Consider the following 1,153,433-nt stretch of genomic DNA (forward strand, 5'->3'; position numbering starts at 1 on the left):
AGTTGCATGGGTGGAGTTCAGGTTGACGGGGGCGGGGCTGCATTTTTAGGTGTTTCTACTGATAAGACCAAGGGTAGTTGGGAAAAAGCCCAGCACGTCAACAGCTCGACAGAGAGCAGCTCCCTGAGGTCGCCACCAGGTTCCCGTGGATGTTGATGATCTCATGTCCTCAGTCAACCCCGGAACCACAGAAGAGCACAGGGGGAGACCTGGGGAAAGGCAGACTCCACTGGGAGATCGGGAAGCACAGTTCTCAGCCCTGCCCGGGCCCCCGTCCATCCTGCTTTGGAAGAGCACCTGGACTCTAGGATGAGGAGACGAGGCAGCGTGGAGACTCACCGCCTCCGGAGGACAGGGAGGGAGGAGCCGTTCGCCGCAGGCACGGCCCGGACGTGCTGGGAGCTGCACTTGGTGTTGGCCGTTGGGCTGATGCTTGTCAGGAGCCCAGGACAAGCTCCGTGGCTTACCTGGGATGATCTCATGTTTCTCTGAGGTAAAGGTTCATGATGAGTTTTCCTGCACCATGAAATACGTCAAATAACAATTTCCACTTTGAATCCTCGAATGCACAACGTTATAAAAATATATAAAAACTACTTTGACAGGAGTAAAAAACGTCATGCTAAAAGGATTAAGAAGAGGTTTGTTGGTTGATGAAAGGACGTGTGGCTGTGGCGAGACCTGAAACACACCCCACGTGGGCGTGTGCTCTTCGTCCACTTCATGCCAAGTGCCGGCTGCTTTGTCGGCTTCGTTCAGCGTCACCCAGAGAATAACTTCTCTTTACCTCCCATGGGGATTGTCTTCTAATTTGGAGAAGTTGGATACACCTCTATTAAGTGCAGAGCTACACAGTAATAAAAAACACACTCTAGGACATTTTGAGAAAAGCAAATGTTCCAGCAGAAGCATCTGGGCCGGGCGCGGTGGCTCATGCCTGTCATCCCAGCACTTTGGGAGGCCAAGGTGGGCGGATCCCTTGAGCCCAGGAATTGGAGACCAGCCTGGCCGACGTGGCAAAACCCCGTCTCTACTAAAAATACAAAAATTAGCTGGGCGTGGTGGCGCATGCCAGTAGTCCCAGCTGCTCTCGAGGCTGAGGAGGTGGGAGGATCGCTTGAGCCCAGGAGGTTGAGGCTGCAGTGAGCCAAGATCGCACCACTGCACTCCAGCCCGGGTGACAGAGACCCTGTCTCAAAAAAAAAGAAAAAGCAGCGCCTGGCTGTGAGGATTCCCGAAGGCAGCACCACCCCTGAGCAGACCCGTCTGCCCCTCCGACCGTCATGCACCAGCCCTTCCCGGTGCCCTGTGTCGTCACATGACGCTTGTTGAGGAGCCCAGGCGTCCACCCCAGCGCCTCCTGGCATGACGCCGACCTCACTCCTTGGCCCCCGGAATTCCCACAGGTGGGAGGTGGTCACAGAAGCTTTGTCGATTCCGTTCTCTTTTTGACAAGGACACTTCCAGGTGCCTCTGCACGGGCACTGACCCACAGGTGGGCACGGGGGTACCCTCAGTACCCACAGGGCCATGCTCCCAGCCTGGGCCTGATGGGCCGGGATGCGACCACCGCCGGCGTCTGCCATGCTGTGAGTGGGCGGCGGTGACACACCCACCTGGGAATGGCAGCGAGTGCCGGGAGTGCCGGATTCCCCCCGAGCTTTCACGTCTAAGGATTACGAGGAAGACCTGGACTACGTGCCTTTATGAGATGCCTCCTGTGGGTCCCTGAGGCCTTCAGGTGCCACCTCACCCCTGCGTGTCCTGCGGAAACTGTGACCTGTGACTCCGGGGCGGGGTGGCCTTGGGGGCACCAGCAAGTGAAGGGTGCACCAGGGCACTAGGTTGGGGACCTTGCCCAGGACAACAGGCAGGGCTTGTCCAAAAGCCCCCGGCCCTGTTCCAACCCCCAGGAGGGTTCGAGCCCTTTCGAGGGTCCCATGCTGTGTCCAGAGCAGCCATGCAGCCACCTTCTCCACCGCAACACAGCCACCCTCCTTCTCCAGAGTGGCCTTTTACAAAGCACAAATACTATTACCTCCTGAGTGAAACCTGTCCTCAGGGCGGAGACTGCCCCAGGCCTGGCCTCGCACACACACCCCTCCTGCCCGCCTCCCTCCCTCCAGCCCTGTTGGCACTGCCCCGTGGCAGCCTCCCGCAGCGGCCGCCTCCGGCTCTGCCTCCTCCAGGGTGCTGTGGCCCCTCCTCAAGGGAGGGCGGCTGGGGGAGGAGACGCCTCAGTACAGAAAAGCTCGCAGCTGTTGTTGGGTCTGATCCCACCTCTCCTGCTGTTTCCTGCCAGGACAGATGAGGAGTTAGCTCTCCACTCCCCACCATGCCTGCCCCTCCTTCACAATCTTTGTTAATTATATTCTTACTCTGTTTCCATATTGAATAACTCACTTAAATTCTTACCATAAAAGATGACAAAGATACACAAAAGTACAGAGAACCTAAATACTTGGTATAATGCATAATTGTAAGACGCACAATTATGTTTCTTCGTCAAGAAACAGAAAATACCCAGCCCCTGACTCAGCTTCTAGAGGTAACCGGGCCCTCCCCGAGGTGTAGCCTGGGCCTGAACACACCTGCCCCGGGGGCAGAGCTGCTTTCTCTCCATCCCCTCTAACCGCCCTTCACAGCATCCTGAAGATTAAGGCTCCCTCCAGAGGTGGGAGGTGGTCTGGGCGTCCCTCCCCAGGCAGCACCGGGGGCTAAACCTCTCTAGGAGTTCGCCCTGTCTTCCCCATGGGCACCTAGCGGGGTTCCTGGAGGCGGAGTCTGCAAAAAGATGGAACTTCCCTCTGTCTGCGGCTCCCAGGGACTGCACACTTCCCTGAAGCTCACAGCCTTCAGCAGTTTGTTATAAAATTTCCAGTTCAACCATCTTGCCCTCTGTTGTGGCCTTCAGGTAAGAAAATGCCAGGACCCTGCAGGTGCCTGTCTCTGGGTTTCAGGTAAGAAAATGCCAGGACCCTGCAGGTGCCTGTCTCTGGATTTCAGGTAAGAAAATGCCAGGACCCTGCAGGTGCCTGTCTCTGGGTTTCAGGTAAGAAAATGCCAGGATCCTGCAGGTGCCTGTCTCTGGATTTTGGGCTAGAGATTTGTCCTGTGACCTCGGTTCTCTGACGGGCTCAAGAAAAGTTGTTAATCTGCAGTTTGCACAGTTTGTTACTGAATGGAACTGGGGTCAGCCTGCCCAGCACAGAAAACCGAGCCCCGACATGGGGATTTGCAGCGAGAGAAAGCGAGGCGTTCAGTGCAGGGCGCCAGGCAAGGAGAACCGGGCAACCCATGATTAAGACTGGCACTCTCTGACAGCTTCCGGCTCAGGGTTACTAAAAGCAGGAGGCAGAGGTCACGGGCAAAGCCAGAGATCAATACCTGGGGCTGCCCATTGGCTTCCCCTAAAGGGTGGGCGTCTCGAAGCTGGGGGCTACAGGTCATATTCTCTGATTCGTCATTGGTTAAGGAAGGGAAGGAAACTTTACCTGAAAACCCGGGGCCATCAGAAAGGAATGTTAGCTCTGGCCCATGGGCGTGACTTCCTCCAGGCCCCTCCGGAGGAAATTGAGGACAGAGAATGGTGGTCCCAGTTCAGTCCTCAGCACCCCCACCCCATCCGATGTCTGTGAGTGACGGGATCTTTTGTTTCTCTGGGGAGCCGAGCATTCGGTATCTCACCTCCTTGGCTGTTGCTTTAAGCTGTTCTGACCTTCTTGCTTGTCAGGTTGCTCACTGACTTTTTTTTTTTAATTTTATTATTATTATACTTTAAGTTTTAGGGTACATGTGCACAACGTGCAGGTTTGTTACATATGTATACATGTGCCATGTTGGTGTGCTGCACCCATTAACTCGTCATTTAGCATTAGGTATATCTCCTAATGCTATCCCTCCCCCCTCCCCCCACCCCACAACAGTCCCCGGTGTGTGATGTTCCCCTTCCTGTGTCCATCATTGTTCAATTCCCACCTATGAGTGAGAACATGCTGTGTTTGGTTTTTGTCCTTGCGATAGTTTGCTGAGAATGATGGTTTCCAGCTTCATCCATGTCCCTACAAAGGACATGAACTCATCATTTTTTATGGCTGCATAGTATTCCATGGTGTTTTTTAAAGCCAGCGACGTGCCTGGAATTTCCCCTGAAGGGACTCAAGATTTCCCTCGACTTCTGTGTTTGGGGCCCTGCTCCATCTCGAGTTTTCTCTTGTTACTGTACTGTTCCTTCCAGCTCGACACGTCTCCGGGCTGAATCCCAAGCTATTGATTTTTAATTTCATCTTGTATCTGGCAACTTTGCTAAATTGTCTTTGGCTGATGGTTTCTGTGGCTGGATTATGTCACCTGCAGATGACAGCCGTCTCTCTTCCCTTCCAATCTTTGCATTTCTTTCTTTCTTTTTCTACACTTAGCCATGGTAGGAATAATGCTCAAAATCCTAAGGAAATTGAACACTCAAACAAAGGATTCTTAGCAAAGCAGTTTTACTTCTGCGCAGAGGGGTGCCTCCTTGGCCAGTCGCCATGAGAGCACATCTGAACAAAGGGGCACGAGAACCTTTCTTCCTGACACAAGTCCTGCCCCTGCCCCTGTGCCCTTTCCCCATTGGCCGGAGTTGGGTCATACAATCTAATCCCGGTTGGCTGAACATTTGAATTTTTTTAGATAAGGTGAGCACGTAAAAGAGAGGAAAGGGGAAGGGGTGTCTGTAGTGAGCTAGAAAGTTAGTCCTCTTTCCAAATAAGGACAGGAATGTGAGCTGGTACTGATAATGCCTGGAACTGTGGCATGCCTGGGCATCTAACAAAGGCAGAAAGGAAAAAGGAAAAAAAAAGTGTGGGGGCTACTGTGAATTAAAAGATTGATCAGGCTATTTGAAGAGAAACCTCGTCATATCCCACAGCCAGGACATCCAGTAATAAAACTTGAAATTAGGCAACTTTCCCTCTGTCCTCACTTTGCTAAGAGTTTGTATCACTAATGGGTATTGAACCTTGTGGGATGTGCTTTCTGCATTGGCCGAGATGTTTTTCTCCGTTTAGCCTGTGACTATGGTGGGCTACACGACAGACCTCCCAATGCATGCGCGTCACATTCACAGACAAGCGTTGCTTGATCACGTGTGGTTTTAAAAGCATACGCTGTTGGGTTTGGCAAGCTAATATTTTATTTAGGATATTTTCCTTCATGGGCCTGCTGTTTGTTTCATTGTTTTGTGCCAAGTGCACCGGGAATGGTACCGAGGCAGGCCAGGTCTCACTCACGCAGGCCCCCGGAACAACTGTTTCCACACCGGCTGAGGGATGAGGATAAATATTAAAAGCTGATAGAGCCAGCGCCCTTATGCAAAGGCTGGACTGTAAAAGACGTCCCCTGAGAGTTTTGCCCAGGCCTCTCCAGGGCCTTGAAGCATGACAAGATAATGAAGGAATTCTTAACAGGACCTGTTTAGGATTAAACAAGTTTTACTGGGGTCTGAAGAAACTCCCCAGACCTCCACAAACGAGCTTCCTTGGAAACTAAAGGAGCTCCCTAAACCTCCGTGATTTAGCAGAGGGCAAGATAAGGGTGATCACCCCAGCACCTGGACCCAATTAGATTCAGCAAATCCACTGAGGCTCCAGAGGAAGGTCTTTAGGACTCAGGCCTTAGTGATAGATGAGAAGTTCATCACTTATGTCTTTGGATGAGTGCACACTTATACGCAGACACAGAGCTTAGAAGGCACACAAGCTCTGGAAAACGTTGGTCTGGCGATAATTTCCAGGCCTTCTCCCTGTAACGGTTAACTCACTGCTCTCCCAGTTCATCTGCGTCTCGTTACTGGGCCGAGAGAACAAGCAGCCCCACCCTGGGTTTGGTCTGGGAACAGCACCCAGCAGCTGAGCAGGCAAAAGCTCGGATTATCTTTAGCTGGTTTTGGAATTGGCTTATACCAGCCTTTTGCCCCTTCTCTAAGTTCTGGGACAGTTTGTCTAAGTTAAGCTTGAGCAGTTCCTTGAGTTTGGCACAGTCTACCTGGGAAGCCTGGGGCAGGCGCGGGCTGGCCTCTTCCGGGGTCAGCTCTGGCATTTTGTTTTTTCTTGAAACGATCTGGGAATTCAAACTTTCTGAATGCAGCTGCTCATAACGTTCTTGTGATTTCTTTGATCCCTCTGTCTGCAGTTATTTCTGTATTTTCAGTCTCTATTTTTATTTATATTTTCCTCTTTTTTTGCTCAATATTGTCAAAATCAATATATCTTTTCAAAGTAGGATCCTTGGTTTTTGCTACTCATATTATTTTATTGTTCTCTATTTCATTGATTTCTGCCAGTATATTTGTCATTTCCCTTTTTCTTATTAATTTGGGATCATTTTGTTACATTGCTGTTTTTTCCAATTACTTCATTTGTATGATTAGTTCTATTTCTTTCTTTTTTTTTTTTTTTGAAAGAAGGTCTTGCTCTGTTCCCCAGGCTGGAGTGCAGTGGTGCTGTCATAGCTCACTGAAGCCTCAAACTCCTAGACTCAAGCAACCCTCCCACCTCAGCCTCTTAAGTAGCTGGGACTACAAGTGCTGTTAGAAATACCAAAATTGTTAGAAATAGATAATTGGTGCTGCGAAGAAAAGTCAGCACAGACACAAAAGATCTCTCAGCAAGGCCATCTTTACTTTCTGCAGAAAGGGTGCTCAGTCACAGATGGAATGATCGCAAGAGGTCACCTAAGCAAAGGAAAGGCAGACACAGTTAACCCTTAAGCATTTGGGTCGTCCTTACTGTTGTGTCCTGCATCCATTGGCTGGAGCTGGGCCTCACAGTCTTAAACTGATACCTGATTTGCTAATAACCTGAAACTTTCCTAAATAGGTAATTAGGAAAGGTCTAAGGAAGCAATAACATTTCCAAATAAGGAAGGGGCATAGGCTGTGAGCTGGAACGTGTCTGTGAGCATGTCCAACAATTACATGGGATAGGGCTTAACAAAGAGTTATTAGCACAAAGCAAGGAGACTTGAAGAAAGTCTTTAAAAGAAACTATTATTTCTAACACTTATGATGTATTCTTTAACAAGAAGGGGAAATTTGAAGAGGAAACCTTTTACTCTCTACAAGCGCGCACCACCACACCCAGCTAATTTATTTTTTCATTTATTGTAGAAGCAGGGTCTTGCTTTGTTGCCCGGGTTGGTCTGCAATTCCTAGGCTCAAGCAATCCTCCACCTCGGCCTCCTGTAGTCACCTGGGATTACAAGTGTGAGCCCCCACGCCCGTCCTATTGAAAATGTATTTATGACTGTATATTTCTAGGTACTCTTAACTGTGTCCTGTGACTTTTGACATATGGTATTATCATTATTATTCAATTCTAAAGAGTTTTTTCATTCCCTCAAGAGTTCTACTTACCCAAAGGTTACTTAGTAAAATGTTATTAAATATTCAAACACATGAGATTCTCTCAGGTATCCTTTGAATATTCATTTCCAAATGTTTTGCATCATGGTACGAATTCATAATCTCCATGACACGGATCCTTTGGGGTTTACTGAGGCATCTTTTATGACCTAATTCAATGGTCTCTTTTTGTAAGTCTTCCACGTCTGCTTGAGTAGAAGTGTATTCTCTGCCTGCCACCCGCTCTATGTGGATCTAATAGCTGGTGACTGCGTTGTCAAGTCTTGAACAGCTTTGATGCTTTTTGTCTGATGTGATCTATGTAGAAGGCAGAATCATGGCCCCCAAAAGATGTGCAAATCCTAAACCCCAGAACCCATGAATACATCATATTCCATAGCAAGGGGGTATTAATGTTGCCAATTAATTAAGGTTTCTACTCAGTTGACATGAAAATAAAGAGGTAACTCTGGCTTATCCAGGTGGGTGCAATTTAATTACAAACCCTTAAATGGGGAGGTCAAGGGCAGAGGGATGATGTCACAAACACACCCACATGTGCTTGGTGCAAAACAGTAAAACAAACAGCAAGAAGGTCCATGAAGGAAAGATAGCCTCTGTCAGTGGGAGTAATGAGAGTGGCTGATGGACAGGTGTGTTAGGCTGTTTGCACTGCTATAAAGAAATACCTGGGGTTGGGTAATTTATAAAGAAAAGAGGTTTATTTGGCTCACAGTTTTGTAGGCTGCACAAGCATGGCCCCAGTGTCTGCTTCTGGGGAAGCCTTGGGAAATGATAGTCATTGCAGAAAGTGGCCATGGAAGCAGGCACATCCCATGGCAAGAGCAGGAGCAAGGGACAGAGTGGGCAGAGGAGCCAGGCTCCTTTAAACAACCAGCTCTCGTGGGAACTAACTGAGCGAGAACGTGCTCATTGCCAAGAAGATGGCTCTAGGCTATTCATGAGACATCAACCCCGTGATCCAATACCTCCCCCCGGGGCCCACCTGCAACACTGTGAAACACATTTTCACATGAGGTTTGGAGGAGACAAAACCTCCAAACCATATCAAGTGGCACACTCACAAGAAAACGTGTCAGTGGCCAAGACGATTTGCAATGAGGACTGGATGAGGCTGGGACCCAACTCTCTGTCTCTGACATTCCTGCTCATCTCATGGACAGAGGCACTGATTGTTCTAGACCATCTTTCCAAGGGTGTTGTTTTGTGACAGCCTTGATAATATGTCCTTCCAGATCAAAGGGCAGGTTGCTTACACCCTAATCCTGAAGGTAAAGACGTTTTCTCCCTCCAAAGCAAAGAGCAGGCATGCTTACTGTCCATTATAAAAGATTCACGTTCCCTGAGCTCAGGGTTCCTCTCCTGCAATGCAGTCCATGGTGTGTGCAGATGCCACTGGGCCCACTCTGTGTCACTGTTTGGGAAACGGGGCTCGGAAACTGGTGTGAAAAGTATGCTGATACTCTGTTAGAAAAAAATGCCAACATTCTGGCTACTGATATTGCTGTGAGTAATAAAGTACTTCATCCTTGAAAAACCAAAAGGCCCAGTTAAGATAAGGTGGACAGAAAAACACCTAAACAAAGGTAAGGCTTGCTATGGAGAGTCAAGCCAACACTGCCTCCAATGTAAGAGTTTCTAGTGACTTTGTTCCCCTTCTCTTCCCAATGCAAAGACAGAGATGCCCTTTAAATGGAGGTTTCAGCTGGGCGGTGGCTCACTCCTGTAACCCCAGCACTTTGAGAGGCTGAGGCAGGCAGATCACTTAAGTTCAGGAGTTGGAGACCAGCCTGGGCAACATAGTGAGAGCCCATCTCTACAAAAAATACAAACATTAGCCAGGCGTGGTGTTGCATACCTGTAGCCTGAGCTACTTGGGAGGCTGAGGTGGGAGTATTGATTGACTCCAAGAATTCAAGCTGCAGTCATCTGCGATCACACCACTGCACTCCAGCCTGGGTGACAGAGTGAGACCCTGTCTCCAAAAACAAAAACAAAAGAAAAGAAATGAAGTTTCATTTATTGATGTAAATTGTTCTTACAAAGCATTTCAAAATAACCAGCTGAAAACAGTCCTATGCCAGAAGGCATCTTTGAGAAGCTAAGTTGGCTGCATCACCACTTTTCCAACCCAGCTCGAGGTTTTGGCTTGATCACTGAGTTAGGGCGGAGCCCACTGCAGAATGGGGCAAGCATTTCCTGGACTCAGCACGGTCGCTTCCAATCTTGCCTTATAGTCAGAGACTGGTTCATTTTTTATTTTTGTTTGTTTTCAAGATAACAGATCAGCCAGGGCTTTTTTCACAAGCAAAAAAAAAAAGGGGGTTTGGGGGCATAGTACAGATCACAACGAGACAGAGCTGGACAGAGTGGGAGAGCACAGAGTCAGCAGGAGCTGGAGAAGAATTTCGTTGACCAAGAGATTCCCATGGGAGAAGCAGGACCAAATAGAGAAAACAGAAAGGACTAATTCTTAAAAAATGTGTTTTTGAAAATTTCCAAGTGTCGTTTGGACAGATTCAGATACAGGAAACTTTTGAACTTCATTTGAAAGTCCAGTATTTGAAATTGGACTACTTCTGTGTCCACCACAGAAGTATTCTTTTTCCTCTTAAGAATTAGTGAATGACTGTCCTGGAACTCAAGCCCATGAGAGCTTCCTCTACTGGGAAAACAGACTCAGCCAGAGGGAGTGGGCCCATCAGATGGCTGGTACAAAAGTGGACAATTTCTTTTCCAATGGTCAGAATGGATTTGTTACAATGCCGAGAAAAGTGATGTTAGAGTGAAGTCTGTCAAAACCATCACCCTAGGAGAGCATCATAACACTTTCCCAAAAGTAAAAATTCATAATTCCAGGGAAGAAAAATGAGAATCACTCATTTTTCTACCATCCAAAGATAACCAGTGCTGATACTTTGTTAAATTTCCTTCCTGGGGGTCCTTTTCTGTTTTTTTGTTCTGTTTCATTCTGACAAAACAAAACAAAACACTACCTCACACCCTATACCAAAAAAAAGTCAATTCCAGATGGATTTTAGATCTGCATGTCAAAAGTAAGACAATGAGCTTCTAGAAGTAAACATTGGAGAAGAGCTTCCAGAGCTTGCAGTGGGCAAAGAGTGATACCAAGGTCACAAAAACACTAACCATAAATGAAGTTGATAAACAACTATAAAATAAAGAACTAGAAAGACAAAATATTCACAGTACACCTGTCTGACACAGAGCCTCATTCTAGAACGTGCAAATAAGAAGACAGCCCAAGAGACCAATGAGAAAAATACTTGCTCAGACTCTTCAGAAGACATGAGAAATCAGTGGGCAACAAGCATACACAAAGGTGTTTGACCTCATTACCAACAAACATGCAAATTTAAACCACAGCGTGGAACTGCTGCCTGGCCGCCAGACAGCTGAAACGAAACAGGCAGAGGTGGCCTGTGGACAGAGGATGTGGAGCAAACAGAACTTCCAATGATGGCTGCTGGAAGAGAATAGCTCCTCTGGAAGATGAGTGGTGTCTCCTGAAGCTGAGTATCTGCGTGTCTGTGACCTTGTAGTTTCTACTTCCAGACGTGGTCAAGAGAACTGTGAATGTGTGTGCATCAGAAACATCCACTGGGACATTCATAGCACCCTCCTCATGACATCTCCGCTCCACAGGCTACCCAAAATGAGTGAGAGAGTAAAATGTGGAGTGTCTGTGCACTGGGATGCTCCACAGCAATGGGAATGAACAGCCTGCTCAGACACACATCAACTTGGGTTGCCTCAGGGACCTTACACCAAGCAGGAGATGCCAGACACAGAGTCCATCCTGAGAGAGTCTGTTCCTGTCCAAGCTCAGAAACACAGGAAGCCACCTGTGCTGTGGCAGCACGAGGAGATGCATCCTTTCTGGTCCACCCCACGGCCCTCATTGCAGTCAGGGATCCTCTCCCAGAAAGTCCCTGCTGCCAGCCCCTGCCCTTCCAGGGTGCACTCTGGACGTTGCTTCTGTGACTGGTCTCAACACCTCTCTCCACTGCTCAGGCAGCGGCCTTGGCTCTGGGAGCCTGGAATGTGCAGGAACCAGCTGGCCTTGGAGTACTGCAGACTCCAAGGTGCGTCACCTGCAGTTCTGATCCCTGTTCTGGGTGCAACCCAGGACCCTTCCCTTGCCAAGCATCCCGGGAACACTGGCACTGATGGCTGAGGCTACATCCAAGACAGACGGTGAGGAAGGCCCCAAGGAAAGGGCCATGTGGGACACATTGTCCTTCCCAAGATGATGAGTCTGAGCCTGGCAGGGGAGGCGCTGGGAGGGCCTGTTGTGGGCAGTTCATTCAGTGGACACAGGGTGGCACCGCTCTGTGTCCTCTAATGACCATTAGACACCTCTAACCATCACATGATGTGCAGCTCAGCTTTTCCAAGGGCCTGGAAGTGAATATTTCAGGAGATAACGTGAATAACCCACTGTATTCATCTGTTCTCAGGCTGCTAATAAAGACATACCCGAGACTGGGTAATTTATAACAGAAAAGAGGTTTAATGGGCTCACAGTTCCACATGGCTGTGAGGCCTCACAATCATGGCAGAAGGCAAAGGTGGAGCAAAGGAACATCTTACATGGTGGCAGGCAAGAGAACCTGTGCAGAGGAACTGCCCTTTTTAAAACCATCAGATCTTATGAGACTTATGCACTATCACGAGAACCGTACCGGAAACACTCACCCCCCATAATTCAATTACCTCCCACTGAGTCCCTCCCACAACGTGGGGATTATGGGAGATACAATTCAAGATGAGATTTGGGTGGGGACACAGCCAAACTATATCATTCCACTCCTGACCCTGCTCACATCCTCACATTTCAAAGCCAATCATGCCTTCCCATCAGTCTCCCAAAGTCTTAACTTATTTCAGCATTAACTTAAAAGTCCACAGTCCAAAGTCTCATCTGAGACAAAGCAAGTCCAAAATCTATTAGGGCAGTCATTAAACCTTAAAATTCCAAAATAATCTCCTTTGATTCCATTTCTCACATCCAGGTCATGCTGATGAAAGAGGTGGGTTTCCATGGTCTTGGGCAGCTCCACCCCTGTGGCTTTGCAGGGTACAGCCTCCCTCCTGGCTGCTTTCATGGGCTGGCATTGAGTGTCTGTGACTTTTCCAGGTTTATGGTGCAAGCTGTCAGTGGATCTACCATTCTGGGGTCTGGAGGATGATGGCCCTCTTCTCACACTAGGCAGTGCCCCAGTGGGGAATCTGTGTGGGGGCTCTGACCCCACATTTCCCTTCCACACTGCCCAAGCAGAGGTTCTGCATGAGGGCTCTGCCGCTGCAGCACTCCTCTGCCTGGACATCTAGGCATTTCCATACATCCTCTTAAATGTAGGCAGAGGTTCCCAAACCTTAATTCTTGTCTCCTGTGCACCCAGCACCATGTGGAAGCTGCCAAGGCTTGGGGCTTGCACCCTCTGAAGCAACGGCCTGAGCTGTACCTTGTCCCCTTTTAGCCAAGGCTGGAGTTGAAGCAGCTGGGACCCAGGGCACCATGTCCCAAGGCTGCACACTGCAGGGGAGCCCTGGGCCCAGTCCATGAATGCATTTTTCCCTCCTAGGCCCCTGGGCCTGTGATGGGAGGGGCTACCACAAAGGTCTCTGACATGCCCTGGAGATATTCTCCCCATTGTCTTGGCGATTAACATTTGGCTCCTCATTACTTATGCAAATTTCTGCAGCTGGCTTGAATTTCTCCCCAGAAAATGGGTTTTTCTTTTCTACCATTGTCAGGCTGTAAATTTTCCAAACTTTTATGCTCTGTCATCTCTCAAACACTTTGCTGCTTAGAAAATTCTTCTGCCAAATACCCTAAATCATCTCTCTCAAGTTCAAAGTTCCACAGACCTCTAGAGCAGCGCAAAGTGCCGCCAGTCTCTTTGCTAAAGCATAGCAAGAGTTGCCTTTGCTCCAGTTCCCAAGAAGTTCCTCATCTTATCTCCATCTGAGACCACCGCAGCCTGGAGACCACCTTATTGTCCATGTTAGTATCGGCATTTTGGTCAAAGCCATTCAACAAGTCACCAGGAAGTTCCAAACTTTCCCACATTTTCCTGTCTTCTTCTGAGCCCTCCAAACTGTTCCAACCTCTGCCTGTAACCCAGTTCCAAAGTCGCTTCCACATTTTTGGGTATCCTTACAGCAGCACCCCACTCTCTGCAGTACCAATTTACTGTATTAGTCCATTCCTATGCTGCTAATAAAAACATACCCGAGACTGGGTAATTTATATTAGAAAAGAGGTTTAATGGACTCACAGTTCCACATGGCTGGGGAGGCCTCACAATCATGGCAGAAGGCAAAGGAGGAGCAAAGGCACATCTTACATGGTGGCAGGCAGGAGAGCCTGTGCAGAGGAACTGCCCTTTATAAAACCATCAGATCTCATGAGACTTATTCACTATTGATGCAGGACTTTGCTCCTAGTTCAGCTAAATCTGGGTTCTTGTGTCATGACCAGGACAAGTTAGGCATGCAGACATATTGAAGGGTGAGGGGAATGGAATTTATTGGGCAAAAACAAAAAAAGGAAAAAAACTCTCAGCAAAGCAGGAGGGGATCCTTCCAGGAGGCTCCCATCTTGCAGATTGAGTTCCAGGCCACCACACAGGAGCTGAAGAGGCCAGGCTCCTCCCTCTTGCACAAGATGTGAATTTCCTGTGGCTCCACCCCCTTCTCCCAGTGCACAGGCAGATTGGAGATTCTCCAGGGACCCTCCCCATTATCTGCCTCCTGCGTCTATCACTATCACGGTAACAGCACAGGAAAAATCCGCCCTCATGATTCAATTACCTCCCACTGGGTCCTTCCCACAATACATGAGAATTGTGGGAGCAACAATTCAAGATGAGATTTGGGTGGGGACACAGCCCAACCATATCACCCACTTCCTGTGGCACTTTGTGTCTTCCACTTGATTTTCTCAACCATCCACCAGAATAGACACTGCATCCCCATTTTACAGGTGGGTAAACTGTGGCCCAGAGACACCACAGCTTTCCTGGGGATTACACACAATTATATACTGGAGCCAGGGCTAGAGGCCAGCCCTCTGACTTCACTGACCTACTTTTCATATACTTTTCATCAGAGGCTCTCCCTACAGGATAGTTTTACAAATGCTAATAAAGAAAGGTTGTTTTCCATTTAAATAATTTTCAACAGCTAAAACTCAGAGCTCTCCATTTAAAACAACAACAGAGGAGACTACTTAGGAATGTGTAACAAGAAATGTGCAAATCTTATATGATAAAACCTTAAAACACTCTGGAAGACACGAGGATGAGGTCATTAAATGGATGGATGCCCTTGCTCTTGGATAGGATGACTCCACACCATTGAACGTTTTCCACACACACTTTATAAATGTAGTGCAATCCCAGTAAAAACACCAACTTTTCTATTGATGTAGACAAATAGATACTAAAATTCATATGGAAAAACAAACAAGCAAGAACAGCCAGGAAACACAGAAAAAAACTCCCTACAAGGGGGCTGGTGGAGAAGCTGCAGCCTACATTAGCTCTGTGACGGAAATGGTGAGACACCAGTGCACAGAGAACAGGCCAGTGGAGCAGAACAGAAAGCTCAGAATAAAACAGGGCACCAAGCACTTATGGAAATTTATGTTTCTAAATAAAGATGGTGATATGGTTTGGATCTGTGTCCCCACCAAATCTCATGTCAAATTGTAAGCCCCAGTGTTTGAGGTGACTGGACAATGGGGGCGGAGTTCTCACGAATGGTTTAGCACCATCCCCTCAGCGTTGTTCTCGTGATAGTGAGTGAGTGAGTTATGAGATCTGGTTGTTTAAAAGTGTGTGGCCTCTCCCCCATCTCTCTCTTCCTCCTGCTCCGGCCATGGAAGATGTGCCTGCGTCCCTTTCGCCTTCCGCTGTGATTGTAAATTTCCTGCATCCTCCCCAGAAGCAGAAGCCACCATGCTTCCTCTATAGCCTGTGGAACCATGAGCCAATTAAATCTCTTTTCTTCATAAATTACTCAGTTATGGGAATTTCTTTATAGCAGTGTGAGAATGGACTAATACCGAAAATTGGTACCAAGAAGTGGGGCATTGCTATAAAGATACATGAAAATGTGGAAGCAGCTTTGTGGAAGCAGCTTTGGAACTGGGTAACAGGCAGAAATTGGAAGAGTGTGAAGGGCTCAAAAGAAGATAGGAAGATGTGGCAAAATTCGGAACTTCCTAGAGATTTGTTAAATTGTTGTGACCAAAATGCTGATAGTGATATAGACAGTGAAGTCCAGGCTGAGAAGGTCTCAGATGGAGATGAGGAACTCGCTGGGAACTAGAGCAAAGGCCACTTTTGCTATGCTTTAACAAAGAAACTGGCAGCATTGTGCCCCTGCCCTAGAGATCTGTGGAATTTTGAACTTGAGGGAGATGATTTTGGGTATCTGGTGGAAGAAATTTCTAAGCAGCAAAGCATTCAAGATGTGGCCTGGGTGCTTCTAACTGTCTATGCTCAGATGTGTGAGCAAAGAAATGACCTAAAACTTGAATTTATATTTAAAAGGGAAGCAGAACATAAAAGTTTGGAAAATTTGCAGCCTGGCCCTGTGGTAGGAAAGAAAAGCCTATTTTCAGGGCTGGAATGCAAGCAAGCTGCAGAAATTTGCATAAGTAAAGAGAAGCCAAGTACTAATATCCAAGACAGTGGGGAGAAGGTCTCCAAGGCATTTCAGAGACCTTTGCAGCAGCCCCTCCCATCACAGGCCTGGAGGCCTAGGTGGGAAGAATGGTTTCATGGGCCAAGTCCAAGGCCCCAACACCATGGGACACTGCTCCCTGCATCCCTGCCACTTCAGCTCCAGCTGTGGCTGAAAGGGGCCCAGTTACAGCTCAGGCTGTTGCTTCAGAGAATGTAAGCCATAATCCTTGGTGGCTTCCACGTGGTGTTAAGCCTGCAGCTGCACACAGTGCAAGAGTTAAGGCTTGGGAGCCTCTGCCTAGATTTCAGAGGATGTATGAAAAAGCCTGTGTCTCCAGGCAGAAGCCTGCTGCAAGGGTGAAGCCTTGTGGACAATCTCTATTCGGGCAGTGTGGAGGGGAAATGTGGGGCTGGAGCCCCCACACAGAGTCCCCACTGGGGCACTGCCTAGTGAGGCTGTAAGAAGAGGGCCACCATTCTCCAGACCCCAGAATGGTAGATCCACTGACAGCTTGCACCATACGCTTGGAAAAGCCACAAGTACTTAACACCAGCCCTTGAGAGCAGCTGTGGGGGCTGAATCCTGCAAAGTCACAGGGGTGAAGCTGTCCAAGGCCTTGGGAGCTCACCCGTTTCACCAGTGTGCCCTGGATGTGAGACATGAAGTCAAAGGAGATTATTTTGGAGCTTTAAGTTTTAACAACTGCCCTACTGGATTTCGGACTTGCAAGGGGCCTGTAGCCCCTCTCTTTTGGCCACTTTTCCCCCTTTGGAATAGGAGTATTTGCCCAATGCTTGTATCCCCATTGTATCTTGGAAGTAACTAACTTGTTTTTTATTTTACAGGCTCATAGATGGAAGGGTTGTCTTAGATGAGACTTTGGACTTTGAACTTTTGAGTCAATGCTGGAATGAGTTAGGACTTTAGGGGACTGTTGAGAAGGGATGATTGTATTTTGCAATGTGAGAAGGACATGAGATTTGAAGGGGCCAGGGGCAGAATGATAAGGTTTGGATCTGTGTCCCCACCAAATCTCATGTTGAATTGTAATCCCCAGTGTTGGAGATGAGGCCTGGTGGGAGATGATTGGATCATGGGGGTGCATTTCTCATGAATGGGTTAGCACCATCCCCTTGGTGCTGTTCTCATGAGAGTGAGTGAGTGAGTTATCATGAGATCTGGTTGTTTGAAAGTGTGTGGCCCCTCTTGCATCTCTCTCTCCCTCCTGCTCCAGGAACATAAGATGTGCCTGCATTCCTTTTGCCTCCTGCTGTGATTGTAAGTTTCCTGAGGCCTTCAAGAAGCAGAAACTGCTGTCCTTCCTGTAGAGCCTGCATATGTGAGTCCATTAACTTCTTTTTAAATAAATTACCCAGTTATGGGTATTTCTTTTTTTCTTTTCCTTTTTTTATTTTTATTTTTTTTTTAGATGGAGGTTTGCTTTTATTGCCCAGGCTGGAGTACAACGGGGCGATCTCGGCTCACCACAACCTCCGCCTCCCGAATTCAAGTGACTCTCCTGCCTCAGCCTCCCCAGTAGCTGGGATTACAGGCGCCCACCACCATGCCCAGCTATTTTTTTGTATTTTTAGTAGAGATGGGGTTTCACCATGTTGACCAGGCTGATCTTGAATTCCTGACCTCAGGTGATCAGCCCACCTCAGCCTCCCAAAGTGCTGGGATTACAGGCATGAGCCACTGCACCCAGCCAGTTATGGGTATTTTTTTTTACAGCAATGTGAGAATGGACTAATATAGATGGCATCTCAAATAATTAAAGCAAAGTCAGACTTTTTAATAAATGGTGCTGGGACAACTCAGTAGCTATTTGGAAAAAGTTAAAATGGGTTCCATACTGTGGCGTTAGGTGGGTATATATTGGTGTTATGATATATATAAATGGGTATATATTGGTGTTATCACATATATAAATGGGTTTTCATCCATGGTTCCTGGCTCATGCCTCCCTTACCCCTCGTTAGTCTTTTGTTACAATGTCGGGTGTGTTGGGCCACAGGGGAGGCCTCTCACCTTCTCCTGTCCTTCACTCTAACGTCCCCACCTTGCTGACTGTGGGTCTTAAGACCCTCCCCTGAGAGGGTCCCACCCTAGACCCTGGGGGAAGGAGTGTTGATGTCATGAAGCTTCTATAAAAGCCCACGAGAACAGTGTTCAGTGAGCTTTTGGAGTTGAACGCATGGAGGGTCCTGGAGGGTGCTGCCTGGGGAGGACATGGAAGCAACAAGCCCCTCCCCCTTCCCTCCCCCTCGGCCTCTTCATGCGTATCCTTTGCAACATCCTTTATAATAAGCTGGTAATGTACACAAGTGTTTCCCTGGGTTCTGTGAGCCACTCCAGCAAATTAATCAAACTCCAGCTGGAAGCTGGTTGGTCAGAGGCTCCAGAGGCCCACCCTTGCCACTGGTGGGAAAGAGGGAGTGGTCTTGGGGACGGACCCCTTACGCTGTAGGAGGTGAAACTAGCTCTGGGCAGGCAGCGTTGGAACTGAATTAGAGGTGCCCGCTGCCTGATGTGTGGGGAAACCTCTGCACATTTAGTTGCAGAAGTCTTCTTCCATGTTGACGGTTGTTGCGGTGTGAGAGCAGAGGAGAAACAGGGTTAGAGTTTCCCCCGCACACACACCTCACACCATACACAAGAATACACCCCAGTGGATTTGGGATCTGAATGTAAAAAATGAAACAAGTACTAGAGGAAATACAGGTGAATTCCTCCATACCCTGAATATGAGGAAAGATTTTTCTAGGAATCAAAACAAAAGATTAATTTGACTACATGAAAATAATAGCATTCTGCATGGCCCAAAACACCACAAAGGCAAAGGAAAATTGAGAGACGAGGAGAAGGTGTGTGCTGCACAATCACAGATGCATGGCTAATATTCCATATATTAAAAAATTCAATATTTGAGGGGAAAACATCAAAAACTCAACAGAAAAATGGGCAAAAGACATGAAACATGAATAGATAATTTCTCCCAAAATGTATCAAAATGATCTTTAATTATATGAAAAGTTGTTCAACTTCATTTGGAATAAGAAATAAAAATTAAAACTACAGTGAGAGGTCCTCTCCAATCTCGTGTTGTGACAGTTACAGTATTGATGAGGCCGTGGCCTCTCACTGGCTGACGACTCCAAGCTACACAGCCGTGCGGAAGGCAGTTCAATCCGATAAAACTCCGTGACCCAGCAACTCCACGTTACGAATTCACACCGAAGAAAACCTCCAACGATAGGAAGACTTGTAGGCACAAGGTCATTTGATGCAGTATAATTGGTGGTTGTGAAATACCGGAAAAAATTAAATGCTCCTGTGTAGACGTCTGTTGGCTAAGCTAAGGTACTGCCACATAGTGCCTTCATGCAGCTGCACAGAGAATGAGGATGGTCTCTATGACCCAACACGGAGTGATTTCAATGTATGTTGTTAAGTGATGAAAAAAGGCAAAGTGCAAAGGATTATAGTAGGCTATTTGGGGCGAGAAAAAAGAGAAATAAGAAAATAATATACATGCATCATTTTACTTTTGCAAAAAGAAACACAGAAAGGCTAAATGAGAATTGAGAATGTCTGGTTGCCTCCAGGAGGTGGGTGGGGCAGGGCAGAAAGGAGGAGGAGACGGGAGTGACCGCTGCGTGAGCAAACCCTTCTGTAACTCCAAACTTCAGAACATGTTATTGTCTCCCCTACTCAGAAACTAATAACTGAAACCAATAAGTGTGGGGAAACAAAATGGAATCGACACTCATTTCATCTCAAATGGATAATATAAGCACACTGGATGCAAGGGAAAGGGGAGGATAAGACATTTTTTAACAGGCCAGGCGCGGTGGCTCATGCCTGTAATTTGGGAGGCCAAAGTCGGCGGATCACCCGAGGTCAGGCATTCGGGACCAGCCTGGCCAATATGCTGAAACCCCGTCTCTAGTAAAAATACAGAAATTAGCCAGACATGGTGGCAGGCGCCTGCAGATGCAGGTGCAGCTACTTGGGAGGCTGAGGCATGAGAATTGCTCAAACCCGGGAGGTGGAGGTTGCAGTGAGCCGAGATCGCACCACTGCACCCCAGCCTGGGTAACAGAGCGAGACTGTGTCTCAGAAAAAAAAAGAAATTTTTGAACAAAGTATTTTGACCATGTACTCATAAGCCAAAGATCCCTCAAAATTATAAGTGAATATTATAATTGTATAATTATCTATTTATATATAATTATATAATTAAAAATTATAAATAAGCTCTACACAGTAGGTTTGCTTTTCACACAGGTAGGGATTAGCAACCCAGAAGCTGCTTTCTGTGTATTCTCGGATGCAGCAAATAGACAATTACACTGTGGCTGGTGGGGGTCGGGTCTCCACTCTCTGAAAAGGTGTTACAGTGGCGGGAAGGCAGCCAAGCAGACACACAGGTGCACATGGGTCAGTGGTGTTACGGACTGACTGTGTCCCTCCCGTGTTCATATGTCAAAGCCCTTAAGCCCTAATGTGAGTGCATTTGGAGATGGGACCTGTAAGGAGGTAGTTATGGTTAAATGGGGTCATAAGGGTGGGGTTCTAAGTTGACAGCACTGGTGTCCTTCTAAGAAGAGGAGACACAGAGATTGTTCTCTCTGTGCAAGTGGACAGAGAAGAGGCCATGTGAAGAAATGAGAAGGTGGCCGTACGCAAGCCAGGGAGGGAGGCCTCACCAGAAACCAACCCTGACAGCACCTTGACCTTGAACTTCTAGCTTCCAGAACTATGAAAAAATTAGTTTCTGTTATGGAAGCCTCCCACGGTATGGTATTTCATTACAGCAGCCCCAGTACACTGAGGGATGGTACATGGAGGTCAATAGATGAATAACAAAATTAGACGGATGATAGACAGGGATATCATTGTCCGTCTTAAATTACCAGACTCAGAAAATATGATTAAGCATAGAGTTTACTGGAGCCCAAAGCTTAAGGACAGCCACCTGGGAGCACAGGTTCAAGCTGCCCTGAATCGAAGCTCCAATTAGCAGCAGCCTCCGACTCCCGCCCGAGGGCCCCCAGCACTACTGTGGAATTCCGGCCGGAACACACAGCCCGGACCTGGTCATGAGAAACGGCCCCACAAGCCCAACTTGAGATGCATTTTACAGAATAAGTGACCTAAACGTCTCAAAAACGTCAAGGTCAGGAAAGTTCAAATTAAAGGAGACAAAGAGGTAAGAGAATAATGTAACAGTGAGCCAGCACCATTCCTGCCTCTGCAAAGGGGAAGGTGAGGGGATTGTTCCCATTATCAGGGGAAAGGGGTTCTCAGGAGACCTGGAGAAACGCCCAGGCGTAGCCTGGCCTGGGGCAACTGGAGCTGACCACTGCGGTGGGCTCTGGCAGGCACTGCGTCTCCCCCGAGGTCTCTGCTGAAAACAACGACCACGGAGGCCCTGATGCCTCCCACCTGGGCTGTGACGCTGGCCTAGGGCTCCTCGCACCTCCTGCACCCCACAGCCTCCGGGCCAGGCTCCGGTCCCACCCAGTCCCTGCAGCCAAGGGAAGCCGCTGCCTGCAGGCCTGGAGGGCTCCCTGTTCCAGCTGCTCCCTCACTGGCCTCCGGCAGGGTCAGGACAGAGAGGGGGTGGCAAATCCACTGACCCCAGCGGAAGCCTCGCCAGAGTCTCCTAGGCACCGGTGGACCCAGGCATCTGGGGCCAGCGGGGAGGCCACGGAGAGGGGACAGTGCTGGCTCTGGGCCCCTCGGGGGACCGTCCTGCACTGGTGCCCATGGGCAGCAGAGGGCGCCCCTGACCATCCCTCCATGGCGTCCGCGGGAGCCTCACCAGCCTCAGGGTCCAGGGGCACCCACCCAGCTGTCAACCTAGCTGTCTGGAGTGAGCTTCAGTGGGAGGGGTGGAGGGGGCCTGCGATTGTGCAGGGACGAGGCTGGGGGAGCAGAGACTCCAGAAACCGTGTCCCACACCCCGCACTGCCCCTCACTGTGCAGCCCCAGCCTCCCTCCTAGAGCCCCCCAGCTGCTAGGCTGTGACAATTGCTTGTGTATCTGGACCCAGCAGGCTACAGGTCACTGTGACCTTGAGGCCTGGGGTCCCAAAGCCAGGCTGCCTGCCCCCGTTTCCCCCACCGCCATCTCCAGAGCCACCATCACCAGTTCTGCCACCCTCGGCCCTCCCTGTCACTGCAGGGCAGCCCTGGACTTGCTCAGACCCTGAGTTCAGACCCTGGGGTGCAGAGGCTGATGGCCCAGTGCTGGCCTCCTGAGTCCTCCTCACCCCTGGGCACTCACTGAGTCCTGGGCCTGCCCTCCTGAGGGCAAAAGAGCACCCAACCCCTCCCCCAGCTCTGAAACAACCCTCAGATCCTGATGCTTTTGGGGTCACATGTCTGGGGAGGGAACTGGCAGTAGCCCAGGAGCCCTAGACCACGGAGGTCACCCTGCTGAACGCGAGGGTCTCTGCCTCCCAAGGGTGGGGACTCCAGAGGCCGGGCACCTGGGAGGGCCTTGCTCTGGGCCCTCCAGCCTGGCTGTGGCTGGCACCCTGGGACCCCAGACCCAGCCCAGAGCAGGGATGGCTGCGTCTCACTCCCAGTTTGTCCTGATCCCAGAGCCTCCAGCCACAGCTCCGTAAGGTGGGCACTGAGATGGCCCTGAGGCCTGGAGGCCCTGAACGGAGATGAGGTCTCTTTCCACAGACCAGCCGCGTTCCCACCGCACCCTCTCTTTGGGGTTTGATTGGCCCAGGGAGTGTGAGTGTTCCTGAGAAGCCCAGATGTTACCCAGGCACTCGGCCCCAGGCTCTGTGACTCCCATGTGGGGACAATGGAAACCAGATGCCGGGAAGCTGGGCTGGGTGGGCGGGCCCCTGGCAGCTGTGTGCTGCGTCCATCTGTACTGGTCTCTGAGCCCCGGGCCTGTGGACCTTGGCCTCATGGGAGCCCCAGCTCTGTCACTGTTACTCCCTCCATCAGCTCCCACCGACAGAGTGGGCATTCTCTTGACAACTTGAGAAAACGGAGCTTCTGGGAGCCTGTGTCCCGACCCGAGCTCAGGCAACTAGTGGGTGACAGAGCTGGGACCTCACCCAGTTCTGACTGCCCCAGCTTTCCTGGCACATCCAGCCTGGGGTATACCAGGCAGGATGCCAGCAGTTTCTCTGAGCCACAGTGTGGTCAGGCAGAGAGACAGAGGGTCTGAGTGGCCCCCTACAGATGCTGTGGTCCTGCGTGGAAACCCTCTGGGTGTCTGAGGAGTGCGGTGATGTGGGACTGTGACCACCCATGTTCAGCTCCCTGCAGAGTGGCAAGGAGCCCCCCGCCCCCGTCTCTCTGGGACCCAGCCGGAGTGGGGGCTGCTGGTCTGTAAGGGACCCTAACCCTTTCTTCCCTACTGCCCCAGCCTCATTAAAACTGCTGCATGCCGGCGGGTGGGCGGGACATGGGGCAGCCCCCGCAGCTGAGCTCCCCACTGCCGGGGGAGGGCCTGTGTGGGGCTCCCAGACCAGGTCCTAGAAGCCCCTGGGCCCTGCCCCGCGCTGCGAAGGGAACCGGGTGTCTGAGCATGGGGCCGGCAGGACGACAGCATCGGGGCTTGAAACCCAGCGCTCGGGAGCCCGCCCCTCCTCCCACGACCTTTTGGGCCCAGAAGCCATGATGGGGGCACAGAGGAGGGAGTTTCGGGCCCCGGCCCGGGGTGGGGGGGGGGTCTCACACAGGGACCCCAGGTCTGAGCTGGGTCACTCGTGCAGCCCTGGCCCTCCGCAGCCTCGGCGACCCCACCCGAGGGCTCCCACTGCTGCCCACAGACATCTCAGGGTCTCCCGGGCCGGGTCAGCGGCGCCGGAACAGGGTCTCCCGGGCCGGGTCAGCGGCGCCGGAACAGGGTCTCCCGGGCCGGGTCAGCGGCGCCGGAACAGGGTCTCCCGGGCCGGGTCAGCGGCGCCGGAACAGGGTCTCCCGGGCCGGGTCAGCGGCGCCGGAACAGGGTCTCCCGGGCCGGGTCAGCGGCGCCGGAACAGGGTCTCCCGGGCCGGGTCAGCGGCGCCGGAAGTGATTCTCGTCAGCAGGAATGCGCTGGCTGCCCGGGACCCTTCAGGGTGGGCTCTGGGGGCCAGGTGCGGCCTCAGCGCCGTCACTTCCCGGGAAGCCTCCTCCCTGGGGTCCACGCCGGCTCCTGCTGGCTCCCCCATTCCGCTGAAATCTGAGGAAAAGGCTCTGGGAACGCAGCCAGACTCCCCCACAGCTCAGACGGCTGTAAAGAAATATTCCTGCCAGATGTTCAGAGGCAGAGGCCAGCATGAGGTAACGGGAAAGGCTTAACCCGTCCAGCCCCGCAGCCTCGCAGCCGCCTCCGGGGCCCAGCTCTAGGGGCTGCGGGCCCTGTGCCGTGGGGGACGTCCCTGCCGCGTCCGTGTCCCGGGGGCCGGGCCTGCCTGCGGCGGGAGCCCACCCAGTGCGGTCAGACGGGCTCAGAGCGCTTTTCTGCAGTCTCCAGCCCTCCCTGGAGGGCGTGTTGGACCAGCCCCTGATGGGCGCCCGGGAGCCACGGGATGGGGCGCGATGCCAGCCTGGGAGAGGGGTCCATTCGGGGGTCCTCAGGAGGCGGTGCCAGCCCCCGGCATGGCTTGGGGGAGCCTCTGTGTTGCCAGCGCTGGGCAGCCCTGGACCCCCCGCCACCCTTTGCCTCATGGGCCCTGGGTTTCAGGGCAGTGGCCTCTCAACCCAGCGAGATCACAGCGTCATCGAGACAGTCTTACAGTCTTTTTTTTTTTTTTTTTTTTTTTTTTTTTTTTGCGTCTCTTTGAAATGACAGTTCCCAGAACCAGAGCTTCTATGACGGATTCTCACCAGAAAATGAAATTCTCAGCTTACAGGCAACGGAACAAAATGAAATTAGGCCAATGCACGTGGCCCCGGGAAGCACCAGGGGGCCTCAGCGAGCTCCTGAGTTTCACACTCAGTGCGGGGGTTTCCGCTTCAGCCTCTCTTAGCGGGAGTCACTAAAGGAAACGCAGAGAGGGCGGGAACGCAACCCCAGGACCCTGCGGCTCCCACCACGGGGTCGCGCCCTCCCTCTGATATCCAGAGCCTGCGGCTCCCAGAGGCGCTCCCGGAACAAACCAGGGCGCGCAGAGCTTTCTTCGCCGCTGTCTGGGGGCCGCAGGACTGTCCCAGGGCCCGTGATTGACGGAACAGTCCCTGGAATTGAGCCTTGTGTCTTTCCAGTTACAGGCAATGCTGCCAGAAACGTGTGTTTTCCTATCTAGGAGTCAGTCTGTCGCAGACCGATTCCTGGATCGCCGATGTCGCCCACTGTCCCCAGAAGCCTGCTCCCTCCCGACCCGACCGGTGGGAGGCCGCGTCCCCGACGCTTGCCAGGAGCCCCGCCTGCAGCCGAGGCGTCTTCCCCGCGCCGCGGGCTCTTGTGGCAACGGCCGCCTCCCGGCTGGCCTCTTTTCTGCCTTCTGCCTTCCCGTTGGCGACTGGGGAGGCCCGTGGTCAACGAGGCCCCAGCGATCACCTGGGGGACGTCCTGTAGGGAGAGCCTGACTCAGAAGGACCAGTGTTGAGCCGTCGCACCCCCGCTTGGGACCAGGATGGGCTGCACTTTCCCCACCCGTGGCCCTGGGACCCGCCCCACCCGAAGCCCAGGGAGATCCAACCGCAGGCTGCCTCCGGCCAGCGGACTCATTCACACTCCGCAAACAGGCTGGGGCCAGACGCCGCCCTGCCCTAGGTGCCCAGCAAACACGTGGGCCAGCCAGACCCCTGGACCTTCACAGGGAGGAGGAGATGGAGATGGGTTCACCCCCCACAAAGGAGGGAGGGGAGGGGTTGGCCGCCATGCCCAGGTGCCGGGACAGGAGCCGAGGGCCGCGTGCACCCCTTGGGCCCTTGGAGGGGCCGGCATGTGCCTCTCTGTCCCTGTGCCACTTCCACTGGCCGTACAGGGCCACCACCGCGGAAACCGCATGTGTAACCCCTGGAAACAGGGTCCTCCTTGATGAGTCATGTTCTAAGTTGGGAGGAAAATTCACTGGATAGTGGAGGCAGTAGAAAGAAATTAAAAAAGTCTTTGTTCCACAGATGCTTGGAGGGCTTGGGTCCTCGGTGTTTATAGTGGGTGCCGCCTTCCAACACCACACCCTGGGAGGGAGTCACCGGAGGGCGTTCCGGAAACTCCGCAGTCACTGGGGAGGGGGCACGGACAGCCCCCACCACCTGCCCTCCGGGCACAAACGCAGGGCCTGTCCCCTCCCGTGGGCGCAGCTGTCCTGCTCTCTCCCTGAAGGCACTCGGACTTCTGTGGAAAAAGAGCTTATGGGATGGAAAATCCCTGGATGAGTTTCCTCCCAGCCTTTCCTGGGGGTGGAGGACAGACCTGCAGCCCCGAGCGAGCTCCTGCCAGCGCCTGGAGAGTGGAGGGCGGGGCCCAGTCTCAGCACTGCAGCCGGGCCCTGCGGGGCTAGAAGCACCGTCCCCTCCGCGTCCACCCTCACTGCGTGGGTCTCGTGGCCTCCTTGTCTAGAAAATTTCCCCAGCTGGGGCCTGGGTTTTTGGAGCCCATGGAGGGCAGGTCCTCCACATCTCGGGTGCCCTGGGTAGGGCAGGGAGGCGACTGACGCGTGGCGCAGAGCTTGGCCGGCCGTGGTGATAGGAGAGGGGGTGACTGAGAGACCTGGGAGGAAAAAGATTTTTAAAGGGGGAAGTGGGACCCTGCCTTGGGGCTGGGGTTGGGAGCTCCGTGTGGGTGTGGGTGTGGGTGGGGGAGTATCGGGGGACCTGCCCTGATAATCACGTAGGTTCTTTTCTATTTTTCCTAAGCATCGGCCGGCTTGAGAAATAAAGGGACAGAGTACAAAAGAGAGAAATTTTAAAGCTGGGCATCCGGGGGAGACATCACACGTTGGTAGGATCTGTGATGCCCCACAAGCTGCAAAAACCAGCAAGTTTTTATTAGGGAGTTTCAAAAGGGGAGGGAGTGTGTGAATAGGTGTGGGTGACAGACAGCAAGTACTTAACAGGGTAATAGAATATCACAAGGCCAGTGGAGGCAGGACAAGATTGCAGGACCACAGGACCGAGGCAAAATTAAAATTGCTAATGAAGTTTTGGGCACCACTGTCACTGATAACATCTTATCAGGAGACAGGGTTTTGACATCAACCGGTCTGACCAAAATTTATTAGGTGGGAATTTCCTCTTCCTAATAAGCCTGGGAGCGCTATGGGAGACTGGAGTCTATTTCATCTCTGCAGCCTCAACCATAAGAAACAGGCGCACCTGGGGGGGCTGTTTATAAGCCAATGCCTCCAGGCGCGTATTCTCTTTCTCAGGGATATCCCATGCTGAGAAAAAGAATTCAGCGATATTTCTCCCATTTGCTTTTGAAAGAAGAGAAATATGGTTCTGTTCTGCCCGGCTCACCGGCAGTCAGAGTTTAAGGTTATCTCTCTTATTCCCTGAACAATTGCTGTTATCCTTTTCTTTTTTCAAGGTGCTCAGATTTCATATTGCTCAAACACACATGCTCTACAATTTGTGCAATTAATGCAATTATTACAGGGTCCTGGAACGATATACATCCTCCTCAGCTGACAGGATTAAGAGATTAAAGTAAAGACAGGCATAGGAAATCACAAGGGTATTGACTGGGGAAGTGATAAGTGTCCATGAAATCTTTACAATTTATGTTTAGAGATTGCAGTAAAGACAGGCATAAGAAATTATAAAAGTATTAATTTGAGGAACTAATAAGTGTCCATAAAATCTTCACAATCCACGTTCTTCTGCCGTGGCTTCAGCCGGTCCCTCCGTTTGGGGTCCCTGACTTCCTGCAACAGGGGAGGGGTACGGTTGGTCCAAAAGGGGAGGGACAGAAGCGGGGCCTGGGCCAGCAGCCCTGGGGCTCCCACCAGCCACCAGCAGCACCGAGTCTCCTCTGCAACTTTCCCTGTGGACAAAGGCAGTTTCCTGGGATGGTCTTTCCTTCCCGTTCCACCACTTTTATGGCTTTAAGAAAACCACTAACACAGGACAGCGGTGGATAATTCCCCTTTTCCCCGCGCTGACGTTTGGAGGCACCAGGGCTCCTCGAGGTGGACTGGGGGGCTCCTCTCCCTGAACACAGGGTCCTGATGGGGGTAGGGGTGGGGGTGGGGGTGGAGGGCAGGCAGGTTCCAGAAGCAGCCCTGCCCTCCCCTGCCTCCCGGGACAGCTTCCTCCACCAAGCCCACCTCATGCTCCCTCCTCATCCCCTCTTAGCCAGGTCCTGCTGGAAGAGGAGGCTCGGGTCCACCCGCAGGAGTCAGAGAGGCCCTGCCAGGGACACTGCACATTCAAGGCCCTCTCCTCCATCCTTCTTCCTCTCCCTCCTCCCACCCTCTCCCCCTCCCACCCTCTCCCTCCTCCCACCCCCTCTCCCCTCCTCCCATTCTCTCCCTCCTCCCACTCTCTCCCTTCTCCCACCCTCTCCGCCTCCCCCCTCTTCCCACCCCCTCCCCTGTCCCACCCTCTCCCTTCCCACACCTGGAGACTCAGACCCCCCCCAGGGCTGTGGACGACTGGCACAGTGGGGTAAGTCCTGCTCCCCACAGCTGCTTCTGGGATCCCAGACTGGGCCCAGCGTCCCCATCCACAGAAGGGCCAGCAGGCCTGAGAAAGGACAGCCAGGTCGCCAGGGAGGGGGTGTGGCTCGCCCCCTTCTTCCCTTTCTCTGGAAGTGCATTTACCTCCCCCCACACACAGGCGGGGCTGCAGGGCCCTTCCCAGCCAGACCCTGCAGTGCAGCTCTCTGGGAGGCCTCCCAGGGCAGCGGTTTCCTGGCTCTGTGCTTCCTAGGATCCTGGAAGCCGACTGGACTGGGGTGGGGGGGTGGAGCCCCATGGAAGAAGGATCTCCTGCAGGAATGGCCTGGATGGGGGCTTGGGGGTGGACATGTGCCAGAGACTTCAGGGTAACTTCAGGAGAGAGGAGGGAGGGGGAGAGAGGAGGGAGGGGGAGAGAGGAGGGAGGGGGAGAGAGGAGGGAGGGGGAGAGAGGAGGGAGGGGGAGAGAGGAGGGAGGGGGAGAGAGGAGGGAGGGGGAGAGAGGAGGGAGGGGGAGAGAGGAGGGAGGGGGAGAGAGGAGGGAGGGGGAGAGAGGAGGGAGGGGGAGAGGAGGGGATGGGAGAGAGGAGGGAGACGGTGAAGGGAAGAGTAGGGAGCTGGAGAGGAGAATGAGGACAGAGGAGAAGAGGGAGGGGGAGATGAGGAAAGGGGGAGAGGAACAAGTATGAGAAGAGGGAGGGGGAAAGGAGGGAAGGGGGAGAGGAGGGGACAGGAGAGAGGAAGAAGGGGGAGTGGAGTGAGTGTGAGAGGAGGGAGGGGGAGAGGGGAAAAGGGGGAGAGGAGGGAGGGGGAGAGGAGTGAGCATGAGAGGAGGGAGGGGGAGAGGAGGGGACAGGAGAGAGGAGGGAGGGGGACAGGAGTGAGCGTGAGAGGAAGGAGGGGGAGAGGAGGGAAGAGGGAGAGGAGTGAGCATGAGAGGAGGGAGGGGGAGAGGAGTGAGCATGAGAGGAGGGAGGGGGAGAGAAGAGAAAAGAGGGAGCAAAGGGGACAGGAGAGAGGAGGGGGGGAGCGGAGGGAGCTCGCCCGCTGTGGGTGGGGCAGGTTGTGGAAATCAGCCCCATGACAACAGTAAGCTCAGCCAGGACTGGGATTCAGGATGTTTTATTTTCATGCTTTATGTGGTTTTCATGTTCTCCCCGAGACACAAGCATCACTTACAATCAGAAAAGATCCCTGATGAAAGCACATGAAGGAACACAAAGCAGGCGACCGCACGTCTATGAACACGCTCACGGGACGGTGCACAGAGCAGGCGACCGCACGTCTATAAACACACAGCACGGTGGCCCCGGTGGCTCACGCCTGTCATCCCAGCACTTTGGGAGGCCGAGGAGGGCGGATCACCTGAGGTCAGGAGTTTGAGACCAGCCTGGCCAATATGGTGAAACCCTGCCTCTACTAAAAATACAAAAAATTAGCTGGGCGTGGTGGCGTGTGCCTGTAGTTCCAGCTACTTGGGAGGCTGAGGCAGGAGAATCACTTGAACCCGGGAGGCGGAGGTTGCAGTGAGCCAAGATTGTGCCACTGCACTCCAGCCTGGGCGACAGAGCAAGACTCCATCTAAAAAAAAGAAAAATGATTACAGCAGAAACACACCGAAGTATTAGCTCTGAATCCCGCTCAGCAGTGAAACTAGATGTTGCTTTATGATTTTAAAAAACTCGCTATGATGAACATGTATCTTCTTCATAAGAGAAAGAGTCAAGTTTACTCTGAGTCATCATTGCAGATTTCCTGTGAAGCAGAGGCACCTCTGGGCCGCACCCAGGCCTGGGACCGCCCTGAGCCTGAGCCCCTCACACAGTGCGGCCCCAGCCCTGCCTCGGAGAAGCCCAGGCCAGGGTGAAGCATGGGACCGGGGGAGTCGGACCGTGGCCCTGGAGCTCAGGGTGCTGCAGCCTGGGGTGTCGGCGTTATTCCCACGCATCTCCACAGCTCCCACGGCGCCCGCCTCGTGAAGTGGGCACCCACCCCGCGGACCTGCTGGCGGAGCCGGTGGTGTACTGTGAACTGACTTATGAAACCACCTCTGCAAGGCAAAACAGGCCATTGGCCACTGGGCCCCGTGAACCTGTCCCTGTGTGTCAGTGCGTCTGCATCTCTTCCATCTTACAAACCGTGTGTCAGCCACCTGCTGCTGTGTGCCTGTGGCGGGACCCTCGCTGCAGGGAATGCTGCGTTCTTGGTGTTTGCTTACACAACGTGTTCCTATTTCCTTTCCCAAATCTGCAAGCACTCCTTGCAGATAAAACAGCTCAGACCGGGAGAGGCCAAGAGAACACGGAGGTCCTGAAGCCCCCTGTGCTTGAGTCAGGAGCCCAGAGGCTGGTGCCACAGCTCCAAGCAGGCAGCTCCAAACCTCAGCACCCACAGCCACAGTGTGGATGACATCAGTGGCAGGTAAATTGACTGTACAGTAAGTGTACAAGGCCAGGCACGGTGGCTCATGCCTGTAATCCCAACACTTTCGGAGGCCGAGGCAGGAGGACCACTTGAGTCCAGGAGTTCGAGATCAGCCTGGGCAACATCGTGATACCCCCCATCTCTACAAAACATACAAAATTAGCTGGGTATGGTGGCACATGCCTGTGATCCCAGCTACTCGGGAGGCTGAGGTGGAAGGATCACCTGAAACCAGGAGACTGAGGCTGCAGTGAGCTGTGATGAGGCCACTACGTTCCAGCCTGGATGACAGAGTGAGCCCCTTAGATAATAATAATAATGAGGAGGAGGAGGAGGAGGAGGAGAGGTGCTTTACAGCTTCTGTAAGGTAGGTGTGGGGAAAATATTGAAGGCAATCCAAAAACAGTCACTGTGGAGTTGTGGAATTAAGTATGAATTTTAAAGGTTTTTTCAAATGTTTCTTTAACATGGTTTTTGGTATGAACAATTTGTGTATGTTTTAAAATTATAAGACCTTTAGGCTGGTGTTAGGCAAGTCTCAGCAGCTGCAGCTTTGGGAAAGCTCTTCTGGGACCTTCTGTGGGCCAGGGATGCATCTGGCCACATCTGGAGCCCACCCCCAGGTGATATCAGGGACAGCCCCTCTCTCCTCTCTCTCTCTGTCTCTGTCTCTCTCTGTCTCTGTCTCTTTCTGTCTGTCTCTCTTGCTCTCTGTCTCTGTCTCTCCGTCTCTGTCTGTCTCTCTGTCTCTCACTGTCTCTGTCTTTGTCTCTCTCTGTCTGTCTGTCTCTGTCTGTCTCTCTCTGTCTCTGTCTCTCTCTGTCTCTGTCTCTGTCTTTCTGTCTCTCTCTCACTGGCTCTCACTGTCTCTGTCTCTCTGTCTCTGTCTCTCCTCTGTCTCTCTGTGTCTCTGTCTCTGTCTCTCTCTGTCTCTCTCTCTCTCTCTGTCTCTCTGTCTCCACACACAGCATATATAACAACCATATCGTGAGCAACTTTGTCTTCCCACGGTACAAACTGAAATATCTTTGGCAGATACGTATCCGACTATACTGTGAAGAAATATTGACGTGAAAAAAGAACGCGGAGATCTGATAAAGCAACAGTTCAGCTCACGGCGAGGTCCTCCGCAGGAGGCGGTTGGTGGGAAGAGGCGAGAGATCCTGCCCGTGCGTCCCACATGGAGACGCCTGGATTGGAAACTACCGAAAAATGTTTCAAGGAACTCTCCCTGGGTGACACGCTGGTTTTCAGACATTTGATTCAGCTGCTGCAGTTTCCTCCTCCCTGACACGGGAACTGAACTGCAGGCCACGGCGAGCCAGCCAGGGAAACCGCCTTCTCCAGCCACAGCCGGCGGGGCCCTGGGCTCGGAGCTGCTGCCGGTTCTGGAGGGAGAGACCCCAGCAAGGAGGTGGTGACTCACTGGGCCGCTCCTCCCCTCCCGCCCCGGCCCTCCCCTCCCGCCCCTCCCCTCCCCTCCCGCCCCTCCCCTCCCCTCCTTGCCCTCCGCTCTCACTCTGGCTGGGAGCAGAAGGCAGCCTCGGTCTCTGGGCGGCGGCAGCGGCCCTCCCTGCCCTGGCCGCGCTGTGTGGTGACCGCAGGCCCGAGACATGAGGGCGGCCCGTGCTCTGCTGCCCCTGCTGCTGCAGGCCTGCTGGACAGCCGCGCAGGATGAGCCGGAGACCCCGAGGGCCGTGGCCTTCCAGGGTGAGTGGTGGCTTGGGGTGCAGGCTCCAGACCCCCCGCTCTTTGCTGCCGGCCAGGGCCAGATGCGCGGGGTCCCCTCCCACGCGTGGAACTGCAGACTGGGGGCCTGGAGCCCCTGAACCCCACTCCCCGCTTGGGGCGGCTGCAGCGCCCAGCTCTGCCCCACCAGGCCTTGGCCGGGGCCCCTAGAGGGTCAGCACTCAGCATTCTCAGCGGGGCCGGACGGCAGGCAGCTCGGGAGGGGCTCCCTGGCGAGGGGGAGCTGGTGCGGGGCTGTCTCAGCGCCCCGTGAATCCGTTTGACCCCTCACCTGGCAGTGAGTCCAGACGCACGGCCCCCCCCCACCCCCGTTCTAGAATAAGTCGTGCCGCTGCTGGTTCTGAATCCAGCGAGAAACCTTCCCGTGAGGTCTCACTTGTCCGGTCCCGTGCCGGGGACGCCCTGCCCTTCGGGGGAGGTTGTGAAGGTTTCTGACTCCCCTCGAGGCACAGGAGCGGTTTGGGGTCACTCCACCCCCTCCCCACCGTCCCCACCGAGGGACGTCCTGCTGCCTTTTCCCGAGAGAGCCTCTCCGGGCCCGGGGCTCTGTGCTGCAGGCGCTGGGCTGGCCGGGAGGGCAGGCCCAGCAGAGACTCGGGGAATGGGGCGAGAGCTTGAAGGCCCCTCTCCTCCATCTTCGGCCAGACTGCCCCGTGGACCTGTTCTTTGTGCTGGACACCTCTGAGAGTGTGGCCCTGAGGCTGAAGCCCTACGGAGCCCTCGTGGACAAAGTCAAGTCCTTCACCAAGCGCTTCATCGACAACCTGAGGGACAGGTAGGAGGGACGCCCCGTGACCTTCCTCCTGTGCTTCTGGGCCTCTTGGAGGGAGGGGTGGGGGCCCAGGGGAACACGGGTGCGACGGCCTCAACCTCCCCTCTAAGAAGGGCGAGCGTCGCCCTGACCGGGGCCCCTCCCGGTGCCCTCCAGAGTGAGGCCGGGGCCCTTTCCGGCGCCCTCCAGAGTGAGCTGGTCTGAGCCTCTCCCAGCGCCTTCCAGAGTGAGCTGGTTTGAGACCCTGCTCGCGGGGGTGGCACCTGTTCAGCAGGGCCGAGGTGACAGTGAGGCTGAGATGTAGGGAAGAGAGGCTCCCGCAGGCTGACCGAGAGGGCTCAGCGCATTGGCCCAGCCACGCAGTCCTGCCTGGTGCGCGGGAACCCGCAGTCCTGCCTGGTGCGCGGGAGCCCCTCACTAACCACCTGGACCCTGGTTCGTTCCGTGGGCAGTGAGAGCCTCTACCTGGGTCCTGGATCCCACGTTCTGAAGGTCCCCGACTCGGGAGCCGGGAGGGGTGTCGCTCTGCAGCCCCAGGGCCCCCAGGCTTGGTTCTGGGCTTGGGACACGGCACCCTCTGCTCCACATTCCTCCATCTGTGCGTGTGGCTGAGGACAGACCAGGGGGGAGAGGGGAGTCGGTCCTGTGGGTGCACAGGGCCGCTGGGGGGGGGCATGTAGAACGGGGCTCCCCCACTGAGACGGGCCCTGGCAGTGGGGACACAGCTGGCGTAGGACCCCCCGTCTTCCTTGACCCTGCTGACCGGCCGCTGGGCCAGAGCCTCCCGCCACCGGAAGGGGCACAGTCAGAGGCTGCCGCTAACAGCAGGGTGGACCTTCCAGCCCACACCGTGCCCAGCAGGAGCCATTGGTACCAGGAACCCTGAGCTTAGTGGACATGGCCAGGCCCGTGCAGCAGTGTGTGGGGGGGTCTGGCTGTGGATGGCACCGGGGAGGGGCGGCCACGTGGCCCAGCGTCCCCCGAGTCGCCCTTGTTGCCTTAACTCAGTCTCCCCATGACTCAGTTTCCCACCTGTGAAATGGGGCGGAGTCATCCCCACGTCGCTGCCACTGGATTCCTGCAGGCGCCGTGGTCACTCTGCTGAATGGGCGGGAGGGTGGGTGGGGCAGAGGTGGGCCCACCCCAGGCTGGGGCAGAGCAGACCCCTGAGAGCCTCAGGCCCAGGTGCTCAGAGGGCAGTGAGGGGGCTGCTCAGGTCCCCGGGGTGCCTCCTTCCCCCACTGTCATGCTGCCCCACTGCAGGCCCAAGGACCCCACCCCAGCAGGGCCACACGCTCAGGGCTCCTGGCTGAGGGCCTGAGGGATCGGGGCGCAGGTTGCTTGCTGGCCACACCCGCCTGCACAGCCTTCCAGGAGGGCCGGCCTCAGGGCCACAGGGCAAGTCCAGCTGTGTGTCAGCCACGGCCAGGGTGGGGCAGCCTGTCCATCTGGGTGACGTCGCGCCCTGGGACGGGTAGCGATGGCGCCAGGGGCCGCCCGCCTCACGCCCGCCGTGCCTGTTCCTGGCAGGTACTACCGCTGTGACCGAAACCTGGTGTGGAACGCAGGCGCGCTGCACTACAGTGACGAGGTGGAGATCATCCAAGGCCTCACGCGCATGCCTGGCGGCCGCGACGCACTCAAAAGCAGCGTGGACGCGGTCAAGTACTTTGGGAAGGGCACCTACACCGACTGTGCCATCAAGAAGGGGCTGGAGCAGCTCCTCGTGGGGTGAGTGGCCCCCAGCCTCCTGCCCACGCCAGCTCTCACACGTGGTACCCAGCCTGGGCTGGGGTTGGCCTGGGGTCCCTGTGCGGCTTCAGCTGCAGCCTCCCTGTTCTCTTGGAGGCTGCACGGCCTCCCTGACCCACTTTGTGGGCAGGAAAGAGACGGAGACAGACAGAGACAGAGAGAAACAGAAACAGGGAGAAACAGACACAGAGAGAGACAGAGACAGAGAGAGATAGAGACAGAGACAGAGAGAGACAGAGACAAAGAGTGACAGAGACAGAGGGACCGAGACAGGCAGACAGAGACAAACAGAGACAGAGAGAGACAGAGACACAGAGAGACAGAGACACAGAGAGACAGAGACGGGAACAGAGACAGGCAGACAGAGAGAGACAGAGACAGAGGGACAGAGACAGGCAGAGAGAGACAGAGAGACAGAGACAGAGACAGACAAACAGAGACAGAGAGACAGAAACAGGGACAGAGACAGAAAGAGAGACAGACAGAGAGAGACAGACAGATAGAAAAAGACAGAGGCAGAGAGAAGCAGAGACAGAGAAACAGAGACAGTCAGAGACAGACAGAGACAGAGACAGAAACAGAGAGACAGAGACAGAGGGGCAGAGACAGGCAGACAGAGAGACAGAGACAGAGACAGCGAAACAGAGACAGAAACATACAGAGACAGAGAGAAGCAGAGACAGACAGAGGCAGAGAGACAGAGAGAAGCAGAGACAGGGACAGAGACAGAGACAGAAATAGAGAGATAGAGACAGGGACAGAGACAGAGAGATAGAGACAGAGAGGGAGACAGAGATAGAAGCAGAGAGAGAGAGACAAAGACAGAGGCAGAGAGACAGAGAGAGAAGCACAGACAGAGACAGACAGAGAGACAGGGACAGACAGAGACAGAGAGACCGGAAACAGAGGCAGAGAGACTGAGAGACTGAGAGAGATGGGGTGGTTTTCCCCACAGCATCAACACCAAGCAGGGCTAGGATCACTGAAACAAACTTATCAGACCCGAAGCACGTGCTTTCTTGGGGTTTTTCTGGACTGAGGGGTTTCCTCTCATCCCAGTGTCCAGCTGTGGGGACGCAGGGGCCGCAAGCCCCGGAGTGTCCAGAGGGGAACGTGGCCTCCCCACACCCAGCCCTTCACGAGGCCTCAGGATCGCAGTGGGGGTCCCCGAGGCTGCCCTGTCCAGCCAGGCGGTGCGGGGGGTTTGGGGAGAGCCTCTCCCCGAGGTCGGTCTCGGAGGACCACATGGCCGGTGTGGGCCGGACATTCCCTTTCCAATGGTTGTGCCCACTTCCCTCCAGAGTTGGTGCCAAGCTGGAACCTGGGGGACTTGGAGTCTCAGGAAGTCGTCTGCTGTCTGCAGGGGGTGCATGGGGGATGTGGCCACGCACGTCAGAGTGCGGCCCCCCGTGGAAGCTGCAGACAGACACGACTCCCCTAAATGAGCTCGCCCTTCTGGCCGAGATGCTCAGCGTCCCCAGCAGGCTGCCCGACTGCCCTGCGATGCTGCCCTCCTTCCTGCTGCTCCCACTTTCCCTTTCGGGGGGTTGGATTTGGGGCACTCTGGGATCGCCCTGTTGTTTGCTCATCACACCCATTTCCTGCAAGAGCCACAGTGACCGAGCAGCCTTGAGTTGAGGCAGCTTGTGGGTAGACACGGCAGGCATCTCGGAGGGGCACGCTCCCTGCCACCCTCAGCCTCCACTCACTGGTCAGGGGCTTTGCGCCCCAGGGCACCCCAGGAACTGAGCCTCCTTTGGGGTCATGGGTGCCTCTCCTGGGAGGGCGTGGATTTTCCAAAGCAGTTTAGAGAAATGAGACCCACAGGGCGTTATTTCCCATGGTGAGGTTCTTTTTAGTAACCCCCACCGTACAGCCAGGATCAGCAGAGAGAGGCGGCTCCTCCCGGGGAGACAGGGACCGGCATCTCCCAGACGGGCTTGGGTCTCCCTCCAGTTCCCCCACCTAGTCTCGAGGTCTCACGCTGCCCTCTCCTGTCCAGGGGCTCCCACCTGAAGGAGAATAAGTACCTGATTGTGGTGACCGACGGGCACCCCCTGGAGGGCTACAAGGAACCCTGTGGGGGGCTGGAGGATGCTGTGAACGAGGCCAAGCACCTGGGCGTCAAAGTCTTCTCGGTGGCCATCACACCCGACCACCTGGTAGGCACCGGCCCCCCCCGGCAGATGCCCCCAACCACAGGGAGTGGCGGCTGCAAGGCCCCCGGCAGCTGGGACCGTCTTTTGGTCCTCGGGAGGGTGTGGGTTCTCCAGCCGGCCACCTTTGCCCCTGAGAGGCCAGCCCCTCCTGCTGAGGAGCCTGGAGCGCCCCAGCCCAGCCTCCCCTCTGGCCCTGTGGGAAGCGGCCCCGGCCATCAGGGGTCCCAGCCCTGCTCAGCCCGCCCCGAACGCTGCCCCCAGGAGCCGCGTCTGAGCATCATCGCCACGGACCACACGTACCGGCGCAACTTCACGGCGGCTGACTGGGGCCAGAGCCGCGACGCAGAGGAGGCCATCAGCCAGACCATCGACACCATCGTGGACATGATCGTGAGGCCCCTGCCCAGGAGACGGGGAGGCCCGCGGCGGCCGCAGGTGGAAAGTAATTCTGCATTTCCATTTCTCTTTTCAGAAAAATAACGTGGAGCAAGTGGTAAGAGCCCTCCCCACCACCCCCAGCCGTGAGTCCGCACACGTCCACCCTGTGTGTTCGGGACACGTGTCCGTATGCATATCCACCCATGTGCCTGGGACACATGTCCCCTGCGTGTCTGCCCGTGTGCCCGGGATGTGTGTCCCCCTGCGTGTCCACCTGTGTGTCTGCCCATGTGCCTGGGAAATGTGTCCGCCTGTGGTCCATCCGTGTGTCTGTCTGCCCATGTGCCTGGGACATGTGTCCGCCTGTGGTCCATCCGTGTGTCCGTCTGCCCATGTGCCTGGGACATGTGTCCGTCTGTGCGTCCATCCGTGTGTCCGTCTGCCCATGTGCCTGGGTCGCATGTCACCCTGTGTCCCAGCCGTATGTCCGTGGCTTTCCCACTGACTCGTCTCCATGCTTTCCCCCCACAGTGCTGCTCCTTCGAATGCCAGGTGAGTGTGCCCCCCGACCCCTGACCCCGTGCCCTGCACCCTGGGAACCTGAGTCTGGGGTCCTGGCTGACCGTCCCCTCTGCCTTGCAGCCTGCAAGAGGACCTCCGGGGCTCCGGGGCGACCCCGGCTTTGAGGTGAGTGGTGACTCCTGCTCCTCCCATGTGTTGTGGGGCCTGGGAGTGGGGGTGGCAGGACCAAAGCCTCCTGGGCACCCAAGTCCACCATGAGGATCCAGAGGGGACGGCGGGGGTCCAGATGGAGGGGACAGCGGGGTCCAGATGGAGGGGATGTCGGGGTCCAGATGGAGGGGACGGCGGGGTCCAGATGGAGGTGATGTCGGGGTCCAGATGGAGGGGACGGCGGGGTCCAGATGGAGGGGACGGCGGGGTCCAGATGGAGGGGACGGCGGGGGTCCAGATGGAGGGGACGGCAAGGGTCCAGCAGGCAGGCTTCGGCCGTGCAGGGTGTGGGCTGCCCTGGCGGTGTTAGGAGGGTCCAGGTAGAGAGGACGGTGAGGGTCCAGCAGGCAGGCTCCGGCCTGTGCAGGGTGTGGACTGTCCCGGGGGCGCTGGGGGCTTCTGAGGGTGTCTCTGTCCGCCCTGCCCTCAGCCGCACTCTGTTCAGAAGGACCTTTCTGGAGGTCGGAGGGTGAGAATGTGGGGCCCCTGCTTCTGTGTGGCTCACACAGGATGACCTTAAACGTTAGAATTAGCTGCTGATAATTAAAACTTGCCATGAGGCTGCTCATGGACCTCAGATTTCTGGCGTCTCCTAAAAACCATCAAACCCAGCAGCTGTGGGCCCGAGTCCCATGGCCATTTCCTGGGGGTCGAGCCGTGGCCCTGGGGGGCTTCTGTGCTGCACGTCCCTCCCACCTGTGCCTGGGGGTCAGCAAAGCCGAGCAGACAGGAACGAAGGCAGGGAGTGGGGGGAGCTGGCGTGCGGGTTGGAGCTCCCAGACCCAGGCTGACCAGATGTGATGGGGAAGGTGCTTTAGAGCCCTTGATCCCTGAAGGCTGGATGAAGCGTCTTTTTAAAAACCTGTTTTGTGAGCCAGCTTTCTAGAAAGAAACGGGGCTGCCCCAACCTTGACCTGTTTTGTGTTCCAGGGAGAACGAGGCAAGCCGGGGCTCCCAGGAGAGAAGGGAGAAGCCGGAGATCCTGTGAGTGCCTGACTGTGGGGTGGGGGCCCTAAGAAGCTGGAGGCGGGGAACGACTAGGCCTCGGAAACTTCCGGAAGAGTGGCTGGGTTCTGAGTGCCAAAGTCACACTGCCTGTTCCTTGTGGGTGGGAGCAGACCTGGAGGGGCCACAGCCCAGCCATCCTTCCACACAGCCCCCCAGGCAGCCCCTAAGCCCCCCTGCCAGGGAGGGGCTGGGTGGGGAGGTGGCCCAGGGTGCTCAGGCCGGCACCGTCCTGGGCCCCTGCCGTGGCTCCTTGGCCCAAATCCTATCCATAGACTTCCCTCCCCCAGCTCCACCTTGGAGGGCCTCGGCACCATGGGCCCCGTGCAGCAGGGCCGCTCTCTCGGCCTGACCAGGCCTGGGCTGGAGGGAGGGGTGTGGGGCTGGGTGGGACTGGCCCCTGCCCCTGCTCCTCCGGGGGTGTCTTACCGTCTCCTCCTGTGTTCCAGGGAAGACCCGGGGACCTCGGACCTGTTGGGTACCAGGGGATGAAGGTACGTGCCCCCCGTTTCCTGGCCCGAGCCCGGTGGTGCCCTCAGCCCTGCACAGCACTAACAAGCCTTCCTCTTCCTCTTCTTGCGCTGGGTGTGTAGGGAGAAAAAGGGAGCCGTGGGGAGAAGGTGAGTGAGGCTCGACCTCGGAGCTGGTCTCTCCAGGCGCAGATGTGCCATCCTGGACGAGGGTGTCCCCGGATATGAGGACAGTGTCCCCGACGGGAGACCACGTGTCCTGCAGACCCGCTCCACCGCCCCTCGCCGTCCCCTCCATCTGGAAGGACAAGGACAGCCACCCAGGCACCCAGCAAAGGCGCCTGTGTCACTTTCACCCCACCCCAGAGCGGGGGTCCCCCGGGTGGTTACCCTCTGCGGAGCCGGGGGTCCCCCGGGAGGTTACCCTCTGTGGAGCCAGGGGTCCCCCGGGCGGTTACCCTCTGCAGGAACGGGGGTCCCCCGGGCGGTTACCCTCTGCAGAGCTGGGGGTCCCCCGGGCGGTTACCCTCTGCGGAGCCGGGGGTCCCCCGGGCGGTTACCCTCTGTGGAACGGGGGTCCCCCGGGCAGTTACCCTCTGCGGAGCCGGAGGTACCCCGGGTGGTTACCCTCTGTGGAGCGGCCCCTCCCCATCACTGTCAGTCCCCATGATTCTCAGCAGTGATGTTGTCCCCTCGGGTTGGGGGCACCCAAGCCCCTGCCTCGCGTGGGCCTAAGCCAGGCTTGCCCTGCCCTCCCCACCCCAAATACCCCCTCACACCCGCTTCCTGTCTCCGCAGGGCTCCAGGGGACCCAAGGGCTACAAGGTGAGCGTGGGCTGCTGGGAGGGGGGAGTTCTGCCCCCACGGCAGCATGTCTGACCTGCATCTGACTCCTGCCTTCGTTTTCCCGCCTCACAGGGAGAGAAGGGCAAGCGTGGCATCGACGGGGTGGATGGCGTGAAGGTGACTGGGGGGAGATGGGGTGGATGGGGAGGGACGAGGAGGGACGGGGAGGGATGGGGTGGATGGCGTGAAGGTGACCGGGGAGGGATGGGGTGGACAGGGAGGGACGAGGAGGGATGGGGCGAGATAGGGAGGGACGGAGTGGACGGCTTGAAGGTGACCCGGGGAGGGATGGGGTGGACAGTGTGAAGGTGACCAGGGGAAGGACGGGGAGGGACGGGGAGGGATGGGGTGAGGTGATCCCGGCAGGAGGGACAGGGAGGAGTGGGGTGGACGGTGTGAAGGTGACCCCAGGGGGGTGTCTGCTAGGCGGGGCTTTCCAGGGAGGGTGTGGAGGGCATGGAGGGCACAAAGTCTGACAGGTGATTGGCCTCAGTTTACCCACTTGGCCGTCAGATTTTCTAGTTTTCTTCCTCTTTCCAGGGGGAGATGGGGTACCCAGGCCTGCCAGGCTGCAAGGGCTCGCCCGGGTTTGACGTAAGTCACTTCCTTTCACTGATACTTTAAAACTAGCGCTGTCAGCAGCACCTCGTGTGGACCATTTTGACTTCTGTCTGGGCGGTCTGGGGCTGCTGCCAGAGGCCACGGTGGCCTCTGCCGGTGGTGTCATGCTGCCCTCTTCTCTCCAGGGCATTCAAGGACCCCCCGGCCCCAAGGGAGACCCCGGCGCCTTTGGACTGAAAGGAGGAAAGGTGAGTGACTCGCGGCCCCTGGAGGACCAGGGCCTTCACGGTTGGCCAAGCGCTGAATTGGAAACCTCTCCTGGAAGCAAGTCCTGGTCCGAGCATGTCGGCCACCCGTGCGGCCTTAGAGGGGAGGAGCTGGTGGAGGCTGGAGGCAGGCAGAGGAGCAGCGGGGACAGTGCCCACCGTGGGGACAGCGGCCGTGGCGCTCCCGCCCGGAGCCTTCCCTGCAGCCCGAGGGCCTTCAGGCCTCCGCCATTCTGTCCCCCGCACCTGCCGCTCGCTCGGCACAGATGGGACCCCACCGCGTCACTCCTAGCCTGCGAGCCGCAGCCCAGAATGGCTCTCAGAACTGAGAATGGGCTGGGTGGCACTGAGGGTGGCGAGTGGGCGGGAGGGTGGTGAGCAGGGGCGGGAGGAGGGCGGTGAGCGGGTGGGAGGGCGAGTGGGCAGCGGGAGGGTGGGAGCACGAGGCGGGAGAAGGAGCTTTTTCGTCTGACAAAGCTGAGTCGCCGTTGCTGGTGTTTTCTCTGGAGTTTCTTTGTTGAAGCTGAAGTGTTGGGGAAGACAAAGGCGAATGCTGACCCCACCCCAAACGTTCCCAGACGAGCTCCTAGAACCCAGCAGACGGTTTCCAAATCTCATCTTCAAGTTCCCAGATTACCCTCCAGGCCCTAGATTTGAGTTTGCCAATTTGCCAGCCTGGCAAAGCTGTGCCTTCTCTAATGGGAACCAAATCCTGCCCCTTAGACAAGATGGCCCTTGGCTGGGCCTCACAGGGAACAAGGTTGGAGCATTCCAGGAGGTCTTTGTGCAGGGTTGTGGATGGCTGAGGGTGCTGGGGGGTCTGGGCTCAGACAGTGTTGGTCAGAGGGAGTGGCCTGAAGTATGGGTGAGAGGCCCTGGATGTGGCCTCTGACGGCTGCACCCCTGGTGCACGCCCCTGCCAGCGTGTGTGACTCCCCCGGTCTTCCCCAGGGCGAGCCTGGAGCTGACGGGGAGGCGGGGAGACCAGGGAGCTCGGGACCACCTGGAGACGAGGTGAGGAGCTGCACAGCCCCCACACATGCCAGGTATGGGCCCAGGGAGGGTCAAGGAGATGGAGCGACCATTCAACCCTTGTTCCCCACAGGGCCAGCCGGGAGAGCCTGGGCCCCCCGGAGAGAAAGGAGAGGCGGGCGACGAGGTGAGTGAGGGCTCCCGACACCTTCCTGGGGAAGTGCATGGCCTCAGCCTCTGATCCTCTTTGCTCGGGGTCTACTCCACGTCCCTGAGACCAAATGCAGTGTGTCCACCAGACTAACGCCGGCGTCTGTTTCTCTTCATCCCAGGGGAACCCAGGACCTGACGGTGCCCCCGGGGAGCGGGTGAGTGGGGCAGGGGCAGCCTGCGCTGTTGGCCTCACCGTGTAGCTGTGGACGTGGCCTCTGCGGCCCAGTCTGGCCCTCCCAGCACTGAGAGCCATGGCCTCCTGCCCAAGACAAATGGGTTTCTTCACCCACATGTCCAGGACGCCTCTTCCCACAGTCTCAGAGCGGGTGGGACCTGGGGAACCAGGAGATTCCGGCCTCTGCAACCGTGGGGCATGCGGTGGAGGGGTGGCCCCTCCCAGGGGTCCTGCTGGGGGAGTCGGTCCAGGCAAGGCCTCAAGCCCCACCCCAGCTGGGTGTGAGTTCCAGCAGCTGAGGCTTCTCCCCTCCATGTCTCTCCGCTCAGGGCGGCCCTGGAGAGAGAGGACCACGGGGGACCCCAGGCACGCGGGGACCAAGAGGAGACCCTGTGAGTCACAGTTCCTGGACCTGGGACCCACCCCAGGAAGGGGCAGGCGGAGGCTGGGGCTGGGTCAGGCCTCCAGAGCCACAGGACACATCATGAAGCCCCTGTGGCCCCTCGACGTGGCCAGCCCATCCCCACGCCGTCAGGGAGGGCAGCCCCTGAAGCCGGCGCCCAGCCACGTGCCTGATGCTGGGACCTGTTTCGTGTGAAGGCGTTGCCCGTGGACCCGGTGCCCACTTTCCCACCAGGCGGCGTCCACGTTTCTGCATCCGAGCTTGGGTTCTTCTTTGGAATAATTTTCCTTAGTTAAAATTCCCAGCGTGAGGAAGTTGGGTCAGTACCCCAGACGGGAAGCTAGGCCTACAGGGCGCCTGCCTGGGAAGTCTTGACATGGAAAACTCGCCCCAGAGCCGAGATGCCGGCGGCCTCAGAGGCCACCCCCCACCTTCAGCTCCGTGGACCGTGGGCCTCGCTAGGCCACCCCACAGCCCAGCCTCAGGGTGCAGAAGCACAGGGCCCTTCTCTGTCCCTGTGACTTGCTGGGAAAGCTGTGCTGGATGTGGGGCGGGGCAGCTGGCAGACTCCGGGCGTCTCAGTCCCGTCCGGCTCAGGGAAAGCCAGGGCCTGGCGGGCAGAGTGAAGGGGAGAGAATGCCCTAGTGTGCCCAGCCAAGCCGCCAGGCCTCAGAGGCAGCGCCCCCGGGTGCCCCCTTGTCCGAGAATCAAGACATGCGGCTGTTGTGTGCTGTGACAGACAGGCAGGGCTCCAGCAGGGCCAGAGAGCTGAGCCAGGGCCAGAGTCGCCGCCACCGAGGGATTTCGCTCCCCAGTGGGGGGTGGGGGATTTCTGACCTCCTCCCTGGGAGCTCCCCAGAAGCGCACAGCCCCCGTGGAGGGGTCGGGGGGACATCAAAGCAGGGATCGTGTGACTTAATGACTCAGACTGCCTTCTAGGCCCACTCCTCTGAGATCAGGATATGAGACTGACAGCCAGGCAGAGCTCAAAGGAAGGGCCAGCCACGCGGCTCCAGCTTCCCGGCGGGCCACAAGTCCGTGGCTACAAACACTTGCCGGGTCCACGGAGCTTGCTGGAGAAGCAGGGATGCACGCAGGGACGCCTCTGGGGCCCCAGGAGGAGCTGCCGGCCTCCTGAATGAAGATAGCCATAGCCAGCCACGCCGATGGCCACGCACGTGGGCCGAGGAAACGCTTGGCGAGGCCAGGAAGGGGCTGTGGGGGGAGGGAAGGCCGGAACAGCCCAGTGACCACCTGGACAGCATGCTGTGGCTCCCAGCGTGCCCGGGCAGCCGTCCTCCCCAAGGATGGCCCAGCTCCACACTCACGGCTCGTTTCTCCTCAGGGTGAAGCTGGCCTGCAGGGTGATCAGGGAAGAGAAGGCCCCGTTGGTGTCCCTGGAGACCCGGTAGGAAGCGCTGTGGGGTTGGGGGGCGTTGGCCAATTTGGGTTTTGGGGGTAGAAGTGCTCCAGCAGCTCACGCACTGGGGGTCTGTTCATTTCCGTTTGAGGGCGTCTGTGTTTCCGTAGATCTCGGGGGTGTCCCTGCGTGGGAGCCGGCTGCAGGGGGTGAGGCGCGGCCTGGGCCGGGCTGGTGTGGATTGTTGAGAGCAGGCCCAGCGCCCGGGGGCCTGACGCTGAGACGCTCAGCCCAGGTGGAGAAGCGCTGTCTGGGGGCCCATCCGGGGCAAGGGTGCCTCACAGTGAGGAAGAGGTGTTGGAGCCCCTGGGAGACACTGGGAGCTTGGTCAGCATTTGTTTTTCTGGGTCAGGAGCCAGGCATGACTGTGGCTGGAGGTCAACTGGGGAGTGTGAGGCTATGGAGGTTTCCAGAATCCCAGGGTGTCAGGATGAAAATGCACTTTCATCTCATTCTAAATTCCCTTCTCCGAGCCTCTGGAATCACTGTGCACGCCGCGCGGCTTTCTGTCTCTTCCCCCATTCTGATGACTGCCATGATGGTGACTCCAGTGTGGTGTTGCCCGCAGGCTGGGCTGGGCCGTTGCCTCCTCCCGGAGCTCACCTGCCCCACGGGGACAGGAAGGCCTCCACACGGTCACGCCCGGAGACAGCAAGTCTGTGCTCCCGAGCTTGTCTGCTTCTGTGGACAAATCGACCTTACGGCTCCATGTGCGCAGCTGCCCACACACCGCACACAAGGCCAGACCCTGGGCACGGCAGCTGTCTCAGACGTCCAGCAAGACCGGGCCTCAGACCCAGGGAGATGGGAGAGGCCGTCCCAGTGCAAGTCACATTTGTATTTCTGTGCACGAGGTGAAATCGTGCTTTTGTGGTGCCAACGGGTGTTACACAGCTGTTAAAAATACCTGTGTCATAGATTAGGACCAGGGCAGGGCTTGGCAGGCGGGGTCTGGGCCGTTCGTCCACCTGGTCCTGCGTGCCGCTCATGGCAGGGGCAGAAAGGGCTCCCGACACCTTCCTGGGGAAGTGCACGGCCTCAGTCTCTGATCCTCTTTGCTCTTTGAGCTCCCGGGGCTCCAGCCCTGAGGCTGATCTGACTTCCCGTGTGGTCACCCAGGACAGGGCCAGGTGCAGGGCACAGTGCGTGGAAGAGGCCATGCAGCCAGTGGCAGGTTGTGGGGAGGGGACGGCCCAGGGCCACGTTCCAGGCTTGGGAGGCTGCTCCAGACCTTGGTAGCTGAAAGTCTCAGTGGGAATGAGCGTTCAGAGGCCAGGACTTGCTCGGAGAATTCTAACCACACCCTGCCTGTTTTATATGTTCAGTTTTCAAAGTAATCAGTAGCCACTATAAGAAAAAAAGCCACTTTCAAAGGGTTGTGGTAAGAGAGGCAGTCCTGTGAGCAGGCCGGCTGCAGGGCCTCCAGGGCCGTGGGGCAGGCTGCACAGGGGCTGGTGGGTCCCGTGCCTGGGGGTCTGGGAATAGTCTCTAGGCTGCTGTCCTGGAGGAGGTTTCCCCCAACGCCTGAGACCAGGGCACCATGTGACCCATGACTCACAGTTGCCTGGCCGAGGCAGGCACTTGTTCACCTGGAGCCTCCCTGGGGCCTTTCGGGGCCCGGGGGTGTGGATAGGTGGCTTTGGAGCCACATTTGTCCATCTGGACATTGGGCTCCCAGCTGGTCTTCCGGGCTTTCCCTGCTCCCGGAACCTCCCTGCTCAGCCCTTGCCAGCCTTACCCCTCCCCTCCACCCTGCCCAGCATGGGGCTCTCCCTGTGTGGATGCCAGAAGCAGTTGGGCCCTCAGGGCTGGTCCCAGGAGGTGCCCCCAGTGAGGTGCTCTGCAGAAACTGCCCAGTCTGGCCTCCTGCTGTCTGTGGCACAGTCTGACTGTGTGTGGTGAGGTCCAGGCCTTCTGCCTCCCACTCACCTGGCCCAGGGCACAGAGACCTCCTTTCCATCCTTCCTCCTGGCCCCCTTTTCGTGTTCCCAAGGCAGGATCTCAGGGTACCAGACTAACCCCTGTTGAACCCCAAGTTTGGTGGGCTTCTGGACCTCCTTGAGGCCTGTGTGCAAAGTCCCCAGTCAAGTGTGCAGTCCTGACTGCTGGGGCGTTGACCACGAAGGGTGCAGGAGCTTCACAGCCAGGCCTGGGTGCTTGCACAGTTGGGGTAGAAAGAGCAATACACTAGATGCCTCCTGTCTGCCTGGTGGAGGCCACGGGGTCAGGATGGTGAATGGGCCAAGTCTGGTAGTGGGGAAGTTGTAAACATTTGAACCACCGGACAGGCCTCATCGGGAAGCATCAGCCTAACCACAGGCCAGGGACAGGCGTCCGAGCAGGCACAGGCCAGGGACAGGCGTCCGACCAGGCTCATGGCTGGGGCCAGGTGGGCCAGGTGGGCCAGGTGGGCCGGGCGATGTGCACACGGCTCCCTTCTTGGCTCAGCCGGGCGCGCTGGGAAGTGCTTGGGGTGCCTGGGCTAGACTCGGAAGGGCAGGGACTCGCCGCTGGAGCTGTCCACGGAGCAGGCCCTCAAAGGTGGGAGCTGGGGCCAGCTCTGGAAATAGACCCCCACAGGGTCCTCATGAGATGTGGGGGACCCAAGGAAGTCCAGCAGGCAGCCTCAGGTGCAGGTGGGGGCAGGGTGGTGTCCAGGCTCAGCCCACAGAGGGTCCTGCGGTTGGGGGTGGGCTAAGGGGACCAGGCCAGGCCCAAAGGGGACCATGAGGGAGCGCAGTCTGGGGCCACTCTGATAGGAGAAGGGGCAGGTGGTCTGCGGCCTGGGGACCTGTAGCCTCACCCCTCTGTGGGTACCTGAGGCACCAGCCGGGCGCCCACCGAAGTCATCTGGGAGAGGCTTCACCCCTCCGTGGGGACCTGAGGCACCAGCCGGGCACTCACCGAAGTCATCTGGGAGAGGCTTCACCCTTCTGTGGGGGCCTGAGGCCCCAGCTGGGCGCCCACCGAAGGGCTTCAACACTTGTGCCCAGGCCCTTCGTGCAGGCCCTTCGTCAGACCCAAGAGTGGGCCTGGCTCTCCCCCTGCGCTGATGGGACTGGGGCCGGAGCCCGGGGGCCCTGATGCCTCTTGGTCTGAGACCCTCAGCTTAGGGTCAGGGAGGGCTCAGGCTGGGTGAGGCCTGCGGTCCAACGTGCCATATCCATCTCTCTACAGGGCGAGGCTGGCCCTATCGGACCTAAAGGCTACCGAGGCGATGAGGGTCCCCCAGGGTCCGAGGTGAGTCCCACTCCCCACCCAGGGGGGGCCTGAGGATCCAGAACCCACTGTCTGCCCAGTGCTGGCCCCGCGCCCTCTGAGGACTCTATGGCCCTCGGTGTCCTGGCTCCTGATGGGACCTCTCCCGGCCCCAGGAGGGCCCTGCTTCCCTCCAAGGTCACCATGCTAAGCCTGCTCCCCTCACGCCTCCTCTTCCTCCTCAGGGTGCCAGAGGAGCCCCAGGACCTGCCGGACCCCCTGGAGACCCCGGGCTGATGGGTGAAAGGGTGCGTGTCCAACAGCTCGGGCCCTGGGGCGGAGGCCTGGCCGCCAGAGGCCCTGGGAAGCCCCAGCCCCGCACTGTGGAGCTGCCTGGGGTCCCTGACCGGGCCGGGAGCGCCCGCAGCATCACTGGCTCCTGGCCACAGTTGGCACCTGAGCCAGAGGCCGCCTCGGCAGGGCCCCTCCTGCCCCGAGATCCGGGTCCCAGGGTCCACGGGGACCAGCAGGGTGGCCCCAGGGGAGGGAGCCGGCTTCTGGGCTGACGGAGGGGCCCTGCGGGTGAGGTGCTCCCGGGCCTGTGCCGGCCAGTGGGTATCCCAGGCCAGGCCGATTCGCACGGTGACAGCTACTCTGCTCCCCCAGGGAGAAGACGGCCCCGCTGGAAATGGCACCGAGGGCTTCCCCGGCTTCCCCGTAAGTGTCCGGAGGCTGAGCCCACAGGAACATGCCCAAGCTGCCTGCGGCGCCTTCTTTAGTGGACTGGGCACTCTTGGGTGGGCGGGCTGGCCCCAGGACTGCCGGCTGGCCCAAGAATTCCATGGCCGGGATTCTGTCAGCTCAGGCCCTTCCGCTGTGCGCCCCTCACAGCCTCCCCTCTCAAATCAGAACCCGGTATCACTGCCCTGCTTTTCCACGACAGGGGTATCCGGGCAACAGGGGCCCTCCCGGGATAAACGTGAGTACACCCCCTCCTCCATCTGGCTGTGGGCACACACACATTCAGTCACAGGGACACGCACGTGTGAACACACATGTGCAAACAGGCTCCCGAGCAAACACACGGGGTACACAGGCACCCACGGCTGCCCCACTGTCTGTGGCCACAGCCCCAGTTGGCATCGGCTCCTGCAGGCCCTGCGAGGCTCCCACTGTGGTGTGGCCTGTCGGTCCCCTCACGGCCCTGACTGCCCGGTGACCGATCTCCCCTCGGTGCGCAGGGCAGGCCCAGCCCCAGAGGCCGCCCCACGGCTCTCTAGGCCACTCCGGGACCCAGTTTCTCCAGCCCAGGAAATGTGTGTGGTGGGGGAAGGGAACAGAAGAGTGCCTCTCTTATCTTTATTTTTTTCCTTTTAAAATTTCCACTTCCTAAAAACAAAATAAAACCCTTGTTAACCAAGTGCTCTCCCGTCACTGCAGGGCACGAAGGGCTACCCCGGCCTCAAGGGGGACGAGGGAGAAGCCGGGGACCCCGGAGACGATGTAAGTGTGGATGGGAGGCAGGGCCAGCCCCAAGTCCACCTGAGCCACAGAGGGCTGGGCCCTTGAAGGGCAGTGGACCAGGACCAGCTTGGGGAGGCCTCATGGGCCCCGGCTGCTGGACGCTCTGTGGACGGGGCCAGTGCGCAGATGCCCGGGTGGTGCACGTCCGTTGACACAACGCTGTTCCCTTCTAGAACAACGACATTGCACCCCGAGGAGTCAAAGGAGCAAAGGGGTACCGGGGTCCCGAGGGCCCCCAGGTGGGTGGATGTGGCTGGGTGAGGCCACGGTGGGCTGTGCCTGGGACGCTGGATGCTGGGGCTGGGGAACACTGGAAGAGGCTGGGAGAGTGGGAGGCGGCGGGAGGGAGTTTTGGGGAGCACGTCATCTGGGAGGCCCTGGGGGTGGGAGGTGCCGGTCACCAGGGCCAGGTGGTGGCCAGGGCAGCAGAGCCGAGCCCAGGGACACAGTGGGTCCTCAGGGTGGGGCCCACCTGGGATGGCTGCCTGGACCACCAGTGTGCGAAGCCCCAGCTGCCCTCACAGCACCGTCACTGGAGGACGAGGGGCTGGGTAGGGAGAGACCGGGCAGGGGTGGGCTTGATGAGGGGCAGGGCCCTGGGGGTGGGGGCTGTCTCAGCTCAGGAAGCACAGTGGGCTCCTCACCCTCAGAGCTCCTCTACTCCGTTTCTCGGACAGGGACCCCCAGGACACCAAGGACCGCCTGGGCCGGACGTAAGTGGGGCTCTGTGAACATTGCTGGGGGCGACCACTGCAGCTTCCATCCCTTGGGGTGTGGGTCCTGTCCATGGGTGCTCCTGTAGACGCTGCTCACAGGGGGGGGTGGGTTGTGGACAAAGAGCTGGTGCCAGGCCCTGGGGACCTGTGACGGCCATGGGAGGACCCGTGAGGATCATAGGGGGACGTGTGAGGATCATAGAGGGGACATGTGAGGATCATGGGGGACATGTGAGGACCATGGGAAGACGTGAGGATCATGGGGGGGACGTGTGAGGATCATAGGGGGGACCCGTGAGGGTCATGGGGGGATGTGTGAGGATCATGGGGGGGGACGTGTGAGGATCATGGGGGGGGACGTGTGAGGATCATGGGGGGACGTGTGAGGATCATAGAGGGGACATGTGAGGATCATGGAGGGCATGTGAGGATCATGGGAAGACGTGAGGATCATGGGGGGGACATGTGAGGATCATGGGGGGGACCTGTGAGGATCATGGGGGGATGTGTGAGGATCATAGAGGGGACATGTGAGGATCATGGGGATGTGTGAGGATCATAGAGGGGACATGTGAGGATCATGGAGGACGTGAGGATCATGGGGGACATGTGAGGATCATGGAGGACGTGAGGATCATGGGGGACATGTGAGGATCATGGAGGACGTGAGGATCATGGGGGACATGTGAGGATCATGGAGGACGTGAGGATCATGGGGGACATGTGAGGATCATGGAGGGCATGTGAGGATCATGGGGGACATGTGAGGATCATGGGGGGGATGTGTGAGGATCATGGGAGGACCCGTGAGGATCATAGGGGGACGTGTGAGAATCATAGAGGGGACGTGTGAGGATCATGGGAAGACGTGAGGATCATGGGGGGGACCCGTGAGGGTCATGGGGGGATGTGTGAGGATCATGGGGGGGGGACGTGTGAGGACCATGGGGGGGACGTGTGAGGATCATGGGGGGACGTGTGAGGATCATGGGGGGACGTGAGGATTGGGGGACCCATGAGGATCATGGGGGGACATGTGAGGAACGGGGGGGACCCGTGAGGGTCATGGGGGGGGACGTGTGAGGATCATGGGAGGACATGTGAGGATCATGGAGAGGGACATGTGAGGATCATGGAGGGGGACATGTGAGGATCATGGGGGACCCGTGAGGATTATGGGGGGACGTGTGAGGATCATGGGGGGACCCGTGAGGATCACGGGGGATGTGTGAGGATCATGGGGGGGGACGTGTGAGGATCATGGGGGGACCTGTACCCATGAGGACCATGAGGGGACCCGTGACGGCCATGGGGAGACCCATGACTGCGCTGTTTCTATGACCACGTCAGGGGTCCAGCCCAGTAGCAGGGGTGTACTGGGCAGAGCCGGGCACACCTGCAAAGAACCTCCTGCCCAAACCCAGCCCTGTGGGGGCCCCAGGGAGGGTGACCTAGAGATCCAGCAGCCCACAGTCCCTGCTGGGAGGGGCTGTCTATGGCCCCAGTACCCTTGTCTCTCCCTCCCCAGGAATGCGAGATTTTGGACATCATCATGAAAATGTGCTGTGAGTATCTCTGAGAAGCCGTCCTTGTTAGGGAGAGCAGGGCCGCCAGCCTGGCCTGTTCCACTCCTAGAAGGGTCTCTCCACTGTTGGGGGCCTGGGTCTCTGGGTACATCCTTGAGGAGGCTCCTCAGCCAGCCCCTACCGGCCTCCAAAGCCCTCCCAGGCCCCCGGGTCCCCGCACAGGCTGAGAGTCGCCGGTGCGGTGCAGAGCTGCCACGTGGGGAGGGCGGCCGGGGAGGCGGGGAGGCGGGGCAGGAGGCTGGGGAAGGGGGGAGGCCGGGGAAGGAGGGAGGCCAGGGAAGGGGGGAGGCTGCCCCGAGAGTAGAAGCCTTTCTGACGTGCGCAGGACGCGGCCCTGACTGGTCTAACTGACTCTTTCTCTTCTCCTCAGCTTGCTGTGGTGAGACCCAGGCTCTAGCTCCTGAGAGAATGGATTCCGGGGGTGGGGGAGCGAGGCCTGGGTCCCACGCATGTCACAGGACAGCACGTGGCACTCTGGTCCCCGCCCGCAGCTCCCTGTACCTGCCCGCCCCCTCTGGGGCCTGCTCCAAGCCAGCAGGGTTCCCGGGTGTTGGGCTGGGCCCCGCCCTCTTTCACCCATAACTGAAATAACCAGGAGCAGGCTGGGGGGGGGGGGGTGCCTGCTCCATCATTCTGGCCCACAGGCCCCTCCCTAGCCTGGCTGAGCAACGCCGGCCCTGACCAGCCGCCGGACAGAGCAGCCTTTACGGGGCCATGGGAGGGGGTGGGCTCTTCTGGGGCTGAGACGGGGGGACCCCAACGTGTCAAGTGAGGACGTGGCAGCCAAGGAGGGGCCAGAGCGGTGGAGGGGAGGGGCCAGGGCACTGGAGGGGAGGGGCGTGCTCTGCTGACACCGCCCCCGCCTGCAGAATGCAAGTGCGGCCCCATCGACCTCCTGTTCGTGCTGGACAGCTCAGAGAGCATTGGCCTGCAGAACTTCGAGATTGCCAAGGACTTCGTCGTCAAGGTCATCGACCGGCTGAGCCGGGACGAGCTGGTCAAGGTGAGGCCTCACCCCGCCCGGTTTTGTCAAGCCCAGGTGCACCCCGACCCTGCCGGCCGCCCCTGCCCGCGCCAGACCTCAGCCTCCCGAGGCCACCGCTGCATCCCTGTGACTTCCCTACTCGTGACAAGGATGCCAGGCATGCGCCAGCCCGTCCAGGCCTCCAGCTCCACCTGGCGAGGCTGGCCCATTCTACACAGGTGCCCCAGATGAGGGAGGGTCCCCCCCTCCTTGAAGGGCGGTAGTCTGGGGTCCTGAGTGCTGGGTGTGGGCTTGTCCCTCGTGGACAGAACCCAGGAGGGCTTCATCCACCAAGGAAGGTTGCTTTGCAGGGGACCCAGGTCCCGGGGGCTGTGCCACCCTCTGGGCACCCAGAGCCAATCGCAGGGGACCCAGGTCCTGGGGGCTGTGCCACCCTCTGGGCACCCAGAGCCAATCGCAGGGGACCCAGGTCCTGGGGGCTGTGCCACCCTCTGCGCACCTGGAGCCAATCGCAGGGGACCTAGGTCCTGAGGTCCTGGGGGCCATGCCACCCTCTGGGCACCCGCAGCCAATAGAGTCACCCCTGGGAAGCTTATGCGGACCTGGGGCAGCACTCGCGTCCTGACCCTGGTGCCGGTCCCACAGTTCGAGCCAGGGCAGTCGTACGCGGGTGTGGTGCAGTACAGCCACAGCCAGATGCAGGAGCACGTGAGCCTGCGCAGCCCCAGCATCCGGAACGTGCAGGAGCTCAAGGAGTGAGTGCCCCACGCGGCCAGGACCCTCCCACCCCTCGCCCCGACCCCTGTTCCCGTGGCAGGTCGGCCCTGACCCCTGATCCCAGGTGGGCTCGGCCCCGCGGCAGGCCTGGCCCCAACCGGCCCTTCCTGCCCTTTGCTATGCAGAGCCATCAAGAGCCTGCAGTGGATGGCGGGCGGCACCTTCACGGGGGAGGCCCTGCAGTACACGCGGGACCAGCTGCTGCCGCCCAGCCCGAACAACCGCATCGCCCTGGTCATCACTGACGGGCGCTCAGACACTCAGAGGGACACCACACCGCTCAACGTGCTCTGCAGCCCCGGCATCCAGGTGGGGTGGCCACCCCCAGGCTGCACCTGCCCCGCCTAGGGCACCCCGCCAGCCAGGGTGGCCTTGTCCCCAGACAAGGGCAGAGCAGGCTGCGCCACACCGATACTGTCTGTCCCCACAGGTGGTCTCCGTGGGCATCAAAGACGTGTTTGACTTCGTCCCAGGCTCCGACCAGCTCAATGTCATTTCTTGCCAAGGCCTGGTACCGTCCCAGGGCCGGCCCGGCCTCTCGCTGGTCAAGGAGAACTACGCAGAGCTGCTGGAGGATGCCTTCCTGAAGAATGTCACCGCCCAGATCTGCGTAGGTGCGTACTGGGCCGTCCCAGATCTGCGTAGGTGCGCGCGGGGCCGCCCAGGGCCGTCCCAGATCTGCGTAGGTGCGCGCGGGGCCACCCGGGCCGTCCCAGATCTGCGTAGGTGCGTACGGGGCCGTCCCAGATCTGCGTAGGTGCGCGCGGGGCCGCCCAGGGCCGTCCCAGATCTGCGTAGGTGCGCACGGGGCCGTCCCAGATCTGCGTAGGTGCGCACGGGGCCGTCCCAGATCTGCGTAGGTGCGCGCAGGCGCCCAGGGCCGTCCCAGATCTGCGTAGGTGCGCGCGGGGCCGTCCCAGATCTGCGTAGGTGCGCGCGGGGCCGCCCAGGGCCATCCCAGATCTGCGTAGGTGCGCACGGGGCCGCCCAGGGCCGTCCCAGATCTGCGTAGGTGCGCACAGGGCCACCCGGGCCGTCCCAGATCTGCGTAGGTGCGCACGGGGCCGTCCCAGATCTGCATAGGTGCGCGCGGGACCGTCCCAGATCTGCGTAGGTGCGCGCAGGCGCCCAGGGCCGTCCCAGATCTGCGTAGGTGCGCGCGGGGCCACCCGGGCCGTCCCAGATCTGCGTAGGTGCGCGCGGGGCCACCCGGGCCGTTCCAGATCTGCGTAGGTGCGCGCGGGGCCACCCAGGGCCGTCCCAGATCTGCGTAGGTGCGCGCGGGGCCACCCAGGGCCGTCCCAGATCTGCGTAGGTGCGCGCGGGGCCGCCCAGGGCCGTCCCAGATCTGCGTAGGTGCGCGCAGGCGCCCAGGGCCGTCCCAGATCTGCGTAGGTGCGCGCAGGTGCCCAGGGCTGTCCCAGAGGCCTCCTCCCAGCTCACTGTTACCTCCGGGGGCACGGCCACCCCTGTAGGTGCGCACGGGGCCACCTGGGGCTGTCCCAGAGGCATCCTCCTCCTAGCTCGCTGTGACCTCTGGGGGCACGGCCACCCCTGTGCTCGGCCGGGAGGTCCTGTGACATCTCCTTGCGGGGTTATAGGTGGAGCAGTGGGCTCACACTGCACGGCTTTTCTCTTTTACAGACAAGAAGTGTCCAGATTACACCTGCCCCAGTGAGTACCTCGGCGGCCGGGACACGTGGGGAGGAGGGCACCGTGGCTGGGGCGGGGGCTCTGAGAGGAGGGGGCTCTGGGAGGAGGGCCTGGCGGTCATGAGAGTAGGTGCATGGCTCACTCCGGTGGCTGAGCACCACTGTGCCGTGCCCTCTCTGGGGAGCTTAGACGCTCTCTGGCCGGCCCACTGCGACTGCATCACCAGGGCCTCATGCTAACGGCTGCCCACCCCGCCCCGCAGTCACGTTCTCCTCCCCGGCTGACATCACCATCCTGCTGGACGGCTCCGCCAGCGTGGGCAGCCACAACTTTGACACCACCAAGCGCTTCGCCAAGCGCCTGGCCGAGCGCTTCCTCACAGCGGGCAGGACGGACCCCGCCCACGACGTGCGGGTGGCGGTGGTGCAGTACAGCGGCACGGGCCAGCAGCGCCCAGAGCGGGCGTCGCTGCAGTTCCTGCAGAACTACACGGCCCTGGCCAGTGCCGTCGATGCCATGGACTTTATCAACGACGCCACTGACGTCAACGACGCCCTGGGCTATGTGACCCGCTTCTACCGTGAGGCCTCGTCCGGCGCTGCTAAGAAGAGGCTGCTGCTCTTCTCAGATGGCAACTCGCAGGGCGCCACGCCCGCTGCCATCGAGAAGGCCGTGCAGGAAGCCCAGCGGGCAGGCATCGAGATCTTCGTGGTGGTCGTGGGCCGCCAGGTGAATGAGCCCCACATCCGCGTCCTGGTCACCGGCAAGACGGCCGAGTACGACGTGGCCTACGGCGAGCGCCACCTGTTCCGTGTCCCCAGCTACCAGGCCCTGCTCCGCGGTGTCTTCCACCAGACAGTCTCCAGGAAGGTGGCGCTGGGCTAGCCCACCCTGCACGCCGGCACCAAACCCTGTCCTCCCACCCCTCCCCACTCATCACTAAACAGAGTAAAATGTGATGCGAATTTTCCCGACCAACCTGATTCGCTAGATTTTTTTTAAGGAAAAGCTTGGAAAGCCAGGACACAACGCTGCTGCCTGCTTTGTGCAGGGCCCTCTGGGGCTCAGCCCTGAGCCAGTGTCACCTGCACAGGGCCCTCTGGGGCTCAGCCCTGAGCTGGCGTCACCTGTGCAGGGCCCTCTGGGGCTCAGCCTTGAGCTGGCCTCACCTGGGCTCCCCACCCCGGGCTCTCCTGCCCTGCCCTCCTGCCCGCCCTCCCTCCTGCCTGCGCAGCTCCTTCCCTAGGCACCTCTGTGCTGCGTCCCACCAGCCTGAGCAAGACGCCCTCTCGGGGCCTGTGCCGCACTAGCCTCCCTCTCCTCTGTCCCCATAGCTGGCTTTTCCCACCAATCCTCACCGAACAGTTACTTTACAATTAAACTCAAAGCAAGCTCTTCTCCTCAGCTTGGGGCAGCCATTGGCCTCTGTCTCGTTTTGGGAAACCAAGGTCAGGAGGCCGTTGTAGACATAAATCTCGGCGACTCGGCCCCGTCTCCTGAGGGTCCTGCTGGTGACCGGCCTGGACCTTGGCCCCACAGCCCTGGAGGCCGCTGCTGACCAGCACTGACCCCGACCTCAGAGAGTACTCGCAGGGGCGCTGGCTGCACTCAAGACCCTCGAGATTAACGGTGCTAACCCCGTCTGCTCCTCCCTCCCGCAGAGACTGGGGCCTGGACTGGACATGAGAGCCCCTTGGTGCCACAGAGGGCTGTGTCTTACTAGAAACAACGCAAACCTCTCCTTCCTCAGAATAGTGATGTGTTCGACGTTTTATCAAAGGCCCCCTTTCTATGTTCATCTTAGTTTTGCTCCTTCTGTGTTTTTTTTCTGAACCATATCCATGTCGCTGACTTTTCCAAATAAAGGTTTTCACTCCTCTCCCTGTGGTTATCTTCCCCACAAAGTAAAATCCTGCCGTGTGCCCCAAAGGAGCAGTCACAGGAGGTTGGGGGCGTGTGCGTGCGTGCTCACTCCCAACCCCCATCACCACCAGTCCCAGGCCAGAACCAGGGCTGCCCTTGGCTACAGCTGTCCATCCATGCCCCTTATCTGCGTCTGCGTCGGTGACATGGAGACCATGCTGCACCTGTGGACAGAGAGGAGCTGAGAAGGCAACACCCTGGGCTTTGGGGTCGGGAGCAGATCAGGCCTCAGTGGGCTGGGGCCAGCCACATCCACCGAGGTCAACCACAGAGGCCGGCCACAGGTTCTAGGCTTGGTACTGAAATACCCCTGGGAGCTCGGAAGGGGAGTTGACATCCTGCAGGGCCCATAGGAAGAAGTCCTGGGAGGCTCCACCTTTGGGGCAGAGCAAGAAGAGGGCGGAGGGCAGAGGCAGCGAGGGCTCATCCTCAAAAGAAAGAAGTTCGTGGCCCCTGAATCCCAGAATCCGGGGTGCACGGCTGTTCTGGGGGCCGCTGGGGGACTAAGAGGATCGGCCGAGGGCTGGGCTGGAGGAGGGCAGCAGGGATGGGCGGCGAGGGTGAGGGTGGGGCTTCCTGAAAGCCTTCACCTGCGGGGACCCCGGCGAGCCCCTCAGGTGCCACAGGCAGGGACACGCCTCGCTCGACGCGTCACACCATGCGGCCACCAGAGCTGCGGGAAAATGCTGGGGACCCTGCATTTCCGTTTCAGGTGGAGAACAAGCGCCCCTCACAGAACTGCAGGTAGAGACTGGCCCGGGACAGACGCAGTGAGGCGGTGGGCGGGGCCCAGGGCAGACGCAGTGAGGCGGTGGGCGGGGCCCGGGGCAGAGGCAGCGAGCGGTGGGCGGGGCCCGGGGCAGACGCAGTGAGGCGGTGGGCGGGGCCCGGGGCAGACGCAGTGAGGCGGTGGGCGGGGCCCGGGGCAGAGGCAGCGAGCGGTGGGCGGGGCCCGGGGCAGACGCAGTGAGGTGGTGGGCGGGGCCCGGGGCAGACGCAGTGAGGCGGTGGGCGGGGCCCGGGGCAGAGGCAGCGAGCGGTGGGCGGGGCCCGGGGCAGACGCAGTGAGGCGGTGGGCGGGGCCCGGGGCAGAGGCAGCGAGCGGTGGGCGGGGCCCGGGGCAGATGCAGTGAGGCGGTGGGCGGGGCCCGGGGCAGAGGCAGCGAGTGGTGGGCGGGGCCCGGGGCAGATGCAGTGAGGCGGTGGGAGGGGCCAGGGGGCAGTTGCAGTAGGTGGTGGGCGGGGCCCGGGGCAGAGGCAGTGAGGCGGTGGGCAGGGCCCGGGGCAGACGCAGTGAGGCGGTGGGCGGGGCCCGGGGCAGACGCAGTGAGGCGGTGGGCGGGGCCCGAGGAAGACGCAGTGAGGCGGTGGGCGGGGCCCAGGGCAGAGGCAGCGGGCGGTGGGCGGTGGGCGGGGCCCGGGGCAGACGCAGTGAGGCGGTGGGAGGGGCCCGGGGCAGACGCAGTGAGGCGGTGGGAGGGGCCCGGGGCAGACGCAGTGAGGTGGTGGGTGGGGCCCGGGGCAGTCGCAGTAGGTGGTGGGCGGGGCCCTGGGCAGAGGCAGCGGGCGGTGGGCGGGGCCCGGGGCAGACGCAGTAAGGCAGTTGCCCAGCCTCTCTTGGCTGCCTTATGGGATTCGCACTGCAGCTGCGGCCCTGGCGCGACAGGGGCTGGACTTGGCTAGCGGGACGGTCCCTCACGGCGCTGAGGCCCACACTCTGCCTGTAGCCTCCCCGTGCCCAGGCTACCCTGCAAGGTCCTCGGAGAGGCTTCCTCCAGCCCCAGCCCCCACACAGCTCCGGCCCAGGCCCGCTCTTCCCCATCCTAGTTGCATTGCGCTGTATACGGCCAGGTGACCCCGAGCCGGCCGTGAGCCCTCGTCCCGGCTTCCTCCCCTGTAAGCTGGGTGAAAGACTCCATGGCACCCACCTGAGAGGGTTGTGGTGAGGCCCAGGCCCCTCGTGCCCACACGGCCGGCGGCCCATGCCTGGCAGGGGCTGGGAGGAGGCTGGGGCGACCAGAGGGGAGCGGCCTGTCCTGGAGGAGGCCCAGGGACCCTGGTGAGAGGGTCTCTCCTAAGTGCTCTCTATGGGACCCCCTTCCTCTGCGCCCGTCCTTCACAGACCTCTCCGGGTCACTCCTGGGCTGCACACTGGGTTCAGGGGGGCCTTGAGGTGGGGCACCTGTTCCCAGGTCCCGGCGGGGTTTCTCCTGAACCTCAACCCAACCTCACCTACGGGCATTCCCATCCCCCAACGCCTGGGTCACCAGGATTCCAGGCAGGAGGGGCTGTCCAAGGCCCGGGTTGCCATGCAGAACCCCCAGCCGCCACGCAGACCCCCACGGGGCCCAGGGAAGCTCCTGGTCTCACACTGCACCTCACACTTCCTGTGGGGGCAGACTCCAAGGTCCCGGCCTCTCATCTTGTAGAAACTGAGGCACAGGAGGGACACACACTCCCACGGCCAGTCACTGTGGCCCCCACACCTCCCACTGGACTGACACCTGGCCAGGCTCCGGACACCCGTGGCTCAGCCTCAGCCCCTGGGGCCCCTGCTCCATGGCCCCCAGGCCCCAGCTCCCATGTGCACGTCCTGCCTCAGGCCTGGAGGCCCCTCGGCCCCAAATAATCAGACAATTCAACAGCAAAACTACCTTTTTCAGGCTGGCAGGACTCTGGGCAACCCCCTGCAACAGCCCCCTGCCCTATCACAGCCACCCTTGCCTCCCAGGCGCGGAGACCCCACCATCAGGTCCCAGCCTTGGTTCATCCCCAAGCACCCTGTGTGTCGGGATGGCGATGCTGGCTGAGCCCCTGCATCCCCACTGGAATCCCTTGGGGGCTCTCTGGCCACCCACATCTCTCCCTCTCCTTCCCACTCCTCCCAGGAGCTGGGGCTCCGACACCCTGGGCTTCAGGGTCAGGAGCAAATCAGGCCTGGATGGGCTGGGGCAGGCCAGATCCAACTAGGTCAACCCAAGAGGACCAGCCCAAGGCTCTGGATTTGGTACTAAAACACCTCAGCCAAGGGGCCTTAGGGCTGCTGTGTCCAGAGTGTGCCCAAGACCCTCTTCCTGAAGGGATGTGAGAAGCCACGAATGTGAGTTTCCCCGTGCATTCGGCCATTCTCACACTGCTCTAAAGAACTGCCCAGGACTGGGTGATTTTTTTTGCTTTTTGTTTTTTTTTTTTTTTTTTTGAGACAGAGTCTCACTCTGTTGCCCAGGCTGGAGTGCAGTAGCGCGATCTAGGCTCACTGCAAGCTCTGCCTCCCGGATTCACGCCATTCTCCTGCCTCAGCCTCCCAAGTAGCTGGATTACAGGTGCCCGCCACCATGCCTGGCTAATTTTTTTTTTTTTTTTTTTAGTAGAGACAGGGTTTCACCGTGTTAGCCAGGATGGTCTCGATCTCCTGACCTCGTGATCCACCCACCTCGGCCTCCCAAAGTGCTGGGATTACAGGCGTGAGCCACCGCACCTGGCCAAGACTGGGTGATTTATAACAAAAAGAGATTCCATTGACTCACAGTTCCAGATGGCTGGGGAGTCCTCAGGAAACTTACAATCACGGCAGAAGGGGAAGCAAACACGTCCTTCTTCACACGGCAGCAGGAGAGAGAAGCATGAAGGAGGAACTTCCAAACACTTATAAAGCCATCGGATCACATGTGAACTCACTCACTATCACAAGGACAGCACGGGGGAGGCCACCCCCGGGATCCAGCCACCTCCCTCCCTCAACACGTGGGGATTACAATTTGAGATGAGATGTGGGTGGGGACACGGAGCCGAACAGTATCACCTGCTTCAAGAAGGGAAGTGCCTTGATCCCTGAACCATCCTCCAAGCTGGTGGCCGCACTGTGCTTCTCACCTGTGGCCTCCCAGGTCAGGAGGAGAGGCTAGGACCCCCTTTTGTTCTGGGCGTTCCCCACACAGAACAGCTCAACTTTGAAAAAATAGGAAAGAAACCTTAGCCCATCAGGCCCACACTTGTTCCCAGTTTAGAAAAGTGATGTTTCAGATCATCACACCAAGTCTCCAGATAGGAGGGCAAAGCCAGTCACCCTGATGCTCTGAGTGGTGTTTCAGATCATCACACGAAGTCTCCAGATAGGAGGGCAAAGCCCGTCACCCTGATGCTCTGAGTGGTGTTTCAGATCATCACACGAAGTCTCCAGATAGGAGGGCAAAGCCAGTCACCCTGATGCTCTGAGTGGTGTTTCAGATCATCACACGAAGTCTCCAGATAGGAGGGCAAAGCCAGTCACCCTGATGCTCTGAGTGGTGTTTCAGATCATCACACCAAGTCTCCAGATAGGAGGGCAAAGCCAGTCACCCTGATGCTCTGAGTGGTGTTTCAGATCATCACACCAAGTCTCCAGATAGGAGGGCAAAGCCAGTCACCCTGATGCTCTGAGTGGTGTTTCAGATCATCACACCAAGTCTCCAGATAGGAGGGCAAAGCCAGTCACCCTGATGCTCTGAGTGGTGTTTCAGATCATCACACCAAGTCTCCAGATAGGAGGGCAAAGCCAGTCACCCTGATGCTCTGAGTGGTGTTTCAGATCATCACACCAAGTCTCCAGATAGGAGGGCAAAGCCAGTCACCCTGATGCTCTGAGTGGTGTTTCAGATCATCACACGAAGTCTCCAGATAGGAGGGCAAAGCCAGTCACCCTGATGCTCTGAGTGGTGTTTCAGATCATCACACGAAGTCTCCAGATAGGAGGGCAAAGCCAGTCACCCTGATGCTCTGAGTGGTGTTTCAGATCATCACACGAAGTCTCCAGATAGGAGGGCAAAGCCAGTCACCCTGATGCTCTGAGTGGTGTTTCAGATCATCACACGAAGTCTCCAGATAGGAGGGCAAAGCCAGTCACCCTGATGCTCTGAGTGGTGTTTCAGATCATCACACCAAGTCTCCAGATAGGAGGGCAAAGCCAGTCACCCTGATGCTCTGAGTGGTGTTTCAGATCATCACACCAAGTCTCCAGATAGGAGGGCAAAGCCAGTCACCCTGATGCTCTGAGTGGTGTTTCAGATCATCACACGAAGTCTCCAGATAGGAGGGCAAAGCCAGTCATCCTGATGCTCTGAGTGATGTTTCAGATCATCACACCAAGTCTCCAGATAGGAGGGCAAAGCCACTCACCCTGATGCTCTGAGTGGTCAGAGACCCCAGTCCTTCCTGGACCATCCACAGCATGGCTCCTTGACTCCCAGGTCAGAGCAGGCTCCTGCCCCTTCCTGGCCCCTCCTGTCCTGGTGCAGGAGGAGCTGGGACCCACTGGCCTCAAGAAGGCAGGGGGTTGGCAGGAGGCACAGAGCCCCGGGATCTCAGGCCTGTCAGGAGGGTCTTCCCCTGCAACCATCAATCCTGATCCAGAACCGTGGGGGCAGTGCCAGGCCTGGGCTCTCTCCTTCGGAGCCTCTGGCTGCAGTTCCCTCCCAGGAAGGGTCCTCAAGGGGACAGGGACCCAGGGGGTCTGAGGGGGCTTTGGGGCCTAGCAGACTGTGGGGGTCCCAGGTGTCTCCCCAGTGCCCCCTGCCAGCCTCCACCAGCTCCCCTGTGAGGCCAGCCCCACCCGCCCACCTCAAAAGCTACCCTAGATCCAACAGCCTGAGCTGGGGACATACAGGGCCTATTTGCCCACCTTGGGACCCCTATAGCTGAGTGCCATCCTAACCACCATCCATCACCGGGGGTTGGGGGTGGACGGAGGCCTGAGGCCACTTTTGTTTTTCCTCCTGCCACTGCAGCTACGATAGCCCAACGCCGCGCATCGATGACAAATGACCTCAGCTGTGGCTTTGCTGTGACCCTTTCCTGGACAGCACCAGTGCTGGGGTCCTCACTTTCCTTTTTTGGATTTTGTTTCTCCTTGTTATGTTCCACTTTTAATCTTTCGAGATGTGTCGTCTTCCACGCACGTTTGCAGACAGCAGTACTCACGTTTCCAAACCCAATCCAATCATCTTTGCTCTCTATGGAAAAGTTAAACACATTCATATTTCAGACAAATGATATTTGGCCTTTTCAACGCATTTTTTATGCTACGATTATGGAAGCATGTGGAGGGGTTGTTTCCATTCCATCCAAGGTCAGTTGGCCGGTGCGGTTCCCTGACCCCCACCCGAGGGAGACCTCCGGGTTGGTGAGATGACCGAGCACAGGTGTCCTCCGTGCTGGCTGGTCCGCCAGCACTTTCTGCAGAGACAGCTTCTAGACGGCAGCGCTCCCCACACAGTTTGCAGACCATGTCCCTCTCCTTCTCGCAGCTCCAGGTGGTGATGCCTCAGGCCCTGCAGGCTGGGAACCACATCTTGAGTGAGGGTGCGGTGTCGCCTCAGGGACATGAGTTAAACTGTGAGAGACGCCCCCTCACACCCCCAAAAGGCTGAAGCTGGACTGGTAGCACCAGCGCCGGCAGTCTGCAAGGATGTGGGGTGACTGCAGCCCTCTTGCGGGCTGTGGGGTGCAGCTGCTTTAGGATCTCCCCTCCGTTTCTCAAAGCCCAGTGCGCACTTGCCCACCTCAGCCAAGCTCCTGAGCGTTTGCCCAGATAGGTGAAACACAGAACTCATGCGCAAGTCCGGAGAGACGCGCACGGATGTTCACAGCAGCTTCGGTTGGTGAGTGGACTGGGAGCAGTTCCGCCCCCACCCAGCCAGCTTGAAACAGGAGGCTGAGCCTCCAGTGAGGGGTTGACGCATTGATTTCAGCTGTGAGACCCCAGCACAGGCCCCAGCTGAGCCGCGACCAGACGTCTGACCACAGAGCCGGCGAGATGGCACGTTGGTGCTGTGAGACCCCAGCACACGGCCCAGCTGAGCCGCGACCAGGCGTCTGACCACAGAGCAGGTGAGATGGCACATTGGTGCCGCTGAGACCCCAGCACAGGCCCCAGCTGAGCCGTGACCAGGCGTCTGACCACAGAGCAGGCGAGATGGCACGTTGGTGCTGTGAGACCCCAGCACAGGCCCCAGCTGAGCCGTGACCAGGCGTCTGACCACAGAGCAGGCGAGATGGCACGTTGGTGCTGTGAGACCCCAGCACAGGCCCCAGCTGAGCCGTGACCAGACGTCTGACCACAGAGCAGGTGAGATGGCACGTTGGTGCCGCTGAGACCCCAGGCAGTCTGGTCCATCTTGGGCTTGGGGGGGCCTCCTGCTGATCTTCATTCTCTCCCTTGGAGAGGACAGGGCAGGAGCAAACACCTCCAAGGGAGTGACCTCTTCACAGAGTGACCTCTCCAAGGGAGTGACCTCCTCACGGGAGTGACCTCTCCGGGGGAGTGACCTCCTCACGGGAGTGACCTCTCCGGGGGAGTGACCTTTTCACGGGAGTGACCTCTCCAAGGGGGGGTGTGTGCATGTGTGTGCATGTGTGTACATGTGTACGTATGTGTGCATGTGTGTTCGTGTGTGACTGCATGTGGGGATGTCTGCCTCCAAAAGTGGGGGTAACAATGGTGTGCAGCCTGTTCTTGTTCCTGACTTTGGCAGAAACGCCAAAAGTGTGTCCCACTAAGACACTGTTTTTGTATTTGTCTATAAAAATGAGGAAATAAATCTTGTTTTTCATAGATGGAGATGATTATATAATTAGCACCTTTGAAATCATGGAAGCCTGGCGATTTGGGGTCAGGGGTTGAAGGGAGCAGTTCTGATTTTTGTATGTGAATGTGTCTGCGTAGATTTTCTATATTTACTTAGTTAATTTCAGTCAGTCATATAAAACTGTCTTTTCTTTCAGGTTTTTCAGTGTTTGGGTCCAGTGTTACAGTAATCTTCTAAGATTTTTTTCCCCTTCTTATAGGAAATCACTTGGTGATTAGGCCACCAAGAACGTCATTCTGACAACCATCGAAATTTTAATATGTCTGTGAATTGGATGATGGCATTGTATCAGTGGTATCAATGTTAACTTCCTGATTTTGATCACTGTGTGTGGTTATGTAAGAGAATGTTCTTGTTTTTAGGAAACACATACTGAAGTATTTAGGGATAAAATAATACTGACTCTACTCAGCGATGGGATTAGCTTTTGTTTAGTAGTTTCAATAAGCAGCTTTGCAAATGTGCAACGGCCACCATGTTTTTAACAAAGGTTCCATTTGGAATAAATTTGCCAATACCACTTAAGTGAGAAAATGGGGTGTGTAAAGTCAAAATTCTAACACATAACTAACATATTTTGGTGTGTATTTTTACAGCAGTTCCATGTCTATTGTTTTCTGAATATCCAGAGTAACCCAGAATGTTCTAAAATGTAGGAGGAAAACACAGGACCTCACGCAAGCTGCAGACTAAGTTTCTCTTGGGAAAAAAAGTGATAAATGTTACTAAATTACTGACACCCCCCTAACAAAGTTGGAAAAAATCGAGTCTTACTGATGGTGCACTGCCATGTTTATTTCTTCACACACCCATAGCTATGAACATGGTACATAGTCCTTGTGTGGACACATACTTTCATTTCTTTGGGTAAATACCTAACAGTGGAATGGCTGTGTTATATGGTAGTTACTATTAACTTTTTAAGAAATAGCCAAATTGTTTCCAGAGTGATGCTACCATTTAACCTCCTCATCAGCAGTGTATGAGCACTGCTTCACACCCTCAGCAGCGCTTGGTCTGATCAGTCCTTTAAATTTCAGCCACTCTCACAGATGTGTAGTGGTGTCTCGCTGTGGTTTAATTTGTATCTCCCTAATTACTAATGCTGTTGAGAATTTGTCATGTGCTTATTTGCCATCCATATTTTTTTTTTTGTTAAGTGTCTCTTTAAATCACTTGCCCATTTAAAAACATTGTTAGTTTTCTTACTATTGGGTTTTGAGAGTTTTTAATTATGTTCTAGAAAAGTGACTTTAGTCAGATGCATGATTTCAGTAGTTTTTTTGCCAACCTTGTTTTCATTCTCATAACAATGTATTTCAAAGAACAGAAGTTTTTAATTTCGATGAAGTCCATCTCATCTTTTTGTTTAATGAATCATGCTTTTCATATATGTAAGAGCTCTTTGCCAAGCCCAATATTTTCCTCTGTAAGTTTCATAGTTTCAGGTTTTAAATGCTCTGTTTTGAATTAATAATTGCATATGGTACAAGATATGGATCCAAGTTCATCTTTTTTCAAGTGGATGTCCAATTGTTCCAGCACCGTTTGTTGAAAAAACTATCATTTCTTTGCTGATTTTTATTAGCTCCCTGGTTAAAAAAATTAGTTGTGAATATACATTAGGATTTATTTCTGGACTCTATGCTGCTCCATTGATCTATTTGTCTATCTTATGCCAATATTACACTGTCCTGATTACTGTGGCTTTACAAGTCTTGAAATTACAGAGTGTTAATTTTCCAATGCTGTTGTCCTTTTTCAAAGTTGTTTTGGCTATTCTAGGTCACTTGAATTCCCATATGAATTTAAAATCAGCTTGTCAATTTTTATAAAATAGCCTGTTGGAATTTTGATTGAATCAGCAGACCACTTTGGGGATAACTGACCACTTAACAGTAACGATGGACACAGTTGACTTAGTTCATTCTGTGTTGTTATAAAGGGATATCTGAGGCTGGGTAATTTATAAAAGAAAGAAGTTTATTTAGGTCATGGTTCTGCAGGCTGTATAAGGAGTATAGAGATGGAATCTGCTCAGCTTCTTTTGTACGGCTTTAGAACACGGTGGAGAAGGTCAGAAAGAAAGCGAGCACATGCAAAGGGGAACCAACCCTGATGTGCATCCTGACTTTATAGCCACCCACTCTCTCAGGAACTTGTGCATTCATCCAGAACCAATCCAGTCACCTTACAGACAAACATGCAGACCACAGCAACAGTATAATTCTCCATTTATTTGGATCTTATTTATCTCAGCAATGTTTTATAAGTTTCAGTGTATAGGTTTTGCTTATATTTGTATAGATTTATACCCTAAGCAGATCATATTTTATGCCAATATTGTAAATGGTAATTTTAAATTTCAATTTATAAGTATTTGTTAATAACAGATAGAAATACAATGGATTTTTGGATTTTGAGCTTGTGTCCTGCAACACCGCTAAACTTATTATTTGTAGCAGCTTTAAAAAGATTCCATTGGGCTTTCTGTATAGATGATCATATTGTCTATAAATAAAGACAGTTTTACTTCTGTTATTCCACCTTAGATGACTCATTTCTTTTTCCACCTTGTTGCACTGGCTAGAACCCCTATTCCAATATTAAAAAGAAGCAGTGAAAGTGGCCATCCTTGTCCCGATCTTAGAGTTTCCCACTAAGCATAATGTTAGCTACAGGTTTTTCAGAGATGCACTTTAACAAGTTGAGGTACTTCCCTTCTATTTTGTGTTTGTTCAGAGTTAGGGTTTTTTTTTTATTTTAATAAAGAACAGATACTGGATTTTATCAAATGCTTTTTCTGCATCTTTTGAAATAATCACAAATTTTCTCTTTTCTAGTTTAATATGGTGAATTACAGTAGTTGATTTTCAAAACTTAAACCATCTTGTAATGTTCATTTATTTACAAATTTTTTAATGTTTTGTTCTGAGATAATTGTAGATTTCCATGCAGTTGTAAGAAACAATACAGAAAGATTCTGTATACCCTTTACCCAGTCTCCCCCAATGTTAGCATCTTGCAAACCTATAGTACAATGGCACAAACAGGATACTGACATCAACAGGACCATGATAAAGAACAATTCCATCACCACGAGGATCCTCTGTGTGGCCCTTTTGTAGCCATACCCACTTTTCTCCCACCTCAATCCCCTCCACTACTGGCAACCACTAATCTATAGTCCATCTCTATAATTTCATCATTTCAAAACTGTTATATGAATGGAATCATACTATCTGATCTTTTTGGATGGATTTTTTCACTCAGCATAACTCTTTGAAAATTTATCCATGTTATTTCAAGTATCAATAGTTCATAATTCTCTGAAAATTTATCCAGGTTATTTCAAGTATTAATAGTTCATTTCTTTTTATTGCTGAGTAGTCTTTCATGGTATGAATGTACCACAATTTGTTTAACCATTCATCTGCTGAAGGACATCTAGGTTGTTTCCAGTTTTTACCTATTATGGATAAAGCCACTATAAGCATTTGTGTATAGGTTTTTGTGTGAACATAAATCTTCATTTCTTTGGGATAAAATCCCAGGAGTACAAATGTTGGGTCATATGGTAGTTGTATGGTTAGTTTTTTTTTAAACTTCCAAATTATTTTCCAGAGTGGCTGTATCATTCCCTCTAGCATTATGTTGATCCAATTTCTCCACATTCTTGTCAGAATTTGGCATTGATTATAGCCTTTATTTTAACCATTCTGATAGATGAGTAATGATATCTCATGGTTTCGATTTGCATTTCCCTGATGGATAATAATGTTGACACGTTCTCATGTGACTATTTGCAATTGATACATCTTCTGTAGTGAAATATTTCTTCATGTATTTTGCCCAGTTCCTAATTGAATTGATTCTTTCTATTGAGTTTTGAGAGTTCTTTATATATTCTAATACTAGTCCTTTGTCAGATAAGTGATTTGCAAATATTCTCTATAATTCTGTAGTCTTTTTATCCTAATAGACTCTTTCACTGAGCAAAACTTTTCAATTTTGATAAAATAAAGTATAATGTATAATTTTTTTTCCTTTTATGTATTGTATTTTGGTGTCAAGTCTAAGAATACTTTGTCTAGCACTAGATCCTGAAAAAATTTTCTATGTTTCCAAAAGTTTTATACTTTTATATTTTTCATCTGGTTCCACAACCCATTTTGAATTAATTTTTATATAAGTTGTGGCTTAGGTCAAGTTTCGTATTTTTGCTTATGGACATCCAATTACTCCAGTACCATCTGTTGAAAAGCAGTTTTCCTCCACTGAATTGTTTTTGCATCTTTGTGCAAAACTGAGTACTTTTTCAGCTCTGCCCTCTCTTGCTTCTTTCCTTCTGAGACCCTGGTGGCATGCATGTCAGATCTTCAGTCAGTCCCACAGGTCCTAAGGCTCTATTCTTCTCTTGTTATTCAGATTGGATAATTTATATTATCTTCCAGTTCACTATTCTTTGTTTCCTTCATTCTTCTCCTTTTTTAATTTTTTTATTTTTTATTTTGAGACAGAGTCTCGCTCTTTCATCCAGGTTGGAGTGCAGTGGCACGATCTCGGCTCACTGCAACCTCCGCCTCCCAGGTTCAAGTGATTCTCCTTCCTCAGCCTCTCAAGTAGCTGCTTCATTCTTCTCTTGAACCATCTACTGAGCTTTTTATTTTGGTTACTATAGTTTTCAATTATAAAATTTCCATTTGATTCTTCTTTACATCTTCTATTTATTTGATAGGACTTTCTATTCCATTGCTTTGTTGAGGCTACTTTTTTTCATTTGTTTCAAGAATGTTTGTAATTGTTTGTTGAGGCGGTCTTATCATCACTATTTTAAACCCTTTGTTAGATAATTTTAGTATCTGTCATCTCAGCACTGACATTTTTGGCTGTCTTTTTCATTCAGTTTGAAATCTTCCTCGTTCTTGGTGTGGTTAGTAATTTTTTATTGAAACCTGGACATTTTTGTACTATGTTATGAGACTCTGGATCTCATTTAAAAACTTGTTTTAGCTGGCTTTCTTTGACGCTGGTCTAGCAAAGGGAGGGAGGGAGGCACTACCTTGTTACTTCCAGGTGGAAGCAGAAATCCAGGCTCCCACTAAGGCCTGTATTGATACCCAAGAGGAAGGGGGTACCTTGTTACTTCTGGATGGTGGCAGGATTTCTGGCTCACCATGTGGTCTCCACTGATTCCACTCTAGGGGAAGCCTCATTACTGTTGAGTCATGGTGGAGGTCTTAACTCCTCACTAAGCCTCCTCCACCTCACCCCACTGGGGAGGTAAAGGCTTACTTTATTACTGCTGGGTAGGAGTGGAGGCTTAGGTTGTTTGTGGTTTCCACTGAACTGTGAGGTGTGGGGTGTCATGCCTTATGATCAACTGGTGGGGATAGAAATACTGGCTCTCTACTTGGCATGTGACATCATTCTCATGCTCTACTTGGCATGTGACATCATTCTCATGAGCATGAAAATTTAGGCTCCCCAACTTGGGCTTTGCTTGCATAGGTGAGGGTGAGGCCACAAAGTTTCTGTCTTCCTAGGTTGTTCCTATCCTGGTCCTCTGGCTAGAAACAGTAAACTCTTATTAGGGATATTTTTGTCTGCCCTTTGATGTTTCTAGGTTTCCAGCTTCTTCAGCTCCATATCTGGGATATACAAGGGAAAAGGAAAACCCAGGGAGCTCAACACCATATCATTCTTCAAATTCCCGTGTTCCTAGCAGATCTGCCTTCTTTGCTCCACCTTTCAGAATATTTTTCTATTTGTTTCACATATAATTTTCAGGGTCTTTTTGTTGTACTTGGCAGGAGGAATAGGGAAAAGCATATCTACGCCAGGTCCCAGAGAGGAAGTCTGTTCCATGTGGTTTTATTGCTATGTTATTTGGTGCATTAAGATTTCATGGTTGGCTGAGCAAGGTGGTTCAGGACTGTAATCCCAACACTTTGGGAGGCTGCTTGAACCCAGGAGCTCAAGACCAGCCTGGACAACATGGTGAAACCGTCTGTATTAAAAATACAAAAAATTAGCCGAGCGTGGTGGTGCACACTTGTAGTAACAGCTACTCTGGAGGCTGAGGTGGGAGAATCACATGATCCTGGGAAGTTGAGGTTGTAGTGAGCCATGATTGCACCACTACACTCCACCCTGGGTGATGCGAGTGAGACCTTGTCTCAGAAAAAAAAAAAAAAATCATGATCAATATACAGTGCTGTTTTAACTCACTTCATAATTTATGTCTTGAATTTAATCTGCCTTTGCTTCTCTAGGTTTTAATGTGCCCTTTCTGAATCACTTTGTTGTGGATGAATTTCTTATTTACTTGGACTTTACTACATCTTTCAATAGGTAAATATATTTAATTCGCATTTGACACATTGTGTTTTAATGCCAGCATTTTACATTTTCTATTTATAATGTTTTATTTTCTAACTCTCACTGTATGAACTTCTTTCAGAAGTGGGATGTTTTCCTTATGGTGATCTGAAAGGGTTACACTGTTCAATTATTCCACTTTTTTCTTTCATATATTATACCCGATATTAGTCTCCCTGGGCTACCATAACAAAGTACCACAGACTGGGTGGCTTAAACAACAGAAATTTACTTTCTCTCGCAGTTCCGGAGACTGGACGTACATCAAGGTGCCAGCATAGGTGATTTCTGGTATAGAGGAGGCTCTCTTCCTGGCTTGAAAACAGTGGCTGTCTTGCCAGGTTCACACATGGAAGGAGATTGTGAGGGTACAGAAAAGTATTTGGTGTCTCTAAGGACACTGCTCCTATCAGATCAGTGCCTGACCCTTATGCCCTCATTTAACCTCAATTACTTCCTGTTTTAAATACGGCCACACTGGAAGTTAGGGCTTCAACGTACAAATTCGAGAGAGGAGGAGGCACAAGCATTCAGTCCATAAAACACCCCAACGCTCTTTTTGTAGATTTAGCACTTTAGACAATGTCTATTGAACATATACGTTAAAAGATAAGAAAAGCAGCAGACCTTCTCTTACCTACTTTTCTCACCTCTCCTCCTCTTACCTACTTTCTGATCTTTCCTGATTATAATTTTTTTTTTTTGACAGAGTCCTGCTCTGTTGCCCAGGCTAGAGTGCAGTGGCACGATCCTGGCTCACTGCAACCTCTGCCTCCGTGTTAAGCAATTCCCCTCCCCCAGTCTACCAAGTGGCTTGGACTACAGGTGCACGCTGCCACTCTGGGCTAATTTTTTGTATTTTAGTAGAGATGGGGTTTCATCATGTTGCCCAGGCTGGTCTTGAACTCCTGAGCTCAGGCAATCTGCCGGCCTCAGCTTCCCAAAGTGCTGGGATTACAGGCGTTAAGCCACGTGCCCAGCCAATTCATTCTCATTTTTATTTTAGTTCTTCCTATGGCTCCCTTTAGAACTGTTACTTCTTGATGTTTTTCCAACTTAGAAACTATCTGTGCCTTCCCACTGTGAAAGACCAGTATTCTAATACACTTACACTCCTTTCCCCAAACCTCCTGATTTGTCAACTTCACCTCATAAGGATTTATGTCATTTTCTTCCGAGACTGTCTAAAAGTTGTTGACACTTGGCTTTCCAAGCTGGCAACCCCAGCCCTAATTCATAAGGAATCACCATGGGTCTGGTGGGGGCAGGAGGAAGTAAGGTGAGAAAGGCCACAATTCCTCTGAAATTTCCACCTCCTTTCCCATCTCCTTCAGCCCTCTCCTTTTAGAGGAATCATTGGGGGGCGGAGAGGGGGGCATTCCCTTGGGCTCTGACTTCTGTCCTCTCCCACTGCAGCTTCCAGGCAGAGTGGAGGCAGGTGCTGCTTTGATGCAAGGAGCTGATTTCCCTTCCTCCACTTTCAACAGTAAAGGCTGTTGCTGTTTGTCTTTTCTTGCTCAAACCGTTGTGGTTCATATCCTTGGGTGTGAGGGTAGTGAGACAGGGGGCTTCACCCAGCTCCCTAAACCAGAAATCACTGACAATTCTTCACAAGTACAGAGCAGGTGCTATGGTCCCTAAATTACTGAAGAGAAAACTGGGACTAGGGGAGGTGACTTGACTTTCTCCAGGCCCTCAGGCAGTGGATGGTGGGGCTATAACATGGAGCCTTCTCCCTCCTTGTCCTGTGCTTTTCCTTCTCCAGTTGGGTAGAGACAGAAACATTTTCTAACCGCAAAATTAAGAGAGCTTCATTCACCAGAGGTGTCTTGGTGGAAAGAGCTCTCATTTTCTTTGTAAAAACTCGACAAGTACTGAGATGAAGGGCAAAAGTGTTGGCACCCATTCTCCTCATTATGGCTACTTCAGAAAAGGGAGTTGGCATAGGTGTACCTACAATAAACTGAAGAGTTTACAGTCACTAGGGGAAATGTGGGAGGGAAGAGAAAATGCTGAGGCTGTGGAGGGGTTAAGTCTGGGGGAGAGCAAAGTGGACTTCAGAAGTCCAGGTACATCTTAGTGTTTCACAACATGAATACCCTCCACCAGCACCCCATGTAGCAGAAACTTTTGAGGAGTGCCACATTGTAGAGTTCTGCACCCAGGTGAATATAGGGCAGGACTGCCTACAGCATACAGACCCTGGTCCTAAGACGTGAAATCAGGAGAAGGAGAGTCTTCATGAACTAGAAGAGCCCCCCACCCCACCCCAGGAGAACACTGGACTTTGACATGCCTAGACTCAAAGCCAAATGTATCTGGCTCTTTGAAGGAAGAGCAGAACTTGAACTTGACAGCTTCCTTGCTTTAGTCCTTGTTACTGTGCCAGAGGCGGCACAGTGCTGAGGTTAAGAGCATAGGCTCTGGAGCTGACCTGCATAGACTCAGATCTCAGCCGTCAGGGCCTCCATCTGCTCATCTCTGATGTGGGAGTAATAACATCACCCACGGCAGAATGCTGTCCTGAGGGTTCAAGTGATCTTTGCAATGCACTTAGACCAGTGCCAAGGGCGTGGTAAGTACAATGGGAAGTATTTAAATAAAATGTGTAAAGCTGGATAAAAGTGTCTATCGCATGGCTATAAGATGAGGTGAGGCTGGATGCGGTGGCTCACGCCTGTAATCCCAGCACTCTGGGAGGCCGAGGCGGGCAGATCATGAGGTCAGGAGATCAAGACCATCCTGGCTAACATGGTGAAACCCCGTCTCTACTAAAAATACAAAAAATTAGCCGGGCGTGATGGCGGGTGCCTGTAGTCCCAGCTACTCAGGAGGCTGAGGCAGGAGAATGGCGTGAACCTGGGAGACAGAGCTTGCAGTAAGCCGAGATCGTACCACTGCACTCCAGCCTGGGCGACAGAGTGAGACTCTGTCTCAAAAAAATAAAAAAAGATGAAGTGAGGAGGGGATGAAAACTGCCTCACTCTCTAGGCTGCTCCACGCATATGAGCTGCAGCCATCCACCGCTGCGCTTTTTTTAAGACAGCATTCCTAGGTCAGATCCCCACTACTTTTGCCTTCATGTTGCTTTTCTGTGGGTTCTGTCTCCTGTTCAGCATATTTATATATCTTTTGCCAGTTGGATCTGAGGTTTCCCCTAGGGCTTGCGTTTGATCTCTTCTCCCAGATGGTTCCCAAATGTGGCGGAAGAGGCTGAGATCAGCTGCCATAGTGCTGTTCAGACTTCCTTGTGGTAGAGCACGTACAGGATGGCTGAGCTGAGGCTTGCGATGTCTGAACCACTCCAGGAGACTGAGGGGACAAGTACGGTAAGAAGTCCCAGACACACAATGGACTTCCCATGTGTCAAGCTGCCTCCCACTAACTGGGGGCACAGAAATGACCCTGCAGACTCCAGGCACAAATCGGGAAGGGACCTGGAGCCATCACCTGGACTCCATGGTTGGCCATCTCCTCCAGGTGGCCTTCAGTCCCAACCTGATCAGGCTTTCAGAGCAGAGGTCCTCTGCTGGCTTCACATGCATAATTTGGAGGTGGGAGAATCTTTAAAGATTCTGATGCCAGGCCCAACCCAGACCAAGTCACTCCCACCATCTGGGCTGGAGCCCAGGCCCAGCTAGCTGCCATTGACTTGGAGGAAAAGCAGCCCACAGGCTCAGGTCTGGGATGTTAGCATTCCTTACGTGATCTGGAAGCTACAAAAACCAAACAAAACACTTTGTTCAAACACCAGATGGAGGAGGATGAGGGCCACTCGCAGCTGCGCACGAACATTCCTTCCGTGAGGGAGATGAGCTTCCTCGCGGGCTTTCTGGAGGACTCGGATTGGCAATACTTGCAATGTAACAATGTCTCCCAAACCAGCTTCCCGGAAAATGAAAAGCACTTCGGCATTCACCCTGGAGCAGGAGGAGCTTTCAAAACCTGCAACAGGCCCCAGAGCTCGAAGGCCCTCAAGGGTGGGGTTCTGGCTGCTGCCGTCTGCTCCAGCCAGCGGTGAACTCAGTAGCCTCGGCGTCCCCAGAAACCCCGCCCTCGGAGCCTGGGCTCCCGCTTCCACGCTTGTTCCCCTGGGGTCCTGAGGGTGCCACCACGCGGGGACAGGGGCTGCAGCGAGACAGCAAGTGCCTGGGGAGTCCGCACACACCACAGGATAAGCAGCCGCAGACCCGGGGTTGAGGCTGTGGTCCCGAAGAGAAACCCTTCCCAGATTCCCCCAGGCTCCTAGTCCTTGCATCTCATTGGCTGGAGGGGCATCACGTGTGCATCTCTAAACCAATCACAGGCTAGATGCACGGTGGCCTGGCTCCTGCTTGGCTCTGGATGTGCATTTCCAGTGATGTGGGGCTTCCAGCGGCATCCATGTTCATCCACCTTGGGCTGCCCCTGCCTCACCCTCCCAGCTGAGTGGGAGCCTCTTTCTGGTCCAGAGCGTCCTGCTGGGCTGCTTGGTGACCGCCTGGCTTGGGCCACCTGGGCCTGCTGGTGACGGTTTGCACAGCTGGGGCTGTGTAGTCCCCAGCGGCTGGCCAGACAGGCTGTGCCTGCTCTCACTGGACCCATGGGGTAACTGAGGCACAGGGCCGGGATCCAAACTCAGCACTGGGTCCACAGGCGGCGGTGTTGATGACTCCACTGAGCAGGTGGTTGGTCCCAGCTTGGAGTCGTCTGCGTCTGCCCCCTCCTCTGGGGATTCGGGGGTGATGGCATCACCCACACCCGTGTGGACGGTGTTGCAGGCTGACTGTTACCTCACACGCCTCAATGTCCTGGTTCAGCCACCTTCTGAAGTGGATCCTCTGCCTTCCCATGTGTCGCAGATGAGGCAGTGAGGCACAGAGAGGTCAAAGGTGCCCACCCAAACAAACGCGGCTAGAGTTGAGGAGCCAGTGTCCGCAATCCAGGGTGACTGCATTCTGAGCACCACACCGTCCACCTGTGCGGACGCGTCCGCGCTCTAGGGTGAGCTTCAGGATGGTGTCCAGGCCAGGCCTGTCCGTTATGTGTGGTTATGGCAAGTCTTTCCTAACTGTCCAGAGTTTTGATGGACTCAAGCTCTCTCAATATCAGGAACTTTAAAAAAGGAAAGAGTCCACCCAGGTCTGAATGTAGATGTTCCTGATGTGAGCAAAGAAAAAAGGAAACCCCAGGAGGGGAAGCTTATAATTTTCACCTCGGTGGCCAGGACCAGGGCAGTGTGGGCTGCGGAGGGTGACTGCAAGGCCTGGGGTCTCCAGGATGACTTAGGAGCCATAAAACTTCCTCCGCTCGGTTTCTGTCGTCACCGGTCTGCTTTGCTGCAGTGACAGGCAGTAAAACTGTTATCTTCAAAATGCCTTGTCTAAAAGGCAGCCAAGAAAGGAAAACCAGGGAAATGCATCCCATTCATACTGATGTCAAAAGAAGAGGCGATTCCAGAAAAAAAGCCTTTGAAGGAGCAAGATAATGGAAACACAGCTTAACATGTGGCCCGGGACTTAGCATGGGAAAGGCGTCACTTTTCCAGAAGCATCTGGTTCAGAGTGTTGGTGTCATATGAGAAGAACCAGCATAATACTGGACAGGGGTCTTGTGGGCAGGCTGTGAGGGGCTCTATATGACATGCTTGCTCCCTCATGCCTTACACTGCAGTGCTGAGTACCCTAAGACCTGAACCCAGAAATATCTGCATGTGGACCCAAAGGTATGGGTCAAAAGTGTGAAATGAAACAGTATTTTAAAGAATTAAAACTAGAAACAAAGATAATATCCATCAGCAGGGAATGGCTAAATAAATTCCAGCATATTCATACTGGAGAATAACATGCAGCCACTAAAAAGAATGGGAGAGCATCAGGGAAGTACAAGTTAAGACTTTATGAGGCCCTATCACATACCCAACAGAGTGACAGCACTCTAAAAAGGCTGATAATACCAAATGTGGTGAGGACGTGAAACAACTGGAACTATCACACACTCCTGGAATGCAAAGTGATTCCATCATGTGGGAAAATAGGCAATTTCTGTTAAAGCTATATATACATCTCTTCATGATACAATCATTTCACCCTAAGCAAAGTTAGAAAAATCAGTGAAATGTCCAACAAAAATTCACAGCGACTTCATTGATAACAAGCCAAAAACTTGAAGCAACTCAATTGTCTATCACTTGGCTAATGGAGAAATAATTGTGGTGTAATTCATCAATGGAATAGTATACAACAATAAAAAGAATAAGCAATAGAGACGCATGACAGTATGGATGAATCTCACAGACATTATTTGAGCAAAAGAAGTCAGGCACAGTAGAGTACATACTACACACTTCCAATTATTAAACTTAAGAACCGGAAAAATCCAAACCATGATGCTAGAAATGAAAATAATGGTCTTCTCTGGGAGACAATATTGACTGGGAAGAATAATGATGGAAATGTTCTATATCTCGATATGAGCAGTGGTCACACAGTGTAAATATATCTAAAATTTATTGAGCTATACAATTGAGATTTGGGCATTTTGCCATATGTAAGTTATTCCTCAATTTTTTAAAAAAGAAGACAAGGAAAGTTAATGATTAACTTTGATTTTTTTATTTTTTATTGTGCTTTTAGTACTCTACCAATAATGAAAAGGCATTACGTTTGTTTGAAAAACAAAGTATAAGTGTTTAAAGCTCTAAATTATAAGGTAAACCTATTTGTGTTCACATGAAAAAAATCCATGACACACTTTGACTGGAAAAAGAAAGTAGCAGAATGCCAGATACAGGAGAGTTCTGCTTTATATTAACATGAGAAAGACTTTGTTCCCATGAGAACAACAAGAGAAACTCAAACAAAATTAAAATTGTACTTTTCTAAAAGACCGGGGTGGGGGGCGTGGTCAGGCAGCGGCATGAAGAAAGCCTTGAGAACTGAATTCCAGAAAGAAACAAGCATAGGCAAGAAAGAGAGATGACAGCTCCCAGGCTTCCTACTGAGGTCTGAGGAGGATCGGCCTGCTGTGGATAAGAAACTTTATGGGGACAAAGTGCTGTCTGCTGAACTTTGGGTGGCAGTATGAACTGATGGGACAAATTGGAGTCTAGAAAAGCCACAAAGGCAAGGATAGAGCACCTAACCTGAGCAATTCTCCTTCCCCACTCCAAGTTTTGACATAAACATAGCAGTGGAGGAAGGGTGGGTAAGCAGAAATAAACCATAAGATCTCATACTTGCTGTGATTAATGGATTCCACACCCCTGCCTGAGTTGAAACTGCAACCAGCCCCCTCTAAGACCAAACACTGACAAGTCTGAAAAACTCTATCTCAGGAATTTGAAGTTGAGTAATCACAGGTTAAAGCTGCAATTTTTTTTTTTCTCAAGGAGATTCTAGGAGAAAGCTGAGTGATTGGCTTCTCACCCTCACTACATTCTGAGGAAAGGAAATGCATACCTAGGAACCAAAACAAAAATGCTTCAATCTTCATTATTCATTTATACACAATGTGCCAAACAACAAAAATATATAAAACATGCAAGTAAGTGAAAATGTATGGTTTATACTTAGAAGAAAACAAAATCTCTAGAAGGAGATGATTATCAGATGAACCAGTAATTGGGGAGAGAAAATACTAAAACAATTATTTCAAATGTGGGTGAACAAATGGTATATTTCAAAAGATGAATGTGAATACTAATAGACCATATGAAAGAAAACAATCAATGGGTGGGCTTCAATTGTATAATGCAGAAGAAAGAATCACGAACTTGAAGGTCACTGGAAAGTATTCAAACTTTTTCCTCAAGACAAAGGAAAAAGATTTTTCAAAATATGAACAGAACTTCTGCAAAATGCGGGATTATAACAAGAAGTCTGAAATATAAGCATTTGGGATCTAAAAATGAGAGAGAGAAAATGGAAGACAAAAATATCTGAAGAATTAACAGTTTAGATAAAATGGATAAAAACCTTGAAAAACAGACCTTATCAAAACTAACCCAAGAATGAACAGAAAATCTGAAATAGAATTTATACTTAAAAACTTTCTAAAAAAGAAGACTTCTGATTCAAAACCTACAGACCAATATCCCTCGTGAGCATAAATTTAAAAATTAACAAAATGTTAGCAAATCAAACAACAATACATTAAAAGAGGTAATGTGTCATGACCAAGTGGAGTTTATTCCAGGAATGTAATTCAAAAATCAATAAAAATTTTTCACCACATTAATAGGTTAAAGGACAACATTCACAAGATCATCTAAATAAATTCATTTAAAACTTTGGGACAAAATTTAATATCTGTTCATAATAACAACTGTCAAGACACACGGAATAGACAGTGACATCTTCAACTTGTAAAATTACAGATAATACCATACTTTATAAGGAAATGCTGAATGTTTTCAACCCAAGATTGGGAACAGGGCAAGGATGTTGGCGTTTATTATGTCTATTCAATGTTTGTACTAGAGTTCCTACCGAAGAGCAATAAGGCAAGAAAACTAAAAATCATAAAGATAGGAAAGGAAAATGTAGACCTATTTGTTCATAGAGAACATGATTGTGTACGTAGAAAATCCTAAGTATCAACAACAACAAATTACTAGAGCTAGTAAGTGAATTAAGCAAGAACTCAGGATACAAAGTCAATATACAATCATCAAATGAATTTTTATGCACTAGCAAACAACAGTTGGAAAGCTGAAACCATTTAATGGAAAAAACACCATTAGTAGCATCAAAATAAAACAATATTACAATATTTAGGATTAACTTTAATGAAAGATGCACAAGAACTGTTCACAGAAAACTATAAAACATTATTGAGAAAAATTCAAGAAGACTTAAATGAAGATATGTTCATGTTCATGGACTGGAATGGTACATACTGTTAAGATGTCAATTCTCCCCTTTTCTTTTTTTCTTTTTTGAGACAGAGTTTTACTCTGTCAGCCAGGCTGGAGTGCAGCTCACTGCAACTTCTGCCTCCCAGGTTCAAGCGATTCTCATGCCTCAGCCTCCCGAGTAGCTGGGACTACAGGCACACACCACCATGCCTGGCCAATTTTTGTATTTTTAGTAGAGATGGGGTTTTGCCATGTTGGCCTGGCTGGTCTCGAACTCCTTGCCTCAAGTGATCTGCCCGCCTTGGCCTCCCGAAGTTCTAGGATTATAGGTGTGAGCCACCGTACCTGGCCCCTCCCAAAATTAATATACAGATTCAATGCAATCTCAATCAAAATCACAGCCAGCTTTTTAAGAACAGAAAGTCACAAGTTGATTCTAAAATTTACATGAAAATGCAAAGGACCTAGTAGACAAGAATTTTTGGAAAAGAATAACAAAATCAAAGATTTTACACTACCTGAATTCAGAACTTAGTAAAGCACTGGTAATTATGAGAGTGTAGTATTGGTGTAAAGGCAGATAAATAGATCAGTGGAACAGAATGTAGTTCAAAATGGACCAACACTTACATAGCCAGTTTATTTTCAACTAAGCCACCAAAGCAATTCAATGGGGAAAAGAAAGTCTTTTCAACAGACTGTGCTTGAAAAGCTGGTTAACTATTAGGGACAAATATTTATCTTGATGCCTGCCTCATAACATACATAAAAAATTAATTCAAGCTGGCACAGTGGTGCATTCCTGTAGTCCCAGATACTCGAGAGGCTGAGGCAAGAGGATTCCTTGAGCCCAGGAATTTGAGTCCAGCCTAGGCAACATAGCAAGACACCATCTCTAAAAAAATTTTTTTTTAAGTTTTTTAACTAAAGTTTTTCCCTCCTGTCTTGAACTTGCAAATTCAGCCCTAAATATGTAGTGTTTGGCATGTGGCTTCCAGGCCAGATGTGACCCCAGTGAGGTTATCACAGAGCTCAGGGAACATTTTCAAAACATAATCCAGAATCTGACATCTCTTATAAACAGCTTTCATTTAAGGGGAATCTGCTGGATGGAGGACGGTTTGGCCTGCCAGGATTTTCATAAGAGATTTGGTCTCTTCCTTTGCTCTGAGCTTTCTCCAGCTATGTTGGCATTAACCTCAGTTGGGCCACAGAACCAGTGTTACATACCCAGAGAAGCAACTAGGTCAATGGGGCAGCTGAAACCCACACATCAAAAGGGTTAAGTCAGTGCTTTTTATGTGAATTAATTGTCTTTTTGGAGCCCTTCTTCGAAATTGTTTTTTTAATCCACTGTGTAACACCCTGCCTTTAAGCAATAATGAAGCAAACAGGCATTATTCATAGCAGCAACCAAAGTCCACTAGGAGACTGCCATTCACCCCAGTGCTGGAGGAACCCAGCTGACCCCCACAACAGCAAATAGTAAAACCTCACCCTCATTCTTCAGCACTTTCTCAGGGATTTCTGAGGAACATTACTGGGACACTCTGGAATGAAATCACAAAGTAAGCCAGGGACTGAGCATCTGGCTGTCTTCCTTCTATAAATCTCACTGCCAGAAAAATAAAGGAGGTAGCTAAAACTGCAACCCAATCCACCTGTGGTGCAAGTAGAGACCTGACCCATCTCCCAACCAGTGATGCACTCAGGGCTGTAAATACTTGTGGGGAAGCTAATCTCTCCCCTATCTCCTCTCTCAGCCCCTGACAATTTGGTATCTGGGTGGCTTTAGTTTAGTTGTTTGCAGTCCCACATCACCAGCCTCAAACCCCTATCAGCAAGCTCACACCAAAGCACCTGCCCTGCATCTACTATGTACAGACATCTCCATATGCCCCATAAAGATGATGATGATATCTTCATTTTACAAATGAGCAAAGTAAGACTGAGAGATATTGGGTCATTTGTTCAAGACTGCACAAAAATCAGTGATGATTTGGATTCAAATCCAGGCCTGCCCAGCTCCAAAGTCTGTTCTCTTTCAAACAAACACGTCATTCTCCCTGACACTGCATTATCAACAATGATTAAAAAAGAAAGACTCCATGACCTCACAAGTGTACAGCCAATTAGGGAAGAAAGAGCATCATTATGTGGTGAAGTCCCCTGGTTGCTCTCACCGTCCACATTATCTAAGACCACAGTTGTGGGAAGAGGGGCGGCACCACAGGAGAGCACTTACTGAGGAGTCCAGGGGCCTCGGTTCTCATTCTGGCTCTGTGCCAACCTTAAGTGTGATCTCAAGGAGCTCACTCACTTTCCTTACCTCAGATATAAAGCAGAGTCCAAGTTTTAAGCAGAAAAAATAGCACCCAACCCCCTGTCCCCCCTCCACACACACTCATACATTAGAGTTTAACTACAGAACCTCAGGGATAAGGATGGAATAACCTGCAAAGGAACAATTAGATCAACAGCGGACTTCTCATCCAGATGAATAGAATCAAGAAAACTATGAAGAAATAGCTCCAACTACAACCTATTTTATACCCAGCTAAGGTTTTACTCAAGAGTGAAGGTATAATAAGAATAATTGAATGTGTCCTAAAAGAATGAACTGTTGTTTTAAACTGGACTTTAGAAAAACTATAGTGGGCTCAGAACAATGTCTCCAGGCAGCAGAGAGCTCTCAAAGCAAGAAAGGTCCTCAGGGCAAAAGTAAAGCCCAGGTCATTGTCAGCAAAATGTAGTCTCAGAGTAAAGATGAAGCCACACATCTGACACAAAATTATTGTTAAGATTTTTGGTAGCTGGAAGTTGGATTCTGCTGAAAAAAAAAAAAAACCTGAAATTTTGTTAATTTGGGAAGTAGACAGCGGGCAGAAATCTGATGGGCCTTGATAAGGCTACTGGTTAGAGTTTAAAGAGAAGTAATTAAAATGTTCTTGGAAGTGGAGATAAAGGGAGTTCTTGTTACATGGTGTGGAAGTTTGGCAACACTGTCACCTGAGGGAACATGGAAAATAGAAAATATTCCTAATAAACTGATGACCTAGCTAAGGCAATTTCTGGGCAGGGGGTGTTGAAGATGCTTCCTGGATTCTTTCAGCTGCCTGTAATAAAATTCAAGAGCAAAGAGGTGAACTGAGAAACTTTTCAATTTTCAAGTAAAATTTAGAGAAATTATAGAGGAACAGTCTGTCTTGCCAGAATATGATTCTCAAAGTAAAATCAAGCTTAAGGATAAAAATCAAATCCAGGTCACTGTTCAGATAACATGGTCTCAGAGTAATATAAAACCAAGGATGGGACTATTTTAAATAGGGTCTTAAGAGGTCCCTAGTTAAGACCTCTGCTGTGGTCTGAATGCGTTCCCCAAAATTCATGTTTTGGCAAATTGGTCCCCAGTGCGGTGGTGCTGGGAGGTGGGGCCTGTTGGGAGGTGTTTAGGTCATGAGGGCTCTATCCTCATGAATGCATCTGTGTTGTAAAAAGGGCTTTGGGGAGTGGATTTCCCTTCCACCCTCCACCGTGTAAGGACACTGCACGAAGCCCTTCACCAGATTCTGGTGCCTTGATCATGGACTTCTCAGCCTCCAGAATTGTAGGAAATAAATTTCTGATCTTTATAAATTACAGTCTGTGGCATTTGTTATAGCAGCACAAAAGGACTAAAGACAGCCTCAGAAATTTTAAAGTAATGCCTCAAAGACCATTTCAAATAAGTGACTTTCTAAGGATCTTACAGATGTGCCTTTTATGTTAACCAATAGATATTCTAAGAATCTGAAGATCACCATCCCACAGTAGCCTCACAGAGAACCTAAGGTACAAAAGAATCTTTTTTAGGTGTGGCCTTTTTTTTTTTTTTTCCACGACAGAGTCTCACTCTGTGGCTGGGCTGGAGTGCAGTGGTGCGATCTCAGCTCACTGCAATCTCCGCCTCCCAGGTTCAAGCGATTCTCCTGCCTCAGCCTCCCACGTAGCTGGGATTACAGGCACGCGCCACCACACCCAGCTAACTTTTGTATTTTTAGTAGACATGGGGTTTCACCAGGTTGGCCAGGATGGTCTCGATCTCCTGACCTCGTGAACCGCCCGCCTCGGCCTCCCAAAGTGCTGGGATTACAGGCATGAGCCACCACATCCAGCAGGTATGGCTTTTATCTAATGCAATTTATATAAACTAAAACCCACAATATTTCTAAAGGAATCATATCAACTTTATCTAAAAGGAACAGAGACGATACCAACTTACAAGAAGTCTTTGGGCCCCTGCACCTCTACAAGAAGGAAGTAGATAAAACAACAACAAACCTCAGCTGCAAACACCGGTCATTTCTTATGAAAGATAAAAGATGACTCCGAGGGTCACAGAAGCACTCAGAGAACAGAGCTGTGGCACGTGTCAGTACCTCACTTCCGGCTGTGGGTGAGTAACGGTTTACTCTGCGGCTACACCACATCGCGTTCGTCCATTCACCAATCGATGGGCACCTATCAGCTGAGTGATGCTGCTGTGCCTTTGTGTGAGCGTGTGGTTGTTGTTTTCAGTTCTCTTGGCCTGGGCCTAGGAGAGGAAGAGCTGGGTGTCCTTTAGCGCAGCTGTCTTGGTGAACGCGAAGCAGTACCTCACTGTGGTGTTTCCTGACATTTCCCTGACGTCTAACAACGTCGAAGACGTTTCCACATGTGGATTAGCAGTTTGTAAGTCTTCTTTGGAGCAGTGTCTCGCCGAATCCTTTGTTCACTTCTAAAGTGGGTTCTTGGTCTTCTTACTACAGGGTTGTAGCAATTCTTCATAGATCCTGGATTATAGACTGTTATGACATGTGATTTGCAAATGTTTTTCCTATTTTGTGAGTTATATTTTAATTTTCTCAAGTGCCTTCAGAAGGACAGAATGTTTGATTTTTATGAAGCCTGATTTATCTTTTTTTTTTTTTTTGTAGCTTGTGCTTTTGATGTCATAGCTAATGAACCATTACCTAATCCAAGGTCCTGACGATGGCTGCCTCTGTGTTTTCTATGAGGTTTAGGTCATTGATTCATCTAAGTTAATTTCTGCATCTGGTGTGAGGTGGAACATAAATCCATGCTTTTGCACATGACTATGCAGTTGACCCCCCACCGTTTGTCAAATAGACTTTCTCTCCCATTGAATGTGCATCACCCTTGCTGAAAATCAACGGACTACAAGTGTGAAGGTTTGTCTCTGGACCCTACTCTGTTCCGTTTTTCCGTGTGTCCGTCCTTAAGCCAGCACCACGCCACCCTGATTACTGTGGCTTTGAAACTGGGACGTGTGAGTGACCCAGATTGGTTCTTACTTTTCCAGATGGTTTTGACAATGCTGCGTTCCTTGAATTTCCAACAGTGGGATCACACTTCACAATGAGATTTGGAGGAGACACACACCCACAACATAGCTTAGGAGAAGGGGCTGCAAGCCACGGACACAGGCAGAAGCTGGGCTCGGAGCTGGAGCTGGAAAAGGCGAGGACAGGGGTTCTCCCTGGAGCCCCAGGAGGGGATGGAGCCTGTAGGCACTTTGGTTTTAGTCCAGTGAGACCCACGTGGACTTTCATTGAAATGTAAACTAATAGATTTGTGTTGTCTTAGCTTTTATATTTACTTCCTAACTTCTTTTGGATAACAAAGAGGTTATCCAAAAGATCCATAACCATCTGAAAAGTGCTTAAAACCATTAGTTATCAGGAAAATATACATTTAAAATTACAACGAGTTACCACTACACACTCACCAAAATGTTCAAAATTAAACCATCAGTACAAGCGTTGGAAGCATACAGAACCACCAAACACCGGGCTTGGGAGGGGGCGGCTGACACCCCCAGTCCCGGGCCTCGGAGGGGGCGGCTGACACCCCCAGTCCCGGGCCTCGGAGGGGGCGGCTGACACCCCCAGTCCCGGGCCTCGGAGGGGGCGGCTGACACCCCCAGTCCCGGGCCTCGGAGGGGGCGGCTGACACCCCCAGTCCCGGGCCTCGGAGGGGGCGGCTGACACCCCCAGTCCCTTTGGCAAACCGCTTCGCAGTATCCACTGACGCTAAGTACCCCTCTGACGATGACGCAGTCCCATGTCTAGGTATTTATGCAACAGAAACCTGTGCTTGGGTCACATGAGGACCCGTCACTGAACCTGACAGCAGCCACCAGAGCTGGACCGACCGGCGGTGCTGCAGCCGCGGACCACTCCTCCACAATAAAAGCACTGTGAGGCTCACACGGACCACTCCTCCACAATAAAAGCCCTGTGAGGCTCACATGGTGTCGATGAACATGGAGAATCCAGACACAAAACAGTGCCTGCGGTGCCGTCCGTCGACATCAGCTCTGAGACGGGCAAGGCCTAGTCCAGGAGGCAGCACGGGGTGCGGGGGGGGAACCCACAGAGAGGCAGCACGGGGTCCAGGAGGCAGCACGGGGTGTGGGGGGGACCCAACGCGGAGGCAGCACGGGGTGTGGGGGGACCCACACAGAGGCAGCACGGGATCCAGGAGGCAGCACGGGGATGCTGGGGGGACCCACACGGAGGCAGCACGCGGTGCCGGGGGGACCCACATGGAGGCAGCACGGGGTGCCGGGGGGGACCCAACACGGAGGCAGCACGGGGTGTGGGGGGACCCACATGGAGGCAGCACGGGGTGTGGGGGGGACCCAACACGGAGGCAGCACGGGATCAGGAGGCAGCACGGGTGTGGGGGGACCCACATGGAGGCAGCACGGGGTGTGGGGGGACCCACACAGAGGCAGCACGGGATCCAGGAGGCAGCACAGGGTGCCGGGGGGGACCCAACGCGGAGGCAGTACGCGGTGCTGGGGGGACCCACATGGAGGCAGCACGCGGTGCCGGGGGGACCCACACGGAGCGGACTCGCAGGGCCTGTGCTTTTTCCTTTGGAAATGAGATCTCGGTTTTAAAATAGTCACAGATATCCACTAAGAATTCATTCCCTTGAAGTCCAGTAACTCCTGTTAGGGATATTTATCAACAAGCTAGCGTGGAACGTAAATATTTACTCAATCTCTGGAAGCCGTGTAATCACCAAGTGTTTGTAAGGATTCCCACTGACGGGAGATTAGAAGGGACTTTGGTTCGATTCTCTGTGCCAGGGATGACCCTGAAGAGGCCCCTGAGGAAGCGAAACCCTCCCCTGCCCAGCTGCAGAAGGATTGCACCGCCGGGTCTCCTGGGGTGTGGACAGGCCTCTCCAGTGTGTGCCAGCCTCCAATACCCCCGCGTCACCTGCGGTGTGGACAGGCTTGTCCAGTGTCTGCCAGCCTCCAATACCCCCACGTCACCTGCGGTGTGGACAGGCCTCTCCAGTGTGTGCCAGCCTCCAATACCCCCATGTCTCCTGCAGTATGGATGGGCCTGTCCAGTGTCTGCCAGCCTCCAATACAGTCTTGTCCTTCAACGAGGTCTTAGGGACAAGGTATAGGGGCAATTATCTTGCATTCACAGCAACAAATAAGTCAGTATGATGAACTTTCTACTGTGGTCAGCTGGAAAATTTCATCCTTGTCAGCGGGCACACAAAGACCTTCCTTAGTTCCCAGTTAAAAAGAAAAGGAAAAACAGGAATTGTCGGCCCGGTTGTGTGCATGTAGCCCAGGGGCCCCACAAAGACTGACCCGGCTTCCATCCCTGAGGCCCCGCAGAGACTGTCCCGGCTTCCATCCTGAGGCCCACAGAGCACTAGGCTGGGGGGGCGCCTGGGCAGGAGGCTGCACGGCAAAGGCACGGGGTGTGCCATGGAGTTTCCCCGGGAGCCGCACCCTGCCCACTCTACAGGGCGCCCGGGAAGTGACTGCCTTGCCGGAATCCAGGGCCCAGCCACGGACAATCAGGGGAAGGCGTGGAGGGAGCGAGGAGAGACGGGAGCTGGGCATTGGAGGGATTACCAGGTTTGGGGTCCTGCAGGCAGAATTCAGGCGGCAGAGTGGGGACGCATCGCCCCCATAGTGAGCAGGGTCCATGCAGTGCAGCCCAACGGGGGCTTTGTCCTGAGGACTGTGGGCAGCTGCTGAGGGCGTTTGGGAACACCCCTCCCGGAGGGGTGAGGCGGCCCAGCCTGCGGCTGCCAGAGGACACAGGTTCTGCTGCGGAACCCGCAGACATGGCCATAACAGGCCACAGTGCTCGGGCCCACACAGCCTGGACCCACATGGCCCTGTGTCACCTCCTCAGGGGCAGGCTTCAGGGCCTCGACCCTAGAGGCTGCCCCTCGGTTCTGCTCCATGGACGGCGCAGGCAGGCCCAGGCCTGTGACGAGTTCACGGAAGCTCCAGGATGACCCCTGCTCTGCGCCCTCCTCCAGCATTCCAGACCACAAACCACTCTGGGCTAAAACGAGGCATCGCCAGAGCATCCCACTTCCTCGGAAAGCTGCGGTCTGGGGACGCGTCTTGGCCCTGAAGAGGCTCCAGATGGCTCCCATCCGGCCTCTCCGCCTACGTGCGGCCGACGTGGAGTGACAGAGCGTCGGGGACACAGAATTCAGAGCTGGGCCTGGGGCTGCTTTGAGATACTGATGGCTGCCAGGGGGCACAGAGACCCGTCCTGCAGACAGGGCTGTGAGGGCCACGGGGAGCCTCGGGGAGAGGCAGTGGGAGGGAGGACAGTGGGGGCCTCCGGCTGGGTGAGCAGCTGGAGCGAGGGGGGCCCGGGGCTTGTGATGGTGCTGCCGACCCTAGAGGTGCCGGCCCCACGATGGAGAGCACGTAGTGCCCCCCGGGAGTCAGGAGGCCGGGCCTGACCTCGGGGGCTGCAGCCAGGGGAGGCCGGCACCCCAGATAACCCCCAAAGAACTGCAGGCCCTGAGGCGAGGCCAGAGTGGGGGCGGGGGCGGGTCCCAGCCGAGGAGGTGCTCCGTGCTGCCTCAGCAGAACCCATGACGGGCTGGCCCAAGGCTCTGAAGGTGGAAAGGCCTCACACATTCTGCCCCGGCTGACGCCTTCCTTGGGCCAGTGCTCGGGGGTGTGTGACAAACGCCAAGACGCATTGTAAAGAAGGAAGGCTGCGTTTCCATCACCGGCTTAATATCAAACAAAAGTGCAATTTTGAAAACGTAGTCCAAGGTTGTTTTCTGTGGTGCGGAAATGGCCAGGCCAGACCTCCGTGGGTGGTCCTTCGTGTCCACGTCAGCGCCCCACATCCACACTGTGGGCACCATGACCTCACATGCGGAGCTGAGCAGGGCCGGCGCCCGGAGAGCCAGGCTGGTCACGAACGAGGCCTAGAGGGTGTCAGGCCCCAAAGCACTCACAGGCTTCTCCTCGGTCCTCGGGGCCTTCAGACACCCGCGCGCACCGATTCCCCTGGCCACGGGGTTTCCAAAGTGTGTGCTCAGAGGACAGTTTCCTCCAGGATGACCTGTCGGTGGCTCTCTGTGCCGGGGACGTCGCGTGCTGGGTCCCGGTCTGAATGCTTCCTAACGATTTAACCGGTTCCTTTTCTCCACTCAGGAGGCATTTGCTGAGAGGCACAGGCTGAGCCCCCATGCTGATGCCACGACCGAGGGAACGGGTCTCCCCGTCGGTGTGAACTGACCCGGCCAGGCGTCCACTGCCACTCGGACTGTCCCCCAGGCACGTGGCGCCCACACGGGCAGAACACGCCCTCCACACACGCGGCTTCGGGCAGAACACGAGGCGCCCTCCACACACGCGGCTTCGGGGCTCGTCGTGAAAAAAGCCGAATGCTGGGGGTGCAGCTTTCACCAACAGAATCCCGTTTGGAAGGGACGCGGTGAGACACGATCCACCCTAAGTTGTGATCCTGGGTGAGCCACCGTCCACACCCTGCTGAGGGTCCCTTCACCCACTTTATTCTCCAGAAAACCCTGCCCATCAGGGCTGAGTCCCACACCTTCCCTCTCCGTCCAGGCCTGGCTTTGACCTCTGGGGTCGTGTGGGGCACAGGGGACACCCTATCCAGGCAGAGGCCCTACGGCTATCTGGAGGAAGTGGTGGGAGCTGGGCTTCTGCCTGGAGGACGCACCCAGAGGGGCCACAGTCCACACAGAGACACACGGGCGCCTTCCAGATGGCTGAGCCAGTCCAGCCCAGAAGGGCCTGGGGGTTGGGGGCTGCACCTGGCCTGTCCCCACCAGCAGGGCTCAGGGCTTCCCAAGGCATGTGGGGGACGGGGCAGCACCTCTCAACCAGGTCACCTGAAACCCGAACTGAAAGGCATCCTAAGTTAAGTCATTAACTCCCATTGTCAAGGTGCCATCGTCAATTCTGTCCCCAAATCCTTCTTTGTTATTTCATGTATTCACAGAGTGACGCTCGGTGTTTCGTTCAGCCTGCAGGCCTGCAGAAGCTGCATCTCGGGATGGCCAAGAGCCCGGCCAGGCCCCACGGCTGCACCCAGGACGGGATTCATGCCCCGTGCCTGGCTTCTCACGACCACAGAGTGCCTTTCCCAGGACTGGATGGAGGCAGAGTGAGAGAAGAGCCTGGAGCAAGTGTTTTGGACCACAGTGATCAAACACGGAGCCCGTGGGAGGACTTGGGAGGACGTGCGGGGCTTTGCTGGGCGAGCCCGATGCTGCTCACGGCACCTGGAGTGTTCGGGCCGCTGTTCCGGCAGTGTTCTGAGCAGCCGTCAGACCTTGAGTTTTGCTGTCAAAAGCTCTTCTCTCCTGCCCCGAAATATACCCAGTCCATGCCCCAAGAGGAAAGGCCTTTGTGCCAGGTGGGCACCCGGCTGCCTGTTGGCAAAGACTTGTTGGAAAAATGAGTGAGTGACGAGGCTGCTGGTCAGCCTGTGGCCTGTGGCGTCACTGGGGCCTCTGGCGGCTGCTGGAACCAGAAGAGGAGCCTGCGCTGCAACGCGGGCCGCACCACATCAGGGTCTCACCGGCAGCCGGAGAGCTTGTTCCCAGGCAACCCTGAAACAGAGAAGTGTCCCTGGAGGCTTCACCCACGCAGACCCGCTGCTTCCTGGTAGAAGCCGTCCGCACCCCCGCACTGACCTGGCTCTGTGAGGAGAGCGGGGAGGGGCTCCAGGGAAACATCCTGGCGTTGGCGTAGCCAGCCTGTGAGTCACGGGGAAGCCGGCCGCCGGGATGCCCCCCGAGGACCCGGTGAGTCCACACACAGTACAGCAGGGCCTGGGCCTGCACCACCGCCTTTTCCTGCAGGCCCCTCATGTCCACTGACTGCACCTCCAGGGACTCTGCCCGGCAACACAGGCGCCCCCGACCCACCCCACCACACAGCTCCTTCTGCCTCACCCACACCCCGCCAGACCCTGAGCGCTCACGAAGTCTCCTTGTCAAGAACTTTGAGAGCCAGTTGCTAAACACAGATGTTATTTATTTATTTGAGACAGAGTCTTGCTCTGTCACCCAGGCTGGAGTGCAGTGGCACGATCTCAGCTCACTGCAGCCTTGGCCTCCCGGGTTCCAGCGATTCTCCTGCCTCAGCCTCCTGGGTAGCTGGGATTGCAGGCGCCCACCACGCCCAGCTAGTTTTTGTATTTTTAGTAGAGACGGGGTTTCGCCAAGTTGGCCAGGCTGGTCTCAAACTCCTGACCTCAGGTGATCTGTCGGCCTCAGCCTCCCAAAGTGCTGGGATTACAGGCGTGAGCCACTGCACCTGGGCTACAGATGTTATTTTTAAAATTACATAAACTTACAATTAAATACATTAAGTTGAATACCATGGTCACGAAGGTGCCTTCTGCCTCTGCATCTGCGCGGTGGAAACACCACTGCAGCATTCAGGAGCTTCCTGAGGTGGCGTGTTCGCAGCTGGAATCAGCACTCGCGATGAATCCCAGGTGCTCTTCCTCAGGGCCAGTGGGTAAACAGTTACCAGCATGGTAGGCTTCACCACACCCCTCCGCTGCCACCCGCGAGCCAGCCCTTCCCTCCTGTCCATTCCATAGCTCGGAGCCACGTCCCGCCCTCCACCCTCCCTCCACCCCCTCCCAGGACCCTCTGCGTGTCCCTGGTCCTCGTGGCCTGCATCTGAGCGAGGCCCCCTCCATCCTCCCTCCAGCCTCTCCCAGGACCCTCTGCATGTCCCTGGTCCCTGTGGCCTGCATCTGAGCGAGTCTCCCGGGGGCTGCACAGCTGTCCCTGGGCCTTCAGCTTCTGACCGTCTCTTTGCTGCAGCTGGAGCCCTTTCTTGGGCACCTGCGCACACTCAGGGCTCCCACCCCAGATCTGGCGTCCCCCAGAGCAGCTCTGCCTTTGAAATCTTCTCCTTGGGGTGTCCTCTGTGAACACCCTCACTTCACCTCTGGCACCAGGGCCGCTGAGTGACCAACCTCTCCTCCTGGGGGTTCAGCTCCCTCTGGTTTCAGTCCCTCCCCACCCAGCGGGGACACGGCCACTCACCTCCAGGTGGGCTCCCCAGCCGAGGTCAGTCCAGGGAAGACGGGCTGGGCGCAGGGACCAGGGGGGCCTGTGGGGGATCGTGGCAGGGAACGATGGCACTGCGGCCGCACCGTCAAAGCCCACAGGCCTTCTTCTCCATCACAGGTGGGCCGTTCAGCTGCGGCTGGGGTCCCAGGGCCTCCGAGATCCCTCTTTTCCATTCCCCACAGCATGGGCTCTGAGCCTTCCTCCTCCCACGCCTGTTTCCACCCCAGCCCAGCTCCCTTGTTCTCAGCAGAGGGCCATGAACTGTGAGCCTCTCTTGTGTGTTTGAGGGTGCCATGTGGTGGGACTTGGCTGTGTCCCCAGCCAGTCTCTCCGGGAATTGTAATCATCCCCACACGTCAAGGGCGGGGCCAGGTGGAGATAATTGAATCATGAGGGCGGTTTCCCCCGTACTGTTCTCGTGGTAGTGAATAAGTCTCGTGAGATCTGATGGTTTTATAAAGAGGAGTTCCCCTACACAAGCTCTCCTGTCTGACACCACGTGAGATGGCGCCTTTGCTTCTCCTTCACCTTCCTCCATGACCGTGAGGCCTTCCCAGCCATGTGGAACTGTGAGTCCATTAAGTCTCTTTCCTTCATAAATTACCCGGTCTCAGGTATGTCTTTATTAGCAGTGTGAGAACAGACGAATACACAGGGGAGGTTGGCCCACATGCTGCCGACCGACATCATCTGTTTAAAGCTGACTCCTTGAAAATCAGCTGTGAGTAAAGGCGGCGTTCCAAACTCAGGCCCTTAGAGCCAGCGTGTGTGGCCCAGTAGCCAGAGCACGGTATGCCTCTCGGCCAGTGGGACCAAGGGCTGGGGCAGACCCCGAGCCGGAGCCTGCATCCAGCCCCCGAACGTTCTCCCACTGCCATCTACTTGGCCAAGAGGTACCTGACCAAGCTTGGTACCTTGGAGAATGCCACAAATAAAAATTAGCCCAGCGGGGTTCCGGCATCTACTTACTGCAAACCCTCACTTCCTTCACACGTGTCTCTGCAGGCAGGTCTGGTCTGGGGAGTTTCTGCCCATATCACAGGCAGAGTCTGACCCTCCAATCCTTCTCTCATTCTCAGGTTCACAAAGCTGAGTGAAGTCCAAACAGGAAAAGCCCAAATACAGCCACACTCAGACACACCACAACTCAGACACACCACAACTCAGACACACCACAACTCGGACACACCACAACTCGGACACAGCACAACTCGGACACACCACAACTCGGACACACCACAACTCGGACACATCACAACTCGGACACACCACAACTCAGAAACATCACAACTCAGACACACCACAACTCAGACACACCACAACTCAGACACACCACAACTCAGAAACATCACAACTCAGACACACCACAACTCAGACACATCACAACTCAGACACACCACAACTCAGACACATCACAACTCAGACACATCACAACTCAGACACACCACAACTCAGACACATCACAACTCAGACACACCACAACTCAGACACACCACAACTCAGACACATCACAACTCAGACACACCACAACTCAGACACACCACAACCCAGACACACCACAACTCAGACACATCACAACTCAGAAACATCACAACTCAGACACACCACAACTCGGACACACCACAACTCGGACACACCACAACTCGGACACACCACAACTCGGACACATCACAACTCGGACACACCACAACTCGGACACATCACAACTCAGACACATCACAACTCACACACACCACAACTCAGACACATCACAACTCAGACACACCACAACTCAGACACATCACAACTCAGACACACAACTCAGACCCACCACAACTCAGACACATCACAACTCAGACACACCACAACTCAGACACATCACAACTCAGACACATCACAACTCAGACACACCACAACTCAGAAACATCACAACTCAGACACACCACAACTCAGACACACAACTCAGACACACCACAACTCAGACACATCACAACTCAGACACACCACAACTCAGACACATCACAACTCAGACACACCACAACTCAGACACACCACAACTCAGACACATCACAACTCAGACACATCACAACTCAGACACACAACTCAGACACACCACAACTCAGAAACATCACAACTCAGACACACCACAACTCAGACACACCACAACTCAGACACACCACAACTCGGACACACCACAACTCGGACACACCACAACTCGGACACACCACAACTCGGACACACCACAACTCGGACACATCACAACTCGGACACACCACAACTCAGAAACATCACAACTCAGACACACCACAACTCAGAAACATCACAACACAGACACATCACACACTCAGACACATCACAACCTAACTTCTGAAAACTAAAGACAAAAATATAAAAGAACAACAATTGAAATGACTGCAAATTTCTCATTAGAAACCATGGAAGCAGCCGCGCACAGTGGCTCACACCTGTAATCCTAACACTTTGGGAGACTGAGGCAGATGGATATCACCTGAGGCCAGGAGTTCGAGGCCAACCTGGCCAACATGGCAAAAGCCCATCTCTACTAAAAATGCAAAAATTAGCCAGGTGTGGTGCACACCTGTAGCCCAGCTACTTAGGAGACTGAGGCAGGAGAATCGCTTAAACCTAAGAGGCGGAGGCTGCAGTGAGCCAAGATCACGCCACTGCACTCCAGCCTGCGCAACGGAGTGAAAAGAAAAAAGAAAAAAAGAAACCATGGAAGCCAGGAAAAAGTGGCACTTTGAGACGGAGCCTTGGCTCACTGCAGCCTCCGCTTCCCAGGTTGAAGCAATTCTCCTGCTTCAGCCTACTGAGTAGCTGGGATTACAGGCGCCTGCAACCACGCCCAGCTAATTTTTATATTTTTAGTACAGACGGAGTTTCACCATGTTTGCCATGCTGGTCTCAAACTCCTGACCTCAGGTGATATGCCTACCTCAGCCTCCCAAAGTGCTGGGATTACAGGCATGAGCCACTACGCCCAACCTGGCACATTGTTTAATTGCTGAAAGAAAATAATTATCAGTTCAGGAGTCTATATCCAGCAAAAATATCCTTCAGGGATGAGGGTGAAATGGAGACAGTCTCAGATGAAGAAAAACTAAGAAAATTTGCTGCCAGCACATATACCCTAAAAGAATGCCTAAAAGAGTTTTTTCAGATAGAAAAACATCAGGAATGAAGGAAGAGCAACAAAAATGATAAATATTGAGGAAATGTAATAGACTGTTCTTCAGTTCTTTAAAATAATGTTTGATGATGAAAAGCAAGTACTGTAGTATTGTTGGGCGGAGTTTCAGCACATGCAGATGTATCAACTAAGACGGACTGCAGCATAAAAGATGCAGGTCCAGGAAGCTACACGGTGGCAAGAGTTCCACAAAACACTTGAAATGCTAAAATACTGATTCTAAGGAGACTGTGAAAGGTGAAGTATGCATATGGCAATCCCCAGAAAACCAGTAAATATTCTACAGAGCTATATCATCAACAACACAATAGGTAACTTAACATACTGAAAAATGTTCAAATAACCAAAAGACAGGAATGAAAAGACAAAAGAACAAAAAAATGGAGGAAATAAGCAGAAAACAAATAATAAAATGGTAGGTTTGAATCCAAACATATCAATAATGACATTAAATGTAACTGGTCTAAATTAAAAGACAGAGACCTGGTGCCATGGCTCATACTTGTCATCCCAGCACTTTGGGAGGCCAAGGCAAGAGGATCACTTGAGGCCAGGAGTTCAAGACCAGCCTGGGCAACACAGTGGGACGCTGTCTCTACAGATTTTTTTTTTAATTACCCAGGCATATGGTGTGCGCCTGTGGTCCCAGCTAGTCAGGAGGCCAGGGTGGGAGGATCGCTTGAGCCCAGGAGGTCGAGGCTGCAGTGATGTGATCATGATACTGTACTCCGGCCTGGGCAACAGAGTGACACCGTATCTCTACAAAAAAAATTAAAAATTAAAAAAGACAGATTGTCACAATGGATTTCTTTAAATGACCCACCTATATTTCTACCCTCAAGAAACTCACTTCAAAGATAATATTGGTAGGTCAGTGTTAAAAGGATAGAAAAAGATATATCATCATGCAGGCACAAATTTTAATAAACTGAACTGCCTATATTAATATCAGATAAAGTGGACTTCAGAGAAAAGAAAATTATCGGCGGCAAAGAGGTAAATTACGTGATGATAAAAGGGTCAATTCAGCCTGTAATCTCAGCACTTTGGGAGAGGATGGTCATCGAGACCATCCTGGCTAACACGGTGAAACCTCGTCTCTACTAAAAATACAAAAAAAAAAAAAAAAATAGCCGGGCATGGTGGCGGGCGCTGTAGTCCCAGCTACTCGGGAGGCTGAGGCAGGAGAATGGTGTGAACCCAGGAGGTGGAGCTTACAGTGAGCAGAGATCACGCCACTGCACTCCAGCCTGGGCGACAGAGCGAGACTCTGTCTGAAAAAAAAAAAAAAAAAAAAAGGGTCAATTCACCAAAAAGATATAACAATCCTGAGTGTGTGTACAACTTAGAACACAGGTTCCAAGTATGTGAAGCAAAACCCATGAGACAGAAATGGAATAAATCCGGAATTATAGTTGGAGACCTCAACACTTCTGTCCCAGAGCAAACAGACAGAACAACATCAAGGGCATAGAACTGAACATCACCATCAACCAACTTGATCTAATTGAATTTATGGAACACTCCACCCAACCAGAGCAGAAAACAAAGACTTCTCAAGGGCACCTGGAACATTTACCAAGAGAGGCGGGTGATGCCCAGAGTCATTAAAAAATCTTAGGCCAGCCAGGCGTGGTGTCTGGTGCCTGTAATCCTGGCACTTTGGGAGGACAAAGTGGGAGGATTGCTTGAGGCCAGGAGTTCAAGGCCAGCCTGGGTGACATAGTGAGACCCTGTCTCTATTTTTTTTAATCTTAAATAAATCTGAAAGAAATGAATCATACAAAGTATGTTCTCTGATTATAATGAAATTAAACTAGTTATAACAGAGATACATGCTTAAAAGTTAAGCGCTGTACTGCTTAAAAGCTGGTTAAAAGTTAAGCACCGTACCACTAAATAATCCAGAAAGAGAAAGTCTCTAGGGAATTTAAAGATAATATTTAACTGAACAAAAATGAAAATATATAAAAACCTGAAGTATGTAACTAAAGTAGTGATTGGAGGAAAAGTTACAACACTAAATGTCTATATTACGAAAGAAGAAAGATCTCAAAAGAATAATCCAAGCTTTCACCTCAAGAAATTATTTTGAGACAGCAAAATAAACCCAAAGCAAGTAGAACAAAGGAACAGAAATCAATGAAACTTAAAACATGATGGAGAAAATCAGTGGAAAGAGAGCTGGTTGCTGAGACAATTAAGAAAATCATAAAACTTTAGCAAAATTGACAAAAAATGAGAGAATAAATAATATCAGGAATAAAAGAAGGGATATCAAAATTATAGACTCTGTAGACGTTAAAAGGAAAACAGAATACTACAGATCTACACACAGAGATTCAACACATTGCATGAAATTAACCAATTACTCAAAAACAGCAAGCTACCAAAACATCTCCAAGTGGAACAGATAATCCAAATAGTTCTATAACTCTTAAATAAATGGAATTTCTTTAATAAATTCCTTAGTTAACATGCCTTCCAAAAAAGAAATATCCAGGCCCGGATGGTTTCACCATCTGGTGAATTCTACCAAACATTTAAAGAGGAAATAGTACCAATTCTATCTAATATCTTCCAGAAAATAGAAGAAAGAGCACTTCCTGTGTGATTATATGAAACCAATATTACCCTGACACCAAAAGAAGACAAAAACAACATTTTAAAATGGCACACTAATGTCTGTCATGAACAAAGATGCAAAAATCATCAACAAACTTAGCAAATCGAATACAGAAATATATAAAAATAATTATAAGCCATGATCATGTAGGATTTATTCCAGGAATGCAAATGCTCTTCGACAGTTGACGGGGTAAATAAACTTGGACATCCACACAGGGAATACTACTCGGTAACATGAAGGAACAACTATTGAGACATGCAACAATTTAATGGATCTCAAATGCGTTATACTCAATGAAAAAGGCCAATCTCTCTCTCTCTTTTTTTCTCTCTCTCTATATGTATATATTTTATCCTATATAGTTTCATTTACATAATATTCTTGAAATAACAAAGTTGTAGAGCTAGAGAACAGATAAGTAGTTGCCAGGGGTTAGGGTTTGAGGCAGAATGTGACTGAAAAATGAATGAAAAAGTCATATATCCCGACTGTGATCATAGCTGCACAAATCCATAAGTTTGTGAACTACGAACAGAAAAAATACATGTGAAAAACTGACAAAATCTGAACAAGATCTGTAGCTCAGTGAACAGTTTGTTACCAATGTCAGTTTCTTGGTTTTGATATGCTTTGATTTTGATAGTTACGTAGATAATATTGAAAACACTGGTTGAAGAGCATATGAGAACTCTGTACGTTCTTTGCAACTTCTCTGTGAGCTCTAAAATTATTTCAAAATTCAAACTTTTTTTTAAAAAAGGCTGGGTATGGTGGCTTCTGCCTGTAATCCCAGGACTTTGGGAGGCCGAGGTGGGAGGATTGCTTGAGCCCAGGAGTTCAAGGTGAGCCTGGGCAACATGGCAAAACCTCATCTCTAAAAAAAAATACAAAAAGTTAAAAAAAAAAAAAGGGGGGGAGAAATAATTAGAACAGATACTGCCTGAGAGAAGATACACATGCAATTGGCCAGTGAGCTCGGGAACCAGAGCTCAGACCCAACCACCGTCAGGGACACCCAGAGAAGAACCGCGATCAGAGTCCACGGCACACCCACAAAAATAGTGGAAACTTCAGGCAAGTGTTTACTGAGGATGTGGAAGAACCGGAACTCTCAGGCACCACTCGTGAGAATGTAAGATGGTGCAACCACCCTGGGAAACCAGCAGCTTCACAGGAAGTTAAACACGCAACTGCCTCATACCCCGGCCACTCGAGTCCACACGTTTACCCACAAGAAACAGAAGGACACATCCTCACCAAGGCTCAGGCCCAAGTGTTCACAGCAGGCTTCATCACAATGGACCCCAAACCAGAGCAACTGTGGCACAGCCATGCCAGGGGACATTCGGCAATCACAGGTGTTTTTTATTTTTTATTTTTTTGTTTTTGTTTTTTTGAGATGGGAGTCTCACTCTGTCGCCCAGGCTGGAGTACTATGGTGTGATCTCAGCTCACCGCATCCCCTGCCTCCCAGGTTCAAGCGATTCTCCGGCCTCAGCCTCCGGAGTAGCTGGGATTACAGGTGCCCGCCACCGTGCCCAGATGATTTTTCTGTTTTTAGTAGAGATGGGGTTTCACCATCTTGGCCAAGCTGGTCTTGAACTCCTGACTTCAGGTGATCTGCCCACCTCGGCCTCCCAAAGAGCTGGGATTATAGGCGTGAGCCACCACCGGCCCGGCAATCGAACTTGGATGCACCTCAAAAACAAATGCTGAGGCCAGAAGAGTCCATATTGTATTACTCCACCACAGGAAAGCCACACACAAACCCATCCATGCTGACAAAGTGCCAGTCAGTGATTGTATGAGGTGGGGCGGTTTGTTGCGGATGGTATGAGGGATCTTTTTGGGGTGGTGGATGTTACTGATGATATGAGGGGTCTTTTTGGGGTGATGGATGTTACTGATGATATGAGGGATCTTTTTGGGGTGGTGGATGTTACTGATGATATGAGGGGTCTTTTTGGGGTGATGGATGTTACTGATGATATGAGCGGTCTTTTTGGGGTGATGGATGTTACTGATGATATGAGGGATCTTTTTGGGGTGGTGGATGTTACTGATGATATGAGGGATCTTTTTGGGGTGATGGATGTTACTGATGATATGAGGGGTCTTTTTGGGGTGATGGATGTTACTGATGATATGAGGGATCTTTTTGGGGTGATGGATGTTACTGATGATATGAGGGATCTTTTTTGGGTGATGGATGTTACTGATATGAGGGATCTTTTTTGGGTGATGGATGTTACTGATGATATGAGGGATCTTTTTGGGGTGATGGATGTTACTGATGATATGAGGGGTGTCTTTGGGGTGATGGATGTTACTGATGATATGAGGGGTTTTTTGGGGTGATGGATGTTACTGATGATATGAGGGATCTTTTTGGGGTGATGGATGTTACTGATGATATGAGGGATCTTTTTGGGGTGATGGATGTTACTGATGATATGAGGGATCTTTTTGGGGTGATGGATGTTACTGATTATATGAGGGATCTTTTTGGGGTGACAGATGCTGCAGATGATATGAGAGATCTTTTCGGGTGATGGATGTTACTGATGATATGAGGTGTCTTTTTGGGGTGATGGATGTTACTGATGATATGAGGGGTCTTTTTGGGGTGATGGATGTTACTGATGATATGAGGGATCTTTTTGGGGTGATGGATGTTACTGATGATATGAGGGATCTTTTTGGGGCGATGGATGTTACTGATGATATGAGGGATCTTTTTGGGGTGATGGATGTTACTGATGATATGAGGGGTCTTTTTGGGGTGATGAATGTAACTGATATGAGGGATCTTTTTGGGGTGATGGATGTTACTGATGATATGAGGGATCTTTTTGGGGTGACAGATGTTACTGATGATATGAGGGATCTTTTTGGGGTGATGGATGTTACTGATGATATGAGGGATCTTTTTGGGGTGACAGATGTTACTGATGATATGAGGGATCTTTTTGGGGTGATGGATGTTACTGATGATATGAGGGATATTTTTGGGGTGACGGATGCTGCCGATGGTATGAGGGATCTTTTTGGGGTGATGGATGTTACTGATGATATGAGGGATCTTTTTGGGGTGATGGATGTTACTGATATGAGGGATCTTTTTGGTGTGACGGATGTTACTGATGATATGAGGGGTCTTTTGGAGTGATGGATGTTGCTGATGATATGAGGGGTCTTTTTGGAGTGATGGATGTTGCTGATGATATGAGGGGTCTTTTTGGGGTGATGGATGTTACTGATGATATGAGGGGTCTTTTTGGGGTGACGGATGTTACTGATGATATGAGGGGTCTTTTGGAGTGATGGATGTTGCTGATGATATGAGGGGTCTTTTTGGAGTGATGGATGTTACTGATGATATGAGGGATCTTCTTGGAGTGATGGATGTTACTGATGATATGAGGGATCTTTTTGGGGTGATGGATGTTACTGATGACATGACGGATCTTTTTGGGGTGATGGATGTTACTGATGATATGAGGGGATCTTTTGGGATGATGGATGTTACTGATGATATGAGGGATCTTTTTGGAGTGATGGATGTTACTGATGATATGAGGGTTCTTTTGGGGTGATGGATGTTACTGATATGAGGGGTCTTTTTGGGGTGATGGATGTTACTGATGATATGAGGGGTCTTTTGGGGTGATGGATGTTACTGATGATATGAGGGGTCTTTTGGGGTGATGGATGTTACTGATGATATAAGGGATCTTTTTGGGGTGATGGATGTTACTGATGATATGAGGGATCTTTTTGGGGTGATGGATGTTACTGATGATATGAGGGGATCTTTTGGGGTGATGGATGTTACTGATGACATGAGGGATCTTCTTGGAGTGATGGATGTTACTGATGATATGAGGGATCTTTTTGGGGTGATGGATGTTACTGATGACGTGACGGATCTTTTTGGGGTGATGGATGTTACTGATGATATGAGGGTATCTTTTGGGGTGATGGATGTTACTGATGATATGAGGGATCTTTTTGGAGTGATGGATGTTACTGATGATATGAGGGGTCTTCTTGGGGTGATGGATGTTACTGATGATATGAGGGATCTTTTTGGGGTGCTGGATGTTACGGATGATATGAGGGGTCTTTTGGAGTAATGCATGTTCTCCGTCTTGATTGTGTTCATGGTCACACAGTTATATAAATTTGCCAGAACTCATCAAGCTATACACTTTAAGTGGGTGCATCTTCCTGTATGTAAACGGCACCTCTCCAGAGGTGATTCTTCAAATCCCTCCTCCATTTCTAACCTCCTCCTGGGCTTGCTGTAACTTTGTGGTCCCTGACAGCTGCACCCACCACCCTCCATGCCCTCTACCCTGCTGACCAACTCCCCGTCCACCTTCTCCCAGTTGGCCCAGCTCAAGGGGCGGCCCCCTGCATCGAAAGCAGTTAGGGCCTCCTCCTCCGGCACCACCTGGGAAAAGGCGACTGTGGCCTCTGCAAAGGCTTCCTGGCTCCGGTTCCCAGGAAGAGGCATTCGCACTGCCTCCCTCCTCTGTCCCAGACAGCCCCAGGGCCTCTCACTAAGCCCAGCTGGCCGAATCCGTGCAAAGCTCCTCTCCAAACCGACTTGAGTAACTTCTCTGGCTGAAAATGGGAAGCAGTTGCATAACCAGACATCTGCGGATCCAATTCCTGAGAAAATGTAGGCAGATGCACCAGACAGTTAGGAGAGGCCCTGAGAAGATGAAGACACGGGCCGGAGGCCACACTTGGCCTCTCTCCCGTTGGCCTGACACATTTTGCAGCTGCTTATCAGGGGGTTAGGAGAACGCTGAATAGGAGGCTGGGGAGGCCAGTTCCACAGCGTATGACACACGCGTACCACTGCTTCCAAGGGAATTCATCAAACCAGTTCTTTGCGTAATCGCCTAATGCTTCCTCCTGGGGGAGGGGATTTGTTTATTGATCTTCTTCCCTTCCTATAGATCTGTTGTTCATAGGCATGAGGTGAACACGCGCATTTTCCAGCCAGGAGAACGTTCCGCTCAGCACGCACACCTGGGGACAGCCCAGCCCTGAGCAGGAAATGCCTGCTGGGCTTGAAGAGGGCTTCCTGGGGTGTGATGGATGATCGGGTTCTTTTTAAAGAATAGGAAGCCCCAGTCAGCTTTCCAAGTCCCACACACAGGAGGTCAGGAGGACAGGCCCCTGGCCAGGACCCATCCTGCTGTGGCCCCAGCACCCCCAGACCTCCCGGCAGCTGACCCAGACTCTTGGGACCTGGCACCCTCATCCCTGGAGGTCAACACTCCAATGTCCGCTGGGCGTCTGACCTGGAGGACAGGGCTCCGAGGCACAGCCCATGGCTGAGAGTGAAGAAACGGCGCCCTCATGGCGGACCCTCCACCAAACGGCCAGTGAACGAAGTGTGTTTGTACGGGAGGGCTTCCAGCCGCCGCGACCCCCACCGTCGAGAAACCACCCTCTGGGCCCACCGCAGAACTCACTGTGCCCACAGCGGGGCTCTCTGGGGAGGGTCCTCGGAGCACAGTGGCGAGTGGACGGCACCCTGACCATCCCGGGCAGGCTTTCCAAACACGGCTGGTGGACAGCTTCCCTGCTGGGTCCCCGAAGTGAGGCCAGGTCACCCACAAGTCAGGAGCATTGGCTGCACCCTGGCAGCCCTTGGCATCCTCTCTCAATGGGGCGTCACGTTGTCCCAGGGAGCCAGGCTGGTGACACTGGGGTCTGGGAAGAGGGGCCTGGCCCTGTCACACACACTGTCAGCCCTCCAAGGTGGCACGGGGACGGCGAGGCCAACAGCTGCTTGTGCGGAACTGGGCTGGTCCCATCGGCTCTGGAATCAGACCCCTGAGGCTTGGAAATAAGATGGACCGGGGTCAGGGGATGCTCAGTTGAAGGCAGACACCGCTCCCCACTTTGCTCCACAAGCAGAAGCTCTTCCCAGTCAAGGCACAGCAGGGCAGGGGCCGCCAGGCACAGTGAAGGGGGCCAGGGCCTGCAGTCCCCCATCCAGAGCTGGGCAGGGAGCCATGCAGGCTGCGAGGTGGGGTGGCTGCTGCAGCTCCCAAGGGGTCTGGTGTGGACTAGAGGGCGAGTGGAGAACCTGGGACCTCTGCAGGGCGCACAGCCATTTCCACACACAGCCCACTTCAGACCACTTGCTGCGGTGGTCACTGGTGGTCAGCACATAGCAAAGCGTCTGGCCCTGTGCCCCCACCCTGCCAGCACCAGGCTGGACAGTCCCCAGCGGCTGCACGGTGGCCTGGGCAGCTGTGATGGGAGAGGCCCCCACAGACGAGGCCCCAAGTCGGCTCCTGGCTCTGCCCTGGACCGGCTCTGGGTTCTCGAGAGGCTGGCCCAGCCCTGCGCTGCTCTGAGCCGTGCGGACCCTGTGGGGAGGACCCCATACTGCAGATCCCTCACCGGCAGCCCCCACTCCAGGCCAGACTGAAACACCGCAGTGGGCTCCTGGAGCACCCCCCACGCCCGGGGCTGGCTGGCCTGGGAGGAGGGGACACAAGAACTTGGGACGGCAGTTCTCAAAGTGCAGTCTGGGGACCGCAGAGGTTCCTGAGATCCTCTGTGAGGCCAAACTTATTTTGATGATGAAACTGACACATTCTCGCTCTCACAAATGTTCCAAGTACAAAACCCACGATGCAGTTTCAGATCTCACGTCCCAACAGACCTTTAAGACAGGACCGCTTGTTGGGTTTGGGGATCGAATCGAAGCTTATCCACAGTTATCTGAGAGGACTGCCGAGGCACTCCTCCCTCCAAGTGTGCGGTGAGGCCAGACTTTCCACAGATTTGCCCAAAACCCCATTGCAGCGGCTTGAACACAGAAGCGGCTCCGAGAACCAGCTGTCTCCCGTGAAGCCAGACACCGAACAGACTGGAAAAGGGAAAAACAGTGCATACTCCTCACAGATCTTCCGTTCGGGAAACGATAATTTAATTGCTTTAATTAAAAACATATTATGTGAAAATGTAGTGGGTTTATCCTTGTTAATGTGAAACGGATCGATACATCAGTATTTTTGGATTTCTGTTTTAATTTCTGATATAATCAATGTTGATAGACATAACTTGTGCAAACAAAGCTCTTCACAGTCTCCCAAGATCTATGGGTGTGGGGTGGGGTCATGAGACCACAGTGTGGGGAGCAGGTCCCTCGGTCACCGTCCAGGCTCGGCAGCCCCTCCGCACGGGGCATCCGCGTCCAGAGTCCTACAAGAAGGAGCCTCAGAGAACAGAGCCCCTGGCGCCCCAGCGTGAGAAGCTTCCAATGCTTTCTCAGCATCTTTTTCCAGATAAAAATGCCAGCCCTTCCTCTCCAAAGATCTGAACCGCCTGGGGTTTTCTTGGCCTGGCATCACGCCTTCCCTCATCCGGCACCAACCCTTCCCTCCCGTCTCTATGGTTTCTCCCGCTCTTTATCCTCACAGCCCTGTGGAAAGACGTGGTCTGTGGGCCTGGAAAACGATGCAAGGTCGTGGTGCCTGTGACGCCCCCAGACTCACACCCCGACGCGGGGGACTGAACGTTTGTGTTCTCCCCAGTTCACAGGTTGAAGGCCTCGCCCCCAGCGCAGCTGTGTCTGGAGACCGGGCCTCTGGGAAGTGATGATGGTTAAATGACGTCAGGAGGATGGAGCCCAGGTCGGCTACGGCTGTGGCCCCAGTGACGCCGGCGTACTCGGGCGCCTGCCAGCTGGGAAGAGGCCTCACCAAGCCCAGCCCTGCAGCACCTTGGCCTCGGCCTTCCAGCCTCCGGATGCGAGAGGATAAATGTCTCCTGCTGAAGCCGCCAGGTCTGTGGTCTCCTTGTGGCTGCAGCAGCCGCACTAAGACACTGGCCACACCTGGTTTCTCCACAGCCGCTGCAGCCACGAGGAGAAGGCCACCCCCTCGCGTTCAAACACAGGTGCTTTTTAATTTCCATAGTCAATTGCGTCAAGGTGTAACTTACATAAGAGAAAGTGCAGATCGTAAGGGTTAGACTTCGATGCCTTCTTGCAGGTGCACCCGCCGTGGAACCGCAGCCACAGTGGAGCCATGGAATGTGCCCGTCACCCACAGCCCGCCTCTGAGTCACTGCCGTCACCCACAGCCCTGCCTCTCAGTCACTGCCATCACCCACAGCCCTGCCTCTCAGTCACTGCCGTCACCCACAGCCCTGCCTCTCAGTCACTGCCGTCACCCACAGCCCTGCCTCTCAGTCACTGCTGTCACCCACAGCCCTGCCTCTCAGTCCCTGCCCGTCACCCACAGCCCTGCCTCTCAGTCACTGCCCGTCACCCACAGCCCTGCCTCTCAGTCCCTGCCGTCACCCTGGCTGCTCCTGGAGTTGCACAGAAATGGAATTGTGCGCTTGGATGCCTCCGTGCCCAGCCCCGTCCCTCCGCGATTCCTCCTTGCTGCTTTGCGGAGCAGTTGTTGGCCGCTCACAGCTGGGCAGGGCCCGTCCTGGCAACAGACCCCTCCTGCTGCGGTGGTTCCCTCGGTGGTGGACGGGGCTGTCGGCACATTTTAGCTGTCACCAATAAAGCTGCTGTGAACATCCCTGTACACGTCGTTGTGTGGAATGAGTTTGGTGTGTCTTAGGGAACTCCTTGGGAGTGGAATGCCTGAGTCATCAGGTGAGGACAAACTCAGCCTTTTATGAAACTGCCAAGTGGTTGTGACACTTAAACTCCCACCAGCACCGTGTCATTGTCTGGCAGCCCCGCAACCCCCCAACGTCTGGTGTCTTTTTAATTTGAGATGTTCCAGTGGGTATGTATTGGTGTGTCACTGTGGTTTTAATTCACGTTAAATTAACTACTTGGACTACACACACACACACGCACACACACACGCAAACACACACACACGCACACACACACGCACACACACACACGCACACATATATTTGGTATTATACCGATACCACGGTCTTATTTACTGTAGCTTTATAGTAAGTCTTAAAATTAAGTAGTTTAAAACATACAACTTTGTTCTAAGATTACTTTATTCAAAGCCTTTTGAATTACCATATACATATTAGAATCAGCTTTTTGATGTCCATGAAAAAGACACTGATTGGCATCACATTAAATCCAAATATCAAAGATTTAATGAGTTTTGAGGAAAAACTCTAAGCTTAAAAAGTAGGGTTTCCTAATTCATGAATACAATATATTTCTCTACTTTTTAGGTCTTTAATTCTCAGCAACGATTTTTAGTATGCAATGTACTGATCTTGTCGTATTTTCTTTTTTTCTTTCTTCTTTTTTTGAGACAGGGCTTCTCTCTGTCGCCCAGGCTGGAGTACAGGGGTGCGATCTTGACTCACTGTAGCCTCAACCTCCTGGACTCAAGCCATTCTCCCCCCTCAGCCTCCCCAGTAGCTGGGACTACAGGCGCCCACCACCACGCCCGGCTAATTTTGTATTTTTTGTAGAGACTGAGGTTTCTCCACCTCATCCAGACTGGTCTTAAACTCCTGGGCTCAAGCAATCCACCCACTTCAGCCTCCCACCGTGCTGAGATTATAGGCATGAGCCACCGCGCCTGGCCTATTTTCTTAGATTTATCCCTAAGTAATACATTTTCTTTGATGCTATTGTAAGGCCTTTCTTTGATGCTACAATAAGTCCTTTTAAATTTCTCATTTTCCAGTTATTCACTTTCACTGCTAGAATATGCCATGGGCTCTCGGGTATGCAGTGTGCCAGTCAGCCCCACCCTGACACAGCGGAGCAGAGAGAGACGGCCCCGACGGAGCAGGCCAGGGATCAGCACCGCCCACTGGGCCTCTGACCCCTCTGACCCATGACCTCCAAGCCCTGCAGTCAGTCTGTGCCCAGGCCCGGTCTGTGCTGGAGCCCTCCCTGCAGCCCCCTCTGGCAGGACTTCAGAGGGATCCCCAGCTCCTGGCCCACATGGCCGCATCTGGCCCAAACACACATTCCTTTCGCCACTCTCCTCTGAATGGAATCTGGCTTGCCCCGCACAGCCTCTGCCTCCCTCCGCCCCGCACAGCCCCCTCCCTCCCTCCGCCCCGCGCAGCCCCCTCCCTCCCTCCGCCCCGCGCAGCCCCCTCCCTCCCTCCGCCCCGCGCAGCCCCCTCCCTCCCTCCGCCCCGCGCAGCCCCCTCCCTCCCTCCGCCCCGCGCAGCCCCCTCCCTCCCTCCGCCCCGCGCAGCCCCTCCCTCCCTCCGCCCCGCGCAGCCCCCTCCCTCCCTCTGCCCCGCGCAGCCCGCCCCGTGCAGCCCCCTCCCTCCCTCCGCCCCGCGCAGCCCCCTCCCTCCCTCCGCCCCGTGCAGCCCCTCCCTCCCTCTGCCCCGCGCAGCCCCCTCCCTCCCTCCGCCCCGTGCAGCCCCTCCCTCCCTCTGCCCCACGCAGGCCCCCTCCCTCCCTCTGCCCCGCGCAGCCCCCTCCCTCCCTCTGCCCCGCGCAGCCCCTCCCTCCCTCCGCCCCGCGCAGCCCTCTCCCTCCCTCCGCCCCGCACAGCCCCTCCCTCCCTCCGCCCCGCGCAGCCCCCTCCCTCCCTCTGCCCCACGCAGCCTGCCCCGTGCAGCCCCCTCCCTCCCTCCGCCCCGCGCAGCCCCCTCCCTCCCTCCGCCCCGTGCAGCCCCTCCCTCCCTCCGCCCCGCGCAGCCCCCTCCCTCCCTCCGCCCCGCGCAGCCCCCTCCCTCCCTCCGCCCCGCGCAGCCCCCTCCCTCCCTCCGCCCCGCGCAGCCCCCTCCCTCCCTCCGCCCCGCGCAGCCCCCTCCCTCCCTCCGCCCCGCGCAGCCCCCTCCCTCCCTCCGCCCCGCGCAGCCCCCTCCCTCCCTCCGCCCCGCGCAGCCCCCTCCCTCCCTCCGCCCCGCGCAGCCCCCTCCCTCCCTCCGCCCCGCGCAGCCCCCTCCCTCCCTCCGCCCCGCGCAGCCCCCTCCCTCCCTCCGCCCCGCGCAGGCCCCCTCCCTCCCTCCGCCCCGCGCAGGCCCCCTCCCTCCCTCCGCCCCGCGCAGCCCCCTCCCTCCCTCCGCCCCGCGCAGCCCCCTCCCTCCCTCCGCCCCGCGCAGCCCCTCCCTCCCTCCGCCCCGCGCAGCCCCCTCCCTCCCTCTGCCCCGCGCAGCCCGCCCCGTGCAGCCCCCTCCCTCCCTCCGCCCCGCGCAGCCCCTCCCTCCCTCTGCCCCGCGCAGCCCCCTCCCTCCCTCCGCCCCGTGCAGCCCCTCCCTCCCTCCGCCCCGCGCAGGCCCCCTCCCTCCCTCTGCCCCGCGCAGCCCCCTCCCTCCCTCTGCCCCGCGCAGCCCCTCCCTCCCTCCGCCCCGCGCAGCCCTCTCCCTCCCTCCGCCCCGCACAGCCCCTCCCTCCCTCCGCCCCGCGCAGCTCCCTCCCTCCCTCTGCCCCACGCAGCCTGCCCCGTGCAGCCCCCTCCCTCCCTCCGCCCCGCGCAGCCCCCTCCCTCCCTCCGCCCCGTGCAGCCCCTCCCTCCCTCTGCCCCGCGCAGCCCCCTCCCTCCCTCTGCCCCACGCAGCCCGCCCCGTGCAGCCCCCTCCCTCCCTCCGCCCCGCACAGCCCCCTCCCTCCCTCCGCCCCGCGCAGCCCCCTCCCTCCCTCTGCCCCGTGCAGCCCCCTGCCTCCCTCTGTCCCGCATAGGCCCCCCTGCCTCCCTGTGCCCCACGCAGCCCCCCTGCCTCCCTCTGCCCCACACAGGGATCCTGCAGGTTCAGGGTGGAGTGGCCTAGCCCAAGCCCTCGGCCTTTCCTTGTGAGTCTGGGTGCCTTCTGAAGGGGCTGAGAACCACTTAGTGGTCTGGACCCTCCCTTGGGGGCTTATGAGCCATCACACCTCGGTCCTGCCATGGAGACCTCAGGCTGACATCTCCTCAGAGCCTCCCCCGTGTCCAGAGCCCCAGCAGGCAGTGCTGAGCCAGCCACACTGAAGGCCAGGAGGCGGCGCACGGGGATGCTGGAGGAGCACCTGTTGAGCTGGGAGGCGAGGCCCTGGGACGGGACAAGTAGCAGACGTCTCAGGGCACACAGGTTCACTGCGGCTCCTGCAGGACCCGGAGGGGCTCTCTGTTCCATGTGGTCCTCCAGGGATTCAGGCTCCTTGGCCCTGAGGGCTCTGCCCGCCTGGCATCTTGGGGCTGTTCCTTGAACCCCCCTGCCCCCTGGGGTGGGGACAGGAATACGTATTACTTAGGGATAAATCTAAGAAAATAGGCCAGGCGTGGTGGCTCACACCTGTAATCCAAGCACTTTGGGAGGTCGAGGTGGGTGGATTGCCTGAACCCAAGAGTTTAAGACCAGCCTGGGCAACATGGTGAAACTCCTGTGTAGACCATCTCTACAAAAAGTACAAAAATTAGCAGCTGGGCGTGGTGGGAGCTGGGCCGAGGGTCAGGCCTGGAGGTGGTGCCCATCACTGGGTCCCGCTCAACAGAGAGGAGGCTGGGAAGCCAGGTGCAGCTGTGTGCCCACAGGCGGGTGAGACAGGACTGGGCCTGGATCCCGCACCCGCTCGCCGCGCACCTCAGCGCAAGCGGCCTCCGGGGGCCTCCTCTCTGCAAGGGGAGCGCGCGCCCGGCCCTGACCCTGCCTGCTGATTCTCTGGAAGGTTCATGTCCAGGACTCCTCGGTGACCCTGGGCAGAGCCACCCACATGCGCTGCCTCCTCTCCCACCTCCTGACAGGTCTGGAGATGCCCAGAGACTTCTGGCATCCACCAGCAGCGAGGAGCGTCCCTCCCGCAAGGCTCGGCCTTTCCCCTCCAGCTTTGGCGCAGGACGCCTTGGTCTGCTGTTTCTTTTGTGTACAACCATCAGTCATGATGTCAGCCCTGAGCTGGGGCCACAGAACCCTGAGCAAAGTGGGACATAATGGAAAGCAAACAAAAAAGAAAATGATGGTTTCAAACTAAAAACCTGAGTTCACATAGCGATAGATTTAAAACTATTTTAGAAAACACTCATTATCTCCCTGGCCTATTTTTTATTAAATTGACCAAATCTGTGGATACTCAATTGCTTGTGATGACTGCAAACGCGCATCCGAGTCCCCAGGGAGGCAGCTTCCCTTCGCTCTTCGCCAGCGCCCCTCAGTCCTAACTTTGAGGAGGGCACACGTGAGATTTCCTTTTACCAACAGAGAATCTCCAAATCCAGCCTTTTACCAGAAGCCTCTCCGAGAAACCGGGGTGAGTAAATCGCCGCTGCTGCTGCCGCCTTCAGAGAGGCCTTCGGCGCCCGCCCCGACAGCCCCACACGGTCCCGGAACTCGGGCCAGGCAACGCCCTCTCCTCCGCGCGGGGCTTAGTCATCGCCGTGCCGCTTGGCAGTGGTCTGTGGCCCCCTCAAAATGTTTCCATTTATGGAGAGAACGTGGCCTTCCCGATTTGCTGGCACAGATGGGAAAGCTCAAGTGCTCGGGCGGCCTCAGGGTTTCTCTCAAGAGCAGCAGAGGTCAGGGCCTGCAGGCTGGATGGAAGCTCCCCGCCCGGCCCGGGGTTCTCTGTGCCGCTGCGCTCCCGCCTGGCTCCTTCACAAACCTCCACCAAGTGTGGGACGTGGGCGTGGGGGAGGTGGGCGGTGCCCACCCTGATGGGCACTGTGGTCGCCCACTGGTTCTGTTTGTTTAAAGTCTGGGCCTGAAGGCCTGCATGTCTCACCACACAGGACCCTCCCTGCCCGTGACCGGTGGCAGATGGGGTGTAGGCAGCCCCCGTGCTGCCCCTTCCCCAACCCGGGGGTGCACTTGTGTCGGGGCTGGGGTGGCCGTAGTGGCCCTAGATGTCTGCAGCTGGTGGGCAAAGGCAACACGCCCTAAACCCACACCTGGCTCTCGGGCGCACCACGGTGCACGCACCCAGCAGCTGAAACTGCCTGGCTCCCCCAGCGTCTCTCCCAGGACCACAGCCCCCCAGCGACCGCTCAGCACTTCTGTGGCTTCGGCGGCAGCGCCCGCGGCTCCCTGTCACTCTCCCAGCTGGCTGAAGGCACAGACCCTCAGCTTCCACAACCCACAACTCCGGGAGGGGATTCCCAACCACAGACAGGGGTCTTTCCCCTGCAGGAAACCTCCCACCCTTCTTCAGGCTGTCAGTGAAACGGCAGCCACTTTTCAAAATAACAGTTTCTCCCTTTACGTGACATTAAAGAGGAAAGCACTCTGCCTTCACCTCAGTTCCGTCGCCCACACGACAATCTCTGGGGGGCTGGGGCTGTGAGTCCCCACCACGCGGGTGCCCAGTGGGTGGGGTCGGGGAGGGTGGTGGGATCAGACGGTAAGGCTTTGAGCTTTATTCCACGTCTCCCTTGAAGAAACTGACTTCTGTGACTGGAAAGATCGGGTGCTCCTGCCTAGAAAGATCCAAGCCGTCCAACTTACAGGTGGGCTTTCACGTTAAACCCAGGGAGTGGGGTCTGATCCCTGCTCACAGCCTGGGCAGGTAGCACCGTGCTGGGGAGACGTCCAAACGAAGGTGCTGGGGCTCAGCTCCCTGCAGGTGGGTCCCGCGGCTCCTGTCCCCCGCGCGGGTGATGTGGCCTCGCCGTGTTTCCGATCGGCTCCCCACAGAGGCTGCACGTCTTGTGCATCCTCAGTGTCAAAGTAAAATGTCTGAAAAGTTAAAAACATGCCTCTCTCCAAATGCAGGGTAAAGACACAGCTGAGCCTCTCTTCAGCAGGGAGATGGCAGGGCTGGTACGGGAGGGGTCGGAGGAGCAGGGACAGCGGGGCCTCAGGAGAGACACTGTGGGGGGAGGGTGTGGGGCAAAACCCTGCGCCCTGCACAGCAGAGAAGCTGAGCCCAGCAGCGCGGTGCTTCCGTGCACCTTTCCTAGAGAGAGACACGAAACTTCACAGAACTGGAGCCCTGAATGAACCATGATGTCAAACATGAGCACACAGGTTCACAGGCCCAACACCCCACAGGTCCACACACCCACAGGTCCACACACTCACAGATTCACAGGCCCAACACCCCACAGGCCCACACAGTCACAGAGTCACGGGTCCACACGTCCACAGGTCCAACACCCCACAGGCCACATGGTCACAGATTCACAGGTCCACACACTCACAGGTCCACAGCTTCACACGTCCACACGTTCACACGTCCACAGGTTCACAGGTCCACAGGTCCACACACTCAGAGGTCCACAGGTCCACACGTCCACAGGTCCACACATCCACAGGCCCACAGGTCCACATGTCCACACACTCACAAGTCCACAGGTCCACATGTCCACAGGTTCACACGTCCACAGGTCCACACACTCTCAGGTTCACAGGCCCAACACCCCACAGGCCCACACGTCCACAGGTCCACACACTCACAGGTCCACACGTCCATGGTCCACATGTCCACACACTCACAGGTCCACAGGTCCACACGTCCACAGTCCACGGGTCCACAGTTCCACACACTCACAGGTCCACAGGTCCACACATCCACAGGTCCACACACTCACAGGTCCACATGTCCACAGGTCCAGCAGTACATGGGTTCACACGCAGTCCACGGGTCCATGGGTTCACACATCTACAGTACAAAGGTTCACAGGTACACAGATCCAGAGGTCCACAGGTTCACACATACATGAGTTCATAGGTCCACAGGTCCGCAGGTAAAGTGGTCCACAGGTTCAGACACCCACAGGTCCATAGGACCACACATTCACAGGCTCACAGGTCCGCCAGTCCACAGGTCCACAGGTTCACAGGTCCACAGGTCCACAGCACTAACACGACAAGAAGCTGGCATACCATACCCCAGTGTGATGCTGAATGGCCCCATCTCTTTCCCACTTGCCCATATCCAAGTTTTAAATAACCCAAGGTTACAAGTAAGGACACCAGGACATAAACACTTCCCCGAGCCCTATTCTTTAGTGGCTTTGTCGATAGGCTGTGTAGACATGGATGCCCACCTGAGCCCATTGCTCAATGTCTGTATGGACAGGTGGTGTGGACATGGAGGCTCGCCTGAGTCCGTCCCTCAGTGTGTGTGTGTGGACAGGTCGTGTGGACGTGGACGTTTGCCTGAGTGCGTCCCTCAGTGTCTGTGTGGACAGGTCGTGTGGTCATGGATGTTTGCCTGAGTCCGTCCCTCAGTCTCTCTGTGGGCAGGTCGTGTGGATGTGGACATTTGCCTGAGTCCGTCCCTCAGTCTCTCTGTGGGCAGGTCGTGTGGATGTGGACATTTGCCTGAGTCCGTCCCTCAGTCTCTCTGTGGACAGGTCGTGTGGATGTGGACATTTGCCTGAGTGCGTCCCTCAGTGTCTCTGTGGACAGGTCATGTGGACGTGGATGTTTGCCTGAGCCCGTCCCTCAGTGTCTCTGTGGACAGGTCGTGTGGATGTGGACATTTGCCTGAGTGTGTCCCTCAGTGTCTGTGTGGACAGGTCATGTGGACGTGGATGTTTGCCTGAGCCCGTCCCTCAGTGTCTGTGTGGACAGGTCGTGTGGTCATGGATGTTCGCCTGAGTCCGTCCCTCAGTCTCTCTGTGGACAGGTCGTGTGGTTGTGGACATTTGCCTGAGCGCATCCCTCAGTGTCTGTGTGGACAGGTCATGTGGACGTGGATGTCTGCCTGAGCCCGTCCCTCAGTATCTCTGTGGACAGGTCGTGTGGATGTGGGCATTTGCCTGAGTGTGTCCCTCAGTGTCTGTGTGGACAGGTCGTGTGGATGTGGACATTTGCCTGAGTCCGTCCCTCAGTGTCTGTGTGGACAGGTCGTATGGATGTGGACATTTGCCTGAGTCCGTCCCTCAGTGTCTGTGTGGACAGGTCGTGTGGATGTGGACATTTGCCTGAGTCCGTCCCTCAGTGTCTGTGTGGACAGGTCATGTGGATGTGGACATTTGCCTGAGTCCGTCCCTCAGTGTCTGTGTGGACAGGTCGTGTGGTCATGGATGTTTGCCTGAGTCCGTCCCTCAGTGTCTCTGTGGACAGGTCATGTGGACGTGGACATTTGCCTGAGTCTGTCCCTCAGTGTCTCTGTGGACAGGTCATGTGGATGTGGATGTTTGCCTGAGCCCGTCCCTCAGTGTCTCTCTGGACAGGTCATGTGGTCATGGATGTTCGCCTGAGTCCGTCCCTCAGTCTGTGGACAGGTCATGTGGACGTGGACATTTGCCTGAGTCCGTCCCTCAGTGTCTGTGTGGACAGGTCGTGTGGATGTGGACATTTGCCTGAGTGTGTCCCTCAGTGTCTGTGTGGACAGGTCGTGTGGATGTGGACATTTGCCTGAGTCCGTCCCTCAGTGTCTGTGTGGACAGGTCGTGTGGTCATGGATGTTTGCCTGAGTCCGTCCCTCAGTGTCTCTGTGGACAGCTCGTGTGGATGTGGATGTTCCCCTGAGTGTATCCCTCAGTGTCTGTGTGGACAGGTCATGTGGACGTGGATGTTTGCCTGAGCCCGTCCCTCAGTCTCTCTGTGGACAGGTCGTGTGGATGTGGATGTTCCCCTGAGTGCATCCCTCAGTGTCTGTGTGGACAGGTCGTGTGGTCATGGATGTTTGCCTGAGTCCGTCCCTCAGTGTCTCTGTGGACAGGTCATGTGGATGTGGATGTTTGCCTGAGCCCGTCCCTCAGTGTCTCTGTGGACAGGTCATGTGGTCATGGATGTTCGCCTGAGTCCGTCCCTCAGTCTGTGGACAGGTCATGTGGACGTGGACATTTGCCTGAGTCCGTCCCTCAGTGTCTGTGTGGACAGGTCGTGTGGATGTGGACATTTGCCTGAGTGTCTCCCTCAGTGTCTGTGTGGACAGGTCGTGTGGATGTGGACATTTGCCTGAGTCCGTCCCTCAGTGTCTGTGTGGACAGGTCGTGTGGTCATGGATGTTTGCCTGAGTCCGTCCCTCAGTGTCTCTGTGGACAGCTCGTGTGGATGTGGATGTTCCCCTGAGTGTATCCCTCAGTGTCTGTGTGGACAGGTCATGTGGACGTGGATGTTTGCCTGAGCCCGTCCCTCAGTCTCTCTGTGGACAGGTCGTGTGGATGTGGATGTTCCCCTGAGTGCATCCCTCAGTGTCTGTGTGGACAGGTCGTGTGGTCATGGATGTTTGCCTGAGTCCGTCCCTCAGTGTCTCTGTGGACAGGTCATGTGGATGTGGATGTTCCCCTGAGTCCATCCCTCACTGTCTGTGTGGACAGTTCATGTGGTTGTTTCATGCTCCTCATTGTTCTTTTTCTCACATGGAGCTGTTAAAAAAAAATCCAGAGTGTCGTTGCTTCCATAATGTTTGCTTAGTAGAGTTGTACGTTCCATACTCTGAGTTTTGCAAAAGTCACTGGATGTTTCGTCTTTCTAATTTAAGGGATTGCTTCTTGAACCCAGACTGAAAGTCAGGTTCACTAGCCCCATCTGCCTTCAGCAAGCACAAGGAGATATCACACACCAGGGTGCAACAGTCACAGAGGCCGCCAAAGCAGCCACATCCAGAACTTTCTAAAGGTTAAAGGGTTGCATGGGTGAAGGTATTTATTAAAAAGTTAGTAAGTCATGTTGAAGAACTCATTTTTAGAAGTTCTTCTGAGAGAGCTCACACCTCACTTTTCCTGATGTACTGGTCACAGGGCTCTGACGGAGGAAGGCTGTGGACCCACTCCCAACCCACAGCCTTGGTGGCCCTGGGCAGGCCACCCTTCCCCACCCTGGCTCTCAGTCCCCATTCATCATGGGACCTTCAGTTCTACAGCTAGGGAAGGATTGTGGTTTGGAGAAGAAATGCAGCCCAGGTCATGCCACAGTATGGAGGGGCCGTCCCTTCCCCCAGTTCCTCTTGTCCCCTCTCCGAAGCGTCGTTCTGCAGCTTGGCGTTCAGCTCTGACTGGCTTCCTTTAGCCTTGCTTTTCCAGTGAGGGGGTGACTGTGGTGAAACAAGGATCATGAGAATCCATTCAGCCAAAATTCACAGTGGAAGTGGGTCACAGGGTGACCACAGTGAGTCATGCTGGAGAGGCTCAGCCCCCACCTTCCTCGGCTGCCTGGGTCCTCTGGGGATTTCCAGTGGAAATTCTCTACTTCTGACTCAAGAAGGATGGGGTGGCCCATCCCAGTGGGAACACTTAAGGAAGTCAACGCAACGGAAATTGATTTGAAATAAACGTTTAGTAAGCTTTTCTGAATCTGTTTGCCAGACCCTGTTCATTATGTCAAAGTAGGCAAGAGGCCGCATAAATTTGGATGCTATTGGAAACAGTTCTCATGCAAGAGTCCTTTCCAGCTCCCGAAAGATGGTTGAGTTGGAAACAGATGGCGATGGTTGGGGCACATTTCAGACATGGGGAAAAACATAAGAGAAATGAGAGGCAGGGACCTCATGCTCCATCCTTGGGGAATGGAAAGGGTCTCTTTGACAGGGAAACTCCAGCACTGGCTGTGTCGCCGACTCCTGAACTCAGGTGCTCCAGGGAGAGAGCATCTCTTCATGCTCTGACCTTTATGCCAACACTTTCTGAAACCACCTCTGCAAAAATTATAACAGTGGGGAAAGTATACAGTGAAAGAGATCTTATCTAACCAGCCTCCTCTTACTTTTAACCTCCAAACTGCCCTTGATCATTCCTGGGCTTAGCAAGCTAACTTGGGAGAAATTTGGTTTATAGTTTAAATGATAATATCCCTTTCCAAAAACTAAACCACCTTTGTAAACCTAACGAAAGACCACCAGGTTAGGAGGACGAGAGGCACCTGAATTTTGCTAAGATGTAGGCAAAAACGATGACCAGCCATTATGCCAGAGGTCACAAGATTTGCAACGTCTCCACTTACTCCCACAGATCACATCACTATTGTAGAACCTGAGATTGGCCTTTTGAGAAGTCTTTACAGGCTTCTGCATTTCTGATGACTGCCCCACTCTGACCCGTGACTCTGGGCTCAACTGCTACTGCAGCCCCCACCCAGAAGTGGACTCAGTGCACAAGGACCCTTTTCCATCCGTAAGACTGCATCCCCAGCCAATCAACAGCACCTATTCCCTAGACCCCTGCTCACCAAACTATTGTTGAAAATCCCTAGCCTCTAAATTTTCAGGGAGATTGATTTAAGTAGTGACTCTGTCTCCCATGTGGCATGGCCAGCCCCATGTTAATTAAGCTCTTTATTGCAAAGCCATGGTCTCGGTGAATTGGTTTTGTCTGTGCAGGGGGAGGAAGAACCCACCAGGAAACACTTTCCTCCTTCCTGACTTGGATCTGTCCCGGTGCCATCATAATCCCAGAGCCCCAGGCTCCATCTCAGAGCTGAGTTTGGGTCACCCTCTGCCTTAAGCCGTCCAGCTGCTGTCAGTGTAGACGCTTCCTTGGTGGAGACGTCTCATCTCCACCCCACTTTTCCCCTTCCCATACCATGTTAGGCCCCATATGCGACCTCTATTTTGGCCGTTGTAAGCCATTCTTAGATTTTCTACAAACCAGACAGAAATTTCTCTAACTCCCAGCAATAGTGGTTGCTTCCCTGTATACAGCACAGACTCAAGTTCTGGGTTTCCAGAAAGGTGCATTAAAGGATGAAATCAAATGTTCAGCTCTGTGGGAAGCTGAGAAGTGCAAGTGCCTCTCGTCTGGCCAGAAACATTTATGTGGTCAAGCTGTGCCAAGCTCTGCTGAAGGCAGCAGAGCACCATCCCCTGTTGTCCTTCCTCAGTTTCCTCCTCACCTATCCCCTTCGAGCACTGTCTACAAAAGAAGAAAATGTACATTTGAAGAAAAGACAGCTAAGTGGAGCCAACATTTTGGTCATATGAATCACTCATTGGTTTGTTTGTGATATTTGTTTCTCATTAAGTTGTGAGAAGAACACAGAGGAACACACAAGCACTTGGAATTGTTCTAAATCTTGGGATAAAGGATCTAACTCTTTAAGGCTCAACCCTTAAGACCCTGCAGACTTCACTAGGAACCTTCCTCAGGCTGTTTTCTGGTTTATTCTGCACAGGGCAGGTTGGACAGACAGGCTGCATGACCACCAGTGTCTAGCCCTGGTGGACACTGGCTTATTCCACACAGGGCAGGTTGGACAGACAGGCTGCATGACCACCGGTGCCTAACCCTGGTGGACACCAGCTTACTCTGCACAGAGCAGGTTGCACAGACAGGCTGCATGACCACAGGTGTCTAGCCCTGGTGGACACCAGCTTATTCCACACAGGGCAGGTTGGACAGACAGGCTGCATGACCACCAGTGTCTAGCCCTGGTGGACACCGGCTTATTCTGCACAGGGCAGGTTGGACAGACAGGCTGCATGACCACAGGTGTCTAGCCCTGGTGGACACTGCCTTTCACAGGGTTTTCTTATTTGCTGTGTCTTCCATGGCTGCCTCACTCCTCATCAGTTATGGGCTATAGTAAGCCCCAGCAACAAACCCTGACACAGGCAACTCTGCCTCCACCATGCACCGTGGGTCATCCAGCTCCCAGTCTACAGAGCAGTGTGGCCAGGGGTCTGGCCTGAAACTCAGGAAAAGAAGGACCCTGGCCCATTCCCACCTACTAAACTGCAGATCTCAAGCACTGTTTAAAAAAATCTTTAGACAAATTAAATTTAGCAGTTTACTTGGGCAAACAACAATTCACGAATCAGGCAGCACCCAGAACCTCCAGAGGTTCAGCAAGTTCCACCCAGAAACATGGGCAGGCAGCACTTATAGACAGAATCCGGAAGTGAGACACAGAAACAGCCTGATTGGCTACAGCTGGATGGCTGCCTCATATGGGTGTGGTCTCATCTGTTGGCAGCCTGTGATTGGCTGAAGCTTGGCTGCTGTGATTGGCTGAAACTCGGCTACTTGTTAAAAGAATACCAGAAGCCCCTCAACTTACAGTAAGGTTATGGCCCAATAAATGCATCATAAGTAGAAAAAATCATGAGTCAAAAAATGCATTTAATGCCCCAATAAACCCATTGAAAAATCAAAAAAATCATAAACCAGTGTCAGGGATCACTTGAACACGCTTGTTAGGTTGCAGCTTGTTTACATCCTGAGGTAGGTTGCAGTTCACTACATATGGGGGCAGCTTCAGGCCAAACTTAATTTAACAGCACCCATAACCCACCCTGGGAGCCCGCATGTGCCCACAGCCCCACAGAGGTCCTCTGACCCCAAATATGCTCAACAAGAGGCTAGGCAGCCTGGACCTGTCACCTGAAGGGGAAGCCAGATCCTCCCCACCCAGAGAGGCCAGAAGTTCAGTGCCTGTCCAAGTCACCTGCACCCAGCGGGAGGGAGCCCTGCCCTTCAGAAGTCACAGGGACCTGGCACCAGGGGCCCCGTAAAGCCCAGCAGCATCTGGGGTGTGGGTTCCACTCGCTGGTTGTGGAAACTGCAGGGGATGCTGAGGGTCCTGCCAGCCCTGCCCGGAGCCCATCCAGGATCAGTGCCTGTGCAGTAGTCACGCCCGCCATCTCCGCTGCCTCTACTCACACTGATTTCATAGGACTCGAGAGAAAGGGGGGCCACAGCAGCGTTTTCACAATAGCTAAAAGGTGGAAGCAATCCACGTGTCCCCAGTGGATGAATGGATAAAGAAAACGTGTCTATCCATGCAACGGAGTATCATTCAGACGTGGAAAATGGACGAAGTCCTGACGCGTGCTACAACGTGGATGAGCCCGAGGCGAGTTCTCCTGAGCGAAGGAATCCAGACACATACGGCTCCTGTTGTAGGATTCATTTATACGACTTGGTCAGCATCGGCAGATCCACAGAGACAGAAGGCAGGCTGGGTAGGATTCATTTATACGACTTGGTCAGCATCGGCAGATCCACAGAGACAGAAGGCAGGCTGGGGGGTGCCAGGGGCTGGAGGAATGAGGAATGGGCAGGGGGGCATCTGCTTCACGAGGGTGAGGTTTCCTCTTGGGGAAATGAAATGTTCTGGAACTGGACCGAGGTGGGGGTTGCACAGCACTGTGAAAGTACTAAATGCGGCTGAACTGTACACTTTTAAAAAGGTTAAAATAATGGATCCTGAATTTTATCTCAATTAGGAAGGAAGTAAGTGAGGAAGGGAGGGAGGAAGGAAAGGAGGAAGGCAGGAAAGGAGGAAGAGAGGAAGGGAGGGAGGAAAGAGGGAGGGAGGAGGGAAGAAGGAAGGAAGGAAAAGGAAGTAAGGAAGGGACGGAGGGAGGGAGGGATGGAGGGAGGGAAGAAGGAAGGGAGGGAGGGAAGAAAGAAGGGAGGGAGGGAGGCAGAAAGGAAGGAAGGAAAAGAGGGAGGGAGGGAAGAAGGAAGGAAGGGAGGGAGGAAGGAAGGAAAGGAGAAAGAGAGGAAGGGAGGGAGGGAGGAAGGAGGAGAGAGGCTGTTCGGGTCTCTCGTGGTGGGCACCTGACGCCTGTCATCTGAGGGTGCTCTGCTCCCCTGGGAGGCGTGGAGGATGGCACTGGGGGGTGCTTGAGAGATGGAATAAACACGCCAAGGCCCAGAGGGGCCACCCAGCCACTTTACAGGGAGGCAAGAGCCAGGGACTGCCCAGGTGACTGGCCAGCAGCAGGGCTGAGTCCCGCCTGTGTCATGCTTGCCTGGCCCTGTGTGCGGCGCCCCTTCCTCCGGGCCTGGTTGAGGGGAGACGGCCTCACCCCACTGCTTGGGAGTGCGCTGGCAGTGCCTGCAGCTCCTCCACCCTCGAGGTGGGTGCTGCAGGATGAACTGGAGGTTGCATCTGGCTGTGGGCCTTTTCCTTAAGTTCACAGCCTCCACCTTTCCGCCCGATTGCTGATGCTCAGTGTGCTGATGGGACCTTCCCTCCCACTCATAACCACCTAGAATGCAGCCGGTGTCTCCCTGCGGCTGGTGGTGTTTCAGAGCTAACAGTCCGCGCAATGTGTCACTGGCCCTGGCCGTCACTCCATGCGGAGCCACCACTCCTGGCCCCTTTCCCCATGGAAAAGCCAGCTCCTCTCCTCCTTCCTGTGGACACTGGGCGGGGGCCGGAGGGGCCGCCAGCAAAACAGAGCGCGCTGGGACTGGGGCGTGGCCGACTGTGTCGCTTCCATGCACTCAGATGCTTTGGAAGTCAGTTTGGATTTTTGTGGAAACTTTATTTTTTTTACTTTCCCTCTCGTTTCTCTGGTAACCTCAAAAACAAACACACACAGCTGTGTCACCTGGCTCCCTGCTACATTTTTCCAGCAGACACCTACGGCTTGGACTCCAGAGGTCTAGGCGCCAAGCTCGCTCTCCGTTAACCCCTCCTGTCCCGCTCAGGCCACACCCCAGCCCTGCCACAGAGCTGGGTGGGAAACGCCTCTTCCAGGGCCCCAGGGAGAAGGAACCGGGGCTGCTGCCTCCACCCGCAGAAGAAGAGGTTTCTCCCCAGACCTTTCTGGCAGAAAATGAAACAAACAAGAAACAGCCCTGCTTCCCCACCAGGCTGAAGATCCCTGTCTCTAGAAGTCACAGAATGTGTTGCTGGAAAGGCAGGAGCCTTTATTCCAGCCTTCTCGTTGCAAAATTAGGACTCCAGGAGCAAAGAGAAGGCCACACAGTGAATGGGTGACAGAGCCAGAACGGGGAACCCTCATTCCTGCACCGCCTCCTGCCCGACCTTCCCGCCTTGCAGCCCCTGAGAACAGCAGCGCCTGTGCGGCCGGAGGCCCCCGGGACCCAGGGCTGCTGCTTCTCCAATTCCTTTCCTGCTGACTTGTTCTATTTTTGTTCTAAACAAAGAATTCCATGTTTCTACCCGGTTTTGAATCCCAAATATATACTGTGACAACACAAATTTCCTAACACATACAGCGTTATCAGCCAAGTTCCCTGCCCTTCATTAATTCACCAAATGGTTGTTCAGCACGTACTGAGAGCAAAGCGCTGTGTTGGGGGCCGGGGGAAGGAGGCCTGGTGTGAGCCCTGCTCTCCGACAAGGCGATGCAGAGACAAGTCGGTGCACAGCGCAGGCCACAGCGCGTGGCTCACGGGTCTGCATGGAAATCCACCACCCTCCGTGGCGTTCTGCAGGAGAATATCTGTTGCTTTGGCCTCTCAGCAAACACAATTTAGTATTTACATCCTTATTCTTACACCCAAAGGAAACAAAAATATGAAACAATTATGAAAATCTCCAGGTGTCCACCAGGCTTTGCAAGCACAGCCGTTGCTCCCAGCTACGTGGCTGCACCGACGCTGGCCACGGTTCAGCCACTCTGGGTCTCTGCTGGAGGGAAGGACGGCGGACGCAAGCTATCCCGTTGTTCTCTAAGCAACCTTATCTTAGGGAGCACCAGCCATACGGTAGATGAGGGTGTAGACACAGATAATAGACAGTGCTTCACAGCTTATAGGAAGGTTAGGGGAGAGAATTTCAAGCAAAATAATCATTTGAAAAGCAACTTCTAACTCTCCCATCCAGGAGCCCTTTAGAAACGTATCTAGGCTAGAAATTCCCCACCCTCTTTAAAAATGCGTGCGGGCTGGGAGCCAGAGGGAAGGCTGAGCTGCCGCCCAGAAGCTGCCCTGCCTTCGTCGAAGTGAGAAGCCAGCAGGAGCAGCTGGGGGCTGTCTGCAAGGCTCCCTCCTGCAAGGGACCCAGGCCCAGGACACAGGGCCAGAGGGATGGGACTGTTGGGCCATAGACCCCGACGCCCCTGTCTCTGTGGAGGTGGGTCGCTGGGGCCACGGCCGCAGCTGGGGGCTCCAGAATGTCCAGCCACAGAGTCTCCGCTCCTGTGCAGGCTCTCAGCTCCCGCCCTGCATGCTGGATTGTAACCCATGAGGCCTCGCCGCAGCAGGCTGGAGCGTAACCCGACACAAACTCGGGGTCAGTCTCTCCCTTCATCTGGCTGAAAAGGAGCTCGGCTGGGAACGTCCTTCAGTCCCAGACAGGCCCCTCTCAGTTCCAGCATCACCCTAAAAATGAGGCACTTAGACAGAGACCTCCCTCAAAAACACTGAATGAAGAAAATCACTGGAATTCATTTTTTAAATACTGCCCCTCAGAAGAAAAAAGACAAGAGGTGCTAGCCCAGGCCCTTCCAGAAGCAGAGGCCGGATGGGCCTGGATGCGGAGCGTCTGGGGAGGAAGAGGAAGGGAGCCGGGGAAGCAGAGAGTTCGGTGGGAGTGGGGCCTGGGACTCCAGCTCAGGTGGGGGAGCTCAGACAGGCCAACAGGGTTCTCGAGCCCAGCTCAGCACTGCAAGGGGTCCCGTGTGTCCCAGGAACGGAGCTGGGAGCACGCGGCCAGGCCCACTGAGGTGGAGGAGCTGGGAGCTGGCCATCATTCCACTCCCTGCGTACCGCACTCCCCGCTGTCTCACTCGCTCCCCTGGGCATTGGCCAGAGCCACTCCGAGGCTCTCACCAGCCTCTCCTCCCTGCCAGGGGTCTCGGGGCCACAACTGATGCACGTCCCTCCCTCCATTCCGAATCCCCCCACCCGCAGCAGCTATCACCCGGGCAAGTCTCAATGGCTCCCCTGGGGCATGGCTCAAGCCCTGTGGCCAGTACAAGGGGGCACGGGGCACCAGGCAAGACGCCTGGGTTTCACACGCGTGCCCCCGGCCAATGCCTCCTGCCAAGACGGTGACTTCCCTTCTTACCTGCTGGTCCTGGGACATAAGGAGTCCAAAGTGCCCTGGCAGCAAATAGAACACCCGGTCTAAGGGGACTCGGAGGACAAGACCTTCAACCCCGCAGAGATCAGAGGTGCAGGGCAGGAAGCACCACATTCTCCCAGGACTGCTGGGAGTGACCGGAGCGGGCACTTCCGCTCCCAGCCTTGGGTTCCTGGACCCATCAATTCTTCCTGATGGGATGCAGCACATACAAGCGCCTGATTCCGCACAGACACTGCACCCTGAAGGAGCCATCCACCCCCCTGCAAGCCCCACTCTAGTCGGGGACCCCAATGACATTGTAGTCTCTGAGTAACAGATTCAGACTCTGCGTCCAGTTGTCTTCACATGTCTGAACCTCCTGCTTTCCGTTTACAGCCACCCAGTTAAATAACAGCGGATAATTTTCTTCCTGCCCATCGACCCATCTGCGTGTGTGTGCATGCATGCGTGTGTGTGTGTGTGCATGTGTGCCTGGGTGTGTGCACATGCATGTGTGTGCACGTGTGTGTGCATGTGTGCCTGGGTGTGTGTGGGTGTGTGTGCATGTGCCTGGGGGGAGTGTGTCTGTGTGCATTTGTGTGTGTGCACGTGTGCCTGGGTGTGTGCATCTGTGCATGTGCCTGGGTGTGTGTGCACGCATGTGTGCATGTGCCTAGGTGTGTACGTGTGTGCACACATGTGTGTGCATGTGTGCCTGGGTGTGTGTGTGCACTCCTGTGTGAGCATGTGTGCCTGGGTGTGTGTGGGTGTGTGTGCATGTGCCTGGGGGGAGTGTGTCTGTGTGCATGTGTGTGTGTGCACGTGTGCCTGGGTGTGTGCATCTGTGCATGTGCCCGGGTGTGTGTGCACGCATGTGTGCATGTGCCTAGGTGTGTGCATGTGTGCCTGGGTGTGTGTGTGCACTCCTGTGTGAGCATGTGTGCCTGGGTGTGTGTGCATGTGTGTGCAAGTCCATGTGTGTGCTTGTGTGCATGTGTGCCTGTGTGTACGTGTGTGTGCATGTGCGTGTGTGTGCATGTGTGTCTGGGTGTGTGCATGTGCGTGTGTGTGTGCATGTGTGCCTGGGTGTGTGTGTATGCACACACATGTATATGCATGTGTGACTGGGTGTGTGTTCATTGTGGGGGGTGGGGGGAGTGCTGAACGTGCCTTCGCAGTGACATCTCCAACTCTAAGCCGGTACCACAGGGCTCATTCTCGCCTTCCTTCCCTGTGCATCTAACGCTTCCTCTCCAGTCAGGAGAAACCTGCTTCATGCCACCCACCGTCTCCTTACTGATCTGTTCGACCCTGGAATTCACGTGAAGCATTTTCAGAATTGTACCTCGTGAGAAACAAATGAATCCAGAAAGTCAACCAGAGAGTGATGCAGCACAGGGTGGCTCGGAGCACACAGCCTCTCCGAGGCCATCACAGACGCACTGGTGGTGGGGGCTCCCCTCAGACCCTCAGCGATGGCACTTTCTGTAGGCCGGGGAGGGAGCGGCCACAGAGCCAAGCTTGCTAATATCCATGGGACGCTGAGGCCCCAAATAATAGAGACCAGATGGCAGCGCTTACCCCCAGGGCCAAGCTGAGGGGGCAGCCAGAGGCACTTGGCCTGCAGGGAGCCGTGGAGGCTGGCGGAGCATGGCACCCTGGGAAAGGTGGCAGGGGCAAGATGGTCACACAGGTCATAGGCCAGCCCAGTGGGCAGGGCCCTGCACGTCCTTCTCACTGGCACCTCTGCAGGACCCGAGAGGGGGCATGGCCCTGAAAAGGTGTTCAATAATTGTTGTCTGAGTGTGTAACTAATAAAGGAACAAATGAATGATTGGAAAATTCACAGACTGGTTCCCCGACTACATGGAGGGAAAAGGGTAACCATTTGGTACATGGTAAAGTTCAAGCATCAGAAATGCCGGATTAAATTGAATAAAGGTGCCAACGATTAATTCAGTGGCTTCAAGAATTAATGGCCAAAAGGCCAGGCATGGTGGCTCATGCCTATAATTCCAGCACTTTGGGAGGCTGAGGCGGGTGGATCACTTGAGGTGAGGAGTTCAAGACCAGCCTGGCCAACATGGTGAAACCCCATGTTTAACTTACTACTTAAAAAATACAAAAATTAGCCAGGTGTGATGATGCACACCTGTAATCCCAGCTTCTTGGGAGGCTGAGGCACGAGAATCACTTGAACCCAGGAGGCAGAGGTTGCAGTGCGCCGCCAGTCATCTTTCAGATGGCTCATTGTGGGCCATGTCTTTTTAGGTTGGCGGCACCCTTCTTTTTTAAAAGTACACCTGTTGGTGGAAAGTTAACACTCTTTGAGGACTGGATGAGCTTGTATTTCGCTAAGGCGCTGTGGATTTGGAAGCAAGAAGGTGCCAGGGCTGTGCAGGTGAACCTGCTCTGCGATTCCATGAAAGAGCAACTGCCTCAAATACCTCCCCTGCCACAGGCCTGAACGCCTTCATCCTCAGTGTGAACCCGTCTCGGGACCGAAGGCACTGATAACATGGGCATCTGCTCCCTGGGTGGGCTTGCACGCCTCTGCAGGGTCTCTCATTAACAAGAGACCCTGAGAACCTGGCACCTGGGAGGAAGGCATGGATTTCCGTGGGTGTGGCTCACGCTAGGTGGCGGTGAAGCCCCACAGAGTCAAGAGAGGGCAAGAGGACAAGTGCGTGGAGGAACCCACAGAGGATGGGCAGGAGCCAAACTCTCCATGAGCCCCTGGACCCCTGAGCAGCTGAGATCACGGCGCTCCAGCCAACAAAAGGCAAGCAGTGACGTGAAGAGAGCCCTGGAGTCAGAGTGAGAAGTCCTGGGCTCTGGCCACAGCTCTGCCCACTTGTGAACATGATTTTTGTAAGTTCATGAATAGAAGGAGAGGAATTTTCTTAGTCTGCTTGTGTTGCTATAACAAAATACCTGAGACTGGGTAATTTATCAATAACAAAACTTTATTTTCTCATAGCTCTGGAGGCTGGGAAGTCCAACATCAAGGCCCCTGCAAGTTCAGTGAATGGGCAAAGGCCCATTTCTCATGGAAGGTGCTGCCTGGGAGTCCTCACACAGTGGGAAGAATGGAAAGGGAAAAAGGGACAAGTGCCACGTCCTCAGATGGCAGCAGAAAAGCAAAAGGCACACGCAGGTTCCCCCCGCCCTTTTATAAGGCGCTAACCTGCTCATGGTGGTGGAGAAGGCCTCACCTCTTCATACGCCAAAATGAAGATTAACTTTCTTTTTTTCCCCAAAAAGCATAGTTCTTACTGATGCACAGTCCTAACCACCTGAGCGGTGGGTGAAGTGGGAGAGGATCTCTTTTGAATCATAATGCGGCTTCACTGTTACCAAATATGCAGGCTGGTGGCATCACGGATGTATAAACCAGTGACGATGTTTAGTTTCTGCTAGAATGACAAGGTGAGCGTCAGCCTCTGCTTCTGTAAGTATCCTGAATTTAGGATTTGCAGCTGTAATCTCTCCAACTTTTCTTTCTGATGATTTGAAACCAATGGATAGCACGGTAGACAGGCAGGTAATTGCAGTTGTCACTGTCTGTTCAGGCCGGGCGCGGTGGCTCATGCCTGTAATCCCAGCACTTTGGAAGGCCAAGGCAGGCATCTAGGAGGAAGGCATGGATTTACGTGTGTGTGGCCCATGCTGGGTGTGGTGGTGAAGGAAGTGGTGAGGTCAGGAGTTCGAGACCAGCTTGGCCAGCATGGTGAAGCCCCGTCTCTACTAAAATTACAAAAATTAGCATGGTGGCATGGCATACAGGCATGGTGGCACATTCCTGTAATCCAAGCTACTTGGGAGGTTCCAGGGAGGCAGAGGTTGCAGTCAGCAGAGATTGCGCCACTGCACTCCAGCCTGGGTGACAGGCTGAGACTCTGTCTCAGAAAAAAAAAAAAAAAAAAAAAAAAAGATATGCCAAGCAAATAGAAATTATAAGAAAGTTGGAGGTGCAACTTTAATGTCAGGCAAAGTGGACCCAGGACAAACAATATCATAAGGAATAAAGAAGAAAGATAAAGAAGTCAACTCGTCAAGAAGACAGCATCTGAAATGAATATTCACCAAATGCGAAATTCTCAACATCCATGAATTAAAAACGGACAGAACTGAAAAGAGAAATGGATTAATCCACAATTATAATACTTATAATGGCAATTTCAACCCCCTTTCAGTAACTGTTAGAACACATAGGCATTAGAGTTAATCAAAAAGTCAATAATTATTCATCTAAAAGTCAACATTTTGAAGACATCCAAATATTCTGAAATCAAGCAATGCACTTCTAAATAATATTTCAGTCAAAGAAATCTAAAGAAAATTTAAAAATATTTTTTACTGAAAGAAAGTAATATTTTTAATGTCAAAATAAAAGGTATACCTAAAACAGTGTTTGGAGAAAAACACACAGCCTTATGTGCTTGTATTAAAAAAGGAGAAAAGTCTAAAATCAAGGATATAGGTTTCTACTTAAGAAGCTAGAGAAAGTAAAAGTAAATCAAAAGCTAAGTAGAAAGATGGAAATTAAAAAAGAAAAGAGTGGATATCAATGAAACTGACCAAAAAAATGGAGAAAACCAATTAAATCAAAGCTGGTTTATTGAAAATGTCAATAAAATTAATAAGTATCTAGATAGATTGATCAAGATAAGAAAAAAGAAAAAACACAAATTACCAATATGAGGACTAAACTGGAGCACAGCACTACAGATCTCACAGATGTTAAAAGGATCATAAGGAAATATTATAAAGACCTCAAAATTGACAACTTAGAAGAAATGGAAAAATTCATTAAAAGACACAAATTACCAAATTGGATAAGGGAAATAATAGAAAGTCTGAATATAGCTATAGACTAAAAGAAATTAAAATTATTACCAAAACCTTCCAAAATGGAAACTCCAGGCCCAGATGGCTCCTGGATGAATTCTATCAGATATTGAGGAAGTAATAATGCCGATCTTCACGAAAGCTGTCAGAAAATAGAAAAATTTCCAACTCATTTTTTGATGCCGATATACTAGTCTTCAAAACAGACAGTTGTTTTTTTGGGTTTTTTTTTTTTTTTTTTTTTTTTTTGAGACAGGGTCTCACTCTGTCACTCAGGCTGGAGTGCAGTGGCATGATGACAGCTCACTGCAGCCTCAACCTCCCAGGCGCAAACGATCCTTCCACCTCAGCCTCCCCAGTAGCTGGGAATCTAGGCACGAAACCACCATGCCCAGCTAATTTTTTTTGTTATCGCTTGTTTGTAGAGACAGGGTTTCACCATGTTCATCAGGCTGGTCTTAAACTCCAGGCTGGTCTTGAACTCCTGGGCTCAAGTGATCCACCCGCCTTGGCCTCCCAAAGTGCTGGGATTACAAGCATAAGCCAGCATGCCCAGCCAAAACAGACAGATTTTAAAAGGAAAGAAACCTACATGCCAATATCACTCACAAGCCTAGAGTTAGAAGTCCTTAACAAAATCAAATTCAGCAATGTATTTTTTTAAATTCATCATGATCAAATGGGATAGATCCCAGAAATGCTAGACTCATTTAATATTAAAAACCAAATAATACAATTCACCATATTAATATAAATTTTTTTAAGACAGAGTCTCACTCTGTTTCCCAGGCTGAGGTAGAGTGGCGTGATCTCGGCTCACTGCAACCTCTGCTTCCCTGATTCAAGCAATTCTCCTGCCTCAGCCTCCTGAGTAGCTGAGATTACAGGTGCCTGCCACCACCCCTGGCTAATTTTTGTATTTTTAGTAGAGATGGGGTTTCACCATGTTGGCCAGGCTGGTCTTGAACTCCTTACCTCAAGTGATCCGCCCACCTCAGCCTCCCAAAGTGCTGGGATTTAAAGATGTGGGCCACGGTGCCAGGCCTATAATGATTTTTAAAAAACATATGATCATCTCAGATTTCTCTACATCTATAGAAGAAGCATTTGTCAAAATCCAATAGCTGTTTATCATAAAAACTATTAGAAATCAGAAATAGGGAACCTCTTCAAACCTGACAAAGAATATCTATAAAAAGCTTATAGCTAATATCAATTTAATGAGAAAGGTTGAATCTTTCCTCTTAAGGAGCAGTGCAGTGGTGAATGCTCTCCCCACTTCTCTTCAATGGCATATGCAAAGCCGTGGCCTAAGCCCAGACTTTTTATGAGAAAAATAAATAAAAGGCATACAAATTGGGAAGAAAGATGTAAGACTGATTGTCTTTATACACAGACAACATGATTGCATATCTAAAAAACTTAGGAAACCCAAAAAGCTACTAGAACTGACATTTGAATGTAGCAAAGTCACAGAATACAAGATCAATGAACAGTCAGAAATTATAATTTATGAACTACAATTTATGATAGTATCAAATAACAATAAATGCTTAGGGATAAATTTAACATTCGGATCTCCAAGTGTAGTGGCTCCTCACACCTATAATCCCAGCACGTTTGGAAGCTGAGGTGAGTCCAGGAGTTCAAGACCAGCCTGGGCAACATGGAAGGACAGCCTGTCTCACCACTCCTATTCAACATAGTATTGGAAGTTCTGGCCAGGGCAATCAGGCAAGAGAAAGAAATAAAGCGTATTCAAATAGGAAGAGAGAAAGTCAAATTGTCTTTGTTCACAGATGACATGATCCTATATCTAGAAAACCCCATCATCTCAGCCCAAAAGTGTCTTAAGCTGATAAGCAACTTTAGCAAAGTCTCAGGACACAAAATCAATATGCAGAAATCACAAGCATTCCTATACACCAAAAACAGACAAGCAGAGAGCCAAATCATGAGTGAACTCCCACTCACAATTGCTACAAAGGGAATAAAATACCTAGGAATACAGCTAACAAGGGAAGCGAAGGACTTCTTCAAGGAGAACTACAAACCACTGCTCAAGGAAATCAGAGAGGACACAAACAAATGGAAAAACATTCCATGCTCATGGATAGGAAGAATCAATATCGTGAAAATGGCAAGTAATGTATAGATTCAATGTTATTCCTGTTAAACTACTATTGACATTCTTCACAGAATTAGATGAAACTATTTTACAATTCACATGGAACCAAAAAAGAGTTCTTATAGCCAAGACTATCCTAAACAAAAAGAACAAAGCTGGAGGCATCACACTGTTGGACTTCAAACTATGCTACAAGGCTATAGTAACTAAAACAGCATGATACTGCTAAAAACAACAACAAAAAACAAACAACAAACAAAAAAACAGACACACAGACCAATGGAACAGAATTGAGAACTAAGAAATAAGACCACACATCTACAACCATCTGATCTTTGACAAACCTGACAAAAACAAGCAATAGGGAAAGGATTTCCTATTTAATAAATGGTGCTGGGAAAACTAGCTAGCCATATGCAGAAAATTGATACTGGGCCCCTTCCTTACACCTTATACAAAAATTAACTCAAGATAGATTAAAGACTTAAATGTAAAACCCAAAACTATAAAAACCCTAGAAGAAAATCTAGGCAATGCCATTCAGGACATAGGCACAAAGATTTCATGATGAAAATATCAAAAGCAATTGCAGCAAAAGCAAAAATTGATAAATGCGATCTAACTAAAGAGCTTCTGCACAGCAAAAGAAACTATCATCAGAGCAAACAGTCAATCTACAGAATGGGAGAGCATTTTTGCCATCTATCCATCTGGCAAAGGCCTAATACCCAGAATCTACAAAGAACTTAAACAAATTACAAGAAAAAAGCAAACAAGCCCATTAAAATGCAGGCAAAGGACATGAACAGACACTTCTCAAAAGAAGACATACATGCAGGCAACAAACATATGAAAAAAAGCTCAACATCACTGGTCATTAGAGAAATGCAAATCAAAACTATGATGAGATACCATCTCACACCAGTCAGAATGGCGATTATTAATAAGTCAAGAAACAACAGATGCTGGTGAGGCTGTGGAGAAATAGGAATACTTTTACACTGTTGGTGGGAATGTAAATTAGTTCAACCATTGTGGAAGACAGTGTGGCGATTCCTCAAAGATCTAGAACCAGAAGTGCTATTTGACCCAGCAATCCTATTACTGGGTATATACCCAAAGGAGTATAAATCATTCTATTATAAAGATACACGCACGCATATGTTCATTGCAGCATTATTCACGATAGCAAAGACATGGAATCAACCCAAATGTTCATCCATGATAGAGTGGATAAAGAAAATGTGGTACATATAGACCATGGAATACTATGCAGCCATAAAAAGGAATAAGATCATGTCCTTTGCAGGGACGTGGATAGAGCTGGAAGCCGTGATCCTCAGCAAACCAACGCAGGAACAGAAAACCAAACACCGCATGTTCTCACTTATAAGTGGGAGCTGAACAATGAGAACACATGGACACGGGGAGGGAAACGACACGCACTGGGGCCTGTCAGGGTGTGGGGTTGGGGGAGGGAGAGCATTAGGAAAAGAGCTAATGTGTGCTGGGCTTCATACCTAGGTGACGGGTTGGTAGGTGCAGCAAACCACCATGGCACACGTTCACCTATGTAACAAACCTGCACATCCTGCACATGTACCCCAGAACTTAAAATAAAAAAAAATACTCTCAGCTTCTGTGTGTGTTTCTGTGTGTCTGTATCGTCTCCTCTTCTTACATGGACACCAGCCATTAGATTAGGGCCACCTAATCCCATAGAGCTACAGGACACAGGACGTCCTGGTTCCTGGAGCATTGACTGTAAGTCAGACGTTAGGTAATACAATTCTCTCTTCACAAAGAGAAACGGATAAAATGTGTCTACTTTGTCATTTTGGATTAGAGAAGAGAACGTCCATGGCTCTTTGAATGAATGAACCATTTCACCAAGTCTCAGTGGCCCCAAGAATCCTTAATAAATACCCTACTGCTGGTTCCCCCGTGCTGGGGTGGGGCAGATGAGTAGCGTAGCACCGAGAGCTCATGGTCCTTCTCAGGACAGTGGTTTCAGACACTGGGTAAGGGCGTGTCTGAAACGCACAAGAGTGTCCCTGCTTCTAGGGAGTCCCCAGAACACAGCAGGCACCCGCACAGACCTTCCACACGGACGGCTCACTCTTCTCCACGCACCAGTAAAGATCACCCAGCCAGGAGGACTGGACTTGGCCCTGGGACACCTGGTGGTCTCCTGCTTGGGTCTGGATGCCCCCGTGAAATCGTAAAGGCCCTCAGGTGGACCCAAGGAAAGGGGGGAGGAGAGGGCTTCCTCGTGGGGCTCCAGAAACCAGGCACTCGGGCCCCTGCCTCTGCTAGACGTGTTCACTCATTTTGCGGGGTCCCCAGTCTCTGCAAAGTGCAGCACTGACGCAAGGCTGGTCTCTCTGCTTCACAGGACTCGGTGGTGACCTGGGCCGATGGTGGAGGTGCAGGCACCACGGCCTTCCTGCTCCCCACTGGGGTGGAACCTGCAAAGCTCCTTCGTTGAAGTGGTCACTCCCAGTACCTTGGAATGTGACTTATTTGGAGACAGGGTGTTTGAGAGGCCCTGAAGTAAAAGGAAGCCATCGGGGTAGCCCTAATCCAATCCGACTGGCATCCACATAAGGAGAGGAGATGAGACACAGACATTCCCAGAGGGAGGACCACATAATGATACGGAGGAGACGCCGTCTGCCCACGATTCCTGTCCCTGGAGCATCGCAGTGAGGCCGGTGTGGGGCAGCCTCAGGGGCGTCCACACCAGGTGAGACGGGGGGTCCAGAGAGACGACGGGCTTGAGGGGTCCTCACCCTGCACCTGCAGCACCAAAAACTCACCGAGGCCCTCAGGGTCCTCCTTCCCGCACCAGCGGTTCTCTTGCACTTTCTCCTCACTCGGGACTCAAGGGGCCACCCAGAGCAGCCACCGCAGGCGCCCTGCATGGCCAGAGGGGCCGCCAGGGTCCACGCTCCCGGAGCCTCCTCAGCTCCAACGCAGAAAGCGTGGGAAAGAAAGACGTATTCCAGGGTTTGTGCATCACAGGCTTAGGCTCTGAGGGGAGTGGAAGTACCAGGGTGGAGAGGAACCTTCAGCAAAGATCCCACGTGGCAGAGGCTGAGCTGGAGAGGGTGACCTCAGCAGGGAAGTGAGGAGAGCACAGAGCGGCCAACCAGTTCCTGGCAGCTTTGGGACTGTGTCTTCTGGGGACTGTGGCCAGGTTCAGGCTCAGCCCTCACCCTTGGTGGTGACTCTGAGGCCAGCAGAGCCCCAAGTCAGCCTGTCCTGGGCAGGCACAAGGGTCCCACCGCAGGGTCACCCGGAGTCCCCGAGCTGGGCACCCGCGTCCCTGAGGGGTGTCACCAGAGGAAACACTTGGGTCTGTGGCTGAGGCTGAGGACCTGGCTGGGCAGAGGCCCCCATGGCCTTCATGCCTCTGAGAAAGGGTCAGAAAACTCCTGATGATGGAGGTTAAACAGCCGTGGTCCCTGGGGCATGGAGGCCTGAATGCCACTGAGCCAAGTTATGTGGAAACAAGGAAGGTAGCGTCCAGCACCACTGCCCATGGGAGACTGTGGGCGTGACCAGGTCCTGCAGGGTTGCAGAGGATGCCCAGGGGACCGGCAGCCCGGGGCTTGCAGGAGGGACCCCAGGCCCACTGAGCTGCAACTTATCAATTAAACCCAAGGATTCAGGCCACGTGGTCCCAGATGTGAAGTCGAGCCCCAAAGCCACTATCAGACTTTGGGATCCCAGCCAGGTCACCGGCCTCCCTGCTCCCGGCTCCCTCCTGGTCCAACATGGACTGGGGGTCTGAGGAGTCCACAAAGCTATGTGCTCGCTGCTCAGACACTCACCCCCGCACATGCTGTCACTGGCGGCTGGGCTCATAATTGGAAACAGACGCATGTGACTCAGAGGAAGCCAGCACTGCCCCAGCTCATGCAGGCCCTCCTCAGAGCTTTAACAAGGGGCTAGCTTCCTGTGAGCCCCACTGTGTCTCAATGACATGTCAGCCACACCGCTGAGTTCATCCAGCCAGGGTGTCTTGAAAGGTTCTGTTCCCACGCACGTAGCCAACAGCACCAGGCTACACACACACGTGTGGACACACATACACACACACAAATGTGCGCACACACATGCACACGCACATGCACACACACGTGCATGCACATACACACCCACACACGTGCACACACACGCGTGTACACTCGTACACGCACATGGACACACACGTACACACATACACATGCACACATCCGTGGACACACACGCACACATGCACACATGCGCACACACACACACATGCACACGCACATCGAGCTCCCATCAGCCCCTCGCAGCCACCCAGGACACAGGATCACAGTGAGCTGCAGTGACCACTCAGGGCTCCCAACGCCCGTTCCGGGGACCCTTGCTGGGGACTCTGCTTTGGAAAATGCAACAGAGAACAGACGTCTGCAGAGGCAGCCGCACAACTCCCTCACTCCCGGGGAGGTGTAGCCCCTGCTCTGTGGGCTCAAGAGGAGGTGTGCCACAGAGGTGCTGTGGGGGTGGCATGGAGGTGCCTTGTGGGTGCCCCGGGGGGTGCTGTGGGGGTTCCCTGGGGGGTGCCAAGGGGTGGGCCACATGGGCGAGCCCCCGATGGCATGACGCGCTGCTCCCAGACTTGTCCTGTCAGCGTGGCTGCCGCCCATTCTCCTCCTCGCGTCCCCCCCTCCTCCCTGGAACCAGGTCCAGATGTGAGGTTCTGCCCTTGTGGCCACCAGCCTCCCAGCAGATGACCAAGAAGTCGCTGTGAGCGTCTCACGGGGATGGAGAAGCACATTCAGTGAGTGTCAGGAGGACGTCAGCCTAGACTGGGTGAGGTCCCAGGTGCAGCCCCGTGGGTCATAAACAGCAGCTAAACCTGCAGGGCCCAGGGCGGTGCAGCTGCCGAGGCACGGAAGACGACAAGGGGCACTGGCAGGAGGCCCCCGAGCGCCTGGGCTGTACATGCAGATAAAAGCAGCAGACGCGTGGCCTCACCAGCTCCCACTGCAGCCCAGCCTGCAGGCCAGGAGTCTGGGGCTCAGCCAGTCTCACGCGGCGACTGCAGCCTGGTCCCGGGCCCGGGGGGACGGCCGTCTCCAAGCTCATTCGGCTGACAGCCAACCTGTTCCCGGTTCCCGGCAGCTTTGGGACTGTGTCTTCTGGGGACTGTGGCCAGGCTCAGCCCTCACCCTCGGCAACAGTCCCCCAGCCCCTCACAGGAGTCCCCAGGTGCTCCCAACCCTACAACTTCTCTTCTGGCCCCACTCGAGGTGCCATAGGCCTCCTGTCATGAGGCCAGGTCCACCCAGTGACCTCCCACCTAAGGTCACCTGATGAGCACCTCAACTACTCTGAAAACGGGATGTCACAGAGCAGGAGTGACGCCAGGGTACAGACCCGGGCCACCCAGTCTCCTGCCCACCACCGAGGAGAGGACGCTGAATGGGGCTTCTGAGGCCAAGTGTGCCAACGCAGACACCGCGTAGCCCCAGAGGCCTCGGGGACAACGGGATGAGGGGGGCACTCGAAGCCGCCCGGCACACGGCCGTCTCCTTCGTGCACCAGGACCACCTCCCCAGCTCAGACACAGAAGGCCTGCTCTGCAGAAAACGTGGCTGTCTGACCATTACCAGTCACGCACTAACAGCCCAAATTCCTTCCTGATAAATGTGCCGTGACACATTCACCTGGACCCAGCCACCTTCGGAACATTTTCTCCGAGTGACGAATATGACTGCACGGTCATGTACAGGAACGGCCGAGGTCGTTTAGCTGGCGTGGGGGTGGGCACGGCCCTGCATCCCCCCAGCAGTGAGGCAGGGACAGACTGTGAAGCCTCCCCCAGGCCCCACTGAAGACCCCCCGGTCCTCAACCCTAGGGACTGAGGGGTGGGCCCAGAGCAGGGACAGGGGAGCCTCAGGGTCTCTGCAGCTGGGGCCTCCCAGTGCTCCCCCTGGCAGGTGGCCTGGGCCAGGGCAGCTGACTCAGAGCCCCGGATGGCAGGGAGGCCCGAACCAGCTGTGGCACCCACGGCCGCACCCGACAGCCGTGGAAACTTCCCGACAGCAGTCGCTGTTTCACAGCTGAGGAGGAGAGGGGAGCAGCCCAGGGGCCCTGCAGCAGGTACCATGAGGACTCGGCCCAGCCGTCCAGGACCCGAAGAGCAGGCGCAGCCACTGGAGGGCTACGGATTCCAGGGCTGAGAAGGAGGTGCCGGCGGCTCCCAGGGAGCAGGCCGTTTGCTTGTTCTCAGCAGCCCCTAACATGGGACAGTGAGAACCTTCACACCACACGGAGGAACCCGCAAGACACGCATGCCCATCTCACAGGTGGGGAAACTGAGGCACCCAGGGAGCAAGTGACTTGCCTCAGGTCAGGCAGAGGATGAATGGGGGCCTTCATGCCCTGTCTCTCCCAGGCTCTGAGTAGCTGAGCGCCGGTGGCCGAGGCAGCCTGGGAGTAGGGGGGCAACAGGAGCCTGGACGGCAAAGAGGGGGTAAGCGGTCAGCTCCCCCGACCCCTCCACAGACCCCGTCCACTGTGCAGGGCCCCAGAGCCCAGGGTCCAGAGGCCGCCCCCCAAACACACTGTGGCTTTGCAGTCCCTGGAGGCTGCCGTGCGTGTCTGTTGTGGGCAGTACAAGGACGGGGGACAGCAGCCCCCCGAGGCCAGGCCAGGTGGGGGCAGGGGTCCTGCAGATGCAACCTCGGGGCTCCCGTCAGGGCGTCTCTCAGGGTCAACAGCCCAGCCCACCCTCCCCAGGACGGCTTTCAGGGTCAACAGCCCGGCCCACCCTCCCCAGGACGGCTTTCAGGGTCAACAGCCCAGCCCACCCTCCCCAGGACGGCTTTCAGGGTCAACAGCCCAGCCCACCCTCCCCAGGCAACCGTTCACCCCGCCTCAGTCACAGCTTGGACGATGACACTCGCTGCTCAGCCATCGTGGTGTGGCCCCGGGAGGCTGTGGTGAGTCCCAGAGTGAGCAGGCCTGGGCGTGCTGTGCCCCCTCCCGGCAGGGACCCACCCACTTGACCTCTCTTCCCCATCTGACCCTTGCTCCCCAGAGACCCTCCCAGTCCCGACCTGTCCCACAGGCTGGGCCTTGACAGAGAAGCCAGGTGGGCTAGAGGGTCCTCTCACTTTGGGCCTCTGTGTCCCTGGGGTGCCACGCCTGGGACTGTCCACACCAACTGCAGGGGAGAGAAGCTCAGGAGGACTCAGGACCTGGCAATGCCAAGAAAATGACCCCCTCCTCCAGGAAGGCCACTGGGCTTCCACTCAGGTGGGGAGCCTGGGTGACCAGTCCCTGGGACATGAGCTGAGGCCAGAAGACATGCTGGCAGGGATCGGGGCCTTGAGCATTCGTGGGGGCAGAGTGGGGCGCCTGGTAAAGGGGGTCTCTGAGCTGGTGGGAGGGGGCCCCTGAAGAGCTGGGTGGGGTGGGGGACTCAGAGTCTTGTCCAGAGGGACCTGAGCTTGGAAGAGGTGACCTGGGGGGCAGCCGGGCAGGCAAGGTGCTCCCAGCCTGCAGGCCATCGTCACCATCCAGGTCTTATTGGGAGGCCCTGGGCCGCACCCAGTAGCCCTCCCCCGCCTGCCACCACATCTGCACGTGCGGGGATCTAATAAGTGAGTTGGGTAATTGGGTGCGTTGAGCAGGGAGGGGGCCACATGTTGCTGGTCTCACCCTCGACCGCATCTGCTCACTGAGAGGTTTGCCCAGTGGAGTCTCCACAGGGCCCTCCAAGGCCGGGCCTCAGACCCTGGGGGAGGGCAGGCGGCAACCTCCAGGGAATCCTGACTCTGGGGAGAAATTGAGAGGCCCCTGTGGCATTTCGGTTAAACCAGCCCCAGAAAATCCCACCCCTGCGACGACTGTGGGCCCTGGAATCAGGCCCTCTCGAAGTGGCTTCCAGCTCACAAGTTCATAGCCACCCCCCGGCTGCCGCCCACAGCGCCGCACCCTCCACGCGGGGCTGCACATTTGTTCCGGGTCTCAAGGCCGTTAATCCTCAGGACAGCTGGTTCTGTTTAGGGCTTGATTTGTCCGACAATTTAAAATTTTCTTCCTGCCGGAAAGCGGCTCCTTCAAAGGGAAGAGAGGCTTCTCTGCGGCCAACGTCGCTGAGTCTTCCAAGACCTCAGCCCACAGAGCGGGAGGGGCCCAGAGGGCAGCGTGAGTGCCTCAGACCACGGGAGGGAGCTGCCCAGGAGCCAGGAGGACCAGTGCCCCCAAAGAAACGCAACAGGGCACACAGCCCCACCACGCCCCACTCCTCCCGACCTCAAGGAACAGAGCAGGCGGGAGTGGGAGGGAGGCGCAGACAAGGCCTGTGTCCTGGGCCTGTAGGGGAGAAGCTGGGGAGAGCAGGCCCTGTACCCTGAGGATGTGGAATGGGCGCCCCACCACAGACGGCTCCTAGGGTCCCTTCCAGGTGGTATTCCTAATTTCTGGGGATGTGTCATCCCTGTGGCTCAGCTGCACGGGCTGTGAGCCACTCCCGATGCCTGTGGAACAGGGGGGCTGCTCCCCACCCCCGCCAACATACAGGGCAGCGGAGATGCAAGCAGCAATAGCCTGACTTTGAGGCTGGATGTTCAGTCTCCGGGTCCGAACCCATCCCAGGCGAGCTGTGGTCCCAGACCCCCTAGTGCAGCTCTGGGGGGGACCCAGGGCCCTGTCTTGAGCTCTGTGACGTCCCCTCCCCTCTAAAACTGGCAAATGGTCCCAGGCAGTGTGACCGCCCCACACCCAGCCCTGTGGCTGCTGTGAGTGCCCTCTGACCCTGCCCTGTGGTGGCTTCCTATGAGCAGCAGCAGCAGACTCATCTGCTCCCGTGTTCCCGTCTGAACCCTCCTGCCGTCCTGGGGGCTGCGGGAGGGGCTACCAGCCAGACGAGGGCTGACCCGGGAGGCGAGTACAGTGGTGCCGGGGAGGGTCAGGGGCCTCGGTGAGAATTGCGAATGGTCAAACCCAGAGGCTGCACCCGAGGCCAGGTCCAGAGGGGAGCCCAGGCCACCGTGAGGGACAGGTCCCTGGGTGGGGCGGGAGCCGGAAAAGGAGGAACACACTGGAATGCGTCCCAGGTTTCGCCATCAACCTGACGTTGGCATCAGGGTAAATGTACAATTCTAATAATGTGAGACTAAGGCTCATTAGAGGTAGATATTGGGTTTTGTTAAAAGGTATTTCCAGCCAGTCTTAAACCAATCACAGGACTTCTCTCCTCTTGCGTCCATCAAGGACACTTAGGTGCTCCAGGTTTGGCTGTGTGTGGTTTCACACCATCATGCCAGCTGGCATGCGCGTGCACCCAGTGGTGCTGACACCTCCACAGTGAGCCAGGGAAACCTGCCTGCGGCTGCCACCGTCCCAACCCTGGTATCCTGGGAAGTTCCTCACAGGCAGCTCGCCCGACCCAGGTGCGGTGAAGAGTCCCCTGTGACCGAGGAGGAGCAGCGACACAGCCAGGACACAGTGTGACTCCAGGACCCTGCCCCTGTGACCGAGGAGGAGCAGTGACACAGCCAGGGCACAGTGTGACTCCAGGACCCTGCCCCTGTGACCGAGGAGGAGCAGTGACACAGCCAGGGCACAGTGTGACTCCAGGACTCCCGGACCCTGCCCCTGTGACTGAGGAGGAGCAGTGACACAGCCAGGGCATAGTGTGACTCCAGGACTCCAGGACCCTCCCCCTGTGACAGAGGAGGAGCAGTGACACAGCCAGGGCACAGTGTGACTCCAGGACCCTGCCCCTGTGACTGAGGAGGAGCAGTGACACAGCCAGGGCACAGTGTGACTCCAGGACCCTGCCCCTGTGACTGATCACCTGGGTGCTTTTGCCCCACCATCCCGACCACTGTCATCATGGACCAGTCAGTGGCACTGCTATCCTCAGACAGGCTGGCCTGGGCTGAATGGTGGCCTTCAAACTTGGTCATCATCCCAAATAAAATGACAGGCCCAGCCACACAACACTGAAATAGAAAACAGGCAAACAATAGAGACAACACAACAAAAAGCTGACTCTGAAAAGATCAATAAATTTGATACAACTCTATCTATACTGATTTTTTAAAAGAGAGAAGTGAGAAATTATTAACATGAGAAATGAAATAGGAAACATCACTACAGATCTGACAGACATTAAAAGGACAATAAAGAAATATGACGACCAACTTTATGCCAATAAATTTAGACAACTTATATAAAATAAAAAGATTCCTTGAAATATATAAATTATCTAAATTAACTCAAAAATATTCCTATAGTTATTAAGAAAATTGTGTGAGAGGTCTTCACTGGAGAATTATATCAAACATTTAAGAAAGAAGTAACACCAATTCTGAATAAACTCTTTCAGAATATAGAAGGGAAGGTAACATTTCAAAACTTATTTGATGAGACCAAAATCATCCTGATACCCAAACCAGAAAAGAAAAACACAGACCAACATCTCAAATGAACATAAACACAAAATTCCTTAACAAAGCATTAGCAAATTGAACCTGCCAATTTATATAAAGGATACTATACCATAGCTAACTGTGCTTATGCAATTTTGGCTTAAGATTTTTTAAATCAAACAATATAATTTACTATAATAGCAGAATAGAGGTGATGAACAATTTGATCACCTCAATAAATGCAGAAAGTATATCTGACAAAATGCAATGCCTGTTTGTGAAAGTACTCTAAGAAAACTAGAAATTGAAGTTAACTTTCTCTAAAATAAAAACTAAAAAAAAAAGAAGTTAACTTTCTCAACATAATAAAGAGCATCATCACCAACAACCACCAAAGTTACCCTATAGTTAATACCATATTTCTGTGAAAGACAGTGGACTTTCTCTCTAAATTCAGGACTATGTTAAGGACATCCATTCTCACCACTGCTATTTGACATTGTACTGGAGGTTTAACTAGCGGATAAAGGCAAGAAAAAGAAATAAAGGTATACATATTGGAAAGAAGAGGTGTATTGGTCTGTTCTCATGCTGCTGTAGAGAACTGCCCAAGACTGGGTAACTTATAAAGGAAAGAGGCTTAATTGACTCATAGTTTAACATGGCTGGGGAGGCCTCAGGAAACTTACAATCATGGCAGAAGGGGAAGCCAACATGTCCTTCTTCACATGGTGGCAGGGAGAGAGAAGTGCAGAGTGAAAGGGGGAAAAGCCCCTTATAAAACCATCATATCTTGTGAGAACTCACCCACTATCATGAGAACAGCATGGGGGCACCACCCCCATGATCTAACCACCCCCACAAGATCCCTCCCCCAACATGTGGGGATTACAATTCGGATTACAATTCAAGACTAAATTTGGGTGGGGACACAGAGCCAGACTACATCATGAGGTAATATTGTCTGTATTCACAGAGGATATTATTTTGTGCTTAGAAAATTCTACAGAATTTATTTAAAAAGCTGCAAGAACCAATAAGTGAATTTGACAAGGCACAGGATCAATGAACAAAAATTAATTATAAGGCCAGGACTTCTGGAATGGTGGAGTGAGAACCTCCATAAATCCAGTTTTCCTTAAAAGCAAAGAAATTACTAGAAAAAGTATCAAAATATTCTTTTTCAGAGCTCTACAGATTAACCAAAGTATTGCAACAACCTGAAAAGCATTTATTCCAGAAAAAAATATTGTACCTTGGTAAGAATTAACTACTGACACATAGCCTATCATAAATGAATCTCAAAAACATTATGCTAAATGAAAGAAGCCAGACACAAGAGACCACATACTGTATGATTCTGTATGATTCCATTTACATGAAACATCCAGAAAAGGCAAATCTATAGACAGAAAGCAGATTAGTGGTTTCCTGGGGTGGAGGGTATGAAAGGGTATTAACGATAAATGAGCATAAGAAGTCTTATTGGTGTGATGAAAACTTTCTAAAGCTGATTTATGATTATGATTATACCATTTGGTAAATTTGCCAAAAATTATTGAATTGCATACTCATACTTGAATAGGGTGAATTTTATGTTATGTAAAATATACCTGAATAAACCTATTTTGGAAAGAAAAACAAACTAAGCATACTCTTTGCCAGTTTCTCAGTGCTAGGGAGAAAACACCTAGAATTTAGGGCCCTCGAAGGAACAGAACCCTCAGCAAATACCTTAGACTCTCAGCTGGTCCCTTGGAAAGTTAGGCTCTAGGATTAGGGAAAAACTGGTGATATATCAGTAATCACAAAGACATAAACTTAGATTTGAATTACATCCAACTGTGATTGGAAAAAGGTGACCTGTCCCTACACCAACTGTCCGCCAAAATAACATTAAATCCTATAAAAAGTAAGATAACATTAAACAGAGCTTCTACAATATTTCATACACAATGTCCAGCACTTAATCAAAAATAACCCAGCAAGAAAAGAGACAGGACCGTATGCCGGTATGGGGGAAAAAACAAGGGAAACAGATCCATGGGTGGCCTTGATTTGGGAGTTATCAGACATGAACTTTAAAATAAGTATGATTCATGAGACATTAGAAGATGAGATAGTTGCGTTAAAAAAAATAATTGACACTGAAGATAAAACAGAAATTCTAAAAGTAAAAAATGCAATAATTAATGTTAAAAGCTCAATGGATAGGATTAATAGCAGATTAGACATAGCAGAAAAGAGAATAAGTTAATTTGAAAATAGGTCAAAAGGAAATGGGCAGACTGAAGGACAAAGACAGATAATATAGAAAAGCATATAAGAGATGCATGGAAGATGATTAAAGGCTCTAACCTGTGAAATTTAAGGCCCAGGAGGAAAACAAAGACAGAAAGGGGCAGAGGCAATATCTGAAGAGATCATAAGCAAGAACTTTTCTAAAACTGATAAAAGATATCTTACCACAGATTCAAAAAAGAAAATCTACACATAAAGGACATCGTTCCTAGGTACATCATAAAACTGCTGTAAACCAAAGACGATAAGAAAACCTTGAAAGAAACCAGAGGAAAAAAGCACATTTTCTTTAAAGAAACAACAGAAAGATAGATTTTTTTCCACAAATCTGAAAGCCAGAAGATAATGGAATGTCATCTTCAGAGTATCAAAAGAAAATAACGGCTAAGTTGGAATTCTTACCTAGGGAAATATCTTTCAAAACTGAAGGTTAAATAAAAGGCTGTTGAAACAAATGAAAACTAAGGAAATGTGTTGCTAACAGACCCACACTAGGCAGTCTCTAAAATAGCCTGCAGCAATCCTACCTCCTGGTATTCCCAACCTTGTATAATCCCCTCCACCTGAGCGCAGGCTGGACCTAGTGACTGACTGCTAACAAACAGATTACGGCAAAAGTGATGAGATGTAATTCGAAGACTAGCCTACAAAAACTTGTTTACTTCTGTCTTGCTGGGCCACCATCTCATTCTCCTCTTTTGCCAGCTTTCTCTCTCAGAGCTCCCACTCTAGGGCAATCAAGTTTCTGTATTGCACATGGGGAGCTGTGGTGAGAAGCTGGTGTCTCCAGCCAGCAGGGGGTGAGGACGGCCACAGTTGCGCGAGTGAGCATGGAAGTTATTCTCCCCCACTCCAGCCTTGCAGCAAGGGCTGGCAGGAGGCCTTTTACCCTGTACCCTTTTGTGCCTTTTGACTTTTGCACAGTGGCCATGCATTATCTTCCCCAAAATAAACAGTAATGTCATAACTATTTAATGCCAATCACTAGTAAAAGGTAAAAATTAATAACAAATAAAAAGGCAAAGAAAAGTAACTGTAAACATGCACCTAACAAAGAGGGCACTCTGCAGGTGAGCACATCCTTCTCCCGTATCAGACGGAGGCCCTGCCTCGAAGATAGAAGATGGCAGTCACCCGGGACTTTCACCCTTTCTCCCTCAAGAGAGTTTGTCAGTGTTGGTGAGGAGTACATCCAGAGATTTACAACACCCTTATCCACCCATCACGAATATGTATGTCTTCAGCTACATGGCATGGCCTTTAAGATCAGAGGCTACATCTTTCTATGATCCAATCTCCTGAAATGGTCAGTGCTTGCCTTTAGGAGAGGATGGTGGGGATAGACAAAGGTTATGGGAATGGGAAAAGGTGATAGTGTTGTTGTTGGTGGTGGTGGTGGTGGTAGACTGAAAAGAGTCACAAAATCTTTGCGGCTCTTCGCATTGGGTGCTGGAGCCTACTTCTCCATTGCCTGAATCCTGGTTGGCCTTGTCACTTGCTTTGACCAATAAAATGTGGCAAAGCAATGTATTGTGACTTCTGGGCCCAGATCTCAAGAATCTTTGCAGCTTCTGCTCTCATTCTCTTGGAATACTGACACCATGTAAACAAGTCTGAGTTAGACTTCTAGAGAGGACACATGGAGGAGAACCAAGGCACCCTGGCCAAAACCCTACAAGACCTATAAGTAATGCCATCTTAGATCATTCAGCTTCCTCCAAGCCTTCAGCTGATGGGCAACACATAATGAGTTCAGATACAACCATCAGAAGAGCTGCCCAGCAGAGCCCAGTCCAAAGTGTCAACCCACAAAAAAACAGCAAATTAAATGGATGATTTTTTAAGCCATTAAGTGTTAGAATGGTTTGCTATGGAGAAATGGATAACTGATTCAGATTGTGATATGGATGGTGGTGACAGTAAGGGTGAGGGTAATGGTGATAGCAGTAGTAGTAGTGACAGTAGTGGGGAGGTCATGGTGATGGTGATGATGGTGGCAATGGTGATAATGGTGATGGGGTGATGGTGTGGTGGTGGTGATGGTGGTGGTGGTGATGGTGGTGGTAGTAGTGGTGGTGGTGGTGATGGTGGTGGTGGTGATGGTGGTGATGGTGGTGATGGTGGTGATGGTGGTGGTGATGGTGGTGATGGTGGTGATGGTGGTGGTGGTGATGGTGGTGGTGATGGTGGTGGTAGTAGTGGTGGTGGTGGTGATGGTGGTGGTGATGTGGCCGTGGTGATGGTGTTGGTGGCGGTGGTGATGGTGGTGATGGTGATGATGATGATGGTGATGATGGTGGTGGTGATGGTGAAGGTGGTGATGGTGGTGGTAGTAGTGGTGATGGTGGTGATGGTGATGATGGTGGTAGTAGTGGTGATGGTGGTGATGGTGGTGGTGATGGTGGTGGTTGTGGTGGTGATGATGGTGGTGATGGTGGTGATGGTGGTTGTGGTGGTGATGAGGGTGGTGATGATAATGGTGATGGTGGTGATGGTGATGGTGGTGATAATGGTGATGGTGGTGATGGTGGTGATGGTGATGATGGTGGTGGTGGTGATGGTGGTGGTGATGGTGGTGGTTGTGGTGGTGATGATGGTGGTGATGGTGGTGATGGTGGTTGTGGTGGTGATGAGGGTGGTGATGATAATGGTGATGGTGGTGATGGTGATGGTGGTGGTGATGATGGTGGTGGTGATGGTGGTGGTGATGGTGGTGATGATGGTGGTGGTGGTGATGGTGGTGGTAGTAGTGGTGGTGGTGGTGATGGTGGTGATGGTGGTGGTGGTGATGTGGCCGTGGTGATGGTGTTGGTGGCGGTGGTGATAGTGGTGATGGTGATGATGGTGGTAATGGTGGTGGTGATGGTGATGATGGTGGTGGTGATGATGGTGATGATAATGGTGATGGTGGTGATGGTGGTGGTGGTGATGATAATGGTGATGGTGGTGGCGGTGATGGTGGTGGTGGTGGTGATGGCAATGATGGTGATGGTGGTGGTGGTGGAGATAACCATGGGATTACTGGTGGCAGTGTCAACTCTGGACTCCCTAAGTCATCAGAGAAAAACTGAATTTTCCTTCATGTGGATTTTGTGTGTTTTGTTGTGTTCCAGTTCTTTGAAACTATGCATTACCTTTGGAGTTACATGTACCTATTTCCAGTTAAATCTCTGGGCCCTCTTCCCAGGAAAATAGAGTTTTTTTCAGACTTTGGGGACTTGTGGCACTACACTCTGGGTTGGACCTGCGGTGAGAAGCCCTGTGCTATGCTTACCTGACATTCTCATGTCACAAACAGGTCGTGCCGGCTGCTGAAGTATTTGTCAGTGTGGCCGTCCTGCGCCAGCAGGGAACTGAGTTGCGTGACATTCACGTGGCCCCTTCAGTTAGCACCGCACGGTTGGTTAAGAGGAGGGTTTTATTCAGGCATAAATATTTTGAAATATTTGTAATCAAATCCCACACAGTAAAGACAACCTCCCAGATGGTGGAGGGAAAACACACCACCCCCCTGACTGGGAGAGAAAAGACTGCGGTTTTCTTTCCTGCCACTTGTCCTCCTCTGGGAGCCTCGGTCTCCTCTCTGTGGGACAGGGCAGCCTCCCCTGGCTCCTCCTGGTGCAGGATCGATGAGGCTCTCGCCCACAGCCTTTGTCCCCCGACTTCCTACCACCTGGTGTCCTCACCCCATCTGGGCCCCGAGCACACAGCCTCTGGTCCTGGTTTCCGCTGAAAATGTAAACTATGGTCCACGCCACATTCTCCAGTACTCCTGTGCTATTGTGAAAGTAAAAGACAAAAATACACGTGCTCGGCAGCCCGAGAGCCTGGGTGAGATTATTGAGAATAACGCGGTGGCTCTGGCTTAAACAATAAAAGCCGGAGGATCTACCGCCAGCTCTGAACACACACCCGTGACACAAACTGACTCATGCGCAATTCCCCATTAGTGGCAGGTCTTGCCATTTTTCGTTTTTTTCTGAGGCGAGATCAGCTGCGGCTGGGGAGAACATTAGTTCTGTCTGTCGGCTCCATGAGTAAGCAGAGGAAAGTCTGACTACAGAGGCATCTTCTCAAATGTCCATGAAAGGCTGCAAGCCCGAGAGTAACGCCCCTGCTGCCCTGAGTGGTCCACGTGGTGTCCAGAGTGTGAGAAAGCCACGGAGAGCTTTTCCACACGGAGCCACTTAAGGCCTGCCTCGGCCTGAGAACACGTGGGCAGAAAAGGACAGCACGGCTTCCTCCTCCTCCAGGCCCGGCCTGCAAGCACCCACAGTTCCGACAGAGAAAGTCTCTTCTTAATGGTACGCATGTGTCTTACTGTAGCTCCCAGTTAGTCCCCTAAGCGTGAACCACCACCCACCCATGCTGCTCCCCTCCCACCATCTCTCCATAAACAGGACCCAACGCAGCCAAAAACTCATGGTCATGTGACCTTGGCATCAGCTTGCTCGTTAGGAACCGTGCCTGGAGGTGCTCTGAGCACTGACTGCCAACCTCAGCAGGGCCCTTTGTGGTGTTGAGGTGTGGTGTCCGCAGGGCAGCCTGCAGCCTGCTGGGGTCCAACCTGGGGCCTCAGGTCCTGGGAACCCTGGTTGAGGCCGGGCTGCCTCAGTGCCCCTCCGCAGCCTGCTGCACCCAAGCACTCTGAGAAAAGGAGCAATCACCCAACTTCAGTCTGAAAATGAGAATGCTGAGAAGGGCATGATGAGGGGAAGCAGACCAGAGCCCACCGGCAAGGGTAGAACGTCAGCCCCGCCCTAGTGGGACAGACAAGAGCGAAGCCTCCTCACACCAGGAGGCAGTATAGCCGGAGCCTTCCCTCCAGGGCTCTCAGGAGAGCCTGTGCTGGTTCATGAAAAAGTGAGTCATTTTCTGCTCCTGCCCCCCTCGAAGCTGGCAGCCTCCACGTCAGCTGAGCCGTGGGTCAGAGCAGTGCCCCCAGGAATTAAATATGTTGCCTTCAGAACCCAAAAAGGCCTGTCAGGCCCTGTGCTTCCTCCTTTGAAGCAGGGGATGCAAGACGTAGCAATTTCTCTTTCACTTTAGAGGATGTCCTGGTATGAACCTGATCACTGGTGCCCTAAAAACTTCCATGAAGTTAGGTCCTGAATCCTCGGAGTTCACCTCCCACCCACAGATGCAAATGTGTCTCATAAGGCCTCTAGCTCATGACCCTCCTGTTCCTCCTCCTGCCCATTATGTCGTCACTGTAATGGATCAGTGTGGTGTCCGGTGCACTGCTCAGGTGCCCAGATCTTTTCAGGCAATATTAGGACAGAGGACAGAGTTAGCGTGGCCCTGCCACTAAACCAGGAATAAGTATTGTTGCTCCTCCCATGTAAATGCAAACTGTTTCTGATCCTCTTTTCTAATTGGAATAGAAAAGAATGCAATGGCCAATCACTGGCCTCATTAATCTGCTACGATGATACGTCTGACACAGCAGATGCAACTGGAGCTACTACCGGGTTGAGGCTAAGTGGTCTGGCGTCACTTTCTAGGATCCATCAGTCTTTGCAATGACCAGGCCAGAGAATTAAACAGACATGACAGTCCACCACCCTCGCCTCCATGAGGCCTTTAATGGTGGTGCCATCCTCCCAGGATGCAACATGGTTTGTGATTTACTCTCTTGGCCATGGAAAGGGGACTTCCCCACTATGATGTCTGTCACCACACAGGCCTGGGATCCAATATATGGCTACTCCAGCCACCAAGTACATAAATTATAATTACATACTCAGGGGGCAGGGAAGCGGCCACTGGATGGTCTTCTGGCCCAGGGGTCTCACTGTGCCCAACACTTTAGCCAGGATTCCTTTTTATTACCTGGCCCTGTCAGCCCCTTCTCTAACAGGGAGGCCACAGCAACACTTTTGGCCTCCAGTATCAAGGTCCACTCACATCCCGTGTCCATTTGTCCTCAAAATCTCTGGATTTTCCCAGCGTGCAGCCAGCTGAGTGAGTGACAGCGGGATTCTACAGAACATCCTTGTCAAGGTATTGCCTGGTCCTTCCTTCTGGGGACCTGGCCACCTCTGCAATCAATGGTTCCAGACAGGAAATTAGTTCAAGTCCAGGAATGGAGTAGGGAACCACCATATTTTACTGGAGTCCCCGCCCTGGGCCTCTTTCTTCCTTCCTCTGCCGTCCGCCAGGGCGGCTTGGCTCCACATGACCCATCGCTTTCTCCAGGCTTCTGGGAGCCATCCCAGAATCATCTTTGACCCACGACCTGCAGAACTTGCCAGGTAACTAATCCTATGTGCCAAGCAAGTGCCTCCGCCTCAAGAGTTCTTCTGTCCCCCTGGATAAAGCACCCTGGAAATCTAATACCGGGGGTGCTCCCTGGCTCCTGCAGGCACATGCTGGCTGCCTCGTGCAGTTCCTGGACATGCAACCTCTCTACTCCCTGGTCAGGCCTAGCAGGTCCCCATCCAGGTTACCCTGGACTTTCTCCCTAGTCACTGCTGGCAGCCAAGAGACAAGGTGGAGCAGCCCCCAGTGAGGGCACCTGCTGCTCTGGTAGGGGAGGCCCCTGGAGCATCTTCCAGCACAGAGGAAGTGCTGGCTTCCAAGGGCAGGAGGGGCCCCTCTGCAAGCTCTGAGGGGACAGGGGTCTGCAGGGCCATGCCCCCAGGGCTTCCATCTGGATGTCTCAGCCCATGTTTCAGGGTCCCAGATTTTCCCAACCGGGGTCCAGACCTTCACATAGGCCAGCCGTGGCCAGGCATCAAAACATGCCTAGAGCTAGGTGGTCCCCACAGTCACTGTCGGCTCCTCAGCCATACTGGTTCTACCTCTGCCAAACATGGGACTCCTTTTCAGCAACCAGAGAGGCCCTTTGTTCTCACACCAAGCCTGATGGGCAACCGTGGGTAACGTCGCAATCTCCGTTCATCCCTCTGTGGAGCATCAACCCCACTCCCCCCATGCACTGAAAGGGGGAAACTGCCACACCCACAAGGCCTCCCCTTCCACCAGGAAAACGTCCCAGATCACTCTTGGTGAAAATATTTAACAACTGGGGCCCTAACTTTGTGCCAAAGACTACCCATATCCCCACATCAACCAGAATGGTGTCCTCGGTGTTGGCCGGGAAACGGCCACCGCACCAGCTGAGTCTCAGGCCCCTCCTGCACCACTTGTGTTAATTGGGGTCTTCCAAGAGGCAGATGCCATGGAAGCTCTGACGTGACTGGAGATTTATCAGTGCAATGTCTGTGAAGGATGCTGGGGAGGTGGCCAAAGAGGATGGAAGCCTCAGACCACAGGTGAGACCCCTGTGAAGGAGATACGGGGAGCCTTGGCCAGCACGTGCCCCTAGACAGTGCTGGCCAGGCCGAGGAGAACTTCTGGAGCCAAGGTAACCCCTAAAGGATTCTGGTCTTGTGAGGAGGGGCCTGGCTTCCCCCTGGGAGCTGCTGGCTTGGAAGCAGGAGGCATTGCCCAGGTGAGAGTTCGGCGTGGACCCAGGGGAGTGGCACACGGTGCCCGCAGTCAGCTGTGCTCAGGAGCAGCAGGCAGGAGCCCTGGATTCATGGCTACCATGTGGCTGCCACACTCAGGCACACTTAGGCACATACACTCACACTCAGGCACACTTAGACACACACACTCACACTCAACTTCAGACGCAGACACACACCACACACTCACAGATGCACACACACTCAGTCTCAGACACACACACCACACACAGATACACACACCACAGACTCAAACTCAGTCTCAGACACAGACACACACCACACACTCAGTTGCACACACCACACACATTGAGTCTCAGACACACACACACCACATTTGCAAACCTGCTCATCAGAAGAGGGACCTCGCCCCCAGCCGCTCCGCCCCCTTCCAGGACAGCTCTGAAGGGGGCCCTGTCCCGGAGCCCAGGGACCTCTCCCCAACCCCGCCTGCGCCTCACCTCAAGGAGGAACCCCGGCCCTGGCTGGGGGGCTGTGACCAGGGTGGGGAGTGGGGACCCCAGACAGAGCCCTACCAGGGACCCCTGTCACTCTGTCCCCGGCTGGGCTCAGGTGGGGACCTCACGGTGGTCCCAGGGCCCAGCACCAAGCCCACCTGTGGTTTCCAGCGGGAAAGGGGTGGCAGGGGTGGCTCGCCGCATGCCCAGGCTCTGCCCCAACCTCCGCACCCAGGCTCTGCTGTCCCTGCCCTCCCGGCTCCCCCCCCTCAGGCCCCAGGAGCGGCAGTTTCTGCAGGAGCTCCTGACCCGGGGCCTCTCGCAGGAGGCCTGAGCCAGCGGGACACAGGACACGGGGTAGGGGAGGGGTGGGGGGGCTGATGGGGGGAACCCTGCACCCCCCAGGGCAGCTCCTACCAAGGGGCGAGTCCCAGGGCCCCCGTCGGCCCTGCGTGCGGGGCGCGGTCCCCAACACCCAGGGCCCCGGAGGCGGACACAGCCCCAGCCAGGTCGTCCGGGAAATGGGGCGGGGGCGACGGGCGGCCGGGCCCGGGACGCGAAGTCCGAGCAGCAGCGGGCAGGGGATGGCGGGGGAGCTCGGCCCGGGCTGCAGGGGGGTCCCCACCCTCTCCACCTCCTCCTGCCTCCCGCCCTCGAGGGTCCCCGCTTCCCTCCCATCCCCCTCCCGTCCCCCCGGCCCCCTCCTCCCATCCGCGGGGCCGCAGCGCTTCCTGGCGGCGGGTCGGGTCAGGCAGGCGGGGCGGGGTATAAAGGGGGCGGCGCCGGCCGCGGTTCCCTCCCTGCTGCTTACTCGGCGCCCGCGCCTCGGGCCGTCGGGAGCGGAGCCTCCTCGGGACCAGGTGAGCGCCTCCCGGACCCCGCACCCTGGAAGCCGCTCGGCCCGCGGGGGGTGACCCCGAGTCCTGGGAAGGCGGCGGCGGCGGCTCCGTCCCTCGGGCCCCCGGGAAGGGGGACTCCAGCCCCAGGGACGGCGCGGGGGCTCGGGGGGCTCGGGGCTCCTCCTCGCGGGGCTGGGGCCGCGCCTGCCCCTGTGGCTCCGCGTCTGAGGGTCCGACCCTCGGGCCCGCGACTTGGGGCCACCTCCCCGCGGCCTCCTCTGGGGCGGTGCCGGCCTGGGCGGGGTGGGGGGGTCCCTGTCTGCGCCCGAGCTCGGTGCTGGGACCCCCGCTCCCGAGACGACCCCGGCACCGCACGCCCCGCCAGGCCCCGCATCTGCGAGCGGTTCGGGTCCGGCTCCGGCCCGCGGGGAAGACGCCCCGGCTGGCTGGGACCTCCGGGGGCGCAGGGCCTCTCCCCGGGCCGGACGGAAGGGGCGGCGGGGCGGGGGGAGGAGGGGCTTTCGGTGCCCGAGGGCGGGACAGGGCGGGGAGGGGACGCGGGTGGCCCCGACGCCCCATCGCTGCGCCCCTCCCGGCCTGGAGCCCACGAGGGCCCCGCCAGGCCCAGGAGAAGCTGCAGACGGAGGCGGCTCCACAGGGCGGCGGGACCCGGGCTGACAGCGACCGGCAGCCCCTGCCGGGCCGCCCACACCCGCCCTGGGACTCCGCGGGGGGCGCTGGTGGAACCGCTGGGCCTGGGTCTCCACTGCTGGCAACCGAACGGATCGGCCCTCTGTGGAGCCGCAGGTGTGCGGGCGAGCGGTGCCCATCCGGGGTGTGCCAGCAGGACCCCGGTGCCCGCGCCTAGGGCGCCTCTGGAGAAGGGACCTTCCCTTTGGGGTCAGAACCCAGAAAGGAGGGGCCTGCGATCCGCGGAGCTCCTTGTTCTTGCGATAACACAGCTCTGGCTTGGAGGCCCCCTTGCACTTCGACTCTGGTGATTATTTCAAGAAAGTCCAGACCGGGCACGGTGGCTCAGGCCTGTAATCCCAACACTTGGGGAGGCCGAGGCGGGCAGATCACCTGAGGTCAGGAGTTCGAGACCAGCCTGGCCAACAGGGTGAAACCCCGTCTCTACTAAAAATACAAAAAAAAATTAGCCGGGCGTGGTGGCAGGCACCTGTAATCCCAGCTAATTGGGAGGCTGAGGCAGGAGAAAATCACTTGAACCTGGGAGGCGGAGGTTGCAGTGAGCTGAGATCGCGCCACTGCACTCCAGCCTGGGCGAGGGAGCGAGACTGTTTCAAAAAAAAAAAAAAAAAAAAAAAAGGAAAGAAAGGCCCGGTGAGATGCTTTCTCTTAAACACGGCCCTGCACGTTGAGTTGCTGCCTCCTGTGGCCTATTTCACGTTTATGCAAAGTCGGGCGCCTGATGCGGGGCTCACCCGCCACAAGCAGGTGTCCTGGCGCTGCTCATGGAAGGGGCCCTACCCAGCCCGCGGGGCACTGGCTGGGACGGGGCTGCCCAGGTCCGCCCAGGATCCAAACACCCAGCCCCGCCCAGCGGCCCTTCCTGGCCTGCAGTGGAGGCTGTAATGGGCAGGGGTGGTGGGAATCCCAGCTCACAGGGCGCCTGCTCTTAGAAGGGCGGCGTCTGGGTTCAGAGGTCAGAAACGTCAGGTGTCCATCCCAGAAGTGGCGGGGAACCTGTCTCCACAATGGATAGGAGCACTGTCTTTTTTTTTTTTTTTTTTTGCTCATTTCATAGATAAGGAATGATGCCTTGTTGGGGGTTTGTTCTGCATGTCTTTGGTTTTTGTGCAGTACAAGGCTATTTGGGCTGTTTGATGACTGACCGTGTGTAGTGATGTGCATTGCCTGGTTGTGATGTCCCCGTGTTCCTAATGGATGTTCGCTTTTTGGGTTTTTTTGGTTTTTTGTTTGTTTGTTTTTTGAGACAGGGTCTCGCTCTGTCACCCAGGCTGGAGTGCGGTGGTGCTATCACCGCTCACTGCAATCTGCACATCCCTGGCTCAAGCGAGCCTCCACCTCAGCCTCTGAGTAGCGGGGACTACAGGCATGCACCACTGTGCCCAGCTAATTTTCTTTTAAGAGACGGGGTCTCACTATATTGCCCAGGCCATGGATGTGTTTGTTTGTTTGTTTGGGGTGTTTGGGGGGGGGGTTTTCTTTTTTTATTGATTTGAAAAAGCTTTATTTTCCCGAATTTTTTATTGTGGTATACAATATAAAATGTACTGTCTTAACCATTTTTAAGTGTGCAGCTAGTTCAGCGACAGTAAGTACATTCATAGTGTTCTGTAGCCATCACCAAGGTCCATCTCCGGAACTCTTTTCCTCCTGTCAAACTGAAGCCCGTGGAGCACCAACTCGCATCACCCCTTCCCTCATCCCCTGGCAGCCACCATCCTACTTTATGTTTCCAGGAATTTGGCCATTTAGGTGACTCATATGAGTGAAATCGTATGAAATGTCTCCTTTTGTGACTGGCTTATTTCACATGGCTTAATGTCCTCCAGATTGATCCACACTGTAACGTATGTCAGCATTCCCTTCCTTTGTAAGGCTGAGCAGTATTCCACTGCATGCATGTCCTGCATTTTGTTTACCCATTCGTCTGTTGCTGGACACTTGTGTTGCTTCCACGTTTGAGCTACTGTGAATGATGTGGCCATGAACACACCACACAGATACCTCTTGGAGATCCCACTTTCACTTCTTTTGAGTATGTTCCCAGAAGTGGAATTGTGGATCATTTGATTTTTTCATTTTTTTGAGGAATTAATTGCCTCACTGTTTCCCACGGTGGCTGCACCATTTTGCTTTCCTGCCAACAGTGCACAAGGGTCCAGTTTCTCCACATCTGCACCAACAGGTGTCATTTTCTGGGTTCGCTTGGTTTTTTTTTAAATGTTAACCATCCTAATGGGTGTGAGGTGGTATCTCATTGTGGTTTTGACTTGCATTTCCCTCATGATTAGTGACGTTGAGCATCTTTTCATGTGCTTGTTGGCCATTTATATATCTCTTGGGAGAAATATCTGTTTAAGTCCTTGACCTATTTTTGAATCAGGTTGATTGTTTTTTGTTGTTGAATTTTAGGAGTTCTCTGTATATTCTGGATATTAATCCCTTATTAGATACACAGTTTACAGATATTTTCTCTCATTCTCTGGGTTCTTTTTACTCTGTTGATGATGTCCTTTCACTAGATAGATGCAAAAAATGTTTTTAAATTTTGGTGTAATCTGATTTATCTATTTTTTCTTATTGTCATACCCAAGAAATCATTGCTCAGTCCCATGTCATGAAGGTGTTACCTTATGTTTTCTTCTAAGGGTTTTAAAGTTTTAGGTCTTAAAACGTAAAGATCTGGGGACATGGATCCATTTTGAGTTAATTTTTGTATATGGTATTAGGTAAGGGTCTAACTTCATTCTTTTGCATGTGGATATCTAGTTGTCTCTGCACCATTTGTTGAAAAGACTGTCTTTATCGAATGGTCTTGACAGCTTGATTGAAAGTCATATATGCAAGGGTTTCTTTCTGGACTCTCTGTTTTATTCTGTTGGTCTGTATGTCTGTCTTTATGCCAGTGCCACACTGTTGATGACTGCAGCTTTGTAGTAAGTTTTGAAATTAGGACATGTGAGTCCCCCAGCTTTGTTCTTTTCTTTCACGATTTTTTTTTTTTTCTGGCTATTCGAGGTCCCTTGAGATTCCATCTAAATTTTAGGATTTATTCACTATTTCTGAAAAAAAAACAATCACTAGGATTTTTATAGGGATTACATTAAACCTCTAGATCAATTTGGGTGGTATTGACATCTTAATATAGTAAGTCTTCCAATCTATGAACATGAATGTCTTTCTTTAAATGTCCTCTTCAATTTCTTTCAGAAATGTTTTGTAGTTTTCATTGTACAGGTCTTTCACCTCCTAAGTCAATTTTTAAGAATTTTATTATTTTTGATACTATAGTAAATAGAATTGTTTTCTTAATTTCCTTTGGATTGTTCATTGTTAGTGAATAGAAATACAACTGATTTTTATGTGTTTACTATGTATTCTGCTATTTTGCTGAATTTGTTTATTAGTTGTAACAGTTTTTGTGAAATTTTTAGGGTTTTCTACATACAAGATCATATCATCAGTGATCAGAGATAATTTACTTATTTCTTTCCAATTTGAATGCCTTTAATTTCTTTTTCTTGCCCAATTGCTCTGGCCAGAACTTCCAGTACAGTGTTAAATAGAAGCAGTGAAAGCAGGCATCCTTCCTTTATTTCTGACCTTAGAGGAAAAGCTTTCAGTCTTTCACCACTGAGTATGATGTTCACTGTGGCTTTTTCATATAATATGGCTTTTATTATGTTAAGGTAGTTTCCTTCTATTCCTAATTTGTTGAGTGTTTTTATCATGAAAGGGTATTGAATTTTGTCATATGGTTTCTCTGCATCAACTGCAATGATCATGTGTGAGTTTTTTTCCTCCTTCATTCTGTTAATGTGTATTACATTGATTGATTTTTTTTTTTGTATGTTGAACTATCCTTGCACTCCAGAAATAAATCCTACTTGGTCAATTCATTAAATTCCATTTAATTGCATCAAATTATACCAAATTTAGTTTACTATTAATAGTATTTTGTTTAGGATTTTTGCATCAATGTTCATAAGGAAGACTGGATTGTAGTTTTCTTCTCTTGCAATATCTTTGTCTGGTATTGGTATCAGAGTAATGCTGGCCTCGTAAGAATGAGTTAAATAGTGTTCCCTTCTCTTCAAGTTTTTTGAAAATTTTGGGAGGGTTTGGTGTTCGTTCTTTATGTGTTTGGTAGAATTCACCAGTGCAGCCATCAGGTCCAGAGGTTGTTTGTCAGGAGATTTTTGAGTATTGATTCAATCTCCTTACTAGTTATGTCTATTCAGATTTTCTGTTTCTTCATGATTTGATTTTGTCTTGATAGGTTTTGTCTGTCTGGAAATTTTTCCATTCCATCTGTGTTATTCAAATTGTTGACATATAGTTGCTTATAGTACACTCTTATAATCTTTTTCTTTTCTGTAGAATTAGTAGCAATGTTGCCACTTTCACTTACAATTTTAGTAATTTGAGTTTCTTCTTTTTTTCTTAGTCTAGAATCTAGCTTAAGGCTGGTCAATTCTGTTATCTTTTCAAAGAACCAACTTTTGTTGTCATTGATTTTCTCTATTATCTGTCTATTCTCCATTTTGTTTATCTTTGCTCTGATCTTTATTTTTTCCTTATTTCTGCTAGCTTGTTCTTTTTCTAGTTCCTTACATTGTAAGGTTAAGTTCCTATTTGAGACCTGTCTTTTTTAATATAAGCATGTATAGCCATCAGTTTCCCCCTTAGCACTGCTTTCACTGTCGAACAAGTTTTTAAATTTGTGTTTTCATTTTCACTCATCTCTAAGTATTTTATAATTTCCCTTGTGATTTCTTCTCTGATCCTTGGTTATTTAACAGGGTGTTGTTTAATTTCGTGATTTTTTAAATGTCCTTGTTGCTGATTTTTAACTTTACTCCTTTGTGGTCTGAAAAGATATCTTGTATGATGTAGATCTTTCAAAATCTATTGACACAGACTTTGTTGTTGCAACTAACCCCGTCATTGCAAGCCCTTCTCCCTCTGGTTGAAGTGACTTCCAGGAGATTTAAAGGGCTGGCACCCTTTTCTCCCTTCATTTTTCTCTTTTTCCTCTTTTGAGAGGTAGACATTGAAGACTAGCACATTCAAAAGCAACCATATATGTGGAGAAAATAAAAAAGTCATTGCACATGCTCAGGGGAAATCACGGGCTTAGAAAAGACCTAAGAAGACCTTAAGTTTATACTTTATGCTGATCCTTAGCACAGAGACAGCAACAATCAAAATTATAAAAACAAGAAAAACCAGCAAACTCTGGGGAAGAAAGAGATTTTGATTTCACAAGGCATACAAAGAAACTTTCCTATTTCAAAGGAAAAAAACCAACAGAAACTGTCACTGAAAAAGACTTGGTGGTAGATCTACTAGACAAAGGCTTTGAAAGAACTATCTTAAAGATACTCAAATAACTAAGGGAAAATGTGGAGAAAGTGAAAGAAAATATAGGAACAAATGAAAATATCAATAAAAAGCTAGAAATTTTAAAAAGAAACCAAAAGGAAATTCTGGAGCTGAAAAGTACAATAACTGAAATTTAAAATTCACTAGAGAAATGCAAAGGCAGATTTCAGCAGGCAGAATAAAGAATCAGGGAACTTGAAGATACAGCAATGGAAATTATTGAGTCTGAGGAGCAGAAATAAAAAGATTGAAGAAAGGTGATCAGAGCCTAAGGGGTCTGTGGGATACCATCAAGCAAACCAACATAAACATTGTAGAAGCCCCAGAAGAAGAGAGAGCAAAGGGAGCAGAGAGACTATTTGAAGAAATAATGGCTGAAAGCTTCTAAAATATGATGAATGACATGAATATAACCATCCAAGAAGCCCAAAAAGCTCCAAGCAGGATGAACTCAAAGAGACCCACACTGAAACATTCTAATCAAATTGTCAAAACCCAAAGACAAAGATTTTGAAAACAGCAAGAAAGAATGATTCATCACATGTAAGGAATCCTCAATAAAACTATTAGCAGATTTCTGATCAGAAACTTTGAAGGCCACAAGGCAGTGGGCCAATATATCCAAAGTGCTAAAAGAATAAAAACTGTCTACCAAGAAGCCCACATCCAGCAAAACTGTCCTTTAAAAGTAAGGGAGAAATTAACACATTCTTAGATCAACAAAAGCTGAGAATGTTCCTTACCACTAGACCTGCCCTATAGGAAACGCCAAAGGGAGTCCTGCGGGTTGAAATAAAGGGTGATAGACAGTAATTCAAGTGAAGAAATAAAGATCTCAGCCAGGCATAGTGGCTCATGCTTGTAACCCCATCACTTTGGGAGGCCGAGGCAGGAGGATAACTTGAGCCCAGGAGTTCAAGACCAGCCTGAGCAATATAGGGAGACCCTATCTCTATAAAATAAAAATATTTTTAAAAATCGACCAAGCATGGTGGTGCACACCTGTGGTCCCAACTACTGGGGAGGCTGAGGTGGGAGAATCATTTGGGCCTGGGAGGTTGAAGCTACAGTGAGCTGTCACCACACCACTGCACTCCAGCCTGGGCAACAGAGCAAGACCTTATCTCAAAATAAATAAATAAATAAATAAATAAATAAATAAATAAATAAATAAATATCTCAGTAAAGGTAAATATATAGACAATTATAAAAGCTAATATTGCTGTAACAATGGTGTGTAATGCTGCTTTTTGTTTTCTATATAAAGAGACTAATGATTTAAAAATAACATTATGCTTTTGGACACATAATATATAAAGGTGTAATTATGTGACATCAATAACTAAAAGGGTTGGGGACAGAGCCATTCAGGGAGCAGAGTTTTGTTTATGCCATTGAAGCTAAACTGGTATAAATTCAGTGTAGACTGTTATAATTTTAGGATGTTAAAATGCAATCCCCATGGTAACAACAAAGAAAATAACTAAAGAATAAATACAAAAGGGAATGAGGAAGGGATTTAAATGTTTCACCATCAAAAAAATTAATTAAACACAAGACAATAATACTGGAAATTAAGGACAAAAAAATCCATAAGGTATACAGAAAAAAATACAAAATGAAAGAAGTCCCTCTTTATCAGTAATTACTTTAGATGTAAATGGATTAAACTCTCCAAACTCTCTCTGTTAAAAGACAGAGATTGGCAGAATGGATTTAGAAAGCCAAATCCAACTATATGCTCTCTACAAGAGATGCACTTTATATCCAGAAACATAAATAGATTGACAGTGAAAGGATGGGCAATGACATGCCACACAAATAGTAACCAAAAGAGAGCAAGAGTGGCTATACTAATACCAGACAAGATAGGCTTTAAATCAAAAAAGGTTACAAGAGGGAAAGAAGGACATCATATATTAATAAAAGGCTCAATACAGCAAGATATAATAATTATAAATATTTATGCACCTAATAACAGTCCATCAAAATATTTATATCTTACACTGGGAAGATTGTTGCTGGCTCTCAGTCTGCTTCCAGTCTGCTCATATTGCTTTTGTTGTAATGATGGTCATATGTGGGAGCTCAGTATCAAGAGGGCAGACTTGAGCCCACACTGCCAGGCTTCAGACCTCAGCTATTAGCTGAGTGCCCTGGGCAAGTTACCTCACTGGGCCTTGGTTTCCTCATCTGTTGGAGTGGGGATGATAATAGTACCTATGTCCAAGGCTATAAGTCCAATTGTGAATGTTGAATGAAGGGATATAGGACAGTATCTGGTACACAATTATTATAGATTTTTCATTGACATTTTATACATTCTGTTTTCTTCAAAGACTTTTTGGTTTCTGTTTTGCACTCAGATACTTCCTTTTCCTGGAGTTTATTTGGGAGCACCATGTGAGGTAGTACCTTTATTTCTAGTCACAGGGTGAGCCCTCATCCCAGCCTGCTTCCACCACTCTGAAAGGCCACCATGTCATAGCCTAAGTTCTCGTGTGTTGTTATGCCCATGGTTGTGTGGAGTGTTGGCCTGTTCCAGCACCAAAACCAAAACCGTAATTTTATCGTTTCATTTGATAGCACAAGCTTTCTCATCACTCTATTTTTTATTTTGCTCAACTCTTCTTGCTTTTTCTACCAAGTAAAACTTGGATTCATTTTGCAAACTCCTATCTACAAAAATGCAAAAAATTTTCTTGGAAACTTTAATTAAAATTGCATTCTATTATAGATTCAGTTAGGAATAACTGATATTTTTAAATCAGTTTAAGATAGTGGGATGATTTCTTATCCAAAAACAAGGTTTGTCTTTCCAATATATTTCTCAAAAATTTTTTTGGGTTTTTTTCATAAGTCCTGCACATTTTTATTCAGTTAATTCCTTGGGTTTATGTTGTTTTTCTTACTAGTGTAAATAGCATTTTTCTGCAACATTTTCTAACTGGTTGTCACTGATAGAAGAAAATCAATAACTTTTTGTATGTTGAGGACTAAGCTCTGATTTTTTTATCTTGCCTATATTCTTATCTAAGGGGTCTGGGGAGTCATGCCCTACAAACCATAAATTCTCATCAGATGGTTTTATCTAACCCTATATGCCGTGACTTACTTTCCATCTGACTCTGGCATGACACTACACGACCAAGAAGAAAATAAAAATATTTTACCCCAAAACATGTTTCTTTGCCACATTTTGAAATGGCCCTGCAAAGCTGTCCTTTACTGGGGAAAATTTGCATCTGTAAGGAATCTCTGTTAACATAGCTAGCTCTTTTTCTTCCAGGCCCTCCCAATTCTGAAGAGATTAACCGAGAGTCTAGCAGCTTTTAAAGTGAATAGGAAACACTTGTCATTGATTGTATCTAAGGGCAGCCACTATGAGACTTCAGAAGAACCTTGGTCTCCACAGTCTTTTATCTTAACCTGAGCGTTTCCTTTCTATGATCCCAGGTCTTTAGACAAACTCAACCAATTGTCAACCAGAAAATGTTTAAATTTACCTGTAGCCTGGAAGCCATCTCTCCCCACTTTGAATTTTCCTGCCTTTCTGGATTAAACCAATGTATTTCTTAAATGTATTTGATTGATGTCTCATGCCTCCCTAAAATGAATAAAACCGAGCTGTACCCCAGCCACCTTGGGTACATGTTCTCAGGACCTCCTGAGGGCTGTGTCATGGGTCATGGCCACTCATATTTGGCTCAGAATAAATCTCTTAAAATATTTTACAGAGTTTGACTCTTTTCATCAATGATATATTTTTCTAAGTGGCTCACTAAATTTTCTCTCCCTAATCTCCCCTGCTTTCTCTCTTTTTCTCTCTCTCTGTCTATATATATATATATTTTTTTTTCTCTTTTTTAAAAAAACTTTGTTCAGATGATTTTCTGGGTAGACAATCCTATCTTTAATAAGGACAGTTTTGTCTCTTCTTTTCCAGCAGTTATACTTTTATTTTTACTGTCTTATTGCATTGGCTTCCAACACAACACTGAATAGTAGCGTAAGGTCTGCACTGTTTGCCCCCACCCCATTTTTTTTGTACTGTAGTAAGCATTCTTCTAATGCAGGATTTTTTAACCCAGGGTTAGATCTACGAATGGAATCCCCGAATTCCTGGACATGATTTCTGTATATGAGCATCTATGCATTTGTGTAAGGTGAAATTGTGTAGACTCTTAAAAGGGTCCATGACCACAAAGATAAGAACCACTATTTTAGCTTTTTGTGTAAAATATGATGTGAGCTCTTGATTTGAAATGTATATCCTTTATAGAGTTAATTCTACTCCTAAATTTCTTACTAGGTTTTACCTTGTCTGGCTGTTGTTTCTTAGTTAGAAATTGATGTTTCAGGGATCTATTGAAGCAATTGCATATTTTTCCCATTTTATGTTAATGTGACTTACATTAATGTATTCCCTAGTGTTTGTGGCATCACTGTACTTTAACTTCATATTATAGTTCTGGTATAGTGGTCCTTAATATGCTATTGGATTTTAGTTTTTAATATTGGCTAGAATTTTTGTGATAATGTTATGGGATTTTTAGAGTGTCACTTTTCTGGCCTGAAACCTCTATGGCCAGTGGCGCCTTTGCCCAAGTTTTTGTCCTGTGTCCGGGAAGAATGAGGTACACAGACAAGTGGAGGGTGTGCAAGACAGAGAAGCTTTATTGAGTGTTAGGAGAGCTCACAGGAGACCCGCAGGGGGCAGCCCCTCTCTGTAGGCAGGTTGTCTTGTCGAATGTTCAGCTCTCAGCAGAGAGAAGGCCCTGGAGTGGGTGGCTCCTCTCTGCAGGCAGGTCGTCCCATTGTCTCTGCAGCTCTTAGCAGAGAGGAGGCCCTCGAGAGCGTGTCTCCTCTCTGCAAACAGGGCATCTCAACTAGTGTTCAGCTCTCAGCAGAGAGAAAGCCCTGGAGAGGGTAGCTCCTCTCTGCAGCTGGTCGTCCTGACATCCCTTCAGGTCCTGAAGCTCTCAGCAGAGAGAGTAGCTCCTCTCTGCAGCTGGTCGTGCCATGCTCTGCCCTGCTCTGACTGAGCCTGGGGCTTTTAAAGGTCTCAGAGGGGGGAAGTGCATGCTGATTGGTCCATGTGCAGCCATGTGCGGGCCCAGAAAAAAGCACCTTGAGTTCCCCTCTGGTCCGTAGGACGGGCAACCCGGCCCCCAGGCTTCAGGTCTGCCCCAGCCTGAAGGTGGGGCTTCACTGGAGACCCATCCTCTTCTGCCCAGGAACCTATCATCTGCCTCCTGCAGCCATCCATGGTGCCCAGGCTGCTGGTACCAAGGGGCACCTGTGCCCAGCCACCCTCAGCACCCCCCCAAGCCTCCCCTCCTGCACTTCTCAGTGCCCACAGTCTGGAGGGGGCCAAGTCATAAAGGGGCTGGCATGTCAGCACTGCCACAAGCATGCACACACCCAGCCAGGCTGTGACAGTGCCCGGGCTCAGCCCCAACTCTGCTCTGAGATTGGAGTGGGTGGTGGGAGCGGGAAGAAGCTGGGCAGTAGGAACAGGTACCTTCAGGCCTACAAAGGAAAGAGGGGCCTTCCCTGGCTCCCCCAGAGTGCAGCAATGCCTGGGTCAGCAGCCCCAGTTGGGGCAGCTGCAACTGCACCAGGAGTGGGGGCTGGCTCCTGCCTGCTCCATGGAGCAGAAGGCCCAGATCCACAGCCACGACTTGGGCAGTTGTACCTGGGGAACTCTCACCTCGCCAAACTGCAAGGGGCAGGGATCCCACTTATCCCCGGCTCCTGCTGGCTCCGTGGAGCATGGTACCTGGCCATGTCCTCTCGCAGCCTGAGGCGGGGTCTCCAGACCTGGGCCAGCATCCCAGACAGGGGCAACACCGCCATGAGCTCCCCTTCACCCAGCACGCCACCCAGCCCGGCCCCATGGCAGCCTGTCTGCCTCTTCCTTGGGCCCTCCCTGAGCAGCCAGTGTGATGGCAGCGGCCACACCAGATGGCCTGCCGCTGCCATCAGTAATATTTATAGTGATATTTATCTGTAGAGTTACTTTTAGGGACTTTTTTTTTTATCAAGCTTTGGTCACAGGTTATGCCACATTTAAAAATGAATTGGGAAAAAGTTTATCTTTTTATGTTCTTTTTTTTTTTTTTTTTGAGACGGAGTCTCGCTCTGTCGCCCAGGCTGGAGTGCAGTGGCGCGATCTCGGCTCACTGCAAGCTCCGCCTCCCGGGTTCACGCCATTCTCCTGCCTCAGCCTCCCGAGTAGCTGGGACTACAGGCGCCCGCTACCACGCCCGGCTAATTTTTGTATTTTTAGTAGAGACGGGGTTTCACCGTGTTAGCCAGGATGGTCTCGATCTCCTGACCTCGTGATCCGCCCGCCTCGGCCTCCCAAAGTGCTGGGATTACAGGCGTGAGCCACCGCGCCCGGCCTATCTTTTTATGTTCTAAAACAAGTTAAATAGCATGAAGTGCTTGTCCTTGAAGCTGTGAAACTCACCCACAAACTGCCTGAGCTGGCACCTTTGGGAAGGGACTTCATTCCTCCCTGGGCCCCAGGCTGAGGGGGTCTGGCCTGGGTCATCTCATCCACTCCAGCCGCCGCAAAATCACAGCAACCCTTCAGGGCCCTCTCCTGGCAGCGCCTCCCCTAGTCCTGGTGCTTGGACACTCCTCCCATCTGCACCGAGGGGAGGGCCGCACTCCAATCCCTGCATTACCCCTGGAACTGCATGCTCTGAACCAGGCCCGGTGCCCTTTCTGCCCAGCTGCCCGGCTGCTGCCAGCCCCACTCTGCAGAGCCAGCAGCACAGTGAGGCCCGTCCTGATGGCCTCCAGCCCCACTGCGGAGTCAGTGGGCACAGTGAGGCCTGTCCTGATGGCCTCCAGCCCCACTCTGCGGAGTCAGCGGGCACAGTGAGGCCCGTCCTGATGGCCTCCAGCCCCACTCTGCGGAGTCAGCGGGCACAGTGAGGCCCATCCTGATGGCCTCCAGCCCCACTCTGCGGAGTCAGCGGGCACAGTGAGGCCCATCCTGATGGCCTCCAGCCCCACTCTGCGGAGTCAGCGGGCACAGTGAGGCCCATCCTGATGGCCTCCAGCCCCACTGTGGAGTCAGTGGGCACAGTGAGGCCCGTCCTGATGGCCTCCTGGAGCTGGAGCTTAGGCCAAGCCACAGGGCATCAGGGAGGATGGACGTTCAAGGGCTGGATCCACTTGCTCCAGGGTCCTGGCACCCAACAGAAAGGAAAGCCAGGCTAGTGACGGCTGTGTCCCCACACTTGACAGAGTCCTCCCTCCCTCCTTATCAAAGTCCTGTTTAAAGGGAATGGAGCCAGGCTGGAGAGAGAGTGCCTAGCTCTGCAGGGGAGCCGGTCTGGGGAAGCTGGGATCTCTCTCCCGCCCTCCCCTCTGCACTGCTTCCAGGGCAGCCCCAGGCAGTGGGGGGCTCCAGACAGTGGTGCTCCATTCCCTTCCATGCCGACGCGCCCAGCTGCCCACTCCACCCAGCCCTGGAGGACATGGAAGGGCCTCAACCATCCAAATCCCACCCAAAACTGAGCCCAGAGGCACCCACTAAACATCTGTGACCCCACCCAGGGTGGGGCAAGAGAGCGCAAGCCCCCCAGTCCAGATGCTGGTGACGGTGTGTGCTGGGCGAAGACCCCGCTTCCTTGAAGACTGAGAGCAGTGCCCCCAATCCCGCTGACCTGCTGTGCGTGCGCCTGCCATGGGGGAGGGTGCCAGGGGAGAGGCACTGGGGGTGTCTGAGCGACCCCCACCCCCTGTTGCAGGACTTCAGGGCCACAGGTGCTGCCAAGATGCTCCAGGGCCCCTGCTCCGTGCTCCTGCTCTGGGGAATCCTGGGGGCCATCCAGGCCCAGCAGCAGGAGGTCATCTCGCCGGACACTACCGAGAGAAACAACAACTGCCCAGGTGCCAGGGGTCGGGGGCCGGGGGCTCTGGGCATTTGGGGGGCAGTTGGGACCAGTACTCAGGTGCCAGGGGTCGGGGGCCGGGGGCTCTGGGCATTTGGGGGGCAGTTGGGACCAGTACCCAGGTGCCAGGGGTTGGGGGCCAGGGGCTCTGGGCATTTGGGGGGCAGTTGGGACCAGTACCCAGGTGCCAGGGGTCGGGGGCCGGGGGCTCTGGGCATTTGGGGGGCAGTTGGGACCAGTACCCAGGGGCCAGGGGTCGGGGGCCGGGGGCTCTGGCATTCGGGGGCAGTGAGGTCAAACCCACAAACAGGCACGGGGCCAGGAAACAGGGCTCTAACCAGTCCCTCCTGAGGCTGGCTCGTGACAGGTCCTGTGCCCCACAGAGAAGACCGACTGCCCCATCCATGTGTACTTCGTGCTGGACACCTCGGAGAGCGTCACCATGCAGTCCCCCACGGACATCCTGCTCTTCCACATGAAGCAGTTCGTGCCGCAGTTCATCAGCCAGCTGCAGAACGAGTTCTACCTGGACCAGGTGGCACTGAGCTGGCGCTACGGCGGCCTGCACTTCTCTGACCAGGTGGAGGTGTTCAGCCCACCGGGCAGCGACCGGGCCTCCTTCATCAAGAACCTGCAGGGCATCAGCTCCTTCCGCCGCGGCACCTTCACCGACTGCGCGCTGGCCAACATGACGGAGCAGATCCGGCAGGACCGCAGCAAGGGCACCGTCCACTTCGCCGTGGTCATCACCGACGGCCACGTCACCGGCAGCCCCTGCGGGGGCATCAAGCTGCAGGCCGAGCGGGCCCGTGAGGAGGGCATCCGGCTCTTCGCCGTGGCCCCCAACCAGAACCTGAAGGAGCAGGGCCTGCGGGACATCGCCAGCACGCCGCACGAGCTCTACCGCAACGACTACGCCACCATGCTGCCCGACTCCACCGAGATCGACCAGGACACCATCAACCGCATCATCAAGGTCATGGTGAGCCGCGGGCGGGAGCACCGTCCACGCGCCAGGGGTGGCCACGGTGGGCCGTCCACCCACTCCGGGCCTCACTTTACCCCTCTGTGAGTGCGGAGGCCGAAGGAGGAAGCTCCGGGCAGGGCCTGGGCCACTCAGGTGTCCCTCCATCCCCACCCAGACTCGAGGTGCAGCCGCCCCAGGTCTCGAGGCACACAGCTAACCAGCGTGTCTGTCTTTTCTGCAGAAACACGAAGCCTACGGAGAGGTGAGTGGCACTTCCCTTCCTGCCAGTGCTGGCCGGCAGCTGCCCCAGCAGAGATGACCGCGCCAGGCTGCCGACTCGTGGCGCCTCCAGGCTGGAACAGATGAGAGGAGAGGGAGTCACCTGCTCCATGTTGGACCTGAGGCCTTGGAGTCTGGAGAAAGGGCTCCCAGCCAAAGCTAGGCTGTTTAGATCCCATGAGGGGCAGTGTTAGGGTCACCCACAGAGCACGTGTTACAAGGAGAGGTCGAGGGTCTGGCCTCCGGGCAGGTGGGATCCATCCACCCTGGACTCGAGGCCCGAGCCCAGCCCAGCAGGTCAGGAGAGAAAGAACTGACATCATCGGGGTCCATGACATCCCCACCTCCCTGTGTGTCCCAGCTCCAGCTCTCAGGAAGGGGAGCAGGCATCTGAGATCTCCCCCGTGAGGCTTCCTGCAAAAACGTGCCCTGCCTCAGAATCGCTGCTCACTAACAGTGGTTTCATTGCTGTGTACAAATGGTGCCTCCCTCACCAGTGCCCCTTGCTCTTCCATCCTTTTGTAAAATTTATTCTTTTATATTTGTTTTTTTAGAGACAGGGTCCTTCTCTGTCACCTAGGCTGGAGTGCAGTGGTACGATCACGGCTCACTGCAGCCTTGAACTCTGAGGCTCAAGCCATCCTCCCACCTCAGCCTCCCAAGTAGCTGGGACTACAGGCACCTGCCACCATACCTGGTGTGCGCATGTAGTTCCAGCTACTTGGGAGGCTGAGGTGGGAGGATCGCTTTCGTATTTTTTTTTTGTAGAGACGGGATCTCACTATGTTGCCCAGCCTGGTCTCTAACTCCTGGCCTCAAGCAGTCCTCCCCGCCTCGGCCTACCAAAATGTTGGGATTCCAGGCGTGAGCTGCACCCGGCCTTTCTTCCCTTCTATTTTCTGTCATGGCTTAAGCCAGGCTTGGTTTTTTAAAACTTGCCTAGAACACCTGACCGAGAGCCAAACTCTTTGGCTTGTCCCTGATGGGGGCAGAGCCTCACAGCACCCCATGTCTGCTCCCTCACCCCCACCCAGATTCTCAGAGCATTTCAGCATCTCCTTGGCCCCTGCTGAGAGTCGTGGGCTACACGTTCTGAGACCCTGCCCTGCCACCTGAGGAATGTCCCACCCATGCAACCTTCTGTCTCTGCTTCCTCATTTCAGTGCTACAAGGTGAGCTGCCTGGAAATCCCTGGGCCCTCTGGCCCCAAGGGCTACCGTGGACAGAAGGTAAGATGCCCAGATTGCCCGCAGGGTCTGCGCTACCAGGAAGCCCCTGATTTGTTTTGAAATCCACATTTGGCCGGGCGTGGTGGCTCATACCTGTAATCCCAGCACTTTGGGAGGCCGATGCGGGTGGATCACAACGTCAGGAGATCAAGACCATCCTGGCTAACATGGTGAAACCCTGTCTCTACTAAAAATACAAAAATTAGCCGGGCGTAGTGGCATGCGCCTGTAGTCCCAGCTACTCGGGAGGCTGAGGCAGGAGAATCACTTGAACCTGGGAAGCGGAGGTTGCAGTGAGCCGAGATCACGCCACTGCACTCCAGCCTGGGCAACAAAGTAAGACTCCGTCTCAAAAAAAAAAAAAAGAAATCCACGTTTAAGGCCAGCTGTACCTCAAATTGTGTCAACACTTCTGTCCCTGGGGAAACTAAAATTCTATATGTCTAATTCCTTTTAAATAGTATATTGAGAAAAGCAGAAGCTTGTAAAAAATTATTAAGATATGCCATTAAAATACTTTGGTAAGCAAGCATATTCAAGTAAGTAAATAAAATGTGAGATGCACTACAGTTAATAATATGATTCCTCATTAATATGAAGGAACCTCTTTTGTGGCTTACTAAATAAGCAGTTTTAGGGAGCCTGGTTTGAATGTCCCCTGCATTTTCCTAACAGAGGTGCATAAAATAAAGTCCTTCCAAAACTCACTAACAGAGTATGTGAAACTCCAACAATTCACATCTGTCAAAAATTATAAAGAAAAGCATAGCAGGAGAAAGTAGCTTCTAAGGAGATGAAATAAGGAATTGACCATCATAGAGGATGTTACTGCTACGTAGCTTCGTGTTTTTCTAAATTTGGATAACAGCTGTCTAGACCAGTAGGTATCTGGATGTACCTTCTCCAGGATGAGACATCTCGAGGCTGCAGGTCAAATCCTGCCATCTCCCTCCCTGGCTTCTCCAGTCCTGGTGGCAATGCCTACCCTACCACAGCTGGGAATGAATTTGCCACTTGGGGCAGCCTTGGCTGCACACAGCAGTGCAGTGACCCGTTCTGTTGGGGGGGCCACTGGAAGCTGCCACAGGGGTCACTGTGGCTAGAGTTTGAGGGGTGGCAAGGTGCCAAGCGGAGCCCAGGACAGGGCACAGCTGTGATGTTCCAGAAGCCTCTGCCCACCTCATCCCCTGCCCTGAGTTTCCTCCCTTTTCTTCCTTTTGACCTCTTAATTCTTCCCCTTTCCTCTGCTCCTCTTTGCACTTAAGTTGGGAGCATATCAATAAATAGATGAATTTATTTAATAAAGTTCTGTATCATAGGTTAAAATTTTAATTCCAAGAGAGTGTAACCTTTATGTGGTGTTCTGAAGTCCTGATCTGTCTAAAGTTACTTAGATAAAGGACTTAATCTTTGTAGTGACGGTGACCCAGGCATCACTGGAGAATCAGAGCCCAGTGTTGGCCACAGTCACAGCTACTGGGTGCAGAAGGGACCCCCACGGGCCAGGCACCCCCACCCCAGGGGGCTCTTCTGGCTCCATTTTGCAGGTGGCTTTGTGGGAAGCTTCCCTCAGAGCTGGGAGAAATGGGTCAAAGCAAACCCTTGTCTGACAGAGGCTGGCCCCTTGGGGAACAGCTGACACCAAGACTTCTCCACTTGGGCAGGGGAATCAGTAACCTCTGCTGTGTCACCTCTCAGAGGAGCTGTGGCAGGGTCCCTAGCTGCCTACCACCCACCCTACCCTGCCTCGATTTACTCTTTTCTCTGTTGTCTGCTTTTAGGGTGCCAAGGGCAACATGGGTGAGCCGGGAGAGCCTGGCCAGAAGGGAAGACAGGTGAGTGTCCTTGCCCCACGCCCGCCCCGCCTGCAGCCCAGCGCCCCAGGGCTGGGCTCACACTGCTGCTTTGTCCTTCACAGGGAGACCCGGGCATCGAAGGCCCCATTGGATTCCCAGGACCCAAGGTGAGTGACCTCGGCCAGGGGCTTGGCTCCACCCTGAGGCCCCAGCACTGCCAGGCAGGCTCCCCCCAGCCCAGCCTCAGCCTCAGCCTCTACGACCCTACCCCCAGTTACCAAGGAACAGAAGCACCTCGATAACTTGATGGCCGTCCCAAAACCCAGCCTCCAGCCCGACCCAGGGCTCAGCCTCCTCCGCAGACTGTTTGTCGAGAACACTAGATGCCAGCGGCCCACTGAGCACTCCCCTCAGCCTGCAGGGCTGGCCCTTCCCTGCCTGTGTCTCTGCAGAGCTCCTCACTAATGCCCCTCTCTCCTCCTGCCCCCAGGGCGTTCCCGGCTTCAAAGGAGAGAAGGTGAGGCTCTTGCCCTGACAGACCTCAGACCTGCGCCAGCGTCGGCCCAGACCCACCTCTTGGCGTCTGCTGCAGCCTGTCACTGCTCCTGGGGCACCGGCCTGGTCTTTTCTCAGTGGTGGCTTTGGGGGCTCCTGGGGGGTCCTGTGGCCTTGAGTTTGGCCCAAGGGCTTTGCCCCCCAGAGGCAGCAGTGCCCATGATGCTTTGAGGCACCGAGCTCACTGCGCCGGCTTTCCTCCTACACAGGGTGAATTTGGAGCCGACGGTCGCAAGGTAGGCTGGCTGGGTAGGCAGAGCCCCTCCTTTCTGCTGCTCAGGGCAGAAGGACTGGGGCTAATGGAGTCCCCTCTTCCTTCTCTCTTCAGGGGGCCCCTGGCCTGGCTGGCAAGAACGGGACCGATGGACAGAAGGTAGAGGGAGCCTCGGGCTCGCAGCTGGACTGGTCTCACAGAGGCATCCCAGCCTCTGCAGAGCCCCCAGATCCAGCCTGATCTGTCAGCTTACACGTGTGTACACATGCATACACACACACACACACACACACACACACACACACACACACGAACTTCAGCTCCTGCCACATCCCACTGCCCCACCCAGGGCTTCACCAGCCTGCATCTAATTCAGGGCTGCACATCCCGGCTTGGGGCAGCTCCACAGCTGCACACAGAGGCCAGCAACAAGCCTACCCCCTCCCAGGTCAAACCACAGGACAGCCCCACCCATTCCTTCCATGGCTCCCCGTGGGAACATCCTCTGTGCCCAGGGAGCTCTGCCCTCAGGGCCTCTGGGAGGCAGCCAGGGATGGCCTGTTCCTGCACAACGGCCACTCTGCCTCCCCGGAGACGGCTCCACAGCAGCCGTGGCCTCATGTGGGCACCCGTGTGCCAGGAGGAGAGCGCTGCAGCCCTGCGGGGCAGAACCGGGTGGGCCGTGTCTTGGTCGTTGGCACACATGGACCCCAGAACCCCGCCCTGAGACTCCTCCTGCCCCCTTCTCCTCCAGGGCAAGCTGGGGCGCATCGGCCCTCCTGGCTGCAAGGGAGACCCTGGAAACCGGGTAAGGGCCGTTTGCACCCCTCCTTCAGCCTCGGCCCAGGGGGTGTGGGTGCCTGACCGGGTGGGAGGGTAGTTGCTGCTGCAGTGGGAGCGTGGGTTCTCCCGGCAGCCCAGCAGCCCCAGCCCAGCATTCTGCCGGGTCGGAGTCATGTGAGGAATTCCCCCTGGGAGCTCCTGGCGGATCCCCATGGCCTGGAGACCTGATGCATCGCAAACTTCGGTGTCACTGGACAGCTCCATTTCCCTGAGCAGCAGATCCAGGCCTGGCCTCTCGGTCACTGAGCCTGGGGCCTCACAGCGAGGGTGGGAGGTGCCTCCCGGGCTGGGACAATGGAGCACTTGGGCCCTGGCTCATGGGGAGAACCCCACCCGCCGTGTGCCGAGCTCCACCTCTCACTCCTCTCTCAGGGCCCCGACGGTTACCCCGGGGAAGCAGGGAGTCCAGGGGAGCGAGGAGACCAAGGCGGCAAGGTAAGTGGCCTTGTCAAGGTACAGGCCGGCCGGGGCAGGCGGGGTCACCAGCTTCCAGGGGCCTCCTGGAGGCAGCCCCAGCTGAGAAGCTGAGCAGAGAGGGCCTTTCCGGAAACACTGGTCAGTGAGGAGCCAATGGCCATGGGATGTGGTGGAGGGTGCCCTGCCCGTTGCTTCATCAGCTTCTAACCAGGGCTTGGGCGGACCCACCGCTGCTCACCGAGGCCTCAGCAACAAACCCACCTCCTCCCAGGTGGAGCCCCAGGGAGCCCCACCCACACCTCCTGGAGCTCCCCATGGGAACGTTGGTGCCACAGGGGCTCTGCCCTCCTGGGCCGCCTGCAGTGTCGCCCCGTCCCTGGCGGCCCCAGGATCCCCAAGGGCTTTTTTCTGGGAGCTTGGACTTAGGGCTTCCCACTTTCTGTCCACCTTCCCTCAGCCCGAGCCAAGTCTGGCTGAGTCCTCTGTGCAGATGCACGGGCGTCCTGCCCGTGACACACACTCTGCCCTTAGCTGGCACTGAGGTTCCAGCAGCCCCCAGCCAGCATCTGGCATCCCAGGTGCCCCGTGGACATCAGGGAGGTGCAGTCCCAAGCCCGACCGTGGGTCCTGCCCCCCCCAGTGGGCATCCTGCACCCCCCTTCCCCTGCCAAAAGACGTGAGGCTGATTCTGCAAACCCTTCCAGGGGGACCCTGGCCGCCCAGGACGCAGAGGGCCCCCGGGAGAAATCGGGGCCAAGGGAAACAAGGTGAGCCCCTCTGCCTCTTCGCCTGCAGCTGAGCTGGCCACACTCACGCCCATGGCCCAGATGAACAGTCACGCTGGCCACCGTCTCTGCTGTCACCATGGTGCCCCATTGGGCTCTGGGGACACGGGGAGGGACAGGAAGAACAGGCCATGTGCCCTGAGCCACCAGCCCCTCTGACCTGTGCCCTCCTCACGAGGCTGAACAAGTTCCAGGGGACCCTGCAGGGCCCCCACGTGCCTGGCAAGCGGATTCCGCTGGAAGACAGTAGGGGTTCCGCACCACACACCGCACAGGCGTGACTATGCCTCAGGGCCCCTGCCTCTGGGTGACTGTGCTGTCCTCTCCTTCCTCAGGGGTATCAAGGCAACAATGGAGCCCCAGGAAGTCCTGGTGTGAAAGGAGCCAAGGGCGGGCCTGGGCCCCGCGGACCCAAAGGCGAGCCAGTGAGTCCCTCCCGCCCCTGCCTCAGGGCCCCACTCTGGGCATCCTCCTTGCAGCTTGAGGAAGACCATGGGGGAAGGGCACCTGGGCTGTAGGCAGGATCCCCTGCTGGCAAGGCACAGCCAGGCCCCCATCCTCCCAAGAAGTGGACCCGGACCACCCCACGGGACCCCCCAGAGCTGGACTTAGAGGGAAAGCCCAGGCAGGTCCTCCATGGTGTTCCCTAAACCCAGCACCAGCTGCCCAGGGCATCCTGTGAGGGCTGAGCAGGGCCCGTCCCAGTGCTGACCACTCCAAGGGGACTCTGCTCTGTCTGAGCATGGGGCCTGCCTGGCAGTGACCGCAGTGACTGGACGGCACCAGGTCCCCACCGGGCCCCAGCCCATCACCTAAAACGCCACTCACCAGACATCCAACTCCACCTGGAGCCTCCCCAGATCATTCCTAAATCCTCGGCATGGGCGGGACCGACGCAGCAGAGGGACGAGGGCTGGCAGCAGAGCCACCGGCGCAGGCTGAGGCTGTTGGGAAGGAGCCCGGGGATCGAGGTCCCAGGTCCCAAAGCCAGAGCCCTCCTGTAGAGAAGGAGCATCGGCCCTGGCACAGCCCCCACCCTCCACAGGCTCTGGGCTTGGACTCAGCCCCCTCCCTCACCCACACGCCTGTTCTCTGCAGGGGCGCAGGGGAGACCCCGGCACCAAGGGCAGCCCAGGCAGCGATGGCCCCAAGGGGGAGAAGGTGAGTCCTCATGTGGAGGCAGCCCGGGGTCTCACTGTGGTGCCCATGGGCCCTGCTGACGAGGGCCCCAACCCCATTCCTCCCAGAGAACAACAGAACCCCAGGGCCTCACTCTCCAGAGTTCACTCTCTGCAGAGTCTGGGAACGCAGCCCTGAGATCCCCACACCCCATTCTCTGCTGAGGAAGCTCCACCACCCACCCAGGCACACCCCGCACAGCTGTGCAGGCACCATTCACCCCCGGCCCACTGAGGCACCACTCACACCCCCCGGCTCCCACTGAGGTACCATTCACACCCCCGGCCCACTGAGGCACTGCTCACACCCCCAAACCCACTGAGGCCCTGCTCACCCCCGGCCCCCACTGAGGCACCGCTCACACCCCCGGCCCCCACTGAGGCACCGCTCACACCCCCGGCCCACTGAGGCACCACTCACCCCGGTCCCTAACTGAGGCATTGCTCACCCACGTGACCTCAGGGGTGATGCTGAAGGGCTGTGTGGTAAAACCCCGGCCACCAGCTCCCCTCGACATCAGGTGAAGGGGCTTCCTCCCGGGAAGTGGACGAGGTCCTACCCACGTGTGGGTGGCCTCAGGGGGACTGAGAGACCCCGTGCTCAGAGCGGCAGCTACAGGCACCGGGAAGGAGCGATGGGTGAAACAGGCGACTGTTGCAGGTCCCCCTGGACAGACGAGGGTCTTCCTCCCAGGCCCCCTTCCCCAACCCCCGGCCACACCCGCCTCTCACGTGGGACCCAGGCCGGAGGCCTCAGCTGAGACCCATGGGGCCTCCCTTCCCTTCCCACAGGGGGACCCTGGCCCTGAGGGGCCCCGCGGCCTGGCTGGAGAGGTTGGCAACAAAGGAGCCAAGGTAGGGGAGCAGGGTGGGCCGCACCCCAAGGTAGGGGGTGCAGGGGGGCTGCACCCCAAGGTAGGGTGGCCAGGACTGCACCCCAAGGTAGGGGACCCGGGTGGGTGCTGCACTCCAAGGTAAGGGGGACCCAGGTGAGGGCTGCACCCCAAGGTAAGGGGGGCCAAGGGTGGCTGCACCCCAAGGTAAGGGACCAAGGCAAGGGCTGCACTTCAAAGTAAGGGGAACCTGTACCCCAAGGTAAACAGGGCCCAGGCAGGGGCTGCACCCCAAAGTAGGGGACCCAGGTGAGGGCTGCAACCCAAGGTAGGGGTGCTTAGGCAGGGGCTACACCCAGAACCCAGTCTACTCCACTCAGTGTGCTCAGGGCTGAAGGTCAAGTGGAGCCACAGCCTCTGGGGAGGGTCATAGGGGCCGGGGCCAGACCCGTCTTACCCCTGCAGTGTCCACAGGATTGATACTGGGGACTCCAGAGTGCTGCTGTCAGTCAAGAGAACCCCAAATTCCTCCCCTTTCTTCCAGGGAGACCGAGGCTTGCCTGGACCCAGAGGCCCCCAGGGAGCTCTTGGGGAGCCCGGAAAGCAGGTCAGTGTCGGTGCAGGAGGCCTGTGACCTCTGACCCCACGGCTAGAGGTGGGACCCCGGTGCCCTGTGACCCCACGGGTGGGTCTCCCTATCCATGTGGAGACAGCCTAGAGCTAGCCACTGTCCCCATAGCAAACCCAGGCAGCAGAGCCTGGCCTCAGAAGCCAGGACCTGCTTCCCTAGACCGAGTACCTCATACCCACCCTCAGCCCCAGCCCCCCATCCTGCCCTGAAGGACCCAGGTTGTGGAGTCAGGGGCAAGGCAGTGGGCCTGAGGGCCTGGATGGGCCACAGGGAAAGGAGGAGCTGGGACCCTCAAGACAGAGGTCCACGACCCCCACAGGCAGCAGGAGGAGCTGCGGCCATGTGGCCTGGTGGTTAGGGCTGGACGGGGCATGTCGGGTGACCCCTGGGCATGGCCAGTCCCTGCCTGTGATGACTTCTGAATTTCTCTCCTGCCCTCAGGGATCTCGGGGAGACCCCGGTGATGCAGGACCCCGTGGAGACTCAGGACAGCCAGGCCCCAAGGTACGTGCCCCTCCCCCAGCAGGATGTATTAGGGGTTCAGGGCAGCTGCCTGAGGAGCAGGACAGGGGGCCGGCCTGGGGGACCCTGTTGCCGGCAGACATGCCTCAGGACAGGCCTGTGCCTCCTGTTCTCAGCTCTGGAGTGAGGGGATGCCTCCGGGGTCCAGGAAGCCCCCCTGGCTCTCTTCTTCAGCAGTGACCCTTGGGTGTGGGTGGCACATCCTTCCTGAGGCAGGGCCTGAGGGCAGCTACGTGGCCTGAGCAGGGTCCTCCCCGCGTGTGGGCAGGCTTCTGGGTCTCTAGGCACGTCCAGCCCCCACTGGAGGTGGACAGGGCGAGGTTGGTCCCGCCAGGCCTCTGCTCACAGCCAGAACTCGACGGCACCCCTAGCCCACTTCCACCCCAGTGTGCACCTTGCGCCCTGTTGAGCACAGCCCCCCCAGCCCCACCCCGTCCTATGACCATGCTGACTGACTCAACGTCCTCCTCCAGGGAGACCCCGGCAGGCCTGGATTCAGCTACCCAGGACCCCGAGGAGCACCCGTGAGTCACAGCCTGGGATGGCAGCTTCCAGGAGTGGGTGGACATTGTCCCAAGGGCCCTGAAGATTCCTAGTAGTTCCCTCAAGGCCTCCTCTGTGCAGAAGAAAGTGTGAGGTCCCTCCTGCGGGACAGAGTGGTGAGAAGGCTTCGGGTGACTCAGTGAAGGACAGGTCCAGCCCAGCATCAGGAAAAGAGCACAGCTCAGAACGCAGCACAGTGGCCTCACCCAGAGTGTGAATGAGCGAGGGAGGGAAACGGGGCTGCAGAAAGCTGCCCAGAGGGAGGAAGGAGCACTGGGATCTGAGGCTGAGTCACCCTGGCTTCTGTTTGCTTCACAGGGAGAAAAAGGCGAGCCCGGCCCACGCGGCCCCGAGGTATGTGTGGGTCCTGGCCACCTGTGCCCACCCAGGGTGGGGGTCTGCACGCCCAATTGCTGGGAACACAATGCCCACCGTCACTGACAGGACCACCCCTGTCTTGGGATGGTCCTGGCTCCCCAAGGCCCAGCCATGTCACCTATGCTGAGCTCTGGGGGAGCTGTCAGCCACTGGCTGGTCCCTTTGCAACCAAAGTTCAGGCTTTGCCAAAAAAACCACATAGATGCTCCCGTTTAAAGGACCCCAAAATGCCAGATCGATTTTTCCACATAAAAATCTCACTGGTGTCCCTGGTAGAGACAGCTCCTCTGTCCCAGGTTAACATGTGTTCCCTGTCACAGGGAGGCCGAGGCGACTTTGGCTTGAAAGGAGAACCTGGGAGGAAAGGAGAGAAAGGAGAGCCTGTGAGTGTCGCCGTCCCGAAGCCCACAGCAGCTGGGCAGAGGCAGGGAGGGGCCCTGAGGCTAAGCATGTGCATCTATGAGTACAGGAGAACGCCAGGCAGCTTGGCCCCAGCCATGAGCACCACCCCCACCTTCCTAAAGGGAACGGCTGGCTCAGGGGCCCCCTCCCTCCACCCAGCCTCCCTTCCAGCGTCCCCCCAACAGCATCCCCCCCAGGGTCCCCTCCCCCATGTCCCACACACAGCATCCCCACCCCAGCGTCCTCCCCACAGTTATCCCCCAGAAGGTGCTCTGTGCCTCCAAATCCCTAGCCTGGCCAAGGGTTTAACCAGGGCTGCAGGTTGGTCTGGAACTGAGCACAAAACAAGGGATGGATGGATGGGCAAATGGATGGATGGGAGGATGGGTGATGGATGGAAGAGTGGGTGAATAGAGGATTGGGGGGTGGGTGGATAGGTGGGTGAATGAGTAGATGTATGGGTAAGTGGGTGGATAGAAGATGGATGGATGGATGAGTGGATAGGTGAGTGGGTGGATAGAAGATGGATGAATGGATGGATTGCTGGATGAGTGGGTGGGTGGATGGATAAGTGGATACATGGGTGAATGAGTAGATGTATGGGTGAGTAGATGGATGGTTGGGTGGGTGGGCGAGTGTGTGGTTAGAGGATGGATGGCTGAATCGATGAGTGGGGGGATGGATGGGTGGGTGGGTGCATAGAGGATGGATGGATGAATGAGTTAGTGGGTTGGCAGATGGATAAATGGGTAGGTGGATGGATGGTTGGTTGGTGGTTGGGTAGGTGATGAGTGGATAGATGGGTATGTGAGTGAGTGGGGGGGGATGAGTGGGTAGGTGGGTGGGTGGATGAATGGATGATTAGGTGAATGAGTGGATGGACAGACGGACAGTGGGTGGATGGATGAGTGAACGGATGGATGAATGGGTGGGTGGGTGGAGGATGGACGGACAGGTGAGTGGGTGGGTGGATGGATAGATGGGTGGGTGGACAGAGAATGGGTGGATGAATGGATGGGTTAGTGGGTGGCTGGGTGGATGGATGATGGATGGGTGATTGGGTGGATGGGTGGGCGTGGAGTTGGTGGGTACATGATAATGGGGTGGAATACCCATGGATTGGAATGAGCTGTTTTGGCTGCCATTTCTGGGACACCCAGCTCTGCCAGGCCCCTACCCCTCTGGTGGGCCAGGCTCTGACGGTGGCCACTCGCGGCCTTTCCAACTCTGGTGCCAGCATAAGGAAGGAGGAGGCACGGCCTTGTCTTACTCCTTGCACCTGTTAACCACCCCCCCCCAAGGGAGGACCCGTGGTTGGGGACAGCACGGGGGGCCCTGCTGTGTGCAGGGACTGTCCCTGTGGCCACTGAAGCCCACCTGTCCTTGTTCCTTCTCAGGCGGATCCTGGTCCCCCTGGTGAGCCAGGCCCTCGGGGGCCAAGAGGAGTCCCAGGACCCGAGGTAGGTGGCTGGCCAGTCCCCATGCCCTCCCCCCGACCTGCCAGGCCAACGCACACCCAAGCCTCATGGTTCTGCCCACGGTGGACCCACGTATCAGTGGGCAGTGGCCTGGGAGAGACTCAGCCACCCAGCCTTGGCCCCAGAGTCTCAGCCTCATGGTGGACCCACGTATCAGTGGGCAGTGGCCTGGGAGAGACTCAGCCACCCAGCCTTGGCCCCAGAGTCTCAGCCTCATCCTTCCTTCCCCAGGGTGAGCCCGGCCCCCCTGGAGACCCCGGCCTCACGGTAGGTGTCACATGGGGCAGAACCAGTGTCCTTCTCCTGCCAAAACTAGACACCAAGAGCAGCAGGGGTGGGGGAAGGTCAGCTGACAAGGTCAGAGAGCAAGATCAGTGGAGGAGATCAGAGGGCAAGGTCAGAGAGCAAGCTTGGTTGGGGAAGGTCACAGGGCAAGGTTGGTGGGGGGAGAAGGGTGGCAGCGAGGTTGGTAGGGGCAGGACCCGCCAGCCTCCCCGCATGGCTGCCTCCACACGTGGGCTGGAATGTCCCGGGACCCCCAGGCCAGGACCTTGCTGTGGAAACTCTTCTGGGGCCCCGGGGGGACTGCCCTGCCTGCCGTGTGCATTGCAGGAGTGTGACGTCATGACCTACGTGAGGGAGACCTGCGGGTGCTGCGGTGAGGCACTGCCCACGGCAGGGTCGGGGCCCATGCACCGGGTGGAGGGCGGGAGTGCGGCAGGGCTGGGTCATCGCTGGGTCCCGCATGTGCACGTGACCCTAGGGTCTGAGGTCTCCCCGGTACCCCCCCAGACTGTGAGAAGCGCTGTGGCGCCCTGGACGTGGTCTTCGTCATCGACAGCTCCGAGAGCATTGGGTACACCAACTTCACGCTGGAGAAGAACTTCGTCATCAACGTGGTCAACAGGCTGGGTGCCATTGCTAAGGACCCCAAGTCCGAGACAGGTCAGCGGGGCAGGGGCGGGTGCAGCATTGCACGGGGGCCGGGCGGGGCGTGGGAGGCGATGAGATGGGAGAAGTACAGATGCGTCCCTCCAACGAGGGCCTCTGCATGGCTGGGGATGCCCCAGACCCCGAGGCCTCTGGCGACGCCCTCACGCGTGCGGCTTGCAGGGACGCGTGTGGGCGTGGTGCAGTACAGCCACGAGGGCACCTTTGAGGCCATCCAGCTGGACGACGAACGTATCGACTCCCTGTCGAGCTTCAAGGAGGCTGTCAAGAACCTCGAGTGGATTGCGGGCGGCACCTGGACACCCTCGGCCCTCAAGTTTGCCTACGACCGCCTCATCAAGGAGAGCCGGCGCCAGAAGACACGCGTGTTTGCGGTGGTCATCACGGACGGGCGCCACGACCCTCGGGACGATGACCTCAACCTGCGGGCACTGTGCGACCGCGACGTCACAGTGACGGCCATCGGCATCGGGGACATGTTCCACGAGAAGCACGAGAGCGAAAACCTCTACTCCATCGCCTGCGACAAGCCCCAGCAGGTGCGCAACATGACGCTGTTCTCCGACCTGGTCGCCGAGAAGTTCATCGATGACATGGAGGATGTTCTCTGCCCGGGTGAGCGTGTGGGCGCGGGGCAGTCGGCCAAGGAGCAGCAGGCCCCAGCCGCTGTCTAGCGTGAGCCCCAGGGACACCCCTCACCTGAGGGACGAATGTGCAGCCCAGGATGTTGGGCTGTGGGTGGGAAGGGGTCGGGCTCTCTCGGGGCTGCAGGGCGGAGGCCAGCTGCACCCTGAGCCCGTCTAGGCAGATCAGTGAACGGTCACTGAGGGTTCGCTAGGGACTGACCCTGGCCTGGCCCGGCCTCTCTCCTCTCTTCCAGACCCTCAGATCGTGTGCCCAGACCTTCCCTGCCAAACAGGTAATGCAGGGCACCCTGAGCCACCACCCTAGACTAGCAAAGCAGCCCTGGTGTCCTTCCTCCTCGAGGGCCGGGCTGGGGGAGGGGCCGTGCAGGGACCCGGGGGGCGGCGGAGCCACTTCGGAGGCTGCTCCTTAGTGAGATGGCCCCAGGATGGCAGCACAGGGGAGGAGGAGCTCGGGGAAGGCAGGCTCCCGGGAACGCAGGAACAGCATCATGAGGCGGGTGCTGCTAGCCTGGCGCTGTGCTCGGCGTGTGGCCACTGGTCTTGAAGGGCCACCATGGGCCTTGCAGTCTCCATGAGCTGGCCGTGCATGTGCCACTCGGAGGAAGCCCTGGATTGAGTGAGTGAAACCATCCCGGGGCGGAAGCACCGACACCCACCAGCACCAGCAGGTCTTGCTCCAACCCTGGCCTGCCTCGGAGCTGCGGCTGCGGCTCTCATGTCTGGGAGTGGGGGAGCCCATGTCCCGGATGTGGCCCACGTGGGTGTGAAGCTGGAGCTGGGGGCGCCGTCCAGGCTCTGCTGGACGTGGTGCTGCCCCCATGGTGCACTGCTGCACCGTACCTGGGCCCACAGAAGGTCCCCGGGGGCGTTAGGAGCTGAGTCCCCCTCAGTGAGCCGTCCCCTCCAGGAGTGTGAGGATGGGGACGCCATGGAGACAGGGTGGGAGGGTCCGACCTGGAGGACCACAGGGAGGAAACCTCAGGGTCTGCGGTACGAAGTCAGCGCTTCCTCAGCACGCGGGTCGCGGTGTGCGTTCCATGGGGAGCTCCCGGTGGGTGAGCTGGGCCACTGAGCACATTCACAGGCCCTGAGGCTGCCCCAGGGGAGGAGCCGTGGACTCGGAGCCGAGGTTCCCCATACGTGCTCCGACAGAGAACCTAGGGCTTGCACCTGGGTCTGGCTGCCCTTCAGCAGGCGGGCAGCCTCTGGCCCCACAACAGTGGGCTGTGCTTCTGCCGCCGAGGTGCAGGCGTCCTCCCCTAGGGTCCGCCAGGGCCTGCATCAGCACCAGGGGCACCTGGACCCTGAGGGCAGGAACCAGACCTTGGCTCCTCCACCCAGCCCCTCGTTCCTGACGGGGCAGGGAAGTCTCGGGACCCCATGATGGGCGACATGGCGATGGTCACCCTGGGTGCTTTGCTCTCTATCAGATGGAGGCCTTCCCCTCCACTCTGGGGTCCAGTGTGAGTGGCCGCGTGCTGCGTCTTGTCAGGTCCTTTCTCTGCATCTGTGGATGTCACGTGACCTTTCCTCTTTAGCCCATCATTGTAGTTGGGAGTGAGTTAGCCCGTTGAGCGTCATTGAATTTCCAGTGTTGAGCCAGCCCTGCGTGCCTGGGATAAACGCACCTGGCCGTGGTGTGTGGCCCCTGATTCGCTGACGCCTGCCTGAGGGTTTGCGCTTATCGGCGACATCAGCCTGCACTTTTCTCGTGCTCTCTCTGGTTCTGGCCTCAGGGTGACGTGGGCCTCGTAGGGTCCCATGGTGGCTCCTCCCAAGACGGTGACATGGGGTGAGCCCGTTCTCCCTCCTGGGAGTGGGTCACTCAGGCCGCCAGAGCACCACAGGGAAAGCAGCCAGGGAGGACACGGAGGCCCTTGAAGCTCTGGCCTCTTCTGAGGCCTCCAGGACCTGACAGTGAGTGGGAGCAGCCCTGGCAGAACCCCTCCCCTCCTCTCGGCCTCCCTGACACCTCTTCCCCGACACTCAGAGCTCATCCTCCTTCCCAGCTGTTTGCAATTTCAAAGTGAACTCGACCTTGTGGCTCCAGGAGATGCAGCAGGGACAGTGTTAAATCGGCTTTCACCAGCCCACACGGCCAGGCATCCTCCTCGGCCCTCCTGGGCACTGGGTGGACACCACTGGCTGTGGCCTGGCCCTGGCCTTCTCCAGACAGCCCTGTCCACCCCAAAGCCCAGCCACCCTGGGCCTGCAGCAGGCCTGTGGAGTTCTCAGTTGCGTGGGGACCAGAGGGTGCTGGAGAAACAAACCAGACGCAGCTGAAGGCAGTCAGGGCAGGGCCCACTCAGCGATAAGAGCTGCATAGGGGCCACAGCGTAACCTGAGCTCCAGTTGGTGGAAAGAAAAGGCAGAGACGTTGCAGAGGCCAGGTCTGCTCAGGGGAAGACAGTTCTGGGTGTAGAGGACTCACATCCCAGAGAGGCTGAGGAAGGGTTTGCCACCGCAAGCTTTCTCAGGCGGGCTCTTGAGGGGTGGCTGGGGTCTTCCTGGCGACAGGGCCTGCGGCACTGGAAGCCCTACTGGAGTTTGGCGTGTCTCCGGCACAGGTTTGGACAGAGCTATTTTGTGCTGAAAAGTTTTCTCGGGGTCCGTGGTGTCCCCCAAAGGTGCCACCGTGCGGGTCTCCTAGCTCCCTGGCAGCTTCCTGTCCCTGTACTCACTGCCCCCACGCCTCCTGCCAAGGCCGAGCCACACACCCGCTCCACCTGCATTTCCTCTACCAACTCGCCAGCCCAAATGCCGCTCTTCACTCTGGCCTCGCTAAGCGGCCGCCCGAGGAGGAGCTCTAGGCCGACGCCCACCGCAGGCCTTACAGTCTTCTCTGGACGCTCCCTTGCAGATGCACCGTGGCCTGGCGGCGAGCCCCCGGTCACCTTCCTCCGCACGGAAGAGGGGCCGGACGCCACCTTCCCCAGGACCATTCCCCTGATCCAACAGTTGCTAAACGCCACGGAGCTCACGCAGGACCCGGCCGCCTACTCCCAGCTGGTGGCCGTGCTGGTCTACACCGCCGAGCGGGCCAAGTTCGCCACCGGGGTAGAGCGGCAGGACTGGATGGAGCTGTTCATTGACACCTTTAAGCTGGTGCACAGGGACATCGTGGGGGACCCCGAGACCGCGCTGGCCCTCTGCTAAAGCCCGGGCGCCTGCCCAGCCGGGCCGGGCCCTCCCTGCCACACTAGCTTCCCAGGGCTGCCCCCGACAGGCTGGCTCTCAGTGGAGGCCAGAGATCTGGAATCAGGGTCAGCGGGGCTACAGTCCTTCCAGAGGCTCTGGGGCAGCTCCCAGCCTCTTTCCACGCTGGTGGCCACCGTGTCCCTTGCTGCGGCTGCATCTTCCAGTCTCTCCTCCGTCTTCCTGTGGCCGCTCTCTTTATAAGAACACTGGTCATTGAATTTAAGGCCCACCCCAAGTCCAGAATGACCGCGCAAGACCCTTAACTCACTCCCGTCTGCAGAGTCCTTCTTTGCTACATCAGGTCACCCTCACAGGCTCCAGGGTTTGGGCGTGGAAGTCTTTGGAGTCCCTTACTTAGCGGCCCAGCTGGGCTGCCGTGCGTCTGGGATGGGGCTGAGGGAGGGTGCTGCCCAGGTGCTGGAGGATGTTCCAGCACCAGGTTCCAGCGGAGCCTCGGAAACAGGCCCCAGAGGCTGGTGAGCCTCGCTGGGTGTGGGCACTAATCCCGTGCATGGTGACTCGTGGGCGCTCACGGCCCACCTGGTGGCAGGTGAAGGCTTCGGGTTGGGCAGCAGATAGTCTTAGGGGAAGCTGGCAGTCCTGGCACCATGACGCATCTGGGCTGGTGTCATGCACAGTAGGGCGAATGGCCACAGCTGCCTGCCAGCAGCCCTGATCCCGGGGTGTCTGCACCCTTCCAGCCCAACCTCTGGGTCCCCAAAAGCACAGTTGGGGGAGCATCCACCAGGCACGACCTCTGCGGTCCTCAGAGGACTGAGCAGAGAACCCCAGGGACCACAATGTTGGGGAGCGGCAGGGATCACCATCCAAAGGGCGCGGCCCCCACGGCTAGCTGACCCTGACGTTCTGACTGCAGGAGCCCTCATCCAGGCTGGGCTCCTGCTGGGCACGGCTGTGACCATTTCTCATGGCCAGGTTCTCGTCCCCACACCCACTGCACAGGGCAGGCCAGGCTGGGCTTCCCACTGTGGGGATGAAGGATCCTCCACAGGAGGAGGAGAGCAGAGTCCACAGACATCCCAACAGCCTCAGCCTCCCTGTGCCTGGCCGGCCCCCACAGCTTCCCTGTCTCCTCCAGGCCCCACAGACACTGATGAATGGACAGAGACCCCAAAACCAGCTGCCCCGTGCATGTCTGTCTCCATGTGTTTGGTGACAGCAGTGAAAATATTAGTTTTGAGGAGGTTTGGGAAGCCCAGCGGTACCTGAGGAGTTTCTGGACATTTAAGCCGGTTCCTAGGTGTGGCCTTAACAGGGAGGCTGCCCTTCCTTTCACTGAATAAGCTGCGTCACTCATAAGCTCACTGAGGGAACCCCATCTGCCAGCTCGTGCATGCTCAGACGACATCCATGTCTCAAGCGTTCTGTGAAGGCTGCGGTGCAGCGTGAGGTCACCCTGCTGTGTTCAGAGCTTTGCTCACTGCCTGCGGGGCTGGACCGTTGCACCTCCAGGGCCCCCGGAAACCGAGTTTCGGGTCAGGGTCCTCTGTATGCATTCCTGGGGGTCCATGTACCAGCTGTGACGACGTCCAGGGGTTGGGCTGAGAAGCAGACACCCTTGGGGAAACTGGCTCTGTCCCTCCCCTCCCCCATCCCAGGAGCTGAGGTCCTGGTGAGGCCACAGGGCCAGGTCCACGCAAGGACTGTCCGTGTCCTGTCCTGTGGTCTCTGGCCCCACATGACACCCACACGTGTGGTGGGCAGCCTGGCCTGGGTTGTGGCTATGGCCAGGCCCCCAAGCTGTCCCCGATGCCCAGGACTGGTGACCACCCAGGCAGGTGGGGGCCCCACTTGGTAACAGAGTCATAGGGCAGAGCCCACCTGGGCTGCCACAGAAGATCTGGCTGCCCCTGTGCCCACTGCTCCCCACCATGGCCAATCAGAAGAGTCAGGGGCTCCTGGTCTTTCCGGGAGGGACGTGGCCCAGCCAGCTCTAGGTGTTCTGAGCAGCTCTGGGACCCAGCGAGTGAGGGGTCAGGCTGGGGGTGTCAGAGCCAGGGTCCTCCTTAAGTACCTCCCACACCACACAGACAGTGGCCCTTTTGTGGGCAGCAAATTCTTGAGCCATGAAAGGATGCTTTGGGCCCCTTCCCTCCCAGGAGGGCAGCCTGTGCAGGGATGGCGCTCAGCAGGTGGACTGGGCCTGGGGCCTGTGTCAGGGTCTCAGGCCTGGGAGCACCAGCAGAGGAGATGGCGGCTCCCAGCAGTGCCACCTCAAAGAGGCTTGGGCTGAGGACCCACACCCAGGGCTGCCCTGCAGAAACGCCCCCGCAGAGCCCAGTGGTCTGTGGGGTTGCAGGCAGGGTGCGAATGGAAGGGCACAGGTGCGGGGCTGGCGCCTGCCCGGTCCTGCCCACCTCCCCTCCGCCCAGCCCGCACCTGCGTCTCCCCACAGAGCTGTCCGTGGCACAGTGCACGCAGCGGCCCGTGGACATCGTCTTCCTGCTGGACGGCTCCGAGCGGCTGGGTGAGCAGAACTTCCACAAGGCCCGGCGCTTCGTGGAGCAGGTGGCACGGCGGCTGACGCTGGCCCGGAGGGACGATGACCCTCTCAACGCACGCGTGGCGCTGCTGCAGTTTGGTGGCCCCGGCGAGCAGCAGGTGGCCTTCCCGCTGAGCCACAACCTCACGGCCATCCACGAGGCGCTGGAGACCACGCAATACCTGAACTCCTTCTCGCACGTGGGCGCAGGCGTGGTGCACGCCATCAATGCCATCGTGCGCAGCCCACGTGGCGGGGCCCGGAGGCACGCAGAGCTGTCCTTCGTGTTCCTCACAGATGGCGTCACGGGCAACGACAGTCTGCACGAGTCAGCACACTCCATGCGCAAGCAGAACGTGGTACCCACCGTGCTGGCCTTGGGCAGCGACGTGGACATGGACGTGCTCACCACGCTCAGCCTGGGTGACCGCGCCGCCGTGTTCCACGAGAAGGACTACGACAGCCTGGCGCAACCCGGCTTCTTTGACCGCTTCATCCGCTGGATCTGCTAGCGCCGCCGCCCGGGCCCCGCAGTCGAGGGTCGTGAGCCCACCCCGTCCATGGTGCTAAGCGGGCCCGGGTCCCACACGGCCAGCACCGCTGCTCACTCGGAGGACGCCCTGGGCCCGCGCCTCTCCAGCTCCTCCCACGGGGTCCCCGTAGCCCCGGCCCCCGCCCAGCCCCAGGTCTCCCCAGGCCCTCCGCAGGCTGCCCGGCCTCCCTCCCCCTGCAGCCATCCCAAGGCTCCTGACCTACCTGGCCCCTGAGCTCTGGAGCAAGCCCTGACCCAATAAAGGCTTTGAACCCATTGCGTGCCTGCTCGCGAGCTTCTGTGCTCAGGAGAGACCTCAAAGGTGTCTTGTGGCCAGGAGGGAAACACTGCAGCTGTCGCTCGCCCACCAGGGTCAATGGCTCCCCCGGGCCCAGCCCTGTCCTCCTAGGACATCAACTGCAGGTGCTGGCTGACCCCACCTGTGCAGACCCCACAGCCTTGATCAGCAAACTCTCCCTCCAGCCCCAGCCAGGCCCAAAGTGCTCTAAGAAGTGTCACCCTCATGGCTGAGGGTCTTCTGTGGGTGGACGCATGATTAACACTAGACGGGGAGACAGCAGGTGCTGAGCTTGTTTTGTTCTGTGTGGAGATCTCAGTGAGTTTTTGCTGTTCAGACCCCCAGGGTCCTTCAGGCTCAGCTCAGGAGCACCACAGTGAACCAGAGGCTCCACAGGCAGGTGCTGACCTGGCAGGAGTGGGCTTGGCGGCCATCACAGGGCACCACAGACACAGCTTGAACAACTACCAGTATCGGCCACAGACCTGGAGGCATCAGCCGGGCCATGCTTCCTCTGGAGGGCTAGAGGAGGGCTAGAGAAGGGCCTGCCCTGGCCTCTCCCCAGCATCCCAGGGTTCCTGATCTCCTGGATAAGGATACAAGTCACCACACTGGACTGGGGCTCAGCCTGCTCTAGAATACCTCACCTAAGTCACACTGGACCAGGGCTCAGCCTGCTCTAAGGTGAGCTTACCCGAGACACTGGACCAGAGATCAGCCTATCCTGGGATGAGCTCACCCGAGTCACACTGGACTAGGGCTCAGCCTATTCCGGGATGAGCTCACCCGAGTCACACTGGGCCAGGGCTCAGCCTGCTCTAGGATGAGCTCACCCAAGTCACACTGGACCAGGGCTCAGCCTGCTCTAGGATGAGCTCACCCGAGTCACACTGGACCAGGGCTCAGCCTGCTCTAAGGTGAGGTCACCCGAGTCACACTGGACCAGGGCTCAGCCTATCCCGGGATGAGCTCACCCGAGTCACACTGGACCAGGGCTCAGCCTGCTCTAAGGTGAGCTCACCCGAGACACTGGACCAAGGCTCAGCCTATTCCAGGATGAGCTCACCCGAGTCACACTGGACCAGGGCTCAGCCTGCTCTAAGGTGAGGTCACCCGAGTCACACTGGACCAGGGCTCAGCCTATTCCGGGATGAGCTCACCCGAGTCACACTGGACCAGGGCTCAGCCTGCTCTAAGGTGAGCTCACCCGAGACACTGGACCAGGGCTCAGCCTATTCCGGGATGAGCTCACCCGAGTCACACTGGACCAGGGCTCAGCCTGCTCTAAGGTGAGGTCACCCGAGTCACACTGGACCAGGGCTCAGCCTATCCTAGGATGAGCTCACCCAAGTCACACTGGACCAGGGCTCAGCCTGCTCTAAGGTGAGGTCACCCGAGTCACACTGGACCAGGGCTCAGCCTATTCCGGGATGAGCTCACCAGAGTCACAGTGGACCAAGGCTCAGCCTGCTCTAGAATGACCTCACTGGAGTCACACTGGACCAGGGCTCAGCCTATTCCAAGATAACCTCACCCAAGTCACACTGGACCAAGCTCACCCTGCTCCAGGAAGATCTCACCTGAGCTCACTGCATCTGCAAGGACCCCATTTCCAAACAAGGTCACATCCAGAGGTCTGGGGCTTAGGGGTTGGGGTTGGGGTTGGGGGTTGGGGGTTGGGGGTTGGGGGTAGGGGGTAGGGGGTAGGGGTTAGGGTTCAGGGTTCAGGGTTCAGGGTTCAGGGTCGGGTTCAGGGTCGGGTTCAGGGTCGGGTTCGGGTTGCGGGTTCAGGTTTAGGGTTAGGGGTCAACATGTGAAACTGGGGGAATGCAGTTCACTCTGGATACCCTGAAACTTTGTTGTCCTTTGAGAAGACTCACTCTTTTCTTCATACTCCACCGCTCTGTCATCTGACCACACAGCCTGCAGCTCCAGGGGAGTACGTCAGTTATTTTCTCTTCCTTTCCTCCTTTTCCCATCCCACAAAAAAACTACACAAATGCCAGCAGGAAATGCAGAAGAGGCCCACCGGTTTTGCTAAGTCCCTGCGCCCTGAGTGTCAGCCCTCAGATCTCTGTGCTCCAGGTGAACACCGCGGGTCCCGCAGGTGGAGGGAGGCAGAGGCCCCTGCAGGTGGAGGGAGGCAGAGGCCCCTGCAGGTGGAGGGAGGCAGAGGCCCCTGCAGGTGCACAAGTTCCACCCACAGGAGCTGCCCAGGGCCTCTGCAGGGAGAGGGCGCTCACCCTCTCTCGTGCCAGCTCCCACGTGTGCAGCCTCGGACCCTGCAGGGCAGGAACGTCAGTCCCACTGGAAGGGACTTCCAGCTACCTACAGGCTCTACCCACAGCTCCACCCAGCAACTGCCGCTCACCACTGGCCCTTCACCAATTACACCACACCAGCATCCCCTCACCAGCATCCCTCACAAATGTCCCCTCATGGTCCCAACACCAATGTCCCCTCACAAATGTCCCCTCATGGTCCCAACACCAATGTCCCCTCACAAATGTCCCCTCCCTCACGGTCCTAACATCAATGTCCCCTCACAAATGTCCCCTCATGGTCCTAACACCAATGTCCCCTCATGGTCCCAACACCAGTGTCCCCTCACAAATGTCCCCTTCATTGTCCCAACACCAATGTCCCCACACAAATGTTCCCTCACGGTCCTAACACCAATGTCCCCTCACAAATGTCCCCTCATGGTCCCAACACCAATGCCCCCTCACAAATGTCCCCTCATTGTCCCACCAATGTCCCCTCACCAATGTCCCCTCACCATCCCAACATTGATGTCCCCTCACCAGCCCAACACCAATGTCCCCTCACCAATGTCCCCTCCCAGCCTTCCCTCCTGAGTCCCCTCCCAGCCTCCCCTCCCCAGCGTTCCCTCCCAGCCTCCCCTCCCCGCATTCCCTCCCAGCCTCCCCTCCCAGCCTCCCCTCCCCAGCTTTCCCTCCCAGCCTCCCCTCCCAGCATTCCCTCCCTGTCGCCCCCTGCCGGCCGGATATGTAGGAACCTTTCATGCTGAGTGATGATGGCCCTGTACCCACACACACCTTGGGTGTTTTTTCTCCCTGTAGGATTCTTGTCATTTGTCTTGGATGATGACATCTTTTTTCATGAACAAGTATGTTCTATTTTCAGAATGGGAAATCTCTCCAATAAGGCATTTGAGTTTTCTGCTTCACTCAAGGACACAGTAATCTTCTTTTTAATATCCTGCAGTGCTGACTAACAAATACATTCATACGTCGTCTGTCACATGTAATAGTCCATCTGGAAGTAATTTGAGAGTATAGTGATTTGTTAAATTATTTTTTAATGGAGAACTTCTCTGGAGACAGGAGGCTGGCTGGGCAGGGAGGAAAAGTCTCCCAGGAGCCACTGGTTGAAGGGTGGACGGGAACTGAGGACGGGGCCAGTACCGTGCTCTGTGGAACTGTCCGGACCTGCTGGGAGCTGCACCTGGGAAGCGAGGCTATCCTTCCAGCGTCGAAGGTCCTGCTGTCCCTGGGGTTTCTGTCCCATGCACAGAACCAGGGCCCCTTTCCCTCAGACAAGGGGCCTCACAGCCCAGGGACCTGCACTGAACCCCAGGTCCTCTGAATACCTGTGACCCTGCCCACTGTGGGCTGCACTGGGTGTCTGGGGACCCTGGTGCTGAGGTCCGTCTCCTCACGCTGCAACCCCATTCCCTCCAACGCTGGCTCCCATGGGCCACTGACCATATGTCCTGCTCCTGCCCCAAGACCCGCAGCTCAGCTCTCAGCCCTGCCCCCAAAACCGCCAACACACAACACAGGTTTGGTGCCAAAACTTTACTGGAGATCACATGGGACTAAGAGGCCTTCTGTCCCTGCCAGCGCCTCCATTCCCAGGCGATGCCCCGCTGCCTGCCCACCCATCCTCCGGGCCCCACACGAACAAGCTGTGTCCCCCACCGAGGTCACAGCTCTGCCCTCTGGGGATGGGCGAGGGAGGGGCCACAGAGCCCGGAGAGGCCTCCCGCACCGTCACTCCTGCCGGGTCTCCAAGCAGTCCAGCACCAGTGCAGCCTGGGTCTTGGCTTCCTGCAGGAGGCTGGAAACACGATGGTGGATCTGATGGACACAGGGAAAGAGGGGTCTGGGAGTGCCAGTCTTCAGCCCAGCTTGCTGGGCAGCAACCTCCGACCCCCACTGCCCACGGCCAGTCGGCAATCACCCTGAGGCTGTGAATCCAGGCCCCCACGTGGGGTCCGGGCACCACACCTGCCTCCTGCTCACCTGGTCCTTAAATGCCTCGTCTGTGACGTCCCTCAGGTTGATGAGCACGTTGAAATATGCGCCAAACACGCCCATCTCCAGGGCTTTGGCCGCCACCTGCAAGGACCCCAGGGAGCCCCTACATGGATCAAGGCTGAGCAAACTGCCGGAAGGAGGGTCTCTGCCTGACGGACTCCGGGACAGGCCGGACTTCATCCTCTTCCTCACAAGGAGCCCAGCGCAGCCCCCGCTTTCGCCCCACAGAGGGCTAAGCCCCACCACTGAGCTTAGAAAACAAAACTTCCTCTTATCCAAGCAGGGCTCAGCCCCACAGGAGGCCTGGGAGCAGTCACGCTGGAGGCTCTCCGCCACTCTAGGAGCCAGGACCACAGTTCTAGAGGCAAAGTCATCCCCTGGAGGGCCCCCGGAGGCAGCTTCAGGCTAACGGCCCGCCCACGGCCCAGGGCCACTTCCCAGGGACTGAGGGGACACTTCTCTGGGACCAGATGCTGAAAAGAGGTGTCTTTCCTATAAAGACCCCGAAGACCATGAGGTCTTAGGGCAGCTGCAGAAAGTGCTGAGCCCATGAGATAGACGCTCCTTCTCTGGGACCCTCTGCCCAGCCGTGGCCCCTGTCAGTGTGAGGCATCTACTTCCAAGAGCTGCCTTGTGTGCTTCCTCGTGTTTTGTTGTTTTTGACCCAGGGTCTTGCTCTGTCACCAAGGCTGGAGTGCAGTGGTGTGATCACGGCTCACTGCAGCCTTGACCTCCTGTGCTCAAGCAATTCTCCTGCCTCAGCCTCCCAAGTAGCTGGGACCACAGGCACCACCGTGCCTGGCTCATATATGTCTATTGTACAGCCAGGGTCCCGCTATGTTGCCCAGGCTGGTCTCGACCTCCTGCATTCAAGTGATCCTCCCGCCTCAGCCTCCCAAAGTGCTGGGACCACAGGCGTGAGCCATTGTGCCTGGGCTGACGTAGGTGTTTTCTAGAACAAGACAGTGGGGGTGATACAAGGGGTCTTGGGGGAGTATACACTTATACAGTGGTCAGGGTGGGCTCTGCAGACACATTTGGGTCTCCGTCTGTGGTGCCGCCGTGAGCGAGATCTTAGAAGGCAGCGGACACCCCAGCCCTGTTGGAGGAGGCCAAAGCCCCGGGAACTGCCCGTGAAGTGAGGTCTCCCTACCTGGCTCAGCCCAGCAAACCACCGTGCTCTCCAGCAACTCAGCCCCAACAGCTGCTTCTTGCTTTGCAGCAGGAGACCTGGGGTCCCCCGGGCCCCCCTACCTGGAGGTCTGACCGGCAGGCCAGGTTCCCACACCGGGCCAGTTCCTGCAGCGCCGGCCATAGCGAGGCCACCGTCTCCGCCAGCGTCAGCGGCACAGAGACTGCCCGCCTCAGACCCTCCTGTAGGGCCGCCGTGCGCCTGAAAGGAGCAAGAGGAGAGCCTGGGCACAGCGGCACACACAGGCAGGCAGTGGACAGACTGCACCCCAACAGGGCTGAGCAGGCTGCAGAAGCGGGCGATGGGAAGTCATTCCCAAACACCCAGCACGCCCAGGCTGACCACGCCCTGTCATTCCCAAACACCCAGCACACCCAGGCCAACCACGCCCCGTCACAGCACCCAGGTACCCGGGATCCTGGCCACCAACTCCCCAGACACAGAGGCCCACGGTGCGGCCGGCCCTCCAGGCTCACCTGTCCTTTTCCTCAGGTGTGTTCTTGGGCAGCCTCATTGCTTCCTGCCATAAAGAGAGAGAACCACTGGGCGAGGGACCGTAGGGGGAGCAGCCATGCCCTCTGAGCTCCCACAAGGGGCCGTAGCAAGGAGCATGTCCCAGGCAGGGACCAGTTCTCTGGGAACCAAGCTTCTGTTGGGCCAGTGGTTTATAGCCCTTGGCATCAGGCTTGGTGGAGGAGCAGGGTAGGGGGAGTCAGGGGCACACAGCAGATGGTCAGAGACCCGGGGATGTGAGAAGCAGGTAGTTCCCTCAGGGCCCTTATTCTCAGCTAAAGAGCCTGAGGGCCCAGGAGGTCCCCTGAGCCCTCAGAACCTGTAGGCAGGAGTGGCTCTGGGCCTGTGTCTCCAACACAAGCAGCTACACCGCCCCCAAGCCTGGGCATAAGAGGCTCAGACTGTGCAGAAGGACCAAGAGCAAACCTCAAAGCCCCTCATGTCCCTGCCCCGGTCACAGACACTGGCCTTTCCTAGGTGCTCATGTGTGTAGCTCACGGCGTCACCGTAAGGCACTCGGCTCCCTCGGACCCACCCCGTGTGGAAGGGCATAGCTGGGACCACACACCAACCTTCCAAGGACCCACTGGGAGCCCTACTCACATGGACTGTGGCCAGAGCCCTGGCCAAAGGGTGCTCAGTGGGGAATACGCTCACTTCATCTTGGAAGATTCAGCCAACTCTCCACCAGAAAGTCATCATCAACGGCCCCTACCCTCGACCATGGATGAGAGCAAATGCTCCCTGGGCCCCAGCCAGATCTGGGTCCTTTGACCATTCTGACAGCAGTGATCGAGGAACAGAAATGCCCAGTGTCTCCCTGACTGGCTGGGGCGTCATCCAGACCAGGCCTCCTGGCTGCAGCCCCTCTCCCAGGCTGTCCTCTGCACAAGGTTCTGTAGCAGTTGCAGGCGGAGGCAGGACAGCCATCCTCAAGCTGTGACTCGCGCTACGAACACTCTCTCACACCCAGGCCTTGCGGTGTCCACGGTCTGCCTGGGCAGATCTTGGCCAAGGGTGTGCTTCAGGTGGCCGCATCTGTGTCCGGCCGAGGCCTGCCCGCCCGGTCCGTTTTGTTTTCTGTGATTTATCGTGAGGCTTGATTGTGTTGGTGATGGGGAAATACAGTTTTCTATTCCTTCTGGAAATTACTTATGTATTTGGTGCAAGGTACAGATATCTCCTTATGTTTTTCAAAAGTCGACCTTCGCATTGCTCAGAGGGAGTGTAAACCAACCCAGCACTCCCCGTCCACCTTCACGTGCCTCACAGGGAGTGTAAACCAACCCAGCACTCCCCGTCCACCTTGGCATTGTTCACAGGGAGTGTAAACCAATCCAGCACTCCCCGTCCACCTTCACATTGCTCAGAGGGAGTGTAAACCAACACAGCACTCCCGTCCACCTTCACGTGCCTCACAGGGCGTGTAAACCAACCCAGCACTCCCCGTCCACCTTCGCGTGGCTCACAGGGCGCATAAACCAATCCAGCACTCCCCGTCCACCTTCGCATTGCTCACAGGGCGCGTAAACCAACCCAGCACTCCCCGTCCACCTTCACATTGCTCACAGGGAGTGTAAACCAACCCAGCACTCCCCGTCCACCTTCACATTGCTCACAGGGAGTGTAAACCAATCCAGCACTCCCCGTCCACCTTGGCATTGCTCACAGGGCGCGTAAACCAACCCAGCACTCCCCGTCCACCTTCGCGTGGCTCACAGAGAGTGTAAACCAACCCAGCACTCCCCATCCACCTTCACATTGCTCACAGGGAGTGTAAACCAACCCAGCACTCCCCGTCCACCTTCGCATTGCTCACAGGGCGCGTAAACCAACCCAGCACTCCCCGTCCACCTTCGCATTGCTCACAGGGCGCGTAAACCAACCCAGCACTTCCCGTCCACCTTCGCATTGCTCACAGGGCGCGTAAACCAACCCAGCACTCCCCGTCCACCTTGGCATTGCTCAGAGGGAGTGTAAACCAATCCAGCCCTCCCCGTCCACCTTGGCATTGCTCAGAGGGAGTGTAAACCAATCCAGCACTCCCCGTCCACCTTCGCATTGCTCACAGGGAGTGTAAACCAATCCAGCACTCCCCGTCCACCTTCACATTGCTCACAGGGAGTGTAAACCAACGCAGCACTCCCCGTCCGCCTTCACATTGTTCACAGGGAGTGTAAATCAACCCAGCCCTCCCCGTCCACCTTCGCATTGCTCAGAGGGAGTGTAAACCAATCCAGCACTCCCCGTCCACCTTCACGTGGCTCACAGGGAGTGTAAACCAATCCAGCACTCCCTGTCCACCTTCACGTGGCTCACAGGGAGTGTAAACCAATCCAGCACTCCCCGTCTGCCTTCGCATTGCTCACAGGGAGCGTAAACCAATCCACTGATTTCGACCACTGATGCCTAGTACAGTCTCACCGTCCCCGCTCATGGTTCTCTAAACCACACGTCTTGTTTCTTTCCTGCCCCTTGATTACATTTTCATCTACGCACTTTTCCTACTTGTTTTTTAATTATTCACCTTATTTTAAATTTCTAAACATAAAGTTGTTCCTATGTTTTATATACATATGTTTACATTAGAGACAGGGTGTCGTTCTGTTGCCCAGGCTAGAGTGCAGTGGTGCAATCACGGCTCACTGCAGCCTCAAACTCCTGGCCTCAAGCTACCCCGACTTAAGCCTCCTGAGTAGCTGGGACCACAGGCACCTGCTACCACGCCTGGCTTTATTTTTTTTTTCTTTTTGGGTGGGTAAATACAGGGTCTTGGTGTGTGGTCTAGGCTGGTTTCAAACTCCTGAGCTCAAGGGATTTGCCCACCTTGGTTTTCCAAAATGCTAGGATTACAGGTGTGAGCTATCATGCCTGGCCTATTTCTAATATTTATATTTAAATTCATGACTGTCTTTAAATGCCTGTCCGGGTCCAAAGTTCATCAACCCATTAAAGTCTAGAAAAGATCATCTTGTTCTGGGGAGGCCATTTGAACTGTCATACAAGACCCAAAAAATATAAAGTCAGAATTGATACATTCCACGACATAAAGATTAAGAGTCATTGTCAGAAGCCCCACACGCGAAGTCCAAAGACGAACAACAAACGGGGAAAGCTGAGCCCAGAACAAGGCCTGCCTCCCCTATTAAAAAATATATATATACTAGAAGGCAGCGAAAGCCCCAAGAGAAACTAAGATAAAAGGAGTCAAAAAATATTCACCAGATAACTTCCTGGAAAAGAAGTAAAAACCACTGCTAAATGTACGGAACATGCTTAACCTCCCCGGTAATGAGAAGCGCATCCCAGAAGGCAGGGCTCTGCGAGCAGGTGTTGGGTGCCCTGGGCCCCCCCCGGGGACGGGGGTGCTTCCCCCAGTGGAAACCCCAAGGGGCCAGGCTGGGAGCGGGCGGGGCTGTGTGCGAGGGGAAGGAAACGCGGAGCTCTGAGGCAGCAAGAGAGGCGAGCACTGGGCGCGCTGTGGCGAAGGCGGGCTGAACCCCCGAAGGGCCGATCTATTGTAAAAAGTAAATAAATAAAACCTGAATTTTTAAAATGACTGGAAACGGTGATCAGCGTCTACACCTCCCTGCAAACAGCGTGTCCGGAATTGGTTCCTTCTGATGTTCAGATACGTCCGGAGTTTCTTCCTTCTGGCGGGTTCGTGGTCTTGCTTGACTTCAGGAGTGAAGCCGGAGACCTTCTCAGTGAGCTCTTACAGGTGGCGCGTCGGGAGCTGTTTCTTCCTTCCGGTGAGGCCGCCGACCTTCACAGTGAGCGTTAAGCTCTTACAGGTGGCGCTTCGGGAGTTGTTTCTTCCTCCCCGTGAAGCCGCGGACCTTCGCAGCGAGCGTTACAGCTCTTAAAGGTGGCACGTAGCACAGCTGTTAGCTCCTCCCGGTGGGTTTGTGGTCTCGCTGACTTGAGGAGTGAAGCTACACACCTTGGCAGTGAGTGTTACAGGTCATAAAGGTAGTGCAGGCCCAAAGAGTAAGCAGCAGCAAGATTTAGTTCGAAGAGCAAAAGTACAAAACCCCCACAGCTTGGACCAGGACCCGCCATGATTGGCGCTGCTGGCTTCTGTGGCCAGCTTTTATGCCCTTATTTGGCCCCACCCACATCCTGCTGATTGGTCCATTTTACAGAGTGCTGATTGGTCCGTTTTTAAAGAGTGCTGATTGGTGCGTTTACAAACCTTTAGCTAGACACAGAACACTGACTGGTGCGTTTTTACAATACTTTAGCTAGACAGAGAAGTTCTCCAAGTTCCCACCCCAGTAGCTAGACACAGTGCTGATTGGTGTGTTTACAAACCTTTAGCTAGACAGAAAAGTTCTCCAAGTCCCCACCAGACCCAGAAGCCCAGCCAGCTTCACCTCTCCACAGGACCAGAACGGGAGCCTCAGGCGACTCCCTCTGTAAATCCGGGACTGTTTATCCGAGGCCCTCATCCTGGCTCCCTCTGTGCCTGTGTGTGGATTCCACGTGCATTTGGGGCCTGCCTTCCTCACCCAGCCTTGTAGGGTAGACTTCCCAACTGAGGGCTGGGGGTCTTGTGGCCCTCCCAGAAACACAGGCGCCCCCACTGCCCTGCTCCGGAGGCTGGGGCACATGTTTCTCTCTCCCTCCCTCCCACTCTGTCCCTCCCTGTCTCTCTCCCCACCTCCCTCTCTCCCCACTCCCCTCCCTCTCTCCCTACCCCCCCTCTCCATCTCCCTCTTGTGGGCGACAAGCTAGCCAGGTGCCCAGGCAAGAGACCGAGGGCATGAGCTGTTTTAGTATAATAAAATATATAAAATAACAAGAGTTGTACTAGATATAGATGATAGATATGATTATATATATTAATCATTAGTTTGTAGCAATTACTCTTTAATATTATAATAATCTTTGCTCTGCAATCATAACCTAGGAAAAACCAGGCCATACACAGATAGGAGTTGAAGGGGCACGCTAAAAAGTGACCAAAAAACGAGTGTGAGCTCTTTGCCAGGCCTGGGCAGGGCCACTAGAGGGCTCCTTGGTCTAGCAGTAAGGCCAGCGTCTGAGAAGGCGCCCGTTACCAAGCGGAGCATGGTCTACGGTAGTGTGAGTGCCAAAGAAAAGTATCCGCTACTTAGCAGACCAGAAAAGGCAGTCTCCCTTTCTCCAGGGGAGTTTGAAGAAGACTCTGGTCCACCACCTCTTGTAAAGGGCCCGCCTGCAGTTATCCCGAGGCCTAATCGTCTCCCTGTGATGCTGTGCTTTAGCGCTCATGCTCCTGTTTCACTTTTATGTTCCACTCTGTACACCTGGCTCCACCCTCTAGATAACAGTAGCAAACTTAGTAAAAGTATTAAAGTCTTTAATCTTTCTAAAAAGAGCATTAAAAAAAATGATGTAAGCTGTCCTCTCTCTGGCTCGGCTACCTAACCGGGAAGGGGCCCCTGTGCGGTGGACATGTGACTCACGTGACCTTCCCTCCCTCACTCCCTCCCCCCCCCTCCGCCATCTGCCTCTCTCCCCACTCTCCCTCTTTTCTCTCTCCCCTCCCTCTCTCTCTCTTTTCTGCCTTTCCCTCCTGTCCTCTCCTGGGCTGGAACTGCTTGGGGGCATCCTGACCTTGTCACTGCCCTTTCCCAGGCTCTCTGGCCCCTGCCCTAGGCTCTGAGCACCCAGCACCCATCTGTGGGCACATCCTGCCAGCTGATGCTCATGTTCCTGTCCCGTTTGGAGGGAGGTGGGGTCACTGCCTGCCTGAGTGGGTGTTATCTGAAGATGGTGTTTCTGTCTTATGTTGTGGCTGAAACGGGTCCTCTCTGGCCTGCCTGAGAGCACTCATCACTGTGTCCCCGAGATTCTTGCAGGCCTCCTTTCCTGGAATTGCAGGCTTCTTTAGGGGCCCTGCCTTGCTCCAGGTCTGTGGGGTCCCCCAAGCCTGGGCTCCTGGCTCCCCTGCTGGGAGAGGCCTGTTCCCTTGTACCGGCTGTCATGGCCTGTGAATGTGGGGTCACCCTGGCCGAACCCTCAAACCCTGCTGGGCCCAAGCACTTGCCGGGGTGAGGGCAGTGCTGGTGGTCAAGGTCCAGACAGCGGCCAGTGGTGACACCCTCAGGCCCCTCCTGGTCCCCAGCCCCTCCCCAGCCAGTGGCTGACCCGCTTCTCACTGGGGCCCCAGCTGGGGGTTCGCTGTTGGTGGGGCCCGGGGAGCCCTGCTGTGGCCGCCACTCACCAGGTAGGCGGCGAAGGCCTCGGCGTCGGCATCCACCAGCGTGGTTAGCTTGGCCGAAGCCTCGCGGAAGGGCGGGATCAGGCGCCGCATCGTCGTGTCCAGGGACTGGAATTGGCGCCGCCCGTAGGTCATGAGGCCCACCATGGAGCCCAGCGCCGCACCCTGCGAGAGGGGTGGATGTGGGGGTCGCAGGGACCCCAGACGGCCCGGGACCGTCCCCAGGAAGAGCCAGGGGCCCAGGTGATCCCTGCGGGGGTCCCGCCCCTGGGGGTCCCACCCGTGTGGCCCCCACTTCTCCACCCAGGGCGGCCCCACCGCGCCCTCCCCACCCCGCGCCCTCCCCCCAACAGCGCCGTTCCCCCTCCCCGCCCTCCCCCAACAACATCGCCCTCCCCCCAACAGCGCCCTCCCCCCAACAACTGCGCCTCCCCCCGCGCTCACCATGGCCGCAGCGGCCGCCGCCACCGAGCCGCCCCCGGGGGCCGCAGAGCGGGCACCCACCTCCCCCACGAAGGCGCGCAGGGACTTGCTGCCCAGGCCTCGCTCAGGCCCGCGCTCAGGGACCAGGTACCTGCAGGGTGGGCGCGGCTCAGCGGGTCTGGCCGGGGTTGGTGGGGGGAGCGCAGTCCTCCCGGGGCGGCCCCAGGCCCCACGCCCGTCTGCACCCACGGGGAGGTGACCACTCGGGTGAGAACCTGCGGGGACCCGGCCGGGGTCTCTGTGCCCCCCTCACCCCCAGACCCCGGCTTGGAGCAGGCCGAGTAGGCGCCCAAAGGGAGGCGCTGGGAGGACTCAGCCGGGTCTCCACGCAGGGACCCCAGCGCCCCGCGAGGCCCGAGAGGCAGAGCCCGGGAGGGGTGAGAAGAGGGCGGGAGGGCAGAGGCTCACTCGATGATCCGCTCCTTAGGGCTGAAGGGGCACAGGGAGTCCAGGCCCAGCCGGCTCACCACCTGGAAAAGGGGCTTGGAGTGGAAACGGCCTCGGCGCGTCTCCACCACCAGGAAAGCCTCGGAACCCGCGGGTCCCACCCTTGCGGCAGCCGCCCCCTGCCCCGAGCACACAGGTGCTTTTGCGGGGAGCAGGGCAGGGGCGTGGCTGGCACCCCCCACCTCTGCCCCGCCGGGAGCCCTGTGGGCCCCGCCCCAACAGGCACCCCGTACAGGCTTCTGGAAACAGCCATCACCCTGAGTTGCCCTTGGGGAACCTGAGGCCCAGAGAAAGGAGTTGCCCCCTGGGGACCCCTCAGCAAACTGCTGCTCATGCTTCGCCGCCCCCCAGCACCACTGCCCCACCGCTGACGGGCGGGAAAGATTTTAATTCACCAAGTCTTCACATCTAACAAGTCCTCAAAAGCTGAGGAACAGCCCCAAGTCACCCACACATAAACTTGTATGCCACAAAAGTGAGTTTTACCTAAATTCAAAATAAAGTTGTGACAGTCCCATTTAAGATTAGAATTCATTCTGCGAAACCCATTCAGAACACGTTGGCTATGCGACCCCCACCCCACCCCACAGAGACGGACAGCAGCCGGGCGGGGTGGAGAGTGCCTCCCCGTGGCCATAGAACCAGCAAGCCGCAAGGCAAAGCCTTCTTCCACGGAAAACCCCAGGAAGATGCCGGGCGTTTTAAAGGCCTGGCTAAGCTAGCAGACAGGACATCATTCGAAACCAGACACGACCAGAAAGACGAGTCCGGAAAGGCCTGCCAGCCTGGAGCTGGGTCTGCCCTGGGGGCAACTGCCCCTCTCTGGCAGCCCCTGATGAGTGGGGGAGGTCTGGGGCCTTCAGAGTGGGGTCCGACTGGAGACCCCTGGAAGGTGACACCCCCAAGGATGAATTAGAAACAGCCACCCGCCAGAGGAAACAGTTGAGGTACTTCCCAGTCCCTGCCTTCCCTTTGGGTGAAGCAGGAAAAAAAAAAAAATCTCCTGGGAATTCCTAATCACAAGCCACCCTGACAGGGCTGCAGGCCTCACCCGACACCGAATTCACTCTTGTGTGGTTCCAGAACTCCAAGCCAAAAACTCAGCTTCAGGGGGTCCTGTGAGGCAGTGTCCACAAGCGCCAGCACAAACCCTCCTTGGAGGAGAAAACTTTGAACCCAGGTGTCCAAGAATTACCATAGATAAAATTCCAAAGAGCATGCACTGGCAATCAAAAATCACACAACACAAAGCAAAGCAGCCTCACCACAAGGAGGCAGCACGCAGCCACGGGCACAGCCAGACCTGTGCAGGCTGCAGGCATGGGGCCCTTCAGGTAAAGAAGACAAAACCCCAGCCAGTCACGGTGGCTCACGCCTGTAATCCCAGTGCTTTGGGAGGCTGAGGCTGATGGATCACGAGGTCAGGAGTTCAAGACCAGCCTGGCCAAGATGGTGAAACCCCGTCTCTACTAAAAAAAAAAAATACAAAAATTAGCCAAGTGCGGTGGCACACGCCTGTAATCCCAGCTACTCGAGAGGCTGAGGCAGAGAACTGCTTCAATCCGGGAGGTGGAGGTTGCAGTGAGCCGAGATCGCACCACTGCACTCCGGCCTGGGTGACAAAGTGAGACTCCATCTCAAAAAAAAAAAAAAAGAAGAAGAAGAAGAAGACAAAACGCCACACTGGAAAGCAGACGGGGCCTCACACATAAGAAGACAAGGAAATGTGGAGAAGCGACAGCTGCTGCTTAGACAGAAAGGATGACGTTGGAATGCTGTCACTGGCTCCTAAAACTCTGGAATTTCAGTAATAAACAGGTATTTACCTACTCAATACTTTAAACACCTTCAAGTACTCCCCACAACGTATTAATTGCAAAAGGAAAAATAGTAACATTGCAGTGAAGGGTCCAGGAGGAAGGGGGTCGCCTTGGCAAGTGACGGGTCCACGTCGGCACCCTGAGAAAATGAGCATCGTGGGGAGTCGGTGTCTCTGAGGAGGACACAACACCATCTATGCTTTTCCTGCCAAAAATGCGTAACTGGCTGGGCGTGGTGGTGCACACCTGTCGTCCCAACACTTTTAGGAGGCTGACGTGAGTGGATTGCTTGAGTCCAGGAGTTTGAGACCAGCCTGGGCAATAGAGCAAAACCCCATCTGTACAAAATTAGCCAGGACTACATAGTGGTCCTTGCCTGTAATCCCAGCACTTTGAGAGGCTGAGGTGGGAAGATCACCTGAGCCCTGGAGTTTGGGGCTGCAGTGAGCTGTGATTGTGCCACTGCACTCCAGCCTGGGTGACAGAGCAAGACCCTGTCTCAAAAGAAGTAATAAATTAAATTAAAATAAAAATGCACAACTACATCTGGCCACAAGCAACATCAGACTGGTCCCCACTGAGGCGCTTTTAAAAGTCTGTCCTTTGAAACTATGTCAAGGTCAATGAAGGATAAGGAAGACAGGAAGAGTTGGAAGAAAGGAGAAAAGGTTGGCTCAGTGCTCTGTGTTACGTGAACTGGATCACGGATTGGAGGAGAAATCGCTATGATGGGAATCACTGGGACACTGAAGCAATTTGATTATGGCCTGAGGATTATTAGATACTAGGATTGTATCAGTGTTGAATTTCCTGATTTTGATAATTACACTGTGGTTATGTAAGAGAATGTCCCTGTTCTTAAGAAACACAGCCTTAATAAATTAGGGGTAAAAGAGCACAATGTCTTCAACCCAACTTTTAAATAGTCCGGAAAAAAATATAATATGATTATACACAAATAAATGGGGCGAAATGCAAGCACTTGGAAAATATCGGTGGAAGGCAGGAGTGGAGGGCCACCTGTATCTTCTCTGTAAGAAATTATACAAAATGTAAAGTCACAAAAAATTTTGTTAACAGCCAAGAATACAACAGACAAGGCCACAAACGCACCAATGATTGAGGCTAGGTTTTGGAAAACCACTGTGAATCCAGAGGAAAGGAGTGGAAGAGAAAGTAAAGACAGAGACAGAGAAGACATCAAAGCTGCTGCAGCATCACAGGGTCCTACAGCTAGAGAACTAAACAACTGGGTCAGCGATCTAATAGAAGAAAATATGCCCGAGACTAAACAAGGACGGAATCCACAAGTCACGAGAGCTAAATCAGTAAAAACACAGACAAAACGTCCCCAAAAATCCAGTTAAGTGGATTGTGCTTATTGCGAAAAACACACCCAAAACAAAGTGACCTTGAGTGAAAGGACAGACCAAGGCGGATAGCGGCTCTGCAGTCACCTCAAGTGAAAGGACAGACCAAGGCGGACAGCGCCTCTGCAGTCACCTCGAGTGAAACGACAGACCAAGGCGGACAGCGCCTCTGCAGTCACCTCGAGTGAAAGGACAGACCAAGGCGGATAGCGGCTCTGCAGTCACCTCAAGTGAAAGGACAGACCAAGGCGGACAGCGGCTCTGCAGACACTGCCACACCCCAGCAGGACCTGAGGCCCCGGTGGAACCCAGACTCCAGAAGCCTTGAGGCCCAGGTGTCCACAAGATAAAAGGAATCACTTTCTGAAGGAGCCGCTCCGTGGATGGGGATCTAAGTCCCATAGCTGAAGGCACACACTTCCATGAGCTGCCAGTTCCAGGGGTGCAGGACGCCCGACGGAGGTGGTGAGAGGAGGCACAGGCCCCTCCACGGGAGCATGGCCGGCCCAGGAGGCAAGACCCAGCAGAAAGGGCGGGGTGTCCTCTCCGTGGAATTTGCACAGCTGAGCATATCATAGGTCACAAAAAAACCTCAATAAGGTGTCCAAAATAAAAAGTGAAATCTCATCTTCTGAACACAAGTCAATAAAATGAAGGGAGAGGAGGGGGAGGGAAGCTGCGCCCCAGGGCTGTGAGCTCCGCCCCCGCCTCCCCACCCTCCCCGCACGCCCCTGTCCGACCCTTCCTCGGCAGCCCGGCCCACCAGCCTGATCCGCTGCTCCTCCTCCAGGATGAAGAGGCTCTCCTTCTCGCAGTAGAAGGCGGCCGCATCCAGCAGAGCCTTCAGGGGCACCAGGCCCACCAGCTGTGAGCCCACCACTGGGAGGCTCAGCTCCTGCCGAGGCACAGGCAGCGTCACCCCCTGGGGGCTGGCTGGAGAATGGCCCTGGCTGGAGGATGTGGGGCCCCCGCCCTGCCCACAGGACAGATCGGCACGCCCCTCACAGCAGCAGCGGCTGCTCCCGGGCTCACCTGTGCTTCTCGGCAGGTCTCCTCGTAGACCGTGTGCAGTGCCGTGACCTCAAAGTCCAGAAGATTGGTGGACACCTGAGCCAGGTTCTTCTCATCCAGGTACCAGCCAATGCCCTGAACCTTCTTCAGACGTCCTGGCTGCAAAGGAAGAGCGTTCCCCAGCCTGGGCTAGGAAGCTCATCCTGCCTGGCCCTGCCAGTCTCTCCTGGCACTTGCATTCCCCAGCTGGACGGGGAGGAGCCTGTGCCTGGGTGGGTGCTGTGGTTCTCCTCCGTCCCTCACTGAGCTGGCCGGGGAGGGCCAGAGAAACTTCGCTTGCCACAGGGAAACGGAGGCCCCAAGGGTCAGACGCCGGAGGCCCACCCCGGCAGGCCCCCGCCCAGCCTAGGCCCTGCCTTCCAGCCACGCTGTGTCCTAGATGTTGGGGGAATGCTGAGGGGTGGGGCCCCAGGCACCCCCATGCCGTTCTCCCATCCCATCTGCTCCGCTCCCGACAAGTCCCCTCAGCCCCGCACTTGTCGGGGTGACTGAGTCCACGTGGGGGGACTCTGACCTCTGCCCTTGGCCGGGGCCTAAAGCAGGACTTAGAGGTCCCTGTGCTTTTGTGCTGAGTCTGCAGGTCGGGAAGCCGGGTCCCAGGACCTTGGCTGTTTGTGGGACCAGGGTCTCTGAGTGGGGAACAGATGGGCAGGTGGTCCCCCCCGCTTTCTCCGGGTATCTATACCATCTGCGCAGGAGTGACGCTCAGACCGGGTGACCACTGCTGTGCAGACGTGGAGGGAAAGGCCTGGGGGCACCTGAAGGTTTGTAGGGGTGTCGGGGCTCCCAAGGCATCTGGAGGGATATGGGGGGCCCCTGAGGGCACCTGGGACTCCGGAAGTCGCTGTTTCCCAGCAGTATGGAAATGCTGCCACATGTTAACAAAGGGAAGTCCTGCCTCGTTCCCTGGAAAATCCCCAGGAGGCCAGAGCTCCCCAGCTTCACTCCGCCCCTGACCTGCTGACCTGCGTGGTCCCCGCACGGTGTGGATGCGGAGGCTGGGCCAGTCTGCAGGTGGGAGGCTGAACCCTGTCCGGCCGGTGCCCCATCCACCACCGACCTCCCCGCCTGAGGCTCTCAGCCTCTAACCCTTTCCCGAGGGGCTGGGTGGGGCTCCATGGGGTCAGTGAACGGGGTCACCTGGTCCTTCCCGCGGCCCTGCTCCCGCAGGTTGAGCGCGATGCGGTGGGCTTGCTCCTTTGTGCCGAGCAGGTTGATGTTAAAAGCAATGAGGAACTTCCTCGCCCCCGTGGCCGTGGCCCCCCAACTGGGGACAAAGGAGCTGGGACCAAAGTCGGGCGCCCAGTCGGCCTGCTGGAGCTGTGAGCAAGTTCGCTCTGGGGTGAGACATCCCCCACGGGAGGGAGCAGCCGCCCGGGGTCCCGGGAATGAGGGGCCCGGCCCAGCCACCCCAGCCAGGACAAAGGGGCAGGTCCACCTCCTTCCCAGGCCCAACCGCCCGGGGTGGGGGCACCTTCTTAGGGAGGGCCTCATACTCCCCGGCCCGGATGGCCGGCAGGGTCCGGCGACTGTCCATCCTGGCCGCCTCGCCGTACAGGTAAACTGCAGGAGAGCCCGGCGGTCAGGCCTGGACCGGCAGGGGGTCCAGGACTCAGTTCCTGGAGGACGCAGGTGGAGGGGCTCCCTCCAGCCTAACCCAGGAATGGGCCCCTACTGCACCCTCTCCTGGGGAGTGCCCATTCTCCGCCTTGGATGGATGCGGGTGGTCCCAGTGGACCCTCAGTGTGGGCCAGCACCCCCGCCCACCCCCTCCTCAGAGGGCCCTGAAAAGGCAAATTGCAGGGTTAGGATGGAACATGTGGGACATGCTAACGGCAGGACGTTCATGCTTCTGTTTTCTTTGTATGATAAACAGAACCGCAAGCAACCACATAAATATAACGACAGAGAAAAGGAAAAACTCGTGAACCCGCACACCAGTGTGACTGTGACGTGGGCCCTGCGTCAGGATTTCCTTCAGGGAGCACTGGCATGACCGTGACGGGGGTTACGTGTGCCCCGCACGCCGGCGTGACCGTGACGGGGGTTACGTGTGCCCCGCACGCCGGCGTGACCGTGACGGGGGTTACGTGTGCCCCGCACGCCGGCGTGACCGTGACGGGGGTTACGTGTGCCCCGCACGCCGGCGTGACCGTGACGGGGGTTACGTGTGCCCCGCACGCCGGCGTGACCGTGACGGGGGTTACGTGTGCCCCGCACGCCGGCGTGACCGTGACGGGGGTTACGTGTGCCCCGCACGCCGGCGTGACCGTGACGGGGGTTACGTGTGCCCCGCACGCCGGCGTGACCGTGACGGGGGTTACGTGTGCCCCGCACGCCGGCGTGACCGTGACGGGGGTTACGTGTGCCCCGCACGCCGGCGTGACCGTGACGGGGGTTACGTGTGCCCTGCACGCCGGCGTGACTGTGACCTACGTCCCTGCCTCGGGATTTCTTTCCAGGAGCGCTGGGTTGGTGCAGCCTAGGGGTGGGTATGCACTTTGTCCTGTTTGTCTCTGTTTGTTTCATATCATTTTCTTGATTTAGTTAATTTCCCAAAGTGAAATTATTCTGCTCTAGAAGGCGTGGACTTTAAGGCTCTTGGTTTGCCTGTGCAGCTGCTCTGCGGTGCAGTCTGAGGAAGCCCCGGGCCTGCACGGCCGCAGGCGAGGCTGCGTTTATTTCGGTATTGAGGGAGCTGCGCTTCTGCATGTTGGCTTTTTGGAACACTCTGCCCTTGCAAGAGCAGTCAAGGGCAGGGAACTGGGGGATACAGAAGGAGCCAATAACCCACACCAATGAGACGGGAGCAGAGTGAGGGGGGCGGGGGGGCACGCTCACCTGGCACGTCCAGCTCCTCTGCCAGCCTCTGGCCAAAGGCCTGGGCGCAGAGCACACACTCGTCCATGCTGACGCCCCTCACGGGGATGAAGGGGCAGACGTCTAGGGCCCCCATGCGGGGGTGCTCTCCTGCAGAGAGATGGCGAGGCTGGGCAGGAGGCCAGGTGTGGGAGTGGGTGGGAGCTCCACGGGGTTCTCGGACCCTCTGTCCTCTCCAGCCTGGGCAGCCCCCAGTCCACACGCCCAGCAAGCTGCTCACACTGACCCACAGGGAGGAGGCCGGCCCTGGGCGCTCCCAGCCCTGCCCCAGCGGCAGCACCAGCCCTCCCAGGACAACGGAAGTTCCCGCACCGTCCTCCCAGCCAGTGTGGGGGAGGTCATTCAGCCCAGGAGCAGCAGCACCTGAGCGGGTGGTCTGGCATCTCTGGGATAAACCTGTCCCTCTCCTAACACTCACAAAAATAACTTTCCAAGGGGTGCAAAGCTCAGCTCTCAGGCAGCCCTGGCCAGGCCAAGAGGGGGCGCTCGAGGCTGGCTTCCGGCCACCCCAACCCCCTCCCCTGAAGCCGAGAATCCACACTGCGTTTCCAGAGCATTCTTCTCACTAGCTGAGTCCCTCGCTGTGGCTACACCAAGCCGTGGGTCGGCGCCCACCCCAGGGGACGCCAGCCTCCCCCGCCTTTGCCGCCACCGCCCAGGGCTGGCCACTTAGAGATAAGCTTCTCATCCGTCCACCCCTCGGGATCACTGTGAATCCCTGGCCTCTCATGAGCGGCCCACAGCCCAGCCCCTGGCCAGCGCCCGTGTGTCCACACACCTTTGGCCCTGCCCGCCCACCGAGGTGTTTGGCTTGTGGGCTGTTGACAGGTCAGCTTCCGGGCAGCCCTTCCCCCACCAGTGCCTGCTCCAAGACTGGCTCTCAGCCCCCTTGACGTGTGGGCAGGTGGACGGGGCCCACAAACCTTCCCTGGCGTGGCCCCCTCCCCCCACCCAGCCGTGAAGGTGGCCCGGTGCTGTGGGAGCGTGGCGACCTGGGGGTCCCCCAGAGCACAGCCCTGCAGGCAGGCTGGGGGCCATGACCCCCACACTCCAGGGTCCTCCTAGGAGAGCCAGAGCCAGCCCCACCGGACCCCACGTTCCAAGCCTGGGCCCCGGGCCTACCCCCTCTCCCAGGACACCAGGACAGGGCTCGGCCCTGACATTCTGAGACACGGCAGCCACAGGAGAGCCCAGAGACCTCACCTTGGTGCCTGCTCATGTCGATAAGTCGGGAAGCTACCCGGGCAGCGTTGAGGGCCCCCTCCACCACGCACTCCGGCGGCCCCACGAAGGTGTACACGGTGCGGTTGGTGGAAGGGCCTGCGCCCACATCCAGCAGCACGCAGCCTGGGGTCTGTGTGATGGCTCCAGAGATGGCGTCGATCACCTGGGACACAGGCCCGGCCCCCACACCTCAGTCTCCCCGTTTGAAAGAAGGAAAAGGAGCTTGGAGGTGGCTGCACCCCGAGACACAAATGGGGGCTGAGGAGGCGGGCCAAGCCTTTGGGGGCTCTCCGACAAGCTGAGTGCCCGCACACAGCGGCCGCCCGGGAACCCTCACAGCAGCCACAGTCACTCCAGCCCAAGCACGGTCCCCACAAGGGGCTGCAGGTAGTGCTTCCAGGAGAGACTCACGGGCTCTGCGCCGACACAGATGCCAGAGACGTGGCCGGGGATCCAAGAAGGTGACCACAGGCGCAGGTCACAGAGGGGCCGGGACCCCCACCCCCGAGCAGGGGAGGGACAGATCACCAGCATGGGGGAGGGGCCTGAAGGGCCTAGAACCTTCCAGGTGGCAGGACTGCTGGGAGCAGCGGCTCAGCCCCAAATCTTGCCCTGTCCCAGGGCCTTGGTGCTGGCTGGAATCCCAGCATGACGAGGCCTCCCTGCACCCCTGTGGGTGACCCCTGTGGCCTGGTGCTGCCCTCTGGGAGGCCTTCCAGGTGGCCCTTAGGGCCTGCGTTTGTTCCCGGAGGAGCCTGGACCTCAGGGCTGTGGAAGGCGAGAGGCCGGACCTGGGGGCCTGCTGCCCCCTCTGTGCCTACTTCGTTTTGGGTCCAGTGAGGATGGTGGCTGCAGGGTGGGGACTCAGCAAGCTAACTCCAGTGGAGATGGAGCGGTGGCGGTGGGGACCATGCTGGGCCACCTCGTGTGACCTCACGCAGCCCTTTCAGTCAGTGGCAGGAGCCCCATTTTCAGGGGGGAGCACCAAGGCCCTTTGAGGCCCAGAGATCTGCCCAACCCCCCACCGAAAGCACCCGAAAGGCCCCTGAAGCCACAGCCAAGCCTCAGCCCCCACAAGCACCAGTCATGTTCCACCCACCCCTGGGTCAGGCACTCCCCAGGCCCCTGAGCCACGGGATGTCCTTGCGGCCCACGGGCAGCGGCTCTGTCCATCCTGGGAAGACGACCCGGGACACCAAGCCCACCACCTCCTCCATGGCCTGGGCCTTAGCCACTCAAGCTGCCCCATCAGCCCTAGATGCTTGACCAGCTCCTCGGGCCTCACCTCCTGGTTCTTCCCCTCCGAAAAGTTGGGGACGCATTCCACCAGCTGGGACATGGCCAGCACCTTGATCCGGATGCTCCTCTCTGGGCAGATGGAAGGACAGGGCCAGTGCTCCGCAGCCGCCGCCAGGGCCTTTATACGCTCACCGGCAGCACCTCCCCACCGGCTTCTCATTAACCAGCAAGGCACAAGGAGCACTGGGGCCACGGTCCCTGTGCAGCAGCGGAGTGGGGTGCTGCAGAGCCACCCCGGGTGCTGTTGACCCAGAGGGGATGGCTCCACTCAGCCAGAGTGTGGGTTCCCAGAAAAGAAGCACATGCCGGGGCGAAGGGGCGTGTGCTGAGGACCCCCAGGAGCATCAGGCCAGCCTGGCTGGAATCCTGTCGTGACGAGGCCTCCCTGTGCCCCTGCGGGTGACCCTCGTGACCCTGTGCTGCCTTCCGGGAGGCCTTCCAGGCAGCCCGTGGGGCCTGCGTTTGTTCCTGGAGGAGCCTGGACCCCTGGGGCTGTGGAGGGCGAGAGGCCAGCATGAGGCCCTGGCTCGCAGCACCCAACTGAGGTCAGCTCAGCTCAGACAGGAGAGTGCAGGGGAGCACGCGTGTGAGAGTGAGTGAGGATACACATGAGCGTGGGGCAGGGGAGCACGCGTGTGAGAGTGAGTGAGGATACACATGAGTGTGGGGCAGGGGAGCACGCGTGTGAGAGTGAGTGAGGATACACATGAGCGTGGGGCAGGGGAGCACGCGTGTGAGAGTGAGTGAGGATACACATGAGCGTGGGGCAGGGGAGCACGCGTGTGAGAGTGAGTGAGGATACACGTGAGGGCAGGGCAGGGGAACACGTGAGAGCGCAGATACACGTGAGCACAAGGCAGGGGAGCACATGTGTGAGAGTTAGCGTGGATACATGTGAGCACAGGACAGGGGAACACGTGTGAGAGTGAGCGAGGATACATGTGAGTGTGGGGTAGGGGAGCACACGTGTGAGAGTGCAGGTACACGTGAGCATGGGGCAGGGGAAGCAAGCATGTGAGAGTGAGTGCAGATACATGTGAGCGCAGGGCAGGGGAACACGCGTGTGAGAGTGCAGATACACACGAGACGGGCATGTGCAATATGGGGGAAGGCAGGTGAGACCCCAGCTCTCCCCAGCTGCTGCTCCCCTGACTACAGGCTCCCCACGAAGTCAGCGGCACCAGGGCCGTGCTCAGAAGGGAGAACTCCTGTCTCCACGTTCAGCCACTGCCCACTTGCAGTGCTTTTATCATTTTCTCTTTTTTTTTTTTTTTTGAGACAAAGTCTCACTCTGTCACCCAGGCTGGAGTGCAGCGGCACAATCATGGCTTCCTGCAGCCTTGGCCCCCGGGCTCAAGAGATCCTTTCACCTTAGCCTCCTGAGCAGCTGGGCCACAGGCACACACCACTACACTGGCTAACTTTTCCATTTTTGGTAGACATGGTGATATGGTTTGGCTGTGTCCCCACCTAAATCTCATCTTGAATTGTAGAGCCCATAGTCCCCACGTCATGGGAGGGACCCGGTGGGAGGTCACTGAATCACGGGGGCGGCTTTTTCCGGTGCTGTTTTTGTGATAGTGAATGGTCTCACGAGATCCGATGGTTTTATAAAGGGCAGTTCCCCTGCACACGCCCTCTTGTAAGACGTGACTTTGCTCCTCTTTCACCTTCCACCATGATTGTGGAACTGTTGAGTCCATTAAACTGCTTTTTCTTTAAAAATTACCCAGTCTTGCGTATGTCTTTATCAGACAAATACACATGAGGTCTCACCACGTTGCCCAGGCTGGTCTCAAACTCCTGGGCTCAAGTGATCCTCCTGCCTCGGCCTCCCAACGTGCTGGAATTACAAGTGTGAGCCACTGAGCCCAGCCCCACTTGAAGTTCTTTTTTTTTTTTTTTTTTTTTTTTTTTGAGACAGAGTCTCGCTCTGTCGCCCAGGCTGGCGTGCAGTGGTGCGATCTCAGCTCACTGCAAGCTCTGCCTCCCAGGTTCACGCCATTCTCCTGCCTCAGCCTCCCGAGTAGCTGGGACTACAGGTACCCGCTACCACACCGAGCTAATTTTTTGTATTTTTAGTAGAGATGGGGTTTCACCATGTTGGCCAGGATGGTCTCGATCTCTTGACCTCATGATCCACCCGCCTCGGTCTCCCAAAGTGCTGGGATTACAGGCGTGAGCCACCCACTTGAAGTTCTTAATGGAACCCCAGCCATGTGGGCCTTAGGGACCCCACCTCCGTGGCTACTCAGGGGGACTGGGATGAGACAGGAGCCAGGTAAGCCCAGAAACCTTCAGAGGCTGGGAGCACACAGAGTTCCCCAGCCAGGGCTCCACGTCTGGAGGCTGGGAGCGGGGGATGGGGTCAGGGATCTGTGTCTGGAGACCAGGAGGGGAGGATGGGGTCAGAGCTCTGTGGAGGCTCAAGGGGAGGATGGAGTCAGGGATCCATGTCTGGAGGCCAGGAGGGGAGGATGGGGTCAGGGATCCATGTCTGGAGGCCAGGAGGGGAGGATGGGGTCTGTTGAGGGCCGCACTGCATTCCCTCGAGAAACCATCTGCTGAAGGCCTGACCTCCAGCACGGCAGACTGGATTACCCCCAGCACCGCAGACTGGATTGGATGTGGAGATGGACAGGGCGGTGAGAAGAGGGAGAGACACCAGGGATGCACTCAGAGAAAAGGCCAGGAGGACAAAGCAGGGAGGCGGCCGCCTGCAAGCCAAGCAGAGAGACCTCAGACGAACAGAATCTGCAGACACTTTGATCTTGTACTCTGGGCCTTCAGGACTGTGATAGATTAAATTTCTGTGGTTTAAGCTGCTGGGTCTGCGGTACTTTGTGACGGCAGCCGCACACATCCAGGGTCCCGAGGTGCGGGGCACTGGAACATGCTGGCTGTGAGGGTTGCCCACACTGGGCTGGCACCTTCATCCTCGCACCACAGCAGAGTGACCAGAACCATACACTCGTGACCCAGGACGGTGCCAAGGCCAAGACCTGGCCCTGTCCTCCAGCCCAGCAAACCGCCTGTCAGGAGAGAGGGTTGGGGCGGGAGGCCCCGGCAGGAGCTGCATGCATTTCCTACCCAGCTACTGCTGGGCCAGGGCTTGGCTACAGCTGAGAACACGAGGGGGAACGGGGCTGGTTGTGACGCCGGCGCTGGTTCTCAGGGGCAGCGCTGAGACATTAGAAATGCTGGCAGGTGCTGTAAGTAGCTCCTGAATCGGGGACCCTAAGGGACCCCACTTACAGGAGAAAGAATCTCAGCTATGCCCACACCAGGGTTTCCACCATCTCTCCCCAGTGACAGGCCCAGGGCTACTGATTCCAGGGCCAGGCAGGCCATACACTTTTCTAACCCAGAGTATGAGACAAACATAGTGGGCCCATAAGTAAATGACTGAATACGGAAGCTGCGTGCAGGAGAATCCGAGTTCACTTGGGCCGGTGCCCACCTCCGTCCCAGGAGGCAGAAATCATCCCCTAGAAGCTCACTGCCCTCCCGTCTACAGATGGAAGAGCTGGTGCCCAGGGCCCGGCTGCTGCCCCAGGAGACATGGCCACGCCAGCCACTTCAGGGCCACCCTCCTCACCCTGTTCCCATTTCTCCTCATTTTAATAGTACAGTAAGAAAAAGTGCAGGAATGGGCTTCACCCTCTCTGCACAGGAGCCCTCCAGAAAGTTCCACGTGCACCTGCAGCTTAGGGGCCTAGTGGGTGGCACTGCCAGGGTGGGGGTCTAGCTTCTGACCACAGGGCCCCCCCAGGCTAGCCCAGCACAGTGGACAACTTGGGCCCCACTATATGGACAGAGGGTGAGCCATGGGCACCGCCCCAGCCAAAGCCCCCAGGGGCCACTCCAAGCCAAGCCCAAGAGCCTGGAAGACACCAAGGCTGTTTGGGGGACCCATGGCCAGAGGCTGAGAACCCCATTCTTCTAGAGACCCAGAGCACAGGGGCTGAATGCCACCTGCCCACCAGACTGTTCCTGTATAACTCATGTGGTTTTTGTTTTCTAGTTTACGATGCTTTGACCTCTCGGGGGCCTTACTGGCTAGGTGGAGACTGCCCTCCCAGGGCTGGCTAATTCCTAGAGACAGCAAAAGGTGCCTGCAAACAGAGCTCCCCTTTAATGCACAAGCCAACCCACCTGGAGCCTGTAAACCCAACCACCCCTTATCTGACTCACTCACCAAACCCATGTTCCTCTGCCCTCAATCACCCTGGGGCAGGACGGTGGTCAACTAGACACCACCCCATAGCCCGGAGCCCAGGGAAATTAACCTGTCCAATCCTAAACTTGCTCCTTCGTGCCTACCCTCCCTGGCCTCTCTTCCCAGGGAAACCCCCACAGAGCCTCTGGCCATGCTCTCCCCTCTTGCCTTCTGCGTCCTGTTGCCACGGCGCCCTGCCCCGGGCGGCCCTGTGTGGCACGGTACGTGCCCTCCTGTGGTTTAAGCAGCTGGGTCTGCAGTACTTTGTGACACACTCTCCTTTAAAGTCAGGGGTCCTGTGTCTGTATCCCACCACACCCAACTGAAATAAATCCTGGTGCGTTTCATCACAGCCCTTCCTATCCCAGGCTTGCTGGAAGTATCCACTCGCTGGCACCGAGGGGAAGGGGGCATGGACCACCTGGCCGAGACTGTGTGGCTGCAGCCCTAGGCCTGGGGCCCAAAGCTCCTGGCCCAGCCACAGAGCCAGCCCAGTGCCGGCGTGGCCATAGGCGACCCTCCAAGGTAAGGCCAGAAATCAGCACCCAGCCACAGGGCCAGCCCACTGCCGGTGTGGCCACAGGCCACCCTCAAAGGTAAGGCCAGAAATCAGCACCCAGCCAGAGCTTCCCAGGCCAGCGGGCCCCTCGTCTGCCGGGCATGAGGTTGGGCCCGCACCCCAGGATCCAGCCCATCTGCACCTGGGAGCTGAATGTTGTAGCTACCAGCCAGAGTGGGGTCCCCAGCAGTCTCCATCGAGCTCTGAACTGTTAATGTGTGACAGCCCTGCCATCCTCGCCACTATTGCTGAGACAGTGTGAGGACCAGGCTGAGCATGCTGGCTTGTGCAGCATGAGCCAAGACTCCCCTGAGACACGGTAAATGCCCCTCGTTCCAGGGCACTTTGGAACTGGGTATCTCCTCAGCCCCAAGGTCCCGCCAATTCACTGAGGGCCCGTCTTCTCGCTGTTCCGGCCTCCGGCAGGGAGATGACCCAGGGGGAGGGGAATTGATGGGTCATTTCCCCAGCTCCCCGCTCCGGGATGGTGCAAGGTGCACCTGACATGGTCTCCGGGGCTCCCCTGTGCTCGTCCACCCCCAGCACCCCCATGGTCTCCAGGGCTCCCCGGCGCTCGCCCACCCCCGGCACCCCCACGGTCTCGGGGCTGCCTGGCGCTCGCCCACCCCCGGCACTCCCACGGTCTCGGGGCTCCCTGGCGCTCGCCCACCCCCGGCACCCCCACGGTTTCGGGGCTCCCTGGCGCTCGCCCACCCCCGGCACCCCCATGGTCTCCAGGGCTCCCCGGCGCTCGCCCACCCCCGGCACCCCCATGGTCTCCGGGGCTCCCCTGTCCTCGCCCACCCCCAGCACCCCCACGGTCTCGGGACTCCCAGGCGCTCTCCCGCCTGCGTTGCCACTGCTCAGCCCTAAGGTCCGGGTTCACTGTAACGCGGCTGTTGCCCTTTCGAATTCTTCGCTTTTGAACAAGGGGCTGCGTTTCCATTTTGCCGGCAGGGGTGCGCAACCATCCGCCAGAACCAAGTCCTTGCCCCAGCTCGGCATTCGGGGAAACCCAAACTGGGACAGGACTCGCCGTCCCGGGCGGGAAAGCGGGTGGGCGCGGAGGCCCGGGGGAGGGGTAGGTGGGGAAGGGGGGACGGGGAAGGGGGGAGGGGGGAGGGGGAGGGGTAGGTGGGGGAGGCGGAGGCGGAAGCGGGGAGAGGGGCCCCTGCCGGCTGCGGCTCCTTCCTGGCTTCCCTCCTTGAGCACTGAGCGGCGCTTCCTGCAGGCGGAGCAGCGGCCGAGGCGCCCTCCACGCCCTCAAAGAGCCAGAGGTAAAGGCAGACAAGCAAACGGATGATTTTAATGAGGGGTGACAAGCACTCCGCAGGTGCGGGCAGCGGCGGGCTGCGGTCGGGGCCCAGCACCGGTGGGAGAGGGGCCTTCTCTGGCCTCGCGCGCGGGGGACGCGGCCCTTTCCCCTCCGGGGGGACGCGCAGGAGGCATCGCGGCCCCGGGTTGGAACAAACGCGTTTACCGCAGGCAAGGCGGCGGGCGCGGGGCGGCTCACCAGGCGAAGAGGGGCTTGCTGTCCTCCTTGGAGAGCTCGCACAGGCAGTTGAGCAGCAGCAGCGAGTCGCCCAGGAACTTGGGGGGCACCACGTCGATGACCAGCTTGCGCAGCGCGGCCGGGCTGCTGTGCAGGGGGTTGGCGCGCAGGTCGGGCCGCTGCTTCAGGATTCCGTAGGTGTTGATGAGGAACTCGCTGAACGCCGGGTGCACGTCGCGGCTGTAGCCCAGCTTCTCGAGGCGCGCGCTCAGGGCCAGGTAGCGCTGCGTCAGCTCGCGCAGCTTCTTCTCGTCCACGGAGCCGTCCAGAGACTTGATGGAGGTCTGCGGGCGCAGCGCATGGATGGGGGTGGGGGGCTCGGGGCCCTCGGACGGGGACTTCCAGGCCCAGGGCCGACCCCTGCCCCGCCCGCCTGGGTCCCCGGGGTCCCCTCCTGCGGACAGTGCCCGGCCAGGAGCCAAGATCTGGGGGCCTCACAGGGACGGACCGAGCGCCCCGCACCCTCCTGGCCGCGCCCTCCCCACGGGGCGCACCTGCTTGATCTTCTCGGGGATGTTGGCCACCGTGAAGCCGTAGAGCCGCGTCACGCCCGGGAACACGTAGGCCAGGATGCGGCGGTCCAGCTGGAAGGCGATCTCGCCCACCACGCGCGCGTCCTTCTCGGCGCCCGCGAAGCTCTGGATCTCTGGGGGAGGGAAGGCCGGGGACAAGGTCAGGGGAGCGCGAGGATCCACTGCCCTCGAGGGTGCCCTCGGCCACGTGGGGGGCGGCTCCTCCACCCCCCTCCCCCCACCTGCCGCCACCCCCCACTGTCCGGCAAATAGAATCTGAAAGAAAAGGAGCTTCTTAAAGTGCCAAAGGGCAAGCCAGCCTTCCCTTCGCCCTGTCCTCGGTCCCTTCTGTCCCTTTGCGATGAGGTAAACCTTTTAATCTCGGGGGTGGGGACTGGTCCCCTGTCACGGGGGAGTCTGCCCCAGCGTCGGCCCCTGCGAGGACAGAGGAACCCGGCCCTGGAGGTGTGAGTTGGGACGGGTCCCCTCCAGTGAGGACGCCCGTGGAACAGGGCCGTCGGCTTGGCTGGGAGGAAGGGGAGAGTTCTTCTGTCTTGGCAACCTCTGGGCATCAAAGGCTGCTTTAATGTTTATTCAATAAAACTGCTTCATTCTTTCCTACCTCTGAGAAGAGGACCGCTGGGTTGGCAGGACTTTTTTTTTTTTTTTTTTTTTAGACAGAGTCTCACTCTGTCATCCAGGCTGGAGTGCAGTGGCGCCATCTCCACTCACCGCAACCTCCGCCTCCCCAGCTCAAGCGATTCTCCTGCCTCAGCCTCCAGAGTAGTGGGACTACAGCCGCGTGCCACCACACCCAGCTAAGTTTTTGTATTTTTAGTAGAGCTGGGGTTTCACCCTGTCGGCCAGGCTGGTCTCGAACTGCTGACCTCAGGTGATCCGCCCACCTCAGCCTCCCATAGTGCTGGGATTACAGGCGTGAGCCACCGCGCCTGGCCCAGGACATTCTACTTTAATTACTTCCTCGACATTACTTAGGAGACGGCAATGCTCCCACAAAACCTGCTTCCGAACCCCCCTCCCCAGGACAGCCTCTGATGGCATCCGAGTCCGTAACAGCACATGACCTTGTCCATCTTTTTCCTGGAGGACGGGAAACAGTATCTCATTTGCATTTCACTAACGACTAGTGATTCGAGCATCTTTTCACGTGCTTATTGGCCATTTATATACTGTATCTTCTTTGGAGAAATATCTATTCAGCTCCTGTAGTGATTTTTCATTGGACTGTTTGTCTTCTTACTGTTGAATTGTCAGAGTTCTTCAATATTCTGCATACTAGTCCCATTTCAAATGCACAATTTACAAATGTTTTCTCCCATTCTCCGGGTTGGCTTTTCATTTTTTTGATACTGTCCTTTGAAACACAAAAGTTTGTTTTTTTGTTTTGTTTTACTTTTGATGAAGTCCAATTTGTCTGTTTCTCTCTTTTGCTCATGCTTTTGATGTGATCTCTAAGAATCCATTGCCAAATCCAAGGTCACGAAGATTTACCCCTATGGCTTTTCTACAGGTTTTCTGGCCTCAGCTCTTTGAGACCTCTTAGGTCTTTGATCCATTTTGAGTTAATTTGTGTATGTGGTGTGGCGTAAGGCCCAGCTTCATTCCTTGGCATGTGGATACCTCTTTGTTCCAGCACCACGTATTAGACAGTATTCCGTCCCTCCTGAATTGTCTTGGCACTCTTGTTGAAAACCATCTATGTACAGGTTTATTTCTGACCTTCCCATTCCATTGCATTGATCTGTATGTCCATCGTTATGGCAGTACCACAGTCTTGTTAACTGTAAGTTTTATAGTCAATTTTGAAACTGGGAAGTATGAGTCCCTCAATGTTCTCCTTTTTCAAGATCGTTTTACTTATTCCGGTTCCTTACACTTCTATATGAATTTCAGTTTCTGCTTGTCAATTTCTGTAAAGAAGCCACTAGGATTCTGATTGGGATTGCATGAATCTGCAGATCCAATGTAATCCATATCAAAATGATTGATTTTTGAACAATATAAAGTCTTCTAATCTGTGAACACAAGATGTTTTTCTGTTTATTTATTTATTGTTTGTTTGTTTGTTTTTTTGAAGAAAGGGTCTCGCTCTGTCACCCAAGCTGGAGTGCAGTGGCATGATCTCAGCTCACTGCAACCTCTACCTTCTGGGCTCAAGTGATCCTCCCACCTCAGCCTCCTGAATAGCTGGAACTACAGGCATGCACCACCACGCCCAGCTAACTTGGGTGGTGGGGGGTTGGTAGACATGGGGTTTCGCCCTGTTGCTGAGGCTGGTCTTGAACTCCTGGGCTCAAGAGATCTGCCCATCTCAGCCTTCCAAAATGTTGGGATTACAGGTGTGAGCCGCCGTGCCTGGTCATTTATGTCTTCTTTCATTCCTTTCAGTGATGTTTGTAGTTTTCAGTGTATTTCTTTCCCAATCACTTTTCAAGACTGCAGAAGAGGTATGTCAACACACTGCACAGAAGTGTGTTAGGGCCAATGAGGGGCGTGGAGGAGCAGGTGTAATCTCCTTCTTCTGTATCAATGTATTTCTCTCATCAAGAATCAAGCTCTTGGCCAGGTGCAGTGGCTCACGCCTGTAATCCCAGCACTTTGGGAGGCCGAGGTGGGTGGATCACAAGGTCAGGAGTTCGAGACCAGCTTGGCAAACATGGTGAAACCCCATCTCTACTAAAAATACAAAAATTAGCCAGGCATGGTGGCGGGCACCTGTAATCCCAGCTACTGAGGAGGCTGAGGCAGGAGAATGGCTTGAACCCGGGAGGTGGATGTTGCAGTGAGCCGAGATCGCACCACTGCAACTCCAGCCTGGGCGACAGAGCGAGACTCCATCTCAAGAAAAAAAAAAAAAAAAAAAAGAATCAAGCTCTTTCTCCCATCCCCCCACCAAGGCAAAAATGAGGTAGAAGAAACATCCTATAGATGAGAAATGATTCTAGTATAGGTTCTAGAAATGATTTCTAGTCCAACCTGGACTCTATAAGATCCAGCCAAAAACCTATTCTTCAAAGGAAAAAGGCCATACATTGATAAACCTCTAGCCAGACTTAGGGGAAAAAAGAAAGAAGACAAAAATTACCACTAGCAGAAATTAGAGATGCCACTACCACAGATTCTACAGACATAAAAAGGATAATAAGGAAGTATTAGGAATGACTTTATGCCAATAAATTTGACAACCTAGATGAAATTGACCAATTCCTTAAAAGACACAAACTACCAAAGTTCACTCAAGAAGAAATAGATCCTCTGAATAGCCTTATATCTGATAACCTTACAGGTCACATTTGACAGTTTAAAAGTAAACAGACTTCCAAACTGGCCTGCTTGGGAAGGTCTTATGATTAATGGTCCCCGAGTAAAGAATCTTATCATGATTTCCTCAGATTGCTGATGTGCTGATTAATGGACTGAAAAGATGCTGATTTATTCCTGAATCATAAAGGTTTACTGACTGTCTTGCACAGAGATGTGTTGACCTGTATGTTGTCATCTGTAGCCAATGCTTGTAACCTCTGTGTTTTACCCTCCAAAGAAAAGGACAACATGAGTATGAGGAGTCCTTTCCCTCCTCCTAGCCTCTCCTATAGAAGTATGAGGAGTCCTTTCCCTCCTCCTAGCCTCTCCTGTAGAAACCTTCTGACTAGAAAAGGACAACATGAGTATGAGGAGTCCTTTCCCTCCTCCTAGCCTCTCCTATAGAAACCTTCTGACTAGAAAAGGACAACATGAGTATGAGGAGTCCTTTCCCTCCTCCTAGCCTCTCCTATAGAAGCCTTCTGACTAGAAAAGGACAACATGAGTATGAGGAGTCCTTTCCCTCCTCCTAGCCTCTCCTATAGAAACCTTCTGACTTAGATTCCAGAACACTCTCAACTTTGTTGGTGTGTTCCTCTGGGTTGATCCTCACATTTGGCTTCCAATAAACCTTTATCGAATTATTTGTCTCAACAGCCTTAATTTCAGTTGATATTATCAATAAAATGGAATTTGTAGGGGGAAAATGTTCCTACAGAGACCATTCAAGGCTCGGGTAGTTTCAGCGGTGAATTCTACCACTTAAGGAATAAGTAACACCAATTCAACACAAACTCTTCTAGATAAAGAGGAGGGAAGACCACAAAACAATGAGAAAACAAATAACAAAATGGCAGGAGTAGATCCTTATCAATAATAACTTTGAATGTAAATAGGCAGGTGCGGTAGCTCATGCCTGTAATCCCAGTACTTTGGGAGGCTGAGGTGGGCGGATCACTTGAGGTCAGGAGTTTGAGACCAGCCTGGTCAATGTGGCAAAACCCCATCTCTACTAAAAATACAAAGATTAGCTGGGCGTGGTGGCAGGCACCTATAATCCCAGCTACTCGGGTGGCTGAGGCATGAGAATCACTTGAACCCAGGAGGCGGAGGTTGCAGTGAGCCAAGATTGCACCACTGCACCCCAGCCTGGGCATCAAAGTGAGACCCTGTCTCAAAAAAAAAAAAAAAAAAATTACAGCACAGTCAAATCGATGAATGATGGTGTGTGAGTTTGGTCAAAAACAACCAAGAAACTTTGAATGTAAATAGACTAAACTCTCCAATCAAAAGACGGAGTGGCTGAATGGATAAAAAAAAACAAGACCCAACCATCTGCTGCCTACAAGAAACACACGTCACCTATAAAGACTCACACAGACTGAAAATAAAGGGATAGAAAAGGATATTCCATGCAAATGAGAACCAAAAAAGAGCAGTAGCAGCCATAGTTATATCAAAGTGGATTTCAAGACAAAAACTATAACAAGAGACAAAGAAGGTCATTATATAATGATAAAGGGGTCAATTCAGCAAGAGGATATAACAGTTATAAATATATATGCACCCAACACTGGAGCACCCAGATATGTAAAGCAAATATTACTAGAGCTAAATCGAGAGACAGACCCCAATACAATAGTAACTGGAGACTTCAATACGCATTTTCACCCTTGGACAGATCTTTAAGACAGAAAATCAAAGAAATATCAGACTTAATCTGTACTGTAGACCAAATGAACATGATAGATATTTACAGAACATTTCATCCAACAGGTACAGAATACACCTGCTTCTCATTAGCACATGGATCATTCTCAAGGATAGACCATATGCTAGGCTGCAAAACAAGTCTTTAAAAATCAAAAAAATTGAAATTATATCAAGTATCTTCTCCGACCATAATGGAATAAAATGAAATCAATAACAAAAGGAATTTTGGAAATTATACCAACACATAGAAATTAAAACAATACGCTCCTGGATGGCCAGTGCATCAGTGAAGAAATTAAGAAGGAAATTTTAAAAATGTCTTGAAACAAATGATAATGGAAACACAACACACCAAAACCTAGTATGTACTAGATTCAGCAAAAGCCATACTAAGACCTATAGCTGTAAGTGCTAAGAGTTTATAGTTATAAGTGCCTATATCAAAAAAGTAGAAAAACTTCAAATAAACAAGCTAATGATTCATCTTACAGAGCTAGAAGTGCAAGAGCAAACCAAATCCAAAATTAGAAGAAAAATAATTAAGATCAGAGCAGAAATAAATGAAATTTAAATGAAGAAAACAATACAAAAGATCAATGTAACAAAAAATCGGTTATTTGAAAAGATAAATAAAATTGACAGGCCAGGCATGGTGGCTCATGCCTGTAATCCCAGCATTTTGGGAGGCCGAGGCAGGCGAATTGCTTCAGCCCGGGAGTTCAAGACCAGCCTGGGCATCGTAGCAAAATCCCATCTCTACAATAACAAAAACACAAAAACCAAAAAATTAGCCAGGCCTGGTGGCATACACCTGTAGTCCCAGATACCTGGGAGGCTGAGGTGGGAGGCTGGCCTGAGCCTCAGGTGGATATCTACATGCAAACCTCACACCATATATGAAAATTAACTTGGAATTGATCAGAGACCTACATGTAAAACCTAAACTATAAAACTTCTAGAACAACACACAGGAGAGAATCTGTGTGACCTTGGGCTTGGCAAAGATTTCTTAAACTGAACATAAAAAGCATAAAATACAAAAGAAAAATCAATAAATTGGACATCATCAAATTAAACAGTTTTGCTCATCAAAAAACATTCTTATGAAAATGAAAAACCATGGAGTGGGAGACCATATCTGCAAAACATACACCCAAAAAAGGACTCATATCCAGACACATAAAGAACTCTCACAACTTCCCAAGAAGAAGATAAGCAACCCATTTTATCTTTAAAGATGGACAAAAGACTAGGACAGACACAGCCTTGGACCCCAGCCTCCCAGCCTGGCTCTCCTCCCTCCACTCTGTGTGACTGGATGGAGAAACGGCCCTGCCTGACCACCCAGTCATGCCCTCCCCACAGCTGCCAGCCTGCACTGGGGGCCCCCCCAGGTGCCCCCGCACCCGGCCATACCGTTGAGGTAGTAGCTCCTCCTGGTCCTGTCCCCGGTGGGCAGGCTGCTCTCCAAGAAACACACCTTCTTAGGCCGGACCATCTCCCTGGGCTCCAGCAGGGTCTTGTCCACCAGTGAGTCTTGCAAGGGGCTCAGGAGCGGGGACAGCTTCCTGTCGGTGCCTCGGTGGCTATGCGGCTCTGGGGGACTGAGGAAGGCCTTGAAGGGTGCCTGGGAGGGGGCTGCACAGCCCGGGGAGGTGTCGTCCTCGCTGGACAGGGGGGCATGTGAGCACAGCAGGTCCTCCAGGGAGGATATCTGCAGTTGGGCGGCCGTGTCGGCAACACTCGTGAACCTTCCGCAATCTGGAACTGAGGCGGGGAGGAAAGGGAAGAGAAATCAGGCTGATGCTCCTAAAACATTCCTGGGAAGTATAAAGAACATGTTAACAAACCCTATGCTCCCCACCCCAAGCTTCAACACCTGCCGGGGTTTCCCTGGCTTCAGAGCATCCTCCTTCCCCTCAGGCCTCAGGTGTAAAAGGAGGAGCTGGATGTGGTGAAGTGGCCACAGGTGCCCATCCTGCCCGTGGGAGCACTGCGTCTATGGGCACAGCAAGCGGGCAGGCCTCCGTGTGCCTCCGGCCTGGCTGTGTGCCCACACACACTGGAGAAAGACTTTTATATGCTTAAGTTGCACATAAATGGTAGCACCCTACACATTTTATTCTGCAACTGAACTTTTTGCTGCTGCGTTATCTCGTTGAGATTTATGCACGCTGAGCCATCTGGTAGCTACCTGGTTCATTTCACTGTTTCCTGGCACCTCTGTACACATGAGCACACATACAGACACACACACTGAATTTTTAACCCTTGCCCTATTGATGGACAGGGCCTGTTTCCATGTTTCCGTGCAAACACACAGCTGTAATCGGCCTCCCGGGAGGAGCCTCCTGCTCTGTGAGCAACCTCTGTGGATGGGGAGGAGCTTCCCTGCTCTGTGAGCATCCTCTGTGGATGGGGAGGAGCCTCCTGCTCTGTGAACATCCTCTGTGGATGGGGAGGAGCCTCCCTGCTCTGTGAGCATCCTCTGTGGATGGGGAGGAGCCTCCTGCTCTGTGAACATCCTCTGTGGATGGGGAGGAGCCTCCTGCTCTGTGAACATCCTCTGTGGATGGGGAGGAGCCTCCCTGCTCTGTGAGCATCCTCTGTGGATGGGGAGGAGCCTCCTGCTCTGTGAACATCCTCTGTGGATGGGGAGGAGCCTCCTGCTCTGTGAACATCCTCTGTGGATGGGGAGGAGCCTCCTGCTCTGTGAACATCCTCTGTGGATGGGGAGGAGCCTCCTGCTCTGTGAACATCCTCTGTGGATGGGGAGGAGCCTCCTGCTCTGTGAGCAACCTCTGTGGATGGGGAGGAGCCTCCTGCTCTGTGAACATCCTCTGTGGATGGGGAGGAGCCTCCTGCTCTGTGAGCATCCTCTGTGGATGGGGAGGAGCCTCCTGCTCTGTGAACATCCTCTGTGGATGGGGAGGAGCCTCCTGCTCTGTGAACATCCTCTGTGGATGGGGAGGAGCCTCCCTGCTCTGTGAGCATCCTCTGTGGATGGGGAGTAGCCTCCTGCTCTGTGAACATCCTCTGTGGATGGGGAGGAGCCTCCTGCTCTGTGAACATCCTCTGTGGATGGGGAGGAGCCTCCCTGCTCTGTGAACATCCTCTGTGGATGGGGAGGAGCCTCCTGCTCTGTGAACATCCTCTGTGGATGGGGAGGAGCCTCCTGCTCTGTGAACATCCTCTGTGGATGGGGAGGAGCCTCCTGCTCTGTGAACATCCTCTGTGGATGGGGAGGAGCCTCCTGCTCTGTGAACATCCTCTGTGGATGGGGAGGAGCCTCCTGCTCTGTGAACATCCTCTGTGGATGGGGAGGAGCCTCCTGCTCTGTGAACATCCTCTGTGGTCCGACGCTGGGCTCAGGTGTGTTCACTTTCTTTGCTTTCCACACCAAGGGGGAGGGTCCATGCCCACCAACACCTCCTGGCCCCACACCCTCATGAGGACTGAATATTCCCCAACCAGGCTGATGAGGTCATGTGGCATTTCCCCAATCCCTGGTCAAATTTAGCTTATCTATGCCTTTATGGCTTATGAAATTCTATTCTACCTCCATGTCATGTGTATTCTCCTAGCAATAAAGCAAATACATATTAGAGAAAGTGTTCGGAGCCATATCAAAAAATTATACCTTAAAATGTGCCTACTGGAGCTTGCAGTGAGCCAAGATCGTGCCACTGCAATCCAGTCTGGGCGACAGAGCAAGAATCGATCTCAAAAAAAAAAAAAAAAGTGTGCCTACAAAGGAACCAACTAATCTTCCCTCTGAAATGTTTTCCAAGGAAAAAAAGTTCGAAAGAAGCAAAGTCATCAGTGTGTGCCCGGCCTCCTGCCACGTGGGAGGCCTGGAGTCCTCAGGCCTCCACCCCAGACACTTTTCAAATTATAAAGGAATATTATGTACAATTATGTATTAATTAAAATTTTAATAAAAGGAGATAGCCTGGAAAATTACTTTCAAGTGACTCAATAAGAAGTAGAAAACCTAAATGAACCAATACACAAAGAAGGAAAATCTAAAAGTTATGAAATGATTATTCCCCAGAGGGCTGCAGGCCTGGATGGTCTGTGGGTGAGTGTGCCAAGTTCCCAAACAAGTCATAATCCCGATATCATACAAATGAGGCTGGAACCATAGAACAGGTTAAAAGATGCTCAATTAGGTTTCAAAATTTGTCACAACTCTGATGTCAAATTCCTACAAAGATAACCCCCAGAAAAAAAAAAAAAAAAAAAAAAAAAAAACCATGGCCAGGCCAAAAATAATTGCACAAAGTCTCATCCAAACATGATCAAGAACACACAGCACGAGGCAGGAGTGTGCACAGAGCATGAGGCAGGAGTGCAGAGCGTGAGGCGGGGGATGCACAGAGCATGAGGTGGGGGATGCACAGAGTGTGAGGCGGGGGATGCACAGAGCGTGAGGCGGGGGATGCACAGAGCATGAGGCGGGGGTTGTGCAGAGCACAAAGCGGGGAGGTGTGCAGAGCACAAGATGGGGGTGGAGAGCACGAGGCAGGGGTGTGTGCAGAGCACAAGGCAGTGGGGTGGAGAGCAAGAGGCAGGGTGTGCGGGACCCAGTGGCTGTGCAGCGTAGCAAGATACCAGATACGGTCCCTGGCAAGAAGCTGAGTTACCTCCACTGGTACAGAGATAGGCTCACAAACACCGAACAAGATGAGCCATTTCTCAAATTTTCTGTTTTCCAAAAATAAGAACAGGAAGGACTCTTCCACAGCATCCAGCCTGTGCAAACCTCCCTCCTCTGGGCAGATGGGACCGTTGGTCCTTCCCACAGCTGGTCAGGAGGACCAGGATGCGGCCAAAACCCTCTCTCACCTTCCCTGGAGGAGGCCCCATGAAAGTCAAGGCCAAGGCCCGAGTTCTGAGTAATAAGGACAAAGACAGAAATAAGAAGTTCATGTGGATCGGAAGGGCGGGATGGCCGGCCAGATGCAGCCAGATGATACAGCTCCCACGGAGGGCCTGAGATGACTGGTGAGCTTCTAACACATCTTCAGAGGGAAGGTGCTGAGGGCAGATGGAGGGAGCACACAGAAGCTGGGCTGAAGGGGAGAAAGCTGGGAACCTGCCTGGGACTACTGAGCACTGGTGCTCATTTTTTGACCCACAACGGCTCTGGGGAAATGGGGGAGTTAAACGGGCAAGGAGCAACCCACTGTTGCCATGGGCCTCTGGAACCCCAGCTGGGGGAGACCCCTCGCCCACCATGGACACTCTAGTTGGCAGGGAGAGCTGCTTAGAGAAGTGGTGGGGGCAGCAGCCAGCTGAAGCGGAACCCAGAGGGTCTGGTGCAGGAACACAGCCAGGGACGGCCGTCCCCCAGGCTTGATTTGCTCCCACAGGAGACTTTGGGCCTAGGGAAACTGTCAGACCTGTTCTCTGCAGGGTGGTCTTACCCATCAGATGGGACCAGTCCAACCTGAGCACCCCTTCGTCTGCTGGCCTCTCCTGGGGCCCCAGCCTGGCCATGCCTGCTTGCAGGGCAGTCTTGGGTGCCCTGGGGGTCTTCACCATAGCTTCTGTGCCGGCAGACTGTGCCTGGCCAGTGGAGAGCTCCAGTGAGACAGCCCCGACGGCCACACACCAGCCTGCCTGCTCCCTCCTCATATTGCAGCTTCCCCTGGGCCCAGGCAACTCCCCACATCACTCTGCTGATGTCTGCACAGGTGGGTTTTGATTTCCTTCCCCCACCAGCATGCAGGAGTTCAGTGGGCCTCCCCTTTCCCTACAGACTTCCATTGCAGATGAAGCCTTGGCAGACACAAAGCCAGCAAGCCCCATACCCGCCAGAACCCTGCCTTTGACCTAACACTGAGCAGAGAACAGTGGATCCTCCCCCACCCTGAGCGATCACTGCTGCTTGCAGGGCACAGAAAAGGCACCTAGACCTGTGCCAACCAGCACCCCACCCATGCCTATAGTACCTCCAGAGTAACTGCACACAGTCTCCAACAGGAGTCCCCCATCCCCACCCCAGCTGCTTTGCCTCCACCACTGTGGTGAACCCCCACAGGAAGGCAGGCACTCTGCATCTGCCAGCCACTCTGCTGTAGCTGCAGTACCTCAGCCTCCCAGTGCAGTGGATTCCAAACCTCAAGGAGCCAGAGAACAAAGTCAGGGCCCAAAACAAGTCCCCCAGAGCTAGAGCATGCAGAGTCCAGGAGTTGGCAGCTGGGCACTGGCCCCTTAAATATTCCATAAATGAAGCCAGTTGGCTGAATCCACCTTATACCACAATCAAAACCTCAAGGTCATCAAACAGACCAGGCATGGTGGCTCATGTCTGTAATCCCAGCACTTTGAGAGGCTGAAGCAGGTGAATCACTTGAGGCCAGGAGTTCAAGATCAGCCTGGCCAACATGATGAAAACCCATCTCTACTAAAAAATACAAAAATTAGCCAGGCATGGTGTTGGGTGCCTATAATTCCAGCTACTTGGGAGGCTGAGGCAGGAGAATCACTTGAACCTAGGAGGCAGAGGTTGCAGTGAGCCGAGATTGTGCTACTGCACTCCAGCCTGGGAGACAGAGCAAGACTCTGTCTCAAAAAAACAAACAAACAAAAAAACACAGAATGGCAAGCTAGATAAAGAACCAAGACCCATTGGTATGCTGTCTTCAAGAGACCCATCTCACATGCAATAACACAAATAGGCTCAAAATAAAGGCATGGAGAAAAATCTACCAAGCAAATGGAAAACTATGATTGCAGGGTTGCAATCATAGTTTCTGACAAAACAGATTTTAAACCAATGAAGATCAAAAAAGACAAAGAAGAGCATTACACAACGGTGAAGGGCTCAATTTAACAAGCAGACCTAACTACACTAAATATATATGCACCCAACACAAGAGCACCAAGATTTATAAAGCAAGTTCTCAGAGACCTTCAAAGAGGCTTAGACTCCCACATAATAATAGTGAGAGACTTCAACACCATACTGACAGTATTACAGATAATTGAGACAGAAAATTAACAAAGATATTCAGGACATGAACTCAGCACCGGATCAAATGTACCTGACAGATATCTACAGAACTCTCCACCCCAAAACAATAGAATATACATTCTTCTCATTGCCACATGGCACACACTCTAAATTCAATCACATAATTGGAAGCAAAATACTCCTCAGCAAATGCAAAACAACTGGAATTATAACAAACAATCTCTCAGATGAAAACGGACCCAGTTGGAAATCAAGCCTAAAAAATTCACTCAGAACCACACAATTATATGGAAATTGAATAACTCGCCCCTGAATGACTTTTGGGTAAACAGTGAAATTAAGGCAGAAATCAAGAAATTCCTTGAAACAGTGAAATTAAGGCAGAAATCAAGAAATTCCTTGAAGCTGATGAGAACAAAAATACAACATACCAGAATCTCTGGGACACAGCTAGGGCAGTGTTAAGAGGGAAATTTATAGCATTAAATGTCCACATCGAAAAGTTGGAAAGATCTCAATCAAACAACCTAACATCACAGCTAAAAGAACTAGAGAATTAAGAGCAAACAAATCCCAAAGCTAGCAGAAAACAAGAAATAACCAAAATCAAAGCTGAACTGAAGGAGATTGAGACACAAAATACCATTCAAAACATCAATGAATCCAGGAGCTGGTTTTTTGAAAAAATTAATAAAATAGATATACCACTAGCTAGACTAATAAAGAAGAAAAGAGAGAAGATTCAAATAAACACAATCAGAAATAAGGGATATATTACTACCGACCCCACAAAAATACAACCAACCATCAGAAAATATTATGAAAACCTCTATACACATAAACTAGAAAATCTAGAAAAAATGGATACGTTCCTGGACACATACACCCTCCCAAGACTGAACTAGGAATAAATGGAATCCCTGAACAGACCAATAACAAGCTCTAAAATTGAGTCAGTAATAAATAGCCTACCAACCAAAAAAAGCCAGGACCAGATGGATTCACAGCTGAATTGTACCAGATGTACAAAGAAGAGCTGGTACCATTCCTGGTGAAACTATTCCAAAAAGTTGAGGAGGAGAGTCTCCTCCCTAACTCATTCTATGAGGCCAGCATCATCCTGATAACAAAACCCAGCAGAGATGCAACAAAAAAAGATAACTTCAGGCCAATATGTTTGATGAACATTGACGCAAAAATCCTCAACAAAATTCTGGCAAACCAAATCCAGCAGCACATCAAAAAGCTTATCCACCACAGTCAAATAGGTTTTATCCCTGGGATGCAAGGTAGGTTCAACATAAATCAATAAATGCGATTCATTACATAAACAGAACTAAAGACAAAAACCATATGATTATCTTAATAGATGCAAAAAAAGCTTTCAACAAAATTCAACACCCCTTCATGTTAAAAATGCTCAATAAACTAGGTATTGAAGGAACATACCTCAAAATAGTAAGAGCTATGTATGACAAACTCACAACCAACATCAAAACTCAACCCCTCAAAACTTGGCACAAGACAAGAATGCCCTCTCTCACCACTCCTATTTCAACATAGTATTGGAAGTCTTGATCAGAGCAATCAGGCAAAAGAAAGAAATAAAGCCCATCCAAATAGAAAGAGAGGAAATCAAACTATCCCTGTTTGCAGATGACATGATCTTATATCTAGAAAATCCCATAGTCTCAACCTAGATTCTTAAGCTGATAAACAACTTCAGCAAAGTCTCAGGATACAAAATCAATGCGCAAAAAACACTAACATTCCTATATACCAACAACAATCAAGCCAAGAGCCAAATCAAATGGAATGAACTCCCATTCACAACTGCCACAAAAAGAATAAAATGCCTAGGAATACAGCTAACTAGGGAGGTGGAGGATGTCTACAAGGAGAACTACAAAACACTGCTCAAAGAAATCAGAGATTACACAAATGGAAAAACATTCCATGTTCATGCATAGGAAGAATCAATATCATAAAAATGGTCATACTGACCAAAGTAATTTTATAGAGTCAATGCTGTTCTTATTAAAATACCATTGAGATTAATCACAGAACTAGAAAAAAAACTGTTTAAAAATTCATGTGGAACCAAAAAAGAGCCCGAATAGCCAAGGCAATCCTAAGCAAAAATAACAAAGCTGGAGGCATCACACTACCCAACTTCAAACTATACTACAGAGCTACAATAACCAAAACAGCATGGTACATAGATCAATAGAACAGAACAGAGAACCCAGAAATAAGTCTGCACACCTATAACCATCTGATCTTCAACAAACCTGACAAAAACAAGCAATGAGGAAAGGACTCCCTATTCAATAAATGGTGCTGGGATAACTGGCTAGCCATATGCAGAAGACTGAAATTGGACCCTTTCCTTACACCATATACAAAAATCAACTCAATATGGATTATAGACTTAGATGTAAAACTCAAAACTATAAAAACCCTGGAAGACAACCTAGGCAATACCATTCAGAACATAGGGATGGGCAAAGATTTCACGACAAAGATGCTAAAAGCAATTGCAACAAAAGCAAAAATTGACTAATGGCATCTAATTAAAGAGCTTCTGCACAGCAAAATAAACTATCAACAGAGTAAACAGCAAACCTACAGAATGGGAGAAAATTTTTACAAACTAATGCATCTGACAAAGGTCTAATATTCAGCATCTATAAGGAACTTAAAGAAATCTACAAGAAAAAAACAACCCCATTAAAAAGTGGGCAAAGGACAGAACACTTTCCTAAAGACATACATACAGCCAACGAGCATATGAAAAAAGGCTCAACATCACTGCTTATTAAAGAAATGTAAATAAAAACCACAATGAGACACCATCTCACACCAGTCAGAATGGCTATAATTAAAAAGTCAAAAAACAACAGATGCTGGCAACGTTGCAGAGAAAAAGAACGCCTATACACTGTTAGTGGGAGCATAAATTAGTTCAGCCATTGTGGAAGACAGTGCGGCGATTCCTCGAAGACCTAAAAACAGAAATACCATTCAACCCAGCAATTCCATTACTGGTTGGGTTCCATTACTGGTACCCAAAGGAATATAAATCATTTTATTATAGAGACACATGCACGCATATGTTCACTGCAGACTATTCACAATAGCAAAGACATGGAATCAACTTAAATGCCCATCAGTGGTAGATTGGATAAAGAAAATGTGGTACATAGACGACATGGAATATTATGCAGCCATAAAAAAGAATGAGATCAGCCGGGAGCAGTGGCTCATGCCTGTAATCCCAGTACTTTGGGAGGCCAAGGCAGGTGGATCACCTGAGGTCAGGAGTTCGAGACCAGCCTGACCAACATGGTGAAAACCATCTCTACTAAAAATACAAAATTAGCTGGGCATGGTGGTGCATGCCTGTAATCCCAGCTACTTGGGAGGCTGAGGCAGGAGAATTGCTTGAAATCGGGAAGCAGAGGTTGCAGCGAGCCGAGATCGTGCCATTGCACTCCAGCCTGGGCAACAAGAGTGAAACTCCATCTCAAAAAAAAAAAAAAAAAAAAAAAAAAAAAACAGAATGAGATCATATCCTTTGCATGAACATGGATGGAGCTGGAGGCTATTAGCCTCAGCAAACTAATGCAGGAACAGAAAACCAAATGCCACATGCTCTTACTTATAAGTGGGAGCTAAACAATGAGAACATGTGGACACATAGAGGGGAACAACAGACACTGAGGCCTACCAGATGGTGAAGGGTGAGAGAAGGGAGAGGATCAGGAATAATAACTAATGTACTAGGCTTAATACTTGAGTGACAAAATAATCTGTACAACAAACTCCCATGACACAAGTTCACCTATGTAATAAGCCTGCACTTGTACCCCTGAACTTAAAAGTTTTTTTAAAAAGAAATACATGGCCAGGTGCAGTGGTTCATGCCTGTAATCCCAGCACTTTGGGAGGCCGAGGTGGGTGGATCACCTGAGGTCAGGAGTCCAAGATCAGCCTAGCCAACATGGCAAAACCCCATCTCTACTAAAAATACAAAAAGTAGCCAGGCATGGTGGTGTGTGCCTTTAATTCCAGCTACTGGGGAGGGCAAGGCAGGAGAATCGCTTGAACCCAGGAGGCAGAGGTTGCAGTGAACCAAGATGACACCACTGCACTCCAGCCTGGGCAACAGAGCCAGACTGTGTCTCAAAAACAAACAAACAAAAAACCATTTACTCCTGCCTTCTGAATCAATGATTCTATTTTTTAAAAATAAATCCAGCCGGACAGTGGCTCAAGCCTGTAATCCCAATGGTTTGGGAGGCCAAGGTGGGAGAATCGCTTGAGCCCAGGAGTTTGGGACTGGCCTGGGCAACATAGGGAGACCCTGTCTCTACAAAAAAAAAAAAAAAAAATTTTAATTAGCCGCTCATGGTGGCAAGCACTGTAGTCCAAGCTACTCAGGAGGCTGAGGTAGAAGGATTGCTTGAGCCCCAGAGGTCGAGGCTGCAGTGAGTCATGATCATTGCCACTGCACTCCAGCCTGGGGAACATAGACCCTGTCTGAAAAAGAGAAAAACATAACGGGCCAGGCACGGTGGCTCACACCTGTAATCCCAGCATTTTAGGAGGTCGAGACAGAAGGATCCCTTAAGCCCAGGAGTTCAAGACCAGCAACATAGAAGATCCCATCTCCATAAAAGTAAAAAAAACCACACACACACCAAAAAAAGAAATCCAATGGAAATAGCCTTAAATATAAAAATTCTTAAAACCTTTTTTGTGGTGCTATTTACCTCAAGGGGAAGAAAAACTTTAATTTCAAACTGAGGGAGAATTCATTACATTGTGGTTCATCCGAATCGGCAATATTGCAGGGCCATTTTAAAGTACACCTAACAACACAGGGACAATCTTCTATCGCGTCAGACGGAAGGAGTGACCAGGAGTTGCACATAGAGAATCCTCACCACTGTTGGAAATCATCCGACAATCCACCACCAACAACTAGGGAGCGAGTGGGCAATCTGGGGGGGCCTGGCTGTCCTCCAGGGGACACCTCTCCAGTGGAGACATGGCGAGTGGCATCGTGGCAGTGCTGGAGGGACCAGGACGATCCCGAGGGAGACGAGATGGGGCAGCTGGGAGGGGAGGCAGAGGACTGCTGCTCCCACTGGCCCTCCGCATCACTCACTTGTAAACCTGGGTGAGACCTGGGGACCTTGCTCCCCAGCCGACGGGGACAGATGAGCCCTCCTGTGACGTGGGAACCATGCCGGCGCAGTGCCCTCCTCCTCCATCAGTGGGGTGTAGGGGCCTTTCGGAGAGCGTTTCACAGTGTCTATTTCAACATTTCAAATGCACACAGCCTTTGACCCGAGGACCCACGTGTGGGATCCCCTACACAAAGCCACAGGGTGCCTGCGCAGGCCACCCACGGCAGCGGCATCCACGGTCGCAGAGAACTGGGAACAGTGCTGCCTGCCTGGGGCCCCCACAGAAGGAGCCCAGTGTTCAGGTGTGCCGGGGAGATCTGCAGATAAGGACTGGTGGGGAATGCCGTGAAATGGATCGTTAAGGGGGAAAAGTCAAGTTGCAGAACAGCACAATCCCGTGTAGGTGGACCAAAAAGATACACAGACAGACACACAGATCTCCACCAAAGTTCCAGAGAAAACCCAAGAGAACGTTGATTGTGGCTGCCTTTGCGGAGGGGGCCGGAGGCGTGGCCTGAGGCTTAAACGTTGCACCCTCCACGGCGTTTATAAGTTTACCATGAGCACGTGTTGTTGAATCCGTACGAAAAGCAGGTTTTTACTCATCCTGTTTTGAACACAGATGCTAAGGAAGTCTTGGCAACATGCAAACATTGCTGGTGGTGGTTCCTTTGCTTATAAACTTCTCCTTTTTTGCAGAAGCTCAGTGCTGGTTTTCCCAACCCCAGTTCTGCTGAGGGCTGGTCCTGAATGCAGCATCCCACAGCCCCAGGTACATTCCCAAGCACATGCTGAGGCCCAGAGCATTAAGGGTGCACCACACGCTGCCACTCAAGTGGCAGAGTTTAGAGGGTGGTCTTGTCCAGGCCCCTCCCCACTGCCAGCCCGGGCCACACTGAGCCTGCCCCACACCCTGTGGCGGGGGCTCCAAGGCCCTCTGTGGAAGGCCTGCTGGCCTCGGGTTGAGGCTCCTCCCAAGACCCGTGTCCAGCAAGACCTGGGTTTGCCAAGGTGACCCAAGGGCAGGGGCAGCAGCCGTGGTCATGGAGACCCCGCCCTGACTCAGCCCCTGACAAGGGTCCCTCTGGGGACTGCACAGCCTGGGCAAGGGTCGAGGGTCTGCCCCTCTCCTGCCAGGGGAGGCACCAGCACTCTGTCCAGCCCTGAGGTCCGGCCCAGGGTGATTCCTTCTTGAGGAGGAGGACAGCAACGCAGCCCAGGGCACGCAGCCTGCGGCTGTCCACACGCACCAAACAGATTAAGGGCCCTTTTGCAGCCACAGTGCCCGGGCCTCACAAGTGCTGTGAACGGGACCCTGCACGTGGCCCAGCACCGTAAGCGCAGGTCTGCCCAGCAAACGCCCTGTGGTGAGCGTGGGGCTCAGTGGCCGCTGATGGAGACGCAGAGCCTGGGGCCTCGCACAGCATGGCCCCCAGGCGCCAGGTTCCCCAGCCACACTGTCCCCGCACATCCTGGCGAGGTGCTCTCCTCCCAGCTCCCTGCGAGGAGCCCCTGCCTGTCACCAGAGACCAAAGGTGTGGGGATGCTGCCATGGATTCCCCTCTTTGCTTCCAGACACGCTCGCTCTCAGGCTTGTCCATGGAGCTCCAAGCAGGGCCTGGGGCCTGGCTGCGGAGAGTGCCTCCTGCACACTGCGCCTGCTCAGAGTGCACATCTGAGGGTGGTGGCCAGCGTTTGAGAAGGACTCAGGAAGCAACCCCCCCCACCCCCAGCACAGGTGCTGGAGCGGCCCCTTGGTGAGTGGCAGAGCTGGCCTCCCGGGCATGGCTCGTGCTCGCAGACAGCAGTGTTCACGGGCACTGGCGAGGCTGCCTGCTCCATCGTCCAGGACCAGGCAGGCTGACCAGGTCCTTTCCGGGCCCGGCCGGGTGGGAAGCTGAGGTTGGCCGTGGGAATCCCAGGCAGTGCTGGGTCAGGGACTCTGTCCTCTGCCCACCAACCCAACGAAAAGTCAAGGGTACACCTGTCAGCCCCATCCCAAATCACATGCAGGAACGGGGAATGTTTTTCCCAAAACTTTTAGAATAAAGCCTACTACTTTGCAGAAAGTGACCAAACCCTATATATGTACTTTTTTCAGTAAAAAGCCACAGAAGGCTGGAGTCAATGCTATGTGGTGAGTGGATCATGGCTCCACACTCCCACCCCCGCAGGGACAGGCGCCCACTTGTCCCTACCCGCTCCCCTGGCCGGTGGCTCTGAGGCCTCCCCAGAGTGGGACCTTCCCACCATGGGGCTGGCCTGGCTCTGGCCGGGGACATGAGTGGATGGGACACAGCACTCATGGGACTCGTGTGGCTGGTCTGACACCCCCGTCGCCCCTGACCCAGGAGGAGAAGAGACACACGCAGCAGAGCAAACTGCCAGCCAGGACCAGCCTGGAAGAGCTGCCTGGGGCCCTGGAGGCCCACAAGCCTGCGCACCACCTGCTCTACCCCTATGGGGACACTTCCATGACTGCAGCTGACCAGTCCACCTGCCAGCGGTTGACCACTCCCACTTCGCCAGCGACCGAAGGGGAGGGGAGGGGCCTCACCTGAGGGCAACAGCAGAACCCACCACCTGGGCTTGCTTTACTCAGACCTGAGGGTGTGAAAGGTGCCCGTGACCTCCCGCATCAGGGAGCTGGCCGCCACCCTCGACTCCCGGGGAGCAGGCATCCCGCGACCCCCCCATCTACCAGGCCATCTGAGCTGGGCGGCACCTCACCTCCGCTCCCGGGGGAGCCGGCCTCGGGGTAGGCATGCGCCCTGGGTGGGAGCAGGTCGTGGCCGCCGCCCTCCTGGCAGCTCTGGCTGAGCAGCCGCCGCAGCATCTGATTCTCCTTCAGGAGGCGCACCTGCTTCTTCAGGTCCGCATTCTCGCTCAGGAGCCGGCTCATCAGCTCGCCACCCTCAGCCATGGCGGGTGCGTCCCTCCTTGTCCCTCACGGCTCCTGCAGCCCCATGGAGGTGGGAGCCCAGAGCCCGCAGGCACCATAGAAACAGCCCAGGCACGGAGTTCCGTAGCCACCGCCGCCTTCCACGCCTTGTGATGTCACTGCCCTAGTGATGAGGTGCCCAGCACCCCTGCCTGCCCCCGCGATGGCTCATGGCCCCGTTGAGGCAGTGAAGCTGGAGGCCCATGGCGTGCACAGGCAGCCACTCCCACACTATGACCGGGGCCCGAGAATGCCAAGGACATTAGGCAGGTACGGGATGTGGGGACTGTACTCCAAGGGGGGTGTCCAAGCCACTCCCCCTTGAGCGGCCCAGCCAGGGTTGGGTGTCCACCCTGTGTGGTGTCCTCAAGCTGGGTGGGGACGCTGCCTTCACCCGAGTAACACGTGGGCTGCACTTCCCATAGGACCTGCCCAGGACACAGGGTTCCCAGTGCAGCTTCCTGTGGACCCTGGCACCCGGGGCGGCAACTGATGTGCAGGTGTTCATCAGGATCCGTCCTTGGCACCCACATTTGAGGAGGGAGGGACTGGCAAGGGCAGTGGGAGGAGACCAGCATGTGGGGGAGACCAGCCTGGTGGGGAGACCAGCTTGTGGGGGAGACCAGTCTGCGGGGGAGACCAGCCTGGCGGGGGAGACCAGCCTGAGGGGGAGACCAGCCTGGGGGAGGAGACCAGCCTGTGGGGGAGACCAGTCTGCGGGGGAGACCAGCCTTGTGGGGGAGACCAGCCTTGTGGGGGAGACCAGCCTGGGGGGGGAGACCAGCCTGGGGGAGGAGACCAGCCTGGGGGAGGAGACCAGCCTGCGGGGGAGACCAGCCTGGGCCGGGAGATCAGCCTGCGGGAGGAGACCAGTCTCGGGGGGAGACCAGCCTAGGGTGGGGAGACCAGCCTCGGGGGGAGACCAGCCTAGGGTGGGGAGACCAGCCTGAGGCAGCCCCACGATGGCTCCCACATGCTTTGGAGCGCTGGGTGGCCCTGAGGGCTGGGCTGGAGGCCACCTGCTGACCTCACTCCCTGATGAGAAGGGTCCAGCAGTGCATGTCCACCCCTCAGACCACAAGTGCCCGTGTCTAAGACACTAATTGTTCCTGACTGCACTGCTCCTGCCTGCACGTAACTGAGGACGCCCCCAACCCATGGCCACAGCCCCTCGGGCCGTCACACAGGGCTGCGGCTCACGGGGTCCTGCTAGAGCAGGCGTCTGTCCTCAGTCAGTGCGACCGTCTTGAAATCCACCCTGACTCCCTGCTTCAATTACTTGGGAAAGTAAATCACCTCAGTGTTGTTTCTTGGCTCCGAGGGTCTTGTTTTATCAGCAGCCGGGATGCAACAGATGGGTCATCTCATCCTCGTGGGAAGGGCCGTAGGGCAGAAAACACAACCCAGTGGGCCGGCCACACCTCCAGCCCTGTGACGGTCACCCACCACCACCAACCCAGTGGGCCGGCCACACCTCCAGCCCTGTGACGGGCACCCATCACCACCACCAACCCAGTGGGCCAGCCACACCTCCAGCCCTGTGACGGGCACCCACCACCACCAACCCAGTGGGCCGGCCACACCTCCAGCCCTGTGACGGGCACTCAGGACCACCAAGGGCACTCAGGCGCAGATGCCCCCGGGAGAACACCACCTTCATTCAGCCCGGGCGGCCAGATTAGGGGAAGGTTGCTTCTAGCAGAGAAAGTCTCGAGTCAGGCTTTGTGGGGAAAGGAGGTTTCTACACCCCGAGCGTTCCTGACACAACCCAACCAGCCTGGTGCTGCACCACGGGGCTCACACCTCAGATCAAGACAACGGGGGCCCAGCCACAGCCCACTGACGAGGGCATGCAGGGCGTCCAGGATGCAGGGCAGAGAGAGAAGCGAGGGGTGGGTCACGGATGCGCCCCCCGCTGTGAGCCCGAGGGGCCCTGAATGGCTTTTCCTGCCCTGGCTCCTCCCATCATATTTTAAATGCCCTCTCCCTCCCGCTCCAAGGAAACCTTCTCTTGACGTCAGGTACTCTCCAGCCACGGACCTATCAACATTCTGACAGTTTTCTGCTCTTGACACGTTATCCTTTTAATATAGCGCTGGATTCAATTTATTAATATCTTAAGTATTTTTATGCTCACAGGGGAAATTGATCTGAATCTCCTTTTCTTGTGATGTCTTGGTCTGGCTTTGGAACACTGGCCTTTTAAAATGAGCCGCAGAGATTCCGCGCCATTTTCTGGGTGTTCCTTCTTAAACGTCGGATAGAATGCATCTGTGAAGCTATCTAGAACTAGATTTCCTCTGGAAAAGTTTTAAATTTCTAAATCAATTTCTTAAATAGATACAACGCTACTTATATTTTATATTTTTCCCTCATGTGCGTTTTGCTGACAATTGTGGCTGTCAGGTAGTTTGTTGATAATAGGGGAAGCTGTGCATTTGTTGGGGCAGAGAGTGGGGAAATCTCTGTATCTTCCTCTCAATTTTGCTAGGAACCTAAAACTCCTCTTAAAAAAGACAAAAGCACAAAGGAAACCAGAGAATATTTCAAGTTGAATGAGAATAAAAACATGACATTAGAATTTGTGGGGTATAGTTAAAGCTTGATGCCCGTGCTCCACAACCACAGGAAATGGACAAACCCTACCAAAGTTATCAAAAGAGAAGGACACCCCATCTGTACAAAACAGTCAGAAGATTAGGCAGGTGTGGTGGTGCGTGCCCGTTGTCCCAGCTACTCGGAACACTGAGGTGGGAGGATTGCTTGAGCCTGGGAGGCCGAGGCTACAGTGAACTGTGGTTGGGCGGCTGTGCTCTAACTTGCGTGACAAAGTGAGACCCTGTCTCAATAAAATAATTAATGAAACTGAAACTTTCTGCTCTGCAAAGAATGTCAAGAAAATGAAAAGACAAGTCAGAGACTGGGAGAATATATTTGAAACCTCCTGCAGCAAAGTGGTACTTTTTTGAGACAAGGTCTTGCTCTATTGCCCAGGCTGAAGGGCAAGTGGCATGATCACGGCTCACTGCAGCCTCAAATGCCTGGGCTCAAGAGATCCTCCTGCCTCAGCCTCCGAAGCAGCTGGGATTACAGGCGCGCACACCCACGCTCAGTCCCAGAGTGGTCCATTTGTTACAGCTGATGAATCTACATGGACACATCGTCACCACCCAAAGCCCACAGTTTACAATGGGGCTCACTCTTGATGCTGCACATTCTCTGGCTTTGGACAAATGTATAATGACCTGTATCCACCATCACAGTGTCAGGCCAGAGCAGTTTCGCTGCGCCTATAGTCCCAGCTACTCAGGAGGCTGAGGCAGGAGAACGGCGTGAACCCGGGAGGCAGAGCTTGCAGTGAGCTGAGATTGTGCCACTGCACTCCGGCCTGGGAGACAGAGACTCCGTCTCAAAAAACCCGGGAGGCGAAGCTTGCAGTGAGCCAAGATAGCGCCACTGCACTCCGGCCTGGGCGAAAGAGCGAGACTCCGTATCAAAAAAAAAGAAAAGGCTGAAGACCTTAACAGACACCGCACCAAAGAAGATACACAGTTGTTAAATAAGCATATGAAAAGATGTTCCACATCATATGTCATCAGGGGAATGCAGATTAAAACTACCAATATACCTTTTAGAGTGGCCAAAATCCAGAACACTGCCACCACCAAATGCTGCTGAGGACGTGGAGTAACAGGAACTCACTGTTGGTGGGAATACAAATTGGCACAGCCACTTTTGTTTGTTTGTTTGATTTCTTTTTTGTCTTTTTTGAGACGAAGTCTCACTCTGTCTCCCAGGCTGGAGTGCAGTGGCACAATCTCAGCTCACTGCAAGCTCTGCCTCCCGGGTTCACACCATTCTCCTGCCTCAGCCTCCCGAGTAGCTGGGACTACAGGTGCCTGCCACCGTGCCTGGCTAATTTTTTGTATTTTTAGTAGAGACGGGGTTTCACCGTGTTAGCCAGGATGGTCTTGATCTCCTGACCTTGTGATCCGCCCACCTTGGCCTCCCAAAGTGCTGGGATTACAGGCGTGAGCCACCGCACCCAGCCCCTTCAGCCCATTTTTTAACCAGGTTGTTTTATTGTTGGGTTTGAAGAGCTCTTTTGGATACTGATCCTTTGTCTTTTTCAAATATATTCTCCCAGTCTCTGACTTGTCTTTTCATTTTCTTGACATTCTTTGCAGAGCAGAAAGTTTCAGTTTCATTAATTATTTTATTGAGACAGGGTCTCACTTTGTCACGCAAGTTAGAGCACAGCCGCCCAACCACAGTTCACTGTAGCCTCGGCCTCCCAGGCTCAAGCAATCCTCCCACCTCAGTGTTCCGAGTAGCTGGGACAACGGGCACGCACCACCACACCTGCCTAATCTTCTGACTGTTTTGTACAGATGGGGTTTCACTGTTATCCAGGCTGGTCTCCAACTCCTGAGCCCAAGTGACCCTCCCACCTTGGCCCCTCAAAGTGCTGGGACTACAGGCATGAGCCAGAAATGTATTATTTTAATGAAGCCCAACCTATTAATGTTTTCTTTCGAGGATCATGCCTTTGGTGTCATATCTAAAGAGTCACTGCCAAACCCAAGGTCACCTAGATTTCCTCCTATGTGATGTTCTAGGGGTTTTATAGTTTTGTTTTACATTTAGGTCTCTGATTGATCTTGAGTATGTCTAGATGTGAAGGGTATGTCAAGGTTCATTTTTTTTTTACAAATGGAGTTTGTTTCAGCATTTGTTGAAGGCTGTCCTTTCTCCATTGAACTGCCTTTGCTCCTTTGCCACTGATTTTCAATTCAGTTTAACTCCACTGTGGTGGGGGAGGATGCTGTGTGTGACTTCCGTCCTTGCTAACATACTGAGACTCACCTTGTGAGCCAGCTGTGGTCTACCTTAGCACATGGGCCACGAGCTCTTGCAAAGCCGTGTGCTTCAGCAGTGTTAGGTGAAGCATCCTCTAAAGACCGCTCGCTTGTGTTGGCTGATGTTCAAATCTCTGTCCTTACAGATCTCATGTCTGTCAGTTGCAAAGTACGGAAAGCACCCGTTAAAATTCTGTTTTTATCTCATTCTCTTCAATTCTGCCATTTTGCTTCATGTATTTTGAAGCTGTTATTTAGTGCATATACATTTGGGGTTGTTATGTCTTGATAAATCGATCTTATCATTATTGTCTCTTTACTCATTTCTGGTACCGTTCCTTGTCCTACCGTCTATGTTGATATTAAAAATATCAAGAGTCTGAAACTTTACATCATAGTGAACAAAGAAAACCTAATATGATGCCAGGGAAAAGATTTCAGGATATTCAAAATCTGTTCCTGATAAAAAAAATCTGAATTCAAAAATCTTTCATGACTTATTCAGGATAGCAAACTTGATTTTTAATCACACTGAGGCAAATATCCCCCTCAGACAGAGGCTGCGCAGGTGCAGCTGCCATCTCCTCTTGGTGGTGTCCTTTGTCAAGAACATGTCAGGGTGATGAGTCATCTGGGACAGGTCACCCTCCCAGCACCGAGAAGCTGACGGGGGAGGAACAGACTCCTCTGCATTGTGATCCAATTGTGAACAAAAAGTCCTCTTCGTGGAACAGGAAAAATACACTCCCTCTAAACAATGGATTGAACACGGATGTGATTTCTAAAGAAGACTGAAGGCAGGGATACTGACACTGAAGTCCTGCCTGTGTAATAACACCGAAGAGGGCAGGGAATCGCTGCGTCCTGTGACTTGAAGGCCACTGTGAAGGAAAACAATGCAGTGAAAGAAAGTTCCTCCTATGTGGACATTGTATCACGTTTATTTATCTTCCTGGATATGCTTATGGCCTTTAAAACATATTAAAATAGGCTATGCTATTATCTCTTAAAATATCTATTTTCCCTCAGGTAACTGGAGACGCACCCTGCTACTCCTCACGTCACTCTTGTTCCCTAAACCAGGCTGGGCCTCCCACTCGCCCCACAGGCAGGTGACGTACGACAGCCAGAAACCCCAAATCTGCAGTTCTCCCCAGGATGAAACGAAACACAGTGTGACAGGCTTCTGATAAGGGAATCAATGTCTGTTTATTCAGGCAGATGCTCATAAAAGTGACTTTCAGTAACATTTTCAGTATAAAAATGGATTTACATTTCATTTCTGGAAAACTGTTTTGTACAGTCTGACCATGGCTAGGAGTCCCAGGGACAGCAGCCTCTGCTCAGGGCAGACTCTGTGATTCACTGTCTGTCCTGCTGCTACCCCACGTGGGGGAGGACACGTGGGCTGAGAAAAAAAAACAGCATGTGCAAACCTGACAGATGTCAAGGGTCCCAACACAGTTCCTTCAGCGAAAATAAAGCCCAGTTTTAAGATGTGCAGGGAAGTGTTGACACTGAACAGGCAGCTGACCAAGCCCTGCAGGGCTCTGAGCAGGCAGGTGAGTCCCAAGGAGAGTCAGTGACAGCACGTGGGGCAAGGGAGCTGGACAGAAGACCCCAGAGGGTGCGGCACCTGGGTGAGAGCCCTGGACCCCACACCAAGGCAGAGGGGTGGCCCTGAAGGACCCTGGGCAGGAAATGACAGGATCTGAGGGTGTCCAGACGCAGATCTCCACTGCCTGAGGGAGGGTGATCAGCCAGGGGGAGAGGCCAGGGACTGCCACCTGCCCAGAAGGCGGCAGGGAGGGGAAGAGCAGATGAGGAGGCATAGGGTGTGCCCTGGGCAAGGCAGCAGGGGTAACGAAGCTCTCAGTGACTCCTCCCAATAGCCAGGGGAGAACAGTGACAGTCTCAGGTGGCCCTGAGCATGTGAGCTGCTCATCCACATCAGGCAAAGGCAAAGCCAGGACCTGAACTTCCCATCCCAAGCCCTACATCCATGCAAGCCAGACCAGACTGGGTCAGAGGCTAGAAGGGAGCTCACAGGATTGCCTGGGGAAGCCTCGGCCCAAAACCTGGCCCTCGCTCCAGCCCAGAGCACCCACCTGGGCATGAGACTGGCAGCAGCCGTAGGGGTGCCCTGGGTATATGCCGGGCTCCCAGGGTGCCATACCTGCCAGCCAGCCCAGGGAGTGGTGATGGGCTGGGTGCTGGCTGTCCCTGCACATAGCAGTGCCCCGCGGCAGTAACTACAACTGCTGCCTGCCCCTCACCCGTGGTTATGCTCGGCCTCCCCTGTGCATTTCTGTGTCCGTAAGTGTCCCCTGTGCATTTCTGTGTCCACAAGACTACTATAAACCCTGTAGACACCTCACAAACAGCATTCCACGCAGGTGGGTTCATGTCCCAGGGGCATGGGGCTCCCTGCTGCACAGACTTGGGATGTTCCATGACAGACCCCGCATATGCAGGCGAGCTCACGACCCAGGGGTATGAGGCTCCATGACAGACCCCGCATATGCAGGCGAGCTCACAACCCAGGGGTATGAGGCTCCATGACACCACCCCATACTCAGGCGAGCTCACGACCCAGGGGCATGAGGCTCCATGACACCACCCCATACGCAGGCAAGCTCACGACCCAGGGGCATGGGGCTCCCTGCTGCACGGCCTCAGGATGCTCCATGAGCACCCCCCGCACTGGGCTATTCACGGATGCACACTACCTGCCATTGTCACAGGGTTGCCCTCGTGTCCCTCAGCCCAGCAGACAAAAGGTGCAGGAGAAGCCTGCCCAGGGCCAACCCCAGCCCAGAGCCCACTCGACACTAAGGAATCACACAGCACAGCTGCTCCTCTCCCAAGAACTCAGTTATTGGTCAGAAAAAACCTCCTAGCCTCACCACCTTGAGGCCGTGCCCAGAGGTGGCAGAAGGCGCTGTGCCTCCTCAGGGGTCACGGCTCCTGTGCCCCGTTCCTCACCCAAGCCCGACAAGCTACTTTCAGAAATGAACCTACAGTAAAAATCAAGAGTCTAAGCCACCCACCCTGTCCCCATCCCTGCCTCCAGCCTGGTCCCCAGATTCACATCTATGAGACAGAGGTTGAGGGGTTGGAGCCCAAGACAGGGTTACGGGAGGGCTCCCCAACCCGGCCAGGACCCCTTGGCCTCACTGGAACGCACAGACGGCACCCAGCAGATAGGCATGTTCTCAGGGGTGGCCAGCAAGGGCTCTCTCAGGGTACAGCTGGGAGAAGCGGCCGAGGGCCCAGATGGGGAAGATGTTCCTGTAGCTCGTGTAGGAGATGGCACAGGACTTGTTGAAGACCCCGGCAATGTTTTCCTAAAAGAACACAGAGAAATAAACACAAAGGCTTCACCAGTCAGCTAAGGGCTAGTCCCTGAACTGGAGCCCTGGCTGTTGGCTTGGCTGGCTTGTGGGTGAGTCAGCCTGGAAAGGGCTAATTAAGCAAGAGCATAGGAAAGCAAGTAGTCCATCCCGCGTCAGTCATGGCACCATCAGCCCAGCTCAGACTCCCCGCCCTGCAACAAACCCTAAGCCAGGGTCACCAGCCCCTCACAACCACATCAGCTTCCACCAACTCAGCCTCATCCCAGGGGAGGGCGGTCGGCCTCACATGACCTCATGACACCCACACCACAGGGACTTCTGGCTCAGTGAGGGGCCACTAGGTCATCTGGAGTGGGAGGGTCTGTCCTGCAGCAAAAAGGCTTCCCGTCCACTGGCTTCTCCCATCCAGCTCCTCCCCCACTCAGAGCATCACTTGAAACAACAGCAAGATCTGAACTTTAGGACCCGACCACCTGCCACAGACCTGCCACCAACTGTGGCATTCATTGGCAGAGGTGACGCCTCCCAAGTGTCCAAAGTACCCCAAAAAGGACACAGAGCAGGGGGACGTGGAAACAGCCATGCACGCTGGAGGTCAGTGCTGGGCCTTGTGCGCTCAGGTCCCTGGCGGCATACCTGCGGCCAGTCGCCATTGGGGAGCTGTTTCTCAAGTAGACACCGGACTCCTCTCTCCTGGGCCTCGATGTCAGGATGCCTGGTGGAAGAGAAGGCTGAAACACACCCAGCATGCATGCCCCCACAGCATCATCCTCACCCTCACACAGCCGAGCATAAGGGCAAACCCCGGAATGCTGCAGTGAGAATGGATGCGTCTAAACTGACGCCCACAGGCCCTGCCAGGTGCAGCCAGCGCCTCGGGCTCTTGCCACACCTTCTTCCTAGGCTCCCTGAGAAGCGGAGCCACAGCAATGACAGGCTGGGGACAAAGGCCTCCTCAGGCCTGCCCTGGTGTTCCCCCCTGAAGAGGACGCCAAGCCTTATTCCCACCTGGCCCACTGGTCCTCATGGGCCTCTGGAGACCCACAGGAGCTCACACTTGCTTGCTGGCCAGGATAAGACACCAAGAAGGATCCAGGGCTCAGCAGGCCCAGCTCAACTGTGGGTCCCTGACTGTCCTGCCCTCAAGGGTCCCCCAGACCCTGCCGCTCCTGCTCAAGCAGACCTGCCCTAGCTTTTAGGGTTTTAGGAAGATTCCCCAAATGGCCACAAACCTAATAGGGCAGCACAGATGGGATGCTGTGGGTGCATCTGTATGTGTGCGTACACAGGTGCCTGTGTGGGCATGCGTACATGTGTGCAGAGACCTGTATGTGCATCTGTCTCCATGTACGTATGTCTGTGTGTGGCACAGATGGGATACTGCGGGTGTATCTGTATGTGTGTACACAGGTGCCTATGCATGCATACGTGTGTGCATAGACCTGTGTGTGCATCTGTCTCCATGTACCTATGTCTGTGTGTGGCACAGATGGGATGCTGTGGGTGTATCTGCATGTGTGTGTGCACAGGTGCCTGTGCATGCGTATGTGTGTGCACAGACCTGTGTGTGCATGTCTCCATGTACGTATGTCTGTGTGTGGCACAGATGGGATGCTGTGGGTGCATCTGTATGTGTGCGTACACAGGTGCCTGTGTGGGCATGCATACATGTGTGCATAGACCTGTGTGTGCATGTCTCCATGTACCTATGTCTGTGTGTGGCACAGATGGGATCCTGTGGGTGCATCTGTACGTGTGTGTACACAGGTGCCTGTGCATGCATACGTGTGTGCATAGACCTGTGTGTGCATCTGTCTCCATGTACCTACGTCTGTGTGTGGCACAGATGGGATCCTGTGGGTGCATCTGTACGTGTGCGTACACAGGTGCCTATGCATGCATACGTGTGTGCACAGACCTGTGTGTGCATCTGTCTCCATGTACCTATGTCTGTGTGTGGCACAGATGGGATGCTGTGGGTGCATCTGTATGTGTGTGGACACAGGTGCCTGTGTGGGCATGCGTACGTGTGTGCATAGGCCTGTGTGTGCATCTGTCTCCATGTACATCTGTGTGTGTACATCAGTGTGTACACTGATGCCTGCCTGCATGCGTCTGCGTGTGTGTGCACCTGGCACATATGTGGCTCAGCACCAGCTGTGAACACAGGAGGGCCACAGAGAGCAGCTGCTGTGACCGTCATCACTACCACACCAGGAAGCAGCATCCTCATCGCAGCCCACCTCGCTGTTTCCATGGGTCCCTGATGTGCTTGCTCTTCCACTGACACGGCTAATGGTGGGTGGTTCACCTGTAAGAGGCAAGCCTCTCTGCAGGGCCCCACTTGGTCAGAGCAGCCCACGTTCTTGCCCCAGGAACCAGGCATGTGGCTCTTGTAGGTGTCTGTTCCCAGAGTGGCAGCTGACCTGGCCCACAGGCCTCCCCTCCTCTCTACATTCACTCAGCCCAGGCCACCGGCTCACAGCTGAGTGTCCCTCCTCTACCCAAACCCAAGGCTCAGGGACGGGTCCCGTCGTCCCCACCGAACGGCCATCAGCCCCATCATGGCCCAGCATGTGTTGTGGATCTGGGACTGGGCACTCTGCACATAACGCCGCTCCTCGCAGGACTCAAAGTCCTCCCCCCAGCCTCCGTCTGCCATCTGCCGGGACAGCAGGAAGTCACAGGCCCGGGAGACCTCTGCACAGGCAGTCCTGCAAAGACCAGAGACAGGAGACACCATCACACCAAGGAAAGTCCCAGACCCCTGGCTTCTCACCCCAGCAGGCTGCCTTAGGGTACGGGGAGGAGCCTGCACGATGGGGCCACCCTACCTAAGGGCCACGGGCCACTACTGAAACCCGAGCTTGACTTTTGCAGATGTGAACTGGGAACAGATACTCCTGCCTCCCAGAGTCGCTGGGAAGACAAAGGGACATGCGAGTACCGAGGATGGCCTCACGGACGCGTCAGGCTGAGTGAGGTCTGCAGTGCTTGGGAGCAGCGTCTCACAAGCTGCACTCAGCCAAGCACGGTGCTCCCCACCTCTAAACAACCACACGGCAGACTCTGGGAGACAGTGGGGCAGCTGGAGACAGGGCTGGGAGAGAGTCGGGCGGCTGGAGACAGGGCTGGGACCGGAGATCTCCTGCCTTCTAACCCGCTCCAGCGAGGCCGTGGACCCTAATCTTCCTACTCAGGGTTGGGAGGCATCTGCATGCCTGGAGGGGCCGGAGACAAGAAGCGTCCCTCCAGCATACATGTCAGGAAGCTCCAGAGAGCTGTGGGACCAGGGAAACATCTTCATTTCAACCGGGGATCTTATCTCACTGTTTAAAAATATTAAAAATAGGCCAGGCACATTGGCTCATGCCTGTAACCCCAGCACTTTGGAAGGCCGAGGTAGGAAGACTGCTTGAGCCCAAACCAGTGTGAGCAACACAGCAAGACTCCATCTCTACATAAAAGTTTTAAAAGATTAGCCCGGGGTGGTGGCGTGCGCCTGTGATCCCAGCTACTCGGGAGGATCGCTTGAGCCCAGGAGTTTGAGACTGCAGTGAGCTAGGATCATGCCGCTGCATGTCAGCCCGGTTGACAGAGCGAGACTCCATCTCAAAAACAAACAAACAAACAAACCCTAAAACCAAATGTCAAAGCAAAAAACACTCATGACAGAGCATTGGGTTGAGAACCCCCACCCACCAGAGGACAGGCACTCACTCACCCATCTCGGTAGGTCTGCCCCATACAGGCGAAGGCCTCCAGGCCAAACCAGGTGCCGTAGGTGAAGCAAACTCCCCAGGAGCTGGAAGGAAACAGGGAGAGCCTCAGCCCTTCCACCCTGTTCACAGCAGGTGTGTGAAACAACACACATTCTGCAACAATCACACGTGCCCCAGCCAGCCCACCAACTCCAGTGCCTCAGGCATTAAGGCCGTGGAAGACAGCAGCTCTGTCTGCTGGACCCTAAGAGCAAGCAGAAAGGGTGGAGGGGAATAGCCACGCTCAGGCTACAGCGTGCTCCCAGCAGCCCGGCTGCGCCCAGGAACGTACTGAGCAATTTCCACTGGGGCAAAGGCCACGCATGCCACAAAGGAACGAGGTCCCCCAGAAGTCACGGGCTGGCAGCTCACTTCCAGAAACTTCTGGTGTAGCAACAACATACAAGCCAACATTTATGAACGCAGTGTGTGAGAGCAGAAACCTCTGGATCCCATGCATCTCTGCACTCACGAGTGGAGGCTCACTCACCCTTCCCAGGAGCCATCGGCCCTCTGCTGCCGCCGACAGAACTCTAAGCCCTGCGTGAGGGTCTCCCTGGAACACAAGATTGGTCCAGTGAACATTCTGGTAAAACAGCAGTTTACCTATCCCAATTCCATCCTTTCCAGGGTCTCAAAAGAATGAGAATGGTCTCCCTTAAAAACCACATAAAAATACACAGTTTACACAGACCGATGAGGGTTTTAAAAAGAAGCAACCACAGGACACCAGAGCGGGAAGCGGATTGGCAGAGTCTGAGAAAGGGACGTGAGGGGAAAGCAAGGCCTTGCAGACACAGCTGCAAACAGGAGCAGCATCCCTGAGATCCAGTGACCCAGGCTTGAGCAAACCCAACAAAGTGAACTAAATAAAAACAGGAAAAAATCAATTAGAGAGAAAACAATAGATTTAGAAGACAAGACCCATCCTACATCTAACTGATATTTCCAAAAAATAACCAGTTCTCTGAAAAGGCCGGAGCAAAGTGTCTACTCCAGTGTCACCCTGTGGGACGTGGGACTTGTCTTTAACCAGCAGATCACAGCAGGGTTGATGGGTGTGGGTCCTGGGACCGAGGTCTGTGTGACCGCGACTCCCACGGTGCTAGCAGACTCCCTCTACCAACTCTCCCTTCTCGCTTGTGTGAAGATGCCATCTAGAGAGGCCCCGCAGCAGACGGCAGTCGGCAGCTTCCAGCTGAGGAATGGGATCGTGCCGAGGACCCTGTGTGCTCAGAGGCAGATCCTTCCTCACTGGAAGCTCAGGCGAGACCCCAGTCCTGGCTAACACCCTGACTGAAGCCCGGAGAGACCCTGAGGCAGAGGACGACCCGCGAGGCCGCGCCTGGACTTCTGACACACGGAAACGGTGAAGTAATCAATGTGTGTTGTTCTAAGCCACTAGGTTTGTACTAATATTGTTACTTGGCAACAGGTAACAAATACAAATAGTCAAAGAACAAATTAGTAATATTAGCAATAAAAGGATAGAACTACAGATATGGTGAGAAATGACAAGAAAATTTTATGTATTACATTTGCAAACTTAGAGAAAATATCTACAAATTAGAAAGATTAACTTATCAAAACTGGCTCAATCGAGAAATAGAGAACCTAAACAGTCCTAAAACTACTAAAAGAATGAGTCAAAATGTAAACTTTTCCCAGAAAAAAAACTCTAGGCCTAGGAATTTTATAAATGAATGCAACTAAATTATCAGACACACTCATTCTAATCTCACACAAACTCTTCCAGAGAACAGAAAGGAGGAACACTCTCTAGCTCATTCTAGGAACCCAGAGAAGTAAGATACGGAAAAGTGAAAATTTCAGGCTCACTCATGAACACAGATGCAAAACTCCAAATTAAAACTGAGAAACTGCTGCCGGGCGCGGTGGCTCACGCCTTGTAATCCCAGCACTTTGGGAGATCGAGGTGGGCAGATAACGAGGTCAGGAGATTGAGACCACCCTGGCTAACACGGTGAAACCCCGTCTCTACTAAAAATACAAAAAATTAGCTGGGCATGATGGCAGGCGCCTGTAGTCCCAGCTACTCAGGAGGCTGAGGCAGGAGAATGGCGTGAATCCGGGAGGCAGAGCTTGCAGTGAGCTGAGATTGTGCCACTGCACTCCAGCATGGGAGACAGAGACTCTGTCTCAAAAAAAAAAAAAACAACTGAGAAACTGAATACTGTCTTAAATATAGACCAATACTAAGGTCAATCTCAGAAATACAAAGGTGTCTTAACATTAGAAAAATCCATAATAATCCTCTAAATTAACAAAGGACACAAATATATAATCATCTCAAAGCAGACAGGGGAGTTTGAGACCAGCCTGGGCAACAGAGCAAGATCCCATCTCTACAAAAAAATTTAAAAATTAGCTGAGCGTAGTGGCACATGCCTGTGGTCCTAGCTGCTCAGGAGGCTGAGACAGGAGGATTCCTTAAGCCCAGGAGTTTGAGGCTGCAGTGAGCTATGATGGCACCACTGCACTCTGCCTGGGCAACAGAGTCAGACTGCATCCCTTAAAAAAAAAGGGTCAGTTGTTTTCCTACCAGCAATGAACAATTAGATTTTGACATTTAAAACACAATGCCATTTACCTTAGCACCAAAAAAATGAAATCCTTAGGTATAAACAACAAAATATGTACAAGATCTATATATGATGAAAACTACAAAATTCTGATGAAAGAAATAAAAGATCTTTCCAACTTGAGCTACAGATTCAATGTAATCCCAATCAAAGTCTCAGCAAGTTATTTTGTAAACTATCGACAAACTGACTCTAAAATGTATATGGAGAGGGAAAAAACCCAGAATAGTCAAAACACTATTGAAGAGAACACTGAAGTGAGAACAGGGACGGTAACTGACTGCAAGGCCTACTACAGAGCTACAGGAACCAAGACAGTGTGGGATTGCTGAGAAGAACAAACAGATCAATGCAACGGAACAGAGAGCTCAGAAATAGACCCATGCAAATGCAGTCAACTGATTTTTTACAAAGAAACAAAGGCAACAAAATGACCCAAAAAGAGTCTTCTTGACAGATGGTACCAAAACAACTGGACATCCACATGCAAAAAAAAAAAAAAAAAAAAAAATCTAGACACAAACCATAAACCCTTCACAAAAGTTAACTCAAAATGAATCATGGACCTAGATGTAAAATGCAAAACTTAAAAAATCCTAGAATATAACACAGGAAAAAATCTAGGTACCCTTGGGCTTGGCAGTAACTTTTTAGATACAACACCAAAAACATGATACATGAAAGAGAACATTGATAAGCTGGACTTCCTTGAAATGAAAACTGGCTCTGCAAAAGATACTGTTAATAGAATGAAAAGACAAGACACACACAGGCAGAAAATATGGCTCTGCAAAAGATACTGTTAATAGAATGAAAAGACAAGACACAGACAGGCAGAAAATATTTGCGAAAGACATATCTGATAAAGGACTGGCAGCCAAAATATATGAAGAACTAAAACTCAACAATAAGAAAATTTAATTTAAAAATAAGCCAAAGACTTTAAAGGACACATCACTGAAAAAGATACACAGATGGCAAATAACTATATAAGATTTTAACATAATGTCATTAGGGAATTGCAAATTGAAACAAGGAGATACCACTACACACCTCTTAGAAAGGCTAAAACCCAAAACACAACAGCAAATGCTGGTGAGGATGTGGAGCAACAGAACGCTCATCATTGCTGGTGGAAACGCAAATGGTGCAGCCACTTAAGATACAGTTTGGCAGCTTCTTACAGAACTAAACACACTCTTACCATAGGATCCCGCAATCACGCTTCTTGGCATTTACCCAAATGAGCTGAAAACTTACGTGCACGCTAACATTGATAGCAACTTTATTCATAGTTGCCAAAACTTGGAAGCAAGCAAGACATTCACCTTAGTAGGTGAATGAATAAACTGTGGTACATCCAGACAATGGAATATTATTCAGCACTAAAAAGAAATGTGCTATTGAGCCATAGAAAGAGACTCAGGAATCTTAAATGCTTATTACTAAGTGAAAGAGGTCAGTCTGAAAAGGCAAAACTATGGAGACAGTAAAAATATCAGTGTTTGCTACTAAGGGGTTCTGGAGGCGGGGACAGCGCAGAGGACTCTAGGGCAGTGAAATCCTGTGTGACACTGCAGTGGTGGGCACATGCATCACACATCTGTGAAACCACAGAATGAACAACATGAAGAGGAAGCTGAATGTAAACAATGGACTCTGGACGATAATAATTTATGAATGTTGACTCATCAACTGCAGCAAACGCACCACTTGAATGCAAGATGTTAGTACTGGGGAAACTTGACGGAAGGTGCGAGGAGTTAGCGGCTTTATGGGAACACTGCATCTTCCACTCAAATTTTCTGTAAATTTAAAGCTGCTATAAAAGATAAAGTACATAAATTTTTTTTTAAAGTTTAGCAAAATTGTCTAGCTATGAGATCAGTATCAAAATCAATTGCATAAGAATCTATGAGTCCACAGTGATAAATAAGTAAATAAACAGAGGCAAAGGAAAAGCTTTTGGAAGAACACCAACTAATACATATGGAAGGAATGATAATTTTGTAAGCATTATGCAAATAATTGATTCAGGCAAGAATCATCATCAAATGCTAACACTAACAGGTATAAGTATGATGAGAAATAGGACATTTACATAGTCTAAAACTGTCTCCCCACAAAGAAAAAAAAAGCAACTTCGTAGCGGAGAAACTAAGTACAGCGGTCATCACCTTAATCAAGGAATCAAAGTTGGTGTGTGCTTCCTGGTAAGGTGCAGGAGAAGGCCCCATTTCTTCTGCAATCTTCCTGACAAAAATGTACAGTTTCATAACCTGAATCTAATCACGAGACACGAGAAAAAAAAAACACTGAGGATATTCTACAAAATAACTTGTGGAACAATTCAAAAATGACAAAGTCATCAAACACAAGGAAAGATTAAGGAATTATTCCAGGTTAAAAGGGTGTCAATGCGATAACTAAATGCAACCCATGTGCACAGTGAGAAGGGTAAGGAAAACAGAAAAAGAAAAGAAAAATAATTAAAAATAAACAAATGCACCCCATGATGTTGGATTAAAGCTTGAGGGAAGATTTTGCCATAAAGGACATTATTGGAACAATTAGGCCTGCAGATTAGTATTTCATCAACATTAACATTCTGACTTACACTTGCACAAAAGAATACACCTGCTAAGAAATACTCAGGCAGTTAGAGGTACATCCTATCTGCAAATTCCTCTCCAATGGTTCAAGAAAGAATGGGCCTGGATCACGTGGGAAGACAGGTCATGAAGCCCTGAGGGTAGAGCCTGGATCACGTGGGAGGACAGGTCATGAAGCCCTCAGGGTAGAGCCTGGATCACGTGGGAGGACAGGTCATGAAGCCCTGAGGGTAGAGCCTGGATCACGTGGGAGGACAGGTCATGAAGCCCTGAGGGTAGAGCCTGGATCACGTGGGAGGACAGGTCATGAAGCCCTGAGGGTAGAGCCTGGAACACGTGGGAGGACAGGTCATGAAGCCCTGAGGGTAGAGCCTGGAACACGTGGGAGGACAGGTCATGAAGCCCTGAGGGTAGAGCCTGGATCACGTGGGAGGACAGGTCATGAAGCCCTGAGGGTAGAGCCTGGATCACATGGGAGGACAGGTCATGAAGCCCTGAGGGTAGAGCCTGGATCACATGGGAGGACAGGTCATGAAGCCCTGAGGGTAGAGCCTGGATCACGTGGGAGGACAGGTCATGAAGCCCTGAGGGTAGAGCCTGGATCACGTGGAAGGACAGGTCATGAAGCCCTGAGGGTACAGCATGGATCACGTGGGAGGACAGGTCATGAAGCCCTGAGGGTAGAGCCTGGATCACATGGGAGGACAGGTCATGAAGCCCTGAGGGTAGAGCCTGGATCACGTGGGAGGACAGGTCATGAAGCCCTGAGGGTAGAGCCTGGATCACGTGGGAGGACAGGTCATGAAGCCCTGAGGGTAGAGCCTGGATCACGTGGGAGGACAGGTCATGAAGCCCTGAGGGTAGAGCCTGGATCACGTGGGAGGACAGGTCATGAAGCCCTGAGGGTAGAGCCTGGATCATGTGGGAGGACAGGTCATGAAGCCCTGAGGGTACAGCATGGATCACGTGGGAGGACAGGTCATGAAGCCCTGAGGGTAGAGCCTGGATCACATGGGAGGACAGGTCATGAAGCCCTGAGGGTAGAGCCTGGATCACGTGGGAGGACAGGTCATGAAGCCCTCAGGGTAGAGCCTGGATCACGTGGGAGGACAGGTCATGAAGCCCTGAGGGTAGAGCCTGGATCACGTGGGAGGACAGGTCATGAAGCCCTGAGGGTAGAGCCTGGATCATGTGGGAGGACAGGTCATGAAGCCCTGAGGGTAGAGCCTGGAACACGTGGGAGGACAGGTCATGAAGCCCTGAGGGTAGAGCCTGGATCACGTGGGAGGACAGGTCATGAAGCCCTGAGGGTAGAGCCTGGATCATGTGGGAGGACAGGTCATGAAGCCCTCAGGGTAGGGTGCCACCCACTAAAGAATTCTAGTCAGAGTAAACAGGAGTACTTTTCAGTATTTTTGTAACTTTTCTATAAATCTGTAAATTTAAGGGAGAATTTAAGTCTGTGTAGTAAAATAGAATATTCCATATAAATAGTGTTAAAGTAACTTGCAACTCCAAACTGTATCTCAAAAACTCTCCAGGTAAGTTTAAAATCTTTTTTTTTTTTTTTTTGAGACGGTGTCTTGCACTCTCGCCTAGGCTGGAGTGCAGTGGCGCCATCTCAGCTCACTGCAAGCTCCACCTTCCGGGTTCATGCCATTCTCCTGCCTCAGCCTCCTGAGTAGCTGGGACTACAGGCGCCCGCCACCACGCCCGGCTAATTTTTGTATTTTTAGTAGACAAGGTTTCACCGTCTTAGCCAGGATGGTCTCGATCTCCTGACCTTGTGATCCACCCGCCTCGGCCTCCCAAAGTGCTGGGATTACAGGCGTGAGCCACTGCGCCCGGCAAGTTTAAAATCTTAATATAAAAATCACACTAATATATTTAACCATTTAAAAGTTAAAAACTTATGTTCATACTCCCTAAAGAGATAAAAAGAACAAAGAAATTGAGGGGAAAATATCTGTAACATAATACACAAATACTTACTGTGCTTAAAAATGAAAGAAAAAACATCCTGGTGAAAATTTTTAAAATGGCTGGGTGTGGTGGCTCACTCTGTAATCCCAGCATTTGGGGAGGCCGAGGTGGGAGGATTGCTTGAGCCCAGGAGTTCGAGACCAGCCTGAGCAACATTTAAAAAATACAAAACATTTAAGAAATTAGCCACGGGTGATGGTATGCACCTGTAGTCCCAGCTACTCAGGAGGCTGAGGTGGGAGGACTGCTTGAGCCCGGAAGTTTGAGGCTGTGGTGAGCCATGATTTTGCTACTGCACTCCAGCCTAGGTAACAAAGTGAGACCCTGCTTCAAACAAATAAACAAAAAAAGAATGTTCTAGCTTGGAAGTCACCAAAGAAATGCAGAGGAAGCCCGCGATTAAGTCACCATTGCTCCCCTGCGGGCCACATCCGGGACTGATTGTTCTACACAGTGACAACAGCTGACATGTGCTTCCCTGCGGCATCTCACACAATCCCACCACTCTGTGAGGCTGTACTCTTGCCCACCCAGGCAGGGAGAGAGATGAGCAGAGAAGAGAAGTCACCAGGCCAGGTCAGACAGCCAGAAGGGGCAGGGATGGGGGCTGACCCAGGCAGGTGGACCCCAAGCCATGTGGCTCTAGGGAATAATAATGGTCATGAATAAATATTTAACAAGAAAATACCAGTTAAGGTTAAAATGGGGAAAAGCTAAAAAACAACAAGGAAAACTGAAAAATAACCCAGAGGCCACTGAGTAAAATGACACAACACCTGTGCCATTACTGCTTGTGCTGGAGGAGCACGCTCAATGGTGGGGCTTTTAGAAACCTCACCAGGCACAAAGTGGGCCAGGCGTGAAAGGAGCAGCAAGCCGCCATGGAAATGTGGAGACCAAACAGCAACAGCAGATTCTCCTTCAGGGGCGAGGAGGGGCGACTTAGCTTCTTCTTTGCGCTTCTCTGTATTTTGCAAGTCTTGTTTGCAAAGAACCTGCTTTACTTTTATTACAGTGATTTTTTAAAGATGATCTATTTTTTAAAAGGCCAATTCTCTAAATGTGGCTGAGGACAACTCACGCCCACTTCATGCCGCAGAGCAGCACATGGCCAAGGGCCACGCCAGGCCGACAGAAGACCCTGAACACGGTGCCCTCCTAGCTGCACCTGTGAAGCACAAGAAAACCCCTGCTCCATCCTCGGCTTCCAAAAAAACCACACCAGAACATTCTCAGATTGTAAATGAAGCAGCATACTCCCACATAACTCATGGGCCAGAGAAGAACAGTAGAAACAGAAAACACTTTTAGTATCTGTGCTACCGCAGCAAGCACCAGAACACACATTTAACTGAATGATATCTCAAAACTCATTTATAGCCTCAAATGCATATTTCAATAAAAGCCTGAAAATCAAATATCTAAGTATTCAAGTTAGAAAAATAAAGGAGAAAGAAAATAACAAAGGCCAGTGTGGTGGCTCACACCTGTAATCCCAGCACTTTGGGAGGCCAAGGAAGGTGGATCACCTGAGGTCAGGAGTTCAAGACCAGCTTGGACAACATGGTAAAACTCTGTCTCTAATAAAAATACCAAAAAATTGGCCAGGCATGGTGGTGAGCACCTGTAGTCCCAGCTACTCGGGAGGCTGAGGCAGGAGAATCGCTTGAACCCCGGAGACGGAGGTTGCAGTGAACTGAGATCACGCCACTGCTCTCCAACCTCAGCAACAGAGCAAGACTCCGTCTCAAAAAAATTAAGAAAGAAAGAAAATAACAAACAATAGAAATTGATGAAACCAAAAATAAAGTCTCTTTAAAAACAGAATCAAAGACTAAGATTTTTTTTTTCAAAAGATCAGTATAAGATTCTCAAAAGGAAGAGGAGGATGTCAGCGTTGGGCTCAGAGCCATCCAAGAGGACACTGAACAACTTTGCATGAATCAGTGTAAAGCTGAGTGGAAATGGGAAGACTCCCCAGACTGATACAAAAATGGAAAATCTGCTCAGTCCTATAAACTATTAAAGAAATTACACCGCACTCCAGCCTGAGAGAGCTAGAACCCATCTCAAAAAAAAAAAAAGAAAGAAAGAAAGAAAGAAATTGAACTTCTAATTTAAAAACTTTCCTCAAAGAAATCTCCAGGCCCAACTGGCATTTCCGGTAATTTTCCCCAAACATTTAAGGTAGAAATATTATGAATATTACATAAATTCTTCCAAAGAGTATTTTAAAAGCATTTTCCAACTGCTTTTCTAAGTCCAGCATCATCTTAACAGGAAAACCTGACAAAAACATTATAAAGAAAAAAAAATTATAGACCAGCATCTCTTGTAACCAGAGTTGCTAAAATCCTAACAAAATATTCTTCAAATTGAACCTAGCAATATATAAAAAGGACAGTGCATTGTGACCAAGGTGAGTCTACACCAGGTTTAACAAAAGTAAAAAAATGTAATCGTGATAGGATAAAGAAGAACCTACAAAAATCACATATCCTATAATGTACCCTCTAACACAGCAATGCCACTCCTAGGTACGTGACCATGAGAAATGGGTACCCAGGTGCCCCAAAAGATAAGTACAAGAGTGTTCACAGTAGATGCTTCATAATAACCCAGACTGAAATCCTCCCAGGTGCTGAGAACAGGCAGCTGGATAGCGCGGCATCTGTGTTCAACCGAAGGCCCGAGGGAGAGAACGCTGCTGTTACCCGAGCCACATGACTAACCGCGAGCAGGAGAGCAGGAGAAGGCAACACGAATTCCACACCTCAGGAGTCCACCTAGACAAGATCCAAAGTGAGCAACAGACACCCACGACCTGGCAGGCATGTGGGCGGCCCCGTCATGGGGAGGGCCGAGGGCTCTGGTGGTGTCACCATGTCTAATGCTGGCACTGTTCGCTTCCTGTTTGCTTCAAGAAGACCAACCTGTACACTTTTCTGAATACTTGCTACCCTTCAACAGGAAAGGTTACTTAAAAACTGTTACTGGGACACCGGTGGAGTCAGGTATGTGATGTCTTCTTAACATTATTAAAAGAGAGAGAAAATCCATTTTTGTGTTATAACTGTGCTATTCTGAGCCCCTAACAGATATTTTGTATGCTTTAGGGCATACGACTGGATTCCACAACATCTGAAGCCTCTTGCATGTTTCCATGAGTTTCGCTTCTGAGATGGGCCGCCAGGGCCCTGTGTCACAGAATGATGCGTCTGGGTCTTGGCCCCCGACTTGGCAGCCCCCACACTGAGTGGCAGAGCACCCTGGGCTGAGACCCTCCTTACCGGATCTCCGCTGCCCTGTGCTCCGGGAAATGCTTGTGGAAACACTTAAGCGCCTGCATCACAGCCGAGGTGCACTCCACATAGGTGTAGTCAATCATGATGTCCCCTGGGAAAGGGAGGGAAAACCAAGTGTTGAGTTTCACCCTGGCTGCCCAGGGCCTGCAGCTCAGGCAAAATCACAACAAGCAAGAGTGTTGCAGTGAGCCCGGGCCTTGACACTGCCTCCCTGACCAACCTCCAGAGCAAACACTGGCTGGCCCAGGACACACACCTGTGCTACGTGAGAGCGAAGATGAGGGGAACACAGCAGAAAGCTGCGACCCCACCCCAAAAAGCCATGTGTGATGTGGAGGGGACCAGGAAGGCGGGTATGTGAGGTGCCCAGAGGTGGACCAGGGCTGAGATCCTCCCCCAAGACCAGTACGGTGGCAACCATGCACACACAGCAGCCTGCTGCCCATGGCATGGGTCCCCACAGTCCCCACAGACACCTCCCTGCAGGCGCTCTGGATACACAGCAGCCTCCACAGAACACAAGCCCTGTGAACTGAGCAGGAACCAGCCCAGGCTGTGGATCTCATTGGAACCCTCCACTGTCCCCTAGGTCTGACCTGATGCCCTCCTATCCACAACACAAGGATCCTGCCACCCCAGGGGATGGAGGAGTGCAGAACAGCCTGGGCTGAGGGAGGGCTCCAGACAGATCTGCCAGTGAACCTAGGCCCTTGCAGCCTCGGGCAAGGGGGAAAAGCTGGCCCCCAGGTTTGTGCACCACAGCGCTAGCCGGCCCCGGGTTTGCGCGCCGCAGTGCTGGCCGACCACTCACCGAAGACCTCCGAGGGGTTCAGCAGCTCCAGCAAGTGCCCCCCACGCTTGGTCTCATAGGTGGCGAACCCTCCATCGGGATTTCTCATGTTCAGCAGCTGAAATCACAGAGAGCACCCTAGAACTCGCCCATGTGCTGAGCACACACAGGCGCCCAGGGCACAGCGGAACTCTCTAGAGGCAACACTAGGGCTGACAACCGATGGGGCAGGAACAGGGGGCGGAGAGCTGATTTCCACGTTAACCAAGCCCTCGGGTGCCCCAAGCAGCAGCTGCAACCTCATCTGTCAGGGCCTCCATGCACAGCCACCAGGGAACATGCCCCCACACGTGCCCATGACTTAGAAACCAAGTCTGTGCTGCCAGAAAAGGGCAGGGTCTCCACTGGGAAACACACACAAAAGCCAGATGTGCTGAAAGGATGTGGCACCAAAACCAACACCAACAAATTCCTTCTTCAGACACCCAGTGGAAACCACCAGAGAGAAACCTTGGGGGCCACGCCGGCTCCCCCAAGTATCGGTGGCTGGGCTGGACACCAGCTCCGCAGTGCAGGGCTCTGTGCACACAGCCCAGCAAGGCCCCTAGGGGTCCAGCCAGAGCTCACAGTTCTCCACATATAGACACCATCCAAGGACAAGCTCCTATGGCCTGGCCGGACTGCGTGCTGGGCTGGAGCCCACAGGAGTGGAAGTGAGCACGCAGCTCATCTGCAGGACACGAGGTATGGACGGGGCTGCTGGGACCAGAGCCTTACCACAGCCACAGCATCGCAGAGCCGTTCTCGGGGGATGTGCTCGGTGACATGGGGACACTTCTCCTGCAGGAGCAGCACAGCCTTCAAGGCCTCAGCCGTGCAGTCAGAAACGATCCAGCCGCAGTCCAGCGTACTGAAGGAGAAGCCACCCTGCAGAGCACAAGCCGTGACTCCAGGCTGGGGGTGTCCACACCCCAGTTCTCAGAACCTCCCCACAGCCACACGCATCCCTCCCCACCACAGAGCACCCGGTCAGGGCAGGGGCCCAGCCACCAAAGGTGTGGGTGCAGCCAGGGCCCCAAGCTGGGTACATCCAGACAGACCTCCAGCTTCCAGCACAAAGACCCTCAGGGGTGCAGCTCACACCCTCAACACCTGCAGATCTCACGACGGACAGGATGGGGCCCAGATGCCCCCCACCCCCATTGTAAACAGGCAGCAGCAGCTGGGTCCATGCCTAATTTCACAGCCTGCACCTGTGGTCACAGCCCACACCGGCTCTGAGGTCTGCTTCTTTCCTCTGCCTTCCCCGGACACACTGGCTACACTTCGGCTGTCCTTCTGAAGCCTGTGTGTGCCGTGACCACTGGAACCGCTCTGAGGCAAGGCTGTGTGTGCAAGCCAACTGTGCCTCCATGTGCCAGGCAGCTCAGCAACATGAAGCATGAGCCCCTAGGCCAGGCATCCACCACAGCAGGACACCCAAAGACGCCAAGGGAGGAGTCCCCCAGGGAGGAGCCCCCCCTTCAGAGGGAAGGACCCACCTTGCTGAGGGCGGCCTCCCCTGGGGGACGGGACAGGGATGGGGCTGGCTCCCGCATACCTTGCGCATCTGGCGGTAGTACTTCTGGTAGTCGGGAGGGTTATCTGGGACCTGGGCAGCATCGAGGGCAAATGTGGAAGCAGAGAACACGTCACCACGGGACGTCCCCATCTGGGACATCGCTGAGACAGACTGGGCAGGACTGGAGAGGCAGAACGTGCCTGGGAGCTTACTCTGCCGGCCACAGCCACCACTGGTGCTGCGAGGCGCGCGAGGGCCTGCACCTGTTCAGCTCACCACCCACAGCTGCTGGGAAACGTGACTGGCCAGCGAGGGCTCAAACCAGCCCAGACGGGACTGGGAGTCAGCACCTGACTCCCCTGTGATCTCCCCACCGGCCAGAAGGCAGGGAGGGGGCCCAGGTCTCTGCGGGTGTGCTCTGTGCCAGGGGCCCCCAATGCCTCCTGAACAACCTCAGCTCCTGGCTGCCTCTCTCACCTCAGTGAGAAGGGAAGAGGCCTGGAGTGCCGTAGGGTTCAGTCAGCCTCCCCAAGTCCCCATCACCCAGAGCAAGTCCTGGGCAGGAGGCAGGAGCAGGAGCAGGCCGCCATTGGGCCAGGCACAGCAGGACAATGCCCCTCCTCTGCTTGAGCCCAAGATGGGTGCCAGCCTTGGCCACACAGAGGCCAGGAAGACCCAGAAGCCCTGCAGAACAATGTCCTAGTGAGAGCTGAAGGGAGGGAGACGGGGCTGGGGGGCAGCGGTTCCAGGCAGAGGGACACTGGCTGAGGCCGTGGCCGGGACAGGGTGTGGGAGACACGGGAGGTTGGGGCGCATGTATGGGATGACTGTGGCTGCAGACTGGGGTGCAGGCACGTGTGAGAGACACTGAGGTCAAACTACGGGCTCGGGCAGGGTCTGTGGGCAGCTGATCTGGCAGGAGGGACCGGGGCTTTTGCTGCAAACAGTCTCAGGAGGGAAAGTCCACAGGCTGGCGTCACCTCCATGGGCAGAAGGTGCTTCAGAGACATGGAGGTGCCGTGTAGGCTGTGCAGCTCAGGGTACATAGCCCCTGCCCGTGCCTGGCCCTTGCACACAGTGGCTCCAACATGAGCAGGATGCAGAAACTGCCAGCACCCCCAGCACCCTGCAGGCCTCAGAGAGCTGCCCCAGGTGAGGCCAGCCCGAGGAGGACCGGTGGATGGAGCAGGGGCTAGGGAGGGGATGGGACGGTGGGGGTGACCTGAAACACCAGTGCAGGAAATAGGGCAGGGTGGAGGTGAGGTGGGCACTTCTGCCTGCAGGAGCTCCCAGCTCTGATCCCCCTCTTCAGCCCCCCTCAGAGCCCCAGGCACCGGCCTCACCTGTGAGAGCCTCAGGAACTCATGAGCCTTCTGCAGGCAGGACGAAAACTCGGGCCTGTGGTGCCCGCCCGCCTGGAAGAGACAGCAGGACAGAGAGGCTCAGCTGCCCCTGCACGGCCAGCATGGCTGCGCTGGTTTCCCGATGGCCCTGGCCACATCCTGCCCCCACCGGGGACCAGAATCAAACTGGCAGACATCTCCAGAGAGTGCCAGGGTCTCCTGCTGCACTTACCTTTAAAGACAAAACAGCAAAAGTCCATGAGATATGACTGAAGATGGAAGGGCGCAGGAGACCATTTATGGATGCCAGCACCCCCCTGCCTGGCCAGCATCCATGCCCAGAGGGTCTCCAGCACCCTGTGTAGGCAGGCCCTTTGCGTGGCCCGGCCCTTTGCGTGGCCCAGCCCTCAGGGCTCTCCAGAAACACCTTCAGAATCCCACCTACCTCATTCCCACCAGCATAAAAATCCACTCTCGTTTTTCTCCAGTACTGGCTCAAGAATGCCCATAACAAACAGTTCCAGTTCTTTTTTTTTTTTTTTTTTTTTGAGACGGAGCCTCTCTCTGTCACCCAGGCTGGAGTGCAGTGGCACAATCTCGGCTCGCTGCACCCTCCACCTCCCGGGTTCAAGCAATTCTCTGCCTCAGCCTCCCAAGTAGCTGGGATTACAGGTGCCCGCCACCACGCTCGGCTAATTTTTGTGTACTTTTAGTAGAGACGGGGTTTCACCATCTTGGCCAGGCTGGTCTTGAACTCCTGACCTCGTGATCCACCCTCCTCGGCCTCCCAAAGTGCTGGGATTACAGGTGTGAGCCACCGTGCCTGGCCCAAGCAGTTCCAGTTCTAAGAAGAGCCTGGAGTCCCACTCCTGCCTGCACTCTCAGAAACAGCCTTCACCAGACTCCCCTTCTCACACAGCCTCCAGCCCCTGCCCTCCCAAGGCCCCCGACCCAGCCCAACACCCAAGGCTGCTGGCCAAGGCCGCCCCCTCCACAGCACGACCCTCTGAAGCCAGAGGCCAGAGCCCAGGTCACTGGAAGTATCGAGGAGTGGCAAGTGTGTGGCCAGCAGTGCTGCCCTCAGGTGGATGCGTGGGCTGACGTGCACGGGAAGGTCAGCTGAGGCTGAGAAAAGAGAAGGAGCCACGAACCTCAAGCAGAGCCTGGATGGCGAATGCGGTGTCCCAGATCTGTGAGCCGTTGGTGCCCTACACACAAAGGATGGTGTTACAGCAGCAGATGCAGCCCCTCCCACTCCCAGCCACTGCCTCCAGGATCCAATGGGCGCCTGAGGGCCAGGTGTGGGGGCTCCCACCCAGCCAACGCTCAGCCTCAGGCTCTGAGCCCTGGGCACCCCTCATGGCTGACAAGGGCCTCAGAGAAGGCTGAGCCCTGCAGGCAGACACACGTCGGGGAGACTCAGGGAGCCCTCCCTTTCTTCATGGGCCACCAGGCAGGACAGTGTCCCTCTGAGGACACTTCTAGGACTGAACGATCCCTCAGAGGCTCCAGCACCTACACATAGAACATCCAGGTGCTCTCACCCAATGACAGTGGCGCACCTCAGTCATGGTGACGCCTGGAAATGACCCCATTTCTTTTTTTTTTTGAGATGAAGTCTCGCTCTGTTGCCCAGGCTGGAGTGCAGTGGCGTGATCTCAGCTCGCTGCAAGCTCCGCCTCCTGGGTTCACGCCATTCTCCTGCCTCAGCCTCCGGAGTAGCTGGGATTACAGGCTCCTGCCAGCACACCCAGCTAATTTTTTTGTATTTTTTAGTAGCATCGGGGTTTCACCATGTTAGCCAGGATGGTCTCTATCTCCTGACCTTGTGATCCACCCACCTTGGCCTCCCAAAGTGTAGGGATTACAGGCGTGAGCCACCGCACCTGGCCAATGATCCCCATTTCTGAGTACACCTGGAGGTGATGGGAATTCTGCACAGGGCTGGGAAGGCCCCACCTCAAATCTCACCCCGAGCTGGGCTCACAGGTACACAGCCTGGTCTCAGTTCAAAGGGCCGGTGACCAAACCCTAGTGAGACAGAGCTGGGCACTGACCAGACAGACATGGGGACTGGGCGGGGGGTGGTGTGTGGCAGAGGCATCCAGACATCGTGCACTGGAGGGACAAGGCAGGGACCACCAGAAAAGCATTCTCGCCAAAGAAACACAATGGAATCGAACCTCAGGGCCTGGCCAGTTTACAAAAACTCAGGGAACATAAGAAGCAACCAGTCAGATCTGCAATGTGAAGCCCTTCAGGGACAAACCTTCCAGGAGGAGAAAAGAGACCACAAGAGACGGCTGGACTAACAGGAGCTCAAAGACCAACAACCGAAGGCCTGTGCGGGCCTGGCCTGAATCCTGATTCACACACACCAGCCACAACGTGAGGACTACACTCAGGAACCGTCGTAAGTTTGTTGGGTGTGACAACCTCGGAGCAATTTTGTAAAAACACAGACGCCCTCATCAGCTTGAGGTGCAGTGATGAGTCGGTGCTGCGGGAGGGCTGGACAGGGAGGGGCAGGGAGGCCAGGGCCTGCTCTAGGGCTTGCTACTCACCTCCACTTTACATGTGTTTTGAAAACCTTTTCACAAAACACGGACAGTGTCCAGGGAGCCTCTGGGGAGCTCAAGGCCAGCTGGGTAAAAGCTCGTGGCTGGGGGCACCTGGCACCAAGGGTAGCCCTGGGGCGGGCAGTGCTGGGCCCACGTGTATCCATCCCAAATGTGACACCCAGGACACCTCTGGAGACTCCACATTTCCACACTGAATCGGGTGGGGGACAGAAGACAGGCACCACAGGGCGTAACCCTCCTTAGACCACAAGACACAGGGCAACACTGTCTGGGCTTCTGACACGCACAAAGGGGCGCAGGCTCAGCCCAGTCGGACAGGACTGCGGTCTACAGGGCCCCCAGAGCCAGGACAGGACCAGGGTCAGCCAGGATCCACCGGCCTCCCCCCTCCTTGTGCTTGGTGCCCCTCATGACTGGGTTCCAGCCCACTCAGGCCAAGTCCACGGGGAGCTCCCAGGCCCGGCCACAAGCCACCACGGTCCTCCAGGCTCCTGTCCTGTCCACCCAGGACCTTGAAGAAGAAGCCTCTTAAATTAAGAGTGCATGGAGGAGAAGCCCCCGCTAACCAGAGCCACCTCCTGCCACAGTAACAAGATGAGAGCTTCTGCAGCTCTGGGTCTGTCGTTACACAGCTGAGCCCACTCAGATCATCAGGGCAAAAAGCAAACAGGACAGCTGCAGACAGACATTCGAGAACGGTGGGCACCCACACAGAGACCAACGGCACCCACAGGGACACGGCCAGAGGCCTCAACTGACTCAGCCTCTAGTCGCACGCTGCCGGGACCTGGTCCAGGAGGAGTTATTTCTGAACCCCAAAGGAAAAATAATAAAGGGGAGACATGATTGCAAAGGAAGCATGCAGCCGCAGTCCCGCAGCCCTTACCTGCATTTTCATGCCGTCAAGGCCCATCCTGTGAGGAGAAAAAAGCCCAAGTCAGGTGCAAGGAGAAAGCTGGAAGCCCAGCTGCTACCCAGACCCTGCACTCAGGAGGGTCCCAGAGAGGCCGTCTGTCCCCTCCCGAGGCCTGGCACTGGCCTGGATGCCACCCCAGCTGGGCTGCTGGGCTCCTGGGGGTGAGGGCCACACTCTATGGAAAACAGGACACACTCACCCAGAAGGGCCACACCCAAGGCAAGGGGCAGCGGGAGGCTCCCCGACCCCAGGCTGTGCCAGCCCTGACGCCCTCGTGCAGTGCTGAGGCACCAGAGGAAGAGGCCTGTACAGCGGAAGCTTCCCACCGTGGGACGGCTCTCTGCCCTCCATGACAGGGGCCCCACCTCCAGGGCACAGTCCATGGCTGACAAGCTCCCCTTGTCCACAGGCCTCCTGACGCCAACCTGAACCTGCCCTGCTACCTACCACCCCCTTCCTCACTCTACCTTCTGGGAACACCCCACGCTTCCACCGGGTGGCAAATCTTCCAATTCCAAGACAACCCTCAGTGGCTTCCACAAGCCCTGACACTGCTGGTTCCTGGTGGTATTCCCTGGCAGTATTCCCAGATGGCACCGTGGGGGCCCCTCACCGGGACGCAGCCGGGGCTCAGATCCAGTCTTGGTGAGAGGCCCGGCCAGCACATCCCAGCCACACTCACCAGAGATAGTCCGGGATTCTGGAGACATGCTCCTGGAAGGCAGTGGAGGTGGGCCCGTCCACATACCAGCGCACAAGCATGTTGATGGTTTTCGAGATCTGCAGGAGAGACAGCCCTGTCAAGGCTCCGCTCCAGACCCACAGCAGCCTCCAGGGACAAGGTCTCGTCCAGATCCACAGCAGCCCCCAGGCATAAGGTGCCGTGCAGATCACTCAGGGCCAGGACAGGGGCCTTCTGCTCTAACAGGCATTTCCTGAGCGAGGATGGGCAACAACTGTGTCCCCAGGACCCAACTCAGACAGAGGCAGTGCCGGCCAAGGCCACAGCCTGGCTTAGGGTGTGAGGAGGAGCAGCACTCCACCAGGGAGAAGCGAGGGGTTCCGGGAGAAACCAGAGGGGCATGGGCTACCAGGTGCCTTAGAGACAACACAGGGGACAGAGGACAGGGCCTGAGGGGCCCAGGAAGAGATGCGAAGACAGGACTGTAGCAGTAGGGACCACTTGCCCCCCTTCTTCCTCAGAACAGAATGTTCCAGAGGCCCCCAACTTTTTACTTATGCATCTCACAAGTCAAGATCCAACTGCAAGCATGTTTCTAATGCGTTTAGTACAGATGTGCTCTATATGGGATTAAACCAAAACCCACAAAGAACCACATCACTGCTGAGCAAAAAACAAGGGACCCGCTGCAGGGTCAGTCAGGATTTGTGATCCACTGAGGTGGCATGAGGCCCAGAAAATCCGAGATGCAGTGTCAGGGTGGGACTCAGTGGCCCAGTGCCACCTGGGTATGTCCAGAGAATGCCTAAGCCAACCCACTACACCGCAGCAGCTACGCGCACAGCTACGGCAGCAGCTGCAGCACAGCCCAGGGCCTGCTGACTCTGTCAGGAGGCGGCCACGCACCAGCACAGCCCGGGGATTGCACCCTCCAAGGTCACTGAACTGGCCACACCTGGCCCCCTGCAGGCCCCACAGAGGCGAGAGCTCCAAGTCCCTAGCTAGGCAGGAGGAATCAGGAGTGGCACCTGCTACTCCCACCCACCCTGGGCATGTCTAAACCCCACGGGAGAATGGCGAATGATGAACTGTTTGGGGAGAGGGAACCAAGTGAGGAAAAAGCACCCCTCCCAGCTAGCCAGCTAGCCAGCAAGATCTCAGGGAGGGGCCTCTAGGAGAGTGTCCAGGCACACTGAGGACAAGAGCCGGTGGGGGACGGAAGCGGGGGGTCGAGTGTGGTGGGGCAACTTCACTGAGCTGGGCGTGCAGGGGTCCAGGACAGAAGCCCTCAGACACTTGTGCGATCAGAGGGCCACCTCCCAAATGGAGGTACACCAGGCTCCAGGAAACCCCACTCCCAGCTCACAGCACGGCCTCCAGGACTTCACTTTCGGACCTCAACTCCCAGGGGCTGCAGTCAGAGGCCAGGCAGGGGCACTGACCGGGCCGATGCTGATGCTCTTGGTGAATCGGTCGTCGGCCACAATGTGTTCATACAGCTTCTGCACAGCCCGCTGCCGCAGGTGGGCACTGTGGTGGTGCTCATACAGGTTGAGGAGCGCTACAGGGGACAGGGGTCAGTGGATGCCAGACACCATGACACTGGCCTCAGCCTGGAGCCCCATGCACTGCAACACCTGGACTTGCCCTTCCCCAGGGTTTCCCCCTCCCACCCACCCCCAGGCCTGGTCTCTGAGCTCCTCCTTCCCTGCCCAGGAGGGGCTGCCCCACACCTCCTACCACACACCCTTGCACAGGGTGGACTCCTGAGAGTAGAAGACCAGCTGGTTCTCGGGGTGGAGGGGCAGGGCGATGAGATCCCGCCCCCTGGGGCCTGGCACAGAGGAGGTGGCCCAGTGCCGCTGGCAGGGGATGAGTGCATGAATGAGTGGGCGACACCCTGACCCTGACCCTGGGCTGCCCTGCCGGCCCTCAGGAGGCGCTCACCATATACCACGCGGAGCAGCCAGCTGTGCGGCGTGTACAGCTCGTCGGGGGCCACGTTGTTCCTCTGCGCCAGCCAGTCAATGCTGGCGAAGTCCTCCACATAGAGCTCCTGGTGGGGGCAGTGTCTGAGCCTTGGGGCCTGGGAGCACCTGGTAGGCCTGGCTCAAACCAGGAGGGGTGGCCTCCCACCATCCGCCCTCAGGGCCCTGGGCCAGTCCCTTCCTGGGTGGGGGTCCCTCCAGCAACTGACCCCGAGGGCACATGAAGGCCCCCTATGGGAGGACTGCTCTGAGGAGCTCCCCAGCTCCATGAGTCCCAGGTCTGCCCAGAAGCTCATTTCCTCCCTCTGCCCCTCCTTCTTCCCCACGGCAGGCCTGATAAACATCCTGCACCTCAAACCTCGCCTCAGGCCTGCTTCCAGAGGACACAGTGCACATCTGCCTCCTGCATCCCTTGAGTCCTGGAAGTCCTCCCAGGAACCCTGGGCTACAGCTACTGACTGTCCCATAGCACAAGTCCCCTCTGGGCAGAGCTTGCTCACTGTTTATATAGGATGGAGGAAGGTGGAGGCTCTGCTCTGATCACAGGGCTCTCCGCTCCACAGGGCCGCCAGGTGAGTGGACAGGTGTGGTTAGATTCCAGAAGCCCCAGGCCCTGTGGGTCCCAGCCCCAGAGGCCTTCACTTTGTTCCCTGATGAGGTCCTACCTGGCGGAGGCTCTGGACCAGCGGGTCTTCCGCGGCACTCAGCCGAACGGCGTAGCAGTAGCTCATGGGCAGGTACACCTGCCGGCAGTGGCACCAGAGTGTGGAGGGGTGTGCCGGTGCCCAGTCAGGAAACAGCCTGGGGCAACGGCAGGAGTCAGTGGGAGACCCCAAGACTCAAGCCTGCCCCCTCCGCCAGCATCCATACCTTGGGCCCTTTCAAGCACGAACACTGGTGGATGGCTATTCCCCACCACGTCAGTGCATCTGCGGGCATTTCCCAACCATGCTCCTGAGGGGGACAGTTGAACCATAGGTGCACCCTCCGAGGAGCTGCACCTCCTAGTTCGGTCAGCATTTTGCATCCTAAAACCAGGTGATGAAGCTCCTAAATGCTTAGGATTGTCTGTGGGTTTCTTAGCTACAACAAACGTACCTTGGTAACATAAAACATCAACAATGGGGATATGGTGTGAGGGCCCCAGGGAACACTCTTGGCTATCTTTGCAACTTTTCCAGAAATTGGAAACTACTCCAAAATTTAAAGTTTACTTTTAAAAGTGTAGTTAAGAAACTTTAGGAGGGGCACGGTGGCTCACGCCTGTAACCCTAGCACTTTGGGAGGCCGAGGCTGGTGGATCACTTGAGGTCAGGAGTTTGAGACCAGCCTGACCAACATGGCGAAACCCCATCTCTACTAAAAATACAAAAATAAGCCAGGCATGGTGGTGTGTGCCTCTAGTCCCAGCTACTCGGGAGGCTGAGGCAGGAGAATCGCTTGAACCTGGGAGGAGGTTGCAGTGAGTCGAGATTGTGCCACTGCACACAGCCTGGTGACAGAGCGAGACTCCGTCTCAAAAAAAAAGAAAAAAAAAAAGAAAAAAAGAAAGAAAAAAGAAACTGTAGGTCTGTGGAATCTCCCCAAGGCCTGGGTCTTTGATCACTGGTCTGCTGACGTTAGCACAGCTCCACCAGCTTCCCAGGGTCTGTGTGTGCCTCATGTGTTTTCTCTCCCTTTCCCTGCTAGCCCCCATCCTTATGTGATGCCTTATGTGATGCTAGCCCCATCCTTATGTGAGGGTGAGCAATGCTGAGCCTTCCCTGCTCCCTGACTGTGGCATCAGGCCTTGGCCCACTTTCACACCCACTTACTTAAAAGGGTGTTTTTTTTTTTTTTTTTCACATTTTGGGTTACACTTCCAGCATTTCTGCAGCTGGAGTGGTTCAGGTCTGTGGTCCTCCTTTCACCTCCCAACCCACCCTCCAAGCAACTCCAGCAAAGACAAGCAGCACCCTGGCGTGCCCATGCGGCAGCACTGACCGACGGCCCCCCCAAGTGGGGCAGATGAGACGCCCTCACCAGCACCAGCGTGTGGAACCCACACCCCTCCTGCCCTGGCAGCTGTGCCGACTGCCGTCTCAGTCCTTCCTCTGCCGCTCATTACACATGGGCGAGGCGCAGAGTCCAGCGGGCACCTGAATGGCCCCAGGACACCTCCCAACCTATGTGCTCTACGGCCCGCCTCAGGTAGCAGCACCCTAACCCTGCCCCCTACTCTGGTAGCTCTGTCTACCCTCCCGGGGTGATCTCACCATCCCTGTGCCTCCCCGTCACCACCCAAACTGGCTTCCGGAGTTAAGCCCCCGGCCTTTGTATCAGGACACTGCTGCTGTCCTTTCTTGAGCGGCCCCTTCACTTCCTGCCTCCCCTAACTTGACCCCCCACCCCCGCACCAAAGTCATCTAACACAAGGGACCCCCCAGCCCTGCTCATAGCTCTCTAAGGGACACCCCCACCAGGGTTCCCACAACACTCCAGGAAGCCAGCAGGGGCTCTGTGTGGTTCCAGGGTCTCACTTCCCAAAATGCATAACGGGGTAAACTCATATGCATGAGTGTTTTCTGGGGAGATGTTCACTGCTTTCAATAGATAGCCATAAAATGTTACAAGACACTGGTTAAAGACACCACATAAGGCTGGGTGCAGTGGCTCATGGCTCCCAGCACTTTGGGAGGCCAAGGCAGGCGGATCACCTGAGGTCAGGAGTTTGAGACCATCCTGGCCAACATAGTGAAACCCTGTCTCTACTAAAAATACAACAATTAGCTGGGCGTGATGGCCTGAGACTGTAATCCCAGCTACTCAGGAGGCAGAGGCAGGAGAATTGCTTGAATCCGGGAGGCGGAGGTTGCAGTGACCCAAAATCACGCCACTGCACTCCAGCCTGAGTGACAGAGCTAGACTCTGTCTCAAAACAAAACAAAAAAACACACACCAGATAATAAGAAATTAATGTTGATTTTGCTGGGTATTTAAACAGTATGTGGTTCTGTTTAAAAAAACAAACACTGATCTTTTTTTTTTTTTTTGAGACAGAGTCTCACTCTGTCGCCAGGCTGGAATGTGGTGGCACGATCTCGGCTCACTGTAACCTCTGCCTCCCAGGGTCAAGTGATTCTCCTGCCTCAGCCTCCTGAGTAGCTGGAAACTAGAGGCACGCGCCGCCATGCCCAGCTAATTTTTGTATTTTTAGTAGAGATGGGATTTCACTATGTTGGCCAGGATGGTCTCAATCCCTTGACCTCGTGATCTGTCCGCCTCGGCCTCCCGAAGTGCTGGGATTACAGGCGTGAGCCACCCCACCTGGCCACAGACACTGATCTTTTAAAGGCACACACACTGAGTCCACAGGTGAGGTGTCACGTTGGGACACACTTCACATTCACCAGCAAAGGAGACAAGCGCAGCAGCAGCAACACAGGACGCCCCTGTGCAGGCTGGGGGAGGGGCACCCTCCCCCTACTTCTACAGATGCTGAGAGTCTTCCACAGCAAGAGGGAAGCCACCCAGCCCTGCCTGCAGCCTGACTCGGGGTACCTCCATTCATGGCACAGCCTTCTTCCTGCTCAATTGGGAACCTCCCCCTTTCTGTATCCCTACAGGACTCAAGCTTGATCAGGGCCTCTGCCAGGAGCCTAACTCCACCCACCCACAGAATGCCCACCCCTCTCTGCTGTCACAGCCTGCACCTGACCCACGGTCCCTGTCACTCTACTCCCCGGGACAGCAGCAGCGACCCAACAACCAAATCAACAGCAGACATACCACATCTCTGGGAACAGGGTATTGAGGCCTTCCCAGCTGTAAACATTCAGGACAGCCAGCCAGAACTTCCCCCAGGAGGGGATGGCCACAGCACCACCTGAGGGGGGAGAGAATAGGCCCATGTCATCTGCTTCCTGTCAGCAAAGTCTGCACTGCCTCTAGCTGGGAAGCTTCACCCTCTGGGAGTCACGTGTGCCCCTCTCCATGAGGCAAGGGCAGCCTCATGTGGATCTTGCGACCCCCATGTGTGAAGCAGGTTCCAGAGTGCTGAGAACTTGCCTGGATACACGGCCCCCTAGGTGGAACCAGTGGCTTTCCTGGGAGTGGGTGTGTCCAGCCCCAGGAGAGGTGTTTGCAACCCCTGGCCCCAGGAAGGAGCACATGAAGACAGCTACCTGGGAAGGTCCAGGGACACCTCAGTGCTCAGGTGAGCAAGGGGCCCAGGTGCACATGCGCCTGGAGAAGGCAAGGTGGGGAAGTGACAGTGCACACTCAGCCTCGCCCTCTGAGCCAAGCCTGAGCTGCCCAGTCTGTGTCATCTCCACTTGGCAGACTGGTCCTGTATGGGAACAAAGACGACCCCAGACTCCAGAGTAGCTCCGGCACGCTGGCCCCATGCCAGAGCCACTTCAGCAGCATGCAGTCCTGGCACAGCCACACCATCTAAACATGCTTCTGAGGAGTCCCTGCTCCAAACCCCAAAAGGTATGCAAAAGTCAATAAAGACCCACAAAGCTACTAGGCAAAGTGCAGCCTAAACACGTTCCTTCACCAGGCAGGTGCCAGGAGTGTGGTGGGAACCAGACAGCAGCCTTGGGGAGGCAGCATCAACGACAGCAAAGGCTGACAGTGAACTGATGACAATAGTGACAAGCTCACGAAGAAAGAAGGCAGGATCTCATGAGAATGCGTAACAGGACACTCCACCTGGCACGGTAGGTCAGGAAGAGGTCCTCAAAGAAGGAACATGTAAAGTGTGAGCCAGCGGGGCAGGAGTGGAAGGTAAGAGGCTCCAGGCGAAGGAAGCAGTGCATGGCGAGCCCTGGGATAATAAGGGTCTCTGAGGAGCTGACAGGAGGCCCCTGTGCATGCAGCAGAGAGCAGGGCAGGTGGGACTGGCTACGGAAGGTCTGTGAAACACAGAGGACAAGACCTGGCCAGGCTCTGCAGAGCCACAACATGAACTAGGTTTTCTTGGAGCAGCAGGAGCCATGGATTCCCTTGGGCTGGAATTGCCCTCAGGGCCTACAGGCAAGAGGAGAGGTAGCCAGGCCGGGGCTTGGAGAGATAGACAGTTGGGGCTTGGAGAGGTGGACAGCCTGGGGCTTGAAGAGGTGGACAGCCTGGGGCTTGGAGAGGTAGACAGTTGGGGCTTGGATAGGTGGACAGCCAGGGCTTGGAAAGGTAGCCAGACCGGGGCTTGGAGAGGTAGACAGCCCGGGGCTTGGAGAGGTGGACAGCCCGGGGCTTGGAGAGGTGGACAGCCCGGGGCTTGGAGAGGTGGACAGCCCGGGGCTTGGAGAGGTAGACAGTTGAGGCTTGGAGAGATAGACGATCAGCTTGGAAGGTGCAAGCTCCAGGGCTGCTCTCGCCTGCAGCCAGGCTGCCCCCAGAAGGTGGACATATTAACACAGTTCGTTTAAGTCTTTGCCAATTCAGGAAACAAACAGAATTACCTGGTTGTCTTAGTTTGCTTGGCTTTTTAATTTTATTAGAGACAGGGTCGCACTCTGTCACCCAGGCTAGAGTGCAGTAGTACAAGCAGCTCATTGCAACCCAGAACTCCTGGGCTCAAGTGATCCTCCTGCCTTACTAGCCTCCAAGTAGCTGGGACTACAGGTGCATATCATCACACCTGGCTAACATTTTATTGTTTTTGTAGAGACCAGGTCTCACTATGTTGCCCAGGCTGGCCTCGAACTCTTAGGTTGAAGTGGTCCTTCTACCTCAGTCTCCCAAAGTGCTGGAATTGCAGGTGTGAGCCACTCACTGTGCCTGGCTCTTAATTTGCTTTTTTAAAAAATGATGCCTAGGTTAAACAGTGTCTGCCTACTTCTGCTTTGACAAATTCCCTGCTCATGTGCTTTTGCCCATTGTTTCAGCCGCAAGTGCATCTTTCTGTATCTCGTTTGTGAGAGCTCATTATCGAGTTGACATGAACCCCTGGCCCAGCACATGCTGCACATGCCGTACCTTTCTTGTGAAGAATGTTCCGGGCTCGTACCAGGTCAGGATCGTCAGGCCCAACACCCAGAATTCTGAGAGACACATAGTTGAGCGCAGTCCCAAACACGGTGGACTTATCCTCAATGTGCCTACAGGAGCAGAGGACAGGTGAGAAACCGGTATCTGTCCTTACTTCTAAGAAATAAAGCAAAACTTTCTGTGGTGTTTCCTCAGAAAACTAAGAATGCTAAAATGCCTTAACCTGACATAACATGCCAACACAGGAGACCCCTGAGCAGCCACTCTGCAGTACGAATTCATGCACCTCCCATGACAACTGAGCCCCCCACTCCTTCCTCACCATGACCCGCCTGCTCTACACCTTCCCACGCCTGAGTCAACACTTCTAGCTCAAGGGCGGTCCACTTTGGGCTATGGCTCTGCTCCCAAAGTGTGTGCCACATGGCAGGAAAGCTGTCAGGCCTTGTCTCCACCTGCTGCCAGCCCAGAGTCAAGGGCAATTTTCTTCTGCCTTAAGTGATAACAGACTGACAGTTTTCACATGTGGGTCTCAAGAGTGTCCTAACAGCCACAAAACCCATTTAACAAAAGATGTGAAGCCGAGGCCCCACCTGCACGGCCTTCAGCCCACTCCCCGCCTGCTAGTCTCTCCCTCACCCACCCCACACCCACAGCTGCAATCACTCCTAACCCCTGGCAGCTGCCTGGATACCCAAGCATCTCCTACATCATGAGAACACACACATGCACATGTGCAGTGACACAGGGGCAGGCACACTCACAGGCCCCAGCCACCGTCGGGGAGCTGCACTGACCGCAGGTACCGCACAATCTCTTCTCTGTATCCGGCTGGCAGAGGGATGCGTGCCACGTGGCAAGTGATCAGGAGGCCTGTGTGGCAGGAGAGATGTTCCTCACTGGGGACAGGTGGTCATGACTGTTAAGACCAGGCCCCTTTCCTCCTGAGCACCTCACTCCAACAGGGAGCTACCTTCTTCTCATAAAAACACCCCCTGGAAAGGCCATTCCTCCCAGGCCCCCATGGGGAACTTTGGGAACAGGGCCAGAGGGAACGTCAGCCACAGCACAGGCGATGCTCCCTGCCTAGGGCCTGTAGAGCCCACTCAGCCACGCCTGGCTCCCACGACCATCTGGGTCAGAGAAACACCAGACACTGCACAGCACCTCAGGAAGGTCTCCCCCAAGTGCCCTGAAGGTCCAAAAGGAACCAGCATTTTAGATCAGTGGGCCTTCCATGAGGGGAGACTGTTGGTCTTGCTTTAACATCTGCTGGGAAGAAAAATACAAAATTGGTCACCCTTGCATGTGGTAATACCTACTTATTTATTTATATTTTTCTGTTTCATAATTTTTTTACAAGCATATGCCGCTTTGCAAATGTCATGGGGGAGGGAGAGACAATAAATATTATCCACTAAGAACCTTCTGTCCCCAGCCTGGTCCTCTCAGGCATGGTGCTCACAGGCCACCCTCCACCTTCACTCCCCATGCTTGGTTCCATCAGCCATGTGCCCCCAGAGCCTGGCACGGGACAGGTCTCAGGGCAGACCCCAGCCACATGTGCCATGGAATGAATACCTGACTCTGGCTTAGAGCATCAGAAGCCCTGGTGTTCAAACCATCCAGACATGCCCTGTGTGGGCGGCAAGCCACCCAGGCGCCAAGGCAAGAGACCGAGGACATGAGCTGTTCCAGTATAATAAAATATAAAACAAGAATAGTTATACCAGATATAGATCTTAGAGATATATGAATATCATTAATCATTAGTTTGTAGTAATTACTCTTTATCCCAATATTATAATAATCCTCGTTCTACAATCATAACCTAGGAAAAACCAGGCCATACAGAGATAGGAGCTGAGGGGACATAGTGAGGTGTGACCAGAAGACAAGAGTGCGAGCCTTCTGTTATCCCCAGACAGGGCCAGCAAAAGGGCTCCTTGGTCTACCGGTAACGCCAACGTCTGGGAAGACGCCCGTTGCTGAGCGGACGGTGGTCTAGCGGTAGCGAAAAGTGTCAAGGAACAACAGCCGCTACTTAGCAGACCGGGAAAGGGAGGCTCCCTTTCCCCGGGGGGAGTTTAGAGAAGACTCTGCTCCTCCACCTCTTGTGGAGGGCCTGACATCAGTCAGGCTCGCCCGCAGTTATCTGGAGGCCTAACCATCTCCCTGTGATGCTGTGCCTCAGTGGTCACGCTCCTAGTCCGCCTTCATGTTCCATCCTGTACACCTGGCTCTGCCTTCTAGATAGCAGTAGCAAATTAGTGAAAGTACTAAAAGTCTCTGATATGCAGAAATAATGGCATAAGCTGTCTTTCTCTCTGTCTCCTCTCTCTCTCTGCCTCGGCTGCCAGGCAGGGAAGGGCCCCCTGTCCAGTGGACACGTGACCCACGTGACCTTACCTATCGGTGGAGATGACTCACACTCTTTACCCTGCCCCTTTGTCTCGTATCCAATAAATATCAGCGCAGCCTGGCATTCAGGGCCACTACCGGTCTCCACGTCTTGGTGGTAGTGGTCCCCCGGGCCCAGCTGTCTTTTCTTTCATCTCTCTGTCTTGTGTCTTTATTTCTACAATCTCTCATCTCCGCACACAGGGAGAAAAACCCACCGACCCTGTGGGGCTGGACCCTACAGGAGGCTGAGGCAGGAGAATCACTTGGACCCAGGAGGCAGAGGCTGCAATGAGCCAAAATTGTGCCATTGCACTCCAGCCTGGGGAACAAGAGCGAAATGCTGTCTCAAAAAAAAAAAAAAAAAAAAATACAAAAAAACTCCAACTCACAGCCAGCCCACAGGAAGGGTCCCAGCCAGCTAAGCCCAGAGCCAAAGCAGCAAGAACAAACAACACAGTAATCCCCACTGACCAAGCACCACTACGTGCCTGACACTGTGCACATAACCAAACCTGATTCCAATCCTGTCACAGATCAGGCTACAGAGGCAAACTGGGGCTGACCCATCTCCTGACCAACTCTATGTCATTGCCTTACCACGAGCCCTGAGAACAGTCTAAACAGGCCCTGATGGGGCCAAGGGAAGAAGAGCACCTTGACTTCCCCTAAGGACAGGCCCTCAAATCCCAGGACAGAAAAACTCAATGCTGTACAGTCCAGGTGGCAGCAGGGCTAGAAGTCAAAGCAGAGATGGGGATCCCAGTGCTCCTCCTGCTAGTCTGGTTACCTGGAATAAATGTGCCTCAGCTTTCTAATGTATCTCATTAGGCTTAGTCTAAGGACTAAAAGAAGAACAGGCCTTGAGCAGGGCTTGGCCTACAGTAAACACCATGGAACTGTTTTTAACATTAAAGGCCAACTCTTCCCAAACTAACATATAAGCCTACTGCAACTTCATTTCAAGTCTGGGACAGAATCAGGATAAAGGCAATTTGGATGAGTAAATGGACACAGGTAAGAGATGTTTTAAAAAGAAAGGCGACAAAGGTATATAAGGACTTTCTATCTACTACAAAGTCAGCGTAGTAAAAGAAAATGATGTATCAGTAAGAGTTATCACAGAAACAAAACCTATTTATGTAGGAATTCACGTCATTGAAACAATGTGATTACGAGTCACTAGGGAAAAAAGTCCTATTGCATAAATTCATAGGAGGGAATTTCCCATTTTACAAAGCTGAGGATTTCTGTAGAGAAACACTCCCAGGATGCAAAATAGTCTTGTGTAGCCAAATCAGTTCAATACCCAGGCAGTCCAACTGCTATGCTCCTCCTACTCACCAGCCTGAACCTGAAGCTCTCCTGCAATAGCTCCGAGTAAGTTCACAGCAGATATCAGCTCCCCACCCACCACTCTGCCCACCTACAGCCCCTTGGCATAGGCTGGGCCTTCCACCTGGAATGTCCATCCCATCCTGTACTGAGACTTCAAAGCCCACCTTCCTCCTCCCTCAAGGCAACACAGAGCCCTAGAGAACCACTTGCTTCTCTTATCAGAGAGCCTGTCACCCTACACTGGCAAGGCTAGCTGATCCCCTAGACCAATAGCAGGACGACTCTGACATAGGGCAGAGTTTGCCAGCCCTTTTCTTGTGAGCCCCTGGATTTTCACCTGCTTCATCAAAACCCTAGACCAGGCTGGGCCAGGATCGCAAGGGTGATCCAGGGTGGCCATACCATCAGGCTGGGGTAGCATACTCCTACCTGGCAGGAGGAAAAGTGGGCCACCATAATCACCCGTCCAGTGCCCATCCTCAGCCTGCAGCCCCACGTAAAATGTCATCCCGTTCAGAGCCCCCTCAAAGGCGGTGTGGGCTTTGGGCAAGTCCTTAAAGTAATTCTTCTGCAAAGAGATCGAAAAAAAAAAAAGAGATAGCTGACGGGACTGTTGCCCAGCCAGAGGAACCCTCTTCACATACAGCCCAAGTCAAAACAGTGAATGTAAATTACTTTAAAAGTTTCAGCCGTTTCCATCAAAAGTCTGAAACTCTTTGATGAGAGCATCACACCTCAGCAAAGTAAAAGAACAGTTGCACATTTTCGTTGCTTTATTTGCCAGTCATGTATTCTTCACAACTTCTCCAAGATGTCTGGAATAAACCAGGCACCCAGAGTGTAGGGTGGGGCACGGGTGCCGACTTGGGCCTGGGACTCGGGCCTCTCGAAGAGGGCCCAAGGGGTGGCACAGCCTTTCCCTCGGTGGCCGGGGCTTGGCAGGAGACCCTGTTTACACTGCAGACTCTGACGACCAAAATCTCTTACAATGCACACAACTAAGACAGTGGATCCAAACACTTTTTGTGAATAAAAACAAAGTTACAACTATCTTTGCAACTCTCCTATAAGTCAAAAATTATCTCAAAATAAGGTGCTAAAAAATAAAACATTAGGAGTCTCCTATGCGTGGTTTAGAGATGAAGGGGCTGAAGCGGAGGGGCCCGCGAACGCAGTTCCCGTGGGCGCTCGCCTTGGGGATGGGCGTCGCTGGCCGGGTCCTACCACCCGCCTTTCTGAGAGGAAACGTGCTCCTCACGGCTCACCCCTCAGGGTCCCGAGCTCGCTGACGCTCCGCGGAAGCAACTTACGGTGTCCAGCCCCAGGGCGTAGGCTTCCAGGCCGGTCTGCTCGCGGCCGGCGCGCTCGTCCTGCAGGTAGGTCCACGTCTGCCGGCCCCTCTCGCAGCTGAGTCGCCAGCGGCCGAGGTCGGTGGCGGGCTCGGTCTTGTAGGGGCCCCCTCGGCGCCGCAGACACCTGAGGACCACCGGCCATCAGCGACCCAGGCCCCGCCTCAACCCCGGCCGCCGGCCCACTGCCCCAGTCGCGCTCTCCTCAGCACCCAGGACCACCCCGCATTCGTCAGGAGCCCGGGCCGAGGGGACTCACGTGCCCTCCGTCATTGCTGCTGCAGTGCTCTACGCCGCCCACTACCAGCTGCCGAATGTCCGCACCCGGGACCTGCCGCCCAACCCCGCCACTCCCGCGCGCTCTACGCAGGCGCAGGCCTCGGCAGGCGCTCAGGCTTAGGTGGGCCGACGCCCACGCAACCAATCAGAGCGCCGCGAGCGTGACCCCGAGGTGTGCCAGGCGACCACAGTGGTGGAGCGCGCGGTGCCCCATGCGGCGTGGGGCGGGGCCTGAGGGAGCGGGGATGGTGGGTGAAGGCGACGGGACGGGGGAGGTGGGTGGGGCCTTATTGGCGGGGCATGAGGGGCAGGGCTGGTGGGTGGGGAGGTGGGGGCGGGGGCTGGTGGGGGCGTGGCTGGTGGGTGGGGCCGGCGGGCGGGGGCGGGGCCTCTCGCGCGCCCTCTAGAGGCTTGCGTCCCGGGAGCCCGGCATCGTGCGCAGCGCTTTGAGGTGAGCCTCTCTGAGGAATTTGTGAGGAGGGTCCAGCCGCAGGTCGGAAGGAAGGACGTGGGGAGCGAGGCTCGAGCGAGGGACAGCGAGTGCGAAGGTCGGGTGGCAGGGAGTTGCTCTCGCGCTGCAGGATTTGCCCGGACGCCGGGGCCGGGGGTGGGGGCGGGAGGCCGCCCTGAGGTGAGGTGGGCGCGGGCCGTCGGCTCCAGTGCGAGACCAGGGGGAGGGCGGGGCGGAGCGGAGGAGCCGAGGGCGCCGCCGGCGTCCCTGGGAAGCTGAGCGCCGCGTAGCTTCGCCGGGGGGAGTGGGGTAGGCGCGGTGAGGCCGTGGGCCCCCCACACGTGGCGGACCACAGGGGCCAGAAGCCCTGAAGCCCCGCCAGGGAAGGGCTGCGTCGCTGGCCAGGACCGAGCGCGGTAGAGCCTCAGCTGCTCACGGGGTCGCTGGAGTTGGGGGTGGCCGCAGCAGAAATTAAAGGTGAAAAGCCTTAGCAGCAGAGGGAAGAGGAAGATGGAGGCAGAGCGAGTGACCGAACTTGGAAGGGACAGCCGGGCGCAACAGGGCAGGGGGCGTCTGACTGTTGGAAACATGGCTGACGTCTGGAGGCTGCAGCCCGTGGTCCCTAAGTCAGGTCAAGGACCCACAGAAGACCCCAGCATGTCTTCACCTGGCCCACAGAAGCCCTGACATCCAGTTACAACTGCCCCAGCCTAGTGAGCATTTCGGCACCCACTCCTCAATTCCTACCCCCAGCCTAACTTCGAAGGGGCGGTGAGCCACAGCAAGCCGGAGGAGAAAGTTGGAAGAGAGAGTGGACAAAAGAATACCCACAGGCACCTTCCCCCCAGTGGAATAGCGGGGTTTTAGACAATCAAGGATAATCACCTCTTCCTATCCCAGTTCAGAAACGAATGAAAAAGACACAGCAATAAGATGGGTGGGTATCAAAATATCAGCTTTGCCACAAATTAAAAACCTAGCTTGAAGGACAAGGCTTAAATCTGCAAGCAAGAGGGCAAGCTACTAAATCACCCGTAAGTCAGACAAACATATCCCCCAGCCTCTAGGCCATGAAACTGCCTCACCAAGCACTATGCAATTGAGTGCCCACCAGAAGACACCCCTCCAGTCAACCCACAGACCCCAGAAAGAGTACCCAGAGGAGCCTGAGCACACTCCACCCTATCTGTTCTCTGAAATTCAATCAAATGAGTCACTCTACTTCTCTGGAAGCAGAAAGAGGCTGGAAGTTTTTCTCCAGATAAGTTCCTCCATGTAGAAACATGAAGAATAGGAATAAGGGGCTTCAGCCTGGATGGAATCTCACACTGAACCTGGCAAAGCTAGGTGTGAGGGAAGAGGTTTCAATTGGAGAAGAGTTTGAGTTTTGATATTTTAATGGACTGGACTTTTTATGAGTAAAATAATCCGCTCTTTTTCATGTCTGAAAGAAAAGAAAAAGCTGTAAACTACGTCTGAGAATTGACACAGTTAAGCTTCTAGGGGCAGTCATGAGAAAAAACACTGTTCCTATCTGCTTACATACTACTGCATCCAGCTTATTCATTAAGCCAGATACAGAAGGCTCTGAGGATTTTGGCCTCAACAACTGGGTATATGGTGGTGGTCATTTACTAAAATAGAGGTGTCTTTTATTTATTTAGTGACAGGATCTCAGTCTGTCACCCAGGTGGGAATGTAGTGGCACAATCATTAGCTCACTGCAGCCTCAAATTCCAGGGCTAAGTGATCTTCCGGGCTCAGCCTCCTGAATAGCTGGGACTACAGGCCTGTGCCACCACACCTGGCTGATTTTTTTTAAGTTTGGTAGAGACACGGGGTCTTGCTATGTTGCCCAGGATAGTCTCAAACTCCTGGCCACAAGGAATCCTCCCACTTCAGCCTCCCAAAGTGTTGGGATTATAGGCATGAGCCACCACATCTGGCCTAAAATAGGGAAAGTTTGATTGGAAAATTCAGATTAAAGTGGGGACAAGTTATACTAGAGATGCTTATTAGACATTCAAGTGAAATATTGAGTAGGCTGGCATTCAGGAGAGAACATAATGCTAGAGATAGGAATTTGGGAGTCATTTGCTTTCAGGTAGTATTTGAAATCATGAGATTGGACAAGATGAATTAGGAAATGCACATAAAAAAGAGAAGTTCTAGAATGAGCCCTGGGGCACCAACCTTTTCCAGTATAGAGGAATGGCCAGAGAGAGGAGGAAAACCAGAGGAATATGAAGTCATAATATAAGTGAAGACATGGTGATCTTTGCTGAGGCTTTGAAGGGATTGCAAAATGAAGACAGAATTTATTATTGGATGCAACAAAACAATGTATTGGCGACTGACAAGAGCTATCTCAAGAGACATGGGGCGAAAAGCCTAATGGCAGAATTTTGAAAGAAATTTTCAGTTAAACATGGCAGACTGAGCATAAACATTAACCTTCATTTCCTGCCCAAACCCTACTCACATAAAGTAATGAAAGACCAAAAAAACCCCACAAAGAATGGGAGAGGAGACACTAGTAAGCAAGAGAAGTCAACAAAATTATAGAGACTGGGAATGGATGGAGAAGTGATAACTGAGTTAGCTAGAGAAAGTTGAGACTTACGTTTGTGGGTGAAGCCAACAAGAGACCATTCCTGCCAGCAAATACCAGGAAGGTGCAGAAATCGGAATAACTGGTGGAAAATTTTTGTGAGGAACAGTATGACCACAGATCCCCTCTCCTACTTGGGTGGAGGAAGTCTGCAGTAGTTGAATCAGAGTAGGTGTTACCTCAGGCATGAGGCATAGCTGAGGACCACTGAAAGCAGACGGATTGAGTTAAAGTCTACACATGTGGGTCCAGGCTCACTTCTCCCACTTAGCCAGATAGCATGAGATAGTGGGAGGATCCCTCTGGAGCAGCTGGCCCACAAGAGGAGTCCTGCAAACACTGGCAACTATGACCTAGTAGAAAAACAAACCTATTAGATGGCAGACTGTACCCATTGACAGTTTCCAACAAGCACCATCATCAGCATGAGCCAGACATTTGGGGAAAACAGTGCAACATTACCTCCAGCCATGCAAGTGATCCATCTTGGACCACTGACCCAGTCAAGCCTTCAGATGACTATAACCTCAGCCAATACCTGACTGCAGCTGCATGAGAGATCCCAACAGAAAGCTGCCCAGCTGAATCCTCCTCAAATTTAAGCTACTATATTTGGGGTAATTTGTTCAATAGCAACAAAAAAACCAGAAAAAAGGACTACAAAGTGCCCAGCACAATAAATTGGGCAGGGGTTGGGGAGGGAATGGGGAGGCAACATATGAAGTAATGTCATTGAGAAATTTGAGAACACCAGGAATAGAGGTGATCTCAAAAATTTCCACCAACAAAAAAAGCAAAAACACAAAGGAACGATTTCCAATCTAAAATTCTATTCTCATTCAAATGATGAATCAAACGTAAGGATAGATAAGTCCAAAAAAAAAAAAAAACCATTTCTTTACTCTCACAACATCCTTTTGGCAGCAGATGTAGAGAATTTCTCCCCACCGACAAGCAAGCATTCAGCTGTACAGCAGACACCAGCTGGGTATCCGCTTCAATCCTGCACCGTCTACCTGGAGATAGCAGCAGATCACACAAGTTGAGGACTCTGTGCTTCAAGACTGAGCCCCATGTCCAGTGTCAATCACAAGCCCCAGGTTGTTTTACCTGTCCTTCTGGGTTCCCAAGACCCCTTCCTTGGCTTTAATTTACAAGAGCAGTTCACAGAACTCAGGGAAACACATGTTTATTACAAGGCTATTTTAAAGGCTACAAATAGCCAGATGAAAAGATACACAGGATGAAGCCTAGAAGAGTCCCAAGAGCAGGAGCTTCTGTCTGCAAGGAGTTGCGAAGTGCCATTCTCCCAGCATGTGGACGTGTTCTTGTCCACCTTCCTGGAAGCCCCCACACATTTGGCTATCCACAAGCTCTCTGAACCCTGTCCTTTTGGGTTTTTAGGAGCCCTCATTACATAGGCATGATTGATTAAATCATTGGCCACTGGCGATCAACGTCACTTTCAGTCCCTCTCCCCCAACCTCTGGGAGTTTGGGGGGTGGGCTGAAAGTTTCAACCCCTCTAATCATGCCCTGGTCTTTCAGATGTCCAGTCCCTATCCTGAAGCTACATAGGAGCTGTCCGCCATCAGTCATCTTACTAGCATACAAAAAGACATCACTTTAGAGATCCCAAGGATTTTAGGAGTTGTATATCAGAAGGCAGAGACAAAGACCAAATATATATTTGATAATATTACAGTAGAAATAAAGACATTTTAGATATTCAAGCTCAGGAGGCTACTAAAGGACAGGCTCCATCAAGAAGAGAAAACCAAGCAAGAGGAAAATATGATTCAGAATCCAGGAAATGTCCAAGTTATGGCAAGAAGACGGGGTTCTCAGAGGAACATCTCGAAGAGAAAGTGGAGCATATTACCTGATGCACATGACTTTGTTGGGAAGAGCTTTACACTTAGGGCAGCGACTTTTGGGTAAAGTAGTGACAAGAGCATAGAAAACCAAGCAAATGAGAAAAACAATGTAATTAACTCCAGGAAAAATCAAAAGTTGTACCTAAAGGAAATGTAATCATAAACCAATAAAGGGCTCAACAGGAAATGGTAAACATACAGTTATACTAAACTGTGAATGCAGGTTTCAGCCAATATCAAACTGCTTAGGGAGACTAATAGGAGAGGAAATGTGGGTGTCGAGGGTGGGGGTGATAATATGTTGTGGGAAAGACAGTGTAAGAGAAGCTAACTCCTCTTCCATTGTAGGAAGTCAACAATGTCAAGTCAAGATTAAGAAATAGCATTATTTAAGTCTTTACATGAAGCTAATCACTAAAGATCCCTGAGTTGAGTAGTGTGTGTTTGGAGAAGCAGGGATTGATTTGGTGGAGGAAGAGGTTCTCTTCTTAGTGCTGTTGTTTTCTCAGTGAAATAAGGAGGACATGATCTAAGAATGTTGGAGGTTTGAAGAGAATGAGAAGACATGAAATAGAGTCTGGGGATGTAGGATTACAGTCAGGAGATGCTGAGTGCCAGTTTAAGATTGGTGGTCATACGCAACATCACCAAGTCTATTAATACCTCTTTCTGTATATGGCTCAAATTTTATCCCCTCTCTTCACACCAATTGCTAGCAAACTCAGGCTTATTCCCTTTGAATTTCACCTGGATGGCTGCAGCACTCACCTCTCAAGATTCCTGCCCTACATGCCATTCTTAAAAGAAAATGTGACCAGATCACTTCTCTGCCTAATCTTCAACAACGGGTTCTCACAGCTCTCAGAAGAAGGTGACAAGAATCTCTGACCTCACCTTGCTGGCCTGTTCCCCTCACTTGGCCACACAACCAAGCTGGTACCTCCAAGCTTTCATCATGTCCTCTCAAGTACACTGTCTCCAGCTACACCCCTGCACTCCTCTCCGGGAATTCTGCTTTCTCCTCTACCCAACCAGACCCTGTTCCATCCTCTGTTTTTTCCTTGCTACCAATTGCCCACGCCTCATGCACATTCTCTGAGAATTATGTACATAAGTACCTGACTCTCCTGGAGGTAAGCTGGGTGGGCTTAGCAGGCAGAGGCCCTGTGTCTTACTTTGTCTCTGCATCACTGATGTCTGGCACATCAAGGACTGCAAGTTTGCTGAGAGAATGAATCGCCTTTTATACATGAAATGTAAGCTCCAAACTGCCTCAGAGCATAGGCTGGTGGGTGACAATCTGAGGAGGTCATGAATATAGGAGAATATTGAAGAGGTCACACAGGGGAAACAACTTTTCATTATGAAAAACTGGGAGACTTTGACATTTAAATGGCTTATCTGCATGATTAAATTAATCACATTTCCAACAGTGCATCAAGCATCTGAGAATAACATTATTTTGAGTAAAAACAGAAACTCTTCGGGAGAGACCCCCTCCCCACAGGTCAGGCTGCTCAAATGTCCACCATGTCTAGCAGCGCAGAGAGATGGAGCTCAGAGGCAACTTCCTCTTCCCTTGAACTCCGGATCAGCCTTTCCAGGTGCTTTAGTCGTTCGCCTAGACACGTTCCTGTCGCCTCTGACAGCTGCAGTTGCTCCCTCATGATGTCACTCTATTTGAATAAAAAAGAAACTGAACAGTTTTGGTATGTCAATAAACCACGACCTATTCTCTGTGAAGGCACTAGATCTGGATCATGTTAGAAACCTCATCTGAGTAGTCATTTATTTTTACAGAGGGAAAAAAAATTATCCTTTGTACATCCTTCCAGCCTCATTTAGCTCGTACATTCAGCTGGTATCTGTATATAGACTGTTTGCCTTTGTATTCTATCATGAACAATTTCCAGTGTCAGTCATTTTTCACCCAGGCTGGAACGCAGTGGTATGATCGGAGCTTACTGCAGCCTCAAACTCCTGGGCTCAAGTGATCCTACCAGCTCAGCCTCCTGAGTAGCTGGGACAACAGGCATGTAGCACCATGCCTGGCTAATTATGTACTGTAGAGATGAGATCTCTTTATGTTGCCCAGGCTGGACTCAAACTCCTGGGCTTAAGCGATCCTCCCTCATCAGCCTCCCAAAGTGCTGGGATTACAAGCATGAGCCACCACGCCCAGCCAGTCATTTTTAGAAAATACCATGGTCAAGGGCTGTGAATTATTCTATCACATGAATGTGTTATAATTGTTTAATCAGACTCCCATCTTTGGATATTTATTCTGTTTTGACTTTCATACAATAATGCTACAGTAAACATTTTTATACATTAATTTTTGGGGAATATCTGGTAGGTCAGAATTCTTTAGGTTAGAATTGGTAATTCAAAGGGTATGAATATTTTTAAAGTATTTGCCAAACTGATGAATGGAAACAGTACATCATTTTAATTTGCTTTTCTCCTCTATTGAAGGACTTCCTAAAGCCAGTCCAGGAGCACAGTTTTTACCTGTTCAGTGGCACATATCTGTGATTGAAACTCTGTTTTTGCATCTTTAACCACTGAAGGAAGAATGGTAAGGTAAAAAGACCTTAGGCTTTGGAGCCAGTTGGATCTGGCTTTGAAAAGCAACCCTGACCACTCACTACTTGAACACTCTTGGGTGAGGCTCTTGACTTCTGGGAGCTTACCTTCCTCATTCATTAGTTTTCCTCAGGAAAAATTAATCCCAGAAGAGAGGTCTGGGTAATGCCAAAGCTCAGACAATATGTGCTCCAACAGAAGCTGCTGTCATCACCTTAATGCCCTTAATTACACATCAGCACACAGTTACAGGTCTTATTCAGTTCTTAAGAATATTTCAATTCTATTCTTCATTTATTTCATAGGCAGAAACTCAAAATCAGTTGGGTCTCTTTAACAATGATATGGATAAAGTTTAAGAAAAGGTCTAATTTGAGCTAATAATTTGTCGGTCATCAAAACATCATAGGATAAATTGTGATATTACTTTTTTCCCCAGCCATTCTCTCAATCTTTAATTCTTATGTAAATGCCAAATGTATACTTTCTTCTCACCTGTGGGCTAGTAGTTACAGATGTTTTCATCACAGGTTCAATAGTGTGAGAAAGAGACACTAGAGTCTGAGGAAGATAGAGGGGAAGGGAAGTTAAATCCGTAAATGCTCCTGAGTCTTCAGACAACCATTGCTGAAGCTGATCTTCAAACCTGAAACAATATATAATAAATTCAAAAATATTTGAGCATTAGGAAGTTAACTATTGTTCATTAATCTTCTATATATACTTAAAAACTTTTTAAGCCTTTGCTTTTTTAAAATTTTATATGAGACAGAGTCTCACTCTGTTGCCCAGGCTGGAGTGCAGTGGCATAATCTCGGGTCAGTGCAACCTCTGCCTCCCAGGTTCAAGTGATTCTCCTGCGTCAGCCTCCTGAGTAGCTGGGATTATAGGCAAGTGCCACTGTGCCCAGCTAATTTTTTGTACTTTTAGTAGAGATGGGGTTTCACCATATTGCCCAAGCTGGTCTTGAACTCCTGACCTCAGCTGATCCACCCACCTCGGCCTCCCAAAGTGCTGGGATTACAGGAGTGAGCCACTGTGCTCGGCCAATTTTATTATTATTATTTTTTTTGACAAGGTCTCGCTCTGTTGGCCAGGCTGGAGTGCAGTGTTACAATCTTGGCTCACTGCAACCTTGACCTCCCAAGCTCAAATGATCTCACCTCAGCCTCCCAAATACCTGGGACTAGAGGCGCATGCCACCCAGCTAATTTTTGTATTTTTTTGTAGAAACGGGGTTTTGCTGTATTGTCAGGCTAGTCTACAACTCCTGAACTCAAGTCATCTGCACACCTCAGCCTCCCAAAGTGCTGGGATTATAGGCATGAGTCACCACACCCAGCCTTAAGCCTTTGCTTTTTACTAAGAATATAACTAAGTTATGACATCAACTGAGAAGCAGAAATGTACTTATTAAAAATTTAACAACTTCCTATGATAAAGCTTAATTTAAAAAAAAAACTAGGCTGGGCTCGGTGGCTCATGCCTGTAATCCCAACACTTTGGGAGGCCGAGGCGGGCAGATCACCTGAGGTCAGGAGTTCAAGATCAGCCTGATCAACATGGTGAAACCCCATCTCTACTAAAAATACAAAAATTAGCCAGGCATGGTGACACGTGCCTGTAATCCCAGCTACTTGGGAGGCTGAGGCAGGAGAACTGCCTGAACCCGGGAGGCGGAGGTTGCAGTGAGCCAGATCACGCCATTGCACTCCAGCCAGGGCAACAAGAGCAAAACTCCATCTCAAAAAAAAAAAAAAAAAATTAGAGAAACCACTTCCCTTTAATTTATAAATCCAATTCCAATTTATATTTAATGAAAAAGGTGGTATTAATCCAAAAACAACTACTTCTATGTGTTACTTAACATTACTTGTAATTGTCTTGTTTGGCTTATCTTATTTAATTTACTTTGGTTTTATGCATCTATAATTAATTCTTCTGACACTTTCCAAATGTGTGGATTGCTGCTTATAGCTTAAAATTAACTCGAAATAATATCCCACTGCCACCTAACATACTCTAGAGCTGTCTACTTCCATATACTGGTCTTTTCAAGAAAAACAATCTTGGCCAGGTGCAGTGGCTCATGCCTGTAATCCCAGCACTTTGGGAGGCCAAGGCAGGTGGATCACCTGAGATCAGGAGTACAAGACCAGCCTGGCCAACATGGTGAAACCACGTCTCTACTAAAAATACAAAAATCAGCCAGGCATGGTGATGGGTACCTGTAGTCCCAGCTACTTGGGAGGCTGGGGCAGGAGAACTGCTTGAACCTGGGAGGTAGAGGTTGCAGTGAGTCGAGATTGTGCCACTGCACTCTAGCCTGGGCAACAGAGCGAGACTCTATCTAATAAAAAGGAAAAAAAAAATCTCATCCCAAACCACTTAAATTATAGAGACTGATTTTAGTAATCGGACACATTCATTCACCCTTCCAACACATGTTCATCAAGCCTCCTCCAGATGCTAGGCATCATTCTAGGTACAAGGAATATTGCACTGAAAAAGAACAGAGGCCCTGCCCTAAGCAATTTATACTTTAATGAGGAGAGACAGACAAGGAACACATAACAAGAGAAACATGGTTTGAAGATGAGAAAGACAAAGCAGAGCCATGGAAACAAGAAGGTCGGAGATGGGCAAGCAGGGCCTAACAGAAGCAGACATTTGAATAGAGATCTGAAGTGAGTACAAGATCAGCCATGGGGATGCTGGGGAGAATGGAGGGGCTGGACAGTCCTAGGCAAAAGGAACAGCAAACTCAGAGGCCCAACTGTGAACTGCCTACCATGCTCAAGGAAGGAGCAGAGGTCAGAGAGGAAATGGGGGGCAGATCACTCAGGGCCCTGGCCACCCCTGCAAAGTTTGCCTTTGATTGCAGGTGAAAGAGGGAAACCACTGAGAGGCTGTAAGCAAGCAAGTGACATGACCTCCATCTTAACTCACTTCAAAGGCACCCACCAGGTCTACCAAGACTAAACTGCAGCCTACTGTAATACTCCAGAAGGAAGATGATAGTGGCTTGAGCCAGGTGGTGGCCATGGAAGTCATAACAAGTGGTCCAATTCTGAATGTATTTTCAATAGAGCCAATAGGATATGTGAATGGGCTGATGTGAGGGGATGATTCCAAGGCACCTGATCTAGGCAGCTGGAAGGATGGAGCCGCCATCAACAGAGATGACCACCAAAGGAAGGGGTTGGTTGGAAGAAAGCCGGGAACTGGATTTGGGATATGTTAACTTTGCAGTGGCTACCAGACATCCAATAGGTGTCTAATGAAGATTTCAAGGAAGCAGTAGCATGTTCAAGTGTGGAGTTCAGAGGTTTGAGATACAAATTTGGAGCTGTCAGAATAGTGATGTTACTTAAAAATCCATGAAACTGGATGAAATTTCTGAGGAGTAGGTACAGACGATGCAGAGGAGAGGTTGAGAGAATGAATTCAGGGGGCAGCTGGGGGATGAGGAGGAACCAGCAGGGCAGGAGGGGGACCACGGACATCCTAGGAGCAAGGAGGGGAGGATCAAGTATGGGGTGCTACCAAGGATTGGGATTCACGGTCATGTTCAACCCTGGGCCTTCATCCCCATGGGAAAGAAGGCTGAAGAAGTGAGTATCACAAGCGTTTTTGAGGAGTTTTACCATTAAGAGGGCAGAAACATGAAGTGGTGGCTAAAGAGGGAAGTGGGACCAAGACAGGGAGGCATGTTTCATGTCTGTGTGCTGCTGATGGGCACCACCTAATATGGGGAGGGGTGGTAGCACAAGAGGGATACTCATTGAATGAATGTCCTTGGGTAGATGGGAGATGAGATCCCAGCCCAGGGAAGGGCTGACTGACTACGAGCTGCATGGTTCGTTTCCAGCAACAAGAGGGGTCAGGAAGGGGATATAGGGAGGATGCTGGATGTGGCTGGGAGGGCAGGGAAGGCAGAGGACAACCTGTGGAAGGTCCCTTATTCCTGATTCTACTTCTCAGTAAAATGGTAAACATGGCCATCAAATGAAAGGTATGCATGGGAGGGAGGGAAGTGGGCAATGTAGAGGAGGGGCAGCCCCAGCTCCTGTCCATTCACAGCATGGGATGATCCACCAATGCCTCAGGCTCCCAAGGGCAGGGTGCCTGTGGCCAGCCATAGTGTTCAGCACTCACCATCTTCTGAGCAGACTTAACCACATGAATTTCCCAGAAAAACTTAACACTGACTTTCAATAATAAATAATAAATGAAATTCACCTCAATATAAACAGTTAGAAACATACTATCTAGGGCACTGCTTCTGTCTTCAAAGAGCTTTTAAATAGTTACATCACTAAAACTGTTGCTAATAATCCACCTGCCCTTCTCCATCCTGGCTGTCTTATATTAATCAAGCAATAACCAGTCTCCCCTCACAGCATAAAGCAGACTAAACACACATGAATTAGAAGGAAGTGGGCTTCACCTCTTGTTCTCCTCTTTCTCCAGCAGCAGACTGCTCGACAAACACTGCGCCAAGAGCTCCTCAGCAGAAGCTCCTCGCATCAGATCCTCTGTGCTGGGAATCCTCCCCTCTTGAGCACACTCTGTGCTCCTCTTCCAGTTACGGTGCATGTGAAGCAATGGTATGGGAAAATTGTTTGCAGAAGGATGAAAAGGCTTTATTCCCAAACTGTAAGTACATGATTTGAAATGTTTATGGTCAAGAGAAAATATTTCTACAGCATCATGTAAAGCATGTAGATACATTTGCACATGTGCATTAACATGTAAGAACATGTGCCTCAGACACATGTGCCCTCCTGGGACAGCTCATGCTGGCCCCATGCCTGCTTCCAAGCTTCCATCAAGTCAGGGAGTGGAGCAAAGAGGGAAGGCAGCCCCTGTACTGTAGGGACCCTTATGCACAGAGGCATTGAGACTGCCTGTTCCTCTTGGAAGCTTCTGCTCTCAAGAGGCAGCTAGGTTTTTGGAGCTTCTCTGCTTCATGTCTTGCTTCCCACCCTAGGGTTCCAGATTCTGTTCTTCCCTAGTATTGGCAAGGTTTTTTATAGATAGCTCTTGGATATATTTGGAAGTAATGTTTACAAATGGTGAGAGAGAAGGCATCTGACATTCTTTTCTAAACACATGCCAATATTTGTCTTTTCCCCACTAATTTCAATAATTTGGCCTAACACTTTTGTCACATATTCTGACTCTTTATTCTGATCCATTTATCTACTCTGGCATCCCCACATGGTTTTAAGTACTGGAGCTTTACTGTATGTCTTGGTATCAGGCCAAGCAAACCTTGTTAGTCTTATTTAAAACTTTCTCAGCAATTGGTGCATATTTTTTTATCCTGATGAATTTTAGAACTTACCAGTACCAGTACTGACATCTTCACAGCATTGTATCCTGTCAACAACCTAGTCTGAACCTCAATGGTTCAGGTTTCCTTTGCACATACAGGCCCTGAGAACTCATATGTTAATGACAAAGACATTCCGGGAAACCAGGAGGTGAGGAGACCAAGGATTAGGCTCCACTCCTATTATGAAGATGAACAGTTTTTAGAGTATCATGGAGTTGGAGAAGGTACTTCAAGGATCTCTATGGGGAACAAGAAGGAACAGCAAAGTTCCATCATCCTATGCCCTTTCTGTTCAGGTTTATTGTTGTGAATGAGAATTTTTTTTTTTTAACATGTTGTAGATCTATCTATCTGATCACCTTATTGAACTGAGAATGGTTCTATGGACTTGACTTTTCTTGGACTGACAACTGTACTGTCTGGAAATGGCAGTTTCTCCTTCCTTTCAGTATTTGTGCCTGTCTATCCCACATCCCTGTACTGGTCAGGATTTCCAGGACAATAGTGAATAACAGTCGGGACAACAGGCTGGTTCTGATTCCACTGTTCCTAACATTCTACCAAGAAGCATGTTTTTTTTCTATTTTGGTAGTTTTATGTTAGGTAGCCTTATCAAGTTAGGACTTTTTTTTTTTTTTTTTACCCAAGCTAAAGAAAGTACCCAAAATAAAGAAATTTTATCAGGAACAGGTATAAATTTTAAGAAACGTATTTCAACGCCTGCTAAAATTACCACTTATTTTTCTATTATGGCAACAAATTACATTAATAGATTTTCACTGTTATTGTTTATCCTGGGAGAAAGCATACTTGTGAACTTTTTTAGGTACTGTGCTTTGGAACCAAATTTGGAAGTGAGATGAAATGTCAGCTGTACTCTCCTGGTTAGGTATGATTTCAGGGTCAGGTATGCCTGATAAATGAGGTGAGATGCTTGTAACTTTGTTCTAGAATAGTTTCTACTGCATGGGAATGATCTGTTCCTTGAGGATTTGTCACAGTCTGCCCACAGTGGACTGGATTTGGCATGTAGGATGTTAATTTCTATTTACTTTGCAAGAAAAATACAGTTTAGCAAGCAACAGAAACATACTGAACATGAACCTCACCGTCCCTCTCTCAGCTGTAGCTCCTTCTGCGTCTGCAACCTGGCTTGTTCCCACGACAAAGGAACATCATATTTTTTCAAATCGTTTTTAAAAAAATACACACATATCTGACCATCTTCACTCAGCGCCTCTGAGAAAACAATACAAAAACAGATAAAGAGGCCAGCCTGGCCAACCCTGTCTCAAAAAAAAAAACACACACAAAAAAAAACAAAAACAGGTACAAATAATATTTAAACAGCGACAGGTGGCATGTGCTTAAATTCACTGATTTAAGTGCAAGCCCTTTGATTAAAGTCACACAATTATGTGACTTCCACACTTGGGTTAAATAGGCTCCCAGGGTCCATGCATCACTCAAAGTCCAGACAGGCTTACATCCAGACTGGCAGGGCCAGTAATGACTACTCAAAAGCCACAAAGTCCTCTCTAAGAGCCATCCTAGGGGGCCTGTTTCAGGGAGGTGAGTTCAGGCTCTACCAGAACCTTCCTAGCCTGTCTCAATGTTTTTAAGTCACTCACTTGAAGAGGGAAGTCCTAAGGAAAGGAAGGATAGAGACCCAAAAGAAAAGCAGCAACATCAACTAAACATCTTCCTTTGCAGAAACTGGACCAGGAAAGTCTCGTGAGGAGCTGATCCCATTGCATCAAGCTCTAATTACCTGATGTAACAGGAAGCCGGGGGGGCGTCCAGTCTCTCAGCTTGTGGTTGATACACAAGGCGATGAGATCATCCCATGGGATCTCCATGACGGAGGGGCCTGCCCCATGGACTGGGGAGGGGCTCTTGCTCTTCCACCTACAGTAGGTTCTGTGGAGCAGGTTCTCCACCTGGGACTGGAGGACAGGCTGTGTCTGGCGTGAGCTGGGGATCTGGGAGGCGTACTGGACAACCATGGAGCACACGGGGAGCCAGGGGGCTGGGGAGAAAGTGCCTCATTAGTTACAGGTTTGGCCAAAATACAGGTGAAAATGTACATGAAAACATTTTCTCAGGAGAAGGCAACTGTGAAGTTGAGAAGTCTGCTTTCTAAACGCAGCGGAACCACAGTTGTTGAGGGGGAAGAGCAGCTTGCTCCCAGGGTCTAGGTGAGGGATGCAGACAGTCCCCCTTAATGGTGTTGCTAGCCAAGTTCTACCCAGAAGTTCTGACTGTACAGGCCTGTGGTTGTGCCTAGGAAATCTGTATTTTAACAAGCACCCAGATGAGTCTGGTATAAGTGGTCTTAGCTTATTTTGGGGAACCCCAACCTAACCAGAGCACCGAGGGCTTGTGCTGAGTGGTTTGCTTCCCTTTGGGTTCCTTCAATAATGAGCATGAGTTAGACCTACTACAGACCACACCCCACAATTTAGAAGGGCGCCTGAGGCCCAAAGGGGAGTGTCTGTGCTAATGCCACAACTTCTGCCAGATAAGCAGCTCATTCCCTTCTGAGTGCATAGGAAGGAGCAGCCCCATGCCATACTGGGCTTGAGCCAGCCAGATGGCCTGTAGGATCTGTGTCAAAACAGCCCAAAGACCTCAGCCAGGAACAGGGGCACAGCCAGAGCCATAGAACAAGGCCTCTTTGACAAAGAAAGAATGTTAAATCAGCACTGAGTGCCATGGCCGTGGCTTGGGGACAGGGCTACATGGTCCCCATGCTCTTTGCCCCTTGTCTGTTCTGAAAACAGGGACCCTGTGGGGCAGGCAGGACAGGATCAGGGTTGGTGTTCCTCCCAGTACCACTTGTCACTTTTCTCCTGAGGCTGAGTGAACTCCCATGGACTGCCTTGCTGGTCAGGAAAGGCTAACAGCCCCCATTCCACAAAACCCAGCTTGTTCTGGCCCATGAACCCAAAGGACCAAAGGAAGGTGCAGGCGAGCACAGCATGGAGACACATGGAGGTGGACGTGCAGCCCTCACACTGGTGCCCAACACCTGCCAGACGGTTACTACAGTGAGAAGGAAGCCTGAGACTTGGCTGCAGCTACCCACCAGACCTCCCCAGCTCAAGCACGTACCCCCCAGGGGTGGAAGGTCCATTTGCGGAAGCTGGAACCCGAGCACAGCCTGCTTCAGCCAGGCCAGGTGCTCTGGTGCATTCCAGTGCAGGTGAGGAAGCAGCCGGCTGCCCCCTGCCTCAGCAAACTCAGTGACAGGCCAGGACAGGTCACACAGCTGTTCAGAGGACACCACAGAAGCCAGGAACTGCAGCACACTGTTAAACAGCTCAATGATGGCACCAGGCTCCTGAGAAGCAAGACCACCCAGACGCCTCTCTCTTCTGTCATGGAAAAAGCGGCCACTAAACTCATGGCCAATCCCGTCTTCGACGTACTGAATGAGAGTCTGGCAGCAGAGGTCAAGGGAATGGGGGCAGTGGGAAACCAGCCACTGCACTGCTTGCAAGACCTGAGAACAAAGACAGAAGAGACTTGGTTGAACAATTCACACTGTTTTTCAAAAACAGCTTTCTGAAAGGGCTTGATCCCCCAAGGTTGCCCACAGCAGGTAACACCAGAGTACTGGGCTCTCAACTGTGGTAGGAAGGGGAACAGAAGTGTCCTATGCAGTTGAGTTTAGCCTTCTAGGGCTCTGGAGACATGTCCAGTAGGGGCACTAAAGAGAGCCCCCAGATCCCACCTGGCCTGAGGAGGAGTGTGACCTGCATGGTTGCCCCGTGGAAAGGCCCAGGCCCTCAGGAAACCAGCCCTGAACATCCCCTTCACCATGCACAGAAATGGAGTCTTCTCCTTTTTGGAAGGACTAACAGCTTCACTATGTGCCAAGATGCCTTCACACCCTATAGTTATCTTACTTCCTATAGTTATTTTAATTCCTGGCACCTCTTTCTCTAAATTGTTAGCAAAGACTCCCCCTGCCCTATTTTTTTTGTTTTTGAGAAGGGGGTCTTGCTGTGTTGGCCAGGCTGGTCTCAAACTCCTGAGCTCAAGCAGTCCTCCTGCTTCAGCCTCCGAGTAGCTGAGACTACAGGTGCGAGGAGCCACCACGCCCAGCTTCAGACTTCCTTTTTAAAGGAAACATCAAATAACATTATTTCTTCATATATTCAGAGGACAATTACCCTAGAAAAATAATTTCTGTATCTGACCTTCAGATATAAGACATGTTCATATTTTAAATTCATAGAAACAAAAACACTAAAAAAATTTTACATGAACAATTTAATTTGCAGATAGCAGGACTGTGGGCAAATTTTATCTTTTATTTTGATTTCTGCTTATGTTTTTAGAAAGTTATCTGTATAAAACATACAACTGCTGCCAGGCGCAGTGGCACACCACAGTAGTCCCATATACTTGGGAGACTGAAGTGGGAAGATTGCATGAGCCCTGTAGTTTGAGGTTGCAGGGAGCTATCATCATGCCACTATACTGGGTGACAATAAAACCCTGTCTCTTAAGAAAAAGAAAATGCAAATGCTAATATACACTCAATTCAAGATACAGCAAAAGGGGAAAAAACAAAATATCTTGACAGACCATTAAAAATGATGAAACCTTACCTTAGTTGAACCTTGTAGATCATTAATGGTATCAGGGATCTCGGTAACAGTGTAATCTGAAATCAGCTTAGCTGAAACCAAGTCCTGTAGCATCAGACCTTTAAGAGAGACATAGATGAAGGTCACTTGCATTCTGCTGTCAGCACACCTGCTAACACATCTCACTGTGCTGACCCCACCCAGTCCTGCAGTGGACAGTCACCACAGGGGTTGCTGTCTCAGTGATTCCTGACCCCAACACTACTGGACCATCCTCAGACCCAGGGCCTCCACCCATTTATTATTAAACAATGCTGCTTCATAAACGAGACTTCCTTCACAAACCATCTTCTACTTCCTTCTCAACGGCGTCCCCTCCTGGGCTAGGCACAAGAACCACCAGAGGAAGCGCAGGCTGGAAGGGCTTAGCCTGCAGGAGCTGCTTGAGCTGCAGCAAGGCCGACAGCCAGTACACGTCCTCCTCTGCCACATCCTCACTCTTCATTTTGGGGGGAAGCAGCAGCATGAGCCCACTGGCTCCCAGGAGGTCCTTCTGTGTCTCCACAGCATCAATGGCACCATCACTGAGGGCGCCATGGGCCACCTGCAACAGCATCAAGATCATCAGGAGAGATGCACCATGGGACGCATCAGCAGTGATTGATCTGCCCCAGAGCAACTGCAGCCAAAGCTCTCCATGCACTAAATATTGACTGTACTCCAGACAGGCCTCCAAGGGCACAGCTGGGCATACCCTGTAGTTATCTTACTTCCTGTAGTTATTTTAATTCCTGGCCCCTTTCCCTAAATCCAATTGTTAGCAAAGACTCCCCTCAACCTTTTTTTTTTTTTGAGAAGGGGGTCTTATTATGTTGCCCAGGCTGGTCTTGAATTCCTGGGCTCAAGCAGTCCTCCTGGTTCAGCCTCCTGAGTAGCTGAGATTACAGGTTCGTGAAGCCACCATGCCTAGCTTCAGACTTCCTTTTTAAAGAAAACGTCAAATAACATTGTTTCTTCATATATTCAGAGGATAATCACCCTAGAAAAATAATTTCTATATCTGCCCTTCAGATATAAGACATGTTCATATTTTATTTTATTTTTATGTATTTATTTTTTGAGATGGAGTCTCACTCTGTCGCCCAGGCTGGATTGCAGTGGCATGATCTCAGCTCCCTGCAACTTCTGCCTCCTGGATTCAAGCAATTCTCCTGCCTCAGCCTCCCTAGTAGCTGGGATTACAGGTGCCCACCACCACACCCGGCTAATTTTTATATTTTTAATGGAGACAGGGTTTCACCATGTTGGCCACGCTGGTCTCGAACTCCTGACCTCAAGTGATCAGCCTGCCTCAGCCTCCCAGAGTGCTGGGATTACAGGTGTGAGCCACCGCGCCCACCCATGTTCATATTTTAAATTTATAGAAACAAAAATGAGAATAAATGCAACAGAATTAGTGCAAGAAACAGCCAGGTCAACAGGTAATTTAGCCTCCAGCTAGAATTGTGTTTGACCATATTACTATAACTTTAATTAACCTTAAACAGGTATAAAAAAGTTAAAGCTAGGCACAGTGGCTCATGACTGTAATCCCAGCACTTGGGGAGGCCAAGGCAGGAGAACTGTTTGAGGCCAGGAGCCAGGAATTCAAGACCAGCCTGGGCAACATAGCAAGACCCCATCTCTACAAAAATAAACAAAAATATAAGCCCATAATAATAGAAGGAGGGAAGGCAAGCCAGCAGCAGATGAGGGATTCTGATACATTTCTAGAAAGCAGCAAATAGATGTGACCAATCCCTGGGTTAGGGAAGCAGAGGATGCCATATGTAAAGGCTGCAGATGTGGGTGTGTAAGGAGTCAGGTTGACTGAGCCTGCAAAAGCCCTGTATACCCAGGCCCTGCAGACACCAGGAGCCAAAGGTGAAGTTCAGAGCCTGACCCTATTGGCGGCACCCACCACTGCAGGCAACCTCTATGCAAAACCAGTCCCCCTGGGCCCCTGAACAGGAGTCCTGAGAGGATCCAGATGCAGGGCCATGGTCAGGCACAGTGGAAGGGACTCAGCGCCAAACCACTCCCAACCCTACCCTGAGAATACCAGCAGCTCCCCAGAAAGCAGATGGCACAAGTCCTTTCCAGAAAAACTGAACAGTCTAGGGAACAGACATCCAGATCCAGACATTTGGGAGTCCCTCCAAAAAGCCTGGCTTGCCGTTTAGCTACCATCCACCCCGCCCCAAACACAGAACTTCTTGGCTAGCCTTTTAGGGCCTCACTCAGATATAGACAGACAGCCTTGGGTAAGGCATCTGAGGAGGGCCTCCAACATAAAAGAGATAAACTGGAGTAACAGAGAGGGAAAAAAAAAAAAGAGGAATCAGATAATACGTGAACCAAAGAAAACTTAGACCCCAAAAACCCTAATTTCCTTGGAAAGATAAGATGATGCATCCAAAAAATAAGATGCTATGAAAAAGTCATGATAAGATGAAAGAGGAAATAAGTAATATATATGGAATAAAAAATTCAGTAGGACAATTGGAAAATAAAGTCAAGGAACTCTTTCAGAACACAGTAGGAAGAGATGAGGTAGAAAATAGGATAAGAAACTCAGAGGATCAATTGATGAGGCCTAACATCTATCTAATAGAAGTTCAAGAGAGAACAGAAAAAAGACAGAGTGTCATAAAGACATGAAAATGTCCCAGAAGTGAAATAGGAGTCTCTAGCCTGAAAGGACCTGCTAAGCCCTGCACAGTGAGTGAAGCTAGTCCAGTGCCAGTGTAACAAAGTGAATTTTCAGGACGCCATGAACAGAGAGAAAAGGCTTCCGTAGAGAAAACCAGGCCACACAGAAAGGAACAGGAATGGTACAGCAACAGTGGATGCTAGGTGACAGTGGAGCAAAACTGGAAGGAAAATAATTTTCTTTGTTTTGAGACGGGGTCTTCCTCTGTCATCAACACTGGAGTGCAGTGGTGTGATCATGGCTCACTGCAGCCTTGAACTCCCAGGTTCAAGCAATCTTCCCACCTCAGCTTCCCAAGCTACTAGAACTACAGGCACACACCACCATGCCCAGCTAATTTTTGTATTTTTTATAGAGACAGGGTTTCACCGCGTTGCCCAGGCTGGTCTCGAACTCCTGCACTCAAAACAATCCGCTCACTTCGGCCTCCCAAAGTGCTGGGATTACAGGCATAAGCCACTATGCGCGGCCAGGAAAATAATTTTCTACCTATAATTTTACAAACGTAGCTAAACTATGAAGCAAATGTCAGAATGAAATAAATGCATTTTCTTTTTCTTCCCCCAGCTTAAGGTATTTTGTTAATAAAATCATTTTCATAATGGAAAAGACTCAGAAAATTCCCCTCGCATGACATATAACATCCAACAAGGGGATGAACCAAGAAAAAATACTGCAGCAGCTGCTAATGGCAACACTGAGCAAGCACCTGGCCTGTGCCAGGCACTGTCCTGTGCAGTCTGTGTTTGCACTCACTTTATCCTCAAGAGCCAGATGAGCATCTCCACCGGACAGCACCTGCAGAGGCTTGGGCAGTTTATTTTACCGTCTCTGAGTAAAATAGGGATAATAAGTAACAGTACCCATACACAGGTGGCAGAGACGCTAGGGAACTTGCCCAAGGTCACAGAGCTTCCAGGTGGAGGAGCAGGGATACATGTGCTCACAATGATGGCACTAAGGCACATGCTGCCTGGATGGAGACCAGCCCACAGATGAGAGTTCCAGGACAGAGGGAACATGGATGGATCAAGTGAAGTGACAGAACATTTGGAAAACTCTACCGAGATATATATGGCCCCCCAGTAAAAATTAAAGAGAAAGAGAACTACATTAAGTGAGACAATAAGGCAACTCTATTTCTTGCAGGAAAAAAATAATTGTGGTCATAGAACACTACTGGTTCTGAGGTGAATAGCAGTCACAGAGCCATCAAAATATGACCCCACTCACTGAAGTAATACAAAGTGATAGTGTAGCTATCCTGGGAAGACGTGGAAGGCCGAGCAAGGACCATGGCACAAGAGGCCACGCTGTACCTAGTATGGTATGCAGTCGCCAAGAGGACCCCCGATTCCGCCTAGTGTTCATGCCCACGTGTGATCTCCTGCCCTGTGAGCTGGGCCTAGCCACTCACTTCTGACAGACAGAAGCCAACAAAAGCAACAGGATGTCACTTCTAAGTTTAGGTTATAAACACAGTCAGACTTCCATCTAGGCTCACCTCTTGCTCACTCTGATGAAAGCCAGCTGCCATGCTGTCAGCTGGGGAGAGGCCCATGTGGCAGGAACTGAGGAAGTCTTTGGCCACAGCCTGCAAGGAAGTGAATCCTGACACAAGCTCACTAGAGTGAGCTGGGAAGTAGATACCCTTCAGTCAAGCTTTCAGATGAGCCCACAATCCTAGCCAACATTTTGATTTCCACCCATGAGAAACCTTCAGCCAGAAGACCCAAGCTAAGCTACACCTGGATTCCTGACCCACAGATACCATGATAACAGACATTATTTTAAGCTATGTTAGGAGTAATTAGTTATTTAGGAATAAGGTAACTAATACATTTATATTAATGGGAAGTCAGCAGAGAACATTTAAATGGATAAACTGAGAAATGGCTGTGTAAGTGTGTGATCTGGAAACAGGAGAAAAATGCGGCCCTGAAGAAAGGAGTTAAGAGAGGAAGGAGGAGCTACTATGTCTCATTTTAAATCACGTGGGTGGCATTATTTGACTTCTTTTTAAGTACACGGAAGTGTTACTTTCTTAAATGAAAATGAAGGTAACAGCAGCAGTAAACTAATTTCCAGTGATGAAATGTGACTTTGTAATCCCAGGAAAAGGGAAGAATTTGCACCAAGAAGTTACTGTTACCTCAGAATGGCAAGAGCATGGATGGCTCTTATCATCATCTTTATACTTCTTTTACATTTCCTCATTTTTTAAAAGTTTTGTGTACGTATTACACTTAGGAAATCCAATATATCGTATTAAAACAGCAAAAGTAAAGAAGCAGGCTGGGCTTGGTGCCCACTGCTCAATTTGACTGGCTTAAAAAAACAATTTTTTAAACGACATGTACGGACAGACATAATACTTGCTTCTGAGCCTCCCAGTCTTTCAAAATCACATTAGGGAATAAGCAGTATTTGCATGGTTCCAGTGATATCTGGGAGTAAGTGAAAGTAATGAAAACACAGAAGTAAACACAAAGTAATTATAGTTCACCTTTATACACACGTTAACAGAAATCATCTGATCCCCTTTGCTGCTAAGTGAGTTGAAAAGCGAAAGCGTCTGAATCCCACCAGCATCGCTGGATGTGTCATCCACTGAGCCTTCATCTCCCATGAACTTGACTTTTAACCAATTTGCTAGAATTCTACAGATTAAAAAAAAACAAAAAACAAAAAAAACACTTGAAGAATCTAATTCTAAATTTGAATTATAAAGACTTTCAGGAAAAGAAGAAAGAGAAATATCACACAGACCTAGGTCCACAAATACCAAATCTTACTATGAAGCTGACCTGCACAAAACAGGCTGTCGTTTTAAAATGGAGCAACGATCTGTACTCGTTCTTTTTTTTTTTTTTTTTTTTTTTTTGAGACAGGGTCTCACTCTGTTGCCCAAGCTAGAATGCAATGGCACAAACTTGGCTCACCGCAGCAAGCAAACCTGCCTCAGTAGCTGAGACTTTCTCAGTAGCTGAGACTACAGGCATGGGCCACCATGCCCAGCTAATTTTTCCATTTTTTTTGTAGTCTCACTCAAAGGGTCTCACTATGTTGCTCATGCTGGCCTCAAACTCCTGGGCTCAAGCAATCCTCCCTCCACAGCCTCCCCAGTTGCTGGGATTACAGGCATGAGCCACTGCTCCCGGCTTCTACTTGTTCTTAATTGGGCAGGAGGAGGGGGCACTCCATTCCATTAGAATGGAACTGGCTCATTCTAATGTGACTTAAAATTCTGAAGCATTAACATTTTCAGCAATAGAAAACATCCCTAGAGTTTGAAATACATGTTTTTTACAGATCAAATTTCTCATACCTGAGACCTTAAGAATTCTTAAGTGACATACGAACTTAGCAAATGAGAAGACAGCTATTTTAAGAAATGACTCACCAGCTGGGTGTAGTGGCTCACGCCTGTAATCCCAGCACCTTGGGAGGCCAAGGCAGGTGGATCGCTTGAGCCCAGTTTGAGACCAGCCTGGGCAACATCGCAAAACCCTGTCTCTACAAAATATATACAAAACTAAGCTGGGCGTGGTGGTGTGCGCCTGTAATCCCAGCTACTTGGGAGGCTGAGGCAGGAAAATTGCTTGAACCTGAGAGGCGGAGGTTGCAGTGAACAAAGTGTACCACACGCCAGCCTGGGTGACAGAGTGAGACTCCATCTCAAAAAAAAAAAAAAAGAATACAGGCTTTCTAAGTGAAAAGGTGTTCTGGAATTATTAACAGTGATGGTTGCAAAACCCTGTGAATATATCTAAAAATCACTGAAATGTACACTTTAAATGGGTGAAGTTTATGGTATGTGAATAACATTTCAATAAAGCTATTTTAAAAATAAATTGTAAGCCGGGTGTGGTGGCTCACGCCTGTAATCCCAAAACCTTGGTAGACTGAAGCATGCAGATTGCTTGAGCCCAGGAGTTCAAGACCAGCTTGGGCAACATAGTGAAACCCCATCTTTAAAAAAAAAACATTAACCAGGCATGGTGGCACATGCCTGTAGTTCCAGCTACTCAGGAGGCTGAGGTGAGAAGATCAGTTGAGCCCAGGAGGTCAAGGCTGCGGTGAGCTGTTATCACACCACTGCCCTCTAGCCTGGGTGACAACAAAGCAAGACCCTGTCTCAAAAAAACACAAAGAGACTATAGTTGCTTTAAAAACATGACTTCTGTATGCTATTTGGTTACAGAAAATAAGATCATGTCAATTTTTTCTTTTTTAAAATGCCAAAAGTTTCTTTAAGGGGAAAAAAATGGAACTATAGTAAACAGACTATAAACTGTCTTACTGAAGAGTCTAAAATGAAGCAGGTCTATCAGTGTACCTTAACACAGCTTGAAATAACAATCAACTCTTAAATGCTTTTGGTCTAAGACTGTTGCCAAGTAATATGGTTTGGATTTGTGTCCCTACCCAAATCTCACGTTGAACTGTAATCCCCAATGTTGGAGGAGGGGCCTGGTGGGAAGTGATTGCATCATGGGGGTGGAATCCCCCTGGCTGTTCTCATGATAGTGAGCTCTCACGAGATCTGGTTAAGTGTGTGACAACTCCCCCTCACTGTTCTCATGATAGTGAGCTCTCACGAGATCTGGTTAAGTGTGTGACAATTCCCCTTCGCTGTTGTCATGATAGTGAGCTCTCACGAGATGTGGCTGTGTGGCAACTCACCCTCACTGTTCTCATGATAGTGAGCTCTCAACAAGATCTGGTTAAGTGTGTGGCAACTCACCCTCGCTGTTCTCATGATAGTGAGCTCTCAGGAGATCTGGTTAAGTGTGTGGAAACTCCCCCTTGCTGTTCTCATTACAGTGAGCTGTCACGAGATCTGGTTGTTTAGAAGTGTGTGGCACCTCCCACTTTGCCGTTCTCATGATAGTGAGTTCTCACGAGATCTGGTTAAACGTGTGGCATCTCCCCCTTCTCTCTCTCTTCCTCCTGCTTTGGCCATGTAAGACATGCCTCCCTCCCCTTAGCCTTCCACCATGATTGTGGGTTTCCTGAGGCCTCCCCAGCCATGCTTCCTGTACAGCCGAGCCAATTAAACCTCTTTATAAAGTACCCACTCTCAGATATTTCTTTAAAGCAGTGTGAGAACGGACTAATACAGCAAGTTTATGGAATAAAAATTGAAATAATCAAATCTAAAGTTTCAACTTAAAATCATGAGCAAAACAGACTGTAAATTCAAGCATTAAAACATAAACCTACACTTCTGAGTTCCCATCACACATAAGAGGAATACCCGGCCCTGGCCCACAACTCTGCCCTGCCCACTCCACCTCTTAGAAACCCCACAGGGGAAACCCTTCCTGACCTGCCACAACTCTCTGGGGACTGCTCCTCTCCATCCGGCAACACCAGCACCAGCTTCCAAAACACATGCTCCTGCCTCCCAGGGAGGTGCTCAGCCACGAGGGATGGCAGGTCCAGAGATGCCCATGCCACATCACTGGGAGGAACAGACCACCGTGGATTAGCCAGTGTGTGAGACCCTTGCAGGAGCAGCACACACATCCTATGAGCAGGAAGGGGCAAGTTGGAGGAAAATCAGGTTCAGAGATTGAACTGCAAACTAGAAACCAAGTCTGGAGCTCATCGAAGAGACTTCAGTTGGAGATGCATGAAGGGGGCTGCCAGTGTGACAGACTGGGGAACAGGGATCACCAGGGGGTACGCAGAAGGGTGCAGCATGACAGACCTCAGCAGCTGCTGGTAGAAGTGCTGAACCTTCATCTGGTGAGCCGTCTTGTTTCTGAGCCGCCTTAACCTGCAAAGGAAAGCAGAATGACAGTGTCCCCGCAGGAGCTTAGTGAGAAGTACTGGCTAGTGTCCCCTGGGGAATACTCAGGAGACTGAAAAACACATTTTCTGCCAATGAAACGGGTTAGAGGATTCCTCCATTCCACAAATATCATGTTAAGTATCCACTGTGTGCTGGCTATGGGAGATTCAGCAATAAACAGACAAAATCCTGCCCTTCGAGAACATAGGCTCTAATGGGGAGAGAACAGCATCTCTAAGTGGCTGGCCTGGCATGTGTGAGGTGTCGGCACTGTGGGCAAATGCTGCCAGGTGGGGCTGGAGCCAGGCAGGGTGCGTGTTGCAGTCTCACTCAGGGTGGTCAGGTGATATGTGAGCAAAGACCTGAAGGAAACAGGGGGAGCCAGCATGACAACTTCTGGAAACAGCAGAGGGCATGGCTGTGCCAGGCCATAGCTGGACCTGGTGTGTTTGGGGAGAGCAGTGAGGGCAGCGGGGGAGGGGTTGGGTCCACAATGCAGAGACTCGGGGAGTGCTAGGGACGCCACCGAGAGGCAACGCCACCTGGCTGAGCTGTCGGAGGATCCCTCTGTTGTGGTGCTGAGGACACGATCGGGGCCCAGGGTGGAAGCTGGCAGACAGACAGGTGCTGCAGCAACATTCCAGTGAGGTGGAGAGAACTGCCATGCCCTCGGTGCGTTCTGAGGGCAGAGCTGAGGATGCTGGGTCTGAGAGAGATGCAAGCCCAGGTTTGTGCCCTAAGCACAGGAGGACAGGACGGCATCTTATGAGCAGGAAGGGGCAGGGTGGGGAAAAATCAGGTTTAGAGGTTGAACTGCGAACTGGAAACCAAGTTTGGAACTCAGGGAAGAGGCCTCAGTTGGAGATGCATGATGGGGGCTGTCAGTGACAGACAGGGGTGACAGGGCTATCACCAGGGGGTGCGCAGAGGGCAGAGGTCTGGGCTGAGGGGGCAGGGTGGAGGGCTCAGACAAGGAGACCGAGGCTGACAAGGGCAGCTACGGAGGGGGGACACAAGAAGCCATGACTCCAGGAGAAGGCCAGGTCACTATGTGAAAGCAGCCACAGGTCAGAGGAGCCAGGCCCAGCCCTGGCCTCACAGCATGCCTCCAACAGGCTGGGACTGCCACCCCCACTGCCGGCGCAGAACCTGATGTGGCTAAATGAAACCCACAAGACAGTTTTCAGAGGGAACATCCAGTGATGACCAGGAGGAGGACAAGACATGACATGAGGCCCCAGCGGTGTGCCTGCTAGGCCCTCCAGGCTGCCTCCCCAGTCCCCACCCACAGGGAGGCCAGTGAGCCCTGAGGCCAGGCAAGAGGTGGCACCTACATGGGTTCTAAATAAAGGCCAAGCCCAGCATGGCCAGGAATGCAGGCTGAGGGGGGTCCTGGCATGGCCCTGAGGAGCCGGTTCTGCTCGGGGTGACCAGGAGGAGTGGCAGGGAGGACCAGGGCCACACCAAGGGGCCTCAAGAGGGAAATACTGGAGGGTGGAGGTGGAGTCTGGAAGATGCTGCCACAGAAAGGGGGCAGTGTGTGAAGGAGACGGCGGGAGGAACAGAGGGATGGGGCGGGGATGGGATCGGAAGACACAGGCCAGCGTGGACCTCCGGCTCCTCCAACAAGGATGGAAGTGGCAGGTACTTAAACTGGGACGAGCAGGAAAAGAACAGGTGATGCAGAGTCAGACTCAGGCACCAGGACGCTGAGTCTTTCAAGGTGAACTCAGAGCTCTGCTTTCCCAGTGGAACAAGTCACACGTCCACAACTGTGGGAGACAACCTTCAAAATGCAACCCTGTGCCTGTCCTCGCCTCCAGGCTTCACCTATCTTCACCCTCCAAACACACACATTAATTCCGCTCCTGGTAAAACCAAGTGGGGGCAGGGGAGCCCTGACGAGGCAGGCGACAGCTGATGCTGACCTGGTGCAGGAGATGCCCAATCTCCCTGCATGGCCCAGGTCCAGGAGGCCCCTGGCCAGGTTCTCTTCAGCAATGGGGCACTCTGCGCTGGGCGCCAGCGCCCTCAGCCGGTCGCTCACGTCCACGCAGCAGGGCGCAGCAGGGAAAGCCCGCATTTGGCGCCTCAGTTTCTTGCGGGCTGTGACAGCTTCCCTCCACCTGGGGACATGAAAATGTATCATCACAGAGTGTTTTCAGGGTCTTCAAACTGAGAAACACATTGCAGTCAGAACTCAGGCATGGGGAAGGAAGGACATCAAATGAGTGTGGTGAGCAATGAAACTACTGAACATTAACAGTTAATACTGAATGAGCTTTGGAGGCTGACTTGGCAATATGGATACAGATTTAAGATACATATACCCAGCTGGGTGCAGTGGCTCACGCCTGTAATCCCAGCACTTTGGGAGGCCAAGGCAGGCGGATTGCCTGAGCTCAAGAGTTCAAGACCAGCCTGCGCAACACAGTGAAACCCAATCTCTACTAAAATACAAAAAATTAGCCGGGCATGGTGGCGGGCAACTGTGGTCCCAGCTACTTGGGAGGCTGAGGCAGGAGAATCCCTTGAACCCAGGAGGTGGAGGTTGCAGTGAGCCGAGATCACACCACTGCACTCCAGCCTGGGTGACACAGCAAGGCTCTGTCTCAAAAAAAAAAAAAAAAAAAAAAAGATACATATATCCCTTGACCCACAGCCACCACTGATAGGAATTTATCTCCACACACGTGCCTGTGTGCAAACGGGTGAGATGTCTGTCTGTACAACGACAGTCACTGCAACAGTCTTTACCAGAGCTAAAAAGAGCTACAGCCAGGCTCGGTGGCTCACGCCTGTAATCCCAGCACTTTGGGAGGCCGAGGCGGGCGGATCACGAGGTCAGGAGTTCGAGAGCAGCCTGGCCAATATGGTGAAACCCCATCTCTACTAAAAATAAAAAAAACAAAATTAGCCGAGCATGGTGGCGCATGCCTGTAGTCCCAGCTACTCAGGAGGCTGAGGCAGAAGAATCACTTGAACCTGGGAGGTGGAGGTTGCAGTGAGCCGTGATTGTGCCACTGCACTCCAGCCTGGGCGACAGAGTGAGACTCCATCTCAAAAAAAAAAAAAAAAAAAAAGAGCCACATGAAAGTCCATCAACAGAAGACCAGGAAGGTCATTTATGGTACATTATCGCACTGACCTCAAGACTACTGGCAACGGGGACAGCTCAGCATGCTGCTACAGCCAAGCCTCCACCTCATATCAGATGGAGCAAAGGAAGGCTCAGAGCAAAGCAGGGATCATGAGCCCATCTGTGCCAACAGCCACAAGAAAGGACAGAAAGTCTCTGGATGGTTTCGCAAGCAGCTGCTGCTCGCACAATGGACAGGGGTCTGTTGTAGAAGGAAGACTCACTTCTCCCCATACTCCCTTTTATACTGTTCCATCTGCCAAGGACACTATTACTGATTTTAAATTTTATTATGAAATGAATCATACAACATACATAACACATATATGCCCAGTTATAAGATTAATAAATCATCAAGCACCTGTGCACTTACACCCAGTTGAGAAGTTGTGGCCATGAGAGGCACCACCTCCCATTCCCAAAAGTAACCACTATGCTGAGATTATGATCATTATTTTCCTTCTTTTCTTTAGGGTTATACCACTATATATAAATCCGAAACAACCTATTTAGTTTGAATATACACTATTTGTATATTCCCTATTAATTGCTTTTTCTCCACTACTTATATTTTGAGAATTCACCCTTATTGGTGCATGCAGCCATAATCTGGCTTGTTCACAGCTGTCTCCCAGCACCTAGTGCAGTGGGCAAATGACAGGCACCCTATAAATATCAGTTGACATACAGAGTAGCCACCACATCCCAATCTAACTCCTGACTTTTCCGCTTATATTGTGTGTGTGTGTGTGTGTGTGTGTGTAATCAAGTATTTCTGAAATGCAGTATAATCCAATTAGAGTCTATTTTAGGTATTCATTGCTATAACATTTTCCCTCATCCTTTTACCACTGAATACAGAAACTGATAGCTCATATATTTTGAATTTGGTAAAAGACTCTTCCCCGTGTGTGTGGATTTTGCCTGTAGGAACACAGGACTCACCGCTGTAGATACTTGCAGAAGCACTGAAGCTCCTGGAGGGTCTCCTTTGCAGTCTGGAAGATTTCCTCCACGAGAAACAAGTCCACTAAGTGGGCACAGACATCCTCACAGCAACGGGCCACACGGACCCTCTGGTCTGTCTCTACTGCATTCCTAGAAACAGGGCAATCAGCATGGAAGACACTGCACTTGGGGCCCACAGACACTGAGGGCTTGCTTGAAAAGTGCAAGAGTCGGTCAGGCGCGGTGGCACACGCCTGTAATCCCAGCACTTTGGAAGGCCGAAGCAGGTGGATCATGAGGTCAAGAGATCCAGACCATCCTGGCTAACATGGTGAAACCCTGTCTCTACTAAAAATACAAAAAAATTAGCCTGGTGTGGTGGCAGGCGCCTGTAGTCCCAGCTACTCGGGAGGCTGAAGCAGGAGAATGGCGTGAAGCCGGGAGGCAGAGCTTGCAGTGAGCAGAGATCGTGCCACTGCACTCCAGCCTGGACGACAGAGCGAGACTCCGTCTCAAAAAAAAAAAAAAAAAAAAAAAGAAAAGTACAAGAGTCGACCAGGCACAGTGGCTTACGCCTGTAATCCTAGCTCTTTGCGAGGCCAAAGCAGGCAGATCACTTGAGGTCAGGAGTTCGAAACCAGCTTGGCCATCATGGTAAAACCCAGTCTCTACTAAAAATACAAAAAATTAGCTGGCGGCCAGGCACGGTGGCTCATGCCTGTAATCCCAGCACTTTGGGAGGCCAGGGCAGGTGGATCACGAGGTCAGGAGATCGAGACCATCCTGGCTAACACGGTGAAACCCCGTCTCTACTAAAAATATGAAAAATTAGCCAGGCATAGTGGCAGGCTCCTGTAGTCCCAGCTACTCAGGAGGCTGAGAATGGCGTGAACCCGGGAGGCGGAGCTTGCAGTGAGCTGAGATGGCGCCACTGCACTCCAGCTTGGGTAACAGAGTGAAACTCGATTTCAAAAAAAAAAAAAATTAGCTGGGCATGGCGGTGCGTGCCTGTAATTCCAGCTACTTGGGAGGCTGAGCTAGGAGAATCGCTTGAACCCACGAGGCAGAGGTTGCAGTGAACCCAGATCACGCCACTGCACTCCAGTGTGGGTGACAGAGCAAGACTCCGTCTTTAAAAAAAAAAAAAGTGCAAGAGTCTGCATCCTCAGTATTAAAATGTAATTCTATCTTCACTGTAAGAGAAGCTTTAATACTTAAACTACAGACACCTAGAAAGACAGGGTAAAAAGAATTAAGTGGAACAGGGTGCCAAATTATAGGTCCATAGAGGCCCTTGTAACAGTTAAGAAATAAACGTTTATCTTAATAAAATAGTCAGAATTTTTAATTATTTTAGAGACAGGGTCTCACTATGTTGCCCAGGCTGGAGTACAGTGACCACCACAGGTGCAGTCATAGCACACTACCTGGAACTTCTGAGCTTAAGTGATCTTTGCACCTCAGTCTCTTGAGGAGCTGGGACTACAGGTGCCTGGCGTAGAATTTGTAAATTACCATGCAGACAACCACAAAATCTTCTCATCAGCAACATCTGACTTGTGCAATCAATTGGAAGTGTCTCAAATATATGATAAATGCCAGTGGCTAATAAGGATGGCTGACTATGATCATGTGGTGGCAGCCCTCATATAAAAGAGAATTTTTTATAATAAAATTCTATCAGCCAAGGGAGCACAGAGGACTGCATCAAATACATTTGGTCACAAAATCAAAGTAGCTTAGACAGGCAAGACCCATTTCCAATAGCCCATCCTCAGTGGCGCAAGACACAGCCTAGGGCAGAGCCAAAGCTCACTCTCCTGGCACAGCAAGACACCAGCGTTTCACTTACTTCAACTCCTGGGAGCAGGTTTCTCTCACAAACTCCATCATCACGCGTTCCATCAGCTCCACAGCCAGGCCCTGGCTCAGCTCACTTAACACCAGCTCTCTCTCTTGTTTCAACCTACAGGGAAGAGAAAAAATACACAAGGGTAATGTTTAAGAATAAAAATAAGTGCTGTTTGTTTTACTCCCTGGCCACGCAGACAGGGATTGAGGTGTGCTGCCTGAGTCGGTAGGCCACCCCTACTCCAGCTCCCCTGACACCACCTCCCTTCCCCTGCCTTTCCTGGCTGGGAAGGGCCACTGCTCACGGGTAGGTGTGGCCTGAGGAGCTCCATCCACCCCCTGGGCTGAAGCATAGGAGGGCATGTGTGGGTCAGCAGGGGTGGAATGGTAGCACAGTGGACAATAGCAGGAGCATCGCGGCCAGGGCCAGTTCTTGCCTGTGTCCACACTGAGCTCCTTATTCGGCTGCGTGGACAAGACACACTTACCTTTCCTCTTCAGCCCGCTGCCTCTCCTGCTCCCTTCGCTCTCTTTCCTTAGACACTTCTTCAGCTGCAATGTGCCTCAAAATGCCCGTGGTTGCAGCTGTTAACAAATCCTCCATAGCAGCATTAGAAACACTAAACGGAGCAAAGGGGATAGCATTCAAAATCAGAGTCAAGGCCGGGTGCGGTGGCTCAGCCTGTAATCCCAGCACTTTGGGAGGCTGAGGTGGGCGGATCACGAGGTCAGGAGATCAAGACCATTCTGGCCAACACAGTGAAACCCCATGTCTACTAAAAATACAAAAATTAGCCAGGCGCGGCAGCACACGCCTGTAGCCCCAGCTACTCAGGAGGCTGAGGCAGAAGAATTGCTTGGACCTGGGAGCGGGAGACTGCAGTGAGCCGAGATTGCGCCACTGTACTCCAGCCTGGGCGACACAGCGAGACTCTGTCTCAAAAAAAAAAGAAAAAGAAAAATATCAGAAAAAAGCCAAGTCATTGACAAGGGGAAAAAAACACACAGGTTGAGTGTCCCTAATCCAAAAATCTGAAATCCAAAATGCTCCAAAATCTCAAACTTTTTGAGCACAACATGTCATGCTTTTCAAAGGAAATGCTCATTGGAGCATTTTAGAATTCAGATTTTCAGATTTTTAGGTAAGAGATACTCAACTCGTACATATAATACAAATATTCCAAAATCCAAAAATATCTGTCATCTAAAACCCTTGTGGTTCCAAGCATTTTGAAGAAGGGATATGCAACCTGTACTTGTTTGGCTGCCAGCAGAAAAATTAAGCCCACTGTTAGAAACACACAATCTACCAAAACTGACTCATGAAGAAACAGAAAAATGTGAGTAGACCTATAACTAGTAAGGAGACTTCCAAACAAAGGAAGGTATAAGACCAGAAGGTTTCACTGGTAAATTCTATTAAACACTAACGAAAAACTAACCACCAATCTTTTTCAAATCCTTTCAAAAAACTGAAGAGGAGGAAATATTTACTAACTCATTTTATGAGGCTAGCATTGCTCTAATACCAAAGACAGACCAAAGACACTATAGGAAAACTACAGACTGAGCAGGCACAGTGGCTCATGCCTGTCATCCCAGCATTTCAGGAGGCTGAGGTGGGAGCACTGCTTGAGCCCAGGAGTTCAAGACTAACCTGGGCAACATAGAGAGACCCCATCTCTACAAAAAATTTAAAAATTAGCCGGGTATGGTGGCATGCGCCTGTGGTCCTAGCTACTTGGGAGGCTGAGGTGAGAGGATGGCTTGAGCCTAGAAGATCAAGGCTGTGGTTAGCCGTGATTGTGCTTCTGCACTCGGGTCTAGGTGACAAAGTAAGACCCTGTCTCAAAAAAGAAAAAAAAAAAAGGAATAAAGAAATAAAAAGGAGGCCGGGCGCGGTGGCTCACGCCTGTAATCCCAGCACTTTGGGAGGCCGAGGCGGGTGGATCACGAGGTCAGGAGATCGAGACCATCCTGGCTAACACAGTGAAACCGTGTCTCTACTAAAAATACAAAAAATTAGCCGGGCAAGGTAGCGGGCACCTGTAGTCCCAGCTACTCGGGAGGCTGAGGCAGGAGAATGGCGTGAACCCCGGGGGGCGGAGCCTGCAGTGAGCCGAGATCGCGCCACTGCACTCCAGCCTGGGCGACAGGGAGACTCCGTCTCAAAAAAAAAAAAAGAAAGAAATGGAAAACTACAGACCAATATCCCTCATGAATATGGACATAAAAATCCTCAACAAGGCCAGGTGCGGTGGCTCACACCTGTAATCCCAGCAGTTTAGGAGGCCGAGGCGGGCGGGTCACGAGGTCAGGAGATCGAGACCATCCTGGCTAATAATGGTGAAACCCTGTCTCTACTAAAAATACAAAAAATTAGCCAGGCTTGGTGACAGGTGCCTGTAATCCCAGCTACTCAGGAGGCTGAGGCAGGGGAATCGCTTGAATCCGGGAGGTGGGGGTTGCAGTGAGCCAAGATTGTGCCACTGCACTCCAGCCTGGGCGACAGAGCGAGACTCCGTCTCAAAAACAAAACAAAACAAACAAAAAAACCAATTTAACCTAGAAGGCAAAAACTTTATACGTTGAAAACTACAAAGCATTGTCGAAAGAAATTAACAATGACCTAAATAAATGGAAAGACATCCCATATTCTCAGATTAGAAGATTTAATATTGTTAAGATGACAATACTGGCCAGGTGCAGTAGCTCATGCCTGTAATCCCAGTACTTTAGGAGGCTAAGGCAGGTGGATCACTTGAGGCCAGGAGTTCGAGACCATCCCTGGACAACATGGCGAAAAGCATCTCTACAAAAAATAAAAAAATTAGCCAGGCTGGTGCCCACCTGTAATCTCAGCTACTCGGGAAGCTGAGGCAGAAGAATTGCTTGAACCCAGGAGGTGGAGGTTACAGTGAGGCTGAGATGGAGCCACTGCACTCCAGCCTGAGCAACAGAGCAAGACTCCATCTCAAAAAAAAAAAAAAAAAAAAAAAAAAAGATGACAGTACCACCCAGAACAATCTACAGATTCAACGCAATCCCTATCAAAATCCCAACAGCACTTTCTGCAGAAACAGAAAAACTCATCCTAAAATTCACATGGTATCTCAGGAGACTCCAAATAGCAAAACCATCTTGAAAAAGAAGAATGTAGGGGAAAATCTTCCTGACACTGTATCTGGCAATAACTTATGGGATTATGACTCCAAAAACGCAGGCAACTTTATGAGAGGAAACTTCTGGAGGACTGGGTGCAGCTCCCCGCAGCAAGTAGCAGGAGGGGAGCACGAGATGCCACTCACCCCAGGGCGGCAGCTGCGTAGGCAGCACCCGCAGAGCCAACTTCCTCACAGTCCCTCTGCAGGGCCTCCTGGATGAGCTCGTCCACCACCTGCGCCAGGTCCTGTGGAGAGACCAGCATGGGGTGTAATGGAACGTCCCACCCAGGGCAGAAATGCTGGGTAACATGTTGTCACCGGACAGTCTGCAGGCGTCTCGTGACAGAAGCACAACCCCTGACACGGGGTCGGCTAGGCTGTTGCAGGAAAGGTGTCCCCTAGCGAATGGAAAGGTGCCATCTGGAGAGGAAGGCACCCTGCTGATGGCCACACAGCGCCCTGGCCTAGCCATCTCCAGTCTACGTCAAGCAGCCTCTGTTTTTGTGACCACTCTATGCTCCCCCTCAGCACTCCCTGATTCCCAGATGGGCTGGTGCCCAGTGCCTGCCCCGAAGCAGCCAGAGTGGCACAATCCAGTCTCACAACCATGGAGTCGACAGGCTCTACTCAATATCAAGGCACCTGTCGGGACCATGCCCACCCTGAGGCCACAACCATCAAGGGGCACGTCCACCCCCAGGCCAGGCTGGTCAAGGGGCTCACCCACCCCCAGGCCATGCCCATCAGGGTGCACAGCCAGAGACCACACACACCAGAGGGGACACGTCCACCCCGAGGCCACGCCTATCAGGGGGCACAGCCACCCCAAGCCATGCCCATCAGGGGGCACACCCGCCAGGGGACACACCCATCCCAGGTCACACCCATCAGTGGGGACACCCAACCCCAGGACATGCCCTTCAGGGGACACACCCACACTCAGTCCATGCATACTGGGGTCCCATCAGGGGGACATGCCCACTCCAGGCCACACCCAAGGGGACACACCCACCCAGGCCACACCCACCAGGCGGACACGCCACCCCAGGTCACACCCATCAGGGGGCGCACAATGCTGCCAATGATCCCGTCAGGAATAGACGGGTGTTGAGTTCAGACACACGGGCTCAGGCCGGTGCTGTGACAGGAAGCTCCTGAGATGAAGACGGACTCCAGAATGAGCCTGAATAGGTGGGCCCTACCTGAGGCTGAGTGACTCTAGGCAGGACCCCTCTCTGGACTCTCCTGAGAGACCAGGCGCCACAGCCCCACCTCATGGGGTGATGACTAAGGACGTCTGCGCACAATGGGCTTCCCAGAGTCCAGACCTAGAAAAAAAGAGTCCCTACCTCGTCAGAGTACATGGGCACGGGCTCTGGAGGCGGTGGTTCAGGCTGCACAGACAGCTGGAAGAGGCTGGGCGCCACAGACGGGGTCAGTGCCAGGACAGGAGGCAGAGGCACTGGTGAGGGCGCAGGGGCTGGTAGAGACTGTGGGAGACTGGGCAGGGGTGCATCCGGCTCTACACCACACTCCTCTCCTCTCCCTCCGCCTGGAAGGAAACATACAGGAGAAAACATAGCTGCAGACACAGGGTGCCTGGCACCACGGGGACCGAGGTCTGTGCAGGGACAGCCCCAGGCCACCCACAGTGACCCTGAGGACTGGCCTGCCCTCCAGGAGACCAGCTACGTGGGACAACATACGCTTTGCATGAAAAACAAGCCCCAGGATGTCAGGGAGCCAGGAGGAGGGCTTCAAAGCCCTCAGTCCACTCCCAGTGAGAACCATCTGAGCATGAGGAAGAGCCACACCCCTGGGCCCCAAGACAAGACAGGTGCTCAGGCTCCTGGGAGGCGTCCCGGTGAGAAAATGCAGATGCCCAGGCTCCTGGGAGGCGTCCTGGTGGGAAAATGCAGCTAGTCCCCTCACTACGACTGCAGCTTCACTCACCCACTGTGTCGGAGCCGGGTCTCTGGGTGCTGATGACGGGCAGCTCCGCGGCCAGGCTCTCCCCAATGTACTTGTTCTGGGAGTTGAAGCTGCACACAGGGGTGTGACGAGGGACGGGGGGCAATGGCCCTCCGTTCACAATTTCCCCGACTGACACCGTCAGCTTCCTGGTAATAAACACCGACTTCCTGGTCTTGGATAATCCCTCTGGTTCCAGGAATGCAGACCGGTTCAGCTCCACACAGCTACCCAGACCACAAAAGACCCCCGAGGGGTGTCACCAGGGGAGAAGACAGCTTCGCCCTCAGTGCCCTGCTGAGTACTGCAAGCCCCTTGGGCGTCACCACAGCCATGTGTAAATAACAGAAAGCACAGGCCCAGGTCCCACTGCCGCCCACCCTGGAGCCTCTGTAGGTCCCTAGAACCACTAAGCCCAGCGTGTTAACAGACGCACGCTGACTCACTCCTGCCTCCTTGCTGGCTCACCCAAAACTGTCTTATTTTCTGAGGACAGAACTGGAAGGAGGAGACAGAACTAGAAGGAGGAGACAGAACTGGAAGGAGGAGATAGGCAGGAGGCAGGTGAGGAGTTAGAGGAGACAGGGTGGGGAACTAGGCACTGGGTGTTGAGTGTAAGCTGCCAGTTTCTGAGAGAGCGTCTGTGAGTCTCACCACTCTGACTGGTAAGTACCGGAGAAGACTCCGGCTGGCCTGCGGGTGCCTCCATCTCAGCCGTCAGAGGTTGTCCGTCATTGGCTGGCAAAGGCAGTCAAGGGAAAGAATAAAGAAGGCCCTAACTTTTATCTTTAGGTTTGTCAGCAAGTCATGAAAAGGACTGATTTTGGAGTCACAAAGAACTTGGTCTGAGCCCTCAATGTGCTGACAGCCAGGATGTGACCTTGGGAACACCCCCAGCCATTCTGAGTCTCGTGTGTTCACCTGCATGGCAGAGGGAATGCACCTTCTTCAAGTCAGGCAAGCGGCCAGCCCTTCACAGCCCTTCATCAGAATTAACAAGAAAAAAGGAGACAGGGGCCCCACAGTTCCACTCTCAGCTCTTACCCGTCGGAAACGGTGAGGCCGTGGCAGGTGAGGAAGTCGGTGGCCTCTTCACAGTCTCTGAACAGCAGCATGCGCACCACACCATCCAGGGGAAAGACGGTAGATCGCTGTGTGCTCACCGTGTACGCGAAGTTGAGCGCCCGGAGAGCATCCTTGCGGATCTGAGAGGAGGAGCGAAATCACTGCAGTCTCAGACAAAGGCCCAGTCAGACACATGCAGTCAGCCCATGACCACAGCCATGGCCAGCGTGGGGCACATGGGCTCCTCCTGGGCTGAGTCCACCAGAAGGCGCTTTGGCAACACGGAACCCAAGCTTAGAGATCATAGGCGGTCTGCTCAGGGGCAGTGCTCAGGAATGCGTGCCAAGCAAACACTCTCATAGAGAAGGATGGCTTGTGAAGGTTTTATTCATAAGAGAAATCATGAAACAAACTGTCCGTCAACAAGACCAGGTGAAGTCAGCTGTGCAGCATCCACATGACAAAAGGCCAGGAAGGTGCTGCAGAGGACCCCAGAGACCATGGAATGCCAGCAGGAAACCAATCCTGTGGAATGACATATAATAGTTGGAGACAACTGTTCATGGCATTCTAACAAGAGCCTTAAAAAAAAGAAGACAGAGACCAGGTGCAGTGGCTCATACCTGTAATCCCAGCACTTTGGGAGGCCAAGGTGGGAGGATCACTTGAGCCCAGGAATTCAAGACCAGCCTGGGCAACATAGCTACATCCTATTCTCTATAAAGAAAATTTGTTTTAATTAGTGGGGCTTGGTGGCATGCACCTGTGGTCCCAGCAACATGGGACGCTAAAGTGGGAGGACTGCTTGAGCCCAAGAGGTTGAGGCTGCAGTGAGCCTTGATCACACCACGGCACTCCAGCCTAGGTGACAGAGTGAGAACCAGTCTCTAAAAAAAAAGACAATGGGGCTGGGTGCGGTGGCTCACGCCTGTAATCCCAGCACTTTGGGAGGCCAAGGCAGGTGGGTCACTTGAAGCCAGGAGTTTGAGACCAGCCTGGCCAACACGGTGAAACCCCATCTCTACTAAAAATACAAAAATTAGCTGGGTGTGGCGGCACGCACCTGTAATACCAGCTACTAGGGAGGCTGAGGCAGGAGAATCACTTCAACCCGGGAGGTGGAGGTTGCAGTGAGCCGAGATCATGCCACTGCACTCCAGCCTGGGTGACAAAGTGAGACTCCATCTCAAAAAAATAAATAAATAAAAATAAAAGTAAAAATAGACAAAGGAAAAACATGAAAATCCGAACAAAAATTCTGCTTGAGTGCTGGGACTTTGGTACCTAAGCTATTAGTCCTCTTCCGATGTTCTTTAATTCAACCAACACTGATCAAGCATTTGCTCTGTGCCTGGCACCGTTTTTAATGCTGAGAGTACAACAGTGAACAAAAACACAATCCCTGCCCCCACATAGCTGACATGCCAGGGGAGAGACCAATGCCACAGAAAACAAACACATCAAACACACAGAATGGTGATTTAGTGCGGCAGATGGGCAGGGAGAACAGGGAGCGCTGGTGGGGGCCCTGCTGAAGGGCGGCAGCCAAGCCTTGCCTGGCCTCAGGGAGGTGGAGACAGCGCCGTGCGGCTCTGCGAGTGTGGAACAGCAGTGGGAACAGCAAGCACAAAGCCTCTGAGCAGGAGTGCACAGGGCTGCGGGGAGGAGGCTGCCTCTGTGCGCCACTGCCGGTGAAGAGCTTTTCTAAAGAAAAATACCCAAATATCTCTTTTGTTTAAAGTTATTAAAAATGGCCAGGCAAGGTGGTTCATGCCTGTAATACCAGCACTTTGGGAGGCCGAGGTGGGTGGATCACCTGAGGCTAGGAGTTCGAGATCAGCCTGGCCAACATGGCGAAATCCCATCTCTACTAAGTTAGCTGGGCGTGGTGGTGGGCTCCTATAGTCCCAGCTACTCAGGAGGGAGGCTCAGGCAGGAGAATCACTTGAACCCAGGAGGCGGAAGTTGCGGTGAGCAGAGATCATGCCACTGCACTCCAGCCTGGGCAACAGAGCGAGACTCCATCTCTAAATAAATAAAGTTATTAAAAATGGTCAACATTCTACTAACACTCAATCATCACATATACAACATTAACTATGTTTTATTTTTGTTTATTTTTTTTGAGAGGGCCTCTGTTGCCCAGGCTGGAGAGTGCAGATCTTGGCTCACTGCAGCCTCAACTTCCTGGGCTCAAGCGATCCTCCCACCTCAGCCTCCTGAGTAGCTGGGACTACAGGAGCATCCCACCATACCTGCCTGGCTTTTTTTTAATTTTTAGTAGAGACAGGGCCTCCCTATGTTGCCCAGGCTGGCCTTGAACTCCTGAGCTCAAGCAATTCTCCCACCTCCCAAGTTTGCCAAGGTGCCAGGATAACAGGTGTGAGCCAAAGCACCCAGCCAATATTAACTACAAGGGGCAAGTTGTGGAAAACCTTTTCATTTACTCCAGAATATCAGTTCTGTTTGGCAACCTGCAGATGTGACAACAAGGAGCAAACCTGCAAAAGACCTTCTGACTGTGACATGACTGTGGGTTTAGTCACTGTTTACAGGAGGCCCTGATGTGTGACCAAAGAAATGACCTGGAGCCACAGATCGACCAAGGCAGGTCCTGGGATCTCCCAGGCAGCATCCTCCCCACGCTGTGGCCAGAACGGGCAGCAGAGTGCATGTGAGGTGAGGTGGCGCTCTGTGCGGTGGGCCGCGGTCCTGGTCACATCGCACTGAACGGAATCATGCAGGGCCTAGAACAGCAGGTGCTACAGGGGCTGCTCTGTCCTCATCCCCAAGTTCCGTGGAAGTGGAACAAAATAACCGACTGGAAACCCCGAGACACAGTTTACTCTGCGCAAACCCCAGGGGAGGGACTGGCCTTCCCATTGCCTCTGCAACCCTAGCACACGGCAAAGCGCAGACACTGAGGCACCCACTGAAAGGAACTTAGCGCCATCAGCCTCACTCCAGAAACTTCGATTTAAAACATGAAGCATTTCAAAGTCAGAGATTTTGTGCATATGATATGAGATTTTTGCTTTTTAGTTAGCTTTCATGGATGATGATAGTGCTGAATTCAACCTATGTTTTCCTAAAGAGATTTTTCTTATTTGAACCATAGAACAGTATTTTCCATTGCACAGCCTTTCCGCATGGTGACCAACAGTGATAACCCCTATAAAACAGGGCAACACCGGTAACCCCTTCGTGGGGCTGCGGCAAGGGTGACACAGCATCAGCCTGAGACCTGCTTTGAAAAGCTTGGAATAGGAAAGCACTCAAACAGCACAAGAACCACCTGCTTTCTTCCAACTCTGCAAGCACAGCTCATTTACTCACCTGACTGAAGTAACAGTGTAAAAGACAAGCGTTCAGGTAAGAAGCTGACTGGACCAGTTTGAAAAATCTCACAAAATTATTACTGTTCAATGCAGCAAAAGCCTGAACAGCAAATTTCACCTCAGATGAGTTTCTAACAGCAGGATGGAACTGTTGTACTTCTCTGTTAATTAAAGGAGAGAAAAGGGGTTGGAATGTTATTTTAAATAAGACAAAATTTTCATGAAGATAGATCTGATAAATAATAGATTTCACTGGCCAGATGCAGTGGCTCACACCTGTAATCCCAAAACGTGGGGAGGCCAAGGTGGGAGGATCGTTTGAGCCCAGGAGGTTAAGGCTGCAGTGAGCTGTGATCGCATCACTGTACTCCAGCCTGGGTGACAGAGCAAGACCCTGTCTCAAGTAACAATGATACTGGATTTCAACCATACTGAGAAGGAGGGTCTTACTGGTGAAATGTGCCGTTAAATTCATAGTTTACTAACTACCACGCTTGGGTTGGTTTGACAAAGGTTTCCTTCAAAACGATAATGAATAGAATAAACAAATTCAAAAAGCAATTTAGGAATCAGTTATCAAAAAGTTACTTTAAAGTAATGCCAATGGACTGTCAGCTGTGCTGAATGGTAAAGTCTAAAAAACAGAAAACTTAACTCTTTTTGTTTAGAAATGAATTGATTTCGACTGAATTATTCGTGATGGAGAACAAATGCTTGTCACGTAGAAAAAGACAATACAGCAATCTTTCATAACCAGTTTAATTTTTTTTTTTTTTTGAGACAGAGTATTTGCTCTATCACCCAGGCTGGAGTGCAGTGGCACAATCACAGTTCATTGCAGCTTCAACCTCCTGGCCTCAAGCAACCCTCTCATCTCGGCCTCCCAAAGTGCTGTGATAACAGGCCATGGGCCACCACACCTGTTTTTTTTTTTGTTTTTTTTGTTTTTTTAAGAGATAGGGTCTTGCTTTGTCACCCAGACTGGAGGACAGTGGCATGATCACAGCCTACTGCAGCCTTGATCTCCTGGGCTCAAGGGATCCTCCCACCTCAGCCTCCCCAGTCGCTGGAACTACAGGCACACATCACCACACCTGGTGGTTTTTTTTTTTTTTTTTTTTTTTGTGGAAGGGTCTCACCATGTTGCCCAGGCTATACAAGGCTTAATTTTAAAATTTAAAATCAGCGGGGCATGGAGACTCATAACTGTAATCCCAGCACTTTGGGAGGCCGAGGCAGGTGGATCACCTGAGGTCAGGAGTTCCAGACAAGCCTGGCCAACATGGTGAAACCCTGTCTCTACTAAAAATACAAAAAAATGAGGCGGGCATGGTGGTATGTGCCTGTAATCCCAGCTACTCAGGAGACTGAGGCAAGAGAATTGCTTGAACCCAGGAGGTGGAGGTTGCAGTGAGCCAAGATCGCACTACTGTACTCCGGCCTGGGCAACAGAGCAGGACTCGGTTTCAAAAATAAAATAAAATAAAAAATTAAAATCAATCACACATCTAGATATTCTGTCACACAGTTCTTGAGGAAAATACAAAGAAAAAAAACAAGAGGTTCACCATTGATAGGGGATTCTTAGAACTAAAGGGGACACTGTCCACCATAAGTCCAGCTTAACCACAAGCAGAGGGTCCACCACAAGCAGAGGGCCAGAGAGCTCGCCAGACTTCGCATGTGACTAATTATGGATCAGACCAGGGTTTTACATTCATTCATTCTCACTACCCCATTCTTCGCATTTTTGTTTTACACAATTTTTTCCTCTCTTATTACTTAGATCTTTGACAAAACTATCTGGGAACAGGGAACTGCTAACAACCCTGCAGGGCGCCTGGAACTCCCTCTCCTGGTTCACTCACCTGTCTCATGAGGAGGATTCCTTCCTCATTTTCTCACTGGTGAGGAGAAACTGTTTTCAGAAATGAACATGTGGGGCCTACGTCAGATGTGCTGGTCCCAGGGCACATCCCCATCGCTCTTCCCCCAGCTCAGCTCAGCCGACTGCAAAGCCAGACCAAGGTCCTCTACTATCATCCCAACATCTGCTACCAGAGAGAATGCTGCACTATTGGCTACTGCCACTCCTGAAAGCTCTTCTCCTGTTTAAAGCCTGCCTTTTCAGCCACCTTAGGAAAACTTTTGGATGTGAAAATTCACCTTAGGATGTCTCCCTTGTTGAGACTGAGCAGAACATTGTAGCCCTGGAACTCCGCTTCGCTGGCACAGAAGACGCCCTTGTTTCTCAGGTCCTGGTACATCTCCTTCAGGCTCTGCAGGCACTTGGTCATGTTCTCATTATTGATCTTGGCATCAAAGGAGGACATGGGCTCCTCACACATGAAGTGGGCACAGTGGATGTGAAACCGGGTGCACTTCTCAATCAGGGACACCGTCAGGGGGTCACAGAGGTGCTGCTGCGTGATATCCTGGCCACAGGCGAGGGGGAGGATCACACACACATTCCCATGCAAAGAGGCAACTGTGAGAAGGATCATGCTACGACCTCAATTTCTCACTTTTCAATTTGAAACAAAGCCCATGATGCACATTTTAATAGGACTTTGTAGTGACTTAAATAAAAGTCCTGGGGTTTGTTTTTTTTTGAGACAGAAGCCAGGCTGGAGTGCAGTGGTGTCATCTTGGCTCACCACAACCTCCGCCTCCCAGGTTCAAGCAATTCTGCTTCAGCCGCTCGAGTAGCTGGGACTACAGGCGTGTGCCACCACGCCAAGCTAATTTTTGTATTTTCAGTAGAGATGGGGTTTAACCATGTTGGCCAGGCTGGTCTCAAACTCCTGATCTCAGGTGATCCACCCACCTCGGCCTCCCAGAGTGCTGGGATTACAGGCCTGAGCCACTGCACCAGGCCCACAGAAGTACATTTTTGTTACAGATAAAATATATAACAGAGTAATAAAAGTATCAGTTTGACTTTGGAATTTGCGTGGATTTTTTAGCATCCAGGTTGGAGGCAGCCAATACCTTCCGTATGCCACGCGTGCGGTTCCACACGAAGTCATACCAATCCCGCAGGCTGCCCTCCTTCTGGTCCATGATCTGGGTCACCAGGTAGTCCATGGTCCTGCTGAGCACTGGCAAGGGCCGCAGCTCGTGGGGCAGGGGCTCCTCCTGATCCGCCGAGGACCGACTGTACTCTTTCACAGCTGCTGCGTGGTCCACCTAGAGACATGAAGCCGAGACAGGCTGCCCATGTGGCATACCTTGGGCCAGGCATAGTTATGCCTGAAAATGAGGGGGAAAATCACATACACACCCACACAAGATCAGTATTTGAGAATATATTTTTTCAACATAAAATTTCTGTTAAAAGTTGACAATCAAAATTCAAAGACAAATAGAGAAATTTGATTTTGGCAAATATGACAAGGAGTTAAGATAGGAGTGCGTCATGACAAACAGGAGGAATGTTAAGTGAAGGCACATCTGCCAGCCTCCAAAGCAGAGAGACGGGACAGGGAGGGGCCTCAAGCACTTAAAAGGTCTCAGGCCCGCTCACACACCAGATTAAGTCTACACAGAGCAGAAGTGAAACAGAGACAGGCGGTGAGGACTGCTGAGGGCACAGCATCAGGGGCTGGCTGCCCACCTGGGGCCTGGAGTTGCATCTCCCACCTCAAAAGGAGGCTGAAGACGTGGCCAAGGGAAGAGGCAGAGATGTACACAGGACAAGGCCCTGGGCATGTGCCTCTCCTGGGGCAGGGGCCCTACAGTGACACGAGTTGCTGGGCTGGGGACCCCGCACCAGGCGAAGGGTGTATAAAGCCACCAGCCAGGAAGAGGAGAAGCCCATAAGCAAAATTCACAAAGTCCAAAAGGATCTATATTGGTGCAGCTTTCTGGGGCAACAATTTGGGAAGATACATGGATAATGTTCAGGAAAGGTCATACCCTCTGATGCAGTAATTTAATTCTTAGGATCTGAAGAAAATAATCTAAATACCAGAGAAGCATGACATACAAGATGCCAAACAATATTATTAATAGAACTAAAAATTTAGAAGCAGCCTATCTACTAATGGTAAAAATGCAGAGTTTTGACAGAGCTACTAATAAAATAATATGCTGTCATTTTTAAATGCTCATAGTTTACCCTAACAAAGGAAAATGTTCATGACATAATTTTAAGTGGAAAAGATACACATAAAATTGTATCTAGAGCATAATCTCGAATGTGTAAAACATAAGCATAGAAACAGACAGAAATAAGATCGTAAAAAGAAAAAAGTTAGCTGGATGTGGTGGCTCACGCCTGTAATCCCAGCACTTTGGGAGGCGGAGGTGGGCAGATGACTTGAGCTTAGGAGTTCGGGACCAGCCTGGGCAACACGGCAAGACCCCATCGCTGCAAAAAATAAAACAGTAACTAGGCGTGGTGGAGCATGCCTGTAATCCCAGCTGCTCTGTAAGCTGAGTGAGAGGAGAGGATCACCTGAGCCTGGGAAGTTGAGGCTGTAGTGAGCCATGATTGGACCACTGTGCTTCAGCCTAGGTGACAGAGTGAGACCCTGTCTCAAAAAAAAAAAAAAGAATTTGAAAAACAACTTTATTTAAAATAACTTGCATCTATACCTTATCATGTATAGGTACCAATTACAGAGTGAACATCTCACAATGCAAAACAGCTTAATATGATTGTTAATAGCACAAATACCCAACACTGTCTAAAACAAACACCCAAATCAAGTATGTACAGAAATGACAAAAGCAGCCCCGTCCCCTGCCCACACTCCACGGGGAGATGCAGGGCTCTACCTGGTCAGTCCCTGGGACCACTTCGAACACGCTCAGCTGGCTACGGGTCTCCCGCATGTACCTCTCCTTCTCAGGACACATATCCAGGCAGGTGCCAACAAAAGTCCTCGCTTTGTCCAGATCGGTTCTCTTCACCCGAGCTAAATGACGTCAAGTAAAAGGTAAGAATGTACCGCATGGTTAGCACGAACCTACAGAAGTGTATTCTCATAATGATAAAAAGAAATTAAAACTTAAAACACACACACACATTACAAAAGAAAAGAAAAACATTTGTAAAACTCGGAGCCTCAGAGAAAGAGGACTTATGGTCTATTCTGCCAGGCAGTGGGACATCAAAGCTCCCAAAGACCCGAGTCCACCTCTCTCTAACAGTCACAGACCCTCACTGCAGACTAAGAGAAAGACCCCCAAGTCCACCTCTCCAACAGTCACAGACCCTCACTGCAGATAAAAGCAGGGGAGTGTCCTCACTTTCAGCCGGAGTTTTCTAACTCCTGTAATGACCTCAATGACAAAAAATCATGGTGCAGGATGTTTACTAAAAGGATTGACTTGTAACAACTGCAAATATTCAAAATATATCACTATTCTAAAACTGTCTCAGTATTCGCCATGACTTTAATATAAGAATCATATAATGGACGTTAACTGGGTTCTTACCTGAATGAGTAAACTGCTATTACACTTAGTTACAATGTAGCTTGCAAGGAAAAGGAAATGCAACAACTTCACACTCAAAATATATACTTCTTCTTTTCATGTTGAAAAATTCTAATACCTGGGCCCGGCCTGGTGGCTCACACCTGTAATCCCAGCACTTTGGGAGGCCAAGACTGGCAGATCACCTGAGGTCGGGAGTTCGAGACCAGCCTGACCAACATGGAGAAACCCCATCTCTACTAAGAATACAAAAATTAGCCGGGCATGGTGGCGCATGGCTGTAGTCCCAGCTACTCAGGAGGCTGAGGCAAGACAATCACTTGAACCCGGGAGGTGGACGTTGCAGTGAGCCGAGGTTGCGCTCACTCTGTCATGGTACTCCACCATGGGTAACAGAGCAAGACTCCATCTCGAGGAAAAAAAAAAAAAGAAAAATTCTAATACCTAATAATAATTTTATTTAGAATATAAAAATCACCATATCAATGATATGATGTTTGATGGCAACTTTTATTACTATATGTTATTATATTAAGGAAACATGGTGATTATTCAAATTACCCACAGCTTTTAAAAAAAGGAAACTCCTATAGCTGATTTTTTTTTTCTTTTTGAGACGGAGTTTCGCTCTTGCTGCCCAGGCTGGAGTACAATGGCACAATCTCGGCTCACCGCAACCTCAGCCTCCCGGGTTCAAGCCATTCTCCTGCCTCAGCCTCCCAAGTAGCTGGGATTACAGGCATGTGCCACCACGCCCGGCTAATTTTGTCTTTTTAGTAGAGACGGGGTTTTTCCATGTTGGTCAGGCTGGTCTCAAACTCCTGACCTCAGGTGATCCACCAGCCTCGACTTCCTAAAGTGCTGGGATTACAGGCGTGAGCCACCACGCCCAGCATTTTTTTTTTTTTTTTTTTTTTTGAGACAGAATCTCACCCTGTCGTCCAGGCTGGAGTGCAGTGGCACAATCTTGGCTCACTGTAACCTCCACCTCGCCAGTTCAAGTGATTCTCCTGCCTCAGCCTCCCAGGTAGCTGGGACTACAGATGCACACCACTGCACCCAGCTTACTTATTTATTATTTATTTATTTATTGTAGAGATGGGGGTTTTGCCATGTTGGCCAGGCTAGTCTTGAACTCCTGACCTCAGGTGGTCCCTCATGCCTCAGCCTCCCAAAGTGCTGGGATTACAGGTGTGAGCCACCATGCCCAGCCCGGCTGAAATTTAAGAGAAAAAAATTGGCAAAGAGAAGTACCTGTGTTTTTTCCTTTTATTTTTGGTCCCTGCATATATTTTTAGTGTTAATGGAATACTTACTTTTTAGTAGGTAATACATTCACACAGTTCAACATCGTAACAGTGTAAGAATGCCCTGTCCAAGATGGAGCACTCCACCATAACCTCTGCCCCTCAGAATCCCGCTCCCTCTACAGACAGGAGCCCATTCTTTTGCATCCTCCCACTACTATTTTATACATACATTAGCAAACATATTTGCACATTTATGTACACATACACGCAACACTCACTCCAAGAAGACTGGCAGACTATGAAGATCAGACACAGCATATCAGAGGCTCTGAGACTCAACAGCAATAGAGCCCAATGGAAAGGAGTTGCTCCTGCCCTGATGGCACCCAAGATGACGGCCTCACCAGGCCCCTAGAACCTCTGCCACCAAGTGCCATACCTTGCCGCATGATCCTGTCTCTCTGGTCAAGCAGGCGGTACTTCTCCTTGGATGTCTCAGCCACAGTGCCTATCAGGGTACTGAGGGAGAGCACACATGGCCCGAGGCCCTCGGAGCCCTCGGAGGCTGAGTCAAAAGAGTCTCCCTCGAATTGGTGGGCCTTTAGAAGACTTGGCTTCTTCACTGGAGAGCTATAAAGTAAACACCACACTGAGGGCCCTCGTCCCAGGAAGGCCTTCAGAGCATTTTCGTTTCTGAACACGTCCCCTCATCTTTCAAGATTTTCTGGTCCTCTAAAGCTGAGAAACTACAAGCACTGAAATGAGATGAGTTTTGATAAGGATGGTAATGAGCACAAAAGCGTTATTCACATTATTCACTGACTTTAATATAATTTTGAAATATTTCATACTTTTGAAAAACAAAATAGCCTGGGCAACATAGGGAGACCCCATCTCTACAAAAAATTTAAAAATTAGCCGGGCATGGTGGCATGTGCCTGTAGTCCCAGCTACTCGGGAGGCTGGGGTGAGAGAGGATTGCTTGAGCCTGGCAGGCAGAGGTTGCAGTGAGCTGAGATTATTACACTGCTGCTCTCCAGCCTGGGTGACAGAGTGAGACTCTAACTTACCACCCCCCGAAAAAAAAAAAAAAAGATAGGCTCATTTAAACAGCTAAAATGAACACTTACTGATTTCTATTTCAAAGAAATAAACTCAGCATGAAAAAAGTCTTTAATATCATAAGGAAATATTATGCCTATATGTTTTAAAACAGAAATTATTTTGGTAGAAGGACATACTAAAAGGAATCAGGCATTCTCTCTCAGCTTCCCCATTTTCTAGCTTTCATCATTTTCTGAACTTGAATGTCAAAGATTATGTCAAACCAGCAACTAAACTGCTCATCATAAAACGGAAAGTGAGGAAAATACATTGGCCAAAAGATGAAAAGATGGATTCAGCCGGAGATCTGTCAAAGTAGGCCTGGTGTGAAAAGCAAAAGCCTTTGAGAACAGAGTTCCCCAGACAGACAAGGTAGCCAGGGCACTTCACATCACATGTTAACACAACTAACATGGCCGACCGTGTCTGCTACACTGTGATAAGCTGCACCTGCAAAAAGTCATGCTGCCCTTCCTTTAGGAGACAGCCTTTTTTTTCTGAGATGGGGTCTGGCTCTGTTGCCCAGTCTGGAGTGCAGTGGCGCAATCTCGGCTCACTGCAAGCTCCGCCTCCCGGGTTCACGCAGTTCTCCTGCCTCAGCCTCGCAAGTAGCTGGGACTACAGGCACCCGCCATCATGCCCGGCTAATTTTTTGTATTTTTAGTAGAGACGGGGTTTCACCATATCAGCCAGGATGGTCTCAATCTCCTGACCTCGTGATCCGCCCGCCTTGGCCTCCCAAAGTGCTGGATTATAGGCGTGAGCCACTGCGCCCGGCCAGGAGACAGCTCTTTAGGAAAAAAAAAAAAAAAAAGTCATGCTGGAAACTGCTGAAAGTGATTATTAGAAATGCATGGTTTGGCCGGGCATGCATCTCTAGTCAGGAGTTCGAGACCAGCCTGGCCAACATGGTGAAACCCCATCTCTACTAAAAATACAAAAATATTAGCTGGGCGTGGTGGAGCGCACCTGTAATCTCAGCTACTAGGGAGGCTAAGGCAGGAGAATTTCTTGAACCCAGGAGGCAGAGGTTGCAGTGAGCCAAGATCATGCCACTGAACTCCAACCTGGGCAACAAAGCCAGACTGTGTCTCAAAAAAAAAGGAATACATGGTTTATTACAGCCAGTTAAATGTCTTGAGGTAAAAAGTTATTGCTTATACATTTATATGTCAAGTGGAACTGCACTTAACTGCAGTGGGATTCAGGACGAGTTAGATGAGCAAGGAGACTTGCCACTACAATCCTGTGAGGCAGGCAGCGACCCGCCACAGGGCGCCAGCCTGCGTGTGTCCCACAGAGCAGGCACTCTGTGCAAGGACAGAAGTTCTGCTGTCCTAAGTGAGCAGCCTCCCCTGGATCTCCTGTAGCTGCAGCTGAAAGGTCTGTACCAGCTATAACAACTGTGTGATGAGATTCTCCCATAGAAAACGCCAAGATGGAAACAAGAAAAAAAGGCCAGCCCCAAAGGAAGGCTTTCTCAGCAACCTTGGCCCTAGGGTATATGAGAACAAGACAGGACAGGATCACTGCTCTCCACCATCTCTGCAGCTGGCAGTTACCAGTGTCAGAAAATTCTCTCTTCTGGCTGGGACCACCAGCCCCACACAGACCCACCTCCTAACGGCCCATGCTGGCAGGAGGGGCAGAGCCCCTGCCCCTCCACCCCCAACCATCCCTAGCAACTGGCTTTTGTCTCCTCACCACTCCCCACAGTCTTGCACCCTGACTCAGGTGTCGCTATAGGGCGCTATTTCCTGGTCCTTCCAGAATAAGGTCATTAGGAGGGACCGATCCCACCTTTTATTCAGGAGGCTGCTAGCACCAGCCCTCCCTGCAGCCTTGCCAAGAGGAGAGTGCTGAAAGGGTGCATCCTCTGTGCTCGGGCTGACTTCACCGTCACCTGGTTTCTTCTCCTTCAGGGAAAAGGGTTTCTTATTGGGGCCTGTGGACATAAGAGGCAGAAAAGAGTTTATGCAATCACAGATCACCTGGAACTGGATTTTTTCACTCTGTTTCTAAGAAAGTAATATTATTTTCATTGTCACAGGAGATTAGAGAAGAGCCCAAGGAAATAACTGTGAGATGCAAATCCACTGAGAGCCAGCCTCCTCCACTGGCTGGGGAAAGGGCTCACGCTCAAAGGGTTTGGACCAAGAGCATGAGAAACTGAAGAGAGGGCCATGCACAATGGCTCATGCCTGTAATCCCAAGATCAGACTGGGCAACATAGCGAGATCTGATCTCTATTAAATAAATAAAAATAATTTTTTTAAAAAGTGAAAAGAATAATTGAAAACTCACTTATTTTCTTCCTGTGCCAAAAGATAGCCATGTCTTTATGCAAACTTTTCCCCTTCTTTCTAGCCAGGGCTGCAGATGCCTGGAAAACAGTCCACAACCGCCATGTGTGAGTATATCAGGAAACCAAAGGAAATGGGATTGAAAACTCAAATGCAGTAAGCACAACAGACCATTCAAAGGCACCAGGAGCCCCTGTCCTTTGCACGACAGTGATTTCTCCACCCACACGTCTGCTAACTGCATGGTCTCTGGCTGTGGCAGCAGCAGTATTCATCTCCCTTACCTGTCTCACAAGCATGTATTTGCTCTTTCCCCTTTTTTTTTTTTTTTGAGACACAGTCTCGCTCTGTCACCCAGGCTGGAGTGCGGTGGTGAGATCTCGGCTTACTGCAAGCTCCACCTTCAGGGTTCATGCATTCTCCTGCCTCAGCCTCCTGAGTAGCTGGGACTACAGGCGCCCGCCACCACATCCGGCTTATTTTTTGTATTTGTAGTAGAGACGGGGTTTCACCGTGTTAGCCAGGATGGTCTTGATCTCCTGACCTCAGGTGATCCGCCCACCTTGGCCTCCCAAAGTGCTGGGATTACAGGCGTGAGCCACCGCGCCCGGCCCCCTTTTTTTAATTAACAACTTTGCTTCATAGAACTCACAAACTTGGCCTTGTTGGCATTTGGTGAGATGATTCTCACCAGCTGATCACACATACAGAAACAGAAAGTTTGCGAAGTCACAATTAAGCACAAAAGGGAGCTGCAGAATAACACACATGGGATGCCACTTACCACAGAAAACACACACAAAACCAACCACGTTAGTCTCCGTGTAGATACACTCATAAAAATGTCTAGAAAAATACACACCACACTAGTTAACTGGACTGCTCCTGAGTAACAGGAGAGATGAGGATATTCAGTTTTGTCTGTATCAATGAATTATTTATAAAGGCAGTCTATTTACATATTAGTTATGTCATAAAATATTTAAGGTTCAGCTGGGAAAATAAACACATTGCAATAGGCAAAAAATAACTGTAAAAACAAAAGGGGGGCTGGGCACGGTGGCTCATGCCTGTTTTCCCAGCACTTTGGGAGGTGGAGGTGGGAGGATCACTTGTGCCCAGGAGTTTAGGACCAGCCTGGGCCACATAGTGAAACTTCATCTCAAAAAAATAAATAAATAATAAAATAACAATAAAATAAATAGTAGTAATAAATAATAAAAACAAGGCCAGGCATGGTGGCTCACGCCTGTAATCCCAGCACTTTGGGAGGCCAAGGTGCGTGGATCACTGAGGTCAGGAGTTCGAGACCAGCCTGGCCAACGTGGTGAAACCCCCTCTCCACTAAAACTACAAAAATTAGCCAGGCATGGTGGTGCACACACAATCCCAGCTACTTGGGAGGCTGAGGGAGGAGAATCGCTTGAACTGGAAAGGTAAAGGCTGAAGTGAGCCAAGATTGCGCCACTACAATACAGGCTGGGAGACAGAGCAAGGCCCCGTCTCAAAAACAACAACAACAAAAATGAGAGCCGGTACAATGACTCAGGTCTGTAATCCCAACACTTTGGGAGGCTAAGGCAGGAGGACAGCTTGAGGACCGGAGTTCGAGACCTGCCTGAGCAACACAGTAAGACCCCATCTATACAAATGTAAAAATAAAAACTTTTTTTAATTAAAAAAATTAAAACTAAAAACAAATTAGGATTACCATATGACCCAGCAATTCCAATCCTAAGAATATACCCCAAAAAACTGAAAGCAGGGACTCAAATAAGTCATATGCCAATGAACATTATTCACAATAGCCAAAAAGTAGAAACAACCCGTGTCTGCCAACAGACGAATCAACAAAACGTAGTCCATCCACTCAATGTAGTATCATTCACTTTATAAATTTATACTTTATAAATTCCTATAGAACGTAATTTTGTCTATGAGAATACTCAGAAAAAATAGTGACGATATAAAGCTATATAACATGAGCAGTCCATGTTCACTGCACCCTAGAAAGTATTATGCATACATTTAGGCTGGGCGCAGTGGCTCACGCCTGTAATCCCAGCACTTTGGGAGGCCGAGGCAGGCAGATCGTGAGGTCAGGAGATCGAGACCATCCTGGCTGACACAGTGAAAGCCTGTATCTACTAAAAATACAAAAAAATTAGCCGGGTGTGGTGGCGGGCGCCTGTAGTTCCAGCTACTCTGGAGGCTGAGGCAGGAGAATGGCATGAACCCGGGAAGTGGAGCTTGCAGTGAGCCGAGATCATGCCACTGCACTCCAGCCTGGGCGACAGAGCAAGACTCCATCTCAAAAAAATAAATAAATAAATAAAAAGAAAGTATTATGCATACATTTAAAGTCAGGATACAAACCCAGTGCTTCAAAGCAGTTATCTCTAGAGGATAGACTGACAAGGGGAATTTCACTTTTTTTCTTTTTTTTTTTTTTTTTGAGACGGAGTCTGGCTCTGTCTCCCAGACTGGAGTGCAGTGGCATGAACTCGGCTCACTGCAACCGCCGCCTCCCGGATTCAAGCAATTCTCCTGCCTCAGCCTCCCGAGTAGCTGGGATTACAGGCGCGAGCCACCACACCCGGCTAATTTTTTGTATTTTTAGTAGAGATGGGGTTTCACCGTGTTAGCCAGGATGGTCTGGATCTCCTGACCTCATGATCCGCCCACCTCGGCCTCCCCAAGTGCTGGGACTACAAGCATGAGCCACCACGCCCGGCCAATTTCATTTTTTCTGTATTGTTTGAACATTTACAGCGATCATCTTCTATGACCAAATAAAACAAAAACAAAACCAAAAAACTCAACTTCCAAAAGTACTATGTGGTTAGAGCCTTTCAGAAGAATTTCTGAATTTCTAAAGCCTTTCAGAAGAATTTCACTTCATGGGAACAACTCTCCCAGCATTTCTAGAGTACTATATTCTGTAGGGACCTAGAATATGCCAAGTTATGAAATAAATAGTGCTATCCCAGCCTATGCTAATAAGATATTTGAGTACTTTCTCTATATTATAGTAAGCAAACAACTGATGGACTAAAAAAAAAGAAACAGGTTTTAAAGTGACAAGGTTCAAATCTAGGGTAACAAATGGCAAGATGGGAGTACTCACATGATCAAAGAAATGTACCACTGCAAGCTTTTTGCTGCGCCTGGTAAAGATGCGCTGCACTTTAGCAATTTTGCCAAAATGGTTCTCCAGAATGGTCCTGTCGTTGAGGTAGTCGGGGATGTTCTTGCACTGGATGGCTGTGACTTCAGAGGGAGACAAGCCCCCAAGACTGTCTGTGCTCTCGCTTCTGTTACTCTGACGCGCCGGAGTTCCTCTTAGAGAATCTAGGGGTTCAGAGAATGGACACTTAAACCATCAGATGTTTCCAACAACAGGAGGCACCAACTGTGTCGAAGCAGAGGAAATTTTCAGATGTAAGACCTGCTCCGATGACATGTTAGAATCCCTAATGTTTATGGGAGATTTATCTGAAAAATCAAGCTAACACCCAGAGAAACGTATTGAAAACCTGCCAGCAGGATTTACTCTATGTGCTACATTTTCAGAGCTCACCTTCTTTCTTTTCTCTACTTTCAGTTTCTTCCTCTTTATTCACACCTGGAATCCGGGAAGGTGCCAGGACAGACTGACTCCCTCCTGGGATAGCCATGTGGTCACTTTCTGCAGACTCAACAAAGCCAGTTTCCTTTTTGGCCTCCTTGCTGCCCAGACGACCTACGTCCTTATTGCTTTTGAAAACATCCTGTATCGTCCGACCAAATAAAGTACCTCCCCGGGGTCGATTCAGGCGGACAGGTCGTTTGTCTGGAGGATGATCGCCCCGGGACAGAGGATCCGAATCTTCTGCTGTCTCGTGGCCATGTCTCCTTGGGGAGCGATCCTGGTCCTCCTTCCTTTTCAGTCCTTTCATTAGGCTGGGAAGTGGTTCCACCTGGGAAACAGCTTCTTCACACCCCTGCCTGACACCTGCTTTGCTAGCCTGGAAAGCTTCGCCCAAAACCGCAGATGATACAGGGAAGGTACTGAAGCTATTATTAGAACTTCCAAATATTGACTTAGGTCCTCTCTTCTCTTCCTCTACATTTTGGTTTGACAAAGCAGGGGTAAAGGCAGATAATGAATTATTACTACTAACAGGTTTTGAAAAGGTAAAATTTGAATTGGTAGCTGAACTACTTGTTACTTGAGGAAAAGAGAAAGGGGCCAGGCCTCCAGGTGCACTACTAATTGGGTGGGAAAATGTAAAAAACCCAGAAGCAATTTGGCTCTGGGTTTTCTCTGGCTCAGATTCAGCCCCCAGTATTGGTTTGAACACTGCATTTTCCAGAGGTTTAAAGCTGAATTCTGTTTTCCCAAAACCAGAGTTCACTATTTCTCCAGCTTCTTGTCCAAAAGCAGAAGTGCTTGGGAAAGCCCCAACACTGGTGGGTGATTTAAAACTAAATCCTGTGTTTCCCAGCACAGATGAACTTGAAGGCCCAGAGGTAGCCACAAAGGTGGAAGTGTGCTCAAGTCCAGAAAAGGGTCCGACACTTGAGGTTTGGGTGAACCCTAAAGTTTGCACTGAAGAGGAATGACTTACTCCAGAAGACGCTGGAAAGCTGGATACCTGTGAAAATCCCGAGCTCTTCCCAGACAAGGTACTGTTGTGTCCAAAAAGAGAAGGTTGACCAAATCGAAATGGCGGCTTAGACGGAAGTGTTCCTACATTACTAGAAGACGCTGAGAAAGCACTAGGCTGCTGCCCACTGAAAGGATTAGCTGGGTTCATCTTCTGCTCCAATTATTAGAAGGTAATTAAGTATTACGTGTACAAAATTAATTGGCTTCCTGAAACAGCCTGTAGCACTAGAGAGTTCCCCTTCGTCTTTAGAACAAGCTGAAAGACAAAAATTCAGAGCATCATAGCTATGTTCTGCTACAAGACTAAGAAAAGAATTTTTGAACACTGTCATACTAAAAGGATAACTATTTCAAAGGCAGGCAAAGGGTTATTATTTTCTGAGAGCCGATAGGTTATTTTGTTGGAGGGTGGGGTAGAGAGTGGTACAAATAATTACTTTGTTACAGAGGTTTAAAGCGTGATCCTTTAAGATTAAAAAAAAAAAAAGCCGAATCTTTTTACTGAGTTAGTAAATTCATGAAAAACCTCCATTGGCAGTAAGAAAATGAATGCTGTTCCCCCTTACAACTTAGAGACGAATCTCTCCTGACTTCCTCCAATCTCTACAGCCGGAGAATTCAATGTAACGCTGTCAAAACCTTAGCGTTTCGGGATCTCCTCCCACCTGGCTTCCCTCGGAGCGGCTGGAGCGCTAAGCACTTTCTCACATTCCTTTATCGCGCCCTGGCGACCACCCTCGAGCGGGCTGGAAGGACGAGGGCGCTGCCACGAAGCTGAGGCCTCTCGGCGGGGACGGCGTGCCCGGGGAGCCTAATCTTCCACCCAGCACAGCCCGAAACGGCGGAGGCCACGCGCTGGGCCCAGGCCGGCCTGGCCACTGTCCCGCCCCGGGCTCGCCAGGGGTCGCCGGCGCCGCAACGCTCCGTTAGCGACGATGTGGAGGCCCGGGCGCGCGGAGCTGCGTGGGGGAAGGAAACGGCGCCCCTGGCGCCGGCCCAGCCCCCACGCTCACCGTCTCGCCCCAGGACCCCGAGGCCCGCGCTGCCCTCTGGCCCCTCGGAAAGACTTGAGGCGCAAGCACAGGCTGCTGCCGCGACACTCAGCGCTGCGCACCGCGGGCAGAAAACGCCGCGGACCGACTTCCGGTTCGCTCAGCACTACCGGATTCCGCCCCGCCCGCTGCGATCCGGTTCCGCTCCCCCCAACCCGCTCTGGGGCGGGGCTTCCGGTCGGGCGGGTCCGCCCGCTCTCGCGTCCTTTGCTGGGTCCAGACACCGGTACGTCCGGGCGGGTTTTTAGTCTCCCAAGCGAGAGCGTCGCATTCACCCCCGTGGGTCTGCGGGCGCCCCAGACCCCAGAGGACCCGGCCCCCAACGCTTACCTGTCCCCTCTCCTGTCCCTCCCCCATTCCAGCCCCTTCTCTCCCCAGCCGTTGCCCCTCCCCGCACCCCGCCGCGTCCGCGCGCCTCTCTCCGCGCGCACCGCCAACCCGCCCCCTTTTCTCTGGGAACCGCTCCTTCCGCTCCTTCCGCTCCGCCCGCCTGGAGTCCTTCTGGCCGGATTCCGCGGCATCCTTCCATAGACCCTCGTTGTTGCTTCCTCCTTGTGGTAAATGTAAATTCCCTTAAGATTTTCAATCAGTTCCACCAAATAAAGTGATCTGATTGCGTGTGCATCTGTATTTTTACAGACCGTATTATCACTTGTACTGATTGGTCTTCTCTTACACTTTAACCCCAGGTTCCGTTGCAAACATTTTTAAAGGGCTGGTTATTCTTCGTGAAATGAGTTTGGTGATTAGAAATCTGCAGCGAGTCATCCCCATCAGGAGAGCGCCACTTCGCAGTAAGATCGAGATTGTAAGGAGGATTTTAGGAGTGCAGAAATTTGACCTGGGGATCATCTGTGTTGACAACAAGAATATTCAGCACATTAATAGAATCTACAGAGATAGAAATGTCCCAACCGATGTGCTTTCTTTTCCATTTCATGAGGTAAAAAAAAAAAAGTGTTCCTCTTCTTGTCTAGCCCATCTTCCCAGAGTAAATTTCCTGTCGTTTTGTTTTGTTTTGTTTTTTAATTGAGACGGAGTCTTGCTCTGTCACCCAGGCTGGAGTGCAGTGGTGTGATCTTGGCTCACTGCAACCTCCCTCCCTGGTTCAAGTGATTCTTTTGCCTCAGCCTCCCCAGTAGGTGGGACCACAGATGCTGGCCACCACGCCTGGCTCATTTTTTTTTTCAGTATTTTTAGTAGAGACGGGGGTTTTACCATGTTGGCCAGGCTGCTCCTGAACTCCTGATCTCAGGTGATCTGCCTGCCTCGGCTTCCCAGAGTGTTGGGATTACAGGCGTGAGCCACAGCACCTGGCCTAAATTTCATGTATTAATTATATTATAGGCTAGGCTCCGTGGTGCCTATAAGTATATATATTACAGACATGATTTTTAATTTTAATTTTGAAAATTTTCAAATATACACAAAAGTAGAGAGAGCAGTATATTCAGCCTCCACTGATCGAGGCCCGTCACCCAGAGTCCACAATTACACTGGTAACCCAGCAGGAAAAAGAAAGGTGACAGCCGAGTGCGATGGCTCATACCCATAATCCCAGCACTTTGGGAGCCTGAGGCGGGTGGTTCACCTGAGGTCAGGAGTTCAAGATCAGCCTGGCCAACATGGTGAAACCCTGCCTCTACTAAAAACACAAAGAATTAGCTGGGTGTGGTTGTGCCGGGTGGGAGGTGGAGGGGGGCACCTATAATCCTAGCTACCTGGGAGGCTGAGGCAGGAGAATCGCTTGAACCCCAGAGATGGAGGTTGCAGTGAGCCGAGATCACACCATTGCACTCCAGCCTGGGCAAGAAGAGCGAAACTCTGTCTCAGGAAAAAAAAAAAGAAAAGAAAAAGGTGACTAGCATCCACCCCCCTTCCCCTCCTAATGCTCTCGGTGAATTAGAAGAGAGAAGCAAACTGCTTCTGCAATATTTTTGCAATTTTAAGTGGGATTCGTTAATGAATATGTGCACATTGGAAAAATTAAAACAACACTGAAAATAAACAGACTGGGGTAAATATTTCCAACAAACTCGATGTAATAGCAGTCAGGTTATTATCTACATTCTGTACATGACTTCATTCAAGGCTTCCCACATTGTAGCAGCAGGAATTGGAGCAATCCTTTGGGAAAGCAACTTGGCATTTCAAACACACGTATCCTTTAGTCCCGTGGTGACACACCCAAGACAATAAACCAAAAGGCAGAAGAGGCCGGGTGCAGTGGCTCACGCCTGTAATCCCAGCACTTTGGGAGGCCGAGGTGGGTGGATCACGATGTCAGGAATTCAAGACCATCCTGGCCAACATGGTGAAACCCCGTCTCTACTGAAAATACAAAAAAAGTTAGCTGGGTGTGGTGGCATTTGCCTGTAATCCCAGCTACTCGGGAGGCTGAGGCAGGAAAATCTCTTGAACCAGGGAGTCGGAGGTTGCAGTGAGCTGAGATTGCACCACCGCACTCCAGCCTGGCGACAGAGGGAGACTCCGTCTCAAAAAGAAAAAAAAAAAAAAGAAGAAAAGAAAATGCTGAATCATGTAAAAATGTATTGAAATGTTAATTTATTGGCTGGGCCTATAATCCCAGCACTTTGGGAAGCTAAGGTGGGAGGATCACTTGAGCCCAGGAGTTCAAGACCAGTCTGGGCAACATAGTCAAACCTTGTTTCTACAAAAAATAAAAACAACAATTAGCCGGGCATGGTGGTGTGCAGAGCTGTCGTCCCAGCTACTCAGGAGGCTAAGGTGAGAGGATCGCCTGAGCTCAAGAAACTGAGGCTGCAGTGAGCCAAGACTGCACCTCTGCACTCCACCCTGGGCCGCAGAGTGACACCCTGTTTCAAAAAAAAAGTTACCATTTTCTATAATAGGAAAATAAAAGGAGCATCCTAAATATCCAGCCATAGGTGACTGGCTTAGTGTGAACAGTCCTTAACTAAGTGGACTGGTCTTTATAGTCTTTATGTGGAAAATGTGAAAGACTCTTTAGGACAAAATATCAAGTGGAAAGAACAGGAATATACAGTCGTGTCCATGTGATGATTTAACTCTGTAGAAGTTGTGGATCTGCGTGATTCTGCATTGGGAGGGATGAAAGAAATGAAAAGCTATTTGACAGGTGATAGCAACCTAAACAAACAGGCTTTTAAAGAAAAGGATGTTTATTTGGGATAGAGCATTGCAGTGAAAATACATGCCACATGCCATAGTAGACTGTGTGGATATTTGCATATTCAGGGAGGTAAAGGAAGGCAAGGCTTTTTTTTGTTTTTTGTTTTTTGTTTTGAGATGGAGGCTTGCTCTGTCACCCAGGCTGGAGTGCAATGGCACAATCTCGGCTCACTGCAACCTCCACCTCTCAGGTCCAAGCGATTCTCCTGCTTCAGCCTCCCGAGTAGCTGGGATTACAGGCGCCCACCACCACATCTGGCTAATTTTTTTTTTTTTTGTATTTTTAGTAAAGTTGGGGTTTCACCGTGTTGGCCAAGCTGGTCTAGAACTCCTGACCTCAGGTGATCTACCCGCCTCTGCCTTCCAAAGTGCTGGGATTACAGGCGTGAGCCACTGAGCCCCGCCTGGCAAAGGTTTTTAAAGGAAAACAACATAATTGTTTTGAGATAATGATCCTTGGTTGCAAAGATCAATAACAAGATTAATGTCCGTCCAAGGTTAGACAGGCAGTTGCTGGGCAGATTATCCTTGCAGAAGTTTCTGTGTGCGTGTAAGGTTGTCATAGCCTTTGTGCAAGGTTGCAGTTTCGTGTGTGTGTGTAAGGTTGTCATAGGCTTTGTGCAAGGTTGCAGTTTCGTGTGTGTAAGGTTGTCATAGCCTTTGTGCAAGGTTGCGGTTTTGTATGTGTGTAAGGTTGTCATAGCCTTTGTGCAAGGTTGCAGTTTCATGTGTGTGTGTAAGGTTGTCATAGCCTTTGTGCAAGGTTGCAGTTTTGTATGTGTGTAAGGTTGTCATAGCCTTTGTTGCAGTTTTTGCCATCTTTAGTGACAGTTTTTGTTATCAGGCATGAAAGTATGAGAATCCTCTCTTCATAGCTTTCCCCAGCTCTATTTGTCAGGTTTTTTGGTTTGTTTGTATAACCCTAATGGCTCCATTTTTATTCTGACAAATTCCTTTTTTTTTGAGACAGAGTCTTGCTCTGTCAGCCAGGCTGAAGTGCAATGGCGCAGTCTAGGGGCTCACTGCAACCTCCGCCTCCCGGGTTCAAGCGATTCTCCTGCCTCAGCCTCCCGAGTAGCTGGGGTTACAGGCATGTGCCATCACACCTGGCTAATTTTTGTATTTTTAGTAGAGATAGGGTTTCACCATGTTAGTCAGGCTGGTGTCAAACCCCTGACCTCTTGATCTGCCCACCTCGGCCTCCCAAAGTGCTGGGATTACAGCTGTGAGCCACCACGCCTGGCTATTCTGACAATTTTCACAATGGAAACAATTTAGGGCACTTGTGTACAGTTGGCTGGGCAGCCCACCCGCCACAGGCCCAGCTGCCACTCTGGCCTGAGACATGCATCTTAAGAGTGATTTGGGTGGCTGGCGCAGTGGCTCACGCCTGTAATCCCAGCACTCTGGGAGGCTGAGGCAGGCAGATCACCTGAGGTCAGGAGTTCGAGACCAGCCTGACCCATATGATGAAACCCCATCTCTACTAAAAAATACAAAAATTAGGCCAGGTGCGGTGGCTCACGCCTGTAATCCCAGCACTTTGGGAGGCCAAGGCGGGTGGATCACCTGAGGTTGGGAGTTTGAGACCAGCCTGACCAACACGGAGAAACCCAGTCTCTACTAAAAATACAAAATTAGCCGGGCGTGGTGGCGCATGCCTGTAGTCCCAGCTACTCGGGAGGCTGAGGCAGGAGAATTGCTTGAACCCGGGAGGCGGACACTCCAGCCTGGGCAACAAGAGGGAAACTCTGTCTCAGAAAAAAAAAAAAAAAAAAGAAATACAAAAATTAGCTGGGCACGGTGGCATGCTCCTGTAATCCCAGCTACTCAGGAGGCTGAGACAGGAGAATTGCTTGAACCCGGGAGGCAGAGGTTGCAGAGCACCATTCCACTGCAGCCTGGGCAACAAGAGTGAAACTCCGTCTCAAAAAAAAAAAAAGTGATTTGGTCAGAGATAAGTGCTTATTTGCCTTGGGATTAACCAGGATGAAACCTGTCAACCTGTGGTTGGGTTACGATTCCTGTTCTCTAAGTCTGCATTTCCTCATTTTTTAGCATCTGAAAGCAGGTGAATTTCCCCAGCCTGATTTTCCAGATGACTACAATTTGGGAGACATTTTCCTAGGAGTGGAGTATATCTTCCATCAGTGTAAAGAAAATGAAGATTACAATGACATCCTGACTGTAAGCGGGGATGCTGAAATCATATAACCTGGCTCATGGAACATGGGCCTTGCAAAGGGGTCAAGATCACAACCCTGCATCCATGTGTGTCCGTGGGTACCGTAAGGGCTACTGGGGGAAGAACCTGTAAGCAGGGTGTGAGGAGCACCCTGGCTGGGTAGGGACTGCATGCCCCATGCCACAGTTGAAGGAGGGAGAGAACACGCTGTGAAAACACAGAAGCTCCCAGAGAAGCCTTCTCAGCTTTTATCTCTGGAGTAGAGCAGACTATGTTGAGCTAACACAGACCTGCTGGATCAGCTTCTTTCTGAGCTGCCAGAAGTACAGAGGTTGGAGCCTCCACCACCTTCCAGATCTGTTTCTCCTCAGTGTAATCCACCTATGGGTTCTTCCTGCCCACTGCACAGACAAAACCAATTCACTGCAATTGCGGTATTGCAGTAAAGAGTTTAACACAGAGCTAGCCAAGCAGAAAGGCTGGAGTTATTATTCAACTCACTCTCCCAGAGAACTCAGAGGCTAGGGTTTCTATGGGCAATTTGGCAGGCAGGGGCTAGGGAATGCCTGCTGCTGATCGACTGCAGATGGACCATGGGGTGTCAATGATTTTTGTACCCTGAGTCCGCCTCTGGGTGGAGCCACGGGATCAGCTGAGTCATGAGTCTCAGGTCCAGGTGGAGTCTGTAGGTTGCCAGAACTCAAAAGTCTGAAAAAATCCCAAAAGACCATTCTTAGGTTGTACTATTGATGTTATCTTATTGGGGAGCAATTGGGGCGGTCACAAATCTCGTGACCTCTGGCTGCGTGAGTCCTGAGCAGTAGGGAATTACAGCAGGGCAAGCTGGGGAAGCAAGGCCTGCGGGCTGGTTCTCCTCAGGACACCTACATCTGAGCAGAATTCAGGCCCCTCCCATCATCCTAATCTTGTGGCCCTTCACAAGCTTCACAGAGGTGGCTTCGGTCCTGAGCAAGGAGGGGATTCGTTTTAGGGAGGGATGATTACTATTCTTGATTTAAAGTTAAACTCTAGATTAAATTCCTCCCGTGGTTAGCTTGGCCTGTGCCCGGGACTGAGTGGGGACAGCCACGCAAGTTAAACTCTAGATTAAATTCCTCCCGCGGTTAGCCTGACCCGTGCCCGGGACTCAGTGGAGTCAGCCACGCAAGTTAAACTCTAGATTAAATTCCTCCCGCGGTTAGCCTGACCCGTGCCCGGGACTCAGTGGAGTCAGCCACGCAAGTTAAACTCTAGATTAAATTCCTCCCGCGGTTAGCCTGACCCGTGCCCGGGACTCAGTGGAGTCAGCCACGCAAGTTAAACTCTAGATTAAATTCCTCCCGCGGTTAGCCTGACCCGTGCCCGGGACTCAGTGGAGTCAGCCACGCAAGTTAAACTCTAGATTAAATTCCTCCCGCGGTTAGCCTGACCCGTGCCCGGGACTCAGTGGAGTCAGCCACGCAAGTTAAACTCTAGATTAAATTCCTCCCGCGGTTAGCCTGACCCGTGCCCGGGACTCAGTGGAGTCAGCCACGCAAGTTAAAAACTCTAGATTAAATTCCTCCCGCGGTTAGCCTGACCCGTGCCCGGGACTCAGTGGAGTCAGCCACGCAAGTTAAACTCTAGATTAAATTCCTCCCGCGGTTAGCCTGACCTGTGCCCGGGACTCAGTGGAGTCAGCCACGCAAGTTAAACTCTAGATTAAATTCCTCCCGCGGTTAGCCTGACCCGTGCCCGGGACTCAGTGGAGTCAGCCACGCAAATTAAACTCTAGATTAAATTCCTCCCGCGGTTAGCCTGACCCGTGCCCGGGACTCAGTGGAGTCAGCCACGCAAGTTAAACTCTAGATTAAATTCCTCCCGCGGTTAGCCTGACCCGTGCCCGGGACTCAGTGGAGTCAGCCACGCAAGTTAAACTCTAGATTAAATTCCTCCCGCGGTTAGCCTGACCCGTGCCCGGGACTCAGTGGAGTCAGCCACGCAAGTTAGACTCTAGATTAAATTCCTCCCGTGGTTAGCCTGACCTGTGCCCGGGACTCAGTGGAATCAGCCACCCCAGACTTCTCTCACTGTTATCATTTTTGCACAGGTGGTTTCAGCAGCTTGATGCCAAAAAAAAAAAAAAAAAGGAAAAGTATTCTGAAAAGCCATGTATGAGTGAATCATACTTAACTTGGCCTCCTTTGGCTGAACAGCCATGCCCTGAATCGCCCTTGTGGATCCAAGTGCATCCGTGTGGCTTGAGGCAGAGCTTCCCAGCCAGACCCAGTGTGAAAGGATGGGACGGCCACACAGGAACCTGGGCCCCAGCTGCTCCCTCCAGACCTGGGTGGGACTTGCCCGCCATGCACACCCTGCTGGGGAAGAGGGAGTTTCTGAGAGTGACAGGAAGTGGCCCAGCCGGAGATTCAGCCCTGGGATCTCTGTGGCCAGCAACTGTTGGGGGTGGGGGTATGTGGACATCTGCTTCCATTTTCCCCAAACCTAAGATTCTGTTCCCTGGTCTTCCCCTGGCATTTCTTCCTCGGGCCCAGAGCCCTCTCCGTGGGGTTCCCTATTACCCTGAGGGGAGGGCCAGCCCACCACCCCAGGACCCCATCCTCATAGCCACAGGCCAGGCCAGCTCTGCTCAGGGCTGGCTCTCAGCTGCACTCTCCATCTACCCCGCCTTGTCCTCCATGTCTCCAGGCACCTCCCGCCAGCCCCAAGGGTACCCACCTCCCAGACCTCCCTCCTCCCTCCACCCAAACCCCAGGGGAGTGCTACCCCTATGGCCCATGTGGCTCCATAAACCCCCTTGGTGCTGTGCCTGCTCAGGGTCCACAGGCCCTCCCTCCTCCTCCTCCTCTTCCCCCAGCTCTGGGCTCCATCCGGGTGCCCCTCCCCTGTGGGCTTTAATCCAGCCCTGTCTCCAGGGGGACATGGCAACTGTGGGTCTTCCTGACTCACCAGCAGCTGCACCTCCCTCCGCCTCTGCCTTCATACCTCTCCCCCACTCCCTGTGCTGCCTGTGCCCCAAAGCTCTACCCAGAGTGTTCAGTAAAATCCGGGGCCACCGGAGGGCCCATCCTCTGACTGGGGGTTGGACCTGGGGTGTGGGCTGTGCGCTTGCCTCGTCCCTCTTAGGGCAGGGAGGCCACCCCTGGCCGGTGCCCCACTGCCCCACCACCCCGTGGCACCCACCCCTCCCCACTTCTTCATATTCCACACCCCCTTGCCCATTGCTCCTGCGGCTGGGCAGTTCCAACCTGGGGGCCCCTCCCCAGCACAGTGCTGGCCCAGACAGCAATCCACATTGACTAAAGACTCTCAAAGGGGCTTGCTTGCTTTCCATTTTAGATGGAAGGGAACTGAAGCTGAGTGCCTGTAATTCCTGCCCAGGGGTCTCACAGCAACCCTGGGGTCCTGCAGCCACATACCAAGAGCAGCCTGTGGCCCTGGGGTGGCCCTGAAGGGGCAGGTTCCTGTGGGGTCATCCTCGAGCCGGTTTAAAATTATTCTGACAGGTGACGGCCACCCACGGACTCTGTCACTTGCTGGGCTTCACACACGGCACGGAGGCAGAGTGGCAGCAGGTAAGGAGCCCATCCATCCCACTACCGAGGGGGTGCGTGGGGGAAGGAGGCTCCCCCAGGCCCCTGCCAGCCCCCACCCTCCATCCTGACAGCCCCCGCAGGAACTGGACCTCAGACCTGCCCTTGTAAAAATGACACAGATGTTTGCTTTCAACACCTGGCTCCCCAAATACTTCCAGCTGAATGTGTTCACTAAGGAAAGCGGTCTGAGTGCAGAGGCCGAGAGCCACAGCTGACACTAGCAAGTGGCGCTTGGTCAAAAAGGTCCAATCAGCTAGAGACTAGGCCAGACCCAGGGCGGAGGCGGGAGCTCTGCGTGAAGTGAGTTCCAGGTTGGTTTTCTCCAGGCCCATGCGCTCCGCCTACGGAGGCCCACGTGGGCTCCGGTCCACATGGTTAACACGCACACAGTCCTGTGTTGGGAGCAAACTGCTTCTCTGAAAGTCATGAAGAACCTTTTTCATTAAAAAAAGAAAAAGTTTGGCCGGGCGCAGTGGCTCACGCCTGTAATCCCAGCACTTTGGGAGGCCGAGGCGGGCGGATCAACTGAGGTTGGGAGTTCGCGACCAGCCTGACCAACATAGAGAAACCCTGTCTCTACTAAAAATACAAAATTAGCTGGGCCTGGTGGTGCATGCCCTGTAATCCCAGCTACTCAGGAGGCTGAGGCAGGAGAATCGCTTGAACCCAGGAGGCGGAGGTTGTGGTTAGCCGAGAGATCGCGTCATTGCACTCCAACCTGGGCAACAAGAGTGAAAGTCCGTCTCAAAAAGAAAAAGAAAAGTTTGGCAGGGCGCAGTGGCTCACGCCTGTAATCCCAGCACTTTGGGAGGCTGAGGAGGGTGGATCACTTGAGGTCAGGAGTTCAAGACCAGTCTGGCCAACATGGTGAAACCCCGTCTCTACTAAAAATACAAAGATTAGCCGGGCGTGGTGGTGGGCGCCTGTCAGCCCAGCTACAAGGGAGGCTGAGGCAGGAGAACCGCTTGAACCCAGGAGGTGGAGGTTGCAGTGAGCCCTCCTCCCCTCCTCCCCCTTCCCCTCCCCCCTCCCATGCCCCCCTTCCTTCCTCCCCCTCCCCTCCCGAGGCCCCGCTTATTCTCCCGGCCTGTGGCGGTTCGTGCACTCGCTGAGCTCAAGTTCTGGTGAAGGTGCCCGGAGCCGGGTCCCGCCCTTCGGCCTGAGCTAGAGCCGCGCGGGCGGCCGGGTTCCCCCAAACCCTGTGGGAGGGGCATCCCGAGGAGGCGACCCCAGAGAGTGGGGCGCGGACATCTTCCCTGGGGAGGGCCAGCGCGCTTCCTTCCTTCCAGATGTTCCAGAAGGAGAAGGCGGTGCTGGACGAGCTGGGCCGACGCACGGGGACCCGGCTGCAGCCCCTGACCCGGGGCCTCTTCGGAGGGAGCTGAGGGCCGCGTTCCTTCTGAAAGCGGGACGCGGGAGGGGTGGAGGCTGCGGGGAGCCGGGGTCGCACACAAATAAATAACGAATGAATGTACGAGGGGAACCTCCTCTTATTTCCTTCACGTTGCATCGGGTATTTTTCATTATTGTAAATAAAACGGTTCCGAGCCGTGGCATCGAGAGGGCGTCTGGAGTTCAGGGAACGCGTGGCCCCCGCCCGGGAGCACCGCGCAGCGCTCGCCTCTCGCCCTTCAAGGGGGTCCCTGCCCGGAGCCTGCGCCCCCGGAGAGGAAGGGGCTCGAGGGGCTTGGGTGCCGCAGCCCGTCCTTCCGTAGAAAAGGCTTGCGTCAGTATTTCCTGCTTTACCTCGTGAGTATTCGAATATTCGAGTAAACCCTGGAGTTTCAGCGCCAGCGCACGCCTCTTCATCAGGGCAGCGCGTCGCGAGCGCGCTGGTTCCCCGGGGCCTCCCGACCCGGGGCCTCCCGGCCACGGACACCGCTCTAGCCAGGGCCACGGCGAGGCCTCCGAGCAGCACCTCAGAGACCTTCGTGAGTTCTAAAGCCTGGAGCTACTACAATTCTGATCATCTGTTTGTCCTATGAAATGATTTAGGGACATGAAAATGCCTTCCCACTGGACTTGCGTCCTGTCTTAGCCTGGACTTGTCCCCTTGGGAACACGGGCCAGGCCCCTCTGTTCCTGAAGTCGCTGCACCACCGCGCCCTTCGGTGGAGAGCGTTCTGTTTACTGTGAGACATAGCGTAATGTCGAAAAAGTACTCGTGAAAACAGAAAATGGAGTCAGCTTTAATCCAAGCTTTTTTTTTTTTTTTTTGAGACGGGGTCTCGCTCTGTCGCCCAGGCTGGAGTGCAGTGGCGCGATCTCGGCTCACTACAGGCTCCGCCCGCCGGGGTTCACGCCATTCTCCTGCTTCATCCTCCCGAGTAGCTGGGACTACAGGCGCCCACCACCTTGCCCGGCTAATTTTTTGTATTTTTAGTAGAGAGGGGCTTCACCGTGTTAGCCAGGATGGTCTCCATCTCCTGACCTCGTGATCCGCCCACCTTGGCCTCCCAAAGTGCTGGGATTATAGGCATGAGCCACCATGCCCAGCCTGTTTTGTTATTTTGAGGTAGGGTCTCGCTCTGTTGCCTAGGTTGGAGTGCAGTGGTGCAGTCTCAGCTCACTGTCACCTCCGCCTCCTGGGCTCAAGCCATTCTCCTGCCTCAGCCTCCCGAGCAGCTGGGACTACAAGTGCGCACCACTACGCCCAGCTAATTTTTGTTTCTGTAGAGACAGGGTTTCGCTGTGTTGACCAGGCTGGACTTGAACTCCTGACCTCAAGTAATCTGCCCGCCTCAGCCTCCCAAAGTGCTGGGATCACAGGTGTGAGCCACACACCGCGCCCGGCCCAATCCTGTATTTCTTTCTTTCTTTTTTTTTTTTTTTTGGAGTGATTCTCCTGCCTCAGCCTCCCAGGTAGCTTGTACTACATGTGTGTGCCACCACACCTGGCTAATTTTTGTATTTTTTAGTAGAGACAGGGTTTCACCATGTTGGCCGGGCAGGTCTCAAATTCCTGACCTCAAGTGATTGATCCGCCTAGGCCTCCCAAAGTGCTGACATTATAGGTGTGAGCCGCTGTGCCTGGCCCCAACCCTTTATTTCTTTAGGGAATGTGAGCAAATGCCCTTCTGACCTGAATCTGAGGAAGAGCCACCCATGGCCCAGGCAGCAGCAGCATCACCTGTTGCAGGGTAGTTTCCTGCTCTAGGAACCTGGTAGTTAGGAGTGGGGGCTCACAGGTCACCACTGCCCAGCCTGTCCCCAGCCATACTGCCCTGATTCTGGACCCTCTTGCAAGCCAGAGTGTCGTCAGAGCAGGTCCGTCCTCATCCTTCTGCTCCCAGAGTCACCCGGCCCTTCACGTTCTGTGTGGTTCCAGATTCAGCTCCTCACATGCCAGGAAGAATGTGGTATCTTGACTGGAGTTGCATTGAATCTGCAGATCTGCCAACCCTGTGGAGGCTCTGACCCATGCATATGTGCTGCCTCGGTCCCTGGGTCATCTTCAACCTCTCTCAGTGAGTGTCACCCAACTTATCAGGTGTACAGGTGTGCACAATGTGCCCTGAGCCCCCCCCACCACCCACCCCTCTCCTGACCACAGGCAAGGAGGTGTGGCCATGAGAAGCCCCCACTCCTAACTACCAGGTACCAGGCACCCAGACCCCAAAACCCCTGCCAAGTAGCCCAAGCCCATTTTCAGGGCCTGCTCTGAGCTCTTCAGCCTACCCAGGTGGACCAAGGGGGACTGTGTATGGGGGTGAGCTCATCCCCTGCCCCACCCTCAGGTGTGACCCCACCCCTCCTGCAGGCCAGTCAAGGCTAAGCCAGCGCAGCTGTGCCCTAACCAGACACTCTGGATGCCAGAGCCTTTCATCCCTGTGAACCCAGCAAGACCAGGCCATCCAAAGACCACCACTTCCTGTGACATTTCTTCCCTCTGTTGTATGAAAAATTCTGTTGAGAAATAATTAATAGGCCGGGCGCGGTGGCTCAACGCCTGTAATCCCAGCACTTTGGGAGGCCGAGGCAGGTGGATCACGAGGTCAGGAAATCAAGACCATCCTGGCTAACACAGTGAAACCCCGTCTCTACTAAAAATACAAAAAATTAGCTGGGTGTGGTGGTGGGCACCTGTAGTCCCAGCTACACGGGAGGCTGAGGCAGGAGAATGGCATGAACCTGGGAGGCGGAGCTTGCAGTGAGCCGAGATCGCTCCATTGCACTCCAGCCTGGGCGACAAGAGCAAAACTCTGTCTCAAAAAAAAAAAATTTTTAATAGAAAGAGAAATGCCATGCTGGAAAGTCACCTTGAAAAGAGGAAATGGAGTCTGAGCTTTGGTTTGAGCTTTTAACGAGAGCACAGAGTCTCTGGAATCACCTTCAAGAGGCACGAAAAGATGGTTCTGAGAGAAGTGAGTGTTACTGCCAGTAGCTGCGCTGGGCCCTTCGGTGTTCACACCTGCCCGTCCATGTCAGCACCAGGTGGCTGTCCCTGGGGAGCTCTGCAGCTCAGTGGCAACTCTCTGGTCATCCTGTCTCCTACCTGCAAACTTTCAAGGATGGAAGCACTGGGACAGGGTTCCTCCTTGTGCGGAACTTCAGGAATGAAAGAATCTGTCCTAATAGGGGGTGAATGAAAGTTTAAGTATACTACTTAAAAATATGTAAACAACATTAAAAGAGCAAAGAAACATAATTGCACCCAAAAAAAAAAGTAACAAAAAGTAAAGAAAAGAAATAGTCAAGGTAGCCTGTCCACATGGTAAGAAACCCCACAGCACAGAAGGAAACTGAACTGAGGAGAGTGAGCCGCCCTTCCACTGCCCAGCACTCACCTTTGCTTTACAGGAACAAGAGCTGTGCAAACCAGCATGTAGAGATTTCTGCATTTATAGCATTAGCACTCTCCCTTTTTTTTTTTTTTTTAACTCAAAAGGGATCACGTCATACACAGCTTGCTTCTTTCACTTTTTTATTTTATGTTTTGAGACAGGGGCCTGCTCTGTGGTCCAGGCTATAGTGCAGTGGTTCCATCAGAGCTCACTGCAGCTTCTAACTCCTGGGCTCAAGCAATCCTCCCACCTCAGCCCCCAGAGCTGCTGAGATCACAGGCGCATATCACCACACCTGGCTAGTTTTTTAAATTTATTTTTTGTAGAGACGGGGTCTTGCTATGTGACCCAGGCTGGTCTCGAATTCCTGAGCTCAAGTGATCCTCCTGCCTCAGCCTCTTAAAGTGCTGGGATTACAGGCATAAGCCATGCACCCCTACTTCTTTAGTGGGAGTCTGTGCCACAGCTGTGGCACACAGGTGTCCCTAGTTATTAAATTAGACTTTGTGGTATTTTCCCCATCAGGATGTTCACACTTCCATGTGGCTAAAGCTATTGATCTTTTCTGTTCTGGCTCCTGAGCTGAGATTTTCTTAAACTCTTTCTGGATGAAATCTTTATTTCAGGATCGTCAGGCTGGTGGCGTCCACGGCCTCAACTTTACCTCCGTGATGGAAGAGGGGGATCTGAGGCTCCCAGGTGGGCCGGCGCCGCCCTACAGGAAAGGAGGGGTCCCTGAGAGGGGCTGCTGCCCTGGTGGGGTTCACAGGCCCCTCACTGCAGGGGACCCGGAGCAAGGGATGCCCCCTGGAATGGCCCCGTGACCGGAAAGCGAGCCTGCCCAGCTTCCCCAGGAGGAGCCTGCAGTCCACACTCGCGTAGCCACTCCAACTGGTGGCAGGGTCTCTCCCTGCTCTCTTCCATAGTCCCGCCACAGCCCACAGCCCTGAGGAAGCCTGGGGGTGGAGGGTGCCCCGGCCAGGGTCTCTGTGACTCACACTCAGGGTGGGCCAGGCGTCCACAGGCTGGGGGCGGGCTGGAGGACAGTGGCAGCCCCAGGTGGCCACACAGCATGGTGGTGGTGGTGGTGGTGGTGCACGGCAGGCAGCCTTGGCCTGGCAGCTCGTGGGACCCCCGGGGGCACATGTGGCGGGTCCTGCCACAGACGCACCTGCCACTTAGGACGCAGCCCAGGCTGCTCCCCACCTCCACTCCCGCCTTGTTCCTAACTGGGGCTGGATCCCATGTGATAGGCAGGATGGCAGGGTCTAAGCATCCTCCCAGAGGAGGCTCTTCCCCCGCCCCAAATTGTGCAACCCATTCCTCATCTGGGCTGGGACTCGATGGGGATGGGGGCTTCACAGCCAGACTGTAGACCTGAGCCAGGAATGCCCTTTCAGAGCTACACAGATGCAGAAATTTCCAGAAGAAAAACCACCCAGGCCCTGTTTCCTTGGCCTAGGGTTCTGCTGGGGGCTGAGCCTACCTGCAGGGCTGGGGGCAGGGCCTTGAGCATCCAGTTCTGCAGGACCAACTGGTGCACCTGTGCGTTCTGCAGCAGCAGCAGCTCCACCATGTCTGCAGGGAAGAAGCAGGGGGACCCTGAATAAAGTTTCCATTTTTCCTATTTGTTAAAGTGATAGAGCGTGTTATAGGACCAGAGAACACGTGTGTCTGTACACTGTGCAGGTCCCCGGGGCAGGCTCTGAGTCCATCTGTACACGGTGCGGGTCCCCGGGGTGCGCCCTGAGCCCGTCTGCACACGGTGCGGGTCCCCGGGGCGCGCCCTGAGGCCGTCTGCACACGGTGCGGGTCCCCGGGGCGCGCCCTGAGGCCGTCTGCACACGGTGCGGGTCCCCGGGGCGCGCCCTGAGCCCGTCTGCACACGGTGCGGGTCCCCGGGGCGCGCCCTGAGCCCGTCTGTACACGGTGCGGGTCCCCGGGGCGCGCCCTGAGCCCGTCTGTACACGGTGTGGGTCCCCGGGGCGTGCCCTGAGTTTGTCTGTACACTGTGGGTCCCCAGGGCATGCTCTGAGTCTCTACTAAAAATACAAAAATTAGCCAGGCGTGGTGGTTCAAGCCTGTAATCCCAGCTCCTTGGGAGGCTGAGGCAGGAGAATCGCTTGAACTCAAGAGGCAGAGGTTGCGGTGAGCCAAGATCGCGCCACTGTACTCCAGCCTGGGCAACCAGGGCGAAACTCCGTCTCAAGAAAAAAAAAAAAATTAAAACATCTAAGCCAGTTGTAGTGGTGCACGCCTGTAGTCCCAGGTACTCAGGAGGCTGAGGCAGGAGGATCACTTGAGCCCAGGAGTTCGAGGCTGTAGTGAGCCATGATCATGCCCCTGCACTCTAGCCTGGGTAACAGAGCAAGATACTATCTCCCCAAAAAATAAATAATAAAACATCTGTTCATCTACAGACACCATGAAGAGAGTGAAAAGGCAACCACAAGAAGGATGGAACACTCAAAATGCACATATCAAAAAAGGGCTCATACAGAAATTATAAAGAATCCCTAGAAACCAATAAGGGAGGCAGGCAACCTGAAAGAAAAATGGGCAAATTACTTAAATGGACACTTTACAAAAAAGGATATTCAAGTAGCCAATAAGGCCAGGCACGGTGGCTCATGCCTGTGATGCTCGCACTTTGGGAGACCGAGTCAGGAGAAGTCCTTGAGACCAGGAGCTGACACCAGTCATAGCAAGACCTCATCTCTACACAAATATATATATATATATATATATATTTTTTTTTTTTTTTTTGAGACGGAGTCTTGCTCTGTCGCCGAGGCTGGAGTGCAGTGGTGCGATCTCGACTCACTGCAAGCTCCGCCTCCTGGGTTCACGCCATTCTCCTGCCTCAGCCTCCTGAGTAGCTGGGACTACAGGTGCCCGCCACTACGCCCGGCTAATTTTTTGTATTTTTTGTAGAGATGGGGTTTCACCGTGTTAGCCAGGATGGTCTCGATCTCCTGACCTCATGATCCACCTGCCTTGGCTTCCCAAAGTGCTGGTTTTTTTTTTTTTTTTTTTTTTTTGAGACGGAGTCTCACTGTGTCGCCCAGGCTGGAGTGCAGTGGCGCAATCTTGGCTCACTGCAAGCTCTGCCTCCCAGGTTCACGCCATTCTCCCACCTTAGCCTCCTGAGTAGCTGGGACTACAAGCACCCGCCACCACGCCCGGCTAATTTTGTTTTTGTATTTTTAGTAGAGATGGGGTTTCACTGTGTTAGCCAGGATGGTCTGGAACTCCTGACCTCATGATCTGCCCGCCTCGGCCTCCCAAAGTGCTGGGATTACAGGCGTGAGCCACTGCGCCTGGCCTACACAAAATTTTTAAAATTAGCTGACTGTGCCTGTAGTCCCAGCTACTTGGGAGGCTGAGGTGGGAGGAGTGCTTGAGCCCAGAAGTTGAGGCTGCAGCGAGGTATGATTGCACCACTGCACTCCAGCCTGGGCAATGGAGTGAGACCCTGTCTCTTAGAAAAAAAAAACCTCAAAAAACAAAAACAAATGGCCAATAAATATATGAAAAAGTGAAATGCAAATTAAACCAGAATGAACTTCCATAAGATGCCCACCACGCTGGCAAAAATGAAAAGTGTGAAAATGCCAAGTGTTGGTGAAGTGCTCTGGCGACTGAAATTCTCATTCATGTATGTGGAGTGTAAATGGGCAGAAACCTTTTGAGAGACTTTGTGGCTGTATTTCCTGACACAGCCATTTCAGTCCTAGGCATGCGTTCCATTAGAGGGCAAAAAGGCCTGTGCAGATGTAAGCCCGGAATCTTGAGCGGGGACGGAAGCAACCCAAGTGTACATCAGTAGATAGATAAATGGAGGCAGAAACGTGGTCTATCCATACAATGGACTGTTACTCATCTGTGACCTGCTGCAATGTGGGTGATCCTTGAGGACATCACACTAAGCGAAATAAGCCAGTCACACAAAGACAAATACTGTGTGGCTCCACTCACAGGACACATCGAACACAGTCAGACTCGTAGAAACAGAACACAGGACGGTGGTTGCCAGGCACTGGCAGGTGGGGATGATGTAGTCACACAAAGACAAATACTGTGTGGCTCCACTCACAGGACACATCGAACACAGTCAGACTCGTAGAAACAGAACACAGGACGGTGGTTGCCAGGCACTGACGAGAGCGGGTGATGTAGTCACACAAAGACAAATACTGTGTGGCTCCACTCACAGGACACATCGAACACAGTCAGACTCGTAGAAACAGAACACAGGACGGTGGTTGCCAGGCACTGACGGGAGGGGGTGATGTAGTCACACAAAGACAAATACTGTGTGGCTCCACTCACAGGACACATCGAACACAGTCAGACTCATAGAAACAGAACAGAGGACGGTGGTTGCCAGGCACTGAAGGTGGGGGTGATGTAGTCACACAAAGACAAATACCGTGTGGCTCCACTCACAGGACACATCGAACACAGTCAAACTCGTAGAAACAGAACAGAGGACGGTGGTTGCCAGGCACTGACGGGAGGGGGTGACGTAGTCACACAAAGACAGATACTGTGTGGCTCCATTCATCTGACACATCGAACACAGTCAAACTCGTAGAAACAGAACAGAGGACGGTGGTTGCCAGGCGCTGACGAGAGCGGGTGATGTAGTCACACAAAGACAAATACTGTGTGGCTCCATTCATCTGACACATGGAACACAGTCAGACTCAGAAACAGAACACAGGACGGTGGTTGCCAGGCACTGACGGGAGGGGGTGATGTAGTCCGACGGGTGGAGTTTGAGATTTGCAAGATAAAAATGTTCTGCGGCACAGCAGTGACTATAGTTAACACTACTGAACTTTGCACTTAACAAGTGGTCACAATGGTAAAGTTACATGGTTTTTTTTTTTTTTTAAATCACAAATTAATCTTTTTTTTTTTTTTTTTTTTTTTTGAGACAGGGTCTCACTCTGTTGCCCAAGCTGGGACGCCTTGGTGTGAACACAGCTCACTGCAGCATGGATCTCCTGGGCTCAAGGGATCCCCCCATCTCATCCTCCCAAGTAGCTGGGACCACAGGCACATGCCACCATACCCAACTAATTTTGATACGTTTTGTAGAGAAGAGGTCTCAATATGTTACCCAGGCTGGTCTTGAACTCCTAGGCTCAAGTGATCCTCCCATATCAGTCTCCCAAAGTGCTGGGATTACAGATATGAGCCACTGTGCCATGCTGTAAATTAACTTTTTAAAAAAGAATCTTGGCCGGGCGCGGTGGCTCACGCCTGTAATCCCAGAACTTTGGGAGGCCGAGGTGGGCGGATCATGAGGTCGAGATATCAAGACCATCTGGCCAACATGGTGAAACCCCGTCTCAACTAAAAATACAAAAATTAGCTGGGCATGGTGGCACACGCCTGTAGTCCCAGCTACTCGGGAGGCTGAGGTAGGAGAATCGCTTGAACCTAGGAGGCGGAGGTTGCAGTGAGCTCAGATCATGCCACTGCACTCCAGCCTGGCAACAGAGCGACACTCCCATCTCGAAAAAAAAAATCTTTTACGAATTCCTTTAGAACAGTTATGCAAACTCCCTCAGTATCTACTTTCCTGCAAATGTTTTTAATTTCCATTTATTTATGTATTTATTTAGAGACAGCGTTTCACTCCCTTGCCCAGACTGCAGAACAGTGGCACAGTCACAGCTCACTGCAGCCTCCACCTCCTGGGTTCAAGTGATCCTTCCATCTCAGCCTCCCAAGTAGCTAGGACCACAGGCATGCACCTAACACTTGGCGAATTTTTGTATTTTTTTGTAGAGATGGAGTTTCCCCATGTTGCCCAGGCTGGTCTGGAACTCCTGAGCTCAAGCAATCCTCCCACCTCGGCCTCCCAAAATGCTGGGATTACAGGTGTGAGCCGCTGTGCCCGGCCTCCCCTTATTTTTATTTATTTTTTTTAAGACAGAGTCTTGGTCTGTCACCCAGGCTGGAGTGCAGTGGCGTGATCTCAGCTCACTGCAGCCTCTGCCTCCCAGGCTCAAGCAATTCTCCTGCCTCAACCTCCCAAGTAACTGGGATTACAGGCGCCCACCACCACACCTGGCTGATTTTTGTATTTTTAGTAGACACGGGATTTCACCATGTTGGCCAGGCTGGTCTCGAACTCCTGACCTCAGGTGATCCAGCCTCTTTAGCCTCCCAAAGTGCTGGGATTACAGGTGTGAGCCGCTGCGCCCAGCCAAGATTGCATCTTGCTATGTTGCCCAGGCTGGTCTCAAGCTCCTAGGCTCAAGCGATCTTCCTGCTTCAGCCTCCCAAAGTGCTGGGATGACAGGCATGAGCCACTGTGCTGGCCGTTAACCACTGATTTTAAATGCTGCATTTTCTCTCATATGGCATACAAGCATAGGCACACACTCACCCATTCACACACACCCCTACCTCGGTATGCTTTTTAGAACCTATGGCATACAAGCATAGGCACACACACACCCCCACACACACCCCTACCTCAGTGTGCTTTTTAGCACCTGACAGACTATCACTAAAGTTCATCTGGAAAAATCGACAGGTAATAAGGAAAGACAGGACTACCCTTCTTTATGATGGCACAAGCTATGCTCTCTGCCACTCCAGGGGCTCCTCATATGGATCACAATAGGAAAGGTATCCCCTGGATGTGGGTTACATGGCCGTCCTGGGCCAGATCTGGCTTGGATTGCAATATATGATAGAGCTACAGTAATTAACCAAGTCAGCACAGGGGTTGGGATAGGCAGGTCACTGGGACAGATTTGAGGACAGCTGTCAGGTGATTCAGCCATTCTACACACATCTGCCCCTAGACTACCAATTCCATTAGTCATTAGGGCAATGCAAATCAAAGCCACAATCAACCACCACTGCATCCTGTTAAAATGGATAAAATGAGAAAGACTGACCATACCACATGTTGCCAAGGTTGTAAATAACTAGAACTCACAAACATTACTAGTGAGAATATTAAATGCTGCAGACACTAGATAACAGTTTGGCAGTTTCTTTTTTTTCTTTTTTGAGACAGAGTCTCGCTCTGTCACCCAGGCTGGAGTACAAAGGCACGATTTCTGCTCACTGCAGCCTCCACCTCCTGGGTTCAAGTGATTCTCCTACCTCAGCCTCCCGAGCAGCTGGGACTACAGGCATGTGCCACCGCACCTGGCTGATTTAACTTTTAAGAAACTGCTGGCCAGGCGCGGTGGCTCACGCCCATAATCCCAGCACTTTGGGAGGCCGAAGGGGGCAGATCATGAGGTCGGGAGTTCGAGACCAGCCTGGCCAACATGGAGAAACCCCGTCTCTACTAAAAATACAAAAATCAGCCGGGCGTGGTGGCACATGCCTGTAATCCCAGCTGCTTGGGAGGCTGAGGCAGGAGAATTGTTTGAACCCGGGAGGCAGAGGCCGCAGTGAGCCGGGATCACGACACTGCACTCCAGCCTGGGCGAAAGAGTGAGACTCCATCTCAAAAAAAAAGAGTTAAATCTCATTTGATTCAGACATTTCACTTCTAGGTATTTACCCAAGAGAAATGAAAGCATACGTCCACAGAAAGACTGAGGCAGGAATGTCCACGACAGCTTTGTTGGTCATAAGCGAAAACAAGAAGCAACCCAAATGTTCATTACTGTGGTTGGAACTTAATCCTCAATGTGGCAGTATTGAGAGGTGGGGCCTGTAAGGGGTACTTGGATCATGAGGGCTCTGCCTTTATGAATGGATTAATGCATACATGAGATAATGGATTAATGATTTCATGGGTTAATGTGTTATCATGGGAGGAGAATTGGTGGCTTTATAATAAGAGGAAGAGTGACCTGAGCTAGCCATCAGCACACTCAGCCCCCTTGCCACGTGATGCCTCCAGACTCTGCAGAGTCCCCAACAGCAAGAAGGCTCTCATCAGACGTGCCCCCTGAACCTTGCACTCCCCAGTCTCTATAACTGTAAGAAATGAATTTCTTTTCTCTATAAATTACCGAGATTTGGCCAGGCGCAGTGGCTCACGCCTGTAATCCTAGTACTTTGGGAGGCTGAGGTGGGTGGATCACCTGAGGTCAGGAGTTCGAGACCAGTCTGGCCAACATGGCGAAATCCCGTCTCTACTAAAAATGCAAAAATTAACCGAAGGCCAGGTCTGGTGGCTCACGCCTGTAATCCCAATACTTTAGGAGGCCGAGGCAGGCAGATCATCTGAGGTCAGGAATTTGATACCAGCCTGGTCAACATGGTGAAACCCCGTCTCTACTAAAAACCACAAAAATTAGCCGGGCATGGTGGCAGGCGCCTGTAATCCCAGCTACTTGGGAGGCTGAGGCAGGAGAATCGCTTGAACCCGGTGGGCAGAGGTTGAAGTGAGCCGAGATTGCGCCACTTCACTCAAGCCTGGGCAAAAGAGCAAGACTCCGTCTCAAAAAAAAAAAAAAATTACTCAGTTTCAGATATTCTAAGCAACAGAAAATGGACTAAGACATCCACCAACAGGTGAATGCATAACAAACTGATATATTCACACAATGCAATACTACTCAGCAATTGGAAGGAACCATTTATTGATACACCCAACAACAGTGATGAATCTTAAAACAGTCATGCTGAGAGAAGCCGTACAAAAAAAGAGTACATACTGTGTAGACCATTTCTACAAAAATCTAGAAAATGCAGGCCGGGCATGGTGGCCCACGCCTGTAATCCCAGCACTTTGGGAGGCTGAGGTGGGTGGATCATGAGGTCAGGAGTTCAAGACCAGCCTGGCCAAGATGGTGAAACCCCGTCTCTATTAAAAATACAAAAAATTAGCAGGGCGTGGTGGCAGGTACCTGTAATCCCCAGCTACTCCAGAGGCTGAGGCAGAGAATTGCTTAAACCTGGAGGGGCGGAGGTTGCAGTGAGCCGAGATCACGCCACTGCACTCCAGCCTAGGCGACAGGCAAGACTCTGCCTCAAAAATAAAATAAAATAATCTAGAAAATTCAAACTACTACATAGTGACGGAAAGCTGCTCAGCAGTTGCATGGGGGTGTAGGAGGAGGGATTAAAAAGAAACACGAGGAAACTTTGGAGGTGATGGATATGCTCAGTCTTGATTGTAGTGATATAAGTATATGTTATATGTATATGTTAAAACTTGTCAAGCCAGGTGTGGTGGCTCACACCTGTAATCCCAGCACTTTGGGAGGCCAAGGCGGGTGGATCGCCTGAGGTCAGGAGTTCGAGACCAGCCTGGCCAACATAGTGAAACCCCTGTCTCTACCAAAAATACAACAAAATAGCTGGGCATGGTGGTGGGCACCAGTAATCCCAGCTACTCGAGAGGCTGAGGCAGGAGAATTGCTTGAACCCAGGAGGTGGAGGTTGCAGTGAGCCAAGATGGCGCCATTGCACTCCTATCTGGGCAACAAGAGCGAGACTGTCTCAGAACAAAAAAAATAAAAATAAAAAAATAAACAAAACTTGTCAAATTGGGCCGGGCACAGTGGCAAACGCCTATAATCCCAGCACTTTGAGAGGCTGAGGTGGGCGGATCACCTGAGGTTGGGAGTTCAAGACCAGCCTGGCCAAAATGGCGAAAACCCACCTCTACTGAAAATACAAAAATTAGCAAAGCATGGTGGTGCAGGCCTACAGTTCCAGCCACTTGGGAGGCTGAGGCAGGAGAAGTCGCTTGAACCCAGGAGGCAGAGGTTGCAATGAGCTGAGATCATGCCATTGTATTCCAGCCTGGGCAACAAAGCAAGACACACTCTCTCTCTCTCTAAATAAATAAATAAATAAATTTAAAAAATCAAGTATTTAAAAGTTATTATTATTATTATTATTATTTTTGAGACAGAGTCTCACTCTGTCGCCCAGGATGGAGTAAAGTTGTGCATTCTTGGCTCACACTGCAACCTCCGCCTCCCAGGTTCAAGCAATTTCTCCTGCCTCAGCCTCCCAAGTAGCTGGGATTACAGGCATCCATCACCATGGTGAGCTGGTTTTTGTATTTTTAGTAGAGATGGGGTTTCACCCTGTGGGCCAGGCTGGTCTCGAACTCTTGACCTCAGGTAATCCACCCGCCTCGGCCTCCCAGTGTTGGGATTACAAGCGTGAGCCACCGAGCCGGGCCCTAAAAATTATTTTAAAAGAAGCATCTTAATAATGGTTTTTGAATGGATGATGATTGGATGAGTTGGAATTGGAGCCCAATTATTTTACCTCCTAGTTATCTTTCTTATACCTCTTGTTTCCTTCCCTGTGAGATATCATTTATATAAGGATTTCTTAAAGTTAAAATTATTTTCATGTTGAACAGCCAAAAGCTGGCCCTAAGTGACTGTCCTGCTTCCAGGAACATTTTCCCTTTCAGTAGATAATTTCCTCAACCCACAACAATATGAATATGGAACACTTACCTTCCTTAATACTTCCTGACCGTTGAGTAGGGAAGGCCTGGGGAGGAGGAATCTGTGCTATGAGTGGCTGCTGAGGGAGCTGCTGAATGATGGTGGCAGGAGGCTGGGGGACCTAGGAACAGCCAGGTGATTAGCTATCTGCATATGTCCTTGAAGAAAGTGTCTCCAGTATCTACCACCCATCCATCCACCCACCCATCCAACCAACCAACCAACCAACCATCCACCCATCCATCCAACCAACCAACCAACCAACCATCCACCCATCCATCCAACCAACCATCCACCCACTCATCCATCCACCCATCCATCCACCCACCCATCCATCCAACCAGCCAACCAACCATTCATCCACCCACCCATCCATCCAACCAACCAACCATCCACCCACCCACCCATCCATCCACCCATCCACCCATCCAACCAACCACCCACCCATCTATCCACCTACCCATCCATCCAACCAGCCAACCAACCATTCATCCACCCACCCATCCATCCAACCAACCAACCATCCACCCACCCATCCATCCACCCACCCACCCATCCATCCACCCATCCACCCACCTATCCATCCACCCATCCACCCATCCACCCACCCAACCAACCAACCACCCACCCACCCACCCATCCATCCACCCACCCATCCATCCAACCAGCCAACCATCTACCTACACATCCATTCATCCATCCAAGGAGAACTTTAAATGATTAACCCCAGACACTGAATAAATGGTTGAACGGAAAGGTATGTCAGTCTAGATATCACTTAGGATGTAGTATTTTTAATGTTTCCCACATTTCCTGTCTTTAGCAGGATGGGCTGAGGCCTGGTTCCACTAATTCTGCTTTAATAGGAGCAACCAACACTTGGTATGGTGTTTTTGTTTTTTTTGAGACAAAGTCTTGCTCTTGTCGCCCAGGCTGGAGTGCAATGGTACAACCTCAGCTCACTGCAACCTCCGCCTCCCAGGTTCTAGCGATTCTCATGCCTCAGCCTCCCGAGTAGCTGGGATTACAGGCGCCTGCCACCACGCCCGGCTAATTTTTGTGTTTTTAGTATAGACAGGGTTTCACCACGTTGGCCAGGCTGGTCTCGAACTCCTGACCTCAGGAGAGCCACCCATCCAACCAACCGTGTCCAGGCAGGGGAAATGCAGCAGCGGTTGGCCACCTTGGCCTCCCAAAGTGCTGGGATTACAGGCATGAGCCACCGTGCCTGGCCTGGTCAGTCTTTTTAATTGTAGCCACTTTAATAGAGATGCAGTGGTGGCTCACAGTGGCTTTAATTTGCATTTCCCTAATGACGGATGGTGTTGAGCATCTGGGGCAGACCCGTGGGTAGGATGGCCGCATCCCAACAGGCGTTCTCAATTCTGTCCCAGTGACCTCTCTATCCCAGCCCCCATAACAACTTGGTTAATTACTGTCCTCCATCATATACTGTAGTACATATATAGAACACGTCATGAAAATAAACTTTGGTTTCTCCTCTGAGTGAAAATAAATTATAGCCAAATATTCAAGCATGAAAGGCCTTCTGTTTTATCCTCTTCTAGCTGTGTGAGGCTGCCTGGCCTTGTCCCTTCTTCCTCAGTTCACAGAAAGGACGGCAGAGACCAAGAGTTGGCAAACTTTTGCCAAGAGCTACATCGTAAACAGCTTCCAAAGCAGGACACACCGTCAGCTCTGTAGTTGGCCATTGCAGCACGAAAGCAGCTACGGACAATGTGGAAACAAATGGGCCTGGCCCAATAAAACTTTATTTATGAACACTAAAATTGGCATTTCATATAATTTTCATATGTTGCAAAATATTATTATTGTATTGGCTTTTCCCCAAACATGTAAAAATGTAAAACCATTCTTGGCTTGCAGGTTGCGTGAGAACAGGAGGCAGGCCAGCTCCGGTCTGAAGCTGTGGTTTGCCCACCCCTGGCACAGACCCATGAGGCCTTCCTAGAGCCGCCGTGCCCGTCCTGGCTGATGGGACCTCCTACCTCAGGGGCTCTGAGTCCAGCTGCCAGGAAGCTCATCTTAGTGACCCCACAGCCCCTGCTCACCCACCTGGTGTCACTGGGGCTGAGAGTGAAACCTGCAGGCATAACTGGCCCTGATGGATACACAGTAAGCGTAGATGTGTTTGGGATGAGGAAGATGGGGGGTCCACAGCAATGACCCCCCGTACTCCCTTCTGTCCTGGGAGGAGGTTCCTGGTGCTGGAAGACAGGAAGGCACAGGCTGGGAATATCCAGAACCTGGTGAAGGCCACCCATCTGCAGAGGAGGGTCTGGGGCAGGTCCTTCGGAGGCTCCTCTTCCCTCTGTACCCTCCACCATGTGCTGCTGCCAGGGTCCCCTCCCAAAGGGCAAAAGCCTTCCAGGTCATAGACTCTGCTGCCCTGTCTAGAAATTCCCACCTCAGCCTCTTCTCTTCCACCTTCCCTGCACCCCAGTCACACGAATCCCACCAAAGCCTTGACCTCCGGGCCCCCAGCTTCCATCCCACCTCTGGGTGCCTGGTTTCCCTCTGATCCATTTTTTGCTTCAGAAAGTCAGAGTTGTTTTCTGCTGCCTGCCACCCAGAAGGCTGAACAGCTGTAGGAAGCTCTCAGAAGTGGAGCACTATTTACCTTTAACATTCTGCCCTTGACATTGGGGCCTAAGGCATCTCCTGGGCATGATAAAGTTTTTTTGTTTTTTTTTTTTGAGATGGAGTCTTGTAATCTCCTCTTTCTGGGCTCAAGCGATTCTCCTGCCTCAGCCTCCTGAGTAGCTGGGACTACAGGCATGCACCACCACGCCCACCTAATTTTTGTATTTTTAGTAGAGACAGGATTTCACCAAGTTGCCCAGGCTGGTCTCAAACTCCTGACCTCAGGTGATCCGCCCGCCTCGGCCTCCCAAAGTGCTGGGAGTAGAGATGTGAGCCACCGCACCCGGCCAGTGATAAAGTTCTGAGGAGTTGACACACTTCCCCAAATTCAGGGCCGCCTGCTGAGCTCTCCTGATACTTCTACCCCTAATGCAACATTTAAGGCCAGGGCTGGGGTTTGGGAGACAGAGCTGGGCCCCAGCCTTCCTCTGTGATGAGGGGTAAGCAGTCCGGGGAGGCCCAGGCAGTGCCCAGGCAGGCAGTTGGCCCCCTTCAAGGGTGGGCCTTGGGAGGATGGGGGTGACGAGGCAACCTCGCTGCAGGCACAGCGCCTCCTGCCTTCTGTAAAATCTTCATTCTGCACCCGCCTCCCACTCTCAGATGTGCTCCTCGACTTCGCCCTCTTACCGTAGGCAGGATGATCCTTGGCGGGTCTGGGGCCAGCGGGGATGGGGAGGCAGTGGGTAGGATGCCCGTGGGGGGCAGCTCTGGGGGCAGGGCTGACCCGAGGGCTCCTCTGCTTGGCCCGCTCCAGGCCTGGGCCTGAGAGAGCTCGTCCAGGAGGTGTTGTTCCTGCAAGGCCGATGCAGAGCTGCTGCACACGGGGAGGGGGAGCCCCAACGCCACAGAGGCACCCCCAGCGTCAGGCTCAGGCCAGCCTGGGCCAGGTACAGGCGCCTCTCCCGGCAGGATGGCCATGACTGGAAGACCCTTCCAGGGGTATGTGCATGAGGGTGGCCTCCTGAAATTGACCCAAGCGTGTCAGCTAGTTTCCAGTTGTTTTCTTTTCCCAGCCCCAGGGTCTGTTCTCTCTTTAAGCCAGTTCCAGGCCTACTTTTTTCTAGGTCTCCCCCTAGAAAAGCGGCCCCACCTCCCCTGCATCTCTGCCACTCGGATGCATCTTTGGTGAGTGCCGTGGGAGCAAACCTCCAGGCATCCCAGAATTTCAGGTCCTCCTGGAATTGGGCCCTTACTCAACATTTCCAGTCCTGATGGAAACCTGCACCCAGGCAGGTCTCTAAGCTAACAGTGTCCTTGCTGGGGCCTGGCCCTGAGAGTCTGGAAAGGTCTTCCCTAATACTCCCCGACCTGGTGCCTTAAGGCTGAGCAGCTATCTCTGCTACAGTGAGCTCAGCCAGGTTCGCTCAGAGGGTGCAGGGCCTACCCGGAGTCTCTGCAGAAGGTCCCTCCTTCTCTTCAGAGCAGTCTGCAGGGCATCGTCCGGCCGGTCCTCATTTCCTGGAGGGAAGAACCTGCTTGCTTACCAAGGAACGCGTAGAGGCTGTCGCTGCAAGCACTCGGACTGGATGGTACTGCACCCATGTCGGAAGGCCCTGCCTCACCCACACTCCCAGGATGGGGGAGGCCTGGGAGGATCCTGGTCTTAGGTTATCCCAGATAAAGAGGGACCAGTGTTGGGTAAGGAGGGCAAGGGGCAGCATCAGGGGAGGGGTAATCCAGGGAACTCAGTGCTGGACGATGGTCATCTCATTCCTGGAAGGGAGGCTGAAATGACGCGACCAGGTTCCTCCTGAGTGCATTTCATACAGAGTGCCCTGGGCTCCAGGAGGTCAAGGCCTCTACAGGGCTGGCTGCAGCCTGACCTTGGCCACCTGGAGCCACCCTCTGGCCCCAAGTGGTCTAGAGTCTGGTCTGATCCCCAAGTATCTGCACATCCCTCAAGTCTGCCCCCTAGTCCGGGCGTGGTGGCTCATGCCTGTCATCTCAACAGTGGGAGGTTGCACTGGGAGGATTGCTTGATCCCAGGAGGTCAGGGGTGCAGTGAATTGTGATCAGGCCACTGCACTCCAGCCTGGGCAACAGAGCGAGACCAACCCTGTCTCAGGAATAAAAAAAAAAATCTGGCCAGGTGCAGTGAGTCACACCTGTAATCTCAGCACTTTAGGAGGCCGAGGTGGGTGGATTACTTCAGGCCGGGAGTTCGAGACGAGCCTGGCGAACATGGCAAAACCCCTTCTCTACTAAAAATACAAAAGTTGGCCAGGCATGGTGGAGCGCACTTGTAATCTCAGCTACTCGGGAGGCTGAGGCACAAGAATTGTTTGAACCTCAGAGGCGGAGGTTGCAGTGATCTGAGATTGCACCACTGCACTCCAGCCTGGGCAATAGAGTGAGACTCCTTCTCAAAAAAAAGAAAAAGTCTACATTCCTTGGGGGAGGGTCTACACTCAAGAGAAGGCTCCGGAAGGTGGGGGGCAGGGTTCTGGCCTCCTTTCCCTTAGGCACAGGGGTCCTGCCCCTCACCCAGCATCACACTGGAGTGGGGCCGTTGGGAACCCTAGCCAGCCCTTGGGGGGGTCCCCAAACCCTCTGCCCCAGGCACTGGTAGCCATTCTGTTCCCTCGCACTGGCTCTGCAGTCAGGGGACCTGGTTTGGGATTTTCTCTCTGTATTTGAGACTGGGCTCTGCCCTTGGCAGCTGAGCCCCCACAGCTCACAGCTTGCCCCACGTTCCAAAGAACAAGAAATGCTCCTCTGGCCTCCTCAGCTTCTCCCCGGACGTCCCCGGGTAACAGTGAGGACAGCAGCTCCTCCCCAACCAATGGACAAGCTCAGGCTCTGGAACCAGAGCAACTGGGTCTGATCTGGGTGCGACCACTGCCAGGGTGAGCAACCTCTCTGCCTCCATTTTCTCATCTGCAAAATGGGAACAATGAAGGTGCCCCTTTTTGGGGTTTGCAGACTAAAGGTGATAAGGAATGGGGGTGTCTTCAACTCTGAATGTAAAGGAAAAGCATTGAGGACAATCTCGCCGGTACCAGGAGTGGGGGTGATTCCCAGAGTTGCTGTCCCCACCTCCCCCTGGAGGTGGCTCCCCCTGGAGCGGCTACACTTGCGTCTGTCTGTGCTGGTTCCAAGCAGCCCAGGGGCTCTCACCTGGCTCGAGGTGGAGGCCCTCAGGTCCCCCTTCCACATTCTGCCGTTCTTGCTCCAGCTTCTGTGAGGAAGAGAGACCGAGACAGAGACGGTGGCTCCAGGCAAAGGCCCTGTGTGCTCCAGGAATGACTAAGAGGCTTTCTGAGTGAAAAGAATGGTACGTCAGGAGTAACCCAGCTTCTCCAGGGCCAACAGGCAGGAGTCAAGCCCCTCCGAGGATCTCCCTGAGCTGCCTCTGTAAGCCTGACCTCTAGCGAATTCATGTGTTCCATCCACAAGTCTAGGGGCGGATGCTCTGAGTGGTCCCTTCAGGCAGATTTCTGAAGAGCAACCCCGGGAGACACCTCACTGGTGAGGCCTCCAGGCTTCCCAGCCAGTGCATGCCTAGACCACCCCCCACCTGAACCCTGAGCTGAGCAACTACCTGCTGGGTGTGTCCAGGGGTGAGTCCCTCTCATGGCGGCCTGTGGGCCAGGATGCAGGGCTGGCGAAAGGTGGGCAGCAGGTCCCTCAGGCAGCCGGAGAGGGAACAATGCAGGCAGGGGGCGCAGAGGTGCCCCCAGGCACCGAGGCTCCCCAGACCCTGTGCTCAGTGGCCTGCGAGGACAGGCAGGTCGGTCATGGGCCACCCAGACCCTCAGAGAATGTGAAGACTAAGTCTGAGGATGGGTCCGTTGGGCTGCCAGCCCCAGGCCCAGCCCTTGGGGCCCTGCATTCTGCACCTGCAGGGCTGTCTCGAAGAGTCCCTCCAACGCCACAGCCTGCGAGTTGTTAAAAACAGGAGCATCCCGGGCTCTGCCTCACCTGTCCCAAGAGCTTCAGCGTCAGTCGGGTCACTTGCTCTGCTGCTGCTGAGTCCAGCATGGTGGGAGCTGCATGAGACGACTGTAGGGGCAGGGGAGGCCACAGCCCACCTCCCTCCCTGGTTCTGTTACTCGCAGGAAAGAACTGCTCAGCAGGAGCCCAAGCACCGGTGTTGCCTGCAGGGCGGGCCTTACCTCCTGGAGACCAGCCTGAGGGAAGAGAAGAGCCCTGTGGGAAGATAGCCACACCCTCCCTGGACTGCAGTGCCCCAGAAGCCAGCGCTGGGCGCCGCGTGACAGTTGCCAGGCTGCCAGACACAGGGAGGCCCCAGGTTGCCAGGTTTCCACTGTGCGTCCTCAGGCTACCTGTAAACACTCATCCCCAGGTGTGGCCAGCTGGGCTTCATGGGAAGGCAAAAAAGTGGGCAGCAGCTGAGGCAGAGGGGCAGAACCCTCAGACCTGGGGGAAGGGAACAGTCGTGACCCCCTATGCACCACCAGCCTCAGGACCCAGTCCAGAAGAACCTGTGTGTCAGGGGAGGGCGCCCCACCTGTGTACTGCCTCCAGGGTGTTAATACCTCCCCTCCTAGGGACCCTCAGAGCAAGCAGGGAAGACAGGGTGGGGAGACACTGGGAGGACAGGGTGAGGAGACTGCCTACCAAGGAGTTCAGGAAATTGCAGGCAGCAGAAGGGGTAGGACAGAGGAGGGGTTGTGACCTGCAGAGGGGCTGGGCTTCAGCAGGACCAGAGGGGGTGCCCAGGGGATATGTCCCACCTTGGGGCTGGGGGCACCGGGCAGGGAGTCAAGTATGCAGGAAGCTTCGCAGAGGGTGACGCAAAACAGGAGCGTGGTCTGCACTTGGTTGGGCATTAAACTCCACGCTGATGAGTTAGTCAATCCCACTAGCAGGCAGACTGACATGTGGGGGATGTCAGCAGCAGGGGCCCAGACCTGTGGACCCGAGGGGCAGAGGTCAGCACCCTCCTCGGTGCAGCTAACCCAGGAACTTGCCTCAGTGGCCAAAATTGCTCTCTTGCCCTCAGTTCTGTAAATGGCCCATGTCCATCAGTATCTATGGTTGTGTGCCTGTCCTGTCTTCCAACCCACATCCATGTAGGGACCCTGAAGCTGGACCAGTGAGTGATTGGGTGAAGGCTGGCCAGCCCGTAGGCGGTCAGGCTCACAGAGGCAGCTCATGGAGATCCTTGGAGGGGCGCACCTCACGCCTGCTGGCCCTGGAGGGGCTGGATTACTCCTGATGTAGAGTTCAACTCACCTTACCCTGGAGGCCATCCAACCAGAAATGAAGTCAGCATGAAACCAGGCCTTACCCTCCCTCCAGATCTGTGGAGGGTGTGGGCTGGGGTCACATGACCTGCCTGGTGCCACACATTCCCAGATGGCAGTCAGGGGTCCTCGCTGGTGCTGCTGGACATGAGCAGACTCTGGCCCCATGTTTAAGATCCCAGTGCCATTGGGCGTTGGCTCACGCCTGTAATCTCAGTGCTTTGGGAGGCCAAGGCAGAAGGATCACTTGAGCCCATGAGTTGGAGACCAGCCGGCACAACACAACAAGACCCCATCTCTATAAAAAATTATAAAAAAGGGCCAGGTGCGGTGGCTCATGCCTGTAATCCCAGCACTTAGGGAGGCTGAGGCAGGCAGATCACGAGGTCAGGAGGTCGAGACAACCTGGCCAACATGGTGTAAACCCCGTCTCTACTAAAAATACAAAAAATTAGCCAGGCGTCGTGGTAGGCGCCTGTAATCCCAGCTACTCGGGAGGCTGAGGCAGGAGAATTGCTTGAAATCGGAAGGCAGAGGTTGCAGTGACCCAAGATTGCGCCACAGCACTCCAGCCTGGGCAACAAGAGCAAAACCTCCGTCTAGAAAAAAAATAAATAAAATAAATAAATAAATAAACAAGATAATAAAAGAACCTGGCTCTTGTCCACAGGCATTAACAGTGACAGTCTTGGGAGACATTTAAACAGCTCTGAGTGTGCACAGAACAAAAACCAGGTTAATTTAGTTAAGCAACTGTATAGAGCACCCTTGATATAAGTGACCTCATCTGAGAAAAGGACTCCATCTTATGTATTTTTTTTTGAGATGGAGTTTCGCTCGTTGCCCAGGCTGGAGTGCAGAGGTGGAGCCATCTCAGCTCACTGCAACCTCCACCTCCCGGGTTCAAGTGATTCTCCTGCCTCAGCCTCCCGAGTAGCTGGGAGTACAGGCGCACGCCACCACGCCCAGTTAATCTTTGTATTTTTGGTAGAGATGGGGTTTCACCATGTTGGCCAGACTGGTCTCGAACTCCTGACCTCAAGTGATCTGCTGTCTTGGCCTCCCAAAGTGCTAGGATTACAGGTGTGAGCCATAGCACCTGGCCCCTGATGCCTTTTAAATTATAAGATAGGGCCAGGCAGGCGGAAGTTGCAGTGAGCCAAGGTGGCACCACTACTGCACTCCATCCTGGGCAACAAGAGTGAAACTCCACCTCAAAAAAAAAAAAAAAAAAAAAAGGGTATCAGGCCAACAAGGACCAGATGTTTCCTCATCAGTTAGATACTGCACCCACCCAGATAAAGACATAAACAAGACACTCTTACTATCAGTCCTTACCAGAGTACTCTATGGCCATGAAAAGAGCAGAACACCACCAGGTCAAAGTGGCCGTTTTACACAGTCTTGCTGTCACTTGTGAGAAGCCCTCCACATCTGCTGCTGCAGGCTCTGCCCACATCAGAGATGCTTCCTTGCCAGATTCTCCTTTTCGTTGAACTGGTTTTTTTTTCCTCTCCTCTTTCTCTTGATGTGGAATGTTTATAACATTTATGCAGTGGTCAAGTATACCATTATGTATGGTTTGTAATACTGACTGACTTAAGGAGAGACTTGAGCCTGTGTGCCCACAGCTGTGACTGCCAAGTGAATGGGAAGCACTAAGAATTGCCTCCTTGGGATCTCTAGTAGTATACATAACATGCTCCAAAGGGCATGGATTTGTCAGACTTTTTTTTTAAATAGGGTTTTTAAGAACAGTTTTAGATTTATAATTGAGAAGATAGTACATGGAGATCCCACATACCACATGTGTGGCTTCCCCTCTTATTAACATCTTACCTTAGTGTGCTACATATGTTATATATATATATATATATATATATATATATATATATATATATATATATATTTCGAGACAGAGTCTCGCTGCGACGCCCAGGCTAGAGTGCAATGGTGCAATCTTGGCTCACTGCAACCTCTGCTTCCCAGTTTCAAGCGATTCTTCTGCCTCAGCCTCTCGAGTATCTGGGACTACAAGTACATGCCATCATGCCCAGCTAATTTTTGGGTGAAAGCCAGTGCACCGGGCCCATTTGTTATGATTAATGAACCAATATTGAGGCACAAGTAACTGAAGTCCACACTTTGACAGTTTCCTTAGGTTTGCCTCATGTCCCTAATGTGGTATCCATCAGAACACCCCATTACATTGAGTTATGTGTCTTTAGGCTCCTTCTCAGACTTTCCTCGTTTTTGATGACCTTGACAGTTTCGAAGAGTACTGGGCAGATATTTTGAAGAATGTCCCTCAATTAAAATGTGTCTATTATCTCCTGGTTAGACTGGGACTGCAGGTTACAGAAAGGAAGCATCTAGGGGTGAAGTGCCACTGTCACCCCATCACATCAGGGACACACACTGTCACCTCGACTATAACTGTGAGGCTGACCTGCGTCACTTGGCTGAGGTGGAGTCTGCCAGTTTTCTCCACAATAAAGTGGCTCTTTCCCTCCTTTTCTTTATTGCACTCTTTGGGAGGAAGTGGCTATGTGTGGTCTACACTTAAGGAGAGGGGAGTTACGTTTCCCTCCTTGAGGGTGAGTATCTACAAAATTTATTTGGGCAGCTTTTTTTTTTTTTTTTTTTTGAGTTAGGGTCTCAGTCTGTCACCCAGGTTGGAGTGCAGTGGTTGCCTGGCCTTGACAGCTTTTTAATAGTTTAAAATGAATTGAGGCTGGGCGAGGTTGCTCATGCCTGTAACTCCAGCACTTTGAGAGGCCAAGGCAGGTGGATCACTTGAGCCCAGGAGTTCAAGACCAGCCTGGGCAACACAGTGAGACCCTATGTCTACTAAAAATACAAAAATTAGCCGGGCATGGTGGTGTGTGCCTGTAATTCCAGCTACTCAGGAGGCTGACATGGAGAATCACCTGAGCCCGGGGAAGTTGAGGCTGCAATGAGCGGTGGTCTCACCACTGCACTCTAGCCTGTGTGACAGACTGAGACCCTGCCTATAAAAAAGAAAACAAAAAAGAACTGAAATAAGACCCAAGTCCAACATTAGCAGAACCTCTCTAGAATGTCCACAGAAACGACTCTGGGGTTCTGAGGAACACAGTCTAGGCAAACCTGGGCACATCCCCTCAGTCCCACAGTTGTAAATGTAACACGTAACAGTTGTGAGATTCAGGCACGGTCTGGGTCTCTGTTCCTGGAAAGTGTGATCCTGTGGGTGCAGCCCCTGCTCGCTTGGCTGTGTTGCCTGCCTGGCCCCTGCTCTAATGAGCTCACTGCCCAGAGTTTGCTCAAACCACCCAATTCCGAGTCTGGGAACCAGGAGACCGCTGGACACCCCGCTCACCACACAGAAGACTGTGGCCTGAGTCAGGAGAAGGAAGTTTCTGGCGGTCGAGCTTCCACGGCTTCCTGAGGGAGGTTGCAGTGAGCCGAGATCGCGCCATTGCGCTATAGCCTGGGAGTCGCAGCGAGACTGTCTCAAAAAAAAAAAAAAAAAAAGATAAAAAAAAAAGAAAAAAAATTCTGAGCGAGATTCCAGGGCTTCCTGAGGGCGCGTTTAAGTTGCAGTTGCTGAGGAGGCTGCAAGGTGAGCTTGCGTCAGCGAGGAGCCACTCCAGCACGCTCGGGAAGGGCATCGTTACTGCTGCAAACAAGCACAGGCCCTCCACGACGAACCTTTTGCAAGTGAAGGCGCACGAACAGGCCCGGAGGGACTACGAAGAAACCCAGAAACCAGACTTGGACACATGAAATAAAGGGGTTAGCTGGAGGAATACTCCACAGGAAAGGACGGCCTGCGCGAGGTCACGCGCCCTGTCTTGGTTTTTTGCCACTTCGCTCCAGTTAGTTCCCCAAGTTCCACCAACGCGCGCGCCAGCTGAGAAAACGCCCACCCCGGCGGTCCCGCCGCAGGTCACAGGCGGTGCGGACCCCGGGACTGTGTCCGGGCTTCGGTGTCCAGAGAGCTCCAAGACACCCAAACCTTCCGTGGTTTCCACCTCTGCAAGCTCATGTTCCGCTGAGCTCAAGCTGAGGGACGACGACCCCATGCGACGTCAGTTTCCCCCTGGGACCACGAACCCACGGCCCCATTTCTCTTCTGTCTACTAAAAACCTTTTCTCTTTTTTGAGACCTAAGACATCAGTGAGACACACGAGCAGACACGGGCTCGGTCGGGAAAGGCGGGAGCTCCAAGCGGCGGGGCCTGCAGGTCCAGGCGGTTCGCGGGCTTTCTGACCGCATTCGGCCGAGTTCTTCTCTGAAGACCCAGGACCCCCGGCCGAGGGGGCGCATTCGGCGGGCTGGTGGCGTAGGATTTTTGTTTCGGGTTCCCAGGGTCCCGGCAAGGATGAGGGAGCCCTTGCGGATCCCCTGAGATTCACCTCAGCAGCTTCCTCCGTGGTAGGCCTCAACTTCCCGCGGCGGCCCACAGCCAACGACTAATGCCTGAGCGGGAGAAAACGGCCTGGCCCTGTCCGGGTGGTTGCTGAGCGCCGTTCGGCGCCGCCCGCGCGTGCAGGGAGCCCGGCCAGCTGTCCTGGTGGACACAAAGCCCATGCGCTGCCCGCGCGGGACCCGCAGCGCGAACATTTTGCCGCTCGACCAGCCTGGCAGGGGCTTTTAAAATCGGCCAATCACAGCGGGGGCCAGGCCTCCGCTATCCGCTTACTGGTCCTGCCGTAGGAGGCGGGTACGTGAGCGCACCAATCTGTGGCCGGCGAGCGTACAGGGCGGGGCTCCGCCCAGGCTGCACAGCCCTGAGCGCGCGTGCGCGAGACCGGGAACGCAGCCCCCTGATTGGCGGCGCGCGTCGGGGGAGGGGCCGCGGCTGCGTGACAGTTGTCGCGGGGGAGGGCGAGCCCAAGCGCGGGGGAGGGAGTGTAAATAGAGCGAAGGCTGCTCTGTGTCAGCCCCGTCACCGCCGGGCGGCCCGCGCGGAGTCTGAGGGAGATGGAAGTTGAGCAAGAGCAGCGGCGCAGAAAGGTGGAGGCCGGGAGGACGAAGGTAAACATCAGGGGCTTCTTCTCTAGCTGTTCTGGGGTGAAGTCCTAAGGGCGGCTCCGGTGCCCGCCACCGCCCCCTGCCAGGAGCGGACGCGGTCCGGCGGAAGCCGCCGCGGAGGTCTCGCTTTTTCCCGCCGGCTCCGCTGGAAGCCGCCTCCTGGCCGCCGCCATCTTGAATCCGCCGCTCTCCGCCAGGTCCCGCCCCCGCCGCGGCCACAGCCAATCAGCGGCCGGGACGCGCGGCGCCTCTCGGGCGGGCCGGGGCGGGGCTGCGCCTGCGTCGGTGGGGGAGGGCGGGCTGGGCGCGGTGCACGCCCGGGCGGGGTGTGGCTGCAGGGCGGGGCTACAGGGGCGTGGCGTGGCTGCACGGAGGGGGTGGGGCGCGGCAGGCGCTGGACCCCAGGCTAGATCTTCCAGTGGCTCCCGCGTCCTCCGGGACCGGGTGGCTTGGGGCGGGCGGCCGGTATTCGGGTGGCTGCTTGGTCTAGGGCCAGTTTCCTGCGCGGCCGGGGCCGGGGGCGTGCGCCTTCGCCTCGTCCGTCGGAGATGCTTTCCCCGCGCGTTTCTCGCGGCGTTGTAGTCCTTACTGTGTGAAAGGCCCCCGCGGCGCTCCCGGCCGCCGTCTTCTTCCCGCGCCCTTGGGCTCGCGTCTTGCCAGTCCGGGCCTGGCGTGGCGCTGCCGGGAACCCACGCGGCGCTGGCGCCGGGCGCCTTCGAGGGACGCGCTCCCGTCTTTCTCCCGCCCCGGGTTTCGCCGTGAAAAAGCGCTCGGTTTGATGGCCACCGTCCTAGGTTTCGTGGGAATAAAGCGCGCAGAGCCCATGACTCGGGGGCAGGAGAAAGGGAGTCCCGAAAGCGCGAGGCGGAACCGCGGGAGCAGGCCGGCCTCTCTGCGAGGTGCGCGCGGCTCCCCTAGGATGTTCTGGCCGGGGCGCTGGGGAAGAGCGGGGCTCCCGGGCGCGGCGGGCAGGGGACGCGGGGCTAGGCCGGGGAAGGGCTGAGGCGGGCGGGAGGGGAAGGGGAGCCCGGAGCCTGCAGGGAGCTGCGAACAGGAGCAGAGCTCTCAGGAGGGTGGAGGCGGGAGGGAGGAACAAGACGCCGCCTGTAGGGCGACGCAGGCCGCAGACCAGGTCTGTGCTGTATCCCGACATGGATAGGTGTGGCGGAGGAGGACATGAAAATAAACGACATGAGGTTGACTTTGAAGAAAATATTTCCTTGAGAGACCATTTTCTTGTGTAAATGGCCTTGTGTAATTTTTCTGGGTCCATGAGCTTGTGTACTTGTGTTATCATTTACACAAATGTGTGTTCCATGCGTTTGTTTTTGTGGCCACAGTTGTCTTTTGAGGGAACAGATGTCTCCCCGTGAAAGGCTGATGTGGGATCGATCGCATACCTCTTGAGTAAGACGTTAGCGGGAGATGAGGCTCGCTCATAGTCTCAAACTCTCGGATTTGAGGACTGAGCAGAGCTAGGCTGTGCCTTCTGATGGGCGATGCTCTGTGGATGTCCCTGGTGCTTTGGTGAGCTGTGTCATGAAAAATAGAACATCTGATTCCATAAAGGAAGATGTGAGATTGACCTGGCTTAATTAATTTTTTGCTATTTCTGTATCTTGTCTCAGAATCTATGGCTAGGAAGTTTTGGCTGGGCTATATATTTCTTCAGTTGGGGGGAAATTGGGGCAAGAAAGGAGAGATTTAGCTTTTATATCATTTTAAAACTTAAATATGCCTTGATTAAGCTATCAATCTTTTATACAAATTTTTTTTAAAGTTTTATTTTTCTGTAAACTGCCAAGGGCTAGGAAAGCTATTCTGCCAATCAGCCGTATGGTTTTCTTTACCAGGCATAATTAGCAGTCCTCATTGTTAGACCCCTTGGATATAGATATTGATGAAGGCAGTGTTTGTGGAGAGCCATCTGTTGGCCAGGTGTGGCAGAGTAGACTGGGTCAGCCCTCGGGCCTCATGGTCCCCACCAGTCTGTTGACTTTGTGGTTCTGTTATTTTTTTCTCACTTACCTTTGCCTTTACTACTTATCTACATTTTTGCGCAGCTTGCTCACTTCCGACAGAGAAAAACAAAAGGTGACAGTTCGCATTCGGAGAAAAAGACGGCGAAGAGGAAGGGCTCGGCTGTCAATGCGTCTGTCCAGGAGGAGAGTCCGGTAACCAAGGAGGACAGCGCACTCTGTGGAGGAGGGGACATTTGCAAAGGCACATCATGTGACGACACCCCTGATGGGGCAGGAGGGGCCTTTGCCGCTCAGGTAGATTTGCTCAATGTTGTATTTGAACATTTCGCTTATATTCTAGTGATTTCTAGTGTGATTTACTAAAGATGGTCTTTGGTCTGTTTTTGCCTTTCAAAAGTGAGGAAAGAGGGTATTATTTTAGTTTATAAAAAGTGAGGGCCGGGTGCAGTGGCTTACGCCTGTAATCCCCGCACTTTGGGAGGCCGAGGCAGGCGGATCACCTGAGGTCAAGAGTTCCAGACCAGCCTGGCCAACATGGAGAAGCCCTGTCTATACTAAAAATACAAAAATTAGCCGGACATGGTGGCGCACACCTGTAATCCCAGCTACTCGGGAGGTTGAGGGAGGAGAATAGCTTCAACTTGTGAGGCAGAGGTTGCATTGAGCCGAGATCGCGCCAATGCACTCCAGACTGGGTGACAGAGCGAGATTCTGTCTCAGAAAAAAAAAAAAACAGTGAGTAAATTTTTATGGTTTTATTCTTTTTATTTTATTTTTTATTTTTTTGAGACGGATTCTCGCTCTGTTGCCCAGCCTGGAGTGCAGTGGCGCAGTCTCGGCTCACTGCAAGCTCCGCCTCCCAGGTTCATGCCATTCTCCTGCCTCAGCCTCCCAAGTAGCTGGGACTACAGGCGCCCGCCACCACGCCCGGCTAATTTTTGTATTTTTAATAGAGGTGGGGTTTCACTGTGTTAGCCAGGATGGTCTCAATCTCCTGACCTCATGATCTGCCCGCCTCGGCCTCCCAAAGTGCTGGGATTATAGGCATGAGCCACCCTGCCCGGCCTATGGTTTTATTCTTAATAAATTTGGGTTTTCTTTTTCTTTTTTTTTCTTTTGTTTGTTCCAGACAGTGTTTTGCTGTGTTGCCCAGCCTGGAGTGCAGTGGTGTGATCTCAGGTCACTGCAGCCTCAACCCCCTGGGCTCAAGTGATCCTCCCTCCTCAGCCTCTTGAAGTGTTGGGATTATAGGCATGAGCCACTGCGCCTGGCCCTGTTTTATCTTTATTATGTAATTTTGAGAAGTTTTGGATTAACTACTTGAAGACAAGTGTCAGTTGTTTGCTTTGTAATGGAAGATTGGGAGTTCTTCATGTGTGGTCGTGTCAGCCCCTTTGATGGGTGTTTCTTGGGACATTTAAAACATAATATTCCTTCACATAGTTGTAAATGCACCTGCTTGTCACATTTGTCTTTTACCTTTTTACTAAAAGTGAGATGAAGAGGGAAGGGGTGAAGGTGTTGCAGACATGGTGTCTTGCTGGAGGAGACTGGGTCTGGTGCTTGAGGCCTTGTGAGCTGCAGGGGCACCCCCATGGGCAGGTGTGGCAGGTGAGTGCACACTGAGTCCTGAAGGGGCTGGCCTTCCGGGCTCCTTGGGGGCCTACAAACCTGCCTGGAGGTGAGCTGTCCTTGGGCCTTTTGTATGAATTATGAACGAGGGCCTTAGGTGTTGAGTGTCCCTGCTGCTGCAGCAGAATGGGTGCAGGCTTTGATGTTTGCTAGGATTTGCTGGAAAACTGGTGGCCAAAGGCAGAATCTGGCTCAAGGTCATAATGTATGTATCCTGCTTTACTTAAAAAATTGAGTTGTTGCCAACAGTTAAAATTTGTGTTATTCTACCTACAAATCCTGAATTTTGCTTTTTATCTCTTGAGTGTTTTTGGTTGTTGGGTTGGTGTCTTTTTTTTTTTTTTCCTGTTTTCTTTTTAAGATACAGTCTTTCTGTTGCCCAGGCTGGAGCGCAGTGACACGAACTCGGCTCAGTGCAACCTCTGCCTCCCAGGCTGAAGCGATCTTCCTGCCTCAGGCTCCCAAAGTGCCAGGATTACAGGATTTCTGCCACCATGCTGGGCAGAAAGTTACTTTTGATATATTCTGGTTGCATATGTTTTTTGTTTTTTGTTTTTTGGTTTTTTTTGAAACGGAGTCTCACTCTTTTGCCCAGGCTGGAGTGCAGTGGTGCAATCCTGGCTCACTCTAACCTCTGCCTCCTGGGTTCAAGCGATTTTCCTGCGTCAGCCTCCCGTGTAGCTGGGATTGCAGGCGCCCGCCACCGAACCCAGCTAATTTTTGTATTTTTAGTAGAGACAGGGTTTCACCATGTTGGTCAGGCTGGTCTTCAACTCCTGACCTCAAGCAATCCACCCACCTTGGCCTCCCAAAGTGCTGGGATTACAGGCGTGAGCCCCTGCACCCGGCCCTCTGGTTACACATACTTTTTTTTTTTCTTCAAGGCGAAGTCTCACTCTGTCATCCAGGCTGGAGTGCAGCGGCACGCTCTCTGCTCCCTGCAACCTCCGCCTCCCGATTTCAAGCATTTCTCCTGCATCAGCCTCCCGAGTAGCTGGGATTACAAGTGGGCACCACCATGGCTGGCTAATTTTTGTATTTGTTTGGTTGAGATGGGGTTTCACCACATTGGCCAGGCTGGTCTCAAACTCCTGACCTCGTGATCCACCCGCCTCGGCCTCCCAAAGTGTGGGGATTACAGGCGTGAGCCACTGTGCCTGGCCTGCATAGACGTTTTAAAAGTAGTAAGCTGATAAATATATGTGGGAATCTCAGGATCCTATCAGAAAACCATTCCAAACTTAGCACATTTTGTGGTAAATTGTATTTGGAGACTGATGGGTCGTTAACATTAGAAGGCATGGTATAGACTCCTGATTAAACACTCATACTTTGCTGTTTCATCAGGTAGAGACTCTCTTAGTTTCTAACTCTGCTATTTGATGCATGCCTTCATTCAGGAAGATGATCTGATGAAAAGCATTTTGATTTTTGTTTTCAAAACCAGAAGGGCATATACCAGAAAATTAACAGTGGTGGTCAGAAAGGAGTAGAGTTATTGGTTTTTTCGTTGTTATGGTTTTTGGTATTTCCTACAATAAACACATTAGGTTACTTATATAACATTTTTTTTCATTTTAGATTTAACTATACCACTAATAAAACATGTATTTTGGACATCTTAAAGCAATCTATAAATACGAGGCCCATTACTGGTCCCCTTGACTTAGAGATGCACACGCACACTCACTGCACTTGCTGCATTTTGTGTCACCTCCTCGTGACCACAGTGGACAGGACACTTCACCCTCAAGTGTGGGGTGGTGTGGTAGATGTGAGGAGGGGTCTGCTTTCACAAAACTTGGTGAAACAATGGCAAGATGGCCAAGGTAAAGCATTTTGTTACTTATAAAATAACTGTTGCTGCGAGTAGTAACAACTGTTTAAAGCAATATTTTAAAAACCAAAAGCTGGTAAAATGTAAGGATACTTTCTCTAGGAAAATGTATGTGCTCCTGCAGCCAGGATTCTTCATGGAATGAAGGCATGGCAGGGCCTGACTGATTTTCATCTCACATCATCATCCTGAACTCCTCTGCACAGTTACAGCTTGACATCAGCAGAGACATACCTCCTCTTCCTGTCCATTGGCTCTAAAATGGTGGGCAAAGGTCAGGTACCAGTCAGCTTTTCCCACAGAATTCCTGACATTTTAATAAGCTAAACATGCAGTCATCAGGTATAACCCCTATTGGATCTTGGACATCAGCTTTTTTCCCCTTTTCTTTGAGATAGGGTCTTGTTTTCTTGACCAGGCTGGAGTGCAGTGGCGCAATCATGGCTCATTCCAGCCTTGACCTCCTGGCCTCAAGTGACCCTCCTGCGTCAGCCTCCCTAGTACCTGGGACTACAGGCATGTGCCACCATGCCTGGCTAACTTAAAAAAAAATTTGTAGAGACAGTGTTACACTGTGTTGTCAGGGCTGGTCTCAAACTCCTGTGCTCAAGTAATTCTCCCACCTCGGCCTCCCAAAGTGCTGGAATTATAGGTGTGAGCCATCCCACCTGGCTAAAATTTATTTTCTTTATACATGTATAGGTAAACTAAGTAGTATGTGTAGAATAGAGCCATTGTCTTTCTGCTGTATACCAAGTTAGGAATCAAATTTCTTAAGCCATTTTGTCAATTATATATATAAAAACCATTGGTGCTTTAGAAGCAGATATTTCATTAACTTTTTTCTGATTATATCATTGTACATCATCAGTTCAGTCTAAAAAGGAGTTTTTTTCATATGTATTATAAAATAGTTCATGATATTTGAGTTTAGTATGCCTTTAATCCAGTTGTAGATGTTAAAATAGGAGTAATTTTGTGTTCAAAATAGTGATCTTCTGAAAAGTGAAATTCTAGGAAAGTGTCCACTGTTTAAAGCTAGCAGCTGGTGGCCGTGTGGCCGAATAATGTCCCAGGCCAGGGCACTCCCCTCTCAGATGGTTGGTCATGCTGCGTCCGGAGATCGGGAATCCTCAAGGAACCTTTATGTTATAGTTGTACCAGTGCTTTAAACATAATTAAAGGTGCATTTGTTTTATTTTACCCATCTATAAATTGTGAGAGGTTTGGCTATGGAGAGTCTAGTGAGCTTATTGAACAGCATAAGAAGATAAGTGTGTGTGTGTGTGTGTGTGTGTGTGTGTGTGTGTGTGTGTGTGTGAAGGGGAGGGAGAAATTGTGCTTTCCAACATATAATAAATTGCTTACTTTGATCACTAACTGTTAGGTAAATACTGATGATTTCTAGCATAAGTCTTTTTTCTTTTTTTTGGAGACAGGTCCTCCCTCTGGCGCCCAGGCTGGAGTGCAGTGGCCCAGTCAGCTTACTTCAGCCTTGACCTCCCCAACTCAGGTGATCCTCCCACCTCGGCCTCCCAAAGTGCTGGGATTACAGGCGTAAGCCGCCGTGCCCAGCTGATATAAGACATATTTTTAACCAACTTTAAGATCTTAGTTTTTTTTCAGGATGGTTATAAGTGAAGGTAGAATTGCAGAAAGACTTTGTGGTAAATATTCAGGATTCGGCTCTGTTGCCTTACAATTTGTTAAGTGCATGATGGAAAAATAGTTGAAACAATGCAACAGCTGTCTCAGTTCTGAAAGTTAACTCAGAAATGGCAGAAAGCAAGGTCAGGCGTGGTGGCTCCGAGCACTTTGGGAGGCCAACGTGGGAGGATGGTTGAAACTCTGTCTGTATGAAAAATATAAAAATTAGCTGGGCATGACAGTGCACACCTGTAGTCCCAGTTACTCAGGAGGCTGAGTTGGGAGGATCACCTGAGCCCAGGAGTTTGAGGCTACAGTGAGCTATGGTGGCACCACTGCACGCCAGCCTGGGCGGCAGAGCAAGGCCTTGTCTCAAAAAAAAAAAATCATAAAAATAAAGCAATGGTAGAAAGCAGAATTTGACCTTTCAGTTACAGATGAGGAACAAAGTGAGGAGAGGCCATTTTTTGGTAAAGGAACCATCTGGCGGGATGCATTGGCTCATGCCTGTAATCCCAGCACTTTGGGAGGCCAAGGCAGGAAGATCACCTGAGGTCAGGAGTTCGAGACCAGCCTGGCCAACGTGGTGAAACCCCATCTCTACTAAAAATACAAAAATTAGCCGGGTCTCATGGCAGGCGCCTGTAATCCCAGGTACTCGGGAGGCTGAGGCAGGAGAATCACTTGAACCCGGGAGGCAGAGGTTGCACTGAGCCGAGATTGCGCCATTGCACTCCAGCCTGGAGGACAAGAGCGAGACTTTAACTCCAAAAAAAAAAAAAGAACCATCCAAAAATTGCTCAGAGGTCAAGAATTTCAGAAGAAAATACAAAAACTTTGGCTGAAGAAGATTTAACTAGTGCTATAGAAGGCTTAAGAAGTGTGGTTCTAGCACTTTTCCAACTCATATTTGTATCAAATACCAGGAAAAATAGTTATCACCATTTATCATCTAGATTTCTGGGCCGTCTTACTGTTTTGTCATTTTAAGTTGTTTTACATGTAATTTACAGAAGTAAGAATAAAGCAATAATTTAAAACAACTTTATTAGAAATTTGATCCAACCTCTTTGTATCAAGTAAGTTTTGACACAGAAACATTAGAAGTGTCGTCTTAAGGAAGTGGATGGTCCAGGTTCCTTTGAAGTGTGATCATTCATGTGAGCGGGCAGCTGATTGAGACTACTGTATCCCCTTTTCGTCCCTCACTTCCTCTTGATTCTGAGAAGATTGATCTAGGGTATTGTCAAATGAAGACTTGTCTGAGATTTTATTTTCATGTCAGTTTTGCCATCATCATTGGCCATTCGTGCTCTCTCTCTGCATTCATCTTGTGACTCATCTAATGATCCCGAAAAGTCGACACTGTCATTTTTCTTTGCTATTTTGGGAAGAAATTGAAATGTTCTTAGTGAATCATCTTGTTAAAGCAAGCTAATCTGGGCACTGTGGCTCATGCCTGTATTGTCAGCATTTTGGGATGCTGAGGTGGGAGGATTGCTTGAGCCCAGGATTTTGAGGCCAGCTTTGGAACATAATGAACAGAGACCCTGTCTCTACAAAAAAATAAAAAATAAGCTGGGCACAGTGGCGCATGCCAGTAGTTCCAGCTACTCAGGTGGCTGAGGCAGGAGGATCACTTGAGCCCAGGAGGTTAAGGTTGCAGTGAGCTGTGATTGCACCACTGCACGCCAGCCTGGGTGACAGAGCAAGACCTTGTCTCAAAAAATTAATTAAATTTCTTTTTTAAAGTGGAATTCATGGCCGGGCGCAGTGACTCACACCTGTAATCCCAGCACTTTGGGAGGCCGAGTTGGGCAGATCACAAGGTCAAGAGATTGAGACCATCCTGGCCAACATGGTGAAACCCCGATTCTACTAAAAATACAAAAATTAGCTGGGCATGGTGGCACGTGCCTGTAGTCCCAGCTACTCAGGAGGCTGAGGCAGGAGAATGGCGTGAACCCGGGAGGCAGAGCTTACAGTGAGCTGAGATTGTGCCACTGCACTCCAGCCTGGGTGACAGAGTGAGACTTGGTCTCAAAAAAGACAAAAAAGAAAAAAAAATTAGCCGGGCGTGGTGGCATGCGCCTGTAGTCCCAGCTACTTGGGAGGCTGAGGCAGGAGAATTGTTTGAACCCGGAGGCGGAGGTTGCAGTGAGCCGAGGTCATGCCAGTGCACTCCAGCCTGGGCGACAGAGTGAAACTTTGTCTAAAAAAAAAAAAATTACAGGCTGGGCACGGTGACTCACACCTGTAATCCCAGCACTTGGGGAGGCCGAGGCGGGTGGATCACCTGAGGTCAGGAGTTCAAGACCAGTCTGGCCAACATGGTGAAACCACCGGGAGTTTGAGACAGGAGAATCACTTGAACCCAGGAGGTGGAGGTTTCAGTGAGCCGAGTTCGTGCAACTGCATTGCAGCCTGGCAACAGAGCGAGACTCCGTCTCAAAAAAAAAAAAAAAAAAAAGTAGAATTCATTAAGAAGAGGGGCAGGAACATCATTAGGGAAATTACTTGCATTATAAAAATGTTTAGAGCTGGCCAGGTGCGGTGGCTCATGCCTGTAATCCCAGCACTTTGGGAGGCCAAGGCGGGCAGATCACGAGGTCAGGAGATCAAGACCATCCTGGCTAACGTGGTGAAACCCCTTCTCTACTAAAAATACAAAAATTAGCTGGGTGTGGTGGCGGGTGCCCGTAGTCCCAGCTACTAGGGAGGCTGAGGCAGGGGAATGACGTGAACCCAGGAGGCGGAGATTGCAGTGAGCTGAGATTGTGCCACTGCACTCCAGCCTGGGCGACAGAGCAAGACTCCGTCTCAAAAAAAAAAAAAAAAAAAATGTTTAGAGCTTGGGAATTGTTAATGCGGAAGGTGCACGTTCTGAACAGGTGGAAGTGAGCTCTACTTGTTAAATGAAGTCAGCATAGGCCTGCAGATAGAGGAGCTGGGAAGGGCCTGAGGCTGCAGCCCTAGACCTTGCTTTAAATGCTTCTTTCTGGTCCTCCCCTTCTTAGCCGGAGGACTGTGATGGAGAGAAGAGAGAGGACTTGGAACAGCTGCAGCAGAAGCAAGTCAGTGACCATCCTCCAGAGCAGCGTGGGATGTTCACAGTCAGTGACCACCAACCGGAACAGCGTGGGATGTTCACAATCAGTGACCACCCAGGAGAACAGCGTGGGATGTTCACAAAGGTATTCTTTAAGTTCTCTGTTAAGGTGTATTCTTTGTCAAAAGATTTCTTTATGTTGTAGAAATCCAAACCAGTGAGAGGACCTTCCATCTCTGCAGGGCCTCTCTTTAGAAGTGGAAACTGGAAGCATAGAGAGCTGGAGGCAGAGGCTCACCCTGTAGGCCCCACGTGCTGCCGCCTGCACGTTCCTAGTGTTGCCTGTGAATGGAAAGCTGCTCTTCATACCCTTCTCCCTGAGCTCAAATCTGCCTCCCATGTGATCTTCCTTTTTTGTTTTTCCCATGGGACATTGAAGAGAAGCCACCCTTCATAAGTTTGAGGAATGTCATGAATTCCCTTTATTCTAGTTGCCCTTGTCGATTGACTCACCTGTCTGTTCAGCCTGTTTCTTAGGCCTGGTACCTCGTTTCTCACATCATCAGTTTGTGACTGGAAGTCCTGTGCCAGTTGAGAGCCTGGCAGGGCAGGGAGGCTGTGGTCAGTCTGCATGTCCCTGGTTTCTGCCACGTTCCTGGTGGGATGAATTCCATACGTGTTGAGTTGATTACCTTTATTTTATTGACATGTTTTTTGTTAGCATGTGGAGGAAAACATTAAGTTTGGAATTGACTACTTTTAAAGTGTTATGTTAAAAGCATATATTTTAGGCTGGGCATGGTGGCTCACGCCTGTAATCCCAGCACTTTGGGAGGCCAAGGTGGGCGGATCACGAGGTCAGGAATTTTAGACCAGCCTGGCCAATATGGTGAAAACCCTCTCTACTAAAAATACAAAAATTAGCTGGGTGCCACTGCACTTTAGCCTGGGAGACAGACCGAGATTCCATCTCACACACACAAAAAAAGCCTCTATTTTAGCCATTTGATTCTAGCTAGACTCAGTTCACACTGCTTTAGGCAAGTTTGGTGGTTTTTTGGTTTTTGGGTTTTTTTTTTTTTTTCTTAATTGAGACGGAGTCTTGCTCTATTGCCCAGGCTGGAGTGCGGTGGTGCGATCTTGGCTTACTGTAACCTCCGCCTCCTGGGTTCAAGCGATTCTCCTGCCTCAGCCTCCCAAGTAGCTGTGATTATAAGCACCCACCACCATGCCTGGCTAATTATTGTATTTTTAGTAGAGACAGGGTTTCCTCATGTTGGTCAGGCTGGTGCTGACCTCAAGTGATCTGCTTGTCTCAGCCTCCTGAAGTGTTGGGATTACAGGCATAAGCCACTGTACTTGGCCAGCAAATTGTTTGTTTTTTGAGATGGAGTTTTGCTCTTGCCCAGGCTGGAGTGCAGTGGCGCGATCTCGGCTCACTGCAACCTCCGCCTCCTAGGTTCAAGTGGTTCTTCTGCCTCAGCTTCCCAAGTAGCTGGGATTACAGGAGCATGCCACCACTCCTGGCTAATTTTTATATTTTTAGTAGAGAAGGGGTTTCATCATATTGGTCAGACTGGTCTCGAACTCCTGACCTCAGGTGATCCTCCTGCCTTGGCCTCCCCAAGTGCTGGGATTACAGGTGTGAGCCACTATGCAGGCCAAGTTTAGTTTTTAATCTGCATTATTGCAGGAAAGATCTAACTCCTAGGTGAGGCCTGGAAGCACAGTCTCTGGTGGGTTCTATAAAACCCACTCTTCATTTATTTATTGACTTCTTGGGACCGGGTCTCATTCTGTCCCCTGGGCTGGAGTATGGTGGTGCCATCACAGCTTAGTGTAGCCTCAACGTTATTTTGATTCTTAAGTTGTTGCAGCTCTGTCCGTGGGGAGCCCCTTCAGGTGGCTCCTGTGTCATGTGTTTGAAGCACATCCTGGCTTGTGACACTGCAAGTTGGTGCCGCAAGCTCATCGTGTAGGTCCTGTCTCTGTTCTGAGTCCGCTGTTTCTCCAAGGAGTCTTGGTGTGTTTTACTGGATTATGGTGTTGAGACCAAGACCTGGGCACTAGGTGTGCTCACTCCTGCTGGGATGTTGCTGCTGCTTCTGGGCTCTCTCCGTGGACAGAGTGAGGAAGGGTGTGCCTGGGAGCTAGTCTGTGTGTACACTCATAGCTGTATTTATGTTCATTTGTATTTATAGACATATATATTAAATAGGAATACATACTGATACCTCAGAGCTTAATCCAGCACCACAGAGTTCATTCTGCCCTCCCCCCGAGGTTTATTTGCAGTCTCCTTCTCGGATAGTGAGAAGCCTGGCTCTCACTTCTGCCATTTATTTACTTTAAAAAAAAAAATTAGAAGGTTGTTTTTTTTGTTTGTTTGTTTGTTTGTTTTTGAGACAGTCTCGCTCTGTTGCCCAGGCTGGAGTGCAGTGGCAGGATCTCGGCTTGCTGCAGCCTCTGCCTCCTGGGCTCAAGTGATTCTCCTGCCTCAGCCTCTCTAGTAGCTGCAATTACAAGTGCTGCCACCATGCCTGGCTAATTGGGGTTTCACCATGTTGGTCAGGCTGGTCTCCAACTCCTGACCTCAGGTGATCCACCCGCCTCAACCTCCCAAAGTGCTGGGATTACAGGTGTGGGCCACCACGCCCGGCCCCATTTATTTACTTATTTGTTCAACTCTCCTGTAAGTGTATAATAGTTTCAGAATTAGCAACCCACATCATATAAGAAACAAATTTACCAAGTGGAGTTAAGTGTTTGTTATAGCTCCTTTGTCTCCATTTTCAGTTTCCAGTCACAACTGTTTTCCAAGGTTACTCAGGTCACTCCTCTCTTCCCCAGCCCCTCACTAAGGTTGTGTCTTCACTGGTGAGTATGTAGTCAGGTTCATTGGTCACTGGCTACTTCCTATCCTGGGATCCCACAACATCCTGGTCAATTTTTTAAAGTTGCATACTGTTTTGTTTTGTTTTTTGAGATGGAGTTTCGCTCTTGTTGCCCAGGCTGGAGTGCAGTGGCGCGATCTCGGCTCTCCGCAATCTCCGCCTCTCGGATTCAAGCGATTCTCCTACCTCAGCCTCCCGAGTTGCTGGGATTACAGGCATGCACCACCACACCCGGCTAGTTTTGTATTTTTAGTAGAGATGGGGTTTCACCATGTTGGTCAGGCTGATCTTGAACTCCCGACCTCAGGTGATCCGCCCCCACCTCAGCCTCCCAAAGTGCTAGGATTACAGGCATGAGCCACCGCGCGGACTGTTTTTTTTGAGACAGTGTCTTGCTCTGTTGTCCAGGCTGTAGTGCAGCGGTACAATCTCGGCTCACTACAGCCTTGAACTCCTAGGCTTAGGCAGTCCTCCCACCTCAGCCTCCCAAGTAGCTGGGACTACAGGCACGTTCCACCACACCTGGCTAAGTTTTGTTTTTATTTTTTTGTAGAGACAGGGTCTCACTATGTTGACAGGACTGGTCTTGAACTCTTGGGCTCAAGTGATCCTCCTGCCTCAGCCTCCAAAATGCTGGGATTACAGGTGTGAGCCACCTCGCCCACCCTAAAATTTGCATGCTTCTAAGTTCATTCTTTGTGATGCACAATTGTGTAGAGTCATATTCACCACCCAGTTACCCTCGAGAACAACCCCAGCCCCCAAGAGGGCCCGTGTCCTCTTTCTAACCAGCCGCTCTCTCCTTCCCCAGCCTCTGGCAACCAGTGGTCTGTTTTTTGTTCTATGGTTTTGCCTTTTCCAGAATGTTCTACAGATGGAATTCTATAATATGTAGGCTTTTGGGTCCAGCTTTTTAAATCACTTAGCAAAATGAGTTGAAGATTCATCCAAGCTTTAGATTGATCAGTAGCTCATTCCTTTTTGATGCTGGTTAGTACTTCATTGTGTGCATGGTACACAGTTTCTTTATCCACTCACCTGGTGAGGGACATCTTTCTTCTAGCTTTTTTGTGAATATGAATAATGAATGTGTCTTTTTTTCTCTTTTTTTTGAGACGGAGTTTTGCTCTTGCACTCTTGTCGCCCAGGCTGGAGCGGTGATCTCGGCTCACTATAACCTCTGCCTCCTGGGCTCAAGCGATTCTCCTGCTTCAGCCTCCCGAGTAGCTGGGATTACAGGTGTGCACCACCATGCCTGGCTAATTTTTGTATTTATTTATTTATTTATTTATTTATTTATTTTGAGACAGGGTCTCTCACTCGCCCAGCCTAGAGTGCAGTGGCCCATTCTCAGCTCACTGCAACCTCTGCCTCCCAGGCTCAAGGGGTTCTCCTGCCTCAGCCTCCCGAGTACCTGGGATTACAGGTGCATGCCACTACCACTTGGCTAATTTTTGTATTTCTAGTAGAGACGGGGTTTCACCGTGTTGGCCAGGCTGGTCTCGAACTCCTGACCTCAAATGATCCACCCGCCTCGGCCTCCCAAAGTGCTGGGATTACAGGCGTGAGCCACTGCACCCGGCCTAATTTTTGTATTTTTAGTAGAGATAGTTTTACCATGTTGGCCAGGCTGATCTCGAACTCGTGATCTCAGGTGATCTGCTCACCTCGGCCTCCCAAAGTGCTGGGATTACTGGTGTGAACAACTGTGCCTGGCCTGTTTTTATTTCCCTTCTTGAAAGCCTGGCTGGCGTAGACATATAGTTGGCAGTTGGTGTCTTGCCTGCCGGTGGTTTCGCTCTGCCCCTCTCTAGCTTGTGTTCACTGCCGTGGCCACCCTGAAGGCTTTTGTCTTTGGTGTTCTGCAGTTTTGATTTTATGTGTTCTTTAGAGGGACAGAACTAAAAGGATAGATAGATATATAAAGGGGAGTTTATTAAGGAGCATCGAGTCACATAATCACAAGGTGAGGTCCCACAGTAAGCCATCTGCAGGCTGAGGAGCAAGGAAGCCAGTCTGAGTCCGAAAGCTGAAGAACTTGGAGTCTGATGTTTGAGGGCAGGAAGCATCCAGCGTGGGAGAAAGATGGAGGCCAGAGGGCTAACCAGTCTAGTCTAGTCCTTCCACGCTCTTCTGCCTGGTTTTATTTTGGCCACACTGGCAGCTGATTAGGTGGTGGCAACCCAGATTGAGGGTGGATCTGCCTTTCCCAGTCCATTGACTCAAATTTTAATCTCCTTTGGCAACACCCTCACAGACACATTCAGGGACAATACTTTGTATCCTTCAATCCAATCAAGTTGACAATGTTAACTATCACACCAGGTGTGGCTTTTTATGATGTCTTTGATTCTGCTTGGGATCTAGGGTTTTCTTCAACGTGTGGATGATGCTTTTCTCATCTGTTGCCTCAAATCCTAACCAGTATCTCCATCATATCTTCTACCTGTTCTTTCTCTCCATTAAGTTTTAGACTTCTCTTGCATACCGTATTTGTCCATTCTCATGCTGCTAATAAAGGCATACCCAAGACTGGGTAATTAAGGAAGAGAGGTTTAATGGACTCACAGTTCCACATGGCTGGGGAGGCCTCACAATCATAGTGGAAGGCAAGGAGGACCAAGTCACATCTTAGGTGGATGGTGGAAGGCAAAGAGAGAGAACTTGTGCAGAGGAACTCCTCTTTATAAAACCATCGGATCTAGGAGACTTATTCACTCTCAGGAGACCAGCACGGGAAAGACCCGCCCCCATGATTCAGTTACCTCCCACTGGGCCCCTCCCATGACACGTGGGAATTGTGGGAGCTACAAGTCAAGATGAGATTTGGGTGGGGACACAGCCCAACCATATCACATACGTATAGCTCAGCCCACTTTTGTGCTTGCCTTCTTTTTGCTCTTGGCTGTAGGCTGGATCGTTTTATCTGTGTTATCTCCCATTTTTCTAAACCTCTGTTCATCTGTATATAATCTGCTGTTAAATATGTCCAGAGTTGTTAATTTTGTTCTTGCTGTTTTTAGTTCTATTTGGATTCTTTAAAATTGGTTGTTATTCTGCATAATTTTTTGTTTCCTAGAGATATTTTCAAACTTATTTTAACTGTACATCTTTTTTTGTGAGTGAATTGGTCTCCACTTTGGCCTGGTATTTGGAGGTGCAGTGAGCCTATCCACTTTGTTTTTTATTGAGATGGAGTCTTTCTCTGTTGCCCAGACTGGAGTGTAATGGTGTGATCTTGGCTCACTGCAACCTTCACCTCCCAGGTTCAAGTGATTCTCCTACCTCAGCCTCCCAAGTAGCTGGGATTACAGGTGCCCGCCACCATGCTGGGCTAATTTTTGTATTTTTTTTTAGTAGAGACGGGGTTTTGCCATGTTGGCCAGGCTGGTCTCGAACTCTTGAGACGAAGTCTCACTCTGTAGCCCAGGCTGGAGTGCAGTGGCGCCATCTCAGCTCACCGCAACCTCTGCCTCCCAGGTTCAAGAGATTCTCGTGCCTCAGCCTCCTGAGTAGCTGGAATTACAGACGTGTGCCACCATATCCGGCTAATTCTTGTATTTTTAGTAGAAATGGGGTTTCCCCATGTTGGCCAGGCTGGTCTTGAGCTCCTGACCTCAAGTGATCTGCCCACCTTGGCCTCCCAAAGTGCTAGGATTACAGGCATGAGTCACCGCGCCTGGCCAGCCCATCCACTTTGAATGGAATGTGTTGCTCGGGTTGATTTGGATCACTTTTATTATTTTGGGTCTGCTGTGGGTGCCACTTCTCAGGATCTTTTTTTGGTTCCTTGAATGTTTTCTGTTTTCCATATGTCCGTTATTCCGCTTGGAGTAGCACATTGTGTGGTCTTTTTTAGTGAGGTGTTTGTGTTACTTTTGTGAGAAGTCTGTGTTATGGCTCGTGGGAGTCCCTTCAAGTTCAGTGCCACATTTTCGTCTGATCAGTTTTCCAAAAATATCCCTTTCCCTAGACACGTTTTAATATAATTTTTATTTTTTATTTTATTTTTTCTCACATCTAGTAAGGCAGGGAATATTTTTAAATTTTTTTGTGGAGATGGGATCTCACTATATTGACCAGGCTAGGCTCTAACTGCTGGTCTCAAGCCATCCTCCTGCCTCGGCCTCCCAAAGTGCTGGGATTATAGGTATGAGCCTCCACACCTGGCCTCCTGGACGTGTTTTGTTTTGTTTTTTAATTTTGAGACGGGGTCTTACCCTGTTGCCCATGCTGCAGTAAGTGGCACAATCGTAGCTTACTGCAGCCTCCACCCCTGGGCTCAAGCAGTCTTTCTACTCAGCCTCCTGAGTAGCTGGGAACACAGGCGCGCACCACCATGCCTGGCAAATTTTTAAATATTTTGTAGAGATGGAGTCTTGTTACATTCACTAGGCTGGTCTCAAACTTCTGGCCTCAAGTGATGCTCCTGCTTTACATGCTTTTTACTTATTTTTTTTTTTTTTAAGATGGAGTCCCGCTCTGTTGCCCAGCCTCGAGTGTGGTGATGCAAATTCGGCTCATTGCAACCTCTGCCTCCCAGGTTCAAGTGATTCTCATGCCTCAGCCTCCTGAGGAACTGGGATTATAGGCATGCGCCGCCATGCCTGACTAATTTTTTATTTTTAGTAGAGATGGGGTTTTGCCACGTTGACCAGGCTGGAGTGCAATGGTGCAATCTTGGCCCACTGCAACCTCTGCCTCCTAGGCTTAAGTGATTCTCCTGCCTCAGCCTCCTAAGTAGCTGGGATTACAGGCGTGCACAACTGCGGCCAGCTAATTTTTGTATTTTTAGTAGAGACAGGGTTTCACCATGTCGCCCAGGCTGGTCTTGAACTCCTGACCTCAGGTGATCTGCCCGCCTCGCCCTCCCAAAGTGCTGTGATTACAGGCGTGAGCCACTGTGCCTGGTCTCCATACTGTTTTTTATAGTGATTGTACTAGTTTACGTTCCCACCAGCAGTGTAAAGGTTTTCTGTTTTCACTGCATCCATACCAACCTGGATGTGTTTTTTATCTGTTTGTGTCATCAATTCTTTCTTTTTTTTTTTCTTTTTTTTTTTTTGAGACGGAGTTTTGCTCTTGTTGCCCAGGCTGGAATGCAATGGCATGATCTCGGCTCACTGCAACCTCCGCCTCCCGGGTTCAAGTGATTCTTCTACCTCAGCGTCCAGAGTAGCTGCGAATACAGGCATGTGCCACCACGCCCAGCTAATTTTTGTATTTTTAGTAGAGACGGGGTTTCAGCAGATGGTCTCAATCTCTTGACCTCATGATCCGCCTGCCTTGGCCTCCCAAAGTGCTGGGATTGCAGGTGTGAGCCACCGTGCGCAGCCAGTGATTTCTTTCAGCAGTGTTTTGTGGTTTCCCTTGTAGAGATTTTTCCCCTCCTTGGTTAGGAATATTCTTAAGTATTTTATTTTATTTTTTGCAGCCATCGTAAAAGGTGTTGAGTTCTTCATTTGGTTCTCAGCTTGGTCACTTTTGGGGTATAGCAGTGCTACTGATTTGTGTATGTTGATTTCGTGTCCTGAAACTTTACTGAATTCATCGATCAGATGTCGGAGCTTTCTGGATGAGTCTCCAGGGTTTTGTAGGTAAACGATCCTGTCATCGGCAGACAGGGACTGTTTTTCCTCTTTACTGATTTGGATGCCCTCTATTTCTTCTCTTGTCTGATTGCTCTGGCTAGGACTCCAGAGCAGTGGTGAAAGTGAGCATCCTTGTCTTTTTCCAGTTCTAAAATGCCTTCAACTTCTCCCTTTTCAGTATAATGTTGGCTGTGGGTTTGTCATGAATGGCTTTTATTGTCCCTTCTGTGCCGATTTTGCTGAGGGTTTTAATCGTAAAGGGATCCTGGATTTTGTCAAATGCTTCTTCTGCATCTATCGAGATGATCACATGATTTTTCTTTTTAATGCTGTTTATGGGGTATATCACATTTGTTGACTTGTGTGTGTTGAACCTTGCATTCCTGGTATGAAACCCAGGTGTATTATCTTTTTTACGTGCTGTTGGATTCCGTTAGCTAGTATTTTGTTGAAGATTTTTGCATCTATGTTCATCAGGGATATTGGTCTGTAGTTTTCTTTTTTTGTTATGTCCTTTCCTGGTTTTGGTATTAGGGTGATACTGACTTCATGGAATGATTTAGGAAGGATTCTTTCTTTCTCTATCTTTTGGAATAGTTTCAGTAGGATTAGTACCAATTCTTCTTTGAATGTCTGATAGAATTCAGCTGTGAATCCCTCTGGTCCTGGACAATTTTTCTTGGCAATTTTTAAATTACTGTTTCAGTCTTGCTGCTTGTTACTGGTCTGTTCAGAATTTCTGTTTCTTCCTGGTCTAATCTCGAAGGGATGTATATTTCCAGGAATTTATCCATCGCCTCCAGGTTTTCTAGTTTGTGCACATAAAGGTGTTCATAGTGGCCTTGAGTGATCTTTGGTATTTCTGTGGTATTGGTTGTAATGTCTCCCATTTAGTTTCCAATTGAGCTTATTTGGATCTTCTCTCTTCCTTTCCTGGTTAATCTCACTAATGATCTATCAGTTTTGTTTATCTTTTCTTTTCTTTTCTTTTTTTTTTTTTGAGATGGAGTATCGCTCTGTCACCCAGGCTGGAGTGCAGTGGCGCGATCTCTGTTCACTGCAAGCTCTGCCGGGTCTGCCTCCCGGGTTCACGCCATTCTCCTGCCTCAGCCTCCTGAGTAGCTGGGACTACAGGCGCCTGCCACCACGCCCAGCTAATTTTTTTGTATTTTTGGTAGAGAGAGGGTTTCACCATGTTGGCCAGGATGTTCTCAATCTCCTGACCTCATGATCCACCTGCGTCAGCCTCCCAAAGTGCTGGGATTCCAGGTGTGAACCACCGCGCCCGGCCCGAGCTCCTGACATTGAAGGGAGATGTTGCTGCACTCATGTGGCCGCCCGCCCTGGGGACGAGTCCCCGCACAGGCAGCCCTTGTGGAGCCCACCATGCCGCCCTTCCCTGTCTAGTTCCTCCGGGGGCCTTTCTAGCTTTTGCAACTGTATCAAGCCTGTATCTCTCCATCCCTAGCCAGTTCCCCAGTTGGGGCAGAAAAATTTAGTTTGGGTCATTTTTTAATTGGAAGTACTCTGTGAGCAAGTGGGTCACCTGGAGCTCAGAAAGGTGCCTGGCTGATGCAGGGGAAGCCGGAGAATGGTCGCTTCCACAAGCAGGGGATACGTCCCAGGCGCCAGTCAAGGGGCAGGAGCCTGCAGGGAGGGCCACAGTGACGGTGGGCTCGGGATCCATGCCGACGGGCCCCCTGCAGCTTTTCTTTTCCCTTTGGGTTATTGCTGCTGAAAAGGTTTCCAGAGGTGGGAATGTTGAGACAGGGAAAGGCTTTCTGTGGCTCGACCTATGTTGCCAAAATGGCTGCTGAGAAAAAAGTTGAAGCAACTGATTCTGATGTTGGTAGCATTTGGGTGCATTTGTTTCCTGTGACTGTGGTGGCACTGAGGATTCGTAATATTCTTTCCAACTTTTGCTGATTTAGTGGCCATACAAGGATCTTTAAGGTTTGTGTCTCTAGATTGGTTTACCTTTCATTGGTACCCGCTTTTTCCAGGCATTTTATGCACATTTTCTCTCTGTAGGCATCATTTCCCCCTTTTTCCTGAGAGCAGGTTGTTCGTTCCTCCCATGGCAGCACTGCTGTGGCGTGGGGAGAGTCCACAGCTTCTGTTTCTGGGACTTTATTTTATTTATTTATTTTTTTGAGGTGGAGTCTCGCTCTGTTGCCCAGGATGGAGTGCAGTGGTGTGATCTCAGCTCACTGCAACCTCTGCCTTCCAGGTTCAAGTGATCCTCCTGCCTCAGCCTCCCAAGTAGCTGGGACTACAGGTGCCCGCCACCACACCTGGCTAATTTTTGTATTTTTAGTAGAGATGGGGTTTCACCATGTTGGCCAGGCTGGTCTCGAACTCCTGACCTCAGGTGATCTGCCTGCCTTGGCCTCCCAAATTCTGGGATTATAGGCGTGAGCCAGCATGCCTGGCCTGTTTCTGGGACTTTGACTTTACATTGTGATTTAAGCGAGTTTAATATTTTTCCTTCTTTTTTTTTTAATGAGATACAATTAACAAGCATACGATTCACCATTTTAAAGTACAGACCTCAGTGGCACTTAGTACACTCACAGCGTGTGTGAGCACCATCTCCAGTGGCTCCAGACATCATCATCACCCCAGAAGGAAGCCCGATGCTCGCGGCAGCCACCCCGCTCTCCTCCCTCAGCTCCTCGCAGCCTCCAGGCTGCTCCATGTCTACGGATTTGCAGATCCTGAACACTTGATGTAAATGGAACCTCACCATACGTGGCCTTCTGTGTCTGCTCTGTCACTCAGCCTCACGTCTTCAGGGCTCCTCTGTGTTGCAGCCTGAGTTGGGGCTTCATTCCTTCTTGTGGCTGAATGGCAGCCCACGTTTGTTCAACCATTCATCCCTCAGGAGGCATTTGGGTTGCTCCCACCTTCTGGCCGTTGCAAGTGGTGCTGCTGTGAACAGCTGCGAACGGGGTTTTGTGAGGACGTGCGTCGTCAGTTCTTGAGCACATCACTGTGGCTTCTCATGTGAATTCTGGACCACATTCTTTGCCTTTTTTCCCCAGGAGTGTGAACAAGAATGTGAACTTGCCATTACTGACCTGGAGAGCGGCCGTGAAGATGAGGCTGGCCTGCAGCAGAGTCAGGTGACCCGGCGGGGCCTGCACAGGCTCACAGCATGGGCTCTGTTATCCCCACAGGGCACAGTGGGCATCCGGGTGGGGGTGGGGTGGGCGCTGCCATCTCCTTTCTCTGCGTTGTCTGTTTCCACGTTCTGTGTGTGGGGCCATCAGCAGGGCCGGTGGAGGAGACACACGTGGATGCTGGGGGTCAGGGGGCTTGGTCAGGTGCAGGCCACGTGAGTGACACACTTACCTCAGGCCGGTTGCTCTCCCTGTCAGCTGCGAAGCCCCCTCCAGGTACACACAGTGCCGTCATACAGCGAGGGAATTCGGGGTGCTGGTGCTCAGGGCGGTGATGCGCTGTGGGGTCACTGGCAGAGGAGCTGGGTGGCATCTCAGTGGCATCCGGGCCTCTGTGTCCTGCCCCTGCTTCCAGGGGATGTCTGCTGTTTCATTTTCTGTGTCTTCCTTACTCATTCTCATTCATGCTTCTGTGTCTCCCTGATGCGCCCTGGTTCTGACCATGGGCCCTTATCAGAGGCCTTTTCTCCACCGCAGGCCGTGCATGGCCTTGAACTGGAGGCGCTGCGCCTGAGTCTGAGCAACATGCACACGGCGCAGCTGGAGCTGACACAGGCCAACCTCCAGAAGGAGAAGGAGACGGCATTGACGGAGCTGCGGGAGATGCTCAACAGCCGGCGTGCCCAGGAGCTGGCCCTGCTACAGAGCAGGCAGCAGCACGAGCTGGAGCTCCTCAGGGAGCAGCACGCACGGGAGAAGGAGGAGGTGGTGCTCAGGTGTGGACAGGAAGCAGGTACTGCACGGCTAGGCGGGCACGGGCAGCGTGTGGGCTCGGTGTGGGCATTCTAGTGCCTGTTCCCTCTTGGGGTTGGGAGCTGGGTCGCCCTAGCACCGTCTCCCCATCTCTGTTCTCAGCACCTTGCCTGGTGTCTGGCACCGTGAGAGGGGTGAACAAAGGGGGCCCTTGGGTTTTTGTGGCCAGGAGATTATTAGAGCAGGTTTCCAGGTGGTCTGTGGTAGGTGCGACCCAGGGCTGAGCTTCACCTCCTCTCTTAGATCGTCCTGTGTGTCTGGAAGTCACGGTGTCCTCAGTTTGTTATTAAAGCCAAGCATCATCACAGACACATCCTGCTAGCCCGTGAATGCTGGCACGTGTCCAGTGGGTGCCAGAGCCTGGTCGTTTCCTGGGCAGTCGGGTCACTGAAAAGGTTGAGATGGAGTGGCCTGAGCTGCTTTTTGTTTTTCTTGCAGCTGAGCTGAAGGAGAAGTTACAATCAGAAATGGAGAAAAACGCCCAGATAGTAAAGGTACCCGGGATCGATTCTAAAATGCACGCCTCTGTGTATGTTGTTTTTCCTTTCTTGCCAGGTCCCATGAGAACACTCCTCACCTTGATGCAGACAGAAGCCAGTTGAGGCTTTATTAGAATATGCTGGTTGAAAGTGTATTGCGTTCTTTGTTTATTTATATCATTTGTATTTGTCACAAAACTTGTTTTGTTGTTTCACATTGACTTGTATAACACAAAGGCGCTGCTCGGCCCCTCCATGCTGTCTTCTGAGTGGCCCCCGTGGCCTGCCCCTGAGCTGTGTTCTGGGACACAGCCTCTGCCCTCGTGGATGTGGCAGTTCCCTGCAGTTCATGGGGTGTGGGTGCTGGAGTGCCGGGGAGAATACCACACAGGGAGGAGGTTTTGGGTGGGGTGGGTTGCACCTGCTGTGGGTGGCCTCACTGGGGACCACAGGAAGCAGTGCCCCGTCATTGCCAGGCCCTCCGCTAGAGGGCAGAGCTGTCAGCCATGCTGAGTGTGGAGGCCCTTCCTGAGTCAGGCATCTGGGCAGCTCTCAGGCCCTTGGCAGACGATGGATGTTAGTCCAGGCTTGGGGTTGTGTTCCGGTCACCTGCCCCTCTGACGCAGGCAGTGAGACCCATTTCTCAGAACACTTGGGACAGAGCCCAGCCCTTGGGTGGAGGTTGGCAAAGTTGCCATTGGCCCCTGGGACTTATAGGGAGATGTATTCCTAACGCTTTGAGGGTGACTGTGTGGATTAGGCCTTGCGTGCAGAGGCTCGTCTGTTTCGGGGTGGGTGGTCCTTGTGCAGAGGCTGGTCTGTTTCAGGGTAGGTGGTCCTCTCGCTTTGTGCAGATGCAGGTCTGTTTCAGGGTGGGTGGTCCCTGTGCAGAGGCTGGTCTGTTTCAGGGTGGGTGGTCCCTGTGCAGAGGCTGGTCTGTTTCAGGGTGGGTGATCCCTGTGCAGAGGCTGGTCTGTTTCAGGGTGGGTGGTCCCTGTGCAGAGGCTGGTCTGTTTCAGGGTGGGTGGTCCCTGTGCAGAGGCTGGTCTGTTTCAGGGTGGGTGGTCCCTGTGCAGAGGCTGGTCTGTTTCAGGGTGGGTGGTCCCTGTGCAGAGGCTGGTCTGTTTCAGGGGGGGTGGTCCTCGTGTGCAGACGGCAGTCTGTTTTGTGGTGGGTGGTCCTTGCTCACTTTTCCTCTACTGCTTGCCTCCTGGATGCTTCTGCTTTTCTGTCCTGCCAGCATTCAGGGGAGAGACTGGGTGTAAGGCCTGTCACGACAGTTTAGTTGGGGGCCATGACTGCCCATTCTTTTTTTTCTTTGAGACAGGGTCTCATTCTGCCTCCCAGGCTGGAGTGCAGTGGCACAATCACAGCTCACTGCATTCTTGACCTCCTGGGCTCAATTGATCCTCCTGCCTCAGCCTCCCGAGTAGCTGGGACTATAGGTGCATGCCACCACATCCCACTAATTTTTGTATTTTTTTTTTGTAGAGATGGGGTCTCACTATGTTGCCCAGGCTGATCTGTAACCCTAACTCCTGGGCTCAGGCGATCTGCCTGCCTCAGCCTCTCAAAGTGCTGGGATTAGAGGCATGAGCCACGTTGCCTGGCCTGCTCAGAGGTTTTGACTGTGTGATTTAAATTTCTTTAGCACAGATAATCAACTATTGAGTTTAATTTTTTTTTCTTTTAAATTAGACCCTGAAGGAAGATTGGGAATCTGAAAAAGATTTATGTTTAGAAAATCTACGCAAAGAATTGTCTGCAAAGCATCAATCAGAAATGGAGGATTTACAAAACCAGTTTCAGAAAGAATTGGCAGAACAGAGAGCTGAGTTGGAGAAGATTTTTCAAGACAAAAACCAGGCTGAACGTAAGTAATGAAAATGAGCAAGTTTGGAGTGGGACTGAATTTTCCTAGGTAGTACTGGAAGGAATGTCGTTCATGTCACCATGCATCATTGTGCACGTTTCCTACCTTCTAAATGCTGGATGGCCCCATGCACGTGTGACACGCTGGTGGCCGTCATGGGTCACAGGTCTCTCAGGGTCCTTAAACCTTCCTGATCTTTGTTTCAGAGATTTTTCTTGGCATGTTCAGTTGCTAAATTATTACAAAGCAGCAGCTTTGTGCTTGTTCACTTTTCATACTCCAGGGTTGTGTGTTCCAGCTTGACCCTCATGGTGGGTGGCATGGGTAGGCGATGTCCCCTGGCGCTATCAGGCATGTGAGGCTCAAACGAGGGGCCCGGGGGCGCCCAGGATGGGGCTCTGGGTGGCAGCGCTCTGGGTGCACCATTATTGTCACTGAGGTCGCTGTTGAGGAGAGTGATGTCTTGTAAACCAAGTGCCATTGCTTTACCTTTCTAGGGGCCCTTAGGAACCTGGAGAGTCATCATCAAGCAGCCATTGAGAAGTTACGTGAAGACCTGCAGTCCGAGCACGGCCGGTGTTTAGAAGACTTGGAGTTTAAGTTCAAAGAGAGCGAGAAAGAAAAACAGCTGGAGGTGGGCAGCAGCTTCGTTATTTAATTACTTGGTATATTAGGGAAGTTTTAACAGATTTTGGAATTGGGCTATTTCGTATTGTGTTATTTGCTAAAACTTAAGTTCTAAATTTAAAGAGACTGGCTGGGAACAGTGGTTCACGCCTGTAACTCTATCACTTTGGGAGGCCAAGGTGGGCAGCTAATGAGCTCAGGAGTTTGAGACAAAAATTAGCCAGGCATGGTGGTGGGCATCTGTAATCCCAGCTACTCGGGAGGCTGAGGCACGAGAATCGCTTGAACCTAGGAGGTGGAGGTTGCAGTGAGCTGAGATCTCACCACTGCACTCCATCCTGGGCAACAGAGCGAGCCTCCGTCTCAAAAGCAAATAAATAAAATAAAATAAAATAAAAATAAATAGACTGTTAGTGGTGAATAAAAGTGTAAGGATATAGTCTCTGAGACTGATTTAATAATTATGTTCAATCTTGTACTTAGGAATGCATATTCTTTGCAGGTGTCCCTGAGACAGTTACACAAATTGCAAACACTAGGTAGGAGTGTAAGGCCACATCCTCTAACCGTGATCCAGTACACACGAGATTCCTAGGAAAAGTTAACAAGCATTTCTTTCTGCTGTGTGTATTCAAGATGCTTCTCTAATGAAGCACTACAATCAAAATGTTGATGTGGCCAGGTCCTCATTGGAGGCCTGACAAACCTGAGACGCAAACTGAGTATCCCAAGAATCAGTTGAAGAAATTAAAGCATAAATCAGAGATAGGGTTAATCGTGGTGTGTGAAAGATTTACAAACATGAGAATATGGAAGTAGTTGGGGTCTAGGGTCTTAGGGAGGCCTGTCCTGGGCCCCTTGTGTCTCCCAGCGGGACTCTGGTGCCCACACACCCTCCTCTCCTGCAGAGAGTCCAGGCCGGGGCTCACTCCACACCCCCAGTCTCTCCCTGGTCCCTTCCAGGCTCTCCCTCCGAGATGGGAAAGAGGGGGCTGGTAGCATCTTCTGGTCCGGATGCCCATGATTGGGAAAGGTAGGAGGAGCCGTTTCCATGAGGAGGACAGGCCAGCCCCAGGTGCAGCGTTGCCCAGGAGGAAATCATGCCATGCTGCGCTGGGCAGGGCTCTTGCTGATTGTACAGAAAAGTTTAGTGTCACGGTGTAAGAGGTACCTGCTTCCTTAATGTAGAAGTATTGAAACTGAGAGACCTCCTATTTGGGAGTCTTGGGTACTGTGGGCTAGTAAGACTCCCTAAATTCCATTCAGCAGTCTGTATGTATGACCCTAAACCGAAGCAGGGAGGTGCATAAGATGAAACTGCACTGCTGCAGCCGGCATGGAACCTGGCCGTGCCACCTCCTCAGCTGAGACAGACCTGGAAGTTCCTGAGATTCTGAAAGTGCCTGGCCTTGTGGGGTCAGCACTGACTGATCCCTCTTGTCACGGACAGAGCTCTCTCGATCTCTGCTGTGGCTGGCTTTCTCCGAGCTGCAGGTTTGGGATGTGAGCTTTTACCCTTAGGATCGCAGTGGCAGGGATAAAACCACACACGTCACTGCTGGGGTGGGGGCCTTGAGCTCATTAGGGTCTCACCTGGACACTTTGCTTTTTCCAGTTAGAGAATCTTCAAGCATCGTATGAAGACCTGAAGGCGCAATCACAAGAAGAGATCAGGCGCTTGTGGTCCCAGCTTGATTCTGCCAGGACCAGTAGACAGGAGTTGAGTGGTGAGGAATTGTATTGGAAAATTCAGATCCTCAAAAGCTGAAGCTGTGTGTTTTTCATTGTTGTAACACCAAGCCAGAATTTAACAATTCTAGCAAACACAAAAAAGTGGATTTACCTGTTTGACATCCTGAAGGTTGAGGTGTCTGGTTTGAAAGTGGAGGTTTGCTTTGTGGGAGAGAGCCCTGGTTTTACGCTAAGCAAGTCAGTGCAGCAGTGACGTGCACCTGTGTGTCCCTCAAGGCCAAGAGCAACACTCGCAGGGGGTGCCTTCATGTCTAAGGAAAGCTTATCAGTGGTGCTGAGCGTTTGCCTCGGAAGGACGGTTGAGTGCTGTCCAAGTGCGGGCTCACCTGGTGTCTGGGGTCACAGGGCAGGTGCCCCACATCCTGCTGCCAGGCTCCTGTGGCCCCAGCTCTCCAGGCCACTTGCTGAAGGCAGCTCTGCTCCAGGTGTCCCCTTATAGCTGAGCACCTCTGGAGACCCCGACCCCAGGCCCCCCGTTCCGTGTCAGAGAGGTCTTTGTGCAGCAGGCTTGGATGGTGCCTGAGGGCAGGGGCTGGCCAAGCCCAATTCAGGCACCGGCGCCCAGGGCCATAGGACAGGAGGGCGAGCCACTGCGTGTCTCCTGGCATTCATGGGCCGACAGAGCCTTTTGGTCCAACTTGTCCTTGTGGGTGGTGGGATTTGAAGCAAAGAGCACTTAGGAGAAAGAACTGGAGACACTGCCACTGTCACCAGGGCACCAGGCCTGGCTCCGCCTCCCAGCCCTGTGCCCTGCCGGGACCAGGTGCAGCTGAGAGCATGTCGATTTATCTTCCTCTGGGGGTCTGTCTGTCACTGGAGGCTGGAGAAGAGAGAAGCTGAGGGGACCACAGGCACAGCTGCTCCCCGCAGGCTCCGGCTCTGGCTTGGTCCTCTGCTTGTCTCTGTCCTGCCTCTCGGGACCCATGCAGAGAACCCCGATTTGCCCTCTCTGGGGTGCCCGTTGCTGGCTGTCAGCTGCTGTAGAGCAGCGGGCTGTATTCTGACCATAGTAGCCATGGAGACAAGTTCTTTTAGGGTCCGTGTTGCTTCTCTGCTGCTGTGTAACAAATTATCACAAACTTGGTGGCCTAAAACAACACAGTTGTCAGCTTACAGAAAGTCCAAGATGGTACAGCTGGGTTTTCTGTCCAGGGTCCCCCATAGCCCACATCCAGGTGTCAGCCGTCGTGTGCCAACCTGATGAGCCTGCTTCTGGGCTCGAGGTTGGTCTGGATCCAGTTTCCTGGGGCTGCAGGACCATCGTCTGTCTCCTTGCTGGCTGTGCCCCCCACATCCCTGCCACTTCGAGTGCTGCTTTTGCTCCCAGCCCTGTGGCTCTTGCCACCGCTTGGAGAGAGCTCTCCACATTCAGGGGCGTACGAGAGTCTAAGCTGTAGGGGTCCCTCATCACTCTCAGGTTCTGGGATGGGCCCTTTTCCGAGTTCTGCCCCCACCACAGGTAACCAGGCTCTTGCCTCTCGCCTGGCTTGTTGTGGGTGTCCCATTTTAAGACGATTGCCTGACTCCGTTATGTTGCAGAGCTACATGAGCAACTCCTGGCGCGCGCCTCTCGTGTGGAAGATTTAGAACAGCTGAAGCAGCGAGAAAAAACCCAGCATGAGTCCGAACTGGAGCAACTGAGGATTTATTTTGAAAAGAAGTTAAGGGATGCTGAGAAAACTTACCAAGAAGACCTAACCCTGTTACAGCAGAGGCTGCAGGGGGCGAGGGAAGATGCTCTTCTGGACTCTATGGAAGTTGGGTGAGCAAAGCAGTTCCAGCCTCAGTGGGTTTCTGCCATACAGGGGCCAGGCTCTGAGTTCAGGGGTAGTTTTGTTGGTGATTTCATGCTAGTAGGCACCAATGGCCTTTTATACAAACACATTTTATGGTCCAGATTAAAAAGATGACACAGGCACGGGCACCCGAGAGTGGCCTGCATGTGTGCGTGCGAGCCACTGGTGGCCACACTCTGTCCAGGCCTGCGTGCACATGTTGGTGGTGGACACGCTCGTCTAGGCCAGCATGTGTGTGTGTGTGCATGAGTCAGTGGGCACGCTCTTGTCCAGGCCTGCGTGTGTGTGTGTTGGTGGCAGGGGCGCTCTCCTCCAGGCATGTGTGTGTGTTGGTGGCAGGGGCGCTCTCCTCCAGGCGTGTGTGTGTGTGTGTGTGTGTGTGTGTGTGAGAGAGAGAGAGAGTCAGTGGCGGGCACACTTTCTTCCAGACCTGCATGTCCCTGTGCCATGTCTCTGGCTTTGTGACTGCCACGGCTCCCCGCACATGGGCATCGCCCGTCCTTGACTGGAAGCACGAGGAGGCGCCTCTGCTGTGAGCAGTCGGTCCTGGGGAGGGAATGGTGCACACATGGAAAAGGGGTACGTGTGTAAAGCTTTTATAAAATGTTTTCCCTTCAGGTTGTCCTGTGTGGGTTTAGAAGAGAAACCTGAGAAAGGAAGAAAAGATCACGTTGATGAACTCGAGCCTGAGCGACATAAGGTAATTGGCCGCGCGCTGAGAAGTGGGGGAGTCCTGTGCTCTTGACCTTCCAGTCCTGCGTCTTCCACATTATAGAGCCTGTGTTTCCGTCCCTCCCACCTTGTCCAGGGGAGGAAGGCTGCTTGCGGATGCTGCCCCGACCTCACTGCTGCTCCGCGGTGGGCCTCACCATGCACTGTTTGATCAGGAAAGGGGGTGACCGGGGGAGCCGGAGCCCCTCCCTCAGCCCTGGGATGCCCTGGCTGTGGGCAAGGCCTCCACCCTGCGGTGGGCTGCATTCGTCAGACTTGACAGTGGCAGTTCGAAGGGTGTGAAATTGTGTCTTTGCTTTGAGTCCACACGGAGCGTCTGCTGGCTTTTGTGTTTCTTCCTTGAGTTGCTTCCGTGCTGCGACTTCTGTCACCTTTAACTTCTGTGGGGCAAACTGTCCAAACGGAGCTTCTGGGATGTAGACTGTTCTGGGTCTGTGCTGCCAGTGTGGTGCCCAGCAGTACGTGTGGCTGTGGAGCACTTGCTGTGCAGCATGAGCAAGCCTGGCGTCGGGCTCCGGGGGACATGCGGGAGGGCAGGGAGGAGACTCAGGGGGCCGGTGTCGGGCTCCGGGGGACACACGGGAGGGCAGGGAGGAGACACAGGGGCAGCACCGCGTGGCTTGTTGCACGGTGGAACCAGTGGAGGGGAACTCGGGGCATCTGGGCTCAGCGGCCAGGAGCCCTCACTCTGGAGCAGGGTCCCTGGGCCTGCTGGAGGCCACAGGGTGTCCAGGCAGGGTGGCAGCGGGCTGTGTGCCAGTTTGAGTTCCCTGCAAAGCGGACCCCAACACAGAATTTGCTGCACAAGAGGCTATGGGGGAAATGCCAGAGAAGGGCAAGGGCCCGGCTGGAACAGGCAGCCAGGACCTTCTCACGAGCAGGCCTTGCACCAGAGAGAACCCAGGAAGGGCTGGGGTGGGTAGCCCCACCAGGCATTCGTGTATCACCTGAGAGCCAACCCCTGCCTCTGCGCGTGGGTGTGACGAGGACACAGCTGTTAGTGGGCAGTGGTCACAGGAGGCTGGCCTTGAGAGCCCAGCCCTGAGATGTGAGGCCACCAGGGGAGACGCGAGGGGCACGTGCCCTACCGACCTTGCTGCTGAGAGAATTGAGGAGAGGTCTGCCCGGTCCAGGGCCTTGCCGCCCTGAGGAGCACCAGTCCCTGTCAGTGCCACCAATTCCTTTATGTCTTCCGGAGGCCTGACTGAGAGACGGGTGTGGGCGGGAGAGCATGTGAGCACACCAGTGGGCTGGCGGGGTTCACCAGGGCGCAGCGTGTGGCCTCATGAACCTAGTGAGGTTTGAGTTTTCTTTGTGCATAGCAGGAAACACCTTTGAGGGTTATAGCTGCGAGCGAGGTAGCTTGGCTCACTAACGTGCTTGTCCCACGTGGTTTCTCTGTAGGAGAGCCTGCCACGCTTCCAGGCGGAGTTAGAAGAAAGCCACAGGCACCAGCTGGAAGCGCTGGAGTCTCCCCTCTGCATCCAGCACGAGGGGCATGTCTCAGACAGATGCTGCGTAGAGACTTCAGCATTGGGACACGAGTGGCGTCTGGAGCCCTCTGAAGGGCACAGCCAAGGTGGGCTCCTCCCGCCTTGCCATGGTGTCGGCAGGTCCCGGGTCTGGGGGACGTTCTCGGGGAGCCTGGGTGCCTGGGTTCGATCCAAGTCCTCCGTGAAGCAGCTGAGTGCTCCGACCTCTTCTGGGGCTGACACCTCAACAGAGTGTGTCCTGATGAGGGTTTGGCGTTAGAGGCGGGGTCACTGGCTGGGCAGGAGTGCGTGTCCTGGGCCAGCGCCCCAGCAGGGCAGGTCTGACCTGGGCGGCCACCCTGGGGGTCATGGGGATTGCTGGATGGACATGGTGACCATTCACCTCTGGAGGGAGAATGTGTGTCCACTGGGCCCAGGGGAGGCTTTTCCAGGATCCTGCTCTGCTCCCAGCAGGCCCAGGTACCCCAGCTCGCCTAGTCAGACTTAAGGTTGTGGGATGTCCAGGCAGGGCACGGGGCACAGAGCTGTGGGGTCAGAAGGTGGGATGCCTAGACAGGGCACGGGGCACAGGGCTGTGGGGTCAGAAGGTGACGGAGAGGAAACTGCAGTCATCCCAGAGTCGCGGTCCCATGGCGCCGGACAGTGGCCACTGACGGGTTCCAGGAGGGGCAGGCGGCCCTGGCCACTGGCGTGGACTGTGCTGATGGTGGGGCTGCCGTCCGTGGTGGGGGTGAGGGGCTGAGGCCGCGGGTCCTGCTGGGAGGTGTGTGGTCTGACTCCATTCTGGGCTGTGGCCAAGTTGAGAGAAGCCTGGGCCTGCCTGGGCCTCCTTCAAGCTGGGGGTGGTGCAGCGGCGCCTGCATCTGGTCCTCACTCCTGCCTGTCCTGCACCACAGTTGTCCCCACAGCCGCCCCTTGATGCCCATGGTCGTTGGCACCACTGGTGCCTGGCCAGCACCGAGTCCCTTCTGCTTTTTTCCTCTTCTGCAGAAGAAGAGATGGGCCGGTGGGGGTAGCGTGCCCGGGCACAGAACAGCAGGGGGAGGTGCTGGGACAGGAACCCTGGCAGGCCCCTGAGCTCAGGCCCTGTCCTTGTGGCTGCCTCATAGACCCTGGGTGACACATGTGTGCCCACATCTGGTCACAGGCATGAGGCTCACTCAGGAACTCATGGAGGGTCACATGTCACACCTGACCTGAAGGAGTAGCCTGGGCGGGTCGTGTGGCTGTCGTGTGGGCCCAGGACATCCCTGTGACTCGGGACGGCACTGTGCTGGGGCAGCATGGAGGTGTCCCAAAAGGGAGGGGAGACTTGAGAGAGCCATGCCTGCTTTCATCACTGAGTCAGCACAGAGCTTGAAAATCCACAGTGTCTGCTGTCAGAAGCATTTATAGGTTGCCGTTCTGCCTGTGCGGACTGTGGGCTCCATCGAGGGCCGGCACCGGCCTGACTGTCTTCCCTGCTCCTTTTCCACACAGAGCTTCCCTGGGTGCATCTCCAGGGTGTGCAGGACGGGGACTTGGAGGCCGACACAGAGGGGGCAGCCAGAGTCTTGGGTCTGGAAACTGAGCACAAGGTGCAACTTTCGCTTCTTCAGACTGAGCTCAAGGAAGAAATTGAACTCCTAAAAATAGAAAATAGAAATTTGTATGAGAAGTTGCAGCATGAAACTCGTCTGAAGGACGATTTGGAGAAGGTGAGTCGTGACTCCACAGCCCAGCGCCTCCCGCCCGAGTCCTTGCTCTCTTCCACCTGGAAGGCTTATGTCCTTGTGTATGGAGGGGCATCCTGGGGACAGCCCAGTGCTGTACGTGCCACATTTGTAAGGGCGACAGTCCCGTAAATTCTTGAAACTATTCCTGGCAATGCCAGTAGTGGGTGGCGGTTGGATAGAATCTTGTCAGGGTCAGCACAGGGGCGAAAGTGAAGTTCTGAGTGAAGATTTCTTTTTGTTTTGTTTTGTTTTGAGATAGTCTCATTCTGTTGCCCAGGCTGGAGTGCAGTGGCACGGTCTCAGCTCACTGCAACCTCTGCTTCCTGATTTCAAGTGGTCCCCTGATAGCTGGGATTACAAATGTATGCCACCATGCCTGGCTAATTTTTGTATTTTTTTGTAGAGACAGGGTTTCACCTTGTTGGCCAGGCAGGTGTCAAATGCCTGACCTCAAGTGATCTGCCTGCCTTGGCCTCCTACAGTGCTGGGATTACAGGTGTGAGCCACCACGCCCGGCCCTCTGAGTCAAGATTTCTTAGGGAAACTGTCCAGGTGTCCTAAGAGGGCTCTGGGAGGAGGCACAAGCCCGGGTGCCAAGCACGTGGCTGGCCTCTGATGCTCACCCCAAGTCTTAAATTGCGTCCATGTTCCCCAGGCTCTTCCTGTGCTGTTTTGCACCTGTGGAAGAGGCACCCTCTGACTCCCTTCCTCGCCCTTTGCGAGTGTGAGGACACTGCCATGCCGTCATAAACGATGACAAAGCAACACGACAGCAGCCTCCACATGGCCCGATGGGCTTGGTTACAGCCAGGGCAGCTCAGGGTCCATCCCATGCTGGAGCAGTGGAGTTCAAGTGAGCCGACAGGGCAGCTCAGGGTCCGTCCCGTGCCGGAGCAGTGGAGTTAAAGTGACTGAAATTGTCATGTCTTGTCATGTGTGTTCTGACTCAACCTCATGCTTGTGACAGTGTTTTCATTTCTATTTGTGTCCTGCTTCTCCCACCCCTTTGCTCCTCCCTGTGAATGTCTCCCTGAGAATGATTTTCATTCTCCATCAAGAGACAGCTTCATAGGAAGCTATGATGACCTGCAAGTCTGATCCCATGCTGTTTGTTAAATGCAGGTGTTGGTAAGGACTTCCAGCAAAATAGAGGTAAGGGTGGAGCCCTGTGGGGAGCCGGGCAGGCGGTAGGTGGGCCGATGGTCATGTGCCAATGGCACCTGCAGCCACCAGTGTGTGGCCTTCTCTGGCACTGTTGGCTGAAGACAGACTTCCCAAGTGACTTTTTGTTGTTGTTGTTGTTGTTGTTGTTGTTGTTGTTTTTTGAGACTGAGTCTTGCTCTGTCGCCCAGGCTGGAGCACAGTGGCGCGATCTCAGCTCACTGCAACCTTCACCTCCTGGGTTCAAGTGATTCTCTTGCCTCAGCCTCCCTAGTAGCTGGGGTTACAGGTGCACACCACCATGCCTGGCTAATTTTTTTTATTTTTTTTGAGATGGAGTCTCGCTCTGTCACCCAGGCTGGAGCGCAGTGGCGCAATCTCAGCTCACTGCAAGCTCTGCCTCCTGGGTTCATGCCATTCTCCTGCCTCAGCCTCCCGAGTAGCTGGGAAGACAGGTGCCCGTCACCATGCCTGGCTAATTTTTTTTTTTTTTTTGTATCTTTAGTAGAGACGAGGTTTCACCGTGTTAGCCAGGATGGTCTCGATCTCCTGACCTCGTGATCCACCTGCCTCAGCCTCCCAAAGTGTTGGGATTACAGGTGTGAGCCACCGCACCCAACCATGCCCAGCTAATTTTTGTATTTTTAGTAGAGACAGGGTTTCACCATGTTGGCCAGGCTGGTCTCAAACTCCTGATCTCAAGTGATCTGCCCGCCTTGGCCTCCCAAAGTGTTGGGACTACAGGCGTGAGCCACCGAACCTGGCTCCAGGTGACTTTTTGATGCTCATGTCTTTATGCTTTTCACAGGCCACCATTTTACCTCCTTATATCAATTATGGGGAGAGGACTGTGGATTTCTCTCTTGTTAATTTTAATTCTTGTTTTGAGTATGTGGAAGCTCTGTTGTTACACGTGTACACATTTGTGATTGTAATGTCTTCCTAAAAATTCACCCTTTTCTGTCTTGTAGTATTCTGTCCAAAAATACACCTGTTTTTGTTTTGTTTTGTTTTGAGACGGTGTCTCACTCTATCGCCAGGGTGGAGTGTAGAGGCGCGATCTTGGCTCACCGTACCCTCCGCCTCCTGGTTTCAAGCGATTCTGCTGCCTCAGCCTCCCGAGTAGCTGGGACTACAGGCACGTGCCACCACACCCGGCTAATTTTTGTATTTTTAATAGAGACGGGGTTTCATTATGTTGGCCAGGCTGGTCTCGAACTCTTGACCACATGATCTGCCCGCCTCAGCCTCCCAAATTTTTGGGTTTACAGGCGTGAGCCACCGTACCCAGCCTCGTCTTTTATCAATACAGTCATTCCAACCTTTGTGTGCATTTTGTCTGGTGTATCTTTTTTTATTCGTTTTACTTTTTTTTTCTTCTTCTTTTTTTTTGAGACAGGCTATTGCCCAGGCTGGAGTGCAGTGGCACAGTCTTGGCTTACTGCAACCTCTTCCTCCCAGGCTCAAGGGATCCTCCCACCTCAGCCTCCCAAGTAACTGGGAGTACAGGTGCACACTACCGTGCTGAGCTAATTTTTGTATTTTTTGTAGAGATGGGGTTTCACCGTGTTGTCCAGGCTGGTCTCAAGCTCTTGGGCTCGAGTGATCCACCCGCCTCGGCCTCCCAAAGTGCTGGGATTACAGATGTGAGCCACTGCACCTGGCCTACTTTTAATCTATTCAAAGTAAAGTGCATTTTATGTGGACAGCATATAGTTGGCAATTTTTTTTTTTTTTTTTTTTTTTAAAGACGGAATCTCACTCTGTTGCCCAGGCTGGAGTGCAGTGGCACGATCTCGGCTCACTGCAACCTCCGCCTCCCGGGTTCATGCCATTCTCCTGGCTCAGCCTCTCCGAGTAGCTGGGACTACAGGCGCCTGCCACCATGCCTGGCTAGTTTTTTTTTACATTTTTAGTAGAGATGAGGTTTCACCGTGTTAGTCAGGATGTTCTCGATCTCCTGACCTCGTGATCTGCCTGCCTCGGACTCCCAAAGTGCTGGGATTATAGGCATGAGCCACTGCGCCGGCTTTTTTTTTTTTTTTTTGAGACGGAATATTGCTCTGTCGCCCAGGCTGGAGTGCAGTGGTGCGATATCCGCCCACTGCAAGCTCCGCCTCCCAGGTTCACGCCATTCTCCTGCCTCAGCCTCCCGAGTAGCTGGGACTACAGGCGTCCACCACCACGCCCAGCTAATTTTTTATATTTTTAGTAGAGACGGGGTTTCACTGTGTTAGCCAGGATGGTCTCAATCTCCTGACTTCGTGATCCGCCCACCTCGGCCTCCCAAAGTGCTGGGATTACAGGCTTGAGCCACCACGCCTGGCCATAGTTGGCAATTTTTAATCCATTCTGATAATCTCTGCCTTTCAGTTGCAGTGCTGAGTCTATAAATGTTTAATGTAATTACTGATGTGGTTGATTTAGGTCTTCCGTTTCACTGTTCATTTTCTGTGAGATGCGTCTGGTGGTCATGGTTCTGCTTTTTCTTTTTTCTTGTGTTTTTGGATTATTTGAATATTTTCTAGAACTGATTTTAATGTATCTGTTGACTATTAAGTTATTCCTCTTTGCATTATGTTTTTTAATAGTTGCTCCAGGGATTAAAATACACATTCTTGGCCCGGCACGGTGGCTCAGGCCAGTAATCCCAAGCACTTTGGGAGGCGGGTGGATCACCCAAGGTCAGGAGTTTGAGACCAGCCTGGCCAACATGGGGAAACCCTGTCTTTACTAAAAAATAAAATAAAAAAATTAGGCGAGCATGGTGGTGCATGCCTATAATCCCAGCTACTCGGGGGCCTGAGGCAGGAGAATCGCTTGAAACCGGGAAGCAGAGGTTGCAATGAGCCACGATCACACCACTGCATTCCAGCCTGAGCGGCAGAGCAAGACTCTGTCTCAAAGAAAAGAGAAAAAAAAGAATACACATTCTTAACCTTGTCTTTTATCAGTACAGTCTACTGAGAGTCACCATGATGCTGCGTTGTGTAAACTGTGACCTCTAACTGCACAGGTGCTTTTGTCACCTCCCCTTCGTCTTCTGTGCTGCAGTTTTCATAGACTAGACATCACATCCGCCTCCTGCAGTGTCAGGAGATTTGCTTTGGAAAACATGTGTTTGAAAGAAATTAAGAGGAAAAATGGCCTTATACTTGCCATTTCTGGTGCTCTTCATTTCTTCTTGAAGATCTGAGTGTTTGGCGACATTCCCTTCAGCGTGAAGGATCTCCTTCAGCATCTCTTGCTGTGCTGCACACATTTTCTCTGTTTTTTGAAGTCTTTATTTTACCTTGATTCTTGAGGAGTATTTTTGTGGCTTAAAAAAGTCTAAGGTGACAGGTTTCTTGTTCAGGATTTAAAGATGTTTAAAATCCTTCTCTGCAGATTTTATGATCTGTTTTGTCTTGGTGTTGGTTTCCATTGATTGTGTTTTCTCTTCAGCAGGGGTCACGTTTTCCTGCTTATTTATGGGTCAGCTGGGTTCAGGTTGCATCCTGGACACTGTGAGTGATAGATTTGGAGACTTTGGGTTCTGTCCTGCTCCTCTGGAGAGTGTTGGTTTTCTGTTGCAGCAGGCAGTTCACTCGGGTGACTTCAGACTCCATGCTCCCCTGCGTCTGTGCTGGGCTGCGGCATGGTGTTAATTCAGTTCTTGTAGCTTTAGCCGGCTTGCTTGCTTTTGGAGTCTGCCCCTCGTACGTACAGATCGGGGTCAGCCTGAGACGTGGGCGGGTTCCTTCCCAGGCGTTGCAGCTCTCTTTCCTCCCTCACTCTCCAGTTCCTCTGGCTCACGTGAGGGATTTGGGATTTCTGTGTGTGGGGCATGGACAGATACTACTCTTACTGAAAAGCTGGAAAAAGAGCAATGGCCCAGTGCCGTTTCTTCCTTCTGAATGTCCAGCCCTCTGCAGGGTCTGTCTGCTTGTGGATCTTTCCACAGCCTTCAGGTTTTTTTGTACATTCTGTTCAGTTCATAGTGGTTGTCTCTGGAGGGCTGGTCTGGCGAGGTGCACAGGCATCACCAGAAGTAGCACCCTAAACTTTAATAACTTAATTTTTAAATAAGGAGTTGAGGTCAATCTTACATGCCTTTTTTTGGGTTTTTTGTTTGTTTCTTTTTGATGAGTTCAGTAGTTTATTGACCTACTTTTTTCTCTTTGAAAGTCAGGAAGTCAGGCACGGTGGCTCACACCTGTAACAATCCCAGCACTTTGGGAGGCTGAGGCAGGCGGATTGCTTGAGCTCAGGAGTTCAAGATCAGCCTGGGCAACATGCAGAACCCTGTCTCTATAAAGGATTGCTTGAGCCCAGGAGTTTGAGGCTGCAGTGAGCTGTGATTGTGCCCCTGCACTCCAGCCTGGGAGACAGACCCTGTCTCAAAAAAAAAAAAAAAGATTAGGATATTTGCCCTCTGCATTCTCCTTCATCCCCCTCTGCACAGGATCCCTTTACAGTGTGCCTTGCAGTTCATCCACCCCTTGCTCAGGGTCTTTCATTGTCCTGGCGTTGACCTTGTACAGATCGGGAGCATCGCACCATTGGCTGCTCTTGCCTCCTGGGCATCCGGTCGTGCTTGCTGCAGTGGCCCAGCGCTATCTGTGGGGTTGGCGTTCCCCTAACAGAGGCCTGCGGCCGATCTGAGTCCTGCCACTGGTCTTGGTCTGAACAAAGAAGCCTCCGGCTGCTGCCTTTGCTCGGCTGATGTATGCTGCCTTCGGTTGTTGGTTGCTGTCAAGGCCACGGGCTCCAGAGATAAAGAACAGTCGGTTCTCGGTGCCAGGATGTAGGAGGCATTTTAGTTAGTTTTAGACTTGTCCACTTTAGGTTTCTTCCATTGTCATCAACATGAGAATCATTCCCGTCGCTGTGTGCGGCGTAATGGGTGTGTGTGTGGTGAAAATTCCCTGTCTTCAGAGGTGGGTTTGGGTTGTCTCTTCTAATAATCTCTTCCATTAGCATCTTTCCTCCTAAATGAAATTATGTTGTCTGTAGGTAAAACACAATCTAATTGAAGACCACCAGAAGGAACTAAATAATGCTAAGCAAAAGACTGAGCTGATGAAACAGGAATTCCGAAGAAAAGAAACGGACTGGAAGGTTTTGAAGGAGGAGCTACAGCGGGAAGCTGAGGAGAAGTTAACGTCGATGCTACTTGAACTGAGAGAAAAGGCTGAATCCGAGAAACAGACCATCATAAACAAGTTTGAGCTTCGAGAAGCTGAAATGAGGCAGCTTCAGGACCAACAGGCAGCCCAGATCCTGGATCTGGAGAGGTCCTTGACGGAGCAGCAGGGCCGCCTGCAGCAGCTGGAACAGGACCTCACTTCAGACGACGCCCTGCATTGCAGCCAGTGTGGGCGGGAGCCGCCCACAGCCCAGGACGGGGAGCTTGCCGCGCTCCACGTGAAGGAAGACTGCGCCCTGCAGCTGATGCTGGCCCGGAGCAGGTGGGTTTGCAGTGACGCCATCTGCAGTCCCTGTGAGGCCAGACACCGTGGAGGGTAGAAGGTGGGCAGGCTCCTGGGAGGAGGCGCTGTGGGCTCCACTGGGCGAAAAGGTCTGGAGGGAGCTGGAACAAGGTGTGGCGCTCTAGGTTTTCAGCCTAATTGCAGTGGGACAGCTTTGTGCTCGGACGGGCAGGCTGGCAGTTGCCATCCCGAAGCCCCCTGGCCGCAGTGGGACAGCTTTGTGCTCGGACGGGCAGGCTGGCAGCCACCGCCCCGAAGCCCCCCGGCCGCAGTGGGACAGCTTTGTGCTCGGACGGGCAGGCTGGCAGTTGCTGTCCCGAAGCCCCCCGGCTGCAATGGGGACAGCTTTGTGCTTGGACGGGCAGGCTGGCAGCCGCCACCCCGAAGCCCCCCGGCCACAATGGGACAGCTTTGTGTTTGGACGGGCAGGCTGGCAGCTGCCGCCCCAAAGCTCCCCAAGTCTGCACTCCCTGGGTGGGTGTCAGGGGCGGGGATCAGTCATTGTCTCTGTTGTTCTTCGTGTGTTTTAAGATTTGAACAGCAGAAGCTAAACCTCTTTTATAGGTGTCATAAGGACATGGAGTTTATCCACTAAGCGTTTTTGTGTTTTTTTAACTTAAACAGGTGATTTTTAAAAATAAGCATGTTTTTCTAAAACATACACACTCTTCTTTGAAGTTTTCAAGAGGTTTAGAAAGTGATTGGGTTCTTTGCCTGTTGGTGCTGACCCTTTTTGCGAGCCTCAGTCCCTGGGCTGTGCCGTTCTTTCTCATCTGTCTGCCCCACCCAGCCCTTCCCCAGCAACCAGGGCCGCACAGGGCCCCGCTCAGGGATTGGAGAAACTCACGTTCAGGTCGCTGGGGCTGCATGAACACGAGCAGGTCGCTCTTCTCACCAGGCTACGACATGCAGTTCGTGGTAGAGCTGAACCAAGGAGGCCCTCAGGAGAGGCTTCCAGGCGCAGAGGTGCCCGTGCCTCTTGCCATCCGTCCTGTGTCGCCAGTGCCCATTGGAGGCCTTGGCATTTTGCAGGACCCTCCAGCTCCAGGCTCTTTGGCCTCCTGATGGGAGCAGGTCCTTCTGTGAGGACTCTCCCTGCCTCTGTCTTTGGCCCTGAGTGCCGCCTGCACCTCCTTAATTCACTGCCACGGGGTTCTATTCACTTCCATGGGGTTCTATTCATTCACTGCCATGGGGTTCTGTTCACTGCCATGGGGGTTCTATTCATTCACTGCCATGGGGTTCTATTCACTTCCATGGGGTTCTATTCATTCACTTCCATGGGGTTCTATTCATTCACTGCCATGGGGTTCTGTTCACTGCCATGGGGTTCTATTCACTTCCATGGGGTTCTATTCATTCACTGCCATGGGGTTCTCCTCACTGCCATGGGGTTCTATTCACTGCTGTGGGGTTCTGTTCACTGCTGTGGGGTTCTATTCATTCACTCCCATGGAGTTCTGTTCACTCCCATAGGGTTCTGTTCACTGCCATGGGGTTCTATTCACTGCCGTGGGGTTCTATTCACTGCCGTGGGGTTCTGTTCACTGCCGTGGGGTTCTGTTCACTCCCATGGAGTCCTGTTCACTCCCATAGGGTTCTATTCACTGCCATGGGGTTCTATTCACTGCCGTGGGGTTCTGTTCACTGCCATGGGGTTCTGTTCACTGCCGTGGGGTTCTGTTCACTGCCGTGGGGTTCTGTTCACTGCCGTGGGGTTCTATTCACTGCCGTGGGGTTCTGATCACTGCCATGGGGTTCTGATCACTGCCATGGGGTTCTATTCACTGCCGTGGGGTTCTGATCACTGCCGTGAGGTTCTATTCACTGCCGTGGGGTTCTGTTCACTGCCGTGGGGTTCTGTTCACTCCCATGGGGTTCTGATCACTGCCGTGGGGTTCTATTCACTGCCGTGGGGTTCTATTCACTGCCGTGGGGTTCTGATCACTGCCGTGGGGTTCTATTCACTGCCGTGGGGTTCTATTCACTGCCGTGGGGTTCTGTTCACTGCCGTGGGGTTCTGATCACTGCCGTGGGGTTCTGTTCACTGCCGTGGGCATGGGGTTCTGTTCACTCCCAGGGGGTTCTATTCACTTCCATGGGGTTCTGTTCACTCCCATGGGGTTCTGTTTACTGCCATGGGGTTCTGTTCACTCTCATGGGGTTCTAATCACTGCCGTGGGGTTCTGTTCACTGCCATGGGGTTCTGTTCACTGCCATGGGATTCTGTTCACTCTCATGGGGTTCTATTCACTGCCGTGGGGTTCCGTTCACTGCCACAGGGTTCTGTTCACTGCCGTGGGGTTCTATTCATTCACTGTCGTGGGGTTCTGTTCACTGCCATGGGGTTCTATTCATTCACTGCCATGGGGTTCTATTCACTGCCGTGGGGTTCTGTTCACTGCCGTGGGGTTCTATTCACTGCCATGGGGTTCTATTCATTCACTGCCATGGGGTTCTATTCACTGCCATGGGGTTCTGTTCACTGCCATGGGGTTCTATTCATTCACTGCCATGGGGTTCTATTCACTGCCATGGGGTTCTGTTCACTGCCGTGGGATTCTGTTCACTCTCATGGGGTTCTGTTCACTGCCGTGGGGTTCCGTTCACTGCCACAGGGTTCTGTTCACTGCCGTGGGGTTCTATTCATTCACTGTCGTGGGGTTCTGTTCACTGCCATGGGGTTCTATTCACTGCCATGGGGTTCTATTCATTCACTGCCATGGGGTTCTGTTCACTGCCATGGGGTTCTGTTCACTGCCATGGGGTTCTATTCATTCACTGCCGTGGGGTCACTGCCGTGGGGTTCTATTCACTGCCGTGGGATTCTGTTCACTCTCATGGGGTTCTATTCACTGCTGTGGGGTTCCGTTCACTGCCACAGGGTTCTGTTCACTGCCGTGGGGTTCTATTCATTCACTGTCGTGGGGTTCTGTTCACTGCCATGGGGTTCTATTCATTCACTGCCGTGGGGTTCTATTCACTGCCGTGGGGTTCTATTCACTGCCGTGGGATTCTGTTCACTCTCATGGGGTTCTATTCACTGCCGTGGGGTTCCGTTCACTGCCACAGGGTTCTGTTCACTGCTGTGGGGTTCTATTCACTGCCATGGGGTTCTATTCACTGCCGTGGGATTCTGTTCACTCTCATGGGGTTCCGTTCACTGCCATGGGGTTCCGTTCACTGCCATGGGGTTCTGTTCACTGCCATGGGATTCTGTTTACTCTCATGGGGTTCTATTCACTGCCGTGGGGTTCCGTTCACTGCCACAGGGTTCTGTTCACTGCCGTGGGGTTCTATTCATTCACTGTCATGGGGTTCTGTTCACTGCCATGGGGTTCTATTCATTCACTGCCATGGGGTTCTATTCACTGCCGTGGGGTTCTGATCACTGCCGTGGGGTTCTGTTCACTGTTGTGGGCAAGGGGTTCTGTTCACTCCCAGGGGGTTCTATTCACTTCCATGGGGTTCTGTTCACTCCCAGGGGGTTCTGTTCACTGCCATGGGGTTCTGTTCACTCCCATGGGGTTCTATTCACTGCCATGGGGTTCTGTTCACTCCCATGGGGTTCTATTCACTGCTATGGGGTTCTGTTCACTACCATGGGGTTCTATTCACTGCCGTGGGGTTCTGTTCACTGCCATGGGGTTCTATTCACTGCCATGGGATTCTGTTCACTCTCATGGGGTTCTATTCACTGCTGTGGGGTTCCGTTCACTGCCACAGGGTTCTGTTCACTGCCGTGGGGTTCTATTCATTCACTGTCGTGGGGTTCTGTTCACTGCCATGGGGTTCTAGTCACTGCCATGGGGTTCTTTTCACTGCTGTGGGGTTCTATTCACTCACTGCCTTGGGGTTCTATTCACTGCCATGAGGTTCTATTCATTCACTGCCATGGGGTTCAATTCACTGCCATGGGGTTCTATTCACTGCTATGGGGTTCTCAGGCCTCGCCCTCCCCATGGGCCCCCATGGGCCCCCATGGGCAGTGCCCCTTCCCTGTTGAGGAGCAGAGATTACCTTGGGATTCTTGGTTGGATGCTGGCTCGGACGCTGTGGTGTGAGGAGGAGGTTGGTTGTGCCTGCCGTGCGTGGCTCTGGCGGGGATGTGTGTGTGCCATCTCTTGCTGAGGGCGCTGGTTCCTACCTGTGGTCTGTGACCTGGCGACTCCCATGGCTTTGGCCTTTGGCCTCTGGGCTCCTCTGGCTTCATGGGGCCTCTTCACTCTCCCACTTACTGTTTCTGGTGGTCGAGGGAAAAGTAGTAAGAGCAGTTAAAATCCCGAAACGATGACCTGAACAGTTGAAGTGGCGTTTCCTGTGGGAAACTGACTTGGCTTTTGCAAGGGTCAATGCTTCCTGATGCATGTTTAACTGTCCTGTGTTCACTTTGTTGCCGCAGGTTTTTAGAGGAACGTAAAGAGATCACCGAGAAATTCAGTGCGGAACAAGATGCCTTCCTGCAGGAGGCCCAGGAGCAGCATGCCCGTGAGCTGCGGCTCCTCCAGGAGAGACACCAGCAGCAGCTCCTGTCAGTGACGGCGGAGCTCGAGGCCAGACACCAGGCCGCGTTGGGCGAGCTGACAGCCTCCTTAGAGAGCAAGCAGGGGGCTCTGCTGGCTGCACGTGTGGCCGAAATGCAGACAAAACACGCTGCCGACCTCAGCGCTCTGGAGACCAGACATCTGTCCAGCCTTGATTCTTTGGAATCGTGTTACCTGTCTGAATTTCAGACCATCCGTGAGGAGCACAGGCAGGCCCTAGAGCTCTTACGAGCAGACTTTGAGGAACAACTGCAGAAAAAGGACTCTCTTCACCAAACGATTTTGACTCAAGAGTTGGAGAAACTGAAGCGGAAACATGACAGGGAGCTACAGTCTGTGCGGGACCACCTGCGAACCGAAGTGAGCACAGAGCTCGCCGGAACCATGGCTCACGAGCTGCAGGGAGTGCACCAGGTAAGGCGCCAGGGCCCTGCCCCAGCCCAGGGCAGGCCTTTCCCCGCTGCCTGTGTGTTTCCACCGTGTGTCACATGTCTGCGTGCGTGCTGTGTGTGCCTGTGCGGGTGTCTGTGTGTCTCACAGGCTGCCGAGATCAGTGGGGACTTCTGGTCTCTTTGTGAACTGGGCTTTTTTTTGAGCCGGAGTCTCACTCTTTCGCCAGGCTGGAGTGCAGTGGCGCAATCTTGGCTCACTGCAACCTCCGCCTCCTGGGTTCAAGTAGTGCTTCTGCCTCAGCCTCCCAAGTAGCTGGGATTATAGGCGCCTGCCACCATGCGCGGCTAATTTTTGTATTTTTAGTAGAGACTGGGCTTCACCATGTTGGCCAGGCTGGTCTCGAACTCCTGACTTCAGGCGATCCACCCGCCTTGACTCCCAAAGTGCTGGGATTACAGGTATGAGCCACCACACCCGGCCTGAGCTGGGCTTTAAAACACTGAGTTGAAGGGTTATTTTGATCGCAGGCACCTTGTTAAAGGCTTTGCTCTGGTACGTATGTGGGAGGGCCTAGACCTTGGTGGGGGATTTTGTGGGCTTTGGAGTATTCCTCAAGGCTGACCAGCACCTCTGCAGAAGACTTGGTTTCCAGGCTGCTGTGGGAAGATCTGATGGTCATGTTGTGTATTCAGAGCCTTGGTCCCCTCCTTTATTGATGTTTCCTGAAATAAAACCCTTTTGCTACATTTCAAGAGCAGTGATGGGCCAGGCACAATGGCTCACGTCTGTAATCACAGCAGTTTAGGAGGCTGAGGCAGTTGGATTACTTGAGCCCAGGAGTTTGAAACCAGCCTGTGGGCTACGAAAAATAAAAACAATTCACCGGGCGTGGGGGCATGCACCTGTAGTCTCAGCTACTTTGGAGGCTGAAGCAGGAGGATTGCTTGAGCCCAGGAAGTCGAGGCTGCAGGGTGAGCTAAGACTGTGCCACTGCACTCCAGCCTGGGCTGTAACAGAGTGAGACCCTGTCTCAAAAAAAAAAACAAAAATAGCTCACACCTGTAATCCCAGCACTTTGGGAGGCCAAGGCGGGCAGATCACAAGGTCAGGTGATCGAGACCATCCTGGCTAACACGGTGAAACCCCGTCTCTACTAAAAATCCAAAAAAAAATTAGCTGGGGGTGGTGGCGGACGTCCGTAGTCCCAGCTACTTGGGAGGCTAAGGCAGGAGAATGATGTGAACCCGGGAGGCGGAGCTTGCGGTGATCCGAGATCGCACCAGTGCACTCCAGCCTGGGAGACAGAGCAAGACTCTGTCTCAAAAAAAAAAAAAGCGGTGATGGTTCATTTGACAGGCACTTCAAGTTTTTATCATGAAGAAGAATTTCTGGCGAAGTCCCTCTTGCCCTGGGCTGGTGCCTGACTGCAGAAGCTGCAGTGCCTGTGACTCAGGAAAGGACATGTGTTGTCGTATCACACACACCTTGCGCTTTCTCTGCCCTCAGTGAGGTCTCTGAGGTTTTCTCGCCTTGAAATAGATGAGTCTGCTCTGTTGAGCATGTGGAGCCACTGGGGCTGGCCTATCTCCCTGCAGGAAGGGGATGCATAGGCCTGGCTGCAGGGTGGATGGGGCATGGGCTAGAGCTGATGAGGCAGTTAGAAATGGTTGTTCTGGCAGATCAATACCTTGTCAGACGTTTAAGAAGTTCATGTTCCAAACTATAAACTAGGGAATTGCCAGCTTGGATAAGGTGGATACGTTGATTTCCCGATACCAGCATGCCATGCCACGGGAGGGCTTCCTCCTTCCTGACTGTGGGGAACGGTTGTGAGGCTCCAAAGCGTTGGCTTATTGTTTGCTTTCCTTCAGCTCTGTGTAAGAACAGGAGAAAAGTGGAACCTTCTTTAATCGCTGTGAGGGTTTCATGTTATGTTTCAGGCTGTCTGTTTTGTGTGGTCTGAGCATGTGATCTTGGGGGAATTCCTAGAAAGCAGAACATGTTCAGGCTCCCTCTGCTCTCCTGAGTAAGGTGCAGTCAGTTGCCCGTCTCAGGCCTCTGTGTCCTGTCCTTGTCTTTACCACGTGTCAGGGAGTCCTGGGGATGTGTTTTGTTTGTTTCTTTTTTGTTTTTTAAGAGACAGGGTCTCCCTGTGTTGCCCAGGCTAGTCTCGAACTCTTGGGCTCAAGAGATCCTCTTGCCTTGGCCTCCCAGGTAGTTGGAATTACAGGCATGAGCCACTGCTCCCAGCTTGGGAGGTGCCTCTTGAGAGAAGCTGGAGCCATGTTGTCTTTCTGGACAAAATTAGACAGGGGTCTGATGCTGCTGGGAGCTGCCCTCCAGGCCAGTCCTCAGATGCCAGCTTCAGTTTCCTTTCGTTCCCAGTTTTGATCACAGGCAAACAGATGCTTTGGAGAATAGCACTTGTTCCCAAGCTGTGGATTTAAAATTAGGTTTTCTTGGTTTGTTTGGTTTAAAGAAAATGAAGTTCTGAAAGAATATTCAGAAAGGAGGAACTTGCATATCACACATGAAGTGTGTGTTTCAAACCACGGCCTGATTTAGTCAGAGGAAGCATGTGGAGCGTGTGCACCTTCCGTGCCCTGTGTGGGGATGTGGCACATCTGGATGTTTCCTGGACAGAAGGAGCTGGTTGCAGCCCTGTGCAATCAGAGACACCTGCTGGAGGCAGAGAGGACCAAAGCCCTGGACAGGGTGGGTGCCAAGGTCCTGCTCCTGGAGCATCAGCACCAAGCGGCCCTGCAGGAACTCAGAGATGTACGCTGCCAAGATGCAGGAGCATCAAGCAGGGCAGGCGGAGCTGGAGGAGCTGGGGGAGCCGGAGGTTCTGGGGGAGCTGGAGGTTCTGGGGGTGCTGGGGGAGCTACAGGTGCTGCGGGAGGGGCTGTGCAGGTGAGCAGCTCCGTGTGTGTGGTTCCCACAGGGGTGCCTCCCCGGCTTCTCTGCCCTGAGTCTTCATCAGAGCGTTCAGGCACTTACGGATACACTTGGAGCCGCTGGGTTGTGCATGCTGTGGGGTCTGTGCTCAAAGAGTGCAGCTTCGTGGGGGCAGATGTGTCAGTGCACCTGGCCAGTGAGGCAGCTGCAGGGGTGGGCATCCGGGGGGGGTGTCTTTGGTTGGCCTCCCCTCCTTTTGGGGCCTCCGGAGGGCAGGGTTCTGGTCTGGTCTGCAGGCAGTGAGTGGTCTGTGGTGCGACCACAGATCTGTCCTACAGGCTACTTGGCAGCTGGACGAAACACAAAGTGGAGGCGATTCAGAGCCTGGGAGGTGCGGGGGTCGGGGAGGCTGGGGCTCATCCTGGGTGTGGCGCTAGGTGGCTGGGGGGATAGTGAGGGGTGCCTGCCAGCTGATGATGGCATAGGGAGGGGCATGGAGAGCCTGGGGGCTGACAGGGGAGGCCACGCTTAGCTGGAGGGGTCATCCCAGGTTGGACTGGTGCAGGGGATGTGGCTTGTGTAGACACAGAAGCACATTTAGTTGCTCTTATAAATCTGCACACGGGCTGGGCTTGGGGCTCATGCCTGTAATCCCAGGGCTTCGGGAGGCCACGGTGGGATGATCTCTTGAGCTCAGGAGTTCGAGACCAGCCTGGGGAACATAGCAAGAGTCCACTTCTAAAAATAAAAATCGGCCGGGTGCGGTGGCTCACGCCTGTAATCCCAGCACTTTGGGAGGCTGAGGCGGGCAGATCATGAGGTCAGGAGATCAAGACCGTCCTGGCTAACACGGTGAAACCCCGTTTCTACTAAAAATACAAAAAATTAGACAGGCATGGTGGTGGGCACCTGTAGTCCTAGCTATTCTGGAGGTTGAAGCAGGAGAGTGGTGTGAACCCGGGAGGCGGAGGTTGCGGTGAGCTGAGATCGCGCCATTGCCCTCCAGCCTGGGCGACAGAGCGAGACTCCGTCTCAAAAAATATATATATGAAAATAAAAATAATAAATAAAAATTAACCAGGCATGGTGGTGCAGGCCTGTAGTTCCAGCTACTTGGGAAGCTGAGGAGAGAAAATTGCTTGAACCCGGGAATCTGAGGCTGCAGGAAAAAAAGAAATCTGCACACAGTATGGTTTATTTTCTTTCTTTCTTTTTTTTTTTTTAAAGACGGAGTCTCAAAAAAAGTCTGGAGTGCAGTGTCACGATCCTGGCTCACTGCAACCTCTGCCTCCCAGGCTCAAGCAGTCCTCCCACCTCAGCCTCCCAAATAGCTGGGATACAGGCACGTGCCACCACGCCTCGCTAATTTTTATTGTTTTGTCTCCCAGGCTGGTCTTGAACTCATGGGCTCAAGTGATCCTCCCGCCTTGGCCTCCCCGAAGCACTGGGATTACAGGTGTGAGCCTCTGCACCTGGCCAGTGTAGTTACTTTTTCAGTTTTTTAAAATCTTGTGTGTCAGAATATGCGTAAGCACTGGTACCAAAGTGTGTCAGAAGAAGCCAGACTGAGCAGTCGGAATCCCCCTTGGATTCCCAAGGTGGCCGTGAAGGGGCCTGGCTGAGGTCCCCTGCCACCTGCTGTGGTCTTGATTCTCTGCATCCATGCAGGACTGCATTTAAGCAGCAAGGTCTCCCCACTTGTGGACCCGTGCACCTGCCCCATCCAGGCGCCACCACCCCGCCTGCTGGTCTGCATGATGAGCACATGCACACACAGCACATGGGCATACACACAGCACATGCACACACACATGCAGATACAGCACACGTGCACACAGCACGTGTGCACACACACAGCACATGCACACACAGCACATACACAGCACATGTGCACACACACAGCACATGCGCATGCTCACACAGCATGTGCGCACAAACAGCACATGCATAGCACATACATGCAGCACATGCGCATACACACAGCACATGCACACACAGCACATGGGCATACACATAGCACATGCACACACACATGCAGACAGCACACACAGCACATGCGCACACAGACAGCACATGCTAACAGCACATGTGCACATGTAGCACATACAGCACGTGCACACGTAGCACATGCAGACACAGCACACACATGCACAGCACATGTGCACAGACAGCACATGCACACATGCAGCACACACACATAGCACATGTGCCCATACAAGGCACACACAGCACATGCACACACACAGCACATGTGCGCACGCAGCATGTGTTCCCATACAAGGCACACACACACACACAGCACGGGCACACAGCACATGCTCATACACACAGCACATGCGCACACAAAGCAGATGCACACACACAGCACATGGACACATGTAGCACACACGCAGAGCACATGTGCCCATACAAGGCACAACACACACGGCACGTGCTTGCACACATGTGCACACATAGCACATGTGCGCACACAGCACACACAGCACATGCACCCACGCAGCACACAGCACATGTGCCCATACAAGGCACATGCACACAGCACACACATAGCACATGTGCGCACACAGCATGCACACAGCACACACACAGCACATGCACCCATGCAGCACACAGCACATGTGCCCATACAAGGCACATGCACACAGCACACACACAGCACATGCACCCACTCAGCACACAGCACATGTGCCCATACAAGGCACACGCACACAGCACACACACAGCACATGTGCACACACAGCACATGCACACACATAGCACACTCACACAGCCCATGTGACCATACAAGACACATGCACATGGCACATGGTCACACACAGCACATGCACGCACACACAGATCACATGCATGCACAGAGCACATGCGCACACGCAGCACATGCACACACAGCACATGTGCGCATACAAGGCACATGCACACGTGGCACATGGTCACACACAGGACATGCTCACACATAGCACGTGTGCACACACAGCACGTGCACACACAGAACGTGCACACACAGCACATACATGCAGCACTCACAGCATATGTGCCCATACAAGGCACATGCACACAGCACATGCACCCACGCAGCACACAGCACATGTGCCCATACAAGGCACACACAGCACATGCACACACATAGCACATGTGTGCACGCAGCATGTGTTCCCATACAAGGCACACACACATACACAGCACGGGCACACAGCACATGCTCATACACACAGCACATGCGCACACAAAGCAGATGCACACACACAGCACATGGACACACATAGCACACACGCAGAGCACATGTGCCCATACAAGGCACAACACACACGGCACGTGCTCGCACACGTGCACACATAGCACATGTGCGCACACAGCACGCACACAGCACACACACAGCACATGCACCCACGCAGCACACAGCACATGTGCCCATACAAGGCACATGCACACAGCACACACACAGCACATGTGCGCACACAGCACATGCACACACATAGCACACTCACACAGCCCATTTGACCATACAAGACACATGCACATGGCACATGGTCACACACAGCACATGCCCACGCACAGCACATGCACGCACACACAGATCACATGCATGCACAGAGCACATGCGCACACGCAGCACATGCACACACAGCACATGTGCGCATATAAGGCACATGCACACGTGGCACATGGTCACACACAGGACATGCTCACACATAGCACGTGTGCACACACAGCACGTGCACACACAGCACGTGCACACACAGCACATACATGCAGCACTCACAGCATATGTGCCCATACAAGGCACATGCCAGCACATGCGCACACATAGCACATGTGCATACACAGCACATGCACACATGCAGCACACTCACAGCACATGTGCCCATACAAGGCACACGCACACACACAGCACACAGAGCACATGCACACACACAGCACATGTGCACACACAGCACATGCGCATACACAGCACATGTGCACACACAGCACATGCATGCACACAGCACATACACATAGCAGATGTGCACACACGTGCACACACATGCTTACACAGCACATGTTCATACAGCACATGTGAACATGCACAGCACATGCTCATACACGCAGCACATGCACACATACACAGCACATGTCATTCTGCATGTTGTCCTGCAGGCTGAATGCCTGGGGCCCTCCTGCTTCTGTGTTCTGGGTCTGTACGATTTTCTGGCCTTTCTGTGGGGGGAGGGTTAGAGTCTGGAGCACTTCAGAAATAATTGATAATTTATTTGAAGCATTATGTGCAAATTTTAGGTGATTTTGGTACATACGGTTTCAAGGGGGTTTTAAACAAGGACATGCTAAGATCTCATTTCTAGCCATAAAGTAAGGTTTTGAACCTGAAAGGTTTGCTTGGTGAAGAGGGACTGCTCCTGAGAATGGGTGATGCAGCGCCGGATTCTGAGGTTAGAAATGACTTGTTTCTTCACGTGGACAGCTCTGGGTGCTGCCCAGTGTGGACACTGGCCCCTCAGTCCTGAGGCACAGCCCTGAGACCTGCACCCTGCTGGGTATCGTGTGGGTCTGTCTTCTCTGGAAAAGTCAGATTCTGTCTCGCTTTTCCAGGAACTCATGCTAAAGAAATTCTGTCTGTTTTATCTGTGCATAGCACAAGGAGGTGTTCATTTTCTGAAATCGTGTATCACCTGTGTCCTTTAACCTGTACTTTTGTTCTTCTAGGGTGACTGTTGTTGTTGTTGTTTTGGAGGGAGGATCTTGCTCTGTCGCCCAGGCTGAAGGTAGTGATGCAACCACAGCTCACTGCGACCTTGAACGCCTGGCCTCAAGTGGTCCTCCTGCCTCAGCCTCTTGAGTAGCTGGGACTACAGATGTGCACCACCATGCCTGGCTAATTTATTTTTTGTAGAGATGGGGTCTCACTGTGTTGCCCAGGCTGGTCTTAAATTCCTGGCCTCAAGCAATCCTTTTGTCTCAGCCTCCCAAAGTGCTGGGACCATAGGCGTGAGCCGCGCCTGGCCCGGACTATTATCGGAATACTCCTAGAGCGTCTTTGCAGTATTTTTGTAGTTGAGGTACAGGTTTGCGCGAGTAAGTTAGCTTTTTACTTTGCTGCTAGGGATGTGCATGTCAATACTCTTTTTTTTTTTTTTTTTTTTTGAGACAGAGTCTTGCTCTGTCTCCAGGCTGGAGTGCAGTGGCGTGATCTTGGCTCACTGCACCCTCTGCCTCCCTGGTTCAAGGGATTCTCCTGCCTCAGCCTCCCAAGTAGCTGGGACTACAGGCATGCGCCACCATGCCTAATATTTGTATTTTTAGTAGAGATGGGGTTTCACCATGTTGCCCAGGGTGGTCTCGATCTCTTGACCTCGTGATCCGCCCGCCTCACCCTCCCTAAGTGCTGGGATTACAGATGTGAGCCACCGCGCCCAGCCTTAGCTTTTTTTTTTTTTTTTTTTTTTTGGGCGGAGTCTCGCTCTGTCGCCAGGCTGGAGTGCAGTGGCATGATCTTGGCTCACTGCAACCTCCGCCCCCCGGGTTCAAGCGATTTTCCTGCCTCAGCCTCCTGAGTAGCTGGGATTACAGGCACATACCACCACGCCTGGCTAATTTTTATATTTTCAGTAGAAACAGCGTTTCACCATGTTGGCCAGGCTGGTCTCGAACTCCTGACCTTGTGATCTGTCCGTCTTGGCCTCCCAAAGTGCTGGGATTACAGGCGTGAGCCACTGCACCCGGCCGCTCAGATACTCTTTTATGTGATTGTTTTGGTGTAGCTGATTTCACAGAAGAAAACAATTGGGCTGTGGGGAGGTGGGATGTACTCTTTATTTTATATTATGTTTTTTGGGGCAGAGGGCAGCATTTGCAGGAATAGAATAATTCAGCGAGCCCCCGGTCCCGCTGGTTAGTGGGGTGCACATTCAATACATCAGTCCCCCTCTCCTCCTGATTGTTTAGAAGCAAATCCAAGACACCATGTGTCTGCGAGTGAGGTGTTTTCCCCCAATACAGCATAACCATGATCCATTCTCACCTAAAACATCCACAGCGATCCCTGCATTTCATCACAAGCCCAGCCCACGTGCCAGTCTCTTCTGGCTGGCTCACATCAGGATCTATTTGTTCCTGTGATGCTGGTCACTGTTCCCTCGTTCCTGCAAGTGTGTTGGTAGATCCACAGGCCTGTGATTGGTGAGAATGCTTCTTGTATGGTGGCCACTCCTCTCCTGGTCTCCTGGTCTTTCCTCAGGCTTTACACCGTGAAAAGACTTAACACAAGCTGGCTGCAGTGGCTCACGCCTGTAATCCCAGCACTTTGGGAGGCCGAGGCGGGTGCATCACCTGAGGTTGGGAGTTCGAGACCAGCCTGACCAACACAGAGACCCTGTCTTTACTAAAAATACAAAACTAGCCAGCCATGGTGGCACATACCTGTAATCCCAGCTACTCGGGAGGCTGAGGCAAGAGAATCGCTTGAACCCGGGAGGTGGAGGTTGTGGTGAGCCAAGATCGTGCCGTTGCACTCCAGCCTGGGCAACAAGAGCAAAACTTCGTCTCAAAAAAAAAAAAAAAAAAAAAAAAAGTTACACAGAGCCCCGCCAAGCCCTGATGGGAGTGTTTTGGGTCATTGTCCCAGAATAGCTGGGATGTCCTGTTCTTCCCCTGCGGCGATGCTTTGTCTGAGCCTCAAATATCTTTGCACCTGTTGGAACAGTAGTCACTTGTCAGCAGTGTGACTTGACCTACGCTTGTGGGGTGATTGGATTACTTTCTGGGATACCGCCCTTGAGAGTTTGGTTGTGAGGAAAGTCCTCTGAAAACGTAAGCTTGATTTCTTTTTGATAGAAGTATGTATCCCATAAGATTCCCCTGCCCTGCCCTGCCCCGCCTGTGCTGGTAACACGACGCAGAGCTGAGTGCAGAAGTGAATCGCATGCGGCTGGTGTGGGGTGCTCAAGGCGGTGTCATCTTTTCTTGGATTGAAAACCCAAATCTATTCATAGGTTAATTATTTTAATATTAAGATAATATTAATGTTGGTTTAGATAGCATTTGAATGTCCTAAATGCATTCTCAATTGAATGTCTTTGCCTTCTGACATTGGTATTCTCTGTGCATGCCACTTACTTATGATTAAAACATATGTGATATTTTTCTATAATTGTGTGGATTTTAGAAAAACCTGAAAATAACTCTTTTTGAAGCGTCTTTTTTGATACTGACCTCACAGCTTAGAACATGGTCAATTTAAAGAGTTTTATTCTAGGCTAGAGCCTCTGCCAGGGGGTTGCAGGAAGAAAATCTCCTTTGAGCCGGCCCGGTCAGATTGAGGGGGTGGCTGAGGACACACGCTTCTGCTCGACATTGTGGCCGAGCCGAGGCCCTGGGCCTGAGGGATCACACGTGGGGCACTGGCCGTCTCACTGCTGGGCCTGCATGCCTGTGACCTGCCCAGCCCTGCCCGATGTCTCCTGGGGGCTGTCCCCCTGCGGGGAGCCGCCCCATTTGGCCTCCACCACCTCCTACGTCCTCTGCAGGTCTGCCAAAGGCCTAAGAGTGTGCAGGCAGGACAGGGCCAAGCGTGGACAGTTAGGGTGGCTCCCCTGGGTGCGAGGCGGTACCTGTGGGTGGTGCTGTGCCTTGAAACAAAGCGAAGGTCAAGACTGCACACATGGAGCTTCCAGCTGCCAGTGGGTGGAGGGAGCGCCGCCTCTGTCTGCCATGCCCGGGCTTCCTGGTGGGCTGCGTGCAGTGTTGGCACTCCCTGGCTGGGGTTCTCTGTGGAGCCTGCCCTCTACCCTCTCCGTCTGCAGTGTGTGACTCTGGGATCCAGGAGGCCGCGGGGCTAGAGCGTGGCACCAGCTGTGCTCCTGAGTGGGGCGTAGTTTGGGACGCCTGGAGCTTAGGCCAGGCTCCGCAGGCTCTGGGGGTGTCCAATGTTCTTGGGCTCCCGTGTTGGCCTCAAACAGAAGTTTGATTTTCTCATTGTTACACGGTAGGCCTCTATGAGAGATTTTTGTCCAAAGAGAGTAAGTAGTCTGTGGCTCAGAAAGATGTTCAAAGGACCACTGATTTCAGCCTTGGACTCTTGCCACATCCTTTGCTGGGCATGGGGAGCACAGAGGTTTGCCCTCGGGCCCCACAGGCTGACGCTGTGGGTGCCAGGAGGGAAGCGCCTGATCTGTGCCTGGCTGGGCCTGAGGAGCCCGTCCACTGTGTCTGAGCATGAGCTGTTGTGGGCACCATGGTGGCGCCTGGTCTTGAGGATTAATTTTCCTGTTTTCCCAGTCCCTTGGCCTCTGTCCTGCCGGGTGCATTGGCATTTGGGGTTTTGTTCTTGAATTCACCAGCGTTTTGTGGTTGGTGTACACTGAACCAGCATCCCTGTTTGGACCTCTTACTCCTGGCCCGCTGCCCCCTCCCTGGCTGTTGGTCCGGATCAATGCGTCTGTCCCCCAGGAGACGCACTGCTGATGGTTGGGGTATCAGCAAGGTAATTAAAGTTCTTTGGAAACTTTGTAGTGTGCACAGCTCAGAAGTTAATCTTAAGTCCTTCCTTTCAAACAGATGGAACTATATCAAATCCAGGAGAGAAAGTTGATTACAGTGAACTGTACTCACATTCCAAATGGCCTTGAGACCTTGTGAGTGACTTCAGTGTTGTGCCATGCGAACCCGTTTCTGGTCCCTGTGACTAAGATGCAGATGCACAGCCCACCTGGCACCTCAGCAAGTTCCAGGCCGGCGCGGGGGGCACCCGATCCTTTATCCTTTTGCTCCCCATGGCTTATCACATGAAAAAGGTAGAGAATAAAGGTCATTTCTGGTGTCAGGGCTTCCATGTGTTTATTGAAACTGTTGCCCCAGTTACTTCAGAAAAGGCACTCACTCAGTGTTGGCGTCTTCCTCCTCCTGAAGCTGGTGGAGCCCCAGCCCTCAGCCCTCCTGGCCGTGCTGGGCAGGGAGCGGGAGCCGGCAATCCACCCCAGATGTTCTGGAGCAGCAGGTCCCCCTGCTGAGGACATGGGCTTCGTGCTGTCCTTTCCTGCCTGATAAGTAGATACAAAAAACTTAATCAATTACCTTTTCACATGCCAAGTTAAAACACAAAATAATTTCATTGTCTTAAAACTGAGCTTTTTCTAGGCAACTTTTGTCAGGCCTTTTTGTATTTAAATCTGCTGTGTAACACACCTTTTCTACCAAGAATCTGTCATCACTTATCTTAGAGCTGAGAAAAGTTTATTCTAAAATATTTCATCACCTCAAAAAGAAACCCCCAGTGGCTCGTGCCTATAGTCCCAGCACCTTGGGAGGCTGAGGCAGGAGGATTGCTGGAGCCCAGGAGTTCAAGACCAAAAATAAAAAAATACTAAAAATAAAAAAATTAGCCTGGCATGTTGGCGTGCCCATATAGTTCCAGCTACTCAGAAGGCTGAGGTGGGAGGACCACTGGAGCCCAGAAGGTTGAAGCTGTAGCAAGCTGACATCGCACCACTGCACTCCAGCCTGCATGACAGCAAAATGTTGTCTCAAAAGATAATAAATGAAAATTAAGGAAGAAAACAAGAAACCCTCCACTCGTTAGCATTTACTCCCCATTCTCCCTTCTCCCCCATGCCTGGTGATGTGCCGTCTGCTTGCCGTACCTGTGGGCGTCCTACGTAAATAGACTCAGCGTGTGCCCTTGGTGTCCGCAGCTTTCACTTTGCGTGTTTCCCAGGTTGACGCACGTTGTAGCATGTGTCAGTACTTGCTTGGTATTTGTTTTCTGCATATCTTATGCCCTTTTTGTTCTGTATTCCTCCATTACTGCCTTTTTTCACTTTAATTTCCTTGATGTTTCCTTTACCATACGGTGGTCGCCCCTTACCCACAGGGGACACATTCCAAGACCCCCAGTGGGTGCCTGAAATCGTGAATGGTTCTGAACCCCTTATATGCTGTTTTTGCCTATACATACCTGTCATCAACTTTTACCGTAAAGGAATCACCCTGTGGTGTCTCTGGCATATCTGAATTGCTCCGTCATCAACTTTTAACTGAAAGGCATCACTCTATGGTGTCTCTGGCACGTCTGAATTGCAGCATTGCAATTGAACGGCCTCTCTTGCGCTTTGGGGCCGTTATTAAATGAAGTAAGGGTGACTTGAACACAGGCACTGTGATGCTGTGACAGTTGGTCTGATCACCGAGATGCCTGTGTGTGGGCAGGTAGTTCTTGCCACGTGGATAACGCCGGACAGAAGGATGACCCCCGGCCTGGCCTGCGAGATTTCCTCACACCGTTCAGCTTGGGGGCAGGCAGTTTAACACTCATAAGAGTTGTTTACTTCTGGAATTTTTCATATGATATTTTCAGAATGAGGTTGAACACAGGTAACTGAAACCGCAGACAAAGGGGACTGATATATATTGAGTTATTTTCTTAGCGCTTGCCCTGAGCGTTACAGCAAGCACCTTCTAACAATCTGGTTTGGATTAATACCAACTTAATTTTAAAAGTTTACAAAACCATTTGCTAATGTAGCATCATTCCCTCGTCTGCCCTTTGTGCTCATATTGTCGTACCAACCACATCTTTCTTTTTGTGCTCGTTACTTTATGCACGTGTCTTTTAAACCAGGAGGAAGAAGAATTGTAAACGAAAGCCATGTTGTTTTGTCTCCTGTTTTCTCTGTGTCGTTACCTGCACTACTGCTGCTCGTTTCTTCCTGGGCATTCAAGTCTGGTGCCTTATGTTTCAGCCCGAAGGACTTCCTCTGGGGTTTCTTGAAGGACAGGTCTGCTGGTGATGAATCCTCTCAGCTTTTGTTTTTGTGGGAATGTCTTAATTTCGCCTTCATCCTTGAGAGATCATTTCCTGGATGTGGACTTCAAGATCCACGGGCTTTTCCTTCAGTGCTGCGTGGGCTCTCCGCTGCCTCCCCTGTCATCCTGGGCTGCGTGTCACGAGCCGCGCCCGTCTTCCTGGGGCTACGTGTCTTGAGCCGCACCCATATACCTGCTGCACACTGGCTGGCCTCAAGCTTTGTCCTGAACCCTGCTGAGGTTTGGCTGTGATGGGTGAAGTGTGGGTCTCTGTCAGTTTGTCCTACTTGGAGTTCATTGAGCTTGTATGTGGGGATTATTATTTTTATTATTATTGTTATTTTCACCGAATTTGGGAGGTTTTTGGCCATCGTGTCTTCAAGGGTTCCTCTGCCCTTTTCTCTCCCTCTGTCTGGCTTGAGGGTGCCCCACAGGCCTTGGAGACTGCTGAGTTTTCTTCATGTTTCTTTCTGTTCCCTGACTGGATCGTCTTAATTGACCTATCTTCCAGCGTGTGAATTCTGTCTTCTGCCTGCTCGAGTCTGCTGCCGAACCCCTCTCTAGTGAATTTTTTTTTTCTGTGATTGTATTTTTCAGCTCCAGATGTCAAGGGAGCTCTATTTCAGTCTTTCTCTCTGCTGAGGGCCCTGTGTGCATTGTGCCCTCAGGGCTCTGGCGGGCGGTGGACAGCCTGGCCCTGGCCTTCACCCCTGCTGTGCCAAGCCACACGGTCACTGCAGCCAGCCCAGGGCCTCTTGGGCCTTTCCAGTGTGGGCACAGCCCTGCACGTGTTCACACCTTGTGGAGTCCTAGAAGATGTCACAGCTTTCCAGAGGCCCCTGTGGACATCTCATTCTCAAGTGTTTTCTTTTGTTTTTCTGGCAGTCCCTTATTAGTCCCAACTGGTTTCTCTACTGTGGGCAGTGCGGCTATTAAACACTTGACACTGACTGTTTCCAACCAATGCCCTGGGGTAGATTTTTTTTTTTTTTTTTTTTTTTTTGAGACAGAGTCTCTGTCGCCCAGGCTAGAGTGCAGTGGCGCAATCTAGGCTCACTGCAAGCTCTGCCTCCCAGGTTCACACCATTCTCCTGCCTCAGACTCCCGAGTAGGTGGGACTACAGGTGCCCACCACCACGCCCAGCTAATTTTTGTATTTTTAGTAGAGATGGGGTTTCACCATGTTAGCCAGGATGGTCTCGATCTCCTGACCTTGTGATCTGCCCGCCTTGGCTTCCCAAAGTGCTGGGATTACAGGCGTGAGCCACCGCGCCCGGCCAACCCTGGGTAGAATTTTTGACACCGAGAGCTCTGACCCAGTCACGGCAGCAAGGTGCCCGGCAGGTGGGCTCGGGCAGTTGTGCATGGAAATTTTGGGGTGCTCCAAATCCATTCTGTCCCCCACCCCACCCCAGCAGCTACTGGTTTTCAGGGCTGTTAGATTGGAGAGGAGATATGGAGTCAGGGCAAAGTTAAGCACCTGAAGTTTGTTCTTATGGACACTCAGCCTGTGTTTTCCATAAACACTCTTCGGATGATTGCAAACCTGACGAGATTTCCACAGCTCTGAAAACACTGGTTTTGATGGTTTTTACCACTTTTTCTTTTATAGAGGAACAGATTTTGGAGGTCCTTACTTTGCCATTCTAGAAGTGCTACCTCTGGAAGTTTAAAAAAATAAGCTTATTTCATTAATTTAATTGGCCGGGTGCAGTGGCTCACACCTGTAATCCCAGCACTTTTGGAGGCCAGTGTGGGTGGATCACTTGAGGTCAGGAGTTTGAGACTAGCCTGGCCAACAGGTTTTGGTAGAAACCCTATCTCTACTAAAAGAAAAATTACAAAAATTAGTTGAGTGTGGTGGCAGGCGCCTATAATCCCAGCTACTCGGGAGACTGAGGCAAGAGAGTCCCGTGAACCTGGGAGACAGAGGTTGTAGTGAGCTGAGATCACACCACTGCATTCCAGCCTGGGTGACAGAGAAGAGTCCTTCCAAAAAAAAAAAAAAATCTGTGTGTGTGTGTGTGTGTGTGTGTGTGTGTATAGAATTCATCTATTGAACCTTATTTAAAAGTTTTTGTTATTTAGAAAGAAGGTTTAATCTTTTAAAAGGGAAGGAACCTAGGTTTCCAAATATCTTGGGTTTTCATGGCTGTAATTCCTTGATGGTGAACTTCTTAGTGTGACTCTTAAAGATGTTACAGGAGCCATTTGGGAATGGTAGTGAGCAGTTGCTTATGACATGCAGCTGTCACCAGTGCGAACTTGTGTCTCCTTAAGTGTTTTATCCCCGAAACCAGGACTTTGTGTTCCCAGTGAAGTCCTTGAACCCATGTTTTCTTTGATGGGGGCTGTGGTCTGGCTCATCCCGGCTCTTGGTGCAGAGTGGGGGCTCCGTGCATATCTGCTGAATGTGCTGAATTCCGGCTGACAGCAAAGAAAGTATTTTTCTAGCTTACTGGTATTTTTTATTGTTATTGATGTGTACAGGGTGAATTTGGAAGTGAAAAGAAAACTGCTTTGCATGAAAAAGAGGAGACACTTCGGCTTCAGAGTGCACAGGCACAGCCTTTTCACCAAGAGGAGAAAGAGTCTTTGTCTCTGCAGCTTCAAAAGAAGAATCACCAAGTCCAGCAGGTGTGTGGAATACGCTGTTCCCTTGTGATAAGACGTGTATAGCATAAAAATCATTTTCACTTTATTTCAGTGCACAGTTCAGTGGCAGGAGTGCACTCATGGTGTTGTGCATTTATAGTGTTGTGCATTCAGTGGTGGAAGCGCATTCACAGTGTTGTAGATTCAGTGGTGGAAGCGCATTCATAGTGTTTTGCATTCAGTGGCAGAAGCCCATTCACGGTGTTGTGCATTCAGTGGCGGAAGCGCATTCACGGTGTTGTATATTCAGTGGCGGAAGCGCATTCACAGTGTTGTATATTCAGTGGCGGAAGCGCATTCACGATGTTGTATATTCAGTGGCGGAAGCGCATTCACGGTGTTGTGCATTCAGTGGCGGAAGCGCATTCACGGTTTTGTATATTCAGTGGCGGAAGCGCATTCACGGTGTTGTGCATTCAGTGGCGGAAGTGCATTCATAGTGTTCTGCATTCAGTGACGGAAGAGCATTCACCGTGTTGTGCATTCAGTGGCAGAAGCGCATTCACGGTGTTGTGCATTCAGTGGCGGAAGTGCATTCATAGTGTTCTGCATTCAGTGACAGAAGCGCATTCACCGTGTTGTGCATTCAGTGGTGGAAGCGCATTCACGGTGTTGTGCATTCAGTGGCGGAAGTGCATTCATAGTGTTCTGCATTCAGTGACGGAAGAGCATTCACTGTGTTGTGCATTCAGTGGCGGAAGCGCATTCACGGTGTTGTGCATTCAGTGGCGGAAGTGTATTGATAGTGTTCTGCATTCAGTGGCGGAAGCGCATTCACGGTGTTGTGCATTCAGTGGCGGAAGCCCCTTCACGGTGTTGTGCATTCAGTGGTGGAAGCGCATTCACCATGTTGTATATTCAGTGGCGGAAGCGCATTCAAGGTGTTGTGCATTCAGTGGTGGAAGCGCATTCACCATGTTGTATATTTAGTGGTGGAAGTGCATTCACCATGTTGTATATTCAGTGGTGGAAGCACATTCACAGTGTTGTATATTCAGTGGCGGAAGCGCATTCAAGGTGTTGTGCATTCAGTGGTGGAAGCCCATTCACGGTGTTGTGCATTCAGTGGTGGAAGCGCATTCACCATGTTGTATATTCAGTGGCGGAAGCACATTCATAGTGTTCTGCATTCAGTGGCGGAAGCTCATTCAAGGTGTTGTGCATTCAGTGGTGGAAGCCCATTCACGGTGTTGTATATTCAGTGGCGGAAGCGCATTCACGGTGTTGTGCATTCAGTGGTGGAAGCACATTCATGGTGTTGTATATTCAGTGCTGGAAGCACATTCACAGTGTTGTATATTCAGTGGTGGAAGCACATTCACAGTGTTGTATATTCAGTGCTGGAAGCGCATTCACAGTGTTGTATATTCAGTGGCGGAAGCACATTCACGGTGTTGTGCATTCAGTGGTGGAAGCCCATTCACGGTGTTGTATATTCAGTGGCGGAAGCACATTCATAGTGTTCTGCATTCAGTGGCGGAAGCACATTCACAGTGCTGTGCATTCAGCAGCGGAAGCGCATTCACCATGTTGTATATTCAGTGGCGGAAGTGCATTCACCATGTTGTATATTCAGTGGCGGAAGTGCATTCACCGTGTTGTATATTCAGTGGCAGAAGCCCATTCACAGTGTTGTGCATTGAGTGGCAGAAGAGCATTCACGGTGTTGTGCGTTGAGTGGCGGAAGCACATTCACGGTGTTGTGCGTTGAGCGGCAGAAGCACATTCACGGTGTTGTGCGTTCAGTGGCGGAAGTGCATTCACGGTATTGTGCATAGTTCCGTGGTGCAAGTGCATTCATGGTGTTGTGCGTAGTTCAGTGGTGCAGGCACATTCACGGTGTTGTACATTCGTTGACGGAATCACATTCACAGTATCGTGCAGCCATCACCACCATCCATCTCCAGAAGTCTTCATCTTGCAAAACTGAACTCTGTCCCCATTGGACTCTCACTCCCCATTTGCCCTCCCCCGGCACCATGGCTCACACCTGTAATCCCAGCACTTCGGGAGGCTGAGGCAGGAGGACCACTCCAGCCCAGGAATTCGATACCAGCCTGGGCAACATAGGGAGACCCTGTCTCTATAAAAAATAAAAAAAATTAGCCATGTGTGGTGGCACGCGCCTGTAGTCCCAGCTTCTCAGAAAGCTGAGGTGGGAGGATTGTTTGTGCCCTGGAGTTTGAGGCTACAGTGAGCTGTGATTGTGCCACTGCACTCCAGCCTGGGTAACAGAGTGAGACCCTGTCTCAGAAAGAAAGATCTTTGCCTGCCTGGCAACTGACTTTTGTGAATGACCAGATACAGTGACTTATTTCGAATTGCTGTTTGAGTGGTGGATCTCTGATGAACTGGCCCCTTCCCTCCCCTAGCCTCAGGTTCCACCTGGGGATGTTTGTGTATTCTTTTGTAAATGATGAATAATGGAGGAAAAACCGTATCAATAATTTTCACCTTTAATCAGCACCTCGTTCACCTTTGCTGTATTTTTATTAAATGTGCAGGTGCTCCTCGGCCTTTGCTGAGGCCACGCCTTTGACCACTGTCAGTGGAAGGCGTTGTGAGTCGAGGAACGTGCCGAAGTGCCTGCTGCTTTCGCCCCATCACCAAGCTGAAAAGTCCTAAGTCAGAGACTCTCAAATAGTGAAATTGTGTTGAAAGTCCCTTACAGCCATTTACTTTTAACCAAATTGTTTTAACGAAAGCTTTAACCATTTTTCTCGATAGCTGAAAGACCAGGTTTTATCCTTAAGTCACGAGATACAAGAGTGCCGCTCCGAGTTGGAGGTGCTGCAGCAGAGGCGGGAGCGAGAGAACCGGGAAGGCGCAAACCTCCTCTCCATGCTCAAGGCCGACGTCGACCTGTCCCACAGCGAACGGTCAGTGTGTCCTCGGCACCGAGGCTGCCTTGTGGCCGCCAGCACCCGCTGGGTCATGCAGATGCCATTGGTCCCCACGGCTCCTGGCCCCGTGGCTGGTGCCACCATGCACGCTGGCTCCTGGTGGACGGGGACCCGGCTTCCTTCTTCTCTCAGTTAGAAAGATTGTAAGCACCGGGAAGAAATCGCCTGCTGTGTCTCATCTCCCAGCCCCCGTGCCCTCCTCCCACCCTGCCTGCTGTGTCTCATCTCCCCATCTGGCCAGATTAAAACCAGCCGTTATCTCCCACACAGAGCCCGACCCCTCCCCTTTAGTGTCCGCGTCCCCGCAGCGTGTCCTCGTCCCCAGCATGGGGTGCAGGCCCACGTGTCTCGTGGTTCCTGTGCTTTGGACTGTGTGCAAGTGTCATGCCTCATGCATCTCTCTCTGTGACGTGTGTTTCTGAGACCGGCCCGAGCAGGGGCGGTAGCCCTGTCCGTTCCTTTCTCCGTTGGGAGCCTGTGCCTGGGGAGCTGCAGGCACTGGGCTAAGCGCCCAGCCCTGAGGGCTCTCCCAGGGCGGGGTGTGGGTCTGCTTACCACGGGCTGTGGGGCCGCCTTCCCTGAACGCATGGGTCCAGGCCGCATCCCGCCTTGGTGCCTCCTCACCTGCAGTGATGCTGTCCCGCAGGCTTGTCTGCCCTTTTGTCTCGTGTGGGGTCTTGAGAAACTGTTTGCTCCTCTGACACCATGGAGGTTTTTCCCAGGTCACCTCACAGCGTTTTAAGTTTTGCTTTTGTGTGACTCTGGGGTGAGCCTGCAGAGTTGTTCTTGCTTGCACCTGTCTGGGCAATGGACTCGGCACCGTGTTGCCAAACGCAGCCTCCCCTTGGTGCGCGTCCTCCCTGTCCCCTTGTGTGGGTCTTTGGCTGCTCCCATTGGCGTGTCCCCGCCCGAGGCCTCTGTGTCCTGCTGCTGCTCCCATCTGTGTGTCCCTGCCGAGGCTTCTGGGTCCAGCCACTGCTCCCGTCTGTCTGTCCCCGCCCCAGGCCTCTGAGTCCTGCTGCTGCTCCCGTCTTTGTGTCCCCACTCGAGGCCTCTGGGTTGTGCTGCTGTGTCCTGAAGCTCTGAACTGGTTTGGCTCTGCTCTGGAGACCACCCAGGGTCCGGAGACCAGGTCGGGCTGATGGGACCCTCTGAGCTCACAGCTGTTTCTGGAGCATTGGAGTCTGTCATGCTGAGGGTCCGTCCGTGTGTGGGGGGTGTCTGTGCAGGTCTCTCTTTGTTCTTTTCATCAAGTTTTGTGATTTTTCTGTGAGGACCTTGCCTTCTGTAGCACTTGGCTGTGGGTGTCTCGTAGCTTGGTGCTGACTCTCTCGAGTCACCCAGGTCAGTGGGCGAGCGAGGGCTCTAAACCGAGGGGCACAGCGGCCAGTGGGGCGGTCTGTGCTCTTAACTCGAGGGGTGCAGAGGTGGGTGGTGGGCGGGGTAGTCCCAGGCTCTAAACACAAGGGGTGCAGAGGTGAGCCCACGGTCCCTGGACCCTGGAGAGGCTGCCTGTCTTGAGGTGGGGTGGCTGCAGACGCCCTGATGCCTGCAAGAGTTGGGCATTTTGGGGGGTGGAAGTGTGCTGGGGAGCAGGTGGCATTCTCTCCGTCAAGCCCCTCCTCAGGACTCCCCCTCCCTGTTATTTGCCCGGAATCTTCGGTTTCGCGGGGCCTGCAGGACACTGCCTCCCGTTGTCACCTCACGGTCCCCACGAATGAGTCCTCATCGTCTGCTCCACAGGGTTGGGCTCTCTGGGGACAGAGCTGTGAGCAGAGTAGAGGGAGGGCTGGCTGTGTAGGCACCGGGTCAACGTGCCTGTCCTCAGTGGCGTCACAGCTCCTAAATCATAGTGCAGGGAGCGAGATGTGGAGGGGCCTGTGGCCTCGGGAGCCCCTGTGTGTAAAAACAGAAGCATCCCGGCCGGGCGCAGTGGCTCACGCTTGTAATCCCAGCACTTTGGGAGGCTGAGGTGGTTGGATCATGAGGTCAGGAGATCGAGACCATCCTGGCTAACATGGTGAAACCCCGTCTCTACTAAAAATACAAAAAATTAGCCGGGCGTGGTGACAGGCGCCTGTCGTCCCAGCTACTCGGGAGGCTGAGGCAGGAGAAAGGCGTGAACCCGGGAGGTGGAGCTTGCAGTGAGCTGAGATCGTGCCACTGCACTCCAGCCTGGGCGACAGAGCAAGACTCCATCTCAAAAAAAAAAAAAACAGAAGCATCCCAGACCGCACGTCCACGAGGCCTAGCGAGAGGCTGGGAGACACCATCCTCTTCCTGCCACACAACTCCTGTGAATGTGTGGCTGAGGCATGACTTGGTGTTGGACAGACATCTTGTGAAACGGCTGGCTGGTGCACCCTGTGCTCCAGGGGAGGGGCGGAGCCTGTGTGCTGCTCCTGGGTGATTGACGCTGTGCGGCCACACCGCACACCTGCGGGACGGGTTTGCCATGTTCCTAATATGATGCCTTTTACACATCAGAAATGGCATCAGGAAGACCTCACCTAGGAAAGCCTGTGTCCCTGAGTGGGCTCCATGTGGTTGTCTTGTCTGTGGCCTCAGCTTCCTGTGCTCACATGGGCATGAGGATCATGTCTTCCGGCCCCGTGGGGACAGGCAGCTGTGGGCCGAGGTGTGCAAACTGGTGGGCGGCCCCTCAGCAGCATCCAAGGTGGGGGTTCTTATGCCGTGACCAGCTTGCCTGATGATGGGTGTCTCCTGTCTCAGAGGGGCCCTCCAGGACGCCCTGCGCAGGCTGCTGGGTTTGTTTGGAGAGACGCTGAGGGCAGCCGTCACCCTGAGGAGCCGGATCGGGGAGCGTGTGGGGCTCTGCCTGGATGACGCGGGCGCAGGCCTGGCCCCGTCGGCAGGTGAGTGTGCCGGGACCAGCTGCCCGGCCCTGTGCTTGCAGCCCCTCTGTGGTCCTGGAGCTCTCTGAGAGGAGCCTCCGTATTGGGCGATGCCCTTGGGAGCACTGCCGTCCTGGTTTCCTGCTAGTTTCCGCACTTACAGAAGGCCGAGACCGGGGTTTGGGCTAAATTTGTCAGCTCCCGTGGACGTGGCGCTGTCTCGTCTCGGCTGGGGCGACCTTCTGAGTTCTGTGGCTTCCTTGTCATCTTGGCTGCCGTGGCCGCGGCCGGCTTGCTCGCTGAGCCGCGTGTGCCGGCATCTGCTCATCTTGTAGCTCCGGCGCTGGAGGAGACGTGGTCTGATGTGGCCCTCCTGGAGTTGGACAGAACTTTGTCTGAATGTGCAGAGATGTCTTCCGTGGCTGAAATTAGCAGCCACATGCGTGAAAGCTTTCTCATGAGCCCAGAAAGTGTGCGGGAGTGTGAGCAACCCATCCGGAGGGTCTTCCAGAGCCTCAGCCTGGCCGTGGACGGCCTCATGGAGATGGCCCTGGACTCCAGCAGGCAGGTGAGGCCCAGGCTCCCGGGGTCCTGTGGAGATGTGAACAACTGAGTAGCTGATGATGCCACACGAGTCTGGTGGATGCCGGTGCCAGCCACACTCGCACGGGTTTCTCCCCAAGGAGGAGGCTTTTCTGAACCAGATCTTTGAGGAAGTGGGCTTGCTACGAATGAGAGAATCTGTTTGTTTAATTTGGATAATAAACAGGCCCATTTTCTTTACTTCATGCACTGTTGCAATTCCATGTGGAGTGTTTTCATATTTAGAGATTATCACTAAGAAAGGAAATTTTTTGTAACCGTTTTAGAACATTTTAGACAATTAAAAAAGACATTAAGTAGGAATACGCGGAAAGCAATCAAAGATCTTTTTTTCAGCCAGGCACAGCGGCTCACTCCTGCAGTCCCAGCACTTTGGGAGGCTAAGGTAGGAGGTTCACTTCAGCCCACTTCAGCCCACAAGCTCATCTTGTAGCTCCGGCGCTGGAGGAGACGTGGTCTGATGTGGCCCTCCCGGAGTTGGACAGAACTTTGAATGTGCAGAGATGTCTTCCGTGGCTGAAATTAGCAGCCACATGTGTGAAAGCTTTCTCATGAGCCCAGAAAGTGTGCGGGAGTGTGAGCAACCCATCCGGAGGGTCTTCCAGAGCCTCAGCCTGGCCGTGGACGGCCTCATGGACATGGCCCTGGACTCCAGCAGCCAGCCTGGGCAACATAGCGAGACCCCATTTTAAGTTAGCCAGGCGTGGTGGCATGCGTCTGCGGTCCCAGCTCCTCAGGAGGCTGAGGCAGGAGGATTGCTTGATCCTGGGAGGCTGAGGCTGCCGTGAGTTGTGGTTGCACCACTGCATTCCAGCCTGGGTGCAGAGCAAGACCCTATCTCAAAAATGAAAATAAAAATTCTTTTTTGCTAAGTTTTGAGTTCAGAGGTAACTCTGGGCCTCAGCCTGTAGATGGCCTGGGAGCCCCAGACTGGACACAGTTGCCAGGGGAGTGTCTGGAGGAAGGGAGAGGGGCCCAGGGCTGAACTGGGAGGCTGAGGAGGGGTCCTCATTGGAGACTGTGGCCACAGTGTCTCGGAGGGTGGCCGAGATGCGCTCAGGTCCCGTCACCCTGGCCTGGCCCTGCCTGGGTGGTGACGGCCTGAAGGGTCTGGGGGTAGAAGTGGCGTTCTCTTGGTCTTAATGTAGGCTTCAGTTATTTTTGATCTGGAGTTTTGATTTGCAAATGTGTTTTAACAGCTGGAAGAAGCACGCCAAATTCATTCTCGTTTTGAAAAAGAATTTAGTTTTAAGAATGAGGAGACAGCGCAGGTTGTCAGGAAGCACCAGGAGCTGCTAGAGTGCTTGAAGGAGGAGAGCACAGCCAAGGCAGAGCTGGCGCTGGAGCTGCACAAGACTCAGGGTGAGCAGCAGGAGGCCTCGGGGCACCTGGAGCACAGGCACGGGGAGCAGGCCTGGCCTCACTGAGGGAAGGAAGCCTTCAGAATAGGGTTTTTAAAGTGAAATGTAAAAACAAAGCCAACATGGGAGGCACCCATGGTTTGGGAGGAATGGGGTGGTCGGGAGCTGCTGCGGCCAGCGGGGCTGTTGGAGGCCTACAGCTGGGTCCTGGAAGCTGCTGGCTCTTAGCTCTGCTGCTCTCAGGGGCAGCGGCCCCGTCCCTTCCTCCAAGCAGGCTCTCCTCAGTTACACCCAGGACTGGCTTTGTCAGAGCATCTGTGTCTCCCACAAAGGTACCCTTGAGGGATTCAAGGTGGAGACAGCAGATCTGAAGGAGGCGCTGGCCGGGAAGGAGGATTCCGAGCACCGTCTGGTGCTGGAGCTGGAGAGCCTGAGACGGCAGCTGCAGCAGGCGGCCCAGGAGCAGGCGGCGCTGAGGGAGGAGTGCACCCGTCTGTGGAGCCAGGGGGAGGCCACAGCCACGGACGCCGAGGCCAGAGAAGCTGGTAAGGAGCGCGGGCTGTGGAGGGTGGTGCGAGCTGTGGGGCGCGGATACAGCTGCCACGGTTTCCCCAGCTCCCAGGGACACTCAGTGTCTCTAGAGGGTCAAGTGTAAACCAGCACGCAGCTTCTCCTGGAACACTGGGCATGGGAAGCTTGTGCGGATCAGGTGAGGCATCCACTGGCTTTGCTGCCCTTTCAGAGAAGGCGGGTTGTCTGTCGGTCCTGCTGGTTGGAGGGTCCCCACCTCTGTGAGGTGGAAATAAGAGGGGCTCTGAGTCCAACAGCAGCAGCTGGAGGCAGAGCCGAGTGCGGCAAACAAGAGCTACTTTAAAATTTCATTTAAAATAACCAAGTGCCTGATATTAACCCTCATTAGGAAAACATAGTGTTAACAATGTTAGTTTGTATCTTTTCAGATTTTTAGATATTTTGGTCTCAAAGGTATTTAAAATGAAAACTGTCAAAACATAAGCTTAAAATGTCGAGCCTGCAGGGAACTGCGTCCTCAGTAGCTGGTTCAGCTCGAGCAAAGGCTTTTCACATTGCATTCGTGCATCTCAGGCACGTGGGAGGCAGAGGGGCCTGCGCTTCTCCAAAAGTTCCTTCCAGGATGGCCGTGGCCTCGGGGTCATCCCTTCAGAACACAGATTGGAGTTAGAAGCTTGGGCATCGCAGGCACCACCTCAGCCAATTCAGAAGTCTCATTTATTATTATTATTATTTTTTTACATTTTTCTCTTTAAAAAACAACCAGCTTTTGATATTTGTGGCCATTCTCATTTGCTGTCTTCTGTCTCGCTGATTTTTGCCCTTGTTACTGTGATTCCTTGTTCCTATGGTTTTGTTTTTGTTTTTGTTTTTTTGGAGATGGAGTCTCGCTCTGTCCCCAGGCTGGAGTGTAGTGGCGTGATCTCAGTTCACTGCAACCTCCGCCTCCTGGGTTCAAGTGATTCTCCTGCCTCAGCCTCCCGAGTAGCTGGGATTACAGGTGAGCACCACCACACCTGGCTAATTTTTTATGTTTTTGGTAGAGATGGGGTTTCACCATGTTAGCCAGGCTGGTCTCGAACTCCTGACCTCAAGTGATCTGCCTGCCTCGGCCTCCCATAGTGCTGGGATCGCAGGCGTGAGCCACCATGCCCGGCCAGCTCCTATGGTTTCTCACTGCCTTCGTTGGGTTGGACGCTTTTGGACATGTTTGCTGCCTTTCACAGGATGTGGGGTTCAGGTCGTGCCTCCTCGTGGTGCCCCAGCCTTTTCACCTGTGGTGCTCGTGTTGACATCTGGGTCCCACAAGCTTATAATTCTTTGGCCCAGGGGGCGTTTTCCAGGGTGGAAGACATTGGTCCCACGGGATGTTTTAAACTCTGCCTATGACTGTGCCCACACTTTGTCCTCTCCTTTTCTTGGTTCATTTCTGTCATTCTCGTTTATCCCGTTCTATTTTTTATATAAATTTCTGATGCTGAAGGATTAGCCTGGTGTTTTTCCCCTCGTGTATCTTTTCTTGTCCTTTTATTTTAAGTCTTTTTTAATACTCTGTTTTAGTTGTGCCTTGTATGGATACCATATTCATGACTGTTTTTTAAAAGCCTGTCTGTGAGTATCTTCTTTTGGTCCATTTAGCCAAGTTTTATTTGCCGCACCTCCTGGCGTTGGGCCCTTGCTCTGGGGTGGATTTTCCTTGGCCAGCTGTGAAGTCCTCACTGCGGTGTTGCCTGCTGCCGGGCTCAGGGCAGCGTCATCTCCCCACGGGCCTCTAAGCCCTGTTGCCCCCGCACTCCGTGTGTCCACAGGGGGAGTGCGGGGGAACCTCCAGGGCCAGGAGGGCCTGGAGTCTCTTCAGGTCCCTTCCTCCACCAGTGAAGTGGTGCTGGAGACACGACTCAAGATCCTGTTTCTTTTCCTTTGACGCCCTCGTTTTCCTGTATCTCCTCAGGATTTTTCAGGGTGTTTTCAGGAACGTCTCTGACGTCCTGCATCGCTCTCAGCATCTTTGCCCTGGCGGTGCTGTTGCATCTGGGCGTCCGTTGTCGCTGTTTCTCCGATGCTTTCTCTGCTTGTCCTCTGCTGTCCGGGGGCAGCCTCATGGTCGGGCCCCTCCCTGTAGACTCTGCTGCCCCATTTCCAGTGTCTTCGCGCCCAGCCAGCCGGCGCTGGGCCACACCCCGCCGGGGGAGACCACCTGGTGTTTCATCACCTCGAGCCCTTGGACTTCAGCCAGTCATTTCGTTTGTCAGGCCTCCTGGCAGATAAAGGGGTGTGTGGCCTGCATTCTGTTGAACGGCCCGGTGAGGCCTGGGCCCTGTGGCCAGCGCCCCCGTGTCAGGTGTCTGTGTCGTGCTCTGGGCCTGAGCACGTGGGGCTGAGCACTGCAGGGCTTCTTCCCAAGGCTGTGGTGGCCCCTCTGCTGCCTTGCCTCTGGTTCACCTCCTGCCACAAAGCCTGGCCCACCAGGGAGTGTCGTGACAGGTGGACGTGGGCCCTGGGTGTCCATAGCCTGGCTGGGCTCCCTGCAGGCCCCAGGATTGAAGCTGAGGCTTACCATGGGCCCTGCAGTGGCAGGCGCCTGGCATGCTGGGAGTGGATCTCATGGAGCCCTTTCACAGGCTCGGGCCAACTTTGTCACTGGGAAATTCTCATTGTTTCTCTGGGGTCCTCTTTGTTTGCTTTCATTTCAATGTTGTTAACCCTGCCCTAGTTTCTCACTCTGGTTTATTTTCTTTCCTTTCACCCTGGCTCTGCAGTTGTGTGACTCTGCGCCAGCTACCGGCATACCCACTGCGGCCCTGACCACTCTCCCAGCAGGGCCTAGGCTCTGACAGTGGCGTGAACCTGGCCCTTGTGTGCAGCGGCCCTGCCTCGCCGTGTTGCGTGACGCCCCCTTCGCTGTGTGGTGTTTTGTGGCCCTCTTCAGGTGTTGCCATCTGTCCCTTTTGTTCTCTTTGTCTCCTTGAAAAGTTGATGGGCCTGCAGCCGCACAGGCAGTTGTGGGCATGGTGGGCGCTGAGTCTGGAGGTTGTTCAAGGCCAGCAGCATTGCCCGGGGCCCTGCTGCTGATGCTGCTGTCACTGGTTCTAGCTCTCACATTCTCAGCTGCACGTTTCTGTTTCCACCTCAGTAAATGCAAACTCTTGTTCATAGGCACAGCTGTCACTGCAGCACACAAGGACTCAGGTTTGTAAAGACAAACGAGTGATTTGTGTGTGACCTGCTGTGTGTTTGCACTGGATTTTGCAAATTATTTACTAAAGAAAAGTACTTCAGAACTTTTGTGGCAAACAATAAATACAGCGATACTCTAATCTTCAGTATTCATAAAAATGGGTGGAGTTGTCCCATTTTAACGCCCCAGCAAAACAGGAGCATTTCTCTAACGGTCTTTACTACAGTGCCTAAGCTACAGTTTGTGCTGCTTTTCAGAAACTGATGTCTTGTGATAGTTACAGCTGTTCTTGGGCTGGGTCCCAGCTCTGGTCTCCAGGGAGGGCCTGGGCCCACTGGATCCCCTGTGCCTGCTCAGCGTGGGTGTCACCTGCTTCGCCAGCTGGGATTGCGATCCTCGTGTGCCTCCCTGAGCCTGCGTGCATGTCAGCAGGCACCCTGCCCCAGTGCCTCTGGCCCTGAAGATGGTGATGTTCTGGGCCAAGCACAGCCCAGGTCGTGTCCAGGCCCAGGGAGTGCAGTCGGGGGAGCAGCTGCCCTCGGGTCTCGCTGCACGTCTCAGGTTGTGAATGTTACCGCAGCAGCATGTTTATAGCGGAGTCGCCGTTACTGCTGACAGTGGCATCAACATTTATTGAGAATGTTACTTGCATTGGTCATGATAGTTTGTGATAAAAGACTTAACAGTTTTACAAATCAAAATGATTTTTTGGAAGCTGGTGAAATGTCAGTTAACATGTATGAATTTAATATTTTAGTTTTTGGATGGCTTAAAGACTTCAGGATTCAGACCGGGAGTGGTAGCTCACACCTGTAATCCCAGAACCAGACTCCATCTCAGAAATAATTATAATAAAATAGAGACTTCGGGACGCAGCAGCAGAGACTCCATCTCAGAAATAATAGTAATAAAATAGAGACTTCAGGACTCAGCAGCAGAGACTCCATCTCAGAAATAATAGTAATAAAATAGAGACTTCAGGACTCAGCAGTAGAGACTCCACTCAGAAATAATAGTAATAAAATAGAGACTTCAGGATTCAGCAGCAGAGACTCCATCTCAGAAATAATAGTAATAAAATAGAGACTTCAGGATTCAGCAGCAGAGACTCCATCTCAGAAATAATAGTAATAAAATAGAGACTTCAGGATTCAGCAGCAGAGACTCCATCTCAGAAATAATAGTAATAAAATGGAGACTTCAGGATTCAGCAGCAGAGACTCCATGTCAGAAATAATAATAATAAAATGGAGACTTCAGGACTCAGCAGCAGAGACTCCATCTCAGAAATAATAGTAATAAGATAGAGACTTCAGGATTCAGCAGCAGACACTCCATCTCAGAAATAATAGTAATAAAATAGAGACTTCAGGACTCAGCAGCAGAGACTCCATCTCAGAAATAATAATAATAAAATGGAGGCTTCAGGACTCAGCAGCAGAGAGCCCCTTTTTCCAAGACGCTTTTTCATCTGCAGTTTCCACTTGGGCCGGGGCTTCGCCACCCCAGGTCTCAGGCTGGTTTTGCTGCTGGAAGAGAATTTTTGAGGCTAGGCGATTTATCACAGACACACGTTTGTGACTTACAGTTCTGGAGGCTGGAAAGCCTAAGGTCAAGGTGCCAGCAGGTTTGGTGTCTGGTGAGGTACCCGTCTCTGCTTCTAAGGCAGAGCCTTGCACGCTGCATCCTCCGGAGTGGAGGGCTGGATCCTCCTAGGGCAGAGGCAGAAGGGCCGAGTGGGAGGACCACTCCCAAAGCCGCTTATTGAGGCATTAAAACTGCTGTGAGGATGGAGCCCTTGCGGCCTCGTCACCTTTTCAAGGCCCTTCCAATACCATCACTCTGGCAGTTAAATTTCAACATGAGTTTTGGAGCGGACAGAAAGTTAAACTGTGGTACCCAGTTGATTTTATTTATTTATTTATTTATTTGAAGGAGTCTCACTTTGTCACCCAGGCTGGAGTGCAGCAATGCAATCTCGGCTCACTGCAACCTCCATCTCCCAGATTCAAGTGATTCTCCTGCCTCAGCCTCCCGAGTAGCCGGGATTACAGGCACACGCCACCATGTCCAGCTAATTTTGTATTTTTAGTAGAGACAGGGTTTCACCATGATGGCCAGGCTGGTCTCAAACTCCTGACGTCGAGTGATCCACCCGCCTCGGCCTCCCAAAGTGCTGGGATTACAGGTGTGAACCACCCCACCCGACTTAGATTCGCTTTTGATTTACCGATGGGGCGTTTGCCTTTCCCCTAGACACGTTACAACCCCAGGCTCTCAGTCGTCTGCTGGGACTGGGCTTAGTCGTGTGTTTCTGTCTGGGAGAGTGTAGTGAAGACAGCATTCCTAGAGAATCACTCACATGTCACTCAGAAGTAGTCTTCTCAGGCTTCAGAAATTTGCTTTAGCCAATGTTGTTTTAAAAGATGGGCGTTTTACCCCGAATTCAAGTGACTTCATTTTCGGTGGGTTTTGGCTGAATCACCATCAGGAGATGCACGTGTCATGCACCAGCCTCTGAGGTGCGGGGGTGTCCCCGTGTCTGTCCTGTTTGCATCCTTAGCTCTCCGGAAGGAAGTGGAGGATCTGACCAAAGAACAGTCGGAGACCAGGAAGCAGGCTGAGAAGGACCGCTCAACCCTGCTCTCCCAGATGAAGATTTTGGAGTCTGAGTTAGAAGAACAGCTGTCTCAGCATCGCGGGTGTGCCAAGCAGGCGGAGGCCGTCACTGCCCTGGAACAGCAGGTGGCATCACTGGACAAGCATTTGCGCAACCAGCGGCAATTCATGGATGTAAGAATTCTGAATAATACATTTTTTTGCATCACTAAAAGTTGCCGTTACAGCATGAACTTCTTTCCAGATCGTTACGTAAGCTTCTGCAGTAGGATGTTGAAGAGGGCGCCCCACACCTGCTGCACAGGTGCACCCAGGTCGCTGACTCTTGGTGGGTGTCTTCTTGCCCACATGTTGTGGCGCAGCCCTCTGAGGGCCGCCTCCCATGGTCTTGCCATGCTCCTTCTCACAGTCACGGAGGCGTCACTTGGGGCCCGGGCTGGGCCTTTGCTGCGGCTCTCACTGGTTCTTGTCCTCCCACCCACCAGTCTCAGACGTTCCTCTGTGTTCCATGCAGAGAGCTGTTTTTCTTTACTTAAGTCCATTTTACAAAGTGACTGTGATGAGGGGGGTATTTGGAGTCTGAGCTGCTGGGCAGTTGCACTTGTACGTGCAGTGGAAGCCTGGGTGGACCTTCGCTGCAGGGGGCACGCCAGCCCCGTCGGGGTGGTCCCAACATGCTGCCTCCCCTCCCAGGAGCAGGCAGCCGAGCGGGAGCACGAGCGCGAGGAGTTCCAGCAGGAGATTCAGAGGCTGGAGGGGCAGCTCCGCCAGGCGGCCAAGCCGCAGCCCTGGGGCCCTCGCGACAGCCGGGTGAGTCGGTACAGCATGCAGTGCTGCTGGTTGCTGTCTTTCACTGTGTTTTTAAGCTTTAACTTTCTTTAAATTTTTGCTTTCCATGTACATGAAATCGGCAGCAGGCACCGCTGGATGGAGAGGTGAGGAGGCGTCAACGAGATGGGCACTCCCTGTGCTGGCGCCCAGGCTCCCCTGCGCTCACTGGGACTGTCCTGCCACCGACCCGTTTTCTTGCTCTTGTTTGGGCTGCACCCATCTGCTTTCTCTTGTCTGAGGAAGCTGTAGTAGGTTTATTTTTTTAAAAAATTAATGGTGGATTCACACACAGTTGTAAGACTCGGATCCCTCCTGCCTGGCACGTGGTTCCCCAGAGGTCTCATCCACAGAGTCTAGGTGTCTCTGTTCAGCCTGTGGGTCTGGGTCTCCCTGTGCAGCCTGTGGGTCTAGGTCTCCCTGTGCAGCCTGTGGGTCTGGGTCTGCCTGTGCAGCCTGTGGGTCTAGGTCTCCCTGTGCAGCCTGTGGGTCTAGGTCTCCCTGTGCAGCCTGTGAGTCTGGGTCTCCCTGTGCAGCCTGTGGGTCTGGGTATCTCTGTGCGGCCTGTGGGTCTAGGTCTCCCTGTGCAGCCTGTGGGTCTGGGTCTCCCTGTGCAGCCTGTGGGTCTGGGTCTCTCTGTGCAGCCTGTGGGTCTGGGTCTCCCTGTGCAGCCTGTGAGTCTGGGTCTCCCTGTGCAGCCTGTGGGTCTGGGTCTCCCTGTGCAGCCTGTGGGTCTGGGTCTCTCTGTGCAGCCTGTGGGTCTAGGTCTCCCTGTGCAGCCTGTGGGTCTAGGTCTCTGTGCAGCCTGTGAGTCTGGGTCTCCCTGTGCAGCCTGTGGGTCTGGGTCTCCCTGTGCAGCCTGTGGGTCTAGGTCTCCCTGTGCAGCCTGTGGGTCTGGGTCTCCCTGTGCAGCCTGTGGGTCTGGGTCTCCCTGTGCAGCCTGTGAGTCTGGGTCTCCCTGTGCAGCCTGTGAGTCTAGGTCTCCCTGTGCAGCCTGTGAGTCTGGGTCTCTCTGCAGCCTGTGAGTCAGGGTCTCCCTGTGCAGCCTGTGGGTCTAGGTCTCCCTGTGCAGCCTGTGGGTCTAGGTCTCCCTGTGCAGCCTGTGAGTCTAGGTCTCCCTGTGCAGCCTGTGAGTCTAGGTCTCCCTGTGCAGCCTGTGAGTCTGGGTCTCTCTGCAGCCGGTGAGTCTGGGTCTCCCTGTGCAGCCTGTGAGTCTAGGTCTCCCTGTGTAGCCTGTGAGTCTGGGTCTCTCTGCAGCCTGTGAGACTGGGTCTCCCTGTGCAGCCTGTGGGTCTGGGTCTCCCTGTGCAGCCTGTGAGTCTAGGTCTCCCTGTGCAGCCTGTGAGTCTGGGTCTCCCTGTGCAGCCTATGGGTCTCGGTCTCCCTGTGCAGCCTGTGGGTCTAGGTCTCTGTGCAGCCTGTGGGTCTGGGTCTCCCTGTGCAGCCTGTGGGTCTGGGTCTCTCTGTGCAGCCTGTGGGTCTAGGTCTCTGTGCAGCCTGTGGGTCTGGGTCTCCCTGTGCAGCCTGTGAGTCTGGGTCTCTGTGCAGCCTGTGGGTCTGGATCTCCCTGTGCAGCCTGTGGGTCTAGGTCTCCCTGTGCAGCCTGTGAGTCTGGGTCTCCCTGTGCAGCCTGTGGGTCTAGGTCTCTGTGCAGCCTGTGGGTCTGGGTCTCCCTGTGCAGCCTGTGAGTCTGGGTCTCTGTGCAGCCTGTGGGTCTGGGTCTCTCTGTGCAGCCTGTGGGTCTAGGTCTCTGTGCAGCCTGTGGGTCTGGGTCTCCCTGTGCAGCCTGTGGGTCTGGGTCTCTGTGCAGCCTGTGGGTCTGGGTCTCCCTGTGCAGCCTGTGGGTCTAGGTCTCTGTGCAGCCTGTGGGTCTGGGTCTCCCTGTGCAGCCTGTGAGTCTGGGTCTCTGTACAGCCTGTGGGTCTGGGTCTCTCTGTGCAGCCTGTGGGTCTAGGTCTCTGTGCAGCCTGTGAGTCTGGGTCTCCCTGTGCAGCCTGTGAGTCTGGGTCTCCCTGTGCAGCCTGTGGGTCTGGGTCTCCCTGTGCAGCCTGTGAGTCTGGGTCTCCCTGTGCAGCCTGTGGGTCTGGGTCTCCCTGTGCAGCCTGTGGGTCTGGGTCTCCCTGTGCAGCCTATGAGTCTGGGTCTCCCTGTGCAGCCTATGAGTCTGGGTCTCCCTGTGCAGCCTGTGGGTCTGGGTCTCCCTGTGCAGCCTGTGGGTCTAGGTCTCCCTGTGCAGCCTGTGGGTCTGGGTCTCCCTGTGCAGCCTGTGGGTCTGGGTCTCTCTGTGCAGCCTGTGGGTCTGGGTCTCCCTGTGCAGCCTGTGGGTCTGGGTCTCCCTGTGCAGCCTGTGGGTCTAGGTCTCTGTGCAGCCTGTGAGTCTGGGTCTCCCTGTGCAGCCTGTGGGTCTGGGTCTCCCTGTGCAGCCTGTGGGTCTGGGTCTCCCTGTGCAGCCTGTGGGTCTGGGTCTCCCTGTGCAGCCTGTGGGTCTGGGTCTCCCTGTGCAGCCTGTGGGTCTGGGTCTCCCTGTGCAGCCTGTGGGTCTGGGTCTCCCTGTGCAGCCTGTGGGTCTGGGTCTCCCTGTGCAGCCTGTGGGTCTGGGTCTCCCTGTGCAGCCTGTGAGTCTGGGTCTCCCTGTGCAGCCTGTGAGTCTGGGTCTCCCTGTGCAGCCTGTGAGTCTGGGTCTCTCTGCAGCCTGTGAGTCTGGGTCTCCCTGTGCAGCCTGTGGGTCTAGGTCTCCCTGTGCAGCCTGTGGGTCTGGGTCTCCCTGTGCAGCCTGTGAGTCTAGGTCTCCCTGTGCAGCCTGTGAGTCTAGGTCTCTCTGTGCAGCCTGTGAGTCTGGGTCTCTCTGCAGCCTGTGAGTCTGGGTCTCCCTGTGCAGCCTGTGAGTCTAGGTCTCCCTGTGTAGCCTGTGAGTCTGGGTCTCTCTGCAGCCTGTGAGTCCGGGTCTCCCTGTGCAGCCTGTGGGTCTGGGTCTCCCTGTGCAGCCTGTGAGTCTAGGTCTCCCTGTGCAGCCTGTGAGTCTGGGTCTCCCGGTGCAGCCTGTGGGTCTAGGTCTCTGTGCAGCCTGTGGGTCTGGGTCTCCCTGTGCAGCCTGTGGGTCTGGGTCTCCCTGTGCAGCCTGTGGGTCTGGGTCTCCCTGTGCAGCCTGTGGCTCTGGGTCTCTGTGCAGCCTGTGGGTCTGGGTCTCTGTGCAGCCTGTGGGTCTGGGTCTCTCTGTGCAGCCTGTGGGTCTAGGTCTCTGTGCAGCCTGTGGGTCTGCGTCTCCCTGTGCAGCCTGTGAGTCTGGGTCTCTGTGCAGCCTGTGGGTCTGGGTCTCTGTGCAGCCTGTGAGTCTGGGTCTCCCTGTGCAGCCTGTGGGTCTGGGTCTCCCTGTGCAGCCTGTGGGTCTGGGTCTCTCTGTGCAGCCTGTGGGTCTCGGTCTCTGTGCAGCCTGTGGGTCTGGGTCTCCCTGTGCAGCCTGTGAGTCTGGGTCTCCCTGTGCAGCCTGTGGGTCTAGGTCTCCCTGTGCAGCCTGTGAGTCTGGGTCTCTCTGCAGCCTGTGAGTCTGGGTCTCCCTGTGCAGCCTGTGAGTCTGGGTCTCCCTGTGCAGCCTGTGAGTCTGGGTCTCCCTGTGTAGCCTGTGAGTCTGGGTCTCTCTGCAGCCTGTGAGTCTGGGTCTCCCTGTGCAGCCTGTGGGTCTGGGTCTCCCTGTGCAGCCTGTGAGTCTAGGTCTCCCTGTGCAGCCTGTGAGTCTGGGTCTCCCTGTGCAGCCTGTGGGTCTCGGTCTCCCTGTGCAGCCTGTGGGTCTAGGTCTCTGTGCAGCGTGTGGGTCTGGGTCTCCCTGTGCAGCCTGTGGGTCTGGGTCTCTGTGCAGCCTGTGGGTCTGGGTCTCTCTGTGCAGCCTTTGGGTCTAGGTCTCTGTGCAGCCTGTGGGTCTGGGTCTCCCTGTGCAGCTTGTGAGTCTGGGTCTCTGTGCAGCCTGTGGGTCTGGGTCTCTCTGCAGCCTGTGAGTCTGGGTCTCCCTGTGCAGCCTGTGGGTCTAGGTCTCCCTGTGCAGCCTGTGAGTGTGGGTCTCCCTGTGCAGCCTGTGGGTCTAGGTCTCTGTGCAGCCTGTGGGTCTGGGTCTCCCTGTGCAGCCTGTGAGTCTGGGTCTCTGTGCAGCCTGTGGGTCTGGGTCTCTCTGTGCAGCCTGTGGGTCTAGGTCTCTGTGCAGCCTGTGGGTCTGGGTCTCCCTGTGCAGCCTGTGAGTCTGGGTCTCCCTGTGCAGCCTGTGGGTCTAGGTCTCCCTGTGCAGCCTGTGGGTCTAGGTCTCCCTGTGCAGCCTGTGGGTCTGGGTCTCCCTGTGCAGCCTGTGGGTCTGGGTCTCCCTGTTCAGCCTGTGGGTCTGGGTCTCCCTGTGCAGCCTGTGGGTCTGGGTCTCCCTGTGCAGCCTGTGGGTCTGGGTCTCCCTGTGCTGCCTGTGAGTCTGGGTCTCCCTGTGCAGCCTGTGAGTCTGGGTCTCCCTGTGCAGCCTGTGAGTCAGGGTCTCCCTGTGCAGCCTGTGGGTCTAGGTCTCCCTGTGCAGCCTGTGGGTCTAGGTCTCCCTGTGCAGCCTGTGGGTCTAGGTCTCCCTGTGCAGCCTGTGAGTCTAGGTCTCCCTGTGCAGCCTGTGAGTCTAGGTCTCCCTGTGCAGCCTGTGAGTCTGGGTCTCTCTGCAGCCTGTGAGTCTGGGTCTCCCTGTGCAGCCTGTGAGTCTAGGTCTCCCTGTGTAGCCTGTGAGTCTGGGTCTCTCTGCAGCCTGTGAGTCTGGGTCTCCCTGTGCAGCCTGTGGGTCTGGGTCTCCCTGTGCAGCCTGTGAGTCTAGGTCTCCCTGTGCAGCCTGTGAGTCTGGGTCTCCCTGTGCAGCCTATGGGTCTCGGTCTCCCTGTGCAGCCTGTGGGTCTAGGTCTCTGTGCAGCCTGTGGGTCTGGGTCTCCCTGTGCAGCCTGTGGGTCTGGGTCTCTGTGCAGCCTGTGGGTCTGGGTCTCTCTGTGCAGCCTGTGGGTCTAGGTCTCTGTGCAGCCTGTGGCTCTGGGTCTCCCTGTGCAGCCTGTGAGTCTGGGTCTCTGTGCAGCCTGTGGGTCTGGGTCTCTGTGCAGCCTGTGAGTCTGGGTCTCCCTGTGCAGCCTGTGGGTCTAGGTCTCCCTGTGCAGCCTGTGAGTCTGGGTCTCCCTGTGCAGCCTGTGGGTCTGGGTCTCCCTGTGCAGCCTGTGGGTCTGGGTCTCCCTGTGCAGCCTGTGAGTCTGGGTCTCTGTGCAGCCTGTGGGTCTGGGTCTCTCTGTGCAGCCTGTGGGTCTAGGTCTCTGTGCAGCCTGTGGGTCTGGGTCTCCCTGTGCAGCCTGTGGGTCTAGGTCTCCCTGTGCAGCCTGTGGGTCTAGGTCTCCCTGTGCAGCCTGTGGGTCTAGGTCTCCCTGTGCAGCCTGTGAGTCTAGGTCTCCCTGTGCAGCCTGTGAGTCTAGGTCTCCCTGTGCAGCCTGTGAGTCTGGGTCTCTCTGCAGCCTGTGAGTCTGGGTCTCCCTGTGCAGCCTGTGAGTCTAGGTCTCCCTGTGTAGCCTGTGAGTCTGGGTCTCTCTGCAGCCTGTGAGTCTGGGTCTCCCTGTGCAGCCTGTGGGTCTGGGTCTCCCTGTGCAGCCTGTGAGTCTAGGTCTCCCTGTGCAGCCTGTGAGTCTGGGTCTCCCTGTGCAGCCTATGGGTCTCGGTCTCCCTGTGCAGCCAGTGGGTCTAGGTCTCTGTGCAGCCTGTGGGTCTGGGTCTCCCTGTGCAGCCTGTGGGTCTGGGTCTCTGTGCAGCCTGTGGGTCTGGGTCTCTCTGTGCAGCCTGTGGGTCTAGGTCTCTGTGCAGCCTGTGGCTCTGGGTCTCCCTGTGCAGCCTGTGAGTCTGGGTCTCTGTGCAGCCTGTGGGTCTGGGTCTCTGTGCAGCCTGTGAGTCTGGGTCTCCCTGTGCAGCCTGTGGGTCTAGGTCTCCCTGTGCAGCCTGTGAGTCTGGGTCTCCCTGTGCAGCCTGTGGGTCTGGGTCTCCCTGTGCAGCCTGTGGGTCTGGGTCTCCCTGTGCAGCCTGTGGGTCTGGGTCTCTGTGCAGCCTGTGGGTCTGGGTCTCTCTGTGCAGCCTGTGGGTCTAGGTCTCTGTGCAGCCTGTGGGTCTGGGTCTCCCTGTGCAGCCTGTGAGTCTAGGTCTCTGTGCAGCCTGTGAGTCTGGGTCTCCCTGTGCAGCCTGTGGGTCTGGGTCTCCCTGTGCAGCCTGTGGGTCTGGGTCTCCCTGTGCAGCCTGTGGGTCTGGGTCTCTCTGTGCAGCCTGTGGGTCTGGGTCTCCCTGTGCAGCCTGTGAGTCTGGGTCTCTCTGCAGCCTGTGAGTCTGGGTCTCCCTGTGCAGCCTGTGGGTCTAGGTCTCCCTGTGCATCCTGTGGGTCTAGGTCTCCCTGTGCAGCCTGTGAGTCTAGGTCTCCCTGTGCAGCCTGTGAGTCTAGGTCTCCCTGTGCAGCCTGTGAGTCTGGGTCTCTCTGCAGCCTGTGGGTCTGGGTCTCCCTGTGCAGCCTGTGGGTCTGGGTCTCTCTGTGCGGCCTGTGGGTCTGGGTCTCCCTGTGCGGCCTGTGGGTCTGGGTCTCTCTGCAGCCTGTGAGTCTGGGTCTCCCTGTGCAGCCTGTGGGTCTAGGTCTCCCTGTGCATCCTGTGGGTCTAGGTCTCCCTGTGCAGCCTGTGAGTCTAGGTCTCCCTGTGCAGCCTGTGAGTCTAGGTCTCCCTGTGCAGCCTGTGAGTCTGGGTCTCTCTGCAGCCTGTGGGTCTGGGTCTCCCTGTGCAGCCTGTGGGTCTGGGTCTCTCTGTGCGGCCTGTGGGTCTGGGTCTCCCTGTGCGGCCTGTGGGTCTGGGTCTCCCTGTGCGGCCTGTGGGTCTAGGTCTCTGTGCGGCCTGTGAGTCTGGGTCTCCCTGTGCAGCCTGTGGGTCTGGGTCTCCCTGTGCAGCCTGTGGGTCTGGGTCTCCCTGTGCAGCCTGTGGGTCTGGGTCTCCCTGTGCAGCCTGTGGGTCTGGGTCTCCCTGTGCAGCCTGTGGGTCTGGGTCTCCCTGTGCAGCCTGTGGGTCTGGGTCTCCCCGTGCAGCCTGTGGGTCTGGGTCTCCCCGTGCAGCCTGTGGGTCTGGGTCTCCCCGTGCAGCCTGTGGGTCTGGGTCTCCCTGTGCAGCCTGTGGGTCTGGGTCTCCCTGTGCAGCCTGTGGGTCTGGGTCTCTCTGTGCAGCCTGTGGGTCTGGGTCTCCCTGTGCAGCCTGTGCGTCTGGGTCTCCCTGTGCAGCCTGTGGGTCTAGGTCTCTGTGCAGCCTGTGAGTCTGGGTCTCCCTGTGCAGCCTGTGGGTCTGGGTCTCCCTGTGCAGCCTGTGCGTCTAGGTCTCCCTGTTCAGCCTGTGGGTCTAGGTCTCTGTGCAGCCTGTGAGTCTGGGTCTCCCTGTGCAGCCTGTGGGTCTGGGTCTCCCTGTGCAGCCTGTGAGTCTGAGTCTCCCTGTGCAGCCTGTGAGTCTAGGTCTCCCTGTGCAGCCTGTGAGTCTGGGTCTCTCTGCAGCCTGTGAGTCAGGGTCTCCCTGTGCAGCCTGTGGGTCTAGGTCTCCCTGTGCAGCCTGTGGGTCTAGGTCTCCCTGTGCAGCCTGTGAGTCTAGGTCTCCCTGTGCAGCCTGTGAGTCTAGGTCTCCCTGTGCAGCATGTGAGTCTGGGTCTCTCTGCAGCCTGTGAGTCTGGGTCTCCCTGTGCAGCCTGTGAGTCTGGGTCTCCCTGTGCAGCCTGTGAGTCTAGGTCTCCCTGTGTAGCCTGTGAGTCTGGGTCTCTCTGCAGCCTGTGAGTCTGGGTCTCCCTGTGCAGCCTGTGGGTCTGGGTCTCCCTGTGCAGCCTGTGAGTCTAGGTCTCCCTGTGCAGCCTGTGAGTCTGGGTCTCCCTGTGCAGCCTGTGGGTCTAGGTCTCTGTGCATCCTGTGTGTCTGGGTCTCCCTGTGCAGCCTGTGGGTCTGGGTCTCTGTGCAGCCTGTGGGTCTGGGTCTCTCTGTGCAGCCTGTGGGTCTAGGTCTCTGTGCAGCCTGTGGGTCTGGGTCTCCCTGTGCAGCCTGTGAGTCTGGGTCTCCCTGTGCAGCCTGTGGGTCTAAGTCTCCCTGTTCAGCCTGTGGGTCTGGGTCTCCCTGTGCAGCCTGTGAGTCTAGGTCTCCCTGTGCAGCCTGTGGGTCTGGGTCTCTGGGCAGCCTGTGAGTCTGGGTCTCCCTGTGCAGCCTGTGGGTCTGGGTCTCCCTGTGCAGCCTGTGGGTCTGGGTCTCTCTGTGCAGCCTGTGGGTCTCGGTCTCCCTGTGCAGCCTGTGGGTCTACGTCTCCCTGTGCAGCCTGTGGGTCTGGGTCTCCCTGTGCAGCCTGTGAGTCTGGGTCTCCCTGTGCAGCCTGTGGGTCTAGGTCTCTGTGCAGCCTGTGGGTCTGGGTCTCCCTGTGCAGCCTGTGAGTCTGGGTCTCCCTGTGCAGCCTGTGGGTCTAGGTCTCCCTGTGCAGCCTGTGGGTCTAGGTCTCCCTGTGCAGCCTGTGGGTCTTGGTCTCTGTGCAGCCTGTGAGTCTGGGTCTCCCTGTGCAGCCTGTGGGTCTGGGTCTCCCTGTGCAGCCTGTCGGTCTGGGTCTCTCTGTGCAGCCTGTGGGTCTAGGTCTCCCTGTGCAGCCTGTGGGTCTAGGTCTCCCTGTGCAGCCTGTGGGTCTGGGTCTCCCTGTGCAGCCTGTGAGTCTGGGTCTCCCTGTGCAGCCTGTGAGTCTGGGTCTCCCTGTGCAGCCTGTGAGTCTGGGTCTCTCTGCAGCCTGTGAGTCTGGGTCTCCCTGTGCAGCCTGTGAGTCTAGGTCTCCCTGTGTAGCCTGTGAGTCTGGGTCTCTCTGCAGCCTGTGAGTCTGGGTCTCCCTGTGCAGCCTGTGGGTCTGGGTCTCCCTGTGCAGCCTGTGAGTCTGGGTCTCCCTGTGCAGCCTATGGGTCTGGGTCTCCCTGTGCAGCCTGTGGGTCTAGGTCTCTGTGCAGCCTGTGGGTCTGGGTCTCCCTGTGCAGCCTGTTGGTCTGGGTCTCTGTGCAGCCTGTGGGTCTGGGTCTCTGTGCAGCCTGTGAGTCTGGGTCTCTGTGCAGCCTGTGAGTCTGGGTCTCCCTGTGCAGCCTGTGGGTCTGGGTCTCCCTGTGCAGCCTGTGAGTCTGGGTCTCTGTGCAGCCTGTGAGTCTGGGTCTCCCTGTGCAGCCTGTGGGTCTGGGTCTCCCTGTGCAGCCTGTGAGTCTGGGTCTCTGTGCAGCCTGTGGGTCTAGGTCTCTCTGTGCAGCCTGTGGGTCTAGGTCTCTGTGCAGCCTGTGAGTCTGGGTCTCCCTGTGCAGCCTGTGAGTCTGGGTCTCCCTGTGCAGCCTGTGGGTCTAGGTCTCTGTGCAGCCTGTGGGTCTGGGTCTCCCTGTGCAGCCTGTGAGTCTGGGTCTCTCTGTGCAGCCTGTGGGTCTCTCTGTGCAGCCTGTGGGTCTGGGTCTCCCTGTGCAGCCTGTGAGTCTGGGTCTCCCTGTGCAGCCTGTGGGTCTGGGTCTCCATGTGCAGCCTGTGAGTCTGGGTCTCCCTGTGCAGCCTGTGGGTCTGGGTCTCCCTGTGCAGCCTGTGGGTCTGGGTCTCCCTGTGCAGCCTGTGGGTCTGGGTCTCCCTGTGCAGCCTCTGGGTCTGGGTCTCCATGTGCAGCCTGTGGGTCTGGGTCTCCCTGTGCAGCCTGTGGGTCTGGGTCTCCCTGTGCAGCCTGTGAGTCTGGGTCTCCCTGTGCAGCCTGTGGGTCTGGGTCTCTCTGTGCAGCCTGTGGGTCTGGGTCTCCCTGTGCAGCCTGTGGGTCTGGGTCTCCCTGTGCAGCCTGTGGGTCTAGGTCTCTGTGCAGCCTGTGAGTCTGGGTCTCCCTGTGCAGCCTGTGGGTCTGGGTCTCCCTGTGCAGCCTGTGGGTCTGGGTCTCCCTGTGCATCCTGTGGGTCTGGGTCTCTCTGTGCAGCCTGTGGGTCTAGGTCTCCCTGTGCAGCCTGTGAGTCTGGGTCTCTCTGCAGCCTGTGAGTCTGGGTCTCCCTGTGCAGCCTGTGGGTCTAGGTCTCCCTGTGCAGCCTGTGGGTCTAGGTCTCCCTGTGCAGCCTGTGAGTCTAGGTCTCCCTGTGCAGCCTGTGAGTCTAGGTCTCCCTGTGCAGCCTGTGAGTCTAGGTCTCCCTGTGCAGCCTGTGAGTCTGGGTCTCTCTGCAGCCTGTTGGTCTGGGTCTCCCTGTGCAGCCTGTGGGTCTGGGTCTCTCTGTGCGGCCTGTGGGTCTGGGTCTCCCTGTGCGGCCTGTGGGTCTGGGTCTCCCTGTGCGGCCTGTGGGTCTAGGTCTCTGTGCGGCCTGTGAGTCTGGGTCTCCCTGTGCAGCCTGTGGGTCTGGGTCTCCCTGTGCAGCCTGTGGGTCTGGGTCTCCCTGTGCAGCCTGTGGGTCTGGGTCTCCCTGTGCAGCCTGTGGGTCTGGGTCTCCCTGTGCAGCCTGTGGGTCTGGGTCTCCCCGTGCAGCCTGTGAGTCTGGGTCTCCCCGTGCAGCCTGTGGGTCTGGGTCTCCCCGTGCAGCCTGTGGGTCTGGGTCTCCCCGTGCAGCCTGTGGGTCTGGGTCTCCCTGTGCAGCCTGTGGGTCTGGGTCTCTCTGTGCAGCCTGTGGGTCTGGGTCTCCCTGTGCAGCCTCTGCGTCTGGGTCTCCCTGTGCAGCCTGTGGGTCTAGGTCTCTGTGCAGCCTGTGGGTCTGGGTCTCCCTGTGCAGCCTGTGGGTCTAGGTCTCCCTGTGCAGCCTGTGCGTCTAGGTCTCCCTGTGCAGCCTGTGGGTCTAGGTCTCTGTGCAGCCTGTGAGTCTGGGTCTCCCTGTGCAGCCTGTGGGTCTGGGTCTCCCTGTGCAGCCTGTGAGTCTGGGTCTCCCTGTGCAGCCTGTGAGTCTAGGTCTCTCTGTGCAGCCTGTGAGTCTGGGTCTCTCTGCAGCCTGTGAGTCAGGGTCTCCCTGTGCAGCCTGTGGGTCTAGGTCTCCCTGTGCAGCCTGTGGGTCTAGGTCTCCCTGTGCAGCCTGTGAGTCTAGGTCTCCCTGTGCAGCCTGTGAGTCTAGGTCTCCCTGTGCAGCATGTGAGTCTGGGTCTCTCTGCAGCCTGTGAGTCTGGGTCTCCCTGTGCAGCCTGTGAGTCTGGGTCTCCCTGTGCAGCCTGTGAGTCTAGGTCTCCCTGTGTAGCCTGTGAGTCTGGGTCTCTCTGCAGCCTATGAGTCTGGGTCTCCCTGTGCAGCCTGTGGGTCTGGGTCTCCCTGTGCAGCCTGTGGGTCTGGGTCTCCCTGTGCAGCCTGTGGGTCTGGGTCTCTCTGTGCAGCCTGTGGGTCTGGGTCTCCCTGTGCAGCCTGTGAGTCTGGGTCTCTCTGCAGCCTGTGAGTCTGGGTCTCCCTGTGCAGCCTGTGGGTCTAGGTCTCCCTGTGCAGCCTGTGGGTCTAGGTCTCCCTGTGCAGCCTGTGAGTCTAGGTCTCCCTGTGCAGCCTGTGAGTCTAGGTCTCCCTGTGCAGCCTGTGAGTCTGGGTCTCTCTGCAGCCTGTGGATCTGGGTCTCCCTGTGCAGCCTGTGGGTCTGGGTCTCTCTGTGCGGCCTGTGGGTCTGGGTCTCCCTGTGCGGCCTGTGGGTCTGGGTCTCCCTGTGCGGCCTGTGGGTCTAGGTCTCTGTGCGGCCTGTGAGTCTGGGTCTCCCTGTGCAGCCTGTGGGTCTGGGTCTCCCTGTGCAGCCTGTGGGTCTGGGTCTCCCTGTGCAGCCTGTGGGTCTGGGTCTCCCTGTGCAGCCTGTGGGTCTGGGTCTCCCTGTGCAGCCTGTGGGTCTGGGTCTCCCTGTGCAGCCTGTGGGTCTGGGTCTCCCTGTGCAGCCTGTGAGTCTGGGTCTCCCTGTGCAGCCTGTGGGTCTGGGTCTCCCCGTGCAGCCTGTGGGTCTGGGTCTCCCTGTGCAGCCTGTGGGTCTGGGTCTCCCTGTGCAGCCTGTGGGTCTGGGTCTCTCTGTGCAGCCTGTGGGTCTGGGTCTCCCTGTGCAGCCTGTGCGTCTGGGTCTCCCTGTGCAGCCTGTGGGTCTAGGTCTCTGTGCAGCCTGTGAGTCTGGGTCTCCCTGTGCAGCCTGTGGGTCTAGGTCTCCCTGTGCAGCCTGTGCGTCTAGGTCTCCCTGTTCAGCCTGTGGGTCTAGGTCTCTGTGCAGCCTGTGAGTCTGGGTCTCCCTGTGCAGCCTGTGGGTCTGGGTCTCCCTGTGCAGCCTGTGAGTCTGAGTCTCCCTGTGCAGCCTGTGAGTCTAGGTCTCCCTGTGCAGCCTGTGAGTCTGGGTCTCTCTGCAGCCTGTGAGTCAGGGTCTCCCTGTGCAGCCTGTGGGTCTAGGTCTCCCTGTGCAGCCTGTGGGTCTAGGTCTCCCTGTGCAGCCTGTGAGTCTAGGTCTCCCTGTGCAGCCTGTGAGTCTAGGTCTCCCTGTACAGCATGTGAGTCTGGGTCTCTCTGCAGCCTGTGAGTCTGGGTCTCCCTGTGCAGCCTGTGAGTCTGGGTCTCCCTGTGCAGCCTGTGAGTCTAGGTCTCCCTGTGTAGCCTGTGAGTCTGGGTCTCTCTGCAGCCTGTGAGTCTGGGTCTCCCTGTGCAGCCTGTGGGTCTGGGTCTCCCTGTGCAGCCTGTGAGTCTAGGTCTCCCTGTGCAGCCTGTGAGTCTGGGTCTCCCTGTGCAGCCTGTGGGTCTAGGTCTCTGTGCATCCTGTGGGTCTGGGTCTCCCTGTGCAGCCTGTGGGTCTGGGTCTCTGTGCAGCCTGTGGGACTGGGTCTCTCTGTGCAGCCTGTGGGTCTAGGTCTCTGTGCAGCCTGTGGGTCTGGGTCTCCCTGTGCAGCCTGTGAGTCTGGGTCTCCCTGTGCAGCCTGTGGGTCTAAGTCTCCCTGTTCAGCCTGTGGGTCTGGGTCTCCCTGTGCAGCCTGTGAGTCTAGGTCTCCCTGTGCAGCCTGTGGGTCTGGGTCTCTGGGCAGCCTGTGAGTCTGGGTCTCCCTGTGCAGCCTGTGGGTCTGGGTCTCCCTGTGCAGCCTGTGGGTCTGGGTCTCTCTGTGCAGCCTGTGGGTCTCGGTCTCCCTGTGCAGCCTGTGGGTCTACGTCTCCCTGTGCAGCCTGTGGGTCTGGGTCTCCCTGTGCAGCCTGTGAGTCTGGGTCTCCCTGTGCAGCCTGTGGGTCTAGGTCTCTGTGCAGCCTGTGGGTCTGGGTCTCCCTGTGCAGCCTGTGAGTCTGGGTCTCCCTGTGCAGCCTGTGGGTCTAGGTCTCCCTGTGCAGCCTGTGGGTCTAGGTCTCCCTGTGCAGCCTGTGGGTCTTGGTCTCTGTGCAGCCTGTGAGTCTGGGTCTCCCTGTGCAGCCTGTGGGTCTGGGTCTCCCTGTGCAGCCTGTCGGTCTGGGTCTCTCTGTGCAGCCTGTGGGTCTAGGTCTCCCTGTGCAGCCTGTGGGTCTAGGTCTCCCTGTGCAGCCTGTGGGTCTGGGTCTCCCTGTGCAGCCTGTGAGTCTGGGTCTCCCTGTGCAGCCTGTGAGTCTGGGTCTCCCTGTGCAGCCTGTGAGTCTGGGTCTCTCTGCAGCCTGTGAGTCTGGGTCTCCCTGTGCAGCCTGTGAGTCTAGGTCTCCCTGTGTAGCCTGTGAGTCTGGGTCTCTCTGCAGCCTGTGAGTCTGGGTCTCCCTGTGCAGCCTGTGGGTCTGGGTCTCCCTGTGCAGCCTGTGAGTCTCGGTCTCCCTGTGCAGCCTATGGGTCTGGGTCTCCCTGTGCAGCCTGTGGGTCTAGGTCTCTGTGCAGCCTGTGGGTCTGGGTCTCCCTGTGCAGCCTGTTGGTCTGGGTCTCTGTGCAGCCTGTGGGTCTGGGTCTCTGTGCAGCCTGTGAGTCTGGGTCTCTGTGCAGCCTGTGAGTCTGGGTCTCCCTGTGCAGCCTGTGGGTCTGGGTCTCCCTGTGCAGCCTGTGAGTCTGGGTCTCTGTGCAGCCTGTCAGTCTGGGTCTCCCTGTGCAGCCTGTGGGTCTGGGTCTCCCTGTGCAGCCTGTGAGTCTGGGTCTCTGTGCAGCCTGTGGGTCTAGGTCTCTCTGTGCAGCCTGTGGGTCTAGGTCTCTGTGCAGCCTGTGAGTCTGGGTCTCCCTGTGCAGCCTGTGAGTCTGGGTCTCCCTGTGCAGCCTGTGGGTCTAGGTCTCTGTGCAGCCTGTGGGTCTGGGTCTCCCTGTGCAGCCTGTGAGTCTGGGTCTCTCTGTGCAGCCTGTGGGTCTCTCTGTGCAGCCTGTGGGTCTGGGTCTCCCTGTGCAGCCTGTGAGTCTGGGTCTCCCTGTGCAGCCTGTGGGTCTGGGTCTCCATGTGCAGCCTGTGAGTCTGGGTCTCCCTGTGCAGCCTGTGGGTCTGGGTCTCCCTGTGCAGCCTGTGGGTCTGGGTCTCCCTGTGCAGCCTGTGGGTCTGGGTCTCCCTGTGCAGCCTGTGGGTCTGGGTCTCCATGTGCAGCCTGTGGGTCTGGGTCTCCCTGTGCAGCCTGTGGGTCTGGGTCTCCCTGTGCAGCCTGTGAGTCTGGGTCTCCCTGTGCAGCCTGTGGGTCTGGGTCTCTCTGTGCAGCCTGTGGGTCTGGGTCTCCCTGTGCAGCCTGTGGGTCTGGGTCTCCCTGTGCAGCCTGTGGGTCTAGGTCTCTGTGCAGCCTGTGAGTCTGGGTCTCCCTGTGCAGCCTGTGGGTCTGGGTCTCCCTGTGCAGCCTGTGGGTCTGGGTCTCCCTGTGCATCCTGTGGGTCTGGGTCTCTCTGTGCAGCCTGTGGGTCTAGGTCTCCCTGTGCAGCCTGTGAGTCTGGGTCTCTCTGCAGCCTGTGAGTCTGGGTCTCCCTGTGCAGCCTGTGGGTCTAGGTCTCCCTGTGCAGCCTGTGGGTCTAGGTCTCCCTGTGCAGCCTGTGAGTCTAGGTCTCCCTGTGCAGCCTGTGAGTCTAGGTCTCCCTGTGCAGCCTGTGAGTCTGGGTCTCTCTGCAGCCTGTTGGTCTGGGTCTCCCTGTGCAGCCTGTGGGTCTGGGTCTCTCTGTGCGGCCTGTGGGTCTGGGTCTCCCTGTGCGGCCTGTGGGTCTGGGTCTCCCTGGGCGGCCTGTGGGTCTAGGTCTCTGTGCGGCCTGTGAGTCTGGGTCTCCCTGTGCAGCCTGTGGGTCTGGGTCTCCCTGTGCAGCCTGTGGGTCTGGGTCTCCCTGTGCAGCCTGTGGGTCTGGGTCTCCCTGTGCAGCCTGTGGGTCTGGGTCTCCCTGTGCAGCCTGTGGGTCTGGGTCTCCCTGTGCAGCCTGTGGGTCTGGGTCTCCCCGTGCAGCCTGTGAGTCTGGGTCTCCCCGTGCAGCCTGTGGGTCTGGGTCTCCCCGTGCAGCCTGTGGGTCTGGGTCTCCCTGTGCAGCCTGTGGGTCTGGGTCTCCCTGTGCAGCCTGTGGGTCTGGGTCTCTCTGTGCAGCCTGTGGGTCTGGGTCTCCCTGTGCAGCCTCTGCGTCTGGGTCTCCCTGTGCAGCCTGTGGGTCTAGGTCTCTGTGCAGCCTGTGGGTCTGGGTCTCCCTGTGCAGCCTGTGGGTCTAGGTCTCCCTGTGCAGCCTGTGCGTCTAGGTCTCCCTGTGCAGCCTGTGGGTCTAGGTCTCTGTGCAGCCTGTGAGTCTGGGTCTCCCTGTGCAGCCTGTGGGTCTGGGTCTCCCTGTGCAGCCTGTGAGTCTGGGTCTCCCTGTGCAGCCTGTGAGTCTAGGTCTCCCTGTGCAGCCTGTGAGTCTGGGTCTCTCTGCAGCCTGTGAGTCAGGGTCTCCCTGTGCAGCCTGTGGGTCTAGGTCTCCCTGTGCAGCCTGTGGGTCTAGGTCTCCCTGTGCAGCCTGTGAGTCTAGGTCTCCCTGTGCAGCCTGTGAGTCTAGGTCTCCCTGTGCAGCATGTGAGTCTGGGTCTCTCTGCAGCCTGTGAGTCTGGGTCTCCCTGTGCAGCCTGTGAGTCTGGGTCTCCCTGTGCAGCCTGTGAGTCTAGGTCTCCCTGTGTAGCCTGTGAGTCTGGGTCTCTCTGCAGCCTGTGAGTCTGGGTCTCCCTGTGCAGCCTGTGGGTCTGGGTCTCCCTGTGCAGCCTGTGAGTCTAGGTCTCCCTGTGCAGCCTGTGAGTCTGGGTCTCCCTGTGCAGCCTGTGGGTCTAGGTCTCTGTGCATCCTGTGGGTCTGGGTCTCCCTGTGCAGCCTGTGGGTCTGGGTCTCTGTGCAGCCTGTGGGTCTGGGTCTCTCTGTGCAGCCTGTGCGTCTAGGTCTCTGTGCAGCCTGTGGGTCTGGCTCTCCCTGTGCAGCCTGTGAGTCTGGGTCCCTGTGCAGCCTGTGGGTCTGGGTCTCTGTGCAGCCTGTGAGTCTGGGTCTCACTGTGCAGCCTGTGGGTCTAGGTCTCCCTGTGTAGCCTGTGAGTCTGGGTCTCCCTGTGCAGCCTGTGGGTCTAGGTCTCTGTGCAGCCTGTGGGTCTGGGTCTCCCTGTGCAGCCTGTGAGTCTGGGTCTCTGTGCAGCCTGTGGGTCTGGGTCTCTCTGTGCAGCCTGTGGGTCTAGGTCTCTGTGCAGCCTGTGAGTCTGGGTCTCCCTGTGCAGCCTGGGAGTCTGGGTCTCCCTGTGCAGCCTGTGGGTCTAGGTCTCCCTGTTCAGCCTGTGGGTCTAGGTCTCCCTGTGCAGCCTGTGAGTCTGGGTCTCCCTGTGCAGCCTGTGGGTCTGGGTCTCCCTGTGCAGCCTGTGTGTCTGGGTCTCTCTGTGCAGCCTGTGGGTCTAGGTCTCCCTGTGCAGCCTGTGGGTCTAGGTCTCCCTGTGCAGCCTGTGGGTCTGGGTCTCCCTGTGCAGACTGTGAGTCTGGGTCTCCCTGTGCAGCCTGTGAGTCTAGGTCTCCCTGTGCAGCCTGTGAGTCTGGGTCTCTCTGCAGCCTGTGAGTCTGGGTCTCCCTGTGCAGCCTGTGAGTCTAGGTCTCCCTGTGTAGCCTGTGAGTCTGGGTCTCTCTGCAGCCTGTGAGTCTGGGTCTCCCTGTGCAGCCTGTGGGTCTGGGTCTCCCTGTGCAGCCTGTGAGTCTAGGTCTCCCTGTGCAGCCTGTGAGTCTGGGTCTCCCTGTGCAGCCTATGGGTCTCGGTCTCCCTGTGCAGCCTGTGGGTCTAGGTCTCTGTGCAGCCTGTGGGTCTGGGTCTCCCTGTGCAGCCTGTGGGTCTGGGTCTCTGTGCAGCCTGTGGGTCTGGGTCTCTCTGTGCAGCCTGTGGGTCTACGTCTCTGTGCAGCCTGTGGGTCTGGGTCTCCCTGTGCAGCCTGTGAGTCTGGGTCTCTGTGCAGCCTGTGGGTCTGGGTCTCTGTGCAGCCTGTGAGTCTGGGTCTCCCTGTGCAGCCTGTGGGTCTAGGTCTCCCTGTGCAGCCTGTGAGTCTGGGTCTCCCTGTGCAGCCTATGGGTCTAGGTCTCTGTGCAGCCTGTGGGTCTGGGTCTCCCTGTGCAGCCTGTGAGTCTGGGTCTCTGTGCAGCCTGTGGGTCTGGGTCTCTCTGTGCAGCCTGTGGGTCTAGGTCTCTGTGCAGCCTGTGGGTCTGGGTCTCACTGTGCAGCCTGTGAGTCTGGGTCTCCCTGTGCAGCCTGTGGGTCTAGGTCTCTGTGCAACCTGTGGGTCTGGGTCTCCCTGTGCAGCCTGTGAGTCTGGGTCTCTGTGCAGCCTGTGGGTCTGGGTCTCTCTGTGCAGCCTGTGGGTCTAGGTCTCTGTGCAGCCTGTGGGTCTGGGTCTCCCTGTGCAGCCTGTGAGTCTGGGTCTCCCTGTGCAGCCTGTGGGTCTGGGTCTCCCTGTGCAGCCTGTGGGTCTGGGTCTCCCTGTGCAGCCTGTGGGTCTGGGTCTCTCTGTGCAGCCTGTGGGTCTGGGTCTCCCTGTGCAGCCTGTGGGTCTAGGTCTCCCTGTGCAGCCTGTGGGTCTAGGTCTCTGTGCAGCCTGTGAGTCTGGGTCTCCCTGTGCAGCCTGTGGGTCTGGGTCTCCCTGTGCAGCCTGTGGGTCTAGGTGTCCCTGTGCAGCCTGTGGGTCTGGGTCTCCCTGTGCAGCCTGTGGGTCTTGGTCTCTCTGTGCAGCCTGTGGGTCTGGGTCTCCCTGTGCAGCCTGTGAGTCTGGGTCTCCCTGTGCAGCCTGTGAGTCTGGGTCTCCCTGTGCAGCCTGTGAGTCTAGGTCTCCCTGTGCAGCCTGTGAGTCTGGGTCTCTCTGCAGCCTGTGAGTCTGAGTCTCCTTGTGCAGCCTGTGGGTCTAGGTCTCCCTGTGCAGCCTGTGGGTCTGGGTCTCTCTGCAGCCTGTGAGTCTGGGTCTCCCTGTGCAGCCTGTGGGTCTAGGTCTCCCTGTGCAGCCTGTGGGTCTAGGTCTCCCTGTGCAGCCTGTGAGTCTAGGTCTCCCTGTGCAGCCTGTGGGTCTGGGTCTCCCTGTGCAGCCTGTGGGTCTGGGTCTCTCTGTGCAGCCTGTGGGTCTAGGTCTCCCTGTGCAGCCTGTGGGTCTGGGTCTCCCTGTGCAGCCTGTGGGTCTGGGTCTCCCTGTGCAGCCTGTGAGTCTGGGTCTCCCTGTGCAGCCTGTGAGTCTGGGTCTCCCTGTGCAGCCTGTGAGTCTGGGTCTCTCTGCAGCCTGTGAGTCTGGGTCTCCCTGTGCAGCCTGTGGGTCTAGGTCTCCCTGTGCAGCCTGTGGGTCTAGGTCTCCCTGTGCAGCCTGTGAGTCTAGGTCTCCCTGTGCAGCCTGTGAGTCTAGGTCTCCCTCTGCAGCCTGTGAGTCTTGGTCTCTCTGCAGCCTGTGGGTCTGGGTCTCCCTGCAGCCTGTGGGTCTGGGTCTCTCTGTGCAGCCTGTGGGTCTGGGTCTCTCTGTGCGGCCTGTGGGTCTGGGTCTCCCTGTGCGGCCTGTGGGTCTGGGTCTCCCTGTGCAGCCTGTGGGTCTAGGTCTCTGTGCAGCCTGTGAGTCTGGGTCTCCCTGTGCAGCCTGTGGGTCTGGGTCTCCCTGTGCAGCCTGTGGGTCTGGGTCTCCCTGTGCAGCCTGTGAGTCTGGGTCTCCCTGTGCAGCCTGTGGGTCTGGGTCTCCCTGTGCAGCCTGTGGGTCTGGGTCTCTCTGTGCAGCCTGTGGGTCTGGGTCTCCCTGTGCAGCCTGTGGGTCTGGGTCTCCCTGTGCAGCCTGTGGGTCTGGGTCTCCCTGTGCAGCCTGTGGGTCTAGGTGTCCCTGTGCAGCCTGTGGGTCTGGGTCTCCCTGTGCAGCCTGTGGGTCTTGGTCTCTCTGTGCAGCCTGTGGGTCTGGGTCTCCCTGTGCAGCCTGTGAGTCTGGGTCTCCCTGTGCAGCCTGTGAGTCTGGGTCTCCCTGTGCAGCCTGTGAGTCTAGGTCTCCCTGTGCAGCCTGTGAGTCTGGGTCTCTCTGCAGCCTGTGAGTCTGGGTCTCCTTGTGCAGCCTGTGGGTCTAGGTCTCCCTGTGCAGCCTGTGGGTCTGGGTCTCTCTGCAGCCTGTGAGTCTGGGTCTCCCTGTGCAGCCTGTGGGTCTAGGTCTCCCTGTGCAGCCTGTGGGTCTAGGTCTCCCTGTGCAGCCTGTGAGTCTAGGTCTCCCTGTGCAGCCTGTGGGTCTGGGTCTCCCTGTGCAGCCTGTGGGTCTGGGTCTCTCTGTGCAGCCTGTAGGTCTAGGTCTCCCTGTGCAGCCTGTGGGTCTGGGTCTCCCTGTGCAGCCTGTGGGTCTGCGTCTCCCTGTGCAGCCTGCGAGTCTGGGTCTCCCTGTGCAGCCTGTGAGTCTGGGTCTCCCTGTGCAGCCTGTGAGTCTGGGTCTCTCTGCAGCCTGTGAGTCTGGGTCTCCCTGTGCAGCCTGTGAGTCTAGGTCTCCCTGTGTAGCCTGTGAGTCTGGGTCTCTCTGCAGCCTGTGAGTCTGGGTCTCCCTGTGCAGCCTGTGGGTCTGGGTCTCCCTGTGCAGCCTGTGAGTCTGGGTCTCCCTGTGCAGCCTGTGAGTCTGGGTCTCCCTGTGCAGCCTATGGGTCTCGGTCTCCCTGTGCAGCCTGTGGGTCTATGTCTCCCTGTGCAGCCTGTGGGTCTGGGTCTCCCTGTGCAGCCTGTGGGTCTGGGTCTCTGTGCAGCCTGTGGGTCTGGGTCTCTCTGTGCAGCCTGTGGGTCTAGGTCTCTGTGCAGCCTGTGGGTCTGGGTCTCCCTGTGCAGCCTGTGAGTCTGGGTCTCTGTGCAGCCTGTGGGTCTGGGTCTCTGTGCAGCCTGTGAGTCTGGGTCTCCCTGTGCAGCCTGTGGGTCTAGGTCTCCCTGTGCAGCCTGTGAGTCTGGGTCTCCCTGTGCAGCCTGTGGGTCTAGGTCTCTGTGCAGCCTGTGGGTCTGGGTCTCCCTGTGCAGCCTGTGAGTCTGGGTATCTGTGCAGCCTGTGGGTCTGGGTCTCCCTGTGCAGCCTGTGAGTCTGGGTCTCCCTGTGCAGCCTGTGGGTCTGGGTCTCCCTGTGCAGCCTGTGAGTCTGGGTCTCCCTGTGCAGCCTGTGGGTCTGGGTCTCCCTGTGCAGCCTGTGGGTCTGGGTCTCCCTGTGCAGCCTGTGGGTCTGGGTCTCCCTGTGCAGCCTGTGGGTCTGGGTCTCCATGTGCAGCCTGTGGGTCTGGGTCTCCCTGTGCAGCCTGTGAGTCTAGGTCTCCCTGTGCAGCCTGTGAGTCTGGGTCTCTCTGCAGCCTGTTGGTCTGGGTCTCCCTGTGCAGCCTGTGGGTCTGGGTCTCTCTGTGCGGCCTGTGGGTCTGGGTCTCCCTGTGCGGCCTGTGGGTCTGGGTCTCCCTGTGCGGCCTGTGGGTCTAGGTCTCTGTGCGGCCTGTGAGTCTGGGTCTCCCTGTGCAGCCTGTGGGTCTGGGTCTCCCTGTGCAGCCTGTGGGTCTGGGTCTCCCTGTGCAGCCTGTGGGTCTGGGTCTCCCCGTGCAGCCTGTGGGTCTGGGTCTCCCCGTGCAGCCTGTGGGTCTGGGTCTCCCCGTGCAGCCTGTGAGTCTGGGTCTCCCCGTGCAGCCTGTGGGTCTGGGTCTCCCCGTGCAGCCTGTGGGTCTGGGTCTCCCCGTGCAGCCTGTGGGTCTGGGTCTCCCTGTGCAGCCTGTGGGTCTGGGTCTCTCTGTGCAGCCTGTGGGTCTGGGTCTCCCTGTGCAGCCTCTGCGTCTGGGTCTCCCTGTGCAGCCTGTGGGTCTAGGTCTCTGTGCAGCCTGTGGGTCTGGGTCTCCCTGTGCAGCCTGTGGGTCTAGGTCTCCCTGTGCAGCCTGTGCGTCTAGGTCTCCCTGTGCAGCCTGTGGGTCTAGGTCTCTGTGCAGCCTGTGAGTCTGGGTCTCCCTGTGCAGCCTGTGGGTCTGGGTCTCCCTGTGCAGCCTGTGAGTCTGGGTCTCCCTGTGCAGCCTGTGAGTCTAGGTCTCTCTGTGCAGCCTGTGAGTCTGGGTCTCTCTGCAGCCTGTGAGTCAGGGTCTCCCTGTGCAGCCTGTGGGTCTAGGTCTCCCTGTGCAGCCTGTGGGTCTAGGTCTCCCTGTGCAGCCTGTGAGTCTAGGTCTCCCTGTGCAGCCTGTGAGTCTAGGTCTCCCTGTGCAGCATGTGAGTCTGGGTCTCTCTGCAGCCTGTGAGTCTGGGTCTCCCTGTGCAGCCTGTGAGTCTGGGTCTCCCTGTGCAGCCTGTGAGTCTAGGTCTCCCTGTGTAGCCTGTGAGTCTGGGTCTCTCTGCAGCCTATGAGTCTGGGTCTCCCTGTGCAGCCTGTGGGTCTGGGTCTCCCTGTGCAGCCTGTGGGTCTGGGTCTCCCTGTGCAGCCTGTGGGTCTGGGTCTCTCTGTGCAGCCTGTGGGTCTGGGTCTCCCTGTGCAGCCTGTGAGTCTGGGTCTCTCTGCAGCCTGTGAGTCTGGGTCTCCCTGTGCAGCCTGTGGGTCTAGGTCTCCCTGTGCAGCCTGTGGGTCTAGGTCTCCCTGTGCAGCCTGTGAGTCTAGGTCTCCCTGTGCAGCCTGTGAGTCTAGGTCTCCCTGTGCAGCCTGTGAGTCTGGGTCTCTCTGCAGCCTGTGGGTCTGGGTCTCCCTGTGCAGCCTGTGGGTCTGGGTCTCTCTGTGCGGCCTGTGGGTCTGGGTCTCCCTGTGCGGCCTGTGGGTCTGGGTCTCCCTGTGCGGCCTGTGGGTCTAGGTCTCTGTGCGGCCTGTGAGTCTGGGTCTCCCTGTGCAGCCTGTGGGTCTGGGTCTCCCTGTGCAGCCTGTGGGTCTGGGTCTCCCTGTGCAGCCTGTGGGTCTGGGTCTCCCTGTGCAGCCTGTGGGTCTGGGTCTCCCTGTGCAGCCTGTGGGTCTGGGTCTCCCTGTGCAGCCTGTGGGTCTGGGTCTCCCTGTGCAGCCTGTGAGTCTGGGTCTCCCTGTGCAGCCTGTGGGTCTGGGTCTCCCCGTGCAGCCTGTGGGTCTGGGTCTCCCTGTGCAGCCTGTGGGTCTGGGTCTCCCTGTGCAGCCTGTGGGTCTGGGTCTCTCTGTGCAGCCTGTGGGTCTGGGTCTCCCTGTGCAGCCTGTGCGTCTGGGTCTCCCTGTGCAGCCTGTGGGTCTAGGTCTCTGTGCAGCCTGTGAGTCTGGGTCTCCCTGTGCAGCCTGTGGGTCTAGGTCTCCCTGTGCAGCCTGTGCGTCTAGGTCTCCCTGTTCAGCCTGTGGGTCTAGGTCTCTGTGCAGCCTGTGAGTCTGGGTCTCCCTGTGCAGCCTGTGGGTCTGGGTCTCCCTGTGCAGCCTGTGAGTCTGAGTCTCCCTGTGCAGCCTGTGAGTCTAGGTCTCCCTGTGCAGCCTGTGAGTCTGGGTCTCTCTGCAGCCTGTGAGTCAGGGTCTCCCTGTGCAGCCTGTGGGTCTAGGTCTCCCTGTGCAGCCTGTGGGTCTAGGTCTCCCTGTGCAGCCTGTGAGTCTAGGTCTCCCTGTGCAGCCTGTGAGTCTAGGTCTCCCTGTACAGCATGTGAGTCTGGGTCTCTCTGCAGCCTGTGAGTCTGGGTCTCCCTGTGCAGCCTGTGAGTCTGGGTCTCCCTGTGCAGCCTGTGAGTCTAGGTCTCCCTGTGTAGCCTGTGAGTCTGGGTCTCTCTGCAGCCTGTGAGTCTGGGTCTCCCTGTGCAGCCTGTGGGTCTGGGTCTCCCTGTGCAGCCTGTGAGTCTAGGTCTCCCTGTGCAGCCTGTGAGTCTGGGTCTCCCTGTGCAGCCTGTGGGTCTAGGTCTCTGTGCATCCTGTGGGTCTGGGTCTCCCTGTGCAGCCTGTGGGTCTGGGTCTCTGTGCAGCCTGTGGGTCTGGGTCTCTCTGTGCAGCCTGTGGGTCTAGGTCTCTGTGCAGCCTGTGGGTCTGGGTCTCCCTGTGCAGCCTGTGAGTCTGGGTCTCCCTGTGCAGCCTGTGGGTCTAAGTCTCCCTGTTCAGCCTGTGGGTCTGGGTCTCCCTGTGCAGCCTGTGAGTCTAGGTCTCCCTGTGCAGCCTGTGGGTCTGGGTCTCTGGGCAGCCTGTGAGTCTGGGTCTCCCTGTGCAGCCTGTGGGTCTGGGTCTCCCTGTGCAGCCTGTGGGTCTGGGTCTCTCTGTGCAGCCTGTGGGTCTCGGTCTCCCTGTGCAGCCTGTGGGTCTACGTCTCCCTGTGCAGCCTGTGGGTCTGGGTCTCCCTGTGCAGCCTGTGAGTCTGGGTCTCCCTGTGCAGCCTGTGGGTCTAGGTCTCTGTGCAGCCTGTGGGTCTGGGTCTCCCTGTGCAGCCTGTGAGTCTGGGTCTCCCTGTGCAGCCTGTGGGTCTAGGTCTCCCTGTGCAGCCTGTGGGTCTAGGTCTCCCTGTGCAGCCTGTGGGTCTTGGTCTCTGTGCAGCCTGTGAGTCTGGGTCTCCCTGTGCAGCCTGTGGGTCTGGGTCTCCCTGTGCAGCCTGTCGGTCTGGGTCTCTCTTTGCAGCCTGTGGGTCTAGGTCTCCCTGTGCAGCCTGTGGGTCTAGGTCTCCCTGTGCAGCCTGTGGGTCTGGGTCTCCCTGTGCAGCCTGTGAGTCTGGGTCTCCCTGTGCAGCCTGTGAGTCTGGGTCTCCCTGTGCAGCCTGTGAGTCTGGGTCTCTCTGCAGCCTGTGAGTCTGGGTCTCCCTGTGCAGCCTGTGAGTCTAGGTCTCCCTGTGTAGCCTGTGAGTCTGGGTCTCTCTGCAGCCTGTGAGTCTGGGTCTCCCTGTGCAGCCTGTGGGTCTGGGTCTCCCTGTGCAGCCTGTGAGTCTCGGTCTCCCTGTGCAGCCTATGGGTCTGGGTCTCCCTGTGCAGCCTGTGGGTCTAGGTCTCTGTGCAGCCTGTGGGTCTGGGTCTCCCTGTGCAGCCTGTTGGTCTGGGTCTCTGTGCAGCCTGTGGGTCTGGGTCTCTGTGCAGCCTGTGAGTCTGGGTCTCTGTGCAGCCTGTGAGTCTGGGTCTCCCTGTGCAGCCTGTGGGTCTGGGTCTCCCTGTGCAGCCTGTGAGTCTGGGTCTCTGTGCAGCCTGTGAGTCTGGGTCTCCCTGTGCAGCCTGTGGGTCTGGGTCTCCCTGTGCAGCCTGTGAGTCTGGGTCTCTGTGCAGCCTGTGGGTCTAGGTCTCTCTGTGCAGCCTGTGGGTCTAGGTCTCTGTGCAGCCTGTGAGTCTGGGTCTCCCTGTGCAGCCTGTGAGTCTGGGTCTCCCTGTGCAGCCTGTGGGTCTAGGTCTCTGTGCAGCCTGTGGGTCTGGGTCTCCCTGTGCAGCCTGTGAGTCTGGGTCTCTCTGTGCAGCCTGTGGGTCTCTCTGTGCAGCCTGTGGGTCTGGGTCTCCCTGTGCAGCCTGTGAGTCTGGGTCTCCCTGTGCAGCCTGTGGGTCTGGGTCTCCATGTGCAGCCTGTGAGTCTGGGTCTCCCTGTGCAGCCTGTGGGTCTGGGTCTCCCTGTGCAGCCTGTGGGTCTGGGTCTCCCTGTGCAGCCTGTGGGTCTGGGTCTCCCTGTGCAGCCTGTGGGTCTGGGTCTCCATGTGCAGCCTGTGGGTCTGGGTCTCCCTGTGCAGCCTGTGGGTCTGGGTCTCCCTGTGCAGCCTGTGAGTCTGGGTCTCCCTGTGCAGCCTGTGGGTCTGGGTCTCTCTGTGCAGCCTGTGGGTCTGGGTCTCCCTGTGCAGCCTGTGGGTCTGGGTCTCCCTGTGCAGCCTGTGGGTCTAGGTCTCTGTGCAGCCTGTGAGTCTGGGTCTCCCTGTGCAGCCTGTGGGTCTGGGTCTCCCTGTGCAGCCTGTGGGTCTGGGTCTCCCTGTGCATCCTGTGGGTCTGGGTCTCTCTGTGCAGCCTGTGGGTCTAGGTCTCCCTGTGCAGCCTGTGAGTCTGGGTCTCTCTGCAGCCTGTGAGTCTGGGTCTCCCTGTGCAGCCCGTGGGTCTAGGTCTCCCTGTGCAGCCTGTGGGTCTAGGTCTCCCTGTGCAGCCTGTGAGTCTAGGTCTCCCTGTGCAGCCTGTGAGTCTAGGTCTCCCTGTGCAGCCTGTGAGTCTGGGTCTCTCTGCAGCCTGTTGGTCTGGGTCTCCCTGTGCAGCCTGTGGGTCTGGGTCTCTCTGTGCGGCCTGTGGGTCTGGGTCTCCCTGTGCGGCCTGTGGGTCTGGGTCTCCCTGTGCGGCCTGTGGGTCTAGGTCTCTGTGCGGCCTGTGAGTCTGGGTCTCCCTGTGCAGCCTGTGGGTCTGGGTCTCCCTGTGCAGCCTGTGGGTCTGGGTCTCCCTGTGCAGCCTGTGGGTCTGGGTCTCCCTGTGCAGCCTGTGGGTCTGGGTCTCCCTGTGCAGCCTGTGGGTCTGGGTCTCCCTGTGCAGCCTGTGGGTCTGGGTCTCCCCGTGCAGCCTGTGAGTCTGGGTCTCCCCGTGCAGCCTGTGGGTCTGGGTCTCCCCGTGCAGCCTGTGGGTCTGGGTCTCCCTGTGCAGCCTGTGGGTCTGGGTCTCCCTGTGCAGCCTGTGGGTCTGGGTCTCTCTGTGCAGCCTGTGGGTCTGGGTCTCCCTGTGCAGCCTCTGCGTCTGGGTCTCCCTGTGCAGCCTGTGGGTCTAGGTCTCTGTGCAGCCTGTGGGTCTGGGTCTCCCTGTGCAGCCTGTGGGTCTAGGTCTCCCTGTGCAGCCTGTGCGTCTAGGTCTCCCTGTGCAGCCTGTGGGTCTAGGTCTCTGTGCAGCCTGTGAGTCTGGGTCTCCCTGTGCAGCCTGTGGGTCTGGGTCTCCCTGTGCAGCCTGTGAGTCTGGGTCTCCCTGTGCAGCCTGTGAGTCTAGGTCTCCCTGTGCAGCCTGTGAGTCTGGGTCTCTCTGCAGCCTGTGAGTCAGGGTCTCCCTGTGCAGCCTGTGGGTCTAGGTCTCCCTGTGCAGCCTGTGGGTCTAGGTCTCCCTGTGCAGCCTGTGAGTCTAGGTCTCCCTGTGCAGCCTGTGAGTCTAGGTCTCCCTGTGCAGCATGTGAGTCTGGGTCTCTCTGCAGCCTGTGAGTCTGGGTCTCCCTGTGCAGCCTGTGAGTCTGGGTCTCCCTGTGCAGCCTGTGAGTCTAGGTCTCCCTGTGTAGCCTGTGAGTCTGGGTCTCTCTGCAGCCTGTGAGTCTGGGTCTCCCTGTGCAGCCTGTGGGTCTGGGTCTCCCTGTGCAGCCTGTGAGTCTAGGTCTCCCTGTGCAGCCTGTGAGTCTGGGTCTCCCTGTGCAGCCTGTGGGTCTAGGTCTCTGTGCATCCTGTGGGTCTGGGTCTCCCTGTGCAGCCTGTGGGTCTGGGTCTCTGTGCAGCCTGTGGGTCTGGGTCTCTCTGTGCAGCCTGTGCGTCTAGGTCTCTGTGCAGCCTGTGGGTCTGGCTCTCCCTGTGCAGCCTGTGAGTCTGGGTCCCTGTGCAGCCTGTGGGTCTGGGTCTCTGTGCAGCCTGTGAGTCTGGGTCTCACTGTGCAGCCTGTGGGTCTAGGTCTCCCTGTGTAGCCTGTGAGTCTGGGTCTCCCTGTGCAGCCTGTGGGTCTAGGTCTCTGTGCAGCCTGTGGGTCTGGGTCTCCCTGTGCAGCCTGTGAGTCTGGGTCTCTGTGCAGCCTGTGGGTCTGGGTCTCTCTGTGCAGCCTGTGGGTCTAGGTCTCTGTGCAGCCTGTGAGTCTGGGTCTCCCTGTGCAGCCTGGGAGTCTGGGTCTCCCTGTGCAGCCTGTGGGTCTAGGTCTCCCTGTTCAGCCTGTGGGTCTAGGTCTCCCTGTGCAGCCTGTGAGTCTGGGTCTCCCTGTGCAGCCTGTGGGTCTGGGTCTCCCTGTGCAGCCTGTGTGTCTGGGTCTCTCTGTGCAGCCTGTGGGTCTAGGTCTCCCTGTGCAGCCTGTGGGTCTAGGTCTCCCTGTGCAGCCTGTGGGTCTGGGTCTCCCTGTGCAGACTGTGAGTCTGGGTCTCCCTGTGCAGCCTGTGAGTCTAGGTCTCCCTGTGCAGCCTGTGAGTCTGGGTCTCTCTGCAGCCTGTGAGTCTGGGTCTCCCTGTGCAGCCTGTGAGTCTAGGTCTCCCTGTGTAGCCTGTGAGTCTGGGTCTCTCTGCAGCCTGTGAGTCTGGGTCTCCCTGTGCAGCCTGTGGGTCTGGGTCTCCCTGTGCAGCCTGTGAGTCTAGGTCTCCCTGTGCAGCCTGTGAGTCTGGGTCTCCCTGTGCAGCCTATGGGTCTCGGTCTCCCTGTGCAGCCTGTGGGTCTAGGTCTCTGTGCAGCCTGTGGGTCTGGGTCTCCCTGTGCAGCCTGTGGGTCTGGGTCTCTGTGCAGCCTGTGGGTCTGGGTCTCTCTGTGCAGCCTGTGGGTCTACGTCTCTGTGCAGCCTGTGGGTCTGGGTCTCCCTGTGCAGCCTGTGAGTCTGGGTCTCTGTGCAGCCTGTGGGTCTGGGTCTCTGTGCAGCCTGTGAGTCTGGGTCTCCCTGTGCAGCCTGTGGGTCTAGGTCTCCCTGTGCAGCCTGTGAGTCTGGGTCTCCCTGTGCAGCCTATGGGTCTAGGTCTCTGTGCAGCCTGTGGGTCTGGGTCTCCCTGTGCAGCCTGTGAGTCTGGGTCTCTGTGCAGCCTGTGGGTCTGGGTCTCTCTGTGCAGCCTGTGGGTCTAGGTCTCTGTGCAGCCTGTGGGTCTGGGTCTCACTGTGCAGCCTGTGAGTCTGGGTCTCCCTGTGCAGCCTGTGGGTCTAGGTCTCTGTGCAACCTGTGGGTCTGGGTCTCCCTGTGCAGCCTGTGAGTCTGGGTCTCTGTGCAGCCTGTGGGTCTGGGTCTCTCTGTGCAGCCTGTGGGTCTAGGTCTCTGTGCAGCCTGTGGGTCTGGGTCTCCCTGTGCAGCCTGTGAGTCTGGGTCTCCCTGTGCAGCCTGTGGGTCTGGGTCTCCCTGTGCAGCCTGTGGGTCTGGGTCTCCCTGTGCAGCCTGTGGGTCTGGGTCTCTCTGTGCAGCCTGTGGGTCTGGGTCTCCCTGTGCAGCCTGTGGGTCTTGGTCTCTCTGTGCAGCCTGTGGGTCTGGGTCTCCCTGTGCAGCCTGTGAGTCTGGGTCTCCCTGTGCAGCCTGTGAGTCTGGGTCTCCCTGTGCAGCCTGTGAGTCTAGGTCTCCCTGTGCAGCCTGTGAGTCTGGGTCTCTCTGCAGCCTGTGAGTCTGAGTCTCCTTGTGCAGCCTGTGGGTCTAGGTCTCCCTGTGCAGCCTGTGGGTCTGGGTCTCTCTGCAGCCTGTGAGTCTGGGTCTCCCTGTGCAGCCTGTGGGTCTAGGTCTCCCTGTGCAGCCTGTGGGTCTAGGTCTCCCTGTGCAGCCTGTGAGTCTAGGTCTCCCTGTGCAGCCTGTGGGTCTGGGTCTCCCTGTGCAGCCTGTGGGTCTGGGTCTCTCTGTGCAGCCTGTGGGTCTGGGTCTCCCTGTGCAGCCTGTGGGTCTGGGTCTCCCTGTGCAGCCTGTGGGTCTGGGTCTCCCTGTGCAGCCTGTGAGTCTGGGTCTCCCTGTGCAGCCTGTGAGTCTGGGTCTCCCTGTGCAGCCTGTGAGTCTGGGTCTCTCTGCAGCCTGTGAGTCTGGGTCTCCCTGTGCAGCCTGTGGGTCTAGGTCTCCCTGTGCAGCCTGTGGGTCTAGGTCTCCCTGTGCAGCCTGTGAGTCTAGGTCTCCCTGTGCAGCCTGTGAGTCTAGGTCTCCCTCTGCAGCCTGTGAGTCTTGGTCTCTCTGCAGCCTGTGGGTCTGGGTCTCCCTGCAGCCTGTGGGTCTGGGTCTCTCTGTGCAGCCTGTGGGTCTGGGTCTCTCTGTGCGGCCTGTGGGTCTGGGTCTCCCTGTGCGGCCTGTGGGTCTGGGTCTCCCTGTGCAGCCTGTGGGTCTAGGTCTCTGTGCAGCCTGTGAGTCTGGGTCTCCCTGTGCAGCCTGTGGGTCTGGGTCTCCCTGTGCAGCCTGTGGGTCTGGGTCTCCCTGTGCAGCCTGTGAGTCTGGGTCTCCCTGTGCAGCCTGTGGGTCTGGGTCTCCCTGTGCAGCCTGTGGGTCTGGGTCTCTCTGTGCAGCCTGTGGGTCTGGGTCTCCCTGTGCAGCCTGTGGGTCTGGGTCTCCCTGTGCAGCCTGTGGGTCTGGGTCTCCCTGTGCAGCCTGTGGGTCTAGGTGTCCCTGTGCAGCCTGTGGGTCTGGGTCTCCCTGTGCAGCCTGTGGGTCTTGGTCTCTCTGTGCAGCCTGTGGGTCTGGGTCTCCCTGTGCAGCCTGTGAGTCTGGGTCTCCCTGTGCAGCCTGTGAGTCTGGGTCTCCCTGTGCAGCCTGTGAGTCTAGGTCTCCCTGTGCAGCCTGTGAGTCTGGGTCTCTCTGCAGCCTGTGAGTCTGGGTCTCCTTGTGCAGCCTGTGGGTCTAGGTCTCCCTGTGCAGCCTGTGGGTCTGGGTCTCTCTGCAGCCTGTGAGTCTGGGTCTCCCTGTGCAGCCTGTGGGTCTAGGTCTCCCTGTGCAGCCTGTGGGTCTAGGTCTCCCTGTGCAGCCTGTGGGTCTGGGTCTCCCTGTGCAGCCTGTGGGTCTGGGTCTCTCTGTGCAGCCTGTAGGTCTAGGTCTCCCTGTGCAGCCTGTGGGTCTGGGTCTCCCTGTGCAGCCTGTGGGTCTGGGTCTCCCTGTGCAGCCTGCGAGTCTGGGTCTCCCTGTGCAGCCTGTGAGTCTGGGTCTCCCTGTGCAGCCTGTGAGTCTGGGTCTCTCTGCAGCCTGTGAGTCTGGGTCTCCCTGTGCAGCCTGTGAGTCTAGGTCTCCCTGTGTAGCCTGTGAGTCTGGGTCTCTCTGCAGCCTGTGAGTCTGGGTCTCCCTGTGCAGCCTGTGGGTCTGGGTCTCCCTGTGCAGCCTGTGAGTCTGGGTCTCCCTGTGCAGCCTGTGAGTCTGGGTCTCCCTGTGCAGCCTATGGGTCTCGGTCTCCCTGTGCAGCCTGTGGGTCTATGTCTCCCTGTGCAGCCTGTGGGTCTGGGTCTCCCTGTGCAGCCTGTGGGTCTGGGTCTCTGTGCAGCCTGTGGGTCTGGGTCTCTCTGTGCAGCCTGTGGGTCTAGGTCTCTGTGCAGCCTGTGGGTCTGGGTCTCCCTGTGCAGCCTGTGAGTCTGGGTCTCTGTGCAGCCTGTGGGTCTGGGTCTCTGTGCAGCCTGTGAGTCTGGGTCTCCCTGTGCAGCCTGTGGGTCTAGGTCTCCCTGTGCAGCCTGTGAGTCTGGGTCTCCCTGTGCAGCCTGTGGGTCTAGGTCTCTGTGCAGCCTGTGGGTCTGGGTCTCCCTGTGCAGCCTGTGAGTCTGGGTATCTGTGCAGCCTGTGGGTCTGGGTCTCCCTGTGCAGCCTGTGAGTCTGGGTCTCCCTGTGCAGCCTGTGGGTCTGGGTCTCCCTGTGCAGCCTGTGAGTCTGGGTCTCCCTGTGCAGCCTGTGGGTCTGGGTCTCCCTGTGCAGCCTGTGGGTCTGGGTCTCCCTGTGCAGCCTGTGGGTCTGGGTCTCCCTGTGCAGCCTGTGGGTCTGGGTCTCCATGTGCAGCCTGTGGGTCTGGGTCTCCCTGTGCAGCCTGTGGGTCTGGGTCTCCCTGTGCAGCCTGTGTGTCTGGGTCTCCCTGTGCAGCCTGTGGGTCTGGGTCTCTCTGTGCAGCCTGTGGGTCTGGGTCTCCCTGTGCAGCCTGTGGGTCTGGGTCTCCCTGTGCAGCCTGTGGGTCTAGGTCTCTGTGCAGCCTGTGAGTCTGGGTCTCCCTGTGCAGCCTGTGGGTCTGGGTCTCCCTGTGCAGCCTGTGGGTCTGGGTCTCCCTGTGCAGGCTGTGGGTCTGGGTCTCCCTGTGCATCCTGTGGGTCTGGGTCTCTCTGTGCAGCCTGTGGGTCTGGGTCTCCCTGTGCAGCCTGTGAGTCTGGGTCTCCCTGTGCAGCCTGTGAGTCTAGGTCTCCCTGTGCAGCCTGTGAGTCTGGGTCTCTGTGCAGCCTGTGAGTCTGGGTCTCCCTGTGCAGCCTGTGGGTCTAGGTCTCCCTGTGCAGCCTGTGGGTCTAGGTCTCCCTGTGCAGCCTGTGAGTCTAGGTCTCCCTGTGCAGCCTGTGAGTCTAGGTCTCCCTCTGCAGCCTGTGAGTCTTGGTCTCTCTGCAGCCTGTGGGTCTGGGTCTCCCTGTGCAGCCTGTGGGTCTGGGTCTCTCTGTGCGGCCTGTGGGTCTGGGTCTCCCTGTGCGGCCTGTGGGTCTGGGTCTCCCTGTGCAGCCTGTGGGTCTAGGTCTCTGTGCAGCCTGTGAGTCTGGGTCTCCCTGTGCAGCCTGTGGGTCTGGGTCTCCCTGTGCAGCCTGTGGGTCTGGGTCTCCCTGTGCAGCCTGTGGGTCTGGGTCTCCCTGTGCAGCCTGTGGGTCTGGGTCTCCCTGTGCAGCCTGTGGGTCTGGGTCTCCCTGTGCAGCCTGTGGGTCTGGGTCTCCCTGTGCAGCCTGTGAGTCTGGGTCTCCCTGTGCAGCCTGTGGGTCTGGGTCTCCCTGTGCAGCCTGTGGGTCTGGGTCTCCCTGTGCAGCCTGTGGGTCTGGGTCTCCCTGTGCAGCCTGTGGGTCTGGGTCTCTCTGTGCAGCCTGTGGGTCTGGGTCTCCCTGTGCAGCCTGTGCGTCTAGGTCTCCCTGTGCAGCCTGTGGGTCTAGGTCTCTGTGCAGCCTGTGAGTCTGGGTCTCCCTGTGCAGCCTGTGAGTCTGGGTCTCCCTGTGCAGCCTGTGAGTCTGGGTCTCCCTGTGCAGCCTGTGAGTCTAGGTCTCCCTGTGCAGCCTGTGAGTCTGGGTCTCTCTGCACCCTGTGAGTCAGGGTCTCCCTGTGCAGCCTGTGGGTCTAGGTCTCCCTGTGCAGCCTGTGGGTCTAGGTCTCCCTGTGCAGCCTGTGAGTCTAGGTCTCCCTGTGCAGCCTGTGAGTCTAGGTCTCCCTGTGCAGCCTGTGAGTCTGGGTCTCTCTGCAGCCTGTGAGTCTGGGTCTCCCTGTGCAGCCTGTGAGTCTGGGTCTCCCTGTGCAGCCTGTGAGTCTAGGTCTCCCTGTGTTGCCTGTGGGTCTGGGTCTCTCTGCACCCTGTGAGTCTGGGTCTCCCTGTGCAGCCTGTGGGTCTGGGTCTCCCTGTGCAGCCTGTGAGTCTAGGTCTCCCTGTGTAGCCTGTGAGTCTGGGTCTCTCTGCAGCCTGTGAGTCTGGGTCTCCCTGTGCAGCCTGTGGGTCTGGGTCTCCCTGTGCAGCCTGTGAGTCTAGGTCTCCCTGTGCAGCCTGTGAGTCTGGGTCTCCCTGTGCAGCCTGTGGGTCTAGGTCTCTGTGCATCCTGTGGGTCTGGGTCTCCCTGTGCAGCCTGTGGGTCTGGGTCTCTGTGCAGCCTGTGGGTCTGGGTCTCTCTGTGCAGCCTGTGCGTCTAGGTCTCTGTGCAGCCTGTGGGTCTGGCTCTCCCTGTGCAGCCTGTGAGTCTGGGTCCCTGTGCAGCCTGTGGGTCTGGGTCTCTGTGCAGCCTGTGAGTCTGGGTCTCACTGTGCAGCCTGTGGGTCTAGGTCTCCCTGTGTAGCCTGTGAGTCTGGGTCTCCCTGTGCAGCCTGTGGGTCTAGGTCTCTGTGCAGCCTGTGGGTCTGGGTCTCCCTGTGCAGCCTGTGAGTCTGGGTCTCTGTGCAGCCTGTGGGTCTGGGTCTCTCTGTGCAGCCTGTGGGTCTAGGTCTCTGTGCAGCCTGTGAGTCTGGGTCTCCCTGTGCAGCCTGGGAGTCTGGGTCTCCCTGTGCAGCCTGTGGGTCTAGGTCTCCCTGTTCAGCCTGTGGGTCTAGGTCTCCCTGTGCAGCCTGTGAGTCTGGGTCTCCCTGTGCAGCCTGTGGGTCTGGGTCTCCCTGTGCAGCCTGTGTGTCTGGGTCTCTCTGTGCAGCCTGTGGGTCTAGGTCTCCCTGTGCAGCCTGTGGGTCTAGGTCTCCCTGTGCAGCCTGTGGGTCTGGGTCTCCCTGTGCAGACTGTGAGTCTGGGTCTCCCTGTGCAGCCTGTGAGTCTAGGTCTCCCTGTGCAGCCTGTGAGTCTGGGTCTCTCTGCAGCCTGTGAGTCTGGGTCTCCCTGTGCAGCCTGTGAGTCTAGGTCTCCCTGTGTAGCCTGTGAGTCTGGGTCTCTCTGCAGCCTGTGAGTCTGGGTCTCCCTGTGCAGCCTGTGGGTCTGGGTCTCCCTGTGCAGCCTGTGAGTCTAGGTCTCCCTGTGCAGCCTGTGAGTCTGGGTCTCCCTGTGCAGCCTATGGGTCTCGGTCTCCCTGTGCAGCCTGTGGGTCTAGGTCTCTGTGCAGCCTGTGGGTCTGGGTCTCCCTGTGCAGCCTGTGGGTCTGGGTCTCTGTGCAGCCTGTGGGTCTGGGTCTCTCTGTGCAGCCTGTGGGTCTACGTCTCTGTGCAGCCTGTGGGTCTGGGTCTCCCTGTGCAGCCTGTGAGTCTGGGTCTCTGTGCAGCCTGTGGGTCTGGGTCTCTGTGCAGCCTGTGAGTCTGGGTCTCCCTGTGCAGCCTGTGGGTCTAGGTCTCCCTGTGCAGCCTGTGAGTCTGGGTCTCCCTGTGCAGCCTATGGGTCTAGGTCTCTGTGCAGCCTGTGGGTCTGGGTCTCCCTGTGCAGCCTGTGAGTCTGGGTCTCTGTGCAGCCTGTGGGTCTGGGTCTCTCTGTGCAGCCTGTGGGTCTAGGTCTCTGTGCAGCCTGTGGGTCTGGGTCTCACTGTGCAGCCTGTGAGTCTGGGTCTCCCTGTGCAGCCTGTGGGTCTAGGTCTCTGTGCAACCTGTGGGTCTGGGTCTCCCTGTGCAGCCTGTGAGTCTGGGTCTCTGTGCAGCCTGTGGGTCTGGGTCTCTCTGTGCAGCCTGTGGGTCTAGGTCTCTGTGCAGCCTGTGGGTCTGGGTCTCCCTGTGCAGCCTGTGAGTCTGGGTCTCCCTGTGCAGCCTGTGGGTCTGGGTCTCCCTGTGCAGCCTGTGGGTCTGGGTCTCCCTGTGCAGCCTGTGGGTCTGGGTCTCTCTGTGCAGCCTGTGGGTCTGGGTCTCCCTGTGCAGCCTGTGGGTCTAGGTCTCCCTGTGCAGCCTGTGGGTCTAGGTCTCTGTGCAGCCTGTGAGTCTGGGTCTCCCTGTGCAGCCTGTGGGTCTGGGTCTCCCTGTGCAGCCTGTGGGTCTAGGTGTCCCTGTGCAGCCTGTGGGTCTGGGTCTCCCTGTGCAGCCTGTGGGTCTTGGTCTCTCTGTGCAGCCTGTGGGTCTGGGTCTCCCTGTGCAGCCTGTGAGTCTGGGTCTCCCTGTGCAGCCTGTGAGTCTGGGTCTCCCTGTGCAGCCTGTGAGTCTAGGTCTCCCTGTGCAGCCTGTGAGTCTGGGTCTCTCTGCAGCCTGTGAGTCTGAGTCTCCTTGTGCAGCCTGTGGGTCTAGGTCTCCCTGTGCAGCCTGTGGGTCTGGGTCTCTCTGCAGCCTGTGAGTCTGGGTCTCCCTGTGCAGCCTGTGGGTCTAGGTCTCCCTGTGCAGCCTGTGGGTCTAGGTCTCCCTGTGCAGCCTGTGAGTCTAGGTCTCCCTGTGCAGCCTGTGGGTCTGGGTCTCCCTGTGCAGCCTGTGGGTCTGGGTCTCTCTGTGCAGCCTGTGGGTCTAGGTCTCCCTGTGCAGCCTGTGGGTCTGGGTCTCCCTGTGCAGCCTGTGGGTCTGGGTCTCCCTGTGCAGCCTGTGAGTCTGGGTCTCCCTGTGCAGCCTGTGAGTCTGGGTCTCCCTGTGCAGCCTGTGAGTCTGGGTCTCTCTGCAGCCTGTGAGTCTGGGTCTCCCTGTGCAGCCTGTGGGTCTAGGTCTCCCTGTGCAGCCTGTGGGTCTAGGTCTCCCTGTGCAGCCTGTGAGTCTAGGTCTCCCTGTGCAGCCTGTGAGTCTAGGTCTCCCTCTGCAGCCTGTGAGTCTTGGTCTCTCTGCAGCCTGTGGGTCTGGGTCTCCCTGCAGCCTGTGGGTCTGGGTCTCTCTGTGCAGCCTGTGGGTCTGGGTCTCTCTGTGCGGCCTGTGGGTCTGGGTCTCCCTGTGCGGCCTGTGGGTCTGGGTCTCCCTGTGCAGCCTGTGGGTCTAGGTCTCTGTGCAGCCTGTGAGTCTGGGTCTCCCTGTGCAGCCTGTGGGTCTGGGTCTCCCTGTGCAGCCTGTGGGTCTGGGTCTCCCTGTGCAGCCTGTGAGTCTGGGTCTCCCTGTGCAGCCTGTGGGTCTGGGTCTCCCTGTGCAGCCTGTGGGTCTGGGTCTCTCTGTGCAGCCTGTGGGTCTGGGTCTCCCTGTGCAGCCTGTGGGTCTGGGTCTCCCTGTGCAGCCTGTGGGTCTGGGTCTCCCTGTGCAGCCTGTGGGTCTAGGTGTCCCTGTGCAGCCTGTGGGTCTGGGTCTCCCTGTGCAGCCTGTGGGTCTTGGTCTCTCTGTGCAGCCTGTGGGTCTGGGTCTCCCTGTGCAGCCTGTGAGTCTGGGTCTCCCTGTGCAGCCTGTGAGTCTGGGTCTCCCTGTGCAGCCTGTGAGTCTAGGTCTCCCTGTGCAGCCTGTGAGTCTGGGTGTCTCTGCAGCCTGTGAGTCTGGGTCTCCTTGTGCAGCCTGTGGGTCTAGGTCTCCCTGTGCAGCCTGTGGGTCTGGGTCTCTCTGCAGCCTGTGAGTCTGGGTCTCCCTGTGCAGCCTGTGGGTCTAGGTCTCCCTGTGCAGCCTGTGGGTCTAGGTCTCCCTGTGCAGCCTGTGAGTCTAGGTCTCCCTGTGCAGCCTGTGGGTCTGGGTCTCCCTGTGCAGCCTGTGGGTCTGGGTCTCTCTGTGCAGCCTGTAGGTCTAGGTCTCCCTGTGCAGCCTGTGGGTCTGGGTCTCCCTGTGCAGCCTGTGGGTCTGGGTCTCCCTGTGCAGCCTGCGAGTCTGGGTCTCCCTGTGCAGCCTGTGAGTCTGGGTCTCCCTGTGCAGCCTGTGAGTCTGGGTCTCTCTGCAGCCTGTGAGTCTGGGTCTCCCTGTGCAGCCTGTGAGTCTAGGTCTCCCTGTGTAGCCTGTGAGTCTGGGTCTCTCTGCAGCCTGTGAGTCTGGGTCTCCCTGTGCAGCCTGTGGGTCTGGGTCTCCCTGTGCAGCCTGTGAGTCTGGGTCTCCCTGTGCAGCCTGTGAGTCTGGGTCTCCCTGTGCAGCCTATGGGTCTCGGTCTCCCTGTGCAGCCTGTGGGTCTATGTCTCCCTGTGCAGCCTGTGGGTCTGGGTCTCCCTGTGCAGCCTGTGGGTCTGGGTCTCTGTGCAGCCTGTGGGTCTGGGTCTCTCTGTGCAGCCTGTGGGTCTAGGTCTCTGTGCAGCCTGTGGGTCTGGGTCTCCCTGTGCAGCCTGTGAGTCTGGGTCTCTGTGCAGCCTGTGGGTCTGGGTCTCTGTGCAGCCTGTGAGTCTGGGTCTCCCTGTGCAGCCTGTGGGTCTAGGTCTCCCTGTGCAGCCTGTGAGTCTGGGTCTCCCTGTGCAGCCTGTGGGTCTAGGTCTCTGTGCAGCCTGTGGGTCTGGGTCTCCCTGTGCAGCCTGTGAGTCTGGGTATCTGTGCAGCCTGTGGGTCTGGGTCTCCCTGTGCAGCCTGTGAGTCTGGGTCTCCCTGTGCAGCCTGTGGGTCTGGGTCTCCCTGTGCAGCCTGTGAGTCTGGGTCTCCCTGTGCAGCCTGTGGGTCTGGGTCTCCCTGTGCAGCCTGTGGGTCTGGGTCTCCCTGTGCAGCCTGTGGGTCTGGGTCTCCCTGTGCAGCCTGTGGGTCTGGGTCTCCATGTGCAGCCTGTGGGTCTGGGTCTCCCTGTGCAGCCTGTGGGTCTGGGTCTCCCTGTGCAGCCTGTGGGTCTGGGTCTCTCTGTGCAGCCTGTGGGTCTGGGTCTCCCTGTGCAGCCTGTGGGTCTGGGTCTCCCTGTGCAGCCTGTGGGTCTAGGTCTCTGTGCAGCCTGTGAGTCTGGGTCTCCCTGTGCAGCCTGTGGGTCTGGGTCTCCCTGTGCAGCCTGTGGGTCTGGGTCTCCCTGTGCAGGCTGTGGGTCTGGGTCTCCCTGTGCATCCTGTGGGTCTGGGTCTCTCTGTGCAGCCTGTGGGTCTGGGTCTCCCTGTGCAGCCTGTGAGTCTGGGTCTCCCTGTGCAGCCTGTGAGTCTAGGTCTCCCTGTGCAGCCTGTGAGTCTGGGTCTCTGTGCAGCCTGTGAGTCTGGGTCTCCCTGTGCAGCCTGTGGGTCTAGGTCTCCCTGTGCAGCCTGTGGGTCTAGGTCTCCCTGTGCAGCCTGTGAGTCTAGGTCTCCCTGTGCAGCCTGTGAGTCTAGGTCTCCCTCTGCAGCCTGTGAGTCTTGGTCTCTCTGCAGCCTGTGGGTCTGGGTCTCCCTGTGCAGCCTGTGGGTCTGGGTCTCTCTGTGCGGCCTGTGGGTCTGGGTCTCCCTGTGCGGCCTGTGGGTCTGGGTCTCCCTGTGCAGCCTGTGGGTCTAGGTCTCTGTGCAGCCTGTGAGTCTGGGTCTCCCTGTGCAGCCTGTGGGTCTGGGTCTCCCTGTGCAGCCTGTGGGTCTGGGTCTCCCTGTGCAGCCTGTGGGTCTGGGTCTCCCTGTGCAGCCTGTGGGTCTGGGTCTCCCTGTGCAGCCTGTGGGTCTGGGTCTCCCTGTGCAGCCTGTGGGTCTGGGTCTCCCTGTGCAGCCTGTGAGTCTGGGTCTCCCTGTGCAGCCTGTGGGTCTGGGTCTCCCTGTGCAGCCTGTGGGTCTGGGTCTCCCTGTGCAGCCTGTGGGTCTGGGTCTCCCTGTGCAGCCTGTGGGTCTGGGTCTCTCTGTGCAGCCTGTGGGTCTGGGTCTCCCTGTGCAGCCTGTGCGTCTAGGTCTCCCTGTGCAGCCTGTGGGTCTAGGTCTCTGTGCAGCCTGTGAGTCTGGGTCTCCCTGTGCAGCCTGTGAGTCTGGGTCTCCCTGTGCAGCCTGTGAGTCTGGGTCTCCCTGTGCAGCCTGTGAGTCTAGGTCTCCCTGTGCAGCCTGTGAGTCTGGGTCTCTCTGCACCCTGTGAGTCAGGGTCTCCCTGTGCAGCCTGTGGGTCTAGGTCTCCCTGTGCAGCCTGTGGGTCTAGGTCTCCCTGTGCAGCCTGTGAGTCTAGGTCTCCCTGTGCAGCCTGTGAGTCTAGGTCTCCCTGTGCAGCCTGTGAGTCTGGGTCTCTCTGCAGCCTGTGAGTCTGGGTCTCCCTGTGCAGCCTGTGAGTCTGGGTCTCCCTGTGCAGCCTGTGAGTCTAGGTCTCCCTGTGTTGCCTGTGGGTCTGGGTCTCTCTGCACCCTGTGAGTCTGGGTCTCCCTGTGCAGCCTGTGGGTCTGGGTCTCCCTGTGCAGCCTGTGAGTCTAGGTCTCCCTGTGCAGCCTGTGAGTCTGGGTCTCCCTGTGCAGCCTGTGGGTCTAGGTCTCTGTGCATCCTGTGGGTCTGGGTCTCCCTGTGCATCCTGTGGGTCTGGGTCTCTGTGCAGCCTGTGGGTCTGGGTCTCTCTGTGCAGCCTGTGGGTCTAGGTCTCTGTGCAGCCTGTGGGTCTGGCTCTCCCTGTGCAGCCTGTGAGTCTGGGTCTCTGTGCAGCCTGTGGGTCTGGGTCTCTGTGCAGCCTGTGAGTCTGGGTCTCACTGTGCAGCCTGTGGGTCTAGGTCTCCCTGTGCAGCTTGTGAGTCTGGGTCTCCCTGTGCAGCCTGTGGGTCTAGGTCTCTGTGCAGCCTGTGGGTCTGGGTCTCCCTGTGCAGCCTGTGAGTCTGGGTCTCTGTGCAGCCTGTGGGTCTGGGTCTCTCTGTGCAGCCTGTGGGTCTAGGTCTCTGTGCAGCCTGTGAGTCTGGGTCTCCCTGTGCAGCCTGTGAGTCTGGGTCTCCCTGTGCAGCCTGTGGGTCTAGGTCTCCCTGTTCAGCCTGTGGGTCTAGGTCTCCCTGTGCAGCCTGTGAGTCTAGGTCTCCCTGTGCAGCCTGTGGGTCTGGGTCTCTGTGCAGCCTGTGAGTCTGGGTCTCCCTGTGCAGCCTGTGGGTCTGGGTCTCCCTGTGCAGCCTGTGGGTCTAGGTCTCCCTGTGCAGCCTGTGGGTCTAGGTCTCCCTGTGCAGCCTGTGAGTCTAGGTCTCCCTGTGCAGCCTGTGAGTCTAGGTCTCCCTGTGCAGCATGTGAGTCTGGGTCTCTCTGCAGCCTGTGAGTCTGGGTCTCCCTGTGCAGCCTGTGAGTCTGGGTCTCCCTGTGCAGCCTGTGAGTCTAGGTCTCCCTGTGTAGCCTGTGAGTCTGGGTCTCTCTGCAGCCTGTGAGTCTGGGTCTCCCTGTGCAGCCTGTGGGTCTGGGTCTCCCTGTGCAGCCTGTGAGTCTAGGTCTCCCTGTGCAGCCTGTGAGTCTGGGTCTCCCTGTGCAGCCTGTGGGTCTAGGTCTCTGTGCATCCTGTGTGTCTGGGTCTCCCTGTGCAGCCTGTGGGTCTGGGTCTCTGTGCAGCCTGTGGGTCTGGGTCTCTCTGTGCAGCCTGTGGGTCTAGGTCTCTGTGCAGCCTGTGGGTCTGGGTCTCCCTGTGCAGCCTGTGAGTCTGGGTCTCCCTGTGCAGCCTGTGGGTCTAAGTCTCCCTGTTCAGCCTGTGGGTCTGGGTCTCCCTGTGCAGCCTGTGAGTCTAGGTCTCCCTGTGCAGCCTGTGGGTCTGGGTCTCTGGGCAGCCTGTGAGTCTGGGTCTCCCTGTGCAGCCTGTGGGTCTGGGTCTCCCTGTGCAGCCTGTGGGTCTGGGTCTCTCTGTGCAGCCTGTGGGTCTCGGTCTCCCTGTGCAGCCTGTGGGTCTACGTCTCCCTGTGCAGCCTGTGGGTCTGGGTCTCCCTGTGCAGCCTGTGAGTCTGGGTCTCCCTGTGCAGCCTGTGGGTCTAGGTCTCTGTGCAGCCTGTGGGTCTGGGTCTCCCTGTGCAGCCTGTGAGTCTGGGTCTCCCTGTGCAGCCTGTGGGTCTAGGTCTCCCTGTGCAGCCTGTGGGTCTAGGTCTCCCTGTGCAGCCTGTGGGTCTTGGTCTCTGTGCAGCCTGTGAGTCTGGGTCTCCCTGTGCAGCCTGTGGGTCTGGGTCTCCCTGTGCAGCCTGTCGGTCTGGGTCTCTCTGTGCAGCCTGTGGGTCTAGGTCTCCCTGTGCAGCCTGTGGGTCTAGGTCTCCCTGTGCAGCCTGTGGGTCTGGGTCTCCCTGTGCAGCCTGTGAGTCTGGGTCTCCCTGTGCAGCCTGTGAGTCTGGGTCTCCCTGTGCAGCCTGTGAGTCTGGGTCTCTCTGCAGCCTGTGAGTCTGGGTCTCCCTGTGCAGCCTGTGAGTCTAGGTCTCCCTGTGTAGCCTGTGAGTCTGGGTCTCTCTGCAGCCTGTGAGTCTGGGTCTCCCTGTGCAGCCTGTGGGTCTGGGTCTCCCTGTGCAGCCTGTGAGTCTGGGTCTCCCTGTGCAGCCTATGGGTCTGGGTCTCCCTGTGCAGCCTGTGGGTCTAGGTCTCTGTGCAGCCTGTGGGTCTGGGTCTCCCTGTGCAGCCTGTTGGTCTGGGTCTCTGTGCAGCCTGTGGGTCTGGGTCTCTGTGCAGCCTGTGAGTCTGGGTCTCTGTGCAGCCTGTGAGTCTGGGTCTCCCTGTGCAGCCTGTGGGTCTGGGTCTCCCTGTGCAGCCTGTGAGTCTGGGTCTCTGTGCAGCCTGTGAGTCTGGGTCTCCCTGTGCAGCCTGTGGGTCTGGGTCTCCCTGTGCAGCCTGTGAGTCTGGGTCTCTGTGCAGCCTGTGGGTCTAGGTCTCTCTGTGCAGCCTGTGGGTCTAGGTCTCTGTGCAGCCTGTGAGTCTGGGTCTCCCTGTGCAGCCTGTGAGTCTGGGTCTCCCTGTGCAGCCTGTGGGTCTAGGTCTCTGTGCAGCCTGTGGGTCTGGGTCTCCCTGTGCAGCCTGTGAGTCTGGGTCTCTCTGTGCAGCCTGTGGGTCTCTCTGTGCAGCCTGTGGGTCTGGGTCTCCCTGTGCAGCCTGTGAGTCTGGGTCTCCCTGTGCAGCCTGTGGGTCTGGGTCTCCATGTGCAGCCTGTGAGTCTGGGTCTCCCTGTGCAGCCTGTGGGTCTGGGTCTCCCTGTGCAGCCTGTGGGTCTGGGTCTCCCTGTGCAGCCTGTGGGTCTGGGTCTCCCTGTGCAGCCTCTGGGTCTGGGTCTCCATGTGCAGCCTGTGGGTCTGGGTCTCCCTGTGCAGCCTGTGGGTCTGGGTCTCCCTGTGCAGCCTGTGAGTCTGGGTCTCCCTGTGCAGCCTGTGGGTCTGGGTCTCTCTGTGCAGCCTGTGGGTCTGGGTCTCCCTGTGCAGCCTGTGGGTCTGGGTCTCCCTGTGCAGCCTGTGGGTCTAGGTCTCTGTGCAGCCTGTGAGTCTGGGTCTCCCTGTGCAGCCTGTGGGTCTGGGTCTCCCTGTGCAGCCTGTGGGTCTGGGTCTCCCTGTGCAGCCTGTGGGTCTGGGTCTCCCTGTGCATCCTGTGGGTCTGGGTCTCTCTGTGCAGCCTGTGGGTCTAGGTCTCCCTGTGCAGCCTGTGAGTCTGGGTCTCTCTGCAGCCTGTGAGTCTGGGTCTCCCTGTGCAGCCTGTGGGTCTAGGTCTCCCTGTGCAGCCTGTGGGTCTAGGTCTCCCTGTGCAGCCTGTGAGTCTAGGTCTCCCTGTGCAGCCTGTGAGTCTAGGTCTCCCTGTGCAGCCTGTGAGTCTAGGTCTCCCTGTGCAGCCTGTGAGTCTGGGTCTCTCTGCAGCCTGTTGGTCTGGGTCTCCCTGTGCAGCCTGTGGGTCTGGGTCTCTCTGTGCGGCCTGTGGGTCTGGGTCTCCCTGTGCGGCCTGTGGGTCTGGGTCTCCCTGTGCGGCCTGTGGGTCTAGGTCTCTGTGCGGCCTGTGAGTCTGGGTCTCCCTGTGCAGCCTGTGGGTCTGGGTCTCCCTGTGCAGCCTGTGGGTCTGGGTCTCCCTGTGCAGCCTGTGGGTCTGGGTCTCCCTGTGCAGCCTGTGGGTCTGGGTCTCCCTGTGCAGCCTGTGGGTCTGGGTCTCCCCGTGCAGCCTGTGAGTCTGGGTCTCCCCGTGCAGCCTGTGGGTCTGGGTCTCCCCGTGCAGCCTGTGGGTCTGGGTCTCCCCGTGCAGCCTGTGGGTCTGGGTCTCCCTGTGCAGCCTGTGGGTCTGGGTCTCTCTGTGCAGCCTGTGGGTCTGGGTCTCCCTGTGCAGCCTCTGCGTCTGGGTCTCCCTGTGCAGCCTGTGGGTCTAGGTCTCTGTGCAGCCTGTGGGTCTGGGTCTCCCTGTGCAGCCTGTGGGTCTAGGTCTCCCTGTGCAGCCTGTGCGTCTAGGTCTCCCTGTGCAGCCTGTGGGTCTAGGTCTCTGTGCAGCCTGTGAGTCTGGGTCTCCCTGTGCAGCCTGTGGGTCTGGGTCTCCCTGTGCAGCCTGTGAGTCTGGGTCTCCCTGTGCAGCCTGTGAGTCTAGGTCTCTCTGTGCAGCCTGTGAGTCTGGGTCTCTCTGCAGCCTGTGAGTCAGGGTCTCCCTGTGCAGCCTGTGGGTCTAGGTCTCCCTGTGCAGCCTGTGAGTCTAGGTCTCCCTGTGCAGCCTGTGAGTCTAGGTCTCCCTGTGCAGCATGTGAGTCTGGGTCTCTCTGCAGCCTGTGAGTCTGGGTCTCCCTGTGCAGCCTGTGAGTCTGGGTCTCCCTGTGCAGCCTGTGAGTCTAGGTCTCCCTGTGTAGCCTGTGAGTCTGGGTCTCTCTGCAGCCTATGAGTCTGGGTCTCCCTGTGCAGCCTGTGGGTCTGGGTCTCCCTGTGCAGCCTGTGGGTCTGGGTCTCCCTGTGCAGCCTGTGGGTCTGGGTCTCTCTGTGCAGCCTGTGGGTCTGGGTCTCCCTGTGCAGCCTGTGAGTCTGGGTCTCTCTGCAGCCTGTGAGTCTGGGTCTCCCTGTGCAGCCTGTGGGTCTAGGTCTCCCTGTGCAGCCTGTGGGTCTAGGTCTCCCTGTGCAGCCTGTGAGTCTAGGTCTCCCTGTGCAGCCTGTGAGTCTAGGTCTCCCTGTGCAGCCTGTGAGTCTGGGTCTCTCTGCAGCCTGTGGATCTGGGTCTCCCTGTGCAGCCTGTGGGTCTGGGTCTCTCTGTGCGGCCTGTGGGTCTGGGTCTCCCTGTGCGGCCTGTGGGTCTGGGTCTCCCTGTGCGGCCTGTGGGTCTAGGTCTCTGTGCGGCCTGTGAGTCTGGGTCTCCCTGTGCAGCCTGTGGGTCTGGGTCTCCCTGTGCAGCCTGTGGGTCTGGGTCTCCCTGTGCAGCCTGTGGGTCTGGGTCTCCCTGTGCAGCCTGTGGGTCTGGGTCTCCCTGTGCAGCCTGTGGGTCTCGGTCTCCCTGTGCAGCCTGTGGGTCTGGGTCTCCCTGTGCAGCCTGTGAGTCTGGGTCTCCCTGTGCAGCCTGTGGGTCTGGGTCTCCCCGTGCAGCCTGTGGGTCTGGGTCTCCCTGTGCAGCCTGTGGGTCTGGGTCTCCCTGTGCAGCCTGTGGGTCTGGGTCTCTCTGTGCAGCCTGTGGGTCTGGGTCTCCCTGTGCAGCCTGTGCGTCTGGGTCTCCCTGTGCAGCCTGTGGGTCTAGGTCTCTGTGCAGCCTGTGAGTCTGGGTCTCCCTGTGCAGCCTGTGGGTCTAGGTCTCCCTGTGCAGCCTGTGCGTCTAGGTCTCCCTGTTCAGCCTGTGGGTCTAGGTCTCTGTGCAGCCTGTGAGTCTGGGTCTCCCTGTGCAGCCTGTGGGTCTGGGTCTCCCTGTGCAGCCTGTGGGTCTGGGTCTCCCTGTGCAGCCTGTGGGTCTGGGTCTCCCTGTGCAGCCTGTGGGTCTGGGTCTCCCTGTGCAGCCTCTGGGTCTGGGTCTCCATGTGCAGCCTGTGGGTCTGGGTCTCCCTGTGCAGCCTGTGGGTCTGGGTCTCCCTGTGCAGCCTGTGAGTCTGGGTCTCCCTGTGCAGCCTGTGGGTCTGGGTCTCTCTGTGCAGCCTGTGGGTCTGGGTCTCCCTGTGCAGCCTGTGGGTCTGGGTCTCCCTGTGCAGCCTGTGGGTCTAGGTCTCTGTGCAGCCTGTGAGTCTGGGTCTCCCTGTGCAGCCTGTGGGTCTGGGTCTCCCTGTGCAGCCTGTGGGTCTGGGTCTCCCTGTGCATCCTGTGGGTCTGGGTCTCTCTGTGCAGCCTGTGGGTCTAGGTCTCCCTGTGCAGCCTGTGAGTCTGGGTCTCTCTGCAGCCTGTGAGTCTGGGTCTCCCTGTGCAGCCTGTGGGTCTAGGTCTCCCTGTGCAGCCTGTGGGTCTAGGTCTCCCTGTGCAGCCTGTGAGTCTAGGTCTCCCTGTGCAGCCTGTGAGTCTAGGTCTCCCTGTGCAGCCTGTGAGTCTAGGTCTCCCTGTGCAGCCTGTGAGTCTGGGTCTCTCTGCAGCCTGTTGGTCTGGGTCTCCCTGTGCAGCCTGTGGGTCTGGGTCTCTCTGTGCGGCCTGTGGGTCTGGGTCTCCCTGTGCGGCCTGTGGGTCTGGGTCTCCCTGTGCGGCCTGTGGGTCTAGGTCTCTGTGCGGCCTGTGAGTCTGGGTCTCCCTGTGCAGCCTGTGGGTCTGGGTCTCCCTGTGCAGCCTGTGGGTCTGGGTCTCCCTGTGCAGCCTGTGGGTCTGGGTCTCCCTGTGCAGCCTGTGGGTCTGGGTCTCCCTGTGCAGCCTGTGGGTCTGGGTCTCCCCGTGCAGCCTGTGAGTCTGGGTCTCCCCGTGCAGCCTGTGGGTCTGGGTCTCCCCGTGCAGCCTGTGGGTCTGGGTCTCCCCGTGCAGCCTGTGGGTCTGGGTCTCCCTGTGCAGCCTGTGGGTCTGGGTCTCTCTGTGCAGCCTGTGGGTCTGGGTCTCCCTGTGCAGCCTCTGCGTCTGGGTCTCCCTGTGCAGCCTGTGGGTCTAGGTCTCTGTGCAGCCTGTGGGTCTGGGTCTCCCTGTGCAGCCTGTGGGTCTAGGTCTCCCTGTGCAGCCTGTGCGTCTAGGTCTCCCTGTGCAGCCTGTGGGTCTAGGTCTCTGTGCAGCCTGTGAGTCTGGGTCTCCCTGTGCAGCCTGTGGGTCTGGGTCTCCCTGTGCAGCCTGTGAGTCTGGGTCTCCCTGTGCAGCCTGTGAGTCTAGGTCTCTCTGTGCAGCCTGTGAGTCTGGGTCTCTCTGCAGCCTGTGAGTCAGGGTCTCCCTGTGCAGCCTGTGGGTCTAGGTCTCCCTGTGCAGCCTGTGAGTCTAGGTCTCCCTGTGCAGCCTGTGAGTCTAGGTCTCCCTGTGCAGCATGTGAGTCTGGGTCTCTCTGCAGCCTGTGAGTCTGGGTCTCCCTGTGCAGCCTGTGAGTCTGGGTCTCCCTGTGCAGCCTGTGAGTCTAGGTCTCCCTGTGTAGCCTGTGAGTCTGGGTCTCTCTGCAGCCTATGAGTCTGGGTCTCCCTGTGCAGCCTGTGGGTCTGGGTCTCCCTGTGCAGCCTGTGGGTCTGGGTCTCCCTGTGCAGCCTGTGGGTCTGGGTCTCTCTGTGCAGCCTGTGGGTCTGGGTCTCCCTGTGCAGCCTGTGAGTCTGGGTCTCTCTGCAGCCTGTGAGTCTGGGTCTCCCTGTGCAGCCTGTGGGTCTAGGTCTCCCTGTGCAGCCTGTGGGTCTAGGTCTCCCTGTGCAGCCTGTGAGTCTAGGTCTCCCTGTGCAGCCTGTGAGTCTAGGTCTCCCTGTGCAGCCTGTGAGTCTGGGTCTCTCTGCAGCCTGTGGATCTGGGTCTCCCTGTGCAGCCTGTGGGTCTGGGTCTCTCTGTGCGGCCTGTGGGTCTGGGTCTCCCTGTGCGGCCTGTGGGTCTGGGTCTCCCTGTGCGGCCTGTGGGTCTAGGTCTCTGTGCGGCCTGTGAGTCTGGGTCTCCCTGTGCAGCCTGTGGGTCTGGGTCTCCCTGTGCAGCCTGTGGGTCTGGGTCTCCCTGTGCAGCCTGTGGGTCTGGGTCTCCCTGTGCAGCCTGTGGGTCTGGGTCTCCCTGTGCAGCCTGTGGGTCTGGGTCTCCCTGTGCAGCCTGTGGGTCTGGGTCTCCCTGTGCAGCCTGTGAGTCTGGGTCTCCCTGTGCAGCCTGTGGGTCTGGGTCTCCCCGTGCAGCCTGTGGGTCTGGGTCTCCCTGTGCAGCCTGTGGGTCTGGGTCTCCCTGTGCAGCCTGTGGGTCTGGGTCTCTCTGTGCAGCCTGTGGGTCTGGGTCTCCCTGTGCAGCCTGTGCGTCTGGGTCTCCCTGTGCAGCCTGTGGGTCTAGGTCTCTGTGCAGCCTGTGAGTCTGGGTCTCCCTGTGCAGCCTGTGGGTCTAGGTCTCCCTGTGCAGCCTGTGCGTCTAGGTCTCCCTGTTCAGCCTGTGGGTCTAGGTCTCTGTGCAGCCTGTGAGTCTGGGTCTCCCTGTGCAGCCTGTGGGTCTGGGTCTCCCTGTGCAGCCTGTGAGTCTGAGTCTCCCTGTGCAGCCTGTGAGTCTAGGTCTCCCTGTGCAGCCTGTGAGTCTGGGTCTCTCTGCAGCCTGTGAGTCAGGGTCTCCCTGTGCAGCCTGTGGGTCTAGGTCTCCCTGTGCAGCCTGTGGGTCTAGGTCTCCCTGTGCAGCCTGTGAGTCTAGGTCTCCCTGTGCAGCCTGTGAGTCTAGGTCTCCCTGTACAGCATGTGAGTCTGGGTCTCTCTGCAGCCTGTGAGTCTGGGTCTCCCTGTGCAGCCTGTGAGTCTGGGTCTCCCTGTGCAGCCTGTGAGTCTAGGTCTCCCTGTGTAGCCTGTGAGTCTGGGTCTCTCTGCAGCCTGTGAGTCTGGGTCTCCCTGTGCAGCCTGTGGGTCTGGGTCTCCCTGTGCAGCCTGTGAGTCTAGGTCTCCCTGTGCAGCCTGTGAGTCTGGGTCTCCCTGTGCAGCCTGTGGGTCTAGGTCTCTGTGCATCCTGTGGGTCTGGGTCTCCCTGTGCAGCCTGTGGGTCTGGGTCTCTGTGCAGCCTGTGGGACTGGGTCTCTCTGTGCAGCCTGTGGGTCTAGGTCTCTGTGCAGCCTGTGGGTCTGGGTCTCCCTGTGCAGCCTGTGAGTCTGGGTCTCCCTGTGCAGCCTGTGGGTCTAAGTCTCCCTGTTCAGCCTGTGGGTCTGGGTCTCCCTGTGCAGCCTGTGAGTCTAGGTCTCCCTGTGCAGCCTGTGGGTCTGGGTCTCTGGGCAGCCTGTGAGTCTGGGTCTCCCTGTGCAGCCTGTGGGTCTGGGTCTCCCTGTGCAGCCTGTGGGTCTGGGTCTCTCTGTGCAGCCTGTGGGTCTCGGTCTCCCTGTGCAGCCTGTGGGTCTACGTCTCCCTGTGCAGCCTGTGGGTCTGGGTCTCCCTGTGCAGCCTGTGAGTCTGGGTCTCCCTGTGCAGCCTGTGGGTCTAGGTCTCTGTGCAGCCTGTGGGTCTGGGTCTCCCTGTGCAGCCTGTGAGTCTGGGTCTCCCTGTGCAGCCTGTGGGTCTAGGTCTCCCTGTGCAGCCTGTGGGTCTAGGTCTCCCTGTGCAGCCTGTGGGTCTTGGTCTCTGTGCAGCCTGTGAGTCTGGGTCTCCCTGTGCAGCCTGTGGGTCTGGGTCTCCCTGTGCAGCCTGTCGGTCTGGGTCTCTCTGTGCAGCCTGTGGGTCTAGGTCTCCCTGTGCAGCCTGTGGGTCTAGGTCTCCCTGTGCAGCCTGTGGGTCTGGGTCTCCCTGTGCAGCCTGTGAGTCTGGGTCTCCCTGTGCAGCCTGTGAGTCTGGGTCTCCCTGTGCAGCCTGTGAGTCTGGGTCTCTCTGCAGCCTGTGAGTCTGGGTCTCCCTGTGCAGCCTGTGAGTCTAGGTCTCCCTGTGTAGCCTGTGAGTCTGGGTCTCTCTGCAGCCTGTGAGTCTGGGTCTCCCTGTGCAGCCTGTGGGTCTGGGTCTCCCTGTGCAGCCTGTGAGTCTCGGTCTCCCTGTGCAGCCTATGGGTCTGGGTCTCCCTGTGCAGCCTGTGGGTCTAGGTCTCTGTGCAGCCTGTGGGTCTGGGTCTCCCTGTGCAGCCTGTTGGTCTGGGTCTCTGTGCAGCCTGTGGGTCTGGGTCTCTGTGCAGCCTGTGAGTCTGGGTCTCTGTGCAGCCTGTGAGTCTGGGTCTCCCTGTGCAGCCTGTGGGTCTGGGTCTCCCTGTGCAGCCTGTGAGTCTGGGTCTCTGTGCAGCCTGTCAGTCTGGGTCTCCCTGTGCAGCCTGTGGGTCTGGGTCTCCCTGTGCAGCCTGTGAGTCTGGGTCTCTGTGCAGCCTGTGGGTCTAGGTCTCTCTGTGCAGCCTGTGGGTCTAGGTCTCTGTGCAGCCTGTGAGTCTGGGTCTCCCTGTGCAGCCTGTGAGTCTGGGTCTCCCTGTGCAGCCTGTGGGTCTAGGTCTCTGTGCAGCCTGTGGGTCTGGGTCTCCCTGTGCAGCCTGTGAGTCTGGGTCTCTCTGTGCAGCCTGTGGGTCTCTCTGTGCAGCCTGTGGGTCTGGGTCTCCCTGTGCAGCCTGTGAGTCTGGGTCTCCCTGTGCAGCCTGTGGGTCTGGGTCTCCATGTGCAGCCTGTGAGTCTGGGTCTCCCTGTGCAGCCTGTGGGTCTGGGTCTCCCTGTGCAGCCTGTGGGTCTGGGTCTCCCTGTGCAGCCTGTGGGTCTGGGTCTCCCTGTGCAGCCTGTGGGTCTGGGTCTCCATGTGCAGCCTGTGGGTCTGGGTCTCCCTGTGCAGCCTGTGGGTCTGGGTCTCCCTGTGCAGCCTGTGAGTCTGGGTCTCCCTGTGCAGCCTGTGGGTCTGGGTCTCTCTGTGCAGCCTGTGGGTCTGGGTCTCCCTGTGCAGCCTGTGGGTCTGGGTCTCCCTGTGCAGCCTGTGGGTCTAGGTCTCTGTGCAGCCTGTGAGTCTGGGTCTCCCTGTGCAGCCTGTGGGTCTGGGTCTCCCTGTGCAGCCTGTGGGTCTGGGTCTCCCTGTGCATCCTGTGGGTCTGGGTCTCTCTGTGCAGCCTGTGGGTCTAGGTCTCCCTGTGCAGCCTGTGAGTCTGGGTCTCTCTGCAGCCTGTGAGTCTGGGTCTCCCTGTGCAGCCTGTGGGTCTAGGTCTCCCTGTGCAGCCTGTGGGTCTAGGTCTCCCTGTGCAGCCTGTGAGTCTAGGTCTCCCTGTGCAGCCTGTGAGTCTAGGTCTCCCTGTGCAGCCTGTGAGTCTGGGTCTCTCTGCAGCCTGTTGGTCTGGGTCTCCCTGTGCAGCCTGTGGGTCTGGGTCTCTCTGTGCGGCCTGTGGGTCTGGGTCTCCCTGTGCGGCCTGTGGGTCTGGGTCTCCCTGGGCGGCCTGTGGGTCTAGGTCTCTGTGCGGCCTGTGAGTCTGGGTCTCCCTGTGCAGCCTGTGGGTCTGGGTCTCCCTGTGCAGCCTGTGGGTCTGGGTCTCCCTGTGCAGCCTGTGGGTCTGGGTCTCCCTGTGCAGCCTGTGGGTCTGGGTCTCCCTGTGCAGCCTGTGGGTCTGGGTCTCCCTGTGCAGCCTGTGGGTCTGGGTCTCCCCGTGCAGCCTGTGAGTCTGGGTCTCCCCGTGCAGCCTGTGGGTCTGGGTCTCCCCGTGCAGCCTGTGGGTCTGGGTCTCCCTGTGCAGCCTGTGGGTCTGGGTCTCCCTGTGCAGCCTGTGGGTCTGGGTCTCTCTGTGCAGCCTGTGGGTCTGGGTCTCCCTGTGCAGCCTCTGCGTCTGGGTCTCCCTGTGCAGCCTGTGGGTCTAGGTCTCTGTGCAGCCTGTGGGTCTGGGTCTCCCTGTGCAGCCTGTGGGTCTAGGTCTCCCTGTGCAGCCTGTGCGTCTAGGTCTCCCTGTGCAGCCTGTGGGTCTAGGTCTCTGTGCAGCCTGTGAGTCTGGGTCTCCCTGTGCAGCCTGTGGGTCTGGGTCTCCCTGTGCAGCCTGTGAGTCTGGGTCTCCCTGTGCAGCCTGTGAGTCTAGGTCTCCCTGTGCAGCCTGTGAGTCTGGGTCTCTCTGCAGCCTGTGAGTCAGGGTCTCCCTGTGCAGCCTGTGGGTCTAGGTCTCCCTGTGCAGCCTGTGGGTCTAGGTCTCCCTGTGCAGCCTGTGAGTCTAGGTCTCCCTGTGCAGCCTGTGAGTCTAGGTCTCCCTGTGCAGCATGTGAGTCTGGGTCTCTCTGCAGCCTGTGAGTCTGGGTCTCCCTGTGCAGCCTGTGAGTCTGGGTCTCCCTGTGCAGCCTGTGAGTCTAGGTCTCCCTGTGTAGCCTGTGAGTCTGGGTCTCTCTGCAGCCTGTGAGTCTGGGTCTCCCTGTGCAGCCTGTGGGTCTGGGTCTCCCTGTGCAGCCTGTGAGTCTAGGTCTCCCTGTGCAGCCTGTGAGTCTGGGTCTCCCTGTGCAGCCTGTGGGTCTAGGTCTCTGTGCATCCTGTGGGTCTGGGTCTCCCTGTGCAGCCTGTGGGTCTGGGTCTCTGTGCAGCCTGTGGGTCTGGGTCTCTCTGTGCAGCCTGTGCGTCTAGGTCTCTGTGCAGCCTGTGGGTCTGGCTCTCCCTGTGCAGCCTGTGAGTCTGGGTCCCTGTGCAGCCTGTGGGTCTGGGTCTCTGTGCAGCCTGTGAGTCTGGGTCTCACTGTGCAGCCTGTGGGTCTAGGTCTCCCTGTGTAGCCTGTGAGTCTGGGTCTCCCTGTGCAGCCTGTGGGTCTAGGTCTCTGTGCAGCCTGTGGGTCTGGGTCTCCCTGTGCAGCCTGTGAGTCTGGGTCTCTGTGCAGCCTGTGGGTCTGGGTCTCTCTGTGCAGCCTGTGGGTCTAGGTCTCTGTGCAGCCTGTGAGTCTGGGTCTCCCTGTGCAGCCTGGGAGTCTGGGTCTCCCTGTGCAGCCTGTGGGTCTAGGTCTCCCTGTTCAGCCTGTGGGTCTAGGTCTCCCTGTGCAGCCTGTGAGTCTGGGTCTCCCTGTGCAGCCTGTGGGTCTGGGTCTCCCTGTGCAGCCTGTGTGTCTGGGTCTCTCTGTGCAGCCTGTGGGTCTAGGTCTCCCTGTGCAGCCTGTGGGTCTAGGTCTCCCTGTGCAGCCTGTGGGTCTGGGTCTCCCTGTGCAGACTGTGAGTCTGGGTCTCCCTGTGCAGCCTGTGAGTCTAGGTCTCCCTGTGCAGCCTGTGAGTCTGGGTCTCTCTGCAGCCTGTGAGTCTGGGTCTCCCTGTGCAGCCTGTGAGTCTAGGTCTCCCTGTGTAGCCTGTGAGTCTGGGTCTCTCTGCAGCCTGTGAGTCTGGGTCTCCCTGTGCAGCCTGTGGGTCTGGGTCTCCCTGTGCAGCCTGTGAGTCTAGGTCTCCCTGTGCAGCCTGTGAGTCTGGGTCTCCCTGTGCAGCCTATGGGTCTCGGTCTCCCTGTGCAGCCTGTGGGTCTAGGTCTCTGTGCAGCCTGTGGGTCTGGGTCTCCCTGTGCAGCCTGTGGGTCTGGGTCTCTGTGCAGCCTGTGGGTCTGGGTCTCTCTGTGCAGCCTGTGGGTCTACGTCTCTGTGCAGCCTGTGGGTCTGGGTCTCCCTGTGCAGCCTGTGAGTCTGGGTCTCTGTGCAGCCTGTGGGTCTGGGTCTCTGTGCAGCCTGTGAGTCTGGGTCTCCCTGTGCAGCCTGTGGGTCTAGGTCTCCCTGTGCAGCCTGTGAGTCTGGGTCTCCCTGTGCAGCCTATGGGTCTAGGTCTCTGTGCAGCCTGTGGGTCTGGGTCTCCCTGTGCAGCCTGTGAGTCTGGGTCTCTGTGCAGCCTGTGGGTCTGGGTCTCTCTGTGCAGCCTGTGGGTCTAGGTCTCTGTGCAGCCTGTGGGTCTGGGTCTCACTGTGCAGCCTGTGAGTCTGGGTCTCCCTGTGCAGCCTGTGGGTCTAGGTCTCTGTGCAACCTGTGGGTCTGGGTCTCCCTGTGCAGCCTGTGAGTCTGGGTCTCTGTGCAGCCTGTGGGTCTGGGTCTCTCTGTGCAGCCTGTGGGTCTAGGTCTCTGTGCAGCCTGTGGGTCTGGGTCTCCCTGTGCAGCCTGTGAGTCTGGGTCTCCCTGTGCAGCCTGTGGGTCTGGGTCTCCCTGTGCAGCCTGTGGGTCTGGGTCTCCCTGTGCAGCCTGTGGGTCTGGGTCTCTCTGTGCAGCCTGTGGGTCTGGGTCTCCCTGTGCAGCCTGTGGGTCTGGGTCTCCCTGTGCAGCCTGTGGGTCTAGGTCTCTGTGCAGCCTGTGAGTCTGGGTCTCCCTGTGCAGCCTGTGGGTCTGGGTCTCCCTGTGCAGCCTGTGGGTCTAGGTGTCCCTGTGCAGCCTGTGGGTCTGGGTCTCCCTGTGCAGCCTGTGGGTCTTGGTCTCTCTGTGCAGCCTGTGGGTCTGGGTCTCCCTGTGCAGCCTGTGAGTCTGGGTCTCCCTGTGCAGCCTGTGAGTCTGGGTCTCCCTGTGCAGCCTGTGAGTCTAGGTCTCCCTGTGCAGCCTGTGAGTCTGGGTCTCTCTGCAGCCTGTGAGTCTGAGTCTCCTTGTGCAGCCTGTGGGTCTAGGTCTCCCTGTGCAGCCTGTGGGTCTGGGTCTCTCTGCAGCCTGTGAGTCTGGGTCTCCCTGTGCAGCCTGTGGGTCTAGGTCTCCCTGTGCAGCCTGTGGGTCTAGGTCTCCCTGTGCAGCCTGTGAGTCTAGGTCTCCCTGTGCAGCCTGTGGGTCTGGGTCTCCCTGTGCAGCCTGTGGGTCTGGGTCTCTCTGTGCAGCCTGTGGGTCTAGGTCTCCCTGTGCAGCCTGTGGGTCTGGGTCTCCCTGTGCAGCCTGTGGGTCTGGGTCTCCCTGTGCAGCCTGTGAGTCTGGGTCTCCCTGTGCAGCCTGTGAGTCTGGGTCTCCCTGTGCAGCCTGTGAGTCTGGGTCTCTCTGCAGCCTGTGAGTCTGGGTCTCCCTGTGCAGCCTGTGGGTCTAGGTCTCCCTGTGCAGCCTGTGGGTCTAGGTCTCCCTGTGCAGCCTGTGAGTCTAGGTCTCCCTGTGCAGCCTGTGAGTCTAGGTCTCCCTCTGCAGCCTGTGAGTCTTGGTCTCTCTGCAGCCTGTGGGTCTGGGTCTCCCTGCAGCCTGTGGGTCTGGGTCTCTCTGTGCAGCCTGTGGGTCTGGGTCTCTCTGTGCGGCCTGTGGGTCTGGGTCTCCCTGTGCGGCCTGTGGGTCTGGGTCTCCCTGTGCAGCCTGTGGGTCTAGGTCTCTGTGCAGCCTGTGAGTCTGGGTCTCCCTGTGCAGCCTGTGGGTCTGGGTCTCCCTGTGCAGCCTGTGGGTCTGGGTCTCCCTGTGCAGCCTGTGAGTCTGGGTCTCCCTGTGCAGCCTGTGGGTCTGGGTCTCCCTGTGCAGCCTGTGGGTCTGGGTCTCTCTGTGCAGCCTGTGGGTCTGGGTCTCCCTGTGCAGCCTGTGGGTCTGGGTCTCCCTGTGCAGCCTGTGGGTCTGGGTCTCCCTGTGCAGCCTGTGGGTCTAGGTGTCCCTGTGCAGCCTGTGGGTCTGGGTCTCCCTGTGCAGCCTGTGGGTCTTGGTCTCTCTGTGCAGCCTGTGGGTCTGGGTCTCCCTGTGCAGCCTGTGAGTCTGGGTCTCCCTGTGCAGCCTGTGAGTCTGGGTCTCCCTGTGCAGCCTGTGAGTCTAGGTCTCCCTGTGCAGCCTGTGAGTCTGGGTCTCTCTGCAGCCTGTGAGTCTGGGTCTCCTTGTGCAGCCTGTGGGTCTAGGTCTCCCTGTGCAGCCTGTGGGTCTGGGTCTCTCTGCAGCCTGTGAGTCTGGGTCTCCCTGTGCAGCCTGTGGGTCTAGGTCTCCCTGTGCAGCCTGTGGGTCTAGGTCTCCCTGTGCAGCCTGTGAGTCTAGGTCTCCCTGTGCAGCCTGTGGGTCTGGGTCTCCCTGTGCAGCCTGTGGGTCTGGGTCTCTCTGTGCAGCCTGTAGGTCTAGGTCTCCCTGTGCAGCCTGTGGGTCTGGGTCTCCCTGTGCAGCCTGTGGGTCTGCGTCTCCCTGTGCAGCCTGCGAGTCTGGGTCTCCCTGTGCAGCCTGTGAGTCTGGGTCTCCCTGTGCAGCCTGTGAGTCTGGGTCTCTCTGCAGCCTGTGAGTCTGGGTCTCCCTGTGCAGCCTGTGAGTCTAGGTCTCCCTGTGTAGCCTGTGAGTCTGGGTCTCTCTGCAGCCTGTGAGTCTGGGTCTCCCTGTGCAGCCTGTGGGTCTGGGTCTCCCTGTGCAGCCTGTGAGTCTGGGTCTCCCTGTGCAGCCTGTGAGTCTGGGTCTCCCTGTGCAGCCTATGGGTCTCGGTCTCCCTGTGCAGCCTGTGGGTCTATGTCTCCCTGTGCAGCCTGTGGGTCTGGGTCTCCCTGTGCAGCCTGTGGGTCTGGGTCTCTGTGCAGCCTGTGGGTCTGGGTCTCTCTGTGCAGCCTGTGGGTCTAGGTCTCTGTGCAGCCTGTGGGTCTGGGTCTCCCTGTGCAGCCTGTGAGTCTGGGTCTCTGTGCAGCCTGTGGGTCTGGGTCTCTGTGCAGCCTGTGAGTCTGGGTCTCCCTGTGCAGCCTGTGGGTCTAGGTCTCCCTGTGCAGCCTGTGAGTCTGGGTCTCCCTGTGCAGCCTGTGGGTCTAGGTCTCTGTGCAGCCTGTGGGTCTGGGTCTCCCTGTGCAGCCTGTGAGTCTGGGTATCTGTGCAGCCTGTGGGTCTGGGTCTCCCTGTGCAGCCTGTGAGTCTGGGTCTCCCTGTGCAGCCTGTGGGTCTGGGTCTCCCTGTGCAGCCTGTGAGTCTGGGTCTCCCTGTGCAGCCTGTGGGTCTGGGTCTCCCTGTGCAGCCTGTGGGTCTGGGTCTCCCTGTGCAGCCTGTGGGTCTGGGTCTCCCTGTGCAGCCTGTGGGTCTGGGTCTCCATGTGCAGCCTGTGGGTCTGGGTCTCCCTGTGCAGCCTGTGAGTCTAGGTCTCCCTGTGCAGCCTGTGAGTCTGGGTCTCTCTGCAGCCTGTTGGTCTGGGTCTCCCTGTGCAGCCTGTGGGTCTGGGTCTCTCTGTGCGGCCTGTGGGTCTGGGTCTCCCTGTGCGGCCTGTGGGTCTGGGTCTCCCTGTGCGGCCTGTGGGTCTAGGTCTCTGTGCGGCCTGTGAGTCTGGGTCTCCCTGTGCAGCCTGTGGGTCTGGGTCTCCCTGTGCAGCCTGTGGGTCTGGGTCTCCCTGTGCAGCCTGTGGGTCTGGGTCTCCCTGTGCAGCCTGTGGGTCTGGGTCTCCCCGTGCAGCCTGTGGGTCTGGGTCTCCCCGTGCAGCCTGTGAGTCTGGGTCTCCCCGTGCAGCCTGTGGGTCTGGGTCTCCCCGTGCAGCCTGTGGGTCTGGGTCTCCCCGTGCAGCCTGTGGGTCTGGGTCTCCCTGTGCAGCCTGTGGGTCTGGGTCTCTCTGTGCAGCCTGTGGGTCTGGGTCTCCCTGTGCAGCCTCTGCGTCTGGGTCTCCCTGTGCAGCCTGTGGGTCTAGGTCTCTGTGCAGCCTGTGGGTCTGGGTCTCCCTGTGCAGCCTGTGGGTCTAGGTCTCCCTGTGCAGCCTGTGCGTCTAGGTCTCCCTGTGCAGCCTGTGGGTCTAGGTCTCTGTGCAGCCTGTGAGTCTGGGTCTCCCTGTGCAGCCTGTGGGTCTGGGTCTCCCTGTGCAGCCTGTGAGTCTGGGTCTCCCTGTGCAGCCTGTGAGTCTAGGTCTCTCTGTGCAGCCTGTGAGTCTGGGTCTCTCTGCAGCCTGTGAGTCAGGGTCTCCCTGTGCAGCCTGTGGGTCTAGGTCTCCCTGTGCAGCCTGTGGGTCTAGGTCTCCCTGTGCAGCCTGTGAGTCTAGGTCTCCCTGTGCAGCCTGTGAGTCTAGGTCTCCCTGTGCAGCATGTGAGTCTGGGTCTCTCTGCAGCCTGTGAGTCTGGGTCTCCCTGTGCAGCCTGTGAGTCTGGGTCTCCCTGTGCAGCCTGTGAGTCTAGGTCTCCCTGTGTAGCCTGTGAGTCTGGGTCTCTCTGCAGCCTATGAGTCTGGGTCTCCCTGTGCAGCCTGTGGGTCTGGGTCTCCCTGTGCAGCCTGTGGGTCTGGGTCTCCCTGTGCAGCCTGTGGGTCTGGGTCTCTCTGTGCAGCCTGTGGGTCTGGGTCTCCCTGTGCAGCCTGTGAGTCTGGGTCTCTCTGCAGCCTGTGAGTCTGGGTCTCCCTGTGCAGCCTGTGGGTCTAGGTCTCCCTGTGCAGCCTGTGGGTCTAGGTCTCCCTGTGCAGCCTGTGAGTCTAGGTCTCCCTGTGCAGCCTGTGAGTCTAGGTCTCCCTGTGCAGCCTGTGAGTCTGGGTCTCTCTGCAGCCTGTGGGTCTGGGTCTCCCTGTGCAGCCTGTGGGTCTGGGTCTCTCTGTGCGGCCTGTGGGTCTGGGTCTCCCTGTGCGGCCTGTGGGTCTGGGTCTCCCTGTGCGGCCTGTGGGTCTAGGTCTCTGTGCGGCCTGTGAGTCTGGGTCTCCCTGTGCAGCCTGTGGGTCTGGGTCTCCCTGTGCAGCCTGTGGGTCTGGGTCTCCCTGTGCAGCCTGTGGGTCTGGGTCTCCCTGTGCAGCCTGTGGGTCTGGGTCTCCCTGTGCAGCCTGTGGGTCTGGGTCTCCCTGTGCAGCCTGTGGGTCTGGGTCTCCCTGTGCAGCCTGTGAGTCTGGGTCTCCCTGTGCAGCCTGTGGGTCTGGGTCTCCCCGTGCAGCCTGTGGGTCTGGGTCTCCCTGTGCAGCCTGTGGGTCTGGGTCTCCCTGTGCAGCCTGTGGGTCTGGGTCTCTCTGTGCAGCCTGTGGGTCTGGGTCTCCCTGTGCAGCCTGTGCGTCTGGGTCTCCCTGTGCAGCCTGTGGGTCTAGGTCTCTGTGCAGCCTGTGAGTCTGGGTCTCCCTGTGCAGCCTGTGGGTCTAGGTCTCCCTGTGCAGCCTGTGCGTCTAGGTCTCCCTGTTCAGCCTGTGGGTCTAGGTCTCTGTGCAGCCTGTGAGTCTGGGTCTCCCTGTGCAGCCTGTGGGTCTGGGTCTCCCTGTGCAGCCTGTGAGTCTGAGTCTCCCTGTGCAGCCTGTGAGTCTAGGTCTCCCTGTGCAGCCTGTGAGTCTGGGTCTCTCTGCAGCCTGTGAGTCAGGGTCTCCCTGTGCAGCCTGTGGGTCTAGGTCTCCCTGTGCAGCCTGTGGGTCTAGGTCTCCCTGTGCAGCCTGTGAGTCTAGGTCTCCCTGTGCAGCCTGTGAGTCTAGGTCTCCCTGTACAGCATGTGAGTCTGGGTCTCTCTGCAGCCTGTGAGTCTGGGTCTCCCTGTGCAGCCTGTGAGTCTGGGTCTCCCTGTGCAGCCTGTGAGTCTAGGTCTCCCTGTGTAGCCTGTGAGTCTGGGTCTCTCTGCAGCCTGTGAGTCTGGGTCTCCCTGTGCAGCCTGTGGGTCTGGGTCTCCCTGTGCAGCCTGTGAGTCTAGGTCTCCCTGTGCAGCCTGTGAGTCTGGGTCTCCCTGTGCAGCCTGTGGGTCTAGGTCTCTGTGCATCCTGTGGGTCTGGGTCTCCCTGTGCAGCCTGTGGGTCTGGGTCTCTGTGCAGCCTGTGGGTCTGGGTCTCTCTGTGCAGCCTGTGGGTCTAGGTCTCTGTGCAGCCTGTGGGTCTGGGTCTCCCTGTGCAGCCTGTGAGTCTGGGTCTCCCTGTGCAGCCTGTGGGTCTAAGTCTCCCTGTTCAGCCTGTGGGTCTGGGTCTCCCTGTGCAGCCTGTGAGTCTAGGTCTCCCTGTGCAGCCTGTGGGTCTGGGTCTCTGGGCAGCCTGTGAGTCTGGGTCTCCCTGTGCAGCCTGTGGGTCTGGGTCTCCCTGTGCAGCCTGTGGGTCTGGGTCTCTCTGTGCAGCCTGTGGGTCTCGGTCTCCCTGTGCAGCCTGTGGGTCTACGTCTCCCTGTGCAGCCTGTGGGTCTGGGTCTCCCTGTGCAGCCTGTGAGTCTGGGTCTCCCTGTGCAGCCTGTGGGTCTAGGTCTCTGTGCAGCCTGTGGGTCTGGGTCTCCCTGTGCAGCCTGTGAGTCTGGGTCTCCCTGTGCAGCCTGTGGGTCTAGGTCTCCCTGTGCAGCCTGTGGGTCTAGGTCTCCCTGTGCAGCCTGTGGGTCTTGGTCTCTGTGCAGCCTGTGAGTCTGGGTCTCCCTGTGCAGCCTGTGGGTCTGGGTCTCCCTGTGCAGCCTGTCGGTCTGGGTCTCTCTTTGCAGCCTGTGGGTCTAGGTCTCCCTGTGCAGCCTGTGGGTCTAGGTCTCCCTGTGCAGCCTGTGGGTCTGGGTCTCCCTGTGCAGCCTGTGAGTCTGGGTCTCCCTGTGCAGCCTGTGAGTCTGGGTCTCCCTGTGCAGCCTGTGAGTCTGGGTCTCTCTGCAGCCTGTGAGTCTGGGTCTCCCTGTGCAGCCTGTGAGTCTAGGTCTCCCTGTGTAGCCTGTGAGTCTGGGTCTCTCTGCAGCCTGTGAGTCTGGGTCTCCCTGTGCAGCCTGTGGGTCTGGGTCTCCCTGTGCAGCCTGTGAGTCTCGGTCTCCCTGTGCAGCCTATGGGTCTGGGTCTCCCTGTGCAGCCTGTGGGTCTAGGTCTCTGTGCAGCCTGTGGGTCTGGGTCTCCCTGTGCAGCCTGTTGGTCTGGGTCTCTGTGCAGCCTGTGGGTCTGGGTCTCTGTGCAGCCTGTGAGTCTGGGTCTCCGTGCAGCCTGTGAGTCTGGGTCTCCCTGTGCAGCCTGTGGGTCTGGGTCTCCCTGTGCAGCCTGTGAGTCTGGGTCTCTGTGCAGCCTGTGAGTCTGGGTCTCCCTGTGCAGCCTGTGGGTCTGGGTCTCCCTGTGCAGCCTGTGAGTCTGGGTCTCTGTGCAGCCTGTGGGTCTAGGTCTCTCTGTGCAGCCTGTGGGTCTAGGTCTCTGTGCAGCCTGTGAGTCTGGGTCTCCCTGTGCAGCCTGTGAGTCTGGGTCTCCCTGTGCAGCCTGTGGGTCTAGGTCTCTGTGCAGCCTGTGGGTCTGGGTCTCCCTGTGCAGCCTGTGAGTCTGGGTCTCTCTGTGCAGCCTGTGGGTCTCTCTGTGCAGCCTGTGGGTCTGGGTCTCCCTGTGCAGCCTGTGAGTCTGGGTCTCCCTGTGCAGCCTGTGGGTCTGGGTCTCCATGTGCAGCCTGTGAGTCTGGGTCTCCCTGTGCAGCCTGTGGGTCTGGGTCTCCCTGTGCAGCCTGTGGGTCTGGGTCTCCCTGTGCAGCCTGTGGGTCTGGGTCTCCCTGTGCAGCCTGTGGGTCTGGGTCTCCATGTGCAGCCTGTGGGTCTGGGTCTCCCTGTGCAGCCTGTGGGTCTGGGTCTCCCTGTGCAGCCTGTGAGTCTGGGTCTCCCTGTGCAGCCTGTGGGTCTGGGTCTCTCTGTGCAGCCTGTGGGTCTGGGTCTCCCTGTGCAGCCTGTGGGTCTGGGTCTCCCTGTGCAGCCTGTGGGTCTAGGTCTCTGTGCAGCCTGTGAGTCTGGGTCTCCCTGTGCAGCCTGTGGGTCTGGGTCTCCCTGTGCAGCCTGTGGGTCTGGGTCTCCCTGTGCATCCTGTGGGTCTGGGTCTCTCTGTGCAGCCTGTGGGTCTAGGTCTCCCTGTGCAGCCTGTGAGTCTGGGTCTCTCTGCAGCCTGTGAGTCTGGGTCTCCCTGTGCAGCCCGTGGGTCTAGGTCTCCCTGTGCAGCCTGTGGGTCTAGGTCTCCCTGTGCAGCCTGTGAGTCTAGGTCTCCCTGTGCAGCCTGTGAGTCTAGGTCTCCCTGTGCAGCCTGTGAGTCTGGGTCTCTCTGCAGCCTGTTGGTCTGGGTCTCCCTGTGCAGCCTGTGGGTCTGGGTCTCTCTGTGCGGCCTGTGGGTCTGGGTCTCCCTGTGCGGCCTGTGGGTCTGGGTCTCCCTGTGCGGCCTGTGGGTCTAGGTCTCTGTGCGGCCTGTGAGTCTGGGTCTCCCTGTGCAGCCTGTGGGTCTGGGTCTCCCTGTGCAGCCTGTGGGTCTGGGTCTCCCTGTGCAGCCTGTGGGTCTGGGTCTCCCTGTGCAGCCTGTGGGTCTGGGTCTCCCTGTGCAGCCTGTGGGTCTGGGTCTCCCTGTGCAGCCTGTGGGTCTGGGTCTCCCCGTGCAGCCTGTGAGTCTGGGTCTCCCCGTGCAGCCTGTGGGTCTGGGTCTCCCCGTGCAGCCTGTGGGTCTGGGTCTCCCTGTGCAGCCTGTGGGTCTGGGTCTCCCTGTGCAGCCTGTGGGTCTGGGTCTCTCTGTGCAGCCTGTGGGTCTGGGTCTCCCTGTGCAGCCTCTGCGTCTGGGTCTCCCTGTGCAGCCTGTGGGTCTAGGTCTCTGTGCAGCCTGTGGGTCTGGGTCTCCCTGTGCAGCCTGTGGGTCTAGGTCTCCCTGTGCAGCCTGTGCGTCTAGGTCTCCCTGTGCAGCCTGTGGGTCTAGGTCTCTGTGCAGCCTGTGAGTCTGGGTCTCCCTGTGCAGCCTGTGGGTCTGGGTCTCCCTGTGCAGCCTGTGAGTCTGGGTCTCCCTGTGCAGCCTGTGAGTCTAGGTCTCCCTGTGCAGCCTGTGAGTCTGGGTCTCTCTGCAGCCTGTGAGTCAGGGTCTCCCTGTGCAGCCTGTGGGTCTAGGTCTCCCTGTGCAGCCTGTGGGTCTAGGTCTCCCTGTGCAGCCTGTGAGTCTAGGTCTCCCTGTGCAGCCTGTGAGTCTAGGTCTCCCTGTGCAGCATGTGAGTCTGGGTCTCTCTGCAGCCTGTGAGTCTGGGTCTCCCTGTGCAGCCTGTGAGTCTGGGTCTCCCTGTGCAGCCTGTGAGTCTAGGTCTCCCTGTGTAGCCTGTGAGTCTGGGTCTCTCTGCAGCCTGTGAGTCTGGGTCTCCCTGTGCAGCCTGTGGGTCTGGGTCTCCCTGTGCAGCCTGTGAGTCTAGGTCTCCCTGTGCAGCCTGTGAGTCTGGGTCTCCCTGTGCAGCCTGTGGGTCTAGGTCTCTGTGCATCCTGTGGGTCTGGGTCTCCCTGTGCAGCCTGTGGGTCTGGGTCTCTGTGCAGCCTGTGGGTCTGGGTCTCTCTGTGCAGCCTGTGCGTCTAGGTCTCTGTGCAGCCTGTGGGTCTGGCTCTCCCTGTGCAGCCTGTGAGTCTGGGTCCCTGTGCAGCCTGTGGGTCTGGGTCTCTGTGCAGCCTGTGAGTCTGGGTCTCACTGTGCAGCCTGTGGGTCTAGGTCTCCCTGTGTAGCCTGTGAGTCTGGGTCTCCCTGTGCAGCCTGTGGGTCTAGGTCTCTGTGCAGCCTGTGGGTCTGGGTCTCCCTGTGCAGCCTGTGAGTCTGGGTCTCTGTGCAGCCTGTGGGTCTGGGTCTCTCTGTGCAGCCTGTGGGTCTAGGTCTCTGTGCAGCCTGTGAGTCTGGGTCTCCCTGTGCAGCCTGGGAGTCTGGGTCTCCCTGTGCAGCCTGTGGGTCTAGGTCTCCCTGTTCAGCCTGTGGGTCTAGGTCTCCCTGTGCAGCCTGTGAGTCTGGGTCTCCCTGTGCAGCCTGTGGGTCTGGGTCTCCCTGTGCAGCCTGTGTGTCTGGGTCTCTCTGTGCAGCCTGTGGGTCTAGGTCTCCCTGTGCAGCCTGTGGGTCTAGGTCTCCCTGTGCAGCCTGTGGGTCTGGGTCTCCCTGTGCAGACTGTGAGTCTGGGTCTCCCTGTGCAGCCTGTGAGTCTAGGTCTCCCTGTGCAGCCTGTGAGTCTGGGTCTCTCTGCAGCCTGTGAGTCTGGGTCTCCCTGTGCAGCCTGTGAGTCTAGGTCTCCCTGTGTAGCCTGTGAGTCTGGGTCTCTCTGCAGCCTGTGAGTCTGGGTCTCCCTGTGCAGCCTGTGGGTCTGGGTCTCCCTGTGCAGCCTGTGAGTCTAGGTCTCCCTGTGCAGCCTGTGAGTCTGGGTCTCCCTGTGCAGCCTATGGGTCTCGGTCTCCCTGTGCAGCCTGTGGGTCTAGGTCTCTGTGCAGCCTGTGGGTCTGGGTCTCCCTGTGCAGCCTGTGGGTCTGGGTCTCTGTGCAGCCTGTGGGTCTGGGTCTCTCTGTGCAGCCTGTGGGTCTACGTCTCTGTGCAGCCTGTGGGTCTGGGTCTCCCTGTGCAGCCTGTGAGTCTGGGTCTCTGTGCAGCCTGTGGGTCTGGGTCTCTGTGCAGCCTGTGAGTCTGGGTCTCCCTGTGCAGCCTGTGGGTCTAGGTCTCCCTGTGCAGCCTGTGAGTCTGGGTCTCCCTGTGCAGCCTATGGGTCTAGGTCTCTGTGCAGCCTGTGGGTCTGGGTCTCCCTGTGCAGCCTGTGAGTCTGGGTCTCTGTGCAGCCTGTGGGTCTGGGTCTCTCTGTGCAGCCTGTGGGTCTAGGTCTCTGTGCAGCCTGTGGGTCTGGGTCTCACTGTGCAGCCTGTGAGTCTGGGTCTCCCTGTGCAGCCTGTGGGTCTAGGTCTCTGTGCAACCTGTGGGTCTGGGTCTCCCTGTGCAGCCTGTGAGTCTGGGTCTCTGTGCAGCCTGTGGGTCTGGGTCTCTCTGTGCAGCCTGTGGGTCTAGGTCTCTGTGCAGCCTGTGGGTCTGGGTCTCCCTGTGCAGCCTGTGAGTCTGGGTCTCCCTGTGCAGCCTGTGGGTCTGGGTCTCCCTGTGCAGCCTGTGGGTCTGGGTCTCCCTGTGCAGCCTGTGGGTCTGGGTCTCTCTGTGCAGCCTGTGGGTCTGGGTCTCCCTGTGCAGCCTGTGGGTCTTGGTCTCTCTGTGCAGCCTGTGGGTCTGGGTCTCCCTGTGCAGCCTGTGAGTCTGGGTCTCCCTGTGCAGCCTGTGAGTCTGGGTCTCCCTGTGCAGCCTGTGAGTCTAGGTCTCCCTGTGCAGCCTGTGAGTCTGGGTCTCTCTGCAGCCTGTGAGTCTGAGTCTCCTTGTGCAGCCTGTGGGTCTAGGTCTCCCTGTGCAGCCTGTGGGTCTGGGTCTCTCTGCAGCCTGTGAGTCTGGGTCTCCCTGTGCAGCCTGTGGGTCTAGGTCTCCCTGTGCAGCCTGTGGGTCTAGGTCTCCCTGTGCAGCCTGTGAGTCTAGGTCTCCCTGTGCAGCCTGTGGGTCTGGGTCTCCCTGTGCAGCCTGTGGGTCTGGGTCTCTCTGTGCAGCCTGTGGGTCTAGGTCTCCCTGTGCAGCCTGTGGGTCTGGGTCTCCCTGTGCAGCCTGTGGGTCTGGGTCTCCCTGTGCAGCCTGTGAGTCTGGGTCTCCCTGTGCAGCCTGTGAGTCTGGGTCTCCCTGTGCAGCCTGTGAGTCTGGGTCTCTCTGCAGCCTGTGAGTCTGGGTCTCCCTGTGCAGCCTGTGGGTCTAGGTCTCCCTGTGCAGCCTGTGGGTCTAGGTCTCCCTGTGCAGCCTGTGAGTCTAGGTCTCCCTGTGCAGCCTGTGAGTCTAGGTCTCCCTCTGCAGCCTGTGAGTCTTGGTCTCTCTGCAGCCTGTGGGTCTGGGTCTCCCTGCAGCCTGTGGGTCTGGGTCTCTCTGTGCAGCCTGTGGGTCTGGGTCTCTCTGTGCGGCCTGTGGGTCTGGGTCTCCCTGTGCGGCCTGTGGGTCTGGGTCTCCCTGTGCAGCCTGTGGGTCTAGGTCTCTGTGCAGCCTGTGAGTCTGGGTCTCCCTGTGCAGCCTGTGGGTCTGGGTCTCCCTGTGCAGCCTGTGGGTCTGGGTCTCCCTGTGCAGCCTGTGAGTCTGGGTCTCCCTGTGCAGCCTGTGGGTCTGGGTCTCCCTGTGCAGCCTGTGGGTCTGGGTCTCTCTGTGCAGCCTGTGGGTCTGGGTCTCCCTGTGCAGCCTGTGGGTCTGGGTCTCCCTGTGCAGCCTGTGGGTCTGGGTCTCCCTGTGCAGCCTGTGGGTCTAGGTGTCCCTGTGCAGCCTGTGGGTCTGGGTCTCCCTGTGCAGCCTGTGGGTCTTGGTCTCTCTGTGCAGCCTGTGGGTCTGGGTCTCCCTGTGCAGCCTGTGAGTCTGGGTCTCCCTGTGCAGCCTGTGAGTCTGGGTCTCCCTGTGCAGCCTGTGAGTCTAGGTCTCCCTGTGCAGCCTGTGAGTCTGGGTCTCTCTGCAGCCTGTGAGTCTGGGTCTCCTTGTGCAGCCTGTGGGTCTAGGTCTCCCTGTGCAGCCTGTGGGTCTGGGTCTCTCTGCAGCCTGTGAGTCTGGGTCTCCCTGTGCAGCCTGTGGGTCTAGGTCTCCCTGTGCAGCCTGTGGGTCTAGGTCTCCCTGTGCAGCCTGTGAGTCTAGGTCTCCCTGTGCAGCCTGTGGGTCTGGGTCTCCCTGTGCAGCCTGTGGGTCTGGGTCTCTCTGTGCAGCCTGTAGGTCTAGGTCTCCCTGTGCAGCCTGTGGGTCTGGGTCTCCCTGTGCAGCCTGTGGGTCTGGGTCTCCCTGTGCAGCCTGCGAGTCTGGGTCTCCCTGTGCAGCCTGTGAGTCTGGGTCTCCCTGTGCAGCCTGTGAGTCTGGGTCTCTCTGCAGCCTGTGAGTCTGGGTCTCCCTGTGCAGCCTGTGAGTCTAGGTCTCCCTGTGTAGCCTGTGAGTCTGGGTCTCTCTGCAGCCTGTGAGTCTGGGTCTCCCTGTGCAGCCTGTGGGTCTGGGTCTCCCTGTGCAGCCTGTGAGTCTGGGTCTCCCTGTGCAGCCTGTGAGTCTGGGTCTCCCTGTGCAGCCTATGGGTCTCGGTCTCCCTGTGCAGCCTGTGGGTCTATGTCTCCCTGTGCAGCCTGTGGGTCTGGGTCTCCCTGTGCAGCCTGTGGGTCTGGGTCTCTGTGCAGCCTGTGGGTCTGGGTCTCTCTGTGCAGCCTGTGGGTCTAGGTCTCTGTGCAGCCTGTGGGTCTGGGTCTCCCTGTGCAGCCTGTGAGTCTGGGTCTCTGTGCAGCCTGTGGGTCTGGGTCTCTGTGCAGCCTGTGAGTCTGGGTCTCCCTGTGCAGCCTGTGGGTCTAGGTCTCCCTGTGCAGCCTGTGAGTCTGGGTCTCCCTGTGCAGCCTGTGGGTCTAGGTCTCTGTGCAGCCTGTGGGTCTGGGTCTCCCTGTGCAGCCTGTGAGTCTGGGTATCTGTGCAGCCTGTGGGTCTGGGTCTCCCTGTGCAGCCTGTGAGTCTGGGTCTCCCTGTGCAGCCTGTGGGTCTGGGTCTCCCTGTGCAGCCTGTGAGTCTGGGTCTCCCTGTGCAGCCTGTGGGTCTGGGTCTCCCTGTGCAGCCTGTGGGTCTGGGTCTCCCTGTGCAGCCTGTGGGTCTGGGTCTCCCTGTGCAGCCTGTGGGTCTGGGTCTCCATGTGCAGCCTGTGGGTCTGGGTCTCCCTGTGCAGCCTGTGGGTCTGGGTCTCCCTGTGCAGCCTGTGTGTCTGGGTCTCCCTGTGCAGCCTGTGGGTCTGGGTCTCTCTGTGCAGCCTGTGGGTCTGGGTCTCCCTGTGCAGCCTGTGGGTCTGGGTCTCCCTGTGCAGCCTGTGGGTCTAGGTCTCTGTGCAGCCTGTGAGTCTGGGTCTCCCTGTGCAGCCTGTGGGTCTGGGTCTCCCTGTGCAGCCTGTGGGTCTGGGTCTCCCTGTGCAGGCTGTGGGTCTGGGTCTCCCTGTGCATCCTGTGGGTCTGGGTCTCTCTGTGCAGCCTGTGGGTCTGGGTCTCCCTGTGCAGCCTGTGAGTCTGGGTCTCCCTGTGCAGCCTGTGAGTCTAGGTCTCCCTGTGCAGCCTGTGAGTCTGGGTCTCTGTGCAGCCTGTGAGTCTGGGTCTCCCTGTGCAGCCTGTGGGTCTAGGTCTCCCTGTGCAGCCTGTGGGTCTAGGTCTCCCTGTGCAGCCTGTGAGTCTAGGTCTCCCTGTGCAGCCTGTGAGTCTAGGTCTCCCTCTGCAGCCTGTGAGTCTTGGTCTCTCTGCAGCCTGTGGGTCTGGGTCTCCCTGTGCAGCCTGTGGGTCTGGGTCTCTCTGTGCGGCCTGTGGGTCTGGGTCTCCCTGTGCGGCCTGTGGGTCTGGGTCTCCCTGTGCAGCCTGTGGGTCTAGGTCTCTGTGCAGCCTGTGAGTCTGGGTCTCCCTGTGCAGCCTGTGGGTCTGGGTCTCCCTGTGCAGCCTGTGGGTCTGGGTCTCCCTGTGCAGCCTGTGGGTCTGGGTCTCCCTGTGCAGCCTGTGGGTCTGGGTCTCCCTGTGCAGCCTGTGGGTCTGGGTCTCCCTGTGCAGCCTGTGGGTCTGGGTCTCCCTGTGCAGCCTGTGAGTCTGGGTCTCCCTGTGCAGCCTGTGGGTCTGGGTCTCCCTGTGCAGCCTGTGGGTCTGGGTCTCCCTGTGCAGCCTGTGGGTCTGGGTCTCCCTGTGCAGCCTGTGGGTCTGGGTCTCTCTGTGCAGCCTGTGGGTCTGGGTCTCCCTGTGCAGCCTGTGCGTCTAGGTCTCCCTGTGCAGCCTGTGGGTCTAGGTCTCTGTGCAGCCTGTGAGTCTGGGTCTCCCTGTGCAGCCTGTGAGTCTGGGTCTCCCTGTGCAGCCTGTGAGTCTGGGTCTCCCTGTGCAGCCTGTGAGTCTAGGTCTCCCTGTGCAGCCTGTGAGTCTGGGTCTCTCTGCACCCTGTGAGTCAGGGTCTCCCTGTGCAGCCTGTGGGTCTAGGTCTCCCTGTGCAGCCTGTGGGTCTAGGTCTCCCTGTGCAGCCTGTGAGTCTAGGTCTCCCTGTGCAGCCTGTGAGTCTAGGTCTCCCTGTGCAGCCTGTGAGTCTGGGTCTCTCTGCAGCCTGTGAGTCTGGGTCTCCCTGTGCAGCCTGTGAGTCTGGGTCTCCCTGTGCAGCCTGTGAGTCTAGGTCTCCCTGTGTTGCCTGTGGGTCTGGGTCTCTCTGCACCCTGTGAGTCTGGGTCTCCCTGTGCAGCCTGTGGGTCTGGGTCTCCCTGTGCAGCCTGTGAGTCTAGGTCTCCCTGTGTAGCCTGTGAGTCTGGGTCTCTCTGCAGCCTGTGAGTCTGGGTCTCCCTGTGCAGCCTGTGGGTCTGGGTCTCCCTGTGCAGCCTGTGAGTCTAGGTCTCCCTGTGCAGCCTGTGAGTCTGGGTCTCCCTGTGCAGCCTGTGGGTCTAGGTCTCTGTGCATCCTGTGGGTCTGGGTCTCCCTGTGCAGCCTGTGGGTCTGGGTCTCTGTGCAGCCTGTGGGTCTGGGTCTCTCTGTGCAGCCTGTGCGTCTAGGTCTCTGTGCAGCCTGTGGGTCTGGCTCTCCCTGTGCAGCCTGTGAGTCTGGGTCCCTGTGCAGCCTGTGGGTCTGGGTCTCTGTGCAGCCTGTGAGTCTGGGTCTCACTGTGCAGCCTGTGGGTCTAGGTCTCCCTGTGTAGCCTGTGAGTCTGGGTCTCCCTGTGCAGCCTGTGGGTCTAGGTCTCTGTGCAGCCTGTGGGTCTGGGTCTCCCTGTGCAGCCTGTGAGTCTGGGTCTCTGTGCAGCCTGTGGGTCTGGGTCTCTCTGTGCAGCCTGTGGGTCTAGGTCTCTGTGCAGCCTGTGAGTCTGGGTCTCCCTGTGCAGCCTGGGAGTCTGGGTCTCCCTGTGCAGCCTGTGGGTCTAGGTCTCCCTGTTCAGCCTGTGGGTCTAGGTCTCCCTGTGCAGCCTGTGAGTCTGGGTCTCCCTGTGCAGCCTGTGGGTCTGGGTCTCCCTGTGCAGCCTGTGTGTCTGGGTCTCTCTGTGCAGCCTGTGGGTCTAGGTCTCCCTGTGCAGCCTGTGGGTCTAGGTCTCCCTGTGCAGCCTGTGGGTCTGGGTCTCCCTGTGCAGACTGTGAGTCTGGGTCTCCCTGTGCAGCCTGTGAGTCTAGGTCTCCCTGTGCAGCCTGTGAGTCTGGGTCTCTCTGCAGCCTGTGAGTCTGGGTCTCCCTGTGCAGCCTGTGAGTCTAGGTCTCCCTGTGTAGCCTGTGAGTCTGGGTCTCTCTGCAGCCTGTGAGTCTGGGTCTCCCTGTGCAGCCTGTGGGTCTGGGTCTCCCTGTGCAGCCTGTGAGTCTAGGTCTCCCTGTGCAGCCTGTGAGTCTGGGTCTCCCTGTGCAGCCTATGGGTCTCGGTCTCCCTGTGCAGCCTGTGGGTCTAGGTCTCTGTGCAGCCTGTGGGTCTGGGTCTCCCTGTGCAGCCTGTGGGTCTGGGTCTCTGTGCAGCCTGTGGGTCTGGGTCTCTCTGTGCAGCCTGTGGGTCTACGTCTCTGTGCAGCCTGTGGGTCTGGGTCTCCCTGTGCAGCCTGTGAGTCTGGGTCTCTGTGCAGCCTGTGGGTCTGGGTCTCTGTGCAGCCTGTGAGTCTGGGTCTCCCTGTGCAGCCTGTGGGTCTAGGTCTCCCTGTGCAGCCTGTGAGTCTGGGTCTCCCTGTGCAGCCTATGGGTCTAGGTCTCTGTGCAGCCTGTGGGTCTGGGTCTCCCTGTGCAGCCTGTGAGTCTGGGTCTCTGTGCAGCCTGTGGGTCTGGGTCTCTCTGTGCAGCCTGTGGGTCTAGGTCTCTGTGCAGCCTGTGGGTCTGGGTCTCACTGTGCAGCCTGTGAGTCTGGGTCTCCCTGTGCAGCCTGTGGGTCTAGGTCTCTGTGCAACCTGTGGGTCTGGGTCTCCCTGTGCAGCCTGTGAGTCTGGGTCTCTGTGCAGCCTGTGGGTCTGGGTCTCTCTGTGCAGCCTGTGGGTCTAGGTCTCTGTGCAGCCTGTGGGTCTGGGTCTCCCTGTGCAGCCTGTGAGTCTGGGTCTCCCTGTGCAGCCTGTGGGTCTGGGTCTCCCTGTGCAGCCTGTGGGTCTGGGTCTCCCTGTGCAGCCTGTGGGTCTGGGTCTCTCTGTGCAGCCTGTGAGTCTGGGTCTCCCTGTGCAGCCTGTGGGTCTAGGTCTCCCTGTGCAGCCTGTGGGTCTAGGTCTCTGTGCAGCCTGTGAGTCTGGGTCTCCCTGTGCAGCCTGTGGGTCTGGGTCTCCCTGTGCAGCCTGTGGGTCTAGGTGTCCCTGTGCAGCCTGTGGGTCTGGGTCTCCCTGTGCAGCCTGTGGGTCTTGGTCTCTCTGTGCAGCCTGTGGGTCTGGGTCTCCCTGTGCAGCCTGTGAGTCTGGGTCTCCCTGTGCAGCCTGTGAGTCTGGGTCTCCCTGTGCAGCCTGTGAGTCTAGGTCTCCCTGTGCAGCCTGTGAGTCTGGGTCTCTCTGCAGCCTGTGAGTCTGAGTCTCCTTGTGCAGCCTGTGGGTCTAGGTCTCCCTGTGCAGCCTGTGGGTCTGGGTCTCTCTGCAGCCTGTGAGTCTGGGTCTCCCTGTGCAGCCTGTGGGTCTAGGTCTCCCTGTGCAGCCTGTGGGTCTAGGTCTCCCTGTGCAGCCTGTGAGTCTAGGTCTCCCTGTGCAGCCTGTGGGTCTGGGTCTCCCTGTGCAGCCTGTGGGTCTGGGTCTCTCTGTGCAGCCTGTGGGTCTAGGTCTCCCTGTGCAGCCTGTGGGTCTGGGTCTCCCTGTGCAGCCTGTGGGTCTGGGTCTCCCTGTGCAGCCTGTGAGTCTGGGTCTCCCTGTGCAGCCTGTGAGTCTGGGTCTCCCTGTGCAGCCTGTGAGTCTGGGTCTCTCTGCAGCCTGTGAGTCTGGGTCTCCCTGTGCAGCCTGTGGGTCTAGGTCTCCCTGTGCAGCCTGTGGGTCTAGGTCTCCCTGTGCAGCCTGTGAGTCTAGGTCTCCCTGTGCAGCCTGTGAGTCTAGGTCTCCCTCTGCAGCCTGTGAGTCTTGGTCTCTCTGCAGCCTGTGGGTCTGGGTCTCCCTGCAGCCTGTGGGTCTGGGTCTCTCTGTGCAGCCTGTGGGTCTGGGTCTCTCTGTGCGGCCTGTGGGTCTGGGTCTCCCTGTGCGGCCTGTGGGTCTGGGTCTCCCTGTGCAGCCTGTGGGTCTAGGTCTCTGTGCAGCCTGTGAGTCTGGGTCTCCCTGTGCAGCCTGTGGGTCTGGGTCTCCCTGTGCAGCCTGTGGGTCTGGGTCTCCCTGTGCAGCCTGTGAGTCTGGGTCTCCCTGTGCAGCCTGTGGGTCTGGGTCTCCCTGTGCAGCCTGTGGGTCTGGGTCTCTCTGTGCAGCCTGTGGGTCTGGGTCTCCCTGTGCAGCCTGTGGGTCTGGGTCTCCCTGTGCAGCCTGTGGGTCTGGGTCTCCCTGTGCAGCCTGTGGGTCTAGGTGTCCCTGTGCAGCCTGTGGGTCTGGGTCTCCCTGTGCAGCCTGTGGGTCTTGGTCTCTCTGTGCAGCCTGTGGGTCTGGGTCTCCCTGTGCAGCCTGTGAGTCTGGGTCTCCCTGTGCAGCCTGTGAGTCTGGGTCTCCCTGTGCAGCCTGTGAGTCTAGGTCTCCCTGTGCAGCCTGTGAGTCTGGGTGTCTCTGCAGCCTGTGAGTCTGGGTCTCCTTGTGCAGCCTGTGGGTCTAGGTCTCCCTGTGCAGCCTGTGGGTCTGGGTCTCTCTGCAGCCTGTGAGTCTGGGTCTCCCTGTGCAGCCTGTGGGTCTAGGTCTCCCTGTGCAGCCTGTGGGTCTAGGTCTCCCTGTGCAGCCTGTGAGTCTAGGTCTCCCTGTGCAGCCTGTGGGTCTGGGTCTCCCTGTGCAGCCTGTGGGTCTGGGTCTCTCTGTGCAGCCTGTAGGTCTAGGTCTCCCTGTGCAGCCTGTGGGTCTGGGTCTCCCTGTGCAGCCTGTGGGTCTGGGTCTCCCTGTGCAGCCTGCGAGTCTGGGTCTCCCTGTGCAGCCTGTGAGTCTGGGTCTCCCTGTGCAGCCTGTGAGTCTGGGTCTCTCTGCAGCCTGTGAGTCTGGGTCTCCCTGTGCAGCCTGTGAGTCTAGGTCTCCCTGTGTAGCCTGTGAGTCTGGGTCTCTCTGCAGCCTGTGAGTCTGGGTCTCCCTGTGCAGCCTGTGGGTCTGGGTCTCCCTGTGCAGCCTGTGAGTCTGGGTCTCCCTGTGCAGCCTGTGAGTCTGGGTCTCCCTGTGCAGCCTATGGGTCTCGGTCTCCCTGTGCAGCCTGTGGGTCTATGTCTCCCTGTGCAGCCTGTGGGTCTGGGTCTCCCTGTGCAGCCTGTGGGTCTGGGTCTCTGTGCAGCCTGTGGGTCTGGGTCTCTCTGTGCAGCCTGTGGGTCTAGGTCTCTGTGCAGCCTGTGGGTCTGGGTCTCCCTGTGCAGCCTGTGAGTCTGGGTCTCTGTGCAGCCTGTGGGTCTGGGTCTCTGTGCAGCCTGTGAGTCTGGGTCTCCCTGTGCAGCCTGTGGGTCTAGGTCTCCCTGTGCAGCCTGTGAGTCTGGGTCTCCCTGTGCAGCCTGTGGGTCTAGGTCTCTGTGCAGCCTGTGGGTCTGGGTCTCCCTGTGCAGCCTGTGAGTCTGGGTATCTGTGCAGCCTGTGGGTCTGGGTCTCCCTGTGCAGCCTGTGAGTCTGGGTCTCCCTGTGCAGCCTGTGGGTCTGGGTCTCCCTGTGCAGCCTGTGAGTCTGGGTCTCCCTGTGCAGCCTGTGGGTCTGGGTCTCCCTGTGCAGCCTGTGGGTCTGGGTCTCCCTGTGCAGCCTGTGGGTCTGGGTCTCCCTGTGCAGCCTGTGGGTCTGGGTCTCCATGTGCAGCCTGTGGGTCTGGGTCTCCCTGTGCAGCCTGTGGGTCTGGGTCTCCCTGTGCAGCCTGTGTGTCTGGGTCTCCCTGTGCAGCCTGTGGGTCTGGGTCTCTCTGTGCAGCCTGTGGGTCTGGGTCTCCCTGTGCAGCCTGTGGGTCTGGGTCTCCCTGTGCAGCCTGTGGGTCTAGGTCTCTGTGCAGCCTGTGAGTCTGGGTCTCCCTGTGCAGCCTGTGGGTCTGGGTCTCCCTGTGCAGCCTGTGGGTCTGGGTCTCCCTGTGCAGGCTGTGGGTCTGGGTCTCCCTGTGCATCCTGTGGGTCTGGGTCTCTCTGTGCAGCCTGTGGGTCTGGGTCTCCCTGTGCAGCCTGTGAGTCTGGGTCTCCCTGTGCAGCCTGTGAGTCTAGGTCTCCCTGTGCAGCCTGTGAGTCTGGGTCTCTGTGCAGCCTGTGAGTCTGGGTCTCCCTGTGCAGCCTGTGGGTCTAGGTCTCCCTGTGCAGCCTGTGGGTCTAGGTCTCCCTGTGCAGCCTGTGAGTCTAGGTCTCCCTGTGCAGCCTGTGAGTCTAGGTCTCCCTCTGCAGCCTGTGAGTCTTGGTCTCTCTGCAGCCTGTGGGTCTGGGTCTCCCTGTGCAGCCTGTGGGTCTGGGTCTCTCTGTGCGGCCTGTGGGTCTGGGTCTCCCTGTGCGGCCTGTGGGTCTGGGTCTCCCTGTGCAGCCTGTGGGTCTAGGTCTCTGTGCAGCCTGTGAGTCTGGGTCTCCCTGTGCAGCCTGTGGGTCTGGGTCTCCCTGTGCAGCCTGTGGGTCTGGGTCTCCCTGTGCAGCCTGTGGGTCTGGGTCTCCCTGTGCAGCCTGTGGGTCTGGGTCTCCCTGTGCAGCCTGTGGGTCTGGGTCTCCCTGTGCAGCCTGTGGGTCTGGGTCTCCCTGTGCAGCCTGTGAGTCTGGGTCTCCCTGTGCAGCCTGTGGGTCTGGGTCTCCCTGTGCAGCCTGTGGGTCTGGGTCTCCCTGTGCAGCCTGTGGGTCTGGGTCTCCCTGTGCAGCCTGTGGGTCTGGGTCTCTCTGTGCAGCCTGTGGGTCTGGGTCTCCCTGTGCAGCCTGTGCGTCTAGGTCTCCCTGTGCAGCCTGTGGGTCTAGGTCTCTGTGCAGCCTGTGAGTCTGGGTCTCCCTGTGCAGCCTGTGAGTCTGGGTCTCCCTGTGCAGCCTGTGAGTCTGGGTCTCCCTGTGCAGCCTGTGAGTCTAGGTCTCCCTGTGCAGCCTGTGAGTCTGGGTCTCTCTGCACCCTGTGAGTCAGGGTCTCCCTGTGCAGCCTGTGGGTCTAGGTCTCCCTGTGCAGCCTGTGGGTCTAGGTCTCCCTGTGCAGCCTGTGAGTCTAGGTCTCCCTGTGCAGCCTGTGAGTCTAGGTCTCCCTGTGCAGCCTGTGAGTCTGGGTCTCTCTGCAGCCTGTGAGTCTGGGTCTCCCTGTGCAGCCTGTGAGTCTGGGTCTCCCTGTGCAGCCTGTGAGTCTAGGTCTCCCTGTGTTGCCTGTGGGTCTGGGTCTCTCTGCACCCTGTGAGTCTGGGTCTCCCTGTGCAGCCTGTGGGTCTGGGTCTCCCTGTGCAGCCTGTGAGTCTAGGTCTCCCTGTGCAGCCTGTGAGTCTGGGTCTCCCTGTGCAGCCTGTGGGTCTAGGTCTCTGTGCATCCTGTGGGTCTGGGTCTCCCTGTGCATCCTGTGGGTCTGGGTCTCTGTGCAGCCTGTGGGTCTGGGTCTCTCTGTGCAGCCTGTGGGTCTAGGTCTCTGTGCAGCCTGTGGGTCTGGCTCTCCCTGTGCAGCCTGTGAGTCTGGGTCTCTGTGCAGCCTGTGGGTCTGGGTCTCTGTGCAGCCTGTGAGTCTGGGTCTCACTGTGCAGCCTGTGGGTCTAGGTCTCCCTGTGCAGCTTGTGAGTCTGGGTCTCCCTGTGCAGCCTGTGGGTCTAGGTCTCTGTGCAGCCTGTGGGTCTGGGTCTCCCTGTGCAGCCTGTGAGTCTGGGTCTCTGTGCAGCCTGTGGGTCTGGGTCTCTCTGTGCAGCCTGTGGGTCTAGGTCTCTGTGCAGCCTGTGAGTCTGGGTCTCCCTGTGCAGCCTGTGAGTCTGGGTCTCCCTGTGCAGCCTGTGGGTCTAGGTCTCCCTGTTCAGCCTGTGGGTCTAGGTCTCCCTGTGCAGCCTGTGAGTCTAGGTCTCCCTGTGCAGCCTGTGGGTCTGGGTCTCTGTGCAGCCTGTGAGTCTGGGTCTCCCTGTGCAGCCTGTGGGTCTGGGTCTCCCTGTGCAGCCTGTGGGTCTGGGTCTCTCTGTGCAGCCTGTGGGTCTAGGTCTCCCTGTGCAGCCTGTGGGTCTAGGTCTCCCTGTGCAGCCTGTGGGTCTGGGTCTCCCTGTGCAGCCTGTGAGTCTGGGTCTCCCTGTGCAGCCTGTGAGTCTAGGTCTCCCTGTGCAGCCTGTGAGTCTGGGTCTCTCTGCAGCCTGTGAGTCTGGGTCTCCCTGTGCAGCCTGTGAGTCTAGGTCTCCCTGTGTAGCCTGTGTGTCTGGGTCTCTCTGCAGCCTGTGAGTCTGGGTCTCCCTGTGCAGCCTGTGGGTCTGGGTCTCCCTGTGCAGCCTGTGAGTCTAGGTCTCCCTGTGCAGCCTGTGAGTCTGGGTCTCCCTGTGCAGCCTATGGGTCTCGGTCTCCCTGTGCAGCCTGTGGGTCTAGGTCTCTGTGCAGCCTGTGGGTCTGGGTCTCCCTGTGCAGCCTGTGGGTCTGGGTCTCTGTGCAGCCTGTGGGTCTGGGTCTCTCTGTGCAGCCTGTGGGTCTAGGTCTCTGTGCAGCCTGTGGGTCTGGGTCTCCCTGTGCAGCCTATGGGTCTAGGTCTCTGTGCAGCCTGTGAGTCTGGGTCTCCCTGTGCAGCCTGTGAGTCTGGGTCTCCCTGTGCAGCCTGTGAGTCTAGGTCTCCCTGTGCAGCCTGTGAGTCTGGGTCTCTCTGCAGCCTGTGAGTCTGGGTCTCCTTGTGCAGCCTGTGGGTCTAGGTCTCCCTGTGCAGCCTGTGGGTCTGGGTCTCTCTGCAGCCTGTGAGTCTGGGTCTCCTTGTGCAGCCTGTGGGTCTAGGTCTCCCTGTGCAGCCTGTGGGTCTAGGTCTCCCTGTGCAGCCTGTGAGTCTAGGTCTCCCTGTGCAGCCTGTGGGTCTGGGTCTCCCTGTACAGCCTGTGGGTCTGGGTCTCTCTGTGCAGCCTGTGGGTCTAGGTCTCCCTGTGCAGCCTGTGGGTCTGGATCTCCCTGTGCAGCCTGTGGGTCTGGGTCTCCCTGTGCAGCCTGTGAGTCTGGGTCTCCCTGTGCAGCCTGTGAGTCTAGGTCTCCCTGTGCAGCCTGTGAGTCTGGGTCTCTCTGCAGCCTGTGAGTCTGGGTCTCCCTGTGCAGCCTGTGAGTCTAGGTCTCCCTGTGTAGCCTGTGAGTCTGGGTCTCTCTGCAGCCTGTGAGTCTGGGTCTCCCTGTGCAGCCTGTGGGTCTGGGTCTCCCTGTGCAGCCTGTGAGTCTAGGTCTCCCTGTGCAGCCTGTGAGTCTGGGTCTCCCTGTGCAGCCTATGGGTCTCGGTCTCCCTGTGCAGCCTGTGGGTCTATGTCTCCCTGTGCAGCCTGTGGGTCTGGGTCTCTGTGCAGCCTGTGGGTCTGGGTCTCTCTGTGCAGCCTGTGGGTCTAGGTCTCTGTGCAGCCTGTGGGTCTGGGTCTCCCTGTGCAGCCTGTGAGTCTGGGTCTCTGTGCAGCCTGTGGGTCTGGGTCTCTGTGCAGCCTGTGAGTCTGGGTCTCCCTGTGCAGCCTGTGGGTCTAGGTCTCCCTGTGCAGCCTGTGAGTCTGGGTCTCCCTGTGCAGCCTGTGGGTCTAGGTCTCTGTGCAGCCTGTGGGTCTGGGTCTCCCTGTGCAGCCTGTGAGTCTGGGTCTCTGTGCAGCCTGTGGGTCTGGGTCTCTCTGTGCAGCCTGTGGGTCTAGGTCTCTGTGCAGCCTGTGGGTCTGGGTCTCCCTGTGCAGCCTGTGAGTCTGGGTCTCCCTGTGCGGCCTGTGGGTCTGGGTCTCCCTGTGCAGCCTGTGAGTCTAGGTCTCCCTGTGCAGCCTGTGAGTCTGGGTCTCTCTGCAGCCTGTGGGTCTGGGTCTCCCTGTGCAGCCTGTGGGTCTGGGTCTCTCTGTGCAGCCTGTGGGTCTGGGTCTCCCTGTGCAGCCTGTGAGTCTGGGTCTCCCTGTGCAGCCTGTGGGTCTGGGTCTCCCTGTGCAGCCTGTGGGTCTGGGTCTCCCTGTGCAGCCTGTGAGTCTGGGTCTCTCTGCAGCCTGTGAGTCTGGGTCTCCCTGTGCAGCCTGTGGGTCTAGGTCTCCCTGTGCAGCCTGTGGGTCTGGGTCTCCCTGTGCAGACTGTGAGTCTGGGTCTCCCTGTGCAGCCTGTGAGTCTAGGTCTCCCTGTGCAGCCTGTGAGTCTGGGTCTCTCTGCAGCCTGTGAGTCTGGGTCTCCCTGTGCAGCCTGTGAGTCTAGGTCTCCCTGTGTAGCCTGTGAGTCTGGGTCTCTCTGCAGCCTTTGAGTCTGGGTCTCCCTGTGCAGCCTGTGAGTCTAGGTCTCCCTGTGCAGCCTGTGAGTCTAGGTCTCCCTCTGCAGCCTGTGAGTCTTGGTCTCTCTGCAGCCTGTGGGTCTGGGTCTCCCTGTGCAGCCTGTGGGTCTGGGTCTCTCTGTGCGGCCTGTGGGTCTGGGTCTCCCTGTGCGGCCTGTGGGTCTGGGTCTCCCTGTGCAGCCTGTGGGTCTAGGTCTCTGTGCAGCCTGTGAGTCTGGGTCTCCCTGTGCAGCCTGTGGGTCTGGGTCTCCCTGTGCAGCCTGTGGGTCTGGGTCTCCCTGTTCAGCCTGTGGGTCTGGGTCTCCCTGTGCAGCCTGTGGGTCTGGGTCTCCCTGTGCAGCCTGTGGGTCTGGGTCTCTCTGTGCAGCCTGTGGGTCTGGGTCTCCCTGTGCAGCCTGTGAGTCTGGGTCTCCCTGTGCAGCCTGTGGGTCTGGGTCTCCCTGTGCAGCCTGTGGGTCTGGGTCTCCCTGTGCAGCCTGTGGGTCTGGGTCTCCCTGTGCAGCCTGTGGGTCTGGGTCTCTCTGTGCAGCCTGTGGGTCTGGGTCTCCCTGTGCAGCCTGTGCGTCTAGGTCTCCCTGTGCAGCCTGTGGGTCTAGGTCTCTGTGCAGCCTGTGAGTCTGGGTCTCCCTGTGCAGCCTGTGAGTCTGGGTCTCCCTGTGCAGCCTGTGAGTCTGGGTCTCCCTGTGCAGCCTGTGAGTCTAGGTCTCCCTGTGCAGCCTGTGAGTCTGGGTCTCTCTGCACCCTGTGAGTCAGGGTCTCCCTGTGCAGCCTGTGGGTCTAGGTCTCCCTGTGCAGCCTGTGGGTCTAGGTCTCCCTGTGCAGCCTGTGAGTCTAGGTCTCCCTGTGCAGCCTGTGAGTCTAGGTCTCCCTGTGCAGCCTGTGAGTCTGGGTCTCTCTGCAGCCTGTGAGTCTGGGTCTCCCTGTGCAGCCTGTGAGTCTGGGTCTCCCTGTGCAGCCTGTGAGTCTAGGTCTCCCTGTGTAGCCTGTGGGTCTGGGTCTCTCTGCACCCTGTGAGTCTGGGTCTCCCTGTGCAGCCTGTGGGTCTGGGTCTCCCTGTGCAGCCTGTGAGTCTAGGTCTCCCTGTGCAGCCTGTGAGTCTGGGTCTCCCTGTGCAGCCTGTGGGTCTAGGTCTCTGTGCATCCTGTGGGTCTGGGTCTCCCTGTGCAGCCTGTGGGTCTGGGTCTCTGTGCAGCCTGTGGGTCTGGGTCTCTCTGTGCAGCCTGTGGGTCTAGGTCTCTGTGCAGCCTGTGGGTCTGGCTCTCCCTGTGCAGCCTGTGAGTCTGGGTCTCTGTGCAGCCTGTGGGTCTGGGTCTCTGTGCAGCCTGTGAGTCTGGGTCTCACTGTGCAGCCTGTGGGTCTAGGTCTCCCTGTGCAGCTTGTGAGTCTGGGTCTCCCTGTGCAGCCTGTGGGTCTAGGTCTCTGTGCAGCCTGTGGGTCTGGGTCTCCCTGTGCAGCCTGTGAGTCTGGGTCTCTGTGCAGCCTGTGGGTCTGGGTCTCTCTGTGCAGCCTGTGGGTCTAGGTCTCTGTGCAGCCTGTGAGTCTGGGTCTCCCTGTGCAGCCTGTGAGTCTGGGTCTCCCTGTGCAGCCTGTGGGTCTAGGTCTCCCTGTTCAGCCTGTGGGTCTAGGTCTCCCTGTGCAGCCTGTGAGTCTAGGTCTCCCTGTGCAGCCTGTGGGTCTGGGTCTCTGTGCAGCCTGTGAGTCTGGGTCTCCCTGTGCAGCCTGTGGGTCTGGGTCTCCCTGTGCAGCCTGTGGGTCTGGGTCTCTCTGTGCAGCCTGTGGGTCTAGGTCTCCCTGTGCAGCCTGTGGGTCTAGGTCTCCCTGTGCAGCCTGTGGGTCTGGGTCTCCCTGTGCAGCCTGTGAGTCTGGGTCTCCCTGTGCAGCCTGTGAGTCTAGGTCTCCCTGTGCAGCCTGTGAGTCTGGGTCTCTCTGCAGCCTGTGAGTCTGGGTCTCCCTGTGCAGCCTGTGAGTCTAGGTCTCCCTGTGTAGCCTGTGTGTCTGGGTCTCTCTGCAGCCTGTGAGTCTGGGTCTCCCTGTGCAGCCTGTGGGTCTGGGTCTCCCTGTGCAGCCTGTGAGTCTAGGTCTCCCTGTGCAGCCTGTGAGTCTGGGTCTCCCTGTGCAGCCTATGGGTCTCGGTCTCCCTGTGCAGCCTGTGGGTCTAGGTCTCTGTGCAGCCTGTGGATCTGGGTCTCCCTGTGCAGCCTGTGGGTCTGGGTCTCTGTGCAGCCTGTGGGTCTGGGTCTCTCTGTGCAGCCTGTGGGTCTAGGTCTCTGTGCAGCCTGTGGGTCTGGGTCTCCCTGTGCAGCCTATGGGTCTAGGTCTCTGTGCAGCCTGTGAGTCTGGGTCTCCCTGTGCAGCCTGTGAGTCTGGGTCTCCCTGTGCAGCCTGTGAGTCTAGGTCTCCCTGTGCAGCCTGTGAGTCTGGGTCTCTCTGCAGCCTGTGAGTCTGGGTCTCCTTGTGCAGCCTGTGGGTCTAGGTCTCCCTGTGCAGCCTGTGGGTCTGGGTCTCTCTGCAGCCTGTGAGTCTGGGTCTCCTTGTGCAGCCTGTGGGTCTAGGTCTCCCTGTGCAGCCTGTGGGTCTAGGTCTCCCTGTGCAGCCTGTGAGTCTAGGTCTCCCTGTGCAGCCTGTGGGTCTGGGTCTCCCTGTACAGCCTGTGGGTCTGGGTCTCTCTGTGCAGCCTGTGGGTCTAGGTCTCCCTGTGCAGCCTGTGGGTCTGGGTCTCCCTGTGCAGCCTGTGGGTCTGGGTCTCCCTGTGCAGCCTGTGAGTCTGGGTCTCCCTGTGCAGCCTGTGAGTCTAGGTCTCCCTGTGCAGCCTGTGAGTCTGGGTCTCTCTGCAGCCTGTGAGTCTAGGTCTCCCTGTGTAGCCTGTGAGTCTGGGTCTCTCTGCAGCCTGTGAGTCTGGGTCTCCCTGTGCAGCCTGTGGGTCTGGGTCTCCCTGTGCAGCCTGTGAGTCTAGGTCTCCCTGTGCAGCCTGTGAGTCTGGGTCTCCCTGTGCAGCCTATGGGTCTCGGTCTCCCTGTGCAGCCTGTGGGTCTATGTCTCCCTGTGCAGCCTGTGGGTCTGGGTCTCTGTGCAGCCTGTGGGTCTGGGTCTCTCTGTGCAGCCTGTGGGTCTAGGTCTCTGTGCAGCCTGTGGGTCTGGGTCTCCCTGTGCAGCCTGTGAGTCTGGGTCTCTGTGCAGCCTGTGGGTCTGGGTCTCTGTGCAGCCTGTGAGTCTGGGTCTCCCTGTGCAGCCTGTGGGTCTAGGTCTCCCTGTGCAGCCTGTGAGTCTGGGTCTCCCTGTGCAGCCTGTGGGTCTAGGTCTCTGTGCAGCCTGTGGGTCTGGGTCTCCCTGTGCAGCCTGTGAGTCTGGGTCTCTGTGCAGCCTGTGGGTCTGGGTCTCTCTGTGCAGCCTGTGGGTCTGGGTCTCTGTGCAGCCTGTGGGTCTGGGTCTCCCTGTGCAGCCTGTGAGTCTGGGTCTCCCTGTGCAGCCTGTGGGTCTAGGTCTCCCTGTTCAGCCTGTGGGTCTAGGTCTCCCTGTGCAGCCTGTGAGTCTAGGTCTCCCTGTGCAGCCTGTGGGTCTGGGTCTCTGTGCAGCCTGTGGGTCTGGGTCTCTGTGCAGCCTGTGGGTCTAGGTCTCCCTGTGCAGCCTGTGGGTCTGGGTCTCCCTGTGCAGCCTGTGAGTCTAGGTCTCCCTGTGCAGCCTGTGGGTCTGGGTCTCCCTGTGCAGCCTGTGGGTCTGGGTCTCCCTGTGCAGCCTGTGGGTCTAGGTCTCCCTGTTCAGCCTGTGGGTCTAGGTCTCCCTGTGCAGCCTGTGGGTCTGGGTCTCCCTGTGCAGCCTGTGGGTCTGGGTCTCCCTGTGCAGCCTGTGGGTCTGGGTCTCCCTGTGCAGCCTGTGGGTCTGGGTCTCCTTGTGCAGCCTGTGGGTCTAGGTCTCCCTGTGCAGCCTGTGGGTCTAGGTCTCCCTGTGCAGCCTGTGGGTCTGGGTCTCCCTGTGCAGCCTGTGGGTCTGAGTCTCCCTGTGCAGCCTGTGGGTCTGGGTCTCCCTGTTCAGCCTGTGGGTCTGGGTCTCCCTGTGCAGCCTGTGGGTCTGGGTCTCCCTTTGCAGCCTGTGGGTCTGGGTCTCCCTGTTCAGCCTGTGGGTCTGGGTCTCCCTGTGCAGCCTGTGGGTCTCGGTCTTCCTGTGCAGCCTGTGTGTCTGGGTCTCTGTGCAGCCTGTGGGTCTGGGTCTCTGTGCAGCCTGTGGGTCTGGGTCTCCCTGTGCAGCCTGTGGGTCTCGGTCTCCCTGTGCAGCCTGTGAGTCTGGGTCTCCGTCTGCAGCCTGTGGGTCTGGGTCTCCCTTTGGGTCTAGGGGAGGGCATAGGGCATCTATTTTGTCTCTTTTGTTTTGGGTACTTTTTTATTTGGAAAATGGGTTTTTATAAAACATTCTATTGTATTCCTCAAGCATTTTTTGTTGTTTTAGGTTGAGTTGTTACGACAAAAGTTGAGAGAAAAGTTGGATGAATTTAATGAATTGGCTATACAGAAGGAGTCGGCAGATAGACAAGTGTTAATGCAGGAAGAAGAAATTAAACGTCTGGAGGAGATGAACATCAACATCAGGAAAAAAGTGGCCCAGCTCCAGGAAGAAGTGGAAAAACAGAAAAACGTCGTGAAAGGGCTGGAACAGGTAAAGCGTCTCCATGATGTGGTTGGGCACGTGGTGAGGTGTCCCGCAGGCATGGCTTCATCGCTGAGCTGGCAGGGAGTGGGCAGGGCGTCCTTCTTCACTGGCAGCCACCACGTCTGCACCAGAAACACTGGCATCAGGGAGAAACAGAAGTCATTGGTGATGGGTAGCAAGAGTACTTTGACCTTTCTGGAGATTGTTGATTTTATTTGCTGTAGGAGGATTTTATACAATTTCTTTATGTCTCAAGAACTCTGAATTTATCCTTAATATTTCATAAAGTAAACATTTAAGATTTTAGGTTCAAAAAAATCTTAGCTTATTAAATACTTTGATGAGAGCCCCTTGTAATTGTTTCAGTCTTTGAGCTCAGGAACTCATGTCAGCTCCCAGTGAAGAGATCTCCAGTGATGGTTTTGCATTGCTGGTGTTTGCCGTGTTGTGTGTGTTTGTTTGTGTCTGAGAGTTTAAAGAGGGGCTGGAGCACTGAGCCAGGTGGGCCATCTCATGGCTGGAGGGGGCAGGGCTGCCTGTCTGCATTTCTGGGTAGCGGCTGTGCCCTCCATTGTGAGCATTTAGCTAAAAGGAATTCAGCTGACTTTTATGAGGTTAAAAGGTTACTTGAAAAGAGGCTCAGTAAGAAATTTGATTTTAGAATTAGTAGTTTGGCCTCAGACACAGATGAGAGGAGTCTTTCTCAGGTGTGTCTGATTCTTTTTTTTTTTTTTTTTTTTGAGACAGAGTCTTGTTCTGTCACCCAGGCTGGAGTGCAGTGGCGCGATCTCGGCTCACAGCAACCTCCTCCTCCCGGGTTCAAGCGATCTCTCCTACCTCAGCTTCCTGAGTAGCTGGGAGCACAGGCACGCGCCACCACGCCTGGCTAATTTTTGTATTTTTAATAGAGATGGGGTTTCACCATGTTGGCCAGGCTGGTCTTGAACTACTGACCTCAGGTGATCTGCCCGCCTTGGCCTCTCAAAGTGCTGGCATTACAGGCGTGAACCACCACGCCCGGCCAAGTGTGTCTGATTCTCGTAAGTGCTGATGAGAATTATTAAACTGGGGCCTTTCCTCAGGCCCTGACGTGTTTCCGTTCTGCTGTCGCAGGGAGGACCGCTGAGCATCACCTGCACTTGGAGCGGAGTTGTCCCCCTGGCCGGCCACTGCACGCATTTCAGTGACAGCTGCTCCAGGGCGGCTTCACCCCTTCTGCCTTCACTCAGCGAACGTTTACTGAGCTTAGTAGATGCCAGGGTTAGAAAATGTGTTTTTATCCCTTCGTGAAATTTGGACTGTGTATGCAATTTTATATGTCATGCTCTTGCGCATGTAACGTATTGTGACCATTTTCGTCATATTAAATATTGTTTGAAAAATTTTTTCTAGGCAGGTAATATTCATTGTATGAGCATACCATCAGCCATTGCCCTGTTTTTTTTGGCAAGTTCTTGTCAGTTTTGAAAATATTGGTAATAGTTTGGTGAATATTACTGTAGATAAATTCCGCACAGCGGACTCGGGCACGGGCTGTGGCTCTCGGTCACGTCCTGCACCAGGCAGGCCTCTGCTGGGAGGTGGCTGGGTCCTGGGTGCCAGTGTTGCCTGGTGTGTCACTGAGTGCAGGGGCGTGCAGGTCCAACTGCTCTGCTTCAGGTGCAGCTGAAGATGGTCTGTGCTTTAACAGGCAGCAGTTGAGGTACTGAATTCCCAAATATTTGCCTAAAATAGTGTTCTTTTTTTTTTTTAATAGGATAAAGAGGTGTTAAAGAAACAGCAGATGAGTAGCTTGCTTCTGGTGTCCACGTTGCAGTCTACACTAGATGCCGGCAGATGTCCCGAGCCTCCTTCGGGCAGCCCTCCTGAGGGTCCAGAAGTACAGTTAGAGGTGACACAGAGAGCACTCCTGCGGCACGAGAGCGAGGTGAGCGCAGAGTGGGGCCATGGGACCGCCAGCCCCGGGTCAGTGTCCAGTGGGCTTCTCTGTGGCAGATCCGATGTCCAGATAACGCAGGCGATGGGCTTGTGACCACTGTGTATTCTTTTCTTTTCTCTTTTTTTGTTGTTGTTTGAGACAGAGTTTTGCTCTTGTTGCCCAGGCTGGAGTGCAATGGTGCAGTCTCGGCTCACGGCAACCTCCACCTCCTGGGTTCAAGCGATTCTCCTGCCTCGGCCTCCCGAGTAGCTGGGATTACAGGTGCACCCACCGCCATGCCCGGCTCAGTTTTGGTATTTTTAGTAGAGACAGGGTTTCACCATGTTGGCCAGGCTGGTTTCCAACTCCTGACCTTGGGTGATCTGCCTGCTTGAGCCTCTCAAAGTGCTGGGATTACAGGCGTGAGCCCCATGCCCAGCCCTGACCACTGTGTATTCTTTGCAGTTTTACCATTTGTGTGCGGGTGCAGGTACAGGGTAGTAATTGCTTTAGGCATGTGCATTTAAATATCTCAAAGCTATTTTAATAATTTCTTAATTATTAATATTAATAGAATATTAGATGACTTTTAATACTTTTCTTCTTTTGTTTTAATGAAAGGTTTTGGACTTAAAAGAACAGCTAGAAAAGATGAAAGGTGACTTAGAAAGTAAAAATGAAGAAATACTACATCTGAACTTAAAATTGGACATGCAGAACAGCCAGACTGCAGTCAGCCTCAGAGAACTTGAGGAAGAGAACACGAGCTTGAAGGTAAGCTACCAGAGGTCCACGTGACGCCCGAGTTCATGTTGCTTATGCCAGTGCCGAGCGGCCGCCAGGACCCTCATCGGGGAGGCGAGTCTCTGGTCTTCACAGACGCCCGTGGCCCCCATGTGGCAGACAGTGCAGAGAGCGCCCAATTCTGCCTGGGGACATGTGCATGGAAGCAGCTTTCTAGGGATCTTGAGTGAGGAACCAGCGACCCCTGCCCCAGACTGCTTTCTGATTGCAGCCCTGATGGGGATCTGAGGAGAGGCACTTCCCTAGGGCGGCACCCCAGGGCTGTGAGAGGTGCGGAGCTATTGGGTTGTTGGTGGCTTGCTCTTCTCAAGGAGGTGACTTGAGTAAGTGGCCACTCACTGTTTCTCTTCCCACTGGCATGATGGGAAAAAAATCTTAAGAACAAATTTTTTTTTAAATGTTTGTGAGTACGTAGTAGGTGTATATTAAAAAATCTATTTTTAAATCTTTTATTTTAATGTAGCCGTGCTTTTGAAGCAAAAAAGAAAACCAAAACCAACCTGTTTATAGTAGAGATGATATTCAAAATTGCAGAGCATTCATAACTTCACAGATGCCCTTGAAAGACCTTGTGTAGAGTCGTGTGTGTGGTGCCCACACAACACGTGCTCAGTGAGTGAACACAGCGTGGGAGAATTCTGTGTGTGCGGTGCCCACGCGGCGCGTGCTCGGTGAATGAACTCAGCGTGGGAGAATCGTGTGTGTGTGGTGCCCATGCGGCGCGTGCTCGGTGAATGAACTCAGCGTGGGAGAATTAGTGTGTGTGGTGCCCACGCGGCACGTGCTCGGTGAATGAACTCAGCGTGGGAGAATCGTGTGTGTGTGGTGCCCACGCGGCGCGTGCTCGGTGAATGAACTCAGCGTGGGAGAATCGTGTGTGTGTGGTGCCCACGCGGCGCGTGCTCGGTGAATGAACACAGCGTGGGAGAATTGTGTGTGTGGTGCCCACGCGGCACGTGCTTGGTGAATGAACTCAGCGTGGGAGAATCGTGTATGTGTGGTGCCCACGTGGTGCGTGCTCCGTGAGTGAACACAGCGTGGGAGAGTCTCAAAAAACAACAATAACAACAAAAAAAATTTTCAAATTGATTTTCCATTTTTCCAATTTAAAACTGTAGGCTTATTTAATTAGGACATTTCATATCTGTAGGGTCAGTGGAATATTTCCCTAGTAAGGTTCTGTCGGCTCTGTTTTGATATGGTTGTTGTTATTACCATTTCCACCGGCATTTCTGCCCAACAAAGAAGAGGAGATAGTGCGTGGTGAGCGAGCAGCTCTAGGCACCACAGGCTTACCTCGGCGAGGTACGCCACTCCCCGGTGCTGGGGGAGAAGGGGATACTGTGTGTGAGCGAGCAGCTCTAGGCACCGCAGGTTTACCTCGGTGAGGTACGCCACTCCCCGGTGCTGGGGGAGAAGGGGATACTGTGTGTGAGCGAGCAGCTCTAGGCACCGCAGGTTTACCTCGGCGAGGTACGCCACTCCCCGGTGCTGGGGGAGAAGGGGATACTGTGTGTGAGCGAGCAGCTCTAGGCACCGCAGGTTTACCTTGGCGAGATACGCCACTCCCCGGTGCTGGGGGAGAAGGGGCTCTTCTCACGCTTCTGGCTACGCCTGCGTCTCCTGTACGAAGTCCTCATAGTTTCTGGGTGTGATTGACTGGGGCCTTGGCTTTCCAGGATGACAGTCTTCTGTTTCCTCATACAATATTTATAATACTTTTCAAAATTAATTTTATCAGTTGGGCACGGTGGCTCAAACGCCTGTATTCTCAGCACTTTGGGAGACTGAGGAGGGTGGGTCACTTGAGCTCAGGAGTTCGAGATCAGCCTAAACAACATGGCAAAACCCCATCTCTACTAAAAATACAAAAATTAGCCAGGCATGGTGACACACCACTCCGGAGGCTGAGGCAGGAGAATCACTTGAACCCAGGAGATGGAGGATGCAGTGAGCTGTGATTGTGCCACTGCACTCCAGCCTGGGCAACAAAGCAAGACCCTGTCTCAGAAACAAAATTAACTTTATGGCCGGGCACAGTGGCTCTCACACCTGTAATCCCAGGAGTTTGGGAACCTGAGGTGGGAGGATCGTTTGAGCCCAGGAATTCGAGATCAGCCTGGACAACGTAATGAGACCCATCTCTACAAATTTTTTAAAAAAATTTAGCCAGGCATACACCTATAGTACCAGCTACTCTGAAGGATGAGGTAGGAAGATCACTTGAGCCTGGGAGGCCGAGGCCACAGTGAGCTGTGATCATGCCACTGTAATCCAGCCGTAATGACACAACAGGACCCTGCCTAAAAAAAAATAATTTTGGAGGGGACCATAGAAGTAAGAAGGAGAAGTTTGTCTCCAGTTTGTCACTTTTAATTTCCCTTTGACAGAGGCTACTGAGATATTATCTATCTTAGTATCTGATTGTATCTTGTATATTTGGCAAAAATTTAAAAATAGCCTTTTGGGTTACATTGAAGAATGCCTTTTATGGCCAGGAGCGGTGGCTCACGCCTGTAATCCCAGCACTTTGGGAGGCCCAGGCGGGCAGATCACTTGAGCTCAGGAGTTCGAGACCAGCCTGGCCAACATGATGAAACCCCGTCTCTACTAAAAACACAAAAATTAGCTGGGCCTGGTGGCCGGTGCCTCTAATGGGTACTTGGGAGGCTGAGGCAGAAGAATCACTTGAACCCAGGAGGTGGAGGTTGGCAGTGAGCCGAGATTGCGCCACTGCACTGCAGCCTGGGTGACAGAGCAAGACTCGTCTCAAAAAAAAAAGAATGCCTTTAAAAACCATTGATTACTTTTCAGAAGAAGTTGTATTATTTGTCTATAGTGCTCTAGAACTTGACCTCTAACTATAATCTTATATAATGAAAAATATATAAAAAATAGTTTACATGTTAAGGACAGTATTTTTCTTCCATTAAGAATTGAAAGCTTTTTAAGGACAATCCCCAATATTTTCTTGTGGGATTTTTCTTCCAGATATGTGCAAATTCGTACATCCTTCATTTTCTATAATTCTCCTAATTTTTTGTAAAGATGCGGATGCTATTTTGCTTTATATAATAAAAAAAAGTAAAATTCCATTGAAAGGTTTGACTCTTGTTAGGTTTCCAGTTATTTCAAGGAAACCACATTTGCTGTTTTCTACCCTATTTTATGTCAGTGAAGATGTTTGTCTTCTAGAAGTGTCTTTTACACTTGTGGGGAAACGGAGCTCCCGTCTCCCTGGCGTGGTCGTGGTTGTTGTCACTTGTTCTGTACTGCCGTCCTCCGGGGCTCCAGCCATCCTAACACCTCATCCTCAACGTGGGCCCTCCCTTCCTGTGTGGCTTATTCTAGCTCTGGGGTTAGTGATGTTTCTTTAATTTTACCATTTACTTCTCCCTTATTCTACAGGTTTTAATAAAGAGGTCTCACGTCTTTTGTTAAATTTATCCTTAAATATTTTAGGTTTTTCGCACTATTGTAAGTGAGATTTAAAATAATTATCTAGTTGTTTACCGTGAGTACACATACACCTTTTGTATGTTAACCTTGCTGTTACCTTGCACAATTTATGTATATTAGTAGCATTTTGTGGATTCCTGAAGGCTTTTTATGTATAAGATAACATCATCTTCAGATAAAGACAGTTTTATTTCTTTCCAATTTTTGTTATTTCCTTCTTTTATTACAATGTCTAGCACTTCCAGTACAAAGTTAAAACTGGCTAGGGCAGTCATCTTTGCCCAGCTCCTTGTCTTACAGGGAAGTGGTCAGTGTTTTGCCATTAAGTATATTAGCTTTAGGTTTTTCACAGGTGCCTTTTTATCAGATCAAGGAAGTTCTGTTATATTTCTAGTTTGCTTTTTCTGGATCTATTGAAATAGTGATGATATTTTTCTCTTTTATTCTACTAATAAGGTTAACTTTATTGAGTGATTTATTTCTTGGAGATTAACCTTGCGGTTCTAGGATAAACTGTACCTGGTAGTGATGTACTGCCCTTTTCATATGTTACAGATATTACTGAATTTGATTTGCTAATTTTTTTTAATGGTTTTTGCATCTGTGTTCATGAGGGATGTTGGTCCATAATTGTCTTTTTTTGCAGTGTTTCCTAAGGCTTTGTATGAAGGTTATGTTAATCTCATAAAATAGATTGGGAATTTTTTCACTTCCTTTTCTGAAAGAGGTTATTTAACATAGCTGGGATTTCTTCTTTGAATGTTTTCATAGCATCAACAATGAAGCCATTTGGAGTTTTATATCTAGAGAGATTGATGATAATTAATTTTCTTTAACAGACTGAGGTATTTGGATTTCTGTTTCATGTTGTGATAAGTTGTATTTTTCAAGGAACTTGTGCATGTCATCAAAATTGTCAAATTTCTTTGCATAAAGAAGTTTATACTTTCTCTTTTTTTTTTTTTTTTTGAGACGGAATCTTGCTCTGTCACCCAGGCTGGAGTGCAATGGCGCGATCTCGGCTCCCTGCAACCTCCGCCTCCCGGGTTCAAGTGAGTCTCCTGCCTCAGCCTCCCGAGTAGCTGGGACTACAGGCGCCTGCCACCACGCCCGGCTAATTATTTTTGTATTTTTAGTACAGACGGGGTTTCACCGTGTTAGCCAGAATGGTCTCGATCTCCTGACCTCGTGATCCGCCCGACTCGGCCTCCCAAAGTGCTGGGATTACAGGCGTGAGCCACCGTGCCCAGTCTATACTTTCTCATTTTGTAACTGTTCACCTTATTAACCATTTCCTTACTTGCCATTGAATATCTGCAGGTTTTATGCTGATGGCCCTCCTTTTATTCCTGATATTAGTGAGTTCTTGTTTTCTCTTTTATTCTTGAGTCTCTCTAGCTAGTAGTTTATCCATGTTGTCAATGTTTTCAAAGAATCAGCTTTTGGCTCTGATACTTTTCTCTCTTTATTTCTTTGATTTCTCCTCTTATTTTCATTATTGGCTTCCTTCTATTTACCTTGGGTTTATTTTCTCTTCTTTTTCTAGCTTTTTCAGATAGAACCTTAGGTCATTGATTATAGATACTTATTTTTCAGTATAACAATTTAAGTTTTTTGTTTTTAGACTTCGTGCATAGTAAAATTAGTTTTTTTTAGTATACAGTTTTATAAATTTTGAAAAAAGGATTTAGTCCTGTAATAATCACCACAATCTCATCACTCAAAAAATTTTCTTTGTGCTGTTTCTTTGTGGCCACCCATCAGGCCTGCTGTCTTCCTGTCTGGAATTCTGTTTCGAGTCAGGTGTTGTAATGCACTGGAAATTTATGCATGCTGTCGCCTGTGTCTGTTCCTTTAGTTGCTGAGTACTGTTGTCTGGATGGACCACAGTTTGTTGATCCATTCACCCATCGAGGGACATTTGGATAGTTTCTAGGTTTTGGCAGTGATGAATCGAGCCGCCATAAACTTTCATGCACAGCTTTTTGGGAGAAAATAAATGTTCACTTCTTTCGGTTCAGTACTTAAACTGAATGCATGGCTGATTCATGTGTAAGTATATATTTAACCTTAAAAGAAACTGTCAAACTGTTTTCTCTAGTTGCATTACCGTTTTACATTCCACCAGCAATAGATGAGTGTTCCAGGTAACCACGTTCTCATCAGCATTTGGTAAGGTCAGTCTTTTTTTCTAGACATTCTGATAGATATGTAGTGGTATATCCTAGAGTTTTGTATTTCCTTAGTGACTAGTGATCTTGAGCATCTTTTTCTATGCTATTTGCCATCCATATTGTGGGGGAAATGTTTGCTTAAGTCTTTCAGGAAGTTTTTTTTTTTTTTTTTTTTTGAGACAGAGTCTCATTCTGTGGCCCAGGCTGCAGTGCAGTGGGAACGTGTCGGCTCACTGCAACCTCCACCTCCTGGGTTCAAGCAATTCTCCTGCCTCAACCTCCTGAGTAGCTGGGATTACAGGCGCCGCCACCACACCCAGCTAATTTTTTAATGTTTTTAGTAGAGACGGGGTTTCATCACGTTGGCCAGGCTGGTCTCGAACTCCTGACCTCTGGTGACCCACCTGCCTCGGCTTCCCAAAGTACTGGGATTACAGGCATGAGCCACCGTGCCCCGCCTCAGAAAGTTTTAAAAAGTTGGATTGTTCGGTTTCTTATTGTTTTGGGGATTCTTTATATCTTTTGAACACTTTTTTTTGATACATGATTTGCAGGTATTTTCTCCCAATGTATGGCTGGTCTTTTCATTCTCTTAACAGTATGTTTTGCAGAGCAAAACTTTTTACTTTTTTTTTTTTTTTTTGACAGAGTCTCTCTCTGTTGCCCAGGCTGGAGTTCAGTAGCGCATTTTTGGCTTGCTGCAACCTCCGCCTCCCAGGCTCAAGCAGTCCTCCTGTCTCAGCCTCCTGAGTAGCTGGGATTACAGGCACCCGCCACTATGCCCAGCTAATTTTTGTATTTTTAGTAGAGACGGGGTTTCTCCATGTTGGTCAGGCTGGTCTCCAACGCCTAACTCAGAAGATCCGCCTGCCTTGGCCTCCCAAAGTGTTGGGATTACAGGCGTGAGCCACTGTGCCCTGCCAGATTATACTTTTGAAGTTCTGAGAGCTCTTTCCCTAGCCCAATTTTCCTGAGAAATTTCATAGTTTTACTTTGCATTCAGGTCTCCTTGAATATGCTTGCATACGCTTTTTGCTTTTTATTTTTCTTTTTTGACACTATCTTGCTCTGTCGCCCAGGCTGGAGTGCAGTGGTGCAATCTTGGCTTACCGCAACCTCTGCCTCCAGAGTTTAAGCGATTCTCCCACCTCAGCCTCCTGAGTAGGTGGAACTACAGGTGCCCACGCCCGGCTAATTTTTGTATTTTTACTAGAGACCAGGGTGCACCGTGTCGGCCAGGCTGATCTTGAACTCCTGTGCTCAAGTGATCTACCTGCCTCAGCCTCCCAAAGTGCTGGGGTTACAGACGTGAGCCACCACGCCCGGCCTCAGTTCACTGATTTTAGGTTTTGGTGTTTTACATTTAGAGCTACCTTCGTATGCTGGCTCCAGTATTTTAACATGATATATGCGTTGTGATTATGACCGTCTTTAGGCACACCCTTTGATTCCAGTTTATTTAGTGCATTTAGGGAATGAGCAAAAGCTGCGTATAATCAGAATTGTCCTCGAAATTCCTTCGCTTGCCTGTAGAGTACAGAGACACAGGCCGGTGCTGCACACAGTAAGGCACGCGACGGGGAGCAGAATGTGCAGCGGGCATTCCTAGCCCGCAGCTGGGAGGCTGCTTTTGCTAAATGCTTGGTGTTGTTCATTGGTGGTAAATGCATAGGAAGGTGTTGTTGACAGCGTCCAAACCAAAGCCACAGGTTCATCCGGTTCCTTTGTTTTTTTCCTGTAGGCCAGATTTGCATTTGAGTCCAGAGTAATTGTGAGGTAGTTCCAGAGAAACCTGGAGTTGTTATGAAACCCTCAATTTTTTGGAAGAACATATTAGTCTGTAACAAATTGTTTTAAAATTGTTAGAGCACAAATGGATTAGAATTTTTCTATTTTTTGTCATTACCAGGAATGTTATCTTAAGAGAATAGAGTTTGGAGCTATATTGACATACATCTCAATCCTAATTTTCCACTTACTGTTTTTATGGGTTTAGAAAGATGTTTAATATCTTAGTTTCAATTTTCCTGTCTTTAAAGTGGAAACAATCGTATTTCCTTACATGGCTGAGGATTATGTTTCATGGCACAAGTAAACTCACTTTGATGCCTGGTGTCACCGAGTGGCAGTGGCAGAGATGCCTCATCACCAGCGTCACCATGAGCAGTGTTGGGATGGAAGGGGAGCGTGCCCGGCTCACCGCTTTGTTGGTGCAGATTCTCTGCCTAGGTTTCTTACTTTCCTCCTGGAGTTAGAATGACACCTAAAATCTAATGCACCTTCAGGAAAATCAAACAAATCAAAGTTGTTTAAATATTAACAAAATAACATTTAAAGGGTGGTGAAAGCATCATTCTGTAGACGTCCTTGCATGGAAAATGACTGCATTAGAGCTTCGTCCCATGATCAGACGTGGAGCACAAGGTGTGCACCAGGGCCCAGTGGCAGCCAAGGTGGGTGTGGAGTGCGTCCGGCACCAGCAGTTTGCTTCTATGGCTGCTTTGTTTTTCACGCTATGGAGTCTTCACTCCAAGAATGCATTCAGGATGTAACGTGCCCTGAAGTAGGGACATTCGGAAGTGGATACATTTAATTTGCCTCTGAAATGTGCTCTCTCTTCAGGTCATATATACCAGAAGTTCTGAGATTGAAGAGCTGAAAGCCACTATTGAAAATCTGCAAGAGAACCAGAAACGATTACAAAAGGAGAAAGCAGAGGAAATTGAACAACTCCATGAAGTCATTGAGAAGCTGCAGCATGAGCTGTCCCTCATGGGGCCTGTGGTGCACGAAGTCAGCGACAGTCAGGCTGGCAGTCTGCAGAGCGAGCTGCTCTGCTCCCAGACCGGGGGCCCTCGTGGGCAGACCCTACAGGGCGAGCTCGAGGCTGCGCTGGAAGCCAAGGAGGCCCTGAGCCGGCTGCTGGCTGACCAGGAGCGCAGGCACAGCCAGGCCCTGGAGGCCCTGCAGCAGCGCCTCCAGGGCGCAGAGGAGGCTGCGGAGCTACAGCTGGCTGAGCTGGAGCGCAATGTAGCCCTCAGGGAGGCTGAGGTCGAAGACATGGCCTCCCGGATCCAGGAGTTCGAAGCGGCCCTGAAAGCAAAGGAAGCGATGATTGCCGAGAGAAATTTAGAAATTGACACTCTGAACCAGCGGAAGGCGGCCCACTCTGCCGAGCTGGAGGCCGTCCTGTTGGCCTTGGCCCGCATCCGCCGCGCCCTGGAGCAGCAGCCCCTGGCAGCCGGGGCGGAGCCTCCCGAGCTGCAGTGGCTCCGAGCGCAGTGTGCCCGCCTCAGCCGCCAGCTGCAGGTGCTGCACCAGCGGTTCCTGAGGTGCCAGGTGGAGCTGGACAGGCGGCACGCCCGCAGAGCCACAGCTCACACACGGGTGCCCGGGGCCCACCCACAGCTTCGCATGGATGGTGGCGCCAAGACCCAGGTCACCGGCGACGTGGAGGCCTCCCATGATGCTGCTTTGGAGCCGGTTGTCCCTGACCCACAGGTAGGCTCCCCCCGCGGGCCATGGCAGGGTATTTTTTCTTACTCTCCTTTTCTCCTTTTCTCCTTTAATGTCAATGACTTCTCTCTGCGCTGGGCACTGGGGGCTGCAGTTGTCATGGTGGCTCATGACACAGCGGAGAAAGGGGGCCTGAAGCTCGGGCCAGCCTGGGCCTGTTCCGTCTCAGTACGCAGTGAAGCTGGGCTGAGGATTTCACTGTTTTGTACCATTTTAAGCTTATTGTTTTAAGCTTTTAAAAACAATTCTTTCTTTCACATAATAGGGACTGTCCAGTGAAACGGAGCTCACTATGTGAGGAGGGTCCGCTTAAGCTGCTTCTCTGGTTTCTAATCAAATGGTTTGTCTGTCGATGAGCAGTGCCTGTGTGAGATGTGGCGAGCGAGCTCTTCTTTTGGAGCTGGAGGCCCTGTAGGGAGTCGTCTTTTAAGGCTTCCACTTGTATTTGAGCAGAACCTTGGGAACTTGGTGCCTACCACCCCCACACCAGCTGGGTCTTTGTAGAGTGGCTCCCGCTCTCAGATGCCCCAGTCCACCTTGCTCTGTGGGGTCGTCCTGGGTCGGGGCAGCTTTCTGCTGGGTCCTCAGCCCCGTTCCCATGTGGCCTGCTGTGGACCAAGGTGCTCGGCTGTGGATGTCACTGCCACCTCCGTCTGGCATCCCTGCTGGCTGCCGTACTGGTTCCCAGCTCCAGGCCACCTGAGGGGCAGCCCCAGCAACAGCCTCTTGCATGCTCAGCTTTCCTCTGTCTCCTCTGTCAAGGGTGATCTGCAGCCCGTCCTGGTGACGTTGAAGGATGCACCTCTCTGCAAGCAAGAAGGCGTAATGTCAGTGCTCACCGTCTGCCAGAGGCAGCTGCAGTCGGAGCTGCTCTTGGTGAAAAATGAAATGCGCCTGAGTCTGGAGGACGGCGGCAAGGTGTGGGGAGGGGGGAAGGCGCGAGGTCCCCCCGGGAGAGGCTGGACACGCGGCAGCAAGGTGTGGGGAGCGGGGAAGGCACGAGGCCCACCCCCCCGGAGAGGCTGGACATGCGGCAGCAAGGTGTGGGGAGCGGGGAAGGCACGAGGCCTACCCAGGAGAGGCTGGACACACGGCAGCAAGGTGTGGGGAGCGGGAAAAGCGCGAGGACCCCCCGGGAGAGGCTGGACACGCGGCAGCAAGGTGTGGGGAGTGGGGAAGGCACGAGACCCCCCCGGAGAGGCTGGACACAAGGCAGCAAGGTGTGGGGAGCGGGAAAAGCGCGAGGCCCCCCCCAGAGAGGCTGGACACAAGGCAGCAAGGTGTGGGGAGGGGGAAGGCGTGAGGCCCCCCTGGGAGAGGCTGGGTGCAGAACATGTGGGTCTTGCCCTGGGCAGAGGCGGGTATTCTGCTGAGGTGAGGAGCACAGTCCGTGCCTGCAGTGACATGTTCTCTGAATCCTTTCTGTTCTGTAACGAGCTGTCCATAACTGTTGTGAAATTTCGTACGTGCTTCATTTAAGCCACTCTGTAGAAACAATCAGTTGGGTTTTTTTATTGTAATTGATCCAAATGGATTTAACTGTGCTCGAGGGTTAGTCCTGGTTTGTCTTTTCATGGGAGGACCACATCGCCCCCGTGGGCCTCACCTCAGCTCAGGACTTTGATGGCCAGCGTCTGTTTTACTTTGAAAGGCTTCAGATTTATTCTTGTAATCTGTTCACCTCACTCCATATTGTCACTTGAAAAAAAGCTGGCACTTCTTTTCCCCGGGGAAGGAGGTTGCACCTTGACCATCTCAAATTGTAGCAGTAGCAGGGTGGAGATTTAGCGAGAAAAGCGGGTGCTGGTGCTTCTCCCACCCAGTGCACCAGGGGCAGGTCCCCAGTGCCCCCTAGGAAACACCTGCGCAGGAGCTGCCCTCTCCTCAGGCCGCATCAGGTGCAGATGGCACCTTTTTTTTTTTTTCTTTTTTTTTTTTGAGACAGAGTCTTGCTCTGTCGCCCAGGCTGGAGTGCAGTGGCACGATCTCAGCTCACTGCAACCTCCGCCTCCCGAGTTCAAGTGATTCTCCAGCCTCAGCCTCCTGAGTAGCTGGGACTGCAGGCATGCGCCACCACACCCAGCTGATTTTTGTATTTTTAGTAGATACGGAGTTTCACCATGTTGGCCAGGCTGGTCTTGAACTCCTGACTTTAGGTGATCCGCCCTCCTCAGTCTCCCGAAGTGCTGGGATTACAGGCGTGAGCCACCACGCCCAGCCTTAGATGGCACCTTTTGATGCACTGTCTGCACCTCGTCTCCTCCAGTCCAAGGCCCAGCGCAGCCTCCCTGGACACACAGCCACCCACCCTTCTCCTCCTTCTCCTCTGGGACACACATCTGTCCACCCTCCTCCTCCTCCTCCTGGACACACAGCCGCCCACTCTCCTCTTCCTCCTCCTCCTCGACACACAACCACCCACCCTGCTCCTCCTCCTCCTCCTGGACACACAACTGCCCACACTCCTCCTCCTGGACACACAGCCGCCCACCCTCCTCCTCCTCCTCCTCCTGGACATGCAGCCACCCACCCTGCTCCTCCTCCTCCTGGACACACAGACACCTACCTTCCTCCTCCTGGACACGCAGCTGCCCACCCTCCTCCTCCTGGACACACAGCCACCCACCCTGCTCCTCCTCCTCCTGGACACACAGCCACCCACCCTGCTCCTCCTCCTCCTGGACACACAGACACCTACCTTCCTCCTCCTGGACACACAGCCACCCACCCTGCTTTTCCTCCTCTCCCTCCTCCCTGCCGTTTGCTAAATGTGCCCCAGCTACTCCTCCAGGCTCTGAAACCCAGAGGCTCTAACACCAGAAGTGCTGGGCAGGTGTTTTATGGTCTCTAGGGTGGCACGGAAGCATGCTTGGTGCTGAAGCCTGCTGAGACCTGGGCTCACCCGAGCCCCTCGCAGCCCTCGTGAGTGTCCCGCACGTCGCTGGGACGTTTCTTGCATGAGTGCAGGTGCCGCCTGTTCCTGGGTCCACACTGCGTGCACCTCATTGGCGTTTAGAGCCTGAAAGATTCTGAATTCCACAGAAATCAGGGAAGGACGGGCCTAGGCCCGCAGTTCTGAGGAGACCCATGAACCTGGTTCGTGTGCTTGTCATGTGCTTTCGGGAAATACATCCTGTGTGGAGAGCCCTTCGCATCTCCTGCGGCAAACAGTCTTGGGGCCCTCATGACAGGAACGTTTCTTTGAATTCTTTTTTTTTTTTTTTCTTGAGACAGAGTCTCGCTCTGTCGCCCAGGCTGGAGTGCAGTGGCGAGATCTTGAGATCTTGGCTCACTGCAACCTCCACCTCCTGGGTTCAAGCAATTCACTGCCTCAGCCTCCCGAGTAGCTGGGATTACAGGCACCCGCCACCACGCCTGGCTAATTTTTGTATTTTTAGTAGAGACAGGGTTTCACCATTTTGGCCAGACTGGTCTTGAACTCCTGACCTCGTGATCCACCTGCCTCAGCCTCCCAAAATGCTAGGATTACAGGCGTGAGCCACTGCACCCGGCCCAATTTTTTGAATTCTTAAGAGAAAGCTCAGCCCTGCCTGCCAAATTCTTAAAAGTTACACACAAAGAAACTCCAAATTCATCACATAAACCACAATTTTGTGTTTTCGGTGCTCAGATATAGAACCTTCCCATCCTTTTTCCCTTGTATGAAGCTTGTGTCCTCAATCACCGCAGAAATAGGTTATGACAGTTGCCTTTTAAGCAAGGAAATGTAAGCCTTGGTTCTGTTTCTCATAGAATTAAATAAACTTGAGATGTGCAGGGCTCATTGTGGAATCACCCCTGAGTGCTCCGAAACTCCCTGAAATCCACTCATTAACACCAGACAGGTGCGACTCCTGGTGAGCCAGGTATTCCACCGTGCGCCTGTTCTGTTTCACCTGCAGGGTAAAGAAAAAGTACTGGAAGATTGTCAGCTGCCGAAGGTCGATCTCGTAGCTCAGGTGAAACAACTTCAGGAAAAACTGAACCGTTTGCTGTATTCCATGACCTTCCAGAATGTGGATGCTGCCGACACCAAATCTCCGTGGCCCATGGCCTCAGCACACCTGTTGGAGAGCAGCTGGAGTGATGATTCCTGTGACGGAGAAGAGCCTGACATATCACCCCCCATAGACACGTGTGATGCCAATACAGCCATGGGGGGTGTAACTGATGTTATCAAAAATCAGGCCATAGACGCGTGTGATGCCAATACAACCACAGGGGGTGTAACTGATGTTATCAAAAATTGGGATTCCTTGATACCAGATGAAATGCCAGATTCTCCCATTCAAGAAAAATCAGAATGTCAGGACAGGTCTCTTTCTTCACCGACCAGCGTACTTGGCGGCTCCCACCACCAGAGCCACACTGCAGAGGCTGGGCCCCGGAAGAGCCCGGTCGGGATGCTGGACCTGTCTTCCTGGAGCTCCCCTGAGGTCCTCAGGAAGGACTGGACCCTGGAGCCCCGGCCCAGCCTCCCCGTGACACCCCACTCAGGAGCCCTGAGCCTGTGCAGTGCCGACACATCCCTGGGGGACAGGGCGGACACCTCGCTGCCACAGACCCAGGGGCCGGAGCTGCTTTGTTCCCCAGGCGTGTCCACAGCAGCGCTGGCACTGCAGTGGGCCGAGTCTCCGCCGGCTGACGACCACCATGTGCAGAGGACGGCTGTGGTAGGTGCCTGCTCTGCTCCCAGGCCCGCTGTTCCCGTGGGAATGTGGCCTGCCCGGCGCCACGGCAGCTGCCATTGTTTGTTCACCTCCTGACAGCGCACACCTCGCAGTGCTGTGTGGGGCCAGCTCTGCAGGACTGGCATCATGGGAGCATTTAGATTATTTCAGTTGTTCAGGTATTTTTTAAATGCCTGAGATGCATTTGCCTGCCTCAGACGTACCCTGGGCATGCTTCTCCACTGACGCTGACTCCAACGGGCATAGCCCAGACACGTCTTCGTGTGTGATGGGCATAGGGTTCTTTGTCCAGAATGGTTTTTTAGATTTATTTTTAGGAATGCTTCCTTTTTTTTTTTTTTTTTTTGGGAGATGGAGTCTCGCTCTGTCGCCCAGGGTAGAGTGCAGTGATGCTCTCGGCTCACTGCAGCCTCCGCCTCCCCAGGTTCAAGCAAATCTCCTGCCTCAGCCTCCCTAGTAGCTGGGACTACAGGCACATGCCACCACACCCGGCTAATTTTTGTAGTTTAGTAGAGACGGGGTTTTACCTTATTGGTCAGGCTGGTCTCGAACTCCTGACCTCATGATTCACCCACCTCAGCCTCCGAAAGTGCTGGGCTCACAGGCGTGAGCCACCATGCTCAGCCAGAAATGCTTCATATTTTTAACAGGTTTCATATATGCTAATTAATTTTAATAATTTATGAGTTAGATCGTATTATTTCTAACATAATCATTTTGGGATTTTGTGTATCTTGAGTAAGATAAAATTAAAAATCAGGTATGGTTGGGCTCACACTTGTAGTCTCAGCACTTTGGGAGGCTGAGGCGGGAGGATTGCTTGAGCCCAGGAATTTGAGACCAGGCTGGGTAACACGGTGAGACCCTGTCTCTACAAAAAAAAACACAAAAAATTAGCTGGGCGTGCTGGTGCCGCCCATGGTCCCTGCTCTTCAGGAGGCTGAGGCAGGAGGATCACTTGACCTCGGGAGGTTGAGGATGCAGTGAGCCAAGATTGAACCACTGCACTCCAGCCTGGGTGACAGAGTGAGACCCTCCCTCAAAAAATAATAATTTAGCAGATACATATTATCTGAAACATCCATATACTATCATTTCATGCAAAACAATTTAAATCTGAAATATTTACTATTGGCTACATTAAAATATTCCTAAAGAGCTGTGGGTGAATCTGATTAAATTGTTGGAAGCATTCGACCTGTGTGTTCACCAGTTTTGAGTTGTTTCATTTGGGGTCTATGTGGGAAGATAAATTCAGGCCTTTGAAAGTTTTCACCTGGCAAAGTCAGCGCTATGATGTAATTACTCATTATTTTATGACCATTTAAAAATCTCTCATCTGAACAGGAGAAAGATGTCGAAGATTTTATCACAACATCCTTTGATTCTCAAGAAACATTAAGTTCACCTCCTCCTGGATTAGAAGGAAAAGCTGATAGAAGTGAGAAAAGTGAGTTGGTTATCTTTCATTTTTAATTTTTTATTTCAGTGGTTTCCTAGCACAGAATAGTCAAAAGAATTCCTGCATCCTTTGCCTGGTTCTGCGTCTGCCCCCCGCTGACCTCCACCCCGGCTCTGCGCTTTGTCGGGCGTGCACCTGGGGCCTCTTGACTCCTGAAAACAGGCCTGTACCTTTCACAGAGCCAAGGTCGCTGGCCCGGGCCACGCTCCACCCTGGAATGTTCACCCTGATCCAAGGCTGGCGTCTCAGCTACAGCTACAGACCTTGCTCAGATTCACCCATTGTCCCAGTAGTGTCCTTTATGGAAAAGACACCCCAGCTCACAGGCTGTGTTCGGGTGTCTTTGGCAGGATGGAGACTGGGGTGGCGCACGCCATGTTTCCAGGCTCTGCTGCCTTGCCTGCCCACCCTGCCTTTCCCTCCCTTTGGGGTGGACGTCCCTCTCTCTGCTGTGGGTTTCGGGGCACCGGCCCTGGAGAGGAGCCGAGGGGACGCTGACTGTGACGTGTCCTCGCGATGGTGCGTGGGGGGCTGCGTCTCCCCGGACCTCGTGGCGGGAGGTGCGTGGGCTTGACTTGGGCCTTTGTCTGTGATGGTGCCTGCCAGGTTTCCTCCACCTTCTTCTGTGGGAGATGCGGAGACTGAGTATTCTCTTCCCTCTCCTGCTCACGCCCACTGGTCTCAGCCTCCCTTGGTTGCCCTGGCCTGGATCAGTTGTTGTGGCGGTTACCTGCCACACCGTACTTTTTTAAATTTCATAACTTTTTCTATAATTGTTGTCTTTTTACAAGTCAGTCACCTTTTGAGGTGCTCTAACTTTTTAAAAAATCTGTTGGATTTTTCAGCGATTTAGTGATTTTTGAGAACATGGTCACAATTTAATTAGAAATTTTAGTATTTGCAGAGTAGGGCCAGCAGCTTTTTAATTTTGTTTTTATTTATTTGATGAATAGTGAGCACGCAGGGTAACAGTTATGGGTGCTGAGAGGACCATTTCCTGAGCAGCCTGTGTCCCAGCTCCCCACTCAGGACTGCAGCTCCCTGGGGATGCCCACATTCAACTCTCAGAAATGTCTTCTCGTATTTGCTTTATTTTCAAACTCTATTTGCTGTTTAAAGTAGCATCTTCAGCCCTCCTAGCCCCTCGCCACACGCCCCTTGCTACACGAGGTGCAGTCTGCACGCCCTGTGCTGTCACAGCCAAGGTTTGCCCTTCAAGGACGCGCCCCGTGTTCCAGCAGAGCCACTGGGAGCGTGCGTCCCCTTCGAGCCACTTCTGTTTTTCTTGGCTCAGTTTCTCCTGTGTGCTTCACTGCTGTCCTCACACACAGTGTCCAGGTGAATGTCATCCAAGCCTTCCAAGCACAGCAAGTGCTTCCCCAACAACTCTCAGGGGCTCCCAGGCGGCCCCTTGCCCCTCCTCAATGGTCTCTTATTTACCGAGACAGGGTCTTGCTCTCTCACGCAGGCTGGAGTGCAGTGGCGTAGTCTCGACTCACTGCAGCCTCCACCTCCCGTGCTCAAGTCATCCTCCCACCTTAGCCTCCTAAAGTGCTGGGATTACAGGCATGAGCCACTGCTCCTGGCCAGCCCCCTCTTATTTAATGAAACATGTCCCCAGAAGCCTCTGTAGAAAAGGTGTCTGGTAGGTGCTTGTTTTTGAGAACTTCCTCGTCTCCCTGGTGGTTGTCGGTTGGTTGGCTGGGTGCAGACACTTGGGTTGGAAGGTATCGCGTGCCTGTCCACTGCCTCTGTGCCCGCGCCCTCCAGTGACGCACAACCTTTGAGGGGCCTGCGTGGTCGGGGTGTCCACCGCCTCCGTGCCTGCGCCCTCCAGTGACACGCGACCTTGGAGGCCTGCGTGGTCAGGGTGTCCACCGCCTCCGTGCCTGCACCCTCCAGTGACACGCGACCTTGGAGGCCTGCGCGGTCAGGGTGTCCACCGCCTCCGTGCCCGCGCCCTCCAGTGACACGCGACCTTGGAGGCCTGCGTGGTCGGAGTGGAGGATTTCCTCCTCGTTCGTCCTTCCTCCATTCATGTATCCTATGATTTTCTCTCTTCTTTTTGTAATTCCTGTTATTCAACTATTTCGGGCCTCCAAGATTGATTGTCAAATTTTCTTTCCTTATTTCTACTTCTTTTATTTTTGTTCTCATTTCTAAGAGGTTTTCTTTAGAACTTTATTTTTCAACATTTGTGCTGAGTGTTCTGTTTCTGCGCTCATATTTTAAATTTCTCAGAACTCTTTCTTATCCTAACTGTTCCTCTCTCCTTTAGCTTTAGCTCCTTGGTTTCTTTCTTTTTTGGAGGGCGTTCTTGAGTTTATTTTGGGCACAGCCAGGTGAGAGGTCCCTGCACCTGGAGGAAGGTGTTGGGCTCCGAGGTGAAGCATGGTTTGTGCTGAAGGCACAGGGTCCAGTGGGACAATGGGGAATGTGGTCTTGGACTTGTGGAGCTCTGACCACCCGCTGGCGGCACCTGCTGGCTGTGATCTCCTCTGGATGGAGTGGGCTGGGGCATGGTGCTGGGCATCCATGTCTCGGTGGCACTGGGTGACAGTGTCCGCAGCAGTCACATCCCAGAGTTCCTGGTACATGCTGTGGGAGCCGCGGCTCAGGGAGATGCAACGTCCTTCACCCTCAGAGATTTCTCAAACACCTGAAGTAGATGATTTCCCCAAAGATTTCTTCGTCGTCATCTTTAGCTGAGATACACAGGGCAGAAGTAGGACTTGGCACCATTATTAGACACAAAGATTTGCAGGCGGTGGGTGGCCTGAGGCATTTTGAGGGGTACAGGCAGCAACCCAGCACCCTGCACCCTTGCACTGCTCCTGAGGCCTTCATGCCGCGCTCTCGGCACTTGCCGCCACTCACAAAAAGCACTTTGTTGGTTCGTTTTGTGAATGACGTGCCCGTTATTTCTCTGAGGGGGTCATCGTCATCCTCTGAGGTTGTACTCTGCCTGCATCATTGGCCTCTGCTCCTCCCCAGTGTGCTCTCTGCTCAGCAGGCTGTGCCGGGGCATCATCCCCCAGGTGCCCAAGTGCTGCAGCCTCCGCTCCCCAGGGAGCTTTGTCCACACAGGGGCCCCGTCTCGCTGGCATCCTCATCCTCCTGTTTTGAAGGTCCAACACCCTTTTTCCAGGGCGCCTCCTCCTCGTCTGGGTCTCATGTCCCTTATACGATCCTGCCTCAGTTTCCAAAGCGCCCCCCTCCCTGTGGGCTGGCGCAGCTGCAGGTCTCCGGGATGGACCAGGGCCCTGTGCATTGGGAGGTTTTGACTTTTCCTCCTTGAGACACCATGCCCACCTGACACAGGAGCTGCACCGCAGGGACCCCATGGCAGGCCCGGTCAGCATTTCCTGAGCATTCATTGGATGCCCGTCCGCTGCCTGCCTTATCTCCGTGGCTGGCGTGGAGGGTGCAGGCCCCGCACGTCCCGCTGCTCTTGAGCTTGCCCAGGCCATCTGGGTTTTGTGGAGTCTTTGGGGGCCACGTCTGGAGAAGTGAGCAGAGGTCCCCTAAGACTGGCGCTGGAATCAGGGACTCAGGTGATGTTCTCAACCTGTGAAGTTGCGTTTTCTTACTTGACGTGCGTCTTTCTCACCAGGGTTATGTTTTTATGAAGCATTTTTGGGGCCATCAGTGTTTTCTCCGTGAGCAAAATCACGGTGTGGTTGTCGCTGGGGACTGCGGGCCGATCACCCCTGTCCTGCTTCTGCAGTGCGTCCCCTGTGGAACCCCCTGGAGAGCTGTGGGTGGGACCCTGACCCTGTGGTGTTTTTAGGTGACGGCTCGGGTTTTGGAGCAAGACTGAGCCCGGGGTCAGGAGGCCCTGAGGCTCGAACTGCTGGTCCTGTGACCCCTGCTCCCATCTCTGGAAGGTTTCAGCTGCTGCCAGAAGCCATGAAGGAGAAGGAAGTGCATCCGAAGCACGTGAAGGTATGGCTGGCAGGGGCGGCCCTCACAGCTTCACATGTGCAGCCTCGGGGCATCCCCCAAGCCCTGTGTCCTGCCTTGCCGGGGAGAGCCTGGGAGGGCCAGCTTTTCCTGGGTGCCTCTGAGCACCTGCATTTTAATGACTCACGGGAGGCAGCCCCACGGTGGCCCCGGGAGCCACCCGCCCAGCCCTGCACTGGCCCCTTAGGTGGCCGCCTCCCATCTAGGCAGGGAGGGTCCTGTGAGCCCGTGGGCAGGTGGTGTTGCCCCGAGTCGCAGAGCCGGCCTGTGCCTCTCTCCCGCCTGTGCCTCCCTCCTGCCTGTGCCCTGTAGAGAAGCCGAGGCACCAGACGCTGCAGTGCTCTAGGACTGAGCCGAGTTCTCTTCAGACGATGGGAGAGAAGCCACTCAGCCTCCTTTGAGTCAACCTTGAAGGCAGAATTTTGTGGAACTTTTCATAGGTTTTCTTTTCTCTCCCAGTTTAGCAGATCATTTTATGGCAAAACCATTGACAAAAACTTGGCTAAACAAGTGAGTGATAGAATGATGCCACTACAGGAGCTTAGTCAAGTGGTAAACATATTCCCAAACAAAACAGTCTTCACATCAGTGAAACCTCTTCTGAGACTGCGCAGTAAGTCCTCACTTAGCGTTGCCCCGAGGTTCCTGGAAACTGACCTTGTAGGAAGGACACTCCAGTGCTGCTGGCCGCAGCTCCCGTTGTCTCAGCGGGCCCTAAGGGTGCCTTTGTTACATGCGTTTCAAAGTCGCGGTTTCCAAAACCCATCCATGACGTTAAGTGAGGACTTACTGCATTCAGAATAAAACTTGTTTTACTTTATTTGGCTGGGCACGGTGGCTCATGCCTATGATCCCAGCACTTTGGGAGGCTGAGACAGGAGGATCGTTGGAGCCCAGGAGTTCAAGACCAGCCTGGGCAACATAGTAAGACCCCTCTCTGTCAGAACTGAGTCAATTAAACCTCTTTTTTTTCATTAAAATAAAAAAACTTATTTTACTTTCTTAAACATGGAAATTGGAGATATATATTTTTTTTTAAATCAGTTTTTTATTTCTTCTTTGCATTTCCTTTTTTTTTTTGGTGAGACAGAGTCTCACTCTGTCACCCAGCGGTGCAGTCACAGCTCACTGCAACCTCTGCCTCCTGGGCTCAAACGATCCTCCCACCTCAGCCTCCCAAGTAGCTTGGATTACAGGCATGAGCCACCACACCCAGCTAATTTTTGTATTTTCTGTAGAGATGGAGTGTTGCCATGTTACCCAGGCTGGTCTTGAGCTCCTGAGCTCGAGTAATCTGCCCACCTCAGCCTCCCAAGGTGCTGGGATTACAGTGTGAGCCACAGCGCCTGGCCTGAAATTTTTATACAATATAAAACGTCAAGGAGATGTTTCTGTTAGTGTTTCCTATGGAAAACAACCTAATATTAGAATTCCTGATTTTTAAGGAATAAATTTGATTAATGTTAACTCTTCATACTTAGGTTTCATAATTTAAAAAGAAAAGCACAAAAGGCAGGAAAGGCCTCCTGTAGCCCTTTAGGCAGCAGCTGCGAAGCAGAGGAGGAGGGGGAGGGGAGGAGGAGGAGAAGGGGGAGGGGAGGGGAGAGGGGAGGAGGAGGAAGAGAAGGGGGAGGGGAGAGGGGATGAGGAGGAAGAGAAGGGGGAGGGGGAGGGGATGAGGAGGAGGGGGAGGGGGAGGGGAGGGGATGAGGAGGAAGAGAAGGGGGAGGGGAGAGGGGAGGAGGAGGAAGAGAAGGGGGAGGGGGAGGGGAGAGGGGAGGAGGAGGAAGAGAAGGGGAGGGGGAGGGGAGGAGGGAGAGGGGAGGGGGAGGGGAGGAGGGAGAGGGGAGGAGGAGGAAGAGAAGGGGGAGGGGGAGGGGAGAGGGGAGGAGGAGGAAGAGAAGGGGGAGGGGGAGGGGAGAGGGGAGGAGGAGGAAGAGAAGGGGGAGGGGGAGGGGAGGAGGAAGAGAAGGGGGAGGGGGAGGGGAGAGGGGAGGAGGAGGAAGAGGAGGGGGAGGAGAGAGGGGAGGAGGAGGAAGAGAAGGGGGAGGGGGAGGGGAGGAGGAAGAGAAGGGCGAGGGGGAGGGGAGGGGAGAGGGGAGGAGGAGGAAGAGGAGGAACTGCTGTCCAGGGAGCACCTCCAGCTTTGAAAGGTCCCAAGTCCAGTTGAAAATCACAAGGAGTTTTTTTCACGGATGTCTCAGACTGTTTCAAACTCAGGGTTTTCCTTTATTGTCTTAATTTCTGGCCTGTGTTTTAGAGTGTGGAGCCCTGGGGTTGTGCCCACACTGATGACGCAGTGGGGATCTGAGTGGAGCTGGGTGCTTGCCCCGCTTGGAGGTAGCTCCAGGCGCGTGGGGGACACCCACTGCTCAGATGCAGCCACAGACGCCAAGAGTGTGGTCGACGCTCTAATAGCCCCTGTGGTCCCTATGCTGAGGAGGCTGAGAGGTTCTGAGCACGGGTGGGGCCCCGGCCACTCTTGGCCACCTCTGGCCGTGCCTGGAATTGAGCCATGAGTGGGCAGGGTAGGTGCTGGAGCTCAGGAAATGAGGACTCCCCTGCCTCCGCCGCCGCCACCACCACCACTGCTGACAGGCAGAGCCGCCTGGTCCTGAGTGTGGAGATGGCAGAACCTTCTCAGCCCTAGTGATTGTGTCTGTGGGACCCCCCAGGCTGCCTCACAGGCCATGTTCTAAGGTGCCCACTGGGCTCTGCCCCACTTCCCGGCCTCACGGGAACCCACCTGCAAGGGCCCCGTGTCACCTGGCGGGAAGCTGTGGCCCAGGGCCTCTGCATCTCTTCTTTGTAAGAGATGTTTTTTAAAATGCATTTTCTTCTCCATATAGAATCTAGAAAAGCATATTAAAAAGAAGGAAATGGCTTGTCCTCTGCAGCTGGAAGGGAGGGGCCAAGCAGCTTCAGGACCTGCCCCCCACCCTGCTCCCCCAGCCCTGCTCCCACTGCGCGCCCCCCAACCCTGCTCCCCCAGCCACGGCCTTGCTCCCCCCGTCTCCGCTCCTCCCCGCACCACCCCGCTCCCCTCACCCCCACCCTGCTCTGCCGCATACCTCAGTTCGCATCCATCCTGTGCCACATACGTTATGTTTAAAGTAAAAGTGTTTTCAGTTGTTAGAGATGAACATAGTATGCAATTTGGTTTCACACTTTAGTGTTAATATTTGACTTTTTTTGGCATATCGTTAAAATTACAGGAAAGCCTATTTTCAGTCAGTCACACCCGTCGTAGGCTTCATCATTGCCTCATTTTGCATTTCCCTCTTTTTGGACTTTATTAGATTATTTTTCTCTTCAGGTTTTTATGCAGACGTGTCCTGTGCTTGGGTGTGTGCTCATGTGGTGGTGACCGCGCGGAGCCTCTGGGCTCTGGGCTCTAGGCTGGTCGTGACACCAGCTTCTCCATAGGGCCGTCTGCTTACCCCTCAGCCTCTCTGGCGAGACAGTCCAGTGTGCGTCTGGACACCAGCTGCTGCGTAATCGGTGGGATAAAGCAGCCGCCTCGTGTTCACAGACCTCTGGGCAGGGCCTGCTGGGGATGGTTTTCTCTGCTCCCCGTGCCCGGCACAGGCAGCTTCACCCCACGCTGGTGGTCGGCACTGGCCTCAGCCGGACCACGCACAGAGGCCTCCTGGGTGGCCATCGTGTGGCCTTCTTGTAGCGTCCCAGGTGGGCAGGGAGTGTGTGATATGTTTGTGATCTCGCTGTGGACATTGGCCTAAAGCCCTGCCCTGAGCTTTGTCCAGGCTTAGGCGGGGGACGGTGTCCCCCTCAGGGAGCAGGTGGAGTGGAGGAAGTGGCGGGGCCATCTTTGGAGTGACTTATAGAGAAATTCACTCCAAGCCTGGCTTCCGTGTTGTCTCTCTGAAGGTCGGGAGAGGTGGGCTTGAAAACCTTGTGGCTTGAGAAGTGGGTGCCGCCTGTACGAAGCCGAGGTGGTGCCCTCCCTCTCCACAGCTGCCCGCCCTTCACAGAGTCCTGGCGGCAGCTCGGGGCCGCAGATGGTGTAGAGCGTGGCTGTGTGGGGTGGCAGGCAACTCCCTTCTGACGCGCTTTCCCGCCACAGGCTTTACTGCAGATGGTGCGTGACGAGAGCCACCAGATCCTGGCGCTGTCAGAAGGCCTTGCACCCCCGAGCGGCGAGCCACACCCACCCCGGAAGGAAGACGAGATACAGGACAGCTCGCTCCATGGGGGAAAGACGCAGGTTTATTTTGCCCTTCACACACTTCTTTTCCAAAGGATTTAAGGAGCTTGCGGTAACGGCCGTGTCCTTAGGGCCACGTGGAGACTAGGATTTCTTTCTTTTTTTTTTTTTTTTGAGACGGAGTCTCACTGTCTCTCCCAGGCTGGAGTGCAGTGGCACCATCTCGGCTCACTGCAACCTCCACCACCCCAGGTCAAGCAGTTCTCTGCCTCAGCCTCCCGAGTGGCTGGGATTACAGGTGCATGCCACCATGCCCAGCTAATTTTTGTATTTTTAGTAGAGACTGGCTTTCACCATCTTAGCTAGGCTGGTCTTGAACTCCTGACCTTGTGATCCACCCGCCTCAGCCTCCCAAAGTGCTGGGATTACAGGCGTGAGCCACCGTGCCTGGCCTAGGATTTTTTTTTAGCACGGCCAAAAAGACTGAGGTCCAAGAACCCTGGGGAGGCCTCCCCATCTCCCACAGCCCGCGCAGGCTCTCGGGGCAGGTTCCCTGCGGGACGTGGAGGTGTGTGGGGGGCAGAAGGGCTCAGGGCTTTCAGGCCTGTGCCCTGTGTGAGCCTGCGGGGAGGCTGAGAGTGGTCCCTCCTGGCCATGTGGCCCTGCGGACTCGGCCCATTCCAGCACTTGTCCCCCAGGGCCTCTCCTCCTGCCACTCGGGTGACTTGCCCTCCGGCCTCATTCCTCCCCTTGGGTCTCTCCTACCTCCCCCTCCACACCCCAAGCCCCAGCAACTGGACCTCAGGGCCTCACCTCTGTGCTGTCGACCCCGCACCCGACTTTTCCCCAAGTCCTCCCCATCTCCCTGCCTGTCTGCTTCCATCACCAGGGCCTGTGGAGCTTGTGGAGTGGGCGCCAACTCCCATCACGCTCCCTCCCATCTCCGTGCCCACCCTGTCCTGCCCCTGTGCCTGCCTCTGACTGGGATCAAAGCTTTGTGAGGGAGGGAAGGGCTTTGTCCCTGTGCCTGGAACGCACAGGGTGTGCTGGTGCCACGGAGAGCCGGTGGGAGGGTCAGCCCCACCCGCCTCCGCTCGCCCCTCCAGCAGGCCCTGGTTGTGTGCGAGCGGCAGCCTGGCTGGCATTCAGGAGGCTCATCGGTGCTGCACGCCGCCCCTGGGGACCAGCGGGTAGCCCCTTGCAGCCTTAGGTCCCCTCCAGGCCCTGGGCCTCCAAGGTGCAGCAGCAGGAAAAGAGGGAAGGAGCTTTGCTGACATTTTCCTGACCTTACTTTATCGTCTTTTTCAGTCTCTTCTGTGCTCATGATGGCAGCCTTTGCTTCTGGTGCCTTGAATGGCCCTGGGCAGTGTGTGTCTTCTCTTCTGTCAGGGTCATTTCTGTTTGAACGGCTGTCAGTCTGCTCAGCTGCCGTAACAGAACACCCCAGACCAGGGGGCTTAAACAGCAGACATTGATTTCACCTGTTGTGGCATCAGGGTGCCCACAGGGTTGGATTCTGGTGTAGGCGCCCTTCCTGGTTTGCAGACAGCGTCTCTGTGCTGTGTCCTCACATGGAGACAGCGAGTGAGCTCTGGTGTCTCTTCCTCTTCTTATGAGGCCTCATTTACCCTGAATCACCTCCCGCAGGCCCCATCTCCAAACGCAGTCACACTGCGAACTTTAGGGCACAAGGATGCAGGTGCATTTGTGAGGACGCCACGTTTCTTCCTTCTTCCTTTAGGAAGTGCCCACCGCGTGCCCCGATTGGAGAGGGGACCTTCTGCAGGTTGTGCAAGAGGCCTTTGAAAAAGAGCAGGAGATGCAGGGGGTTGAGCTGCAGCCCCGACTCAGTGGCTCAGATCTGGGGGGTCACAGCTCCCTGCTCGAAAGGCTGGAGAAGATCATTCGTGAGCAGGTGAGTGTCAGCTCTGCCACCAGGCCTCAGTTTGCCCCAGGGGTCCAGCCCTGGCAGAGAGGGTGACACAGACTGTTTTGTGTGTGAATTTCGGTTTGTGTGTTTCTGTCGACCGCTGGAATGTGGCTGTGACTTACCCAGGCGTTCACGCTCAGTCCATGCAGGATGCTGCACTTTTCCACCTGCAGCTGTAACAGGACAGGTGTGCTCGAGATGCACCCTCAGGCCTCACTCTTTTTTGAGATAGGTGGCTAAAGAAACATTCTCCATTCCAAGTAGCCCCTCCTGGGTTGAGAGGTGCTCTGTGTGCAGGGCTGGGTGGCGTTGGTGCCATGGGGACACTGGAAATCCTGTTCCTGCCAGCATACACGAGGAAACCTAGTGTTGAGAGTAACTGGCTTGCAGGCCTCACGCAGGGTAGCGCAGCCCAGCCCTGACGCCTGCAGGCCCCAGAGCTGAGGCCCAGCAGCTACTGTGCACCCATCCCAGACTCAGCAGGCTTGTCCCGGCAGAGCTGGTTTTGAGGGCGGGCAGCAGGGAAGGCCGGGGCATGGGGTGGCTGCCCAATGCTCAGGCTGCTTGTCCCATTGTGCCCGCAGGGAGACCTGCAGGAAAAGTCCCTGGAGCATCTTCGCTTGCTGGACCGGAGCAGCCTGCTGTCCGAGATCCAGGCTCTGCGTGCCCAGCTGCGCATGACGCACCTGCAGAACCAGGAGAAGCTGCAGCACTTGCGCACGGCGCTGACAAGCGCAGAGGCGCGTGGGAGCCAGCAGGAGCACCAGCTGCGCAGGCAGGGTGGGTGTCACTGTCTACGCTGCCTGGGGCCCGGCCTCTGCACCTGCCCACCCGACACTCACCTGTGTGGCCTTGGGAGCAGAGGGTGGTGACAGGGCATCATCTAGTCAAGCCCCTGAGTGTTGCCATGGTTGTCAGCTGATAGGACTGAGCAGAAAGGACCCTGGAGACAGGCAGCGCTGGGTGGGGCTGGCACGGAGGCCTCACTTTTGGGCCTGATGTGGGCAAGAGGGGCCTGGGTTGGGCTCTGAGTGCTGGCAGATTCTTGGGAGCTCATGCTAGAGTTCAGGAATGTCTCGTAGGTTTCTACATTTAATTTAGCTTCTTCGGGAGTTTTTATGTAGATGCTCAGGTCATCTGTGGGTAAGTAACGATTTTTTGTTTCTTGCCCATGTTCTCTCGCGTGCTGTGCCGTCAGCTGTGTGGGCAGATGCCGTTCCCTGCTCTTAGTTTTGGGGGCAGGAGCTGGTCTCGTACCGTCGCATGTGAGGTCAAGCGCCCTTGGTCAGCTTGGGGAAGTGCCCTCTGTTCCTAGTTTTGGATTCCGTCAAGGGGAACGGCCTTGCAGTTCAGCCCACGGCCCTTGTCCCGGCGCCCGTGCCCTTTGTGCTCTCTGGGGCTGGGGCTGGGGCCGGGGCCGGGGCCGGTGCCGTGCGAGCGCTCATGAGGGGCATGGGGGGTGCTGGCGCTGTGCACATGCTCTTGAGGGGCACGGGCGGGGGGTGCCGGCGCTGTGCACGTGCTCGTGAGGGGCACGGGCGGGGGGTGCTGGCACTGTGCACGTGCTCGTGAGGGGCACAGGGGGGCCGGCACCATGCGATCGCTTGTGAGGGGCATGGGGGTGGTGGGCCGGTGCTGTCTGAGTGCTCGTGAGGGGCACTGGTCTGTTTTCTGTTGTGCCTTTTTGGTCTTGGTGCTGAGTAGCGCCAGCCCCACGGGGTGCGGGAAGTATTTGGGAAGTAGCCCCTCCATCCTCCGTTGTCTAGAATTGGGGTTATTTCTTCCTTAAGTTTTGGGAGAATTTTCCAGTAAAGCCACCTGGGCCTGGAGTTGCCTCTGTTGGAGGCAGTTTAGGGTGTGAGTGGGGGTGAGGTGGCGTTTTTAGGATGGCCCCAGGGCTATATCACTCCTGGACTCTGTGTGCTCCCGGCCAGGCTGGTGGGCCCTGGAAGGAAATGGGCCCAGAGGGCAGAATTGAGCATCCTGGTTCCACCCGCAATGAAAGCTTCTAGTCCACAGAACCTCCTTTCTTCCGGAAGCACATACACCTCACGCCCCCACGAGTCTGTCTCTAACCTGGTGTCACTTGTGCAGCACGAGGAGCTCATGGGGGCCTGTTACTGTTCTTTTGTCTTTCTCAGTTGAACTGCTGGCTTATAAAGTAGAGCAGGAGAAGTGCATTGCTGGTGACTTGCAGAAGACGCTGAGTGAAGAGCAAGAGAAAGCAAACGGCGTGCAGAAGCTCCTGGCGGCGGAGCAGACTGTGGTGCGAGATTTGAAGTCCGACCTCTGTGAGAGCAGGCAGAAGAAAGAACAGCTGTCCCGGTCCCTCTGCGAGGTGCAGCAGGAGGTCCTCCAGCTGAGGTGCACCTGATCCCCCTTCCCGGGACACTGGCGGGAGTCTCCCCGTTGTGCCATGGTTTTCTTGGTGATGAAGGGAGACAGAACCTCTGGTGGGCCGCAGTTGGGCAGCCCCAGGGGCACCGCGCCCTGCTGTCCCTGGGTTGATAATCCTGTGGTCGGGGGTGAAGCATACGCATGGGACCTGGCAGGGCTCTGCCTCCCCTCCTGGAGCTCCCAGCCCCCGGGAACACACTCTGGCCCATGTGGTCAGATTGTTCTGTGATGTCTCCACGCAGATCCATGCTGAGCAGTAAGGAGAACGAGCTGAAGGCCGCGCTTCAGGAGCTGGAGAGTGAGCAGGGGAAGGGGCATGCCCTGCAGAGCCAGCTGGAGGAGGAGCAGCTTCGGCACCTGCAGAGGGAGGGCCAGAGTGCCAAGGCCCTGGAGGTAATGGGGTGTCAGGGCAAGGCAGCCGGCATGGGCTGTGTCCACTGGAAGCCTGAAGCCATGCTCCTCTTTCATCCTTCTTTTCCTGTTCTTCATGGCAGTGTGCCCAGTTGACAGCAGTGTGACGTAGCAGGATAGGGCTGTGTTTGCAGGTAAAATTGCACCTTGGTGTAGTGGCAGCCACCACAGGGTGAACAGTGCGATGACCCGTGGTGGCACGATACCCCTGCTCGGAGCCCCCCCCCAGTCCCTGAGCACTTGCTGTGGAGATGGACACAGCCTCCTCGCTGGCATCCAGACAGAGCACAGCCTCAGAGGTCTGTGCACAAGGCAGGCTGGTGATGGGGCCTCTGCTTTGCATGGCGGAGGCCCAGCAGGCCTGCTGTGGCTTCTGAGCAAGTCTGTGCCAGTTCCATGGGTTATGGCTTTCAACAGCATGGAAATGGTGGTTCCTAGCAAGCTGGGTGTGTATCTCTGAGCCTCTGGTGGAGTGATTTTCTGAAGAGGGGGCAGGAGCCTCTGGTGGAGTGATTTTCTGGAGAGGGGGCGGGCAGGGGACATCTCTGAATCATTTTCTGGAGAGGGACAGACTGGGAACATCTCTGAACCCAGGACTCAACACCATTTCCGAAAAAAGTATGTCATCTCCGCAGTCTGGGTTTTTTGTTACTTGATGAACTAACAAAAAAATGTTGTCCCTACATATGGCTAACAGGGTGCATTTCAAAAGGTAGAATTGCTGGGCTAAAGTATATAAACAAATGTGGACAGGAAAACCATGTAGACACTTTTCCTCTTGATTCAGTGTCTCCCATCGTATGTGTTTGCTGTCTAGGAGCTGCGGGCGTCTTTGGAGACACAGCGTGCTCAGAGCAGTCGACTCTGCGTGGCACTGAAACACGAGCAGACGGCCAAGGACAACCTGCAGAAGGAGCTGCGCATCGAGCACTCACGCTGCGAGGCCTTGCTGGCTCAGGAGCGGAGCCAGCTCTCTGAGCTCCAGAAGGACCTTGCGGCTGAGAAGAGCCGCACCCTGGAGCTGTCAGAGGCCTTGAGGCATGAGCGGCTCCTGACCGAGCAGCTGAGCCAGAGGACACAGGAGGCTTGCGTGCACCAGGACACACAGGCCCATCACGCTCTGCTGCGGAAGCTGAAGGAGGAGAAGTCCCGGGTGGTGGACTTGCAAGCGATGCTTGAAAAGGTGCAGCAGCAAGCCCTGCATTCTCAGCAGCAGCTTGAGGCTGAGGCTCAGAAGCACTGTGAGGCGCTCAAGAGAGAGAAGGAGGTAAGTGCCACACTGAAGTCGACGGTGGAAGCCCTGCACACCCAAAAACGGGAGCTGAGATGCTCTCTGGAGAGAGAGAGGGAGAAACCAGCGTGGTTGCAGGCAGAATTAGAGCAGTCACACCCACGGTTGAAAGAGCAAGAAGGACGCAAGGCTGCGAGGAGGAGCGCGGAGGCCAGGCAGAGCCCAGCGGCTGCGGAGCAGTGGAGGAAGTGGCAGAGAGACAAGGAGAAGCTGGTGAGAGCCGCCTGCCGGCGGAGCGTCCACACCTAAAAACGATAAGCAATTGGAGTTAGGATGGTTCATGTGGGGGACGCGAGATTTATGTCTGGCCCTCTGACCTGGTCTGCTCTGGTCTGTGTGCCCTGATGCTGGCACCACACTGCTGTTACTGTAGCTTTCTAGAAAGTATTGAAATCAGGAAGTGTGAGTTCTCCAACTTCGTTCTTCCTCTTCAAGATAGTTTCAGCTCTGTGGGGCTTCTTGCTATTCCACAGGAATTTGAGGATTGGTGTTTGTATTTCTGCAGAACCTGCCACTGGGATTTTCTTAGGGATGGCATTAAATGTGCTGATTGCTCTGGGTAGTATTGACATCTGGACAGTGTGAGGTCTTTTGATCCACGATTACAGAGTGTGTCTCTTCATTTAATTAGGATTTTTTTGAGATAGGGTCTGGCTGTGTCACCCAGGCTGGAGTGCAGTGATGTGATCTCAGCTCACTGCAGTCGCCGCCTCCTGGGTTCAAGCAATTCTTCTGCCTCAGCCTCCCATGTAGCTGGGACTGCAGGCACATGCCACCACGCCTGGCTAATTTTTGGATTAGTAGAGACAGGGTTTTCCACGTTGGCCAGGCTGGTCTCAAACTCCTGACCTCAGGTGATCCGCCCGCCTCGGCCTCTCAGACTGCTGGGATTACAGGCCTCAGCCACCACACTCGGCTGTTTACTTAGGCCTTCTTTAGTTTCTTTCAGTAGTGTTTCATTGCTTTCAAAATAAAAGTTTTATACTTTTGTTAAATTTATTTACTTAATTTATTTTTTGAGATGGAGTCTCATTCCGTCACTCAGGCTGGAGTGCAGTGGCACGAACTCAACAATGTTGAATAGAAGGGATGAGAGCAGGCCGGGCACGGTGGCCGATGCCTGTAATCCCAGCACTTTGGGAGGCAAAGGCAGGCAGATCATTTGAGGTCAGGAGTTCAAGACCAGCCTGGCCAACATGGCGAAAGCCCATTTCTACTAAAAATACAAAAAATTAGCCGGGCATGGTAGTGTGCACCTGTAATCCCAGCTATTCGGGAGGCTGAGGCAGGAGAATTGCTTGAACCCGCAAGGCGGAGGTTGCAGTGAGCCGGGATTGCACCGCTGCACTTCAGCCTGGGCAACAAGAGCGAGACTCCATCTCAAAAAAAAAAACAAAAACACTCTTTGGAATAGTCGTAGTTTTTTCTATCTCCAGAAGCCTTGGAGAGTAGGGAGGTGGTTTGGTGGTACAGACAGTGTGGCCAAGCATGGCAGGGGCGTCTACACAGGACCCCAGCTGAGGGTGAGACGTGGTGCGTGTGTTTGCCTTTCTCCTGGGCAAGGGCTCATCCTTTCATGGAATGCTCAAAGGAGTCTTTACTTTTTGAGAACTTCCTGAAACCACGCCTGAAGTTGCCAGCCAAAACCTTTAATTTTGATTGTTTCTTAAAAAGAATAGTAACATGAGTGCTTAGAAAATATTTTCTAAGTTGCATTAGTAACTTGCTTCAGGATGCATCTTGACCTGTATTTTGAGTGAGGTGGCCCTTCCAGAGTGATTTATTTATTAATTTTTTTTTTGAGGCAGAGTCTCGCTCTGTCTTCCAGGCTGGAGTGCAATGGCACGATCTTGGCTCACTGCAACCTCCACCTCCCGGGTTCAAGTGATTCTCCTGCCTCAGCCTCCTGAGTAGCTGGGATTACAGGTGCACGTCACCACGCCCAGCCCAGCTAATTTTTGTATTTTTAGTAGAGACGGGGTTTCACCACATTGGTCAGGCTGGTCTTGAACTCCTGACCTTGTGATCGATCCGCCCACCTTGGCTTCCCAAAGTGCTGGATTACAGGCGTGAGCCACTGTGCCCGGCCTCCAGAGTGGTTTTTACCGAGGATAGTGAATTTGATCTGGATTATAGAACCCTTCTCTAGCTGTAGCCGTGGAAGCCTCCCAAGATAGTGGCATGCTGGATACAATTCCATCTTTTCTAAATAATACAATCTCATTAGTTCCTCTGTATCTTACTTTCCTTACTAGAAAATAGAAAAGATACTCATTCCTGTTTAAGAGGCCCGAGCATTGAGTGAGGCGCTGTCAGGAGGGTAGAGTCTGAGCTGCACCCTGGTCACCGCAGTGGCAGGGGCGCTGGTGCCACGCAGTGCAGGCTCAGCTGTGGGTCCTCTGGGCTGGGACGGCCTCAGCTCAGTGCTGGGGTTCCCTCCCTGACACGGCAAGCCGCCTCTGTGTGTCTGCATCTTGGGCCTCTTCCCGCCGGATCTGTCTTTGTGTTGTCACAAGGAAGCCCCAGCGGCGCTGCTGGGAATCAGAGGCCCTTCAGAGGCTGCTTCGTCCTTCCTTGCCCCATCGTGCAGTAGACCTTCTGTCCCCTGCCTGGTGGGAGTCGGGCCCTGGGCAGGGGCTCAGGCGCTTGCTGACACGCTTCTCCCGGGCACCAGACATGGTCTGTGCCCCCATCCTGCAGAAGGAAAGGCTGCTGCTCCTTGAGGTCTGGCTTAGGAGCTCAGGCCCATGTGGCCACCCAGGCTCAGCCCCAGGGCTGCACTCAGGCTCATACGTGTGTGCATGTTCACATGCACAAATGTGCCTGTCTGTGTCTGTGTTGGTATGAGCGTCTGGGCGTGTGCGTGTACATATGTGGATGAGTGGGACCAGGGCACAGGGAAGCGTCATCCGGTCTGTTTCAGCTTCTCAGGCTCCTCTCCTTTGGACCCCGCGTGCTTGCCCTGGGCCTGATGAAAGCCTGATAGTTTTAAAAACTACGATGGAAACGCTTTTACCACTGAATCATTCTGGGGCGTGTGATTCAGCTGCCTCCGTGCTGGAGGGACACAGAGCAGCACAGCACGAGGGTGTGCAGTGTGTCGGCTGTGGGTCCCAGTACAGGACCACAGGGGCCGCCTGCCCGAGGGCCTGTTTCTGGTCTGTGAGGGGCCTCCCCTGTAACGCGGCTGTGTGTTTTGGGCTTTTGCTTAGCAGTTGTTGTTTTTTTTTGTTTTTTTTTTTTGGTAGATGGAGTCTCACTCTGTCGCCAGGCTGGAGTGCAGTGGCGCAATCTCAGCTCACTGTAACCTCTACCTTCTAGGTTCAAGCGATTCTCCTGCCTCAGCCTCCCGAGTAGCTGGGATTACAGGTGCGCACCACCACGCCCAGCTAATTTTTATATTTTTAGTAGAGACGGGGTTTCCTCATGTTGGCCAGACTGGTCTCGAACTCCTGACCTCAGGTGATCTGCTTGCTGCAGTCTCCCAAAGTGCTGGGATTACAGGCGTGAGCCACCACACCCTGCTGGCAGTTTTGTGTTTTGTTTTGTTTTGTTTGAGATGGAGTCTCGCTGTGTTGCCCAGGCTGGAGTGCAGTGGCGCGATCTCGGCTCACTGCAAGCTCCGCCTCCCGGGTTCACGCCATTCTCCTGCCTCATCCTCCCGAGTAGCTGGGACTACAGGTGCCTGCCACCACGCCCAGCTAATTTTTTGTATTTTTAGTAGAGATGGGGTTTCACTGTGTTAGCCAGGATGGTCTCAATCTCCTGACCTCGTGATCTGCCCGCCTCGGCCTCCCAAAGTGCTGGGATTACAGGCATGAGCCACCGCGCCCGGCCGGCAGTTTTGTTTTTGGACACTGACGTGAACGTCTTCTCTGTCTTTTTTCTGTTAACAACAGCGAGAATTAGAACTGCAGCGTCAGCGTGACTTGCATAAGATCAAGCAGCTTCAGCAGACAGTGAGAGACCTGGAGTCGAAGGACGAGGTGCCTGGCAGCCGCCTCCACCTGGGTTCTGCCCGCAGGGCTGCTGGCTCGGATGCGGACCACCTCCGGGAACAGCAGCGAGAGCTGGAGGCGATGAGGCAGCGGCTGCTCTCTGCCGCCCGGCTTCTCACTAGCTTCACCAGCCAGGCCGTGGACAGGTGTGCACCCACGCCACCTGGCGCTTGCTGGTCCCTTGCAGCCACCCCTCTGTCCCAGACCCGTCCCGAGGGCTGGGGCGCGTCTGGTGTGAGGCCCCTGCTCCTTTGCACTTAACGCTCTAGTCCTCTTTCTGAGACTTTGCTGAGGGATTCCGGATTGGCAAGATGGCATGTTCATATTCTAATGTCAGAGAAAAAAATCCTGTGATTCAAAATACGCCTGATGTGGGGCTTCCATGTTCCTTTGAGGATTAGCTTGGTTCTCTTTACGCTCTGTGTAGTTGGTCACCACCCACAGGGTCGGGTTTGGAGCCTCCTGTGCCCCCCCCCGCTGGCACTGCCCAGTGTCACTCAAGGCCACTCACACCCAGGATGACGATCGTGATATTTCATATGGGCAGAAAGGGTAATGCTAATGTTTGTCTTTTTCCCTATACACAGAAACTCAGCAAACACAGTTCTCCTTTCTATACTTGGACTTAATGTATAGAGCAGCATGATTTCTAAGCAAAGTTTCACTTAGGACAGCATTTTAAATCATTCATTCCAGAGGAAAGCCACGGGGCCTGGCAGGCGGTGGCTTCCCGTGCTCGGTGGCGCGCCTCCCGGCTGGAGGTTTCTGAGCTCTGCAGAAGCGTCCAGCCACAGGCCTGTTGCCCCCGTGGGCCCCTGGCTCTGCCTCACTGCTGGACGAAGTGATTCACACACAGGCTCCTCAGAAACCTGTCTTGTCTCTCTTGAGCTGTGAGCTCTTGTTTAGTTTTGGATAATGGTCACTTGGGGCGCGTATGCACATTTAAGTGCCCATTTATTTTTACAGGACAGTTAATGATTGGACGTCATCCAATGAGAAAGCAGTGATGTCTTTACTGCACACGTTGGAGGAGCTGAAGTCTGACTTGAGCAGGCCCACCTCCTCCCAGGTAAGGGGTGAGCTCCCCCAGGTCCCTGGCCTGGCTCCTCCCCCAGAGGGGCCCTCGGCAGCTTTGTGGTTCTTTTTCACGCTGCCCCGTTGTTCTTCCTCCCTCACTGCCTTCTCTGAATTCATGGTTGCTATCTGGGTGAGTGGGTGGGGTCGACCCTGTGGGCCGAGTGGGGACGGATGTCCTCCATGTCCTGGGGCACTTGTGTGGTCTTCGGGGGCTGAGCCCTGCTGCCATGGGATGCTGCGTGACTGTGTGGTCTTCGGGGGCTGAGCCCTGCTGCCATGGGATGCTGCGTGACTGGTGGAGCCCCCTCACGTGCTGCTCGCTGTGCATGACCTGGACACATTGCAGGTCGCTGGTCAGGAGGGGCTATGGTTCTGCTCTGGTGCTGGCGGCCGATGTTCACCTCCACCTGGCCCAGCCTGCTGGCTTTGTGTTTGTGTTGATGGCCTTTGCTAGAAACAAAAACCCAAGTCCTCCTTGGAAAGTCTGAGCTCACTGTAAGCTGCCTCTGAAGGAGGTGGGAATCTGGCTGCTGGTATAAATTCTTGATGTGTGTTCTGTGGCATTTATGAAATCATGACTTTGATCGTGGAGCCCACGCATGTGAGGTGCAGGGGAGCTGCGCCGCTTACCCTCCGGCCCCGCCAGCTGAACGTCGTTGTGGGTGGGGTGCACCCTGCCCCCTGTGTTGGGCCCTGGTGACCTTTCAGCGTGCCCACCCTCCACAGGCTGAACGTCCTTTTGATGGTGGAAGTAATAAACCTGTTTTGAGGGGCTTCACATCCACCCCCTTGGGATGAACTAACAACGGTCCAGCCACCTGTTAATTTCAGTGCTGTTAGAACAACCAAACGGGCTATGCTTTGTGACAGGCCTGCGTTGTTCATACAAGCCAGTTGCGTGCAAAGTCTGTGATTCAATGACTTTTACAATTTTTTGCCAGCTCCACAAGCTTCGTATTGAACCCCAGACACATTAATTACAATCCCTAAAAATAACTGTTGACAAAAAACACAAGTAATGTTCATGCCCTTTAACAACAAATTCTTACAAATTTATTTTCTTTTCTCCAAGAAAAAAATGGCAGCAGAGCTGCAGTTCCAGTTTGTGGACGTCCTGCTGAAAGACAATGTTTCCCTCACAAAAGCCCTCAGCACGGTGACCCAGGAGAAGCTGGAGCTGAGCAGAGCCGTGTCTAAGCTTGAGAAGATGCTGAAGCACCATCTGCAGAAGGGCCGCAGCCCAAGCGTAGGTGTCTGTGCTTAACTCTCACCTGCCTCAGCCTAACCCGCCATGGTCCAGGTCAGCTTCTCCCTAACCGCCAGGCTCTGTTGCCTCTGTCTGAAGCCTTGCTAAATGTTGTGGGATGTTTGAACATCTCAGCCGACTTCCAGCTCCGCCACAGACGGCGTCCTCACTGACCCTGACCGCTACTTGATGTTTGGTGCATGTTCATAAAAGAGTATTTTGACTAAGAATATTATAATCTGATCTAATTTAGAGTTTTAGTTAAAGTGATTTATAATTTTTTTTTTTTTGAGATAGAGTCTTGCTCTGTTGCCCAGGCTAGAGTGCAGTGGCGTGATCTCGGCTCACTGCAACCTCCACCTCCCGGGTTCAAGCAATTCTCCTGTGTCAGCCTCCCAAGTAGCTGAGATTACAAGTGCCCGCCACCACACATGGCTAATTTTTATATTTTTAGTAGAGACGGGGTTTTGCCATGTTGGCCAGGCTGGTCTCAAAATCCTGACGTGATTCCGCCCACCTCAGCCTCCCAAAGTGCTGGGATTATAGACATGAGCCACCGTGCCCGGCCTAAAGTGACTTATAATTTTCATAATGGTATAGTTGGATAGAGTTATCTTCCGGAATGTCTGATTTTTTTTTTCTTTTGTATTTAGGCTATTTTGTTTGTGATTTGCTTTATTTTTTATAACTTTTTAAAAATTATTTTTAAATTTACATACAGTAAAATTTGCCCTTTCCTGGTGTAGTGTCATACAAGTTCACACACGCACACATCCCTGTAACCTTCATAAGTAACCACCATTCACAGAGCACACAGTGATGGCATCCCCAAAAAGAGCAGCAGGCATCTCCGCCTGCCGCAGGCATCTCCGCCTGCCGCAGGCCCTGGCTGTCTCCCAGAAAGGTGTGTCAGTGGAACCAGCCCGTCTGGGACCTCCTAAACTGGCTTTTTTCACTTTTTGGGTTTTTTTCTGAGACAGGGCCTTGCTGCATCTCCCAGGCTGGAGTGCAGTGGAGCAGTCACAGCTCACTTCAGCCTTGACCTCCCAGGTTCAGGGATCCTCCTGCCTCAGCCTCCTGACCTGAAGTGGTGTCAGCAGCAACATGTGCACGTCCTCCCGTACACTCTTAAGTCATCTCTAAGATCACTTGCAACACCTCATTCAGTGTAAATGCCACGTAAATAGTTGTTATCCTGTATTGTTTAGGGTGTAGGGGCAAGAAAGGAAGTACACGTTTGGTACAGACACATCTTTTTTTCTGAATATTTTTCACGCACAGTTGGTTGAATCCATGGATGCGGAACCCACAGCTGTCGAGAGTTGACTGTTTGTAGTTACCAGTGGTTGGCATTTCTAGGACCGGAGAATATGAGAGTGTTTAAGGCTTAAAGCTTTGAATTTGGGGTGATTTTACAAAGAATTGGTTTTCTGTTTCTGTTAAAATGTACCTTTTTTGCAATCATACTTCAGCAAGTGGCATGTCGTAATTACTCCATATTAATTCTTTGGCTGATCACAGCACGGCGTAACCTAGGCCCCGCTGAGGGGGTGCTGAAGATGAGGAGGGGCCAGGTGTGGTGTGGTCAGCCTGGCCTCCCCGCACATGGCCTTCTCCCTCACCTGCCCCCGGCTGCGTCTCTAAGATGTTGTTGTTGACGAGCAGCTCTGTAGACAGCGCTGGCTGTGCTTCCTTACAGAGGTCGGAAAGGTCTGCTTGGAAGCCAGACGAAACGGCTCCACAGAGTTCCCTGAGGCGCCCAGACCCCGGCCGGCTTCCACCAGCTGCCAGCGAGGAAGCACACACCAGTAATGTCAAGGTAGGAACGGTGCCACGAGTATAGAACTTTGGTGCTTTTTTAGGTCCTGGGTTTGTAAATTGCAGGCAAAGCATTTTTGTGACCACAAGGTTCTGGTCTGCCGGGTGTAGCAGTCACATCACTAAAGGAAAGGACGTTCACAGAATAAACTTCGGCTTGAATTTTGTTTTCGTTGTGCACAAATATGGAGTTTCTGTGCTTGTTAAGCGTGGAACGTGGAAGGCTTTGACAAAGTCAGCAAATGGCGGCCTCTGCAGCCTGAGGGAGGCCTGGCCCAGGGGCTTGCCAGGATTCGGCCCAAGATCTGCTGCAGTCTCCTGATGGCACATGGCCCCCACCCCATGACGTCCATCTCATGCCCAGTTTGGACCTTACCTAAGGGGTGAAATGCAAGAAGCTTCATAGGGGCTCATTTGATGATGCTGTGGAGAGGAGCTTGTGGTCCTAGATCTTGTCTGACAAACACAAATTGATCTTCCAACAGCAAGGTTGTTTCTGGCCACAGATACTGTTGGAAGGCCGATGGCCTCTGTGATGATTTGATGGGAAAAAACAATCTGACTCTTTGGAAAAAGCAATGGTGTTAATGTGCTTTTGTCAGCAAGACAGTCTTTGTTTCCTATGATAAAATTTTACTGCTTTTTTTCTTTTAGATGGAAAAATTGTACCTGCATTACTTGAGAGCAGAGAGCTTTAGAAAAGCTCTGATTTATCAAAAGAAGTATCTTTTGCTGTTGATTGGTGGATTCCAGGATTCTGAACAAGAAACACTCTCCATGATTGCCCATTTGGGGGTATTTCCTTCCAAAGCAGAACGGAAAATCACATCTCGTCCTTTCACCAGGTTCCGCACGGCCGTCAGGGTGGTCATTGCAATATTAAGGTAAATGCCATGACATTCAGTCAGCGCGTTCCGCGTCTGTCTCCGTGAGTGGGCAGCACACTGCTTGGTTTTTTGGTGATTTTATTCCTTGAAACTCCATAATATGTCCTTTTTAAAGATGAATGGCATTTGAGGCCTTAGAGAAAATACAGATGATGAACTTGTCTTCAGGAAGTCATGTGTATGAATCTCTCACCTTCTAAAACTAAAGATTTAAGGGCCCCTTTGTATTACAGAGGAACATCTTGACTTTTAATGGGTTTCGTGCCACAAAGAACGTGCTGAATTTCTAAAACTGTTTTTCCCGCTAAACACTGTGCGGCTGTGCCTGCTCCCTGATGCCACAGAGGTGTTTCCCAAGGCCACGCGCAGGCCTCTCTGGAGAAGCAGATGCAGCAGAGAGCAGCTAGGAATCCCGCTCCTTTCAGAGACCAGGTGCCGAGCCAGTTCAGTCATCGCGGCTGTGGGCTGGGCCAAAGTGGGTGCAGGCGAGGCCTCCTGGGTTGCTGTACTCTCAGCTTCTCTGGTCCTGGGGCACTTTGTCTCCTCGTCTCTGAGCGCCCCTGACCGTAGGCCTCCACCGTCCATCCTTGCACCCACCCATCTGTCCACCATGTGTTCACGGGGAGAACACCCTGCAGGAGGAAGCATTTTAGGCACTAGATAGGGGAGGTAAGCAGACCCAGATCCTACCTCCTGTCCAGGAGGGGAGATCTTTTGAAGGCAGTGGTGTCCCAGAAAGGAGCAGTCTCTGTGTCCCTGTGAGGGCACTGCCAAGGGTAGCTGCCACCAAGGGGCCTTGACAGGTCTCATGGAGGAATCAGCAGTGTCTGCTATGCCTCAAAGGAGGGAAGCCACAGGCATGATGCTTGTTCCGAAGGCCATCCTAGCAGGGCGTCTGGGGCCTTGCACGCTGACCTGCATGCCCTCGTCACCTGCACTCTGCATGCTCACCATCTGACGGACTCCTGCGAGGGCTGGGGTCTCCGTGTTCTGAGCCTGTCCAGTGGCATCTGTGACAGGATGAAGATGGGAGGGTCCTGCGCACCAGGCGGGAGCGGTGTGTGTTTCCTAGTCACTGGTGTGGCCAGCTGACTTTGAACTGGAGTCGTCCTGAGCTGGGCCATGGCGGGTGTCTAGGGGACCATATGGTCCACGGTGGGGCCGCAGTGAGGCTTTGTCAGGTGGTCGGGCATGGGAAGGTCGCCGCCGCCGGCAGCCCTGCGAGCACTTTGGATGTGTGCACCCGGCATGCCAGGCCCGAGTCAACAGACTGGCCGACCTCGGCGTCCTGGTCCCCGTGGGCAGCGAGGCCCCCATTCTGCTTGTTTGGTCACAGTGGGGTTTTCATTGCTCTTTCTGTCTTGCCGTACTTTTAAGTGTGTCATGTCTCTTTTTTTTGTAGATTACGTTTTTTGGTTAAGAAATGGCAAGAAGTAGATCGGAAAGGAGCTCTGGCACAAGGCAAAGCCCCTCGCACAGGTGGGACTCCAGCTGCCGTTGACCGCTGGACTCACAAACCTTTCTTTCTACTCTTGTTTTTCATTCACTTTGGGTCATTTTTCAGTGTTGATGGGGATGTAATAAAGCACGGTAAGAAAATCCATGAATTCCGTCAGGGCAGTCGTCCAGAGGGAAGGCGTGCCCGGCGTAGGAAGGTCAGAGCTCACGTTAGCTATGAACACAGGTCACAGGGGCGTACGGCGATGGGAAACACTGAGATGCTCAATATATTGATTCTTTAATAGTGTTTAGCAAAATGGTCTTTTTTTATTCCTTAAATCAACTGAAACTCACTTCACGTCTCTTTCCTTGTAGAGCATCATGCTTATTTCTGGCTCACTCACATCTTTGTCTCGGGAGTTCTCTGCCGAGCCATTGCCCCCTACAGCAGAGAGCACAGCTGGCTGCACTAGTGCTGAAGGAGCCGGCCCCAGAGCAGGGCATTTCCAGGGGCTCTTGTCCCAGAGCGGCAGGCGTTGTGTGCAGAGAACATCCCTCCCACGCAGCACAGAGAACGCGGGGTGGGTGTGCGGCTCCAGGCCTGTGGGGCTTAGGCTGCCTGAACCACTGCCGACCGGCACCATGACTCGGCATTCCTGGAAGTGCCTTACCAAGTTGTTGTTGTTGTTTTGTTGTTTTTTAAGAGACGGGCTTGCTCTATCATCCAGGCTCGAGAGCAATGGCACAGTCACAGCTCACTGCAGCCTTGAACTCGTGGGCTCAAGCCATCCTCCTGTGTCAGCCTCCCCAGTACCTGGGACTGTGGGCATGAGCACTGCGCCTAGCAGCTGTATCAGTGTCGACTCCACATTTTAATAGTTGCTTCTTGAAATTAAAATGCTTTGATTCAGCCTTCAAGCCATCAGGAAAGTTTGCTCCTCTGAGTCACACCTGGTGGTCTCCAGGGTTCCTGCCCCTCCCTCCTGAGCCAGCTCCTCAGAGCGGATAGAGGCAGGACCCCCACCCAGGTCTTGAGACACCCCTGCCCCGCACTCCCCCGGAGACGGGCTGCCCCTGCAGATGCAGATAGTCAAAGCTCAGGTTTCTTCCAAAACTTTTAAAAAGATATCGTACCTTGAGCACTTTAAAAATGTCTTAAAATTGCCATACAGGCTCTTAAAAGCTTATACGTTTAAACTGTTGATAGATGGGCCTTTACTAAAATGCATTCGTTTCTTTTCCTAATCCCTTTGTTGTTAAATAATTCTGGGGAAGGGCCCCGAGCACGACGGCCGCAGTCTCCACCCAGAACCAGAGAGTCCCCCCCAACCCGGGATGTACCCTCTGGCCACACCAGGGACCCCGCCAGAGGCCGCAGACTGGCAGCAGCAGCCTCCCCACACAGTGGGGGAAGGTCAGTGTGACGCCTTCAGGCCCTGTCTCCTGCCAGGGCTCTCCCTCCAGCCTACATAGGGCCTCAGAGAAATGCATTTTTAGTTCTGGCTTTGGCCCAGCCCAGGGCAAGGCAGGAAACTCCAGCGTGAGTCCGTGAGGCCGAGAAGTCCTGCCCTGTTTTGGAGGAGGACCTGGCTTTTCTGGTGTCTCTGGTGCCCCAGAGCCCGGTGCTGCCATCTTTAGTGAAAGAGTAAATGGTGGCCGAGGGCTCCTTTTGTGAGGGATGTGCCTAGGTGAAGAAGGCATGGTCCCTGCCGTGAAGATACTTGGAAGCTCTGGGTGGAGAGGGAAAAGGGATACCCCTGGTGCTCCCTGGGCCTGGCAGAAGGCTAGGAGGAAGGACAGCTGAGGTGAGGACTGAGCGGGGCAGGTATCACCCTGACAGAGAAACAGTTTGGGAAGATCAGGAAAGGCAGGTGAGACCTGGTGCAGAATCCAGGTTGGGTAATAGATACATCGTCGAAGATGTAGCAAGCAAAGTAATATACTCAACTCTGGAACATTGCACAGAAGCTTTTAAAGCACTCTGTGACACTTTTTGTAATGAGGGATCTGAAGGAAACTGCACCGGAGTCACCCATCCCCGCGGGTCTGGTTGGCGGGGCTGGTGCCTTTCTTCTGCACTCAGTCACCATGGCTCCGTCTGTCAAACTGAACTCTTTTTTTTTCTTCTTCTTCTCTTGGTGTGGTAATTTGTTTGAAGAGCCACTCCATCCCCAAATTCAAGATTAGAAAGATCCCTGACTGCTTCTCAAGATCCAGAACATTCCTTGACAGAGTATATTCACCATTTAGAAGTGATCCAGCAAAGATTGGGAGGGGTACTACCAGGTAATGCAAGTCCTCGCCGAGTATTTATTAAGCTGATTATCACTGTACCCTGGAAACGTAGGGTCCGTTGAAAGATGGCTGGTATTCAGCTTAGTAACCAAAGTTTCAGTCTGAACAATCAGTGTCACTAATAGTATTAGAATAGAGGCTACAAGTGAAGAATCTCACAGAAGTCTAAGCCAGTGTACTCAGTGATACGTGCTGAGGTCAGTTTGACTTAATCACCGTCTGGACTTTTTTGTCTTTTCTGTTACATTGATAGCGAACATAAAGATTATATTTCGACCAGGATATAATTTGTTCAGTGTTTCTTAAATATCATAATTTAAACCACTGTATAATTCATATTTTTACCAAAATTTACATGAATTCAGTGATAGTGTTTCAAAATTGTGGAATTCTTTTCAAAAAATCTGTGAAGCCTTGTAACCAATTTGCTGCCTCATTTTTATTTACATGCAGATTCTACTTCAAAGAAATCCTGCCACCAGATGATTAAACAGTGAATAAAATGTCATGGCTCTTTCCTGCGACAATTCTATTTGAGGAAAAGATTTGTTTTTCCCTTTTCCCAAGGAAGCTCGTGGGACAGCATGGGCACTACTCTTCATGTGCGGTGACGCCAGCCCCCAGATGCCTTGAATTAAGTGTCCTCACCTTTATGCATGACTGCAAAGCCAGATGGAGCATTTTCTATGGAGCCTCCGTATGTTTTAGGCCCATGACCTTCGTGAGGTGACGGGCACTCACTCCCATGAGCCCTGGCTGTGTGCTGTTGTGTGCCTATCGGCAGATCCATCCTTCCTGCCTCCAAGGAGGATACACAGAGAATGGCTTCCTGTTGTTTTGTTTATTTTCTTAACGTGTACAGATGGAAACTTCATTTAAAAATAAAAACAAAACAACTCAAAAAGGAATAAAATTTAATCACTGTTTTGTTTGTGAATAGCCCTTGTGTTGTTTTTTTTCCCATTTTATCCATTTTATCAGTTTGCCTTTCTCACTGACTAAAAAGTTGAGCAGAGAGTTTAAATTGAGCAGAGTTTATGTTAAACTCGTAAGTCAAAAATTTTCAGTGGAACTTGGAACATTCTTGAATAGCCACTTGACTGTTGTTTACTCTTACTTGGTTTCTTATTTTTTTAAAGATGCTGCCACTATGTATCCACCTCTCATGGCCATGCTTTTTGTTTTTGAGATGGGAGTCTCCCTCTGTCACCCAGGCTGGAGTGCAATGGTGCAATCTTGGCTCACTGCAACCTCCGCCTCCTGGGCTCAAGCAACTCTCCTGCCTCAGCCTCCTTAGTAGCTGGGATTACAGGCGCCCACCACCAGGCCCAGCTAATTTTTGTATTTTTAGTAGAGACAGAGTTTCACCATGTTGGCCAGGCTGGTTTGAATTCCTGACCTCAAATGATCCATCCTCCTCGGCCTCCCAAAGTGTTGGGATTACAGGTGTGAGCCACCACGCCTGGCTGGCTGTGCTTTTTTATGTTTCACTCATACTCGCTTAGACTAGACAGTAATACCTAGCCAAGGACCCTTTATCCAAAAATGTACTAGATGGGTATAATTTTTTTATTTTTAGAGACAAGGTCTCGCTCTGTCACCCAGGCTGGAGTGCAGTGGCACAATCACAACTCACTGCAGCCTTGACCTACCAAGCCCAAATGATCCTCCTGCTTAGCCTCCCGAGTAGTTGGGACTACAGGTGTGCACCACCACGCCTGGCACTAATTTTTGTATTTCTTTTAGAGACAAGGTTTCACTTTGTTTCCCGGCCTGGTTTCAAGCTCCTGGCTCAAGCAATCCTACTGTCTCTGCCTCCCGAGTAGCTGGGAGTACAGGCATGCACTGCCACATTCAGCTAGTTTTTTTTTTTTTTTTAAGTAGAGACGGAGTCTCACTCTGTTGCCCACACTGGTCTTGAACTCCTAGCTTCAAGTGATCCTCCTGCCTTGGCCTCCCAAAGTGCTGGAAATACAGGCTCAAGACACTGCGTCCAGCCCTAACTTATAGTTTATTGAAGGAAAAATAAATGAAACCATGAGGAAAAAGATGAACATGGGCTATTCTACAGTTAACTGCCCTCGTTTCATCAGAGACAATGGGACATGAATGTGAGGAGCCTGTTGTAGCTTGAAGCCAAGAAGCTGTCAGCCGGGTGTGGTGGCTCACACCTGTAATCCCAGCACTTTGGGAGGTCGAGGTGGCCAGATCACAAGGTCAGGAGTTTTGAGACCAGCCTAACCAACATGGCAAAACCCGGTCTCTACTAAAAATACAAAAATTAGCCGGGTGTGGTGGCAGGCCCCTGTAATCCCAGCTACTCGGGAGGCTGAGGCAGGAGAATCACTTGAACCCAGGAGGCGGAGGCTGCACTGAGCCGAAAGTCCTCGGTACCAAAAGGTGCCAGTGAAGACACTAGATTGCAGATAAGGATGTTCCTGTTTTCATTGTGTATGAGCCACCCAGTTTCCCTCAAAAATTGGGATCAATAGCACCAGTTAGTGCAGTAACTCCATCCCTGGGTGTTGGCTCAGGCAGCAGTCTCAACTGCTAGTTCAAAGTTCAAAATACCACCATTGTCGTACCTGGTAGAAACAGTCCTCCCTTGGGACAGTGGAGTTCAGAGTTACAAGATGAGAAGCAAAAATTCCTTCTGGGGTTACTTGGCATAACAGTAAGAGGGGCCATTCCTATCTGCAGCCCTTAGGTTTCCAAGCCAGCATATGCTGGCTGTGGGAGAAGTAGCACTAGGTATTGTTCAGTTAAAGCCTATACCACATCCTGTATTATAGCATCCATATTGACAGGGCATTGTCTCCAATCTGGCATCATAATTGAGCCTTCGGGAGGCTTTTCCACCATCCACTAAGCAAGCTACTTCTGACTGATAGGAGTTTGGGGTAAGATGAGGGCATCGTACAACCACATGCTTAGAGCCACACTTGCTCTCAGAAGAGTTTTCTGGTTAGAAGCGATGATGAATTAGGAATTTGGGAAGTCTGCAAATGAGTGTTGGGCAGGAAAAGCAAATTCATATGCAGAATAGGAATGGATAGATGCAGGGGGACAGCAGAGCTGGAGAACTGCATGGGAGCCTGAGCTACCTGTTCATGCTGCCTGCTGCCGCCTCCCTGACCTGCTGGAGGCTTGTCTCCTTTTCTGACACCATTCTCTAACACGAGCTGCCTGTCCTACAGTTCCATTCTGACACTACCTAGAGTCAGAATGGACACAGTTCCCACAAGTTAAGGACAAAGTCCTTCAATTTTTAATTAATTTATTTTTGTAGAGATGGGGGGTCTCCCTGTTGCCCAGGCTGGTCTCGAATTCCTGGGCTCAAGTGATCCTATCTTGGCCTCCCAAAGTGCTGGGATTACAGGCGTGAACCACAGTGCCCGGCCTAAAGTCCTTCAATTCTGGTACTACCTGGAGTCAGCACAGACCCTAAAAGCTAAGGACTCAGTCTCCACGTCAGACATCAGCCACAAGTGGTGTTTCCAGGCTACCCGCAATTCTGCCCAGCCAATTTATAAGTTTGTGGGGTTTTCAGCCCCACCCCTGTAGGTTTAATAATTTACTAGAATGATGCAAAGTACTATTCTTGGGATTACCAGTTTATTATACAGGGTACAACAAAGGAACAGCCAAATGGAAGAGGTGAGTAGGACAGGTATGGGGCTCAGAGCTTGTGTCCACTGCAGGCGTGCTGCCCTCCCAGCACTATCGGGGGAACGCATCCCCAATATTTCAACGTAGGTTCTTTCTATTTTCCCTAAGTGTCGGCCAGTCTGAGAAATAAAGAGAGTACAAAGAGGAAGTTTAGAGCTGGGCTGCCAGGGGTGACATCACATAGTGGTAGGACCGTGATGCCCACCTGAGCCGCACAACCAGCAGGTTTTTATTAAGGACTTCAAAAGGGGAGGGGGTGTACGAACAGGGAGTAGGTCACAAAGATCACATGCTTCAAAGGGCAAAAGGGAGAACAAAGATTACATGCTTCTGAGGCCAATAAAGATCACAAGGCAAAGGGCAAAATCAAAAACTCCTGATAAGGGTCTATGTTCAGCTGTGCATGTATTGTCTTGATAAACATCTTAAACAACAGAAAACGGTTCAAGAGCAGAGAACCAGTCTGACCTCAAATTTACCAGGGAGTGGTTTTTTTCCCCACCCTAACAATCCTGAGGGTACTGCAGGAGACCAGGGCGTATTTCAGTCTTTATCTCAACTGCGTAAGACAGACACTCCCAGAGCAAGCATTTATAGACCTCCCCCAAGGAATGCAATTATTTTCCTAGGGTCTTAATATTCCTTGTTAGGAAAAGAATTTAGCGATATCTCTCCTACTTGCACGTCCGTTTATAGGCTCTCTGCAAGAAGAAAAATATGGCTCTTTTTGCCCGAACCCACAGGCAGTCAGACCTTATGGTTGTCTTCCCTTGTTCCCTAAAATCGCTGTTCTGTTCGTTTTCAAGGTGCACTGATTTCATATTGTTCAAACACACGTGTTTTTTTTTTTGGTTTGTTTGTTTTTTGAGATGGAGTCTCACTCTGTCGCCCAGGCTGGAGTGCAGTGGCGCCATCTCAGCTCACTGCAAGCTCCATCTCCCAGGTTCATGCCACTCTCCTGCCTCAGCCTCCCGAGTAGCTGGGACTACAGGTGCGTGCCACCACACCCGGCTGATTTTTTGTATTTTTAGTAGAGATGGGGTTTCACTGTGTTAGCCAGGATGGTCTTGATCTCCTGGCCTCGTCAAATGCACGTTTTACAATCGATTTGTACAGTTAACGCAATCATCACAGTGGACCTGAGGTGACATACATCCTCAGCTTACGAAGATAACAGGATTGAGATTAGACAGGCATAAGAAATTATAAAAGTATTACTAGGAAGTGATAAACGTCCATGAAATCTTCACAATTTATGTCCCTCTGCCGTGGCTCCAGCCAGTCCCTCGGTTTGGGGTCCCTGACTTCCCGCAACACAGCACAACCCAGAACCTCCGTAAGCCTCATTGGCTAAGAGTTTTTATCAAGGCCTCATTACATAGTCATGATGGATTGGATTATTGATCACATGATTGAACTTAAACTCCAACCCCCTCCCCTCTCCGGAGGTTTGAGGGTGGGGCTGAAAATCCTAATCCTCCAATCATGTGGTTGGGTCCTCTGGTGTCCAGCCCCCACCCTGAAGGGGCCCCACCACAATCACCTCAAAAGCCTGAATAGAAAACTTTTAATGACTGCACCTGGGATGGATGCCTGATATGGTTTGGATCTGTGTGTCTGCCCAATCTCATGTTGAATTCTAATCCCTAATGTTGGAGGTGGGACCTGGTGGGAGGTTACTGGATCATGGGGACAGTTCCTCGTGAATGGTTTAACACCTGGGTGCTGTTCTCAGACAGTGAATGAGTTCTCACCAGATCTGGTTGTTCAAGTGTGTGGCACCTCCATCCTCTCTCTGTCTCCTAATACAGCCATGTGAAGTGCCTTGCTCCCCCTTTGTCTTCTGCCATGATTGGAAGCTTCCTGAGGCCTCCCCAAAGGAAAAGCCACTATGCTTACTGTACAGCCTGCAGAACCGTGAGCCAAATATACCTCTTTTCTTTATAAATTATCCAGTCTCAGGCATTTTTTTTTTTTAGATGGAGACTTGCTCTGTCACCCAGGCTTAAATGGCACAATCTTGGCTCACTGCAACCTCCGCCTCCCAGGTTCAAGCAATTATCCTGTCTCAGCCTCCTGAGTAGCTGAGACTACAGGTGCACGCTACCAGGCCCGACTAATTTCTGTATTTTTAGTAGAGACAGAGTTTCACCATATTGGTCAGGCTGGTCTCGAACTCCTGACCTCAGGTGATCCACCGGCTTTGGCCTCCCAAAGTGCTGGGATTACAGGCCTCAGCCACCACACCTGGCCTCAGGCATTTCTTTATAGCAGTGTGAGAACACATACAGTGCCTCACAGAGAGATGCTGATTCTCAAAACCCAACAATACCACCTTGCTTGCAGACCCCCAAGACTCTGATCCCAATACAGCCCACAGAAGCATGAGGCATACCATAGGAGAACAGCCTATACACAAATCATTAAACTGGACATAAACAACAGCATTCCATTGAAACTGGAAACAGTATACACAAAACTATGCCTGAACAGATTCAGAAGGCATAAGTATGTGACCCAAGTGAGTGACCAAACACACGCTGCCGCCTTTTCTACTTCACACCCCCTCAGTCTACATCTGTGGTTTCATGGGACGCTCCCTAGGACCAGTTGACAGAAGACGAAAAAATACAGGTTTGTTTTACCAGCGGATCCATACGGTACGGTGGCATGAACCATAAATAGTTGCTACACTAGTGACTCACACCTGAAATCCCAGCACTTTGGGAGGCTAAGGCAGGTGGATCATGAGGTCAGGAGATTGAGACTATCCTGACCATGGTGGTGAAATCCCACCTCTACTAAAAGACAAAAAATTAGCCAGGCGTGGTGGCGTGTGCCTGTAGTCCCAGCTACTCGGGAGGCGGAGGCAGGGGAATCGCTTGAACCCGGGAGGCAGAGGTTGCAGTGAGCTGAGATCGCGCCACTGCACTCCAGCCTGGAAGACCGAGTGAGACTCTGTCTCAAAACACAAACAAAAAGATGGTTGCTACACTACAACCTAGTTTAGGGTTGGATTTTTGAAGATTTCCAGCTGGCAAAACTTGGGAGGGTACAGCTGGTGGTCCATCTTATGTGGAAAGGAAGGTGTCTGAATTTACTGATCTGCAAGCATTCCCGTGCAGTTACGCACTGTCCAGCTGGTCAATAACAGAAAGATTGCAAAGAACGGTTTCAAGGAAGTCTTGAGGGCTGGGCTCAGTGGCTCATGCCTTTGGGAGGCTGTGCCTTTAGCATGTTGTCTCAGCGCTCTGCCAGGCAGGAGGGCCCATGGACACTACACTTCCTTGGCTATAAAGTGAATCTCATTTGAAATGTTGTGTGCTTATGTCAGTGAAACAAACACTCCTTAAGCCTTTCTGGCTGACACTTGTGAGTAGGAAAAGACAAGCCTCGTATCTGGAATATGAGACTATTCTTGTGAAAAGTGAACCACCAGCCCTTCCAGGATGGGAGAATTCCAATACAGTAAACTCTCCTTATAAAATGGGGACTATGTCTAAAGACCTCTGTAAACCTGGATGTTTGTGCTCCTTGATGAAGTGACCCACAATGGGAGTTTAGCATCGGTCTCTTTTGCTGGCAGGTTAGATATTTAGGGGCAGCTAGATATTAACCAAATCCGGGTAGATCTCTTTTGCTGGCAGGTTAGATATTCAGGGGCAGCTAGATATTAACCAAAGCTGGGTAGAGAGCATGGGTTGCTGTCAGGCCCATGAACAGCCTCCAACTCCATCACCTTGGCTACCTTGTCCATGTGCCCATCATGCCAGTAGTACAGTAGCCAATAAAAGATGCTGTCCAATATCAACTGGCTGAGTCAACTGTCTACTTGGTTGTATAATGCTTCTTTCATGGATGCTCTCTCGTGGGCATTAACATTGTATACAAAGAACACTGTACTTCGTGCTATTCCAATTTATCTGACTTCATAAATCTACCACATACCTCCTTATCTCCAACTTCCGATTGTTTTCCTTCCAGGCCCTTAACCAGTTACCCAGGCCCTCTAGCACTGCCCATGGCTCCATGTATATTCTCACCTTGGGCTACTTCTTCCACAAAAAAGTGGACGACCAGGAGCTCTGCCTGAAATTCTGCCTATTGAGAGGATATGCCCTTATCACCATTTTTCAAGGTCACCCCTGAGGAGGCTGTAATGTAGCTGCTATTTTCATTTTGAACTCATACTGAGCCAACCCATTTATATGCCATGCTCACAATTTTTACTCCTGTCAACTGGTTATAAGGGCCCCCTCACACGGTCACAGGTGTGAAATGCCATTGTGGCTGATCCAACAGTTCTGGAAGTCATGTGCATCTGTGCTCTGCAGCTCATTTGGTAACCTCTGTACATTCTCATGCTCAACCTTGAATATACTACTTCCATATTATGAGGGACCGTTGCTGGCCCCATCTGATGTTATGACTTTTGCTAGTTTAACATTAACAGGCAGTTCTGGTTGCATGGTCACCTGGTGGCTTATGGTCAGGCGTTCCATCTCTGTCAGAGACAAGTGGCACACGAGAAGACAGATCTACACCCGCCCGCCCCCCAAATGCATACAATTCTCTGCTCCAGGTGGCATGACAGAATCTCTACATTGCATCATTCTGCACCATTAATAACACCAAAAATACACCTGTTGGACTATATGGCCCAGGCAATAGCATTACTTCATCACAACCCGGATCTACTGTACAGACGTTTCCAGTTCTGGGCTCTTTCCAAAATTGGAAATCTCCCAATTCCACTAGTCTCTGGACCAGAGCAATACTCCCAGGTGTGGGATATGCTGCCTCCAGAACCTGAGGCAGGAACTAGCTTGAGAACCAACAAGTGTCTTGCTTTCTTAACGGCAGGAGGTGCAAGAAGCAATAATTCATTTGCTTTTGGAAGGGATGCCCTAGAGCACCCCTGACCACTGGAGCCCTAAAAATGTTAGGATTGTAGCAGGCTCCTGGATTCCTGTAGGGTTTATATGCCACTCTCTGGAGCAGCTGTCTCCAGGATCTTCTGCACTTCTCATCTGGCTGATCAACATGTCACTGATGTAAAGGAACAATGTAATATTCTACAGGATGTCTAGGTGGTCCAGATCTCTTTGGATTACGACAGAGAGCAAGAGAAGTAACATAACCTTCAGGCAAAACTGTATTTTAATTCCATGCAAATGCAAAATGTTTTTGATCCCTGATAGGTACAGAAAAGAACAAATCCACCTAGTCAACAACTACCTACCATATCTGGCAGAGAGGCTATTACGGATACTTTTTTTTTTTTTTTTTTTTTTTGAGATAGAGTCTCACACTGTCACCTGGGCTGGAGTGCAATGGCATGATCTCGGCTCACTGCAACCTCCACCTCCCAGGTTCATGGGATTCTCCTGCCTCAGCCTCCCAAGTAGCTGGGATTACAGGTGCACACCACCACACCCAGCTAATTTTTCGTATTTTTAGTAGAGACAGGGTTTCACTATGTTGGCCAGACTGAACTCCTGACCTCGTGTTCCGCCCACCTTGTCCTCCCAAAGTGCTGGGATTACAGGCGTGAGCCACTGTGCCCGGCCAGGGATACTTTTTAGATGAGTTTGCAGCAGTGTACCCAAAACAACTACTGGTTGACAGCAAATAGAGTAGGCTGTCATTCTCCAGGATCCTTGTGACTTCTGCAGGGGTCATGCTGGTAAATTAAAAATGTTGGTAACCACCACTTTACATCACTTGGATCCTTAGAAGTGGCACTTATCTCTGCCAATCCCGCTCTGGGATAACTGTTTTATAATCTTGGTAGGGGATGGGGCAGTTTCAGCTTCTGTTTGGCTTTTTCCATTTTGTTATCTAACTCTATAGGTCAGGGACCTGGAACGAGCATTCACTGCCAAGTATGTCAATGCCAGTTACTCACTCGAAGGCTAAGAAAATATCACTAGATCAGTCCACTAGGTCTATGGGTCCACTGTAAGCTGGACCTTTAGCAGAACTCCATCAATTACCTGGCCACCACATGCAGCCACTCTAACAGAAGGGGATGATATTCTAGGCATCTGGACATCAATTTAGACCCTGTGTCCACAAGTCTTCCAAATGTTTGGCTAATCACTTTTCTCCAGGATGTAGTTATCAAAAGAAATTGCTATCAGACCCTTTGGAAAAGTACCTGGGGATTCATTTCTGTGTGTACTTGTACTGTTATAGGTCCTTCTTCCTGGTGTTTGGCCACCTCTCAAGTAATGTTTCCATTTCTGAAAACTGGCTCAGTTCCAGAAGCTGGGCATGGAATCCTGATTTTTTAAAACTGGGACAAGCATCTTTATTTATTTTTTTCAATTGAGACAGTCTTGCCACGTTGCCCGGGCTGGAGTGCAGTGGTGCAACCACAGCTCACTGTAATCTTGAACTCCTGGGCTCAAGTGATCCTCCCACCTTAGCTTCCCCAAATGCTGAGATTACAGGCACAGGCCACCGTGCCTGGATGGATTTTTTTTTTTTTTTTTTTTTGCCAGCTGAGTAGTACCCTTCTTAGCTGCCCACCTATTTTGCCTCCAGGGATGCCATGTTTATTGACCAGTTCTATAACCATACAAGTGAGGCCCCCTTGGCTGCCACTCAGACCCTGCTGGCTACTATAATTGCAATCCTCTGACTTCTGCCAGCTAAGTGTTGCCTTTGGCTTCTTGGGTTTTTTTCTTTGGTCCTCATTATGTCCCAGAATGGCCTCTTTTGTCTTAGGATCCTATCATCCCCAGTGCTATCACCCAGCCAAGTTCTGGAACAGCCTTTCTATTGTCATTCTTGCCTACAGAGATGAGCCATCACTGAACATTTTAGTGACATCAGTGCCCCTTTCATCATCCTATGTCTAATGATCTTTATAAATGACGTGTTATTTACACCTTCATGTGGAATATGATCGTCTCGAATGTCTTCTAGATACACGGAGTATATAAATTTCAACATGCCCACACCCCTGAACCTTTTACTCCCTTCCACCACTGTCTGCCATAGCAATTTTGCCATTTCAATTTTGCTTACCATGGCCCATGGCTTTTTCCAAGTGTGGTGTTTTAAAAATATACTGGCAAATTTTTTGATATTCTTCCCTTTAGAAGATGAAGCCTAATTCCTCTCCCTTTGAATATGGGTAATTTAGTGACTCATTTCTTCCAAATAGGAAGTAGCCGAAGTGATGGTATGCAACTTCTGAGGCTGGTTCACAAAAAGGATACAGCTTTCTTTTGTCCTTTGTCTTTAGATTGCCCTTGGAATCCAGCCATCATATTGTGAGGAAGCCTCGGCCACAGGGACTGGCCATGTAGGGGTGTGCTGGCTGACATCCCCAATCTGGGCTGCAGCCAATCTCCAGTATCAGCTGTCAGACATTCGAGCAGATGAACCTTCACTCATTCCAACCTCTAGCCTGTGAACTGCTCCAGCTGAGGCCTCAGACACTGTGGAATAGAGATCACCAATCCCCACTATGTCTGACCCACAGTAACCTAGAAATACTAAATGATTCTTGTTTTAAGCCACGAAGTGTGGAGTAATTTGTTAGGCAGCAGTAGCTATACCGCCATTCTAGGAGCCATCCTTGCAGGAAGTCTGCAGCCACTCTGCCAAGGTGTTAAATCACGTATTTCAATAAACACATCTATGCAAGTTTACATTCCAGCTCCCTTCATCAAGCACCCTCATAATCCAGCCCCAAACTTTCCCAGCTCCTGTCAGTACATGTTGGCTGGGTGGTACAGCTTGTTATGGGCTGAAGTGTGTCCCTCTCAAAAGATGCTGAAGCCCTAACCCCTGGTCAATGTGAATGTGACATTATTTGGAAATGGGTCTTTGTAGCCAAGTTAAGATGCGCTCGTTAGAGTGGGCCCTAATCAGTATGACTGGTGTCCTTCTAAAAAGAGGCCCATGTCAAATGACCTTTGTCAATGATGTTATTTATGCCTTCGTCTGGAGAGACACACACAACAAGATCACCATGTGAATATAAAGGCAGGACTGGGACAATGCCTCTATAAGCCAAGGAACCAAAGACTGCCAGCAAACCACCAGAAGCTGGGAGAGAGGCATGAGACAGATTCTCTCTCCCAGCCCCAGAAGGAACCAACCCTGTGAAAACTTTGATCTCAGACTTCTAGCCTCCAGAACTCAGAGACAATAAATGTCTGCCCAGTTTGTTACTGAAGCCCCAGCAAACTAATAACGCAGTTCTTCTGAGGGGGAGGGAGCTATATTCTCTTTTCTATCTCATTGTTTCCAGCTGAATAATGCAAAAGAAACAACCATAATTATACATCTACTGAGCAGTAAGTGGAGGGAGGAGGAGTAGTGTCAGGTTAATAGGAGAGGTGAGACACCCCGGCAGGCTTCAGGTTCAAGGCAGGCCAGGTGTGATGGCTCACTGGAGCCTACAAGTTTGAGACAAGCCTGGGCAACATAGCAAGACCTTGCCTCTACAAATAATAAAAAATGTATCCAGGCGTGGTGACACATACCTGTAGTCCCAGTTACTTAGGAGGCTCAGGTGGGAGGATTGTTTGAGCCCAGGAAGTTGAGGCTACAGTGGGCCATGATCCAGCAACTGCACTCCAGCCTGGGCAACCGAGTGAGACACTGTCTACAAAAAAAAGGTTTAAGGCAGTTTGGGGAGTCAAAACCTTTGAAGGCATCTACCCAGGTATCTCCAACCCATGTATGACGGGCTTTTCTTTTCTTTCTTTTTTTTTTTAAAAGACAGAGTCTCACTCCTGTTGCCCAGGCTGGAGTGCAGTCACAGCTCACTACAGCCCTGACTTCCAGGGCTCAGGTGATCCACCTACCTTAGCCTCCCAAGTAGCTGGGACCACAGCCGTGGCCACCATGCCCGGCTAATTTTTTGTGTTTTCAGTAGAGATGGGGTTTTGTCATGTTGCCCAAGCTGGTCTTGAACTCCTGAACTCAAGCAATCTTCCCGCCTTGGCCTCCCAAAGTGCTGGGATTACAGGTGTGAGCCACTGTGCCCAGCCTCATCTTTTCTTAGCAGGGATCCAAACTTAGTGGAAGAGTATTGCCTTGTTTGGGTGTTTTGCTATTTTTGGAGTTCAGTCAAACAGGGATGTTAATTCCTGGGCCTGGTTCTTGTCTTTGACCTGCTGCAGTAAATGAAGCTTCTCTATATGCAACGGGACAGATTCACTGGCTTACAACTGTTTGTTGCTTGCCTTCAGCTGACCACTATTCTTAAGAGACTCGGTTGGCACTAAGCAATAGCTATCCAATCCCCCTTTCCTTCCTTTTATCTACTACGTTCACCATATATGAAATGTCTGATACTTCACCCACTCGTGGATTCCATTTCACTAGTTCACCCTCTACCCACTCGTGGATTCCATTTCACTAGTTCACCCTCCTACTTCACCACTGGTGAGTGATGCAGCCTCGAATCCCATCTTCTCACCGGCTTTAATGCTGCAGAATGGTTTCTCCAGAAGCAGACGCTGCGACTGAGTTTGGGGTACGAGAATGTTGACATGGTATCAACACCCGTGAAAGGAAGGGGAAGGAAGCAGGACTGGGCGGAGGAAGAAGGGTATGTAAGTCCCGCAAAGCTTTGGCCAACCTCGTGTGGAGCTCTGCAACGAGAACTGCTGAAGTTCGCCAGACTCGGGCACTCCTGCCTAACTCAGGAACAGGCGGGCGGCATCGGGACACGGACACGCTGCTCAGGCCCCGCCACAGCCACCCTCGCACCGTCAGACACACTCCCACACATTCGGGGAGCACGGCCTTCAGGACGCCGGCGGCGCCCTCTCAGTCTAGCTCCGCCAGGCCCCTCGTCCGTCCTCCCGCCCTCCAAGGTCACCTCGCGGTCCGACATGGCTGCTGGGGCTCCTTCGGGGCCAACGATGTGTACTTCTAGGGCTGTTTTTTTAAAGCAAAGGAGTGAACACAGGTAAAGGCACGAGAAAGGTGCCTCGACGCCACCACGGACTGCGCAGCGTTCGCGATCAGCACAGCCCGAAAGGGAAGACAGCGGTCAACGCGGACGCGCCATGGCGCGGGGACCAAGGAGGAGCCCCGAGAGGTGCGGGGCTGGCCGGAGGGCCGCGCGCGGGGCCACCAGCGGCGCCTAGGGGTCAGCGCCAACGCCCACGGGTTGGTCATCCCCACTTAGGCGCCTCGGGCCGCAACTAAGCAGCCTGCCCGCCTCAAGCCCGCCACCCTCAAGCAGGCCCAGCGCAGAGCCTGTCGGGAGCGGCGCTCTCCCGCCTCTCCCAATGGGAGCCCGGAGCGGCATCGACGCGTCTTCGGGGCCAATGGAAGCGAGGCTCTGGTGTTGCTGGGCGGGGCCGGGAGGGCTGCGCGGGCCCGAGACCCACTGCGCACGCGCGCTCGCTACCCGCCCTTCCCGCCGCGCACGCGCTCCCGTGTAGGGCCGGCCGGGCGCTCAGGAGCGCGCGGGGCGGCGGCGGCGCGGCGGAGCCATCCGCGCTCGTGCCCGCGCGGGTGCGTTGCCGTCCTGGCCGCGCCCCTGTCCCGCCGCCTCCCGCTCCTCGCCTGGCGGATGTAGGCTGTTGGCCTGAGGGGAGCTACGTAGCCGAGGTTTGCGCTGCCGCCGCCAGGCCCGGTCCGGTTCCAGCCTCTGCTCGGACGCTAGCCGGCCTGGCCATGGCTGACCGCGGGTGCCCGCTGGAGGCGGCGCCGCTGCCTGCCGAGGTGCGGGAGAGCCTGGCTGAGCTGGAGCTGGAGCTGTCGGAAGGTGAGCCGGACCCCGCCCTCAACCCCCGCCCTCAACCCCCGCGACCCGCCCTCAGCCGGGTCCCCCGCGCAGCCCCTCACTCCAGGACCCCCGCCCTTCACCCCCGGGACCCCCACGCGGCCTCGCCCCTGGGACCTCTGCCCCTCAACGGGACCCCGGTTCCTCTACCCTGGAACCCGCCCCTCGCCCCGGAGACACCGTTCCTCAACCCTGGGACCCCGCCCCTCATGTGGGACCCCAGCACGACCCCTCGCCCCGAGACTCCGGCCCCTCACCCCCGGGACCTCCCGCCCCTCACCCCCCGGACCTCCCGCCCCTCACCCCCCGGACCTCCTGCCCGTCACCCCCCGGACCTCCTGCCCCTCACCCCCATAACCCCGCGCGGCCCCTCACCCCGGGGACCCCGTCCTTCACCCTGGGAGTCCCGCGCTGCCCCTCCGGACTCCCGACCCTCAGCCCCGGGACACCCGCGCGGCCCCTCAAACCAGGGACCACTGCCCCGCCTCTCATACAAGGACCCCTCCCCCATACAAGGACTCCTCCCCCCAGGCCCTTCACACCTGGGACCCTTACTCCTCACCCCGGGACCCCAGTACGGCCCTGCACCCGAGACCCCCGCCTGGACCCCCACATCGGGACCCCTGCCAAACTTCTGGAGACCTTTCCCTATCCCCAGCTGCTCCCCCAATGGGATCCGACCCCAAGGACTGGCTTTGACTAGGTCATTTGGACAGGTGTGAGAATCTTGAGAGGAATGACCACTTTTGCCCCAAGCTGTGAGCCCCGCTTTTCTCAAGGCTGTAGGTCTGGGCTTGGTCTGGGCTTCACCAGGATGACTGCGCCCGTTGTCCGCAGGCAGCTACTTCCCTTGGAGCTGGGAGCCCTTGCCGCGCGCCTGATACTCTAGGAGCTGCACCCTGTGCCTCATTTTATTATCTATAAAGTGGGGTTATACCAGCACTTTCCATTTTGGATTGTTATGAGGCTAAAATACCTTAATATATGCAAAGCACATAACACTTAGGAGTTGTTAGCCCCCTCATGGAATTTTTTAAAGTAAAAAAAAAAAGTCGTATAAATGGTTGGTTGATAAAAATAGACTGGAGTAATCTGGCTTCAGAGGTGGTGGGTGGCATTTCCCATTTGGATGTTATCCCTTTCAAGGCCTGTGTCCTGATATTCCTTTTGGCTGTCATTGGGAAAGAGTTAAGTTCTTCTCCAGTGTCAGAAAGGACTTGCAGTCCTTGAAGAAAAGCATGTAATTGATTCTTACTCTGTTTTTGAGATCTAAATGCATTTTCAGCTTTTAGAATCCATTTTTTAAATAATCTTATTATCCTTAATTTAAGTTTCAGATTGATAAGATTTTGCTGGGTCTGGGGTAGTTATTTCTCAAAACATCTAAATAATATGCACTAGCATATAGTAAGTCATTTAATCCTTGCCAACCTGAGGGAGGTAGATGCTGTTGTGATCTTGTTTTACATATAATACAACATGTACTTGCAACTATTTTGAATTCAGCATTCAGATTTTTAACAATGTTGTGACATGTGGCACATTTTTTTTTTTTGAGACGGAGTCTTGCTCTGTTGCCCAGGCTGGAGTGCAATGGAGTGATCTCAGCTCACTGCAACCTCTGCCTCCCAGGTAGAAATGATTCTTCTGCCTCAGCCTCCTGAGTAGCTGGGATTACAGGCGCTTGCCACCACGCCCAGCTAATTTTCGTATTTTTAGTAGAGGCAAGGTATCACCATGTTGACCAGGCTGGTCTCAAACTCCTGACCTCAGGTGGTCCGCCTGCCTCAGCCTCCCAAAGTGCTGGGATTACAGGCATGAGCCACCGTGCCTGGCTTGTGGCACATTTTAAAAAATGGAAGTACAGGCTGAGTACACAGTGGCTCATGCTTGTAATCCCAACACTTTGGGAGGCCACGTTGGCTTGGAGACAGGAGTTCAGAACAGCTTGGGCAACATAGCAAGACTCTGTCTCTACAGTATTAAAAAAAATTAGCTGGGCATGGTGGTGTGCACCTGTAGTCCCAGCTACTTGGGAGGCTGAGGCAGGAGGATCACCTGAGCACTGGAGCACTCCAGCCTGGGCAATAGAGCGAGAACCTGTCTCTCTCACAAAAAAAAAAAAAAAAAAAAAAAAAAGGAAAGAAATGGATGGATTTGAGAATTCTTGGTGATTAGATGCTCCTAGGCAGTCTGACAAACTTAAATTAGGAATGGGTTTGACAGGATCTACTGTACTGCATTTGTTAAGGCTCTTTAGGGAAAATCACATATACGCAGTTTAGATTCTGTGCATTTCAAACATATTTTTGCGTATTGCTCCTAATTTCTGCTCCAATGTATTCATTATTCCCTCAATTTTTTGTGTTGTAGTTGTGTTTGAGTGCTTGCTAGGCATTGACAATTGAATCCTTTCCTCAAAGAACTTTATAATTTGTGCGACAGAACACAAGTACTTAAATGAAAGAAATGTTTCCTATCTGTTGGATCCATTTATGCTATTGTCATCTTAGAGATATGTAGGGGATGTATAGGTAAGTAAAGTTATAAGATTATGTAACATGGAGAGGAACCTGGAAAAATAGCTTAAGCTGAGAAAGGGGGTAAACAAAAAAAGTATTGAGCCCAGAAATGGTGGCTTAGGCCTGTTATGTTTGCATTTTGGGAGGCCCAGGCAGGAGGATCACTTGAGCCCAGGAGTTTGAGACCAGCCTAGGCAACATAGGGAGACCCTGCCTCTTCCAAAAAAAAAAAAATTGGCTGGGCATGGTGGTGTGTGCCTGTAGTCCCAGCTACTTGAGGGGCCGAGGTGGGAGGATCACCTGACGAGGTTGTGAGCCTTTATAGTGTCACTGCATTCCAGCCTGGGAGACAGAGTGGGACCTTGTCTCAAAAAAAAGTGTTAAAGGGAAGACAGCAGAGAACAGAGTAGTAGAGTGGCAGCCAAGGAAGTGGAAGCTCTGGCTTCTTGGCTTCTTTCCCTGCTCCTAGACTGGCCTGACACTTTTCTTTTGGCCAAAATAGGTCAGTGATTACTTAGGCACAGTCACACGTGGACCTGCTTCCAGGGCGCTTCCACAGGTTAATGCTGGCTTCTGTAGTTTATGTTGTGGTTGTTGTTGACGTGGGCTCTCCCTGTTGGATTTGGAGATGCTTACTGGTAAGGACTTTGTTTTAGGCAGATTTTTGGCATCTTCACACAGTGGTGGGCATCTGGTAAAGTGTCTGTGAATCTCCCGTGAATTACAATGTCTCTAAACGTGGGTTTAGTTAGCTGTAAAAGGGGGTGAATACCAGCTTTATTGACATTCCAGGTTTATTGTCAAGATTCAGTCAGATAGTGTGTGTGAAAATGCTTTGAAACTGGTAAGGTGTTTTATTTATATAATTAAAGGGAGATATTAGTAATGAGTTATAGTCCTAAAACAACCAACATTAGTGTTTCATTGTTATAATTTTTATATATTGTCAAAATAGTGTAACTTTTTTATAGCATTCACATTTATCTGAGTGAGAAATTGCCTAAAACTTAAGAGTTGTCACTGTGCTTGGTAGGTTGGAAGAAGAAGCTTAACAGTGACAAAGATGCTGTCTTCAACAGAAACTGGTAATGAGTGATACCTGAATAATCTAGAAAATCCTGCATGCCTTCCCCTCAGCCTGTTGAAAGTATCCTCTGCCTTTCTTCATACCTCACACCTGGCCTTATTCTCCAGCATCCTCACTGCATTCTCATCATCAACCATAGTGATTGGCGTTGGCCCTGAGGGAAGGTTCTGGTAGAATGCTATGATTTATTTCCATAGGGCAAGTTTGCTGAATTTCTGTTATAGATTCCCAAGAGGGAAATAAGGCATAGCTGTGTTCTTGCTCCTTAACTTTTCTGGCTGTTTTGCCCTCTTGACTTAGGAGTCTGCTTCAGATTAAGATGAAGATGAAGAGTAGAAGTACATGGAACCCCACTCTTCTTAGACCCCTTGTCCCCCAGTCATGAACACATACAGAAGAATTCATACGTGTGGTTCCTGAAAACCTATCAGGATGTTCATTGATGGAAGTGAGATCATTAGAGGTATAACCTTGATATTTAAAAAAGAATTAATTCCCAAACCTTTGTGCTTTGCCTGTTACTGTAACAAATTACCTTGGACACACCTCACAGCTGATTTTGGCACACCAGTGCTGTACGTGTCTTGGAGCTATTGCTGCTGAACTGCTTTAAAAACATGGACAGTGGTATTTTGTTCTTTGTTTTAATAGACTACAGTGGGTTAGAGAGGAAATTCCTACACAATAGGCTACCTTTATCCCATTCCAATTACTTTATTCTGGTTAATAGGTCTATTCCATAGCTTTAACTTTAGTCTTTTTCTTGATTTCTTATATTCTAACAATGCAGGACTTCTAGTCTAGATGGAATAAAATGAAAAGGGGGAGACAACTCTGGGTATACAGGAAGAGACTTCTCTCACAAAGCTTTTTTCCTCTTTAACTGTCTTTAATTTCTAAAATCTGGGATATATTTGTGTGTGTGTGTGTGTGTGTGTGTGTGTGTGTGTGTTTATTTTGAGACGGAGTCTCACTCTGTTGCCCAGGCTGGAGTTCAGTGGCGCGATCTCGGCTCACTGCAGCCTCCACCTCCCGGGTTCAAGCAATTGTCCTGTCTTAGCCTCCTGAGTAGCTGGGATTACAGGCACACGCCATCACGCCTGGCTAGTTTTTTGTATCTTTAGTAGAGACAGGATTTTACCATATTGGCCAGGCTGGTCTTGAACTCCTGACCTCGTGATCCACCTGCCTCGGCCTCCCAAAGTGCTGGGATTACAGGCATGAGCCATCGCGCCTGGCCCATAATTCTTAATTTTCAAAATGACAGCCTGTCATTGCCTTGTGTTAATAAACATTTGTTGTGCTTCTTGAATATTTTGTGGTATATAAAAGTTCTCATGTTCAGCCAGGCGCAGTGCCTCACACCTGTAATCCCAGCACTTTGGGAGGCTGAGGCGGGTGGATCACCTGAGGTTAGGAGTTCCAGACCAGCCTGACCAACATGGTGAAACCCCATCTCTACTAAATACAAAAAATTAGCCGGGCGTGGTGGCGTATGCCTGTAATCCCAGCTACTTGGGAGGCTGAGGCAGGAGAACCACTTGAACCTGGGAGGCAGAGGTTGCAGTGAGCCGAGATTGCGCCATTGCACTCCAGCCTGGGCAACAAGAGCGAAACTTCGTCTCAAAAAAAGAAAAACGTTCTCATGTTCAGATTCTACTCATCTGTCAAAGGCCACCCCAAATGCTCTCTATCTTAGTCTATTTTGTGTTGTGTTTGTGTTCTATAACAGAATACCACATATAGGTAATTTACAAAGAAAAATTTATTTCTCACAGTTCCAGAGGATGGAAGTCCAATATTAAGGTACTAGCATCTAGCAAGGACTTTCTTGGCCTGTCATCCCATGGTGGAAGGTGAGAAGGCAAGAGAATGTGTGGACGAGAGAGGAAGGGGGCCAAAGTCATCCGTTTGTCTGGAACGCATTCCTGATAACTAACCTATCCCTGCGATAACAGCATTAATCCACTGATCATCTCTTAAAGGTTCTGCCGCTCAACACTGCTGCATATTGGGCACTGAGTTTCTTCCTTTTTCTTAATATTCATGTCTTTTTTTTTTTTTTTTTCAAGAAAACACACAACAAATGTCAGAATATGAGATAGGGAAGTTCTCCTGGAACAGCATGTAGATTATTTTCTAGAGCACTTTAGTTAAATGGTACGTAATGATGATAATTCTTCTGTACACAATTCAGAATTTGAACCAATATTTGTTGTTTCAGGAAAGCAGAATTTCCTTTGAATGATGGATAAGAATGGTGAGGATCTTTATAATATAGAATAAATTGCTGAAAAGAAACTTTGAGGGAATATTCAAAGCACCCTCTTATTTTGAACCTTCCTTGATCATCTCTAATGTGACTGCTTTCTCAGAACTTCCATATCATTTGTCCCCTCTTTTGGAGTTCTTGCTGCTTTTTGTTTTTGTATTTGTTTTCACTTATTCAGTAATTATTCAGTGTCCACTGCATCCTAGGTAATATTTCAGCTGTCAAAAGTCAGATTTATGGCTGGGCATGGTGGCTCACTCCTGTAATCCCAACACTTTGGGAGGCTGAGGTGGTTGGATCACCTGAGGTCTGGAGTTCGAGACCAGCCTGACCAACATGACAAAACCCCGTTGCTACTAAATATAACAAAAAAAAAAATTAGCTGGTCATGGTGGCACGTGCCTGTAATCCCAGCTACGTGGGAGGCTGAGGCAGGAGAATCGCTCAAACCCAGGAGGCAGAGGGAGACTATTTTTATAATGATACTAAGATGCCATTTCTGTTTTCACTGTGTTGACACTTGTACTGATGGTCCAAAAGCAATAATAGGGAAAACTGCTGGGCACTTTAACGTAAATTGAGGCAGGGACTCCAAGTGTCACTAATAGTCATTATATTATTCGCTACCTCTCCACTTGCAGTTTTAAAAAAACAAAAAGGGCTGCTTTCACTTGAACAGACCCTGATGAAGCAGTAAAAATTAAAAAAAAATTTGCCCTTTTGTCTTTTCATGAGGAAATGGGAAGTACATGAATTGCTTTTGCTGCACAAAGAGGTACAGTGCCTGTTTTGAGAAACAGCAGTTGTGTAGTTTGAGTTGCAAAGCGAACTAGCTGCTTTTATTGTGAAATGCCATTTTTGCTTGAAAAAGTGGGTAGCAGACAATCTGCAGTTATTGAGACTTGGGTATTTGGTGGACGTTTTCTGGAAAATAAATGAGAGGAAATAACTGACAATTTATGACCAATGATAATATTTGTGCTTTCAAGCAAAAATCAAAATTTTGAAAAAATTTATCTGCTACAGTGAGCTTGACAGTTTCTCAATAGTTAACGACTTCTTTGATGAGATTGGTGACAATATAATGAATGAGTATTTGATATTATATAATTAAATGTGTCAGCATTTGGAAGATCCACATAATTTTGTGAACTAATATTTTCCAGCTCACCATTGCACCACGTTACAAAGTCATAGTGCATGGGTAAAAGATTCATTCAAAAGATAGACCAATGGATTTTAATGTAGTGATATGAAAAGTTCACTGATAAGAGTTATAGATTCTACATTATAACTTTTTTTTTTTTTTTTTTTTTTTTTTTTTTGAGATGGAGTCTTGCTCTGTCTCCCAGGCTGGAGTGCAGTGGCGCGATCTCAGCTCACTGCAACCTCTGCCTCCCAGGTTGAAGTGATTCTCCTGCCTCAGCCTCCTGAGTAGCTGGGATTACAGGTGCATGCCACCACAACTGGCTAATTTTTGTATTTTTAGTAGAGATTGGGTTTCACGTGTTGGTCAGACTGGTCTCGAACTCCTGACCTCGGATCCGCCCGCATTGGTCTCCTAAAGTGCTGGGATTACAGGCCTGAGCCACCACTCCCGGCCACAACTATTTTTTTTAAGAGACTACCCCTTGCTTGGTTTTGGTGTTGTATCAAGGAAGAATGTCCACAGTGATCTGAAAAGGCTGCTGAGACACCCCACCCTTTTCCAACTGCATGTCTCTCTGAAAAAGGATTTGATTCATAGACTTCAACCAAAAAACCACACAGTACAACAGATTGGATACAGGAGCAGGTATGAGAATCCATATTGTCTTCTCTGAAGCCAGAGTTAAAGCGACTTGCAAAAATGTAAAATAATACCTCTTCTTACTAAATGTTTTTGTTTTCAGAAATCTTTTATTTTTAGTAAAAAATATTATTTACCTTAATATCTAGTCAGTTTATTATTAAAAATTTTAAATGAGTTAGGCCGGGCGCGGTGGCTCACGCCTGTAATCCCAGCACTTTGGGAAGTCGAGGCGGGCGGATCACGAGGTCAGGAGGTCGAGACCATCCTGTCTAACACAGCGAAATCCTGTCTCTACTAAAAATACAAAAAATCAGCCGGGCGTGGTGGTGGGTGCCTGTAGTCCCAGCTGCTCGGGAGGCTGAGGCAGGAGAATGGCGTGAACCTGGGAGGCGGAGGTTGCAGTGAGCCGAGATCGCACCGCTGCACTCCAGCCTGGGCTACAGAGCGAGACTCCGTCTCAAAAAAAAAAAAAAAAAAAAATTTAAATGAGTTAAATATTTAAAAAATTTCACAGTATTAGTTTTGTTTGTTTGTTTGTTTGTTTTTTAAGATAGTGTCTCGCTCTGTTGCCCAGTTGGGAGTGCAGTGGTGTGAGGATAGCTCACTGCTGCCTTCAACTCCTGGGTGCAAACGATCTTCTTGCCTCAGTCTCTTGAATAACTAGAACATAGTAGCTGAAAGACATGGATGTCATCATCTATTTCTTTATATTTTTTGTAACATTTTAAAGCTATTGCCTAGTTTAATAATTATTTCAGTTTGTGTATGTAAGGACAATCAGGCATTTAAATTTATAAAACATGTTTGAAAATCTTTAAAAGTTACACTTACTGACTAGTTGCTTGTCAGTTACACTAACAAAATTTATTATTCATGATTCGGGAATACCCTCTTTAGGTTTTGTGTTTTTTTTTTTTCATAGTAAATTATCCCAGTACAAGTGTCTTTGTACAAAATTTTGATTTCTAAGTTTCTTTAAAAATATCAATGCCAGCTGGGCCCAGTGGCTCACACCTATAATCCCAGCACTTTGGGAGGTCGAAGAGGATGGCTGAGGAGGGTGGATCGTTTGAACTCAGGAGTTTGGGATCAGCCTGAGTGACATGGTGAAACCCCATCTCTGCTAAAAAATATGAAAATTAGGGCTGGGTGCAGTGGCTCATGCCTGTAATCCCAGCAGTTTGGGAGGCCGAGGTAGACGGATCACTTGAGGCCAGGAGTTTGAGACCAGCCTGGGCAACATGGTGAAACTCCGCCTCTACTAAATAAAAAAAAAAATTAGCCTGGCATGGGGGCAAGTACCTATAATCCCAGCTACTCGGGAGACTGAGGCAGGAGAATCTCTTGAACCCAGGGGCCGGAGGCTGCAGTGAGCTGAGATTGTGCCACTGCACTCCAGCCTGGGTGACAGTGAGACTGTCTCAAAAAAAAAAAAAAAAAAAAAGCTGGGTGTGGTGGTGCACGCCTATAATCCCAGCTACTCTGATGGCTGAGGCAGGGAGAACCGCTTGAACCTGGGAGGTGGAGGCTGCAGTGACCTGAAATTGCACCACTGCACTCCATGATACCCTGTCTAAAAAAAAAAAAAAAGAAAGAAAGAAAAAGAAAATCGGCGCCAGAGCAAATCCTACACAAGCCCACTTGTATCAGAAATTTAAAATAGACTCATAGAAGCAGAGAGTAGAATGGTGGTTGCCAGGGACTGGGGTGGTGGGAGAATCTGGAAGGTGTTGATCAAAGGGTATATAGTTTCAGTTATACAGGATGAGTAACTGCTAGAGAGCTGCTGTACAGCATAGTACATATAGTTAACAATACTGTATTGTATATTTAAAAATTTGTTAAGAGAGTAGAGCTCATGTTAAATGTTCTTATCACAAACAGGAAAGGAAGAAACTTTTAGAGCTGATGTTTATGTTTATGGTGATGGTTTCACAGGGATATACTTACCTTTAAATTCATCAAAATTTATACATTAAATATGCACAAGTTCTTATAGGTTAATCATGTCGATTTAAAAAAAGAAATATCAGTGATTTCAATTTTAATATCCTAAAACTTTAAACATGCTTCATTGCCAGCTATTCTGTACTTGTTTAATTCCTGTCTTTCTTTCACTGCTTAAGTTTAAACTTCACTTTCTGTTGGAGGCTCTGCCTTCTACTAAAGCCCCCTTCTCCCCAACCTTCACAGAATAAAGTGCCTGTGCTCTGTATCCTTTTAAAACTCATTGTATCACTCTTGTAGGATCATAATTATTTGTTTCATGATTATTTGTTTGCTTGTCTTTTCTATACCATTTTACAGGGAGCATTTCAAGAGGAAGGTTTGATCTGCTCATCTTTCTGTCTCCAGCACCTTGCACATTTTAGGCATTTTAATGGATGCTTATTGAGTTAATAAAAGTGAAAACTTCACATGGTGTTTATTCAGTTTCAAATAAAGAATCCTCTGTAAATGGATTCAAACTTAGCTTTTTTACAGCAGTTTTTCTAATTCAGTGAACCCATCAGCAGGATGGATCTGTGCCTCAGGGAGCTGTTGAATCAGAATGTGGCCTTTGTTGCTTTAAGTGACCAGAAAGAAAAAACTTAAGAGGAGACTGAGATAAGTGCACTGTTGCTCCTGTCCTCCTGTAGGATCCAGGCTAAGCTGGAGAGGCCTCACTGGTGTGGAGCTCGATGACGTACATCTAATCTAATAGTTTGTTTGGGGCCCATGAGGGCATAATCCACTGATGGCCTCATCGCCATGCTGTGGGTCCACACTACCCTCAAGCTGAGGCTATGCTTCCTATAGCAGGAATACCAAGGCTCTTTCCCAGGAGTCCTGATGAGAACTTTGTCTCAAGGACTCCTCATTGGCCTGGCCTAAACTTTCTTAGTGCTGCCTTTGGTCTAAGACTTTTTCTGTCCGACCTGCCTTCCTTTCCTCTTCCCCTGGCAAACATCTACTGGTTCCCTCCCCATTTTCCCTCAAGGGCATTTTCCCACATAAATCTCCCTTTCACGTAGTGTGTCCTCAGTGAGCATTAGCCACGTGTGACTGCTTCTCTTATCATCAGGGCAGGTCAGGGGCCAGGATACCTGTTCCATCTTTTGAAAAAAAAGAATTCAAGAGCTGCAGTTTTGTTTTTCAAATCACATATTTAATCTTTTAATGTATTATTTTGGCTGATGTGATATACATTTATTTAGTATAAAAATGAATTCAGGCCAGGTGCGGTGGCTCACGCCTGTAATTCCAGCTCTTTGGGAGGCCAAGGCAGGCGGATCACCTGAGGTCAGGAGTTCAAGACCAGCCTGGCCAACAGAGAGAAACCCCATCTCTACTGAAAATACAAAAAATGGGCTGGGCACAGTAGCTCACGCCTGTAACCCCAGTACTTAGGGAGGCCAAGGCGGGTGGATCACCTGGGGTTGGGAGTTGGAGACCAGCCTGACCAACGTGGAGAAACCCCGTCTCTACTAAAAATACAATATTAGCCAGGCGTGGTGGCACATGCCTGTAATCCCAGCTACTCGGAAGGCTGAGGCGGGAGAATCACTTGAACCCAGGAGGCGGAGGTTGCGGTGAGCCGAGATCGTGCCATTGCACTCCAGTCTGGGCAACAAGAGCGAAGCTCTGTCTCAAAAAAAAAAAGGGGGGGGGCCAGGCACGGTAGCTCACGCCTGTAATTCCAGCACTTTGGGAGGCCGAGGTGGGTGGATCACGAAGTCAGGAGTTGAAGACCAGCCTGACCAATATGGTGAAACCCTGTTTCTACTAAAAACAAAAAAATTAGGTGGGTGTGGTGGCGCATGCCTGTAATCCCAGCTACTCAGGAGGCTGAGTCAGGAGAATTGCTTGAACCTGGGAAATGGAGTGAGCCGAGATCACACCATTGCACTCCAGCCTGGACGACAGAGTGAGACTCTGTCTCAAAAAAAAAAAAAAAAATTAGCCAGGCATGGTGGTGGGCACCTGTATTCCCAGCTACTCAGGAGGCTGAGGCAGGAGAATCGCTTGAACCCAGGAGGCGGAGGTTGCAGTGAGCCAAGATAATACCACTGCACTCCAGCCTGGGAAACGAGTGAAATTCTGTTTCAGAAAAAAAAAAAAAAAAAAAAGAATTCATATTATTTGGTCACTCTTCTATGGTATAACTGAAGAAAGGAAGGAAATGAATTAGGGTTAAGTTAATGGGAAAACTTTATTCTGCCAGTAAATATTTTGTTTATTTAATCTCGCTCAGTTGCCCAGGCTGGAGTGCAGTAGCACTATCATAGCTCATTACAGCCTCAAACTCCTGGGCTAAGCTATCCTCTGCTTTAGCCTCCCAAGTAGTTAGGATTTCAGGTGCACTCTACCGTGCCTACTTTTAAAGTTTTTTTTTTAGATTCAGAGTCTCACCACGTTGCCCAGGCTAGTCTTGAACTCCTGGTTTCAAGCGGTCTTCCTGCCTTGGCCTCCCAAAGTCCTGGGTTTACAGGCATGAGCCACTGTGCCTGGCCTTATTTGTTTTTGTTTTTTAAGAGCAGTCTTAGGTTCACAGCAAAATTGAGAGAAAGGTACAAACTATCCCATATTCCCCCACCCTTATACGTGTACAGCCTCCCGCATTATCAGCATCCCAGTAAATCTTTTAAAACTAATTTTTGCTGTGCAGTGAGCTTGCTTCTGGGTAGAATTAACATAATCCTTGTGGCTCAGTCTTTACACCTTTAAATTAGCTGACATTTTCAGTATTGCACTGGTCTATTAAAAAGACTAGGAAGTTATACACTGCTTAGCAAAGAAAACTATCGTCAGTGAAGACACAACACTTAAAAATAGCTGTTACTTCTATTGTGTATTGATAGATTATCACTTAGACTAATGTACCCAAGGGTCTCCCTTCCCTTTTCACACAGGAAGTGCATGGCCTCTGTTCTTAGGATTTCCTGGGTTCTTGAAGGCAGCAGCTAAAATTATAGCTGGGAGACAGTGATCATGCGGGGGTTTCCTTTCAGACTTTGAATTAATCAGCTATAAGGAAAGAATAGAAATCCTGTGTCTTCTTTCTACACTGAACTGTTCATAATTTAAGAGTACCATTTTGGAAATAGCAGACAAAGAGCTTTTACACTCTTTCAGATTTTAGAACTTTTTCTGCAGTATCTTTAGTAAAGAACCTTTAAGTCTCTGAAACAAAAGGACACAATTGTTGGTATGCTGAAGCCCTAACCCCAATGGATTATATTTGAAGATTGGACCTTAAGGAGATATTTAAGATCAAATGAGGTCAAGGGGGTGGGCCCTCATCCAATAGGACTGGTGTCCTTATAAGAAGAGGAGGAGACACCAGGGATATTTGTGCATAGAAAGGCCATGTGAAGACATAGGCAGCTGTCTGCAAGTCAAGGAGAGAGGCTTCACCAGAAATGAACCCTCTGGCACCTTGATCTTGAGCTTTCAGTCTCCAGAACTGTGAGAAAATAAATGTCTGTTGTTTAAGTCGCCCACTCTGGTATTCTGTTACGGCAGCCTGAACAGACGGACACTCAGTGTGTCATCCTGTTGTTTAACAACATTCAACAGACTAAGTGCCAGGAGGTTTACAGTCTAGTGGGGGCTGAAAGACATGTAAACAGTGGCAATATCATGAAATGTGTACAGAACCCAGTCAGCCCAAGGGGAGGGATCATCAGCACTGCGCAAGCTGGGCCAATAGAGGAAGTACAGTTTCCTTGAGCTTTGTTTTGAAAGCATGTGTGAAGAGGGTGGAGAAGGAGGAGCGGGGATGGACATGAAGACAAAGGGAGGTGAACTGAAGTTGAGTGGGCCAAGGAATTCCAGGCAGTGTTCCACAGGTGGAGGAGGAAAGGCAGGGGCTAACTTACAGCAGGGCTCACACATCCTAGTAAGGAATTTGGACTTGATTCTCTGGAGTCTAGACAAGCTGGTTGAAACAAACTCAAATTCCTCCCTGTAGCTGGTTGGGTGTTGTGGATGTGTGAGGTGACCAAGAGTAAGGCAGGAGGGGTGCTGGTACCTGTTGCCTCTAGAATGGCACTGTTTAGAACTTTCTGCAACGATGGGAAAGTTCTGTGGTGTCCAGCATGGTGGCCACCAGCCACATGTGGCTACTGAACACTTGAAATGTGGGTAGTGGGACGAGGGAACTGATTGTTCAATTTAATTTACTTTTAATTAATTAAAATGTAACCATGCATGGCTAGTGGCTGCTGTACTGGACAACAACAAAGTGTATGCTCTGCATGAAGGCTTCCTATTAACAAGAAATACCATGAAAATACATTTTATTCCTACCACTGCTCTCGACAAAGGAGAGAAAATGAGCAAGATGAAAATATGTGTACACATTCAAGAACTCAGTGAATCTTGTAAACAGATGTCAATTTCCTATTTTTAATTAAAGGCTATGGGGCAGGAGTTTGAGACTACCCTGGGCAACATAGGGAGACCCTGTCTCTACAAAGAAAAAAAAATTAGCAAGGTGTGTTGGTGCATGCCTGTAATCCCAACTATTTGATAGGCCGATGTGGGAGGATTGCTTGAGATTGAGGCTGCAGTGAACCGTGATTATGCCACTGCACTCCAGCCTGGGTGCCACAGTGAGACCATGTCTCAGGGAAAAAAAAAGGGGGGGGCCATGGGGGTGGTTTTTCTTGGGTGCTTTATTTATTTTTTATTTTATTTTATTTTGGAGACAGAGTCTTGCTCTGTTACCCAGGCTGGAGTGCAGTGGCGCAATCCCAGCTCACTGCAACCTCCGCCTCCTAGGTTCAAGAAATTCTCCTGCCTCAGCCTCCCAAATAGTTGGGATTACAGGCGTGTGTGCCACCATGCCCGGCTAATTTTTGTATTTTTAGTAAAGATGGGGTTTCACCATGTTGGCCAGACTGGTCTCGAACTCCCGACTTCAAGTGATCCACCCACTTCGGCCTCCCAAAGTGCTGGAATTATAGGCGTGAACCACTGCGCCTGGCCAGGTGCTTTACTTTAAACAGGTCTTCTTTAATAAATGATGGAGCCAGCAGTACCCCCACACTGCCCCACCTTTTTAAAAAATGTATTAACAAAACATTTCTGCATAATCTCTTTTGTCTCTTTCTGTCTCCCTCTTTGATTTAGAAAGATTGTTCTGCAGTATGTGAAAAGTAGATTGGAGGAGTCTGAAATTGGGGGACAGAAAAGTTAGCTTGAAAAACCCATTGCAGTAATCCAGGGCAAGAGATTTTACTGGTCTGGACAGAGCTGAGCCAATAGGATGGAGAGGGCAATCAGAAGTAGAGCCAGCAGGCTTCTGTGTGAAGTGCACAGTAAAGGAGGGTCTAGGGTGACTCTGGAGTTTCTGAAACACCTGTCTGGGAGATGATGGTGCTGCTCACGAAGACGTGGAACACAAAAGGAGTGTGAGGCTGCTCTAGGAGATCTGAGTGGTGGGACCCAGAGTGCATTTGGATATATGAGTGTAGTACTTTCTAGAAAGGGCTAGGCTAGTAATTTGGAAGTCATCAGCACATAGATAGTAATTGGAGTGAATATGATTACCCCATAAGGAGAAATGAATAATGCAAAGAGAGCCTAGGAAAAAACTCTGAGGAACCCAAATCCATACGGGAAAGGCAGAGAAGGGAGAGACTGCAGGGAAGACTGAGGAAGGAGACAGAACATGTGTGGGCATCTGTGCAGCTGAGGCAGGGAAATGTGTGTGGAGGATTTTCTGGGTCAGTATTCATGACCAATCATCAGGTAAAGATGACTGTACTTCCCCAAATCTCATTGAAATGGTTGAAGAGGTTTTTTTGTTTTTTGGTTTGTGTTTTCCTAAAGAGGTGAGATCTCACTGTGTTGCCTAGGCTGGTCTTGAACTCTTGGGCTTGGGCTCAAGTGATCATTTAGCCTCAGCCTCCCAAGTAGCTGGAACTATAGCTGCGCACCCCCACATCCTGCTAGGTTTTCAAAATTGAAAAGGAATTCATAGTCTAGATTCTGGGAAATTGGAACAGTGGATCAGAGCAGTGAGGATTATCTGATTAGGGAAGATAGGGATGGAGCAGGTCTGCAGCAGATGTACAGTGCATCCTTTGAACAAAGTTGTGGAGGAGGATGGGAGGTGGTAATGAGGAAAGGATATGGTTTTCATCGGTTTTCCAGAGTCTGCTGATGTATTCCTGTAGAAGGTACCACCAGTTGTTTGGGGAAGTGGGCACTCAGAGAGCAGCCCTATGTCTGCCTCAACCAGAGACACTTCTCCACTTACACTCTTCCTAAGAGTTCAGTTGAACAGAAGATGTGCAGCTGAAAGGTTGGAAAAACATTGAAGTGGATAATATCTAAGTTCTCCTTTCAGTTGCGAGGCTAGTCTAAGTTTTCTAATCATGAATGTTTAGTAAGAATTATTTCACCATGTGGCTTTAGCTCACCAAGTGATATTTAAAAACATTCTTCCATTAAATACCTGCTATTTTAAAAGGTTTATTACCTATTTATACACAAACTTGTTAGCCAAGAGCTATATTTTTATGGAAGAGTCTTGTTACCTTTCACTGACATTGTTATCTACCTATATGTCCTGAATGCATGTTCAGGGTCTTACTTCTGTTAGAAGGAATAATTTAAACAAGCTCATGAGTACTGTAGAAAATATGGCAGACATTCATATTGAGCAAGTACTCTCTGGTCCTTGGAAAGTGCAGTATAGTCAGCCACAGGCTTCAGTTTGAAAGTCTTTTAAGAGTTAGAAACTTCTGAATGTGGAAGACTGCTTCTTGTTTGATTTTTCTCTAATTGTGAAATATTTCAAACATACCAAAAACTTGTGTGAGTCGTGATATATGTACCCACGTACCTACCACCCAATTTTTAAAAAATGAAGATTTGGACACATTAGATTCATATTTGAACCATTATAGAGAGAGATGACTCCCATTCACTCTCTGATTCCATTTGTCATCTTCCCAACTTCTCTCCTGAATTTGGTATTTTATCATTTAATTGCATTTCCATATATCCTGAAACAATCGATAGTGTTTTTGCATATTTTAAAACTATGTAAATCATCTTTATAAATCCTTCTGAAACTTGCTTTTTACCTCAATATTATGTTTTAAAAATTATGATGATTGGCTGGGCGCAGTGGCTCACGCCTGTAATCCCAGCACTTTGGGAGGCCAAGGCGGGTGGATCACGAGGTCAGGAGATTGAGACCATCCTGGCTAACATGGTGAAACCCCATCTCTACTAAAAATACAAAAAAAAAAAAATTAGCCAGGCATGGTGGTGGGCACCTGTAGTCCCAGCTACTCGGGAGGCTGAGGCAGAATGGTGTGAACCCGGGAGGCGGAGCTTGCAGTGAGCTGAGATCACACCACTGCACTCCAGCCTAGGGGACTGATCAAGACTCCGTCTCAAAAAAAAAAAAAATTATGATGATTATGTTAATACATGTAGCTCTGGCTCAATCTAACTAACTGCCGTGTGGTATTATCTTATATGGTTATACCATGTTGTGGTAGTTTTTTTCTCCCAAGTGTATTTTTGAAACAAATAGAGGATGAGCAATCTACAGAGTTGGCATCAGCATGACTCCACAGTCCTCTTGGAGAAGAGTGCCCGAGGAAGGCGCAGGGCACTAGCCCAGAAGCACAGATAGAGACTAGCATGGGGAAGAGCTCAGGAAAAGGAGGGAAATGGAGAGAGCCATCAGACAGGGTAGTAAGTGTAGGAGTCAATGTGTGCTCAATATAGAGGAAGCAGATCTAGGGTGTTCAAGGCAGATTTGGGATGAATCTCACGTCTTCTAGTCATAGCATCACTCTATTTTTTTTTTTTTTTTTTTTTTTTTGGAGACAGAGTCTCACTCTATTGCCCAGGCTGGAGTGGTGGAGTGGTACAATCTTGGCTCACTGCAACCTCCGCGTCCTGGGTTCAAGTGATTCTCCAGTCTCAGCCTCCCCAGTAGCTGAGATTACAGGTGTGTGCCACCATGCCAGGTTAATTTCTGTATTTTTTATTAGAGATGGGGTTTCACCATGTTGGCCACCATGGTCTCAAACTCCTGACCTCAAATGATCTGCCTGCCTTGGCCTTCCAAAGTGCTGAGATTACAGGCATGAGCCACTGCACCCAGCTCGTAGCATCGCTCTTAATCTGGAAGTTGACGTACCCCTGCTAGGCCATGGATATGTAAAAAGGATCATTTAATTTCTCTGTGCTTCTGTCTTCAAGTTTTACACTGGTCAGGTATGGATCACTCCTCGTTTTCTTGCCCCTCCTGCTCTTCCTCTGTGTGGGCACCTCCAATAGGACCTGTCCGATTGTTTGGGTAAATCTAGCAACATCGACTTAAGCTTACCCCTCCCATGGTAAGTCAAGGAAGCACGTGCCCTTTTTCCTAATAGAATATCAAAACTAAAGATTTATACGTATATATTTTTATCCAGGCGTGGTGGCTCACGTCTGTAATCCCAGCACTTTGGGAGGCTGAGGCAGGCAGATCAAGACCAGCGTGGTCAACATGGTGAAACCTTGTCTCTACTAAAAATACAAAAATTAGCTGGGCGTGGTGGCAGGCGCCTGTAATCCCAGCTACTTGGGAGGCTGAGACAAGAGAATTGCTTGAACCCAGGAGGGTCAGGTTGCAGTGAGCTGAGATTGCGCCACTGCACTCCAGCCTGGGTGACAGGGTGAGACTCCGCCTAAAATAAAAAAAAAGATATGTGTGTGTGTGTGTGTGTGTGTGTGTGTGTGTGTGTATTTCTTTTTTTTGAGTCAGAGTGTTGTCCTGTCGCCCAGGCTGGAGTACAGTGCCACGATCTCGGCTCACTGCAACCTCCGCCTCCCTGGTTCAAGTGATTCTCCTGCCTCAGCCTCCTGAGTAGCTGGGATTACAGGAACGCACCATCACACCCAGCTAATTTTTTTGTTTTGTTTTTTTTTTTGGTAGAGGCGGGGTTTTGCCATGTTGGCCAGGCTGGTCACAAATTCCTGACCTCAGGTGATCCACCTGCCTTGGCCTCCCAAAGTGTTGGGATACAGGCGTGAGCCACCAGGCCCGGCCATCTTTCACATTTAGATGCGTAATTCACCTGGAATTTAATTTCATGCGTGGTGTGAGGGAAGAGTGATTTCATTTCTATTGCAGTTGGGTAATCAGTTGACTCAGAACATTTGGAAGAGGCTATCCTTCCCCTGCTGCTTCGGACTGATTTCTGCTGTGTTGTTCTACTTGTTTATCTTAGCACCTGCTCCATTCTGTCTTCATATCTGGTAAAGTCTGCTCTTTTAATTTTATTTTGTTTTTCAAGCTTGATTTAGCTAATCTTGGCCCTTTGTATTTCCCTATATACTTTGGAATCAGCTTGTCAATTTCTATGCAAGAAACTTTCAAGAATTTTTTTTTTTTTTTTTGAGAGGGAGTTTCGCTCTTGTTGCCCAGGCTGGAGTGCAATGGCGCGATCTCGGCTCACAGCAACCTCCGCCTCCCGGGTTCAAGCCATTCTCCTGCCTCAGCCTCCCGAGTAGCTGGGATTACAGGCATGTGCCACCATGCTTGGCTAATTTTGTATTTTTAGTAGAGATAGGGTTTCTCCATGTTGGTCAGGCTGGTCTCGAACTCCGGACCTCAGGTGATCTGCCTGCCTCGGCCTCCCAAAGTGCTGGGATTACAGGCGTGAGCCACCACGCCTGGCAAAACTTTCAAGAATTACTCAGGCTGACTCTTGTGATCCACTTGGAGAGAAATTACACTTTACAGTATTGAGTCTTCAGATTCATGAATGTGGTATATCCTTTCATTTCTTTAGGTCTTTAATTTATCTCAGTAATGTTTTTATAATGTTGTTAGTTTCTGGGTAGTGGTCTTGCACACCTTTCATTAAATTTATTCCTGGATTTGAGATACAGTATTTTTCAGTCCTAGAATTTATGTTTTTTTTTTTTAATTCACAATCCTGCTTTTTAATTCCCTAAACATATTGATTATGGTTATTCTAAAGTTCCATTTTCTATAGCTTTCTATTATTGTTTCTCATGGATTTTAGTCATAGTTTCTTGCTGCCATATGTGCCTAATTACTTCTGATCAAATGCCAGACATTGTCTATATAGTGATCATTTGTGACCACAAAGGGCTTACTTTTGCATCTGGTAGGTAGATAGGTTGGGAATACATGCAGTCCAAGATCACTTTAATCTATATAGAGAGAAAGTGATTTGAAACTGGCTCCAGTCCTTATGAGTGCTGCTCTATTTTTAGTTCATACCCAAGGTGTGGTCCTTCTGAGTCCCAACAAACAACCTGGGATGCTTTCCAGGGCACCTCGACCGTGATGAGCTCCTGCCTCTCTGAGTCTGTCCAAGTTCCACTCAGTTCAGCTACTTGGTGATTACTTTTTGACTTCGCTTGGCCCTCAGTTCTTCACTACTGTAATGTCTTCAGATTTAAAGAAAAACTTTAATGTGATCTTTTTAGTTGTTCCCATTGGAAGAGTTGGTCTGAGTGCTATAATTTTGTCAGTGCCATAAATGGAGTTCCTATGTGTGTGTATGTATTCAGTTTAATGAACATATTTTTCATATTTTATTAAAAACTGAGATAAAATATTTACTAAACATTAAAAAAGCCCGCTTTTAATTACAAATGAATGAGACAGTGGACATTCAAACACTACTGTGGAAGCATATCTATACTCTTCAGTGTTAAGCATAATAATTTGCTTATTTTTTTTTAAGGTCTCATTCTGCTATTCAAGCTGGAGTGCAGTGGTGCGATCATAGCTCACCGCAGCCTCGAACTCCTGGGCTCAAGCAGTCTTCCCACCTCAGCCTCCCTAGTAGCTAGGACTATAGGCATGTGCCACCACAGCCAGCTAATTGGTTTTTTTTTCTCTTTTTGTAGAGACAGGGTCTCTTTATGTTGCCCAAGGTGGCTTCTAACTCTTGGGCTCAAGCAGTCCTCCCACCTTGGCCTCCCAAAGTGCTGGGATTACAGATGTGAGCCACCATGCTTGGCTGCATAAATAATTTAAATTGCAGTCAGATAGGCTCTACTTTTGTGTATTAGATCTGTATATTTAAGACCCCTGTGTTTGGAAACTTTAAGACTTGGAAAGTGAAATCTCTACGTGCTTATATTAAGTATAAGAATGACTGTTACCAGTGAATGGTGCCACCGTGCAAAATTTTACTCTTCACAGATTTTCCTCACCTTTTGTTCTGTGTCACGAGCTTGGAGACTGCCTGTATTTTTTTTTTGTGGCATCTGTTTTCAAGTTTTATTATGGTCAGGTATTGTATTAGTCTGTTCTCATGCTGCTAACAAACACAGAACCGAGACTTGGTAATTTATAAAGGAAAGAGGTTTAATGGACACACAGTTCCACATGGCTGGGGAGGCCTCACAATCATGGCAGAAGATGAAGAAAGCAAAGGGACGTCCTACGTGGTGGCAGGCAAGGGGGTGTGTGCAGGGGAACTGTCCTTTTATAAAACCATCAGATCTTGTGAGACTTACTATCCGGAGAACAGCATGGGGAAAAACCTGCCCCCGTGATTCAGTTACCTCCCACTGGGTCCCTCCCATGACACGTGGGGATTATTACAATTCAAAGTGAGATGTGAGTGGGGAGGACACAGAGCCAGACCATATCAGGTGTGGATCATCCCTCATTTTATTGTTTCCTCCTGCTCTGTGTCGGCACCTCCAGTAGGACCTGTCTAGTCGTGGCAGCTGTGGGCTTTCCCAGCTGCCATGGCACAGAGACCTTGCCTTGGGATCCTGGGTAAGCTTGTGTGGCCCAAGTTGGGACCTAGTGGACTCTTTGGACCCGTTCTTTGGCAGCAAGGGAAAGGCCAACACCTTTCCAAAGGAATAAACGCTGGCAGCTGTGTCCAGCTCACTTGGGTCCAGGGTCTCTGGTGTGTATCTGATTTCTGGCTGGTGCCCACCTTGGAAGCGGTAAAAGTGACCTGACCAAAGGCAGACTGTACTGTACTGGATTGGAACCTGCCGGGCCCTTGGGGCTCCCAGCCATTGTGTCATGCCCTGTTGGGGTGCTTCTTCCTTAGCCACACTTGGTCCATTGTGGAGTCACCCAGCTGCTAAGTGCCTGAAGTACTTCTTTGTCAGACACTCCTTTCAGACTCCGGAAAGCTGATTTGCTTGAGCCCAGAAGTTGGAGGCTGCAGTAAGCTATGCCACTGCACTCCAGCCTAGGTGGCAGAGCGAGACCCTGACTCTAAAACATAATAAAAGACCAAAAAAGAAAAAGAACAGCACCATCATCCCCAAACACTCCTCATACTATCCCTTTACAGTCTCCCGGTCCCCTAGCTGGTCTATTCCCTATCCTTATGGGTTTATCTTTTCAGAAATGTCATATAAATGGAATCATATAGCATGTAACCTTTCGAGAATGGCTTTCTTCTTTCAGCGTAATGTATTTTGAAATTTATTCACACTTTTGCGAGTATCAATAGTCTGTTCCTCTTTATTGCTGAGTAGTTTTCCATAGTATGGTTACGTCACAGTCTCTTCATTCACTTGACATCTGGGTTGTTTCTAGTTTTTTGGTGATTAAGAATAAAGTGGCTATAAACAATTGTGTACAGGTTTTTATGTGAACACAAGTTTTTACTTCTCTAGGGTAGATAATCAAGTGGAATTGCTGGGTCATCTGGTGAGTGTTTGCTTTACTGTATAAAGAACTTCCACACTGTTTTCCAGAGTGGCTATACCGTTTTGCATGCCCATCAGCAATATATGAGTTTCTATTGCTTCACAGTCTTTGTCAGCACTTGACATTGTCAGTATTTTTAAAGCTTTAGCTGTTTGAATAGGCATATAGTGGTATCTCATTATGGTTTTGTGTTTCCTAACAGAAGGAAAATGATAACAGCGGAAATCAGTGAAACTGAAAGCAGAAAAAACAATAGGAAAAAATCAGTGGGGCCAGGTGCAGTGGCTCACACCTGTAATCCCAGCACTTTGGGAGGCTGAGACGGGTGGATCACTTGAGGTCAGGAGTTCTAGACCAGCCTGGCTAACATGGTGAAACCCCATCTCTACTAAAAATACAAAAATTAGCCAGGCGTGGTGGCGCATGCCTGTAATCCCAGCTATTCCAGAGGCTGAGGCAGGAGAATCACTTGAACGCAGGAGGCAGAGGTTGCAGTGAGCCAGTTGTGCCACTGCATTCCATCCTGGGTGACAGAGCAAAACTCCGTCTCAAAAAAACAAAAACAAAAACAAAAAACAGTAGAACCAATACCTGGTTCTTTGAAAAGATAATAAATTTGATAAACCTCTAACAAGACCGACAGTGAGAAAATACCAAAGACACAAATTACCAGTCAGGAATGAAAGAGGGCAATCTCTATAGACTGCACAGACATTAAAGCATGATAAGGGAGTACTATGAACAACTGTATCCATTTCTGGTCATATGCCCAGTAGATGTTTCGGGCAACGATGGACCGCATATACAACAGTGGCTCCATGAGATCGTGATAAAGCTAAAAATTCTTACCACCTAGTGACCTTGTAGCCATTGTAACACAACACATTACTCACGTGTTTGTGGTGATGCTGGTGTAAACAAACCTGCTGTGCTGCCAATCTTAAAAATCTAATCCATATAATTAGGTACTGTACATAATACTTGGTAATGATAAATGAATGTTACTGGTTTATGTATTTACTGTACAATTTATTGTTATTTTAGAGTATATTCCTATTATATTTTAAAAATGTTAACTGTCAAACAGCCTCAGGCAGACCCTTCGTGAGCTATTTGAGAAGAAGGCTTTGTCATTATAGGAAGTGTCAGCTTCCATGCATGTTATCACCCTTGTGCACTACTCATCTTTGTTCCTGTGACCTGTAGGGGTAGTTGAGTGCTTTTGAGAATGGGTTTTTAGAAATTGTGTTGCCGAGTGAAGGACTTGGTGATATTACTAGAGATTTGGCATCTGTGATCCTAAGTGAGATTCTTCTGCAGCAGTGGAGTTCAGCCAGAGCCATATTCCGTACCTCTGTGATGCAGATTAATTGCCTCTCCTACACACATGCACATTTGAAAATTACTGCCTTCTAAACCTTAAAAAGTTGTGCACAAGTTGAAATTTAATAAGTGAAATTGTACAGTTATATCCTGAACCTGATGAGGATTGTCACTGCAGCACTGAGCATGTTGGTGTGGGTGGTGGCTGGCTGTGGACCTGGGAGTGTCCAGTGATGGAGTGAGGGGGTGAACAAGGATGACGTACTTCCAAGGGGTACCTGGGTCAGTGCAGTGGATCAGGTGTGCTCATTGCGTTGAGGAAGGGTTGGTTTTAAAAATGGAAGGCTTAGGGAAGAAAATAGTGATTTATAATATAATGCCATTCGGGTCAATTAAAAATACACAGACACAAAGCAACATGCATTCTGCAGAATATATTCTAAAAGACACTATAAAAAAGTTTCTAAAAGACACTATAGAAAGAAGCTATAAGAAAATATGTCTAAAAGACACTAAATGCAAAAAAAAAAGTCTGAAGAGATGGAACACAGTGGGGACACAGGGAATAAATAAATGGAAGGACAGGCAGATAAGCATGAGAGGCTTGGGAGGAGCCAAGTGAGCTCTTAAAGCAGAGGCTCTGTGCAGAGGGCAGGGCTTGGGCGCAGTGCAGGGTGGAGTAGGTGGGGAGGTTGTGGTAGGCTGGTCTGGACCAGAGCAGCTGCTTGGCCCACAGGCCGTGGCTCAGGCTCTTCTTCTGTAGGATGGCATATTAATGCCTACCCAGAGGCTTCCACTGAGGCTTAACTTAGATGTCAGATATTCAACGGTGTCAGTCTGTTCACACAACAAATCCTGCAATAAAAAATACATCTAAAGGAAATACTCGATTATGTACTCAATAAATGACATCAGCCTGTGTCTTCTGATTCACAGCAGCCTTACTGCTTTGCTTGCTTGTTTTGAGAGAAGGGAGATCTTACAAAACACTAAAAACTCTACCATGTTCACCCAGAGGACAAGCTAATCATGAGAATTGTAATATGTATTTCTGGTCTAAATAAAGTCTTCACATCACACATCCACTGTTAGAACTTCCAGGTATGTGTAGGAAACCAAATAGTGTGCTTACATTAAGAAGTGTTTTCATGATGGTGCATTTCCTACCTCATTCCTAGGTGGTTTAATTTGTTTTCAGGCTGTTTTTCCTTATGATCATTTACTGGAACAGCCGTCCTTTTTCCTCCTTTCCCAAGGACACCCCTTGGCCTGGGACGGCTTGTGTCCCATGGGTCCCTGATTGCAATACTTGTGAAACTTGAACCTGCACAGGAATTACTGGAGGATCTTGATAAAGTGCGGATTTGGATTCTGTCAATTTGGGATATGGCCTTAGAGTTTGCATTTTTGGCAAGCTCCCAGGGGATGGTGATCACAATTTTTAAAATTTGAAGTGTTATTTACACACAGTAAAATTCACCCTTACTCTTCTACAGTAGTACAGATTTTTGACAAACGCATATGCTCATGTAACCACCACTACACTCCCAACGTAGAACAGTTTCACCACCCTCAAAATTCTCTTGTCTTTTCCTCACTCCCAGCCCCTGGCAACCACTATCTGTATCTGACGCTATGGTTGTATCTTTTCCAGAATGTCATAAAAGTTGAGTATTCAGTAGCCTTTTGAGTCTGGCTTCTTTCACTCAGCAGCATGCATGTGAGATCTATCCAAATTGCTGTGTGTATCCGTAGTTTGTTCCTTTTTTACTGCTGAGTGGTATTCCATTTTATGGGTCCATTATAGTTTATTTGTCCAAACACTTCATGGAAGGACATTAGTGTTTCCAGTTTTTCAATCATAAATTGATGTTTAATTTTAAAATTTTGGAATTGTAGAAGAAATGCAATTCTTTTTTCCATTGTTGTTTTAGGTGACATCACTCAAAAAGGATATGAAAAGAAAAGGGCAAAGCTGCTTGCACGTTATATACCGCTTATTCAAGGTAAGGTCAATACACTCAGGTGTTACATAGCAATTATATTGTTTCATAACACGTGATTTTTAAATTGTTTTTAGAGTTTAACATTTGTTAGCAATGTTAAACCAACTTTAAACACTGGTATATGTTGATTATTGATTGAGACAGGGTCTCGCTGTGTTGCCCAGGCTGGTCTTGAAAAATATGCCTCTAATGTTAAATAATAAAATCCAAAGGCATAGATTATAATTTAAAGCTCTGGCTTGATACAGATCTCAGATCTCATTCCCAAAGAGGATTTATTTTATTTTTATGATTATGAACAACCTGGCACAATTCTTACTAGGGCTAGAGCATCTATTGTAAAGATGTCAGTTCTTCCCACATTAGATTGATTTGTAGATTCAGTGCATTCATCATTTCAATAGGTTTTGTGTGTGTGTGTGTGTGTGTGTGTGTGTAACTTAACGAGTTAGTTCTAAAATGTATATCCAAGTATAAAAGGTCAAGAGACCCAAAATATTTTCAAAAAAGAATGAGGTGAGAGGATTGGCCCAACCAGGATATGAAGAGTTATTATTAAAGCTGTTGTCACTAAGACAGACTGGACAGCTCAGACAAATGCATATGTGTGCAGACTTTGCACATGGGAATGGTGGTGTGGCAGGCATGGTGCTGGCATAGTTCTTTATCCATATATGAAACACATGACATTGGAGACAAAAATTGGTTCCAGATGTATTAGGCCTAAATGTGAAAGGTCTTTAAAGCCTTTAGAAAATCTTATAGGAAAATTGTTACCATCTCAAGATAGGAAGGATTTTTTGATGTCACTAAAGGTACCAAAAAGCAGGAACCATAAAGGAAAGGATTGATTAATTGGACCACATTAAAATTAAGAACTTCTTTTTTTCAAACGTCATCATAAAGAGATTGCAAAGACAAACTACAGAGTGTGAGAAGATAGTTGTAACACAAATAAGAAGTAGTATCCAGAGGCCAGGCGCGGTGGTTCACGCCTGTAATCCCAGCACTTTGGGAGGCTGAGGTGGGGGGATCATGAGGTCAGGAGTTCAAGACCAGCCTGGCCAACATAGGGAAGCCTTGTCTCTACTAAAAATATAAAAATTAGCCGGGCATGGTGGTGCGTACCTGTAGTCCCAGCTGCTCGGGAGGCTGAGACAGGAGAATCACTTGAACCTGGGAGGTGGAGGTTGCAGTGAGCCGAGATTGTGCCACTGCACTCCAGCCTGGGCGACAGAGTGGGACTTCATCTCAAAAAAAAAAAAAAAAAAAAAAAGAACTAGTATCCAGAATGTACCGAGCAGTGCTGTCCAGTAGAACTTCTTGCAGTAACGGACATGTTCTCTGACTGCATTGTCCAGTATATGAAACACCAGCCATGTATGATGATTGCACGTAAGAGGCAAGGTCTTACTCTGTTGCTCAGGCTGGCGCACAGTGGTGTGATCATAGCTCACTGCAGTCTCAAACTCCTGGGTTTGAGCAGTCCTCTCACTTCAGCCTCCTGAGTACATGGGATTACAGGTGTGCACCACCACGCCCAGCTTACTGATTGAGATGGGGTCTCGCTATGTTGCCCAGACTGGTCTTGAACTTCTGACCTCAAGTGAGTTTTCTGCCTCAGCCTTCCAAAGTGCTGGGATTACAGGTGTGAGCCACCACACCTTCCCTTAATTTAATTAGTTTAAACTTAATAGCCAGAAAGTCTCCCAACATGATAAGAAAAAGTCTAGTAGAGAAATGGATGAAGATTCAAATAGGTTATTTCATAAGAGGAAATCCAAATAGCCAATGAGCAAATGTAAAGATGTTTAACCTCACTAGTAATCAGAGCAATGCACATTGTAACCACAGCCATCTGTCCTGTTGGAGAGGATTCAATCAGTAGGGTGCAGGCAGCTAGTATTACGTAGTAAAGTTGAAGAGGTGCAGCAGTTCTTCAGGTACATATTTGCCCTAGAGAAACTCCTATTTGTTTGCACCTTATTCTCTTGTACAAAAATGTTCATTATATCTGTAAACTGCCAAGAACTCAAATACCCATCAACAGAATTCATACAGTGGAAAGCTAAAGACCTACATGCATCAGCAAGAATGAATCTTGTAAACATCGTGAGGATGAAGGAAGCAATTACAAAGGCATATAGCCAATACAAGCTTAAAAAAAGACGCCAAACCGAGCTGTTAATATTTAGAGAGCTGGTGTAGTGAGTCCAGAAAGAGAAGGAAATGGTTTTCACAGAAGCCAGCACACCATTTCCTTATGGAAGTTAAATTGGAGAGGGCCACAGGGACCCCTAAGGCACTGAGTGTTTTATTTCATAACCTATGTGGTGGTTACATTGATTGTTTCTTAATAATATTCTTAAACTGCATACATGCTTTGTATTGCCTATATTGGTATGATATATTTTATAACAGATCAACAACAACAAGAAGATTGACGAGGCTCTTTATATGCTGATATTTATTCACCCAAAATAAAAACAAACTCAGAGCAAAATTGGGATTGAAGGAAACTATTAAAATATCTCTAAAGCCCATTTGTCCAAAATCACCAGCAATCATCAAACTAAACAACCAGATACTGTAGCCATTTCCATTCCAAATGGGTAAACAGAAATGCTGGCCATGCCCATTCTTATTACACATTATTTGGGTGGTCACAGCTGATGCAGTGCGATGGAAAACAAAGCAGAATAAATAAATTTTAGAGAACAAAAGATAATCATCTTTAAATATAGGTGATCTTATTTTATACCTCAAAAACTCATGTGACTGCTCATGTAACTATTAGTAAGTGATTTTGGTTTGATATGAAGATAGAAGGCAAATATGCGACTTTTCTCTAGCAATATTTCTGTTTTCAAATATGAAAAAATCTTATTCATAATGAAAACAAACTGTCAAATGCTTATTAATGCATTTGGTAAGAAAGACAGAACCTATGTTAGGATCGTAAAATCTATTTGAAAGAAATAACCAAGACCCTAATATATGAAGAAACATACCAGTTTCCTAACTGGAAAAACTTAATACATCCTATAAAACTGGCAGATCTCAAGTTAGTGTGTGAACATAATGTAGTCCAGTCTGAATACCAGGCCTGAGGTTTTCCTAAACCTAGGATTGGAAGTGACCCATTAGAAGAGGCAAAGTTCTGAGAGTAGCCCATCAATTTTTGAAAAACAACACTGGTGATAAAGGACTGGCATTTGAGATACTAAACCTGATTGTATATGCTTTATAGTCACAACAGGAGGATGCCAGTGTACAGAGTGCACGACCCAGTCAGTGGAAGAAAAGACGTCCAGAGGTGACTTGAGAGGATATGAAGGAGGAAGGGTTAATTTAATAGCTGGTACTATCCTTCTGCAGGCAAGAACCCTCTTCCTCCTCCCCACCATTAGTGAACATAAACTTCAGAACAATTAAAGTTCTAAATATGTTTTTAATTATAAAAACATACAATTCAGGAGACTATTTGAACACCCCTTTGAGTAGGAATTGTCTTCATAGGCAAGATAGGAGACCTGGGAGCTAGAACAGAAAAGATGGACAGGTGCGATAGGCTCCCTAGAAATGAGAACATTTCAGAATGACTGAGCTGCTACTCGCCAGGCCACAGCTCTGTGTGTGTACACAGTTCAGGGTGTCCACAGCAGACAAGGAGTGAGGCTTCCTGGTCTTTTAGTGAGGGTCTTTGGTTGGGTAAAGTAGCAGAAATCCAAAGGAGAGGAAATGTGGATGGGCAATAAATATTAAATTATGTTCAAACTCAGTGGTAGATATGGAAATGCAAATTAAAGGGCACCATTTTTCTCTTATCACATTGGCAAAATTCTAGAACTTTTTATAACATCTAGTGCTGACAGAGAGTGGAGAAATGGCACTTTTCATACATTGCTTGTAGGAGTGTGAATTACTGTAACCTTTTTGGAAAGTTATCTCTTCATATCTGTTAAGTTAAAAATACATCTACTCCTTCATCCAATAATTTCACATTGGGTTTTGTATCTTTGTTGAATAAATGGAATAAAAGGATGCATATTTTGGAATACAAGTGTAAGGAAGTCCATCTGTGTATATGTCACTTTACAGCATGCTTGTTTATCATCCATAAGGTGTAAGACTCTGTATTGTCCGTTGTGAACTTTAAAGTTGTTTTATCCAGTCACAAAAAGCCAAAAGCCAGTAGGGACTCTGCTCATTATGTGTTTTGTACATATATACACACACACAGACACACACAAACACACGTGTGTGTGTGGATGTATATGTACATATGTATGCTCACATTTTGAAGGGCTAATACTGATTTCTGTAGAGAGTGTTCCCATTCTCCAGTGCTGTATAACTGACCACCCCAAAATGTACACAGTACTTGAACAACATCAGCAGCATCTGTTCTGCTCATAAATGTGCAGTGTAGGCCCAGCTCAAATGTTACCTTGTCCCTGTCCACAGAGCCAGAGCTGGGTGCTCAAGTCCTGGGCCAACATCCTGTGAGGGCTCCTCAGTCACAGCTGTGGCTGTTGGGGTGGGGAGACTCCTGCTGCCAAGCACCTGGCTCCCCACCCCTGCCTGTGTCTCCCTCTGTCCTCATGTGGCCCCTCCACTGGGGGGCTTAACACTCTAGACTTGGTGTGTGGTGTTGCAGAGAGCCAGGTAGAGCCATGTCGCCTTTCACGACTAGCCTTGGAAGTCACACAGCATCACTTCTGCCACACTGCGCTTGTTGGGGCAGTCACTGACCTGCCCAGGTTTGAGGCAGCGTGGACTCTGCCTCTTCAGGGAGTGGTAAGGGCTGGAGGAGCCAGCGGGACTGCAATTCCTGCTGGCCAATTTTATGAAACATTTTGAAACAAAGGCTAAAGCTAAATGCATATTTTTGTTGAAGCACAGCTGCAGGTTTTGCTTTGTGCTGTCTGCAAATGTCAGCAAATTGGGTTCAAATGATACCAGGGATTTTGTTCAGTGACTTGAACAACTGTTCCCCATTCCTTCGCTCACCGTAATGTGTCTTGAGGGCATCTGTGACCAGGGGACCACTGCCTAGAGAGTGGAGGTCCTGGTGAGGGAGTGTGGAGAGCAGCAGCGTGACCTTGATCTGCCCTGATTTGGAGGCGGAGCAAGTGGGCGGTGCGGCGAGGGCAGCTGGCCCGGCCTGAGCAGGTCCCAGCCTCTCAGCACTTTGGGCCCTGACGCCATCTTTCTAATGCCCCTCTCGCTCTTGTTTTCTCTGACTTTTCACTTTTTTCTTGTTTGTATCAGAGGGCTACTGGTGGACCCCAGTGATGGTCTGGTGAGCTGTTTCTCACTCAGGGTTTACCGACACTGTAGAACAATGCTGGGGACGAACAGCACAGACCATTTCAGACTTGGAAACGTAATTCAGAAGTGGGCTTTGGGAGGGCTTCCTACCACGGCTCCCACCCCTGATGTGAGCTGCCATGTACTGTGCTGCCAAGGGTACAGGGCCAGCTGTTTGATCATCACCCTTCATGCGGATGGTGAATGAGAGGCAGGGCTGGGTGATGTAGGGAGAGGAGAGCACGGAAGTGGATGTTGCCCTTAACCCACAGCATTTATGCGTCTATCACTGACTTCCAGATTAAAGGCTCTTTGATAGAGGGTATGCAACAGATGAGAAATGTAAGCTGTTTTCAATGGACTTTTTCATAATTGGAAAAGCAAATTGTTCACATAAGGTATTCCCATAAAATTGTGTTTCAGGAATAGACCCATCTCTGCAAGCAGAGAATAGAATTCCTGGGCCCTCACAAACCACGGCCGCTGCACCCAAGCAGCAGAAGTCTCGGCCCACCGCCTCGAGGGATGAGCGCTTCCGGTCAGGTAGGGTCACAGCCTAGGCAGTGGGGAAGGTGGACGGGCCTGGAGCCCTTGGACTCTTGCCATGAAGTCTTCCAGTTATTTTTCCTTTGCCACAATATCTGCCAAAGAAATTATTTTCACATAAGCAGTAATGTACATCATCATATTTTTTTCAAGAAAAACATTTAACCTTCACGTAACCACAGTCTGTTTTAATGTATGGTGTAGCTTTAGTGGCACTTTCTTAGGGGATGCCTACAAAACTCTCTAGAGAAGTCTTCTTCTCACTCTTACTAGAATAATTTCTTTAAAACTTTTGTACACTTTTTACTTTGAAGTTGATACTAATAATTTTTGTGCTTTATGGAGCAGCTTTACTGCTAGGTGCCGGTGTTTTAGTATTTCTTTTTCTAATTTTGGAGATTTCCTTCCAATTAGATTTCTGCCACTCTGTTTGGCAGTGCTTTTATGAATATTTAAATTTGTCTCTGATGTTTTACTTGAATCAATAGAATGGCCATTGAAAAAAATTCACATTTTCTATTATAGTTTATATATTAATAACTTGAGCACGTTATCTATTTAATATTTTCACCACTGTGTGGTTGTATATTTTCTTCACATTTAAGCTCTTTTGACAGGCCTTTTTCAGAAAAAATTTTAATAGGGATAATGGTTGTTTTAAGAATACTGAAAACAAAGATTAAGATTTTAAATGTTTTTTCAACAGGGAGTGTAAAGAAATAGTCTAAGAAATATTCGAACAGATAATGTCTTACCAATTTGATACACATTGATAAAAAACTTTATCATGTGGCAAACAGCTTCTTCTCTGATTGTATAAATAATACATGCTTAGTGTTAAATATATAAAAAATATTATACCAAATTTAAGGACAAAGTTAAAAATCACCTGATACCTCTGAATCCTGAGATGGCCGCCCTCAGCATTGCACTGAGCACTGTTGTCCTCACGCCTGGATGCAGATGCACGCACACATGTGTACTTTCCATGAGAGTGGTCCTAGAAAAGGTCTCCTCCTTTCTGCCGCTCCTTATTTTCTACACGTCCCAGCTCTTCTCCCCAACCCTGTTCCCTGCTCATGGAAGTGATGTTAATAAACTGGTTTCTGCCCTTGTGAAGTTTATACTAGGTGTATTCTTTATCTTTTGAATACACAGGTCTTTTATCATAAATATGATTTGCCAATATTTTCTCTCAGGCTGTGATTTCTCTTTGCGTTTCTTTAAAGTATCTTTTGAAGAGCAGAAGTTTTTAATCTTGATGAAGTCTAAGTTATCATTTTTTTAAATCGATAGTGCTTTTGTTCTTGTGTTTAAGATATCTTTGCCTAACCCAAGATTACAAAGATTCTCTCTTGTGTTTTCTTGTACAAGTTTTGTAGTTTTAGGTTTTTTAGTGCCATTTTAGTGCCCTTAAGTTTGTGATCTTTTTTTTTAGTTAATTTTAGTGTAAGTACAAGGTATGAATCAAAAGTTTACTTTTTTGCATGGAGGTAGTCAACTGTTCCTGGGCCATTCCTTAAGCCTATGCTTTCTCCAGAGAATTCCCTTTGCACTTTTTTCTAAAAGCAGTTGCACATAAATGCGTGCATCTATTTCTGGACTCTCTGTTCTGTTCTATTGATCTATTCGTCTGTCTTTATGGCAAAACAGTGTTCTCTTGATGATCATACCTTAATAATAAGTGTTAAAATCAGTAGTGTTAGTCCTTCAACTTTGTTTCTTATCTGTGTTCTGTTGTATCTAATGTGTCTTTTTTCCTTCTCGCACCTTTAAGATTTTTCTCTTTATCACTGTTCTGTGGGCTCGATTATATCCTCTCTGAAATTCCTATATTGAAGCCCTAACCCCGGTGGGATGCTATTTGGAGTTTGGTCCTTTGCGAGGTAATTAGGTTTAGATGAGATCATGAGGGTGGGGCCCTCACGGTGGGATTGGTGCCCTTATAAGAAGAGGCATTGGCCAGGCGTGGTTGTTCACGCCTGTAATCCCAGCACTTTGGGAGGCTGAAGCAGGCGGAGACCAGCCTGGCCAACATGGCAAAACCCCATCTCTACTAAAAATACAAAAATTAGTCAGGTGTGATGACACATGCCCATAGTCCTAGGTATTCTGGAGACTGAGGCATGAGAATCGCTTGAACCGATAGGTGGAGGTTGCAATGAGCCAATATTGCCCCACTGCACTCCAGCCTGAGTGAGACTCTGTCTCAAAAAAAAAAGGAAGAAAAAAAAAAGAGGCACTAGAGCTTGCTGGCCCCCGCCCTGCCCCATCAACCTATGAGTACAATGGTTAGAAGGCAGATGTCTGTAAGCCAGGAAGAGAGCCCTCACCAGACACCAACCATGAGGCACCTTGATCTTGGACATACAGTCTCCAGTAAGAAAAATTTGTGTTGTTTAAGCCACTTAGTTTATGCTGTTTTGTTATGGCAACTGATCAGACTAAGATGCTGGTGTTGAGTGATTTGATTATGATGCGCGTGGGCTGGTTTTGTTTCTTGTGCTTGGGGTTTGTTGAGTATTTTTGGATCTGTTGATATACCCTATCAGGTTGATATTATCTATATTTTTAGTTCTAGGTTGTTTTTAATCTATACTTATTTTCCTTTTTTTCTAAGACAGCAATAATGTTTAAAGTAGGGGAATCACAGTAACTTCCAAATCCATCACAAGGGTCTCAGTTTGTTTCTTGCTCTCTTTTCGTGAGTGCCTTTTTCCATGAGTGTTTTCAGTTAAGTCCTGTGGAAATGCTTTTTGAACCTTGTATGTCTGATAATATTTTTATTAAATATTCATGTTTAAATGATAATTTGGCTGGATATAAAATTCTAGGTTTAACACTTCTGTCTTCAAAACTATTACTTTTTTGTGCCTGGTGTTACTACTGAGTATTGTCAGTCTGTTTCTTGATCTTTCAAGGTGATTTACCTTTTTCTCTGGAAGCTTTTAGAATTGTTCTGTCTTTGATATCCATGAGTTTCCTTTATCATATGTCTAGGTGTGAATTCTTCACCTTTCCTGAGTAGGAAAAGGTTTAACCTGGCCCTACAAGCCATTTAAATGTGAGATTTTTTAATGTTTTCAGACATTTGTTGGGGAAAATTGAAGCGTCTACAAAACTGGCCATCATTGTATTATAGCTCCCCTGGACCCATAGTCGAGCTCCAGAAATTCTTGGCCATCCATGCCCTGCCTTGGATTAATCTATACTCTACCTGCTTCCTCCCTTCCCATATGGTTTCATAGCAAATCTCGGATATGTTATTTCATTTAGATGTCATAATATTCTCGATCTCTGTCATTTTGATGTCGTAATAGTCTTGGTTTCTGTATCTGAAAAGATTGTATTTCTAAAAGATAATGCCATTTTCACAAAGTAATTAACAATAAATACTTCCTTAATATCAAATATTCAGCCAATGTTCATATGGCTTTTGCTCGTATGGCTTCTAAAGAACAAGTTTATTTGGACCCAGGATTCAAATAAGAGCTACACATTGCAGTTGGTTGGTAAGTGTTTTCAGCCTCTATGAACCTTAGTTTGTAGGAGAAGCTGAGCTGTGTTTGTCTGATGGTTCCTCTTGGTGTCTCTGACATGCTTTTTAGGTCACTAGGTTTGATGAAACTCAGGTTACAACGTTCAACTGTTTACAAGACTGTCATGGGTGGCCCTGTGTTCCTCCACCAAGAGGCCTGTTGGGCCTGACTCTTGGCTGTTCACTGTGGTGCTTGAAAACCAGTGATTTTTCTCAGTTCTTAGATTGATGATTTCCTTTGGGCTGCAAAATGGTGAAATTTAGATTCTGACATTCCTTCTTCATTCAAAGGCCAGAATATTTCTATAAAGAGAAACTTCTGTTATTTACAACTTGGTACAGGAAAGAAAGTCAAGATGAATATTTAATTCTTTCCATTTATTTACCAGTTTTCAGAACAATAGGTTGAGTCACTGGCCTCTTTCAATGGCAACCAATTGATTGCGTTTCCTCTTTTCCTTTTTCTTCTTTTCTTTTGTCAGTATCATATTTGATGTTTCAGTCCATTTTAGTATTTATTCTTACCGATATTCATATTGTCCCATTCTTCGCCATTGGGAATCTCTTCAAATTGGCTCGAGTTGTTTGACCATTTCCTGGTTGGCTGTTAGGATAAGAAGTTTTAGGTTCATCCTGGGCATTTCTCCCCTGCTCCAGAATCTGCCATTTCTAAGGGTTTTTTTAAGTGAGGATGGTGTTTCAAGACCACAGTCTGGGCACTAGGATGCTGATTGCTATTGGGCTGATTGTTGTTTGTAGACATTTTCACTGTACAGAGGTAAGACAGACTTTTAAAAGACAGGATACCACATTTGTTTGTAGTGACATAATCTATTCAGATTCAGAACTGCAGGGTCTGTACTTCATCTCTCTCTCTCCCTCCCTCCCTTCCCTCCATCCCTCCCTCTTTCTCTTTCACTTTTTCTCTTCTCTTCTCTTCTCTTCTTTCTCTCTCTCTCTTTGTCTCTGTTTTTGAGATGGAGTTTCACTCTTCTTTCCCAGGCTGGAGTGCAATGGCGTGATCTCGGCTCACCACAATCTCTGCCTCCCGGGTTCAAACGATTTTCCTGCCTCAGCCTCTCAAGTAGCTGGGATTACAGGCATGCACCACCATGCCTGGCTAATTTTGTGTTTTTAGTAGAGACAGGGTTTCTCCATGTTGACCAGGCTGGTCTGGAACTCCCGACCTCAGGGGATCCGCTCACCTCGGCCTCCCAAAGTGCTGGGATTACAGGCATGAGCCACTGTGCCCATCCTCTCTCTCTCTTTCTTTTCTTCCTTCCTTCCCTTTCTTTCCTTCTTTTTCTCTTTTTCTTTCTTGGGTTCTCACTCTGTCACCCAGGCTGGAGGCAGTGGTACAGGCATAGCTTACTGCACCTTGGAACTCCTGGGCTCAAGTGATCCTCCAGCTTCAGCTTCCTGAGTAGCTGGGACCACAGGCGCATGCCACTGCACCTGCCTAATTAAACAAAAAAAATTGGGCCAGGTGCGGTGGCTTACACCTATAATCCCAACACTTAGAGAGGCCAAGGCGGGCGGATCACCAGGTCAGGAGTTCAAGACAAGCTTGGCCAACATAGCGAAACCACATCTGTACTAAAAATATAAAAATTAGCCGGGCGTGGTGGGGGGTGCCTGTAATCCCAGCTCCTCGGGAGGCTGAGGCAGGAGAATTGTCTGAACCCGGGAGGCGGAGATTGCAGTGAGCTGAGATCACGCCATTGCATTCTAGCCTGGCGACAGATCGAGACTCCATCTCAAAAAAAAAATTTTTTTTCAGAAATGTGGTCTTGCTGTGGTGCACAGGCTGGTCCTGGCCTCAAACGATCCTCCTGCCTTAGCCTCCTAGAGCGCTGGGATTACAGGCATGAGCCACTGTGTCCAGCCTACCTCTTTCATCTACATTTGTATCTCCTCTCCCTCATGAGTGTCCAAGCTCTAGCTATGGTAGAATCAGACTATTAAGTGCTTTTCATTTGCCATATCCCACAGGACTCACGAAGAATCTATATGACAATGCCTTCACTGCTATCAACAATATGAGAGAGTTTAAAATTTTTTGTTCAGTTATTTTTGTCCTTATTAGATATTTCTGGAAGTAGAGGTTGACCAGTCTAACTTCAGTGTTTTAAAGTCAGCTGCAATAGTTTAAACCAGGGGTGTCCAATCTTTTGGCTACCTTGGGCCACGTTGGAAGAAGAATAATTATCCTGGGCCACACATAAAATACACTAACACTAACGATAGCTGATAAGCTAAAAAAAAATTGCAAAAAAATCTCATAATGTTTTAAGATATTTTACGAATTTGTATTAGGCTGCATTCAAAGCCCTCCTGAGCCACATGAGGCCCATGGGCCACGGGTTGAACAAGCGTGGTTTAAACCAACAACTAGATACACATTTAGGCTCATTTGTTTCACTTTATTTTCAATTTTGGGGATTTCTCTTTTATTCAGTTTTGATTTATAACTAAGGAAATATTTACAAGATTCCGAAGTTAGATCTACAAAGAAATATTTAAAGAAATCTAGGACCAACATGTGAGAATAGACAGAGAGAGCTTCTATTCCTTTTACCCCCACTGAAAACAAACAAAAACATGAAACTTAATTTGTTACTTTATAACCAGTCTTGTAAAAAGTATTTTTACTGCTGTCCTTCCTGTGTAGATGTCCACACTGAAGCCGTGCAGGCAGCTTTGGCCAAATACAAAGAGAGGAAGATGCCTATGCCTTCGAAGAGACGTTCTGTCCTTGTGCATTCGTCTGTGGAAACCTACACCCCTCCAGGTATTGATAAACAATGTCAAGTGTGGCTTTTTTGAGTGTTTCACAGGCCTGATGTTATCCTATTTACTTCCCATTGAGTTGGAATATCCGTCTGGCCTGTAGTATAGATTGGACGCATTTGGAGATTAAAAATGTTTGCATATGCTCATATTCCTTACCTGAAAATCTATGGTGTACATAGTATTCTTACCCAAATGGGTACTTGCTTTCTATAAGACTTTTTGTGTGGATCTTAATTTCTTTTACTAAGATGCTATTTATGTCTTTTAGTAAAGAGAAGAACCTAAAGCACTAAGAGGAGCCTAAAATAAGCACTAAGCTAAAGCTTCCTGAATTAGGAATTTTACAGTTATTGTCATCTTATTACCTATAACTTAACAGGTTGTAACCAGGACTTATATGCAACAGTAGAAGACTATTTGGAAAGTTTTGGGGTTGATTTTGTTGTTGTTTTATTGTTGGTACCATTAGAAATGAAAACTTTTATATGAGGTTTCTCTCTAGCAGTAATGTATTTTAGTCTTCCTGTTAAACTGTACAAGATGTCGATAGTGTCTAATGACTTCACATTCATGAACTTGCATTGTTGTCATATATTTAAAGTATCAAAAATAGTGACACCCATTTTTGGTTTGAGGCATTTGGAGATACTACACAATAAAACCAAACACACCAGATTCGTAAGATGATTTAGTGGTTTTGGTAACACTTTCTTGCTTAAAAGAAGTTTATTGTTGAAAAAAATCTTAGAAATGGCTGTCAAATTATTGTTTTTGCTAAATATAGCTATAGACACTATCCAATTTTAAAATAATGTTTTAATAATTGTAAAACCCATAATGAAACACACAGTCATGCTGACTTGAAGAAACCTTAATGTACAGTTAATTTTGTTGTCTGAAGCAATTTTCTCGGAGAAGGAATTGTTTTTAGGGCTAGTTCACATGACTCCCCTGAAAGGATGCATGTAGACAGGGCTGCGGTTCTCCCATGGCCACCATGTTGTTGCTGGGGCCGTGCACAGGCCAGGATGCCTTCTCACTGCCTCCAAGGTGTAGGGCCGGGCACAGGCTCACCCCTGGGTGATGCTGACTGATGTGTGGATATGGTGTCCGACTCTGTGGACATGCAGTGCAGCACTGGATATTCACAGAACACCCCCACTGAGGTATATGCTGAAGCCGTTTAGGAGATCAGAGGCTGTCTTCACTGAGTGTGTCTGGTACCCTGTGGCTGAGTTCTCTCTGGGGAGCTGGGGGCTCATGGAATCATTTTCCCCACAGTAGGGCTTCTTGCATGCCCTTCTAGATTGAGGGTGACCTTTGAGCTGACTGCGTGGCTTTGGGCAGAGCTGTGCCAGGTGTACAGAAGCATGCTGCACACAGGTCTGGGAGGCTCCAGTGTGAGTGGGAACTCCGTCCTCCTCTTGACTCATCCCGATATCATGCCTGTCATCGTTATTTTAACCACAGACACGTCGTCTGCCTCAGAAGATGAGGGCTCTTTACGGCGACCCGGGCGACTCACCTCCACTCCGCTCCAGAGCCATTCCAGCGTCGAGCCCTGGCTCGACCGGGTCATTCAGGGCTCGTCCACCTCATCCTCTGCATCCTCCACCTCATCTCACCCGGGAGGGAGACCCACCACTGCTCCCAGTGCTGCAGCCACGCCGGGGGCCGCCGCTACCACTGCACTCGCAGGCCTTGAGGCCCACACCCACATAGGTCAGTAACAAGCTGCTGCGGCCCCTGTGCCAGCAGAGCGGGGTCAGGAGTGTCCAGGACAGAGGAGCAGATGGAGGGCACCTGAGCCAGGCGCCACCCTGCAGACTTAGCTGCAGGCCTGAGTGCTCTCCAAGTGACTGAGGTCACACAACCCAGATAACCCATACTGGCTTATCTGCCTGAGACATTAAATTGATTTTGAGCTTTTAATAATTGCACTTGAAAGAAATGGGCTAATATTTGGTTAATTCATCATTCAGATTAAATCCCTAATAACCTTTTGAACAAACAATACAGCTCAGTTGCAAATTTTTTCCCCCATCAAGACCTACGTATTTTTCATCTGGGAAATGTCCTTTTGGTAACAAAAGTAGTTCTTGATACTTCTTTAATTTGGCAGTCCTAGTCCTTTGGGGCATGTGGCATTTTTCATAGTCCCCCAGAAGGGTGTGGTGTTTCTCAGTGTCATAACACCTTCCTGCTCTTGAGGGGAAGCTGGTGCATGCAGTAGGTGCAGGGGTAGATGCTCAGCACACATCCATACCTGCTGGTGGCTGTGATCATCACCCTTGACCTGGCCGCCTCTCTGTTGTCTGTGCCTTTCCTCTTGGTTATGTGTTCACAGCTGCAGGCCCATTGGTTGTCTCTGTACCTGGCTGGAATTCTGAGGTTGGGGTAGAGGGCTTTCGCTCCTCCAGATACCAGGTTAGACAGCCTTTGGCCTGAAAAGGTGTCAGTCAGAGCTAATCATATGATGCATGGATCTTTCCCAAATCATGGAATCCTTTGGATTACATTCATCTTAGAGATGAAAAAAGTGTAAACCTTTCATCCTTTGAAATTCTATTTTTTAACTAAAACAGCAGCATAGTTAGCTGTATGTAGCTGGCATGTGAAACCCACATACACTCTTGCACAAGTACCTTAAAATACAATCAGTATTGTTGAAGACTCATCTTAATCCCCTCCTTTTTTTCCCAGATGAGGAAGGAAGAAAAAAAAGTCCAGCGATTGTAACTTGCTTGAGATCAGACAGCAGCCTTAAGTGGTGAAGCCAGGGCTGATACCAGTTTTCTTGATTCCTATTCATTTTCTTTGCTTTTTGTTGCTTTTCTGCCAAAACCGAAAGGTGACACCTGTGACACGCTGGTGTTTGTGCTGGGGTCCCCATGGGTGCCGAGCTCTTTTTTGTAAGACCTCGGTCATTTGACTGGACTGGGGGCAAGTTGGGTATGTTGGGTGGCCCACAGCTTCTGTCTCATCATCCTCTGTAGTGTGCATCACTGTTGCTCTTCATGTTTTTATTTGTTTGAGTCAATACATCTCTTGTGTTTCCATTGAATATGTGTCCTTCTTCTGAGGTGTCCGTCTCAGATGAAAGCTCACAGTGCCCTGCTCTGTCTCCACACTGCTTCCAGCTCATAGAGGAACTGCCAAGACTACAAGGGTAGCAGAAGGCAGCATTTTCCACAGAGAAAGTTTCTCTTAGGAAAACAGCCTGCTCAGATTGTTTCTGTAGCTTTCCTGGGTGTTCCATGGCCAGAGGCTGCTGCCCACCTTTCCTCAAGGTGGTGTACAGTCCATATCTTGAAAACAGCTTTTGCACTGTTGTTTTCCTTCTCTGTTCATCGTTGGTGATTTAACTTTGTAGAAATACATAGTTAACTCCAATTCTGAGGCAGGGGCAGGAAAACAGTAGTTTTAAATGTTCTGTTACCTCATTTCTTCTCCCAGAAGCTCCTTTCTAGGTGAGATGGTGCAGGAGAGCAAACAAAACATTTGTAGTTTGAGTTTATTAGCCATTGCTGAGTCATCTCAACACTGTTTCCTGGTGGGTTAGAAATAAAAGCTTATTCAGCATGAAAAATTAGCCACAGTTCAGAATGTTTAACCGTACAGCCCTCAACTTTCCAGTGATTGTGGGGTGTCTTTAAGCAAAGCATTGAACTCTAATGTGTGTTTGAATTAGATGTTTTCATTCTCTGAAAAGGACTTGGCTGCAATTATTTATAATGTAGGTTTATTACCTATGTTGGTGGAAGACAGCTCCTGACTCCTGCAAATGCAGCTGTAATCATCTCTTCCTTTCTTGTTAGTCCTAGCATCAACATTTTGTGATCAATTCTAATACATTTAAAAAAAATTCTTAACTTGGACTTGATTTAATACTCTGCTTACAGGATTGCAATTTTCTACAGATTGTAGCTACCCACATCCTAAATGTTGGACATAGTTAATTTGAATTTCTAAATCTCAAAAATACTCAACTTCCCTCTTATGACAGAAATCATCCTTTGTTTTAGTTTCTAACACTAGATGTGTCTTCAATTTAAACTAAGGAAAGAAACATGAAAAGAGGAAGAATATATTAAGTAAAAAATTCGAGGTAGAACATATCAGGTAAAGATAATTTTTAAAAATATATCACTTTCAGTTTAGGATTAAGGAAATCAAATACATTAAGCCTTTTTTATACAAATGTAAATACCTATTTTTAAAAGCAGTACTTTTAATTATAGTAGCTTATTTTTATTTTGAATGTAGTTTATGTTTATTTTTATGCAGCTTTTTTTTTATTTTTCCGCCTAGAGACAGGGTCTTGCTCTGTCAGCCACGCTGGAGTACAGTGGCATGATCATAGGTCACTGCGGCCTTGAACTCCTGGGCTTAAGAAATTCTCCCACCTTAGCCTCCTGAGCAGCTGGGACTATCGGCAAATGCCAGCATGCCCAGCTAATTTTTAAACATTTTTTGGAAAGATGGAGTTTTTACTGTGTTGCCCAGACTGGTCTTGAACTCCTGGGCTCAAGTGATCCTCATGCCTTGGCCTTTCAAAATGTTAGGATTATAGGAATGAGCCACTGCTCCCAGCCATTATATAGCTGTTTTAAAAAACTACTTGTAGTACATGTATGTATACCATGTATACCTTTTTTTTCCATATATACTTTTAAAATCATTTATTCTTTTTGCTAGATTTGGAAGAGTGGGGAAATTTCTTTTTAAACTAAAAGAACCTCCTGATAGACATACTTTAAAATGCTAATTTGATCAGCATCAGGCTTTTTCAAGGGTTGTGAAAAATCTTAACGGTTTAGATTTTTTCGAAAGGTATATTCTGCTATGCAGACAGTGAGTTTGTGCTTTCATATACTTCAGCTTTCTACAAACCTAGTAAAAAGTTACTGCTTTGCATTGTACCTAGGAGTACCACAGTGATACTAACAGGTACCTTCATTAAAATATTAAACATTACCAGTTGTCTCTACCTAACATAGACTAGTGTTTATTTATGTATTTTTTTGGAGATAAGATCTCACTCTGTGGCCCGGGCTAGAGTGCAGCAGTATGGTCCTAGCTCACTGTAACCTGGAACTTCTGGGCTCCAGTGGTCCTTTCACCTCAGCCTCCTAAGTAGCTGGGACCACAGGTGTCCACCACCATGCCCAGCTAATTTTTTTTTTAAGAGATGGGAGCTCGCTATGTTGCCCAGGCTGATCTCAAATTCCTGGGCTCAAGTGATCCTCCTGCCTCAGCCTCCCAAAGTGCTGGGATTATAAGTGTGAGCCACTGCACAGCTAGTGTTGATTTTTTTTTTTTTTTTTTTTTTTTTTTTTTTTTTGGTGACAGGGTCTCACTCTGTCCCCCAGGCTGGAGTGCAGTGGTGCAATCTTGGCTCACTGCAACCTCCACCTCCCGGGTTCAAGCGATTCTCCTGCCTCAGCCTCCCGAGTAGCTGGGATTACAGGCATGCACCACCACACCCGGATAATTTTTGTATTTTTAGTAGAGACAGGGTTTCGCCGTGTTGGCCAGGCCATTCTCGAACTCCTGACCTCAGCTGATCTGCCCGCCTTGACCTCCCAAATTGCTGGGATTACAGGTGTGAGCTACCACGTTGGCCCCTATGTTGATTCTTATAAATGGGCGAGCATCTGTGTATTCATTGTTGTGGTAGAACACAATTTCTATAGTCATATAGACACAGTGCCTTTCCTAGTGGTAGACCCAATTATAACCATAATTCCTATAGGAACTTACAGTCAGCCAGCATTCTGAACAGATAGATGGACTGTACCATGGAAATAAAACACAAAAATGTACATTCAGACAATGGAAGGAGTGATTTTTACATATGTTCCAGATCTAATGTCTGTTTTTAAATGTTACACCAATTCTACTTTAAGAACTTGATTGTGGCCAGGCGTGGTGGCTCACATCTGTAATCCCAGCACTTCAGGAGGCCGAGGTGGTTGGATCACTTGAGTCCAGGAGTTCAAGACCAGCTTGGCCAATATGGTGAAAACCCGTCTCTACTAAAAATACAAAAATTGGCCGGGTGTGGTGGCACATGCCTGTAATCCCAGCTATTTGAGGGGCTGAGACAGGAGAATTGCTTGAACTCAGGAGGCAGAGGTTGCAGTGAGCCAAGATCGTGCCACTGCACTGCAGTCTGGGCAGTGATAAAGTGAGACTCCATCTCAAAAAAAAAAAAAAAAAAAAAAGGAACTTGATTGTGGTCTCTTAGTTTTGCAGCTGTTTTAACTGGCAGTGGGGGAGGTTTTAATTTGTGTAGTCTTATTCTTTTAGGACTGCAAAGGTTTGGTGTCCAACATACTTTTTTGGGGGTTGTAGTAGTTTGTATGATCCTGGCTGTTTTTTTCATAATGTTACAAAAAAATGTACCAGTGACAATTGATTTCAAATTTGTTTCTGCTTCCTTGAGGGAATTTCTTTCTCTCTTTCTTTCTTTCTTTCTTTTCTTTCTTTCTTCTTTCTCTTTCCTTCCTTCCTTCCTTCCTTCTTTCTTTTTTCTTTTTGAGAGAGAGTGTCGCTCTGTTGCCCAAGTTAGAGTGCAGTGGTGCAATCTCAGCTCACTGCAACCTCCGCCTCCTGGGTTCAAGTGATTCTCCTGCCTCAGCCTCCCCAGTAGCTGGGATTACAGGCATGTGCCACGACGCCCAGCTGATTTTTGTATTTTTAGTAGAGACGGGGTTTTGCCATGTTGGCCAGGCTGGTCTCGAACCCCTGACCTCAGGTGATCTGCCTACGTCGGCCTCCCCAAGTGCGGGATTACAGGTGTCAGCCACCATGCCCAGCCCCTTGAGGGAATTTCTAACCAAAATCTCATCAGGCCATTGTGACAGGCAGGTTTACTCTGTGCCTGCCTCTGTGCTGAAAATGGTGGTTCTGAGTCTGGATCCCTTTGAGAATTGAGCCACCCACATGCATGCAGATGTCTGCATAACGTGTCTGGGAGTTCCTAGGGTCCCAGTATGCCTTTGGTCAGCCAAGAAAACAAATTAATGAAAATACCACACTCTCCCCACTTAGAACTCAGCTAGTGGAGCTTTAGACTAACGGGGTTTCAAGAGCAGCTTAATACTCGTTTGACTTAACAGCCACTTTCATTTTGGGTGTGTTTTTCAAAAGCAGATCTGCATTCTGCCCCTCCTGATGTCACCACGGGCATCGTGGAGCATTCGTACTTTGAGCGTCCACAGGTGGCTTCTGTGAGAAGTGTTCCTCGGGGGTGCAGCGGGAGCATGCTGGAAACAGCAGATGGTGAGCCTGCCTCTCTTTCTCCTTGTGAAATAGCAGAGCACAGGTTTTGTCTTTGGGTATTGAACCCAGCTTTAATGTATTCACTGTAGCAAACCCAAGCCAACCGTCAGTTTTAATCCATGCAGATAAATGGAAACCAGTGTGTGCAGTTAATGTTATAGAAAGCATCATGTGGAGAAATAATTGGAAATATCAATGGAATTGGTCAGAGGGGAAACGAGGAGAGTGGGGAGGGAAAAGACTTCCAAATTTAGATAGGATGCAAAGGGCGTTTCGATCTGCAATATAGTAGGGAAATGAGAAGCTGTGGGAAGTTTCTTTATTTAGATTCAATGTGGCAGACAGAATGACTTAGTCAGTGCGAGTGCACACACCCACCTATGACAGAACAGCCCCCTACACTCTCCATCCTCAGCAGACTGTGAAATCGGTGCAACAGCAATCATGGTTTCCCATGTGCAGGCTCAGAGATGTCCGTGTAACTTTCATAATGTCCTCATTTACACCATTTCTTTTTGAAACAGTCTTCAATGTCTTTTGTCAAAATCATGTCAATTTTTTTCCCAAAATAATAATTTAAATAAAAATTAAGAGGAGCTCAGAGCTAGGGCCTATCATATATGTTGGTACTCCCAAACAGAGTGTCAGATTTTGTTGAGGGCTTTCATCTCCTTGTCCAGAGGCAGAAGAAAAATACTGAATCAACATGAAGCAGTCTGTACATTGGCTAGACATGTATTTAATTCAATTTATTACTCTTTTTTTTTTCTTTTTTTTTTGTTTGTTTTTTTCTTTTTTTTTTTTCTTTTTTTTTTTTTAATTGATCATTCTTGGGTGTTTCTCACAGAGGGGGATTTGGCAGGGTCACAGGACAATAGTGGAGGGAAGGTCAGCAGATAAACAAGTGAACAAAGTTCTCTGGTTTTCCTAGGCAGAGGACCCTGCGGCCTTCCGCAGTGTTTGTGTCCCTGGGTACTTGAGATTAGGGAGTGGTGATGACTCTTAATGAACATGCTGCCTTCAAGCATCTGTTTAACAAAGCACATCTTGCACCGCCCTTAATCCATTCAACCCTGAGTGGATACAGCACATGTTTCAGAGAGCACAGGGTTGGGGGTAAGGTCACAGATCAACAGGATCCCAAGGCAGAAGAATTTTTCTTAGTACAGAACAAAATGAAAAGTCTCCCATGTCTACCTCTTTCTACACAGACACGGCAACCATCCGATTTCTCAATCTTTTCCCCACCTTTCCCCCCTTTCTATTCCACAAAACCGCCATTGTCTTCATGGCCCGTTCTCAATGAGCTGTTGAGTACACCTCCCAGATGGGGTGGTGGCCGGGCAGAGGAGCTCCTCACTTCCCAGTAGGGGCGGCCGGGCAGAAGCGCCCCTCACCTCCCGGACGGGGCGGCTGGCCGGGCGGGGGGCTGACCCCCCCCACCTCCCTCCCGGACGGGGCGGCTGGCCAGGCGGGGGGCTGACCCCCCACCTCCCTCCCGGACAGGGCGGCTGGCCGGGCAGAGGGGCTCCTCACTTCCCAGTAGGGGCGGCCGGGCAGAGGCGCCCCTCACTTCCCCGACGGGGCGGCTGGCCCGGCGGGGGGCTGACCCCCCCCCACCTCCCTCCCGGACGGGGCGGCTGGCCGGGCAGAGGGGCTCCTCACTTCCCGGTAGGGGCGGCCAGGCAGAGGCGCCCCTCACCTCCCGGACGGGGCGGCTGGCCAGGCGGGGGGCTAACCCCCCCACCTCCCTCCCGGACGGGGCGGCTGGCCGGGCGGGGGGCTGACCCCCCCACCTCCCTCCCGGACGAGGAGGGAGGACGCTCCTCACTTCTCAGACGGGGTGGCTGCCGGGCGGAGGGGCTCCTCACTTCTCAGACGGGGCGGTTGCCAGGCAGAGGGTCTCCTCACTTCTCAGACAGGGCGGCCGGGCAGAGACGCTCCTCACATCCCGGACGGGGCGGCAGGGCAGAGGTGCTCCCCACATCTCAGACAATGGGCGGCCGGGCAGAGGCGCTCCTCACTTCCCAGATGTGATGGCGGCCGGGAAGAGGCGCTCCTCACTTCCTAGATGGGATGGCGGCCGGGCAGAGACGCTCCTCACTTTCCAGACTGGGCAGCCAGGCAGAGGGGCTCCTCACATCCCAGACGATGGGCGGTCAGGCGGAGATGCTCCTCACTTCCCAGACGGGGTGGCTGCCAGGCAGAGGCTGCAATCTCGGCACTTAGGGAGGCCAAGGCAGGCGGCTGGGAGGTGGTTGTAGCGAGCCGAGATCACGCCACTGCACTCCAGCCTGGGCGCCATTGAGCACTGAGTTAACGAGACTCCGTCTGCAATCCCGGCACCTCGGGAGGCCGAGGCTGGCAGATCACTCGCGGTTAGGAGCTGGAGACCAGCCCGGCCGACACATCGAAACCCCGTCTCCACCAAAAAAATACGAAAACCAGTCAGGCGTGGCGGCGCGCGCCTGCAATCGCAGGCACTCGGCAGGCTGAGGCAGGAGAATCGGGCAGGGAGGTTGCAGTGAGCCGAGATGGCAGCAGTACCGTCCAGCTTCGGCTCGGCATCAGAGGGAGACCGTGGAAAGAGGGGAGAGGGAGAGGGAGAGGGAGAGCTATTACTCTTTATATTTAAAAAAAATTAAGAGCTTAATTAAAGGGTAATTGACATAATGAATTGTACATATTTAAAGTGTACAGTTTCGGCTGGGCGCGGTGGCTCACACCTGTAATCCCAGCACTTTGGGAGGCCAAGGCAGGCAGATCACTAGGTCAGGAGATCGAGACCATCCTGGCTAACGTGGTGAAACCCTATCTCTACTAAAAATACAAAAAAAATTAGCCGAGTGTGGTGGCGGGCGTCTATAGTCCCAGCTACTTGGGAGACTGAGGCAGGAGAATCGCTTGAACCCGAGAGGCGGAGGTTGCAGTGAGCCAAGATTGTGTCACTTCACTCCAGCCTGGGCGATAGAGTGAGACTCCGTTCTCAAAAGTTTTAAGACATTTGTACAGCTGTGGAAAGCATCACTACAATCAAGATAGTGACCATATCCAGCACGCCCAAAAGTGTCCTTGTGTTCCTTGGTCCTCCCCTCTTCGGATCCTTCTGGCTTTCCCCATACACTTCAGGCAACCACTGATTTACTTTCTGTCACTATAGATTAGATTGCATTTTCTAGAATTTTATATAAAAGGAATCATACAGCGTTTACGTTTATGGTCTGCCTTCTACCACTCTCCATAATTATTTTGAGATTCATTCGTGTTCTGTGTCAATAGTTTACTCCTTCTCATTGAGTAATATTTCATTAAATGGATGCACCACAATTTGGCTGTTCACCTGTTGATGTGTATTTAGGTTGTTTCTAGTTTGGGCCGGTTACAAGTAAAGCTGCTATGAATAATCAATCTTGTATACGTTTTTGCATAGATGGTTACTTTCATTTCTTTTGGGTCAATACCTAGAAGTAGAATGGCTGAATTATATTGTAGGTGTATTTCACCTTTTTTTTTTGGAGACTGAGTCTCACTCTGTTGCCCAGGCTAGAGTACAGTGGCATGATCTTGGCTCACTGAAACCTCGCCATCCTGGGTTCAAGCGATTCTCCTGCCTCACCCTCCCAAGTAGCTGGGATTACAGGCATGTGCCACCACGCCCAGTTAATTTTTGCATTTTCAGTAGAGATGGGATTTCACCATGTTGTCCAGGCTGGTCTCAAACTCCTGGCCTCAAGTGATCCACCTGCCTTGGCCACCTAAAGTACTGGGATTATAGGTGTGAGCCACCATACCCAGCCTATTTTAACTTTTTAAGAAACTGCCACGCTGTTTTCCAAAGTGATTGTACCATTTTACATTCTCATTATTAGTAGTGAGAGTATCAGTTCCTCCACACCCTTTCCAACAGTTGGTATTATGTTTAAAAAATTTCAACCATCCCAATAGGCATGTAGAGATATCTCATTACAGTTTCAATTTGCATTTCCCTAATGGCTGATGGTGTGTTGAACATCTTTTTATGCACCTATTTGCCATCTGTGTATCTCTTGAGGGAAAGTATCTGTTCATACTTTTGGCCTATTTTTTTTTTAAATTGTGCTTGTTGTCTTTCTTTCTTTCTTTTCTTTTCTTTCTTTTCTTCTTTCTTTCTTTCTTTTTTTTTTTTGAGACGGAGTTTCACTGTCACCCAGGCAGAGTGCAGTGGTGCGATCTTGGCTCACTGCAACATCCACCTCCCAGGTTCAAGCAATTCTCCTGCCTCAGCCTCGTGAGTAGCTGGGATTACAGGCATGTGCCACGATGCCTGGCTAATTTTTGTATTTTTAGTAGAGACCAGGCTGGTCTTGAACTCCTCGTCTCTGCCTGCCTTGGCTTCCCAAAGTGCTGGGATTACAGTGTGAGCCACTGTGGCCAGTCAAATTGTGCTTGTTTTCTTATTGAGTTTTGAGGGCTGTTTATATATTCTAGATACAAGTCATCCCATGTGAGGTTTATCATGTGTATTTTCTCCCAGTCTGGCTTGCTTTAACAATGCCTTTCAAAGAGCAGATGGTTTACATTTTTATGACATTCAGTTTACCAAATTTTTTTATAGATTGTGCTTTTGTGTCATATCTAAGAAATTTTTGTCTAACCCAAGGTCACAAATGTTTTCTCCTATATTTTCTTCCAGAATTTTATAGTTTTAGTTTTTACATTTAGGTAGATAGTTCATTTTGAGTTAATTTTAGCCTAAGTATCAGGTATGAATCAAAGTTTACATTTTTGTATGTGGGTATTCAGTTGTTCTAGCATCATTTATAATAAAGACCATTCTTTTCCCACCAAGTTTCCTTGGCATCTTTAATGAAAATCAGTAGACCATGTTGGAGAGGGAAGGGTCTATTTCTGGGCTCTGGGCTCTGTATGTTGTTCCGTTTCCTTATTTATCTGTCCTTACACCTCGTATAGCCATGACCACTGTGACTTTCTTAAAATTCTTGAAATTATACAGTTTGAGTCCTCCAACTCTGCTTTTTTTTTTTAATTTTCTGTTCTTTTTTTTTTTTTTTAAGACAAAGTCTTGCTCTGTCACCCAGGATGGAGTGCAGTGGCTTGATTTTGGCTCACCGCAGCCTCTGCCTTCTGGTGTCAAGCGATTCTCCTGCCTTAGCCTCCCAAGTAGCTGGAACTCCAGGCAACTGCCACCACACTTGGCTAATTTTTTTTTTTCTTTACTACAGGTGCATACCAGCAAGCTTGGCTAATTTTTGTATTTTTTAGTAGAGATGGGATTTTGACATGTTGGCCAGGCTAGTCTAGAACTCAAGTGATCTGCCCACCTCAGACCCCCAATGTGCTGGGATTACAGGGGTGAGCCACTGTGCCCAGCCCCCCATTTTTTTTTTTTTAATAGTGACTCTGTTGCCCAGGCTGGAGTTCACTGACATGATCATGGCTCACTGTAGCCTGAAACTTCTGGACTCAAGCAATCCTTCCTTCTCAGCCTCCCAAGGAGCTGGGACTGCAGGCACAAGCCACCACATCCAGATAATTTTTTATTTTTTAAATTTTTTGTAGAGACAGGGTCTTGCTGTGTTGACCAGGCTAGTCTTAAACTTCTGGCCTCAAGCGATCCTCTCCTGCCTTAGCTAACCAAAGTGCTGGGATTACAGCTGTGAGCCACTGCTCCTGGCTGGCAAATGACTTTTTTTTTTTTTTTTTTTTTTTTTTTTTGAGAAGAAGTCTCCCTCTTTCACCCAGGCTGGAGTGCTGTGGCGCAATCTCGGCTCACTGCAAGCTCCGCCTCCCAGGTTCATGCCATTCTCCTGCCTCAGCCTCCCGAGTAGCTGGGACTACAGGCGCCCGCCACCACACCCGGCTACTTTTTTGTATTTTTAGTAAAGATGGGGTTTCACTGTGTTAGCCAGGATGGTCTCGATCTCCTGACCTCGTGATCCACCTGCCTCAGCCTCCCAAAGTGCTGGGATTACAGGGCCATGACTTCTTAACATTACCATGGAATAGTCGTGACCTCATAAACTTCCTGAAAGGGACTTGGATGCCCCAGGGGTCCCTGGACCATTTAAAAAACTGCTTAGGCCGGGCGCAGTGGCGCACGCCTGTGATCCCAGCAGTTTGGGAGGCCAAGGCAGGTGGATCATGAGGTGAAGAGATCGAGACCATCCTGGCCAACATGGTGAAACCCCATCTCTACTAAAAATACAAATTAGCCAGGCGTGGTGGCGCATGCCTGTAGACCCAGCTACTTGGGAGGCTGAGGCAAGAGAATCGCTTGAACCCAGGAGGCGGAGATTGCAGTGAGCTGAGATCATGCCACTGCACTCTAGCCTGGCAACAGAGTGAGTCTCCGTCTAAAGCAAAAAAACAAAAACAAAAAAAACCTGCTAGCTTAGAACAAGTCCTGTTTCCTGGAAGGCATTCAGTAAGTGTTTTCTAAATGAATTGATTCCAAAATGACTGTCCAGTGGGGCCCACACTTGGATGGATTTGTAAGCTCTGATGCATCGTGTGGTTTGTCCTTGGACCTTACACCTGTGTCCACTTCTTCAGATGTGTCCTGGCCTCAGTGCTCCTCTGTCCTTCCCGTGACAGGTGTCCCTGTGAACAGCAGAGTGTCCTCCAAAATCCAGCAGCTTCTGAACACCCTGAAGAGGCCAAAGCGCCCTCCACTGAAGGAGTTCTTTGTGGATGATTTTGAGGAATTGTTGGAAGGTAAGAGTTGTCCAACTTTGAGCTTTTCTGTTTGTATGAAAAGGGTGGCCACGAAGTTGAGAAACACAGGCAAATGTATATTATACATGGATATTGCTATATATATTCTGTTTCCAGACTCAGTGGTCACTGGATGCAATGGTGAATTTAGAATCACATGATTGCTTCCTTTATTTGAGCAGGTAGAAAATTTGCTGCTCATATTCAAGTGACTTAGCATTTCCTAAAAATTCTTCTAAGGTTTTATTTAACTTACATTATTTAAATGTTTAATTTAAACTTTAACTCTGAAATACTTACCTTCTTGTGGTTTTAAAGTATTTAATTTTCAGCATAGATTTGGCTGCTTTTCAGAATTTTAGCCTCTCATATGTGAATGAAATACGTATTTAGGAAGAATACACACATATTTTTTTAAAGAGAAAACTAGCAAGCAGAAACCAGAAATGAAGCCAGTACAAACATGTGTCGTTAAGGCCACAGGGGCCCCATGCTGGTCCTACTCGCAGATCTTGGCTGTTTGTACAGTGACACTGCTGGCAGCCGACCAGCCCAGAGTCTCCTCCACACCCGAGGATTAGACATAGCTTTCAGGAGATTATTTCCCCTTTGTAATCAGATAGTGTGTATTAGTCAGGGTTCTCTAGAGGGACAGAACTAATAGGATAGATGTATACATATAAAGGGAAGTTCATTAAGGCATATTGACTCACACGATCACAAGGTGAGGTCCCACAGTAAGCCATCTGCAAGCTGAGAGCAAGGAAGCCAGTCTGAGTCCCAATGCTGAAGAACTTGGAATCCAATGTTCGAGGGCAGGAAGCATCCAGCACAGGAGAAAGGTGTAGGCTGGGAGGCTATGCCAGTCTAGTCTTTCCACGTTCTTCTGCCTGCTTTATTCTGGCTGTGCTGGCAGCTGATTAAACTGTGCCCACCCAGATTTAGGGTGGGTCTGCCTTTCCCAGTCCACTGACTCAAACGTTAATCTCCTTTGGCAACACCCTCACAGACACACCCAGGAAGAATACTTTGCATCCTTCAATCCCATCAAGTTGACATCAATATTAGCCATCACACAGTGCCTTTCAAATTCAGAGTTTATTGGTATGAATGCATCTTAGAGCAGTGTTTCTTACCACTTGGGCAAATTTTGGTTATACAGCTCCTAGAAAAAGATTAATTCTTTTTAAAGTAAAAAACAAGATTAAAGTAATCTTTTTCCAGGAGCTATATAATCAAATAATCTTTTTTTTTTTTTTTTTTTTGAGACAGAGTCTCACTCTGTCGCCCAGGCTGGAGTGCAGTGGTGCGATCTCGAATCACTTCAAGCTCCACCTCCTGAGTTCACGCCATTCTCCTGCCTCAGCCTCCCGAGTAGCTGGTACTACAGGCGTCCACCACCACACCTGGCTAATTTTTTTTTGTATTTTTAGTAGAGACAGGGTTTCACCATGTTAACCAGGATGGTCTCGATCTCCTGACCTCATGATCCACCCGCCTCGGCCTCCCAAAGTGCTGGGATTACAGGCATGAGCCACCACGCCCAGCCTATAATCAAATAATCTTTTAATTCTTTTTCTTTGAACATAGTGATAGTTGTTTGGATCCCTAGGCTGAAGTGGTGGTTCTGCTTGCTTTCCTCCTGTCTGAGTGGACCACCAGGTCCTATCTCCAGGCTGTGGATACCTGGCTGTTCACCGCTGTGGTGCCAGAGGTAGTAGAGGTGCCGCAGTCCTGTCCAGAAGTTGGGAAAGTGGGAACCACTCCAAGGTCACCTTTGTCTGTGAGGTTGTGGTCACCAGGATGGTGGGTTGTTTTTAACTTTATTTCACAGCTGTCATCATCCATGACTAAAGCTCCTTTAATCCTTTGGTTAGTTGTCGGTGACTGTGATGCAAAAATCGAAACAAATTATTGTAAGCTTTTTTATAGTTGGGATTAAAAACAATATTATAAACTATGAATGCTTAAAAACAGAATGTGTTCGTGGTGCTCTGAATTGCTGATTTTAAAGTTTTGCTTTTGCTTGTAGTTCAGCAACCAGATCCAAATCAGCCGAAGCCTGAGGGAAGCGAGACGAGTGTGCTGAGAGGGGAGCCTCTCACTGCAGGTGTCCCCCGACCGCCGTCGCTGTTGGCCACCTTGCAGCGCTGGGGCACAACACAGCCCAAATCCCCCTGTCTGACTGCCTTGGATACAACTGGGAAAGCCATCTACACTCTCACCTATGGCAAGTGTTAACAGAAAGCAGTTGTGCTTCTGGGTTAGCTGTAGAATGTCACACACATAACACAGCATAGACATACAGCTTGATAAATATTCCTGAGAAACCAGCACAGCTGGCAGATAAATAGAACATTGACCTATACCAGGTACCCATCCCACCAGAGGGGACCACTCACTGATGCACGGTGACTGCCATTGCTCTGGGTTCAAGTGTTTGGAGCGTTCTATATATGCTTTCTGAACAGTGTAGTTTAGTTTCGTCTTATTTTCAACTTTGTATAAGGGGAATCATGCAGTATGTATTTCTGTGTGTTTGACATCTTTTGGTTCCATACTATGTTTTTTTTGTAACACAAATAGTAAGCATATATACAACCTGATGAATTCACAGAGTGAATATGGTCCTGTAATCAGCACTCCAAGCAGAAGTGTTGCTAGGTTCAAAGCCCCTCACGCCCCTTCCACACACAAAGGGTAACTACTGTCCTGACTGCCCACACTGTTGGCTTTACCTGCCTTTAAACAAGTGTTCTTTTAGTTTATTCTCATTGATGGTATTATTTTATCGTGTGAATATACTGGAACTTACTTACACACTCTTAAGTAGATGGACGTTTGGGTGGTTTCCACTTTGGGGCTATTGTGTATAGTGCTGTTAGGGACATGCTTATGTGAGTTTCTTGGTGAGAATATGTAGGCATTTGTGCTAGGTATAAATGCAGAAGCAGAATTGTTCAGCATTAGGACATACTGCCAAACAGTTTTCCAAAGGCAGTGCAGCAGTTTTCACTCCCACAGGCAGTGAGTACGTGAGGGGTTCCAGTTAACTCTTTTCTCACCAGCTTTTGATATTGTTTATTTCATTATAGTCTTTGTTGTAGGTGTGTTGTAGCACAGGCTAATTTGCATTTGCCTGGTGACAAATTATGCTTTTCATATGCTTATTGGTTGTTTGAATATCCACATTTATGTACTATTCAAATATTTGGCTCATTTCTCTGTTTGCTAATGCTTTCATCTTTCTTTTTTATTTTTTTTTCTGAGAAAAGGTTTCACTCTGTCACTCAGGCTAGAGTGCAGTGGTGCAATCATAGCTCACTGCTGCCTTGACCTCCTGGGCTCGAGATGCTCCTGCCTCAGCCTCCGGAGTAGCTGGGACCATAGGCTCACATCACCACACCCAGCTAATTAAAAAAAAAAAACAAAACAAAACAAAAAAACTTTTTTTTGTAGAAATGGGGGTCTCCCTATGTTGCCCAGGCTGATATCGAACTCCTGGCTAAAGCAGTCCTCCCATCTTAGCCTCTCAAAGTGCTGGGATTACAAGTGTGAGCCACTGCACCTGGCCTCTTATTTCTTTGTATGTTTCAGATAGGCATCTTTCGTGAGATGCATGTTTTGCAAATGTCTCCTCACTATTTGGATTGCCTTTTAACACTTTTAATTATGGCTTTTAATGAATGAAAAGTCTTAATGTAATCTAACTTACATGTTGTTTTTTTTTTCCTGTATTGTAGCTAAGTTTTTGTCTAATTTAGAAATTTTTTACCAAACTTAAGGTCACAAAGATATTTTCCTGCATGCTCTTCTAAAACCTTTATTGTTTTACTTTTCACATTTAGGTGTGATGATCCATTTAGAATTTAATTTTGTATATTGTTGGAGTAAAGTTGTATCTTGTTGGTATAAAGTTGGAGTCATTTTCTTATGAGTATCTAACTGACTCAGTATCATTTATTGAAAAGGCAATCCTTTCCCCAAAGTACTGCAGTGTTACTTTGTTATATAGTCGGTGAAAAATGTACTTGCGGGTCTATTTCTGGGCTCCTGTTGCCGGCGGGTGTTGTCAGTCTGTTGTCTCTCCATGCTCTGAATCACTGTAGCATTAGGAGTCCTCTTGCTCTGTGATGGTTCCTCAAGATTGCCTTGACTCTTCTTGGCTCTTTGTATTTCCAAGTAAACTTTAGAATTAACTTGTCAATTTCCATAAAAATTACTACTGGGATATTGATTGGCATTGCATTGAATCTCCAGTTCAATTTGAATAGAATTAATGTTTTATAGGTTGAGAGCATCCCAAATATGAAAATCCAAAATCCAAAATGCTCTAAAATCTGAAACTGCTTGAAGCTGACATGATGCTCAAAGAAAATGCTCATTGGAGCATTTTGGATTTCTGATTTTTGGACTTGTGATGTGATGCTCAACTGGGAAATAAATATAATGCAAATATTCCAAAATCTAAAAAAAAATTGAAATCCCAAACACTTCTAATCTCAAGCATTTTGGATAAGGGATACTCAACCTGTATTACAATTATGGAATCTTCCAGTTTATGATTGTGGAATATTTTCCCCTTTTTAAAGGCCTGCTTCAATTTCTGTCAGTAATGTTTTTATACTTTGGAATACAGAAGTCTTGAGCATCTTTTATTAGATTTATTCCTGTTACAAGTGCTGTAATTTGTAATTTTCTCTACTGATTTGTTGCTTATATATAGAATTGCAGTCTATATTATTATTATTTTAAAATGATGACTTTGTGCTGGGCGTGGTGGCTCACACCTGTAATCCCAGCACTTTGGGAGGCCGAGGCAGGCGGATCATGAGGTCAGGAGATCAAGACTTTCCTGGCTAATGCGGTGAAACCCCGTCTCTACTAAAAAAAATACAAAAATTAGCGGGGCGTGGTGGTGGGCGCCTGTAGTCCCAGCTACTTGGGAGGCTGAGGCAGGAGAATGGCATGAACCCGGGAGGCGGAGCTTGCAGTGAGCTGAGATCGCACCACTGCACTCCAGCCTGGGCGACAGAGCAAGACTCCATCTCAAAAAAAAAAAAATATGATGACTTTGTATCCAGTTATCTCACTAAGTTAACTTATTAGTTCTTTGTTTACTCATAATTAGAAGTTTGTCTATATATCTTTTGTATTACCTGTCTACAAAAATCACATTATTGGTGAATAATGATAGTGTTATTTTGTCCTTTCCAATACTTATACTTTTATTCTTTTTTTTTTTTTTTTTTTTTTTGGTTTTGTTTTTTTGCACAAGCTAGAACTTCCAGTACAGTGTGAAATAGAACAATGTTGAAGAGTGGGCATTCTTGCCTGTTTTTCCATCTGAGGAAAAGCCTGTGGTAATTAAGTATGATGTGTTCTGTAGTTTTGTTTGCTTGTTTGTTGGTAGAAACTGTCAGATTAAGAACGTTCCCTTCTCCTTGTTTGTTAAAAGTTGTTATCATGAGTTGGGATTGAATTTTGTCAAATGCTTTTTCTGCTGCTAGAAAGAAGATCATATGATTTTCCTCCTTCATTAATTTGGTGAATTCTTTTGATTAATTTTCTAATGTAAAGCAGCCGTTCATTTGTAGAATAAATCCCACTTGGCCATAATATCTTACCCTTTTAAATATACACCCAGATTTAATTTGCCAATAAGTTGTTTAGGATTTTTACGTCTGTTTTCATTAGAAAAATTGATCTGTAATTCTTTAAGAAAGGAGCCCATTGCCAGCCTTTGATGAGTATGCTTAGCTCACAGCCTCAACTGTTAAACCAGCGTTCAAATCTAGGTCATGCTATTGGCAGAGCAGTCCCTGGCCAATGGCCAAGTAAGGCAGTGGGACAAGGGCCTAGTTTCTGTTAGCATGGACTTTCCTTAAAAACAGCATTGGGCTTGTGGAGACTGTCAGTTCTACATTGTGGCTTGACAGCTCCTCCTGCCCAATCTTGCTACCTGTCTTTTCCTGTCACAGATTTTTATTCTTTAGTAATCCTTTTGCATGCCTGAGCCTGTCTCAGCATCTGCTTTGTGAAGAACCCAGCCTGTGACACACTTCCTCTTTTTTTTTTTTTTTAATATTCTCCTTGGCTTGCAGTTTAAGTCTGCATTTATTTACAAAGTGTAAGATATTACTACCATTGTGTGTATTTATTTATTTTTTTGAGACAAGGTTGTGTTCGGTCACCCAGGCTGGAGTGCAGGGGCGTGATCTCGGCTCACTGCAAGCTCCACCCCCCAGGCTCAGGTGATCCTCCCACCTCAGCCTCCCTTTTACCTGGGACCACAGGCACACACCATCATGCTTGGCTACTTTTTTGTATTTTTAGTATAGTCGAGGTCTCGCCATGTGGCCTGGGCTGGTCTCAAACTCCTGAGCTCAAGCAGTCTGCCGGCCTCCCTCCCAAAGTGCTGGGATTACAGGCGTGAGCTCCCATGCCCGGCCCATTGTTTTTTGTTTGTTTGTTGTTTTAATCAGCCATACATTTTTATTCTTTCTTTTACTATATACATTCCTTCCTGAGATTCTGTATTTTCCTGGGTAATCATTTCCTTCTGGCCTGTAGAACTTCCTGTATGTTCGTTATACTGTAGGTTTGCTGGCAACTTCATTTTTGAAGGTTATATTTCGTGGTGGTTTATCTTCTTTCAGCAATGCAAAGATATTGTTATAGGCTTTTGAGAAGATGCCAGACCATTGTTGCGCTATTGACAGTAATGTGTATGGCCGCTTAAAAAGTGTTCTTTTTATTTGAATTGCAGCTGTCTTACTATGACATATTTAGAGGTGATGTTCTTTGAAAATTTCCCGTGATGTTCTTTGAAATTTTCAAGATGTCCACAGGGCTTCTTGAATCTGTAGAATGGTGTCTTTTATCTGTTTGAGAAAAATTACAGCCATCTTCTCTTACTATATTGCTTCTTCCTCACTTTTTTTCTTCTCTCCTTCTGGGACTCCAGTTACACTTATACTTTTTCCCTGAGTCCTACGTGTTTAATGTTCTTTTTTATATTTTGCATTCTTTCTTATATATACTTCAATTTGTATATTTTCTATTTTCCTTTATTCAAATTCTTTAATCTTGTCTTCTGAAATTTCTTTTTTTTTTTTTTTTTTTTTTGAGATGGAGTCTGGCTCTGTCGCCCAGGCTGGAGTGCAGTGGTGCGATCTCAGCTCACTGCAAGCTCCGCCTCCCGGGTTCACGCCATTTTCCTGCCTCAGCCTCCCGAATAGCTGGGACTATAGGCGCCTGCCACCGCACCCGGCTAATTTTTTTGTGTTTTTAGTAGAGACAGGGTTTCACTGTGTTAGCCAGGATGATCTCAATCTCCTGACCTCATGATCCGCCTGCCTCGGCCTCCCAAAGTGCTGGGATTACAGGCGTGAGCCACCGCTCTTGGCCCTGAAATTTCTAATCTGCTGTGAAATCCTGATGAGTTCCTTATTTTAGATGTTGCCTTTTCAGTTTAGAATTTTCATTTCTCTATTATAGTTACTATTCTAATACTCTGGAAAAATTTCTCATTATTCCATACATTTTCCTAATCTTTGCTTCTGCTGCCTTGAATACACACATTAATTATTGTAAATGAAAGTCTTTGTTAGCTAACACCAATATCTGTATCACCTTTGGGTCTGTTGCTCTTGTCTGTGTTTTCTCTCTTTTTTTTTTTTTTTTGAGACAGAGTCTTGCTCTGTTGCCCACACTGGAGTGCAGTGGTGATCACAACTCACTGCAGCCTTGACTTCTTGGGCTCAAGAGATCCTCCCACCACAGCCTCCTGAGTAGCTGGGACTACAGGTGCACAGCACTACGCCCAGCTAATTTTTTCTTTCTTTCTTATTTTCTTTTTTTTATAGAGACGGGGTTTCACTGTGTTGTCCAGGCTGGTCTTGAACTCCTGGGCTCAAGTGACCTGCCTGCCTCAGCCTCCCAAAGTGCTGGATTACAGGCGTGAGCCACCATGCCTGGCCTTTTTGATTGAATATTGTATGTTGTGTATAAAAACATTATGGCAGGTCCAGACAATGTCATCTTCCTTAAGAGAAACCCCTTTCCCCTCCAAGTAGAGTAGTGGCTGGCTGGTCGCTGCAGTCCAGTCATGCCTGGCCCAGCCGGCCTTTGCTCTCCTCTGGCTCTCCTGGGCTTTCTGCCAGTGCCTGGTGTGTCCATGTGTCTCTTTCCTCTGATGGCTTCCCAGCCGTGGCGTTGGTCTCCTTGTGGCTTCTTAACAACCCCATTCTGCTTTTCAGAGGTTTTCCACATGGGCTCTTGGTCTCCTGCTGCACACAGCCAGAGGATTCAGCACATGTCCTGCAGGAGGTGGCTGTGCTCTCGAGACTCCTAGCCTCTACCAAAAGCTCTGCAGGTTTCTTCATGTCCTGGTGGGACTGCTCCAGGTGGATACTCAGCCCCCCGTGGGGGCTGGAATCCCTGAACATGGACAGCGTGAAGACAGCTGCAGCTCAGCTCACTTTCCGGAGGGTTTTCCCTCTCTGGAATCTTAACTCCTCTAGTTGTCTTTGCTGAGCAGCAACTTGCTGCCTCCAAAAGATCATTTCTGCATTTTATTCAGTTTTTAAACTCATCTTAGGCAGGAGTGCTGGTCTGCCACCAGTACCCTCTCCTACTCGGAAGCAGAGTCTTCCACCATTGTGCTTTTAAAATTCATCCATGTTATTGCGGGTAGTTGTAATTCATTTATTTCTGTTGAGGAATGAATATACCAGAATTTACTTAAGCATTATGCTGTTGCTGGAATACATGGGCTGTATCCAGTTTTAGCTACTAGAAACAGTGCTCCCAGGAAGATTCTGGTGTGTGCCACGTGGTAGCTAAGCATATGTTTCTGAAGGTTGAGTACTTAGGAGTGGAAGTACTAGGTCTAGGGTTATGGGCACCTTCACATTGCTGAGATGGCACCACCGTTTTCCAGTTCACCCTTGGCCCATCAGTGTGGGTGGGCCCTACCTGCTCCCCATCATTATCAGCACTTGGTATTGTCAGGCTTATGAATTTTAGCTACTCTCGTGAGAATATGGTGGTATTTCATTGTGGTTTTAATGTGCATTTTACTGATAACTAAATAGATTGAGATCTTTCCTGTCATTTTAACTTGCTCTTTTGTTAAGTACCCCTTGAATCTTTTACACATTTTTTCTTTAGTGAAAGGCTGGGCACGGTGGCTTACATCTATACTCCCAGCACTTTGGGAGGCTGAGATGGGTGAATCACTTGGGGCTAGGAGTTTGAGACCAGCCTGGCCAACATGGCAAAAGCCTGTCTCTACTAAAAATACAAAAATCAGCCGGGTGTGGTGGCATGCGCCTATAGTCCCAGCTACTCGGGAGGCTGAGGCATGAGAATTGCTTGAACCCAGGAGGTGGAGGTTACAGTGAGCCAAGATTGCACCGCTGCACTGCAGCCTAAGTGACAGAGCGAGACCCTGTCTCAAGAAGTATATGTAAATAAAATGAAAACAAGTTTATTAAGAAAGCAAAGGAATAAAAGAATGGCTACTCCATAGGCAGACCAGCAGCTTGGGCTGCTGGACTAAGAATACTTAGAGTTATTTCTTGACTATATGCTAAACAAGGGGTGGATTATTCATAAATTTTCTGGGAAAGGGGTGGGCAGTTTTCTGGAACTGAGGGTTCCTCCCATTTTAGACCATCTAGGATAACTTCCTGACGTTGCCATGGCTGCTGTAAACTGTCATGGCACTGGTGGGAGTGTCTTTTAGCATGCCAATCATTGTAAGTAGTGTATAATGAGCAGTGAGTTCAACCAGAGGTCACTTACATTGCCATCTTCATTTGCGGGGACTTGGCCAGCTTCTTCACCACACATGCTGTTTTATCAGTAAGGTCTTTATGACCTGTATCTTGTGCCGACCTCCTATCTCATCCTGTGACTTAGAATGCCTAACTTACTGGGGGTGCAGCCCAGCAGATCTCAGCCTTATTTTACCTAGCCCCTATTCAAGATGGAGTTGCTCTGGTTTAAACGCCTCTGACATATTTCCCCTCTCTGTTTTATGAGAGAAGCCTTAATTCTAAAGGTTGTAGAGGGACAAAGATTCATCTTCTATAACTTCTTCAGGCTGAACAGGAGTGATGACATTCCTGCCTAACTATTAGGGTCTTTTATATTTGAGAAAGAAAGGAGCTCAGTCAGAAAGCATCAGTATGGTGAGGGCCATTCATAACGCCAAGAAAATTTGATATCTGGAAGGTTAATAAGTGTTCAGTTTAAGAAAACATTGAGTAAGCTTATCCTGCATTCCTACACAGAGTACAACAGCAATATATTCCACAACAGTAAAACAAAATAAGTAAAATTATCCCAAGTAAATTAAATAGGGATTTTCATGAACTGGGTAACTGTTAGAACTAAGATGATATGGGATTGCTAGCTGATTCCAGTGTGCCCAGAATTAGAATATTGATCTAGATTTTTTTTTTTTTTTTTTTTTTTTTTTGAGATGGAGTCTTGCTCTGCTGCTCAGGCTGGAGTGCAGTGGCGCGATCTCGGCTCACTGCAAGCTCCGCCTCCAGGGTTCACGCCATTCTCCTGCCTCAGCCTCCCAAGTAGCTGGGACTACAGGCACCCGCCACCACGCCCGGCTAATGTTTTGTATTTTTAGTAGAGACGGGGTTTCACCATGTTAGCCAGGACGGTCTTGATCTCCTGACCTTGTGATACACCCGTCTCGGCCTCCTCAAGTGCTGGGATTACAGGCATGAGCCACCGCACCCGGCCTGATCCAGATTTTTACATTGCCCATCTCTCTTGTTTCTCTCTACTTTACTCAATTGTTAAAAGCTGTAAATAGCTCAAAAGAGAAGTTTTCTTGGCTCTGAAAAACAAAACAAAGAATCAGCAACAATTTAAGCAAAAAGTCAAAACAAGTTACTTCTGTTTTCTACTGGTTCTATTAGTCCTATTAGTTCAGCTCATGTCAAAACAAGTTACTTCTGTCTTCTATTAGTTCTGTTAGTCCTATTACTTCAGCTCATGCAGTTAACTCCTGTTCGATATTCATGAACATTTTGGCTCTCCATCAGAGTCCTGAAAGTTTTTCCTCTATTCTAATGTCACAATCTCCAAAGTTATCAGAAACCTGCATTCAAAAACACCTGTTAGAGTTCTCTAGTTGATTATAAAACCACCTTCTAAAGAGGACCCAAACAAGACAACAATTTTGTATGGATGACAGAATGCCTTAGGGCAGCCTCTACAAAAGCCACAATTGACTAGGAATTTTGATTACTTCTGTGACATGGAACAATTTAACATACCAATTATATTTATTAATAACATGTACTGTCATATCAGAGTTATAGAAGTTTCACACGATTTTGGAACACAAACCAATAACATATTTATACAAATATAGCCCAAAGAAGGCCAAGCATCATTTCATATCTGACAGTGCTTGCTGTGTGATTTTTATACCAAATAAGCTGAATATGTCATTTTTTGGACTTGAGAGGACCTAATATCTAAAAGATTAATTAGGTCAGGAAAAGGCAGAATTTAGAGTATGATGTTGGAAAGTTTGTCAAATATTAAAGGTTTAAACGCTTGATATTACAAAATAGAATCCCAGGTCACCATAAGTCATTCATTTACCCAAAATGATAACTCAAAAATTTTTAAAAGGCAAAATCCTTTACTCATTAATAGAAGGAAGACTTAGCTTTCCAAATAATCTGTCTCCTTTCTTTCCCTTCTTTTTCCTATAGTTTATTCAAAAGGCAAACAAAAATCTTTGTTTTCTTTTCTTTTTTTTTCCTGAGACGGAGTCTCACTCTGTCACCCAGGTTGAAGTGCAGTGGCGTGATCTCGGCTCACTGCAACCTCCGCCTCCTGGGTTCAAGCAATTCTTCTGCCCCAGCCTCCTGAGTAGCTGGGACTACAGGTGTGCACCACCATGCCTGGCTAATTTTTGTATTTTTAGTAGAGACCGGTTTTCACCATATTGGCCAGGCTTATCTCAAACTCCTGACCTCAAGTGATCTGCCTGCCCTGGCCTCCCAAATTGCTGGGATTACAGGCATGAGCCATTACACCCAGCCATCTTTCATTATTTTTTTAATATAAAAATCCTGCTCAAGGGAGAAAGCAAAATTTCACCATTGCATTAGCGCATTATTGATGTCAAACCCAATTCTTAATAAAACCTTGTAGACAAATCTATTCAACCATAAGGTAAGATTCTCATAAACCTTTTATAACCCTTTACACTTTTTGTTAAAGAGCAGATTCATGCTCCAAGAAAACTGTTGTGCTTTTATTCCAGTATTCAATTTATGGAAAAACTGAATAATACCCCTTTAACTTTAGGCCAGTGTGTTCACACACAATTTCTTTTACAAGATTAATTTTTCACAAACCTTCCACAACTTGCTCAAACCTTCAGCATTATTCTATCCAACTGAAAATAATCCTTTAACCCTTTAATCTAGGCAAAAAAAAAAAAATCCACATTCCCATGACTTCTTACAATCTTTTTACCAAAAACACATTTCACTTTCCATGCACATTTCACACCTTGCAGGTAGAACTGCTTTTCCCATAGTCCCATAGTCTCAAGTACATGTTACATTGTTAACCGAAGAAGCAGTTTATGACCGTAAAGCATTTAGCAAACCTAATATCTGACCTGCCTAATTTAGACCAAATGCCTAAATTTTTGAAGATATTTTTATTTTACCAATAGTCTTTAAAACTGTCTTTATTTCCCAAAGGTTACTTAAGTCACATGAACTAAAAGGCATTACAGTTTTAATTTTTCTGACAAGATATTTGGTTTAAGGTCTTAGTATTTTTAAACCAATTAATCAAAGCTCTTTCATATATAAACATCACACACATAACATGTAAATAGACAGAAGATCCAGGAGACGTAAGATTTTCCATTTTCCAGTTTCTAAGTTTCTTAACTGGATTACTGGCTTCAGGGTGGAGCTCTTTGCTAAACAGGGCTAGGGAAACATGCAGTTTCTGGAGCCTAATAAGCAGCTGGAAGGCAAAGCAGATTCCAAAAATCAAAGTTCTCATTTCTATACCAGATACTGGATCCTCAAAAAGGGAATCAGCCCATTCCCCATGGGAGTGTTATCTCTCAGTGGGGCTTGGGGGACATTTCCATACCTTCTAGGTGGCCAAGAGCATGCTTCTCTGATCCAAACATGCAGAGAGGTGTGTATTCCGCTACAACTGCCATTAGCTACCCCCAAAGTATATTTCCTCCCTAGTTATTACACCAGAGCTCTCCCGTCATGTGAAATCAAAACCGTCAGATAACACAGTGCTGCAAAACAGAGCAGAGCCTTAGATTTTGAGATTTTAAATTTTAAATTCCTGGGGTTTCATGAGGAAAACAGAGGTTCTTCCCAAAATGGGGTCTGTGGCGCCTCCTCTGTTTCCCCCAAGGAGTCCCAGGCTGTTAGACCTTGAATATCTGCTTTTAAGGTGACTTTTAACCATAGTGCTCTTTTATTTTTTTAATTAATTAAAAAAAAATTTTTTTTTGAGATGGAGTCTTGCTCTTGTTGCCCAGGCTGGAGTGTAATGGCGCGATCTCAGCTCACCGCAACCTCTGTCTCCCAGGTTCAAGCGATTCTCCTGCCTCAGCCTCCCGAGTAGCTGGGATTACAGGCATGTGCCACCATGCCCAGCTAATTTTGTATTTTTAGTAGAGATGGGGTTTCTCCATGTTGATCAGGCTGGTCTCAAACTCCTGACCTCAGGTGATCCACCCGCCTTGGCCTCCCAAAGTGCTGGGATTATAGATGTGAGCCACCACGCCTAGCTTCTTATTTATTTATTTATTTATTTTTTGAGATGGAGTCTGGCTCTGTCGCCCAGGCTGGAGTGCAGTGGCGTGATCTTGGCTCACTGCAACCTCCGCCTCCCAGGTTCAAGCAGTTCTCCTGCCTCAGCCTCCTGAGTAGCTAGGATTACAGGCGTGCGCCTGGCTAATTTTTTTTTTTTTTTTTTTTTTTTGTATTTTTAGTAGAGACGGGGTTTCACCATGGTGGCCAGGCTGGTCTTGAACCCCTGACCTTGTGATCCACCCGCCTCAGCCTCCCAAAGTGCTGGGATTACAGGTATGAGCCACTGCACCTGGCCCATAGTGCTTTTTTTTAAAATTCCTTTTAAATCTCTTATTACCCAACTTCAGCCAGGCCTTACGGCCAATATTTCTGACTTTGGAACTTTACCAAAGGTAACCTCCCAGGTGAAAACAATAAACTTTAGCCAATAAGCTACAGTATTGGGCACTTGGACTATTCCCAGAAGAAGTCCAGAGCATCCAATTCTGAGCTTGCAAAGGCTTTTAACTGCTCGAGATAACCTTCAGAGCTAACTACGATATGAACCCTCAAATTCCTGTTCACTCGGTGGAAACCAAGAGAAAGTACCTTCCGCGTGGTTACAAGTCAACTCCCAAGGACATTTTTCAACATGTGGTCTCTGGGCAAGATGAAGGAGCAGTTGCCCTGAGTAACAGAAAAGATGGAAAAGAGAAAGGGAGAAAAGCATTGCCTATGGCAGTATGGGGAAGGTGAGGAGCTCAGGGAGACCGGAGAAAGACCCAGCCATTGCGGCGATGCTGAATCAAAAGTTCAGGCGGCCGCTTGTCAGTAATGAAGGGATCTTTTCCAGCTGTCCCGTCAGCTCTGGAGTTTCCCCTTTTGGGGAGAAAAAATGCTCCCATGTTCCATGATCCTGTACATGCCTAACCTTGTCACCCAAAGCCGTCAGCAAAGAGTGCAAGGCAGATGAATCCAGAGAGAATAGTGGTTAACATTCTGTAGTGCCAGATCCATTCTTGGCCACGAGGGACTTTACTGAAGGGGGACCCTCTAACCCCTTATATCTTAGGAAGGTCTCTAACCTTCCCAAGTTGGGCCTCGAACCCAGGTTTGTTCAAGTGCCCTTGCCTTTTATTAAGAGGGGCCTTTAACCCACTCTGTCTTAGGAGAAACTCTGACTCCCCTAAGTTGGGACTCTAACCCAGTTCCATCCTTTACCCTGGTAAATGCACCCCACTTAGCCAAAGTCGGCCAATTGGTGCTGTGGTCTTATCTCCTTTGGGTCGGGGGTCTCCTCAGTATTGTCCCTTTGGAATTCACCGGGAAGATGTTCCCAGAAAGGGATCCTATTCCAGACCCCAAGAGAGGCTCCTTGGACCTTGTGCAAGAAAGAATTCAGGGCAAGTCAGTGTAGTAAAGTGGAAGCAAGTTTATTAAGAAAGCAAAGGAGTAAAAGAATGGCTACTCCCTAGGCAGAGCAGCTGCACCTTTTCTAATACAGGATCATTTATAGGAATTTTTTATATTATATTCTGGATCCCAGCCCTGTGTCAGTAATACCTTGCAAGAGTTCTCTCCCTGTTTGTGGCTGGCTTTCCACTAATGGTAGCTTAGTGAACAGAAGTTCTATCAATCACCTTCTTTTCTTTTATGATTTTTGCTTTTTGCTTTTTTTTTTTTTTTTTTTTTGAGACAGAGTCTTACTCTTTTGCACAGGCTGGAGTGCTGTGGCGTGATCTTGGCTCACTGCAGCCTCTGCCTTCCGGATCAAACAATTATTACGCATCAGCCTCCCAAGTAGCTGGGAGTACAGGTGTGCACCACCAGGCCCGGCTAATTTTTTGTATTTTTAGTAGAGTCAGGGTTTCACTGTGTTGACCAGGCTGGTCTCGAACTCCTGACCTCAGGTGATCCATCTGTCTTGGCCTCCCAGAGTGCTGGGATTACAGTTGTGAGCCACCATGCCTGGCCCGATTTTTGCTTTTTGTGTTCTCTTTAAGTACTGTTTCCCTTGGCTGAGATCAAAACATTATTCCATTAATTTGGGAAAATGCTGTTGTTTTACTGTTCACATTTAGGTCTGCCATTCACCTGGAATGTGTTTTTGTGAATGGTGTGGGACTGGGTTCCCGGGTTCGTTTCTAAAGAAAGATAACCTACTGTCCCGTTCTTGTCTAAGGAGGAGACAGCCCTTGCCCCACTCTTCTGTGGTGGCACGTGGGTCATCAGCTGAGTTGTCCACACATGGGTGGATCTGTTTTGCTGTTCTCTGTTTTATTTCATTGATTTATTTTCTATCTTTGTGCCTATACCACACTGTCTTAATTGCCATAGTTTTATAATAAGTCTTGACATCTATAGAGAAAGCCTGCCATCTTGTTTTCTTCTTCAAAAGTATCTTACATGCTCACTTTGGCAGCACATACACTAAAACTGGAATGATGTAGAGAAGATGAGCATGGTACCTGTGCAAGGATGACACACTTTTGTGAAATGTTCCATATTTTAAAAAACTGAAAAAAAGAGTGTCTTAGCAATTCTTACCCTGTGCATTTCAGGATCCACTTTAGAATGAGCTTATCAGGTGTCACAGTATACCTACTGAGATTATTACCATTACTTTGAGTCTTAAGAGAATTAACACCTTTGCATTATTTATTATTATTATTATTATTATTATTATTATTATTATTTTGAGATGGAGTTTTGCTCTTGTTGCCCGGGCTGGAGTGCAATGACACAATCTCAGCTCACTGCAACCTCTGCCTCCCGGGTTCAAGTGATTCTTCTGCCTTAGTCTCCTGAGTAGCTGGGATTACAGGCGCCTGCCACCACACCTGGCTAATTTTTTTTATTTTTAGTAGAGATGGGGTTTCACCATGTTGGCCAGGCTGGTCTCGAACTCCAGACCTCAGGTGATCCACCTGCCTCGGCCTCCCAAAGTGCTAGGATTACAAGCGTGAGCCACCGTACCTGGCCACCTTTGCATTATTGAGTCTTCCAGCCCTTGGACATCTGTCCCTCCATTCAAATATTTTTTACTTTATCTCAGTAATGTATGGTTTTCTGTGGGGAGATTTTGCATATTTCTTGTGGCAGTCTCAAGTACTTAGTGTGTGTGTGTTTTAAGCTTGTGGTGGATACTTTCATCAAAAATCTTCATTTACTTTTTTTTTTTTTTGAGACAGAGTTTCGCTTTGTTGTCCAGGCTGGAGTGCAGTGGCACGATCTTGGCTCACTGCAACCTCCGCCTCCTGGATTCAAGCAATTCTCATGCCTCAGCCTCCTGAGTAGCTGGGATTACAAGTGCCTGCCTCCATGTCCGCCTGATTTTTTGTATTTTAGTAGAGACAGGGTTTTACCATCTCACCCAGGCTGGTCTTGAACGCCTCAGCTCAGGCAATCTGCCCGTCTCAGCCTCCCAAAGTGCCAGGATTACAGGTGTGAGCCACTGCGCCAGGCCTGTTTACTCTGTATTGCTAGTATGTAGAAATCAAATGGTGTTTGTATGTTGATATATTTAGCAGCCTTGCTAAATTCAGTTACAAAAGATTCATAAGCTACACCATCGTGTCATCTGCAAATAATGGTAGTTATATTTCCAGTTGTTCAGCTTTTTCTCCCTTTTTGCACTGGCTAAGCCTTTCAGTAAAATGCTGAAAACAGACATCCTTTACTTACTTCTCTCAGAGGGGAAGCTTTCAATATCCAACCATTAATTATGATATTTCCTGTTGGGTTTCTAAAGATGCCCCTTATCACATTAAGGAAGTATGTTTCCTTTTATTCTGAGTTTAAGAAGAATTTCAAAAATCATTTAAAATCATGAATGATTTAAACTGTTTTTCTTTTCTTCCATCTATTGATATGATTGTTTTATTTTTCACCTTTATTTTGTTAATGTGGCAAATTATGTGGGTTTTCTGTTGAACCTCTTTGCATTCCTGAGATAAAACTGACTTGGTCCTGATGCATTATTCTTTTTATGTAGCTGGATTCAGTTTGAAATTCTTTATGCATTACAATTATTAACACCTTAAACTGACCTTTTAAAATAGGCTAAAACAGTGGTTTGAGTTGAGTTTTTTTTTTTTTTTTTTTTTTTTTTTGAGAGGGAGTCTCACTCTCGCCCAGGCTAGAGGACAGTGGCACAGTCTCGTCTCACTGCAACCTCTGCCTCCTGGGTTCAAGCAGTTCTCCTGCCTCGGCCTCCTGAGTAGTTGGGATTACAGTGTGTGCCACCACTCCCAGATAATTTTTTGTATTTTTAGTAGAGACAGGGTTTCACCGTGTTGACCAGTCTGGTCTCGAACTCCTGACCTCAGATGATCCACCCATCTTGGCCTCCCAAAGTGCTGGAATTACAGGCATGAGTCACCGTGCCCAGTCTAGTATTTTTTTTTTCTCATTCATTTCTCAGGTCCCACAGTTCACTTATTTCATAGTGTTGCACCTGAGCTTCATATTATTACACGGGAAATTGAGCGCTCATTTGCAGGGCATGGCTACTCAACCTGCTTGCAGTTGTGCCACAGGGACTTAAAGGGCTCAGTGATGACTTTGTGTTGCTTCTTTGATAGGCTGCTTGGTGAGGGGGTGTTAAGGCTCCTTCAAGTGTGGGGGGTTAGATTCAGATTTCTCAGTCTTCCTGTCCCATGGTCACCCCTGCCTCTGTCGTCCTCTCTAGACACCCCCAGTCCTCTAGGCTTTTCCTTTCTCTATTGTCCTGTCTTCCTCAGTGAAGCTCTCCCCTATTGAGTGCTTATGAGCATAGCAGCTGCGCCAGGAGGGGTGTGTGGTGGGAAGGACCTCAGGGGATAAGAGCTGGTTCCTGGGCCCTGTGCCTGGCGTGAGGTCCTGATGGCTTTCCAAGTAAAGAATGGATGGCATTGATACCCGGATCACCTTTGGATCTGTTGCTTTTGTTTATATTGTCTCTTGATTTTTGGTCAGGGGAACTTCTCTTTGGGGATGGCTGGTATTTTAACATCTTAAATTTAACATATTAAATTAGGAATTTAACATGTTAAAACAAAGATATGACCCATTTCATGAATTGTTGTAAAGATTAAAGAAATTATGTGCTACTTTTACAAATGATGTAATTGAGGGATATTTAATGTAATGAAAATCCATTTACAATGCAATATTAATTTAAAAAGTAGGGTGAAGTATCTCATTTCTTGAAAATTATACAGGCATGTATACGTGTTTATATGTGTATAGCTGTATATATATGCACACATACGTACATATACATATGTATACCAAATACTGACTTTTTCTGCTTGCTTTTTTTTTTTTTTTTTTTTTTTTTAAGATAATGTCTTTATTGCCCAGGCTGGCTCTCACTGCAATCTCCACCTTCCAGGTTCAAGCAATTCTCATGCTTCAGCCTCCCGAGCAGCTGGGATTACAGGCACACACCGCCACACTGAGCTAATTTTTTGTATTTTTAGCAGAGATGGGGTTTTGCCATGTTGGCCAGGCTGGTCTCAAACTCCTGGCCTCAAGTGATCTGCCTGCCTCGTCTTCCCAAAGTACAGGGATTACAGGTGTGAGTCACTGCAACCTGCCTCTGCTGGCTCTTCTGTAGTCCAGATTTTCTATAATAAAATCCTATTTTATTTTTGTATTAAGAAAAATAAATCTGTAAGCTATTTTTAAGAGAAAACAATGATGTTCATTACAACATTGTGCAGAATAGTTATTAGTTGGAAACTACCTAAATTTCCACTAATGGGGTAATGGTATATTTCGGGGTATTTTGGTTTCTACATTAAAATGTTAATTACTTGTTTCTTAAATTTTACATTGCTTAGTATTTTTATTTTGTTTTAGGTAAACTTTGGAGTCGGAGTTTAAAACTAGCTTATACTCTACTTAATAAACTGACAAGTAAGAATGAACCTCTACTTAAACCTGGAGACAGAGTAAGTAACTAGAATGTCACTTTGTTGGAATGAGCAAAAGCAGAGACTTAAATAATCTGTTTCATTGAAATTAGTGTTCTATAATTTAGTTAGAATTACAGCATTAATACAAGGGATTTAAAATCAGCAGTGAGGACTGGGCGCGGTGGCTCATGCCTGTAATCCTAGCACTTTGGGAGGCTGTGGTGAGTGGATTGCCTGAGCTCAGGAGTTTGAGACCAGCCTGGGCAACATGGCAAAACCCTGTCTCTACTAAAAATACAAAAAATTAGCTGGGCGTGGTGGTGCGTGCCTGTAATCCCAGCTACCCGGGAGGCTGAGGCATGAGAATCTCTTGAACCCGGGAGGTGGAGGTTGTAGTGAGCCAAGATCTCGCCACTGCACTCCAGCCTGGCGACAGAGTTAGACTCCGTCTCAGAGAAGAAAAAAAAAAAGCAGTGAAAAATATTAAATATGGCAAAGTTTGTGATGTAGAGTAAAGCAGCATTCTTTTTCTGCACTCGTTGTTTCATTGTTTGTCCACTGTTTCTTCATCTTCTTCTCTGTTTGACTTCATATATGTTGATACTAAAAATGTTAGATTCCAGAGCTTAGATTTTATGAACTAAAATCTAAAGGTCTGAAACCCTGCTGTGAAATTCTGTATTTTTATCTCCTTCCCTATTCTGTGTGTCCGGGTAACCTCCTTGTACGTATCTGCCAAAATAGGATGCTGGAGACTTATTCTCTTGTGCTACACTGCCCTATATGGTTGGCAGTAGCCATTTGGGGCTATTTAAATTAACCAAAATTAAATAAAATAAAAAATTTAGTTTCTTGGTTGCACAAGCCACATTTCAAGGGCTCAGTAGGAGTGTGGCTAGTAGCTACCGTATTTATAGATCAGAGGTAGAACATTTCTGTCATCATAGAAACTTCTGTTGGACAGTACTACTGTAGGCAAGCTGGACCAGACTGGAGGACCCTGGTATACTAGAAAGTCCAGGGTGGAAATTAGGAGAACATGGTGAAAATCAACATACCAGTGAAATCCCCTAGTGAGAAGGTCACCTGTGTCAGATCACCCAACAAGGAAACTGCAGGTTAACAAGCTGGCAGACAGTTCCAAGTAGCTCTTTCAGTGCCTAAGTCTTTAATGTGAACTATTAGCCAAGGACTTTTAAGAAGGAAATGTCAATATGAGAGAAAATACCAAAAGACAAAGAAAAGGGAAGGGAAGAGAGGGAGTGAGAAAGAGACAAGAAAAGTAAGGAAGGGAGGAAAGAGGAAACAACAAGGAAAGCTAGATACAGAAAACAATGTTTCTAAAAAGTGAGTATTAATATTCTTGGAAATCAGAGATGAAGATGTTTCATAAGTCAAGAAAAGGATGCCGGTAGGAAAGACTAAGAGATGGAGAGCGGAGTAAAATAGGACAAAAAGACTCGATCAAGAAGACACAACACCTGACTGATAACTGGAGTCCAGAAAGAGAAAGGAGAACAGAAAGTAGAACATTTTAAATGAAAATAGTAATTCAGGACAATATCCCAGACCTGGAGAGTGTAAATATTCAAGGATGCACACCAAAACGCACGCCCATAATATTGCATAATACGAGGAGTACAGAAAAGAATCCCAGAGCTTTCAGGGGAAAAGTAGGATGTACACAAAGGATTGGCAATGACAGTGGCTTTTGGGATTTCTCATTGGTAAAACTGAAAGAGAGTGGAATGATGCTTCAAACATTCAGAGGGAATATAATTTTAACTTAAAATTCTGTTCCCAGAGATTCAACAGATTTGAGAATAGTATAGCCATTTTCAGACGTGCAGGACTCAGAAACGTTTGGCTTGCAAGCACTTTCTTGTCAAGTTCTTAGAAGATGTCCCTCAGCCACGTGAGTGAGTGAGTGAGTAGGGTGCAAGCAGGAGGACCACAGTGGAGGCCCCAGGACCATCACTGGCAGCAGTCCAGGGGGCAGCACAGCCACCATCAGGAGAACCAAGACTCCAGGGTGGGGTGGAATCCTCAGCACCCACCATCAGGAGAACCGAGACCCTCAGCAGTGGAGTCCTCAGCAGCAGGGGACACTCACGGCTCTCCTGAGTGGGTGATTATTTGGAAAATGACCCACCAGTAGGTGGGTATTTGACCCAGCTGAGGGAGTATTTTAAAACAAATGAGCTAGAGAATACACAGAAAGCAACGCAAGTAGAAATGGAGGTAGCTGTTATCAGAAAAGAAAGGAAATGTGTACTTGGCTATAAAAATGTAAACAGTTTAAGAATAATACTTTATGATATGTTGTGTTCATAGATGAGATTTTATGCAACGCTTTAGAATGAATTCAAGAATCACTAATTTTCTTGAAAAACATTCTTACAAGGATAAAGACTTTCAGATTCTTGACTTGCAAGAGAATCTCTTTGGTTAGGTGAATCATAATAAAATGGACAAGGTCACAGTGATTGAGTTGAAGAAATTGGTGGCAAATTCTGCCTCCTGTAATATTACACTTTATAAAAGTGAGCACAGCTCTTCCTAACAAATTCTGTAAAAATATACTTTCCATACCAAACATCTAGTCTGAAGGTTATAGGTTACATTCTGGGCAACCACTGTTAAAACCAAATTTTGAAGGAGAACCTTGCCCTTTTCAACAAACAAACTTGTTAGAAACTAAATTTCCAGACCTCAAGTACAGAATATAGATACAGCTTAAATTTTGTCTTACAAAGTCAGCACTTATTGGTTATTCATTGTTGCGTGTTCTCAAAGGCCCTGAGTCAACTGTCTCTACTCAGTTAAATACTATTTGGACTTGTCCCTTATGGTTTCAAGCACAATTATTACAATATTTGGGGCTTACAAAAATTTTATTTATAACTAGCTTTTAATTTAACTAGATATTGTAAAAATTGGAAATTTGGAATATTCATTTCTTTGTACTGTTGTAGGTGGCGCTCGTGTTTCCGAATAGTGACCCTGTGATGTTCATGGTTGCATTTTATGGGTGTCTCCTGGCAGAGCTGGTTCCTGTCCCCATAGAAGTGCCATTAACAAGAAAGGTAGCAAACCCATGGCTCAGGTCCCGTGTGGTTCGCTTCTGAACTTGATACCAGCAGTATCTTACTTCCTTTTCACTCATGTGGGCAGGCAGCAAGCAGCTGTTTTGACAGAGGAGAGAAAGCTAGTAGTCAACAGGCTGGCCAGGACTCAAGAGAAATCAGATGCCGTTTTGCCTGCCTCTCTTCTGGTTAATGAGAGGGGCACTGAGAACCGTTTTGCTGGTGATGCTCCCACACCACACTCTTATTAGGTGGAGCTGTTCTATCATCTACATGAATTTCCCAACAGAAATGATAGCCATTTTTTCCTTTAATGAATAGAATTATGATTCAATAAGATTTTGTTCAACTTTTCCTCAAAACCATATGTTTATAGAAAATAATTATTATTTCTTAGGGATAAATATATCATTACAGTGATATAGCTCACTTCTCAGTGGCAGTTTTGAATAAACGAGATGGAAATTATCTTGCGTTTCTGTTCACTTATATGACCGTAGGCAGTTTCTGTTGCTGATAAATTATTAATGTGGGGTCTTGCTGATCTAGGTATCTGTAACATTTTTGATATAACTATCAATAATATGATTACTGAAAAAAAATAGACAAGGCATGAATTTGAGAAAATCAGTTTTCTGTCATCCTGTCCCAGAATTCAGGCAGTTGTTAACAGGAGCATTATCCAGAAATATTCAAGAATCCCAAAAGTAAAATTTGCAAATCAAACTAGTGTATCTCAAAGGATAATATATGATGAGCAGGTATTTGAATGCAGTGATTCTTAGGAGTAAAACTAGAGATTTTAGGAGTAAACTCCAAATTTATATGAAGAAAATGACAGAATACTGCTGAGGGACACAGAAGACTTGGCTACAAGGAAATGTGTTTCTGTGTGGAAATAATTTAATATCGTTAGTGACCAGGCCTCTCCAGATTAATTTGTAAATTTCAAACATGATTCAATAGAAATTTCAATGCCATTAACTTTGGAGTTTATTAAAAATGCTTCTAAATGTCATTTGTAAGAATAAACTTTGAGAAATTAGCCCATTAAACTTTATATTTCACCACAAATACAAACCAAAATTATCTTTTAAATTTAAACATAGTTGTCACATTTTCATGAACTATTTCCGTGAAAAGATCATATATATCAATAATGGGACTGAATTATTCTGGAAGTTTTATGAGGGATGAAAAAAAGATCTGTTCTCTGTGCATGGCCTGGAGCACCAAGGGTCTGGGGCTGTGGCTGCTGTGAGCACCCCACCCCACACGGTCACTCTGCTTTCTGCAGGATGCAGGCAGCCAGCAGGTTGGGTTTCTGCTGGGCAGCTGTGGAGTCTTCTTGGCCCTAACCACAGACGCTTGTCAGAAAGGCCTCCCCAAGGCACAGACAGGAGAGGTGGCAGCCTTCAAAGGTGAGGCCTCCCAAGGGAAGGGGAGTCAGTGTTCTGACTGTGGTCTGTGTTAAATGCATGGTGTTCCAGAAATTAAACATGACAGAGGTGTCTGGGTCTTCAGCAAAAGTGATCCCTTGTTCGAGTCCTTGGTGAATCTCGGTTTTCATCTGGCTTCATGTCTCGACCTGTACTGTCTAATGTGGTAGCCACTGGCCGGATGTACCTTTTTAAATTATATAAAATGAAATGAGACTAAAACTTGCGCTCCTTATTCGCTCAGTAGCTAGTGCTGCATGTTGGAGGCGCAGGCTTCGAGTGTGGGGAGCAGATGCCTCTGACTGCTTGCTGTTCTGTGTCCTGTCTGTGTGTCACAGGTTGGCCCCCGCTCTCCTGGCTAGTGATTGATGGGAAGCATCTGGCCAAGCCCCCAAAGGACTGGCACCCTCTGGCCCAGGACACAGGGACTGGGACCGCCTACATTGAGGTAATGACTGTTCCTAACTTAGAGAATGTAAAAACATGTCCCACAGGCTTAAGTCTTGCTTTTCATAAGAATGTAAGTTGCTGTTCTTTTTTGTTAAGTTTTGGCCTAAGAGTTCTTGTTTTATCTCTGCCCTGGAGATACAGAGTGTCATATAAATCCTTGCTCAGATCCTTCCAGGTTTCTCTCTCATCTAATTCTCTCCTAATTGGCTCCCTGGGGATGCAGAGAGTTATGAGGGAGCCCATGGCGCACCACTGCCCTCGGGCACCTGCCCAAGAGGAGCCGCAACTTCCACTGAAGCATCCCCTCAGCGGCCAGCGTTTTGCCATGTACCTGGGCTGCTGGTTAGAGGCCGATGGTTAGAGGAGAGACACTGACCACTTCTTCTTTTGAAGATTCTACCAGTTTCCATTCTGTCTGTTGTCACCTCTAGAAATACCACATCATGTTTTTTTCCTTGAAATCTTTCAGTATAAAACCAGCAAAGAAGGCAGTACGGTGGGGGTCACAGTGTCCCACGCATCCCTGCTGGCACAGTGCCGGGCTCTGACCCAGGCGTGCGGGTACTCAGAAGGTAAGGGCTCTCGGGGGTGGGGCGGTGGCCCCTCCAGCCTCACACAGATACCCGACGTACCTAATCATGTGACTGTCACTGCACCTGTCAAAACCACCCCTGGGTAGTGCCTTTGCCCATTAATCCAGGTCATGCCAGGTAGGGAGATGCACTGTCTTTAGCATGCTTACAGGGTCTCTGTGGTTGTGCTGGCCAAGAGGGCACACGGTGTTTCTTAGCAGAGTCCAGACAACCCCATCAGGGTTGTTTTCAGTAAATGCACATGGATGTTGATTTTATGGAACATGGAACCTATATCCCACTGATTGATTTATACACAGTGCTGGGTTCACAGGCCTGCCCTGGGGGGCTGGCTTACTCTGTGACATACTGAGGGTCAGGGCATTTATCATTCAAAAAGAGGAAAACACTTTTAGTTTTCTATTACTTTATCTGTGACTGTAGTTTTGACCTCAGCTGTCATGGATATAAATATATAAGTAGAATCTTTATGGTTATAGATGATCTGTTGATAAAGTATAGTCAGCACCTGATTTACTTCAAATGTCAGATACTTAGCTTGAGGTATTTTTAAATTAATATTATTTAATTGATAAGTACTAATTGTATATATTTATGGGGTACACTGTGACAAATAATTTTAAAAACTGTAAAAATGGACTCTTTTTTCTTACATTACATAGTAGTTTTCTTACATTGTAATACTAGAATTGAACAAAACTACTGAGTGAAATTGAATGGTATGTTTAAATATCTAAAATATAGGTGTTTAGGCCAGGTGCAGTGGTTCATACCAGTAATCCCACCACTTTGGTAGGCTAAAGCAGGAGGAACACTTGAGGTCAAGAGTTTGAGAGCAGCCTGGACAACATAGTGAGACCCTGTCTCTACAAAAAAAGGGAGAAATTTTAAATAGAATTTTAAAAAAAGAAAAAAATACAGGTGTTTAAAAGCAAGGGTGTAAGTTGAGGGCACAGCTAAAGCTTTTACTTGAGATTTGGAAAGTGATTTTAGGTATTTTTTAAGGGCTTTATTAAAAAAGTTAGATCTTTCAGATCAAGCCCCATGACTTTCTTTGTCTTCAGCTCAGAGCTGATCTTACATATGTCACCTATAATTTGGGTTCTTTAGCCAGGCGTGGTGATGTGTGCCTATAGTCCCAGCTACTCGGGAAGCTGAGGTAAGAGGACCGCCTGAGCCCAGGAGTTTTGGGCTGTAGTGGGCTGTGCTAACCAGGTATCTGCACGAAGTTTGGCAGCAACATGGTGACCTTCTAGGAGTGGGGAACCACCAGCTTGCTAAGGAGGGGTGAACCGACCCAAGTAGGAAAGGGAGCAGGTTAAAACTCCCATGCCAATGAGTAATGGGATTGTGCCTATGAATATTCACTGCACTGCAGCCTGGCAACGTAATAAGACCCCGTCTCTAAATAATAATGATAATAATTTCTGTTCTTAACCAACAGAGAAAGGGTGTTTATAGTACTGTTATTCATGGTGCAACAGCACTTCCTGGCACACAAATCAAACCTCTCCTGTTCGCCTTTGGAGTGCTGTGGCATTTGGCGAGAAGCCAGGTCTGCCCACAGCCCCAGGCTCTGTCCTTTCTGCCTGTGCGAGGTGGGAGCCGGATATTAGAGAAGACTTGGCCAGGGGCTCTGAGCAGAGAGCTGTGCTGGGAACCCTCAGGACCCCTATCCACTCCAGCTTCCTAAGATGTGTTAGCTGCATGCCTCTGGGTGAGAAAACGGGCAGAGGAAGAGTGACTTTCCGAAGGGTGATGCGAACCACCAGCTCTTACAGAGGGGAGATGCCGGATCACGGCCTCTGGGTGTGAGAATTGAGGAGATGTGGTGTAGAGTTGAGAAGTAAGAATATCCCTGACAGTTTTTCATCCCCACCTCTTGATTCTGAGAAGAATACCCACTCAAAAATATCTGATGAGAAGATGTGGAGAGGCCGAGTGCGGTGACTTACACCTGTAATCCCAGCACTTTGGGAGGCCGAGACGGGCAGATCACTTGAGGTCAGGAGTTTGAGACCAGCCTGGCCAACATGGTGAAATCCCTTCTCTACTAAAAATACAAAAATTAGCCGGGCATGGCAGCGCATGCCTGTAGTCCCAGCTACTCGGGAGGCTCAGACAGGAGAATTGCTTGAACCTGGGAGGCGGAGGTTGCAGTGAGCTGAGATTGCTCCATTGCACTCTAGCCTGGGCAGCAGAGCGAGACTCTGTCTCAAAAAAAAAAAAAAAAAGAAGAAAAGACAAGCTGTGGTGACACCTTGTATAGCTTGTTCAGTATGTGATGTTCCTGTGCCTTCTGATTAGTGCTCAGCGTGGTTCTCTGTGTTAGTTCCATGACCTTCTACTTTTATGTGTTTCCAGTAATTTGAATAGATAACCAGGATTATTATTAATTGGTATGTGGTATTTGGAAATGCTGTATCTGTTCCTGAAACTTACATGTTGATGACATACTCACCTCAGAATTTCTCTAGAAAATGCATAGGGCTTATTGAGAGGGTTGCTCAGTGGTGTAACCTTCTTTGTCCACTTGCAGCTGAAACATTAACAAATGTGCTGGATTTCAAAAGGGATGCTGGTCTGTGGCATGGAGTGTTAACAGTGAGTGTTGTTTGCTGATGACTAATTGTTGGAACAAGGGATTGAGATGAACCCAAGCCTTTGCCTGAAATGTTGTTGGGAGAGTACATCGGTTTTGTTTTGCTTTTTCTGGTGTGGCTGGGGCCCACTCGCCCTAAGCATGTGTGCTCCCCCACAGAGCGTCATGAACAGGATGCACGTGGTCAGCGTCCCCTACGCGCTGATGAAGGCGAACCCGCTCTCCTGGATCCAGAAAGTGTGCTTCTATAAAGGTAACGGATACCATGGTCAGGGCATTCACCCTTCTTTAGGGAAATCTCTTTGAACTGACCTTTGGTGCTTAAGAAAAAATAAAGCTGACATGTGGAACTGCAGATGTAGGCTGAGGAGCTGTGGGATGTCTTTCTTGGTCACACCCCTGCCCAGGAGTATGGGGGCTTTCTCTGCCTCGGGCATGGCCCTCAGGGTTTCATGGGTGGTGTGGTAAGTAGGGCCACTTGGTGGGGTCTGGGCCTTACTTCTCTCAACGGTTGAGGTGCCTCCTGGGACCAAGCAGGAGGCCCCAGCATGGCCACACCTGCACAGTCGGCAGTCTGTGTCTCTGCCCTGTGGAGCTCAGTGGCACTTCTACCAGCCACTGAGGCACTGGATCACCTGGGTCACCCATGTTGCCTTGTGCTACCTACTGGGCTGTGCCCCTCTAGACATGTCTCAGAGCAGTGTGGAGGGGCAGCTCTCTCTGTCTGTCCTACTTTATGGAGGGAAACTGAAACTTGGGTAGGGGTGGGGGGATTGCTGGATTCCACGTGCTAGCCAGTGCAGGGGCCAGACTGAGGCCTGAGACCATCTGTTTAGCTCCTGGGGTCCTCACACTTCTCAGCCAGCACCAGGGGTTTGGGGAAGGACAACATGAGACGAAGCGGACAGATAGGAAAAGAGCAATATGGAGCTTCTAAGAAAAAATTAATGTTGGAAATGGATCTGAGGTTTTGATGTCTAAATTGTACCTCAGAGTTGATTTTTGTGGAAAAAGCTTTGAGGGTTCGTTAGACTGCATGTGAGAGACAGCTGCAGAGAGCTTGTGACCTGGGAGCTAAGTGTTGTGCCTGTCTGTGCATGTACACCTCTCTGTGGGATGAGGTACACGTGTCTGTAGGCGTGTGAGGGTGCCAGTCCTTGTGACGCAGGGATGTCTGTGCCATCCTCTCTCTGCAGCTCGGGCCGCGCTGGTGAAGTCGCGAGACATGCACTGGTCTCTCCTAGCTCAGCGGGGCCAGAGGGACGTCAGCCTCAGCTCACTGCGCATGCTGATTGTGGCCGATGGCGCCAACCCGTGTGAGTGAGCCTGTGTGCCCGGCGCATACCCCACACAGTGTCCCCTCCTGCAAACCAAAGTAGAATACACTGAGAAGCAAAATGGAGGCATTTTCACTGCCATTGTCATATAGATGCACATGTCCCATCATTTCTATGACACGGAACATCTTGGTGATTCACTGGTTTATCCCATGCATGTTTATTAGGCCACTAAATTTAAAAGCAATTTTAATATGCTTGATGAAAGGTACATGCCTTAATGAGAGTCATCTTTCTTAAGAAATTACCAGATTGTGCTATGGCCTGGGGTTCCTGTTTCTCTTTAGGCCTCATCCCCACCCTCCTGCCCTTTGTCCTGGTGCCCCCACGTCTCTGGCTTCTGGCTTCACTTCTCCCACCAGGACCCAACCATTCTCCCTCCTGGTTTGCCTGGGTGTCCCCCACATCCTCCCAGGAGGAGCTCCCTATGGCTGCTGCCTGACCACATAGGACCTCCTGCGTGCGGTGGTCCGAGTGGGCACCGAGGGCCTCCTGCGTGCGGTGGTCCGAGTGGGCACCGAGGGCCTCCTGCATGCGGTGGTCTGAATGGGAACTGCTTTGTCAAGGCTGCACACGTGAGCTCTGGGGCCCGGGACTGTCCAGGGTCTGACTCAGTACCTCCTCTGGGGAAGCCTCAGGTGATGCTGGTCACACAGGGGCTCCTGTTGCAGCATACACCTGTTGACCAGGTATTAGGGGTTTTCTTGTTTGTTAACCTGCATCATTGTCTATGCACTGGAGACTACCCTGCATCAGAAGCTGATGTTTCATCTTATCCCCTCTCCAGTGTGGCCGACACCCCATCTCTTGGGAGGTCACCCCACCTTTGAGCACCCCCAGAGCCTCTCATTCTCTTGGTCCACACCTGAGCCAGGCAGGGCCTGCTTCTGGGTTCTGCAGCACTGCTCAGGTCTCTGTGTCTCCACCCCAGGCGCACCGCCACTCCGTGGTCCCCATGGTGGAGTCAGAGTGTGCACCTCCTCTCCAGTGCCTCTTCCCATGGCACTCCCCTGTCGCTGCACCTGATCCTTGCAGTGCCGTGCAGCTTGTCTCCCACCACATGCAGCACCTTCCTGTCCCTAGTGATGCCCCTTCTGCCCTTTGGAGCACCAGACCATCCATGGCTGTCTGATTTCCTTTAAAGATACCATCTTCCTTGAAGAACATGAAGTCTGAGGGTACCTGTGAAGGGGCCCCTTCCTTCTGCTGATGCAGCCCTGTGGTTCCGATGGCTGCAGGCTGCGCTAACTTGAGCATGTCCAGCCACCCCTTCCCTGCTGGCCCCCCAGTTAGTGCTGGCGTTCCACTCTTGTTGCTCTGTGCAGGGTCGATCTCCTCCTGTGACGCCTTCCTCAACGTCTTCCAGTCCAGAGGTCTGAGGCCAGAGGTCATCTGTCCTTGTGCAAGTTCTCCTGAGGCGCTGACTGTCGCCATCCGCAGGTAACCTCATTCCTTGCTATGTCTCATGAGCACTTAGTTGAATCTTCTGCATACAGCTGAGTTATCCTGGAGCTGTGCCTGTGCCTGTTAGGATCCAGGCCCATTTGTGCAGTAGTACGTTGGTGCCTGGCCCCCAACATTTTGCCGGCTTGGGTTTGCGTGGAGAATTGGGTAGGAACTTCCTGGGCCATACTCCGGATTCTTGCAGAATGCCGGCTTGCGATTTTCCTGAGTGCTTCCCAAATTAGAAAGGCCTTGTCATCTCGTCTGTAGCTGTGGTAAACATTACAACCTAGGAACTCTTTCTTACTCTGAGGCAGGTGTCGGTCAGCCGTGGAGTCTGTGGGAACCACTGACCTGCCTGGAGAAGCACCCGGCCTGGTGCTTAGTGCCCGGCCACCCACCTCCCGGGAGGCCTGTGCTGCTCCTGTGGTGGTTTCCCTCATGTCATCTTTCTCAGCCTGGAGGGCATGTTGAGCCTGCAGACTGCCCTGAGTGTCCTTGTGTGTGGGTGCGGGGCTGCTGGTCCTTCCTGTGCTCCTCACTCCCCTCCTGAGGTTTCCTTTCCCCTCTTCTCACCTGCCCCACCCCCAGCTCCATCCTGTGGGTAGAACTCAGTGTGCTCACAGCTGAGGTGTCTTAGCCTCAATTGTAATCTTGTATTATAGTCATATATTCATAAATGGTATGTGTTTCCATATATGGAACTAACCCTAAGTTCTTAAAAGTAACCCTAACTTGGCTGGGCACGGTGGCTCATGCCTGTAATCCCAGCACTTTGGGAGGCCGAGGCAGGTGGATCACCTTAGGTTAGGAGTTCGAGACCGGCCTGGCCAACATAGTGAAACCCCATCTCTACTGAAAATACAAAAAATTAGCCAGGCGTGGTGGCAGGTGCCTATAGTCCCAGCTACTCGGGAGGCTGAGGCAGGAGAATCGCTTGAACCCAGGAGGTGGAGGTTGCAGTGAGCCAAGATCATGCCATTGCACTCCAGCCTGGGCAACAAGAGTGAAACTCTGTGTCAAAAAAAAAAAAAAAAAAAAAGTAACCCTATTTAATCACTTAACATTAAAAAAACGCTATTGTCGTCTACAAACTATAAATTATTCTTCATTCTTTTTGTTCTATGGTGATTTGTTTTGCACAACTGTGTAATTTTTTTCGTATTGGAGGAAACGCCTGTTGCTCAGTATTCCAGTTACTATTGTTGTATCACAAACAACAACAGTCATTTTATTGTCTCTCATGCTTTCTGTGGGCCAGGAGCTTAGGAAGGCCTCTGCCAAGTGGTTCTGGCTTGCAGGAGATGGTGTTTGGACGGGAGCGGTGAGGGGCTGAGACAGCTTTGTGTGTGTACATCTCAGACCCCCACCTGGTCTCTCAGAGTGAGCTGCTCTGGGCTTCCTTGCAGTGCAGTGGCCTCAACACCGTCATTCTGTTTGCCGGGCTTCACAGGGCTCCAGGCGAGTGTCCCAAGACAATCGAGTAGAAGCTGAATTGACGTTACTGGCCTGCATTGGAAGTCACATAGCATCACAACCACTGTAGTCACAGGCCCTTTACCCACTGAGTGGGGTGTCGACGTCACGTTGCAGAGGGGCATGTAGTTTGGAGACATTGCAGCATCTTTAGAACATGCGTTTCTCACAAGTCTGTAACATGGAGCAGTGGCTTTGGTGCAGAATCATGCTGCAGGCAAGGTGGGCCCACCTCCCTGGAATTTCATCCCCCTCGTCAGTTAACCCCATGGTGGTTTTATTTTCTAGGCCACCTGATCTGGGAGGACCACCTCCAAGAAAAGCAGTCCTATCGATGAACGGTCTAAGTTATGGTGTTATCAGAGTGGATACTGAAGAAAAGTTGTCAGTCCTTACTGTTCAGGACGTTGGTCAGGTGATGCCTGGAGGTAAGAGACATAACCAGAGTGGGTCTTTGTCCATGACTGATTGAGGTAACGAAAAGGGTTTTGTTTTGTTTTGAGACGGAGTCTTGCTTTGTCACCAGGCTGGAGTGCAGTGGTGTGATCTTGGCTCACTGCATCCTCCGCCTCCCAGGTTCAAGCGATTCTCCTGCCTCAGCCTCTTATAAATACTCCAGGCTTCATAGTAGTGCTCTAGAAGCAAGCATACAAGTAAAAGATTTCTCAAGAATGTTTTTCAGTGTAAATTGGAATTTTACTTTGTAAAACATTTGCTCAGTTTTTTCCCTCCCTTTGTGCTAAGTTTAAAGATGAGCTAAAATATAAAGATGTGTATATGGCCTATGCAACTCACTTACAGTTCTTTGATATTTGGGAAGACGGTGATAGTAGCTCACTGTGTTCCAGGCACAGGCTTCATACTTCATATGTGTTGAAGCATTTAACCCCATGGCAACCATGTGAAGTGGGCAGCTCTGAGGAAAATGGTAATGTTTGTGAATAACTTGATAATTAGGTTATCTAAGTAAGTTCTAGCAAGCATGTGTTAGATAGAAGCCTCATGGAAGCTTCCCAGAAATTCCTCGATGTCAGAAAGGCCTATGTGAACTCTTCTGCAGAAGTTGGCTCTGTAGGCCTGACCGTCATGTTAGATGTTGGAGGTTTTCCTTGCTGTCCTGAGGCAGAATCTGGCCTGGGAGGCCCTGGTGACATTCGAGTGGGGACACTGCCACGTGGTCTGAGGCTGCCCTCCTTGTAGCCACCCCACAGCTACTTCAGCTTTCCTGCCTCCCTGTGATGGCCCTTCTGGGGTTCACGGGCAGCTGTCAGGGCCCCTTTTGGTGACTTCTAGAGGCAGGACCCCATCTCTCAGTGCAGTCTCCCCCCTTCCAATGCGGCCCTGACTGTGTTAGGGGTTGCAGGCACTGCGAGAGGCTCAGCGTCCTGGCCCTTGTGCCTGCAACTCTGCCTCTTGCAGGCGGCTATGCTGACAGGCTGTGGCTGCTCAGGTGCAGACCCTGTCTGTGGGTGGTGCTGGCAGCCCAGCCATCTCTAACCTGGAGCCTGGGGCCAGCTGGTGCCTGATCCCTGTGTGTGCACAGATGCTGGGTCCTCATTGAATCAGACTGAAGTATTTCAGCCTGTGTTTCTAGCTCTACTTGTTACTCATACAAATGGCATCATTTTTTTCCTGTAATTCTACTGAGAAATAGAACAGTCAGTCTTGCACGGTGCTTGAACCTGTCGTAAAACATTTTCACAGACAGCAATCATTGGGGTGTCACTTCTTTACTCATGGGGAAAATACAGGTAAGTGTTTAAACTTCCCTGGAAAATCATGATGAGGTCATGATTCTGAATGAATCTTAGGAACATCTGTAGTTGTGCGCGTTTTATTTGTAAAATGTGGATTAGGACAGGACATGCGTGCACAGCGCTCCCCCAGGCGTGCACGCAGCACACCCCCTCCCCCAGGCGTGCACGCAGAGCACCCCCCTCCCCCAGGCGTGCACGCAGAGCACCCCCCCTCCCCCAGGCGTGCACGCAGAGCTCCCCCCTCCCCCAGGCGTGCACGCAGAGCACCCCCCTCCCCCAGGCGTGCACGCAGAGCACCCCCCTCCCCCAGGCGTGCACGCAGAGCACCCCCCTCCCCCAGGTGTGCACACAGCGCTCCACCAGACGTGCACACAGCGCTCCCCCAGGCGTGCACACAGAGCACCCCCCTCCCCCAGGCGTGCACGCAGAGCACCCCCCTCCCCCAGGCGTGCACGCAGAGCACCCCCCTCCCCCAGGTGTGCACACAGCGCTCCCCCAGGCGTGCACGCAGCACACCCCCTCCCCCAGGTGTGTGCACGCAGAGCACCCCCCTCCCCCAGGCGTGCACGCAGAGCACCCCCCTCCCCCAGGCGTGCACGCAGAGCACCCCCCTCCCCCAGGCGTGCACGCAGAGCACCCCCCTCCCCCAGGCGTGCACACAGCGCTCCCCCAGGCGTGCACGCAGAGCACCCCCCTCCCCCAGGCGTGCACGCAGAGCACCCCCCTCCCCCAGGTGTGCACACAGCGCTCCACCAGACGTGCACACAGCGCTCCCCCAGGCGTGCACGCAGAGCACCCCCCTCCCCCAGGCGTGCACGCAGAGCACCCCCCTCCCCCAGGTGTGCACACAGCGCTCCCCCAGGCGTGCACGCAGCACACCCCCTCCCCCAGGTGTGTGCACGCAGAGCACCCCCCTCCCCCAGGCGTGCATGCAGAGCACCCCCCTCCCCCAGGTGTGCACACAGCGCTCCACCAGACGTGCACATAGCGCTCCCCCAGGCGTGCACGCAGAGCACCCCCCTCCCCCAGGTGTGTGCATGCAGCGCTCCCCCTCTGCCAGGCGCGCGCGCAAAGCGCTCCCCCAGGCACTCCCCCAGGCATGCACGCAGCACTCCCCCAGGTGGACCCCTGTTTCCCATGACCCTCCACAGCCCCCAGGCTGTACCCCTTGTTGTGGGACTGAGCCCCATGGTGAATCCTACGGGTGATTTGTTTGCAGCAGTTTTTCAGTCTGCCCTGTGTAGGCCTGTCGCATTTGTGTTCACTACTGTATCAAGTGAACATACTGTGTATGTGGTGCTTTGTGGCTTTTCGTGACCTTGCCCCATCTCTGCATGTGCTTGTAAGTGTTGTGTGGCACTGATGGCTGCCTGGATGGCCACCTGGAAGCACAGACAAGCACCACCTTCCACATCAGCCAAGCATGGCTGCATTCTCTCTGCAAAGACTTTTATCTGATTTGTGGCAAAAGGAAGCAAATATCTGGTTGTCTCTCTCTTTCTTTTTACTGTCTTTGGAGATGGGAATATATTAGAAAAAAACTCAAGAAGAGGCACAGAAGGACAGTTCCTAGCTGACCCAATGGGTTCATTGATTGCTAAGTAACCAAGTTTCGTTTAATGGACCACAGCCCATTCATTTGTGCATCTCATGCTTTTGTGTGAGGCTGTTTCTGGAGGCCTTTCTGTGGCAGAGCTGAGGACTAGGCAGATGAGATCCCTTGTGGGAGGGGAAGGCAGCAGGTCGCCGAGAGTGGGGTAGGGTGCACTTAAGTAAAAACAGAACTGGGTGATGGGGCTGTGGGAGGAGTCACACTGAGGCCTGAGACATCGTGCTCCATGAAAAGGCGCATATGTACAAATTGGCCCCCAAATGCGGAAAGGCCGAGAAACTGAAGAACGAGGCAGACAGATCGTTTGTCAGTAGAGGGTGGTTCATTGGGGAACTTACAGATAGAATCCTGGTCTTGAGTGGCTGCAAGACAGGTAGATCTCTGCACCGCAACCCTCCAGACCCAGGGCCTTTGTCTTGGGGAAAAACATCTGCGCTCTGGAAAGAATGTGCACATGGCTGAGGGAGTGCCCTGGGCCTCATAGCCTGTAGTGTGTGCAGCAGCATCAAGGTTGTTTTGGAAGTTAGGCAGAACTTAAAATGAACAGGTATTTCTCCATGAAGATATCCTAGAGGCACTCCTTGACTTAAGATTAGTCTGGAGTCACATGGCAGATTTGCATTTAAAATAAGGTTACTAGAAAGGGGGCAGGCATGGGCAGAGTTCTGTCAGGCTCTGGAGCAGGAGCTGGTGTCCTGGGCTCGTGTGTGGTGGTGATGGTCAGGAGCCAGGGCCAGCAGCACCCCATGTGGACCGAGGGGGCAGTATGACAAGAGGAGGCACAGGGTTTATTTATCGTAGTACAGGAAATATTTTGTCAGCCGGGGCTTATTACATGAAGGATGTGTTGTACTTTCTGGTCACCTTACATTGATTATAAAAAATATTACATATAAAATATAAAGACTTACAGCTAGGTAGCATGTGTATCATCTGTGTCATAAAAGTCCTTATAAGAAGATGCTGTGTATATAACATCCTGTTTCCATAACTGCACATACAGCAGCAAGGAGATCTTTGTGAGTGATCCATTTAAACACGTTCTTGATAATTTTGAGTTTTTTTTCTCATTTTAGCTAATGTATGTGTTGTGAAGTTAGAAGGTACCCCTTATCTTTGTAAAACTGATGAAGTGGGAGAAATATGCGTCAGTTCCAGTGCAACTGGCACAGCGTACTATGGATTGCTTGGAATCACGAAGAATGTGTTTGAGGTTTGTCCCTTTTCCTGACTTTCATGTTGAAGTTAAGTTGCATGAGCACTCATGGGGTCCCAGGTGTGCTGGGTGCTGGGGGATTGCAGAGGCTGCGGGGATGGTCTCCTTCCACACAGGCGCTGCTGTTGGCACATGGCCTGCACACCCCTGTGTGTCCTCCCAGAGTGAGGGCAAGGCCAGTACCAGGACCAGGCATGCTGTGGAGGGCTGGGAGTCAGCGTGCTTCCCACAGTCCTGCATGGGAGGAGGGTGTGTCGGTGCGGCCTGGTGGCCAATAGGAAGGCACTCACCGTGGCCCCGGGGAAACCAGCCCTCTGCTGTATTTGCATTGTTGTGATGTGAGTTGTTCAGGACAAGTCTAGGGAGGCCAGGCACCCCCAGCAGAGGTAAAAGGGATGCTTGTTTCCTGCCTCAGGAGGCCTGCCCAGGAGATGGAGCAGCCAGGCCACAGAAACTGGGCCTATGCAGGGCCAGCCTCCTTTTTCCCCCTGGCCAGCAGGCATACACATGGTGCTGAGCCTCCTGCCGCCTGCTGGGTCTTTTTGGCCAGTTGGTTGGTTGTCCACAGCCTGATCGTGCCCCTCTCCACTTTGTGCAGGCAGTTCCGGTCACCACAGGAGGAGCACCCATCTTTGACAGGCCATTCACCAGGACGGGCCTGCTGGGCTTCATCGGGCCTGTGAGTATGTCCTCCTGTACCAGGACTGGCAGTCAGAGAAGGCAGGGGGTGTGGCTAAGGGATACCTCGTTGCAGCCCCACCCTCGTCCTGGCCGTTCCTGACCTCCCATGTGGCCTTGGTCGGTGGCGCTGACCTCCCTGCGCATCACCCTACCTGTGTGCAGGGCCATCCACGCCTCTGAGACTGGTGCACAGTCTTGCACACAGGCCTGAGTCGGGGGTCCCCGGGGTGGATGAGGATGTTTTGCTTTTATATGGAGTGGCAGGTTCGTGAGTATTCATTATATCATTCTTTACCATTTTGGATGTCTAAACTATTCAAAAATAAATACTTCTATTTGTAACATCTTGGCCCAGTGTTTCTCTCAACTGGGCAGTTTTGCCCCTTCCCTCCCAGGGGACTTCTGGCAACTTTTGAAGACATTTTTGCTTGTCACAACTCAAGGGAGGGGAGTGCTCCTGGCATCTAGTGAGTACCTAGAGGCCAGAGATGCTGCTCAGTGTCCAACATAAGCACAGGACAGCACCTGCGATGGTATTGTCAGCCCAGAAGGTCACTGGTGCCGGGTTTGGGACCCCTGCCCTTAGCTCAGCAGTTTTCAGTCCTTCACAAACTCCACCCACAACTTGTTTCCCACTTGTGAGCCTTTCCCATGCTGACGCTGCCCCAGCAGCCCCACTTTCTTTCACATAGCCTGCCCCTTTCCCATGTTGACTCCCTTCCTGATGCTGCCCCACCAGCCCCCATTCCTTCCACACAGCCTGCCCCTGTTCCAGGCCTAGCTTGTCACAGGGCCTGCGTTGCAGATTGGGTCTGTGGGGCATTGACCCGTTTGCAAGGCGCTAGAGGCTCCTGTGCTGTTGGCCCCTTCTTGGGGGGCCTGACCATGGTCCTGGCGCATCCAGCTTCTGCCCGTGTGGGTGGAGTCTTGACCCACACCCTTTCCCTCAGGACAACCTGGTCTTCATCGTGGGCAAACTGGACGGGCTGATGGTCACTGGAGTTCGCAGACACAATGCAGATGACGTTGTGGCCACCGCACTGGCCGTGGAGCCCATGAAGTTTGTCTACAGAGGCAGGTGATGCGCTGCGGACCCCCATGCCGGGAGTAGATTCCTTCGTTTGCAGCTCGGGAAGTCTTTCTGCAGTAGATGGAAAGCCCAGCAAACTTGAATTCACAAAGCCTAAAAATTGTACATCAGAAAACTACTAAAGTAAAAGGAAAATATTTGCAGCAATGATACCAGAGTTAATATCCTTACTGTCCAAAGAGTTCCTTGGATTCCTTAAGAAAATAAGGTTTTGATGTAAAATTTGGGGCAAAGGCTCAAGGGGACAAATCAGGGAGGAAAGAATTGAGTAAAGCAAAGGAGAAATGGGTCTAAGTTCCTAATAACCTTGGAATGTGAATTAAAACAGAAAAGTGCCATTTTCTCTGTGAGACACATGACACCCTCCATTGCCTCTGGAATAAAAATCAACTCAACTTTTCTACTTGTGTAAAGCAAGGACCTTAGAGATTCTCTTGAGCAAATAATAGACCTCTGGGCCTATGCCCCTGGGCACAGGGGCCAGGAAGAGAATTTTGCTTCTTCTATTCCCAAGCTCCTTGTCTGGGAGGAAGCTCTTCCCCTAACTGGTCCACTCAACCAGCTGCCTTTTTAAATTTTATTTTTCTCAAGGGGGTGCCCTTTTTTTTTTTTTTTAAAGATAGGGTCTCACTCTGCTGCCCATCCAGGCTGGAGTGCAGTAGTGTGACCATAACTCACTGGAGCCTCTACCTCCCGGGCTTCAAGCAGTCCTCTTACCGCACCTCCTGAGCAGCTGGGGCCACAGACATGCACCCCACGCCTGGCTAATTTTTTAATTTTTTTGTAGAGATAGGGTCTCACTATGTTGCTCAAGCTGCTCTCGAACTCCTGGGCTCAAGCAATCCTCCCTCCTTGGCCTCCCAAACTGCTGGGATTACAGGTGTCAGCCAATGTGCCTGGCCAAGGATGTGCCTTTTGTTACTCAAACTAAGGTACTTGGGAGCCAGGTCAGACCCTGCCTTTGAGTAGCCCTTAAAGCAATCGTGAGGGGATTCTGCAAAGTGGTGTGTCATCATGGTTAGTCTTGAGGAAAAAGCCCAGAGGATGGACAACAGAGAAGGTGGGAGATTGCTCAGGGGGCTGGGAAGGGCAGGCTGTGCTCCTGCATGTGTGCATGTGTGTGTGTGTGTGTGCACCTGCGTGCAGGGGGAGGGTGGCACAGCCAGGGTCATGACCCCCCCTCACAGCAGAAATGGGGGACACATTGGGCAGGTGTCCTTAGCGATAACATCAAGGTAGCCCAAACCCTGCTTTGAGGTGGAGCAGGGAGACCACCCCCTCGCAGGGCCACCTATACCTGATGGTGACTGCATCTGCAGGCAGGATAGCCTCCCTGTCCCCACTAGGGAAGAGCTGAGGAATACAGGAGCTTGGAAGTGGAACCACAACCAATTGAGAGTATATGTGCCATTGGAAGAAGAGCAATAGAAGATTTGCAACATGAACTAAGATCAAGAAATGCTAACAAAGTAATTGTTCAAAGAACACAGTAGATGGAATACATAAAATGGATACAGCTAGAGAACAAGTAGAGAAGGTGGAAAGTCAGATTAGGGAACTACTCTGGAAGTAAAATAGGAACTTTAAAGGAACTGTTAAGAGAGATGGGAGAGAATAAGGGCTGGTGTCCAGATAGCAGACTCAAGGAGAAGGGGTATGTTTAGTGGAGCAGGGATTGTCTGAGGAAGCAGGTGGTTGGGGTTCTCTGGACTGGGAAATGGTCCACAGAGGGCCCCATGGCATGTTGAGCTTATCTGTATTCTCACCATGGACCACACAAAAGCCAAGCAAAACACATCAGACTTCCCCACAGTGGAACTGGCACAAGATAACAGTGCACCCAATTTATCCAAATTGTCACTTTATTGTGCAGTTGTAATAAAAAATATTTTTAAGCATGTAAATTTCAGAAGTTTTAACACACAGAGGTCCGTACTGAAAACAGTTTTGGTCAAGATACTAAGAGAAATAAATTCAAGATGTGCCATAAGATGTATGAGAGTAAGGAGAACTCAGTACTAGGTGAGGTCTGTTGTGTAAATTGTGTGTGTGTGTGTGTACACACACACCGGTCAAGTCAAAGGAAAGGACAAGAGACGGTATATCCATAATGTCCCAGAGTCAGAATGGTAGACATCCTAACATGATGGGTTTGGTGGGGAGACCATCTTCTTACTTTATGAAGGAAAAGACAAAGATATCAACTCAAAGTCTAAAAGAAGGAAAAGGCAACACAGAAAAAAGGAGGACATGTTGAAATTTTTAAGATAGTAAAAACACGTCTAAATATACTAATCACTATAAATGTCAATAGACTAACTCTAGTAAAATAGAGATGCGATCTGTTGGATTAAAAAAATATAATAAATAGAACTTTTAGACAAAGATTTGTGCAGAAGGAAATTTACATCAGATTAAGGAATTTTTTCTTGTAAAAATGTGTGTCTTTGGAGCTGTTTTGCTTTGTCCTGAAGTCCTCTGTTTTTTGTGACTTGAGACACATTTCAACCATCCTCGAGGAGATTAGAATGATGAGTTACTTTTTGAATTTGCAGCAGGTAGCCCCATTTGATAGACTGCATTTTAAATACTAGGACAGTCTGCCTCTTCCATCGTGAGGGTGAGAATGCATCTGTGTCTTGTTTGGCCTCTTGCCGTGTGGCCATTTCCATGTCTCATCCCGCAGGATCGCTGTGTTCTCTGTGACCGTGCTGCACGACGACCGGATTGTCCTGGTGGCTGAGCAGCGGCCGGATGCCTCGGAGGAGGACAGCTTCCAGTGGATGAGCCGTGTGCTGCAGGTGGGCGCCCCGGCACGGCCTATGGTTCGGTGAATCTCCCAAGCTGGCACCCCCACTCCACTCCAAGTGCCAAGTGGTTGGCTTGTCCCGCCCGGTCCTCCCTGGCTCCAGCTTTGTTTATCTGTATTTTTCATTGCAAATTGACAAATTACAGCTGTATGTATTTACGGGATACAAAGTGATGTTATAATTTATGAATACAATATAGAGTAATTAATATATCCATCACCTCAATATTTATTTTTTTCTGATGAGAACATTTGAAATGCACTCTCACAGTGATTTTGAAATGTACATTATTATATTCACCAGTCTGTGCAATATATCTCAAAGAAAAAACTTTCCTCCTCCTGTCTAATTGAGGCTTTGTGCCCTTTCACCATCATCTCCTCATTGCCCCATCCCTCAGCCTCTGGTCACAGATTTGTGGACATGTGTACACAAATACAGTGTGTGTGTTTCCCCTTTCTGAGTTAAATGGTAGAAAACTGCACACACTTCTCTTCATCTTGTTTCCTCATTTAACAAAGTGTCCAGAGGGCACTCCATTTCCTGGCCTGGGGAACAGGTCCACAGAGGGGATGTTCCTGTCCCCCACCCAGCATCTCCCCAGCCTCAAGTTGGGGGCCTGTGCCAAACAGGGTCCTTCCCTTTCAGGCCATCGATAGCATCCACCAGGTGGGCGTGTACTGTCTGGCCCTGGTTCCTGCCAACACCTTGCCCAAGGCTCCTCTCGGAGGGATTCACATTTCTGAAACCAAACAGCGCTTTCTGGAAGGGACACTGCACCCGTGTAATGTGCTGATGTGCCCTCACACCTGTGTTACCAACCTCCCCAAACCTCGTCAGAAACAACCAGGTTAGTTGAACCTAACAACAGGATGCTCTCTAGTCTAACAGTGGTAACAGCGGTGCTTGTGGTTAGGGTGCGGCCCTGCTAGACCTCCAGTGCCAACTGCCCACGTCTTTGGGGCTGGGGTCAAGAGCCAGAGCGAGTGTGCACCCCAGAATGGTGCCACCTCCTGCCTTCCTGGAACCAGCCACGCATGGGGGAACTTAACCACATCACCTGCATGGTGGTTTCCACCTGCCTGTTAGGAACCAATTTTAATGATAAACTCAAGGATGGCATCTTAGCTTTGCATGGCTAGGAGATGGCTCCCTAGGGCTAGAAATGATGCCCAGGATCATCCTGGAGCTGGACACTGACACTGGACACATCACATCACCCAGTGTCTGTGGGACCTTGGAAATCTCTCAGCAAATGGTCAACTTTCCTTCTCTCATTTTATACATTTAAAAGCTAATTTTAGAGACTGATTTAACTTTAATGCAATTTTTCATTTCTTTGGTCCTGTTGATTTTTAGTACATGCCAAAGTTTTTTTTTTATTAATTATTGAACACATATCACTAAATACATTTCATCAGGAAGATTTAATTTCCTGATTTATACATAAAGTACAGTAAAACAAAATATGTTAAGAATTTTGCTGTGACTGAGGCCAAATCGTATCCTCTGAGATGCGTCGTGTAGTAAACTTCTCGATAAGGCGTAGTTTATGTTCAAGAGAGAAATTCTCTTTGTCACTTAGCATAAACCTTGTAGCTAGCTTTCTGAATATTTGTATCTCAGTAGAAGAGTTAAATGCCTCATTCAAGTATGTTTTCAAAATAAAAATTGTAAATAAAATCACGTGATGATTATATATGAGAAGTCACCAGCTTTTCATTCAGAGTTCCCCCATTTCTAGAGGTTGGACCAGCCTCAATGATCGTGGGGAACCTGGTTGCTGGGAAGAGAATCGCTCAGGCTTCCGGGAGAGAGCTCGCCCACCTGGAGGACAGCGACCAGGCACGGAAGGTGACAGGCCAGTTCCGGGGACGGGTGGACGGGTGTCTGTGCCCCGGAGGCGCCAGTGAGCAAGTCGCCCTCTCGTGCAGTTCCTGTTCCTGGCTGACGTGCTGCAGTGGCGTGCCCACACCACTCCTGACCACCCGCTGTTCTTGCTACTGAACGCCAAGGTGAGGCAGCGTCACGCCCACGGGGCTTGGAAACACCTGTGGGCCCGTGGAGCCCTTTGCTTGTCTAGTTCATGGTGCCAGTGTCCTGGTTGTTCTCATGTTTAGAGAGCAGGGTGCCTGTGGACTCAGCCCCCGTCCTGGTTGTTCTCATGTGTAGAGAGCAGGGTGCCTGTGGACTCAGCCCTCGTCCTGGTTGTTCTCATGTGTAGAGAGCAGGGTGCCTGTGGACTCAGCCCCCTTGTCTGGTGCGGTTCTCGCTGCCTGCCCTTTCCTTTCTTGTTTTCCACACATTTCACACAATAGTATTTCTATTGATTTTGTGTTTAGCAGGAAAATTTTTATCAGCTCAAGTTTTTAAAATTAAAAACAGTATACATGTAAATATTCCTAAGTTTGTGAGCTAAAAGGAAATGTTTATTTTGTAAAAAATTAGCCATTTAGAATTTCTACATTTGGTTACAGCTTTTAAATGACAAATGTTGCTTCCTGCCCTGCTCCTGCTGCTGATTTGGAAATTCTCATGTGTTTCAAGTTCCTGTTGTGTGCATTCCACTATGCTAGGAACATTCAGGATGTCAAGAAGGAGAAGCTGTAATCTTCATATTCAGGTTGTGGGCAGGAATGCGAAATGCGGAAACATAGAAAGTTAAATAATTTAAAACCCTGCAGGGCTTCCTGTCCCACGCACCATACAAGCTATAAGAACTCTTAAGCTTTGGTGTCGTAAAGAGTAGGTCACTGTGGCTTAGAATATGCTCTTCTAGCTTTTGGTGCTGCTCATTCAAATTAAAAAAATACTTAATGATGCCTACAATGTGCACAGTGCACAGTAATAAGATTAAAAGCACCCCTACTCTCAGGAGGCTTAAAATCAGTCTTTCCTGCTAGAAAACAAGTTCCGTAGGAGGGAGACTTTGTTTTTTGGAAGCATCTAGAACCATGCCCAGTAAACATTTATTTTATGATTGATTGAGTTCTAAAGCCTACAAACCAGCCAGTGATTTATCATTGACCAAGGTAAAATCAGCTTATGGTGCGAACCTCAGTATCAATACAGTGGAGTGATGTAACCTGGAGTGCTGGGGAGGGGGCTTTGAATGGAACTGGGTAGCAGGGGCTATGAAGAACGATGCCCAATGGCTCAAGGCAGGAAAGGAGGCCAGTGTGGTGGGGGCCAGGTGGTCCCAGGTAGGGGATGCAGATAAGGCTGGGGGTCGCTGGGTTTTCCCTAAGGATGCAGTGGGATCCCGGACCTTGCGGGCTTTGAGTCCCAGTCCAGATCTCAGGTTCTGTCCTGATGGGGCCCTGACTCATACGGACTGGCAAAGCTTTCGGGATTTGGAATCTCAGGATCTGCCCAGCCCTTGTGCCTGGACACAGCACATAAGTGCATCCACTGGTCTCTCTCTTCCACTGCCTTCTGTCAGTAGAAGCCACCAATCGAGAAGCAGGGAGTTTTGATGTTACACTGGTCTGCTCTGGAGTTTTATATTTATTAGACTGAATTGCACTTTTTATCTTCTTAAGAAGGACTAAAAAAGCTGCGAGGCCTGGCAGGGGATCAGGGAGGATGAGTGTCCTGAGCAGAGAGGTAGGGTTACCAGGTATTTCTGTTTGCCCTGAACTGGTCACATAGCCCCAGTGCCCCTCAGCAGAGAGACAGGGTGAATGAAGGAGCTGGTGCAGTCAGTCCTAGAGGAGACGCACAGATGCCTCTGAGAAAGCCAGTTGCAGATGACACACACCCAGGCTCAGTGCAGGTGACCTGTGGGCATGCAAAATAGTACAATTCAGGGATGTTTGCTTATCGCTTATTATTTATTTATAATGGTGTCGTATGGAATATTTTATTGAAAAGGCCAGAAAGGTCTCCTTTACCCACGTGTTTCTGGCTCTGCCCTGGGTGAATGGAGTGCCCGCATCTCTCCCTCTTAGCTGGGACCACACAGGAGATGCTTGCGTGCCTGTCCCTTCACTGCTAGTGAGAGAGTACAGATGATGAGAAAAGACACCAGTCGTGGACCATGTGCAGTGGCTTATGCCTGTAATCCCAGCACTTTGAGAGGCTGAGGCGGGCAGATCACTTGAGGTCAGGAGTTCGAGACCAGCCTGGCCAACATGGTGAAACCCCATCTCTACCAAAAAAAAGACAGCAGCCGTACGCCTAGGACTGACACATTGTTATTGTCATGGACGCTAATCACAAGATGTCGTGTGCAGTGGCGTGCAGGTGGTGTGCACGCAGATCTGCGAACAGCCCACCTGCACGCACCAGCATACAGATGAGCTCAAAGATCGCTTTCCTAGGGCACCGTCACAAGCACTGCAACCTGTGTCCAGCTGCACAAAAGGGCTGAGAGAGTGGCCGCGGCTCTGATGGAGAAGGGAAGACTGAGTGTTGGGGACCATGTGGCTCTGGTCTACCCACCAGGTGGGCTCACTGTGGGGCTGTCCACCTGCAGCTCTTTGTAAGCAGCCACCTATCCTAAGCAGCCCCCTAGACACTCCCTCCCCGAAGCATCTTCCAAAACTAAGCTCAGCCCGTCCTCTCTGCATGTGTCTGCCTCCTCAGCTCAGCTACCCCTTTGGAAACCCAGGAGTCACCCATGCCCCCCCAGCACCACCTCCCCTCCTCTCTCGCAGGAACAGTGAACAGAGGCTGGTGGGAGCCTCTTGCGGCCGGCCTCCTCACAGCCAGTCCTTGTCTCCACAGGGGTGGACCTCATTGCCGCGTTCTATGGCTGCTTGTACTGTGGCTGCGTGCCTGTCACCGTGCGGCCCCCGCACCCTCAGAACCTCGGCACCACACTGCCCACCGTCAAGATGATCGTGGAGGTGCGCCTACCTGGCCCGCGGGTCAGAGTCCGTGAGTGGGAGGCTGCGAGGCTGCCCTCCGCTGCCCCCTTTTCTGGGCAGCTTGAGAGGCCCCGCCCACCCACCCTTGGCCCCTCGCCATGCAGGTCAGCAAGTCTGCATGCGTCCTCACCACGCAGGCTGTCACACGGCTGCTCAGGTCCAAGGAGGCTGCTGCCGCCGTGGACATCAGGACCTGGCCCACCATCCTAGACACAGGTGCGTGTCCTCGCACTGCCCAGGACCAGTCCCTTTTCCTTTCTTTGTTGTAGGTGTGGTGTGGCCTGGCTGCCGTCCAAAAACACACGTGAGGCAAGAGCAGTCCTGGCAGGAGCCTGGCTGACAGCAGGGGGTGCCCCGGGCCCTGGTGGGGAGTAGGGGTCCCTGTCCCATGTGTAAACCCACGCTCCACTCAGCCCACAGCAGCCGCACCCAGTCCCAAGTGGTGTGGAGCACAGCCTTGCCCCTCTCACCCGCCTCCTACTGGCATGGGGGCTGGCAGCTCTCTGAGGCTTTCTGCAAACGCTTTGAGGACACAGCTCCCACTGCATGCCGCCACTCCAGCATCCCTGTCCCCATCATTGGTGAATGCTGTCATGCCCCATGAAATGCTGCGGGCCAAAAGGGTGAGGGTCAGAAACCCCCCTGGCTCCCCTCTGCCGTGGACCTGTCTCAGCCTGAGCTGGATGGGGCTGGGCCAGGGCAGCTGGTGTAGGGGAGGGCAGGCTCAGAGCCAAACAGCTGGCCAGGGCCCCAAAGCCTCACGGGCTTGCCTCAAGGGGAGTGGTGCCTGCCCTGCTGAGCCTGTGTCCAGTTGCACCCAGGGAGGCAGTGGTGTCTGGCTCATGGGGCCACGAGAACTTGATGAAGCACGCAGAACCCAGAGCCCGTCCATAGCTATTCTTGGCTGTGGTCGGGACTCAGCTCATCTGGGCTTTGCCATAGGCTCTGTGACTTTTGGCAAATCCCTAGTCCTCTAATCTTTCCTACTGGTCAGTGACGTGATGCCTCCCCTCTTCGCCCTGCCTCGTCCCCCATCCCCACAGGCTCAGTGTGGTCTTGGTGGGACCGGGTAGTGTTTCCATGAAGAATGAAATATGCTTTCCTGAGCACACACAGCCTGCATCGTCACGGCCCCACTCCCGTCTGAGCTCACTCTCTGCAGGACTCCCAAGGACAAATCATGGGCCGCCTCTTGCCTGTGAAAGCCCAGAGCGTTCAGAATACATGTGGGAACACTAATGTTGCTGGTGTCTCCTGTGAAAGCCCAGAGCGTTCAGAATACATGTGGGAACACTAATGTTGCTGGTGTCTCCTGTGAAAGCCCAGAGCGTTCAGAATACATGTGGGAACACTAATGTTGCTGGTGTCCTGTGAAAGCCCAGAGCGTTCAGAATACATGTGGGAACACTAATGTTGCTGGTGTCTCCTGTTTAACAGATGACATCCCGAAAAAGAAGGTAGCGAGCATTTTCAGGCCCCCCTCCCCTGATGTCCTCGCATACTTGGACTTCAGCGTGTCAACCACTGGGATATTAGCGGGAGTGAAGGTAGGTCCTCTGAAATCTTGTTTGCTTCAGCCCCTAGAAATCAGGAGGAGTGGACAGAAAGGATGTCAGATGCAGATTTAAACTGGCAGGTCCTTCTTATGCAAAGCACAAAGCAACAATATTGCTTCTTAAGATTTCTGTTAAATACCAATAAACGCTAAAATGTGATTAGCCTGAGAGTAACGCATTTTCTGATGCATTATGGTTATGTCTAAACTTTCTGATTTATGACTGTCTAGCTTACAGGAACTGGTGGCTTTGAAGAATCTCTTACCTTGCTGGGAGTCAATAGCTCAATTAAAATTTTTCAGGCGGGGCGTGGTAGCTCACGCCTGTAATCCCAGCACTTTGGGAGGCTGAGGCGGGTGGATCACAAGATCAAGAGATGGAGACCATCCTGGCCAATGTGGTGAAACCCCATCTCTACTAAAAATACAGAAAATTAGCTGGGCATGGTGGCAGGTGCCTCTAATCCCAGATACTCAGGAGGCTGAGGCAGGAGAATTGCTTGAACCCGGGAGGCAGAGGTTGCAGTGAGCCGAGATTGTGCCATTGCACTCCAGCCTGGGCGACAGAGCAAGACTCTGCCTCAAAAAAAAAAAAAAAAAAAAAAAATTTTAAAACTTCAGTATCCTGAAATTTTGTTTCAAAGATTTTTAGTGTACCATTTCTTGGGTATTATTTAGGTTATATGGGGATTTGAGCCAACCGTCTTTTAAGGAAATAAATATGATGTTTGGTAGTTCGGAGCTATGGTCTAGCCATGTGAACAGCGGACACTGCCATCCACCCTCTCCCCTCCTGAATTTCATTTCACTTTTTTTTTTTTGAACTTTATTTTACTCTTAAGATGTCGCACGCGGCCACAAGCGCCTTATGCCGCTCCATAAAGCTGCAGTGTGAGCTGTACCCCTCGCGGCAGATCGCCATCTGCCTCGACCCCTACTGTGGCCTTGGTTTTGCCCTGTGGTGTCTGTGCAGGTGAGTGCAGGGCCCCTGCTGCCTGCCAGGTGGGAGCAGCTCGTGTGGCTCTTAGGAATCTTGGCCTTCTAAGGCACCTTTTCTGGGTGCTCAGGAAGCCGATGAGACGTGTGTGAGTGGGTTTGTTTGGGGATGAAGTGGGTTGGAGTCTGAGTCTGAAATTGAGTGAAAATACATTTTTCATTAAATACACTGTCCATTATCAGTACTTGGGAAGAATCTGCTTGATTCCTTCAAACACTAGAAAGTGGTGATCTGTCTCTAGAAGTGAATGCCTCTGGAGTGGTGTCCCCGGATCCCCTCCAAGTGTTTGGAGCAGAGCTCAGAACCCGTGCCTGCCATCCCCCAACCTTCACCCTGTGGCATGTTTTCCACCAAACCCCCCCACTTGGCGTCAGAACAGAATCATGCCCCTGTTGTGGCTGGAAAAGAAGTGTTCTTGAGGAAGGGAAGAGTGGAGTGCCCAGGGTGCTGGGTGGGTGGGCGGAGCCTCATGAGCCTTCCCTCTCGCAGTGTCTACTCGGGACACCAATCAGTGCTGGTGCCCCCGCTGGAGCTGGAGAGCAACGTGTCCCTGTGGCTGTCGGCCGTCAGCCAGTACAAGGCCCGCGTCACCTTCTGCTCCTACTCTGTGATGGAGATGTGCACCAAGGGCCTGGGCGCACAGACGGGTGTCCTCAGGGTGAGTGCCCAGACCCGGGCTTCTGAGTGTGCTGCAGACCACAGCCCTGGGAAGTTTAAAAACAACAAAACAAAACAAGACTCCCAAGGCCCCTCCCTGCAGTTGGAGGAAGTAGAGAAAACCCTTTCCCACTAGGGGCCCTATGTACACATCTGTCCTCCCACGGCCCACCTGTCTCTGCAGCTCCACACCCCGCAGGAGAGGAGGGTGGGGGGGTAGGGCAGGGTCCCTGCGAGATAGCGGGGTGGAAGTCTGGCCGCGTGGGAGGGCAGGTGTGGGATGCAGGTCAGATGGGAATCGTTTAGTGCATCCACACTTAGGATTCTGTGGAACAGACACAGCCTGCAGAGAGGAGGTTGGTGTCCAGCTCCACCTCTGTGTGCCCACCCGGAGATTTCCCAAAACAGTGCCCAGGGCCCTGGCAACTCACTGAGCTGTGGCCGTGGCCTGACTGCTCACCCCTCCCGCAGATGAAGGGGGTGAACCTGTCATGTGTGCGCACGTGCATGGTGGTCGCCGAGGAGCGGCCCAGGATTGCGCTGACCCAGTCCTTCTCCAAGCTCTTCAAGGACCTGGGCCTGCCGGCCCGCGCTGTAAGCACCACGTTCGGGTGCAGGGTCAACGTGGCCATCTGCCTCCAGGTGAGGTGCTTGGGGCCGGCGGTTCTCGAAAGCTGGCTGTTGGCAGCATGGAGACCCAGTTTCCCAGTTGTTAATGTGCAGTTTTGTACCCGCCTGATCTGTTTCTCCTTCTCTGAGCCTTTGATATTTCATTTCCATGTAACATTTTAGCTTCAAGGGTTTTATTTTTAAAGATATTCTATTCTACTTGAAGAAAGGCTTATTTGGAAAAAAACACATTGTTTTTGAACAATGACTAATAACTGTAAGACTCTCTAAGTTAGATATAAAACACAGCTAAGTTCTTAAAGCAAGATTGAACTTACTGTTTTAAGATATCTAGCAATATTAAATTGAAACATTAATAAATGTGGTAATTTGTATTGACTCAAATTCATTTCTGAAACCATGAAATGTCTTATTAAAAGGAAGCACCAAGTTTCAGGCCAGGAGTGGTGGCTCATGCCTATAATCCCAGCACTTTGGGAGGCTGAGGCAGGCGGATTACCTGAGGTCAGGAATTCGAGACCAGCCTGGACAATATGATGAGACCCCGTCTCTACTAAAAATACAAAAATTAGCTGGCTGGTGGTGCGCGCCTGTTGTCCCGGCTACTTGGGAGGTTGAGGCACAAGAATCGCTTGAACCTGGCAAGAGGAGGTTGCAGTGAGCCAAGATCTCACCACTGCACTCCAGCCTGGGCGACAGAGCGAGACCCTGTCTCAAAAAAAAAAAAAAAAAAAAAAAAAAAACATAGGTAGCACCAAGTTTCAGAGATTGAAGAGCTCACGGCAGTTCTGTTTATTGCTTCCTCAGATAGCTACAGCTATTTCCCAGATTTTGTACTAGTATCTCAATTTCATTTCTTTCTAAAAACATCTTAAAACCAAATGGCTTTTTAGATAACCCTACATATTGAACGCCTTATTCACCCACATAGTACAAGAATAGCTGGAAGGAAATGGCACCTGTCCGTGCCAGAGCAGGGCTGAGTGCAGGTCTGTCTCTGTTTCCAAAGTGTTTGCTTGGCCTTGTGCCTCCCCATCACAGTGGCAGTGCACGCAGGGCAGGGCGGGGGCTCTGCTCACACCCTCTTCACCACAAAAAGACCCCTGACCACTCAAGCCTCAGACCCTTGTCACGCAGCAGAGGAGATCGGGCGGGAGCCTTTTGTGAGCTCGCTTCCTGTGTAGGCTGTGGCTGAGCGTGGGTGCCGGCCTTTGTGTTAGCGGCTCTGCGTCTGCAAGCCTGGGGCCTCCTTGCTAGACGTCGGAAGGGTATGGATGCCACACATGATTGCAGAAATGATGTTAATGGGATGTTCATGTTTGCTCTTTAAGATACAGAGGTGGGTTTTGCTCTCTCTTTCCCTGTGTTTCTCATGTGGCTGCTGCTTCTGTGTGTGTTTCCTGTGGCTGTCTCCTCCCTGTCTCACTCTGCTGCCTCCTTGGCCTCTGTCAGCCCAACAGGCTGGGAAAGCTGGCTGAGCAGGTATGACCTTGACCTTGACCTTGTTGGTGCCTCTGTGCTTCCCCCTCCCATGAGTTCATGTGACTTTCTCGTGAATTCTAGACAAACATGTTTCTTTTGCTGTCTTACTTTGTTCACAGTGGATATTACTTGACATATTACAAAAGCTCCCTTGTAACCAAATTTGAAAGTAAAACTATTTTCAAAAAATGTTAATGCTCATAGCATTGCCTTGGGAGGAAGGGCTGTGTTTAGTTCCAGTGCAGAAGTGTTTAATTCCAGTGCAGACATAGGTTATGTTGTCTGGGATCTTTAAGGGTGATGTTGATCAGAGTACTCCTTTAATTGATGTTCCTTATTGAATAAAATGACACGTAATGTCCTTTAGTCGGGATTAATGTTAACTGTAAGATTCAGAAAGGAAGAGAGTAGAAAGGTGAAGGCTGCCGTCCATCTCACCTGAGTGAGTGTCGGCTGCGAGCAGTCCCCGGTAGAATTAGGCTGGTTGGTGAGAGGCAAGGCCCTGCCTGACAGCATGGTGGAAATGCCCCTCAAATCCTAACGGTGTTTTCATCACAGCAAGAGACCAGTGGGAATAGAAAGTTGTTAGAACTGAAATGTAAAGTGGCATGACTTGGTGTTTTCAGAGTCGTTGAGTGTTTCGCTCAATATTATCAAGCTCTGTGGATGTTTGGATGGAAAGCATCAGACTGCCTGGGGGACCTCGAACCCCTAGGCGGACTCACTGCAGGGAGCAGAGCTGCTACCTTCTTGGGTGTCCCCGGGGGCCAGGGAGGAGCTGCCATGCAGCTGTGCCTGTAGAAACAAGATGTAAGGGAGGCCCCTGAACAGAAGTTCCTCTGCTGCTCTCCTTCCAGGGCACAGCTGGCCCGGACCCCACAACCGTCTACGTGGACATGCGGGCACTGCGCCATGACAGGTAATGCTCCCAGCCTGCCTGGGCCCCATGGATACCCAGTGGCAAAGTGATGCAGACCAGGTCTGCACTGACTATGCACCCCCGGGACGCAGGCATTAGAGGACAGCGGGGCCAAGTCAGGCCTACCGGGACACCTGGATGGGCACATGAGAGGACAGCTGGCTACATTGGGCCATCTGCACCAAGAGGAAGAGGAGAGCTGTGTGCCCCACTCCAGGCGTGCCTCCCAGGGGAGCTCAGTGTCTATCTCTCTGCGCCCGTGTCCCCAGGGCTGCAGTTAACATCCCTTTATCTGTCACACAACCAGGAAGAATAAGAGGGGCCCCTGTGACATTTGGTTCTTTAGAGGGACAGGGACAGAGAGAAGACAAGTAACCCATCTACTGGCAAGAACGTTTCTTATCGGATGACCCATGTGACATTTGGTTTTTAGAGGGATAGGGACAGATAGAAGACAAGTTATCCATCTACTGGCAAGAACGTTTCCTACCTGATGCTGTCATAGGATCTGACTTAGTTTCATCTTGATGAACGATGGTGGTGCATACAGTGTGTGCTTGCTGGTCTGTGGTCAGATGTGTATCAGGGCCCCTCCCAGCTTTGAAGCTTAGATCCCAGTCCTGGATTCTCAAGTATGGCCACACTGTAGCTTGATGTAAACACTAGGTTTAGCTTACTGGATGCCAGGGGCTTGCTGGGTTCAGGGAGGACCTAAACGAAATGTAGAGTGAGCTGCTGTGAGCACATGGGGTGGGTGGCGAGTGCATGCGGGTGGCGGCACTTGGGACCGCAGCGTGGTTGGGGTGTCCCTGCCATTCATGGCAGGTGTGCTGTGGAAAGGTTGACATCCTGACTGTTGTCAACAGACCCTCAGAGTGATCATTTCCAACGTCATGATCTGCCCTTTCAGACATTACTACCTGTGTAGTAAATTTTGTACTGAAATTGTTCCCTTAATTTTTAGGGTTCGTTTGGTAGAACGGGGTTCTCCGCACAGCCTGCCATTGATGGAGTCTGGAAAGGTAGTGGAAACCAAGACGCGTGCATTCTGAGTCGCGTCTGAGACCTTTGTCTGAAGCATCACCCCGTGGAGGGTGCTGGGGGCTGCGGCTCTGATGAACACAGGTCGACTTCTGGTTGGGGTGGGCTCGGCTGCTGCAGAAGTCTCCTTCCCTCCTTTGCGGCTGGTATATAGAATTACTTAGTTATGTTTTTAAACACACATCTGAGCTCAAAGCCAAGAAAGGGAGAAGTTCGGGTGCAGGAATAAAGAACTCCCGCTGGGTGGGTGGCAGGCCTCAGGCCTCTGGGGCCAGGGCCATGGAGGGGGGGTTCCGGCCCACCCACACATTTAGAGTTAAATGGAGTGGCCCTGGCCCTAAGTTGGAGATGGCAAAATCTCATGCCCTAGTTTAGGGTGTCAGCAGGGAAGAGGCCCCCAGAGCCTGTGGGGGATCTGGGGGATCCTGAGATGGCCCGAGGACTCCCAGGAAAAAACTGAGATGCTGCAAGAGGTCAGCAGACATAGGCACAGAACAGCATCCTCTGAACCAGGAAGGGTTCAAAGGAAGGAGGGAAAGCCACACAGCCCAGGAAGGCAGCTTGAAGAGTAAGCCAGGCTTGATATGAGTCGGGGACCCTGGTGCCTTCACAACCGCAGAGGCAAGAGAAGGAGCTTGATATGAGTGGGCAGCTACTGCGCATCCAGCGAGGGCTGTGGGGGCCCTGGTGCCTTCACAACCCCAGAGGCAAGAGAAGGAGCTTGGCCACCCTGACTCCGTTCACTGCCATGGCCACAGCCACCTGTGGAGAGTCAGAGAGGGGTCCAGAGAGGGACCCAGCCAAGCCATGTGATGTCCAGGACACAGACTCCTGCAGGGCAGCAGGGGTGAGACTGCGGACAGAAGGCACAGCTGCTGTGAGGGTCTCGAGGTGGGAGCTACAGGGAGGCCAGTGGGACTGGGCTGCGTGTGGGGAGCAGAAGGAGTGCGTGAGTGAGTGAACTCACATGCAGGTGCAGGGGCTTGAAAAGCTCGCTTCCCATGTCCCCTGTTACAGTCACTTCAGGCGGTAGACCAGCCGAGAGTGGAGTCGGGTGAGCTTAGTGGACAGCACATCTGTGGGAGCCGTGGGCTGCTGCACGTCCTCCCTTCTCTGAGCACAGGGACATTGAGCCGCCATCGCACACAGCTCTGCATCATCCTTGGTGTAAACTCAGCAGGTTTCCCTGGGTCATGGGGCCTCCACGTCGCTCTTTTCCCTGCCCTGCCATGTACAGCCGCACTGTAATTGTTTAGCTCACCCCCTTTTGTTGGACGTTCTTTCCTATTTTGCTGTTACAATCACTTGGGCCTGATAGGTTTGTGTCCTGGAAAGAGCTCTAGTTTTGGGGCTCAGCTGGGACATGCAGGGAGAAGATGGAGGCTCCAACAGCATCTGGGGAAACAGAACAGTCCCACTCTGCTGGGGAGGGTCTGGTGGTAACCATAGCTCACACCTCCCTGTGGCCCCTCGTCCCCTCCTCTTGCCTGCCCTGAGCCTGCAGTGTCATTGCCCCCATTTCATATGTGAGGAAACTGAGGACACAGAACAAGCATCCAGGCCTTGTGCAGTCAGGTGGTCTGACCTGAGCCCAGTGAGGGAACACTGGGACCGGGCCTGGGAGGCCAGGTAAGAGATGGTGGCCTCTTGCCGTCCTGAATTGGCACAGAGCCAGTGCTCAGTGGTTGGACTGACTCGGAGTCACGGGCAGGAAGAACTTCCTCATGGTCAGGTTCCTGGCCAAGAACTAGGACAGACATGTGCCTCCTGCAGGGCTGGGCACAGCAGGGTCACTGCACCCCTGGATGGATGCCCATCAGGTGCGCTGGCATCACCTGGCTGATTGTCTTTGTAGGCTTAGTGACCCTCTGCCCCTCCTGACACCCAAAGACGGGATCCCTTCTCAGGAACTGGAGTCATTTTGCTTATTTCTATTAACATCTCTTATTTCTTTCAAAATTCAAAGTCAAATTTGGAGCGGCCTCTAAACTTCCTGACCTGACATAAGCACATCAGTCCTGCTGGCCAACTTCTGAGGGACGTTATTTTAATGTCACTGAATCAAGAGAGTCTCGTGTCATGTTTTCTTTAACAAGGGACATAGCTCTCCTCCTTCCAGATCCTCCCCGGCGTGAAGGTCATCATCGCACACACCGAGACCAAAGGACCCTTGGGAGACTCACACCTGGGAGAGGTGAGCAGGGGCCCGTGGGAGGGGCTTGAGCTCTCCAGCCTCACCAGCTTCACCTTCTTTCCCTTTTTGCTTCAGATTTTGGAATTCTAAACTTGCCTTTGGGAATCTACCAGAAACCATTTGGCCCTTCCCCCGTGTACCTCCCAGACCCAGTTCCTATGTAGGATTTTGGGACAAACTGCCTCATCCCTAGGTTGACCTAACCAAGAGAGGGGAACCCCTAGGTTTGAGGGCACTGACAGGTGAGAGGAGCTGCACAGGAACCAGTGGCAGTGTGGAAAACAGCTACCTTGTGCAGGACCCAGCAGCTGCTACGTAAACGTGGTCCCTGGCACCCAGGCAGGAGCACAGACACGGGGAACTGGCAATAGGGAACTCTGCACCAGAAGAGTTCAGGGCCTCCACCTGCAGCTGGGAGGTTTGGGGAGCTCAGAGCCCTTGTCCTGAGGACACAGTGGAGGGTGCGGGTCTCCCTGAGAACACAGAGGCTATACAGGAATCCGTTGGGTTGAAATGTCTACATGTATTGCACGTACATCTTGCTGTAATTTGGGACAGGCATGACTCATTATTTACAGGCAGTGGTGGCAGCTTGACGTGCAGTCCCGAATGTCCCGAATGTGCAGATTGATCTGTTGTCATGGGAGCATAAGGACTCACGTTCCTAGTCCTATCCTCTTGGGGAATGTGCTGTCAAATTGATGTCTTCAAACCAGGCGGGCACAGGCATCATTTGTGAGCTCTGCTGTGAAGCCAGACTGGGGGCTTCCAGCAAGCCGTGCCCAGAGGGAAATCACTCAGCCTCAGCCGGCTTCTCCTGACTGGGACAAGGGTGTGAGCGTGCGGCCCCTCAGGTGGTCTTACCGTGTCCTGATGGGAAGGTATCCTGGGTCCCAGTCCTGAGTGTGGCTGGTGTGAGGGACCCTCCCCTCAACCATCCCACTTCCTGCACGGCCAAACCCAGGTCTGTAAGTCAAGGGTGTGCCCCCAAGAAATGGAGAGTCTGAGCCAGGCATGGGGACCCACCCCTTGTGGCAGATGCTCAAGGGAAATGCCCCTATTGGCCACCCCGTTCTCCTCTTTCAGACGCTGCCATGCAGGGGCGTCTTAGAGCCAGTCGAACTGACTGTGGGTTCTGGATGGACTCTCTCTAGAAGGGCCCCATGACACTTGGTCCTGCAGGCACAGGCCTCTGGTCCCTTGGTCTCTGCATGGATGCACAAAATGCTTACGTGTGTAGATATGCGGGTGCACAAAACACGTGAACAGACAGGTGGACACGCACACGTGAACACAGATAGTGGACGCACACACACACACACGCATGGGGCTGACGTTAACCCTGGGACATGCCGTCTGTTTTCAGGGCCTCTGTCTTACTGTGAGTCTGAGCAGCTGCACGCTCTCCACTCTGTAAGAACCCTCATTCCTTCAGCCTGTCCCTGTTGTGGAATGTGGGTTGCTCCCGGCCCTCTCTTATTACCAACAATAGTTGGATGTGAGGAAGGTGGAATTGCCCCTCTCGACTTACCCACGTAGGATAGAGTCCTACAGATGACATTCTTGGGTCAAAGGAAGAAACACAGTATTTAAGGAGAGAAAAGTTCTGTTTGCTTTCTGTGCCTGTAATTTAACTTAGTTCATAAAATAAGAGACAATGAATATTATCCGCCCCGACTTCGTTCAGTGTTTTCTGGAGCATTATTCTTGGCCAGTGGATGTCTCGTGACAGAATCTGAACTCGGTGGTTGGTAACACATCACATTCTTGTCCTCTGGGCCCACCAGATCTGGGTAAGCAGCCCCCACAATGCCACCGGGTACTACACCGTTTACGGGGAGGAGGCGCTTCATGCCGACCACTTCAGTGCCCGGCTGAGTTTTGGAGACACACAGACCATCTGGGCAAGGACCGGCTACCTTGGCTTCCTTCGGCGAACAGAGCTCACTGATGCCAGTGGAGGTGAGGGGTTGTGGTGAAGCCGTGCATGAGTGCTGTGCGGGGAGGACCTGGGCTCCCCAAGAGCTCAGTCACCTGCTAGCACACCTCACTCCTTGCTGTGGTCTGGTATTGCTCCATGTGGGGGGAAGATGTTCTGACAGCAGTTTTCTCTGAAAATACTGTTTTCCCTCCATGACTGCCCCTCACTGTCCTTGGGCCCTTGGCCTCTGCTGAGGGCGTGGGGGACGGTGTTGGTGATAAGGCTACCAGGCTTCTCCCCGAGGCCAGGCCGGTCTCTCTGCCGCTGTGTCTTTACCAGTGGCTTCCCCATGCACAACCCATTCAAGGTTGTGGTCAATGTCCAGAGGACTCTGTGCAGCCACCACAAGCTGGCCAGATAAGGCAGAACTTTTGGTAGCTCCTACAGATGGTGTCCCGTTCACAGAGATAAGTTATTTTTAATAATATGCTCACACTTGCTGTAACTTTCCTGAGGTGGTTCCATGCTGCAGAGATAACAGCCTGCTCTGCCAGGACCTCCATCGCCCTTTCTGCACGTGGTGTGCGACCTCATGATGTTTCAGTTGAGACCTCCCTGTGCCTGAGAGCCCCTGGTTGGGCTCAGAGGATACGAGTGTCCAGACTCTGCATGCCTCGGCTTTCTGGGCACGTGTAAACACACACTGTTCACAGGGCGGCACGATGCACTGTATGTGGTTGGGTCTCTGGATGAAACTCTGGAGCTCAGAGGCATGCGGTACCACCCCATCGACATTGAGACCTCTGTCATCCGAGCACACAGGAGCATCGCTGAGTGGTAAGAGCCCAGGTGGAAGGCGGCTTCACGTGGTCCATCCAGCCCTTCCTCTGGGCATGAGTGCTGTGCATCGGTTGGAGCAGAGCAAGGACTGCTGGGCCCTGGGCACAGGCCTCCTGCATTGTCACCCTGGTCTGCAGTGGAGCTGGGTGCCATGTAGACGAGCCCTATCTACCTTGGGCATTGCCAGAGAGGGCTGAGGACTTCCTGTGGGTTCTCCCTCTGGATGTGCTCTGCAAAACATGGTGCCAGAGCACACCTCGCTGCCTGTGTTTGGGTTTGGCTTGTTTTTTTATCCGTTTCCTTAGAAGTTGTAAGCTAAGAGATTGTCCCCAAATGCACAGGCGAAATGTAGATTTCCACAGGTCTCATCCTGAAGTGTTTCTACTTTTAATATGAGTTTCTCACATGGTTGTGACTCCTGATTCCTTCACCTGTAGGGAACTTGTGTTGGGACAGGTACAGCTTTCAGCATCAGATAATGCTCCTGATTCTCAGTAAAAGCTTTAGTTGGAATAGACATCCTGTAAAATGGATCTGGCCTGATCTTTAGATTGTAAATGGCCTTAAATAGCTGTGTGACATTGGTGGGCTTCACTCTTCTTTGTACCACCCTTTCCCAAGCATTCATTGGCCCCTGTGACCTGTGCCTGTATCCATGTGACCCAGTCTGTCTTCTCTCTGCAGTGCCGTATTCACCTGGACCAACCTGCTGGTGGTGGTGGTGGAGCTGGATGGGCTAGAGCAGGATGCCCTGGACCTGGTGGCCCTGGTGACCAACGTGGTGCTGGAGGAGCACTACCTGGTCGTGGGAGTGGTGGTCATCGTGGACCCAGGGGTGATCCCTATCAACTCTCGGGGTGAGAAGCAGCGCATGCACCTGCGGGACGGCTTCCTGGCTGACCAGCTGGACCCCATCTATGTGGCCTACAACATGTGAGCGCAGCACACCGGCCCAGGTGCCGGAGATGAATGAGCCCCAGCAGTCCAAGGTGTGATGTGGGAAGACACCGCAGAGCTCACTCACCGGGACTCGCCCTTCCTGTGCTCTTACAGATCCCTCTCAACAATCCCCACATCTCCTTTTAGAAAGCACTTCCTGAATTATTTAAAGAAATATTTTGAATCTGCCAAGTACATTCACAAAAACACGGATGCTGGTATTTTAACAGATGGAGAGACAAGGAAAGGAAAGGAAAGACCTGGCATGGGCATTGTGAGGAATCACAGGCACCGAGGTTGTTCTCTGCTGTACTGCAAGTTTGCACTTTCTTTAGGCTAAAAATATAGTTCCTGATTTTTAAAATTCAGTTATTTATTCCCACTTCAAATGACAAGTTCATATATAGAATTTACGGGAGAAACTTGAGACCATTTACGGGGAGAAACTTGATTCTGGGAAGATAGCAGAGTACAAACCAGCTGCCTCACTTCTGTTTCACAGGGAGGCTGATGGAAAAAGGAAGCAAGCTGGACCCATCCTCCCTGCTCACAGAGGGCACTGTGGTCACACACAGTGCCTCCTCTGCCAGTTCCTTTATTGAAAGAGGTGTGCTGGCTGGCCACGGTGGCTCACACCTGTAATCCCAGCACTTTGGGAGGCCGAGGCGAGCAGATCACGAGGTCAGGAGATCGAGGCCATCCTGGCTAACATGGTGAAACCTTGTCTCTACTAAAAATACAAAAAATTAGCCGAGTGTGGTGGTGGGCGCTTGTAGTCCCAGCTACTTGGGAGGCTGAGGCAGGAGAATGGTATGAACCAGGGAGGCGGAGCTTGCAGTGAGCCGAGATCACGCTACTGCACTCCAGCCTGGGTGACAGCGCGAGATGCCGTCTTAAAAAAACAAAAAAGAGGTGTGCTGCTTGTCAGCATATATTGTCACGGACACTCAATAAGTGCCATTTTGGACTGTCAAATTTAGATGCTTTGTTTCAGAAAGATAAGCCAGCATTTAGTTTTAAATCACTTTCCTGGTTTGTAACTTGATGCTGTTTAGTTAAATTGCTAGTTTTCCTAACACTACAATATTAATTCTTCTCGTGGAAGTGTACTGATTTATTATTTTTATTCCAAGTCAGCAGATTTGGAAGCATTGTGGTAAAGTCTAAGGTTTTCATATCCATAGTGCTGTTTGGTGAGTACCGGCAGTACAGTTGAGGGGAGCAGGGAACAGCATTGCCCCATATTGAAGGTGGAGATGGTTACATTCTTCACTGCTTTTCGCATTTTGAGTTGTGTGCCTATAAAATTTGGCCAAACCATTTTATTATTTTGTTCAAACTTGACTAAGCTGAGTGATCTAAAATTATACAGAACCTAAATCAAAGAAGAGAATGTAAAGTCCTTTAGTTCTAAGAATTTGAAGTCAAGCACGAATCTAAGACATAGATTATTTTTATATAGCTAATGAAGACTATGTTATGAAATTGTTGGGTTTTTGGAGTATTGAGGGTGGCAAATTTTGTGAATCATGCATGCTTCACAGAAACAACCAGGTTTTTCCAGAATTAGTCTGGATCAGTGCCTAACAAAGCTGTTATTAATTCTCCACACATGAGCCTGGCTAACTGGGCCAGCTCTCATGTTTTACTCCTGTCTGGCTACAAATAGCACTGTGCATAGTAGCCCTGTTTCCCCATGGTGTTGGACTGTGGTAAAGTATGTTGTGACATACTGGAATTCTAATAATCCTGTTGTAATTATGTACAGAATCTATGTAACTTATTGTTGACATACAGAGGTTTGGGAAGTAGTCTAATGGACATTCCTTACAATAGAATGGCTGGGAAGGGAAAGAAAAAAAAAAAAACTACCTAACTCCAATCTTAATGTTGTAGTTTTATAGGAAACAAAAATTGTCAACTTTTTGTATTGAAAGGTCAGTGGTGGTAAGACAAGGTGTCTTGTAAATTAAGATTTTAAGAAGTGCATTAAAATGTTTTAGAATTACTCTGGGAATTCTGTATATCACACTAAAATTTTTATATCATTATGTTAATAAAAGTTATTGACTTTGTAATTCTGCATTTTGAAATGTGTGAAAAGGGTTTTTAAATTACCCCGAATAGGTTGTATCTTATTTTGCTTTTTTTTCTGACTATAAAAGCAATTATGCTTATAGCATAAAATCTAGAAAGCACATTAAAGTATAAAGAAAATTAAAATTTCTTATAATTCTACCTCTGAGTAAACAGCAGCATTCGTATGTAACATAAACCCTCTCAGGGATTTATTTTTTTCTTTTTAAAAATTTTTTACAAAATTAGGATCAAGTGCTTTTTTAAATAATTTGCTTTTGTACTTAATAAATTATAGACTTTAAAATCTATTACATATATTCTTCTACATGTTTCAGTGGCTGTATTTTACAAGTGTGCCATGAGTAAATGTAGTATTTGCTGTATTGCCATACATCAGCGTTGTTTCAACAGGACTGCAGTGAGCCCAGATGCACGTTTACACTGCCATGATTACAATTACTGCCTTGGGCTCAGTTCTTAATAGGTAGAGTGAGTGGGTCAGAATTCATGCCAGGTGTGAAGCTTTGGGTACCTGCTGCCCTCCAGAAGGGCAGGATGACAGCATGGAAAAGGCCTCTTTGCAGATGCCAAGTAATGTTGGCAATGGACATGTGCTCAAGATTAAAATAACTCTTTAACAATTTGATAGGCAAATAAGTGTTGTGTCTGGTCATGTTGAATATGTCCTCGTGTTCATGGCCATTTTTAGTTCTTATCTGATGTATTTTGTTCAGATTTGGCAGTCCTTATGGTCAAGTTTTTTCTTACTGACATGTAGGAGTCTGTTTCTATTAAGAATTATAACCTCCATATACTTCTTACTTTTTCCTGTGGGTTATTTGTATTTTGGTTCTATCTGTTTTGGTGCAGATGGTTTTTTAGATGTTATATTTATGCAAACTGGTTATTGTGTTTGATTTCAGATTATGAATATAGCTGATTTATTTCAAAGTGGTTCTACTGGAATGATCAGCATAAACCAATGGGGAGTACATGGCAGAGAAATAACTAACCTCCAGTATTTGCCTGGTTCCTGCCACAGTGCTGGCCTTCATGTTGGCAGTTCCAGAAGCGGGGTTGAGGGAGAGAGAGAATACTTGAAGAAATAATGGCTGAAGACTTCCTAAATTTGATGAAAGACCTGAATATAAGCATCCAAGTAGCTCAACAAATTCCAAGTAAGATGAACTCAAAGAGGCCACACAGATACCAACATTTCAGAAGCCAAAGCCAGAGAATTTTGAAAGCAACAAGAGAGAAGCAACTTGTTACATACAAAGGATCCTCAGTAACAGGTCCCCAAGCCCTGGGCCACAGACTGTTAACAGTCTGTGGCCTGTTAGGTACCAGACCACACAGCAAGAGGTGAGTGGTGGGTGAGTGAGCATTACCACCTGAGCTCTGCCTCCTGTCAGATCAGTGGTGACATTAGATTTTCATAGGCATGCAAGCCTTCTTATGAACTAACTGCACGTGCCAGGGATCGAGGTTGCACACTCCTTATTAAGAATCTAATGCCTGATGATCTGAGGTGGGACAGTTCCATTTCAAAACCATCGTCCTGTGCCCCCTGGTCTGTGGAATAATTGTCTTCCACAAAACCAGTCGCTGGTGCCAAAAAGGTTGGGGACTGCTGCTCAATAACATTATCAGCAGATTTCTCATCAGAAACTAGAGGCCAGAAGGTAGTGGGCCAATATATTGAAATTTAAAGTAGTTTTTTCTAATTCTGTGAAGAAAGTCAATGGTAGCTTGATGGGGATAGCATTGAATTTATAAATTATTTTGGGCAGTATGGCCATTTTCACAATATTGGTTCTTCCTATCCATGAACATGGAATGTTTTTCCATTTGTTTGTGTCCTCTCTTATTCCCTTGAGCAGTGGTTTGTAGTTCTCCTTGAAGAGGTCCTTCACATCCCTTGTAAGTTGTATTCCTAGGTATTTCATTATCTTAGTAGCAATTGTGAATGGGAGTTCACTCATCATTTGGCTCTCTGTTTGTTTGTTATTGGTGTATAAGAATGCTTGTGATTTTTGCACATTGATTTTGTATCCTGAAACTTTGCCGAAGTTGCTTATCAGAGTAAGGAGATTTTGGGCTGAGATGATGGGGTTTTCTAAACATACAATCATGTCATCTGCAAACAGAGACAATTTGACTTCCTCTCTTCCTATTTGAATATGCTTTGTTTCTTTCTCTTGCCTGTTTGCCCTGACCAGAACTTCCAATACTATGTTGAGTAGGAGTGGTGAGAAAGAGCATCCTTGTCTTGTGCCGGTTTTCAAAGGGAATCCTTCCTGGTTTTTGCCCATTCAGTATGATACTGGCTGTGGGTTTGTCATAAATAGCTCTTATTATTTTGAGATACGGTCCACCAATACCTAGTTTATTGACAGTTTTTAGCTTTTAATAATAAAGTTTATAATGTAAAAAATAAAAAATTTTTAGAGAAAAAAGTTTATAAAGATGTCTAAAAATGTTTTGCACAGTTGTACAATGTGTTTTAAGCTAAATGTTTTTACAAAATAGTCAAAAACTTAAAAACATTTGAAAGTTTATAAAGTTACAGTAAGCTAAGCTTAATTTATTATTGAAGAAAAATTATGTTTAGTGTAGTCTAAGTGTACAATGTTTATAAAGTCTATAGTAGTGTACAGTAATGTCCTAGGCCTTCACATTCACTCACCACTTACTCACACCCAAAATAACTTTGAGTTCTACCAGCTCCATTAATGGTAAGTACTTACTATGATTTGAGTGATCCCCAATGTGGCAGTATTAAGAGGTGGGGCCCTTAAGAGGTGATTGGATTAATCTATTCAAGGATTGATAGATTAATGGATTATCATGGGAATGGGGCTGATGGCTTTGTAAGAAGATGAAGACCTGAGCTAGCATGCTCAGCGCCCCCACCATATGATGCCCTGCACTACCTTGGGAGTCTGCAGAGAGTCCCTACCAGCAAGAAGACCCTGACCTGATGTGGCCCTCAACCTTGGACTTCTCAGCTGCTATAATTCTAAGAAATAAATTCATGTTTTTCTTATAATGTAGCCAATTTCAGGTGTTCTGTTATAAGCAACATACAATGGACTGAGTGCCCTGTATAAGTGTACTGATTTTAATCCTTTATACTGTATTTTTACTGTACCTTTTCTAAATTTGGACATGTGTTTAGATATACAAATACCAGTGCATTACAATTGCCTACAGTATTTTGTACAGTTACATGGTGGACAGGTTTGTAACCCAGGAGCAATAGGCTATATCATATAGCCTAGGTGTGTTGTAGGCTAGGTTTGTGTAGATACATATACACTGTATGTTGTTCCCCCAATGATGAAATCACCTAAAAACACATTTCTCAGAACATATTTCTGTTGTTAAGCAATGCATGGCTGTATGCACAAAAGGAAGTGAGAAAGGGATTTAAATGTTTCATTAAAACAAAAAAACACACAAAAGAAGGGCGCAATACAAGAAATGAAAAAGATATAAGGCATATAGAATATGAAGTGACAGAAGTAAGTCCTTATTGATAATTACTTTATCTGTAAATAGATTAAATGGACAGAGATTGGCAGAATGGGGAAAAAACAGGATCTAACTGTATGCTGTCTACAAGAGACTCACATCCAAAGACACAGTATTAATATATTGAGAGTGACAGGATGGAAAAATATATTCGCTGGGCACAGTGGCTCATGTCTATAATCCCAGCACTTTGGGAGGCTGAGGCAGGTGGTTTTCTTGAGCCCAGGAATTTGAGACCAGCCTAGGCAACATGAAGAGACCACATCTCTACCAAAAAAATACAAAAATTAGCTGGGCATTGTGGCTTTCTCAGGAGGCTGAGGTGGGAATATTGCTTGAGCGTGATGAGTGGAGATTGCAGTGCACCAAGATCACAACACTGTACTCCAGCCTGGGAGACAGAGTAAGACCCTCTCTCACAAAAAAAAAAAAAAAAAAAAAAAAAGATATTCCATGCAAATAGTAATCAACAGGGAGCAGAGGTAGCTATAATAATATAGTTTAAATAAAAAATGATTACAAGAAATGATGGACATTAATAAAAGATTCAATTCAGCAAGATGTAACAATTGTAAACATTTACACATACAATGACAGATCATCAAAATATATGAAGTGAAAACTGACAATAGAAGGGAGAAAGGAGAAATAGACAGTTCTATAATAATAGTTGGAAATGTCAGTGCCCTGCTTTGAATAATGGATGGAACAGTAAGACATAAGTAAGGAAATGGAGGCTTTAAACAGCACAACAAACTAACTAGATCTAACAGACATATGCAAAACATTCTACCCAACAATAAAAATAGAATACACATTCTTCTCAAGTTCACATGGAACATTTTCCAGGATAGACAACATGTTAGGCCACAGATTAAGTCTCAATAGATTTAAAAATATACAAAGTCTCTCCTTAAACCAAACTGGGATAAAGTTAAAAATCTACAACAGAAGGAAAACTGAGAAAATACAGAAATTAGTGAAAATTAACACACTTTCAAACAACCAATGGATCAAAGAAGAAATAACAAGAAAAATTAGAAAATACTTGGAAATAAAAACAATGTACCAAAACTTACGGGATCCAGCAAAAGCAGTGCTAAAGAAGCAATTTATAGCTACAAATGCTTACATTAAAAACCAAGAAAGACCTCAAATTAACAAACTAACATTACAACTTAAGAAACTAAAAAAGAAGAACAAACTAAACCCAAAGTTAGCAGAAGTAAGGATTAGTGCAGAAATAGATGAGAGACAATAGAAAAACAGAGAAAATCAAGAAAGCCAAAAATGATTTCTTTGAAAAGATCAACAAAATTGACATTTTAGCTAGATGGACCAAGAAAAAAAGAAGACAGATTACTAAAATCAGAAATAAAATTGGAAACATTACCAATTCTACAGTAATAAAAAGCATTAAAAAATACTATGCACAATTGTATGCCAACAAATGGAAAAACCTAGAATAGACAAGTTCCTAAAAACAGAAAACATATCAAGACTAATCATGAAGAAATAGAAAATCTGAGTAGACCTATAACTAGTAAGGAGATTGATTTAAGTAATAAAAGATCTATTGACAAAAACCTGATGGCTTCATTGGTGAATTCTACCAAACATTTAAATAACTAACACTAATCCTTTTTAAACTTTTTCAGAAAGTTGAGGGAAAACTTTCAAACTTACTCTATGAGGCAAGCATTATCGTGATACTGGAACCAGTCAGACACTACAAAAACAGAAAACTACAGACCATGATTCCTTCTGAACATTGATGTAAAAATCCTCAATAAAATACTAGCAAACTGACTTCAGCAGCATATTAAAAACACTATATAGCATTACAAAGTGGGGTTTACTCCTGGAATGTAAGGATGATTCAGTATATAAAACAATCAATGTAATACACCATATTAATGGAATGAAGGGGAAAAAACACGTGATCATCTCAATTGATGCAGCAAAGGCATTTGGCAAAATTCAGTACCCTATAATGATTAAAGAAAAAAACAACTAGGAATAAAAGGAAACTACTTCAACATAATGAAGTCCATATATGAAAATCCACAACAAACATCATACTCAGTAGTGAAAATCTGCAGAAGCTTTTTCTGACAAGATCAGAAACACAGCAAGGATGACTGCGTTTGTCACTTCCACTCAGCACAGAACTGGAAGCTCTTAGAGCAATTAGGCAAGAAAAAAAGGATTCTAAATTGGAAAGAATTCAAATTATCTCTGCCAATGATATAATCTCATATGTAGAAAGGCCTAAAGATTCCACACAAAAAAGTAGCACTAATAAATTTAGCAACATAGCAGGATACAAGGTCAACACACAAAAATAGTTGCATTTTCATACACTCACAATGAACAATTCGAAAAGGAAATCAGGAAAACAATAACATTGACAATAGCATCAAAAAATACTTAGGAATTAACCAAGGAGATGAAAGACTTATAAAATGAGAAGTACAAAACATTGAATTGAAAACATCGAACAATACAAAGAAATAAGTGGAAAGACATCTTATGTTCATGGATTGGAAGTCTTAATATTGTTAAGATGTCAGTACTACTCAAAGCCATCTACAGATTCAAGGCAATCCCTATCCAAATTCTAATTATGGTATTTGCAGAAAGACTAACTCATTCTAAAATTGATATAGAATCTAAAGACACTCTGAATAAACAAAGCAATTTTGAAAAAGAAAAAGCTGTAAGACAGTTCTCCAAATAAGATATACAAAAGGTATACACCTTTGAAAAATGAAAGCAAAATAAGGACATTCTTAGATAAGCAAATTTTGTTGTTGGCTGACATCACCATAAATACTAAAGAAAGTCCATCAGACTGAAAGCAAGTGACCCCCGATGGCAATTTTTAAAAATTTTTAAGTTCTGGGGTACATGTGCAGGATGTGCAGTTTTGTTTCATAGGCAAACATGTGCCATGGTGATTTGCTGCACCTATCAACCAATCACCTAAGCCCAGCATGCATTAGCTGTTTTTCCTGATGCTCTCCCTCCCCCAGTGTCCCCCCAACAGGCCCCAGTGTGTGTTGTTCCCCTCTGTGTGTCTATGTGTTCATAATGTTCAGCTCCCACTTATAAGTGAGAACATGTGGTGTTTGGTTTTCTGTTCCTGCGTTAGTTTGCTGGGGATAATGGCTTCCAGCTCCATCCATCTCCCTGCAGAGAACACAATCTAATTCCTTTTTATGATTGAATAGTATTCCATGGTGTAAATGTACCACATTTTCTTTATCTAGCCTACCATTGACAGCCATTTGGGTTGATTCCATGCCTTTGCTATTGTGAATAGTGCTGCAATGAACATACACGTGCATATATTTTTGTAATAGAATATATTCCGCTGGGTATATACCCAGTAACGGGATTGCTGGGTCAAATGGTATTTCTGGGTCTAGGTCTTTGAGAAATTGCCACACTGTCTTCCACAATGATTGGACTAATTTGCATTCCCATCAACACTGTAAATGCATTCCTATTTCTTTGCAGCCTCACCAGCATCTGTTTTTTGACGTTTTAATAGTTGCCGTTCTGACTGGTGTGAGACAGTAGTATCTCATTTGTGGTTTTGACTTGCATTTCTCTAATGATCACCGATATTGAGCTTTTTTTCATATATTTGTTGGCCGCATGAATGTCTTCTTTTGACAGGTGTCTGTTCATGTCCTTTGCCCACTTTTTAATGAGGTTGGTTTTTTCTTGTACATTTGTTTTAAGTTCCTTGTAGATTCTAGATATTGGGCCTTTGTCAGATGAATAGATTGCAAAAATTTTCTCCCATTCTGTAGGTGGTCTGTTTGCTCTGATGATAGTTTCTTTTGCTGTGCAGAGGCTCTTCAGTTTAATTAGATCCTATTTGTCAATTTCCTTTTGCTTTTGTTGCAATTGCTTTTGATGTTTTCATCATGAAATCTCTGTCTGTGCCTATGTCCTGAATGGTATTGCCTAGATTTTCTTCTAGGGTTTTTATAGTTTGGGGTTCTACATTTAAGTCTTTAATCCATCTTGAGTTAATTTTTGTATAAGGTGTAAGGAAGGGGTCCAGTTTTAATTTTCTGCATATGGATAGCCAGTTCTCCCAGCACCATTTATTAAATAGGGAATCCTTTCCCCATTGCTTGTTTTTGTCATGTTTGTCAAAGATCAGATGGTTGTAGATGGGCAGTCTTACTTCTGGGTTCCCTATCCTGTTCCACCGGTCTATGTGTCTGTTTTTGTACCAGTACCATGCTGTTTTAGTTACTGTAGCCTTGTTGTATAGCTTGAAGTCCAATAGCATGATGCCTCCAACTTTGTTCTTTTTGCTTAGGATTGTCTTGGCTATATGGGCTTTTTTTGGTATCATATCAATTTTAAAATAGCTTTTTTTCTAATTATGTGAAGAATGTCAATGGTAGTCTAATGGTAATAGCATTGAATCTATACATTACTTTGGGGAGTATGGCCATTTTCACAATATTGATTCTTCCTATCCATGAGCATGGAATGTTTTTCCATTTGTTTGTGTCTTCTCTGATTTCCTTGAGCAGTGGTTTGTAGTTCTCCTCGAAGAGGTCCTTCACTTCCCTTGTTAACTGTATTCCTAGGTATTTTATTCTCTTTGTAGCAATTGTAAATGGAAGTTCACTTATGATTTGGCACTCTGCCTTGTCTGTTGGTGTATAGAAATGCTTGTCACTTTTGCACATTGATTTTGTATCCTGAGACTTTGCTGAAGTTGCTTATCAGTTAAAGAAGCTTTTGGAGGCTGGGCGTGGTGGCTCACACCTGTAATCCCAGCACTTTAGGAGGCCGAGGTGGGCGGATCACAAGGTCAAGAGATCAAGACCATCCTGGCCAACATGGTGAAATCCTGTCTGTACTAAAAAATACAAAAATTAGCCAGGCCTGGTGGTGTGTGCCTGTAGTCCCAGCTACTCAAGAGGCTGAGGCAGGAGAATTGCTTGAACCTGGGAGGCGGTGGTTGCAGTGAGCCAAGATTGTGCCACTGCACTCCAGCCTGGCAACAGAGCAAGACTCCGTCTCAAAAAACAAACAAAAACAACAACAACAAAAAAAAACCTTTTGGGCTGAGACAATGGGGTTTTCTGGATATAGGATCATGTCATCTGTGAACAGAGACAGTTTGACTTCCTCTCTTCCTATTTGAATATCCATTATTTCTTTCTCTTGCCTGATTCCCTTGCTAGAACTTCCAATGTTATGTTGAATAGGAGTGGTGAGAGGGGGCATCCTTGTCTTGTGCCAGTTTTCAAGGGGAATGCTTCCAGCTTTTGCTCATTCGGTATGAAATTGGCTGTGGATCTGTCATAAATGGCTCTTATTATTTTGAGGCATATTCCTTCAATATCCAGTTTATTGAAAGTATTAATGTGAAGGGATGTTGAATTTTATTGAAGGCCTTTTCTGTGTCTATTGATATAATCATGTGGTTTTCATCTTTTGTTCCATTTATGTGATGAATTATGTTTATTGATTTGCATATGTTGAACCAGCCTTGCATCCCAGGGATGAGGCCACCTTGATCATGGTAGGATAAGCTTTTTGATGTGCTGCTGGATTTGGTTTGCCAGTATTTTATTGAGAATTTTTGCATGAATGTTCATCAGTCATATTGGTCTGAAGTTTTGTTTTTTTTGTTTTATCTCTGCCAGGTTTTGGTATCGGGATGATGCTCATCTCATAAAATGAGTTAGGGAGGAGTCCCTCCTTTTCTATTGTTTGGAATAGTTTCAGAAGAAATGGAACCAGCTCCTCTTTGTACCTCTGGTGGAATTCAGCTGTAAATCCTTCTGGTCCTGGGTTTTTTTTGGTTGGTAGGCTATTTCTTACTGCCTCAATTTCAGGACTTATTATTGGTTTATTCAGAGATTCAACTTTGTGGCTCAGTCTTAGGAGGGTCTATGTATTCAGGAATTTATCAATTTCTTCTACATTTTCTAGTTCATGTGCACAGAGATGTTTATAGTATTCTCTGATGGTTGTTTGTATTTCCGTGGGGTCAGTGGTGATATTCTCTTTATCATTTTCATTGTGTCCATTTGATTCTTCTCACTTTTCTTTGTCTAGCTAGCAGTCTATCTATTTTATTAATTTTTTTTAAAAAGCCAGCTCCTGGATTCATTGATTTTTTTTTTGAAGGGTTTTTCACGTCTCTATTTCCTTCAGTTCTGCTCTGATCTTGGTTATTTCTTGTCTTCTGCTAGCTTTGGGGTTTGTTTGCTCTTGGTTCTCTAGTTCTTTTAGTTGTGATGTTAGGATGTCAATTGGAGATCCTCCTAGCTTTTTGAAGTGGGCATTTAGTGCTATAAATTTTCCTCTTAATGCTGCTTTAGCTGCATCCCAGAGATTCTGGTATATTGTCTCTTTGTTCTCATTAGTTTCAAATAAGTTCTTGATTTGTGCCTTAATTTTATTGTTTACCCAGGAGTCATTCAGGAGGAGGTTGTTCAGTTTCCATGTAGTTGTGTGGTTTTGAGTGAGCTGCTTAATCTTGAGTTCCATTTTGATTCTGCTGTGGTCTGAAAGACTGTTATAATTTCAGTTCTTTTGAATTTGCTGAGGAGGGTTTTACTTCCAATTATGTGATCAATTTTAGAGTAAGTGCCATGTGGTGCCAAGAAGAATGTATATTCTGTTGTTTTTGAGTGGAAAGTTCTGTAGATATCTATCAGGTCTACTTAATCCAGAGCTGAGTTCAAGTTCTGAATATCTTTGTTAATTTTCTCTCTTGATGATCTAACTAATATTGACAGTGGGGTGTTAAAGTCTCCCGCTATTATTGTGTGAGAGTCTAAGTCTCTTTGTAGGTCTCTAAAAACTTGTTTTATAAATCTGGGTGCTCCTGTATTGGCTGCATTTATATTTAGGACAGTTAGCTCTTCTTGTTGAATTGAACCCTTTACCATTATGTAATGCCCTTCTTTTTTTTAATCTTTGTTGGTTGAAGATTTGTTTTGTCAGAAACTAGTATTGCAACCCTTGTTTTTTTCTGTTTTCCATTTGCTTGGTAAATTTTCCTCCACTTCTTTATTTTGAGCCTCATGTGTCTTTGCATGTGAGAGGGGTTTCTTGAATACAGCACACTGATGGGTCTTAACTGTTTATCCAGCTTGCCATTCTGCGTCTTTTAATTGGGACATTTAGTCCATTTACATTTAAAGTTAGTATGGTTATGTGTGAATTTGATCCTGTCATCATAATGCTAGCTGGTTATTTTGCAGACTTATTAATGTAGTTGCTTCACAGTGTCACTGGTCTGTGTACTTCAGTGTCTTTTTTTAGAGGCTGGTAATAGTTTTTCCTTTCCGTATTTCATGCTATCTTCAGGAGCTCCTGCAAGGCAGGCCTGGTAGTGATGAATTCCTCAGCATTTGCTTGTCTGAAAAGGATTTTATTTCTCCTTCATTTATGAATCTTAATTTGACCATATATAAAATTCTGGGTTGGAAATTCTTTTCTTTAAGAATGTTGAATATGGCCTCCAATCTCTTCTGGTTTGTAGGGTTTCCACTGAGAATTCTGTTGTTAGTCTGATGGACTTCCCTTTGTAGGTGTCCTGGCCTTTCTCTCTGGCTGCCCTTAACATTTTTTCCTTCATTTTGACCTTGAGGAATCTGATGATTATGTGTCTTGGGGCTGATCTTTTCATGGAGTATTTTACTGGGGTTCTCTGGATTTCCTGAATTTGAATGTTGGCCTGTCTTGCTGGTTTGGGTAAGTTCTCCTGGATGATATCCTGAAGTACGCTTTCCAACTTGGTGCCATTCTCCCCATCTCTTCCAGGTACCCCAATCAGTTGTAGGTTCAGTCTTTTTACATAATCTCATAGATCTCAGAAGTTTTGTTCATTCCTTTTCATTCTTTTTTCTTTAATCTTGTCTGCCTGTCTTATTTAAGCAAGATAGTCTTCAAGCTCTGAGATTCTTTGTTGCACTTGGTCTATTTGGCTATTGATATTTGTGGTTGCATTGTGAAGTTCTCGAGTTGTGTTTTTCAGCTCCATCAGATCATTTATGTTCCTCTGTAAACTGGTTATTCTGGTTAACAACTCTTGTAATGTTTTATCATGGTTCTTAGCTCCTTTGCACTGGGTTAGAACATAACTCCTTTAGCTCAATGGAGTTCGTTATTACCCACATTCTGAAGCCTACTTCTGTCAGTTCATCCATCTCAGCCTCTGTCCAGTTCTGTGCCCTTGCTGGAGAGGTGTTTCAATCATTCGAAGGAGAAGAGGCACTCTGGCTTTTTGAGTTTTCAGCATTTTTGCATTGATTTTTTTCTCATCTTTGTGAGCTTATCTACCTTTGATCTTTGAGGCTGCTGACCTTTGGATGGGGTTTTGTGGGTCTTTTTTTGTTGATGTTGTTGTTGCTTTCTTTCAACAGCTAGGCCCCTCTTCTGTAGGGTTGCTGCAGTTTGCTGGGGGTCCACTCCAGACCCTATTCACCTGGATCCCTCCTGCACCTGGAAGTGTCACCAGTGGAGGCTGTAGAACACCAAAGATGGCTGCCTGATCCTTCCTCTGAGAGCTCAATCTCAGAGGGACACCAACCTGATGCTGGTGGGAACGCTCCCGTATAAGATTCCTGACAACCCATGTTGGGGGATCTCACCCAGTCAGGAGGCTTGGGATCCGAGGCCTGCTTAAAGAAGCAGTCTGGCTGCCCCTTGGTGGAGTGGGTGCACTGCACTGGAGGGACTCCTCTTTGTCCAGACTGCCCAGCCTCTTCAGAACCAGCAGGCAGGATACTGAGTTGTGGAGATCACAGCTGCCCATCCCCCTAAGGACTCCATTCCAGGGAGATCAGAGTTCTGTTTGTAAACCTCTGGCTGGAGTTGCTGAAATTCCCACAGGGAGGCCCTGCCCATTGATGGGGAATGGATCTGGGTCCCACCTAAAGCAGCAGTCTAGCCGTGATCTGCCACAGCCACTGTGCTGTGCTGTGGGAAATTCCTCCTGGTTCAAACTACCCAGTCTTCCCTGCACCAGCAGAGGAAAACGGCAGACTGGAGCTGCAGTGATGGTGGCCGCCCCTCCCCCTAGGTACTCAGTTGTCTTAGGCAGTCTCTAGCCAGCTGCCACTAGCTGCAACCTGAGCATCTGGACAGCTCTGTACTTGGGACCCAAGGCTCTGGTGGTTTGGGCTCATGAGGGGATTTCCTGATCTGTGAGTTGCACAGATCTGTGGAAAAAACATGGTTTTCCAGGCAGGTAGCACAATCAGTCACTGCCTCCCTTGGCTGGGGATGGGAGCTCCTCTTGCCCCATGGTGCTCCTGAGTGGTCCATCGCTCCACCCTGCTTTTCCCGACTCTCCATGGGTTGTGCCAACCACCTAGACAGTCTCAATGAGAGAACCTGGGTACCTCAGCTGAAGGTGCAGGATTCACTCACCATTTTCATTCTTCTCAGTGGGAGCCACCAATGGCAGCTGCTTCTAGTAGGCCATCTTTCCACTTTGCTGGTAATTTTTTTAACAACCAAGTGAATATGCCAAATGGTAACTTGGATCCATAGAAAAAGCAAAGAGAACCAGTAAAGGTAAAGATAATTATATAATGGTAAGACTATAAATGCATTTTTCCTTAACATGAATGAATTAAACAATTTATTAAAAAGGCAGAGATTGTCAGAAAACCTGTGTAAAAACAAGCAAACAAACAAAAAATAAGACCCAACTATATGCTGTCCACAGGAGATACACCTTTTATTCAAAGATACAAATAGACTGACAGTAAAAGGATGAGAAAAGGTACATCATTCAAACAGCAGCCACAAGAAAGCTGGAGTGGCTATACTAATCTCATACAAAATAGACTTATAACAAAAAATTCCTAGAGACATCTTATAACTATAAAAGGGTCAGTCTATCAGGAAAAGCTAACAATTACAAATATGTATGCACCCAACAACAAAACACTAAAATACACAAAGCACACAACTGACAGAAATAAGAGTTGGAGACTTCAATGTCTCACTTTCTATAATGAATAACCAAGCAGAAAATCAACTAGGAAATAAAAGATTTAACATTATAAACAACTAGACCTAACAAACATCTATAAAACACTCCACACAACAAGAAAGTATACATTCTTCTCAACTGCACATAGAACATTCTCTAGAACACACCACCATATGCTAGGCTATAAAGCAAACCTCTCTAAATTTAAAAGGATATAATACATAAATTATGTTCTCCTACACAATAGAATGAAATTAGGAATTGATATAGTTTGAATTTTTGTTCACTCCAAAACTCAAACTAAAAGTTAATTCCCATTTTGAACGTATCGGGAGGTGGGAACTTTAAGAGGTGTTTAGGTCATGAGGGTTATGTGCTCATTAATGGGTTAATGCCATTATCACAGAAATGTGTTCATTATCACAGGAGGAGTACTGTTATAAAAGGGCAGGTCTGGCCTCCCCTTGCTCTCTCTTGCCTTTCCACCTCCCACCATGGGATGATGCAGCACAAGGGTCCTGCCAGATGCTGCCCCCTCATTCTTCGATTTCCCAGCCTCCAGAACTGTGCTAAATAAATTTCTGTTCATTATTAAATACCCAGTCTTAAGTATTTTGTTATAGCAGGACACATTGGAATAAGACAGAAATCAACAGGAAAAAATTTGGAAAACTCCCAAGCATATGGAAATTGAGCAGCACACTACTAAATAACCAATGGATCAGAGGAAAACAAAAGGGAAATAAAAAAATACCCTGACATAAATGAAAATGAAGACACAACATATCAAAATTTATGGAATGAAGCTGAAGCAGTGTTAAATGTCTAGCTGCACATGTGTATAATAAGAAAGAAAAATTTCAAATCATTAACCTAGTTTTATCCTGGAAAAAGAAGAGTAAACTAAACCTAAAGGAAGCAGAAGAAAGAAAAGATAAATATTAGAATGGAAATTAATGAAACAGATATTGAAAAGCACAAGAGAAAAACAATAAAACCAAAAACTGAAAAGATTTTTAAAAATTAACAAAAGTGTAGCTAGGCTAAGAAAAAAGAGAAGACTCAAATTACTAGAATCAGAAATAAAAAAGGACATTACTACAGATCTTACAGAAATAACAAAGGATTATAAAGAAGTAGTATGAACAATCGCATGCCAATACATTAGGTAACTTAGATGAAATGGATACATTCCTAGAAAGACACAAACTACCAAACCCCACTTAAGATCAGGCAATCTGAACAGACTTATAACAAGCAAAAATACTGAATAAGCAGTAAAACACCATACCCACCCAGATGGCTTCACCACTAAATTTTACTAAATATTTGAAAAATATTTGAAGAAAAATTAATATCAAATCTTCACTATATATATATATATATTTTTTTTTTCTTTTCTTTTCTTGAGATGGAGTCTCGCTCTGTCACCCAGGATGGAGTGCAGTGGCGCAATCTTGGCTCACTGCAAGCTCCACCTCCCGGGTTCATGCCATTCTCCCGCCTCAGCCTCCTAACAGGGACTACAGGCATGCACCACCACACCCAGCTAATTTTTTGTATTTTTAGTAGAGACGGGGTTTCACTGTGTTAGCCAGGATGGTCTCGATCTCCTGACCTCATGATCCACCCGCCTCGGCCTCCCAAAGTGCTGGGATTACAGGCATGAGCCACTGCGCCCAGCCTCACAAAATATTCTTAAAAATTGAAGAGGGAACACTCAGTTTATGAAGCCAGTATTATCTGATACCAAAACCAAACATCACAAGAAAACTACAGACCAGTATCTCTTATGAATATGAACAGACAAATCCAACAAAATACTAAAATGAAATCCAGCAACATATAAAAAGAATTGGACACTACGACCAAGTGGAATTTATTCCAGGAATCCAAGATTGGTTTAATATTTGAAAATTAATATATGCCATATCAATAGAATAAAAAAGCCCACATGATTATCTTTATAGCAGCAGGAGGCAGGTAGAGGCAGGTCCCTGGTGTAACGCGACCTTCAAACCAAAGACAGGTTAAAGCCTGAATGTTGGATTGAGAGGGATCATGGTGGATGGGAGGTAGGACTAGATTGCAGCTCTGACTCAGAGCAGCATGTGGAGACTTGCATCATGAATTTTTCCTCCAGAACAACTGCAAGAACAAATCAAGAAACCTGAGAGGACCCACAGACCCCTTGAAGGAAGCGATTGCTCCTGCAGGACCCGGGAGAGAACCTAAATACTCAGCCACAGCAAGACCCGCCCAAGGAGAGCCTGAGCTCAGATATGCCTAGCCCTACCCCCACCCAATAGTCCTTCCCTACCCACCCTGGTAACTGAAGACAAAGGGCATATACTCTTGGGAGTTCTAGGGCCCCACCCAATGTCTGTTCCTCCCCATACTACCACAGCTGAGGCTGTCTGGAAAGTGCCACCTCTTGGCAGGAGGCCAACCAGCACAAAACAGTGCATTAAACCGCCAAAGCTAAGAGCCCTCACAGAGTCCATTTCACCCCCCTGCCACCTCCACTGGAACAGATTCTGATATACATGGCTGAGAGACCCACAGACAGTTAACATCACAGGACTCTGTGCAGACAACCTCCAGTATCAGCCTGGAGCCTGGTTGACTTGCTGGGTGGCTAGATCCAGAAAACAGATAACAATCACTATAGCTTGGTTCTCAGGAAACCACATCATTAGGAAAAGGGGGAGAGTACTACATCAAGGGAATAACCCATGGGACAAAAGAATCTGAACAACAGCCTTCAGCTCTAGACCTTCCCTCTGAGAGAGGCTACCCAAGTGAGAAGGAACCAGAAAACCAACTCCGGTAATATGACAAAACAAGGTTCTTTAACAACCCCCAGAATCACACTAGCTCACCAGCAATGGGCCCAAACCAAGAAGAAATCCCTGATTTACCCAAAAAAGAATTCAGGAGGTTTGTTATAAAGCTAATCAGGGAGGTACCAGAGAAAGGCAAAGCCCAATCTAAGGAAATCCAAAAACTGATATAAGAAGTGAAGGGAGAAATATTCAAGGAAATAGATAGCATAAATAAAAAACAATCAAAGCTACAGGAAACAATGGACACATTTATAGAAATGCAAAATGCTCTGGAAAGTCTCAGCAATAGAATTAAACAAGTAGAAGAAACAAATTCAGAGCTCAAAGACAAGATCTTTGAATTAACCCAATCCAACAGAGACAAAGAAAAAAGAATAAGAAAATATGAACAAAACCTCCAAGAAGTCTGGGATTATGTTAAAAGACCAAACCTAAGAATAATCAGTGTTCCTGAAGAAGAGAAATCTAAAAGTTTGGAAAACATATTTGGGGGAATAATCAAGGAAAATGTCTCCAGCCTTGCTAAAGACCTAGACATCCAAATACAAGAAGCACAAAGAACACCTGGGAAATGAATCACAAAAATATCATTGCCTAAGCACAATGTGATCAGGTTATCTAAAGTTAAGGCGAAGGAAAGAATCTTAAGAGCTGTGAGACAAAAGCACCAGGTAACCTATAAAGGAAAACCTATTATATTAATAGCAGATTTCTCAGCAGAAACCCTAAAAGCTAGAAGGGATTGGGGCACTATCTTCAGTCTCCTCAAACAAAACAATTATCAGCCAAGAATTTTGTATTCAGCAAAACTAAACTTCATATATGAAGGAAAGACACAGTCTTTTTCAGACAAATGCTGAGAGTATTTGCCTGTACCAAGCCACCACTACAAGAACTGCTAAAAGGAACTCTAAATCTTGAACCAAATCCTGGAAACACATCAAAACGGAATGTCTTTAAAGCATAAATCTCACAAGACCTATAAAACAAAAATATAATTTAAAAAACAAAAACAAAAAGCCAAGGTATACAGCAACATATAGCATAATGAATGGAATGGTGCCTCACATCTCAATACTAACATTGAATATAAATGGCCTAAATGCTCCACTTAAAAGAACTTGCACAAACTTAAGGTAAATGGGTGGAAAAGACATTTCATGCAAAGGACACCAAAAGTAAGCAGGAGTAGCTATTCATATAACAGACAAAACAAACTTTAAAGCAACAGCAGTTTAAAAAGACAAAGAGGGACATTATATAATGATAAAAGGCCTTGCCTAACAGGAAAATATCACAATCCTAAACATATATGCACCTAACACTGGAGCTCCCAAATTTATAAAGCAATTACTAATAGACCTAAGAAATGAGATAGACAGCAACATAATAATAGTGGGGGACAGGCCGGGCATGGTGGCTCATGCCTGTAATCCCAGCACTTTGGGAGGCCGGGGAAGGCGGATCACGAGGTCAGGAGATCGAGACCACGGTGAAACCCCATCTCTACTAAAAATACAAAAAATTAACCAGGTGCAGTTGCGGGCGCCTATAGTCCCAGCTACTCGGGAGGCTGAGGCAGGAGAATGGTGTGAACCCAGGAAGCAGAGCTTGCAGTGAGTCAAGATTGCACCACTGCACTCCAGCCTGGGCGACAGAGTGAGACTCCATCTCAAAAAAATAAAAATAAAAATAATAATAATAATAGTGGGGGACTTTAATACCCCACTGACAGCACTGAATAGGTCATCAAGACAGAAAGTCTACAAAGAAACAATGGATTTAAACTATACCCTGGAACAAATGGACTTAACAGATATATACAGAACATTTCATCCAGCAACCAAAAAATATACATTCTATTCAGCACGTGGAACTTTCTCCAAGATAGACCATATGACAGGTCGCAAAATGAGCCTCAATAAATTTAAGAAAATTGAAATTATATCAAGCACTCTCTCAGACCACAGTGGAATAAAAATGGAAATCAATTCCAAAAGGAACCTTCAAAACCACGCAAATACATGGAATTAAATAATTTGCTCCTGAATGATCATTGGGTCAAAAATGAAATCAAGATGGAAATTTAAAAAATTCTTCAACTGAATGACAATAGTGACACAACCTATCAAAACCACTGGGACACAGCAAAGATGATGCTAAGAGGAAAGTTCATAGCCCTAAACACCTATATCAAAAAGTCTGAAAGAGCACAAACAGACAATCTGAGGTCTCACCTCAAGGAACTAGAGAAACAAGAACAAACCAAACCCAAACCCAGCAGAAGAAAGGAAATAACTAAGATCAGAGCAGAACTAAATGAAATTGAAACAAACAAACAAAAACAATACAAAAGATAAATGAAACAAAAAGCTGGTTCTTTGAAAAGGTAAGTAAAATTGATAGACCATTAGCAAGATTAACCAAGAGAAGAAAAGAGAAAATCCAAATAAGCTCAATAAGAAACAAAATGGGAGATATTACAACTGACACCACAGGAATACAAAAGATGATTCAAGGCTACTATGAACACCTTTACACGCATAAACTAGAAAACGTAGAAGAGATGGATAAATTCCTGGAAAGATATAACCCTCCTAGCTTTAATCAGGAAGAATTAGATATCCTGAATAGACCAATAACAAGCAGTGAGATTGAAATGGTAATTTAAAAGTTACCAAGAAAAAAAGTCCAGGACCAAATGGATTCACAGCAGAATTCTACCAGATATTCAAAGAAGAATTGGTATCAATCCTATTGAAACTATTCCACAAGATAAAGAGATAACCCTCCCTAAATCATTCAATGAAGCCAGTATCACCCTAATACCAAAACCAGGAAAGGACATAACCAAAAAAGAAAACTACAGACCAATATCCCTGATGAACACAGATGCTAAAATCCTTAACAAAATACTAACTGAATCCAACAACATATCAAAAAGATAGTCCACCATGATCAAATGGGTTTCATACCAGGGATGCAGAGATAGTTTAACATACACAAGTCAGTAAATATGATACACCACATAAACAATTAAAAACAAAAATCACATGATCATCTCAAAAGATGCAGAAAAAGCATTCAACAAAATCCAGCATCGCTTTATGATTAAAACTCTCAGGAAAATTGGCATACAAGGGACATCTATGAAAAACCCACAGCCAACATAATACTGAATGGGGAAAATTTGAAAGCATCCCCTCTGAGAACTGGAACAAGACAAGGATGCCCACTCTCACCACTCCTCTTCAACATAGTACCGGAAGTTCTAGCCAGAGCAATCAGACAACAGAAAGAAATAAAGGTCATCCAAATCGATAAAGAGGAAGTCAAACTGTTGCTTTTTGTTGATGATAGGATCGTTTACCCAGAAAACTCTAAAGACTCCTCCAGAAAGCTCCTAGAACTGATAAAAGAATTCAGCAATATTTCCAGATACAAAATGTATGTACACAAATCAGCAGCTCTTCTATACACCAACAGCAACCAAGCTGAGAATCACATCAAGAACTCAACCCCCTTTACAATAGCTGAAAAAAAATTTAGGAATATACCTAAACAAGGAGGTGAAAGACGTCTACAAGGAAAACTATAAAACACTGCTGAAAGAAATAATAGATGACACAAACAAATGGAAACACATCCCATGCTCATGGATGGGTCGAATACATATTGTGAAAATGACAATACTGCTAAAAGCAATCTACAAATTCAACACAATTCCCATCAAAATATCACCATCATTCTTAACAGAATTAGAAAAAACAATTCTAAAATTCACATGGAACAACAACAACAAAAAGCCCGCATAGCCAAAGCCAGAGTAAACAAAAAGAACAAATCTGGAAGCATCACATTACCTGATTTCAAACTATACTCTAAGGCCATAGTCACCAAAACAGAATGGCACTGGCATAAAAATAAGCACACAGACCAATGGAACAGAACAGAGAACCCAGAAATAACCCAAATGCTTACAGCCAACTGATCTTCAACAAAGCAAACAAAAACATAAAGTGGAGAAAGGACACCCTTTTCAACAAATGGTGTGGGGTAATTGGCTAGCCACATGTAGGAGAATGAAACTGGATCCTCATCTTTCACTTTATACAAAAATCAACCCAAGGTTGATTAAGGACTTAAATCTAAGACCTGAAACTATAAAAATTCTAGAAGATAACATTAGAAAAACCCTTCTAGACACTGGCTTAGGCGAGGACTTCATGACCAAGAGCAAATGCACTAAAAACAAATATAAATTGCTGGGACTTCATTAAACTGAAGAGCTTTTGCATGGCAAAAGAGTAGCAGCGTAAACAGCCCACAGAGTGGGAAAAAAATCTCCACAACCTATACATCTGACAAAGGACTAATATCCAGAATCTACAATGAACTCAAACAAATCAACAAGAAAAAAAAATCCCATCAAAAAGTGGACTAAGGACACTTCTCAAAAGAAGACATACAAATGGCCAACAAATATATGAAAAAATGCTTAACATCACTAATGATCAGGGAAATGCAAATCAAAACCACAATGTGATACCACCTTACTCCTGCAAGAATGGCCATAATCAAAAAATAGTAGATGTTGACATGGATGTGGTGAACAGGGAATACTTCTACACTGCTGGTGGGAATGTCAACTAGTACAATCACTATGGAAAACAATGTGGAGATTCCTTAAAGAACTAAAAGTAGAACTACCAGCAATTGATCCAGCAATCCCACTACTGGATATCTACCCAGAGGAAAAGAAGTGATTTTATGAAAAAGATACTTGCACATGCATGTTTATAGCAGCACAATTCGCAACTGAAAAAAATGTTGAAGCAACCCAAATGCCCATCAAACAACGAGTGGATAAAGAAATCGTGATATATATATATATATATGAATACTGTATAGCCACAAAAAAGGAGTGAATTAATGGCATTCGCAGCAACCTGGATGAGATTGTAGACTATTATTCTAAGTGAAGTAACCCAGGAATGGAAAGCCAAACATTGCATGTTCTCACTCATAATTGGGAGCTAAGCTATGAGGATGCAAAGGCATAAGAATAATATAATGGACTTTGGAGACTGATAGAATTTGGCTGTGTCCCCACCCAAATCTCATCTTGAATTCCCATATGTTGTGGGAAGGACCCAGCGGGAGGTAACTGAATCACGGGGCAGGTCTTTCCTGTACTGTTCTCATGATAGTATATCTCATGAGATTTGATGGTTATTATATGGGGGAAGTTTTCCTGCACAAGCTTTCATTCTCTGTTTGCCTGCTGCCATCCACATAAGATGTGACTTGCTCTTCCTTGCCTTCCACCATGATTGTGAAGCTTCCCCAGCCATGTAAAACTGAGTTCTCCATTAAACCTCTTTCCTTTGTAAAGTCTTTCCTTTGCCCAGTCTTGGGTATGTCTTTATCAGCAATGTAAAAATTGACTAATACAGTAGATTGGTATTCAGTAGAGTGGGGTGCCACTTAAAAGATACCCAAAAATTTGGAAGCAACTTTGGAACTGGGTAACAGGCTGAGGTTGGAACAGTTTGGAGGGCTCAGAAGAGACAGAAAATTGTGGGAAAGTTTGGAACCTCCTGGAGATTTGTTGAATGGCTTTGACCAAAAGCCTGATAGCGATATGGACAATAAGGTCCAGGCTGAGGTGGTCTCAGATGGAGATGAGGAACTTGTTGGGAACTGGAAAAAAGGTGACTCTTATGTTTTAGCAAAGAGACTGGTGGCATTTTTCCCCTGTTCTAGAGATATGTGGAACTTGGAGCTTGAGAGAGATGATTTAGGGTATCTTGCGGAAGAAATTTCTAAGCAGCAAAGCATTCAAGATGTGACTTGGGTGCTGTTAACGGCACTCAGTTTGATAAGGGAAACAGCATAAAAGTTCAAAAAATTTGCAGCCTGACAATGTGATAGAAAAGAAAAACCCATTTTCTGAGGAGAAATTGAAGCTGGCTGCATAAATTTGCATAAATAACAAGGAGCTGAATGTTAATCCTCTAGACAGTGGGGAAAATGTCTCCAGGGCATGTTAGAGGTCTTCACAGCAGCCCCTCCTATCACAGTCCTGGAAGCCTGGGAGAAAACAGTTTCATGGGCCAGGCCCAGGGTCCCTGTGTTGTGTGCAGTCTAGGGACTTGGTTCTCTGCATCCCAGCCACTCCAGCTGTGACTGGAAGGAGCCAAGGTGCAGCTTGGGCTGTTACCCAAGGGTGGCGGCCCCAAGCCTTGGCACCTTCCATGTGGTGTTGAGCCTGTAGGTGCACAGAAGTCAAGAATTAAAGTTTGGAAACCTCCACCTAGATTCCAGAAGATGTATGGAAATGCCTGGATGCCCAGGCAAAAGTCTGCTGCAGGGGTGGGGCCCTCACAGAGAATCTCTGCTGGGGCAGTGCAGAAGGGAAATGTGGGGTTGGAGCCCCCACACAGAGTTCCTACTGGGGCACTGCCTAGTGGAGCAGTGAGAAGAGGGTCACCATCCTCCAGACTCCAGAATGGTAGATCCACAGACAGCTTGCACTGTGGGCCTGGAAAAGCTGCTGACACTCAATGCCATCCCATGAAAGCAGCCAGGAGGGAGGCTGTACCCTGCAAAGCCACAGGGGCTGAGCTGCCCAAGACCATGGGAATCCACCTCTTGCCTCAGTGTGATCTGGATGTGAGACATGGAGTCAAAGGAGATCATTTTGGAGCTTTAAGATTTGACTGCCCCACTGGATTTCAGATTTGCATGGGGTCTGTAGCCCCGGCGTTTTGGCCAATGTCTCCTGTTTAGAATGGCTGTATTTATCCAATGCCTGTAGCCCTACTGTATCTAGGAAGTAACTAACTTGCTTTTGATTTTGCAGGCTTATAGGCAGAAGGGACTTGCCTTGTCTCGGATGAGACTTTGGACTGTGGGCTTTTGAGTTAATGCTGAAGTAAGACTTTGGGGGACTGTTGGGAAGGCATGATTGGTTTTGAAATGTGAGGACATGAGATTTGGGAGGGGCCAGGGGTGGAATGATATGGTCTGCCTGTGTCACCACCCAAATCTCATCTTGTATTCCCATGTGTTGTGGGAGGGACTTGGTGGGAGGTAACTGCATCATGGGGGCAGGTCTTTCCTGGGTTGTTCTCATAATAGTAAGTCTCACAAAATCTGATGGTTAGTATAAGGGAGAGTTTTCCTGCACAAGCTCTCACTCTGTCGTTGCCTGCTGCCATCCACGTAAGATGTGACTTGCTCCTTCTTGCCTCCTGCCATGATTGTGAGGCTTCCCCAGCCACGTGGAACTGTGAATTCTCCATTAAACCTCTTTCCTTTGTATGTTGCCCAGTCTCAGGTATGTCTTTATCAGAAGTGTGAAAATGGACTAATACAAGGACTTGGGGAAAGGGTGGGAAGGGAGTGAGGGATAAAATACTATAAATAGGGTGCAGTGTATATTGCTCGGGTGACGGGTACACCAAAATCTCACAAATCACCACTAAAGAACTTATTAGTGTAATCAAACACCACCTGTTTCCCAATAACCTATGCAAATAAAATAAAATTTAAAAATTGCTACAGAAAAGGAAAAAAAAACCTGAATGCCAAGCTCCAAATCTCAGATAAATCCATGGACCAGATTGAGAACCTCTCTTCCCATTTGATGTGCTTTCCTCTGATTGACCCCTACCCTTCACCTATTTTACATATACCTACCCTTCCCTAATTGTTTTTTTTACATTTTTACATTGTTGTTTCCATCTTTGAGTGGTGCCTTTGTTTTAGCCTTTTTTGCATACTCACAAACCAATCACCACACACTCCATTCTGAGCCCATAAAAGCCCCAGACTCGGCCAGGCGCAGTGGCTCATGCCTGTAATCCCAGCACTTTGGGAGGCCGAGGTGGGCAGATCACAAGGTCAGGAGATTGAGACCATCCTGGCTAACACGGTGAAACCCCATCTCTACTAAAAATACAAAAATTAGCCAGACGTGGCAGCGTGCGCCTGTAGTCCCAGCTGCTGGGGAGGCTGAGGCAGGAGAATAACATGAACCCGCAAGGCGGAGCTTGCAGTGAGCTGAGATCGCACCACTGCACTCCAGCCTGGGCGACAGAGTGAGACTCCATGAAAAAAAAAAAAAAAAGGCCATGGACTCAGCCACACTTGCAGGGACTGCCCACCTTCAGGCAGGGGGAGGACTACCTGATTTTGGGTAAGGGTAGTGCACCCAACTCGTGTCCCCCTCTCTGCTGAGAGCTGTTTTGTCACTCAATAAAATTCTCCGCCCTGCTCACTCTTTGGTTGTCTGCATAACCTCATTCTTCTTGGACGCGGGACAAGAACCTGGGACCCGCTGAACAGCGGGTGCAAAAGGAGCTGTAACACTGTAGCCCTCCTTTACTCCCCTGATGCCAGGTGGCCCATGCAATGGGAGTGTTGGTGGGGCCAGGCCAGCCTGGGAGCCATGGGCCAGAGTGGGGTGATGGGAATAACTGAACAGAGGTCCTGCTGGCTAAAGAAGCTTCCAGCTGGCAAAGCAGCAACAACAACAAAAATCCTGCATCAACCTCGGTAAACACAGAAAAAGCTTTTGAAAAAAATCCAAAACCCTAAGAATATAAGGGAAATTTACCTGATAAAGGGCAACTACAAAAAACCCACAGTTAACATACTCAATGGATACTTAATGGATCCTTCCTCACAACCAGGATCAGGAACACCCAGGGGCTGGGGATTTCACAAGATGTGAAGACCAGTAGGAAAGGGTGGGGTGCACTTTACTGCACTATCTGCGCACCACCCAACACTCCTACTTTCTTGAATGAGGAGACTGCAGTCCAGAGGGGCCTGGCTACTGTAAGCCTGGGCAAAGGCAGTGATGTCCCTGCTCAGGAATCCTTGGGTATTAGAGAAGCTGAGGCCTTTTCCACTCTCTGCCTTGCAGAGTCAACTCTTGAGTGAGGGGGCTGGTACACCCAGAGGATGGTCACAATTCCTCTAGAGGTATAATCTAGGCAGACAGTGCTGTCTTGCTGACCTGGTGTTATTAACTTCCCTGAGGAAAAAAATCACCTGAGTTCTTGTTTGATCAGTCTCACAGCTAAAAACCCCAGGGAGTCATGGTCCCACTTCAGACCTGGGGGGCCTGGTACTTGGGATATGTAGCAAGATCCCAGCAGAGTTTTGTGCAGTGAGCTGTAGGGGGCCATGGGACCCAATATGCCCTCTGCAGTGTCCCCCACCCCCTCACAGAAGAGGAAAAGTTCAGGAGTGGCCTCCTGAACACCTGAGATGCACCTCAGGGATCTGTATTTTAAATTAGGGGTGCTGGGGTAAGAAGACATAAGAAAAGCTCCTTCTAGCCCAGCCAAGTCTGGCTTCCTTCCTGCAAGGTTTAGATCCTGGGGGCTTTGGGCTATTTTCCTGAGAAGAGTGCCAACCTCATCCTCAGCTCTCTGCTCAACATCCAGCCCTATGTAAAAGCTCTAGGCTTGCCTCATGCTAACTTGCTTGAATAATGTGTATTTTCTGCACTCCTTCAGAGAGAGGCCAGTCCTTTTCTCCCTAAATGCAGTGAAAGGAGGTTGTGCCATTGTCTTGCCTGCCAGGTTGCTGGTGGACATGGCTGTGAGGGTCATAATTAAGGGGGGTCTCAGGACAGAGAGGCCAGGCATCCCTTGTGCTCCCCCACCTGGTCCCCAAGGCAGCCCAGTTCTTGGTAAAGAAATACCACCAGGCAATATCTGGGCTCTTGTGGGACAGGGCTAGTGGAACCAACTTGGGTGTCTCCATTGCAGGCAGAAAGTAATACCTGTGTGTAGAAGGTCCCATTGGATGAAGGGCCAGTGGAACCTTCCTCTGATGCCCAAACACTTCCATCTATCTGCAATTACAAAAATCTGATTTGTGTCTGCACAAGATAAGGGTGGAATCCCTAAATTTAAGAACCCCAAAACAAAAGCAAACAAACCCAGGTGTCTCCCACAACTTCCTAAGAAGAGTTTCCAAACTCTCTCCAGGGTCTTGGCTGGGGGCATGTGGGTTCAAGGGCCCCCATTTTGCCTTGGAGACCAGGATGGGGCCTCACAGGGCAGAGCGGCAGGGAATAGTAACGGGCCCATGGGCTCACAGGGTGTCATGCTGTGGAGACAAACTGCCCACAGTGGAGATACCCAAGTAGGGCCCCAGCCAGCCTGGGGGAAATTTGATTCCCTTGTTGGTTGCAAGAGGAGCAGGGTCTGGCTGAACAGGCCTGGGGCCCTGCAGAGGTGGGGATCTGCAACAGTAGACAAGAGAGAGCCAGAGCTTGACAGAGGGCCAGGGGAGCCCAGGATCAACTCTCCACTTCCATCCTCACTGCTCCCTTTCCCCAGGCAGAGGCATGGGGTCAGCAGGGCATATAGCCCAGGGCTTGAGAGCCCAATAGCCTTCCTGCTGTCTCTGTCCCTGCTGGTGGGTACAGGTGGGGTATGTCCAGATACTGCCTGGGGGTCCAAGGCCTTACCCCCTGCAATCCAATTATTAGATGATGATTCCTCCTTTTGGTGGCAGGAAAGTCTGGCAATTGCGTTGCTTGTACTTCTGGCAGGGACAGCAGCCCCTGTAGAGGATGGTCCGCAGGGTCCAGAGATGGTGGGTTCTCGCAGCCCAACTTCTCAACAGCACCTTCTCACTGCAAGTCAACAAATGGGGTCCTCAGCTTGGCCCCAGGGTCTCCACCCTGAGAGACCAACACTGCTGGCAGGGCCAGATTTGCGAAGTGGCTGTGGCCCCGAATCTTGCGGATCAAACGGAGAAATTGATGGAGCACAGAAAATTTCTGTGGCTGAACTGGCCATGGAAATGGCAGCCTGGGCAACCGGTTCATGAAAACAGACTTTTCACACCTGGTCCTGCCCTCCAGGCCTGAGCGAACTCCATGTGTTCCTGGTCAAAGCTGGGGGCGGGTTTCCCCCACCCCCTTGCCCGGGCCCATCCCCTGTCTACCTGGGGATGCTGGAGGCAGCCTTTGGGGTAGGCCAGGCCTGTGCTGGCCACCAAGCTGTGGGGACTACCACCACCCACTCATGGAACTGGAAGGTGCCTCTGGGTGAGGGCGGGCCACACTCAGCTAGGGATTGCCAGGAGAGGACGGTTGGCATTTACAACCTGGAACTAACGGCAGTTGATTGGATAAGTACCCCCAGACCCCCTTTGGATGGTGGAGGAGCCCCCGTGTGCTCAGAAGCTGCCCTGGGAATCCCTGAGGGATGGTGCTGGAGCCAAGCTCCTTGGAGGACCAATGTTCTCCCTATCTGGTTTGGAAGCAGAGTAGGCTTCTGGGGACTTAGTCACTTTAGGATTCTTGGATCAGTGTGGGCAAAGGAGGCTCTGGAAGGGCTGATTCAACTTCCGGCCGAGGCGGCAGAGCATCCTCTGGGGAGGAATGCAGGTGGGAAGCGGGCACCCGAGCCAAGGGCAGCCCAGAGCTGCCCCCCGGCAGCAGCGCCCCTCCCGCCCCCCAACTTAGGGTCGCACCCTGGGCCTCCCAAACTTGGTCTCCTGCCCGCCAGCCCGGAGCACGCACCAGGACCAGCTTTGCAGGGCCCGGTGCAAAATGAAAACATCGCCCTTTGGCCAAAAGTAACCACGAATTTCCAGACGGCGAGAGCTGAGCGAGAAGTGAGCACAGGGCCCTGGGGACTCCCCAGGCGGCTAGATGTGAAGTGGCCTCGCTGGGTCCCCTCCGGCCGCTCCCAGGCCCCTCTCACCACCCCATCTCTCGGGCATCACAGCTGTGGTTCCTACCTCTGCCCCACCCAGCCTCGGGCCCTGCGAGCCTCCGGGCCTCCCACACTGCCTGGGACAGGCAGGACTTCCTGTTTTACCCGCTACTGTTCAGAAGGCACAGAGGGACCCTGAGGAACGTGAGCTTTCTGAGATGGAGGCCAAGGACCACGGGGAGCGCAGTGACCACCGGGAATGGGGCTGGTGGCCCAGCATGCATTGTGGAAAGGCACGTGACTGCCCGGGACCATTGGCAGCTCCCCTTCCTGGTGATTGGCTTAGGGAAGAACACGTGACCCAACAGGCCGGAAGTCCCCTGTGGAGTGGCTGGACGCCCCCGGGGAAGCCTCCCCCTAGCGGGGGCAGAAGGGAAGCCGCGTTTTTTGCTTGCGTTCCCTTTTGATGGCGCTGGATGGCTGTTGCTGCGCTTTTTTTTTTTTTTTGAGAGGGAGTCTTGCTCTGTCGCCCAGGCTGGAGTGCAGTGGCGCGATTTCGGCTCACTGCAACCTCCACCTCCCGGGTTCAAGCGATTCTCCTGCCTCAGCCTCCCAAGTAGCTGGGAATATAGGCGCGCGCCACCACGCCAGGCTCATTTTTGTATTTTTGGTAGAGATGGGGTTTCACCATGTTGGTCAGGCTGGTCTCCAACTCCTGACCTTGTGATCCACCTGCCTCGGCCTCCCAAGCTGCGCTCTTTTTATTGAACACAGGCCCTCGCGGTGGCTCAGAGCCCCCGGTAGTGCCCTCGGAAGCCGCATGTGCTGGAGGCACGTTGGAGGCAAGGATCCTGCAGCCGCGACTTGAATCGCATGGGGCGCGGAGGCCACGCTGGAGCCCCCAGAGCTGGCTCGGATTGCGAGTTCTGATGGAGTTGCTTTTTCCAGGAGCGCTGCCAGCGCTGAGCGTTCACCTGGTGATCAGGCGCATCCCGGGAAGCAGGCCGAAGCCACCACGCCCTTGCAGGGCCACACCGGCCAACCAGCTGTTATCTGCATGGATGAGGAACGCATTTAAAGAACAGCAGTGTTTTCAAATAATGCTGGATAAGGCTTTGTTTTTTAAAGGTAGTGGAAGCTTTAAGGGTGCTCCGGGGTAATTTCTGTAGTCAGGGTTCCCTCCGGGTTAGGGTCTACACGGCCATGGCGGGCTGCACGGTGCACGCTTTATCACTGAGACCTGACTCCTAAGTTACTGTTAACAAGAGTCCATGGGGCCAGTCAGCTTACACACAGGCCTAATATAGCAGAAAGAATGATGCAGGCCGTTAAAACAGCCTTTGGAAAGAGGTTTTCAATTTTTCAATCACAAAGCAAATCAAGCTTCCTAATTAGCTACAACACGGCTGGAAAGCTCAGCTCCTACTAGGCTGCAAGCCCTTGCTGTCTGCTTTCTTGCGTGACCATCTCTGTTACAGGAAAGGTTTGGCTGCTTTCTAATCTCACTCATGTTCAAAGAACTCGTGGCAGGCAGTGGTAACCATGGCAACAAAGGCCATAAATTCCTGGAAGTCACATTCGCCGTCTCCATCATTGTCCAGTGTTTCCATGACTTTGTCCACAACCTCCTGCTCTTTGATTTCCTAAGAGAGACAAAAGAAGTTGCCGACCTTGTTTTTAAATGGAATTTTGGATCATCAAAACATGATTAAAAGTTGAGTGACTCTGATAATTTGTGTCCGAAATAACCTAAGAACATCAAATGCAAAATATCAGAAAAGATGTCTCATGTGACCAGGGGGCTGTTGTCCAAGTAGAAATCTCTGGGGGTCAGTGTCTGGCCCTGAGCTACTGGAAAAGGCTGAATGGAACAGCCAAGGGTGAAAAACTGAAGGTTGTTATCATACTTAAAATACCTGAAAAAAAAAAAATACCATCTAGATCAGCCTGAGCAAATGTCTTGAAATAAAAATAAACTTTTGGCCCTCCTAAACTTTTCGTGTGTTCTGTGTGTGGAAGTCCCTGTCTCAAAGGCTTCCAGTGGAATTTAATGTTTTGAAAGTCTTCTTTGTTGCTGAAGTAACTCTTGGGAACGTGGCCTACATTTGTTAACCCTGTATTCTTTTTCCCACTTGAATTGCTTTCTAGGTGTCATGAAACTTTTTCCTGACAGTTCTGCCTGACATTGAAGCCAAATGAATGGTGTGGCTGTTAAGTGATGTGCACAGCCTCAGAGGAACAACCACAGTGCAGGGCTACAAACGTGGTGGGAAAAATTTGGGTATTGAACACTGATGAAGAGCATAAATGCAGAGTAACAATTCTCCGGGATAGGAAGGCTTGGCCTGAAGAAGTCAAGTGTAATGTACAACAGCTGCCTTGGCTATAAGACACACAGGGGTCAGGCACGGTGGCTCACACCTGTAATCCCAGCACTTTGGGAAGCTAAGGCAGGAGGATAACTTGAGCACAGGAAGTTTGAGACCAGCCTGGGCAACATAGGGAGACTCCATCTCTACAAAGAAAAAATAAAACAATTAGCTGGGCGTGGTCCATGTGCCCATATTCCCAGCTACTCAGGAGGCTGAGGCGGAGGATTGCTTGAGCCTGGGAGGTTGAGGCTGCAATGAGCCAAGATTGCACCACTGCACTCCAACCTGGGTGACTGAGCAAGACCTTATCTCAAAAACTAAATAAGTAAACAAAACATACAGAAGATTGTAACTCCACGGGGGTAGAGGTGGGGAGGCACCTGTGGATGGGCAGGAGCAGGGCACTAACTTCAATTATATTATACATCTGCTTCCGAACTGAAATTACCTTGATAAAACAGGGCAGCAAATGTTTGTGATGCCTTGAAATGCTTACCATGAATTATTTATCATTTACAAATTGAAATTCCCAAGTGCAAAGCTTTTTCTATGTATAAAAATAATAATAGTAGCTACTATTAGTTGAGCTTTCACTATATGTTAAGCACTTAAGCACTGTCCCGCTTCACCCTCACAACAGCCCTTGTTCAGAAGAAGAACCTGGGACTCTCAGATCAAGTCAGAAGGCAAGATTGGTGGAACTAGAAAACTGCATGTGTGAGTGGGACTGCTGTCACTCTGTCGGCTTGAATGCCTGAGAAAACCAGTCCTGGAATCAGATGTGGGGACACCCTCTGCAAAGTTTCAGGCCTGTCTGCTCCACTCTGAACCATTCACGGTGGGGCAGTGTTTGGTGGGAGTGGGGACAGGAGAACCAGCCAGCGCCCCCTCCCCCTGCCCTGAAAACATGGACTGCCGTGCTGCTGGAGCCAGGGCTTGCCGTCTTGCACTGAGAGGCTTGGTCAGCTCAGGAGGGCAGCTCCCCGTCCCCATGCAGCAGAGCCCTGCCCTGGTATTTATCCTGGAATAGGGCTTGGTGAGACACTAGTGCGCTGGCTCATTGTCTGGTCATTTATCCCGTTTGTGATTGCTCATATCAGTGACCCAGGAAGCCCTTCCCTACGTTTCATATGTGCACACCACTGGTGCTTCACTCTGGCTCAAGGCGTGCCTCAAGCCAGCCTTGGTTCTAAGAGAGCATCAGGTACCAGGGGGATCACAGTTCACTTCCATGAGGGCATGAGGTGGGCAGTAAAGACAGGTGGGTCTGATCCAAGGACAGTGGAGACGGTGGGTAGGAAAATGAGCCCTAATGCAAGGGTCTGGACATACTTCCACCACAAGCCACAGCGGGAACTGTCTGAAGAACAGGGCTTGCCAAGAGCCCCCACACAGCTTCCTAAAGTAGGGGCCCCAACTAAAGACAGTTCCTCACCGATATCCGTTACTCCACAGAGCCTCCTGCAAAGCCCCAGGGCTTCCAAAGGATGTGTACAGACCCCTGTCACGCCCTCAGTTAAGCCAGTCATGGTCATTCATCCATGTGCCAGGCTGGGTGCCCCAGAGCAGGAGCCATGTCTGTCGTGCCTGCATATCTCACAGTTCTTAATTAGTGCTCAGTCAGTGTTTACTGAGTGAAAGTCTGGCATATCTTATCTCCATAGCAAATACTAAACATCTAGCTAAAGCCAAAATATATCCTTTTCCTAAAAACATTTCCCGAAGCTTATTTTTAACAGTTTCCTTTTATGTTCCCTTTGGTCCATGGTAAGTAATGAGTCTAGCATTATTTGGGACGCTTTGGCCTTTGGGACCTTGATGCACCTACTGTACACAAGATGGTTGATAAGGAAATGAAAACAAGGGGCTCATTTGAGCCAGCCCCACATTGAGGGTTCCGTTACTCAAACAAGTTTGCAGAAGCAGCCCAGGAGTCTTGAAAGGGAAATGAAATCACCTTCAGGACAGCTGAGAAGATAAAGCCAGTGTACAGATGGATTTTAAGAGGAGATGGAGAAAGTGTCAAGTTTAAAAAGCAAGACTCACCTCTAAGAAATGGGAAAGCTCATTGTTGATGAGCTCCTTCAGTTCGGATTTCTTCAGCTTGTGCTTGTCTCCCTCCCTTCCAGAATATTGGTGGAAAACGTCGATGAGGGCCACCATGGCCTTCTCCAGCTCAGACATCCTAGGGGCTCGCAAAGGAAAGTTGCCTTCTCATCTATACCTCATCATAAAACATTTCACATGTTATCAATACAGACCTCAACCCAGACAAGGGGGATGGAATGGCCTTGGCACCCTTTTCAAGCTCAGAGCAGCAGGCATGGCCTGGAGGGGCATTCTGGGAATTTGCACTTTTATCATAATCCTTCCACCTGCCTCTTAGACAGCTGTGGGCCTGCCTTCTCTGTCCGTGTGGGCCACGGGGATATATTCCCATGCCCTCTGAATTCTGGTTGGGTTGGGCCAACAGGGAAACTGGCAAAAATACAGAGGCAGAGCAGCAAGGGAATTCAGGCATTAATTTCTGCTTCCTCCCCACAGGGTCCCTCTCTGTTCCTGCAAGGCTCCAAGATGAGGTGGTAGAGTGCAGGTGAGCAAACCATCAACTGCAAGCTGTTAAAATCAATCTGAAAGTGAGACAGTGACTAGGAGCAAAATAAGAAGACAAAAATCAATAGCATTCCTATATTCTATCAGTAAAGAAGTAGAAAATACAGTGCAAAATATCCTATGCATATAGCAATAACATGTGATCTAAGACTAAGTTTAGGAAGAAAAATGTAGGTCCTTCCAAGAGATTCTGAGGAACATAAAATGTAGGAAGTTTTTCCTTTAAATTCATATGTAAATTTAAATCATTTTTAATAAAAATAATGGATTTTTTTTGGATGGGTGACATGACAAAAACAGCTGTAAAATTCATCAGGAAAAATAAATATGGTAGAATTGCCACAATCTTTTTGAAGAATAACAGTGAAAGTAATTTGATCTACCAGGAAAAAAAATGTATCCTGAGTTTAACTGATTAAATGGGTGTGGTTCTGTCGCAGGCAGGGACAGAATCCAGCAGAAAGCTAAGCTGCTGAGCCTGCATTCCACCTCCAGTGTACCGAAAGGGTGGCTCATTCACTGCAGTGACTGGGACGGGGTGGGGGGGGGGTGGGCAGGAATAGGTGTTTCTCTGCAGCTGTCAAAGTAAGAGCCCTCCTACCTCCCTCACAGCAAATACCTTACGCCACAGCCTACGAACCAAGGAAATATCTGGTCAGTCTGGGAATGAGGCGCATTTTACAAAGGTTGCCTTGTCAGTTGTTTCACAAAACAGATGCGCAGTCAGAGAAATTTACCAGCTTTTGGCCTTGAGTTCTAATCATTAAATAAGAACATTTGCACTGTCATAATTAAAAACAAATTAATAAATCAAATAGTGTTGAAAAATCATTCCCATGTTGAATATATGACTTACATCTTAAAAATAATTTGGAATTAGATGTTAAAAATTTTATTTATTTCTGATCCTCTGAAGGAAACAGGATTGAAGATTTTTTTATACTGGCCAGATCTTTGCTAAAGTCATTCTATTAATAATCAGTGTACTTTATTCTGCTCTTGAGTCCCTAAAAATTTGATAATTCACAAATAGAACAATTAAGATGGATTAAAATCTTTAACATTTCATGCTTTCTTATTCGTTGAACTCAAGTTTTCAATTATTGATATATGCGTGTTTGTATGTGTGTGTATTTTTTTAAACAAAACAAGACACTTTTACCTCATTCTGATGCTCCTCAAAGTCCATGATGATTTGGGGAAAAGGAGGTTAAATTGTTTTTCTATGAATTATGACTAATGGGATTATTACAAAGGAAAGGCATAAAACATGTATCCCATATATTAGAACACTAATAGAAACCACTAGAAAATATGGTTTTCTTCATAACCACACTACAAATCAACTAAAAAAATTCTTGTTAAATTTTTCCCTTTGACCTAAGAAATAGTTGATGGTTTATAGTTTATCTTTTAAGAGAAATGGAAATAAATGTCCGTTTCTTTCTCACATTCTTTGAATGTCCTACATTAATCTTTTAATATCGAGAACAAGAGAACTTTTGAACTTTAACTCCTTAGAAAGACAAGTTACCTAGCGTGTGAGGATCCCTCTAAAGAAGGGGTTCGACCTCCCTGAGAAACTGTGAGACTGAGGAAAGTTAAAACCCACCAAAACCCCGATTCCTTTGACCCAATTTATTTGTAATTGTTAGGTAATTTCTGAGCGGCGTGCTGGGGCTGTGGGGACCCTGGCACTTCACACTGAGGGAAACTGGAGAACTGAAGAGTTACTTACCCAGGGCGGTGGGAGAAATAATAAGGAGAAAAGGGAAGCGTTTATTTATGATATAGGACTAAACTAGCATTAGGTTCTCCATCATTTTTAGCCCCAGTGGGAAGCAAAATCTTTACTCTTCAAATAGTTACAGAAGAGGCAGTATTTGTAGTACCGCTGGGAAAATGTCAACAATCACTTCTGGGCCATGAAACCTGACGTTTCTCTGATTTATGGCAAAACACACCTCTAGCTGTCTAGGGCTGATGCAGTCAGGTGTCCACAAAGCAGCAGTAATGTGGAGATTAAAACACATCATCCTATTGACACTTCTGAAATGCTGCCAATTGTCCTAAAGGGGCTTTTTAAGCTACCACTTAGTTTCTACCCCTCCATTCCGTTCCACCCAAAAGAAAAGAACCATTTCTTCCTGAGCGTCCTCTTGGCCTGGCTCTTTCTCACCTCTTCCTTGTCTCACCCCTTCCTGGTCTCCTTGCTGCAGGCGTCGTCTCTGCTGCAGGTCCTGGGCGGCAGGACTGGTGGGCAGGGGCAGCCTCTTATTCCCTCTGCCCAGGGAGGATGGATGAACCCTGGTGCAGCCCACTGCAGGCCGTGGCAGCCAATGGGAGCTGAGGGCGGGGGTGGCAGGGCTGCCAGGCCTGCACACAGGGCTGCATTGACCAAGCAGCCCCGGGGACTTGCTGGGAGCCAGGATTGCACATGGGCTGAGGAAGAAAAAAGGGCCTGTAGGGCAGGAAGTGGGGAGTCAGCTTTTTGTGCGATTTATTTATTACATGAATATTGATGTCACCCTAAAGGCAAGGTTGGGGGTGGGGAGAGGAGAGAGACTTGGATTAATTGATTCAAACAAAGCAAATGTGCAGCCAAGAACAAGCAGCTTCCAAGTACAGGCTGAGCATAGGAGATTAAGTGGCCTGCAAGTTGGTTTCTAATGGAGAGGCCCCTGGAGCTTCTCTCCTCTGCCATCCTCCAAGTCTGGCCCCACTGGGCGTGAAGTTCTGTGGACAGTAGTGCTTGTCTGTGGTCAGCCCTGGGCTCAATGGGGCTGCCTCAGAGAAGCTGCTGAGGCCAGTGTCTGCAGGGACTAAAACGGGTGGTACTTTTAGGGGAAAACGTGATGTGTGGACTGTATCCCAAGGCCTTTCCCTCCACCCCAGGGTGGAAGGTCACAGACTGTCAGAGTTGGACGATGCCTTAGAGATGTCCCGTTCGAACGCTGTTTTACAGAGGCGTGTGGACGGTGTGCCCCCTGCTGAAGCCTCCAGCCAGCCTGAGGAAGGAGAAGTCCAGCTGTCCCCTCAACTCGCTCGACTGGAGCCTCTGAACACGGGGGCCAGTTTATGGGTTCTTCTTCACAAGAGTGAAGAAGTAGGTGTTCCTTCTGACAAATTACACAAGAACATTGGCCCAAACTCTCCAAAAATGTCCATGGTCCCCAATGGATGCCTGACCCAGCATCAGGTCCTTCTCCCAACCCAGTTTCAAAGTGGCCGTGAAAGGGTTTCCCACAAGATATCTGTGTACGTGGCTGTCTTGCTGTCATTGTTTTATCTAGGACGTTCTCTACCATTCAGGATCCGTAAGTGTGCCCTGGAAATAGCACAGGGCTGAGAGCTGTGTTCTTGCGTGGCTCAGCCTGCCCCAGCCTCCTGTGAGGAACGGCCTGAGCAGTGTGGTTGGCCCTCACTTCCTCATCGGCTTCACCACCCCTGGCTGTGGTCTCTGCTGAAGGATCTGACACAGGCTTGCTCTGTGAAGCACAGAGCTTGCCCAGGCCCAAGGAAGGCACAACTGTGCTCTGTGGCCCTTCCTCGCTCAGATGTTGGAGGGGCCATTCCTGTAAGTGCTGACCACTTTCCCAGAGGGGCAACCTGAGCTCTGGATTAACCCTTCAGTGTCCATAGAAAACGCTCCAGCCTGCTCCTGCAGGGGTTAAAAATAGTTTGAAATCCACTCATGCAATGACTGTGCACTTGTGCTTAGGGCACTGCATTCAGCAGGAGGGTCCAGGCGGGCCTGCCCTCTGCACACTGCAGCTTCCTGGGATGGCAAGTGCGGGGCCGTGGGTCCACCCTGTTCCCAGGTCTTGGAAGCAGGCTGAGAGAGAGGATCTGCCACAGGGAGGAGAAGGGCTTTCAAGCACTCTGGGGCCCCAGGATGGTACTCTTTGCCCAGGCTCCCCAGGAGCTCGTGGATACAACCTCACCAGCTTCCCACAGATTCCTACAATTGCTGGGTCTGAATCTTGGCTCCACCATTTAACAGTGGTTTGACTTTGGATAAATTCCTAAGCTTTTCTGTGAAAGGGGTGACCGTAGTCCCTACTTTGCAGGGTTGTTCTGGGTGTTTTTCCCTGACCTTCACACTTCCTGATCACCCTGGCTTACCTGTCCTGACCCCTCAGTTTTAATCTTATCCCATTAGACTGGACAGCCACCAGATCCAATCATGTGTGACTCCCACATTCACCCACCCCCTGCAGCTACATTCCCCAGGAAGACCCTTCGCTAAGTAATGAGAAATGCATTATTGAGTGAGTGGAACACCTGAAAAGTTCCATAGTCTGTAGCCTACATATGACCATATGGATTGCTAGACTAGACCTCTGATTTCAGCGGGACGATAATATTTCAGAGTAGCAGGCTAAGACAAGGTGGGCATGTCAGCCATAAACAGCAGAAGGAACACACCAATAATCAGAATGCCTTGGTCCACAGAGATTTTTGGCAGTGGTCAATTGCTCACAGTGTTCCTTAGAATGGAGAGATGGACAGTCGCTAGAGTAGTCTTTAATCCACACAACAGGAAAACCTCTAGGTCTGGTCACCGAAATACCTAACTTGAATCACCACAGTGGAGATCATGGGCTCTCTCCGAGTTTCCAGACCTAAGTTGGGTCAGACCTAGAGCATCTTGATTGAAGGGAGAAGCCAAGGCCCCTTGAGAAAGAATCTGTGCTAGTGAGAAAGAATACCATAAACCCTCTTCCACACCTTTTCTGAAGTGTCCTGCAGCCATCAACTAATGAAAAGGAAGTAACCTAGATGTCTCAGGGATTGCCTCAATTGACATAAATTCCTGGGAACCAAAAATGGCACTGTGGCTCACCAGTCAAAGCAGAAACATGTGATGGTCAGTTCTTCACTTGATAGAGGTTCTAACATGAGACCGACTCACAGGGGGCCCAGTTGGTACACTATTCTCCCTATAGTTAGTTTTTCAGTTCCTGGTTGTATAATTGAAACAAACATACACTAGCTAAATCCCCTCACTGGCTCTCTTACGTATGAGATGAGGACCATGATGGTAGGAGAAGTTCAGTGAAAGTCCCAGAACTTCCCCTTCTTATCCAGAAATACTGAATCTCTGAAAGAGCTTTGGAGATTAATGCCACCATTAAAGGGTTGAAATAAGCAGGCACTGTGACACTTCTTACAAACCCATTTAACTGGCCACTTTGGCCTGTGCAAAACTCATATTGTTACCAGAAAAAGGGGTCTCGATCCAGATCTAAAGAGGGGATTCTTGGATCTCACGCAGGAAGGAATTCAAGGTGAGTTGCAGAGTGAAGTGAGAAGAGATAGTTTATTGAAAGCTCTTACATTCCATTACAGAGTAGGGCATCCTTAGAAAGCAAGTAGAGGAATGCACTGTCTTTAAGTGCATATATAGCTGTTTTGTCTATGTAAAGATTAAACTAAGCTGTGACTATATGCAGGCGAGCAGACAGCGTGGCAAAATTTATTATTCTATTGATTCAAAGAAAACTATCCTTAAGATTTTAGTGTTTGCGTACATTAAAGCATAGCTCTTGTTATCTTGAAAGCGTATATTGTTTGGGTATTGGGATGTCTGCACTCTCTGTTGTTGTAGCAGTGTGTCCTTGCAAGTATCGTTCAGCTGTTTCCTCAGCTATAAACATCTTAGGTCTATAGGTTTTGACTGCAAGAAATGTGCCTTGTTAATCTCAAAATGCAGCTGAACTTAAAGTGGCATTACTCTGACTCTCCTAGGCGCCTGCTTCCCTAACGATATGGATTATGAAGAATGTGGACTATTGCAAATGTAATCAGCTGGTGACTTCAACTACAGCTGCTGTACCAGATGAGAAATCTCTGCTGGAGAAAATCAACATATTCTCTGGCACTTTGCATGCAGCTACTGATCTTACTCATGCTTTTTTCTCAAACCAGTTTGCAAGGACCACCAGAAGCAGTTTACTTTTACCTGACAGGGTGAACAGTGTACACTCACAGTGTTGCCTGAAGGACATGCCTGTTCTTCTGCTCTACGCAACGATATTGTCTGCAGAGATCTAGTCATCTTGTCAGTTCACGCAACATTACACTGGTCCACTAATATTGACAATATTATGCTTATTGAATCTGAAAAAGAGGAAGTAGCAAAGGTGGGAGATGATCTCCACAAAACTTAGGGGCCCTCCACCTCAGTGAAGTTTCTAGCAGGTTCAGAGGTGTGGAATACGTTGAAATATCCCCTCCAAGTGAAAAACAAGTTGATGTATTTTGCACCACCTCCTGTGAAAAAGAAACACAAAATTCAGTTGGGCTTTGAGGATTTTAGATACAACGTTTATTATATTTGCAAGTGCTACTTTCAGCCTATGAGGCTGGAAGTTTCAAATGGGGGTCAGAGAAAGTTTAGGCTGTAATGCAAGCTGCTTTACCACTTTGCTCATAGGATTGGGTAGATCCAGTGATATTTGAAGTGTCTGTGGCACATTGAAATGCAGTGTGGACCCTCTGACAAGCACCCATAGGAGAATTGCAGCACAGACCTCTGGGATTTTGGAGTAAGTCTACGTTCTCTTCTGCAGCTAACTGATCTCATTTTGAGAATCAGCATCTGGCTTGCTTTTGGGCCATAACGATGGGACATCAGGAGACCATGCAGCCTAAGTGCTATCTGGTCTGCCTGGCCATAAAGTTGGGTGTGCATGTAACAGCAGGGTACCATCACATGGAAATGATGTATGAAGCTGATCTTAGGCAAATGTGAAGGTGCAAAAAGTGCATGAGTAAGTGACTCAGATTCCTTTGACACCAACTCCTGTTATATTGCCTCCCCTCTCTCAATCCATGTCTATGGGCTCCTGGGATGTACCTTATAGCTAGTTGACCATGGAAGAAAAAAGTTTACCACTGGTTTACAGATGGGCTTGATATGTTGGTACTTCCCTGGATTGGACAGTCACGGCACTGCAACCACAGTCAAGGATTATCTTGAAGGACAGTGGTGAAGGGAAATCCTCTCAGAGGGCAGAACTTTGAGCAGTACACTTAGTTGCTCACTATGTTTGGAGTGAGAAGTGGCTGAAAGTATGGATCAGTATTAATTCATCAGCAGTTGCTAAAGGTTTGGTTGGTTGGCAACTTCAAAGGAACAGGATTGGAAAATTGGTGACGAGGAAGGCTCTGAAAGAGGCATGTGATGGACCTCCCTGAAGGGGCTTATATTCCTGCTTCTAGTGGGACATGTTTGCTTTGTCTTGCTCCTGCTTCACAGCCCATCTGTGGTGCTTGTGCGTGTGGATATCTGGTGGTGCTCTGTTCCAGCCACATGTACAGAGAGGGCAGCCCTGGGTGACCTTGCAGCCTGGCCTGGGCCAGTGGCCGACCACTGCACACTCCAGAACTTCAGCTACCCAGCTCCTTCTGCATGTCCACCCACTGGCCTCAGCTTTCCTGTGCCCTGGGGTGTTGTTTCCTGCTGCACTGTCCAGGCTCACGTCCACAATTGGACCCTGACACCTTTAGTGCACCCAACCCCCAGCCTTGGCTCACCTGTGCTCTACGGGATTGTTTGAAGAACTGTAAATGCTTTGAGATTTTGTTCTGCTCACAAGCCAACAATGTAGAACATTATAGATGCTGGCAGAAGACATGAGGTTTGTGGGTCAGAGATTACTCATGGCAAAATTAGTAGCCAGCGTTTCATGTTCATGTTGGTTTCCTGTTGCCCCCATTTTGTCCCTTTGTCCCTCCACTATGATGCAGATGAGCCTAGATGAAGGCCTGCACATGCCACGAGTTGTGCTACGGTCGGCTACAGTCAGCAACACTGTGCTACAGTTGGCAACACTGAGCTTAGGGACTTGTGGATTTCATAGAGAGTGGTGATGAGACTTCTCTTTGTCCTTATTTCTGGATATTTCTCACTGCAAAAACAACTCTGAGAAGTGACCTGGGTAAATCGCTGTCAGGGCCTTGCATTCCTGGCTTACATAGCAACAGCCTGCAGGGATACTCAGTGCCATGGTAGTTGCCTATCCCAACCAGTGTTTTCCTGCTGCCTCACAATTGTGGACCAGCCCTGGCCTGGGCAACCAGCAAACTTTTCACACAAAGTATGAACCCTGGCCTTGGGGAGGGGGTTCCCTCTTCTGAGTGTGCCTTCCTTGGTTGTTCTCCCTCAAGCCCAAGGTACCCTTTAGATTTCTCTTTGTAGTTATTGTCCTATCATAGTTTTATCATTGTTTATGTTGAACTTTCCTGTTTAAATTACTGTGTGGTTTCTGTCTCTTGAGTGCACCCAGACTGATATATCAACTAACAAGAAAAATGAAAAGTTTGGTAAAATTTTGAAATCTTTTTTCAGTCTAAAATTATTCTTTAAAAATTAAAAAACCCGGCCAGGTGCAGTGGCTCACGCCTGTAATCCCAGCACTTTGGGAGGCTGAGGCAGGCAGATCACAAGGTCAGGAGATTGAGACCATCTCGGCTAACACGGTGAAACCCCGTCTCTACTAAAAAATACAAAAAATTAGCCGGGTGTGGTGGTGGGCGCCTGTAGTCCCAGCTACTCAGGAGGCTGAGGCAGGAGAATGGCGTGAACCAGGAAGGCAGAGCTTGCAGTGAGCCGAGATCGTGCCACTGCACTCCAGCCTGGGTGACAGAGCAAGACTCCATCTTAAAAAAAAAAAAAAAAAAAATTAAAAACCCATAATACTTGGAAAGAGTAAAGGTAGAAGGGACAAAATAAAACAATAACACTGATGTGTAATCAATACTTATTTGTTTCTTCTGCTTATTTTGGATTTAATTTGCTCGTTTTCTAGTTTCCTACAGTACAAGCTTAGATTACTGACTTTATATTTTTCTTATTTTCTAACCCATGCATTCAATGCTGTCAGTTCCGTTTTGAGCATGGCTTTTGCTGCATCCCTCAAATTTTGTTAAGTTGTATTTTCCTTTTTACTTAGTTCAAAATATTTTAAAATTTATCTTCAGATTTCTTCTTTGACCCATGTATTATTTAGAAGTGTGTTGCTTAATCTCCAAAGATTTTGGGATTTTCAGTTATCTTTCTGTTATTGATTTCTAGTTTAATTCCATTGTGGTCTCAGAGCATATGTTTTATAATTTTTATTCTTTTAAATCTGTTAGGGTGTGTTTTATGGCCCAGAATGTGTATCTTGGTGAGTGTTCCATGTGAGCTTGAAAAGAATGTATTTTCTACTGTTCTTGGATGATGTAGCCTGTAGCTGTCCATCATATTCAGTTGATTGATGATGCTGTTGAGTTCAATTGTATTCTTATTGATTTCACATCTGCTGGATCTGTTCATTTCTGATAGAAGGTTGCTGAAATTTTTAACTATAATAATGAATTCATCTATTTTTTCTTGCAGTTCTATCAGTTTTACCTTGTATATCTTAGCTCTGTCTTATTAATGCATACAAGTTAAAAATTGTTATGTCCTCTGGTAGTATTGACCCCTTTGTCATTATGTAACGCTCCTCTTTATCTGTTATAATTTTCTTTGCTCTGAAATCTGCTTTGTCTGACGTTAATATAGCAACTGCCACTTTTTTGGATTCATGTTAGCATGGTGTATCTTTCTCCATCCATTTACTATTAAATTATATGTTTCTTTATATTTAAATTAGTTTTTTTTGTAGACAATATATAGTTTGGCCTTATTTTTGATCCACTGTGATAATCCCTATGTTTTAATTGGCATATTTAGATAATTGCTGTTCAAAGTAATTATTGATATAGTTGAATTAATATCTACCATATTTTTCACTGTTTTCTATTTGATGCCCTTGGTCTTGTTTTTGTCTTCCACACTTTTTCTGCCTTTTGTGGTTTTAAGTGAGCATTTTATATGATTCAGTTTTTCTTCTTTCTTAGCATATCAATTAATACTTCTTAAAAAATATTTTTAAGCGTTGCCTTAGAGTTTTTAATGTATGTTTACAGCTAATCCAAGTACACTTTCAAATTACACTATTATCACTTCTTGGATAGTGCAAGAACCTTATAATAACAAAAATGAGATTTACCATCACTATTCATTCTCTGGTGCTCTTCCTTTCTTCATATAGACCTGAGTTTCTTTTTTAAAAATGTTTAAGTTCAGGGGTATATGTGTGGGTTTATTATATAAGTAAACTTGTGTCATGGAGGTTTGTTGTACAGATTATTTTGTCATCCAGGTATTAAGCCTAGTACCCATTCATTATTTTCCTGATTCTCTCCCTCCTCTCACCTTCCACCCTCCAGTAAGCCCCAGTGTCTGTTGTTCCCCTCTATGTGTCCATGTGTTCTCATCATTTAGCTCCCACTTATAAGTGAGAATATGTGGTATTTGGTTTTCTGTTCCTGCATTAGTTTGCTTACGATAGTGTTTGCCTATATTCCTGCAAAGGACATGTTCTTGTTCTTTTTTATGCTTGCATAATATTTCGTGGTGTATATGTACCACATTTTCTTTACCGAGTCTACCACTGACGGGCATTTAGGTTGACTCCATGCCTTTGCTACCGTGAATAGTGCTGTAATGAACATCCACATGCATGTGTCATTATGATAGAATGATTTATATTCGTTTGGGTATATACCCAGTAACAGGATTGCTGGGTTGAGTGGTAATTCTGTTTTTATGTCTTTAAGGAATCACCACACTGTTTTCCACAATGGTTGAACTAATTTACATTCCCGCCAACAGTGTACAAGCATTCCTTTTTCTCCGTAACCTTGGCAGCACCTGTTATTTTTTTACTTTTGTTTTGTTTTGTTTTTTGAGACGGAGTCTCGTTCTGGCTGGAGTGCAGTGACTCAATTTTGGTGCAGCCCAGGCTGGAGTGCAGTGACTCAATTTTGGCTCACTGCAACCTCCACCTCTTGGGTTCAAGCAATTCTCCTGCCTCAGCCTCCTGAGTAGCTGGGATTACAGGCACGTGCCACCACGCCCGGCTAATTTTTGTATTTGTTTAATAGAGATGGGGTTTCACCATGTTGACCAGGCTGGTCTTGATCTCCTAACTCAGGTGATCCGCCCACCTCGGCCTCCCAAAGTGCTGGGATTACAGGTGTGAGCCACCGTGCCTGGCTATTTTTTGACTTTTTAATAGTAGCCATTCTGACTGATGGAAGGTGGTATCTCACTGTGGTTTTGATTTGCATTTCTCTAACAATCATCAGTGATGTTGAGTTGTTTTTTTTTCATATGCTTTTTGGCCACATGTATGTCTTCTTTTGAAAAGGGTCTGTTCATGTCCTTTACCCACTTTTTAATGGGATTGGGTTTTTGTGTGTGTGTGTGTAGATTTGTTTAAGTTCCTTATAGATGCTGGATATCAAATCTTTGTCAGAGGCGTGGTTTGCGAAAATTTTCTCCCATTCTGTTTACTTTGTTGATAGTTTGTGTGTGTGCGTGTGTGCTGTGTAGAAGCTCTTTAGTTTAATTAAATAGATCACATTTGTCAGTTTTTGCTTTTGTTGCAATTGCTTTTGGTGTCTTTATCACGAAATATTTGCCCATTCCTATGTCCTTAATGGTATTACCTAGGTTGTCTTCCAGGGTTTTTAGAGTTTTGGATTTTACATGTAAATATTTCTGTATGTTGATTGTCATTCACAAACAGGGTTAGTCTGACTTCCTCTCTTTCTATTTAGATGCCCTTTATTTCTTTCTTTTGCCTGATTGCTGTGGCCAGGACTTCCAATACTATTTTGAATAGGAGTGGTGAGAAAGGGCATTCTTGTCTTGTGCCAGTTTTCGAGGGGAGTGCTTCCAGCTTTTGCCCATTTAGTATGATGTTGGCTGTGGGTTTGTCATAGATGGCTTTTATTATTTTGAGGTATGTTCCTTCAATATCTAGTTTATTGAGAGTTTTTAACATGAAATGGTGTTGAATTTTATCAAAAGGCTTTTCAGCATCTATTGAGATGATCATGTGGTTTTTGTCTTTAGTTCTGTTTGTTTGATAAATCACATTTATTGATTTGCCTATGTTGATCTAACCTTGCATCCCAGGGATAAAGCCTCCTTGATCATGGTGGATAAGCTTTTTGATGTGCTGCTGGATTCAGTTTGCTAGTATTTTGTTGAGGATTTTTGCATCAATGTTCATCAAGGATTTTGGCCTAAAGTTTTTTTTTTTCTTGTTGTGTCTCTGCCAGATTTTGGTATTATGATGATACTGGCCTCATAGAATGAGTTAGGGAGGAGTCCCCCCTTCTCAATTTTTTTGGAATAGGTTCAGCAGGAATGGTACTAGCTCTTCTTTATACTTCTGGTAGAATACAGCTGTGAATCCATCTGGTCCTGGACTTTTTTTGGTTGGTAGCCTATTTATTCCTGATTCAATTTCAGAGCTTGTTATTGATCTGTTCAGGGAATCAATTTATTTCTGGTTCAGTCTTGGGAGGGTGTATATATCCAGGAATGTATCCATTTCTTCTGTATTTTCTAGTTTGCATAGAGGTGTTCATAATATTCTCTGATGGTTATTTGTACTTCTGTAGGGTTAGTGGTAATATCCCCTTTGTCATTTCTAATTGTGTTTATTTGGATCTTCTCTCTCTTCTTCTTTATTAGTCTAGCTAGTGGTCTATTTTATTAATTTTTTTAAAAAACCAACCCCTGGATTTGTTGATCTTTTGGATGGCTTTTTGTGTCTCAGTCTCCTTCAGTTCAGCTCTGATTTTGGTTATATCTTGTCTTCTGCTAGTTTTGGGGTTGATTTGCTCTTGGTTCTCTAGTTCTTTTAGTTGTGGTGTTAGATTGTTTGATTGCAAGCATTCTAACTTTTTGATGTGGACATTCATTGCTAAAAATTTCCCTCTTAACACTGCCTTAGCTGTGTCCAAGAGAGTCTAGTATGTTGTACCTTTGTTTTTATTAGTTTCAAAGAACTTCTTGAATTCTGCCTTAATTTCTTTATTTACCCAAAGGTCATTCAGGAGCAGGTTATTCAATTTTCATATAATTGCATGGTTTTGAGCAATTTTCTTTCTTTCTTTTTCTTTTTTTGAGATGGAGTTTCAGTCCATCACCCAGGCTGGAGTGCAGAGAGGCAATCTCGGCTCACTGCAACCTCCACCTCCTGAGTTCAAGCAGTCTTCCCACCTCAGCCTCCTGAGTAGCTGGGATTACAGGCATGTGCCACCATACCTGGCTCATTTTTGTATTTTTAGTAGAGACAGGGTTTCACCATGTTGGACAGGCTGGTCTTAAACTTTTGACCTAAAGTGATCCACCCGCCTCAGCTTCCCAAAGTGTTGAGATTATAGGCGTAAGCCACCCCACCTGGCCTTGAGCAATTTTCTTGTGCTGTGGTCCAAGAGAGTGGTTGTTATGATTTTAGTTCTTTTGCACTTGCTGAGGAGTGTTTTATGTCTTATTATGTGGTTGATTTTAGAGTATGTGCATGTGGTGATGACAAGAATGTCTATTCTGTTGCTTTAGGGTGGAGAGTTCTGTAGATGTCTATCAGATCCATTTACTCCAGTGCTGAGTTTAGGTCCTGAATATCTTTGGTAATTTTCTGCCTCAATGATCTGTCTAGTACTGTCAGCAGGGTGTTGAAGTCTCCCACTATTATTGTGTGGGAGTGTTAAGTCTCTTTGAAGTGATCTAAGAACTTGCTTTATGAATCTGGGTGCTCCTGTGCTTGGTATAGATGTGTGTGTGTGTGTGTGTGTGTGTGTGTGTGTGTGTGTGTGTGTATATATATATATTTAGGATAGTTAGGTCTTCTTGTTGAACTGAACCCTTTAGCATTTTGTATGCCCTTCTTTGTCTTTTTTGAGTTTTGTTGGTTTAAAATCTTTTTTGCCTGAAATTAGGATTGCAACTCCTACTTTTTTCAGTTTTCCATTTGCTTGGTAGATTTTTACCCATCCCTTTATTTTGAGCCAGTGGGTGTCATTGCATGTGAGATGGGTTTCTTGATGACAGCATACTATTGGGTCTTGGTTCTTTATTGAGCTTGCCACTCTGAGTCCTTTAAGTGGGGATTTAGCCCATTTACATTCAAGGTTAGTATTAATATGTGTGGATTTGATCCTGTCATCATGATGTTAGCTTAGACCTGAATTTCTAAAATATCATTTTTCCTTTCTCTGGAGAACTTCTTTTAACATTTCTTCAGATTTATTAGCAACAATGTTTGTCTTAGAAAGTCTAGTTCTCCTTTACTTTTGAAGGACAGTTTTGCAGACCGCAGAATTCTAGGTTGGTGGGTGTATTAGTCTGTTCTTACACTGCTAATAAAGACATACCTGAGACTGGGTAATTTATAAAGGAAAGAGGTTTAATTGACTCACAGTTTAGCATGGCTGGGGAGGCCTCAGGAAACTTACAACCATGGCAGAAGGGGAAGCAAACACATCCTTCTTCACATGGAGGCAGCAAGGAGAAGTGCCGAACAAAAGAGGAAAAAGCCCCTTATAAAACCTTCAGATCTCATGAGAACTCACTCACTATCATGAGAACAGCAGCGTGGAGGTAACTGCCCCCTATGATTTAATTACTTCCCACCAGGTCCTTCCCATGACACATGGGGATTACAATACAAGATGAGATATGGGTGGGAACACAGCCAAACCATATCAGAGGGTTTATTTTTACAACACTTTAAATATAACCATGTGTCATGTAACAACATTTTGGTCAATGGCAGATTGCATATGCGATGGTAGCCTCATAGATTATAATGGAACTGAAAAATTTCTATTGCCTAGTGATGTTGTAGCCATCAAAACATTGTAGTGCAATGCATTACTCATGTGTCTGTGGTTATAGTGGTATAAACAAACCTACGTGCTACCAGTCACATAAAAGTATAGTACATCAAATTATGTACGATATGTAATACTTGACAATGATCATAAATGACCATCTTACTGGTTTATGTATTTACTATACAATACATTTTATTATTTTAGATGGTACTCTATCTATCTATCTATCTATCTATCTATCTATCTATCTATCTATCTATGTAAAGTTAGTTAACAGTTAGTTACCAGTAAAATAGCCTCGAGCAGGTCCTTTGGGACATATTGTAGAACACGGTGCTGTTATCATAGAGAATGACAGCTCCATATGTCTGATTGTCCTTGAAGACCTTCCAGGGGGAAAAGATGTGATGTAGAGGTGGAAGACAGTGATATTGATGGTTCTGACCTGTGTAGGCTTAGGCTAATGTGTTTGTGTTTCAGTTAAGAAAAGAGTTTAAAAAGTAAAAAATTTAAAAATTGTTAAAAATGGAAACAAGCTTTTATAGATTAAGGATATAAAGAAAGAAAATATTTTTGTATAGCTATACGATGTGTTTGTATTTTAAGCTAAGTGTTATTACAAATGAGTCAATGAGAAAAAAAGTTTATAAAGTAAATAAGTTATGGTAAGCTAAGTTTAATTTATTATTGAAGAAAGAATAATTTTGTTTTGTTTTTGTTTTTGTGACAGAGTCTTGCTCAGTTGCCCAGGCTGGAGTGCAGTGGTGCAATCTTGGCTCACTACAACCTCCACCTCCCAAATTCAAGCGATTCTCCTGCCTCAGCCTCCCAAGCAGCTGGGATTACAAGCATGCGCAACCAAACCTGGCTAATTTTTGTATTTTTAGTAGAGACGGGGTTTCACCATGTTGGCCAGTCTGGTCTCGAACTCCTGACCTCAAGTGATCCACCCACCTCGGCCTCCCAAAGTGCTGAGATTACAGACGTAAACCACCATGCCTGGCAAGGATATTTTAAATATTTTAAAGTAAATTTAATGTATGACTGGCTGCAGAGGCTTAAGCTTCTAATCCTAGCACTTTGGGAGGCCGAGGCAGGAAGATTGCTTGAGTTCAGAACAGCCTGGAGTTCAAGAACAGCCTGGGCAACGCAGTGAGACCTTGTCTCTAAATTAAATAAATAAATAAATTTAGCATAGCTTAAGTGTACAGTGCTTATAAGCCTACAGTAGAGTACAGTGGTGCTTATAAGTCTGCAGTAGAGTACACTAATGCTTGCAAGCCTACAGTAGAGTACAGAAATGCTTATAAGTCTGCAGTAGAGTACAGTCATGTCCTGGGCATTCACATTCACTCACCACTCAAGCACTAACTCACCCAGAACAACTTCCAGTTCTGCAAACTCTGTTCATCGTAAATGCCTTATATGGGTATATCATTAAAAATCTTTTATATCATATTTTTACTGTACTGTTTCTATGTTTAGACATAAAAATACTTACTATTGTGTTTCATTGCCTACGGTATCCAGTAGTAACATATTGGACAAGTTTGTAGCCTAGAAGCAACAGGCTATATCATACAGCCTAGGTATATAGCAGGCTGTACCAGCTAGGTTTGTGTAACTGCACTGTATGATGTTTGCGTAAGGACAAAATTGCCTAATGAAACATTTCTCAGTATGTATCCCCATCATTAAGTGATATATGACTCTATTTCATTCCATCTTCTTCTCGCTTGCATAGTTTTTCAGGAGAAGTTAGATGTAATTTTTATCTTGCTTCTCTATGGTAACGTGTTTATTTTCTCTGGTTTCTTTTGAGATTTTTCCTTTAACTATGATTTTGTGAAGCTTGAATGTGATATGCCTAGTTTTGGGGGAGGGGCATTTATCCTATTTGTGTTCTCTGAGCTTCCTGGAGCTGTGATTTGGTGTCTCACATTAATCTTGGGGAAATTCTCAGTCATTATTGCTTCACATATTGCTTCTGTTCCTTTCTCTCTTTCTTCTCCTTTTATTCTCATTATGTGTATGTTACACCTTTTGCAGCTATCCCATAGTTCTAGGATATTATGTTCTGCTTTTCCCGCTCAGCTTTTATTCTCTTTGTTTTTTAGTTTTGGAAGTTTTTATTGTCATGTTCTCCAGCTCTCAGAGATTTTTTCCTCAGCCATGAGTCTACCGATGACTCCATCAAAGGGATTCTTCCTTTCTGTTACAATGGTTTTAAAACTCTAGCATTTATTTTTGATTATTTCTTAGAATTTCCATCTTTCTGCTTTTGTTGCCCATCCACTCTTGCATGCCATCTGCTTTTTCTGTTAAATCCCTTAACGTATTACTCATAGCTTTTCAAAATTCCTGGTTTGATAATTTCAGCATTCCTGCCATATCTGACTCTGCTTGTGATGCTTTTTTAGGCTCTTCAAACTAGTTTTTGTCTTTTAGTGTGCCTTGTCATGTTTTTTGAAGGCTGGAAATGAAATCTGGCTAGAAGGAACTGCTGTAAAAAGACCTTTAGTGATGCGGTGGTAGGTGCGGGGGAGGGAAAGCATTCTACAGTCCTATGAGTAGGTCTAGGTCTGTGGTGACTCTGCCCCCTTGAATTGTGACCTTCACAAGTGCTCCCCCATCCTGTGAGTGGAACAGGATGGCTGTAGGGGACTGAAATTGTGTATTTCCCTTCACCTGCATGAAAGTCCAGAGCCACCTGGAGTAGGTAGGCCAGGCTCTGATGTAACCCAGCCAGTTTGGCTCCTGAGGACAGGCATTGTTAAGAACAGAATACCCTATCTCAAGATGTTTCCTTTTTTCTTCCCCCTGCTGAAGCACAAGGGGATCTTTCTCCAATATCCACTGTGAGGACCTGGTCGAGCTCCTGGAGGTAAAATTCACAGAAGTGTAGGGGCCCTCAGGACCGGGGTCCCCCTGGAGGTTTTTGTCCCTCAGACTTGCCACACTGAGCCTCCAGCAATTTTTCGGGTTTTCCTACCCTGGCACTGGAGGTTTCTGCTGGAGATAAGTTGTGATTCTCTCTCCCCACCTGTCTGTCTCTCCAATGTTGGGAACAATAGTTTGTCCTGTGACCTCACTTCTCTACTGGATCTAAGAGGGGCTGTTAATTTTTCAGTTTGTTCAGCTTTTTACTTGCTGTTAGGATGGAGCAAAGATTTCTTAGCTCCTTACATGTTGAACTGGAAACCAAAAATGAGTAGTTACTTTCTGAAGATATAAAATCCCCAGAGTAATATAATAAGACATCACAAATGTCACTAGTCCACCTGTAAAATAATGTGTACTACTTCTTCCTCCCAATAATAAAAAAGCTTGAGGAGACAACAAGGGTGCCAACAGGCAGCTGGTTGCTGGAGAGCGATCACCACGGTGTTTCCCAGGAGAGTGAGACCATGCACTCTTTGGCTTGGGAAGAAGGGTGCCATTGTGAGCAACGCTGCCATGACTCTGCGAATGCCCAGGACATTACTGTACTAGCCAAGAGCTATCACTTGACTGGTGGTCATGGCGTTGTGGAGAGCTGCCTGGCATTGCAGCCTGTGAAACTGTGGAGGTAATTGGGAGGGGGTGATGGAGGCTCAAGGCCCATGGTGTCTAGTCTACTGCACCTTGAATGCCAAAGGCACCCATGTGGTTCACCCTCTGTCTACTCTGCAGATGGAGGGAAATGAGTTGATGTAGCTCCAGGTTCCCAGACGACAACCTGCCATGACAGGAAGGGGCTCTCCTTCCCAAGCAACAGTGCTGCCTGCCCAGGCCAGAGCACGAAGGAGCTTGTGGGTCAACAGGGGCCTCTATTTGAATATATCAATCTTCTGTTAAGATCTTCTTCAGTCACTTGGATGTCCCTTCTCCCTTCATCCATTCAGCAAACTCTTGGCTCCAATCAACTAGGCAGCCAGCCCCGGGCCTTGCTGGGGCTGGTCAGGGGGTGGGAAGAGGTCATTCCAGAAAGGCCTGGGCAGCAACATTGTTTTCTCCCACAAAGGACGGTGCCATCCGCCACCAAGCCACTCACGAGGCTGATTCCAGTGACCGATGGCCACAGGCAGAAAAGGAGGCTTGTGTTCTAAAGGAATGTGAAGAAGAGACAAAAAGCTTCTGTTGTAGCAAATGCAAGTATTGATGCAATGAGAACTCACTGCCTTTCCTGTTCTAAAGAATGCCACTCCCAGCCAGCAGGCAGCCATGGGGTCAGGGCTTGGGTGCTGGAGCCTTGGAGCTGGGTTCAGATCCGACCTCTGAACAAACCTTGTCAAACGACAACCTTTCTCAGGCCGAGTAAAAGACAGAAAAAAAGCTGCACCCCTGAGAGGGCTGTCGGAGGAGTAAAGGAAACTGACACGCACATACATGCACACACATACAGACACACGCGAAGGGCCCAATGCACTCACTTGGGAGTCATTATTATTATTATAAAAGTTACCGTTCTTGTCTGCAGAACCTGGAGCTGGCAGGAGTCAGACTGGGCAAAGCAAAGAACAGCAAATAGCAGAGGGACAGAGACTTCTTTCTGAGCCAGATATATTAGGTCTAAAAGGGCAGAGCGAACCTACTGGCTACTTTAGAATACTCTAAATCCAGGAGGCCGCCAATCTGGCAAATTAAGACAGAATATCAGCATATCATGGGTATCACATTTTATTATTTTTGAACTATGTCAAATTCCATTAATTCATTTGGGTTCTAACCAGTAATTCCAAAGTCCATGCTCCCTTCCAGAAGTGCAGGCCCAGCATGAGCTGAGCCGGGGGCAGAGCAGGAGCACCGCTGTTTGCCCTGGGTCCATGGCAACACCAGAGCCCAGCTCAACACAGCAGGGCTTTTGTTTTCATTTTTCAACTTTTTTTGAGGCTTTGAGAAGGAAGTGGAGATTGGAGTGTGAAGAGCCCACCCCACACAAAGCCGCTTTTCATGGCACTTGCTGTGCCTGTGGTTTCTTGCTCAGGAACTGAGTCTTGGTGAAATATAAGAGGAAGTGTTTGAACTGATGCTGGGGCAAGATCTCAAAAGGAAAAATGAGTTTTCTCTTTTGTAGAACTCTGTCACAGGTATTTATTTTGATTATGCTTTTTATAACTTTTAAGGTTTCTTGGAAATTTGCAATAAAATCATGTCAGGTTTAAATTTTTAAAAAATCATAGGATTAGCCTATTTGTTTTTTCACTCAACAGGAGTGTTTTTCATTTGATGACTTCAGAAGATCCCAGGTCTTACAGCCCGTCCCTTCCTGTAGGACGCTGTGGGCCAGGACAGCACAGTACTTGGCCACATGCACAAATGAGCAGCCACAAAAGTCTAATCAATTGATTGTTCAAACTACTTAACTCACATCTGTAATCCCAGCACTTTGGAAGGCTGAGGCGGGCGGATCACTTGAGGGCAGGAGTTTGAGACCAGCCTGGGCAACATTGTGAAACCCTGTCTCTACTAAAAATACAAAAATTAGCCAGGTGTGGTGGCGCATGCTTGTAGTCCCAGCTACTTGGGAGGCTGAGGCAGGAGGATCCCTTGAACTCGGGATATGGAGGTTGCAGTGAGCAGAGATCCTGCTACTGCACTCCAGCCTGGGTCACAGAGATTCTGTCTCAAACAAACAAACAAAAACAAACAAACAAACAAACTCTACTTAACAAGTGAGGATGCCTACGCCTTGACTGTAAAAATGCCTTCGTGGAATTGAACCACCTCGACAGCAACGACCCAGGAGGTGGAAATGAGTTGTTTTATTTTAGAGATTTAAATAAAGAACATACCAAACATATGAGAGAAGAGGAAAGCTGAGAACCTAAAATCTGGAAGCTCAGTTGGGCACAGTGGCTCACGCCTGTAATCCTAGCACTTTGGGAGGCCGAGGTGGGCAGATAACCTGAGGTTAGGAGTTCAAGACCAGCCTGGCCAACGCGGTAAAACCCCATCTCTACTAAAAATACAAAAAAAATTAGCCAGGCGCCTGTAATCTCAGCTGCTGGAGAGGCTAAGGCAGGAGAATTGCTTGAACCCAGGAGGCAGAGGTTGCAGTGAGCTGAGACCGCACCATTGCACTCCAGCCTGGGCAACAAGAATGAAACTCCGTCTAAATATATATATATAATTTTAAAAAATCTGGAAGCTCAATCCCTAGCAGTTTTGCTACTGCAGAACAATAACCTCTTTTGCTTTTGAAAAACAAACTTCAAGTTAAAAACACTGTGAATAACCTGGCACTATATTTCAATTTTTAGTGTAACTGGAATACATCCACAGGTATATTTAGCATCTAGTAGTTCTACTGAGTGCTAATGTAAATAAAATTTAAATCATAGGAGGAATAAACTATTTTTGGAATTAAAACTTAAGACAGACTCCATAATAAAATCAAATAATTTGATGTAATTCCTGTAACATATGTACTAACATTAAGTTCAACATTTAAAATTAATTATCTGTTATTGTGTATTAATTTAGAAAATTAATTGCAATCTTCTGAACTCTGCCTTTGGGGCTCCCTGGAACAAGGCCCAGGGGCCGTGTTTGCCTGAGTCGCATGCATGCACCTCCCTTCCCCAGGCGAGGCCCACTTGGCTGCGCGCCTCCCCACAGCGGGGACCATGAGATGCAGAGGCAGACAAGGACAGCGTCTTGGTGATCACAACTTTTAAAACAAAAAACTCAGATGCCCAGGATGAGAGAGTGCACACCCCATGCTGATGCCCCACCCTGGCCTTGCTGCTGCTGTGATGATGGCCACAGAAGGACACCTGTTCACGGAGCCCTGGCTGAGCTCGCTCTGTCCTCAGCCTGTGCAGCTGGCCAGGTCTCTTGGCCGTAGGAAGGCTCCAGAGGCCTCTTTGGGTAGGAGAGTGTGGGGGACGGGTCAGTTGCTCAGCACACCAAGGAGCCAGGCCTCACAGGGACTCTTTTAGGGTCCCTAGATTTTGCAACTCAAGTGACAACCACTCCTGCCCCTGGAGTGTTGATTTGTGTGCTCCAATGCCCCCCAACATGTTGGCCGTCAGGTGCCCTGCCAGGCCCTGCGTGTTCAGTGTGCTCTGGTTCCTGGGAGGAAGGTAAGACACTGAGTTCTGAACTCTGGAGGTGGAAGGGGGCTCCTTGGACAGTCACCTGATTAAGCACAGCCCTGACCCCATCCTGGTCACAGGGGTGTGAGTCTCCAAGGACAGGGCTCCAGAGCACCGTGTGATAAGTCACATGCAAAGGAAACCTGGGCAATGGCATAAATGAGGACCTCCCCTTAGCAGGGAAAGGAGCTTAGCAGCCTTCGGAGCCTCAGCCTGCATAGGAAACGCATGTTTCTCCATCATGATGGGGGAAACTGAGGCTCAGGTTGTATCACTCAGTGTCAAAGCCAGGATTTGAACCTGGGCCTGCCTCCAGAGTCCAAGTCCCAACCACATGAAATGCTGCTGTCGTGGATCGGAGCAGGAGGAAATGCCCTGCTCTGACTCAAGGAGGTGCTTGGACTCTGCTTGTTTTTGTTTTTGAAACAGAGTCTTGCTCTATTGTCCAGACTGGAGTGCAGTGGTGCAATCTCAGCTCGCTGCAGGCTCCTTCTCTAGGGTTCAAGTGATTCTTGTAACTCATCTCCTGAGTAGCTGGGATTACAGACATGCGCCGCCACGCCTGGCTAATTTTAGTAGAGATGGGGTTTCACCATGTTGGCCAGGCTGCTCGAACTCCTGGCCTCAAACGATCCACTTGCCTTAGCCTTCCAAAATGTTGGGATTACAGGCGTGAGCCACCATGCCCAGCCAGACTCCACTTCCTGATGAAATGGCAAGAGAAGAGCATGTGGGGAGGATTGCAGACCTCGCTATGACCAACTTTGGAAAACACATTCTGCCCTCTGGCTGCACCCCCTACACATGCAAAATAGACTCACCCAGACACCCATGGTCTCGTGCCATTATGGCAGCCAGAGCTCCAGGTCTCACCACTTAACCAGCTCCATGCGGGGTGAGGCTCCATGGGCACGGCTCCTCAGGCACAGCCTCTTCGATGTGTTTCCTTTTCAATCCACAGACTTGTGACCTCAAGAGCCAAGCACCTGACCCAACCTCTTCACCCTATGTCTAATGGGGATGGGGATAGGACAGACACCTTGGCCCCTGCCACTCAGAAGGGGGAAACTGAGGCAAAAAGCAGGCAGTTTGCAGAGATTCTGAAATCCAACCTGACCCAGGTCAACAGGTCTGTGATTAGGGTGCAGTGTTGCTACAGGGACTGATTCTCTAGGCACCTGAGAAGAAAATAAAAGCCAGCTTGGATTAAAAGAACCAGATAGTATAAAATGAAAGGAGGCCAGTGGGCCCCTGAATTTCTACAGGCTGAGAAGACTGCTTAACCACAAACACGGGCTGCTTTTATTTTTCTAGTACAATTCCTTTAATAACTTTGTCGGTTTTCTATAAATTTTATTGATGTTCACTCCATTAGACAAAACCTGCACCGCAGATCTCTTTTAAACAGACCATTTTGTATTCGGGGCTCCCTGTGAGGCTGTTGTGGAACAATGCTGTTAAGATTCCCAGAAGGTCTCCTTAATAGGGGCCTGGGAGGCACATGTGTACCATCCCTGGGAGGTCCTTTGCATCTGAAAAGGCTGATGAGACACCAGTTGAACTCTTTCTGCATCTTAATGGAGGGTTTTATAATCCCACTCTTGGCTTCATGTCTGCTCTGAACCCACATATTCCCTACAGGGCTGTGGGTCCCAACTTTGCCCTGAGCCCTCTCATTCTTTGAGAATCTTCTGCTGGGAGAAACTGGGGATGAAAATTAGTTTCATTTTTGAGCCCAGCAAATCCTGGCTCCTTCATGTCTTTATAAGTTCTGTTTGAAAACCCCATCATTCCTTCTCCAGTGCCTCTCTCCCTAATCATTTCTCATGATGTGCAGGTGAAAGAAGCCAGTCATTCAATGACAAGAGCCTTCTTTCCTTCACTTCCAGAACATTTCCTTGCTTTTCCTCAGTCCCTTGCCAGCTGCCTTCTCATGCCTGCCAGCCTCCTCTCTGGGGCTGAGTCCCACAGCCAACCCGCAATGTTTTTTGGCTTTTGTCATGGTAGCATCCCACTTCAAAGTACCCGATTCTGTTCTGGTTACTATTGCTGCATAAGAAACCACCATCTAATAGCGTAAAAGCATCAGCTGTTTTATTTTTCTCCCAGGGCATGATCGGTTGGCACAGGGTGCTGGTGTGGCTCAGTGTCTAGGACCTCAGCTGGGGAGACAGAACAGCTGTGGCTCTGCGGCTGGGGTAGAACCATCCCGATGTCACGTAGCACCAGGTAGGAGAGAACATGAAGGCTGGGCTCACCTGGAGCTGACATTTGCAGCACTGTTCATGGTGTCTCTGCGAGGCTGGGTTCTGAGGAGTGTCCCAAGAGCCTGCATTCCTAGAGGACTGAGAGAGCTGCATGGCCTTTCCTGAGCTGCCTCGGGAGACAATGCAGGCCTCGCGACCCACTGCAGGCCTCGCGACCTAGGGGTTACATCAGACATTGCAAGCCCAAGACCAAGGGGAACAAACACGGACCCTGTTTCTCAATGGGAAGATGTCAAAGAATTTACAGCCATTGGAAAAAAAAACACCACAGCTTACTCTCTAGTCACACATTATTTACATATTAGTCCATTCTCATGCTGCTATGAAGAAACACCTGAGGCTGGGTAGTTTATAAAGAAAAGAGGTTTAATTGACTCGCAGTTCCTCATGGCTGGGGAGACCTCAGGAAATTTACAATCATGGCGAAAGATGAAGGGGAAGAAAGGCAACTTCTTTACAGGGTGGCAGGAAGGAGAAGTGCTGAGCGAAGGAGGAAAAGCCCCTTCTAAAAACCATCAGATCTCATGAGAACTCACTCACTATCATGAGAACAGTGTGGGGGTAGCTGCCCCCATGATTCAGTGACCTCCCACAGGGTCCCTCCCACCACACATGTGGATTATGGGAACTACAATTCAAGATGAGATTTGGGTGGGGACACAGCCAAACCATATCAGGGACTGAATTGTGTCCCCTACCTCCAAATTCATATATTGAACCCAATCCCCAATGTGACTGTATTTGAAGATAGAGCCCTTAGCAAGGTATTCCAAGGTGAGCAGGTCTATGCAAACCTGCCCCCAAAGGCAAGGAGGCTCAGAAAGAGGCTGACAAATCAGTTTCTTAGAAACATTTAACAGTGACTTGTGAACAGAAGCTATGTCTGTGTCTTGGGCAGCATCGAGGGAAGTGGGTGGATCTCCTCATTGTTACCCTCCCAGACCCAGGGCTTATAGACCATAGGGGAAGAGTATGCATGCTTCAGAGGTGATGTGTAGGATAAGTGCATGGTAAGTAAGATAATGTCAAGATTGTTTTGCCCTAAGGGCAGGATTTATGGTAAGTGCATGCTCTTACACAAGGACCAGTAGTTAAAATACAAATCTTAGAGGCATTTCAGGAACCGGGGTCAATCAGAAGCCAACACGGAGGATCAGCATCCAAGATGGAGCTGCTTTAGGCTCCACAGGAGGTCATTAAGGTTCAACAAGGTCATAAGGGTGGGTCGCTAATCTGATAGCACCTAATCTGGTGCCCTTATAAGAAGAGGAACAGATACTGGAGTGCTCTCATTGCATGCACACAGTGGAAAGGCCGTTTGAGGACACAGCAAGAAGGTGGCTGTCTACGAGCCGGAAAGAGAGCCCTCACCAGAAATCTAATTTGCTGGCACCTTGATCATGCACTTCCAGCCTCCAGAACTGTGAGAAAATAAATTTCTGTTGTTTAAGCCTCCTAGTCTGTGGTATTTTGTTAAGGCCGCCTGAGCAGACTATTGTATGAAAACCAGCTATCATCAGCTAGAAAACCAGCAGCTATACCTGGTTACTGGAAGAATTGTTTTTTGAGGTTGCGGGACTGAGGTCCTTAGTTCTTGCTGGCTGTTGGCTGTCAGCCTCAGGGAGTTCCTAGAGGCAGCCCTCAGTCCTTGTCATGGGGAATGTCCCCAAAATAGCCACTTGTTTTATCAAAGCTAGTAAGAGAGTCTCCTTGCAAAATGGAGGTCAAAATCTTATATCACAGAAGTGACATCCCATTACATCCCATTACACTTGTGGTATTCTATGGTTCAAAGCAAATCAAAGGTCCCGCCCGCTAAAGGTAAGGGGACACTGCAGGCATCAATAAGGGGCTGACTGCTGACAGCTCTCAAGCCCTGCCGCCCTTCCACCGCATATCTTGGTCTGATGGGGAAGTGTGCACATGGCTTCCCGTGGGGCCAGTGGGAAGCTCAAACCATGCAAGTCCCACCTGCACACATGGGCTCTTCTCTTTCCCTGTGCCCTAACCCCAAGAAAACCCAGGCTACCCACCTCCATCCTTTCCCAAGCCACTCAAGCCAGTTCTAGACCAGCTTGCGTGCTGGGCTGCTGCACCCAGAAGCACTCATGATGGCTAACAGGTGTTTTCATGCCCTCTTAGTGTGTGTCACATCATCCATCTCAACATTCGACCTATCGATTGGGAGGGGGCAACCCTGAATTAGCAGATTCAACGCAGCAGGCACAGATACCAGGAGGCAGGGAAAGTGGGGCCACTTCAGAGCTGGCCAAACTTTGCTTTATGACAAACCGTAGGTCTACTTTGCTTTCTTGGTAAATGTTCCACGTGTACCTGAAAATAACAGGCACTCTGCTAGCGGCTGATGAAGTGGATATACTGATTTTATATGTTTGTGTATATATGTAAGTCTCATGATGTATGCCGACATGACGTGTGTCATGTTGGTTAAATGAGCTGTTTGAATCTCTGTCCTCTGCCTTCTTGTTCTGAGTTACGTGACAGGTGTGTTAAATTCCCCAACTACAATTATGGACGGTTCCGTTTCTCCTTTGAGTTATATTAATTTTTGAATTTCTGGATTTTATATTTTGAAGGTATGTTATAGACACACAAATCTGGGGCTGCTATTTCTTTCTACTGAATTGACATTTTATCATTATGAAATAATTCTCTTATTTCTGGTAATACCATTTGCATTAAAGTCTGCTTTTTACAATATCAGTATGATTTGTGTTTTACACTATCAGTATGGTTTGTGTTGGTGTGGTATCGTTTCACTCTTTTACTTTCAACTAAATGTTTCTTTATAGTAAAGTATGTTTCTTATAACTACCATTTAGTCAAATCTCTAAAAGAGATACTTAAAAATATTGGCATTGGCCGGGCACGGTGGCTCACACCTGTAATCCCAGCACTTTGGGAGGCTGAGGTGGGTGGATCACTTGAGGTCAGGAGTTCGAGACCAGGCAGACCAACATGGTGAAACCTCATCTCTACTAAATATACAGAAAAAAAAATTAGCTGGGAAGGGTGGCGCACGCCTTTAATTCCAGCTACTCGGGAGGCTGAGGCATGAGAATCGTTTAAACCCGGGAAGCAGAGGTTGCAGTGATCTGAGATTGTGCTACTGTACTTTAGCCTGGGTGACAGGGCTAGACTCTGTCTCAAAAAAAAAAAAAAAAAAAGGCATGTTTTCTATCTTTACATTTAATGTTGTTACAAATATAGTTGGGTTTAATTCTGCCACCTTGCTGTTTATTTTTATTTTATTTTTTATTATACTTTAAGTTCTGGGATACATGCCTAGAACGTGAAGGTTTGTTACATAGGTACACACGTGCCATGGTGGTTTGCTGCACTGCTGTTTATTTTTCATTTGTCTTGTCTGTTTTTTATTTCTGTAGTACTCTCTTACCGTTTTCTTTTCCATTTTTAAAATTTATTATTTTTCTTTTATCTTCTATTTTGCTTGTTGTCATACATCATTGTATTTTTTGAGATCTCATTATGCACTCTTGACCTGCCTGAAGTTATTAGGATACTTTTGCTTTGTCCTAACAAAGATCCAGCACATTACAATTGTTTATTTATCCCCCTTGCTCTGTGTGTGGCTGTTGGCATATATTCCACCTCTACACGTTATAAACCTCAGAAGTCACAATTATTGTTGATTTAAGGACAAATGTTAAAAATATATTTATCCATTTATTTACACTTTCTAGTACTCTTCTGTCCTTCCTGCAGTTATGAGATTATCTTATTTTAGCCTGAAGTTCTTCTTTTAGCATTTTAGTGCATGTTTGCTTCAGTCAGATTCTGTTTATCTGAAAATGAATTTATTTTGACTTCCTTTGTAATGGCTATTCTTCTTAGGCTTAGAATTATACATCAGCAGATTTTTCTCTTTTTTTTTTTTTATCATTATACTGTAAGTTCTGGGATACATGTGCAGAATGTGCAGGTTTGTTACATATACACGTGCCATGGTGGTTTGCTGCACCCATCAACCCGTCATCTACATTAGGTAGTTCTCCTAGTACTATCCCTCCCCTAGCCCCCCACCCCCTGACAGGTCCTGGTGTGAGATGTTCCCCTCCCTGTGTCCACATGTTCTCATTGTTCAACTCCCACTTATGAGTGAGAACATGCGGTGTTTGGTTTTCTGTTCTTGTGTTAGTTGCTGAGAATGATGGTTTCCAGTTTCATCCATGTCCCTGCAAAGGACATGAACTCATCCTTTTTATGGCTGCATAGTATTCAATGGTGTATATGTGCCACATTTTCTTTATCCAGTCCATCATTGACGGGCATTTGGGTTGGTCCCAAGTCTTTGCTATTGTGAACAGTGCTGCAATAAATATATGTGTGCATGTGTCTTCATAGTAGAATGATTTATATTCCTTTGGGCATATACCCAGTGATGGGATTGCTGGGTGAAATGGTATTTCTGGTTCTAGATCATTGAGGAATCGCCACACTGTCTTCCACAATGGTTGAACTAATTTACACTCCCACTAACAGCGTAAAAGCGTTCCTATTTCTCCACATCCTCTCCAGCATCTGTTGTTTCCTGACTTTCTAATGATCACCTTTCTAACTGGTGTGAGATGATATCTCATTGTGGTTTTGATTTGCATTTCTGTAATGACCAGTGATGAAGAGTTTTTTTTCACATGTTTATTGGCCTCATTAGTGTCTTCTTTTGAGAAGGGTTCATTTCTCTTCATTATTTTTTCTCTAATCTTATCTTCACACTTTATTTCATTAAGTTGATCTTCAGTCTCTGATATCCTTTCTTTTACCTGATTGATTTGGCTATTGATATTTGTGTATGCTTCATGAAGTTCTCGTGCTGTGTTTTTCAGCTCCATCAGGCCATTTATGTTCTTCCATTTGGGGCTGGGTTTATAGTTTTGTAACCCCTATGCCAAATGTTGACACCTTATAGTAATTGGCAGGGATAAGTAGGAAATTGCTTGATAAATAAATGCAAACAAAAATGTATGCTGGCAATTCTTAAGACATTTCTAAATTACTTTGCCACTATTTTTAAAGCTAACTTATTTATTAAAGATTTTAAGTAAACTTAACATTTGACTAGTCTTTCCCTTTTTCTAATAAAGTATTTTATTTGAGCACTTTTATTTTTCTTTAATTAATAAATAAATAATTTATTTGAGCACTTTTATTTTTCTTTAAGCCAATTAATTATAGCTCTTCTATATTTTTTAATAGAGAAACATTGTGTACGCAACACATAAATACATAGATGTATTAGGTATACCGATAGAAGTACATCTTATAGATTCCTAAGACCTCTTTTTTTTTTCTATCTTAGACTTGCAAACTCTTGATAATCTGTGTCATTGCCCTGGCAGTTGCCGGCTAAATAGCCCTAAATCTGCATATTAAAGGAAACTATTAGATGAAAAATTAGATAGCAAAATTTACATTTTAAGGTACAGAGAGGAAAAAGTCTGGTGGTGCTAAAGAGAGATTAAAAATGGATGCCAAATCAAACATAAAATTATGAAAATCTGTCATAGGATTGTGTAAGGAGACCAATTTTATTTAGACAGAGACTCCCTATATTTTAACTGGATCTCTGAGCTCTGGGCAGACCCTACACTGAATCCTGGGTCTCCAAAAAGCGAAAATTATTATGAGGTTAGACTACATCATGCTTTTACAGTGCACTTAAAAAATTTTTTTCAACAAAGACATTTCTACATGTCTAAACTATACTATTCCTTAAGAACTCCAGAGTAGCCTCTGTTGCAGTAACTATTTTAGTAAAAAAATTAGGTAACACAATACAAAAGCAAGCAGTTTAAGAGCTGAGATGAAAAAAAAAAAAAGCTGAGATGAACTTGTCTGTTTACACATTTGGGGTTCCATAAGGAAAAAGAGGTTTCTCCTCCAAGGGGAATCTGGCACCTTCTCCGTTTTCTGTAAGGAACCCTGGGTATTACAAACTATATTAGGTTTCCCATGAAGCAGAGGGTGCAAGAGAAAGAAGACACGGCAAAAGTAAATGAAGAAAACAGAAGCCAGTCAACTAAGAAGAAAAAAACTTTTGCTCAAAAAGACAAGGTCCTAGGAGAGAAAAAAACAACAAAAAAAAACAAAACTGGAAGCCTTTTAAATACAAACACACACACACAGGCACACATACACACGTATGTTGGATGTTAGCTTTTAATTAAGCTTTTAACCATTGAGCTCCTTAAAAATAAACTTTTTTAATCTCATTACTGGCTGGGCATGGTGGCTCATGCCTGTGATCCCAACACTTTGGGAGGCCGAGGTAGGCGGATCACTTGAGGCCAGTTTGAGACCAGCCTGGCCAACATGGTGAAACCCCATCTCTACCAAAAAAATACAAAAATGAGCTGGGTGTGGTGGTGCAGGCCTATAATCCCAGCTACTCAGGAGGCTAAGGCATGGGAATCACTTGAACCTGGGAGGTGGAGGTTGCAGTGAGCTGAGATTGTGCCACTGCACCCCAGCCTGGAACACAGAGCCAGACTCTGTCTAAATAAATAAATAAATCTCATTATCATATTTCAGCTAGGACTAATTGCTGCTATTTCAGAAGTACCAAGTATCAAACCAGAAAGGGCTTAATTTAGGAACTAAACCGAGGCTGTAGTGGTGGAAAAAAAGAAGGCAGAACCCTTAGGTATGGAACTGCAGTGTGGGGTGACAGACATTACTCTTTTTGGTTGGTCTGGCTAGCAAAAATGTGGCCTTGTTATGTAAGAAAAGCCCTTTAAGTAGTCAAAATAATTTTTTTTTTTCTTTGTCCTTTTGCTAGCTGTTTTTCTCCCCCCACCACATCACCTTTTGTGTGTGTGTGTGGTGGGGAGGGGTTGAAACTTAGCCTCTTCAGAGGCCTCGCTTCTCATAATTTGGAACTTCCCTTTGGTTTCGATCAAGTCAGATAGAGTTCGTCAAACTCAATGCAAAAAAGACAAAAGAACAAAAAACAGAAACAACAACAAAAAAACCAGTTAAGCGAAACGAAGGATTGGGCAATTTATAAGGTTACTGAGCACACTAATGGTAAGGAGAAATTAAGACCAGCTGGTTGCTAATCTTAAGAGCCAAGACAAACCCCAATTCAGTTACTTCCTAGGGATGGGTCTGAGGCTGAAGATTGCTCTCTACCATCCTAGAAGCAGAGGAAGAAAACCCCTCATCTTTCCTGTGGGAAGCGAGCTCAAACTCCATAAACGAGTTACCTGCCTTCCATTGTCATGGAAGCAGGAAAAAACTACTACTTCCTTATGTTGGAAGAGAGTAAAGCACACCCCTCCCCCCAACCCCCGCCCAACACACAAAAGGAGTTGTACAGCAAAATAAACTAGATCTTGACCAAATCCGGGTAGATCAGGGATCCTCTGGAGAGGGTGCTTCCAGGCCTCCGCAAATTGTCCTATTGGTTTGAGCCATAAAGATAGCTCAAGCTGGTACTAAGGACTGACAGGAGACTCGTCAAAGGTCAGTGGCACCTCTACTCAGAATCCCTTTGTGGTTACCAAAATGTGAACCTTGAATATCTGAGTCAGATCTCAGTTAACTTAGGAACTTTATTTTGCTGAATTTAAGGATGCACGCCCATGACACGGCCGTCGGAGGCCCTGATGACATGTGCCCAAGGTGGTCAGAGCACAGTTTGGTTTTATTCGTTTTAGGGAGACATGAGACATCAATCAATATATGTAAGATGAACATTGGTTTGGTCCGGAAGGGCGGGACAACTCGAAGCAAAGGCAGGAGGGAGCTTCCAGGTCATAGGTAAGTATGAGACAAATGGTTGCATTCCCTTGAGTTTCTGGTTAACCTCTCCAGAGGTGGCAATCAGATACGCATTTATCTCAGTGAGCTGAGAGATGACTTTGAATAGAAGGGGAGGCAGGTTTGCCCTAAGCAGTTCCCAACTTGACTTTTCCTTTTAAGCTTAATGATTTTGCGGCCCCCAAATTTATTTTCCTTCCACATTTTTTTTTTTTTAAATCAGACTTAAGGTCTGCCTTGATGTTAATGCTGGAGGAGTGTAAAAAGGCATGTCCAACTCTTACTTCCCCTCGAGGCCAGAATAGTCTCTGAGGTTGAACTTCAGGGTTCCCTGGTAAAGGAGGGAGTCCAGTCAGATGGCTGCGGGGGAGGGGGGCTTCGAATTTTATTTGTTTTACAGGCATTAGTGCCACCCATTTCTCCTTCGCCCCAAACTTCCTCTCCCCAAAACAGAAACGTCATCATTCTGCTTCCACTTATCCAGAAGAAAGGCAGAGGGCGCACACTGCGCAGCGCGGATGGGAAAGTTAACTGAATTATTTGCGGGAAGACAGAGGAGGTGGGGGTCCCCCAAGCCCCAGCCATTTTGTGGCTCGTAGGGGTTGTCGCTTCCCAAGCCGTGAATGGCCCAACCCCGCCCCCCGCCCCAGGTCGGACTCCTGCCCCGCGCCCCTCTGGGTCGGACCCCAAGCCGAGCCCCCCCACCCCGCGGCTGGGCTGGGCGATTGGGGACGAGCTCCACACATGGAGAACCTGGCCTCGCCTCGCAAGACCGCGGGAGGCGCAGATGTGAAGTGCGCCTGCGCGGGGCGCAGCCCTAGCTGCAGACGATCTGTGAGCGGCGCGCCGGCGCAAGTCGAGGGCGGTGGCTCGGCTTCCCTGGAATAGGGGACGTCTTAGGACTGCGCCTGCGCGGGGCGCCGGGCCCTGGGCGGGGCCTTCCCGGCTGACGGCCTGCGTGCACTGCGCTTGCGCGGGTTGAGGGCGGTGGCTCAGGCTCCTGGAAAGGACCGTCCGCCCCTCCGCGCTGGCGGTGTGGACGCGGAACTCAGCGGAGAAACGCGATTGAGGTAGGTGTCCTGATGGGCAGCTCAGATGGCTGGACTGCACGTAAGGAAGGACAGGCCAGGTGAGGCGTCCTCGCACTGCGTGTGCGTCGCTGGCGGACAGAGGCCTCCGCCCCCTTTTGGGACCTCCGAGCGCCTTCGCGATCTCAGCCACCTGCCCTGGCGTCCAAACGGGAGCTCGGTCCCCGTCACACCCTTCCCTGCGTGCCGCACCTCTTCCCGGCCACTCCCACCGTCCAGCGCCTTCTGCGGCCACGCCCACCCCACCACCATCTCTGTCACGCCCTTCGCGGCCACGCCCACCTGCCCGGCGGCCCCTGCCCCGAAGCTCGCGGCGCTGTCCCAGCCTGACCCTCTCGTGCCCCTGCGTCCACGCGTGGCCCTCTCGCTTCCTGCCCCCTTCTCACCCCCCTTCACTGGCCACCTGTTCCAACCCTCCATGATCCTGTTCCTCCCGAGGGCATCTTAGGAGGGCAGGGTCCTGCGCGCACCGCGGCCTCCACTCCGACCCCGTCCCAATTTGGACCCAGGTTTTCCAATGAAAATATAATTATGTAAATCAGTAAGCATTTGTAACTACGAATATCACAAAAATAAGCTTCAAGTCTGGATTTAGAAGTGAAGCGTGCATTTTAAACAAAGAATTGCTATGCAATTTAAAAAACACATTGATCCCAGAGCAGTGTGTGGATTACACTATCACTGGAAAAATACGAATTGAGAAGAAGGAAAAGACTGGAAGATGCAGACCTTGGTTCCTGTTAGTGGAAACACTGTAAGGTCCCAGGTAGGGACTTTTAATTGGAATTAAAGCTATCACAGTTCTAAGAAATTAATGAATACTGATTTATTACCTTAAGTCGACACCTGATCTAACAGAAACTAACAGGCTTCAGCAAATGAACAAGATTAACACCTTGCAGACTAGTGAAGAAAACACACTATTTGAAGTTTATGATTTTTAAATGCTTTTGTCTCTGTAAAGTATTGTAAATTTTCATTTCTATACTAATCTTCACACATACACATTTTACTTCTATTTGGTAGAGGACATCATGCACGTTAGAAGTTAAGTGAACTCAATTATTAAGCAATGTAACAAGTACTTTGTGTCTCCTTCTCTTTTTAAAAGTAGAAATGGAAAAGAAAATGAAATAAATCAGCAGTTATGAGGCAGAGCCTAAGAGAACTATGGCAACATCAGGTGACTGTCCCAGAAGTGAATCGCAGGTAATTTCCGTTCCACTTCTAAAAATCTGTGTTTAATGAATGTGAGCATTACAGAGAGCTAAGCGTCAGCTCACAGATGTGATGGAGCTTGGCTTGTGCCTTGGAAGGTGGCCACCGGCAGTAGAATGCTTAAATGTGAAGATTGGGAGGCAGAGGAAACGCAGTGCCTGTAAGGTGACATCCTGCATTGGGCACCATAACAATTCTAAGGAAATACGTAGCCCCAAAACATCAGCATCATTTAGGGTTCCATTTTTGGTACGTGAACTGGCAAAGCAAGCATATTTTCTGAGCTGTTCAATAAAATTTCAGGCATAATACCAGCAATATATTGAAGGCAAGTTGGACACATTAGAAAAGATTTATGTATTCATACTGTTTCTGCCTGGGGTACTCATGTAGTTTCGTTCAAGTTAGCAGTAAAAAATACCCCTCAAATTGTAAAGACTGTTGATTATGTAAAAGTCACCAACTGAATAATAGATACTGTTTTTAAAAATCAAGCATTTCCGTATCTGTTGTGTCAATTTTAATGTTTTCTTTTTTTCTCTTTCATTCCAATGAGCTTTCATTTGGCTTTTTATATATAGGAATTTTATTTATAGTCAGAATCTTTCGTTAATTTCTTTAATTATTCATAAAATGTTTTAATTCCGTGGACATCTTATTTTTCTTTTGAGAAATTTAACAAATATTAGGACATTTCCAGAATGATATTGTAAACATCAAGTACATTAAACAGTGTACATTAAGCTATATATATGTGTGTGTATATACATATATGTGTGTGTGTATATATATATATGTATATATAAAAAATACTGTCGGGTGTGTCTGTAGTTCAGCTACTCAGGAGGCTGAAGCAGGAGGATCGCTTGGGGCCAGGAGTTTGAGGATGTGGTGTATTATGATTGTGCCTGTGAATAGCCACTGCATTCCAGCACGGCCAATAAACTGAGACTTCATCTCTTAAAAAAGAAAAAGCGACACTCTAGATAAAGTTTGTTCCCCAGCCTCAGTCCTATTCCTCCTCTTCTCTCTCTAGAGGCAAACACTACTGTGCATCATGAGTCTGTTTTGTGCCACTGCACCATTTTTATACCTCTATGGCTTATATAGATATACTTGAATGACATATGATATTGTTTGTGTGGGCTTTTTAGAGTTTCCATAGTGGTGTCATACTGTCAGTGTCACCTGTAGCTTGCCTCTTCATTTAACTTTACCTTTGGGGAAGTTGTCCTTGTTATGTGTGTAATGCTGGTTCAATCCTGCCCCTGTAGGGTACTCCTGTAGTGTGTTCCTTCTCTGAAAGTGTAAAGTATCCTATTTGTAGATATGTGTATGGGCCTGTTGCAGTCTCACTGCTACACAGTAGGCATATACCCCATTTTACTTATTCCCTTTTTGTTGGACACTTAAGTTGTTTCTAGTTTTTTCTATTTCAAACAATGCTGTAGTGACCATCCTTCTCCATGCCTCTGTGCTCCAGTAATGGCATTGCAGGGTGCAAGGGATTGCAAGTTTCAGTTTTACTGGATAATGATCAGTTGTTCCCCACAATGACTTTACGAGTTCACAGGTCTGTCAGTAGCCCACAATAGTGCTTACTAACACTTGACAGTATCAGACTTTTAAGTTTTGGTCAGTCTCATGGGTTAGAAATGGTATTTTGTTATTTCAATTTTGCTGACTGGTCATGGTAGTATTTCAGTAATACTTGTGTTCATCCTGTTAATACCACCCTCCATTATAGAAGAGATGTCTTATAATGGTAATTTGTGTTTTATCTCTTTTTTTCACACTTGATCAATCTTTTCTTAGGGTTTTATCAATTTTATTTTTATAAAGAACCAATTTTATCTGTGTTGATTTCTCTGTTTTTCTATTTCATTGATTTCTACTTTTGTCTTTATTTCATTCTGTTGTATTTGGGTTAATTTTTGTAACATCTGAGAGGGAAGCTTAGATAATTGATTTTAAACCTTTCTTTAATAGTCTTTAAAGCTATGACTTTCCTCTAATCACTGCTGTAGCTGTACCTCACATATTTAAATGCATTTTCATTCTTCAAAATATTTTCTAATATATTCAATGGAAATTAGAAGTTTTCTGGGCTATTTGAAAGTATGTTGACCAATTTCTAAACATATTGGAAATTTTACTTTTTCTTATTTAATTTTGCTTTGATTACATTGGTTAGAGAACATAACATCCTCTATAATTTCAGTCTTTTGAAATTTATTCAGGTTTGCTTTATATTCTAATCATATGGAATATGTTGGTGAATGTTCCATGAGTACTTGCAAAGACTATGCATTCTGCAGTTGTTGAGTGTAGCATTCTATAAATGTCATGAAGATCAAATGTGTTATTAGTATTGTTGAAATCTCTATATCTTTTCTGATTTTTTTTGCCATCTTCTATCAGTTACTAAAAATTCTCCACTATGATTGTAGATATATCTATTTTTCCTTTTGGTTCTATCACTTTTTGCTTTGTATATTTTGAGTCCCTGTTATTGGGTGTATATATTTAGTATAGGTTTTGTTTTCTAGATTAATTGACCTTATTTTTTATAAAATATCTGTCTTTTTACCTGTTAATAAATACTTCTTTTCTTGCGTGTACCTTTTTTTTAATGCTAATATAGCTGTACCAGCTTTTTTTTTTATCATTAGTGCTTACATAAAGTGTGTGTGTGTGTGTTTGTGTGTGTGTGTGTGTATTTTTTTTCCCTCAACTTAAGTCCTTATATTTAAAGCGTTTTTCTCGTAAAGAGCTAGTTGGGTCTAGCTCTTAGGTCTGTTTTTTTGTTTCTCTGTTAAACACAATTTCTGCCTCTTAATTGGAGTATTTAGTCTATTAACACTTAATGTTATGACTAATATGATTAAGTGTAACATTTTGCTGTTTGTTTTATATTTGTCACATTTCTTTGTTGTGCATGTCTCCATTCCTGCCCTCTTGTGGATAAATAAAGTATTTTCTATAATTCCACATTACCTCCTTTAATAGCTTGTTAGCTGTATCTTTTTATATTGTTTTAGTGTTTTCCCAAGAAATTGCAGTATGCATCCTAATTCAATTTCAGTCTTTTTTTTAACTACTTCATAAGGTAAAGATCTTAGAAGTTAGTTTCATTTACCAGCGTCCATATTTTTGTACTGTTGATGTAACATTTTAATTTTACATATGTTGTAAACCCCACAATAAATTATCATTATTGCTTTACGCTATCGAGTCTTTTTTTATGAAGTAAAATAAATAGTCTTTTTTATGTTTCCCCACATATTATTTGCCTTTTTTGAGGTCTTTCCCTTTTTCTTGCATTCTGTGTTTTCATGTAGGATCATTTCCCTTCAACCTGACAACTTTATGTTTATATTTACTAGTGTGAGTCTGCTGTGTCAAACTATGAAATGTGTTTTGCCTACATTTTTTTTTTTTTTTTGGAGACGGAGTCTCGCTCTGTCGCCCAGGCTGGAGTGCAGTGATGCGATCTCGGCTCACTGCAAGCTCTGCCTCCTGGGTTCACACCATTCTCCTGCCTCAGCCTCCCGAGTAGCTGGGACTACAGGTGACCACCACCATGCCCGGCTAATTTTTTGTATTTTTAGTAGAGACGGGGTTTCACCATGTTGGCCAGGCTGGTCTCAAACTTCTGATCTCAGGTGATCTGCCCACCTTGGCCTTGATGTTTTTTTTTTTTTTTAATTTTGGAAAAATCTCCACCATTATCTCTTCATTTATTTTTTTCTGCCTCATCTTCTGTCTTCTTTTTTGGGGTCTCCATGTAAACATAAGTTAGAATTTTTGCTGCTGTTTGACATGTCTCATGCTCTATTATTTTTTTTTTTCATTTTGTGCTTCAGTTTGGAAAATTTCTGTTGACCTGACTCTTGAGGTGCTGATCATAAACAAGATAACTGGGAAAACAATATGTTTGTAAAACAATTTCTTGAGATGTCAAATAGTATCTATATTATACAAAGAGTAGTCCCAGCTACTTGAGAGGCTGAGGTAGGAGGATTGCTTTAGCTTGGGAGGTGGAGGTTGCCATGAGCCAGGATCATGCCACTGCACTCTAGCCTGGGTGACAGAGGGTGACCTCATCTCAAAAAAAAAAAAAAAAAGCGTATTCTTCAACCCTGGCATTCTATCCTGCAGAAATAAAATGTCATCACATAAGCTTATCTGTGCACAGACTTCTTTTATTGCAGCATCGGTTATGGTGGTAGAAAACTGGATACCAAGACAAAGTGTATCAATGGGGGATGGCTGAAGAATCAAGCGGAATTCCTGCTATGGAATATCATATAGCCATTGAAGGTAGTAAATCAGGGTTCTAACAGTTGGAGAGTTTTTCCAGAAGGTATTGTGTAAGAAAAGCAAAGTGCAGGTCAGGCGTGGTGGCCCACGCCTGTGATGCCAGCACTTTGGGAAGCTCAGGTGGGCAGATCACTTGAAGTGGGGAGTTCGAGACCAGCCTGGCCAACATGATGAAACCCCATCCATTTCTACCAAAAATGCAAAAATTAGCCGGGCGTAGTGACACACGCCTGTAGTCCCAGCCTCTCGGGAGGCTGAGGCATGCGAATTGCTTGAACTGGGGAGGTGGAGGTTGCAGTGAGCCGAGATTGTGCCACTGCACTCCAGCCTAGGCGACAGAGCGAGACTCCATCCTAAAAAAAAAGCCAAGCAAAGAAACGGCCTGTGTGTGTGTGTGTGTGTGTGTATACGTGTACACAGGGCTTTGTGTGTGACATGGGCATGGTGGAGGTGTGGAAGGCCGCACACCGGGGGGTTAGTAAGGGTTGCCTGGGCTGGGTGGATCAGGGATGGGGTGGAGAGCAAGCAGAGGGCAGTGCTGCCTTAGAGTGAGTCATGCTCCTGGCATAGGGAAAAGCACAAAGGGTACAAATAGACAGTAAGGTAAAAAAAGATGCCAGCAAGTATTTTAAAAATGCCTAACCACACAAAGAGAGGGAAATGGAAGTAACAACAGTGATTTTTACCCATGAAATTGACAGAGACTAAAGTGATTGGTATCTATTGAGTGAGAGTGTCGGAAGATTGGCGGTTCCCTCTCAGCAAGCAGTCCAGGGAACACCTTTCTGGAGAGCACTGGGTGGTAAAACCAAAAGCCACATAGTCTCAGTCCATCAAGTTCACATTCAGAGACTTACCCTAAGAAGATTAAGGTACATACAGAATGATTTATGTTGAAAGAAGTTCATCTTAACATAATTTAGAATAGTAAAAACTGAAAAGTCTAAATTACAAGACTAGGAAACTGGATAGGTAAGTCATGATAATTCATAGACTGGATATTAAATAGAAGTATATTTAATAAGAAAAATGTTCAGAGTTTATAAAGTGAAAACCATAGGCCACAGGCTTATTGTGTGAACCCAGTGAATGCTTTGTACTTATGTTACGTGTCCACTTTTTTAAAAGTCTGAAAGTATAAACACCAGTGTGCTGTCTGTTATTATCTGTGATCAGTGAGCGAAATTACAGGAGGTTTTAATTGTCTTCTGTGTACTTGGTGTTTTCACACATTTTCTAAAGTAAACACGAATTACTTTTATGTTTAGGAAAATGTGTTTAAAATGTATGTATTGAGACAAGGTTGATTCATTGAACTGGAGTGTGTGATTTGAGGTTCTGCCCCCTGCAGTGATGTCTTCCAGGCAAGCTTATTCTTATATAAAGTGAACGGCCAGGCATGGTGGCTCACGCCTGTAGTCCTAGCACTTTGGGAGGATGAGGGAGGTGGATTGCCTGAGCTCAGGATTTCGAGGCCAACCTGGGCAACATGGTGAAACCCCATCTCTACTAAAAATACAAAAAATTAGCTGGGTGTAGTGGTGCACACCTGTAGTCCCAGCTACTTGGGAGGCTGAGGCATCAGAATCACTTGAACCTGGGAGGCGGCAGAGGTTGCCCTGAGCCGAGATCATGCCATTGCCCTCCAGCCTGGGCAACAGAGCAAGACTCTGTCTCAAAAAAAAAAAAAAAAAAAAATGGAGGGGTTGGGGGAGGCTCCAAGGACCTGTGTGGGTCCAAGCTGGGCTCTGCTGCCTCATGGAGGTTTGTGCCATGCCATCAGCTCTTTCCACAGGCCCCTGGCTGTGCCTGCCTGGGGTGCTGGGCCCCTGGCTCTGTCCTCACACTGGTTTCTCTTCATGGGGTTGATGATCATCTTCAGGAAGCAGAGCTGATGAAGGACAAGGGCTCCTCACCAAATAGACACTAGTGGTGCCTGTTTCTGACTTCTTGCTTTGATGTTCTCTTTTAGGGTCCAGATAATTTTTTTTTTTAGAAAAGAAATGTAGAGTGAAGGTGACAGCCTTTGATTATAGTAGTAAAGATGATCCAAATAGTTTGTATAATAAATACTTGGACACATGAATCTGTATTTGAAATTTGAAACCATCCTAATAATATAGCCAAAAAAAAAAAAAAAAAGCTCCAGCGTCCTCTCCTCACGCTTTCCTTGGCTTTGAGCAGGGAGAAGAGCCTACTGAGTGCAGTGAGGCTGGTCTCCTGCAGGAGGGAGTACAGCCAGAGGAGTTTGTGGCCATCGCGGACTACGCTGCCACCGATGAGACCCAGGTAGCCACACGTGGTGGTTAATGCTTTATGGCTTTCAGCATGTTCAGTGTCAAAAGGAGATAAATTTTGCAGATGTCATACCAAAGTTAAATGAAGAGGTATTCAGATGCGTAGGGCCACACAAGACCTGTGTGTGAAGCTCACAGCCCAGCCAGTTCTGCCTCAAGCATGATGTAAAGATACCAGGCATGGAGTGGGGACCCTCAGCCAGGGGCAGAAGCACCTGTTCTGGTTTCTACTTGGAATTTAGAACCCACCCAGTTAATGAAAAGTAAGGCTACCAAATATATCAAGCTATATCTGCTTGGACATAGCTTTGTTTACTTTGTGACAGGAATTTCTTAGAGTCAGCCTCCAGTAACTCAGTTGGCATAGTTGAGTTACAATGAAGAGGCTGTTGAGAAATTCTCTCCTAAGCCATTTGAAAATGTTTACTCCTTCTTTTAAAAAATATCTGTTAAGCTGTGCCCTCCTTTCAGGTAGATGTTCCAGAGGCATCGCTAAGTCATGGTGTCATTTGCAAACATTCTCAGTTGCTGTCATTACCCACTGACTCCTGTTTGAAATCTCTGTGATTTTGTCACCATTGATGGGATTTATCACTGAGCCACATTTGAAATACCAATGACTGGTTTTCTTATTGAATTTTAACTTTTTTTTTTCCAGCTCAGTTTTTTGAGAGGAGAAAAAATTCTTATCCTGAGACAAACCACTGCAGATTGGTGGTGGGGTGAGCGTGCGGGCTGCTGTGGGTACATTCCGGCAAACCATGTGGGGAAGCATGTGGATGAGTACGACCCCGAGGACACGTGGCAGGATGAAGAGTACTTCGGCAGCTATGGAACTCTGGTATTGCTTTCTAAATTCCCTGTTCAGCTGGCCAGGCGGTGGGTTCTCTCTAGCTTTAGTTCTACTGCAACGTTCAGAGCAGGCCCATAGTCTTACAGGCCAGAGCTTCTCTGTTGTAGCCACTCAGCTCTGACATGGTTGTGTGGAAGCCACTGTGGATGACACACAAAGTGTGCACTGTTGTGTTCCAATAAAACTTTATTTATGGATCTTGAAATTTGAATTTATACTGTACAGTTTTCATGTGTCACAAAGTATTTTCTTTTGATTAAAAAAAATCATTTAAAAATGTAAAACCCACCGTTAGTTTGGAGGCCATCCAAAAACAGGTGGTGGGCTAGATTTGGCCCATGGCTTAGTTTGCCGACCCCTGGCTTAGAGAGAAGATTTGAGCAATGAGATTATGTGCATGCTCCCTCAGTATTTAAAAAAAAAGCAGTAAATTTTACTTTAAAAATGAAATTAGGCTGAGTGTGGTGGCTGACACCTGTAATCCCTACACTTTGGGAGGCCAAGGCAAGAGGACACTTGGCTTGAGACCAAGTGTTCAAGACCCGCCTGACAACATAGTGAGAAAAAATAAAAAATATAATTCGTCTCTACCAAAAAAAAAAAAAATAAAAAATATAATTAGCTGGGCATGGTGGTGCACGCCTGTAGTCCCAGCTACTCGAGAGGCTGAAGTGGGAGGATTGCTCAAGCCTTGGAGGCCGAGGCTGCAGTGAGCCATGATGGCGCTGTTGCACTTCAGCCTGGGCTACAGAGCGAGAGCCTGTCTCAAAAAAAAAAAAGAAAAAATTCTATAAATCTATGAATGATACTACGTGAGCCATGATGGTGCTGTTGCACTTCAGCCTGGGCTACAGAGCGAGAGCCTGTCTCAAAAAAAAAAGTAGAAAAAATTCTATAAATCTATGAATAATACTACTTAGGTCAGGTGTGGTGGCTCATGCCTGTAATCACAGGACTTTGGGAAGCTGAGGTCAGAGCATCACTTGAAGCCAGGAGTTCAAGTCTGTGGTGAGCTATGATTGCGCTACTGCACTCCAGCCTGAGTGATTGAACCAGACTCTGTCCCTAAAAAAATAATAAAAGCCCAGCTTCTAAATAGCTTACCGAAATTTTTTCCCCACCATGGAGAAATGCCTATAACCCGATGGTCCAGGCAACAATCTCTGGTTACATTTTAAAACTAGATGAAAACAGTTACTTGCAGGATGAATGTTATAAAAATGATGTTAGTTGAAAGAAGGAATAGGGCAAAGAATCTATAACGTTTGACTCAATTATATAAAGTTAAGAGGCCATATTAGAAGGTTTTTTGTTTGTTTTTTTTTTTTTTTTGAGACAGGGTCTTGCTCTGTCACCCAGGCTGGAGTGCAGTGGCAGGATCCCAGTTCACTGCAGCCTCTGCCTCCCGGGTTCAAGCAATTCTCCTGCCACAGCCTCCTGTGTACCTGGGACTACAGGTGCGTGCCACCATGCCTGGCTAATTTTTGTATTTTTAGTTGAGGGGGTTTTGCCATGTTGGCCAGACTGGTCTTGAACTCCTGGCCTCAAGTGATCCTCCTGTCTCAGCCTCCCAAAGGGCTGGGATTACAGGCATGAACCATTGCGCCCGGCCGGAAGGTACTGTTTGTGAGTGTGCATGGGTGCTGAGACTGACTGAGGGCAGGAGTGGCTCCCCTGTTGGTTGAATGGAGGTTACCTGCTGGTAGGGGAGGCTCTGGGACCAGCGTGGCTGAGTCAGGAGTTCTGACATGCTGGCAGTGTTCTGGGGTTGGATATAGGTATAGAGGTGTTTGCTATATAACAATACTTGACTAACTGTGCAGATACTTTTTATTGCACTTTTTGCAGGTATGCCATATTTCACAATTAAAAGTGTTAAAAACTATTCATGTCTGTACATGGTTAGTGATTTCTATCCGTTAAGGAAAGATACATAATGAAAAGCCAATTCCAGCCTCCCAGCTCTGCCGCCTCTCAGCTCAAAGAACCACTGCCCACCAGATTCCTCTGTGCTTATGAAGTCCAAGTGACACCTAATGTATTTTATGTTTTTAATGTATAGAAAAGGCATTGTTCCACCACTCAGGTCTTCACCTTGCTCTTTTCACGTAGCTGTAGTATTTTGAAGATCTCTCATATTGGCACCTGTCACTCTTTATAACAGCTGCAGAGCGTTGTGTTACTTTAAAAGGATCCTGTTGATATTTGGACAGTGGTGATTTAATAGCTTTTTATCGTGATAAATAATGCTGTAATGGAGTCCTGTATAATCCTGTTAAATGCTGTTTAGAATTTCTATAGGGTAAATTCCTAGGGGGTGTGTGTGTGTAGTGTGTACATGTGGTTTCCTTAAGTGGATCTTGCCAATTCGCCCTCCAGAAAGATTTGCTAATTATACACTTAGTCTGTTTGTGCTGCTGTAACAAAATACCTTAGACTGAGTAAATTATGAAGAACAAAGCTTTGTTTCTCGCAGTTCTGGAGGCTGGGAAGGCATTGGCATTGGTGTCCAAGATGGCGCCTCATGGCTGTCCTCACGTGGTGAAGGCGGAAGGGCTGGGAGCACCTCTTTCACCACAAACCCTTTCATAGTAACCTCCAAAGGTGGCCTCTTAATGCCATCACACTGACGATTAAGTTTCAGTACATGGATTTTTGGGGACATTTCAGACCGTGGCATGGATCCACTGATGGTGTGTGAAAGCTCATTTCCCTACCACAAATCAAAGTGAAAAAGGACTTTGATCTTAAAGGTTAAATATGGCATCTTTTAGTTTTGATTTCCATTTTTTAAGTAAGATTGATTATCTTTTATGTGTTTATTGGCCTTTTGTATTTTTTCTTTTTTTGTGAACTTTCATATTATTTGCCCCTTTTGATTTTTGTTGATTCGTGTGTTAAGTAATTTAGCCTGAATTTGTGAATTTTTGTGACTTTGTGAAATTTTTTCCCACATACAACTTTTTTCTTTGTATAGCCTAATATGGTTTTCTTTTCTTTGTGACTTCTTTTTCTTTTCTTTGTGAAAAACCTTCCTCACTATAAGATTATAAATACCTACACTTTTTTTTTCAGAACTGTTATGATTCTGTGTTATTTTATTTTTGTTTTTTATGTTTTTTAGAGATGGTGTCACACTCTGTCGTATGAGTGGCTGGAGTGCAGTGGTGCAATCATAGTGCACTGTATCCTCAAACTCCTGGGTTTAAGGGACCCTCACCTTAGCTTCCCAAAGTACTGGAATTACAGGGGTGAGGCACCCTGCCTGGCCTTCTGATTCTATTGTAAACAATGAGATTTTAAATAATAAAAAATCTAGAAATTATTTGTTGTAAAAAATATAATGTAAAATTCCGCCCTAATGTATGCCCACAAATCTCCAGCGACCCCAGCCTCAGTTACTGGACAGTTCCCTTCACATTGATGTGAAACGGTGCGTTTGTCCTGCTCTGGATTTCAGGGGTCTGCTGTAGAATTCCTGTTGTTTCGCTGGTCTGTTTACTGCAGTTCCCAGTGCTTCGTCATTTCCATCACTGCACCTTTGTAGGATCTGCAAGAGCTAGGTCTCCAGCAGTTCTTTTTTTTTAAAGCATTTTCCTCATTAGCCTTGGGCACTTACTGTTTTGAAACTAATTTTATTATCATTTTGTTGTGCTTTCTCCTTTAGTAGGTACTGCCTGGAATGTTTATGTTAATTTTGGGAGAGCTGACATCTTTATAACATTGACTCTCAGTCTCTGATTACTTAAGCTTTGTTTAATATCTCTTAGTATTTTAAGATAAGGACAATATCTCTTTGTCATACATGGTTGTGCACCTTTCTTGTTAAATTTGTTCCTAGGTATTTTTTGTGTATTATTACTGTTATAAGGGGGTGGGTGAAGTGTTCTCTAAATACCAATGAGATTAACTTGGTTGACAGTGATGTCCAGGCCTTCCATAGTCTTCCCTAGGGGTGTTGGGGTCAGGGGTCAGCAGCTGTGGCTCTGACCCTCCATCTCAGTCCAGACCTCAGCATGGCTCTAGGTCACAGGCAGTGATTCTGAATGTGCATTTCTTCCAGAAACTCCACTTGGAAATGTTGGCAGACCAGCCACGAACAACTAAATACCACAGTGTCATCCTGCAGAATAAAGAATCCCTGACAGATAAAGTCATCCTGGACGTGGGCTGTGGGACTGGGATCATCAGTCTCTTCTGTGCACACTGTGCGCGGCCTAAAGCGGTGAGTGGGGTCTGCAGCGCATCCCGGGTGTTTGTGCCGAGGCTGGTGACGTCCGAGGTGGCCTCTGAGTGTGCTGACTTGTGGCCCTGAGCTGTTGGGGGCTCACTGATGACTCCATGGTCTTGTTGAGCACCCTTGCACGTGGGGCTCAGGGTCGGTCAAATAGCAGTGTGTGGAGACTGCATGCTAGAGGCCGTGGCGCCCACGTATAATGAGTCGCAAACAGCACAGACAGGAGTAGGGCAGAATAGAAAATATCCCATGAATTGCGTGGGGCGGGGTATGCTCTGTGAAACGTTTATTTCAGTTGAGTAGAGAAACAGGTGCGCCCACATGTCTGTGCTGGGCCTTGGGTGTGGTTGGTCTCATGGGGTTGGGAGGGATGCACACGCTGGGCCCCCTCCCCACCCCTCTTGGGCCGTCTATACTGTGCTGAGCTGAGCCGAGCTGCAGCCTTGGAGACTCCTTACACAGTGGGTGGGGTCGCAGCACAGTGTCCACCCAAGTCCAGGCTCTGCAGGACCCAGGACCCAGCGCTTGGGTGCTTCCCACCAGACCCTTCCCTGAGAACCTGGGTTTGAAATTGTCTGACAGGCCTCAGATGTGGCACAGACCAGCATTGTCACTTGGGTGCTAAGAAGTTGCTGTGCTGGTCATGGATTAAGATTGCTGTGCGTGTGGCAGCCGGCTCGGGCATGCGAGTCTTCCATCCACTTGCAGCCCTGCGTCTGTGTCTTGTCCAGGAGGTGGGGGCAGTTGGGAGAGTTAGAGGCGGCTCCTTTCTGGGTGCCCCTGGAGGGGCAGGTGTGGCCCAGCCCTGGCTGCCTCTGCTGTCTGGAATGCTGCTTCCCTCTTGTGTCATTGACCGTTTCTCGTGATGCTGGTTGTGACTCAGGAGAGTAGATGACGGGCTGTGTGCCGGCCGGATGTGCGCTGACGGTGCCTCTGCTGCTGCAGGTGTACGCGGTGGAGGCCAGTGAGATGGCACAGCACACGGGGCAGCTGGTCCTGCAGAACGGCTTTGCCGACATCATCACCGTGTACCAGCAGAAGGTGGAGGATGTGGTGCTGCCCGAGAAGGTGGACGTGCTGGTGTCTGAGTGGATGGGGACCTGCCTGCTGGTGAGGGCGGGCGTGCGGACAGCTGGGGGCCCGAGAAGGTGGACGTGCTGGTGTCTGAGTGGATGGGGACCTGCCTGCTGGTGAGGGCGGGCGTGCGGGCAGCTGGGGGCCGGAGCTGGGGGGCTTCCGAGCACGGGCTCGGCTGGGCCAACCTCAGGATCTCAAGGGTCGTGCGTGATTCATTTTGATGTTTTCCCTAATGTGAGGTCTAATTAATTTCTTGTGTGGACATTGGCTCAGTGTCTTGAATTTTCACCTGATTTAAAAAATGCCTTTATGAGAAATTTAAGTCAAAGTTCATGTAACATTTTCATGAGTGATTTACATGAACTGTGTTCTCCTCGGGGATCTGTAAAAATCCTGTGCCTAACAGGTAAGGCTGTTTCTTTAATGCCAGTAGGGCCTTCGTCCCTGGCCAGGGTCTCCTCGCCTTAGACTGGCCCCAGTGATGCTGTGAAGCCACTTGGGCATCTGTAGGGCCAGCATATGCCTGTCCTGTCAGGGTTGCTCACCCTGAGTTTCACATGTGGGTGGAAGTGGACTGTTTTCTGGTTGCCTGTGAATATGCCCTGCACAAACGCTGTCTGCTTGGAGGGAAGTTGACGGGAGTGTGGCTGGATGCTGTCTGCCCGGCGCTGTCTTCCTGGGCTCAGCATCCTGGGACACAGGACATTGTAGTGGAGCATCCCAACCTGAAACTTTGTCTCAGTGTAGAGACCCAGAAAGATGGGGTCTGGGTGAAGGAGTGTGGAGTATGGCTGCTGCTTTCCAGGAAACGGTTTCCCCTGGTAACAGATGGCATTGGGCTTTTAGTCCTGTTGAAATTTTGTTGTCAGAAGATAAATGTAAATAGACTCAATGTCCATGCTGTGACTTGGCTTATTAATAACATCTGTGGAGCCATAAGATGACACACAGGAGAAACGGGCTCCACTCCTACCCCCTGAAGGGGCATTTGCCTTTGCCCTGAACAGCAGCGCCCATTCAATAAGTATCTGTTGACAGCTGGTGCCCCGGCCACGGGGACAAAAAGAGGACAGAGCAGGAGTGAGGCTGTGGTGAGGCCAAGGTTGTGTGGGCGGTGATATGGGGAAGCCTGGCTGCTGGAGTGTCCGGCTGTGCCCTGGGTTGGGTGAGAGGGACACAGGAGGGACGTGGGGCAGAGGGAGGGGAGAGGAGTAGCCACTGTGTTCACCATGTTGCCGTGTTCCAGGGCTGCCCAGTGGCCGGATTGGCCAGACTGTGTTGCATCAGGGAGGCAGAGGCCAGATGTAGGGAACTGTGTGTCTGAGGACTTTGTGCCACATCCTGGACACCGAAGGGAGTGCCACTGGTGTGTGAGTGATGGAGTAAGAGCTGGGCTGTGTTTTGGAGGCCCCTGGGTATGTGTGGCCGGGACTGGAGGCCAGGGACTGGCTGTGGTCCAGCCCCAGCATGCAGAGAGGCCTGGGACAGCCTGTGTGAGTGGAGGCCCCTCTGTGTGGGAGGTGCACAGACTTCCAGGACTGACCATGGCTTTATTGTCAAGATGCAGGAGCCAGGGCTTGGCATGGGGCAGGTGTGGGGATGCAGAGCAGGGCCAGCAGGCAGGATGTGCTGATGGGGGCCTGGCGTGAGCAGGACGGTGCCTCCCAGCCCTGAGCCGCAGGGAGTGGGCCACCAGGACTGGCTGGGGGCCGGGGTAGGGAGGGCCCTGGGGAGGGTGGACATCTGTGTGGGTCTTGAACATAGGATGCCCATCCGATGTGCAGGGCCAGCTATTGGTTGGGCAGTGGGGACATGGCCTGGGGTCTCGGTGGGCGATGGCCTGGCGGGGCCACCCTGAGCAGGACATTTGGAGGAGTGCTGGGGCGAGTCAGACAGGACCATGTGGTGGTTTTCTCCAGTGCAGGCAGTGGAGGGGGAAGGCGGAGCTTTGCAGGTGAGGGCTTGAGGCAGTTCCGACTTCAGACTCCCCCCCAGGGAGACTGAGGGACCACCACCATCATTACTCAGGCCAAGGAGGCCCAGAACAGGGCAGACGGGGCTGCAAGAGTTCCTATGGCGATAGTTGTTGGGGCACAGGGTTGGTCGGATTTGAGGGAGGGAGGGTATGAATCTGGGAGTCGTTGGTGCAGTTGTACCCACCTTCACTTTCCGTCCCCAGGCTGCGCCTCTCCTGAGCTGCCGCATTCTCCCCTGCACCTGTGCGTCTGGCCCTCTTCACGTCCTCCTGGCCTGCTGTCTGCCTCTCCCCTGCACCTGTGCGTCTGTCCCTCTTCATGTCCTCCTTGCCTGCTGTCTGCCTGTTCTCAGAGCCCCTCAGCCCTCAGGCCTTCATCTCTCCTGGCCCATCTTCCTACTCTGACGCTGACATGTAGTAAAAGTCTGAAGACAGAGAAGAGTGCATGTGCGTTTAGCATAGGAGGGGCAGCTTTCAGTCAGTGCAGCAAGGGCATGTAGTTGTTCAGAGATGGTGCTGGAACGACTGATTTGGAGAAAAGAGGCCCTTCTTCACACCATCTGCTAAAATAAACCTCAGATGGGCTCAAGAGTTAAATATTTAAGAAAAGGAGGAAACAAAAAAATTGCTACAAGTTTATTTGTTGTTAGGATGGGAAAGGTTTTTCTAAGAACCAAGTTCATAATGAAGCTGTCAAATAAAATATTTGACAAAAAATTCCCCTTCATACATTAGCACAGCTAAAAATTATTAAATGGTAAATGCAACTAAAGAATTGCAGCTAAAGAACTGCGTGACGTAAAGAGTTGCAATAAGAAAAGCATAAGATAAAGGTAACCTCATGGAAGGTGAGCAGGGACCAGAAAGGCAGAGAAATGCCAGAGGCCAGAAGCTTGAACGTTGTTCAATGCCACCAACAATTTGAAAGTAACTTTAATAGTTTTGACCTGGGAAGTTGGCTGAGCAATCCTCTAATATCTGATGCTCCCGATGCTGAGGTTGTGGGGAAGTGTGCACCACCATGCCCTTTTTTTGGCAGTGTAAATTGGTAAAGCCTTTTGAAGGAAAATAGGGCAGAATAAGTCAAAGAGCATTAAAATTTTTTTGTTTTTCCAGAAGCAGCAAAGTTCTGAAGGAGACGCAAGTAAAGATACTACAGGTGTCCTAGATTGTCAACAGACCATTTAATCATTTTTGTTAACAAAGCAGGTGACAATGGAGCCCTAATTTGCGTTATCATTAGTTGTTACAGGATCTTGCTTGTTCTCCTGAGGCCACGCCACGATTTCCGAGAAGCAGGTTGCACACTCAGCAGTCTCCCACTAGCCAGTGGCACTGCAGGTGCAGGGGCTGCCTCCTGGATTTCAGGACGCTTTGCAAGGTCACTGAGGATCTCCATTACACATTTGGTAGAATTAAAAGACTGCCAGACTCAGTCTTACCGTTGTTAGTGTATTCGTGCTGTCAATATGTGATGAGGACATATTATATTCCGTTATTCTCTTTAGCTCAAGGAAGAATAAAGAATTTGGACCAAAATTAGAACCACATTATGACCAATTTTCTAAGCAAAAGAAACAAAGTAACTGCTGAGGTTAACAAAGATGTAATAATTCTCTTCACACAGCCTTGTACTGTTTTATTGACTGTATTATCACAAATCCTGAGCTTAACAAAAATCTTTATAAGTCAGCTCATGAAAACAGGCATGTGGCCAGTAAGAATTTAATTTCACACCAATAAAACTTTAGACTTTGGATGTATTTAAGGCTGTTTGCACATATTTATAGAATGCGTAGTATAGATGATGGGACAGCTCCCCCTCAGCAAGACTCTGGCCTAAATGTATTTGCTTTATTTACACAACAAGAGGATAAGCGTAAACACGGGCACTTTCAGTTTGTGGCACTGAAGGACGATCTACACAGGGCACCCTGCAGAGGCCACAACCAAGGCCGCCTGGCTTCCCAGTGGGACAGGCCTAAGGGAGGACTTCTGGCCCCTTTGCTTGATGTTCATGTTTTATGCCTTGATATTTCTTTTTGGTTGCATTCCCTGGAGCTCATGTAGATCATTTTACTTTTCAGAGGTGCTAGTTCTGGTGCCCACACGCACACACACAAAACCATCAACTCTTCTGGATTCCTTGGTTTTAAAGCTTGCCTCATACAAAGTACGGAGACATCTTTTTCAGGAAACATTGCCACCACATGCTTGAAGGACCGCTTATGGCTACACTTAGACATCTTCAACCAAGGTCTCTTCACCTCCTTCTACAACAATGCACTTTGTCTGCACTGGGACAAAAAATGACAGCCTTTTTTCTTTTCTTGATTTTTTTTTTTTTTTTTTTTGGTGTGGAGCATTTCCGAACTTTCACGTCATAAAAAATGCAGCATAGTTAATCAGCAGCTTGCACTTCTGAGGGCACATTCACCTCGGGGGAGGAGGAAGGAGGAGGAGCTGGTGGGTGCTGAGACTGCAGTGTCCTCCTTCCCAGCAGCTGGACCCAGAGACTGGGCACCAATTTTTTTTGATGAAATTATCCTAAGGAAATAATCAAATTTGTACAGAAATTTATGTTAAAAAATGTTCATGGCAGCACCATTTAAAATGGGGAGAAAATTGGAAACAACAGAATTGTAGCAATACATATGATCATTAAAAATTATGTTTTAGAAAGATTTTTAACAGTCTTTGGAAAAAGTTGGTGACATGTTGCTAGTTTTTAAAAAAAGTACAAAGAGTATGTACAGTATGATTCCAATTTTGTGTTTAAAAATTAGACATAGTGGTAACCTAGCTTCAGTTCCAGATAAGATGGAGAAGGCATACTCCTTTCATGTCTCCCACTGAATGCAGCTATAAATCCTGGAGAGTAGACAGGGAGAAACTATTTGAGGACTCTGGAACAAAGACATAGTAGCAATCGACTGGTGAAGAAGACAAGAATTTGAAGTACGGTCAAGCATCTGTGGGCTCCACATCTGTAGATACAACCTACATGTATTGAAAATATCAGAAAATAAAAATAACAATACAACAATAAACATCAATACAAATAACACACCAATACAGTATAGCAGCTACTTACATAACACTGACATTGTATTAGGTAGAAGTAATCTAGAGATGATTTAAAGTCTGTCGGAGGATGTGTGTAGCCTGTATGTAAAAACCACGTTATTTTATATGGGGGACTTTAGCATCCAAGGATTTGAATATCCACGGGGGGTCCTGGAACAAGTTCCCCATAGACACCAAGAAACAACTGTATTCCTGAAACAGTCTTGAGTTATCATTTTCTTTCTTCTCCCTCTATGTATGTACATAGAGTGTACATACATAGAGTGAGAAGCAAAGAAGGTCCATGAAATGGACCAATTCTTTTGAAAACTGCAAATTACCACAGTTCATCTAACATGAAATAGATAACCTGAATGGTCCAATAACTAGTAAAGATATTGAATTAATAGTTTAAAAACCTTCTGAAAGGTAAATCTCTACCCTAAATGATTTCACTGGTGAATTCTATCAACACATTTAATGAAGAAAAAACTCCAGTTCTAAACGACTTTCAGAAAAGAAGAGGGAACACTTCCTCACTCATTATATGAGGTAAGCATTGCCCTAATACCAAAACCAATGTTAACGCAAAATATGAAACCTACAGACCAATAACCCTCATGAACATAAATGTAAAAATCCTCAAGAAAACATTAGCAAATTTAAACCAGCAGGATATAAAAGGAATAATAATACACCATAACAAAAAAAGAAACTATCCTTGGAATGCAAGGCTGGTTCAATATTTGAAAATCAATCATTGTAATCTACCATATTAACAGTCTGAAGAAGAAAAATCATGATTATATCAATACAGAAAAAAATTGACAAAATTCAACATCAGTTCATGATAAAATTCTCAGCAAACTAGAAATGGAAGGAAATTTAACATGACATAGGACATCTACAAAAAAACCTACAGAAAATCCTAAGGAGTCTATGAGAAAATTTCCTAAAACTAGTAAGTGAGTTTAACAAGATCACAGAGTGCAAGGTCATCATACAGAAGTCATTTTTATATCTTAGCAATGTACAATTAGAAATTAAAGAATATCATTTACAGTAGCTTCAAAAATATGAAAGGCTTAGAAATCTAACAAAATGTGATCTGGATGCTGAAAATGATGAGATGATAATGAAAGAAACCCCAGAAAACCTAAATAAATGGAGAGATAAGAAGGCTCAACCTAGTAAAGATGTATGTTCTTTTTAAATTGATCTGTAGACTTAATAAAATTCCAATTAGAATCCAAGCAGGATTTGTTCTTATAGATAAGCTCATTATGAAATGTATATGGAATGTAAAGGAACTAGTGCTATGGTTTGTCCCCACCAAATCTCATGTTGAAATTTGATCCTCAGTGTGGTGGTGTTGGGAGGTGGGGCCTAGTGGGAGGTGTTTGGGTCATGGGTGTGGATCCCTCATGAATAGATGAATGCCCTTCCTCGTGGGTAGATAAGTGAGTTCTAGCTCTTTCAGGTCCCAACAAGAGCTGGTTGTGAAAAAGAGCCTGGCACGCCCACTTGCCTCTGCTCCCACCCTGTGGTCTCTGCACGTGCCAGCTCCCCTTTGCTTTCCACTGTGAGGGGAAATAGCCTGAAGCCCTCACTGGATGCCCAATCCTGAACTTTCCCAACCAGCAGAACCACGAGCCAAATAAACCTCATTTCTTTATAAATTACCCAGCCTCAGATATTCCTTTTTGGCAACACAAAAATGGACTAAGAGAACTAGTGTAGCTGATAGAATTTTTTAGAAGAAAGGTAAAGTTGGAGGAACTATACTACTTGATTTTGAAGCTACAGTAACCAGGACAATGTGGTGAAGGGACAGACACGTAAGTCAATGGAACGGAGACGAGAGATTTCTACAAATATGGTCAATGGGTTTTTTTAACAAAGGTACAAAAATCAATTTAATGGAGAAAAGACAGTCTTTTCAGCAAATGTTACTGGAATAGTTGTCATCCATATCTAAAAAACAACACCTCAACCTCACATCTCATACACAGCTGAACTTAAAATTGATCATAGATCTAAGTGTGTGAAATGTAAAACTATAAACCTCCTTGAAAAAATCATAGAAAATCTTCATCACCTGGACTTGGGCAAAGACTTTTTACTCTAAAAGCATGATCCATAACAGAAAATGTTGATAAATTGAATTTCATCAAAACTAAAAATGACTGCTCTGCAAAAGGATGATGCTAAGAGAATAAAAAAGACAGGCTAAGATTAGGAGAAAATATTGCAAAGAACATATCCAGTGTGTGTGCTGAATATACAGAGAAATCTCAAAACTCAACGGGAAGAAAACAAGCCAATTGAAAATGGGCAAAGTACTTGAACAGACACTTTACCAAAGTGGATATACAGATATCAAATACACACATGAAAAGATGTTCAGCATAGCCATCAGGGAAATGCACATTAAAGCCACAGTGAGATATCACTTACACCCATTGAAAAATGACTACAATAAAAAAAAATCTGATAGTAATACCAACTGTCATTGAGGATGAGGAACAGCTGCAAGTCGTGCATTACTGGAGGGAACATGCCACTGTGGAAACAGGTGGGTGGTTTCTTATAGACTTGTATGTGCATTCACCTTATGCCCAGGAGTCCCTCTCCTGTGTGTTCAACCCAGAGATATGCAAGCTGTGTTCACACAAAAACCTGTACGTGAATGATTATACTAGCTCTCTTTATAATTGCAAAAAAAAAAAAAAAAAACCTGGAATCAACCCAAGTGTCCTTCATCTGGATAATCCTTAAGGATAAACTGGTGTGTCCACACAGTGGAATACCACTGAGCAGTGAAGAGGAGCCAGTTATTGAAACAGGTAATTTGGAGGAACCCCAGAAACGGTACAGTGAGTGAAAGAAACTTGTCTTGAAAGGTTGTGTACTGTTTGGTTCCATTTATATGATATTCTCAAAAAGACACAAGACCATGGGGATGGAGACCAGATCGGTGGCTGGAGAGGCTGGGGTCGGGGAGGGCATGACCACCAGAGAAAAGGGTGAAGAGTGTTTTGGGTGGCAGAGCTGTGTGTATGCTGGCTGTGGTTGTGAGGACAAAATCCACACAAGTGCTCAAGTTCGTAGGCTGTACACCAGAAAAGCTGTTTCACTACATAACTGAAAAAATAAGATTGAAAAATAAGATGTATATATTTTTTGTGTGCATGTGTAGAAAAATACTTGAAGGTAAACTGCAGAGTGATAACAGTGGTTCCTTCTAGGTACTGGGTTAATACGTGATTTTTATGTTTGTTTGAGCTTTTCTAAGTTTTCTACATTTTCCATACAAAACATGTATTACTTCTGTAATAAAAGCAGCTTGAGATTATTTAAGGAAGCAAAACACTTCTGTTGTTTCTCATCAACTACAGGATGAAGTGCAGGCTCCCTGGGTGGCTTGCAAGGGCCACAGGCCTTGGCCCCACCTCGCTGGTGCTCCCTCTACTCCTTTCTGTGTTTGAAGCAAGTTCTGGTTCAGACAGAAAGCCTGGCCTTTGAGGGCGTTGGGTCCCCACTTCCTCAGTCATAGATGTGATGTGCTTCCCTTGACTTGGGACCTTCTGAAGGATGCAAGGTGGACCAAAGGACCACGTGAATGGCCAGGGCATGCCTGCGTGGCTTTCGGTTTCTTAAGCAGTGATTTCAGTCCACTTAAAGGGTTGTGAAAATTCTGAGAATGCTACAGACCAAATATATTTTATGTAACAGTTGGGACCCGGCAACACTTCAGGGCTCTTTCAAAATCTGGTAGCTACGAGCTCTTCCGTGACTGAGATGGGACAAGAGTGAAGATTTGTCCTTGCTTTTAGCTCTGCTCCAGTTCATAGTTCTAATGGGAAATTATGTGACTTAAACCCAGGCTGTGAGATGCATCAGTGACGTGTGGGCATAAAATAAACCCTCGAGATGTTCTCTTGCATGGTACACTGGCCTAGGCAGGAATATTCTTGAGGCTAAAACTGTAGAACTCTCAGACTAGTGTTACGAATGTGGTGGTGAGAGGCCTGTGCAGCCGTGGGGCCTGTGATGTGTCTCCTGTGTGTCTTTCACTCCTATGCAGTTTGAGTTCATGATCGAGTCCATCCTGTATGCCCGGGATGCCTGGCTGAAGGAGGACGGGGTCATTTGGCCCACCATGGCTGCGTTGCACCTTGTGCCCTGCAGTGCTGATAAGGATTATCGTAGCAAGGTGCTCTTCTGGGACAACGCGTACGAGTTCAACCTCAGCGCTCTGAAGTAAGTGTCCACAGCTGGGACTGGCACCGTCTTGTGGGGCCTCCTGGTCCACAGTCTGCAGGTGGGCCAAGGCCCTGGGAGATCCCATACGACGGTTGGATAAATGAGGGTACCTGTGCACCCAGATAGGACAATCTGTTGTAGCATTGGAGTAATTAAAGCAGTATGGTGCTATAACAAGAAAAGACAGATGGGCAGAGCAGGGTAGAATGCAAGGAACAAAAATTTTCGTATGTGAAAAAGGTGGCATTACGATTAGGAGAGAGTGAGGGCCAAGTCAGCAAATTATTCTGGAGCAGTTGATTAGCCCTTGTTCTCTCACGCCATACGTGAAAACTTAATTCTGCATGGAATCAGCGTCAACGACAGACATCCATGGGGGCCTGTGTGCACCATCTTAGGTGGAGAAACGAGCAGCAACAATGGATGGAATGGACCCTGGGCTAGATAGAATCTGGCAGTCTATGTGGCAGAAATCAGCAAAAACACGATTGTAAAAGCAAACAAGTAATTAGAGAAATCACGTGCTGTCAGGTCTTGGAATCAATTAGAAAGAGATGACTAGCCAGATGGAATTGCAGCCCAATCATGTGAACAGGCAAACCGCAAAAAATAAATAAAATTACCAATAAATATATGAAAAATTATAATGTTGTTAGTAGTTAAAATGTGAATTAAAATACATGCTGTTTTCCCTACCAGACAAGCAAAGAGTAAATTAAAATAGTAGCCCGGGCTTGCCTGGCAGTGGCAGGGAGGTGTGGCTGCCAGGGCCTTAGAGGTTGGCATCAGGCCGCCCACCCCAGTCACTGCCAGAGCCTCCCACCTGAGTGTTCCTCCCGGCACTGGAAGCCAGTGGCCGTCCAGAGGAACGTGATTGAATTGCTGTATATCCATCTGGTGGAGCACTGCTGTGCGTCTGTTAAAAAAGAAACCATAGGTTTTTAGGGATATGTAATGATATTTAGAAAGGGTTTAAGAGACAGTAAAGCTTGGCAGAATAAACCGTGTATACAGAATGGATGTTTGCTTGCATAAATAAATTTATATAAATATGTCTGGGGGATAAAAATAAGTATATCACAATGCTAAGACAGGCATATGGGGAATTTAAGCTTTTCTTTATACTTGTCCATAGTTTCCAATTTTTAAATTCGTAATTTTTTATCAGAAAAATAAATGTGTAAATATAGTGGAATCTTTATTAAAACATTCACTTTTATTTGCTATTTCAGAAGTTACTGCTTTGCTTATTTTTTACAACATTTCTGTGGTAAATAATCGGTGACTTACAAGCCTAGTGCAGCCAGTGATGGGGGTTGGCAAACGGTGACATGCAGGGGCCATGCGGCGTCTAGTGTCTGTTTCTGTGTTGAATTTGTGTAGCAACAGAGCAAGTGTTTCTCCTGAAACTCAGACTCACTCAGGCCACCTCATCCCTTCTAGTTCCTTTCGTTTATTATAGAGTAACCTACAGCAGGAATACCGCGCTCATTTACTGTTAATAGAAAATCCACAAAAGATTTTGAAATCAAATACATTCTAAAACTAGGCAAGACACGCTGCAACTCCCCTTGTCCTCTGGGTTATGAGGGGTGAGCGTTGGTTTCCGTGTGCTCAGATCCCATGAATGAGACCTCACAGGGAAGCGCCCAGTGACTGGCAGGCTCCTTAATGCCTCCAGGTCAGGCTCAGGAAGTCTCTGGATGCCTGGGTAGAGTCTGGATCTTCTCAGAGCGGGAGGCACCCAGGGCCTGTGGAGGCCTGAGGGCTGCTCTGGGGTTCCAGGGCCCCAGATAGTGGCTTAGCATCCTGGTGACACAGAAGGGAAAGCACTGACCGCGGTCCCACGTGTGTGTTTTGAAGCCTAAGATGTTTGCAATGACTCTCAACAGTCGCTTTGACCTTTTCCCCTAGATCTTTAGCAGTTAAGGAGTTTTTTTCAAAGCCCAAGTATAACCACATTTTGAAACCAGAAGACTGTCTCTCTGAACCGTGCACTATATTGCAGTTGGACATGAGAACCGTGCAAATTTCTGATCTAGAGGTGAGAAAAAGATGAATTGCTCCTTACATTCGATAATCAGTGACCACGAAACACTCAGACCAGAGCCTGGCTTATCAAAAACCTTCAGTGAGTGCTGGGGGTGTGAGTGAATAACTAATTATTTTATTATACAAATAAGTGCATGTATAAAACGTTTGCTACTGATTTTTTCCAGTCTTTTTTCTTTTTTACGTTCTTTTTTGATTCTTTCATATTGTACACCATTTTATGTCTCCAGCGTCTTCATTTTAGATTTATGTTTAATATTCTCAGCATCTTCCAAATCAAATAAATTATATTTCGTTTCATTATGGTATTTGCATTACAGTTTTTTTCAAGTGTTTTTAGCCACTCTTCATGACAGAATTGTTAGAATTCCCTCCGTGAATCCCTGTCTGTGGCCGCGCGGTGGCGCTCGTGGGCTCTGGGCGCTTTCCCCGCGCCCCCGCCCTGCCTGGCACCCCAGCTGGCGCCGCGTCTGGAGATGGGGCGGGCGCGGTGGCGCCGGCGCGCTTTGGTTTTTAGTTCGTTCTGCTGTGGAAAGGCCCAGCCTGGAGCTCTCCAACTCCTTCACTTGAAGAGCTGAGCGCCGAAAAGATTCCGCAGGAATCTGGGGCAGAAAATTGGGCGCAAGAAGCTCAGATGCTTGAAACGTTTCTGACTGAAGCCTCTGAACTCACGATGCGGGTTTTGGGGGTGGTTTCCCCAGGGTGGGGGGCTTTTCTACGGTTCCTGACGCATTCAGCGTCTGCGCGGGGCGCGTGGAGGGGGCCGCCCCAACCCGGGCCCTGCGGTGCCACGCGGTGCCCACGCGTGCCTTGTCGTCTGCTTGACCCAGACCCTGAGGGGCGAGCTGCGCTTCGACATCAGGAAGGCGGGGACCCTGCACGGCTTCACGGCCTGGTTCAGCGTCCACTTCCAGAGCCTGCAGGAGGGGCAGCCGCCGCAGGTGCTCAGCACCGGGCCCTTCCACCCGTGAGTGTGCGGGGCGCGGGCATGGGGTGCGGGGTCGGGGGCGCGGAGATGGGGGGCAGGGGAGTAGGCGGGGTGCGGGGATGGGGCGCGCAGGAGGGGGTGGGACGCGGCGTGGCGGTCGTGAGGGGGTGGGGCACGTGGGGGAGCGGGCAGTGGGGTGGGGGCGGCGCGCATGGGGGCATGGGTGGTGTAGACACCGCAGCCTGTGTGCGCCCTTCCGGGTCTCGCCACCACTCTGGGCCCAGCCTGGGCGTCCCTCCGACAACAGCCCCAACGGGAGGCGCTCCCTGTCTTCCACCCCGCGAGGAGCACCACAGCTCTTCATGGTCTGACCCAAAGCGCCTCCACGGGGCGTCGGGGTTCACCTGACGTTTTTGGAGGTGCCTGTTTTTTGGGACACATTTCCCCGCCAGCACCCTGGGCATGTGTGGCAGTGGAGCTGCCTTCAGGGCCCTGCAGGCCTTCCCTTTGGGTGGGGTTGGCTACCCCGCTCTGGCACTTGCCCCGCTGACTTCCCAGCGTGGTGGCCCCGCGAGGGGACCCCGGCTCCAGGGAGGTCGCAGAGGTGCAGGGTTGATGGCCTGGCCTGGCATGTGGTCCCCATCACAAGAGTCCTGTGGTGCCCCCTCCAGTGCCATCACTGGGTGGAGGCGGGCAGCTTGGAGGCCAGTTATACCCATCCCCGAGTCTGGGGGCGTGGAGGGGGCAGTGACTTGGGGCACAGGCTGGGGTGAGGGGTGTGACCAGAGTCAGGGAAAAACTGGAGACCTGAGGAGCCCCCCACTTCACTGCTGGCCCCACCGTGGACAGTGGGAGTTTGAGGGAAGACAGAGCCTGAAGAACTTAGAGATGTTTCCAACGCAACCCAGTGCAGAATCATAGCGTTTTACTATTTCCCCCCAAATGTGACAGTTGTCCTCACCTTGTAACCTTCACAGAAGCGACTCCTTGGACCTGATTCTGTCTGTGTACACCACAGTTTAACAGCAGGAGCTAGATCACCAGCCTCTGCAGCTTAGGCAAGGGTGCAGGAAGGGGGTGCACAGCCGTCCTCCTGGCGGGCCGGGGAGTCGACACCACACGGGACCTTTAGTGCAGCTGTGTGTCCCCTGAGCTCCCGCATCCTCTGGGCCACCCAGGGTGAGCCGTCCACACCTCCTAGAATCTGAGTGGTCTCAGGAGCAAGCTTGTGTTTGGCATTGGCAGGATCTGTCTCACCAGCGTAACTTTGATCCCAGTGTATCCCATAGAGTCCCTTTAGATCACAGGGCTGGGGGTGTATATGTTCCCTGAGTTAGCCTGAAAAGCCAAGCTTTGTGTCCCCAGGCCCTCAGGGTGGACTGCCGGCTGTGTGGGTGCTGTTGGGGGCGAGAGCCAGTGCGAGCCTGAGTCAGCGCCCCGAGGGCCATGTGGAGACTGCCCTAGCTTAGCCTCCAGGTCACACACACCCCTGTCTTGCAGCACCACACACTGGAAGCAGACGCTGTTCATGATGGACGACCCAGTCCCTGTCCATACAGGAGACGTGGTCACGGGTTCAGTTGTGTTGCAGAGAAACCCAGTGTGGAGAAGGCACATGTCTGTGGCTCTGAGCTGGGCTGTCACTTCCAGACAAGACCCCACATCTCAAAAAGTAAGATACGTAGTTGTAAGATTCTGTCCTGTGGGTGCCGGTCCTCAGGGAGACAGGCCTGGGTGGTGGTAGTGATGGCAAATGCTGGCCCACACTGGGGTCCACGCCTTTTGTGCAGGAGTGATTTAATCCTTACACAGAAAGCGCCTGTTGTCATTGGCTTCATTTCCCATCGGACAGCATAGGAAGTGGAGGGCTCTGGAAGGGAAGTCATTCCTCAGGTGACACGGTAAGTGAGGGAGAGCAGAGACCCACATCAGCCTGAGGCCCCTTGTGCCATGTCCAGAGGGTCCCCCAGATGGACAGAAGCCTGAGCTGTGCCTTGGCGCTCCCTTTACACAGGCCTCTGTGGCTTCCCAGGCAGCAGTTAGTCTAGGCGTGTCGTCCGTGATGCGTGTTCTGACTGGCAGCCTTCGGATCCGTGTGTGAATTCATGTGTAGCTCGCCCAGCTCACTTGGGCTTCCTGTCTCAGAGGCTACTGAAAATGGAATGTTCTTCTTTGGGCTCAGGATTAATGTGGCAAAGAAAATAAAAATAAATGGTTTTCCTTCATTTTTTATATTTGTTTTGTGCTTTACTTTGTGATAAGTTTTTGTTAAAAGTTTGTCATTTAAAAAAATTCTGCACCTGAATACTGTTCTCTTGTCCAATATTAAACCATTAGGAAATGTAGTATGTTAATCAAATGATTTATCATCTGACTGACCTGTTGTCATTTATCTTTTTCAGGTTGGAGAAAAAGTCTTCCCCATCTGGAGATGACAGTTGATGCTTTATTTGGAAAGCAGTGTGCATATCTTGAGGGGTGATGAACACAAGCAAACCAAGTTGCACCTGGCTTCTGCACACTTGTGCGAAAGTCGGTGAACATTCACTCCACATTGACCCCTCCCTAGCCTGGCAGGTGACGTCAGGGTCCTTCATAGACAAACACGCTTGGGCTCGGCAGGAGCTGCCGTGGCCACCCCCGCTGCCCAGTGTCTGCCCTCTAGAAGTAGGCTGTGTTTCCAGGTGTTCACCCGTGGTGCCCACAGTGCCGACCCGTGGCTGGGTCGGAGCTCCATGTTCCTAAGCTAGGTCTAGGTCTACACTCCTAGGACGCACGCATATCAGCCCGTGTACCCTGTGACAGTGACTGTCCCCACCTCCTGTGTTAGTGGTGCCCTTACTGCCGTCGCTCATCCACTTGTGTGGGACGTAGGATTGCACAGGGCTGTGCCAGTGGCGTGTAGGGAACACTGCCCTGGCTCAGCGCGCGAGCTAAGGTGGCGATGTATGCGATGGGACTCTGCATGGGATAGTACAGTTGTGTAGACATCTTCCAAATAAATTATGTGTTGGTGCATCGCACATGCTCAATAAATATTTTTAAATGAGTGAATGTCATTGTGTATCCTGTTTTATGCATATATGTTATTTTTTGTGATTACAGGATCATACTATATGCATTGCTTTATAAGTTTTTCTCAATATTGTGAAAAAACTTCCACATCAGTAGATACATGTCCATAATTTTTTTTTGTATTGTTTTGATTTTTATTACATTTTATTGAAATATAGGCTGGGTGCAGTGGCTTACCTCTGTAATCCCAACACTTTGAGAGGCTGAGGTGGGATGATTCCTTGAGCTCAGGAGTTCAAGACCACCCTGGGCAACATAGCGAGATACTATCTCTACAAAAAAAATAAAAAAATTAGCTGGGCATGGTGGCGTGTGCCTGTAGTCCCAGCTACTCGGGAGGCTGAGGCGGGGGGATCACTTGAGCCCAGGAGGTTGAGGCTGCAGTGATCTAGGATTGCACTGCTGCACTCCAGCCTGGGTGACAGAGCAAGACCCTGTCTCAAAAACCCCAAAAAACAAAACTGAAATATCAAATATATATTGAAAACAGTGCTAGTCATGGGTACATAGATGATGGCATTTTATAAAGTGGACGCACATGTAACCAGCATCCAGGCCAGGACACACTACAGATTCCCCGATTCCCCTTCCACTCAGTGCCCACCCTCTCAAGGGTGGTGTCCTGACTTGTAACTGTCGATTACTCTTGCCTGAATGGAGTTGTACACGTGTTCTTTTGTGTCTGCCTTCTTTAATTAAACATTGTTTGTGAGACTCATCTATGAATTTTAGACAGTGTGGTTGTGGTTGACTTTTTCATTGTGGCATAGTATTCAACTGCATGAATAGGCCACAGTTTATGAATCTTGTTTCACATGGTGTCCTTTTGGGTTGTTGCCATGGTTTAGCTATGATGATTACTGAGACTGTGGACATTTCTGTGTATGTGTTTTGGTGCATGTATGTACACATTTCTGTTGGGTGTACACTGTATACCAGGTTTTCAAGTCAAGGAATCTAATATCCCTGCCAGCTGTGCATGAGAGTTGGCATCCTCGTCAACACCCAGTATTGTGTTTTGCATTTTACCTGCTCTGGTGGGCGTGTGGATTTGGTATACATTTCATTGATGACTAATCCAGTTTTGTAGATTTGCCGCTCATTTTGGATATCCTGTTTTTGAGGTGCTTGTTTAAGTCTTTGGCCCATTTTACTATTAGGGTTTTTTTTTTTTCTATTTCTAATTGAGATTCCAGGTGTTCCTGATATAATTTGGCTGAGTCCTGTAACATATATATTTTTGTGAATAAATCTTTTCCCTTTCTGTGGCTTTTTTTTTTTTTTTTTTTTTTTATCAAGCATCAAGCTGTGAACAAGCTGTGTCAGTATTTTCTTTTTTTTTTTTTTTTTTCTTCGAGACAGCGTCTTACTCTGTTGCCCAGGCTGGACTTCAGTGGCGTGATCTCAGCTCATTGCAACCTCTGCCTCCCAGGTTCAAGCGATTCTCCTACCTCAGCCTTCCAAGTAGCTGGGATTACAGGCATGCACCACCACACCTGGCTAATTTTTGTATTTTTGTAGAGACGGGCTTTCACCATGTTGGCCAGGCTGGTCTCAAACTCCTGACCTCAGGTGATCTGCCCACCTTGGCCTCCCAAAGTACTGGGATTACAGGCGTGAGCCACAGTGCCCAGCCTGTGTCAGGATTTTCTGTCACGAACATGGAGGCTGGTGGTCTGGGTGCAATTTCATACATGGTTATTAGAAAAGGCATCTCATCCAAATGTGGTGGCTCGTGCTTGTAATCCCAGTGCTTCAGGAGGCCAAGGCAGGAGGATTACTTGAGCCTAAGAGTTTGAGACCAGCCTGGGCAACACAACAAGACCTTGCCTCTACAAAAAACTTAAAAACTAGCTGGGTATGATGGTGCACACCTGTAGTCCCAGCTACTTGGGAGGCGGAGGCGGGCAGATCGCCTGAGGTCAGGAGTTCCGAGACCAGCCCGGCCAACATGATGAAACCCCGTCTCTACTAAAAATACAAAAATTAGCCGAGTGTGGTGGTGCCCACCTGTAATCCCAGCTACTCAGGAGGCTGAGGCAGGAGAATCACTTGAACCCGGGAGGCGGAGGTTGCCATGAGCCGAGATCACGTCACTGCACTCCAGCCTGGGTGACAGAGCACAAAAGACAGGCATGACTTTGTACTTACTGCTCAGCTTTGTAACCACTGGGGGCCCAGATGCTCACTTGGATTCTAACTTTGTTGGCATCTGGGCCTAAAAGCCGTGATGCAGGTGAGCAATGATGCAGAGGGCTCTGTGCGCCTGGCGGGCTCTGTGCGCCTGCTGGGCTCTGTGCGCCTGGCGGGCTCTGTGCGCCTGCTGGGCTCTGTGCGCCTGGCGGGCTCTGTGCGCCTGGCGGGCTCTGTGCGCCCGGGAAGGTGCGGCCACCCTCACGCGGAAGGCGGCCAGCGGATCCCGGTGCGCGCAGCTCCCAGCGCTGGGGTCCCAGCGCCCCGCCTCTTCCTGTAGCAACCAGCGGGACCTGCCGTCCCCCGGGACACCCCGAGGGGTCTGCGCCCGCTTCTTTCCGAAACGGGAAGGCGCTGGGGGCTCGGCAGCCAGAGGGACGGGTTCAGGGAGCGTCCGGTGAGCCTAAGACGCGCCTTTGCCGGGGTTGCCGGGTGTCTGCCTCTCACTTAGGTATTAGGAACCGTGGCACAAATCTGTAGGTTTTCCTCGGGGGGTGGGCGGAGGCTCCAAACTGGACGGTTTTCTCCTGCAGGACTGTGTTCAGACAGATACTGGTTTCCTTATCCGCAGGTGTGCGCGGCGCTAGCAAGTGGCCAGCGGGGATAACGCGGGGCGAATTCGGAAAGGCCGTGCGTCCGTGGACGACCCACTCGGAAGGAGCTGGGAGAAGTCCTTGTTCCCACGCGCGGACGCTTCCCTCCGTGTGTCCTTCCAGCCACAAAAAGCCCAGACCCTAACCCGCTCCTTTCTCCCGCCGCGTCCGTGCAGAACTCCGCCGTTCCTGGGAGGGGGAGTCCGCGAGGCGTCGGGAGAGACACGTCCTCCGGGAGCAAACAGCTCCTCTGAGCGAGCGGCGGGGACGCTGGGCCGACGGGGGACCGCGGGGGCAGGGCGGAGAGGACCCGCCCTAACACTCAGGACCGCCTCCAGCCGGAGGTCTGCGCGCTTCTGAGGACCCTTCGTGGGGGAGCTTATTGCGGTTCTTTTGCAAATACCCGCTGCGCTTGGACGGAGGAAGCGCCCACGCGTCGACCCCGGAAACCAAGGCCTCCCTGATGGGAACGCGTGCGTCCGGGAGCCTTTATTTACTCTTAATTCTGCCCGATGCTCGTACGTGTGTGAAATGCTTCAGAGGCTTTCGGGAGCGAGGTGTTACATAAATCATGGAAATGCCTCCTGGTCTCACCACACCCAGGGTGACAGCTGAGATGCGGCTTCTCCAGGGTGGAGCCTCCTCGTTTTCCGGAGCTGCCTGTTGAAGTCTTCCCAGGGCCCCTGACTTGCACTGGAAACTGCTCACCTTGGCATCGGGATGTGGAGCAAGAAATGCTTTTGTTTTCATTCATCCTAGTGTTCATAAAATGGAAGACAAATAAGGAAATACAAAAACATTAATAAAATAAATTAATGGAACTAGATTTTTCAGAAAGCACCACAAACACAAAATCCAAGTATTGCCATGTCAGCAACACATTCCTACTTTAAGTTTTATGAAGTTAATTGGAGTAGTGGAGAACAAAAGTGGATGTGGGGCGGATCTGCGACCTGCATGTGTCTTGCAGCCAGACTGTTCCCAGCTGTTGCAGACCTCAAAATAGAGAGGACCCAGGTTTTCTGATTTTGCCTTCTTTTTTTTTTTTTAAAATTTATTATTGTTATACTTTAAGTTTTAGGGTACATGTGCACAATGTGCAGGTTAGTTACATATGTATACATGTGCCATGCTGGTGTGCTGCACCCACTAACTTGTCACCTAGCATTAGGTATATCTCCCAATGCTATCCCTCCCCCCTCCCCCCACCCCACAACAGTCCCCAGAGTGTGATGTTCCCCTTCCTGTGCCCATGTGTTCTCATCGTTCAATTCCCACCTATGAGTGAGAATATGCGGTGTTTGGTTTTTTGTTCTTGCGATAGTTTACTGAGAATGATGATTTCCAATTTCATCCATGTCCCTACAAAGGACATGAACTCATCATTTTTTATGGCTGCATAGTATTCCATGGTGTATATGTGCCACATTTTCTTAATCCAGTCTATCATTATTGGACATTTGGGTTGGTTCCAAGTCTTTGCTGTTGTGAATAATGCCGCAATAAACATACGCGTGCATGTGTCTTTAAAGCAGCATGATTTATAGTCCTTTGGGTATATACCCAGTAATGGGATGGTTGGGTCAAATGGTATTTCTAGTTCTAGATCCCTGAGGAATCGCCACACTGACTTCCACAATGGTTGAACTAGTTTACAGTCCCAACAACAGTGAGAGGACCCAGGTTTTCTAAGACCAAGTCGCTACACTCTTAACTGCAGTGGTTGGAGTTTGGGGATGGACTTCTCCTCAGCTCCCTGCTGCCGCTCTCCAGCGTCCCCGGGTGCAGACCCTCTGCCGCCACAGCTGGAGACTCCCAAAGGAGGCAGGCAAGCCTCAGCGACCCCAGGAGGCCCCATCGGCCCTTCCCAGGCTTTCCTCTCTTTAAGCTCCTCCTACTTCTTCCCTTTCTTCAGAATCGAATCTAGCCAAGGATTTCACAGTCTGAGCTTTGACCAAGGACAGTAACCGGGTCCAGGGATGGAAAACTTTGCTTCTAGGTCCCGTTTTGCTACAGCCTTGCAAGAGGACTGTGATCAGGCCTCAGTTTCCGTCGCTCTAAACTGAGGTGTGCTCTGCGGGGATCTCTGCCTCCTTTACAGTATTTCCCCCAGTGATGTCTTCATTATTAGAGCCGCTGACTTCAAATGACATTTCATAATGTTGTCCCTCTCTGTTGTGTCATCCAGAGTCGTTTTTCTTCTTATATCTTGAAAATAGATAACTAAGATAATATGAATATCAAACTGAGCCCCTTTCTTCAGATTTTGTAACAAGGAAAATTCCTAGTAATGATGAAGTAACTAAATGAATCTGGATGTGAGCTTTATTTTATGATTGGATTAGGGTATATCCATGAGCCTTGGACTTATCTAAAACTTTAATTAATCTAAAATTATGCAGTGTTCATTACTTAGCAAAGGTATCATGACTTGGTGTCTAGCATTCTTGGTAGAAAGCCATCGCTGTGTTAGGGAGTGTTGGCTGTTTATTGAGGTCATCGGTGAGGCAATGCAAGACAGACAAATGTGGCTTCAGTACTACTAATATGACAGCAGACAGCCACCAGCTGGAAAGGTGTATTGAGATTGTAAAGATGTGCTCCTTCCCAAGGCCAGGGACCAGGGCCACTTACAGTCCCACAATCATCTTTTTGAACTGTAAATCTGAATTCCTTTCCCCATGACAAAGTTGGGCAGGGAACCATCAAACTGGGATTCTGGAAATCAGGATGGGGGAGCAGAGAATCCTGCACCCTCACAAACCCCTTTTGCTGTGTTTGCTCCTGGTGCAAGTTCTCACTTCTTCATGGCTTGGGGGCTGAGCAGAGTTCCTGGGGGTGTTGGTGCTACCTCAGCTCTCTGTTCCCACTGCTTGGAGCTGGAGAGGAGGCAGGGATAGAAGTCATGGATTAAAGGTCTGGAGACAGGGCAGGAAGAACGGCAAGATTCAGAGGAAAATGTTTGTTTACAGCCAGAATCAACTGATAGGCATCCACACAGCGTTGGGGAGAATGATGCAGCACAGTGCCCTGGCCTGGCACGCAGGAGCCTATGACCGTTCCGTCCCCTGAGCCAGCTCAGGCTCCTCACCCCCACCCTCAGAATGTGGGCTTTCATGGCTGCTCCATCCTGGGCCACAGCCCTTCACCAGGCTCCTCTCTGGCAGGGCCACAGAGAATAAAAGGGAGCAGAAACCACATCCTCCACACAGATAGAACCTGCCATCAGCCAAACTGTCCATCTGACCAGGGGTCTCCCTTCCGCACTGCCCAGGGGGCTGCAACATGTTGTTTGGACCACGGTTACTATACCTGACTCTCTTTAATTTTTTGGCTCAAATTGTTTTCTCTCCTTGATTAGATCAGGTACCTTGGTAATAGTTACGTTTGTCTGGAGCCTAGAGGTTGCAAGATCATGAAACTGCAGTTATACCTTCCCAGAGGGGTGGATGGCATCCTCAGATCCTCGACTTGTGGAATGACCTGTGTGGATCTGACTCTAGGCCATCTCGCATTGGAAGAGGAGGAAGGCTTTTATGGTTGAAAGAAGGACCATTGCATTATAATAGGTGCAGTCATTTTGGAATTCTCGGTATGGGGAGAGGCATGTGCTTGTGTATGTGCACACATGCATACTTGCTCAGGAACCAAGGGGGTGGCCTACAGTGACATATGTCATGATTTTTGTTTATTCTGCTGCTGTATTCATTTTCAATTGCTGTTATAACAAATTACTACACACTTTGTGCCTTAAAAGAACACAAATTTATATTTTTACAGTTCTGCAGACCAGAAGTCCAGCAGGGTCTAAAATCAAGGTGCCAGCAGTGCTGTGTTTGTTCCTGGAGGTTCTAGGGGAGAATCACTTCCCGCACATTTGGGCTGTGGGCAGAATTCAATTCCTTGTGGTTGTAGGACGGAGGTTGCCATTTTCCTGCTGGATGAGGGCCATTCCCAGCTTCTAGAAGCCATCTGCATGCCTTGGTTTGAGGACCCTTCGACTATCTTCAAAACCAGCAAGGGTAGGTCAAACCCCTCTCACAGGCTCTTCTTCCTTCCTTTTTATGGACTCATCTCATTAGGTTTGCAGCCACTTGAATAATCCCAGATCATTTCTCTATTTTAAGGTCAGCTGATCAGGTCAACTGAATTCTACCTATAACCTTCATTCTTTTTTGCCATGTACGGTAACGTATGCATAGATTCTGGGGATTAGTATGGAGACATACTAATTACATTGTAGCTAGATATTTATGTCGGAGGGGGGACATTATTCTGTACCTAGAAGAGAGGGGATTTGTGGGGCTGTAGGGTGTGCATATGTTCAGTGTTAACTGATTCTGCTAAGTGGTTTTCCAAAGAGGTATGCTCACTAAACACTATTCTCTTTCATTGGTCTGTTTATTTATTCTCATGTCCATATCATACTGTTTGAATTACTGTCTTGATATCTAGTATTCTAAATATTCTTACTTCGTTATTCTTTGAAATTGTGTTTGCTATTTTAGCCTTTTGCATTTCCATATAAACTTTAGAATCAACTGGCTAATTTCCATAAAAATAACTGCTGGGATGTTGAATGGGATTGCTTAGATTCTATAGATTATGAGGAGGAATAATTTATATTTTACAATATAAAGATTTTCAGCCCATGAACATGGAATATCTCTTTATTTATTTGAAGATACTCTTCTTTAATTTATGTCAATGTTTTATAGTTTTCTTTCACACATTTCACTAGTTCCTAACTGTTTGATATTTTTAATGCAATTGTAAATGATGTCATTTAAAAATTAATTTTCAGGCAAGGTACAGTGGCTCACTCCTGTAATCCCAGCACTATGGGAGGTTGAGGCAGGAGGATCACTTGAGGCCAGGAGTTCAAGACCAGCCTGGGCAACATAGGGAGACCCCCATCTCAAAAAAAAAAATTTAGCAAAGCGTGGTAGTACCTGACTGTAATCCTAATTACTGGGGAGGCGGAGATGGGAGGAGGCTGAGGTGGGAGGAGGCTGAGGTGGGAGGAGGCTGAGGTGGGAGGGCTCTGCTTGAGCCCAAGAGTTCAAGGCTGCGGTGAGTTTGTGCCACTGTACTCCAGCCTGGGTGACAGAGTAAGATCCTGTCTCAAAAAATAATTTTCTAATTGTTGCTATTGTTTCAAAATACATCTGATTCATGTATACTATCTTGTATCTAATTACTTTGCTTGTTAATTATAAATTTCTTTGGATTTTTCATGTACACATCCTATCTATCCAAAGGAACAGAAATCAAAATATAAAAGATATACGTAAACTTGGAATGTTTATTGCAGCACTATTCACAATAGCAAATATATAGAATCAACCCGTTTTCATCAACAAATGAATGAATAAAGAAAATGTCATATATATACGTAATGGAATTCTATTCAGTCATAAAAAGAAAGAAAACATGTCATTTGTGGCAACGTGGATGGAATTGGAGAGAATTATCTTAAGTGAAATAATCCAAACACAAAGAAATAAATATTGCGTGTTCTCACTTGTATGTGGGAACTAAAATATTTGATCACATGGAGGTCAAGAGGGGAAAAATAAATAACAGAGACTGGGAAGGGTGAGTGTGGGAGAAAAGAGAGGGAGAGGAGGACTGGGTTAAAGGGTACAAACATCTGGTAAGACAGAAGGAATTAATTCCATACTTGATAGTGGAGTAGGGGGACTGTTGCTTAACAAAAATCGATTTTACTTGGGTGATGGCTGTCCTCAATACCTTGACTTGACCGCTATGCATTATATACATGTACCAAAATTTCTTATGTACCCCATAAGTTTATAGAAATAAAAAACAGCAAAAAATTGTATAAATAATGTTCAGTTATCTATTTTTATTTAATGTAGAAGCAATCATCTAGGTAAAAGACCAGTGGGAACAACCCTAATATAGCTAGTTATAGCACACCTACTATGATACAGAAACCTGGCTAAGGGTCGGTCAGGCAAAATCTCACCTCATCCTACCAATGACCCTATAAGGTCGGTATTATTATTATCCCTATATTTTAAATATGTAAAAGTAGTAGTAGCCTGACCAATGTAATGCCAAATGGCAGAATTGGGACTTAGGCCTGATGTACCTGACTCAAGAAGTAGCAATTTAATCTGTATCTCCACGTCTGTATATGGACCAAGGAGAAGTAAATTTTGTGTTTGTGAGTACCTTTAATTCTTTCTGTCCATCCGAAATATTCTAACCCCAAACCCCATGCCATGAGTGGCTTTTTAGGGAAAGAATTAAGACCATGTTGTAAAATCTTGTAAGTTGCAGTTTGCAGAATTAGTATTGGACCAACAATGTCCTCCCACTCAAGTGGCATAATGGTAGAAAACACTGTTACTAGTTAGAAATAGAATCTTAGGGGAGAAACTGATAGTCTAAACTACAGAACCCAGATTAAAATAGAAAAATTCTGTACTCTTCCTTAAAATAATTTGACTAAATTTTTAAAAAATTATTTCTGCAAATAAACAGTATTATAAAGTGGTATATTTAAACAAATAAATATCTAGCTACAATGTAATTCTTTTTAATCTAATCTTGAACCAGTGGTTCTGGCTCCATCTTATCTTGTCATAATCTTTGTAACTCATCTTGAATGCTTTTTTGGAGTTACACCTGTTCCTTGGTTTATATATGCTCCAGGGATTTCTTGTCAGCTGGCCGTAAGACATGATTTGGCAATTTGTCATTCCATTGACTGGATTCATTTAGCTGTGTAAAATTGACACTTATGGATACTTTAGTTTCAGGAATCCTTCTTATAACAGTGGGCTTTCACAATCTCCTTCCTCTGCCATGCAGAAATAATCCTCCACAAGCCAAGCACAAAAGAAAAATCAGGTTGGTGGAGAACAAGTAAAGAAAAGGAGGAGAAGGTAAGTGAGAGGGAGAAGGAGGAAAGGGAGGGCCTGAGAAAAGCAAAGGTGAGAAAAGTCTCTGCTGCCGTAGAGCCTGGAGCAGCACGACTGGCTTGGCCTTCTCCAAGTATTTAAGTTTGGAAAGAACACTGCTCACTTTTCAAAAATGTAAGTGCACCCATCTTCAGGGGGAGCAGAGGGGAATCAATTAGTCACTGTGAAAAAAGAGCACAATAGCTCTAAATTATTTTCATCAAATGAAAACGGGGGAAAGTGGTGAATGCAATTTGCCAAGAGGTGTCACTAAAAGCATCTGTGTAGGGTGTAAGTGTTTTGATGCTAAATAACTGAAGTTGTGTAAGAAATAAGCAGAAGAAAAATTAGTTGCTTGTCTCAACTTTTTATAACTCCAGTTCATCCTGATCCGCCATGAAAGCTATCAGCCGAAAATATGTCCACCCCATGTCCTTCACTGTCTTGCGGAAATCTTCACAGTTGATATGAATAAGTAATGAAGCAAATTGTAATGGATTTAGACTATCTTCTGAAATATTTAGGTCTTGGAAATTTGGAGTAGGCATCTGAGGGTGCAGGACTAAGTTGAAAGTAGATTCATTTTTAGAAAATCTTGGGCATGCATAAAATATGTGAGGCTGAGTGAGGACACAAATATTGATATCACTTATCGTTTGGATTAAAACAAGATGTTGCCTTTCAGGGCCGTTTTCTATCTCATGCTAGAAAGTGGGACAGAGCCAGGCTCAGAGCTCAACCTGAGACATAATTATGTCAATCTTCACATTTTTACCATATTGTTACCTAAAAATTCATGCATTCTATATGTAAACATTATGAACAATTTGGTCTATTTTTGGGAAGAAATGTGAATTTGAATGTCTAATAAAATGTAAATAAAAATAAGATTTCAGAGCATAAAAGCATCAACATAAATCATAAAGACCAATGCCATACATGCCGTAGACAAAATTTTGAGTACCTTATAGACTTTTTTATTTTATTTAGTTTTTTTGAGACGGATTCATGCTCTGTCGCCCAGGCTGGAATGTAGTGGTGGCATCTTGGCTCACTGCAACCTGCGCCTCCCAGGTTCAAGTTATTCTCCTGCCTCAGCCTCCTGAGTAGCTGGGATTACAGGCACCCACCACCACGCCTGGCTAATTTTTGTATTTTTAGTAGAGATGGAGTTTCACCATAGACTTTTATTGAGCTTCTTACATTCAATACATGTTTTGAATGCAGTAAAGGCTTGTTACTACACTCATAGCATGTAGTAACAATTTTACATAGATTTTGCAATCTGAAAAATGATCATTGTACAGGTACATAACATAGATTTCTCTAAAAGATGTAAATAGGCCTTTGATAGAATGACCAAATTAAGAATATAATTTTCAGAATGTAACTGTATTGTTTGGAACTTGGACCAAATGTTTCCACAGGAAAAAATATTTAGTATAAATTGAAATTGTGCAGAAAATGCATCTGACAACATTTTTAACCTTTATATTGTTTGCCTGTAATCTTTTTCTTTTCTAGTATCATGGCAATATTACAAAATGTAATAATGTTATTGAGATCAACATTTAAATTGCTGATCTTATTAACTGTTATTTAGAATTTTATTTTTGAAACGCAGTACTGTTTTTTTAAAAGATTTCATCCAAATTTTTGTTCCATCCTAATACTGTTTATCTACAAAAAGCAGCTTTACTACATAAACATGCTTCATTTTCTTATTTTTTAATGATATTCAGCTTTTTCAATTTGACTACCAAGACTTTAGATTTCCTAGTACTTTATATCATACAGGTAAGGTAATACCTACTACAATGTAATTAAAAGAGCATGTATGTAAATGTGAAGATTAGAATATGGGTAATGAGTGATGTCTTTCTCTTCAAATCAAAGGAAGAAGAAATATTTTGGACATACAACATATCAACTCACAGCCAATGGGTGAAAGCAGATGTGTTAATACCAGAAGATCTGAAGACATTTAAGGTATGAAAGAAAAAAAAAGTATTTTTTTTTATCATGGTTTAAGTTTTAGCTTTGCAGCAATAAATTGATCATGCACTGCTAAAGTTAAATTAGTGTTTAAGTTAGGGATGCGTGCTTGTATATTTGGGGAGAGTGATTGCTTACTTTTTAAATTGTACCTTTTCCTTCTGAGACCAAATTTCCCATGGCGGGGGAAATAGAGTGTATCCACTCTTGTTCACAGCTTCCTCATTCTCCACAGCCTTCCTTTCTTGCTCCCCAGCACCATGCTTTGCCCCAGGGAAACAAATTGCATTATGAAGTAGGTAAATAGTAAACTGGTATTGAAACTTAGTATAGGCAAATGTTTTGAATGCAATAATTCATATCTTTATAACACATGGAAAGCTCTATGTACACCAAGAAACATATGAAACATACATAGGCTCAATAGGAATGCTGTCTCTTAAAAAATTAAATTGATATTTTGTGTTGTATTAGGTTGGTGCAAATGTAATTGCAGCTTTTGCCATTGTGGCTTTTGCCATTGCTTTTAATGGCCAAAACCTCAATTATTTTTGCACCAACATGATATACGGAATGCGTAAGTTTATTTATGCTGGAGTGTGAGTATAAAATGATGATACTGATTATATGTGTGGGTTATGAAGCCAATTTCATTTCTTTATAGTGATATTCCATTTATACATCCTATCACAGCCTATTGAGTTAACATTTTGACACTATTTAATTTTCATAGGCTGATATCTGTTTTTATAACTTCTCAGGTACTGAACAAGTTTCTTTTTTTATAAACTGAAGATTAAATTTTGTTTTAACTCAAAGATAAAACAAAGTAAAATGTAAAGAAAATGAATTTGAGAGTTATTCCAGGTTCTTAAGTGGATATGTAATGTAATTAGCTGTTCAATAATTATAGGCCTTTGAGATCTAAGTTTAAAACCATCAAGTTTTGAACCTCAAATTGATATCATTTCTGCATTTCTGATCTCTTGCTGCTATGAAAATATACAGCTATACATTAATAATTTTTACATGTATGATATTCATTATGGGAAAAGTATGTAGCAGCATACCAAGTTTTCTTATTGTTGGATATGATTTAAATTTAATATTATTTTCTAAACCAAATTATTAGACATATTTGCAAACTGAAAATCTGACCTTAAGTAATTATTAATGAACAAACAAGTATATATCCCTCGTATTTTGTTTGTTTGAAATGGAGTCTTGCTCTGTCGCCCAGGCTGGAGTGCAGTGCTGGGATTTTGTCTGACTGCAGCTTCCACCTCCTGGGCTCAAGCAATTCTCTCGCGTTAGCCTCCCAAGCAGCTGGGACTACAGGCATGTGCCACCATGCCCAGCTAATTTTTTGTATTTTTAGTAGAGATGGGTTTTATCATATTGGCCAGGCTGGTCTCGAACTCCTGACCTCAAGTGATCCACCTCCTTGGCCTCACAAAGTGCTGGGATTACAGGTGTGAGTCACTGCACCTGACCTCCCTCGTGTTTTGAAAAGAAAATCTATTCAGAAACTTTAAGCTGGATGAAACTGAAGGAAGTCAATTTTAATTCTTAGTATCTGGCTGGAATTTTAACCACATTTAGTGCTGTTTAATAGAACTTTCTGCCTAATGGAAATGCTTTATATCTGATGTCCAGTATGGTAGCCACTCATCACATGAGGCTATTGAACAATTGAAATTTGGCTACCATGACTGAGGGAACTAAATTTTATTTTATTTTCATTAATTTGAATTGAAATAGTCCTCTGTAGCTCATGGCTAATGTTCTGGACAGCAAATAATTAGTTATCTGTGATACAGTCAGCTATTTATACTTCTGCACTTTTGGTGTTAAGTAATAATTGCTCTTGGTAGAAACTCAAGGAATGCTAATACTTTGACATTATCTTACACTTGACCAGCAATGTGTGGTTGTTTCATTTGCTAATATTGCTTATCTCCAGAAAAGCTAGCAATTCAATTGGTGACAACAAAACTTATTTACTTTAATTGACACTTCTTTTCTCATTAAAGAAGTTACTCTTTTATGTAAGTTGAATAGAGTTTTATGTTTATTCCCTTACATTTTTTTATTCCTATATTGTGTCTGTTTCCGTTTGCCTGATATTTTTCTTCATGTATTCAAATACTAATTTCACTAGTTAAAAAATAAGTCAGATGCAGTTACAGCTCTTGTTCTATAAGTAATGACAATACTTCTTATTTTCCTTGAAAATGAAAGAAAGAGAGCTGTAAAGATGATGGCCAAGTAACAAGTTTGCAGTCAGGGACATTTTTGATAGTTAAGTGGGATGCTTGTGTTTTGCCTGATCCTGGGAGGTTTCTCTGAGCCTTTAGTGGAGCAAATGTTTCCATCAGTTTTTTTTTTTTAATACTTTAAGTTTTAGGGCACATGTGCACAACGTGCAGGTTTGTTACATCAGTCGTATGAGCATGGGTTGAGCTTATCAAACAGGAACTTTGTTATGTATTGCCTTGGTTGCTTTAAACACTTTTTCTCAATAACTACTTTGTCTTTATCAACCTTCTTTAGTTTTTTGTCTTATTAAGGAGATTGCAAACTCATAAATTTATCTTTTTCTTCCTAAAGATTATTTTTGAAGGGACTCTTTAGAGCCAGAGAAGTTTTATTGCCCTTGATCACCTCTGGGTCTATGCCTGTGGACAGACCCAATCCAGAAAGCTTTGCTCTGCAGACGAATTCCCTTGCACTAGTGGCCAGTGCATCGCCAAAGAATCTGTCTGTGACTCTCGGCAGGACTGCTCCGATGAGAGTGATGAAGACCCAGCAACTTGCTGTAAGTGAGTGAATGGCTTACTAGTTTACATGCTCTAATTCAAGACTGTTAGTTGGATTTAAAACAGTCTTTGTTTCTATCAAGGCAAAGGTAAGTCATATGTATGAAATGTGATAAATATGCATTATTGCTCTGAAACTATTAGTACTATGCCTTCAGGGATCTCTATTTTAACTTAATGTTTTGGTGCTTGTTGCAAAGTCTGCAACATCTCTCAATTTATTCTACAAATGAATAGTTGTGATTATTGTTGGCTGGGTGTGCGAATGTGTGTGCTTTGATTAAAGAGAAGATGGGTGGTAGAAGGAAACTTTTTGTACCTTTGCCTTGGAGGCATATAGTATGGGTTGCTAACTTTTATTGTGTATGCTTTTTTCCTCTCTAGTCAATCATCTTGGAAGCTGTAGCTGGGAGGGATGAGTAGGAGGAGGGTGGCCCTTCCTCCAGGGCAGCTACCATGATTGTAGAAATCACTTCAGCCATCATGGCTGCCCTGGAGGAAGGGCCGCTCTCCTCTTACTTGCCTAGAAAACACTTCAGCCAACCGGGTGCAATGGCTCACACCTGTAATCGCAGCACTCTGGGAGGCCGAGGCAGGCAGATCACGAGGTCAGGAGTTCAAGACCAGCCTGGCCAACATAGTGAAACCCCCGTCTCTACTAAAAATACAAAAAATTAGCCAGGCGTGGTGGTGGGCACCTGTAATCACAGCTACTTGGGAGGCTGAGGTAGGAGAACTGCCTGAACATGGGAGGTGGAGGTTGCCGTGAGCTGAGATCACGCCATTGCACTCCAGCCCAGGCGACAGTGTGAGACTCCGTCTGAAAAAAAAAAAAAAAAAAAAAAAAAAGAAATCACTTCAGCCATGACTGGCGTTTGGGAGGGCCAAAGTGCCCCAACACCTTTCTTTCAGGCCTCTTCTGAAGAGTCTTTGATAGAAGTGATGACAAGAGATCCCATTGCTATTCAAGCATAGTCATAGTTCAACAAAAATATAATTTAATATACAATCCACAGGATGATTCTCATATGAGGTAACTTAGCAACTGAGATCCCTGTGTCTCTTTAGAAAACATGAATTCCAAGGATATGAATCCAATTTCTGTATCACAAACAGGTGGTTTTTAAAAGATATTAAAAATTTGACGTTTATTTTACTGCAGTGTCTTATTTTAGTGAGATGTTTTGTTGAGCAGAGGTGAAAATATTGTAATAAGATAAATGCCACCTTTTAAGTGAAAAGCTCTGTATAATTGGTCTCTCTTGGGAAGCTTGGATTTTATTAAGAGCAATGTGGAGGGACACAGGAGAGAGGAGATGAGAAAGTAAGGCTAAAATCCCCTTCTGCCATGTTCATCAACAGCAATCCAGTTAATACTTCAGACTCCTAGCTTTAAACCAAGTAATCGGCTAACCAGTGTGAGCTCAACGGAGCTTTTGGGCTGCTCTCTTCTTTTGTTCAAAACAAGTGATGTAAGAGCAATTTATTTACTCCAATGTATGTGAAGTTTCTTTCTATGTTTTATTTAAATTTTTTGCAGACAATTTGCTTCATTTCTGTTGGGGAAATATTTCTTTCTAACAGTTTCTATAATTCTTAATGTCAATAACTGAAGGAAAATATATTTCCTTTCTTTCCACATATATAATTTTTTTTTTTTTTTGAGACAGAGTCTTGCTCTGTCACCCAGGCTGGAGTGCAATGGCATGATCTCGGCTCACTACAACCTCCACTTCCCGGGTTCAAGTGATTCTCCTGTCTCGGCCTCCAGAGTAGCTGGGATTACAAGCATGTGCCACCACACCCAGATAATTTTTGTATTTTTAGTAGTGACAGGTTTCATCATGTTGGCCAGGCTGGTCTTGAACTCCTGATCTCAGGTGATCCACCGGCCTCAGCCTCCCAAAGTGCTGGGATTACAGGCATGAGCCACTGCACCTGGGCACTTGTATATTTGGAAGCTTAGCTTTTTCCCCTCCATTATTTTCCCCGTAGTAAATCATACTTTATGTTCACCTTTAAAAAATTGTTTAGCATTTGATTTTCGACATATTTTCTCATTTATTGAAGTTTCATTGATTATGTATATGACATTTTTCCAGTTCAGTAGCTCTTGATGCCATATTCTGCTATTTTCTTTGGGTGAATGCAGGAATGGGTAATTGTGTTGCTCAACAAAAACAGTGTTACTTATTAGTCTTTTAAGTTTTTAAATAGTGTAACCTCATTTGTCCAAAGAAAACCTGTCATGTTTGCATGATTGAGATTGACTTGATATAGGGAATATGTCATAAAAATGTAGTCATATTGCATACAGTATATATGTGTATTCATGTATTTTGATACCAAAATGAGTGTTTCATGTAAATATATATACAATTATTTATGCTGTGAAATTATATAGATTTGGATTATTAGAATTGATATAAATTTACACTATTTGCTGCACTAAAGTATTTAATATATTTTTGCATATAGACACGTGCATATGTATATTTTTACAAAATAAAAGAGGCTTTCCTTTGAAATTTAAAACCATATTGAAACATTTTACACATATGAAAACATTTGTGTTTTACAAATTTGAATTTGTAATATCAAGTATTTTTCATAAATGATTCTTCCATGTTCATGAAGCACAAGAAAAATATCTTTATATATATTTTTTATTGCACTTTAGAATGAATCTCTAGGAGGGTATAGCTTGTGCAGGCAGTTTGAATAGCACCAGGAATACTTACCAAATTCTGGAGAATGAGTAAATGTGAACTCGTGAGGATTGTCATTTGGTATTCCACAGCCAGTGTGCTTTTCCCCAAAGGCAGACTCACTCAGGTCTTCTCTCATTATCAAGTTGCTCTTACTTTTAGGTATTATTTTAATATATGGCATAACATAGCCTCCAGACCGGTGGCTTTTCAAAATCAGTTAATAAAAATGGCCTGTGGGTTTTGCTGCAACAGCAGACTCCATGGACCAGAGCATCAGCATTACCTGGGAACTTAGTGGAAATGCAGAACCTCAGGCCCTGGCCCAGCCTTACGGAACCAAAAGCTACATGGAACAAGGTCCCAGGTGATTTGTCTGCATATGAAACTTTGAGAACCACTGTACCAAAGAGGCTTCAGGAAGGAAGACAGCTAGGGGAAGAAACAGATGGCATCTAAAAAAATTGAGAAAAACTAAAGGCAAACAAGTCAGAGTTGTCTCAGGGTAGAAGCAAAAACTCTCTTTACTTTGCTAGTCCTTAAGAGCATCAATATTAATAAAATATTTATAATGTGTATTTGTAATGTATATTAACACAATATTTTTAATATAATCCTGTTAGAATCTAATATATTCTCATTAAATGAAATATTCCCCATTCATTTCCCATACATAGCTTTCTTTCTTATTTCACAGAGAGCTGATTAACTTCTGGAGGATTCATAAAATATTTTACTTTTCATGATCCAGAATTTTTCCCAGCTGCACAATGAAATTCTTTCTTGTCTGCTCATATGCTGTAGTGGTTAAATATGCAAGAGAAAGCTTTGTCATGATCTTAAAATATTACTTTAACTGATGAACTCTGAGTAAAATTTCTCTAAAACCAAACAATAGATTTTTGATGTTTATTAACATAATCCTGTATTAAATGAGGGCAGTTAAGATTAAAATATATCTGCACCCTCATGTTCATTGCAGCATTATTCAAAATATCCAGCCAAAACAACTGAAGTCTCTGAGAATGGATCAAACAAGTGGGGGGTGTGTGTGTGTGTGTGTGTGTATGTGTGTGTGTGTGTGTGTGTATAAAATGTATATGTGTTCACAATGAAATATTATTCAGCAATAATGAAGAAAAAACTTGCTATTTGTGACAATGATGAGCCTGGAGGGGATTATGCAAAATGAAATAACCCAGACAGAGAAAGACAAATACAGCACGATCTCACTTATACATGGAACCTAAAAAAGTTGAATTTGTAGAAACAGAGAGTAGAATGGCAGTTGTCCAGGGCTGAGGCCTGGCCGAAATGGGGAGGTGTTGGTCAAAAGATACAAATTTTCACTTACAAGATAAATAAGTTCTGGGAGTCTAGTGTACAGCCTGGTGACTATAGTTAATAACACTGTATTGTATACTTGAAATTTGCTGAGAGTAGATCTGAAATGTTCTGATCACACACACAAAAGGTAACTATATGATGAAATGATGCTAATTAGCTTTACTGTGGTAATCCTTTCTCTATGTATATGTATATCAAAACATTACATTGCATACCTTAGTTACAATTTTGTTTGTCACTTATACATCAATAAAGCTTAAAAAATTAATACATATATATGCAATATGTTTTAAAAATCTCTATCAAAATAATTAAAATACAACATGCCAAACATGTCCAAAGATACACATTGGATCCCTGAACAGTTTATACATGAAATAGATCTAATTTTCAGACACATGCTACAACATGGATGAACCTTGAAATAAGCCAGAGACAAAAGGACACGTATTGTTTGGTCCCAGTTATATGAAGTACCTAAAGTAGGCAAACTCATAGAGACAGATAGTAAAATGGTGGTTGCCAGGGTTTGAGGGGAGGGGATATGGAAAGTATTGCTTAATGGGGGTGGAGATTCAGTTTGGGAATGAAAAAGTTCTGGAGATGGATGGTGGTAATGGTTGTACAACAATGGGAATGTACCTAATACCATAGAAGCTTACATTAAAAATTGTTAAAATGTTACATTTATGTCATGTATATTTTACCACAATAAAATACACATTTGTATTTATATATAAAATTTCAATAACTCATATAGGAAAAAAAATATATATATAGAATCTACTTCACTGTGTTCCAAAAAAGTTGGCATGATAGATATATCTTCAAATCAAAATAGTTCAGGAAATTCCATGAAAAAGGGGTTTTTTAAATTATAGGACTTTAAAAACAATTTTAAATGCTAATATGAATTGTGTACCTTCACAGGGGACATTGGTATAATAGTCAAATGAAAGAAATTTAAACCAAGGATCTTGTATGATGCATTAATTTTTACTGTGATACTGTCTCCAGATGTCTTTCATGTAAAAAAAAATGTTGGGCCGGGTGCGGTGGCTCACGCCTGTAATCCCAGCATTTTGGGAGGCTGAGGCGGGTGGAACATGAGGTCAGGAGATCGAGACCATCCTTGCTAACACAGTGAAACCCCATCTCTACTAAAAATATAAAAAATTAGCCGGGCATTGTGGTGGGCGCCTGTAGTCCCAGCTACTCGGGAGGCTGAGGCAGGAGAATGGCGTGAACCCGGGAGGTGGAGCTTGCAGTGAGCCAAGATTGCACCACTGCACTCCAGCCTGGGCCTCAGAGCGAGACTCTGCCTTAAAAAAAAAAAAAAAAAAAGACAAAAGATAACACCAGCTCAGTTCCGAATATCTAATTTACCTGCAATTCCAAAATGGCTAGGTATTTTTTTTTTTGAGAAAGTGTTAGGATAGAATAATAAAATGCATACTGAGATGCTGACCTCAAGTTATTTGTGTGTCCAGAATTAATTTAAACTTCCCCCTTCCCAGTGGATTTTTTTCATTTAAACTACCATCTCAGCAGGTTTATACTGGGCAAGCAAATTAGTTACTCCCTGAAAAGCTTTGGAGTTCCACCTTGCATCATTAAATAAAATGGAGATGGCCAACCAGAATGAAATGTACCAGACTTACAGATGGAAGCATGTGGAAGGGTCATGCCTCACACAGCACCTGAGATATTGTGTGTGACTAGATAAAGGAAAGCTATTCCGATCATTAGAGAATATTCACTACCAAGCAGAATAATTTTGCAGGCCTCCTAAGATGATTAGCTAGCGTAGAGCAGTGTTTGCCTGCATGCTCTTCATTTCTCCTCACCTGTTTTCTCTTCTACGTGTAACAGCAAAGCATCTCGCCTGTGACTTTGAGTCGGGTTTCTGCGGTTGGGAGCCATTTCTCACAGAAGATTCACACTGGAAGCTGATGAAAGGATTGAATAATGGAGAGCACCACTTTCCTGCAGCTGATCACACAGCAAACATAAATCATGGTAGGACATTATCCTCTTTAAAAAAAAATAGTTTTCTTTCTTGCATGTTGTGGAATGATGATACTGTGTATTTTCATTTCTATTCTGTAGACGGTATACATGGAACTCTGGTTTGTCTTGCTTTAAAACCTCCTGACCAAGTTAATAATTGGCGGGTAATTGAGTTCCCTGAAAGGAGCATTGTTTTAATCACCAACATGTTTGTTGTTGCAATTTTTATAAGTTGGGTTAAAGGCATAAAGAGGTGGAAAAGTTTTCTGATCATTTTCTCAAGTTGCCCAGAATCAAGTACAGTAGGCTTGCCTTCTTTTTAGATCAATCCAATTTTTTCAAAACAGGAAGAAAAATAGTCTAATCTTGTTTCTGGGAACTGAGAACAGAGATTTAGCACTATCTGTGAAATAAATTTACAAATACTTGAATGCAATTTAATCAGTCTTCGGGCTTCTTTATAATAAACAGTCTTATTCTTCCACATATATATTTTTAACCATCATTCCAGTGTTTACATATCATCTTAAAATAGAGGAACCATAACTACCTGTGGTATTCCAATAAGTGTCTGTGAAACTCCAATAAAACAGAAAGGGTTTGTTCTCTTTTCTCTTTTGTTTTGTTCACATTTATCATCGGATGTCATTCCCCATATATGTTAGCATCGTGTTAACTTTACTTTTTAAATGTATATGTTTTAAGTAAAGAGTGTCTCGCCATGTTGCCCAGGTTGATCTCAAACTCCTGGCCTCAAGCAATCCTCTCACCTCAGCCTCCCAAAAGTGCTGGGATTACAAGAGGGAGCCACCACACCTGGCAAACCTTACAATAGCACAACTGTACTTGTACTATAGATCATCTTTCAACCTCATTGAACATTATCCTATTTGTTTCTTCTTTCAGACTTCCAAAGAATTATACCAAAAATAAGTATTGATCGTATTTTTAATTACAGCCATTGGAAATTGGGGTTGGTGGTAGTGGGTGAGGGTGCTAGGGGATGGGGTGGGAAAATTCAACCATCCATCTGTTGGCTACAGCCATAAACCTAGTTAATTGTTTAACAGTGTGGTAAGTTCTTAATTTTTGCTGTTGTGCCATGACTCATTTCTTTAACATTTTGTAGCAGACAAAGTTAAGTTTAAAGTTTAAAATAGAAAGGGGACTATAAATCATTGGAACTATGTATTAACAACACATTTTCTCTAAACTCATATAATATTTTACTTCTTTTTCTCTGTTCAAGCCAATTATTAAATACATAGCATAGACGATACCTGGATGCACAAAGATGGATGCCACGATCCCTGCCTTTGAGGTGGTCTCAGTCTGGTAGCTTAAGTAGATAAGCAAGGAATTGCAATCGGTTATGAAGGATGCTTTAAGAGGGATGGAAGGTGATTCAGATGGATTCGAGATGCCTTGTTGAAGGAGATGACTCCTGAACTGAGCACTGAAGGGAAATGAAAAGTAGTCAGGAAGCCAGAAGTAAGGAATTACTGAGAGAAGACGGAACCAAAGAGAGGTGGGAGGGATCATGTCCTAATTGGAGGGAAGAATCCCCAAAGAGGGCAGAAAGATGGGAGTAGTTAGGGATGAAAGGCGTGTGTGATTGGACAGGGAGAAGAGAACTGATGAAACAGGAGAGGAAGGAAGGGGACTCTAGAGAGTTCTGAGGAATTGGAAATGTGTCTGCAGGATGATGGTGACCCAGGTAGTCATGTTAAAGCATGTGACCAATCAAATTTGCTCTAAAGGGCTGTTCTGTCCGAGATGAGGAGAATGGAGAGGGTGAAAGGCTGGAGTCAAAAAAACATGGATGTGCTGAAGAAATATCAGTGAGAGATGATGAAGGCCTAAGCCAAGGCAATGATTCTCAAAGGGAAACTGTGTTGGCAGTGTGTCATGGTGGTCTGATGTGAGCATATCATAACCAGTTAGCGAAGAGCACGGGCTGCCCAGGGTTCCGACACGGTGTTGACACTGCACCCATGTCTAAATATTAGGGTGCTTCAGTTTTATTAGATAGAAAATAGAGAAAAGAAAAGTAGCTTCCCTGTGGAGTTGTCATGAGGATTAAATGAAATAACACCTGTGAAGGTTTTTCCATGTAGTAAGAGCTCCATAAACATTAATAGATATTTGTTGTCCATTCTAATAAGAAGACTAGGAAAAACACCAGATAAGACAATTAGAAAATATGTTTGTAATTCACCTTTAGTCTTTTGCCATCTTATAATTACTACATAACTATGATTTGCATTAAAAAGATTCTAATAGAGCCCCTGTGTTAGATGTTGAAAGACCCATTCTTTTCCGGTGAGTTGAAGAATAGTGAAAGATAACAATATGGCTGATAAAACTAGGGGCAGCTGGTCTCACCCAGAGTGTGAGGGACAAAAACGCAGTCTTTCTCATTTTAGAAAGGGCCAATTAAAAAAAAAAAAAAATATATATATATCTGGATCACGGAGTCAACATCTCTTTACCCATGATTGCCATGATCAAACCTTAAAGAGAATCAGTAGTGGTTTTAAATTGCAAGTGAGGAGGAGAATTAAAAAAAATGAAAAAGGACCAGGAAGGGAAAGGAAAGTGAAATGGAAATTTCTGGTAGAGTCAGAGGCAGCCTAATAGTTCCGATATCTAAGAAAGTGGAGTTCTAGTTCATTTTGTTCTTACAGCCTTAAACATATAGATTGCAGCTTTTAAATCTGTCTATCTGTCTATCTATCTATCTATCTATCTATCTATCTATCTATCTATCTATCTAACTAGCTGAGACAGAGTCTCACTTAGTTGCTCAGGCTGGAGTGCAGTGGTGTGATCCATGCTCACTGCAAACTCCACCTCCCAGGTTCAAGCAATTCTCCTGCCTTTTCCTCCCAAGTAGCTGGGACTACAGGTGCACACCACCACGCCCAGCTGGTTTTTTGTTTTTGTATTTTTAGTAGAGCCAGAGGTTTCACCGTGTTGACCAGGCTGGATATGTTGATATTATGTAGTTTTTGTGTGTATGTGTGTAATTAAGCCTCGAATTTCCTTCCTGCCTTTTTTGCTTCATTTCTACCTTCCTATTCCTACTCTGTTAAATTTCCATCGAAATAGGCAACTCATGTTAATTATGTTCCACTTTTATCTATGTTCATATAGTCACACACAGATATATATATATATAGTAGATACATACATATTCAAAATTATATGTGTTTCTGTGATTGTTTGTTTTTTAAGAAATATATTATCTTGTAACTATTGTCCCTATCTTCTTACTAAAGATAGCTTATGGCAGTTGCTCCAAGTCATCAAATACTATCTATTTTTTTCATTTTTTATGATAAAGTATTGGTTAAATGTAAACTTCAACCATTTTAGTGTACAGTTCACTGAGTTCTGACATACATACACAATTGTGTAACCATCACAAAAATGAAGATATAAAACAATTCTATTCCTGCCCAACACATTGTTCTGTGCCATTATGTACTCAATAATTCTCCCACCTCCCACCACTGACACCAATGATCTGATTTCTAGCCCTAGTGTATGCCTGTTCCAGAATGTCTTGAAAATGGAATCATGTCATATGTAGCATTTTGATTCTGCCTTCTTTCAATTAGCATAAAGGACTTGAGACTCATCCATGTCGCTGGCTTCAGCCACAATTCCTTCCTTTTTCACTGCTGAATCGTTGGGTCCATTGTGTGGATGAGCCACACTTCATTTATCCACTAACCAGCTGAAGGACACTTAGATTGTTTCCAAATATTGTCAAATATGAGTAAAAACACCATTAAATTTGCATACGTGTTTTTGTCTGGACATAAGTGTTTATTTGGTTTGAGTTCTCTATCCAATGCCTATGTCTGTTTTTGTTTTTGTTTTTGTTTTTGTTTTTGCAATCTGGTTGGTGAGAGAACTCTACCATTCCTGACTTTCTGTGACCTTCGGGAAATGTTCCAGCTATTCATTTCAGGTGTTTTTACCCCCAGACTCAGGTAGTTTTCTCCAATCCATGCACATGATCAGTCCTTACATGGCAATTTAGGGGGGACTGTCTGCAGATCTCGGGAGCTTGCTGTCTTTTCAAAGCTCCAGTACCTGAAAGGGGCAGCTGGCACTCTGTCTTATGAATTCTACCCATTTGGGTCTCCCCAAAGCACCGACTCTATCTGTTTCAACTTGAGGAGACTACCACACTCCTGTGTTTCCCCTCTGCACAGGCACCTGGAAACTCTGTCTAGGCAGTAAGCTGTGGGAATTACAGGACTTAACTCATTTGTTTCCCCTCTCTCAGAGATCACTATCCTGTGATCTATCACTATCTTACATTCCCATTGTCCTATATTTGACAGTCCATGCTAAATATGCTTTTTTTCTAATATTTTTCTTTTGCTCGTTTAAGACAGAAGATAAAATCCAGTCTGTGATACTGGATTCATGTTTGTTTATTTGGCTAAATTTATTTGATTTGGATATACCATAATGTATCTAGCTATTCCCCTATCCAGTGACATCAATATCATGACGATGTTTCAAATTTATTCTTGTACACATTTCCTCCTGTAGGATACTTTCGATTTTATGCAATAGATAATAACTAGGAGTGAGACTTCTATATTTTTTAAGCAAGATATGTATTTATATTTTCAATAAACATTTATAGATTCATTTACCCTAAAACTTTAGTACTTCAATTTTTAGTGACAAAATGGGACTACTTTTTCCTATTTTCCTACCAGCAAGAGGCATTATAATTCTCTATAAAAATTTCCAATTAATGGGTGTACAACGATTTCTCATATGTAATATTTATTTGCATTTCACTGAAAAATATTTTTTTTCAAATGTTTCCAATGTCTCAATTTATTTGGATTCTTTAATTTTACTAAGTAATATTTTACAGCTTTCGGGGTAGAGATTTTGAAAATCTTTTGCTAGTATTTTCCTAGGTTTTTGTGTTACTTTTAAAGAACTTCTGATTTTGATTATTGCTGACATATAGAAATGCATTTTTATAGAAAATATTGACCTTGTATCCAGTGGCCTTGCTAATTTTATTTATCATAGCTAGGAACTTATACATATATATTTTATTTTCTAGGATCACAATTATTTTGTCTGCAAATAATGGCAATTTTATTTCCTTTTTTCTAAATATTAACAGTTCTATCTTCCTTTTGTTGTTTTATGTACTGGACAGAATTTCTAGAATGTGTTGAATAGAACTGGTGGTAGCTGCTAAACTTGTCTTATTTCTCTCTCAGAGGAAAAGTTGTCAATAGTTGAACCTTAAGTGCCATGCTTACTGAAAAATTGTATTCTTTATCAGATAAAAATGTTCCCTTCTATTCAAGAGTGTGCTTTTTAAAAAAATTAAGAAATTGAATGTATGTTGAAAGTTTTCAGTATTTTTCAGCATCTATTATGATATGATTGTCAGATTATCTTTTTTGTCTGTAAGGTAAATTGATTTTTTAAATATTAAACCCCTCTTGCACTCCTGAACCAAACCTAACTGGAGTAATTTTATTTATTATTCATTTCTTTATTCTATATGGTAATGCTTGTTTATAACTTTTGCATTTGTGAAAGTTATAGAGACTGGCCTCTAACGTTCTTCAGACATGTAAGGTGTTACTTCTAGGCCAGTGCATTAACAAGGTACCTGTTTTGCAGAAGGTGAGGTCGAGCCAGATGTGAACACTTTAACCCAGGGAGACTATTCACTCTGTCCTTTAATTTTTATATTGTGCTGGTCACATAGCCACTCTGGGGTATGTGGGTGTGTAAGAGTTTTACAATAAACAATTCTGATTACCAGAAGTAAACTCCTTGCCATGACCAGGAATAAAACTGGTAAATTCCACATTTCTCTAACTTGGCTCATTGTTTAGAGCAGGCTGATAGGAAGATAAATCAAGGGACGTGTTCCTAGAAGTCCCTGGGCTTGTGGTCAGAGTTTAGACTCTCTAAACCCCTTACCTGCACATATTAATTTTAACGCAATATTGTCAACTTTATAAATATTTGGTTAAAATTATCATAGGATAGCATTTAGCTTCCAAATCAATGGTCAGTAACTTCATATTTTAATTCTATTATCTTTCCATCTAGAAACATGTTATCTCTTTTCATCTAACCAGAGAGTTTGCAGTCTTTCACAAAGTTTTGTAATGTTCTTCATATAAATCGTGTCCCTTTTCTGTTAAATTTATTCCTACATTAAAAAAATTAATTTTGCTATCAGGAGTTGGACATTTCTTGCTGTTTATGTATCTGGAAACTTACTGCTAAGATAAGATAAGTAATTGTGTAATATATCTGTTTCCATTTAGCTTACCAAATTTTCTAAATGATACTATAATTATAAAAAATGGAATACTTTGGCTTTCTATTTTTACAATTATATTATTGGTAAAACATGGGAAATTTACTTCTCTTTTTCTATAATGTCTACTAGATATTTTATTTCCTTGACTTCTACACTCACCAGACCTTTAAGATAATATTAGTCTAAGATTATAAATATTGCCTAATATTATCTCTAATTGATAGTTGTGACAGAAATATGTCATTTCCCATTTTAATTAATATTGTTTTATCATTTGCCATTTAGAATGCTATTTATTTTGAGGTTGTTCACTAGTCTTTATTTAATTATTTCCTTTTATTTTATTAAGATTTGTGACTTGAAATTGTTCACTGGTTTTTCATAGTCTTTTCAACATTTAGATAGGATTCTATGACTTGACACTTTCATTTGTTGTTGTAACTGAATATGGAGACCGAGCTCCTAAATTAAACCAAACCTACATTCTTGGAAGGCTCAGATTAATCAAGACACACTATTTTTGGATAACAATTTCAAATTTATTCGACATCATTTTAATTAGAATATTTGTTCCTATGCTCACAAGTGAGATTGCTCTCTAGAGTTTTAAATTTTGTCCTATTTTCATCCATTTTATTAAAAATTAAAGATATTCTGGCAACCTAATATGAATCAGGGAGCTCTCCATATTTTTCTAAGATCTGAGATTTCTCGAATAATGTTGCAAATATTTGTTTTTTAAAAATTAAATAGGGAGCCAGATGCAGTGGCTCATGCCTGAAATCCCAGCACTTTGAAGGCCCAAGGCAGGAGGATTGCTTGAGGCCAGGAGTTTGAGACTCTGCCCCTACAAAAAAATTTAAAATGTATGTGGTAGTGTGCTCCTGTACACCCAGCGGGAGGCTGAAGCTGGAGGATTGTTTGAACCCAGGAGTTCCAGGCAGCAGTGAGCCACAATCATGCTACTGCACTCTAGCCTAGGTGACAGAGCCAGACCCTGTCTCAGGAAAAAAAAAAAAAAAAGAAAAGAAAATTAAATTTAACTCAGATGTGGGACCATACATTTCTCCCTAGATTTTCTTTTCATTACTTTTTCAGTTACTTTTGTTGTCTAAACGATTTATTCAGGCCTTTTGCTTCATTTAGATTTTGGCGTCTTAATGTGTACATGTTCTCACCTTCATTAACCAGCTTGTTTGAAATTGTGTATATTCTTTTGAATGACTGGAGGAGTAAGGTCTTTGAATATCGGTTCATTTGTTTTTAGAATTTTGATCATCTTTTTAAAAATATTCATTTGAATTTTACCTAAACCTGAGCATTTTTAGGTGGAAGAATTTTTCAAAATCAACTTTTCCCATTCTTTTCCTTTTTAGGTGAAGCATAGAGAATTTAATGAACTTGCTCGCATGCACTGTTTCCATTACCTGTAATTTGGAATTTGGGGACAGTAAACTTTATCTTTCCAAGTAGGTTTTGAGATTTAAAAACAATATAAACTGGGTTCTATTTTTCCCACTCAAAGATGACACTGCTGACTCACATCCTTGGTTGTTTGGTTAAACATGTGATGGAGTCTATAAAATAATACATTCTAATTCTAAATCCTTTCCTTTGTGTGCAGTCGGCATTGACTTGTATCTAGGAAAATCACTCTCTGAATACGGTATTTTCCAAGGAAAATAGTTGGTTTTCCAAATTGCCTATCACTGTGATTATCAAAGGGCAGTATCAGACCTTGACATTGTTGGGTATAGCCTTCCTTGTAAGTCTTCAATATTCAATGAAACTACCCCAGACAGCAGCTCTGAACCTGTGATCTTTTAAGCTGCTGAGAGATGTTATCCCCTGCACATTTGCCATGAGCACATCCGTCGTAGTTAAAATCTAAAAGTGGTGATTTTGTTAATGTTCAGATTAGATCTTTAATTAAGCTTTGATCCCCTCTAGCACAGACAACAATGTCAAACACGTAAGACCCGGGAGAAACTAAAATTCATTCCATAAGCTCATATCCTTCGGTACTTTGTGAAGAAACTAAAAAATAAAGCTCTTGTGGGTATTTCATAAGGGCGTGTTGAATATCTAATTGTCAGCTTAGAAGCTTCATTTAATTTGATGTCAAACACTATGACATAAATGAAGCCAACAGAAATGTTTGTTTAGGTGATTTGGATCAAGAGCTTGTTTTAATTGATTAAATGTTATTTTAGGTATTTAATGTTATACCGGTATAAATGCTATTTGTTATCTACAAACCATAATAGTAAATATGTAAAAAATGTACTTTTCTTTATCTAATTGATAGTTTAGCATGTGCAAGGATAAGATTGTGGAGCAAAGAACAGCTAAGTGTGTAAGAGAACTTGCATCCGTATGACTTTCCCTTTGTTTTTGCAGGATCGTTTATTTATTTGGAGGCACAGCGCCCCCCCGGGGTGGCCAAGCTTGGAAGTCCTGTTCTTACAAAATTGCTCACTGCCTCTACCCCATGTCAGGTAATCAACTGTTCTGAATTTCCACTGGCCATTCTGTGGTTGTAAATCGCTGAGCTTGGGTTACTCTGCTATTAAATGCCCGCCATGTTTTACTAGCACTTTAATAATGAATTAAGAGATTTACATGCGCTATTTCAACACAAAATGCTATGTCCTTCTAGAAGACCATTTGTAACACATAACTGGCACCATTCTTTTGAGGGCTATTAAAGCTTTCTGTTATTTTATATTCTTTTCACACAGTCATTTCAATAATCTAAAGCTGTGGATACGTGTTGCCAAAATTTTTGGCCAACAATGTACATTGAGAAAAATAAAGTCAGTTAAATAAGTGTTTGTTGAAAGAAAGACAAATGGAAATGATTATATTTACTGAAATTTGAGTTTTTTAAATGAGTCCTCTGGTGCCAGGCAAACACAAACTAAGGAGTGAAATATCCATTTTATTTCAGCAGCATATTAGAGAGGATGGACTAGTTAGATTTGGTTCAAGTCTCTTTTGCCACTTTCTAACTGTGGCTCAGACAAATTGTATATTCCTTTTGAGACTCAGTGTCTACACCAGAAACATACATGATTGTATGGATTAAATGTCAGCGTTTACATTGGAAGCATACACGATTATATGGAATAATGTCAAGGATTAAAATGTGATTAAATAAAGCACCTGGCAAAATATTTGGTACATAGTAGGTAAACAATGTTTGTACCAAACATTGGTATATATGTACCAAATATAATGTTAATTCAGTAAACATAATTCCTTTGCTTTCCATAAAAGTAACACCTAAATCAGAGGTCTGTATTCAGCTTGTCTTATTTTCAGTCCTTTTGAGAGCTCCAACATGCCTCTCGGCCCTTAGGATTTCAGCTAATTTTTTCGTCTTTACTTATCAGAAAATAATGAAGAGATCAATAGTGCCACACAGTAAATTCATTGCCTGTAAGTATAGCGTTAGAGCAGTTTACTTGGGCATTCCTGGTGATAAATGACATATTATTCCGAGGTATAAACCTAATTATACTTTCAGTTTGGTATAAGTCTAAGTGGGAGTGCCCTGAGTTCTTAATAGTGGTGTCCATAGATACATTCTTTTAAAGTCCTAAAGATACTTTCTTTTCCTTTCTTTTGTTTTTTTTTCTTCCCATTTCTTTGTGAGAATTAGAATTAAAGCAAATGCCTGGTCTCCATTTCCATTTTATCCAAATGCCTTTTACCCATTCCCACCTCTTTATTTTAATTAAATCCTATAAGATAGACAGAAAAAGAGAAAGATAGATATAGAGTGTTTTTTTTTTTTTTTGAGGGGAAACTCCAGAAGCACTTCTTCTTTGAAAGTACAAGCTAACTTAGATTTAATTCAAGGTCATACATTAAAGTGATGAGATCACAAATGTTAGATATATAGAAAAAATTGAATGTAAAGGAATATGATGTGTTAATTCTGCCTGCTTTACAGAAATTGGAAGATATTAAGAGTGTATTAGAAATTCCTATGACTCACCTAGAGTCACTGAGAAATCATATGCATGTATATGATTTTAAAATGTAATCTACCTTTCCCATCATTGTATGCTTCCCGATAGCCATTGATTTGTGGTCACTGGGATTGAGTTTCAGTTTATCATTGTTTCCACTTGAGGACACTTAATTTTTGCTTAAATTGGTAACTTAGTTGGGGTTGGGGTGTTATTTAGGTGGGGTCTCAGTGAAAATGCTGTCATGGACATTTTGGGTGCTTGGTAGTTTATCTCAAAACCAAGGCTTCGATCTCTAAAGGCTATGGATACTGACTTAATGGTTTGCCTTGGTTTTTGAAAAACTGAGACTGTTTCAAGGCGCCACTGCAGACTGCCAGAATAGATATTTGTTTTTCACGCTTTTCTCTATGTGCTTGAATTTTAGGAATCTTTGAGTTAGCAGGAAGGATATTTGAGTTACTTTGTAATGCTTTCCAGTTTAGGAAGTAGGAGTAGACTGTAGGAGAATGTTATTGATAGTCTGAGATACACGTAGCTAAGGTTCTCCGGATTTTTCTAAGACTATAATATGAATTTTTTAAATAAGTTTGTGGCAATATGTGATATTTTCTTTTTGTTTCTTTCTTCTTTTTTTTTTTTTTTTTTTTTCCTGAGACAGAGTCTCACTCTGTCGCCCAGGCTGGAGTGCAGTGGCGCAATCTGGGCTCACTGCAAGCTCCTGCCGCAGCCTCCTGAGTAGCTGGGACTACAGGTGCCCACCACCACTCCTGGCTAATTTTTTGTATTTTTAGTAGAGTCGGGGTTTCACCATGTTAGCCAGGATGGTCTCGATCTCCTGACCTCGTGATTCACCCGCCTTGGCCTCCCAAAGTGCTGGGATTACAGGCGTGAGCCACCGCACCCGGTCGATATTTTCTTACATAAAAGTTACAGAATAAGCAAACAAAACAAATTCTTACCTTCTTGGGTAACTGGAAAATCTAGCCAATCCTCTGAATTGGAACATATTAATAATAGTGCTTTCATGGAACCAATGTTCTTCATTATAAGGTAGTAGAGTCAAGCAGTGAGATAACCAGTGTGGGGTACTTTGATATGATTAAAGCCTTCATTTTCTGAAATTATATGGTTTTTTTTTCCTACATAATCCTAGCAGACTAATACAGTTAAGAATTTTTTCTTTTTTTGAAAGGAATTTAAAGCAACTTGAGCTTTCTCGTGAGTTGCCATTTCTAACAGCACGATTTTAGGGCCATTTTGCATGGATTACCTTGTACTTTATATGTGGCCAACACATGCCATCAGCATGGACAATTGTTCTTGCAGCTAATCATTGTTCAAGATGCGGACTTTAATTTATGCTTCAAAAGTCCTTTCAGCCACTAGTGGAAAATTGGCATTTTTCTTTGAAATACAAGATAGGACAAACAGAACACGAGGGAGCCCAAAGCTATTCTATCTTACTGCTGTTGAAATGCTGTTAGTGTTTACAATTAACTAGGAAATGTAAAGTATGAAGGGGATTAATGTGGGTACTAATATTTTCTGAGTTTTCATATTTGAGTTACTGTGTAAGTAACATAATCTCTTACTTTTAGGACTTCACAATTAAATACAGGAAGATGGATAATATGAAGCTTTTGCTTTCAAAGTTAGTTTGTATGTTCATCTATTGATCTTTCTTTTGTTTTTAATTCTCCAACTTGTTTTGCAAGTACATTAATATTCCTTCAGTAAAAGATAATTCATAGATTGTTTTACAAATATGAATGAGAAAGTCAGGACAAAGGTAGTTGAAACCAGAGATAGGTTGGATCCCAAAGTAAAGTTTATGAGGGCCAGCCTACACATTTGAGTCTGCCAATGCAGAGAGGGCCACATGTGGTTCAGATTCAAGGAAGTAAAGAGAAATAAACAAAACTGAAAATAGTTCTTCTGAGACTTCTCCCGAGTGCTTGCTATATTACCAAAGTAAACATTATACCTACGATTCAACACATATATATTGCTTATCTACTGTGTGTTGATCACAGTCCTCGATGCAGGGAATATAATGACAACAACCTAAACACATGCTTGCTCTAACAAAATGTTGTTTAGTGGGGGATACTGACAGCAATTCAGTGTAAAATGCTGCAAACTACAAGAGGGTGAGTCCAGTATAATAATAACACTCTACAAATCTCTCTCAAAGAGTTTTAAAAGGCCATGTCTTACAATGTCCCCAAAGTAGGACAATGAACTGGAGTCAAAGAACAATTTAGAAAAAAAGTAATTTTGGATCATGTCCTGCAATGGTGCAGTTGTGCTCTATTCCCTGGTCATTGTGTTTAATCCAAAGATCAATGTTAGAATAGCTGATGGATTCTAGAGGAAGCAACAGTCTACAGAGGAAAGGGCAAGCAGGTGCTCTCTCCAATCTGTATATCAAAGCACATAAAGATTAATCATTTAAACGGGAAAAACAGATTCTGTTTTATTGAAGATTCTAAACCTCAACACAAGCTTGTTCAGGAAAAGAATGCCCAGGAAAAAGCATAACTGACTAGGAGCAATAAAAATCACTATGGTAATGGTGAGGGATGTGTGTGTGTGTCTGTGTGTTTATGTATGTGATGAATGATCCCCTCTTTCAATATATACTTATTCCCAGCTGAATTTTGAGGAGCTATAGATAGCTTGTTTTTTTTTCTTTTCTCCCATTTATTTATTTTGCTTTTTTGGCTATTCTTGTCCTTCTGTATCTTCGTATTCTAGATCTTATAAAGGTGCAGCAAGTGTGGCAATAAGCAGACTGAGGAAGGCATAAGGGGTCTGATGTGAAGCAGAGAAGGCAGAGGTGGCTGAGGGTTTGGAGTAAAATCGAGAATGGCCATGAAGATCTGACCAAGGAGCTCTGAGATTGAGAAGGAATTAGAACAAAGTCCATAGGGAAGTTGAGAAAATTGGCAGGAAATTTGAAGAGGAGGGTTTCAACAGGAGATGATCAAAATTAAAAAGAAAGAAAGAAAGAAAACAGAAAAATAAGGAAGAATTCATTTTGAACCTCTGAATCATGATCTTGGGTGTCCCAGACTGAAGTATCAGAGAGCCCAAGGTCCCAGAGGCACTGTACAGACACGAGAGCCAATGGAACTAAGACTATCACCCCCTCTCCAGCTTAGGTACTCTTCCATATGCAGTAACTGGTGTAAATCACCAGATGTTCTTTCCTTTGGTAGTAAAATATATGATTTAATGTATACATATATATTTTTTAAAAATAGAAATAATTTAAAATCATAAGGATACAATTAAAAATGAAATAATTGGAGCTTCCATTTTTATCTTCAATATTCAGAAAGAACTGTTTGTTGGAAACTTTTTTAACCACATGAAATTCTCTTGAATGCAGTGATTCAAAGTCTTGAATAGTCATACTATATATAAAATCTGCCTTAGTGGAGACCCAATAAAAATAAAAGCAAGCCCTTTTTATTAACATTTTACTTAACTTGTTTTGAATGAAGCAGGCATGCATCAAGAAAATTTCCTTTAAAAATGATCAAGTAGTAAATAAAATTTGAATGTTTGGTGTAATTTTCACGTACATGCTTTGCAGACCTGTTTCATGCAACATTCTGGGATGATGGACAATGTTCCCTATGTTAAGTATAGTAGCTACTAGCTACATAGAGCTATTGAGCACTTAAAACAACTGAGAGGCCGGGCGCAGTGGCTCTGGCCTGTAATCCCAGCACTTTGGGAGGCTGAGGCAGGCGGATCACAAGGTCAGGAGATCGAGATCATCCTGGCCAACATGGTAAAACCCCATCGCTACTAAAAATACAAAAATTAGCTGGGTGTGGTGGCACGTGCCTGTAGTCCCAGCTACTCTGGAGGCTGAGGCAGGAGAATCACTTGAACCCAGGAAGTGGAGGCTGCAGTGAGCCGTGATCACGCCACTGCACTCCAGCCTGGGCAACAGAGTGAAACTCTGTCTCAAGAACAACAACAACAACAACAAAAACAAAACCATAACTGAGAAAATGAATTTTTCACTTTGTTTAATTTTAATTAATTTAAATTTAACAGCCACACTATTTTCACAATTTTGTAGTTATGCTCATTATAATTAAATGTTCATTTTCTTTTGCCACTTTTCCTCCAAAAGACTCAAAGGTCCCTAAGGACCTGTAATGCCTTATACATTTTTTTGACATAGAATAGATTATCTTTCTTCCTCTCTTTCCTCTCTCTCTCTCTCTGTTACTTTCTCTATATATATTTCTGAATGTTTATAAGCATTTACTGACAGTCTTCTCATTTCTTTCTTCTTTTTTTAATGCAATTAACTGAATACTTAGAAAATACAAATTACTATAATAAGTTCTGTGAGGAATTTATGACACGTTTCATGATTTGGAGTTTAAGGTTTAGTGTTCTGCTACTGGCATGTACCAGGTTGAGAGGCACAGAGTTTCCATACTTGAGTACTACTTATGTGAAGTCACAGCTTGTATCAATAACTTAAAATTGATCATTAGAGAAATTCAAATCAAAACCACAATGAGATATCATCTCACACCAGTCAGAATGGCCATTATTAAAATGTCAAAAAATAACATGCCGGCAAGGTTGTGGAGAAAAAAGTATGCTTATACACTGTTGATAGGAGTGTAGATTAGTTCAACCATTGCAGAAAGCAGTATGGCAACTCCGCAAAGAGCTAAAAGCAGAGCTACTATTCCACCCAGCAATCCCATTACTGGGTACATATACCTACAGTACTAGAAATTTTTCTACTGTAGGTCAGGTGCAGTGGCTCATGCCTGTAATCCCAGTACTTTGGGCAGCTGAGGTGGGTGGAGTGCTTCAGTCCAGGAGTTTAAGACCAGTCTGGGTAACATGGTGAAACCCTCATCTCTACTAAAAATTAAAAAAAAAATTAGCTGGGTGTGGTGGTGCAAGCCTGTAGTCCCAATTACTGAGAAGGCTGAGGTGGGAGAATTACCTGAGCTCAGGAGTTTGAGGCTGCAGTGAGCCGTGATCATGCCACTGCACTCCAGCCTGAACAACTGGAGTGAAACCCTGTCTAAAAAAAAAAAAAAGACATCATTCTATCATAAAGATACATTCACATGTATGTGAATGGTCATTGCAGCGCTATTTACAATAGCAAGGATATAGAATCAACCTAGATGCCCATCAATGACAGATTGGATAAAGAAAGAGTGGTACATATGTACTGCGGAATATGCAGCCATAAAAAAAAGAACAAGATCATGTCTTTTGTGGGAACATGGATGGAGCTGGAGGCCATTATCCTTAGCAAACTAACACAGGAAAAGGAAACCAAATACCGCATGTTCTCACTTACAAGTTGGGAGCTAAATAATAAAAACAATGAACACAAAGAAGGAAACAACAGACACGGGGGTCTACTTTAGGGGGGAGGGTGGAGGAGGTAGAGGAGCAGAAAAGATAACTATTGGGTACAATGCTTAGTACCTGGGTGATGAAATAATCTGTACAAGTCCCCGTGACACGTGTTTGCCTATGTAACAAATCTTCACATGTACCCCGAACCTAAAATAAAAGTAAAAAGGAAAAACAATGAATTAAAAAAAAATGTGGGCTGTATCAATAACTTTTGTTCAGTGATTTCACCCTCAAAAATTCCAAAGATAATGGAAAATTCCTTGGTATTTAATAACTTAAGAATTTAAGTCTGCATAATGCAAATTCTATTAAAAAAGTAAATTAAATATAAGTTCTGAGCTCTTATCCCATTGACTATGAATCCCGTTGGCATTTATACTTAATACACTATTAAAATAACTTCACACTGGTGATATACTGAGTAACAGTTTGACAGCTCAAAATTCTGATGGGACATGCACATCTCTTGTACAACTAGGTTTAAAGCTCTGTTTTGCATATTTACAAGTTTGGGACATAGTGAAACTTACAGCAGGGATCTAAAATGTAATCACAGTTGAGAAACATGAATCCTCTCTTTCCATGGAATTTAATTAAACATTTCCATTATTTTTGTTTCTAACTCACCTGTCAAGGTGTGAATTAAGGTAAGCACAGTAATAAAATCTGAAATGAAATAAACAATCAGAATTTTTAAATCAGGTGATCACAATTAAGTAGACATTGATAAAGATGTGTACCAAATAGATGCTTGGTGTTTTAAAATGAACAATTTTTTTAAAAAAGCATTTAAAACTTTTTTTTGGTCAACATTCATCATTGGAATTGGGTCCCAACAGTGAAATACATGGCTTGCCTATATATACACTAGTATCTGTCCATGTATCAGTATAAAAGCACAATGGTGAATGGGAAAACATTTTTTAAAAAGAATTTAAAATATAATGAACCTGAAAAAATGTCACTGAATCTAAAGAGAAGTATTCCACTTTTGTGGGACCTCATCTTTAAATGTTGGGTTTTTCTTTAAAACATACAGCCTTAGGACCTGTTATATGATAATGAGAAGAAGCAAAAAAATTTGACTGCAGCGTACCTGAACTTGTTTTAATGGAGGTTTTGTGGACATATTTTACAGAATGAATCATCCAGACAACATTGAGGGAATTAATTTTTGCCTCACACAGCTCCAGGTACTTAGAAAGTGGTCAGTAAATATTGGTTGAATCAATAACAGTACGCAATTTCATGTTAGGCCTACTGCTATCAGCACCTGGCATAATCCTCTCTATTCTCTTCACTATGTAGTTAAGCCATCAAACCTTTAGATTGTGTCATTATTGATGGTGAATAGGAAGTGAAATGATTAAGCCTCCCTACCCTTAAAGAACGTTGTCTTACTTGGCTCAATTATTGATGAACAGTATCCTGTGAGCTTCCCCGTTGTTTGTTAATGCTACCACAGAGACTAAATTGATATAAAGTATTAATTACAGTTTTTAAAATTAACCTAAGAAAATAATTTTTAAGGAAAGTTTTTCTTGTTTGAAACATCAAGTTTGTATAGTAATACTTGATTTTGTAACGTTGAGTCTCAACGTGTACCTCTCATATTTGTAAGAAGCCAGAGAGAAGGATTCTGGAAACTTCCATGGAAACAGTGGTACTGCCCATGACGGGGTTACACATCTGGGGGAAAGGAGAATTGAGAAGATTATATTTAACACAGAAGTTGTTTGGAATATATATATATATATATATATATATATATATATATATTGTTGTTGTTGTTGTTTGTTGTTGTTGTTTTGTTTTGTTTTTTGAGATGGAGTCTCACTCTTGTTGCCCAGGCTGGAGTGCAATGGCGTGATCTCAGCTCACTGCAACCTCCCCGCCTTCTGGGTTCAAGCGATTCTTCTACCTCAGCCTTCCGAATAGCTGGGATTACACGCATGCACTACCACACCCGGCTAATTTTTTTGTATTATTAGTAGAGATGGTGTTTCATGCCTGTAATCCCAGCACTTTGGGAGGCTGAGGCAGGCAGATCACCTGAGGTCAGGAATATTTCAAATTATAGGAAAAACTACCAGAGACAGGTCAATGGAATATTTATATCATTGAAAACATGTTTTCAACAGGTGCAGTTTTGGTATCATTTGTCTCAACATTCAAATCTCTCAGTTTTTACAAGAACGTCTCTAGATGGAAACTTGCAAAAGCAAGGCAAAATAATCAGATTCTCCGAATCTCAGTGGAGCCACGCAAAAATTGATCTCATTGCAGAAGCGGGAGAATCTACTCTACCTTTTCAGGTAAGCACATACGAAATTAATACAACTCAACAGAAGACACTTATTTAATGCTAATCCTTTCAGATAACAAAATAACACACGCAGCTCATGAATTTATTCAACATTAATGAAGTAAACACATTCAGAGATCAAACACATGATCTGTGATGAGTAGAGAGGTTGTTTTGACTATGCACTTAAGACATGTGTAGAATAGTAGCAAAAATGGAGATAAGAAATGAATAAGATGGCAGAGAGAAGAGTAACTTAAAATCATTTCTAAGTGAAGACATTGGATTATATGATGTAGTGAAAAAAAGTCTGACGTGGGCTGTAATATTTTAATCCTATTGCCTCACTTTCTGCTGCCTGGTAACATTGAGAATGTTATCCACCTTTGGGAACTGGAGGACATTATACAAAGTGAAATAAGCCAGGCACAGAAGGACAAATATGGCAGGTTCTCACTCATGTGTGGGAACTAAAAAGTTGATCTCATGGAGGTAGAGAGGAGAATGGTGGTTACTAGAGGCTGAGAAAGATGGGGAGGAGGAGGTTAGGAAGGGAGGTTTGTTAATGGTTAAAAAATGTAGTTAGATAGAAGAAATAAGCTGTAGTGTTTGATAGCACAGTAGGGCAATTATAACAAGTTATTGTGTATTTCAAAATATTTAGGGGATAAGATTTGGAGCGTTCCCAACACAAAGAAATGAGAAGTGTGTGAGGAGATGGTATCCCAATTACCTTTATTTGATAGTGACACATTATATGCATGTATCAAAATATCACATTTACCCCATAAATATGTACAACTACTATGTATTAATAAAATATAATAATAAAAGAAGGCAATTGTATCTTGTCAAATGGGTGTTCTAATTTCTACCTTCCTGTATATAAGTCTTCTGGATGACATTTGAAAAGAGCTATTTTGGAAACTAGATTGGATGGAGTGGAATATGGTGGAAAGCACACTGTTTTGGAGTCAGTGGTCTGAGTTTTAGTCTCTGCTCTGCTCATTGGTTGCTAAGTGACTGTGTAAATATTGTCTTTGTGCATCAAATTTCCTAATGTGTGAAAACCAGTGATGATAAAAGCAATACTCCAGGGGAGTCTGAATATTAAAGATAATATAGCTGAAATGGCAGCCATGAACATGGGCTCTGGAAACTTGGGTTCAAGTTAAAGGGTTGGGGGTGGTGGCTCATGCCTGTAATCCCAGCGCTTTGGGAGGCTGAGGCAGGTGGATCACGAGATCAGGAGATCGAGACCATCCTGAGTAACACAGTGAAACCCAACCTCTACAAAAAATACAAAAAATTAGCCGGGCATGGTGGCACTTGCCTGTAGTCCCAGCTACTCTGGAGGCTGAGGCAGGAGAAGCACTTGAACCTGGGAGGTGGAAGTTGCAGTGAGCCGAGATGGCGCCACTGCACTCCAGCCTGGGCAACAGAGCGAGACTCCATCTTAAAAAAACAAAAACAAAAATGTGTATGATCATAGGGAAGTTACCCAAGCCCTCTATGCCTCTTTCATTAGTGGGGTGTGAGGATAATAGTTGGGGCTTTAAGGTCATCTCATCCTCATTTCTGAACAAATTGAGATAAATATAGAGGTTAAACAGGTAGAGAATACGTATTTTGGAGCAGATGGCTTTAGAATGTAGAGTCACTTATTTAAAATAATGCTTGATCTTAGAATAAATAGAATTACCCAGAGGACAACTGACTGTGCTGGAGAAATATAGAGCTCATACTCTAGGTGAAGTCTCTTACCTTTAGCCAGAGATAATATCAGTGTGCATGCCTCCTGAGGACAGGCTGGCTCCCAATAGTGGGTGTTGAATGGGAGAAGAGGATGAATCGAGCTCCCCCAGGTTACTCTTCTAACTTCACAGTCAGGTAAATCTTCCTCCTCCCACGGATTGAGGGGTAAGTAACAGCAATGTTACTACAGTGAACCACCTCCCCATGAAAGCAGGAAGACTAGGGCATAAGCATCAACTGTAATCAATTACTGTTCTCTACTTTATACAGTTATTGTGAGGATTATATGGTGTATACTTGTAAAGCACATGGAAGCAAATCTGGCACAAACACAGAATTCAGCTGTTTTTATTGCTGTAGTTATTCCTTGGATATTGTCTGGAAATAGTAGACACTCAATAAATCTTAGTGTTCTCTGTTTTATAAAGGGAATTCCCGCTTGATCAGAACTCTAGGCTTGATCATTAAAGGCTTATTTACTCAGTGAAGGTCCCCAACGTCCCTTCTCAAAGATCAATTTATTCTATTCTCATATTTAATGGACAAAGACATCATGAATACTAGCAGCTCTTAATTGGGAAGCATTTGACACAAAGGCTGGTCATGGAATCATTTTGGTGTCAATCTCCATTGCAAGGAGCAGGGCAATGAAATCAGAACAATTTGATCTTTTGCCTCCTGCATTTATATTCTATAGAAAATTGTTTTCATTCGGTTTGCTTTTAGTTAGAATGAAACTCACCAAGAAGATCGTTCAGAGTTTGTCATTAATTGACATATTGAGAAGAAAACAGAATGTCCTTTCTAGCAGTAAGTAATTTAGAAATATGAGTTGAAACACATGCCATTTCTGTCTACAGCTGGAAGCTCTCATGGACCCATCAGCATTACTGAAGAGTTTCAGTGAATGCAATTTTTGTTTTCTCTTTAATGTTCTCCTTTTTGGATATAGTAATGGTTTTGCTTTGCAGTGCAAATGGAGACTATCCCTTATTATCTGGGGGCATATTAACTAGTTTGTAGATGGGCAGTGGTTTGGTTAGATTCTGTGATTTGGCTGCAATGGGTGTGTGAGGGTTTCTAACCCAGCCCTGCTCCTCCCTCTCCCTTCATCCCCCTGCTGGTGGCTCAGCACCTTGTGTTGCTTTTTCTCTCCAATCAGCCTCAATGCTGAGTTCTTTCGAGGCCTCGGTCACATTGAATTCACCCCAGAGAAGCTAAGACTTTTCCTCTGTGCCTCCCCACTTAATCTGCCTATGAGTTGGCTACAGCACACATTTATTTTGGAAACTACAGATGAGTAAAAGAAACATAAGAAAAAAAAAATCCCCTCACATTTCACTCTCAAGAAGGCCATGACAGCCCTATAATATCCAATCAGCAATTTAGAAAATTAAATTTGGAAAGCAATAAGCTTTTTAAAAATGAGTTTAGAGGCAAAACCCAAGCTGCCCTGAACCACTGTGAGGCCTTTAGGCAGCTGATTTCATGATAGGTTTGATTAAACAGTGCTGCCCCCAATCTCCCAGAGGGTGTCATGTAATAAACACTCTCGGTGTTATGTTACCATTCTCAGCTCTGAGCTATTCACATTTCAAAACTCATCTGGCCCCAAAGACTTTAGATAAGGAACTGTGGACTTGCATTGATGTTCTGCTGTGAATCAGTCTGGATTTTATACATACACAGTATATAAAAATAGATACACTTGCACAGATACATACATGGTAATATTTAATCCATGAGTATTGCATATATTTACTATTAAATATTTCTAACTAGTAGTTAAAACAGAGAGAAACAAATACCTAAATACAGCTCAGGATTAACTAATGTTAACATTTTGTTTGCTTATAATGTTAAAGTTTGTTTGCTTATGAAGATGCAACTTTTGTCTTCCTTGTATCTCTCTCCATCCCATTTCTTATCCTCTGCAGAAAAAAAAAGATGCTAATATTATGCTGGCTTTAACCTGATTTCTCTGAGTGTATTTTTAAAGATAGGAAAATATACATGAGGATTCTAGCTAGGTACAGTTCTACTTTGTTCTTTTATCGACAACAAATGAAAAAGATATTCTACCTACAAATAGTTAATCTAGCTTTTTAAATATTCAAATATTTAAAGTTTGTCTTCTTGGAAATAGGCTAGGATGTAATATTAGTAGCCTGAATCATTTAAGGGTGACCTTAGTCATTGTCTAGCTTTCAGTTCCACGTGACTAAGCTCTGAACATATTTATACAGTACAGTGTAATCCAGTCCAAATATTGGAAAGAAGAAAGACATCAAATCACATGACCTCTGTGTTCCCTTTTAGCCATGAAATTCTGATTCAGTGTGGTTCTTTTGATGTCAATTGTAGACAATATAACAGAATACAAATTGCTTTGGGTTTCATAGCAAATAAGCACCCCTAGTTAGGTAGGGCATTTGCTCTTCCTGCTGGCAAAGAATTAGGTTTACTGTTTTCTCTGTAAGAACAGCAAATTAATGACATTTCAATATTCCCTCTATTTCTTGTGAGAGTTTATTGGAAAAATTTAGGTCAAAGAGTTAATAGTATTTTTCAAATCTGTTTTAACTTGGCCTGCTCACTTGCTATGTTCAGCTTTTCACACAAATAGATTCTTTTAATATTTCTTTTCCCCCTAACTGTTGTGCTGTTTTAGTATCTCAAGGTGGCACTTTTTCTGAGTAGTCCATTGATTTCAAGTTGCTCTACTTTCTTCGAGCTTCCCATTAAAATGTAATTGTATCATATTTTAGATTTCATTTTGAAATGAACCTTTTGTGAAATTTCACACAATGATGGATACCATGTTCTCTCTTTATCGGAGTCAATGATATAAATCAATAACAATTTCCTGACATTATTTGATGATTCAGTGAAGGGTAAGATTCATAACACAAAAGTAAAAGGTGATCGAGTCTCCGTAAAGTTGCTGTGTCCTTGGCCTGCTTAATCTAGAGCTGCATGAAATCTTGTTTCTCCAGACAGCCCTATTCTGCAGCATCCACTAAAGCCCAGTTATCTCTTTATTTCATTAGAGAGATGCAGGATAGTATAATCATTAATGGCTCAGCTTACATATTTTTCTTACTTGACATGTGACATTCAACCAATTACTTCTATACTCTAATCTTCTGTTTCTTTCACCTTAAAATAAGACGAAAATAGCATCATCTTCACAGGATTAAAACAAGTGAATGTGACTGGCATATAGTAAGTGCTAAATAAAAGGTGGCTGCTGCTCTTATTATTGATACCATCATCATTCTTCAAAAATTAATATATTCCTACTACTCTCTACTCCTTCTTACTCTATCTCTATTTTCTCTTGGATTCATATTCATTTTTTGCTCCTGTTATTTTTTTTGAAAACAAGATTTCTATGTTAATTGCGTATTTGTCTGGAAAAGCACCTGAGTTTTGCACTTGTAAAAAGTAATCACTTGATTATGAACATTTATGAATTTTTGTGGTTCCTAAAAGCAAGAAATTATTTTGTTCATAGAAGGAATAATATAATTGAATAAAACAAAAATCAACAAGATCCCAAAAAATAGTTTTAGAAGAGTGAGTCATCTAATTCAATTTAAAATGTAAATTATTCAATTACCTTGAGAATCTTATCAAATGAGGTTTTCACTCTTCCTCCATCTGTGGTTGAAACAGCTCTTCTGAGTGACCTCTTTCTCACTTACTGATTACCAATTGATGCTGACTGTAGTTCCGAAAGGGAATTGGTCACAACATTTTATATATATATATATATATATATATATATGTATATATATACACACACACACATATATATACACACACATATATATGTGTCTATGTGTGTATATAAATACACACACATATATATGTCTATGTGTGTATATATATACACACATATATGTGTGTATGTGTGTATATATAGTATATACACGTATATACGTATATATACGTGTATATACGTAAATATATCATATAATATATGATATATATACACATATATGTGATATATATATCATATATACATATATGTATATATATATCAGTTTGGTTATATATCTACATATATACACACATATACACATATATACATATATACACGTATATACATATGTATGATATATATCATAATATATGATATATACATATATGTGATATATATATCATATAATATATGTATATTTACACACATATGTGATATATATATCATATATACATATATGTGTATATATATCAGTTTGGTTATGTATATACATATATACACATATATACACATACATATATATACATATATACACATATATACATATATATACATATATATGTATATGTATATGTATATATCAGTTTGGTTAAAACCAGCAATAAAAAATAGGAACAGCCAAGGTGATTTTGAAACCATGAGATGGTCATTATTTACAGGTGTAACAGACATTTTTTGAAGGAAGTAATTGCTTGTATTTTAAAATTCGTATGATTTTAATTAATGGTAGAATTACAATTTCTAATTGTATAATTATGAATTTAACTATGTAGAAGTAAGCAAGCAAAATATAGATGACCTAATATTATTTTTATTTGGCTTTTGAAGTTGGATTTATCCTTCCATTTTAATATGAATATCTAAAGGAACCTGGTGGGTCCCTTCAGGTAAAATAATGTAACCACATTTTAAAGACTACCTCAGGATTTTACTTCACCTCATCCCAGGGCTCACCCATTCCATTCAAATAATGTGAGCATGTACCTCTTTAGGAGCATAGAGAAGTGCCTCAAACTGTCGTTTTTTTTTTCTCCAGTTTTCTCTGAGTAGCACAGACCTTCAAATATGATGGTCAACAAATGCTTGTCTAATGAGTCTGAAGAATTAAACATCTATTTTAATTGACATCAATGCAAGATGTATTATAATAATGAATATAGAAAAACTCTTTCAAAAGTTAAGCTGTCCAAAAAAATCACAGTCACTTAATGGTATTAAACACAATATATTTCTAAAGTACAATACTTGTGTATATTTTACCAAGATCCTTCTTCAAAACCTATGTTATTTTCTGCCTCTGGAATGAAGGCTAAATTTCTTAGTTTAAGATTCTACAGAAATCATCTCTAATCAGAATCTTAAAAAAATATTATGTACATCACATTAAAATATCAAAAATTGCAAATAAAGCAACAGTCCCTGCTGACCACCCTCATCACCCACCATAGATTTTATCTTGAGTATTTTAGATACCAGTTTATTTTTACTTCCAGTCCATTTTCTATTTACTTAATATGTATAAATGTACCACATATACTTGGAAATCTAAACCATTGTATGTTTTCAGCCTAAGTAATATTATACTATAATATTTTTCTGTAACTTAATTTTTTTACTCCAAAACACATGTTGAATTTCTTTCCATAATGACACATGGCGATATATATTATTTTTAACTGGTATAGTATTTCTCACTATTGATTGATTCATTCACATGTAAGTTCTTTCCTGTCATTTGTCATCAAAACCAGCACTGAAATAAACATTCCTGCACAAGCCTTCATGTGTATACCTTTGAGTGTCTCACTAGGATAAATGCCAAGAAATTAACTCAATTTTTATAGTCTATGCAATTTTTCTTTTTAAGAAATGCTATCTAGTTTCTCTCCAATTGAGCTGTACCAACTCATGGAATTTTCCTCTCCATCTATTATCTGATTAATTTGTTGTTCTCTTAAAATCTTATACTCCGTTAACACCCATCAACATTTTCTAAACACACCATACACTTTCTCATCTCTGTGTTTTTGCTGCGATTGCTGCCTCAGTTTCTCGAGGTAAAATGTTTTGCCCAACAAAATTTGGTATCATGGAGGCTTACTATTACTTCTTCTCCACCAAATCTTTTCCCAAACTCTCATTATTGGCAGAAATAATGAAGTGTCTTCTTTGAGTCTCCTAGTATCTTATACTTATTTCTTATACAGCATTTATGATGTAGGGTAGTGAATGTATCATACGAAGTGTAGGAGAGGAAAAGTAATACCGTTTCCTCACTCATCACAAGGGACATGGCTGGAACCCCTATAACAAAAGAGAGGTTAAAAAGAAAAAAAATAACAAATTTATTAACATTTTATGTGACATAGGGGCCTTCAAAAACAAAGGCCTGAAGACCAGGGAAAACTCTCTATGTTTATGCTTAAGTTCAACAATGAATGGACAATCATGAAGAAATACAAATGGACAGAAAGAATATGATCTCATTGTAAAAACTTGGAGAGAACTCAGCAAAGATCTTTATGGGCCTCTCTGTGTAGTGTTTCTTTCATCCAGGTATAGATAGGGTAGGACACCAGTTAAATGAGGTTCTTATGACCTATTTTGAGGAGAAGTAAGCCGGATAATTCCTTTATGGCTGGCTCTCACAAAGGAAAGAGAGGGGAAGGCAGAGAGGGACTCCAAGGTGCTATATTTTGGGACAGCATGTTCTGACTCCAAGGTGTTGTATTTTGAGATAGCATGTTCTGAGCCCTGGCACAAGTAAATTTAATGATCCTTGAGATTGGAGACCCTCCTTGATAGGATAGAAATGTACCTTCTGTCTGTGTCCTGGACTGGTGGTCCACTATGCAGGTTCATAAGATTCCTGGCATAAATTACTTCTTCCTTTCCCTCCTTTCTCTCTCTCTCTCTCTTTTTTTCTTCTTGGAATAACAACATAATATGAGTAATGAACAAGAAAGAAAACAAATTATATCAGTCATTATTCAGTGTTAGAATAAACTAAAATTAAATAGATGTCTCTGAGTGCTTCAGCATATGAATATTATCAACCACTGTATGTGGTTATTGATGTGTGCTTTACTACAGTGAGTATGTTTCTGTGTATGTATATAATACATATTATGTTTGTATGAATGTATATAATATTTAAATATTTTAATATGGAAATAAATCATTGCCTTCAGCACACTGATTACAAATCAATTCATATCTCAATTAAATTGAGTTGTAAGTCACACAGTTGATTACCCCAAAGAGCTCATTATAAATGCATATGACTCTTAATGGCTCCAATGAGAAGAGAGCCCTTCACTCGTGATGAATGTTACCACTTTAATTGAAACAAGGTTACCTTTGGCATTAAGGTACATAAGACGCTGTCAAAGCAGTTATGGTTTTATAAATTTAAATTAGGATGCTCTGGTCAGAACAGTTTTCTAAAATTAGATTGGAGAATGGGACAGATGTAAATAGGGTTCCTCTACACAAAGAAATATGATTGTAAGACATTACTTTTGTGATGTGTTTTTAACAGTTTTATCTTTCTGTAATTATAGTTAATTTTGGAAGCTACTGTTTTGTCATCAAATGCTACCGTTGCTCTAGATGACATCAGTGTGTCCCAGGAATGTGAAATTTCCTATAAATCACTACCAAGGACCAGTACACAAAGCAAGTGTAAGTTTTCCCTTGTCGTTGTTGCTGTTTTAAACATTGAATTAAGCTCTTCTCAGTATCAAAATATAAAATGTATTAGAGTCACGAATACCTAATACAGGGTGTGGATTATATCACCTGTTCTTGAAACCTAAAAAAAAAAAATATATATATATATATTTTAAAAGGTAAACAACTGGTCTAGTCCTTAGGCCTCTCTTCCAGTAATATGGAAAATATTCTATGCTTGCAGCTGAAATTATTGCATCCAAATATTTTAATTATAAATATTATGAAAAAATTATAATTATTTTGCATATTTTAAATACACTTTTATAAATATTCACTTCTCCATTAATTTTATTCAGAACTTCAAATGAGCATGTAATAATATTCATATTTCAGGATCACCCAGGAGTTCAAAAAAAGCAAAAAGTTGTGTTTGGGAAAATGATGTAAGGCCAACCAAAATTTAAAACTGGACCTTAAAATTCTGTGTTTCTATTCAAAATTTAATATTTTCAAATCACAGATGGAGTTTGTCTAATTCTTTGACTAAATTTTTTGGAGAGAATATCAATTACAGGCCAGAAATGTTGCCATACAAATGGATCTCATATAGTCAACTATGTATTTTAAAACCTAATCATTATTTAGATTCTGGGATCATGTACACATTGAAAGAATTTACACTATACCTTCAGTTACTTTCTCTTTCTAGTACTAATTGATGTTTCTCTCTGACCACTCCTACCCTCAGATCTCAATGAATCTGACAATATTAAAAATGTTTTCTGAAAAGTGTCACACTTTATTTTTCTTAATCTGTATCTATGGAAAAGATTTGCATATGAAAATCAGACATACTGTATATTCCTAAGTTATATTTACTTAAACAACATATTTAGTGAGTGCAACAGTTGTATTCTTACAGGAGCTGAATGGACTAATCAAGAAAAATTTGGGTCACATGATTCTGGATTGAGACGATGAAAGAACTTTTAATTAAAAGTCCTTTATTAAAGATATTTTTCATTCGAGAGAGTGTATATTTCTGGGTGCTAACTTATATTGGGTTAACGTGTATTTACTTTGCTCAGAATGTGTATCCTGCATGCATAATAGACCATTCTGAGCTCTGCGCATGTGTTCATGCAAGTGTGTGTGTGTGCATGTGTGCGCGTGTCTGCCTGTGTGTCTGCATATGTGTGTGTGCATGCCTGTGTGTCCGTGTGTGTGCGTGCATGTGTGCATGTGTGTGTGCGTGTGCATGCGTGTGTGCATGCTTGTCTGTGCACATGTGTGTATGATTCTGATAGACACCGAGGAGTGCAGAGCAGCAGATTTAATGATTCATTTAAAGATTCATGAGTTTGGCCAGGCGCGGTGGCTCACACCTGCAATCCTAGCACTTTGGGAGGCTGAGCCGGGCGGATCACTTGAGGTCAGGAGTTCAAGACCTGCCTGGCCAACATGGTGAAACCCTGTCTCTACTAAAAATACAAAAAAATTAGCCAGGGCATGGTGGCGGGCACCTGTAGTCCCAGCTACTCGGGAGGCTGAGGCAGGAGAATGGCGTGAACCCAGGAGGCGGAGCTTGCAGTGAGCCGAGATTGCGCCACTGCACTCAAGCCTGGGTGACAGAGCAAGATTCCTCTCAAAAAAAAAAAAAAAAAAAAAAAAAGATTCACGAGTTTTTAAGGGTTAAACAGGATTACCTTATTTTTGTTGTTTAATTAAAGATTTTCTTTCTCCTAATTAAATACCACATCACCAGAATCATAATAGCTGAAAAGCATTAAAGTTGACATTGAAGAGCATTCTCTTGTAATGTAGTATTTGGCGGTATAGGGGCAGAAAGGTGTGACAAAAATCTTTCCTCACCCATCATAAGGGTCACAGCTGACACTCCGAGAATGAAAGACAGTTTAATGAGAGAAAAGCATAACAAATTTGTTTATCAAAGTTTTACTTGACACAGGAGCCTTCAGAAATGAAGATGCAAAGACCCAGAGAAAAGCATGTGCTTTATTTTATTTTTTCGTTTTTATTTGTTTTTCAGCCCCTTTTCCTATTTAGAAAACTGTGTATTTTTCTGCTTAGTTTTGGTGAAGAACAAACAGCCATTTTGAAATGTGATCGGACAAAAGGGTATGATCCAATGGTAACAGACTGAGCAGGGAAACTTAGCAAAGCCTCTGTGTTCAGAGTCTCCTTGACTCCTTTGTGTAGAATTTCTTCACCCCTGGGAACAGGAAAGGACCCCTCTAGAATGAGGATCTTGTGACCTAATTTCAGGCAAGATAAGCCAGATAATTTCTTTATGACCAGCACTCACAAAGAAAGGTCAGGGAAGATCAGAGTGACCTTGCTCCTGGGGTACCTCCCAATCTCCTTCAGTTCAAAGTACTTTGGGGCAGCCTTTCCTGAGCTCTTACCGAGGCAAAAGCGTGGTTAAAGGTTTTAAATCATAACTAAAGTTAACCTTAGCAAAAGTTTTTGAGACACTTGATCTTGCTTACGGAGAATTCTTTTCTTAAATTCACTCAGGATTCATGGATATGTGCATCCATCTGAACACCAGATTAGTTGGATAGATAATATATCTAATTAGGACAAATTACATGAATGATTCCTGAAAGATCAATGGATGTACACAAAGGAAAAAAAGGCGTTTCTTATTGTTTTTGCAAATATGTCCAGTAGACAATTATAGGATCTCATTTGTGGAGTTCAGTATTAGTAATGGGCAGAAGTTTATGGAGAGAAACTGAAAGGAATATTTAAAAACGTGCCATGCTCCATTGACAGTAAATTGTTATATGTATGGAGCAGAATGGCCAAAGGTTTACCCAGACTACCCAGACCCTGTACAGGACTTGAAGTTTTGAAATCTTTAATAGGCATACAAATGGCTGCACCACTTCAAAGCAATCTTAGAGCTGTAGTTTTCTGCTCACAGTCCGCGTGATGAAAATCGCAAGTGGTACTTTGATTTGGCCTTTAATCAAGCTTCTTCTCCTTCAGAATATTTAAAAGCTACTGTTGATGAAATAATTTTACATTCTGTTTATTTGTTAAAGGGAGAGAGCCTGTTTTACGCTCTTAATCTCAATTTTGAAGCCAGATTTGTGCCTGGTGAGGATGCAGGTTGTATTTCATCCAGGAAGATACGCGATTTTCCAACTGAGTGCCCAAAGGGAGCACATGAAACTAATTGCTGTGAGTGCATTACTGACTCCTTCAGCAGGTATTTATATGTACATATTTACTCTCTGAACGTAAAGTGCACACTACTCAAGTGAGCATTGTATGATGAAGACAGTCAGAACAGAGACCTCTGCATGATAGAAATGACTTGCCGGTGAGAACAAACCAGATTCTCTTTAAACTAGAGGTGATGAATGAAAACGTCCTGCTAACTTTCAGTTTTGCCCTGTTGCAGAATAACATTTGAAATATATGCAGGATAGCGCTCAAAACACAAGAGCAAGGATGTATCTAGCCAGTCGTAGAAAAATAAGTAACACATGACACCACTTATATGAGGTATCCATGTAGTCATATTTGTAGAATCAGAGTAAAATTGTGGTAACCAGGTTCTGGGAGGAGAGAAAGTGGAAAATTACTAATCAACAGGCATACATTTTCAGTCAAACAAGATGAATAAGCTCTAGACATCTGCTGTATAACATGGTATCTAAAGTCAATGACAATGTATTGTACACTTAAAAATGTGTTGTGGGGGTAGATCTGGCTGGATGCAGTGGCTCAAGCCTGTAATCCCAGCACTTTGGGAGGCTGAGGCAGGTGGATCACTTGAGGCCAGGAGTTCAAGACCAGCCTGGCCAACATCACAAAACCCCATCTCTACTAAAAATATAAAAATTATCAGGGCATGGTGGCACACACCTGTAATCCCAGCTACTCAGGAGGTGCAGGTTGCAGTGAGCTGAGATCACACCACTGCATTACAGCCTGGGTGACAGAGAGAGACCCTGTCTGCCACCCCCCCATAAAAAAGAGGGTAGATCTTATATTTTCTTATCACAATATATGTATTATAAACATTTATTTATTAAATTATTTTTAACATCATAGTATTCTTATTATCGTAAGCAGTTGCTATTTCAGTACAACTAGCAGTAGAAGACTTTATACTGCTTACAAATGTTATTTCAAATGATAGTGTATCAATAAATAGTTCTATGGTCATAAAACTATAGATCCTGCCTAGTTCTATATATTTTTCCACCTTTAAGAGTCTCCTTTCAGTTTGTCCTTTTCCAGGGCAATGCCTCCATTCTTTCTGCGTTCTACTTAAATGATTCTAAAACTATCCTAGCATCCCTGAAAAAGTAATACAGAAGAAGAAAAAAAGAGAAGGTTGTCTGTTGGTGGATAAGCTTTTCCAAAAGTATTTTAATAACTGTGCTATTGAACACAATAAAAAAAGGCAAGAGGAAAGGCAAGAGAAGCATCCCATTTTATTGATTACCCATACCCGAGGTGAAAACCAAGGTGGTTTTGAGTCAAGACAGTGGAGGAACACAGACATTTTCCAGAAGTGTGGTGGCGCAAAGAGTTGGAGAGACTCTTTCCTCTGCATTCAAAACATACATGAGAATGACGAGAAAAATCAGGGCCATTGCTGATTGCTAATACATTGGCAAGCAGCCATGCTGCGACCCACAAAAAACCTTATGAGCATCTTTTCTATACCAAGAGATTTGGTAAGAAGAAAGTGTGATCATTTCCCTCGAGAAACATAATCTATTACAGAGAGCTCAGAAATAAATCTAAACATAAAAGACCAAATAAGTTTTGACAAAGGCACCAAGAGGACACAGTAGGGAAAAAATAGTCTCGTCAATAAATGGTGCCAGAAAATCTGGTCGTTCTCATGCGAAAGAATGAAATTGGACCTTTGTCTTACACCGTACACTTCAATAAATTCACAATGTAAGAAAGTCCTAAATTTAAGACCTGAAATCATTAAACTCCTAGAAGAGAACTTAGGGGAAAAACTCCTTGACATTAGAGTTGGCAATGGTTTTTTAATATCACACCAAATGCTCTGGCTACAAAAGCAGAAATAAATAATGGGATTACCTCAAACTAAAAAGCTTCTGCACAGTAAAGGAAACACTCAGCAAAATAAAATAGCAACCTGCATATCGGGAAAAATATTTGCAAACCATATATCTGATAAGGGGTTAATATTCAAAATTTATGAAGATTTTATACAACTCAGAAATAGATAAATAGATAAAAAATGGGCAAAGGCCCTGAATAGACATTTCTCCACAGAAGACATAAAAATAATCAACTGGTATATGAACAGATATTCCACATTTTATTGGCATTAATCATCAGGGAAATACAAATCCAAAACTCTTTTAGATACCTCCTCATATCAATTAGGATAGCTATAATAAAAAAAAAGCGTAACACATTTTAGTAAGAGCGTGGAGAAAAGAGTACTCATACTGTTGGTGCACATGTGAATTGTGCAGCATTATGGAATATGGTATGGAGGTTTCTAAAAAAATTAGCAATAAAAGTACCCTATGATTTAGCAATGTCTCTTTTGGGTATATACCCAGGAAAAATGAAATTACCACTTCATAAAGCTGTCTGCACTCCCATGTTCGCTGCAGGATTATTCTTGATAGCCAAGATATGAAAACAACCTAAGTGTCTGTTGATGTACAGATAGATAAACTGTGGTATCTAAAAAACAGTGGAATATTATTCAGCCTTAAAAAAAGAGATTCTGCCATTTTTCACATCCTAGGTGAATCTGGAGGAAATTATGCTATGTGAAATAAGCCAAACACAAGAAGGAAAATATTGCATGATCTCAATTATGTGTGGCATCTAAAAATTATATACAGATATAGAGAATGAAACAGTGGTTACCAGAGGCAGGGGCCAAGGGAAGGAAATGGAGATATGTAGCTCGGAGGATATGATGTAACAGATATGGAGGAGAAATGTGTCTAGAGATGTAATGTACAACGTGAGGACTACAGTTAATAACACTTGAGGACTACAGTTAATAACAGATTTGAGATTTGAGATTTGATAAATGAGTAAGTTTTAGCTACTCTTGCCACAAAAAAAGAAAAAAAAGGGCAATTATGTGAGATAATGGATAATTTGCCTCACTGTAATAACCATTTTACTATCTGTATGTATCACATAACCTTATGTTGTATATCTTTAATATACATAATAAAATTTGTTTTAAAAATTAAGAAAAGAAGCTTAGTCTATTAGGTAAGAAATATCGATTTAATAGTGTTGTAATGATAACTGGAATAGAGATGTAAACAAGTAGCTATTTTAACTCTAGGAAGTTGGAGAATATATTCAATAGAAAGTAGGTAAGTCCTCAGCAGCAATTTTATTTTATTTTATTATTATTATACTTTAGGAATTTCTTAAGATGTTTTCTAGTTTCCTTGCTGTGTAAGAAGAGTGTCTATTGCAAGTTCTGCCAGGGATTAACAGTTCTAGGCCTGTCTCTGATATACATTAAGACTGTTACCAAATGTACATGGCTTAAGAACCTTACCTATATAGTCTTTTAATCAGCAAAATAAATATAAGAGGTACTATTTTCCTCACTTTACGAACTTTCTTGTCATTTATTTTCTTATCAGTTAGAATTCCATTTTAAACACAGTCTGCCTCCAAAATCTACATTTTTTTTTTTTTTGAGACGGAGTCTGTTGCCCAGGCTGGAGTGCAGTGGTGTGATCTGGGCTCACTGCCAGCTCTGCCTCCCGGGTTCACGCCATTCTCCTGCCTCAGTCTCCCGAGTAGCTGGGACAGCAGGCGCCCGCCATCACGCCTGGCTAATTTTTTTTTTTGTATTTTTTTAGTAGAGACGGGGTTTCACCATGTTAGCCAGGATGGTCTCTATCTCCTGACCTCGTAATCCGTCCACCTCAGCCTCCCAAAGTGCTGGGATTACAGGTGTGAGCCACCGCACCTGGCCCAAAACCTGCGTTCTTAACTACAAATCGTATAGCTTTTCTATCCTTTTAAGGTCATCATTACATTGAGAATGATGTTTTTAGAAAATGTGAAAAGTTCCCTACATGAGCAGTTTAAGCAATGGGAAGTTTGAAGCCAATGATCAAAACTTCACTTTTGGAGGAGAAACGATGCCCTTAGTCTCTAATATGTCAAATGGTCACTTAGTAAATGCTGTCGAGAAGTTTAAGGAATGAATGTCTTTAAAAAATAATACTTAATACTTTCTCCTTAGTAATTATTTCTTTAATCACAGTACCTTTTATAATCTGAAATGTATTAAATTGCTTTTAATTCTTATAGTGCTTTTCGGGGACCTAAAAGATAATTTTTTAGACATAAAAGGAAAATAAAAGATCACTATTTGGATAAGGGACCCACCTTCATAGGGAATTGAATTAGAAAATTAGCAAACGACCTCCAGTTCTCTAAAGTCTTATTTTGAGGGGTTTTTTTTTGCCTGCTTTTTTGAAAAAACTAATTTTTATACTGTGAATCTGTTTATTCATAGAAGTGCTAATTCTTCATCCCATTTTTGTGAATCCTTTCATTAAAGATTCTGGCAATGAGTGGAGGTGAGGTAAAGACACAGTGAAGAATACAGAGAAGTAGGAGTCTTTTTTTTTCTTGTCTTCTTTGCAGCAAAAAGGTTTGAAGGAAGCATGCAAAATTTAGGCTGCGATTCTAATGTTGAACAAATGAGCATATCACTTCTCTTACAGAGACCTTAACTGCTTGAAAAAACAGGGGTTTCTTATAAGGAGGAAAAGGCAATGCCACCCTCAGGATTTCTATTTATGAACTTAAATCCTCCTAAAAAGGACCATTGCTATTCTTGAATTTCAAACATTTAATATTTTAATGCTATTTATTTTAATTTTTCTCACTTTCACAACCATCTTTAACACAATTTACTTTCTTTTTTACATGAGACTGATTATGACCTACTTCAAACGGGTTATTAAGTTTGCTAAAAATTTAGGTCTTCAGTGCCTTGAAATATTTTCAGATTTTGTAGAAAAAAATAGCAAACATAAATTGCAACCAATTTTGGTAAATGAGAGAACAAGTTATTGGATTTGTTCAAGAACTGTTTGGGATACATAGAGGTTAGGAAGTTTTGCAGAATTTTGATAGCCTTGGATAATTTAATCGAATGTTTCCATACTTATTTATATTATGATATAAAAGTGCAGTTACTTAAAATGTAACCCAGGTGTACAGGTTTTCAAGGAGTCTCTCTCTCTCTGCCAGTTAAAACACCACACACTGACTATGATGTTAAATTATCTCTGATTTTTATTTATGATAACTGAAGGGCTGAAAAACCTACATAGCATGACAAATACAACATATCTCAACAAAACTTCTCTGGACCTTCAGAAACTCTAAGGGACAGGCTGCAGGGTGAATCACTGTTGGATGTAATTTTTGCCTGGACGTAGCGAAATTAGTGTATCAGACAAGTTCAATGCCAGAGTGGATTTTAGACCTGGGATCATGTTGCCATTTATGAGGAACTAGACAAATACTCTGTATGTTTTCATTTAAGGGAATGTTTAACATGATCTGCACATCTTAGCTCTCAAGTCAAACTTGGCATCAGGACAAACCCTAAAAGAAGGCAGATGAGGAGTGAGCTCCAGAGAGCAGAGCCAGTACCTAGGTGTCTTCCCATAGTTCCAGTGTTCTGAAAAGTCCATTTCTCCTGGACGGGTTATTTGATGTTGAGGCCAATCAAAATGCTACCTCATCATTTTTGAAAGCTTATCTTTATTTTTTTTTAGATCAAAATTGTTACTCTGAATTGTTTCTTTAGGATAGATCATAAAAAGGGAAATTTGGGGTTTGAGTTTTTTGTAGTTGTTGTTTTGTTTTGTTTTTGAAACAGGGTCTTGCTCTGTTGCCCAGGCTGGGGTGCAGTGGTGCGATCTTGGCTCACTGCAACCTCTGCTTCCCGGATTCAAGTGATTCTCCTGCCTCAGCCTCCCTAGTGACTAGACTACAGGTGAGCACCACCGTGCCCAGCTAATTTTTGTATTTTTAGTGGAGATGGGGTTTTGCCATGTTGGCCAGGCTGGTCTCGAACTCCTGACCTCAGGTGATCCACTCGCCTTGGCCTCCCGAAGTGCTGAGATTACAGGCATGAGCTGCCATGCCTGGCCTAAATTGTCATTTAATGACATTCAACACATTTTGCCAAATGTTTCCCCAAAACATTATGCTAATAAACAATCATATCAACAAAGTAAAACTGTGGCAGTGTCCCTGTGTTTGAAGTCCATTTTGAAATTTACTTTCACTTTTCATGATTATGCAAATACTATTTATAAGTCCCTATTTTTGTGAACAAATACTTTGTTTCCTTAAGACTAAAATAGATAATGCTACTTTATGTAGTGCTTTCTTTCGTTCCAAGAGATAATGTGTATACTGGAAAATGAAGATATTATGTGTCAAATAGTATAAATGGTACATTTTCTCACACCTACATTGTATTAACAGGACATATATAAACTATTTTGTTCTGGCTGTGCTATGTAATGCAGGCAAGAGAGCCAAAATTTACTTAAGCAGCTCTGTAAGTTGTAAAGACATTTTAATATTTCCAAACAACATTTAGTGAGCACTATAATTTATTTCTGTCTAAAACCTATTTAGTGCAAAGTGCATGTACTAATTTTATGAAAAAATTCTAAACAATTTCCTATATTCTACTTTTCTGTCTACTCATGAGAAAAAAAAAAACATGTAAGTCTCTACTAAGTAGTTGAATTCAATGAAACCTTAGCCAAGGTTGAATAGTACAAGGAAAAGGAGTGATTTATTATTTATTTATTTATTCAATCTTAGATGCTGATTATATATTTTCCTCAAACTAGTATATCTGCTAAATACAGAAATATGTGCATTAGACACTGGCATTTCCACAGCAGAGATGCATAATAGAGACAAAGTCATTTTATGTGTATTGATACTTTGCAAGCCATGTATCTTATGTACTCAGTATTGACCAAGAATAATTGCATTACTCTGCACTGAGACTTATGTTTTCTTTTATTACATAAATGCATTAAGAGAAGGCTTGAATTTCCTATAGCAACTCTCTGCTCTATATGTTTTGAGATGTGTGTGTGTGTGTGTGTGCGCGTGTCAGTCTTTGAATTAGGACTACTTTTTTCAGTGTATTTTCTGAAAAATGTTTCTGAGTAGGCCTTTTTGGCTAGATTGGAGATACTTCATCTTAATTATAATATTAAAGGATTTCTATGATGTGTCTCTCTGTATAATTACAAATTACTTTTAATTTTGTAAGGTCTAGAAAAATGAGCTGCTGTTTTCTATGTTCTATCTTATATTCTTTTTCCATAGCCCTGAATACAAGGAAAAAAAGTCTGAAAATATACCTACACTTGCTAATTATTGAGTATCTTCCCCTTTTATTAAATGCATATTGGCAAATAAGTCTCTGTAGGGAAAAAAAGGCTATCTAGTTATTTTTCCTTAGTAAACTGGATTTCCATTCTCTTCTCATTGTCCTCAAGTTTAAAATCTAGACAACTATTTTCTATTCAGACAAACCCCTCTAGACAGATGTCATTGTGAAAGACCCTAATGGGAGGTTGTTTCTGGTGAAGGCTCATCATTTCTGTGGCATGAAATCAAGAAGTGGAGAAAACGTCCATTCACCCTCATTTATGGAAGTCACTGATCTCCGATAAAGAAAAGTGAAAACTATTTCTATAGTCAGGTAAAATCTGATAAATAACCCATGCTATTTTGATCAATCTTTGCTGCAGATAATCATGTTGTTAAATTAGGAGAATTCAGGATAGTAGTGAAAATAAGTGATTCTTCTTCCGCCATTGAAAATTCTATTGAGAATAAAAGTCAGGCATTTAACAAGAAAGCCTTTTTCTGTAATTATTTAAGATTAAGTTTCAATACATTAGATTATTAATGGTGACTGTGGAGAGAGTGGATTTTTTTTTCCATGTCATACTTTGAGCTCGGCTGGGATATTATTTTTTTTGACAAGATCATTGTTCTTCTTCACTCTTAAAATTGTGTTAGAAGTATTACTGCCTTTCCTTTTCTTTTTGTTGCTTATCTGCTGAAACTATTCAGTTCTTCTCTTTTCTCACATGCCACTACTCTTGTTCATTTTGTTTCCATTTTCAGGTTAGCAATGTGTGTGATAGGTAAAAAGGGGGTGGAAAGAGCCTTCCCCACCTAACACTAAGTGTTCCAAGCATCCAAGCAATCGACGTCTCCCTGCCTTGCAGAAACACACCACTGTAGGGAGTGAAATGTACACTGCTTCTGATGTGATATAATTATCTCTTTGGGTTATACGTTGAAAGACACCTAAAAGACCACATAATAATTTAGTTAATTTATGTAGTATAAATACTCACATGCTTACTTTTAAGCACTTACTTTATAGCTGACAGTGTTTGAAGTAAATTTGCATGCACAAACTAATTTATAGCTCTGTAAAATAAGGCATAAAGAGGATTAATATTAGGGCCCTGCTTCCTAGCTTGGGAGAGACTGACCCTTATAATGAGTGAATAAATTATGTACTATTTTTAGAAGGGATGTATGCTGTAGAAAAAAAAATGAGGCAAGGAAAGGGCAATGGGGGAAGGCAAGGGAACTTTGCAATTTCCAAGAGAGTGGTCATAGTACATCTCAGTTACAAGGTGGCATTGTAACAAAGACTTGAGAAGGTGAGGAAACAAGCTTTGAGATATCTCAAAAGAAAAGAAAGAGTGTTCTAAGCAGAAAGAAGGAACTAAGGGATTGGGACAGGAATACATCTGGTGAATTTGAACAATAGCAAGGGGACCAATGTGGCTGGACGAGGTTGATTATAGAGAACAATTATAGGATAATAAGGCTGAGGAAGAGCAGCCCACCTAGAGCAATGGTTCCCAACATTGGCTGTGTGTGAGAGACACTCAGAGTTCTTTGCAGCAACATGGATTGAGTTGGAGGCCGGAATCCTAAGCAAATTAACAGAAACGGAAACCAAATACCACATGTTCTCACTCGTAAGTGGGAACTAAAACATTGAGTTCACATGGACATAAATATGGACACAATAGACAATGGACTACTGGAGGGTGGAGAGGTGGGTGGGTTTCAAAACTACCGATTTGGTACTGTGCTCACTACCTGGGTTATGGGATCTGTACTCCAAACCTCAGCATCGTGCAACATTGCCATGTAACAAATTTGCACATGTATTCACTATATCTAAAATAAAAGTCGAAATAAAAAGTCTTGAGGCAGGGCTAATTAAATCACAATCTCTAGGGTAGAATCCTGGCATTCACAGTTTTTAAATTATGTGCAGCCAAGGTTGAGGACCATTTCAGCCGAGGCCTTATGGGTGATTGTAAGGACACTAGCTTTTAAATGAGACTGGGAGCATTTTGAACAGAAGACTTGCAAGATCTGACTTGCCACAATCACTGTGTTTGCTACATTGAGAAGAGATAGAAGGGGGTTATTGATGCCCATTGTCAATGACCACCTGTAACAAGATTGGGTTTATTGATAGTTGCTAAGCAAGGAAAATAGCCTACTAGGAGAAACTGGGACGTGGCTTAACAAGAGGAACTTGTTCTAGGATTTGGACTTGTGTTGGGTCATTTAGAGAAGGGCTCAAGGAAGCAAGAATTTTCTTTTGATTGGATGTTTTCAAGAAATAGGATAATTCTGTAATTGTATATCTGAACAAATTTTATTTAGGAGGTGAGAGAAATTGAACTAAAGTTATAATTGGTTAAAATACAATACTCATGTCAGTCAGGAAAGGGGAATGAATATTTGAGGAGTTTCGAGTTTACACTGTGATCTTTTTTTGTCTGTGTTCAGAAATGAATAGAGTGGCCTTCTTTTTGTGTGGTTTTATTTCTCAGTCTACGGAGTGACCTTGTTTAATGTTGTTGATATGTGCAAATCTTTATGTTCAACGGAAGATCACTACAGCTCAGCTGTTATTGTAAGTTCAGGTACTAGCAACACCAAAGTCTAGACGACATCACCAGCAAACTGCCAACTGTTGGCCAGTGTCAGAAATGGAAGCAGAAAGAGCAGTTGGGGAGTATTCCAAGGACTGAATAAGGAAATGATGGTGACTTGATCTAGGTAGGGAGAGAGCAGTAGAGATGGTCAGAAGTGGGCCGATTCTGGATCTATTCTGAAGGCAGGTAGAAGTGAAAAGCTTTGATAGAAATGAATAAATAATATAAAGATAATAAAGCAAATCAAAGAAATCAAACATTGATTCTTCAAAAAGATTGGTAAAATTGACAAACCTTTAACGAAATGGACCTAGGGAGAGAGACAAAGGGAGAGAGACAGAGAGAGGGATAGACAAAGAGAGAGAGAGAAGATTCAAATTACTATAATCAGAAATAAAAGTGGGGACATTACTTTCAATTCTACATAAATAAAAAAGATTATAAGATTAGAGTACCATATACAAGTACATGCCACAAAATTGGATAACTTAAGTATAATAAACAGATTCCTAGAAATGTAAAACCTACCAAGATTAAAGCACAAAGAAATAGAAAATCTGAATGGACCTACAACTAGCAAAGAGATTTCATGAGTAATAAAAGATCTGCCAACAAAGTAAAGCCCTGGAACTGTCCCATTAGTGTCAGTGGTGAAGTTTGCCAAGTATGTAAAAAAGAACTAACAACAATCCTCTCAAATTTTTCCAAAAAATTGAAGACAAGGAATATTTTCTAACTTATTCAATGAGGCCAGCATTACCCTGAGACTCAAGCCAGACAAAGAGACTGCAAAAAAAACTATGAACCTATATCCTTTATGATCATTTATGCAAAATCCTCAACAAAATATTAGCAAACTTATTTCAGAAGCATATTAAAAAGATTATACAACATGACCAAGTGGGATTTTTTTCCTGGAATGCAGGAATGGTTCAACCTAGGAATATCTGTCTATGTAATGCACCACATTAACAGAACAAAGGAAAGAAAAAAACACGTGGTCACCTCAATTGATGCAGAAAAAAACATTTGATACAATTCAATATTTAATTCAGGATAAAAATACTCAACAAACCAGGAATAAAAGGAAACCACCTCAACATAATAAAAGCCATGTATGAAAAACTCACAGCTACATTATACTCATTGGTGAAAGACTAAAAGCTTTTCTTCTAAGATCAGGAATAAGGAAAGGATGTCCATCCATATCCATGTTTGCCACTTCTATTCATAGTACTAGCAAAAGCAATTAGTTTAAAACATAACAAAAAAGAAAATAATAGGAATAAAGAAAATGAAATAAAAGTCATACAAATTGGAAACAAAGAATTTTTTATGTAAATATCCCTGTAAGTTCTACAAAAACACTGTTAGAACTAAAAAATGAATTCAACAAAATGTAAAGTTAAAATACAAAAATTGGTTGCATTTCTTTACATTAGCTATGAACCATCCAAAAAGGAAATTAAAAAACCAATTCTCTTGCAATAACATAAGAAAAATAAAAGTCTTTAGGAATTAAGATGGTGAAAGACTTGTACAATAAAAAATAAACAACATTTCTGAAATAAATTTTTAAAAATATAGGTAATGAAAAGATATTCCATGTTCATAGATCAGAAGACGTAATATTCTTAAGATGTCAGTATCACTCAAAGTGATCTACAGATTCAATATAATCCCTGTTAAAATACCAGTCACATTTTTTAGCTGAAATAGAAAGTAAGTTCATATTGAATCTCAAAGAACCCCAAATAGACAAAATAATTCTGAAAAAGAGGAACAAAGTTGGAGGACACACACACCCTGATTTCAAAACTTATTACAAAACTACAGTAAACAAAACAGTATGGTACTGCCAAAAAGACCAATGTATAGATCAGTGGAATAGATTACAGAGTCCAGAAATAAATCCTCACATATATGAAAAAGTGATTTTTTTTTTTTTAGCAAAGGTACCAACACCATTCAATTGGTAAAATCCAGTATTTTCAATACATGCTGCTGGGAAAACTAGATATCAACTTGCAAAAGTATGAAGTTGGACCCTTACCTAACTTCATATTCAAAAACTAACTCAAAATCAATCCATAAACTAAATATAAGACCTAAAACTATAAAACTCTCAGAAGAAAATATAGGACAGAAACCTTATGATGCTATGTCTGTCAATGATTTAATGGATGACACCAAAGACACAGGCAACAAAATAAAAAATAGACAAATCGGACTTTATGAGAGCTTTAAAATTTTTTGCATCCTAAAACACTATCAACAGAGTAAAAAGGCAACCCCAAGAAGGGGAGAAGCTTCTTGCAAACTATATATCTGATAAGGGATTGATATCCACAATATAGGAGAGAACTTCTAAAACTCAATAATAGACCAACAGCTCAATTCAAAAATAGACAAAATATTTTAATGGACATTTCTCCAAAGAAGACAAAATATTTTAATGGACATTCTTCCAATAAGCATGTGAAAAGATGTCCAACAGCACCAACATTAGGGAAATGCAAATCAAAAAATGAGATACCACCTTGCATCCATTAGATTACTACCCAAAAATAATAAAAACCCAAAACAAAACCAAACAAAAAACCAATCCAGAAGTGAACAAGTGTTGGTGAGGATGTGGAAATCAGAACTCTTGTGCACTGTTAAGGAAAGTAAAATGGCATAGCTACTGTGGAAGAGGAAAGCAATTCTTCAAAAAAATTAAAAATATAATTACCATATGATTCGGCAATTCCAGTTTTGGGTATATACTCAAAATAATTAAAAGCAAGATCTCAAAGAGATATTTGCACACTCGTGTTCATAGAAACATTATTCACAATAGCTAAAACCTGAAAGTAACCCAATTATTCATTGACTGATGAGTGGATCAGAAAAATGTGGTGAATGCATACAATGGAATGTTATTTAGTCATAACAAGGAAAGAAATTCTGACATGCACTACAAAGTGAATAAAACTTGAGGACATGGCCAGGTGCGGTTACTCACACCTGTAATCCTAGCACTTTGGGAGGCTGAGGTAGGTGGATCACCTGAGGTCAGGAGTTTTAGACCAACATGGCCAACATGGTGAAATCCCATCTCTACTAAAAATACAAAAATTAGCTGGGAGTGGTGGTGTGCATCTGTAATCCCAGCTACTCAGGAGGCTGAGGCAGGAGAATTGCTTGAACCTGGGAAGAGGAGGTTGTAGTGACCTGAAATCGCTCGTGCCACTGCACTCCAGCCTGGGCAATAGAGCAAAACTCTGTCCAAAGAGATAAGTAAATAAATGAAAAAAAAAAAAAAAACTTGAGGACATACTGCTCAGTGAAATAAGCCAGTCACAAAAAGAAGTAATGATATGATTAGACTTATCTGAGGTATAGTGAATAGCCTAAATCTTAGAGACAGAAAGTAGAATGGTAGATTCCTGGGCCTGAGGGAAGAAAGGAGTGGATAATTCTTGTGTAATAGGTACAGATGTCAGTTTTGTGAGATGAAAAGAGTTTTGGACATGGATGTTGGTGATGGTTGTGCAACAATATGAAAGCACTTAATACTCCTAAGTTGTGCACTTAAAATGGTTTAGATAATAATACATTTTATGTTATGTGTATTTTATCACAATAAAGAAAAAGTAGGGGAAAAAGCAAATAAGAAGAGGGCTTGATATACCACTGCTAGTTTAAAGATGTAAGGAGCCACATGAAAAGATATGACAGGTGGGCTTAAGGAGATGAAAGAAATCCTCAGCAGACAGGCAGCAATAAAACAAGGATCTCAGTCTTGTAGCCACAAGAAACTGAATTCTGCCAACCATCTAAATGAGAATAAGCCAGGAAGTAAATTCCCCCCCCAGCCTCCAGATAGAGCCATCGTACCTTGTGCTTTTATTACTACCTTTTGAGACCCTAAGCAGACAGCCATGCCATGCCATCCTAGACCTCCGACCTACAGAAACTAAGAGATAATAAATGAGTGTTGCAAGTCTCTAGGTTTGTGGTTGTTTGTTACATAGCAATAGAAAACTAATAGAAACTAAAATAAAATAAATGCCCTCGGTATCAATAGAAAACAAATGCACTGGCAGTTACTTTCTTTCAACACTCTAAAGATAACATTCCTTTTCCTTCTGGTTTCCATTGCATCTATTAAAGAGGTCTAATAATTATTCTTTGAAGGTGATTTATGCTTTTTTTTCCAGCTGCTTTTAACATTTTTCTCTCTGGCACAGATTTTTGGCAGTTTGGCTAGGGTGTGCCTATGTGGGTTTTCTTTGTATTTGTTCTTTTGTGCTCACAGGGATCCTTGAAATATGGCTTTATATTCTTTTCAGTTTTGAAATTTATTAGACAGATTTTTCAAATATTTCTTCAGTTCCTGGAAATACTGTATGCCCCACAATGAGTTCTGAAAGGAGGCCAACATTATTTCAACAAACGATCAACAATATAATTGTTAAGAGGGAATGGGAAGTAGTGATAAAATAACTTACAACATCAGGTATACATAGTCATGAAATAAGATGGAACTATCAAGCCAGGCTCAGTGGCTTACACCTGTAATCTCAGCACTTTGAGAGGCTGAGGCAGGAGGATCGCTTAAGCCCAGGAGTTCCAGACCAGTCTGGGCAACATGGCAAAACCTCATCTCTACAAAAAATACAAAAATTAGCTGGGCATGGTGGCACATGCCTGTAGTCCCAGCTACTCAGAGGCTGAGATGAAAGGATCTCTTGAGCCCGGGAGGTTGAGGCTGCAGTGAGCCGTGATCATGACACTGCATCCAGCCTGGGCAACACAGCGAGACCCCATCTCAAAAAAACAAAGAAAAGAAAAATGGAATTATTAAATTGTGCTACAAGACACGGGAATATTAATGCAATTGCACTTGATTTGGGTTGTAAAAATGGGTAGCGTTAATATAAATAATTCCTTATATCCTGGAGAGCAGGTTATCTTGGGTAATAAGAGATCCCTGTGAATTTTAAGCAAGCAACTTGAGTTTTAGCTTAAAATATTCATATTTTGGCTCTTTAGGTAATTGAGCTTTTGTCAAGAAGTATGAAACATTTGAGATCATTAGCCTAGTCTGGGGAAAAAAATATATATATATACACACACATATATATAATGCAAAAACAATATAAATAAACATTTAACATGGCAGAAAAAAATCACGTTATTTTAAAAATACATCACTGATTTCTGCCTACCCCCAGAGAAAAAATAGTAGGGTCTTTTACGAATCATACATTTTGTTCATCTATATTACTATAGTATACTGTTAATGTGATTATCTAAAAAAAAATTATACTATTTGTCTAATAACAACCCACCTCATATCACCATACCACTAACAATCTTCTCATAAATGTAAGCATAGTAGTGGGTACTGTTATTAACATGAGCTGACTAATACAATTTCACATTTCAAACGCAATTGTGGGTGCTGTGCTACTCCATATTATATTAGTAATTATTGTTCTCTAAAGGTTCTTAAAAGCAAATAAACAAATGCAAGGCAAAACATATGAAATGCAAGGCAAAACATACGAAATGCAAGGCAAATGCATTAAAAACTTTTGAGTGTTAATATATAGATTTTATTTTATCTTTTTAATTTCTTTTGCTTAACCAAATAGATTATGTAGTTTTGATTAACTGGCCATGAAATAGCTCTGCCTACATAGAATTTCCCATGAATAATTGGTTGTGGAGACTTTTGTGTGTGACCCAAATCCTCCCTCAAAACTGAAGTTTGCCCAGCTATTGGGAGTGTTGGCAAATCATGCCTCTCAGCTGATTCTCTCTAGAATTTATTCTCAGGAGATCTAATTAATAACTTGTCAAGCTGATGTCCATCCTTGGGGACAACTCGTATCTGAAGAATGGCCAGTGAAAGGTATTAAAACTCCATACTCCTGCCTCAATTTAGGGCAACTCTGAAGGGTCACCCCAGCTTCTCAGCTCCCCCTTGAGATTAGCTGAGGTATTTGTTGTGACTGCCTCACATCTCAACTCCCTTTATCCAATTCAGCTTTTTCGCCACAGTTGTTGGTTCCTAGGATTTTACCCAGTTAAATGTTCTCTACACAAATCTCTATCTCAAATCTGCTTTACAGGGAATGTGGCCTCAGACAGGTTTTCATTAGGTTCTGGACATAACTCTCATTAGTCATTGATATGATTCGGCTGTGTCTCCGCCCGAATCTCACCTTGATTGTAATTATCCCCACATGTCAAGGATGGAGTCAGGTGGAGATAATTGAATCATAGGGGCGGTTTCCCCCTACTGTTCTCGTGGTAGCGAATAAGTCTCACGAGATCTGATGGTTTTAAAATGGGAGTTTCCCTACACAAGCTTTCTTCTCTGCTACCATTTAAGATGTGCCTTTGCTTCTTTTTTGCCTTCTGCCGTGACTGTGAGGCCTCCCCAGCCATGTGGAATTGTGAGTTCATTAAACCTCTTTCCTTTATAAATTACCCGGTCTTAGGTATGACTTTATTAGCAGCATGAGAACAAACTAGTACAGTCTGTTCTATAAGCCCAAGTCGGATCACAGAGTCCCGCTTTCTGTTTTTTTTTTTTCTAGCCCATATTTCTACTAAAACTTGACTAATATAGACTTAAAACAAAATAATTAAACATGGCTAATATTTATTTAATATTTTATACGTGTCAGGTACTGTATTTTGTAACTTATCTTTTAATAATCTTTCCAAATCTCCAAAAGGAGAATTCTGCTCTTTTATAGAGAAAACAAGGATGGCTCTGAAAATGTTAGTATTAGGGGAAGTAGGGTGAGGGACATAGGGGGCACTTTGTGTTATTTGTGCATTTTGCTATCAGTCTAAAATCAGGTCAAAATAAAAATTAAAAAAATGAGTAGTAGAAGCAGGTTGTTAAGATTTTCAGTGTGACTCTAGAATTTTTTTGTTTGTTGTTTGTTTTGGAGTGTAGTGGTAAGATCTCTGCTCACTGCAACCTCCACTTCCCAGGCTCAAGCAATTCTCCTGCCTCAGTCTCCCAAGCAGCTGGGATTATAGGTGCCCGCCACCACACCCAGCTAATTTTTGTATCTTTTTTTTTTTTTTTTTAGTAGAGATGGGGTTTCAGCATGTTGGCCAGGTCAGTCTCCAACTCCTGACTTCAAGTCATCCGCCCGCCTCAGCCTCCCGAAGTGCTGGGATTATAGGCATGAGCCACCACTCCTGGCCCAAAGTTCATATTTTAACTACTAACCTAAATTATTTTAAAAACAAAAGTCTCCTTGGACTCAAGCCAGGTCAGAGTGACATGATCATGTGCCTGTTTTGTGCAGGGTGAAGTGAGATTATTATCTAGGAAATAGCTGAAATGTCCTGAGGGTGACAAAGAGGAGCTGTGTTTTCAGCCAAATATCAGAACCAGGGACACTGCCTGCCGCCGAACCCCAGCGGGCACCCCTACTTTGTGTTTATCTGTGGTGGCTACGCTTGCCCACCTGGGTGGGAACCCCGAGAATGACTCCAGACTTTTCCAGGGACTGCATGCCAGGGTATTTTTACAATTTATGTGTAGACTTTGTTCGGGTGGAAAAGTTATTTTATGAAGACGAAACAAGCAATTGGGGTACCTACCTTATGACATTTTTTACATTGAGAGTGTTAAAAATACCCCTCCCCTAACCAAAACCCTGACAAATAGAGCCAGGGAAGGCCATGCAAAAAAGGATTCTTGGGCTTGTATGCCTGATAATAAAAACTTATCACAGAAGACTGCAAAAAACACAATCTTGCACAAAGCCCATTGCAACTTTGCACACAACAATGCTTCTGAAGGATATTTGCCCAACAACTGCCTGTCCAACCTGGGCCTGGCATCACCTTTGTTATTGATCTTTGTAGCCAAGGATAATCATTTCCAAATGATCATATAATCTTCCTCATTTTTTCTTTTGTCTTCCTTTACCTCCGTGAATATGCATATAGTTTACTCTGGCTTGCCTATTTCTATTGCAAGGCTCTGTTTCCAAACGAATATCTTTTTCTTGTGGAGAGCCTCTCTCTGTTTGTTATTTAGGTTGATAAGAGAAATGTGAACATTTGAGAGCTCAGGTAAAAGGCCTTAGTCTACAGTGAAACTTTTTTGCACCCTTAGATGCTTACTTCCACTACAACTTGCAGGTGGGCCTTGAAAAGTTCTTGGAATAAGTTTGAGCTTTGATCTTCTCCGATTCATTTAGCATAGATTCTCAAAATGTGGTCCCTGGACCCACAGCATCAGCATCACCTGGAGATTGTTAGAAATGCAAATCATCGGGCCTCATTCCAGACCCTCAGCTGGAAACTCTAGGGGCATGGCCAGACCCTCTGTAGCTGAACAAGCCATCCAGGTGGTTTTGATGCAGCTAAAGTTCTGGAACAACTAATGTAGCCCCATTTGGAAAACTTGGCTGTACAGGCCTCCCTAGCTGGTAAGCTGCTAGCATTTTTTGTTTGTTTGTTTGTTTGTCTTGATACAGGGTCTTGCTCTGTTGACCAGACCGTGACCTCCTGGGTTCAAGCGAGGACTCAGCCTCCTGAGTAGCCGGGACTACAGGTATGTGCCACCACCATGCCCAACTACTTTTTGTATTTTTTTTTTTGTAGGGATGGGGTTTTAGCCCAGGCTAGTCTCAAACTCCTGGACTCAAGCAATCTGCCCACTTTGGCCTCACGAAGTGCTGGGATTATAGGCATGAGCCACTGTGCCCAGCCCTGCCAGCTTTGTATAAGCTGAGGAGTTTTTAAAAATACCTAGACTCAGGGCAAACCCCAGACACTTAAATCAGATTCTCTGGGAGGTGAAGCCCAGGCACTGGTATTTTTAAAGTCTCTACTGATGGTTCTAATGTGCTGCTAAGTTAGAGAACCGCTGATCTAGACCAGGCCTTTTCAAACTTAATGTGCACGTGAATTACCTGGACCTTGTTAAAATGCAGATTCAGTCTGCATAGGCCTGGGGTGGAGCCTGAGCTTCTGCATTTTTAACAAGTCTCTAGAGGATGCTGCTGCATCTGGGCTGCTAACTACACTTGGAGATAGGAGGTTCTGGAGAGCAGAGGAAAGAGCATGAACCATAACCTGGGGGCTGGTAGTCCTGACTTCCGAGCCAACGTTTGCCTTTATGTGGCTGGCAACTTGCTTGGACTCCTACCTCAATTCTTTGGGCCCAAGGTTTGTCCTGCCTCAGAAGGATGTCAAGAAAATTGAGTGAGTGATGCAGAATTGTTTCTTAAATTGTGTGCAGATGCTCCATGAATTTAGAGAGTATATGGATGCACATTACTAAATTTTAATAGTTGTGAACATGTTGTTATGAGTACTTAGAACAAGTAATAATGGCTTTTGATGTATAGTAGTAAGAAAGCTTCCTTTTAAAAGGCATGTATTTAAGTTTCAAAAGTGGGGCTATTTAAAAATATATGAAATAAATAATAGTATAGGTAATTGACAGATCAAAATTAGGAAGGCAGGATGAGAATGACTCAAGTTTGGGAAATGCTGAGAAAGCAGATGCCCAAGGGCTATGAAAACATAAAAAAATAGGTAGCACTTGATTTTGATTGGCTGAATGAGATGATGTGTTTGATCATTTATGGGGTTGGCATTTGGCAACATGCACTGGGTGGCTGGGATCACTGTTTATTAAAAAATATTTGAGTCTCTACTTTGCACTAGATACTCTTTTAGTCTCTTGAAAAGGGATTGGAGGGCAGGCAGGATAAAAACAAATCATTTATGCCCACAAGAAAATTGCAGGAAGATAAAAGTCATGAAATAAACTCTATGCTTCTAATTTAATATTTTTTATAGATTATGAGAAAAAAGTTTTGCTAACTATCAGCTAGGAAAGCTGTCTTAGCACAACCATTCATTCTTGCACAAATCAAAATCAAGACGAGCCAGATTTAATTTAATATTTTTTCACAGATTATGAGAAAAAAGTTCTAATTTAATTTTTTTATAGATTATGAGAAAAAAGTTTTGCTCACTATCAGCTAGGCAAGCTGTCTTAGCACAACCATTCATTCTTGCACAAATCAAAATCAAGATGAGCCAGAAGGCTCCATTCTGACAGCTTCTAATGGAGAAGCTACATTTACTGGACATGGGGAAAGTTGCTGGGCTCTAAGGACTGTGCTCATTTCTTGAACTAGATAAATGGTCTTGGTGTAGCATAATACCAAAACTTCTTGTCGCAGCCCGTAAGGACAGAACTCAATCAGCCTGAAAAGGAAGTCAGTGACTCCGACTCAACACAGGAATGTTCTGTGATTCCTAAAGAAGGATGTAGGAGTGTGGCACAATTCAACCACAGTCTGTGGCCCTGTGCCTCTGCCTTGACATGAGTGGGATTTCCCAGCTGGTCATTTTCTTCTTATCTAAGACATTGGGAACAAACTACTTGACCTCCTCTGGGCTTCAGTACTCCCACTCATCAAATTAGAGGACTGGGCAGTCGCTAGGCTCTCTTTAGGCATCATATTTTAGTTTCTGTGATTTTAAATTTGAGAAGGGGTGTCTAAGGGAGAATACATAGGGGAGGGGGAAAGGCTTATTAAAAGTGTAGTTAGACACTGAATGTTTAAGAATTGCATTTTGTAATAATACCTTTACCTAATCAGGACTGACAATCTTACCTGATGACAGCACCTGGAGGAATGGCTGCATTCAAAAATAAAAATGAAATAAAACAAGACCTTATTTGAACTTAGCAATAATGCTGATTCCTCTTTTTGATTTGAGGAGGTTATAGCTGTTGTAAATGCTTGAATTGGGTCTGCCCAGGCAAAACGGAGTCAAGAGTCCATGTCTGATGAATTTTAACAATGTAGACAATAAAAAGGGTTGCTTAAACTGCCCCTCTTTTACCAAAACACATTTACAAATAAAAGAACAACACTTCCATTTTTTAAAAACATTTTTTGAGATGAAGTCTTGCTTTGTCACCCAGAGTGGAGTGCAGTGGTGCGATCTTGGCTCACTGCAAACTTTGCCTCCCGGGTTGAAGTGATTCTCCTGCCTCATCCTCCCGAGTAGCTGGGACTACAGGCGCCCACCACCATTCCTAGCTAATTTTTGTATTTTTAGTAGAGACAGGGTTTCACCATGTTGGCCAGGCTGGTCTCGAACTCCTGACCCCAGGTGATCCGCCTACCTCGGCCTCTGAAAGTGCTGGGATTACAGGCGTGAGCCAACACGCGTGGCCAAAAAATTTCCATTTTTAATTGCAGGGTCTGGGGAATTAAAATGCATCCGTAATTTCTTGCATCTCTCCGCTCGGGCTTGCATGAATGCAGAGGGATGGGGAGGACTTCTTGAGGCAAGCATCCCCCTCTTGTCGCCTGCCATCTGGAGAGAGAGGGCTGTGATTTATCTCACTTTAATCAGGAAGGACCCGATGGGTGGATGGAGAGGTCTGACGGCTTTGTTGCTCCATGTGGGAAAGAAATGGACAGAGTGAATTTGTGTATGATCCCTAAGGAGAAAGCGTCTTTGTGCTCTATTTCTTTTTTACCTGGAGCCCCTGAAAGCAAGCTAGTTACAAGTTGAAATAGGCCGTTTCTAAAGTGTGATTTTGTTTGTGTATGAGCCTTGATTACAAAGGGGAAAAAAACCCGCTTAATTTACATACACCACATGTAGTGCAGGATCCCCTGGGCTGTCTTTTCAGGTATCAGGAAACTTTGATGAAAGTCGCTTGTCTCATCTAGGAGTCATTTCATATTGTTTAGCAAAGCCTGGTATTAACATTTCCTTCCAACTGTTTACTGGAATCTGTGTGTTCCCTTCAAGTGATGCATACTAGGTGCACAGGCTTCCTGCCACTGTCATCCTAATCTTTCCGTGCAGACAGGAGCAGAGAGGAGAGCGCTGAGCCAGGCCCCAGCTTGCTTTTCTTTCCTGACACAGCCCGGCTCCGCTGCACTTCTCAGCTCTTGCTGTAGGTGGTGCTGTTTGACCATTTTCTTCATGTGACCCTCCACTCGGTAATATAAATTCATTTGGAGGATGACCTGATATCAAAAAAAATTCCTTTTGATTAGTAGAATCAACTTGTTTCTTCACACGATACTCTTCCCACTGAGACACATGGAGACAATTCTGACTCCAGGTTTGCAACCTTGAGATTTCTCTCAGATGCAATAAAAAAAACAAAAAAGCATTTTGAGTGGCACAGTGGTGCCTAGTGCATGATCATGTTTGTCTGCTCAAACATTAAAGGGAAACTGGTGGGTTTGAGGATGCCCAGCAGCACGACAGCTGCCAATGTAAATGAGCCGTATAGAGAGAGAGGGGGCGGGAGGGGACTACAAACTTCAGAATATGAGCTGATCGTTTATAAGGTAAAAAAAAAAAAAAAAAAAAAAACAAGTCAAAAGGGAGCCCAGGATGGTGCAGGAAAAAGGAGAAAGGAAGATTTTCCTTGCAGCTAATCAGGAGAGTTCATAAGGGCTGATTACATGAGTGGAAGCCTTAAGTTCCTTTTTTAAAAAAATGTCAAAGTTTGCATGCATGTATGTATGTATGTATGTATGTATGTATAGCTTCGTGTATTACCATTATTATTGCAATCAGCAAGTGGATTTACTTCCTTTATCTCATGGGCTCCTTCCCACTCACTTCTGGCAGCACATTTTCCTTTCTCCTTCATCCCAGAACACCAAAGAACAGATGCGCTTCCTAACCCTGGCTCCAGGGGACTTTATACAATGTAAACAGTGCACCTCTAACGTGGTTCACCGCTTAGAGAACGTGTGTCCCATTTTAAAACTGTGACTCCTTTATATTTTGCAGTGCTTATTTTAATAAGAGACATTGGACTTGTGACTTATTTTTCATGGAGGAGTGAGCTTAATGGTTGAAAGTAATCGATAAACTTGTTTTTCCTCTGATGCCATCAGCCAAGATCCTATGGCAATAGTAAGAGGATGACACTGGGCTGGCACCCCCTCCATAACATATTTGGACCATGTTTTTCCCCCAGAATGCACATGCAATAGCTTTGGTTTGGTAAGAGAGAGATGGTGTACTTGGTTTCCTTCTGTCACACTTTTGGTGAAATGAATTAGACTTTTAAATCAGGAAATTCAGCGAGATGAGTTAGATTTTTACACAAGAGCAGTGGAGGACTTCCAGCTGGTTGGGGGAATGATACGGAAATATCTTGCTAAATCAGGGTCTGGTGGAATGCTGCTCCCCTGGCAGGCTCCTCTTCACAGGGAGCAATCTGTGGGTTGCTTATAGAACAGAGCGAGCAGGAGGCATAGCATGGTCTTGCTCAGGGGAAGACCCGGTGTTCAGATGTTTGTCATTAGGAACTGGGTGTGGGCTTTTTCAAGCTAAACTGAAGCAGCAGTTCTATTAGGAAGAGCCTCCCAGATCAGCATCTTCTGTTTCTGGATACTCTCCCTTTGAAAAGCCAGATTTCAGCAAAAAGCTTTGGTAATGGTGAAATTGCACAACTGAAACCCTATGGGAGCAATGGGAAAGATGGAGAAAGAGGTAGTTGTATCATGTACCTCAACAGTTTATTTAGAGGCTGTTGACGTTAGAATAACAAGCCAAGACAAACAAAAATACTCATTTTGGATGAAAATATTGTCTTTTCATGTTATTATAGATAGCTGAGTCCTAAGACTTATACAGAAACACATTTTCCTAATGAGTGGCTGATTTTTCTGGTTGTGCAAGTAATATCCAAATTATTGTACAAATTTTTGGCTCAGGAGCAAACATTGTATTGCATATTGAGCTAATCACTTGCCCTTTCTAAGGTAAGCCCTTACCTCTGCTTTCCCTTCATCTTGTCATTTCTGTTTGTTGGGTACAGGTTTCCTGTTGGTTCTTTCTGTTGGCTCTGATGTAACATGAATGAAGTTCTTAACATCCTTTCAGACATAAACACAACTTAGCTCATTGTTTCTGAGTTCATATAGAGGTTTCCTTGCCCCTGAGACTTTCATGTCAGACAGCTGGATGTTGCTGTGTTCAAGGCTCTATATGTTGATTTTGTATCCTACAACTTTACTGATTTCACCTATCAGTTCAGTTCTAACAGTTTTCAAATTTTATTTGTTTTTGTTTTTTAAATATTGTATGTTTCATTTTAGAGTCAGGAGGGTAGATGTACAGGTTTCTTAAACAGGTATATTGCATGGTGCTGAGGTTTGGGCTTCTAATGATCCCACCACCCAAGCAGTGAGCATAGTAATCGATAGGTAGTTTTTCAACCCTTGCTCCCACCATCCTTCCCTCCCACCTTTGGAGTCCCCCAGTGTCTATTGTTCCCTTCTTTGTGTTGAGTTCTAACCTTTTTTTAGTGAAGTTTGTAGGGTTTTCTATATATAACAAGATCATGCCGTCAGTAGAGACAGTTTCACTTCTTCCTTTCCTATTAGGATGCCTTTTATTTCTTTCTTTTGCCTAATTACCCTGAGAAGTGGTGTCTGTGGGCATCCTTGTCTTGTTCCTGATGGTAGAGGAAAAGTTTCAACTTTTCACCATTGATTATGGTGTTAGCTATGGGTTTGTCATATATGGCCTTTATTTTGTTGGGATACAGTCCCTCAATACGTGATCTGTTGGGTGTTTTTTTTCACCATGAAAGGGTTTCGAATTTTGTCAAAAGCTTTTTCTATATCTATTGTGATGGCCATATAGTTTCTATCCTTTATTTTTCTTATATGGTATATTATATGTATTGATTTGCTTATGTTGAACCATGACATGATCATGGTGAATGATTCTTTCAATGTGCTATTGAATTTGGTTTGCTAGGATTTTGTTGAGGATTTTTGCATCAATGTAGATCAAGGATATTGGCCTGTTATTTTCCTTTCTTGTAGTGTTCTTGTCTGGCTTTGGAATCAGGGTAATGCTGGCCCTGTAAGATGAGTTTGGAAGTATTCCCTCCACTTCAGCTTTTTGGAAGAGTTTGAGAAGGACTGGTATTAGTTCTTCTTAAAATATTTAGTAGAATTAATCTGGGAAGCCATCTGGTTTTGGGTTTTTCATTGATAGGAGACATTTTCTTACTGATTCAACCTCCTTGCTTGCTATTAGTCTGTTCAGATTTTTAAATTTCTTCATGAGTCAATCTTGGTAGGTTTTATGTGTCTGGGAATTTATCCATTTCTTCTAGATGATCCAATTAGTTAGTGTGTAATTATACCTAGCAGTTTCTTAGGATCCTTTGTATTTCTGTGATATTGGCTATGATGTTTCATCTTTCATTTCTGATTTTATGCTCTATTGAAAACATGAGGCATAGCAGGTGGGGGCACTGGTCAGGACTTGGGGTATAAACTGGCAGATGTTAAGGTGGGTGATTCTGGTTAACTCAGAAACTCCGAAGTCCCGTGTGGAAGAATTAACTGCCTGTACTCACCTAGTAATGTATATCCTTGGTCAAAAAAGATCCAGCTGAGAATGTTGGATGAAGGGACCAAATCAATATTCATCATTATATTGAAAACAAGTCAGATTGGCTGTGGTCTTTTGACAGCAGGTCAGTGGCTAAGTCTATTTGAACAAAGTTAGGGCAGGTTCAAGGGAGAATCCTGAGATCGGTATTCTTTGTTCCATACGAACTTGCCTTTCAGTTTCTTCTCCCCATGCCTCCAGGATGTCCCTGCACAGCCCGTAGGGCCCCCGCCTTCAGTACCTTGCCTTACGAAGGGGAGAAAAATTAGTTTCCAATGTTAGCATATATTTAGCCTTCCAAAATTTTCTATTTCTATTTTAGGGGAGCTCTAGGAAAACAGCAGATTACTCTAAATCCCCAGGTAAAAATCTGAAATGGTGGAATTTCATATGACCAGGAGACATATTTTGGGGCAAGTGGGCTTTTCACAATCACTTGGACATGAAGGCATCTGCTTCTTCTATGCCTAAAATAGTCCTTCAATTTAGTAGTTTAATTCCTCTTCCTCTTTTTCAAATTTCAAGACAATACATGTAGTGACTGAACAATTTGGATCCAAGTTTCACTATTTAACTGCCAGTGTGACCTTGGGCGAGTCACTTAATCTTTTCAAGGCTCAATTTCATCATGTAAAGTAGAAGTACAAACAATCCCTGACTTAGAATATTTTGACTTATGATTTTTCAACTTTAAGATAGTTTGAAAGCAATACACATTCAGCAGAAGCTGTACTTTGAGTACTCATACAACCATTCCGTTTTCCACTTTCAGTACAGTATTCATTATATTATATGAGATATTCAAAGCCCACTTTATTATAAAATGGGCTTTCTGTTAGATGATTTTGCCTAACTGTAGGTTAATGTGAGTGTTTAAGGTAGGCCGAGGTAAGCTATGATGTTTAGTAGGTTAAGTGTATTAAATGCATTTTCAGCTTACAATATTTTCATAAGTTTATTGGAATATAACCCCATAATATATAATCTTTCTTTTCCATACATATGATATTCTTTAAGGATATTCAAAAATCTGGAAACAGTTGCCTCCAGGGAGATAAATGGTAGTGGGTTGGGAAACTTTTAACTGTATACGCTTTTGTACCTTTTGCATTTTGAATCAGATGAATGTATAATCTACATAAAATATTAAGATTAAAACATCACCGAATAACTTATCAGGAGTTTGGTGAACATAAGGGAAGGCCACCTATGGTGGCTGTATTTTATTCAGTGTTGGTCACTGTTGGGCACTTCATAGAGCTTATTTCATTTCATCCTCACAAGCGCCGTAGGAGGAAGGGGCCCCAGAGGGATTCATGGTTAGAATAGCAGAGTAGGAGCATTTGGCAGCTATATTCTGTGTAGGTGATAACTTTAAAGATATTTTTGTTATAAAATGTTTCAAACATACAAAAAATATAGAGAAGCAGTTTTCTATAGTTATTAAATATTCTTAATGGGTAGTCACAGAAATTATCATCCAAAGTGGGATATTCTTGAGAGAAAAAGGAGGTTCTATTTATAATTATGGTGGGATAACAAACTTAAGATGAACAGCTCTGGACAAACTGGGTTGTATGGTCCCTGGAAAACAAGGATTACTGTAAATGTGAGTCCCGCCTTGTGCTTCTCTCTGTCCCACCAAGAAAATATGATCTTGATACAGATGTTCATTGTGTCAAGGCAACCATGGAAACCATGATCTAGATACACTGTTCAAGTTTTATGCTGATCCTACCTATATATGTCTCAGGAACTTTCCAGAGTTTCCTTTGAGTGCTTCTAAATTTTGCATAAATGGTATGTTGTCCCTTGTCTCTTTTTAAAACCAGTAAGCCATTTTCCCTTCTTTTCCTGGAAAATTAAAGGAACAAAGACCAGGAAATAACAACGTATTAGCTAAGGTTCTGTTGATTGAAAGCAACAGAACCTAATTCTGGCTAGCTTAAACCATGCTAGGATTTAATGAAGAATACTGCAGAATCTTAGATATCTTATGACTGGGAAAGAGGAGGTTCAGGCAGTTCCTGGGATGTCAGCAACAGGTAGCTGTCAATTAACTGCCCCCACACCACCCACTGCTGCCGTCATCAATATAGCACACCACAATGGCTCCCAGCCTCTGTACGTCTGGGTTCCGGTGTTCAAATTCTAGAGACAGCAAGAGAAATCCCATTGAGTCAGGGATCCTTCCCTGGGTCACACTCCCTGCATATGGTCAGAAATGCAGGATTATGTACTAAAGACACAGCTAAAGAGGACCCACTTCACTGTTTTGGGACCATTTGCAGGGGGGGCAAAATTGTGAGCTACTCACTTAAAGAGGTGATAACCATAAGTTTGCAGGAAAAAAAAAATTGGAGAAGAGAAGGATAACACTATCCTACGGTTTCTTCTGAAAATGGACGAAGGGAACAGCATTTCCATTTGGAAATTCTCTCCTGGCATTTCAATATTTATGGATTCTAAATTCTGAGAAAAATCAGTTGAGAAATTAGGAAAATGGGAAGGAACATTCTAATTTTCCTGTGAAAATTACAGCTTAATAGTCAGTATAGAGAACTTACTGGCTTGAAGAAATGCACTGACTTCAAGTCAAGCAAGATGAGGAAGCACTGACATGTGGAGATGAAAGTTAAGCTGAACAGGACAGGAGCAGTAAAGGAGCCTCAGTCAGACTTTCTTGTATCTGTTGCTGTGTTACAAGTGTGTGTTCATGGCCTTGTCCACTGCTAACAGTGAACCATTTCTGCAAATAAATATTAATGTGTTCATAGGCATAGTATATGTTTTACAAATCCTATGAGAGGTTTTCTAAGCAATGCCAAGTTTTAGAAACAAAATATGCCCTTAAATCGGCAATTTTGACAGTTGCTTCTTTCTAGTGCTATTCATCTTGCCAGGAGATCAGAATGTTATGTTATTTAAATGGTATTGGAGGGGATGATTGATGCCTTGTTTAAAAATGCCATGTAAACAATGATTAAAGCATTAAGTATTTGTGGTGTTACCTTTCAATCTTTAAAGGACTTTTCTTTAGCATTTATTTTGTGATAATATTCATTTCTTTTTTATGTTTTCTCTATTAATGCTATTGGATTTTATAATCTTGTTACAATATGTTGGCTCATAATAATAATAAATCATCATTTGTTATCATATCTCTTTAAAACAGAAGACTACTAAAACTTTTCATATAATCCTGTTACAGAAAAAAACGACTATTTGCTTGTTATTATAGTCACTTATTATTTTTCAAAAACTTGTAAGTGAAGTGTTATGAAAATCATATGAATTTGGGAATTCCCAAGCATTCTCAGAAATTCTATTTCCTTGTTCCCAAATCCCAATGATTAATATCTGCCAGGAGTCGGAAAACAGTGAAAGGAAGTAACATCCTATGTTGGATACCTGGTAGGGTTAGTAAAGAAACGTTATTGCTGAGCTCTGTGTTACGCTCACGAATGATGCCATTGAGGAAGTCATGCTTGTTGAAAGGAACGCAGATACACAAAGAGTTTTGCTGCTGTCTGTTGGATAAGAACCCCCTGGTCGATTTCAGCTCCTACTGCAAGTTACAAAAATCAATCCAATGATAAATGAAAAGTGCCCAGTGTGCTGGGAAATAACTTATTTTTTGGCTTCAGAGGAAATTTTAGAAACAGTGCCAAGTGAAATGTAAAAACAAACTACGAAGACGTTCATGAATTTCCCTCTGAAGCTGACAGCCGTATTTTAGCAGATGGAACTCCTACTATTAGCCCAACTCTTGGGTTGAAACAGTGTGTCCAGGAAACCCTATGTTAAAATGCAATGTGTTGGGGATATTGTTCCTCTATTTGCTTGAGTTAATTTTCAAATTAGTGTACTCTTGCTTAGCTGTGCTCTGAGGGAATGAACAAAAGATTGGTAAACTCTGACGGAGAACACTGGTCAGGCAGGGCACATAGAATCCCTGGGGATGGTGGTTCCTGACAAATGGGGGAGGAGGACCTGAGCCAGGCTTGGGCTGGGCTGGAGGAACATGAAGATGGGATCTACTCACAACCCCCAAAACTGAGGGGTCCTGGTAACACATTATTTCACCCTCAGCCATGCAAATTCATTATTTTTATGGATAAAATAGCTTTAAAAAACTAATTTACATTGAAATGTTAAAATATTTATATAGAGATTAGAAATATTTATATAGAGATTATTGGGAATCCCCTCCTAAAGCCCAAACATAAAAACTACCAAAAAAAAAAATTCCGTGTAGGCTAAGATTGCAAATGACTGATGGAATGTAATTTAAATTAAACATGGAAAATATATTACCTCTTTAATAAAGATCTAAATTCTATTCTTTTTAGGAGCCTTCAGAAATGAAATTCAACTATTAAAAAAAGTATAGAGAAGCCTTTAGAAAAGAAACTTTTCTTTTGCTGTATTATATATTAAAGAACTTTGATGAGAATACTTCTAAAGTGTTTAATAATCGATTCCACTGATGTTTCTAGGTATTGTGGGGAACACCTAGAAATTAAATCTTCATCTTTGGCAGATCAGAGGCCTATTATTTTTAGGTAAAACAATTAAAATCTGCCTTTAATAAATCACAAATTTTGCAAGTTAGCCATTAATAGTAAGTGCTTTTCAAAGTTTGGCCCAATACATGAAAAAGCCAGAAAAACATACCTGCATTAGTTTTGCCCATCACCTTCTTATGCTGGCCTCAGGAGATTTATTAACAGCATTCAAAATTTTAGGTAGGCTGGATGTGGTGGCTCATGCATGTAATCCCAGCACTTTGGGAGGCTGAGGTGGCAGGATGGCTTGAGACCAGGAGTGCAAGACCAGCCTGGTCAACCTAGTGAGCCCCTCGGTCTCTCTGAAAAGAAAAAAAAAAATTAGGTGTCCTGTGGCTACTTCCAAAAACAAACTCCAGAGGAACTGAATTTTTTTTTTTATTTCATGTGTTGGGATAATGGCTTCTTTTGCAGTTACTTACGAAGAATTTAAGGGTCAGTAAAAATATTTTTTCATCCTTAATAACATGAATTCTCTAATTTGTGTGTGATATAATGCTAGATATTGTGCCAAAAGTGTTACATAGACATAATCCATGCCCATTTTCAAAGATAATACTAATATAGAGAATAAGAATCATTATTGTAGTAATTATTATTTTAGTAATAGTAGTAATAATCAAAACAATTACATCAAACACTTATTAAACCCTTATTATGTGATAGGTACTGTGTAAGCAATTTCCACATATTAGCTCCTTAAATGTGATCACTAACCCCATGAGGTAGGTAGCATTATGTCCATTTAATAGATGCAGAAACTGAGCTTTGAAGAGGGAAAGCAACTTGCCCAAGGCCATGCAGGCAGTCATTGATAAGGGTGGGGAGCGAGAAGTTGAAGTCTGAGATGTAAGTTCACAGACACGAGTACACAAACACGTACAAGATACTCGTATGACATGTGGGGTTGCTTGAAATATGTAATTGACTTTCCCCAGCACAAGAAAGTGTTTGGACAGATTTCAAAGGGATCTAACACTTCCTCAGAGGACTGCCCTACGACATTTTTCCGTGTGCTTTTCTGCCTCTTGTCCTATACTTTTGGCATTTCTTCTGCTCTTAGAGGCAATGAGTCAACAGCATATTTTTAGCACCTCCTGTGTGCATAGAAGTGGCCCCTGACTCAATGGGAGTGTATAACTATCATGGGCCAAATCAGTGTGCTTTCCTGTTAGCCAGGGGATTATAGAAGAACACGCTCCCCTGATTCCAACAGAACTTGCTGCCACTCTGATGTCTTCATTGTACGGCCTCTAAATGAATGTTCAAGAAATTCATGTTAAAGGCACGTGTCATATGTGTAACTTGTAAACATTTGTGTACTTGTCTCTGTGTCCTTACACCTCAGGCTTCAACTCTTGTTTTTACCTTCATCAATGACTACCTGTGTGCTGTGTGGCTTTGGACCAATTGCTCACCCCCTCTAAAGCTCAGTTTCTGCATCTGTAAAATGGATATAATGCCATATATACATAGATATAGATATACATACACCAATATATATACCCACATATATATGTGTGTATATAGTTATATATATAATATACAAACTGAAATATATAGTTATATAAATATTTCAGTTTAAGTTTCAAAAATCACTGGAGGGTATTTTTATAATACCCTTCAGCAATTTTACCCGCTGCCTTTGCACATTCTGGTGAATTTCTAAATGGAAGTCTGATAGAGATTAATCTTTTAATGCATCATAAATAAAAAAGAAAATCACAGAATGATGTAGCTGGAGAGGACCCTGGGGATCTAGTGTTTCATGAAAGATTAATGTCCTTGATCTGTTTGTAAGTGTTTTGGAAAAATCTTCCATGGTCAAATAAAACTTGGCAATGTTGGATTAAAGTTAAATAGGTTTTTTTTTTTCCTGCAGAACTTCATAGTCTTTAATATGCTAATATGTTTTCTGAATCTACAAGGAATGAAGTGTTTCGATGCTTATTTTACCCAGATTCTCATTTTGGGACAGGCTGGTCAAGCTGAGTCAGCTAGTATATTCTCTAGATGGAGATGATGGCTGATGTCTTTTTGAGAGCAAGAGAGTCCCCAGGGGAAGCAAGGGTATATCAGTTGCTCCATTTCATGCCAAGGATCCTCAGTCTTTAGAGGCTCAGAGAAGGCTGAACGGCTACTCTAGGCTATCAGGGCTACCATTCATTGTGACCCATGCTACAGAGAAGCTTTGAGCTCAGTGCAAAGGAGTGACCAGCCCTTGAGAATCAGGAAAATTTATTTATTCCTGACCTAGTCCACTGAGGACATACAAGGAATGGGGCAGGGGAGTGTCACCAGCTATGGTTACAAGCTAGTCTGATCCTCTTTCATTAAGAAAAATGGTCCCTGTGAGTTTAGATTGGGAAGCACCAGGTTAAAAAATTTTAGGCCAGGAGTGGTGGCCACTGTACTCCAGCCTGGGTGACAGAGTGAGAATCTGTCTTAAAAAAAAAAAAAAGTTAAGTGATGTCTTCTGTTGAGGACCTCTCAGAACTTTTAATATGAAAGTGTGCATTGTGAAGAATGGGAGTAGAGTGTACAGGAGTTTTAAAAGCTACTTGGTCATGAACCTCTTGCTTTGTGCAGGATTCGAGGGGCACTAACATTCTGAGGAAAATATTTTGGGAAACATTGATCTAATCCAAACTTCTCATTTTACCAGCAAACAACTGTGGGGCCCTCTAAGTTTCCTTTCTCCATCATTGTGACAAATTCATTGGAATTAATTCAATTAAACCTGGGGTCAGCTTTGAAGAGATTTATTTAGCAGGTAAATCTGTTTTGTACATTTTGAGGGAGTTCTGAGTTTCCAGAGTCAAAAACCACAGATCAATTTAACCAACCTTTATGGAATATCACCTATGGCCCAAAGACCCTTTAGCTACAGTGATGGTCTACAAAAATATAAACTGTAATTCTTGCAATACAGGAGATTAGTAATGATGGTAAATATAATGATGATGACACCATGAATAGCTAACATTTATTGAATGCCTTTCTATTAGTCAGGCACTTTACTAAGTATTTTAATCCTCCCAACAATTTATGAGGTAGGGATTATAATAATTCCCATCTTATAGTGAGGACACTGAGGTTAGGAAATTATCCTAGCCTAAATGTTAAGTATAAGCATGAATAGAAAGGTGTTATCAGCCTATAAGACATTCCTTTATGAGTGATACAAAGTCCTATATAAATTCAGAGAAAAGAAAAGTGGTTTTAGAAATCCTTGATCAGTGAGTGTGAAGCATGTGGTGGCCCGGTTACTGTTTGGTTGCCCATCTGTCCTCCCCCTGGGGATCAGCACCCCCTTACTTTGGAAGAATTGTTTTCCTTTTCACTGTAAGGTTCTTTCTGGCTATGCGATGGGGCACATTGCCTCAAACTAGCTCTGTTCCAGTCTTTGAGAACCTTGAAATTGGAACCAAGGGAAGAGGATTGCCTCTTGAATGGTAATTCTCTAAAATCTAGTCTGAGGTGCTGGTGCCTAATCCCTGGGTCTGTGGAAGGAGCTGGGCTGTGAGAGGGGAGAATGATGTTGATGTCAAGAGAGAGGCAGGTGCTAGGAGCAGAGAGATGGAGGCCTGGATGGTTTCGGGGCTTCTCTGAGGCTTAGGGTTTGGATCATTGTCTTCGTTACTGGAACAAAGGATTTACCATACCTGCTCTTCTGGGAATGAAACTGTCCTGCTTTGCAAAATAAAGTGTCATTAGAAAGAGATCTTAAAAACCCCACACCATAGACAGGTTCACAGATCCTTAGAAGTGTTAAAGTTCTGTCTGTTGGATGCTAAGCCAAGACTCTTAAGTATGTTCTAAAGAGAAACTGGTGTGTGTAGGCTGTGCACTCCCAGGGGGATAAAAAGTTAGGAACTTTATGGGTTGGGCTTGGTGGCTCCCACCTGGAATCCCAGCACTGTGGGAGGCTAAAGTGGGCAGATTGATTGAGCTGAGGAGTTCGAGACCAGCTTAGGCAACATGGTGAAACCCCATGTCTACAAAAGCTACAAAAATTAGCTGGGCATGGTGGCATGTACCTGTAGGCGGGAGGATCGCTTGAGCCCAAGAGGGAGAGGGTGCAGTGAGCCATGATTGTGCCACTGCACTCCACCTGGGTGACAGGAACTTTATGGGGAATGGCATCTTGGAGACTGAGTAGAGACTAGAGGAAAAAAAAAAAAACTACCTCCCCAACTGGCCACACTATTCTTTTAAAAAAATGTTAATTGACAAATTAAAATTGTATGTATTTACGGAGGTATAATGTGATGTTATGATATATGTATACATTGTAGAATAATTAAATCCAGAGAATTAATAGATTCATCACCTCAAATCCTATCTTTTTTGTGGTGAGAACATTTGAAATTTATTGTCTTAGCAATTTTGAAATACACAATACTTCATTGTTAACTACAGTCACCATGCTGTGCTGTAGATCTCAACAAAATGTATTCTTCCTGTCTCAACTAAAACATTGTACTCTTTGACAACATTTCCCCATTCCTCTCACCCCCTCCAAAAACACCCACTCTTTATGTTGAAGAGAATGGCTAAAAAGTCCCAGCAGGTTTCAACTGACGGCTTCAGTGGTTGTCCCATCACACTTCAATGTTATTAATAGAAAAGGGAGGGGCAATACATAATTTGGACAGGTGGAAAGTACCATTGTAACCACTTTCCTGACTTCACAGAAAAAGTCCTCTTGTTTTCATCTGTAAAATGGGAACTGCGTGAATACCATTCTTCTTTTCTTCAGCCTCCAAAGAAAAAACAGATGCAAAGCCTTTTATCAATTGCAAAACAGTATACAATGTGTGTTATTACTCACAGTTGTCTTACTGTGACCAAACACTTTATAAGCCTGTGGCAAGGCAGCCTTACTCTCAGGAAGTGGACAATATTTGGGGAAGGAGAAGCAGCAGGATCTTTCAGGACAGTAGCCTTGGTGGGTCCAAAAATTCCTTGAGCGAAATGGGAGACAAAACTTTCTTCCTGCTTTGGGGTTTATCCTGTTAGTCTTTTCTCTCTTCACTCCTATTTTCTATGGAGAATTTCCTGGTTTTGGAGTTTGGGTGCGTTTTATGGAGAGGAGGCAGAACATCTTTAGCTCCAGCAGAATGAAAGGATACATGCAAAGGAACCTAGCACAGTATGTGGTATCCAGTTCCCCTTTAACTTGGCTTTATTCATTCACTCCTGGTAGGGCATTAATAAGGGATTTAGCCCCCTCCTATTGAAAACGATTAATTCAGGGAAGAGTTCAGGCAGTGTGGACAGATACAGTGTAGGCCAAGCCTGTTTCTAAGGCAGGAGCTGGGTAGGGAGGGTGAGAAGGGCGAGAAGAATAGGGAAATATGTGTCGTCTGTGTTGCTGCTGTTGCAACCACCACAACAAAAAACAAGTGAAAAAAAAAAAAAAAAAAGAATTGTCCATACCGGAAAGTGTGCTGTTTTGGAGGAGGCTGGGGAAAGTGTAGATGGCTCGAGTGGGTCCTGTTGGATTGAAGTCTGACAGTGGTGATTCCCTTCAACAAATGGTCGGGGTGGGAGGGTACACACACACACACACACACACACCCCACACGCAGCGCCCAGCCTCCGATTTCAGCGCTGGCAGGAGATAACCATTCTTAGCTCGCCTTTCCAGGGTTATTTTTGGCTGAAGCTGTTCGCTGATGGCAAAAGGTTTCAGCCCCCTCCCAAATCCCTCCCCGTTCTTGTTCTAAAGAGAAACTGGTGCATGTAGGCTGCGCACTCCCAGGGAGACAGGGAGACGGGCCTGGCTCCGGAGAGGAACCCGGACTCTGCCCAAAGTCTCGCCGCCCGCCGGCTGTTTTCTGGCGGAGGGTGTGCCCTGGAGGGCGGCGATCGCACATGAAGGCTGGGGCCAGACGCGGGTGCAGGCGTCACCGGGGTCGGGCTAGCAGGCCCTCGAATCAGGCTTTTGGGACACCCCGAAAGTGAGTCCAACTTGGGGAGAAACTGAGGGCACCTCGGGCGGTCTGGCAGCGGAGAAGGTGGGCGGGAGAAAACTTTCCAGGAAGGCAGAAGCAATCTCCGCCGAGGGAGTCAGCGAGCGGCCACGCGGAGAGGAGGGGCGGGCAGTCCCCAGGCGGGCGGGCGCAGGGTGCCGACCTGCCGGAGAGGGGGCCCGGGCGTGAGGCGGAGTCCCGGCGCGCGGCCAGGTTGGCGGAGGCCCCCGGCAGGCTGCAGATTCCCTCCAGCCCCGGGAGCCTCAGCAGGACCGGCCAGGAGGCGCCACGGAGGGGAGCCCCATCCTGGTGCTGACAGTGTCCACCGCGCCCTACGAGGACCGGCGGCCGGCCGGCGGCGGGGGTCTGCGGTGACCTACCAGCCTCTTCGAGGGCCAGTGCAACTACCTGCCCAACTTCATCCAGAGCATGCTGTAGTCCATCGACCTGCGCGACCGTCGGGGCTGCACCACGGTGGTGGGCAGCGACGGCAGGTACTTTAGCAGGATGGCCATCGAGATCATGGTGCAGATATCCGTGGCCAATGGGGTGAGTGTCCGGATGCCCCTTGCTTCCCGCCGCGCCGCCGCCATGCCCTCTCCTAGCCCTTGTCCCCCTGCTGCCTCCGGGCCCAGCTGGGAGGCCCCTGCCTGGCCCCGGCTTTGCTTCCTCACTCCCGCGTCCTCACCCTCCAGTGCCCCAATCCCGCCGCACTTGCAGCCTCCCCAGTGCAACCCAGACACTGGGTTCTATTAGTACCCACCGCCCCCAAAAGCCTTGAGGGATGTCCGTCGTTCCTGGAGCCACTCCGGGCGCCCTGGACTCTTCTCCGACTCTGCACACATCCCGCACCTGCTCATTTTTCTTTCGGACATTCTCTTACCCGGCCCTGTAGATTCCAAGGCAGCTCCCAGTTTTCCATATTGTTCCCAACGCGTTCACTGCCCACAGTCCCCACACAAACTTCTTTCCCAGGCTCACAACATAGTCCCTTTGCCCCGTGCCCTTTTTGCAATAATCTGCCAGTGCCCTAAGTCTTAGCTCTGCCTATTTAACAGTAGTGGTGTCTCAGAACACACACACACACACACACACACACACACACACACACACACACACACACACACACACGATCCCTGACATATTTGGCAAGAGTAGGCCCTGAAGGTTTTTAATATTTTGGTTCTTTAACCCAGTGGAATTACTGAGTGATTTATTTAATTAGGGTAGGGATGGAGTGGATCCATTTGTTTGATGGTAAACAGCCTGAGCTCGCAGTTCCCAGGGGGCATATCTCTAAATGGTCTGAAATGAGATTTGCAGTGGTTTTCTTAATGCAATTCCCAACTTCTCTCCAAATGCCTTTTGACATTTGACAACATTTCATGCCTCTTCCCCTTTCGCTTTTCATCCTTGTTTTCTCTCCCTTCTCCCACGACCTCGGTAGTCTTCTGCAATCCAGATTCTCAGACTTCGGGTTTTTCTCCCTCTGCCCCTTTCCTCTCTGTCCTATAACTAGAAGCACCTTTTGGCATAGACCCGTATCCCAGTTTCCTCTTTCCCAGGTCCAGCAGCATCTCAAGGACATCTAGAAGAGGGATACCTAACTTCAGGTGTCTCTGAATGATATGTGGGAAACATCGTCTAAAAAAGTAATTTTATCCTTATTCATGCAAACAGACCCACACTCATAGAACTTTTCTTTAAGGGGAGTGTCTTGCAGATGTATAAATGAGTGTTAACATCTTTAAAAGCGAAACTGAACATTTCCCTGGCATTTGAATTCCCTCCTTCCTTCCCAACCCTCTCCTTTTCATTTTCTCATTTATTATTAAAAACATTTTTAATGGATCTCCATGCTTCATATTTATCTACTATAATTCCTCCTTCTCGGTGTTGCAGGGATGGGGAAAGAGGATTTTTTAAAAAACACGATAAAAAGCAATTGGGAGAAACAGGGCCAGTGGTGTTGGGGTGGGTAGTGGAATTGTGATTTTTGCCTCCAGCAGACAATGATGCTGGATATATGGGGTTTGATTTCTCTCTGGCTTCTCACTTGAGATTGATGAAGTTTGGCTAGAATCAGGGAGTTGAAGAGAGGTTGACAAATGGTCTTTCACTCTTCTCTGACAGGCTGTTCCTGTGGAGTGATGGAGAATAATGAGCCTTGGGACAGCTATGGGAGCTCTCATACTCCTTCCCGAGCCAATTTTTTAGGGAGTGAGAGAAACATGGCCTGTCCAATACTTGTTGTGGGTCAGGATATTTTTGAAGCTACGGTTGTTGATTTGCATGGGAAAATTATTATGTCTTATTATTTCTTGTCCCACTTTACCATAAGGGCTCCTCAGCTTCTTACTTCAATGGGTCTTCCATGACAAACACACTTTATTAACTCTAAGAGTGGAATTTATTTTAACAGATAATTAGCATAGGTCAATATATGCTTAAAATAGAGTCAAATTAAACCTACTAGCTGTTATAAAGGACAGATGACAAAATCCACATAGAAGCATCGACTCTTAAATAATCTGAAAGTACTACTTCTAAGAGGGGCGGGCATGGGTGAAGGGAATGGTGGACATGTTTCAGAATTTCAAATGCCAACTTTAACCAATCGTTTCCTCATGTTGTTCACCTTCTTGGGGGCTTATGCTAAAGTGAAGTGAATAGCCATAAGGCTGGCTTCAGGAGAAAGGTGGTCTAAAAGAACTGGATAATTATAAGCAAAATTGGTCTCGAATGATTGAAAATTGATGAGAATGTGCTTGTCTCCTGATTTGGCATCCTGAGTTAGACTCAGGAATACTGAACATGGATCCCAAAGGCTTTGGTCTTTTTTGATATCCTATTGGATAATCATAAGCAGGCTAGAAAAATAGGAAAGTAGAATTTATTCTCTTTGAACTGACAAATCTGACCAGTGGGCTGCATTCTCTATATCTGAAAAATCTTGGTTTTGATTGAAAAAGTTAATTTTACAAAGCAATTTTCTTTTTTTAAATTAAATTTCATTTTTTTTGAGACAGGGTATCACTTTGTTGCCCAGGCTGTAATGCAATGGTACAGTCTTGGCTCACTGTAGCCTTGACCTCCCCAGATTCAGGTGATCTTCCCACCTCAGCCTCCTGAGTAGCTGGGGCTATAGGTGCACACCACTACGCACAGCTGATTTTTGTGTTTTTACTACTCATAGGGTTTCTCTGTGTTGCCCAGTCTAGTCTCAAGCTCCTGATCTCAAGAGATCTGCCTGCCTTGGCCTCCTAAAGTGTAATGAACCACCATGCCCAGCCTACAAAGCAATGTTCTAGGAAAAGCTACAGTTACTCTTTGATTATGTAATTGCTGGAGAAGAAAAGCATGGCATTTCTAAAATGATGAACTATATTACTTATATTTTAATATCTCATAAAGTTTGAAATAGACATTTCAAACATAAACATGTATAAAAATTTTTATAAATTAAAAATATAAAATCAAAAACATTTTACAATTATTTTATTATAAAATTATTATAGAATCAAAAACATTATAAATTCAAACAACTTTTTAAAAAATTTATTTTGGGATTTCCCATGGAGTGATGGAGAATAATGAGCCTTGGGAGAGCTATGGCAGCTCTCATACTCCTTCCTGGGCCAACTTTTTTAGGAAATGGGAGAAATATACCCTGTTCAATGTTTATTGTGGGTCAGGATATTTTTGAAGCTATAGTTGTTGATTTGCTTCAAACTTTAAAAAAATTATTATAAAATTATGGGATGTAAAAAAATTTATTATAAAACTTTGAAATTTTCAAACTTTCAGAAAAGCAGAGAGATGAGATTAATGGCACTCACAGGCAAGCATAGAACATAGATTGTAAACATTTTGCTATATTTGTGTCGTGACTATTTTTTGCTTGTGTTTGAAAGTATATTAAAGAAAATGATATTTTACCCCTAAATTCTTTAGTACAGATTTCTAAAAAAATAAGAACATTTTCCTCTATAGTTACAAAATCATCTTTTCAAACAAAATAAAAAATGGCTTTTTTATATCATTTATTACCCAGTCCACATTCAGATTTCCTCAATTATTATGAAATGTCCTTTTATTTTTTGAGACAAAGTCTTGCTCTTTCACACAGCCTGAAGTGCAGTGAAACAATCATAGCTCATTGCAGCCTCAAACTCCTGGGCTCAAGTGATCTTCCTGCCTCAGCTTCCTGAGTAGCTAGGACTATAGGTGCACACCACCATGCCCAGCTAATTTATTGTTTTTGTAGAGATGGAGGTCTTACTACGTTGCCCAGGCTGGTCTCAAACTCCTGGCCTCAAGTGATCCTTCCAGCTTGGTCTCCCTGAAATATCTTTTGTGGCTGGTTTGTTCAAATTAGTTTCTTCTAATCAAGGGACACACATTGCATTTGATTATTTAGCTCAAGACTGTTTTAACCTGGAAAATACCCATACTCTTTGTTTATGTATTTATTTAGTGAAATTGACTTGTTGAAAAACTAGTCAGTTGTCCTGTAGAATATTTCCCCTTCTGGAATTTTCTGGTTGCTTTTTATGGTGTCATTTAACTTTTCACTCTGTTTTTTCCTGGTTAACTGGAAGTTAGTTCTAAAGGCTTTTAGGCCTGCTATAACAAAATACCAAAAACTGGATGACTTATAAAGAACAGAAATTTATTTCTCACAGTCCTAGGGGCTAGCAAGTTTAAAATCAAGCAGCATGTGGTTTTGATATCTGGTTAGGACCAACTTTCTGGTTCATAGATTGGCCTTCTTGCTGGGCCCTCACATAGTGGGAGAGACTAGCTAGCTCTCTGGGGCCTCTTTTATAAGGGCACTAATTCCAATCATGAAGCCTCTGTCCTTATGATCTAATGACCCCCTAAAGGCCCCACCTTTTAATACCAGCACCTTTGGGGTTAGGATGTCAATATATTAATTTTGGGAAGACATACACGTTCAGCCCATTGCAAGGTTTAGTTAGATTCAGGTTCAACTTCTTTTTTTAAAGACTATTTCATAGGCAATAATGTGTATTCACATCCCATCATTAGTGATGGTGAGATGATCGCAAGGTTAGGGTGATCACTGCCTATCTCCTCTGCTATATTCCCCCTTGGGTCAAGCCAGTAGTCTGTGACGTGAACTTTGTACCATGTGTATATTCAGTTATATTCTGTATCAATAGTTACTTGATTGTTTTAGCATTTATTAATGATCCTTGCTTGAGTTGATTATTTCATTAGGGGTTTCAAAATGGTGAATTTCTAATTCTCTAATTCTATCTACATGTTTTAGCTGGCATTTTTCTATAAGCAGACCATTTTCTTCACAACTGGGTTATTTGGCTACCCTGAAACATAGTTCCTTCCGGGAAGGCAGAACATATGTTTATTTCTGTCTTTTAAAAATTACTGGTGTTTGGAGTGAAGATTAGGTGAGCTAACTACCTCCACAGGTGACAAATGAATTTTGTTTTGTCTCACTTTTGCTTTTCTGAATATCACTGTGGCTGCTTGGATTTTTATATTTAATTTGAATGGATTAGAGAATAAATGAGAAGATAGGTTTTATCTGTTTCTGTAGTTTTTATGTGGCTGTGTGAACTTACTTTTAAAAATTCCCAGAAATATTTTAATTCCCCTTTAAAGATATAAACTATGTCATACTATAAAGCAAAAGAAAAACCAATCATGTGAAGAGTAAATAGTATCGTTTAAACGAATTGTGGTCAAGCTTAGTTTGTAACTAATTAGTTTTTTATTTTCTTTCTACTTTTATCTGCTTCAGAGCCTCTTCAGTGGTTTAGATCTTCTATGTGTCAAATTATTCTAATCTCTTAAAAAGTTTAAGAGCTAAAATACAACACAATGACTACAAGAATGCCTTTGTCCTTTTCTGGGTAGGTACACCTAAGGCAACTTCTTTTTCTCTTCTTTGTTCTCTTCTTCTTTCTTATTCTTAAATCATCTTCAATATTGGACAGATGACAGCACTATGCCTGCCTCAAGATGTTTCTGACTTTCTCTTTTTCTTTTTCTTTTTTTTTTTTTTGAGATGGAGTCTTGCTCTGTCACCCAGGCTAGAGTGCAGTGGCACAATCTTGGCTCACTACAACTTCTGCCTCCTGGGTTCCAGTGATTCTCCCAACTCAGCCTCCTGAGTAGCTGTGGTTACAGGCATGCACCACCACGCCTAGCTAATTTTTTGTATTTTTACCAGAGACGGGGTTTCACCATGTCGGCCTGGCTGGTCTTGAACTCCTGACCTCAAGGGATCTGCCTGCCTTGGCCTCCCAAAGTGCTGGGATTACACGTGTGAGCCACTGCGCCCGGCCGTTTCTGACTTTTTCTAAAGTCTTCTTTCTCTGGAGATGACATTATATAATAGCACTGTTCAATAGAAGTTTCTTTGATGATGGAACTGTTCTATAATCTGCATTGTCCCAGCCACTAGCCATATGTGACTACTGTAACACTTGAAATGTGGCTAGAGCAACTGAAGAACTGAATTTTGCATTTTACTGAATTTTAATTAATTAAAATAGAAATGCAAATAACCATAAGTGGTTAGTAGCTACCATACTGGACAGCAAAGATCTATAATTCAGCATTTAAAATCGATTTTGTTTTGTTTTCAAAAATGGAGTCAGACTGTTACAACCCAAAAGAACTGTAGGTTAAATTAAGGTAAATCACCAAATACTACATACACATTTGGGAAATCCAAACCAGATTTTTTCATGTGATAACCACACCCTCTTTTGACTTTAGCCTTGGAGGTAATGGAGTATGGCAGGAAAAACCCTGTATCAGCAGCTGGAAGACTCACCTTCTTTTCCCAGCTCTGCCATATATTGACCAAAAGAGTCAAAGTCCATTCAGATGGTTGAGGGGCCTTGGAATTTTGTTTTTGGTTTTCACATACAAGTTGGAGGGCAGATCCGTTAGCCTCTTGAAATACCCAGAAATCACTTGTTTCCTCATCTAAAAATCAGGTATGACAGGATCATTTAATTATCCTGGAAATCAGATGAAGCATTGCATATGAAAGCACTTTGTAACGTCGATAGCACTGGGAAATGTAAAGACCTTTTACTGAAATATAAAGGTGTATGGTCAACTGAATATATCTCAGATAGTTATGATTTGACTGTATATATTGAATATAACCTGTAGTGGGCCCCTTGGTAAACAGCTTACAGTTTTGTTGCAAGTTTTAGCCAAGAGAAAATTTATTTGTTGACTAGTCATGCCCTTTATTGGCCACATGATGAGCAGCCAAGATATTAACACACAGTGCACCTTGCAGAATTCAAGAATGTCTCAGTGTCTTGTGAACTAGGAAGCTGAAATGCAGTGGTATGCAGAAGGCTGGCTCAGTAGGAGCCTTGGGAGTGTCCTCCAGATAGATGTTTGTGCAGGTTGTATTTGATTCCAGTTGGCCATGAAAAGCTGGTTGCTCTAAAGAATGAGAATATACTTGGTTTTGCATTTACTAGAACTATCTGGGGAACAAATCTTGGGGTGGAAGAAAGAAGGGAGGGAGGGAAAGCTGTGCTTCAATACCTAGGGCTTCTTTCCTGGAATGGATCTGAGAATCTGGGATTGGGTGGCTAATATCTCATCTCTAGAAGGGAGAAAGAACTGGGTGGTGATGGCTTTGTATTTTTTATTGGAGTTCACTACAGAATAGGTGAATGGAATGGGCTGCTATGATCCAGACATTAGGGAGGACAGGTTTGTGATACATTAGAAAACTTGAATGAGCCCTTCTATGATTCTCTCTTCCCTCTTTCTGCTTCCCGTTCTTAATCACCATCCCCAGGTTGTGGAATTAGCAAATCTATTATGTGAGCAATAGCAAACTTACAGGAGCCCTTGGCTCCATCTATCTCCCTGTTTGTGTCAGTTACTTCTGGATGCTTTTAGTCTGTGGTCTTCATTCACTCTTTTTATGGGGAAGTAAAAGGAGTGGGACAGATTATGAGAACAGCTGGGTCCTCCCAGTTGCTGGGGTGGTTATTTTAAGCTTTGTTTAATGTGTCCAGAGACCCAGATGGCATTTTTAACTAAGCTGCTTTATTAAATCTTGTGATAAAGCATAGTGATGTTTATTGAAAAGGCAGACACGCATCAGCAACATTATGCGTGAAACTTGCTCTAAGAATTTTCTATAAAACATCTGTTCTCTTTGAGCCTTTTGTGAACTCTGGAAGTTTGCTAGTTTCTATACAGACTTGAGGACAAGAAGTTGGAACCCACTTTTGGAGATGTCCAAGCATAGGTATTGGAATCATTAATCCTAACCCTCTCAGTTTTAAGGCCCCAGATACCCTTCTGTTAGACAACAGTAACATGAGCAAGCACTGTAATAACCTTTAAACAAGATTATTTGGAAATAATGGACAAGAAAAATTAGTATACATTGTTTGGGGATTTTAAAATTAAAGATAAAAAGCTAGGGCTTCAATGACCTGTGCCAGCCTATAGCCTTAAGGGTCAATTTGCAAACACTCAAGATTTGGCCAATATGCCTCTACTACTTCTACTTAACACAGTCAAAGGGAAATTTTTAGAGTCTTTCATCTGATTTGACTCTCTTAGTTACGAATAAGAGGATATCTAGAATATATATGTGACTTGTTAAAATGAAAATCCACCTTCTCTGAGTCTTCAAATATCTTTCATATCTTACGTTTTTAGTCACATCAACTTTTGAAGTCATGTCCGTAGTTGTATGAAAAGAAAAATTTCAGGAACATTCAACCTCAAAAGTTCTTTTTCTTAGTCTGAAGTCGTAGAAGCATTTGACTTTTACTTTCTCTTTTTAAGTTTGTACTAGTAGGTATTTTGTATAAATATAATATTTAATTATTGCCTTTGTATTCTTTTTCTCTAGTAAACATCCTGGTTTTTAGCTATCAATATGTAGTTTTACATTTAGGGATTTCTAATGGAAAGAGAAAGGAATCTGAAATCAGAGGACGAGAGTTTATTCTACTTGACCAAACACATACACAATACTGGAAGGAGAGTTTTACAACAAATATTTAATATCTATGACATGTAAAACGTTTTTTGAAATCAAGAAAATTCAAACAATTCAATACAAATATCATCAATAATAACACATGAACAGGTGGCCAACCTTATTAATAACCAGAGAACTATAAATTAAAACAATCCATCAACTTGTAAGAAAGATGAAATTACCCAGAGTTGGTGTAGGTGATGGAAAATTGTCATGTTTGTATACTGTTCATAGAAGTTAAATTGACATAACTTTTTGGTCAGGCAATTTGGAAGTATATATCTAAATTAATAGAGTAGTTTTCTAATAACCTGGGAATCTCTTAATCTAAGAATCTTTACTGTAGATTTTTCTAGAACAAATGTACAAACATCTGTGTACAAGGGTACTCACTGCGGCATTTTGCTAAGGAAAAACTCAGAAAAAATCTATATGTTCAACAGAGAACAGGTACATAATTTATGACACAACTGCACAATATACACCACTAAAATAAAGGATATAAATTTATATGTAGTATGAAAAAGATGTGAATGATAGCTTGTTGGTGAAAAACAGCAATGACTGGAATATTGTGTGTAACGTAATCCTGCTTTTCTGTATATAATGTAGGCATAGAAAATAGGATTGAAAGGACATACTCTAGTCAACAGTGTATACAGCTTGGGTGGAGGGGGTGTATAATGGGGAAGGAGAGTCCCTTTTCCTATCTATTCCATATACATCTCTGGATTTAAAAGATCATACATGCATATGCATTACCTTCAAAATTAAAATGATAAAGACAAAAGGAGAAGCTTTGGATTTGAATCATGATACTACTGTTTGCAACTTCTATGACCGTGGGGAAGTCGCCTAGCCTCCTGGGGTTTATTTCCTCATTTATAAAAATAGGGAAAGTAATAATACTTGTCTACATATCTTCTAGGGTTGTTGGGAGGATTGAATGTGATAATGGGTTACAGCATTATGAATTATTTATTCATATAACACAATTATTATAAAAATATTTTGCTCTGATTAAAATAAAAGAAGGACGAGATCGTGTGTGTTTTTCAGTCCCAGTAGCTTTACTAACCAGAAAGCGCCTGCTGATGTGGTGATCACAGTTGCTTTGGTGCAGCTTCCTGTTGACTTTTGGCAATTCTCCACGCTGCTAGCTAAGGCTGAGGTGGCGACTGTGGAAGGTGTGATCTCCTCCCCCTCCCAGCACACATTTGTGTGCATACTCACACTCACGCACACACAAACACACACATGCACACTCTATCACAGTACATGAGGTGGCAGCAGCTGCTCCGGCATAGACTTTCACACAACATAAAGGGCTTTTTTGGTGTGGTCTGTGCATTATTTCCTGTTAAGCATGAGCTGAGTCAGTGCCATGCTTTTCCATCTGAAACCTTTCTGAGGCTCAGGCTGTGTTAAGAGCAAACCCTCTCCCCTCCATGCCCACCCCATGGCCCTCTACTGAAGCCAGATCATAATCTGCTCATTTCATGAGGATTTTCAAACCGAATGGACTGGGCCATGTGAGAGATCACTGAAAGGAACAGACCAAGCAGAGGCTAAGAGACTCCACGCTAATCTGCTGAGTCATCTGAAAATGCACAGCTGTGGCAGCTCACGGTGCTTTAAAGTACTTTGGCAGGATGTTTGTTCAGGGGGCCTGTTCCTGCAGCCCTGCTGAATGTTTGGTTAGGAGGCATAATCATTTTTTGGACAGGATCTCCCAAATGTAAAGTGATAGATGCTAATGTGGAATATGATACAGAAGATCAAGCTTGGATGTCATAAATAACAATAAATTGTTTAATCTTGCTGAGTTGTAAATCTATGATTGCCAGAGGTCTTTAGTTCACTGGAACATAGTATAGGGGCAGGGGCACTTAGCAAATAGGCAGTTATTATTTTCCAACCAGACAGAAACTGGTCTGATGGAATTTATCTAAAAAGGCATACACATGTATTGTAATTAATTGTGACAATTACTCAGAGAAAACACATGGCCCTAAAGAGGCTGAGGGGTTTTTTGTTCTACCTATAAATGTATATGTATATTCACCTATATTCTACCTATGTATAAGTAAGAGAATGAGTTTTTGTTTTGGGGATATATATTTAAACATATCTATACAGATAGATATACACATACTTAATTTCTGTCTACCTATTAAGGTGCAGTGCCAGATGGAAAGTATTTTTAAACATTTAGATATCTTATTCTATAGCATATGTGTGCATATAGCCCCCCCATAAAGCTTTGTCTCTTTTCTGGATATATTTAACAAGAGGCTAGAACAGAGTCCAAAATGTCAGAAATGGTTGAACATTCCATAGAAATGAAGGAGGTGTTTCCAAATGACCTATGTTTCTATGGCAATAAATAGAACTTGTGCTGCGTTGGATGGGTCAGGAGTAAGGAATATAAACAGTGTAAGTATGACTATTCCAGGCAGAAATCTACCATGTAAGAACAGCTTTGTGCAGTGAGCTCAACAACATTGATCAGTTAGCAGTCCGGTTCAGTACAACATTGATCAGGTAGCAAGCCGGTTTGGCAGTGCCAGTCGGAGACACAGATGGGGACAATCAAAGAAGATGCAGGTCAGGACAAGGATGCAGACATGTACCTGTCACTACCATGGACTTCAGCAGCTTATTAGTGAGCAGGTTTATGATCAAAGAAGAAAGACATCGTTGATATGTAAGCATGTTACAATTAATTTGCTGTTTAGTTATAAGCAAACTACATCCAGTTTTTAGCTTTTAGGGTTTTTTTCTTTTTTCTTTTTTGAAACAGGTTCTTGTTCTGTCATCCATTCTGGAGTGCAGACGTTATCCAAGCTCACTGCAGCCTTAATCTCCTGGGCTCCGTGGATTTTCCCACCACAGCCTCCCAAGAAGCAGGGACTACAGGCGCATGCCACCATGGCCAGCTAATTTTTCTTATTTTTTTGTAGAGATGAGGTCTTGCTGTATTGCCCAGGCTGCTCTTGAGCTACTGGCAGTGTAGATATTTCCATGTTTATACAGATGGCGGTGTAGATATTTCCTTGTTTATGAAGATGGCGGTGTAGATATTTCCATGTTTATACAGATGGCGGTGTAGATATTTCCATGTTTATGCAGATGGCGGTGTAGATATTTCCATGTTTATGCAGATGGCGGTGTAGATATTTCCATGTTTATAGAGATGGCGGTGTAGATATTTCTATATTTATAGAGATAGCGGAGTAGATAATTCCATGTTTATAGAGATGTCCGTGTAGGTATTTCCATGTTTATGGAGATATTGGTGTAGATATTTCCATGTTTACAGATAGCGGTGTAGATATTTCCATGTTTATACAGATAGCTGTGTTGGTATTTCCATGTTTATACAGATAGCGGTGTAGGTATTTCCATGTTTATACAGCTCACGGTGTAGATATTTCCATTTTTATACAGATGGCAGTGTAGATATTTCCATGTTTATACAGATAGCGGTGTAGATATTTCCATGTTTACAAAGATGGCGGTGTAGATAATTACATCTTTATGGAGATGGAGGAGTAGATATTTTCATGTTTAAAGAGATAGCGGTATGGGTGTTTCCATGTGTATAGAGATAGCGGTGTAGATGTTTCCATGTTTATACTGATGGCTGTGTAGATATTTCCATGTGTATACAGATGGCAGGGTAGATATTTTCATGTTTATAGACATGGTGGTGTATATACTTCCATGTTTACACAGATAGTAGTGTAGACATTTCCATGTCTATACAGATGACGGTGTAGATATTTTCATGTTTATACCCATGGTGGTGTAGATATTTCCACGTTTATACAGACAGCGGTGTAGATATTTCGATGTTTATACAGACAGCGGTGTAGATATTTCCATGTTTACACAGATATCGGTGTAGATATTTCCATCTTTGCACAGATTGTGGTGTAGAAATTTCTATCTTTACACACGTAGCGGTGTAGATATTTCCATGTTTATAGAGATGGCGGTGTATATATTGCCATGTTTATAGAGACAGCACGGTAGATATTTCCATGTTTATACAGATAGTGGTGTAGGTATTTCCATGTTTATAGAGAGAGTGGAGTAGATATTTCCATGTTTATACAGATAGCGGTGTAGATATTTCCATGTTTATACAGATTGCGGTGTCGATATTTCCATGTTTATACAGATTGCGGTGTAGATATTTGCATGTTTATACAGCTCGCGGTGAAGATATTTACATCTTTATACAGACGGCAGTGTAGATATTTCCATGTTTATACAGATGGCAGTGGAGATATTTCCATGTTTATGGAGATGGCAGTGTAGATATTTTCATGATTATGGAGACGGCGGTGTAGATATTTCCATGTTTATAGAGACAGTGGTGTAGATATTTCCATGTCTATAGAGAAGGCTGTGTAGATATTTCCATGTATACAGATGGCAGTGTAGATATTTTCGTGTTTATACAGATGGTGGTGTAGATATTTCCATGTTTATACAGAAGACTGTGCAGGTATTTCCAAGTTTATACAGATGGCGGTGTAGATATTTCAATGTTTATAGAGATAGCCATGTAGATATTTCCATGTTTATACAGATCGTGGAGTAGATATATCCATGTTTATACAGATACCGGAGTAGATATTTCCATGTTTATACAGGTAGCGGTGTAGATATTTCCATGTTTATACAGATCACGGTGTAGATATTTCCATCTTTATACAGATGGCAGTGTAGATATTTCCATGTTTATACAGATAGCGGTGTAGATATTTCCGTGATTCCACTGATGGCGGTGTAGATAGTAACATGTTTATGGAGATGGCAGTGTAGATACTTTCATGTTTATAGAGATGGCGGTGTAGATATTTCCATGTCTATATAGATTGCAGTGTAGATATTTCCATGTTTATAGAGATAGCGGTGTAGATGTTTCCATGTTTATACTGATGGCTGTGTAGATATTTCCATGTGTATACAGATGGCAGTGTAGACATTTCCAGGTTTATAGAGATGGTGGTGTAGATATTTCCATTTTTATACACATGAATAGGTAGATATTTCCATGTTCATAGAGATGGCGGTGTAGATATTTCCATGTATACAGAGACAGCGGTGTAGATATTTCCATGTTTATCCAGATAGCGGTGCAGATATTTCCATGTTTATAGAGATAGCAGTGTAGATATTTCCATGTTTATACAGATAGCGGTGTTACATTTATATGTTTATACAGATGACGGTGTAGATATTTCCATGTTCATACACATGGCGGTGTAGATATTTCCATGTTTATACAGATAGCGGTGTAGATATTTCCATGTTTATACAGATAGCGGTGTGGATATTTCCATGTTTATAGAGATGGCTGTGTAGATATTTCCATGTTTATACAGATGGCAGTGTAGATATTTCCATGTTTATGAAGATGGTGGTGTAGATATTTCCATGTTTATTCAGAGGACTGTGTAGGTATTTCCAAGTTTATACAGATGGCGGTGTAGGTATTTAAAAGTTTATAGAGATAGCCATGAAGATATTTCCATGTTTATACAGATAGCGGTGTAGATATTTCCATGTTTAGGAAATAGCGGTGTAGACATTTCCATATTTATAAAGATAGCAGTGTAGGTATTTCCATGTTTAAACAGATAGCGGTGTAGATATTTCCATGTTGATACAGATCGTGGTGTAGATATTTCCATGTTTATACAGATACCGGTGTAGATATTTCCATGTTTATACAGGTAGCGTTGTAGATATTTCCATGTTTATACTGACCGCGGTGTAGATATTTCCATCTTTTTACAGACGGCGGTGTAGATATCTCCATGTTTATACAGATGGCGGTGTAGATATTTCCATGTTTATACAGATAGCGGTGTAGATATTTCCATGTTTATACACATAGCATTGCAGATATTTCCATGTTTATAGAGATAGCGCTGTAGATATTTCCATGTTTATACAGAAAGTAGTGTATATATTTCCATGTTTATACAGATGACGGTGTAGATATTTCCATGTTTATACACATGGCGGTGTGGATATATCCATGTTTATACAGATAGCAGTGTAGATATTTCCATGTTTGCACAGATAGCGGTGCAGATATTTCCATCTTTGCACAGATTGCGGTGTAGAAATTTCCATCTTTACACAGGTAGCGGTGTAGATATTTCCATGTTTATAGAGATAGCGGTGTAGATATTTCCACATTTGTACAGATAGCGGTGTACATATTTCCATGTTTATACAGATGGCGATGCAGATATTTCCATCTGTTTACAGACGGCGGTGTAGATATTTCCATGTTTATACAGATGGTGGTGTAGATATTTCCATGTTTATGCAGATGGTGGTGTAGATATTTCCATGTTTATGCAGATGGCGGTGTAGATATTTCCATGTTTATAGAGATGGCGGTGTAAATATTTCTATATTTATACAGATAGCGGTGTAGATAATTCCGTGTTTATAGAGATGGTGGTGTAGGTACTTCCATGTTTATGGAGACAGTGGTGTAGATATTTCAATGTTTATACAGATAGCGGTGTAGAAATTACCATGTTTAAACAGATAGCTGTGTTGTTATTTCCATGTTTATACAGATCACGGTGTAGATATTTCCATCTTTATACAGAAGGCAGTGTAGATATTTCCATGTTTATACAGATAGCGGTGTAGATATTTCCATGTTTACAAAGATGGCGGTGTAGATAATTACATATTTATGGAGATGGAGGTGTAGATATTTTCATGTTTAAAGAGATAGCGGTATAGGTGTTTCCATGTGTATAGAGATAGCGGTGTAGATGTTTCCATGTTTATAGTGACGGCTGTGTAGATATTTCCATGTGTATACAGATGGCAGTGTAGACATTTTCATGTTTACAGACATGGTGGTGTAGATACTTCCATGTTCACACAGATAGTAGTGTAGACATTTCCATGTTTTTACAGATGACGGTGTAGATATTTCCATGTTTATACAGATAGCGGTGTAGATATTTCCATGTTTATAAAGATAGCGGTGTAGATATGTCCATGTTTACACAGATAGCGGTGTAGTTATTTCCATCTTTGCACAGATTGCGGTGTAGAAATTTCCATTTTTACAGAGGTAGCGGTGTAGATATTTCCATGTTTATAGAGATAGCGGTGTAGATATTTCCACCGTTATACAGATAGCGGTGTACATATTTCCATGTTTATACAGATGGGGATGTAGATATTTCCATGTTTATACAAATGGCGGTGTAGATATTTCAATGTTTATACAGATAGCAGTGCAGATATTTCCATGTTTATGCAGATGGCGGTGTAGATATTTCCATGTTTACAGAGATAGCGGTGTAGATATTTCCATCTTTGCACAGATTGCGGTGTAGATATTTCCATCTTTATACAGATATCGGTGTAGATATTTCCATGTTTACACAGAGAGCTGTGTAGATATTTCCATGTTTACACAGATAGCGTTGTAGATATTTCCATGTTTATACAGATAGCCTTGTAGATATTTCCATGTTTATGAAGATAGCGGTGTAGATAATTCCATGTTTATACATATAGCGGTGTAGATATTTCCATGTTTAAACAGATGGCGGTGGAGATATTTCCCTGTTTATACAGATGGCGGTGGAGATATTTCCATGTTTATTCAGATGGCGGTGGAGATATTTCCATGTTTATAGAGATAGCGGTGTAGATATTTCCAAGTTTATACAGATAGCGGTGTACATATTTACATGTTTATACCAATAGCAGTGTAGATATTTCCATGTTTATACAGATGGAGGCGTAGATATTTCCAAGTTTATACAGAAGACTGTGCAGGTATTTCCAAGTTTATACAAATGGTGGTGCAGATATTTCCATGTTTATGGAGATAGACATGTAGATATTTCCATGCTTATACAGATAGCGGTGTAGACATTTCCATGTTTATAGAGATAGCGGTGTAGACATTTCCATATTTATACAGGTAGCGGTGTAGATATTTCCATGTTTGCACAGATAGCTGTGTAGATATTTCCATGTTTATACAGATACCGGTGTAGATATTTCCATGTTTATACAGGTAGCGGTGTAGATATTTCCAAGTTTATACAGATCACGGTCTAGATATTTCCATATTTATACAGATGGCAGAGTAGATACTTCCATGTTTATACAGATAGAGGTGCTGATATTTCCATGTTTACACAGATGGTGGTGTAGTTAGTTCCATGTTTATGGAGATGGCGGTGTAGATATTTTCATGTTTATAGAGATGGTGGTGTAGATACTTCCATGTTTATACAGATTGCGGTGTAGATATTTCCATGTTTATAGACATAGCGGTGTCGGTATTTCCATGTGTATAGAGATAGCGGTGTAGACATTTCCATGTTTATAGAGATAGCGGTGTAGACATTTCCATATTTATAGAGATAGCGGTGTAGATATTTCCATGTTTAGATAGCGGTGTAGATATTTCCATGTTTATACACATAGCGGTGCAGATATTTCCATGTTCATAAAGATAGCGCTGTAGATATTTCCATGTTTATACAGATAGTAGTGTAGATATTTCCATGTTTATACAGATGACGGTGTAGATATTTCCATGTTTATACACATGGTGGGGAGGATATTTCCATGTTTATACAGATAACGGTGTAGATATTTCCATGTTTACACAGACAGTGCTGTAGATATTTCCATTTTTGCACAGATTGCGGTGTAGAAATTTCCATCTTTACAGAGGTAGCGGTGTAGATATTTCTATGTTTAGAGAGATAGCGGTGTAGATATTTCCACAGTTATACAGATAGCGGTGTAGGTACTTCCATGTTTATACAAATGGCGATGCAGATATTTCCATGTTTAAACTGATGGCGGTGTATATATTTCCATGTTTATACAGATAGCGATGTAGATATTTCCATGTTTATACAGATGGTGGTGTAGATATTTCCATGTTTACCGAGAGAGCGGTGTAGATATTTCCATCTTTGCACAGATTGCGGTGTAGATATTTCCATCTTTATTCAGATATTGGTGTAGATATTTCCATGTTTACCCAGATGGCTGTGTAGATATTTCCATGTTTATACAGATGGCGGTGGAGATATTTCCATGTTTATACAGATGGCGGTCGAGATATTTCCATGTTTATACAGATGGCGGTCGAGATATTTCCATGTTTATACAGATGGCGGTGGAGATATATCCATGTTTATACAGATAGCGGTGTAGATATTTCCATGTTTATACAGATAGCATTGTAGATATTTCCATGTTTATACAGATGGCTGCGTAGATATTTCCATGTGTATACAGATGGCAGTGTAGATATTTCCATGTGTATAGAGATGGAGGTGTATATATTTCCATGTTTATACAGATGGTGGTGTAGATATTTCCATGTATATATATATAGCTGTGTGGCTACTTCCATGTTTATACAGATATTGGTGTTGATAGTTCCATGTTTATAGAGATGTCTGCGTAGATATTTCCATGTTCATACAGATGGCGGTGTAGATATTTCCATATATATAGAGAGAGCAGTGTAGATATTTCCATGTTTAAACAGATAGCGGTGCAGATATTTCCATGTTTATAGAGACAGCGGTGTAGATATTTCCTTGTTTATACAGATAGCGGTGATATATTTCCATGTTTATACAGATAGCGGTGTTATATTTCCATGTTTATACAGATGACGGTGTAGATATTTCCATGTTTATACACATGGCGGTGTAGATATTTCCATGTTTATAGAGATGGCTGTGTAGATATTTCCCTGTTTATACAGAAGATTGCGTAGGTACTTTCAAGTTTATACAGATGGCGGTGTAGATATTTCCATGTTTATAGAGATAGCCATGTAGATATTTCCATGTTTATACAGAGAGCGGTGTAGAAATTTCCATGTTTATAGAGATAGTGGTGTAGACATTTCCATATTTATACAGATATCTGTGTAGGTATTTCCATGTTTATACCAATAGCGGTGTAGATATTTCCATGTATATACAGATAGCGGTGCAGACATTTCCATGTTGATACAGATCGTGGTGTAGGTATTTCCATGTTTATACTGCTACCAGTGTAGATATTTCCATGTTTATACAGGTAGCGTTGTAGATATTTCCATGCTTATGCAGATCGCGGTGTAGATATTCCCATCTTTTTACAGATGGTGGTGTAGATATTTCCATGTTTATAGAGATGGCGGTGGAGGTATTTCCATGTTTATGCAGATAGCAGTGTAGATATTTCCATTATTATAGAGATGGCGGTGTAGGTATTTCCATGTTTATAGAGAAGACTGTGTATGTATTTCCAATTTTATGCATATGATGGTGTAGAAATTTCCATGTTTATAGAGATAGCCATGTAGATATTTCCATGTTTATACAGATAGAGGTGTAGACATGTCCATGCTTCTGGAGATAGCGATGTATATATTTCCATGTTGATACAGATCGTGGTGTAGATATTTCCATGTTTATACAAATGCCGGTGTACATATTTCCATGTTTATACAAATCACGGTGTAGATATTTCCATCTTTTTACAAACGGCAGTGTAGATATTTCCATGTTTATACAGATGGCGTTGTAGTTATTTCTATATTTATAGAGATAGCGGTGTAGATAATTCCATGTCCATAGAGATGTCGTTGTAGTTATTTCCATGTTTTTGGAGATACTGGTGTGGATATTTCCATGTTTATATATATTGCGTTGTAGATATTTCCAGATTTATAGAGATAGCGGTGTTGGTACTTCCATGTTTATAAAGATAGCAGTGTAGATATTTCCATATTTATGCCGCTTGTGGTGTAGATATTTCCATCTTTATACAGTTGGCAGTGTAGATATTTCCATGTTTATACTGATAGCCGTGTAGATATTTCCATGTTTACACAGATGGAGGGGTAGATAGTTCCATGTTTATGGAGATGGCGGTGTAGATATTTTCATGTTTATTGAGATGACTTTGGAGATATTTCCATGTTTATAGAGATAGCGGTATAGGTATTTCCATGTGTATAGAGATAGCGGTGTAGATGTTTCCATGTTTATACTGATGGCTGTGTAGATATTTCCATGTGTATACAGATGGCAGTGTACATATTTCCATGTTTATAGAGATGGTGGTGTAGATAATTCCATGTTTGTACAGATGGCAGTGTAGATATTTCCATGTTTATAGAGATAGTGGTCGAGATATTACCATGTTTATACAGATAACGATGTAGATATTTCCATGTGTATACAGATAGCGGTGTAGATATTGCCATGTTTATACAGATAGCTGTGTAGATATTTACATGTTTATTCAGATAGCGGTGTAGGTATTTCCATGTTTATACTGATTGCGGTGTAGATAATTCCATGTTTATAGAGATAGCGGGGGAGATATTTCCATGTTTGTACAGATTGCGATGTAGATATTTCCTTGTTCGTACAGATAGCGGTGGTGGTATTTCCATGTTTATACAGATAGCGGTGGAGATATTTCTATGTTTATACAGATAGGTTTGGATATATTTCCATGTTTATACAGCTCGCGGTGTAGATATTTACATCTTTATACAGATGGCAGTGTAGATATTTCCATATTTATGCAGATAGCGGTGTAGATATTTCCAAGTTTAAACAGATGGCGGTGTAGAGAGTTCCGTGTTCATGGAGATTGGGGTGTAGATATTTTCATGTTTACAGAGATGACGGTGTAGATATTTCCATGTTTATAGGGACAGCGGTATAGGTATTTCCATGCGTACAGAAATAGCGGTGTAGATGTTTCCATGTTTATACTGATGGCTGTGTAGATATTTCTATGTGTATACAGATGGCAGTGTAGATATTTCCATGTTTACACAATTAGCGTTGTAGATATTTCCATGTTTATACAGATAGCAGTGTTGGTATATCCATGTTTATGCAGATAGCGTTGTATATATTTCCATGTTTATACAGCTCGTGGTGTAGATATATCCATCTTTATACAGATGTCAGTGTAGATATTTCCATGTTTATACAGATAGCTGTGTAGATATTTCCATGTTTACACAGATGGCGTTGTAGATAGTTCCATGTTTATGGAGATAGCAGTGTAGATATTTTCATGTTTATAGAGATGTCGGTGTAGATATTTCCATGTTTATAGAGATGGCAGTGTAGGTATTTCCATGTGTATAGAGATAGCGTTGTAGAAGTTTCCATGTTTATACTGATGGCTGTGCAGATATTTCCATGTGTATACAGATGGAAGTGTAGATATTTTCATGTTTATAGAGATGGTGGAGTAGATATTTCCATGTTTATAAAGATGTCTGTGTTGATACTTCCATGTTTATACAGATGGCGGTTTAGATATTTCCATGTTTATAGAGATAGCGGTGTAGGTATTTCCATGTTTATACAGATAGCTGTGCACATATTTCCATGTATATAGAGATAGCAGTGTAGATATTTCCATGTTAATACAGACAGCGATGATATATTTCCATGTTTATACAGATGATGGTGTAGATATTTCCATGTTTATACACATGGTAGTGTAGGTATTCACATGTTTATATGGATAGCGGTGTAGATATTTCCATGTTTATACAGATAGAGTTGTAGATATGTCCATGTTTATAGAGTTGGCTGTGTAGATATTTCCAAGTTTATACAGATGGCAGTGTAGATATTTCCATGTTTATACAGATGTTGGTGTAGATATTTCCATGTTTATACAGAAGACTGTGTAGGCATTTCCAATTTTATGCAGATGACGTTGTAGAAATTTCCAAGTTTATTGAGATAGCCATGTAGATATATCCATGTTTATACAGATAGAGGTGTAGACATGTCCATGCTTCTGGAGACAGCGGTGTAGATATTTCCATGTTGATACAGATCGTGGTGTAGATATTTCCATGTTTATACAAATACCAGTGTAGTTATTTCCATGTTTATAAAAATCACGGTGTAGATATTTCCATCTCTTTACAAACGGCAGTGTAGATATTTCCATGTTTATAAAGATGGCGTTGTAGATATTTCCATTTTTATGCAGATGGGGGTGTAGATATTTCGATGTTTATAGAGCTGGCGGTGTAGTTATTTCTATATTTAAAGAGATAGCGGTGTAGATAATTTCATGTTCATAGAGATGGTGTTGTAGTTATTTCCATGTTTTTGGAGATACTGGTGTAGATATTTCCATGTTTATATATATTGCGGTGTAGATATTTCCAGGTTTATGCAGATAGCGGTGTTGGTACTTCCATGTTTATAAAGATAGCGGTGTAGATATTTCCATATTTATACAGCTTGCGGTGTAGGTATTTCCATCTTTATACAGATGGCAGTGTAGATATTTCCATGTTTATACTGCTAGCGGTGTAGATATTTCCATGTTTACACAGATGGAGGTGTAGATAGTTCCATGTTTATGGAGATGGCGGTGTAGGTATTTTCATGTTTATTGAGATGACTTTGTAGATATTTCCATGTTTATAGAGATAGTCGTATAGGTATTTCCATGTGTATAGAGATAGCGGTGTAGATGTTTCCATGTTTATACTGATGGCTGTGTAGATATTTCCATGTGTATACAGATGGCAGTGTAGATATTTCCATGTTTATAGAGATGGTGGTGTAGATATTTCCATGTTTATACAGATGGCAGTGTAGATATTTCAATGATTATAGAGATGGTGGTGTAGATATTTCCATGTTTATACAGATGACTGTGAAGATATTTCCATGTTTACACAGATGGCGGTGTAGATATTTCCATGTTTGTAGAGATAGCGGTGTAGATATTTCCATGCTTATTCAGACAGCGGTGCAGATATTTCCATGTTTATAGAGATAGTGCTATAGATATTTCCATGTTTATAGAGATGACTGTGTTGATATTTCCAGGTTCATACAGATGGCGGTTTTGATATTTCCATGTTCATAGAGATAGCGGTGTAGATATTTCCATGTTTTTACATAGATCGGTGCAGATATTTCCATGTTTATTTAGATAGCAGTGTAGATATTTCCATGTTTATACAGACAGCGGTGTTATATTTCCATGTTTATACAGATGACGGTGTAGATATTTCCATGTTTATACACGTGGCGGTGTAGATATTTCCATGTTTATACAGATAGCGGTGTAGATATTTCCATGTTTATACAGATAGCGGTGTGGATATTTCCACGTTGATAAAGGTAGTACTGTAGATATTTCCATGTTTATACAGATATCGGTGTTGATATTTCCATCTTTATACAGATCGCTGTGTAGATATATCCATCTTTCTACCGATGGCGGTGTAGATATTTCCATGTCTATAGAGATATCAGTGGAGATATTTTCATGTTTATACTGATAGAGGCGTAGGTATGTCCATGTTTATAGAGATAGCAGTGTAGATATTTCCATGTTTATATAGATGTCAGTGTAGATATTTCCTTGTTTATGTAGATGGCGGTGTAGCTATTTCCAGGTTTATAGAGATGGTGTTGTATATACTTCCATGTTTATAGAGATAGCGGTGTAGGTATTTCCATGTTAATACAGATTGCGGTGTTGGTATTTCCATGTTTATACAGATAGCGGTGTCGATATTTCCATGTTCATGCAGCTCGCGATGTCGATATTTAAATCTTTATACAGATGGCGGTGTAGAAATTTCCATGTTTATACAGATAGCGGTGTCGATATTTCCATGTGTATAGAGATAGCGGTGTAGGTGTTTCCATGTTTATACTGATGGCTGTGCAGGTATTTACATGTGTATACAGATGGCAGTGTAGATATTTCCATGTTTATAAAGATGGTGGTGTAGATATTTCCATGTTTATACAGATGACTGTGTAGATATTTCCATGTGTATACAGATGGCATTGTGGATATTTCCATATTTATACAAATAGCAATGTAGGTATTTCCATGTTTATACAGATAGCGGTGCAGATATTTCGATGTTTATATAGATAGCGGTGTAGATATTTCCATGTTTATACAGATAGCGGTGTAGATATTTCCATATTTATATAAATGATGGTGTAGATATTTCCATGTTTATACATATGGCGGTGTAGCTATTTCCATGTTTATACTGATAGCTGTGTAGATATTTCCATGTATACACAGATGGCTGTGTAGATATTGCCTTATTTATACAGATAGTGGTGTAAATATTTCCATGTTTATACAGATGACTGTGTAGGTATTTCCATATTTATACAGATGGCGGTGCAGATATTTACATGTATATCGAGATAGCCATGTAGATATTTCCATGTTTATACAGAGAGCGGTGTAGACATTTCCATGTTTATAGAGATGGCGGTTTAGATATTTCCATATGTATACAGATAGCGGTGTAGATATTTTCAAGTTTATACAGATAGCGATTGTAGATATTTCCCTGTTTATACAGATAGCGGTGTAGATATTTCAATGTTTATATAGATAGCGTTGCAGATATTTTCATGTTTATACCGATAGCGGTGGATATATTTCCATGTTTATAGAAATGGCGGTGTAGATATTTCCACGTTTATACAGATAGTGGTGTAGATATTTCCATGTTTATACACATAGCGGTGTAGATATTTCCATGTTTATACAGATAGCGGTGTGGCTATATACATGTTTATACAGATAGCGATGCAGATATTTCCATGTTTATAGAGATGGCTGTGTAGATATTTCCATGTTTATACAGATTGCGGTGCAGATATTTCAATGTTTTTACAGATATTGGTGTAGATATTTCCATGTTTATACAGATGACTGTGTAGGTATTTCCATGTTTATACAGACGGCGGTGGAGATATTTCCATTTTTATAGAGATACCCATGTAGATATTTCCATGTTTATACAGATAGCGATGTAGACATTTCCATGTTTATAGAGATAACGGTGTAGATATTTCCATATTTATACAGATAGCGGTGTAGATATTTCCATGTTTATACAGATAGCGGTGTAGTTATTTCCATGTTCATAGAGATAGCATTGTAGATATTTCCAGGTTTATACAGATGGCTGTGTAGATATTTCCATGTGGATAGAGATGGAAGTGTAGATATTTGCATGTTTATACAGATGAAGGTGTAGATACTTCCACGTTTATACAGATGACTGTGTAGATATTTCCATGATTATACAGATGGCAGTGTAGGTAGTTCCATGTTTATACAGATAGTGGTGTAGATATTTCGACGTTTATACAGATGACTGTGTAGGTATTTCCATGTTTTTAATGATGGCGGTCTAGATGTTTCCATGTTTAAAGAGATACCCATGTAGATATTTCCATGTTTATACAGATTGCGGTGCAGATATTTCCAAGCTTATACAGATACCGTTGTAGATATTTCCATGTTTATGCAGATAGCGGTGTAGATATTTCCATATTTATACAGATAGTGGTGTAGATATTTCCATGTTTATACAGATTGCGGTGGAGATATTTCTAGGTTTATACAGATAGCGTTGGAGACATTTCCGTGTTTATAGAGATTGCGGTGTATATGTTTCCATGTTTATACGGATGGCTTTGTAGATATTTCCAAGTTTATACAGATAGCGGTGTAGATATTTCCATGTTTATAGAGATAACAGTGTGGTTATTTCCATGTTTATACAGATAGCAGTGTAGTTATTTAGATGTTTATTGAGATAGCGATGTAGATATTTCCGTATTTATACATATAGCGGTGTAGATATTTCCATGTTTATTCAGATGGCGGTGTAGATATTTCCATGTTTATACACATAGTGGTGTGGCTGTTTCCATGTTTATACAGATGGCAGTGTAGATATTTACAAGTTTATACAGATATTCCTGTAGATATTTCCATGTTTATAAAGATAGCGGTGTAGTTATTTTCATGTTTATAGAGATAGCGGTGGAGATATTTCCATGTTCATAGAGATAGTGGTCGAGATATTTCCATGTTTATACAGATAACGATGTAGATATTTAAATGTTTATACAGATAGAGGTGTAGACATTTCTATGTTTATACAGACAGCGGCGTAGATATTTACATGTTTATACAGGTAGCGGTGTAGGTATTTCCATGTTTATACTGATTGCGGTGCAAATATTTCCATGTTTATATAGATAGCGGTGTAGATAATTCCATGTTTATAGAGATAACGGTGGAGATATTTCCATGTTTGTACAGATAGCGATGTAGATATTTCCATGTTCATACAGATAGCGCTGGATATATTTCCATGTATATACAGATAGCGGTGGAGATATTTCCATGTTTAAAGGGGTAGCGTTGGAGATTTCCATGTTAATAGAGATGGCGGTGTAGATATTTCCATATTTATACAGATAGCCTTGTAGATATTTTGATGTTTATTCAGATGGTGGTGTAGATATTTCCATGTTTATACAGATAGCGGTGTGGCTACTTCCATGTTTATAAAGATGGCAGTGTAGATATTTCCATGTTTATACAGATAGCGATGTAGATATGCTCATGTTTATTGAGATAGCGGTGTAATTATTTCCATGTTTATACAGATGACTGTGTGGATATTTCCATGTGTATACAGATGGCAGTGTAGATATTTCCATGTTTACACAGATGGAGGTGTAGGTATCTCCATGTTTATACAGATGACTGTGTAGATATTTCCATGTTTTTACAGATGGCGTTGTATATATTTCCATGTTTACAAAGATAGCGATGGAGATATTTCCATGTTTATACAGATAGTGGTGTGGATATTTCCATGTTTATACAGATAGCGGTGTAGGTATTTCCATGTTTATACAGATAGCGGTGTAGGTATTTCCATGTTTATAGAGATAGCGGTGTAGATATTTCCATGTTTATACAGATTGCTGCGCAGATATTTCCATGTGTATACAGATGGCAGTGTAGATATTTCCCTGTTTATACAGACGGAGTTGTAGATACTTCCATGTTTCTACAGATGACTGTGTAGATATTTCCATGTTTTTACACATGGCCGTGTAAATATTTCCATGTTTATACAGATAGCGGTGTGGCTATTTCCATGTTTATACAGATAGCGATGTAGACATTTCCATGTTGATAGAGATGGCTGTGTAGATATTTCCATGTTTATACTGATAGCGCTGTAGTTATTTCCATTTTTATAGAGATAGCGGTGCAGATATTTCCATATACAGATAGCGGTGTAGATAATTCCATGTTTATTCAAATGGCGGTGTAGATATTTCCAGGTTTATACACATAGCGGTGTGGCTGTTTCCATGTTTATACAGATGGCAGTGTAGTTATTTCCAAGTTTATGCAGATAGTGGTGTAGATATTTCCATGTTTATAAAGATAGCAGTGTAGATATTTCCATGTTTATGAAGATAGCAGTGTAGATATTTCCATGATTATTGAGATAGCGGTGGAGATATGTCCATGTTTATAGAGATGGCTGTGTTGATATTTCCATGTGTATACAGATGGCGGTGTAGATATTTCCATGTTTATACAGATGGAGGTGTAGATATTTCCATGTTTCTACAGATGTCTGTGTAGATATTTCCATGTTTTTACAGATGGCGGTGTAGATATTTCCATGTTTATACAGATAGCGGTGTGGCTATTTCCATGTTCATACGGATAGCGATGTAGCTATTTCCATGTTTATACAGATAACGGTGTAGATATTTCCATGTTTATCCAGACAGCGGTGGAGATATTTCCATGTTTATACAGATAGCGATGGAGATATTGCCATGTTTATACAGATGGCGTTGAAGATATTTCCAAGTTTATGCAGATGGCGGTGTAGATATTTCTATGTTTATGGAGATAGCGGTGAAGGTATTTCCATGTTTATACAGATGGCTGTGTAGATATTTCCATGTGTATATAGATGACACTGTAGATATTTCCATGTTTATACTGATGGAGGTGTAGATATTTCCTTGTTTATAAAGATAACTGTATAGATATTTCCATGTTTTTACACATGGCGATGTAGATATTTCCATGTTTATAAAGATAGCGGTGTAGATATTTTCATGTTTATAGAGATAGCGGTGGAGATATTTCCATGTTCATAGATATAGCGGTTGAGATATTTCCATGTTTATACAGATAACGATGTAGAGTTTTCCATGTTTATACAGAGAGTGGTGTAGATATTTCCACGTTTATTCAGACAGCGGCGTAGATATTTACAAGTTTATAAAGGCAGCAGTGTAGGTATTTCCATGTTTACACGGATTGCGGTGGAGATATTTTCATGTTTATACAGATAGCGGTGGAGATATTTCCATGTATATAGAGATAGCATTGGAGATATTTCCATGTTTATAGAGCTGGCGGTGTAGATATTTCCATGTTTATACAGATGGCTGTGTGGATATTTCCATGGGTATACAGATGGCAGTGTAGATATTTCCATGTTTACACAGATGGAGGTGTAGATATTTCCATATTTACAGATAGCGGTGTATATATTTCCATGTTTATGCAGAAGGAGGTGTAGATATTTCCATGTTTATACAGATAGCGGTGTATGTATTTCCATGTTCATACAGATAGCGGTGTAGATATTTCCATGTTTATACAGATGGCTGTTTATATATTTCCATGTTTATACAGATGAAGGTGGAGATATTTCCATGTTTATAGAGATTGTGGTGTAGATATTTCCATGTTTATACAGACAGCTGTGTAGATATTTCCATGTTTATACAGATAGCGGTGTAGATATTTCCATGTTTATGCAGATAGCCGTGTAGGTATTTCCATGTTTATTCACATGGTGGTGTATATATTTCCATGTTTATACAGATAGCGGTGTCGCTACTTCCATGTTCATACTGTTGGCAGTGTAGATATTTCCATGTTTATACAGATAGCGATGGAGATATTTCCATGTTTATACAGATGGCGGTGTAGATGTTTCCAAGTTTATGCCGATAGCGGTGTAGGTATTTCCATATTTATACAGATAGCGATGTAGATATTTCCATGTTTATTCAGATGGCTGTGTAAATATATCCATGTTTATACAGATCGCGGTGTAGATATTTCCAGGTTTATACAGCTCACGGTGTAGATATTTACATCTTTATGCAGATGGCAGTGGGGATATTTCCATCTTTATACAGATGGCGGTGTAGTTATTTCCATGTTTATGAAGACGGCAGAGTAGATTCTTTCATGTTTATAGAAATGGCGGTGTATATTTTTCCATGTTTATACTGATAGTGGTGTTGGTATTTCCATGTTAATACAGATAGGTGTGTAGATATTTCCATGTTTATACAGCTCGCCATGTAGATATTTCCATTTTTATACAGATGGTGATGTAGATATTTCCACGTTTATACAGATGGCAGTGTAGATAGTTCTATGTTCATGGAGATGACAGTGTAGATATTTTCATGTTTATAGAGATGGCAGTGTAGATATTTCCATGTTTATAGAGATAGTGGTGTAGATATTTCCATGTTTATGGAGATAGTGGTGTGGGTATTTCCATGTTTATAGAGATAGCGGTGTAGGTATTTCTATGTTTATACAGATGGCTGTGTAGATATTTCCATGTGTATACAGATGGCATTGTAGATATTTCCATGTTGATACAGATGGTGGTGTAGATATTTCCATGTTTATACAGATGACTGTGTAGATATTTCCATGTTTTTACAGATGGCGGTGTGGATATTTCCATTTTTAAACAGATGGCGCTTTTTATGTTTCCATGTTTATACAGATGGCGATGTAGGTATTTCCATGTTTATACAGACGGCACTGTGGATATTTCCATGTTTATGGAGATGGCAGTGTAGATATTTTCAGGTTTATAGCTATGGCGGTGTAGATATTTCCCTGTTTACAGATATTGCGGTGTAGATATTTCCATGTTTATAGAGATAGTGGTGTAGATATTCCCATGGTTATACAGATGGCAGTGTAGATATTTCTATGTTTATACAGATGGTGGTGGACATATTTCCATGTTTATACAGATGACTTTGTAGATATTTCTATGTTTTCACAAATGACCGTATAGACATTTCCATGTTTATATAGATAGCTTTGTAGATATTTCCATGTTTACACATATAGTGGTGTATATATTTCAATTTTTACACTGATAGCGTTGTAGATATTTCCATCTTTACACAGATAGCCGTGAAGATATTTCCATGTTTACAGAGATATCTGTGTACACATTTCCATGTTTACACAGATAGCGTTGAAGATATTTCCATGTTTATGCAAATGACTGAGCAGATATTTCCAAGTTTTTACAGATGGCGGTGTAGATATTTCCATGTTTATACACAAAGCGGTGTAGATATTTCCATGTTTCTACAGATAGCGGTGTAGATATTTCCATGTTTTTACAGATGGCGGTGTAGGTATTTCCATGTTTATACAGATAGCAGTGTAGATATTTCCATGTTTATACAGATGGCGGTGTAGGTATTTCCATGTTTATACAAATAGCGGTGTAGATATTTCCATGTTTATACAGATAGCGGTGTAGGACCTTCCATGTTCAAGATGGGTGCGTAGATATTTCCATGTTAATAGAGATAGTGGTGTATATATTTCAATTTTTACACTGATAGCGTTGTAGATATTTCCATCTTTACACAGATAGCCGTGTAGTTATTTCTATGTTTATACAGATAGCAGTGTAGATATTTCCATGTTTATACAGATGGCGGTGTAGATATTTCCATGTTTATACAGATAGTGGTGTTGATATTTCCATGTTTATACAGATAGCGGTGTAGATATTTCCATGTTTATACAGATAGCGGTGTTGATAATTCCATGTTTATACAGCTCACGGTGTAGTTATTTCAATGTTTATACAGATGGCGGTGAAGTTATTTCCATGATTATACAGATGGCTGTGTAGATATTTCCATGTTTATACAGATGGCGGTGTAGGTATTTCCATGTTTATAGAGATAGCGGTGTAGATATTTCCATGTTTATACAGACAGCGGTGTAGGTATTTCCATGTTTTTAGAGATAGCGGTGTAGATATATCCATGTTCATACTGATGGCTTTGTAAATGATTCCATGTGTATTCAGATGGCAGTGTAGATATTTCTATGTTTATACAGATGGTGGTGTAGATATTTCCATGTTTATACAGATGACTGTGTCGATATTTCCACGTTTTTACATATGGCGGTTTAGATATTTCCATGTTTATAGAGATAGCGTTGTAGATATTTCCATTTTTATAGAGATTGCGGTGTAGATAATTCCATGTTTATACACATAGCGGTGTAGATATTTCCATGTTTATACAGATGGCGGTGGGGATGGTTCCATGTTTATACAGATAGCGATGTAGATATTTCCATGTTTATACAGATATCGGTGTAGATATTCGCATGTTTATACAGATAGCGGTGCAGATATTTCCATGTATTTACAGATAGCGGTGTAGATATTTCCATGTTTATAGAGATAGCGGTGTAGATATTTCCATGTTTATGGAGATGGCTGTGTTGATATTTCCATGTGTATACAAAATGGCAGTTTAGTTATTTCTATGTTTATACAGATGGAAGTGTAGATATTTCCATGTTTATACAGATACCGGTGTTCCTATTTCCATGTTGATATGGATATTTATGTAGATATTTCCATGTTTATGCTCATGGAGGTGTAGATATTTCCAAGTTTATACAGATTACTGTGTAGATATTTCCATGTTTTTAGGGATGGCGGTGTAGATATTTCCATGTTTATACAGATAACGGTGTAGATATTTCCATGTTTATACAAATGGCTGGGTAGAAATTTCCATGTGTATACAGATGGCAGTGTAGATATTTCCATGTTTATACAGATGGAGGAGAAGATATTTCCATGTTTATAAAGATGAGTGTGGAGATATTTCCATGTTTTTAGAGATGGCGATGTAGATATTTCCATGTTCATACAGATAGGGGTGTTGTTATTTCCATGTTTATACAGATAGCGGTGTAGCTATTTCCATGTTTGAAGAGATGGCTGTGTAGATATTTCCATGTTTATACAGATGGCAGTGTAGATATTTCCATGTTTATACAGATGGTGGTGTAGATATTTCCATGTTTATACAAATGACTGTGTAGGTATTTCCATGTTTATACAGATAGCGGTGTAGACATTTCCATGTTTATAGAGATAGCGGTGAAGATATTTCCTTATTTATACAGATAGCGGTGTAGATATTTCCATGTTTACACAGATAGCGGTGTAGATTTTTCCATTTTTATGCAGGTAGCGGTGTAGGTATTTCCATGATTATACAGATAGCCGTGTAGATATTTCCATGTTTATACAGAGGGAGGTGTAGATATTTCCATGTTTATAAAGATGACTTTGTAGATATTTCCATATATTTACAGACGGCCGTGTAGATATTTCCATGTATATACAGATACCGTTGTGGGTATTTCCATGTTTATACAGATAGCGGTGTAGCTATTTCCATGTTTGAAGAGGTGGCTGTGTAGATATTTCCATGTTTATACAAATGACTGTGTAGGTATTTCCATGTTCATACAGATATCGGTGTAGACATTTCCATGTTTATAGAGATGGCGGGGTAGATATTTCCATATTTATAGAGATGGCGGTGTAGATATTTCCATGTTTACGGAGATGGCAGTGTACATATTTCCATGTTTAAACAGATAGCGGGGTAGATATTTCCATGTTTACACAGATATCGGTTTAGATATTTCCATGTTTATAAAGATGGCGGTGTAGATGTTTCCATGTTTATACAGATAGCGGTGTAGTTATTTCCATGTTTAAACAGCTCGCGGTGTAGATATTTCCATCTTTATACAGATGACATGGTAGGTATTTCCATGTTTACACAGATAGTGGTGTAGATATTTCCACGTTAATACTGATAGCGGTGTACATATATCCATGTTTACATAGATAGCGGTGTTGATATTTCTGTCTTTACACAGATAGCGGTGTAGATATTTCCATGTTTATACAAATGGCGGTGTAGATATTTCCATGTTTATACAGATAGTGATGTAGACATTTCCATGTTTATACAGATTATGGTGTAGATATTTCCATTTTTATCGAGATTCCGATGAAGATATTTCCATGTTTATACAGACATCAGTGTAGATATTTACAAGTTTATAGAGATGGCGCTGTAGTTATTTCCATCTTCATACAGATGGCGGTAAACTTTATTCCATGTTTATACAGGTGGCTGTATAGATATTTCCATGTTTATACAGATGTTGGTGTAGACATTTCCATGTTTATACAGATGGCGTTGTTGATATTTCCATGTTTATAGAGATGGCGCTGTAGGTATTTCCATGTTTATACAGATAGCTGTGTACCTATTTCCATGATTACGCAGATAGCGGTGTAGATATTTCCATGTTTATACAGTAGCGTTGTAGATATTTCCATGTTTATACAGATAGCGTTGTAGTTATTTCCAAGTTTATACAGATAGTGGTGTTGATATTTCCATGTTTATAGGGATAGCGGTGTACATTGTACCATGTTTATACAGATAGCGGTGTAGGTATTTCCATGTTTATACAGATTGCGGGGTAGATATTTTCATGTTTATACAGATGGCTGGGTAGATATATCCATGTTTATACAGATCGCCGTGTAGATATTTCCATGTTTGTACAGATGGTGGTGTAGATATTTCCATGTTTGTACAGAGGACTGTGTAGATATTTCCATGTTTATGCAGATGGCGGTGTAGTTATTTCCATGTTTATACAGATGGCAGTGTAGATATTTCCATGTTTATTCAGATAGCGGTGTAGGTAATTCCTTGTTTATACAGATAGCGTTGTAGATATTTGCATGTTTATAGAGGTGGCTGTGTAGATATTTCCATGTTTATACAGATGGCAGTGTAGATATTTCCATGTTTATAGAGATGGCAGTGAAGATATTTCCATATTTATAGAGATGGCGGTGTAGATATTTCCATGTTTATACTGATAGCGTGGTAGATATTTCCATGATTACACAAATAGTGGTTTATCTATTTCCATGTTTATACAGATGGCGGTGTAGATATATCCATGTTTATACAGATAGTGATGTTGATATTTCCATGTTTATACAGATGATGGTGTAGATATTTCCATTTTTATAGAGATTGCGATGTAGATATTTCCATGTTTATACAGATAGCGGTGTAGATATTTCCATGTTTATGCAGATGGCGCTGTAGTTATTTCCATCTTCATAGAGATGGCGGTGAACTTAATTCCATGTTTATACAGATGGCTGTGTAGATATTTGCATGTTTATACAGATGGTGGTGTATATATTTCCATGTTTATAGAGATGGCAGTGTAGATATTTCCATGTTTATACAGATAGCGGTGTTGATATTTCCATGTTTATAGGGATAGCGGTGTAGATATTTCCATAATTATACACATAGCTGTGTAGATATTTCCATGTTTATGCAGATAGCGGTGTAGATATTTCCATGTTTATACAGATGGCAGTGAAGATATTTCCATGTTTACAGATGGCAGTGTAGATATTTCCATGTTTATACAGATGGTGGTGTAGATATTTCCATCCATATGCAGATGGCAGTGTAGATATTTCCATGTTTCTACAGATGGCAGTGTAGATATTTCCATGTTCATAGAGATAGCGCTGCAGCTATTTCCATGTTTATACAGATAGCGGTGTATTAATTTGCATGATTATACATATGTCGGTGTAGATAATTCCATCTTTATACAGATGACGGTGTAGATATTTCCATTTTTATAGAGATTGTGGAGTAGATATTTCAATGTTTATACAGAAGGCGTTGTAGATTTTTCCATTTTTATACAGATGGCGGTGTAGGTATTTCCATGTTTATAGAGATGGCGGTGTAGATATTTCCCTGTTTATAGAGATGGTAGTGTAGATATTTCTATGTTTATATGGATGGCGGTGTCGATATTTCCATGTTTATACAGATAGTGATGTAGATATTTCCATGTTCATACAGATGGTGTTGTAAGTATTTCCATGTTTATACAGATGGCTCTGTAGATATTTCCATGTTTATATAAATGGCGGTGTACATATTTCCATGTATATGCAGATGGCAGTGTAGATATTTCCATGTTTATAGAGATGGCGGGGAAGATATTTCCACATTTATAGAAATGGCGGTGTAGATATTTCCATGTTTATGGAGATGGCAGTGTATATATTTCTACGTTTATTCAGATAGCGAGTTAGATATTCCTTGTTTACACAGATAGCGGTGTAGATATTTCCATGTTTATACAGATGCCGATGTAGATATTTCCATGTTTATACAGATAGCGGTGTAGTTATTTCCATGTTTATACAGATGACGTGGAAGATATTTCCATTTTTATGGAGATTGCGGTGTAGATATGTCCATGTTTATACAGATAGCGATGTAGGTATTTCCATGTTTATACAGATGGTGCTGTAGTTATTTCCATCTTTATGCACATGGCGGTGAACATATTTCCATGTTTATACAGATGACTGTGTAGATATTTCCATGTTTATACAGATGGCGGTGTAGATATTTCCAGATTTATACAGGTGGCAGTGTAGATATTTCCATGTTTATAGAGATGGCGGTGTAGATATTTCCATGTTTATACAGATGACGGTGTAGATATTTCCATGTATATACCGAATGCGGTGTAGATATTTCCATTTTTATACAAATGACAGTGTAGATATTTCCATCTTTATACAGATGGCGGTGTAGTTATTTCAAGGTTTATAGAGATGGCACTGTTGATATTTCCATGTTTATACAGATAGCAATGTAGATATTTCCATGATTACACATATAGCGGTGTAGATATTTCCATGTTTATATAGATGGCGGTGTAGATATTTCCATGTTTATACAGATAGCAGTGTTGTCATTTCCATGTTTATAAAGATAGCGGTGTAGATATTTCCATGTATATGCAGATGGCTGTGTAGATATATCCATGTTTATACAGACAGCAGCGTAGATATTTCCTTGTTAATACAGATGGTGTAGATATTACCATGTTTACACAGATGACTGTGTAGATATTTCCAAGTTTCTACAGATGGCGGTTTAGATATTTCCAAGTCTGTACAGATGGCGGTGAAGATATTTCCTTATTTATACATATGACTCTGTAGGTATTTCCATGTTTATAGAGAAAGTGGTGTAGATATTTCCATGTATAAACATATAGCGGTGTAGATATTTCCATGTTTAAACAGATAGCGTTGTACATATGTCCAAGTTTACACAGATAGTGGTGTAGATATTTCCATGTTTAGATAGTTAGCGGTGTAGATATTTCCAGGTTTACACAGATAGCGGTGTGCATATTTCCATGTTTATACAGGTCATGGTGTAGATATTTCCAAGTATATACGGATAGAGGTGTACGTATTTCCATGTTTATACAGATGGCAGTGTAGATATTTCCATATTTATATAGATGGTGGTGTAGATATTTCCATGTTTATACAGATGACTGAGTAGATAGTTCCGTGTTTATACAGATGGCAGTGTAGATATTTCCATATTTATACAGATGGTGGTGTAGATATTTCCATGTTTATACAGACGACTGTGTAGTTATTTCCATGTTTATATAGTTAGCGGTGTTGTATTTCCATGTTTATAGGGATAGTGGTGTATGTAATTACATGTTTTTACACATAGCGGTGTTGATATTTCTATGTTTATAGGGATAGTGGTGTAGGTAATTCCATATTTATACAGATGGTGGTGTAGGAATTTGCATGTTTATACAAATGGCGGTGTAGATAATTCCATTTTTATACAGATAGCAGTGTAGATATTTCCATGTTTATACAGATGGCGGTGTAGATATGTCCATATTTATACAGATAGCGGTGTAGTTATTTCCATGTTTATAGAGATAGCGGTGTAGATATTTCCAGGTTTATACAGATGGCTTTGTAGGTATTCCCATGTTTATACAGATGGAGGTGTTGATAATTCCATGTTTATAGAGATGGAGTTGTTGATAATTCCATGTTTATACAGATGAATGTGTAGATATTTCCATGTTTTTACAGATGGCGGTGTAGATATTTCCATGTTTATACAGATAGTGGTGTGGTTATTCCAAGTTTACAGATAGCGATGTAGATATTTCCCTGTTTATACAGATGACTGTGTAGGTATTCCCATGTTAATACAGATGGCGGTGTAGATATTTCCATGTTTATAGAGATACCCATGTAGATATTTCCATGTTTATACAGGTAGCGGTGTAGACATTTCCATGTTTATAGAGATAGCGGTGTAGATATTTCCATATTGATACAGATAGCGTTGTAGATATTTTCATGTTTATACAGATAGCGGTGTAGATATTTCCATGTGTATACAGATAGCGGTTTAATTATTTCCATGTTTATACAGATGGTGGTGTATATATTTCCATGTTTATACAGATAGCGGTGGAGATATTTCCATGTTTATACAGATGGCGGTGTAGATATTTCCATGTTTATAGAGATAGCTGTGTAGATATTTCAATGTTTATAGAGTTAGCGGTGTAGATATTTTCATATTTATACAGATAGCCGTGTAGGTATTTCCAAGTTTATTCAGATGGCGGTGTACATACTTCCATGTTTATACCTATAGTGGTGAGGCTCTTTCCATGTTTATACAGACGGCAGTGTAGATATTTAGATGTTCATGCAGATAGCAATGCAGGTATTTCCATGTTTATTCAGATAGCGGTGAATAAATTTCCATGTTTATACAGATAGCGGTGGAGATACTTCCACGTTTATACGGATAGCGGTGTAGATATTTCCATGTTTATACAGATAGCGGAGGATATATTTCTATGTTTATAGAGATGGCGGTGTAGTTATTTCCAGCTTTATACAGATGGCTGTGTAGCTATTTCCATGTGTATGCAGATGGCAGTGTAGATATTTCCATGTATATAGAAGTGAAGTTGTAGATACTTCCATGTTTATACATATGACTGTGTAGATATTTCCATGTATTCATAAATGGCGGTGTAGATACTTCCATATTTATAAAGATAGTGGTGTGGCTATTTCCAGGTTTTTACAGATAGCGATGTGAATATTTCCAAGTTTATAGAGATGGCTGTGTAGATATTTCCATGTATACACAGATGGCAGTGTAGATGTTTCCATGTTTACACAGATAGTGGTGTAGATATTTCCATGTTTATACAGATTACTTTGTAGGTATTTCCATGTTTATACAGATGGCGGTGTAGATATTTCCATGTATATCGAGAAAGCCATGTAGATAATTCCATGTTTATACAGATAGCGTTGCTGACATTTCCATGTTTATAGAGATGGCAGTGTAGATATTTCCATATGTATACAGATAGCGGAGTAGATATTTCCAAGTTTTTACAGATAGCGATGTAGATATTTCCATGTTTATACAGATAGCGGTGTAGATATTTCCATGTTTATACAGATAGCAGTGGTGATACTTCCATGTTTATACAGATAGCGGTGGATATATTTCCATGTTTATAGAGATGGCAGTGTAGATATTTCCACGTTTATAAAGATAGTGGTGTAGATATTTCCTTGTTTATACAGATAGCGGTGTAGATATTTACATGTTTATACAGATAGCGGTGTAGGTATTTCCATGTTCATAGAGATAGCATTGTAGATATTTCCAGGTTTATACAGATGGCTGTGTAGATATTTCCATGTGTATAGAGATGGCAGTGTAGATATTTCCATGTTTATGCAGATGGAGGTGTAGATATTTCCATGATTATACAGATGACTGTGTAGGTATTTCCATGCTTTTACAGATGGCGGTGTAGATATTTCCATGTTTATACAGGTAGCGGTGTGGCTATTTACATGTTTATACAGATAGCGATGTAGATATTTCCATGTTTATGGAAATGGCTGTGTAGATATTTCCATGTTCATACAGATGGCAGTGTAGATATTTCCATGTTTATAAAGATAGCGGTGTGGCTATTTCCGTGTTTATACAGATAGCGATGAAGATATTTCCATGTTTATACAGGTAGCGGTGGAGATATTTCCGTGTTTATACAGAGGGCGGTGTAGATGTTTCCAAGTTTATGCAGATAGCGGCGTAGATATTTCCATGTTTATGGAGATAGCAGTGTAGATATTTCCATGTTTACACAGAGAGCGGTGTAGTTATTTCCATGTTTATAGAGATAGCACTGTAGAAATTTCCAAATTTATACAGATAGCGGTGGAGATATTTCCATGTTTATAGAGATAGCGGTGGAGTTATTTCCATGATTATACAGATATCGGTGGAGATATTTCCATGTTTATACTGATAACGATGTAGATATTTCCATGTTTATACAGATAGTGGTGTAGATATTTCCATGTGAATACAGATAGCGGTGTAGATATTTCCATGTTTATACAGATAGCGGTGTAGATATTTCCATGTTTATACAGATGGCTGTGTAGATATTTCCATGTGTATACAGATGGCAGTGTAGTTATTTCCATGTTTATACAGATGGAGGTGTAGATATTTCCATTTTTCTACAGATGACTGTGTAGATATTTTCATGCTTTTACAGATGGCGGTGTAGATATTTCCATGTTTATACAGATAGCGGTGTGGCTATTTCCGTGTTTATACATATAGCGATGAAGATATTTCCATGTTTATACAGTTAGCGGTGTAGATATTTCCATGTCTATACAGATAGCGGTGGAGATATTTCCATGTTTATGCAGATAGCGGTGGATATATTTCCATGTTTGTAGAGATGGCGGTGTAGATATTTCCACGTTTATAAAGATAGTGGTGTAGATATTTCCTTGTTTATACAGATAGCGTTGTAGATATTTCCATGTTTATACAGATAGCGTTGTAGGTATTTCCATGATCATATAGATAGCGTTGTAGAGATTTCCAGGTTTATACAGATGGCTCTGTAGATATTTCCATGTGTATACAGATGGCATTGTAGATATTTCCATCTTTATACAGATGGAGGTGTAGATACTTCCATGTTTATACAGATGACTGTGTAGGTTTTTCCATGATTTTACAGATGGCGGTGTAGATATTTCCATGTTTATACAGATAGCGGTGTGGCCATATCCATGTTTATACAGATAGCGATGTAGATATTTCCATGTTTATACAGATAGCAGCGTGGCTATTTCCATGTTTATACAGATGACAGTGTATATGTTTCCGTGTTTATGCAGATAGCGGTGTAGATATTTCCATGTTTATACAACTCACGGTGTAGATGTTTCCATCGTTATACAGATGGCAAGATAGATATTTCCATGTTTACACAGATGGCGGTGTAGACATGTCCATATTTACGCAAATGGTGGTGTAGATAGTACCATGTTTATGGAGATGGTGGTGTAGATATTTTCATGTTTGTAATGATAGAGGTGTAGATATTTCCATGTTTATAGAGATGGCGGTGTAGATATTTCCATGTTTATAGAGATAGCTGTGTAACTATTTCCAAGTGTATAGAGATAGCGTTGTAGATATTTGCATGTTTATTCAGATGGCTGTGTACATATTTCCATGTTTATACAGATAACAGTGTAGATATTTCCATGTTTATAGTGATGGTGGTGCAGATATTTCCATGTGTATACAGATGACTGTGCAAATATTTCTATGTTTATACAGATGGCGGTGTAGGTATTTCCATGTTTATAGAGATAGCGGTGTAGCTATTTCCATGTTTACGCAGATAGCGGTGTAGTTATTTCCATGTTTATAGAGAGGGTGGTGTATATATTTCCATATTTATACAGATAGCGGTGTAGATATTTCCATGTTTATTCAGGTGGTGGTATAGATATTTCCATGTTTATACCGATAGCGGTGTGGTATTTCCATGTATATACACATAGCGGTGTAGATATTTCCATGTTTATACAGATGTCTGTGTAGATATTTACATGATTATACAGATGGCAGTGTAGATATTTCCATGTTTATACAGATAGTGGTACAGATATTTCCATGTTTATACAGATGTTACTGTGTAAGTATTTCCATGTTTATGGAGATGGTGGTGTAGATATTTTCATGTTTATAAAGATAGCAGTGTAGATATTTCCATGTTTATACAGATCGTGGAGAACATATTTCCATGTTTATAGAGATAGCGGTGTAGATACTTCCATGTTTATTGAGATAGCGGTGTGGATATTTCCATGTTTATACAGATAGTGATGCAGATATTTTCAGGTTTATACAGATAGCGGTGTAGATGTTTACATGCTTATAGAGATAGAAATATAGATATTTCCATGTTTATACAGAGAGCGGTGTAGACATTTCCATGTTCATAGAGATAGCGGTGTAGATATTTGCATGTTTACAGAGATATCATTGTAGATATTTCCATCTTTGCACAGACTGCGGTGTAGATATTTCCATCTTTACACAGATAGCACTGTAGATATTTCCATGTTTACTCAGATAGCTGTGTAGATATTTCCATGTTTACACAGATAGCGTTGTAGATATTTTCATGGTTACACAGATAACACTGTAGATATTTCCTTGTTTATACAGATAGCAGTGTAGATGTTTCCATGTTTATGCAGACTGCAGTGCAGATACTTCCATGTTTATACAGATGATGGTGTAGATATGTCCATATTTATACAGATAGCGGTGTAGATATTTCCATGTTTATACTGATAGTGGTGTAGATATTTCCATGTTTATACACATAGCGGTGAAGATATTTCCATATTTATACAGATCGTGGTGTAGATATTTCCGTGTTTATACAGATAGCGGTGTAGATATGTCCATGTTTATACTGATAGCGGTGTAGATATTTCCATGTTTATACATATAGCGGTGTAGATATTTCCATGTTTATACAGATCGTGGTGTAGATATTTCCATGTTTATACAGATAACAGTGTTGATATTTCCATGTTTATACAGATAGCGGTGTAGATATTTCCATGTTTACAGAGATAGCGGTGTAGATATTTCCATATTTGCAGAGTTTGCAGTGTAGATATTTCCATCTTTACACTGATAGCAGTGTACATATTTCCATGTTTAAACAGATAGCTGTGTAGATATTTTCATGTTTACACAGATAGTGTTATATATATTTCCATGTTTATTCAGATAGCGGTGTGGATATCTCCATGCTTATAAAGATAACTGTGCAGATATTTCCATCTTTATAGAGATAGCGGTGGAGACTTTTCCATGTTTTTACTGATAGCGGTGTAGATATTTCCATGTTTATACAGATTGCGGTGTAGGTATTTCCAAGTTTATAGAGATAGCGGTGTAGATATTTCCATATTTATACAGATAGCCATGTAGACATTTCCATGTTTATTCATATGGTGGTATAGTTATTTCCATGTTTATACAGATAGCGTTGTGGCTATTTCCATGTTGATACAGATAGCGTTGTGGCTATTTCCATGTTTATACACATAGCTGTGTAGATATTTCCACGTGTATACAGATGGCAGTGTAATTATTTCCATATTTATGCAGATGGATGTGTGGATATTTCCATGTGTATACAGATGGCAGTGTAGATATTTCCATGTTTATAGTGATAGCCATGCAGATATTTCCATGTTTATACAGATGGCAGTGAAGATATTTCCAGGTTTATAGAGATAGCGGAGTAGGTATTTCCATATTTATACAGATAGCGGTGTAGGCATTTCCATGTTTATAGAGATGGCGGTGTAGATATTTCCAGATGTATACAGATAGCGGTGTAGATATTTCCAAGTTTATACAGATAGCGGTGTATATATTTCCATGTTTATACAGATAGCGGTGTAGATATTTCCATGTTTATACAGATGTCTGTGTAGATATTTCCATGATTATACAGATGGCAGTGTAGATATTTCCATGTTTATACAGATAGTGGTGTAGATATTTCCATGTTTATACAGATGTTACTGTGTATTTCCATGTTTATGCAGATGGAGGTGTAGGTATTTCCATGTTTATAGAAAGAGCCATGTAGATATTTCCACGTTTATACAGATAGCGGTGAAGACATTTCCATGTTTGTAGAGATAGCGGTGTAGATATTTCCATATTTATACACATAGGGGTGTAGATATTTCCATGTGTATACAGATAGCTGTGTAGACATTTCCATGTTTATACATATAGCGGTGTAGATATTTCCATGTTTATACAGATCGCGGTGTAGATATTTCCATGTTTATACAGAGAGCAGTGTAGATATTTCCGTGTTTTTACAGATACCGTTGTAGATGTTTCCATATATATACAGACTGCGCTGAAGTTATTTCCATGTTTATAGATATAGCGGTGTAGATATTTCCAGGGTTATACAGATGACTGTGTAGATATTTCCATCTGTATACAGATGGCAGAGTTGATATTTCCATGTTTATACACATGGAAGTGTAGAAATTTCCATGTTTATACTGATGACTGTGTAGATATTTCCATGTTTTAACAGGTGGCAGTGTAGATGTTTCCATGTTTATACAGATAGCGGTGTGGCTATTTCCAAGTTTATACAGATAGCGGTGTAGATATTTCCATGTTTATACAGATGGCTGTGGGCATATTTCCATGTTTATACAGATGGCTGTGTATATATTTCCATGTTTCTACAGATCGCAGTGTAGTTATTTCCATGTTTATACAGAGAGAGGTGTAGATATTACCATGTTTATACAGATGACTGTGTAGGTATTTCCATGTTTATACAGATGGCGGTGCAGATATTTCCATGTTTATAGAGATAGCCATGTAGATATTTCCATGTTAGTACAGATAGCGGTGTAGACAATTCCACGTTTATAGAGATAGTGGTGTAAATATTTCCAAAGTTATAGATAGCGGTGTAAATATTTCCTTGTTTATCCAGATATCGGTGTAGATATTTCCAAGTTTATACAAAGAGCGGTGTAGATATTTCCATGTTTATAAAGATCATGGTGTAGATATTTCCATGTTTATACAGATAGCGGTGTAGATATTTCCATGTTTATACAGATGGCAGTGTAGATATTTCCACGTTTATAGAGATGGCGGTGTAGATATTTCTATGTTTTTAGATATAGTGGTGTAGGAAATTCCATGTTTATAGAGACGGCGGTGTAGGTATTTCCATGTTTATAAAGATAGTGGTTTAGATATTTCCGTGTTTATTCAGATACCGGTGTAGATATTTCCATGTTTATACAGATAGCGGTGTTGGTATTTCCATGTTTATAGAGATAGCGTTGTATATATTTCCATGTTTATACAGATAGCGGTGGAGATATTTCCATGTTTATACAGATAGCGGAGGAGATATTTCCATGTTTATACAGATGGCGGTGTAGATATTTCCATGTTTATACAGATAGCCGAGTGGCTGTTTCCATGTATATACAGATGACAGTGTAGATGTTTCCGTGTTTATGCAGATAGCGGTGTAGTTATTTCCATGTTTATACAGCTCCCGGTGTAGGTATTTCCATCGTTATACAGATGGCAAGATAGATATTTCCATGTTTATACAGATAGCGGTGTAGACATTTCCATATTTACACAAATGGTGGTGTAGATAGTTCCATGTTTATGGAGATGGTGGTGTAGATATTTTCATGTTTGTAATGATAGAGGTGTAGATATTTCCATGTTTATAGAGATGGCGGTGTAGATATTTCCATGTTTATAGAGATAGCTGTGTAACTATTTCCAAGTGTATAGAGATAGCGTTGTAGATATTTCCATGTTTATACAGATGGCTGTGTACATATTTCCATGTTTATACAGATAACAGTGTAGATATTTCCATGTTTATAGTGATGGTGGTGCAGATATTTCCATGTTTATACAGATGACTGTGTAAATATTTTTATGTTTATACAGATGGCGGTGTACATATTTCCATGTTTATAGAGATAGCGGTGTAGCCATTTCCATGTTTACGCAGATAGCGGTGTAGTTATTTCCATGTTTATAGAGAGGGTGGTGTATATATTTCCATATTTATACAGATAGCGGTGTAGATATTTCCATGTTTATTCAGGTGGTGGTATAGATATTTCCATTTTTATACAGATGTCTGTGTAGATATTTCCATGATTATACAGATGGCAGTGTAGATATTTCCATGTTTATACAGATAGCGGTGAAGAAAATTCCATGTATATAGAGATAGCGGTGTAGGTATTTCCATATTGATACAGATATCGGTGTAGATATTTTCATATTTATACAGATAGCGGTGTAGATATTTCCATGTTTATACAGATAACGGTGTAGATATTTCCATGTATATATAGATTGCGGTGTAGTTATTTCCTTGTTTATATAGATAGCTGTGTAGATATTTCCATGTTTATACAGATGGCAGTTTAGATATTTCCATGATTTTACAGATGGCATTGAAGATATTTCCATGTTTATACAGATGGAGATGTAGATATTTCCATGTTTATACAGATGACTGTGTAGATATTTCCATGTTTATGCATATGGCGGTGTAGATATTTCCATGTTTATAGAGATAGCTGTGTAGATATTTCCATGCTTATACAGATGGCTGTGTAGATATTTCCAAGTGTATACTGATGGCAGTGAAGATATTTCCATGTTTATACAGATGGTGGTGTAGATATTTCCCTGTTTATACAGCTGACTGTGTAGATATTCTCATGTTTTTACAGATGGCAGTGTAGATATTTACATGTTTATACAGATAGCCGTGTCTCTATTTCCATGTTTATACAGATGGCAGTGTAGATACTGCCACGTTTATGGAGATAGGTGTGTAGATATTACCATGTTTATACAGATAGCGGTGTAGATATTTCCATGTTTATAGAGATGTCTGTGTAGACATTTACATGTTTATACAGATGGCAGTGTAGATATATCCATGTTTATACAGATAATCCTGTAGATATTTCCAGGTTTATTCATATGACTGTGTAGGTATTTCCATGTTTATACAGATGGCGGTGTAGATATTTCCATGTCTATAGAGATAGCCATGTAGATATTTCCATGTTTATACAGATAGCGGTGTGGACATTTCCATGTTTATATTGATAGAAGTGTAGATATTTCCATATTTATACAGATAGCGGTGTAGATATTTCCATGTTTATACAGTTAGCGGTGTAGATATTTCCATGTTCATACAGATTGTGGTGTAGGTATTTCCATGTTTATATAGATAGCGGTGTAGATATTTCCATGTTTATACAGATGGCAGTGTAGATATTTCCATGTTAACACAGATATTGGCGTAAATATTTCCATGTTTATACAGATAGCGGTGTAGACAATTCCATGTATATAGAGATAGCGGTGTAGAAATTTCCGTGTTTATACAGATGGCAATGTAGATATTTCCATGTTTATACAGATGGAGGTGTAGATATTTCCATGTTTATACAGATGACTGTGTAGATATTTCCATGTTTTTACAGATGGCGGTGTTGATATTTCCATGTTTATACAGATAGCGGTGTGTCTATTTCCATGTTTATACAGATAGCGGTATACGTATTTCCATGGTTATACAGATCCTGGTGTAGATATTTCCATGTATACAGGGATAGCGGTGTATATATTTCCATATTTGCACAGACTGCGGTGTAGATATTCCCATCTTTACACAGATAGCGGTGTACATATTTCCATGTTTACACAGATGGAGGTGTAGATATTTCCATGTTTATACACATGACTGTGTAGATATTTCCATGTTTTTACAGATGGCGGTGTTGTAATTTCCCTGTTTATACAGAAAAAGGTGTAGACAATTCCATGTATATAGAGATAGCGGTGTAGATATTTCAATATTTATACAGATAGCGGTGTAGATATTTCTATGTTTATACAGACAGCGGTGTAGATATTTCCATGTTTATACAGATTGCGGTGTAGGTATGTCCATGTTTATATAGATAGGGATGTAGTTATTTCCATGTTTATACTCATGACTGTGTAGATATTTCCATGTTTTTACAGATGGCAGTGTTGATATTTCAATGTTTATTCATATAGTGGTGTAGATATGTCCATGTTTAGAGAGATGGCTGTGTAGATATTTCCATGTTTATACAGATGGCAGTGTAGATATTTCCAAGTTTATACAGATAGTGATGTGGATATTTCCATGTTTATACAGATGACTGTGTAGGTATTTCCATGTTTATACAGATGGCGGTGTACATATTTCCATGTTTATAGAGATCGCCATGTAGAAATTTCCATGTTTATACAGAAGCAGTGTAGCCATTTCCATGTTTATAAAGATAGCGGTGTAGATATTTCCATATTTATACAGATAGCGGTGTAGATATTTCCATGTTTATACAGATAGTGGTGTAGATATTTCCATGTTTATACAGATAGCGGTGTAGATATTTCCATGTTTATAGAGATAGTGGTGTAGACAATTCCATGTGTATAGAGATAGCGGTGTAGATATTTCCAAGTGTATACTGATCGCAGTGTAGATATGTCCATGTTTATACAGATGGAGGTGTAGATATTTCCATGTTTATACAGATGACTGTGTAGATATTTCCACATTTTTACAGATGCCGGTGTTGATATTTCCATGTTTATACAGATAGCGGTGTGGCTATTTCCATGTTTATACAGATCGCGGTGTAGATATTTTCATGTTTATAGAGACGGCTGTGTAGATATTTCCATGTTTATGCAGATGGCTTTGTAGATACTTCCATGTTTATACACATGGCAGTGTAGCTTTTCCATGTTTATACTGATAGCGGTGTAGTTATTTCCACGTTCATACAGATGACTGTGTAGGTATTTCCATGTTTATACAGATGGCAGTGCTGAAATTTCCATGTTTATAGACATAGCCATGTGGATATTTCCATGTTTATACAGATTGCTGTGTAGATGTGTCCATGTGTATACAGATGGCAGTGTAGACATTTCGATGTTTATAGAGATAGCGGTGTAGATATTTCCACATTTATACAGAGAGCGGTGTAGATATTTCCATGTTTATACAGATAGCGGTGTAGATATTTCCATGTTCATACAGATCCTGGTGTAGATATTTCCATGTTTATACAGAGAGTGATGTGGATATTTCCATGTTTATACAGATAGCGGTGTAGATATTTCCATGTTTACAGGGATAGCGGTGTATATATTTCCATGTTTGCACAGACTGCGGTGTGGATATTCCCATCTTTACAAAGATAGCGGTGTACATATTTCCATGTTTATACAGATAGCTGTGTAGATATTTCCATGTTTACACAGGTAGCGTTGTAGATATTTCCATTTTATACAGATAGTGGTGTAGAGATTTCCATGTTTATACAGATGACTGTGTAGGTATTTCCTTGTTTATACAGATGGCGGTGTTGATATTTCCATGTTTTTATGGATAGAGGTGTAGACAATACCATGTATTTAGAGATAGCGGTGTAGATGTTTCCATATTTATACAGATAGCAGTGTAGATATTTCCATGTTTATACAGACAGTGGTGTAGATATTTCCATGTTTATACAGATTGCGGTGGAGGTATGTCCATGTTTATATAGATAGGGGTGTAGTTATTTCCATGTTTATACAGATGACAGTGTAGATATTTCCATGTTTATACAGATGGAGGTGTAGATATTTCCATGTTTATACACATGACTGTGTAGATATTTCCATGTTTTTACAGATGGCGGTTTTGATACTTCAATGTTTATACATATAGTGGTGTAGATATGTCCATGTTTAGAGAGATGGCTGTGTAGGTATTTCCATGTTTATACAGATGGTAGTGTAGATATTTCCAAGTTTATACAGATAGTGATGTAGATATTTCCATGTTTATACAGATGACTGTGTAGGTATTTCCATGTTTATACAGATGGCGGTGTACATATTTCCATGTTTATAGAGATAGCCATGTAGAAATTTCCATGTTTATACAGATAGCAGTGCAGCCATTTCCATGTTTATAAAGATAGCGGTGTAGTTATTTCCATGTTTATGCAGATAGTGGTGTAGATATTTCCATGTTTATACAGATAGCGGTGTAGATATTTCCATGTCTATAGAGATAGTGGTGTAGACAATTCCATGTGTATAGAGATAGCGGTGTAGATATTTCCAAGTTTATACAGATGGCAGTGTAGATATTTCCATTTGTATACAGATGGCAATGTAGATATTTCCATGTTTACAAAGATAGCGGAGTAGATATTTCCATGTTTATACAGATAGAGGTGTAGACAATACCATGTATTTAGAGATAGCTGTGTAGATATTTCCATATTTATACAGATAGCGGTGTAGGTATTTCCATGTTTATGCAGATAGCGGTGTAGTTATTTCCATGTTTATACAGATGACTATATATATATTTCCATGTTTATACAGATGACGGTGGATATATTTCCATGTTTAAAGAGATTGCGGTGTAGATATTTAGATGTTTACAGATAGCTGTGTACATATTTCCTCGTCTATAGAGATAGCGGTGTAGATATTTCCATATTTATACAGATAGCCGTGTAGATATTTCCATGTTTATTCACATGGTGGTGTATATATTACCATGTTTTTACAGATAGCGCTGTGGCTACTTCCATGTTTTTAGCGATGGCAGTGTATATATTTCCATGTTTATACAGATAGCGATGTAGATATTTCATTTTTATACAGATAGTGGTGTAGATATTTCCATGTTTATACAGATGGCTGTGTAGATGTGTCCATGTGTATACAGATGGCAGTGTAGATATTTCCATGTTTATACAGATGGAGGTGTAGATATATCCATGTTAACACACATGAGAGTGTAGATATTTCCATGTTTTCACAGATGGCGGTGTAGATATTTCCATGTTTATACAGAAAACGGTGTGGCTATTTCCATGTTTATACAGATAGTGATGTAGATATTTCCATGTTTATAGAGATGGCTGTGTAGATATTTCCATGATTATACAGATCGCAGTGAAGATATTTCCATGTTTATACGGAGAGTCTTGTAGATATTTCCATGTTTATACAGATGACTGTGTAGTTATTTCTATGTTTATACAGATGGCGGTGTAGATATTTCCAAGTTTACACAGATAGCGGTGTAGATATTTCCATGTTTATACAGTTAGCGGTGTAGATATTTCCATGTTTATACAGATAGCGGTGTAGGTATTTCCATGTTTACACAGATAGCGGTGTAGATATTTCCATGTTTATTCAGATGGCTCTGTTGATATTTCCATGTTTATACAGATGGCAGTGCAGATATTTCCATGTTTATATAGATGGAGGTTTAGATATTTCCATGTTACTACAGATGACTTTGTAGATATTTCCATGGTTTTACAGATGGCGCTGTAGATGTTTCTATGTTTATACAGATAGCGGTGTGGCTATTTCCATGTTTATTGAGATAGCGATGTAGATATTTCCATGTTTATACAGATAGCAGTGAAGATATTTCCATGTTTATACAGATAGCGGTAGAGATATTTCCATGTTTATACAGATAGCGGTGGAGATATTTCCATGTTTATACAGATGGTGTTGTAGATATTTCCAAGTTTATGCAGAGAGCGGTGTAGATATTTCCATATTTATAGAGATAGCGGTGTAGATATTTCCATGTTTATTCATATGGCCGTGTAGTTATTTCCATGTTTATAGAAATAGCGGTGTGGCTGTTTCCATGTTTATACAGATGGCAGTGTAGATATTTCCATGTTTATACAGATAGTGGTGTAGATATTTCCATGTTTATAAAGATAGCGTTGTAGATATTTCCATGATTATAGAGATAGCGGTGGAGACCTTTCCATGTTTATAGAGATAGCGGTCGAGATATTTCCATGTTTATACAGATAACGATGTAGTTATTTCCATGTTTATAGAGATAGCGGTGTAGATATTTCCATGTTTATAGAGATGGCTGTGTAGATATTTCCATGTTTATAGAGATAGCGGTGTAGGTATTTCCATGTTTATAAAGATAGAGGTGTAGACGTTTCCATGTTTATAGAGATAGCGGTGTACATATTTCCATGTTTATACAGATAGCAGTGAAAATATTTCCATGTTTATACAGATAGCGGTGGAGATATTTCCATGTTTATAGTGATGGTGTTGTAGATATTTCCAAGTTTATGCAGATAGCGGTGTTGATATTTCCAAATTTATACAGATAACCGTGTAGATATTTCCATGTTTATTCAGATGCCGGTGTAGATATTTCCATGTTTATACAGATAATGGTGTGGCTTTTTCCATGTTTATACAGATGGCAGTGTAGGCATTTCCATGTTTATAGAGATAGCAGTGCAGATATTTCCATATTTATACCGATAGCGGTGTAGATATTTCCATGTTTTTACAGAAAGCGGTGTAGATATTTCCATGTTTATAAAGATATTGGTGTAGACATTTCCATATTTATAGAGAAAGTTGTGTCGATATTTCCATGTTTATACAGATAGCAGTGTAGTTATTTCCATGTTTATACTGATGACTCTGTATATAATTCCATGTTTATACAGATGATGGTGGAGATATTTCCACGTTTATAGAGACTTCGGTGTAGATATTTCCATGTTTATACCGATAGCTGTGTAGATATTTACATGTTTATAGAGATAGCGGTGTAGATACTTCCATATTTAAACAGATAGCCGTGTAGATATTTCCCTGTTTATTCACATGGTGGTGTAGATATTTCCATGTTTATGCAGATAGCGGTGTGGCTACTTCCATGTTTATACAGATGTCAGAGTAGATATTTCCATGTTTATAAAGATAGCGGTGTAGATATTTCCATGTTTATACAGATAGCGGTGTAGATATTTCCATGTTTATTCAGATGGCTGTGTAGATTTTTCCGTTTGTATACAGATGGCAATGTAGATATTTCCAAGGTTAGAAAGATAGCAGAGTAGATATTTCCAGGTTTCTACAGATTGCGTGGTAGATATTTCCATGTTTGTACAGATAGCAGTGTAGGCATTTCCATGTTTATAGAGATAGCAGTGCAGGTATTTCCATATTTATACAGATAGCAGTGTAGATATTTCCATGTTTATACAGATAGCGGTGTAGATATTTCCATGTTTATACAGATAGCGGTGTAGTTGCTTCCATGTTTATACAGATGACTGTGTATATATTTCCATGTTTATACAGATGGCAGTGTAGATATTTCCATGTTTACAAAGATAGAGGAGTAGATATTTCCATGTTTCTAAAGATAGCTTGGTAGATATTTCCATGTTTATAGAGATAGCGGTTTAGATATTTCCATATATCCAGATAGCCGTGTAGATATTTCCATGTTTATTCAGATGGCGCTGTAGGTATTTCCATGTTTATTCAGATAGCGGTGTGGCTATTTCCATGTTTATACAGATGGCAGTGTAGATGTTTCCATGTTAATACAGATAGCGATGGAGATATTTGCATGTTTATACAGATAGCGGTCCAGATAATTCTATGTTTATACAGATAGCGTTGTAGACATTTCCATGTTTATACAGGTAGCGATGTAGATATTTCCATGTTTATACAGATAGCGGTGGAAATATTTCCATGTTTATAGAGATAGTGTTGGAGATATTTCCATGTTTATACAGATGGCGGTGTAGATATTTCCATGTTTATTGACATAACCATGTAGTTATTTCCACGTTTATACAGTTAGCGGTGTAGATATTTCCATGTTTATAGATATGGCGGTGTACATATTTCCATATTTATACAGAAAGCAGTGTAGATATTTCCATGTTCATAAAGATAACTGTGGAGATATTTCCATGTTTATACAGATAGCGGTGGACATATTTCCATGTTTATAGAGATGGCGGTGTACATATTTCCAAGTTTATACAGATAGCGGTGTAGATATTTCCATGTTTATACAGATAGCGGTGTAGATGTTTCCATGTTTATACAGCTAGCGGTGTAGATATATCCATGTTTATACAGATCATGGTGTATATATTTCCATGTTTATACAGATAGCAGTGTAGATATTTCCATGTTTATACAGATAGCGGTGTAGATATTTCCATATTTACTGAAATAGAGGTGTAGATATTTCCATATTTGCACAGATTGCGGTGTATATATTTCCACGTTTATACAGATAGCGGTGTAGATATTTCCATGTTTATAGAGATAGCAGTGTAGCTATTTCCATGTTTATACAGATAGCGGTGTAGATTTTTCCATGTTTCTACAGATAGTGGAGTAGATAATTCCATGTTTATACAGATAGCGGTGAAGATATTTTCAAGATTATACAGATAGCGGTGGACATATTTTCATGTTTATAGGGATGGCAGTGTAGATATTTCCTAGTTTATACAGATAGCGGTGTCGATATTTCCGTGTTTATACAGATAGTGGTGCAGGTATTTCCATTTTTGTAGAGACAGCGGTGTAGATATTTCCATGTTGTTAGAGATGGGGGTGTAGTTATTTCCATGTTTATACAGATGACTGTGTAGATATTTCCATGTTTTTTTACAGATTGTGGTGTAAATATTTCCACGTTACGCAGATAGCGGTGTGGATATTTCCATGCTTATACAGATAGTGATGTAGATATTTCCATGTTTATAGAGATGGCTGTGTAGATATTTCCATGTTTTTACAGATTGCAGTGTAGATATTTCCATGTTTATACAGATAGTGGGGTAGATATTTCCATGTTTATACAGATGACTTTGTAGGTATTTCCATGTTTACACATATGGCGGTGTAGATATGTCCATGTTTAGAGAGATAGCCATGAAGATATTTCCATGTTTATACAGACAGCGGTGTAGACATTTCCATGCTTATAGAGATAGCGGTGTAGGTATTTCCATGTTTATGCAGATAGCGGTGTAGATATTTCCATGTTTATACAGATAGCGGTGTAGATGTTTCCATGTTTATACAGATAGCGGTGTAGATATATCCATGTTTATACAGATCGTGGTGTATATATTTCCATGTTTATACAGATAGCGGTGTAGATATTTCCATGTTTATACAGATAGCGGTGTAGATATTTCCATATTTACAGAGATAAAGGTGTAGAAATTTCCATATTTGCATAGATTGCGGTGTACATATTTCCACGTTTATACAGATAGCGGTGTAAATATTTCCATGTTTATACAGATAGCGGTGTAGATATTTCCATGTTTATACAGATAGCGGTGTAGTTATTTCCATGTTTATACAGATAGCGGTGTAGATAATCCCTGTTTATACAGATTGCGGTGAAGATATTTCCATGTTTATAAAGATAGCGGTGTAGATATTTCTATGTTTACACAGATTGCGGTGGAAATATTTCCATGTTTATACAGATAACGATGTAAATAGTTCCATGTTTATACAGATAGCGGAGGAGATATATCCATGTTTATACAGATAGTTGTGGAGGCATTTCCATGTTTATACAGATAGCTGTGTAGATATTTCCATGTTTATACAGATAGCAGTGGAGATATTTCCATGTTTAGACAGATAGCGGTGGAGATATTTCAATGTTTATACAGATGACTCTGTAGATATTTCCATGTGTATACAGATGGCAGTGTAGATATTTCCATGTTTATACAGATGGCATTGTAGATATTTACATGTTTACACAGATTGCAGTGTGGCTATTTTCATGTTTATAGAAATAGCGGTGTAGGTATTTCCATGTTTATAGAGAAGGCTGTTTAGATATTTCCATGTTTACACAGATGTCTGTGTAGATATTTCCATGTATATGCAGAAGGCAATGTTGATATTTCAATGTTTATAGAGATAGCGGTTTAGTTATTTCCATGTTTATACAGATGACAGTGTAGATATTTCCATGTTTATACAGAAGGCGGTGAAGATATTTCCACGTTTTTAAGAATTGCCATGTAGATATTACCATGTTTATACAGATATCGGTGTTGACATTTCTATGTTTATAGAGATAGTGGTGTAGATATTTCCATATTTATGCAGATAACGGAGTAGATATTTCCATCTCTATACAGATAGCAGTGTAGATATTAACATGTTTATACAGATAGCGGTGTAAATATATCCATGTTTATACAGATTGTGGTTTAGATATTTCCGTGTTTATACAGATAGCGGTGTAGATATTTCCATGTTTATACAGATAGTGGTGTAGATATTTCCATGTTTACAGAGAAAGAAATGTAGATATTTCCATATTCACACAGATTGCTGTGTACATATTTCCATATTTACACCGACATTTGTGAAGATATTCCCATGTTTACACAGATACTGTTGTAGATGTTTCCATGTTTATAGAGATTGCAGTGTAGATATTTCCATGTTTATAAAGATAGCGGTGTAGATATTTCCATGTCTATGCAGATAGCGGTGGAGATATTTCCATGTTTATATAGATAGCGCTGTATATATTTGGTTGTTTATACAGATAGCGGTGTAGATATTTCCATGTTTATACAGATAGCGGTGTAGATATTTCTATGTTTATAGAGATAGCGGAGGAGATATTTCCATGTTTTCACAGATAGCAATGTAGATATTTGAATGTTTATACAGATAGCGGTCTAGATATTTCCATGTTTATGCAGATAACCATGTAGATATTTCCATTTTTATACACATAGCGGTGTAGTTATTTCCATGTTTATACAGATGACTGTGTACATATTTCCATGTTTATACACATGGCGGTGTAGATATTTCCATGTTTATAGAGATAGCGGTCTAGATATTTCCATGTTTATATAGATAGTGGTGTAGATAATTCCATGTTTATACAGATAGCGGTATAGATATTTCCATGTTTATACAGAGAGCGGTGGACATATTTTCAAGTTTATACAGATAGCGGTGGACATATTTTCATGTTTATACAGATGGCGGTGTAGATATTTCCAAGTTTATACAGATAGCGGTATAGGTTTTACATGTTTACAGAGATAGTGGTGTAGATATTTCTATATTTATACAGATGACGGTTTAGTCTTTTCCATGTGTATTCAGATGGCAGTGTAGATATTTCCATGTTTATGCAGATGGAGGTGTAGATATTTCCATGTTTATACAGATGACAATTAGATATTTCCATATTTTTACAGATGGCGGTGTAGATATTCCCATGATTACTGAGATTCGTTGTAGATATTTCTATGTTTATAGAGATAGTGGTGTAGATAATTCCATGTTTATAGAGATGGCAGTGTAGGTATTTCCATGTTTATAGAGATAGTGGGGTAGATATTTCCATGTTTACAGTCAGCGCTGTAGATATTTCCATGTTTATACAGATAACGGTGTTGGTATTTCCATGTTTATACACATAGCTTTGTAGATATTTCCATGTTTATATAGCTCGCGGTGTAGATATTTCCATCTTTATACAGAAGGTGGTGTATTTATTCCCATGTTTCTACAGTTGGCGGTGTACACATTTCCATGATTATAGAGATGATGTTGTAGATATTTCCTTGTCTATAGAGATGGTGTTGTAGGTATTTCCATTTATGTACAGATGACTGTGAAGATATTTCCATGTTTCTACAGATGGCGGTGTAGATATTTCCATGATTATAGAGATAGCGGTGTAGATATTTCCATGCTTATACAGATAGTGGTGCAGATATTTCCATGTTAATAGAGATAGCGTTGTATATATTTCCATCTTTGCACACATTGTGGTGCAGATATTTCCATGTTTACACAGATAACGGTGTAGATATTTCCATGTTTACACAGATAGCGTTTTAGACATTTCCATGTTTAAACAGACAGCGGTGTAGATAATTCGATGTTTACAGATATAGCTGTATAGATGTTTCAATGTTTATACAGATAGCGGTGGAGTTATTTCCTTGTTTATACAGATAGCGGTGTAGATATTTCCATGCTTATAGAGATACCGCTGTAGATATTTCCATGTTTATTCAGATTGTGGTGTAGATATTTCCACGTTTTTACAGATGGCGGTGTAGATATTTCCATGTTGTTACAGATAGCAGTGTAGCTATTTCCATGCTTATACAGAGAGTGGTGTAGATATTACCATGTTTACACAGATAGCGGTGTAGATATTTCAATCTTTGCACAGATTGCTGTGTAGATATTTCCTACTTTACAAAGATAGCGGTGTAGATATTTCCACCTTTGCACAGATTGCAGTGCAGATATTTCCATCTTTACACAGATAGCAGTATAGATATTTCAATGTTTACACAGATAGCAGTGTAGATATTTCCATGTTTACAGAGATAGCGTTGTAGATATTTGCATGTTTATACAGATAGCGGTGTAGATATTTCCATGTTTATGAAGATAGCGGTGTAGATGTTTCTATGTTTATGCAGAAAGCGGTGGAGATAATCCCATGTTTATACAGATCGTGGTGTAGATATTTCCATGTTTATACAGATAGCAGTGGAGATAATTCCATGTTTATACAGATAGCGGTGGAGATATTAGCATGTTTATACAGATGGCGGTGTAGATATTTCCATGTTTTCACAGATGGCGCTGTAGATATTTCCATGTTTACAGAGATGTGTTGTTATTTCCATGTTTATACAGAAAGCGGTTTAGGTATTTCCATATTTATAGAGTTAGCCTTGTAGATATTTCCATGTTTAAACAGATAGCGGTATAGACATTTCCATGTTTATAGAGATAGCGGTGTAGGTATTTCCATATTTATACAGATCTCGGTGTAGATATTTGCATGTTTATACAGTTAGCGGTGTAGATATTTCCATGTTTATACAGATAGCAGTGTAGATATTTCCATTTTTATAGTGATCGTGGTGTAGATGTTTCCATGTTTATATAGATAGCGGTGTAGATATTTCCATGTTTATACAAGTAGCGGTGTAGATATTTCCAAGTTTATACAGATCACGGTGTAGACATTTCCATCTTTCCAAAGATGGCAGTGTAGATATTTCTATGTTTATACAGACGGCGGCATAGATATTTCCATGTTTATACAGATGGCGGTGTAGATATTTCCATGTTTATAGAGATAGTGGTGTACATATTTCCATGTTTATAGAGATGGCGGTGTAGGTATTTCTATGTTTAAAGAGATAGTGGTGTAGATAATTCCATGTTTTTAGAGATGGCAGTGCAGATATTTCCATGTTTATAGAGATAGTTGTGTAGATAATTCCATATTTATACAGATAGCGGTGTAGGTATTTCTATGTTTATACAGATTGCCGTGGAGATATGTCCATGTTTATACAGATAGGAATGGAGATATTTCCACGTTAATACACATAGCGGTGTAGATATTTCCATGTTTATACAGATAGCGGTGTAGATATTTCCATGTTTATACAGATGGCTGTGCCGATATTTCCATGTTTATTCAGAGTTCTCTGTAGATATTTCCGTGTTTATATAGATGACAGTGTAGATATTTCTAGGTTTATACAGTTGACTGTGTAGATATTTCCATGTTTATACAGATGGCGGTGTAGATATTTCCATGTTTATAAAGATGGTGGTGTAGATATTACCATGTTTACAGATAGCGGTGTAGATATTTCCATGTTTATACAGATTGTGGTGAAGATATTTCCATGTTTATACAGATCACGGTGTAGATATTTCCATGTTTATACAGATCACGGTGTAGATATTTCCATGTTTATACATATAGCCGTGTAGATATTTCCATGTTTATATAGATAGCGGTGTAGATATTTCCATGTTTATAGAGATAGCTTTGTAGGTATTTCCATGTTTATAGACATAGCGGTGTAGATATTTCCATGTTTATATAGATGGCATTGTAGATATTTCCATGTTTATATCGAGAGCGGTGTTGGTATTTCCACGTTTATACAGATAGCGATGTAGATATTTCCATGTTTATACAGCTCGCGGTGCAGATATTTATATCTTTATACAGATGGCATTGTAGATATTTCCTTATTCACACAGATGGCGGTGGAGATGTTTCCATGTTTATACAGATGGCGGAGTAGTTAGTTCGATGTTTATGGAGATGGCAGTGTAGATATTTACATGTTTATACAGATGGCTGTGTAGATATTTCCGTGTGTATACAGATGGCATTGTAGATATTTCCATGTTTATACAGATGACTGTATAGGTATTTCCATGTTTTTACAGATGGCAGTGCAGATATTTCCATGTTCATAGAGATAGCGGTGTAGATATTTCCATGTTTGTACAGATGGCGGTGTTGATATTTCCATCTATGCACAGATGGCCGTGTAGATATTTCCATGTTTATACAGATGGCGGCGTAGATATTTCCATGTACATGCAGATGGCAGTGTAGATATTTCCATGTTTATACAGACAGCGGTGTAGTTATTTCCATGTTTACACAGAGGGTGGTGTAGATATTTCCGTGCTTATACACATGGTGGAGTAGATAGTACCATCTTTATGGAGATGGCAGTGTAGATATTTTTATGTTTATAGAGATGGTGGTGTAGATATTTCCATATTTATAGAGATAGCAGTGTAGATATTTCCATCTTTCCACAGATGGCAGTGTAGATATTTCCATGTTTATACAAATGGCGGAGTAGATATTTCCATATTTACACAGATGTCTTTGTAGATATTTCCATGTGTATACAGATGGTATTGCAGGTATTTCCATGTTTATACAGATGGTGGTGTAGATATTTCCATGTTTATTCAGATGACTGTGTAGATATTTCCATGTTTTTACAGATGGCAGTGTAGATATTTCAATGTTTATACAGATGGCGCTGTAGATATTTCCAAGTTTATACAGATGGCAGTGTAGGTATTTCCATGTTTATACCCATAACTTTGTAAGTATTTCCATGTTTATTCAGATGGCGGTGTAGATATTTCGATGTTTATAGAGATAGCAGTGGAGATATTTCCATGTTTATACAGATAGCGGTGTAGATATTTCCACGTTTATACTGATCGCAGTGTAGATATTACCATGTTTATAGAAATGGCGGTGTAGATATTTCCATGTTGATAGAGATAGCGGTGTTGATTTTTGCATGTTTATAGAGATAGCGGTGTGGATATTTCCATGTTTATACAGATAGGAGTGTAGATATTTCCATGTTTATGCACATCACGGTGTAGATATTTCCATGTTTAAACAGATCGCGGTGTAGATATTTCCATGTTTATACAGATCATGGTGTAGATATTTCCATGTTTATACAGATCGCTTTGTTGATATTACCATGTTTTTAGGGATAGCGGTGCAAATATTTCCACATGTATACAGATAGCGGTGTAGTTATTAGCATGTTTATACAGATAGCGGTGTAGATATTTCCATGTATAAACAGATGTCTTTGTATATATTTCCATGTTTAAGCAGATGGCGGTGTAGATATTTCCTTGTTTATACAAATAGCGGTGTAGTTATTTCCAGGTTTATACAGATCACGGTGTAGATATTTCCTTGTTTATACAAATAGCGGTGTAGTTATTTCCATGCTTATACAGATAGCGGTGTAGATATTTCCTTGTTTATACAAATAGCGGTGTAGGTATTTCCATGTTTATACAGATCACGGTGTAGATATTTCCTTGTTTATACAAATAGCAGTGTAGATATTTCCATGTTTATAAAGATAGCGGTGTAGATATTTCCATGTTTATAGAGATAGCGGTGTAGATATTTCCATGTTTGTACAGATGGCGGTGTTGATATTTCCATCTATGCACAGATGGCCGTGTTGATATTTCCATGTTTATACAGATGGCGGCGTAGATATTTCCATGTACATGAAGATGGCAGTGTAGATATTTCCATGTTTATACAGACAGCGGTGTAGTTATTTCCATGTTTACACAGATGGTGGTGTAGATATTTCCGTGCTTATACACATGGTGGAGTAAATACTTCGATCTTTATGGAGATGGCAGTGTAGATATTTTCATGTTTATAGAGATGGTGGTGTAGATATTTCCATATTTATAGAGATAGCAGTGTAGATATTTCCATCTTTCTACAGATGGCAGTGTAGATATTTCCATGTTTATACAGATGGCGGAGTAGTTATTTCCATATTTATACAGATGTCTTTGTAGGTATTTCCATGTGTATACAGATGGTATTGCAGGTATTTCCATGTTTATACAGATGGTGGTGTAGATATTTCCATTTTATACAGATCGCCGTGTAGATATTTCCATGTTTATAGAGATAGCAGTGTAGGTGTTTCCATGTTTATAGACATAGCGGTGTAGAGATTTCCATGTTTATATAGATGGCCTTGTAGATATTTCCATGTATATACCAATAGCGGTGTTGGTATTTCCACGTTTATACAGATAGCGATGTAGATATTTCCATGTTTATACAGCTCGCGGTGCAGATCTTTATATCTTTATACATATGGCATTGTAGATATTTCCTTGTTCACACAGATGGCGGTGTATGTGTTTCCATGTTTATACAGATGGCGGAGTAGTTAGTTCCATGTTTATGGAGATGGCAGTGTAGATATTTACATGTTTATACAGATGGCTGTGTAGATATTTCCGTGTGTATACAGATGGCATTGTAGATATTTCCATGTTTCTACAGATGGCAGTGTAGATATTTCCATGTGTATACAGATGGCATTGTAGATATTTCCATGTTTATTCAGATGACTGTGTAGATATTTCCATGTTTTTACAGATGGCAGTGTGGATATTTCAATGTTTACAGAGATGGCACTGTGGATATTTCCATGTTTATGCAGATAACGGTGGAGATATTTCCATGTTTATACAGAGAGCATTGGAGATATTTCCATGTTTATACACATAGCGGTGTACATATTTCCATGTTTATAGAGACAGCGGTGTAGGTATTTCCATGTTTATACAGATAGCGGTACAGATATTTCCATGTTTATACAGATGCCTATTCAGATATCTCCATATTTATACAGAGGGCTGTGTAGATATTTCTAGGTTTATACAGACGGCACTGTAGATATTTAAATGTTCCTACACATGACTGTGTAGGAATTTCCATGTTTATACAGATGTCTTTGTAGATATTTCCATGTCTATAGAGATAGCGGTGCAGATATTTCCATGTTTATACAGATAGCGGTGTATATATTTCCATGTTTATACTGATCGTGGTGTAGATATTTCCATGTTTATAGAGATAAAGGTGTAGATATTTCCATGTTTATACAGACCGCAGTGTAGATATTTCCATGTTTATAGAGATAGCAGTGTAGATATTTCTATGTTTGTACAGATGGCGGTGTTGATGTTTCCATCTATACACAGATTGCCGTGTAGGTATTTCCATGTGTATACAGATGGCATTGTAGATATTTCCATGTTTATACAGATGGTGGTGTAGATATTTCCATATTTATACAGATGACTGTATAGGTATTTCCATGTTTATACAGATAGCGGTGTAGATATTTCCATATTTATACAGATAACGGCGTTGAAATTTCCATGTTTATACAGATAGCGGTGTAAATATTTCCATGTTTATACAGATCACGGTGTAGATATTTCCATGTTTATAGAGATAGCGGTTAGATATTTCCATATTTATACAGATAACGGTGTAGAAATTTCCATGTTTATACAGATAGCGGTGTAAATATTTCCATGTTTATACAGATCGCTGTGTAAATATTTCCATGTTTATACAAGTCACGGTGCAGATATTTCATTGTTTATAGAATTGGCGGTGGAGTTATTTCCATGTTTATACAGATAGAGGCGTAGATATTCCCATGTATATACAGATGGCTGTGTAGATATTTCCATGTTTATACAGATGGATTTGTAGGTATTTCCATGTTTATACAGTTGACTTTGTAGGTATTTCCATGTTTATACAGATGGCGGTGTAGATATTTCCATGTTTATAGAGATAGAGGTGTAGATATTTCCATGTTTATACAGATCGCGGTGTAGATATTTCCATGTTTATTCAGATAGCGGTGTAGATATTTCCATGTGTTTACAGATAGCGGTGTAGATAGTTCCATGTTTACACAGATTGCGGTGTAGATATTTCCATTTTCTACAGATGGCATTGTAGATATTTCCATGTTTATACAGATGGCGGTGTAGATATTTCCATGTTTATATAGATGGTGCTGTAGATATTACCATGTTTATACAGATAGCGGTGTAGATATTTCCATGTTTATACAGATTGTGGTGAAGATATTTCCATGTTTATACAGATCGTGGTGTAGATATTTCCATGTTTATACAGACCGCGGTGTAGATATTTCCATGTTTATACAGATAGCGGTTTAGATAATTCCATGTTTATACAGATAGCGGTGTAGATATTTCGGTGTTTATACAGACCGCGGTGTAGATATTTCCATGTTTATACAAATAGCGGTGCAGATATTTCCATGTTTGTACAGATGGCGGTGTTGATATTTCCATCTATACACAGATGACCGTGTAGATATTTCCATGTTTATACAGATGGTGGCGCAGATATTTCCATGGATATGTAGATAGCGGTGTAGATAGTTCCATTTTTATACAGATAGCGGTGTAGATATTTCCATGTTTATATAGATAGCGGTGTAGTTATTTCCATGTATATACACATGGCTGTGTAGATATTTCCATGTTTATACAGATGGCAGTGTAGATATTTCCAAGTTTATACAGATAACTTTGTAAGTATTTCCATGTTTATACAGATGGCGGTGTAGATATTTCGATGTTTATAGATATAGAATTGGAGGTATTTCCATGCTTATACAGATAGCGGTGTAGATATTTCCATGTTTATTCTGATCGTGGTGTAGATATTTCCATGTTTATAGAGATGGCGGTGTTGATTTTTCCATGATTATAGAGATATCGGAGTGGATATTTCCATGCTTATACAGATAGGGGAGTAGATATTTCCATGTTTATAGAGATAACGGTGTAGATATTTCCACGTTTATACAGATAGCGGTGTAGATATTTCCATGTTTATACAGACCGCGGTGTAGATATTTCCATGTTTTTCAGATAGCAGTGCAGATATTTCCATGTTTGCACAGATGGCGGTGTTGATATTTCCATCTATACTCAGATGACCGTGTAGATATTTCCATGTTTATACAGATGGTGGCGCAGATATTTCCATGGATATGTAGATAGCGGTGTAGATAGTTCCATTTTTATACAGATAGCGGTGTAGATATTTCCATGTTTATATAGATAGCGGTGTAGTTATTTCCATGTATATACACATGTCTGTGTAGATATTTCCATGTTTATACAGATGGCAGTGTAGATATTTCCAAGTTTATACAGATAACTTTGTAAGTATTTCCATGCTTATACAGATGGCGGTGTAGATATTTCGATGTTTATAGATATAGAATTGGAGATATTTCAATGTTTATACAGATAGCGCTGTAGATATTTCCATGTTTATACTGACCGTGGTGTAGATATTTCCATGTTTATAGTGATGGCGGTGTAGATATTTCCATGTTCATAGAGATAGCGGTGTTGATTTTTCCATGTCTATAGAGATAGCGGTGTGGATATTTCCTTGTTTATTCAGATAGGGGTGTAGATATTTCATTGTTTATAGACATGGCGGTGTAGATATTTCCATGTTTATACACATCATGGTGTAGATATTTCCTTGTTTATACTAATAGCGGTGTAGTTATTTCCATGTTTATACAGATAGCGGTGTAGATATTTCCATGTATATACAGATGGCTGTGTACATATTTCCATATTTATATAGATGGCTGTGTAGATATTTCCATGTTTATACAGATGACTTTGTAGGGATTTCCATGTTTATACAGATGGCGGTGTAGATATTTCCATGTTTATAGAGATAGCTCTGTAGATATTTCCATGTTTATACAGATAGCGGTGTAGATATTTCCATGTTTATACAGATCGCGGTGTAGATATTTCCATGTTTATACAGATCGCGGTGTAGATGTTTCCATGTTTATACAGATGGCGGTGTAGATATTTCCATGTTTATACAGATGTCGGTGGAGATATTTCCATGTTTATACAGAGAGCAGTGGAGATGTTTCCATGTTTATACACATAGCGGTGTACATATTTCCATGTTTATAGAGACATCGGTGTAGGTATTTCCATGTCTATACAGATAGCGGTGCAGATATTTCCATGTTTACACAGATGCCAATGCAGATATTTGCATATTTATACAGAGGGCTGTGTAGGTATTTCTATGTTTATACAGATGGCAGTGTAGATATATAAATTTTCCTACACATGACTGTGTAGCTATTTCCATGTTTATACAGATGTCCTTGTAGATATTTCCAGGTTTATAGAGATAGCGTTGCAAATATTTCCACGTTTATACCGATAGCGGTGTAGATATTTCCATGTTTATAGAGATAGTGGTGTACATATTTCCATGTTTATACAGATAGCGGTGTAGATATTTCCATGTTTATACAGATCACGGTGTAGGTACTTCCATGTTTATAGAGATAGCGGTGTAGATATTTCAATGTTTGTACAGATAGCAGTGTAGATATTTCCATGTTTATACAGACCGCGGTGTAGATATTTCCATGTTTATACAGATAGTGGTGCAGATATTTCCATGTTTGTACAGATGGCGGTGTTGATATTTCCATGTATACCGGATGACCGTGTAGATATTTCCATGTTTATACAGATGGCGGCACAGATATTTCCATGGATATGTAGATGGCGGTGTAGATATTTCCATGTTCATACAGATAGCGGTGTAGTTATTTCCATGTTTATATGGATAGCGGGTTAGATATTTCCATGTATATACACATGGCTGTGTAGATATTTCCATGTTTATACAGATGGCGGTGTAGATATTTCCATGTTTATACAGGTAACTTTGTAAGTATTTCCATGTTTCTAGAGATGGCGGAGTAGATATTTCGATGTTTATAGAGATAGCAGTGGAGATATTTCCATGTTGATACAGACAGGGGTGTAGATATTTCCATGTTTATAGAGATGGTGGTGTAGATTTTTCCGTGTTTATACAGATCACGGTGTAGATATTTCCTTGTTTATACAAATTGCGGTGTAGTTAATTCCATATTTATACAGATAGCGGTGTAGATATTTACATGTATATACAGATGGCTGTGTAGATATTTCCATGTTTATACAGATGGCTGTGTAGATATTTCCATGTTTATACAGATGACTTAGTAGGTATTTCCATGTTTATACAGATGGCGGTGTAGATATTTCCATGTTTATACAAAGAGCTGTGTAGATATTTCCTTTTTTATAGAGATACCGGTGTAGATATTTCCATGTTTATACAGATCGCGGTGTAGATATTTCCATGTTTATTCAGATCGTGGTGTAGATATTTCCATGTTTATACAGATAGCGGTGTAGATATTTCCATGTTTTTACAGATAGCGGTGCAGATATTTCCATGTTTACTCAGATTGCGGTGTAGATATTTCCATCTTTCTACAGATGGCATTGTTGATATTTCCATGTTTATAAAGATGGCGGTGTAGATATTTCCATGTTTATATAGATGGTGGTGTAGATATTACCATGTTTATACAGGTATCGGTGTAGATATTTCCATGTTTATACTCATCGTGGTGAAGATATTTCCATGTTTATAGAGATCGTGATGTAGATATTTCCATGTTTATACAGATCGCGGTGTAGGTATTTCCATGTTTATACAGATGGCGGTGTAGATATTTCCATGTTTATACAGATAGCGTTGTAGATATTTCCATGTTTATAGAGATAGCGGTGTAAGTATTTCCATGTTTATAGACATAGCGGTGTAGATATTTCCATTTTTATATAGATGGCGTTGTAGATATTTTCATGTTTATACCGATAGCGGTGTTGGTATTTCCACGTTTATACAGATAGCTATGTAGATTTTCCATGTTTATACAGCTCGCGGTGCAGATATTTATATCTTTATACAGATGGCATTGTACATATTTCCTTATTCACACAGATGGCGGTGTAGATGTTTCCATGTTTATACAGATGGCAGAGTAGTTAGTTACATATTTATGGAGATGGCAGTGCAGATATTTTCATGTTTATAGAGATGGCGGTGTAGATATTTACTTGTTTATACAGATGGCTGTGTAGATATTTCCATATGTATACAGATGGCATTGTAGATATTTCCATGTTTATACAGATGACTGTATAGGTATTTCCATGTTTTTACAGATGGCAGTGCAGATATTTCCATGTTTATAGAGATAGCGATGTAGCTATTTCCATGGTTGCACAGATGGCGGTGTTGATATTTCCATTTATACACAGATGGCCGTGTAGATATTTCCATGTTTATACAGATGGCGGCGTTGATATTTCCATGGACATGCAGATGGCGGTGTAGATATTTCCATGTTTATATAGATAGCGGTGTAGATATTTCCATGTTTATACAGATAGAGGTGTAGATATTTCCATGTTTATAGAGATGGCGGTGTTGATATTTCCATTTTTATACAGATCACGGTGTAGATATTTCCATGTTTATGCAAATAGCGTTGTAGTTGTTTCCATGTTTATACAGATAGCGGTGTAGATATTTCCATGTATATACAGACGGCTGTGTAGATATTTCCATGTTTATACAGATGGCTGTGTAGATATTTCCAAGTTTATACAGATGAGTTTGTAGGTATTTCCATGTTTATACAGATGGCGTTGTAGATATTTCCATGTTTATACAGAGAGCTGTGTAGATATTTCCATGTTTTTACAGATAGCGGTGTAGTTATTTCCATGTTTATACAGATAGCGGTGTAGATATTTCCATGTTTATACAGATCACGGTGTAGATATTTCCATGTTTATAGAGATAGCGGAGTAGTTATTTCCATGTTTATACAGATAGCGTTGAAGGTATTTCCATGTTTATACAGACCGCGGTGTAGATATTTCCATGTTTGTAGAGATGGCGGTGTTGATATTTCTATCCATACACAGATGACTCTTTAGTTATTTCCATGTTTATACAGATGGCGGTGCAGATATTTCTATGGATATGTAAATGGCGGTGTAGATATTTCCATGTATATAGAGATAACTTTGTAAGTATTTCCATGTTTATACAGATGGCGGTGTAGATATTTCCATGTTTATACAAATAACTTTGTAAGTATTTCCATGTTTATACAGATGGAGGTGTAGATATTTCGATGTTTATAGAGATAGCAGTGGAGATATTTCCATGTTTATACAGATAGCGGTGTAGTTATTTCCATGTTTATATAGATAGTGGTGTAGATATTTCCATGTATATACACATAGCTGTGTGGATATTTCCATGTTTATACAGATGGCGGTGTAGATATTTCCATGTTTACACCGATAACTTTGTAAGTATTTCCATGTTTATACAGATGGCGGTGTAGATATTTCGATGTTTATAGAGATAGCAGTGGAGATATTACCGTGTTTATACAGATAGCGGTGTACATATTTCCATGTTTATACTGATCGCGGTGTAGATATTTCCATGTTTATAGAGGTGGCGGTGTAGATATTTCCATGTTCATAGAGATAGCGGTGTTGATTTTTCCATGTTTATAGAGATAGCTGTGTGGATATTTCCATGTTTATACAGATACGGCTGTAGATATTTCCATGTTTATAGAGATGGCGGTGTAGATAATTCCATGTTTATACAGATCATGGTGTAGATATTTCCATGTTTATACAGATCGTGGTGTTGATATTTCCATGTTTATAGAGATCATGGTGCAGATATTTCCATGTTTATACAAATGGCGGTGTTGATATTACCATGTTTATAGGGATAGCAGTGCAAATATTTCCACATTTATACAGATAGCGGTGTAGATATTAGCATGTTTATACAGATAGCGGTGTTGATATTTCCATGTATAAACAGATGTCTGTGTATATATTTCCATGTTTAAACACATGGCGGTGTAGATATTTCCTTGTTTATACAAATAGCGGTGTAGTTATTTCCATGTTTATACAGATAGCGGTGTAGATATTTCCATGTATATACAGATGGCTGTGTAGATATTTCCATGTTTATACAGATGACTTTGTAGGTATTTCCATATTTATACAGATGGCGATGTAGGTATTTCCATGTTTATGGAGACAGCTGTGTAGATATTTCCATGTTTATACAGATAGCGGTGCAGATATTTCCATGTTTATACAGATGGCGGTGTAGATATTTCCATGTTTATAGAGACAGCAGTGGAAATATTTCCATGTTTATACACATAGCGGTGTACATATTTCCATGTTTATAGAGACAGCAGTGTAGGTATTTCCATGTTTATACAGATAAGGTTGCAGATATTTCCATGTTTATGCAGATGCCTAAGCAAATATTAACATATTTATACAGAGGGCTGTGTAGATATTTCCATGTTTTTACAGATGGCAGTGTATATATTTCCATGTTCCTACACATGACTGTGTTGTTATTTCCATGTTTATACAGATGGCTTTGTAGATATCTCCATGTTTATAGAGATAGCGGTGTAGGTATTTCCATGTTTATACAGACAGCGGTGTAGGTATTTCCATGTTTATACCGACTGCAGTGTAGATATTTCCATGTTTATACAGATTGCGGTGCAGATACTTCCATGTTTGTACACCTGGCAGTGTTGATATTTCCATCTATACACAGATGACCGTGTAGATATTCACGTGTGTATACAGATGGCGGTGTAGATATTTCAATGTTTATACAGATCGCGGTGTAGATATTTCCATGTTTATACAGATGGCGGTGCAGATATTTCCATGTTTATACAGAGAGCAGTGGAGATATTTCCATGTTTATACACATAGCGTTGTACATATTTCCATGTTTATAGAGACAGCGGTGTAGGTATTTCCATGTTTATACAAATACCGGTTCAGATATTTCCATGTTTACACAGATGCCTATGCAGATATTTCCATATTTATACAGAGGGCTTTGTAGATATTTCTATGTTTATACAGATGGCAGTGTAGATATTTCAATGTTCCTACACATGACTGTGTGGGTATTTCCATGTTTATACAGATGTCTTTGTAGATATTTCCATGTTTATAGAGAGAGCGGTGCAGATATTTCCATGTTTATACAGATAGCGGTGAAGGTATTTCCATGTTTACACAGATGGAGGTGCGGATATTTCCGTGTTTATACTCATGGCGGAGTAGATAATCCATCTTTATGGAGATGGTAGTGTAAATATTTTCATGTTTATAGAGATGGCGGTGTAGATATTTCCATATTTATAGAGATAGCGGTGTAGATATTTCCATCTTTCTACAGATGGCAGTGTAGATATTTCCATGTTTATACAGGTGCCCATGTAGATATTTCCATATTTATACAGATGTCTGTGTAGATATTTCCATGTGTATACAGATGGTATTGTAGGTATTTCCATGTTTATACAGATAGCAGTGTAGATATTTCCATGTTTATACAGACCGCGGTGTAGATATTTCCATGTTTCTTAAAATAGCGGTGCAGATATTTCCATGTTTATACTGAAACCGTTGTAGTTATTTCCATGTTTATACAGATCGTGGTGTAGATATTTGCATGTTTATACAGATACCGGTGAAGATATTTCCATGTTTATACAGACCACAGTGTAGATATTTCCATGTTTATAGAGATAGCAGTGTAGATATTTCCATGTTTGTTCAGATGACTTTGTAGATATTTCCATGTTTATACAGATGACTGTATACGTATTTCCAAGTTTTTACAGATGGCAGTGCAGATATTTCCATGTTTATAGAGATAGCGGTGTAGATATTTCCATGTTTCTACAGATGGCGGTGTTGATATTTCCATCTATACACAGATGGCCGTGTAGATATTTCCATGTTTATACAGATGGCAGTGCAGATATTTCCATGGACATGCAGATGGCGGTGTACATATTCCCATGTTTAAACAGATAGCGGTGTAGATATTTCCATTTTAACACAGATAGTGGTGTACATATTTCCGTGTTTATACACATGGCAGAGTAGATACTTCCATCTTTATGGAGATGGCAGTTTAGATATTTCCATGTTTACACAGATGGCGGTGTAGAGATTTCCATCTTTCTACAGATGGCATTGTAGATATTTCCATGTTTATACAGATGGTGGTGTAGATATTTCCATGTTTATATAGATGGTGGTGAAGATATTACAATGTTTATACAGAAAGCGGTGCAGATATTTCCATGTTTATAGAGATCATGGTGAATATATTTCCATGTTTATACAGATCGGGGTGTAGATATTTCCATGTTTATACAGATCGCGGTGTAGATATTTCCATGTTTGTACAGATCACGGTGTAGATATTTCCATGTTTATACAGATAGCGGTGTAGATATTTCCATGTTTATACTGATAGCGGTGTAGATATTTCCATATTTATAGAGATAGCGGTGTAGGTTTTTCCATGTTTATAGACATAGCGGTGTAGATATTTCCATGTTTATATAGATGGCGTTGTAGATATTTCCATGTTTATACCAACAGTGGTGTTGGTATTTCTACGTTTATACAGATAGCGATGTAGATATTTCCATGTTTATACAGCTCGCGTTGCAGATATTTATATTTTTGTACAGATGGCATTGTATATATTTCCTTATTTACACAGATGGCGGTGTAGATGTTTCCATGTTTACACAGATGGTAGAGTAGTTAATTCCATGTTTATGGAGATGGCAGTGTAGATATTTTCATGTTTATAGAGATGGCGGTGTAGATATTTCCATGTTCATAGAGATAGCAGTGTAGATATTTACATGTTTATACAGATGGCTGTGTAGATATTTCCATGTGTATACAGATGGCATTGTAGATATTTCCATGTTTATACAGATGACTGTATACGTATTTCCATGTTTTTACAGATGGCAGTGCAGATATTTCCATGTTTATAGAGATAGCGGTGTAGATATTTCCATGTTTCTACAGATGGCGGTGTTGATATTTCCATCTATACACAGATGGCCGTGTAGATATTTCCATGTTTATACAGATGGCAGTGCAGATATTTCCATGAACATGCAGATGGCGGTGTAGATATTTCCATGTTTAAACGGATAGCGGTGTAGATATTTCCATGTTAACACAGATAGTGGTGTAGATATTTCCGTGTTTATACACATGGCAGAGTAGATACTTCCATCTTTATGGAGATGGCAGTGTAGATATTTTCATGTTTATAGAGATGGCAGTGAAGATATTTCCATGTATATACAGATGGCGGTGTAGATATTTCCATATTTATACAGATGTCTGTGTAGATATTTCCATGTGTATACAGATGGTATTGTAGGTATTTCCATGTTTATACAGATGGTGGTGAAGATATTTCCATGTTTATTCAGATGACTGTGTAGATATTTCCATGTTTTTACAGATGGCAGTGTAGATACTTCAATGTTTATAGAGATGGCGCTGTTGATATTTCCATGTTTATACAGATAACGGTGGAGATATTTCCATGTTTATACACATAGCGGTGTACATGTTTCCATGATTATAGAGACAGCGGTGTAGGTATTTCCATGTTTATACAGACCGCAGTGTAGATATTTCCATGTTTATACAGATAGCAGTGTAGATATTTCCATGTTGGTACAGATGGTGGTGTTGATGATTCCATCTATACACAGATGGCCGTGTAGGCATTTCCATGTTTATACAGATGGCATTGAAGATATTTCCATGTTTATACAGATGGTGGTGTAGATATTTCCATGTTTACACAGATGACTGTATAGGTATTTCCATGTTTATACAGATTGCAGTGTAGATATTTCCATGTTTATAGAGATAGCGGTGTAGATATTTCCATATTTCTACAGATAACGGTGTAGAAATTTCCATGTTTATACTGATAGCGGTGTAAATATTTCCATGTTTATACAGATCACGGTGCAGACATTTCCATGTTTATAGAGATAGCGGTGTAGATATTTCCATGTTTATACAGATAGCGGTGTAGATATTTCCATGTTTATACAGACCGCGGTGTAGATATTTCCATGTTTATACTGATAGCGGTGCAGATATTTCCATGTTTGTACAGATGGCGGTGTTGATATTTCCATTTATACACAGATGACCGTGTAGATATTTCCATGTTTATACAGATGGTGGCACAGATATTTCCATGGATATGTAGATGGCGGTGTAGATATTTCCATGTTTATACAGATAGCGGTGTAGTTATTTCCATGTTTATATAGATAGCGGTGTAGATATTTCCATGTATATACACATGGCTGTGTAGATATTTCCATGTTTGTACAGATGGCGGTGTAGATATTTCCATGTTTTTACAGATAACTTTCTAAGTATTTCCCTGTTTATACAGATGGCGGTGTAGATATTTCGATGTTTATAGAGATAGCAGTGGAGACATTTCCATGTTTATACAGATAGCGGTGTAGATATTTCCATGTTTATAATGATCGTGGTGTAGATATTTCCATGTTTATAGAGATGGCGGTGTAGATATTTCCATGTTCATTGAGATAGCGGTGTTGATTTTTCCATGTTTATAGTGATAGCGGTGTGGATATTTCCATGTTTATACAGATACGGGTGTAGATATTTCCATGTTTATAGAGATGGCGGTGTAGATATTTCCATGTTTATACAGATGGCCGTGTAGTTATTTCCATATTTATACAGATGTCTGTGTAGATATTTCCATGTGTATACAGATGGTATTGTAGGTATTTCCATGTTTATACAGATGGTGGTGTAGAAATTTCCATGCTTATACAGTTGGCAGTGTAGGTATTTCCATGTTTTTACAGATTGCAGTGTAGATATTTCAATGTTTATAGACATGGCGCTGTAGATATTTCCATGTTTATACAGATAACGGTGGATATATTTCCATGTTTATACAGGGAGCAGTGGAGATATGTCCATGTTTATACACATAGCGGTGTACTTATTTCCATGTTTATAGAGACAGCGGTGTAGGTATTTCCATGTTTATACAGATAGCGGTGCAGATATTTCCATGTTTACACAGATGCCTATGCATATATTTCCATATTTATACAGAGGTCTGTGTAGATATTTCTATGGTTATACAGATGGCAGTGTAGAGGTTTCCATGTTCCTACACATGACTGTGTAGTTATTTCCATGTTTATGCAGATGGCTTTGTAGATATTTCCATGTTTATAGAGATAGCGGTGCAGATATTTCCATGTTTATACAGATAGCGGTGTATATATTTCCATGTTTATACACATCGTGGTGTAGATATTTCCATGTTTATACAGATACCGGTGAAGATATTTCCATGTTTATACACACCGCAGTGTAGATATTTCCATGTTTATAGAGATAGCAGTGTAGATATTTCCATGTTTGTACAGATGTCGGTGTTGATGATTCCATCTATACACAGATTGCCGTGTAGGTATTTCCATGTGTATACAGATGGCATTGTAGATATTTCCATCTTTATACAGATGGTGGTGTAGATATTTCCATGTTTACACAGATGACTTTATAGTTATTTCCATGTTTATACAGATGGTGGTGTAGATATTTCCATGTTTATAGGGATGGCGGTGTAGATATTTCCATGTTTATACAGATCACGGTGTACATATATCCATGTTTATACAGATCGTGGTGTAGATATTTCCATGTTTATGGAGATCATGGTGTAGATATTTCCATGTTTATACAAATCGCGGTGTTGATATTACCATGTTTATAGGGATAGCGCTGCAAATATTTCCACATTTATAGAGATAGCGGTGTAGATATAAGCATGTTTATACAGATAGCGGTGTAGATATTTCCATGTATACACAGATGGCTGTGTAGATATTTCCATGTTTATACAGATGACTTTGTAGGTATTTCCATGTTTATACAGATGGCGGTGTAGGTATTTCCATGTTTATAGAGATAGCTGTGTAGATATTTCCATGTTTATACAGATAGCGGTGTAGATATTTCCATGTTTATACAGATCGTGGTGTAGATATTTCCATGTATATAGAGACAGCAGTGGAAATATTTCCATGTTTGTACACATAGCGGTGTACATTTTTCCATGTTTATAGAGACAGCGGTGTAGGTATTTCCTTGTTTATACAGATAGCTGTGCAGATATTTCCATGTTTATACAGATGCCTATGCAGATATTTCCATATTTATACAGAGGGCTGTGTAGATATTTCCATGTTTATACAGATGGCTTTGTAGATAATTCCATGTTTATAGAGATAGCGGTGTAGGTATTTCCATGTTTATACAGATAGCGGTGTAGATATTTCCATGTTTATACAGACCGCGGTGTAGATATTTCCATGTTTATACAGATAGCGGTGCAGATATTTCCATGTTTATACAGATGCCTACGCAGATATTTCCGTATTTATACAGAGGGCTGTGTAGATATTTCCATGTTTATACAGATGGCAGTGTAGATATTTCCATGTTCCTACACATGACTGTGTAGGTATTTCCATGTTTATACAGATGGCTTGGTAGATATTTCCATGTTTATAGAGATAGCGGTGTAGGTATTTCCATGTTTATATAGATAGCGGTGTAGATATTTCCATGTTTATACAGACCGCGGCGTAAATATTTCCATGTTTATACAGATAGCGGTGCAGATACTTCCATGTTTGTACACATGGCGGTGTTGATATTTCCATCTATACACAGATGACCGTGTAGATATTTCCATGTTTATACAGATGGCGGTGTAGATATTTCCATGTTTATACAGATCGCGGTGTAAATATATCCATGTTTATACAGATGGCGGTGTAGATATTTCCATGTTTATACAGATGGCGGTGGAGATATTTCCATATTTATACAGAGAGCAGCGGAGATATTTCCATGTTTATACACATATCAGTGTACATATTTCCATGTTTATAGAGACAGCGGTGTAGGTAATTGCATGTTTATACAGATAGCGGTGCAGATATTTCCATGTTTACACAGATGCCTATGCAGATATTTCCATTTTTATACAGAGGGCTCTGTAGGTATTTCTATGTTTATACAGATGGCAGTGTAGATATTTAAATGTTCCTCCACATGACTGTGTAGGTATTTCCATGTTTATACAGTTGTCTTTGTAGATATTTCCATGTATATAGAGATAGCGGTGCAGATATTTCCATGTTTATACAGATAGCGGTGTACATATCTCCATGTTTATAGAGATAGCGGTGTAGATATTTCCATATTTATACAGATAGCGGTGTAGATATTTCAAGGTTTATACAGATAGCGGTGGAGATATTTCCATGTTTATACAGACCGCGGTGTAGATATTTCCGTGTTTACAGATAGCTGTGCAGATATTTCCATGTTTGTACAGATGGCAGTGTTGATATTTCCATCTATACACAGATGACTGTGTAGATATTTCCATGTTTATACAGATGGCGGCGCAGATATTTCTACGAATATGTAGATGGCAGTGTAGATATTTCCATGTATATAGAGGTAGCGGTGTAGTTATTTCCATGTTTATATAGAGAGCGGTGTAGATATTCCCATGTATGAACACATGGCTGTGTAGATATTTCCATGATTATACAGATGGCGGTGTAGATATTTCCATGTTTATACAGATAACTTTGTAACTATTTCCATGTTTATACAGATGGAGGTGTAGATATTTCGATGTTTATAGAGATAGCAGTGGAGATATTTCCATGTTTAAACAGATAGCGGTGTAGTTATTTCCATGTTTATATAGATAGCGGTGTAGATATTTCCATGTTTATACAGATAGGGGTGTAGATATTTCCATGTTTATAGAGATGGCGGCGTAGATATTTCCATGTTTATACAGATCACGGTGTAGATATTTCCTTGTTTATACAAATAGCGGTGTAGTTATTTCCATGTTTATAGAGATGGCGGTGTAGATATTTCCATGTATATACAGATGGCTGTGTAGATATTTCCATGTTTATACAGATGGCTGTGTAGATATTTCCATGTTTATACAGATGACTTTGTAGGTATTTCCATGTTTATACAGATGGCGGTGTAAATATTTCCATGTTTATACAGAGACCTGTGTAGATATTTCCATGTTTATACAGATAGCGGTGTAGATATTTCCATGTTTTACAGATGGCGGTGTAGATATATCCATGTTGATTCAGATCGTGGTGTAGATATTTCCATGTTTATACAGATAGCGGTGTAGATATTTCCATGTTTTTGGAGATATCGGTGCAAATATTTCCAGGTTTACACAGATTGCGGTGTAGATATTTCCATCTCTCTACAGATGGCACTGTTGATATTTCCATGTTTATAAAGATGGCGGTGTAGATATTTCCATGTTTATATAGATGGTGGTGTAGATATAACCATGTTTATACAGGTAGCGGTGTAGACATTTCCATGTTTATACAGATTGTGGTGAAGATATTTCCATGTTTATACAGATCGCGGTGTAGATATTTCCATGTTTATACAGATCACGGTGTAGGTATTTCCATGTTTATACAGATGGCGGTGTAGATATTTCCATGTTTATACAGATAGCGGTGTAGATATTTCCATGTTTATAGAGATAGCTGTGTAAGTGTTTCCATGTTTATGGACATAGCGGTGTAGATATTTCCATGTTTGTACAGATGGCATTGTAGATAATTCCATGTTTATACCGATGGCGGTGTAGATATTTCCATGTTTATACAGATAGCGGTGTAGATATTTCCATGTTTATAGAGATAGCGGTGTAAGTGTTTCCATGTTTATAGACATAGCGGTGTAGATATTTCCATGTTTATATAGATGGCGTTGTAGATATTTCCATGTTTATACCTATAGCGGTGTTGGTATTTCCACGTTTATACAGATATCTATGTAGATTTTACATGTTTATACAGATCACGGTGCAGATATTTATATCTTTATACAGATGGCATTGTAGATATTTCCTTATTCACACAGATGGCGGTGTAGATATTTCCATGTTTATACAGATGGCGGAGTAGTTAGTTCCTTGTTTATGGAGATGGCAGTGTAGATATTTTCATGTTTATAGAGATGGCGGTGTAGATATTTCCATGTTTATAGAGATAGCAGTGTAGATATTTACATGTTTATACAGATGGCTGTGTAGGTATTTCCATATGTATACAGATGGCATTGTAGAAATTACCATATTTATACAGATGACTGTATATGAATTTCCATCTTTTTACAGATGGCAGTGCAGATATTTCCATGTTTATAGAGATAGCGATGTAGATATTTCCATGTTTGCACAGATGGCGGTGTTGATATTTCCATCTATACACAGATGGCCGTGTAGATATTTCCATGCTTATACAGATGGCGGCGTTGATATTTCCATGGACATGCAGATGGCGGTGTAGATATTTCCATGTTTTTACAGATAGCGGTGTAGATATTTCCATGTTTACACAGATGGTGGTGTTGATATTTTCGTGTTTATACACATGACGGGGTAGATACTTACATCTTTATGGAGATGGCAGTGTAGATATTTTCATGTTTATAGAGATGGCGGTGTAGATATTTCCATATTTAGAGAGATAGCGGTGTACATATTTCCCTCTTTCTACAGATGGCAGTGTAGATATTTACATGTTTATACAGATGGTCGTGTAGATATTTCCATATTTAATCAGATGTCTGTGTAGATATTTCCATGCGTATACAGATGGTATTGTAGGTATTTCCATGTTTATACAGATGGTGGTGTAGATATTTCCATGTTTATTCAGATGACTGTGTAGATATTTCCATGTTTTTAGAGATGGCAGTGTAGATATTTCAATGTTTATAGACATGGCGCTGTAGATATTTCCATGTTTAAACAGATAATGGTGGAGATATATCCATGTTTATACAGACAGCAGTGGAGATATTTCCATGTTTATACACATAGCGGTGTACATATTTCCATGTTTATAGAGACAGTGGTGTAGGTATTTCCATGTTTATTCAGATAGCGGTGCAGATATTTCCATGTTTACACAGATGCCTATGCAGATATTTCCAAATTTATACAGAGGTCTGTGTACATATTTCTATGTTTATACAGATGGCAGTGTAGATGTTTCCATGTTCCTGCCCATGACTGTGTAGGTATTTCCATGTTTATATAGATGGCTTTGTAGATATTTCCATGTTTATAGAGATAGTGGTGCAGATATTTCCATGTTTATACAGATAGCGGTGTGGCTATTACCATGTTTATACAGATGGCAGTGAAGGTATTTCCATGTTAATACAGATAGCGATGTACATATTTCCATGTTTATACATATAGCGGTGCAGATATTTCCATGTTTATACTGAAACAGTTGTAGTTATTTCCATGTCTATACAGATCGTGGTGTAGATATTTCCATGTTTATACAGATACCGGTGAAGATATTTCCATGTTTATACAGACCACAGTGTAGATATTTCCATGTTTATAGAGATAGCAGTGTAGATATTTCCATGTTTGTACCGATGGCGGTGTTGATGTTTCCATCTATACAGAGATTGCCGTGTAGGTATTTCCATTTGTATACAGATGGCATTGTAGATATTTCCATGTTTATACAGATGGTGGTGTAGATATTTCCATGTTTACACAGATGACTGTACAGGTATTTCCATGTTTATACAGATGGCGGTGTAGATATTTCCATGTTTATAGAGATAGCGGTGTAGATATTTCCATATTTATACAGAGAACGGTGTAGAAATTTCCATGTTTATACAGATAGCGGTGTAAATATTTCCATGTTTATACAGATCACGGTGTAGATATTTCCATGTTTATAGAGATAGCGGTGTAGATATTTCCATGTTTATACAGACAGCGGTGAAGATATTTCCATGTTTATACAGACCGCGGTGTAGATATTTCCAAGTTTGTAGAGATGGCGGTGTAGATATTTCCATCTATACACAGATGACTGTGTAGATATTTCCATGTTTATACAGATGGCGGCGCAGATATTTCTATGGATATGTAGTTGGCGGTGTAGATATTTCCATGTTTATACAGATAGCGGTGGAGATATTTGTGTTTTTACAGATAGCGGTGTATATATTTCCATGTTTATATAGATAGCGATGTAGATATTTCCATGTATATACACATAGCTGTGTAGAGATTTCCATGTTTATACAGATGGCGGTGTAGATATTTCCATGTTTACACTGATAACTTTGTAAGTATTTCCATGTTTATACAGAAGGCGGTGTAGATATTTCAATGTTTATAGAGATAGCAGTGGAGATATTTCCATGTTTATACAGATAACAGTGTAGATATTTCCATGTTTATAGAGATGGCGGTGTAGATATTTCCATGTTCATAGAGATGGCGGTGTTGATTTTTCCATGTTTATAGAGATAGCTGTGTGGATATTTCCATGTTTATACTGATAGGGCGGTAGATATTTCCATGTTTATAGAGATGGCGGTGTAGATATTTCCATGTTTATACAGATCATGTTGTAGATATATCCATGTTTACACAGATCGCGATGTAGATATTTCCATGTTTATAGAGATCATGGTGTGTATATTTCCATGTTTATACAAATGGCGGTGTTGATATTACCATGCTGATAGGGATAGCGGTGCAAATATTTCCACATTTATACAGATAGCGGTGTAGATATTAGCATGTTTATACAGATAGCGGTGTAGATATTTCCATGTATAAACAGATGTCTGTGTATATATTTCCATGTTTAAACAGATAACGGTGTAGATATTTCCATGTATATACAGATGGCTGTGTAGATATTTCCATGTTTATACAGATGGCTGTATAGATATTTCCGTGTTTATACAGATGGCTTTGTAGGTATTTCCATGTTTATACAGATGGCGGTGTAGTTATTTCCATGTTTATAGAGATAGCTGTGTAGATATTTCCATGTTTATACAGATAAGGGTGTAAATATTTGATGTTTATACAGATCACGGTGTAGATATTTCCATCTTTATAGAGACAGCAGTGGAAATATTTCCATGTTTATGCACATAGCGGTGTACATTTTTCCATGTTTATAGAGACTGCGGTGTAGGTATTTCGATGTTTATACAGATAGTGGTGCAGATTTTTCCATGTTTATACAGATGCCTATGCAGATATTTCCATATTTATACAGAGGGCTGTGTAGATATTTCCATGTTTATACAGATGGCAGTGTAGATATTTCCATGTTCCTACACATGACTGTGTAGCTATTTCCTTGTTTATACGGATGGCTTTGTAGATATTTCCATGTTTATAGAGATAGTGGTGAAGGTATTTCCATGTTTATACAGATAGCGGTGTACATATTTCCATGTTTATACAGACCGCGGTGTAGATATTTCCATGTTTATATAGATAGCGGTGCATATATTTCCATGTTTGTACATATGGAGGTGTTGATATTTCCATCAATACACTGATGACCGTGTAGATATTTCCATGTTTATACAGATGGCGGCACAGATATTTCTATGTATATGTAGATGGCGGTGTAGATATTTCCATGTTTATACAGATAGCGGTGTAGTTATTTCCATGTTTATATAGATAGCGGTGTAGATATTTCCACGTTTATACAGATGGCGGTGTAGATATTTCCACGATTATACAGATGGCGGTGTAGATATTTCGATGTTTATAGAGATAGCGGTGGAGGTATTTCCATGTTTATGCAGATAGCGGTGTAAATATTTCCATGTTTATACTGATCGTGGTGTGGATATTTCCATGTTTATAGAGATGCCAGTGTAGATATTTCCATGTTCATAGAGATAGCGGTGTTGATTTTTCCATGTTTATAGAGATAGGGGTGTGGATATTTCCATGTTTATACAGATAGGGGTGTAGATATTTCCATGTTTATAGAGATAGCGGTCTAGATATTTCCATGTTTATACAGATCACGGTGTAGATATTTCCATGTTTATACAGATCGCAGTGTAGATATTTCCATGTTTATACAGATAGCGGTGTAGATATTTCCATGTTTATACAGATGGCCGTGTAGATGTTTCCATGTTTATAGAGATGGCATTGTAGATATTTCCATGTTTATAGAGATAGCGGTGTACATATGTCCATGTTCATAGTGATAGCAGTGAGGATATTTCCATGTTTATACAGATAGCAGTGCAGATATTTCCACTGTTATAGAGATAGCGGTTTAGATATTTCATATTTATACAGATAGCGGTGTAGATATTTCCATGTTTATACAGATTGTGGTGTAGATATTTCCATGTTTATACAGATAGCGGTGTAGATATTCCCACGTTTATACAGATGGCGGTGTAGATTATTCCATCTGTCTACAAATGGCAGTGTAGTTATTTCCATGTTTATAGAGATGGCGGTGTAGATATTTCCATGTTTATATAGATGGCAATGTAGATATTTTCTTGTTTATGTAGATGGCGTTGTAGATACCTCCATGTGTAAAGAGATGGCGGTGTGTATATTTCCATGTTGATGGAGATAGCGGTGTAGGTATTTCCATGTTTATAGAGATAGCGGTGTAGTTATTTCCATGTTTATAGAGATAGCGGTGTAGATATTTCCATGTTTCTACAGATGACTGTGTAGATATTTCCATGTTTGTACAGATGGCAGTGTACATATTTCCATGTTTATAGAGATAGCGGTGTAGATTTTTTCATGTTTATACAGATTGCGGTGGAGATATGTCCATGTTTATACAGATAGCAATGGAGATATTTCCACGTTAATACACATAGCGGTGTAGATATTTCCATGTTTATACAGATAGCGGTGTAGATATTTCCATGTTTATACAGATGGCTGTGCCGATATTTCCATGTTTATACAGAGTTCTCTGTAGATATTTCCATGTTTATATAGATGACAGTGTAGATATTTCCAGGTATATACAGATGGCTGTGTAGATATTTCCATGTTAATACAGATGGCGGTGTAGATGTTTCCATGTTTATAGAGATAGCGGTCTAGATATTTCCATGTTCATAGAGATAGCAGTTTAAATATTTCCATCTTTATACAGATAGTGGTGTAGACATTTCCATGTTTATACAGATGGCGGTGTAGATACAGCCATGTTTCTGAAGATGGCAGTGTAGATATTTTCATGTTTACATAGAGGGCGGTATAGATATTTCCATGTTTACAGAAATTGTAGTGTAGATATTTCCATGTTTTTAGTGCAAGTGGTGTAGGTATTTCCATGTTTATAGAGATAGCGGTGTAGACATTTCCATATTTATACAGGTAGCGGTGTAGGTATTTCCATGTTTATATAGATAGCGGTGTAGATATTTCCATGTTTATACAGATAGCGGTGTAGATATTTCCATGTTTATACAGATAGTGGTGGAGATATTTCCCTGTTTATACAGATATCGATGTAGATATTTCCATGTTTACACAGATAGCGGTGTAGATATTTCCATGTTTATAGAGATAGCGGTGTAGATATTTCCATGTTTATACAGATGGCTCTGTAGGTATTTACATGTGTAAACAGATGGCAGTGTATATATTTCCATGTTTATACATATAGCGGTGTAGATATTTCCATGTTTACAGATATAGCGGTAAAGATATTTCCATCTTTGCTCAGATTGCGGTGTAGACATTGCAAACTTTCCACAGATAGCGGTGTAGATATTTCCAAGTTTACACAGATACCTGTGTCGATATTTCCATGTTTACAGAGATATCATTGTAGATATTTCCATGTTTATACAGATAGCGGTGTAGTTATTTACATGTTGATACAGATAGCGGTGTAGAGATTTTCAGGGTTATGCAGATAGCGGTGTAGATATTTCCACTTTTTACAGATAGCTGTGTAGATATTTCCCTGTTTACACAGATAGCGTTGTAAACATTTCCATGTTTACACAGATAGTGTTGTAGATATTTCCATGCTTACACAGATTGCGGTGTAGATATTTCCAAGTTTACACAGATAGCTGTCTAGATATTTCCATGTTTACACAGATAGCGTTGTAGATATTTCATTGTTTATAGGGATAGCGGTGTATGTATTTCCATGTTTTTAAAGATACCGGTGTAGTTATTTCCGTGTTTATAAAGATAGCGATGGAGATATTTCCATGTTTATACAGATAGCGGTGTAAAAATTTCCATGTTTATACAGATAGCGGTGTAGTTATATCCATGTTTTTACAGATAGCGGTGTAGATATTTCCATGTTTATAGAGACTGCAGTGTAGATATTTCCATCTTTGCACAGATTGCTGTGTAGATATTTCCATGTTTATACAGATTGCGGTGTAGTTATTTCCATGTTGATATAGATAGCGGTGTAGATATTTCCATGTATATGCAGGTAGCGGTGTAGAAATTCCCATGTTTATACAGATCGCTTTGTAGATATTTCCATCTTTCTACAGATGACAGTGTAGATATTTCCAAGTTTATACAGATGTCTGTGTATATATTTCCATGTTTATGCAGATGGCGGTGTAGATATCTCCAAGTTTATAGAGATGGCGGTGTAGATATTTCTATGTTTATAGAGATTGTGGTGTAAATATTTCCATGTTTATAGAGATGGTGGTGTGAGTATTTTCATGTTTATAGAGATAGTGGTGTAGATATTTCCATGTATATACAGATAGCGGTGTTGCTACTTCCATGTTTATACAGATAGCGGTGTAGATATTTCCATGTTTATACTGATCGCGGTGTAGATATTTCCATCTTTATACAGATGGGAGTGGAGATATTTCCATGTTTATACAGATAGCTTTGTAGATATTTCCATGTCTATAGAGATATCGGTGTAGGTATTTCCATATTTATACAGATTGCGGTATAGATATTTCCATCTTTCTACAGATGGCGGTGTAGATATTTCCATGTTTATACAGATAGAAGTGAAGATATTTCCATGTTTATACAGATAGTGGTGTAGATATTTGCAAGTTTACACAGATGGCGGTGTAGATACATCCACGTTTCTGAAGATGGCGGTGTAGATATTTTCATGTTTATAGAGATGGCAGTGTAGATATTTCCATGTATATAGAGATTGCAGTGTAGATATTTCCATGTTTATAGAGAAATTGGTGTAAGTATTTCCATGTTTATAGAGATTGCGGTGTAGATATTTCCATGTTTGTACAGATCGCGTTGTAGATATTTCCTTGTTTATACCGATATCGGTGTAGATATTTCCATGTTTACACAGTTTGCGGTGTAGATATTTCCATCTTTCTACAGATGGCATTGTAGATATTTCCATGTTTATACAGATGGCGGCGTAGATATTTCCATGGACGTGCAGATGGCGGTGTAGATATTTCCATGTTTATATAGATGGTGGTGTAGATATTACCATGTTTATACAGATAGCGGTGTAGATATTTCCATGTTTATACAGACCGCGGTGAAGATATTTCCATGTTTATACAGATCGCGGTGTAGATATTTCCATGTTTATACAGATCGCGGTGTAGATGTTTCCATGTTTATACAGATAGCGGTGTAGATATTTCCATGTTTATATAGATCGCGGTGTAGATATTTCCATGTTTATACAGATCGCGGTGTAGATATTTCCATGTTTATAGAGATAGCGGTGTAGGTATTTCCATGTTTATAGACATAGCGGTGAAGATATTTCCATGTTAATATAGATGGCGTTGTAGATATTTCCATGTTTATACTGATAGCGGTGTTGGTATTTCCACGTTTATACAGATAGCGATGTAGATATATCCATGTTTATACAGCTCGCGGTGCAGATATTTATATCTTTATACAGATGGCATTGTAGATATTTCCTTATTCACACAGATGGCGGTGTAGATGTTTCCATGTTTATACAGATGGCGGAGTAGTTAGTTCCATGTTTATGGAGATGGCAGTGTAGATATTTTCATGTTTATAGAGATGGCGGTGTAGATATTTCCATGTTTTTAGAGATAGCAGTGTAGATATTTACATGTTTATACAGACGTTTGTGTCGATATTTCCATGTGTATACAGATGGCATTGTAGGTATTTCCATGTTTATACAGATGACTGTATAGGTATTTCCATGTTTTACAGATGGCAGTGCAGATATTTCCATGTTTATAGAGATAGCGGTGTAGATATTTCCATGTTTGTACAGATGGCATTGTTGATATTTCCATCTATACACAGATGGCCGTGTAGATATTTCCATGTTTATACAGATGGCGGCGTAGATATTTCCAGGGACATGCAGATGGCGGTGTAGGTATTTCCATGTTTATACACATAGCGGTGTAGATATTTCCATGTTTACACAGATGGTGGTGTAGATATTTACGTGTTTATACACATGGCGGAGTAGATACTTCCATCTTTATGGAGATGGCAGTGTAGATATTTTCATGTTTATAGAGATGGCAGTGTAGATATTTCCATATTTAAAGAGATAGCGTTGTAGATATTTCCATCTTTCTACAGATGGCAGTGTAGATATTTCCATATTTATACAGATGTCTGTGTAGATATTTCCATGTGTATACAGATGGTAATGAAGGTATTTCCATGTTTATACAGACGGTGGTGTAGATATTTCCATGTTTATTCAGATGACTGTGTAGATATTTCCATATTTTTACAGATGGCAGTGTAGATATTTCAATGATTATAGAGAAGGCGCTGTAGATATTTCCATGCTTATAGAGATCTCGGTGTAGATATTTCCATGTTTATACAGATAGCGGTGTAGAGATTTCCATGTTTTTACAGATATTGGTGTAGATATTTCCATGTTTACACAGATTGCTGTGTAGATATTTCCATCTTTCTACAGATGGCATTGTAGATATTTCCATGTTTATACAGATGGCGGTGTAGATATTTCCATGTTTATATAGATGTTGGTGTAGATATTACCGTGTTTATACAGATAGCGGTGTAGATATTTCCATGTTTATACAGATCGCGGTGAAGTTATTTCCACGTTTATACAGATAGCGATGTAGATATTTCCATGTTTATACAGCTCGCAGTGCAGATATTTATATCTTTATACAGATGGCATTGTAGATAATTCCTTTTTCACACAGATGGCGGTGTAGATGTTTCCATGTTTATACAGATGGCGGAGTAGTTAGTTCCATGTTTATGGAGATGGCAGTGTAGATATTTTCATGTTTATAGAGATGGCGGTGTAGATATTTCCATGTTTATAGAGATAGCAGTGTAGATATTTACATGTTCATACAGATGGCTGTGTAGATATTTCCATGTGTATACAGATGGCATTGTAGGTATTTCCATGTTTATACAGATGACTGTAGGTATTTCCATGTTTTTACAGATGGCAGTGTAGATATTTCCATGTTTATTGAGATAGCGGTGTAGATATTTCCTTGTTTGTACAGATGGTGGCGCAGATATTTCCAAGGATATGTAGATGGCGGTGTAGATATTTCCGTGTTTATACAGATAGCGGTGTAGTTATTTCCATGTTTATATGGATAGCGGTGTAAATATTTCCATGTATGTACACATGGGTGTGTAGATATTTCCATGTTTATACAGATGGCGGTGTAGATATTTCCATGTTTATACAGATAACTTTGAAAGTATTTCCATGTTTATACAGATGGCGGTGTAGATATTTCGATGAATATAGAGATAGCAGTGGAGGTATCTCCATGTTTATACATATAGCGGTGTAGATATTTCCATGTTTATACTGATCGTGGTGTAGATATTTCCATTTTTATAGAGATGGCGGTGTAGATATTTCCATGTTCATAGAGATAGCGGTGTTGATTTTTCCATGTTTATAGAGATAGCGGTGTGGATATTTCCATGTTTATACAGATAAGGGTGTAGATATTTCCATGTTTATAGAGATGGCAGTGTAGATATTTCCATGTTTATACAGATCACGGTGTAGATATTTCCTTGTTTATACAAAAAGCGGTGTAGTTATTTCCATGTTTATACAGATAGCGGTGTAGATTTTTCCATATTTATACAGATGGCTTTGCAGCTATTTCCATCTTTATACAGATGACTTTGTAGGTATTAACATGTTTATACAGATGGCGGTGTAGATATTTCCATTTTTATGGAGATATCTGTGTACATATTTCCATGTTTATGCAGATAGCGGTTTAGATATTTCCATGTTTATACAGATCGCGATGTAGATATTTCCATGTTTATACAGAGTGCGGTGTAGATATTTCCATGTTTTTACAGATATCGGTGTAGATATTTCCATGTTTACACAGATTCCGGTGTAGATATTTCCATCTTTCTACAGATGGCATTGTAGATTTTTCCATGTTTATACAGATGGCGGTGTAGATATTTCCATGTTTATATAGATGGTGGTTTAGGTATTTCCATGTTATACAGATAGCGGTGTAGATATTTCCATGTTTATAGAGATAGCGGTGTAGGTATTTCCATGTTTATAGACCTAGCGGTGTAGATATTTCCATGTTTATATAGATGGTGGTGTAGGTATTTCCATGTTTATACAGATAGCGATGTAGATATTTCCATGTTTATACAGCTCGCGGTGCAGATATTTATATCTTTATTCAGATGGCATTGTAGATATTTCCTTATTCACACAGATGGCGGTGTAGATGTTTCCATGTTTATTGAGATGGCGGTGTAGATATTTCCATGTTTATAGAGATAGCAGTGTAGATATTTACATGTTTATACAGATGGCTGTGTAGATATTTCCATGTGTATGCAGATGGCATTGTAGATATTTCCATGTTTATACAGATGACTGTATACGTATTTCCATGTTTTTACAGATCGCAGTGCAGATATTTCCATGTTTATAGAGATAGCGATGTAGATATTTCCATGTTTGTACAGATGGCGTTGTTGATATTTCCATGTACACTCAGATGTCCGTGTAGATATTTCCATGTTTATACAGATGGCGGCGTAGATATTTCCAAGGACATGCAGATGGCGGTGTAGATATTTCCATGTTTATACAGATAGCGGTGTAGATATTTCCATGTTTACACAGATGGTGGTGTAGATATTTCCGTGTTTATACACATGGCGGAGTAGAGACTTCCATCTTTATGGAGATGGCAGTGTAGATATTTTCATGTTTATAGAGATGGCGGTGTAGATATTTCCATATTTATAGAGATAGCGGTGTAGATATTTCCATCTTTCTACAGATGGCAGTGTAGATATTTCCATGTTTATACTGATGACCGTGTAGATATTTCCATATTTATACAGATGTCTGTGTAGATATTTCCATGTGTATACAGATGGTATTGTAGGTATTTCCATGTTTATACAGATGGTGGTGTAGATATGTCCATGTTTATTCAGATGACTGTGTAGATATTTCCATGTTTTTGCAGAGGGCAGTGTAGATATTTCAATGTTTATAGAGATGACGCTTTAGATATTTCCATGTTTAAACAGATAACGGTGGAGATATTTCCATGTTTATACACATACCGGTGTACATATTTCCATGTTTATACAGACAGCGGTGTAGGTATTTCCATGTTTATACAGATTGAGGTGCAGATATTTCCATGTTTACACAGATGCCTATGCAGATATTTCCATATTTATACTGAGCGCTGTGTAGATATTTCTATGTTTATACAGATGGCGGTGTAGATATTTCCATGTTCCTACACATGACTGTGTAGGTATTTCCATGTTTATACAGAAGGCTTTGTAGATATTTCCATGTTTATAGAGATTGCGGTGCAGATATTTCCATGTTTATACAGATACCGCTGTATATATTTCCATGTTTATACAGACCGCAGTGTAGAAAATTCCATGTTTATAGAGATAGCAGTGTAGATATTTTCATGTTTTTACAGATGGCGGTGTTCATGTTTCTATCTATACACAGATTGCCGTGTAGTTATTTCCATGTGTATACAGATGGCATTGTAGATATTTCCATGTTTATAGAGATAGCGGTGTAGATATTTCCATATTTATACAGATAACCGTGTAGAAATTTCCATCTTTATACAGAAAGCGGTGCAAAGATTTCCATGTTTATACAGATCACTGTGTAGATATTTCCATGTTTATAGAGATAGCCCTGTAGATATTTCCATGTTTATACAGATAGTGGTGTAGATATTTCCATGTTTATACAGACCGCGGTGTAGATATTTCCATGGTGATACAGATAGCGGTGCAGATATTTCCATGTTTGTACAGATGGCGGTGTTTATATTTCCATCTCTACACAGATGACCGTGTAGATATTTCCATGTTTATACAGATGGCGGTGTAGTTATTTCCATGTTGATATAGATAGCGGTGTAGATATTTCCATGTATATGCAGGTAGCGGTGTAGAAATTCCCATGTTTATACAGATCGCTTTGTAGATATTTCTATCTTTCTACAGATGTCAGTGTAGATATTTCCAAGTTTATACAGATGTCTGTGTATATATTTCCATGTTTATGCAGATGGCGGTGTAGATATCTCCAAGTTTATAGAGATGGCGGTGTAGATATTTCTATGTTTATAGAGATTGCGGTGTAAATATTTCCATGTTTATAGAGATGGTGGTGTGAGTATTTTCATGTTTATAGAGATAGCGGTGTAGATATTTCCATGTATATACAGATAGCGGTGTTGCTACTTCCATGTTTATACAGATAGCGGTGTAGATATTTCCATGTTTATACTGATCGCGGTGTAGATATTTCCATCTTTATACAGATGGGAGTGGAGTTATTTCCATGTTTATACAGATAGCGGTGTAGATATTTCCATGTCTATAGAGATATCGGTGTAGGTATTTCCATATTTATACAGATTGCGGTATAGATATTTCCATCTTTCTACAGATGGCGGTGTAGACATTTCCATGTTTATACAGATAGATGTGAAGATATTTCCATGTTTATACAGATAGTGGTGTAGATATTTGCAAGTTTACACAGATGGCGGTGTAGATACATCCACGTTTCTGAAGATGGCGGTGTAGATATTTTCATGTTTATAGAGATGGCAGTGTAGATATTTCCATGTATATAGAGATTGCAGTGTAGATATTTCCATGTTTATAGAGAAATTGGTGTAAGTATTTCCATGTTTATAGAGATTGCGGTGTAGATATTTCCATGTTTGTACAGATCGCGTTGTAGATATTTCCTTGTTTATACCGATATCGGTGTAGATATTTCCATGTTTACACAGTTTGCGGTGTAGATATTTCCATCTTTCTACAGATGGCATTGTAGATATTTCCATGTTTATACAGATGGCGGCGTAGATATTTCCATGGACGTGCAGATGGCGGTGTAGATATTTCCATGTTTATATAGATGGTGGTGTAGATATTACCATGTTTATACAGATAGCGGTGTAGATATTTCCATGTTTATACAGACCGCGGTGTAGATGTTTCCATGTTTATACAGATAGCGGTGTAGATATTTCCATGTTTATATAGATCGCGGTGTAGATATTTCCATGTTTATACAGATCGCGGTGTAGATATTTCCATGTTTGTAGAGATAGCAGTGTAGGTATTTCCATGTTTATAGACATAGCGGTGAAGATATTTCCATGTTAATATAGATGGCGTTGTAGATATTTCCATGTTTATACTGATAGCGGTGTTGGTATTTCCACGTTTATACAGATAGCGATGTAGATATATCCATGTTTATACAGCTCGCGGTGCAGATATTTATATCTTTATACAGATGGCATTGTAGATATTTCCTTATTCACACAGATGGCGGTGTAGATGTTTCCATGTTTATACAGATGGCGGAGTAGTTAGTTCCATGTTTATGGAGATGGCAGTGTAGATATTTTCATGTTTATAGAGATGGCGGTGTAGATATTTCCATGTTTTTAGAGATAGCAGTGTAGATATTTACATGTTTATACAGATGTTTGTGTCGATATTTCCATGTGTATACAGATGGCATTGTAGGTATTTCCATGTTTATACAGATGACTGTATAGGTATTTCCATGTTTTACAGATGGCAGTGCAGATATTTCCATGTTTACAGAGATAGCGGTGTAGATATTTCCATGTTTGTACAGATGGCGTTGTTGATATTTCCATCTATACACAGATGGCCGTGTAGATATTTCCATGTTTATACAGATGGCGGCGTAGATATTTCCAGGGACATGCAGATGGCGGTGTAGGTATTTCCATGTTTATACACATAGCGGTGTAGATATTTCCATGTTTACACAGATGGTGGTGTAGATATTTCCGTGTTTATACACATGGCGGAGTAGATACTTCCATCTTTATGGAGATGGCAGTGTAGATATTTTCATGTTTATAGAGATGGCGGTGTAGATATTTCCATATTTAAAGAGATAGCGGTGTAGATATTTCCATCTTTCTACAGATGGCAGTGTAGATATTTCCATATTTATACAGATGTCTGTGTAGATATTTCCATGTGTATACAGATGGTAATGAAGGTATTTCCATGTTTATACAGACGGTGGTGTAGATATTTCCATGTTTATTCAGATGACTGTGTAGATATTTCCATATTTTTACAGATGGCAGTGTAGATATTTCAATGATTATAGAGAAGGCGCTGTAGATATTTCCATGCTTATAGAGATCTCGGTGTAGATATTTCCATGTTTATACAGATAGCGGTGTAGAGATTTCCATGTTTTTACAGATATTGGTGTAGATATTTCCATGTTTACACAGATTGCTGTGTAGATATTTCCATCTTTCTACAGATGGCATTGTAGATGTTTCCATGTTTATACAGATGGCGGTGTAGATATTTCCATGTTTATATAGATGTTGGTGTAGATATTACCGTGTTTATACAGATAGCGGTGTAGATATTTCCATGTTTATACAGATCGCGATGAAGTTATTTCCACGTTTATACAGATAGCGATGTAGATATTTCCATGTTTATACAGCTCGCAGTGCAGATATTTATATCTTTATACAGATGGCATTGTAGATAATTCCTTTTTCACACAGATGGCGGTGTAGATGTTTCCATGTTTATAGAGATGGCGGAGTAGTTAGTTCCATGTTTATGGAGATGGCAGTGTAGATATTTTCATGTTTATAGAGATGGCGGTGTAGATATTTCCATGTTTATAGAGATAGCAGTGTAGATATTTACATGTTCATACAGATGGCTGTGTAGATATTTCCATGTGTATACAGATGGCATTGTAGATATTTCCATGTTTATACAGATGACTGTAGGTATTTCCATCTTTTTACAGATGGCAGTGTAGATATTTCCTTGTTTATTGAGATAGCGGTGTAGATATTTCCTTGTTTGTACAGATGGTGGCGCAGATATTTCCAAGGATATGTAGATGGCGGTGTAGATATTTCCGTGTTTATACAGATAGCGGTGTAGTTATTTCCATGTTTATATGGATAGCGGTGTAAATATTTCCATGTATGTACACATGGGTGTGTAGATATTTCCATGTTTATACAGATGGCGGTGTAGATATTTCCATGTTTATACAGATAACTTTGAAAGTATTTCCATGTTTATACAGATGGCGGTGTAGATATTTCGATGAATATAGAGATAGCAGTGGAGGTATCTCCATGTTTATACATATAGCGGTGTAGATATTTCCATGTTTATACTGATCGTGGTGTAGATATTTCCATTTTTATAGAGATGGCGGTGTAGATATTTCCATGTTCATAGAGATAGCGGTGTTGATTTTTCCATGTTTATAGAGATAGCGGTGTGGATATTTCCATGTTTATACAGATAAGGGTGTAGATATTTCCATGTTTATAGAGATGGCAGTGTAGATATTTCCATGTTTATACAGATCACGGTGTAGATATTTCCTTGTTTATACAAAAAGCGGTGTAGTTATTTCCATGTTTATACAGATAGCGGTGTAGATTTTTCCATATTTATACAGATGGCTTTGCAGCTATTTCCATCTTTATACAGATGACTTTGTAGGTATTAACATGTTTATACAGATGGCGGTGTAGATATTTCCATTTTTATGGAGATATCTGTGTACATATTTCCATGTTTATGCAGATAGCGGTTTAGATATTTCCATGTTTATACAGATCGCGGTGTAGATATTTCCATGTTTATACAGAGTGCGGTGTAGATATTTCCATGTTTTTACAGATATCGGTGTAGATATTTCCATGTTTACACAGATTCCGGTGTAGATATTTCCATCTTTCTACAGATGGCATTGTAGATTTTTCCATGTTTATACAGATGGCGGTGTAGATATTTCCATGTTTATATAGATGGTGGTTTAGGTATTTCCATGTTATACAGATAGCGGTGTAGATATTTCTATGTTTATAGAGATAGCGGTGTAGGTATTTCCATGTTTATAGACCTAGCGGTGTAGATATTTCCATGTTTATATAGATGTTGGTGTAGGTATTTCCATGTTTATACAGATAGCGATGTAGATATTTCCATGTTTATACAGCTCGCGGTGCAGATATTTATATCTTTATACAGATGGCATTGTAGATATTTCCTTATTCACACAGATGGCGGTGTAGATGTTTCCATGTTTATTGAGATGGCGGTGTAGTTATTTCCATGTTTATAGAGATAGCAGTGTAGATATTTACATGTTTATACAGATGGCTGTGTAGATATTTCCATGTGTATGCAGATGGCATTGTAGATATTTCCATGTTTATACAGATGACTGTATACGTATTTCCATGTTTTTACAGATCGCAGTGCAGATATTTCCATGTTTATAGAGATAGCGATGTAGATATTTCCATGTTTGTACAGATGGCGTTGTTGATATTTCCATGTACACTCAGATGTCCGTGTAGATATTTCCATGTTTATACAGATGGCGGCGTAGATATTTCCAAGGACATGCAGATGGCGGTGTAGATATTTCCATGTTTATACAGATAGCGGTGTAGATATTTCCATGTTTACACAGATGGTGGTGTAGATATTTCCGTGTTTATACACATGGCGGAGTAGACACTTCCATCTTTATGGAGATGGCAGTGTAGATATTTTCATGTTTATAGAGATGGCGGTGTAGATATTTCCATATTTATAGAGATAGCTGTGTAGATATTTCCATCTTTCTACAGATGGCAGTGTAGATATTTCCATGTTTATACTGATGACCGTGTAGATATTTCCATATTTATACAGATGTCTGTGTAGATATTTCCATGTGTATACAGATGGTATTGTAGGTATTTCCATGTTTATACAGATGGTGGTGTAGATATGTCCATGTTTATTCAGATGTCTGTGTAGATCTTTCCATGTTTTTACAGAGGGCAGTGTAGATATTTCAATGTTTATAGAGATGGCGCTTTAGATATTTCCATGTTTAAACAGATAACGGTGGAGATATTTCCATGTTTATACACATACCGGTGTACATATTTCCATGTTTATACAGACAGCGGTGTAGGTATTTCCATGTTTATTCAGATAGAGGTGCAGATATTTCCATGTTTACACAGATGCCTATGCAGATATTTCCATATTTATACAGAGGGCTGTGTAGATATTTCTATGTTTATACAGATGGCGGTGTAGATATTTCCATGTTCCTACACATGACTGTGTAGGTATTTCCATGTTTATACAGATGGCTTTGTAGATATTTCCATGTTTATAGAGATTGCGGTGCAGATATTTCCATGTTTATACAGATACCGCTGTATATATTTCCATGTTTATACAGACCGCAGTGTAGAAAATTCCATGTTTATAGAGATAGCAGTGTAGATATTTTCATGTTTTTACAGATGGCGGTGTTCATGTTTCCATCTATACACAGATTGCCGTGTAGTTATTTCCATGTGTATATAGATGGCATTGTAGATATTTCCATGTTTATAGAGATAGCGGTGTAGATATTTCCATATTTATACTGATAACCGGGTAGAAATTTCCATCTTTATACAGATAGCGGTGCAAAGATTTCCATGTTTATACAGATCACGGTGTAGACATTTCCATGTTTATAGAGATAGCCCTGTAGATATTTCCATGTTTATACAGATAGTGGTGTAGATATTTCCATGTTTATACAGACCACGGTGTAGATATTTCCATGGTTATACAGATAGCGGTGCAGATAATTCCATGTTAGTACAGATGGCGGTGTTTATATTTCCATCTCTACACAGATGATCGTGTAGATATTTCCATGTTTATACAGATGGCGGCGCAGATATTTCCATGGATATGTAGATGGCGGTGTAGATATTTCCATGTTTATACAGATAGCGGTGTAGTTACTTCCATGTTTATATAGATAGCGGTGTAGATATTTCCATGTATATACACATGGCTGTGTAGATATTTCCATGTTTATACAGATGGCGGTGTAGATATTTGCATGTTTATACAGATAACTTCGTAAGTATTTCCATGTTTATACAGATGTCTGTGTAGATATTTCGATGTTTATACTGATCGTGGTGTAGATATTTCCATGTTTATAGAGATGGCGGTGCAGATATTTCCATGTTCATAGAGATAGCGGTGTTGATTTTTCCATGTTTATAGTGATAGCAGTGTGGATATTTCCATGTTTATACAGATAGGGGTGTAGATATTTCCATGTTTATAGAGATGGCGGTGTAGATATTTCCATGTTTATACAGATCACGGTGTAGATATTTCCTTGTTTATACAAATAGCGGTGTAGTTATTTCCATGTTTATACAGATAGCGGTGTAGATATTTCCATGTATATACAGATGGCTGTGTAGATAATTCCATGTTTATACAGATGGCTGTGTAGATATGTCCATGTTTATACAGATGACCTTGTAGGTATTTCCATGTTTATACAGATGACTGTGTAGATATTTCCATGTTTATAGAGATATCTCTGTAGATATTTCCATGTTTATACAGATAGCGATGTAGATATTTCCATGTTTTTACAGATAGCGGTGTAGATATTTCCATGTTTACAGAGATTGCGGTGTAGATATTTCCATCTTTCTACAGATGGCATTGTAGATATTTCCATGTTTATACAGATGGCGTTGTAGATATTTCCATGTTTATATAGATGGTGGTGTAGATGTTACCATGTTTATACAGGTAGCGGTGTAGATATTTCCATGTTTATACAGATTGTGGTGAAGATATTTCTATGTTTATACAGATCGCGGAGTAGATATTTCCATGTTTATACAGATCGCGGTGTAGATATTTCCATGTTTATACAGATAGCGGTGTAGATATTTCCATGTTTATACAGATAGCGGTGTAGATATTTCCATATTTATACAGATAACGGTTTAGAAATTTACATGTTTATACAGATAGCGGGGTAAATATTTCCATGTTTATACAGATGGCGGCGCAGATATTTCCATGGATATGTAAATGGTGGTGTAGATATTTCCATGTTTATACAGATAGCGGTGAAGATATTTCCATGTTTATATAGATAGCGGTGTAGATATTCCCATATATATACACATTGCTGTGTAGATATTTCCATGTTTATACAGATGGCGGTGTAGATATTTCCATGTTTATACAGATAACTTTGTAAGTATTTCCATGTTTATACAGATGGCGGTGTAGATATTTCCATGTTTATACAGTTAACTTTGTAAGTATTTCCATGTTTATACAGATGGCGGTGTACATATTTCGATGATTATAGAGATAGCATTGGAGATATTTCCATGTTTATACAGATAGCATTGTAGACGTTTCCATGTTAATACTGACCGTGGTGTAGATATTTCCATGTTTATAGAGATGGCGGCGTAGATATTTCCATGTTCATAGGGATAGCGGTGTTGATTTTTCCATGTTTATAGAGATAGCGGTGTGGATATTTCCATGTTTATACAGATAGGTGCGTAGATATTTCCATGTTTATAGAGTTGGCGGTGTAGATATTTCCATGTTTATACAGATCACGGTGTAGATATTTGCTTGTTTATACAAATAGCGGTGTATTTATTTCCATATTTATACAGATAGCGGTGTAGATATTTCCATGTATATACAGATGGCTGTGTAGATATTTCCATGTTTATACCGATGGCTGTGTAGATATTTCCATGTTTACACAGATGACTGTATAGGTATTTCCATGTTTATACAGATGGCGGTGTAGATATTTCCATGCTTATAGAGACAGCTGTGTAGATATTTCCATGTTTGTACAGATAGCGTTGTAGATATTTCCATGTTTATACAGATCGCGTTGTAGATATTTCCATGTTGATACAGATCGCGGTGTAGATATTTCCATGTTGATACAGATCGCGGTGTAGATGTTTCCAAGTTTATACAGATGGCGGAGTAGTTAGTTCCATATTTATGTAGATGGCAGTGTAGATATTTTCGTGTTTATAGAGATGGCGATGTAGATATTTCCATGTTTATAGAGATAGCAGTGTAGATATTTACATGCTTATACAGATGGCTGTTTAGATATTTTCATGTGTATACAGATGGCATTGTAGATATTTCCATGTTTATACAGATGACTGTACACGTATTTCCATGTTTTTACAGATGGCAGTGCAGATATTTCCATGTTTATAGAGATAGCGGTGTAGATATTTCCATGTTTGTACAGATGGCGGTGTTGATATTTCCATCTATACACAGATGGCCGTGTAGATATTTCCATGTTTATACAGATGGCGGCATAGATATTTCCATGGACATGCAGATGGCGGTGTAGATATTTCCATGTTTATACAGATAGCGGTGTAGATATTTCCATGTTTACACAGATGGTGGTGTAGATATTTCCATGTTTATACACATGGCGGAGTAGATACTTCCATCTTTATGGAGATGGCAGTGTAGATATTTTCATCTTTATAGAGATGGCGGTGTAGATATTTCCATATTTATAGAGATAGCGGTGTAGATATTTCCATCTTTCTACAGATGGCAGTGTAGATATTTCCATGTTTATACGGATGGCCGTGTAGATATTTCCATATTTATACAGATGTCTGTGTAGATATTTCCATGTGTATACAGGTGGTATTGTAGGTATTTCCATGTTTATACAGATGGTGGTGTAGATATTTCCATGCTTATACAGTTGGCGGTGTAGATATTTCCATGTTTTTACAGATGGCAGTGTAGATATTTCAATGTTTATAGAGATGGCGCTGTAGATATTTCCATGTTTATACAGATAACGGTGGAGATATTTCCATGTTTATACAGAGAGCAGTGGAGATATTTCCATGTTTATACACATAGCGGTGTACATATTTCCATGAATATAGAGACAGCGGTGTAGGTATTTCCATGTTTATACAGATGGCGGTGTAGATATTTCCATGTTTATAGAGATAGCTGTGTAGATACTTCCATGTTTATACAGATAGCGGTGTAGATATTTCCATGTTTATACAGATGGCCGGGTAGTTATTTCCATATTTATACTGATGTCTGTGTTGATATTTCCATGTGTATACAGATGGTATTGTAGGTATTTCCATGTTTATACAGATGGAGGTGTAGATATTTCCATGCTTATACAGTTGACGGTGTAGATATTTCCATGTTTTTACAGATGGCAGTGTAGATATTTCAATGTTTCTAGAGATGGCTCTGTAGATATTTCCATGTTTATACAGATAACTGTGGAGATATTTCCATGTTTACAGAGAGCAGTGGAGATATTTCCATGTTTATACACATAGCGGTGTACATATTTCCATGTTTATAGAGACAGCGGTGAATGTATTTCCATGTTTATACAGATAGCGGTGCAGATATTTCCATGTTTACACAGATGCCTATGCAGATATTTCCATATTTATATAGAGGGCTTTGTAGATATTTCTATGTTTATACAGATGGCAGTGTAGATATTTCAATATTCCTACACATGACTGTGTAGGTATTTCCATGTTTATACAGATGTCTTTGTAGTTATTTCGATGTTTATAGAGATAGCGGTGTAGATATTTCCATGTATAGAGATTGTGGTGAAGATATTTCCATATTTATACGGATCGCGGTGTAGATATTTCCATGTTTATACAGATCACGGTGTAGATATTTCCATGTTTATACTGATAGCGGTGTAGATATTTCCATGTTTATACAGATAGCGGTGTAGATATTTCCATATTTATAGAGATAACGGTGTAGAAATTTCCACGTTTATACAGATAGCGGTGTAAATATTTCCATGTTTATACAGATCACAGTGTAGATAATTCCATGTTTATAGAGATAGCGGTGTAGATATTTCCATGTTTGTACAGACCGCGGTGTAGATATTTCCATAGTTATACAGGTAGCGGTGCAGATATTTCCATGTTTGTACAGATGGCGGTGTTGATATTTACATCTATACACAGATGACCGTGTAGATATTTCCATGTTTATACAGATAGCGGTGTAGATATTTCCATGTTTATAGAGATAGCAGTGTAGATATTTACATGTTTATATAGATGGCATTGTAGATATTTCCATGTTTATACAGATGACTGTAAAGGTATTTCCATGTTTTTACAGATGGCAGTGCAGATATTTCCATGTTTATAGAGATAGCGGTGAAGATATTTATATGTTTGTACAGATGGAGGTGTTGATATTTCCATCTATACACAGGTGGCCGTGTAGATATTTCCATGTTTATACAGATGGCGGCGCAGATATTTCCATGAATATGTAGATGGTGCTGTAGATATTTCCATGTTTATACAGATAACGGTGTAGATATTTCCATGTTTACACAGATGGTGGTGTAGATATTTCCGTGTTTATACACATGGCGGAGTAGATACTTCCATCTTTATGGAGATGGCAGTGTAGGTATTTTCATGTTTATAGAGATGGCGGTGTAGATATTTCCATATTTATAGAGATAGCGGTGTAGATATTTCCATCTTTCTACAGATGGCAGTGTAGATATTTCCATGTTTATACAGATGGCCGTGTAGATATTTCCATATTTATACAGATGTCTGTGTAGATATTTCCATGTGTATACAGATGGTATTGTAGATACTTCCGCGTTTATACATATGGTGGTGTAGATATTTCCATGTTTATTCAGATGACAGTGTAGATATTTCCATGTTTTTACAGATGGCAGTGTAGATATTTCAATGTTTATAGAGATGGCGCTGTAGATATTTCCATGTTTAAACAGATACCGGTGTAGATATTTCCATGTTTATACAGACCGCAGTGTAGATATTTTCATGTTTATAGAGGTAGCAGTGTAGATATTTCCATGTTTGTACAGATGGCGGTGTTGATGTTTCCATCTATACACAGATTGCCGTGAGGGTGTTTCCATGTGTATACAGATGGCATTGAAGATATTTCCATGTTTATACTGATGGTGGTGTAGATATTTCCATGTTTACAGAGATGACTGTATAGGTATTTCCATGTTTATACAGATGGCGGTGTAGATATTTCCATGTTTATAGAGATAGCGCTATAGATATTTCCATATTTCTACAGATAACGGTGTAGAAATTTCCATGTTTATACAGATAGCGGTGTAAATATTTCCATGTTTATACAGATCACGGTGTAGATATTTCCATGTTTATAGAGATAGCAGTGGAGATATTTCCATGTTTATACAGATAGCGGTGTAGATATTTCCATGTTTATACTGATCGTGGTGTAGGTATTTCCATGTTTATAGAGATGGCGGTGAAGATATTTCCATGTTCATAGAGATAGCGGTGTTGACTTTTCCATGTTTATAGAGATAGCGGTGTGGATATTTCCATGTTTATACAGATAGTGGTGTAGATATTTCCATGTTTATAGAGATGGCGGTGTAGATATTTCCATGTTTATACAGATCACGGTGTAGATATTTCCTTGTTTATACAAATGGCAGTGTAGTTATTTCCATGTTTATACAGAGAGCGGTGTAGATATTTCCATGTATATGCAGATGGCTGTGTAGATATTTCCATGTTTATACAGATGGCTGTGTAGATATTTCCATGTTTATACAGATGACTTTGTAGGTACTTCCATGTTTATACAGATGGCGGTGTAGATATTTCCATGTTTATAGAGATAGCTGTGTAGATATTTCCATGTTTATACAGATAGCGGTGTAGATATTTCCATGTTTATACAGATAGCGGTGTAGATATTTCCATGTTTATACAGATAACTGTGTAGAAATTTCCATGTTTATACAGATAGCGGTGTAAATATTTCCATGTTTATACAGATCACGGTGAAGATATTTCCATGTTTATAGAGATAGCGGTGTAGATATTTCCATGTTTATACAGATAGCGGTGTAGGTATTTCCATGTTTATACAGACCGCGGTGTAGATATTTCCATGGTTATACAGATAGCGGTGCAGGTATTTCAATGTTTGTACAGATGGCGGTGTTGATATTTCCATCTATACACAGATGGCCGTGTAGATATTTCCAAGTTTATACAGATGGCGGCGCAGATATTTCCATGAATATGTAGATGGTGCTGTAGATATTTCCATGTTTATACAGATAGCTGTGCAGTTATTACCATGTTTATATAGATAGCGGTGTAGATATTTCCATGTATATACATATGGCTGTGAAGATATTTCCATGTTTATACAGATGGCGGTGTAGATATTTCCATCTTTATACAGACAACTTTGTAAGTATTTCCTTGTTTATACAGATGGCGGTGTAGATATTTCGATGTTTATAGAGATAGCAGTGGAGATATTTCCATGTTTATACAGATAGCGGTGTAGATGTTTCCATGTTTATAGTGAACGTGGTGTAGATATTTCCATCTTTCTAGAGATGGCGGTGTAGATATTTCCATGTTCATAGAGATAGCAGTTTTGAATTTTCCATGTTTATAGAGATAGCGGTGTGGATATTTCCATGTTTATACAGATAGGGGTGTAGATTTTTCCATGTTTATAGAGATGGCGGTGTAGATATTTCCATGTTTATACAGATCACGGTGTAGATATTTGCTTGTTTACACAAATAGCTGTGTAGTTATTTCCATGTTTATACAGAAAGCGGTGTAGATATTTCCATGTATATACAGATGGCTGTGTAGATATTTCCATGTTTATACCGATGGCTGTGTAGATATTTCCATGTTTATACAGATGACGTTGTAGGTATTTCCATGTTTATACAGATTGCGGTGTAGATATTTCCATGTTTATAGAGATAGCTGTGTAGATATTTCCATGTTTATACAGATAGCGGTGTAGATATTTCCATATTTATACAGATAACGGTTTAGAAATTTACATGTTTATACAGATAGCGGGGTAAATATTTCCATGTTTATACAGATGGCGGCGCAGATATTTCCATGGATATGTAAATGGTGGTGTAGATATTTCCATGTTTATACAGATAGCGGTGAAGATATTTCCATGTTTATATAGATAGCGGTGTAGATATTCCCATATATATACACATGGCTGTGTAGATATTTCCATGTTATACAGATGGCGGTGTAGATATTTCCATGTTTATACAGATAACTTTGTAAGTATTTCCATGTTTATACAGATGGTGGTGTAGATATTTCCATGTTTATACAGTTAACTTTGTAAGTATTTCCATGTTTATACAGATGGCGGTGTACATATTTCGATGATTATAGAGATAGCATTGGAGATATTTCCATGTTTATACAGATAGCATTGTAGACGTTTCCATGTTAATACTGACCGTGGTGTAGATATTTCCATGTTTATAGAGATGGCGGCGTAGATATTTCCATGTTCATAGGGATAGCGGTGTTGATTTTTCCATGTTTATAGAGATAGCGGTGTGGATATTTCCATGTTTATACAGATGGGTGCGTAGATATTTCCATGTTTATAGAGTTGGCGGTGTAGATATTTCCATGTTTATACAGATCACGGTGTAGATATTTGCTTGTTTATACAAATAGCGGTGTATTTATTTCCATATTTATACAGATAGCGGTGTAGATATTTCCATGTATATACAGATGGCTGTGTAGATATTTCCATGTTTATACCGATGGCTGTGTAGATATTTCCATGTTTACACAGATGACTGTATAGGTATTTCCATGTTTATACAGATGGCGGTGTAGATATTTCCATGCTTATAGAGACAGCTGTGTAGATATTTCCATGTTTGTACAGATAGCGTTGTAGATATTTCCATGTTTATACAGATAGCGTTGTAGATATTTCCATGTTGATACAGATCGCGTTGTAGATATTTCCATGTTGATATAGATAGCGGTGTAGATATTTCCATGTTTATACAGACCGCGGTGAAGATATTTCCATGTTTATACAGATCGCGGTGTAGATATTTCCATGTTTATACAGATCGCGGTGTAGATGTTTCCATGTTTATACAGATAGCGGTGTAGATATTTCCATGTTTATATAGATCGCGGTGTAGATATTTCCATGTTTATACAGATCGCGGTGTAGATATTTCCATGTTTATAGAGATAGCGGTGTAGGTATTTCCATGTTTATAGACATAGCGGTGAAGATATTTCCATGTTAATATAGATGGCGTTGTAGATATTTCCATGTTTATACTGATAGCGGTGTTGGTATTTCCACGTTTATACAGATAGCGATGTAGATATATCCATGTTTATACAGCTCGCGGTGCAGATATTTATATCTTTATACAGATGGCATTGTAGATATTTCCTTATTCACACAGATGGCGGTGTAGATGTTTCCATGTTTATACAGATGGCGGAGTAGTTAGTTCCATGTTTATGGAGATGGCAGTGTAGATATTTTCATGTTTATAGAGATGGCGGTGTAGATATTTCCATGTTTTTAGAGATAGTGTAGATATTTACATGTTTATACAGATGTTTGTGTCGATATTTCCATGTGTATACAGATGGCATTGTAGGTATTTCCATGTTTATACAGATGACTGTATAGGTATTTCCATGTTTTACAGATGGCAGTGCAGATATTTCCATGTTTATAGAGATAGCGGTGTAGATATTTCCATGTTTGTACAGATGGCATTGTTGATATTTCCATCTATACACAGATGGCCGTGTAGATATTTCCATGTTTATACAGATGGCGGCGTAGATATTTCCAGGGACATGCAGATGGCGGTGTAGGTATTTCCATGTTTATACACATAGCGGTGTAGATATTTCCATGTTTACACAGATGGTGGTGTAGATATTTACGTGTTTATACACATGGCGGAGTAGATACTTCCATCTTTATGGAGATGGCAGTGTAGATATTTTCATGTTTATAGAGATGGCAGTGTAGATATTTCCATATTTAAAGAGATAGCGTTGTAGATATTTCCATCTTTCTACAGATGGCAGTGTAGATATTTCCATATTTATACAGATGTCTGTGTAGATATTTCCATGTGTATACAGATGGTAATGAAGGTATTTCCATGTTTATACAGACGGTGGTGTAGATATTTCCATGTTTATTCAGATGACTGTGTAGATATTTCCATATTTTTACAGATGGCAGTGTAGATATTTCAATGATTATAGAGAAGGCGCTGTAGATATTTCCATGCTTATAGAGATCTCGGTGTAGATATTTCCATGTTTATACAGATAGCGGTGTAGAGATTTCCATGTTTTTACAGATATTGGTGTAGATATTTCCATGTTTACACAGATTGCTGTGTAGATATTTCCATCTTTCTACAGATGGCATTGTAGATATTTCCATGTTTATACAGATGGCGGTGTAGATATTTCCATGTTTATATAGATGTTGGTGTAGATATTACCGTGTTTATACAGATAGCGGTGTAGATATTTCCATGTTTATACAGATCGCGGTGAAGTTATTTCCACGTTTATACAGATAGCGATGTAGATATTTCCATGTTTATACAGCTCGCAGTGCAGATATTTATATCTTTATACAGATGGCATTGTAGATAATTCCTTTTTCACACAGATGGCGGTGTAGATGTTTCCATGTTTATAGAGATGGCGGAGTAGTTAGTTCCATGTTTATGGAGATGGCAGTGTAGATATTTTCATGTTTATAGAGATGGCGGTGTAGATATTTCCATGTTTATAGAGATAGCAGTGTAGATATTTACATGTTCATACAGATGGCTGTGTAGATATTTCCATGTGTATACAGATGGCATTGTAGGTATTTCCATGTTTATACAGATGACTGTAGGTATTTCCATGTTTTTACAGATGGCAGTGTAGATATTTCCATGTTTATTGAGATAGCGGTGTAGATATTTCCTTGTTTGTACAGATGGTGGCGCAGATATTTCCAAGGATATGTAGATGGCGGTGTAGATATTTCCGTGTTTATACAGATAGCGGTGTAGTTATTTCCATGTTTATATGGATAGCGGTGTAAATATTTCCATGTATGTACACATGGGTGTGTAGATATTTCCATGTTTATACAGATGGCGGTGTAGATATTTCCATGTTTATACAGATAACTTTGAAAGTATTTCCATGTTTATACAGATGGCGGTGTAGATATTTCGATGAATATAGAGATAGCAGTGGAGGTATCTCCATGTTTATACATATAGCGGTGTAGATATTTCCATGTTTATACTGATCGTGGTGTAGATATTTCCATTTTTATAGAGATGGCGGTGTAGATATTTCCATGTTCATAGAGATAGCGGTGTTGATTTTTCCATGTTTATAGAGATAGCGGTGTGGATATTTCCATGTTTATACAGATAAGGGTGTAGATATTTCCATGTTTATAGAGATGGCAGTGTAGATATTTCCATGTTTATACAGATCACGGTGTAGATATTTCCTTGTTTATACAAAAAGCGGTGTAGTTATTTCCATGTTTATACAGATAGCGGTGTAGATTTTTCCATATTTATACAGATGGCTTTGCAGCTATTTCCATCTTTATACAGATGACTTTGTAGGTATTAACATGTTTATACAGATGGCGGTGTAGATATTTCCATTTTTATGGAGATATCTGTGTACATATTTCCATGTTTATGCAGATAGCGGTTTAGATATTTCCATGTTTATACAGATCGCGATGTAGATATTTCCATGTTTATACAGAGTGCGGTGTAGATATTTCCATGTTTTTACAGATATCGGTGTAGATATTTCCATGTTTACACAGATTCCGGTGTAGATATTTCCATCTTTCTACAGATGGCATTGTAGATTTTTCCATGTTTATACAGATGGCGGTGTAGATATTTCCATGTTTATATAGATGGTGGTTTAGGTATTTCCATGTTATACAGATAGCGGTGTAGATATTTCCATGTTTATAGAGATAGCGGTGTAGGTATTTCCATGTTTATAGACCTAGCGGTGTAGATATTTCCATGTTTATATAGATGGTGGTGTAGGTATTTCCATGTTTATACAGATAGCGATGTAGATATTTCCATGTTTATACAGCTCGCGGTGCAGATATTTATATCTTTATTCAGATGGCATTGTAGATATTTCCTTATTCACACAGATGGCGGTGTAGATGTTTCCATGTTTATTGAGATGGCGGTGTAGATATTTCCATGTTTATAGAGATAGCAGTGTAGATATTTACATGTTTATACAGATGGCTGTGTAGATATTTCCATGTGTATGCAGATGGCATTGTAGATATTTCCATGTTTATACAGATGACTGTATACGTATTTCCATGTTTTTACAGATCGCAGTGCAGATATTTCCATGTTTATAGAGATAGCGATGTAGATATTTCCATGTTTGTACAGATGGCGTTGTTGATATTTCCATGTACACTCAGATGTCCGTGTAGATATTTCCATGTTTATACAGATTGCGGCGTAGATATTTCCAAGGACATGCAGATGGCGGTGTAGATATTTCCATGTTTATACAGATAGCGGTGTAGATATTTCCATGTTTACACAGATGGTGGTGTAGATATTTCCGTGTTTATACACATGGCGGAGTAGAGACTTCCATCTTTATGGAGATGGCAGTGTAGATATTTTCATGTTTATAGAGATGGCGGTGTAGATATTTCCATATTTATAGAGATAGCGGTGTAGATATTTCCATCTTTCTACAGATGGCAGTGTAGATATTTCCATGTTTATACTGATGACCGTGTAGATATTTCCATATTTATACAGATGTCTGTGTAGATATTTCCATGTGTATACAGATGGTATTGTAGGTATTTCCATGTTTATACAGATGGTGGTGTAGATATGTCCATGTTTATTCAGATGACTGTGTAGATATTTCCATGTTTTTGCAGAGGGCAGTGTAGATATTTCAATGTTTATAGAGATGGCGCTTTAGATATTTCCATGTTTAAACAGATAACGGTGGAGATATTTCCATGTTTATACACATACCGGTGTACATATTTCCATGTTTATACAGACAGCGGTGTAGGTATTTCCATGTTTATACAGATTGAGGTGCAGATATTTCCATGTTTACACAGATGCCTATGCAGATATTTCCATATTTATACTGAGCGCTGTGTAGATATTTCTATGTTTATACAGATGGCGGTGTAGATATTTCCATGTTCCTACACATGACTGTGTAGGTATTTCCATGTTTATACAGAAGGCTTTGTAGATATTTCCATGTTTATAGAGATTGCGGTGCAGATATTTCCATGTTTATACAGATACCGCTGTATATATTTCCATGTTTATACAGACCGCAGTGTAGAAAATTCCATGTTTATAGAGATAGCAGTGTAGATATTTTCATGTTTTTACAGATGGCGGTGTTCATGTTTCCATCTATACACAGATTGCCGTGTAGTTATTTCCATGTGTATACAGATGGCATTGTAGATATTTCCATGTTTATAGAGATAGCGGTGTAGATATTTCCATATTTATACAGATAACCGTGTAGAAATTTCCATCTTTATACAGAAAGCGGTGCAAAGATTTCCATGTTTATACAGATCACTGTGTAGATATTTCCATGTTTATAGAGATAGCCCTGTAGATATTTCCATGTTTATACAGATAGTGGTGTAGATATTTCCATGTTTATACAGACCGCGGTGTAGATATTTCCATGGTGATACAGATAGCGGTGCAGATATTTCCATGTTTGTACAGATGGCGGTGTTTATATTTCCATCTCTACACAGATGACCGTGTAGATATTTCCATGTTTATACAGATGGCGGTGTAGTTATTTCCATGTTGATATAGATAGCGGTGTAGATATTTCCATGTATATGCAGGTAGCGGTGTAGAAATTCCCATGTTTATACAGATCGCTTTGTAGATATTTCCATCTTTCTACAGATGTCAGTGTAGATATTTCCAAGTTTATACAGATGTCTGTGTATATATTTCCATGTTTATGCAGATGGCGGTGTAGATATCTCCAAGTTTATAGAGATGGCGGTGTAGATATTTCTATGTTTATAGAGATTGCGGTGTAAATATTTCCATGTTTATAGAGATGGTGGTGTGAGTATTTTCATGTTTATAGAGATAGCGGTGTAGATATTTCCATGTATATACAGATAGCGGTGTTGCTACTTCCATGTTTATACAGATAGCGGTGTAGATATTTCCATGTTTATACTGATCGCGGTGTAGATATTTCCATCTTTATACAGATGGGAGTGGAGTTATTTCCATGTTTATACAGATAGCGGTGTAGATATTTCCATGTCTATAGAGATATCGGTGTAGGTATTTCCATATTTATACAGATTGCGGTATAGATATTTCCATCTTTCTACAGATGGCGGTGTAGACATTTCCATGTTTATACAGATAGATGTGAAGATATTTCCATGTTTATACAGATAGTGGTGTAGATATTTGCAAGTTTACACAGATGGCGGTGTAGATACATCCACGTTTCTGAAGATGGCGGTGTAGATATTTTCATGTTTATAGAGATGGCAGTGTAGATATTTCCATGTATATAGAGATTGCAGTGTAGATATTTCCATGTTTATAGAGAAATTGGTGTAAGTATTTCCATGTTTATAGAGATTGCGGTGTAGATATTTCCATGTTTGTACAGATCGCGTTGTAGATATTTCCTTGTTTATACCGATATCGGTGTAGATATTTCCATGTTTACACAGTTTGCGGTGTAGATATTTCCATCTTTCTACAGATGGCATTGTAGATATTTCCATGTTTATACAGATGGCGGCGTAGATATTTCCATGGACGTGCAGATGGCGGTGTAGATATTTCCATGTTTATATAGATGGTGGTGTAGATATTACCATGTTTATACAGATAGCGGTGTAGATATTTCCATGTTTATACAGACCGCGGTGTAGATGTTTCCATGTTTATACAGATAGCGGTGTAGATATTTCCATGTTTATATAGATCGCGGTGTAGATATTTCCATGTTTATACAGATCGCGGTGTAGATATTTCCATGTTTGTAGAGATAGCGGTGTAGGTATTTCCATGTTTATAGACATAGCGGTGAAGATATTTCCATGTTAATATAGATGGCGTTGTAGATATTTCCATGTTTATACTGATAGCGGTGTTGGTATTTCCACGTTTATACAGATAGCGATGTAGATATATCCATGTTTATACAGCTCGCGGTGCAGATATTTATATCTTTATACAGATGGCATTGTAGATATTTCCTTATTCACACAGATGGCGGTGTAGATGTTTCCATGTTTATACAGATGGCGGAGTAGTTAGTTCCATGTTTATGGAGATGGCAGTGTAGATATTTTCATGTTTATAGAGATGGCGGTGTAGATATTTCCATGTTTTTAGAGATAGCAGTGTAGATATTTACATGTTTATACAGATGTTTGTGTCGATATTTCCATGTGTATACAGATGGCATTGTAGGTATTTCCATGTTTATACAGATGACTGTATAGGTATTTCCATGTTTTACAGATGGCAGTGCAGATATTTCCATGTTTACAGAGATAGCGGTGTAGATATTTCCATGTTTGTACAGATGGCGTTGTTGATATTTCCATCTATACACAGATGGCCGTGTAGATATTTCCATGTTTATACAGATGGCGGCGTAGATATTTCCAGGGACATGCAGATGGCGGTGTAGGTATTTCCATGTTTATACACATAGCGGTGTAGATATTTCCATGTTTACACAGATGGTGGTGTAGATATTTCCGTGTTTATACACATGGCGGAGTAGATACTTCCATCTTTATGGAGATGGCAGTGTAGATATTTTCATGTTTATAGAGATGGCGGTGTAGATATTTCCATATTTAAAGAGATAGCGGTGTAGATATTTCCATCTTTCTACAGATGGCAGTGTAGATATTTCCATATTTATACAGATGTCTGTGTAGATATTTCCATGTGTATACAGATGGTAATGAAGGTATTTCCATGTTTATACAGACGGTGGTGTAGATATTTCCATGTTTATTCAGATGACTGTGTAGATATTTCCATATTTTTACAGATGGCAGTGTAGATATTTCAATGATTATAGAGAAGGCGCTGTAGATATTTCCATGCTTATAGAGATCTCGGTGTAGATATTTCCATGTTTATACAGATAGCGGTGTAGAGATTTCCATGTTTTTACAGATATTGGTGTAGATATTTCCATGTTTACACAGATTGCTGTGTAGATATTTCCATCTTTCTACAGATGGCATTGTAGATGTTTCCATGTTTATACAGATGGCGGTGTAGATATTTCCATGTTTATATAGATGTTGGTGTAGATATTACCGTGTTTATACAGATAGCGGTGTAGATATTTCCATGTTTATACAGATCGCGATGAAGTTATTTCCACGTTTATACAGATAGCGATGTAGATATTTCCATGTTTATACAGCTCGCAGTGCAGATATTTATATCTTTATACAGATGGCATTGTAGATAATTCCTTTTTCACACAGATGGCGGTGTAGATGTTTCCATGTTTATAGAGATGGCGGAGTAGTTAGTTCCATGTTTATGGAGATGGCAGTTTAGATATTTTCATGTTTATAGAGATGGCGGTGTAGATATTTCCATGTTTATAGAGATAGCAGTGTAGATATTTACATGTTCATACAGATGGCTGTGTAGATATTTCCATGTGTATACAGATGGCATTGTAGATATTTCCATGTTTATACAGATGACTGTAGGTATTTCCATCTTTTTACAGATGGCAGTGTAGATATTTCCTTGTTTATTGAGATAGCGGTGTAGATATTTCCTTGTTTGTACAGATGGTGGCGCAGATATTTCCAAGGATATGTAGATGGCGGTGTAGATATTTCCGTGTTTATACAGATAGCGGTGTAGTTATTTCCATGTTTATATGGATAGCGGTGTAAATATTTCCATGTATGTACACATGGGTGTGTAGATATTTCCATGTTTATACAGATGGCGGTGTAGATATTTCCATGTTTATACAGATAACTTTGAAAGTATTTCCATGTTTATACAGATGGCGGTGTAGATATTTCGATGAATATAGAGATAGCAGTGGAGGTATCTCCATGTTTATACATATAGCGGTGTAGATATTTCCATGTTTATACTGATCGTGGTGTAGATATTTCCATTTTTATAGAGATGGCGGTGTAGATATTTCCATGTTCATAGAGATAGCGGTGTTGATTTTTCCATGTTTATAGAGATAGCGGTGTGGATATTTCCATGTTTATACAGATAAGGGTGTAGATATTTCCATGTTTATAGAGATGGCAGTGTAGATATTTCCATGTTTATACAGATCACGGTGTAGATATTTCCTTGTTTATACAAAAAGCGGTGTAGTTATTTCCATGTTTATACAGATAGCGGTGTAGATTTTTCCATATTTATACAGATGGCTTTGCAGCTATTTCCATCTTTATACAGATGACTTTGTAGGTATTAACATGTTTATACAGATGGCGGTGTAGATATTTCCATTTTTATGGAGATATCTGTGTACATATTTCCATGTTTATGCAGATAGCGGTTTAGATATTTCCATGTTTATACAGATCGCGGTGTAGATATTTCCATGTTTATACAGAGTGCGGTGTAGATATTTCCATGTTTTTACAGATATCGGTGTAGATATTTCCATGTTTACACAGATTCCGGTGTAGATATTTCCATCTTTCTACAGATGGCATTGTAGATTTTTCCATGTTTATACAGATGGCGGTGTAGATATTTCCATGTTTATATAGATGGTGGTTTAGGTATTTCCATGTTATACAGATAGCGGTGTAGATATTTCTATGTTTATAGAGATAGCGGTGTAGGTATTTCCATGTTTATAGACCTAGCGGTGTAGATATTTCCATGTTTATATAGATGTTGGTGTAGGTATTTCCATGTTTATACAGATAGCGATGTAGATATTTCCATGTTTATACAGCTCGCGGTGCAGATATTTATATCTTTATACAGATGGCATTGTAGATATTTCCTTATTCACACAGATGGCGGTGTAGATGTTTCCATGTTTATTGAGATGGCGGTGTAGTTATTTCCATGTTTATAGAGATAGCAGTGTAGATATTTACATGTTTATACAGATGGCTGTGTAGATATTTCCATGTGTATGCAGATGGCATTGTAGATATTTCCATGTTTATACAGATGACTGTATACGTATTTCCATGTTTTTACAGATCGCAGTGCAGATATTTCCATGTTTATAGAGATAGCGATGTAGATATTTCCATGTTTGTACAGATGGCGTTGTTGATATTTCCATGTACACTCAGATGTCCGTGTAGATATTTCCATGTTTATACAGATGGCGGCGTAGATATTTCCAAGGACATGCAGATGGCGGTGTAGATATTTCCATGTTTATACAGATAGCGGTGTAGATATTTCCATGTTTACACAGATGGTGGTGTAGATATTTCCGTGTTTATACACATGGCGGAGTAGACACTTCCATCTTTATGGAGATGGCAGTGTAGATATTTTCATGTTTATAGAGATGGCGGTGTAGATATTTCCATATTTATAGAGATAGCTGTGTAGATATTTCCATCTTTCTACAGATGGCAGTGTAGATATTTCCATGTTTATACTGATGACCGTGTAGATATTTCCATATTTATACAGATGTCTGTGTAGATATTTCCATGTGTATACAGATGGTATTGTAGGTATTTCCATGTTTATACAGATGGTGGTGTAGATATGTCCATGTTTATTCAGATGTCTGTGTAGATCTTTCCATGTTTTTACAGAGGGCAGTGTAGATATTTCAATGTTTATAGAGATGGCGCTTTAGATATTTCCATGTTTAAACAGATAACGGTGGAGATATTTCCATGTTTATACACATACCGGTGTACATATTTCCATGTTTATACAGACAGCGGTGTAGGTATTTCCATGTTTATTCAGATAGAGGTGCAGATATTTCCATGTTTACACAGATGCCTATGCAGATATTTCCATATTTATACAGAGGGCTGTGTAGATATTTCTATGTTTATACAGATGGCGGTGTAGATATTTCCATGTTCCTACACATGACTGTGTAGGTATTTCCATGTTTATACAGATGGCTTTGTAGATATTTCCATGTTTATAGAGATTGCGGTGCAGATATTTCCATGTTTATACAGATACCGCTGTATATATTTCCATGTTTATACAGACCGCAGTGTAGAAAATTCCATGTTTATAGAGATAGCAGTGTAGATATTTTCATGTTTTTACAGATGGCGGTGTTCATGTTTCCATCTATACACAGATTGCCGTGTAGTTATTTCCATGTGTATATAGATGGCATTGTAGATATTTCCATGTTTATAGAGATAGCGGTGTAGATATTTCCATATTTATACTGATAACCGGGTAGAAATTTCCATCTTTATACAGATAGCGGTGCAAAGATTTCCATGTTTATACAGATCACGGTGTAGATATTTCCATGTTTATAGAGATAGCCCTGTAGATATTTCCATGTTTATACAGATAGTGGTGTAGATATTTCCATGTTTATACAGACCACGGTGTAGATATTTCCATGGTTATACAGATAGCGGTGCAGATATTTCCATGTTAGTACAGATGGCGGTGTTTATATTTCCATCTCTACACAGATGATCGTGTAGATATTTCCATGTTTATACAGATGGCGGCGCAGATATTTCCATGGATATGTAGATGGCGGTGTAGATATTTCCATGTTTATACAGATAGCGGTGTAGTTACTTCCATGTTGATATAGATAGCGGTGTAGATATTTCCATGTATATACACATGGCTGTGTAGATATTTCCATGTTTATACAGATGGCGGTGTAGATATTTGCATGTTTATACAGATAACTTCGTAAGTATTTCCATGTTTATACAGATGTCTGTGTAGATATTTCGATGTTTATACTGATCGTGGTGTAGATATTTCCATGTTTATAGAGATGGCGGTGCAGATATTTCCATGTTCATAGAGATAGCGGTGTTGATTTTTCCATGTTTATAGTGATAGGAGTGTGGATATTTCCATGTTTATACAGATAGGGGTGTAGATATTTCCATGTTTATAGAGATGGCGGTGTAGATATTTCCATGTTTATACAGATCACGGTGTAGATATTTCCTTGTTTATACAAATAGCGGTGTAGTTATTTCCATGTTTATACAGATAGCGGTGTAGATATTTCCATGTATATACAGATGGCTGTGTAGATAATTCCATGTTTATACAGATGGCTGTGTAGATATGTCCATGTTTATACAGATGACCTTGTAGGTATTTCCATGTTTATACAGATGACTGTGTAGATATTTCCATGTTTATAGAGATATCTCTGTAGATATTTCCATGTTTATACAGATAGCGATGTAGATATTTCCATGTTTTTACAGATAGCGGTGTAGATATTTCCATGTTTACAGAGATTGCGGTGTAGATATTTCCATCTTTCTACAGATGGCATTGTAGATATTTCCATGTTTATACAGATGGCGTTGTAGATATTTCCATGTTTATATAGATGGTGGTGTAGATGTTACCATGTTTATACAGGTAGCGGTGTAGATATTTCCATGTTTATACAGATTGTGGTGAAGATATTTCTATGTTTATACAGATCGCGGAGTAGATATTTCCATGTTTATACAGATCGCGGTGTAGATATTTCCATGTTTATACAGATAGCGGTGTAGATATTTCCATGTTTATACAGATAGCGGTGTAGATATTTCCATATTTATACAGATAACGGTTTAGAAATTTACATGTTTATACAGATAGCGGGGTAAATATTTCCATGTTTATACAGATGGCGGCGCAGATATTTCCATGGATATGTAAATGGTGGTGTAGATATTTCCATGTTTATACAGATAGCGGTGAAGATATTTCCATGTTTATATAGATAGCGGTGTAGATATTCCCATATATATACACATTGCTGTGTAGATATTTCCATGTTTATACAGATGGCGGTGTAGATATTTCCATGTTTATACAGATAACTTTGTAAGTATTTCCATGTTTATACAGATGGCGGTGTAGATATTTCCATGTTTATACAGTTAACTTTGTAAGTATTTCCATGTTTATACAGATGGCGGTGTACATATTTCGATGATTATAGAGATAGCATTGGAGATATTTCCATGTTTATACAGATAGCATTGTAGACGTTTCCATGTTAATACTGACCGTGGTGTAGATATTTCCATGTTTATAGAGATGGCGGCGTAGATATTTCCATGTTCATAGGGATAGCGGTGTTGATTTTTCCATGTTTATAGAGATAGCGGTGTGGATATTTCCATGTTTATACAGATAGGTGCGTAGATATTTCCATGTTTATAGAGTTGGCGGTGTAGATATTTCCATGTTTATACAGATCACGGTGTAGATATTTGCTTGTTTATACTAATAGCGGTGTATTTATTTCCATATTTATACAGATAGCGGTGTAGATATTTCCATGTATATACAGATGGCTGTGTAGATATTTCCATGTTTATACCGATGGCTGTGTAGATATTTCCATGTTTACACAGATGACTGTATAGGTATTTCCATGTTTATACAGATGGCGGTGTAGATATTTCCATGCTTATAGAGACAGCTGTGTAGATATTTCCATGTTTGTACAGATAGCGTTGTAGATATTTCCATGTTTATACAGATCGCGTTGTAGATATTTCCATGTTGATACAGATCGCGGTGTAGATATTTCCATGTTGATACAGATCGCGGTGTAGATGTTTCCAAGTTTATACAGATGGCGGAGTAGTTAGTTCCATATTTATGTAGATGGCAGTGTAGATATTTTCGTGTTTATAGAGATGGCGATGTAGATATTTCCATGTTTATAGAGATAGCAGTGTAGATATTTACATGCTTATACAGATGGCTGTTTAGATATTTTCATGTGTATACAGATGGCATTGTAGATATTTCCATGTTTATACAGATGACTGTACACGTATTTCCATGTTTTTACAGATGGCAGTGCAGATATTTCCATGTTTATAGAGATAGCGGTGTAGATATTTCCATGTTTGTACAGATGGCGGTGTTGATATTTCCATCTATACACAGATGGCCGTGTAGATATTTCCATGTTTATACAGATGGCGGCATAGATATTTCCATGGACATGCAGATGGCGGTGTAGATATTTCCATGTTTATACAGATAGCGGTGTAGATATTTCCATGTTTACACAGATGGTGGTGTAGATATTTCCATGTTTATACACATGGCGGAGTAGATACTTCCATCTTTATGGAGATGGCAGTGTAGATATTTTCATCTTTATAGAGATGGCGGTGTAGATATTTCCATATTTATAGAGATAGCGGTGTAGATATTTCCATCTTTCTACAGATGGCAGTGTAGATATTTCCATGTTTATACGGATGGCCGTGTAGATATTTCCATATTTATACAGATGTCTGTGTAGATATTTCCATGTGTATACAGGTGGTATTGTAGGTATTTCCATGTTTATACAGATGGTGGTGTAGATATTTCCATGCTTATACAGTTGGCGGTGTAGATATTTCCATGTTTTTACAGATGGCAGTGTAGATATTTCAATGTTTATAGAGATGGCGCTGTAGATATTTCCATGTTTATACAGATAACGGTGGAGATATTTCCATGTTTATACAGAGAGCAGTGGAGATATTTCCATGTTTATACACATAGCGGTGTACATATTTCCATGAATATAGAGACAGCGGTGTAGGTATTTCCATGTTTATACAGATGGCGGTGTAGATATTTCCATGTTTATAGAGATAGCTGTGTAGATACTTCCATGTTTATACAGATAGCGGTGTAGATATTTCCATGTTTATACAGATGGCCGGGTAGTTATTTCCATATTTATACTGATGTCTGTGTTGATATTTCCATGTGTATACAGATGGTATTGTAGGTATTTCCATGTTTATACAGATGGAGGTGTAGATATTTCCATGCTTATACAGTTGACGGTGTAGATATTTCCATGTTTTTACAGATGGCAGTGTAGATATTTCAATGTTTCTAGAGATGGCTCTGTAGATATTTCCATGTTTATACAGATAACTGTGGAGATATTTCCATGTTTACAGAGAGCAGTGGAGATATTTCCATGTTTATACACATAGCGGTGTACATATTTCCATGTTTATAGAGACAGCGGTGAATGTATTTCCATGTTTATACAGATAGCGGTGCAGATATTTCCATGTTTACACAGATGCCTATGCAGATATTTCCATATTTATATAGAGGGCTTTGTAGATATTTCTATGTTTATACAGATGGCAGTGTAGATATTTAAATATTCCTACACATGACTGTGTAGGTATTTCCATGTTTATACAGATGTCTTTGTAGTTATTTCGATGTTTATAGAGATAGCGGTGTAGATATTTCCATGTATAGAGATTGTGGTGAAGATATTTCCATATTTATACGGATCGCGGTGTAGATATTTCCATGTTTATACAGATCACGGTGTAGATATTTCCATGTTTATACTGATAGCGGTGTAGATATTTCCATGTTTATACAGATAGCGGTGTAGATATTTCCATATTTATAGAGATAACGGTGTAGAAATTTCCACGTTTATACAGATAGCGGTGTAAATATTTCCATGTTTATACAGATCACAGTGTAGATAATTCCATGTTTATAGAGATAGCGGTGTAGATATTTCCATGTTTGTACAGACCGCGGTGTAGATATTTCCATAGTTATACAGGTAGCGGTGCAGATATTTCCATGTTTGTACAGATGGCGGTGTTGATATTTACATCTATACACAGATGACCGTGTAGATATTTCCATGTTTATACAGATAGCGGTGTAGATATTTCCATGTTTATAGAGATAGCAGTGTAGATATTTACATGTTTATATAGATGGCATTGTAGATATTTCCATGTTTATACAGATGACTGTAAAGGTATTTCCATGTTTTTACAGATGGCAGTGCAGATATTTCCATGTTTATAGAGATAGCGGTGAAGATATTTATATGTTTGTACAGATGGAGGTGTTGATATTTCCATCTATACACAGTTGGCCGTGTAGATATTTCCATGTTTATACAGATGGCGGCGCAGATATTTCCATGAATATGTAGATGGTGCTGTAGATATTTCCATGTTTATACAGATAACGGTGTAGATATTTCCATGTTTACACAGATGGTGGTGTAGATATTTCCGTGTTTATACACATGGCGGAGTAGATACTTCCATCTTTATGGAGATGGCAGTGTAGGTATTTTCATGTTTATAGAGATGGCGGTGTAGATATTTCCATATTTATAGAGATAGCGGTGTAGATATTTCCATCTTTCTACAGATGGCAGTGTAGATATTTCCATGTTTATACAGATGGCCGTGTAGATATTTCCATATTTATACAGATGTCTGTGTAGATATTTCCATGTGTATACAGATGGTATTGTAGATACTTCCGCGTTTATACATATGGTGGTGTAGATATTTCCATGTTTATTCAGATGACAGTGTAGATATTTCCATGTTTTTACAGATGGCAGTGTAGATATTTCAATGTTTATAGAGATGGCGCTGTAGATATTTCCATGTTTAAACAGATACCGGTGTAGATATTTCCATGTTTATACAGACCGCAGTGTAGATATTTTCATGTTTATAGAGGTAGCAGTGTAGATATTTCCATGTTTGTACAGATGGCGGTGTTGATGTTTCCATCTATACACAGATTGCCGTGAGGGTGTTTCCATGTGTATACAGATGGCATTGAAGATATTTCCATGTTTATACTGATGGTGGTGTAGATATTTCCATGTTTACAGAGATGACTGTATAGGTATTTCCATGTTTATACAGATGGCGGTGTAGATATTTCCATGTTTATAGAGATAGCGGTATAGATATTTCCATATTTCTACAGATAACGGTGTAGAAATTTCCATGTTTATACAGATAGCGGTGTAAATATTTCCATGTTTATACAGATCACGGTGTAGATATTTCCATGTTTATAGAGATAGCAGTGGAGATATTTCCATGTTTATACAGATAGCGGTGTAGATATTTCCATGTTTATACTGATCGTGGTGTAGGTATTTCCATGTTTATAGAGATGGCGGTGAAGATATTTCCATGTTCATAGAGATAGCGGTGTTGACTTTTCCATGTTTATAGAGATAGCGGTGTGGATATTTCCATGTTTATACAGATAGTGGTGTAGATATTTCCATGTTTATAGAGATGGCGGTGTAGATATTTCCATGTTTATACAGATCACGGTGTAGATATTTCCTTGTTTATACAAATGGCAGTGTAGTTATTTCCATGTTTATACAGAGAGCGGTGTAGATATTTCCATGTATATGCAGATGGCTGTGTAGATATTTCCATGTTTATACAGATGGCTGTGTAGATATTTCCATGTTTATACAGATGACTTTGTAGGTACTTCCATGTTTATACAGATGGCGGTGTAGATATTTCCATGTTTATAGAGATAGCTGTGTAGATATTTCCATGTTTATACAGATAGCGGTGTAGATATTTCCATGTTTATACAGATAGCGGTGTAGATATTTCCATGTTTATACAGATAACTGTGTAGAAATTTCCATGTTTATACAGATAGCGGTGTAAATATTTCCATGTTTATACAGATCACGGTGAAGATATTTCCATGTTTATAGAGATAGCGGTGTAGATATTTCCATGTTTATACAGATAGCGGTGTAGGTATTTCCATGTTTATACAGACCGCGGTGTAGATATTTCCATGGTTATACAGATAGCGGTGCAGGTATTTCAATGTTTGTACAGATGGCGGTGTTGATATTTCCATCTATACACAGATGACCGTGTAGATATTTCCAAGTTTATACAGATGGCGGCGCAGATATTTCCATGAATATGTAGATGGTGCTGTAGATATTTCCATGTTTATACAGATAGCTGTGCAGTTATTACCATGTTTATATAGATAGCGGTGTAGATATTTCCATGTATATACATATGGCTGTGAAGATATTTCCATGTTTATACAGATGGCGGTGTAGATATTTCCATCTTTATACAGACAACTTTGTAAGTATTTCCTTGTTTATACAGATGGCGGTGTAGATATTTCGATGTTTATAGAGATAGCAGTGGAGATATTTCCATGTTTATACAGATAGCGGTGTAGATGTTTCCATGTTTATAGTGAACGTGGTGTAGATATTTCCATCTTTCTAGAGATGGCGGTGTAGATATTTCCATGTTCATAGAGATAGCAGTTTTGAATTTTCCATGTTTATAGAGATAGCGGTGTGGATATTTCCATGTTTATACAGATAGGGGTGTAGATTTTTCCATGTTTATAGAGATGGCGGTGTAGATATTTCCATGTTTATACAGATCACGGTGTAGATATTTGCTTGTTTACACAAATAGCTGTGTAGTTATTTCCATGTTTATACAGAAAGCGGTGTAGATATTTCCATGTATATACAGATGGCTGTGTAGATATTTCCATGTTTATACTGATGGCTGTGTAGATATTTCCATGTTTATACAGATGACGTTGTAGGTATTTCCATGTTTATACAGATTGCGGTGTAGATATTTCCATGTTTATAGAGATAGCTGTGTAGATATTTCCATGTTTATACAGATAGCGGTGTAGATATTTCCATATATATACAGATAACGGTTTAGAAATTTACATGTTTATACAGATAGCGGGGTAAATATTTCCATGTTTATACAGATGGCGGCGCAGATATTTCCATGGATATGTAAATGGTGGTGTAGATATTTCCATGTTTATACAGATAGCGGTGAAGATATTTCCATGTTTATATAGATAGCGGTGTAGATATTCCCATATATATACACATGGCTGTGTAGATATTTCCATGTTATACAGATGGCGGTGTAGATATTTCCATGTTTATACAGATAACTTTGTAAGTATTTCCATGTTTATACAGATGGTGGTGTAGATATTTCCATGTTTATACAGTTAACTTTGTAAGTATTTCCATGTTTATACAGATGGCGGTGTACATATTTCGATGATTATAGAGATAGCATTGGAGATATTTCCATGTTTATACAGATAGCATTGTAGACGTTTCCATGTTAATACTGACCGTGGTGTAGATATTTCCATGTTTATAGAGATGGCGGCGTAGATATTTCCATGTTCATAGGGATAGCGGTGTTGATTTTTCCATGTTTATAGAGATAGCGGTGTGGATATTTCCATGTTTATACAGATGGGTGCGTAGATATTTCCATGTTTATAGAGTTGGCGGTGTAGATATTTCCATGTTTATACAGATCACGGTGTAGATATTTGCTTGTTTATACAAATAGCGGTGTATTTATTTCCATATTTATACAGATAGCGGTGTAGATATTTCCATGTATATACAGATGGCTGTGTAGATATTTCCATGTTTATACCGATGGCTGTGTAGATATTTCCATGTTTACACAGATGACTGTATAGGTATTTCCATGTTTATACAGATGGCGGTGTAGATATTTCCATGCTTATAGAGACAGCTGTGTAGATATTTCCATGTTTGTACAGATAGCGTTGTAGATATTTCCATGTTTATACAGATAGCGTTGTAGATATTTCCATGTTGATACAGATCGCGTTGTAGATATTTCCATGTTGATACAGATAGCGGTGTAGATATTTCCATGTTTATACAGACCGCGGTGAAGATATTTCCATGTTTATACAGATCGCGGTGTAGATATTTCCATGTTTATACAGATCGCGGTGTAGATGTTTCCATGTTTATACAGATAGCGGTGTAGATATTTCCATGTTTATATAGATCGCGGTGTAGATATTTCCATGTTTATACAGATCGCGGTGTAGATATTTCCATGTTTATAGAGATAGCGGTGTAGGTATTTCCATGTTTATAGACATAGCGGTGAAGATATTTCCATGTTAATATAGATGGCGTTGTAGATATTTCCATGTTTATACTGATAGCGGTGTTGGTATTTCCACGTTTATACAGATAGCGATGTAGATATATCCATGTTTATACAGCTCGCGGTGCAGATATTTATATCTTTATACAGATGGCATTGTAGATATTTCCTTATTCACACAGATGGCGGTGTAGATGTTTCCATGTTTATACAGATGGCGGAGTAGTTAGTTCCATGTTTATGGAGATGGCAGTGTAGATATTTTCATGTTTATAGAGATGGCGGTGTAGATATTTCCATGTTTTTAGAGATAGTGTAGATATTTACATGTTTATACAGATGTTTGTGTCGATATTTCCATGTGTATACAGATGGCATTGTAGGTATTTCCATGTTTATACAGATGACTGTATAGGTATTTCCATGTTTTACAGATGGCAGTGCAGATATTTCCATGTTTATAGAGATAGCGGTGTAGATATTTCCATGTTTGTACAGATGGCATTGTTGATATTTCCATCTATACACAGATGGCCGTGTAGATATTTCCATGTTTATACAGATGGCGGCGTAGATATTTCCAGGGACATGCAGATGGCGGTGTAGGTATTTCCATGTTTATACACATAGCGGTGTAGATATTTCCATGTTTACACAGATGGTGGTGTAGATATTTACGTGTTTATACACATGGCGGAGTAGATACTTCCATCTTTATGGAGATGGCAGTGTAGATATTTTCATGTTTATAGAGATGGCAGTGTAGATATTTCCATATTTAAAGAGATAGCGTTGTAGATATTTCCATCTTTCTACAGATGGCAGTGTAGATATTTCCATATTTATACAGATGTCTGTGTAGATATTTCCATGTGTATACAGATGGTAATGAAGGTATTTCCATGTTTATACAGACGGTGGTGTAGATATTTCCATGTTTATTCAGATGACTGTGTAGATATTTCCATATTTTTACAGATGGCAGTGTAGATATTTCAATGATTATAGAGAAGGCGCTGTAGATATTTCCATGCTTATAGAGATCTCGGTGTAGATATTTCCATGTTTATACAGATAGCGGTGTAGAGATTTCCATGTTTTTACAGATATTGGTGTAGATATTTCCATGTTTACACAGATTGCTGTGTAGATATTTCCATCTTTCTACAGATGGCATTGTAGATATTTCCATGTTTATACAGATGGCGGTGTAGATATTTCCATGTTTATATAGATGTTGGTGTAGATATTACCGTGTTTATACAGATAGCGGTGTAGATATTTCCATGTTTATACAGATCGCGGTGAAGTTATTTCCACGTTTATACAGATAGCGATGTAGATATTTCCATGTTTATACAGCTCGCAGTGCAGATATTTATATCTTTATACAGATGGCATTGTAGATAATTCCTTTTTCACACAGATGGCGGTGTAGATGTTTCCATGTTTATAGAGATGGCGGAGTAGTTAGTTCCATGTTTATGGAGATGGCAGTGTAGATATTTTCATGTTTATAGAGATGGCGGTGTAGATATTTCCATGTTTATAGAGATAGCAGTGTAGATATTTACATGTTCATACAGATGGCTGTGTAGATATTTCCATGTGTATACAGATGGCATTGTAGGTATTTCCATGTTTATACAGATGACTGTAGGTATTTCCATGTTTTTACAGATGGCGGTGTAGATATTTCCATGTTCATAGAGATAGCAGTTTTGAATTTTCCATGTTTATAGAGATAGCGGTGTGGATATTTCCATGTTTATACAGATAGGGGTGTAGATTTTTCCATGTTTATAGAGATGGCGGTGTAGATATTTCCATGTTTATACAGATCACGGTGTAGATATTTGCTTGTTTACACAAATAGCTGTGTAGTTATTTCCATGTTTATACAGAAAGCGGTGTAGATATTTCCATGTATATACAGATGGCTGTGTAGATATTTCCATGTTTATACTGATGGCTGTGTAGATATTTCCATGTTTATACAGATGACGTTGTAGGTATTTCCATGTTTATACAGATTGCGGTGTAGATATTTCCATGTTTATAGAGATAGCTGTGTAGATATTTCCATGTTTATACAGATAGCGGTGTAGATATTTCCATATATATACAGATAACGGTTTAGAAATTTACATGTTTATACAGATAGCGGGGTAAATATTTCCATGTTTATACAGATGGCGGCGCAGATATTTCCATGGATATGTAAATGGTGGTGTAGATATTTCCATGTTTATACAGATAGCGGTGAAGATATTTCCATGTTTATATAGATAGCGGTGTAGATATTCCCATATATATACACATGGCTGTGTAGATATTTCCATGTTATACAGATGGCGGTGTAGATATTTCCATGTTTATACAGATAACTTTGTAAGTATTTCCATGTTTATACAGATGGTGGTGTAGATATTTCCATGTTTATACAGTTAACTTTGTAAGTATTTCCATGTTTATACAGATGGCGGTGTACATATTTCGATGATTATAGAGATAGCATTGGAGATATTTCCATGTTTATACAGATAGCATTGTAGACGTTTCCATGTTAATACTGACCGTGGTGTAGATATTTCCATGTTTATAGAGATGGCGGCGTAGATATTTCCATGTTCATAGGGATAGCGGTGTTGATTTTTCCATGTTTATAGAGATAGCGGTGTGGATATTTCCATGTTTATACAGATGGGTGCGTAGATATTTCCATGTTTATAGAGTTGGCGGTGTAGATATTTCCATGTTTATACAGATCACGGTGTAGATATTTGCTTGTTTATACAAATAGCGGTGTATTTATTTCCATATTTATACAGATAGCGGTGTAGATATTTCCATGTATATACAGATGGCTGTGTAGATATTTCCATGTTTATACCGATGGCTGTGTAGATATTTCCATGTTTACACAGATGACTGTATAGGTATTTCCATGTTTATACAGATGGCGGTGTAGATATTTCCATGCTTATAGAGACAGCTGTGTAGATATTTCCATGTTTGTACAGATAGCGTTGTAGATATTTCCATGTTTATACAGATAGCGTTGTAGATATTTCCATGTTGATACAGATCGCGTTGTAGATATTTCCATGTTGATACAGATAGCGGTGTAGATATTTCCATGTTTATACAGACCGCGGTGAAGATATTTCCATGTTTATACAGATCGCGGTGTAGATATTTCCATGTTTATACAGATCGCGGTGTAGATGTTTCCATGTTTATACAGATAGCGGTGTAGATATTTCCATGTTTATATAGATCGCGGTGTAGATATTTCCATGTTTATACAGATCGCGGTGTAGATATTTCCATGTTTATAGAGATAGCGGTGTAGGTATTTCCATGTTTATAGACATAGCGGTGAAGATATTTCCATGTTAATATAGATGGCGTTGTAGATATTTCCATGTTTATACTGATAGCGGTGTTGGTATTTCCACGTTTATACAGATAGCGATGTAGATATATCCATGTTTATACAGCTCGCGGTGCAGATATTTATATCTTTATACAGATGGCATTGTAGATATTTCCTTATTCACACAGATGGCGGTGTAGATGTTTCCATGTTTATACAGATGGCGGAGTAGTTAGTTCCATGTTTATGGAGATGGCAGTGTAGATATTTTCATGTTTATAGAGATGGCGGTGTAGATATTTCCATGTTTTTAGAGATAGTGTAGATATTTACATGTTTATACAGATGTTTGTGTCGATATTTCCATGTGTATACAGATGGCATTGTAGGTATTTCCATGTTTATACAGATGACTGTATAGGTATTTCCATGTTTTACAGATGGCAGTGCAGATATTTCCATGTTTATAGAGATAGCGGTGTAGATATTTCCATGTTTGTACAGATGGCATTGTTGATATTTCCATCTATACACAGATGGCCGTGTAGATATTTCCATGTTTATACAGATGGCGGCGTAGATATTTCCAGGGACATGCAGATGGCGGTGTAGGTATTTCCATGTTTATACACATAGCGGTGTAGATATTTCCATGTTTACACAGATGGTGGTGTAGATATTTACGTGTTTATACACATGGCGGAGTAGATACTTCCATCTTTATGGAGATGGCAGTGTAGATATTTTCATGTTTATAGAGATGGCAGTGTAGATATTTCCATATTTAAAGAGATAGCGTTGTAGATATTTCCATCTTTCTACAGATGGCAGTGTAGATATTTCCATATTTATACAGATGTCTGTGTAGATATTTCCATGTGTATACAGATGGTAATGAAGGTATTTCCATGTTTATACAGACGGTGGTGTAGATATTTCCATGTTTATTCAGATGACTGTGTAGATATTTCCATATTTTTACAGATGGCAGTGTAGATATTTCAATGATTATAGAGAAGGCGCTGTAGATATTTCCATGCTTATAGAGATCTCGGTGTAGATATTTCCATGTTTATACAGATAGCGGTGTAGAGATTTCCATGTTTTTACAGATATTGGTGTAGATATTTCCATGTTTACACAGATTGCTGTGTAGATATTTCCATCTTTCTACAGATGGCATTGTAGATATTTCCATGTTTATACAGATGGCGGTGTAGATATTTCCATGTTTATATAGATGTTGGTGTAGATATTACCGTGTTTATACAGATAGCGGTGTAGATATTTCCATGTTTATACAGATCGCGGTGAAGTTATTTCCACGTTTATACAGATAGCGATGTAGATATTTCCATGTTTATACAGCTCGCAGTGCAGATATTTATATCTTTATACAGATGGCATTGTAGATAATTCCTTTTTCACACAGATGGCGGTGTAGATGTTTCCATGTTTATAGAGATGGCGGAGTAGTTAGTTCCATGTTTATGGAGATGGCAGTGTAGATATTTTCATGTTTATAGAGATGGCGGTGTAGATATTTCCATGTTTATAGAGATAGCAGTGTAGATATTTACATGTTCATACAGATGGCTGTGTAGATATTTCCATGTGTATACAGATGGCATTGTAGGTATTTCCATGTTTATACAGATGACTGTAGGTATTTCCATGTTTTTACAGATGGCAGTGTAGATATTTCCATGTTTATTGAGATAGCGGTGTAGATATTTCCTTGTTTGTACAGATGGTGGCGCAGATATTTCCAAGGATATGTAGATGGCGGTGTAGATATTTCCGTGTTTATACAGATAGCGGTGTAGTTATTTCCATGTTTATATGGATAGCGGTGTAAATATTTCCATGTATGTACACATGGGTGTGTAGATATTTCCATGTTTATACAGATGGCGGTGTAGATATTTCCATGTTTATACAGATAACTTTGAAAGTATTTCCATGTTTATACAGATGGCGGTGTAGATATTTCGATGAATATAGAGATAGCAGTGGAGGTATCTCCATGTTTATACATATAGCGGTGTAGATATTTCCATGTTTATACTGATCGTGGTGTAGATATTTCCATTTTTATAGAGATGGCGGTGTAGATATTTCCATGTTCATAGAGATAGCGGTGTTGATTTTTCCATGTTTATAGAGATAGCGGTGTGGATATTTCCATGTTTATACAGATAAGGGTGTAGATATTTCCATGTTTATAGAGATGGCAGTGTAGATATTTCCATGTTTATACAGATCACGGTGTAGATATTTCCTTGTTTATACAAAAAGCGGTGTAGTTATTTCCATGTTTATACAGATAGCGGTGTAGATTTTTCCATATTTATACAGATGGCTTTGCAGCTATTTCCATCTTTATACAGATGACTTTGTAGGTATTAACATGTTTATACAGATGGCGGTGTAGATATTTCCATTTTTATGGAGATATCTGTGTACATATTTCCATGTTTATGCAGATAGCGGTTTAGATATTTCCATGTTTATACAGATCGCGATGTAGATATTTCCATGTTTATACAGAGTGCGGTGTAGATATTTCCATGTTTTTACAGATATCGGTGTAGATATTTCCATGTTTACACAGATTCCGGTGTAGATATTTCCATCTTTCTACAGATGGCATTGTAGATTTTTCCATGTTTATACAGATGGCGGTGTAGATATTTCCATGTTTATATAGATGGTGGTTTAGGTATTTCCATGTTATACAGATAGCGGTGTAGATATTTCCATGTTTATAGAGATAGCGGTGTAGGTATTTCCATGTTTATAGACCTAGCGGTGTAGATATTTCCATGTTTATATAGATGGTGGTGTAGGTATTTCCATGTTTATACAGATAGCGATGTAGATATTTCCATGTTTATACAGCTCGCGGTGCAGATATTTATATCTTTATTCAGATGGCCTTGTAGATATTTCCTTATTCACACAGATGGCGGTGTAGATGTTTCCATGTTTATTGAGATGGCGGTGTAGATATTTCCATGTTTATAGAGATAGCAGTGTAGATATTTACATGTTTATACAGATGGCTGTGTAGATATTTCCATGTGTATGCAGATGGCATTGTAGATATTTCCATGTTTATACAGATGACTGTATACGTATTTCCATGTTTTTACAGATCGCAGTGCAGATATTTCCATGTTTATAGAGATAGCGATGTAGATATTTCCATGTTTGTACAGATGGCGTTGTTGATATTTCCATGTACACTCAGATGTCCGTGTAGATATTTCCATGTTTATACAGATGGCGGCGTAGATATTTCCAAGGACATGCAGATGGCGGTGTAGATATTTCCATGTTTATACAGATAGCGGTGTAGATATTTCCATGTTTACACAGATGGTGGTGTAGATATTTCCGTGTTTATACACATGGCGGAGTAGAGACTTCCATCTTTATGGAGATGGCAGTGTAGATATTTTCATGTTTATAGAGATGGCGGTGTAGATATTTCCATATTTATAGAGATAGCGGTGTAGATATTTCCATCTTTCTACAGATGGCAGTGTAGATATTTCCATGTTTATACTGATGACCGTGTAGATATTTCCATATTTATACAGATGTCTGTGTAGATATTTCCATGTGTATACAGATGGTATTGTAGGTATTTCCATGTTTATACAGATGGTGGTGTAGATATGTCCATGTTTATTCAGATGACTGTGTAGATATTTCCATGTTTTTGCAGAGGGCAGTGTAGATATTTCAATGTTTATAGAGATGGCGCTTTAGATATTTCCATGTTTAAACAGATAACGGTGGAGATATTTCCATGTTTATACACATACCGGTGTACATATTTCCATGTTTATACAGACAGCGGTGTAGGTATTTCCATGTTTATACAGATTGAGGTGCAGATATTTCCATGTTTACACAGATGCCTATGCAGATATTTCCATATTTATACTGAGCGCTGTGTAGATATTTCTATGTTTATACAGATGGCGGTGTAGATATTTCCATGTTCCTACACATGACTGTGTAGGTATTTCCATGTTTATACAGAAGGCTTTGTAGATATTTCCATGTTTATAGAGATTGCGGTGCAGATATTTCCATGTTTATACAGATACCGCTGTATATATTTCCATGTTTATACAGACCGCAGTGTAGAAAATTCCATGTTTATAGAGATAGCAGTGTAGATATTTTCATGTTTTTACAGATGGCGGTGTTCATGTTTCCATCTATACACAGATTGCCGTGTAGTTATTTCCATGTGTATACAGATGGCATTGTAGATATTTCCATGTTTATAGAGATAGCGGTGTAGATATTTCCATATTTATACAGATAACCGTGTAGAAATTTCCATCTTTATACAGAAAGCGGTGCAAAGATTTCCATGTTTATACAGATCACTGTGTAGATATTTCCATGTTTATAGAGATAGCCCTGTAGATATTTCCATGTTTATACAGATAGTGGTGTAGATATTTCCATGGTGATACAGATAGCGGTGCAGATATTTCCATGTTTGTACAGATGGCGGTGTTTATATTTCCATCTCTACACAGATGACCGTGTAGATATTTCCATGTTTATACAGATGGCGGTGTAGTTATTTCTATGTTGATATAGATAGCGGTGTAGATATTTCCATGTATATGCAGGTAGCGGTGTAGAAATTCCCATGTTTATACAGATCGCTTTGTAGATATTTCCATCTTTCTACAGATGTCCGTGTAGATATTTCCAAGTTTATACAGATGTCTGTGTATATATTTCCATGTTTATGCAGATGGCGGTGTAGATATCTCCAAGTTTATAGAGATGGCGGTGTAGATATTTCTATGTTTATAGAGATTGCGGTGTAAATATTTCCATGTTTATAGAGATGGTGGTGTGAGTATTTTCATGTTTATAGAGATAGCGGTGTAGATATTTCCATGTATATACAGATAGCGGTGTTGCTACTTCCATGTTTATACAGATAGCGGTGTAGATATTTCCATGTTTATACTGATCGCGGTGTAGATATTTCCATCTTTATACAGATGGGAGTGGAGATATTTCCATGTTTATACAGATAGCGGTGTAGATATTTCCATGTCTATAGAGATATCGGTGTAGGTATTTCCATATTTATACAGATTGCGGTATAGATATTTCCATCTTTCTACAGATGGCGGTGTAGATATTTCCATGTTTATACAGATAGATGTGAAGATATTTCCATGTTTATACAGATAGTGGTGTAGATATTTGCAAGTTTACACAGATGGCGGTGTAGATACATCCACGTTTCTGAAGATGGCGGTGTAGATATTTTCATGTTTATAGAGATGGCAGTGTAGATATTTCCATGTATATAGAGATTGCAGTGTAGATATTTCCATGTTTATAGAGAAATTGGTGTAAGTATTTCCATGTTTATAGAGATTGCGGTGTAGATATTTCCATGTTTCTACAGATCGCGTTGTAGATATTTCCTTGTTTATACCGATATCGGTGTAGATATTTCCATGTTTACACAGTTTGCGGTGTAGATATTTCCATCTTTCTACAGATGGCATTGTAGATATTTCCATGTTTATACAGATGGCGGCGTAGATATTTCCATGGACGTGCAGATGGCGGTGTAGATATTTCCATGTTTATGTAGATGGTGGTGTAGATATTACCATGTTTATACAGATAGCGGTGTAGATATTTCCATGTTTATACAGACCGCGGTGTAGATGTTTCCATGTTTATACAGATAGCGGTGTAGATATTTCCATGTTTATATAGATCGCGGTGTAGATATTTCCATGTTTATACAGATCGCGGTGTAGATATTTCCATGTTTATAGAGATAGCGGTGTAGGTATTTCCATGTTTATAGACATAGCGGTGAAGATATTTCCATGTTAATATAGATGGCGTTGTAGATATTTCCATGTTTATACTGATAGCGGTGTTGGTATTTCCACGTTTATACAGATAGCGATGTAGATATATCCATGTTTATACAGCTCGCGGTGCAGATATTTATATCTTTATACAGATGGCATTGTAGATATTTCCTTATTCACACAGATGGCGGTGTAGATGTTTCCATGTTTATACAGATGGCGGAGTAGTTAGTTCCATGTTTATGGAGATGGCAGTGTAGATATTTTCATGTTTATAGAGATGGCGGTGTAGATATTTCCATGTTTTTAGAGATAGCAGTGTAGATATTTACATGCTTATACAGATGTTTGTGTCGATATTTCCATGTGTATACAGATGGCATTGTAGGTATTTCCATGTTTATACAGATGACTGTATAGGTATTTCCATGTTTTACAGATGGCAGTGCAGATATTTCCATGTTTACAGAGATAGCGGTGTAGATATTTCCATGTTTGTACAGATGGCGTTGTTGATATTTCCATCTATACACAGATGGCCGTGTAGATATTTCCATGTTTATACAGATGGCGGCGTAGATATTTCCAGGGACATGCAGATGGCGGTGTAGGTATTTCCATGTTTATACACATAGCGGTGTAGATATTTCCATGTTTACACAGATGGTGGTGTAGATATTTCCGTGTTTATACACATGGCGGAGTAGATACTTCCATCTTTATGGAGATGGCAGTGTAGATATTTTCATGTTTATAGAGATGGCGGTGTAGATATTTCCATATTTAAAGAGATAGCGGTGTAGATATTTCCATCTTTCTACAGATGGCAGTGTAGATATTTCCATATTTATACAGATGTCTGTGTAGATATTTCCATGTGTATACAGATGGTAATGAAGGTATTTCCATGTTTATACAGACGGTGGTGTAGATATTTCCATGTTTATTCAGATGACTGTGTAGATATTTCCATATTTTTACAGATGGCAGTGTAGATATTTCAATGATTATAGAGAAGGCGCTGTAGATATTTCCATGCTTATAGAGATCTCGGTGTAGATATTTCCATGTTTATACAGATAGCGGTGTAGAGATTTCCATGTTTTTACAGATATTGGTGTAGATATTTCCATGTTTACACAGATTGCTGTGTAGATATTTCCATCTTTCTACAGATGGCATTGTAGATGTTTCCATGTTTATACAGATGGCGGTGTAGATATTTCCATGTTTATATAGATGTTGGTGTAGATATTACCGTGTTTATACAGATAGCGGTGTAGATATTTCCATGTTTATACAGATCGCGGTGAAGTTATTTCCACGTTTATACAGATAGCGATGTAGATATTTCCATGTTTATACAGCTCGCAGTGCAGATATTTATATCTTTATACAGATGGCATTGTAGATAATTCCTTTTTCACACAGATGGCGGTGTAGATGTTTCCATGTTTATAGAGATGGTGGAGTAGTTAGTTCCATGTTTATGGAGATGGCAGTGTAGATATTTTCATGTTTATAGAGATGGCGGTGTAGATATTTCCATGTTTATAGAGATAGCAGTGTAGATATTTACATGTTCATACAGATGGCTGTGTAGATATTTCCATGTGTATACAGATGGCATTGTAGATATTTCCATGTTTATACAGATGACTGTAGGTATTTCCATGTTTTTACAGATGGCAGTGTAGATATTTCCTTGTTTATTGAGATAGCGGTGTAGATATTTCCTTGTTTGTACAGATGGTGGCGCAGATATTTCCAAGGATATGTAGATGGCGGTGTAGATATTTCCGTGTTTATACAGATAGCGGTGTAGTTATTTCCATGTTTATATGGATAGCGGTGTAAATATTTCCATGTATGTACACATGGGTGTGTAGATATTTCCATGTTTATACAGATGGCGGTGTAGATATTTCCATGTTTATACAGATAACTGTGAAAGTATTTCCATGTTTATACAGATGGCGGTGTAGATATTTCGATGAATATAGAGATAGCAGTGGAGGTATCTCCATGTTTATACAGATAGCGGTGTAGATATTTCCATGTTTATACTGATCGTGGTGTAGATATTTCCATTTTTATAGAGATGGCGGTGTAGATATTTCCATGTTCATAGAGATAGCAGTGTTGATTTTTCCATGTTTATAGAGATAGCGGTGTGGATATTTCCATGTTTATACAGATAAGGGTGTAGATATTTCCATGTTTATAGAGGTGGCAGTGTAGATATTTCCATGTTTATACAGATCACGGTGCAGATATTTCCTTGCTTATACAAAAAGCGGTGTAGTTATTTCCATGTTTATACAGATAGCGGTGTAGATTTTTCCATATTTATACAGATGGCTTTGCAGCTATTTCCATCTTTATAAAGATGACTTTGTAGGTATTAACATGTTTATACAGATGGCGGTGTAGATATTTCCATTTTTATGGAGATATCTGTGTACATATTTCCATGTTTATGCAGATAGCGGTTTAGATATTTCCATGTTTATACAGATCGCGGTGTAGATATTTCCATGTTTATACAGAGTGCGGTGTAGATATTTCCATGTTTTTACAGATATCGGTGTAGATATTTCCATGTTTACACAGATTCCGGTGTAGATATTTCCATCTTTCTACAGATGGCATTGTAGATTTTTCCATGTTTATACAGATGGCGGTGTAGATATTTCCATGTTTATATAGATGGTGGTTTAGGTATTTCCATGTTATACAGATAGCGGTGTAGATATTTCTATGTTTATAGAGATAGCGGTGTAGGTATTTCCATGTTTATAGACCTAGCGGTGTAGATATTTCCATGTTTATATAGATGTTGGTGTAGGTATTTCCATGTTTATACAGATAGCGATGTAGATATTTCCATGTTTATACAGCTCGCGGTGCAGATATTTATATCTTTATACAGATGGCATTGTAGATATTTCCTTATTCACACAGATGGCGGTGTAGATGTTTCCATGTTTATTGAGATGGCGGTGTAGATATTTCCATGTTTATAGAGATAGCAGTGTAGATATTTACATGTTTATACAGATGGCTGTGTAGATATTTCCATGTGTATGCAGATGGCATTGTAGATATTTCCATGTTTATACAGATGACTGTATACGTATTTCCATGTTTTTACAGATCGCAGTGCAGATATTTCCATGTTTATAGAGATAGCGATGTAGATATTTCCATGTTTGTACAGATGGCGTTGTTGATATTTCCATGTACACTCAGATGTCCGTGTAGATATTTCCATGTTTATACAGATGGCGGCGTAGATATTTCCAAGGACATGCAGATGGCGGTGTAGATATTTCCATGTTTATATAGATAGCGGTGTAGATATTTCCATGTTTACACAGATGGTGGTGTAGATATTTCCGTGTTTATACACATGGCGGAGTAGACACTTCCATCTTTATGGAGATGGCAGTGTAGATATTTTCATGTTTATAGAGATGGCGGTGTAGATATTTCCATATTTATAGAGATAGCTGTGTAGATATTTCCATCTTTCTACAGATGGCAGTGTAGATATTTCCATGTTTATACTGATGACCGTGTAGATATTTCCATATTTATACAGATGTCTGTGTAGATATTTCCATGTGTATACAGATGGTATTGTAGGTATTTCCATGTTTATACAGATGGTGGTGTAGATATGTCCATGTTTATTCAGATGTCTGTGTAGATCTTTCCATGTTTTTACAGAGGGCAGTGTAGATATTTCAATGTTTATAGAGATGGCGCTTTAGATATTTCCATGTTTAAACAGATAACGGTGGAGATATTTCCATGTTTATACACATACCGGTGTACATATTTCCATGTTTATACAGACAGCGGTGTAGGTATTTCCATGTTTATTCAGATAGAGGTGCAGATATTTCCATGTTTACACAGATGCCTATGCAGATATTTCCATATTTATACAGAGGGCTGTGTAGATATTTCTATGTTTATACAGATGGCGGTGTAGATATTTCCATGTTCCTACACATGACTGTGTAGGTATTTCCATGTTTATACAGATGGCTTTGTAGATATTTCCATGTTTATAGAGATTGCGGTGCAGATATTTCCATGTTTATACAGATACCGCTGTATATATTTCCATGTTTATACAGACCGCAGTGTAGAAAATTCCATGTTTATAGAGATAGCAGTGTAGATATTTTCATGTTGTTACAGATGGCGGTGTTCATGTTTCCATCTATACACAGATTGCCGTGTAGTTATTTCCATGTGTATACAGATGGTATTGTAGATATTTCCATGTTTATAGAGATAGCGGTGTAGATATTTCCATATTTATACTGATAACCGGGTAGAAATTTCCATCTTTATACAGATAGCGGTGCAAAGATTTCCATGTTTATACAGATCACGGTGTAGATATTTCCATGTTTATAGAGATAGCCCTGTAGATATTTCCATGTTTATACAGATAGTGGTGTAGATATTTCCATGTTTATACAGACCACGGTGTAGATATTTCCATGGTTATACAGATAGCGGTGCAGATATTTCCATGTTAGTACAGATGGCGGTGTTTATATTTCCATCTCTACACAGATGATCGTGTAGATATTTCCATGTTTATACAGATGGCGGCGCAGATATTTCCATGGATATGTAGATGGCGGTGTAGATATTTCCATGTTTATACAGATAGCGGTGTAGTTACTTCCATGTTTATATAGATAGCGGTGTAGATATTTCCATGTATATACACATGGCTGTGTAGATATTTCCATGTTTATACAGATGGCGGTGTAGATATTTGCATGTTTATACAGATAACTTCGTAAGTATTTCCATGTTTATACAGATGTCTGTGTAGATATTTCGATGTTTATACTGATCGTGGTGTAGATATTTCCATGTTTATAGAGATGGCGGTGCAGATATTTCCATGTTCATAGAGATAGCGGTGTTGATTTTTCCATGTTTATAGTGATAGCAGTGTGGATATTTCCATGTTTATACAGATAGGGGTGTAGATATTTCCATGTTTATAGAGATGGCGGTGTAGATATTTCCATGTTTATACAGATCACGGTGTAGATATTTCCTTGTTTATACAAATAGCGGTGTAGTTATTTCCATGTTTATACAGATAGCGGTGTAGATATTTCCATGTATATACAGATGGCTGTGTAGATAATTCCATGTTTATACAGATGGCTGTGTAGATATGTCCATGTTTATACAGATGACCTTGTAGGTATTTCCATGTTTATACAGATGACTGTGTAGATATTTCCATGTTTATAGAGATATCTCTGTAGATATTTCCATGTTTATACAGATAGCGATGTAGATATTTCCATGTTTTTACAGATAGCGGTGTAGATATTTCCATGTTTACAGAGATTGCGGTGTAGATATTTCCATCTTTCTACAGATGGCATTGTAGATATTTCCATGTTTATACAGATGGCGTTGTAGATATTTCCATGTTTATATAGATGGTGGTGTAGATGTTACCATGTTTATACAGGTAGCGGTGTAGATATTTCCATGTTTATACAGATTGTGGTGAAGATATTTCTATGTTTATACAGATCGCGGAGTAGATATTTCCATGTTTATACAGATCGCGGTGTAGATATTTCCATGTTTATACAGATAGCGGTGTAGATATTTCCATGTTTATACAGATAGCGGTGTAGATATTTCCATATTTATACAGATAACGGTTTAGAAATTTACATGTTTATACAGATAGCGGGGTAAATATTTCCATGTTTATACAGATGGCGGCGCAGATATTTCCATGCATATGTAAATGGTGGTGTAGATATTTCCATGTTTATACAGATAGCGGTGAAGATATTTCCATGTTTATATAGATAGCGGTGTAGATATTCCCATATATATACACATGGCTGTGTAGATATTTCCATGTTTATACAGATGGCGGTGTAGATATTTCCATGTTTATACAGATAACTATGTAAGTATTTCCATGTTTATACAGATGGCGGTGTAGATATTTCCATGTTTATACAGTTAACTTTGTAAGTATTTCCATGTTTATACAGATGGCGGTGTACATATTTCGATGATTATAGAGATAGCATTGGAGATATTTCCATGTTTATACAGATAGCATTGTAGACGTTTCCATGTTAATACTGACCGTGGTGTAGATATTTCCATGTTTATAGAGATGGCGGCGTAGATATTTCCATGTTCATAGGGATAGCGGTGTTGATTTTTCCATGTTTATAGAGATAGCGGTGTGGATATTTCCATGTTTATACAGATAGGTGCGTAGATATTTCCATGTTTATAGAGTTGGCGGTGTAGATATTTCCATGTTTATACAGATCACGGTGTAGATATTTGCTTGTTTATACAAATAGCGGTGTATTTATTTCCATATTTATACAGATAGCGGTGTAGATATTTCCATGTATATACAGATGGCTGTGTAGATATTTCCATGTTTATACCGATGGCTGTGTAGATATTTCCATGTTTACACAGATGACTGTATAGGTATTTCCATGTTTATACAGATGGCGGTGTAGATATTTCCATGCTTATAGAGACAGCTGTGTAGATATTTCCATGTTTGTACAGATAGCGTTGTAGATATTTCCATGTTTATACAGATCGCGTTGTAGATATTTCCATGTTGATACAGATCGCGGTGTAGATATTTCCATGTTGATACAGATCGCGGTGTAGATGTTTCCAAGTTTATACAGATGGCGGAGTAGTTAGTTCCATATTTATGTAGATGGCAGTGTAGATATTTTCGTGTTTATAGAGATGGCGATGTAGATATTTCCATGTTTATAGAGATAGCAGTGTAGATATTTACATGCTTATACAGATGGCTGTTTAGATATTTTCATGTGTATACAGATGGCATTGTAGATATTTCCATGTTTATACAGATGACTGTACACGTATTTCCATGTTTTTACAGATGGCAGTGCAGATATTTCCATGTTTATAGAGATAGCGGTGTAGATATTTCCATGTTTGTACAGATGGCGGTGTTGATATTTCCATCTATACACAGATGGCCGTGTAGATATTTCCATGTTTATACAGATGGCGGCATAGATATTTCCATGGACATGCAGATGGCGGTGTAGATATTTCCATGTTTATACAGATAGCGGTGTAGATATTTCCATGTTTACACAGATGGTGGTGTAGATATTTCCATGTTTATACACATGGCGGAGTAGATACTTCCATCTTTATGGAGATGGCAGTGTAGATATTTTCATCTTTATAGAGATGGCGGTGTAGATATTTCCATATTTATAGAGATAGCGGTGTAGATATTTCCATCTTTCTACAGATGGCAGTGTAGATATTTCCATGTTTATACGGATGGCCGTGTAGATATTTCCATATTTATACAGATGTCTGTGTAGATATTTCCATGTGTATACAGGTGGTATTGTAGGTATTTCCATGTTTATACAGATGGTGGTGTAGATATTTCCATGCTTATACAGTTGGCGGTGTAGATATTTCCATGTTTTTACAGATGGCAGTGTAGATATTTCAATGTTTATAGAGATGGCGCTGTAGATATTTCCATGTTTATACAGATAACGGTGGAGATATTTCCATGTTTATACAGAGAGCAGTGGAGATATTTCCATGTTTATACACATAGCGGTGAACATATTTCCATGAATATAGAGACAGCGGTGTAGGTATTTCCATGTTTATACAGATGGCGGTGTAGATATTTCCATGTTTATAGAGATAGCTGTGTAGATACTTCCATGTTTATACAGATAGCGGTGTAGATATTTCCATGTTTATACAGATGGCCGGGTAGTTATTTCCATATTTATACTGATGTCTGTGTTGATATTTCCATGTGTATACAGATGGTATTGTAGGTATTTCCATGTTTATACAGATGGAGGTGTAGATATTTCCATGCTTATACAGTTGACGGTGTAGATATTTCCATGTTTTTACAGATGGCAGTGTAGATATTTCAATGTTTCTAGAGATGGCTCTGTAGATATTTCCATGTTTATACAGATAACTGTGGAGATATTTCCATGTTTACAGAGAGCAGTGGAGATATTTCCATGTTTATACACATAGCGGTGTACATATTTCCATGTTTATAGAGACAGCGGTGAATGTATTTCCATGTTTATACAGATAGCGGTGCAGATATTTCCATGTTTACACAGATGCCTATGCAGATATTTCCATATTTATATAGAGGGCTTTGTAGATATTTCTATGTTTATACAGATGGCAGTGTAGATATTTCAATATTCCTACACATGACTGTGTAGGTATTTCCATGTTTATACAGATGTCTTTGTAGTTATTTCGATGTTTATAGAGATAGCGGTGTAGATATTTCCATGTATAGAGATTGTGGTGAAGATATTTCCATATTTATACGGATCGCGGTGTAGATATTTCCATGTTTATACAGATCACGGTGTAGATATTTCCATGTTTATACTGATAGCGGTGTAGATATTTCCATGTTTATACAGATAGCGGTGTAGATATTTCCATATTTATAGAGATAACGGTGTAGAAATTTCCACGTTTATACAGATAGCGGTGTAAATATTTCCATGTTTATACAGATCACAGTGTAGATAATTCCATGTTTATAGAGATAGCGGTGTAGATATTTCCATGTTTGTACAGACCGCGGTGTAGATATTTCCATAGTTATACAGGTAGCGGTGCAGATATTTCCATGTTTGTACAGATGGCGGTGTTGATATTTACATCTATACACAGATGACCGTGTAGATATTTCCATGTTTATACAGATAGCGGTGTAGATATTTCCATGTTTATAGAGATAGCAGTGTAGATATTTACATGTTTATATAGATGGCATTGTAGATATTTCCATGTTTATACAGATGACTGTAAAGGTATTTCCATGTTTTTACAGATGGCAGTGCAGATATTTCCATGTTTATAGAGATAGCGGTGAAGATATTTATATGTTTGTACAGATGGAGGTGTTGATATTTCCATCTATACACAGGTGGCCGTGTAGATATTTCCATGTTTATACAGATGGCGGCGCAGATATTTCCATGAATATGTAGATGGTGCTGTAGATATTTCCATGTTTATACAGATAACGGTGTAGATATTTCCATGTTTACACAGATGGTGGTGTAGATATTTCCGTGTTTATACACATGGCGGAGTAGATACTTCCATCTTTATGGAGATGGCAGTGTAGGTATTTTCATGTTTATAGAGATGGCGGTGTAGATATTTCCATATTTATAGAGATAGCGGTGTAGATATTTCCATCTTTCTACAGATGGCAGTGTAGATATTTCCATGTTTATACAGATGGCCGTGTAGATATTTCCATATTTATACAGATGTCTGTGTAGATATTTCCATGTGTATACAGATGGTATTGTAGATACTTCCGCGTTTATACATATGGTGGTGTAGATATTTCCATGTTTATTCAGATGACAGTGTAGATATTTCCATGTTTTTACAGATGGCAGTGTAGATATTTCAATGTTTATAGAGATGGCGCTGTAGATATTTCCATGTTTAAACAGATACCGGTGTAGATATTTCCATGTTTATACAGACCGCAGTGTAGATATTTTCATGTTTATAGAGGTAGCAGTGTAGATATTTCCATGTTTGTACAGATGGCGGTGTTGATGTTTCCATCTATACACAGATTGCCGTGAGGGTGTTTCCATGTGTATACAGATGGCATTGAAGATATTTCCATGTTTATACTGATGGTGGTGTAGATATTTCCATGTTTACACAGATGACTGTATAGGTATTTCCATGTTTATACAGATGGCGGTGTAGATATTTCCATGTTTATAGAGATAGCGGTATAGATATTTCCATATTTCTACAGATAACGGTGTAGAAATTTCCATGTTTATACAGATAGCGGTGTAAATATTTCCATGTTTATACAGATCACGGTGTAGATATTTCCATGTTTATAGAGATAGCAGTGGAGATATTTCCATGTTTATACAGATAGCGGTGTAGATATTTCCATGTTTATACTGATCGTGGTGTAGGTATTTCCATGTTTATAGAGATGGCGGTGAAGATATTTCCATGTTCATAGAGATAGCGGTGTTGACTTTTCCATGTTTATAGAGATAGCGGTGTGGATATTTCCATGTTTATACAGATAGTGGTGTAGATATTTCCATGTTTATAGAGATGGCGGTGTAGATATTTCCATGTTTATACAGATCACGGTGTAGATATTTCCTTGTTTATACAAATGGCAGTGTAGTTATTTCCATGTTTATACAGAGAGCGGTGTAGATATTTCCATGTATATGCAGATGGCTGTGTAGATATTTCCATGTTTATACAGATGGCTGTGTAGATATTTCCATGTTTATACAGATGACTTTGTAGGTACTTCCATGTTTATACAGATGGCGGTGTAGATATTTCCATGTTTATAGAGATAGCTGTGTAGATATTTCCATGTTTATACAGATAGCGGTGTAGATATTTCCATGTTTATACAGATAGCGGTGTAGATATTTCCATGTTTATACAGATAACTGTGTAGAAATTTCCATGTTTATACAGATAGCGGTGTAAATATTTCCATGTTTATACAGATCACGGTGAAGATATTTCCATGTTTATAGAGATAGCGGTGTAGATATTTCCATGTTTATACAGATAGCGGTGTAGGTATTTCCATGTTTATACAGACCGCGGTGTAGATATTTCCATGGTTAGATAGCGGTGCAGGTATTTCAATGTTTGTACAGATGGCGGTGTTGATATTTCCATCTATACACAGATGACCGTGTAGATATTTCCAAGTTTATACAGATGGCGGCGCAGATATTTCCATGAATATGTAGATGGTGCTGTAGATATTTCCATGTTTATACAGATAGCAGTGCAGTTATTACCATGTTTATATAGATAGCGGTGTAGATATTTCCATGTATATACATATGGCTGTGAAGATATTTCCATGTTTATACAGATGGCGGTGTAGATATTTCCATCTTTATACAGACAACTTTGTAAGTATTTCCTTGTTTATACAGATGGCGGTGTAGATATTTCGATGTTTATAGAGATAGCAGTGGAGATATTTCCATGTTTATACAGACAGCGGTGTAGATGTTTCCATGTTTATAGTGAACGTGGTGTAGATATTTCCATCTTTCTAGAGATGGCGGTGTAGATATTTCCATGTTCATAGAGATAGCAGTTTTGAATTTTCCATGTTTATAGAGATAGCGGTGTGGATATTTCCATGTTTATACAGATAGGGGTGTAGATTTTTCCATGTTTATAGAGATGGCGGTGTAGATATTTCCATGTTTATACAGATCACGGTGTAGATATTTGCTTGTTTACACAAATAGCTGTGTAGTTATTTCCATGTTTATACAGAAAGCGGTGTAGATATTTCCATGTATATACAGATGGCTGTGTAGATATTTCCATGTTTATACCGATGGCTGTGTAGTTATTTCCATGTTTATACAGATGACGTTGTAGGTATTTCAATGTTTATTCAGATTGCGGTGTAGATATTTCCATGTTTATAGAGATAGCTGTGTAGATATTTCCATGTTTATACAGATAGCGGTGTAGATATTTCCATATTTATACAGATAACGGTTTAGAAATTTACATGTTTATACAGATAGCGGGGTAAATATTTCCATGTTTATACAGATGGCGGCGCAGATATTTCCATGGATATGTAAATGGTGGTGTAGATATTTCCATGTTTATACAGATAGCGGTGAAGATATTTCCATGTTTATATAGATAGCGGTGTAGATATTCCCATATATATACACATGGCTGTGTAGATATTTCCATGTTTATACAGATGGCGGTGTAGATATTTCCATGTTTATACAGATAACTTTGTAAGTATTTCCATGTTTATACAGATGGCGGTGTAGATATTTCCATGTTTATACAGTTAACTTTGTAAGTATTTCCATGTTTATACAGATGGCGGTGTACATATTTCGATGATTATAGAGATAGCATTGGAGATATTTCCATGTTTATACAGATAGCATTGTAGACGTTTCCATGTTAATACTGACCGTGGTGTAGATATTTCCATGTTTATAGAGATGGCGGCGTAGATATTTCCATGTTCATAGGGATAGCGGTGTTGATTTTTCCATGTTTATAGAGATAGCGGTGTGGATATTTCCATGTTTATACAGATGGGTGCGTAGATATTTCCATGTTTATAGAGTTGGCGGTGTAGATATTTCCATGTTTATACAGATCACGGTGTAGATATTTGCTTGTTTATACAAATAGCAGTGTATTTATTTCCATATTTATACAGATAGCGGTGTAGATATTTCCATGTATATACAGATGGCTGTGTAGATATTTCCATGTTTATACCGATGGCTGTGTAGATATTTCCATGTTTACACAGATGACTGTATAGGTATTTAAATGTTTATACAGATGGCGGTGTAGATATTTCCATGCTTATAGAGACAGCTGTGTAGATATTTCCATGTTTGTACAGATAGCGTTGTAGATATTTCCATGTTTATACAGATAGCGTTGTAGATATTTCCATGTTGATACAGATCGCGTTGTAGATATTTCCATGTTGATACAGATAGCGGTGTAGATATTTCCATGTTTATACAGACCGCGGTGAAGATATTTCCATGTTTATACAGATCGCGGTGTAGATATTTCCATGTTTATACAGATCGCGGTGTAGATGTTTCCATGTTTATACAGATAGCGGTGTAGATATTTCCATGTTTATATAGATCGCGGTGTAGATATTTCCATGTTTATACAGATCGCGGTGTAGATATTTCCATGTTTATAGAGATAGCGGTGTAGGTATTTCCATGTTTATAGACATAGCGGTGAAGATATTTCCATGTTAATATAGATGGCGTTGTAGATATTTCCATGTTTATACTGATAGCGGTGTTGGTATTTCCACGTTTATACAGATAGCGGTGTAGATATATCCATGTTTATACAGCTCGCGGTGCAGATATTTATATCTTTATACAGATGGCATTGTAGATATTTCCTTATTCACACAGATGGCGGTGTAGATGTTTCCATGTTTATACAGATGGCGGAGTAGTTAGTTCCATGTTTATGGAGATGGCAGTGTAGATATTTTCATGTTTATAGAGATGGCGGTGTAGATATTTCCATGTTTTTAGAGATAGCAGTGTAGATATTTACATGTTTATACAGATGTTTGTGTCGATATTTCCATGTGTATACAGATGGCATTGTAGGTATTTCCATGTTTATACAGATGACTGTATAGGTATTTCCATGTTTTACAGATGGCAGTGCAGATATTTCCATGTTTATAGAGATAGCGGTGTAGATATTTCCATGTTTGTACAGATGGCATTGTTGATATTTCCATCTATACACAGATGGCCGTGTAGATATTTCCATGTTTATACAGATGGCGGCGTAGATATTTCCAGGGACATGCAGATGGCGGTGTAGGTATTTCCATGTTTATACACATAGCGGTGTAGATATTTCCATGTTTACACAGATGGTGGTGTAGATATTTACGTGTTTATACACATGGCGGAGTAGATACTTCCATCTTTATGGAGATGGCAGTGTAGATATTTTCATGTTTATAGAGATGGCTGTGTAGATATTTCCATATTTAAAGAGATAGCGTTGTAGATATTTCCATCTTTCTACAGATGGCAGTGTAGATATTTCCATATTTATACAGATGTCTGTGTAGATATTTCCATGTGTATACAGATGGTAATGAAGGTATTTCCATGTTTATACAGACGGTGGTGTAGATATTTCCATGTTTATTCAGATGACTGTGTAGATAGTTCCATATTTTTACAGATGGTAGTGTAGATATTTCAATGATTATAGAGATGGCGCTGTAGATATTTCCATGCTTATAGAGATCTCGGTGTAGATATTTCCATGTTTATACAGATAGCGGTGTAGAGATTTCCATGTTTTTACAGATATTGGTGTAGATATTTCCATGTTTACACAGATTGCTGTGTAGATATTTCCATCTTTCTACAGATGGCATTGTAGATATTTCCATGTTTATACAGATGGCGGTGTAGATATTTCCATGTTTATATAAATGTTGGTGTAGGTATTACCGTGTTTATACAGATAGCGGTGTAGATATTTCCATGTTTATACAGATCGCGGTGAAGTTATTTCCACGTTTATACAGATAGCGATGTAGATATTTCCATGTTTATACAGCTCGCAGTGCAGATATTTATATCTTTATACAGATGGCATTGTAGATAATTCCTTTTTCACACAGATGGCGGTGTAGATGTTTCCATGTTTATACAGATGGCGGAGTAGTTAGTTCCATGTTTATGGAGATGGCAGTGTAGATATTTTCATGTTTATAGAGATGGCGGTGTAGATATTTCCATGTTTATAGAGATAGCAGTGTAGATATTTACATGTTCATACAGATGGCTGTGTAGATATTTCCATGTGTATACAGATGGCATTGTAGGTATTTCCATGTTTATACAGATGACTGTAGGTATTTCCATGTTTTTACAGATGGCAGTGTAGATATTTCCATGTTTATTGAGATAGCGGTGTAGATATTTCCTTGTTTGTACAGATGGTGGCGCAGATATTTCCAAGGATATGTAGATGGCGGTGTAGATATTTCCGTGTTTATACAGATAGCGGTGTAGTTATTTCCATGTTTATATGGATAGCGGTGTAAATATTTCCATGTATGTACACATGGGTGTGTAGATATTTCCATGTTTATACAGATGGCGGTGTAGATATTTCCATGTTTATACAGATAACTTTGAAAGTATTTCCATGTTTATACAGATGGCGGTGTAGATATTTCGATGAATATAGAGATAGCAGTGGAGGTATCTCCATGTTTATACATATAGCGGTGTAGATATTTCCATGTTTATACTGATCGTGGTGTAGATATTTCCATTTTTATAGAGATGGCGGTGTAGATATTTCCATGTTCATAGAGATAGCGGTGTTGATTTTTCCATGTTTATAGAGATAGCGGTGTGGATATTTCCATGTTTATACAGATAAGGGTGTAGATATTTCCATGTTTATAGAGATGGCAGTGTAGATATTTCCATGTTTATACAGATCACGGTGTAGATATTTTCTTGTTTATACAAAAAGCGGTGTAGTTATTTCCATGTTTATACAGATAGCGGTGTAGATTTTTCCATATTTATACAGATGGCTTTGCAGCTATTTCCATCTTTATACAGATGACTTTGTAGGTATTAACATGTTTATACAGATGGCGGTGTAGATATTTCCATTTTTATGGAGATATCTGTGTACATATTTCCATGTTTATGCAGATAGCGGTTTAGATATTTCCATTTATACAGATCGCGATGTAGATATTTCCATGTTTATACAGAGTGCGGTGTAGATATTTCCATGTTTTTACAGATATCGGTGTAGATATTTCCATGTTTACACAGATTCCGGTGTAGATATTTCCATCTTTCTACAGATGGCATTGTAGATTTTTCCATGTTTATACAGATGGCGGTGTAGATATTTCCATGTTTATATAGATGGTGGTTTAGGTATTTCCATGTTATACAGATAGCGGTGTAGATATTTCCATGTTTATAGAGATAGCGGTGTAGGTATTTCCATGTTTATAGACCTAGCGGTGTAGATATTTCCATGTTTATATAGATGGTGGTGTAGGTATTTCCATGTTTATACAGATAGCGATGTAGATATTTCCATGTTTATACAGCTCGCGGTGCAGATATTTATATCTTTATTCAGATGGCATTGTAGATATTTCCTTATTCACACAGATGGCGGTGTAGATGTTTCCATGTTTATTGAGATGGCGGTGTAGATATTTCCATGTTTATAGAGATAGCAGTGTAGATATTTACATGTTTATACAGATGGCTGTGTAGATATTTCCATGTGTATGCAGATGGCATTGTAGATATTTCCATGTTTATACAGATGACTGTATACGTATTTCCATGTTTTTACAGATCGCAGTGCAGATATTTCCATGTTTATAGAGATAGCGATGTAGATATTTCCATGTTTGTACAGATGGCGTTGTTGATATTTCCATGTACACTCAGATGTCCGTGTAGATATTTCCATGTTTATACAGATTGCGGCGTAGATATTTCCAAGGACATGCAGATGGCGGTGTAGATATTTCCATGTTTATACAGATAGCGGTGTAGATATTTCCATGTTTACACAGATGGTGGTGTAGATATTTCCGTGTTTATACACATGGCGGAGTAGAGACTTCCATCTTTATGGAGATGGCAGTGTAGATATTTTCATGTTTATAGAGATGGCGGTGTAGATATTTCCATATTTATAGAGATAGCGGTGTAGATATTTCCATCTTTCTACAGATGGCAGTGTAGATATTTCCATGTTTATACTGATGACCGTGTAGATATTTCCATATTTATACAGATGTCTGTGTAGATATTTCCATGTGTATACAGATGGTATTGTAGGTATTTCCATGTTTATACAGATGGTGGTGTAGATATGTCCATGTTTATTCAGATGACTGTGTAGATATTTCCATGTTTTTGCAGAGGGCAGTGTAGATATTTCAATGTTTATAGAGATGGCGCTTTAGATATTTCCATGTTTAAACAGATAACGGTGGAGATATTTCCATGTTTATACACATACCGGTGTACATATTTCCATGTTTATACAGACAGCGGTGTAGGTATTTCCATGTTTATACAGATTGAGGTGCAGATATTTCCATGTTTACACAGATGCCTATGCAGATATTTCCATATTTATACTGAGCGCTGTGTAGATATTTCTATGTTTATACAGATGGCGGTGTAGATATTTCCATGTTCCTACACATGTCTGTGTAGGTATTTCCATGTTTATACAGAAGGCTTTGTAGATATTTCCATGTTTATAGAGATTGCGGTGCAGATATTTCCATGTTTATACAGATACCGCTGTATATATTTCCATGTTTATACAGACCGCAGTGTAGAAAATTCCATGTTTATAGAGATAGCAGTGTAGATATTTTCATGTTTTTACAGATGGCGGTGTTCATGTTTCCATCTATACACAGATTGCCGTGTAGTTATTTCCATGTGTATACAGATGGCATTGTAGATATTTCCATGTTTATAGAGATAGCGGTGTAGATATTTCCATATTTATACAGATAACCGCGTAGAAATTTCCATCTTTATACAGAAAGCGGTGCAAAGATTTCCATGTTTATACAGATCACTGTGTAGATATTTCCATGTTTATAGAGATAGCCCTGTAGATATTTCCATGTTTATACAGATAGTGGTGTAGATATTTCCATGTTTATACAGACCGCGGTGTAGATATTTCCATGGTGATACAGATAGCGGTGCAGATATTTCCATGTTTGTACAGATGGCGGTGTTTATATTTCCATCTCTACACAGATGACCGTGTAGATATTTCCATGTTTATACAGATGGCGGTGTAGTTATTTCCATGTTGATATAGATAGCGGTGTAGATATTTCCATGTATATGCAGGTAGCGGTGTAGAAATTCCCATGTTTATACAGATCGCTTTGTAGATATTTCCATCTTTCTACAGATGTCAGTGTAGATATTTCCAAGTTTATACAGATGTCTGTGTATATATTTCCATGTTTATGCAGATGGCGGTGTAGATATCTCCAAGTTTATAGAGATGGCGGTGTAGATATTTCTATGTTTATAGAGATTGCGGTGTAAATATTTCCATGTTTATAGAGATGGTGGTGTATTTTCATGTTTATAGAGATAGCGGTGTAGATATTTCCATGTATATACAGATAGCGGTGTTGCTACTTCCATGTTTATACAGATAGCGGTGTAGATATTTCCATGTTTATACTGATCGCGGTGTAGATATTTCCATCTTTATACAGATGGGAGTGGAGATATTTCCATGTTTATACAGATAGCGGTGTAGATATTTCCATGTCTATAGAGATATCGGTGTAGGTATTTCCATATTTATACAGATTGCGGTATAGATATTTCCATCTTTCTACAGATGGCGGTGTAGATATTTCCATGTTTATACAGATAGATGTGAAGATATTTCCATGTTTATACAGATAGTGGTGTAGATATTTGCAAGTTTACACAGATGGCGGTGTAGATACATCCACGTTTCTGAAGATGGCGGTGTAGATATTTTCATGTTTATAGAGATGGCAGTGTAGATATTTCCATGTATATAGAGATTGCAGTGTAGATATTTCCATGTTTATAGAGAAATTGGTGTAAGTATTTCCATGTATATAGAGATTGCGGTGTAGATATTTCCATGTTTCTACAGATCGCGTTGTAGATATTTCCTTGTTTATACCGATATCGGTGTAGATATTTCCATGTTTACACAGTTTGCGGTGTAGATATTTCCATCTTTCTACAGATGGCATTGTAGATATTTCCATGTTTATACAGATGGCGGCGTAGATATTTCCATGGACGTGCAGATGGCGGTGTAGATATTTCCATGTTTATATAGATGGTGGTGTAGATATTACCATGTTTATACAGATAGCGGTGTAGATATTTCCATGTTTATACAGACCGCGGTGTAGATGTTTCCATGTTTATACAGATAGCGGTGTAGATATTTCCATGTTTATATAGATCGCGGTGTAGATATTTCCATGTTTATACAGATCGCGGTGTAGATATTTCCATGTTTATAGAGATAGCGGTGTAGGTATTTCCATGTTTATAGACATAGCGGTGAAGATATTTCCATGTTAATATAGATGGCGTTGTAGATATTTCCATGTTTATACTGATAGCGGTGTTGGTATTTCCACGTTTATACAGATAGCGATGTAGATATATCCATGTTTATACAGCTCGCGGTGCAGATATTTATATCTTTATACAGATGGCATTGTAGATATTTCCTTATTCACACAGATGGCGGTGTAGATGTTTCCATGTTTATACAGATGGCGGAGTAGTTAGTTCCATGTTTATGGAGATGGCAGTGTAGATATTTTCATGTTTATAGAGATGGCGGTGTAGATATTTCCATGTTTTTAGAGATAGCAGTGTAGATATTTACATGTTTATACAGATGTTTGTGTCGATATTTCCATGTGTATACAGATGGCATTGTAGGTATTTCCATGTTTATACAGATGACTGTATAGGTATTTCCATGTTTTACAGATGGCAGTGCAGATATTTCCATGTTTACAGAGATAGCGGTGTAGATATTTCCATGTTTGTACAGATGGCGTTGTTGATATTTCCATCTATACACAGATGGCCGTGTAGATATTTCCATGTTTATACAGATGGCGGCGTAGATATTTCCAGGGACATGCAGATGGCGGTGTAGGTATTTCCATGTTTATACACATAGCGGTGTAGATATTTCCATGTTTACACAGATGGTGGTGTAGATATTTCCGTGTTTATACACATGGCGGAGTAGATACTTCCATCTTTATGGAGATGGCAGTGTAGATATTTTCATGTTTATAGAGATGGCGGTGTAGATATTTCCATATTTAAAGAGATAGCGGTGTAGATATTTCCATCTTTCTACAGATGGCAGTGTAGATATTTCCATATTTATACAGATGTCTGTGTAGATATTTCCATGTGTATACAGATGGTAATGAAGGTATTTCCATGTTTATAGAGACGGTGGTGTAGATATTTCCATGTTTATTCAGATGACTGTGTAGATATTTCCATATTTTTACAGATGGCAGTGTAGATATTTCAATGATTATAGAGAAGGCGCTGTAGATATTTCCATGCTTATAGAGATCTCGGTGTAGATATTTCCATGTTTATACAGATAGCGGTGTAGAGATTTCCATGTTTTTACAGATATTGGTGTAGATATTTCCATGTTTACACAGATTGCTGTGTAGATATTTCCATCTTTCTACAGATGGCATTGTAGATGTTTCCATGTTTATACAGATGGCGGTGTAGATATTTCCATGTTTATATAGATGTTGGTGTAGATATTACCGTGTTTATACAGATAGCGGTGTAGATATTTCCATGTTTATACAGATCGCGGTGAAGTTATTTCCACGTTTATACAGATAGCGATGTAGATATTTCCATGTTTATACAGCTCGCAGTGCAGATATTTATATCTTTATACAGATGGCATTGTAGATAATTCCTTTTTCACACAGATGGCGGTGTAGATGTTTCCATGTTTATAGAGATGGCGGAGTAGTTAGTTCCATGTTTATGGAGATGGCAGTGTAGATATTTTCATGTTTATAGAGATGGCGGTGTAGATATTTCCATGTTTATAGAGATAGCAGTGTAGATATTTACATGTTCATACAGATGGCTGTGTAGATATTTCCATGTGTATACAGATGGCATTGTAGATATTTCCATGTTTATACAGATGACTGTAGGTATTTCCATGTTTTTACAGATGGCAGTGTAGATATTTCCTTGTTTATTGAGATAGCGGTGTAGATATTTCCTTGTTTGTACAGATGGTGGCGCAGATATTTCCAAGGATATGTAGATGGCGGTGTAGATATTTCCGTGTTTATACAGATAGCGGTGTAGTTATTTCCATGTTTATATGGATAGCGGTGTAAATATTTCCATGTATGTACACATGGGTGTGTAGATATTTCCATGTTTATACAGATGGCGGTGTAGATATTTCCATGTTTATACAGATAACTTTGAAAGTATTTCCATGTTTATACAGATGGCGGTGTAGATATTTCGATGAATATAGAGATAGCAGTGGAGGTATCTCCATGTTTATACAGATAGCGGTGTAGATATTTCCATGTTTATACTGATCGTGGTGTAGATATTTCCATTTTTATAGAGATGGCGGTGTAGATATTTCCATGTTCATAGAGATAGCGGTGTTGATTTTTCCATGTTTATAGAGATAGCGGTGTGGATATTTCCATGTTTATACAGATAAGGGTGTAGATATTTCCATGTTTATAGAGATGGCAGTGTAGATATTTCCATGTTTATACAGATCACGGTGTAGATATTTCCTTGTTTATACAAAAAGCGGTGTAGTTATTTCCATGTTTATACAGATAGCGGTGTAGATTTTTCCATATTTATACAGATGGCTTTGCAGCTATTTCCATCTTTATACAGATGACTTTGTAGGTATTAACATGTTTATACAGATGGCGGTGTAGATATTTCCATTTTTATGGAGATATCTGTGTACATATTTCCATGTTTATGCAGATAGCGGTTTAGATATTTCCATGTTTATACAGATCGCGGTGTAGATATTTCCATGTTTATAGAGAGTGCGGTGTAGATATTTCCATGTTTTTACAGATATCGGTGTAGATATTTCCATGTTTACACAGATTCCGGTGTAGATATTTCCATCTTTCTACAGATGGCATTGTAGATTTTTCCATGTTCATACAGATGGCGGTGTAGATATTTCCATGTTTATATAGATGGTGGTTTAGGTATTTCCATGTTATACAGATAGCGGTGTAGATATTTCTATGTTTATAGAGATAGCGGTGTAGGTATTTCCATGTTTATAGACCTAGCGGTGTAGATATTTCCATGTTTATATAGATGTTGGTGTAGGTATTTCCATGTTTATACAGATAGCGATGTAGATATTTCCATGTTTATACAGCTCGCGGTGCAGATATTTATATCTTTATACAGATGGCATTGTAGATATTTCCTTATTCACACAGATGGCGGTGTAGATGTTTCCATGTTTATTGAGATGGCGGTGTAGATATTTCCATGTTTATAGAGATAGCAGTGTAGATATTTACATGTTTATACAGATGGCTGTGTAGATATTTCCATGTGTATGCAGATGGCATTGTAGATATTTCCATGTTTATACAGATGACTGTATACGTATTTCCATGTTTTTACAGATCGCAGTGCAGATATTTCCATGTTTATAGAGATAGCGATGTAGATATTTCCATGTTTGTACAGATGGCGTTGTTGATATTTCCATGTACACTCAGATGTCCGTGTAGATATTTCCATGTTTATACAGATGGCGGCGTAGATATTTCCAAGGACATGCAGATGGCGGTGTAGATATTTCCATGTTTATACAGATAGCGGTGTAGATATTTCCATGTTTACACAGATGGTGGTGTAGATATTTCCGTGTTTATACACATGGCGGAGTAGACACTTCCATCTTTATGGAGATGGCAGTGTAGATATTTTCATGTTTATAGAGATGGCGGTGTAGATATTTCCATATTTATAGAGATAGCTGTGTAGATATTTCCATCTTTCTACAGATGGCAGTGTAGATATTTCCATGTTTATACTGATGACCGTGTAGATATTTCCATATTTATACAGATGTCTGTGTAGATATTTCCATGTGTATACAGATGGTATTGTAGGTATTTCCATGTTTATACAGATGGTGGTGTAGATATGTCCATGTTTATTCAGATGTCTGTGTAGATCTTTCCATGTTTTTACAGAGGGCAGTGTAGATATTTCAATGTTTATAGAGATGGCGCTTTAGATATTTCCATGTTTAAACAGATAACGGTGGAGATATTTCCATGTTTATACACATACCGGTGTACATATTTCCATGTTTATACAGACAGCGGTGTAGGTATTTCCATGTTTATTCAGATAGAGGTGCAGATATTTCCATGTTTACACAGATGCCTATGCAGATATTTCCATATTTATACAGAGGGCTGTGTAGATATTTCTATGTTTATACAGATGGCGGTGTAGATATTTCCATGTTCCTACACATGACTGTGTAGGTATTTCCATGTTTATACAGATGGCTTTGTAGATATTTCCATGTTTATAGAGATTGCGGTGCAGATATTTCCATGTTTATACAGATACCGCTGTATATATTTCCATGTTTATACAGACTGCAGTGTAGAAAATTCCATGTTTATAGAGATAGCAGTGTAGATATTTTCATGTTTTTACAGATGGCGGTGTTCACGTTTCCATCTATACACAGATTGCCGTGTAGTTATTTCCATGTGTATACAGATGGCATTGTAGATATTTCCATGTTTATAGAGATAGCGGTGTAGATATTTCCATATTTATACTGATAACCGGGTAGAAATTTCCATCTTTATACAGATAGCGGTGCAAAGATTTCCATGTTTATACAGATCACGGTGTAGATATTTCCATGTTTATAGAGATAGCCCTGTAGATATTTCCATGTTTATACAGATAGTGGTGTAGATATTTCGATGTTTATACAGACCACGGTGTAGATATTTCCATGGTTATACAGATAGCGGTGCAGATATTTCCATGTTAGTACAGATGGCGGTGTTTATATTTCCATCTCTACACAGATGATCGTGTAGATATTTCCATGTTTATACAGATGGCGGCGCAGATATTTCCATGGATATGTAGATGGCGGTGTAGATATTTCCATGTTTATACAGATAGCGGTGTAGTTACTTCCATGTTTATATAGATAGCGGTGTAGATATTTCCATGTATATACACATGGCTGTGTAGATATTTCCATGTTTATACAGATGGCGGTGTAGATATTTGCATGTTTATACAGATAACTTCGTAAGTATTTCCATGTTTATACAGATGTCTGTGTAGATATTTCGATGTTTATACTGATCGTGGTGTAGATATTTCCATGTTTATAGAGATGGCGGTGTAGATATTTCCATGTTCATAGAGATAGCGGTGTTGATTTTTCCATGTTTATAGTGATAGCAGTGTGGATATTTCCATGTTTATACAGATAGGGGTGTAGATATTTCCATGTTTATAGAGATGGCGGTGTAGATATTTCCATGTTTATACAGATCACGGTGTAGATATTTCCTTGTTTATACAAATAGCGGTGTAGATATTTCCATGTTTATACAGATAGCGGTGTAGATATTTCCATGTATATACAGATGGCTGTGTAGATAATTCCATGTTTATACAGATGGCTGTGTAGATATGTCCATGTTTATACAGATGACCTTGTAGGTATTTCCATGTTTATACAGATGACTGTGTAGATATTTCCATGTTTATAGAGATATCTCTGTAGATATTTCCATGTTTATACAGATAGCGATGTAGATATTTCCATGTTTTTACAGATAGCGGTGTAGATATTTCCATGTTTACAGAGATTGCGGTGTAGATATTTCCATCTTTCTACAGATGGCATTGTAGATATTTCCATGTTTATACAGATGGCGTTGTAGATATTTCCATGTTTATATAGATGGTGGTGTAGATGTTACCATGTTTATACAGGTAGCGGTGTAGATATTTCCATGTTTATACAGATTGTGGTGAAGATATTTCTATGTTTATACAGATCGCGGAGTAGATATTTCCATGTTTATACAGATCGCGGTGTAGATATTTCCATGTTTATACAGATAGCGGTGTAGATATTTCCATGTTTATACAGATAGCGGTGTAGATATTTCCATATTTATACAGATAACGGTTTAGAAATTTACATGTTTATACAGATAGCGGGGTAAATATTTCCATGTTTATACAGATGGCGGCGCAGATATTTCCATGGATATGTAAATGGTGGTGTAGATATTTCCATGTTTATACAGATAGCGGTGAAGATATTTCCATGTTTATATAGATAGCGGTGTAGATATTCCCATATATATACACATGGCTGTGTAGATATTTCCATGTTTATACAGATGGCGGTGTAGATATTTCCATGTTTATACAGATAACTTTGTAAGTATTTCCATGTTTATACAGATGGCGGTGTAGATATTTCCATGTTTATACAGTTAACTTTGTAAGTATTTCCATGTTTATACAGATGGCGGTGTACATATTTCGATGATTATAGAGATAGCATTGGAGATATTTCCATGTTTATACAGTTAGCATTGTAGACGTTTCCATGTTAATACTGACCGTGGTGTAGATATTTCCATGTTTATAGAGATGGCGGCGTAGATATTTCCATGTTCATAGGGATAGCGGTGTTGATTTTTCCATGTTTATAGAGATAGCGGTGTGGATATTTCCATGTTTATACAGATAGGTGCGTAGATATTTCCATGTTTATAGAGTTGGCGGTGTAGATATTTCCATGTTTATACAGATCACGGTGTAGATATTTGCTTGTTTATACAAATAGCGGTGTATTTATTTCCATATTTATACAGATAGCGGTGTAGATATTTCCATGTATATACAGATGGCTGTGTAGATATTTCCATGTTTATACCGATGGCTGTGTAGATATTTCCATGTTTACACAGATGACTGTATAGGTATTTCCATGTTTATACAGATGGCGGTGTAGATATTTCCATGCTTATAGAGACAGCTGTGTAGATATTTCCATGTTTGTACAGATAGCGTTGTAGATATTTCCATGTTTATACAGATCGCGTTGTAGATATTTCCATGTTGATACAGATCGCGGTGTAGATATTTCCATGTTGATACAGATCGCGGTGTAGATGTTTCCAAGTTTATACAGATGGCGGAGTAGTTAGTTCCATATTTATGTAGATGGCAGTGTAGATATTTTCGTGTTTATAGAGATGGCGATGTAGATATTTCCATGTTTATAGAGATAGCAGTGTAGATATTTACATGCTTATACAGATGGCTGTTTAGATATTTTCATGTGTATACAGATGGCATTGTAGATATTTCCATGTTTATACAGATGACTGTACACGTATTTCCATGTTTTTACAGATGGCAGTGCAGATATTTCCATGTTTATAGAGATAGCGGTGTAGATATTTCCATGTTTGTACAGATGGCGGTGTTGATATTTCCATCTATACACAGATGGCCGTGTAGATATTTCCATGTTTATACAGATGGCGGCATAGATATTTCCATGGACATGCAGATGGCGGTGTAGATATTTCCATGTTTATACAGATAGCGGTGTAGATATTTCCATGTTTACACAGATGGTGGTGTAGATATTTCCATGTTTATACACATGGCGGAGTAGATACTTCCATCTTTATGGAGATGGCAGTGTAGATATTTTCATCTTTATAGAGATGGCGGTGTAGATATTTCCATATTTATAGAGATAGCGGTGTAGATATTTCCATCTTTCTACAGATGGCAGTGTAGATATTTCCATGTTTATACGGATGGCCGTGTAGATATTTCCATATTTATACAGATGTCTGTGTAGATATTTCCATGTGTATACAGGTGGTATTGTAGGTATTTCCATGTTTATACAGATGGTGGTGTAGATATTTCCATGCTTATACAGTTGGCGGTGTAGATATTTCCATGTTTTTACAGATGGCAGTGTAGATATTTCAATGTTTATAGAGATGGCGCTGTAGATATTTCCATGTTTATACAGATAACGGTGGAGATATTTCCATGTTTATACAGAGAGCAGTGGAGATATTTCCATGTTTATACACATAGCGGTGTACATATTTCCATGAATATAGAGACAGCGGTGTAGGTATTTCCATGTTTATACAGATGGCGGTGTAGATATTTCCATGTTTATAGAGATAGCTGTGTAGATACTTCCATGTTTATACAGATAGCGGTGTAGATATTTCCATGTTTATACAGATGGCCGGGTAGTTATTTCCATATTTATACTGATGTCTGTGTTGATATTTCCATGTGTATACAGATGGTATTGTAGGTATTTCCATGTTTATACAGATGGAGGTGTAGATATTTCCATGCTTATACAGTTGACGGTGTAGATATTTCCATGTTTTTACAGATGGCAGTGTAGATATTTCAATGTTTCTAGAGATGGCTCTGTAGATATTTCCATGTTTATACAGATAACTGTGGAGATATTTCCATGTTTACAGAGAGCATTGGAGATAATTCCATGTTTATACACATAGCGGTGTACATATTTCCATGTTTATAGAGACAGCGGTGAATGTATTTCCATGTTTATACAGATAGCGGTGCAGATATTTCCATGTTTACACAGATGCCTATGCAGATATTTCCATATTTATATAGAGGGCTTTGTAGATATTTCTATGTTTATACAGATGGCAGTGTAGATATTTAAATATTCCTACACATGACTGTGTAGGTATTTCCATGTTTATACAGATGTCTTTGTAGTTATTTCGATGTTTATAGAGATAGCGGTGTAGATATTTCCATGTATAGAGATTGTGGTGAAGATATTTCCATATTTATACGGATCGCGGTGTAGATATTTCCATGTTTATACAGATCACGGTGTAGATATTTCCATGTTTATACTGATAGCGGTGTAGATATTTCCATGTTTATACAGATAGCGGTGTAGATATTTCCATATTTATAGAGATAACGGTGTAGAAATTTCCACGTTTATACAGATAGCGGTGTAAATATTTCCATGTTTATACAGATCACAGTGTAGATAATTCCATGTTTATAGAGATAGCGGTGTAGATATTTCCATGTTTGTACAGACCGCGGTGTAGATATTTCCATAGTTATACAGGTAGCGGTGCAGATATTTCCATGTTTGTACAGATGGCGGTGTTGATATTTACATCTATACACAGATGACCGTGTAGATATTTCCATGTTTATACAGATAGCGGTGTAGATATTTCCATGTTTATAGAGATAGCAGTGTAGATATTTACATGTTTATATAGATGGCATTGTAGATATTTCCATGTTTATACAGATGACTGTAAAGGTATTTCCATGTTTTTACAGATGGCAGTGCAGATATTTCCATGTTTATAGAGATAGCGGTGAAGATATTTATATGTTTGTACAGATGGAGGTGTTGATATTTCCATCTATACACAGGTGGCCGTGTAGATATTTCCATGTTTATACAGATGGCGGCGCAGATATTTCCATGAATATGTAGATGGTGCTGTAGATATTTCCATGTTTATACAGATAACGGTGTAGATATTTCCATGTTTACACAGATGGTGGTGTAGATATTTCCGTGTTTATACACATGGCGGAGTAGATACTTCCATCTTTATGGAGATGGCAGTGTAGGTATTTTCATGTTTATAGAGATGGCGGTGTAGATATTTCCATATTTATAGAGATAGCGGTGTAGATATTTCCATCTTTCTACAGATGGCAGTGTAGATATTTCCATGTTTATACAGATGGCCGTGTAGATATTTCCATATTTATACAGATGTCTGTGTAGATATTTCCATGTGTATACAGATGGTATTGTAGATACTTCCGCGTTTATACATATGGTGGTGTAGATATTTCCATGTTTATTCAGATGACAGGGTAGATATTTCCATGTTTTTACAGATGGCAGTGTAGATATTTCAATGTTTATAGAGATGGCGCTGTAGATATTTCCATGTTTAAACAGATACCGGTGTAGATATTTCCATGTTTATACAGACCGCAGTGTAGATATTTTCATGTTTATAGAGGTAGCAGTGTAGATATTTCCATGTTTGTACAGATGGCGGTGTTGATGTTTCCATCTATACACAGATTGCCGTGAGGGTGTTTCCATGTGTATACAGATGGCATTGAAGATATTTCCATGTTTATACTGATGGTGGTGTAGATATTTCCATGTTTACACAGATGACTCTATAGGTATTTCCATGTTTATACAGATGGCGGTGTAGATATTTCCATGTTTATAGAGATAGCGGTATAGATATTTCCATATTTCTACAGATAACGGTGTAGAAATTTCCATGTTTATACAGATAGCGGTGTAAATATTTCCATGTTTATACAGATCACGGTGTAGATATTTCCATGTTTATAGAGATAGCAGTGGAGATATTTCCATGTTTATACAGATAGCGGTGTAGATATTTCCATGTTTATACTGATCGTGGTGTAGATATTTCCATGTTTACATAGATGGCGGTGAAGATATTTCCATGTTCATAGAGATAGCGGTGTTGACTTTTCCATGTTTATAGAGATAGCGGTGTGGATATTTCCATGTTTATACAGATAGTGGTGTAGATATTTCCATGTTTATAGAGATGGCGGTGTAGATATTTCCATGTTTATACAGATCACGGTGTAGATATTTCCTTGTTTATACAAATGGCAGTGTAGTTATTTCCATGTTTATACAGAGAGCGGTGTAGATATTTCCATGTATATGCAGATGGCTGTGTAGATATTTCCATGTTTATACAGATGGCTGTGTAGATATTTCCATGTTTATACAGATGACTTTGTAGGTACTTCCATGTTTATACAGATGGCGGTGTAGATATTTCCATGTTTATAGAGATAGCTGTGTAGATATTTCCATGTTTATACAGATAGCGGTGTAGATATTTCCATGTTTATACAGATAGCGGTGTAGATATTTCCATGTTTATACAGATAACTGTGTAGAAATTTCCATGTTTATACAGATAGCGGTGTAAATATTTCCATGTTTATACAGATCACGGTGAAGATATTTCCATGTTTATAGAGATAGCGGTGTAGATATTTCCATGTTTATACAGATAGCGGTGTAGGTATTTCCATGTTTATACAGACCGCGGTGTAGATATTTCCATGGTTATACAGATAGCGGTGCAGGTATTTCAATGTTTGTACAGATGGCGGTGTTGATATTTCCATCTATACACAGATGACCGTGTAGATATTTCCAAGTTTATACAGATGGCGGCGCAGATATTTCCATGAATATGTAGATGGTGCTGTAGATATTTCCATGTTTATACAGATAGCAGTGCAGTTATTACCATGTTTATATAGATAGCGGTGTAGATATTTCCATGTATATACATATGGCTGTGAAGATATTTCCATGTTTATACAGATGGCGGTGTAGATATTTCCATCTTTATACAGACAACTTTGTAAGTATTTCCTTGTTTATACAGATGGCGGTGTAGATATTTCGATGTTTATAGAGATAGCAGTGGAGATATTTCCATGTTTATACAGATAGCGGTGTAGATGTTTCCATGTTTATAGTGAACGTGGTGTAGATATTTCCATCTTTCTAGAGATGGCGGTGTAGATATTTCCATGTTCATAGAGATAGCAGTTTTGAATTTTCCATGTTTATAGAGATAGCGGTGTGGATATTTCCATGTTTATACAGATAGGGGTGTAGATATTTCCATGTTTATAGAGATGGCGGTGTAGATATTTCCATGTTTATACAGATCACGGTGTAGATATTTGCTTGTTTACACAAATAGCGGTGTAGTTATTTCCATGTTTATACAGAAAGCGGTTTAGATATTTCCATGTATATACAGATGGCTGTGTAGATATTTCCATGTTTATACCGATGGCTGTGTAGATATTTCCATGTTTATACAGATGACGTTGTAGGTATTTCCATGTTTATACAGATTGCGGTGTAGATATTTCCATGTTTATAGAGATAGCTGTGTAGATATTTCCATGTTTATACAGATAGCGGTGTAGATATTTCCATATTTATACAGATAACGGTTTAGAAATTTACATGTTTATACAGATAGCGGGGTAAATATTTCCATGTTTATACAGATGGCGGCGCAGATATTTCCATGGATATGTAAATGGTGGTGTAGATATTTCCATGTTTATACAGATAGCGGTGAAGATATTTCCATGTTTATATAGATAGCGGTGTAGATATTCCCATATATATACACATGGCTGTGTAGATATTTCCATGTTTATACAGATGGCGGTGTAGATATTTCCATGTTTATACAGATAACTATGTAAGTATTTCCATGTTTATACAGATGGCGGTGTAGATATTTCCATGTTTATACAGTTAACTTTGTAAGTATTTCCATGTTTATACAGATGGCGGTGTACATATTTCGATGATTATAGAGATAGCATTGGAGATATTTCCATGTTTATACAGATAGCATTGTAGACGTTTCCATGTTAATACTGACCGTGGTGTAGATATTTCCATGTTTATAGAGATGGCGGCGTAGATATTTCCATGTTCATAGGGATAGCGGTGTTGATTTTTCCATGTTTATAGAGATAGCGGTGTGGATATTTCCATGTTTATACAGATAGGTGCGTAGATATTTCCATGTTTATAGAGTTGGCGGTGTAGATATTTCCATGTTTATACAGATCACGGTGTAGATATTTGCTTGTTTATACAAATAGCGGTGTATTTATTTCCATATTTATACAGATAGCGGTGTAGATATTTCCATGTATATACAGATGGCTGTGTAGATATTTCCATGTTTATACCGATGGCTGTGTAGATATTTCCATGTTTACACAGATGACTGTATAGGTATTTCCATGTTTATACAGATGGCGGTGTAGATATTTCCATGCTTATAGAGACAGCTGTGTAGATATTTCCATGTTTGTACAGATAGCGTTGTAGATATTTCCATGTTTATACAGATCGCGTTGTAGATATTTCCATGTTGATACAGATCGCGGTGTAGATATTTCCATGTTGATACAGATCGCGGTGTAGATGTTTCCAAGTTTATACAGATGGCGGAGTAGTTAGTTCCATATTTATGTAGATGGCAGTGTAGATATTTTCGTGTTTATAGAGATGGCGATGTAGATATTTCCATGTTTATAGAGATAGCAGTGTAGATATTTACATGCTTATACAGATGGCTGTTTAGATATTTTCATGTGTATACAGATGGCATTGTAGATATTTCCATGTTTATACAGATGACTGTACACGTATTTCCATGTTTTTACAGATGGCAGTGCAGATATTTCCATGTTTATAGAGATAGCGGTGTAGATATTTCCATGTTTGTACAGATGGCGGTGTTGATATTTCCATCTATACACAGATGGCCGTGTAGATATTTCCATGTTTATACAGATGGCGGCATAGATATTTCCATGGACATGCAGATGGCGGTGTAGATATTTCCATGTTTATACAGATAGCGGTGTAGATATTTCCATGTTTACACAGATGGTGGTGTAGATATTTCCATGTTTATACACATGGCGGAGTAGATACTTCCATCTTTATGGAGATGGCAGTGTAGATATTTTCATCTTTATAGAGATGGCGGTGTAGATATTTCCATATTTATAGAGATAGCGGTGTAGATATTTCCATCTTTCTACAGATGGCAGTGTAGATATTTCCATGTTTATACGGATGGCCGTGTAGATATTTCCATATTTATACAGATGTCTGTGTAGATATTTCCATGTGTATACAGGTGGTATTGTAGGTATTTCCATGTTTATACAGATGGTGGTGTAGATATTTCCATGCTTATACAGTTGGCGGTGTAGATATTTCCATGTTTTTACAGATGGCAGTGTAGATATTTCAATGTTTATAGAGGTGGCGCTGTAGATATTTCCATGTTTATACAGATAACGGTGGAGATATTTCCATGTTTATACAGAGAGCAGTGGAGATATTTCCATGTTTATACACATAGCGGTGTACATATTTCCATGAATATAGAGACAGCGGTGTAGGTATTTCCATGTTTATACAGATGGCGGTGTAGATATTTCCATGTTTATAGAGATAGCTGTGTAGATACTTCCATGTTTATACAGATAGCGGTGTAGATATTTCCATGTTTATACAGATGGCCGGGTAGTTATTTCCATATTTATACTGATGTCTGTGTTGATATTTCCATGTGTATACAGATGGTATTGTAGGTATTTCCATGTTTATACAGATGGAGGTGTAGATATTTCCATGCTTATACAGTTGACGGTGTAGATATTTCCATGTTTTTACAGATGGCAGTGTAGATATTTCAATGTTTCTAGAGATGGCTCTGTAGATATTTCCATGTTTATACAGATCACTGTGGAGATATTTCCATGTTTACAGAGAGCAGTGGAGATATTTCCATGTTTATACACATAGCAGTGTACATATTTCCATGTTTATAGAGACAGCGGTGAATGTATTTCCATGTTTATACAGATAGCGGTGCAGATATTTCCATGTTTACACAGATGCCTATGCAAATATTTCCATATTTATATAGAGGGCTTTGTAGATATTTCTATGTTTATACAGATGGCAGTGTAGATATTTAAATATTCCTACACATGACTGTGTAGGTATTTCCATGTTTATACAGATATCTTTGTAGTTATTTCGATGTTTATAGAGATAGCGGTGTAGATATTTCCATGTATACAGATTGTGGTGAAGATATTTCCATATTTATACGGATCGCGGTGTAGATATTTCCATGTTTATACAGATCACGGTGTAGATATTTCCATGTTTATACTGATAGCGGTGTAGATATTTCCATATTTATACAGATAGCGGTGTAGATATTTCCATATTTATAGAGATAACGGTGTAGAAATTTCCACGTTTATACAGATAGCGGTGTAAATATTTCCATGTTTATACAGATCACAGTGTAGATAATTCCATGTTTATAGAGATAGCGGTGTAGATATTTCCATGTTTGTACAGACCGCGGTGTAGATATTTCCATAGTTATACAGGTAGCGGTGCAGATATTTCCATGTTTGTACCGATGGCGGTGTTGATATTTACATCTATACACAGATGACCGTGTAGATATTTCCATGTTTATACAGATAGCGGTGTAGATATTTCCATGTTTATAGAGATAGCAGTGTAGATATTTACATGTTTATATAGATGGCATTGTAGATATTTCCATGTTTATACAGATGACTGTAAAGGTATTTCCATGTTTTTACAGATGGCAGTGCAGATATTTCCATGTTTATAGAGATAGCGGTGAAGATATTTATATGTTTGTACAGATGGAGGTGTTGATATTTCCATCTATACACAGATGGCCGTGTAGATATTTCCATGTTTATACAGATGGCGGCGCAGATATTTCCATGAATATGTAGATGGTGCTGTAGATATTTCCATGTTTATACAGATAACGGTGTAGATATTTCCATGTTTACACAGATGGTGGTGTAGATATTTCCGTGTTTATGCACATGGCGGAGTAGATACTTCCATCTTTATGGAGATGGCAGTGTAGGTATTTTCATGTTTATAGAGTTGGCGGTGTAGATATTTCCTTATTTATAGAGATAGCGGTGTAGATATTTCCATCTTTCTACAGATGGCAGTGTAGATATTTCAATGTTTATACAGATGGCCGTGTAGATATTTCCATATTTATACAGATGTCTGTGTAGATATTTCCATGTGTATACAGATGGTATTGTAGATACTTCCGCGTTTATACATATGGTGGTGTAGATATTTCCATGTTTATTCAGATGACAGTGTAGATATTTCCATGTTTTTACAGATGGCAGTGTAGATATTTCAATGTTTATAGAGATGGCGCTGTAGATATTTCCATGTTTAAACAGATACCGGTGTAGATATTTCCATGTTTATACAGACCGCAGTGTAGATATTTTCATGTTTATAGAGGTAGCAGTGTAGATATTTCCATGTTTGTACAGATGGCGGTGTTGATGTTTCCATCTATACACAGATTGCCGTGAGGGTGTTTCCATGTGTATACAGATGGCATTGAAGATATTTCCATGTTTATACTGATGGTGGTGTAGATATTTCCATGTTTACACAGATGACTGTATAGGTATTTCCATGTTTATACAGATGGCGGTGTAGATATTTCCATGTTTATAGAGATAGCGGTATAGATATTTCCATATTTCTACAGATAACGGTGTAGAAATTTCCATGTTTATACAGATAGCGGTGTAAATATTTCCATGTTTATACAGATCACGGTGTAGATATTTCCATGTTTATAGAGATAGCAGTGGAGATATTTCCATGTTGATACAGATAGCGGTGTAGATATTTCCATGTTTATACTGATCGTGGTGTAGATATTTCCATGTTTATAGAGATGGCGGTGAAGATATTTCCATGTTCATAGAGATAGCGGTGTTGACTTTTCCATGTTTATAGAGATAGCGGTGTGGATATTTCCATGTTTATACAGATAGTGGTGTAGATATTTCCATGTTTATAGAGATGGCGGTGTAGATATTTCCATGTTTATACAGATCACGGTGTAGATATTTCCTTGTTTATACAAATGGCGGTGTAGTTATTTCCATGTTTATACAGAGAGCGGTGTAGATATTTCCATGTATATGCAGATGGCTGTGTAGATATTTCCATGTTTATACAGATGGCTGTGTAGATATTTCCATGTTTATACAGATGACTTTGTAGGTACTTCCATGTTTATACAGATGGCGGTGTAGATATTTCCATGTTTATAGAGATAGCTGTGTAGATATTTCCATGTTTATACAAATAGCGGTGTAGATATTTCCATGTTTATACAGATAGCGGTGTAGATATTTCCATATTTATACAGATAACTGTGTAGAAATTTCCATGTTTATACAGATAGCGGTGTAAATATTTCCATGTTTATACAGATCACGGTGAAGATATTTCCATGTTTATAGAGATAGCGGTGTAGATATTTCCATGTTTATACAGATAGCGGTGTAGGTATTTCCATGTTTATACAGACCGCGGTGTAGATATTTCCATGGTTATACAGATAGCGGTGCAGATATTTCAATGTTTGTACAGATGGCGGTGTTGATATTTCCATCTATACACAGATGACCGTGTAGATATTTCCAAGTTTATACAGATGGCGGCGCAGATATTTCCATGAATATGTAGATGGTGCTGTAGATATTTCCATGTTTATACAGATAGCAGTGCAGTTATTACCATGTTTATATAGATAGCGGTGTAGATATTTCCATGTATATACATATGGCTGTGAAGATATTTCCATGTTTATACAGATGGCGGTGTAGATATTTCCATCTTTATACAGACAACTTTGTAAGTATTTCCTTGTTTATACAGATGGCGGTGTAGATATTTCGATGTTTATAGAGATAGCAGTGGAGATATTTCCATGTTTATACAGATAGCGGTGTAGATGTTTCCATGTTTATAGTGAACGTGGTGTAGAAATTTCCATCTTTCTAGAGATGGCGGTGTAGATATTTCCATGTTCATAGAGATAGCAGTTTTGAATTTTCCATGTTTATAGAGATAGCGGTGTGGATATTTCCATGTTTATACAGATAGGGGTGTAGATATTTCCATGTTTATAGAGATGGCGGTGTAGATATTTCCATGTTTATACAGATCACGGTGTAGATATTTGCTTGTTTACACAAATAGCTGTGTGGTTATTTCCATGTTTATACAGAAAGCGGTGTAGATATTTCCATGTATATACAGATGGCTGTGTAGATATTTCCATGTTTATACCGATGGCTGTGTAGATATTTCCATGTTTATACAGATGACGTTGTAGGTATTTCCATGTTTATACAGATTGCGGTGTAGATATTTCCATGTTTATAGAGATAGCTGTGTAGATATTTCCATGTTTATACAGATAGCTGTGTAGATATTTCCATGTTTATATAGATCACGGTGTAGATATTTCCATGTTTATACAGATCACGGTGTAGATATTTCCATGTTTATACAGATAGCGGTGTAGATATTTCCATGTTTTTACAGATATCGGTGTAGATATTTCCGTGTTTACACAGATTGCGGTGTAGATATTTCCATCTTTCTACAGATGGCATTGTAGATATTTCCATGTTTATATAGATGGCGGTGTAGATATTTCCAAGTTTATATAGATGGTGGTGTAGATATTACCATGTTTATACAGATAGCGGTGTAGATATTTCCATGTATATACTGATCGTGGTGAAGATATTTCCATGTTTATACAGATCGCGGTGTAGATATTTCCATGTTTATACAGATCGCGGTGCAGATATTTCCATGTTAGTACAGATGGCGGTGTTGATATTTCCATCTGTACACAGATGGCTGTGTAGATATTTCCATGTTTACACAGATGACTGTATAGGTATTTCCATGTTTATACAGACGGCGGTGTAGATATTTCCATGTTTATAGAGATAGCTGTGTAGATATTTCCATGTTTGTACAGATAGCGGTGTAGATATTTCCATGTTTATACAGATCGTGTTGTAGATATTTCCATGTTGATACAGACCGCGGTGTAGATATTTCCATGTTTATACAGATAGCGGTGTAGATATTTCCATGTTTTTACACATATCGGTGTAGATATTTCCATGTTTACACAGATTGCGGTGTAGATATTTGCATCTTTCTATAGATGGCATTGTAGATATTTCCATGTTTATAGAGATAGTGGTGAAGGTATTTCCATGTTTGTACAGATGGCGGAGTTGATATTTCCATCTATACACAGATGGCTGTGTAGATATTTCCGTGTTTATACAGAAGCGGGGTAGATATTTCCATGGATATGTAGATGGCGGTGTAGATATTTCCATGTTTATACAGATAGCGGTGAGGATATTTCCATGTTTACACAGATGGTGGTGCAGGTATTTCCGTGTTTTTACACATGGCGGAGCAGATACTTCCATCTTTATGGAGATGGCAGTGTAGATATTTTCATGTTTATAGAGATGGCGGTGTAGATATTTCCATATTTAGAGAGATAGCGGTGTAGATATTTCCATCTTTCTACAGATGGCAGTGCAGATATTTCCATGTTTACAGAGATAGTGGTGTAGATATTTCCATGTTGGTACAGATGGCGGTGTTGACATTTCAATCTATACACAGATGGCCGTGTAGATATTTCCATGTTTATACAGATGGCGGCGTAGGTATTTCCATGGACATGCAGATGGCGGTGTAGATATTTCCATGTTTAAACAGATAGCGGTGTAGATATTTCCATGTTTACACAGATAGTGGTGTAGATATTTCCGTGTTTATACACATGGCAGAGTAGATACTTCCATCTTTATGGAGATGGCAGTGTAGATATTTTCATGTTTATAGAGATGGCGGTGTAGATATTTCCATATTTATAGAGATAGCGGTGTAGATATTTCCAGCTTTCTACAGATGGCAGTGTAGATATTTCCATGTTTATACAGATGGCGGTGTAGATATTTCCAGGGTTATACAGATAGCGGTGAAGATATTTCCATGTTTGTACACATGGCGGTGTTGATATTTCCATCTATACACAGATGACCGTGTAGATATTTCCATGTTTATACAGATGGCGGCGCAGATATTTCCATGGATATGTAGATGGCTGTGTAGATATTTCCATGTTTATACAGATAGCAGTGTAGTTATTTCCATGTTTATATAGATAGCGGTGTAGTTATTTCCATGTATATACGCATGGCTGTGTAGATATTTCCATGTTTATACAGATGGCGATGTAGATATTTCCATGTTTATACAGATAACTTTGTAAGTATTTCCATGTTTATACAGATCGCGGTGTAGATATTTCGATGTTTATAGAGATAGCAGTGGAGATATTTCCATGTTTATACAGATAGTGGTGTAGATATTTCCATGTTTATTCTGATCGTGGTGTAGATATTTCCATGTTTATAGAGATGGTGGTGTAGATATTTCCATGTTCATAGAGATAGCGGTGTTGATTTTTCCTTGTTTATAGAGATAACGGTGTGGATATTTCCATGCTTATACAGATAGGGGTGTAGATATTTCCATGTTTATAGAGATAGCGGTGTAGATATTTCCATGTTTATACAGATAGCGTTGTAGTTATTTCCATGTTTATACAGACCGCGGTGTAGATATTTCCATGTTTATACAGATACCGGTGCAGATATTTCCATGTTTGTACCGATGGCGGTGTTGATATTTCCATCTATACACAGATGGGGGTGTAGATATTTCCATGTTTATACAGATGGCGGCTTAGATATTTCCATGGACATGCGGATGGCGCTGTAGATATTTCCATGATTATACAGATAGCGGTGAAGATATTTCCATGTTTACACAGATGGTAGTGCAGATATTTCCATGTTTATACACATGGCGGAGTAGATACTTCCATCTTTATGGAGATGGCAGTGTAGATATTTTCATGTTTATAGAGATGGCGGTGTAGATATTTCCATATTTATAGAGATAGCGGTGTAGATATTTCCATCTTTCTACAGATGGCAGTGTAGATATTTCCATGTTTATACAGATGGCCGTGTAGTTATTTCCATATTTATACAGATGTCTGTGTAGATATTTCCATGTGTATACAGATGGTATTGTAGGTATTTCCATGTTTATACAGATGGTGGTGTAGATATTTCCATGTTTATACAGTTGGCGGTGTAGATATTTCCATGTTTTTACAGATGGCAGGGTAGCTATTTCAATGTTTATACAGATGGCGCTGTAGATATTTCCATGTTTACAGATAACGGTGGAGATATTTCCATGTTTATACAGAGAGCAGTGGAGGTATTTCCATGTTTATACACATAGCGGTGTACATATTTCCATGTTGATAGAGACAGCGGTGTATGTATTTCCATGTTTATACAGATAGCGGTGCAGATATTTCCATGTTTACACAGATGCCTATGCAGATATTTCCATATTTCTACAGAGGGCTTTGTATATATTTCTATGTTTATACAGATGGCAGTGTAGATATTTAAATATTCCAACACATGACTGTGTAGGTATTTCCATGTTTATACAGGTGTCTTTGTAGATATTTCCATGTTTATAGAGATAGCGGTGAAGATATTTCCATGTTTATACAGATAGCGGTGTAGAGACTTCCGTGTTTGTACAGATCGCGGTGTAGATATTTCCATGTTTATACAGATAGCGGAGTAGACATTTCCATGTTTATACAGATCGCGGTGTAGATATTTCCATATTTATACAGATAACGGTGTAGAAATTTCCATGTTTATACAGATAGCGGTGTAAATATTTCCATGTTTATACAGATCACGGTGTAGATATTTCCATGTTTATAGAGATAGCGGTGTAGATATTTCCATGTTTATACAGATAGCGGTGTAGATATTTCCATGTTTATACAGACCGCGGTGTAGATATTTCCATGGTTATACAGATAGCGGTGAAGATATTTCCATGTTTGTACACATGGCGGTGTTGATATTTCCATCTATGCACAGATGACCGTGTAGATATTTCCATGTTTTTACAGATGGCGGCGCAGGTATTTCCATGGATATGTAGATGGTGGTGTAGATATTTCCATGTTTATACAGATAGCGGTGTAGTTATTTCCATGTTTATATGGATAGCGGTGTAGTTACTTCCATGTATATACACATGGATGTGTAGATATTTCCATGTTTATACAGATGGCGGTGTAGATATTTCCATGTTTATACAGATATCTTTGTAAGTATTTCCATGTTTATACAGATGGCGGTGTAGATATTTTGATGTTTATAGAGATAGCATTGGAGATATTTCCATGTTTATACAGATAGCGGTGTAGATATTTCCATGTTTATACTGATCGTGGTGTAGATATTTCCATGTTTATAGAGATGGCGGTGTAGATATTTCCATGTTCATAGAGATAGCGGTGTTGATTTTTCCATGTTTACAGATAGCGGTGTGGATATTTCCATGTTTATACAGATAGGGTTGTAGATATTTCCATGTTTATGGAGATGGCGGTATAGATATTTCTATGTTTATACAGACCACGGTGTAGATATTTCCATGGTTATACAGATAGCGGTGCAGATATTTCCATGTCAGTACAGATGGCGGTGTTTATATTTCCATCTCTACACAGATGATCGTGTAGATATTTCCATGTTTATACAGATGGCGCAGATATTTCCATGGATATGTAGATGGCGGTGTAGATATTTCCATGTTTATACAGATAGCGGTGTAGTTACTTCCATGTTTATATAGATAGCGGTGTAGATATTTCCATGTATATACACATGGCTGTGTAGATAATTCCATGTTTATACAGATGGCGGTGTAGATATTTGCATGTTTATACAGATAACTTCATATTTCCATGTTTATACAGATGGCTGTGTAGATATTTCGATGTTTATACTGATCGTGGTGTAGATATTTCCATGTTTATAGAGATGGCGGTGTAGGTATTTCCATGTTCATAGAGATAGCGGTGTTGATTTTTCCATGTTTATAGTGATAGCAGTGTGGATATTTCCATGTTTATACAGATAGGGGTGTAGATATTTCCATGTTTATAGAGATGGCGGTGTAGATATTTCCATGTTTATACAGATCACGGTGTAGATATTTCCTTGTTTATACAAATAGCGGTGTAGTTATTTCCATGTTTATACAGATAGCGGTGTAGATATTTCCATGTATATACAGATGGCTGTGTAGATAATTCCATGTTTATACAGATGCCTGTGTAGATATGTCCATGTTTATACAGATGACCTTGTAGGTATTTCCATGTTTATACAGATGACTGTGTAGGTATTTCCATGTTTATAGAGATATCTCTGTAGATATTTCCATGTTTATACAGATAGCGATGTAGACATTTCCATGTTTTTACAGATAGCGGTGTAGATATTTCCATGTTTACACAGATTGCGGTGTAGATATTTCCATCTTTCTACCGATGGCATTGTAGATATTTCCATGTTTATACACATGGCGTTGTAGATATTTCCATGTTTATATAGATGGTGGTGTAGATGTTACCAGGTTTATACAGGTAGCGGTGTAGATATTTCCATGTTTATACAGATTGTGGTGAAGATATTTCCATGTTTATACAGATCGCGGTGTAGATATTTCCATGTTTATACAGATAGCGGTGTAGATATTTCCATGTTTATACAGATAGCGGTGTAGATATTTCCATATTTATACAGATAACGGTTTAGAAATTTACATGTTTATACAGATAGCGGGGTAAATATTTCCATGTTTATAGAGATGGCGGCGCAGATATTTCCATGGATATGTAGATGGTGGTGTAGATATTTCCATGTTTATACAGATAGCGGTGAAGATATTTCCATGTTTATATAGATGGCGTTGTAGATATTCCCATATATATACACATGGCTGTGTAGATATTTCCATGTTTATACAGATGGCGGTGTAGATATTTCCATGTTTATACAGATAACTTTGTAAGTATTTCCATGTTTATACAGATAGCGGTGTAGATATTTCCATGTTTATACAGTTAACTTTGTAAGTATTTCCATGTTTATACAGATGGCGGTGTACATATTTCGATGATTATAGAGATAGCATTGGAGATATTTCCATGTTTATACAGATAGCATTGTAGACGTTTCCATGTTAATACTGACCATGGTGTAGATATTTCCATGTTTATAGAGATGGCGGCGTAGATATTTCCATGTTCATAGAGATAGCGGTGTTGATTTTTCCATGTTTATAGAGATAGCGGTGTGAATATTTCCATGTTTATACAGATAGGTGCGTAGATATTTCCGTGTTTATAGAGATGGCGGTGTAGATATTTCCATGTTTATACAGATCACGGTGTAGATATTTGCTTGTTTATACAAATAGCGGTGTATTTATTTCCATATTTATACAGATAGCGGTGTAGATATTTCCATGTATATACAGATGGCTGTGTAGATATTTCCATGTTTATACCGATGGCTGTGTAGATATTTCCATGTTTACACAGATGACTGTATAGGTATTTCCATGTTTATACAGATGGCGGTGTAGATATTTCCATGCTTATAGAGACAGCTGTGTAGATATTTCCATGTTTGTACAGATAGCGTTGTAGATATTTCCATGTTTATACAGATCGCGTTGTAGATATTTCCATGTTGATACAGATCGCGGTGTAGATATTTCCATGTTGATACAGATCGCGGTGTAGATGTTTCCAAGTTTATACAGATGGCGGAGTAGTTAGTTCCATATTTATGTAGATGGGAGTGTAGATATTTTCGTGTTTATAGAGATGGCGATGTAAATATTTCCATGTTTATAGAGATAGCAGTGTAGATATTTACATGCTTATACAGATGGCTGTTTAGATATTTTCATGTGTATACAGATGGCATTGTAGATATTTCCATGTTTATACAGATGACTGTACACGTATTTCCATGTTTTTACAGATGGCAGTGCAGATATTTCCATGTTTATAGAAATAGCGGTGTAGATATTTCCATGTTTGTACAGATGGCGGTGTTGATATTTCCATCTATACACAGATGGCCGTGTAGATATTTCCATGTTTATACAGATGGCGGCATAGATATTTCCATGGACATGCAGATGGCGGTGTAGATATTTCCATGTTTATACAGATAGCGGTGTAGATATTTCCATGTTTACACAGATGGTGGTGTAGATATTTCCATGTTTATACACATGGCGGAGTAGATACTTCCATCTTTATGGAGATGGCAGTGTAGATATTTTCATCTTTATAGAGATGGCGGTGTAGATATTTCCATATTTATAGAGATAGCGGTGTAGATATTTCCATCTTTCTACAGATGGCAGTGTAGATATTTCCATGTTTATACGGATGGCTGTGTAGATATTTCCATATTTATACAGATGTCTGTGTAGATATTTCCATGTGTATACAGGTGGTATTGTAGGTATTTCCATGTTTATACAGATGGTGGTGTAGATATTTCCATGCTTATACAGTTGGCGGTGTAGATATTTCCATGTTTTTACAGATGGCAGTGTAGATATTTCAATGTTTATAGAGATGGCGCTGTAGATATTTCCATGTTTATACTGATAACGGTGGAGATATTTCCATGTTTATACAGAGAGCAGTGGAGATATTTCCGTGTTTATACACATAGCGGTGTACATATTTCCATGAATATAGAGACAGCGGTGTAGGTATTTCCATGTTTATACAGATGGCGGTGTAGATATTTCCATGTTTATAGAGATAGCTGGGTAGATACTTCCATGTTTATACAGATAGCGGTGTAGATATTTCCATGTTTATACAGATGGCCGGGTAGTTATTTCCATATTTATACTGATGTCTGTGTTGATATTTCCATGTGTATACAGATGGTATTGTAGGTATTCCCATGTTTATACAGATGGAGGTGTAGATATTTCCATGCTTATACAGTTGACGGTGTAGATATTTCCATGTTTTTACAGATGGCAGTGTAGATATTTCAATGTTTCTAGAGATGGCTCTGTAGATATTTCCATGTTTATACAGATAACTGTGGATATATTTCCATGTTTATACAGAGAGCAGTGGAGATATTTCCATGTTTATACACATAGCGGTGTACATATTTCCATGTTTATAGAGACAGCGGTGAATGTATTTCCATGTTTATACAGATAGCGGTGCAGATATTTCCATGTTTACACAGATGCCTATGCAGATATTTCCATATTTATACAGAGGGCTTTGTAGATATTTCTATGTTTATACAGATGGCAGTGTAGATATTTAAATATTCCTACACATGACTGTGTAGGTATTTCCATGTTTATACAGATGTCTTTGTAGTTATTTCGATGTTTATAGAGATAGCGGTGTAGATATTTCCATGTATACAGAATGTGGTGAAGATATTTCCATATTTATACGGATCGCGGTGTAGATATTTCCATGTTTATACAGATCACGGTGTAGATATTTCCATGTTTATACTGATAGCGGTGTAGATATTTCCATGTTTATACAGATAGCGGTGTAGATATTTCCATATTTATAGAGATAACGGTGTAGAAATTTCCACGTTTATACAGATAGCGGTGTAAATATTTCCATGTTTATACAGATCACAGTGTAGATAATTCCATGTTTATAGAGATAGCGGTGTAGATATTTCCATGTTTGTACAGACCGCGGTGTAGATATTTCCATAGTTATACAGGTAGCGGTGCAGATATTTCCATGTTTGTACAGATGGCGGTGTTGATATTTACATCTATACACAGATGACCGTGTAGATATTTCCATGTTTATACAGATAGCGGTGTAGATATTTCCATGTTTATAGAGATAGCAGTGTAGATATTTACATGTTTATATAGATGGCATTGTAGATATTTTCATGTTTATACAGATGACTGTAAAGGTATTTCCATGTTTTTACAGATGGCAGTGCAGATATTTCCATGTTTATAGAGATAGCGGTGAAGATATTTATATGTTTGTACAGATGGAGGTGTTGATATTTCCATCTATACACAGATGGCCGTGTAGATATTTCCATGTTTATACAGATGGTGGCGTAGATATTTCCATGGACATGCACATGGCGGTGTAGATATTTCCATGTTTATACAGATAGCGGTGTAGATATTTCCATGTTTTCACAGATGGTGGTGTAGATATTTCCGTGTTTATACACATAGCGGAGTAGATACTTCCATCTTTATGGAGATGGCAGTGTAGGTATTTTCATGTTTATAGAGATGGCGGTGTAGATATTTCCATATTTATAGAGATAGCGGTGTAGATATTTCCATCTTTCTACAGATGGCAGTGTAGATATTTCCATGTTTATACAGATGGCCGTGTAGATATTTCCATATTTATACCGATGTCTGTGTAGATATTTCCATGTGTATACAGATGGTATTGTAGATACTTCCGTGTTTATACATATGGTGGTGTAGATATTTCCATGTTTATTCAGATGACAGTGTAGATATTTCCATGTTTTTTCAGATGGCAATGTAGATATTTAAATGTTTATAGAGATGGCGCTGTAGATATTTCCATGTTTAAACAGATACCGGTGTAGATATTTCCATGTTTATACAGACCGCAGTGTAGATATTTTCATGTTTATAGAGGTAGCAGTGTAGATATTTCCATGTTTGTACAGATGGCGGTGTTGATGTTTCCATCTATACACAGATTGCCGTGTGGGTGTTTCCATGTGTATACAGATGGCATTGAAGATATTTCCATGTTTATACAGATGGTGGTGTAGATATTTCCATGTTTACACAGATGACTGTATAGGTATTTCCATGTTTATACAGATGGCGGTGTAGATATTTCCATGTTTATAGAGATAGCGGTATAGATATTTCCATATATCTACAGATAACGGTGTAGAAATTGCCATGTTTATACAGATAGCGGTGTAAATGTTTCCATATTTACACAGATCACGGTGTAGATATTTCCATGTTTATAGAGATAGCAGTGGAGATATTTCCATGTTTATACAGATAGCGGTGTAGATATTTCCATGTTTATACTGATCGTGGTGTAGATATTTCCATGTTTATAGAGATGGCGGTGAAGATATTTCCATGTTCATAGAGATAGCGTTGTTGATTTTTCCATGTTTATAGAGATAGCGGTGTGGATATTTCCATGTTTATACAGATAGTGGTGTAGATATTTCCATGTTTATAGAGATGGCGGTGTAGATATTTCCATGTTTATACAGATCACGGTGTAGATATTTCCTTGTTTATACAAATGGCGGTGTAGTTATTTCCATGTTTATACAGATAGCGGTGTAGATATTTCCATGTATATACAGATGGCTGTGTAGATATTACCATGTTGATACAGATGGCTGTGTAGATATTTCCATGTTTATACAGATGACTTCCTAGGTATTTCCATGTTTATACAGATGGCGGTGTAGATATTTCCATGTTTATAGAGATAGCTGCGTAGATATTTCCATGTTTATACAGATAGCGGTGTAGATATTTCCATGTTTATACAGATAGCGGTGTAGATATTTCCATGTTTATACAGACCGCGGTGTAGATATTTCCATGGTTATACAGATAGCGGTCTAGATATTTCAATGTTTGTACAGATTGCGGTGTTGAGATTTCCATCTATACACAGATGACCGTGTAGATATTTCCATGTTTATACAGATGGCGGCGCAGATATTTCCATGAATATGTAGATGGTGCTGTAGATATTTCCATGTTTATACAGATAGCGGTGTAGATATTTCCATGTTTACACAGATGGTGGTGTAGATATTTCCGTGTTTATACACATGGCGGAGTAGATACTTCCATCTTTATGGAGATGGCAGTGTAGGTATTTTCATGTTTATAGAGATGGCGGTGTAGATATTTACATATTTATAGATATAGCGGTGTAGATATTTCCATCTTTCTACAGATGGCAGTGTAGATATTTCCATGTTTATACAGATGGCCGTGTAGATATTTCCATAATTATACAGATGTCTGTGTAGATATTTCCATGTGTATACAGATGGTATTGTAGATACTTCCGTGTTTATACATATGGTGGTGTAGATATTTCCATGTTTATTCAGATGACAGTGTAGATATTTCCATGTTTTTACAGATGGCAGTGTAGATATTTCAATGTTTATAGAGATGGCGCTGTAGATATTTCCATGTTTAAACAGATACCGGTGTAGATATTTCCATGTTTATACAGACCGCAGTGTAGATATTTTCATGTTTATAGAGGTAGCAGTGTAGATATTTCCATGTTTGTACAGATGGCGGTGTTGATGTTTCCATCTATACACAGATTGCCGTGAGGGTGTTTCCATGTGTATACAGATGGCATTGAAGATATTTCCATGTTTATACTGATGGTGGTGTAGATATTTCCATGTTTACACAGATGACTGTATAGGTATTTCCATGTTTATACAGATGGTGGTGTAGATATTTCCATGTTTATAGAGATAGCGGTATAGATATTTCCATATTTCTACAGATAACGGTGTAGAAATTTCCATGTTTATACAGATAGCGGTGTAAATATTTCCATGTTTATACAGATCACGGTGTAGATATTTCCATGTTTATAGAGATAGCAGTGGAGATATTTCCATGTTTATACAGATAGCGGTGTAGATATTTCCATGTTTATACTGATCGTGGTGTAGATATTTCCATGTTTATAGAGATGGCGGTGAAGATATTTCCATGTTCATAGAGATAGCGGTGTTGACTTTTCCATGTTTATAGAGATAGCGGTGTGGATATTTCCATGTTTATACAGATAGTGGTGTAGATATTTCCATGTTTATAGAGATGGTGGTGTAGATATTTCCATGTTTATACAGATCACGGTGTAGATATTTCCTTGTTTATACAAATGGCAGTGTAGTTATTTCCATGTTTATACAGAGAGCGGTGTAGATATTTCCATGTATATGCAGATGGCTGTGTAGATATTTCCATGTTTATACAGATGGCTGTGTAGATATTTCCATGTTTATACAGATGACTTTGTAGGTACTTCCATGTTTATACAGATGGCGGTGTAGATATTTCCATGTTTATAGAGATAGCTGTGTAGATATTTCCATGTTTATACAGATAGCGGTGTAGATATTTCCATGTTTATACAGATAGCGGTGTAGATATTTCCATATTTATACAGATAACTGTGTAGAAATTTCCATGTTTATACAGATAGCGGTGTAAATATTTCCATGTTTATACAGATCACGGTGAAGATATTTCCATGTTTATAGAGATAGCGGTGTAGATATTTCCATGTTTATACAGATAGCGGTGTAGGTATTTCCATGTTTATACAGACCGCGGTGTAGATATTTCCATGGTTATACAGATATCGGTGCAGATATTTCAATGTTTGTACAGATGGCGGTGTTGATATTTCCATCTATACACAGATGACCGTGTAGATATTTCCAAGTTTATACAGATGGCGGCGCAGATATTTCCATGAATATGTAGATGGTGCTGTAGATATTTCCATGTTTATACAGATAGCAGTGCAGTTATTACCATGTTTATATAGATAGCGGTGTAGATATTTCCATGTATATACATATGGCTGTGAAGATATTTCCATGTTTATACAGATGGCGGTGTAGATATTTCCATCTTTATACAGACAACTTTGTAAGTATTTCCTTGTTTATACAGATGGCGGTGTAGATATTTCGATGTTTATAGAGATAGCAGTGGAGATATTTCCATGTTTATACAGATAGCGGTGTAGATGTTTCCATGTTTATAGTGAACGTGGTGTAGAAATTTCCATCTTTCTAGAGATGGCGGTGTAGATATTTCCATGTTCATAGAGATAGCAGTTTTGAATTTTCCATGTTTATAGAGATAGCGGTGTGGATATTTCCATGTTTATACAGATAGGGGTGTAGATATTTCCATGTTTATAGAGATGGCGGTGTAGATATTTCCATGTTTAAACAGATCACGGTGTAGATATTTGCTTGTTTATACAAATAGCGGTGTAGTTATTTCCATGTTTATACAGAAAGCGGTGTAGATATTTCCATGTATATACAGATGGCTGTGTAGATATTTCCATGTTTATACCGATGGCTGTGTAGATATTTCCATGTTTATACAGATGACGTTGTAGGTATTTCCATGTTTATACAGATTGCGGTGTAGATATTTCCATGTTTATAGAGATAGCTGTGTAGATATTTCCATGTTTATAGAGATAGCTGTGTAGATATTTCCATGTTTATATAGATCACGGTGTAGATATTTCCATGTTTATACAGATCGCGGTGTAGATATTTCCATGTTTATACAGATAGCGGTGTAGATATTTCCATGTTTTTACAGATATCGGTGTAGATATTTCCGTGTTTACACAGATTGCGGTGTAGATATTTCCATCTTTCTACAGATGGCATTGTAGATATTTCCATGTTTATATAGATGGCGGTGTAGATATTTCCAAGTTTATATAGATGGTGGTGTAGATATTACCATGTTTATACAGATAGCGGTGTAGATATTTCCATGTATATACTGATCGTGGTGAAGATATTTCCATGTTTATACAGATCACGGTGTAGATATTTCCATGTTTATACAGATGGCGGTGCAGATATTTCCATGTTAGTACAGATGGCGGTGTTGATATTTCCATCTGTACACAGATGGCTGTGTAGATATTTCCATGTTTACACAGATGACTGTATAGGTATTTCCATGTTTATACAGACGGCGGTGTAGATATTTCCATGTTTATAGAGATAGCTGTGTAGATATTTAAATGTTCCTACACATGACTGTAGGTATTTCTATGTTTATACAGTTGTCTTTGTAGATATTTCCATGTTTATAGAGATAGCGGTGCAGATATTTCCATGTTTATACAGATAGCGGTGTATATATTTCCATGTTTATACAGATTATGGTGTAGATATTTACATGTTTATACAGATACCGGTGTAGATATTTCCATGTTTATAGAGACCGCAGTGTAGATATTTCCATGTTTTTAGATACAGCAGTGTAGATATTTCCATGTTTGTACAGATGGCGGTGTTGATGTTTCCATCTATACACAGATTGCCGTGTAGGTATTTCCATGTGTATACAGACGGCACTGAAGATATTTCCATGTTTACACAGATGACTGTATAGGTATTTCCATGTTTATACAGATGGAGGTGTAGATATTTCCATGTTTATAGAGATAGCTGTGTAGATATTTCCATGTTTCTATAGATAGCGGTGTAGATATTTCCATGTTTACAGATCGCGGTGTAGATATTTCCATGTTTATACTGATCGCGGTGTAGATATTTCCATATTTATACAGATAGCGGTGTATATATTGCCATGTGTTTACAGATAGCGGTGTAGATAGTTCCATGTTTACACAGATTGCGGTGTAGATATTTCCATCTTTCTACAGATGGCATTGTAGATATTTCCATGTTTATACAGATGGCGGTGTAGATATTTCCGTGTTTATACAGATCGCGGTGTAGATATTTCCATATTTATACAGATAGCGGTGTATATATTTCCATGTGTTTACAGATAGCGGTGTAGATAGTTCCATGTTTACACAGATTGCGGTGTATATATTTCCATCTTTCTCCAGATGGCATTGTAGATATTTCCATGTTTATACAGATGGCGGTGTAGATATTTCCATGTTTATATAGATTGTGGTGTAGATATTACCATGTTTATACAGGTAGCGGTGTAGATATTTCAATGTTTATACAGATTGTGGTGAAGATATTTCCATGTTTATACAGATCGCGGTGTAGATATTTCCGTGTTTATACTGATCGCGGTGTATATATTTCCATGTTTATACAGATAGCGGTGTAGATATTTCCATGTTTATAGAGATACCAGTGTAGATATTTACATATTTATACAGATGGCTGTGTAGATATTTCCATGTGTATACAGATGGCATTGTAGATATTTCCATGTTTATACAGATGACTGTATACATATTTCCATGTTTTTATAGATGGCAGTGCAGTTATTTCCATGTTTATAGAGATAGCGGTGTTGATATTTCCATGTTTCTACAGATGGCGGTGTTGATATTTCCATCTATACACAGATGGCCGTGTAGATATTTCCATGGTTATACAGATGGCGGCGTAGATATTTCCATGGACATGCAGATGGCGGTGTAGATATTTCCATGTTTAAACAGATTGCTGTGTAGATATTTCCATGTTTACACAGATAGTGGTGTAGATATTTCCGTGTTTATACACATGGCAGAGTAGATACTTCCATCTTTATGGAGATGGCAGTGTAGATATTTTCATGTTTACAGAGATGTCGGTGTAGATATTTCCATATTTATAGAGATAGCAGTGTAGATATTTCCATCTTTCTACAGATGGCAGTGTAGATATTTCCATGTTTATACAGACGGCGGTGTAGATATTTCCATATTTATAGAGATGTTTGTGTAGATATTTCCATGTGTATACAGATGGTATTGTAGGTATTTCCATGTTTATACAGATGGCTGTGTAGATATTTCCATGTGTATACAGATGGTATTGTAGGTATTTCCATGTTTATACAGATGGTGGTGAAGATATTTCCATGTTTATTCAGATGACTGTGTAGATATTTCCATGTTTTTACAGATGGCAGTGTAGATATTTCAATGTTTCTAGAGATGGCGCTGTAGATATTTCCATGTTTATAGAGATAACGTTGGAAATATTTCCTTGTTTATACAGAGAGCAGTGGAGATATTTCCATGTTTATTCACATAGCGGTGTACATATTTCCATGATTATAGAGACAGCGGTGTAGGTATTTCCGTGTTTATACAGAAGGCGGTGCAGATATTTCCATGTTTACACAGATGCCTATGCCGATATTTCCATATTTATACAGAGGGCTTTGCAGATATTTCTATGTTTATGCAGATGGCAGTGTAGATATTTAAATATTCCTACACATGACAGTGTAGGTATTTCCATGTTTATACAGATGTCTTTGTAGATATTTCCATGTTTATAGAGATAGCGGTGCAGATATTTCCATGTTTATACAGATAGCGGTGTATATATTTCCATGTTTACACAGATCATGGTGTAGATATTTCCATGTTTATACAGATACCGGTGTAGAAATTTCCATGTTTATACAGAACGCAGTGTAGATATTTCCATGTTTATAGAGATAGCAGTGTATATATTTGCATGTTTGTACAGATGGCGGTGTTGTTGTTTCCATCTATACACAGATTGCCGTGTAGGTATTTCCATGTGTATTCAGATGGCATTGAAGATATTTCCATGTTTATACAGATGGTTGTGTAGATATTTCCATGTTTACACAGATGACTGTATTTTTATTTCCATGTTTATACACATGGCGGTGTAGATATTTCCATGTTTATAGAGATAGCTGTGTAGATATTTCCATGTTTATACAGATAGCGGTGTAGATATTTCCATGTTTATACCGATGGACATGTAGTTATTTCCATATTTATACAGATGTCTGTGTAGATATTTCCATGTGTATACAGATGGTATTGTTGGTACTTCCATGTTTATACAGATGGCTGTGTAGATATTTCCATGTGTATACAGATGGTATGGTAGGTATTTCCATGTTTATACAGATGGTGGTGAATATATTTCCATGTTTATTCAGATGACTGTGTAGATATTTCCATGTTTTTACAGATGGCAGTGCAGATATTTCAATGTTTATAGAGATGGGGCTGTAGATATTTCCATGTTTATACAGATAACGGTGGAGATATTTCCATGTTTATACAGAGAGCAGTGGAGATATTTCCATGTTTATACACATAGCGGTGTACATATTTCCATGTTTATAGAGACAGCGGTGTAGGTATTTCCATGTTTATACAGAAAGCGGTGTAGATATTTCCATGTATATACAGATGGCTGTGTAGATATTTCCATGTTTATACCGATGGCTGTGTAGATATTTCCATGTTTATACAGATGACGTTGTAGGTATTTCCATGTTTATACAGATTGCGGTGTAGATATTTCCATGTTTATAGAGATAGCTGTGTAGATATTTCCATGTTTATAGAGATAGCTGTGTAGATATTTCCATGTTTATATAGATCACGGTGTAGATATTTCCATGTTTATACAGATCGCGGTGTAGATATTTCCATGTTTATACAGATAGTGGTGTAGATATTTCCATGTTTTTACAGATATCGGTGTAGATATTTCCGTGTTTACACAGATTGCGGTGTAGATATTTCCATCTTTCTACAGATGGCATTGTAGATATTTCCATGTTTATATAGATGGCGGTGTAGATATTTCCAAGTTTATATAGATGGTGGTGTAGATATTACCATGTTTATACAGATAGCGGTGTAGATATTTCCATGTATATACTGATCGTGGTGAAGATATTTCCATGTTTATACAGATCACGGTGTAGATATTTCCATGTTTATACAGATGGCGGTGCAGATATTTCCATGTTAGTACAGATGGCGGTGTTGATATTTCCATCTGTACACAGATGGCTGTGTAGATATTTCCATGTTTACACAGATGACTGTATAGGTATTTCCATGTTTATACAGACGGCGGTGTAGATATTTCCATGTTTATAGAGATAGCTGTGTAGATATTTCCATGTTTGTACAGATAGCGGTGTAGATATTTCCATGTTTATACAGATCGTGTTGTAGATATTTCCATGTTGATACAGACCGCGGTGTAGATATTTCCATGTTTATACAGATAGCGGTGTAGATATTTCCATGTTTTTACACATATCGGTGTAGATATTTCCATGTTTACACAGATTGCGGTGTAGATATTTGCATCTTTCTATAGATAGCATTGTAGATATTTCCATGTTTATAGAGATAGTGGTGAAGATATTTCCATGTTTGTACAGATGGCGGAGTTGATATTTCCATCTATACACAGATGGCTGTGTAGATATTTCCATGTTTATACAGAAGCGGGGTAGATATTTCCATGGATATGCAGATGGCGGTGTAGATATTTCCATGTTTATACAGATAGCGGTGAGGATATTTCCATGTTTACACAGATGGTGGTGCAGGTATTTCCGTGTTTTTACACATGGCGGAGCAGATACTTCCATCTTTATGGAGATGGCAGTGTAGATATTTTCATGTTTATAGAGATGGCGGTGTAGATATTTCCATATTTAGAGAGATAGCGGTGTAGATATTTCCATCTTTCTACAGATGGCAGTGCAGATATTTCCATGTTTACAGAGATAGTGGTGTAGATATTTCCATGTTGGTACAGATGGCGGTGTTGACATTTCAATCTATACACAGATGGCCGTGTAGATATTTCCATGTTTATACAGATGGCGGCGTAGGTATTTCCATGGACATGCAGATGGCGGTGTAGATATTTCCATGTTTAAACAGATAGCGGTGTAGATATTTCCATGTTTACACAGATAGTGGTGTAGATATTTCCGTGTTTATACACATGGCAGAGTAGATACTTCCATCTTTATGGAGATGGCAGTGTAGATATTTTCATGTTTATAGAGATGGCGGTGTAGATATTTCCATATTTATAGAGATAGCGGTGTAGATATTTCCAGCTTTCTACAGATGGCAGTGTAGATATTTCCATGTTTATACAGATGGCGGTGTAGATATTTCCAGGGTTATACAGATAGCGGTGAAGATATTTCCATGTTTGTACACATGGCGGTGTTGATATTTCCATCTATACACAGATGACCGTGTAGATATTTCCATGTTTATACAGATGGCGGCGCAGATATTTCCATGGATATGTAGATGGCTGTGTAGATATTTCCATGTTTATACAGATAGCAGTGTAGTTATTTCCATGTTTATATAGATAGCGGTGTAGTTATTTCCATGTATATACACATGGCTGTGTAGATATTTCCATGTTTATACAGATGGCGATGTAGATATTTCCATGTTTATACAGATAACTTTGTAAGTATTTCCATGTTTATACAGATCGCGGTGTAGATATTTCGATGTTTATAGAGATAGCAGTGGAGATATTTCCATGTTTATACAGATAGTGGTGTAGATATTTCCATGTTTATTCTGATCGTGGTGTAGATATTTCCATGTTTATAGAGATGGTGGTGTAGATATTTCCATGTTCATAGAGATAGCGGTGTTGATTTTTCCTTGTTTATAGAGATAACGGTGTGGATATTTCCATGCTTATACAGATAGGGGTGTAGATATTTCCATGTTTATAGAGATAGCGGTGTAGGTATTTCCATGTTTATACAGATAGCGTTGTAGTTATTTCCATGTTTATACAGACCGCGGTGTAGATATTTCCATGTTTATACAGATACCGGTGCAGATATTTCCATGTTTGTACCGATGGCGGTGTTGATATTTCCATCTATACACAGATGGGGGTGTAGATATTTCCATGTTTATACAGATGGCGGCTTAGATATTTCCATGGACATGCGGATGGCGCTGTAGATATTTCCATGATTATACAGATAGCGGTGAAGATATTTCCATGTTTACACAGATGGTAGTGCAGATATTTCCATGTTTATACACATGGCGGAGTAGATACTTCCATCTTTATGGAGATGGCAGTGTAGATATTTTCATGTTTATAGAGATGGCGGTGTAGATATTTCCATATTTATAGAGATAGCGGTGTAGATATTTCCATCTTTCTACAGATGGCCGTGTAGATATTTCCATGTTTATACAGATGGCCGTGTAGTTATTTCCATATTTATACAGATGTCTGTGTAGATATTTCCATGTGTATACAGATGGTATTGTAGGTATTTCCATGTTTATACAGATGATGGTGTAGATATTTCCATGTTTATACAGTTGGCGGTGTAGATATTTCCATGTTTTTACAGATGGCAGGGTAGCTATTTCAATGTTTATACAGATGGCGCTGTAGATATTTCCATGTTTACAGATAACGGTGGAGATATTTCCATGTTTATACAGAGAGCAGTGGAGATATTTCCATGTTTATACACATAGCGGTGTACATATTTCCATGTTGATAGAGACAGCGGTGTATGTATTTCCATGTTTATACAGATAGCGGTGCAGATATTTCCATGTTTACACAGATGCCTATGCAGATATTTCCATATTTCTACAGAGGGCTTTGTATATATTTCTATGTTTATACAGATGGCAGTGTAGATATTTAAATATTCCAACACATGACTGTGTAGGTATTTCCATGTTTATACAGGTGTCTTTGTAGATATTTCCATGTTTATAGAGATAGCGGTGAAGATAATTCCATGTTTATACAGATAGCGGTGTAGAGACTTCCGCGTTTATACAGATCGCGGTGTAGATATTTCCATGTTTATACAGATAGCGGAGTAGATATTTCCATGTTTATACAGATCGCGGTGTAGATATTTCCATATTTATACAGATAACGGTGTAGAAATTTCCATGTTTATACAGATAGCGGTGTAAATATTTCCATGTTTATACAGATCACGGTGTAGATATTTCCATGTTTATAGAGATAGCGTTGTAGATATTTCCATGTTTATACAGATAGCGGTGTAGATATTTCCATGTTTATACAGACCGCGGTGTAGATATTTCCATGGTTATACAGATAGCGGTGAAGATATTTCCATGTTTGTACACATGGCGGTGTTGATATTTCCATCTATACACAGATGACCGTGTAGATATTTCCATGTTTTTACAGATGGCGGCGCAGGTATTTCCATGGATATGTAGATGGTGGTGTAGATATTTCCATGTTTATACAGATAGCAGTGTAGTTATTTCCATGTTTATATAGATAGCGGTGTAGTTACTTCCATGTATATACACATGGATGTGTAGATATTTCCATGTTTATACAGATGGCGGTGTAGATATTTCCATGTTTATACAGATATCTTTGTAAGTATTTCCATGTTTATACAGATGGCGGTGTAGATATTTTGATGTTTATAGAGATAGCATTGGAGATATTTCCATGTTTATACAGATAGCGGTGTAGATATTTCCATGTTTATACTGATCGTGGTGTAGATATTTCCATGTTTATAGAGATGGCGGTGTAGATATTTCCATGTTCATAGAGATAGCGGTGTTGATTTTTCCATGTTTACAGATAGCGGTGTGGATAATTCCATGTTTATACAGATAGGGTTGTAGATATTTCCATGTTTATGGAGATGGCGGTGTAGATATTTCCATGTTTATACAGATCACGGTGTAGATATTTGCTTGTTTATACAAATAGCGGTGTAGTTATTTCCATGTTTATACAGATAGCAGTGTAGATATTTCCATGTATATACAGATGGTTGTGTAGATATTTCCATGTTTATACAGATCACGGTGTAGATATTTCCATGTTTATACATATTGCGGTGTAGGTATTTGCATGTTTTTACAGATATCGGTGTAGATATTTCCATGTTTACACAGATTGCGGTGTAGATATTTCCCTCTTTCTACAGATGGCATTGTAGATATTTCCATGTTTATATAGATGGCGGTGTAGATATTTCCATGTTTATATAGATGGTGGTGTAGATATTACCATGTTTATACAGATAGCGGTGTAGATATTTCCATGTATATACAGAACGTGGTGAAGATATTTCCATGTTTATACAGATCGCGGTGTAGTTATTTCCATGTTTATACAGATCACGGTGCAGATACTTCCATGTTTATACAGATAGCGGTGTAGATATTTCCATGTTTATATAGATGGTGGTGTAGTTATTGCCATGTTTATACAGATAGCGGTGTAGATATTTCCATGTATATACAGAACGTGGTGAAGTTATTTCCATGTTTATACAGATCGTGGTGTAGATATTTCCGTGTTTATACAGATCGCGGTGTAGATATTTCCATGTTTATACAGATAGCGGTGTAGATATTTCCATGTTTATAGAGATAGCAGTGTAGATATTTACATGTTTATACAGATGGCTGTGTAGATATTTCCATGTGTATACAGATGGCATTGAAGATATTTCCATGTTTATACAGATGACTGTATACGTATTTCCATGTTTTTACAGATGGCAGTGCAGATATTTCCATGTTTATAGAGATAGCGGTGTACATATTTCCATGTTTCTACAGATGGCGGTGTTCATATTTCCATCTATACACAGATGGCCGTGTAGATAGTTCCATGTTTATACAGATGGCGGCGTAGATATTTCCATGGACATGCAGATGGCGGTGTAGATATTTCCATGTTTATACAGATAGCGGTGTAGATATTTCCATGTTTACACAGATGGTGGTGTAGATATTTCCGTGTATAAACACATGGCGGAGTAGATACTTCCGTCTTTATGGAGATGGCAGTGTAGATATTTTCATGTTTATAGAGAAGGCGGTGTAGATATTTCCATATTTATAGAGATAGCGGTGTGGATATTTCCATCTTTCTACAGATGGCAGTGTAGATATTTCCATGTTTATACAGATGGCCGTGTAGTTATTTCCATATTTATACAGATGTCTGTGTAGATATTTCCATGTGTATACAGATGGTATTGTAGGTATTTCCATGTTTATACAGATGGGGGTGCAGATATTTCCATGCTTATACAGTTGGCGGTGTAGATATTTCCATGTTTTTACAGATGGCAGTGTAGATATTTCAATGTTTATAGAGATGGCCCTGTAGATATTTCCATGTTTATACAGATAACGGTGGTGATATTTCCATGTTTATACAGAGAGCAGTGGAGATATTTCCATGTTTATACACATAGCAGTGTACATATTTCCATGTTTATAGAGACAGCGGTGTAGGTATTTCCATGTTTATACAGATAGCGGTGCAGATATTTCCATGTTTACACAGATGGCTATGCAGATATTTCCATGTTAATACAGAGGGCTTTGTAGATATTTCTATGTTTATACAGATGGCAGTGTAGATATTTAAATATTCCTACACATGACTGTGTAGGTATTTCCATGTTTATACAGATGTCTTTGTAGATATTTCCATGTTTATAGAGATAGCGGTGCAGATATTTCCATGTTTATACTGATAGCGATGTATATATTTCCATGTTTACACAGATCATGGTGTAGATATTTCCATGTTTATACAGATACCGGTGTAGATATTTCCATGTTTATACAGACCGCAGTGTAGATATTTCCATGTTTATAGAGATAGCAGTGTAGATATTTCCATGTTTGTACAGATGGCGGTGTTGATGTTTCCATCTATACACAGATTGCCGTGTAGGTATTTCCATATGTATTCAGATGGCATTGAAGATATTTCCATGTTTATACTGATGGTGGTGTAGATATTTCCATGTTCACACAGATGACTGTATAGGTATTTCCATGTTTATACAGATGGCAGTGTTGATATTTCCATGTTTATAGAGATAGCTGTGTAGATATTTCCATATTTATACAGATAGTGGTGTAGATATTTTCATGTTTATACAGATCGCGGTGTAGATATCTCCATGTTTATACAGATAGTGGTGTAGATATTTCCATGTGTTTACAGATAGCGGTGAAGATAGTTCCATGTTTACACAGATTGCGGTGTAGATATTTCCATCTTTCTACAGATGGCATTGTAAATATTTCCACGTTTATACAGATGGCAGTGTAGATATTTCCATGTTTATATAGATGGTGGTGTAGATATAACCATGTTTATGCAGGTAGCGGTGTAGATATTTCCATGTTTATACAGATAGCGGTGTAGATATTTCCATGTTTATACAGATAGCGGTGTAGATATTTCCATATTTATACAGATAACGGTGTAGAAATTTCCATGTTTATACAGATAGCGGTGTAAATATTTCCATGTTTATAGAGATCACGGTGTATATATTTCCATGTTTATAGAGATAGCGGTGAAGATATTTCCATGTTTATGCAGATAGCGGTGTAGATATTTCCATGTTTATACAGACCGTGGTGTAGATATTTCCAGGGTTATACAGATAGCGGTGAAGATATTTCCATGTTTGTACACATGGCGGTGTTGATATTTCCATCTATGCACAGATGACCGTGTACATATTTCCATGTTTATACAGATGGCGGCGCAGATATTTCCATGGATATGTAGATGGCTGTGTAGATATTTCCATGTTTATACAGATAGCAGTGTAGTTATTTCCATGTTTATATAGATAGCGGTGTAGTTATTTCCATGTATATACACATGGCTGTGTAGATATTTCCATGTTTATACAGATGGCGATGTAGATATTTCCATGTTTATACAGATAACTTTGTAAGTATTTCCATGTTTATACAGATCGCGGTGTAGATATTTCGATGTTTATAGAGATAGCAGTGGAGATATTTCCATGTTTATACAGATAGTGGTGTAGATATTTCCATGTTTATTCTGATCGTGGTGTAGATATTTCCATGTTTATAGAGATGGTGGTGTAGATATTTCCATGTTCATAGAGATAGCGGTGTTGATTTTTCCTTGTTTATAGAGATAACGGTGTGGATATTTCCATGCTTATACAGATAGGGGTGTATATATTTCCATGTTTATAGAGATAGCGGTGTAGATATTTCCATGTTTATACAGATAGCGGTGTAGATATTTCCATGTTTATACAGACCGCGGTGTAGATATTTCCATGTTTATACAGATACCGGTGCAGATATTTCCATGTTTGTACCGATGGCGGTGTTGATATTTCCATCTATACACAGATGGCCGTGTAGATATTTCCATGTTTATACAGATGGCGGCTTAGATATTTCCATGGACATGCGGATGGCACTGTAGACATTTCCATGATTATACAGATAGCGGTGAAGATATTTCCATGTTTACACAGATGGTAGTGCAGATATTTCCATGTTTATACACATGGCGGAGTAGATACTTCCATCTTTATGGAGATGGCAGTGTAGATATTTTCATGTTTATAGAGATGGCGGTGTAGATATTTCCATATTTATAGAGATAGCGGTGTAGATATTTCCATCTTTCTACAGATGGCCGTGTAGATATTTCCATGTTTATACAGATGGCCGTGTAGTTATTTCCATATTTATACAGATGTCTGTGTAGATATTTCCATGTGTATACAGATGGTATTGTAGGTATTTCCATGTTTATACAGATGGTGGTGTAGATATTTCCATGTTTATACAGTTGGCGGTGTAGATATTTCTATGTTTTTACAGATGGCAGGGTAGCTATTTCAATGTTTATACAGATGGCGCTGTAGATATTTCCATGTTTACAGATAACGGTGGAGATATTTCCATGTTTATACAGAGAGCAGTGGAGATATTTCCATGTTTATACACATAGCGGTGTACATATTTCCATGTTGATAGAGACAGCGGTGTATGTATTTCCATGTTTATACAGATAGCGGTGCAGATATTTCCATGTTTAAACAGATGCCTATGCAGATATTTCCATATTTCTACAGAGGGCTTTGTAGATATTTCTATGTTTATACAGATGGCAGTGTAGATATTTAAATATTCCAACACATGACTGTGTAGGTATTTCCATGTTTATACAGGTGTCTTTGTAGATATTTCCATGTTTATAGAGATAGCGGTGAAGATATTTCCATGTTTATACAGATAGCGGTGTAGAGACTTCCGTGTTTATACAGATCGCGGTGTAGATATTTCCATGTTTATACAGATAGCGGAGTAGATATTTCCATGTTTATACAGATCACGGTGTAGATATTTCCATATTTATACAGATAACGGTGTAGAAATTTCCATGTTTATACAGATAGCGGTGTAAATATTTCCATGTTTATACAGATCACGGTGTAGATATTTCCATGTTTATAGAGATAGCGGTGTAGATATTTCCATGTTTATACAGATAGCGGTGTAGATATTTCCATGTTTATACAGACCGTGGTGTAGATATTTCCATGGTTATACAGATAGCGGTGAAGATATTTCCATGTTTGTACACATGGCGGTGTTGATATTTCCATCTATACACAGATGACCGTGTAGATATTTCCATGTTTTTACAGATGGCGGCGCAGGTATTTCCATGGATATGTAGATGGTGGTGTAGATATTTCCATGTTTATACAGATAGCGGTGTAGTTATTTCCATGTTTATATAGATAGCGGTGTAGTTACTTCCATGTATATACACATGGATGTGTAGATATTTCCATGTTTATACAGATGGCAGTGTAGATATTTCCATGTTTATACAGATATCTTTGTAAGTATTTCCATGTTTATACAGATGGCGGTGTAGATATTTTGATGTTTATATAGATAGCATTGGAGATATTTCCATGTTTATACAGATAGCGGTGTAGATATTTCCATGTTTATACTGATCGTGGTGTAGATATTTCCATGTTTATAGAGATGGCGGTGTAGATATTTCCATGTTCATAGAGATAGCGGTGTTGATTTTTCCATGTTTACAGATAGCGGTGTGGATATTTCCATGTTTATACAGATAGGGTTGTAGATATTTCCATGTTTATGGAGATGGCGGTGTAGATATTTCCATGTTTATACAGATCACGGTGTAGATATTTGCTTGTTTATACAAATAGCGGTGTAGTTATTTCCATGTTTATATAGATAGCAGTGTAGATATTTCCATGTATATACAGATGGTTGTGTAGATATTTCCATGTTTATACCGATGGCTGTGTAGATATTTCCATGTTTATACAGATCACGGTGTAGATATTTCCATGTTTATACATATTGCGGTGTAGGTATTTGCATGTTTTTACAGATATCGGTGTAGATATTTCCATGTTTACACAGATTGCGGTGTAGATATTTCCCTCTTTCTACAGATGGCATTGTAGATATTTCCATGTTTATATAGATGGCGGTGTAGATATGTCCATGTTTATATAGATGGCGGTGTAGATATTACCATGTTTATACAGATAGCGGTGTAGATATTTCCATGTATATACAGAACGTGGTGAAGATATTTCCATGTTTATACAGATCGCGGTGTAGTTATTTCCATGTTTATACAGATCACGGTGCAGATACTTCCATGTTTATACAGATAGCGGTGTAGATATTTCCATGTTTATACAGATAGCGGTGAAGATATTTCCATGTTTATATAGATAGCGGTGTAGGTATTTCCATGTTTATAGACATAGCTGTGTACATATTTCCATGTTTATATAGATGGCGTTGTAGATATTTCCATGTTTATATCGATAGCGGTGTTGGTATTTCCACGTTTATACGGATAGCATGTAGATATTTCCATGTTTATACAGCTCACGGTGCAGATATTTATATCTTTATACCGATGGCATTGTAGATATTTCCTTGTTCACACAGATGGCGGTGTAGATGTTTCCCTGTTTATACAGATGGCTGAGTAGTTAGTTCCATATTTATGGAGATGGCAGTGTAGATATTTTCATGTTTATAGAGATGGTGGTGTAGATATTTCCATGTTTATAGAGATAGCCATGTAGATATTTACATGTTTATACAGATGGCTGTGTAGTTATTTCCATGTGTATTCAGATGGCATTGTATATATTTCCATGTTTCTACAGATGATTGTATAGGTATTTCCATGTTTTTACAGATGGCAGTGCAGATATTTCCATGTTTATAGAGATAGTGGTGTAGATATTTCCATGTTTGTACAGATGGCGGTGTTGATATTTCCATCTATACACAGATGGCCGTGTAGATATTTCCATGTTTATACATATGGCGGCGTAGATATTTCCATGGACATGAAGATGGCGGTGTAGATATTTCCATGTTTATACAGATAGCGGTGAAGATATTTCCATGTTTACACAGATGGTGGTGCAGATATTTCCATGTTTATACACATGGCAGAATAGATGCTTCCATCTTTATGGAGATGGCAGTGTAGATATTTTCATGTTTATGGAGATGGCAGTGTAGATATTTCCATATTTATAGAGATAGCGGTGTAGATATTTCCATCTTTCTACAGATGGCAGTGTAGATATTTCCATGTTTATACAGATGGCCGTGTAGTTATTTCCATATTTATACAGATGTCTGTGTAGATATTTCCATGTGTATACAGATGGTATTGTAGTTATTTCCATGTTTATACAGATGGTGGTGTAGATACTTCCATGTTTATACAGTTGGCGGTGTAGATATTTCCATGTTTTTACAGATGGCAGTGTAGTTATTTCAATGTTTATACAGATGGCACTGTAGATATTTCCATGTTTACAGATAACGGTGGAGATATTTCCATGTTTATACAGAGAGCAGTGGAGATATTTCCATGGTTATTTACATAGCGGTGTACATATTTCCATGTTTATAGAGACAGCGGTGTAGGTATTTCCATGTTTATACAGATAGCAGTGCAGATATTTCCATGTTTACACAGATGCCTATGCAGATATTTCCATATTTATACAGAGGGCTTTGTAGATATTTCCATGTTTATACAGATGGCAGTGTAGATATTTAAATGTTCCTACACATGACTGTAGGTATTTCTATGTTTATACAGTTGTCTTTGTAGATATTTCCATGTTTATAGAGATAGCGGTGCAGATATTTCCATGTTTATACAGATAGCGGTGTATATATTTCCATGTTTATACAGATTATGGTGTAGATATTTACATGTTTATACAGATACCGGTGTAGATATTTCCATGTTTATAGAGACCGCAGTGTAGATATTTCCATGTTTTTAGATACAGCAGTGTAGATATTTCCATGTTTGTACAGATGGCGGTGTTGATGTTTCCATCTATACACAGATTGCCGTGTAGGTATTTCCATGTGTATACAGACGGCACTGAAGATATTTCCATGTTTATACAGATGGTGGTGTAGATATTTCCATGTTTACACAGATGACTGTATAGGTATTTCCATGTTTATACAGATGGAGGTGTAGATATTTCCATGTTTATAGAGATAGCTGTGTAGATATTTCCATGTTTCTATAGATAGCGGTGTAGATATTTCCATGTTTACAGATCGCGGTGTAGATATTTCCATGTTTATACTGATCGCGGTGTAGATATTTCCATATTTATACAGATAGCGGTGTATATATTGCCATGTGTTTACAGATAGCGGTGTAGATAGTTCCATGTTTACACAGATTGCGGTGTAGATATTTCCATCTTTCTACAGATGGCATTGTAGATATTTCCATGTTTATACAGATGGCGGTGTAGATATTTCCGTGTTTATACAGATCGCGGTGTAGATATTTCCATATTTATACAGATAGCGGTGTATATATTTCCATGTGTTTACAGATAGCGGTGTAGATAGTTCCATGTTTACACAGATTGCGGTGTATATATTTCCATCTTTCTCCAGATGGCATTGTAGATATTTCCATGTTTATACAGATGGCGGTGTAGATATTTCCATGTTTATATAGATTGTGGTGTAGATATTACCATGTTTATACAGGTAGCGGTGTAGATATTTCAATGTTTATACAGATTGTGGTGAAGATATTTCCATGTTTATACAGATCGCGGTGTAGATATTTCCGTGTTTATACTGATCGCGGTGTATATATTTCCATGTTTATACAGATAGCGGTGTAGATATTTCCATGTTTATAGAGATACCAGTGTAGATATTTACATATTTATACAGATGGCTGTGTAGATATTTCCATGTGTATACAGATGGCATTGTAGATATTTCCATGTTTATACAGATGACTGTATACATATTTCCATGTTTTTATAGATGGCAGTGCAGTTATTTCCATGTTTATAGAGATAGCGGTGTTGATATTTCCATGTTTCTACAGATGGCGGTGTTGATATTTCCATCTATACACAGATGGCCGTGTAGATATTTCCATGGTTATACAGATGGCGGCGTAGATATTTCCATGGACATGCAGATGGCGGTGTAGATATTTCCATGTTTAAACAGATTGCTGTGTAGATATTTCCATGTTTACACAGATAGTGGTGTAGATATTTCCGTGTTTATACACATGGCAGAGTAGATACTTCCATCTTTATGGAGATGGCAGTGTAGATATTTTCATGTTTACAGAGATGTCGGTGTAGATATTTCCATATTTATAGAGATAGCAGTGTAGATATTTCCATCTTTCTACAGATGGCAGTGTAGATATTTCCATGTTTATACAGACGGCGGTGTAGATATTTCCATATTTATAGAGATGTTTGTGTAGATATTTCCATGTGTATACAGATGGTATTGTAGGTATTTCCATGTTTATACAGATGGCTGTGTAGATATTTCCATGTGTATACAGATGGTATTGTAGGTATTTCCATGTTTATACAGATGGTGGTGAAGATATTTCCATGTTTATTCAGATGACTGTGTAGATATTTCCATGTTTTTACAGATGGCAGTGTAGATATTTCAATGTTTCTAGAGATGGCGCTGTAGATATTTCCATGTTTATAGAGATAACGTTGGAAATATTTCCTTGTTTATACAGAGAGCAGTGGAGATATTTCCATGTTTATTCACATAGCGGTGTACATATTTCCATGATTATAGAGACAGCGGTGTAGGTATTTCCGTGTTTATACAGAAGGCGGTGCAGATATTTCCATGTTTACACAGATGCCTATGCCGATATTTCCATATTTATACAGAGGGCTTTGCAGATATTTCTATGTTTATGCAGATGGCAGTGTAGATATTTAAATATTCCTACACATGACAGTGTAGGTATTTCCATGTTTATACAGATGTCTTTGTAGATATTTCCATGTTTATAGAGATAGCGGTGCAGATATTTCCATGTTTATACAGATAGCGGTGTATATATTTCCATGTTTACACAGATCATGGTGTAGATATTTCCATGTTTATACAGATACCGGTGTAGAAATTTCCATGTTTATACAGACCTCAGTGTAGATATTTCCATGTTTATAGAGATAGCAGTGTATATATTTGCATGTTTGTACAGATGGCGGTGTTGTTGTTTCCATCTATACACAGATTGCCGTGTAGGTATTTCCATGTGTATTCAGATGGCATTGAAGATATTTCCATGTTTATACAGATGGTTGTGTAGATATTTCCATGTTTACACAGATGACTGTATTTTTATTTCCATGTTTATACACATGGCGGTGTAGATATTTCCATGTTTATAGAGATAGCTGTGTAGATATTTCCATGTTTATACAGATAGCGGTGTAGATATTTCCATGTTTATACCGATGGCCGTGTAGTTATTTCCATATTTATACAGATGTCTGTGTAGATATTTCCATGTGTATACAGATGGTATTGTTGGTACTTCCATGTTTATACAGATGGCTGTGTAGATATTTCCATGTGTATACAGATGGTATGGTAGGTATTTCCATGTTTATACAGATGGTGGTGAATATATTTCCATGTTTATTCAGATGACTGTGTAGATATTTCCATGTTTTTACAGATGGCAGTGCAGATATTTCAATGTTTATAGAGATGGGGCTGTAGATATTTCCATGTTTATACAGATAACGGTGGAGATATTTCCATGTTTATACAGAGAGCAGTGGAGATATTTCCATGTTTATACACATAGCGGTGTACATATTTCCATGTTTATAGAGACAGCGGTGTAGGTATTTCCATGTTTATACAGATAGCGGTGCAGATATTTCCATGTTTACACAGATGCCTATGCAGATATTTCCATATTAGTACAGAGGGCTATGTAGATATTTCTATGTTTATACAGATGGCAGTGTAGATATTTAAATATTCCTACACATTTCTGTGTAGGTATTTCCTTGTTTATACAGATGTCTTTGTAGATACTTCCATGTTTATAGAGATAGCGGTGCAGATATTTCCATGTTTATACAGATACCGGTGTAGAAATTTCCATGTTTATACAGACCGCAGTGTAGATATTTCCATGTTTATAGAGATAGCAGTGAAGATATTTCCATGTTTGTACAGATGGCGGTGTTGATGTTTCCATCTATACACAGATTGCCGTGTAGGTATTTCCAAGTGTATTCAGATGGCATTGAAGATATTTCCATGTTTATACAGATGGTGGTGTAGATATTTCCATGTTTACACAGATGACTGTATAGGTATTTCCATGTTTATACAGATGGAGGTGTAGATATTTCCATGTTTATAGAGATAGCTGTGTAGATATTTCCATGTTTCTATAGATAGCGGTGTAGATATTTCCATGTTTATACAGATCGCGGTGTACATATTTCCATGTTTATACAGATCGCGGTGTAGATATTTCCATATTTATACAGATAGCGGTGTATATATTGCCATGTGTTTACAGATAGCGGTGTAGATAGTTCCATGTTTACACAGATTGCGGTGTAGATATTTCCATTTTTCTACAGATGGCATTGTAGATATTTCCATGTTTATACAGATGGCGGTGTAGATATTTCCATGTTTATACAGATCGCGGTGTAGATATTTCCATATTTATACAGATAGCGGTGTATATATTTCCATGTGTTTACAGATAGCGGTGTAGATAGTTCCATGTTTACACAGATTGCGGTGTATATATTTCCATCTTTCTACAGATGGCATTGTAGATATTTCCATGTTTATACAGATGGCGGTGTAGATATTTCCATGTTTATATAGATTGTGGTGTAGATATTACCATGTTTATACAGGTAGCGGTGTAGATATTTCAATGTTTATACAGATTGTGGTGAAGATATTTCCATGTTTATACAGATCGCGGTGTAGATATTTCTGTGTTTATACTGATCGCGGTGTAGATATTTCCATGTTTATACAGATAGCGGTGTAGATATTTCCATGTTTATAGAGATACCAGTGTAGATATTTACATATTTATACAGATGGCTGTGTAGATATTTCCAGGTGTATACAGATGGCATTGTAGATATTTCCATGTTTATACAGATGACTGTATACATATTTCCATGTTTTTATAGATGGCAGTGCAGTTATTTCCATGTTTATAGAGATAGCGGTGTTGATATTTCCATGTTTCTACAGATGGCGGTGTTGATATTTCCATCTATACACAGATGGCCGTGTAGATATTTCCATGGTTATACAGATGGCGGCGTAGATATTTCCATGGACATGCAGATGGCGGTGTAGATATTTCCATGTTTAAACAGATTGCTGTGTAGATATTTCCATGTTTACAAAGATAGTGGTGTAGATATTTCCGTGTTTATACACATGGCAGAGTAGATACTTCCATCTTTATGGAGATGGCAGTGTAGATATTTTCACGTTTACAGAGATGTCGGTGTAGATATTTCCATATTTATAGAGATAGCAGTGTAGATATTTCCATCTTTCTACAGATAGCAGTGTAGATAATTCCATGTTTATACAGATGGCGGTGTAGATATTTCCATATTTATAGAGATGTTTGTGTAGATAATTCCATGTGTATACAGATGGTATTGTAGGTATTTCCATGTTTATACAGATGGCTGTGTAGATATTTCCATGTGTATACAGATGGTATTGTAGGTATTTCCATGTTTATACAGATGGTGGTGAAGATATTTCCATGTTTATTCAGATGACTGTGTAGATATTTCCATGTTTTTACAGATGGCAGTGTAGATATTTCAATGTTTCTAGAGATGGCGCTGTAGATATTTCCATGTTTATAGAGATAACGGTGGAAATATTTCCTTGTTTATACAGAGAGCAGTGGAGATATTTCCATGTTTATTCACATAGCGGTGTACAAATTTCCATGATTATAGAGACAGCGGTGTAGGTATTTCCGTGTTTATACAGATGGCGGTGCAGATATTTCCATGTTTACACAGATGCCTATGCCGATATTTCCATATTTATACAGAGGGCTTTGCAGATATTTCTATGTTTATGCAGATGGCAGAGTAGATATTTAAATATTCCTACACATGACAGTGTAGGTATTTCCATGTTTATACAGATGTCTTTGTAGATATTTCCATGTTTATAGAGATAGCGGTGCAGATATTTCCATGTTTATACAGATAGCGGTGTATATATTTCCATGTTTACACAGATCATGGTGTAGATATTTCCATGTTTATACAGATACCGGTGTAGAAATTTCAATGTTTATACAGACCGCAGTGTAGATATTTCCATGTTTATACAGATACCGGTGTAGATATTTCCATGTTTACACAGACCGCAGTGTAGATATTTCCATGTTTATAGAGATAGCAGTGTAGATATTTCCATGTTTGTACAGATGGCGGTGTTGATGTTTCCATCTATACACAGATTGCCGTGTAGGTATTTCCATGTGTATACAGATGGCATTGAAGATATTTCCATGTTTATATAGATGGTGGTGTAGATATTTCCATGTTTACACAGATGACTGTATAGGTATTTCCATGTTTATACAGATGGCGGTGTAGATATTTCCATGTTTATAGAGATAGCGGTGTAGATATTTCCATGTTTATACAGATAACGGTGTAGAAATTTCCATGTTTATACAGATAGCGGTGTAAATATTTCCATGTTTATACAGATCACGGTGTAGATATTTGCGTGTTTATAGAGATAGCGGTGTAGATATGTCCATGTTTATAGAGATAGCGGTGTAGATATTCCATGTTTATACAGACCGCGGTGTAGATATTTCCATGTTTATACAAATAGCGTTGCAGATATTTCCATGTTTGTACAGATGGCGGTGTTGATATTTCCATCTATACACAGATGACCGTGTAGATATTTCCATGTTTATACACATGGCGGTGCAGATATTTCCATGGATATGTAGATGGCGGTGTGGATATTTCCATGTTTATACAGATGGCGGCGCAGATATTTCCATGGATATGTAGATGGCGGTGTAGATATTTCCATGGTTATACAGATAGCGGTGTAGTTATTTCCCTGTTTATATAGATAGTGGTGTAGTTATTTCCATGTATATACACATGGCTGTGTAGATATTTCCATGTTTATACAGATGGCGGTGTAGATATTTCCATGTTTATACAGATAACTTTGGAAGTATTTCCATGTTTATAGAGATGGCGGTGTAGATATTTCGATGTTTATAGAGATAGCAGTGGAGATATTTCCATGTTTATACAGATAGTGGTGTAGTTATTTCCATGTTTATTCTGATCGTGGTGTAGATATTTCCATGTTTATAGAGATGGCGGTGTAGACATTTCCATGTTCATAGAGATAGCTGTGTTGATTTTTCCATGTTTATAGAGATAGCGGTCTGGATATTTCCATGCTTATACAGATAGGCGTGTAGATATTTCCATGTTTATAGAGATAGCGGTGTAGATATTTCCATGTTGATACAGATAGCAGTGTAGATATTTCCATGTTTATACAGACCGCGGTGAAGATATTTCCATGTTTATACAGATACCGGTGCAGATATTTCCATGTTTGTACAGATGGCGGTGTTGATATTTCCATCTATACACATATGACCGTGTAGATATTTCCATGTTAATACAGATGGCGGCGCAGATATTTCCATGGATATGTAGATAGCGGTGTAGATATTTCCATGTTTATACAGATAGCGGTGTAGATATTTCCATGTATATACAGATGGCTTTGTAGATATTTCCATGTTTATACAGATTGCTGTGTTGATATTTCCATGTTTATACAGATGACTTTGTAGGTATTTCCATGTTTATACAGATGGCGGTGTAGATATTTACATGTTTATAGAGATAGCTGTGTAGATATTTCCATGTTTATACAGATAGCGGTGTAGAAAATTCCATGTTTTTACAGATAGCAGTGTTGATATTTCCATGTTTACACAGATTGCGGTGTAGATATTTCCATCTTTCTACAGATGGCATTGTAGACATTCCATGTTTATACAGATGGCGGTGTAGATATATCTATGTTTATATAGATGGTGGTGTAGATATTACCATGTTTATACAGGTAGCGGTGTAGATATTTCCATGTTTATACTGACTGTGGTGAAGGTATTTCCATGTTTATACAGATCGCGGTGTAGATATTTCCATGTTTATACAGATAGCGGTGTAGATATTTCCATGTTTATACAGATAGCGGTGTAGATATTTCCATATTTATACAGATAACGGTGTAGAAATTTACATGTTTATACAGATAGCGGTGTAAATATTTCCGTGTTTATACAGATCGCGGTGCAGATATTTCAATGTTTATAGAGATAGCGGTGTAGATATTTCCATGTTTATACAGACCGCGGTGTAGATATTTCCATGGTTATACAGATAGCGGTGCAGATATTTCCATGTTTGTCCAGATGGCGGTGTTGATATTTTCGTCTATACACAGATGACTGTGTAGATATTTCCATGTTTATGCAGATGGCGGCGCAGATATTTCCATGGATATGTAGATGGTGGTGTAGATATTTCCATGTTTATACAGATAGCGGTGTAGTTATTTCCATGATTATATAGATAGCTGTGTAGATATTTCCATGTATATACACATGGCTGTGTAGATATTTCCATGTTTATACAGATGGCGGTGTAGATATTTCCATGTTTCTACAGATAACTTTGCAAGTATTTCCATGTTTATACAGATGGCGGTGTAGATATTTCGATGTTTATAGAGATAGCAGTGGAGATATTTCCATGTTTATACAGATAGCGGTGTTGATATTTCCATGTTTATACTGATCGTGGTGTAGATATTTCCATGTTTATAGAGATGGCGGTGTAGATATTTCCATGTTTATACAGATCGCGGTGTAGATATTTCCATATTTATACAGATAGCGGTGTATATATTTCCATGTGTTTACAGATAGCGGTGTAGATAGTTCCATGTTTACACAGATTGCGGTGTATATATTTCCATCTTTCTACAGATGGCATTGTAGATATTTCCATGTTTATACAGATGGCGGTGTAGATATTTCCTTGTTTATATAGATTGTGGTGTAGATATTACCATGTTTATACAGGTAGCGGTGTAGATATTTCAATGTTTATACAGATTGTGGTGAAGATATTTCCATGTTTATACAGATCGCGGTGTAGATATTTCCGTGTTTATAGTGATCACGGTGTAGATATTTCCATGTTTATACAGATAGCGGTGTAGATATTTCCATGTTTATAGAGATACCAGTGTAGATATTTACATATTTATACAGATGGCTGTGTAGATATTTCCACGTGTATACAGATGGCATTGTAGATATTTCCATGTTTATACAGATGACTGTATACATATTTCCATGTTTTTATAGATGGCAGTGCAGTTATTTCCATGTTTATAGAGATAGCGGTGTTGATATTTCCATGTTTCTACAGATGGCGGTGTTGATATTTCCATCTATACACAGATGGCCGTGTAGATATTTCCATGGTTATACAGATGGCGGCGTAGATATTTCCATGGACATGCAGATGGCGGTGTAGATATTTCCATGTTTAAACTGATTGCTGTGTAGATATTTCCATGTTTACACAGATAGTGGTGTAGATATTTCCGTGTTTATACACATGGCAGAGTAGATACTTCCATCTTTATGGAGATGGCAGTGTAGATATTTTCATGTTTACAGAGATGTCGGTGTAGATATTTCCATATTTATAGAGATAGCAGTGTAGATATTTCCATCTTTCTACAGATGGCAGTGTAGATATTTCCATGTTTATACAGATGGCGGTGTAGATATTTCCATATTTATGGAGATGTTTGTGTAGATATTTCCATGTGTATACAGATGGTATTGTAGTTATTTCCATGTTTATACAGATGGCTGTGTAGATATTTCCACGTGTATACAGATGGTATTGTAGATATTTCCATGTTTATACAAATAGCGTTGCAGATATTTCCATGTTTGTACAGATGGCGGTGTTGATATTTCCATCTATACACAGATGACCGTGTAGATATTTCCGTGTTTATACACATGGCGGTGCAGATATTTCCATGGTTATGTAGATGGCGGTGTGGATATTTCCATGTTTATACAGATGGCGGCGCAGATATTTCCATGGATATGTAGATGGCGGTGTAGATATTTCCATGTTTATACAGATAGCGGTGTAGTTATTTCCATGTTTATATAGATAGCGGTGTAGTTATTTCCATGTATATACACATGGCTGTGTAGATATTTCCATGTTTATACAGATGGCGGTGTAGATATTTCCATGTTTATACAGATAACTTTGGAAGTATTTCCATGTTTATAGAGATGGCGGTGTAGATATTTCGATGTTTATAGAGATAGCAGTGGAGATATTTCCATGTTTATACAGATAGTGGTGTAGTTATTTCCATGTTTATTCTGATCGTGGTGTAGATATTTCCATCTTTATAGAGATGGCGGTGTAGACATTTCCATGTTCATAGAGATAGCGGTGTTGATTTTTCCATGTTTATAGAGATAGCGGTCTGGATATTTCTATGCTTATACAGATAGGCGTGTAGATATTTCCATGTTTATAGAGATAGCGGTGTAGATATTTCCATGTTTATGCAGATAGCAGTGTAGATATTTCCATGTTTATACAGACCGCGGTGAAGATATTTCCATGTTTATACAGATACCGGTGCAGATATTTCCATGTTTGTACAGATGGCGGTGTTGATATTTCCATCTATACACATATGACCGTGTAGATATTTCCATGTTAATACAGATGGCTGCGCAGATATTTCCATGGATATGTAGATAGCGGTGTAGATATTTCCATGTTTATACAGATAGCGGTGTAGATATTTCCATGTATATACAGATGGCTTTGTAGATATTTCCATGTTTATACAGATAGCTGTGTTGATATTTCCATGTTTATACAGATGACTTTGTAGGTATTTCCATGTTTATACAGATGGCGGTGTAGATATTTACATGTTTATAGAGATAGCTGTGTAGATATTTCCATGTTTATACAGATAGCGGTGTAGAAAATTCCATGTTTTTACAGATAGCAGTGTTGATATTTCCATGTTTACACAGATTGCGGTGTAGATATTTCCATCTTTCTACAGATGGCATTGTAGATATTTCCATGTTTATACAGATGGCGGTGTAGATATATCCATGTTTATATAGATGGTGGTGTAGATATTACCATGTTTATACAGGTAGCGGTGTAGATATTTCCATGTTTATACTGACTGTGGTGAAGGTATTTCCATGTTTATACAGATCGCGGTGTAGATATTTCCATGTTTATACAGATAGCGGTGTAGATATTTCCATGTTTATACAGATAGCGGTGTAGATATTTCCATATTTATACAGATAACGGTGTAGAAATTTACATGTTTATACAGATAGAGGTGTAAATATTTCCATGTTTATACAGATCGCGGTGTAGATATTTCAATGTTTATAGAGATAGCGGTGTAGATATTTCCATGTTTATACAGACCGCGGTGCAGATATTTCCATGGTTATACAGATAGCGGCGCAGATATTTCCATGTTTGTCCAGATGGCGGTGTTGATATTTACATCTATACACAGATGACCGTGTAGATATTTCCATGTTTATGCAGATGGCGGCGCACATATTTCCATGGATATGTAGATGGTGGTGTAGATATTTCCATGTTTATACAGACAGCGGTGTAGTGATTTCCATGATTATATAGATAGCTGTGTAGATATTTCCATGTATATACACATGGCTGTGTAGATATTTCCATGTTTATACAGATGGCGGTGTAGATATTTCCATGTTTCTACAGATAACTTTGCAAGTATTTCCATGTTTATACAGATGGCGGTGTAGATATTTCGATGTTTATAGAGATAGCAGTGGAGATATTTCCATGTTTATACAGATAGCGGTGTTGATATTTCCATGTTTATACTGATCGTGGTGTAGATATTTCCATGTTTATAGAGTTGGCGGTGTAGATATTTCCATGTTTATACAGATCGCGGTGTAGATATTTCCATATTTATACAGATAGCGGTGTATATATTTCCATGTGTTTACAGATAGCAGTGTAGATAGTTCCATGTTTACACAGATTGCGGTGTATATATTTCCATCTTTCTACAGATGGCATTGTAGATATTTCCATGTTTATACAGATGGCGGTGCAGATATTTCCATGTTTATATAGATTGTGGTGTAGATATTACCATGTTTATACAGGTAGCGGTGTAGATATTTCAATGTTTATACAGATTGTGGTGAAGATATTTCCATGTTTATACAGATCGCGGTGTAGATATTTCCGTGTTTATACTGATCGCGGTGTAGATATTTCCATGTTTATACAGATAGCGGTGTAGATATTTCGATGTTTATAGAGATACCAGTGTAGATATTTACATATTTATACAGATGGCTGTGTAGATATTTCCACGTGAATACAGATGGCATTGTAGATATTTCCATGTTTATACAGATGACTGTATACATATTTCCATGTTTTTATAGATGGCAGTGCAGTTATTTCCATGTTTATAGAGATAGCGTTGTTGATATTTCCATGTTTGTCCAGATGGCGGTGTTGATATTTCCATCTATACACAGATGGCCGTGTAGATATTTCCATGGTTATACAGATGGCGGCGTAGATATTTCCATGGACATGCAGATGGCGGTGTAGATATTTCCATGTTTAAACAGATTGCTGTGTAGATATTTCCATGTTTACACAGATAGTGGTGTAGATATTTCCGTGTTTATACACATGGCAGAGTAGATACTTCCATCTTTATGGAGATGGCAGTGTAGATATTTTCATGTTCACAGAGATGTCGGTGTAGATATTTCCATATTTATAGAGATAGCAGTGTAGATATTTCCATCTTTCTACAGATGGCAGTGTAGATATTTCCATGTTTATACAGATGGCGGTGTAGATATTTCCATATTTATAGAGATGTTTGTGTAGATATTTCCATGTGTATACAGATGGTATTGTAGGTATTTCCATGTTTATACAGATGGCTGTGTAGATATTTCCATGTGTATACAGATGGTATTGTAGGTATTTCCATGTTTATACAGATGGTGGTGAAGATATTTCCATGTTTATTCAGATGACTGTGTAGATATTTCCATGTTTTTACAGATGGCAGTGTAGATATTTCAATGTTTCTAGAGATGGCGCTGTAGATATTTCCATGTTTATAGAGATAACGGTGGAAATAATTCCTTGTTTATACAGAGAGCAGTGGAGATATTTCCATGTTTATTCACATTGCGGTGTACATATTTCCATGATTATAGAGACAGCGGTGTAGGTATTTCCATGTTTATACAGATAACTTTGTAAGTATTTCCATGTTAATACAGATGGCGGTGTAGATGTTTCGATGTTTATAGAGATAGCACTGGAGATATTTCCATGTTTATACTGATCGTGGTGTAGATATTTCCATGTTTATAGTGATGGCGGTGTAGATATTTCCATGTTCATAGAGATAGCGGTGTTGATTTTTCCATGTTTATAGAGATAGTGGTGTGGATATTTCCATGTTTATACAGATAAGTGTGTAGATATTTCCATGTTTATAGAGATGGCGGTGTAGATATTTCCATGTTTATATAGATCACTGTGTAGGTATTTGCTTGTTTATACAAATAGCGGTGTAGTTATTTCCATGTTTATACAGATAGCGGTGTAGATATTTCCAGGTATATAGAGATGGCTGTGTAGATATTTCCATGTTTATCCCGATCGCTGTGTAGATATTTCCATGTTTATACAGATGACTTTGTAGGTATTTCCATGTTTATACAGATGGCGGTGTAGATATTTCCAAGTTTATAGAGATAGCTGTGTAGATATTTCCATGTTTATACAGATAGCGGTGTAGATATTTCCATGTTTATACAGATCGCGGTGTAGATATTTCCATGTTGATACAGATCGCGGTGTAGATATTACCATGTTTATACCGGTAGAGGTGTAGATATTTCCATGTTTATACAGATTGTGGTGAAGGTATTTCCATGTTTATACAGATCGTGGTGTAGATATTTCCGTGTTCATACAGATCGCGGTGTAGATATTTCCATGTTTATACAGATAGCGGTGTAGATATTTCCATGTTTCTAGAGATAGCAGTGTAGATATTTACATGTTTATACAGATGGCTGTGTAGATATTTCCATGTGTATATAGATGGCATTGAAGATATTTCCATGTTTATACAGATGACTGTATACGTATTTCCATGTTTTTACAGATGGCAGTGCAGATATTTCCATGCTTATAGAGATAGCGGTGTACATATTTCCATGTTTCTACAGATTGCGGTGTTCATATTTCCATCTATACACAGATGGCCGTGTAGATATTTCCATCTTTATACAGATGGCGGCGTAGATATTTCCATGGACATGCAGATGGCGGTGTAGATATTTCCATGTTTATACAGATAGCGGTGTAGATATTTCCATGTTTACACAGATGGTGGTGTAGATATTTCCGTGTATAAACACATGGCGGAGTAGATACTTCCATCTTTATGGAGATGGCAGTGTAGATATTTTCATGTTTATAGAGATGGCCGTGTAGTTATTTCCATATTTATACAGATGTCTGTGTAGATATTTCCATGTGTATACAGATGGTATTGTAGGTATTTCCATGTTTATACAGATGGTGGTGTAGATATTTCCATGTTTATACAGTTGGCGGTGTAGATATTTCCATGTTTTTACAGATGGCAGGGTAGCTATTTCAATGTTTATACAGATGGCGCTGTAGATATTTCCATGTTTACAGATAACGGTGGAGATATTTCCATGTTTATACAGAGAGCAGTGGAGATATTTCCATGTTTATACACATAGCGGTGTACATATTTCCATGTTGATAGATACAGCGGTGTATGTATTTCCATGTTTATACAGATAGCGGTGCAGATATTTCCATGTTTACACAGATGCCTATGCAGATATTTCCATATTTCTACAGAGGGCTTTGTAGATATTTCTATGTTTATACAGATGGCAGTGTAGATATTTAAATATTCCAACACATGACTGTGTAGGTATTTCCATGTTTATACAGGTGTCTTTGTAGATATTTCCATGTTTATAGAGATAGCGGTGAAGATATTTCCATGTTTATACAGATAGCGGTGTAGAGATTTCCGTGTTTATACAGATCGCGGTGTAGATATTTCCATGTTTATACAGATAGCGGAGTAGATATTTCCATGTTTATACAGATCGCGGTGTAGATATTTCCATATTTATACAGATAACGGTGTAGAAATTTCCATGTTTATACACATAGCGGTGTAAATATTTCCATGTTTATACAGATCACGGTGTAGATATTTCCATGTTTATAGAGATAGCGGTGTAGATATTTCCATGTTTATAGAGATAGCGGTGTAGATATTTCCATGTTTATACACATAGCGGTGTAGATATTTCCATGTTTATACAGACCGCGGTGTAGATATTTCCATGGTTATACAGATAGCGGTGAAGATATTTCCATGTTTGTACACATGGCGGTGTTGATATTTCCATCTATACACAGATGACCGTGTAGATATTTCCATGTTTTTACAGATGGCGGCGCAGGTATTTCCATGGATATGTAGATGGTGGTGTAGATATTTCCATGTTTATACAGATAGCGGTGTAGTTATTTCCATGTTTATATAGATAGCGGTGTAGTTACTTCCATGTATATACACATGGATGTGTAGATATTTCCATGTTTATACAGATGGCGGTGTAGATATTTCCATGTTTATACAGATATCTTTGTAAGTATTTCCATGTTTATACAGATGGCGGTGTAGATATTTTGATGTTTATAGAGATAGCATTGGAGATATTTCCATGTTTATACAGATAGCGGTGTAGATATTTCCATGTTTATATTGAGCGTGGTGTAGATATTTCCATGTTTATAGAGATGGCGGTGTAGATATTTCCATGTTCATAGAGATAGCGGTGTTGATTTTTCCATGTTTACAGATAGCGGTGTGGATATTTCCATGTTTATACAGACAGGGTTGTAGATATTTCCATGTTTATGGAGATGGCGGTGTAGATATTTCCATGTTTATACAGATCACGGTGTAGATATTTGCTTGTTTATACAAATAGCGGTGTAGTTATTTCCATGTTTATACAGATAGCAGTGTAGATATTTCCATGTATATACAGATGGTTGTGTAGATATTTCCATGTTTATACCGATGGCTGTGTAGATATTTCCATGTTTATACAGATCACGGTGTAGATATTTCCATGTTTATACATATTGCGGTGTAGGTATTTGCATGTTTTTACAGATATCGGTGTAGATATTTCCATGTTTACACAGATTGCGGTGTAGATATTTCCCTCTTTCTACAGATGGCATTGTAGATATTTCCATGTTTATATAGATGGCGGTGTAGATATGTCCATGTTTATATAGATGGCGGTGTAGATATTACCATGTTTATACAGATAGCGGTGTAGATATTTCCATGTATATACAGAACGTGGTGAAGATATTTCCATGTTTATACAGATCGCGGTGTAGTTATTTCCATGTTTATACAGATCACGGTGCAGATACTTCCATGTTTATACAGATAGCGGTGTAGATATTTCCATGTTTATACAGATAGCGGTGAAGATATTTCCATGTTTATATAGATAGCGGTGTAGGTATTTCCATGTTTATAGACATAGCTGTGTACATATTTCCATGTTTATATAGATGGCGTTGTAGATATTTCCATGTTTATATCGATAGCGGTGTTGGTATTTCCACGTTTATACGGATAGCATGTAGATATTTCCATGTTTATACAGCTCACGGTGCAGATATTTATATCTTTATACCGATGGCATTGTAGATATTTCCTTGTTCACACAGATGGCGGTGTAGATGTTTCCCTGTTTATACAGATGGCTGAGTAGTTAGTTCCATATTTATGGAGATGGCAGTGTAGATATTTTCATGTTTATAGAGATGGTGGTGTAGATATTTCCATGTTTATAGAGATAGCCATGTAGATATTTACATGTTTATACAGATGGCTGTGTAGTTATTTCCATGTGTATTCAGATGGCATTGTATATATTTCCATGTTTCTACAGATGATTGTATAGGTATTTCCATGTTTTTACAGATGGCAGTGCAGATATTTCCATGTTTATAGAGATAGTGGTGTAGATATTTCCATGTTTGTACAGATGGCGGTGTTGATATTTCCATCTATACACAGATGGCCGTGTAGATATTTCCATGTTTATACATATGGCGGCGTAGATATTTCCATGGACATGAAGATGGCGGTGTAGATATTTCCATGTTTATACAGATAGCGGTGAAGATATTTCCATGTTTACACAGATGGTGGTGCAGATATTTCCATGTTTATACACATGGCAGAATAGATGCTTCCATCTTTATGGAGATGGCAGTGTAGATATTTTCATGTTTATGGAGATGGCAGTGTAGATATTTCCATATTTATAGAGATAGCGGTGTAGATATTTCCATCTTTCTACAGATGGCAGTGTAGATATTTCCATGTTTATACAGATGGCCGTGTAGTTATTTCCATATTTATACAGATGTCTGTGTAGATATTTCCATGTGTATACAGATGGTATTGTAGATATTTCCATGTTTATACAGATGGTGGTGTAGATACTTCCATGTTTATACAGTTGGCGGTGTAGATATTTCCATGTTTTTACAGATGGCAGTGTAGTTATTTCAATGTTTATACAGATGGCACTGTAGATATTTCCATGTTTACAGATAACGGTGGAGATATTTCCATGTTTATACAGAGAGCAGTGGAGATATTTCCATGGTTATTTACATAGCGGTGTACATATTTCCATGTTTATAGAGACAGCGGTGTAGGTATTTCCATGTTTATACAGATAGCAGTGCAGATATTTCCATGTTTACACAGATGCCTATGCAGATATTTCCATATTTATACAGAGGGCTTTGTAGATATTTCCATGTTTATACAGATGGCAGTGTAGATATTTAAATGTTCCTACACATGACTGTAGGTATTTCTATGTTTATACGGTTGTCTTTGTAGATATTTCCATGTTTATAGAGATAGCGGTGCAGATATTTCCATGTTTATACAGATAGCGGTGTATATATTTCCATGTTTATACAGATTATGGTTTAGATATTTACCTGTTTATACAGATACCGGTGTAGATATTTCCATGTTTATACAGACCGCAGTGTAGATATTTCCGTTTTTAGATACAGCAGTGTAGATATTTCCATGTTTGTACAGATGGCGGTGTTGATGTTTCCATCTATACACAGATTGCAGTGTAGGTATTTCCATGTGTATACAGATGGCACTGAAGATATTTCCATGTTTATACAGATGGTGGTGTAGATATTTCCATGTTTACACAGATGACTGTATAGGTATTTCCATGTTTATACAGATGGAGGTGTAGATATTTCCATGTTTATAGAGATAGCTGTGTAGACATTTCCATGTTTCTATAGATAGCGGTGTAGATATTTCCATGTTTATACAGATCGCGGTGTAGATATTTCCATGTTTATACAGATCGCGGTGTAGATATTTCCATATTTATACAGATAGCGGTGTATATATTTCCATGTGTTTACAGATAGCGGTGTAGATAGTTCCGTTTACACAGATTGCGGTGTAGATATTTCCATCTTTCTACAGATGGCATTGTAGATATTTCCATGTTTATACAGATGGCGGTGTAGATATTTCCGTGTTTATACAGATCGCGGTGTAGATATTTCCATATTTATACAGATAGCGGTGTATATATTTCCATGTGTTTACAGATAGCGGTGTAGATAGTTCCATGTTTACACAGATTGCGGTGTATATATTTCCATCTTTCTACAGATGGCATTGTAGATATTTCCATGTTTATACAGATGGCGGTGTAGATATTTCCATGTTTATATAGATTGTGGTGTAGATATTACCATGTTTATACATGTAGCGGTGTAGATATTTCAATGTTTATACAGATTGTGGTGAAGATATTTCCATGTTTATACAGATCGCGGTGTAGATATTTCCGTGTTTATACTGATCGCGGTGTAGATATTTCCATGTTTATACAGATAGAGGTGTAGATATTTCCATGTTTATAGAGATACCAGTGTAGATATTTACATATTTATACAGATGGCTGTGTAGATATTTCCATGTGTATACAGATGGCATTGTAGATATTTCCATGTTTATACAGATGACTGTATACATATTTGCATGTTTTTATAGATGGCAGTGCAGTTATTTCCATGTTTATAGAGATAGCGGTGTTGATATTTCCATGTTTCTACAGATGGCGGTGTTGATATTTCCATCTATACACAGATGGCCGTGTAGATATTTCCATGGTTATACAGATGGCGGCGTAGATATTTCCATGGACATGCAGATGGCGGTGTAGATATTTCCATGTTTAAACTGATTGCTGTGTAGATATTTCCATGTTTACACAGATGGTGGTGTAGATATTTCCGTGTTTATACACATGGCAGAGTAGATACTTCCATCTTTATGGAGATGGCAGTGTAGATATTTTCATGTTTACAGAGATGTCGGTGTAGATATTTCCATATTTATAGAGATAGCAGTGTAGATATTTCCATCTTTCTACAGATGGCAGTGTAGATATTTCCATGTTTATACAGACGGCGGTGTAGATATTTCCATATTTATAGAGATGTTTGTGTAGATATTTCCATGTGTATACAGATGGTATTGTAGGTATTTCCATGTTTATACAGATGGCTGTGTAGATATTTCCATGTGTATACAGATGGCATTGTAGGTATTTCCATGTTTATACAGGTGGTGGTGGAGATATTTCCATGTTTATTCAGATGACTGTGTAGATATTTCCATGTTTTTACAGATGGCAGTGTAGATATTTCAATGTTTCTAGAGATGGCGCTGTAGATATTTCCATGTTTATAGAGATAACGGTGGAAATATTTCCTTGTTTATACAGAGAGCAGTGGAGATATTTCCATGTTTATTCACATAGCGGTGTACATATTTCCATGATTATAGAGACAGCGGTGTAGGTATTTCCGTGTTTATACAGATGGCGGTGCAGATATTTCCATGTTTACACAGATGCCTATGCCGATATTTCCATATTTATACAGAGGGCTTTGCAGATATTTCTATGTTTATGCAGATGGCAGTGTAGATATTTAAATATTCCTACACATGACAGTGTAGGTATTTCCATGTTTATACAGATGTCTTTGTAGATATTTCCATGTTTATAGAGAAAGCGGTGCAGATATTTCCATGTTTATACAGATAGCGGTGTATATATTTCCATGTTTACACAGATCATGGTGTAGATATTTCCATGTTTATACAGATACCGGTGTAGAAATTTCCATGTTTATACAGACCGCAGTGTAGATATTTCCATGTTTATAGAGATAGCAGTGTATATATTTCCATGTTTGTACAGATGGCGGTGTTGTTGTTTCCATCTATACACAGATTGCCGTGTAGGTATTTCCATGTGTATTCAGATGGCATTGAAGATATTTCCATGTTTATACAGATGGTTGTGTAGATATTTCCATGTTTACACAGATGACTGTATTTTTATTTCCATGTTTATACACATGGCGGTGTAGATATTTCCATGTTTATAGAGATAGCTGTGTAGATATTTCCATGTTTATACAGATAGCGGTGTAGATATTTCCATGTTTATACAGATGGCCGTGTAGTTATTTCCATATTTATACAGATGTCTGTGTAGATATTTCCATGAGTATACAGATGGTATTGTAGGTATTTCCATGTTTATACAGATGGTGGTGTTGATATTTCCATGCTTATACAGTTGACGGTGTAGATATTTCCATGTTTTTACAGATGGCAGTGGAGATATTTCAATGTTTATAGAGATGGCCCTGTAGATATTTCCATGTTTATACAGATAACGGTGGATATATTTCCATGTTTATACAGAGAGCAGTGGAGATATTTCCATGTTTATACACATAGCGGTGTACATATTTCTATGTTTATAGAGACAATGGTGTAGGTATTTCCATTTTTATACAGATAGCGGTGCAGATATTTCCATGTTTGCACCGAAGCCTATGCAGATATTTCCATATTTATACAGAGGGCTTTGTAGATATTTCTATGTTTATACAGATGGCAGTGTAGATATTTAAATATTCCTACACATGACTGTGTAGGTATTTCCATGTTTATACAGATGTCTTTGTAGATATTTCCATGTATATAGAGATTGCGGTGCAGATATTTCCATGTTTATACAGATAGCGGTGTATATATTTCCATGTTTACACAGATCATGGTGTAGATATTTCCATGTTTATACAGATACCGGTGTAGAAATTTCCATGTTTATACAGACCGCAGTGTAGATATTTCCATGTTTATAGAGATAGCAGTGTATATATTTCCATGTTTGTACAGATGGCGGTGTTGATGTTTCCATCTATACAGAGATTGCCGTGTAGGTATTTCCATGTGTATTCAGATGGCATTGAAGATATTTCCATGTTTATACAGATGGTTGTGTAGATATTTCCATGTTTACACAGAAGACTGTATAGGTATTTCCATGTTTATACAGATGGCGGTGTAGATATTTCCATGTTTATAGAGATAGCTGTGTAGATATTTCCATGTCTATATAGATAGCGGTGTAGATATTTACATGTTGATACAGATCGCGGTGTACATATTTCCATGTTTATACAGATCGCGGTGTAGATATTTCCATGTTTATACAGATAGCGGTCTAGATATTTCCATGTGTTTACAGATAACGGTGTAGATAGTTCCATGTTTACACAGATTGCGGTGTAGATATTTCCGTCTTTCTACATATGGAATTGTAGATATTTCCATGTTCATACAGATGGCGTTGTAGATATTTCCATGTTTATATAGATGGTGGTGTAGATATTACCATGTTTATACAGGTAGCGGTGTAGATATTTCCATGTTTATACTGATTGTGGTGAAGATATTTCCATGTTTATACAGATCGCGGTGTAGATATTTCCGTGTTTATACTGATCGCGTTGTAGATATTTCCATGTTTGTACAGAAAGCGGTGTAGATATTTCCATGTTTATAGAGATAGCAGTGTAGATATTTACATGTTTATACAGATGGCTGTGTAGATATTTCCATGTGTATACAGATGGCATTGTAGATATTTCCATGTTTATACAGATGACTGTATACGTATTTCCATGTTTTTACAGATGGCAGTGCAGAGATTTCCATGTTTATAGAGATAGCGGTGTAGATATTTCCATGTTTCTACAGATGGCGGTGTTGATATTTCCATCTATACACAGATGGCCTTGTAGATATTTCCATGTTTATACAGATGGCGGCGCAGATATTTCCATGGACATGCAGATGGCGGTGTAGATATTTCCATGTTTAAACAGATAGCGGTGTAGATATTTCCATGTTTACACAGATAGTGGTGTAGATATTTCCGTGTTTATACACATGGCAGAGTAGATACTTCCATCTTTATGGAGATGGCAGTGTAGATATTTTCATGTTTATAGAGATGGCGGTGTAGATATTTCCATATTTATAGAGATAGCGGTGTAGATATTTCCTTATTTCCACAGATGACAGTGTAGATATTTCCATGTTTATACAGATGGCGGTGAAGATATTTCCATATTCATACAGATGTCTGTGTAGATATTTCCATGTGTATACAGATGGTACTGTAGGTATTTCCATGTTTATACAGATGGCTGTGTAGATATTTCCATGTGTATACAGATGGTATGGTAGGTATTTCCATGTTTATACAGATGGTGGTGAATATATTTCCATGTTTATTCAGATGACTGTGTAGATATTTCCATGTTTTTACAGATGGCAGTGTAGGTATTTCCATGTTTATACCCATAACTTTGTAAGTATTTCCATGTTTATTCAGATGGCGGTGTAGATATTTCGATGTTTATAGAGATAGCAGTGGAGATATTTCCATGTTTATACAGATAGCGGTGTAGATATTTCCACGTTTATACTGATCGCGGTGTAGATATTACCATGTTTATAGAAATGGCGGTGTAGATATTTCCATGTTGATAGAGATAGCGGTGTTGATTTTTGCATGTTTATAGAGATAGCGGTGTGGATATTTCCATGTTTATACAGATAGGAGTGTAGATATTTCCATGTTTATGCACATCACGGTGTAGATATTTCCATGTTTAAACAGATCGCGGTGTAGATATTTCCATGTTTATACAGATCATGGTGTAGATATTTCCATGTTTATACAGATCGCTTTGTTGATATTACCATGTTTTTAGGGATAGCGGTGCAAATATTTCCACATGTATACAGATAGCGGTGTAGTTATTAGCATGTTTATACAGATAGCGGTGTAGATATTTCCATGTATAAACAGATGTCTTTGTATATATTTCCATGTTTAAGCAGATGGCGGTGTAGATATTTCCTTGTTTATACAAATAGCGGTGTAGTTATTTCCAGGTTTATACAGATCACGGTGTAGATATTTCCTTGTTTATACAAATAGCGGTGTAGTTATTTCCATGCTTATACAGATAGCGGTGTAGATATTTCCTTGTTTATACAAATAGCGGTGTAGGTATTTCCATGTTTATACAGATCACGGTGTAGATATTTCCTTGTTTATACAAATAGCGGTGTAGATATTTCCATGTTTATAAAGATAGCGGTGTAGATATTTCCATGTTTATAGAGATAGCGGTGTAGATATTTCCATGTTTGTACAGATGGCGGTGTTGATATTTCCATCTATGCACAGATGGCCGTGTTGATATTTCCATGTTTATACAGATGGCGGCGTAGATATTTCCATGTACATGAAGATGGCAGTGTAGATATTTCCATGTTTATACAGACAGCGGTGTAGTTATTTCCATGTTTACACAGATGGTGGTGTAGATATTTCCGTGCTTATACACATGGTGGAGTAAATACTTCGATCTTTATGGAGATGGCAGTGTAGATATTTTCATGTTTATAGAGATGGTGGTGTAGATATTTCCATATTTATAGAGATAGCAGTGTAGATATTTCCATCTTTCTACAGATGGCAGTGTAGATATTTACATGTTTATACAGATGGCGGAGTAGTTATTTCCATATTTATAGAGATGTCTTTGTAGGTATTTCCATGTGTATACAGATGGTATTGCAGGTATTTCCATGTTTATACCGATGGTGGTGTAGATATTTCCATGTTTATACAGATCGCCGTGTAGATATTTCCATGTTTATAGAGATAGCAGTGTAGGTGTTTCCATGTTTATAGACATAGCGGTGTAGATATTTCCATGTTTATATAGATGGCCTTGTAGATATTTCCATGTATATACCAATAGCGGTGTTGGTATTTCCACGTTTATACAGATAGCGATGTAGATATTTCCATGTTTATACAGCTCGCGGTGCAGATCTTTATATCTTTATACATATGGCATTGTAGATATTTCCTTGTTCACACAGATGGCGGTGTATGTGTTTCCATGTTTATACAGATGGCGGAGTTGTTAGTTCCATGTTTATGGAGATGGCAGTGTAGATATTTACATGTTTATACAGATGGCTGTGTAGATATTTCCGTGTGTATACAGATGGCATTGTAGATATTTCCATGTTTATACAGATGGCAGTGTAGATATTTCCATGTGTATACAGATGGCATTGTAGATATTTCCATGTTTATTCAGATGACTGTGTAGATATTTCCATGTTTTTACAGATGGCAGTGTGGATATTTCAATGTTTACAGAGATGGCACTGTGGATATTTCCATGTTTATGCAGATAACGGTGGAGATATTTCCATGTTTATACAGAGAGCATTGGAGATATTTCCATGTTTATACACATAGCGGTGTACATATTTCCATGTTTATAGAGACAGCGGTGTAGGTATTTCCATGTTTATACAGATAGCGGTACAGATATTTCCATGTTTATACAGATGCCTATTCAGATATCTCCATATTTATACAGAGGGCTGTGTAGATATTTCTAGGTTTATACAGACGGCAGTGTAGATATTTAAATGTTCCTACACATGACTGTGTAGGAATTTCCATGTTTATACAGATGTCTTTGTAGATATTTCCATGTCTATAGAGATAGCGGTGCAGATATTTCCATGTTTATACAGATAGCGGTGTATATATTTCCATGTTTATACTGATCGTGGTGTAGATATTTCCATGTTTATAGAGATACCGGTGTAGATATTTCCATGTTTATACAGACCGCAGTGTAGATATTTCCATGTTTATAGAGATAGCAGTGTAGATATTTCTATGTTTGTACAGATGGCGGTGTTGATGTTTCCATCTATACACAGATTGCCGTGTAGGTATTTCCATGTGTATACAGATGGCATTGTAGATATTTCCATGTTTATACAGATGGTGGTGTAGATATTTCCATATTTATACAGATGACTGTATAGGTATTTCCATGTTTATACAGATAGCGGTGTAGATATTTCCATATTTATACAGATAACGGTGTTGAAATTTCCATGTTTATACAGATAGCGGTGTAAATATTTCCATGTTTATACAGATCATGGTGTAGATATTTCCATGTTTATAGAGATAGCGGTTAGATATTTCCATATTTATACAGATAACGGTGTAGAAATTTCCATGTTTATACAGATAGCGGTGTAAATATTTCCATGTTTATACAGATCGCTGTGTAAATATTTCCATGTTTATACAAGTCATGGTGGAGATATTTCATTGTTTATAGAATTGGCGGTGGAGTTATTTCCATGTTTATACAGATAGAGGCGTAGATATTCCCATGTATATACAGATGGCTGTGTAGATATTTCCATGTTTATACAGATGGATTTGTAGGTATTTCCATGTTTATACAGATGACTTTGTAGGTATTTCCATGTTTATACAGATGGCGGTGTAGATATTTCCATGTTTATAGAGATAGGGGTGTAGATATTTCCATGTTTATACAGATCGCGGTGTAGATATTTCCATGTTTATACAGATAGCGGTGTAGATATTTCCATGTGTTTACAGATAGCGGTGTAGATAGTTCCATGTTTACACAGATTGCGGTGTAGATATTTCCATTTTCTACAGATGGCATTGTAGATATTTCCATGTTTATACAGATGGCGGTGTAGATATTTCCATGTTTATATAGATGGTGCTGTAGATATTACCATGTTTATACAGATAGCGGTGTAGATATTTCCATGTTTATACAGATTGTGGTGAAGATATTTCCATGTTTATACAGATCGTGGTGTAGATATTTCCATGTTTATACAGACCGCGGTGTAGATATTTCCATGTTTATACAGATAGCGGTTTAGATAATTCCATGTTTATACAGATAGCGGTGTAGATATTTCGGTGTTTATACAGACCGCGGTGTAGATATTTCCATGTTTATACAAATAGCGGTGCAGATATTTCCATGTTTGTACAGATGGCGGTGTTGATATTTCCATCTATACACAGATGACCGTGTAGATATTTCCACGTTTATACAGATTGCGGCGCAGATATTTCCATGGATATGTAGATGGCGATGTAGATATTTCCATGTTTGTACAGATAGCGGTGTAGTTATTTCCATGTTTATATAGATAGCGGTGTAGTTATTTCCATGTATATACACATGGCAGTGCAGATATTTCCATGTTTATACAGATTGCGGTGTAGATATTTCCATGTTTATACAGATAACTTTGTAAGTATTTCCATGTTTATACTGATGGCGGTGTAGATATTTCGATGTTTATAGAGATAGCAGTGGAGATATTTCCATGCTTATACAGATAGCGGTGTAGATATTTCCATGTTTATTCTGATCGTGGTGTAGATATTTCCATGTTTATAGAGATGGCGGTGTTGATTTTTCCATGATTATAGAGATATCGGAGTGGATATTTCCATGCTTATACAGATAGGGGAGTAGATATTTCCATGTTTATAGAGATAACGGTGTAGATATTTCCACGTTTATACAGATAGCGGTGTAGATATTTCCATGTTTATACAGACCGCGGTGTAGATATTTCCATGTTTTTCAGATAGCAGTGCAGATATTTCCATGTTTGCACAGATGGCGGTGTTGATATTTCCATCTATACTCAGATGACCGTGTAGATATTTCCATGTTTATACAGATGGTGGCGCAGATATTTCCATGGATATGTAGATAGCGGTGTAGATAGTTCCATTTTTATACAGATAGCGGTGTAGATATTTCCATGTTTATATAGATAGCGGTGTAGTTATTTCCATGTATATACACATGTCTGTGTAGATATTTCCATGTTTATACAGATGGCAGTGTAGATATTTCCAAGTTTATACAGATAACTTTGTAAGTATTTCCATGTTTATACAGATGGCGGTGTAGATATTTCGATGTTTATAGATATAGAATTGGAGATATTTCAATGTTTATACAGATAGCGCTGTAGATATTTCCATGTTTATACTGATCGTGGTGTAGATATTTCCATGTTTATAGTGATGGCGGTGTAGATATTTCCATGTTCATAGAGATAGCGGTGTTGATTTTTCCATGTCTATAGAGATAGCGGTGTGGATATTTCCTTGTTTATTCAGATAGGGGTGTAGATATTTCATTGTTTATAGACATGGCGGTGTAGATATTTCCATGTTTATACACATCACGGTGTAGATATTTCCTTGTTTATACTAATAGCGGTGTAGTTATTTCCATGTTTATACAGATAGCGGTGTAGATATTTCCATGTATATACAGATGGCTGTGTACATATTTCCATATTTATATAGATGGCTGTGTAGATATTTCCATGTTTATACAGATGAGTTTGTAGGGATTTCCATGTTTATACAGATGGCGGTGTAGATATTTCCATGTTTATAGAGATAGCTCTGTAGATATTTCCATGTTTATACAGATAGCGGTGTAGATATTTCCATGTTTATACAGATCGCGGTGTAGATATTTCCATGTTTATACAGATCGCGGTGTAGATGTTTCCATGTTTATACAGATGGCGGTGTAGATATTTCCATGTTTATACAGATGTCGGTGGAGATATTTCCATGTTTATACAGAGAGCAGTGGAGATGTTTCCATGTTTATACACATAGCGGTGTACATATTTCCATGTTTATAGAGACATCGGTGTAGGTATTTCCATGTCTATACAGATAGCGGTGCAGATATTTCCATGTTTACACAGATGCCAATGCAGATATTTGCATATTTATACAGAGGGCTGTGTAGGTATTTCTATGATTATACAGATGGCAGTGTAGATATATAAATTTTCCTACACATGACTGTGTAGCTATTTCCATGTTTATACAGATGTCCTTGTAGATATTTCCAGGTTTATAGAGATAGCGTTGCAAATATTTCCACGTTTATACCGATAGCGGTGTAGATATTTCCATGTTTATAGAGATAGTGGTGTACATATTTCCATGTTTATACAGATAGCGGTGTAGATATTTCCATGTTTATACAGATCACGGTGTAGGTACTTCCATGTTTATAGAGATAGCGGTGTAGATATTTCAATGTTTGTACAGATAGCAGTGTAGATATTTCCATGTTTATACAGACCGCGGTGTAGATATTTCCATGTTTATACAGATAGTGGTGCAGATATTTCCATGTTTGTACAGATGGCGGTGTTGATATTTCCATGTATACCGGATGACCGTGTAGATATTTCCATGTTTATACAGATGGCGGCACAGATATTTCCATGGATATGTAGATGGCGGTGTAGATATTTCCATGTTCATACAGATAGCGGTGTAGTTATTTCCATGTTTATATGGATAGCGGTGTAGATATTTCCATGTATATACACATGGCTGTGTAGATATTTCCATGTTTATACAGATGGCGGTGTAGATATTTCCATGTTTATACAGGTAACTTTGTAAGTATTTCCATGTTTCTAGAGATGGCGGAGTAGATATTTCGATGTTTATAGAGATAGCAGTGGAGATATTTCCATGTTGATACAGACAGGGGTGTAGATATTTCCATGTTTATAGAGATGGTGGTGTAGATTTTTCCGTGTTTATACAGATCACGGTGTAGATATTTCCTTGTTTATACAAATTGCGGTGTAGTTAATTCCATATTTATACAGATAGCGGTGTAGATATTTACATGTATATACAGATGGCTGTGTAGATATTTCCATGTTTATACAGATGGCTGTGTAGATATTTCCATGTTTATACAGATGACTTAGTAGGTATTTCCATGTTTATACAGATGGCGGTGTAGATATTTCCATGTTTATACAAAGAGCTGTGTAGATATTTCCTTTTTTATAGAGATACCGGTGTAGATATTTCCATGTTTATACAGATCGCGGTGTAGATATTTCCATGTTTATTCAGATCGTGGTGTAGATATTTCCATGTTTATACAGATAGCGGTGTAGATATTTCCATGTTTTTACAGATAGCGGTGCAGATATTTCCATGTTTACTCAGATTGCGGTGTAGATATTTCCATCTTTCTACAGATGGCATTGTTGATATTTCCATGTTTATAAAGATGGCGGTGTAGATATTTCCATGTTTATATAGATGGTGGTGTAGATATTACCATGTTTATACAGGTATCGGTGTAGATATTTCCATGTTTATACTCATCGTGGTGAAGATATTTCCATGTTTATAGAGATCGTGATGTAGATATTTCCATGTTTATACAGATCGCGGTGTAGGTATTTCCATGTTTATACAGATGGCGGTGTAGATATTTCCATGTTTATACAGATAGCGTTGTAGATATTTCCATGTTTATAGAGATAGCGGTGTAAGTATTTCCATGTTTATAGACATAGCGGTGTAGATATTTCCATTTTTCTATAGATGGCGTTGTAGATATTTTCATGTTTATACCGATAGCGGTGTTGGTATTTCCACGTTTATACAGATAGCTATGTAGATTTTCCATGTTTATACAGCTCGCGGTGCAGATATTTATATCTTTATACAGATGGCATTGTACATATTTCCTTATTCACACAGATGGCGGTGTAGATGTTTCCATGTTTATACAGATGGCAGAGTAGTTAGTTACATATTTATGGAGATGGCAGTGCAGATATTTTCATGTTTATAGAGATGGCGGTGTAGATATTTACTTGTTTATACAGATGGCTGTGTAGATATTTCCATATGTATACAGATGGCATTGTAGATATTTCCATGTTTATACAGATGACTGTATAGGTATTTCCATGTTTTTACAGATGGCAGTGCAGATATTTCCATGTTTATAGAGATAGCGATGTAGCTATTTCCATGGTTGCACAGATGGCGGTGTTGATATTTCCATTTATACACAGATGGCCGTGTAGATATTTCCATGTTTATACAGATGGCGGCGTTGATATTTCCATGGACATGCAGATGGCGGTGTAGATATTTCCATGTTTATATAGATAGCGGTGTAGATATTTCCATGTTTATACAGATAGAGGTGTAGATATTTCCATGTTTATAGAGATGGCGGTGTTGATATTTCCATTTTTATACAGATCACGGTGTAGATATTTCCTTGTTTATGCAAATAGCGTTGTAGTTGTTTCCATGTTTATACAGATAGCGGTGTAGATATTTCCATGTATATTCAGACGGCTGTGTAGATATTTACATGTTTATACAGATGGCTGTGTAGATATTTCCAAGTTTATACAGATGAGTTTGTAGGTATTTCCATGTTTATACAGATGGCGTTGTAGATATTTCCATGTTTATACAGAGAGCTGTGTAGATATTTCCATGTTTTTACAGATAGCGGTGTAGTTATTTCCATGTTTATACAGATAGCGGTGTAGATATTTCCATGTTTATACAGATCACGGTGTAGATATTTCCATGCTTATAGAGATAGCGGAGTAGTTATTTCCATGTTTATACAGATAGCGTTGAAGGTATTTCCATGTTTATACAGACCGCGGTGTAGATATTTCCATATTTGTAGAGATGGCGGTGTTGATATTTCTATCCATACACAGATGACTCTTTAGTTATTTCCATGTTTATACAGATGGCGGTGCAGATATTTCTATGGATATGTAAATGGCGGTGTAGATATTTCCATGTATATAGAGATAACTTTGTAAGTATTTCCATGTTTATACAGATGGCGGTGTAGATATTTCCATGTTTATACAAATAACTTTGTAAGTATTTCCATGTTTATACAGATGGAGGTGTAGATATTTCGATGTTTATAGAGATAGCAGTGGAGATATTTCCATGTTTATACAGATAGCGGTGTAGTTATTTCCATGTTTATATAGATAGTGGTGTAGATATTTCCATGTATATACACATAGCTGTGTAGATATTTCCATGTTTATACAGATGGCGGTGTAGATATTTCCATGTTTACACCGATAACTTTGTAAGTATTTCCATGTTTATACAGATGGCGGTGTAGATATTTCGATGTTTATAGAGATAGCAGTGGAGATATTACCGTGTTTATACAGATAGCGGTGTACATATTTCCATGTTTATACTGATCGCGGTGTAGATATTTCCATGTTTATAGAGGTGGCGGTGTAGATATTTCCATGTTCATAGAGATAGCGGTGTTGATTTTTCCATGTTTATAGAGATAGCTGTGTGGATATTTCCATGTTTATACAGATACGGCTGTAGATATTTCCATGTTTATAGAGATGGCGGTGTAGATAATTCCATGTTTATACAGATCATGGTGTAGATATTTCCATGTTTATACAGATCGTGGTGTTGATATTTCCATGTTTATAGAGATCATGGTGCAGATATTTCCATGTTTATACAAATGGCGGTGTTGATATTACCATGTTTATAGGGATAGCCGTGCAAATATTTCCACATTTATACAGATAGCGGTGTAGATATTAGCATGTTTATACAGATAGCGGTGTTGATATTTCCATGTATAAACAGATGTCTGTGTATATATTTCCATGTTTAAACACATGGCGGTGTAGATATTTCCTTGTTTATACAAATAGCGGTGTAGTTATTTCCATGTTTATACAGATAGCGGTGTTGATATTTCCATGTATATACAGATGGCTGTGTAGATATTTCCATGTTTATACAGATGACTTTGTAGGTATTTCCATATTTATACAGATGGCGATGTAGGTATTTCCATGTTTATGGAGACAGCTGTGTAGATATTTCCATGTTTATACAGATAGCGGTGCAGATATTTCCATGTTTATACAGATGGCGGTGTAGATATTTCCATGTTTATAGAGACAGCAGTGGAAATATTTCCATGTTTATACACATAGCGGTGTACATATTTCCATGTTTATAGAGACAGCAGTGTAGGTATTTCCATGTTTATACAGATAAGGTTGCAGATATTTCCATGTTTATGCAGATGCCTAAGCAAATATTAACATATTTATACAGAGGGCTGTGTAGAGATTTCCATGTTTTTACAGATGTCAGTGTATATATTTCCATGTTCCTACACATGACTGTGTAGTTATTTCCATGTTTATACAGATGGCTTTGTAGATATCTCCATGTTTATAGAGATAGCGGTGTAGGTATTTCCATGTTTATACAGACAGCGGTGTAGGTATTTCCATGTTTATACAGACTGCAGTGTAGATATTTCCATGTTTATACAGATTGCGGTGCAGATACTTCCATGTTTGTACACCTGGCAGTGTTGATATTTCCATCTATACACAGATGACCGTGTAGATATTCACGTGTGTATACAGATGGCGGTGTAGATATTTCAATGTTTATACAGATCGCGGTGTAGATATTTCCATGTTTATACAGATGGCGGTGCAGATATTTCCATGTTTATACAGAGAGCAGTGGAGATATTTCCATGTTTATACACATAGCGTTGTACATATTTCCATGTTTATAGAGACAGCGGTGTAGGTATTTCCATGTTTATACAAATACCGGTTCAGATATTTCCATGTTTACACAGATGCCTATGCAGATATTTCCATATTTATACAGAGGGCTTTGTAGATATTTCTATGTTTATACAGATGGCAGTGTAGATATTTCAATGTTCCTACACATGACTGTGTGGGTATTTCCATGTTTATACAGATGTCTTTGTAGATATTTCCATGTTTATAGAGAGAGCGGTGCAGATATTTCCATGTTTATACAGATAGCGGTGAAGGTATTTCCATGTTTACACAGATGGAGGTGCGGATATTTCCGTGTTTATACTCATGGCGGAGTAGATAATCCATCTTTATGGAGATGGTAGTGTAAATATTTTCATGTTTATAGAGATGGCGGTGTAGATATTTCCATATTTATAGAGATAGCGGTGTAGATATTTCCATCTTTCTACAGATGGCAGTGTAGATATTTCCATGTTTATACAGGTGCCCATGTAGATATTTCCATATTTATACAGATGTCTGTGTAGATATTTCCATGTGTATACAGATGGTATTGTAGGTATTTCCATGTTTATACAGATAGCGGTGTAGATATTTCCATGTTTATACAGACCGCGGTGTAGATATTTCCATGTTTCTTAAAATAGCGGTGCAGATATTTCCATGTTTATACTGAAACCGTTGTAGTTATTTCCATGTTTATACAGATCGTGGTGTAGATATTTGCATGTTTATACAGATAACGGTGAAGATATTTCCATGTTTATACAGACCACAGTGTAGATATTTCCATGTTTATAGAGATAGCAGTGTAGATATTTCCATGTTTGTTCAGATGACTTTGTAGATATTTCCATGTTTATACAGATGACTGTATACGTATTTCCAAGTTTTTACACATGGCAGTGCAGATATTTCCATGTTTATAGAGATAGCGGTGTAGATATTTCCATGTTTCTACAGATGGCGGTGTTGATATTTCCATCTATACACAGATGGCCGTGTAGATATTTCCATGTTTATACAGATGGCAGTGAAGATATTTCCATGGACATGCACATGGCGGTGTACATATTCCCATGTTTAAACAGATAGCGGTGTAGATATTTCCATTTTAACACAGATAGTGGTGTACATATTTCCGTGTTTATACACATGGCAGAGTAGATACTTCCATCTTTATGGAGATGGCAGTTTAGATATTTCCATGTTTACACAGATGGCGGTGTAGAGATTTCCATCTTTCTACAGATGGCATTGTAGATATTTCCATGTTTATACAGATGGTGGTGTAGATATTTCCATGTTTATATAGATGGTGGTGAAGATATTACAATGTTTATACAGAAAGCGGTGCAGATATTTCCATGTTTATAGAGATCATGGTGAATATATTTCCATGTTTATACAGATCGGGGTGTAGATATTTCCATGTTTATACAGATCGCGGTGTAGATATTTCCATGTTTGTACAGATCACGGTGTAGATATTTCCATGTTTATACAGATAGCGGTGTAGATATTTCCATGTTTATACTGATAGCGGTGTAGATATTTCCATATTTATAGAGATAGCGGTGTAGGTTTTTCCATGTTTATAGACATAGCGGTGTAGATATTTCCATGTTTATATAGATGGCGTTGTAGATATTTCCATGTTTATACCAACAGTGGTGTTGGTATTTCTACGTTTATACAGATAGCGATGTAGATATTTCCATGTTTATACAGCTCGCGTTGCAGATATTTATATTTTTGTACAGATGGCATTGTATATATTTCCTTATTTACACAGATGGCGGTGTAGATGTTTCCATGTTTACACAGATGGTAGAGTAGTTAATTCCATGTTTATGGAGATGGCAGTGTAGATATTTTCATGTTTATAGAGATGGCGGTGTAGATATTTCCATGTTCATAGAGATAGCAGTGTAGATATTTACATGTTTATACAGATGGCTGTGTAGATATTTCCATGTGTATACAGATGGCATTGTAGATATTTCCATGTTTATACAGATGACTGTATACGTATTTCCATGTTTTTACAGATGGCAGTGCAGATATTTCCATGTTTATAGAGATAGCGGTGTAGATATTTCCATGTTTCTACAGATGGCGGTGTTGATATTTCCATCTATACACAGATGGCCGTGTAGATATTTCCATGTTTATACAGATGGCAGTGCAGATATTTCCATGGACATGCAGATGGCGGTGTAGATATTTCCATGTTTAAACGGATAGCGGTGTAGATATTTCCATGTTAACACAGATAGTGGTGTAGATATTTCCGTGTTTATACACATGGCAGAGTAGATACTTCCATCTTTATGGAGATGGCAGTGTAGATATTTTCATGTTTATAGAGATGGCAGTGAAGATATTTCCATGTATATACAGATGGCGGTGTAGATATTTCCATATTTATACAGATGTCTGTGTAGATATTTCCATGTGTATACAGATGGTATTGTAGGTATTTCCATGTTTATACAGATGGTGGTGAAGATATTTCCATGTTTATTCAGATGACTGTGTAGATATTTCCATGTTTTTACAGATGGCAGTGAAGATACTTCAATGTTTATAGAGATGGCGCTGTTGATATTTCCATGTTTATACAGATAACGGTGGAGATATTTCCATGTTTATACACATAGCGGTGTACATATTTCCATGATTATAGAGACAGCGGTGTAGGTATTTCCATGTTTATACAGACCGCAGTGTAGATATTTCCATGTTTATACAGATAGCAGTGTAGATATTTCCATGTTTGTACAGATGGTGGTGTTGATGATTCCATCTATACACAGATGGCCGTGTAGGCATTTCCATGTGTATACAGATGGCATTGAAGATATTTCCATGTTTATACAGATGGTGGTGTAGATATTTCCATGTTTACACAGATGACTGTATAGGTATTTCCATGTTTATACAGATTGCAGTGTAGATATTTCCATGTTTATAGAGATAGCGGTGTAGATATTTCCATATTTCTACAGATAACGGTGTAGAAATTTCCATGTTTATACTGATAGCGGTGTAAATATTTCCATGTTTATACAGATCACGGTGCAGACATTTCCATGTTTATAGAGATAGCGGTGTAGATATTTCCATGTTTATACAGATAGCGGTGTAGATATTTCCATGTTTATACAGACCGCGGTGTAGATATTTCCATGTTTATACTGATAGCGGTGCAGATATTTCCATGTTTGTACAGATGGCGGTGTTGATATTTCCATTTATACACAGATGACCGTGTAGATATTTCCATGTTTATACAGATGGTGGCACAGATATTTCCATGGATATGTAGATGGCGGTGTAGATATTTCCATGTTTATACAGATAGCGGTGTAGTTATTTCCATGTTTATATAGATAGCGGTGTAGATATTTCCATGTATATACACATGGCTGTGTAGATATTTCCATGTTTGTACAGATGGCGGTGTAGATATTTCCATGTTTTTACAGATAACTTTCTAAGTATTTCCCTGTTTATACAGATGGCGGTGTAGATATTTCGATGTTTATAGAGATAGCAGTGGAGACATTTCCATGTTTATACAGATAGCGGTGTAGATATTTCCATGTTTATAATGATCGTGGTGTAGATATTTCCATGTTTATAGAGATGGCGGTGTAGATATTTCCATGTTCATTGAGATAGCGGTGTTGATTTTTCCATGTTTATAGTGATAGCGGTGTGGATATTTCCATGTTTATACAGATACGGGTGTAGATATTTCCATGTTTATAGAGATGGCGGTGTAGATATTTCCATGTTTATACAGATGGCCGTGTAGTTATTTCCATATTTATACAGATGTCTGTGTAGATATTTCCATGTGTATACAGATGGTATTGTAGGTATTTCCATGTTTATACAGATGGTGGTGTAGAAATTTCCATGCTTATACAGTTGGCAGTGTAGGTATTTCCATGTTTTTACAGATTGCAGTGTAGATATTTCAATGTTTATAGACATGGCGCTGTAGATATTTCCATGTTTATACAGATAACGGTGGATATATTTCCATGTTTATACAGGGAGCAGTGGAGATATGTCCATGTTTATACACATAGCGGTGTACTTATTTCCATGTTTATAGAGACAGCGGTGTAGGTATTTCCATGTTTATACAGATAGCGGTGCAGATATTTCCATGTTTACACAGATGCCTATGCATATATTTCCATATTTATACAGAGGTCTGTGTAGATATTTCTATGGTTATACAGATGGCAGTGTAGAGGTTTCCATGTTCCTACACATGACTGTGTAGTTATTTCCATGTTTATGCAGATGGCTTTGTAGATATTTCCATGTTTATAGAGATAGCGGTGCAGATATTTCCATGTTTATACAGACAGCGGTGTATATATTTCCATGTTTATACACATCGTGGTGTAGATATTTCCATGTTTATACAGATACCGGTGAAGATATTTCCATGTTTATACACACCGCAGTGTAGATATTTCCATGTTTATAGAGATAGCAGTGTAGATATTTCCATGTTTGTACAGATGTCGGTGTTGATGATTCCATCTATACACAGATTGCCGTGTAGGTATTTCCATGTGTATACAGATGGCATTGTAGATATTTCCATCTTTATACAGATGGTGGTGTAGATATTTCCATGTTTACACAGATGACTTTATAGTTATTTCCATGTTTATACAGATGGTGGTGTAGATATTTCCATGTTTATAGAGATGGCGGTGTAGATATTTCCATGTTTATACAGATCACGGTGTACATATATCCATGTTTATACAGATCGCGGTGTAGATATTTCCATGTTTATGGAGATCATGGTGTAGATATTTCCATGTTTATACAAATCGCGGTGTTGATATTACCATGTTTATAGGGATAGCGCTGCAAATATTTCCACATTTATAGAGATAGCGGTGTAGATATAAGCATGTTTATACAGATAGCGGTGTAGATATTTCCATGTATACACAGATGGCTGTGTAGATATTTCCATGTTTATACAGATGACTTTGTAGGTATTTCCATGTTTATACAGATGGCGGTGTAGGTATTTCCATGTTTATAGAGATAGCTGTGTAGATATTTCCATGTTTATACAGATAGCGGTGTAGATATTTCCATGTTTATACAGATCGTGGTGTAGATATTTCCATGTATATAGAGACAGCAGTGGAAATATTTCCATGTTTGTACACATAGCGGTGTACATTTTTCCATGTTTATAGAGACAGCGGTGTAGGTATTTCCTTGTTTATACAGATAGCTGTGCAGATATTTCCATGTTTATACAGATGCCTATGCAGATATTTCCATATTTACACAGAGGGCTGTGTAGATATTTCCATGTTTATACAGATGGCTTTGTAGATAATTCCATGTTTATAGAGATAGCGGTGTAGGTATTTCCATGTTTATACAGATAGCGGTGTAGATATTTCCATGTTTATACAGACCGCGGTGTAGATATTTCCATGTTTATACAGATAGCGGTGCAGATATTTCCATGTTTATACAGATGCCTACGCAGATATTTCCGTATTTATACAGAGGGCTGTGTAGATATTTCCATGTTTATACAGATGGCAGTGTAGATATTTCCATGTTCCTACACATGACTGTGTAGGTATTTCCATGTTTATACAGATGGCTTGGTAGATATTTCCATGTTTATAGAGATAGCGGTGTAGGTATTTCCATGTTTATATAGATAGCGGTGTAGATATTTCCATGTTTATACAGACCGCGGCGTAGATATTTCCATGTTTATACAGATAGCGGTGCAGATACTTCCATGTTTGTACACATGGCGGTGTTGATATTTCCATCTATACACAGATGACCGTGTAGATATTTCCATGTTTATACAGATGGCGGTGTAGATATTTCCATGTTTATACAGATCGCGGTGTAAATATATCCATGTTTATACAGATGGCGGTGTAGATATTTCCATGTTTATACAGATGGCGGTGGAGATATTTCCATATTTATACAGAGAGCAGCGGAGATATTTCCATGTTTATACACATATCAGTGTACATATTTCCATGTTTATAGAGACAGCGGTGTAGGTAATTGCATGTTTATACAGATAGCGGTGCAGATATTTCCATGTTTACACAGATGCCTATGCAGATATTTCCATATTTATACAGAGGGCTCTGTAGGTATTTCTATGTTTATACAGATGGCAGTGTAGATATTTAAATGTTCCTCCACATGACTGTGTAGGTATTTCCATGTTTATACAGTTGTCTTTGTAGATATTTCCATGTATATAGAGATAGCGGTGCAGATATTTCCATGTTTATACAGATAGCGGTGTACATATCTCCATGTTTATAGAGATAGCGGTGTAGATATTTCCATATTTATACAGATAGCGGTGTAGATATTTCAAGGTTTATACAGATAGCGGTGGAGATATTTCCATGTTTATACAGACCGCGGTGTAGATATTTCCGTGTTTACAGATAGCTGTGCAGATATTTCCATGTTTGTACAGATGGCAGTGTTGATATTTCCATCTATACACAGATGACTGTGTAGATATTTCCATGTTTATACAGACGGCGGCGCAGATATTTCTACGAATATGTAGATGGCAGTGTAGATATTTCCATGTATATAGAGATAGCGGTGTAGTTATTTCCATGTTTATATAGAGAGCAGTGTAGATATTCCCATGTATGAACACATGGCTGTGTAGATATTTCCATGATTATACAGATGGCGGTGTAGATATTTCCATGTTTATACAGATAACTTTGTAACTATTTCCATGTTTATACAGATGGAGGTGTAGATATTTCGATGTTTATAGAGATAGCAGTGGAGATATTTCCATGTTTAAACAGATAGCGGTGTAGTTATTTCCATGTTTATATAGATAGCGGTGTAGATATTTCCATGTTTATACAGATAGGGGTGTAGATATTTCCATGTTTATAGAGATGGCGGCGTAGATATTTCCATGTTTATACAGATCACGGTGTAGATATTTCCTTGTTTATACAAATAGCGGTGTAGTTATTTCCATGTTTTTAGAGATGGCGGTGTAGATATTTCCATGTATATACAGATGGCTGTGTAGATATTTCCATGTTTATACAGATGGCTGTGTAGATATTTCCATGTTTATACAGATGACTTTGTAGGTATTTCCATGTTTATACAGATGGCGGTGTAAATATTTCCATGTTTATACAGAGACCTGTGTAGATATTTCCATGTTTATACAGATAGCGGTGTAGATATTTCCATGTTTTACAGATGGCGGTGTAGATATATCCATGTTGATTCAGATCGTGGTGTAGATATTTCCATGTTTATACAGATAGCGGTGTAGATATTTCCATGTTTTTGGAGATATCGGTGCAAATATTTCCAGGTTTACACAGATTGCGGTGTAGATATTTCCATCTCTCTACAGATGGCACTGTTGATATTTCCATGTTTATAAAGATGGCGGTGTAGATATTTCCATGTTTATATAGATGGTGGTGTAGATATAACCATGTTTATACAGGTAGCGGTGTAGACATTTCCATGTTTATACAGATTGTGGTGAAGATATTTCCATGTTTATACAGATCGCGGTGTAGATATTTCCATGTTTATACAGATCACGGTGTAGGTATTTCCATGTTTATAGAGATGGCGGTGTAGATATTTCCATGTTTATACAGATAGCGGTGTAGATATTTCCATGTTTATAGACATAGCGGTGTAAGTGTTTCCATGTTTATGGACATAGCGGTGTAGATATTTCCATGTTTGTACAGATGGCATTGTAGATAATTCCATGTTTATACCGATGGCGGTGTAGATATTTCCATGTTTATACAGATAGCGGTGTAGATATTTCCATGTTTATAGAGATAGCGGTGTAAGTGTTTCCATGTTTATAGACATAGTGGTGTAGATATTTCCATGTTTATATAGATGGCGTTGTAGATATTTCCATGTTTATACCTATAGCGGTGTTGGTATTTCCACGTTTATACAGATATCTATGTAGATTTTACATGTTTATACAGATCACGGTGCAGATATTTATATCTTTATACAGATGGCATTGTAGATATTTCCTTATTCACACAGATGGCGGTGTAGATATTTCCATGTTTATACAGATGGCGGAGTAGTTAGTTCCTTGTTTATGGAGATGGCAGTGTAGATATTTTCATGTTTATAGAGATGGCGGTGTAGGTATTTCCATGTTTATAGAGATAGCAGTGTAGATATTTACATGTTTATACAGATGGCTGTGTAGGTATTTCCATATGTATACAGATGGCATTGTAGAAATTACCATATTTATACAGATGACTGTATATGAATTTCCATCTTTTTACAGATGGCAGTGCAGATATTTCCATGTTTACAGAGATAGCGATGTAGATATTTCCATGTTTGCACAGATGGCGGTGTTGATATTTCCATCTATACACAGATGGCCGTGTAGATATTTCCATGCTTATACAGATGGCGGCGTTGATATTTCCATGGACATGCAGATGGCGGTGTAGATATTTCCATGTTTTTACAGATAGCGGTGTAGATATTTCCATGTTTACACAGATGGTGGTGTAGATATTTTCGTGTTTATACACATGACGGGGTAGATACTTACATCTTTATGGAGATGGCAGTGTAGATATTTTCATGTTTATAGAGATGGCGGTGTAGATATTTCCATATTTAGAGAGATAGCGGTGTACATATTTCCCTCTTTCTACAGATGGCAGTGTAGATATTTACATGTTTATACAGATGGTCGTGTAGATATTTCCATATTTAATCAGATGTCTGTGTAGATATTTCCATGCGTATACAGATGGTATTGTAGGTATTTCCATGTTTATACAGATGGTGGTGTAGATATTTCCATGTTTATTCAGATGACTGTGTAGATATTTCCATGTTTTTAGAGATGGCAGTGTAGATATTTCAATGTTTATAGACATGGCGCTGTAGATATTTCCATGTTTAAACAGATAATGGTGGAGATATATCCATGTTTATACAGACAGCAGTGGAGATATTTCCATGTTTATACACATAGCGGTGTACATATTTCCATGTTTATAGAGACAGTGGTGTAGGTATTTCCATGTTTATTCAGATAGCGGTGCAGATATTTCCATGTTTACACAGATGCCTATGCAGATATTTCCAAATTTATACAGAGGTCTGTGTACATATTTCTATGTTTATACAGATGGCAGTGTAGACGTTTCCATGTTCCTGCCCATGACTGTGTAGGTATTTCCATGTTTATATAGATGGCTTTGTAGATATTTCCATGTTTATAGAGATAGCGGTGCAGATATTTCTATGTTTATACAGATAGCGGTGTGGCTATTACCATGTTTATACAGATGGCAGTGAAGGTATTTCCATGTTAATACAGATAGCGATGTACATATTTCCATGTTTATACATATAGCGGTGCAGATATTTCCATGTTTATACTGAAACAGTTGTAGTTATTTCCATGTCTATACAGATCGTGGTGTAGATATTTCCATGTTTATACAGATACCGGTGAAGATATTTCCATGTTTATACAGACCACAGTGTAGATATTTCCATGTTTATAGAGATAGCAGTGTAGATATTTCCATGTTTGTACCGACGGCGGTGTTGATGTTTCCATCTATACAGAGATTGCCGTGTAGGTATTTCCATTTGTATACAGATGGCATTGTAGATATTTCCATGTTTATACAGATGGTGGTGTAGATATTTCCATGTTTACACAGATGACTGTACAGGTATTTCCATGTTTATACAGATGGCGGTGTAGATATTTCCATGTTTATAGAGATAGCGGTGTAGATATTTCCATATTTATACAGAGAACGGTGTAGAAATTTCCATGTTTATACAGATAGCGGTGTAAATATTTCCATGTTTATACAGATCACGGTGTAGATATTTCCATGTTTATAGAGATAGCGGTGTAGATATTTCCATGTTTATACAGATAGCGGTGAAGATATTTCCATGTTTATACAGACCGCGGTGTAGATATTTCCAAGTTTGTAGAGATGGCGGTGTAGATATTTCCATCTATACACAGATGACTGTGTAGATATTTCCATGTTTATACAGATGGCGGCGCAGATATTTCTATGGATATGTAGTTGGCGGTGTAGATATTTCCATGTTTATACAGATAGCGGTGGAGATATTTGTGTTTTTACAGATAGCGGTGTATATATTTCCATGTTTATATAGATAGCGGTGTAGATATTTCCATGTATATACACATAGCTGTGTAGAGATTTCCATGTTTATACAGATGGCGGTGTAGATATTTCCATGTTTACACTGATAACTTTGTAAGTATTTCCATGTTTATACAGAAGGCGGTGTAGATATTTCAATGTTTATAGAGATAGCAGTGGAGATATTTCCATGTTTATACAGATAACGGTGTAGATATTTCCATGTTTATAGAGATGGCGGTGTAGATATTTCCATGTTCATAGAGATGGCGGTGTTGATTTTTCCATGTTTATAGAGATAGCTGTGTGGATATTTCCATGTTTATACTGATAGGGCGGTAGATATTTCCATGTTTATAGAGATGGCGGTGTAGATATTTCCATGTTTATACAGATCATGTTGTAGATATATCCATGTTTACACAGATCGCGATGTAGATATTTCCATGTTTATAGAGATCATGGTGTGTATATTTCCATGTTTATACAAATGGCGGTGTTGATATTACCATGCTGATAGGGATAGCGGTGCAAATATTTCCACATTTATACAGATAGCGGTGTAGATATTAGCATGTTTATACAGATAGCGGTGTAGATATTTCCATGTATAAACAGATGTCTGTGTATATATTTCCATGTTTAAACAGATAACGGTGTAGATATTTCCATGTATATACAGATGGCTGTGTAGATATTTCCATGTTTATACAGATGGCTGTATAGATATTTCCGTGTTTATACAGATGGCTTTGTAGGTATTTCCATGTTTATACAGATGGCGGTGTAGTTATTTCCATGTTTATAGAGATAGCTGTGTAGATATTTCCATGTTTATACAGATAAGGGTGTAAATATTTGATGTTTATACAGATCACGGTGTAGATATTTCCATCTTTATAGAGACAGCAGTGGAAATATTTCCATGTTTATGCACATAGCGGTGTACATTTTTCCATGTTTATAGAGACTGCGGTGTAGGTATTTCGATGTTTATACAGATAGTGGTGCAGATTTTTCCATGTTTATACAGATGCCTATGCAGATATTTCCATATTTATACAGAGGGCTGTGTAGATATTTCCATGTTTATACAGATGGCAGTGTAGATATTTCCATGTTCCTACACATGACTGTGTAGGTATTTCCTTGTTTATACAGATGGCTTTGTAGATATTTCCATGTTTATAGAGATAGTGGTGAAGGTATTTCCATGTTTATACAGATAGCGGTGTACATATTTCCATGTTTATACAGACCGCGGTGTAGATATTTCCATGTTTATATAGATAGCGGTGCATATATTTCCATGTTTGTACATATGGAGGTGTTGATATTTCCATCAATACACTGATGACCGTGTAGATATTTCCATGTTTATACAGATGGCGGCACAGATATTTCTATGTATATGTAGATGGCGGTGTAGATATTTCCATGTTTATACAGATAGCGGTGTAGTTATTTCCATGTTTATATAGATAGCGGTGTAGATATTTCCACGTTTATACAGATGGCGGTGTAGATATTTCCACGATTATACAGATGGCGGTGTAGATATTTCGATGTTTATAGAGATAGCGGTGGAGGTATTTCCATGTTTATGCAGATAGCGGTGTAGATATTTCCATGTTTATACTGATCGTGGTGTGGATATTTCCATGTTTATAGAGATGCCAGTGTAGATATTTCCATGTTCATAGAGATAGCGGTGTTGATTTTTCCATGTTTATAGAGATAGGGGTGTGGATATTTCCATGTTTATACAGATAGGGGTGTAGATATTTCCATGTTTATAGAGATAGCGGTCTAGATATTTCCATGTTTATACAGATCACGGTGTAGATATTTCCATGTTTATACAGATCGCAGTGTAGATATTTCCATGTTTATACAGATAGCGGTGTAGATATTTCCATGTTTATACAGATGGCCGTGTAGATGTTTCCATGTTTATAGAGATGGCATTGTAGATATTTCCATGTTTATAGAGATAGCGGTGTACATATGTCCATGTTCATAGTGATAGCAGTGAGGATATTTCCATGTTTATACACATAGCAGTGCAGATATTTCCACTGTTATAGAGATAGCGGTTTAGATATTTCATATTTATACAGATAGTGGTGTAGATATTTCCATGTTTATACAGATTGTGGTGTAGATATTTCCATGTTTATACAGATAGCGGTGTAGATATTCCCACGTTTATACAGATGGCGGTGTAGATTATTCCATCTGTCTACAAATGGCAGTGTAGTTATTTCCATGTTTATAGAGATGGCGGTGTAGATATTTCCATGTTTATATAGATGGCAATGTAGATATTTTCTTGTTTATGTAGATGGCGTTGTAGATACCTCCATGTGTAAAGAGATGGCGGTGTGTATATTTCCATGTTGATGGAGATAGCGGTGTAGGTATTTCCATGTTTATAGAGATAGCGGTGTAGTTATTTCCATGTTTATAGAGATAGCGGTGTAGATATTTCCATGTTTCTACAGATGACTGTGTAGATATTTCCATGTTTGTACAGATGGCAGTGTACATATTTCCATGTTTATAGAGATAGCGGTGTAGATTTTTTCATGTTTATACAGATTGCGGTGGAGATATGTCCATGTTTATACAGATAGCAATGGAGATATTTCCACGTTAATACACATAGCGGTGTAGATATTTCCATGTTTATACAGATAGCGGTGTAGATATTTCCATGTTTATACAGATGGCTGTGCCGATATTTCCATGTTTATACAGAGTTCTCTGTAGATATTTCCATGTTTATATAGATGACAGTGTAGATATTTCCAGGTATATACAGATGGCTGTGTAGATATTTCCATGTTAATACAGATGGCGGTGTAGATGTTTCCATGTTTATAGAGATAGCGGTCTAGATATTTCCATGTTCATAGAGATAGCAGTTTAAATATTTCCATCTTTATACAGATAGTGGTGTAGACATTTCCATGTTTATACAGATGGCGGTGTAGATACAGCCATGTTTCTGAAGATGGCAGTGTAGATATTTTCATGTTTACATAGAGGGCGGTATAGATATTTCCATGTTTACAGAAATTGTAGTGTAGATATTTCCATGTTTTTAGTGCAAGTGGTGTAGGTATTTCCATGTTTATAGAGATAGCGGTGTAGACATTTCCATATTTATACAGGTAGCGGTGTAGGTATTTCCATGTTTATACAGATAGCGGTGTAGATATTTCCATGTTTATACAGATAGCGGTGTAGATATTTCCATGTTTATACAGATAGTGGTGGAGATATTTCCCTGTTTATACAGATATCGATGTAGATATTTCCATGTTTACACAGATAGCGGTGTATATATTTCCATGTTTATAGAGATAGCGGTGTAGATATTTCCATGTTTATACAGATGGCTCTGTAGGTATTTACATGTGTATACAGATGGCAGTGTATATATTTCCATGTTTATACATATAGCGGTGTAGATATTTCCATGTTTACAGATATAGCGGTAAAGATATTTCCATCTTTGCTCAGATTGCGGTGTAGACATTGCAAACTTTACACAGATAGCGGTGTAGATATTTCCAAGTTTACACAGATACCTGTGTCGATATTTCCATGTTTACAGAGATATCATTGTAGATATTTCCATGTTTATACAGATAGCGGTGTAGTTATTTACATGTTGATACAGATAGCGGTGTAGAGATTTTCAGGGTTATGCAGATAGCGGTGTAGATATTTCCACTTTTTACAGATAGCTGTGTAGATATTTCCCTGTTTACACAGATAGCGTTGTAAACATTTCCATGTTTACACAGATAGTGTTGTAGATATTTCCATGCTTACACAGATTGCGGTGTAGATATTTCCAAGTTTACACAGATAGCTGTCTAGATATTTCCATGTTTACACAGATAGCGTTGTAGATATTTCATTGTTTATAGATATAGCGGTGTATGTATTTCCATGTTTTTAAAGATACCGGTGTAGTTATTTCCGTGTTTATAAAGATAGCGATGGAGATATTTCCATGTTTATACAGATAGCGGTGTAAAAATTTCCATGTTTATACAGATAGCGGTGTAGTTATATCCATGTTTTTACAGATAGCGGTGTAGATATTTCCATGTTTATAGAGACTGCAGTGTAGATATTTCCATCTTTGCACAGATTGCTGTGTAGATATTTCCATGTTTATACAGATTGCGGTGTAGTTATTTCCATGTTGATATAGATAGCGGTGTAGATATTTCCATGTATATGCAGGTAGCGGTGTAGAAATTCCCATGTTTATACAGATCGCTTTGTAGATATTTCCATCTTTCTACAGATGACAGTGTAGATATTTCCAAGTTTATACAGATGTCTGTGTATATATTTCCATGTTTATGCAGATGGCGGTGTAGATATCTCCAAGTTTATAGAGATGGCGGTGTAGATATTTCTATGTTTATAGAGATTGTGGTGTAAATATTTCCATGTTTATAGAGATGGTGGTGTGAGTATTTTCATGTTTATAGAGATAGCGGTGTAGATATTTCCATGTATATACAGATAGCGGTGTTGCTACTTCCACGTTTATACAGATAGCGGTGTAGATATTTCCATGTTTATACTGATCGCGGTGTAGATATTTCCATCTTTATACAGATGGGAGTGGAGATATTTCCATGTTTATACAGATAGCTTTGTAGATATTTCCATGTCTATAGAGATATCGGTGTAGGTATTTCCATATTTATACAGATTGCGGTATAGATATTTCCATCTTTCTACAGATGGCGGTGTAGATATTTCCATGTTTATACAGATAGAAGTGAAGATATTTCCATGTTTATACAGATAGTGGTGTAGATATTTGCAAGTTTACACAGATGGCGGTGTAGATACATCCACGTTTCTGAAGATGGCGGTGTAGATATTTTCATGTTTATAGAGATGGCAGTGTAGATATTTCCATGTATATAGAGATTGCAGTGTAGATATTTCCATGTTTATAGAGAAATTGGTGTAAGTATTTCCATGTTTATAGAGATTGCGGTGTAGATATTTCCATGTTTCTACAGATCGCGTTGTAGATATTTCCTTGTTTATACAGATATCGGTGTAGATATTTCCATGTTTACACAGTTTGCGGTGTAGATATTTCCATCTTTCTACAGATGGCATTGTAGATATTTCCATGTTTATACAGATGGCGGCGTAGATATTTCCATGGACGTGCAGATGGCGGTGTAGATATTTCCATGTTTATATAGATGGTGGTGTAGATATTACCATGTTTATACAGATAGCGGTGTAGATATTTCCATGTTTATACAGACCGCGGTGAAGATATTTCCATGTTTATACAGATCGCGGTGTAGATATTTCCATGTTTATACAGATCGCGGTGTAGATGTTTCCATGTTTATACAGATAGCGGTGTAGATATTTCCATGTTTATATAGATCGCGGTGTAGATATTTCCATGTTTATACAGATCGCGGTGTAGATATTTCCATGTTTATAGAGATAGCGGTGTAGATATTTCCATATTTATACAGAGAACGGTGTAGAAATTTCCATGTTTATACAGATAGCGGTGTAAATATTTCCATGTTTATACAGATCACGGTGTAGATATTTCCATGTTTATAGAGATAGCGGTGTAGATATTTCCATGTTTATACAGATAGCGGTGAAGATATTTCCATGTTTATACAGACCGCGGTGTAGATATTTCCATGTTTGTAGAGATGGCGGTGTAGATATTTCCATCTATACACAGATGACTGTGTAGATATTTCCATGTTTATACAGATGGCGGCGCAGATATTTCTATGGATATGTAGTTGGCGGTGTAGATATTTCCATGTTTATACAGATAGCGGTGGAGATATTTGTGTTTTTACAGATAGCGGTGTATATATTTCCATGTTTATATAGATAGCGGTGTAGATATTTCCATGTATATACACATAGCTGTGTAGAGATTTCCATGTTTATACAGATGGCGGTGTAGATATTTCCATGTTTACACTGATAACTTTGTAAGTATTTCCATGTTTATACAGAAGGCGGTGTAGATATTTCAATGTTTATAGAGATAGCAGTGGAGATATTTCCATGTTTATACAGATAACGGTGTAGATATTTCCATGTTTATAGAGATGGCGGTGTAGATATTTCCATGTTCATAGAGATGGCGGTGTTGATTTTTCCATGTTTATAGAGATAGCTGTGTGGATATTTCCATGTTTATACTGATAGGGCGGTAGATATTTCCATGTTTATAGAGATGGCGGTGTAGATATTTCCATGTTTATACAGATCATGTTGTAGATATATCCATGTTTACACAGATCGCGATGTAGATATTTCCATGTTTATAGAGATCATGGTGTGTATATTTCCATGTTTATACAAATGGCGGTGTTGATATTACCATGCTGATAGGGATAGCGGTGCAAATATTTCCACATTTATACAGATAGCGGTGTAGATATTAGCATGTTTATACAGATAGCGGTGTAGATATTGCCATGTATAAACAGATGTCTGTGTATATATTTCCATGTTTAAACAGATAACGGTGTAGATATTTCCATGTATATACAGATGGCTGTGTAGATATTTCCATGTTTATACAGATGGCTGTATAGATATTTCCGTGTTTATACAGATGGCTTTGTAGGTATTTCCATGTTTATACAGATGGCGGTGTAGTTATTTCCATGTTTATAGAGATAGCAGTGTAGATATTTACATGTTTATACAGATGGCTGTGTAGATATTTCCATGTGTATATAGATGGCATTGAAGATATTTCCATGTTTATACAGATGACTGTATACGTATTTCCATGTTTTTACAGATGGCAGTGCAGATATTTCCATGCTTATAGAGATAGCGGTGTACATATTTCCATGTTTCTACAGATTGCGGTGTTCATATTTCCATCTATACACAGATGGCCGTGTAGATATTTCCATCTTTATACAGATGGCGGCGTAGATATTTCCATGGACATGCAGATGGCGGTGTAGATATTTCCATGTTTATACAGATAGCGGTGTAGATATTTCCATGTTTACACAGATGGTGGTGTAGATATTTCCGTGTATAAACACATGGCGGAGTAGATACTTCCATCTTTATGGAGATGGCAGTGTAGATATTTTCATGTTTATAGAGATGGCCGTGTAGTTATTTCCATATTTATACAGATGTCTGTGTAGATATTTCCATGTGTATACAGATGGTATTGTAGGTATTTCCATGTTTATACAGATGGTGGTGTAGATATTTCCATGTTTATACAGTTGGCGGTGTAGATATTTCCATGTTTTTACAGATGGCAGGGTAGCTATTTCAATGTTTATACAGATGGCGCTGTAGATATTTCCATGTTTACAGATAACGGTGGAGATATTTCCATGTTTATACAGAGAGCAGTGGAGATATTTCCATGTTTATACACATAGCGGTGTACATATTTCCATGTTGATAGATACAGCGGTGTATGTATTTCCATGTTTATACAGATAGCGGTGCAGATATTTCCATGTTTACACAGATGCCTATGCAGATATTTCCATATTTCTACAGAGGGCTTTGTAGATATTTCTATGTTTATACAGATGGCAGTGTAGATATTTAAATATTCCAACACATGACTGTGTAGGTATTTCCATGTTTATACAGGTGTCTTTGTAGATATTTCCATGTTTATAGAGATAGCGGTGAAGATATTTCCATGTTTATACAGATAGCGGTGTAGAGATTTCCGTGTTTATACAGATCGCGGTGTAGATATTTCCATGTTTATACAGATAGCGGAGTAGATATTTCCATGTTTATACAGATCGCGGTGTAGATATTTCCATATTTATACAGATAACGGTGTAGAAATTTCCATGTTTATACACATAGCGGTGTAAATATTTCCATGTTTATACAGATCACGGTGTAGATATTTCCATGTTTATAGAGATAGCGGTGTAGATATTTCCATGTTTATAGAGATAGCGGTGTAGATATTTCCATGTTTATACAGATAGCGGTGTAGATATTTCCATGTTTATACAGACCGCGGTGTAGATATTTCCATGGTTATACAGATAGCGGTGAAGATATTTCCATGTTTGTACACATGGCGGTGTTGATATTTCCATCTATACACAGATGACCGTGTAGATATTTCCATGTTTTTACAGATGGCGGCGCAGGTATTTCCATGGATATGTAGATGGTGGTGTAGATATTTCCATGTTTATACAGATAGCGGTGTAGTTATTTCCATGTTTATATAGATAGCGGTGTAGTTACTTCCATGTATATACACATGGATGTGTAGATATTTCCATGTTTATACAGATGGCGGTGTAGATATTTCCATGTTTATACAGATATCTTTGTAAGTATTTCCATGTTTATACAGATGGCGGTGTAGATATTTTGATGTTTATAGAGATAGCATTGGAGATATTTCCATGTTTATACAGATAGCGGTGTAGATATTTCCATGTTTATATTGAGCGTGGTGTAGATATTTCCATGTTTATAGAGATGGCGGTGTAGATATTTCCATGTTCATAGAGATAGCGGTGTTGATTTTTCCATGTTTACAGATAGCGGTGTGGATATTTCCATGTTTATACAGATAGGGTTGTAGATATTTCCATGTTTATGGAGATGGCGGTGTAGATATTTCCATGTTTATACAGATCACGGTGTAGATATTTGCTTGTTTATACAAATAGCGGTGTAGTTATTTCCATGTTTATACAGATAGCAGTGTAGATATTTCCATGTATATACAGATGGTTGTGTAGATATTTCCATGTTTATACCGATGGCTGTGTAGATATTTCCATGTTTATACAGATCACGGTGTAGATATTTCCATGTTTATACATATTGCGGTGTAGGTATTTGCATGTTTTTACAGATATCGGTGTAGATATTTCCATGTTTACACAGATTGCGGTGTAGATATTTCCCTCTTTCTACAGATGGCATTGTAGATATTTCCATGTTTATATAGATGGCGGTGTAGATATGTCCATGTTTATATAGATGGCGGTGTAGATATTACCATGTTTATACAGATAGCGGTGTAGATATTTCCATGTATATACAGAACGTGGTGAAGATATTTCCATGTTTATACAGATCGCGGTGTAGTTATTTCCATGTTTATACAGATCACGGTGCAGATACTTCCATGTTTATACAGATAGCGGTGTAGATATTTCCATGTTTATACAGATAGCGGTGAAGATATTTCCATGTTTATATAGATAGCGGTGTAGGTATTTCCATGTTTATAGACATAGCTGTGTACATATTTCCATGTTTATATAGATGGCGTTGTAGATATTTCCATGTTTATATCGATAGCGGTGTTGGTATTTCCACGTTTATACGGATAGCATGTAGATATTTCCATGTTTATACAGCTCACGGTGCAGATATTTATATCTTTATACAGATGGCATTGTAGATATTTCCTTGTTCACACAGATGGCGGTGTAGATGTTTCCCTGTTTATACAGATGGCTGAGTAGTTAGTTCCATATTTATGGAGATGGCAGTGTAGATATTTTCATGTTTATAGAGATGGTGGTGTAGATATTTCCATGTTTATAGAGATAGCCATGTAGATATTTACATGTTTATACAGATGGCTGTGTAGTTATTTCCATGTGTATTCAGATGGCATTGTATATATTTCCATGTTTCTACAGATGATTGTATAGGTATTTCCATGTTTTTACAGATGGCAGTGCAGATATTTCCATGTTTATAGAGATAGTGGTGTAGATATTTCCATGTTTGTACAGATGGCGGTGTTGATATTTCCATCTCTACACAGATGGCCGTGTAGATATTCCCATGTTTATACATATGGCGGCGTAGATATTTCCATGGACATGAAGATGGCGGTGTAGATATTTCCATGTTTATACAGATAGCGGTGAAGATATTTCCATGTTTACACAGATGGTGGTGCAGATATTTCCATGTTTATACACATGGCAGAATAGATGCTTCCATCTTTATGGAGATGGCAGTGTAGATATTTTCATGTTTATGGAGATGGCAGTGTAGATATTTCCATATTTATAGAGATAGCGGTGTAGATATTTCCATCTTTCTACAGATGGCAGTGTAGATATTTCCATGTTTATACAGATGGCCGTGTAGTTATTTCCATATTTATACAGATGTCTGTGTAGATATTTCCATGTGTATACAGATGGTATTGTAGTTATTTCCATGTTTATACAGATGGTGGTGTAGATACTTCCATGTTTATACAGTTGGCGGTGTAGATATTTCCATGTTTTTACAGATGGCAGTGTAGTTATTTCAATGTTTATACAGATGGCACTGTAGATATTTCCATGTTTACAGATAACGGTGGAGATATTTCCATGTTTATACAGAGAGCAGTGGAGATATTTCCATGGTTATTTACATAGCGGTGTACATATTTCCATGTTTATAGAGACAGCGGTGTAGGTATTTCCATGTTTATACAGATAGCAGTGCAGATATTTCCATGTTTACACAGATGCCTATGCAGATATTTCCATATTTATACAGAGGGCTTTGTAGATATTTCCATGTTTATACAGATGGCAGTGTAGATATTTAAATGTTCCTACACATGACTGTAGGTATTTCTATGTTTGTACAGTTGTCTTTGTAGATATTTCCATGTTTATAGAGATAGCGGTGCAGATATTTCCATGTTTATACAGATAGCGGTGTGTATATTTCCATGTTTATACAGATTATGGTTTAGATATTTACCTGTTTATACAGATACCGGTGTAGATATTTCCATGTTTATACAGACCGCAGTGTAGATATTTCCGTTTTTAGATACAGCAGTGTAGATATTTCCATGTTTGTACAGATGGCGGTGTTGATGTTTCCATCTATACACAGATTGCAGTGTAGGTATTTCCATGTGTATACAGATGGCACTGAAGATATTTCCATGTTTATACAGATGGTGGTGTAGATATTTCCATGTTTACACAGATGACTGTATAGGTATTTCCATGTTTATACAGATGGAGGTGTAGATATTTCCATGTTTATAGAGATAGCTGTGTAGACATTTCCATGTTTCTATAGATAGCGGTGTAGATATTTCCATGTTTATACAGATCGCGGTGTAGATATTTCCATGTTTATACAGATCGCGGTGTAGATATTTCCATATTTATACAGATAGCGGTGTATATATTTCCATGTGTTTACAGATAGCGGTGTAGATAGTTCCATGTTTACACAGATTGCGGTGTAGATATTTCCATCTTTCTACAGATGGCATTGTAGATATTTCCATGTTTATACAGATGGCGGTGTAGATATTTCCGTGTTTATACAGATCGCGGTGTAGATATTTCCATATTTATACAGATAGCGGTGTATATATTTCCATGTGTTTACAGATAGCGGTGTAGATAGTTCCATGTTTACACAGATTGCGGTGTATATATTTCCATCTTTCTACAGATGGCATTGTAGATATTTCCATGTTTATACAGATGGCGGTGTAGATATTTCCATGTTTATATAGATTGTGGTGTAGATATTACCATGTTTATACATGTAGCGGTGTAGATATTTCAATGTTTATACAGATTGTGGTGAAGATATTTCCATGTTTATACAGATCGCGGTGTAGATATTTCCGTGTTTATACTGATCGCGGTGTAGATATTTCCATGTTTATACAGATAGAGGTGTAGATATTTCCATGTTTATAGAGATACCAGTGTAGATATTTACATATTTATACAGATGGCTGTGTAGATATTTCCATGTGTATACAGATGGCATTGTAGATATTTCCATGTTTATACAGATGACTGTATACATATTTGCATGTTTTTATAGATGGCAGTGCAGTTATTTCCATGTTTATAGAGATAGCGGTGTTGATATTTCCATGTTTCTACAGATGGCGGTGTTGATATTTCCATCTATACACAGATGGCCGTGTAGATATTTCCATGGTTATACAGATGGCGGCGTAGATATTTCCATGGACATGCAGATGGCGGTGTAGATATTTCCATGTTTAAACTGATTGCTGTGTAGATATTTCCATGTTTACACAGATAGTGGTGTAGATATTTCCGTGTTTATACACATGGCAGAGTAGATACTTCCATCTTTATGGAGATGGCAGTGTAGATATTTTCATGTTTACAGAGATGTCGGTGTAGATATTTCCATATTTATAGAGATAGCAGTGTAGATATTTCCATCTTTCTACAGATGGCAGTGTAGATATTTCCATGTTTATACAGACGGCGGTGTAGATATTTCCATATTTATAGAGATGTTTGTGTAGATATTTCCATGTGTATACAGATGGTATTGTAGGTATTTCCATGTTTATACAGATGGCTGTGTAGATATTTCCATGTGTATACAGATGGTATTGTAGGTATTTCCATGTTTATACAGGTGGTGGTGGAGATATTTCCATGTTTATTCAGATGACTGTGTAGATATTTCCATGTTTTTACAGATGGCAGTGTAGATATTTCAATGTTTCTAGAGATGGCGCTGTAGATATTTCCATGTTTATAGAGATAACGGTGGAAATATTTCCTTGTTTATACAGAGAGCAGTGGAGATATTTCCATGTTTATTCACATAGCGGTGTACATATTTCCATGATTATAGAGACAGCGGTGTAGGTATTTCCGTGTTTATACAGATGGCGGTGCAGATATTTTCATGTTTACACAGATGCCTATGCCGATATTTCCATATTTATACAGAGGGCTTTGCAGATATTTCTATGTTTATGCAGATGGCAGTGTAGATATTTAAATATTCCTACACATGACAGTGTAGGTATTTCCATGTTTATACAGATGTCTTTGTAGATATTTCCATGTTTATAGAGAAAGCGGTGCAGATATTTCCATGTTTATACAGATAGCGGTGTATATATTTCCATGTTTACACAGATCATGGTGTAGATATTTCCATGTTTATACAGATACCGGTGTAGAAATTTCCATGTTTATACAGACCGCAGTGTAGATATTTCCATGTTTATAGAGATAGCAGTGTATATATTTCCATGTTTGTACAGATGGCGGTGTTGTTGTTTCCATCTATACACAGATTGCCGTGTAGGTATTTCCATGTGTATTCAGATGGCATTGAAGATATTTCCATGTTTATACAGATGGTTGTGTAGATATTTCCATGTTTACACAGATGACTGTATTTTTATTTCCATGTTTATACACATGGCGGTGTAGATATTTCCATGTTTATAGAGATAGCTGTGTAGATATTTCCATGTTTATACAGATAGCGGTGTAGATATTTCCATGTTTATACAGATGGCCGTGTAGTTATTTCCATATTTATACAGATGTCTGTGTAGATATTTCCATGAGTATACAGATGGTATTGTAGGTATTTCCATGTTTATACAGATGGTGGTGTAGATATTTCCATGCTTATACAGTTGACGGTGTAGATATTTCCATGTTTTTACAGATGGCAGTGGAGATATTTCAATGTTTATAGAGATGGCCCTGTAGATATTTCCATGTTTATACAGATAACGGTGGATATATTTCCATGTTTATACAGAGAGCAGTGGAGATATTTCCATGTTTATACACATAGCGGTGTACATATTTCTATGTTTATAGAGACAATGGTGTAGGTATTTCCATTTTTATACAGATAGCGGTGCAGATATTTCCATGTTTACACCGAAGCCTATGCAGATATTTCCATATTTATACAGAGGGCTTTGTAGATATTTCTATGTTTATACAGATGGCAGTGTAGATATTTAAATATTCCTACACATGACTGTGTAGGTATTTCCATGTTTATACAGATGTCTTTGTAGATATTTCCATGTATATAGAGATTGCGGTGCAGATATTTCCATGTTTATACAGATAGCGGTGTATATATTTCCATGTTTACACAGATCATGGTGTAGATATTTCCATGTTTATACAGATACCGGTGTAGAAATTTCCATGTTTATACAGACCGCAGTGTAGATATTTCCATGTTTATAGAGATAGCAGTGTATATATTTCCATGTTTGTACAGATGGCGGTGTTGATGTTTCCATCTATACAGAGATTGCCGTGTAGGTATTTCCATGTGTATTCAGATGGCATTGAAGATATTTCCATGTTTATACAGATGGTTGTGTAGATATTTCCATGTTTACACAGAAGACTGTATAGGTATTTCCATGTTTATACAGATGGCGGTGTAGATATTTCCATGTTTATAGAGATAGCTGTGTAGATATTTCCATGTCTATATAGATAGCGGTGTAGATATTTACATGTTGATACAGATCGCGGTGTACATATTTCCATGTTTATACAGATCGCGGTGTAGATATTTCCATGTTTATACAGATAGCGGTCTAGATATTTCCATGTGTTTACAGATAACGGTGTAGATAGTTCCATGTTTACACAGATTGCGGTGTAGATATTTCCGTCTTTCTACATATGGAATTGTAGATATTTCCATGTTCATACAGATGGCGTTGTAGATATTTCCATGTTTATATAGATGGTGGTGTAGATATTACCATGTTTATACAGGTAGCGGTGTAGATATTTCCATGTTTATACTGATTGTGGTGAAGATATTTCCATGTTTATACAGATCGCGGTGTAGATATTTCCGTGTTTATACTGATCGCGTTGTAGATATTTCCATGTTTGTACAGAAAGCGGTGTAGATATTTCCATGTTTATAGAGATAGCAGTGTAGATATTTACATGTTTATACAGATGGCTGTGTAGATATTTCCATGTGTATACAGATGGCATTGTGGATATTTCCATGTTTATACAGATGACTGTATACGTATTTCCATGTTTTTACAGATGGCAGTGCAGAGATTTCCATGTTTATAGAGATAGCGGTGTAGATATTTCCATGTTTCTACAGATGGCGGTGTTGATATTTCCATCTATACACAGATGGCCTTGTAGATATTTCCATGTTTATACAGATGGCGGCGCAGATATTTCCATGGACATGCAGATGGCGGTGTAGATATTTCCATGTTTAAACAGATAGCGGTGTAGATATTTCCATGTTTACACAGATAGTGGTGTAGATATTTCCGTGTTTATACACATGGCAGAGTAGATACTTCCATCTTTATGGAGATGGCAGTGTAGATATTTTCATGTTTATAGAGATGGCGGTGTAGATATTTCCATATTTATAGAGATAGCGGTGTAGATATTTCCTTATTTCCACAGATGACAGTGTAGATATTTCCATGTTTATACAGATGGCGGTGAAGATATTTCCATATTCATACAGATGTCTGTGTAGATATTTCCATGTGTATACAGATGGTACTGTAGGTATTTCCATGTTTATACAGATGGCTGTGTAGATATTTCCATGTGTATACAGATGGTATGGTAGGTATTTCCATGTTTATACAGATGGTGGTGAATATATTTCCATGTTTATTCAGATGACTGTGTAGATATTTCCATGTTTTTACAGATGGCAGTGTAGGTATTTCCATGTTTATACCCATAACTTTGTAAGTATTTCCATGTTTATTCAGATGGCGGTGTAGATATTTCGATGTTTATAGAGATAGCAGTGGAGATATTTCCATGTTTATACAGATAGCGGTGTAGATATTTCCACGTTTATACTGATCGCGGTGTAGATATTACCATGTTTATAGAAATGGCGGTGTAGATATTTCCATGTTGATAGAGATAGCGGTGTTGATTTTTGCATGTTTATAGAGATAGCGGTGTGGATATTTCCATGTTTATACAGATAGGAGTGTAGATATTTCCATGTTTATGCACATCACGGTGTAGATATTTCCATGTTTAAACAGATCGCGGTGTAGATATTTCCATGTTTATACAGATCATGGTGTAGATATTTCCATGTTTATACAGATCGCTTTGTTGATATTACCATGTTTTTAGGGATAGCGGTGCAAATATTTCCACATGTATACAGATAGCGGTGTAGTTATTAGCATGTTTATACAGATAGCGGTGTAGATATTTCCATGTATAAACAGATGTCTTTGTATATATTTCCATGTTTAAGCAGATGGCGGTGTAGATATTTCCTTGTTTATACAAATAGCGGTGTAGTTATTTCCAGGTTTATACAGATCACGGTGTAGATATTTCCTTGTTTATACAAATAGCGGTGTAGTTATTTCCATGCTTATACAGATAGCGGTGTAGATATTTCCTTGTTTATACAAATAGCGGTGTAGGTATTTCCATGTTTATACAGATCACGGTGTAGATATTTCCTTGTTTATACAAATAGCGGTGTAGATATTTCCATGTTTATAAAGATAGCGGTGTAGATATTTCCATGTTTATAGAGATAGCGGTGTAGATATTTCCATGTTTGTACAGATGGCGGTGTTGATATTTCCATCTATGCACAGATGGCCGTGTTGATATTTCCATGTTTATACAGATGGCGGCGTAGATATTTCCATGTACATGAAGATGGCAGTGTAGATATTTCCATGTTTATACAGACAGCGGTGTAGTTATTTCCATGTTTACACAGATGGTGGTGTAGATATTTCCGTGCTTATACACATGGTGGAGTAAATACTTCGATCTTTATGGAGATGGCAGTGTAGATATTTTCATGTTTATAGAGATGGTGGTGTAGATATTTCCATATTTATAGAGATAGCAGTGTAGATATTTCCATCTTTCTACAGATGGCAGTGTAGATATTTCCATGTTTATACAGATGGCGGAGTAGTTATTTCCATATTTATACAGATATCTTTGTAGGTATTTCCATGTGTATACAGATGGTATTGCAGGTATTTCCATGTTTATACCGATGGTGGTGTAGATATTTCCATGTTTATACAGATCGCCGTGTAGATATTTCCATGTTTATAGAGATAGCAGTGTAGGTGTTTCCATGTTTATAGACATAGCGGTGTAGATATTTCCATGTATATATAGATGGCCTTGTAGATATTTCCATGTATATACCAATAGCGGTGTTGGTATTTCCACGTTTATACAGATAGCGATGTAGATATTTCCATGTTTATACAGCTCACGGTGCAGATCTTTATATCTTTATACATATGGCATTGTAGATATTTCCTTGTTCACACAGATGGCGGTGTATGTGTTTCCATGTTTATACAGATGGCGGAGTTGTTAGTTCCATGTTTATGGAGATGGCAGTGTAGATATTTACATGTTTATACAGATGGCTGTGTAGATATTTCCGTGTGTATACAGATGGCATTGTAGATATTTCCATGTTTATACAGATGGCAGTGTAGATATTTCCATGTGTATACAGATGGCATTGTAGATATTTCCATGTTTATTCAGATGACTGTGTAGATATTTCCATGTTTTTACAGATGGCAGTGTGGATATTTCAATGTTTACAGAGATGGCACTGTGGATATTTCCATGTTTATGCAGATAACGGTGGAGATATTTCCATGTTTATACAGAGAGCATTGGAGATATTTCCATGTTTATACACATAGCGGTGTACATATTTCCATGTTTATAGAGACAGCGGTGTAGGTATTTCCATGTTTATACAGATAGCGGTACAGATATTTCCATGTTTATACAGATGCCTATTCAGATATCTCCATATTTATACAGAGGGCTGTGTAGATATTTCTAGGTTTATACAGACGGCAGTGTAGATATTTAAATGTTCCTACACATGACTGTGTAGGAATTTCCATGTTTATACAGATGTCTTTGTAGATATTTCCATGTCTATAGAGATAGCGGTGCAGATATTTCCATGTTTATACAGATAGCGGTGTATATATTTCCATGTTTATACTGATCGTGGTGTAGATATTTCCATGTTTATAGAGATACCGGTGTAGATATTTCCATGTTTATACAGACCGCAGTGTAGATATTTCCATGTTTATAGAGATAGCAGTGTAGATATTTCTATGTTTGTACAGATGGCGGTGTTGATGTTTCCATCTATACACAGATTGCCGTGTAGGTATTTCCATGTGTATACAGATGGCATTGTAGATATTTCCATGTTTATACAGATGGTGGTGTAGATATTTCCATATTTATACAGATGACTGTATAGGTATTTCCATGTTTATACAGATAGCGGTGTAGATATTTCCATATTTATACAGATAACGGTGTTGAAATTTCCATGTTTATACAGATAGCGGTGTAAATATTTCCATGTTTATACAGATCATGGTGTAGATATTTCCATGTTTATAGAGATAGCGGTTAGATATTTCCATATTTATACAGATAACGGTGTAGAAATTTCCATGTTTATACAGATAGCGGTGTAAATATTTCCATGTTTATACAGATCGCTGTGTAAATATTTCCATGTTTATACAAGTCACGGTGCAGATATTTCATTGTTTATAGAATTGGCGGTGGAGTTATTTCCATGTTTATACAGATAGAGGCGTAGATATTCCCATGTATATACAGATGGCTGTGTAGATATTTCCATGTTTATACAGATGGATTTGTAGGTATTTCCATGTTTATACAGATGACTTTGTAGGTATTTCCATGTTTATACAGATGGCGGTGTAGATATTTCCATGTTTATAGAGATAGGGGTGTAGATATTTCCATGTTTATACAGATCGCGGTGTAGATATTTCCATGTTTATACAGATAGCGGTGTAGATATTTCCATGTGTTTACAGATAGCGGTGTAGATAGTTCCATGTTTACACAGATTGCGGTGTAGATATTTCCATTTTCTACAGATGGCATTGTAGATATTTCCATGTTTATACAGATGGCGGTGTAGATATTTCCATGTTTATATAGATGGTGCTGTAGATATTACCATGTTTATACAGATAGCGGTGTAGATATTTCCATGTTTATACAGATTGTGGTGAAGATATTTCCATGTTTATACAGATCGTGGTGTAGATATTTCCATGTTTATACAGACCGCGGTGTAGATATTTCCATGTTTATACAGATAGCGGTTTAGATAATTCCATGTTTATACAGATAGCGGTGTAGATATTTCGGTGTTTATACAGACCGCGGTGTAGATATTTCCATGTTTATACAAATAGCGGTGCAGATATTTCCATGTTTGTACAGATGGCGGTGTTGATATTTCCATCTATACACAGATGACCGTGTAGATATTTCCATGTTTATACAGATTGCGGCGCAGATATTTCCATGGATATGTAGATGGCGATGTAGATATTTCCATGTTTGTACAGATAGCAGTGTAGTTATTTCCATGTTTATATAGATAGCGGTGTAGTTATTTCCATGTATATACACATGGCAGTGCAGATATTTCCATGTTTATACAGATGGCGGTGTAGATATTTCCATGTTTATACAGATAACTTTGTAAGTATTTCCATGTTTATACTGATGGCGGTGTAGATATTTCGATGTTTATAGAGATAGCAGTGGAGATATTTCCATGCTTATACAGATAGCGGTGTAGATATTTCCATGTTTATTCTGATCGTGGTGTAGATATTTCCATGTTTATAGAGATGGCGGTGTTGATTTTTCCATGATTATAGAGATATCGGAGTGGATATTTCCATGCTTATACAGATAGGGGAGTAGATATTTCCATGTTTATAGAGATAACGGTGTAGATATTTCCACGTTTATACAGATAGCGGTGTAGATATTTCCATGTTTATACAGACCGCGGTGTAGATATTTCCATGTTTTTCAGATAGCAGTGCAGATATTTCCATGTTTGCACAGATGGCGGTGTTGATATTTCCATCTATACTCAGATGACCGTGTAGATATTTCCATGTTTATACAGATGGTGGCGCAGATATTTCCATGGATATGTAGATAGCGGTGTAGATAGTTCCATTTTTATACAGATAGCGGTGTAGATATTTCCATGTTTATATAGATAGCGGTGTAGTTATTTCCATGTATATACACATGTCTGTGTAGATATTTCCATGTTTATACAGATGGCAGTGTAGATATTTCCAAGTTTATACAGATAACTTTGTAAGTATTTCCATGTTTATACAGATGGCGGTGTAGATATTTCGATGTTTATAGATATAGAATTGGAGATATTTCAATGTTTATACAGATAGCGCTGTAGATATTTCCATGTTTATACTGATCGTGGTGTAGATATTTCCATGTTTATAGTGATGGCGGTGTAGATATTTCCATGTTCATAGAGATAGCGGTGTTGATTTTTCCATGTCTATAGAGATAGCGGTGTGGATATTTCCTTGTTTATTCAGATAGGGGTGTAGATATTTCATTGTTTATAGACATGGCGGTGTAGATATTTCCATGTTTATACACATCACGGTGTAGATATTTCCTTGTTTATACTAATAGCGGTGTAGTTATTTCCATGTTTATACAGATAGCGGTGTAGATATTTCCATGTATATACAGATGGCTGTGTACATATTTCCATATTTATATAGATGGCTGTGTAGATATTTCCATGTTTATACAGATGACTTTGTAGGGATTTCCATGTTTATACAGATGGCGGTGTAGATATTTCCATGTTTATAGAGATAGCTCTGTAGATATTTCCATGTTTATACAGATAGCGGTGTAGATATTTCCATGTTTATACAGATCGCGGTGTAGATATTTCCATGTTTATACAGATCGCGGTGTAGATGTTTCCATGTTTATACAGATGGCGGTGTAGATATTTCCATGTTTATACAGATGTCGGTGGAGATATTTCCATGTTTATACAGAGAGCAGTGGAGATGTTTCCATGTTTATACACATAGCGGTGTACATATTTCCATGTTTATAGAGACATCGGTGTAGGTATTTCCATGTCTATACAGATAGCGGTGCAGATATTTCCATGTTTACACAGATGCCAATGCAGATATTTGCATATTTATACAGAGGGCTGTGTAGGTATTTCTATGTTTATACAGATGGCAGTGTAGATATATAAATTTTCCTACACATGACTGTGTAGCTATTTCCATGTTTATACAGATGTCCTTGTAGATATTTCCAGGTTTATAGAGATAGCGTTGCAAATATTTCCACGTTTATACCGATAGCGGTGTAGATATTTCCATGTTTATAGAGATAGTGGTGTACATATTTCCATGTTTATACAGATAGCGGTGTAGATATTTCCATGTTTATACAGATCACGGTGTAGGTACTTCCATGTTTATAGAGATAGCGGTGTAGATATTTCAATGTTTGTACAGATAGCAGTGTAGATATTTCCATGTTTATACAGACCGCGGTGTAGATATTTCCATGTTTATACAGATAGTGGTGCAGATATTTCCATGTTTGTACAGATGGCGGTGTTGATATTTCCATGTATACCGGATGACCGTGTAGATATTTCCATGTTTATACAGATGGCGGCACAGATATTTCCATGGATATGTAGATGGCGGTGTAGATATTTCCATGTTCATACAGATAGCGGTGTAGTTATTTCCATGTTTATATGGATAGCGGTGTAGATATTTCCATGTATATACACATGGCTGTGTAGATATTTCCATGTTTATACAGATGGCGGTGTAGATATTTCCATGTTTATACAGGTAACTTTGTAAGTATTTCCATGTTTCTAGAGATGGCGGAGTAGATATTTCGATGTTTATAGAGATAGCAGTGGAGATATTTCCATGTTGATACAGACAGGGGTGTAGATATTTCCATGTTTATAGAGATGGTGGTGTAGATTTTTCCGTGTTTATACAGATCACGGTGTAGATATTTCCTTGTTTATACAAATTGCGGTGTAGTTAATTCCATATTTATACAGATAGCGGTGTAGATATTTACATGTATATACAGATGGCTGTGTAGATATTTCCATGTTTATACAGATGGCTGTGTAGATATTTCCATGTTTATACAGATGACTTAGTAGGTATTTCCATGTTTATACAGATGGCGGTGTAGATATTTCCATGTTTATACAAAGAGCTGTGTAGATATTTCCTTTTTTATAGAGATACCGGTGTAGATATTTCCATGTTTATACAGATCGCGGTGTAGATATTTCCATGTTTATTCAGATCGTGGTGTAGATATTTCCATGTTTATACAGATAGCGGTGTAGATATTTCCATGTTTTTACAGATAGCGGTGCAGATATTTCCATGTTTACTCAGATTGCGGTGTAGATATTTCCATCTTTCTACAGATGGCATTGTTGATATTTCCATGTTTATAAAGATGGCGGTGTAGATATTTCCATGTTTATACAGATAGCGTTGTAGATATTTCCATGTTTATAGAGATAGCGGTGTAAGTATTTCCATGTTTATAGACATAGCGGTGTAGATATTTCCATTTTTATATAGATGGCGTTGTAGATATTTTCATGTTTATACCGATAGCGGTGTTGGTATTTCCACGTTTATACAGATAGCTATGTAGATTTTCCATGTTTATACAGCTCGCGGTGCAGATATTTATATCTTTATACAGATGGCATTGTACATATTTCCTTATTCACACAGATGGCGGTGTAGATGTTTCCATGTTTATACAGATGGCAGAGTAGTTAGTTACATATTTATGGAGATGGCAGTGCAGATATTTTCATGTTTATAGAGATGGCGGTGTAGATATTTACTTGTTTATACAGATGGCTGTGTAGATATTTCCATATGTATACAGATGGCATTGTAGATATTTCCATGTTTATACAGATGACTGTATAGGTATTTCCATGTTTTTACAGATGGCAGTGCAGATATTTCCATGTTTATAGAGATAGCGATGTAGCTATTTCCATGGTTGCACAGATGGCGGTGTTGATATTTCCATTTATACACAGATGGCCGTGTAGATATTTCCATGTTTATACAGATGGCGGCGTTGATATTTCCATGGACATGCAGATGGCGGTGTAGATATTTCCATGTTTATATAGATAGCGGTGTAGATATTTCCATGTTTATACAGATAGAGGTGTAGATATTTCCATGTTTATAGAGATGGCGGTGTTGATATTTCCATTTTTATACAGATCACGGTGTAGATATTTCCTTGTTTATGCAAATAGCGTTGTAGTTGTTTCCATGTTTATACAGATAGCGGTGTAGATATTTCCATGTATATACAGACGGCTGTGTAGATATTTCCATGTTTATACAGATGGCTGTGTAGATATTTCCAAGTTTATACAGATGAGTTTGTAGGTATTTCCATGTTTATACAGATGGCGTTGTAGATATTTCCATGTTTATACAGAGAGCTGTGTAGATATTTCCATGTTTTTACAGATAGCGGTGTAGTTATTTCCATGTTTATACAGATAGCGGTGTAGATATTTCCATGTTTATACAGATCACGGTGTAGATATTTCCATGTTTATAGAGATAGCGGAGTAGTTATTTCCATGTTTATACAGATAGCGTTGAAGGTATTTCCATGTTTATACAGACCGCGGTGTAGATATTTCCATATTTGTAGAGATGGCGGTGTTGATATTTCTATCCATACACAGATGACTCTTTAGTTATTTCCATGTTTATACAGATGGCGGTGCAGATATTTCTATGGATATGTAAATGGCGGTGTAGATATTTCCATGTATATAGAGATAACTTTGTAAGTATTTCCATGTTTATACAGATGGCGGTGTAGATATTTCCATGTTTATACAAATAACTTTGTAAGTATTTCCATGTTTATACAGATGGAGGTGTAGATATTTCGATGTTTATAGAGATAGCAGTGGAGTTATTTCCATGTTTATACAGATAGCGGTGTAGTTATTTCCATGTTTATATAGATAGTGGTGTAGATATTTCCATGTATATACACATAGCTGTGTAGATATTTCCATGTTTATACAGATGGCGGTGTAGATATTTCCATGTTTACACCGATAACTTTGTAAGTATTTCCATGTTTATACAGACGGCGGTGTAGATATTTCGATGTTTATAGAGATAGCAGTGGAGATATTACCGTGTTTATACAGATAGCGGTGTACATATTTCCATGTTTATACTGATCGCGGTGTAGATATTTCCATGTTTATAGAGGTGGCGGTGTAGATATTTCCATGTTCATAGAGATAGCGGTGTTGATTTTTCCATGTTTATAGAGATAGCTGTGTGGATATTTCCATGTTTATACAGATACGGCTGTAGATATTTCCATGTTTATAGAGATGGCGGTGTAGATAATTCCATGTTTATACAGATCATGGTGTAGATATTTCCATGTTTATACAGATCGTGGTGTTGATATTTCCATGTTTATAGAGATCATGGTGCAGATATTTCCATGTTTATACAAATGGCGGTGTTGATATTACCATGTTTATAGGGATAGCCGTGCAAATATTTCCAAATTTATACAGATAGCGGTGTAGATATTAGCATGTTTATACAGATAGCGGTGTTGATATTTCCATGTATAAACAGATGTCTGTGTATATATTTCCATGTTTAAACACATGGCGGTGTAGATATTTCCTTGTTTATACAAATAGCGGTGTAGTTATTTCCATGTTTATACAGATAGCGGTGTAGATATTTCCATGTATATACAGATGGCTGTGTAGATATTTCCATGTTTATACAGATGACTTTGTAGGTATTTCCATATTTATACAGATGGCGATGTAGGTATTTCCATGTTTATGGAGACAGCTGTGTAGATATTTCCATGTTTATACAGATAGCGGTGCAGATATTTCCATGTTTATACAGATGGCGGTGTAGATATTTCCATGTTTATAGAGACAGCAGTGGAAATATTTCCATGTTTATACACATAGCGGTGTACATATTTCCATGTTTATAGAGACAGCAGTGTAGGTATTTCCATGTTTATACAGATAAGGTTGCAGATATTTCCATGTTTATGCAGATGCCTAAGCAAATATTAACATATTTATACAGAGGGCTGTGTAGATATTTCCATGTTTTTACAGATGGCAGTGTATATATTTCCATGTTCCTACACATGACTGTGTAGTTATTTCCATGTTTATACAGATGGCTTTGTAGATATCTCCATGTTTATAGAGATAGCGGTGTAGGTATTTCCATGTTTATACAGACAGCGGTGTAGGTATTTCCATGTTTATACAGACTGCAGTGTAGATATTTCCATGTTTATACAGATTGCGGTGCAGATACTTCCATGTTTGTACACCTGGCAGTGTTGATATTTCCATCTATACACAGATGACCGTGTAGATATTCACGTGTGTATACAGATGGCGGTGTAGATATTTCAATGTTTATACAGATCGCGGTGTAGATATTTCCATGTTTATACAGATGGCGGTGCAGATATTTCCATGTTTATACAGAGAGCAGTGGAGATATTTCCATGTTTATACACATAGCGTTGTACATATTTCCATGTTTATAGAGACAGCGGTGTAGGTATTTCCATGTTTATACAAATACCGGTTCAGATATTTCCATGTTTACACAGATGCCTATGCAGATATTTCCATATGTATACAGAGGGCTTTGTAGATATTTCTATGTTTATACAGATGGCAGTGTAGATATTTCAATGTTCCTACACATGACTGTGTGGGTATTTCCATGTTTATACAGATGTCTTTGTAGATATTTCCATGTTTATAGAGAGAGCGGTGCAGATATTTCCATGTTTATACAGATAGCGGTGAAGGTATTTCCATGTTTACACAGATGGAGGTGCGGATATTTCCGTGTTTATACTCATGGCGGAGTAGATAATCCATCTTTATGGAGATGGTAGTGTAAATATTTTCATGTTTATAGAGATGGCGGTGTAGATATTTC

At 46.8% G+C, this 1,153,433-nt stretch overlaps 14 protein-coding genes, 4 long non-coding RNA genes, 1 other non-coding gene and 1 pseudogene across 78 annotated transcripts; 12 read left to right on the forward strand and 8 right to left on the reverse strand.

The window, feature by feature from the left end:
* The first annotated feature begins 23,955 nt into the window (after positions 1 to 23,955).
* LOC134729732 (uncharacterized) lies at positions 23,956 to 26,210 on the forward strand. The gene is made up of 2 exons (XR_010111097.1): positions 23,956 to 24,429; positions 25,354 to 26,210. It is a non-coding gene; the product is annotated as an uncharacterized LOC134729732 (long non-coding RNA).
* A 785-nt stretch (positions 26,211 to 26,995) lies between these two features.
* LOC134729733 (uncharacterized) lies at positions 26,996 to 31,193 on the reverse strand. The gene is made up of 2 exons (XM_063601349.1): positions 28,860 to 31,193; positions 26,996 to 28,081 (listed from the first exon to the last, which is right to left on the reverse strand). The coding sequence occupies exons 1-2, from the start codon at positions 29,677 to 29,679 to the stop codon at positions 27,879 to 27,881; spliced, it is 1,023 nt and encodes a 340-aa protein (XP_063457419.1). The 5' UTR covers positions 29,680 to 31,193; the 3' UTR covers positions 26,996 to 27,878.
* Positions 31,194 to 32,265: 1,072 nt separating this feature from the next.
* On the forward strand, positions 32,266 to 57,330 carry COL6A1 (collagen type VI alpha 1 chain). The gene is made up of 35 exons (XM_034947880.3): positions 32,266 to 32,849; positions 33,534 to 33,663; positions 35,191 to 35,391; positions 37,415 to 37,574; positions 37,833 to 37,961; positions 38,044 to 38,064; positions 38,481 to 38,501; positions 38,592 to 38,636; positions 39,612 to 39,665; positions 40,136 to 40,180; positions 40,280 to 40,306; positions 40,955 to 40,981; positions 41,075 to 41,119; positions 41,543 to 41,596; positions 41,749 to 41,811; positions 42,781 to 42,843; positions 42,935 to 42,988; positions 43,134 to 43,169; positions 43,519 to 43,581; positions 44,938 to 45,000; positions 48,190 to 48,252; positions 48,456 to 48,518; positions 48,877 to 48,927; positions 49,154 to 49,189; positions 49,651 to 49,713; positions 49,908 to 49,973; positions 50,412 to 50,447; positions 51,979 to 52,015; positions 52,407 to 52,415; positions 52,906 to 53,039; positions 53,667 to 53,776; positions 53,924 to 54,107; positions 54,229 to 54,412; positions 55,443 to 55,472; positions 55,714 to 57,330. Exons 1-35 carry the CDS (start codon positions 32,753 to 32,755, stop codon positions 56,334 to 56,336), a joined length of 3,087 nt encoding a protein of 1,028 aa, XP_034803771.3. The 5' UTR covers positions 32,266 to 32,752; the 3' UTR covers positions 56,337 to 57,330.
* A 48,372-nt stretch (positions 57,331 to 105,702) lies between these two features.
* On the forward strand, positions 105,703 to 107,052 carry LOC134729731 (uncharacterized). Its single transcript, XM_063601333.1, has 2 exons — positions 105,703 to 106,372; positions 106,468 to 107,052. Exons 1-2 carry the CDS (start codon positions 106,097 to 106,099, stop codon positions 107,050 to 107,052), a joined length of 861 nt encoding a protein of 286 aa, XP_063457403.1. The 5' UTR covers positions 105,703 to 106,096.
* A 46,009-nt stretch (positions 107,053 to 153,061) lies between these two features.
* COL6A2 (collagen type VI alpha 2 chain) lies at positions 153,062 to 188,594 on the forward strand. 2 transcript variants are annotated; one of them, XM_034948259.4, is made up of 28 exons: positions 153,062 to 153,449; positions 167,294 to 167,435; positions 167,821 to 168,419; positions 168,646 to 168,666; positions 169,847 to 169,912; positions 171,694 to 171,747; positions 171,831 to 171,875; positions 172,199 to 172,225; positions 172,473 to 172,499; positions 172,592 to 172,636; positions 173,232 to 173,285; positions 173,693 to 173,755; positions 174,442 to 174,504; positions 174,858 to 174,947; positions 175,621 to 175,683; positions 176,493 to 176,555; positions 177,078 to 177,140; positions 177,606 to 177,668; positions 178,160 to 178,210; positions 178,548 to 178,583; positions 178,928 to 178,990; positions 180,407 to 180,469; positions 180,719 to 180,754; positions 181,100 to 181,145; positions 181,280 to 181,432; positions 181,601 to 182,053; positions 182,319 to 182,357; positions 187,700 to 188,594. In XM_034948259.4, the coding sequence occupies exons 1-28, from the start codon at positions 153,111 to 153,113 to the stop codon at positions 188,296 to 188,298; spliced, it is 3,426 nt and encodes a 1,141-aa protein (XP_034804150.2). In that variant the 5' UTR covers positions 153,062 to 153,110; the 3' UTR covers positions 188,299 to 188,594. The 2 variants fall into 2 exon arrangements, with proteins under 2 accessions (XP_034804150.2, XP_034804151.2); XM_034948260.4 differs by having other exon boundaries at positions 153,154 to 153,449; positions 184,946 to 188,594.
* A 3,324-nt stretch (positions 188,595 to 191,918) lies between these two features.
* FTCD (formimidoyltransferase cyclodeaminase) lies at positions 191,919 to 216,709 on the reverse strand. Of its 2 annotated transcripts, XM_063601351.1 has the most exons (14): positions 210,087 to 216,709; positions 208,845 to 208,973; positions 207,478 to 207,566; positions 207,144 to 207,323; positions 205,965 to 206,102; positions 205,696 to 205,827; positions 201,704 to 201,765; positions 201,257 to 201,386; positions 200,816 to 200,977; positions 194,568 to 194,611; positions 194,154 to 194,292; positions 192,885 to 192,980; positions 192,631 to 192,719; positions 191,919 to 192,138 (listed from the first exon to the last, which is right to left on the reverse strand). In XM_063601351.1, exons 1-13 carry the CDS (start codon positions 210,100 to 210,102, stop codon positions 192,633 to 192,635), a joined length of 1,404 nt encoding a protein of 467 aa, XP_063457421.1. In that variant the 5' UTR covers positions 210,103 to 216,709; the 3' UTR covers positions 191,919 to 192,138; positions 192,631 to 192,632. The 2 variants fall into 2 exon arrangements, with proteins under 2 accessions (XP_063457421.1, XP_063457420.1); XM_063601350.1 differs by lacking the exon at positions 191,919 to 192,138 and having other exon boundaries at positions 192,423 to 192,719; positions 210,087 to 216,706.
* Positions 216,710 to 217,470: 761 nt separating this feature from the next.
* On the reverse strand, positions 217,471 to 239,854 carry SPATC1L (spermatogenesis and centriole associated 1 like). Of its 2 annotated transcripts, XM_034948192.3 has the most exons (5): positions 239,700 to 239,843; positions 238,193 to 238,418; positions 224,702 to 225,052; positions 218,231 to 218,382; positions 217,471 to 218,020 (listed from the first exon to the last, which is right to left on the reverse strand). In XM_034948192.3, exons 2-5 carry the CDS (start codon positions 238,383 to 238,385, stop codon positions 217,694 to 217,696), a joined length of 1,023 nt encoding a protein of 340 aa, XP_034804083.1. In that variant the 5' UTR covers positions 238,386 to 238,418; positions 239,700 to 239,843; the 3' UTR covers positions 217,471 to 217,693. The 2 variants fall into 2 exon arrangements, with proteins under 2 accessions (XP_034804083.1, XP_003823850.1); XM_003823802.5 differs by lacking the exon at positions 238,193 to 238,418 and having other exon boundaries at positions 239,700 to 239,854.
* Positions 239,855 to 244,452: 4,598 nt separating this feature from the next.
* LSS (lanosterol synthase) lies at positions 244,453 to 282,364 on the reverse strand. Of its 2 annotated transcripts, XM_034948191.3 has the most exons (23): positions 282,064 to 282,364; positions 281,766 to 281,931; positions 280,885 to 281,023; positions 277,482 to 277,590; positions 276,706 to 276,827; positions 274,513 to 274,609; positions 271,410 to 271,545; positions 270,704 to 270,812; positions 270,199 to 270,317; positions 268,757 to 268,854; positions 268,045 to 268,072; positions 265,728 to 265,784; positions 264,577 to 264,648; positions 263,273 to 263,323; positions 262,450 to 262,599; positions 261,694 to 261,790; positions 260,868 to 260,973; positions 260,310 to 260,363; positions 250,870 to 250,935; positions 250,343 to 250,423; positions 249,162 to 249,332; positions 247,255 to 247,333; positions 244,453 to 246,609 (listed from the first exon to the last, which is right to left on the reverse strand). In XM_034948191.3, exons 1-23 carry the CDS (start codon positions 282,075 to 282,077, stop codon positions 246,478 to 246,480), a joined length of 2,253 nt encoding a protein of 750 aa, XP_034804082.1. In that variant the 5' UTR covers positions 282,078 to 282,364; the 3' UTR covers positions 244,453 to 246,477. The 2 variants fall into 2 exon arrangements, with proteins under 2 accessions (XP_034804082.1, XP_003823845.1); XM_003823797.6 differs by lacking the exon at positions 260,310 to 260,363.
* LOC117977345 (uncharacterized) lies at positions 247,254 to 249,155 on the reverse strand (annotated as a pseudogene). The gene has a single exon (XR_008955130.2). The product of XR_008955130.2 is annotated as an uncharacterized LOC117977345 (transcript).
* Positions 282,365 to 288,363: 5,999 nt separating the features above from the next.
* On the reverse strand, positions 288,364 to 339,934 carry MCM3AP (minichromosome maintenance complex component 3 associated protein). Of its 5 annotated transcripts, none has more exons than XM_034948060.3 (29): positions 339,811 to 339,934; positions 337,257 to 338,583; positions 336,804 to 337,027; positions 333,678 to 333,756; positions 333,174 to 333,318; positions 330,709 to 330,899; positions 328,357 to 328,496; positions 326,566 to 326,763; positions 325,741 to 326,009; positions 323,573 to 323,735; positions 320,216 to 320,376; positions 319,154 to 319,398; positions 318,550 to 318,752; positions 317,345 to 317,445; positions 314,525 to 314,656; positions 314,038 to 314,151; positions 312,183 to 312,335; positions 310,027 to 310,224; positions 308,015 to 308,083; positions 307,631 to 307,765; positions 304,805 to 304,958; positions 299,892 to 300,150; positions 299,568 to 299,665; positions 298,063 to 298,453; positions 296,720 to 296,977; positions 296,058 to 296,187; positions 294,058 to 294,264; positions 290,103 to 290,253; positions 288,364 to 288,697 (listed from the first exon to the last, which is right to left on the reverse strand). In XM_034948060.3, exons 2-29 carry the CDS (start codon positions 338,473 to 338,475, stop codon positions 288,539 to 288,541), a joined length of 5,946 nt encoding a protein of 1,981 aa, XP_034803951.3. In that variant the 5' UTR covers positions 338,476 to 338,583; positions 339,811 to 339,934; the 3' UTR covers positions 288,364 to 288,538. The 5 variants fall into 5 exon arrangements, with proteins under 5 accessions (XP_034803951.3, XP_054961137.2, XP_034803950.3 ...); XM_055105162.2 differs by having other exon boundaries at positions 339,710 to 339,825; XM_034948059.3 differs by lacking the exon at positions 339,811 to 339,934 and adding an exon at positions 339,341 to 339,536.
* On the forward strand, positions 294,081 to 307,374 carry LOC134729734 (uncharacterized). The gene is made up of 2 exons (XR_010111099.1): positions 294,081 to 294,266; positions 302,866 to 307,374. It is a non-coding gene; the product is annotated as an uncharacterized LOC134729734 (long non-coding RNA).
* YBEY (ybeY metalloendoribonuclease) lies at positions 339,263 to 349,841 on the forward strand. 3 transcript variants are annotated; one of them, XM_003823800.5, is made up of 5 exons: positions 339,263 to 339,605; positions 340,069 to 340,322; positions 344,612 to 344,740; positions 348,245 to 348,313; positions 349,624 to 349,841. In XM_003823800.5, exons 1-5 carry the CDS (start codon positions 339,263 to 339,265, stop codon positions 349,717 to 349,719), a joined length of 891 nt encoding a protein of 296 aa, XP_003823848.3. In that variant the 3' UTR covers positions 349,720 to 349,841. The 3 variants fall into 3 exon arrangements, with proteins under 3 accessions (XP_003823848.3, XP_034803953.3, XP_008975749.1); XM_008977501.3 differs by lacking the exon at positions 339,263 to 339,605 and adding an exon at positions 339,817 to 339,942; XM_034948062.3 differs by lacking the exon at positions 344,612 to 344,740 and having other exon boundaries at positions 339,474 to 339,605.
* A 2,058-nt stretch (positions 349,842 to 351,899) lies between these two features.
* Positions 351,900 to 375,944, reverse strand: C22H21orf58 (chromosome 22 C21orf58 homolog). Of its 12 annotated transcripts, none has more exons than XM_055105164.3 (9): positions 375,095 to 375,944; positions 374,763 to 374,891; positions 370,113 to 370,321; positions 369,309 to 369,369; positions 367,576 to 367,649; positions 366,819 to 366,983; positions 363,537 to 363,648; positions 354,605 to 354,696; positions 353,242 to 353,833 (listed from the first exon to the last, which is right to left on the reverse strand). In XM_055105164.3, the coding sequence occupies exons 1-9, from the start codon at positions 375,165 to 375,167 to the stop codon at positions 353,750 to 353,752; spliced, it is 999 nt and encodes a 332-aa protein (XP_054961139.2). In that variant the 5' UTR covers positions 375,168 to 375,944; the 3' UTR covers positions 353,242 to 353,749. The 12 variants fall into 12 exon arrangements, with proteins under 12 accessions (XP_034803897.3, XP_054961142.2, XP_054961139.2 ...); XM_034948007.3 differs by lacking the exon at positions 353,242 to 353,833 and adding an exon at positions 354,119 to 354,274 and having other exon boundaries at positions 375,095 to 375,860; XM_034948006.3 differs by lacking the exons at positions 353,242 to 353,833; positions 374,763 to 374,891; positions 375,095 to 375,944 and adding exons at positions 351,900 to 352,905; positions 372,740 to 373,234.
* Positions 375,290 to 578,587, forward strand: PCNT (pericentrin). 7 transcript variants are annotated; one of them, XM_055105153.2, is made up of 47 exons: positions 375,290 to 376,424; positions 378,485 to 378,697; positions 386,537 to 386,713; positions 398,098 to 398,178; positions 398,713 to 398,968; positions 399,427 to 399,482; positions 401,166 to 401,340; positions 401,838 to 401,974; positions 403,583 to 403,694; positions 405,259 to 405,481; positions 406,134 to 406,215; positions 407,652 to 407,826; positions 409,220 to 409,437; positions 415,612 to 416,066; positions 420,490 to 421,045; positions 437,204 to 437,350; positions 440,096 to 440,247; positions 443,005 to 443,147; positions 443,462 to 443,694; positions 444,929 to 445,091; positions 445,423 to 445,635; positions 451,363 to 451,592; positions 452,112 to 452,228; positions 452,333 to 452,353; positions 532,508 to 532,714; positions 534,465 to 534,635; positions 535,248 to 535,400; positions 543,686 to 544,564; positions 545,342 to 545,497; positions 548,482 to 549,252; positions 550,618 to 550,720; positions 554,523 to 554,677; positions 558,780 to 558,920; positions 560,602 to 560,775; positions 561,375 to 561,570; positions 562,932 to 563,154; positions 563,430 to 563,580; positions 564,416 to 565,102; positions 568,789 to 569,033; positions 569,854 to 569,956; positions 571,037 to 571,210; positions 572,910 to 573,029; positions 573,683 to 573,912; positions 575,318 to 575,394; positions 576,631 to 576,769; positions 577,514 to 577,641; positions 578,104 to 578,587. In XM_055105153.2, the coding sequence occupies exons 1-47, from the start codon at positions 376,371 to 376,373 to the stop codon at positions 578,145 to 578,147; spliced, it is 9,816 nt and encodes a 3,271-aa protein (XP_054961128.2). In that variant the 5' UTR covers positions 375,290 to 376,370; the 3' UTR covers positions 578,148 to 578,587. The 7 variants fall into 7 exon arrangements, with proteins under 7 accessions (XP_054961128.2, XP_054961133.2, XP_054961130.2 ...); XM_055105158.2 differs by having other exon boundaries at positions 564,416 to 564,865; XM_055105155.2 differs by having other exon boundaries at positions 532,571 to 532,714.
* An 11,326-nt stretch (positions 578,588 to 589,913) lies between these two features.
* DIP2A (disco interacting protein 2 homolog A) lies at positions 589,914 to 705,390 on the forward strand. Of its 16 annotated transcripts, none has more exons than XM_034948025.3 (39): positions 589,914 to 592,066; positions 617,680 to 617,751; positions 623,488 to 623,607; positions 629,820 to 629,939; positions 631,412 to 631,663; positions 637,100 to 637,228; positions 643,823 to 643,942; positions 645,975 to 646,172; positions 663,619 to 663,710; positions 666,650 to 666,760; positions 668,058 to 668,181; positions 668,538 to 668,647; positions 669,119 to 669,221; positions 671,782 to 671,846; positions 672,004 to 672,097; positions 673,041 to 673,160; positions 674,507 to 674,621; positions 676,389 to 676,528; positions 680,546 to 680,682; positions 681,284 to 681,364; positions 682,317 to 682,444; positions 685,143 to 685,257; positions 685,915 to 686,116; positions 687,011 to 687,120; positions 687,201 to 687,281; positions 689,589 to 689,712; positions 689,995 to 690,116; positions 690,242 to 690,353; positions 691,575 to 691,684; positions 692,535 to 692,665; positions 693,179 to 693,347; positions 693,818 to 693,988; positions 695,429 to 695,458; positions 696,316 to 696,377; positions 697,342 to 697,399; positions 699,538 to 699,612; positions 701,400 to 701,574; positions 702,247 to 702,370; positions 703,058 to 705,390. In XM_034948025.3, the coding sequence occupies exons 1-39, from the start codon at positions 591,976 to 591,978 to the stop codon at positions 703,308 to 703,310; spliced, it is 4,746 nt and encodes a 1,581-aa protein (XP_034803916.1). In that variant the 5' UTR covers positions 589,914 to 591,975; the 3' UTR covers positions 703,311 to 705,390. The 16 variants fall into 16 exon arrangements, 15 of the variants coding, with proteins under 15 accessions (XP_034803916.1, XP_034803918.1, XP_063457423.1 ...); XM_063601352.1 differs by lacking the exon at positions 589,914 to 592,066 and adding an exon at positions 595,999 to 596,156; XM_034948027.3 differs by lacking the exon at positions 695,429 to 695,458.
* Positions 660,181 to 660,285, forward strand: LOC112438110 (U6 spliceosomal RNA). The gene has a single exon (XR_003026593.1). It is a non-coding gene; the product is annotated as a U6 spliceosomal RNA (small nuclear RNA).
* A 29,167-nt stretch (positions 705,391 to 734,557) lies between the features above and the next one.
* On the reverse strand, positions 734,558 to 740,786 carry S100B (S100 calcium binding protein B). Of its 2 annotated transcripts, none has more exons than XM_008977472.2 (3): positions 740,632 to 740,786; positions 737,886 to 738,024; positions 734,558 to 735,110 (listed from the first exon to the last, which is right to left on the reverse strand). In XM_008977472.2, the coding sequence occupies exons 2-3, from the start codon at positions 738,021 to 738,023 to the stop codon at positions 734,970 to 734,972; spliced, it is 279 nt and encodes a 92-aa protein (XP_008975720.1). In that variant the 5' UTR covers position 738,024; positions 740,632 to 740,786; the 3' UTR covers positions 734,558 to 734,969. The 2 variants fall into 2 exon arrangements, with proteins under 2 accessions (XP_008975720.1, XP_034803805.1); XM_034947914.3 differs by having other exon boundaries at positions 737,886 to 738,031; positions 740,632 to 740,721.
* Positions 740,787 to 771,182: 30,396 nt separating this feature from the next.
* On the forward strand, positions 771,183 to 800,768 carry PRMT2 (protein arginine methyltransferase 2). 16 transcript variants are annotated; one of them, XM_003823792.5, is made up of 12 exons: positions 771,259 to 771,404; positions 772,080 to 772,188; positions 772,537 to 772,631; positions 779,148 to 779,252; positions 779,919 to 780,101; positions 784,177 to 784,338; positions 785,296 to 785,460; positions 794,556 to 794,731; positions 796,649 to 796,778; positions 797,617 to 797,753; positions 799,215 to 799,386; positions 800,117 to 800,768. In XM_003823792.5, the coding sequence occupies exons 3-12, from the start codon at positions 772,593 to 772,595 to the stop codon at positions 800,147 to 800,149; spliced, it is 1,302 nt and encodes a 433-aa protein (XP_003823840.4). In that variant the 5' UTR covers positions 771,259 to 771,404; positions 772,080 to 772,188; positions 772,537 to 772,592; the 3' UTR covers positions 800,150 to 800,768. The 16 variants fall into 16 exon arrangements, with proteins under 16 accessions (XP_057156952.2, XP_057156951.2, XP_057156948.2 ...); XM_008977459.5 differs by having other exon boundaries at positions 771,266 to 771,404; positions 772,085 to 772,188; XM_034948063.3 differs by lacking the exon at positions 799,215 to 799,386.
* A 10,570-nt stretch (positions 800,769 to 811,338) lies between these two features.
* On the forward strand, positions 811,339 to 822,301 carry LOC134729715 (uncharacterized). The gene is made up of 3 exons (XR_010111059.1): positions 811,339 to 812,496; positions 815,113 to 815,320; positions 821,249 to 822,301. It is a non-coding gene; the product is annotated as an uncharacterized LOC134729715 (long non-coding RNA).
* A 7,658-nt stretch (positions 822,302 to 829,959) lies between these two features.
* LOC129394969 (uncharacterized) lies at positions 829,960 to 849,574 on the forward strand. The gene is made up of 3 exons (XR_010111062.1): positions 829,960 to 830,221; positions 839,266 to 839,439; positions 848,514 to 849,574. It is a non-coding gene; the product is annotated as an uncharacterized LOC129394969 (long non-coding RNA).
* Positions 849,575 to 1,153,433: the final 303,859 nt, after the last annotated feature.

Source organism: Pan paniscus, chromosome 22, assembly GCF_029289425.2.
Source record: "Pan paniscus chromosome 22, NHGRI_mPanPan1-v2.0_pri, whole genome shotgun sequence".
NCBI lineage: Eukaryota > Metazoa > Chordata > Mammalia > Primates > Hominidae > Pan > Pan paniscus.

What these genes read in the sequence shown, in the direction of transcription:
- COL6A2 (XM_034948259.4), top strand. Translation starts at nt 153,111, where the DNA reads ATGGGGCGGGGGCGACGGGCGGCCGGGCCCGGGACGCGAAGTCCGAGC. An exon ending in AAGGAGAGAAAGGAGAGCCT is followed by an intron (nt 178,991 to 180,406) that starts GTGAGTGTCGCC and finishes GTTCCTTCTCAG; the next exon opens with GCGGATCCTGGTCCCCCTGG. An exon ending in GAGGAGTCCCAGGACCCGAG is followed by an intron (nt 180,470 to 180,718) that starts GTAGGTGGCTGG and finishes TTCCTTCCCCAG; the next exon opens with GGTGAGCCCGGCCCCCCTGG.
- SPATC1L (XM_034948192.3), bottom strand. Translation starts at nt 238,385, where the DNA reads ATGGCTGAGGGTGGCGAGCTGATGAGCCGGCTCCTGAGCGAGAATGCG. An exon ending in CGGCTCCCCCGGGAGCGGAG is followed by an intron (nt 225,053 to 238,192) that starts GTGAGGTGCCGC and finishes TCCCCGCCTCAG; the next exon opens with TTCCAGATTGCGGAAGGTTC. An exon ending in GAGGAGCTACTACCTCAACG is followed by an intron (nt 218,383 to 224,701) that starts GTATGGCCGGGT and finishes TCCCTCCCCCAG; the next exon opens with AGATCCAGAGCTTCGCGGGC.
- COL6A1 (XM_034947880.3), top strand. Translation starts at nt 32,753, where the DNA reads ATGAGGGCGGCCCGTGCTCTGCTGCCCCTGCTGCTGCAGGCCTGCTGG. An exon ending in GGGGACCAAGAGGAGACCCT is followed by an intron (nt 43,582 to 44,937) that starts GTGAGTCACAGT and finishes GTTTCTCCTCAG; the next exon opens with GGTGAAGCTGGCCTGCAGGG. An exon ending in AGGGCTTCCCCGGCTTCCCC is followed by an intron (nt 48,928 to 49,153) that starts GTAAGTGTCCGG and finishes TTTCCACGACAG; the next exon opens with GGGTATCCGGGCAACAGGGG.
- C22H21orf58 (XM_008977484.6), bottom strand. Translation starts at nt 373,097, where the DNA reads ATGTATACTACTAGAGATCCCAAGGAGGCAATTCTTAGTGCTTCCCAT. An exon ending in GTCAGGAAGTATTAAGGAAG is followed by an intron (nt 354,697 to 363,536) that starts GTAAGTGTTCCA and finishes TCTTCCCTGCAG; the next exon opens with ACATGGTGGAGCTGCTGCTG. An exon ending in CCCTGCCCCCAGCCCTGCAG is followed by an intron (nt 354,275 to 354,604) that starts GTAGGCTCAGCC and finishes CGTCTGTGGCAG; the next exon opens with GACCCGCCACATGTGCCCCC.
- MCM3AP (XM_034948060.3), bottom strand. Translation starts at nt 338,475, where the DNA reads ATGAACCCAGCTAATCCTTTCAGTGGGCAGCAGCCTAGTGCTTTCTCA. An exon ending in AAGTAGAGAAAAGAAAGAAG is followed by an intron (nt 337,028 to 337,256) that starts GTGAGCTCTGAA and finishes CTGAACCCCTAG; the next exon opens with ATTCTCTAAGAGGAACTCCG. An exon ending in TTGGCACAGGAAGAAAATAA is followed by an intron (nt 333,319 to 333,677) that starts GTGAGTTTTCAA and finishes TTATGTCCACAG; the next exon opens with GCCCCAATAAGAAACCCTTT.
- FTCD (XM_063601351.1), bottom strand. An exon ending in ATGAGGCCCTCCCTAAGAAG is followed by an intron (nt 207,324 to 207,477) that starts GTGCCCCCACCC and finishes ACTTGCTCACAG; the next exon opens with CTCCAGCAGGCCGACTGGGC. An exon ending in AGGGCCGCGGGAAGGACCAG is followed by an intron (nt 206,103 to 207,143) that starts GTGACCCCGTTC and finishes CTTCCTTTGCAG; the next exon opens with CCAGGACGTCTGAAGAAGGT.
- LSS (XM_034948191.3), bottom strand. An exon ending in AGAATCCCGGACTATCTCTG is followed by an intron (nt 268,073 to 268,756) that starts GTGAGTGTGGCT and finishes TTCTCCTCACAG; the next exon opens with GATGGGCCTTGACGGCATGA. An exon ending in TCTGCGATGCTGTGGCTGTG is followed by an intron (nt 261,791 to 262,449) that starts GTAAGGCTCTGG and finishes CTGTGATTTCAG; the next exon opens with CTGCTGAACATGAGAAATCC.
- YBEY (XM_003823800.5), top strand. Translation starts at nt 339,263, where the DNA reads ATGTGGAGGCCCGGGCGCGCGGAGCTGCGTGGGGGAAGGAAACGGCGC. An exon ending in TTTCTTTTCCATTTCATGAG is followed by an intron (nt 340,323 to 344,611) that starts GTAAAAAAAAAA and finishes CTCATTTTTTAG; the next exon opens with CATCTGAAAGCAGGTGAATT. An exon ending in ATTACAATGACATCCTGACT is followed by an intron (nt 344,741 to 348,244) that starts GTAAGCGGGGAT and finishes TTATTCTGACAG; the next exon opens with GTGACGGCCACCCACGGACT.
- LOC134729731 (XM_063601333.1), top strand. Translation starts at nt 106,097, where the DNA reads ATGGAGCCCAGGTCGGCTACGGCTGTGGCCCCAGTGACGCCGGCGTAC. An exon ending in CCCCTCGCGTTCAAACACAG is followed by an intron (nt 106,373 to 106,467) that starts GTGCTTTTTAAT and finishes GCCTTCTTGCAG; the next exon opens with GTGCACCCGCCGTGGAACCG.
- LOC134729733 (XM_063601349.1), bottom strand. Translation starts at nt 29,679, where the DNA reads ATGCTCACTCCTCTCCCCCTCCCTCCTCTCATGCTCACTCCTCTCCCT. An exon ending in CCGCCTGTGTGTGGGGGGAG is followed by an intron (nt 28,082 to 28,859) that starts GTAAATGCACTT and finishes CTTTGTCCACAG; the next exon opens with GGAAAGTTGCAGAGGAGACT.
- DIP2A (XM_034948025.3), top strand. Translation starts at nt 591,976, where the DNA reads ATGGCTGACCGCGGGTGCCCGCTGGAGGCGGCGCCGCTGCCTGCCGAG. An exon ending in CATCTACACTCTCACCTATG is followed by an intron (nt 646,173 to 663,618) that starts GCAAGTGTTAAC and finishes ATTTTGTTTTAG; the next exon opens with GTAAACTTTGGAGTCGGAGT. An exon ending in CACAGGAGCATCGCTGAGTG is followed by an intron (nt 702,371 to 703,057) that starts GTAAGAGCCCAG and finishes TTCTCTCTGCAG; the next exon opens with TGCCGTATTCACCTGGACCA.
- PCNT (XM_055105153.2), top strand. Translation starts at nt 376,371, where the DNA reads ATGGAAGTTGAGCAAGAGCAGCGGCGCAGAAAGGTGGAGGCCGGGAGG. An exon ending in TGCATCCGAAGCACGTGAAG is followed by an intron (nt 554,678 to 558,779) that starts GTATGGCTGGCA and finishes TTCCCGCCACAG; the next exon opens with GCTTTACTGCAGATGGTGCG. An exon ending in CACACACCAGTAATGTCAAG is followed by an intron (nt 573,030 to 573,682) that starts GTAGGAACGGTG and finishes TTTTTCTTTTAG; the next exon opens with ATGGAAAAATTGTACCTGCA.
- S100B (XM_008977472.2), bottom strand. Translation starts at nt 738,023, where the DNA reads ATGTCTGAGCTGGAGAAGGCCATGGTGGCCCTCATCGACGTTTTCCAC. An exon ending in AGCTTTCCCATTTCTTAGAG is followed by an intron (nt 735,111 to 737,885) that starts GTGAGTCTTGCT and finishes TGTCTCTCTTAG; the next exon opens with GAAATCAAAGAGCAGGAGGT.
- PRMT2 (XM_003823792.5), top strand. Translation starts at nt 772,593, where the DNA reads ATGGCAACATCAGGTGACTGTCCCAGAAGTGAATCGCAG. An exon ending in GGATGGGGACCTGCCTGCTG is followed by an intron (nt 785,461 to 794,555) that starts GTGAGGGCGGGC and finishes ACTCCTATGCAG; the next exon opens with TTTGAGTTCATGATCGAGTC. An exon ending in TGCAAATTTCTGATCTAGAG is followed by an intron (nt 796,779 to 797,616) that starts GTGAGAAAAAGA and finishes TGCTTGACCCAG; the next exon opens with ACCCTGAGGGGCGAGCTGCG.